This window comes from Heteronotia binoei, chromosome 1 (assembly GCF_032191835.1).
Source record: "Heteronotia binoei isolate CCM8104 ecotype False Entrance Well chromosome 1, APGP_CSIRO_Hbin_v1, whole genome shotgun sequence".
Taxonomy (NCBI): domain Eukaryota; kingdom Metazoa; phylum Chordata; class Lepidosauria; order Squamata; family Gekkonidae; genus Heteronotia; species Heteronotia binoei.
The window spans coordinates 52,880,316-54,033,748 of NC_083223.1; the positions used below are offsets into that span (position 1 = coordinate 52,880,316).

The following is a 1,153,433-nucleotide window of genomic DNA, read 5'->3' on the forward strand; positions in this document are numbered from 1 at the left end:
TCCAGAGTGCCATTTATAGACAGTCATGTATGGGTTTTTTTTTGGAACAGGAACACAGTTCAGGCTGGCTTGGCATTAGGGGTTGTGGCCTAATATGCAAATGAATTCATGCTGGGCTTTTTCTACAAAAGCAGCCCTGCTCATGTATACAATGCACTAAGGTAGTGCAACTTGGCAATTAATCAAATGCGGATAAGAGCAGCAAAATCTGATGGGGGGGGATTCAGGAATATCCTCAGCTGATGTACTAGCCCAAGTTAATGGATTCTTTGAATGTCAGATGCCATTTGAGCAACAATATGGTAATAGGAGAGATAACATCCTCACTATATGTGTTTAACAGGCTAAATATCAACTGTATAACTGACTTCTCTTTCCTGCCTACTGCAACAGAACATCAGTTCTTCTTGGACTGTTTAGTATACTGGTCACTATCAAGCCATTAATAATTTTGGAACACTAACTATGACACACAGATCAGATGAAAAGAAGAAATAGCTTGGTGTCATAAATACACAAATGCACTTAGCTTCAAATCCTCAGCTCTTCAAATCTCATCAATTTCACGTAGACATTAAATAGTGTGGGGCAGTAGAGTAGCTAAGGTAGGGAAGATAGCTAGTGTGATGCAGTAGTTAGAGTGGTTTGACTAAGATCTGAGAGACCTGGGTTGAGAAGCTTGCGAGGAAATCTTGGCTCATTAAGGTGCTCTCAGTTTAACCTATCACAGGGCTGTTGTGAGGCTAATATAGAGGAGGAGAGAATATAACGTTCTTCTGGGCCCCAATTGGGGAGACAGGTGCAGTATAAACAAAATAAATAGCAGTACCACCTAATTAGAGTCACACCCATTACTTAGGAAACCAATGACTGTTGCTCATTTCAGGGACTTTATAATTCAAGTACTTATTCTGGTAAAACGTTAATGACTACTGCCAAGGATATGTTAGTTTTGTGTATGGTTGTTCAAAGCTGCTATAAGAATCTCCACAAGAAGTAATTTCAGAGGATAGCCATGTTGGTCTGCATTAGAACAGCTAGTCAAGTCCAGTAACACCTTAGAAACCAATAAGATTTTCAGGATATAAGCTTTTGAGTTCAAGTGTGAAAACTCTGAAAAAAGGTATCTGGTGAATGGAGCTTTGACTCTCAACAGGTTATACCCTGAAAATCTTGTAGGTCTCCAAGGCAATACTGGAATCAAATTTAGCTGTTCCAGAAGAAATACTTATTGCTTATCTGACCTAGACTAACTTGCTGTGTTATACAACTATCTGTATTGCAGGTTGTGACGGATTGCACTTTTAAAAGCTTAGATGTGCTGTTAACAGATAAAGGACTGTGAAGGGTTAACTCTTCACAGACACAGAGAGCCTTGCATGACAGGCTCCTCCAAGCAATTTGATTGGTTTTCTTTTCCCTCTATTGACTGAGCTGCCCTAGTGATGTGTTTTCTTCTTTGCACAAGAACTCTCTCTGTCCCACTCTGGTTGTTTGCTCAGCTCAGGAACCTGGGGGAAGGACTGGGAGCTCTCTTTAACTTTAACGACACTTGAGACATTTCCAAATTAACCAAATACTTTATTCAACATAGAGGGGAAAAAGTCAGGTGAAATTAGGGGTTGAAATTTCTGAGGTAAAACCAGTACATGCACAGACTTTTGTTCTTATGTTTCAGGCTAATGAGAGTTTCTTAAGCTTTTCACAATTACTTAAATCTTTATATTGAGAGACTTTTGTTCCAGTGTTTCCCCCAAACACTTCAGTACACTTGCTTTAAATATTTTCTTCTTTTGGTTTCTAGAAGGCTGGTACACTCTTTTCAGTACCCAAACCCCTTCTCTTGAAACACCAGTACTCGTCTTGAGTTTTTAAAATGACTCTTAAGGTTTCTAAAGGCAGTTTCTAACCACACCAGACCAGGGATCTCTGTATTCTTTATAGCTAACTCCCTGTTTGACAGGGTAGGGAAATTCTTATCCTTCTAGAAGATCTATCCCCTTTCCTTAGCCCGAATGGGAGTCTCCATCTAACTACCCACTGATCCTTGCCAACTTTTCTTGTCTGTGTTAAACTGTTCTCAGTCAGGGCCGAATTCTGCAACTATCAGTACTCAGCTTTTCAGATAAAGAATGAAGTCTTCACAGTCCTTTATCTGTTTACACATCATGTCTAACTTTTTAAAGTGCAGTCATAAGAACATAAGAGAAGCCATGTAAGATCAGGCCAATGGCCCATTCAGTCCAACACTCTGTGTCACACAGTGGCAAAAATTTTATATATACACACACACACACTGTGGCTAATAGCCACTGATGGACCCCTGCTCCATATTTTTATCTAAACCCCTCTTGAAGGTGGCTATGCTTGTGGCCGCCACCACATCCTGTTCCAGTGAATTCCACATGTTAATCACCCTTTGGGTGAAGAAGTACTTCCTTTTATCTGTTTGAACCCGACTGCTGAACAATTTAATTGAGTGTCCATGAGTTCTCGTATTATGAGAAAGGGAGAAAAGTACTTCTTTCTCTACTTTCTCCATCCCATGCATTATCTTGTAAACCTCTATCATGTCATCCCGCAGTCGACGTTTCTCCAAACTAGAGTCCCAAGCGTTTCAACCTTTCTTCATAGGGAAAGTGTTCCAGCCCTTTAATCATTCCAATTGCCTTTTTCTGGACTTTCTCCAATGCTATAATATCCTTTTTGAGGTGCGGCGACCAGAACTGCACACAGTACTCCAAATGAGACCACACCATCGATTTATACAGGGGCATTATACTGGCTGATTTGTTTTCAATTCCCTTCCTAATAATTCCCAGCATGGTGTTGGCCTTTTTTATTGCAAACGCACACTGTCTTGACATTTTCAGTGAGTTATCTACCACGACCCCAAGATCTCTCTCTTGGTCAGTCTCTGCCAGTTCACACCCCATCAACTTGTATTTGTAGCTGGGATTCTTGGCCCCAATGTGCATTACTTTCCACTTAGCCACATTGAACCACATCTGCCACGTTGACGCCCACTCACCCAGCCTCAACAGATCCCTTTGGAGTTCCTCACAATCCTTTCTGGTTCTCACCACCCTGAACAATTTAGTGTCATCCGCAAACTTGGCCACTTCACTGCTCACTCCCAACTCCAAATCATTTATGAACAAGTTAAAGAGCATGGTACCCAGTACCGAGCCCTGCGGCACCTCACTGCTTACTGTCCTCCACTGTGAAGACTGCCCATTTATGCTCACTCTCTGCTTCCTATTACTCAGCCAGTTTTTGATCCACAAGAGGACCTGTCCTTTTACTCCATGACTCTCAAGCTTTCTAAGGAGCCTTTGATGAGGAACTTTATCAAAAGCTTTCTGGAAGTCAAGGTAAACAACATCTATCGGGTCTCCTTTGTCCACATGTTTGTTCACCCCCTCAAAGAAATGTAACAGGTTAGCGAGGCAAGATCTTCCCTTACAGAACCCATGCTGAGTCTTCCTCAATAACCCATGTTCATCAATGTGCCTACTCATTTTGTCCTTGATAATGCTTTCTACCAACTTTCCTGGTATTGAAGTCAGACTGACTGGCCTGTAATTTCCCGGATCTCCTCTGGAACCCTTTTTAAAGATGGGAGTGACATTTGCTACCTTCCAGTCCTCAGGAACGGAGGCAGATTTCAATGAAAGATTACAGATTTTTGTTAGAAGTTCCACAAGTTCAGCTTTGAGTTTTTTCAGAACTCTCGAATGTATGCCATCCGGACCCGGTGACTTGTTAGTTTTTAATTCGTCCATCAGTTGTAGGACCTCCTCTTTTGTCACCTCAATCTGACTCAAGTCTTTCAACACCCCTTCCAAAATTAGTGGTTCTGGGGTGGGCAAAAAGTTCTCATCTTCCACAGTGAAGACGGAGGCAAAAAATGCATTCAGCTTCTCAGCCATTTCCCTATCCTCCTTCAGTAATCCTTTTACCACATCGTCATCCAAGGGCCCCACTGCCTCCCTGGCTGGTTTCCTACTTCTAATATATTTGAAGAAATTTTTATTGTTGGTCTTTATGTTTTTTGCAATATGCTCCTCATAGTCCCTTTTTGCCTGCCTGATCACAGTCTTGCATTTGATTTGCCACAGCCTGTGTTCCCTTTTACTACTCTCACTTGGACTTGTTTCCCACTGCTTAAAGGAGTCCTTCTTACCTTTTACAGCTTCCATTACTTTGTTTGTTAACCATGCAGGCCTTTTCTTATGCCTCTTTGTGCCTTTCCTAACTTGTGGTATGTATTTTATCTGAGCTTCTAGGATTATAGTTTTAAATAGTCTCCAAACTTCCCCAAGGGTTTTGACTGTATTTCAGTTTCTTCCTTACATGCTTTCTCATCTCAGTGAATTTACCCCTTTTAAAGTTAAACGTGGTTGTGGTGGTCTTTTTGGGCAACTCCCTATTTATACAAACGGTGAAATCACTAACATTATGGTCACTGCTCCCATTGCACATGTAAATATAATAACATCTGTTTTGTTGTCCCAATAATTAATAAATTTCTAAAAATAAATTTGGGTTTCCCCTCCCACCTTTTATTCACATAACAGGGGCCAAGGTTCAAGAATTGTTTTTGCAAGCTTGTCTGTTTTTAAAGCACTTGCTTTTTGCTTTTTGTTGTTGTTCAGTCAACTTTGCAGACAGACAGGATTTATGATCTTTAAGGTAAGACAATGTGGAACAATTCACGTGACCATTTGGAACATGGTCTCCCCCCCCATATCCAACTAAGACTGAATTATTTAGAAGAGTCTTCCAAGATTGACCTGTTGTCCTTTGGTTTAAATCTGTAGTTGTTCGTTTCTTATTTTAATATTTATGGTTCTATATGTACAGTTGGAGTACTTGTCAGAGAAGCTTTGTGTGCTTGACAGAAAAACAATATATAAATATTTTAAAGAAGCAAATAAATAAATAATAAAATGAACATCTGAATCTATAGGTTATGACAACCATATGTGTTATATCTTGACAAATGCTATTGAAGAGTACTTTTCAGACTGTAACAATTTATGATATCATTACCCTCTCAAAGAGTTTCAGAAGACTGTTCTACCATGTGGACCAGGAGCCAAAGAACACTTGGTCTTTAGCAATTCTCTTTAAAATACAAGAATAGGCCAGTTTTGCCTCTTAATTTTCATTTCTCCAGATTAAACTGGATGATTAAATTATACAGTAACTATTGTTGTCAAAATTTTATACCAAAAGATAATGACAGCTAAACCAGTTTAAATCTAGCAGAACGCACCCAGTTATCATGGATGCACTAAATGGGATAAAATTTCATCTCCCAAAATGGCTCTGGAGGGATCTCTCATCAAAGTGAGTAGAACTAGATCTGCTTAACAAATATGCAGCATCCTGTGCCTTCCCAACTACTCTTCCATTTTGATCAGTCCTATGCTGGGATTTCCCCACAACAGAACTGCCACCGTGAACCACGAAATTTGGCTCCCCTACAGTAGATGAATACCAACTGCATATCTCATTGTGTAACAAACAAACAAACACCAGTGGTGTAGAAAAGGCCCCGGGACTGCCCAGTGTACCAGGTAAGCCCAGAGTTCGCATTCATTTCAAGTAGGCAGCTACTCAAAATGGCCTCGGAGCCAAAACAAACACTCCTCCCTCCCCCTTTCCTCTCAGCAGTGCACAGAAAAAGCGGTTAGATCGCTAAGTAGGTAGAGGGCAGGGAGGAAAAAATGCAGGCAGCCTCTCTTCAGGGATACACAAGTTAATATATGTGCAACCGAGTGCCAAGGGCAGCCGAGAAAGCAGCTGGTATAAATAATTTAAGGAGAAATCAGAGACGGTTGGTCGGGAGGGGGAAGGGAAGAAATACTGCGGTGGCCGAAGCGATCACCGGGAGAGGAACGGGAGCCTCTTTCTCGGCCTCCCTGGTTTTCCCGAAGCCATTCTGCAGTCTATGAGTCTTCTTCCGTCTGCCCTGGGGAGGGGTGTGTGTGTGCGCGCGCGTTTTCCTCCCGAGGTGGATCCCCCCCATTTAAAAAAATTGCATAAGAAAGAAGCGCCACACACCGCCTGGGATGTGACTTGTGTCGTGGCGAGATGGCCTCATGATTCATTCATTTCCCGAGATTTCTGCCTCTCCAGAAGCCGTGAGAGGCTGGCGCGCTCTCCTCATTCCCGCAATCAGATGCACAGGAAGCGCGCGGGGGGGGGGGGAGAGGAGGCGGCGATGCGGAGGGAGGAATAGAAATGCTTCACTGGAGCCAGACTGAGGCGAGGGCGGTTGTTGTCAATATCCTGGAGTTGAAATACATTGACAGGGCTGGGGAAGAGGGAGGAGGAGGCGGCGGCGGGGGACGCGGAAGGCTTGCTGCAGTGTTGCTGCGGCTGCCCTGAAATACCACCGTCGTGAGCGCAGAGAAGGATCGGCGGGGTGCTGCTGGGCTATATGGCAGGTGGGCCAGCAGTGGTTACCTAGCTCGACTTTGAGCCAGGGCGGCCTCTCGGGAAATGGCATCTTCGTGAGATTCATCTCTCCCCCCCCCCCTCAAAACACACACACCCCAGCAACATCAGTCTTGCTGAAATGCAATGCAATTTTGAGCCCGATCTCTACGTGACAGTCTGGGTTTTCACCTGGTGGGGCGTGGCGGTCAAGAGAAAAACGCGTGGCAGGCTTCCTCCCCTCCCCCCATCCTCTCTCTCCCTCTCTCCCTCGCGTGTCTGGCTCTCCTGCTGACTTCCCTCCATCGCGTCTCACGCGCGACGACGAAGAGTCGACCGGCGCTCCGGAACAGCCCAACCTCTTCGCCCCCGTCCCTTCCCTCCCCTCCCCTCGGGTGCAATGCGGATTCGGAGCTCTGGAGCCATGCAGTTTCCACGCTCCGCATCCTGGGCAAAGGGGGGAAATCTTTCGTCCCCCTGTGTGACGCCAGCCGGGACGCCTTGTCCTCCCTCGCCGCTCCTGCTCGTAACCTGACGGCGAAGGGAACTCAGTCCTTAGACTCTCGGAGACTGGGAAATACGAGCAACCCCCCCCCCTTTTTTTTTTTTCCTTAAGACGAGGGAGGGAAAAATCATAAGCAGCCTGTAAATGATTTCTCTGTTCTCTGCTCCACAGAACATCCGATGCGCTGGCCAATCCGCGGGGGAAGCCGCCTAGACGTCATCCGTTGTGCGCGTGCGCGTGGTGGTGCAGCGCTGCAGCTGCTTTGGCTGTCCGGGTCCTCTGTTAGCGAAGCGCTTATTGATTTCTGATTCACGCCGCAGCAGCTTCAGAGCTGGGGGAAGAAGAGGGACGAAGCGGAGGCAGAAGGCGAGAGCGTGCTGGGGAGCTGCGCAAAGGGAGAACCGAGAGAGGGGAAGGCTGCGGCGGTTTCGCATAACGGGATATGCAGTTTTAGCCACACATGTGAAAAATGGCATTCAATTAGGAACTCTCTGCGCAGTCAGAATTGATATACATAGCTGGGCGCAAAAATCCACACACGCACAGCTCACATAATTGCTTCTAGACGTCCGAGGGGCGCACGCACCGAGCGAGAGCGCGCGCGCAGGCGCATCACACGCATAGCCGCAACAGACGCGAGCCCCCGGCTCCTGCAAGAATTTTCCTCGCGAAACTGCGGGGGTGGGAGGAGGGTTGGAAGGAAAAGGAACAGCAGCACGGCCACACACTGGGGATTTGGGAAGCCAGCCATTCAGCCCCCTTTATTTGCAATGTTGTTGTTTTTTAAAAAGAAAATGTTGGACTTGTGAACAGTAGGGAAGGGGGTGTCCTTAATACAAGGCACGAGCCCTCCAGCAATAAACGGTCTCACCCTCGACAGAATGGCGATATTTTTAAAATGTGGGTTTCCTCCGCCCTCTCATCATCCAATGAGGTAACTGCGTTTTAGGACTTCCCTGGGCTTTCATCCATCCTAAAGGCTTATTATGGACACGGGGGGGGGGAGGGGGAGAGCGAGAGCACCGAGTCGATTTTTCACTTTTGCAGCGCGCCCCCACACGCACGCGCACACTGGGGGAGAGGGAGAGAGAGAGAGAGAAATTAATTTCCAGTAATCACATTTTCAGAACATAAGGAAGAGGCAAAGATGAAATGAACCTCTCTGAATTCTCGCTCCTGCTTCCCTGGCGAGGTGTTCGGCAGCTAATAGCGAGCAGTCACTTTCTGGCTGCATGTTAATACGTCGCCTTAGTATTCCAGCACATTTGGAGGAGGAAAAACCCCGGAAAGAAAGCGTGCCTTTTAACAATAACTGCTTGTCAGCCTGACAGACTGTAGCTGTGAACAATATACAATTAAGGGGCGGGTGGGGGGAGCTGGAGAGAAGAAAATCAGACCCATTATGTATGGGTCGGGGAGGAGGGAGGGTTGATGATGGTGAAGCCCTTTAACAATAATAAAGTGTGTGTGGGGGGGGGGGGGGAGCAGGAAGCCATTCTTAGCAAAAAGCTATATCGAGCCTGTTTGCTTTCCCAGACAAGCCAGCAGCCCAGCTCGGCTCTCTCGAGTTCCGCCCAGACATGTGCCTTGCCCATTCTCATTTTAATCAGTCTGCCCACGATGGCTGCTGATTCATTTTGCAGGCTGGCCCCCTGGGAGCCAAGGTGGAAGCCGGAGGCGAACTGCTGTTGCATCAATTGTGCCACTCGACATCAGAGACGAGGCGGGCGAACGGGCTCCAGCCAGCGACCTGGTTCAAAATATCATCAGCATTGTAAAAAAAAAAAAAAAAAAAAAGGCGGGGGGAGGTTGGAGGGGGAAATCCGTTGAAGAAAAGACCTCCCCCTCTCCAAATAATGCAATAAAACACAAATTAGAAGAGCATTTGAAGGGAGGGACAGGGAGAGCTCTGATCCACCTCCTGAAGTTGGAGAATTCGGCGGAATTACCTATTGAACGCCCCGCCCCTTGGTGCTTGTCGTTTTTATTTATATATTTATTTTAAAGGAGTCTTCCTTTCCTTTTTCTTTCTCCCCTCCCCATAACTAGTGTGAGTGTGTGTGGGGGGGAGGAATGGGCTACCTGATTTAGCCGGAGACTTTGATTTGTGGGATTGACAACCTTATTATGCAGCGAGGCTTATTATTGATATTATTCCCTTCTCGGTTGCCATGACCACCTTGTGAGAGACATTCAATTTTCTCTCTTCCATCATCATTATCTATGAGGCCATCTGTTGTGGAAAATGAATTCAGCCTCATTTGCATGACTGATAAGCAATTTTTTTTATCTATTTAACAGAAGGTCATATGCCGGGGATTTGGAGCTGCTTTTTTTTTTAAATAAAAAAAAAGCGAAAGAGGGGAGGAGGGAAGAGGAGAGAGGGAGGGAAAGCATATCGAGAGAACGAGTGGGAGTGCGTGCATTAGAGGATGTATGTGGAAGTAAAACAGATCCCTTAGGCCTGCTAGCCTTTCGTTCTGAATTTGTCATCCCTGCCTGGGCAACATTCCCCCCCCCCCCCCAAAGCTTCGACACACTAAACAGAGGGGGGGGGGGAGATAGCTGTTTTCCCTGCAGTCTTCTCGCAGCCCCCCCCCCCCCGGTTTAAAACTCAATGTTGGTGGGTGCATTTTACTTTCTTGGTTTTTTTTTTAAGTCCCTGGAATATAATTTTTAAAAAATATTCGATGAAGAAAAAAGGCATCCTTTCCGGGGGAGTCCGTGTATTCTTCTTACTACTCCTCGTCTGTGTAAAGTTGCAGTAACCTAAGGCTTATGTATCTCTCCCCACCCTTAACTGTGCTTGAGATTTCGGTATGTTTAGTTTATGATGGTAAATGCTAACAGATGAAGGTTGTGGATTGTTCGACCTGAGGGTTGATTCTCTGAGTACATTCAGGAGACTGGGGTATTCTTTTGCTTCAGTTTTGTTGAGCAGCTTTATACCTACGCCTTCCATTGTTTGCCTTTTTTCACGTTCTTGCAGCAGATTTGCCCTGCTGTCGAAACTGCATGGGACACTAAAGTAATATGATGATGAAATCTGTGGTGAATGTATAAGAAGCATTATGTTGCATGCACAAAGCATGTTGTTTATATCAAATTGCTGCATGCTGTACATTACATGTTTGCTGCTAGGAAAACAACAGAGGCAGAAACTTCATGGGTATCCACAGATTGCTCTCAATATTACAGATCAAGATGATACTCAAATAAACTTGAGCTATGCCACTAGTTTCACATTGCAACTTGCTCTGAAGCAGCTTGACTTTAATGGGGCTATTCCAGAGTAAATAGATGATACTTTCCTACCCAAAACTTGCCTTAGAAAAGCAGAAAGATAAATAACATTCATATTGTGTAACAAGCTGAAATAAAACTTTTGCATATGTTTCAGTTTAATATGTTTATGTGGCATACCTAAGTTGTCACTGTATGTGAAAATTAACCCTTGCTAAGTGACTTTTTACAAGCTTTTATTATAGAGAGTGGAGTCTGAAAAATATTGTATTAAAATTTCAGCTATGCAGTTATAAATATTGTAGTTATTTGGTATAACTGGTTTCCTATCCTTCTGGAAAGGGAAAACGATTAAGCTGATCCTCTTGCAGAATTTATATTTGCTATTTTTAAAAGACTGAACTTCACAGAACAAATTGCCTTGTACTGTATTTTCTGGGTACATTACTGTACTTTACTGAACTTTAGTTGAAAATAGTGTCAATCATAGACTTTTAATAAGAATCACTATCATAAATAAGCCTTTGACACTTTTAATAATCATGTTCCATCATAGACATCAAAATATGCAGCAGATTGTTTTGCTGAAAAGTAGAGATTCAGTGAAGGATTCCCCCTCTTCTGTACAGAAGTTCAGTCCCAAATGTATCAATGCAGAGCAATGTTCTAAAGAATGGAATGTTCCTGATAGAATTCATTTCAGCTGAAAAGCAACTTCACTAGTACTCAGGTCAATTTAATTGGCAAATTGAAATATCTGAACTGACCATGTTAAGGTAATATTTAATTATTTCATTCAAATTAATTCTGGCTTTGGATTTTTAACAGAGCTGATTACTTGACTTCCAGTATTTTAAATTTAATTCTTATGTATTTCCCCCCTTCCACAAAGTGTGCTTTAACTGGAACCTTTTTAAAAATAAAGTTTTGTTAAAATAAATGTCTCTCCCCCACCTCTTTGGTATCAAGCTTATTCCTTACACAACTTCATTCACATCGAGATCTTTTATCACCCTGAAGCCTGTACTGACTGAGTGAGAAGTATGAGTTAGAAGTTCTGTTTTCCTCAAGGAGCATATGCTATAGTATCCTGGGGAATTAACAGTTCACCCTTCATAACAATTTTGAGTCATACAGAGTTTATTATCACCCACCCCTTTAAGTTGTGAGGAAGCTGGAAGGAATTGTAAAGAGAGAGAGGAAAAGATAAAATTATTTAAAACACACACACAAAACCATAAGAGATAATACATTTGATTCTCTCTCCCTGCCCCCACAAAAGTTAATTACCAAGCTTGGTTGGATTCCTCCTTGCCACCCTGACATTTGACTGCTGCTAATTCACTGATTAATCTCATTAATGTGATTATGGTGGGATTTGGAGTTGGCTGCTATTGTTCTGCAGACAGTGCTATTCAGCCCAAGTACTTGCCACCTCATTCAGTTTTGCTGTGATTTTTCCAAAGGTTGTTTGACTGAGCTGTATTGTGAAAGCGGCTTCTCCTTTCAGCACCAGGAGCTGTCCGTTGCTGATAGCAATTACTTTGAGCACTGACTTCCTATTAGTTCACTAGCAAATAGGAAAACAACTCACTTTCATCATCTTAACGACTCTGCTCGTTGAGGTTAAAGACAGGGAAATGTTTATGCCTTATATCCCCAGTCAATATGCATATGCTTGAGGGGAGAGAGAACAAGACCTATTCTTTCTTCTAGAAGTTTTTTTTTCTTGTCTTGCATGCCTTCCCTTAGTATGGTGAACGCTGGAGTGATAATAGTATGGACTCTCTCTCTCATAATTTTAAAAGCAGAACATAACTGCCATTACAGGCTTTTCCTTAATCTGTGTTTTTTTTATTTCTTCGAGTCCATTTTCTGCAAGTATCATTACCCTTCCTTAGGTAATATAAGTAGTCTTTGGATCACTTTTGACTTCACCATTTCTTGTGTCTAGCATCATTATTAGTCTAACACCGACACTTACATTTTTCCCCAGGAGTCATTCTCTCCCCCCTCCCCCCCCCCATACACACAGAGGCACACACCGAAGATACACACCGTTTCTTTGACTTAATTTTGGTTTGAAAGATTCAATTTAAATTAATATTTCAGACGTGGAGCTAAATAACAATAAATTGCGTCTTTTTCCTGAGACCTCTTTGCTTTTTCATCGCGTGGAACTAAGACTGCACCAGCCCACAGAGCAAAGTATAAAGAAACGCTGCTTGTTTGAAGCGGGATGCTTTGCATAGCATCGGCGCATGATCAACTGAGCTGTCTGCGATTTGACTTTATTATTTGAAGCTACATTGTTATCAGGAGAAACGCTTAGTACGCATGTGCAATAACTTTCCCATACCGTTTTGAATCTCTGTGCTATTCTTAAGGAAACATGCTGAAAATTTCGAGCCTTCGTTAGATATCATTGTACTCAGAATTTTCTCTGAACTGAAGAGAGCTAAGGCAGGCAATTACTGTAGGTATGCCTATTTCCCCCTCCCCCTCTTCCACCTCAGCTGCATAGACTAAAGATGCCCTGGGCATGTTTGCAGTCCCATTGAAGTCAGCAGTATTTCCAAGAAAATGTGATTAAATAGTAGTCTTTTAAATATTCAAGTTCTTGACCGCCAAATTTAATTACTTCTTTGCAGCCACATAAATAATAGCTGTTTCATTTTCCACTCTCTCCAACAACAAAATATAGCACAATCCATTCCTGTGTATGTCTACTCAGGAGTAAGTTCCAGTATGTTCAGTGGGATTTTTTCGGGTAAGCATAGGATTGCATTGTTATTCACTTTGTTGAATAATTACTCGAGAAGTAAGTCCTACTGAATACCTTGTGGTTTGCTATACAACTGAGCCTGAATAGGATTGCAGCTTTGGACTTGCAGGTAGAATGAACTAGCCCCCCCCCCCGCCCCCCCGCTCCCGGACAGAATGCTGATATCGTTTCGGAGCACGTAGGGGGAAAATAAAGTTATAGTAGCGAAGCTCAAAGGAGTTTTTGGTGACATTACAGTTTCCAGTTTAATCAAGGCTGCCCTGCGTCCCTTGCATTACAGACCCAGAAATCCAGGCTGACTGTGGCGAACCGACTTTATGTTTTGACATACTTCTGCCATTTCTCTCATGTTTCAGGTCCAGCCCTTCTGCTCCATCCAGTCAAAATAAACGAAATGTGATGTTTTCAAGGCCATAGGGTTGAACTAGACACAGACTGCTTTAGCGTCTTCGTGTGTGCGCGTCGTTTTCTCATTTAAGAGTGACTTGGTGTGGATCCACCCAGTTTCCGCGTGGATAGCAAGGACTACTGAGAAACACGTTTGGAAAGGAGGGTGGGAGGACAGCGGGATCTTCCCAGCCCATAGACTGAATGCTCACCGTTTCTTTTGGAAGAACATGCCACCGTTTGTACTGCAGTCATTTAGAGTCCTTGGCCTGGCTTCTAAGGAAGTCAATGTCAGGAAGCCTTCCCAAATGACTCCTCTGGGCAATCCTTATGTGAGCCTCCCAAGTCCCCAGCCAGTAACTTTTCCAACTACATTTGATGTTACTCAGGAGACAGAGAACTTTAGGCAGCGAATGACACCACCTAACCTAGTTGTCTTTAACCAAGCTGCCACAGTCAGTGTTTGAAGGGATAATTCCACTCTTGCAATGCGTGTTTATAGAGGAAGAGGAGATTCTAGTCCATTTGAGTGCTTCTGTCCCTACAAAAACCCTGGCTGTCTTCGGGGAAGCTTAGCATCATTCTGCTAAGTGGTCAAGAGACTCTTATCACACCATCAGTACAGATATGCATGTGGTTATATGCATGTGAACCACTTGAGAGCAGAGAATCAGTGAGATCTGAAGTTTTCTTAGCTGTTTATTAGCTCAGGGTTGTTATTAGCGCTCTTTATCTTTCAGAAAATAATCTTTCTGAAAGATTGCAGAAATTCTGAAAGACACTCAGTAGCAGATTCATCATCCTACCCTCGCACTGGTGAATCTTACATAAGTGAATAAGATGTTTTTATTTTCATTTAGTTCAAGATAGTTATTTTCAGCTTCTGGGAAGGAAAAAAAAGGTGACCTGAAACCACCCATTATACTGTTGAGCGATTACTCCTCCTCCGTTAATTGTTGTGTCATTTGAACTGGAAGCCTAATGGGAATCAAAGAAGCCTAAACCACCACCCACAAATTGCCCAGGCCCGTTTTGTGTAACAGCCTTCAGAGCCACTTAAATTATTTAAGTCTAGAGCCCGCTTTTTTTATTGTTCAGTTTATCTTGAACAAGGTCTTCAGTGGCTCCTTTGAGACCAAATTCGCTAGCGCTAAGCAAGGTATCCTTTGAACATGTGCAGATTGCCCCGCCCCAGCATCTGAGTAGTGCCCTTGCTAACCAGACCCTACAGCCCCGTCGTTAAGAGTTTGGAACTCAGGATTAGAGAGAGAGTGGGTCCTAGAGAGAAGGAGCCCCTCCCCCGGTTTTAATAACCCAGTCCTACTCGACTGAACATTAAATTCAGTGGGACTTCGCTGAATCGGTGTAGGTGGCTGTCATGCGTGATGATAGTCTATTTAGTCACTTGCTTCATTTGTAGTCCGCCTTGACACTTTATATTGCACCCCTCCCCCCTTTTCTTATCCTTCTCCCAGTCCTAAGCACATTTGGGAGAAAGTAAATGTCATAGATTCCGGCGACGGTGCTTTTTACTTCCGCCTAAGGCTGCCATTCTTCGCACGCTTATTTGGGAATGAGCCCTTCGGACTCACTTCCGATTGAACAGGCAGGGGGCCTTGGGATGGCCGCCTCGGATTCACCCCGAAGTGTTTTTTTCCTAGGGGATGCCTCCCCAGGCAGCCTGCTGGAGGCTCGGCGTTAGGAGGAGGCTTGAGAGGATCGGCAGATATTATAGCTGTGACAAAGAGAGCCGGGGGGGGGGGGGAGAGATAGAAGGAAATGTTAGGTGTGTGGGGGAGGGCTCAACTCCCCTTTGCTTCCCTGGGAAACACCTCGCCGGTTCTGCCTCTAATTGGATCTTGCCCAGAGAGAGATGCTTTTGTTAGTGCGCTCTTTTAGCCGCAACACACGCCGTTGGCAGGATTTGTCAGCAAAGTTTGCCCTCAGCGTGGCTCTCCGTCTGTCTGTCGAGAGCCCAGGAGGAAAGCGAAGGGCGGGCTGGGCTCCAGCAAGGCTTTTCCTTCCCCTCAGACTGCAGTGAGAGCTGGGAAGGAAACTGCGCGAAGCAGCCTCGGTCGCCGTGGTCGTGGCGGCGTCTGGTGTCTTTGGGCACGTCAGGCGGCAGCGGCAGCAGCAGCGAGAGGGGATTACTTTGGCTGGCTGGCTGGCAGGAGGTGTGCCGTGTGACTTCCCGCGCTGGGGTCAGCCCAGCAGCCTCTGCAGCGGCGAGAGCGGTCAGTATTGTTGTCTCCCTTTGCGAAGGCTGCAACTCTGGCCGGGGGGAGGGGGCGCGCGTGTGGCGCGAGGGAGGGAAGGAGGGCGGGAGGACTGGGGTGAGGCAGAGGGGGAGCCTCCGCTCGGGTGTGTGCGCGCATTGTGTGCTGCCTGGAGGGAAGAAGGGGGTGTTGTTGGGAAGAGGGAGCTTGGATGTGAAAGAACGCGGGGTTGGGGGTGGGAGAGAGACAATGTGCGTGTGAGAGACTGAAGGGAAAGGAAACAACACTCCCTGGGAGTGGGGCTTAGGAAGGTAACTGCGAGAGAAAGGGCTGTAAGGTGTGTGAGAGTGGGGGCTGTGTGTCTTGTTTATGGGAGAAAACGAGGAGCCTAATGACTGAAGTCATGTGAGAAAACTGTAAGGGGTGTCTGTGAGCTTGGGAGTGAACTCTTGTGACAACTGTAAGGCTCTCTCTGTGTGTGTGAGAGAGAGAGAGAGAGAGAGAAAATGAAGATGAGGTAGCTTGCCAGTGAACTCCTGCAAGAAAGAACTGTAAGGGAGTATATGGGTGACAGAGAGAATGGGGCTTGTATATATGTGTGAAGGAGTTTTTGAGATAATTGTACTAGGGGTGTGTATGTGTGAATGAGCATGGACGCATGTGTGAGTGAGTGAACTCTTGTAAGAGAGAACTGTGAAGTGTAATGTGTGTGTGCCATACATTGAGGTTTGTATGCACAGACATATATACAGAAGAGGAAAAGGCTTGTCTGGAGGTCTGTGTTGGGAGTGTGAGTTTGTGGTGAGAGACGATTGAGGGTGGATGGGGAGAGATTTAAAAAAAAATGTTGGGGAAGGAAATCTTTTTACCTCATAGCTCTCGGTGGTTATACAGAGGCATTTTTCCTCTCAAGCATTCATATACACTATGCCTTATAAACGGAAACAAACAGTAAAGGCGGTTGTTCAAAGGTTAGGCTTCTCATCTGAGGGGTTTCCCAGCTTCTTTTATTGGGCTTCACCAAGGTTTTGTCTGCCAGTGTGTTAAGATATCTCAGTTGTATTTCATTCACCATTTTTAACCAAAAACTTAGAATTCGGAAAAGTTGTCTTAAAAGACCCTTTAATCCTCTACCTGCAATGGCCTAGCCAATATAGTCTGACCTTTCTGTCATCAGGTCATAATAACAAGATTCATTGCCTCACTGGAAAACAGTGTCATGTTTCAAGCAAATTTTTTTCTATATAACAATAGCCTATAATAGTATATAAAATAGATTTAAAGTGTGTGTCCCTGAATGAAGATTATTTGAAACCTTATCTACTCAGAGACCAAAGGGCTGCAGAAACAACTTAGATTCCATGTCATAATTTTGTTTGATAGAAATTAGGCCTGTTTTGGATACTTTAAAAAAAAAACAAGATTTGTTACCAACTTTATAAAGACAGATTTTTTTTAATGTTATGTGTTACATAGCTATGCAGTACTGAAATATTTTTCCTATCCCTTTCCCCTCCCTTCTGTGAAGACATATATGGTTTAGCTATTAGCTAAAATGAGGTTGCAGATATACTTGGAGTTAACTCTACACAAGCTGCATGATTACTCAAGTATTTACCTGAGGTGGCTGAGTTTAATTATATCTCACAGAAACATGTCAAAATGGTAGTGGGCTTTGCCAAATTTCCTGGCATTTCTGAAATAAGAGCATCCTTCTTACCATAGTACTAGTGATAGAAGAGAGCCCATTTTTAAAACATAAATTTCCTCCTGTCTTACTGTTAATAGCCTGAGTGGTATTTACCATTCCCATCTATTACATTGAATACAGCATTGCACATGATACACGTTCTGCTCCTCCAGAGATTTAGGGGCCTGTGGGTAACAATGTAGGCAGCATACAGTACACATCTTCAGTCTTGGCTGACTCTAATAAACAGGAGATCTAGAAATTATTGTTATAAATCTAGAAGCAGGGGCAAAGGAGGGGGACCTGTGTCTAGCTCACTGCTTTTTGAAGCATCAACTAGGATTTGACAGGAAAATTGGTACATTTTATATTCCATAAATGGAATCCAGAACGAGACAGGGAAAGTCAGCAGTATGCTACTGATGTTATTCTGCTGCAGTAATGTAGTCTCTAAGGGAACCTGTGCTTGATGCATATAGTACACAGCTAGGCTTTTCTGTAGCCCACCGCTTGTCTTGCTGCTGCTGCCAGTGCTTTTAAATGGAGGCTACTGCTGATCCAGCAGGCAGAGTGCTGCACATATGCACTTCTTTCCCCATCTTTTAATGGTGGCAACTTACTAATCTCTTGTCTTCAACTTTGGGCCCTTTGCAATCTTGACTAAAAACCATTATGACTTTTGTCCATGTGGCAAAAGATTAGCATGCAGGTGAGGAACGATTCCTGTCTCTGTAGCTTGGAGATGCACAAGGAGAAGATGTGCATTGGAAAAAGTTGATTGGATGAATGGCGAACAAATGGTGATCATCTAAAAGCATTGGAAGAGTTCTTGCTGTTGTAGTTGTCGTGAAGCAGGTTTATCCATTTTCCGGGTGAATCTCTTAATACGGAAACAGGGTGGCTGGTGTTGAAATTATTGCTTAACAGTCTGGCCTACTTGAAGGTGCAGCTTTGGACTGCATGCATAGATAATTCATTTGGACTACTTTGTTTTGCCATCTTCAGATTACATCTGATGGTACATTCAGGTAAGCATGACTCTTTTTATTTCACTGTTGTAGCCATTGGTCTGACCACACGTTCTTTTGTTTATGAAATGTAAGTAACTTCAGCTGTTTGAATAAGAACAAAAGAATAAACTACTTGATTTTACTTTTTCTTTAGACATTTTTACTTGCATGAGTCTGGAGAAAAAGAAATCCTGTAATTTTGACAGAACCTCCCTCTGTTTTTGAAGCAAGTATTCCTCCCCCCCCCCCCAAAAAAAACCACCATTTATAGCAGCCACTGTTTGGGGGGTTTTCTCAAAAAGATGAAGTCGGATTGATATGTCAGTGTTGTTTCTGTTATAAGTTCACAAATAATTAATTCTGTATGTCTTACATACATATTTATCATTACTGAAACATTACAGTTTATCTCCTGAGAGCCCTGACTTAACTTGTGATACAGGAACTGCAAAAAGGTGAAGAGAAGTACTGTGTCTTTCATGCTAAGGAATATTCTGTATAGAAAAGCAGAAGACGCACACAGAATCAAAACAATTTAAGAGTGAATGCCAAAATCTATTCTTGCAGCTACTCAGAAGTATATTCAAGTTCCTGTGGAAGAATATAGGCTTCTAGTAAACAAATAATTTATTTATACATTTATATCGAGTTATCTAGGGATGTTTAAATGTTTGAATACACGTCTTCATTTTGGGAATAGTTCTGTTCTTTTATAACACTTCTTAGGTTCCTTTAAATTGGGATTTTGAGCAAGGGAAATCAAACCTAATGTTAAGTTTGGCATTAAAGTAGAAATGATCCTTTATTTGTATTTATTACTTTTCTGATCACTAGAAATTAGATATTGAGGTTTTGCCTTAATTTTTATGAGGAATTCCTGACTCTTCTATGGGGAAAATGTATGTCATGGTGGTGCAATTAATTTGGCTTTTGATAATAAATACAAGACCTAAATATCTGACAAAGAATTGTTGGTCCAAATTCAACCCTTAATATGAAACATCTTATTTTGCTTTTGCTAAGGTTTTGAACACTTATCTTAAACTTGGTTATTAAGATATAGTTAAGTGGTCTTTGCACATACATAATTAGGCATACATATTTATAAAACCATAGTTCATTTATAAAGAACTACAAAATAAAATCTAGATGATCAAGTAGAACAAAGTTATATGAAATTACAAATACAAAGCTTCATAAATGACAAAGTCTTTTTGGTGTCCACTGGGGGGGGGGGGAGTAAAAAGATTAGCTTAAACAAAGAAAAATACCAAATAATTGGAAGTAGTATATTGGAAACAGAATATATTTCAATATATTTCTAAAAGGGTTATGTTATTTTTATGGTTTATAAATTCTTTAAGGATGTATTCACTATTTTAAATATTATTTTAAAGCAGTATAGAAAATAGTTTGTTTCTGGCCAGCTATAGTGGTTTCTTTGTGTTTGTCCCCTGCTTCCAAAAAAGGACCAGAATGTTCATTCGAATTATTAATTTATATTATGACTTCATAGTTCTACACTAACACTTTTGTTTGGCATGGAAAATAATTTGGACATAATGGGTCTTTTACAGAACATTCATTTTTCCTTATTTCATTCTATTTAAACATTTAAAACTGAGTTAATAAAACTGAATTAATAAACTTTTATAAATCTTGAAATAATTCATACATTTTTGTGATGCCAATTACCTCTTTGTGAATTTATTGGTATAGTAATTGTTCTTAAACTTCATGATACTGAAATACTTTGAAAATGTCGCTATACTTTCAGATGTTTTTGCATCCCTGCATCACATTTAATAAGTCAACTGAGTTCCTAGTAGAATGCATATATGAACTAGACCAATCACCAGTGCTGTCAAGTAGCTCTTGCCATTATAGTTCAACAACACTTAACATTTTGGTATTACTTGCTTTCTTTGATAGAAGCAATGGGAAAGCTATGAGGTGGTGTTAGCAGAAAGGGTCTCCAATGTATACATTGTTGACTGGGATCCAGCCTAGGTGTTGCAAGTTCCCTTAAGCTTAGTAAAGTACAGCAACCAAAATACTTCCTCCACAAAGCATACTGATAAATGCTATTAGAATATCTGATTTATCATTCTTTGGTCAGAACCATCATGCCTATCTGAAGTATAAACTCAGAGTTACTGTAATATAGATAAAGGAAGAATAGAAGAATAAACCGAGTGTTTTATACCATGGAAAATCACAGCATTTCATCAGATTTGTGTAGATACACACATTTATTTTAGCTACCCTAGAAATGCTGCTAACATAGTTCACATTTGCCATATAACTATGCTAGCCAGCTTGGTTGTGGAAATAATCAAGGCTGCAGGGCACCCCATTGAGAGCCATCAAATGAAGTCTAGTATGGAACAGTCTGGTAAATTGTGAAAATACAGAAATCAATGTTGCATCTGCCAGTAGGCCCTTCGGTTCCCTGAAAGTCCCACGTGCCTAATGAGTCTGGGCAATTGGTTTCAGACACCAGTTTTCCTTCAGGATAAATTTAATACATCTTGAGGGTCAGGCATAAGCAAATTGATTATAGCTCTGCACCAAGCAAACTCATAAACATCTGTAAGATTGCAGATTTTAAAGGCATCCAGCATCAGGGGCTGTTATTTTCAAAGCACATCTCCCTCATACTAGCATGACATACCTCATGCCAGCATGGTGTTCTTGAAGTTGGAGGTTGATTAGAAAGTGCATGACTTATTCTAGTGCTTATATTTATCCAGTGACCATCCAGCTGTTGGAAGTTGACTGTGGATTCGGTTGCTCATAGGTAGTTGCTATCGACATGGCAGGGCCATGGAAAGTAAGCAAAGTGTCATGTTTGAAAATACTTGCATTATAGTGTTTGAGCAGACACCAATTTTTTCTTTCCGGAAACATGAGTGCAGTTAATTTTAAGGAAGACTTCTTTGTCCTTGATGTCTGTATCAGTCGCTCATGAAAACATTATTTGTTTGGAGAATATGTTTGTGAAGTTAGTGTTATTACTCAGAAGCAAGTCTTATTTAGTCATCTGCATTTTAGACTTTACAATATTGTATAAGTTCTCTAGGCTTTATGGATAACTTGGTGATAGAAATGCAGTATGTATCTGTCTGTCAGATTGGTGGTGCATTAGTTTTCGTTTTTTGGTCCCCAAACACAACATGCCATACACCTTACATTTTATATATACTGGGATATTGTGAGGATATTTGCTTGAAAGAGTGTATGACTGCTTTTATTTTCCAAGCAAATTCTGCTATCTCCTACCATATCTTGTAAGGACTGAGGAATACTACCAAGGGAATAAAATTTTATGCCTAATTTTAGTGTTCCTCTGCCTAATGTGCTGTGAATAAGTACCATGTTACAGCATTTAACTCTGTCCATCTCTGTCACTTCCTGAATATTTGCTCTCTTCCAATAAAATAAACCCAATGCAATGAGCTAGTACATCTAGGATTTGTTGTTTGAAGAAATTATGAGGGTTGATCTTCCTTCCTTCCTGCAAGACTTGGCTCAAATTTAACACTGGACGGGACAGTATTTCTGTTGCTAGGCTGTATATAATGATTCTGCCTTACCTGGTGGATCACAGCTGAAAATTATGGTACAATAGTGCTTTGGAAAACAAGCAAATTGGGTGGTGGGTGGGAGAAGGTCTAAGAGAAATTCTTTTGAAAAGTATATTGAAGAAGGAATCATGAGGTGTCAGTGGTTCCAAAGTACATAGAAACAATGGACTGTGGTACTGTATACTGAAGTTCTGGCATGCCTTTATAACAGCACATCTGGGAAAACCTCTTGACTTAAAATGTATACTAACATAAAGGGAAGCCTGGCTCACCCTGACTCATCTGTGCCTTTTGTCTCTGATATAAATAACAGTGCTGCTATGCAGACGAGTAAGTGGGTCAGTAAAATCTGTCTATCTTATATTGTGGCCAATTGAAAAGAGGGTTGTCTATTTGTGTGTCAGAGAGGAACAGAGCTTGATGTAGTCTAATTGTTTCAGTGATAGCTGATTGCCACAGACATTTTTTAAAGTCTTGCTGACATGATGAAATAAACGTAGCCTGATTATTTCTTTCCTTATAATGATTAATTATTAGATATATGGAAAAGTTGCTGTCCTCAAGCAGCTCCAATTTCGAAAGTATTGCAAGATGTGAGCTTTGATCTTGAACCATGTTTTCATGTAGTTAGTCATCTCACCTAAAAGACTCATGGTAAATTTGCTATATAAGTAATCGCCTCCATATGGTAGCAGGAACCCATAAGTCTGTTGATGTTTTAGTTTAATAATCCAAGATCAGAAAAAACCCTTCAATCCATAGAAAGTTATTTATCCTTAAATCTCATGAAAAGGAATTCAGTTTTTATTGATTAAGTTAAATTTCTATTGTGTCTGGTGAAATTTAAGAATAGCCTACTTTCTCTACAGTGTGGTCTGTAGATGATATTTTAGACAGATGGTTAGCATAGTGTCGAAAAGCATGAACTGTGGTCTGAGAAGATCCAAGTTCAAATCCTAACGAATTCATAAATCGTGAAATGGCTTTACTAATATAGCCTGTAATCTTAAAAACACTTTCCTGAGAGTAAACCCTTCAGTTTAGGACAGCTCCCATATTGCTACCTTAATCTGGGATAATAATTTTGGTCTATTTTACAGAGGGTTTAGAACTGGTAAGATTCATGAATGTGAAGTATTTTAGAAGCATGATTTAAATACCACACATTTTGATTAAAGGATTATAAATATTATAGTTTTTGATTAAGTTATTAAAAGTAATGTATCACCATATCCTAACCATGCTGATTTAGAATTAAATATAATTGATTTACTGAGGTTACAATGATTGGGATTATAGCCACTTGATGTGGTCCAGCACAGAGGTAAGTACACTTCAGATCACTGATTACAGTGAGTTTAAGTGTTCCTAACCCTGTTTTGGATTATGGCCTCAGTAAACATATGTCAGTGGGTATAATAGTGTCATATCTGTTGTTAGAAAGACACAGAAAATTGTAAATGAAAAACAAATTATTCTGTTTTATTTGAGCAGATATGTTTCTGGTTGTGAGAGTTTTGCTACCCATTTTATGGGAAAAATAACAATTTTAGCTAGATTACTTTTTGCCAATAGCTTGAACACTACAGTGTATACAATTCATATTAGCCTGTAAGGTTGGACTTTTACATATCCGTGCCAGAGACTGATTTGATAATGTTGAAGAGGCTGGATATTTGACTTTAATTTCCATTCATAAATATTCTAACAAATACTTTCTATGCTTTTGATGAGTTTAAAAACAGTTTTTTCCCTTGAGATATCCACACTCATAGAAGAGGCCAAGAAACGTTCTCTCATTTCCCCCCTTTGGGAACAACTTGTTGCACCTGTTTACAAATTGGAAAGAGTCACTAATGATCAAAACAGTAGTAGGGTGAAATGTTTTAGTGCTTATCAATAATATTAACCTTTTAATTCCAGCAACTAACTTAACTTTCAATAGAGAATTCTGAATTGAGGACAGAATGTTCACAGATAACATTAGAAATCAAGTAAGCAAATTGAGAACACTTGATTGCAGTTCTACAGTAAAATGTTTTTTTCTTTTTAATAAATAAATAAATAAATTTGGGCTGCTCCAAGATCTTTGGGAAAGGTTACTAGGAACATACACAAGACCATACTTAAAACAAACCATTTTAACAAATTAAAATCTTAAATTCCAGCTATATACTAATTTTGCATGCTAAAAGATGGCCTTACATTAAAAATTGTTTATAGTGCTTCCAAAAGATACCTGGAGTTTAGCAAGTCTTGGGGCCTTGTTTCAGAAAAGTCATAAAACCAACTTTCCACGTATACTTCCTGTTAGGATTGGAAAAATGATCAGTATTGTTCTCTCAAAAAGGAGGGATTAAGAAGATAATGTTCATCTAAATTGTTTTCATGTGCTGTTTTGTTGGGTATGATTATTTTAAGTTGCCAGCCTCCAGAGCTTTCCCAAATTTACAAATGATCTCCAAACTCTACAGATCAGTCCCCCTGGAGAAAATGGCTGCATTGAAGGGTGGACTCTATACCATTATATTCCACTGCGGTCCCTCCCCTTCCCAAATCCTGTTCTCTTCAGGTTGCACCCCAAAATTTTCAGGAATTTCCTAATCTGGAGTTAGTAGGATTCCCAGTCCCCCACCAGGGTTGGGGATGCCCTTCCCTGAAGCCCCTTCCCCCACCACCTGGTGGGCTGGCTAGTGAGGGGACTTTCTAGCAGTAATGGGAGGTTTAGACTGGTGTTGCTGGCAACACAGTGATGTCACTTCTAGCATGCATCAGAAGTGGTGTCATCACATTGCTGGTGATGCAAGGACACTGTGGCAAAAACTCTATGGTCAAAATGACCTCTACAATAAGAGTTTTTGCCAAATACCAGAGTATTCCTGTCATTGGTTACATGATGATGTCACTTCCAGTGTTTGCCAGAAGTGATGTCACTGTGATGATGGCCTAGGACTTTCTTTGCTGCCAGTAATGCCTTCCTCACTAGTGGCCTAGAGGGACCTGGCAACACTAGGAGTTGGCAACCCTACAAAGGCCACAGTTGGAATCTTTATCTGGGAGTTCATGGTAGCTCTTGGCATCTCTTCTGTCAGTTGAACTTAGTCAACAAAAGGATCTGTAAGGAAGGAATTAATGTACTACACTTGATATAATCTGTTTGTGCAAATGTAATGTTTAAGGGAGATTTCCCACCTTTCTGTTAGTTTGTACAGTTGACTGGCCTTGCATTTAATTTGATACTGATACCATTGGAGTCTTGCTAGACTTGGAATTGGAAGTGTAACCAGTTTCTCACAGGCACTTAAATTACTTTGGATAATGGGGCTTCTCTGTGCTGACTTAAATATACATGTATTACCTTGGTTTATTTAAATATCTGAATTGCAAATGAATATGTAAAAAGGCTGTGGTGAAAAGTATTTGTTTCAGATGAGGCGACCTGTAATGCTCTGGTGTTGTATTTACACATGTGAGTCACTAACAGACGTTGTTGAATGTACTTTATGATCCAGCTTCCTAGATGTATCTCAACATTGGCTTCACTTGTATGTCTAGGCCTTTCTCATGTCTATACAAGTACAATTTTTCTTATTTTCCTATGTGAATTTTCCACCATGGAGAATATTGTACATAATATTCACCAGCACTCCTCATCACTCTATAAGGAACGGACTTTACTTAAAAAGGCGACTGGAGCTTAGATACCCATATGAACATTGGGAGCAAGAAAAAGTGCTTGTTTGAGCTCCCTTTGTACAAACTTAGGCTGTAAAACTTTTAAAGAGAGAGTCAATATGGAATTTCAGAACAGTAGCTAATGTAAATGGGCATAAACTGCCACTGAATTGTATTTTGTACAATACTTTATTGTGAATGTTGTACATGTATGTGGTGGTATATTTCTCTTTAATGAATTAATAATACTCACCTGCATTACAGAGGTTTTGTAAGGACTGTTAAGATATTGGGTGCTTTCATATGGTGACTGTGAGTGGACACTACTGTTCTTACACAGTAAAAATCCAGTTGCAAAGCACGTTATTTAGTGTGTGTGAGTGCACCCACCTGGTGTTTAACACTCAGACATTGTAGAAAACACTATGTTATTATACACCATTGCAATGATAAATTGAGTATTAGAAAGCTCTCCTTTGTACCAGTGAAGAAGGAGCAAAGATGATAAACTTGAAATTAAAGTTTGACCTTCCTATCCCAAACACTTTTTTTTTTTTGCTTCAAGGAGTGGAAGCAGAGAATTTGCCCCTCTTTGACCCAGTTGCACCAAAATCATGGGCAGAAATGAAAATCTGCCACCAGTGCAGGCAAAGAGTGATGAAAAGCTGACCAAAGAGTGACCACTTCATGACAACAAGCAAATTTTCCTAATAGCATTTTGCCCCAAGCTTGTTTGCTTTCTTGTTCTGAAAGATTTCACAATTCAGACTTTCTTTTTATGATATGTTCTGGCAACTTATTTCTTTGTCGCTGGAGCAGGTCTGCGGTAGTGTTGTCCGCCTACATTAGCAGCACAGACTGATGACCCTTCATGCTCTTTTACAGTTCCTTCAGCCATCAAGGAAAAAGAAGAGAGTCATGGCAGGCTGCCATTACTGTTGTGAAATAACAAGACTGCATTTTCTCATGCTGCTGACATTCACTAGCACTGGAGTTTTTTTTGGGGGGGGGAGCGAAGGAGGGTAGGCAGTGGCGCATGATGAGTGATCAGAAGCATTAATTATAAGGCTTAACCAATGGGGGGAAAGTTGATAAGGAGAGAGCAGGCAATGTTGTGCTTTTTCACTTTGATTAACTTTACAAGTTCTTTCTCACTTTCTTTTTGGTTTTAATAGAAGCCCAGCTGAAACCAGTAAACTTGTGTTTTGCTGCATATTCAGCCTGCTGTCCTCATATTTACTTTAATAAAGGTGGTAACATTTGATACTTACTTATTAGTGGCTAGAGCAAGCATAAATGATCATACACAGTATGGAAGGAAGTATTTTTCCTCTTGGTTAGGGAAGGGAAGCAGGGCTATTACTAAAGATAAAACCCTCTGAAGTCTTGCTCCTTTCTCTCCCTTACATTGTTTGTGGTAATATATTCTTTGTGGGCATGGCACTTGATGTACCAGGCTGAAACCAGCAGACTTGGAAAGTCTGTGTGTGCTTCTTTTTGCCATCCTACCTTCCAACTCAGTAAAAAAATATATGCAAGCTATAGGTAGTGTTTTGCTCTGTGAGGGGCATTCCTTCATGCACAGGTGTTGAGTCTGTGTTGGGCTGGATGAAGCTCTATATCAAGGGTGGCCAAGCTTGCTTAACATAAGAGCCACAAAGAAGAAACATTAGATGTTTGAGAACTGCAAGACAGGGAGGGAGGGAGGAAAATAGATGGGGATGGAAGTAGAGGTGGAAAGAAAGCAACTTTAAGTCCATTTTCCACGTTGCTGGCTGGGTTAACTTGGAGAAGTGATTTAAAGAGACAAATGCTTTCTCCAAGCTGGCCAATGGGGCAGTGGGGGTTTTGAGAGTCATACAATATGTACGAAAGAGCCACATATGGCTCCCGAGCCGCAGTTTGGCCACCCCTACTCTATATAAATAACATTTTGTTTTGTTCAGGATAGCATAGCAACAGTTGCCCCCCTCCCCAGCTACCAAGATACATGTCTCCTGTGAACCACTTATAGGTTCCAATCTTCCCTTTGATAATTGCTGAATTACAGTATTAGGAAGAAAACCTTGTGAATCTTGGATCTCTGTCAAACTTGATTGTTGTTTCTTAAAAATTTAGCAACTAGTAATTCTTTTTTTAAAAAAACTTATCAGCATAAACACACAGGTACTAATTAACTTTAAAAAACAATAACTTGCTTTGGAACAAATAACAATATTATCTCGTTTTGGAGGTATGACTTTCTTCAGCTTCTGTGTAAGAGCTTTCTTTTAATTAATTTCACTATATCAAAACACGCTTAGTCAGAAACTCCAACAGTTATGCTCATAAAATGACAAACACAAACATTCAGTGTGTGTGTGAGGGGTTCATTCTGAAATATGTTTTAGAGACTGCCAGCTACCTGTTACTTTCCAAATTAGAGACAGAAACAGTATTTCTGGAATGGGACCTGGAGATCTCCTGGAATTATTACTGATCTTCAGACTACAGAGATCAGCTCTGTTGGAGAGAACAACTGCTTTGGACAGTGGACTCCATAGCATTATATCACACAGAAGCCCCTCCTCCAGATCTCCAGGTATTTCTCAGCCCAGAGTTGGCAACCCTTGGGGATATATGCATGTAAAGTTACAAAAAGAACTGCTTCTTTGTAAGTGTATTTGAACAATATCTACATTGTTATTTAAAATTACAGAACATATTCTTTTCTTGACAGGCCCCAGGAATTTGAGAAAAAGAGAGTGCTGAGTTTTAAAATTACCCTGGGACAGAAATAACACATACACATTTATTTAAATGGCTTAAGGCACATCCAAAATACTCCTGTAAGTTAATGATGTTATGTTTATAGGACTGCATAGATACAGGGGCATTCAGATTACTCAGAAAATACAATTAAAGACTGGTTAATATGTTTTTATTTACATATTATTATCCCTTGGTGTACATTTAGATGGGATAACAAAATGTGAACAGGCTTTCATGGCTGGTAGTAACTACAAAAAGGACTACTGTGATCTCAGGGGCTAAATGCCTGGTTCATGTGTTGTGTTTGTTCAAATAAGCACATGCCTGACAGAACAGGACTATGTGTAAGCAAAATATTTTTTTAAAATAATCATCCTTAAAGTTTTAAAATTATTTCCAGTGTTTTTCAAGCCACCTGGATAATAAAGCATCATGGAGTGGCACAATAATAAAATTCCACTGGGCAGGCACCACATTTAGCAAACTGCACATGTAAAGGCTGAGTAAGGACATGGTTGAGAGTCATCACTCAACCTGATATGTTGAAGTTATGGGTGAGCTTTTCCTCAGGGAGATTGTCCACTTATTCAGGTCTATAGTGGGATGTGGTTTGCTTCTAAACAAAACTTGGAATATATGGGTGATATGAGTGTCTTATTTACCTGTGTCTTATCTCTTGCACTTTGGTCCTTCTAGCATTTTTTGACTCAGCCCAGCTCCAGCACTGGAAATTAACCGGGCTTAAAGAAACTGGGGCTCAGTGAAGTAACATGCTGGAGTTTACCTCTTCTCATCTTCACACTCCATTGTTGTTTTAAAAGACAGTTTGCATATGAATAGGAGAATGCAGTCTCCCTATCACTACAACTTGGACCTTAGTGGTGGTGGAAAGTGCTATCTAATTAGAGATGACTTATGATGACCCCGTAGAGTTTTCAAGGAAAGAGATCAGTAAGTGGTTTGACATAGCCTGTCTCTGCAAAGCAGCTTCAAATTTCTTTGGTGGTCTCCTGTAGTCTCATCCAAGTAGTAAGCATCCAACTATTAACCAGCTTCCGAGATCTGATAAGACTGAGATAGCCTGAGCTATCCAGGCTCAGGTAATTTGGTCCTTAATATAATTAAACTAGGTTGTCTGTCCTTTTTCCCTATGGGGTAAAATGTAGCTTGTGTTGACATATATGATTTCATATAGGAAAATGCAGTGGGCCAAAAAGATCCAAATTGCTCCTCTATGACTACTTTTAAGGAATGGACAATATATTGAGAGAGATACTTGTCTCAAATCTCATTATGTCTCATTTGAATTGGTCACAAATCAATGTGTCTCTGATTGCAGCTCATGTACCTTATTGACAGTAGGTAGCAAACATTATCTGTAGTCCTGGGGGGCAGCAATGTAATGTTTATCCTCCAGTTTGTAGTGCTACCTGTGATCAAAAAGATTGCAAAAAAAATATGTATACCCAGTGGGAGTACAGCATACTTCCCCTCATCCGAAGTCTGCACACCAGAGACCAGAATAGTAAACAAGCTACTGCGTATAGAGTCAAAATTCTTCACAAATTAATGAATCAATAATGCCATTGGTGTAAATGAAATAGTTTGGAAATAACAGTGCATCCATCTTCAGTGGCAACATCAGTATGGAAAATGCCTTTGTCAGTTATAAGACCTCTGCCTGTCCCACTTTGCCACAGTATGATATTTTGGCTGTTGACTCAGCTCAGGAACTTGTAAGAAGGACCAAGAACCCTTTTCACTTAAGCAACTTAAATAGAGGGGAAAGCTCAAGTGAGATCAGGGGTTGAAATTTCTGAGGTAAAACCAGTACATGCACAGACTTTAGTTCTTATGCTCCAGGCTAATGAGGATTTCTTAAGCTTTTCACAGTGATTTAAATCTTTAGGTTGAGAGGCTTTTGTTCCAGTGTTTTCCCCAAACACTTCAGTGCACTTTCTATGAGTATTCTCTGGCTGGTAGACTATTTCCAGTACCCAAACCCCTTTTCCTGAAACACCAGTACTTTTTTTGAGTTTTTAACGGACTCTTAAGATCTCAGCAGTTTCTAACCACATCAGATTAGGGTTTCTTCACAACTAACTCCCTGTTTGACTGGGTAGGAAATTTTCTTCTCTCTCTAGAAGATATATCCCCTTTTCTTGGCTCAAATGACAGTCTGCCTTCTTCCCTTGTCTGGGTTTGTGTCCTTCCCTGTAGGAATTTATTCCAGAAGACCTTTGACAATGGTTGATATTGATGCTCTTCTTTTTTTGGCTTTGGTTCTATGACTCTGTTTTGTTTAACTTACTGTATTTAGGGGTATTTTTATCGTGAGCAACTTTGTACAATTTGCCAATTTGCCTCCTCAGAAAAAGGAAGAGGAAAGATGCCAAGCTAGCATCATGACACTCAATGTTACAATGCAGGCATGGGCGGATCTGGCAATAAAAGTTTGCCTGGCAGATGTCGCTTTGTTCTTGACCCAACGTACTACCCTGTTTAAAGTGCAGTCCAAGGCCAGTCACCGTTTGGGGCCACGTAGGAATTTTTTGCCTCTTCCCAAGATTGGGCTTTTGAGAGGAGGTGCTTTCATCTACCTTTCACTGATGACAGTAAAGCTGGAATAATTGGCCATGGTGGTTGCTGTTAAATAAGTTGGTCACTTGGGGGTGTAGTGCAGGTTAGAAAGCGGAATTAGTAATCACCTGAGCACATTCCTGTTGGAAAATAAGGGGTAAACGAGGAATGGTATTCTGGCCTTGTGTCCTAGGGCTGGGGATTTCTTTTTGAGGCTACCTGGTTAGGCTTATCCCCATAGGTCAAGGGCTTTGGGGGAGGCTTTCCAGGATTTCTGCCAGTAAGCCAGGCTGCTGTTCAAGAGCCACAAGGATGGCTCAAAATTGTGACAAGTGACTCACCTAATGGAGGGTGGGGAGGTTTGCAGAGGGTGACATCTGCCCTGCCCCCTTTCTGCACTTGTGGTCTTCCCCTTGACACACAGTTTATTAAATAGTTGCATCCATCTCTTTATTCCCACTTCTGGTGGGGGGAGGGCAAGAGTAGCCAGCTCAGGCAAACCAGAAAAGATTAAAAGCCAATTCTTCTTCTCCTTCTCTTTCTTCTTCTTCCCCTTCTCCTGCTTCTCCTCCTCTTCTTCCTCTTCCTCCTCTTCTTTTTCTTCTTCCTCTTCAATTAATACCAACTGGGAAAAAAGCATTGTGTTATAAATGTGTACTTGAAGACTGAATGTGAAAACCAGATTTAAAAATAATGAAATATGAAAGCTAGTTACATAACATGCAATCCCTCACCTTTATGAACAGAACATTTCAAATACATTTCTAACTGATCAAATATGTTTAGAGAGTAGAAATGTAAGAACAGAAAGCTTTCCTTACTGGATTAAACTGAGGCATCCTTTTTATCCAGTCAGATGCCCTTATGGAAGCCCACATAGATGGTATGATAAAGAGACCCTCTATTTGTTTGCTCTTAGTAACTTGCATTCTGATTTTTTCAGTCTCTGGAGTTTTCAGTTCTGAGTAATGGTTAGAATGCCTTGATATGTCTGTTTTCCATTATTTTGTTTTATTATTTTAAAAGCTATCTAAAACTAATAGATATCACTATGTCTTGTGGGAGCAAATTCAGTAAGTGAATTCTGAAGTACTTTCTTTGTCTGTCCTAGACATATAAGAAAACAATTTCATTGGTGATCTTGAATTCTAGTACAATGATTGAGAATATTTTCCAGTAACCCACAGTGCTTCATTTATAGAGTGGGATCCAGACAGCTTTTTTTATAGTGAAAAATGGAGGAGGGAACCCTTATTTACTATCAGAAAGGTTATCTTGAAGACTGTGGGACCTGCATGGACAAAAAACATGTGGAAATGGGGGCTGTAGTAAAGAGGGGAGTTAGGTGAGACTAATTGAGAAAGGTGTCTGGATCCAACCCATGATTCTTAAAAACTGTTTTCATTTTATAAACCATTATAATTTATAATAATTAAATATGCTTTTCTAAATAATTAAATATGCTTTTCTAAATAAAAAGTGCAAAATTCTTCAGCCTTTATTCACAGGAATGATGTTTCAATTATTTGATCATTTTAATTATCCTTTTTTCTTTCCAGTTCTGTGATTCATTTTCAAATGGAAAGTACATGTTATCATAGCCTGTAGTTGTGCTACAGATTTCTATAATGATAGGACTATACTTACTGAGAGGCTAGCACTGTGTCATGTAAAGTTATAATAAAGAAAAAGTTTTACAGATTAGTGGGTATGATTGCTAGGAAGCCTTGAATTTGGCACATCTGTTTTATATTTGCATATTGCCTTATCTTGAGTGTTGGGAAACATTTCTCAGAGGTGCCAGGGTGGTTTGAGAACAAATGGAATGGAAGGGTAAGATGTTCCTTATACACTTTAGAAAAAGTTTTATTGGACTTTCTAATACTAAGAGTTTTTTTTTTTTTTTAAAAACAACCCTTACAGCATCATTGGCCATACAATATAAATCTGAGATAAGGGCCCTGCACATTCTACTGCAGTTCCAGGCTTTCAGCTGAGGCAATGGATGTTTTAATCTCTTATCTTTGGCCTCTCCTGCTGTCAGCTCAGTCAGTAGCTCAATATCCCACAACACTGTCCAATGGGCTTCTACTGATTTACTGCTAAAGTTGTTTGGTCCAACTCAAGAACTATCTGGGGATGAAGCCAGGAGACTTTGGGGGAACCAAGAGCAATGTTGTGATAAGCATGATTTAACTCCAAAGAGAGTTGTAACCATCACATTTAAAAGGACTGTGCACCTTTTAAATGCCTTCTCTCTGTTTGGAAATAATGGAGGATAGGGAAACCTTCTTTTGGGGTTCATAGAACTGGACCCCCTGGTCCAATCTTTTTGAAGCTTTGGGGGGGGGGCGGGGATTGAGGAGAGGCATCAAATGCTATGCTGAAAATTTGGTGCCTCTACCTCAAAAACAGCTCCCCCACAAGCTCCAGATACCTACAGATCAATTCTCTATTATTCCCTATGAGAACTGGTCTCTATAGGGTACTTAATAATACATAATAAATAAAATAAATTAATGAATAAGATCATTAATATATCTCAGGTGCAAAATGAACATTATACTTAGTAAGACCAGTTTGAGTGCATAGTTTTGGTAAAATTTGAATCAAGTACAAATTCAGTTCTCTATTTTAAATTCCAGAGCTGCATGCGGTGGTTGACTTGAAAAACAGCAGATACATGTGAACTTCTAGTGTTAGAGTGGGAAGAAACAGAAGCCACAATATTTATAGGTTCTACAAGGGTATTTACTTTTTTTCAGTATATACTGGTGGGATAAATGTATGGTGATAGTGACAATGACAATCAGCATCTTCCTGTTCTCCAATTTAGTCTTTGTTGCATTTTTATGCGCTTAAAGCTATGGGTGTGTTTGAGTGCTTCAGCTAATCATGGCTTTATACATCTCTCTTTTTACTGCAGTAAAGTAGTACACACAGACTTGCTAAATTAGAGAAGGCAAGTTAATAGCTTTCCAGGGTTAATGGCAAAGGGAGAACAAGATGGTGATGGAAACTGCTCTGTCAAAGAATAAGCACAAATAAATTTTGCAACAAGAGCAGGATATCTGCAGAGTTTGTGTGTGTGTGTGGGAGGGAAAGGTAAATTGTGTAGCAGGTTCTATGATTCACAAAAGAGCTTGAGTGCATTAGTATTCAAGATTGTGCTGGTTGATGTTCATGATCAGATTTCTCAAAAAAGCATACTGGGACAGCTTCATCCCTGGACCAGACTAGATGCAACTATCATCCCTGTATGTTTAAACATAAAAAGGTAAAGGTAGTCCCCCTGTGAAGGCACCAGTCATTTCCAACTCTGGGGTGACGTCACATCACAGAAATGCCCTAATTTTATATAGATGGTGATCCAACTTTTACAGAAATAGCAACATGCAGGTGAAGGTAATTTAATTCTCCCTGGACCTGTTCCTACCTCTCTAGAGATACTCTTCCCACGCATGGTCTTGAGATGAGGGGATTTTTTTTTTTGTTTCTGTTACTCTTACTTGCTTTTCTCACTGAGGTTAGCCTATTGAGGGTGTCTGTTGTAGGGGAGGAAGGGAAGGCAATTGTAAGCCACTTTGAGACTCTTTGGTGTAGTGAAGCGCTTCTCCTCCTCCTCCACTACCATCATCACTACCACCACCACCAGAATAATTACTCTCATCTTGTAAATGGGAGTTGAGGCTGTGTGTCAGAGGCAGCTAATCTAACACTGCTACTATGTTCAGGTCTGATAGAGAGTCATACTGGGGAATTCTTGGTTAATAGCTTGGTTTGTTACCAGTAGGCCACAGTTAGCTGTCTGATTACTATACTATAGAGTGGTAGGATGTTGCAGAGGTTAAGAAAAACCAGGGCTTTTTTTTTGTACCAGGAACTCCTTTGCATATTAGGCCACACGCCCCTGATGTAGCCAATCCCACAAAAGCTTACAGTAGGTCCTATAATTAGAGCTCTGTAAACTCATGGAGGATTGGCTGCATCATGAGGGTGTGGCCTAATATGCAAAGGAATTCCTGCTACAAAAAAGCCTTGAGAAAAACAGTTTTTAAACATGACCTTTAGCCTGGCCAGTTTCTTCTTTGGTTTTTGTTCTAGATCATAAATAGAATTGTTTGCTCTTAAAGAGTATCAAGGTTACTAGTGGCAAGAGGAATGAAATCAGCTCTAACAATTCAATCAGAAACAATCTTTCATTTGCCAATGGGCATTTTTAAAGCCAAGATATCCTTAGAGATTAAAATTCAAAGCTTTGTATTTTATGGATTGTGTTCATAAACCTTAATGGATTGCCATACTTAGATATTCATTGCTGTTTCATTCTTATTGTAAAGCAATTTATTTTAACAGTCAAAATTTTAGGATGGAGAAAGATTGTGCAGGGGTATGTGGGTCCTTTTCTAGCAACCCCACCAATGCATATTAGAATTGCTGCTTCTTGTTGTGTTTCTCTTATGTGTGAATGTATTCAAAGTTGAACAGGACTGTAGTGCAGCTGGCCTAGTTACCAGTCATACATACTGATGTGTAGTGGTACATTCATGCATTCTTCTGGAACATTAAAAATTCTAAAACTGAATAAATTACCAAACATAAACTTTGTAGTAACTGAAGAGGGCATTTATTAGGATAGTAAAATAGGTGGTATAAGTACAGTTTAGGCAGTACCAAATTCCAGTTTATTAATATTTTCCTGCCAATGGCTTGTTGCAAGCATAGTGTCAGTGTACCTCATTCATGATACTTGAGGTCTAAGAAGCTCATTATGTGCTTGCTCTTCTGCTTTTATACATTTGGCTGAAAGATTTCAGTCTCTCGTGGGTTATCTACAAATCTCAGGGACACTCAGAACCGGGGCTTTTTTGTAGAAAAATCTCAGCCAGGAACTAATTTGCATATTAGGCCACACACCTCTGACATCACCATTTTCCACACAGGGCCTTTAAAAGCTGAGCAGGAACTCATTTGCATATTAGGCCACACCCCTTGACACCAACCCAGCAGGGACTGTGTTCCTGGGCGTTCCTGCTTAAAAAAACCCTGCTCGGAAGAACGTTTTTTTGAGGCGGGGCGTGGGATTTTAGGCAGCCCCTTCTCCACATTTGCAATACCTTCTGATAGACAGTGAAAGAGAATTGTTTTATTATGCTCAGCTGGCACTGAATATAAAATTCCACACATGAGGTTTCTCCCAAAGGACCTTAAAAACAGTGTCTTGCAACAATTAAGAAACATACCAAATATCAGTGTTTTTTTAAAGCAGGAACATACAGGAACACAGGTCTGGCTGGCTTTGTGTCAGGGGGTGTGGCCTAATATACAAATAAGTTCCTGCTGGGATTTTTCTATAAAAACCTCCTTGCCAAATATTAAGCAGTTGTGGCACATATTGAATGTATTCCTGAGATCTGTATATTGTATGCACTTATTTATTTAGAAAATTTATATGTTGCCTCTTCTGAGATCTGCTTAAGGCAGTTTACAAAGTAGCAACAAATAAAATAAAATAATGAAAACAACAGTGATCTCATCTGATATGATCAAAGCATAGATCATGTGTTTGAGGAATGGTAGTAGCTGGCATATCAGCTGAAGCTGGTAAAAGGTACTATACGCCGTGGGAGAAACCTGAGCCTCTTGTAATAGGCCAGGATCTGGCAGCATCCCCAAGCTACAAACCTGCTTATTTAGGATGAGATCAGCCTCTTCATGACAATTTGACTCTTCAACCCTCAAGTAGCTTTGTCATTGATCAATAGCACCTTGGTCTTGTCTTGGTTGAGCTGAAGTTTATTGGCTCTTATCTGTTCCAGATATTTTTTCAGACTTCTACAGACCTGCTACTCCCACCTGTAGGGAGAACTAGAGCTGTGTGTCATCCACATATTCATTTCACATCACCTAAGATTTCAAATAATGTCTTCTTGTGGTTTCCTATAGATGTTGAATAGCATGAATGGACAAATGTACACCCTTGTGGCACTTCACAGTATGATTGACATGGGGCCAAATAGCAGCCCTCCAGCACCACATCTGGAACTAGCCGGTCAAGAACAGAATCACTGAGGCTCTTCACCTGGCCAGACTTTCCAGAAGTGTACACTAGTTGATCATACTGAAAACCAACTACAGGTCTAGGTGAAGCAACAGGGATGTACTCCCTCATCACCTGGTGAAGATGGTCAGTCAATGCTTCCATTTTAAATTGTAGTCCACATCCAAATGAAATGGGCCTAGCTATATCATTTAGTTGTTCAGTTGCACAGTCGAGTCTGGCTCTTTGCGACCCCATGGACCAAGTCATGCCAGGCCCTCCTGTCTTCTATCATCCTCCAAAGTCTGCTCAAATTCATGTTAACTACATCAGTAATGCTGTCCAGCCATCTCATTTTTTGCAATCCCCTTCTCCTTTTGCCTTCTGTTTTTCCCAGCATCAGGATCAGTGAGTGCTCCCTTATCATTTGGTGGCCAAAGTATTTGAGCTTCAGCTTCAGCATCTGACCTTCTAGAGAATAGTCAGGGTTGATTTCCCTCAGGATAGGTACTTTGATAAAGTTACATTGTCTGCTGTTATGTTCTTTTTTTTTTGCTCGTTCACTTGTAACTAATCTGCAAAATAGGCTTGTTGTAGGTTTAATGACACTTTATAGAATTTGGGTTATAGCTAGTTAAGCAGTAAACTTTCCTGTTATGTAAACTGTTGTTCTTATTGGGTCTTGCTAACATCTTGTGGAATGATCTAGCCCAATAGCAGCTGAATTAGTAGAGGTGGTGGTTCATAGAATGCACAAATGAATTGTGATTCAGAGAAGAGCTGAAATTTCTTATTGTCTCAGAATAAGAGAAGGGTAAAGGTTAGAGTAAGTTAGGGGATATTTCTAAATGGAAAATAACTGTGGACACCCCATTGTGTGAGAGGAAAAGTCTTTCCCTCCTGCAATAAAGGGTTTGAATTTAGCCTGGAGGGACAAGCTCCTTGCACATCCTGTCAAGCAAGCAAACTCTGTGCTGATGTAACCCAGAAACTAGTTGATTCAGCCTAGAAGGGGCAGAGTTCGGGAAGGAGAGATTAGCCCCAGAATGAGGAGAGATTAGCCCCAGAATGAGCCCCAGAATTTCCTGGTCTTTTATCATTTTATATAAGATGAAAAAATAATGGGTAATTATGATTGTGAAAAATTAATTGTTGAAAAAGGGAGGATTAAATTTAATATGACTCATATTATTATTGGAATCATATTGTTATTGCAGGGCTTTGTTTCTGAAGTTTAAGGTTATAGCCTGGTTCCTGTGATGCCTAATTTGTTCCATTTAAGAAGAGGAATGTGTTGGAAAATTCTGGGATCTGATTGACTGGTTGAGTTGGATTTGGCCCACTGCAGTTATTGCAAGCATGAACCAGTTGTTTAACTGAATAGACACTATCTGTTGCAGGTTTCTGTTCTCTGCTATACCTAGCTATGTCATTCTGTATGCTGGAGGATTGTAATTTATAGGAATTTTACTTAACTTGCATTGTCCTGCAAATTTTGTTCCTGATGTTGCCTCATAGAACTAACACAGGCAGAGATTATGCTAAATTTCCTGATCAGCTTTAAACTTGACTATTGAAGCCTGTCCTACGATGAGGGAGTGTCCATTATGTTCTAGGGATATGCACAGAAATTATATTTTGGGTCAGATTCAGGCTGTTTTATTCTTTAATATTTTGTTTGCAATTCTTACAATTATTACAGTTCTGGTACTTTATTCTGTTCTTTATTGTTTCGGTGGCAAACACATTTCTACTTCTACTTCTTTTGTTTTCTACCAAACGAAAATTGTGAAATTATCAGTGATTGTATTCCTGTCATAAAAGGGCTTCTCTGTCAAATGTGTGGCAGAAAATATCCTTGTTTTAGAGGCAATTAAAGCTATTTGTAGAGGAGCAGGGATTCCCCCCCCTCCTTTCCCAAAATAGGGAGTACCCCTCACATCTGCATGCTCAATTTTTGTTTTAAAAACAGACCCTCTCCCCATATACTTTTTAAAACACCTGCATGGGAGATTGCTTGTCTTTTTTCCTTACTGAAATCAACAACAGCTAAAGAAAGTGGTTTGTATTGGAGGAGGGGAAGGTACAGTGCACCGATAGTGATTTTAAATGAAATGTTACATGTTAAAAGAGCTCAGAGCCAGTGGCTTTCTTTCATATAGGGAGACTATCTGCTTTTTCCTCATAATTGATCTCTCTGTGCTTGCATGGCTTTACTTCTGCACCTGCCCTTTCCCCCTCTTGGCAGCTGTTCCTGTTAGCTAGTAGAAAGAAAACGTTTGCCTCTCACATGCCATGGTGGTGAATTACACTAACTTCAAGGGCTGCCCGCAGTTATAAAAACCTTGGTCTAGTGCAGCCCAGCTCACACAAGCACAACTATTGCTTCTATAAAATCAAAAAGCTCTCTCTCTCTAAGGTACATTGATTGGCAAAAAGTGGAAATGCTGCAAAATGCTAATAGAGGCAATCCTGTTCAGGGGGCTCACTGGCAAACTTTGGTTGGAGAGCATCCCTGTCAGGTGCATGTCTCCTGCTCTGCCCCATAGAATAGCTCTTAAGTTTGTTGTTTCATTTTGTTTTAAAACTATATGAATGCATAGGAAATGGCCTAATCAGATTATGATTTGTTTATGTTATTAGATACTTTACAGAACTCAGTGCAGAGGATGGGAGCAGAGCATAACTGTTTAGATACATTACAAGTCCAAAGGCATTGCTTAATTTTTCATTTGGTACAAAAGGTAAAGATAGTCCCCTGTGCAAGCATCAGTCATTCTGACTCTGGGGTGACATTGCGTCATGACATTTTCACGGCAGACTTTTTGCAGAGTGGTTTTCCATTGCCTTCCCCAGTCATCTACACTTTCACCCCAGCAAGCTTTGTACTCATTTACCAACCTCGGAAAGATGGAAGGCTGAGTCAACCTTGAGCCGGCTACCTGAACCCAGCTTCCACCGGGATCAAACTCAGGTCGTGAGCAGAGAGCTCGGATTGCAGTACTGCAGCTTTACCACTCTGTGCCATGGGGCTCCTTCATTTGGTATAGTTTTGGATAAATCCTTACAAATTTTCCCAGGAGAAAAGTAATATCTTGGTAAATCAAATATTTGTGTGTAAATTTGTTATTCAAGCCATGTGCATATATTCACACACTCTTTCATCAGATCCTTCATATATATTTTTTTCTACAGAGGTTCAACAAGTAAAAGGTTAACTAATTTTTTAGTAATGTGCAAAGGTAAATTGATTTGCAGAATTAAATTTGTGTTTGTAGTCTCTCATTGATCTGGATACCTTAAGGTTTTAGATAATTTTTTCCTGTTAGCACACCAATGAAGACTTTTAAAAGAAAACTGAAGCCTAAGTATATAATTGGATTTGGCAAAAGGAAACCAGTTTTAACAAACAAAAGCACTTGGCTGGCTAATTCATTGGAACCTTTCACATGTTTCATGATGAACATGACCTTTCAGGATTCAGACCAGGCTAGCTGTAACCAAATGGTCACAAATTGCTTCCTAATGTAAGAGTTAAACCAACAGAATAAGTAAACAAATACAAAAGACCATTTTCCAGCTATTTTAATATCTTCATGGTATCATTCCAATGTGAAAAATCTTACATTCACTCAAGAAATTGAATTGTGAAGATATCCTTGCAATCAGGATTAAATTTCTATAGAACAGGGATTTTTTTTGAGCAGGAACGCACAGAAACACAGTTCTGGCTGACTTGGTGTCAGGGGATGTGGCCTAAGATACAAAAAAGCCCTGTGTGAAACAATGGTGATGTCAGGGGTGTGTTTCTTATATGCAAATATGTTCCTGCTGGGATTTTTCTACAAAAAAAATCGCTTCCATCCTAGACCCTTGCCAGTCCGGCTTTCGCCCAGGTTATGGGACGGAGACAGTACTGGTCGCCCTGATGGATGATCTCCAATGGCACCTGGACCGGGGCGGCGTGGCAGTGCTGATGTTGTTAGATCTGTCGGCCGCGTTCGACACGGTCGACCATCGGCTACTGACCCGCCGCCTCGCCGATATAGGGGTGAGGGGGTCTGCCTTACAATGGCTCTCCTCCTTCCTCGAGGATCGGGGACAAAGGGTGGCAATTGGTGGCGAGCGGTCCCGGAGGCGCGCACTGGATTGTGGAGTGCCTCAGGGGGCAGTTCTCTCACCAATGTTATTTAATATCTATATGCGCCCCCTTGCCCAGATTGCCAGGAGATACGGACTTGGGTGCCATCAATATGCGGATGACACCCAACTCTACTTACTGATGGACGGACGGCCTGACTGCATCCCTGAGAATTTAGACCGGGCCTTGCAGGATATGGCAACATGGTTGAGGGGGAGCGGGCTGAAATTGAATCCAGCGAAGACAGAAGTCCTTTGCCTGGGTCAGGGCTACCGGGAAGGGGAAATACCTCTTCCGGTCTTCGACGGGGCGCCGTTGAAAGCGGCGCACCGGGTTAGGAGTCTGGGAGTCTTACTGGAGCCTTCATTATCTATGGAGGCTCAGATTGCAGCCACTGCCAAGTCAGCCTTTTTCCATCTAAGGCGGGCAAGGCAGTTGGCTCCCTTCCTAGAGCGCCAAGATCTGGCAATGGTACTTCACGCAACGGTCACCTCGAGGCTGGATTACTGTAATGCCCTCTACATGGGGCTGCCTCTGTACCGAACCCGGAAGCTGCAGCTGGTGCAGAACGCAGCGGCCAGACTGTTGCTGGGGCTCCCTAAATGGGAGCACATACAGCCTGGGCTGCGCGAGCTGCACTGGCTGCCAGTTATATACCGGGTTCGTTACAAAGTGCTGGTCATTACCTTTAAAGCCCTATATGGTCGAGGACCTGTCTACCTTAGGGACCGTCTCTCCCCATATGAACCCCAGAGAGCACTGAGGTCAACTGGAAAAAACTTGCTGACCACCCCCGGACCAAGAGAGGTGAAGCTGCAATGCACCCGCAGCCGGGCCTTCTCCTCTGTAGCCCCGAGCCTATTGAACCAACTCCCAGAGGAAATGCGGGCCCTGTGAGACCTTGAACAATTCCGCAGGGCCTGCAAGACCTTCCTCTTCCGACTGGCCTTCGCTGAAGAAAGAAGCTGCTAAGGATAACCGCCACCACAAAAGAACGCATAGCAATAGCACTTTTATTAATTTAATTTAATTGATTGATTGATTTTAAACTTGTCAGAATTTTGAATGCTGGATGTAGCTTTGTTTTTATATAATGCTGTTAGCCGCCCTGAGCCTGCTCCGGCGGGGAGGGCGGGATACAAATAACATTATCTATCTATCTAAATTATCTAAAAAAAGCCCTGTTATAGAGCACCTATTTTAGTTTGAATTTATAACCATGGACCTTGGTCGTATTCCCAAGCCAGTTATGATGTGGCTTTGGTAGTGTAAATCCTTTGTAGGCATCTACTGGAAGCAAGGTAGGACAAGTTGGGAGATGACAGAAACAGAATAGGGCTGGGGTGGCCAAACTTGCTTAATGTAAGAGCCACATAGAATAAATGTCAGATGTTTGAGAGCTGCAAGATATGAACATCAGATGTTTGAGAGCAGGAAGGCAGATAGGCCAGCAAATAGATGGGGGAGAGAGAGGTGGAAAGAAAGCAACTTTAACTTTAAATGCCTTCTCCAACCACCAGCTGGCCTGGCTTGAAGAAGTGATTTAAAGAGACAAATGCCTTTTCCAAGCTGGCCAATGGGATGGTGGGGGCTTTGAGAGCCACACAATATGTGTGAAAGAACCACAATATGTGTGGCTCCTGAGCTGCAGTTTGGCCACTCCTGGAATAGGGATTATGCCCTCCCCTTGCAGTAGGTGGACAACATCAGCCTATCAGCTGTGCAGAAGGTGGAAGCAAAGTTATAGCATAGAATTTGGCAGACAGAGCAGATTAGTGGGTGTTAGGCATACAAAAGCAATTACTTTTCCCCTCCCATCGATATCCAGTTAACACCAGTCAGCCAGACTGTTCGGATTGGGGGAATTGCTCTTACCCCACTAACAGTTTCCCAGTGCAAAAGCACAAATTATAAGATCTGGTCAAGATTAAATGATCCTATCAGAGTGGATATTGATAAATTAGCCAATTAGAATAAATCTATATATAAATCTGAACTGATTGATTTCCCAATACAATTAGCTTTAATTCCAGTACTAAAGAATCTAACTCAAGTTTTTTAATGGCCAACTGAAATTTACTTGTGCATCCCATTAGATGCCAGTTTTTGATCAAAGCAGTAGTCCTTTGCTTCACATGGAATTATGTATTTCCTTAAACCATTTTTCTTTTTGGGATATTTTAACATTGTTTCTCTATACGCTTAACTGTACCCTGTCATTCCAGTATGTTTCCTGTCTTTCCATGCTCGCAGTCCTTATCTCATTCCACTATTCTTTACCTCTTTTGTCATGTTCTTGATCTCTATTATGGCCTTCCTGATGAGGTTAGGAAGGCTCCCACTGGCTTTCGACAAACTACCCAAAATGGAATTATTCAAAAGAGCTTTTTTGCACAGGTAAATAGGACTGTAGTGTAATTAGGGTTGCCAGTCCCCTCCCCCATCTAGCAGGGGTATTTGGGGGAGCACTCCAAAGGTGGGCAGGGGCATTGCACAGGGGATGCTTTGGTTTTTGGTCAAATTCTATGGTTAAATTGGGCCTGCCCAATGTCTCCGGTGCAATGACATCACCACATTGGTGATGTTTAGGGGAGAGTTTTCCCTCACCTACCAGCTGGTCTGCAGTGGAGAGGAGCCCCCCAAACTGGGAGATCTCCCACTGAGATGTGGGGGCTGGCAACCCTAACTATAATGAAATGGTTCAGAAAGTTGCTTTGGTTTTGGGAATAAGGACTATGGCCTATACTGCTGTATTGCTGCCTATCCCTGCAAGTATGCTGCAGACTAGATACTTTCTATACTATTTAACATATCATGTTTAAATGCTTATGCTTTGTTTCAGGGGTTTCTGTTTTTCGATTTCTGTGGTCTAAACCCTATTGTACTGTTTATTGGATCTCTCATCCTGTTGGTTGTACTCATACTATGTACACTTCCTTGAGTCTCAGTGAGAAAGACATGCTATATATAACCTAAGTAAATAAATATTAACATCTGTATAATTATTGCCTTTATCACGTTACTATTCTCCACCAGTGGCCCCAATGACAGGAATCCCGATCTCTGCCACGTTTTCCCAGCCACTTTATGGATAGATTTCCTTTTGTCGTAGCTGTTCAGTTCTTCATAGGCTAAACAAGGTAAAAAAAGTGCTTGCAGTAATATATCAGTGGAATACAGTGATTTCTAGAAATGTGCATCAAAATTTAAATTGTATGCATTTAGTTCATTTTCTATTTATTATAGTTGTTATATTGCTTTGTCTTCTCTATAGTATTTTTTATTCCTGTCTATCGTTTCACTGTTTCTCTCACTGAAATGTTCTGTCTAACTCTTGTTTTCCACCCAATTGGGATGAAATTTCTTGGGACAGTACTTGAGGATGAAAACCAGTCATTATTCTGATGAATTTTAAAAAAAACCAAGGAAGTCTTTCCATTTTAGAGATTAATAGAAATTACTATCTACCTTGTCCAGCAAGTTTGAAATACTGCAGTATCCCTGAATGTGTAGCAAGCTACCACTGTAGCCAGGGGAGATGACTGATATCTGGCTGGGGAAGAGTGATGGGCCACTTACTCCAGCAGGTTATGTAATCCTTTAGTAACCTCACATTGGAGGCCATGAAAAGAGGCCACTATTCTCAGTTTCTCCTGTCAAAGATTTCCAATGTAGACTATTGCCAACAGGGCTTTTTTTGAGAAGGAACACAGTTCTTGAAAGCTTGGTGTCAAGGGTATGACCTAATATGCAAATGAGTTCCTACTGGGCATTTTCTGGAGGGAAGGAGCCCTGATTGCCAGCGCTGATAGATCCTCATGTTGGGATTCATGGACAGATTCCACTGATTTACCAACTGCTTAGCATAACAACAGATGTCCTGTCTGAGTCTGCAGAGGTAGTCTCTAGTTTGGAGTCAGAAACCCTCAGATTGATGTTACTGGAGGACTTCAGCATTCATGCCAAAGTGTCCTTGTCTGGACCAGCTTGGAACTTCATGGCCAGCATAGGTTTGACTGAAGTTGGGATTCACCCAACCTGTAAAAAAATATGTAGGTTTCTTTTTTGTGCCAAGCCTTTGATGGATGACTTAGGTGGGAGACTAGAAGTTTAGCCTGTGGCATGTTCAGACCATTATCTTGCTAAGGCATGTGTGAATGTGCACTAACTCCCTGCAGGAAGAAACCTGTTGTTTCCCAGAATGTTCCGTTGAAGCCACAGCGGGATCTTGGAATATGAAACTTTTGAAGGCTACAGACAGGACTGTTCCCCTGCATCTTCTCCCTCTTTCAAAACTGCACCCTACCCCGTGATTTAACTTTGACCTGGTGACCTGAAGAGAATGGAGAGATATTTAGAGCATCATTGGTAGAAAACTCAAACCAAATGTGACACACTGTAGAACATGGTCTAGAACTTATTTAAAACCTATTAGGTAGCAGTGATAGCAGCAAAGAAATCTTTTTGGCCACAACTGAATCACCTAGTGTGTATTCAGTTGTTTAGGATATTTTGGTATTTGTTGACTCCTCAGTTGAAGTCTCTAAATTTTCAGGAACTGGTTATCAGCTGTGACAGTTCTGTGAAAATTTTTGCTGATAAAAAATCTTTCAGATATGTTCTGACTTGGATGCTGATTGTAATATAGTTCATGCCGTAGAGGTGTCTGGTGCACCATCTGGTCCATTTATGAATAATTTCAAGTTGGTCTCCTTGATGGATGTTGACAGGATCTTGGGTGTTGTGAAGGCCACCATGTGTTCTCTTGATTCTTATCCATATTAGTTACTGAAATCCAAGGAGCGGATTAACTAACTCCTAATGTCTGTTTTTCTCCAAAGAGAGTTTTCTTCTGGTAGCTGGCAGATAACTGTATCCTTCAGTGACCATGAAAATACTTTTTGTGTCTCTTCTATGGAAGCTTGCTGAGTGACAGTCTCTGTCAGTCTAACCTACTTCACAGGGTGGTAATTTTCAAGTTAAAAAGGAAGAATGTTGTAAACCACTTTGGGAACCCACTGTGGATACAAGCAGGGTATAAATATATAGATTAGTGAATAATCTGCCTTTTTGAGGTCATAGTCTCAAAGCAATTCCATACTTTCCTGGATGACACATATCCATCCCTAGTGACACATGTCCTAGTGTCCTTTTTCATTGAGGCTTCTGGTTTGGAAATGGCACAGGTATCTTTAGTGGAATATCTTTGTTCTATTGCTGGTAAGGGTTGTACATCTCTTATTTTTTTACTAGAGTTATCAGCAGCCTTCAATACAATGGACCGTGCAATCCTATTGAGGTGTTGGGAGCTAGAAATTGGTATTAAAGGAAGCACACTGGTTTGTTTTAAATCATTTTTCACTGATCAAAAGCAAAGGGTTGCTGTTGGAGATCAGACACCAGCAGTGCGAGATCTGTCGGGGTTAGGGTTGCCAAGTCCAATTCAAGAAATACCTGGGGACTTTGGGGGTGGGGCCAGGAGACATTGGAGGTGGGGCCAGGAGCAATGGTGTGTAGGGTTGCCATGTCTAACTAAGAAAATACCTGGGGACTTTGGGGGTGTGGCCGGGAGACTTTCTCATTCCCCAATATAAAGAAATAAAAATACAGCCGCAGTTCTCCTGAATACAGTCATTTCCTCATTCCCCAGTAGCTGGCTGCTCTCTCTCTCTCTCTCTCTCTCTCTCTCTCACACACACACACACACACACACACACACACACTCACTCACTCACTCGGGTTGCCGAGTCCCCTTACCTTTCCAGTGGTGGCCTTTGAGGGGGGGATATTCTGGGAGGTGGGTGGGGATGCAAATGGAGTTTTGGACCACTTCTGGTAAAAGCAGAAGTAGCCCAAAACAGGAAAAGGCTGGCAACCATTTGACTGGTATTTAGGGGGATGAAAACGGACCACTCAAATGGCTGCCAGCCATTTCATGGGCAATTTTGCTCCTCCTCCCCCCTTCTAATGGGGGTGGAGGAGCAAAAATGATCCCTGAAAAGGGGTAGCTGTTAACCTAAACTGGCTGCAAGCCTGCTCAGTGATCAGAATCACTGAAGGTTTGCAGCCATTTGAGTGATCCTTATTGTTTCCCCAGGGGAAACAAAAGGGACCACTCAAGTTACTAGCAGCCATTTGAGTGGTCTTTTGTGCTTCCCCACGCAAATGGCTGCTCTAGGGCAGCACTTTTACCGGAAATGGCCAAAAATGTCATTTTGGGGTGAGATTTCCCCTGCTGGCCAGCTTGCCAGTGGTGGGGGAGCCCTCTCCAAATTGGGGGATCCCCTGCTGGTACCGGGAAATTGGGATCCCTAGTCAGAGTTGGTGGGTTTCACAGGGTTCAGGTTTGTCACTTACACTTTTATTCTGTATGTAAGACCCCTGGAAAAGATCAGCCATAGTTTTGGTGATGGGTCATCATTATGCTTATGACATTCTGCTATATATTCCTCTGTCAAAAATATTTAACACTGCCATCATCATCCTGCACCAGTGCTTGGTTGCTGTGGTCAAATGGCTAAAGATGAATTCTGACAAGACTGAGGTGATGCTGATCAGTAAGGCAGAGATCCTGGGTAGTATTCTGCTCCCTTCATTTGCTGGGGTACAAACAATCCTTGCTGACCCAAAAGTCAGGTTTTAAAAAAAAAATTAATCCAGCCCTGTTGTTGGAGAAACAGATGATTTAAACTGCAGAAAAGAAATGCTTTCCTGTATCTTCATGTGGCACAGAGGTTGGCTCCTTACTCGAGCCCTGCTAACTTGGCTGTGTGGATCCATGCCATGTCATAAGAACCCCAAGTCTAAATTATTGCAATGCATTCTACTCAGAACTGCCGTTGAAGACAATTCAGACACTTCAGATAGTGCAAAATTCTGCAGAAAAATTATTGTTGGACCAAAAGGCAAATGCAATTTTGGGCTGTATCAACAGAAATATAGCGTCCAGATCACGTGATGTGATGGTATCGCTTTACCCTGCTCTGATAAGAGCTCACCTGGAGTATTGTGTTCAGTTTTGGGCACCATATTTTAAGAAGGATATAGAGAAGCTGGAACAGGTCCAGAGGAGGGCAATGAAGATGGTGAGGGGCCAGGAGACCAAGTTCTATGAGGAAAGGTTGAAGGAGCTGGGGATGTTTAGCCTAGAGAGGAGGCGGCTGAGAGGTGATACCATCACCATCTTCAAGTACTTGAAGGGCTGTCATATAGAGGATGGTGTTGAATTGTTTTCTGTGGTCCCGGAAGGTAGGACCAGAACCAATGGGTTGAAATTAAATCAAAAGAGTTTCCAGCTCAACATTAGGAAGAACTTCCTGACAGTTAGAACGATTCCTCAGTGGAACAGGCTTCCTTGGGAGGTGGTGAGCTCTCCTTCCTTAGAGGTTTTTAAACAGAGGCTAGATGGCCATCTGACAGTGGTGAAGATCCAGTGAATTTGGGGTAGGTATTTGTGGGTTTCCTGCATTGTGCAAGGGGTTGGACTAGATGACCCTGGAGATCCCTTCCAACTCTATGATTCTAAGTTGGAGTGATAGGTTGCCAGGGCCACCAGTGAGGGGTAGGATTGCCAGATCCATGTTAGAAAATTGGGGGTGGAGCCGTATGGTACCATAGAGTCTGCCCTCTAAAACATACATTTTTTTCCAGGGAACTGATCTCTAGTCTGGAGATGAGCTGTATTTCTGGGGGATTCCTATGTAACCACCTGGAGACTGGCATCCTTTTATATCAATTTTGCTTCATTGGCTGCCTGATAGTTTCAGTTCAAGGTGCTAGCTACTATCTATAAAGCCTTTCCTGGTCTGTAATCAGTTTATTTATAGGACCATTTTCCTGTTTTGCTCTGCTGCATCAACTTGGTTAATGAACACAGCCTCTTGAAGATTCCCTCCTGCAGAGAAGTATGATCTGTTAGTCAGAACTCATGGTTTGGCCATTTTACTTTTAGCTCCTACGTAGTGGAACAACTTTCCAGCAGAAGTTAGAAAAGTTCTCATTCTTCCATCCTCCTGCTAGAACTTTTGGAAGGACTTTTTTGTAAATTGGCTTACTGTTTTTATTCTTATTTCATAAATAAGTCCCATGCTCTTTAACTTGTTCATAAATGATTTAGAGTTGGGAGTGAGCAGTGAAGTGGCCAAGTTTGCGGATGACACTAAATTGTTCAGGGTGGTGAGAACCAGAGAGGATTGTGAGGCACTCCAAAGGGATCTGTTGAGGCTGGGTGAGTGGGCGTCAACGTGGCAGATGCGGTTCAATGTGGCCAAGTGCAAAGTAATGCACATTGGGGCCAAGAATCCCAGCTACAAATACAAGTTGATGGGGTGTGAACTGGCAGAGACTGACCAAGAGAGAGATCTTGGGGTTGTGGTAGATAACTCACTGAAAATGTCAAGACAGTGTGCGTTTGCAATAAAAAAGGCCAACGCCATGCTGGGAATTATTAGGAAGGGAATTGCAAACAAATCAGCCAGTATCATAATGCCCCTGTATAAATCGATGGTGCGGTCTCATTTGGAGTACTGTGTGCAGTTCTGGTCGCCGCACCTCAAAAAGGATATTATAGCATTGGAGAAAGTCCAGAAAAGGGCAACTAGAATGATTAAAGGGCTGGAGCACTTTCCCTATGAAGAAAGGTTGAAACGCTTGGGACTCTTTAGCTTGGAGAAACGTCGACTGCGGGGTGACATGATAGAGGTTTACAAGATAATGCATGGGATGGAGAAAGTAGAGAAAGAAGTACTTTTCTCCCTTTCTCACAATACAAGAACTCGTAGGCATTCGATGAAATTGCTGAGCAGACAGGTTAAAACAGATAAAAGGAAGTACTTCTTCACCCAAAGGGTGATTAACATGTGGAATTCACTGCCACAGGAGGTGGTGGCGGCCACAAGCATGGCCACCTTCAAGAGGGGTTTAGATAAAAATATGGAACACAGGTCCATCAGTGGCTATTAGCCACAGTGTGTGTGTATATATAAATTTTTTTGCCACTGTGTGACACAGAGTGTTGGACTGGATGGGCCGTTGGCCTGATCCAACATGGCTTCTCTTATGTTCTTATGTTCTTAAATAGCCTATTGTCGTTTAGTAGCAATATTTTCTTGTTTATTGATTTTAAAGATTTTAGTTTTATTATCTGTTGCTTTTAAATATCTTTGTGATCCTTTTTTGAGAAAGGCAGACTATAAATGACGTGAAAAATAAAAATGAAAGTGCATATAGTGTATATACAATCAAATGGCAGATAAATTCAGAATATCCTTGTAACAGCTAAAGTGGACTTGATCATTATACAAATACTTTTGAATAAGAATGTGGATAATGATCAAGGCTACTTTGGATGTTTCAAGGACATTGTGACATGCACATGTGTGTGCACTCACATTTCTTCTTGCAGCTTGCTTCCACATAACATTATTGTATACTTGGAAATTAAACTTCCTTGTTTCAGAAAAGAACAAAACTGGAAAAGATGCTACAAATTATATGGGAAACTGCATCCGTATGAAAGCATCAATATGAAAGCATTTAGTACCTGGAATTGAGGAGCCTGTGTAAATTGGCTGGAGTGTCTGGAACATTTTTCAATCCCAGTGGGGTGAATAGTCTGGGTGATCTCTCTCAACTGAATTCTGTCACCTGCTGATCTCCTTCTTTGAACTTTGGCTGGCTCCCATATTTGTCTCTTTTTTTCTCTTTCTCCAGACGTGACTTTTCTAGCTTCATAGTGATATCAGAAATGGGGATGGAAACCTGTCATTCTATAAAGGAAAACTGTCGCACAAAATTTGCAAAAGCTAATAATGTAACTAATCTTTCAAAATAAAGGACAAGCCTATCTACTAGTTATGGAAAATACACTGTTGTTGCTAAAGTAGCATGATTGGCTTGCCACCTTAAGGTCATAGTTTTTAGTGAAAAGACATATTATTATTATTATTATTATTATTATTATTATTATTATTATTATTATTATTATTATTATTATTATTATTATTATTATTATTATTATTATTATTTATATTCCGCCCATTCCCCCATGGGGGCTCAGGGTGAAGTACATAATGAATCACAATAAATTACAATAAAATCACAATAAAATCAGTCACAATAGTGAGTTAGTAGTATAGCAGGATGGTCCAACAGAGTGATGTAGTGGTGTGGTGGCACAGTGTGATATCGCAGGGGAGGCCAACTGATCTAACAAGTAGATGCCTGCCACCTCATCCAAAAGCTGGGTGGAACAGCTCCATTTTATAGGCCTTATGAAAGACTAACTAGTAAGGTAGGGCCTGGAACTCCATAGGGGCTGATTCCACCATGATGCAGCGGATGACATTATAGAAAGGAGGGAGAGAGTTTTGGCATTTGCTATTTTATTTTTGGCTTTAACTGATGTTTTTAACTATTATTGTAAGCTGCCTTGAACTATGAGGAAAGGCAGTATATAAATGTTTTACTAAATAAATACTAAGTGTTTGAAGAACTTAAGCTAAGAAGAGGTAACAGTGAAGAAAATTTAGGATTAAATCAGTAAGCATTATGTGATGGAGCCATCCCTTGGCCCTGTCTGATTTCTGCATTGTAGTATGTCATAATCCTGGGATGTTCCATGTAGACAAATAAAAGGCAGTCTGTCATGAAGAACTAAGGACTGAAGTATGTATGGAAACAGACAGTAAATCTCTCCAGACTATGTTGGCCCTATGAAAGTCTCAACCTTGGTATCTCTTATTTCTAAGGACCCCAGAGGTTTGGATAGTGTGTCTCATTACAATATGGATAATGATGTGCCCATCTACTTTTGAAGCAAAAGTATCTCAACTTGTGAAAATATAAGCATCAAGTTTATTAAGAATTGTTGAAGACACTGATATAAAAAGCCTTACTGCTAGGGAGGTGCAAAAAAATTGGTCAACTGATAATGGAAAATTTGTTACAGCGTGAACTAACTTCCCTTGCATAGCTAAATAGTGCAGAATGGAGTTGGTGGATGGGAAATACTACTTCTCAAACTGTTTTTGCATTTCCAGGCCTTTAGTATTGCTAAGTGTTCCCAAAGAAGTTGTTCTTGTTATTACACAGGCTTGGAAAATACATTTGCTCAGAATATGTCTGCTTAGGGTTGCCAAATCCTCTTCGTCCCAGAGCGGGGGACTTTCGCGGGTGCATGATGCAATGACGTCCCCCGAAAGTGACATCATCATGCCGGCAATGCCGCGTGCAGCAGCTTTAGGCATTTCTGGGAAAACTCTATGGTTTTCCTGGATGCTCTAGCCATTTGGGAGGGGGAAAACTCTATGGTTCCTATTGTACTATAGAGTTTACCCTCCTAAATGTCTAGAACGTCCCAGGAAACCATAGAGTTTCCCCAGAAATGCCTAGAGTGGCCACCACGCACCATCATCAGCATGATGATGTCACTTCCGGGTGACATCATTGCACCGGCGATATAGGGGGAGGTTCCCCCCGCTGGCCCAATGTGGGCTGGCGGGTTGGGAATCTCCCAGCCCAGGGAACCCCCGCCTGGACTGGGGGTTTGGCAGCCCTATGTCTTCTCCATGTCTTTTTGAATGAGCTGGTGATAAGGTTTGCCAGCCCCCAGATCCCAGTGGGGGTTCTCCCACTTTTGGGGACTTTGGCCTACCTCTGGCCATCTGACTGGAGTGGGAAACCCCATCCTCAGACAGTGACATAATTGCACAACATTTCTGGTGCAATGATGTTACTTCTGGGTGCTGTCATCGCACTGGGGATGTTGTGTGGCATGCTTTGGTTTTTGGGCAAATTCTATGGTTTTGAAGCCAAAAAACAAAACAAAACAGTTTTCCCCAAAACAAGAACATCACCTCTGACATTGCCAATGTGATGTCACTTTCACGTGACTTCATTACATTGGAGAATTGTGTGTGATGTCCCACCCACCCCCAGAATGCCCCCCAAATCCCCTTGCTGTGACAAAGAGGGGACCTGGCAACCCTTGCTGGTGACTTAGCTTGAACTGCAAGCTTCTTTGTATTGTGGGGCTTGCAAGAATGGTGTGGGGTTTTTTTTGTATTTTATGCTCTGGGGTTTAATTTTCTGGATCTTGGGGGTATTTTTGTATTCACGTGTGTGTGTGTGTGTTTGCATGCTCACCTGGAAGTCATGGTGACCTCTGGTCACTGACCCGTACTGGGGACCAGGAGGATATTTCAGCAGGTGGCCGAATAAAGCATGCCCCTGCCTCCTGGTATTCCAAGGAGGTCTCCTATCCAATCACTTGACAGAGTCAACCCTGCTTAGATCTGATGGGATCAGGCTTGACTGGAATATCCAGGTCAGGGCTGTTTTCTGGGTTTTGAAAGGTTCAATTTGAAGGTTATATGATTTTGTCCAATTTTGTGAGCAAACTTGAGCAAGGCTTTGAAGAGGTTGCATACACATTTCAAATAAATACATGCTGTATATAGGGGTCGTTTTGCAGAAAAATAGGTGGTGGAGCTCATTAACATAATTCTTTAGCATATGCTGCCCCCCCCCAGCCAAAAGCAACCTGATCCAAGAAAAGAAAGCCCCAGGCAAGCGAGATCTGCTTGGGCTGGCTAGAGATCCAGATAGCCCAAGCAGGCCTCACTCATTTGGGGCTCTCCTGGGCCACCCCCCGCCCCCAGTCAAAAGGCCAGACAGCCATCCATCACCCAAAATCAAATAAGAAGTGGGGAAAGGGTAGCACGGGCTTCTCCAGGGGTTCATGAGGGCTGCTGGGGGCATGGCAAAGCCCCTGGTGGCTGGTTGGCTGCCTGCTCTTCTAATCCAGGGATTGTTATGCAGCTGCACTTACTGGACAAGTTGGTGGGAAGGAAGTAGGGGAACCCTCAGAAAGCTTCAGGAGCTGTGCTCCTGTGAGTGCCTGCTGAATCTGTGGCCTGGCTGTATGTGTCTGTCCTTCAAATTGTTTATGCAAATCCACTGTAGGTTAGTGAGGAGATTTTGAAAAGCTGGAAAATATAACCATACCTGCTGAAATCAGCAGAGAATACCCATTAACTTGAATGGAATTATGAGAGCAGATAAAGTGTACAAAAGTGAGAAAGAGAACAGAAAGAGAAGAAAACTTTAAAGACAGTAAATGTACAATAATAGCTAAAAAGATAATGTTAAATTAAAAACTATTGTAGACCCTCTCCCACTGTGCTTAGTTTATAAATAGATAGGGTATAAATAGATTGGGAGATATAAGTGGTTTACAAAGGATTGAGAATTACAAAAAATATATACCATAGTATTAATACTGTTCCACATATTGTATGTGATAGCTGTGAAGCTATGTTTATGTCTGAGGAAAAAAGAGCCTGATAAGTTATAATAATAATAATAATAATAATAATAATAATAATAATAATAATAATAATAATAATAATAATAATAATACATTTTATTTATATCCTGCCCTCCCTGCCAAAGCAGGCTCAGGGCGGCTCACAACATATAAATTTCAATTTACAGTAAAACATCAGTACAATTAGATAAATAATTCATTAAATAAAAACCATAATATTTAAAACCATCATTTACAATTAAAATTAACATTTGTGGTGCTACATCTCAGATGTTTCCTCAGTAAGTTTGGTGGCTGGATATGTCTACAGCAGGTCTATCTTAGGTCTATATTTATCTGTGGTAAGTGGCAAGAGCTGAGGCTACTATTTCCCTCCATTTTCCATTCTCTACTTAATACTGTGCAAAAGGAGAGGTGATTAAAATTGTGTAGACTGGCACACCTTAAAATTTTTTCAAGTGAAGTCATACCTGAGTGCAGATGTATTTCCTTTGAGCAGAATGTTACAGACTTTGATTTCTAGAAAAAGAGGGCTGTCACAGATGTTTATTGACCTGATCACCCTTCTCTCTGATCCCAGATATATACGGGCTAGTGGTAGATACTCAGGGGAGAAAGGGCAATCTCTACAGCCTCAGACTTCAGTATTCATCTCATTTTATAGGGCTGAGCCTGGTATTTAAAAATACCTGCTGGGGTTAGTCATCATTACATTTAAAACAGAATATGTTACATTTTGAAATATAATTGTCTCCAAGAAATATGTTTTCTGTTTGTCAAATGGGCACACTATTGCTTTCTAGCCTGTTGTTCTTTAGGGACGGTATATATAAGCTTGCGTTGTGGTGTTGCATTATAACAAAGTTATGTCTGGAAGTTTACTGTAATAAGAATCTGAAACTGCTTGCAGGAGCTAATGCTGAAATTAGTTAAGTGTTCTAACTAGGGTTGGACCCAAACTGAACCACAAACCACAGTTTAAGCACCCTGAGCAAGGGGTTTGGGAGAATGTGCCTCCCACAAACCCTCCCCAAACCTCCTTAGGGAAGGTTCATGTGGCCACTGAAGGCACTTAAATACCTTTGGAGTCCAAACAGCAGTGAGCTCCAAAAGGCATTTAAATGCCTTCAGAGTTGGGCCATTCTAACTGAGCTCTGAGAGTGAGCTCTGAAGGTTTTTATAGGCCTTTGAAGCCCACTGCTGGGTGGAGCTTGCCCATATAAGGCTTACACAAACCTTCAGAGCTCACTCTTGAAGCTCACTTGTGCCGGCCCAACCCGAAGGTGGGTTTCACCCAGAAGTAAGCTCCAAGGGCATTTAAATGCATTTGGAGCTTACTTGGGGCAGGGCCAAACTCCTGAACTGGTTGAATCACAAACTGGTTTGTCCAATGGAGGAGTTCGTTGGAGGTTTGTGGTTCAGGGGTTCATGAAAAACCCAAACCACAAACCTCCAACAAACCTCCATTTTCCCAGTTCATGCACATCCTTAGTTTAACACATGCTGGAATTTAATAAGAACATAAGAGAAGCCATGTTAGATCAGGCCAGTGGCCCATCCAGTCCAACACTCTGTGTCACACAGTGGCAAAATTTTATATATATATATATATATATATATATATATGTGTGTGTGTGTGTGTGTGTGTGTATATATATATATACACACACACACACACATATACATACACGCACACACACACACTGTGGCTAATAGCCACTGATGGACCTCCATATTTTTATCTAAACCCCTCTTGAAGGTGGCTATGCTTGTGGCCGCCACCACCTCCTGTGGCAGTGAATTCCACATGTTAATCACCGTTTGGGTGAAGAAGTACTTCCTTTTATCCGTTTTAACCTGCCTGCTCAGCAATTTCATCGAATGCCCACGAGTTCTTGTATTGAGAGAAAGGGAGAAAAAGTACTTCTTTCTCTACTGTCTCCATTCCATGCATTATCTTGTAAACCTCTATCATGTCACCACGCACTCGACGTTTCTCCAAGCTAAAGAGTCCCAAGCGTTTCAACCTTTCTTCATAAGGAAAGTATTCCAGCCCTTTAATCATTCTAGTTGCCCTTTTCTGGACTTTCTCCAATGCTATAATATCCTTTTTGAGGTGCGGCGGCCAGAACTGCACACAGTACTCCAAATGAGACCGCACCATCAATTTATACAGGGGCATTATGATACTGGCTGATTTGTTTGCAATTCCCTTCCTAATAATTCCCAGCATGGCGTTGGCCTTTTTTATTGCAAACGCACACTGTCTTGACATTTTCAGTGAGTTATCCACCACGACCCTAAGATCTCTCTCTTGGTCAGTCTCTGCCAGTTCACACCCCATCAACTTGTATTTGTAGCTGGGATTCTTGGCCCCAATGTGCATTACTTTGCACTTGGCCACATTGAACCGCATCTGCCACGTTGACGCCCACTCACCCAGCCTCAACAGATCCCTTTGGAGTTCCTCACAATCCTCTCTGGTTATCACCACCCTGAACAATTTAGTGTCATCCGCAAACTTGGCCACTTCACTGCTCACTCCCAACTCTAAATCATTTATGAACAAGTTAAAGAGCATGAGACCCAGTATCGAGCCCTGCGGCACCCCACTGCTTACCGTCCTCCACTGCGAAGACTGCCCATTTATGCTCACTCTCTGCTTCCTATTACTCAGCCAGTTTTTGATCCACAAGAGGACCTGCCCTTTTACTCCATGACTCTCAAGCTTTCTAAGGAGCCTTTGATGAGGAACTTTATCAAAAGCTTTCTGGAAGTCAAGGTAAATAATATCTATTGGGTCTCCTTTGTCCACATGTTTGTTCACCCCCTCAAAGAAATGTAACAGGTTAGTGAGGCAAGATCTTCCCTTACAGAACCCATGCTGAGTCTTCCTCAATAACCCATGTTTATCAATGTGCCTACTCATTCTGTCCTTGATAATAGTTTCTACCAACTTTCCCGGTATTGAAGTCAGACTGACTGGCCTTTAATTTCCCGGATCTCCTCTGGAACCCTTTTTAAAGATGGGGGTGACATTTGCTACCTTCCAGTCCTCAGGAACGGAGGCAGATTTCAATAAAAGATTACAGATTTTTGTTAGAAGATCCACAAGTTCAACTTTGAGTTCTTTCAGAACTCTCGGATGTATGCCATCCGGACCCAGTGACTTATTAGTTTTTAATTTGTCTATCAGTTGTAGGACCTCCTCTCTTGTCACCTCAATCTGACTCAGGTCTTTCAACACCCCTTCCAAAATTAGTGGTTCTGGGGCGGGCAAAAAGTTCTCATCTTCCACAGTGAAGACGGAGGCAAAAAATGCATTCAGCTTCTCAGCCATTTCCCTATCCTCCTTCAGTAATCCTTTTACCCCATGGTCATCCAAGGGCCCCACTGCCTCCCTGGCTGGTTTCCTACTTCTAATATATGTGAAGAAATTTTTATTGTTGGTCTTTATGTTTTTTGCAATATGCTCCTCATAGTCCCTTTTTGCCTGTCTGATCACAGTCTTGCATTTGATTTGCCACAGCCTGTGTTCCTTTCTACTATTCTCACTTGGACTGGTTTTCCACCGCTTAAAGGAGTCCTTCTTACCTTTTACAGCTTCAATTACATTGTTTGTTAACCATGCAGGCCTTTTCTTATGCCTGTTTGTGCCTTTCCTAACTTGTGGTATGTATTTTATCTGAGCTTCTAGGATTATAGTTTTAAATAGTCTCCAAGCTTCCCCAATGGTTTTGTCCGTATTTACCTTTCCTTTCAGTTTCCTCCTCACATGCCTTCTCATCTCAGTGTATTTACCGCTTTTAAAGTTAAACGTGGTTGTGGCGGTCTTTTTGGGCAACTCCGTATTTATACAAACGGTGAAATCAATAACATTATGATCACTGCTCCCAAGCGGCGCAATCACTTTTACATCTCTCACCAAGTCTTGGGCATTACTTAGGACCAAATCCAGGATCGCCCCACCCCTGGTAGGTTCTGAGACCATCTGCTCCATAGCACAGTCATTGAGAGCATCAAGAAACTCAATCTCTTTCTCTCGACCAGAACACATATTGACCCAATCAATCTGCGGGTAGTTAAAATCACCTATTACGACACAGTTTTTACGTTTAGCTGCTATCTTTAAGCCTTCCATCATATTATAATCGTCCTCTCTCTTTTGATTTGGTGGGCAATAACAAACTCCCATAGTTAAATTTCATTTTGGGCCCTCTATTTCAACCCAAAGCATTTCTAAAAGTGAATCTAATTCTCTGACCTCAGTCTTACCGGATTGTATATCCTCTCTGACATACAGAGCCACCCCACCTCCAACCCTTCCCTCCCTATCCTTCCAATATAACTTATATCCAGGAATCACCGTGTCCCACTGATTCTCCTTATTCCACCAAGTTTCTGAAATTCCCACAATGTCTATGTTTTCTCCCAACACTGAACATTCCAATTCACCAATTTTACTTCGAACACTTCTAGCATTTGCATACAAACATCTATAATTTCCCAGGCAAGCTAGGCCCGCCACCTTCCTCCTGCCGCCTCGAGACTCTGGTAGACAGTCCATACTGTTTGTCACCATCACAATGGACAACTCTGGTCCATTACCTGGTAGAAAAATAGCAGCCAACCCTTCATCTCTTTGAGACAAGTCCTCCCGAACCAGAGACATTTCATCTCCTGTCGGCTTTCCCCCAAGATTTAGAATAGCTATGGCATGAAACAAAATGCTTAAAAACTAAATATTTCCTTTCCTTTTTTCAGACTTTTAAGATATTAGTAATCAGTAATGATGTTTTCATTCATAATTATGACATATGTCATTGTGAGTATAAATAACTAGAAGATATGTTTCTAACCTACAGCCAATTTGTGGATTTGTTTGAAAGGAATTAAATGGAATTAGTGGTATGTGAGCTTAATATATAGTTTTCTGAATATATAGGAAAGATGGGTATTATGCCAGTGGTGATTGATTTGATGCTGGAGATGTCCTTTAGGACCACTGAGGAAGGAATATGCTGCAATGGGGAGTCAAGGCTTTTTTGTTGTTTGTTGTTCCCATACCGTAGTATGGGAAAGGGCAAAAGACTGAATAGCAAACAACATATGTTATTCCTAAAGGAAATGGATGACTCACACAATATGTTTTAAATTTGTAGTATTCAGGGACCTTGGGTGGAGGGATCTTGTGTTTCAAGGTACATTTAACTTTGTATAGGACATGGCTATCTTGCTCTGATACAGCTGCTCATATTTACATAAAAACAGGATGAATTGTATTGTCACTATAAGGATATAAAAGCTTGTGTCAGAATGGTCTGACATAAGGTGTACAGAGGCTAGAGTAGTTGTCAGTTTTCTCTGAAGGATGAATTGAATTCTCCACACTTAAAAATAAATATACCCAATGTGACTCCTTTTAAGAAATCAGAAATATTTTTACTTTCTGACTGTTTCTCATTTGCTTAGAATTTGAGCTAATCTAAAGGTGCCTTTCACAATGCAGGGATGCATCTTCTGATCATCTCTTGTTTGTTTATTTACTTTATAGTCCAGCTTTCTTGCTGAGACTCAAGCTAAATCACAATATTTAGCAATAAAATAAATGGCAGAGTATAGTGTGAGAAAAGTAAACTAAATCTAAGCATTGTTTCTTCAAAGAACTTGTGCACCCTCCTGTATGAACAGTAGTATGAAAATGGCTGTATTGTATATAAATTGTACTTGCATCAGCTTAAGAAGAATGCTGCATAAATTGAGTAATTTTTGAAGGGTGAGGCTTTAAATATTAATTTTGCCAAGACCAAAGTAAATGGTCTGATGTTCATGTCTTGTGGCTCTCAAACATCTGACATTTTTTCTCTGTGGCTCTTACATTAAGCAAGTTTGGCCACCCATGATCTACACTAACAGTAGGCATGGTGTGAAACAGATATTAAAATCATTCTAAGATTGGGGAAAGTAATGCTAGACAGATAAAGAGGCTCTTCCAGGCTGGTAACAGATGGCTGGTTTGGGGCGGCTTGCAGCCGCCCCGAACAAAGCCAGCCTGAAGAAGAGTGCCCCGGAGCTTCTGGACGACGCTGCAGGAAGGAGTGGGCCTTGGGCAGCCGGGGAGCGTCTGGAATGCTCCTGCCATCCTGCTCGCAGCTCCCCGGGTGCTCTCCAGGCACCTCCCGACTTTCCAGATGGCCAGAAGGCCCCTCAGAGGTGCTGCAGCGAAAAGGTACCACTTTGAAAGTGGTACCTTTTCGAGCCGGCTTCCAGCCAGCCTGGGATGGGAACGGGGTGGGATGGGATGGCAGGCAGATGTGGACGTGCTTTTTTGGTCTGCCTGCCTCCCTTCCCCTGGGTGGCTTTAAACGCCCATCTGTTCTCATCCCCATAGTCCTTTCTGAACAAATTATTTAAAGGTTCTGTATTGTTCAGTGGAATTACCATCTACTGACCACATCGATCTTTGAGGTCTGTCACCAAAGGCCATTTACTTTGGGTAGGTAGTAGGTAGAGAGGAAGGAAGAAAGGGGTAAATAGATGGGGAAAAGGGTGGAAAGAAAGCAATTTTAACTTTAAATGCATTCTCCAAGCCACTGGCTTGGCTTGGAGAAGTGATTTAAAGAGACAGATACCTTCTCCAAGCTGGTCAATGGGGTGCTGGGGGCCTCACGAGCCACAAAATATGTGTGAAAGAACCACATATGGCTCCTGAGCTGCAGTTTTGCCACCCCTTGTGTAGATGGTTGCTACATCCAAACGCTGATTGCTTGTATCTTTGTGAGCTTTGGTCTCAGAAGATCTTCCACATTGTATTCTGTTCTGCTCTTTGTGCATGAAATAAATTTCTTGTTGAGTCGTTAAAAGGTATACATTCTTCTATGATGGAGAAACAAATTTTCCCTCTCTCTGATGGAGACCAGTATATCTCTTACACAGCAGCATAGCTTGCCTTGGTAGCCAAGAAAATGCAGGCTAGAGCTATGTCTAAAGGGTGAAATACTTTATTTGTACATAGGGAATGTGTTAATGTGTTTTTGATGTGTTTTTACGCACTTTTAACTACAATGTTATTATTTTTGCTGCAGTTCATCTACATTCCTTTTCGTGTGTCCTAACTGTAATGGTAATACCTACCTACTACCTACAATATGTCATTGTGTGAACTGTGGTGTAGACTGTTGCATAAACACTTACAGAAAAAAAGGTTAGAATTACAGCAGCTATTTTTCTTCTATTGATAATTTTATGGATCCAACCTATGTGTGCCATCCATGCCCCACTGAAATTAATACCAAATCTCCTGCTGATTTTAACAAAAATGAATTGCATTCTTTGCCCTTTGTTGAGCAGAATGGAACAAAGGGTTGTTCTGTTTTAAGGTATGTCTGCATCAGATAACATTAATGGAATTTGTCCCAGGAAAAGAAAATGTGTTTCTTATTCTGTGTCCTATCCAATTAGGGCTTCTTGGTTTTCTTGGTGTACACTGAGAAGCAAAGTTACTTGCAATTAAGTCAAAATTAAATCTAAAGAACACCCTGCTAACAAGAGAAAGTACATCCTTTGGCATGTAACAGTGATTATTGCAGATTTTCAGGATAGTTGATATAACTCTGGACCAACTACAGTGGATTGTGGTGGACTTGTCTTATGTGAGCATGCTCTATTCAGTATAAACCAATGCAGATATTAAGGTTGTATGGGCGAGGGCTGTTTTAGGTATCAGAATACTTCTCACAAACAAGTTGGAGGCATTGAAAAAGCATTTAGGTTGCCACAAGCCAGTGTGCAAACTGATTATATACTGTATTCTCTAATGACTCAGCAATGTGTAGACAATTGCTATAGAACAATAGTGCCCTGTAGGGTAAATCTAAAAGGATATTTTAAGTATGGGGAAGTTGGGCAGCTAGATAGGGAACTGTTCATTTTAAATTGATGAGGAGGAAGTAGACCAAACACAATAAGGAACAGCACAAATATTAGTGTAAAAACAAACAAAACAGCACCTAGCTGGAAAATATATTGTTAATTAAACAAATAAAACCAGAATATAATATGTCTTTTACAAAGCAATATCAGGACTGTGTCCACATATTGTTGGATATTGTGCTGTCACTGCAGTACAGCATTCATTCACAACTTGATTGTCTTGTCTGTGCTGGAAAACTACAGTTACGAATTATTTCTGTAGTGCAATGATAGCACAATATCCAGCAGTGTGTGGATGTTGTCCAGGGAGACAATATCCCACCCCTCTCTCTCTCTCTCTTTCTCTCTGTAGCAAGGCAAAAAGCTCATACCTTAATAAAATGTTGTTGGTCTTAAAAGTATTTAAAGTACTTTCTTTGGTCTTAAAAGTATTTAAAGTACTTTCTTTGTATCTCTCCTGTGTGATTGATGAAGGGAACTGGGCAAAGAAAACTCTCCCTCTTTTCCTCCCTCCCTCCCTCGGGTATGAGGAGGGGGAGAAGCCTCAGCCAACAGAAGGAAGAGTGGCTTGGCTCAGTAGCTCTGCAGTATGATTGAAAGAACTTGGCAGCCCAGGCTTTCTCAATCACAGAGTTACAGAGCTAAGCTACTCCATTGGCTGAGACTCCTCTCTCCTCCTCCCTTTGGGAAGGAGGAAAGGGAAGAGTGAAAGGCTGCTTTGGTCATTTGCCTCATCACAGGGGAGAATTAAAATGCAGTGACTGAAGGAAGCAGGCAAGGGAGAAGGAAGCTGGTGACGTCCAGTTTCTGGCAGGGTTGATTGGAGCTCTCTGGGGGCCAGATTAGGCCCGCGGGATGGATGTTTGACACCCCCGGTCTACATAATATCCATGTAATCAGACAATGATTGATAACATCCAAACTCTCACAGACAATAACAGATATTTTCTTGAAACAGCTGTACAACAAGGATTATAGGATACAACTCCATTATGTATGCTTATAATGAAGGCTTTTTTTCTATTGGATCTATATTGTATCCTTTTTAACTATTGAATCTATTTTGTATCTATTACTTTGCAATAGCCTATTCTGATCCAGCCTAAACCGAAACAGAGTGTTTATTTTAGTTAAAGATATCCTACAAAAACCATAAATGTTGTTGGCCGTTCAGATAACTCCAGCTGCATCTTGTAAAATTGCACGCTGTGTGCTATATAGTATTCTACTGTTCTTGTGCCACTAGAGATGATCCTCTGGAGACCTTGGGGAGAGGACTGAAGCCTGAAATTTTAATAATATAGATGATTAAATTATAATGCATTCTCAAATTTTCACAAAAGGAAAACAACAACTATGATTCAACAGTAACAGGTGCGAAAATATAGGATCTTCCCCTGACTATAACTATCATAGCATATGGATGCTTCATAGAAATCTTTATTTACTAGCTGTGCATGCATGTAACCAATAGGAGATACACATTTCTGATAATGTGACATTTTCTAGGCCATTAGGATTACTGAAATGGCTGCTGCCTGCTATATAGCATGGCATGCATAGAGGTTGTTCTCTTTTATCCTGTACATGGAATGATCACATGGTAAATAAATTATGGGTTTGCATATTTTAACCATGAGAGCCACTTGCAATTTGTCCTCTGAGGTTGAAGGAAGCAGACCAGCTTGTTTGAAGAGACACACACAAAAAATAGCATACTGCCAGTGCCGGCCATAACCTTAAAACAAAACAGCGCCCCCCCCCCCCCCCGCACACACAGTTGAAGTGTGACAACAGTTGAAAGAAAAAATTCCAGAGGAGTAGCCATGCTAATCTGCTTCAGACCAAATAATGGAGTGTAATGGCTCCTGTGATGATATAGCAGGCCACTCCTGAGTTATAGCAATATAACAATATTTTAGTACCATTTAAAATAAATAAATAAATAAAAAGCTTACCAGAAGCAGGGGGAGGAAATGGCTGCTTCAAGGACACAGTTAAGGGAAATGGCTGCCAGGCAGGTGGGAAAAATTGAATTTTCCAAATTCCTACCTACATAGCAGCCCTCTAGGCTTCACTGTGTTTTTGCACAAAACTGGAGCAAAACAGGTTTGAGAAAGGTCAGAGAAAAGCCAGCGAAGCCCAAAGATGTGCACGAATGCACCACAATGTTGTGGCAAAGCAGGAAAAAAGCCCACTCTGCTTCTTGAAAGAATTAAACCCAGCAGATAACCAGGGTAGAAATGGTTACAGGCAAAACACAAAGAGAAATAAAAACAAACACTAGCTAAGTACATCTATAAAGGGGGGAGGAAGAAGGGAGGAGAGAGGGTGGGGTGGAATAGACTACTTGAATTTAGGAGGCCAATTATTCCACAGGCTTAGATATAACAGGAAACTTGATTGGGGGTGGGGGTGGTCATCAGAGGCATCATGGCATCTTGTGACACAAAAAGTTCTATTTTGGAAACTAAAGAAAGAGATAGTTGTAGGATTGCTAGCCATCTGTGGTCAATCCCAAGAGCATTTTGGGGTGCAGTATTGTGAAGTTTGTGCACGTGACACCACAGCATCAATTCCAGTTATGTGCCCAAGATTGATGTTGCAGAATCCTGTAAAGCTGCTTTTCTTCTTCATTTTGCTTGCAGGAGCTGGGAGCGTGGGGATGGGATGTGTCTTACTAGTTTTTAGGATGAGGAATATCCATTGTCATCAACAGCATCCTGAAGACTAACAAATATATTGTGGTGCAAGCTACAGTGTACTTTGTCAACACCTACTACAGGTGTTGCCGATATCTTGATTGTAAACAAAAGTTAATATAGTCTTCATGCATCAGATAGAAGTGTGCTCTGACTCATGAAAGCTTTTGTCACAAATATACTCATTTAGGGCTTTTTTGGTAGAAAAAGCCAAGTGGGAACTCATTTGCATATTAGGCTGCTCCGCCCGACAACAAGTCAGCCAGAACTGCATTTCTATGTGTTCCTGCTCAAAAAAGCAGTTAAAGAAAAAAACTCAGTATTATTCCGGAAACTAGTCTCTGATCCATCACGTAGGTCACCAGATATATTTAATAACCCTATTTTGCCAGATGCCTGGTTACATCATTATAAAATGGCATATGGGAAAACAATTACAAGCCCACTCAATTTTGATATCATCCATAACTTACCAACTTGGCCTCCAGTGGGGTGTACAGAAGTAAAGCAGTTAATTGATACTTTGAACCCAGGGAAAGCCCCAGGCATTGACCTAATTCCACCAGAGCTATTTAAAATGAATGCAGAATTGTGGGCCACAATTTTGGCAGCTTTTTTTTCACAAATTGATAAATCAGGGGAAATTCCCAAGGACTGGGGAGCAGCTATCATCATCCCCATATATTAAAAAGGTAACAAAGAAGATTGAAACAACTATAGGCCAATCAGCCTGTTAAGCATAACAAGCAAGCTATATGTTAGACACCTACTGTGGAAATTTAGAAACTGGCTTGAGAACGATTTTTGCCTAGATGAGGAACAGGTTGGCTTCAGAGAAGGTTGTGCCTTATTAAATCACTGCATGCTGTTGGACCTCTTGATTGTAAAATATTCCTCAAACTCAAGTGTGTCATTATATGCTGCATTTCTAGACCTGAAGTCAGCCTTGGACTCTGTCTCTAGGACCATCCTATGGATAAATTAAGAGCCACCAACACTGATAGACGGTTGTTATTTCTTATTCAGGCCCTTTATGATCAAACAACCATCCGGATCAAATATTCCCATCAAGACTTGACAGACTCTATTTCTACCAACAAAGGGGCTAAGCAAGGATGCCTCCTGGCCCCCTACTTATTTAACTTCTATATTAATGATTTGGTGTCGCATATAAATAAACCAGAATGCCATCCACCAAAGCTAGGTAACAAACATATAGGGGTGGTCCTTTATGCTGATTATGCTGTTTTACTTTCAGGGACTCCCTTAGGCCTCAGGAGAGCCTTGAAAGCTTTCATTCAATATTGCCTGGAAAACAATATAGAGGTAAATTACGCTAAAACCAAAGTAATGGCTTTTGGCAAAAAGACACCCAGATCACACCATTGGTACTTAAATTTATTCCCATTGAACAAGTTTCATGCTTTAAGTACTTGGGGGTTTTGTTTCAGGCAAATGGAAGAACCACCACCAGTATAAACATGATTACCTCAAATGCCAAAAGGAGTGCGGGGGCTATCAAAAAATTCTACTGGGGCAAAGGGGTAAATGCATAATGGTGGCCCTTAGATTGTTTGAGGCTAAATCCGTCTGCCAGCTAATATTTGGTACCCCAATCAACATCACTACAAACTACAAAAAACTGGAGAGTGTTCAATCAAAATTTTTAAGAACAGTTGTCCAGGTACCCAAGGGCATTCCAAATGCATTAATTAGGATAGAAACTGGCACAATTACAGTAGAAGCAAGGCTTTGGATTTTGGCTATCCAGTTCTGGTTGAAACTTATGTTTTTTCCTAAGGGCTTGATCAGTTTAATTCTGCAAAATACCTTGGTCCCAAGATGGATTAGGTCCATAGAGGACAGAATTCATTATTACGGCCTTTCCAAACAATATCTCAGTTCTCTCACTTATGATAATGCTAGGGAGATCGTGAAACAGAGAATATTGGATGTTGTCAGACAAAATGACCTCAATAGCACAACCAAATGGCGAGCTCTGACAAAACCAATCAACAGGGTGACCGCGATGCCCTACCTATACCGCTTAACAATGAATACAGGAGAACATTTACTCTTATGAGGTGGGACGTTCTCCCTTCCAAGAATGTCCCACCCTTTTGGTTGAGTGGACTAAAGGTGAAAGAGATTGAGAGTGATTGCTGCTGATTGCTTAGGAGTGCCTCTGCTCCACCCTCTTTGCATTTTAAACTGCTCCTTGCCGAAGGCGCGAGCTAAAGGGCCTGTGGCTCTTGGCCTAGGGGCTCTCTATGGACCAGGAACCCAGATACCTGATTTCCTTGTTCTCCCAATAAGGTAAGTTGACCCTCTAGAAGGGGAGCCACTTAAACAAACAGCATTTAAAGAGGACTGTGTGTGTGTGTATATATATATATATATATATATATATATATATATATATATATATATATATATATATATATATATATGATAGAATGCCAGCAGGGGGGGTGGGGGCTTTTCAGTGTTTTGCACTGAGTGTCACATGTACGACTATCTGCCCAAAGGACAGAAGTCTTGGGTGTGTGCTTGATGCAAGGAGCTCCTGGTCCTCAGGAACGAGTTCGTACCCTTGAGGCCGAGGTGACTGCCCTGGGGAAGCAGAGACGGTCAGTTAAGCACTTGGGGAAGACTCTCGGGGGTGTATTAGATGAGCCCCGCTCTGAATGTAGCAGCCCCGTTGTTGCCAGAGAGCGTGAGGGTCGAGAGGGAACAGGGCACCGTGCTGAGGATAAAGGGAACGCGCCCTCAGAAGGGACCTCTTCTTCGGTTGATGAGCAGGAATCCTTTCGTGCCAAGGAACCATCCCTGGGCAGGGGGAGGGGGGGTTGGTAGTTGGTGATTCAATCCATAGGCAAGTAGACAGCTGGGTGGCGAAACCGCGTACTGACCGTATGGTGACTTGCCTGCCTGGTGCGAAGGTAACGGACATTACGCGTGTAGTAGATAGGCTGATAGACAGTGCTGGGGAGGAGCCTGTGGTCGTGTTGCATGTTGGCACCAACGATGTGGGGAAATGCAGTCGTGAGGTCCTGGAGGAAAAATTTAGGCTGCTAGGTGGGAGACTTAAGGCCAGGACCTCCAAGGTAGCCTTCTCGGAAGTTCTACCTGTTCCACGTGCAGGGCAGGAGAGACAGGCACAAATTAGAAGTCTCAATGTGTGGATGAGACGATGGTGTAAGGAGGAAGGGTTTAAATTTCTTAGGCACTGGGATGCTTTCTGGAACAAGCGGGAGCTGTACAAAAGAGATGGTCTCCACTTGTCCCCGGATGGAACCAGGCTGTTGGCGCTTAAAATCAAAAAGGTGGCAGAGCAGTTTTTAAACTAAATCTTGGGGGAAAGCCAACAGGAGATAAAATGTCTCTGGTTCGAGAGGACTCGTCTCAAAGAGATGAAGGGTTGGCTGCTATTTTTCTACCAGGTAACGGACCAGAGTTGTCCATTGTGATGGTGACAAACAGTATGGACTGTCTGCCAGAGTCTCGAGGCGGCAGGAGGAAGGTGGCGGGCCTAGCTTGCCTGGGAAATTATAGATGTATGCAAAGGTATGCAAAATGCTAGAAGTGTTCGAAGTAAAATTGGTGAATTGGAATGTTTAGTGTTGGGAGAAAACATAGACATTGTGGGAATTTCAGAAACTTGGTGGAATAAGGAGAATCAGTGGGACACGGTGATTCCTGGATATAAGTTATATCGGAAGGATAGGGAGGGAAGGTTGGAGGTGGGGTGGCTCTGTATGTCAGAGAGGATATACGGTCCAGTAATTCACTGAGGTCAGAGAATTAGATTCACTTTTAGAAATGCTTTGGGTTGAAATAGAGGGCCCAAAAGGAAATTTAACTATGGGAGTTTGTTATCGCCCACCAAATTAAAAGAGAGAGGACGATTATAATATGATGGAAGGCTTAAAGATAGCGGCTAAACGTAAAAACTGTGTCATAATAGGTGATTTTAACTATCCGCAGATTGATTGGGTCAATATGTGTTCTGGTTGAGAGAAAGAGATTGAGTTTCTTGATGCTCTCAATAACTGTGCTATGGAGCAGATGGTCTCAGAACCTACCAGGGGTGGGGCGATCCTGGATTTGGTCCTAAGTAATGCCCAAGACTTGGTGAGAGATGTAAAAGTGATTGCGCCGCTTGGGAGCAGTGACTATAATGTTATTGATTTCACCATTTGTATAAATAGGGAGTTGCCCAAAAAGACCGCCACAACCACGTTTAACTCTAAAAGGGGTAAATTCAAAATGCATTTTTTTGCCTCCACCTTCACTGTGGAAGATGAGAACTTTTTGCCCGCCCCAGAACCACTAATTTTGGAAGGGGTGTTGAAAGACCTGAGTCAGATTGAGGTGACAAAAGAGGAGGTCCTACAACTGATAGACAAATTAAAAACTAATAAGTCACCGGGTCCGGATGGCATACATCTGAGAGTTCTGAATGAACTCAAAGTTGAACTTGTGGAACTTCTAACAAAAATCTGTAATCTTTCATTGAAATCTGCCTCCATTCCTGAGGACTGGAAGGTAGCAAATGTCACCCCCATCTTTAAAAAGGGTTCCAGAGGAGATCCAGGAAATTACAGGCCAGTCAGTCTGACTTCAATACCGGGAAAGTTGGTAGAAACCATTATCAAGGAAAAGAATGAGTAGGCACATTGATGAACACGGGTTATTGAGGAAGACTCAGCATGGGTTCTGTAAGGGAAGATCTTGCCTCACTAATCTGTTACATTTCTTTGAGGGGGTGAACAAACATGTGGACAAAGGAGACCCGATAGATGTTTTTTACCTTGGCTTCCAGAAAGCTTTTGATAAAGTCCTCTTGTGGATCAAAAACTGGCTTAGTAATAAGAAGCAGAGAGTGAGTATAAATGGGCAGTCTTTGCAGTGGAGGACGGTAAGCAGTGGGGCTCATTACTGGGTCCCATGCTCTTTAACTTGTTCATAAATGATTTAGAGTTGGGAGTGAGCAGTGAAGTGGCCAAGTTTGCGGATAACACTAAATTGTTCAGGGTAGTGAGAACCAGAGAGGATTGTGAGGAACTCCAAAGGGACCTGTTGAGGCTGGGTGAGTGGGCATCAACGTGGCAGATGCTGTTCAGTGTGGCCAAGTGCAAAGTAATGCACATTGGGGCCAAGAATCCCAGCTACAAATACAAGTTGATGGGGTGTGAACTGGCAGAGATTGACCAAGAGAAAGATCTTGGGGTCATGGTAGATAACTTACTGAAAATGTCAAGACAGTGTGCGTTTGTAATAAAAAAGGCCAACGCCATGCTGGGAATTATTAGGAAGGGAATTGAAAACAAATCAGCCAGTATCATAATGCCCCTGTATAAATCGATGGTGCGGTCTTATTTGGAGTACTGTGTGCAATTCTGGTCGCCGCACCTCAAAAAGGATATTATAGCATTGGAGAAAGTGCAGAAAAGAGCAACTAGAATGATTAAAGGGCTGGAACACTTTCCTTATGAAGAAAGGTTGAAACGCTTGGGACTCTTTAGCTTGGAGAAACTGTGTGGTGACATGATAGAGGTTTACAAGATAATGAATGGGATGGAGAAAGTAGAGAAAGAAGTACTTTTCTCCCTTTCTCACAATACAAGAACTCGTGGGCATTCGATGAAATTGCTGAGCAGACAGGTTAAAACGGATAAAAGGAAGTACTTCTTCACCCAAAGGGTGATTAACATGTGGAATTCACTGCCACAGGAGGTGGTGGAGGCCACAAGCATGGCCACCTTTAAGAGGGGTTTAGATAAAAATATGGAGCAGAGGTCCATCAGTGGCTATTAGCCACTGATATAAAAATTTGGCCACTGTGTGACACAGAGTGTTGGACTGGATGCGCCATTGGCTGATCCAACATGGCTTCTCTTATGTTCTTAAGGACGATTATGTCCCTGCTGCAATGATGGTATCGAATCTCTAGTCCATGTCATATTTGACTGCGAGGCTTATAACAGTCATCGAGAAGTACTTCCATTTTCCACGGCCATACCTTTCACCAGTAGCCAATAATTGAAACTCCTTAAGAATCTTCTTAGCGATAGGAACCCTGAGGTTACTTACAAATTAGCAAAATTTGGCTGGCTTGCCACAAGAATAAGGAAAACTCTAATAATTCAGTCAGGAAATGGCTTAACACCTTTACCAATCTGTTTGCTGTAACTGCCATGTTTTGTTATATTTGTAGTTTTATAACAGTATTTTATGCCCTTTATGTATGATTTTATGGACAATCAGTTTTAATTTTGTATGATTTTACTGCTTTAAATGCTGGCTTAGGCAGTGAATAAACAATTTATTTATTAAGGAAAGAAACAAAGAGGTCTAGACAGGGTTTTTAGTTTATCCTTTTACATCTTCAGTGTCAGTGTCTTAAAGTCTGTATTCGTATTTTATGTATATTTTAGGTGGTATCATATTTTAGTGTATAATAATTATTGCATATTTATATCACCTTTTATTGGTTATGAATTGGACTTTTATGGATTGTTTGCTGGTCTATGACCGTTATAAATAAATTCAATTCAATTCAGGGCTTTTTTGGTAGAAAAAGCCCATTGGGAACTCATTTGCATATTAAGCTGCTCCCCCTGACACCAAGCCAGTCAGAACTGCATTCAAAAAGCCATCCATTCATTAGTTACAGGGCCACAGGCTCTTTGTTTAGTTGTACAAAATTAATACTCACTCAATTTCATAAGTGGGGTAGAGGAGAGGGTTAGTGAGAAAAAAAGGTACAGAGTACAAGTCATTTGCTCAAGGTCAGTCTGTAAAACATTTTATTTATTTATTTCTAATTGTATCCCACCCTCCCTGCGAACAGGCTCAGGGCGGCTAACAAGCAAACATCATAAAATACAATAATCCAATTATAAAACAGTATCAATATACAACATTAAACAATATTAAAACCATAGTATATAAAAATTAACAGCTTTGGTGCTATTCTGCTGATATAAAGTGTATAAAGTGGATGGCATTCCATAATAAGTTTGGGGGAAATTAAAAAAAAACCCCAAACCCAATGCAAATGGTTTTCCCTTGGGGCTAAGTTCCCTTAAACTGCGGAGGAGCAATTGGCAACACTTTTCCAGCTGGGAGCAGTGTTTAAACTTGTCCCATAATCTGGTGTTGAAGAACAAAAAGAGTCCCTAAAACTGTAGCATGCAGCAAGATCCAAATCAACAATCACACAACATGACTAACTCATGCAGAAGCTGCTGGCATTGTGAAAGCTGCTGATTCTGGGTGTGGCGATAAATACCATCTGCTCCCATGGAGCAGAATAGAAGCTTTGTAATGGGCTCTCAGAGTTGCCAGTCAAGCTATGGACAACTGCTATGAATGTTTCTAGGGCTCCTAGAAGTCCACCTCCAGCGTTGCCTAGGGATTGATTGCATCAGCAACAGGCTGTCTAAAAACAAACCAATAATGACTCAAATGAACTGCCTAGGAAAACAGCCAGTTCATTTTCCAGTTAGTGTATGACACAATTAAATGAACCCATTTGGAACAAACCACAAATCAATCCATTTTGAGCATGAATTGTGATTTGCAGTTCATTTCATTTCCATGTATACCCCAGATACCCCCAAACTGATTCCCCATTATACTCTATGGGGACTGTAGGGTAGGGGTGTCAAACATAAGGGCCATGGGCTGGAACTGACCCATGCAAGGCTCTTATCCAGCCTGCAAGCAACTGACTCTCTCCTACTTCCTTCCTCGGGACTGCTGCAACTTTTACCCATCTCCCTCAGTTGCGCATGGAGAGATACAAAGCCAAGATTCCCTTCGCTCCATTGGCTAAGTTCTCTTTCCCCATCCTCCTCCTTTGGGCAGGAAGGGAGGGGAGGGAAAGAGTGAGAAAGAGTGTTTGCACATGAGAGAAAACAAAATTAGAGTCCCGTGGCACCTTTAAGACCAGCAAAGTTTTATTCCAGATATAAACTTTTGTGTGCATGCACACTGCTACAGAGAGAGCGAGGAGGGATTCTTCTTACAAATGGAATTTATATTGAGATCACCTTGCTCTGCTGTTTATTTTGAGAGAACTGATCACATACACACAGGCTAAAAAATGAAGGGCACAGGAAAGAGAGGCATCTGGGATAAAGGAAATTATTTTGGCTTATTCTGGAAAAAAATAGATTAGATCTCTCTGTGCCTATCTAGGATTTTATTTTCTTTCAAAAAGATCCTGATTAGGAATTACAACTCTTGGATTGGATTCAGTTCATAGAATCATAGAGTTGGAAGGCACCTACAGGGTCATCTAGTCCAATTGTTTAATGACTGGAAGTAGATGGCTAAATATTTAAAAATACATTTATGGAGGCAACATGTTTCCCTCTCTTCCCTCCCACCTAACTGGCTGCCTTTCTTCACGTTAATGCCCCCCCTGTTTTTTTTAACTGCTTCATTATCATCACTAGCACTGAGTGGATTTTGCCTGGTCTGAAATCAACACATTATTTCATCTGGAGAGATTCCCCTTTCCAGCTTTAACAGATGAAAAATAAACCTGACAGCACAGGTTGCAATCTTTTTTAATGGAAAGAAGCAAGAGTCTAGTAGCGCTTTAATGACTAACAAAATTTGTGGCAGGGCATGAGCCTTCATGGCTCACTTCTTCAGATACAGCTAAGATGTGAATCCATCAGTCCTTATATCTTGGAGAGTGGAGTGATTTCAGATGCAAATGATAATAGCAGGCATTGGCAATGAGAGAAGAAATCTAGGTCTCAGTTCAGTCCATGCAGATGCATTGTCTTGAGCTTTATCATCAGTTGCAATTCAGCAGTCTCTCTTTCTAATCTCCCTTTGAAATTTCTTTGTAAGAGATGGAACTACTAGTCTTAGAACAATAACTGAATTTCTTGGAAGGTTTAAATCAGGGGTGTCAAATGTCTGGCCTGTGGGCCAGAACCATCCCTAGGGTTTTGATCAGGTCCCTGGGGCTCCTTTCTCCCTCCTTCCCCTCCTGTCCTCACTGTTTGAAGCTCCAAGCAGGGTCAGCACCAGGGTTCCTGGCACCCTAGGCCCTGCCCCCACCCCAGGTAGACCCTCAAGGGAAGGTGGGCTCCAAGGAGATCACATGCTGCCCCGCCACTCTTGCCTTCCCAGGTCTGTGTAAACCAGGGAAGTTGAGAGCAGCAGGGTGGGGATGGGGGTCCTGGCAGGTGGGGGTGTCCAGCACCTCTAGGCCAAGTGGTGCCTTAGGCAGCAAAAATGTTGATGGGGAAAAAATTACTCAAAGGTAAAAAGTTTTACAAACCATCACTGTATACTTACATTTTCTACTGCTACGCTTTACTGCTTTGTGTGTCTCAGTCAGCCAAAGCAGACTCTTGTAGAATTATAAACCAGAGAAAGAGATTACATTTTCTTATGACTCCTGAATGTACATGGACAAAAGCAGGGCCTTTTTTTGAACAGGAATGCACAGGAACACAGTTCCGGCCGGCTTGGCACCAGGGGGTGTGGCCTAATATGCAAATGAGCTTCTGCTGAGCTTTTTCTTCAGAAAAGCCCTATACTAAACAATGGTGATGTCAGGGGGTGTGTTCCAATATGAAAAATGAGTTCCTGCTGGGCTTTTTCTACAAAAAAGGCTCTGGACAAAAGTAACATTTCCCAAAGGTGGTAATGCTACCATATGGACATATTTCCAAATCCTTCCATTTTATTGAAGGTGTACCCACCTCCATGTCCAGGCTCAATATGTCAATAAACCTAAAACAAGATTTGTAGGACAAATGGAAAAAATGATGGGCAGTAAAAAATGTCATGCTGACTGCTTTTAATTATCTTTAAGAACAAAATAGAAAATATTTTCTGAGCTACAAAAGAGAATCAAAAGTTTGAAGTGGCTATGGGCACTGAGTTTTGCAGTCAACTCTGAGAGAGCCCTGGACCTTTTGACTACTCTTGATAGATTCATTGCTGCATATTTAAGCACTGTCTAGATTTCCAGACTAGTATGGCTAGACTATTGTTTTGTTCTGGGAAGCCGGATCTTATGCTTTTATACTCTGCCACCTTCAATGACTTTTTTATCCATCTCCCACTCCAATTTGATTTCTCTTCTCATCCCAGGTTCCTGGCACTTGTTCATCTGTATCATTCTGACCTTTTGTCCACTTCCTTCCTTGATAATTTGCTCAGCTTCTTCATTCTTTTCTTGCTATGCTCTTTCTACATGTCCTTGCTATTTAGGGTAGCTCACTTATGCTACCCCATCTATCTATAACTCACTTGCTCTTCAGTTTCCCCCATCATTTCAGCTGCTAACAACCTGCTATGCAATTCTGCTAAGCTGCTCTGTTTGGACTTGTGCCGATATAGTCCTGTTGATTTAGATGGAGCTAAAATTGGTTCAAATCCAGGACCTGCTGTTTAAGTGAATTGTGGATTTGGGGCAGACTGAGAATCCCCTCCCCCCTGGAACTTGATTTCAGACCCTCCTGAGCACTGTACTCTATGACCAACTGCAAATGTTCTTGACTTTTCTCCTTTTCTGTTCCATCACTCCTTCCTCTTCTTCCTTCCTGTTTTTTTCTCTAGTCTCTCACAATGACTTTAATTGTCAGTGACTTGGCCTTTTTAAAAATTTGTCTACTTTGTGGACTAAGATTCTTGTGGCCACTGATAACATTAGCCCACAGTGATTCTGTATGTGTAATATGATTTGAAGCTCATTTTTAAATTAAAAAAAATAGATGTTATAGCTAATAATTTGTTCATGTAATGCTGGGATTCATATAAAATAGGGTAACAGAATATAGGTGGGGATTACTTTTTTCACTACTCTAACATCTTGTTTTTTTCTCTGGAGAAGCTCTGAATTTTAGGTATGTATAGATTTTCCCCACCCCACTGTCCATTCTGCCTAGATGCATGGTAAAGAAAGGAGTGTAATATCTGGAAAAGCAAAGGAATATACCTAACCCATATTTAAACACTTACTCCATTTTCACTGTAGCACAAATATTAATTAAAGGGACTGTGATTGAAACTCACTCCATTGGCTCACAGAAGCTGTAATAAACTGAGGTGCTATGAGCCTCCCACAAAAGAGCTTTGCCATATGCAAATAAGTGTGCTAATTAGTATGTAATTCTCTGGGTGGTGAGGTCTTCAGCAGGCCTGAGGAAGCTGGCTTGGGTTGGAGCTTGGCTGTTAGAGGAGATAAGAGGAATAGGAGGAAACTTGGCAACAGAGAGCGCTTGGAAACATCTATGTGGCCCTAGTGCCATCTTTGTATTTGACAGAGAACCTCAGGTATGTTTGAATTTTAATATTAAAGAGCTAGAAATCAGAATTGCTATTCAGAGATGATGACTGAATAGTGTTTGTTTATATTCAAGTGAAAAGAATTTAAGTTTGCATTCAGTCTTATGTTTGAAATACAAAGTGTAACCTTAAACTAAAACAGTCTATTCCTATGGGGTCTGATTCATGTCTCAGAATGTAAATTTTCAGGTGGGTAGCCATCTTAGTCTGAAGCAGTAGAACAAAGTTTTAGTGCCATGGCACCTTTAAGACCAACAAAGTTTAATTCTGTTTATAAGCTTTCATGTGCGTGCACACTTCATCAGATGTGAATTTTCTGGAGGAGTAACTATGGGTACCAATATACCATTGTTAGTTTCTCATTATAGGAAACATTCCAAGAATCAGTACAAAGCAGCATTTTTTCTTTGCTGGTGGCAAAGGTGGCAAAAAGAGTATCTTTCCCTCCCTTTCTATCTCTATAAAACTGTTGTGGGGAAAAGCTGTCACTTTTGTGTATTTGACAGAGTTTGTGGCTTGGACTATGGAGGTCTGGACTCAAATTCCCATTAAGGTATAAAAGTTAGTGCATGGCTTTTGTAAATTTAGCAACTGTTTCTCAGGTTAATCTGCCCAGAATGATCTTGTGAGATGTAGTGGTAGCGGAAGGTGCCATCAAGTTGCTGCTGATTTATGGTGACCCCATAGGGTTTTCAAGGCAGAGACATTCAGAAGTGGTTTGCCATTACCTGCATCTGCATAGCAACCCTGGACTTTCTTGATGGTGCCCCATCCAAATACTAACCAGGGCCAACCCTGCTTAGCTTCTGAGATCTGATGAGACCAGGCTAGCTTGGGCTGTCCAAGTCAGGGTGAGATGTATAGGACCTTCATACATGGCAGCCGGAGGAAACTCCTTAGACAATATGCAGGATATGAATAAGAGGCAGTTGCTTGAAATTCTTACTTCTACACAAAAAGGTCCACTGTGTTTGCAAACTTAGTTCAGTTGTAAAGAAGTGTGAGTCATTAAGAGTGTGCTATACTAGTCAATAGCGGCACAATTGCCACCAATTGTACATCCAGTTATAACAGTGGTTCTAGATGGTATTGCAATCTTCTATTTTTTTCCTGTTATGCTCCCAGTATTTATAAGAGCTCTGATTTATTGCAACATTTTTGTGGAGTAGATGAAAAATTACAGATGAAACACAGTTTCTGATGTGCAGATGATCCTGGTGCTACTATCTGGCAGTCAACTCTCATCCTATCTCATCCTTTTTCTCATCCTATTTCTCATCCTATCTGCAATCTTTGGGCACTGAAACAATTATTGCTGCTGAAGCAATTTTTTGAATTGGGTCTATGCTATAATACCATGAAGAGTTAGACCATTTCTCCAGTGTGTGATTTCTGAGGGGGTAAAATTGAATTTATGAAAGAGAACTTGAGAGTTCATAGGCAAAAACTGCATTCAGCCTCCAGCCTTGTCCAAATTTCTGCCCAGAAACTGAATTCTTAATAGCAGTGTAGGGTATGGATAGGGTAGATGGCATCACAAGGAAGTAATGGTGCATGTAACTCACACTTTTAAATTAATGGCTTCAGATTGTTATTTCATCTTTGGCCCTGGATCTAGGATGTTGTCCAATCAGCATAATATATGGCTTTTGTGTACATCCAAATGTGTCAGTTCCAACTGCCAGCAATATACACTTACCTACATGTGGGAACCACAGAGTTCAACTAAAATCACAGGTAGATGAGTATAAAATCCCAGTGGTATTTATCAGAAAATCTTATATTGGATTAAGAAAACGGGTAAAGTATTGGATTAAAGAAACAGGTAAAGTCTTGTTTGAAGCAATAGAAGGAAGAGGAGGAAAATAAGACAAAGAGGAGGAGGAGGAGGACATTGAATCTCAGAGTGGCTTACAATCGTCTTCCTTGCCTCTCCCCACAACAGACATCCTGTGAGTTAGGTGGGTTTGAGAGTGCTCTTTTGAAAACTGGTCTTGAGAGAACAGCTCTTTTGAGAACTGAGATTAACGGCTTTGGAGGGTGGATTCTATGGCATTATATTTAGCTGAGGCCTCTCCCCTCCCCAAAGTCTGGCTTCCAAAGACTCCACCACAAAATCTCTGGGAATTTCCAGCCAACATGGAATTGGCAGCCCTAGTCAGGACTAGCTCCAATGAGTTCTCCAAAGTAGGCCTGGAAAGGGCCTTCTCCCCCAGCCTTTTACTGATAGAATCAAACTTGGTTGTAGGGTTGCCAGGTCCAACTCAGGAAACATCTGGGGACTCTGGAGGTAGAGCCAGGAGACTTTCCCATCCCCCCCCCCAAATAAAAATACAACAATACAGTTCTGCAGAATACAGTCTTCATTTCCTTGTCTTCCAGCAGCTGACTGCACTTCCACTAAATGAAAGTGAACACGCACACACACTCTCACAAAGCAGCCAAAATAAACACAGTTTGCAAGCACACACTTTTGCGATCTCACTAGGGCAATTTACTCACCAAAACTGCAGTATTTCAACCAACTTTTTCAGACTAACAGGGAAACAAAGCAGAGGAACTCCAAACAAACAGAGGGACTCTTTTTACACACTCCTTTTACACACTCACCAGGAAGACCCAGGAGCCCTCAGCCAATTGGGGGATGGCTTTCTGTGGCCGCTTCCCTCCTCCCTCTGTCAGCCAATCAAGGGAGGTTTTGTCTTCTCTTCTCTGCAAAGCAGTGCCTCAGTCCTCAGTCAATGGAACGCAACAGACCTTGAGTGGCTGTTGATTGACCAAAGGCTGATGCAGTGGGGATTTAAGCCTCATTTTCCCAAATCCTAAAACATTCTAATAAACATATCATTGGCTAAATTCAAAGTCACTACAGTTCTAAATGACCAAGACTTTGTAACAGCTGCAGCTCCATTTGGAGTGTAACCAGGTAATAGGCTAGTTATACTGTCTTCAGAAATTCAAGTTTGCTGTAGATTAGCGTAGTTAAACAGTGAAGAATCTACATGAGCTATGTCTGTCCAGGTAAAAGATCTAATTGACACTGCCTCTTGAAAATTAACTACCTTTTGGTTAAAAAGAAAGAGAGAGCTGATTCATCTTCTGCAGGGTATGGCCCTGGTGGTATACAACCATCCCTTGCTTTGGCAGTTCATAAGGATATAGCAGGCTCTGAAGGGGAGGGAGGAGGAGGAGAGAAAAACTGTTTATGAATCTTTGGCATGCAATAAGGCAGTGTATAGCTATTGGTGTTTTTATGTTATGGTTTTCTGCAAAAGCTTTACAGTTAATTAAAACACTGTGCAGGGCTTTTTTTGAGCTGGAGCATACCAGAACAGCATTCCAGCTGCAGAAGGCAGCCATGTGGTCCCAGACCAACAGTTCACGCCCCTAAAAAAATTCCCATCATACTTACTGAAGCATGGCTGCGAGGTCTCAGGGAAACTTTCTTCTGAAGCCTGGAGGTTTTACAGAAGGCAGGGCTTGTTGCATGGGTGACATCAGGCATAGTGGCCTGCTGCATTAACATTCACTCTGCAAGCACATGTTGTTGGAGTTCCTACTTCTCTCTGTGTGTGGTGCTTTCCCTTCTCCTGAGGCTGGCTTCTTTTAGTGGGCTTGCTTGCTGCTTGCAACAGGGCTCTCCAGAAGTAAGAACAGGGCCGGGCCAGGCAATGCTGTGGGGGGTTGTATCATGTCGTCTTTTGTTGTCTGTAAGAGTTCCAAGTCCTTACTGCTTCTCTGGTCACCAGCGCAAGGCAGAGACTCCCCCTTACCAGGTGGTGTAGTATGCTTGAATGGCCCCATGGTGAGGTGGGTGTGAAAGAGAGCTGAGAGAGTGAGTGGTGTTGCCAGGTGCTCTCTGCTGCCTCAGCTGAAGCCCAGCACAGCAATGTGCAGCATCTGAGTGGACCTGTCTCTCTGGGTGAGGTGGCATTGCCCTGCCAGCAGATCAGGGAAGGGCCAAGCTCAGGGAACTTCCAGGATCAGGAAAGGGCCAAGCTAAAGTGTGGCAGTCTCTGTGGGACAGTAACACAAATCTGGAGCTGATCCATGCCAGCATCCTTCCACCCCCAAGCCCCTTTGATCTAGCCTCCTCCTTTGTGCCCTCCTCCTCCTTCCCTGCTTGGTTCAGGACCCAGGCAGTTTCTGCCAGGTGGGAACAGCAGGAACTTGGTCCAAACTGCCAAGGGGCATTTGGGGTGTGTGTGTGTGGCTTGTGTGTGAAAGTCCTTGTTTGATTTCCATATGTCTGTGTCCTCAGTATGCCTTTCTTGTGCCTTAGGACTGCTATTTTCTGGAGTGTGTGGCTGCTTTAAAGGAGCACATTGGCTGTGTCTGGGTCTGGCGTGCGCAAGATGTGCAGTGACCTAGTCTGGACAGGGCAGCAGCCAATTGTGCTTCCTCCCGCTGCCATCATCATTGAGCAGGAGGCCTGCTAAAGGCTGCAGTTGCTGCCTAACCCATCCGCATGAATATCTGATATTTTTTGCCTTTTTAAACAATCCTGTATGTATTAAATGGGGGAATGGGACTGTTATCCTTTAACTCCACCCAATGATTCCAAGATGAGGTAGAATCAAGAGTATTTAGTTAATCTCAAGAGCTAAACAACTATGTAACTAACACCTGTTGCTCAGGAGGATGTGTTTCTTTGAATATTTTAGTTACATATTATATTACTTTTGTCCAGCTTTGGTGGCAGTGACCTCTGCAGATTATGCTTTGGCAACATAAAATCATTTAGGCAGTTTATGAAGTCTGAGTTGCAACTATTAGCAGACATCAAGCATTGTGCAATGCTGATTCTGTGAATTTAGGCAGATCATGACAGAGAGGGCAGGAAGGGTTGCATCAGCGTTTGTTCTTGTGGCCCTTTCTTACATGCCCAAGGAAATGCTGATAGCCACTTTGGGGTCAGGTAGCAATATTTCTCCAGGCCAGTTAGGCCAGGGATCCTGGAGGTCCTTCTGTGCATGGAACAGGGGTCACTGGGGGTGTGGGAGGGGGAGGTATTTGTGAATTTCTTGCACTGTGCAGGGGGCTGGACTAGATGACCCTGGAGGTATCTTCCACCTTTATGATTCTGTGATTCTGTTCCTAAAAGGGGTTAAGAGCTGTTCTTCCACTAAAAATCAAAAGGATAATTGATCCAGCCAATCATAAGCATTTTTAACTCCAATTGGTTTTAAGAGTACTTCCATTTTACTAGATTATGACCAGGGATAACTTTTCATCTTGCAATTTATATGGTTGTTTAAATATTAAAATTAAACTTGAAAACACTGTGCAGCATATTCTAATCCTGGTGTCAGAGGTGTGGCCTATTATGCTAATGATTCCTGCTGGGCTTTTTCTACAAAAAAAGCCTCGACACTGTATATAATACAGGAAATAGTGCAAGGAAAACGAATACTACAAATACAGATAAGGGATACATTCAAAAAAACCTTCTAGCACAAACTATCTGCAAAAATATTTTTCCTTCATGCCGCCAAGTTTAATAAATAAGTACATGTAGTGAGGTGTTGTGTTAATCTTATGAATTACCTATTAGTAAGAACAAAAATTGGCCCAACTCTTAATCACTTCACAGATTTATTGGTATGAATACATGAGGTTCAATAGCTAAGGAAAGTTCCATGGTGCCACAGTAATAATGACACATTGTCTTTTGCCATGTTTTATATTAACCATACATTTTGGGGAGGGAAGGAGAGATCATATACTTGCATTCTTGCTTGAAAATTCCTCTTGGCAACAACTCATGATGTAGAAACTGATGCAGAAACTGTGCTATATTTAATTGCAAAAGGTGAAGAGATTCAGGCATTACAGCAAACATAAATCCTAAAGTTCACCCACAGGCAAGTTTCCATGTGGGTGGATGCAGTACAAAGAGTGTTACACAACTCCCTGTCTGGATGACCTTCTTACAGATCCTTCCCAAACCAAAGGCAGTCATTTTTGCTTCCTCTAAAAATAATAAATGTGTCCTTGACTAAATCTTCTCATATTGTATCAAATCATTGAAGTATGTCATTACTTTACAAAAAAACCTTTATCTACTCAGGGTATTAGCTCAAGCCTGTTGTTTCCACCTGGAAATTTTTCTGCACCTTGGCTTCCAAAGTGGAGTGCCTTTTTTTTTGGAGCTTCCACATGATATTGGAATGTATCCTCCAAGTAGCCTACGGAGACTTCCTTCAAAATAAGTGGCTCTTCTTCCAATTCAAGAGGCATTTAGTATGGAAAGAGCCATCAACTATGAACTAAAAGGAAAGATGGGGTATAAGTATTTTAACATTCTACTATTTCAATAAACAAACTTTGCTCAGTGGAGATCCACTCTACTGTGCTGTAATTGTCCAATTTCCAGTCTTTCTGAAACCTGCTTAATTCTGGTCTTTTAAATAAATAATTCAGTCCACATATGTTAGCATGGCATCTAGCAAAAAATACTGTGCAAAGATCCTTTCCAAATCACTGCCATCTTCCTACCATCAGTCCCTCATAGATGTCATTTCCCCAGGAGGGCTGGTAAAAAGAGTATTAATATTTGGTATGGCATAATCTATTGCTACTTATCTAGTTCAAATCTTAATGGAGCCATTATAGTTCTAGAGCACCTATATGAAGAACAAAAAAGGGGCTGACAAGATGCCATGATAACTAAGCATCAAAAGAAAAAAGTGGAATTGCTATGGAGCAAAAGTGTAAGGGAAAAGTTAGGGAGGAAAGGAGGAAATTGTAGAAAATTTTCACATGTGGAAGCTCCATTACCAAGATATGTGCCTGCATTCAAAGTGGCAATAAAAGCCATACAGATAATCCTTGCCATGTGGAAGCAAGCAGCCTAAATCAATTTGACAGAGTGAAGTCTGCATACTAGTACACTAACTCTGCCTATACTATCAAAACATGGGTGGGAATGATTACTTCAGATAGATTTGCTCCAGGAGCATCATCAGCTTCATTAGAACAGTATTTCTGAAGTACAAACAAGTATTTTTTAAAAAAAGTTTACACCTGTGCTTGCAAACAGGTGAAAGCATGAAAATATGCATTCACATAAATGTCTTGCAATATCATTGGCTATCCTTACAAGCATGTAATTGTCTCTAGCCTATGGCAGACATTTATTTGCTTTTCATGTAGTTATTTTTACAGTCCAATTATCTTTTACATCCTTTTATACTGTATAGAACATTTCATCTGTACCATAGATTAGCTGTACTTTACAGCATCCGAAAAGGATTGTTTTAAAACAGTATATTCATTTTTCAAAAATACCAATTAAATGCTGTTATTAGAATAAACAGGCTACCTGCTTATCCAAAATTTATAAATCACAGAGATGTTCAATACCCAATTGCAGCAAATTAAATTTAGCTCTGACAAAGAATCATTTCTTTAAATATTGTAATCATATCATGGGTAATGAATGGCAGTGAGGTGTTTTATCCTTGTTGACCTAAGTATATTTTAGGCTAATAATGCTAGGATACATATCCTAACTCATGATGCTTTAGCTAGGCTGGACTCCTTCACAATACATTTCATAACTGGGGGGAATTATATTACCCTTTTCCTATACAGCATTATTGCCTCTTCTATTCCTTCTGAGCCAGTCTGGTGTAGAGGTTAAGGGCTACAGACTTTAATCTGGAAAACAAGATTTGATTCCCCACTCCTCCACATGCAGCTGCTGCTTGACCATGGGTCATTTTCTCCAGGGGGAAAGAGATCTGTTGCCTGGAGTTCAGTTGTGATACCAAGATATCTTCAGCCTGGAGGTTTCTTATCCTAGGCTCACAGCTGGTTCTGCCACTAGGCAAACTAGGCAATTTCCTAGGGTGCTGGCCCTCTGGGGGTACTGAATTGGTCACCCCCCGTGTGACTCAGTGACATTATCAGTGTGTGGGGGGGGCAACCAGGAGTTAGCCTTGCCTAGGGTGCCAGAGAGTCTAGGGCCAGCCTTGCCGAGGCCTGGCAGCATCCTCTGGGTGACTTGATGCCATCTGACTGGCATGACTTAACTAGGCCTGGCTGTTTGCTCATGTTCACAAAATGCAAAACAACAACAAAACAACACTGTGAAATACTGTCTAAAAATGTTTAGTAAAACATTTTTTAAAAGTCATATACTTTTAAACCCATTATAAAGAAGGATAGCTTTACAAGATTACAAAGAAAAGTCCATCCAATGAGCGCCCGTATGTAGGCTCATTTCATGAAAAGTCTTCCTCAGGAGTATTTCTATTTTCATCAAAGTTATCAGCTTCTTATTACAATTTAGTGTTAATATTGGAAGCAAGCCAGGCCTTAACATCTTCTCTAAACAGATGCAAAAGCCTTCTGAATCTGGCTGGCAAAATGTTCTCTGTAACTTCTTCTTTTTCTTCAGAATTTCTCATCTTGGAATAAACCATGGTGATTATAATGAGATATAATGCAAATCTGGATGGAAGTGGATAATTTTAAAAAATGTTTTAAAAATATATATTCTTGATTATTATTAAGAACTTACCTCTCAGTCTCACTTAAGTGTTTGTATTTATACTAGGAGCAAGCCAGTCCCAAACCTCTTATTTAACCAGATGCAAAAGCCTTCCGGATTTTGCTGGCCTAATGCTCTCAATACCACGTAAGTGTTTAATTTAGGAGCAAGGCAGTCCTGAACCTCTTCTCCAACTAGATGTAAACTTCTCTAACTAGATTCAAAAGCCTCTGAATTTTACTGGCAAAATGCTCTCTCCAAATAGCTTGAAAACTAACTCTACTTAAATAAAACTATTCTAGGTAACTCCATGTAGTTGTGTCTTGGATATCTCTTTCTTAAAGGTATAAGAGACAGCGATATGGTAAAGATTCAATGATATGGTAAAGATTCATAAATGGTGTTCCATTAGATCTTCAGGGAAATAATAAGTTTCTGGCATGACTTTAAAATGTTTTAAATACTTTTAAAATGTTTTAAATACTTTTAAAATGTTTTAATTTCTTAATTCGTGTATTATTGTGTTGCAGTTATTTAGTAAATGTAAGGAATAGAGCCCAGTTCATCCCTTAAAATTATCATATTTAAAGTACATTTAAGTGGAAGTATCACATATGGTTTCAGCCCACAATAACTTTGACAGCCACTTCAACAGCCAGCGCTTCAGGGCACGGTCTGTGAGACCCAGGTTCCTGCCATGGAAGCTGACTGGGTGATTTTGGACCAGTAAGACTTTCAGCCTAACTTACCTCACAGGGTTGTGTGGATCAAAAGGGGGAGAGGAAAATTATGTAAGCTGCTTTGGTCTCCACTGCAGAGAAAGACTGGGAGGGGGGAGGAGATGGAAAGCTGAAGTCAGAGGGGCAGATAAAGGTAGGTTGATGGTTGGCTGGGAAGGAGAGAGGGTTACCAACTCCAGGTGGGGAAATTCTTGGAGATTTGAGGGGTGGAGCCTGGAGAGGGTGGGGTTTGGGGAAGAGTGGGAACTCAGACAGGTACAATGCCATAAACTCCACCCTCCAAACCAGCCGTTGCCTCCTGGGAACCCATTGTTGCAAATCTCCAGGTGAGGCCTGGAGATCGCTCTGAACTACAACTGCTCTCCAGATGGGTTCCTCTGGAGAAAATAGTACACTCTGAGTCATTATAATCTCCTTGAGCTCACCCCCTCCGCCCCCTGTGATAGGCAGCATGACGTGGCAGTTGGCACTTCAGAGCAGGGTCTGCCAGACCCAGGTTCTCACTATGGAAGCTGACCAGGTGATTTTGGACCAGTCACAGACTTATGGAGCTTCCTGTGGTGAGGAAGAGTGAGAAGAACTGTCTTGTGGAGTTCCTCTGGATTCCATTTTATTACCCATGTTCATCAATATTTCACTGAGACTACAGAATAAGAAATTGGTGCTGGATATCATTAATATGCTGATGATGCCCAGCTCTGTATCTCATTAGTTAAGCCTTCAGATGAATTTGTTTCAGCTCTGAACCACTGCTTTGAGGCCATGGCCCAGTAGTTCATGCAGAAGAATCTGGAGCTGAATCCAAACAAGAAAGAGGTAGTATTAATTATGAAAGCTGATTCTTTGAATGGATTGGGTGTGCTTGTTTTGAATCAGGTGCAGGGTACATCAGCAGAGCAAGTTAAGAGGTTGGGGGTTCACATGGACTCAGCCTTGCCTTGGAAAAGCAGGTTGATATGGTGGTCAGAAGTGCTTTTTGTCAGCTGTAGTTGGTTCTTCGACTCTTGCCTTTCTTAGCCAACCTGGTCACACTAAATCTATGTTTTTCTTAACCTTGTGGTTCGACTACTGTAACATCCTTCATGTTTATTGGGAACCACCCATAAACTACACCAGGTTCAGAATGTGGCAGCCTGATTATTATTAGGTATAACAACAGGGAGTAACAGAAAGTAGAAACAAAGAGAAGGAATAACTGTGAAGCCATAACTGTGCAATGTAAACAACTATATTGACATCAATTTGTATCACAAAGAATTCATTCATACATTCAATCAGAGTTTTTTTTCCTGGAAAAAAGGTGCAAAAACTCTCAAGAAGGAAATGAAGGAGAAACACATGGGTGCCTCTCATGAACTTTTAAACATTTTTTGACAGTTTTGTTTCCATAAAGAGGTTCTGAAACTCTCCTCCTCCGTGTTTCCCAAGAAAAAAAGCCCTCAGTATATTTGAAAGACACTAATAATGTGCAATTCTTAGTTCATTCATAGTCTGATGAAGGTACAATGGAAAATTAGTTCACCAATTTCTAAAGTGCTCTATGCTCCAATTGGTACATCCTTGATATATAAACTTCCAGTAGTCTTTTCCAATTATTCCAGCTTCCAATGTAGAGATATGATAAAAAGTAATCCTTTCCTTTGCAGAAGGACAGTGTCTCATTTCAGGGACACTCCTGTCCCGACTAATGAATCCTGCCAGCCTCTGAGTTCATTCCCATCAATGTGTTATCAAGGATGGGACAGAATGTCTTCTGATGCATCCATATCTTGCCAGATCTCACTAAAATACATATACATTGCACTAGAATATCTATTCCATTATTACACATTCTGGAGTAAAATACAATTTCTTGAATTACACCATCATTTATAGTTTATGAGTCACCAAAATTCCATTTGCAAATACTTTCAGGCGTATAGACAACTTCTCCAATCTTACAAAATTAACAAAAAATCCCTCACAGCATTAATAGACTATACCACTGATATAGCAACCTGTGAGGATAATCTTCTGATTATTGTTAGAGACTCACCAACAGGAACATCAAGAATATTAAGAAGACAAAAGTAATTACTACTGGGGAACAACATAACTTTAAGTTTGGCAGTGAAGAAATTGAAATTGTTCAAAATATTCTATTCCTTGGTTCCATCATTAATGAAAAGGGAAACTGCAACCAAGAAATTAGAAGGAGATTAAGACTGGGAAGGGCAGCCATGATGGAGCTAAACAAAATTCTTAAGTGTACGGGTGTATTGCTGGCAATCAAGGCAATTCATGCCATAGTATTCCCCTTTGTTATGTATCAGTGTGCAAGTTGGACAATGAAGAAAGCTGACAGGAAGAAAGTTGATTCCTTTGAAATGTGGTGGTGAAATGTGTGGATACCATTGCGTGGATGTGTGAAATGTGTGGATACCATTCATTGCGAAAAAGACAAATAAGTGAGTTCTGGATCAAACCAGGTCTGAACTCTTTCTAGAAGCTAAAATGACTAAACTGAGGCTATTGTACTTTGGTCACATTATGAGAAGACAAGAATTGCTAGAAAAAAATAATGCTAGAAAAAATTGAGGGCAGCAGAAAAAGAGAAAGATCCAGCATTAAATGGATTGAGTCAATAAAGGAAGCCAAAACCCCCAGTTTGCAAGATCTGAGCAGAGCTGTTAGGATAGCACATTTTGGAGAAAATTAATTCATAGGGTTGCCATGGATCGGAAGCCATGATGGTACAACTCACATGCAACCAACAGGAATGCTTCCAGCCTATTTTAAAATGCCTGCATAGGCTAACTTGGTTTCTGAGTGAAATTCAAAGTTCTGACTATAAACTCTGAATCTTTTTATAGTATCACATATCTGAAGTTCTGTCTCTTCCCATATGTCCTCTCTGTGCCGTTATGGCCCTGCAGTTACCACTTTCTTGTTGTTTCCCTGCTTAAGATTGTCCACTTAGCATTTACTAAATCCTGATATTTTTCAATAGTTGCTCTTACCTTTTGAAGCAAACTCTCTAAGGAAGTGATGGGGTGTCTGAAACCTTCAGGAGGTATTTTAAGGCATTTTCTGGAAAGAGAGGTTAATGGAGTTTCATTGTATTGTGTAAGGTTTATATTTGGAATGGTAATCCACCTTGAGCTTCAAGGGAAAAGCATAGTAGAAATACTTTAATACATTTTCTAAACACTTCATTTTGATTGGATAATAATGGCAATGTGTATTAGCAATACTTACTCTGAACAGAACATCCAATTGGCCATGTCAGATATCATGTTGTGGATATATCCACAGTAATTGCTGCAAGTATTAGATTTGCCTGTTCACCTCTAATCCATAATGGTTTAATATTTATATAGGCCAGAGGTCAGAATGATGCTTGCACTAGAACATTTCAAACATGATTGGAAGGAAAGTTATAATCTATACATTATATCTCTGTAAGATTAGTTTGTCATACTGAGAGGCTGAGAGTCCTTTCACTGAGGTCATGTGAACAACCTAAAGCATTATTTCAATTTCTAGTTAAGGGCATTTTTATAGAAAAGATGTTGATAAGAATGAATTTGTACGAAAGGATTAGCAATGACTTGAAAGAGCATATGGTAGAGGAAAACTGCCATGTAATGAATTTAAAATGTGGTGTGAGAGAAGTCTGAATGACAAAATTGGGGAGGGGCTGTGGTTCAGTGGTAGAGCATCTGCTTGGCATGCAGAAGGTTCCAGATTCAGTCCCTGGTATCTCCAGCAAAAAGAATCAGGCGGTAGGTGATGTGAAGGACCTTCCTCTCAGACTCCAGAGAGCCATTGCCAGTGGCTCTGATGGACCAATGGTCTGATTCAGTATTAGGCAGCTTCATGTAATGTATAAAATAGTGGGATTAAAATTGGATTAATATTTTAAGAAACTGGCTTATTAAAGCTTGCCAGAGGGAGCTCAGATATCCTGTACGGGATATTGTGAATAGATCCCTTATGGAAGGGCGCTTTCCAGCATCTCTTAAAGAGGCGGTGGTCCACCCTCTCCTGAAAAAAATCAACGCTAGACCCAGTCGAATTGGCACATTATCGGCCGGTCTCAAATTTACCCTTTTGGGGTAAAGTTATTGAGAGGGCAGTGGCGTTGCAGTTACAGAGCTTTCTGGAGGATGCTTCCATTCTCGATCCCCACCAGTCCGGCTTCCGCCCAGGCCATGGGACGGAGACAGTGCTGGTCGCCCTGGTGGATGCCCTTCAGCGGCACCTGGATCGAGGCGGCTCAGCAGTACTAATGCTGTTAGACCTATCGGCAGCGTTCAATACGGTCGACCATCAGTTGCTGACTTGCCGTCTCGCCGACGCGGGGATTCAGGGGTTGGCCTCGCAATGGCTTTCCTCTTTCCTTGATGGTCAGGGACAAAGGGTGGCGATTGGGGGTGAACCGTTCCGGAGACACACGCTTGATTGCGGGGTGCCTCAGGGGGCAGTGCTCTCCCCGATGTTGTTCAACATTGACATGCGTCCCTTTGCCCAGATTGCCTGGAGGTATGGGTTGGGTTGTCATCAATATGCCAATGACACCCAGCTCTATCTACTGATGGACGGCTGGCCTGACTGTGTTCCAGAAAATCTGGACCTGGCATTGCAAGCCATGGCTGGATGGCTTAGGCTGAGTAGACTGAAACTAAATCCAGCGAAGACAGAGGTCCTTTGCTTGGGTCGGCGTGGTCCAGGAAGGGAAATTCCCCAACCGGCCTTTGACAGTGCGCCACTGACAGTGGCGTGCAGGGTCAGGAGCCTGGGGGTACTACTGGAGCCTGCCCTGACAATGGAGGCCCAGATAGTAGCCACGGCTAAGTCCGCATTCTTTCATCTGAGGCGGGTGAGGCAGTTGGCTCCTTTCCTGGAGCACGGTAACCTGGCAACAGTGATCCATGCAACGGTCACCTCGAGGTTGGACTACTGTAATGCCCTCTACATGGGGCTGCCTCTGTGTCAAACCCGGAAGTTGCAGCTAGTGCAGAATGCAGCTGCCCGGCTATTGTTAGGGCTCCCAAGGTGGGAGCATATTCAGCCGGGGCTCTGGGGACTGCACTGGCTGCCAATAATATACCGAGTTTGGTACAAGGTGCTGGTTCTTACCTTTAAAGTCCTATATGGCCTAGGACCTACCTACCTTAGGGACCTTCTCTCCCCATATGTTCCCCAGAGAGTGCTTAGATCTGATTCTCAAAATCTGCTAACAATCCTCGGGCCGAAGGAGGCCCACCTGAAGTCAACCAGGGATAGGGCCTTTTCAATTACAGCCCCTGGATGGTGGAACCAGCTACCGGAAGAGGTGAGGGCCTTGCGGAACCTAGAGCAGTTCCGCAAAGCCTGTAAGACGGTCCTCTTCCGGCTGGCATTTAACTGATTGGGATTTAAAAACTGTGAAGGAAAGTTGTAAGAATAGCACCAAACTGATTGACTGTTTCTCTGTTTTACTGTTTTAATTTTTGTAAATTATTTAATGTATTTTACTATTTATTAAGACGATTGTTGAATTTTATGTTGTGAGCCGCCCTGAGCCCGCCTCGGTGGGGAGGGCGGGATATAAATCGAATAAATAAATAAATAAAATATGTACCTGTAACATGAAAATAAATAAAAGTGGTTTTGGAGATAAAACACTCCTTTGAAAGTGGAATTAGAAGTTACTTGTATATGAGATTGTTGAACATCTCCAAGTTGTACCCACTAGAGTGTATAACCACTCCTTTGCATGCAGCTGCTGGTGTGAGCTTGGGTCACCCACAAGTTCTCAGCAGAACTGTTCTCTCAGGAGCAGTCCTCTGAGAGCTTTCTCAGCCCCACCGACCTCACAGGGTGTCTGTTGTGTGAAGAGGAAGGGAAAGAAGATTGTAAGTCACTCTGAGGCTCATGAGTGAAGGACGGGATATAAATCCAATCTCTTCTTCTTCCGGGTCCCAGTGGGGGATCTGTTGGTTTTGGGGGTTTCTCCCCACCATGGACCAGCTGCCTGGTGGAGAAAACCCTCTCCTAAACAGGAATGTCACATGGGGGATGCTCTGTTTTTTGCACAAACTCTACAGTTGAAGCCCAATTTAATCATAGAGTTTGCCCAAAAACCAGAGCATCCCCTGCATGACATCACTTCGGGTGACATCACTGCATTGGGGATGTCATGTGACATCCCTGCCCACCTCCAGAATGTTCTCCAAATCCCCCTACCAGTCTGGTGAGGGAATCTGGCAACCCTACCACTAGGGTTGAACTGCATTCCAGAAAAATCTTTTACTTTTTTGTTTTTTGAGAGGGATTAATACATATACAAATCACAGGACTGTTTATAACTACAATTAATATAATGCAGCTGAAATGTACATGTCATTATGACATGCAAGATGTTTATGAAGGAAGTGTCTGTGTATTGCAAGAGCTTTGCAAAAAGATACTGCAACCCCATGGAAGAACTCTGTCGCTGTGGTCTGTGCTTTCAGGCCAAGTATAAGGAGCAGATTTTAGCCCTTCTTTTAGGTGTTATAGATATGTATGAAATCTGATATGAATATATCCTTCTGTCTCTCTCTGAAAATGCATGTAAAATATTTGTTTAGAAAAATAAATTAGTTTGGAAAGTTTAGTGGGATTTTTTATGCAGGTTTTGGAGGATGTAGTCAAAATTCAAATAGTTTTATATCTGACTTTCATTCTAGACTTCTGTAACTTAAACTGTGTAACTGAGATAATTTTATGTATTAATTAGATTTTTTAAAAGTCACTACTTATCCAAAGGATCTCATGGTGATTTAGAACAGTGCCCCCCAACCATTTTGGCACCAGGGACCGGTTTTGTGGAAGAAAATGTTTCCACAGATGGGGGGGTGGGGGGATGGTTTCAGGATGATACAATTGTGCACTTTATTTTGGTGTGGTGATTAAGTATGCAGACTCTTATCTGGATGAACTGGGTTTGATTCCTCACTCCTCCACTTGCAGCTGCTGGAATGGCCTTGGGTCAACCATAGCTCTCGCAGAGTTGTCCTTGAAAGGGCAGCTTCCAGGGAGAGCTCTCTCAGTCCCACCCACCTCACAGGGTGTCTGTTGTGGAGGAGGAAGATAAAGGAAATTGTGAGCCACTCTAAGATTCAGAGTGGAGGACAGGATATATATCCATTGTTGTCTTCTTGGGTTTACCTGCCATGTGAGGAATTGTTGGAAAGGTCCAGCTCCTTACTTCCATATCTGCCATGAAGCCCACAGCACAGGACAGTGTAGCAGTTTTGATACCGGAGTATATAGACATCTATAAGGATACATGCATATCCAGTAAATTTATGATGGGACTCCAGGAAAATGCCACAGCCTGTGAGCACGTTCCAGCATGGCAATAGGAAAGCAGTCCAAATAAGTCCAAAATTCCACTCATCATGAAAGCACTTCCCACATAAGAAAAGGGAAGAAACCTGAATTGTTCTACATGGGAGCTTAGTGAATGAGTCCCTTCCCTACTCAAAAATGCAGGTGATATCTTGACTATTAGTTATGATATGCCCTTAATGCATGGAAGGATCTAGTTGGAAATTATCCATATATTAGAAGAAAGAGGAGGAGATTGGATTTATATCCCACCCTTCACTCAGAGTCTCAGAGCAGTTTACAAATCTCCTTTCTCTTCCCCTCCCCACAACAAATACCCTGTAAGGCAAGTGGAGCTGAGAGAGCTCTCCAAGAACTGCTCTTGAGCAGAACAGCTCTGAGAGAGTTATGACTTACCCAACTGCTCTTGAGCAGAACAGCTCTGAGAGAGTTATGACTTACCCAAGGTCATTTCAGCAGATGCATGTGGAGGAGTGGGGAATCAAATCCGGTTCTCCCAGATAAGAATCTGAGCACTTGTTCACGATGCCAAATTGGCTCTCCTATTAGGCCTATGTTTCCCATGGATATAATCAGTTCACATCTTTTTCACTGACCAGTTCAAGTGACCATGTCACTCCAGTCACTCACCCCCTTTGATATGTCACTTCCTTCCTGGCAGTTAGAATCAAATTGGCCAGTAAGATCAAACTTTGTGACTGCAAGCCAATCCCAGCTAACTGGCTGCTAACCTTACAACATTTTAATAATATAAATATAGCCCATGAATATAAATAATATAATATAAATAATATAAATCTGTGTGTGTGTGTGTAAGAGAGAGAGCACTCTGTGATACCTGGAATGCCTCCTGCTTTTCTTGATATATTTTTCTAAATAAATATTTAGACTCTGATTCTATTTTCCACCTGATTTTTTTCTGGGTACCTTCCCATTCCCATTGTGTTGTGCTACTACCAAAATTCTGGACCTTGGTATACACAAGCAATGGTTCCTGATTTACTTTTACCTGGATACATGTGTTTGTGCTCTTAACACATAAGGGGGATGTTCCAGACACTGGAAGTCACACTTGTGTAGGTCAGTTGGGTAACAGCTTGCCCATCCTCCAGACTTTCCAGCAACAGCTGTTTCACTGTGGGAAACACACAAGCAGGAGATGCCCTTGCTCACTTTCCTGGAACATGGGGTGGGTACCACATTGAGGAAGGGTGCTCGGAAGAGTCTCAGATGGAATGTCAAAGATTCCCATGTCCCTCCCCAGCTACTGAGTACCACTGCTGTAAACCCATACACATTAACAAATGGAGACAAATTCTAATGAATTTAATGAAACTGAGTTCTTTGCAATTAGCTTTAACAGTCACTGGCTGGCAGTGCAAACCTGGTGGTGAGTTATTTGCATTTACACTTACTGATTTTAATGGGCTTAGTTCTGAAGAAACTCTCCATAGGATTACACTGCAAATCTGTGAAAAAGGAAGAAGTAATACACAGCTATCGTGTTAAAAAAAAAGGTTGCTAGCTAAAGCTGAAAAAATGCTACTTTATGACTTTGTTGTGTTCTATCATTTGATAATTCCTTTTGTCTCTTATGAAGGAAAGCCAAACTTCTTCAGACTTATTATAGCATTCATAGCTAGCTGAATTCAGTTCCAGCTATTGACCTTTCACTGACATTAACAGTCTCAGCATTCACTCACTCACTGATGCACACCACACATGCTGATTTGCCAAGGCATCTCAGCCATGTTGAAAATGGATCATAAAATCTACATGGTGGAGGGAGGGCAGAAAGGAAAACACCTTGACTAATTTTCTACTTGCCTTCTTATTTATTCCTATGTATGGACAGGTTTGAATCACAGAAAGGCTAAAAGTATAAATTCTTAATTTCATCATTCAGAACTTCACCTGGCTACATTGCTCTGATTTAATGAGAGCTAAGGACATAATTACCAATGTCCTGTATCTGCAGCCTTGAGAAACAGTGCTTCCTACTGGTACAGGTACTTCAGAACACACTGCATCTTCATGAGCATCTTGTTAGAGCAGCCAATGAGCTGGCTGAAGAATGAGCTGTTTTCTCTGATTGCCTTATTCTGTGGGGCTGCTGATGCCTGGATTGTGTTCATGATAGTATAGATAGATAAGTGGGGAAACCACAGGGTACTAACCTGTGTCCTGCAGTGATTGACTGGGTTATGCTGGTTCTTTTCATTCTTTTTTTGTACAACTCCAGTGAGTGGATATCTGCATTACAGATTGCACAGGGAAACCAGCAGAAGAAGATGGACAAGTATCTCTATTTGTGGTTCCTGAGTAATGTTTGAAGTGGAGAAAAGGATTTTTCCCACTGCAGAATGAGATAAAAGTTGGTCTAATTGTTGAAAATCATATATGATGCTAACACAATTGAACTGACATGTGCAGCAAGCCCAATACAATTGCTACTTCAGAGGGAAAAAAACACTTGGTTGATGGACCTTTTTGCAGCTTGCATGAGGAGATGGTCTTCTTTGAGCCAAGCCTCAATTACAAATAGAAAATTTATCTCCCAGAATACACCAGAATATGTATAATATCCATCCATGCAAATGAGAATGCTGTTTTTTGAATGCATGCAGTTCAATGTATGTGCAGGCTTTTAGTTGGAATCCTGTGATCTCTTGTCGCTGTGGAGGCAAAGTGATAGAATCAATCATTTTTGGCTTTTGTTGTTGTAATACTACACTACCACCAGAAGCAAAACTGTGATCTCAGGATACCAACTGCTATGCCTGCTACACAACGTAACTCAGTTCAGGATCTTTCACCACTGCTATTAGGTTGATATAAGTCCCTTGCTCGGAGGAATCTTGAAGATGTCTTATTGCTCTCCAACCAGTGTAACTGGAGTACAGGATAATTATATGAAGAAAACTGCAAAGTATCATAAATTAGTTGGTTAGTTTAGTAGCATTGGTTGCAGTGAAGGACTGCGCCATCCCAAACAGGCCCCGCACCTCATTAGAATGGACTGTGTAAGAGCAACTGTGTGTGAAATGAAAAAGGGGATGGTGTCTTTCTGATATGTCCTATATTAGAAGTGCTAAATTCCATATGTGTAAATGTATTTGCTAATTCAACAGGATCTTAGAGGTTAAACCTTTAAAAGGGGATGGTCTGGGGAAAGGGAATAATTAGATGATTGGTGACAAACTTCCGATACTATATGATTTAGTCATTTGATTTAGGATGGTCAGGGATTATGCATTTTATTTATCATATGATATTCAGTTTATCACTGAATTATAGTTACTGGGATGCTGGTATTTGTCATTTAGTAATGAATGTGGTTGATCTGTTCTGTTGTCTGAATGGGCATTGGCCTTGGTAGATGACATCTTTACCCTGAGAGTTGCATTATTGCAGCTACTGTGATATCAGGGATACAAAGCAACCTTAGTCAAGGCAGCTTGGTGCTTATAATATAGGCGCAGTGATAATTGTGTAGTACACAATAGTCATTAGTTTTTTTTGTCAGACGCCTGTTCAAAGAACACCCTATGTGATTCAGCAAACAACCTGAGAAAGTCTAAGGAATACTGTGAAGGTCACAATAGTAATATAATTTTATGCATGTTCATTATTTCTCAGTATAACACTGCCTAATCCTAATTAAAGCAAACTAATTATGTCAAAAGTTGATAGGGTTTTTGAACACTCCTCCAGAGTGTACTACATGCTGCCCTTGGGTTATCAGAAACCTCCTTCAAATTAGGGCTCTAAAATCTTCAGGGTTTACCTGCGGTGCAGATGTCTCTTCTCTTTAGTCTTGGACTTAATGAGTCTCACTGGACTATGACTCCGCAACATTTATACTTCCTATTGGAAGATAGATCTCCCAAAACAACGTCTGTGTCAGTCCCTTAGCTAATGCATTTCTCCAGGGGCTATTTCCTACTGGAAAGAGAAAAGTTTAAGGGGTGCCCTTGGAAAAAAAAAGGACCTTTAGTTTCCAGTTACATTTCAGAATCTTCATTTTTTCCCTTGTCTTTTGCCATCTGTTTATTTTACTACAAGACCTGTCAGATTAACAGACTGAAATGAATTTGGTTATTCAGCAGTATATCAGTCAATTTGTATAATGGTATTCCCTGCTAGAAATAGTAATGGGTTTTTCTTACAATCAGAATAACTTCAGTCAAAAAAGAGGAGTAATATGGGGGAGGTCTTTTTCCAATAGCATCCTGAGAAGAGTGTCATAAATATATAACACTTCATATTTTGTTAACATTATTATCCCATTTTTTAGCAAAGATGTGTGGCAGAGTGGGAAGAGAACTGGCATGGGTGGTTTTGTATTCTGTTTTAAACATCTTTTGCACAGGATCCTCTCAACCAGGTTTCCCTGACTTGGTGTCCATGAGTGCTATGGTGCATGCAGTAACTTCCTCAGGTGCCTGCCATGTACTTCAGGAAAGTAGGCAGAGCAATTGGGAAAGCAGAACCAGTGATATGCTGCCTGTGTATAAACACAGGGGCTTTTCACTTGGATGCTCCTTGCTATTCACTGGATCCTGTAACTGGAAACTAAATACCAGCTATGAGGTGATATGGATAGGGGGAGCACAGCACCCCTTTCCCACCACTGGTCATCTATTTTCTGTGTACATGTTAACCCTTCTTGAGCTTCTCTCTCTCTCTGTTTATATTCCCATCCCCCCTCCTTTTGTGTGTGTTTGTGTACTTGGCTATGTGTCCTGTACCAGCTGTTTTGTAGTGGTTCCTGTCACCCTACCTCAAAAATCCAAAGATACCTGCAGGCTCAGAAAGGTTGCTGATATCTCCTCTAAACTAATAAGGGAAGCTCCTATGCAATTCAAAATACTGCTGGAGAATAGAACACTTAGCTTTGTAGAATTTATGTCTTGAGAGATATGCCACCCTCAGTCTCAGTCCCTTCTGTATAAAGTCTTTCAGTGTGAAGATAAAAAGAGAAGTGGAGCAATTGCCCCTTTGTCCTTCAGTACTGATGTATGGGCTACATGGCTATTTCATAGCTATTTGTATGTATCAGTTCATCATCAGTCTTCTGTGCAGTCCCACAAGCGGATTGTGCATGAGCAGGCCTGCCATCAGATAGGACTTTAAAAAGCCTCTGCACACCAGAATCTGAAGCTTGTTCCTGTTCAGAGACCATGTGCTCCTGAGCAGCAGCAACCCCTTACCCTTGGTTCCTGTTTTGCTGTTGAAGGAGAAGGTTGTGTTTCTGGAGTTTCCAACTACAGTTGAGAGGCTTTTGTCCAGATTTGTTAAAACTACATCAGCTTCTAATTTTCTTCCATGTCTCAGAAGGCCTGTTTCAAGAAGTTCTCTTGATGTGGAGTGAAGATGACCCAAACTAATGAACAAGACCTTCATCTGTTCTGTTTGGATGAAGGGCATAGTCTCCACATGTAAGGCCTGCCAATGCTTCACTCCTAAGGTTTAGAGGGATAGGGTGTTGAAATTTAAGGCACCATTGTGGGAGAAAGCCTTTAAAGCCATGGTGCTCTCATCCAAGTCAGCATTAGAATAAGCTCCCAATTCCACATCTTTGGAACTGACATGTTTGGCTCCACCTCCCAGATAGGTGTCTCAGCGGATCAAATCTCAGTCATACTCCCCTCAGGTTCATAGTGCCTCTTCTGAGCCTCTAATTAGAAGGCTAAAGGCAAGACAAAAGAAGTGTATATGTCAGGTTCCCAGCAGAACACTTCCATCTGCACTCTTGAGCCAACAACAGCCTTGCAGGAGAAGCCCAGGACTCTCTCTAGGAGTCTCACATTTGTCCATGTCCTCATTTAAGTAGAGGTCCTTTGTGAGACAGTCCTGGCATCTGTATCAAAGGGACTACTGCTTTTCTGGCACCTTGGAGTCTCAGTGTCCTACCTCTAAGCCATTCATCCCATAACAGGGTTACCATAGGTGTAAAGGTTCTAAACTAGGCTGAATCAGCAATCACCCTCTTCTAGAGAGTGAACTTCATTTTAGAAGTCATCCTTCTGATTAAGATTGTTGGCAGCCCCTGTTAAGTTTGGGGACAGGCTAGCTCAATTTGTTATAGCTGGGAAGCTACTGCCTCCAAGGAGTGGGTTTTGTTCATAGTTAGATTTGGTTATAGATTAGTATTAGTATAGTATAGATTAGTAAATCTATTCTCCCTTGCTTTAAGCGGATACAACCAAGCAGCTTTGGGTCTTGCCCAGGCTCCCTAATGGTGAAGGACACTGCAGAGGAGGTTATGGTGTCTCAGGCATTGGAGGGTTTCTTCTCTTGTATGTTTCCTAGTATATTAAAAAGATGTGGGAGTTAGACCCATTTTAGACCTCAGAAAACTGAACATTTTTCTTCATGTTGCAGTGAATGGTGTCCATTTCTTTGATTTTACATTTCAATTTTTGGTTTAATATTATTGATTTGAAGGATTTCTTTTTTCACCCTCAACATCACAAGATCTTATGTTGTTCATGTGGTGAATGAGTTTTTTAGAATACCGTCCTACCTATTGGTCTAGGCCCTGCACTCAGGGTGTTCTCTAAGTGTATATCCCCGGTCAGCACTTTTTTTGAAGAAAAAGCCCAGCAGGAGCTCATTTGCATATTAGGCCACACCACCTGGCCTGGGAGCATGTGGCTGCTACATGGTGGGTTGGGCCAGTTGGAGCCCTGGCCAGCCCAGACAAAGCTCTGCTTCTGTGGGCTCTGGCAGAAAAAAAAGTCCTTGCCCCATAAGTGGTCCTTGTGGTGCAGGTAAAGTCGAAATGATTGACCATGTGTTGCTTGGGTGTGGCCTATATTTAGGCATACGCGCCTGGTACATTTATTCTTTGCTCGAGGGATGTCTGAGGTTCTCCGATTTTAAAATCAGAAATATGTTATCAGATTCCAATCCTCAATTCACATTTAAGTGAGTCAAATTCATGGCAGCAGCCAGGAGAATTTGTGAGGATTATGTAAAGATCTTGAAACTGCCTGTTTTTTTAATTATTTCCGAATATTTTCAACCTTGTATTTTACCCTTTCCTAAATCCCTGAGTACTTTGTATACCACCAAAATGTCACTCCAACTGCTAAAACTCAGAGATCATGCGTAAGGTTGCCTAACTTTGTTCACACACAATTAAATTGCATTCTATGGTTCCCACAAGCCAATGTTGAGGCAATTAGTTGTCAGACCAATACTGTTTTAATTGTTATTTTTTATTATTTGTTTTAATGTTCAATATCTTATCTATATATTTATATATTATATATCCTATGTCTTATTTATTTAGGTCCTTCTTGATTTATACAATTTTTCTGTGGTTGTTGTTGGTCTACACTGTGCTGTGTATTTGGTCATGGACCATAATAAAACTTGATTTGATTTGAAGTCCTTGCCCCAGTTATTGCTTACCTTCATATGTGGGGTTGCCATATAGTCCCCTACTTAGATTATTGGTTACTGGTGGCAGATTCCAGGGTTGAGTCATTGCAGTTTTGTCCTGAGACCTATCAAGGACTAGGACTCCTGGTAAATTGGGATAAATCATGATTAGTTCCATCTCAGCGGTTGCGATTTATTGGAGCTGTGCTAGATTCCCTAGTGGAAAAGGGCTTTCTACCTCCCGAAAGGGTACAGGTTATCTTTACCTTAGTGAAACAGTTTAGATTTCACTTTTTCCAATTGTTTTGGAAAATGTTGTGCCTTTTGGGATATAGGGCTTATACCACTGCTGTCCTGCCTATGGCTAGGTTACGTATGCAACTCCTGCAGCTCTGGTTTCTACCTTGTTGTAGAGCTGGGGTTCATGCCTTATGGCACAGGTTCTCTATTCCCAAACCAGTCGTGCATTCTTTATTGTGGTGGTCTTCTATGGAAAATTTATCTCAGAGGATTTTCTTTGGAATTTCTGAACATGTGGCAGTCCTTACTGTGGAAGCTTCTCTCTTGGATTGGTGCATCCACTGTGAGGAATTGTCAGGTGGTATACTTGGTTAGAAGATAAGAAGCTGCTGCACATGAACATTTTAGAACTGTGAGCTGTTAGTTATACCCTCAGTTGTTTCTCAGATATCCTTTGGAACTGATTCATTCTTGTCCAGATGCACAATTCAGCTATGTTATTTTATTTAAACAAGCAAGGAGGTCCAAGGTCCAGAGGTTTGTGTCAAGAAGCTACACTTGTATGGACATGGCAGTGAAGCTTAATACTCCCATTCAAGCTATTCATATTTCTAGGAGTTTAAACACAGAAGCTGACAGATTAAACAGGGCTGGCACACTCTCCCATGAGTGGTCTACAAAGACCACTTACCTGGAATTGCTTTTTATCCTCTGGGAGGTTCTGGACATTGTTCCATTTGTGACATGAGAAAACAAGAAGGTTGTAAAATTCTGTTCCTAAGCAGGAGTAGGAATTGGTTCTGCAGGGAATGTGTATCTGCTGCATTGTCAGTGGGCTGTTTTATGCATTCCCTTCATTTCACCGTAATAGAGAAAGCCAGGAAGGAGAGATCGAACATGATCCTGGAAACACCCTTTTGGCCTCATCAAATATGGTTTCTGATCCTTATAGCTCTGATCTCCCAGGGCCAGTTCCATCCTTTACAAAATCGACCAGATTCAATCAGCATCAACCAAGTGCCTTATCATGATCGAAACCACCTCAGCCTAACACCCTGGAGGCTTCAGATGGAGATCTAATATATTCTAAGGCAGTGTTTTCCATTCGCAGGGTCATGACCCGGTACCAGGCCACAGAAGCATCACTACTGGGTCACAAGAAAAGCCAAAGCTAGCCCTGCCCCCAGCAAAGCATGACCTTTGCTCCGCTTCCTTCCTTTCCCCATCTCTCTGTTGTGCAGAGAAAAGCTAGCCTTGAAGACTGACACAGGCTGCAAAGCCTGAGCTCCGTTTGGCTTCCTTCCTTCCTTCCTTCCTTCCTTCCTTCCTTCCTTCCTTCCTTCCTTCCTTCCTTCCTTCCTTCCTTCCTTCCTTCCTTCCTTCCTTCCTTCCTTCCTTTCTTCTTTCCCCTATCACTGTGTTGTGCAGAAAGGATCTGGGCTGCCTCTCCTTCCTTCTCCCCTCCTCTCCACAATGTTTGAGAGAAAAGCTGGAGTCCACTGGCACTTTAGACCCATGAAGTGTTCTTCAAAGTATGAGCTTTCATGTGCCTTGCAGTATGTTCTTTTGGGGAGGTTTCTCCGGGATGCCTGGGCGGCAAAGAAGGGGATATGTTTTTTTCAGCTGGGAGGGGTGGGGAGTGGGCATTCCAGTAGCTATTTTTTTAACTAAATGACCACTGGGCAGAATTGTTGTGGACTGGGGTCATCTGATGGTGAGTAAGGCTTTTTTTCCTTGTCCCCCTTTCTTTCTTTCCCTGCAAGTGATGCTCTGTCTGTATTCTTGGTGCTGGGGGTGGGGGAGGGGAAGCAACAGTGGGAGGGCTTCTAGTGCCCTGGCCCCAATGGTGGACATTCTGGTGCTTTTTGGACATTGTGTGAGAGAATTTTGGACTGAATGGTCCACTGGCCTGATCCAACATGGCTTTTCTTGTATTCTTATGTTCTTCCTTTCCTTTCCTTTCCTTTCCTCGCCTCGCCTGTCCTTGCCTCGCCTCGCCTCTCGCCCCTCGCCTCGCCTCCCCTCTTTCTTTCTTTCCTTTCATTTTTACTGGATGAAACTTTTCTGTTCATCATACTGTTGTTGCAGAAATAGGAGCTCTGCCAATGAAAAGTTGGCACCCCCAGTTGTAGCCAGCTGGCCTTTCTATGAGATTTCTGTGTGAGTGAGTGAGAGTGAGAGATGTGGGGCAGAAAGAGATTATTGGAGATTACTGCTGTATATCTTAACAGCACTGGAAGCGCTGGTACTATGATCTTGACACCATTTTACTGTTCCTGCTTTTAACAGCTGTCTGACACCAAAATTAAACTCCTCCTGTAGATATTTAAAAGGATGAAAGAAGTTCACTGGCTAAATATCTGCAGAACAGGTTGCTTTTAAAGGCATGGAAAACACAGCCAGGAAAAAGCTGCAAGCCCCTCAAAAATATCTTTTTGGGGATAACTGCAGAAAAGCTTGTATGAACTTCATATAACTTGAAATTAATTCATTGTCTGCAGTATAGTTCTCTGCTACCTTTCACAGCAAATTCCCAGTGTTTCAGCCAAGGAAAGGTATGAAAAATAGCTGTCAAAAGATTTTCTTGAAACCAAGCAAGCTTGGCTGTAGCTTGAGGCAGGGTTCCAGTAGTAGCAGCTGAAGGAAGGGCCTACTATATGTGTCAGCATATTTTGAAGTAGAGCAGCTGCGAGGGCCCAGTGTGGGTGGTACACAGTGCTGGCATTCCTAATGGCAATGGCAACAGCACTCCCAACTGCATACACTGCCCAGTGCTGTTGAAGAAGGGGTATGCCCCGGAAGTGACATCACTTGGCTCTTGACCTGGAAGTGACACCACAGAAATGACATAATTTCTGTCTCCCAGCTCCACCCCCAAAGGCTCCTGACTCCACCCCCAAATTTTAGTGGGCCATGAAGGAGAAGTGTAAAAATAACCAGGCCATGGGAAAGAAAAGTTTGGGAAACCCTGTTCTAAGGAGGCTAATGACAGACTCCTGCAGTCATGCAAGCCTAACACTGGACAATCCTATATGGATAAGTGAAGGTGATTTTCCTTCTGGTGTCATGAGAAGGACATGTCACTGGGTGGTGCCCCATTGCCACTCATATTTGATTAGTTATTATACCTGAATACAAAAAAGCCTGGCATTTTCTTCTTTGAAAGTTCACCTGGCTGCTATCTCCTGCTATCACAGAGGAACTGAGGGAGGATCAGTTTTCTCCCATCATTTGTCTAAGAGGTTTCTTAAGGGGTTAGGTAATTCCAACCCAACTTGGGATCCATAAATAAGAGTATAGTAAATACTTAAATATTACTTTAAAATACTTAGCACTCATTTCTTGGTTCTCATGTTCAAGTATGTTCTAATTATAAATTTATAACTTTGTGGTCTTGCAACATTAGCATGTTCTTATTTGAGGCAGCAAAAATGTTGAGGAGAGAGCCCTTTTTGAATTGAGAGATTAATAACTGTATGACAGAATTGGAAGTTAAATGAAAAGCAATTTGGTGACCCTAGATCTGAGTTCAAATGGCTGCAACTTGACTCCAGCTTTTCTCTCAAACATTGTGGGGAGGGGGGGAAGGAAGGAGATACATAAAATACTGGAATACAAAAATTTCAAGGATTGGATCAAATTTCTCCTCTGCATGAGAGGAAAGTGCTTATGTAGTAGTGGTGGTGGGGATGTTGTTGCATGATTTCCATGGATTTTGCACTCTGACTGAAGCTTCCTATAACACTCTCAAAGATCTCCTAATCCTTAGGAATAACCTTTCAGAGGATGCAAGAAGCAGTATCAACAAAGGAAGTTCAGGAAAGGTCTGTTCTTTGAACTTCATTCTTTTGGTTTTTGAGACCGAGTGTCATGAGCCCTGACGAGGAGCTGGAAGGGTTAACAGACCTGGAAGAGTTGCCAGCCAGTACCTCAGCTGAACAAACAGCAGCTGGCCCATCAATCACTCTCCAGGTACCAGTGTTGGCTTTTGACGATCAATCTCCTCCAAGCTCTCCTCCTCCCATCTCAAGAGTTCGAAGCAGGCTCCAGAAAGAACTTTCAGAGCAAAGACATGAGGCACGCCGATGCTTCAGATCTCTCAGCCCTGAGTTCTAGCAGAGTCACTGCCACCCAGGGAGCAGGCTGACTGAGACTCCAGTATAGCTCCCACCCAGGACCTGGTAACCTTGTGGAAGCAACAAGTTTATTCTCTGGCTTGCATCCACGCTCCTTCCTGATCCTGACCTGCTTGATTTCCTTGGCACCCTGACCTTGTGGCTTTTGGACATTGACTTCTGATTCCGGTTTGTAAAGTAAAGTAAAATTTTTATTTGTAACCGACCCGCCCCCGCCGAAGCAGGCTCAGGTTTGTGATTCTGCATTGGTGACTTGGCTCCTGCTTGACTTCCTGGACTTTGACCTTGGACTGGCTTTGGACTCTTGCCTGCCTGCACCCTGAGAATGTGACACCGAACTACATATATTTCTGGAGACAGTATCAAGGTGGCCTTTTTTTTGACGCAAACTACCATAGTTATGATGAAATTAATGTGGAAGGATTCAACAACTTGAACTTTGAATGCCAAAACTTCTTTCTTGCTATGCCATCTTCCATTATAATTAAGTATTATGCAAGCTGACATCCAAACTCTAATCTATTTATCAGGGCCAATTCACACTGCTGAATTTCTCTGTAGTATCTTCTGTGAAGAAACATTTGTGTGAATTGGGCTATACATAATCCATCAGCCACCTCAATATCATGACTGTACTTTTTCTCACATGTGGTAAATAGCTTACTCACTGCTTCTGCAGCTAGCCATAGCCAAAACGGCAGGGATGAATTCATGGTATGTAAACTGACCCTAAGAGACTGCAGCATTTGAATTAGGTGCTTACGAAGGGTAAAGGAGCTGGATGTATATACTGCTTTTAATCTTCAGTGAGGATCTGAATACTTCAGACAAAGTTTAATGGGGCACTGAATTATGCAAAGTACATCTTTGTAAATTTTATTTAATGGTCTCAGGTTTCCTGTGGCTATAAGGTTTTTTATATAGACATCTGTGATATTTCAAGTTTATTTTCCTATTCCTCTACAGAATACCACTGCTGATAGCAATATCACTTGATGACACCAAGTTATGGTTTTGTGACAGGACTCTGTAATATATAACTTTTCTTCTTTAAAAATGGCCCTGAATACAGTAGGTTGCAGAAAAGGTACTGCAGTACAATCAGATCAGTGAATTCTGCTGCAAACCCCAGAAGCACCATAGTAAGCGTTTCAGCAAGCATTAATCCAACATGGGAGAAAAGTTTTAATTTTAGGGGGGTGGTTTAAGTAGAATTAGGGTTGCCAGCTCTTCTAAGGAAATTCCTTGGAATTTGGGGATGGAGCTGGGGAAGGTGCATTGTGGAAATGGGAGGGATTTAGGAGAGATGTGATGGCATTGAGTCCACCTTCCAAAGCAGTCATTTTCACCATGGAAACTGATCTGTGTATCCTGGAGATCAGTTATAATTCTAGGAGAACTCTAGGTCCCACCTGGAGATTGGCAACCCACAGTGGGAGAGATATATTGTGTTTCAAAAATGGGACAAAAGGAATCTTCATTGTGCAATTCTTAACTCTTCTATCAGGAATGGCCATTTGTGAAATTATCTCTCCCCCCCCCCCACAACAAATAGGTTATTCAGCATTGTAATCAAGCTATAATTTTAGCACATATGCTATGTTTTGTAAATTGTAGGCAATTTTTGCATAATCGGATCTACTATGGACTAAATTAGTAAAAAGCCACTCCAAGTCTATCTGTGAAAGCCAAGATACAATGAAACCCCTGGAAATGGGGAAACAAAGAATAAAAAGTCTGGGGGGGAAACTGCACCAGGCTTGGCACTGGGGGGGATATGGGATTCTCCCTGCAAGGTGTGGGGAATTGGCAGCAATGCAGGGAGGGATTCCCCCCCCCCTACAATGAGTGTTGCAGATCCTCACTTGTGTGTTCTATTCCTCATAGTGGATTAAAGCTGCAAACACCTGTTGTTGCAGTGGCACACTTAAGGAAAGATTTAAGACCAACAAAATTTAACATTGGATATTGGTTTTCATGTGCATGCACAGATCTTCAGATATCTGATAAAGTGTGCCTGCACACAAAAGCTTATGCCCAGCATTGAATCTGCACTTAGGAGAGAGCCAAGGCGGTGTAGTGATTAAGAATGGCAGACTCAAATGTGGAGAACCAGGTTTAAATCCCCTGCTCCTCCACATGAAGCCAGCTGGGTGACCTTGGTTCAGTCACATTTCTCTTAGAGCTCTCTCTCATCTCCACCTACCTCACAAGGTGTTTATTGTGGGGAGAGGAAGGGAAGGGGATTGTAAGCCACTCTGAGACTCCTTTGGGTAGTGAAAAGCAGGGTATAAAACCCAACTCTTCTTTTTCTTAAGGATAGATAGATAGATAGATAATTTTATTTGTATCCCGCCCTCCCCGCCGAGGCAGGCTCAGGGCGGCTAACAACATCATACAAATTTCAATTATACAAAAAGCAAAAAACACAAAATTACATTTAAGCATTAAAATTCTGATTAGGTTTAAAATTAGTTAATTAAGTTAATAAAAGTGCTAATACTGTTCTTTAGGATGGCGGTTATCATTAACAATTTCTTCCTTCGTCAGCGAAAGCTAGTCGGAAGAGGAAGGTCTTGCAGGCCCTGCGGAATTGTTCAAGGTCCCGCAGGGCCCGCATTTCCTCTGGAAGTTGGTTCCATAGGCTCGGGGCTACAGAGGAGAAGGCCCGGTTACGGGTACATTGCAGCTTCACCTCTCTCGGTCCGGGAGTAGTCAACAAGTTTTTTCCAGCTGACCTCAGTGCTCTCTGGGGTTCATATGGGGAGAGACGGTCCCTAAGGTAGACAGGTCCTCGACCATATAGGGCTTTAAAGGTAATGACCAGCACTTTGTAACGAACCCGGTATGTAACTGGCAGCCAGTGCAGCTCGCGCAGTCCAGGCTGTATGTGCTCCCATTTAGGAAGCCCCAGCAACAGCCTAGCCGCCGCATTCTGCACCAGCTGCAGCTTCCGGGTTCGGTACAGAGGCAGCCCCATATAGAGGGCATTACAGTAATCCAGTCTCGAGGTGACCGTTGCATGAAGTACCGTTGCCAGATCTTGGCGCTCTAGGAAGGGAGCCAACTGCCTTGCCCGCCTTAGATGGAAAAAGGCTGACTTGGCGGTGGCTGCAATCTGGGCCTCCATTGATAATGAAGGCTCCAGTAAAACTCCCAGACTCCTAACCCGGTGCGCCGCTTTCAGCGGCACCCCGTCGAAGACCGGAAGAGGTATTTCCCCTTCCCGAGCGCCCCGACCCAGACAAAGGACTTCTGTCTTCGCTGGATTCAATTTCAGCCCGCTCCTCCTCAACCAAGTTGCCATATCCTGCAAGGCCCGGTCTAAATTCTCAGGGACGCAGTCAGGCCGGCCGTCCATCAGCAGATAGAGTTGGGTGTCATCTGCGTATTGATGGCACCCAAGTCCGTATCCCCTGGCAATCTGGGCAAGAGGGCGCATGTAGATATTGAATAACATTGGTGAGAGAACTGCCCCCTGGGGCACTCCACAGTCCAGTGTGTGCCTCCGGGACCGCTCGCCCCCAATAGCCACCCTTTGTCCCCGATCCTCGAGGAAGGAGGAGAGCCACTGTAAGGCAGACCCCCTCACCCCTATGTCGGCGAGGCGGCAGGTCAGTAGCCGATGGTCGACCATGTCGAACGCGGCCGACAGATCTAGCAGCATCAGCACCGCCACACCACCCCGATCCAGATGCCGTTGGAGATCATCTACCAGGGCGACCAGTACTGTCTCCGTCCCATAGCCCGGGCGAAAGCCGGACTGGCAAGGGTCTAGGATGGAAGCGTCATCCAGAAAGCTCTGCAACTGCAACGCCACTGCCCTCTCTATTATTTTACCTAAAAATGGTAAATTGGAGACCGGTCGGTAGTTTGCCAATTCGGCCGGGTCTGCTGTACTTTTTTTCAAGAGGGGTCGGACCAAAGCCTCTTTCAGAGATGATGGAAAACGCCCCTCCAAGAGGGATCTATTTATGATGTCCCGTAGAGGACAATCTAGCTCCCTCAGGCAGGATTTAATTAGCCAGGAGGGGCATGGGTCCAGATCACAAGTTGTAGGGCGCGCAGAGGAGAGGATTCCGTCAACTTCCTCCAGGCTGAGCGGGTCGAAATGATCCAGAGTTAAATCAGAAGACAGGCGTGGGGCCTCGGGCTCATGTACTGTGTCTAAGGTGATGGGCAGGTCTTGGCGGAGTGACGTGATTTTGTCTGCAAAAAATCTCGCAAAAGCCTCACAGCCTATTTCTGATTCACTAGCGTTTGGTCTGCCCTGGGGCAGCGTAGTTAAATGTCCAATTATTTTAAACAATTGCGCCGGGCGCGAGTTTGCAGACGCAATCTTGGCCGCGAAGTACTTCTTCTTCGCGGCCTTGACTGCCATCTCATACGACCTCATAAACGTTCTGTAGGATGTTCTCGCCGCTTCGCCACGAGTGCGCCGCCACTGCCTCTCTAGTCGTCGGAGTCCTTGTTTCAACCGGCGTAGCTCCGAGGTATACCAGGGAGCCAGCCTTGAACGAGGGCGCAGAGGACGTCGGGGTGCGATCTCGTTGATTGCCCCAGATAGCCGGTCTTGCCAGGCATCAACCAGGGCATCAAGGGAATCGCAAGGGGGCCAAGGATCCCGAAGAGCCATTTGGAACCGTTCCGGGTCCATCAGGCTCCGCGGGCGAGCCAAAATAGGCTCTCCGCCCTTACAGGGTTGAGGTAGCGTCTCCATACGGGCCTTGAGGGCCAAGTGATCCGACCATGGTATCGCCTCCGTTGCGATTTCGTTCACTTTAATCCCGGCCGCAAAGATCAGATCTAATGTGTGCCCAGCCTGGTGCGTGGGAGTCGTGACAAATTGGGAGAGTCCCAGTGTCGCCATGGAAGACACTAGGTCCATCGCCCGAATGGAAGCCGCGTCATCGGCATGGACATTGAAGTCGCCCAGGACTACGAGCCCCGGGTACTCCAACGCCCAGCCGGACACCGCCTCCATCAGGGATGGTAAGGCGCTGGCCGGTGCGTTAGGCGGATGGTACACCAGCCAGATCGCCAACCTCTCCCCGACTTCCCACGCAAGGCCGACACACTCAATACCGTCAATCTTTGGGGCCGGGAGGGCCCGGAAGGAGTAAGCCTCCCGTATGAAAATCGCCACCCCGCCCCCCCGCCCGCTAATCCGCGACTGGTGGAAGACCGAGTAACCTTTGTTGTAATATGGATGTAATTTCAGAGTCCAGGTAAACTGAGTCTAGACAGTTCAGTATCTTGTTCTAGGTCTAAGCATTTTCATTGGAGGCAGTTTGCTTCTGGAATGTCCTTCCCTTTAAGGCTCACCTGACACCTACCAAACAGTCTTTTAGAAGCCAGGCCAAAACAGTTCTTTTTAACCAGACTTTTAACTAACTTATAATTTAGCTGTTTTATGCTTTTTTAAAAAGCTGTTTTAAGCTGTCTGCTTCTGGTCTGAATCTGAATATATATATTTTAAGAATATATTTTAGGGTTCACAGTGATGTTTTTAATGGTTTGTTTTGTTTTTTATATTGTTGATTTATATTTTTATGATTTCATAGTATTGTTTTTACTTGAAAGATGCCTTGAATAGGATTCTGGAGATCAGTCACAAGCAAATAAAAATCAATAGTTGTGTTTGCATGTAGGGATGGGCATGAACCGGGAAACTCTGGTTCACTTCACAAATTGAACTGGGGTGTGCCATGAATTCGTTTGCGAACCCAAACCTCAAATCAGCCTGGCTCACAAACTGAACTGGTTAAAGAAGTTTGGTATGTGGAGTGGCCTCTGGGATCCTAGAAGCTCAAAAATCACAAGGTATCCCCAGCTGACTCTTCTTTACCTGCTTACCATGCTTGGTGAAGATTGGACTTGGGGGGACTGAGTTATGGACCCCAAAACAAGGCTTCCCCAGGAAAGTGATTTTGGGGGACATCAGGCATGGGTTCAGGGGTTTATAGAATGGGTTTTGTGTGAGCTAGAGACATCCAGTTGTGGCACAACATCCTGGGATGCCTCCCCATATGCCCCACATGTTATGTGTGGATTATATTTGGAGGAGGGGTCTGAGTTACAGACCCCCCCAAACCAGCTGCCCACAGGGAAGTGCTTTTCAGGGAGATGTCAGGCATGGCTTCAGGAGTGTCTAGACCAGACCACCCTCTGCCTGCCCACCCCACCCAGGGGCCACCCACACTTTGCAAGGAAAAAAGCCCCAAATTGCAACGTGGAGGAACTCAGGGCAAAGCAAAGCCCCCTCACCCTTAAGCTAGCTAATCTATCTCCTCTCTACACCCAAATGCAAAGCTCTTTCATGCGAGTACACCCTCTCCACTCAAACTTCCAGCACCAACAAAGTGAACATGAGCCAGCCCTATACTTATATAGATTGTCCCCTCCCATTGTGACAAATGGGAAGGCAACTCTGTTATTGGCAGGCAGCAGTGCCTGTCAAGCTTTGGAGGGTCCATATTTGTGTTTTTACGGCTGAAAATGTCACCACCTCCATTGTCGCCAGAGGTTCTGAGCGGGTTCTATTTTCTGAGCCACTGAGCTGGGCTCAAAAGCTTGGAGATTTTTTTGATGAACACATGATCACCAAACCTTGGCTCATGAGTCACGAACTGAGCAAAGTTCAGCTTGGATTTTGGCTCATCACACAGTTTGTGCTCATTCCTATTTGCATGATTAATCAAAATGAAGCTGCTGTTTGCCATGGTTTTTATTATTTTTAAATCTAAGCATGTTATTTTGTTCTTTAAATAATTTAACTAGATGGTATTAGTAACTGAGTATAGTTAATGCTTCTGAAGTATCTACTCAGTATTGGAAAACAGTCTGCCTTCTGCACCTTTAGAAAAGGATTTTGCAATATATAGCTTTTCCCAATTCCCTTTTAAAAAACTATAACAATTTATTTTTTGCCAAATATTAATGACTTTGCACTCATATCTTGACTCCAGCTGTTTGATTTGAGTCACTGCATCCTGCCCTATAGATTTGGAATGTTACATTAATTTGTTTTAGACAGTTAGAGTGAAGCCCAGTTTGGAACTTGTACAACACTACACATTCCCATTATTTTCTAATTTTGCCAAAGGTATATCTGATGCAATATTGTAAGTAGTATTTTAAAGAATGTTTTAATAACATTGTATGCATAATTTATAAAACATAATTAGTTCAAATAAACATGAATACATTATTCACATTCTATAACAACCATGCATTCCACTGCATTTCCCAAATAAATATACAAATATATTCAGTACTTTAAAACCTCACCCTTTCATAATACATCTAATATAATAAACCATATTTAACACAAAAGCCATTTGCCACACTTGATTTTGAAACTGTTACAGTATATCCTTTGTTCCCTATATTCCAAGTTAAGCACCTTAAAAAAAAAAAGCTAGGTGCATTTTAATGACTAGGAGTTTGATTTTAGGAGGGTCTTGGGTTGGTGTTACACCAAGTCTCATGCTTGTTTACATTCCTTTTCAAATAACTCTCTCTCTCATACACAAAATGAGCTCAAAAAAAGCACTAGTACCCCGAAAATATATTTAATGGTCCTTCACAACAACTGTTATAGAACTGAACAAAGCATGTGAAAAGATTTCCCTTCACAGTTTCACTTGCTACATTAATATTCTTAATTACAAATAAATTTAAATCAGTAGTTTATTTTTAAGTCCTGGATTCTTTTTGTATCACCATTGTACATATACAGCCAATAATTCAATAAAGGTAAAGAGGATATTTGCATATAACGAATACCTTGAAATAATATGTATCTTACAAAAAGCAATTGCACCCTATCAGTTTAAAAAGTAGCAAGGGAACCACCACAGCATTCGACACAGTGCACAACCAGTAATGTCTTGAAAATTAGTAGTTTCTGCCCACTGTTGTTTGATATTTACATTTTATTTTTACATCTTGTGCTTGCATAATTTGCTGTTTATTAACATAATATGTACAGTGAGGGCAAACATCCTGTGAATATTCTGAAAACCTAATCTATAGATGCAGGTGGATAAATTCCAAATGAATTGATGAATTGTCTAAATAAAATATAAATAAGTCTTTGTCTAGTTCTGAAAAAGAATGTCACTTTGATTATTATATGGACGTGTATACATTAGAAATATGTTCCTTCTGAACATAGGCACTGTAGGTAACGTAAGACAAATATTACTTAGGGGTGAAAGTGAAAGAATGTCCTTCCCCGTTTAGCTTTCTAACAATGACTGCCAATGTATAGCTTCAGAATGCAAATAAAATACAGATTGAGATGTACGTGTGTGTGTGTAAAGTGCCATCAAGTTACAGCTGACTTATGGCAACCCCATGCAAGGGGCTTTCAAGGCAAGTAAGATGCAGAGGTGGTTTGCCATTACCTTCCTCTGCAGCTTTCCCTTGTGGTCTCCTATCCAAGGAGATATCTATCTAACTAAATCTTTTCACAAGGTACCTCACCAAAGGCTCCTGAGTCATAAGATGGGAGGAAAGATCCTCTTATTAACTGGATATTTAAGACCAGGAAGCAGTTTTCTGCATTTAAGGAAGGAAATAGAGACCTCTCATAAGGAGATAGTGCTGTTTAATGTTCTTGAGTCGGAGGTCAGTAGTGAGTCAGTCAAAGTTATGGATTACATCTAATTCTTCAGGATGGTGAAATCTAAGCAAACTGTGAAGAATGCCAGTGAGGACAAACATCCTATATATATAATTTCCAAGATCTGGTGAGATCAGGCTATACTATGCCATGGTCCCTCACCTATTTCAGGATACAGGTGAGTTATTGTAAACTTAAGTGCTCTCATGTTTGAAAAAGACCTGCTCTTGGAAAAGTACTCATTTCTAGCCTAGCCTTTTCTATATATTGGGAAAATATTCAAGCTTACATTCTCATAGGGTGCTACAGTCTGAATAATACAATGTGTATGTAAAATAGCATCATGTGTAAAATACCATCAATTATGGCGACTTCAGCAAGAGACTTTCAAGGCAAGTGAGAAGCGGAGGTGGTATGCCATTGCCTTCCTCTGAAGAATCTCCCTTGGTGGTCTGTCTTCCAAGTACCAATCCTGCTTAGCTTTGGAGATCTGATAAGATCAGGTTATACCATGCCACTTTCCTTCAAATAATATGATACCATATGCAAATTGTGAATGTTTCAATTGACCGTTCATATCTCCTTTACCTGGTTCAGTTAACAGTACAAGTTACTTTAAAGTACACCAGAAATTTAAAATCAATAAGTCACTTGTGTTGTGGTACAGGTCTGAAAGAGTAACCTGAGCAGAAACATGAGGTGGATAATTCATGTACATTCTCTTCCTCATACAGTATTAGCAATTGTGGGGCACATAAAATAAGGCAGGAGTGGTTTCACAGTGGGAGCACCCCATTTTATCTCACATTTGTGTGACACTGTTAAGGAGACTTTTGGAGAACATTTTGTGTCCACACACCCCCTGTTCCCTTTTCAACACATACCCCTCACATGTATTTTGCTGTATGACAGTCTTGAGTAAATGTGTTAGTTATATCTTTGAAAAAAGAGACATCTGAAAACCCTAAACAAAAGCACCAAAGGCTCTAGTAATCTGAGAAGAGGTGATACTCCCTAAGGTTGACAAGGCCCATTTATTTTCTGATTTAAACAAGAAATCCTGGAAATTATGCATTATAAAGAAGGGGAAAAAAGATATTGGATTTATATCCCACCCTATACTCTGAATCTTAGAGTCTCAGAGTGGTCACAATCTCCTTTACCTTCCCCCCACCACAACAGACACCAGATCAACAGAGCTATTACTGCAGCTGCCCTTTCAAGGACAACTCCTATGACAGTTATGGCTGACCCAAGGCCATTCCAGCAGCTGCAAGTGGAAGACTGGGGAATCAAACCCAGTTCTCCCAGATAAGAGTTCGCATACTTAACCTCTACACCACACTAGCATATAGAGAGAGTCTTCTACCTAGAGTTCTTCCTAGGCTGAGGTAGATAATGACTTTCTTTTGAATAGGTATGAAATCATAAAATATAGTCTAACCTCAATGAGATCTTCACATTTTTAAAGCCTATAAACCCTGATTTGCTCATAGTAGCTATAATTATACAATAAAATTATTGATCAATCTAGCTGGTGGAGGAATTCATTTCTACTTTCAGTTTGTAACGTGGATTTATTGGATGCATTTCAATCTTAATACAATAGGTACAATATCTACTGAAGTAAACCAAAATTATGGCTGCTCATACCAGAAGAAAATTTGTTGATCTGCCAATTGCATTTCTCATCAATATAGACAAAGTAGACTTTTAGTTCAAAATATGTGAACATCATTATTGGTGCCTTAGCCTATTTAACAAAAGTACCTGTTAGTGCTGACTGTGGTAGAACATTTGAGTGATGTGAAGGGCAGTGGTTTGCTAGGAGCTCATCAAAGCTACCAGCTTATATACCTTGCGCCAGACCATTTTGCTGCCATAAGATGGTAACATTTTGTTATTAGTGACTTATTCTGTGAGTAAATCAATAACTAGAATGTCAGGTCCATTAACACCCCCTCCCTCCAGCAATTTGCCAAAGACATGGGTGTAAATTTTCCATTGTAATAAGCTGTGAAAATTCAATGCTGAACAGTTGTTGAATTCCTGCTTCCCTTTGTGTGAAGATCTATACAACTCTATACCTGGTAGCGTACCAAAATATACATCTTTCTAAAACTATGTTATTCTGGCTATTAAGATTCTATTTTGCCTTTTTCACATAACACATATGCAACATTTCTGTCTGTTAGATAGTAGGCGTCCTGTTCAGTGTGATTACTTTGAAAATGACGTCCACTGCTAACTGGCCTGGAAAATACAACAGGAATGTTTTGGTTGTGTGGATCATTCCAGCATTTCAGGAGTGTAGCTAGCTATCGTGCAGTGATATAGTTTGACATGTGGTGTTGAACTAATTTATTGAGGGCTGGATCCAACATAAATGATCCAACTGGGCCTTGGGTGTCATAAAATGTAATGCTGGGTAGTGGAAATATAAACTTCATAAAGGACACAGAAAACCACAATTATTATGTAACAGAAAAATCTATTTATGTAGAGCTAAAAAAATTAGGTACAATCTACTGGGTTTCAGCAATAGCTAAAAGACTACAGAAACGGCAAGTATAGTTCCTTCTGAATACAGTATGCATTTTTGTCTTCCAACAATAGAAGATCCCAAAGTAACAAAAATATGTAATTATTATATAATATATGGCCATAGTAATTTGTCCAAGCAACCTATTTGTTTACCGTTCATTTTAACAGTAGATCTTGTGCTAATATCCCTCCAATATTATAAAATCAGTTTTGTGAAGTACTATCTAAGTTCTACTTGTGGAATTCAATCTGCACTCATGAATGAAATTATTGCTTAATCAGTCACTCCTGGAGTAATGAACATACGTGAGTGAATCTGTCCTCAGGGCTATTGCCATGCTGCTCTCACAAAATAAGAGATCTGCATTTTGATCCAGAAACTACTTGATGTGTGAGTCCCAACTATCCTGTTAGCAAAAATTGCCTCTTGTAGGTAAAAGGGAATTTGCTTATACTTCCCTGAATTCTAGAATTGCATCCCTGTAGTAATTCTGAGATTCTAGAAGCAGAATTATGAGAAACGTATTCTGTGAGAAATTTTGTAATGAATATTATAAAACTTGTAAAATTTTGTAGTTGAAGAACATCTATGGCAGCATCACCCTTATGTATATGGCTCATATCTGAAATAACATCAATGAGATGGTCCCATCATATTAAGAACAAACCTTGGTATTGAGAGGAACATTTTAAACCAGTTAAGAAACAAAAGTCACACTATTGTTTTATTTTATTGGGACCCATCTATATTAACGCAATGCATTGCACAAGTTTTGAAACCTATAACAGGCTGCCTTCATGCTGGATGTTTTAAAGTTTCAGGCTGTAGCCTTTAGGGAAGCCTGTGGCATTCTTCATGCCAAGCATTTCCTTGGCATGCTGAAGAGTTCACACGTGAAGCCCTGGCAAACTGTTGCCACTCTGCAAAGACTATATTGACATTGATGACCAATGGTCTGATTCAGTATCAGGCTGAAGCTCTGGAGCGGAACACCCAGTTTTATATTTCTCTAAATATGCCTCCAGGAGCAGTGCTGAAGGAGAACAAACTGAATCTGAATCCAGATAACACAGAAGTGATGCTAGATGAGACTGATGTTCTAGAGGGAATTGTGCTGACTGTTTTGTAAAGGGGTAAAGTGTTCTTTGACAGACCAAGTTAAGAACTTTGGGAATGAGTTGGACCTAGCCCTTCTTATGGAAGAAGTATGGAGCCCAACAGTGAGTTTTTATAAAATTTAGGGTGAAAGTTGTGTCCTCTTTTAGATAAATTAATCTGTCCATTTCAATCCATAATTCAGTAACCTCATGACTGGACTTTATGTGCTGCCTTTGAACTCAAACTTCAAGTGGTATAAAATGTGGCAGTCTGTTTACTTACCTGGGCTAGCCCCATTGTGCAAGCCATATTGATTTTGTCATCTTTATATTGTTACCTCTTAGTTTCTAACTTAAGGGTTCTGTTTTAACCTTTTAAAGTCCTTCATTATCTAGGGCCCAGATACCTATTGAGTTTCTCTTGCTGTATGTGCAGCAGCTCTTTTCATCTTAGCAAGGATTTTAAAAAAGCAGTTTGTCAAAGAAGTACTGGAAGTTCCCAAACCAGTGGCATCTGAGTGATTTCACTCACTAGTATCTTTGCTAGTATCTTGCATATCCACCCCTTACAGATATTAATTTCTTCAGTTATACTTCTGTAACTTCTTGTTGTTTCTGCTTATCTTACATTAGAGCCTATATTAATCTTACCTTGTCTATCTAACAACAGCTGATAGTGACCCCCTCAGTCTTATTGAATAATTCTCTTTATTGGATTATTATTACTAATAATAATAATAATCAGGGCAGAGTACATCAAAATAAGCAGTAATAAAACAAACAATCAAGAACAGCTAAAATAATAATAAAATCAGTTACAGCATTGAGCTCAGAATCTAATCAGCACTTTACATACCATATATTATGATGTTACATAACCCACTGCCCCCCATCAATAACAAACAGTCCAAATAATGATGAAATAGCAATGCTATATTAATAGCATAATTTTTTCGGCACTGATGATGATACAACATGATGGTACAGCAGGGATCTTCTTTTAAACTGGGCTCTTTTTATTCATCTAATAGATGTACACTCCCATGCATGTGATTAAGTGATTTCCCCAAACTCCAAAAATGTAAGAATATGAGAACTGTTTGATTAGACCAGAGTTTCACATAGTGGCCAGTTAGCTATCCTGGAGTGTCAGCAAAGAGGACATAGAGGCCAGTGCCTTCCACAGATGCTGCCTCCTGGCACGATTCAGAGATTTGGCTGCCTGGGTATATGGAAGTTCCCTTTATTTATCATTCCCAGTAGACACTGATGGACCTGTCCTCCATGAATCTGTCTAACCCCCTTTTGAAACCCTTTCATAATCATCCCCAGCATGGAGTTTGCCCTTTTTAAAAAAAAAAAAACACTGATGCAAAGTGAATAAACATTTTCTTCAAATTGTTTTCTCTGACCCAAGGTCTTTCATTCTCAATCTTAGCCAGTTCAGACTTTATAATCATATATTCAGAATTAGGATTTCTTGTTAATGTGTGCATCACCTTACACTTCACAACTTTGAACTTTATTTGCATATATGTTGCTTGATTTGCACAGCCCTGAATAATTTGGCATCATCTTCAAACTTAGTCATTACACTACTCACTCTCAATTCCAAATAATGTATAAATAAATTAAAAATAGCATTGGTCCCATTACCAATCCTTATGGGACCCTGTTGCTCACTTCCCTACACTGAGAGAATTGTCCACTTATTCCCCTTTCTCTGTTTCCTGTGATTTAACCAGTTTTTAACCCATAAGAGGACCCATTCTCTTATCCCATAACTGGTAAACTTACTCAGGATTCTTTGTTGCCAGCAGGCTTTGCTCATTAATGTGCTTAATAATTTTATCTTTAAGAATAGGTCCCCCCCCCCCATTTACCTGCAACAGATGTTAGGCTAACTGGCCTTTAATTACCCAGATCCCTCCTGGACCCATTTTTTACAATTAGTGTAACATTTGCTATTTTCTAGTCTTTGGCATGACAGCAAACTTTAATGTTACATGTACTGGTTTTTAGATAATCAGTTTCATATTGGAGTGAAAAACATACTGTTGAATAATATTTTAAAGTCTTTAAGGTGCCATAAGACTCCTGTTTTATTTTACAGTCATCTAATAAGACACATGTCCCTAAATTCTTTATATTTTTACTGGACGTCTTCTGGGGTCCTCTACCTATTTCCCTAAACCCTTTATCATTTTACTGAATTTCTTCTGGGATCCTAGCTTATACTTGGTTCAAGGGTTCAATTGAGTTTTCCGTTAATCACTGTAGGTGGATTTTAATTTTCTGATGTATACAGATTGTTCTTTGGGGGGGAAACTGCTAGCCTCGTGTACAATTTTTTCTTAATTTTCGCATGCATGAGTTTGTCTTGATTTTTAAAAAAATGTTTTCATATAAATAATCTGTACTATTTTGCCAACAGATAGATTGTGTGTCTTTTATCAACCCAACACTAAGAAAAATACATTGCAGAGAAGCCACCTGTATTGAAACTGAGTAGCCACCAGCTGTTCAGCATCCATATAAATTTGTATTTAATGCCTGATAAACATGAAATATTTTTTGTTCTTTCCTTTCCACAACAACAATATTTCCAGCATTCAAATTACCCAGCATGCTAAGCTATGCAGAGTAAAACTGCCTTTTGACAGATGCTTGAGATCACTTCGGAGCATTTATTATTTTTATTTATTTACATAATTTATATCCTGCCTTTCTTACAAGATTTGCCAAGGCAACTAACAATTTAAAACGTACATGATAATACACATTATAAAACCCATTGAAATAAAGCCATCTCCCAAACATGCCTCATTAAAACAACTTTTAAAAGTGTTAAAATACACATAAAACAGTTAAAATACATACAAAACATGAAACATTGGATAGGAAAAAGGGATGATTGAGGGAATGTCCAATGAAACAAAAATCTTCATCTACTGGTGGAAGACAGCAACAGAAGGGAATAGATGAATCTCCCTGGGGAAGAAAGTCCCAGAGCTTTTGTGCCATGACTAAGAAAATCCTCTACTGGGTTGCCATCCACTCAGTTTCAAAAGGCATGGACACTTGAAGCAGGGCCTCTGAAGACTGCAGTGGTTGGCTAAGTTCATAAGGGATTAGGCCATCCTTCAGATATGTTGGCCCCAAAGCATATAGGGCTTTGATGATCAGCACCAACATCAGTACCCAGAAACAAATTGGAACCCAGAAGGATATCATGGTTGATGGTATCAAGAGGTCTAGAAGAACCAACAGAATTGGATTCCCTTTGTCCATCTCCAAGTCATCCACTAGAGTTACCCAAGCTCTTTCAGTCCAAAGTTCTGAGAAGATCCTTTCTTGGTTGCCACACATCTAGCCTCAGATGGCAGGAGCACCAGAAGCAAGGCTTCTATGAATTACTGGATTGGATAGGTAGGTTCATATGGGAGAATATGGTCCTTAACCTGTGCCACTAGCCACATAGGGCTTCAAATTAGGGTGAAGAAGTGCTGCTACCAAGATTTTTGTGACTATTCTTACTGATTCTGTTTCCACTCTTTGTCTTCTGTCCTGTTAAGAATCATAAGTAATTGTGCTATGCCAGTTAAAACAGACCAATTTGCAGTTTTCTGAATGGAAGAATATGCAATAGAAGATTTATGCTGTTGAGACTTGTTTTAAGGAAATTGACTTCAAGGAATGACTTTCAAGAAATATTTATGGATTGCTTTGTATCATAGAATGGAATGATGATTTTTGAGATTTTAGAAAATTTTCTATTCTGCCCTTCCTCTGAAAGCTCAGATGGTATACAAGATTGTTTCATTATTCTTTATGGCAAGCCTATGAAAGAGATTGGGCTAAGGCAAACAGTGATATGCCCCTACAGACAGAAGAAAGAGATGGACACAGAGAATTGGGTAACTAAGGGCCACTTTATTTGCTACTATACATAGAACGGCAAGATATAAACATAACCAGTGGCACGGGCAGGGCCAAAGGTCAAAAGACCTTTCCCCTGCCGAATAGTGGGCAAGCCACCACTGCCCCTAGGCAGAGCCATCCTGAATTGGCTCATACCTTGCTGGCACAGCAAATGGGCTAAGCTCTGGAGTTCCAACCCTGAGCCGCAAGGCTGCTGGGGCAGATCGATTCAGCCAATCCCTAGGCAGTCAGCATCCTCATAAACCAATCCACACAATCCAGGACAATTCAGGATGACCTCCATACCCCCCTAAAGAAGGAGAGATCCTGGTGCTCACCAAGCCACATAACATTAACCAGAAAATCATGCCAATTCATAAATTGACCAGCCTATTTAACAGCTCCACCCAGGCCAATTCCACAATCCCTTGCACCAGCAGTACAGGGTAGGCGCAAAACACCTCTTCAAGTGGCCAATAGTGAAAAGGCAAAAAAATTCCTACTCAGCCCCCCTGCAACCATGGCAACGAGCAGCAGCTTGCTCTGCTTAAAGGGCAGGAGGGTGGGCAGAGCATGCAGAACCGACTGAAAAGTGGGAGTGGAGCTGGCCGTAACAAAGCCAACCGTGTGGCTCCCAAGATGCTCTGCCCCACTGTTCTTCCTCCTTTTTGCTGGGGCAAAGGCAGCCTCCCGATTGCACGGCTGCTGAGCCAGCAATCAGGTGGGATCCATGTTTCCTACATCAGTCTTCAATCCTTCCAGCCCAGGACTCACTGTACTGCAAGCATGTGACAAAGAGTCCTGTGACAGGAAGAAAAGGATCCAGAATTATGACCTCACTGGTCTCTAGGCTAGGATGACAACAGCAGACCAAGAAGTCCAGTGACAGGAAACATGATGAGCACTTGGATGTGTATTGCAATAAGGAACAGGCCAAATGTCACAGCACTGTAAGAATCCCCTCCACCTCTGAGTAACCTCACATTACTGCCCTGACACTCAGTTTAGCATATTAACAGGTCCTTCCAATAGACAAGGATGCATTTACCCTATGAACCAGCTTCTGAGATAATTTTGGGTACAAATAGCAAAGATCAGAGGAAAAGAAGAAAATAAGAGTCTGAGAGGAGTCTTAATCTAAGAAATTTGTGTAAAACATAGGCAAACAGAACGAAACAAAAAACCCTGCAGAGAAAATAAAGGATAACATGAAAGAGAGAAGACCAAGAGATGGAAGTATTGGTGGAGATAAATATGCCAGGATTAGAAGGAGATGAAATACAGAGTGGAGAACTGAATAGGAAAGAAAGAGATAGCGAATAACGTGTAATAAAGGTAATCCATGGAATGAATGGAGAAAGAGAAAAGACCAAGAGAGTGAAGCATGAATATCGAAAAATTTAGATTATCTACCTTTTCTCTTCCTTTCTCATCCTGTCTTTTTGAAATGTCCAAGCAGCTATTAAAATCCTTGCTGATTTTATTAAAAAAAATAAAAAAATAAAGATTAGACACCATGTAAAGGCAGAAATATGTATAGAGAAAAATCTCCATATCCAAAGGAATGTGTGAGATGAGCCAAAATCCAGATCCTGCAGAGGGCAGGACATGCTAGAGGAGGAGAAACTTGTCTTCTGCCCTGGTCCAATTTTTTAGTTGGCAGTGGCTACTAAGACCCTGGATTTTGCATTCCTGCTGATAATGGGTTTTGTAATGACCAACACACATTTAGGGACTTTCCAAACTATTGTAATGTACTGTAGAGGCATTTGTTTCATAAAGTAGATGCAGTACAAGTGGTATGATTACACTGCCTCTGAACAACTTGATTTTTCTTCCTGTTGGCATGCAGCAAAATAAATGTGGAAAAATTATTCACCGCTCCTTGTGCTTGATTCTGCACTCAGAAGATCATGTATTTTAATCACAGATTGGAGTCTCCACAAGCCCGCTGCTTGCAGCGTGGCTGAGGGGACGCTTTGCCTCCCTTCGGAGGGAGAGCGACAGTTTCGGCGCCTTTCCAGGCGCGTTTTGAGTGGGCGGGGCTTCAGAGCTGTCGCTGAAGCCCCGCTCTCTTTAGGGACAGTCTTCCCGGCGTTGTTGGCCCACCCACCCGCCCTGTCGGTTATGCAGGCTTAGTGCTGGTCGCTTCCACTTGGAGGGGCCGGGTAGGAATTTTTTCACTCCCCGGCTATTTGGGTTCTGTCTGGGGGGTGTTTTTCGCCTACCCTGCATAGCAGTTCAGTGGATTGAGGAATTGGCTTTGGGTGGTGCACTGGTATAGTTTGGTCACTTTTAGGGCAGGTTCTACGGGGTTTTTATGGCACCAGGCGGCCTGGGGAGGACCGGTTAGCCTCCCCCTTTTGGGGAGTTAGGGGTCTGTCAGGATCTACCTTGGGTGTGGCCCAAGGTATGTGAATGCAGACTGTCCTGGAGACTCGACTGGTTGGGTGCCTTTCACTGAGACTCGCGTCTGGTGTTTGGGCCCTCCAGTGCGAGCCTCCCTGCTGGGTCTGCCTAGCGGGAGCTGTGGCTCACAGCTCCGGCTGGGGGGCCGGGTCTCTCGCCCGCTGAAAAAGGCAGGGGAGCGGTCTAAGGAGACCCCTGGCCCTGACCTGGCCGCAGTTTGGTTGCCCCTGCCGATGTTATATATTTTAATAAAAGTGGCCCATAGTTTCACCAATCCAATTGTGTCCGTCTCTTTATTCCGACTTGGGGGGCAAAAGGGAAGCAAAGATTATGGCAAAAGTTGGGCTGAGTAAAATAGAGTGGGCGTGAAATATCCCTATGGAAACAAGATATTTTAAGATTGGTGTTCATTATGAAGAACAGTATTTAAATGATGACTTCAGCAATTACAGAGCATACAAGGGCAGTACTAACTGACTGGTATCAAACTATCATTGTCTAGGAAAAGTGGCAAAGAAGAAAGGCAAAGGAAGAAGTAGCTAACATGGATTGGTTATTCTGGCATAATTGTATAAACAGCATTGGTCCAAATGTGACATAGAATAAACAGGGGGTTCAGGAAATGGGATTATTGCAGCCAGGGCTTTTTTGTAGAAAAAGCTCAGCAGGAACTCATTTGCATATTAGGCCACACACCACCTAATGCCAAGTCACCTGGAACTACATTCCTGCTCAAAAAAAGCCCTGATTGCAGCAGAAGAATATTGAGGCACAAAAGATGCCTGAGATGCATATATGTGATTGAAAGGATAAAAGACAAGACAAATGCTTACAGGTGCACTGAAGGAGAAAGTGCAATGAAAAGGGAAGAAAATCCTCCTGAAGAGAAGAGAAAAACAAGAATGACAACAGAGAAGAAGGGGAGTCTTTCAGCATAACTACTGATAACAAGGGGCACTCCATGAATAAAGGCCAAACCCTTTTTTATTGGATGGTGCCACTGGCTTAAACTGAACTATGCAGTTCATGTTTTATTTACAGCAGAGAACTTTTTAAAATAGTGTTCAAAAATCACCTGCTTGTATATTATTATTATTTTTTTAAAGATCCAAAGAGCCTGCATTGCTTTGCCATAGTTGTTGTGGTTATCCCAATGTAGCCATGCCTCAATGGTGCAGCAATTGTCAGTGTATGTAGTATTGGTTTATTATTACTTTTTGTATGACTTAAGTAATTTTATGACCAGCTTTTGCAAAATAATTGACCAGCTATTTCTATAGCAACCCTTTTTGTCTTCCGTTTCTTCCCTTCCAATATGTTTTTCACATTTTTGAGAAATCAGGCTAGTCAAGACAGCCATAATGTATCCCCAAGGGACAGTATATTGGAGGATGTTTTGTTGTAGTGGAAAGAAGAAGGCAAGTAAGTTGTGCTTTGTAGGCAGAAGGGTTTCCATTCATGGAAACACTCTGATGGATCCAATTTATTAAGCAGTGGTCCTGCTATAGCAAAGTATTTTTAATTTTCTACTGATTTAAATTGATTCAAGACTGCTTAAATGGAAGTTAAATACACCTAACTTGTTAAGAGCCATGTCCTCATCTTGTTATTACATAGAAATAATAAACTATAAAGCAAGAAGACATATTTTAGTTTTAAATTGGGTGCTGTTAGTTTGTATAACATCTCAGCATGCAGATTAAATTCCTAGGGTTTCCAGTAGACATGGGTACGAAACAAACCATAAGTCATGACATGCTCAAAATAGGTCAATTCATGGTTTGTTCCAAACTGATTCATTTCGTGTCATGAATGAACTGGTTGTTTTCCTAGATGGTTCATTTGGGTTGTTACTGGTTCATTTTTCCAGACAGCCTGGTGCCAAGCAATCAGTTCCTAGGCAATGTTGGAGATGGACTTCTGGGACAGGAGGCGCAGGGTGGTAAAGCTGCAGTACTGGAGTCCAAGCTCTCTGCTTACGACCTAAGTTTGATCCTGGCAGAAGCTGGATTCAGATAGCTGGCTCAAGGTTGACTCAGCCTTCCAGGGTCAGTAAAAGGAGGACCCAGCTTGACTGGGGAAGGCAATGGCAAACCACCCCGTAAAAAGTCTGCCATGAGAACGTTGTGATGCGACGTCACTCCAGAGTTGGAAACGACTGGTGCTTGCACAGGGGACTACCTTTTACTTTAGAAACACCTCTAGCAGTTGTCCATAGCTTGACAGTCATAATGTGTCCCCAAGGCAGCTCTGAGAGCCCATCATAGAGCTTCTATTCTGCTCCATGGGAGCAGGTGGTATTTATTGCTACTCAAAGTCAGCTGCTTTCACTTTGCCCAACTGGAAAGAGAATCACAGAAAAAAAGGATATTGTCTAGGGAAACGCTATGATTAAAACGACCAGCAGCCTATTTCTATCAAAATTATTTATGACAAAGTTCATCAGTAAATTTCATGAATTAAATACAAAAACAATCTGAATAAAGAATGCTTAAATATTGCTCCATGTACAATTCATTCATTCATATTATGGTTCAATATTTATTTGGTACCAATTTAAATGTTCACTTCTCCAGCAACTTCTGCATGAGTTAATCACATTATGTGATTGTTGTTTTGGCTGTTGCTGCATGCTAGAGTTTAGGGACTCCTTTTGTTCTCCAGCCCCACATTGTGGATGGGACAAGTTTAAACACCTCTCCCAGCTACAGAAGTGTTGCCACTCACTCCTCTGTGGTTTAAAGGACCTTAGCCCCAAGGGGAAGCTGTTTGTGTTGGGTTTGTTCCCTCCAAAAATATTTGTTATTGCAGGGGGTTACTTATTCACAGAACCCACTTGTTTGTGCCCTATTGGTTTCAGAGATCCTCCCCTTCTACTTCTTGCCCACTTCCACAATTTTATTTCAAATCCTAATTTATTATTTTGGTGGGCTTTGATTTATTTTAATCACAGAAAACAAACTTGCTTCCTTGTGCCTCTGTGGCATTCAGGGACCTGAGCTACAGAGGTTTATGTTTGTTGCTTTCCTTTAACTGTCATTTTTCAAAATTTAGTGATTCTGCAAGGAGCTGCTGTTCTGCTCGTGCCAGTGTGGCTGTTTTATTTTTTGGCTTTCAAATCCAACTTGCTGAGCCATTCTGGGAAATATTTTCCTTGACTAGGCTGAATCACCTTTATTATTAAGTCATGAGCTTTTGTTTTAATGTTTGAGTTCTGCCCGTTTACCAAAACCAACTGGCTCAGAAGCCATTGCAAACTTTCATCAGGGCCAGCCATGATAGCCCTGCTCTGTGCATTTTTTTTTGTTCTGCTGATTATTTTACTCCACTCTACCTGCTTTCCTGGGCAAGATTGCTTTTCCACAGGGACTCCAGTGAGACTCTTAGTTACCTGGGCAAAAGCTGACAGTGAGGGACCTCCTGGATTTGTTCTGCCAGTTGTTTTACTCCACTCTACCTATTAATCACACTCCCCCTTTGCACTTTTATGCACCCTAGAATCTCTCCTCGCCGCCCCCAGAAGCCAATCTACACACAACTTGGAGGGCAGGCAGAGGGGCATCCCATGGAAGTCTTCTGTGATTTGGATGGCTCTAAGAATGCATGAAGACAGCTGTCTACTGTGCTGAGGGCACCTGCTTTGAGGGGCTATAACGGCCCTCCAAAATCCAGTTCTCATCAGATTTGGAGAGCAGGCAGAGGAGAGTCCGCTGAAGAGTTTGCCGCAAGTTTGGTATCTCTAGCCCACTCAAGGGCCATTCTACCCCTTCCTGAACGAAACAAACCAACAAACCATGAATCAGTTCAGGAAATAATAATTTAAAAAAACCCATGAATCTACACAAACCAACAAATCAGGCAACCAAATGAACCATGAACCAAAATGAATCACCATTTTCCCAGTTCATGCCCATCCCTAGCTGCCAGTAATTGCCTGTTTAATCAGGGTCAGGGAAATACCAGCTTCCAGCTCCAATGCCCTGTCCTTGAGAAATTCTCTCTATAGCAAGTCTCTGCAGTAAAGACCATAGGATTAGGGAAGGCAACCGAGAGCATCACCCAGAAATGACAAACTCCAGCCTCCTAAAATTCTCCTGGCATTTGCTGAGGCAGTGTTGGGAACTCTTCCAGTAATGTTTGTTTTGCTTTGGTTACTTGGTAACTTCTATCGGTCTATCTTGTGTATTTGTTTTTATAGCTCAGTTATTAGGATGCAGATCTATGTTGTTGTTCAAGTGTAGAAATAAAAAAACCCCAGGCAAAACAGAAGAGAATATCTGTTTCTCATGAAATAACAATCACCGTATAAAATGGACAAAATGCATTGTAATGTACCCAGGCTAATGATGGTATATTTTCTACAAAGCTCGTATTAACTATGTCTTTTGGTTATTATTATACATGGTATATATATGATTTGGCCTGTACCTGTATGATCAGAGGATATAAATGCACATATTGAGAAAATGTGTGGTTATGCTTGATTAGCACAGAAACTTTCTCCAGTGCATAATGATATGCAAATATCTCAGGATCAAAGGTAAGTCAAAGAAAAGTGGCATTGAGCAGAATAAGTCAGCTCAGCTTGCAGCCGAACTACATGACAGACTCTCAGGCAACTTCAGAGCTGTCAGCTTCTCTGCCTGTGGAGCTCACCAAGGAGCCAGATGCTGCTGCTGGAAGAATATTCTCTCCAGCTTGGCATCTGGGCTCTGTGATGGCCTTGTGGATCACGTGTCAAAACTGCAGCTCTTATCCTGCTGCTGGAGATGGACACAAAGGGAAATAGGCTTTGCCTGTATTAATAATCATTAAAAATAAATTGGCAAACCAATTTCAGATTCAGCTTCCACCTGTCACTGTTTAAGAGCTCCGGAATAACAGAAAGGTCAACCCCGCAGCTTTGCCATATAGGAAAAATATACATGTGTATTTGTGTCTGTATTTGTGTGTGTATAAAAACAATTTGCATTGACTATTTTTCCCCAAAAGGTGGGTTTTTACATGTGAGAAGCAAGTGCATGTTTATATACTCAGAAAACAACGTTTACTATAATGTATTATTTTCTTGAATGGGAAGAAACATAAATATAAGTGAGGCATAGAAAATAACCAAGGTGTGACGCTAGCGGTAAGATTTATGGGACGTTTCTTTAATATAAAGATTAATTGTACTAACACTAATAAACAAAACAGCTCTCATTTGCTAATGTCCAAACAAAGCAACCCTAAAAACACTTTCCTAAGAGTAAGCCCCACTGCGTGAGCTTCATCAGGGTTTTGAGTTGACCTGCTTAAGATCACACTGTATACCACCCCCATCCTGTTTTTATGTCCTTTCTTCTCTCAAAATGATGACGAATACCTCATATTGCTATGGTAGGGCTCATGCTTTGTTTAATAATGGTCTTAGGTTCAATTCCTTGCATCTCCCTTAAAAGTTACCATGCAGCAGATAATTGGAAAGCTGTAGGGGGCCCTGAAGAACCATTGTCAGACAACAAAAATATTCTTCCTTTCCACCCAGTCAGAGTCCACAAGGTGGAGAATATAAAAACATTAAAATGTTAATTAAAGTATAATTAAAATATAAAATCCAATTTAGAACATATACACAACACTAGAAGGAGGACCAATAATCATTAGGGTATGCCAGACAAACATGAAATTCTTTACCTGCTGGCAAAAAACACCAATAGAGGGAGATAGATGAATCACCCTGGGGAGGGCAGTTACAAAGTTTTGGTGCCATGCTGCAAAAGGCCCTTTCTTGGGTTGCCACCCATCTAGTCTCAGATAGCAGGGAGCATCTCAAACTATGCCTCTGAGGATGACCAGAGTGAATGGGTAGGTTTGTATTGGAGAAGGTGATCCAGGCTATGCAGGGTTTAAAATATCAATACCTTAAATTGGAAGCTAGTGTATATGGAACAAGACTGTAGTGATGCAGTCCTTACGATCCATTCCAGTCAACACCCTGGCTGCAGCACTCTGTACCAACTGTAGTTTCTGGACATTCTTCAAGGCCAGCCCCATGTAGAGCACATTGTAGTAATCTGACTTCATAAATTGATGTGACCCAATAAAGGTTAGATTGAGTCGCAATTATAGATCATGATGATCTTCAAGGAGAAAGCTAATAAGCTGTTTGATTATTACTGTGTGGGGATGAAGACTTTTGTCTCAAATCAGAAAATTTGAATAGACATAATTTTAACCTCATCTAACGTAGTATCCGTGGAATTCTTTGTTTAGAGACTGTGCTGAAAATTAGGCTTTTATAATCCTTGTTTCTTGTCTGTGGGAGAAAAGCCTCTGGTTAATTGAATTAACTATTGACACAGTAAAAATGAATTAATGAATAGCTAGGAGAAATGTATAATGGCATTCTGTTAAAAAAATGCCCACCACTGGAGAGTGAAGGTAGGATGTGGCAACAGCCAGGAATTTTCTTCTGGTACTTTCAAGTGGGAAATGAAGGAGAAACACGTGGGATTCTTTGAAACAATATCATTTTCATGTGGACATTCTGAGCCAGACATTCTGGAGTGTGAAGTCAAATGGGCCTTAGAAAGCATTACTGACAACAAAGCAAGTGGAGATGACGGTATCCCAATTGAGCTTTTCAAAGTCCTAAAAGATGATGCTGTTAAAGTTATGCACACATTATGTCAACAAATCTGGAAAACGCAACAGGGATTGGAAAAGATCAGTTAATATTCCAATCCCAAAAAAGGGTAATGCCAAGGAATGTTCAAACTATCTCACCATTGCACTCATTTCACATGCCAGCAAGGTCATGTTAAAGATCCTACAAGCTAGGCTTCAGCAGTATGTCGATCGGGAACGACCAGAAGTTCAAGCTGGGTTTTGGAGAGGTAGAGGAACTAGAGATCAAATTGCCAACATTTGCTGGATTATGGAGAAAGCACGGGAATATCAGAAAAACGTCTATTTCTGTTTCATTGACTACGCTAAAGCCTTTGATTGTGTGGATCACAACAATCCTTAAAGAGATGGCAAACCCTTAAAGAGATGGGAGTACCAGATCACCTCACATGTCTCCTGAGAAACCTGTATAAGAGTCAAGAAGCAACTGTCAGAATGGGATATGGAACTGATTGGTTTAGAATAGGAAAAGGAGTTCAACAAGGATGTATATTGTCACCCTGCTTATTTAATTTATATACGGAGTACATCATGCGGAATGCTGGCCTGGATGAAGCACAAGCCGGAATTAAGATTGCTAGGAAAAATGTCAACCATCTCAGATATGCAGATGACACCACTCTAATGGCAGAAAGTGAGGAGGATCTAAAGAACCTCTTGTTGAGGGTGAAAGAGGTGAGCACAAAAGTAGGCTTGAAACTCATCATCAAAAAAACTAAGATCATGGCATCCGGCCCCATCACACCTTGGCAAATAGAAGGGGAAGACATGGAAGTAGTGACAGACTTCACATATCTGGGGTCAGAGATCACTGCAGATGGTGACTGTAGCCATAAAATTAAAAGACGTTTGCTCCTTGGGAGGACAGCTATGGCGAACCTGGGCAGTATAATAAAAAGTAGAGACATCACCCTGCCAACAAAAGTCCATATAGTCAAAGTGATGGTATCAAATCAAATCAAGTTTTACTTACGGTCCATGACCAAATAGACAGCACAATGCAGACCAACAACAACCACAGAAAAATTGTATAAATCAAGAAGGACCTAAATAAATAAGACATAGGATATATAAAATATAAATATATAGATAAGATATTGAACATTAAAACAAATAATGAAAAATAACAATTAAAACAGTATTGGTCTGACATCTTCTAACTAATTGCCTCAACATTGGCTTGTGGGAACCATAGAATGCAATTTAATTGTATGTGAACAAAATTAGGCAACCTTATGCATAGTCAAAGTGATGGTATTCCCAGTAGTAATGTATGGCTGTGAGAGCTGGACCATAAGAAAGGCAGAGCGCAGAAGAATAGATGCTTTTGAGCTGTGGTGCTGGAGAAGAATTTTGAGAGTCCCTTGGACTGCAAGAAGATCAAATCAGTCAGTCCTAAGGGAAATCAACCCAGACTGTTCCCTGGAAAGTCTGATGCTGAAGCTGTAGCTCAAATACTTTGGCCACCAAATGAGAAGGGAGTACTCACTGGAGAAGATCCTGATGCTGGGAAAGACAGAAGGCAAAAGAAGAAGGGGATGACAAAAGATGAGATGTCTGGACAGTGTTACTGATGTAACAAACACGAATTTGAGCAGACTGAGGAGGATGGTGGAAGACAGGAGGGCCTGGTGTGACTTTGTCCATGGGGTCACAAAGAGTCAGACTCGACTGTGCGACTGAACAACACAAAATATATTTACATATATGTAAGGGAGGTCCAATAATTATATTTATATATAATAAGGGCCTGGAACAGTGCTTTTTCTCTCAGAAACATCAGCAAGGCAATACAGACTGATATTTCTCTCCTGCAAATATAAACACAGTTCTGACAGTTTTTTCAAAGCATCACAAATTAATCCGAGATTCAAAATAAATTCAGCTGATGTAATCTTCATATGGAGACCTTCATAAATGCTCTTTTCTGTCTCAGCCATTTTCTGATTTACCTTTTTCAAAATTAATCACTAGGGCTTCATCCTGCCAAACAATCAAAACAGTTCTGTAGCTAGATGAAACCCATCTAGAACACAGAATCCTTCCAATTTTAAAAATCTCCATCTCCAACATAACTGCATATGACTTGAGCTGCCTTGCATATTTTGGGGATGATATATAACATATGTCTTAAATCTATTGATGCCAGAAACTTCTTTTACAACTTCATGTTCTGATAATTCCAGCCTATGACTAACAACACAATACAACAATGGCAGGGAATCTGGCTTTGAAAAGTTTTGAAACACCTCCATGGGATCCCAGCATCACTGCAGCACCATCACATGTCAATGAAACTAAAGTTTCTTATAAGAATTCTTCAGTGAACCCTAGTGACTCAGTATGAGACATCTAACTTTTGTATATTCCATTTGCTGTTATGTCTTCAAGCTCTCAAACCGATTAAGAGATTTACAGGTTCTTGCATATCTATTTCCTCAATGTAGGAGTGAATACACACTATCAGTACAGATTTCTGACTCATAGTACTAGATTTGAGTATCTTTGAATAAATAATATTGAGTATCTTTGAATAAATAATATTTCTGATTAATGTAGTTCTCATTTTACTGCCAATGTGATTTGTAATATTTATACAGACATTGGCTGTACAAAATTCTCCCCATATAAATACCATTTAATTCTTGTAAATCAATTTCAGATTAAAAGTCATTAAAAGACTGGTCCTTATATACAGTATGGAATATTTTATTGGCAATTTCCTTCTCTCTTGCTAGTGACTTAAGACATATGGTTTTGAGTTTTTCTTGTTTTCCTTTCTTCAGTTATTTTAACTGCAGTTTTATGACCTGCACTTTCTCTGTGGTCAAAAATCTTTTTCCTCAGAGATGTTATTTGCTGTTTCCTATTTTTGCCATAAGATGTTATTTTACAGTTTATCCATTTTTTAGAAAGCCACATATCTACATTCTTCTCTGTGCCTAAGCATCCAACATTTTTGTACACTGATTTGATTTATTCAATTTTTTGCCCACCCTAGTTTGCCATCATGAAAAAAATAACCAATCATTTCCACGCCCACTCCCACACAAGTTCATCCTTCTGCTCTGCAGCCCAGCAACTGGACCAGAAGCTTTCATTAATGTCAGAGACTGAAATGGAACTCCCTGAGTCACTTGTTGCATTTTGAAGTGCCAAACCTGAATTATTGTTGGGAGTTGAAATTCCAGCAAGATTTATCGATGAATTCCTTGATGTTGATGAGCAATCTTCAATTGTTTTATGCTTCCTTATAGGGCAATTTCCCACACAGCTTACCGAGGAGCGAAGTCCCTCCTCACCGCACAGTGTCTGCTTGGATTTCCCACCAACTGCTCCGCGGAATCAGGAAGTGCCGGACCTTTTGGATCGCTAATGTAAACTAGGGTTTTAGCGATTTCCATTTGAGACGCAAAAGGTCCGGCACTTCCCAATTCCGCAGAGCAGTTGGTGGGAAATCCGAGCAGACGCTGCGCGGTGAGGAGGGACTTCACTCTTCGGTAAGCTGTGTGGGAAATCGCCCATAGTCTCAGTAAAATAGTCCAAAATCCTTTTCATGATTCTCAGTCATTACATGGTTGACACACAGAGAGACTACATAGGCTATGTCTGCCGGCATGTATAAACCTACCCAGACAGCACTAATGATTACTGCATTTACTGTCCAGCTGTTGTTTGAACCAACAAAAATAGCAACCTAAAAACCAATAAATGTATTGTTTTAGCTAGATGACAAGAGATTCCATAAGCAAAATGACTACTGATTATATTTTGATCTTAAGCACAAGACAAGTTATTCTCAAAACACACATTCCATCCCAGCTAAGCTTCCTGGCCTGGGCAAGAGACCCACTGTGACAGACTGCAGCCATATGCATGCTTAGAGGCAGTGCAAATAAATGACAGCTAATGGAACACACTCTGGTTGGGGAACTGCAGCTAACTGTTGAGAAAGGGGGTCAGTTAGGCAGTTGGAGGAAGCAGTTGGAGAAAAGACGAGTTGGCGATTGGATGGTGAAAAGAGTGGTTGCTTGAGACACTCTCTCATGTAAGAAAAGCTTAGTAAAGCAGTCTGTGTCAGAACCGGTGTGGAGGGGCTTGGAATATATTAGAGCCTCTGGTGGGAGACTGTTCCCAAAAGTACAGTGTCTCTGTGTATAAAACAAAGAAGCACATATTGAAAGGGACTTTTGGTTCTCCAGTATTAAGCTTACTGTCCAATGGGAGAAGACTGTCAGTCTGGAAGATCAGGATTTGGCATATATGAAGAAGACCATAGATTTATACCCCACCCTTCTCTCTGAATCAGAGTCTCAGAGTGGCTTACAATCTCCTTTATTTTCTTCCCCCACAACAGACACCCTGTGAGGTGGGTGGGGCTGAGAGAGCTCTCCCAGAAGCTGCCCTATCAAGGACAACCTCTACAAGAGCTATGGCTGACCCAAGGCCATTTCAGAAGCTGCAAGTGGAGGAGTGGGGAATCAAACCTGGTTCTCCCAGATAAGACTCCACACACTTAACCACTACACCAAACTGCAAAGGGTGTGCAATGGCACTGAAAGGCCCTCAAATGCCAAAGTCCCAGGTTATTTATCTTAAAGAGGCGATAATAACAGTCTTGCCAGAGAAAAGGAGTCTAGAGGGAAGACCTTAGTCTTAACCAAAGGGACAACACTGATTATACTCTCAAGACTGTATGCTTATCAAATGTAAAGTAAAAATGAAATCTGTGCCAACCAACCTATGAAGCACTTTTGGTCTTCTCTTAGTTTATCAGAAAATGTGTTAGAATAAAAAAGAAATCCTTCTGTTGAAGAGAAGACCCAGGTCCTTTAAAAATTCACCTATATTCCAGAAATCATAGAAATGGTACTTTAAATCATGTATTAACCACATATTCTGTGATTTGAAAGCAGAAACGATGTTATAGAATTTCCCTTACTATGCTCCTTTACAAGTTAGGCTCCATGCACTCACATTTTGTCATGGCCTTTCATCTTATATTATGCTTAGGGAAATGTGTCCGCACAGAAATTGAGCTGTCTGGTAGATATGCACGTAATGAATTCCTGCTTGATTCCTCGATCTTTTGTGTCCTTACTACTTCACTTATAACCAGCATAATATTGGGGTGTGCAAAATATACTTTCCTGAAACTTGAAATTCTGTTGGACTTTTGCCAACAAACCTAGATATTAGATTTCTCTGATTAAGAAGTGATTTATCCCATCATTGCTCCAAGGAACTGAAAGGATGGCATATTTATATTTTAGCTAATTTCTATTCTGCCCTCCCTGCAAGTAGGCTCAGGGTGGATTACAATTTATAAAATAACATAGTGTGTGTGTATGTACATATACATCAACCAAAGGCCTGGCAGAACAGCTCCATTTTGCAGGCCCTGCAGAATGGTAAAAGGTCCAGCAGGGCCCTGATCTCAAGGGGGAGCATGTTCCACTAGGTTGGAATCAGGGCAGAAAATGTCCTAGCCATGATCAAGGCTAATATTTGGTACTGGGACAGCCAGTAAATGCTGATTGGCTGGGCATAAAGCTCTTTGGGACACATATGGGGAGAGGCGGTCCCTCAGATATGTCAGCCCCAGGCTGTGCAAGGCTTTTAAGGTTAATACCAACACCTTGAAATGGATCTGGTACTCTCTGCAGTATAGTTCTCTCTCCTCGTTTTGTCCTTACAATAATCCCATGAGCTAAACTAGGATGAAAGAGTAAATGGCCCTTTGTATTCAAGGCTGAGCAGGGAAATGAACCCAGTTTCCTAGTCTGGAATTTTAACACCTATACCACAAGTACCAATAAGGAAGCTGGATTCTCAGAATCCTCACTGAACTGCAATTCCAAGGATTCTCAAAAAAAAAAAAACCCAAAAAAATTCCTTCATAAATATATAGGAGAAGTAAATAGAAGTGGGAAAGATTTGAGCCTAGAGGAGAGGGTGCTGCACTGAGAGGTGGCTGAAACTTGTCTGAAACTTGGGGCTTTAACCAAACCAGTTTGGAGAGTGGACTCTTTGAATGGGGATTCATTTATTATCACATGACCAAATTATAGACCAAAGAGAATTTATTTTTACCTTTTATATATGTCACATAGGTTTTTTTATCGATATAATGAATGCAACTTCAAGAACAAGAGAGGCAAAAACTGCCCTGGTGGGAGGAGAGGGAGAACAATCCTTAAATCTCTTTATTTGTTGCCTGTGGACTTGCTTGGATTTGAGATGCTGAATTCCTACACCCCCCCCCCCCCGAATTTGTAAGTTAATTCCTGAAGAAAAGGGTGCATTTAGTTTCAGCAAAGAGCATTGCAATTTAATGTATTAAACTGAGAAGCATGGGAAAGTGATGGTCTGTGTATAAGCAACTTAGAAGAAATTTGTCTTTCCTGTAAACTGATAAATGGGTAGACAATGAAGAGTGGTTAGTTCCTTTGTTGCATCTATGCAGAGGTGATAATTGTAAATTATTGTCGCTTCTGCCGGGATTCTTATACTGCAGCCGGTTTGCCTGTCTAGTAATGAGGACATGGAAGCTTGCAAGGAAAAATAATAAGAGAACAGTGTTTGTTACAGTCAGATCAGTCATTGTCCTCTGGGATACTGGTTTAAGACAGTCCCACAGAATCCATCAAACTTCATCCCACGCCATCTGTTCTGGAGATGCTGCTTCCCCATTCTCAAAAGAGGCCATGCATGGCCATCATTGTTATGCACCTCAGCTTTTAAATAACGGAGTGTGTTATAATTCCTTTGTAACACTCAGCAGTGTGAGGTTCATACTGAAACTTGACCCCACAAAAGATATAAAGTTCTATGATGTGAATGGCATGCTGTTTATGAAATATATTATGGCGGAAAAATAAGTGACTAGGCAAAGGAGGGAGGTGCTTTGTTCCTTTTATGTTTGAAAACCATAATAAAACAGCATGATCTTCCAGGAATTCTGAATTTTTTTCTCTTTTTGAGGGCTTGTTTTGTTATAATTGTATAAATTAATATTGTTGCATTGTTTTAATACTTAAATTTCCATTTGTGTTTAATTCATTGTGCCATGATTTTAAATGATGACAACTTTGTTTGCTTAAAAAGTAGGAGCTGGTTATTTTAAACAAAACAACTTTTTGTCTATGCTTTTTGGCTGTGAGGTAGTTACATACTGAAGCAATTGCTTTCAAAATGAGAGTTCCCCCAAAGTCCTATGATGTAGTAGACTTTGGAAAAATATCTTGTTATATATTAAGGAAGAGAAACATAATGAGTGGTTGTTTTAAAATACACTCAGATGTTAATATTTTGGTCACTGTATAAACTATGGTAGTAGTAATATATTCCATCAGTCAAATGGTATTTAACCCAGTTTGCATTTTCAAAAAATATATTTGCAAATATGTCCCTCTGTCATTTTTAATTTCTATTTGTAAAAAGCATGATCTTCTATAAATTACCTATGCATAGTATAGTAGATAAAATTTTGGATTAGGATTGGGATAGATACAGTTCAAATTCTCACTCTGTACTAAAGATCATTGGGTGACTTTGGGTCAGTCGCCATCTCTTTGCCTGACTACATCATGAAGATACAGTGTGCTGTTTTGAACTCCTTGGTGGAAGGGTGGCATATAGAAGTAATTCACAGAATTATCCTTACACTCCCTTCTTTGTGCGATAGACAGGCAGTAGGCTTGCAGGGATATTGACAAAGTGTTGCTTGTACTGTCCAGAGGTCAGGTAAGGAAATGCATAACAAATTTCAGGCAAATTAAAGGCAAAGCCAGCCAGTTAGGCAACTAGAAGAGCTGCAACCTGGGGAGTAATTTCCCCAGTGGAGCTCAGTGACTGGGCAACTCCTATTGTTGTATTACTAAAAATGACGGAAAAATTAGAATACATAGCAATTATAAGAACACTATAACTCCTGGCTGAAAGTTGACAGATATGTAGTTCCCAAACCACAGGATCTGTTTAATAAAATGAAAGAAGACTCAGGTTTAGTTTATAAAATTAGACTTTTCCTAAACTTCTTAACAATTCCTCTGAATTCAGATTTTTTAAAAAAATGTCTTTCAGTAAGATTATATAACATTTGTATATAATATTTAAGTAAGATTATATAACATTTGAATTAATATAAATTACTTCAGCCTTTATTTCCTCATTCTACCTTACTGTTACATAACTAATATGTCAAGACAACTCTTTTTCAAGAGAGCTGCCCTGTGGATTGCACAACTTTTAGTGGTCATAGTCTTGAGTGTGACACGTCTTAGAAAATCTAGGGTTGAAGATGCTTAAATTCCACAATTTAGAGTGTTCAAAACAGGATCTTGCATCTGTGTGTGTGTGTGCGCACGCGTGCATGCATGCATGAGAGAGAAAGAGAAGAGTATAACTCTGCTTAGGACTGCACTGTTTTCCTAGTTCGCTGAACCTGCTGAACAGAAAAAGCTAAGTACTGCTACCTATCTTTAATTCCTTAACATACTGGCATTGGATTCAGATAAAATCTCTTGGGTGACATGTATATTTTAAAGAATATGGTTCAGTATACCACAAATGCTGCTGCCAATTTTGTTAATTATACTTATTTTCCTTGATGGAATTTCACCAAATGCTACCTTGCTGCTGTAGATTGTTTTGATGTTTCCCTTAACAAAGGAGGGGGGGGGATCATTATATTGCACTCATATTTGTTGCTGTAGACAGCTATTTCCTAACCAAATTCCAGTAGCTGTTTCCATAAAGCAAAGCAAAGTGCCAGTCATCATTTATATGAAGCGACTGAAGGGCTTGATCTACATTTGCAGAAGTACTAACAATAAGGTGGTAGAATCTTGAGACAGTGGAAAAGTTAGGCCATACCAATTTAGACTGAAGGTGGAGGAATAATATTTTTTAATGCTCCTTTGGGTAAATACACCCTGCAAAAGGAAAACCAAAATGGAAAGCTTTTTCCCAGGTTAGAGATGTGAAGGCCTGGAAAAAACTAGAAAAATTCAGAGAACAAGGTCCTCCCCCTGTTTTTTCCTGAGGACTTTTTTCAATCTCATGCGTGTGTTAAGTGCCATCAAGTCACGTCTGATTTATGGTGACCCTATGAATTAATGACCTCCAAAATGTCCTATCATTAACAGTCTTGCTCAGGTCTTGCAAAGTGAAAACCATGTATTCCTTGATTGAGTTAATCCAGCTCATGCTCTTTTTTTGCTGCCTTCATTTTTTCCCAGCATGATTGTGTTTTCCAGTTACTAGGCTTGCCAGTCCCCATGTCAGGATGTGGGGGTCCTGTGATTTTGCAGGCTCCTCCCACCCCAACAGTCACAATGTGCCTTTAGATCTCAGGCAGGTCCAGAAGCTTGCAACTGTTTCTGTTTTGGAAGGGGTGTGTGTGCCTTTAAATCTCAGCTAGACTGAAGCTGCAGGGAGCAGGGAGCAGAAACAGCCACATGTGTGTGTGAGAGAGGAAGCCAGAGAGCCCAATCCCTCTGTTAGTTTTGCATTCCTTTTAGAAAGTGTTCATGTAGGAAAAGAGATAGTAAAGAGTTAACTAGAACCTGCGTATGGGATAGAGGAAAACTCCACCCCCTAAACCTCTCTCTGTGTATGCTGGTTAAAATACAGCAGATTGTTAAATTCATCAATTCAAGTGAGTAAAGCTATCTATACCATCCCCCCAGAGAGATCACAAAAGTATGGGCATGCAAACTGTTGGCTGTTTTGTGAGTGTGTGTGTGAGTTCACTTTCATTTTAGTGGAAGTGAACATAAGAACATAAGAGAAGCCATGTTAGATCAGGCCAATGGCCCATCCAGTACAACATTCTGTGTCACACAGCGGCCAAATATACACACACACACACACACACACTGTGGCTAATAGCCATTGATGGACCTCTGCTCCATATTTTTATCTAACCCCCTCTTGAAGGTGGCCATGCTTGTGGCCGCCACCACATCCTGTGGCAGTGAATTCCACATGTTAATCACCCTTTGGGTGAAGAAGTACTTCCTTTTATCCATTTTAACCTGTCTGCTCAGCAATTTCATCGAATGCCCACGAGTTCTTGTATTGTGAGAAAGGGAGAAAAGTACTTCTTTCTCTACTTTCTCCATCACATTCATTATCTTGTAAACCTCTATCATGTCACCATGCAGTTTCTCCAAGCTAAAGAGTCCCAAGCGTTTCAACCTTTCTTCATAGGGAAAGTGTTCCAGCCCTTTAATCATTCTAGTTGCCCCTTTCTGAACTTTCTCCAATGCTATAATATCCTTTTTGAGGTGCGGCGACCAGAACTGCACACAGTACTCCAAATGAGACCTCACCATCGATTTATACAGGGGCATTATGATACTGGCTGATTTGTTTTCAATTCCCTTCCTAATAATTCCCAGCATGGCGTTGGCCTTTTTTATTCCAAACGCACACTGTCCTGACATTTTCAGTGAATTATCTACCACGACCCCAAGATGGTCAGTCTCTGCCAGTTCACACCCCATCAACTTGTATTTGTAGCTGGGATTCTTGGCCCCAATGTGCATTACTTTGCACTTGGCCACATTGAACTGCATCTGCCACGTTGATGCCCACTCACCCAGCCTCAACAGATCCCTTTGGAGTTCCTCACAATCCTCTCTGGTTCTCACTACCCTGAACAATTTAGTGTCATCCGCAAATTTGGCCACTTCACTGCTCACTCCCAACTCTAAATCATTTATGAACAAGTTAAAGAGCATGGGACCCAGTACCGAGCCCTGCAGCACCCCATTGCTTACCGTCCTCCACTGCGAAGACTGCCCATTTATACTCACTCTCTGCTTCCTATTACTCAGCCAGTTTTTGATCCACAAGAGGACCTGTCCTTTTACTCCATGACTCTCAAGCTTTCTAAGGAGCCTTTGATGAGGAACTTTATCAAAAGCTTTCTGGAAGTCAAGGTAAACAACATCTATCGGGTCTCCTTTGTCCACATGTTTGTTCACCCCCTCAAAGAAAGTGCAGCTGCTGTTGGAACCATTTGAATGCAAAAAGGAGGAGGAGGAAATGAAGACTATTCAGGAGAACTGCACTGCTATATTTTTATTTATTTATTTATTTTTAGGGAATTGGAAAGTCTCCTGGCTCCACTCCCAAAATCCCCAGATATTTCGGGAGTTGGACCTGGCAACCCTACCAGTGAAGAAGATTTTGGATTTATCCTGCCCTATACTCTGAATCTCAGAGTCAGAGCAGTCACAATCTCTTCTACCTTCCCCCCCACAACAAACACCCTGTGAGGTAGGTGGGGCTGAGAGTGCTTTTACAGCAGCTGCCCTTTCAAGGACAGCTTCTATGAAAGCTATGGCTGACCCAAGGCCATTTCAGCAGGTGCAAGTGGAGGAGTGGGGAATCAAACCCGGTTCTCCCAGATAAGAGTCCGCGCACTTAACCACTACACCAAACTGACTCTTTTTCTTATACTATAACCAAAGTACAATAGCCTTGGTTTAGACATTTTAGCGTCTAGGGAGAGTTCTGGCTTAATTTGATCTAGAACCCAGCTATTTGTCTTTTTGGTGAATCACAGTATCTATAAAAGTCTCCTCCAATGCATACTTCAAGTTAACAGGGACATAGCCAGGATTTTTTTTTAAGTTCATGGGCCTGTTTAAAAAGTTAGGGGAGCATTCAAATTTTTTAAAAGCTCTAGACCTAAAAAATCCTGGCTACTCCCAAGAGTAAAGCTTTAAAGCTGGCTGTGAGATACAGGGACAGAGACCCACTGCCTCTCACCCTTTGTTTCTGCTTAGGCTGAACAGCATGGGAAGAGAGGTGGGGCTGGCAGACTGACCCTCCATGTTTCACAAGCTGGTTGTGAAAAGAAGGGAGACCCACCACCTCTTTCCCTTCCACCCTGCTTGGGCTGAGCAGGATGGGGGAGAGAGGCAGGGCTGGCAGGCTGAGCCTCCATGCTTTTGTGGCTAGCTTTAAAGCTGGCTGTGAGCAGCAGGGTGAGAGACCCACCAAGACTGCCTCTTGCCATCCCTGGGCCAAGGTCCCTGAGTTTGGGGGCCTGGGCTAGAAGTTGGGGTCAATGCCCCCAGAGGCCCTCTGTGGCTATGGCCTGCAAATTTATCAACTTTTTTGCTGTCAGCTTTCTTCATTGTCCAACTTTCACACCCATCCATAGTAAAGGGGACTATTATGGTATGAATTATCTTGCACTCTTTCACCAGCAACATAGCCTCACACAAGATTTTTTTTTTCCTAGCTCTTTCATAGCTACCCTTCCCAGACTCAGGCTTCTTCGGATTTCTTAATCGTAATCTCCCTTTTGGTTGACGGTGGAACCAAGGATTAGAATATCCTGAACAATTTCAGTGTCTTCATTGCCGATCTTAAAGTTCTATAATTCTTCAGTAGTCATTACTTTAGCCTTCTTCATGTTCAGCTGTAATCCTGCTTTGGCACTTTCTACTTTATCTTCATCAGTAGTCATTTCAAGTTTTCACTGCTTTCTTCCAGTAATGTAGTGTCACCTGCATATCTCAATGTTAATGTTCCTTCCACCAATTTTCACGCCACCTTCATCTAAATCTAATCCAATTTTTCTTATGATATGTTCTGCATAAAGACTGAAGGAGACATGAAGATAAAATACATCATTGCTGGCCAATTGGAAGCCATTCCATTTCTCCGTATTCTGTCCTAACAGCAGATTCTTGTTCGAGTACACGTTACATGTCAAAATAATACCAGACATAGCTTTTCACAATCCACACTGGCAGCAGTTTTGCTATAATCTATGATAAATAAGAGGATGGAAAAATTAGGAATTGGGGAGAAGTGCCAAAAGAATTCCTGTAAAATATTTTCTCATTTAGAACAAACCAAATGCACCATAATACAAGGTCTTCACAATTAAAATGTATATCATAAAAGTTATGGGGATTCCCCCCCCCCAGTTTTTTCAGCAGAAAAATTAAGAAATTTTGGAGAGCACTTAAAAATGCCTGGGATTATTCTTTCTTTAGAACGAATGAAATAGAAGACAAAGTTTACTCAAAATGCATAGTATGATTTTTTAAAAATGTTGGACAGTCTACAGCATTAGATAATGATAATTCTTATGTATGATTGTAAACGTATTCAAGATCAGGATATTCAAAAATAAAATCTAACTATTTTGGCCAAACAGGGCTTGTGGATTGGGTATGCTTTTATGTTATTCCTGGTGGGAGTTTTGCCACTCATTTAAACTATTAAACCATCTGAGTGCATATACAATGGGAATTTATGAGTAATTTAACCATATTAAAGGCATCTTGCACTTTATGTTACATTGTACTGATGTTATTGTGTAATGTTTTCATTTTTTTTGTCATATTTAAATATATCATAAGCTGCCCTGAGCCCTGCTTGCAGGGGGTGGGTAGGATAAAAACTGAATTAAATAAATAAATTCCGCCCTGGGGGGGGGGGTTGCTCCTGCTTTGAAGTGGACAGTTGTGCTTCCACTCCTAGAGACACTTACATTGGACCCAAGACAGAAAGGTGATTGAATGAGCGGTTGATGGAAAACTTCAGGAATTACTGAAGCAGATTGTTTGGATCATTCCAATCTGTTTTCAGACCTGATTATGAAACAGAAGGAGACAGAAGGAGTACATTCGTTCTCCTGGGCCTCTCTGTTGGTGCCGTTAATCATGGCATCCTTTTGGACCACCTTTTGGCATCAGGACTTGGAGGCACTGTTCTGCTATAGTTTTAGACCCAAAGTTGCCAGGTCCCTGACTGAATGGGTGGGGATGGGGGTGCAGTTACCGGGAGGGAAGAAGGAAGAAGGAAACAAACATGACCTGCCTCTGTCACTTCCAGGTGATGTAGGCACGTTGAGGACATCAGGGGTGATGCTGTGGTTTGTGGGCAAACCTCTATTGTAGAATTAGCTTCAAGCCACAGAGTTTTGGCCCAAAACTAGAGCATCATCACCCCGCCCCCCCCCATCACCACCATGCCTATGTAACTTCCAGGTGATGTTGCATTTACTTTTGGTTTCTTGACTATTTGGAGGGGTAATTTTCCCCCATTTCTGATAGCCCTAAATTGGGGGGGGAGGCTCTAAACCAATAGACCCCCTGCCCCCAACTAGGAACTGGCAACCCTTCTCTTTGTTGTCCCCCATGATTTTCAAAATTTTTGTTAAAATGCTGAGAGGTCTTAAACTGGTAACTGAAATGCAAGTTTTGATTTCTGAGAAGAGATATCTGAGATGAGGTACTGGGAAGTGGGGAAGGAAAAATAGGACATTACTGCTTGTTGCATGAAGGAGATGGATGATTGTTAAAAAATACAAGGAATATTTGAGCTGTGTGGATTTTGTTTAAGATCCTTTGCATCTGCAAGATAGTGTAATTAATCATGCCAACCAGAAGGCTAAATCAAACTTGTCTGTCTGTTATTGTTGTTGTTGTTGGGTACATTTCAAGGTCCTTGAGTGTTGTCTTGATCCATTGATGTCTGTAACTCCCGTGCATGCTAGTTCTGCTTTAGAAGTCACAATAGCAAACATTCAAGTTGGTTTGATGCATGTTAGTTCTGTAATGATTTCTAAACATCCCACCCACTTTTTATCTTCTCCCCTTCCCACCTCCCCCAATCTATCTTCTCATATTTGGATGATTTCCCCATTCAATAGATTACCCCCATTTCAGTGCCACCCTGACGATATCGCCAGGTCAGACTGAATTTCTTATATAGCTACTGTCAAATGAATTGACCCTAACATGCCTTGGCTTAGAGACACCTCCTATGATTCTTCACTTATGATCACCATTAAGATCACCTTTAAGAAAAGATTTTTTATAATTCTGTGCCAGTGTTAAATGGTGGAAAGATAGAAAGCTTACATGGGACCATGTTTCCAGACTTTAGATTTTCTGCAAGGAGAACAATAAAACTACAGCCAACTCTCAGGCAATTTTGGGAGCAATGCAAACATTTAATCCTTTAGGGGGTAGAGATTGATTTGGTGCCTTTTTCAAACTATTTTAATTTTTGAATTGTATTTCTCAAAGTGTTTTGTTTCTTCAGCAGTTGACATGGCTACTGGAAAAAGCTTCAGGCAGTAACTGCTCAGCCATGCTAATATTTTTATTGTTTTGGAGTTGTTCTTTACTATCTGACTCTTAGATAAGATTACTACTGGAGGGAAATTTCTAAAATAATGTAATGCTAAAACTAACTGAGAAGAATAGCTCAAATACTTACAGCATCACATTGTTGGGCCCAGTAATCACTTCAGAACATTCCATCATACTACTAGTTGTAAAGTGGCAAACTAGGCAGGCAATTTAAGTTTTCTTGTACCGTGCTCTTTTCTTGATGAATTGAATTCTCATTATGTTGATTCAGTTGTTTTCAAAGGTCTGTACTCAACTTGAAAGAAGTACTGAGATGGCTATAAGAAAATAAGTCCCAGTCTTTATTCTGCTTATATGTCCAAAAGTCTCAAGAGTCCTCAAAAGTCTCAAGAGTCTCAAAAGCCCACTCAATGCACAGCAGCCAAGAAGGTCTGAGCGCCTGCTCTGGCTGCAGCGCCACTGAGGATGTTCTCCGCAGCTGAGAATGAAACGTCTGGAAGGAAAACTTTCTCCAGTAGAACACGGCACTTGATCCCGAAAGATTCTACAAACCCTAAGTCTCAAGAGTATTTAAGCAAATTATAAATACACATCAATCAGTTATACAGAAATTTCCAAAAGTTTAAAACTATAAAACATTTCAAGTTGAGTTCCAAGTAGAATTTTAAAAGGAATTTGGATCAAAATTTAACAGTTGTGGATACAGGAAACTAAGTAAAACTTCTCATTTTTAGCAGTTATTTATGTTTCAATGCTATTATAGCTACCAGGTATTTCACTACTGGCACAGTAATTTCAGGGTCAATATTCACCAGTAAATAGGAGGTCACCCATGGCTCCATTTGAAGGTGATATTTGGATATGATTGGATATATCCAGTAAGACCTAAAAGCTAACCCGCGAGGGCAAAACAAGAGAAGGTACATCAGAATCTCAGTCTCCTCAGATGTACAGGCACAAAGCCTCTCTGAATAGGGAATTTGTGAAAAATGTCCAGTTAATTCTGTAGATGTTATGAGAAGGGATAGTAAGAGAATGTAAATATGAAGGAAGAGTAAATGATGGGAGGGATTCCACATGCCAGAGGGGAGCATACACACCAACCACATGTGGCTTTACTGGCCCTATCCCAGTTGGACACCTTCAATCTAATCTGCCTTCATGCCTCTTGTTGAGTTATACTCTTAAGCATCGAAAGAGGGAGGCCAAGGAGTTCCAGCTTCTTATCTATCTGCCTTGACCAGTATTTCTTATTTTACAATTTAAATTTTTATTAAAACTTATTAAAACAATACAAAATCAAACAAACTAGACAATTTTTACAAAAAATCATAGATATACATGAATCTATATTTCTATATTTATCCTCCTTCAATAAAGAGTCTTGTGGCGCAGAGTGGTAAAGCTGCAGTACTGCAGTCAAACTCTCTGCTCATGACCTGAAGAAGAAGAAGATATTGGATTTATATCCTGCCCTCCACTCCGAAGAGTCTCAGAGCGGCTCACAATCTCCTTTACCTTCCTCCCCCACAACAGACACCCTGTGAGGTGGGTGGGGCTGGAGAGGGCTCTCACAGAGAGTTTGATCCTGGCAGAAGCTGGGTTCAGGTAGCTGGCTCCAGGTTGACTCAGCCTTCCATCCCTCCGAGGTTGGTAAAATGAGTACCCAGCTTGCTGGGGGGAAAGTGTAGATGACTGGGGAAGGCAATGGCAAACCACCCCATTAAAAAAGTCTGCCATGAAAACGTGAAAGCAACATCACCCCAGAGTTGGAAACGACTGGTGCTTGCACATGGGACCATTACCTTTTACCTCCTTCAATAGATGTATCAGACTCCCAGATGTTGGAGTAGAAAAAAACCCCTCCAACATTAATTTAAAAGCAGCCAGCTTTTAAATTCAAGGGAGCATAGTTCTAGCTCTCACCTAAGTACAGTTCCTGCCTTGCATTTAGGGACTTCTAAAATTTGATGTAGGAATTGAGTCAGTATATTATCCAAAGATTTGGAAGCTGTGCTTATCCAGAGGGCTACTCCATATAGGAATTGAGGTATTATTTTTTCATTAAAAGCTCTAAAAGCCATCAGAATATATTGACCACCAGTTGAGTAATAATATCTTAAAAGTGCATTGATATTTGGGTCTAGTGATGTCTCATGATAGTTTAGAGTGTGATTTCCTTGATAGATTCTGACAGAAAGACCACTCCCAGATATTTAAAATGGGTTGTTAATTCTATTGCACCATCTTTGATTTTCCATGCTTTACAGTTTTGACCTGAAACCAGCCAATATGTTCACTAAATGCACGGATCAGAGACATTGCCACCTCATTGGACAAAATGTGACTCTATTTAAACAGAATAGATTGCTGTTCAGACCTAAAACCATTCTTACTTGATATTAATAGGACCATCCTGAATATTAAACAAGTCTAACAATGTGTGCATACATGTTTTTTTTTATCATGAAAGACTTGAATTAAAAAAAAAATGTAGGTAGAAAACACCCAGCATAAAAAGAGGGAGTTCACTGTTTAGCTAAATATATTCATTTTCATTCACCTAAAGTTATTTCATAGAGACCACAGCAATCATCAATTTTAAAGTCTCCTGCACAGAACCTCGACTTGAAATCTAGAGCTAGGTGTTTCCACTCAAATCTTCCACTCAGAATTGCACTGTTGACTGAGCATGCTCAAATGGAAGGAGACGCAGCTTCTTGTTCCGTTCTCTTCTAACTGCCACAGCAGCAAGGCCTTGGAACATATTATTTAGAGACTTCTCTGTCAACCATTTCATAAAATGTAAAATATTCTTTAAATAAAAAGTAAAGAATCTTTCCTCCTTTCTCTTCAGTCTTTTCTTAACATTCTGTCTTCAGTTGACAGCTTTAAACATGTACGGTGGAGTGCCCCCCCCTCTCCTATTCCAGGTATTTATAGCCTGGGTGTGGCTGGGGTTATGAGCCAACATAGTGCATGGATCACAGCCCTTGGCCAGATGGATCAGCCCAGGATGTCTCATTTTTGTTTTTTAAAATACCATGTCATGCTTAAACTTTTTTAAAAAGTCTTCTTTCGGTAAGCTGCTTTGCAATCACCATTGGGGAGAACAGCAAGATCAGCAAGATCAAACCGCCCTGAGCCACCTCGTGGGAAGGGCGGGATATAAATCCTAAATAAATAAATAAATAAATATAAAATAAATAAATAAATAAATAAAAATAAAAATAAACTAAATGAATATCTTCTATTGCTGCCATTGGCATGCATCCTTTGCTGATGCCACACACCTATGACACAGCAGACAACATTTAAGAAGTACAAGTAGTGGGGTGGAAAATTGCCATTGACAGATGGCCACTATTGGTGTCTCCTGTGCCTTGGATAAAAGCCTATGGTAGAGACTTGCATCCACTGCCAGAAATTTATGAAGCAAGCAAGATGCAACTGATCCACAGACTTCAGGCTACCCTCTGGGAACAGGCATTTTCAACTTTGGATGCTAAGGCTGAAGAACTAGCATAATCCATAAAGGAGTCATAAGAACATAACAGAAGCGATGTTGGATCAGGCCAATGGCCCATCCAGTCTAACACTCTGTGTCACACAATGGCAAAAAAACCCCAGGTGCCATCAGGAGGTCCATCAGTAGGACAGGACACTAGAAGCCCTCCCACTATTCCTCCCCTTCCCCAAGCACCAAGAATACAGAGCATCACTGCCCCAGACAGAGAGTTCCAAAATTATGCTGTGGCTAATAGCCACTGATGGACCTCTGCTCCATATGTTTATCCCATCCCCTCTTGAAGCTTGTAGCTGCCACCACCTCCTGTGGCAGTGAATTCCATGTGTTAATCATCCTTTAGGTGAACAAGAACTTCCTTTTATCTGTTCGAACCCGACTGCTGAACAATTTAATTGAGTGTCCATGAGTTCTCGTATTATGAGAAAGGGAGAAAAGTACTTCTTTACCTTCACTATCCCTTGCATAATCTTGTAAACCTCTTATCATGTCACCCCTCAGTCGACATTTCTCCAAGCTAAAGACCCCCAAGAATTTTAACCTTTCTTCATAGGGAAAGTGTTCCAACCCTTTAATCATTTTAGTTGCCCTTTTCTGCATTTTTTCCAATGCTATAATATCTTTCTTGAGGTGTGTTGACCAGAATTGTACACAGTACTTCAAATGAGGCCACACCATCAATTTATACAGGGGTGTTACTATACTGGCTGATTTGTTTTCAATTCCCTTCCTAATAATTCCCAGCATAGCGCTGGCCTTTTTTATTGCAGTCGCACAGCCTCAACATTTTCAGTAAATTATCTACCATGATCCCAAGATCTCTCTCTTGATCAGTCCCTGCCAGTTCACACCCCATCTACTTGTATTTATAGTTAGGATTTTTGGCCCAAATGTGCATTACCTTGCATTTGGCCATGTTGAACCTCAGTTGCCACACTGATCCCCACTAGCCCAGCCTCAACAGATCCCTTTGGAGTGCCTCACAATCTTCTCTGGTTCTCACCAACCTGAACAATTTAGTATCATCCACAAACTTAGCCACTTTACTGCTTACTCCCAACTCCAAAACATTAATGAAGAAATTAAAAAGCATCGGACCCAGTCCTGCAGCATCCCACTGCTTACCACACGCCACTGAAAATTGCCCATTTATATTCATTCTCTGTTTCCTATTAATTAGCCAGTTTTTGATCCACAGTCTCTCTGCTATTTGCACCAAGCCGCCAAAACAAAATATTTTGGAGTACATGTTTCTCCAATTTTCATGGATCTGATTCTGACACCACTAGCATTTAAGTAGTCTCCCCATGCACATCATAAGCTGATCAGGCTTGATCTTTTAATATCCAACTTGAAGGATATTTCTGGAATATTGCCTTCAGGTTCCATGAGAGGGGTATTTCTGGATGTCTGGAAACAGTCTGCTCAACATTTGCCCCCCGAGGTCAGAATAAAGATTCGAACACAATGTATTGGAATAAACTTGGGCCACTTAATTAAACAACATAACCCACAGCAAGGGTACCCAACCAGTGGCCTGGCCAGGGCTAGGGGTCACTGCAACCGCTCCCCTGCCATTAGTGGGCGAGAGATCCAGCCCCCCAGCCAGAGCTGTGTGACTCAGCTCCCGCCAGGCAGGCCCAGCAGGGAGGCGCACACCAGAGAGCCCAAACCCAGATGCACGTCTCAACAGAAGGCACCCTCTAGCCGAGCCTCCAGGACAGTCTGCATTCTCCACACCCCGGGTCATCAAACCCCAAGGTTGATCATGCCAGACCCCTAATTCCCCAAAAGGGGGATGCTGCACAATCCTCCCCTAGCCGCATCGTGCCCTAAACCCCAAAAACCTGCCAACAGAGTGACCTCCTATTTAACAGCACCTCCCGATAGCCAAATCCACAATCCACTGCACTGCTATGTAGGGTAGGCAAAAAACACACCCCAGCAACTGCCAATCATCTGAGGTGTAAGAAATTCCTACCCAGCTTCTCAAAAGAGGCAACCAGCAAATGCCTACATAACATACAGGGTGGGCGGGAGGGCCGAATGTCCGAAGAACTCCAAGGCAGAGCAGAGTCTGGCTGTTGGAAACGCCAGACCCCGCGCACAGTATTGCATGCCCAAACAGCGCGCGCTGACTCCTGCTGTCCCGGGTGGCAAACAGGCTAATGCAGCCTTTCAGCGTTGCTGCTGGCTGCAAGCCTCAGATTACCCCCCGAGGTCAGACTAAAGAGTCGGACAAAATGTATTGGAATAAACTTGGGCCACTTTATTAAACAACATAACCCATGGCAAGGTTACCCAACCAGCGGCCTGGCCAGGGCTAGGGGTCACCGCGACTGCTCCCCTGCCATTAGCGGGCGAGAGACCCAGCCCCCCAGCCAGAGCTGTGTGACTCAGCTCCCGCCAGGCAGGCCCAGCAGGGAGGTGCACACCAGAGGGCCCAAACCCAGATGCATGTCTCGATGGAAGGCACCCTCTAGCTGAGCCTCCAGGACAGTCTGCATTCTCCACACCCCAGGTCATCAAACCCCAAGGTTGATCATGCCAGACCCCTAATTCCCCAAAAGGGGGATGCTTCACAGTCCTCCCCTAGCCGCATAGTGCCCTAAACCCCCCAAACCTGCCATTACTAAGGCCAAGTCTCTACAGGGCTTAGCGCCCACCAGGAGGCCCAAAGCCACCCGCAACCCTTGCCGCAAATTTCTCAGGAAAAGTATATTATTATTGGGGTGCATCTTTTCTGAGAGATGCACCCCATCCCCTCTGTAGAGGTCAGGAAATTTCGATGAAATGTCCGGATGGGGCAAATAGTGGCCCAACCCCCCTTCTAACACCTTTTTAATTTCCTTATTAGCCTTATACTGGGCTCTCTCAATCGCTGCAGGGTCCCAAGCACAATGCCAAACCTGGCGGCGCAGTATGGCTGACCACATTATAATGGTCCCAGGCCATCGCTTCCTAATGTGCTGAAAGTCATCATGGGCCTGCCAAACCAAGGCCTTGCTCTTCAAAATCCCCAGATCACTGCCTCCCAGGTGAACAATTAAAACCTGAGGAGGAGGACCCGCACTATCTTGAAATAACAAAGGCAGCAGGCCCGGCCACTGAAGGCCCTGGTGCCCCCGCCATTCAATACAAACATGTTGGCTGAGTCCCAGCTGAGAGCCGACCAAAGTTCTCCACGCCTGATGAGTGGCCCCAAACACGTGGCTATGGCCACAGATGAGAACTCGACTTCTCTGGCCAGGAACAACAGCATCTAAAGAGAAAGAACAGTTAAACAGGCACATGACCAGTAGCAACCAATAAACAATCTACCTAAGGCCTAAGAAATGGTTGAACATAAGACTTGTAAACTGATGAACACCAACGGCCCAAGCGCTGAATAGAAGAGGAAGGATACCCCATGGCAGCAGCTGTTGAGGCTGCCCCAATCCTAAAGGGGTGGGTCCCAAACCGCACTCCTGTCAAACCCAGTTTACCTAAAGCCCGTGACGTCACCGCCCAAAACTGATGTTTCGTCAACGGGCTACCATTGTGATGGCAAAACAAAAACCCCTCATCGGACCCCCGGGCTGCCAAATAAGCAGCCAAAGCAGTAACCGGACACAGCTCAAGCTCTGAGCAACTACCCAACTCCAGTACAACACCTTTCTGCAACTGATCCGTCTTAGAGCGACGAACAGTAATCACCGCCTTACCCTCAGATAGCCTCAGATCCCTCAATAATAGAGCCTTACCAGAAACATCATTTCTGGACTGTGCCACCAGTTCACTCACTCTCAAGGCCCCAAAAATGCCACTAAGGATGCAGCATGAAACAAACATGCTTCAAAAGCAGAAGCACACACCACGCCCCAAACCCCTCTCAAACCCTGCAGAATCGACGGAGACATTGGATTCCGCGTGTCCACTCTGGGTCCAGCCTCTCTGGCCCACCCCTCCAGCATCTTTTGAAGCCAAAAGTCAGCTGTCTCCTCCCTATAACCCAGCACCTTACTGGCAAAAGCCAATGCTGACAGGCGCCCCCTAATGGATCACACGGCCAATCCCTTACCTCAAAGCGAAACACAGTAGTGGATCAACTGCTCCACCGGGAGGGGCCAAACGATGCGATACCCTACCTCAGCCCTAAAGTTTTCAAACTGCCGCACAGCTGGTTCATAAGACTTCCTGGTGCTGGGAGCAATGGCTAGGCCTATTGCTCTGCAGACCTCGGCTCTCCAATCAGCCATAGCTCCTGGAGCATCGGCACCACCTCTCTGTTGGCATCTGGAGCCAGCTGACGAAACCTCTCCATCTGTTTACGAGAGAGAGCGTCAGCCACCCTGTTACTCACCCCAGGAACATGTTTGGCTAAAAACAAAATATTAAGCCGCAAACAGCGCAGAGTGAAGGCCCTCACCAACCTCATCACCCGCTGGGATTTGGATGAAAGGGAATTAATGACGTGGACTACTGCCATATTATCACACCAAAAATGAACAGTGTGATTGGCCATATCCTTCTCCCACAGCCAAACCACGACTAAAATGGGAAAGAACTCGAGAAACATAATCTCGGTTCACACCAACCTTTACCCAGGAGTCAGGTAAACTATCTGCGCACTAGTGTCTGCAGAAATAGACTCCAAAACCCAAAGACCCAGCAGCATCAGACATGACTTGAAGCTCAGCTTTGAGCCTCATGTCCTCTCTTCAAAAGAAGACTCCATTGAAGGACTCCAAAAATTCCTGCCAAACTCTCAAATCATCCCTCATGCTGCGGGTAACCCGAGTTCTATGCTGAGGCAGGTGTAACCCTGCCATAGCATCACAAAGCCTTCTAAGAAAAGCCCTCCCTGGAGCAACCACTTTGCACGCAAAGTTGAGATGCCCCACCAGCTGTTGTAACTCTAGCAATGTAACCTTCTTTTTAAGAAGAAAGGCCAAAATCCTAGCTCTCAACTCAACTATCTTCTGAAAAGGTACCCTAGACAGCTGTGCAACAGTATCCATCTTGATCCCTAAAAAGGTCAGGTTTTGGACAGGTTTTCTGTTTTTTCAGGGGCCAAAGGGACCCCAAGCTCCTCCGCCAGGTCAGTAAAACTTGACAGGAGCTGCCCACAACGCTCCGTCCCCTCAGGACCCACGAAAAGGTAGTCGTCCAAATAATGAACAACATCCTATAAACCTACTTTCTCCTTCACAGCCCATTCCAAAAATGTGCTGAAGCGCTCGAAAGCGGAACATGACACAGTAAATTTTTCTATCAATGTAAAATTGGCCTTCAAAAGAAAACCCCAAAAGCTCGAAATCATCGGGATGCACTGGTAGAAGGTGAAATGCATATTTAATATCGCATTTTGCCAACTCTGCGCCCACCCCGCAGCGTCTAACCACGGCTACCACCTGGTCAAAGCTAGTATACCTAACTGAGCATAAATGCTCAGGAATCCCATCATTCACAGACTTTCCCCTAGGGAAGGAGAGATGGTGAATCAAACGAAATTTACCAGGTGCCATTTTCGGCACCACACCTAACGGCGAAACCCTAAGACTACCCACCAGAGGATGTGAAAAAGGACCCAAGATCCTACCCTCCGCCAACTCCTTGGCTATCTTGTCCCTAACAACTTGTTCCAAACCCTTAAATGACTTAAGGTTCCCAGACATAAAAGAAACCCAAGGCCCCTGAAAAGGGATCTTAAAACCAACTTTAAAACCCTCTAACAAATACAAACTGTCAGCCCTTCGAGGATACCTCGACAACCAACGCTCAAGGGGCCCCACCCTTATCGGGTTGGGCCCCATTCTTAGCTGGATAGGATCCACCACCCCCACCAGGCTTCTTTGCATTTTTCCATCCCCTCACTCTGGGGCAGCTATCAAAGGAGTGTGACCCCACACACATAGGGCATTCATGCTTGAACTGGCAAGCCTTCCTGTTACACACTCCCAAAGAGCCAAATTCCCAGCAGAGCAAGCGGGGTTGAACCCCCTGCCCCGCTGAACCGCGGGGAGAGCTGGATGAAGCCGAAGACTATGCCGCTGATCTATTTACCAGATGACTGCTATCAGAGTGATCACCCAAATTAGGCCTAGCTGGGGACATAACCTGCAGCCACAGCTGCTGATGAATACAGTCCAACAGAAGTGACAGCTACAAAGCAGCCCTCATCCAAAACTCCTGATCAGATTGCAACCAGGCAGGGCCACTAAATGCCGTATATCCCTTATAAATTATATCTAAATATTGAAAAAGGTCAGCTGCCCACCACGGCTGCGCCTGGGCGATAACCCCGGCATAAATACAAAACCCCAGCATCGAATTCGCCCAGGTCCTGTCCACTTTCCATTTTTTTCAATTTCTCCTTCTTCTCATCCAGCTCCTCTTTATCTTTTTTCTCCAACTCTCGAAAGAGCAGAGAAAAAATGTCCACATACTCCCCTTTCAGGATTTTCTCCCTTGTTGTGGGAAGCAAGTGGTCCTTTAACGGCAAGGCAACATCCCCAAATGCAAGGATGTAAAAGGAACCATCCCCTAAGGGGAAGGTGCGCCCATAAGGGAACCTGCCAAACCAGGATGCCCTGTGCTGGGATAAGCACAGATATTACCTTGTCTGTTAAGCCAGTCCCAATTCGGAACTGAACCAGCTCCCAAAGAAGCCAGCACCCCAGCATTTGCAGCAGAAGTACCTTGCCCGATCCCTAATGCTGGTCCCCATGGCCCCCAAGGCCAAACTTGCCCCGCTCCAGCCTGCCAGTTATCACCAAACCTACCTTCAAATCCAGAAGGAACCAATGGCAAACCGCTTCCCAATGCTCCAGCCACCGCCGCTGTACCCAAATCAGGACCATCGGGACCAAGATCCCTGCCAGGCACCACTCCACCAGACCTGCCCTCAAGAATAGACAGCCTGGTAAGTATATTAGCCTGCATACCCTTCTTGGAAGGCCTAGCTCCTTCTACCCCCCCCCCCGGAGAAGGGATACCTGATGCCTGCTCCAAAGCCCGCAGTCTACTAATGATATTAGCATCCACCATTACATCGCCATCCTCATCAGACGATGATGATGGGGGTAGTGGCCTCTTAGCAGGCACTTTGGGTGCCCTAGGCGCTGGCTTCTTCCCCTTGGGCTTACCCGACCCTTTACCTCCGGCCATTTTAGCAGAAGGAACAGGACCACAAAATGGCCTCCAACAGATACCCTCTAAGATGGCTGCCTTCCCCTCAGCAAGAAAGGAACTTAAAATGGCCGCTCTACTGTCTTTTCTATCAGTACCCTCCCTCTCAAGGAAAGGGCCCTAAAATGGCCACCCACCAATGCAATACTGTGAGCGTAACTCACACTAACCCAGCTCTGAGGAACACCAGTGGCGACTCTGGATTTCCTTGCAGGTCACCTATCCCAATCCCACACTAGAATGGGCCCCTGCCTAACTACTTAAAATCAGATCGACTGAGCTATGGTGAGACATGCCCCTCAGGGCCCTCGGAATGGCAGCCACCCTTCCCAATAAAGGGACTAAAAAGGCAACTCCACTCCCCTCCTTCCCAAAAAGGCAGCCCCCAACACTCCAGTCACAAAAAAACCCCCACCTTGGACTCAATAACACTCACTTCCAACAAGGAAGGAGGCCAACCACCCCAGGTTCCAATGACTCAGGTCCCAAGCAGACCCGCCCTGCCCCAGGCACACCCAGGCCCCTGGCAGACCAGCCCAGCCCCAAGCAAACTCAGCCTCATCCACGATGACTCCACAAAAAAACCCTCCGCCACTGCCTCCGCCGCCATGAATCCCTTTCCGACGCTCGCTGCCGCTGCGAAGCCCCCGACGCGACCCTAAAGGCCTCCAAAGCCCACGAGCTGCCACCCGGACTCCAAGGCAGAGCAGGGTCTGGCCGTTGGAAACGCCAGACCCTGCCCACAGCATTGCGCACCCAAACAGCACGCACCGACTCCTGCTGTCCCAGGCGGCAAACAGGCTAACGCAGCCTATCAGCGTTGCTGTTGGCTGCAAGCCTCAGATTTTATTAAACTTTTGCTTCAGTGTGGGGATGGGATGTTCTTGTCTGTTCAGTGACCTCCATCATAGAAAAATGCCTCTACCTGTCCTCAGAAGGCTTGGGTCATTTGTCCTTGAAGTCGCACCTAGCAGCCATCTCAGTATTTAGCCACTGCAAACAATTCTTCCAGGATTTCATCATATCCAACTATATCTTCATGGATTTACAGCTGTTCTTCATTCAAAGGGACTGACCCTTTGTACTTGCATCTTTTCTAGCCAAGGTTGCCCCATTGTATAGATTTTATAATCAGCACAAGGGTGCCACCCATGGAAACTGGATATATGATATTCTTAATATACGATGATATACAAAAAGAAGATACAATAATACATTATGTGGTGCACTTTAAGCATTTAAAGCATTTAACTTGTTTTATTTTGGCAATACTTAGAATGGTGCTATAAGATAAAACAGCATGATTATTCCTGCAGCACAAATGGGGTCCTGATAGTTCAAAGAATAAAAATTGAAGAGATACTCCAATCTAGGACTTCTTTGCTCACAGCTCATATTCTTATCAACTATGCTGCACAGTTATAAACAGTTACATGCCTATTAAAGTATATGACTGGCATGGAAAAAAATTGGAACTAGCTAAGTATGGGTGCAATCTGTTTGAGAAATTATGCTTTGCAGTTCAGTTTTCTAATTTTGAGTTGTGGTCTTCCATGAACAATCTGGCTATCAATTTTAGTGAGAACCAATTTCAAATGTGCAACCTTTCTTTCACTGTTCCTTTCTTTAAGAATATGTTCTTTAATTTATTGGGGGGGGGGGTTGCTGTTTCACTATAGATTTAAGTAATAAGTAATTAGCATCCCCCCCAAACCAGCTGAAAGCCTTGAATTATCACAGGCATACAGACGGCTTAGAGCAAAACAGTTCAAGTATCATAGACAGGCAGACATCAGAGCCATAGCTTGTGTGAACATAAGTGGGAAGTCAGTTTTGTCAAAAATGTCGCTGCTTTTACAATGACCATCCACTTCTCATGTCAGAATACATAATCTGAATTAAGGGGGTTTCCCCTTCAGATTTTGATGGTTCTTTTTACAATGTCTAATATACCATTTAAAACAAATCTCAGTTAATCTCAACACAAGTCAGATTTGTAGGCAAAAGGTATTTATAGAGTAGTTTCAGGTATTTCCCCCCTTTTATCCTTTTACCCAGCTTTAGTTCTTCACCTAAAAATATATTTTGAGCAGCCGTGGTTCCCTCCCTCACTGTCAATCATCTAATCATTTAGTCCCCGTTTCCTTTCTTGTGGGGTGAAACTGGCTTCCTCCTCCCCCCCCCCCCCCCACAGTTAATCAATACAAAACTGATTTGAAGCTGAGCTGTATAATAATAAGCCTTTCAGCAGGCAGGCTTGACACTTGCCTTGTAATTAAGGCCTTGATGGTTGTGTTGATGGCAAATGAAAGAAAATGGCTTTGTTCTCAATTCCAGAGGCTTGATTGCTGGTTCTCATTCTCACCTGAATTCGACCCATTCTGCATTGTGCACATGATTGCTGGAGTGTGAGTAATTGCAGCACTGGCAGATGACATTTTCATGAAGCACACTCTGTACTGCTCCAGAGGGAATTTGCAGAATTTATAGCTGGGGAAGCTCATCAAACATGGATTTAGGAAATGCCTGTGTGAAAAGTGGGAGCTCACAACCAAATATCAGAGCTTTTCTTTTGACATTTGCCTTTTACATAAAGACTGCTTCATGCAACCTGTTTTAACTTATGTTTGCCACCTTTTCAGAGCCAGGATTTAGGATTGTGAATAGTTATTGACTCTCATTAGGGCCAAAATTCCATTCCGGTTTTCCTTGATTTGTTACATTCAAGTAGATCACCAGTAAAAAATAATAATAAAAGCATTCCTTCTGCCATGTGTAACTGCGTAAAGAGCTTTTACTTTTCTGAGTCTTATTGGCAAAATGGTGGTTGTATAATTTAAGAGAGATTCATTTCCTTGACCTTTGATAGTGTCATATATTTTTTAAAAAAAACTGAATAAAAATGTGGTGAATGAGATGAATAAAAGCCTATGTAACAGTGAACAAATTAAATTTCAAGGCAGACGAACTTTAGGAAGGTAGATTATAAGAGGCAGAACAGAAAAAATGTCTGAATAATCGATCATGCAAAAATTCCAAAGCTGAATCAAACTAAAATTGCATTTTAAAAGTGCAGATGAATTGCTTAGTAGCATGTGTGTTTGCACACTGCCAAGATAGTGTACAGCAAGGGTTGACAGGTTCCTTTACCTTTCTGGTGGGGGCCTTTGGAAGGCATTCTGGGGGTGAGGGGACCCAAACAGGGTTGCCAACCTCCAGGGGGGTCTGGAGATCTCCTGTTTTTACAACTGATCTCCAGTTTGAGGAGGGGAGGGACCTCAGAGGAATATAATGCGTCCAAAGCACTCCAGCGTCCAAAGCAGCTGTTTCCTTCATAGGTGGGGGCAGGAATGTCCTGATTTTGGAGACTCCTGCTCATCACTGGCCACTTGGCCAGTGAGAGAAGCCCTGCTCCATCCCCATGAGTGGCCACCCATGCCCACCCCTCTCTCTCCTCTCCTGCCAGATTTAAAGGACCCTCCAGCTGATTGGCAGGAGCACATGGCCCACTGATCAGCTGGAGGGCCTTTTAAATCTTGCAGAAGGGAGGGAGAGGAGTAGGGTTCCCAAGTCCACCCCCAGAAATATCTGGGGACTTTGGGGGTGGAGCCAGGAGACTTTGGGTGTGGAGCCAGGAGACACTGGGGTGGAGCTAGGGGGGAGGGGGGGAAACGGCGAGCCCCAGCCCGCCTCCACATCCCCGGCCCGCCTCCACCCCCCCCCGCTTCCACCCCAGAAGTGGAGCGGGCGAGGCGGCAGCGGCGCGGCGGCCTCTTCTCCGCTCGCCGTGGCTGCTCCTCCAAGATGGGCCCATCTTGGAGGAGCAGCCATGGTGAGCACAGAAGAGGCCGCCGCGCCGCTGCCGCCTCGCCCACTCCGCTTCTTGGGTGGAAGTGGGGGGGGTGGAGGCGGGCGAGCAGAGAAGAGGCGTCAGCGGCACGGCGGCCTCTTCTCCGCTCGCCGTGGCTGCTCCTCCGAGATGGGCTCAGCCTGAGCCCATCTCGGAGGAGCAGCTACGGCGAGCGGAGAAGAGGCCGCCGCTGCCGCCTCGCCCGCTCCGCTTCTGAGGTGGAAGCAGAAGAAGGGGGGTGGAGGCGGGCTGGGGACGTGGCGAGCCACGAGTCCGGGTCCTAGAAGGGCCCGGATTCGTGGCTCGCCATGCTCCTGGCCTGCCTCGCCCTCCCCTGTGCTGCTGCCGCCTCTTGGCTGCTCCTCTTAGATGGGCTCAGCCTGGGCTCATCTCGGAGGAGCAACTGCGGTGGGAGGAGAGGGGGCAGAAGCGGCGCAGCGGCCTAGCCGGCTCTGGGATGCGGCGGCTCGCCATGCTCCCTGGCGCCGTTTCCACCCCTCCCCCCGCTTCCATTTTTGGGGGGAGCGGGGGAAGAGGGTGGAAATCCTGGGGTCCCCCGCCAGGGCGGGAGGGTTGGGAAGCCTAGAGAGGAGTGACTGCTGGCCATGTGCCTGCACCCTAAGTGGTGAATTCACTGCTTTGGATTCAGGCATGCAGACCCCCATTTCTCCAAAAGCATTTAAAGGGTCCTTTTAAATGCTTTTGGAGAGTGAGGGCCATGTACCCTTTAAATGATTTTGGAGGAAGGGTGGGCAAATTTGCTGCTTGGAATTCAGATGCATTCCCAGTGTGATGCTGTTCCCTTCAGGAATGCCTCCCAAAGTCCCCTGCTGGGGAGGAGGCATGACCTGGCAACCCTAGTTTCAATCTCCAGGTAGAGCATGGAGATTACCCAGAGTTACAACGGTTCTCCAGATAGAGATCAGTTCCACTGGAGAAAATTGCTGCTTCCCTCCTCAAACCTCAGCCTCCCAAGGCTGTAACCCCAAATCTCCAGGAATTTATGAACTTGGAACTGACAATCTAAGGGGAACTGATCTTTCTCATTGGGAGATCATTTTGATTCCAAGAGAACTGCAGGTTGGCAACCCTAGATGAAGAGACAGATGCAGGAAAAGGAGACATACTGGGGAGGGGAAAATGAGATGCCTCCTGCAAGTCCTTGAGGGTTCCCACTTGTATTTTTATATTTTTGTTTTTAGAACTAACAAAACATTCCCACCAAAATATTTTCTGGTTATTTTTATGAGTAGAAAGAATAAAAGAATCCTTAGATCTGTGTATTTCATATTCTTGTAATTTCCCACCATGTTGCAAGGTTGAAGTTAAAAGATCTGCATTCTTTGGGTCTCTCCAACAAAAAAAATGCTGTAAGATGCTGTTCAGTTGATTTTAAATGCATAACTCAAATCACACCACAGGAACTATTTGCATATCTATCCCTCTAGATGATATCTTAAATGAGGCTTCATTTAAATCATAGGCTGTATTCAGATGTCAATTTAAAGTGGCATTAAGCTGAGATGTACATAAACTGGCTTGTTGCTGTGCTCATGTGTATGCCTTGCTCCTCCTTTCTTGTTTGAAGACTTCTTGATAAAAATTAACTATTTTTACCTGTGATTTACAAATGTAAATGTATATGTTATTGAGTTAGTTTCTTCTTCCTCAAAAAAAAAAAAAAGGATTATAATTGGTTGTCATGTGCCTGTGGTGATAAATCACAGATAGTTTCTAACCAGGGTTCTCCATGCTGGAACAGAGGTGGGAAGAAGGTAGAATTGAGGTATGTGCAGAAATGTAGCAATAAGGTACACTTGTGTGCATAGCATTACAGGAACTTTATAATCCTCTAATCCACGCTGTAACTGCTAGGTACAATCTTAATTTCTGCTCCTATTGTTTCCAGTTTGCTTTGAAATTCCCCATGAAGCTGAGTTCAGAGGTGGATTCAAACTGTTCCTTTAATGCAGGATTCTAAACCTGGAACCCTCTTCAAACTGCCACTTCTGACTCTGTACTATCTTCTGAGACATGTTAAAGGAGGGTAATCTTACCATTCAGATCAGTCTTCAGCCCTGCTCTGTAGCCACCACACAGGATCCTCTGGCAATTTAAATAACAGGTCTCTTTATTGCTTCCATCTGCAAGAAAACTCTCACAGAAGGAGAACACTAACCCACACACTGGGAGATAACAACCAGCACATACACAGAACACGACTTAAGCAAAGCCTCTCCCATACACGTTGCTCCACCCCCCCCCACCCCCCCCCAAAAGCCTAGCTCTTGAAGGGTCACTTAAAAGTATGTACCTACAGTACATATATATACAGTGCTCCTTCTGGTATAATGTTGGCATAAAGTGACTTCTAGATGCGGGCACAAAATGGATGTATACCCCAGGGTAGTGTGATGGAAAATCATTCTAAGTTTTGCAAATAGTGAATGATTATTAAATTGCACTCATACTTTTGTTTGGTTGTCTTTGGAGGTTATGCTGTTTTGTAGCAGTAGAGAAGAGTAAGAGTCTAGTAGCACCTTAGACAAACAACATTTGTGGTAGGGTATGAGCCTTCATGAGTCACTAGTCACTTCTTCAGATTCAGATTCCTCACTCAGACACTACCACAATTTTTTTTATTCTTTAAGATGCTCTGAATATATCTGCATGCAGAGCTTTGTATCCTTTACATTTTAAAGATGCATATCCCCACCCCCCCAATTAAAACCACATTTTAGTATTATCTTCAGTGTTCCCTTTGCTATGTAATTTTAAACACGTGTTTTAAGAAGTACCTCATATGGTGTGAATTTAAAGCAGGGAAATTAAACTTGGGAAAACAACTACAAAAAGGTATAGTGCAAAATAAAAAGGAAAAGGAAAAATCAGGGCAGGCCACCCCTGTAGTGTATGTGCGTGCCAGGCCACAGCAGGTCAGTACCAGTCCTCCACCAAGGCAACTGAGATAAGCCCCTGGAGCTCAGCTTGTTTCTAGTGAGTCTGGTTAATTACATTTCTGTTTACTGGAACACCAAAGTCTTCATGTTTTAGGCATCATGAGGTTTTGACATTCAGGCCAAAAAAGTCATTTCCCCAAGTTCTTTCTGTTGAAATTGCCAGCAATAACAGCCGTATTGCATATCAAGCATCATTCCAGGAAACTAGTGTTCTGCTGGTTGGTTGTGGTGGTAAATATATGTGAGTGGGAGATATACTTCTAAGTGGCCATGAACCTTTTTTACAGTGTTATAGAAGAAGCCTCCTCTTCTGATGCACCAGGTTGTTCACTGTTAAAATATACATCCTCCCAATGTATATTAGAACAGCCTTATCAACAGCCACCACCTGAAATATTGTATATACCTTGTCTCATAATCAAATATTGAGTTCTTCCAGTTGCTTGACACCTCCCCCCATTTTTGGGGGGGAGTCCCAGACTGAACCATTAAATTTCTGGTGAGTTATCATATACTGTGCTTCGTGTGGTGGGTTATCTTAGACTGGCTTGTTTTTTGGTTAGTTTTCGATAACTGGCAATAGCTATAACCTGTTTGTTACCTAAATTGTGAGATTCTATTGATTTCAAAGCACTTAAGAAATATATATATATAAACAAATGCTGCCTAGAGAATTTTGGGGTCCACAAAATATACAGTGACTTCTTTTGAGTAGTAGGTCAAATGAATAACCTTCAGAAGATCTAAGTTTCTCCCTTAGTGTGCCCTCTGTGCAACTCCAGGATACTTAGTTTCCTTCTGTTCTGGCAGCGGTAAAATGCAGCTACTGATATAATGCACATGAACAGACTTCAAAGCAGCATCAGTCAAAATCCCTGTTGCCCTATGGAAGTTGATTGCATGCTGGAAATGGTTAGTGTTAAATATCCCTATGTATCCCTAAATATATCAAAATTGCTTTGCAATCTGGATTGAGAGACTGGATTCAAACATTTTTATATAGCTGATAAGGTAATTCTTTAGAAATCAGGACACAGATGCCAGAAGTGCTTCTGTGCATCTGGTTTATTACTAGCGTGTGTTTAATATGCATACAAGGTATTTTCAATACACCAGGATTTATAAGTAATATGTTCATGGCCCTTTTGGAATGAAAGTTTTATCTCCTGATCCCTCCCACCATCCAGTTTTGAACAAAACACAGAAAGAGAGAGGTTAGTGGAGTCTATCTTCTATCCCCCTTTCCTGTAACATCCTACTCCCTGCTAGGGTTGCCAAGTCAATCAATCAATCAATCAATCAATTTTTATTTGTATCCCGCCCTCCCCGCCGAAGCAGGCTCAGGGTGGCTAACAACATAATCAATACATTAGTTTTACAAGGTATTTGAACATAACTAATTAACACATTAATTAAAATTCTACTAAAACTCTAAAATCAATAAAATCATTAAAATTAATATACTGGTGCTATTGTTTAGGTTTCACTAGCAGTTTCCCTTAATCGGTGAAGGCCAATCGGAACAGGGTGGTCTTGCAGGCCCTGCGGAACTGTTCAAATTCTCGCAGGGCCCGCAGATGCTCTGGAAGCTGGTTCCATAGGCGTGGAGCCATAACAGAGAAAGCCTGATCACGGGTACTCTGAAGCTTTACCTCTCTCAGCCCGGGGATAGTCAGCAAGTTCTTCCCAGCTGATCTCAGCGCTCTCTGGGGTTCGTATAGGGAAAGACGGTCCTTAAGGTAGGCAGGTCCTCGGCCATATAGGGCTTTAAAGGTAATAACCAGCACTTTGTAACGAATCCGGTATATAACTGGCAGCCAGTGCAGTTCACGCAGCCCTGGCTGTATGTGCTCCCACTTTGGGACCCCCAACAGTAGTCTAGCAGCCGCGTTCTGCATCAGCTGCAGCTTCCAGGTTCGGCACAAAGGCAGCCCCATGTAGAGGGCATTACAGTAATCCAGTCTCGAGGTGACCGTTGCATGAATCACTGTTGCCAGATCCCGACGCTCTAGGAAGGGAGCCAACTGCCTTGCCTGCCTCAGATGAAAAAAGGCTGACTTGGCAGTGGCTGCTATCTGGGCCTCCATTGATAATGAAGGCTCCAGTAAAACTCCCAGGCTCCTGACCCGGCACACACAAGTCCAATTTAAGAAATATCTGGGGACTTTGGGGGTGGAGCCAGGAGACTTTGGGGGTGAGCCAGGAGACATTAGGGGTGGAGCCAAGATCAAGGCTGTGACAAGCATAATTGAACTCCAAAGGGAGTTCTGGCCATCACATTTAAAGGGACGGCACACCTTTTCAATGCCTTCCTTCCATAGAAAATAATGAAGGATAGGGGCACCTTCTTTTGGGGCTCATAGAATTGGACCCCCTGGTCTAAACGTTTTGAAACTTGGGGGATATTTTGGGGAGAGGCACTAGATGCTGTACTTAAAATGTGGTGCCTCTACCTCAAAAAACAGCCCCCCCGAGCCCCAGATACCCGTGGATCAATTCTCTATGATTTTCTATGGGAATAAATCTCCATAGGGAATAACAGAGTTCCCAGCAGACATTTCCCTCCCCTCCCCCCCGCTTTCTGACAACCCTGAAGCGGGGGGAGGGTCTCCAAACCAGGGGATCCCCTGCCCCCACCTGGGGATTGGCAACCCTACTCCCTTTCCCCAGGAAGTAAAGAAGGCAGAGGCCAGGGGAAGCAGAAGCTGAGTATTGACCATGTTTGGGCTGGGAGGGTGCATGTGGCCACTTGCAGCCTCCCTTATAGTCCATAAAATCCAAAATATGATATTATTGCGAACAAATCAATGTTCACTACAATTCTGTTTGTTCAAAAAGACTTACCATACAGATATTATACAAATTGTCTTCTTCAAAGGACGTAAGGAAGGAGTGTGGTATTTCCAAGTCACACTATCGGTAACAACTCCTTAAACGTTAAGTGTGTTCAGTTTAGACTGCAATTTTTTTTCTTTCTTCACCATACAGATCTTCCTTCTTTCTCTGACATGAATGCTAGCTTATTCCAGACACGTTTCCCAAATGCTTTCTCAAATTTTAACAGATCTGCTTAGATTTTGTTCTAGGCAGACACTCTGTTATAGTTTCAACTGGGACATAGTCCTCTGAAGTGGATTGCGCTGAAAAGCATTTCTGTGTGATGAAGAAACTTTTTTTGTGTGTGTGGACTAAAATTGAACATATTGAACATTTAAGAAATTGTTACTAATAGTGTGACTTGGAAATACCACATTCTTTCATTATGCCTTTTGAAGAAGACAATTTGTATATCTGTATGATAGTCTTTATGAACATATGGAATTGTAGTAGACATTAATTTGTCTGTAATAATATCATATTTTGGATTTTATGTACAATATGGGTACACAGTTCTTTTTGATTACTGTTCTTGTTACTGTGTAGCTCATCTTTGCATTGCTCCCTCAAAGTCCAGACATAGTTGGCACCAGGGTTTATTTTGGTAGAAGAAGCCCAGCAGGAACTCATTTGCATATTAGGCCACACACCCTGATGTCACCATTGTTACAGGGCTTTTGCTACAAAAGCCCAGCAGGAACTCATTTGCATATTGACACCAAACCAGCCGGAACTGCGTTTCTGTGCGTTCCTGCTTTTAAAAAAAAGCCTTGGTTGGCATACTAAGCACACACCTCCTCTGGACACTGCTTTCACCCACCCACCCTGAAGTGGTTCAATCCCCCTTGCCAATCAGACATCACTAGGGCTCAGTGATCACATTCTCCAGCCACTGCCTTCTCCTCTCTCCCAGTAGTGCTTATTGGTTTTGTCATCTGCTGTGCACTGTGGGCTCCCAATACTGCCAGCACTTGGTGCCTGCTTCCTCCAGCTGCTGCCATCTTTCCTTCCCAGCAGCCCTGCTCCCCCTTCCAATACTGTTTTGGGGTTTCTAGTCAAGATAATGGATTACCTCATCACACATTGTTGTGAGATTTATTTTTTCTTTATGTCTGGGAATTTGTAATTCTCTCAAACGCCTCTTCTTTTTTCAGATTTTTTTTAAAAACCTGGGAGTTCACTCAGGCTTGTAGAAAAATACATGGCCTTGTTCTGATTTTTTTAAATCTGAATTTTTGCACCATGTTCAGAATTAGATATAACAAGTGGGGACCTGTAAGGACTTCCAGGAGGCATCTTATCTCCCCTTCCCCAATTATTTCCCTTTTTGTTCTTTCTCTTTCTTGAAAGCCCCCTTGGACTCTCCCAGTTTTTTGTGGTTTTGTATGGTTGCCAGCTCCAGGTTGGGAAATTCCTGGAGGGGGTAAGGTTTGAAGAGGGAAGCGACCTCAGCAGAGTATAATACCACAGAGCCCAGCCTTCCAAATGGCCATTTTCTCCAGGGGAGGAGAGAGGCAGAGTTGCTTTTCCAACTCTCTGTTAATGCAAATAGGCTTCTGGACAATCCTGGAGTCCCAGCAAGTGACTGACTTTGCCACCTTCTTTCGTGATCACAATAATCATGTGGCCATGCAAGTGCAACATCACAGTACAGAATTCAAGTGACCGATAAAACTAAGCTACAAATTTAGACAGGATTGTAGAGGCATGTGTAATAAAAAAAAATTGAAATAAATATTCACTTGATGTTTTTTATTTTGTTAAAAAATCCTTTAATTTCTTTTTCAGACTTGTTATAATTATTGATCATGCTGACAGTAAATATTAATATAAGGGCTTAAAAATACCTTAGTAGATCAGCATGGTTAGTAGATCAGCGTTAAAGAACTAAAGTTGTAATCTTGAGCACACATATGAGGGAGTAAGCTTCACTGAATTCCATGGGATGCTTCTAAGTAAACATGCTTAGGAGTGAATAGCAAGAGGGTAAGGACATTTACTACCTTTTCATTTCAGTGCTTCTGATCACAAGCCACAATTTTTATCAAGAACCAAGATCTATCTTAGGCCTATATAATAGTGGTTAAAGCGGCTGTACCACGTCTAAATTAGAATGTAACAGGCTTGTTTGTAAAACCTTTAATTCTCACATGTTGTTGGAAGGATTTTTTAAAGCAAATGATGTGGCATTTGCGAATGTATCTTTCAACCTTCTGAAAATATTTGTGCTTCTTTCCTTCCTTCCTCCCTCCTTCTCCCCCCTCTCTCTCGAAACACATTTGCACACAACCTTTACCTTAGTCAAACTCATGATTTGGTCATAAGAACATAAGAAGAGAAGCCATGTTAGATCAGGCCAATGGCCCATCCAGTCCAACACTCTTTGTCACACAGTGGCCAAAAAAAAATTATACACACACACACACACACTGTGGCTAATAGCCACTGATGGACCTCTGCTCCATATTTTTATCTAACCCCCTCTTGAAGGTGGCTATGCTTGTGGCCGCCACCACCTCCTCCACCTTATGTCAGGTTCATGTTTAGCCAGCCATCCCACTCCCAGAACGATGTCAAATGACGATGAGGGGGCCACGACAAAGATCTCCATGTCTCAGGGACCTTTTTTCCCTACTGGCACCCCTTGGATTTGTTTCGTGCAAGGTTTCCCCTTCATTACTGTCCCATCCATATGTTCAAATTGTATAGGGTGCTGCAGGGGACTCGTAGGGAGTCCAAGAGCCTCCACTAGTTTGGGTGCGATTATGTCTCTGGTGCACCCAGAATCTAGTAGCGCTCGGGCTTGCATAAAACGCTTAAGATTAGGGTTCAGTAAAGCCAGTGGGATGAAAAACAAAGTCCCCGTAATTATCACCCTCAGTGGCGCCGTTAGTTCTACAACCTGCTGCTCGCCACTGCTCAGTGCAGGTCGCTCTCGTTTCCCACCGGCTCTTCTTCCAGGCTTCTTCTCCCAGTTCGTTGATGACGATGATCTCCTCCTCCCGTGAGGTTGCGGAGTCCGAGCTGCCCTTCACTGGCTCCTTCATTTGTCCTTCTGCTTTCTTCGCCTTGGGCACGCTGGTCTTTGGAGTGTGTGTGTGGGGGGGCTCTCAAGGCCGCTCGAGGCAGTTTGCCGCCATGTGGTTGGGGTCTCCGCACTGAAAGCAGCACCGAGGGGTGGGTGATTTTGTTGCCCCCACAAGACTAGCCGGCCTTCTGCCCTTCTGCTTTTGCCCCCGGCCGAGACTCATTTCCCCCTTACTCCCTTGCTGCTGTTGGCGCTGGAAAGCCACTCTCTTCATGTTCGTTTCTGCTTCTCCCGCCAGTTCCACCCACCCCACCAGCGAGGTAAGGTGAGCTTGTTGGAGGGCTCGATCCAGTACGCTGGCATTCAGGCCCCTCTGGAACTGTTCAATCTTCATCTGCTCGTTCCACCCCCATACTTTAGCGGCATTGACCCGAAACTCTGCCGCGTACTCTCTTACTGCCTTGAATCCCTGTTGTAGGTCTCTCAGGGTTGTCAGCACTCGGGTCTCTAGTAGAAAATCTTCGTACTGCATTCACAGTGCTCACAGGAACGCTGCCACTGTGTCTAGTTCAGGGCTCCGAGTTTCGTACAGACTCATGTATCTTCTCTTGGCAGCCCCTTTTAGTTTGGAGCCTAAGTAATTCACTCGGCTAAACTCATCGGGGAAGGTGTGCCTCCATAGAACATGAAGCTATTATCTTGAATCAAAAAGTATTCCACCTCCTCAGGGTTTCAGTCAAAGGTGGCGTCTAGCTCGTGGCATCTGCCATAATCCCTTGGCGGCAGTGGCTGCTGAGGCTGCTGTGATTGTGATGGAGGAGGTTGATGTGGTCGCCTCACTCTCAGCACTGGCAGTTGCAGTGCCTGGTCTAGCTGCCTCCTTACTTCTTGGGTCATGAAGGCATTGTTTGCTTGCATTTCTTCTCTGAGATTTCTGGCCATCTCTGCCATCTCCAACCTCATCGTTTGGAGGAAGTCCCGTGGGTTGAGATTTTGTTCTTCCTCCTCCTCCTTGTCTAGGATCAGATCGGGAACCCATTCTTCTTTACCATTCCCTCCACTCGCCTCTGAGGTGCCTTGGTCGCTGTCGTCCCCCATACCTGTGCGTAGAGGGGGCAGTGCTAAGATTGCTTCATCCATCAGGCTAGTGGATCTTCTGGGGTCCCAATCTGTTGGGGTTATAAACAGTCGCTGTATGTGCAGCGGAGACCCTCTCCCTGCTGGCCTCCTGGTGTCGAGTACATGCCACGGAGGTTGTCTTGGGCCCTTGATCCTCATCAATCGGCCAGTTTGGGCTGTCGGGGGCTTCTTCATTATCTGGAGCTCTCTCCACCATCGTGGTAGAAAGTTTCCAATTCGGTTAAGTCCCCAGGTGGGATTACTCCAAAAATGTCAGGCGCCGATATTTCTCAATAACAAAGTCCTTTGTTTTGAATCAAAAGTAGGTTTGTTGTTAGAAACTCAGGAGCTTTACCAAGGACACAAGCTTTGGGAGTAATGGAGTACAAACAGTTACAGAGTTGCTACATAGGATATCATCAAAGGTTACACTATAGATGCATACTTGAGTCACAGGTTCAAAGGTTACTAAGCAACTATCTATTTTATTACTAAGAAATTTTAGGCTATTGGAAACATCAAACCTTCTCAGACTTCTTTGGGAAGAGATAAGGGTTGTCTGTGTGAAAACACGGGAGAGGCGACTTGAAGGTAATAGCAGCCAGTCTGTAGCATAAACATCCCAGAGCCAGATGGATTTATTACTTGCCCACAGGCTGTAAATAAGGGGGGGGGGGAGAAATGGAGAGCTGGTGACCTGCTCTCTATCTAGAAAATGGCAGGACAGAAATGAGCACACTTGACATGGGGTGAGAAATCTGTTGTCTGGAATTCAGTTCTGACCACAGGAGATCTTCAGGCTCCAAATGGGGAATGGCTTCCCTAGGCCTGGCAGCATCCTCTGAGTGACTAGATGTCACCCAGCTGGCATGACTTAACTAGGCCCAGCTGCTTGCTCCTGTTCAGCAGCACTTTCTCTATGACAGCTAATGTGAATTAGCAGTTGCCAACTCCAGGTTGGGAAATCCCTGGGGAGTTGGTGGGTGGGACCTGGAGAAGGTGAGTTTGAGAAAGGGTGGGACCTCAGTCAGGTAGCATAGTATAGAATCCATTCTCAAAATTAGCCATTTCTGCCTGGAGAACCATTGTTGCTAATCTCCAGGTGAGGGCTGTGTCATTATACCCTGCTGAATTTGCTTGCTTCCTGCTTTTGTCCCCTTTGTCGAGAAAGACTGTACTTTTACCAGGCTGATGCTGCAGGAAGAAGGGAAAAGATGGAAAACTGAAATCAGATACATTTCCCTACAGAAAATACCTGCCTTGAGGTGCATTCTCTGTAACACAACCAGGCCAGGCAAAAAAAAAAATCATGCCACAAGCTCACACTGATGCTAAACACCACAAGGCTGGATATGATAGGAAAAGGTGGCAACAGTGCCCTGCAAACTAGAGGAACAATGTGCTTCAGTGTCTGTGTGACCTTCATCATGTTCCCCCTGCACCCTCCCCCCATTATTCTTCCTTTTTGGCATTCTGAACCTGTTTCAGGGCTTTAAGCCACCACAGACATTGGGACACAAACACACACATATGCTGGCAGGGGTGTGTAGAATGGAAAGCCGATGTCTGTTTCAGCTGGGTGGGAAGACAGCAAGGTTGAGGAGCAGTGTTCCCTCTAAGCTGAGTTAGCGTGAGCTAGCTCAGAGATTTTTAGCCTCCAGCTCACACATTTTTGTCTTAGCTCAGGAAAAATGGCCCCAGAGCACAATAATTTATGCAGTAGCTCACAACTTTAATGCCAGTAGCTCACAAAGTAGAATTTTGCTCACAAGACTGCAGCTTAGAGGGAACATTGATGAGGAGGTGAGTGAAATTAATAATAATAATAATAATAATAATAACAATAATGTTTTATATATATCCCGCCCTCCCCGCTAAAGCAGGCTCGAGGCGGCTCACAACATAAAAACACTTCAACAATTAAAACAATACATATTACAAATCATATATACATATTATAATCATACATTAAAACCATCTAAGTTGGTTTGGTGCTAAAATCTTGATGTTACGCATATTACAGTTTTTCTGTATTCCTTCTACAGTAGATTCCATATTAAGTAAAAGCCAGCTGGAAGAGAGTAGTCTTGCAGGCCCTGTGGAACTGGGCAAGGCTCTGCAAAGCCCGCACCTCCGCTGGCAATTGGTTCCACCAGTGGGGGGCTACAATCGAGAAGGCCCTTTCTCTGGTGCCTTTCAGTTTGGCCTCCTTCGGCCTGGGGATTACCAGTAGATTTTGAGAACCAGATCGCAATACCCTCTGGGGAATAAATGGGGAGAGATGGTCCCTAAGGTAGGCAGGTCCTTGGCCATATAGGGCTTTAAAGGTAATAACCAATACCTTGTAATGAATCCAGTACACTATTGGCAGCCAGTGCAGTTCCCCAGCCCCGGCTGTATGTGCTCCCACTTAGGAAGTCCCAATAACAGCCTGGCCAGTGCATTCCGCACTAGCTGTAGTTTCTGGGTTTGGCACAGGGGCAGCCCCATGTAGAGGGCATTACAGTAGTCCAGCCTCGAGGTGACCGTTGCGTGGATCACTGTTGCCAGGTCGCCGCACTCCAGGAAGGGGACCAACTGCCTCGCCTGCCTAGGATGAAAAAAAGCAGATTTAGCAGTGGCTGCTATCTAGGCCTCCATTCGCAGGGCAGGCTCCAGCAGCACCACCAAGCTCTTGACCTTGTGAGCCATTTTCAATGGCGCAGTGTCAAATGCTGGTAAGGGGATTTCCCTGCTCAGACCACCGCGACTCAGGCAAAGGATCTCTGTCTTCGCTGGATTCAACTTCAACCTACTCAGCCTGAGCCATCCTGCCACAGCTTGCAACGCCTGGTCCAGATTTTCTTGGACACAGTCAGGCCGGCTGTCCATCAGCAGATAGAGTCGGGTGTCATCAGTATATTGGTGACAAGCCAACCCATACCTCCGGGCAATCTGGGCAAGGGGGCGCATGTAGATGTTGAATAACATTGGGGAGAGCACTGCCCCCTGTGGCACCCCATAATTAAGCGGGTGCCTCTGAGACAGTTTACCCCCAATCGCCACCCTTTGTCCCCGACCATCAAGGAAAGAGGAAAGCCATTGCGGGTCAGTAACTGATAGTTGACCATATTGAATGCAGCCGGTAGGTCTAACAGCATCAGCACCGCCGAGCCGCTTCGATCCAGATGCCGCTGGAGGTCATCCACCAGGGCGACCAGCACTGTCTGTGTCCCATGACCTGGGCAAAAGCCGGACTGGTGGGGATCTAAAATGGAAGCATCATCCAGAAAACTCTTTAACTGCCCTCTCAATAATTTTACCTAAAAAGTGTAAATTCGAGACTGGCCGATAATGTGCCAATTTGGCCGGATCTGATGTAGCTTTTTTCAAGAGAGGGCAGACCACAGCCTCTTTAAGAGGCATTCAAAAAAGCCCTTCCGAGAGAGATCTATTTACGATGTCCCATACAGGACATCTAAGCTCCCTCTGGCAAGCTTTAATAAGTCAGGAGGGGCATGGGTCCAGATCACAAATTGTTGGCCATACAGTGGAGAGGATTCTGTCAACTTCCTCCAGGCTGAGCATGTTGAAGCAATCCAAAACTGGTCCAGAAGACTGGCATGGGGCCTCGCATACTGTTCGCATACTGTTTCCAATGTGGTGGGATGGTCATGGTGGAGTGACGAGATCTTATCTGCAAAAAATTTCACAAAAGCCTCACAGCCAATCTCCAATTCCCTAGCTTGTGGCCTGCCTTGCAGCAGTGTTGTCAGATTCTGAATTGTCCTAAACAGTTGTGCCGGCGCGAGTTTGCAGACGCAATCTTGGTCGCAAAGTAAGTCTTCTTTGTAGCTTTGTCTGCCATCTCATAGGACCTCATAAACTCTCTATAAGATGTTCCAGTTGCTTCGTCTCGAGCATGCCGCCATCGCCTCTCTAACCATCTGAGCCCTCATTTCAGCTGCCACAATTCCGGGGTATACCACGGAGCCAGCTTAACACGAGGGTGCAGAGGGCGCTGAGGTGTGATCTCATCGATGGCTCTGGAGAGCCAGCCTTGCCAAGACTCCACCAGGTCATTGAGAGAATCGCCAGGGGGCCAGGGAACCCGCAGGGCTGTTTGGAACCGCTCAGGGTCCATCAGACTCCATGGGTGAGCCAAAATAAGCTCGCCGCCTAAACGGGCTTGGGGTGGGACATCCACATGAGCCTTAAGGGCAAAGTGGTCCGACCATGGCAGTAATATCGTCCACCAAAACCCCGGCCACAAAGATCAAATCTAACATGTGCCCCGCCTGGTGAGTGGGCGATGTAACAAATTGGGAGAGTCCCAGTAGGTCCATTGCCTGACTGGAGGCTGCATCATCAGCATGGACATTGAAGTCACCCAGGATCACAAGCCTTGGGTACTCCCATGCCCAGTCTGCTACAGCCTCCATCAGGGATGTTAAGGCACCAGCTGGTGCGTTAGGCGGATGGTACACCAGCCATATCACCAATCCCTCCCCAACGTCCCATGCCAGATCGGCACATTCAATACCATTGATCTCTGGGGCTGGGACGACCTGAAAGGAGTAAGCCTCTCATATGAATAGAGCCACCCCTCCCCCCTGCCTGCTAGTTCGTGATTGGTGAAAGACTGAGTATCCCGGGTGAGCCGTTTGGGAGAGAGCGACAGTCTCTCCATCTCACACCCAGGTCTCAGTCATGTAAGCCAGGTCCATGTCCTGCTCAAGCAAAAACTTTCGGAGGACTGAGGTCTTATTCTTTATGGACCTGCTGTTGCATAACACCTATGACAGAGGTGAGTAATTCAGCCTGACCCCACTACTTGTCACTGTCGGGATGGGACACAGACTGGAAGGAGGCCAAGCACCACCATATCTCTGCCTCCTTCCCTTATATCGATATCTGTTCCCACCGTCATACTTTTCCCTCCCCAGGAGCCCTGGAATCCCCAGGCCAGTCATCCCCCACTGGTCTCTGCCTCAGACCAGATGTAAAAAGCCCCAGCCTCAGACCAGATGTAAAAAACACAGCTCCCCACCCTGCAGTTAATTAACTCCCAACCGTCTCTATCCTTGCCAAGGTTGAGGGGGTGGTTTCAGGATTGGCTACCCTGGGCCTGGCAGCATCCTCTGGGTGACTAGATGTCACCCAGCTGGCATGACTTAACTAGGCCCAGCTGCTTTCTCCTGTTCAGCAGCACTCCCTCTATGACAGCTAATGTGTTTGCCAGACCAAGATTTTTGCTGTGGAAGCTGACAATGATTTTGGGCCAGTTGCAGACTTTCAGCCTAACCGAACTTCCAAGGTTGTGCAGATCAAAGTTGGGAGAGGAGGATGATGTAAGCTGCTTTGGTTCCACCACCACCACCCCCACCAGTGAGAAGAAACAGTGTCATTTTCCTATGTATAAGGTGCATGGAGAGGGAAGGCAATGGAAAGCTGAAAGAGGGACAGATAAAAGGAAAGAGATATGGCTGCCAACTCCAGGTTAGGAAATTCCTGGAGATTTAAGGGATAGGATTTGAGGGGGGATGAGACCTCAGACAGATACAATGCCATTTTCTCTTGAGGAACCACTGTTGCCAATCTCCAGGTGAGGGCTAGAGATCATTCACAGTTAAAACTGCTTTCCAGATGACAGACATCAGCTCCCCTTCCGGTGTGTGTGGGGGAAAGTGCATGCCCTCACTTGGGTGGGTGGAAGACAGCAAGGGTGGGGGGCACTCACCCAGAGCCTCTTTCTAGAGCCCAATGTATTTTTTGTCACAACGGGCCTTACTCCTAGTAATTTTATAAAACTCTACCATGTCTCCCCTTAGCTGTCTCTTTCCTAGACTGAAAAGTCCCAGAATCTTCAGACTCTCCTTGTAAGAAAGGTGCTCCAACCCCTGATTAATTTACTTCTATTCCTTTATACTTTTTTCCTGCTCTAAAAAATTCTTTTGGAGATACAGTGACTGGAACTATATACAGAATTCCAATTGAGGCGATACCTTAGCATTATACAAGGGCATTACATTATTGGCCATTTTATTTTCAATTCCTTTCCAAATAATTTCAAACACAGAATTTGCCTTTTTCACCACTATTGTACACTAACATTTTCATTTTCATTGAACTGTCCCCCAAAACCCTAAGATCTCTATCAATTTCAGACTCTGACAGTTCAGACTCCATCAACATATATTTAAAATTAAAGGATTTTTTTTGCATCATATTATTCTTACTCATGTTGAACTTTATTTGCCATTCTGTTTCGCACTCACCTAATTTAGATAGCCTGCCATTGTTCACAATCCATTTTGGTTGTCACCATCATGAATAATTTAATTTAATCTGAAAACCTGGCTACTATGCTGTAAACCCCCAATTCCAAATAATCTGTGAATAAATTAAATAGCATCAGTTCCAATACCTATCCTTGTAGGACCCCATTGCTCACTTATGTCCACTGTAAGAACTGTCAATTGTGAGAACGTCTGTGTACAAGTGAAAAAAGAAAAGGGAAGGTCCCCTGTCCAAGCACCAGTCATTTCCGATTCTGGGGTGACGTTGCTTTCACAACGTTTTCACAGCAGACTTTTTACGGGGTGGTTTACCATTGCCTTCCCCAGTCTTCAACACTCCCCCCCCCCACAGCAAGCTGGGTACTCATTTTACCGACCTCGGAAGGATGGAAGGCTGAGTCAAACTCTCGCCGACTACCTGAAACCCAGCTTCCACTGGGGATCGAACTGAGGTCATGAGCAGAGTTTATGACTGCAGTACTGCAGCATTAACACTCTGCACCATGGCGTGAGGGAAGGGGCAATTAACATTGGTTCTTGCTTCTTCTATTGTTAAGTTTTGGGCAAGGAAAGGAAGAATGTAGGCTGTCATGGCAGCCTTGCTTGAGCCAGTGATGTGCTGCACTTCAAAATCAAGGAGTAGGCACCAAAATGAGAGTTAATGGGTCTCATTTGTAATGTTACACAGAACTAGTTAAATATGTGGTAGTACCTGGCTTGGAAGTTTCTGTTTAGCACAAAAATAGGCAAATATTTCGCCCCAGTGCAAAGGAATGAGGTTCTCTGAAACTTCACAGTTCATGTGAATTATGCAGGGGCAAGGCAGAGAGAAGCTATATGTTAAATTTAAATATGTTAAATTTTGCTGCAGAAGTCAAAGTTGAATCCTCTGCTTTCTGCTCAAGTTGTCAGCGGTAATGAATAATACATGTCATAAGGGGGTTGCCTTTGCACTGCTATGGTTACAGTCGCTAGCCGTAGTGCTGAAGCAGAGCAACTTCAGTAAAGGAAATTAATTCACAGCATAAACTCTGTAATTCTTAATCAGAACTTTTCCATGATAAACATGCATTTTTGTGTAAACAAATATTTAGAAAAAGGACGTACAGTTTCAGAATTTCCATGGAACAATTTCTGTTTTGCATATATGAGTTTAATATATAATTAAAGCTATATGAAGCACTGCTATTTTAGGCGATAGTGATTAAAGCTCCCATTGTGAGCCACTTTTGGCATAAGTGAGGGCCAAGAGGGTTGTAGCTGAGGGAAGCAATGGTGAGCATTTGTCTACAAGCTCCTCAGACATGTTAAAGCTTGTTAGTGTTAAGTAAGCTGAAATGCAAGAGTTAATAACTTTAATCATTAATCATATAGGAAGTCTGTGTATTTTAATTCGCTGGCTAACTTTGACAACTGTGTGCCTAGTGAAAAATAAGAATAAAAATGAGAATTTGGGAGGCATTTAATCTTCTGTGTTTCATAACTATAGCAAGAAAAGACTAAGGTGCTACTTGACTGGAAACTAGCCGTCTGTATGGAGCATGTAAAAGATTCACATGCATAAGAGGGAGGCAACTTTGCTGGAGCAACCCTTCAACACCTCCTTTCATGATGCTCCTAGGAGCCCTCCATCCTCCAGAAGTAGCACTTTGTGGGGGAAACATTTCAGGCTGTTGCTGGGGGGGGGGGAGGAAGTATTTAGATGCGGTCCGACTCAAGTTGGCAAGGGGTTGGATCCTTTTCACTAAGTTGGATGCCGTGACTCCCTTCACCAAGTCTTCCTCCAACAGGGGAAATCTTTCTTCAACAACAAAAGACTTCTGTCCATCAGATGACACCTTTTACCACCAGAATGTCATTTTCCTTTGGTAAATAGTCCTCTTCCCTTGAAAAAAGACTTAAGCATAGAAGAAGAAGACGACGACTGCAGATTTATACCCCACCCTTCTCTCTGAATCAGAGACTCAGAGTGACTTACAATCTCCTATATCTTCTCCCCCCACAACAGACACCCTGTGAGGTGGGTGGGGCTGAGAGGGCTCTCACAGCAGCTGCCCTTTCAAGGACAGCTCCTGCGATAGCTTTGGCTAACCCAAGGCCATTCCAGCAGCTGTAAGTGGAGGAGTGGGGAATCACCCAGTTCTCCCAGATAAGAGTCTGCACACTTAACTACTACACCAAACTGGCTCTCATATGGGAGACATAGGGTCTTAAAAACATAAGAAGAGCCCTGCTGGATCAAACCAATAGCCCATCTAGTCCAGCTTCCTGTTTCACACATTGGCCAATCAGTTCCTCTGGATGGAAAACAACAGGGAATAGAGGCCAAGGCCTTTCCCAGATGTTGCCTCCTGGCTCTGGGATTCAGAGGTAGGGAGGGGCTTGAATCGAGCCATGAAGCAAAATTTGTCATTTGTCATGAATTTTGCCCTGTCTGTGGTTCACAAACTATTGTTCGTGACAGGTCTACCATTAAAAAGTTCTATAAACTTTTAAAGCAGTTTGGTTCATGGCAGTTGTGGGTAGAGCAGAAAGCTGCAAAAACAGTTGAGTGATGGGGAGCAGCTGTTTGAGGCTATCTTGTGCTGTTCCTTTAACTGTGGTCCCTTTCAATGGGGTTTGTGGGGCCACAAACCACTTTGGTTTGTGAATTAACCTCCTGGTTTGATTCTTTTTGTAGTTCAGTTTGTGGTTCGGCCATGAACTGACACAAACTGAATTTTTCTATTTTGTGCCTATTCTTATTGTATTAAATTGTTTCAAAGGTCAAACAGGGAGGAGCCTGGCAGCCCATGTGGCCTTAAGAGGAGGTGATGCAGACTCAGAAGAAGCTCCCCTGAGATAAGTCCCTCCCCCAGACTGCCCCCACCAGCTGATGGGGCAGTGGACTATTAGTTGGCAGATGCTGCTGGGAATCCCCCAGCCAACAAGTGGCTGTGCCTACTCAGCAGGACACCTCTTGGGCATACAAACCTGCATCCTAGATCCACCCCCCCCCTGTGGTTGCAAAATGGCCCCAGGTAATTCTGGGCTCTTCGCCTCAGAGAGCCAGTTTGGTGTAGTGATTAAGTGTGCGGACTCTTATCTGGGCAAACTGGGTTTGTTCCCCACCCCTCCATTTGCACCTGTTGGAATGGCCTTGAGTCAGCCATAGAGGTTGTCCTTGAAAGGGCACCCACCTCACAGGGTGTTTGTTGTGGGGGAAGAAGATAAAGGAGATTGTGAGCTGCTCTGAGATTCGGAGTGGAGGGTGGGATATAAATCCAATATAAGAACATATAAAATATACACACACACACACTGTGGCTAATAGCCACTGATGGACCTCTGCTCCATATTTTTATCTAACCCCCTCTTGAAGCTGGCTTTGCTTGTAGCCGCTACCACCTCCTGTGGAAGTGAATTAAACATGTTAATCACCCTTTGGGTGAAGAAGTACCTCCTTTATCCATTCTAACCCAACTGCTCAGCAATTTCATTGAATGCCCATGAGTATTGTGAGAAAGGGAGAAAAGTACTTCTTTCTCTTCCTTCTCCATCCCATGCATAATCTTGTAAACCTCTATCATGTCACCCCGCAGTCAATATTTCTCCAAGCTGAAGAGCCTCAAGCGTTTTAACCTTTCTTCATAGGGAAAGTGTTCCAAACCTTTAATCATTCTAGCTGCCCTTTTCTGCACTTTCCCCAATGCTATAATATCCTTTTTGAGATGCAGCGACCAGAACTGCACACAGTACTCCTCCACTTACAGCTGCTAGTTGTGCTGGTCTTTTGGGGCAACTTCCTATTTATACAAATGGTGAAATCAACAACGTTATGGTCACTGCTCCCAAGCGGTGCGATCACTTTTACATCTCTCACCGAGTCTTGAGCATTACTTAGGACCAAATCCAGGATCGCCCCATCCCTGGTAGGTTCTGTGACCATCTGCTCCATAGCACAGTCATTGAGAGCATCTAGAAACTCAATCTCTTTCTCTCGATCAGAACACATATCGACCCAATCAATTTGCGGGTAGTTAAAATCACCTATGACGACACAGTTTTTACGTCTAGCCACTATCTTTAAGCCTTTCATCATATTATAGTCGTCCTCTATCTTTTGATTTGGTGGGCAATAACAAACTCCCATAGTTAAATTTCCTTTTGGGCCCTCTATTTCAACCCAAAGCATTTCTAAAAGTGAATCTAATTCTCTGACCTCAGTCTTACTGGACCGTATATCCTCTCTGACATACAGAGCCACCCCACCTCCAACCCTTCCCTCCCTATCCTTCCGATATAACTTATATCCAGGAATCACCGTGTCCCACTGATTCATCATCATCTTCTTCTTCTTCCTGAAGTCTCTCATGCTTAGTGTTACAGTGTTCACAAGTTGAAGCATTTGAATAGAAACAAGGACTTTATCTTCAGTCCTACTTCTTTTGAGAAGAAATGCAATATCTTTTAGAGGATTTATGGTAATGATGTTGAATTCAGCTGATGATAAACAGCACAGGGAGCCCCTAAGTTTCTCCTTCACTTTCTTGACATACTCCACTGCAGGCCCATTAACACTTCTTTCCTTATTGCCACATACTGATTAATTACTATCTTTGAATTTGGAACTCTGTACTAGAAGCAGGCACTTAAAACTGATCACCTGCTCTAATTTTAGTAATGTTTCCTCAAGTTTTTATCAAAGGCATTCAGGTGTTTGATACTTCCAAATATATTTGGTAAATATATATAAGGAATTACTGTCCAACCTCTGAGCAGAGGACTTCTCAAAAGCAATTTCCTGAATTTCCCCGTGTGAATTGTCTTTCCTGACTCAGCCAAAGGCTTACAAACATTTAAAAATACTATATACTATCACTATCTGTGTTTCAAGTACCTAACAACCTCTTTCTCTGGCTTTTATAGTGCCTCAAACACCTAATTTTTCTGTATAAATTGCCAAACAAATTCAATATCAACATAAAACTAATTGAAATATGAAACTAAAGCATGGCACACATAGGTCGCAGTACAAGTTTTCATGTTCAAACAAGGACGAATTCTATGTTGGCAGCTGAGAATGTTAAGCAAAAACAACATCCCACATTTCTCATGTCAATAAAAAGGACTTCTTTCTAATGGGTGTGGGCAAGGCTTTTGAACTAGGCACAAATGGATTTTTGAGTACCTTAACACAGCTTGATGGCAATTTCAAAAAGCAATACAAAACTAAACTAAACTTTTATAGTGGTAATGTTCCATGTTCATGATATTTACCTTTTACTGGGTTTAATTCCAGACATTTAGTAATAGTAGCACATTTTGCGCCATAGCTATATAACAAGTAAATAATTGAAGTAGAGTCTCAAACTGTTTTCTGGGAAGTTTTAGAGTTCCTCACAAGCTTTTCAAGAGGGTCAGTAATAGCAAGAAAGCTTCACTGAAAGATAACGTGTCTGACTTTACCCAGTTGCAATGGGAATTTGATTTGTCAGAAAATATATGGTCAGTTGATCAGTCAAGTGCCGGATGATAATAGCTAAGTATGTTTGAAATGTTAAATTTAATAGAACAACAGAACTATCAACAAATATTGATACTTACGAATATTGCAAAACAGATTAGTCAGATTTTATTGTGTAATGAATTATCACTTTTAACAATTATGGGTAAGGTTTCTATAAACATTATCAGTTCACTGAATCATTCTTTTTATCATGGAATGTCAATGTTATCCTGCAGTTACATTTTTAAAAATAAATCAAAGTATTGGACAATATCTTAAAAACTAAAGTCAGCTTTAGAAAGCATTCTGCTAAGCAGGCAGTAAGCCAATTGATCTTGAACTGAGTTCATTCCTTCTCTGGAGCTTTGTAGATCAGACAGCCACATTGCATGCAGGGAATGCCTCTTGGTTCATGCAGCAAACAGTATTATGGTAAGAGGAAGGAAGTGACATCTGCTTCTGATGATTTGGAGATGTCTTTAGTGATAGCAAGTAATCAGCTGTATTGCAAGGTTTGTCTCTGGTTGCTGCAGAGCTCAGAAGGAAAGCAGTCCTCAGTCCTGTTCTTGCTAACAAATGAAACTGTAATGCCACCACCCTTGGTTTTCATGGAATAGCAAATAATAGATTGTCAATTGACAGATCCATAGATTGGCATGTAAACTGGTTCTTCCCTGGAACAGGGGGATGTAATTGTCTGCATAGTAACTGTTCAAGATCTGAACTGAATAAGCAATGTTATTTAAAATTCATGACCTTCAGAAACAAATGGAGCAAGTGAACAGTTAACATGACAGGCATTAACCAATTGGCAGTTTGCATATTGATTTTGCTACTGGGGAGGATTAGGTTTAAAAGATACCCTACATTCCCAACCAGTTCTTGCATTGGCCAAAGTGGGCTTTTTGAGAACAAGACCATAAATTGGAACAATATAATAATCCCCCTCAACATGATGAATACAGGCTACATAAATCATATAATAAAGTAATAATCCAATGTCATCATATAATAAAGTAATAATCCAATGTATTACTAGAAAACTGGTAGCTTGGTAGAAGATATTGCAGCTGTGCCTTTTAGTAATTTAAATTGGTATGTAATCTACAACATTTCTTAGAGAATTCTGACAAGGCTACAGTAACATGCAACTAAGTCTGCAATCCTAAATGTACTTGCTAGGAATCATGTGCCAATGGACTCAGTAAGACATACCTTTTAGTATACCTGTTTAGGATTGTACAGTTACTTTCAGATTGTGCTATTGTAGTATGTTTTTTGTGAACTATATTTAAAAAGTTCCCAGAATCTACAGTTGATCCAGAATGAGGGTATATTATAGCAGTTTCTATGCAGATCTGTTGGAATTTAGTTCACAGCACAGTTTTGTCCCTGAAAGTCCTTGATGGTCTGGGTCCCAAAGGGCTACTTTCTTGAACATGAATGCACCTATGCTTTCAGACTCGCTGGAGAGATCTTCCTGTGTATTTTTCCACCACCACAAGGTTTTCAATGGACATGTTTGCCAAGACCTTCTGCAGAACCAACATTCTAAAACTCACTTCTTTGGGCTGTAAGTTTGGCCAAAGCTCTCTTGAATTTAGAAGGCATTTGAAGGCTTTTGCAATAAACACTTGATTGGTAGTGGTGATGGTGGTGGTTGAAAAATATTGTGCTGGATTTGGTTCTTTACAGCTTCTGGTTTGGTTATGATTTTTTTCTGCTGTTTTGTTTTTTAGGTTTTGGCATTTTATTGTGTCTGTATTTTTTCATTCCGGTTTTAGTGTCCTTTTGTAAGCTGCCTCAGAGCAGTGGTATTCAGATAGCCACCTTCACAATTGCCATCAACCAAACTTCCATCTGTGGTGTGAGGACTGTACCTCAAGGAGGCTCACAGCTTTCTTGCTACCCCAGTGGTAGCTGTTTCAAGGTGGGGACCATCTGCCAACCACAAACCTTGCAGGACAAGGGCCTTGCCCACTTTCTTAGAATATGGGATGTGTGACACATTGGGGAACAATACTCAGAAGAGCCAAGGTTGGCATGTCAAAGAGCTCCTAAGACTGTGAAAGCTGGGAAAACATTTAAAAAATGAATACTGGTCTTGAAGTATTTAACCTGAGTTAAGTAGAAGGAAAATAGGCCACATCTTTTATTCAGGAACACCAGATTATAGCTAGGGATGGGCACGAATCTCATCACAGAGCTAATTTCCTGATGAAAATTGCTGGTTTGTGGTTCATGAGCTGGAGGTTTGTGCCCATCCCTAACCATGACCTTCCCATGACCCTCCATGTGGTTTCAGAGATTCATGAGGTTTGTAGTGGGAAGTGGGGGGGGGGAGCAAGAAGGATTGCTGGAATGGCTTGCATTCATTTATTAGGCTGAAATAGATGCAAATCAGACCACCCGCACCCGCGCTTCCAAGCATTTTCTTTAAATGGCGTTTTCAAGGCACACACAAGTGAAGTTCTAGTAGAAAGTTCACCTTAGCGTTCCCAATCCTCCCGCTCTGGCGGGAGACCCCAGGATTTCCACCCTCTTTTCCCGCTCCCCCAAAAAACGGAAGCGGGGGGAGGGGGAAAACGGTGGGCGCCAGTTCTGGCAGCTTTAGTTGGTCTCAATAAAAGATACTGCGTTATTACTATATGGATAGTACGTAGTACGGTATTTTTTCAACAGAGACGTCAAAACACACAGCGATGCCATTTTGTATCTCCGGAATATCATGGCCAAAAGCGGTATTTTTTTTAAACTGAAGGTTTAGTTTGTGTCCACTTCTTTTTCTTCCTTATAGAACTTAGCTTCAGTTCCTGCTTGTGTGATTATTTCCTCCTGCGCAACAGTTAGAATTACGAATGACAGCAGTTTTTTGAGTGAAGTGCTTTATGGGAGTTGTAGTCGTAAAACGCTTTCACTGCATTTGGTATATGAGCAGGGAAACTACTTGTCCCAGCATCCCTCGCCAGCGAGGGGTTTTACGACGACTGCTGCTTCTTCCTCGTGAATCCCTAGTTGTGCGGCGAGCATGTTTCTGGTGTATCAACATGCCGAAAGTGAAGACGAAACCGCGGTCGCGGCAGCAGCGCCGTGAAACAAAAGCATCGGGACCAGGTGGGTCCCTGCTTGGTAGTGAGAAGGAGATTCCTGAATGAGGACAGGCTTAGAGGTCAGGGCAGCCATGGCTCTTCCCCGGAGCAGGCAAAAGTAGTGTGAACCTTGCTGGTCTAGAATCAAAAGACGAAACGCAAACTGTTTATCAGAATTAAGAAAAATGACACAAAACTCTGTACAAGATTTCAGAGTCCTTGCTGACTCCTGTAGCCAGCCGTTCTTTCCTGTACCGACCTCGACAGGCAGGAATTTTAGCAGTTGCCGCAAAGTTCTCAACTGTAGATGTATCAAGAAAGAATCCTGTAGCACTTTAAAGAGGAACAGATTTATTATGGTAGATGTTTTTGTGCACTAGATCCATCATTATTTCCTATGTAAGGAAGGCATTGAAAAGGTGTGCCCGTCCCTTTAAATGTGATGGCCAGAACTCCCTTGGAATTCAATTATGCTTGTCATAGCCTTGATCTTGGCTCCACCCCAATGTCTCCTGGCTCCACCCCCAAAGTCTCCTGGCTCCACCCCCAAAGACCCCAGATATTTCTTGAATTGGACTTGGCAACCCTAGTTCACCTGGAAGTGGTGAACTTGCTGCTTGGACTTGACTCTCATGCAGCACACCTTGCAAAAGCCGTTTAAAAGGAATGTTCCCTCTAAATGGCTTTTGGAAGATCTCTTCCCACCCCCCACCCCCCTTGCATTCTACTGAAGAATTAGCTTTTAATTCTATGTACTCTTTACTTGGCAGAAAGTTAACCGCAGTCAACAGGATGGTTGTACCAGATAATCAGCTCATTACAACATTAATGCCAGGAAACTTGAATAATTGAACAAACATATCTGTTTAGCCATTTGTAGGCATTGCATATACCTTTTCCACTCAGAGATGTACTTTATAGTATATGTTAGTACAGCATAAGGAAGGAAATCCAGAGATACTTTGCATATTGTAGTATAGTGATAGCAGTGGTAACTACCAATCTCAATGTGTCCCTGGAAGAGCATTACACTCAAACAGGCCTCATTTTCATCAGGAGCTCACAGAAGTGGAGCTTCAGAACCTCTAAATGTTATTGTGCTCTTTCTTAACCCCCCTCCCTCCCCCCAAAAAATCTTGCCTCTGGGCTCCATTGTTCAAACCCCCTGTGAAAATTTTGCTAATCTCTAAGATTTGACAAACTTTCTAATATTTCCCTTACCAAAAATGGAAAAATAACCAAAACATATAAAGCAGATGGATGGAAATCATCATCATGCCACTGTGGCGACATAGGAGAAAGAAATTTAAAAAGTATTTATTTATTTATGATTTATATCCCGCCCTTCCCACAAAGATGGCTCAGGGCGGCTGAGTATGATGGGAGCAATGTTCCCTCTGAGCTGCAGAGTCTTGTGAGCAAAAATTCTACTTTGTGAGCTACTGGCATCAAAGTTGTGAGCTACTGCATAAATTATTGTGCTCTGGGATCATATTTCCTGAGCTAAGACAAAAATGTGTGATCTGGAGGCTAGAAATCTGTGAGCTAGCTCACACTAACTCAGCTTAGAGGGAACACTGGATGGGAGTAAGGTTTTATTGTGACAATTATAATTCAAGAGGCATTTTAAGGTAGATGCTGAGCTGATATAATTTAGTACACCTTTTGGTGATGTCAGGAGTGTGTGGCATATGCAAATGAGTTGTGCTAATGTGCTCCGGTACCTCTTTTTCTACAAAATGATTCCTGCATTCAAGTAATAAGAACTTTTCATGGTCCCTGGCCCAAAAGAGTTCTTTCTGTCCATCTTGGGCTAGGGCTTTTTTGGCCCTGCTGAATGGTGGAAAACTCTGCCTGAGAACATTCATGCAAAATTTTGTCTGCCATCTGGGTGCTATACTTAATTATTGTTCATGCTTAATTATTCTAATGTTTTAATTCCCATTATTTGTCTATATACAGGGCTTTTTTGTAGCAGGAACTCCTTTGCATACTAGGCTGCACACCCCTGATGTAGCCAATCCTCCAAGAGCTTACAAGGCTCTTCTTGCAGGCCTACTGTAAGCTCTTGGAGGACTGGCTCCATCAGGGGTGTGTGGCCTAATATTAGGCTTCCCAATCCCCAGGTCCCAGCGGGGGATTCCCCGGTTTTACAGGCTTCCCCCTGCCCCCAGCCAGCTGGCCGGCAGGGGAAGCTCCTCCCCCACAGCCACCCTGTACCTCTGGATCTTCGGCAGGACCTGCAAACAGGTCCAGTTTTAAAATGTGTGTGTGTCTTAAAATTGGAGCAGGAAGTTCTTCATGGGGAAGGGTTAGCAACAGCAGACCTCATGAGAGTGCAGCCCCTCTGTTTGTTTTGCTTTCCTTTCGGACAAGTGAGTGTGTGTGTAAAAGAGCAGTGTAGCCCCTGTACTTTCCAGACCTTGTTGTGGAGGCACCAGAGACTCCTGCTTTGTTCTACTGCTTCAGACCAACATGGCTGCCCACTTGCACCAGAGACAGTTAAGTGTGTGTGTGAGTGAGATAGAGAAAATGGGGGGGAGGGGAGGGAACTCTATTATTCCCTATGGAGACTTATTCTCATAGGAAATAATTGATCCGCGGGTATCTGGGGCTCTGGGGGGGGCTGTTTTTTGAGGTTGAGGCACCAGATTTTCAGCATTGCATCCAGTACCTCTCCCCCAAATACCCCCCAAGTTACAAAAAGATTGGACCAGGGGGTCCAATTCTATGAGCCCCAAAAGAAGGTGCCCCATCCTTCATTATTTCCTATGGAGGGAAGGGATTTAAAAGATGTGTGGTCCCTTTAAATGTAACGGCCAGAACTCCCTTGAAGTTCAATTATGCTTGTCACACCCTTGCTCCTGGCTCTGCCCCCAATGTCTCCTGGCTCCACCCCCAAAGTCTCCTGGCTCCACCCCCAAAGTCCCCAGATATTTCTTGAATTGGACTTGGCAACCCTACCTAATATGCAAAGGAGTTCCTGCTACAAAAAAAAGCACTGTATCTGATGTAAGCCACCCTGAGCCCTATTTTTAAGGAAGGGCTGCCAATAAATTGAATTTAATAAATATATGTAGTAAATAAGATGTCATTTTTGTTTTAATATTTTATTTCTATTAAACAGTTTAGAATTAGGGCCAAGGGAGTCAAAGGTCACAGAGCATGGGCAGTTGGTAAAGTTGCTCACATATTGCTAGCTGCAGGAGCTCCACCCCCTCAGTCTGTCTGGTCTTCAGCAGGAGAGGGAAGGCCAGAGCTTAACGGAAGGAAACTGCTAATTTCTTTGCAAGCCCAAACCAGAGAAAGAATTCCAGAGCAGCAACAACAGCAGTAAGTACTATTGAAGAACATATGGGAAAGCAACAACCCTCCATTTCTTTAAATTAACATTTGTGACTTTCTCTTTTTCCTTGTGTTAATGGATACCATTTGCTAAAATTTGCCTTTGTTCTGGTTGCTCTTGTTGAAAGGCACTGAAGATCCTGTCTCTTCAAATGTTCATGGACATTATCATTCAGTTTTATCTTTAGTTGTAAAGTTGTTATGATAATTTTTTCCTATACTTTAGAAGCAAATTTTGCATTTGCCAGGACATAAGGGTGCTGTCATTTATAGAATTGAACCCCTCCCACATTAGAAAGGCTCACACAAGTGTTTGTGGAACATTGCTAGCAGTGATTTTCATTCCACTCATGGTTTTTTGGACCAGTCAAGATATTTGGTTGTCCGTTAGTTTATGATAATGAATATATGAAACAAAGAAATTATGGGGTTTGTACCATGACTGAATTTTTTTTATTCATTTTCTTTTTTCTTTTAGAAAATGAATTTGGTGGAGAATTGGTGAAGCCAACCCAGTGGATTTTGTAGACTTGGAGAACTGAATCTGGACCACAGAACAATTATCCCACTAAAAAAAATCAGGTACAATTGACAAAAACACTCTTGTGATTGTTGACAAGAATTCATTTCTTGAAGTGATTTTCCTGGTTACTAACTTGGTGTTTCATAGTTTCTGGGTGACAGTTAAGCTGTTGCATGTGCTTTTCAAAGCCGAATTCATTTTGTAAAAAGCATGTGCTGTTAAAATAGAGAATGTATATATTTCGCTTGCAGATGCAAACATGTAGATGAGAAAGAAACAGTCATTTCCATATTGAGTTCAATCTAGTGATATTTCCTAGATACAACAGGTACATGTTATCTAGTTATCAACATATTTATCAATTTTTAGTTTAATGTTTGAGTGAAAAAACTAATACATTTAGCCAACTGCACTTCTCTTTCTGTATTCCACCAATAATAACGTTTTTTTTATTTCTTTAAAATAAGAAAATAAGAGAAGCCAAGAACATAAGAGAGGCCAATGGCCCATCCAGTCCTACTGTGTCACACAGTGGCCAAAAAAAAAGTTATATATACACACACACACTGTGTCACGGCTGGGGCCGGGTCAGGCAAAGTCCAGAGGCAGTCCGAGGTCTGTAGCCAGTAAGCAGAAGGGTCCGAGGCGCCAAATCCGAATCAGTGTGCCAGTATCGCAGGTCCGAGGTCCAGAAGCCGAGGTCAGGGAGTCCAGAAGTCAAAAGCCAAAGTCAGGGAGTCAGGAACCAAAGTCAAGCCGGAGTGGATGCTAGGATGTCAGAGAGATGACTAGTTGCTTCCACAAAGCCTCCTCCCAAAGCCCACAGCTATATAGCCCTCTGCTGTCTGTTGCTCATTTGGGCTAATTGCTGTCTCAGAGCAGCAGCCAGGATCCTGCCGAAACTTAAGCATCCTCACACTTAGAAGGGACAGAATCCTTTCACCACTCAGGGCTCAGGGAGCGTCTTGCTTGTGAGCGTGCCGCCCTCCTCCGATCCCTGAGGTCCTGACGAAGGCGGTCACGCACACGAACCACCCGAGAGGGCGAGGCAGGGGGGCTTGGATCTTCTTCAGCAGGAGGCAGGGGCACTGGTGCAGGTGGCAGGGGCACAGTTCCTTCTGCAGGCTCTGCAGGCTCGGTTTCTTCTGCAGGGTCCCCAGCACCCATGACACTATCCCCCCCCCCAGGGCCCCCCTCCGTCGAGGGGCCTGGGAGGTCGGGGTGGTCGCTGTGGAATCGTTGCACCAAGTCCGGGGCATGAAGATTGTCCACAGGTTCCCAGGACCGGTCTTCTGGGCCGTATCCCTCCCAGTCCACAAGGTACTGGAGGCCTCCACGATGGTACCGGGAGTCCAGAATCTGGCGCACCTCATATTCTTCCTCGTCATCCACCAACACCGGTGGTGGCGGCGGTGGGGAAGGAGGCCGAGCTGGGGCAGGGGGTGCAGCTGGAACAAGGAGGGAGCGATGGAACACAGGGTGAATGCGGAGGTGGGGTGGCAACTGGAGCCTGAAGGCGACGGGGTTTATTTGTTCTACGACGGGGTAGGGTCCAATGAACCGTGCATCCAGCTTGTGAGACCGACCAGGCCGGTGCAGGTAGCGAGTTGAGAGCCACACCTGATCCCCCGGCTGCACTGGAGGGCCTTCTTGCCTCTTTCGGTCCGCAGCCCGTTTATATGCCTCCTTGGCCTGCTGTAGCTGCTCTCGGAGCAAGTCTTGGCTGGCACGGAGTTCTTGCAGGTAGGCCGCGACGGCGGGGACATTCGTGGGTGGCAGGATCGCTGGGAAGAACCGCGGGTGGTACCCGTAGGTTGCAGCAAAAGGGGTCATTTGGGTGGACGAGTGGACCGCGTTGTTGTATGCAAACTCCGCTAGAGGCAACAGACTGGTCCAGTCGTCCTGCTGGTAGCAGGTGTAGCAGCGGAGATATTGCTCTAGCGTGGCATTGGTGCGCTCTGTCTGACCATCAGTCTGTGGGTGGTAGGCTGAGGACAGGTGCACTCGAGTACCCAGGCTGGAATGGAGGGCTTGCCAGAACCGAGAGGAGAACTGGGGGCCCCGGTCTGAGATCAGGTGGGCTGGGAGTCCGTGCAGACGAAAGATGTGTTGCAGGTAGAGCTGGGCTGTCTCGTGAGCTGTGGGAAGTTTCGGACACGGAATGAAGTGGGCCATCTTGGTAAATAGGTCGACGACCACCAAGATGCAAGTCTGACCTTTGGATCGTGGCAGTTCTGTAATGAAGTCCATCGAGATGGTGTCCCAGGGTCCTGAGGGTGCGGGCAAGGGCTGTAACAACCCCGAGGGTTTGGCCGGGACGTCTTTGGCCCGCCGACAGACATCACAGGAGCTGACATAGCGGGCAACATCGGAGCGAACTCGTGGCCACCAGAACTCTCGCGTCAGCAAGTGGGTGGTCTTATGCTGTCCAAAGTGCCCGGCGGGTAACGAGTCATGGGTCAGGCGAAGCACTTCTGCCCGCAAGGGCCCGGGAGGCACATAGAGGCGTTCGCGGTGTAGCAAGAGACCGCCTCGAGTCGTGAACTCGCCTGCCGAGTCGTCTTGGAGTGCCTGGAGGTGTTGCTGGACCCAGGGATCGTTGGCCTGGCTAGCACGAATGTCCTCCACGAGTGTGGGTGAAGTGGAGGTGGCTGCAAATACTGAGGGCGGCAGGATGGGAGCAGCGGGCGTGGCCTCAGTTGAAGCAGGGGCGTATTCTGGTTTCCGGGACAGCGCATCTGCTTTCCGGTTCTGGGTATGGGGGATGTAGGAGATCCGGAAGTCAAAGCGAGAGAAGAATAGGGACCACCGGATCTGGCGCTGGTTGAGACGGCGGGTGGTCTGGAGGTGCTCTAGGTTCCGGTGGTCAGTGAGCACTTGAACAGGGTGGCGAGCCCCTTCGAGGTAGTGCCTCCAAACCTCAAAAGCCGCCTTGATCGCGAGCAACTCCCTCTCCCAGATGGTATAGTTCCTTTCCGCAGCCGTGAGCTGGCGCGAGTAATAGGCGCAGGGCTGGAGTGGCTGAGACGGCTCCTCGCGCTGGGACAGCACTGCTCCCAGGGCCACGTTGGAGGCATCAGCTTCCACCGTAAAGGGAAGCTGGGGGTCAGGGTATCTCAGGAGTGGCCCGGTGGCAAAGCGAGTCTTCAGGGTGGAGAAGGCATTATCGGCCTCTGGGGACCAGCAGAAGGGTTCTTTGGGGCGGAGTAGTTGAGTCAGGGGTGTTGTCAGGGAGGCATAGGCCGGGATGAATTGCCGATAATAGTTGGCAAAACCAAGGAATCGCTGCAGGTCTTTGCGATTCTGAGGAGCCTGCCAGGTCAGGACCGCTTCTACTTTTTTCGGGTCCATGAGGATCCCTTGTGGGGACACAATGTGACCGAGGAACTCGACAGAGCGCAGGTCGAAGTCACACTTCTCCAGCTTGGCGTAGAGGCCATGGGCTCGTAGGCGCTGCAGGACCTGGCGGACGTGCTCGGCGTGCTGGGCAGGATTGCGGGAGTAGATTAGGATGTCATCCAGGTATATGATCGTGAAGCGGTCGAGCAGGTCCCGGAATACATCATTCATGAACCTCTGGAAGACAGCGGGGGCGTTGGTCAATCCGAAGGGCATCACCAGGTGCTCGTACTGCCCGTATCGGGTCCCAAACGCGGTCTTCCATTCGTCTCCGGGCCGTATGCGCACCAAATTGTACGCTCCGCGGAGGTCCAGCTTGGTGTAGATTTGGGCCCCCTTTAAACGATCCAAGAGTTCAGGGATCAGTGGTAGAGGGTACCGGTCGCGGATGGTGATCTTGTTCAGGGCCCGGTAGTCATTGCACAGCCGGAGCTCCCCACTTTTCTTCTTCACGAAGAGGACTGGGGCAGACAGGGGAGAAGTTGAGGATCGGATGAATCCGCGTTTCAGGTTCTTGTCCAGGTAGTCTCGCAAAGCTGCCAACTCAGGCTCCGACATTGGGTACAGACGCCCCACCGGGAGTGGTGCCCCAGGTACCAAATCAATGGCACAGTCATAGGGTCGGTGAGGGGGAAGCTGATCCGCTCCTGTCTCCTCAAAGACATCGGCGAAATCCGCATACTTCTGAGGGAGCTGAGGACCACCACTCGGGATGCCGGCTGCTAGAGTGGTGGGAGGAGTCAGATGGGGGCATGGGTCTCGGAAGCGTAGTTCCTGCTGGGCCCAGTCCACGATGGGGTTGTGCAGCTTCAGCCAGGAAAGGCCTAGAATCAACGGGAAGCGAGGCATGCGGGCGACATCAAACTGCAGCTGTTCTTGGTGCTGCTGGACGTGGAAGGTGATGGGACAGGTCTCCTGGGTGACGGGGCCAGAACGGAGGAGGCGCCCGTCGATAGCCTCCACCAGTGTTGGAGTCTCTTTTGGCTGCACTGGAATCTGGTGCTGCTTTACAAAGGCGGCATCTACGAAACAGTGGGCCGCTCCCGAGTCCAGCATGGCATATACAAACAGCCAGCGTTCATCAGGCAGACGGAGTTTGACTGGTAGCAGGAACGGGCCCGGGGTATCAGTCTGCTGTTCGGAGGACCCAGCTAGTCGCCCCAGGCTGGAGGGTCCACTTACGCCTGGGGCTGGCCTTTTGGCGGCGGTGGCAATGTAGGTCCGGGTATCCGATGTTTAGCAGGGCAGCCAGAGGCATAGTGGCCTGCCGTGCCGCAGTAGAGGCACAGGTTCTGCGTGCGGCGTCTGGCCTTCTCTTCTGGAGTCAGGCGGGGTCGAGCAGCTCCAAGCTGCATAGGCTCACCCTCGTCTCTGGTACTAGCTGGGGATGGGAGAGGAGCCAAGTGGCATGGCGCAGGGAGCTGGCGCCCTCGGGTCTTGGCTTGGCGGCGACTCTCCAGGCGGCCATCGATGCGGAGGCAGAGGGTGATAAGTTCCTGGAGCGTGGGGGGCCGCTCCACCCTGGCCAGTTCATCCAGGACTTCCTCTGCCAACCCCTCGGTAAACTGGTCCATCTGAGCAGCCTCATTCCACGGCAAGTCTTGGGCCAGGAGCTTGAATTCGGTGGCATACTGAGCCACCGAGGACTGGCCTTGTTTCAGGGCCCTGATTTTCCGGTTGGCTGTGGCTGCTTGGACTGGGTTGGAGAAGGCAGCAGACAGGTGGGTCTCAAACCCCTGGTAATCAGTCAGTAGGGAAGAGGACCCAACCAGTAGGGGTGTGGCCCACTTGGCCGCCTGCCCCTTTAACAGACTAATAATAAAACACACCTTCGTCTTGTCATTGGGGAAGTCCCGTGCTCTTAGTTCAAAGTACAGCTGACACTGTGCCAGGAAAGCAGGAAATTCTTCCACGGCACCCCCAAATCTGTCAGGTGGGGGAACTGGGCACTTGGCTGGAGCACTGGCCACAGGTTGTTGCTGCAAGTGCACTACTGCCTGTGTTAGCTGCTGTACCTGGGCTTGGAGCGCAGCCAGTAGTTCGGTGGTTTCACTTGCTTCAGCCTCCATCCTGTGGAGTGGGTGTTTGTGGGTGGAAGCAATCTGTCACGGCTGGGGCCGGGTCAGGCAAAGTCCAGAGGCAGTCCGAGGTCTGTAGCCAGTAAGCAGAAGGGTCCGAGGCGCCAAATCCGAATCAGTGTGCCAGTATCGCAGGTCCGAGGTCCAGAAGCCGAGGTCAGGGAGTCCAGAAGTCAAAAGCCAAAGTCAGGGAGTCAGGAACCAAAGTCAAGCCGGAGTGGATGCTAGGATGTCAGAGAGATGACTAGTTGCTTCCACAAAGCCTCCTCCCAAAGCCCACAGCTATATAGCCCTCTGCTGCCTGTTGCTCATTTGGGCTAATTGCTGTCTCAGAGCAGCAGCCAGGATCCTGCCGAAACTTAAGCATCCTCACACTTAGAAGGGACAGAATCCTTTCACCACTCAGGGCTCAGGGAGCGTCTTGCTTGTGAGCGTGCCGCCCTCCTCCGATCCCTGAGGTCCTGACGAAGGCGGTCACGCACACGAACCACCCGAGAGGGCGAGGCAGGGGGGCTTGGATCTTCTTCAGCAGGAGGCAGGGGCACTGGTGCAGGTGGCAGGGGCACAGTTCCTTCTGCAGGCTCTGCAGGCTCGGTTTCTTCTGCAGGGTCCCCAGCACCCATGACACTCTGTGGCTAATAGCCACTGATGGACCTCTGCTCCATATTTTTATCCAATCCCCTCTTGAAGCTGGCTATGCTTATAGCTGCCATCACCTCCTGTGGCAGTGAATTCCACATGTTAATCACCCTTTCGGTGAAGAAGTACTTCTTTTTATCCATTTTAACCTGACTGCTCAGCAATTTCATCGAATGCCCACAAGTTCTTGTATTGTGAGAAAGGGAGAAAAGGACTTCTTTCTCTACTTTCTCCATCCCATGCATAATCTTGTAAACCTCTATCATGCCACCCCGCAGGTGATGTTTCTCCAAGCTAAAGAGCCCCAAGCGTTCCAACCTTTCTTCATAGGGAAAGTGTTCCAACCCTTTAATCATACTAGTTGCCTTTTTCTGGACTTTCTCCAATGCTATAATATCCTTTTTGAGGTGCGGCGACCAGAACTGCACACAGTACTCCAAATGAGACCGCACCATTGATTTATGTAGGAGCATTATGATACTGGCTGATTTGTTATCAATTCCCTTCCTAATAATTCCCAGCATGGGATTGGCCTTTTTTATTGCAATCACACACTGTCTTGACATTTTCAGTGAGTTATCCACCACGACCCCAAGATCTCTCTCTTGTATTTGTAGCTGGGATTCTTGGCCCCAGTGTACATTACTTTGCACTTGGCCACATTGAACCTCATCTGCCACGTTGACGCCCACTCACCCAGCCTCAACAGATCCCTTTGGAGTGCCTCACAGTCCTCTCTGGTTCTCACCACCCTGAACAATTTAGTGTCATCTGCAAACTTGGCCACTTCACTGCTCACTCCCAACTCCAAATCATTTATGAACAAGTTAAAGAGCATGGGACCCGGTACTGAGCCCTGCGGCACCCCAATGCTTTCCGTCCTCCACTGTGAAGACTGCCCATTTATACTCACTCTCTGCTTCCTATTAATTAGCCAGTTTTTGATCCACAAGAGGACCTGTCCTTTTGCTCCATGACTCTCGAGCTTTCTAAGGAGCCTTTGATGAGGAACTTTATCAAAAGCTTTCTGGAAGTCAAGGTAAACAACATCTATTGAGTCTCCTTTGTCCACATGTTTGTTCACCCCCTCAAGAAATGTAACAGGTTAGTGAGGCAAGATCTTCCCTTGCAGAACCCATGCTGAGTCTTCCTCAATAACCCATGTTCATCAATGTGCCTACACATTCTGTCCTTGATAATGGTTTCTACCAACTTTCCCGGTATTGAAGTCAGACTGACTGGCCTGTAATTTCCCAGATCTCCTCTGGAACCTTTTTAAAAGATGGGGGTGTCTTTTGCTACCTTCCAGTCCTCAGGAACAGAGGATTACACATTTTTGTCAGAAGATCCACAAGTTCAACTTTGAGTTCTTTCAGAACTCTTGGACGTATGCCATCTGGACCTGGTGACTTATTAATTTTTAATTCGTTTATCAGTTGTAGGACCTCCTCTCTTGTCACCTCAATCTGACTCAGGCCTTTCAACACCCCTTCCAAAATTAGTGGTTCTGGAGCAGGCAAACACCTCATCTTCCACAGTGAAGACGGAGGCAAAAAATGCATTCAGCTTCTCAGCCATTTCCCTATCCTCCTTCAGTAATCCTTTGACCCCTTGGTCATCCAAGGGCCCCACTGCCTCCCTGGCTGGTTTCCTGCTTCTAATATATTTGAAGAAATTTTTATTGTAGGTCTTTATGTTTTTTGCAATATGCTCCTCATAGTCCCTTTTTGCCTGCCTGATCACAGTCTTGCATTTGATTTGCCACAGCCTGTGTTCCCTTTTATTAATCTCACTTTGACTGGTTTTCCACCGCTTAAAGGAGTCCTTCTTACCTTTTACAGCTTCCATTACGTTGTTTGTTAACCATGCAGGACTTTTCTTATTCCTGTTTGTGCCTTTCCTAACTTGTGGTATATATTTTATCTGAGCTTCTAGGATTGTAGTTTTAAATAGCCTCCAAGCTTTCCCAAGGGTTTTGACTGTATTTACCTTTTCTTTCAGTTTCCTCTTCACATGCCTCCTCATTTCAGAGAATTCACCCTTTTTAAAGTTAAACGTGGTTGTGCTGGTCTTTTGGGGCAACTCCCTATTTATACAAATGATGAAATCAATAACATTATGCTCACTGCTCCCAAGCGGTGCGATCACTTTTACATCTCTCACCAAGTCTTGGGCATTGCTTAGGACCAAATCCAGGATCGCTCCACCCCTGGTAGGTTCTGAGACCATCTGCTCCATAGCACAGTCATTGAGAGCATCAAGAAACTCTTTCTCTCGACCAGAACACATTGACCCAATCAATCTGCGGGTAATAAAATAAATCACAAACTATAGGCAACTCTCTTTAATTTTCAGGTTGCACACAAATGATAAAACTCTCAACATCCTGTAAGCAGAAATATATGAGAATGCCCCAAACATAGACATAAAAGCTTGTGTTCTGCGAACATCTCATTTAGTAATCTGGTTTTGAAACTAAATCTGGAACTCAGAAGTCACAAAATGACCTCTTGTTATAATATGATAAATATGGGATACAATTTAGGGAACATTGGTGTTGTGAGGGTCAGGACAAAATATTTTGCATCTTAATTATTTTGTCTGTGTCAATTTGTGCTAATAAAAGATGTTAAAAATGCAAATATGAAAGTATGCTTTAAATGATGGACATGTTTTCTGAGAAATTGCTGCTGTTTCCCTTTTTCTTTGCTTTGGGAAACTCTTGAGGATGAAGGAGGTTTGGGGACATACTGAGAACTCTGATTACAACGAGAAATGACTGGATTGGGGTACTCTGATTTATCAAATAGTTTGTTTCAAGATGCTTTTTTGTAGCAGCAACTCCTTTGCATATTAGGCCACACACCCCTGATGTAGCCAATCCTCCTGGAGCTTACAGTAGGCCCTGTACTAAGAACCCTGTAGGCTCTTGGAAGACTGACTACATCAGGGGTGTGAGGCCTAATATACAAAGGAGTTCCTGCTACAAAAAAAGCCCTGGTTTGTTTTGAGCTGATTATTTTCTGAATTTTGCATAAGGAGTGCCACTGATGTAATATTGCTTTAAGGTTCTTCTGAAACATATCAATCAGATTCAGGTGGGTAGCCATGGTAGTCTACAGTAGTAGAACAAAATCTGAATTCAGTAACACCTTGAAGACAAATAAATTTTGTCAAGGTATAAGCTTTCATAACTCAAAGCTCAGTTTGTCCATTGTCAGCCCAGGTTAGCAGATGATGATACATAGTCTTAGCTTAGTTCCTCCAATGACGTTGGGCTGTAATACTGAACTCATAGGAATCTTTTTATATGCTAAAAAGGTAATGAAGATGTCAGAAACTGTTGCTTCTACAATCATAATATAATTGAAACTGCAGAAAAAGTAAAATGTTATATTAGTCGACCTAGTCTCCAGTCCTCAAATGGTTTCTTTCACCAGGAAGATTAGTTGAGAGCCCCATGGGAGGTATGTTCTGTTTACAAACCCAGGAAATCATTGAGTTAGAAATGAAGAGATCAAACTTGTTATGACTCCAAGGGGCAGACTAGATGACTCACAAGAGATTGCCTCTGGCTTAGATGAATCATCACTGAAATATTTATATAATTTGCTCCCAAGCCTGCCTCCTTCCCCACCCCAAAACCCCTTTCGTTTTAGCCCTTTAATGCTTCTTATAACATTTTTAAAGAACACAGTACTAAAGTTCTCCAGAAAACAAAATCTTCTAACAGTATAGCATTTCTCCAACTTTTCCTGTATTCCAAAACCAAATACAAATAAATATACAAGTATATAATATACAAGTAAATAAAGCTGGTGTCCTGGAAATAGAGGTCTCCATTTCAGGATGTTGCTGGTTTATTCAAGTGTGTGAATGGACTAACAGAATTCCTACAGCCTACAGTTCTATCCAGTTGGCAGTCTGTGGTTGCATCCTATATTATGAAATTAATTTAATGTTATCAAAGAATTCAGGTTTCCACGGCTGGTAACATCATTAGGGTTTGTAGAATCTTTCGGGATCAAGTGCCGTGTTCTACTGGAGAAAGTTTTCCTTCCGCAGCTGAGAACGAAACGTCTGGAAGGAAAACTTTCTCCAGTAGAACACGGCACTTGATCCCGAAAGATTCTACAAACCCTAATAATTTAATGTTCTGAGGTTAGATTTTTTTTCCCTCTGCAGTAAAGCTGCCATTCTATGATACACATCCTCAGAAGAGATCAAACAAACAAACAAACAAATCCAGTGCAAAACCAAGAGATGTACAAATGGCCCCCATTTAGAGTTTTCTAGCAACTTTATGTCTTGGGCTGCCTTAATACCTTAAACATTAAGGCTTGTTTGTTATGGGAAAGAAATATATATATATATATATATATATATATATATATATATATATATATACACACTGTTTCTAGCAATCATAGTGCATTGGATTATGCTTGTACAAAGTGCAAGAGTTTGAGTTTACAGGGAAGTATCAATTTCAGTATCCTAATCAGCGAATGAGTGAAATCTGATCATTTTATGTATGTAATGTATACTTTTAATGAAAATTTGAAGTGTATTAATACACTCGAGAATCTGCCACTTCTGTTTCAGTGTTCTACCTCCAGTTCGCTTTCAGCTATTTTAAGAGACATTATAAAATGAAAACCTTTTTCAATAGAATAATTTCAATAAAGACACCAAAAAATGATAATAATTCTCATGTTTAATTTAATATTGATTTTAAAGGATGACCTTTTAAAAAAAAATCTGTGCTCTCTGATGACCTCTGTTTCCAATGAAATTTGTTATGACTTACTAAATAATAATTGCTTACAACTGTACTACATACATGATACATTGCACTACATACATTGATTAATTGATATCTCTTTGGCTGCATTCAGGCCAGCAGCTTGAGGCAGCAGTGTCCTGACTCAGGGAAAAGCCAGCAAAGTTTGAGGTGCCGTGGGGCACTTGGTGCATGCCTGGCTGCCAAGACAGGCCTGGGCTGTGCACGTCCCCATGGAGCGGTCACACTACTCAAGTGCATGGCAGGTGCTTCCCTGGTGTGCCCTGGCTGTTGAGACAGCTGGGAAAGGTGACAGGGAAACACTTCAGCGATTTGCAACCGGGAGGTATCTGGTGGTTTTTTGAAGTGGCAGACAGGTGTCAGGAGGTGACATGAGGACGAGCGCATGGTGGAGCCCAGATGTGAGCATATAAATGTGCCATTTTAGTCCAGGTGTGGCGACTGCCTGTGTTGCCCCAAGCCACCCATCTAATGCAGCCTTTGTGTACTATGGTGCTCCAGGCAAGGGTGGCATACTAAAATATGTCTAGTGTTGCGTTTTACAGAATTTTCAAATCACATCCAACTTTCCTTTGTATTTGTAGATTTCTAGTTGTGTTATATTTTTATAAATCCTACATGCAATATAAGAATCTTGTCCCTTTAATTCCAGAGCTTTCTTGATTGCTTCACAATTTCTCAGATTTCTACAGAGAGCCTGCAGAAGTGTCTTGAGTATCTTCAATTTTCAAAACAGCTTCTGCATGTCTGATTCTTGTGTGCCCCCTTTCCCTTAAATCATTGCATAAACTGATTCCCATTATAACAGCTGTTCAGCACATGCATGCTGACATTTTATAAATGCAAATGCATGTGTGGTGTTGCTGTGTATGTTACAAAACTTCAGTTTAATTCTGCTGCTTCGTCTTGATGCATTAGCACATACATAATTTGAGAGTGAGTGAAGTATAAAGTTGAATCAGCAAGCATGTATACACAGGAAATGCTAGAAAGTATCAAAATAATTGTTTCACTTGGTTGCACGTAAAGTTTCCCCACGTACATTATGATCCAACTTTAGTCATGGCAGCTAGTTGTGGCTGGGAATGAGTATCCTGTTCAGGTTGTAGTGGTCCAAGACTCTGGAATTTCCTCCTCTAGGAAACTCATCACAGCCCTTTATGCTTTGCTTTCCAGAAGTTGATCCCAAAGGGCATTTTGTGACTTCATTTCCTTGCCTTCTCCTCTCTAAATAGGTTTTGAATAGTTCTCTACTGATACTTATTCAATTTATTATTTTTGACTGCTTTTTTAATCTTTAGGTTGCTGCTGTTTGTGACCATTTTAACTGTGATTGGCTGCTTCTATTGTTCTTGCCTTTGTTTTAAACGGTTAGTTTCTATGCTACCTTATAGCAGAAAGGCAGGATATGAGTCTATACACAGTACTTTTCTGGTGAGCTCTATTTTTCTTCCTCCATCTAGCTTGCAAGGAGCTTATGTATCCAGCTACTGATTCCCCCCATCCCCAAAATGGGCACTAAATCAAATCAAGTAGGACATAAGGAAGTTTCAGGATAATTGTCTACACCAGCAGAGGAACGCTACCTGAATTGCAAATTTAACATTGCAGATTGCTGCAGGATTCTTAATTTATACTATGTAACTCCACCGAGAAAAATGTCATGAGTGGCAATGTTAGCCATGGCTTTTCATAAAAGGTGTTCACCTTAACCTTGTTAATTCCTAACACTGGAAAAAGTTGATACTGGAAGCTTGATCATGCAAGGTATGAAAACTGGGCCTGCATTGATCGTGATTACTTAGCTGCACTTAGCTTTAATTAATTTGTTTGTGCCTTGTACTTGCCTTATGTTACCTGGACTGCTACACATGGGAAAGAACCTACTATACTTTTTTTTCTAATCAGGTCCTCCCAGGAAGTGAATTGTGAATCAGCTCACAAATAAATGTGGCAATGATGTTAAGCATAAACTAGCTATTCAACTCAACCAATATTAGCATAAGTAATAGAAATATCTTCCTTGAGAGTGGAAGGCTGCATGTCCACTGCCAGTCCTGCAGAATTTGTTGAGCCTAGGGTTGCCAGGTGCCTGAGTTTGAACTGGACAGGCCAGTATTTGTGCTTCTCGTCAAGGAAATAACTTGAGAAGGGGCCAGACATATTTTCTAATTAAGTGAGATTCCCTCAGCAATGAAATTGCTCCATAGTTGAAAAGTGATCTCACCACTTGACACACACAGGCGGCATTTAGATGGGCATTTTGGCCCGACATAGGCACTTTCCCCAGGTGGATTTAAGGGACACGATCAGACAGGCACAGCCGCCAGCCATTTCCCTCTCGCACTCACCCCAGTGGAAGATGAGTCAGACAGGGGAAACAGCCACCAGGTGGAATCTGGTGGCGATGGCTCTCCTGCATGTATTGCATGTTGCTGGATGTCTGGATTCAGGGAAGCGCCTGCAATACAAATTGACAGTGTGAACCTGCCAGTCCATTTCAGGTGGGATTGTTTCCCTTGCTTACTATTGTGGTGTGTATATGCACATAAGGAAGATTTTAGTTTTTTTTTTTAAAGACAGCCCAAGCCACTGGTGCGCCTCAATGGTGCCACCACATGACCCCGCAATATATAGGTGCCTTGGGGTGCTGTGTGTGATTGTGATTCTCCAATCCAAATTGAAATGGAGAACTTAGCCCTGCTTCCAACAGAGAGAGAGAATACATTTGAGAGAGAGAGAGAGAAAAAATTTATTCTTCAGCAATGATAGGGAAAGGCTGGGGACCATCAGAAAAGGGAATGAGAATAAAATGGCCAATACTCCAATGCCTCTGAATGTATGTATGTCATAGTCTCTTTTGGATTATTGTATACAATTCTGGTTGCTATGTTTCTAAAAGGATATTGAAAAAGGAGAAGAGGCTAATCAAAATGATTACAGAGAAATCAAAATGTTCAATCATGAGGCATTAGGAGTATTTCTGAGGAAGGCTTGTGTAGGAGTAGAAAAGAAGAGAGGAGGTTGACTTGTGGTGATCTTCTAGGCCACTGGCAGTATTATCAATGCCCTTCCTTAGCCCCACCTGTATGACCCACAGCTTTGTCTGCGTGAAAAGCTTTAACACTCTAAATTGCTGGAAATATATTAACTATTCTAAGTTACCTCAGAGTTCTTGTTGAATTACCTCAGACATTTTACCCCTGATTTCACCTGACCTTTCCCCCTCTACATTGAATAAAACATTTTATTTGTTTTAGGAATATAAAAAGCCTCTCATGTGCTATTTTCAAAAGTTCAAGTTAAAGAGGAGATTTGTCTCTTACCTCAAGTTCCTGGATTGAGCAAGCATCAAAATATAATACTGTGACAGGGTCAGACAGCTATAAACCTTCACAAAAGAAGATAGACAAAATGGCAGCTCAGCTAGATAGGGGGGAAATGGATGGGAAATTCTACATCTGAGTGAGGAAATGTGACTGGGTCATCATAGATGCCTTCTGGGGTCTTCCAAAGCACCCTGGTGAGGTGGGACAAAACTAGGATTGGCTCTTTCTTTTGGGTAAGAAGTGTTTTGGGGAAGTAGCAAACGAATGCCATGCTATGGCAACTATGGATACCATGCTGGAAATGACTGGGTTAGATCTTTAAAAGTAATTAGGCTGAATTCTTTCTCTTTCATATGCATCTAGGGTTCCCAGGTCTGACTCAGGAAATATCTGCGGACTTTGGGGGTAGAGCCATGAGACTTTGCTGGTGGATCCAGGAGCAAGGTTGTGACAAGCACAATTGAACTCCGGAGGGAGTTCTGGACATCATATTTAAAGGGACCATGCTCCTTTTAAATGTCTTCCCTGTACTGAAAATAGTGGAAGATGGGGGCACCTACTTTTGGGGCTCATAGAATTGGACCCCCCAAGTCCAATCTTTTTGAAACTTTGGAGGTGATCTGAGAAGAGGCACCAGATGCTATGCTGAAAATTTGGTGCCTTTCCCTCAGAACCCCAGATGCCTGTGGATCGATTTTCCATTATACCCCATGAGGACCATAGGATATAATGGAGAGCCCAGCAGACATTTAAAACACACACCCCCCCCCCACACACACACTTTCTGAACCTTATTTGAACCTAACGGTGGTTAAATGTTCTGGGTTTGAGGGTGTTTTTAAAAATCTGTTTTGGATTTTCTTGACGAACTGAAGAATCTTTAAATGCCCACAGGAATGAAAGAGGCTATCATAGGTGAGTAATAATTATGATCTGAGTTCTTCTGTTGTTGTTTTTAAAAAATCTTGATTAGGAGCTGTGGGTTTTTAGTGAGATTTTTTCATATTCATTTTAGTGAGATTTTTTCATATTCATGTGGCCAGCATTTGTGATAAACTTTCTCTTTTAATCATATTATTTTTTCTGATGCTTCATTACTGTAATTTGTGCCATGTTTGTGTAATATTTGATATTAATGTAGCAGTATTTAGCTCTGGAATATTTTGATGCACGTATAGCAGTATTTAGCACTGGAATATTTTGATGCACGCATAAAGGTCCTCCTCCACTCCTGTTTTCTGCTTTCTTATGTCAAATTCTTATGGTTTCAGCAATGAGGCTCTTTAAATGATAGTTCACTGACAACATGTTCCCAATGTTCACCCTTAGCCATTCTGGCTGCTTCAGTCTTCTGAGACCGTCAGCTGTGATTGATCACATAGACTCTGCTGATGTCAGCAGGCTAAAGAGAGCAGTTACATACTATCAAGGCAGGGTCAGACAACTCACCAATAGAAATTAGAGAAGGAAATGTCCCTAGTGCTTTCAGAAAGAGATAGTTTTTAGCTCAACAGCAATCATAATCCTTAAATCATTCTTAAAATCTTGTAGGTTATAATATCAAATTAACCCTCCCCCTACTGTATGGAGAATCTTCTGACTACTATGAAAATACTTGAATTTTTGAGTGCATAATACCATACATAATACCTATTTTTTAACAAACCTGCTACTGATTATAATGATGGCACAATAAAAGACAGTTAAAATGGTGCACTTCTTATTAAATGTAAGCATACTTCTCAATTTTATTAAGTACATGCAAGAGGAAATTCTTGTTTGCCTGCTATAATTTTTTACTATTTTCTTCTGTTTTGGAAGTGAGGTAGTCATACATAGAAGTTTCTTAGAATAATTCATATTCAGCCATATTGCAGACATCCCTGCTTTGATTGGCTTATTCAAATTTGATAAGGTTTGAATCAGGAGCAAGGGGTCTTAATGGATCATACACTGAACATGAGTAAGCAGTGTGATGCAGTAGCTAAAAAGGTAAATGAGATTTTGGGCTGCACCAACAGAATGTGTCCACTTAATTCTGCTCTGGTTAGACCTCACTTGGAGGGCTGTGTTCAGTTTTAGGAACCACAGTTTAAGAAGGATGTTGATAAACTGGAATGTGTCCAGAGGAGGGCAAAAAGGTGGTGAGGGATCTGGAATCCAAATCTTATGAGGAAAGGGTAAAGAAGCTGAGTGTGTTTGACCTGGAGAGGAGATAATGGAGAGGTGATATGATAGCCAAGTATTTGAAAGGCTGTCATATAGAGGATAGAGCAAATCAGAACCAAAGGTTGAAATTTAATCAGAAGAGTTTTCAGCTGAACATTGGGAAACTTCCTGGCAGTTAAAGCAGTTCCTCGGTGAAACAGGCTTCCTCTGGAAGCGGTGGGCTCTCCTTCATTGGAGGTTTTTAAGCAAAAGTGAGATGGCCATCTGACAGCCAGTGATGATTCTGTGAATTAGGCAGGTCATGAGAGGGAGGACAAGAAGGGATGAACCAGTGCTTAGCTCTTGTGGCCCTTTCTTATATGGCCAGGATAATGCCAATTGGGGTGAGAAAGGAATTCTCTTCCATGCCAGATTGATCCAGGGATTCTGGAAGTGTTTTGTCTTCCTCTGGGCATAGAGCAAGAGTCACTAGGGGAGTGGGGGGCAGGTAGCTGTGAACTTCCTGCATTATACAGGGTTTGGACTAGAAGACTCTTGGGTCCCTTCCAGCTTTATATTTCTATGTAGTATCAAAACTGAGGGGTGTTTTTGAGTGTGACAGCTCAGCAGCTTTGCGCTTATCAACCAAAAGGTGGAATCTAGAAAACTGTTCTATTGGGCACCTTAACTGCCAAAAACTGAGGATGCTGAAAAGAGAAAATGTTTGTCATTTGACATCGAGATGATATTGGATGGACTTGGTTTCTCTATTTCAGTAAAAGTAAAAAGAATGAACCACATGGACTGAATACTGATTCACAGAGTACCACATTTCCCCATATATGCCCCAGAGGTCATTGTGATCTGCTACACAACACCTTCTGACCACCAACTTGCCTCAACCAGGGCCAGGGCTTTCTCAGTCCTGGCCCCAGTCTGGTGGAATCAGCTCCCTATGGAGATCCAGGCCCTACCTGAGTTATTATCATTCCATAGGGTCTATGGAGCTATTTCGACGGGCCTTTGGTTGAGGCAGCAGGCATCCTACTCCAGCTACTATTCCATCAGTTGGCCTCCCTTGTTGTGATATCATGCTATTGTGCTATCTTATTTTTTATTACCATCATTTTATTCTGGGCTGATAGTAATTTATTCTATAAAATGTGCCCTTCCCACCTGTGATGCACTTTATTGTTTTTTGGTGTTGTCAATCTTATTGCTTTTTTTAGTCTTAATGTATGGATTTTATTGTTATTTAATTTATGTTGATCCATCCTGAGCCCGTTTATGGGGAAGGATGGAATATAAGCCTACAAAATAAATGAATAAATAAAATAATATGGTTGCCAGGTCTTACCTGGCTGCTGGGGAATGGTTCTTGGGTGCACTTTGCATGTGTGGTGCAAAGAAATGATGTCATAGCACCAGGCATGTTGTACAGGGATGCTCTAGCATTTGGGTAAAAAAACCTCCTCTATGGTACCATAGAGTTTATATCCAAAAGCTAGAGTGTCCCCTGCATGACATGCCTAGCACAAGGACGTCAATAGGGCTCCTGTATGGGAGAGTTGAGAGAGAGAATTTTGGCTCCCACTTCTGTTCTGCCCTTGTAGTGTTCAATGATGATGGTGCTCATGTACAAATATCCCTTTAGGCCTAATTTCTAGAGATCTGGCAGCACGGCTGCTTGCTTGTATTTAACTGTGTTGATGGCATGTCTTCCTTAAGATTTGCAAAGCTGATTCACTTGAAATGGCCAAGTGATCCATACTATGCAAAGATCATGTGCCAGTACAGTAGTGAGATGGCTTTGAACTAATTATATTCTTATTTCTATGCCTTTGAGATACAGTGCTATTATACTTACAAGGTTTTCTGAGCAGTGATGAAACTTCATATAAAAAATTAAGTTTGACAAATATTCTCTGGATTTTTACAAGAGCCAGCAAGATTGTGAAATGTCCTTTTGGAGGATGCTTGTGATCTATGGAAGAAGGGTTCAATTCATCTATAAAGTACACTTTTAAATACTGAGGTAAATAATTGACAAAATGTGACTTACCCATGAGTAGTTCTGGGTGGAGCTGACTTGTTTGATCATAACAATAATAAAGGTCTCGAACTCATAACAATAACCGGGGCTTTTTTTGAGCAGGAATGCACAGGAACACAGTTCTGGCTGGCTTGGTATCAGGGGTTGTGGCCTAGCATGCAAATGAGTTCCTGCTGGGCTTTTTCTACAAAAAAAACCCCTTGTGTGAAACAAGGCTGATGTCAGGCGATGTGGCCTAATAGGCAAATGAGTTCCTGCTGGGCTTTTTCTACTAACAAAAGCCCTGATAACTAATTTGTCTAGTTTATTTGGAGATTTTACTCTACAACATTATTCTCATCATATGGACATTTCTCAGTGCCCTCTTTAATTTAACGAGCTGTGTAGTGAGTCCAAATCCTCTCTGGAAAGGAATTTGTCTGGCCAGTGCCAGCTGATACAATTACTAACTAAATCCATATTAGGCATAAAGCTAAGGCTATTGCTGTAGATCAGTAACAAATCTTAGGAGCCTTAGATCTAGCTAAGTGCCGAATGTTTGGGCAGCAGCTTCATGTCTTGGGAGACAAGGAGCATCTTCTTTTGTTGAATGGCCAACATAAGTCCAGTTTACAGTCTTAATAGCAGCAGAGGTTTACTGTTGCCTGTTCTTGTAAAGGGAGGGGCAGTTTCTGGAGGATAAAGAGAAGAGATTTAATGGGGCATTTGATGATACTTGGCTTGTCAAAGAACTGCATTTCTTAAAGTACAGCTTTTTAATCCTAGTACCAGAAGATATACAAAACACAGGATGGGTCCATATAACCATCAGTAGTTTGTAGTTTTTGTATTTCTGTAGTTTGTACAATACTGGTTTATGCTGCATATTAAACACTGCATTACGATAAATAATTGCATTTTACTTCATTTTAAATAAAGAAGTCCAAGAAACTCCAGATACACTTAGTTTTCTTTCATATATTAAGAAATGGATATTATATGTACATAGCATAGCATGAAAGAATGTTAAAAGAGAATGCCTACGTAGCTCTATCTCCTCTAATATTTTGTAGGTTTTGGTCCCTTTCTTCATCTACAAACTCCTGAAAAGATCCAGACCCCACCCACTTTCTTTGTTATATAAGCACACATAAACCAGCAAGTAAGCTTTTCTTTTTCCCAGAGAGTTACAGGACTAGATCTGTTGTCATTTTGCATTACATTGAATCTTTCCTGTGTTTTGTTTGTCCATTCTCATCTGAAAAACAAGAAAGACCTTAAAAGTAATGCTTAATTTTCTACATGGTGTCTCAGAATCTAGAAAGCCATATGATTTGATTAAGAATGATGAGCCCTATCCTGCTTCCTTTACTCCTGTGAGAAGCCTCACATTGATTTCCACATTAATCAGTGCCAGGGAATGCTTGACAATCTGCACAATCTTTCTTTTGCTTCATGCATTTCCTCCCCTCCCCCTCCCAAAAAAAGCTTGATAGAGTTCTGCTTCTAGATAATTCACAGTATAACTCTGAGGTATGGTTAGGTTTGCCAACCCTGCCTCATGTGTATGTGACTAAAGCAAACAGAAATGTCAGAAAATGAAATTAAATAATAATAAGAAAACCAATTTGTTTCTGTTTTCTTTCACAAAGATTGAATCCGTTTTGCTTTACTGGATATATTTTCCATGCAATCCATGCTTTTCCTGCTCATTTTCATGCACTTATGTAAACTTTTGAAGGCAATTAATCTTTTTTAGTCTGATCAGGAGAGGTGGATTCCCCTGCGTGATCAGGAGTCAAGCATTGACTCCTGTGTTTTGTAGGGCAGGGCAGCTTTTTGTTAACTAAGTAAACAGCTGTGGCTCTTTATTCTGCCCTGCAGAATACAGAAAATATATTTTTGGATTTACTATTTTCTACAGATACATTATCCTTTTAGTTTAGAAAGTTTGTGACTTGTAATGTGCTCTTTTAAATATTTATAGGACATAGTTATTATTGCTCAGGCAGTTTCCAAAATCCTTTATTTTCAAGCAGAAGTGTGTGTAAGCTTGGATATTAAAATAATAGCTAATATACAGTCTACCATTCTTAAAATGGTATGCTTAATTGATCACAATTAGATATTACTTATCTGGTGGGCATTTAGAATCAGTAGTATAGGGGTAGACTTTCAGATAAGGACTGGGGAAACCCATTTTCTGATCCCCACTCAGTCATGAAGCTCGTTGGGTGATCTTGGGCAAATAACATTCTCTTTCAGGAGGCTGGCAGCCAGCTAGAGATTCACCCAGTCTAGCGGGGTCTTTCCAGTGACATAACCAGAACTGCAATGTTGTCACTTTCGGGATGACCAGAACTGATGACATTTCAGCACCTGGGACCCTCTAGCATTTAGCCAAAACCACAGAGTTTTGGTTTAACCATAGAGGTTTCCCTCTGAAACAACAGTGGTGTCCCCCCCCCCTTTTCACTTGCTGCCCAGCTGAGTGTGACAAGAAGGGGCATTGGGGGGCAGGAGGTCTCCCATTGAAGGGATTTGACAACCCTACATAATATTTATTTCTAGTCTATTCTAGGAAAATCTTAAATCATGGGACATTTTTTCCAAGTTAATGGTTTGTAAAAGAGCAGCATATGATGATAAATAAATTTTTCTTGTGCATTAGATGTGAGTGTCTACACATACTACCATTTCTTACAAATAGAGATGTATAAATAGTGTTCCCAGTGTCCAAGTGGTAGCTGGAGATCCCCTGGGATTACTACTGATATCCATGCAACTGAGATCAATTCACTTGGAGAAAATGGTTGCTTTGGAAGTTGGACTATATTGCACTTACCCAATTGAAGTAATTCCCCTTCCCAAACCCTTCCTCCTCAGACTCCATCCTCAAAATGTTCAGGTATTTCCCAGCCCACATCTGGCAAGTCTATGTATAATCCTATATGAATGAAGTTAGATAAGGAAATGATGTATGGATTTAAATGTAGGAAACAACTCTGAACAACTGGAATTTTTTTGAACTGGCTTTTTGCTGTTAGGAGGTCTGTTACCTATGAGGTAGCATACCCCCCACAGTGCCCCTGGTATCTGAGCTCACCCTAAGATCTCCTGGTTTTAAAATGTCGCAATGTGCCCCAGGGAACACATTAATCAATGGTCATTGTTTAAAGCCTTCAGGGATACTCTCACCCCTTATGGTCATAACCAACACTCAAGTTTGCAACACAATAACTACAGATTCTAGAACCTCCACTACTACAGAAGAAGAAGAATTGCAGATTTATACCCTGCCCTTCTCTCTGAATCAGAGAGAGCGGCTTACAATCTCCTTTATCTTCTTCTCCCACAACAGACACCCCGTGAGATGGGTGGGGCTGAGAGAGCTTTCACAGAAGCTGCCCTTTCGAGCACAACTCCTATGAGAGCTATGATAGTAAACTAAAATTGTTATATCACAGCCTAGAGGTGAAAAAGAGGAAATATGAGGCACTACTTGACATGGTTATCACTTCTGTTCAGCCATATGGGCAGTCAGAAGACAAACTTAATTACTTAAGGAGACTGGCTAATTTGCAATGAAGATTATGTTCAATTTATTGTTGCTGTTCTTCTTAAATAATTGTTGTTTTTACTATTAGTGTTAAGTAGTCTTTTGTCATGGTCACTGGGTATATCACAACGCATTTGTTAAAATAGAAGTAAAGGGAAATTGAGCTAGGAAATCGACTTATTTTAATGTTATATTATGCTTTTGTTATCTTATGGTTTTAATTTTTAATAACAAAATAAGTAAATAATATGGATTATTTGAAAATTTTAAGCCATATAGTTGTGTTCAAAAGCTGTGAATACTAGACAGTACTTTAGAAATTACTTCATACTAACATTAAAAAGGTTGACAAATTGTAAATTAATACATTTAAAGTATTTAATGTTATTTAAAATATTTCTATATAGAGTTTAATTTCTGTTATTATTGTTTTTTCTTCTCAACAAAGTTCATTGATAACAAAATGGTCACTTTGATTTCCTGTATTTTCCCTTCCAAACCTTTCCACTCAAGAGCATGAAAGCCCTCTTCATACAGGCCACTTTTGTACAGTAATGAATTAATATACCAATAACATAGCAAAACATGGCTGCTATATTCTGGAGTAGTTCAAGTTTCTGAACAGTTTTCAGAGGAATCCCATGTAAAGCACATTAAAGTAATCAGAACGTGGTTGTGATCAGTGCATAGATTATCATGGCCAAATCACATTTTCTGAGAAAGGGCCATAGCTGGTCCCTCAGCTGGTTCATCAGCAAAAGCTGATGAAAGGCACTACATGCCAGAGACCTGAGCCTCCAACTATAGTCCGATTTCAGCAGCATTTCTAACAATGTAAAGTATAAATATAAATCAGCAATTCCATTTCTCTTCGCAACTACTGTCCTTGTTTTTTAAAGGAGCAATACTGTTGCTATGGCTGCGATATAACAATTTTAGTTTACTATCTGGTGAAAGAATACAACACAGCCTACTTTCTTCAAATAGTCTAATGGTCACCAAAGAGCTTCTTCATATTATACTTTTCCTACCAAAAAAGAACACACTTTTCATACATGCAGGTGCCCTTAGATGCAAGCAGACTTTAGACATATTTTAATCCTAAAATAACATCAAATATAGGTAATACCTGTTCATTCTCATAAATGGAGGTGAATGCTTATGCACAATTATAAATATCTGTGGTGCTTTAAATGATATTTTTCCATGTGGGCTTTTTTCTGTATGAGCTTTTTTGGTGTGGGCTTTTTTCTGTGCAGACTTATTTCCATGTAGGCATTTTTCTGACTGAGTTTTTTTCCTGAGAGCATTATGACCATGTTTTTTTTTTCCTGTGAGCTTTTTTCCTGTGGACTTTCCCCCCATTACCTGCAATCCTATACAGAGTTAATCCAGTATAAACCTATTGATTTCAGTGTGCTTGGATTGGAGTAACTCCGTAGGATTATATTGATAAAATGCTAAATTACCTGACTGAATGATCTATGTTTGTAAATGTCTATATCCACAAAAGTAGAATGAAGAATGTTATAATTTGAAAACCTGCTCAATAGAATTGATATGTACTTGTCACTATCTTTATTTTGCTGTTGTTTCAGTTAATCTGATTCCCCCTTCCCTGGTTTTCTGGGAATAGTTGATTATAGTTTGTTCTGGTGTCTTCTTTGTGTTATAGTAAATATCAAAATATTGGAACGGAAATTGGTTTTTACTTGACAAATATGAAATACAGTTCAACAATTAGATGTTACTGTGTTTGGAAGATGATGTGCAAAATATCACAAAACAGTTACACAAGGAAGATTTTACATGTCCCACACTCTCCTAAATAAAAGCTTTCTCTAAATTGGCATGGCTCCTAAAGGTTCAAAACTGCTGACTCCAAATCATGGCATGTATTAACATAATGCTGGTTATGACCTTTAAAGCCCTTTATGGTCTGGGACCTGCCTACCTTAGGGACCGTCTCTCCCCACATGTTCCCCAGAGAGTGCTGAGGTCGGGGTCTCAGAACCTCCTTGTAATCCCTGGGCCAAAGGAGGCCCGTCTGAAAGCGACCAGGGACAGGGCCTTCTCGATTGCAGCTCCCTGTTGGTGGAATCAGCTCCCGGAGGAGGTGAGGGCCCTGCGGAACCTGGAGCAGTTCCGCAGGGCCTGTAAAACAACTCTCTTCCGGTTGGCATATAATTAATTGTGATCAGAATGCCGAATATTAAATCTCAAACATCAGATTACTGAATATTGGAAATTGAAGGACTGATTTAAGGAAAATGTAGCATAGTGTATATCGATGTGAGTTTTATGTATTTTTAGGTTTTTATGTATTTTATTGTATAATTTTAATCATATTTAAACCGATCTCTGTTAGCTTTTACTGTTGTAAGCCACCCTGAGCCCACCTCGGTGGGGTAGGGCGGGATATAAATAGAATAAAATAAATAAATAAATAAATAATAGGCTTCTTATAGTGCAACCCTTAAGCTTAGGACTTAAGTTTTAGAAGGCTAGTTTGGGATTGTTCTCTTTCATTGTTAATACTTCTCATGAACGCAATTTCTTGTCATCTCTCACCAACCTGTTTTAATGTAGATTTAAAATACATTTACACCAGAGTGAATCTCTTGTATCTCTTCATGTATTGTTTTATTTTAAATGAACATGTAAATCTGTTTTGCAAGAGTTAGGTCAATGGTTCACTTTGCTAAGGACTGTATGTTCTGTTGGGTAACAGCTCTTCAAGATTTGAAAACTACATATTCCATGGAAAAATCTGTGACCAAGTCTACTGATTATGTTAATGTTAAAAACTGCATGTGGAAGAATCAGAATCAGGATAATGGTGGTATGAGAACTGAAGGAAGAGACCTTGCACAAATTTCCCAGACAACAGATCTAAGGAGTGGGAGAGGGTATGCTGATAACAGTTCAAGTGAAAGGTGATTTCTAGTGGGGACATAGCAGGAGGGAAACTGGTTAAACCTGACTACTGCCAAGCTTCAGCACTGTAGCCCTGATTTGAATCTTCCTTCCTATAGAACAACATTTTAAATATTAAACTGCTTGTTGATTTAATATGTAATGCAAAATCTTATTCTCAGGCAGTGGCGTCAAAGCTAGGCAGTGAGAAAAATGCTACCCAAAACCTGTTAGGTACAACCTAGTAAGGTGGGAATGGAATGTCGCTTTGGTCCCCTTGCCCTAATGATCATTTAAAATATTAAATAACCTTGAGAATTCTGGAAAAGGTGGAAAAAGTTCACTCATGCAGCAAACTCCTCCAGTGAGAATTTCAAGTGCCTGCACAAAAGGGATATTTTCCCTACCTGCATGAAATTTGGGATGGGGGATTTGGACAGCAAATTTCATTCTTGCTGGGGGTTATTGATGAAGCTTTACCCTCAATGCATTCCTTGTTAAACGCAATTGAATAGGTTTTGGATAAATTTCCCAATATTTATTGTGATAACTCTGAAATTAAATATATTAAAGAAACTGATCCAAGTTTTTAAAACTTAAGAGCTGGATCTGATTCTGTATTGTTTTTCTGTAATCTTACCTGATATCATTTTAAACTGGAGATGCCAGAGATGAGACCTGGCATCTTGCACATGCAAAGCATGTATTTCACCAATGATCTCTTACCCCTCCCCCACCCTTTTAAAATGTTCTTATAGTCCTAGTACTATATGTATTGGAACAGTGATGAGATTTGTACTGCAAAAGTTATGCATAGTACAAGATGTCAAGAGACCTTCTAAGTAGAACCACAAACCTATCACAAATGTTTGTTTATATGAAGTTACAATTTTGTTACAGTATATATATTATATAACATTATTTAATTTAATACAAATTCATCTAATATCAACAGTTGATTTCCTTTCTGTTTTACATCATGACCAAATTGCTGTGAAGCTAAAAATTAAGATAATTATGCTAAAAAATGGTGTGTGTTTTTTAAATAAAGGTTTCAAGCATTTCCAAGGAAAGTTCTGAAAAAATCAGCTGCTTTGGACTCAACATTAAATGCAAATAATTTCTTTTTAAGCACATGTATTTATGATATTCTCCAAAGATGACATTACACCTCAGAAACAGAAAGAAAAAGAATAAGGAACAGGAGGAAAGAAAGTGGACAACTTGGTTCCGAAACTATGCTGTCATATTCAATTGCTGAAAAACCCCCTATCTGAGCCTTCAAGATAGGCAAGAGACAGAATTACTTAGAAGAATATTTTATGCAAGTATTTCAGTACTTTAAAAAAGTCCAAGAAATTCAAAGTGAATGAGTAGCAATAGCAGCTGAATGTTCTCACTGCCACAAAAAGCCAGCAACTAGCCTCAGATGAATGAACAGCATGTTCATTTGTTTGCATGCCTGGAAAACTGTTTGTAATGGATTGCTTTTAATTAATGCTTGCCATTGATTTTGATATTTTTAAAGTACACTTCCCCTATATAGCTCTAGTAAATTTATTTTTCCTCCCTCTTTTAATGAAGATGGTCTTAGTTTTTATATGTTTTGCTTCAAGGATTTTTGAGAAATTCTTTCATGTGGTTTAAGTGGTTTTTAGGTTTTTATTTCTCCTCGATCAAAAAAATGGACAGATGTGGTGTAGTTGATCCATAAATTATCTTTAAAAAACCGCATACACACTTTTGCTTAGTGATGTGGTTAAAAGTGACAGACTCTAATCTGGAAACTGGCTTGGATTCCCCACTTGTATACATGAAGCCAGCTGGGTGACCTTGGGCTAGTCACACACCTCTCAGAACTCTCACAGCCCCACCTACCTCACAGGGTGTCTGTTGTGGGGAGTGGAAGGGAAGGCAATTGTAAGCTACTCTGTGACTCCTTTGGGTAGTGAAAAGCAGGGTATAAAACCAACTCTTCTTCTTCCATTGATTTCTGAACAATGGACTGTTGTGAAATTTGCTGTAGTACTCAGATTGTATAATTACAGTGCAAAGTGCGGATAAATTTGTTTTGAAAGAAACAGAAAATTGAGCATCTGTTTTCCATTTTAAAACTTGCTAGACACAGTGGTATTTTGGGTCCATATGTCAAGTCAATGGTGTGCAGGTACATGACCTTCTTGTCCACAGTCATCCAGCCTTCAAAGCTCCTTTCCTTACCATGTTGCTTCAATTGACAGCAGACAGTCTCACTGTCCCTGCACCCTATACAAAGCCCCTCCTCCATCATATCTCCTTGCTTCAGCTTCTTTCCTCCTACGTCTTTCTTTCCCTAAGGCATCTCTTCCCCTCCCATTTTCTGCTTCTCATTTTGCTGCCAACTCTAGCTTTGTTCAGCTGTACTATTTATTTATTTATAAATTTTATTAGCTGTTTTTTTTATTTAAAAGAGAGAGGAATCGCAAAGCAGTATTTAAAAAAACCTCTTTAAAACAGTACATGTGCGTGAAACACAACAGACAATTGTCTGGAGCTTTAGTGTGGAGACATAGATATGCTGAGCACACACAGGGACTGTTGACCAATTAGGATATAGTGACCTCAGACAGCATTTGATCTAATTTGTTTCCAGGATACTCTAGGGGATTTTGAGAATCTTGATGGCAGTTCAGCCAAAGCCCTAGGTTTGACTGGAATAGCAGATATACTAGGGGCAGTGTTAGGGGTAGTAGACTGGTTTGCGTCTTGGTTTCCTTTTCCACACTTAGTAGATCCTTTCCCCCATGCTGGGAGACATCAGGATTGTCATTGATATAAGATAGACTTAATCAGGCAGATTATGCCATAATGTTCATTTGCAAGCCTTTGAGGGGCAGTGATGTTAAATAATGCTTTTTTCTCCATCAACGTTGTGTCAGCTGAGTCAAGTCTAGCTCAATTATTTTTCCATTTTTTATTATATTTTAATTACAAAACCAAGAGCAGCAAATTAACTTAATAGTTACAAATGAACATTTCAACAATGAGTTGTATATATAGACATTTTCATCAGTTGTACAGATTATTGCAATACAGTTAGGTTGCCAGGTCTGTGTTGGAAAATACCTGGAGAATTTGGGGGTTGATCCAGGAGAGGACAGGGTTTGGGGAGGAGAGGAGAGGAGCTCCAGGGCTCGTTTCTGCCAGTTGGAGGTCAGTTGTAAAACAAGAAGATCTCCAGGTGGGGCCCAATTACTGTATACAATATAACATTCCTGAAATAAGAAAACCAGAAAAACCACTGTACGCTAGCTGTATGCTAGGAATGTTATATTGTATACAGTAATTGGCAACCCCAATTACTGTATACAATATCACATTCCTGAAATAAGAAAACCAGAAAAACCACTGTACGCTAGCTCTTCTAACTAACTCATGCAGTACCCTGACCTCACTTTCTCATCAGTCTTGACTGACTCAGTTCAGCCTAAAACCACAGAACATAACTTTTCTGTCCTTTCCACATCTTTATTTTTTTTTAAAGTAGTAAGTCTGATTAAAATGAATACCTCCTTAACCCTTATTAAGACATACTTGTATCTTTGAGAAAGCTTCCTGACTACTTAGATTAGCAAAAAATAATCTCGTTACTATCAGAAGATTGGAAGTCATAAATTTGGATAATTTTTGGTATAAAATCCAGAGCTTGTCAAATTTCCAGAACGTTGCTCTAGGAGGAGCATTACCAGTCTCACTCTGTTTTCTTTTCTTTTGTTTGGTTTACTTCCACCTGTCTTTCTTGCTCAGACACAAGGCAGATTACACGTTGTAAGACAACCTAATCAAAGGACATGAAACTTCCAGCAAACAATGCAAAAGTACTAGGATCACAAAAATTAGCAACAATATAAAAAAGAGTGTCTGACATGCTGAAATGGATGCAAGCCATTTCAGCAACCTCAGAAACCAAACCAGTTCAGTAAATAGGGAGGTCCAGGATGAACTTCCATTTCCCCAGTTCATGACCATCCCTAGTGCTTACTCCACAGCTCATGGGGAGCCACATTCACAGTTATCAGCAACCGTGGCTACTTCGTACCCTGTGCACTGCCTCACCAAATATACACAAATATATATACACACACACATACACACACGCACACTGTATTCAACTCTAACACTTCTTTAAAATTACCAGAATATCTCTGTCCATATAGGGTTCTCTCTCCCCACCACAACTAAACCTTAGCCAGCTTTTGCTTATATGGAGTGAGGAGAATGGCCACCACAACCTGCTAGTCCTCTTCCAAGCACCTTGGCAATCTCAGTATCTTGCCAGACTACTTATGCCTCATCTGAGGAGAAGGCAGAGGGGGAAGTCCTTCCCCCAAACTACCACCACAATGGCCAACTTGCTTTTTTCATGGGTGGCTGTTGTGGTTTTGTTCTCACTTTTCTGCAGTCAACTTGCTCTCCTTCTGACAGTTGCCATGGTATTGAGATGAGAGCACAGAGGCTACATGGGGGATGGGGTGGAGTCGATGATGAGCCCTTTACTTCCATCCCTGGAATGAGGCCCACATCTCAAGGAGGCTCACAATTTACCTGTCTTTCAGTTTCTCCCGCAGCAGTAGGTGGAAGCCAGCTGTACCAGGTAATGAACTTGCTCACTTTCCTGAAATATGGGGGGTGTGCCCCATGGGGAAGAGCCACGTGTAGTACATCAAAGAGCTATATGTGGCTCTTGAGCCCCTCAGTATTACTATTGCAAATCTAGTTGTGGTGTTCTTGTGATGTTTTAATTATTATTATTTTGCTGATAAAATCTTTCTCATCTCATTTAACTGGCATGCCAAGTTGAAAATAGGTGTGGTACCTGAGGTATCAGAAGTACCTTCCTGTTAATGTTGTGAGGATATTTTCAGACTGATCTTGTGTACAGATGTGGGAAGGATTCTTGGTGTTGTGTGAAGACCACAATGGGTACATTAGATCCTTGATATGTTTGTATCCCAAAGCATTTGAAAGAAGCAGTTATTAGAGCTCAGCTTTCGTACAGCAGTCGATTATGGGCATGTTTCTGACTTATTTGTTGTAAGGTGATAGGATTAATAGCAGTAGCAACTGCAGGTATTCTTGGATAACTTGCTAATCTGGCTTCACACTTAGTTTGGGGACATTTAGAACTTGGAGGAATCATTAAGAGGATGATCCTTCAGTGGCTTCAGTCTTTTCTGTTTGTATGGATGCAAAAACTTCCCCTATGAAAGAGTTTTGGTTTGGAACCTGACCTGTAGAAACCTCAGTGTTTCCAATCCTTTTAAATATATATTTCAGAACACTAAGCTCCATAATGCTTATAGTTTTAACTTTGAAAAGTACTGAGGTTGGGGTCAAGTAGCTAATACAGAACAAGGCAAAACTTAATTCAGACAAGATGGATGTGATGCATAAGACTGATGTTCTTGTAGGATCCAGCCCACTCACTTCAGATAGCTTTGAGCATACTTTTTGCCCCAGCTCTGTTGTTTGAGAAAAGGTCAATATGATGTCAATTAATAAATATTTAGTCTTAGAAATGAATGGAATAAGGAGTTAGATTTTTTTTTTAACCAAAGCAATGGGATATGGTGTTAAATAAATATTTAGTCTTAGAAATGAATGGAATAAGGAGTTAGATTTTTTTTTAACCAAAGCAATGGGATGTGGTGTTAAAATCTATACCTAATCTCTCCATGGATTTTAAGTGAGTCTTATTCAGCAAAAAAATACATTCAGGATATACTGGACACCACAGTGATGCTTTAGAAAATAAATTATAACTGTCTAATTGTTACCAACATAACTTACAGGATGTGTCCTTTAAATATATGCTTTGGGTATGTCTAGTCATTTGGTTTTTCTGGAAAGAAGTTATTCATATAAATTTTGTATTAGAATGCTCGTTGATTTTTGTCTGTCTGTTGGAGGCTAACTGATGGTCAATGAAGATAGACCCTCTGTGCCCTTACTACAGCTGAAATATTTGTGTTACTACATTGGAAAGATAAAAGCCTGCCTCAAGTAAATTAAAGGATTGAGAACCTTAGAACTATATCAATATTTGAATGCATGGCATATAAATAACAATTGCATATGGACTTATTTTGAGATATTTGGAAACTGTTAACTTAAGTTAACAGGATCAGGTAGGAGGTGATGTTAAAGACCTCCACCTGAGACTCTAGTGAGGCGCTGCAAGTCTAATAGACAATACTGAACTTGATGGACCAAGTATTCAGTATAAGGCATCTTAATGTGATCATGGGAAACCATTCATTCTCCTACAAAGGATGTAAGCATATTACTTTTTTCTTTTTGTTGAGTCTCCTTAAATCTGTTTCAGTGCCATATATCCCACTCATTCATAATAAGCATTGAAGAAGAACCCTACATAGGAGTGTATGGAGTAGCCTTGAACTTGCTTACTTCATTTCTCCATGGATGGGGACAAAGGGTGGTGCTAGAAGACAGCGTACTCCCCCAACACCCTCTGGTGTGGAGATTCTCCAAGGGACGATCCTCTCTCCTATGCTGTTCAATATCTATGTGCACCCTCTTGTCCAGCTGGAGCAGAGCTTTGGGTTGGGCTGCCATCAGTACACTGATGACACCCAGCTATATCTGTTGATGGGCGGCCAGTTGGCCACTGCCCCATCTAACTTGGCTGAAGGGCTAGAGGCCATATTTGGATGGCTGAAGCAGAGATGGTTGAGACTGAATCCAGCAAAGATGGAGGTCCTGTGGCTGGGTGAGGGTGGTCCAAGGAGGAGTTCGAACTCCCTACACTTGATGGTGTGCCGCTAAGACTAGCACCAACTGCCAAGAGTTTGGGGGTGCTCCTGGACTCCTTCTTATCTATGGAGGCCCAGGTTGCAGATGTTGCCAGGCTGGAGTTCTTTCAACTATGCCAATTCAGGCAACTGGCCCTCTTTCTCATTACCCCTGACCTTGCCACAGTGATCCATGCAATGGTCACCTCAAGGCTGTATTACTGTAACTCACTCTGTGTAGGACTGTGCTTGAGGTTTACCCAGAAACTGCAGCTTGTCCAGAATACAGCGGTAATGGTACTTACAGGTACCCCAATAAGAGCACACATCCAACCAATGCTTCATCAGCTGCACTGGCTCCAAATTGAGTATCGGATCCATTTGAAGGTTTTGGTTTTAACTTTTAAGGCCCTTAACAGTCTGGGACCAGTACACTATGGGACTGCGACTCCCAGTATGTTCCTCAGTGATCAAAACCTACTGGTGATCCTCGGTCCAAAAGATATGTGGCTCTCCTCAACCAGAGCCAGGGCCTTTTAGGCCCTGACTCCTACGTGGTGGAACTCTCTACCTAGTGACATTCATGCCCTCTGAGACTCAGTTCCGCAGGGCATGTAAGATGGAGATGTTCCACTATGCCTGTAGTTGAGGACATCAATGGCCTTTTGCCATATCCAGTCTGCAACTCACTCTGCGGAGTGAGAAGAAAAACAGTATACCATAGATGATCTGGTATATATTATCCTTCTGATTTTACTGTAATTAACTTTTTAAAACTCTTGTATGTATATTTATGTTGTACACAGCCCTGAGCCCTTCATGGGAGGAAAGGTTTATAAATTAAATTGTTGTTGTTGCTGTTGCTGTTGTATAGGCCAGTTAACCTGTAAACACAGGAAGACAGTTATTCCCAATTCAAACTTCTAGAACTTCATGTAAGGGCCCATATCTTTCCATAAAATTATGAGATTTATGACATCACTACACATCAAAGTACATATTTTCTAGAACAATCGAGGACTAAAACCAAAGCAGATCATAATGTAAATATTGTTGCAATGTGAATGCTTAAACATTGGCACAATATAACATCTTCTGTCATGAAACTTAGGCAATAGCTATGCACATGAATCCTTTGATATACCGCAACGCCTCACCTTCAGTATTCCAGTGAATATTCATATTCATTCACTTACAAAAGAAAATATTTTCATATTCAGCCAAGCATCCCTCATATGGTTGAAGCTCAGGAGATGAGTGTGGTCCACTGAAGTATGATCATTATTTCATAGATACTGATGAACAGATATGAGGCAGTAACAACATTCAGTCTTTACTGTAACTAAACTTAGTTGGTTGTGAGCTAGCAACCTTTTAAAGGCGGAAGAGTCTGAGGACTAATAGTGCCAAACAGATACCTATTGGCTTGTTGTGCTAGACTAGTGCTTTATCAACCAAGATGTTTCTAGCATGAGAGTAGTGACAAGTCTGTCTCTGCTGAGAAACAACTTAAGTCAGAAATATTTTAATAAATCTGAACTATATTAGTCTACCATGTAATATTGAGAGTTTCGTCCTTAAGTCTTCAAGTTCTTCTCTGTACAGTGTCTCTCCTTTCATTGCTTTGCTGCTGAAATTTTAAATTAAACTTAACAATTCTTCATTTCCTTTGAAAATTATAAATACAATGTATTTTAGTTCTGAGCTTGTTTGTTTAATTCCAAATTTTGTTTAAATGTGAAAGAGAATACAGAGGAAAACTAATGGAGTTTGACCATTACTTTACTGAGTGCAGCCCTGTTTTATTTGGAAACCATCAATAGCATCAGAAGTCAGCTAGAAATATTTTTCACCAATAGGGTGAAAGCAACATAAATATTAAAAATGAATATGATGAAGACCCTGTATCTCCATGCTTTCTTGGTGTCCCATCCTTCCTAAAGGAATTATCATCAATCCTACTCTCTCTTTAAAATCATTGCTCCACTCCCCATAGAGAGAGCAACACTTTTGTGAGAGTAGTCTGCACACATTGTTGCATGCAGGATATGGAGTTGATGTTCTAAATAAGTATAAACTTTACTGTCTAGCATTTTATCCTAAACCCAAGTTTTAAACCTGTTCTTGGATAAAATTGCATTTTTTTAAAAAACACACATAAGTTTTCATTTACATGGATAAGCTTTTTAATTGACTCTTTAAGATGCCAGCAGAATTCTGGGAGGTGTCCAGCTAATAAACTGATTAAGAATCAAGAAAACTTATCTATTTTTGACCCAAACTGGCTTGGATAGTCCTGGGAGGGATGAATTCTTCCCTTTAGAAAGGTGTGATACTCTGTCTCTTTGAAAGAAGCACTGTTAAGACCGATCTGGAAAAACACATACTTGGATTCCTTGACTAGTCTCAGTTTTGCCATTCTTAAGCAAAGGGACTGAGTCCACACTACCTTTGCAATTTCAGGATGCAGCTGATAATCTATATCCTTGCAAACTGTTCTAAGATCTGCTTGATGATGAAAATTGCCTAGGTTACTCTGCTGGACAATCTTTACAGAGAAGTAGATGCAGAAATGTAACCCTGTTTTTCTGAATCTCTCATCTCTGCTGTGATAAAAATCCTCCTCCCCAAACTCCACCCTCTCCAGGAACTGTCTCCCCCAAAAATCTCCTAGCATTTATTGAAACAGTATTGAGGAACCTTAGTATCATCATTATCTGATGTTAGGTTGAGAACTTGGTTGGCATAAATGATAGGGCTTTAACAGCTGTGCTTCTTTGGTAAATATCATCCTTACAATGATTTGGAAGACCTGCTTAAAAATGTGTGTGTGTTTGTGTATGATTGTTGTTTCAGCAATCATTTGGGGAAAGGTGAATTTTATTCCAGATTTACATGCTGATTTATTGGAATTTCTTGCTCTTATGAATTTGTGATTGTTGTTTATGTTTTCTTTTTTTAAAATAATTGATTTTATTGTATTGCAATTGTTGCATTTTATGGGGCTTTAATTAATGTTAGCCACCTTAAGGCCTTTTGAAGCAACACGTAAAATAACCTTTCTATAGCTTTGCAGAGTTCTGTGCACAAAATGCTGCTTCTGTAAATCATACCTACTCATGAACTACTAGTTTAAAAGTTTTTACTAATTAACTCATTTGATTGGCTTACTGTATATATATTGGATCTGAATTGTATAATTTTTTAGCTAATTAATTTGAGGAATAGGGTGGGATTTATAATTAATTATTGCTATTTGATCTAAACTTTTACCAATTAATATACAAGGGAATTTGAGGGTTGGGGTTTATTGGGTTAATCTGAATATCGGGCTCTAGTAGTAGGCGGAGTGGACTGGGGAGTATTAGTGATAGTAGTGCATTGGTGGTGGCTAAGATTGCGGTTGCCATCAGCAGGGAATGGCTGGTCTAGGGATTCCAGTGCTTCTGGGGAGGGGGAGGTATGGCGGTGGGAACAAACAACATAAGGGAGGAGGACTGAGACAAGATAGTGCCCGATCTTCCTCCAATCTGTGTCCCATCCCAAGGGTGACAGGTAGTAGGGTCAGGCTGAATAACTCGCCTCTGTCATTGGTGCTATGCAATGCCAGGTCCATCAATAATAAGAGTTCCTACTCGAACAGGACATGGACCTGGCTTGCGTGACTGAAACCTGGGTACGAGAGGGAGATACAGTAGCCCTCTCACAAATAGCTCCCCCAGGCTATTCAGTCTTCCACCAATCGCGGACGAGCGGGCGGGGGGGGAGGAGTGGCATTATTTATATGAGAGGCTTCCTCCTTTAGGGTGCTCCCGGCCCCAAGAATCAAGGGTATTGCATGTGCCGGTCTGGCGTGGGAGGCTGGAGAGGGGTTGGCGATCTGGCTGGTGTACCGCACACCAAACGCACCAGCAAGCACCTTACCATCCCTGCTCGAGGCGGCGACAGGCTGGGCGCTGGAGCACCCAAGGTTGGTAATCCTGGGTGACTTCAACGTCCATGCTGACGACCCGACCTCCAGTCAGGCGACGGACCTAGTGTCTTCCATGGCGACGCTAGGACTCTCTCAATTTTTTACAACCCCCACTCACCAGGCCGGGCACATGTTAGACCTGATCTTTGCGGCCGGGGTTATGGTGGACGATATAACCGCTGAAGCAGTGCCATGGTCAGATCACCTCGCCCTAAGGGCTCATGTAGATATGCCACCCCAAACCTGTTTTGGTGACGAGCTCATTATGGCTCGCCCGCGGAGCCAGATGGACCCGGAACGGTTCCAAATGGCTCTGCAGGATCCCTGGCCCTCTGGCGATTCTCTCAATGGCCTGGTGAAGACCTGGAATAGCCTGCTCTCTATTGAATAGCCGGCTCTCCATTGATGAGATTGTACCTTGACGCCCTCTACGACCTCGGACTAGGCTGGCCCCGTGGTATACCCCGGAGTTACGCCAGCTGAAACAAGGTCTTAGACGGCTAGAGAGGCAATGGCAGCGTACCTGTGATGAAGCAACTAGAACATCTTATAGGAAGTTTATGAGGTCCTATGAGATGGCAGTCAAGGCCGCAAAGAAAACATACTTTGTGGCTAAGACTGCGTCTGCAAATTTGCGCCCAGCACAATTGTTTAGGATAATTTGGAATTTTACTACATTGCCACAAGGCAACCCAAATGTTAAGGAATTGGAGATAGGCTGTGAGGCTTTTGTGAACTTTTTTGCAGACAAGATCCAGTCGCTCCGTCACGACTGCCCTGCCAATTTGGATACAGTAAGTGAACTCGAGGCCCAATGCGTGTCTTCTGGTTTGATCTTGGACTGCTTCGACCCACTCACCTTGGAGGAAGTCGACAGAGTCCTTGTCACTGCATGCCCAACAACTTGTGATCTGGACCCATGCCCCTCCTGGCTAATTAAGGCTTGCCAGGAGGAGCTAAGATGTCCTATATGGGACATCATAAATAGATCTCTTTCAGAGGGCTTCTTTCCAACACACCTGAAGGAGGCAGTGGTCCGCCCTCTCCTGAAAAAAGCTACATCAGATCCGGCCAAATTGGCTCATTACCGGCCGGTCTCAAATTTTCCCTTTTTGGGCAAACTTATAGAGAGGGCTGTGGCGTTGCAGTTACAGGCTTTTCTGGATGACGCTTCCACCTTAGATCCGTGCCAGTCCGGCTTCCGCCCGGGCCATGGGACGGAGACAGTTTTGGTCACCCTCATGGATGACCTCCGGCAACATCTGGATCGAGGCAGCTCGGCGGTACTGCTGCTGTTAGATTTATTGGCTGCATTCGATATGGTCAACCATCGGCTGCTGACCTGCCACCTCGCCGACGCAGGAATTCGGGGGCTAGCCTTACAGTGGCTCTCCTCCTTCCTTGAAGGTCGGGGACAAAGGGTGGTGATTGGAGGAGAGCTGTCCCAAAGACACCTACTTAATTGTGGGGTGCTTCAGGGGGCAGTTCTCTCCCCGATGTTGTTTAACATCTACAAGCGCCCCCTTGCCCAGATTGCCTGGAGGTATGGGCTGGGTTGCCACCAATATGCTGATGACACCCAGCTCTATCTATTGATGGACGGCCGGACTGACGATGTCCCTATAAATCTGGACCGGGCATTGCAAGCCATGGCGGGTTGGCTCAGGCTGAGCGGGCTGAAGCTGAATCCAGCGAAGACAGAGGTCCTTTGCATGGGTTGCGGCAGGCCAGGAGGGGAGATCTCCCTACCAATCTTTGACGGTGTGTCACTGATACCAGTGCGCAGTGTCAAGAGCTTGGGAGTGCTACTGGAGCCTTCCTTGACAATGGAGGCCCAGATAGCTGCCACTGCTAAATCTGCCTTTTTCCACCTTAGGAGGGCGAGGCAGTTGGCCCCCTTCTTGGAACGTAGCGACCTGGCAACTGTGATCCATGCAACGGTCACCTTGAGGCTGGACTACTGTAATGCCCTCTACATGGGGCTGCCCTTGTACCAAATGCAGAAACTACAGCTAGTGCAGAATGCAGCGGCCAGGCTGTTAGTGGGACTACCACGGTGGGAACATGTATAGCCTAGGCTGCGGGAGCTGCATTGGCTGCCAATTGTGTACCGAGTTCGTTACAAGGTGCTGGTTACTACCTTTAAAGCCCTATATGGCCGAGGACCTGCCTACCTTAGGGACCGCCTCTCTCCATATGTTCCCCAGAGAGCACTGAGATCTAGTTCCCAAAATCTTCTACAAATCCCTGGACCAAGGGAGACCAGACTGAAAACAACGAGGGAGCAGGCCTTCTCTACAATGGCTCCGCAATGGTGGAATCAACTACCAGAGGAGGTGCGAGCCCTGCGAGACCTAAATCAGTTTCGCAGGGCTTGCAAAACCATCCTCTGCCAACTTGCGTTCAAGATGGAACCCGGGTAATGACACCTAGCCATCCTATACATATATCGAACTGTAGCACTTTAATCTGTAGCCTATAATATTTTAATTGTTTATTTAACTTAATTTGAATGTAATTTAACTATGTTTTAATTGTCTTTTATAGTAATGATTGTATTTTATTGTAATCATGGTATATTCCATGTCCTGTGAGCCGCCCTGAGCCCGCCTCGGCGGGGGAGGGCGGGATATAAGAATAAATTATTATTATTATTATTATTATTATTATTATTATTATTATTATTATTATTATTATTATTATAAAAACAACTGAAGTTTGGCAAGAAAATGTAGTGCATTACCAATAGACTGAATTTTATTATGGATTTATTACTGACTTTTTTATTACTGATTCTTTTTTTTTCTTTTTCTTTTTAAACCCTATTTGTATTTACTGTTGACATATTTGTGTTTTTATACTGCAATGACTGTACAATGAAATGTCCCAAACAGTATTTTGCTCAACGTATTTCTTAAAAAAAGAAATAAAGGAACACTTCGGTGTATAGGCATAAGAAAGGGCTTAATTCAATTAAAAATATTTGGAAGCTTCTGTGGCACTGAAAGCCATGTGAGACACTAGAAGCTGTGAAAATTGGCTCCACAAGCGGTTAGTTCATGCAGCAAGAGATGAGTTGAAATGCAGAAGCCAATTAACAATAAAACCTTTACGCAGAGCTAAGCTGCAGGCATTTGGGTAGCCAACCAGGAGATGGAGAGTATATGCAAATGAGTCCTCTTTTTCAGACCATATGAACTAATTCTCTCTCACACACATTCACTCTTTCTCAAAATCTCTCCCCACCCAATTTTCTGCTTAACTATTTGTAATTTATCTGGTTACTGCCTTCCATGAAAGCTTATGAAGCAAGGGATGCAACCTCATCTTCTTGGGAATGTCTAGAAGTCTACATAGTTAGCTAGCTTTTTGGAGGAAAGAAAGTCAATTTTGCTCATGAGAATTAATTCAAAGAAAATTTCTTTGAATATTGGCAGTGTATTAATGCCATCTGATGATCACACAGCACTTTTAGGTTAGTGAAACCAAAATTACTATAACAAGAGCTGTCTGGTGGCCCTGATGGAGACAAATTAATAATATATAAAGACAAATTAATAATATATAAAGATGACACTTCCAGTTGGGTCAGACATAGTCATGTGAATGGGTACTGAATGGCCCGAGTCATTTCTGGAGGAGTTGGGAGTCATCATCTTTGCTATTTTGTTGTCTCTGACTCTTTTTCCTGTTGCCCATCTCAGGTGTTGCCAGGACTTTTTTGGTAGAAAAAGCCCATCAGGAACTTATTTGCATATTAGGCCACATCCTCTGATGTCACCATTGTTTTCCACAGGGTCTTTTTGTAGTATTCATGCTTATTTTTATTTCATACATAATCAGAAGTGCTATAATAGTGTTTATGTCTGTCGTTGTAATAAAGCTGAAGCATTAATATGAACTAGTTCTGGGTTGTTGCTCATATGCTTCCTGAAACTTTCTTAGCTTGAATTGAAACCAAACAAGTGCAACATCTTCAGGAGTAGCTGAACCTAAACTGTAAGCCAACCATGTTAGTAGTTTGACTCTAAAACTTACATTCTTCATTTGGATTTGCATCATCTGAAGCTGTTTGTCCATTCATCGATAATGTCATGATTTATGGCCTCATGAACACTGCACAAATAATTGTAAAATAACTGAAATTAATTGGGCTTCCCCAATCTTCACTGTATTGCTTTCTGCTTGGCAGCCCTAGAAAAATCTGACATTCTCAATGATTATTCCAGCAGAGGATCCAGCCTAATTATGGGCACAGAAGTAGGAGAATTGGTGGTAGAAGCAATAGAAACCAGAATGACAAAAAATGGAGAGATTTTAGAGCTAGCTGCTTAAAGAAGAAATCAGTTTTCTCTTCAAGTGTCTTAATTCACCTTTTAACTTTTTAACTTTAGTACACAACAAGCAATGAAAAAAATTATAAACATCTACTAGGGTTGCCAGATCTCTCCTGTCCACATGGTACTCCAATATGCAGTCCCGTAATTAGCTGGGGGAATTAGCTTTAAGGAGACAGAGTGAAAGGGGATAACTGGGATTCTCCACCTTTGCTTATGGGGATTTTTCCCTTTAAGAGAACTCTCAAAATAAACCAGGCAGATGTTCAAATGGAAAGGTTTTTATTTCAAGGAAAAGCATAAAAAATCAAGAATGCATATAGTAAAAACACATACAAAAGCTAGATAAACACAGGAAGGAAAGGGGAGAGAGGTTTTAGAGGAAAGTGAGAATTATCAGTCTTGAGGAGAGGTCTGCAGAAACAGCAAAGCAGCCTGTGTTTTGTGAAGAGAAGAAGTGGGGGTGCAGGAAGGATCCAAAACACACACACACACACACACACACTGCTGGATGAAGCATTCCCTCAGGCAGATAGGACACATTTGCAGAACAACAACAACAATAATTTAATGGCCTTTTCTGAGGTGGACAATGATGTGTGCGAGGTTTGATGACCCTACAGGTACCTGATAGGGAGGGCTAATGGGTCTGGTATATAGAATTAAACATTGCTTAATAAGGTAAATGGGAGCAGAGAAGTGAGGCTGTGAGTATTGATGGGATTAGTCCAGGGGTGTCAAATTCATTTGTTATGAGGGATGGATCTTCACCTTGTTGGGTTGGGCCCTGTGTGTCATAAAATGTAATGCTAGGTAGAAGAGATATAAACTTTATAAAGGACACAGACAAACACACACTCAGCGTGTTTTATTTTAAGTTTTTTTTAAAAAAAAATTGTGTTTGTCTGGGTCCTTTATAAAGTTTATATCTCTACTAGCTGGCATTACATTTTATGACACAGATGTTCCAGCCCAACAGGGTCTCAATTATGTCAGTTCCAGTCTTAACAACAAATGAGTGCAACACCCCTGTTCTACAGTGTGTGCGTGTGAGAGAGTGTGTATCCCCCTCTAGTCCATGTTTATCTGCTCACAGCTTTTATCTCCTTTTCATGCTAAAACTCATTGGACCAGCATTATGGCTGGGTTCCTTATTTTGTTTTTAAACATTCCAAGCTATAGATCTTTTTGAGAGAGGGAAATAATCAGCTGTTTTACCAGTTGCTTAGAAAAATACAGTCTATTCCACTTTAGTGTTCTCTGTTGTGCATGCATGCATGCATGCATGCTGGAATCATTGCATCCTCAAGATTTCTTGTTCATAAACCATTCTTTAGACTTATCTTTCAAATACTAGGCATTTAATATTTCCTCCTGTCATAGGGATAGCCTTCTTATGTGAAAAAATGACAGGGTACTCCATTTAGGGAATTCCTGTCGTATTGCATGTGGATTTGAGTAGCTCTGTATTAGTATAGTATAGTATACTATAGTATACTATAGTATAGTATAGCTGTTTACCAACCCACAAAGAGCCCCACGGCGCAGTGTGTTAAAGCTGCAGTACTGCAGTCCTAAGCTCTGCTCATGACCTGAGTTCAATCCTGGTGGAAGCTGGGTTTTCAGGTAGCAGGCTCGAGGTTGACTCAGCCTTCCATCTTCCGAGGTCGGTAAAATGAGTACCCAGCTTGCTGGGGGGAAAGTGTAGATGACTGGGGAAGGCAATGGCAAACCACCCCTTAAAAAGTCTGCCATGAAAACGTTGTGAAAGCAATGTCACCCCAGAGTTGGAAAAGACTGGTGCTTGCACAGGGGACCTTTTCTTTTTTCCTTACCAACCCACAGCAAATTCAGAGACATTTTTAGATTGACAGTGCAACACTTAAAGATATTGTTAGAATAGCACAGAGGTTAGTGGATCAAAGTGATGTAGTGCTGGTAGAAGTTATTTGAGGAATGGACTCTTATAAAACATGTACCATGTATTGTAAGTTATCACTTGTAAGTTATCACAATGCACTAGAAAGTCCTAAATAAGTGTTAGGGCATGATTCTGGCTCAATAGATTTACCAGTGCTTAGACTTGTATTTATAAAATTCCACAGCATTTTTATGCTGCTAGTTTTAGAATGTATTTTGTTCCAGTAGGACTGGTTAAACAAGTTCTTAGTACAAGGGGATATTGTCTGTGTTTTGCTTATTTTATTCTTCTTTATTTAAAACATTTTAAGCTGCCTCCACCTAATTTACAATTGCCAAGGCAGCAAACAGTAAAAACATTAAACAGAACACATAGACACATGAACAGGAAGGAAGGCCAATGAGAATCAGTGAGGGAATGCTAGACAAAATGCTAGAAAAGTCTTCACCTGCTGGCAGAAGGCAATAGTAAAAGAGGATTGATGAATTTTCCTGAGAAAGAATTCCATAATTTTGGTACTACTATGAAGAAGGCCCTTTTAGCCAATTAGGTTTTTTCTAAGACTATTTCATAAAGAGGAATTGTCAATCTTATAATATTAGAGGGATATTATCTCAAAATATACTGATAAAATTAATGGCAAACAAATAGGCTGCCTGGACAAATCATTCTAGCCACATATCATATAATAATTACCTATTTTTGTTACTTTGGGGTCTTCTATTGTTGAAAGACAAAAAATGCACATTGTCTTCAGAAGGAACTATACTTGCTGTTTCTGTAGTCTTTCCGCTGTCACTGAAGCCCAATAGATTGTACCTAATTTTTTTAGCTCTACATAGATAAAAATATTTTTCTGTTGCATAATAAAAACTTGTTATCTGTCTAAAGTTATGTTTTAATTAATGGACAGCATACAAGCGAATACTAATTCAGTGATTATTCATGTAGGTTTATATTTTTATAAACATTTCAAGCTAAAAGCACTATGCTGTTGCTTCATATGCTGCTCCTGCTAGCATTCATGGACTGCTTAAAAATCCATTCTTTACTTTCAAATGCTGCCTATGTAGTCTCAAATTACTCTTAGTGCTAATTCTTTCTATCAGATCCACAGCATGAGTTTCAGATAAGCAGCTTAAAAGAAGTATTGTCTTGGGCTGCTGTGTGCAAATAGGGTGATGCCAATAAAACAGGGTGATGTCCTATAAAACAAAGTTTCATATTGCAACACTGACAGTGCGGTCCTAAGCAGATTTACCCTATTCTGCATCCATTGAAGTCATACAAGCTAACTCATGTATAATCAAGCTATTTTTACCCAGGGGTTGCCAGCATGGAAGAGGACTTACCTGAAGAAAGAGAAAGTCCCAGGCCTTCTCACCAGTGTCACACAGGAAGTGATGTCCAGGTGATGCTCCGGCACTTGGGTAAAAACTCTATGGTCGTTTTCGCACTCATCTTCCGCCGGCGCGACCCCCCTCTTCACCGCGCAGGATCTGCGCGGATTTCGCACTAAACGCTGCGGAGCAGCCAGAAAAGCCGGAAGCTCCCGGCGCAAAAGCCGCTCAAACTGAAACCGCCAAAAAGCAGTTTGGCGTTTGCGCGGCTTTTGCGACGGGAGCTTCCGGCTTTTCTGGCTGCTCCGCAGCGTTTAGTGCGAAATCTACGCAGATCCTGCGCGGTGAAGAGGGGGGTCGCGCCGGCGGAAGGTGAGTGCGAAAACGACCCATGTGTGCAGTCCAGCAGCATCCCCACATAAGTTTTATTCCTCCAGGTGGCATTCACCACCAGCATGCCGTCCTCCATCTCCTATCATATGATGCCATCCAGATTGACACAGGTACTGGGTTCACAGGGGCCCAAACACTTTGGCTTGGTAACCAGGGCCACCTCACAGCTGTTCAGGCCCACAGAGTATGTACCATTATCTGCTTGCACAGTGATGAGATAACACTGTTGACAATGGGGATAAGAAGACACAGTAATAGCACCATGGGGTGGACACTGGAGACTCCATAGACTCAAGAAGGAATTCCATCCCATGCCAAACAGTCAAAGCAGGGAAACAGCAACCTCTTCTCTAATGCTGATGGAAGAAGAATCCTGAAAAAAACCTCTATGGTAGAAGCTGGTCACTGGTGTGATTATGTCACTTCCTGTGTGACATTGGCAATGGAATCTCGGCCTTTCTCTTTCTCCAGGTTAGTCCTCCCATCAGCCAGCTGATCAATGGCAAGGCAGCAATGCCTGACAGCAAGGGACCACTTTTCTATTTTGGCAACCCTGTCTTCACCCCTGAGCATCAGTAATTACATGAGAATCTAAGTCTTTTAAATTTGAGCCTTCTTTCACCTTTTTCTGCTTTTATGTACATACATATATTTTCTCTTTACTTCTTGGAGGATGCAAGTTTCAGCCTTCCCTCCATAGAACAAGTAGCCTGCTCAGAGGTGGCCCTGCCACTAGGCAGATTAGGCATTTGCCTAGGATGCTGGGCTGGGGGGCCTCCCACCTCCCATAAGCGAATGCCCCCACCCCCCGCAGAGGCAGTGCACCGGCCAGGCACCCTCCTTGCCCTCCTCTGGCTTTGCCCGCGGCCCCCTGTGTGGGGGAAGGATGCAGGTGGCAGGGTGGGTGCCACGGAGGAGGGTGTCAGGCAGTGGGGCTTTGCCTAGGGTGCTGCATACTCTAGGGTGGCCCCTGAGCCTGCTTATCACATTGAGACTGGTCACTTGGTCTTTGTCTCCCCCAGTGATATGACAGACCTTTCCTTCTTACAGGTTCCCACTTGGATCAAACAATTTGGATCAAACAAATCACCAGTGCTTATAGAGAAAAAGTTAGGAAATATAAAGCTCAGTATGAGCTTAGGCTGGCCAAAGATGCTAAAAGCAACAAAAAAGAGCTCTTTTCTTATGTTCAGAGTAAGTAAAAGAGCAAGGACATGGTAGGCCCATTGTGAGGACAGGAAAGTGAAATTGTAACAGGTAATGAAGAGAGGGCAGAATTGCTCAATTCCTATTTTTCCTCAGTCTTCTCTTCTGAGGGAAACGGTGCTCAACATGGCAAAAACAGAACATATAATGAGGGTATAAAGTTCCAACCTAGGATCAGCATAGGGGTAGTACATAAACACCTAGTTTCTTTGAATGAAACCAAGTCCTCAGGGCCAGATGAACTGCATCCAAGGGTTCTAAAAGAGCTTGTGGATGTAATTTCTGAGCCTCTGGCTATTATTTTTGAGAATTCTTGGAGAACAGGAGAGGTGCTGGAAGATTGGAGGCAAGCGAAAGTTGTCCCCATCTTCAAGAAGGGGAAAAAGGAGGATCTGGGTAACTACCAACCTGTCAACTTGACATCTATACCTGGAAAAGTTTAGAACAAATTATCAGTTAGTCCTGGAACATTTAGAAAGGTTGGCTGTGATTACTAAGAGCCAGCATGGGTTTCTCAAGAACAAGTCATGTCAAACTAACCCGATCTCCTTTTTTGAGAAAGTGACTACCTTGCTGGATCAGGGGAATGCTGTAGACATTGTTTATCTTGATTCCAGTAAGACTTTTGATAAGGTTCCACATACTATCCTTGTTGACAAGATGGTAAAATGTGGTTTGGAGCCTGTTACTGTTAGGTGGATCTATAACTGGTTGACAGATCACACCCAAAGAGTGCTAGTGAATGATTCCTCATCCTCTTGGAGAGGAGTGACAAGTGGAGTGCCTCAAGGATCTGTCCTGGGAGCTGTTTTGTTCTTTATAAAGGATTTGGATAAAGGACTAGAGGGAATGCTTATTAAATTTACAGATGATACTAGATTGGGAGGGGTTGCAAATACAGTAGAAGACAGAAACAGGATACAGGATGACCTTGACAGGCTGTAAAACTGGGCTAAAACGAATAAAATGAATTTTAACAGGGATAAATGTAAAGTTCTGCATTTAGGTTGGAAAAATCCAATGCATGGTTATAGGATGGGGGAGACTTGTCTTAGCAGTAGTATGTGTGAAAAGGATCTAGGGATCTTAGTGGATCATACACTTAACATGAGTCAACAGTGTGATGCGGTGGCTAAAAAGGCAAATGCAATTTTGGGCTGTATCAACAGAAGTATAGTGTCCAGATCACATGAAGTGATGGTATCGTTTTACTCTGCTCTGGTAAGACCTCACCTGGAGTATTGTGTTCAGTTTTGGGCACCACATTTTAAGAAGGATATAGACAAGCTGGAATGGGTTCAGAGGAGGGTGATGAAGATGGTGAGGGGTCTAGAGACAAAGTCCTATGAAGAAAGGTTGAAGGAGCTGGGCATGTTTAGCCTGTAGAGGAGGCGGCTGAGAGGTGATATGATCACCATCTTCAAGTACTTGAAGAGCTGTCATATAGAGGAGGGTGTGGAATTGTTTTCTGTGGTCCCAGAAGGTGGGTTGGAATTAAAAGAGTTCTGGCTCAACATTAGGAAGAACTTTCTGACCGTTAGAGCGATTCCTCAGTGGAACGGGCTTCCTCGGGAGGTGGTGGGCTCTCCTTCCTTGGAGGTTTTTAAACAGAGGCTTGATGGCCATCTGACTACAATGAAGATCCTGTGAATTTAGGGGGAGGTGTTTGTGAGTTTCCTGCATTGTGCAGGGGGTTGGACTAGATGACCCTGGAGGTCTCTTCCAACTCTGTGATTCTATGAATATGCAAGTTCTGCTTGCACAACCTCTTGTGCAACAGTTAGTGCCCAGAACTTGGTTGCAAAAGATCTTGTGCATGCTGAAAACAAAGTCAGGATACAGTAAATCTGATTTAACAAGCAGCTATCATGGCCTTTTTCTTTCATTTCTGCTTGTGCAATAGCTCTAACACATGGAAATTTTGCACTGGATCCAGCCTTCTGTCTGAAGATATCATACCTGTTTTGGAGGGAGGAGTAATTGAACTTTGTTGTGGAAATCTTTGCCTCTATCCTGCCTACCTTCTGCCTTGAGCTGTAAACAAGACATTTGATTTCTTAGGCATATAGAGAATTTTTCCTGTGCCAATGAACCAGCAATGTGATTGGGGAAAATGTTGTGCCCAGAAGTATCAATGAGGAAAAGCTCTGTGTTGTGCAAAAATAAGCTAAGTAAGCCCTCTAGTTTGATGGCTTATCTGCTAGGCACATATCTGCTGAGTTACCCTCTCCTCTCACTGCCCCCAGGAATAAGAAAAACCTGGGGAAATAAAAACTGAAAGGAGAATGTAGCTGCAGACACTTCAGCACTAACAGAAAAATTATCAGACCTGGCAGAGAGTTCAGATCTGAAAGTCAAAAGAAATTTCATTTGGATTAATTATCCTTCTGAGGTTAATGGAATGGGTGTGCTTGGCTCATATTTGATTAGTTTCTTCACTCTCTGTATGTAAAATGTCACATACTGCTTTTTTCTTTATATTTGGGAAATATAGGCATCATAATAATATAAAATGCTGCGTTTCAGCTTTTTTACTTGTTATGTTTTCAGTGGTTCACATAATAATAATAATAATTAATAATATATAATGGTACAATTAATATCCAATAAACTTTGAATAATTTCATACAGTTTAAATTTTAAAGTTATTTGTCATATGTGTATGTTTTAATATTCATGTTTGAGAATGTGTGTATTCTTCACATTTGTCCAATATGTGCATCTGGGAGCAAATACTGGGAATGTTTTCCTGATATGCATGCTGGGCTTGCAAATAGGTAGCCTCAGACCATAGGATCTGGGCAAATATGGAATAGAATATAAGTGTAAAATTATTTCAGAAGGGTCTTGATGCCAGACTTAAAAAAAGAAAAGAAAGAAAACAGCAGTCTGTTGGTATTAAGGCAGGCATTAAAAAGCAGGTATGTTTGGCTGTGGCCTTTTCCTGCTATAAAAATGTGTTATGTTCACAATTGTCTTCAGTGCACCATGTCACAATAACCTAGATTTCCAAGAGTGTGGGCAGCAACTGAGGCTTCATTGTGCTGTTTATCTGGGGTGGTCAAAATGATGCAGCTAGCAAATCAAAGCCATCCTTTCCCCTACCTCTGAGACTGTGCACTTCAAATAATGTTCCTGGTTCTTCCTGCTTGCGCGTGTGTGACATTGGCCTTTGAAATATGTGACAAAATTCCCACTGAGGGGAAGGGACCAGACACAAATTCATTTTCCTTGCATTCAGTTAGAAACCATAGCTTCAAATTTCAGCAGTTTTCATGTACGTAATTTACTATAGCAAGGTGAAGAAGAATTCTACACAGGCCATAGATAAATCTGGGCTTAAGCTGAAGCCAGGTAGCTTTTTATGTCATGCTTCTCTCCTTCAAATAACTTGGATTGGCAAAAGACTTTCATCACTCATCCTTATCAAAGATCCAATTCAGGTGTGTATGACAGATGGTGAAGTTACTTAGCACAGGGTCCTGATAACTTTAACAGAATGGTTAAAATGTATATACAAGGATAACATAATTTCAATACATTGGGCAATGTCTTTCTTCCAAGAACAGATGTGCTATACACCAGTAGGAATGGTTCCTGCCAGATTTTTTGTTCAGTCTCACCCAGTTCTCCTCCTCATTACAGCCCTTCTCATATGGCTTTTTCATGCAAGTTCCATGATACCCAGCATAATGTTATGAACGGTCAAAGAGATTCTCCCCTTCATTTTTCACCAGAGGGAAAAAAGCTGGTTGCATCGAGCCATAATGTGTATATAAAATTCTTTGCCCTTTGCAAGTGTCAGTTCAAGACCACTTCTTATGCCTTGAAGAAGAATCATTCTCCATAATCAACATTAAGTTTCAGAATGAAATACATTAGGTTAGTGAAAACTTCCCAATGCTAAAAGTATTTGATTCTGTTTTTAAAGAGATATGAGAACTATAGAATTGTTGCCTTGGGAAAATGTGGATATGTTTTTTTTAGGAGAAGAGCATTGGAGTGGGGTGGGGGAACCATATATGAAGGATGGTTTTGTTATATGAGACCTGATTCAGTACCATATAGCTAGCTACTGTTAACTACTGAGCTTCTTTAATGGTCCAGTTGTGTACAATATATCTAATATCAGAAGAAAAGGAGGAGGAGATTTGATTTATACCCCACCCTTCACTACATGGAATCTCAGAGTGGCTTACAATCTCCTTTCTCTTGCCCTCCTCACAACAGATACCCCGTAAGGAAGGTGGAGCTGAGAGAGCTCTCCCAGAACTGCTCTTGAGGAACAGCTCTGTGAAAACTTGTGACTGACTCAAGGTCACATCAGCAGGTATATGTGGAGTAGTGGGGAATCAAACCCAGTTCTCTCCGATAAGAGTCTCGCACACTTAACCATTACACCTACTAGCCACTATACCAAATTAACAATGAGGTCACTTCAATGGGAAACTGTACTATGCTATGAGATTTGCTCACTCTGTTCTATTGCTCCTGAAGGCAGGACTTTCTCATTGATATCTGGGTCAGAAGGACTGCGGTCAGATGAGAAGTATCTCAGCTTTATATAAGCTGCTTGAGTTTGGGATGTTTCTTCAATCAGACAGTGCTTCCTAAACCAACATCATAGTGCTGCAGGCCTGTGGTTGGGCATCCACACCACTAACACTAAATCTTGGGGGGTGGGGAGAGGTTTCTTGCATATTGAAAAATTACATTAATTATAACTTCTCTATCTTGTAGGGACATTACCTATGAAATATAAACAATTAGGTAGCAAGCCCAGCTGTTAACTTTTGACTGGGAAAGCTCTGTCAACAAAAGTTAGATGCCCCCTAGTTCATACATTTTGCCTGCATATGTATACTGCAAAAATAAAGTGTGTGGATCCTAAACCATTGGTCTAGAAAGTAGTCCTCCTGTTATAGCATTATTTCATTATTTGGAGTGCAGGTGGATCATCTTTCTCTCTGCTTTTCTAGAACTAAGAAATGTTTAAAGATCCAAAAACAGTCTATTTTCTTATTATATGAAGAACTGAAGGACTTCAGATCCCTGGCCGCATAGCTAACTGGAAATGTATACAATATTTGTACTTTTGTAGCATGGAGACCAGGACACCCTCTACTGTCAAAGATCTGGAAAGAAATATGGGATGGATTGCTGAGAGAATTCTGGGAGAAAAGAGAACAGTTTTCTACTGTGTGCAGTTCTGATCACGGTATCTCAAAAAGGACATTGCAGAACTGGAAAAAGTACAGAAGAGGGAAACTAGGATGATTAGATGGTTGGAGCACCTTTGAGGAAAAGCTGAAAAGTCTGGGGCTGTTCAGTTTAGAAAAGATATATCCAGATTTGTGCATAGGGTAGAAAGAATGGACAAAGAAAACGTTTTGTCCTTCTCGCAAAATACTAGAACTTGAGGGCATCCAGTGAAGCTTCTCAATAGTTTGATAAAGGACAAAAGGAAATATTTCTTTACACAGTGAGTAATTAAAATGTGGAATTTGTTGCCAAAGGATGTAGTGATGACCACAGGAATAGACTGCTTTAAAGGAGATTAGGCAGGTTCATGGTTTATCACTGGCTATTAACCATGGCAGCTAAAGGGAGTCTCCACATTCAAATACAGTTGTCGCAGGTCAGGATGCCAAAGATGGGTTCCTGGAGGGCAGTCAAAGTCCAAGTGAGGGAAACTGAGTCAAGAGTCCAGAGCAAGAGTTCAGGGCCAAAAGAGCCACTGCTGAGAGGTTGTCCAAGAGACACAATCAGGCAGTCCAAGGGTTACTCATGAATAAAAGTCAAGCAGAGCCATAGTCAGAAGCTCGTCCAGTGATCACAAAGGCAAGGCAGGATCCAAGGCTATGGTCACCAAGTCAGTGGTATATTGACATTGCTTCCACCCTAACACCCTCCCTTGGCTGTTTTTTATAGGCATGTGTATAAGTGTCCAATTTGCAGCCTGCTGCTTGGGAGTTATTCTTCAGCTACTCAAACAGCTGGTATTGGGCCAGGAAGTAAGTACTCCGCCATATCTCCTGTAGTTCTGCTTGTAGCCTCTGTCTGTGGTGCTCAAAGGATATGGGTGATGCTGGAGAGCTGGGAATGATCAACTTAGTTTCATCTTTAGTCTCAGGGCTGGAGAGTGTTGGTCACTTTGCACCAGCTATTGGCTGTGTATCCTTACCAGCCTGCAGTTTGTCCTCCTCCTTGCTGGCTTCTGCTGACTCAGAGCTGGCTACGCATGGCTCCTCTTCTCCTGAGGAGTCCTCACTGAGCCCTGACTGACCAATGTCAGTCAGTACTAAACTTCTACTAAAGTGCCAGGAGGCAACATCAGGGGAAGGTCTCAGTCTCTATGCCCTGTTGTTGGTAGGGTTGCCAGGTCCAACTCAGAAAATATCTGGGGACTTTGGGAGTGGAGCCTAGAGACTTTGGAGGTAGATTCAGGAGACTCCCATTTTCCAAAATTAATAAATAAAAATGCAGCAGTGCAGTTCCCCTGAATACAGTCTTCATTTCCTCATCCCCCAAGCAGCTGCACTTCCACTAAATGAAAGTGAACACACACTCCCAAAGCAACCAAAATGAACAGTTTGCAAGCACACACTTTTGTGATGTCACTGGGGCAGTTTATTCACAGGAGTTGCTGAATGTAACCATCTTCTATATTTCAACCAACTTCTTCAGACAAACAGGAAAACAAAGGAGAGCAGCCTAGGGGATGGAGTTTTCCTTCATTCTATAATCATGTTCTAGTAAACTCAATTTTTCTATACTCACAACTTCTAAAACCAATGCAAAATGAACAGAGGGGCTGTGTGGCTTCTCTTCCTTTCTCATATGGTTCACTGGGAAGAGCCAAGTGGCTCTGCTTGCTCACCCCACCCATACAGCTTTCCTCCAGCTGAGATTTAAAGGTCCAAAACAGAGTCCAACACAGAGTCCAACACAGGTCCAACACAGAGTCCAAAACACAAGCAGTTTTCAAGGTTCTTTTAAGCCTGCCAAGGTTTAAAGGTACATTGTGGCTGTTTGGGTGAGGCTTCCCCCTGCTGGCCAGCTGGCTGGCTAGCAGGGAGGAGCCTGTAAAACTGGGGGATCACCTGCTGGCATCTGGTGGCTGGCAAGCCTAGTTGTTCGCACTCCAGTGTAACTGGTTTGTCACTGTGTGAGACAGAATGCTGGATTAGATGGACCATTTATCGATTCAGCAGGGCACTTCTTATATTCTTTTATTTACTTTATTGATCAGAACTATGGGCCTTGTGGAAATGGAGCCTGTGATGTCCATGCTGCTTAATATGGTCTCATCCACTGTGGAGTTACCTGTTTAACCACGAAAGAGACTGATTGCTGTATATGCGGGGGGGGAGGGGGGTGGACTGTAAGTTGTGTCTTGATTCATTATATTTTAAGCCAGTTAGACAGCAATGGGGAGAGTCTTCCATATTTCAAGATGTGGAGGGCACCAAGAGGTTTGATAGTGCTTCCAGTTCACTATGCACCCATAAGAAATCAGAAGCATTTTTATACTCACACTGGTAGCAACCAAAGCCAATAAACATGAATCAAATTCAAAGTATCAGGACTCCATTTGCCAGTATAGTTGTTTGAATGGAGCAGGAAATTGTACAAATATTTGTAAATAACCTTGTATTCTGATATTAGTGGTAAGCAATACAATTAAAAAAAAATTCCAAGAACCCATATTACTGAAACATGAGTGGTTCTTGTGGTCATTCTATGGTATAGGTTCTTTGCAAAAAGCAATCATTGGGCTTGTTTCTACTCCAAAACAGATGCATGCATATGCATATGTGTACTTATGCATGCAAACACATATTGAATGCAGAATGCCATGAGACTGATGAACTTAGATGTATATCCCTGTATTTCTGTGCCATGTCTGTGCAGCCTTTATGCCGTAAAGAAGACTGAAAACTTTGTGTGAGTACATTTAAATAGGTGTCTGCCAGTTAAATACAATGGGTTGCATCCAGAGTGAATTTTCTGCTCATGCAAGACACTTCTGTCAGTGGAACAAAATGTTCCTGTCACCACCACTCCCCCTGCAGCCCACTGATCTCTCAGAAATGCTGTTGGGGGATGGGGTCTACCGCATGAAGGGGAAATCAGTGGAAATTAGCAGAAAATTTAGTAAGGATCCAACCATCTCAATGTCCTGTTCATGACAGGAGATGTGAGCAAACCTGCACTTCACATGGTGAAGTTTCTAGTGCTACGTGATGAAAATTAACAAGGAATTTGGCTACATACCTATTAGCCTTGAAGTTTAGCAGAAAATGGCAGACTTCTGACATTTGCTGTTACTACCACAAATCTTAAGAAATTACCAGTAAATGATAATATCCATGCTGTCTCAGACATTTACCATAACATATATACATGCAAGGGTGTGTGAGGAGTATGCTTTTCTCTCTTTAGTGGGACAAATGATCAGGAATCATATAATTTGCACAAGTAGTCCTGGATCATGTAAGCAGACCAGAGCTAAGGTTATTGATTTGTCATGGCAGCTTGGAATAAATAACCCTGCAATATGCTCAGTAACTCTTCATAGCATAACAAGCTATGGCCTCTGGCTCTGAAACTGTTATTTCCCCACAGTTAGAGCTGCATAGGCTCATGGCTCATAGAACTGTCAATACATACGGTTTCCTTCTCTTCAGCGTTGCATTTAGTAATCTCTGACAGTCATCCCAAACAGTGGTTGCATAGACTTTCCACTAACAACAGTATACAGCAGCCTGCATAAGTTCTGGTTCTTTTGACTGAATGGCTGGATTCTATAGTTGGATGCCATCTGCTGTTTAATATGGCACATTGGCAATGTAACTTACAAAGTTCTGTTTTTCTAATGGGAACAGTATAAAATGACTTAATGATCTTTGAGAATTACCTTCAGGTTATTTAGGGTCAAGTAGCCACTGGAGATCTTGTCTTCCACAGCTGACGAGGAGATGGGAAAAATACTTTAAGCAGGGGGGAGTGACATATGAATGGCCCATTAAAATAGCTCTGTTTGCTTTAGGATTCTAATTAATTTGAATGGGTTATTATAAGTGACAGCTACCTATTTCTCTTTGGAATTGCATGGAATTGAAAAATACAGTAAAACTGTTTTGTATTTTCTGTGAGTACAACTCAAATTTACTGTAAAAAAAGGGAACTCCAGATGTTAATTTAAATCTGTGGAATTTAAAAACAAAGCAAAAGAAGTATTCCCTTAGCTTCTTTTTTAACGTAAAAAACTAAAAAACCTCTTTGGGTAAATGCATATGAACTCACATATTTAAAACTGAAAGGACATAGATGTGGCTCTGGTGGGGGATTCCATGAATGGAAGGGAGAAAGAATTTTCACTGATTTCCCTCCTCCCATTGCATAACTTCTCACTCATGCTGCTCCTGGGGTCCTTTGTCTCAAGAAGTACCATTTTAGGGGGCCTGCTCTACTCATGGGAATCAAAACTAGCTTCAAATCATATTATAAGAGTTGCGGATTGATATATAAAATGTACATTTTTGCATATTAAAATAAGCAAACATACATTTAAAATCAAGGAGATAATATGAATGGGACTACTGAGAACATCATCTCTAGTATACAAGATATGTTTGGAAGGCACATGATATAGAAAACTTGCTAAAGCTAAACTGGTCCGGATCTTGTCAGATTTTGGAAGAAATACTTATTGGGAACAGTGTTCAGTTCCATTGTGGAACAGAGGTGAAATATTAATGGAGCAATCTGTATTTTGATGCCCAGTGTGGTAAAATACTTAGGGATGAGGAGGGGGGAGAAGGGTTTTTTTTTCTGATTTGGGCCTATTAGACCTGAAAAAAATATCAGTAATCCCGAATATTCCCGAATCACAATATCGCTATTGTATTGAGTTTCAGGTAAATATTTCGGAAACCCATATTTATTCAGCTCCATTATACCCTATGCGGACTGTTCCCATAAGGCAGGGGTATCAAACATATAGCCTGCAGGATGGATACAGCCCCCAGAGGCTCAGATCCATCCCATGAGCAACTTCCTTCACCTACTTCCTTTTCTGGATGCTACTGCAGTTGCACCATAGCTTGTTTCCCTCCCCCAGCTCCCTCAGTTGCTCTGCTTCCCATTTCCTGCCCCTTGCCTCCCCCTCCCCAGCTCCCTCAATGGCTATTTTGTGCAGGAGAGATACAAACACAATTCTCTGCTTCTGACACGCACAACTTCTGCTTCTTTCTCCAGGGCTGCTGCTCCTCTTTTTTGGGGGGTGGGGTGGGGGGGGAGAGAACAAAGTTAGAGTCCCATGACAGCTTTAAGACCAACAACATTTTGTTCCAGGTATAAGCTTTTGTGTGTGCAAGCACACTTCTTCAGAAGGAAAAAGAGAGGGAGGGAAGAAGGGTGGATGGATGGATCCTTCTGACAAGCACAATTTACACTCAAGTCAAGTCAAGTTAGCCTTTTTTGGCATTATATATATATATATATATATGCACACACACACAAACACAGAGGGCTTTTTTTGAGCAGGAACGCAGCTCCGGCTGACTTGGTGTCAGGGGGTGTGGTCCAATATGCAGATTAGTTCTTGTTGGACTTTTTTTACAAAAAAACAATGGTGATGTCAGGGAATGTGGCCTAATATGCAAATGAGTTCCTGCTGGGCTTCTTCTACCAAAAAGCCATATATATATCCGAGTAAATTGGTTAAAATATGTAAAATGGAATGATTGCATACATATACATCAGAGTAAGAAGACTGCATATTTATACCCCATCCTTCTCTCTGAATCAGAGACTCAGAGCGGCTTACCATCTCCTATATCTTCTCCCCCTACAACAGACACCCTGTCAGGGGGGTGGGACTGAGAGGGCTCTCACAGCAGCTGCCCTTTCAAGGACAACTCCTGCAATAGCTATGGCTAACCCAAGGCCATTCCAGCAACTGCTACTCTTAGGTCAGCAACTGAATGTCATGGTTTCTAATGTTTTCCATTTATTCTTTGCATTCTCCAGGACTGAATCTTCCTGGATGGAATTGTGACCTAGGTTTCATGTCATTACCAATGCTGGTATCTCCACACCAGGGTGGCCAAACTTGCTTAACATAAGAGCCACTCAGAATAAATTTCAGATGTTTGAGAGCCATAAGACACGTGTCATATGTTTGAGAGCAAGGAAGGAAGGAAGGAAGGAAGGAAGAAAGGAAGGAAGGAAGGAAGGAAGGAAGGAAGGGGTGTGTGGGAGGGAGAGTTGGAAAGAAAGCTTTAAATGCATTCTCCAAGATGCCAGCTGGCTTGGCTTAGAGAAGTGATTTAAAAAGAAAGATCTTCTCCAAGCTGGCTAACAGGTTGGTGAAGGCTTCAAAAGCCACACAATATGTGTGAAAGCCACATTTGGCTTCCAAGCCACAGTTTGGCCATCCCCACTCCACATCTGCTATACCTCTGCATATCAGACCTGATCCAATCAAGCCATCTATTGTCATTCACCTCCTATTGCCATTAGGCATCTGAAATCATCTTGTGTTGCATTTTATGGCACACATGACCTAGCTCAACAAAGTGACATTTATGTCAGATCCATCCCTCATAACAGAAGACTTCACCTCTTTCATAGGGTATAATGGAGTTCAGAAGGCAGTTAAATTTCACTCGCTGAGGTGCACTTCAGTAGCAGCATGATTCAGCTATTATTTGGGTGCAGCTTCTGAATTTATTCACTGAGTCAAGCTGTAGTTGCAGCATGAATTGGTGAGTTATGAAGGCATTTAAACTGTAAATGCCTTCTGAGTTCACTCACTGAGTTGTGCCACCAAGGAGGCACTACTCAGCAAGTTCAGAAGGCATTTAAACTTTAAATGCCTTCCAGCCACACCTGAATAAAAGCCAAAAAATATTGGCATTTATTTGGGTGCAGCTATTTCAGTATAAATATCTGGCTTTTGGTGCATTTGTATTTGAGAGAGCTTTTGCTCTCTCGCCCATAATTCTTGAACTTGGGGCACCCAATGAAGCTGATTAGGAATTGTTTCAGAAGAGACAGAATGAATGTGACATATGAAATATACTGCTAGAGGACATAGTAATAGCCACAAGCATGGGTTGCTTTAAAAGGATTTATGGAGGAGAGCTCCATCGATGGCATTGTTTATTGTTCGTCTGGGGCAGTTGGTCAGGTGCTATGTTAAACAGGATGCTGCAGTAGATGATCTAGTAGTAGTAGATGGTCTGATCTTTCATGGCTGTTCTTATGTTCTTAAATTGAGGCAGTGGTGCTTTTGTAACATAAGTCACTATTACTTTAACCCCCACCAATATCTGAGGCCTATTTGCTTTCTCAGCTAACACACAGTAAGAAACAAAAAGCTGTATTTATTACTTGTTTGATCATATTGGGAGAGGGACATGATCTTTTGATACTTCAAGATTTGTTAGTGGATTTCAGTAGTGTCAAATATGGTACTCTTCATGTTTTCTAGATTAAGTGTTGGTTTAGTACCAAAGTCTGATTGTTCTATACCTAGCCTAGAGAGCTAGGTGGGAGACTTCTGCTTAACCCTTGACATTTGTACTAAGGGCCCACAGAATTCCATATTATTTCCTGCGCTGTTTGACTCATTTGGGAAGCCAGTGTGAGAGGTGAAAGGGGCTGTGGCTCAGTAGTAGAGCATCTACTTCGCATGCAGAAGGTCCCAGGTTCAGTCCCCAGTATCACCAGTGGAAAATATCAGGTCATAGGTGATGTGAAAGACCTTAGCCTGAGACCCTGGAGAGCTGCTGCCAGTCTGTGTAGACAATACTTACTTTGATGAACCAATGGTGTGATTCAAAATAAGGCAACTTCATGTGTTTGTGTGTGCATTCATGTGTTATTGGGGTATCTGTAGTAAATATCATTAATATGCTGATGACATACAAACTAACAGGGGTGTCCCTGTTTTTATAGGAGCACTTTCACAGCAGCCTATTTCTGTATATGGACACTGAAATGTAAATGTGTTACATTGCCTCTTGAACCAGCTTTGGTTAGTTTGGCAGCTGTGACCCTTCCTGGAAAAGTAAGATCTGACCACAGCTGTCCTTGGTTTGGTCTCACATTCAGATAAGATTATTGCCATGTGCTCTACATGAAGCTACTTCTGAAGACTATTTGGAAATTTCTCCTGGTTCAGAGCACAGTTGGAAGGCTACTGCCTGGTAAAGATTATTAAAAACATGCTGTTATTGAAAGAACTTCACAAGCTGCTAATTTATTTCCAGATATATTTTGAAGTACTGGTTCTTGCTTTTAAAGCACTAAATGTCTGGGACTGGGAAAATGGCCCACCTGTTCCATGTGCATTGTACCAATTGATTATATCTTCGCCAGATGTTCTGCTGCGTATTGTCCAATCCTCAGAAGTGAAGAGTATGAGGTAGGATATTATTAACCAGGTGGTGTATTTGCTGTATATGTTACAATGGAACAGTCTGCTTTCCTCCTCTAATATTTGTGTGAGTTTGTTTAGTCTTATGGGGGTAGAATCCCTGCTGGGTTCTGTTCGTTGATTAGAATTGTAGCCTGCATGATCTCCCTTGTCCTGGAAACATTTGCTCCTGTTGCTGTGTCTTCTTGTTAATAAATAGATGTTGTTCTGAATGCTCCTATGTCTGCTGTGTGAACCTAAGAGTGGGAACCTATCCTGTTTGTGACCTTCAAATATTTGTGTATTTATTTGATTTTATTTATATCCCGCCCTCCCCGCTAAAGCAGGCTCAGGAATAAAAGGAACATCACATTTCTTATCCCCAGGGCTTTTTTTTTCTGGAAAAAGAGGTACCAGAACTCTCGAGGGAAATGAAGGAGAAACACACAGGTGTCCCTCATGAACTTTTAAACATTCTTTGGGAATTTTGTTTCCACTAAGAGGTTCTGGAACTCTATTCTGCTGTGTTACCCCAGAAAACAGCCCTGCTTATTCCCATGCCATACAACCCTTCAGCTGACCATTTCCACACATTAACCCCCTCTTACAATGACAGGACATTTTCTTCCAGGCTTGTTGGGAAATGTATTTGCCATTGAAGTTTTAGTGCTTTTTTATTGTAATGTGGTAGAATTTTTATTTTCTTTTAAATAATATTTTAAGTTGTTTTTTGTTATAGCCCATATCTATTAGATTTACAGTCTGATGGTTCAAAAAACAGAAGTATGTGAAGGAGATGGTTAAAGTACAGTATAGGATGAAATATAGAGGTGTGTAATAACCAGCATAGCTACCAATTGGAAACAACGAGGTTATGTTTACAGTACATAAAGTTACACCTGAGGCTTCCTATGAGAACTTAGTGATGAGCTAACTCCACAGTCCTTAGGCTGCAATGTAGAATTCATTTAGTCTTAAATAATTCTGTTATTGCAGGAATGGATACTGAGTACAATTGTTGATATAAAGTATACCCAATTGTTGATATAAAGTATACTCATATTTCTCTCTCAGATTTGAAGATAATAAAACTAAGATGCCTTCATTGCAATAAAATATGTGATAATGTGGGAAATGTTTTCTACATTACTTTTTTCTTCTTTCAATTGCCACACCATCAGCAATGACAGTGTTGTTCAAAGGATATACAAGGAAAAGTCTATGATTAGTTACTGCATGGAATCAGCCTGCACAATTTATAAGTTTATCAACCTGAATGCTTTCCTATCAGCCATATATTGCAATCTGTCTGGGACTTGATTAGTCACTTTGTCTTTCTAGTACTCAACAAGCAGCAAAAGTATGAAGTCTGTTGAGTCTCTGGTAAGTCATTCACAAGCTCTACAGGCCTGAAAGAACATGGTCCTTCTGTGTGTCAACATTTCAGATGTAATTATTGTCATAAATGTCAGAAACACCACAATTACTGACATTTGCTATTGATTCTTAAGATTATGGGAGCATAATAGGAAATTCCAAAGAAATGTGACAAAACTATATTTTAAGGCCAAGTGTCTTCAATAAATGGTTCTTTGATTCTCTTTCCATTATTTGTAAAAAGAATAGCCTTTATTATGGCCCAAGAACAGAGGCAGGAGCAGTGATGAATGACATTTAGGGTCGCCAGGTACCATGCACCAGGGGGAGTTGGGACGGAGCTTTCTGGAAGTGGGTCAGGGCTCCTCCCCAAACAGCAATGTCACCAATGTGATGATGTCACATGGAGGTGATATCATCATCACAGCAAGGATGTCACATGGCAATGCTTTGGTTTGAGAGCAAAATGCTATGGTAAAATTGCTCTCAAACCATAGTTTTGCCCTCAGACCATAGTGTCACTGTGCAACGTCCCTGATGTGAAATGGTATCAACTTCCATGTGACATCATCACAGTGGGGACGTTGTGCAGCAATGTTCGTTTTAGTCTTGATCTCAGCAGAGTGCAGACAGGGGACACACTAAGCTGCAAAGCACCCTTTTGGGATAAAGTTTTCATCAGTGCTCTGAACTCAGAAAACACAGTTCTAGATAGATAGCCATGTTATTCTGTAGCAACCAAATAAAATGGGTGTCCAATGGCACCTTAAAGACTAACAAAATGTATTCTAGCTTGAGCTTTCATGAATTAGAGTTCACTTCATCAGATGCATGAAGTGTACATCCATAAAAACAATGAATTTATATTTACAATAGAAGGGCATAGGGAGCAGGAGATATTCCAAGTAGAGGCTGGTTCAAAGCATGACCTAATCAAAAGTGTGATCTGGCTACTCAGAGAGGATGAGAGCTTCCTCCTGCTGGAAATCAAAGACCATCTGCCCCAGGAAAATGCACCCTTCTCTGGGGTCTTTGCCATAAAACCCTTATATTAACATTCAGGGCAGGAAACATACATACTTATGGTGAGTGGTGGAACAGAGGAGCCCATTTGGGCATGATGTCAGGAAAGGAGGAGATGGGTTACTTTTAACATGCCAGGCTGAAGTCCTACAAACCAGTTGTGAATAACATGGCAGAGTCAAAGATGGCTTGGAGGGAAATGAGTAAGTCACCCCCACATACAGGACTGGTCCCAAAGAATCCCTCCCAGCTTGGAAAGAAGGAATTAAATAGTAAGTTCACTCAGTGGAAGTGTGCTAAATCTAGGGAAACTGGGAGAGATAGAGGCTTCAAATGCCTAGACCATCTTTTGTTTAATATTCTATCCATTTGCATTCATTTCTCAAGGTAACTCGGTAACTATTGTAACTTAGAATTCCTTTTTGACAATGTATTTTTCTAATTCTCTAACATGTTGTGTTCTATAGTCTCATGGTTTTGTGCTCTTCGTCTGTAGCATATGTTTGTTAATAATAAAGATCTTTTTTTCTTGGAATTATCTTGGGATTTGGTTCAGCTCTCACTCAGGCTCCTGGCCACCCAATGGAGATACCACACCCCAAGCCAAGCTGGAGGGATTTTCTAAATGGGGGGAGGGGGAATAGTTATTCCATATATATGCTCAGACAGCAATGCCTCTTTCAGTGAATTAGACCACTGGAGGATTTTATGAGGCACCCAGTCATCAGACTGGTGGCAAGCAACCCAGGGGATAGAAAGGACAAAGGCTCAGGTTCCGTACAAATGGCTTCAAGCACCTCTTTTTGCACACTGACATCCCACCATCTTTGGCCACTCACAGCCTGGAAGCCACGGAAGCGGAGGGCCGAAAAATTGTGGTTGAGGACATAGGATTAATATAAAATCTAGTGCAAAATGAAACAAGGTAAGCAGAAAGAACAGAGAGTTACAAAAGTACAGTTAAACTAATTAACATCCATGAGGATAGAAGCTAGAGCAAATGAGAATTCTCAAGTTTTTGTGGGGCATAATGCAGATGTTCCACCAGGCCTCTTGTTGAGGCACCAAAGGTCTGTCTTCATAGTTGGCCTCCCCTTTTCCTGCATTGCCTTGCCTTGCTTTACACTACTTTGCATTGTTTGTTCTGTGTAATTTATATTGTTGGTCATCTGCCCCATCCAGACCAATTGACATTCACCTGCACACATATGGGGAATCTATATGGGAGCAGATGGAGTTGGAGTAATCAGATGATGCCATCAAGTGCTATTGCTGTTATTTATTGGTGTTATTTTATTATTTATTGGTTAACTGTGATATTTTAGAAGCTGGATTGTGCTTGTTGTAACCTGCCCTGAGCCTGCTTATGGAGGAGGGAGGGTTAGAAGTCTGATGAATAAATAAAATAAAAAGCCTTGAACTTGTTAATGAATTCTAATTCAGAAATTGAATTGGATTCTGCCTTGAAGCTTTTTTTTGTTTTTGTTTTTTTATAGAAGAACAGTGACTTTTATCTCAACAACAGAATTCCCTGGAAGATTAAAATGTCTATTTGCTGGTTTCTGAATATTATAATTTGAATGGTAGATTTGTGTCCATTTATTAGTTTTGCCTAGGGACTGATCTGTTTATTCAGAGAAGAGTAGAAGGGCATTGTTGCATGAGTGTTTAAGACAAAGTTAGCACCCTGGTTTGTTGCAGGGTCTGACTACTCATGAGTTTGTCATGCTAGGCAACTCAGGGTCATCTATATTCAAGAAAAGGCCTGTCACTTGAGGCATCTGAGAGAGAAATATTATTATCCAGGATGGGCTATGGATCTTTAATGACATATACTTTGGACTGATTTGAGCTGTGTGGTGTAGGTGCTTAGTCAGTGGTTTTCTGTTGTTTCTTTTGGGCCCTCTCTTGGGTTTCTAGGTATGAGTCTGGCTTTTGGTGAAAGTTCCTGCCTGAGGGCCTGGAACAAAAATGATGATAGCAGGCCTCAGATTCAGTGGGAGCTCACAGGAGCACAGCTCCTGAACCTTTCTGAGAGTTCCACCTCTTCCTTCTGAGAGCTCCGCCTCCTTGCCCATTGAATAGTAGGTGCAGCTGCATAACAATCCCTGGATGCGCTCCAACACCTATTTTTCTACAAAACGACCCCTGGATGATAGCATAGTGTTTGATTGTAGACCGTGCATTGTTTTATGTGCTTGGAATGGTAGCTGAAAACATGAAGTATAGCAATCAGTGGATTTCTGTTACAAGGTGATGCTTGTTTATCCATCATATAGTTACACAGTGGCATTCACAAAATGTATCTCTTGCATGGACACAGTCTGCAGTGTGTGTGTGTGTAAATTTAGGAAAAGCAGCAACTCATGTATGATAGCCATACAGAATATAGGTTGGGGGTCTCTGTCTGGGTGGTGTCAAATCCACTGGTCAAGAAGTATTCATGACACCTGCTTAAATACAGTGCATTCACAGCTCCAAGCTGTAAAATTTTGCTTCTACTGTGGGAAAATAGCTGTGTTTCTTGCATTCCATGTTGCAACATGTTGCCTTATGAGTGCTTGGAACATGCAGTCTTCTTGCAATATGTTTGCTTCTTTAAGCAAATCCATGTAAAACAAGCAACTTTATTTGAAACGCAAGTCATAGGGTCTTTGTCAATAAATGCTTACCCAGCAATGGCATATAGGTTGCTTGAGTGCCAGATGTGCCAGTAACAACAGAGAAGATCTCTGCTCTGCTCAGCAGTAACATAGTGATGTCTTGTGCTTGACTGAATATTGTCCAGAGCTACATTTGGGCACTATTCTTCTAACCCAGACTATTTTTTTCCCCGTTCAGGATAAAACAGAGTGAGGTAAGTAGGCTATTTATATAGGAAGATATTCTTTCTAAGTAAACTGAGCAGATACTAGGAAGCTCTGCCAAAGTGCCTGTCCAAAATGATGAGTAATATTGGATTCTTCTTATTGAAATACAAACCAAAGTAGGTCAATGTAACTAATTACAGAAATAAAATAAAAATCTGCTGGATTCATTGTAAGTCACATGATACATACAGGCCATAGAAAATGAGCTAATGCAGAGTATCAGTTAACTTTATGGACTGTAGGTATCCCAGTGCTGTGTGGAAGTTTGATAAATATCTCCTAAAGGATAGAAAGAACCAATAATACCAACTATGGCTGAACAACCTGTTCAGCACACCCAGTCCACAGAATTCTTCATATGCCAGCCACAGTTCAGTGCAAGGGAGGGCAACTTGGAGGGAATCACCAAGGAAAAGTGAACTTGAAAAACTGGTATATAAACATTTAAAGTGTGCTGTCTAGCTTATCATAATACCTCATATAGTCATCACAAGCAATATCTTTTTAATTCACTAATATGAGCCCCTATCCATCAAGGAGTCTTCAAATTCTCTTCATCTGAAATCATTAGCCTGAATTGCAGCTTCAGATGGTTTCATTAGTTCAGTCTTTAATGAAGTAAAAATTAGTGTTTGATTTGTTAATTATCAAGAATTCAATTAGTTTGAGTTCAAAATTTGAACTGATCACAATTTACTCAACCAATAAAATCCAAGACACTGAGTTATTAAAATGTGCAGTGTTTGAATATCTCATCAAATGTTATACTTTCAAAAGAAATAAATATTTAACCATACAACATAAAAAGGCATCCCCAAAAAGATCTTCCAAATGTCACCAATGTGTTGAGTTGAAGTATGCTAAAGTAAATTTGAAATTAGATCTTGCATCAAGCATTTAAATATTTATTTGGCCCCTTGGTTGGTGGTTTAAGAAAAAACACAGCTGCTTAGCCCATTAGAGGGCTTGACCCTGTAAAAAGCATACAGGATCCCTCTGGGGCTTAATCAGGGTGCTTTGAAAAGGGCTTCTAACTGGGCTGGGCTTGAGAGTTCAGTGCAAGAAGTCAAAGTGGAGCAGGAGAGAACTCCTCTGGTCCAAGTTTCTTGAGAAGGAACGCACAGACTCCACATCAGCAAGGAGGGTGGTGTGCTGCTCTATCCTTCCCACTATGGAAATCCACACAAGCTCAGATAAGCACCCAATTTAGCTTTAAGGCATCTTTAAACAACTAAGCAGTTATGTAGATAGAAGGCCAGCAAGGGAGTCGGGGCTATCCAGTGTTTTGCAGAGAGTGCCACATGTATAATTATCTAGCCATATGTGCTGCATGTATGATTATCTACCTACTGGGTAGAAATCATGGGGGTGTGCTCACTTCATGGAGCTCTTGGCTGTCAGGGAGCAGGCTCATTCCCTTGAGGTTAGGGGTGCTGACCTGGAGAAGCTGAGGCAGACAGGGAAGTTTGGGGAAGAGACCATCAGGGATTTCTGGAACAATCCCACTCCTGTGCTGACAGCTCTTCTGCTGTTGTGGAGAGTGAGGGTGATTTTGTACTCACCTTTGTCCGGGGCAGGCTTCTGTTTCCATGCGGAGCAAGCTGGCAATTTCGCACCAGTTGTTCCACGCCACCATTTTGCACGGTGCAAACCCACAATTTGCGGTGGTGCAAATCGTGGGTTTGCCCCGCGCAAAATGGTGGCGTGGAACAACTGGTGTGAAATCACAAACTTGCTCTGCACAGAAATGGAAGCCTGCCCTGGACAAAGGTGACTGCGGAATCACCCCGAGAGTCTCAAGGACAGAGGGGATCAGTCTGAGAAGGAGGGATATTATCCCTTAGATGCAACCTCAGGGGGTTTTTTGTAGCAGGAACTGCTTTGCATATTAGGGCACACCCTAAGGCTCTTAGTACAAGGCCTACTGTAGCTCTAGGAGGATTGGCTACATCAGGGGTGTGTGGCCTAAGATGCAAAAAACTGGGGAGTGAACCCTCACTGCCCATGGTAACAAGCCAACACCAATTCCTCCAAATAGAGAGACCAGACAACCAAGCCTCTAGCTCTACCAGGTGTTAATCAAGAAATTAGCCCTGCAAGGTGGGATGCTTGCAGGTTGAATTCTACAAACACTTGGTAACTGTAGCCAATATAGACCAAGGTATTGGGTTGAGATTGAAGCACCAAAACCTAAATAACTCCACCGCTCTATAATTAATAAAGTTTATTAAATGGAATATGCAAACAGTGTACAAATATTAGAACAGTGCCAAGCAAGGAAGAAAATAACAAAATCTAAATGGCTAACCTAAAATACTTTGATGGGCTCTTTGGTTCTGTGTCCCAGATGTTACTTGACCAGACTGAAACACAGAGTCCAGGTAAAGTTTCAACGTCTAAGAGCAGGTATTCAAGCAATAGAAGGCCCAGTCCAGAGAAAAGGATGACCCAAAGAATAAGTGTCCGGAAGGTTATGAACCAGAATGAATGATTTTCTGTTATGCCAGGCTGCCAGCGACTTGGCTGATTCTGGTTGATCAATCAAGTGTGTTACCAAGACACCAAAACACATGACCATGTACTTCTGCAGCTAGTGCGTGCTCAAAAGTGACCCCCCTCCCCACAATTCCTTGCACTAATGAGACAGAAAGTGAGTGCAAAGGTCCTTCCTGGTCCATGGTCTTGAAGCTCTTAGGCCCCATGATTGTACCTGCACCTATGTCTGGCTCCATCCCATTTGTTACCTCTTTTGAAACCTTCTGTAATTGTAATAGTTTTGAAAAACCAAGAAATATCTAGAGAAAGCAAGTTTCTTCAAATGGATAAATCTATGACCCAGGCCATCATAGTACTTGTCAGCAAATACTATGATTGTGGGGCCTTGAAAATGTGTTGTTCAAGCTTTCAGTTAGAAGTAGGGTTGACAAACCCCCAGATGGAGGCAGGGGTCCCCTACTGCCAGGCCCCACCTCCCCACCACCAATCAACTGGCTAATGGGGGGGGGCAAACTTACCCTCCCCCAAAAGGGAGATCCATATAATATGCAGTGACATGTCTATGTCACTGTCCATATGACTCAGAAGTGATGACATCACATCTAAGACATCAGGGTGACACTCTAGTATTTGGGCAAAATCTCTATAGTAGAAACCAATTTACCATAGAGTTTTTGCCCAAATATCAGTGTATTGGCCATAATGATGTCACTTTCAGATCACATGGTCAATGACATGGACACATTGCTGTACATCAGATGGGCTTCCCTGCAGTTCCTGGTAAGTCCCCCCAGCCCCAACTGGTTGCCAGGAGGTACCTGGCAACTCAAGTCAGAAGCAATAAACAGTTTCTTGACAAAGTCAACAGACACAAGACAAATTTATTCTGTGATGTGAGACATATATGCTACCTTATAAAATAGCTCAAATCAAACTGACTTCTTAACTTTGTTCCTATTTATTGCATTTGTAACCTACTTTTACTTTAGAGAGCTCTGTGGTGTACATAGGATTCCTGGGAAGTCTATCATCCACAAAGGGAAGATAATAGTAGTTATACAACCAGAGGGTGCTCTGTCTCTCCTACACTGAAATGTCCCTACCTAAAAATGTTTCAGGGTTAGCATGGTATAGCCCAATCTTGACATATCTTGGAAGCTAAGCAGAGTCAATATTTGGAAGGGAGACCACCAAGGAAGACCCTGCAGAGGAAGGCAATGGCTAACTATCTCTGCTTCTCACATAGCTTGAAAGCAACTTTCTGAGGCCACCATGTTGACTGCAACTTGACAGAACTTTACAAACATGCACACACAAACAAAAATGTTTATGGTGTACATAGGATTCTTGGCAAGTCTATCATCCACACAGTGAGAGGGCCATAAGGAAGATAATAGAAGTGGTACAACCAAAGGGTGCTCTGTCTCTCCTACACTAAAAAAGTCTTTTTCATTTGTGATATAACTTACATTTAAAGAAAGAAGATTTTTTTGCTCGTAAAATGTTTGGTTTAATAAATTCAGTGGTGGTTGGTGTTCACAAAAGTGGTACTGCTCCAAATTCTATCCATCCAACCTATGTGAATTCAGTAAATCATGATTCTAGCAAGCACAGATTTTTCAAGAACACTTATGTTTAATTCATTGGTGGTGGTGGTGGGGGAATTCCATGATAACACCATCTCCAACTAAGCAAAGCAGTGCTTAGAGGAGCCCCAAGGAGGTGAAAACTTCTGAACTGGTCTTATTTGGCTTAAATGTTTCTTATTAATGCATGGACATAAATACTTAGAAAAGGCAGCCAGAGACCACAGCACTTTGCTATCATCATAATTACTTTTAAATCAACTTAATATTATAATTTAAGCATTTTATGGCTAAATTCCCAGTCACGCTTATGCAAGGTTAGATGGCCAGTCTAACCAGTTGTAGCTGCGCCTGAGGCTAATGGTTGGTGCTGCCTCAGTTTTTGCCTTGTTGGTCTTCATTGAAGTGAGAACTTGGCACAACTATCTAGTTCAATCCAGTATCATTAGTGCCTCCATCATAGTTATCTTTCACAGTCACAGCCCAATTTCATTTTATGGTTGTTGACTATTCTTCTTGCTTATTCTTGCAGGCTCCTCTGCGAAGTTGGAGGCTCAGCAAGACTTAAAGTTGTATAGCCAACACATCCTGTTACTTAGGCTAAAGGCTGTTTCTGAGAGGTCTTTTACTGAGGAAAAACCATAATAGCAACTAACTGTCTAAATCTGAACTGTCCATTAGCCCCTTTGTCTTGATCATGCCGTTCTCCCTCTAGGGTTGCCAGATCTGCGTTGGAAAATACCTGGAGACTTTGGGAGTGGATCCAGGAGAGGGTGAAGTTTGGGGAGTAGAGGGGCCTCGACATAGTATAAAGCCATAGAGTCCAAAGCAACCATTTTCTCCAGGGGAGCTCATCTCTGCCAGCTGGAGATAGTAGTAAAAGCAGGAGATTTTCAGGTCCCACCTGGAGGCTGGCAACCCTATTCCCTGTGTCTGGCCACTAGGATGTTAAGAGATGGACCCTTATGCCTCCCTTCATGTCTCTTGAAACAAAGCTGTAAGCAATCGTGCACACACAAGCATCCCAATGTATACCTGATTTAAACTTACTACCTTGACTTGCTCATTAGTTACATGAGTCATACTCATATTAAACGGACACCATGACATTAGCATGAAATAAACAAAGTATCATATAAGGGTATAGCCATATTGTAAATGTTCTGTGTCCTCCGCTGCTTCCTTTCTGCTTCTGTGTTTATTCAGTGGATGACTAGAATTTTAAAATGCAGCTTTTCATACTGGTAGCTTAGTGGAAAAGTAACAGAATAAAGAATGGATGGATGCTTTCTTCAGCCTGTTTCAAACTTTTTAGAACATTCCCCACTACCCCACCTCAGATTTCACAGGAAAACTTTGTTGTTTAAAAGTACTTCAGTCTACATCAAACTACTGGCTGGCTGAAAAGTTGGTATGTTCACAGAGTAAGCTAAGAATTTTCTCTTCAATAATGTCAATTTTGAATTTGTGAAAAGATTCTGACAGAGAGATGCTTTGAACAGACAGCTCCTAATGGGAAATCTGAGGTGGTACAATACCACTAGTGCATGGAAAGTTGTACTGAATCAGCAACTGATTTTTTTTTTTTTTGCATGACCCTTATTGCTCTTTGTGGCTTGTTCATTTGTCTTTTACTTTGAATACCAAAAGTGTTAATGACTAGGCATGAGTACCGATGAAGCTTGAGTACAACTTCTGGGTAACTTAATTAATTTCTGTGGCATGAAAACAAAGTAGCAAAGTGTAGCGCAGTACAGAAGAGAATCCCTAGTCCCAGCTGCATAAAGCTTAAGTCAGCAAATGAGGCAAAAGTGTTCCCATCTACTTTCTAGTGTGCAGTCAGCATAAGAATTGCTAAAACGGGCAATTACCTTAACTGGCCGCCTCGAGGAACTAAGTTGCACGATTGGTCCAATGAACAAATATAGACTCTTCCTACAACAGGTCAGTTGTGATCCACCATGCTTTTAACACCAGCAACAATAAAATAACCAAGTTAAAAAACATATTTTTTTAAAAAAAAACCCTTTCAATTATTTAGCAATATATCTGTTAGCAGCACAGAAAAATTCAAAATAATACACAATGGTAATAGTTTTTAATATTTCAAGTAATTCACATTAATATCTAATTTAAATCAAGGCCATGTTTCAGTAGCTTCTGAGAAACAGAATGTATTAAAGTATACTAACTAGGCAGAGATTTGTCCAAACAGCTGATAAAGTGCTTCATGTGACAGCTACGTTTTAATAAAATCATGCTAGCATCTAAACTGTACAAAGGGCAAACCTTTTAAAAGAAGCCTCAAAACAGCACTTTTATGTAAGAATGAGACCTTTATCCATTATTTCCATTAAAATGCTGCTTTCCTAACATCATTTTAATTGGGGCTTTTTTTTAGTAGCAGGAACTCCTTTACATATTAGGCCACACACCCCTGATGTATCCAATCTTCCAAGAGCTTACGGGGCTCTTCTTACAGAGCCTACTGTAAGCTCTTGGAGGATTGCTACGTCAGGGGGGTGTAGCCTAGTATGCAAAGGAGTTCCTGCTATTAAAAAAGTCCTGATTTTAATAAACTATCATTTGTTATTCACAACTGTTATTAGACAATATTTTCAGAATATGGCACAGGGAGTGTGAAATCTTACTGAGTGGTGGCAGCAAACTAGCATCAGATGACTTCCATCTGTGCAAAGGTGGTCTTCCACTCCTTGCAGGTACTTAAAACCTGGGCAGAGATTGAAGTGCCAGCCCTTGTGCACAAGCCAAAGGGCAAGAGCCAAAGGACTCTTAATTCATGCCTTGGGATCTGTGTGGGCAGTCTCACTGATCAGGACCTGCCCAGGATCTGTTTGATTGTTTTATTTAATTGTATTGTGTGTTTAATTTAATAAACACACAATATTTCCATTTTTTTTAGAGCTGCTTTGGGTCCTTTTGAAGAGAAAAGCAGAATAAAATGCAGAAAATAAATAAGAAGTCCCTAGATATATATTATAGTTAAAATGTCCATTGGGGGAGGGTGTGAGTATTGTTCTGTTGTGTGTGTGTGTGTGTGTGTGCCTGAAAGTCATAGTTGACTTCTGGCAACCCCTAGTGAGACTTGGATGTTTCAGAAAGATGGTTTGTGAGCACTTAGTTCAGTCAAACCAGTCTTTTCACTTGCTCTCCTCCCCAATGAAGAAAAAGAAGTAAGTATTTCCACAAATTAAGAACAAGTTCCTACTCAACTAGAAAGAGCAGGGCTTTTTTGTAGCAGGAACTCATTTGCATATTAGACCACACACCCCTGATGTAGCCAATCCTTGTGGAGCTCACAGTAAGCCCTGTACTAAGAACTCTGTAAGCTCTTGGAGGATTGGCTACATCAGGGGTGTGTGGTCTAATATGCAAATGAGTTCCTGCTACAAAAAGAGCCCTGAGTAAGAGAATGAGAATTTTACGAGGGAGGGGGATGGAATTTCACAATTATTTTATGACTGACTGTCTTGGAACCTTCTTCAGCTCATTCTGCTGTTTTTAACAACATGATGGGCATCGGGGACAATAATCAGTAAAAACTGTTAGGTCTCTTGTACTTCTCCCACCAGTACAAACAGAAGTACTGTGATGTGCATACCAAGGCTGCAGTCACACTGGACTGCTATCTGGCTGTGCTTCTAGTTGTAGAGGTTTAAATTGTTTCAGGAAGTGTTGATCGGACATCTGACCCTAACTGGCTTCATCGTGTGCTCACCCCATGGTTGATTGTTCAGATCATTGTGGCATCTTTTTTTTGCCTTTCATCCATGCATAAAAGCGTGTATCTGAAGCTCCAGCTCCTTTTTGACAGCTCCACGATCCCTCTGTCAAGTATTCCAGCCCTTTCAGCCTCCTTCCCTTCATCTCTCTTCCTTGAAATATATGGGGGAGTAGTCCCATTGACTTCAGTACATTTACCCTTGTGTCAATCATGGGATCAAACAGAAACTCTGATGCAGAAACAGGCGAGAGGGATTTTTTTTTTTGGGGGGGGGAGGATTTGTTGCTCAAAAACAACTCCCCTGGGGAATCCCAATCCAGAATGACTACTTGGCTATGGTAAGCGCCAGACTTTCTTTAGTGGCTGTTTACTCCACATCCAGTTTGTCATATGATAAGATGAGTATGACTGGGGAATGGGCACCAGATATGTCTGTGTGACCGAGCCCATTTAATCCATAAGAGAACAGCAACTATATCATGTCAAATTGCCCATCTGGCTGCAGCCCTCAAGTGGTCAAAGGAAGATGCTATTGTTGAGGCAGTGTCTGCATTACTGTACTGGCTGGATCTAGGGGGGGCAGTGGGGGTGTTTTGCCCCCGGCGCTGCCAGAGGGGGGAAGCGCCAAATGGGGCGCCTCCCCCGCCCAGGAAGAGAGAGCGGCTTCTTTTGCATTGCCACCCGGCCCGCTGGAATCCTTTCCTTTGCCTCACCCGCAACGATACAGGAATGCAATAATCGCTCCCTCCCGGCTGCTTTTCTTCTCTCCCCCCCACCTCTCCACCCCAGCCCCTTCTCATTGGTGCCTCATCATACACATCTCCCCGACAGCTAACTGGTTGTGTGTGTTGGGGTGGGAGGGACGGAGGGAAGAATCTCATGGACTGTCTCCTCCCCGCCTTCAGAACCAGCCTCTGCTCTGCATAAAAAAGCCCTTTGCCAGCAGTTTGCCAATTACAGTTCATTCCTGCAGCTCATCAAAGTAAAGCAGGTGAGAAAAAAAATCCCGGCTGACCATTTGCTGCTACAGAAACAGAGAATAAAAAGAAGAGTTGCTTTCTCTATTCCACCTCTGGGATTCTTCCGTAAACAAGACCCCCACCCCCTGTCCCTCCACCCTTTCCAGACTTAGAGCCAACAAGCCTGAAGGGAAGATCATGGATATGCTGGTAGGAGAGTCTCAAAGAAGTCAGTGATTGACTTGCATTGAAGTAAGTTTTGAGGGGAAAAGGTAAAAGTCGGATCTACACGGATCTTCATGAATTCATATGATTTTTACATTGAAATGAAATCAAACCACTATTATTCTGTAGATCTTATAATCTAAGACAGGACCACAAAAATCATGCCTCCACGGATTCGTGGCACCTCACCAGTGCAAAAACAGAGTTCCAAAGCACAGATCCTCATGAATTCATATGATTTTTACAGTGAAATGAAATCAAACAACCATCATGCTGTAGATCTTGTCTTAGACTATAGGCAGCACCAGAAAAATCATGCCTCCATGAATCTGTGGAACCACAACAGTGGAAAAACATGTTTCCAAACCACGGATCCTCATGGATCCTCATGATTTTTGCTTTGGATCCCCCCAAACTCACCATCCAATCACATATCATGCCCATGGACAGAGTTTGTACCACAGAAATCGTAGATCCACAGCTTCGTGGCAGCATCATGGACCAAAAACTTGGTTTTGAACCATGGATCCTCATGGATCCTCATGATTTTTGCTTTGGCCCACCCCAAGTTAACCATCCAATCACATATCATGTCCATGGACAGAGGCTGTACCACAGAAATGATATATCCACGGCTTCGTGGTTTTGAACCACGGATCCTCATGGATCCTCATGATTTTTGCTTTGGATCCCCCCAAACTCACTATCCAATCACATATCATCTCCATGGGCAGAGTTTGCACCCCAGAAACCGTGGATCCATTATTTCTGTGGTGCAAACAATGCCCATGGACATGATATAAGAATTGATGGTGACCTTCGGGAGATCCAAAGCAAAAATCATGGGGATCCATGAGGATCTGTGCTTCAAAACCAAGTTTTTGCTCTAGGATGCTGCCACGAAGCCGTGCATCCATGATTTCTGTGGTGCAACTCTGCCCATGGACATGATATGTGATTGGATGGTGAGCTTGGGGGAATCCAAAGCAAAAATCATGAGGATCCATGGTTCAAAATCACATTTTTTGTCCATGGTGCTGCCATGAAGCCATGGACCCATGATTTCTGTGGTTCAAACTCTGCCCATGAGCATGATATGTGATTGGATGGTGAGCTTGGGGGGATCCAAAGCAAAAATCATGAGGATCCATGAGGATCCGTGGGTCAAAATCAAGTTTTTGGACTATGGTGCTGCCATGAAACCGTGAATTCATGATTTCTGTGGTGCAAACTCTGCTCATGGACATAAGAACTGATGGTGAGCTTGGGGGCATCCAAAGTAAAAATCATGAGGATCACGTGGTTGGAAACATGTTTTTCCACTGTTGTGGTGCCACAGATTTGTGGAGGCATGATATTTCTGGTGCTGCCTATAGTCTAAGACAGGATCTGCAGCATGATGGTGTTTCATTTCATTTCACCATGAAAATCATGTGAATTCATGAGAATCCATGCTTTGGAACCCTGTTTTTGCATTGGTGAGGCGCCACGAATCCGTGGAGGCATGATTTTTGTGGTCCTGCCTATAGTCTAAGACAGGATCTACAGAATAATAGTATTTTGATTTCATTTCAATGTAAAAATCATATGAATTCATGAAGATCCGTGTAGATCCGACTTTTACCCAGACCCAGTTTTTATAGTATCCAGTTGCAAACACTTTGCATTTTTTGCTTACTTGTCCCTTGCAATCCTTAGCTCTTTTACCTCTTTCTCTCTCTTTGCCAAAATGCAAGCTGTAACCTCCTCGGTTGGGGCAGAGACTTGCCTTATGTTAGTCTGTACAGCACCCTATACAGGAACAAAACTAGTATATTATTACCAGTTCTCCTTTTTCAAGATGAGAAGCTCTCAAAATTTTATACTGACTTGTAAGACAGTCCCACTGAATTTAATGAGACTAGAGGAGAGGGGACCTAAAATTGCAGCTGAGAGTCCTGAACCTTTACTCAGAAGTAAGTTCCACATAACTCAGCATTTAGTATCAAGTATGTATGCTTGGGACTGTGACCTTCTTTGCTGTAGATCCCAAACAGTTTATGCACTTAAAGAAATGCAAACAGCTGTCAGATTCCTGGAAAGAAATGCATGCCATATTGAGAAGGGAAAACCAACCTGGGTTTTTCTCTTACTGTTCAGGAGAAGATCCTGTGAATTTAGGGGGAGATATTTGTGAGTTTCCTGCATTATGCAGGGGGTTGGACTAGACGACCCTGGAGGTCCCTTCCAACTCTAGGATTCTATGATTCTAAGTTCCTATCCTTTCGCCACTGCTGCACAACTCTAGAGAAGGGAATTTAAACTTTAAACCCCTTCTCTGGTGTGGCGCTGCAAAGGGGCGCACAAAGTTAGTTTTGACTATGGCTCAAAACGCTCTAGGGCCAGCCCTGCTGAGGCTTTCCCTCCCCATACAAACACCCGATGGGGTGTTTAAATGGAGTGTGTGTGTCAGATTGCCCACGGGTCCCTTCATTTTTTGAGTGGGGTGTCATTTTTTGGTTTTGCCCCCCCCCCTCAAAAATATGTAGATCCAGCCCTAGTACTAAGCAAAGTCGATGGGAGGAATCAGCTGTTCAGCATAGTTAGCTTTTCTATTACTAGTCCCATTTCATGCAAAGCAGCCTCTCCTGCTCAATATATAGAGTCTTTGGAACAGAACAGCCACTGTGTAGCATACAAATTGTAACTCTGGAATATGTCATGTGATAACTAGTTTTCATTGTTTTTGCATATCTTCTCTACTTAAAATGGGTACTGAGAGCTATATGTTTCCCAGTGAAAAATGCTCTTTTATTGGTCTGATTCTTGTGTAATCTTTACAGTTTTCAGATGGATCTTTTAAAATGCATAGATTCACTGTCGTTTTTTAAATTAGCTATCCTTGATTCAATGTGAAAATGTAAGTTAGGGTTTCTTCCCCCCAGTTTGTAATGTTTCAGTCATGCCAGGAATACAGGCCATCTAGACCTGGAATTTCCTAGTTCCTGTTTACCTATTGCTGTTTCTTTTTTACCTATTCTGATGCAGCCCTTATTTTCATTAATTTTTCATGTTCTGCCTCTAGGAAACTTCCCTCTGATTCTGGCACGTTCCCCTCACATTCCCTAGTGAACATACCAAGACAAAGGAATCATTTAGCTTCGCAATAATCTTTTCCTTGTCTGTCACCAATTTCTCCCTCACATGAGGAGATTGCAGGCATAGTTTCAAACATCCTGGTTTTTGTCTCTGTTCTTTAATGACCTTTCCCAATTTGCCCTTTTATTTTTGTAGCACTATGACTATTTTTAAAGGAGGTCATCATGTTTGTAAATGGCCAGCCTCATAGAACTAGAGTTCTTGGTGTTACAGTGTATTGTTGGCTTTATAGTGAATACTTATGTGCTGATGATTTTAGCATAAATAATATATTTGCTCTGACAACATACAAAAAGCATCTGATACCACACTGATGTAAACTAAAGCCATTTGTTCTTGCTCTTTGGGTATGTGAGCCAAGTTCCATGGTTAGTCATCAGCTGTTCCTGGGGATTTAATCTTCTGTGAACAGGTAGAGGGCATTAATATGTATACAGTCTCGTCCTCAGTAATGTTACATGTTTGTTCATTGAGAGTGTCTACACTAGCTACATTCTATTCTGTTTTTGATTAAATCTATGAAAACAATTCCTCTGCTTTCTTTTGTCAAAGACAGCAGAGTTTAAAGGCAAAGTGAGAACTTTGCTACAACCTGCACAACCCATTAATCTAAAACAGTTTAGCAACTATGTATTGTCGCCTAACAATGATTCTGAAACTTTTTGAAGTGGGCCCTATTTCTAAACGTACTGGGATTTTTGGGTCCCACTTGCAAAAGTTCCTTTATACTTATCTTCCCTCACCCCAACATGAAACATAGGAATCTTGCTTCAGTTACAGTAAATCTAAACAAATTTGTTTCGCTTTTCAGATTTCTTATTAATATATACTGTTACTGAGAAACATGATTATAATAGCCATTTCACACACTGAGGGTTGGCAAACCCACATTATCATTGACTTTTCAAGAGCCATTCACCCTATTCTTTTCTCCTGGCCTAAGAGCTAACCAGTTATAATGTTGTGATCCACCTTTTGATCCCAGCCCACAGTTTGAAAATAGAGATGGACAGAAACCAGCTCACAAATTAAAGTTCATGATGAATTTTGGGCAGTTTGTGGTTTGCAAATTGAAATTTGTGGCAGGTCAACCAGCATAAATTTCCCACAAACTTTCCAGCAGTTCATGAATGGATACATTTCCCAGACAGTCTCCACTTGATTAAACTGCTTACAAAATTTCAAAACAGGGGGAATTCTCCAGCCTTGGAAACACCATAGGGACCGTCCAAAGCTTAATAGGCACTGCTAGCTGACAGTAACAGAGTTCCCATTCTGCTCTGTGGCATCAAAATGCTATATATACCCTCAGCTCAGTTCCACATCTCCTCTGCTGGCAGTTAGACAGAGGAGCAGGGAACTTGTTAAAACCAGAGCACATTCCTTTGTTCATGATTGTGAACACCACTTCCTTAGTGGGGTTTGGGTTTTAGGTGGACTCAAGGCTCTGAGCCATCCCATCTCTTTGTTTGTGCAGACACAAAAAAAAGACAATTAAATATTCAGATTTCTTGTCCCATCAGTTATTCTGTTGTTTGAGTAGAATGACCTCCATAAGCAATTCGTGTCCACCACCTTTTGTCTCACAAGGAAAGCTTCTTTGGACTGTGAGGGGTCTCTCATTGACTCTTTCAGGAGAGACATAACTTAGAAGTACTGGTGATTTCATTTACTATAGGGACATATTTTGGAGGTGTATGGGCATGCACTTGAGAAAGTGCATCTTTTCAAAATTGCAGTTGCATGTATGAATTGATTATACTGCATGTTTTGGAGAACGTTGTGTCCTGTACTGTTATAACTTTATGAACCACACACATATATGTTATATATTGTTTATTATTTGAATACATAGCATTCTTATCACAGTATTGGGAGTGTACATTGGATTAAAACAAAGGTATGCACCAACAACCAACCTGTAGCACTGACCCGAAGCCCCTCTTTAATATTAAAGGAAATAAGGTAGTAGACATATTTCTAGGTTGGTGTCATAATGACTGCAACCGGAGTATACATTTTAATTATAAACTATTGTGTTCTGTGACCAGTAAGGGATCTTGAGGCTATTCCAAGTTTAGATTAAACTGCATTACAGAACAAATTGCACATGGATGAATTTCAGAGAGTAGACAGTATAGGTCTGACAGCTGGTTTAGACCTCCATTTAGAATCCCCTCAAAAGAAGGGTAACGGTAGCATTGTTGATAAGAAGGTATGTCAGTAAAATAGGTCCATATCAGGTTAAATGCATTTGATCAATAATTGTCAAATTTAACATATTGTATTTTACATGCATCTGTCCTGGGCCAGCTTTTATTAATAGAAGAAAGATGAAGGAATATAGAAGATACAACATAAACAGAAATTGAAACCACTATAAAGGTTAGGATTAATATGAAAATGAGCTTCTTAACATGGAAAGAAAGGAATGAATGCCCAAAGAAATTAACTAAATGATCTTGGAATGAACAAGTGTTTTTCTGTAGTTTCCTGAACAAGGCCTGCATGTATGAAAAGCAAGAACAAATAAAAATACTCACCTTTAACAAAATAAGTGGCTAGCGGAAATACTGACATTTAACAGAAGAAACATAAAGAATGTACAAAAGCACGGAGGAACACTTTAAAAAAAAATTAGAGCTGAAGGGAGAGGTTGCTATGCAGCCTAATTCTTCAAAACACTTCATCAGAGGCTGGGCTGATAGAGCTCCTTGAAGGACGGACTGTTCAGCTTGCCAGAAATCACCATGTGGTCACTTTTTTGCAGGCAGATGGAGGAGCTGAGTCTTGGCAGATAGAGTATGTTGCACACTTTTAAGTTACACTGTATAAAGTATTTCTCTATTAGTGGCATAACCCCATGAAACATCACAGTTTCCTTTAAAGTGAAGAGTTAAGACAAACAGGGAGAATAATCTAAACGTCAGAAATTAAGAAACAACAAGAGGGGAGGACCCACCATAAACTCAGAGAGGATCTATATCCCCATCCTGGTCCTTACGTCTTCTTGCACACCCTGCCTCGTACTCATTGCCCCTGCTGCTGCTCCATCCCCTGTTGTTGTTACTTCTTCCTACTTTTCTCCCACCACAGCTTGCCCTCCCCTTTCTTTATTACATTACAATAAGCATTCATTGTTCCTGGACCGGCAGTATTCATCATTTATACCATAAGCAGTTGCAGCTTGAGTTGAAGAAATAAGCTTCAGAGAAGCATCTGTAGTAGATGTGCCATCTTTATGAGTTGTGAACCTGCAATGTGTAATATAGGCAATGTTGAAAGAGTGAAGGAAAAAGAAATGAGAATTGAAAAAAAATAACAGTGGATAAAGCATTAGAGGTAGGGAAGATGTGTAAACCCAAGTGGAAAAGAGGAATATACAACACAGAAAGGTTATGTGGAATGGAGGCATCAAAAGGTGAGTGAAAGTGCAGAATAAAAGTTTGCCTATAATGAAAGAAGATGACAACAGGAGGGGAAATAGACAACAGAAAGGAAAAGATGGAGAAACCTTTCTCTCCTGATCTGACACTGACAAGCATCACTGGCTGTCAGAACAACTGACTGAAATCACAGCATCTGGCAGAGGATGCCCAGATCACCTCCTGCAAAGAGGGAAGATGAAATCAGACATGCTAGCTTGTGGAGGTGGTGGGAAGTGGAAAGGGGAAAGTCTTCTCACTGAGCATCTGAACAACAGTTGTTTTATTTTTAAATGTGTGAATGTTAGAGAGAATCTTTTTCTCTCCTTTTTGCTAAGTAACAAAAATAGAGTCTTCATGCAGGATCTCCTCTAGTTGTTCAAAAACCCAGGGAGAAAAGTAGTCAAAATTAACCACAGGATCTTTTCCTTAATCCCAACCATCCCCTCAGCTCCAGTATCTATCAAGGTCTTTTTATGATCTTTTATGACATTCCTTTTTTAAAAGGGTCTACTGTTTCCTAGGAAAACATGAGGGGTTTTTTTCCACCCTAGATTTGGAGTAACAGCAGGCCTCAGATTCAGCAGGAGCTCACAGGCTTGCCCAGGGCTCTCCTTTCTTGCATCAGGTTGCTTTTGGCTGGGGGAATATGCTAATGAGTTATGCTAATGAGCTCCACCACCTATTTTTCTACAAAATGACCCCTGAGTAACAGTATAGATAAATTGGATCCAGTACCTCTAATACAGAGATTTGGTACAAGACCCTGCCATTGTGTTTACTTCTAAAAATCACAACTTGTGTACAATGCAATACGTTTGGTATGTATCGCCAGCTAGATTGCAAGTTTTAATTCCTTTCTGCAATAAGACAATAAATCAAAATGCTAGTTGATTAATCACTTGCAGCATTACTACTGTAAGCAGCAATGCTGCAAGTGAAGGACACGTGGGGCGATTTCCCACACAGCTTACCGAGGAGCGAAGTCCCTCCTCACCGCGCAGCGTCTGCTCGGATTTCCCACCAACTGCTCCGCAGATTCAGGAAGTGCCGGACCTTTTGCATCTCAAATGGAAATCGCTAAAACCCTAGTTTACGTTAGCAATGCAAAAGGTCCGGCACTTCATGAATCCGTGGAGCAGTTGGTGGGAAATCCGAGCAGACGCTGCGCGGTGAGGAGGGACTTCGCTCCTCGGTAAGCTGTGTGGGAAATTGCCCGTGGTTTACTTTTTAAGGCTTTTCATTTCTTGGGTATTACTGTAATAGGGAGGACATGAAAAAAGATGTTAGCTCACAAAAGACAAAAGAAGCAAATAAATATTCAAATGTAGATGGCCCAGCTGTGATGGGTTCCAAAGATCTTTCTGAGCTATCAAACAAGTCAGCAGCTGAGCTGTCCTTGGCTGAAAATAGACTTGCCATGCAACCAGAAATTGCCACTCTGGGTGGGTTCTCCAGCTGCATCTGCTGTAGCTGAAAACTAGCCAACCTCAGGAGCAAAAGAGAAATTGGGAGCTTTAAAAGGCAACTGTCCCATTTGTCTGCCTCTCGCAGATCCAGCTGCCATAGGTCTCCAAGGTCTTATGGTGTTCATAGTTAGCAGTTTTGAACTCAAATTTCTTACATCCATACCTAGCACATGGTGGGAGCTGATTTACATCATTGTGTGAAGCAGCAACAATATTAGATCTTCATCGTGTGTCCTTCTCTGACCACTTGCCTCCATGTGATGGCTGTCCAGTTGATGAGCTATTAATTAATTAATTTTATTTATTTATTTACCTTAAATTTCTATCCTGCCCTCTCCGCAAGTGGACTCAGGGCAGCTAACAATCAATTTAAATATTTACATTTACAATTTAAAAACCAATAAAATACAATTACAGTTAAAACATTCTATGGTGCTGTCTTTAATATAGGTGGATTCTTTTCCTGATGGTGATCAGATAGTAATCATACCTCTTTAGAGATGTGGGGTGGCAGTCTTCTCCCGGGTCAGATGTTAAATACCTGTCGGAACACTTCTGTCTTGCAGGCCCTGTGTGATCAGGGGCTCAGTTACATAATTTCTCCTCCAAAAGTGAGTTTTTTAAAATTGTTATCAAGATTGTCCAATTACCTTAAATACTACTCTTGTTAGGTTTGCAATTGTTTGCATATACCAGGGGTGGCCAACGGTAGCTCTCCAGATGTTTTTTTTGCCCACAACTCCCATCAGCCCCAGCCATTGGCCGTGCTGGTTGGGGCTTATGGGAGTTGTAGGCAAAAAAAATCTGGAGAGCTACAGTTGGCCACCCCTGGAATATACTATTATACCATCATCATAACGCTTGTTACAAATATGCTTTATTGCAAATAAATTTAGTGGCAGTGAGCATGCCTACAGGAACAAGAGCATTACGAGAATATACACTAAGGTGTGGTGAGTGATTGTGCAAAGACTGTTTTTCCTCTTGAATAAGCAGCATTTCATAAATGGAATAGATTTGGGAAATGCAATTTATTGGATGATACCTAGCAGAGACTCACTGATTCAACAGTGAAATGTGACAAATATCTTACAGGCCCAACCATAAGTCTACATTGTGATTCTCAAGCTATACAAATCTTTCTTTCTTTCTTTCTTTCTTTCTTTCTTTCTTTCTTTCTTTCTTTCTTTCTTTCTTTCTTTCTTTCTTTCTTTCTTTCTCTCTCTCTCTCTCTCTCTCTCTCATATTGTAGTTTGTTTCTGTCTTTTTAATAATAGCTTTGAGAATGGTCACAGCCTTCTCCAAAATCTACTGGGTCAGGGATGGGGTGAGGGGGGCAGGACCAACAGTTTGACTTGTAGATTACGGAATAGTTTCATGTCATTATGTGCAAAAGATGATGTGATACAGTGTCAAACTACATGAAAAACTTGTTTCACTTTAGCTGTATAAGAACATGAGGAGTCCATGAAAATTAATGTAGAGAACTGGGATTCACATTTGCTCATGCCAGCATCAATCATACAAGTCTGGCCTTAGGTTTTTGAACCTAAAGTAAAAAAAAAAATGACAGAACACTGCTCGTGACTGGGGCTTAATTTTTAATGATTCTCCAAGGTGATGACTGGAGGCAGAAAAACAGAGCTCCCCTTGGAATTTGGCACTTGAAGCAGAAGGCTTCACATTACTTTATGCTAAGGCAGACCCTGAGATCATCTTGAAAAATGCAAACAGATGATTGAGAGACATAGGCTTGCAGTCTTGTTCAGTTATGCATACAGTCAGTTCAACTAAAACCGACAGGGTTTATACGCCTCTAAGTACAAGCAGAATTGAAGCTGCTATGTTTAGATAAGTTCTCAGTGGGATTGTCTTTCTGAAAAATAAAATGCAGTTGTGATTGGGTGGTTGGCTTGTTTGCGGCTTTCTTGACTCATATTTAGAAGGAATACAGCAGGGCGAAGAGCTATAGTACATCATGAATATGAATTCTCAGCTTCCTGCTCTTTGATGTCCTCTAAAATAACTTCCTGCCGAGCTTGCCTGATGGTTCCAGAGACAGGCTCCCTGCTGAATTGCCTGGCTGGGAATTAAAATATATGCTGCACTTCTCTTTGGTGAGAAATGCTCGGTGTGCTGTCCTGACTAGCACAGTTATACATGACTGGATATTTTATATCATGATGGTAATTCCCCCCCCCTCCTCCTCTGCTTTTGATGGACTTTCCTTGTTTCACTAAAGTCAAAGGCAAAATCTCCTCTGAATTTCAAGGCACCATGCAGTCGAAGCAGAAAACTTATTCCGTGACTACATGGGGCTAATATCTTCCATGACCCAAATACCTGAGCCAGAAATCACCGAGTGTATTTCCCAACAGAATCATCATGGCCTATGGATCCCCCTTAAATTGCTTAATGAAAATCACTGATACATATCACAGATCCATCAACTTAACTTCTGCCCAGGGTAAATTGGAAGAAAGCATTAACACTTGAATTGTCAGATGTATAGACCAAATTCTTAAGTCAGAGCATGTGAGTGCTCCATGAGAGCACACAGAGATTCCTGTAAGTATCTGTCCCTCCAATACTTGTGTGCAGGAACCATTTGTGAAAACCAACACCTTGTAGGAACTATTACAGGAAGAATTCTTATATAGAAGCACTGCAAAGATACAAACCCACTTGAGCTCCAGACATTCTCAAATGCAAATTTCTGCTGGTTTGACCTGGGCCACTGAAAAATATGACAACTGTTTTTTTCATATTACCTTAACTCAAGGCACCGCTACAGAGAAAGCCCTGTCTCTGACACCAACCATTTACAATACTAGAAGGATTGCGAACACATATGGGAAATAATGTCAAAATCTCATGAGCCTCTCATTTAGAATCTCATGAACCTTTTCACAAAATCTCATCAAAGGCTCCTAAATAAGAAGACAGGTGCTCTTATGAATCCATAACTGGTTGAAAAGGAGGAATTAGAGAACAGGAATAAATCAAAGTCTGTGGCTCAGGACTTCATAGCCATGTTAACACCAGACCATTCTGTCCCAGACCATTCTGTCCCAGACCATTCTGGGGCTTGGATCTTACACCTTTTTTTCTACTTATGCTCCTCTTTCTGGATTGATGATGCATACCTTCACTGCCAGAGAACATTTCTCTGGCACTAGGCATTTTGACTAATGCAAGACTAATACCTTTCAAGAAGCTGAAAGGTGATTAGAGCAGGAGGAATGTGTTCTACCTCTTCACATTTGATGAAGAAGAGCTTAAATGGTGACAAACTGTAGCATCCCAAATGAGTTCTCACACATAGGAGAGGGTCCATACTCAAATTTTCTGTACTATCAAATGCTGCATGACCTGTTATGGACTGATACTTGTCTTGTGAGATTCTGAATCTGAGGAATTCAGAACCTCTACAAAAGTGTGGGGTTATTTAGGATGGTTCATTTCCAGAGGGTAATGCATTCATAGTTCCATGAAAGTCCTCATGGAGTTTCCTGGTGAGCAGGCTAGTGCTTCTGGTGAAGCCCTGGGTTACCTGTGGAATATAACATTTATATGGGTGGTTGACACAATCACTCCTAGATGCTATACAGCACCTATTCTGGTCTTTGGATTTATTCAGACTCACCAGTAAACCAAACGTAAGTGGAGCACATTTTTGTGCCTATTCACATGTTCCATAGGGGTTTTTCAAATAAATAAGGAAACAGAAGAAACTACGGTATAGATGTGAACAGACACCAATAATCCCGGTATGATCCATGTACAGACTTAGGCTAGTACATTAAAATAATAGCACAGGCCACTCCTATGTATTACTTATTATGAGACCTTATGTGTAGCACTTCCTAATAATGATCTCATAGCAACTGGTGGTTTGGCTATGGAAATGTTATGGGTTATTAATTATAATTATCAATAATGTTAAGTTGATAATTTAACATATTTTCACTTATGTAAGTGGGCTTTATTGTACTGGCTCTTTGTTGCTTTGAATTTTGATGTAGTTCAGCTGTTTAATTATGAAATGTTGCTGACCCCTATGTAATGCTATTAAGATAGGGTTTTGTTTTTTCAGTTTGGAGGTTTTTATTCTAGGCCTCTGAAGATGTTGGCTCCAATAGCATGACTTATTTGCTAAGCGTATCACAGACAAAATTTCTCAAATTTGTTGCAACTTAGATGCAACTGGTTTGTCAGTTTAGTTTTGGAATATTATTGGACTTCACACCAATCCCGGTTGCTACTGAAGCCCAACTATCTAGGCAAATTGCTGGGAAACATATAACCTACCACTTAAATACTTGATAGGGTTGCCAAGTCCTCTTCAAGTCCTGGCGGTACCATAGAGTTTTAACTCCCAAATGGCTAGAGCGTCTGGGAAAACCATAGAGTTTTCCTGAAAACGTCTAGAGCGGCTCGCGTGCGCACTGCCATTTTGATGATATCACTTCTGGGTGGCGTCATCATGCCAGTGACACAGGGGAGGTTCCCCCTGCCAGTCCAATGTGGGCTGGCGGGTTGGGAACCTCCTGAGCGGGGGATCCTCCAGGAAACATGCTTGTTTTTAGAGTCTCTTTGCAATCATTCTGCTTGAACTTGGACATTTGTGATGGTTGGTTCATCTGGTGAGAACTAAATCCCCCCCCCCCCACTTTAGTAAAGCAAGGTTCAGTTTGCTTTATTTGTAATGATCAAATGGATTTTATGATGGTAACACTAGTCCTAAATTGGGTTACATTTTGCATGTATTAATTAAAGCCCTAAACATGTGGGTGTAGACAAAGGACAATGAATATGCTTTCTTCCTTTTTTGACTGTTTCTTGAGAGTTCTGGATCAACCAGAGCCAAGGGCATCAAATTGGTGGCCATCATAATAATACCAGCAGCATGGCATGGTTTCTGCTCTCACATGCTTTGTTGGGAGCATGGGCCAAACCCAAAAGTGATGAGACAGGGACTTGGGCATATTCATTCCCACCTGCGGTGTAGGGAACAGATGTCTTTCTCTTTCTGGAAATGTGTTAAGTGTGATTGCACACATGGCTTGGCTGTTCCCTGGAAAGGAATTAGATTGCCACCTGGGAATCACTGTGGGAAGAGATCAGTATTTTAGTTGTTTCAAAAAAAAATTTCAGTGTTTCATCAAAGGATGCAGCAATTAGGGACAGGATAAGAAAATAATGTATCTGAATAAAGGCAGGCACAAACATTTTAGAATGATTTTAAAATGTTTTACAAATTAGATGAAAGCATGTACTAAGCCTAAATGGTACGAATCATGAGAGCTCATATTTCGGATAAGGAATCAATTGGAGTGTCTCAGTTTTTAAAAACTGTTAATGGCTCAGCCATTTAATATTTGTAGTTTATTTTCCTTTCAAGTGGCAGCATCGTGGGGTTGGTGGAAGAGCTCGCTCAAGAGAGGAAGGGTGGTTTTTACTAATTTCCCGCTTCAGGCTGCAGCCTGCAGCTTCGAAACCCATGAAGATGCGAAGGAATAGCTTTTCAACAGGCACAGAAGGTTGCAGTAGAAAAGAGAAAGTGGTAAAAAACCCACCCTTCTCTGAATTCTCTCCCTCTTTGTGGTTCCTTGCCTATTGCAAAGAGGATAGGTTTCATTTGGGCACAATGAGTAATAAATGTTATCATCCAGTTGCTTGAAAAAGCCTGCAAGAGCAGTGAGGCAAGATTTCCCTCTGGATAAGCTGTGCTGACTGTTGTCAGCAAGGCATGACTTTCTGTATATTTGATATTTGCCATTTAGGACTTTTCCTTTGTTTTCAGAATCAGGAGAGCTGGAAATCATGTGGAAAAGTTGAGTAGGTAAATACTTTATATTAAAGAAAAAAAACCTACACACACAGTCAATAGCAGCAAAGGAAGCGGCAGTGTTTGTGACTGAATTTTCCAAAACTATGTTAATAGAGAACACTTGGGATGCCACAACAGATTTCTGTGCCTTCTGTGCGGTTCACTGGTTTTGCTCAGAGGGATATTCTGCATCACCCTTGGCCAGCAACTGCACAGGTGCATCTTGCAATGAATAAATTATGTGTGCCAGTGAACTAAGAACAAATGGCAAGAGGCACACAGGACTTGAGCAGTGACAGCAATCATGTCTCTTGCTGTCAGCAGAGGAGAAGGAAAAGGGCATCACCTCTCCCTCTCTCTCCAGTTTTGCCCATCTCTAATCTCCCTAGATTCATTTCAGGCAGCTGGAATTTTCCTTAGAAAGTTAAATGCTTGCATTTCAGGGGAAGCCTGAACACAGCTGTTTATAACTTTTTACAAGGACTGTTTTGGTTCCTTATTTTGATTCTTTCTAAGTTTATACACATATGAAATTTAAAAAAATATTTCTTTTGAAAAAAAAAATGTGGACTAAACGGAAACTTTCATTGTCCAAAAGCTGACACATTAGGCTTCCAGTTAGTTAAATTCATTGTGTGAAAGCTTCAGAGCAATAGGCTGACAGCAAAAAAGAGTATTTAGATGGAGGGGAAGGGGCATTTTTATCAAACCTTTGGAAATGGAAAGCCAATAAAAAATGAGGCTGAAAGTTTATGCTTTTTACAGTTCACGCAATTAGGTTTAAGTTACAATGATGAACTCTTGAAAAATGTTTATATACACAGACTATTCTGTACACCTGTATGGAAAACACAGTATATAAATTTTAAAAGTATATTTATACTAGGAATAAGGCCCGTTGTGAGGAAAAATACAATGGGCTCTAGAAAGAGGTTCTGGACAAGTACCCCCCTTGCCGTCTTCCCACCCACCCAAGAGAAGCCCACACACACACACACACACACACACCCCACACACCCCCCCACACACACACACCTCCAGGGGAACAGATTCTGTACTTAGAGTCTCAGAGTGGTTTACAGTCTCTTTCCTTTCATCTCCCCGCAACAGGCACCTGTGAGAGAGGTGGGACTGAGAGAGCTCTGAGAGAACTGGTCCTTTTCACATTACTAGTCTAAACCAGATGTTATCCATCAATGGCTTGATTCCAAGTAAAGTGATACAGGGATGGAAGTTTCACACAGCGCATTTCCTTCCATTATTAATGAGCCATCTCTGAGGAGCTATGCTCATTTCAAACAGTGCCACTTTCTTTTCCTACCCCTTTTCACCCTGCACACAATCTTGCTCTGAGTTTGTTTGTTTTTTAAATTCATATGTGAGTGCAAAACTGCTAACCTCTGAGAAAGATCATGCACATGGTAAAAGGGGGCAAGGGGAAGAAAGCCAGGAAGTGCTATGGGCATTTCAGACAACACACCACAGAGATTGAGAACTGCAAAGAGGGGGTTGAAAATGGAAGAAAGCAGCTTACATCAATAGCGGCTCAGGCTTGCTTAACCAGCAGGAGGCTACCAGGTTTGTATGAAAATGTAAATAAATTCTGCAAGTAGCCAGTTATTAAAATGAGTCTGTCTGAAATGACAGGAAAAAACCATTAGTAACCAGCAGCTAAAAAGGAATAGGCAGTCTGAAAAGGACTAACTATGACTGACCCAAGGCCAACCAGCTGGCTGCCTGTGGAGGAGTGTGTAATCAAACCTGATTCCCCATATTAGAAGATACACCAAACAAAACAACTTTTTTACACATTTCCCATCCAAATGCAGGAAATGAAGCAACAAACATACAGGTTGGTGTGTAGAGTAGAATATAGTGGCCATTGCCAGGTAACTGCAACAGTATTCAAGCCCTGGTTTCTATTAGGTAAAGGCAGGGGGAAAGGGCTGTTTTGGTCTTTGAGGGAGGACATAATGGGGCCAGTCCCAGCAGTAACCACTGGGCAACTTGCATGACCCTCTGAGGGCTAACTACTTGCTACTGTTCAACAGCAACCATTTCATGAAAGCCAGTGTGGTGTAGTAGTTAGAGTTCCCAACAAGGATCTGGGAGACCCAGATTCAAATTCCCACTCAACTGTGGAAGCTCACTGGGTGACCCTGGCCAGTCACACACTCAGGGCTTTTTTTGAGCAGAAATGCACAGGAACGCAGTTCTGGCTGGCTTCGTGTCAGGGGTGTGGCCTAATATGCAAATGAGTTCCTGATGGGCTTTTTTGTAGGAGTGTGTGAAATAATGGCGGTGTCAGGGGATATGGCCTAATATGCAAATGAGGTCCTTCCGCACACACACTTACAGCCTTAACTTCCTTCCTTGTATCTGAAAAAGTGGTCATGCACATGAAAGCTCATATCCAGAACTGAGATGAGGCTTAGTTGGCACTGCACAACTTGGCCTGTGTTCCTTGGAAGAGTCTGCTGGGGGAGGAAAGGAGGGAAAGCTGAAGACAGGAGGGCAGATAACAGTGGGTTGACTGGTATGAAGGAAGGAGAGCAGGAAAAAGGGATTTTCAAAGAAGGGAAAGAGGAAATAGTGGGGAGGGAGAAAGTAGATTTCACCTGCAGTTCTTCTACTTATATCTTGTAGTACCTGACCTGACATCAGTGAATCTAGGTTACTAGATTCTAGGTTGACTTCATCTGGTTCATTTTGCCTCTCAATAATATTGATCAAACTGATGTCAGAGTAGTTAGGATTTTATGAGGAGTATGCTGCTAACAGAATGGAGACTAGTAGAGTTGCAATGCAAAGTTCAGGTGTAGTTCTTTGATTATTATGCTTTTCTGTTGAAGCTGGCTTTTCAAGGCCTGAATGAAATAGAAAATACAAAATAAAATCAATGCCCTTGTGATTTCATCCTTTTCATGAAACACCTTCATGGTTTTTAAAGTCTTAAGACTTTAAGAGAAGGCTTAATTCTACCTGGCTTTTAGAAAGCAATTATTTTCAGTTTCTGGAATCCACCAAGAATGCCTTTTTTCATAAGCTTATTACTTGTATATGGTTTATAAATGAATTGCTTGGAAGTTCTGCTCTTTCTGCCTTAATATTTTGTAAGACTTGAGAAGGAAGATGATATTTAAGGCTACTGTACAGAACTATACAGAACGTTGTGGTTCTGCAGTTTTGCTTGCATAGGAATTTGAAATTAGCATGTTATGGAATTTTTCTCCAGTGCAGTGCAACTTTCAGCGCAGTGCAACATTGGATTGCTTGCATCCTGCAGCATAGCTGCTAGGCTGCAAAAGCAACGTTTGCTTCCCTGATGAGGGAAGAGAGGATTTTTGTCGGCCCATTTGGGCGTGAACTGGAGGGGGCGGGGCTTGGCGCTGTTAACGGCCAAGCCTCCGCTCCTCTTGGCAGTCCGTTTTCTTGTCGGCCCTCCCGCCCGCCCTGTTTGTTATGTAAGCATTTGCTTGTCATCTCTATTGAGGGGCCGGATAGGAATTTTTGACTGCCCAGCTGATTGGCTATTTCTGGGGTGTGTTTTTCGCCTACCCTACATAGCAAAGCAGTGGATTGTGGAACTGGCTATCGGGAAGTGCATTTTAGGTACCAGTCACTTGAGTTTGGCAGGTTTTACTGGGTTTGGGTACTTTGCAGCTAGGGGAGGACCACGAAGCAACCCCCCCCCCCTTTCTGGGGAGTTTTTGGGGTCTGGCATAGGCAACCTTGGGTTGGGTGACCCAGGTTGGGGAGAATGCAGACCGTCCAGGAGGCTCAACTAAAGGGTGCCTTCCTTCGAGCCGTGCGTCTGGTGGTTGGGCCCTCTGGTGCGGGCCTCCCTGCTGGGCTGGCCTGGCGGGAGCTGTTTCTCACAGCTGCGGCTGGGGGCTGGGTCTCTCGCCCGTTAATGGCAGGGGAGCGGTCTGCTGAGACCCCTAGCCCTGACCAGGCCACGTTTTTGGGTGCCCTTGCTGTTGGGATTATTATGATGAATAAAGTGACCCATAATTATTCTAAAAACCTTGTGTCCGACTCTTCAGTCCGATCTAGGCGGGCAATGCCTCCTAAAACTGAAACTCTGTGGCAGTCGTTCACATCAAAGTGTCCCGAGTGAGTTACTCAAGATACTTAAGTAAGTGAATCAGACCTGTTGCTAACCTTTTTCCAGGGGAAGATCAACATGGTGATAATTGGCTTTGACTTTCCTCGGTGTTTGTCATCTACTGCTTGCAGTGTCCCATGTAATACACTTGGGGGCTTTTGTGTAAACATTTTATATATTACCAGTGCTCTGCAGCCATCTTTTTAGCCCTATACTATTGCAGTTAAAAAACCAAAGGTATTGGATGATGAAATAGAAGAAAATACCAGGTTTGATGATTTAATAATTAAAAAAACACAAGAAAATAAGACCTACATTGCCCTATAGACTATATTCTAAATAGATTGCAAATTTTTGTATACCTACTTTATATTCTCAAAACTGCTTCTGATCTTGGCTCATGGCTGACAGATCTAATAAAAAAGCATTAGCTATCACTGCAAGATCTGACAACTTCTGTGATTTACCTAGCATATTGTTCAGTGCCTGGCTAAGACCCCCTACTATGATATACTTCATATATATTAAATGTACCTCCAAAACTCTTTGCACATGAGACTTTAATAGGACATCCAGCTGAGCACCTGGAATTGTTGAAACACAACTGTGGAAGAATACAGTTGTCAATTATGCAGAACTGATCCAAGCAAATTCACCCTTACATTAAGACAGAATTCAGGGTTTCCTTCTTGCCTAGCAAAACTGCAACAAGCATGGGTAAATTATGAATCAGTTTCATCATAACATCTTGGAAACGAGTGATGAAAGGGGGGAAATTATACCTCTCCAAAACTACTGTAGAGTTGGTGGGGAAACTGCTCTGTTTTGGAGAGGCTATAAGTTGTTTCACACTTTGATCCCTTATTATTACTCTTTACTGAAAGAATATTCCCTTGCATGGCTTTTTTTCCTCTTGGGAAATGTGGCAGAACAGAGTTCCAGAACCTCTTTGGGGAAACAAAATTCTCAAAAAAATGTTTAACAGTTCATGGGGGGCACCTGTGTGTTTCTCATTCATTTCCGTCTTGAGAGTCCGGCACTTCTTTTTCCAGAAAAAAAGCCCTACTCCTTCCATTAAAAATGTTTAAACCCACAGAATCTGGACTGAAGAATTACGCATATTTCATAGACACTGCAATTCCTGCACAAATAACATTATCACTTGAACTTACCACGACTGAACTACTCAATGAATCACCTCTGTGTCTCCCCCCCTCCCCAGTTCAGCTCAAATACTGTGCAGAGCAACTCTGCACCAGGAAAGTAACCATTTCTACAGGCTTTCCTGTACAAGTTACTTCATATATTATAGTCATGGGCAGATCATGCTTTGGTAAATAAACTGCATTAATAACGGATGTGTTGCATCTTGTTGGGGATCTTCTCCAAAACAAGTGAGGAAAGTCCCTGTCTCTCAGAATCATGCAGGGTCTGCCAGTGACTTGTCAAATGCAGATCTCTTGCAGTTTGCCCCTTCTTTGCAATTGCACATTCAAACCCACCGCTTAAATGTCCTGCAGCGTATCTACCTCTTTTTATTGTTTAAATGATACATTCAGCAAATAGGCTTGCTAACTGCAAGGTGGGACCTGGAGATCTCCCCGAATTACAACTGTTCTGCAGACTATAGAGGTCAGTTACCCTGGAGAAAATTTCTGCTTCGGAGGGTGGACTTAATAGCATTATACCCTGCAAAGGTACCAAATCCCATCCTCGCCAGGATCTATCCACAAATTCCCAGGAATTTCCTGGCAGGGAGCTGGCAACCATATCAGTAGATGAAGTGGCAGCATTCACTGAGAAAGGAAGAGAAACATGATATGTGGTCATAATCTTTTTTGCACACTTGTATTATCGATTGATGATTGTGTTAATTGTATTGACTCAGCCACTCACCCCACCCCGAGGCAACAGAGTTGAAATACTTATCTTACCTGGGGCTTCAGGATGAAAGAAGGAAAGATAATCCACTGAGGCAGCAATGAGACTCTTCTCCTGGCCCCAGCTGATGAAACCATCAGCTAGTGCTGAGGAATAGGTTGCTTGCTTAAGGCAACTTAGAAAATCACCTGGATCTGGCCAGCAGCTGTTCAAAGAGGGCCACCTGGCCCAAGGAAACAAGCATGGCTGGGCTAGACTTAGGTGCAGGGACAACTGGAAAGGGTGGCTGATTGGATCTTTGAGGATGAAGAAGCTGGGGCTAAGCCAGAAGGGAGAATAAAAGGAGGGTTCCACAGGCAGGTCAGGAAGGAAAGAGGTAGTACAGTGTCAGGAGGCGAGGCTGAATGCTGCTCCAGGGGGAGGAAAGGAAGGACTGCCGGTGGTTAGCCGGTGGTTAGCCAGTGTCCTACCAACCCCCAATTATGATGCCTCAGGAACTAGTGGAGAAAACATGATAGTGAAGAGGATGAGGGATGCATTCTCGCAAGGGGTGCTAATGCAGTGTTTCAGGCATAAGCAGATATTTTATCAAGTATGAGTTTATCAACTTATTAGTTTATTATGGTGATCACAAGTAGTGAGCAGACTGCGAATTGATCAAGCACCCTGGCCAGATTAATTTCCTGGTTGTGGAGAATGGGGTTCACATCATTTTCCCCCCTTAAAGCTGGATGTGAAGTGAACCAGGCTGCCTGTGTAAGTCCTTAGAGAAACATTTGCTGGTCAGGATCTAAAGAAGGCTTTGTCATTTATTGGGTGATCTGACAGGTCAGAAGGGATCCAGGGCAAGGTTTTGTAGCAAATGGTTTTTGTTTTTCATTGTCTGCACTAGTTGTTACATGTTTAGCGACATGCCTATATATGTATTATAATGTTGATCTATATATATTACAACAGCCACCATAATCTGTAAATTTAAGTATTCACATCTTTTAAATGTCTATCTGAACAGGTAGATACTTTATAATCCACTATCAGGTGGGGGAATCAATAAAGGAAAATTAGATTCTTCTTTAATTAATCATAATCTGATAGATCTAGTGACAGAACACTTCTCTGCTGAATTAGAAATGGCAAATCTGATGACTTCTGAATTATAATCTTTTTTCTCCATAAATCACATCAGCTAAGCTTGGTTAGGAAGTTCACAGTGTTTTCTTCATTATAAAGGTGAAAAGTACAGACCCAAAGTTTCTCTGTCTGTATGTTGGGGCCACTCTGGAAGAAGGCGGTTTCCTTCTCTCTTTTCCTCCCTCTTCCCAAACTACATTTACTGTGGGGCACTCACTGCCACTGTACTGCTGAGCTAGATGAGCTACAGCAGCAGTGACGGTGCCCAGCTAGTCAGGTGGAATCTTCGGGCTTTCCTGCTTTCTCCTTTTCTATTCCTTGTTCAACTTGTTTCTTTGGGTTTTTCTCCTGTTCCACATGCATTTTGCTCCCTCTAGTGGTTGATCTGACATAAAGCAGGTTTATTTCCAAGATAGCTCCCTGCAGATTTAAACTGCAAGGACATAGCCTTGAAATAAACCTGTCTCGCGTTGGATCAACCACTAGAGGAAGCAGAACATGTGCAGAATAAGGGGGAAAACAGGAACTGAACAATGAGTAAAATAAGAATGCAGAAAAGCCGTTTCTTTCCTCCTTTCCTGGCATTTTGAATGCTGATGAAGCATTCAAGACCCAGAGAAGGGTGGGAGGTGTAGTGCAGGGGAGTGTCTCTCTCCACCTAGTTTATTTGTCTGGCCATTGTTACTAGCCTTGTGTTATAGTAAAAGCTGTCACAATGCCAGGTGTCATTGGGAGAAGGGAGGGGAATGGCCAGATGGGGGTAAAGCAATATGTGCACAGTGGCAACCCGAGGGCCGCTGCCCACTGCTGTCCCCCACAGTGTTTCAACCCCCCCTGGGGCCATGGCAGTCACCCGCCTTCTCCTTCCCATCGCCTCCCCCCCCACAATCACAGCACACCTTGGCCGGCAGGGCCCAGGGGGGGGCAATGGGACGGGACAGAAAGGGAAGGAGGGGGTGGGTGGTGGCGGAGGAGGAGGCAAGCATGCCATGGCCAGCAGGGCCTGGGGGAGGGAGGTGAGAGGACGGGACATAAAGGGAAGGAGGTGGCAGGTGGCAGAGGAGGAGGCAGGCACACCGTGACCAGCAGAGCCCAGGTGCAGGGGGGCGGGAGGCAAAAGGACGGGAAGGGAAGGGAAAGGAGGGGTGGATGGTGGCGGGCAGGTGTGTGGGCAAAGGAGTGTGCAGGCATGCCGTGGCAGGTGTGTGCAGGCATGCCGCGCCATGACCAGTAGGTTCCAGGCCCTGTGGTGTGATCACATGGGGGGCGGAAAGGTGGCGGGAAAGGAAGGGCGGGCAGCAGTGGTGGCGGCAGGCATGCAGTTGGGTGTGCAGGCGATGGAGGTAGGCAAACTAGGCACTTGCCTGGGGCACCAGGTCGGGGAGGCCAATTTGGTGCACCCACCTAGTTTGCCTAGTGGGCAAGCCAGTCCTGTATGTGCATACAAGGCATTTCAGGCTTACAATTGGTCTTGGTATAAACTCAATTTGCTTTTTTCCCCTTCAATTTTGTAGGTTATACACACACAGCCAGATTTAACCAGCATTTTCAGTCTCTCTTGGCCAATTCATCCCCTTACTGTAATCCCGGTCCCCAAAATCGATGCCCATGCAGGTCTTATGTCTTCCAGCATAGTCTTTTTGGTGGTCAGAGGAGAAATTATGTACCCTTCTAATGTACAGAAGAACCTCCCAATATTTTGTGCTTAGACCCATACCCCATGGCAGCCATCCCCTGTTTTTATCTCTTGGCAATCATTTTGTAGTGGCTACGATTGACTATTCTTAAAGTTCTAAAAGTGCCACTATGTTCAATAACATTTTGGATCCCTATTCTACTGCGTGGAAGAGGAAGGTATCAGTACTTGTCTAAGAATGATGCATGCTTCCCTCTTCCCACCCTTGAAACACCATGTGGCTGGAGACTAGCATCATCTTGCCATGATTTGGCCTTTGGGAGGAGACTTATGTGAATATGGAGCAGTAGAGTTCCTGCTAGTCTCAAATGAGCAAGAGAGAAGTTTGCAGACAGTGCAGCAGAAATTTAGTGTGGCAGCTACAGTGGCAGACATTTTTCCTTATGGACCCATTTTTCAGGGACCAAGTATAGAGGCCTCGTGGGAGTGAGGCTGCAGCTCTTATAAAATATACTGCTTTCAGCAGAGAAAGGATAATCTTGGGGGCAAATTAAAAAAACAAAAAAAATACTTTTAAAACTTTCATAAACCACATCATGGTCCTAGAAACAGGACAAGGGCATGTTTTCCCCCCAGTTTTTGAGTCTGTGAACAACTTTTCAAAGAGAGAGTAATCATATTATAAAAACATATTCTAACCCTCTTAACTATATAGAGGAGGTGACATCATTTGGAGCCATTGATTTGGAGTGTTGACAAGAAAGGGAGTTGTCATGGTTCCTATTTGACAAGACAGCAAATAAGAATTGTGAGCTTTTCCCTGCAAATGTATTCAACAATATGCTATCCAAAACTGTAAATGTACTGTTTGGTAACTTTACTTTGGTAACAAAATGAATAACAAAGTCATTCATTCCATATCAGTAAAGGTAAAACTGTTTACCTGATCTATGATTTGTACACAGAATATACTATTGCAGGGGTGGCCAACAGTAGCTTTCCAGATGTTTTTGCCTACAACTCCCATCAGCCCTAGCCAGCATGGCCAATGTCTGAGGCTGATGGGAGTTGTAGGCAAAAAACATCCGGAGAGCTACCGTTGGCAACCCCTGTACTATTGTATATCTGTTTGAGAAATACGTGATCGATCTTCAGAATATTTAGGCACTTTCCACTCTAGAACAAAGTCATTCTTTGTAGAAAAGTAACAAAAAAAATAGAGGGTTATTTTAGAGTCTTTCTCTGTACTGGACTAGAGAGCCAGTTTGGTGTAGTGGTTAAGTGTGTGGACTCTTATCTGGGAGAACCGGGTTTGATTCCCCACTCCTCCACTTGCAGCTGCTAGCATGGCCTTGGGTTAGCCATAGCTCTCTAAGAGTTGTCCTTGAAAGGGCAGCTGCTGTGAGAGTCCTCTCAGCCCCACCCACCTCACAGGGTGTCTGTTGTGGGGGAAGGAGATAAAGAAGATTGTAAGCAGGATATAAATCTGCAATTCTTCTATTCTTCTTCTTCTTCTGAGTACATGAGATCTCTCTTACATGGCAATACAATAACATATCCTTATTAAAGAATAGTCTATCCTACCTCGTCATGAATTTGATGTTAATTTGATTTTCCCAGATCAACAGATCATCTGTACATTTTCTTTTTCTTTTTTCTATACAGTACCATTTATTTTGAAGTCTTCAAAAGTTTTGTTGATGTGCTGTTTGTGTGTATGTATATATGTGTGCGTGTGTGTACACACCTATGTAATTCCCTAAATTTATGAAGCAGGAGTGGGGTTTTGTTTTTTGGTGTTTTTGTATTTGGCATGGACTGTTTCTAGGAATTTGACTATTGCCCTATAAGGAGAGCTACAACTCAGTAATACAAGATTGTATTCCTGATGAGGCCAAGCATTCAGCTTTTCTGAAGGAATCATCAGTCGACACATGTAGGTTCAGGAAGAAGAGAGGTCTGACTTCCTCAGCCAACCCTTACTTTATTTATACATTCTGTCTTGAAGCTACATATTTGCTTAGTACATAGTGTTTAAACGAACAACAGGATACATCTGTTCAAGGGGGACAGACCATTGTTTACAGGATTCAATACAGTCATCAATTTGTCAATACTGCAAGGGTCAGCATAAAGAGTGAGAATATGGTTGAACATGGATGTGAGATGCCTGTGCTCTTTTGACTCTTCAGACACAATGGGGAATATGGGAGCTCCAGGCTGGTATGCCAGGCACATGGTCGCATCCAGTTCCTGTTTGTGGTCTTTGTGAGGCCTGAGAACCAAGCAGTTTCTCAGGGCAGGATTCCCACACTTTTCATTTGTACTTTATTGCAGGGGTGGCCAACGGTAGCTCTCCAGATGTTTTTTGCCTACAGTTCCCATCAGCCCCAGCCATTGGCCATGCTGGCTGGGGCTGATGGGAGTAGTAGGCAAAAAACATCTGGAGAGCTACCATCGGCCACCCCTGCTTTATTGCATTTTTTTTTTACCTTTTGATTATTCTAACAAGTGCTAAATGTGTCAGCTGTTCAGATACCAAATACTGCAGTGGAAACTAGGTAACCTGTTAGCTTCCTCCCTGCCTTTACATTGGGATTCCCGTTCATTTCCATGGAAACCTGTAACTCCAGAAGAATAAAGCTCTGAAGCTGAGGCTGTGTTTTAATATGGTTTTTTACAACAACAACTAGAAGAGTCAAAGTATTATTTTGGTGCCTGTATAAAAGGGCCCTTCTGCATTTCCATTTCAAGGCGCAATTTTTAATATGGTTGTCATTCATATGTCAGTGTCATGCATTGTCTAAGTTCAAACATATCACAAAGGGCCACGCAGAGCAAATTCTTCTAGCATTTTCATATGCAGACTTCTTGGGATGACTGGAGGTTGCCATACACTGGCAAAATCTGCATGAGTGCACACTGCAGAGTACACACTGATAATGCAAATACCGTTTATGTACAAAATTTCTTTCAGAGCAGCCCAGGGTCTGCATTTGTAAGTGATAAGAGTAGTCCTATTGGGGTCCTTGAGACTACAGTATAGCAATAAACATAAGGATTGCAGCCACATTTCTGTTTTGTGCCACAGATTTTTGCTAATATCCAGATGAATGAAACTTATTGCATGGTCCAGGCTGCAGGCAGCTGTTCTGCAAGTGTTCTGCAAAACTGATAGGTTTCGGTTAGTGATGATTTGATTTCCACCAGTAAATGCAAAAAGTGAACATTTGTTTCTCATAGGGTTGCCAGCCTCCAGCTGTGGCGTGGCCATCTTCTGGAAATAGGACTGGTCTCCAGACTACAGCAATCAGTTCCCTTGGAGAAAATGGCCACTTTGGAGGGGGGGGGGGGGCTGTATGGCATTATAACATGCTGAGGTCCCTTCTCTCCCCAAGCCCCAACCTTTCAGGCTCTACCTCCAAATCTCCAGGAATGCCCCAAGCCATGTCCCAAGCCAAAGTTGATATCTGCTTGCTCAAAATAAGCATATATTGATCACCCTGTTGGTTTTCTAGCACTTTAAAACACTAAGGCCGTTTTCGCACTAGCGTTTACTCCGGCATAGCACCCCATTTACCTCCGGATCTTTTCCTGGTTTTCACACCTGTTGCTCCGGCGCTGCGTCTTGCTCCGGTGCTGCAGGGGTTTCACGCCGGAGTATCTAGATCCACCTCCTTCCGGAGTTTTTGAAAACCTCCGGATCCACACTGGATCCACTCCTCGGAGTTTGCTGTGGGAAATCCATCCACGCCGGATCAACTGCTTTGTGGGCGGCACCCTCTCCCTTTCCGTCCTCCCACCCCATCCATCCCCTTGGCCAATCATCAGCCGTTCGCAGCGCTTCCCAAAAGTGCCCGCACGGCCATTTTTTTAAAAAACTTTTTTCTTTTTGCGTAATAGCGATATTTCGAAATAAACAAATAATAACTTAAAAAACCCTGCTGGAATAGCCTCAATTGCCACTTCACTGTTCCTGTAGTTTTACGCTGTTCCTGGAGTAATCCAAAACCATTTTTAAGGCGGTTTCGTTTTTTTATTAAGCATTTTAGTTGCCTTAAACGGTGGCTCGCTTGAGATTCTCGCGTTTGGTCTAAGATCCTTGCATCTGGTCCAGCGCGGTTCCACGTTACATACAGCCTGCCTGTTTCTCTCCTGGGATTCAGCGGAAAGGCGCAGGGTGGATCTTTCCAAAGCAAACGCTGGGCTTTTTCGCCTTTCCCAAAGACGCCGGGTAGCGAGGAGCCAGAGCCGGTTCCGAAGTGCAGTCCCCCCCCCTCCTTTAAAAAAAAATTATTTGCTCATGGAAGGCAAAAGTCTTTTTTCCTTCCGGCGGACGAAGGGAGTTGGGGCGCGTCTGCGGTTTCCCAGTGTGGGAACGGGCAGGAGTTTGGTGGTGTTGTTTTTTTCCCCCTTTTCCCTCCCCTCCTCCCACTCTCGAGAGTGCTTTTTAATAGCCTGGGCTGGGTATTTATTGGAGTGCGATTGGGGCGGTGGAAAAGCAGGGGAAAGTCGTTGCAAGAGACCCCTTTTCTACGCTCCGCGGAGTTTATCGCTCGCCGCTGAGCGATCAAAACCAAAACCCCGGGGACGAGTTAATCTTTAAAAGGAAGGAGATGGTGAGATCCGACACCCCCTCCCCCAGCCCACCGGCATGGAGAGACGCTCGCGGTTCTCTCAGACGCTGGAGCTCTCGGCGCATTCCTGGGCTTCTGCCCCATTTTTCCAGCCCAGAAGGCGGATTACAACCCCTCCGAGCTCGGGTCCTCGGGGCTTTTTCCTTTCCCCCAACACGTCGGAACTAAGCCCCAGAAAGCAGAGCACGCAAGAACTGGGGGAGGAGAGGGGGGCAGACGCGCCACACCAGTCTGCCTCTCTCGGTCTTCTCCGAGGCCAAAGGAAGGGCGGTTCGTTTTGAGTTCTTCTGGTTTCCGTTTGCCCGGTTCCGGTTCTTGGCGGCTTGGGAAAGGAGCCTGGTCAAATGTAGAAAACGCAGGAGAATGGGGGTTTATTTTTGGGGGGAGGGGGGTCGCTTTGGAAACAAGCCACGGTTGGCTCGCCCGGCCGTGCAAGTGAAGGCTTGCGGTTCATTGCAGCCGTGGGATCCAAGACTCTCTTTCTCGGGTCCGCAGGTCTCCCGTGGCGGGCAGGCGTGGGAACAGGAGACGCTGGTGTCGGGTCAACTGGTGTCCCTCCCCACCCAAAAGCTCAGGGTCGGGCCGGGCTCCGGCGAGTTTGAGCGAGGACGGAATGATTTGGGTTGAACTTTAACTGCCCAGGAGCCCGCCCGGCCGGCCAAACGGGTTCTGAGCCAGCCCAGAGATTTTTAATTTTTTTTCTCTTTTCTTTTGCCCCTGGCTTCGTTTAGCAACGAGGCTCCTTCCTAAACAAGGTGGAAACAGGCCACGTTTCCTTCCCCTCCCCTGGTTGGAGGAGAAAGTGAGGGTGGAAACTGCACCCGCAAGACACCGCAGGCTCTTTTCCGCTGTTGCGTTATTTCGCAACTACGGAATTCCATTATACATTGCGTGGAGGATGCTGCTGTTGCAGCCAATCCTCAACCAGAAGCATCACGTGACCGTTTGCCTGCGAAAAAAAGGGGGTTCTCTATTGCGTTGTTACGTCGTTACGTAATTGCGCAACTGGTATTGCGCTTAAAAAAAAATGATTGACATGGCATCGAAGTCAATTCGATGCCAGTGCGAAAACGATTTGAGCCGGGGCTTCATGGAAAGCGACTCCGCAAAAAGTCACTAGTGCGAAAACGAGGAAAATGCTCCGGCCATAATTGCTCCGCGGAATAAGGGGAGCAAACGCTAAGTGTGAAAACGCCCTAAGTATTTTAGTTGATTTTGTATCTGTGCAGTTAGTTGCCTTCAGTGTGTTAGATAGCTGGGTGGGCACTTTTGGCTCACTGTTATTGGCTTGTTTGGATTACATGTGTTCCAGGTGGTCATGGGCAGACCATAACCATTTAAAGTCGTTTACCTTTCAAGTTACAGTATCACTGGTGTAACTAACACAAATTTGAGCAGACTTCAGAGGATGGTGAAAGACAGGAGGGCCTGGCATGACTTTGTCCACAGGGTCGCAAAGAGTTGAATATGGCTGTGCGACTGAACAACAACAACAACAACAAACCTTTCAAGCATTTGTGCTGCTTCTGTGCTTTTGCATTATTCATCAGTTTGTGGTATTTATCTTCTTGGTAAACAAACAACAGTTCCCAGGCAGCAGTGTGAGAATGTGCAAGTATTTTGATCCATTGTAGAATACTTGGTTAACACCAACACACTACAGTCAGGCAAGAACAATGCACAAGGCTGGGATATTAGAAGAATGCTAGATGCTGTCACTTCCCCACCAGGATTACAACCACCAAGGAAGGCACCTCCTTTGGAAGATAATTTTTGGTCCAGTTGTTTGTATGGATGAAAGAGATGATTGTATAATCGAATACATAACATCACAAGGAGAAATCCCTACTATTGTTAACAAATGGTATCTATATTGAACACTCATGTGCTATTAGGAAAAACGTAGTATATCATAAGTAATATGGGGGGAAAGCAATTATTTTATTTTTTTATTTTGTTTCTAATATATGTTGAATGGTTATATAGAACACACTCTAACTATTGCAATATATATGCTTTACGTGTATACTTTGAAAAGCCAATAAAATTTGTGTCTTAAAAAAAAGAGGTGATTGTGATAGGTGTGAGACACCAGTCCACATATGTGTGCACAGAACATTTGTAATACTTAGAACAATTTTGAATGCTCAGTAAAAAGTGAACATAGTTTTACAGGAGTTTGAGGGCACTGCTCACGATTTGCATTCAAATTTTGATTTGATCTGTGTTCCCCATCACTGAAAAGGGGTAGTTGTGATAGGAGCTGATATTTGATTTTTGTTGCGTCTCCAAGGTCTAGGTTCCTAACACAGGCTGGAGGAAGGAAAGGAGCAGACATCTGGCCAGGTAGGAGATGGAAAGAAGTGGGGAATAGCTGCATCGTTATCATCAAGCATGAATAACCACAGGCTTCACAAAAATTTTTGTTAGTATTTCTCCTAAGGCCCAATAACTAATGACATAAACCCCAGATAAATCCTCCTCTTTGGCAAAACATTGCTGTAGCTTTAATAAAACACATTTGTAAATGCCTTGAGCAGGTCAGTAGGTCTCTGATGAAACAATAGGAATAATACAATGCCTGCTTTCTTACATAAGCTCATAGCTTCTGTTTGCTTAGTGTACCCAACATGTTATGTGCAGCTCTTTCATGAAGGTCTTTACATTAACATTTTCTTTTCTTTTCTTTTCTTTTCTTTTCTGTTCTGTTCTTTATTTTATTTTGTTTTTACATTTAAACCAAAGACCAAATGCAAAAGAGTGTTCTTATTCTCTATAGCTTTTACATTAAAGAGGAACCTGTGGTACTTCCACTTTAGAGAGTCAGTTTGGTGTAGTGACTAAGTGTGCAGACTCTTATCTGGAAGAACCAGGTTTGATTCCCCACTCCTCCACTTGCACCTGCTGGAATGGCCTTGGGTTAGCCATAGCTCTCGCAGAGTTGTCCTTGAAATGGCAGCTGTTGAGAGAGCCTCTCAGCCCCACCCACCTCACAGGGTGTCTGTTGTGGGGGAAGAAGATATAGGCGATTGTAAGCCGCTCTGAATCTCTGATTTAGAGAGAAGGGCGGGGTATAAATCTGCAGTCTTAATTTATACTCATTAGGTGGATAGTGTGTGTTTCTTATTTTGTATGCCTCTTACTATTTGATCATTTGAATGCTGCATTTCCAATCAGTCTAGGTATTTATATCTTAAGTAACTTCTGTATAAATTTAGCAGGAAATAACAAACTCTGATAGCAGAGAAACTTTTCCCAACCCACACAATATTGCCAGTATTACATAAGAGCTGGAAATGGTATCAGCTCTCAAATATCCCAGAATACTGAAGCAAACAAAATGATAACACTTGACAGCCAACAGCAACCAGCTTGTTTATGCAGACTTGCTGACCAAGAAGTTACTCATCTCTCTCTCCCTCCCCTTCTCTCTGCTCAGGAGGCTGTTAATTTGATAAAGTCTGAGGCACTGAATGTTTTCCCAAATTAACTCAGCAGACTGGTGATAGAAAATCCCCTGTATTTGTTTACATGCATGTGGGTTGACTTCCTGAAATTATTTTGCATCTTGTTACACTACTTAATTAAGCACGGAAATTACAAGTGTGTGTGTGTTCCCAACTAATGGCTTTAAAATTGAGATTCGGGGTTGTGTTGGGGGACAAGGCTGGGGATGCGTTAGGACCCCATGTGGCAGGTTCACATTTGATGAGAGTTGCCGGGTTCCCCCTTGCCACCAACAGGGGATGCGAATGATGGTTGCCAAATCCAGGTTGGGAAATTTCTGGAGACTTGGGGATGGAGTGAGAAGACAATACTGACTTTGATGGACTGAGGGTCTGATTCAGTATAAGGCAGGTTCATATATGTTGAGTGTGGGGAGGACAAGAATTTCAGTGGGGTACAATGCCATAAAGTCCACCCAACAAAGCATCCATTTTCTCCAAAGGAATTGATCTCTGTAATCTGGAAATTAGTTCTTAGTCTGGTCAGTGTTTTCTGCAGCCAGAAACTGTGTCAGCACTTCTGGTTAACTAATTCCTGTTTGTTGTCCAACAGAGTCATGTTGTTTAGTTCTGTTGCTTGACTCATGTTTTTATCACATAATCTTTTTCTTCCAGAGCTCCAGAGAAATACATGCTATGGAGAAATTATTTCTGCTTCATTTTGGAGCAACCAGGCCATCCTTAGACAAGCACAGCGTGTTTTGCATTAAGGCGCCCCCCCCAGTGTAAGAAAAAGAATGCTGCATTTGTGTAGGAAGCCATCATACCTGCTCACAATGTTTTAATTCTTCTAACTAATGCTGAGATATCAAATGGGAATTAGTAACTGATAGCTGATTGCTTAAAATCCCATTGATTTCAAAAAGATCTAAGCATGTCTAACTTTTTCAGGATTCACGCAGGGCTTTTTCGTAGCAGGAATTCCTTTGCATATTAGGCCACACCCCCTGATGTAGCCAATCCTCCAAAAGCTTACAGGGCTCTTCTTACATGACCTATTGTAAACTCTTGGAGGATTGGCTACATCAGGGGTGTGTGGCCTAATATGCACAGGATTTCCTGCTATTAAAAAAAAAGCCCTGTAGGATTGTATCTGTAATGTGGTCTACATTACCATAATGTGGAAGTCAACTGAATTAGCCTTTGCATGTTGGCTGATTCATATCAAATCTGTAATGTGTAGAGCCATTCCTGATGGATTGCTTCCATATCCAGTAGAAGTATGAAGCAAATTGCTCCATTTAATCCACATGGCAAAGCAGTTCTATGTTTTACAGCTACTTTGTGTTGCACCATTCAAGAGGCAGCTGTAATATAAAGACCAACCCTACATTCCATTCTTTCCATGGAATTTACTTCCTGCAACATAGTTTAGAATTACAGCTTTCTCTGCTTCACCTCATCCTTGAACCAAATGAGACTGGTCTAGTAAGTCATATGACTGGTTAAAGTATGTCCAAGGGAGCAACAGTCATAAATCTTATGTACCACTGACCCATGACCCCTCCCCTCAATCTTAGGTTTCCTTCTTAGTGTATGATGTTTATGACTTTTGTCTTGAAAATTGTAATTAAGAGGAGGAAGGAATCTCACTGTATGAGTCAGATAGGATGTACAAGATAAACACTGGAAATACAGTAATATTTTATATTTGACATAATTTGTGGTGTTCCTATGGTTTTGGGGGCTGGAAATTGGAATTAGATTGGTTCTTTGTATTATGTATATTACACAGGATTTCATTGGATATTTACCATGCTATTTTGCACTTGTTTTAGTTGTTGTAATCATACATTGCTGTAAACTGCATTGAGCTCTTAACCAAAAAGACGCAGTATAAAAATTGAAATAAATAAATAAATCCAGACTATGATCCCATTTAAAAAATTCTCTTCTATAAAATTTTCACACTTGCTAGCTTTTGCTGAATGGTAGATGGGTTAGGAAAGGGTAAATTTGCTTGTATTACTTTTTTTTTAAAAAAAATTCACACTTGCTAGCTTTTTCTGAATGGTGGATGGGGTTAGGAAAGGGTAAATTTGCTTGTATTACTTTAAAAAAATTAAATGTTTTATCCTGTTTTTTTCTCTCACCGTGAGACTCAAAGTAGCTCACAATGCAAAATGCACATGAATGCAGATTCAGTCAAAAAATACATAAACTACAAGTCCCTCAATCCAGACTAGATGGTGCAGTAAATTCTCTGAGCTAGTGTTTCAGTAGGACAGCTTTCTCCTCCATTGGCTGCTTCACTCTACTGTGGTTATGTTAATTTATATTCTTTATTTGAAAATTTCTATACCAGGTCTCCAGGGAACCTGTGCACATTGCACATTGTAGTCCAACAGAGCTGTTCCAGGTGGTTGTAGGATCTGGTCTGCAGGAGGAGGAGGAGGACTGCCACTGTGACTGTTTTGTTCAACACTTTGCAGATACAATCTCTCACATCCATGCCAATTTGGATTCTGCATTAGCAGTGACCAAATCCAGTGGTGCTTGGGTGCCAACATGGCCAGCTGTTTGGGTTGCTTTTCACTTTATTCAGCCTGAGGATATGGACAGGATTCCTGGAGCTTTGAGGCCTACCTATGGTTTGTATGACTTTCCTGACTACTGAAATCATCCCGGGGAAGGGGCTGGCTGAATAGGTCTGAGAGGTAGTTAATCCCGCTTGAGAGATGGGATGGTCACCCCAGCCTTACAACAGGTTGTTGTGATGTGCTTACTCCAAAAGAAGCCTACCCTGGACCCAGGAGATTTCAATAACTATCAACCAGTCTCAAATGTTCTTCTTTTGAGCAAGGTGATTTTTAATGGGTAGTAATCAGACAACTTTAATCATTCTTGGATGAAGCAGTTATGGAAGTGAAATTGCCTTGGTCACCCTGATGAATGACATGTGCCAGAAATATGGCCAAAGGACTGTGAATCTGTTGATTCTCCTGTCCCTCTCAGTGGCTTTCAATACCATTAATTATCTGTCTGGACTGGGATTCCCCTCCCTGGCAGGGTTTCCCCAATTTTGGGGCCTCCAGCCTGCTAGCATGGAGATGGCCTGTGGGGGGGGAGCCCTGCCCCTGAAGAGATCTATCGTTACCCAACATGATGATGCCACCCAGAAGTGATGTCATCACATGAGGTATGCTCTAGCATTTGGGTAAAAAACTCTGTAGTGCATATTTGCTGAAGTGGAGCAATAAGATCCCCAATTAAGTTCCAAGAAGAGTGGAACATATATATTATGATCAATTAAATTTAGAAAGGAAACTGAATCCTCCCAATCTTAATTTCACCATTTGGCTAAGCTGTCAAGTGCCTTTGATAGATAATTACTGGTTTTCCCCTTTGACAGGCTGAACTAATTTAAGCTAGACTTTTGTAGTGACTAATCAAGAGTCAGTTTGTAGGGAAACCTCCAGAAAGGCACCCTCAGACTACAGTAAAGTCTATAAACATGTTAGCCTGGATTAAAGTTCCATGTCAGCAGTGTCAGACTCTCCATCTTGGATCCATTCTCAGGAAGGCTTCTTGAAGTGTGGTTGGATCCAGCCCAATATTAAGCTCTGAATGGTGTCTTACTCCCTAAAGAAGGATGTTAACTGCTTAGTGATGCTTTTAGATCCATGTTTGCTTCTAGATCATTGTGGCACTGTAATTACATGCTTCTGCCAGTTGCATACCAGCTGCAACATCTAGATCATTGTGGCACAGTAATTACATGCTTCTGCAGTTGCACATCAGCTGCACCATCTCCAAAGAAAGCATAATCTTACCCATGTTTTAAGAGTAGAGTTGCCAAGTCCAATTCAAGAAATATCTGGGGACTTTGGGGGTGGAGCCAGGAGACATTGGAAGCAGAGCCAGGAGCAAGGGTGTGACAAGCATAATTGAACTCCAAGGGAGTTCTGGCCATCACATTTAAAGGGACAGCACACCTTTTTAAATGTCTTCCTTCCATAGGAAATAATGAAGGATAGGGGCACCTTCTTTTGGGGCTCATAGAATTGGACCCCCTGGTCCAATCATTTTGAAATATGGGGGGTATTTTGAGGAGAGGCACTAGATGCTATACCAAAAAGTTGGTGCCTCTACCTCAAAACACAGCCCCCCCAGAGCCCCCGATACCCGTGGATCAATTTCCCATTATTCCCTATGGGAATGGTTCTCCATAGGGAATAATTGCTCAGTAGACATTCCCCTCCCCACCCCCCGCTTTCTGATGACCCTAAGGCGAGGGGGAGGGCCTCCAAACCTGGGGATTGGCAACCCTCTCTCTCTCACACACACACACTTATTGGTTGGTTCCTCCACAACGACATCTGAAAAGGGGATATGCTGCTCGCTCGCCCTCTCTCTCTCTCTCACACACACACACACACACTTAGTTCCTCTGAACTGAAAGCAAAACAAACCGAGGGACTGTATTGCTGACCCTTCCCATGAAGTACTTCCTGCTCAACTTTAAAGGCACACAAACACACATACATTTTGAAACGACCTGTTTGCAGGTTTCTAAACCTGCCAGAGATCTAGAGCTGCATGGTGGCTGTGGGGGCGGAGCTTCCTTTGCCGGCCAGCTGGCTGGGGGTGAGGGGAAGCCTGTAAAACCAGGAGATCCTACTTAGAAGCATCTAGCTTGGTAGTGATGGAAAGTGGTGACCCCATTGGGTTTCCAAGGCAAGAGATATTCAAGGTGGTTTGCCACTGGCTGTCACTGTGTAGTGACCCTGTTATTCCTTGGAGGCTTCCCATCTAATACTAACCAGGGCCAATCCTGCTTAGTTTCTGAGATTTAACAAGATCAGGCTATGGGCCATCCAGATCCAGGCATCTAGTTTAGTTAATTCTAATACAATGTTGTAAATGGGATTGCCTATGAAAACAGGGGTGTCAAACATGCAGCCTGGGGACTGAATCAGGCCCCCCGGAGGGCTCCTTTCAAGCCCCCGAGCAATGATCATCTGCTTCCTTCTCCTTCTCTTTTGCTTCCTTCTGCATCACAACTAGCCTTGCTAGGCTTGCTCAGCTGCACAGCAGCTTTTTCCTTTGGCTGAGACTCCTCCCTTGGGGAGGAGGAGGGACAATTTCTGCATCACAGCTTTGCAGGCTCTCTCAGTTGCACAGCAGAGCTACTGTGCCAAGCTTCTCTTTCTTCTATTGGCTGAGGCTCCTCCCCCTCCTGGTTCCCTGGGAAAGGAAGGAAAGAGCCAAGAACCAACGAGTACTAATGTTTCAAATATGTTTTATTTTAAGTTTTAAAAAAACCTTTGTGTTTGTGTGCTTTATAAAGTATATATCTCTGCTACCTGGCATTGCACACATGGCCCAGCCTGACAAGGTCTCATTTATGTCAGATTTTGGCCCTCATAACAAATTAGTTCAACACCTCTTTAGTAACTTCAGTTGGTTCAGAACAGTGACCAGTTTATTATTGTGAATTCTTTTAAGTTGATCATACTTTTCAAGTACTGCAGAATCTCTACTGACTTCCAGGCTGTTTTCAATAACTAGCTTTGATCTGTGAACAGCCCCTAAACAAATTGTGACCAGGTTATCTAAAGGACTGCCTGTTCCTGTATGAATATGCTTGTGTACTGAGACTGTGCTTAGCTACCTCCACCTTTGGATATTACATGAGTTGCTAGGAGACACTGGGTCTTTGCTGTCACTATGCTCCATTATTTCACAATGGAATACTCATCCTTAACATATTCACTTGTCACCTACTTTACTATTTTTAATATACCAGGTGGTTTCTGTACTATTCTCACAGGCTTTGCTTTGACAAAATTATTGCACTCTTTATGGCTTTTATCTGTTACCAAGGCTGCTGATATGCCTGCTTCCCCCCTCCTCTTAGTTTTGTATGTAAGATGCCATGAACATTATTGGTAGAAGGTAGAAGACATGAATCTTTAAAATAAACAAATAACTCTGTAATGAGTATATGCATATTGGATAGAACTGTTAAAATAGGCCCAAAGTTAATAACACTTCACCTATGACAGCACTGAAGGCATTGTGGGATGTACAATTTTCTGAGTGCAAAAAACATTTGTAAAATGTTATAGGGTCACAGTTTGAGTTTTTCATTAGTTTTGACATAACTGTTTTAGTAGCCGTAAGTTTTAGTGGTAGACACTAGAGGTCAACATCTGCCTTTAGGTAAATTCTTTCCATTTGTAACCACATTTTTTAAAAAAATCTAGCTAATGCTTCTGTCACATAAATTTCAGGTATTTTAATTAAATAAAAAATTTCTTGGAAGGCAAAGGGTGTGATAGAACCAGAAATATGTGGATTGCATATTTCTGTTAATTTTCATAAATACTTTGAAGACAGAATTTCATTTTTTACAAGCTGTGAACCCACAAGGAATTGCAAGGGACACCTTGCTTTACCCTCTATCCCTCTCCACACACAATATCCTCTTCCCTCCTCCTGGCAGCCCCTATATTCTCCACGTTCTGTCCATCCTTATTTCCTTCACACCCACACACCAACCTACCTTTTGTCTGCCTCCAGTCCTCAGCTATACTTATTATTTACTTCATTTATACCCCACCTTTCTCTCCCAATGAGGACCCAAAGCAGCTTACATCTTTCTCTTTTCCTTCACACTAGTGTCACAACAATCATGTGAGGTAGATTAGCCTGAGACAAACTGACTGGGCCAAGTTCATCCAATGAGCTTCCATGGCAGAGTGGAGATTGGTACATGGGACTCCCAGATCCTGTTTGAAACTCTAACTAGTACTGCTACTAGGAATGGGCATGAGCCAGGAAAAAAAATGGAGGTTCATCCCAGTTTGTGGTTCATAGCGTCAATCATGAACTTTCCTGTTCACATACCTTCCTGTTTACCCAACTGATTTGTGATTCATGAAGTTTGTGGCATGGTAGAAGAGCCCCGCCGCATGTGCTAGAGACGTCAAACTTGCAGTGAGTCTCCAGCTGATTCTCCTCTAACTGCCCTTTAAGTTTAGTGAAGATTGGATTTAGTTACAGGCCCCCAAAGCAGGTGCTTCCAGGTAAGTGCTCTCTTGAGAAATCACAGCTGCAGGTTCAGGAGTTTGTTGAACAGACCCCCAGCAAGCTAGAATCATCAAAGACCCAGAGAACCTCCCTGGGCCACTCCTCTACCCACCCCCCCAAGTTCAATGAGGATTGGCTGTGGGGGAGGGCAAGTACTGGCCTCACAAAGCAGTTGCCCCCAGGAAAGTGTTCACTGGGGAAATCACAGCCACAAGTTCAGGAGTGTGTCGAATGGACACTCTGCAAGCTAGAGTTATCAAACCTGTGACACACCTCCTCAGAATGCCCCTATACCTGTCCTCCTGGTTTGATGATGATTGACTGGGGGGAGGGCGAATACTGCCTGCCTTCTCATAGACATTGTTGCTGATGATGGGCAATCCTTCTCCTCAGGCCCAAGAGGCAGTCACCTGCTCGTGTCTCCCTGATGATGTGGTTGTGGGGGGGGGCAGCCTGCAACACTCCCCCTGTGTGCCTGAGAGATTGACATCTGGTTGTGGATAGGATTCTGGGGGTTGCCAACCCTTATTAGGCCCAGGAGGCAGTTATCTGCCTGCCTTCCCCTTATGACAAGTGTTCAAAACTCCCACTGAGGGGGACTGTATGGGTCCTCAGCTGAGGAACCCACTGGCTGAGCCCCTCTGCCTGTAGCAGAGGGACAGGTGGTGGCTCAGAGCCCTGAGTAAGCACCAGCAGTGTTCACTGTATTGAGGAATAACTTCCAGTTCCTTCTCTGCCTCTGGCAGTTAACTCCCTCTCTGCCTGTTTGCTGCCAAATAAAAACAGCTGGGGGTATATATCCATTTTGCTCCCATAGAGCAGAATGGGAGCTCTCTTGTTGGCAGCCAGAACCGTCAAGGTTTGGAAGGCCACTATTGGTGTTTGCAGGGCTGCAGGAGGGCTGAAGAAATCTATCTACCCTGTTGCTTTGACGATGCATCAACACTGGCTCTCAAACTGCCATCACAAACCTCCGTGAAAAAATGGGCTGTTTGTGGGAGATGTAATCTCATGAATGGAGGCTCATGAACCACAAACTGGGTGATTAGATTCATGATAAGGTTTGCTTGCAGAAGTGATTTAAAGAGAGAAATGCCTTCTCCATGCCAGCTGATGGGGTGGTTGGGGCTTCAAGAGCACACAATATGTGTGAGAGAGCCACACGCGGCTCCTGACCCACAGTCTGGCCACCCTTGTTGTATAAATAACAGGGATGGGAACAGAAATGTTAATGTGTGTGCAGCTTCCATTCCTTTGGTTCATTAAAGGTTTCATTTGGATTTGGTATTACTACATGATATATTTTTTTCAGCAGAAAGTACATTCTTACTTACAGCTGTTTTCTTAGGAATTGTACACTCAATCAAAGGATTTTTCTACTTCATAAATTTCAGGAAGATCAGAAAAGCACTCCTACTGCAGAGGCAATGTTGAACGGCACAACTACTTTCACCACTGCAATGAAATGCAAATTTTAAAAGAGTGCAAGGAAAATGAAAGAAGACTGTAGCAGCAGTAGTTACTGCAGTCACTGAAGTGCCACTAGAAAAATGGCCAGGATTGGCCTACTCCATTTGTATCAGAAACTCCAAGGAAATATTTGGCCTTGCTGCTCAGTAGGACATTCCATGCCCTTTCCTTTTTTGCTGACTGGGACCCTCTGTCATTGGGGAGTGCCTTTCTAATCCCTCAGCAAAGTAATCTTTCTATTTTCTGGGTCCACCCCCACCCCCGGCCACTTTGCTGTGCAGATTGCTCTGCAAACCGCACAAGGTTCATTTATGATGCATGCTGTCCATCCTTTCTTCAGCCACATTAGACTTGCTTCACTGCTTTCATTATTATGGTGCAGATCTGCTTATTCTCACTCCCACTGATGACTTTAATAGTTCTGATCAGCTCCTTTTCTGCATTGTAATAGTAGCCTCCAATTTTTCTGAGTGTCACGAGCCACTCTTTCACTACCAGATCTTGCACCTCTATATGCAAAAGAGGTTATAAAAGGGTTTGAACCCTGCATCTTGTGCTATTGATTATGTTTTGTGCTATTGATTATGTTTTGGGAGAGCCAGTTTGGTGTGGAGAGCCAGTTTGGTGTAGTGGTTAAGTGTGCGGATTCTTATCTGGGAGAACCGGGTTTGATTCCCCACTCCTCCACTTGCACCTGCTAGCATGGCCTTGGGTCAGCCATAGCTCTGGCAGAGGTTGTCCTTGAAAGGGCAGCTGCTGTGAGAGCCCTCTCCAGCCCCACCCACCTCACAGGGTGTCTGTTGTGGAGGAGGGAGATAAAGGAGATTGTGAGCCGCTCTGTGAGACTCTTCGGAGTGGAGGGCGGGATATAAATCCAATATCTTCTTCTATCTTCTTCTACTGGTTGGGACTCAAATTCTCTGAACTTTCCTCTTACTGAATTTCTAAAGCTACTACAAACAGAGGTATAACCCCTCGTTTTTTTGCACTTTCCTGGAGTTTTATTTATAACCATTCTGTTTGTTCATTTTTTAGCATGTGGAAAAAGAACAATGTGGGTTCTACTTCTAACCCATGTCCTCTCCATTCAAAAAGTTCACAAGGTTAGGGTGCCTCATACCTTGGTCAGGATCCCCTTCCAGGGATTGTGTCTCAATCCTCATGTTTCACAATACTATCCTCACACTTGTTTCTGAAGCCAAACATCTGTGTACTACTTACATTCCTTGAATGTGGCTTTTCTTGGGTTTGCTCTGCTATGGGCCCAGTACTACTTTGTATTGATCTCTCAGGCACCAACAAGGATCAGTCAGCATCCTCACACAACCTGACCTTGTGAGTTGGTAAGAAGCTATCACATTCTGTCTTGAGTGCATGGCTGTTTAATGCCACCTTATGCATCACAACTCTCTCCAAAAGAGGGTGGTTTTTCTTTGTCATGTTCTTGTATGTATTTCAGTTGGGACATTTGTAGATAGCTCTCTGCTGCTTTGTAAAGTAGCTTTGGGTGAATGTCAATATGGAATGCTAAACAGCTGCTGGGAAGGTGGTCCTCCATGGTTTCTTCCTTTGAGAGCTTCACACCTACCTTGTTCACTCAGTGAGCTTGCTAGTCATCCAGTGTAGGGCTGCACAGAAACCCCAAAGATGTTGCACTTATTTGTAACTATTGTTCATTGAGTGGTCTTCTGGGCAGCCACACATCCCTCACTCCTGCCCCACAGCAAACACTCTGGAGCCTTGGGATCTCCAGTGGTAACTTGGAGATAACTGAGGGAGTAGCACCTCTTCTGCTCATTTGATAGTTTTGATGGGAAAATGCCAGAGAGAGGAGAGGAGCTTTGGCAATCTTGTCCACAGCTGGCCTGACATGCAGTCCCAATGTATGTCTGCACAGAAGACCACCCAGTGAACAACAGTTACAGGTAAATATAACTGCTTTCTCTTTCCTTCCATTCAAAGATTTTAAGATAAACCAGATTTTATTGGTCTCAGCAACTTGGGCAGGAAGGGCTCTTCTGTAAGTGCATGTGCAAACTGGCTTGTTCTAATACCAGGGTGCAGTGGTAGAACAGAGAAAGGAGGAGAGGAAGCAAGCAGACTTGAGCAAGAAGGGAAGACTTTTCTCTCCCTCCGCCATCCAGTTTGCTGACTTTCTAGGGTTATGGTTTGTACCAGTGTTCTGGAGCAGGGCAGCTCTGCTAGCTTGTGTGGTGGAAAGCTTTCCCCACCCAAGCCAGAACCAGTGGAAAAGTGGCCAGCAGCAGCTTACTTTGTCAAGCTGTGCGGATACTTTTGCTGTGAATGCAACTGCTGCAGAAACAACTTTTCTGACTGCACAGCCGATTTGATCTCCAATGGGCAATCAGAAGTCCTGCTTGGCAAAAGTCTTACCTGGCCTTCCCACTTTGTAAAAAAAAAAAACAACCACCACCCAGTGGACACTAGAAAAGGTGTCTATAGGCATAATAGTGTCCACATACACCATGTTGGGGACTCCTGGAACACATCAGCTTAGGGTTGATGGGTGTGAAGTGGAGTTGCTATTATCTATCAGTCATCTGTTGTACTAACCAGGCTTTTTGTTACCCAGAGGCCAGATGCTGAGTGCCTGCATTTGATACTGGGGACTTCAGATGGAATAGCAATTCTGTTGGTGTACTGCCCCAAAGATTCCCCAGAAGTCTTCCTGCCTGAGGAGACAGAGGTTGTATTGGATTTGGAATGAGAGCTGTGAAGTTTATTCTCTTTGGAGACTTTAGAAGAAGCTCAAAAGTTCATGGTTGGCGTGCCAAATTTTGGACTGTCCCAGAACATTCTGCTCTCTATGCATATTGTGGGTCATACAATTGATTTGGTGTTCTCTGGTGCATGGTTTGATAAAGGAGTCATTTTCCATTCTGCTCTTGCTGTGGACCAACTATTACCTGGTGAAATTTAGATTCAAAGATGCTTAGAATGATCACAAGGGTAGGAGGTGTGTTAGGATGGCCTGCCCCAGGAGGTTGATGGATCCAGAACATTTCCAGACATCTCATGAGTGCTTCTATCACAGCCGTGGTTGGTCTGTGGAACTCAGAGATTACCTATGTTGTTAATGCAGTTGTTCCTGAGTGTCCTCTTTGCTCTTATGGAGCCTAGAATTCCCCTTGGTTTACCAAGGAAGTTAGGATGATAAAGCAGGTGAAGAAGGCACAAGTGAAGGAAAACTTGAAGTGAATGTGACCAAACAGGTGATAGAGTGCCTACTCTGTGACTATCATGGCGGTAAAGTGGGCTCCCACCACTGCATCCACACAGTGATGACCAGTAGAAGTTTTCTGCATTGTGAAAGGATACTTATCTCAGGTCCCTGACATTTTTCCAGAAAACATACAGGTCTCCTGTGACTCTTAAATGGTGCAGATAACATTGCTTGCATTCATTGTAATTTAGATTCCACAGGTAGTTCTGTTCAATATCAGGACAATCTGCTAAAGAGTGTGTTTCCTTCCTGCACAACTGTTGCTGTCATACTGAGCTGAGTTACTTCAGTGGGTCTGGGAAGTAATAAATGCCTCTGTGTGGGAGAGTGCTATTCTGACAGCCTTGAATGAGGCTGTTGTGAATTCCTTCCTGGAGAAAGCATCCTTGGACTCCCCTGATTTAACCATTACTACTTGGTAGCCAAAATTCTTCTTCTTCTTTGGAGCAAGATGCTTAAGCAGATGGAGGCTGCACAACTCTAAGAGGTTTTAGAGGAGACAGGTTATCTTAACCCTATACAGTCTAAATTCAGAGCTGGGTTTGTAATGGAAACTGTGTCTGTTAGCCTGACTCTCTAGGTCATCTTTGCCAGGAGAGTAACAGGGGAACATACCCCTATTTGGTGCAGTGGTTATGAGTGGTGAACTCTAATTTGGGAGAACTGGGTATGATTCCCCACTCCTCCATATACAGCTGCTGGGTGACTTTGGGTCAGTCACAGCTCTCTCAGAACTGTTCTCTCAAGAGCAGTTCTTTCAGAGCTCTCTCAGTCCCACCTACCTCACAACGTGTCTGTTGTGGGGAGAGGAAGGGAAGGAGATTGTAAGATGCTCTGAGTGAAGGGTGGGATATAAATCCAATCGCCTCCTCCTCTTCCTCCTCCCGGATGTCTCAGGGGCTTTCAATACCTTCTGGAGAGGGTGGCTGGCTTGGGAATAGAGGGGCAATTGCACTTCACAAGTTCCACTCTTATTTGACTGGTCAGTTCCAGAAAATGATGCTGGCAGACTGCTGCTCAGTCCTCTGACAGTCATGCTCTGAAGTCTCACAGGAATCCATCTTGTCCTGAATGCTGGTTAACATGTACATAAGACTACTGGGAGAGATCATGATGGGCTTGGAATAATGTGATACCAATATGTAGATGGCACCTGACCTAACTCTGTTTCTGCTTAACAGCTAAGCCAAATGGGTCTGTGGGAATCTGGACAGGTTCCTAGAGATCGTAATGAGATGTATGACGACAAATAAAGTGAAGTTCATTTGATGACCTAAAATGCTGTTAGTCAATAGAAATACTGCCAGAGGACTGCAGAGTTAGCCTGTCCTTGTGGGGGCTGCAGTTCCCATAAAGGGGTAGGTTTATAGCTTGGGGGTGCTACTGAAGAAGAAAAGTTGGATTTACCATATCTCGAAATGGATACTACAGAACTGATAAAAGTTCAAAGGAAGGCAACCATGATGATTAAAGGGTCCCATAAGAAAAGGCTGGATAACCTGGGATCTTTTCAGTTTAGAAAAAAAATGAAGGCTAAGGGGAGAGTGGATTGAGGGAGCTTTTTCTCCCTCTCCCATTAACTAGGACTTGGGAACATCCAATTAATTTGTTGGGAAGTAGGTTCAGGGCAGCTAAAAAGAACGACTTCTTTACTCAGTGAGTAATTAAATTGTGCAATTCACTGCCAGGGGAGGCGGTGATGGCCATGAGTATAGATAGCTTTAAAAGGATGGTAGATTAAGTTACATTAGTAGCTACTAGCCATGGTGACTGAAAGTTGCCTCCATCAAGACAGCAAGTTTCTGAATACCGGTGTTGAAAGCAGCAGTATGTCTTGTTTGTTTGGCCCTTCAGGGCAACTGGTTGGCCCCTGAGTGAAATACTATGCTGGACTAGATGGTCTCCTAGTCTGATCCAGATCTTATGTTCATACTCAGAAGCATTTAAGTTGGAAAATACCCTGGATTTATCACTATATCTGATGATGATGAGACAGGAAAAACCATGCCAACCCTCAAACATAGGGACTCTCCACAAATGTAGAAACAAGTAATATTGTAGACTGACCCTTTTTTAAAAAAAATTGCATGAATGTGGTACAGGAGGCCAAGATTACAAAAAAGCAATGGAAGAAGGGAAGGGGGGAGGGATAAACCAGCCTGTTCAAGTCCTTGAGAGTTCAGAGAATCCCTGAAGGGGGTATTTTGAAAAGTTGGGTGGGATTTTCAAATTGTTTTCACTCTCTGCTAAAATTCTCATTTGCCCTTAGCTTATAACTTTATGGTTTTTAAGCTTGATCTGTTCATTATTTAATCAAGATGTCAAACTCTTCTTCAAATTGCAACTGCTTATGTAACATCCTTAGAACTGGATATGATTGTGTATATGATATTTATATTAAATAGCCTCCTTAAAAATGTGTCCAAAAGGGAGAAGGGAAACGAGGTCAGAAAAGATATGTTAAGTACAAAGATTATGTGAGTGTTGACACTTTTGTGTCCAAAGTTTTATAAGTCCTCAGCAATCGTAGTTAACCCACAACAACAGGAATATCCCTCTTCTGCTTTTTTGTTGACATTTTTCATATATAATTTGTGTCCATTCATTCTCTTGCATAAAGACTGACCTGCTTGTCTGATGAAAACAGCACAAGGGCATTATTGATGGTTAATGGCATGTATGACATTGGAGGAGGTACAGGTGAATGAGCATTTGATGGCTTGGTTGATGCCACTAAATCTAGTCATGTGTTTCTAGAACAGATAAAAGATTTATAGCTGGCTCCTGGTATTTCCATAGTCCTTGGTTTCTAGTTCATTGCCTCTGTCGAATGGTATGATGCTGCTACTGGTGAACAGGTACTTCAGGCAGGAGACAAAGCCTTTTTTTTTTAAAGGAGTTCCTTCCAGGCTTTCAACTGGGAATTGGGATTAATTAAAAGAGAGAAATTGTAGTTATTCCAATATGGGCTTTTTGTAAAAAGTCCTCCATAGCGATCACTTTGGCTTTGCCTATTGTTTCACTTCATGAATGAGTGTCATAGATCTTGGAATGTCTGCTATAAGTTCTTCAGATGTTCCCCCTCATTTTAGATATTTGTTTTGTTTGTTATTTTAAAACATTCATATCTTGCTTTTCCTCTTGGTTTAAGGGGGTTTACAACAGTTATCCACAGTCAAAGGTAAAATAACAAACCCCAAATCCCTCTCCTCTCCCCCTGGAAAGATATTTGCTATTCAAACCCTGGCAGACAGACAGGCCTTGCAGTGCCTCCTGAAGATGTCCAGATAAAATGTACCCTCACCTGTTCAGGGAGTTCATTCCACAGAGCTAGAGGCCTGGACCATGGTTGATGCCAAACAGACCACCCTTGCAGTGGTATAATTAAGAGATGGCTGCCTGGCTACCATAGTTAGCACACAAGGACATATGGAAGGATACAGTTCTTCAGATATGTGGGTCCTAAGTCATGAAGGGCTTTGGCGGTCACAAGTAGCATCTTGAATTGAACTCAAAAACAGACTGGCAACATATATTTTCCTAGTGGCTAGCCCTTGGCAACATTCTGAACCAGTTGTTTCTGAGTTGTCTTCAAGGGCTGTACGGTGTGCTGCAATAATCCGTCCATGAGGTTACAGAAGCATAGATCAACATGGCCAGATTAGGTGAGTCTAGGTAACAAGAAAGTTGGTGAATCAGATGTAGTTGATAAAAGGCACTCCTGGTCACCACGCTAACCTGCTTTTCAAAGAGCAAGGTGGGGGTGCATGAGCACCTCAAACTCTTAACTGGCTCTGAAAAAGCCAATATTACTCCATCTAGGTTAAGTGGATTCAGTCCTTCTAGAAAAGCAGCCTTCCCAACCAGCATTACTGCTGGTTTGTCTGAATTCAGCTTCAGTTTGTTCTGCCTTAACCACCTGACCACAGCCTCCACCTGTAATAATAACTGGATATGTTAAGCAAGCATGATAACTTGTGGGTTTGGGTATACTTTTCAGCAAGTATTAGTGAAAGTGCTTGGACTCAACCTAAGACTGATTGATGGTGCAATAGATGTAAATGAAGTCCTGGCAAAATCTCGTGGAGGGACAAAACCAGCCAGAGAATTATTGAATGTACATCTTGTAAAGTTGTTGGACTGGTGCCACAATTAACAAGTTATCTACTACTAGTATGGCTAAATAAAGCCACAATGCATTGAATTGTGATGGAAAGCCTTTGGCTGAGGAAGGTAGCAGTACCGAAACCCCCTTGGTTTATTTTCTATTGATGACATTGTTTGAAGATTCCACGAGATTGTTTGAATATTTTCTGCAAGCATTTTGATAGGTTCATTTGGAACTCAGTAACTTCCTTGCTACAGTGTATACTTCTGACTTGAGAGACTGCTATGTGAATGGATATACTGGACTTGTTATATTGTATCTGTATCGGACTGTACTTTGGATAATATATATTAATACAGTAATTCACTGTTCAGTGCCACACAGTTTTTCTTTCTTGTTGAAATTTGTGAAGACATTCATCCACCATTAATTTACTATATTTTCACATTTACATATTTGATTATATGGACCATGGAAGAACATATGATACTACAAAATTATCATTTATTTAGCCAATGTAAAAATATCCTAAAAAGTGCCTGTATTTTAGGTTTATTTTTCTTTTTTAATAAATATATTTAAAACTTATTTGGCATTTCAGAGCCCATTCTAGTTAAGCATGATTTTACTCACTAAGGTTTTATATTTTGGAATTTTGGAAATGCTTATTGGGCTGACTTTCTGCTGCAGTCTTGCTTGATGTACTTAGGCACAATAATAGTTTTGGTTGTTTGTGGTCAGTAGCAGGATTAACAAATTTGTATTCAAGCTCAAAATTAGAAAATTAAATATTTAGCACACATCAAAATAGTACATTCAAATGAGTGCAACTGTTTGAAGACTAATAATGTATGATAAGAAACAGTGAGGTTTAATTTCTCTGGTTCTGTTTTATTCAAAACATAGAAGTGGGTGAGCTTTGTGTATTATTTTCATATGGCAGCTAAGCTTCATTGAGAACCTGTCAATGAGGGCACCATTTCAGATTGGGGAGGGGAAACTCACTACCTGGATATAAATGAGAATGTCAGACGTAGCTCAGTACCATATCAGTTTATGTCCCTGATTTATTATTGTACAACTGACAATTGTTTATGCACTAATTTTGTTAGAAATTCTTGGAAGAATGTTGAAATCGGTTACCTATTGCTTGGAGTTCATAGCAGCTCCACTGTTATGTTGCTAGAGTGGGTGTTTTCTCACAGAAATGCTAACAGTATTCACAAAATCTGGAGTTCTGAGTGTATCCAAAGAGTCTGTTCTCTTGCCCCTTTATCCAGTTAGCATGGCTTTCATAAATTCTTTTGCCCAGCATTTTTGGGCCTCACTGGAAGTAAAAAATACAAAAGGAATTTTGCTTCCGGTGAGGTTGCTTAATGATTCTGTGGTAGTGCAATGCGTGGCTTGCTTGATAGGTTGCTTCCTTCAGTATTTTTGCTGTCTGTTTATGGATTGCTTACATTGATCTTGAGGACATATGAAACATAAAGCCATGCATCCACCAACCCACAATCTGTTTCACATAGAACAATAGTGAGAAAGGTGATTTTTACACTGTGATGGAAAGATTATGTAAATCACCCTCCACCATCTCTCTGAGTGTAAATCAGTTTTGAAATCCTGCTCTTAAACATGTAGGATTCCTAACTGCTTTGCCTAGTGCCTTGTTGTCCAAGCTCTCTGCCAGTCAAGTGTTCATATATGTGATCTCTTCCTCATAATGGCATAAGCAACAATTAAATCAAGGGCACTGCAAGGGTCTTCTACTTTTTAAAAAAATTGTACAGCAGATAGCACTGAAATTTCTCCCCAAACTGAATCTCTAGATACTTGGCTTTCTATTGGCTAATAGAAACTGGCTCAGCATCCATCAGCTTTCTTTTAAGCTGCTGCAGTGGCAACTGTTGAAGAAAAACAAGTTACATTGCTATTGGATCTTTTGCCTGGATGTACCGTGAGGGACTCTGCCCTTATATCTGCATTGAAATCACAAAACTGTGAAAGATGCAAAATGGCAGCTGTATTCTATTCTGGTAGCTTGTTCCCCTGTGCATTATATTTGGTTCCCATGGCAAAATGGAAAAAGGAATGAGTTGCTATTGCTGTTTGGGATACCCAGAAAGTTGGATATGCATAATGAAAGAAGAGAACCTGTGATGACAAAAAAGAGACTTGGTAGCAGCTTATTGGTCTAAAGAGTTTGGGAAGTGCATGCAATGTTATATGAAGTATATATCATTAAATATACATGATACCATCACAATACCAGCTATCGCCCCTTAAGATATTCATAAAAAATGTAAAAGCTCTGGATTTTCTAATACATTTTATTAAATGTATAATTAATCTGTGGGACTTGCTGGTGTAGGATATTAATTATTGAAGTAAACAGTATAGCACACTATAGAAATTAGATATTTAATTTGAAAGGGGAAAAAGCTTTTCTTACATTATTTGAAATAAAAACAAAAATAAATAGGTTGCCATTTTTCAAGATGTAACATCATGGCTACTAATTGGGTTACTGAAAGAATGTTCTTTGAAGCACTGTTTACTGTAGCAACTTTTCATTATTTGTGATTGATTTGTAGAAGAATATACTCAAAATAAGGGGCAGCTCATATGATGTCAAGACTCAGGGGGGTATTAGCAATTGCTGCCACCACTCTGGGTTAAGGGTTCCCCTTGAGAAGGCCCAGAGTCCCCTCCCAAGCCCTTCAGGCCTCCTGTAGCTTAGGCCAAATAATAGGCGTGAGGACCAGGCAGAGTGAACAACAACAAAAAAGGTTTATTTTAGGGTTGCCAAGTCCAACTCAGCAAATATCTGGGGAATTTGGGGGTGGAGCCAAAAGACTTGGGGTGGGGCCAGGAGCAGGATATGACATCACCTTTGTGATTTCATATCTGTGATGTCACTTCCAGGTCAAAGATCAAGTGATGTCACTTCAACGCTCCACTTCTTTCGATGGTGTCACTTTCAGCACACTGTACCCAAACGCCTTCCCTTCCTGTGATGTCACTTCCTCCTTCCAAATTTAAATTTATCTCTTTACATTGCTTTCTGCTACTCAAACATTTGTTGAGTAGTAGATCTCCAGCCACCACCTGGAGGTTGGCAATCTTAATTTATATCCTACCTTCCATGGGAACCCAAAGCTGCTTCCATCAGAGGTTGAGAGTATTCCAATGTTACCCAGCAAGTTTCCTTGGCAGGGTGGGGATTCAAATCCAGGTCTCCCAGACCCTAGTCTAGCACTCTAGGTTAGACTTTACCCTTTTAAGCTTAGGATCCCCAGGTAGTTCCCTTCTTTGGTTTCCAAATAGTTAGCAAAACTGATTTACTGTGTCTCTCCCCACTCACCCCTTTCCAAATATGATGCTGAGGAGGACAGACCCAGCCTCCCTTCTCTACCTGCAACAAACTCTCAGTCTCTTTCTCTCACACAAACACACACACACACACACAGGAAGGGGGGGACGTTTGTTGATGGTAAAGTGCTGCTGGGTCAAACATGATACTGAGGAAAGGGGGCGGGGAAGCAGGCACAGTCTTCACCCCCAACACACAGAAAAACTCAAGGAGGGGGGGGAAGCCTCCTTAATCTTAAAGGTGCAGTGCTGCTGGGGAAAACAATCGCAAAGAGAGTGAGAAAGGATGGCATTTATAGCTCCCCTTCACCTCCAGCACGCACTCGCTCGCTCACTCACAGATGAAGAGAGAAAAAAAACCTTTGTTGATCTTAAAAGTGCTCCTGCTGGGTCAAATGCGATGGTGAGGAGGACAGACCCAGCCTCCCTTCCCCCACTTGCAATGTCGGTTGAGCGGACAGCTGCTTGCGCTCATCCCGTTCTGTGGCTCATTTTTCCCCCTGCCTCCACCCTCCCCTTCTCTCATTTTACCTCAGAGGCGGAGCAGGCAACACTGCTGCGCTGCCACCTCTTGTCCACTTTACACCGTAGCTGCTGCACCGAGATGGGCTCGGAGAAGGACTCGGACTCACTGTTCCCCCCCCCGCTTCCGGATTTTTGGAGAGCGGGGGAGGAGGCTGCAAATTTTGGGGTCCCCCGGCAGGGCGGGGGGTTGGGAAGCCTAGTTTATTTTAAAGTCAGTGCTATATAAATTAACAAAGTGCATAAAACAGTAAAAGGGTGAAGGGAAAATAAACAAAAGTCCTAACGCGTCTTAATTTACAGTCACTAAACTACTAACCAGCACTTACCCCTTTCCTTAGATGCAAGAGCTTTCCCCTGCTCAAGTTCTTCAGGCACAGACTACCTCTAGCTCAACCTTCCGGGGAAAGAACACCCACTTCCTGGACTGGGTCTTTATATTCTCTTCCCAGGTCCTACCCCTCTCGGAGCCTGTTCCCTCCAAAACCCTTGCTACCCAATCAGAGGGGATCCTGGGAAATGTAGGCTTTTCCCAGTAACTCCTAAGCAGGCTTCCCAGGGGCCTGCAGGCCTCGCTAGGCCCAGGATCATGACATATGACTATATCAATCTGGAGCTGCTAGTTGCAAATATTCCACATTCACTAAGTTATAAAGCAGAAGTGCAAACTGAGAAGGTTTTGTGACTACTGTTAATGTAGATTGAACTCAGAAGAGAATAACTTTTGCTATACCATTTCAGTTGGTCATAATTAGGAGCTTGTGGTAGCATTTGAAAAGCCAATGGGAATAAAATTTCTCTCTCACTATGCACTGTGACAACAGGCATGTGAATCCCTTAGCACTCTCTGCTGGAGAAGCAACAACATAGGCTATTTTTTTTAGCATCAAATACTTTCAGGAGTATTTCAGCTCTTAGTTTTCTGTGGAAATTATTCAGGTGCATTAAATCTCAGATAGAATTCTCACTGATACAGGTTACTAAGTTTATGGACATGACAGAGCCTTAACCAAGATATACTTTTGTATCACCTTAAACATTTAGAAACCATTGACAACATAGGATGTCTAAAACATTTTTGTAGGATTTAACTCTCTTTTTTTTTTCCATTTTCAGATTTTTCTGAAGTCCCAGGTTTGTAGAAACGTCTACTGTATCCCTGGATGCCATCCCGACAAGTTTTTTGACCCGCATGGTGAGACCACTTGGGTAATAGATATATGATGGCTTCTGAATTGGTTGTAAAGGCATAATTGTTTCAGAATTTTACACGGATTTGGGAGGGGGAGCTATATGAAACTAAGACAATTGGAAGGCCAGGATTGCCAGCATTGTCTTGGAAAATTCCAGCTAATTTGGGGGCTAAGGCTAAGGATTTTGGAATTTAGGCAGTTGTGGGAGGTGATGCTATAGAGTCTGCTCTATGAAGCTGCCACTGCTTCCATGGTCTCACTAGTCTGGACATAAATTGTAATTTCAGGAGTAATCTGGGCCCCAGCAGAATGTTAGGTACTGAAGGAGAATTTTCAACCATCCTTGTCATAGGAAAAGCACAAAGTTTTCAAATCTAGGGGCAGATTAATCCAATCAACAAAAATAGATTTGCTAATTAGAAACCTGTTTTTTCCTTCAAATGTACAGGGAAAGTAGATAACAAGCTGAAAAGCCTTTTTCCTATAATGTATAAAGTGGGAAGACATACAAACAAATCACATGTGAAATCACAAGCTCCTATCTAGTAAATTGCCACTTTATCTGATGCTTTTTTTGGAAGGAACTGCAGGGCACTATACCATCTACTTCTCATTGTAATCACAATGAGAACAGCAGCAAAACAACAAGGTGAGAATCACTTGGTGCTTGCAACTGAGTGGATCCTATGCTGCTGCATGGGGTTTAAAGAAGGGTCTTGAGCAGTGTTCCCTCTAAGCTGACTTAGTGTGAGCTAGCTCACAGTTTATTAGCCTCTGGCTCACACATTTTTGTCTTAGCTCAGGAAAAATGGTCCCAGAGCAAGCTAATTTATGCAGTAGTTCACAACTTGAATGCCAGTAGCTCAAAAAGTAGAATTTTTGCTCACAAGACTCCTCAGCTTAACAGGAGTACTGGTCTTGAGTCTGAAAAGGCTGAAGACTGCTGAGCTATAGAATTTCTAACAGTAATGTTGTTGTCACCTCAGTTGTAAAGCTACTTTGGCTTGGAGCTGATCTGCTAACTAGTCATGCTTTACACAAGCCTGTAGAAAAATAAATACCAGAAGAAGACTTGAAACTCTTAAAAACATTAAAATCCTTTAGAATTAGAAAAGGTCTCAACCACCCCACCCCCCCCACCCCCCATAGGTGAGGCAAATTTTGTACAAGCTGTCAGGATTAGTGCAAGAAAAATTCTGTCAGGGAAACATGTCACCAAGAGATTTTTGTGTCCTTTATGCTAATGAATGCTGAGTTGTAATCAACTTCTGTATAGTAACAAACGTGTTTGAATATACAGAGAGAACTAGGGTTGTCTGGTACTCTCTGGTAACTGGCATTGGGTGTGGGGGGGGGCAGGGCACTTACTTACAGGAAAACTGGCCTGGGCCTGTGTCACCATCAATGTAGTGATGTCACTTCTGGTACACTCCGGAAGAGATGTCATCACATCACTGGCAACGGGACAATGCTCTGCTATAAAGGTAAAACCTCTATGGTTGTATTCATTTTTTTTTACCATAGAGTTATTTCACAAATGCTGGACTGTCCCTGTGTTGTGGACCAGCCAGAGATCTGTGAAAGCAAAGACTCCTTGGATGAGGCAGGGCCAAATATGCCTAGTCCAAAGCAAACAGCAGTAGAGCAACAGGGGGAAGAAATTCAACTGTTCCCTGACCTGCAACCAAGAGTGGATGCAGAGCTGTCTCAGCCTTCCTGCTCTAAACCGGCAGCCAAAGTACAGCCAGCTGTTCCCACTTCTCTGGGGTCACCAAAGCCCTTGGAGCATCGCAGGAAAAGATCCAGGCTGGACTTACAAATTAGGTGTAAGAATGCCCACCTTGCAGCCCAATGCCAATCGCCAGCTGACACTGACAATGCTGGAGGCTACAAAGACTGAAGGGAACTCTTGGGCTGATAGGAGGATTCCTTGGTAATTCGACTCCTGGACTGCTTCTTGACAACCTGCTTTCCAAACTCTCTATTTCTGGATCCAGGGGAGCAGCCATGTTGGTCTGAAGCAATAGAACAGGGGTGGGGAACTTCCGGTCCACGGGATGTTTACAGCCCGTGAGACCCCTCAGACTGGCCTGCAGCAGCCTCCCCAGGCCCAGCTGGCCCGTGGAGATCTCCGGGTCATGCTGTGTGCCGGCCTTCTGGGCCCAGATGGCTGGCGATGATTGCAGGGCTGTGCACTGGCCTCCCCATTCCCAGCTGGCCGGTGGTGATCCCTGTGCTGGGCGTGGTGCAATTCCCTCTGGCCAGCTGGGTCTTGGGAGGCTGGCGCGCAGCCTGGAGATCACTGGCGGCTGAGTGGGGAGGCCAGCACGCAGCCTGGCCCAGAGATCACCACCAGCTGGGTGGGGAGGTTGGCCTCTCCGCCCAGCTGCCGGCGATCTCCGGGCCAGGCTGCGTGCTGGCCTCTCCTCCCAGCCAGCAGCGATCTCCGGGCTGTGTGCTGGCCTCCCCGCCCAGCTGGGCAATCTCTGGGATGCACACCAGCCTCCCCACCCACCCAGCAGTGATCTCCGGGCCAGGCTGTGCGCCGGTCTACCTGCCCAGCCAGCAGCAATCTCTGAGCTGTGCGCCGGCCTCCCCGCCCAGCTGGCTGTCAGGAATCGCTGGGCTGTACGAGCTGCGCAGCAGCCTCCCCAGGCCTAGCTGGCGGGGTGGTGGTGGACATGTTTTTGTTTCTCTTTCATGTTTTTGTTCCCCCTTTTTGTTTCCCTTTCTTCTCCCCCTTTCTTTATTTTCTTTTCTTCCCCCACCAATTCTTTATTTCCCTTTATTTCTATTTTCCCCCTTTCTTTATTTTCTTTCATTCCTTTTCTTCCCTTTCATTTCCTTATCTCCCTTTATTTCTCTCTCTCTCTCTGGAGCCTGAGTGGTGGTGTTGTGAAGGATGGTTGGTGGGGTATTTGGGTGCCTTGGGTCTGGTGGGAGCAGCTGCAGTTTCAGCATGAAGGGAGGGAAGGAGGGGTGGGAGCCAGCTTCCACCAATTCAACTTCCACTTGATTATTCCAGATGGTGGGGCCTAATATGCTAATATCAGGGGGTTTGACCTAATATGCTAATGAGTGCCTGCTGGCCCGCGAATGATATTATAAGTTTCTTAGTGGCCCTTGGCAGAAAAAAGGTCCCCCACCCCTGCAATAGAACAAAGTTGGAGTCCCATAGCACCTTTAAGACAGTTTTATTCAGAGTGTTAGCTTTTGTGTGTACCTTCATTTCATTGTCTGACAGAGTGTGCATGCACTCGAAAGCTTACATTCTGAATAAAACATTGTTGGTCTTAAAGGCACTACTGGACTCCAACTGTGTTCTCTGTTTCTGGCATTGTTCTTTCCAACACTGTTTCCTGGTTACTCTGACTTCTGGACTGTTATCTTGACACCAAGTTCTCTGCATCTATTCTCACTGGCTTTGCTCCACTGGTCAGCTGCAGACATTGAAACCCAACACCAGCAACCTGCAGCTTGATTCGGGAGACCCTGCTTTGCTGGAAATGTGATGATGTCATTTCCAGAATTAACATTGCTGGCAGCACAGGCCAAGGCCTAGTTTTCCTGTTGTTAGGTCCCTCACAAGCCAGTTGATTGGGACCAGGCGGAGGGGCCTTGGAGGGGGTTATCCTCTGTCCCTGGCAGAGACCTGAAAATTCTAGATGGAACCTGGAGACACACAGTCAACAGGGCCAGCTCAACCACTAGACATTTTAGGTGCCTGTCTAGGGTGTTGGCCATCAAGGGTGCTGAATTGGGTGTCCCATCACAAGCTGGGCTGCGTGTGTGTGTGAGGCCACAACTGTTGGCTGCCCACTTAGCTCCAGGCTGGGCTTCCTCCTGCACCCTGCTGTATGTGGTGTATGTACTACTGACCCATATCCTCACCTGCATTCCTTCCCACCCCTCAGTGCCCTAAAAGCACACAATGTCCTCCACCTCCATGCATTGATGGCGTGTCTCCCTTCCTTCACTTCCTCCTCCTCCTCAGAGGAGGGGTGCCAATCCTTGCAAAACCCCAATCCAGCATCCTGCTACCCCCTTCTTCCCTCCCACCCTGGGTGTGGCACAGGGATGAAGGGACAGAGTGTCACAATGAGAGCCAACTGGGCTGCGGCTGTAGCAGGAAACAAAGCTGCACCAGCAGGTGGGCCCCCTGGACCCCTCTCTACCCATCTGTCATGCCAGCCATGCACACTCTTCCTCCCTCCCCTCTGGAGGAGGAGGGGCAACAGTGAAGGATGCTTTAGATGCCGTGGTAGCAGCGGTGGCAGCAGCATCAGCTGGCGGTAGCAGCAGTAGAGGTAAGGTGGGTCCCCCGCACCCCCTCATGCAGCTAACATGGGAAAGGCCTGGCCTTTCTTATTTAAATAAGGAAAACAGAATGTCAAACTGACCAAATTTTTGCCGTCATGTTTATTTGGAGATAAGTTCTTAACATTACTTTCCCTAATTTAATGATTTTTAAAGAAATTTAGTGGTTTTGAACATATATACAAATTAGGAGTTTATTTTTGGGTCAGGGAACATTGAAACTAAATGAGATTCAAATTATAGCTATTCTTAAAATAAGTTTGTTCTGAATGCTCACTTGACTTGATCTTATGTCAGTGTCATCATTTCCCCTCCTCAAGCATTGTAATAAAATCCAACTAGCAGTCACACCACTGGATAAATAAAGAAAAGTCCCCTGAATCTCAATTTAATAATAACCTGTGTCACATGGTTAATATTGGAGCATTAACAGAATCAAAGTGGCGGTCATCAAAAGTAGGTTAATATTAGACATTTTGGAAAACAAATATGGTAGAAGCATGTACAAGAGATCTTTGGTCATACCTACATATCACTAGCGGGCCACATTTATCATTCTGTTCTGAAGAAAGATAAGCTTTTAAATTGATATGCATAGGCTTGTCATAAAAAAGCAATTTATATTGCACAAAAGATCTTTAGGCATAGTATCAGTTTTCACCATGTCAGTGCAGGCCTTCTGATGAGCTGCCGGAACTGCTCAATGCTCTGCATTTGAAAATCAAGATAGCCATGTTGCCAGAAGAGTATAATTATATTATGAATAGATGAGGAGTGGGGTGGGGTGGGGTGGGGAGGAATGTTTCTTACAATAGCTGGATGAGTGGCTTTGCTCTGCTTCAAGCTCCTGGCATCTAAAAATATAGGGAAATCTTTTAATGTTGTTGATCAGGAGAAAGGGTATTTCTAGGGTTGCAAGGTATGTGTTGGAAAATACCTGGAGACTTTGGCAGTGGATCCAGTAGAGGGCAGGGTTTGGGAGGGGAGGGGCCTCAGCATGGTACAGTGCCATAGAGTTCACCCTTCAAAGCAGCCGTTTTCTCCAGGGGAGCTGATTTCTGCCAGCTGGAGATCAGTTGTAAAAGTGGGAGATCTCCAGGTCCCACCTTGAGGCTGGCAGCCCTATTTCCAATAGTCACAAACCCATTTCAGAATTATCCTTTGTGGTTTCTAACTTTCAGCCTAGAACTGGAAACTACTCATTAGCAAAAGGCAAGAATTAGGAGGGCAACTAGATGAGATAAGAGAGATCCATCACCAGGTCTCCAGACATCTGTAATTTTTTAAAAAGTAGCTGCAGGCGGGAGAGCAGAATGATTTGGATTGGTTGCATACAGCCAGGAATGAAGGGATTGAACTTCCCTTCTTCTGATGCCATTTAATCGATGGGAGCCCACCTTCCCTGATTATTAGACTGGGTCTAATAATTGGCTTTGCAGAGCTGATTTCTCTTGGGGAATGTGGGCTGCTTTTAAAGCAAATGTGAGAGATGTCTGGAGATATAGTCACAGATAAAACCTAAAAATGCAGAATCTTCCACTCTGTCCAATAGGGGGAACTCCATTTTTGGAGATATGTGATAAATTATAAACACAAATATCTTTTTGACTGTAGGAAGGAGGGAATGTAATTAAGAAAGCAGACATATATTTGTTAAAATGTCTGAACTCTTAACACTGCTTGGCCAAGGGTGAGTGGGTTTTTTTTGCTTTTCAGATTCCCTCCCTAGTAGATTTCTGTTATTTCAAAGGCCAATTTTTTTAAAAAAAAAGTTCATATCACAAGTTTCAAAGCCAATAAAGATTTCAAATTACTCAGAACTAAAGTATATGTTCTACAATTTGTTTGAAGATTTTCTCGCACAGTTTAATAGCTGTTGCTCCCTTCAGGATACCCATTGTAAAGCAATAGTTAGTTCATAGAGGAATCCAACACTTGGCTTCACACCTTACATTTGTGTGTAAAGGTATAACAACTGTAAAAAGTGATGAAGCATCCACACAGGGCTGCATTTGGGAATAAAATTTCTTACTCAATTCATACTTATTTAGTAAAATATTTATCTCCTTCCTTTCCCAAAGTGGATTAGAATTCCAATTTAGACACGCCCTGACCTGGATAGCCCGGACAAGCCCAATCTCACAAGTTCTTGGGAGCTAAGCAGGGATGGCCCTAGCTAGTATTTGTATGGGAGACCTCCAAAGAATACCGGGGCATGACATGGAGGCAGGTAATGGCAAACTGCCTCTGAACAGCACCATCACAAAGCTCTTCATCAGGAAGAACAACACATAACTAAAGGAATTGCACAGGCCATTGGCATTTTTAATACATTTAAAATTGCATTTCCAGGATTTTCACTCTTACCAAAGCTGTGTTATTTAAAGAAACCATGCCAGTACATTTTTATCCCTGTTCTGTTTTAGAACTGGGTGAATCATTTAAAGACACACAGAACACTTTGATATGATTTGATATGATGTTGCCATCTTCTGGGTATGGAACAGGGGTCACTGGGGGGAGGTATTTGTGAATTTTCTGCATTGTGCAGGGTGTTGGACTAGATGACCCTGAGGTCCCTTCCAAATCTATGTTTCTGTGATTCCATATGATTTACAGCTTCTAATTTACTGAGGTTCAGTCATTGTAATATAGCATTTCTTAGTTCGTAACTGGCTTTCCCAGATTTTGTTGACCTGGGCTGTGGTCACACACACTAAATAATGCACTTTCAATCCACTTTCAATGCACTTTTCAACTGAATTTTGCCAGTTCACACAGTAAAATTCAGTTGTAAAGTGGATTGAAAGTGCATTATTTAGTGTGTGTGATCACAGGCATGGTCTTGTTGAACTAGATAAAACAGCACAAACGTAATAGGATGTATTTATGGTTGAAATATGACTAATTTTGTTCACTATTCGTTGTAATGTGTATAGATAATTGTTGAAGAATTCAGTTTTCAGTGTTACAAAGTTTAATTTGATATCCAGACAGGACTAGCGGCATATCTTGAAGTACTGCATACAACTATTTTCTGTCCAAATAATATACTTACTGCAAAATCTGTAGATGTAAAAAAGAGCAAAAGTCCAGTAGCATCTTAACAAAAGTTGTGGCAGGGTGTGATGAGTCACTGCTCACTTCTTGAGATAAAATCGGTGTTTTCTGTTTTCTATTTTTATACTTCCCTATCTCCCAGATGGAGAAAAAAAATTAAAACACATGTGTTCAAGTAGCATAGTGTGCAGCAGTTTGTAGCTTTCTCTCTGTAGAACGACTTTGCAGAGGGACATATAACGAAGAGAGTGGGTGCATACTTTTGGATCTTACTGTGCCAGAAATTTATTGAATAAAAGGGATCTGCAATGTACAGAATAATTAACCATACAACAGTATGGCTAATAACCAAACAGGATGCGGTGGAGTCTGGCCCATTTTATCTTTATAAGCATCCCACCTTGAATATCTGGGCAGCTCCTCTGCAGACTACAGAGATCAATTCCTTCTGAGAAAAATGGATGCTCTGGAGGTGGACTCTGTGTCAATGTACCCCATTGAGATACCCATTCTCTCCATCCTCCCAAATCCCTCCCCAAATATCTAGGAGCTTCCCAACCTGGATCCGGCAACCCTGCCCCTCCATCTCCTGTCAGTGGCTGAGGGGAACCTGGTAAACTTCCCAGGTTCCAGTCCTCTCCACAGTCTTCAGGTCAGACTCCTCCCTGTGAAACAAGGACAGGTGTTTGAGGGGACCAGTCTAGATCCCTTTTCTCTTTATGGCATGAATCATGATAGTCCCAAAGGGTGTTCTTGTTCCAGTCCCTACACAGCCACAGAAGCCTTGAGATTAGAGTATGAGTAACATCCTCTTCATCTTTGAATTTATGGCTAGGGCAGTCACCAAATGTATTTGCTTTGGGTCATCCATAAACCATCTTTTATTTGAGCTTCCAAAAATACTGAAATTTTATATTTCTACTTAAGTGAAACTCTACTTTCAGTCGTATGAATTGTTGATCTTCAGTTTGCCAATTTCCCAGGAACAGTTTCTTAGTATTCGCTAGTCTTTTCACCTGAGATCCCACTGCATTTCACTTCAACCATCTGTTAGATGATTAATAATCAATTCAGACCATTCTCCAGAGGGGGTTTTTGGTTTTTTTTTAAACTAGGGCTGAGTTGGAACAGCCCCGCAAGCTGTACATCATAGTTTGCATGTGGAGAAATTAGATTTCCCATCCCCAGTTTTGTTGATTCTGAGTGAAGACTGCCAGTTATATAGGGGAAGGAAAATACACTCTTGTGTTGCCCAGGCAATGCTGGGATGCTTCCCTCCCTCCCTTCCTGAGTTGAGCTTCAGCTAAGGAGCATTGCGTGGGAAGGTGAGCAAGCTTCCTGGTATTGCCTAGGAAACTGGGCTTTTCCTGCATTATGATGCAGCTTTTTGGGATTTCAGCAAGCAGGACGTGTACTTGTGTTGTTTAGGCAACTGAGCAGTACATGGTCTTTTTCTGTGCTGGGGCATGATGGTGCTGAAGAGCAGACAGACAGATTATCTCAACTGTGATAAGTCACAAACGAATGTATTGGATTTTCCCAGAGAAGCATTTTGCACCCTGCAACCCTACCCCCACTGCTTTATCTCATATTATTTAAGAGATGTATTTTGTGTGAATCCTAATTCCCCATCAGTGTAATTTGCCTCTATGAGCAATTTCAAGTGATATGTATTTCCCATCCTTCCCCCCCCCAAAAAAAAAAAAATTGGGGGGAAAGAGCAGAGGTTCAAGATTTTTTCTCCCAATCCAAGGGGAAGGCAGTCTATTTGCCTTGCAGATTGAGTAGGAACAGGGCTTTTTTTGAGCAGGAACGCACAGGCACACAGTTCCAGCTGACTTGGCCCAATATGCAAATGTTCCTGCAGGGCCTTTTCTACAAAAAAAGCCCTGCACAAAACAATGGTGATGTCAGGGAGTGTGGCCTAATATGCAAGTGAGTTGCTGCTGGGCTTTTTCTACAAAAAAGCGCTGAGTGGGAGGAAGCAAAATATTAGGGTTTTTTCCACCCAGCCCCGCCAGTAAGCAAACTCACACTTCAGACATGTGAGAGATCAGTGATTATGAAGGATCAGATCCATCTGGTTGTGTGTGAGAGAGAGAGAACTGAAACCTCTTTAATATTTATATTACCTTGAAAGGAAATGCGACCAAGGAAGAAATATTATTTGCCTATTGATGTATAAATTTTTTAATTTATTTTAGGTAATTTGTAGTCTACCCTTTCTCAAAAACGGGCTCAGGGCCAGGGCCATAGCCAGGATTTCATGTTTGGTTTTGTTGTTTGGGGGGCCCTGCCTGGTTTGGTGGCCCTGGATCTCTAAAGGGAGCTGATTCCATCAGGCTGGGGCTGAAAAGGCCCTGCCCCTGGTTGAGGCAAGTCAGACGTCCTTTGGGCCAAGGACAGTCAACAGATGCTGTATGCTGGATCATAATGATCTCCAGGGCGCATATGGGGAGAAGTGGTCCCGTAAATATGTCGGTTCCAGGCCATATAAGGTTTTAAAAGTCAAAACTAAAACCTTGAAATGGATCCGGTACTCAATTAGTAGCCAGTGGAGTTGATGCTGCGCTGGCCAGATGTGTGTCCGACTAGGCACTGTTATCAACAGCTAAGCAAGGGGGTGCTATTTTTACACAACACTGGAATTAATCTTGTGCTTCTGATGCTATCCACCCAACATAAACACCTTATTTCACTGTACTCTGCTTCTGGAAGCATGTTTTCACCCAGCTAGATTCCAGTTGGGGAGGGATGGTGGCTCAGTGATAGAGCATCTGCTTGGTAAGCACAAAGTCCCTGGTTCAATCCCCGGCATCTCTAACTAAAAAGGGTCTAGGCAAGTAGGCATGAAAAAACTCAGCGTGAGACCCTGGAGAGCCGCTGCCAGTCTGATCAGACAATACTGACTTTGATGGACGGAGGGTCTGATTCAGTATAAGGCAGCTTCATATGTTCAATATGGAAATTGTGCCAGGCTGGCAGAAAAATGCTAAAATAAGCAGAGAATAGTGAGGTAAAGTGCAAAAGGGCATTGGTCAACTAAAAACTGAACACATCATAAAGAAATCTAGACCAGGGGTTCAAATATCTGGTCCGCAGGCCAGAACTGGCCCACCCAGGGCTTTAATCAGGCCCACAGCTCTTTTCTCCCCTCTCCTCCCCATCCTCTCCTCACCTTTTGAAGCTCCCAGGCTGCCAAAGGTCTCAGCTCCTTCTGCCTTGTCTTTGCCATTGCAGCAGGAAGCTCTTCTGGGCTTGCAAAGCTGCAAATAACATGCAGAATGGATTTTATATTTAGGTTTCTGTGCCCAGATTAGAGTTGCCAAGTCCAATTCAAGAAATATCTGGGGACTTTGGGGTGCAGCCAGGAGACTTTGGGGGTGGAGCCATAAGCAAAGTTGTGACAAGCACAATTGAACTCCAAAGGGAGTTCTGGCCATCACATTTAAAGGAACCGCACACCTTTTAAATGCCTTCCCTACATTAGAAATAATGAAGGATAGAGGCACCTACTTTGGGGGCTCATAGAATTGGATCCCCTGGTCCAATCTTTTTGAAACTTGGAGTGGATTTTGAGAAGAGTCATTAGACACTATGCTGAAAATTTGGTGCCTCTAGCTCAACAAACAGCCTATCCAGAGGCCCAGATACCTTCAGATCAATTCTCCATTATTCCCTATGGGAATCAATTTCCATAGGGAATAATGTAGTGCCCAGCAGACATTTCCTCCCCCCCCCCCCATTTCTGATTACACTTTCTAGTGTTCCTATGACCAGCTGAAGCTGTTGCTTCCTGGAGTTGTGTCTTTGCAAATAAAGGATGGATATAAATAAAGGGTTTGAGCCAGTGGACTTGAGAACTGGTGCCTAGTGAGTACCCTAAACTAGGAACCACAGCTAAAGGGGGATATTACACTGGAGAGCCATTGCCAACCTGAGTAGACCCTGAGTGAGAGGGGAGAAGCTTGTAATGCCCAGCCATTTAATGTCTTCTCAGGTTCAGAGCATTTTATATTTTTAGCTTCTGCTGTGATCCTTGTGCTTTTTCTTGATGTTTTATTTTAAATATTGCATTGCCAAATCCCACTATTCCCTCATCTTTCCATTTTAAACAAAATATTGCAAGAGTTTTAAGCATGTTTGTATTTTAAGAAAAAAAATCTTTAATTGTGTTTGTCTTGTGACCTTCATAAAGGTTATATCTCTGCTACCTGCCATTACATTTTATGACACACATGGCCCAGCTCCACAAAGTCCCTTTATGTCAGTTCCAGCCCTTGTAACAAATGCGTTTGACACCCCTGATAGACTCTGGCTCTCCTTATGATGTGCTCAATTTTTAGTTCACATTATTAGACCAACTCATTCTTCCATTAGCCTGAAATTTGGGAAGGAGGATATGAGGGGTACAACCACAACCAATCAAACTGACAGAAATGATTTGTTAATACAGCACCCTTTCTGTTTAATATGAAAGGATCTAAATTTTTAAAAAGAGAAAATGATCAAAATTGGGGGGGGGGGGGTTGGAAAGGAGGGAATACATCCTTAATCCTAAAATGCATTGGGCAGTTTCCATTAAATAACTGTATTGACATCATATTTTATATTTTTTCCTTGGGTTTGGTGTATTCAGGGGGAGGTTTGCAGAAAAAGCCCAGCAGGAACTCATTTGCATATTAGGCCACACACCCTGATGCCAGGCCAGCCAGAACTGCATTCCTGTACGTTCTTGCTAAAAAGAAAAAAGGCCCTGGCTGTATTATAAAAGGATGCAAATGCCTTTAGCAAAGGTTTAATTGCAATGAAATCCTAAAATTACTTCCCAGGAGTTGAAGAGACTGGTATATCATGATCTATGAGCTATCCATAGGAAACTTAAACCTAGCTTCAGTTTGTCCATTTGGGAAAGCTGCTAAGTGCCATGATAGATCAGTACTGATTTAGTGCTTTAATTGTAATAATCCTGACTTTTGAGGTGACTGGAGGGAAACTTTGAGCCTGTGCCCTTAGATTCTGATTGGGTTAGGAAACGAACTTTTACAATGCAGGAAAACCTATAATTGGCTTGGATTGGGGTTAAGACCAGAGTTTAGACTTGTGTGAAGACTGTGACAGGGTCAATTTGCTTGGTTTTGGACCCCTTCTCAGGAGTGGAATGTTGAGGCTCTTTGTAAGTGAAGAATTATTTAGCAAGGTAGCTGTTAAGATGTCTGCCCAAAGCTGTCTGCCTACTGAGTCTTCCCAATTATCTGTGCTTCCTAGGATTTATGCTTAGTTATAAAAGATTTATTTTATTCATGAGTTTTGGATGTGAGTGGACTGCTTAGAAAAATCATGCTTGCAACACTGAAAAGTGGTGGGTGGGTTACTCTGACCATTTCTGACAGTATTGAATGGGAGGGGTGTTGGTTGTTGCTGAACTCCTGGAGTAACAACCCCAAGCAAGCAGGGGGCAAAGAAAAGGAGTTTTTTAGCTAGACCAGCTTGGTTATTGGCAACTCTTGATGGAAGGCGGCTGAAGGTCAAGAGCGCAGTTGTGACATGGTGTGTACACACAGTCAGAGAGTTCTTTTTTTGATTGCAGTTATTGCAATTTATAACAGTACTTATATACCACTTTCACGAGTCCAAAGTGTTGTTGGCCAGACAAACTTGCATGCATTTTAAAGTTTTAGAGGCCCTTTAAAAAAAAAAAAATCTAAATCCTTCAGATTTGGTAGGGGGTTTCATCTCACTGTTGGCGTATCAATTATTGTGCAAGAGAGTAAGAAGATTGTGACACTTAACAGGGGTCTCTTTCTAATGATGGTTAGTTCGTGCTAAGCAACCAATGTCTTTTAATTGGATTTGATTTAATAAGATTTTAATAGGATTGTTTTACAGTGGTACAAAGTAAGAAATTATATGCTCTCTAACTGCAATGCATGGGGAATACAATGAAAATTTTGCTATTTTATTTAGTGTGATATGTGGCAAGTTTTCACCTCTTTGTTTGCAAGGGCGTATGTGTAGGACATCCAGCAGTGCTATGAGATAGAGATAACCTTCCTATTAAGCACTAATGCTGAGATTTAATTTTAACATATGTTTTCTTGGGAAGGGGGGATTATATTGAATGAACATTGACCATTTGATAGTTACTTAAAGAGTGCAAGTTGTTTTCCCATGCTGTTTATCAGTGAAAATATTAATGATATTGGGTTCTGTTGTACAGTCATCATGTGCAAAATATGGTGTGAACTCTACCATGCTCTGAATGGAGAATCCTACTATTGCACACACTTATACAAAATGACTTCTGAAGTGTCCTCCAGTCCCATTTCCCCAATCCAGTGATCTATTCTGGGTGTTGTAGTTCTAATGTGTGCACAGAGCTTCCCACTGCTGCAGCTTTCCTGTTAATTTTCATGGAGATGGCTGATCCGTGCATGTATTCCTTCATGTGCATTCTTCTGCTTCCTCAATTGCAATTAATGGTACCCCATGATTACAACAAATCTGTAAATATGGCTGAGCACCTACTTAGATCTCTGATCAGAGATCACCATTCTCTTAAAAAGATCTGTGCTATGTAAACTTGACAGAATACTTTTGAATATATTCAAAGAATGGAGGCTTAACTAATGTTATATACATCAGATTTCCACAGAATATTGCTGCAGCCCCAAAAGAAAATGCCATATCTGCATGAAAGATGCAGACATCTAAAATCTTAATGTCTTTTTATGCTTGCTTGTTCTCTCCTATTTTAGTTTCTAATTTTGCCTAAAATTCTCTTTTGAAAGCATCGTAATATACTAGAATTCTTGGCCTCGGTTTTAAACTGCAGAGAAATCTCTTGCTTCCTGTCTCAACTGGGATTCCTTTAAAGAAAATCCCTTTATAAGGAAAGTGGAGGTAGAAACCTAATATACAAGGTGTTTGTTTTTTTTTTTAAAAAAATAGTTATGTGAACAAGCAGACAAACTCACTGATTAGAATTTTAAAAAGCCATGTGCTCTCCTGTTTCTAAACAAAATGTAGAGAGCCTTTCCAATGTAGACTTTTCCTTTACAGGATAAAATAGAATTAAAATATTTTCAATAAATTGTGTGTGAGAGAGAGACTGTATCAGTCTGTGCATTGATAGTCTGTGCATGCAGGATAAGAGCATTGACTGCCTGCTAATCTATTCCCAGATGGAGGTGGATGCAGACGAGAAGCGCCATCGCACACGGTCCAAAGGTGTTCGAGGTACGTCTCTTGCTTCAGTAAATCACTCAAGGCCCCTGCTCAGGGTGACCTTCATCCTCCAGAATCTCTTTGCATGATTCATTCTGACCCCTTGCTTTTTTACACAGCCTTTTTTTTTTGGCAATCTTCAACAGAAGAGGGGGGGTTATTTGTAATAGATGATAAATTTTTATATATTTTCCATCTCTCTGCAGTTCCCGTGGAACCAGCCATACAAGAGCTGTTCAGGTTAGTGCTCTGAGTGTAAAATGTATCCCCATTAGCAATTTAGAAAATTCATGCCTTTTAATGGGTATAATGCACTTTCAAGTTCATTGGTGGTTTGCTCATGCCCTGCTGCACTGATGAAATTAATTCCCCTGGGATTTGCTAATAAAAAGCATTCCCCCTCCCCCTCTTTTCCTTCAGTTATTTGATTTTTCGCTTTCTGTCTTTGTTGCCCTCCATCTCTGTAATACCTACTGCTTGCTTTTAATATAATCTCTGTGCAGCACACCTAAACCTGTATAATTAATTCCTTTCCTTTTACAGCTGCCCTACTCCTGGCTGTGATGGCAGTGGTCATGTTAGTGGGAAATATGCAAGACACAGAAGGTAATGTTTGTGTGCGCCCGTGTGTGTTGTTAATGAAATGAAGATCTTTAGTAAACAATTTGCCTGACCTGACCCTATTAATAGAAATTCCAGTGGTTGAAGAACAGATACTATCCCCTAACTTCTGTCTTTTTTTCTGTGTGGGTAATTGTAGTCTGCCTTTGTTAGAACACCTTAAACATTAACTTTTCTGTCCAACAAAACTGCAATGTAAACTGAAATCTAAAAAACTGAGGAGGTGTTTCTATCCCCCTTCCTTATTATTTAAACAAGCTTGGCACTGATTAGTCATGTTGAAGGATAATCTCAAAAATGCAAAAGGATATAGAATTGTGCTTTACTGAAGCGACTTGTCTCTGCTTCCCAGTTTTCCTTCTGAGGTTCATGTGTGGCAAATTAAAATGTGACCTTATTGACATTTTTCTGCCAGTGTGAATTTTGTCATTTATATAGTTCATATAATGGAGTGAAAACATGGACTTTTTGAACACAAGAGTTCAAGGATGAGGTTAGATCTAAAGGGCAAACATTAGAACAGTTCAGTGATAATGAATCTTCGAGATCCAGATAATTATATTATTGTCATCAGTTCTGTGACTTTACCTTCAGAGTAAGAGGAATGATGAAATTTCCAGTGATGAGAGGTGTTGGCCACTTATTGCCCACTTATTGTCTCAAAGCAGGATTATGTCTTGTATGGCTGTAACAGCATTTGCAAATTTAGTCTTTATATCTGAAGTACAAGGAACATTGATGTGGAATTTTAAAGGAGAAACAGATATAGATCTGTGCACAGATACAGCAGTACGTTCTGCTGATTTACTTCCTTCCACACAACCTCATCCTTCGCTGATATCCTTTTTCTCCATACAGTGTTTGTGATTGAGAACCCTGCAGGTAATGAAAGTGGAACTATACATTACATTGGACTTCCAATGGAAACAACTATCCTGTGCCCAGTTCCCTTCTCATCTACACAATGCCTGCTTCAGTTTAAGCTATCGCCTGATGTCATTATAGAGTTTGTTTCCTAAGCCCTTCCTCATTTCAATGGACGTTCTTCATTGGGCAAAGGAATGCACTGTGTATTGATGTTAGGGTATGTCATATGCTGAATTTGATGTTATGGAGAAAAAATAGGAATTCAGCGTACGTCTGTTGTTTTGACATGGAACTTAAAGAAGGTATCCCATCAAATTTCTGTCAGGATTCTGGAACTCTAAATCACAAGATCTTGTTTTCATAGCACTGATATAATAGTAATCTGACATGGTTCTATTTCTTTATTTCAAACTTCTGTACATGGTCACTCCCCACCCCCATTTACACACTGCTGATAAGCCAAACAGTCTATGTACAGTTGGTGAAATGTTGACTTATTCCCCACTATGCTTGTTCCGGCATCGGAGCTCTGAGCTCTTTCCCCCCACAATGCGTCTGTCCAATTTTGAACAAGCTGCCCCGGGGTTGTTACTTGCCCCGCCTCTTTCCCATGGCAAGCAAGCTCCTCCGAAAACTGGTTTCTGCTTGCTGCAGGAAAGAGGTGATGCAAGTTGCAGCCCCAGGGCAGCTTGTGTGAAATCTGATGGAAGCGTCAGGGGAAGAGTGAAATGTGAATCAGTTCATTGATGTCAATGGACATGAGCATTTAACTCAATGATGAATTGTGGCCAAATTGTAATTTCATTATTAGGCTTTGGTTTTGTTTTTTGAAGCAATTCTCTTTTAGATTCATGGACATTGTTTACTTCTTGGTACATTTGTTCTTGAAACATTTTCATACAAGCCAATAGCCCAGTCCTAAGATTTGCAACAGCAAATAAATTCTGAAGTTGGAATGTAGCACCTACATAGTGCTTGCAGAGTCATACAGCATGCTCAGATGTCACAGTGACATTGCAGACAGATATGCTGCCACAAATAGATTTTTGCCATGGTGTTTTAGCACTGCCCACTCTGAAATGTTGCCAATGACTCTATAGTACATGAAATAGGATTTTCAGATATAGTTTGCATGCATGTAAATCCCATTGGATTGGGGGGCGGGAGGGGCAACCACAAATTTGTATGCTGGAAATGGCAACTAAATTTCTTATTTAATATTTTGCATATGGATGGAACTTAAAAAAAAAACATGATGACCAAAAAGTCAGAATCCTGTTCACTGACAAAAAGTTACTTTTATTGTGCATCTACCAGTCCACTTTTTTTTTTTTGGGGGGGGGGGGGGGGAAATCTGTGGACCCTATGGTCTTAGCCACATACTGCCCAATATCGAACCTTCCATTCCTGGGTAAGGTAGTTGAGAGAGTGGTAACTGAGCAGCTCCAGATGTTCTTGGATGATGCCTCTGTGTTGGATCCATTTCAGTCTGGCTTCCACCCAGGTCACAGGATAGAGACCATGTTGGTCGCCCTTATAGATAACCTCCAGAGACATCTGGATCAAGGCAGGTTGGCACTGCTGGTATTACTCAATCTAACAGTAGCATTCAACATGGTTGATTATGATCTCCGCATGTGCTCTCTTGTCCAGTAAATCTGGGGGTTAGGGCTGGGTTGTCACCAGTATGCTGATGACACTCAGCTGTATCTCTGGATGGATGGACGGACTCTACCTTCAGGTATTTTGGCTAGGGCTCTGGAGGTTGTGACTGATTAGTTACAACAAAGCCAGCTGAAACTCAATCCAGCTAAGATGTAGATCCTGTTCCTCAGTTGTGGGGTGGTGGATTTGGGAATCCAACTCCCAGCCCTTTGTAATATCTATACCAATGGTAAAGAGTTTGGAGGCTCAGGTCACTTATGTTGTCAGATCAGTCTTCTACTATTTCTGGTTGGGCCGACTCCTGCCTTTCCTCTCACAATTTAGCAACAGTGATCCATGCAATGGTCACTTCCAGGCTTGACTGCTGGAACTTGCTGTACACAGGCCTACCCTTAACCCTGACCTGGAAGCTTCAGCTGGTACAAAATACATTGGCATGCTTGCTAACTGGGTCATCTGTGTGGACACACATTCAGCTGGTGCTGCACCAGCTGCATTGGTTGCTGGTTGAGTACCAAGGTTATAGTGTTAACTTTTAAAGCCCTATGTAACCAGGGACCAACATACTTGCACAACTGCCTCTCCCTGTTTGTTCCCCAAAGAGTTCGGTGTTCTATACCAGCACTAAGTAATAGTCCCTGGCCCAAAAGATGTCCATCTTTCCTTGACCAGGACCAGGGCCTTTCCAGCCCTGGCCTCAGCCTAGTGGAACATGCTTCTGATCGAAATCAGGGCCCTGTGAGATTTGTTGCAATTTCATAGGGCTGCAAAATGGAGCTATTCCAACCGTCCTTCAGTTGAGGCAGTGGACAGCAAACAACTTTGGCCTCCCGTGCCTCAGACCATAAGTCTAATTGGTTCGTGTGCCATTTAGATTTGCCAGAACAGTGGAACTACTTCATAAAATGATCTAGCACCCTCCCTGGCATCAGTGAAGTGGTCACTGGAATGGATACTAATTACTGAGCTGCTAATGATTTTGACTGGGTTATTCAATTTTAAATTGGTTAATGTTATTTTAATGCTGTAATGATTTTGACTGGGTTATTCAATTTTAAATTGGTTAATGTTATTTTAATGCTGTAAAGTTTATAGAATTAATTTATTGTGGTATGAATAACATAAGCTGCCTTGAACCCGCTTGCGTGGTAGGGTAAAAATATCAAAATAAATAAATTATGAATATCTGTTATTTTTGAAAAGTTTTAATCCAGTGACACCTTTAAGACCAGCAAAGTAATTCTGGGTATAAGCTTTTGTGTGTGTGCACACTTCTTCAGTTATTTTATTTTTGTTATATTAGTGTTTTATATTACTATAGTTTTAAATATAAAAAGGACACACCCAGTGAGTTTGGTGCTTATTTGGAAATCATAAAATATGGATGGAATCCCATAGGCTGGCTCTCTTAATAGTGGTGTTTTCAATGGCGTAGCTTTGAGATCATTTTTTTGTTCCTTTTAGCCTGATTCTGTAACAGAAACTACCTAAATGTAGAGATTTATCAATTTGTGCTGTTACAGAAACATCACTGCAGCTCAACATCACTCCAGCCAGTTTGGTGTAGTGGTTAAGTGAGCAGACTCTTATCTGGGAGAACCGGGTTTGATTCCCCACTCCTCCACTTGCACCTGCTGGAATGGCCTTGGGTCAGCCATAGCTCTGGCAGAGGTTGTCCTTGAAAGGGCAGCTGCTGTAAGAGCCATCTCAGCCCCACCAACCTCACAGGATGTCTGTTGTAGCCGCTCTGAGTCTCTGATTCAGAGAGAAGGGCGGGGTATAAATCTACAGTCTTCTTTAATTTGTCCTCAGTCAGGTACTTCATAGAGTACTTGAATGAGTATAAATTACTTCAGGTACTTCATAGAGGTGCTCCAGAGGCATTAGTATTTCTAATTCCACGTTCAGGATACCTATGCTCTGGGAAAGGCTGGACGTTCAGCAGGGGCAGCTGATACCACCTTAAGGAATGGCATAAGGTTTATTAGTGGTCCTCAGAATTAGATATCATGGTGCAACTATGTACTACTGCCTTAGATAGTAGGGGATTTCAAAGGCAGAGCAAGGAGTCTCTGCACAGAGTTAAGATGTGATGGTAACTGATAATGATTCCTAGAATAGGGCTTTTAGTGATTTATATTGCCGTTCAGCTTAAATGTATGGGTAGAGCTGTGAAGGATATTCCTTACATTTAACGTTGCTGCCAAGCATAGTGTATTTGGTGTAGAATCACCCTTGCCTTGAAGAATGAATTTTCCAGTGAATTTTGATTGTGTTTGGTGCTGGTGCTGCTTCCCATAGTTGTTGCTGCAGCATCTTCTTCCTATAGTTACTGCAGCTGTCTCCAAACTGAATCAATCTAATATAGTGAATACGATGGCATTAAGGTAGCCAAAGAGATTGCAGGTTTAACATCATCAGAAACGTATACAGGCTGTGTTGAATGGCACATGGACGATCCTACCTAGTTAGGGATCATGAAAAGAATAGTATGACATCACATTTGATAACCCAATCAGATTGGCCACATGGTGAGAGCAAGTATAAAAAGCTGAAAGTGAGAACAAGAAATGGAAATTTAAATGGGCATGGGAACATTTTTGAAAGAATGCTGAAAGGTTGTCAAAAGGGGATTTTCAGACACTACAAAAATGTTAATGAAAAAGTACGTGTAACTTTCATTCAACTATATGTATACTGGTATCTTTTGACTGAATTAGATATTTTTAAGAAACAGAACCATATCCTGCTATCCCTAGCAAAACCATCTATTTCACATACTGATCAAAGTTTGACATGTATTTATTTGAAAACAGGTGGAAGAACAACGATTTTAGTCTACCATTTATTTTTGAAAAATATATGTGTTGTACTGTTTCAGAGATCCGAATACAGTGATTTGTTAGCAAAATGTAAGTTTACTTAAATTTTTGCAGATTTTGGTTTCATGTTTTGCTTTGTGTAAAATGCAAACCACCACAATGGCTGAAGTATAGCATCAAATCCTTCCTCTCATAAATTCTAGGATTAGGTCCTATAGGTAAATGATATTAACCATTACATAATTAAAAATAAAATATAGTTCTGTGCTTCTATGCAATTGACAATATAATTTTGAAACATGGCAATTAATATATGTTTGTAAAAGAAAGGAACTGCGAATGATATACATTGTTGAACATTTAGAGCTTCTGGTTGAAATTTTGTTCACTTTCAAATATGAATTTTGTATTTTGCTTTCTTGACATGATCCCTCTATGTCAATAGATGAACAGACTGGATCTTGAAGCTGTTAATTAAATGAATATTTGAGGGCGTTTCACAAACCAGACAATTTGGAAAAATATCAAAATTATTTTTTCTGACTGTTAATGAATTCTTAACACCCTAATTATCAGTTACGTCCATGGAACAGACCTCTTATTAATATGAGTGGAAAGGAAACTTTCAGTTGACGGGTTATGGTTTCTTTCTTTTTTTAAAAGAATATTTGCTGATCAATACTTTTGCAAATACATCTTTATTTGTAATAGTGTTGGTGGAAAGTCAGGGGTAGTGTAATTTCATGTAAAGTTGAACAATGTTAAGTTTTCTGTCACAGTTATTTGTTTCCACAGTGAATTTTTAGTACACCAATTCTTCTAAGAGAGAGACACTGGGGTTATGATCCTTTCCTTTCCAATGAAAGACCAGCTGTTCACTGCAAATGTAGCCTGAGATCCTGCATGAAATCATGTTCTCTGCGCTCAGTGTGTGCTTTAGCTAGATTTGGGGGTTTAACTTGAAGTTGTTTGCAAGGATACATTGCATCCTAGTTATCTAATGTGGCCCTAGCCTACTTAAAATAATCAGTGCTTTTTTTTTTTTGAGCAGGAATGCAGTTCCAGCTGGCTTGGTGTCAGGCGGTGTGGCCTAATATGCAAATGAGTTCCTGCTGTGCTTTTTTGGTAGATTGTAGATTTGGCAGGGATAGCAAAATTCCTTTATCCCAAAATCTTCAGATCCACCATCTAAACAACACTTCCTGTTGCTACTGCTATCTTCCAACATTCCAATTCCAATGTTCATACACAAGTGTCCAACCCACTTCTCCATCATTATTTTATTTATATGACTCCCACTGCCTGGAACTTTGGAGATGCTGTTTCTTATTTCGCTTCCTCTTAGTTCTACTAAAAGGCACGGGGTGGGGGGATGGACAAGTCTTCTTTGTAGTTTTAGGGAAATAATTTTCTAACTTTGTTTTCTGGGGAACCCTGGAATTTTTGGAAACTTATCAGAGATTCATTGATAAGAAGGCAATAATGGGGTGATGGAGATAGTTTGCTCACACCTATGGACATTTCCTTGTAAATATCGATTGTGCTCTAAAGTGCACCTTTGCTGGAAGACGATGAAGACCAACAGACCTTACCATCAGTTTGCTTGAACTGGTTGTGCATCTGAAAACATTTCTCAGAGTTGTTTTGCCAAGAGGCAAAGAGGTTCTTTTTCCCCAAGGGAATTAAAGGGCAATACGCACACCAGTGGTGAAGGGAAAGGGTTTTGTTGAAATCTCTGATAGTGAGATAGAAACAAAGTTCAAGCAGTAACAGAGAACAAAACAGAGAATATACCAACAGGGCTGGACCTAGACCGTTTGGCAACCTAGGCAAGGCTTAACTACTTCTCTCCCTCCCCACCCCCACACACTGATAACCAATTCTATCCTGTGGGCCCATGGGATGGAATGAAGTCCATTCTCTCCTGTGGGCCCATAGGAAAGGATGGAGAGATTAGGCTGCAGCTGCGGCATGACCCCAGATAAGGGATTTAAAGTTTAAAAAGTTTAAAATCCCTTTTCTAGTATTGCTTCACTAGTCCACACCTCTCAGAGACTCTGAGAGGCATGTGCAGGGGGTAGGAGGGGTAGAAGATATTTTTCCTGCTTTTGCACTCCCTACATTCCAGTACTGGGTACGTGAGACTAACACCTAAACAACCCACTCCCATGTGCATTAATGAAAGTCAGGTGAACATTTAGCAAAGAATATTTTATATATATATGGCTTATATATTATAATAATTGTATATATATATATATATATTATATATATGGCTTTTTTGGTAGAGAAAGCCCAGCAGGAACTTACTTGCATATTAGGCCACACCCCCTGACAGCACCATAGTTTCACACAGGGCTTTTTTGTAGAAAAAAGCCCAGCAGGAACTCATTTGCATATTAGGCCACACCCCTTATGCCAAGCCAGCCGGAACTGCATTCCTGTGCATTCCTGCTTTAAAAAAAAAAGCCCTCTGTGTGTTTGTGCATGTGTATTATTATATATATTAGAGAGAGAGAGTGGCTCCAGCACTAGTAATACTTTCAGATCTGATTTGCTAACAGGGCCTCTTTGGGCACAAATGGAGAAATCTGTGGCTTACCACTGTCCTTGAAATTACAATCACGCTCCACAAAATGCCAGTGCAAAAGTCCATCGCAATTTGAAGGATTTTCTTGTCAGATGACTCTGCAGACATGATTTCCTGAAAATAAAGTCTGAAAAATTATTGCTTTGGGGTACATAAAAAAAATACTTCATTGATTTGTAAGGTCCATTTGAGCTGCCAGGGAACTGCGTCTTTGAAGCCATAGCTCAGTTACCCTTGAACAGTATAGACTTATTATCAAAATCCATTTTCAGAGCCAGTTTATCTCTGAAAAACAGGTATGAGGAATGAGTAAAGGATGCAACACTACCCAGAATCATATGCTTAGTTCCCAAGGGAAATAGGATACTCGACTAGGTGGACTTTGCTCTGAATCAGCACTGCAGTTGTTATGTCCTTAAACCAAAGTTAATATATTCATTCCTGAGAAAGATGTCTTATAACAGGGATGGCCAAACTGTGACTCTTTCGCGCATCTTTTGTGACTCTTGACGCCCCCACCACCCCATGGCCAGCTTGGAGATGGCATTTGTCTTTTAAAATCACATATCCAATTCAAGCCAGCCAGCATCTTGGAGAATGCATGTAAAGTTGCTTTCTTTCCACCTCTCCCTCCTTCCCCCATTTTCCTTCCTTCCTTCCTTCCTTCCTTCCTTCCTTCCTTCCTTCCATCCATCCATCCATCTTGTGGTTCTCAAATATCTGACATTCATGTCTTACAGCTCTCAAACATCTGATGTTTATTCTGTGGCTCTTGCATTAAGCAAGTTTGACCACCCCTACCTTATAATCTAGTAGCTTCAAGAACACAGTAACAAGACTATTTACACATGTGCATTCATTAGTTGTAGCCTTAAGCATAACTTTTATAGGTCAGTTACTACAGATTAATCAACTACAGATTAATCAATCAAGTGAGCAGTGAAGTGGCCAAGTTTGCGGATGACACTAAATTGTTCAGGGTGGTGAGAACCAGAGAGGATTGTGAGGAACTCCAAAGGGATCTATTGAGGCTGGGTGAGTGGGCGTCAACGTGGCAGATGCGGTTCAATGTGGCCAAGTGCAAAGTAATGCACATTGGGGCTAAGAATCCCAGCTACAAATACAAGTTGATGGGGTGTGAACTGGCAGAGACTGATCAAGAGAGAGATCTTGGGGTCATGATAGATAACTCACTGAAAGTGTCAAGACAGTGTGCGTTTGCAATAAAAAAGGCCAATGCCATGCTGGGAATTATTAGGAAGGGAATTGAAAACAAATCAGCCAGTATCATAATGCCCCTGTATAAATCGATGGTGCGGTCTCATTTGTAGTACTGTGTGCAGTTCTGGTCGCCGCACCTCAAAAAGGATATTATAGCTTTAGAGAAGGTGCAGAGAAGGGCAACTAGAATGATTAAAGGGCTGGAGCACTTTCCCTATGAAGAAAGGTTGAAACGCTTGGGACTCTTTAGCTTGGAGAAACGTCGACTGAGGGGTGACATGATAGAGGTTTACAAGATAATGCATGGAATGGAGAAAGTAGAGAAAGAAGTACTTTTCTCCCTTTCTCACAATACAAGAACTCGTGGGCATTCGATGAAATTGCTGAGCAGACAGGTTAAAACGGATAAAAGGAAGTACTTCTTCACCCAAAGGGTGATTAACATGTGGAATTCACTGCCACAGGAGGTGGTGGCGGCCACAAGTATAGCCACCTTCAAGAGGGGTTTAGATAAAAATATGGAGCACAGGTCCATCAGTGGCTATTAGCCACAGTGTATGTGTGTATAAAACATTTTTTGCCACTGTGTGACACAGAGTGTTGGACTTGATGGGCCGTTGGCCTGATCCAGCATGGCTTCTCTTATGTTCTTATGTTCTTAACCTTTTCTATCATTCATTGTCAAGTCAAATTAATCATTAAATGCTGACAACGTATATGTTTGGATGCAAATAATGTTTGGATGCATCCTCAAATAATCAAAGAACAATATTTTATTTTTATTCATTGTAAATATTTGTACCCTATTTTCTTCCCCAGTGGTGATCCAAAATGGTTTACAGTGTTGTTTTTCCCTTCTCTATTTTTTTTCACAACAACAATCCTGTTAGGTAGGTTAAGCGGAGGGAGAGTGAATGATTATCTAAAGGTCTCCCAGCAACCTTCCATGACAAAATGGGGATCTAAACCTGGGTCTCCCCGATTCTAGTCCAACACGGACTACTACAACATGCTATACAAAGGATGTTTATGTGTATATGAACTACCCTTAATATTTGTATAGTCAATGAGTGTCTTCCCCCCCCCCACCTTAATGGTATCAATTGATACCACAAAGAAGCTTTTTATTACACAATACCCCCACTGCTTGAGTCAAGTTTTCTGCAGGTATACTCCTTACCAAAATGCTGTGTTATTGGAAAGGACATAGAAACTGAATGGAGGCCATCTTAAATCTAAATGTTTTGACTTAATGGGATGATACATCATGGTGTCAGTTACACTGCTGGGGTGTTCATTTTTTCTATTGTTTATTTTTTCCGTTAATATTGTTCCCCTTTGATTTTAATATTAAACATAATTTCCATCTAACTTTGGTTTTCTAATTGGAATAAAATCATCTAGGATTCTGCTCTTTGGTCAAGGCCTGTTACCTGTCAAATTTCAGACTCAGAGAAGAATGGACTGAGGAAGGCTGTAAAGTAGGTCGTGATAAAATGGACATTAGTAGCATATAAATAATAAACAAAATAAAATTTGTACATCACACTATATTTAACAGGTACATGGTATCTGCTCTATACTCAGCAAACAAGAATCATGTGAGGATATACCACAAAACCTCTTTTTGCTTCTGCAATGCTAGTACATGTGTGTGTGTTTTTCTCCTTCTTTCCCTTGATATGTGGGAATAACTAAATTTCCTCTAAAGCAGCTTATAGATGGTGACTGTTGGCAGGAAGATGGCTTGAAGGAAAGACTTTAAAAACCCTGACACTGATCTTGCTTTTGAGTGCAGTGGTTGCCTTTGGTAAAAAAGCCACTGTGGTGTGGTGTTGAAGAGTGTCAGACAGATATCTGGGAGGCCCAGTTTGGAATCCCAGCTTGTTCCAGGGCAGCTTGCTGAGCAACCTTGGGCCAGTCACATTCTCACAGGCTAGTCTATCTCACAGGATAAAATGGAGGAGAAGAGAATGGTGTAAGCTGCTTTGAATCCCCACTGGGGACTATTCAGGTTATAAATGAATTAAATGCATTAAAATGACAAATACATTTTATTTGACAAAATGACAAATGCATTAAAGTGACGAAATCTGTTAAAAGATCATGCGGCACATAATGCAAAGTCTGTCTCCCTGTTTATTACTGAATGCACTATTTTGTTTACATAATTTGTTAAAATCTGAATACATCTCTGTTGCAAAATGATTGCCAGTCCTTAATGCATTTTGGTGACGTCCCCAAAGCATGACTTATTTCAAACCAGGAACTAAAACACTCAGTATCCTCAAAGAATACATTTGCATTTGAACCAAAGCCAAGAGGCTATCTGTTAAATTGGGCAGCATCTCCAACTATTACCATCAATACCTTCCATAGCATCCTTCAAATGAAGTATCCCCTTCCCAAACCATATGAAACTAGAGTAAGCTTTGTGAATTGTTGATGGCCGTTCAGTGAGCATATCAATAAGCTATGGGTAAATGTGGGCCTTTTCACTCCCGTGGGCAGCACATTAGGCATCGCATCAGTCACTGACTGATTTCTAATATTATTTTGCATTGTTATGCTACCTTATTAGAAGATTAAATGTTAAACATATGGTGTGAAGAATTTGCAAACTGATGACCTTGTCACAAATACATTGACTGAAGGAATAGATTGTTGAAAGAACCAAGCATGGAGGGATGGAGAAGGGATGAGTTCATCTTATTTCTGCTGAGGAGACTGAGGGCGACTTAGCCTATACTGCAAGGCTGTTACCACAATATGGTCTATTTATACCAGGGGTGTTGTTGTTATGAGGGCTGGATCTAACATAAATGAGACCTTATCAGGCCGGGCCATGTGTGTCATAAAATGTAATGCCAGGTAGCAGAGATATGAATTTTATAAGGACACAGACCAACACTTTTTTTTTTTAAACACCCTTAAAATAAAACATTGCAATATCTTGTTTATTTAACAGTCTCTGATAACTGACACCTCTTGCTCTGGATCATTGCATCAAAATTGCGATAATTATGTTGTGACCTGCCCTGAGTCCACTTTGGTGGGAGGGCAGGATAGAAATTGAATTAATACATAATAATAAATAAAATCTGAAGACAATGTCTGTGCTGTAGCAATTTTGAGTATGCTGTTTGGGTGTTGTTCAGCTTTGTATCTGTAAGTTGCAAATCTACTTTTGATTTATAAACATTCATTACAGAACTCTCATGGTCAATGCTTTGAGCCTAAGAGAGACCCAGAGGAAAACATGAAATGGCTGGGTATTGAGAGTTTTGCTCTGCTCTGTAGCTCCTGTGCAATTGAGCAAGCCTGTGATGCAGAAGAAAGCTGTGATGCAGAAGAAAGCAAGAGAGAGGGAGAAGGAAGCAGACTTGCTTGCAGGCCTGATAGGAGCCCTCTGGGGGTCTAGTCCAGCCTCCAGGCTGCATATTTGACACCCCTGATTTATTCAGTTTCAGAAATAGATACTTTTTCTCACATGAGCTCTTAAGATTGCATGCGTGAGCCAAGATTTGCAGGTGGGAAAGGGACTGTATTACCCATTTGCAGGGCTTTTTTGCAGAAAAAGCCTAGCAGGAACTCATTTGCATATCAGGCTACATTCCCTGATGCCAAATCAGCCAGAACTGTGTTCCTGTGCATTCCTGCGCAAAAAAAGAAGAAGATGATGATATTTGGATTAATATACCGCCCTCCACTCTGAAGCGTCTCAGAGCACCCCACAATCTCCTTTACCTTCCTCCCCCACAGCCAGAGGCATCACTAGGGTGGGTTGCACCCTGGGGTGTAACTGATTCAAGTCACCCCCCCCATTGGGCATCACCCCTTTTGGAGGGCTGCATCACCCCCTCCGCACACAACCCCGCCCACTTCACATGGCCCCTCCCTCATCCACCCTCTGGTCACATGACCAGCCCCCGTAATCCAAGATACCAGTTTTGCAGCATTTAAGTTTCCCCCACTCACCCACACGCTTTTAGCTGAGCCGGCGGCAGCGCAGCCCCGGTTTCAGAATCCCTGCCAGCCCACACACAGCAGCAGCGTTCTAGTCCCAGGGCCAGCCCCTTCCTGTTGGGGGGGGCATGGGTCAGTGCCTGGGGCCAATGAGAATACTCTGGGGGAGGGCCGATGGCCCCCTTAGCCCTGCCCTAGTGACGCCGCTGCCCACAGCAGACACCCTGTGAGGTGGGTGGGGCTGGAGAGGGCTCTCACAGCAGCTGCCCTTTCAAGGACAACCTTTGCCAGACCTCTTCCTATTTGTACGAGACCCAGAGAAATAGCACTTGAACACTAGTTGCACAGGTGTTGCTATCTGATTCATGTTGTTTAGTGGTGGCTTTAGTTGTGCATTTGCCATGCCACAGTATTTTGGCTGGAGGTTGTATTCCTTCAAGCAAATTCATTTTTTAAGTGCATGTTCCAGTCATTTCCTCTCAGGGCTTTTTTGTAGCAGGAACTCCTTTGCATATTACAGGGCTCTTATTACAGGGTCTACTGCAAGCTCTTGGAGGATTGGCTACATCAGGGGTGTGTGGCTTAGTATGCACAAGAGTTCCTGCTACAAAAAAGTCCTGTTTCCTCTAAAGCACAATTGAAATGCATAGCTACTTTCCCAGAAAAAAACTACAAACACATGCTTGAAAATGTATACTCTGGCATTGTAAAGACATACCTGAATCTGTTCAGTGCCAGCCACTTAGTATTATCCTGTGTTGAAAGATCTAAACTGACTGGTTGTCCTTTTTTTTGGGGGGGGGGGGTGAAATTCAAAGTCCCTTTAGAGCCAGGGTACTTGAAGAACCACCTCCTCCCATACTGTTCAGCTCTCAGCTAAGACGCTTTTCTAAAGCCCTACTCTCTTGTGGCCCTTCTTGCAGAGAGTAGGCAGTTAGTAACTGAAAAAGCCCTTTAGATTGTTACTAACTGCCTACTCTCTGCAAGAAGGGCCACAAGAGAGTAGGGCTTTAGAAAAGCGTCTTAGCTGAGGGCTGAACCGTATGGGAGGAGGGCTCTAAAGGGCTTTTTCAGTGGCAGCACTTTGCCTGTTGAATGCTCTCCCCCTTAAAACTAGCTTGATTCCTACTTTACTTCCTTTAGGCACCAAGCCAAACCGTTCCACTTTATTCAAGTTTGTAGCTAAGGATTCAATTTCTTGGCTGATGCTTTCTTCATCTACATCATTTTTAGGCTGTTTGATGTTTGTTTCATGCTGTTTTTATGCACTGGCTTGTTTTTATGACTTGGTTTAATTTCTTTATTTTGTTTATAATGGCTGTGTTTTAAATGATGTTGTTTTCTTATTTTAGTTGTAAGCCCCCACCACCACACATACAAATCCTGATATTATATTGTAATTAATTGTGGTGTTCCTTAGCAGTGTTTATGCTGCCTTATTATTGAGCCACACTGATCCGGATAGCCCAGGCTAGCCTGATTTCACCAGATCTTGGAAGCTTAGAAGGGTTAAGAACATAAGAACATAAGAGAAGCCATGTTAGATCAGGCCAATGGCCCATCCAGTCCAACATTCTGTGTCACACAGCGGCCAAATATATATATATATATATATATACACACACACACACACACACACACACATACACACTGTGGCTAATAGCCACTGATGGACCTCTGCTCCATATTTTTATCTAACCCCCTCTTGAAGGTGGCCATGCTTGTGGCCGCCACCACCTCCTGTGGCAGTGAATTCCACATGTTAATCACCCTTTGGGTGAAGAAGTACTTCCTTTTATCGGTTTTAACCTGTCTGCTCAGCAATTTCATCGAATGCCCACGAGTTCTCGTATTGTGAGAAAGGGAGAAAAGTACTTCTTTCTCTACTTTCTCCATCCCATGCATTATCTTGTAAACCTCTATCATGTCACCCCTCAGTCGACGTTTCTCCAAGCTAAAGAGCCCTAAGCGTTTCAACCTTTCTTCATAAGGAAGGTGTTCCAGCCCTTTAATCATTCTAGTTGCCCTTTTCTGAACTTTCTCCAATGCTATAATATCCTTTTTGAGGTGCGGCGACCAGAACTGCACACAGTACTCCAAATGAGACCGCACCATCGATTTATACAGGGGCATTATGATACTGGCTGATTTGTTTTCAATTCCCTTCCTAATAATTCCCAGCATGGCGTTGGCCTTTTTTATTGCAAACGCACACTGCCTTGACATTTTCAGTGAATTATCTACCACGACCCCAAGATCTCTCTCTTGGTCAGTCTCTGCCAGTTCACACCCCATCAACTTGTATTTGTAGCTGGGATTCTTGGCCCCAATGTGCATTACTTTGCACTTGGCCACATTGAACCGCATCTGCCACGTTGACGCCCACTCACCCAGCCTCAACAGATCCCTTTGGAGTTCCTCACAATCCTCTCTGGTTCTCACCACCCTGAACAATTTAGTGTCATCCGCAAATTTGGCCACTTCACTGCTCACTCCCAACTTTAAATCATTTATGAACAAGTTAAAGAGCATGGCCATGGTTGGCCATGGTTAGTATTTGGATGGGAGACCACCAACAAAGTCTGGGGTTGCAATGTGCAGGAAGGCAATGGCAAACTACCTCTGGATGTTTCTTGCCTTGAAAATCTGATGGGGCCACCAAAAGTCACTACAACTTGATGACACTTCCCACCACTATTACTGAGGTCCCATTATTATGCTACTTGAAGCACCATGGTTACTGCATGCACTTGACTTCTGGATATGAATTGCAAGTAATGTGGTGTTAATTTTGAAGGTTGGTGCCATTGATTGGATTACACATAGGCATTTTTACATGCTTCTGCAAATGCTCAAAAGTCGCTCTTGCAATTGCTTGTTAAAAGACTACTCAGAACAGTTAGTGCAAACAGGGTCATTCTTTGTAAAACCATGTGACATTTGTGTCAGGGAATCATGCAATGGTTACCAAGCCCAGAAGGTTGCAAGCCTGAGCTGAGCTCTGATTAAATGTCACAAATGTGCTAGGTTGGGGCATACATTCGCATACTTTAGTAATCTAGCAGTAGAAAAGAGCAAGAGTCCAGTAGCACCTTAAAGACTAACACAACTTGTGGTAGGATATGGCAGGGGTGGCCAACAGTAGCTCTCCAGATTTTTCCCCCCCTACAACTCCCATCAGCCCCAGCCAGCATGGCCAATGGCTGGGGCTGATGGGAGTTGTAGGCAAAAAACATCTGAAGAGCTACCGTTGGCCACCCCTGGGATATAGGCCTTTGTGGGTCACTGCTCACTTCTTCATATCAGTCAAGTCTACAGAACCAATAGTTATGTACAGAAATGTTTTCTGTAGATTCCCATTATTGGTGGGACATTTTTTTTTCTTCCCATAAGTGGGAAAGGCTTTCCCCAAACTTTGTTTGATTATACAAAGAATGAACCATTGCTGTTACAGTATCCAACTTATTTGTGCATTGTGGGAGAATTATGGGATTCTACCCACTTTTCCACTGGTATGAGGGAAGAGAGGACACCCCTCCCCTTTAAAAGGCTGTGATGGGGATTATGGGAAGAAAGTTACTTGTAACAAGGATTCATTGATGAGGGGAAATGGGCAGAATTGTCCCATCTTCCCTATTGTAGCCACATAACAGCTGATAGGATCCAGCCCCATGTTTTCTTAATAATTACATCATTTGTTTCTGCTAGTTGTATAACTTGTTTCCATACCCTTCCCTATTAGCACTTTCAGAAATGTTTGGGTTATAGCACTATGTAGAAGACAATTGTATGACCAGATACCTATTGGTTATAGGATTAACAACACCACTCTCCCCCCCCCCAATGCTGCACCTTCATCTATGTTATTTCCTCTGTTTTCATAACCCTTTAATTCTTCTTAAAGAAACTAACACCCCAAGTGCAGCTGACTCCTCTAAAGTTAGCTGCCTCATCATAGGGATGACATATTGTGTCGTTGGATTCTGACTTGCACTAAAAAGCAGCTCCACCTTCCCCATCATCTGAAACTACCTTGGGGGTGGGGGTGGGGGCATGCATGCACTTTTCATCCCCAGGATTGTAGCCAAGGCACTTGCTTTCAGTCTCTGAAATCAGGATTCCCTTATCAGCCACTTTGATACCAAATATTATATATACCGTAGAGCTGTTTTATTTCCCCTCCCCCCACTTATGATTTCTTAAAACCGATCCCCGAAACTGGTAATTTGATTTTTTAAAAATAAATAATTGTCAATTTAGTTCAGATTTAAAAAAGAGGAGACAATTGCTTGAGCATCCAGTTAAGACATAGACAAACATTTCAGCTTCCAACTTTAAAATGAAAGGTTTCAAATGTACGTCTCTTATTAGAAAATCCATCCTTATTAAAAAAAAAATTATTGAATTTTCTTCAGCTCGTTGTGCCATATTTCTTTTCCTTCATTCCCCCCTCCCTTGTTTCTTATACCTTTTCACCCACCAGTTTGATTGCCATGGCTGCAGCCGTGGGTGAATAATTGCCTGTCTTCACAGGAGCATGTTCTGGAGCTAAAGTCGAGTGCTTGCTTCCTGATGTATGCCTCATTTGGATTCTGCCGACAGCCTAGGGGCTGTATTATTCATGCCTTGACAGATAGCACTCACTAAAAGCATTGGAACCAGGCCAGGTACTGGCAGAGAGATAGTGGAGCATTGCAACTTGCAACAGAGAAGAGCATCTATAATGCTGGTGTGGGGGGAGAGAAATCCTCATACCTCCTCTTTTACTGGTTTTTATTTTGAGGGGAAAATATTCATTTGCATCAAAAATAAAACACCCTAAAAACAAATACATTCCCTCCCTCCCTTTAGCTTCTCTACCCCACCCCAGTTCTTAAAAGCATGCTTGAAAGTTTAACACAATTTTCCACATTTAATTGCAAAGCTGATTTTAATTAGTAAGGCCCTGCATGTGAAAAATGAAGATTCACTTGGGTGAGTGTAACACATTGCAGTGTCTGCTGAATGCTCTAATTAATGTATGGCGGCTGTACAACAGGGTGCACTGTGGGATATTTATGAAAAATTCTGTGCACGCAGACGCCTATCTGTATGTTCTTGAATCTACAAGAATAAATAACTCCCCCCTCCCCTTTATTCTTTATGAGGCATCATTGTGTATGCCATCACTCCATCCATAAACTTTACGACATGCCTGTCCTTTTTACTATTTGTCAATGATTCCATAAATCAGCAGTCAGGGCACACATATTTTAACATTAATTTGAAGGCAGAGCTTTATTTGTGCACTGTTCAGAAATCAAAGTTCATTTGGGCAAAAAAAAGGTGAGTGTACACTTTGACTTTTAAAAAAAAATCCAGAAAAATAGTATGAAATCTTTGAAATAAAGATATCTATGACTTCAAGATGGAAATTAGTTTTTACTAAGATACGGAAATATTGATAAAATGAAGCATTCTTATAATGGGTCAAGCTTTGAATTGCTGAATTAGTTGACAATACATTTGTCAATTAAAAAAAGAAAGTATTCTGGTAAATAAGAGAAATGTGATTTGAATAAGAATTTATTTTTTAAAAATTAGACGGTTGTGTTTTAAATACACAAGCACACAGGAGAGTGAGTATTCACACATTGCCTGCACTGTGTCATATTATATGAAACATTTTCTTCAGATGGTTTTCAGTCCTAACAAACAATATTGCAAAGATTTTCAAACTGAGCATGGGTAAATAATAAATAAATGTAATGGCAGAGAATCTATAATATATCTGAGGGCTGTATTGGCTGCTGTTTGAATCCAGCAGTATACTCAGTCAGAATTCATGATTAATGGTTAAAGTATAAACCAGAGTCTAAAACAAGGACAAAATATGTACCAAAAATAGGTGTGTGGAACTGCTAGGCAGTGGAGATATTTGATATTTTCTTAAAGCTTTGTTACTTCTGCCATTTGAACTGGAGAACAGCCATTTAATTTTCTGCAGGTTTTCATGACCTTGATGTGTCATGAGAAGTAATCTGAATTAAGGCAGCATTAACTGTTATACTACATGCAGCAGTCTAGTCAAACTGGATTCTCCTGCTGAGGTGTAATTATCAAATATTGCTTTTATGTGGAGCGTATCCGCACCTTACCTCCTGTGTTTATCTCTTCATATTTCTTTCACTTCAGATCTCACAGGGCAGCAGTGTTCATTTCACAATAATATTGCTATACAACAGCATCCGGTTTCATGATGGGTAAATTTAAAATAGAACAGGACCTTGATAAGTCTGTGTGCATCTCCCACAATGATCAATTTATTGGAGCTGATACTTAAACTAGGCCGCAATTTAGCTCCATTGGATATGTAATACTGGATGCCTGCAAATAAAGGTTTGCAAATCAGGAACAAGCTTCAGGGATCTATGCTCGTTTTCCTTCCCTCTCTTCTATAGACCAAACGACCTTTTTCTGTCCCATATGGACATATGAAGCTGACATACTATATCATCGTTCAAACTGAGAATACATACCAAGTCAGACCATTGATTCATTTACTCCAATACTGTCTCCTGGGAATAGGCAATGGCTTACAAAGGCAGAGATCTTTCCCAGCACAGCTATCAAAGATGGAGACATCAGTGAATGAATCTGATATCAATGCATGAGCTATCCAACTTGAGTATGAGAAGAGCATCTCTTAGCATGTGTCTCCCCCCCACTGAAGACTAACCACGGCCTGTTCTCATGTACCTTTGATGTATACCTGGGGAATGTAAATTTAAGGTAGGTTAAGACCCCAGTGTATTTTAAAAAAATTAATATGAAGGAATACCAAACTCCAGGAAAGAATAGCTGGGAGTTTTGTGCAATATTAGCAGACAGAATAAAAGAAAGAGAAATTAAAAGCAGACTATTATTCATTAGCAAAATTTTTATTCCACCTTTTTGCCCTTATAGGGCCACCAAGGTGGCTAACAAACCATACAGATCAAAATTCACGTTAAAAGCCATTAAAACCAGCACAAAATATATCATTAAAACAATTAAAAACCAGAGCTTAAAATAAGTACAAAAGATATTAATCTTTTCAAACTTTATGTAAAGCCCTTAGGACAGATTACTCATACTTTGGGGGATGGTTGCCATCCATATGCTGACAACATCCAGCTCTATATATCCTTATCTAAATCTCCTGATGATTTGGTAGAGCTTCCAAATAACTACCTGGCTACTGTGGCTAATTGGCAAAGAGTGAACAAATTGAAACTAAACCCTGAAAAGACAGAGGTAATGCTGGTTGGGAAGGTGGAGATCTTGAAGGACAGCGTGCTCTCCACTTCTGATGAAATTCAGCTGACCCTTGCTGGCCTTGTTTAAAGTCTTGGGATTATACTGGACCCAACTATTACTGGAAGAGCAAGTTGATATAGCTGCAAAAATGTTTTCTTCCAAGTCTGAGAAAGTCAGAATATAAATATTGTAAATAAAATAAATAAAATACAGTTAAAACAGTGAGAAGGAAGTTGAGATCACTGAGGGACTGCCAAGTCAAACAAAAAAAGTCTTCACCCTTTGATGTAAGATGGCAACAAAAGAGGACAGATGAATCTTCCTGTGGAGAGAGTTCTAGAGTTTTGATGCCATCAAGGAGAAGACCCTCTCCTAAATTGGCACCCAGCTAATCTCAGAAGCAAGGGCATCAAAGCAGGGCTTCTGAAGATGACTACAGTGGTTGGGTAGGTTCCTAAGAGAGTAGGAAGTCTTTCAGGTATATTGGTCCCAAACCATGTAGTTTTGAAGTTCAGCACCACCACCTGGAATTGCGCCTGGGAACAAATTGGAAGCCAGTGTAGACAAGCCAAGATTGGAGTGATATGGTCCCCATGACCTACTCCAGTGAACATCTGGCTGCAGCATTCTGCACCAAATGAAGTTCCCAGAGCAGTCCCATGTAGAGCACATTGTACTAATCTAATCTAGAAGTAACCAAAGGCGTGTACTACAGTGGTCAGATCTTTCCTGCTCAGGAAAGGTCACCATTGCCCAGGAAAGGCTACAGTCAAAGCTGATAAATGGCATTCCTGGCCACAGCTGGCTTCTGCTTATTCAGCAGTAGGCCTGGATCCAAGAGCACCCTCAGACTATGGACCAGTTCCTTCAAATGGAGTGCAAAGTGAGTAACACATTAAATCCTGGTTCCGACATTTTGCTCACCAGTAGCTAGCCCTTCTGTCTTGTCAGGATTAAACTTCCATGTATTAGTCCACATCCAGTCCAAAACTGCCTCCAGGCTAGACTAGATCAGGGTTTCTACAGCATAGATGGGATCAGCTGGAAGTATAAGATAGAGCTGAGTGTTGTCTGCATTTTGGTGACCTGAGTGTAGGGGACAAAATGGAACTTTACAGGACTTCATGTGAGACTTAATATGTCAGCAAATTACAGATTTGGATGTAGGATCTTCTGCTTTAGATACATACCGGCTGTTTCCATGATAATATGTTTATTTTTCCTTTGAATGGGGGGTGCTGAGCATATACTTCTCCATCAGCATTCGCTTTGCTGCCACATTGCCTACTGTGAGAAGGTTTTTGTGGAGGTGTCTGCATAGATGTGTCGCTGTCTCAGCCACCAAGTAAATGAGAGCTGACTATATAGTACAGGAAGAAAAAGAAGCAATAAGATGGTTGAGATAATTTTCTCAAGAGGCCACTGCAAATATCCATATAGATTTGTCCTACCTACCTACAGCAGATTAATATTTTTAAAGAATGGCTGGCTTAGCTGAAAGCATAATGTGCTCACTTCACTGATAGAAACAGATAATCGGAGAGCAACTTTATGAATTCTGCTTCTGAAAGTGGCTCTAAGAGTGATAGCGAGGCAATCTTCGCATGTTGAGTAAGCCATTCTCTCTCTCTCTCTCTCTCTCAACCCTGCATTTTCCACATCTGTAAAGAGCACAGATACTAGATACTCATCCTCATCTGTAAAACATTTTGAGGGGTATCAATGAAGAGCACTATGAAGAACCAGCCATTACGATGATTGGGCTCAGTACAATCATTTTGATTTCTGGACATAATTCAAGATCTTATCCCAATATCCAGTATACTTAATAGAAGACCTTTTCTTTTGGTAGTGGCATAAATGCATTTTGGGTGAACACCCCTGCCCGTTGTAGAAAAATTTAACAGAATTTAACAGATCCTTTGCTGTTATAATTATATTTCTATCTGCATTTCCCCCTTCAAATTAAAGATTAGCAAAGTCCCTCACTTTCTCTCCATTATTGTTCATCTTTCCCATTATGGCTTGGGTTCCATTCCATTGCATTCTGGAAAGAAAGAAGCATTTTTGGAAGTTGATAACTGATTTCAGACATGAAGAAAACTTTCACATTCTTTTGAGGTGCGGTGACCAGAACTGTACATAGCATTCCAAATGAGGCGGCACCATTGATTTATACAGGGGCATTACGATACTGGCTGGTTTGTTTTCAGTTCCCTTCCTAATAATCCCCAGCATAGAATTTGCCTTTTTAAATTATTATTGCTGTTGCATGCTGAGTCAACATTTTCACTGTGTTATCTACGATCACTTCAAGATCTCTCTCCTGGTCAGTTACTGCCAGTTTTGACTCCATCAACATGTATTTATAGTTGGGATTTTTGGCTTCAATGTGCATTACTTTGCACTTGCCCATGTTGAACCTCATTTGTCATGTAAAAGTCCATTCATCCAGCTTCATTGGATCCCTCTGGAGTGACTCAAAGTCTTTCCTGGTTTCACAGCCCTGAACAACTTAGCATAACCTGCAAACTTAGCCACTTTGCTGCTTATTCCCAATTCCAAATCTTTAATGAACAAGTTATAAGGCACTGGACCTCGCAATGAGCCCTGAAGTACCCCACTCCTTACCACCTTCTACTGTGAAAACTGCCCATGTATATATATTCGCTCTCTGTTTCCTGTTAATTTGGCAGTTTTTAATCCACAAAAGGATTTGTCGTCTTATCCCATGCAGAGTTTACTTTGGATCCTTTGATGAGGAACGTTATAAAAAGCTTTCTGGAAATCTAGGTAAATGAGATCTGTTGAGTCACTCTTGTCCACATGCTTGCTCACCCCTTCAAAGAACTCTAGTCTAAAAGGTTAGTGAGACAAGATCTTCCTTTATAGAATCCATGCTGATTCTTCCTCAGTATCTTTTGTTCATCAGTGTGCCTACTAATTCTATGTTTAAGAACAAATTTCACCGACTTATCAATGTTAGACTGATGAACCTGTAGTTTCCCAGGTCTCCTTTGGAAACCTTTTTAAAGATGGGGGTTAGGTTAGCTACTTCCCAGTCCTTGGAATGGAGGCAGATTTTAGTGATAGAGTGGATATTTTTGTCAGGAGATGTTTACGTTCACATTTGAGTTCTTTCAGTACTCTTGGGTGCATGCCACCAGGGCCTGGTGATTTATCAGTTTTTATTGTCCATCAATTGAGGACCTCCTATCTCATCACCTCTGATTCAGGTCTTTCAATACCCCTCCTGAAGACAATGGTTCTGGAGTGGGCAAGCACTTCCCATCTTCAACAATGAAGACAGGCAAAAACAGTATTCAGCTTCTTTACCATTTCCCTAACACCCTTTGGTAATCCTTTTATCCCTTGGTCATCCAAGGGGTAAATTATCCACCAGCATTGCACAACATCTCTGCCACTCATATGTAGAGCAGCTAATACCATGGAGGTGGCAAGAATATTTCATAATTGTCACTGTGAAAAGCTATTGAAAGATTTCTTAGGCAGTGCAGTTTTAGGTAGGAACCTCTCTGTAAAATATGTATTGTTAGTTATGCATTGTTCTTATAACATCTTGTTAATAGAGGAAGAAAATAATTAGTAAATGGTTTAACAACTTTGTGTGCAACTGTATTCATTTCTTATACAATAATTATTATTATTCTATGGCAGTGTGTGTAGTAAAACCACAATATCCTAAGACTGTCTGGCAGGCAGAAGTTGTAGCTTTTAGCATTATCCACCACTAGGTGGCGAGTAAGATTTATTTTTAAGGCAAGAGACGTTTCAGAGGTGGTTTGCCATTGTTTGCCTCTGTGTCATGCTCCTGGTATTCCTTGAAGGTCACCCATTCAAATACTAGCCTGCTCAGCTTCTGAGATCTGACAAGATGGCCTAGCCTAGGCTAACTAGGTAAGGGTAATTTCTTACACAGATTTACCAAAACTATTATACATTATTTGTAGAGTGTGCCTTGGATACAGCAGTCAGCAATTGGAAACAAATGGATTTAGTGAATTCTGCTTGCACAGAATTTTGTGCAGCACAAAGTATTATAGTACCCAGAATACACACACACTGTATATAACAGTGCCAGAAATTTGTTGCATAAGAACTTACACAAGCGGAAATGGAAATAGGGGTACCATAAGACTGACTTAGCATACATGGCTACTGTGGTCTTTTCCTTTCCTTTCTGTTTGTGCAAGAACTTTAGTGCAAGTGGATATTTTGTGCTAGATCCAGCCCCATGAGTGCATTCTATCTCTATCCTACCACTCCACTGATCAAAGCTTATTTATTTATTTGAGTATTTATACCATAACTTTATTTTTGACTGAGGTTTGAATCCTTTCTCCAATCTAAGGAGACTTCTCCAGTTTAAGTTTCTCGTTCATTGAAGGGAGAACTCTTCAAACTGGGGGGATGGCTACATCTAGCTCTTCAAGTTGGGGGGATGGCTACACAAAGCTGTTATTAGAACAGTGATATGTGATAGTGGTAAAATAACTTGATACAAATACAATATAAGAATACAAATTAAGAATTGCAGAACCATTTTTAATACACATAAACACATAACATTTTTACAGCAAGATTTCGGTATGACTGCTACTAGTTCTGAAATAAATGGGGATTGTCAGAGCCCCTGTTTCACTTGAATGCTGATGTTTCCCAAGTATGGAACCAGCACTGAGTTGGTTTTTTACTATTTGTCTGCAGGAAGTAATCCCAGCTGGCAGAGAACAGTATTATTACTACAAATTGCATTGATATAATCTGTACATACAAAATACATTTTTAATTCTTCATATTTCCTTAGGAAGGGCATTCATATTCACATTTTACTGTTATCGAAGTATAAGCGGTTGCATTCAGACCTAATAACGAACCACAGTTGATTACAAGAATTAACAAGCTGTGGAAGTTGTTAGGCTCATGAGCTTCTTTCTCTTCCTCCCATGCATGGCTCCAATATGACAGCCTCAGTGGTTTTCAACAAACCATAGTTTGTCATTGCTTCTGAAAGGCAAATTTTTATTTCTTGTGAGGGCAGCCAAGAGCTATGAAGATTAGAGCTATGGAATTCAGAGGTCCCACGTGGTCTTGGGGGCTCAGGAAAGGCACAGCTGATCCAGGAGTAAGATGGCACAGTCAACAGTGTCCCACCCACACACTCAGCCCAGCCTACTACAAAGCCATGTCATTGCAACTCAGGTGTGCTTCTTTGGAAACATGGCAGGGGCATCCTTGCTGCTATCCATCAGAGCTCTACTTGGCAGGGCACCCGGGCAGCCATTGTGCAACAAAGCAGTAAATGATACATCTCAGCTGAATGGCTGGAAATGGGGCTGTTTTTCATTTTTGTTGCACCAACCAAGGGTTGGTTTGCTATGCAAACAGGATTACAATTATGTGCCCCTTTTTCTTTAGCAGCCCCTGTAGGAGCAATAGAATGTGAAGACGGAGGCTCCCTTCTCTTGCAGCTGTTTTCAGTCAATTGTGTCCTTCCTTCTGCCTTGCAGCACTGTTGTGGCAATGGGATGGAAAGGCTGAGGGTCTCCCAACAGAGCAGGAAGAAAGAGAGCATCACATCCCTTTAAACTAAAGTCGTTTTGAGTGAAATTGGCTATTTGTGAGATTGCTGCTTCTTGAGATAAAAAGCAATCATTGAAGGATGTGAATTAATATTTTTCAATGTATTTTGAAACATTTGCAACTAATAGCATAATTAATCAGTTTCTTAAAAGCAATCCAGAGAATTCCTTCTGATAAAAACAGTAATTATCCATAAACTCCCATCAAATGCTAAAAAAGCAATGCTAAAAAAGACGGACTCCACTCTTAATGAATACAAAATCAGTACCACTAACCAATACAAAATGAAGCATCCTCAGTGTTAACCTTAACACCCTGTGAAAAAGGAAAGACTTAAAAGCACTGCTCCTAGAAACATTGATGGGATTTGCTGCATAGGCTCAGGCAATCGATTCCAAAGGGAGGCTTGGTTAGTGAAATGGAATAAAAAAAGACAACAAAATCATTGACCAGTTCTAAAGCAGGATGCCAGTTCATATAATGGAAGCCAGTTCTTCCAGTATGTGGATCCAAGGTTATGAAGGACTTTAAAAATAACCTGTACCTGGGATTCAACCCAGAAGCAGATGGGCAGGCAGTGCAATTATTTTTAGACCAGTGGCTCCCAACCTTTTTGGCACCAGGGACCGGTTTTGTGGAAGACAATTTTTCCATGGGGGTGGGGGTGGTGCTGGGGTTTTTGCCACCCCAGGCAAACAGCTGATCTTCTGGGCCTTTAACTCCAGGGGGAGGCTGAGACAGCTTCTGCCCCAGCCGGCCAAATTGCTTGTGGGACCAGCGGCAGCCCCCGGAGCTATGGCAGAGGCCCTGGGGACTGGTTGGGGCCTCCAGTCAGGGGGCCTCACCCAGAAGTCGGGGGCTGTGCCCCCACAGGCCCCCTCATAGCTACGGGCCTGCCCTGCTTTAGACCATCAGTAACCAAGTGTCCCTGGGAATCTGTTTCTCAAAGAGTGGCAGAGGCTGTAAAGGCCCCAAGGTTCTTTACCTGAAGAGACAGGGATATTTTTACCCCATCTATATCTGGGGTGTTAATATTTTGAACAGCTAAAAGCAAATATGTTTTCACTCAAAGAGTAATTGGCTTATTGAATTTGCTACCATGGAATGTGGTTTTAATTGGCTTTAAGGGGGTAGACAAAATCATGGAGAACAAGTCTATCAGTGGTTACCTGCCATATGACAGCGTAATGTCCATGATCAGAGGCAGCAACCTTCTGTGAAAGAGAGCTACAACAGAGGAAGTCTTTAGTCTCTGTACCTTTTATTTTGCCCTTCTGGAAGCCTGTGGTAAGCCACTGTGTGAAACAGGATGCTGAACTAGATGACTTTTGGTAGCTGCCAACTGACTGCTTCAAGATTCCCGCTTGTCCTGCTTAAGTAGAATGCAATATATACATGTGTGGTGTGAATAAAAATACACATGTTCTATAAATAAGTTTGACTTGTCAGTACAATGCTCCACCTTCATTGAGATTTAGGGTGCAATCAGATGGGATTTTTGCCCTACCACAGCCACCCCACCTCTGGATTTTACAGGTGCAATCACATGCACACATCTGTCCCCTGCACTGCATTTGCCCTTACCTCATACCACAATGCCTCACCAACAAATTAAACAGCCACCAAGAACTTCCTGGTAGCAAAGTCCTCTGTGACACATTTCCAGCCATCTGGACAGGCAGTGCACACCATCCAAATGCCGTGGACATGAAGCAGCAGTGCAAACACTCTTCTGGCATGCGCACAGCCCATGCCTTTCTTGGCAGCCGGGTGGGCACAGTCTGATTGCCACAGCATGCTTCAAACAGCACTGGCTTTTTCAAAGCTGAGAGACTGCTGTGGCAACTTCCTAGTCTGATCACACCTTGTGTGAGTGGCTCACTGATAAGAGGTACAGGTCAACTTGTTTGGTTAGACATCTTGTAATCAATGGGCCTTCTGTGCACTTCAGAAATGGCAAAGGTGTGTGAGTTGCCAAAGAATTGATGACCGTGACTGCAAGGAACATTGGTAGTCTAATACCACCTTAAATTTGAAAACGCATTGCCTAGGACACAAGATGTCTGGAGGCCTACTCCAACTGCTTCCAAAGCAACAGCAGCTGTTTGTTGGCAACTAATGCCGAATATGTACAGTTGTTTTTTTAAGCAACTGCTGCATGAGGACTTTTTGGTGTGCACAGAGTTCTTTGTGTACTGCTGAGCTGCACATGACCACTGGTGGTTAGCATGAAAAATTGCTGCCATGCTAGAGGCAGCGACAAGAATGGGGGACCAAAAAGGTTTGGGGGAGTCTGGTAATCCACACCCTCTTTGCTATCTGCTTATAAAGTATAGAGGTCATGGATATATGACTGCAATCTCTTTTCCCTTCAGATTTTCCACTTCAGATTAATTCAAAGGTATCTTGTGTTCCCTAAGCAGAACTGCAATTGATTTCATTACACAGCATTTAATGGACTAGCAAAAGTTAATAGCTGAGCAAAACTGTAGATAGAATGCAAATCATATTCTACATTCAGGCCACATAATGTACACCCCCCTGATCTCTATCTTTTTGTCATCCCCTCCCCCCTATTTTCATTTGGCCTCCTTCATTGGCCTCTTTTCCCTTTCAGCTTTTAAAAAATTTAGCAGTTGAACAGAATTGTAAGAGAGATGCAGCCTTTTCTCAAAGGTCTAGACACACAAGATTTACTGGGAGAGGAGTTTCAATGGAAACTGTTACTTTCCTCCTACACCCCAGCTGCCACATTTTAAAAACATGCTGTTCAGGGCTTCCACTCCCTTGGGAGCCTAGTTCTGTTACACGAGGGATATTGGTCTCCAGACTCATAGATCTTGCTGTCAGGCTGCATAAGTAACACTATATAGCTGAATTGTCTGAGTGTGTGCATGTGTGTGTTAAATTGTATCACTGACTCAGGATTGGACCTCCAGTATGATGGGTTGAAATGCAGCAAAATCTGATGGAAAAAATTGGCTTACCATCACATTTTACATTTTCTTGAAGCTTATCAAGATAATGGGACCAAATTAATTTGTAAATTGAAGTACATGTTCATTCCTTGCTATCTTCCTCAATCCAAACGTTGCACTAAGGAATCCAGATTGCTACAATTAGGATTTCATTAAATGCAACAAAGCTCCACACATTTATTTTAAAATGTGAAAATGTGGACTGAAAGTGATGGAGGGGAGTCGTTTATGTAACTGGTATTCTAACCTATCTAATCGCAAGGACTGAGAATTTTAGCTGTATTCAACCAAGCAACAGTCAAATTCCACAAGCACAATCAAGCAAAAAGAACACTGGTTTCTTGTATTTTTCATTAAATTATTCGTTTACATTTATATTCTGACTTTCTGCCTAATCAGAACCACCAAGCAATTAAACAATATAAAAATTATAAACCAATTCAACCCTAGCACTAAAACTACTTCTGTTATAAAACAAAATGCAACAAATTAAAACATAAGGTAGGAAGGAGAAATACCAGACAGAGCAAATAAAATAAAAGGAGTATTTGTCTGCTGGCAGAAGACAGTGATAGAAGGGGACAGACAACTCTAGGGACAGAGTTCCATCATTTTGGTGCCACTATGGAGAACGCCCTCTTTCCCCTCCCCTCACATTCTGCAGAACTTTGTATTCCATATTTCCAAAGAATGCTCAGATCTTTTCCCCTGACATGTACCCTTCAAAACAGGTGTGTTTTTATAACCTTACAATATAACTTTAATGTTTTTTCTTCATTTATTACAACATCATTTGTTGCAATGATGTTTTCTTCTCATAACAACAGCCTTGTGAGGTAGAAGGCTGAGAATGTAAGACGGTCCCAAGATTTATTTATTGGATTTATATCCCACCCTCCCCACCAAAGCAGGCTCAGGGCGGCTCACAGTGATAAAACAATAAGAACAATAAATAACCACTTAAACAATTCACCAGTTCTAGAATTTGACAGTTAAAACAAATTAAACAATAAATAATTAAAACAATTTTGGTGCTAGTGTCATTAATTTCCAGTGTCATTCAGCCCTCTTGGGTATCCTCTTACACTACTATAAATTCAGTTGAAGGTGAGCCAAAATAACGTTGTCTTGCAGGCCTTGCGGAACTGGGCAAGATCCCGTGAGGCTCTTAAGAACATAAGAACATAAGAGAAGCCATGTTAGATCAGGCCAATGGCCCATCCAGTCCAACATTCTGTGTCACACAGCGGCCAAATATATATATATATATATATACACACACACACACACACTGTGGCTAATAGCCACTGATGGACCTCTGCTCCATATTTTTATCTAACCCCTTCTTGAAGGTGGCTATGCTTGTGGACGCCACCACCTCCTGTGGCAGTGAAGTTGGTTCTACCAATAGGGGCCCACGATTGAGAAGGCTCTCTTTCTGGTGGTTTTCAATCTTGCCTCCCTCAGCCCGGGGATCAATAATAAGTTCTGTGTCCCAGATCTAAGTACCCTCTGGGGAACATGTGGGGTGAGATGGTCCCTAAGGTAAACTAAGATCTCCCTGTAATCTTCCATGGCAGAGTGGGAATTTTTACCTGGGCCTTCTGTATCCTACTTTAACAGTCTAGCCATGACACCATGCTGCTTACACATACACGTAAGGCTTACATCCTCGTAAGTATGTTTAAGATTCTAGCATTTACGGACATGTAGAAAAGAGATTCCATTGTTAAAACTGAAACTGAGCCTTGGTAGCATAGCAATTGGTTGGATCTTCCGGATAAAATGTACTTTATGCAACTTTTGAAACACCATTTGGTGAAAATCAGATTAACACTTGACAAAGGGCTACGTACAAGCACACATACAGGAACAGTGCAGAAAGCAGCACTATTCCATCTTTTCAATGAACTGTAGTTGTTGTTCCCTAGCTAATCTGCTGCTCTGGATTCTTCATTTGTTTCCCAGGATTCTTGAGATTAGATCTTAACCTTTCGCAGTTGTGAAAATGGTATTTTCTTTAGCTTGTTCTTGTTAATGGTAGCAGTGCTAACTGAAAAGTGTTTAATTTGCGCTGATGTGCCATCTTCCTTGAAACCTCTTGATAAATGATCTCCAGCAATGGTGCTGAGAAAATCCTTTGCCTTGGTATGGTAAAAGAATTGACAATCATGATTGGCAATCAGTCAGTCTACAGGCTGGGTACAAGGAACTACTCTTTAGTGTTGGCTATGCCTATGAGTTCAGTTTCCATCTTCTCCTGCTTTTGAGCTGCAGAGCCTGGATGGTGGCATTGGAGAGATTGCTTTGACTGTACTGTGCTTCAGAACACTATAGATATAAACATATATATGGATGAAACACTGTATAGGGCAATTTTTTATATTCAAACATGTCCTGGAAAAATAGAGTTGAATATCAAAAGATTTACTGAATCCTAGATGGGTGGCTATTTGGATTGCCACTCCTCTGTCCACAAATGTCAGGAGACTGGAGGAACAGTGTCTGGGGGAGGTTGGAGTTTCAGGGATATATAATGTCACTCCCAGGTGATTCTCTAGAAATGCCCCCAGTCTCTATCATCTTTACCATAGAACTGGCAAAATCCCTTGAGCTGGATGGAGGATGTGGAGGTGTGATGGATGTGAGATCACTTCCAGGTCATGCTCAAGGAATCTCCTAATCTCTGCATTCTTCACTAGTGAGATAGAGGGAAATTTCTAGAGTGCCACCATCAAGGAATCCTCTTACCATTTTTATCCCACTCCTCAAATTATGAAGGGTGGGAGACTGAGAGCAGAAGTGCCTGCTACCATTGGCAAATGGTAAGCCAAATAGCTATATGATCAAAGTGCGAGGGTTACGGATGTCCCTCTATTAGCGACCTCATCTCTGAGGAGCACATCCTTCTCCAGCCATAGCACAGACAGAGATGAAGTATGTGAGCCTGTATTTTAGTAGAATACATAGGCCTAGCTGCCGAATTAGAGCAAGGATGTTTGTGCTTGTTCACTTTATTGATAGCATCAGTCCCGCACTACTCCCAATGGCTGGATCTTTTTATAGATTATTTTGGTTGCAGCTTCTGACCACAACACCCTTACTTCAGGATTTATATCCCACCCTCCCCGCCGAAGCAGGATCAGGGCGACTCACAACGATAAAAACATTTACAATTCTTCACTTTAATAGTTAAAGCATTGAACATTAGATAATGAACAATTAAAACAATTTGGTGCTAGTATCATTCATTCCAGTGCCTTCAGCCCTCTTGGGTATCCTCAAGTTCAATTAAGTTGAAGGCAAGTCGAAACAGAGTTGACTTGCAGGCCTTGTGGAACTGAGCTGGTCCTCTTCCTAGGACTACTTCTTTGGTTCCCTTTCCCTTCCCCCCAAACTTGAGACAGAGTATATAGTATGGCAGGGTTTCATTGTGACGTCAGATTATAAATGTGATCTAATCACAGATGTATTGGCTGTTTTTACATTAGATCATGCAGTGCTTTGTACAGTGGGGTGCATTTAAACACTGTTTAAAAATCTCAATTAATTTGGAATGTTGATTGGGACTTAGAGAATGAAACACATTTTGCCACTTTTTTTAAAAAAAAGTCATCATAGGTTTTCAGGCAGAATTAAGTTCACTATATCTGATTTATAAAATATTAAATAGATTGATATCAGGGGATATGAAGGACCTTCATGCTCTTTGAGGTCAAATTCTGAGGACCTGTTTTGGGGTTTCCTGCCTTCTCAGGTTCCACAGAAAGAACAAAGAGAAGCAGTAGTAGTCATCATAATATCCTGACTGCCAAACATCCTTCTTAAAAAGATCATAGTTAGACTGTGGCAAATGGAAGTACCTTTTTCCTCCAGCACTGATTTGTGCCACCTAAGAATTTTGAATGAAAACAGGTTTTTAAAATTGTGGTATGACTGCTTCAATTTAAAGGCTTTTCTTAGAGTAAGACATTTTCTGGCTTGGAAAAAAAAAAGAACGAGACAGAAGCTCTAAAATTAGCAATGTCGTAGGTGATTTTTAAAAGTGCTATCATCCTTAAAAACAAATTTATCTAATATTTTTCTAAGCAGGCTGGGTGCTTTAAGAGAATAACTTAAAGAGTTGATTATAAATAGACTTTTTAAAAGTTCTGATACATTTCTCATGCTGATGATTCATGGATGCTAAAATATGCACAGATCCTTGGTTGTGGCATCAGCGTTACCAAAATTCTATTGATTACATTTTTAAAAGAAGTCTTAAGGCACTGGGAGGATAGGTAGTGGGAGTCTTTGTGAGGATTTTCCTTGGTCTCTGCTGGTACTTCATAGACCAACAAGTGAAATATGGGACACTAGCAAGTGACATCACTTTTGGTGCCAAACTGGAAGTGATATCATTACATCAAGAGCAATACTCTAGATTTCCCTCAAAAATTCCAACACATCCCCCCGACGTGATGATATCACTTCTGGTTTGATACCAAAAATAATGTTGCATGCTAACACGACGCCAGAAGACCTGTCCCTGCCCTCCAGTTCCTTCTGGAGATTTGCCAGCTGTGGCTGGCAAAGCTATAAAGTAGGCATTCTAAAGTCTAATCAAATTATGGGTACATAAGTCTACAGGCCACTTTATCAGATCATTAGATTTATGCCTTATGGGAGTGTATGTCAGAAGATTCCCTTTGCTTTTTTACTGAAGCAAACTAAATATACAGTCAGTCACTGATTTTACTTTCATTTCTTTCAAGTCACACATAGAAATTTTAGCCACCTTTCTTAATTAGAAAGATGTTTCTCAGGATCTGCTCGCTGCAATCCTTTAAGTAGGGATGCCTAAGACTGTACCCGGGGCCTTCTGCCACTGAGGTACTTTGTTGATTTTTTTTTCTATACCATGTATTTTTTTATAATGTAAATCTCTTTTATTTAGACCAAAGGTGAGGTATAGTGTAAGATTCAGTTACTCCCTCCTGCTGAGCAAGAAGCATCCCTCTAACTCTTCACTGGACCCAACCTGTAATTTTCAGGATGAAAACAAATATGATATAGTTCCATTGTAGACTGTGGAGCAAAACAGCTTGTAGCTGAATTTTGTCATGGAAGAAAGCTGAAGGAGGAAGAACAATTTCATATAATTTTGTTTTACATTGCTGCACTGCTTTAATTGTAAGCCATTTCAACTGGACTCTGAAGAGGCAAAATAAAAATGTGCTAAATAAACAAATATACTTCTAATGTTGATCAGTATTTGGGTCACAAAATCTATTGAGCAAGGAAGCAGTCACCAAGAAAGGAAATACAGTTAGAATCTACAGGTTTTATAAATGCAAGTTAATAAAGTGTAGTATTTTTAAAGGACCAGGTTTTAACAGAATGCCACATTTCTGTACTGTTTAAAAGCAATTTCCCCCCATGACAATAAAAGCTGCAAACTTCCCACCACCACCAAAATCAGGAATGTAAAACATCTCTATATTTTAAGTACAGTACTAGAATTCAGAATATTACACACTTGAATGATTCCTAACCAGCCATGTAAGATGCAAAACAAGGTTCTATAGTCTGAGCGAGCTGAATGTGAGAATCTTTTATCCCTGATTTAGTTGCAGGCTGAGATTCTTTTCCCCATTGGTTTTTATTACTTTTAAACCAGTAATTCAAGCTGTTCTCTGATAGCATTCATACCTTTACATACCACTTTCTTTATATGATTTTTTATTGTTATTTTCTATTTGGGCAAAGCAATAACTATTAATATTGCAGCAGTCCTTATGAAAATGAATGTGTGTGTCCAGAGCATATATAGTCTCTGAACATGGAATGACATTAATTTTGTGGACAATATTCTATGTGAGTTATTAAATTACTCTGTGGATAACCTTACCATGCTTTACAAGTGATGCCATAAAATGACAATATATTTTGTAGCGTAACTTTCATAATTGAAACAGGACCTAGAATTATGCTTTGACCTACTGTGTTCCCGGTCTCACTATGTTTTCTTCTTGCTTTTTTTGTATTTTTATATATTTTATATATGCATGTGTGTGTTCACCTGGAAGTCATGGCAACCTCTGGTTACTGAGACCTACTGGCGCTATGGAGGATATTTAGGGAGGTGGCTGAATAAAGCCTGCCCCCACCTCCCGACTTCTGGTATTTCAAGAAAGTCTCCCATCCAAGTATGTGCCAGAGTCGACCCTGCTTAGCTTCTGAGATCTGACAAGATCAGGCTTGCTTGGGCTATCCAGGTCAGGGCTTCCAGGATCACTATGTTTTCTGATTGTTCTTGTGGGTAGTGTTACATGACTTGTAGGTAATGTTACAGGCAGAACTCCCAAAGCTTTGAGGCAAGAGCCTTCACAGAGCTAGGCCAGAGTAAAGGAGAGAGGGAAGAGGAAGTAGGGAAGGGAAGGCCATAAGGAAAATAAATACGTATCTGAGACTGCAACAGAGAAGCTAGAAGAGACGTGAGGAGTGTTGTGTCTTGCATTTTAGTCCCGAAATTACAACACAGCAGACGCTACGGAGGTGACCAGTGGAAGTCCACTGGTCCCCGGATGTAGCTCCGCAAATACGCTCCGCCAATCAAGATCTGTGGCGGGAAGTTTAACTGGCCAGGATTGGACCTGGCCAGATTGAGGGTTGTTCCGGGGTATGTATATAATCGGGACCCGGCCCGCATTGCCTTGCCTTGTGATGTACTCGCTAATAAAGCATGTTGCCTTCAACACATCTCGTCACTCAGTACATTACAAGGAGACACTGAACTCAGCCACACCCAGAACAATCAACAGAAAATGAGGGAACATGGGGGAGGTGTTAGGACCAATGGGAAGTGGATCCAAGTAGGCAGCCATGTTGGTCTGAAGTAGTAGAACAAAATAGGAGTCGATTGCACCTTTAAGACCAACTTTTATTCAGAACATAAGCTTTCGTGTGCATGCACACTTCTTCAGACGAGGAAGGTGGTGAGGGAAGACAGAAAGGTTTGCCACTCACTCAAGGAAATAGGAAGGGGAGGGAAGGCACCTACTGTAGGGAATAAGTATGAAAAGAGATTGAGGTTGAGGAGTATAGTGGTCTAGGTCCACACCAGAAAGACAGAGTGACAGAAAGACTGGAAGTAGGCTAACTAAGGTGAAGTAACCTCAGCCCTCCCTTCTGAGACTTCAGCATCCCTGAGATGATGGCAGAAGGGGGGAGAGCCAGGAAGAACTCACATTTTCTGACTGAAAATCCCCTAAACCAGTCCACTTTAGGTCACTCACACCCAGGATTACAATTTTTGAACATTCAATTTCTTATGATTTCAAGCTTATATTGATTCATCTCACATTCCATGTTGTTACTATATGTTGCATATAGCTTTGCTTTCCTTGTATCTGTTCACATCAGCAGGTGAATATCCTTTTGGCTTTCATCTGGTTGTGACATTAAGAACAGTGCTGTTGGTACTTGTCCTCTACTGTTCCACAGCAAATGGAGTGCTTTCTGACCTGGAGGTATTGTCTTCCAGCACTACATCTTCTATTGCTTGGTTTATCTCATCCTAGACTTTTCAAGGTATGAGATAATCATAAGTGGTTTGTCATTGCCTTCATCTGTGCAGTATTAACCAGGGCTACCTGAAGGGGCACTTCCAATGTTTATGATAGTCCTTCAGTGTCACCTTCCACTGCCACCGCCTAGTAGGTACCCTTCAAAGATAGCATCCCCATCACTATTGGAACTGTCCATTCTCTTCTCCTGATGTAGCCATTGATATCTGAGGTGGGTGGATACATCTTGATATTGTGTCTTAGCTCTAAGCATTCTGGCTTGAGCAACTGTGCTTGGAGGTTAGCCTCTTGACAGAGTCTAAATTCCTGACAGTATTGCTCTCAGCTTCACTGACCCCCATGTTAAAGTGTGTCTCCAAATGGGGCAAGTAGTAATACTACAGCATTATTAAAGCAAATTTACAGGATAAGAGGGAGGGAGGAAGCCTGGAATTCTAGATGTCAATCATATAATGACAGTTAACATTATTGCAGGAATGCAAGAATGATAGATAGATCTATAGATATATGATAGATGGATGAATGGGTGGAGGATAGATAGATAGATAGATAGATAGATAGATAGATAGATAGATAGATAGATAGATAGATAGATAGATAGATAAGCATATTCTGGGAAAGCACTTTGAGCACACCGAGGACCACTTGTTTAGGTAGTTCTTAATACAATCTAATGATACCATGATTGCCCAAATTGTATAGACCAGCAGCTGCAGTAACCTCTGCCATAGAGAGTGAGCAAGCCAGTTGCCCTAGCAACAGCAGCCACAGCAGCCAGCAGGCTGGCGGAGCTGCGTGGGCCAACAGCAGATATAGCAGCCACCATGAGAAGCCAGCTACCTTAGCTGTGCAGCAGCAGCTACAGCAAGTAAGAAAGCTCAAGCCACATGGCAGTTGCCACAGCTAGCAAGCTGCCTGCCCAAACCATGCAGGAAGCAGACTCTACCTGAGTAGCTGTGGCAGCAAGCCATCCCACTTTTCTTCACTTCAAGGGGTATGTTTGCCACCCAGTCCAACCCTAACTTCCTGGTCTAGGACCAGAGCATTTGAAGAAGAACTTATTATGAACTTTCCCTATTACTGTGAACTTTTTCTGAAGCCCTATTCCATTTGTTAACATTATCTGAAGGTGATGGGTTCTCATTTATGGAATGGCTTCCCACAGATGCTCAGCTGGTGCTAAGCATGTTAATATTCTAGAACCAGAGACAAAGATTTCTAGTGATTACTTCCCCCATGTTGTTTAATTGTCTGAAAGTCATCTGGGACATTCATTGTGAAGATAGGAGGATATAAATGATTTAAATACATTAATAATGGAAGAGAAGTTCTACAGGGTGGATGGCTGTTCATACCTGTTCTACAGAGTGGATGGCCGCCTTATTAATGGATGGGAAGGATTATGATGTGAGAGAAATGGTGGGAGATTAGTGCAGGTATTGAGCCAAGTCCTGCCAGGTCTCAACTTGCCAGTGACCAGTGGTATTATTTGCGGATTATTTGGAAGCAGCAGATGGAGCCTCTGCCTGCCACTTCCTGGGCTCACAGCAGCCAAATCTGATCCATATCCAAGGCTTGCAGTGGTGTGTGTCCCAAAAGGTAGTTTAGAAGTGGATCCCTCTTCAAAAATTTGAGAACCAGTTGCCATAAAGCCTTATTTTACAAAATGCTATTAAATATAATATAGGTGTGATGTTTTATTTTGTTAGTAATGTAATACTGTTTATAGATAATATGGTCTTCACTTATAATGCAACCTAGATGATATTGCCATAAAAATTGTTAAATAAAATATCCCTGGAAACCATGTTGTTTGGGGGGGGGGGAGGGACTGAAGAGAAGCAGTTTTTCTTTGGTAAACTGTAGGAACAACAAGTACAGGTTCTATTGACAACAAATATGTTCAAAATATAGAATCAAAACAAATGTGGCTGACCAGGGAAAGAGGGAACTAAAAGGAAATGACATATAAATCAATAAAATCATTGCTAAAAGACACAATATACAATTCTGGGGGGAAATATCTGAAGTGATAATCATCAAAGTCATAGCCGAAAATGGAAAGCAGACTGCAGAAGACAGGAGGGCAAAAATCTTTTACCAATAAAAATACAGGGTTGGTCAGTTAAAATGATAGTTGTGTCCTTGCATGATTATGATGAGAAATCAGTGATTTTCAAACCAAGTAAAGGTAAAAATTTAAATACTGGGCAATGTGTGCAGGCAACACCTACTAGATTTGTAAAGCTGAAAATTGGGATTAAAAATTTAGGGCTGTTAAAGTAAGAGATCAAGGATGATTAGTTTTCTGTCATACAATGTTGGAAAAAGTTACCAGACTTCTTCATTAAATCCATGGGACATTTTTAAAAGCAGCAACCATAAGATAACCTTTTAAATTATGAAATCTTTTTTTTTTCTTTATAAAGATACATACGTAGGAGAACAACCCAGTAGATGCCGGTAACTCTTTCTAGATGTTCTGAGGTGATAGCAGCTGGGAAAGCACTTCCTCATGTTTCACAGGTAGAACTGTTAGAAACTCAGTTTGTGGGCTTCATTCTTATGCAGCATGGTGGCTCTTTTCTTTTATAGCCTATTGCCCTCCTCCCAACTTCTTGTGGCTGGTGCCAGGTTTAGAGGCACTGGCCAACATTTATAACCAGGGACAGATCCACTGCAGCAGAGACAGCCTTCCTTCAGTTAAGGTTTTCTCTTCATTCTTCTTACCTTCTCACACTTCATGCAATAGGGTGGGTGGGAGAGAAATGACATAGAAGTGTTTTTCTTTTCTCTTTTGTTTGGGAAACTTGGGCACTGCCTTGCCAAGGACAGGCTGTCGCAACAGCAGCCTTACAGCAGTGGAAGCCAGAGCAACCATATGTCATGCCACTTGGCTGGATTGAGAATTGCAATGCTGTATGAAAGTACTGCAACAGCTAGTGCCTCTACCTGCTCCTCCCCCTACCAGACATCACCTGGACAGCAGCCAGTATGCTTGACAAGGAGACTGAGGTAGCCTCAGAGAAATGGTTTGTTCCAGCCTGCTTTCCTGGATTAAAGACTAGGGCCATAAGGAGGTTTACCCATATTGGAGCTTACATATATTGGCCATGTTAATTCAAGAAGGCACACTATCACAGAAAACAGAACCTCCAAGAAACAAAAAAATGAAAGTATAAAGCAGGAGCTACTGCTACAACCACTCAGATGCAGAAGAAAGAGCTAGAGAGAAATCTTCTGAGGCTGTAGGTCAGCCAGCCTGCTCCAGCAAATGGCATGTAGAAGGGAATATCTCCCAGGGTGGATTATAGGCTAGACATGAGGAATAGTTCCTGAAGTTGTTTTCTAGATCCCATCTCTCTAGAGACGATGAGTGTCAGGCCTACTGATCATCATATGAAGATGAAGAAAATGACATCGCTTCCGGGCAGTGCTTTGGGAGTCCCCCCAATCTTTGTAGGAAAAACTACAGAGACTTTGGGGGATTCCTAGAGAGTCACCCATCACCTCTAGGTTCAAATGCAATTTCTCCCCCTCCCTACACACATTTTCCCCCCTCATGACTATCAGTATAGTTGGGCAAGTGAGTGGATTAACAGGCAAATTCTTACTGGAGGTAGACAGATAGCAACTTTAAAAGTGCCTGGCTATTTGGATACTTCCTCTCAATGAGGGGAAGATACAGTGTCAGAAGAAGAACTTCTGGAAAGGAGTAACCAAAATGAACCTAACTTGTGTCTTTCCTCAAAAGGTCTTTCCTAAACTATTGCCAGAGATCCTCAGTGTTCAAGAACACTGGTTAAAGACAAAAGTAAGGAAGGAGGACACACCCCTAGCTAATCAGCAGGTTCAGAAAAGCTTTTGCTGCAAAGGAGGATCTGAAGCCTTTTCTTTCAGAATAGTCTTTAATAAAGTGGTCCAACCAGAATGGGATGCTACAGCTGGAACAAAACTAGCAGCTGATCTAAGTTTTATTCTCTACCTCTGACCACTTGAAACTGCCTTTGGTTGGCATTAGAGATATGCAGCAAAATATATATATTTGGGGAGGGAGTTGAATCCAGGTGTATTAAAGCTGAAAATTTCAGTATTCTTTAGCTTCAGATACTGGTATGGTATTTGAATCTTTTCCCTCCCCTGGGTTTCCATTATTTCTTGGTTCCAATATTACAAGGGTGTCAACCATGCAGCCTGAGGGCCAGATCAGACCCCTGGAAGGCTCCTAGCAGATCCACAAGTAACTCATTGTAATCTGCTTCCTTCTCTCTCTCCTTCTGCATCACAGCTTGTTTTGACAGGCTTGCTCAACTGCACAAGAGGAACAGAGCAAAGCCTCTATTTTCTTCATTGGCTGACCAGCACACAAAGCAACTTATGTATAAAAGCTCACAATGCCCAGCCATTTCATGTTTTCCCCTGGGTCTTAGGCTCAAAGTACTGACTATGAGACTTGTAATGAATGTCAATATATCAAAAGTAGGTTCAAAAAACCCCACAAACCTGGCACAAATCAACTCCAGCAAAGAATGAACTTTAAAATAAAAATATAAAAAATTTAAAACTTAAAATGGACACAATCTTATCTAAAGCAGCCTGGCAAGCCAATACCAATCTGCATGAGATATAGAAACACAAAGAGAAAAAAAGCCCCCCCCCCCCAAACCCCCCACCAGTCCTGGAAACCTGATATTCCTAGTTACACTCAAATATTTCTGGGATCTTTCCAGAGCCATTTTTCTGGTATACTGAAAAATTCCATATATATATATAACATCCTAGTTGACGCACAACAGTGGCAACTCTCAAATCCAACTGAGTCATAACAGTGAAATATGATGGGCACCCCACGGATCCCCATGATAAGAACATTTCGGCCCCTTCCCAGCTGAGCGGTGATCGCCGCTAAGGCTGAGGGCCGCCCATTGCCTCCCCGGATGGATCGAGGCAGTGGACTCGTCCAATATCTGGGAGGGGGCAAGGTGCGGCCTTAGAAGGCCGGCCCCGCCCCCAGTTGCGCAGTTGAAAATTCGCTCTCAGCCCACCCACCCGTCATGTAGTACAGGCAAAGGCTGGTCACCTATTTCTAGGGGCTGGGTAGGAATGTTTCGCTCCCTGACAATTGGCCGGTTGGGGAGTGTTTTTGCCTACCCTGTACTGCAGGTAAGGGGTGCTGGCAATTGGATTGGCGGTGCCGTTATATAGGTTGGTCACTGGCTGTTAATTGTTGGGAATATGTTTTGGGGATTGGTGAGCTCCCATAGCACTGCACCATTTTTGGTGAATGGCCTCCCTGGGGGACCATTAAGCTATACGGCCCAAGGTCGGTTCCAGGGAGCCTAGGGATCCCATCACATGGTGAGTGTCCACATTCCAGGCTGTACGGCTTTGGGGATGGTGGAGCTTTGGTGAGTGGCAATCATTTTGCTGGGCCGGCCGGGGCTGAGCCGTTGGTTTGGCTCATACCCGGGACTTTTATTTATTTATTACGTTACGCTTATATTCCGCCCTCTCCGCAAGCGGACTCAGGGCAGCTCACAACATCACATTACTTCCATTAAAAACCAATAAAACATATAAAACATAATTACATATTTAAATTATTTAAAACATTTCATGGTGCTGTATTAATACAGTACAGCAGTGTTCCGCAAAGTGTGTGCCGCGGCACACTGGTGTACCGTGGTTATTAGTTGGTGTGCTGTGGAAAAATGTCAAGTTTTGTCAGAAAGTTATGGTCTCTATTGTGCCTCTTTTGGCTGCTCCTCCGCCTGTTGGTAGGGCGCTGCGTCTCTGCCCCCCCCTTTCCAGGGGCGCCCCGCCGGAGGACCGCTCAGTTGCCAGCCGCTTCCCAGTTGTTCTTTGTGTGTCGCCTTCAGCATGGATGCTCCTCTGCAGTGTCTGCAGCTCTTGGGCCTGCTCCTCCTTGGCTGCCCCCCCCGCCAGAAGTTCCCAAGGTAGATCGCTGTCTCCATAATGTGGAAGGTGGGGGGAGGGGTCTATTCGCCGCTCCCCCAACGTGGGGGCCGCTAGTTCTGGTTTGAATAGGGTTGACTCCTGTGGATCATCATGTGGGGTATGCCCCTGGTGAGCTCCGCCGGCTCCCTCTGCTGTCTCCGCGTTTCTGCTCTCGATTGGAGTTTGTTTGGTGTGGGTGCCACTCTCCCAGCGGGAGGTGCCACCAAATGAGCCTTTTCGAGGCTTATGGCGGTGGGGCTCATTGGGAGCGAGGGGGGTCCCTGCTGTTGGGGGGGCTGGTAGATGGCTTTAAGCCAGTCTCTTAGGCGCCAGTCCCATGTCTGTATATCGAAGGAGACTGGCACGGCGGCCCACCGAAGTGGTCCATCAGCCTCTGATGGCTCTTGCTCATGCTCCTCTGCTCCCTCCTTGGCTTCCATCCCTCCCCACCGGTCCTGCAGAGTGAGCAGGGAATGGCTATGCGTTAGGGGTTGGGCAGGGGAGAAGCTAGACTCGTTGCGCCATCGCTGCCATTTCCCACCCCCCTCCCTTTCAAAGTGCACACAACGCCACCACCAAGCCTGGAGCATGCATGCAAGAGCTTCTTCCTCCAAACTGCAAAAGATCCCCCCGTCTCTCTCTCCCCCAGACGGTTGCCAAAGGGAGGCCAAACCGTTTGGGAATCTTTCGGCCTCCGCCTCGCTGGACCTAGAGAGGAGGGAGGGGAGGGATAAGGATACTGCGTGTGAAGTGTGAATGGTGCTGCCGAGCGATGCCAGCAGCACAAGCAGGGGTGCTTTTCTCTCTCCCCCCCTTCCTTTGCTTCGTCAGTAACACTACGGCGCCGTTGACCTGTCACCTTTTGAGCAATTGTTATTTTGCAAACCCTGCAGTTGCGGGGGGGGGGGGAGGGAGAGGAGGAGGGGTTTGTAAAGGGGGGGAAGGAGGAATGCGTTTTGCAAATAGAGGGTGAGGCAAAAAGAGAGTAAGCCAGGGATGAAAAATAAATGGGGAACCATGTTGGAAGGGGGGGGAGGTACCGTACGTAAAAAAGAAAAAACTGTGCCGAGGGAGCAGTTGAAGCTGAGCTGAATGGCAAGGTAGGAGGAGGAGGGGTGTAGGCGGAGGCCTCGGTCAATTGGAGCCTGGCGGAGCGCGAGCGGGAAATGCCGTTGGGGTCTCTGGGCTTTTTTCCCTCTCCTCTCCCCTCCTCAGATGAACCCAACGTTCGGAGCAGCCCTGCCCCCTATTATTGTGACAGGGACTTCTGTGAACCACATTTCACATTTCACAAAAAGTTCTTTTTGGTGAGTTGCCTGAGCTTCCCTGTTTTGCTAAAACAGAAAATACTGGATAGTCTCCTAGCCTAGCAGAGTTTGGGGGATAAATGAACGGAGGCTTGTAAAGTGTGTTCTGAAACTAGACCTCTGTTTTCATTGAGTTGTGCAGGCAGAGACAATTGCCCCTCGCAGGCTGGTGTTAGGATCTAAAATCCCTCCCAGGTCACTGGGAAATGGCAGTTGACCTAGGGTTGCCAATCCCCAGGTGGGGGCAGGGGATCCCCCAGTTTGGAGGCCCTCCTCCCCGCTTCAGGGTTGTCAGAAAGCAGGGGGAGGGAAATGTCTGCTGGGAACTCTATTATTCCCTATAGAGATTTATTCCCATAGAAAATCATGGAGAATTGATCCACAGGTATCTGGGGCTCTGGGGGGGGCTGTTCTTTGGGTTAGAGGCACCAAATTTTCAGTATAGCATCTAGTGCCTCTTCCCAAAATGCCCCCCAAGTTTCAAAAAGATTGGACCAGGGGGTCCCATTCTATGAGACCCAAAAGAAGGTGCCCCTATCCTTCACGGGGCTAACAGGTAAAATTTCACTCCTGTCAGATGCTCAACAATCCCGTGAGGTATGCCTGAACACATGAGAGCCTGTGTGTTGGACTGGATGGGCCATTGGCCTGATCCAACATGGCTTCTCTTATGTTCTTATGTTCTCTTATGTTCTTAAAATTCAGCTTCCTGCTCTATGAAACCTTTTAGAATGTCTGCTTTATGTAACCTTCTAGTCCCAAGTGACTTTCTAGTCCTTCAGATTACGGTAAAATCAATGCTTGTTGAAACTACAGAAATTTCCAAGTAAAACATTGAAGGGTCAAAGTGTAGAACAGTGACTAGTATAGCTCCATGATTTAAAAAAGCAGAATATTAGACCCCTTCCTCATTAAAAAAAAACAAAACTTTATCACTCATTAAATCTTGATTTACCCCATACATATGATGTTCCATTTTGAGCATTAAATATATGATAAAACACCTGCCATATTAAACTTTAGTGTCAGTATTATCATAATTATATACAATTATATACAAGAAACAAGATGGCGACAGCCAAGGAGCCCAGCGTTAGTGCTCCTTGAATTACCAACTTTCATCGTTGTATAACCTATGCTACACATTTATAGCTCTAGGCAGAATAACCTGCAATTGAGGAGGAGAAGGTGAAGGGTGGTTGCGAATGTTTCACCCTACCTTTCCCCCGAAAACATCGTGTGTGGTGCCGGTGGTCCCGGGTTGGGCTAGACCGGAGCCGGAGTGGGGCCGGAGCGGAGAACGGCGGCAGACGGCGTGGCGGCGTGGTTTATTGAGCCCGAGCTGTGTACGAGCCGCTGGAGCCGCAGAAGTGCGAGCTGAGCCGGACCGAGTCGGGCCAAGTTGGAGTGCAACTAGGCGGAGAGCGGCAGCGGGCGGTGAGGCCGGCAACGCCGGAGTCGCTGGAAGTGCGGGCCGGCCGCGGGCCGTGCGCTGGGTGTGGTCTGCGCGGCTGAATTGGGGGGGTGAGACGAAGTACCACGGCGGCAGAGACCGCTTTGGGACGACTGCCTCAGACTTCCATCTATTCCCCCCCCCCTTCGTGCCCTCCGTGCGTTTCAAACGCTTCAAGTCTACTGCCTCGGACTTTCCATATATCTCCCCCCTCCGTGTGTGAGCGAGGAGTTGGGGCGAGCGGCGCAAAATACGGGAAGAACGCTTGAAGGGACTGCTCTGACAGGCTGGTAAGACGCCTGAGATCTTTAGGGTCCCTGAGGGCGGTGGAGACGACTGCTGAGCGGCGAAAGGGCGCGGAGAGGCTTACACCCCCCCCCCCCCCGTCCCCGAGGCTGCGCAGCAGGCTGTCAAGACCGGCCAGACGGCCCGACAACCCTGTAAGAGAACTACACTGTGTAAGACCATCCCTAACCGCTCCCAATTACCAGCTATCACCTAAAGAAAGAACGGGCTCCACATGGACATCGGCATGCCCAGCGATAAAGACAAAACAAGAACAGGAGAAAGAATAAGAACATTGCACTTTATAGGCACTACCACTTTAAAACTATTGCACTTTATTCATCCTATTTATGTCCCTTGTCTTAACCCTCACCTCAACGAATCTAAATTGCCAATTCAATAATATGGACTGTGATTTAAAATGTTAGTTATTTAAATTGGATGTTGATTATTAATTAATTAGCTAAACTGAGAAATTTTATTTGTGGCAAATTAATTTGGGAAGTGTATCTATTTATTGGTGGGGTTTTATAATTAAGGAGCCTTTAGAATTAGACTTAATTAATTTTTAGCTAATTATTTATTGGGAAGATTGGGTGGGGCTTTTAACTAAATAACTATTAGGGTGATTGGCAGATTGGTTCATAAATAGATCGGTTGAGAGGAGGAGGGTTGGAGGAGGGGGCAGTTCAGCCTCAATTATTTCATCAGTGGAGCGGACACAACTAGGAGATGACTGGCCTGGGGATCCCAGTACTCCTGGGGAGGGGAAGGTATGACGGTGGGACTAGGCGGAATTATAAGGGAAGGGGGTTGAGACACAACAGGGCTCGACCCCCTTCCAGCCTACGTCCCATCCCGACGGTGGCAAGTAGTAGGGCCAGAGTAAATTACCCGCCTCCGTCACTGGTGTTATGTAATGCCAGGTCCATCAATAATAAGATCTCTACCCTTCGGGAGTTCCTGTTCGAACAGGATATGGACCTGGCATGCGTGACCGAGACCTGGGTGCACGAAGGGGAGACTGTAGCTCTCTCCCAGTTGGTTCCCCCAGGATTCTCGGTCGTTCACCAGTCCCGGACTAGCGGGCGGGGGGGAGGGGTGGCTATACTCATACGAGAGGCTTACTCCTTTCGGGCCCTCCCGCCTCCGGAGATCGGGGGCATTGAATGTGCCGGTTTGGCGTGGGACGTTGGGGAGGGGTTGGCGGTTTGGCTGGTGTACCGACCGCCTAACGCACCAGCCGGCGCCTTACCATCCCTGATGGAGGCCGTAGCAGGCTGGGCATTGGAGTACCCAAGGCTTTTGATCCTGGGTGACTTCAATGTCCATGCCGATGACATGTCCTCTAGTCAGGCGATGGACCTAGCGTCATCCATGGCGACGCTAGGACTCTCCCAGTTTGTTACAACGCCTACCCACCAGGCGGGGCACATGCTAGACCTGATCTTCGCGGCGGGAATTTTAGTGGACGATATTACTGCTCAGACAGTGCCATGGTCGGACCACTATGCCCTTAAGGCTCGTATGAATATCCCACCCCAAGCCCGTTTAGGCGGCGAGCCTATTTTAGCTCGCCCGCGGAGCCAGATGGACCCCGAATGGTTCCAGATGGCTCTACGGGATCCCTGGCCCTCTGGCAACTCTCTCGATGACCTGGTGGAGTCCTGGAATGATAGGCTCTCCAGGGCCATCGATGAGATTGCACCTAGACGTCCTCTGCGCCCTCGCCTAAAGCTAGCACCCTGGTATAACCAGGAGTTGCGGCAACTAAAGCGAGGACTCAGACGACTAGAGAGGCAATGGCGGTGTACTCGAGACGAAGCGACTAGAACATCTTATAGAGAGTGTATGAAGTCCTATGAGATGGCAGTCAAAGCCGCAAAGAAAACATACTTTGCGGCTAAGATTGCATCTGCAACTTCGCGCCCGGCACAATTGTTCAACATAATTCGGACTCTTATAACGCTGCCACAGGGCAGCCCAAACGTTAGTCAATTGGAAATAGGCTGTGAGGCTTTTGCGAAATTTTTTGCAGATAAAGTCGCGTCGCTCCGCCGCGACACCCCCGCCATATTGGAGACAGTATCCGAACCCGAGGCTCCTTGCCTGTCTTCAGATTGTATTCTGGATGGTTTCGGCGCTCTCAGCTTGGAGGAAGTTGACAGGATCCTCTTGTCTGCACGCCCTACAACTTGCAATTCGGACCCTTGCCCCTCCTGGCTTATTAAATCTTGCCAGAGGGAGCTTAGGTATCCTATACGGGATATCATAAATAGATCCCTGATGGAAGGGCAATTTCCAACGCCTCTTAAGGAGGCAGTGGTCCGTCCCCTCTTAAAAAAAACCAACACTGGATCCGGCCGAATTGGCACACTATCGGCCGGTCTCGAATTTACCCTTTTTGGGTAAACTCATTGAGAGGGCAGTGGCGTTGCAACTACAGAGTTTCCTGGAGGATGCTTCCGTCCTTGACTCCCATCAGTCGGGCTTCCGCCCAGGTCATGGGACGGAGACAGTGCTGGTTGCCCTGGTGGATGATCTCCAGCGGCATCTGGACCGAGGCGGCTCGGCGGTACTGATGCTGTTAGACCTGTCGGCAGCGTTCGACACGGTCGACCATCGGTTGCTGACTTGCCGTCTTGCCGACGTGGGGATTCAGGGGTTGGCTTTACAATGGCTTACCTCTTTCCTCAAAGGTCGGGGACAAAGAGTGGCGATTGGGGGTGAATTGTCCCAAAGATACCCGCTGGATTGCGGGGTCCCTCAGGGAGCAGTTCTATCCCCGATGTTGTTTAACATCTATATGCGCCCTCTTACCCAGATTGCCCGGAGATATGGGCTGGGTTGCCACCAGTACGCTGATGACACCCAGCTCTATCTACTTATGGACGGCCGGCCTGCCTGTGTCCCAGAAAACCTGGACCTGGCATTGCAGGCCGTGTCTAGATGGCTCAGGCTGAGCGGGCTGAAGCTAAATCCGACGAAGACAGAGGTCCTTTGCCTGGGTCGCCGTGGTCCAGGGAGGGAGATTCCCTTACCGGCCCTCGATGGTGTGCCTCTGTCAGCGGCACACAGGGTTAGGAGCCTGGGGGTGCTACTGGAGCCTACCCTAACTATGGAGGCCCAGATAGCAGCCACTGCCAAGTCCGCATTTTTTCATCTTAGGCGGGCAAGGCAGTTGGCCCCTTTCCTGGAGGGCGACGACCTGGCAACAGTGATCCATGCAACGGTCACCTCGAGGCTGGATTACTGCAATGCCCTCTACATGGGGCTGCCCTTGTGCCGAACCCGGAAGTTGCAGCTAGTGCAGAATGCCGCTGCCCGGCTGTTGTTAGGGCTCCCTAGATGGGAGCACATCCAGCCGGGGCTTCGAGGACTGCACTGGCTGCCGATAACATACCGAGTTCGGTACAAGGTGCTGGTTATGACCTTTAAAGCCCTTTATGGTCTGGGACCTGCCTACCTTAGGGACCGTCTCTCCCCACATGTCCCCCAGAGAGTGCTGAGGTCGGGGTCTCAGAACCTCCTTATAATCCCTGGGCCAAAGGAGGCCCATCTGAAAGCGACCAGGGACAGGGCCTTCTCGATTGCAGCTCCCTGTTGGTGGAATCAGCTCCCGGAGGAGGTGAGGGCCCTGCGGAACCTTGAACAGTTCCGCAGGGCCTGTAAAACAACCCTCTTCCGGTTGGCATATAATTAACTGTGAGCAGAATGCCTGATTATTAAATCTTAAACATCAGATTACCGAATATTGGAAATTTGAAGGACTGATTTAAGTAATAGTAGCATAGTGTATATCGATGTGAGTTTTATGTATTTTTAGGCTTTTATGTATTTTATTGTATAATTTTAATTGTATTTAAATCGACCTTTGTTAGCTTTTATTGTTGTAAGCCGCCCTGAGCCCACCTCGGTGGGGTAGGGCGGGATATAAATCGAATAAAGTAAAGTAAAGTAAAGTCAGATCACTATTTGGTTCAGAAGACAGTATTTTTTTTCCTGTTTTCCTCCTCTAAAAACTAGGCGCGTCTTGTGGTCAGGTGCGTCTGATGGAGCAAAAAATACAGTAATTGATTACAAATAAATAGACCACAATACGTAATATAATGGATAAATTTGTTAAACGTACCGTAAGTTTGTCAAGTGAATCTAATGATTCCCAAAAAGACTCAGAGTCAACGAAGAAAAAACCTAAGCTTATTAATCGAAAATATGATGAGAGCTATGTAAGTTATGGCTTTATATATTGCGGAGACAAATCATGCCCAATCCCAAAATGTCTTGTTTGTGGAGAAACTTTGGGTAATAATTCGATGGTGCCCAGTAAACTTTTACGACATTTAACTACTAAACACCCATCGGTGGCTCAAAAAGACAAAGCCTTTTTTCAATGTTTGAAAGACCAGTCTAAGAAACAGGAAACTCTAATGAGTTTGTCTTTCAAAACATCAGACAAAGCGCAAAAAGCAAGCTACGTGATCGCTAATATGCTAGTTAAATCCAAGAAGCCTCATTCTCTCGCTGGAACTTTAATTTTACCTGTCTGCAAAGAAGTTGTCAAGATTATGATTAGCCAAGAAGCCGCTAAGGAAATTGAAAAAATACCTGCATCAGCAGATACGATCTCATGTCGCATTAATGATATTTCTTGCGACATTGAATCAACGTTAATTGAAAAATTAAGGCTTAGTGGAGTTTTTGCGCTACAAGTCGACGAGTCTACTGATATCAGTGGTCATGTGCATCTCATCTCAAATGTGAGGTACACTGACGAATATGAAATAAAAGAGGACTTTTTATTTTGTCTGCCACTACCTGGTTCCACCACTGGAGAAGAAATATTCCAAGTAACAGACCAGTACTTCAGTGAGCATAATTTGGAATGGCACAACTGCATAAGCATTTGCACAGACGGAGCAGCAGCTATGACAGGAAAAATTAAAGGATTTGTAACCAGGGCTTCTGAAAAAAATCCTAATATTAAAAATTTACATTGCTTTTTACACAGGGAAGCACTGATGATGAAATCTCTGCCTATGGAATTGTTGTCTGCCTTACAAGAAGTTGTCAAAATTGTCAATTACATAAAGTCGCGACCTCTGAACTCTCGTCTGTTTAATGCAGTGTGTCAGGAAATGGGAGCAGATCATCAGTCACTTCTGTTTCATACAGAAGTACGATGGCTTTCTCGCGGAAAAGTGCTTTCTCGGATTTACAAACTAAAAAATGAAACTCAGACGTTTTTAGAGGCCCAGGGATCAGATTTTGCTTCTCTGTTTAAAAAAGAAGAATGGGTAGCAAAACTCGCATACCTGGCAGACATATTCGCTCACTTAAATGAGCTCAACAAAAAAATGCAAGGCAGGAATTCTAATATTTTAACGTCATCGGACAAGATTGAAAGTTTTCGCGCTAAGTTGGAGTTATGGATCAGCCACGCTACCAATGGTAGTAATGAAATGTTCCCAAACGTCATGGCTGCCGATTCAGAAAAAAAGGTGCAGGCTTTGATAATGAAACACTTGGCGTTATTAGCAGAAAAAATGAACAGTTATTTTCCTAAGTGTGACCTGCAACCTATGGACTGGGTACGAAATCCATTCTCAGATAGCATTACCCTTGGACACTTACAGATAAATGAGCAGGAAGAATTCATGGAGCTAAAAACAGATTGGACATTAAAACTAAAAATTTCCGAAATGGAGCTAGCATATTTTTGGCTGCATATAAAAAAAGAGTATCCACTGCTTTCAAAGCGTGCTCTTGCAATTCTCTTACCATTCGCCACGACCTACTTATGCGAATTGGGGTTTTCAACTCTCACTACGATTAAATAAAAAAAAGAGAGAACGCTTGAGGATGATCGATGAGGAGATGAGAGCAGCCTTATCAAAGATTGCTCCAAATTTTGATTGCCTATGCTCAGTTAAGCAGGCTCACATATCTCATTAAACATGTTTTGATATTATATTATTTTTTATAATAAATATGTATTAAATAAACATTGTTTTTTTTCGTTGGTGTACCTCTACAATTTATTGATTTGGTAGGTGTACCTTGAACATAAAAAGTTTGCGGAACACTGCAGTACAGTATAGCGGTTCTGAAAGTTCAATGGTGACCATCGGTACTCTGCATGGTGCTCTATATGATGTCCAGTGGCAGCTCTCTCTCGGTTAAATGTCGAAGGCCTGTCGGAACAATTCGGTCTTACAGGCCCTGCGGAATGTAGACAAATCCCGCAGGGCCCTTATGGCCTCTGGGAGAGCGTTCCAGAGTTCTGGTGCTGCCACCGAGAAGGCCCTGGCTCGTGTTGTATGCAACCTGGCTTCTTTTGGTCCAGGGACGGACAATAGATTTTTGGGGCTCGCCCATTTTCAGGTCAAGGAGGTGGTCCGGCTTGACCCCTGGCTTGATCTGTCCCCATGTTTTTTCCCTTGCCGTTAAGTTATTAAAGTGGCCCTTTAATCCACCTCTGTGTCTGTCTTGTTATTCTGACTGGGGGGGGGGGGGCAATGATTTGGTCCTGAGAAATAACTTTGAAGTATCCTCTGCAATTCTTGAGGGTTTTTTTTGGCTAATTCCATGTTTTCCAGGGCCATTTATTTCTGGACCAGTAATTTCTCCTTTGAAGACAGTGCCATACCAAATAATTGAAGGAGAAATGTTAAAGGACCCTGTACATACCCTTTGAAGAAGTTTCCTTCCTCACTTGAATTCAACTTTCAGTGAGTGCCAGGAGGACTTCTAATGAGGCAGCCAACAGGAATACCTAGCTACACTGCTGGGAGGTGCACCCAGGCTCACAATATAGTGAGAGTCTCATTCAAAGGTGCAAAACTCACCAGAGAGTCTCTTGATCCTATTCTAATGAAGACAAAAAGAAAAAATCCTCCCTACTTTAAAAAGTGACATGATACTTTGCAATAAATGCTGTTATTTTTATGATCCCAAGACCCACAGAAACTTGGAAAGCAGGTGGCAGCAGTCCAAGACCTCAAGACAAGACAAGGTGTATCCTATAACAGAGATTCCACCCAATCTAAGGGAAGATGGGGAAAGGGGGTTGCTACATAAAACCAACTGAGCTCATCATTTTGTGGTCGTAAGTGGCCATCTCCAGCTCTGTACAGAAGTTTGAAAGCAGTTGACCTTTAAACAAATAGCTAGACAACATTGTCCAGCAGTTCTTTCATTCGACATTTGCCAATAATTACTCTGGTGACTCACAGCTAAATGATTGTCTCAGAGATCCCCTTTTAGAGGGACAGCAGATGCCAGCTTGCTCAGCAGGCAAGCACACTCAGAACAGTGCCACCATGAACATGAGAGATGTTGGAACCAAAACCCGCACATTCCATCTGGACCCAGTGCCCTCTCAACAGGTAAAAATAAAATTCTGCCATTCCTCTAATGATAAGGCACATTCCTCTGTGGCCCTACAGACTGTTTCCACTTTAGTTCCTGAAGGTTCCTGAGGAAATTGTTTTGTCCTAATCTATTCCACCCACCTGAGAAAAAGAATGCCTCTGTTTAGATATAAAGAGTTTCCTCATTTTTTTTTAATATGTCCAGAACACTGGTGCTCCATGGCTCACAGAGAGCCACATTCTTAATTACCGACAACCCAAAAAGCCACATTCTCTTCTATTCTTGACATGATACCTGGACCTCAAGGAGGCTTGCCCCTTATCTGTTCCTCTGGCAGCAGCTGATTCAAGGTGGGAACCAACTGCCTACATTTTAATTAATATATTAATTACTTCATATCTTCAGAATAATTATTAGTTTCCATTTATGCAGTAACCAAACAGGTTAAGGAAAATGTCTCCCTCAGTTCCTGGTAAATGATGGAGATGTAAAAAATATTCGGATACTTTTGTTCATGTCTGATGGTATTGTCCAGTCATAAATAAAATAATAAAATAAATATCACATTACTACATATCAGCTGTAAGGGGTTGGTTTTCCCAGAGGGAATTATTGCACCTTCCGTTTTGTTGGTGGGGGTATTACATTATAGTCTATAAGGGATTCCAATATGTCATGTAGCCACTTGAGAATCAATTTGCTCTTTTACAAAGCAATATCAGATAGATTCCTTTGATCAGTTGATACTGCCTTTAGTAGGAAAGTTTTCCATAGGGTGACTGCAGATCAGATTAAAATTTCTTCCTATCTGGGGCATGCACAACTTTTATATATCCCAGCAGCATCAGACTTCCCTACCCCTGAATTACCAGAGAAAGGTAGTGTATTCTCATTCTTTGTGTCCCAGGGTAGAACAGCCATCCTGCCTATCCTGTTATGGGCTGAGTGTGTTCTCGGACAGAATGCAGGCTTAAAAATTTAGATGGCTTCTTCAGGATAGCCTGCATGTATCCTAGCAGGTTTAAGGCGTTTGAGTCTTATGATATATCCCTCTTATTTCTTCATTCATCCATTTCGTTCTTTACCAAATTGGGCAACCTAAGAATGGCTTGTATGTTTTAGAGTTTCAAATTGTATAGCATGTGGGGTTTTCTGAGTTATGATCTGGAGATCAGAAGGGAAACCCATCCCATTGGGGTCACCAGAGCCTAAGGGCAATGCCTGTGCCCCCTGGGGGGCACTTTCCCAGCAGTGTCAGACTGCCTCACCCAAGAACCACCAAAAATGAAAATCCACAGTGAGTGACAATTTTTTCCTATACTAGATATTTTTATCAGGCTATTGGGGGTTAAGGTTAGACATAGTTGAGGTTCGTAGAAGAATATGTGGAAAATGCAGTTAAGGAAAAAATCTGTATGAACATTACTCCAATGATCCCTCATCAGTATGCATGTTATCTATCAATATGGGATCCAATGATCCCTCATCAGTATGCATGTTATCTATCAATATTAACTGTTCCACGATATCGCCACACGTTCACACTGACTAGATTTAACATACTACCATCTGCACCACTGACAAGAAGATACAAAAACATGTCATTGAAACATTGGTCCAAAGAGCTACTGTATTTATAGCTATGCTTCTGTTCTTTGCAATGAAAATACAGGTTGAGATAATATCCTGTGTATATCCTGCTCAGATTCTAACCTTTAAATTGTAAGGTATACTAAGATGAATGATGTATGCTGAGATTTAATATAGGTAATTAACTCTATAATAGTGTTTTTTCCGCTTCTGAATGACCTATAGATTATATTATTTTGCCCAAGGAACACCAAAGTAAGATTCAGATCTTCAATTTTAAACTGTCAGAGAGATAACAAACCTTAACTATTTTCATTACTGCTTTTTTTGAAATCTTGTAAATATTGAGACATTGTACATCCTCCCCCCCCCCCCCCCACCGTACAGAAATAACATTAAAAATAAGGATGCTGTAATTTGTGGGTACATAGGTTACATCTCAGGAAGCCAACATATGTTCAGACAATGAAATACTTTAGTCCCTTTTCACATTATTTTGCTAGTATTTGAACAAGTCTTGAGGTTTTTTTGCATCTTCCATACCCCCAATGTATGGCTAGCCAATGAATTATTTCTGCTTTTACAACATTCAAACCAGCAAAATATGATTTCCCTATAAGTTTCTTGGGTTGAAGCCTGAAGAAATTATCTGCTGATTGAAGGGATATCTATCAGCAGAACAGAACTTCCTTTCGTCTCTCCTCTTCTGCCCAAGCACAAAATAACAACCCAAAAGTTTGCTGGAATTCATATATACTTCAGTGTCTTGGTTTGGTCAGGTGTCACGGCTGAAAATGCTACTAATTTGATGCAAAAGGAAATATGTCTGGCTACATTTTTTTCAGCTGTATGGTCCACTTGCTCATTTATTTGCTTTGAACCACTGATTTTATGCGTAAATCGTTATCAGTCATTTCACATACTATAGTTATATATACTTAATTACCAATTTTGAGGGCATAACTGCTGAAGCATCAGTCCATGATCTGAAGATGCGGTAGAAGCGCTGTGGGTGCCATCTGTGAGAATGTTGCCCTTAATTCCAATCAAAAAGGTCCTAAATCAGAAGATTACATATTTCAGTCATTTCTTTTGATTATAGCATTTCCAGGTATCAATGACAACAAATGCTTTTAAGCCTTTCTCTTGTTGTCCTGTTTAAAGACAGGTATTTTGTTTGGAGAATGGCTTTTCTTTTATGAAAGCACAATAGTTTGTATCCCACTGAAAATCTCCACTAATGGAAGGCTTTCTGATGGAGTAGCATGAGGTCTGCCATAGGAGGGAGGAATTGTTGAATTGTCCCCTCTGTGTGTGTGTGTGTGTGTGTGCATGTGTAGGCACAAATGATTGGCAGAATCCAGCCCATTACAACAACATAAAGACACACTTTTGTTTCTAATTGGCTGTTCATATGTGATCTTGCAGGCAATAAATGTGTATTTATTTTTCCTAACAGTGTTTACGGCTGTCCTTTGGCAAAAAAAAGAAAAACACAAGAGAAACAACCTCAAGAACCTGCTCCTAAAAGAAAACCTTATTTGGTTAAAGCTGATAACTCTTCTGTAGATGAATGTTATGAAACAGATGGGACTGAGGAAATGGATGAAAAGGAAGAGGAGGAGGAAGAAGAGGAGGAGTATTCTGATGATAATGAGGAACAAGGCGATGAGGAAGAAGAGGAGGAGGAGGAAGTAGAAGACAGGGAAGAAGAGGAGGTGGAAGAGGAGGAGGAGGAAGAGGAAGATGAAGAAGATGATGAAAATGATGAGGTAGAAGAGGAGGAAGAGGAAGAAGAGGAGGAGGAGGAGGAGGAAGAAGAAGAAAGCGGTAAATGAACAGAATATTAGTAAAAAACGTAAACACTGTCTGCATTTTGAGTTAATCTTCCACTGTGGTATGATGGGATTTAGCTGTGCTGCTTTCATTAAGGCTAACAAGTCATTGAGCTAAATCAACTTCTCTCTCAGTGTTCTCTTATCAATTATTTCAAGAAGTATTGCCTTCCAAACAGCTATGAAACAGCAAATAGTCCAGTTTTCAAAATGTCTAGGCTATAGAGAGCTGCATGCCAAAAATGCCTGCAGAAATGTATTGCTGAATTGATGCTTGCAGTTACTGAGGCTCAGTAGAATACATGTGGAAGCAAATGGTTATGTGTGCACACATCTGTACCAGCCATTTACATGTGTGTTTGCTGTTCTTGTCTGCATCACAGTGTTGCTGCTATTTTGAATGTGGCCACATATTTGCAAGTGCTCTTGGCAATGCAGTCTGAACCTCTTCCCTTTTGAAAATCTGAACTTAAGCTTCTTCCAGACAGGCAACAAATGATATATACTTTGGTTCTTTGAGACTTGGATGCTGTGTACTTTAGTTGACTTTTAAAAAAGCTATGGAGACTGGCGGATTAACACTGACACCCCTTTAAAATTTTTCTTTCTGTATGTATACTGTATGTCAAATTAAGTAATACTTATCTTTCAACTAATATATTACCATTGCTATTTATGCCTTTTTTATTTTTCAAGTACTTCAGACTGTTGAAACAACCAGTCAACATTAGTTCTGTTTGTTTATCATGCAGTTCAATCCCATGCAGGTTTACTCAGAAGTCCCATCTAACACAATGGGACTTCATCCCAAGTAAGTGTGTTTAGGATTGCCCCCTGAGAATCCCTGCAGTAATCAAATCATAATGTAATGCCATAAAAAATTATCATTTATGCAAAAATTAATGAGCCACCTAAAAAGTATTTTGTTCCCATTCCCAGGGAACATGATTTTGGTTGGGTAGGTTCACCTTTCTAACCAATAAAAATATAAGAAAATGTTTCAGGACTCTTCAGTCGGATTCCTCTTAGGAGCCAGGTATGAAAGTTGTCTGACTTTGTTTCAGAATTATCCTAGGTAAGCTCTAGAAGAAGGCTTATAACTTATTAATTAATTTATTTATTGATTGATTCCTCTCATTTATATCCCGCCCTCCCCGCCGAAGCAGGCTCAGGGTGGCTAACAACAATCAAACCCAAACTATAGAACAATAAGCAAACAATTAAAATTAATAGTCATTATCAATTAACAGTTTAAGACAGTTTAAAATAATTTAAAACAACTTTTAAAACAATTTTTGGTGCTAGTGTTGGTACTATTCAGCAGTGTTGGGCATCTACTTATACTGTAGTTAACTAAAGGCAAGTTGAAAGAAAACTGTTTTACAGTTTTCCCGCAAGGCCCTTACATCTTCTGGGAGTTGGTTCTACCAGTGGGGCGCAGCAATTGAGAAGGCTATATCTCTGGTAGCCTTCAGCCTCGCCTGTCTTGGGCCAATAATTTAGACAATGGTGTGCCTTGTTACAGCTGTAAGTTTTATTATTCACCACTTTTATATCAAGTTCACAAAGAAAGAACATAGTCGAAGTTCAAAATTTTTCAGCAGAGTTATAGAGAGGCAAGATTTGTTTTCACTCCTTCTGGTTTTGAGTCTTCAAACAGAAGGAAGATATATAAAATTTAATTATAGTGAAAAAAGCTAGCTCACGGAAGTGGATATCTGAAACACAGAGTCTTTCAATAATTTGGGAGCTAGGCAGCAAAGAATGAATCTACACTATCAAAAATTATATTACAAGCAAACAAAGAATATAAACACAATGTTGTTTAAAGTCTGGTGTACTTAGGTTTTGTTTGTTTGGTTTTTGCTACTGAGTTATGGAATTTGGTACTCTTGCTAATGCCCTGCTGCCACACACTGAAGTCCTCCAAATCAATAATAACAACAAAAACCCTATTGACTTATGGGCATTTATTCTGTACACAGTAGGTTGTTGTCAGGAAGTAGAATTTAATAATGATAGGAAAACCCTCTATGAATTAATCATAGACTATAATATTTAGACCCCAAATAAAAATAAACAAAAGACAAAAAGTAAAAGAAAGAATGCAGTACAAAGCAGAAGCAGGATGATAGAAAAGTATGGAAAGGCTTATGTAGTTGTATAAGGGAAGTATATTTTTGTGTTTTCACAGAACTACTAACATAATTGCTTTTAAAGCACAGTACAATTGTGAAACAGAGTTACAAGCTGTAAGTTATGAAGACAGTATAACAAACTTTTCTTTAATTCACGGAATTTGAAAGCTTAACTTAATTTGGGCTTTTTTAAGTGGAGTGCGGAGGGTTAACTTGAAAAGGTTAAGAGAAATACAGTTAGATACCTCAGATGTTACTTGAGATTGCAGTTTAAGCTAAACACTAAGGATTAAAACAGATACAACATTCTAGATCTCTTAAATTTATCTAAGATGCTGAAAGCAGCTTGTGAGACCTGTTCCATAGACATCCATCTCCCATGGGCCTTAATCCACAGTAAATATAAACCAAGGTCCAACTGAATTCTCACAAGGTGTCATAGGATTTTAGAAAAATAGAAACCCCCCACCAAAAAGAAAATAAATACTTCAAAGGTAATTAAGCTTTTTTAAACTTCCACTCCTTGCCTTTGATTAAATATACAAAGCATCCTAAAGCAACACTCTTACAAATCTCAAAATACCAACTAAAGAGAACCAAAGACTTTTGGAGACAGACTTTTAGATTCTCACCTCAGTAAATAATCATTTGCAACAAGAAAAAAACCCCCTATAATTTCCTTTCAACCATAAAAGAAGTCCTGTTTAGTTTAGCAGTAAATTGACTGAGTATCTCTGATTGAATCTATCTGTTTCTTCAAAAAGTTCTCTTAGCCATTTGAAAGGTGTTCCACCCTTAACTTTTCCATCCAAATTAAAAGCAGCAATAATATTTCCCATGTTCTCCACATCTCATTTTTAAAAGGGGCAGGCAAGTTACCTGTCTTGAAATAACCTATCCAATTCATTTTATTCATCATGACAAAGTTGTGAGGAAAGGCCATTTCTCTGGTTGCCTTTCTCAAATGTGATTATTGCTTAATAAGTACTAATGTCCCATCTGATTTTCAAGGCCAAAGTGGCTGAGGTATTTCTCCTCCTTCTGGGAGGAGATCACATCAGATAGCTGGTTCCCAAAGACTGTTTCACAAAGCTTTTCTATTATAGAAAGAAATCTCCGCTGGAGGAGCTCCAGGAACAGATGTTCCAAGGCACCATTTAGCCTATATCATATGAAGACATTCAAGATGGCTTGTGCTCCAGGTATTTCATAATCCCCTTAGGGTCAGGAAGAGTGAGGCTGCTTCTAGGATTCTCCAGAAACTCAAATGATCAAAACCGTAATCCATTTCATACAATCAAGCGTAGTTCATGGGGGTGGGATTGCTAAAATGTTTAAATCTGGGGGAAAAAAACCAACCTTATTAATATTATATAGACAAATACTTTTTTAAAAAAACCCTAATTCACATATTCATGAAAAAATACCCTTGCTGGTCAGAAAATGTAGATTTGTTTGTTTTCTAGGATATATCAAGCCTAATACAACTAAAATATATCTAATGGGAGAATGGGTTGAGCCTTATGTTTTCCATTGAATATGGCGAATTATAACTGTCCCACCAGAAGGTATCCATGAGCATATCAAGTAGTATGTAAGGGATCTTAGTGCAACCACAACATAATTGTTATACTATTGGCACACTTAATTATTCTAATATCTAGAACGGAGATGGAAAACATCAGGTCACTAATGTTTAGCAGTTTTTGAAGACATATGCCACACTGCGATTTTGAGTTTTGGTGCAGATATAGCAAAACAAAACAAACCACTATGTATTATATTTCTATAAAACAACTCAAACTCACTGTCTTGTCTGTTCTGTAAGCGCAGCTACTGTTACTGTTCGTTGCTTCAGGAACCCCTTCTTTACCTCTCCCCCAAACAGAAAGTGGGCCTGAATCAAGGTTGTTCAGACACACAAATCTCCCTTTGCCAACTTAGTCTATAACAAGTTGTTGACCTCTCAAAATATAGACACCCCAAAAACTTTCAAGAGGACTGTCAAGCCCTTCTTAAAACAGAAGGGCATCATCCAGCTCCACAGAAAGGTCCCTTTTCTCTGAGACATACAACTGGAATCTGCTTAGAATGAGCTTGCTATATGCTTTCTGTTTGTCCATGCAGTATGGCTATCCCATTGTTTTGCTGATACATCATAGCAGGAATAAGTCATGCAGGAATGGGTTTATCTCTACAGTAAGCATCTTGAAAGAGACAGCTTCCTAATTTAAATAAATATTGCAACATGTAGATCAAGCTTAATCTATATTTTTTTTCATTCAAGACTAGCTATTGTACCTCAAGGAATCCATTTTCTTGAGATAAACAGTATAGAAATACTTCTCAGAATCTTTAAAACCAAAGCTAATACCGGTACTTTGGTCAGTAAACATTTCATTGCCAGTCAAGGGATTTAAGATGCTTGCTTGCACAATGGCAACGACAGAGAAAACCTTTGAAGCCGCTATGTGTAATGTCCTGTGGCTGGATTGAGGAATCTGTAATCTCCTGACATTCCACAATTTCACAGACTTTCAATGGAAAAAGATGAAAAGGAAAGCAAAACTACCCCCTTTTAGTTGAGAACTTACAATTAATACCCACTTTGCAGAAAAAACTTCAGGCATATGCAGGGCTTTTTTCTTTTTCTTGAAAAAGAGGTGCCAGAACTCTCAGTAGGGAAATGAAGAAGAAACACCTCATAGATTTTTAAACTTTTTTTTTTTGAGAATTTTGTTTACATTGAGAGATTCTGGAACTCCATTTCCCAAGGGGGGGGGAAAGCCCTGGGCATGTGCATTCTAGAGATGCTTGAATTAGGCTATTTTCCTTAAGAGGAAGAAAACTTGAATGAATTGCTAGAAAATACTAGTGAATGGTTGAGTGTTTATGTATATGCATGTGTGTGTGTGTGCTTGAACATGTAAACATGTTTGCATATCAATACAATTTAAGGGATAAGGTAATTAAAATTAGAGTTTATTCATTACTAAACTCAGGGTTTATCTACCATCCATATCAGTGGAAGCTTTATCTCCAGGCTGACCACTTTAATTACTATTGTGCTTCATTGAAAATTTTGGCTATTTAAATTGTTATGATGCTAAATGGCACAGCATTTCAGGCACAGAGATAGTAAAAGACCACTTCTTAGAATCTCTAAGCATATCACTCTGTCCTCCCTGCATATCTCCACAGAAATTAGCCTGGTAGGTTTCGGTTTTGAGATGGCGTGACAGTGTTACTGATGTAACAAACACGAATTTGAGCAGACTTCGGAGGATGGTGGAAGACAGGAGGGCCTGATGTGACTTTGTCCATGGGGTCACAAAGAGTCAGACTCGACTGTGCGACTGAACAACAACAAAAGGTTTTGGTAAAAATTGTGGGGGCTTTCTTGGGCCTTTGTAGAGGCTTCCTGGTAAAGCCACAGAATAGAGTTTTCTTCAAAAGCTATGGTGATCAGGCCTTTCTTGGTGCTCATCTGAAGGCTGTGGTAGCATGACAAAGTCAGTTCCCAGTGCAAAACTGCAACCTTTTCAAAGGCTTTGAAGGAACCCACACACTTAGGGATGCACAGGGTATGATAACTGAGATTCCCATTATGCTGCATGCTAGAGAAGTGGCTGTAATACTCCTGGACCTGCTGCATCCTGCAGGGCACATAATCAGGTCCATATCTTTGGGAGACATTTGTGGCAGTGTCTTTCATTTAAAAATATTCCATGCTGCACTTCTTAATTCTCAGCTTTCATTTAAAACAAAACATTCCTCACCCTTTTCTCTATAGCGGTACGAAGAAAAGGAAAAATGAGCAAGCAAATTTTGTCCTGATTCTCTGGAAAGGAGGAATGGAGAAAAGAAAGCTGTGCGAGGGCAGGAACTGAATCAGTTCACACCTTCCTTACCAAATTCATTCTCATCTGCTCTGTTCCATCACCTTGTCTCAATGGACCCCTTGCTTTTTTTTCTGTTCTATTTTAACAGCCACAGTGATAAATGAGAACATTGGGTAGAAAACTGAAAGATTTATTGTCAAGCTCTGCCAAATTTGTTCCAGGTGTTAGGATAATAGGTACTTGGCAACCCTAGCCTCCTCTCTTTCATGCTCTCTCATGATAAAATATCTAGCCATGGGTCTCCATATCGGATTAACTTTGCTTCTCCTGCTCCAGCATCACCTATTTCATGCCATTTTATTTTACTCTTTAGTTTTCCATGTCTCTAGATCAGTTATTCTCAATGTGGTGCTTGCTGGCAACTTTCTGGCACTCACCAAGTGTTTTTAGACAGTGGGCAGGGCCAAGTGGGGCTTTTGCCCGGCAGAGTTTCTGATTGATCTAAGTGGCTGTGTAGATTTTTTAAAAGTTGCTTTAGCAGTTGCCACCACAACACTACAATCTTCACTGCATTACTCTGTGTGTATACAAGAAAATAAATATAAATAACATGCTCATTTTAAAAGGTATCCTATTAAACAGTGTCCGCCTTAAATGTTGAAGAGTTCCTTCTAGAATTATGCATAACCTCAATCCCTGATGTTTTGTGGTTGGCTCTACCTCCTGCAACAACCATTTTGTGGTTGCACTCATGCTATGCCAGAATTCCAAAGGTACCCATACGTTCAAAAAAGTTGGGGAGCCCTGCTCTAGATTTTTGCTTTGGTTATCACCAGGATCAATGCTTCCTCTAAGCTGTGGAGTCTTGTGAGCAAAAATTCTACTTGGTGGAGCTCCTGGCATAAAAGTTGTATGCTACTGGATAAATTAGTTTGCTCTGGGGCCATTTTTTCTGAACTAAGACAAAAATGTGTGAGCTGGAAACTAAAAAATTGTAAGCTAGCTTACCTAACTCAATTTAGATGGAACACTGACCAGGATTTTTTTTTTTGGGGGGGGGGGGTGGCGGGCAATATATGTAGAGTTATGAGATTCTCCATAGGATGTTTTGCTGTGTTTTGCAGAGAGGGAGGCATCTTCATGAATGCTGAAAACAGGAATGCGCTAATCCATTCACTTTTACTAAAATTACCATTCACTCTGCTAAAGCTGAATAGTTGTGTTTTGGCCCAAATTACGTGTGCCCCTTGATATGTGTTTGGGGGGCATTAGTTGGTCTGTATCCTTAGTTTTTACTTTCAAAACCCCCCACCTTTGTAGCTCTTATAAATGACAGGATGTAAGGAAAACAGACAGTGTTTTTCCCAGACAAATTTCCCACTCACCTTACGCCGATCTCGTGTTCCCCTTCTCAGCAGAGCTTCCTTCTGATTTCACACTATCTGCCCTGGGGCTGCAGCTAGCATTGGCTTTTTCATGCTGCAAACAGAAACCTTTAAAACCCAGTTTCTGTTTGTGGCACAAAAAAGCCGATGCTAGCTGAAGCCCCAGGGCAGATAGTGTAAAATCGGAAGGACGTCCCGCTGAGAAGAGGAAAATGAGAGCGGTATAAGGTGAGTGGCAAACTGGATTATTTAGAAAGAAGCAAGCTTTGCAGTATGCCAACCATGGGGTGGATCTCTCTGTGGATCTCTCTGTGTTGCGTATATTTCACATGTCTCCTGCTTGCATATACAAATTGATGGAGAACATGAAATTAGATTTTTACTGCTGTCATTTGTAACAGGTTTTTCTCAATGCTTTTTTGTTATAGTTATTTATATATTGTAAGTCGAAATGCCCTCAAAACAAGGTTGGGGAATTAGTCAGGTGGGCACCTGGCTCACTCAGGATCTTTTACCTGTGTATACAAGATTAACCGTCCAGAAAAGTAATGCTTTAAGAATATTAGGGACTCTAATTTAGTAAAATCAATTAAAATTTATTAAGAAAAACATAGGCTTCCATACAAGATAAAATACTCAGTCCTAGGAAACATAGATAGAGAGGTAGGGGAACACATGGGTAGACAAACAGGGTGATATTTACCTATCATAGTCTTCAAGGAAGGCTCTAATGGCGACAAGCGAGGAAGTGGGAGAAGGGACTCGAAACTGATCAGGAATCGGGGATGGATCTATGCAGCGGAGGTTGGGATACTGCTAGAAGCACACCTGTGGGTATCTGCTAGAAGCACACTAGTGGGTATCAGATTATAAGGATTCTCTTGAGCCCTTAGGGAATGGGAGGTATGAGGGAGGAGAAAGGTGGTCAGCTGGTGCGTGACCTCATGAAAAGGGGAGGTTTTGCAGTGACCATAAGGGCTGGACTACTGCGACAACCAATAGAAAGTGCATTGGTGACACCTAATTGGGTGCTTGCTCTTGACCAATGGACTTCCCTGGATCCTGGATACCTGAGAGAACTTTCAGATTGAAACGGACCAGGGGGTGGCTCCAAAGTGACAGTTGGAAAGAAGAATAGAAGTGACTACTGGGTAGGAAGCACTCAAGATTAGGGAACTTATCTGAAAGGGTGACAACAGAGAGTCAAATCATGGCCTAGGTAACACCCAGCATATACAAAGGAACTTGGCTGTAGCTGAAGATGGTCTTCCTCTTCTGTCTTCTTCTGTGCACCAGTCTTTGTCTAGAGTTCCGTTAAACAAAGAAAGTGGCGGTTGGACGATTAACCACTCAGGTGGGTGGGTTGCTTGTGGGCCAAAGGTGACATCTGGTGTGTACGTGAGCCGTCCGCTTTGCTGGAATGGAGTCGAGCTTGGAGAAAGGTGGATCGTGGTGTTAGCCCTCCACGGTGGATTCCATGGTCAGAACTTCATAACCGTTCGCCTGGATAGCTCCTGGTGGTGCAGTTTCCTTCGCTCCAATGCTGGGATGGCTGTCATACGTAATGACGGGAAGCCTTCCATTCTCCTGGTGGGCACTCTTGTACCGGTCTATGGTGCCTTTGTAGCATTATGGCTGCTTGTACTGCATAAGTCCCTTTTGCTCCTGGATAGGTTTATCCACACTCTCTGGCCAGATGTGTCCAAGTCACTTCTCCAGGTGCTCTGGCAACCAAGCTGGTAATCACGATGTTCTTTAAGGGGGCTTTTCCTTACAATATAAGGCTGTGCCTATTTCACCAATACTCCCCTTGGGACTTGGAAGAGCCCTAAAAAGGTACTCTGTACCTGAGAATCACTGCGAAAAAAGTCCTTCTAAAACTCTTTTTAAAAAAATATTGAATCACTCAGACTCTTATCATAGAAGGAAAAATGGGTGTTACTTTCTCTCCTGTCATTTGGTTAGGACTTCAAACAGTAAGTTCCCAGAAGTGTTGTTATACTTCCACTTATAGATCGGGGGCTTGGTGTAGGGAAAGCTAAGGGAGGGTTCAGTGTGTCACTTGTTTCTCTTCAACCAATTATCTCCCATTTTGGCATCACTTATATTTTTGCTAAGACAGCAATACTTCTGCCCTACTTGGGGGGGGGGGGGTCTCTTCCTCCCTTCTGTATGCAGAATGTTGCAGGTTTGTTATGTTTTCATGGAGGAAATTAACTGAATTGTAGATCAAGCTACATGGTAGGGCATTAATAATATGTTTTGTTTACTGATTTTAGCATGTCCAGCCCAGGTTTTTTTCAAGGGCTCAGGTGGTAAGGCTAGAAAATACATGAGACTTTGGAAAGCTGCTGCTAGTCAAAATAGGTAGTAACTGGGCTAGATGAACCAATACCCTGGTTTCTCTTCAGAGCGCATAAATCTTTCGCTAGATGAACAAATAGCTGTATAAGCAGCTTCATATGTTCACATGTAATATTGTACTCATATAAATGCTTATGGAATGAATTTCAGCAGTGAGACTTATCTTGAGAGTAAGAAAGAAACAAGGAGCTTATAAAACAAGGAGCAAAAATCCTTTATTGTATGATAAAATCCTTTATTGGTGTATGTATGGTGATGTTACACCTCTTATTGGTAAGCTGGCTTCTAGCCGTATAGACTTGATGCACACCCAAACTGTAGGTGGGAAAAGACCATTGTGAGTCCTCAAAAGTGAGTTCCCCCAATGTATGTAGGGACTGAATTGGTGTAGGAACCTATCCCACAACACTAGCTCACACAAGGACATGTGTGCAATTCCCAGTCCTGCAGACTATTCTTGGCAATGGAGAATAGCATAGAAGTCTTAACACTTTCCAGGGATATGTAGTTATTCGCAGTTCATCACTGTCTTTCAGCCCAAATATCCCTCTTCTGAACAGTCATTTGAAGAATAAAGGAAAGTTAAGCCCTGGGTGGGAGGGAGAGAATCATTGGATGCAAGGGAGGCGATTTTTCACAGTTTTCACAGAGTGATCCCACTTGTTGATATATTGCCAACATGTCTAAGTCTGCCAACAAAGTGTAAATGTTCAAGTGATCAATTCTCACTTGAACAGAGAACAGCAATTTTTTGCTTTAGCCTTTTAAAATTGTATAAAATAGCAGTATCTGGGCTAGTCTCTTATTTTGGTAACAACAGAATGAACAAATTTAGCTGAAAATGCAAATAGATGACTATTAAATGTATCAATTGATTTGAAGAGTTTATAGCCTTTGAGTGTCTCTGCCAATGATAGAATTTATCAAGAATAGCTCCTAAAAATCAAATCCCGGTGTGCCCTCACATGTAATACCGCTCTTGAAGAAACACTTTATGAATCCTATGGATCCAGCCAATTACTGCCCAGTATTGAATTTTTCATCTCTGGGTAAGGTAATTGAGAGATTGATGGCAGAACAGCTCCGGACTTTTCTAGAGGATATATCAGCTCTAGACCCATTCCAGTCCAGCTTCTGCTCTCGCCATGGGATGGAGATGGCATTGATCACCCTAACAGATAATCTTCGTAGGCAGCTAGATTGAGGTGGGTCAGTACTGCTGCTATTGCTCAATCTGACAGCAGAGTTCCACATGGTCAACCATGACATGTTGACCCACTGCCTTGCCAACATAGGAGTTTGTGGGACAGCCTTGATATGGCTTGCCTCATTTCTCCAAGTTTGGGGACAGAAAGTGGTGCTAGGAGAGAGGGTGTCACCATGATACAGATCCTCTTACCAGTGTTAACACTGCTATTTATTTAACATTGGAATTATTTAAGACATAATTTTTGAGCCTCTGGCCATTATCTTTGAGAATTCTTGGAGAACAGGTGAGGTGCCAGAAGACTGAAGGCAGGTAAATGTTGTCCGCATCTTCAAGAAAGGGGAAAAGAAGGATCTGGGTAACTACCAACCTGTCAGCTTGATGTCTATACTAAGAAAGGTAAAGGTAGTCCCCTGTGCAAGCACCGGCTCATTACCAACCCATGGGGTGATGTCACATCAGGACGTTTTCATGACAGTCTTTTTATGGGGTGGTTTGCCCTTGCCTTCCCCACTTTAATTACTGCCTGTGCTGTAGCAATCTTGAGTATGCTGTCCAGGTGTTGTTCAGGTGTGCATCTATAAGTTACAAAAATACTTTTGATTTACTGACATTCATTACAGAAATCTCATGGTCAATGCTTTGATCTTAAGACCTAGTGGAAAACATGAAATGACTGGGCATTGTGGGCTTTTCATGACAGTCTTTTTATGGGGTGGTTTGCCCTTGCCTTCCCCACTTTAATTACTGCCTGTGCTGTAGCAATCTTGAGTATGCTGTCCAGGTGTTGTTCAGGTGTGCATCTATAAGTTACAAAAATACTTTTGATTTACTGACATTCATTACAGAAATCTCATGGTCAATGCTTTGATCTTAAGACCTAGTGGAAAACATGAAATGACTGGGCATTGTGGGCTTTTGTACATAAATCACTTAATGTACTGGTCAAGAACATGTGAAGGCACCGTGATACAGACTAAGAGCTATGTGTTTGTCTACAAAACTGTAGTCTTTCCCTGAAAAATAACTACAACTTCTATATGACAGTGCAAGAATAGAGAGACAGCCATGCATAGTGGGCAGTATCAGCACACTGTATAGGAAATCTAAGTTCAAAATCCCCAAACAATCAAAGGAAAATGTGAAAGAAAAATCAAAGGAAATGTGCTGGGTAAACTTGGTCTGGACACACACTCTCAGCCTAACCCTGGCTTGTTATTCCTCATCTAAACAGCTCACATGTTTTCCTATAGAGAAAGACTGGATCATGAATAAAGAGGGAGGCAAATTCAGTTGCACCCATAACAAGCCCAACAAAACTCACTCACTGACTCACTCTGTGGGTGGGTGGGTGGGTGTGTGTGTAGAAAGAGAAAAACTCATACCTTGAATAAAACATTGCTGGTCTTAAAACTGCTTTCTTTGCATTTCTCCTGTGCAATTGATGGAGGGAACTGGGCAAAGGAAGCTCTCCCTCTTTCCCTCCTTCCCCAGGGAATGAAGAGGGGGAGGAGTCTCAGCCAATAGAGGCTTGGTTTAGTAGCTCTGCTAGGTAATTGAGAAAGCCTGGCAACCCAGGCTATCTCAATCATGCAGCAGAACTACAGAGCCAAGCTTCTCCATTGGCTGAGACTCCTCTCTCCTTCTCCCTTTGGGAAGAGGAAGGGGAGGAAAGAATGAGAGGCTGCTTTGCTTGGCTGCCTCATCACAGGGGAGAAATAAAAAATATTGACCAAAGTAAGCAAGTAAGGGAGAAGGAAGCAGGTGATGGCCAGTTTCTGGCAGGCCTGATTGGAGCCCTCAGGGGGCCAGATTAGGCCTGAGGGATGGATGTTTAACACCCCTGTATAGTCTAAAGCCAGCATATCTGTGAGACTGCCTCTCCTGGTATAAACCCCCAAAGAGCACTTTGCTCAGGAAGGAAGAACTTACTGGTGCTCTCTGGCCCGAAAAATATCTGGCTGTCCTCAACCAGATCCAGGGCCTACTTGGTGGAACTCCCTGTGAAATGACATCAGGGCCCTGTGGAGCTTAATGCAATTCCACAGGGCCTGTAAAATAGAAATGTTCCACCAAGCAACAGGTTCCATTTAGCCTGGCTCCTCCTTCCTCCCACTGGGAAAACACACTAAGCCATGTATGATCCATAAGTTCTTTGCTGAATTGTTTAGGTCGTTTTTAACTGTTTTTAACTTGATATTTGAATTTGTATATTAGACATGTGTCCCCTGCCCTGAGCCCTGTTGCATAGGGGAGGGTGGGTTATAAAGCTAAGAAACAAACAATAAATATGTGGTGTATCTTACCTGCTCTGAGAAAGACCAAGCAGACCAGACAGGCTTACTAAACAATAGCAGTGCATGTCTAGGAGAAAAAGCAAGGATTTTCCAGGATGTACAATATGCATGGTGTGTGCTGCTGAAGGTGAATAGGGTAATACTATAGATTTTTTTAAAAAAAAATTCAATACATTTTATTGAAGAACTAACTACCAGGTACAATACCACCCTGAACACATTGCATGACATGAGTAGTTGAGACAGCTTGTGCCTAAACTTCACAGTAAGGCATGGAATGCTCCAAAACCAAAGTTATCCCTTCCTCAAGGTAGAACTGTCAAGATAACAAGATACTAACTTGGCAAGCAGTATCCTAAACTACTGGTGACTAATGTAGCCTAGTGGCAAAAAAAACTAATATAGGAATCAGTTTTCATCTCATCTTTGTCATAAATTCATTAAGTGACTTCATATAGCCAGTCTTGGTATCAACCTTCTCAATATGGGGTAATGATACTGAGTTGCCTTACAGGTTCTTATAAAGATTGCAGCAAAATTACTGCTTTGGACATTCAGAATGTTGTATGCAAACCAGCTGCTGCTCCTTTGCATATTAGACTACACCCCCCTGATGTAGCCAGTCATCCAAGAGCTTACAGCAGGTCCTGTAAGAAAAGCCCTGTAAGTTCTTGGAGGATTGGCTACATCAGGAGGGTATAACCTTATATACAAAGGAGTTCCTGCTACAAAAAAAAAAAAAAAAGCTCTGGTATAGCTTAACAGTCATAGCTGATTTTCTGTATCATTATTCTAAAATAATAAAGAGTTAACTTTTTTTGAAGGGCTGCATAGATGTGATTGTTGGTGCTTCCCCTGATCTAACATGGGGCATTTACTGTGTAAAATCAATATGCTTGGGGCATAGTGGTCAATTGAATGCTGGCTTGTGTTCAGATTTGCTCTTCCAGAAATGACTTCATGACATATGAAAGTACTGTACATTAAGAGTCCAGCTAGGGGCCTTTCCAGACACATTAAAACCCTTTCCCCCTTTCTCTTTCTTTCTCTCAGTTCTGACATCCTGCTAGTCTTGATACAGTGCCCCGTAGAGCTGTCCTCACATAATTGATAAGTCTGCACGTGATCAATAACCCCTCTTGCTGGAATGGCCCAGTGGAACTATACAGTTTCACAAAATGAAGAAAAGAGCTTGAAAAAAAAATCCAAATGGCATGGCCACAGGAAAGGAAGAAATATGTCCCTTGTCATAACAGGTGCCCATGACAACCCGAGAGACCAAGCAGCCTTACTAAACAATAGCAGGGCCTGTCTAGGATGAAAACTACTTTTCCTCAGCAAAACAAAGACTTCAAAAATAAGAAAATGTGCCTTCCTCCTAAAGATGCATCATGCACTACCAGACAATATATTATCCTATGTAGTGTCTCAGTAACAGTAATTTATTCCTCATATTTAAAAAAGAAAGAAAAAGAACGCTTTGGTAAGGTGCTATGAAAGCTGAAAAAAATTGTTCTGAAGTTTTTCATACATTCTGCTTGATAGCTTATATTTACCTTTACTTGTTTATTTCTAGTTACCCACTGTTTGCATGCACTACAAAAAGGTTTAAAAAAAAATCTGATATATTTTTGTAGCTTTTGGGATTTTACCCTTAGAAATTGATGAATCTAGAGCATCATTCATTAAAGCTAAATTTTTCTGTGCGTTCCTTCCCCTCCTCCATGTTAATCTCCAGTATTGGTATGTAATGGAGAAGAGGTACCTCTATGTGCACAGCACTTTGTCGATTCCTGTCTTTCCCATTAATAACTAGGCAGAAACAAGGAGGTGACAGAGCCATAATTTGACCACATGCTTTGGCAGCAAAGCAATAACTTATTTATTCCTGCAGCAAGAGAGAAGGTCAGAGACATACATTAGACATTCATCCCTAATAACATTGTGAATCCCTCCACCACATTCCATTTATCCCTTGAGCTTGGCACAGCACTTTACCCGGCTGCGCATAAGCAGTCTGCAACATAATGTGTAACTAAAAAAAAGTTGTCTCACAGGTCACGGGTGCCTCATGCAATATCAGCCTAGATAACTGGGAGGAAAAAACCCCTGTAGGGTCTGTACCCAAAGCAAATCTAATAGTACTGCTTTATAAAAATCCTTTTAAAATCTTGTTGCCTGAGAAGGTGGTTACTTCAAATCAAACATTCATAATTTTGCAATTAAAATATACTAGGAAACCCCATTTTAGTTACCATCGCAGTTATATGAAATAGAAGGAACAGGGACATAAGTGGAAGAAGGAAAGGAGCCTTAAAGACAGGGAGCTTCTTGCCTGGATTACTGGAAGCTGCTCTTCTGTAGCCTCTAAATGCCAAGTCACAGCTATTTTATGCAGGTGCCAGAAATGCACATCTTGCTTATCTTTGGTCTACAAAATCCCACTAGATATATAGTCCTTCCTTTCCAGAAGCAATGAGTTGGTAAGCTAACTGGATTTTGACTAAAACAACACTGAGATCATTCCCCCCCCCCCCCATGGAATTCCCTTCTGTAACTAGGCAGTTTAAAATGATGGGGGAAAAGACAGAAAGGGTGTTTTCTCTTTGAAATAAAAATGACAGAACAATATATGGTAATTCTCAGCCCATATTTAATAATCATAGTTACCTACTTATGCTAGTTTCAAGTAGGTAGTCATGTCCACCTGTATTAGAAGAATGGCATTGAATCCAGGGGCACCTTAAAGACTAACCAGATTTCCAGGGTATAAGGTTTCAAGAGTCAAAGCTCCCTTCATCAAATGCACTTAGGTTAGTTATATTTCCTTTTTGACATGACCTCTGCAAAACAATTGTTTTTAATTTTTCTGTCACTTGTACCCCAAACATAGGATGTATTTTTGTGCTTGAATATTTGGCTGGTGAAGTCAGTTAACAAACAGAAGCCTTTTACTACCAAAGAAAGGACTTTAAGAATACCAAGTTATAATTAGAGGGGGCTATCGGAAGGGTCATGGAGCTTAAGCTGACTTGGGTTTCCTTGCTTATGAAAGCCTTTCTGAATTAAAAGTCATGGTTCAGTTGCAAATTGAAAATGTTTATATTAGTTGTACATGGAGCAATTTTTGCCATTCTCTGCCATTATCATCCTGAAGGTTTCAAATCTCTACTGTTTCTTAAATACCTACATACAAATCTCTGCAGAGGCTATATATCCCTAAATCTAGCTGTGGCAAGGTAAGATGACAAAGGTGAATCAACTGAAAGGCTGGCAAGGGGTGGGGGATACGTTAACCAGGGCCAAAACCAGTGTGGTGGCAGAGCAGGCAGTGCCCCTATCATTTTGCTGCCCCCACATCTGTATCTCCCCCTTTACTCACCCTCATGGATTCCTCACAGCTCATGCAGAACTTCTCTTGCTTGCCACTATAAGAACATAAGAGAAGCCATGTTGGATCAGGCCAACGGCCCATCAAGTCCAACACTCTGTGTCACACAGTGGCAAAAAATTTTATATACACACATACACTGTGGCTAATAGCCACTGATGGACCTGTGCTCCATATTTTTATCTAAACCCTTCTTGAAGGTGGCTATACTTGTGGCCGCCACCACCTCCTGTGGCAGTGAATTCCACATGTTAATCACCCTTTGGGTGAAGAAGTACTTCCTTTTATCCGTTTTAACCTGTCTGCTCAGCAATTTCATCGAATGCCCACGAGTTCTTGTATTGTGAGAAAGGGAGAAAAATACTTCTTTCTCTACTTTCTCCATCCCATGCATTATCTTGTAAACCTCTATCATGTCACCCCACAGTCAACGTTTCTCCAAGCTAAAGAGTCCCAAGCGTTTCAACCTTTCTTCATAGGGAAAGTGCTCCAGCCCTTTAATCATTCTAGTTGCTCTTCTCTGGACTTTCTCCAATGCTATAATATCCTTTTTGAGGTGCGGCAACCAGAACTGCACACAGTACTCCAAATGAGACCGCACCATCGATTTATACAGGGGCATTATGATACTGGCTGATTTGTTTTCAATTCCCTTCCTAATAATTCCCAGCATGGCGTTGGCCTTTTTTATTGCAAACGCACACTGTCTTGACATTTTCAGTGAGTTATCTACCACGACCCCAAGATCTCTCTCTTGGTCAGTCTCTGCCAGTTCACACCCCATCAACTTGTATTTGTAGCTGGGATTCTTGGCCCCAATGTGCATTACTTTGCACTTGGCCACATTGAACCGCATCTGCCACGTTGACGCCCACTCACCCAGCCTCAACAGATCCCTTTGGAGTTCCTCACAATCCTCTCTGGTTCTCACCACCCTGAACAAGTTAGTGTCATCCGCAAACTTGGCCACTTCACTGCTCACGCCCAACTCTAAATCATTTATGAACAAGTTAAAGAGCATGGGACCCAGTACCGAGCCCTGCGGCACCCCACTGTTTACCGTCCTCCACTGCGAAGACTGCCCATTTATACTCACTCTCTGCTTCCTATTACTCAGCCAGTTTTTGATCCACAAGAGGACCTGTCCTTTTACTCCATGACTCTCGAGCTTTCTAAGGAGCCTTTGATGAGGAACTTTATCAAAAGCTTTCTGGAAGTCAAGGTAAACAACATCTATTGGGTCTCCTTTGTCCACATGTTTGTTCACCCCCTCAAAGAAATGTAACAGGTTAGTGAGGCAAGATCTTCCCTTGCAGAACCCATGCTGAGTCTTCCTCAATAACCCGTGTTCATCAATGTGCCTACTCATTCTGTCCTTGATAATGGTTTCTACCAACTTTCCCGGTATTGAAGTCAGACTGACTGGCCTGTAATTTCCCGGGTCTCCTCTGGAACCTTTTTTAAAGATGGGGGTGACATTTGCTACCTTCCAGTCCTCAGGAACGGAGGCAGATTTCAATGGAAGATTACAGATTTTTATTAGAAGATCCACAAGTTCAACTTTGAGTTCTTTCAGAACTCTCGGATGTATGCCATCCGGACCCGGTGACTTATTAGTTTTTAATTTGTCTATCAGTTGTAGGACCTCCTCTTTTGTCACCTCAATCTGACTCAGGTCCATAGAACAGGAGGAGACAGCAACTGCCAAGAGGGACAGGGAAGGAGGCTCAGCAAGGGGCTAGAGGAAGCCAATCCCTGGTGCCACCCATCCCCACCCCAGAAGCAGTTCATATTGCAAGCCCTGCTGCCTGGTTGCATCCTGCAGCGCAAAGCCTGCTTGCCTGCCTCTAGTCCTAGGGAGAGTTCAGCCTTGGTTTTATCTAGAGCCCACAGATTAATCTTTCTGGCAGTTCACAGTATCTGTAAAACTCTCCTCCACATCACTTTTCAAATTAATCATCTTTCTTCCTGTTGGTTTTCCTCACTGTCCAGCTTTCACACCCTTACGTACTAATGGCATGAATTAAGTTGCTCTCGGTTGCCAGCAACACATCCTTATGCTTAAGAATATTTTCTAGCTCCTTCATGGCTGCCCTTCCCACTCAGTCTCCTTCTGAATTGTAGTCTCCCTTTGGTTTATGATTGAGCCAAAGAGTAGGAAATTTTGAACAATTTCAATTTCTTCATTGACCACCTTAAATTGTATAATTCTCCAATAGTCGTTACTTTTGTTGTCTTGATCCTGCTTTGGAATTTTCTGCTTTAACCTTCATCACTAGTTGTTTCAAGTCATTTCAAATATTCACTGTTTTATGCCAGTAATGTGGTGCCATCTATATATCTCAGATAGTTAATGTTCCTTCTACCAAATTTCACTCCATCTTCATCTAAATCTAATCTAGCTTTCTTTATGATATGCTCTGCATATGGACTGAAGAGGAGATAAAATATATCCATGTCTGACATTTTTGCCAATTGCAGATAATTCGGTTTCTCCATATTCTGTCCTAACATTAGCCTCTTCTTGTCCAGAGTATGGACACATTGAAATTATCAGGTGTCATGGCACACCCATTTCTTTTAAAATCAACCATAACTTTTCATGATCCACTGTAATCTATGAATCACAAACTGATTTTCTTCTGAAATTTTCTTGTATACTACAGTAGCCACCATAAATTTGCGATATGATCTCTAGTGCCTTGTCCTTTTCTGAATGCAGTTTGAACATCTGGTATTTCTTGTTCAATATATGGTGACAATCTTTGTTGTAAGATTTTGAGCATCACATTGCTCACATGAGAAATTAAATATGGTCTAATAGTTGCTAAAGTCTTTGGCATCTCCTTTTTTTGGAATTGGAATATTAATTGAGCATTTCCAGTCTGTGGCCCATTGTTTTGTTTTCCATATTTGTTGCTATATTTTTGTTAAGATTCTGATGGACTCAGTTTCTATGGCTTGGAATAGTTCTATTGATATTCCATCCACTCCTGATGATTTGTTTCCCCTAATTGCTCTCAGTGCAGCTTTTACTTCACTTTCTGAACCTGTAGGTTCTTCTTCAAAAGATTCTTCTTGGAAAGAATCTGTCATCTTTTAATCTCTTCTGTATAGTTTTTCAGTGTATTGTTCTCATCTTTTATTTACTTTATCCTGTTCAGTCTCATTAGTCATCCGTCCAATGAGGCTTTTCATCTCTTTTGGCTACAAGAATAGACTGTGCATTCTTCCTTGATAATATCTCTGGTTTTAACTCAAAGTTCTAGTTCACATTCTGGTTCACATAATGCAAATTTGTTCTTTACATGGTCTTTAAACTCTTTGGAAATGTTATTTAGATTATATTTGGTACTATGAAACATTCGGTCTTTTTCTTCAGCTTTTTTTTTAAAAAAATGATATTAACAGTCCATGGTCTGTACCACAAGCAGTTCCTGGTCTTTTTTTAGCAGAGATAATATAGCTTCTCCATCTTCCACTTCTGATTATATAATCTATTTTATTTCTATATTGGCCATCCAAGGATGTCCACATATACCAAGGGTAGGGAACCTTTTTTTGCCAAGGGTCATATGGATATTTATAACATCATTTGCAGGCCATTAAAAATTATCAACTTAAAAAACAGTGCCCTGCTGAGGGAGAATGATTCAGACCAGCAAAAGTAATGCAAATAATTGTTTTTCTATTTGAAGTCATGTGGGGAGAGCCTAATCTGGCACACGCACACACACACACACGGCTTGCCGCCCTAGGCAAATGCCTAGGTCCAGGGCTTTTTTGTAGAAAAAGCCCAGCAGGAACCCAGTAGCATATTAGACCACATCCCCTAATATTACCGTATTAGGTCATACACTCATTAGCATATTAGGCCACACCATCTTGGATAATCAAGTGCAAACTGAACTGTGACAGTAACTTCTCCAGGCCCTGCAGCAATTCTGGCTGGCCAGCCAGGCCCCAGGGAGGCTGCCACACAGTATATCTGGGCCTGTGATCCCTGCCTGGCCCTGGGGAGGCTGCTGCATAGCACAGCTGGGCCCCACGATCCTCGCTGGCCAGTCAGGCCCCAGGGAGGCTGCCACATGGCTCAGTTCAGTCCAGCAATCCCCGAGGGCCACACCAAATGACCTCAAGGGCCGTATACGGCCCTCAGGATAGAGGTTCCCCACCCCTGACGTATACAATCATCTCTTCAGTTGCTGTAAACAAGTGTTTGCAATCAATTAATAGTTGTCTTCACAGAATTCTATGAGTTGCTCTCCTGCTTCATTTCGTCCTCATAGCCCAAATTTCCTAACAATATTTGATTCTGTGTTCCAGTCACCTGTGATTACTAACAAAACTTGTTTAGATGTGTGATCAATTTCCTCCTGGACCCTTGCATAAAAGTTCTCAGTTTCTTCCTCATCAGCATATGTAGTCGGGCTGTAAACTTTAAGGATGGTTATGTTGATAAACTTTCAATGAAGTCTGATTGATATTATTTGGTCAGACATTGTAGTGTAGCTCTTGGCTGCTTGTGCTACATCTTTCCTCACTACTAAAGCAACTCTGTTTCTTCTGTGTTTGTAATTTCCATAGTAAAATATTGTAATCCAGTCCACTTAATTCACTCACACCCAGGAGTGTAATGTTAAAATGTTTCATTTCTTTGCTATATGATTTCAAGCTTACCTTGATTAATATTTCTCACATTCCATTTTCCTATCATATGCATTGAACAGCTTTGGACTTTCTTTTTGCATCCATTCACATTAATGGAACATCCTTTCAGCTTTAGTTCAGTTGAATCATTAAGAATAGCATTAATTGAACTTATCCTCAGCTCTTCCTCAGTAGCTGATTGAGTGCTATCTGACTTGGGAGTTCCCTGAGATGATAAAATCCCTATATTCCTCCCCTGACAATAGTTTGGCTGCTGCATTTTGGACAAGCTGAAGTTTCCAGAACCATTTTCAAAGTCAACCTTGACTTTGATACTCTGAAGAGCTGCAGCCAGTCAGAGCAAACAATATTGGCCTTAGTAAACCAATGGTCTGACAGGATAAGGCAATATTACATATCCCAGATCTTCTGCTTCTCATCAACAGCCCTGTATACATTCTGTTCAGCCGTCCTGCTAAGCCAGTGTTCTGGAAATGTGAGAGTACTGAAGTGGGAGAAAATTAGGAAGAGACTGTGAGGAACTCCAAAGGGATCTGTTGAGGCTGGGTGAGTGGGCGTCAACGTGGCAGATGCGGTTCAATGTGGCCAAGTGCAAAGTAATGCACATTGGGGCCAAGAATCCCAGCTACAAATACAAGTTGATGGGGTGTGAACTGGCAGAGACAGACCAAGAGAGAGATCTTGGGGTCATGGTAGATAATTCATTGAAAATGTCAAGACAGTGTGCGTTTGCAATAAAAAAGGCCAACGCCATGCTGGGAATTATTAGGAAGGGAATTGAAAACAAATCAGCCAGTATCATAATGCCTCTGTATAAATCGATGGTGCGGTCTCATTTGGAGTACTGTGTGCAGTTCTGGTCGCCGCACCTCAAAAAGGATATTATAGCATTGGAGAAAGTTCAGAAAAGGGCAACTAAAATGATTAAAGGGCTGGAACACCTTCCCTATGAAGAAAGGTTGAAACGCTTAGGGCTCTTTAGCTTGGAGAAACGTCGACTGAGGGGTGACATGATAGAAGTTTACAAGATAATGCATGGGATGGAGAAAGTAGAGAAAGAAGTACTTTTCTCCCTTTCTCACAATACAAGAACTCGTGGGCATTCGATGAAATTGCTGAGCAGACAGGTTAAAACCGATAAAAGGAAGTACTTCTTCACCCAAAGGGTGATTAACATGTGGAATTCACTGCCACAGGAGGTGGTGGCGTCCACAAGCATAGCCACCTTCAAGAAGGGGTTAGATAAAAATATGGAGCAGAGGTCCATCAGTGGCTATTAGCCACAGTGTGTGTGTGTGTGTGTGTATATATATATATATATATATATATATATTTGGCCGCTGTGTGACACAGAATGTTGGACTGGATGGGCCATTGGCCTGATCTAACATGACTTCTCTTATGTTCTTCTTATGTTCTTATGACTCTGCCAAATAGACAGCTTTTCTAGTGCACTTTTAAAGTGTACTGTATTCCACACTGTTAAGCAGGCACTATAATCATGTTCACCAGTGAATACTGTAGTGGTATTTTGGTAGCAAGTTGCTTTGTGTTAATATCATCAGCACAATATGCACAATTGGAGAATGGAGCAAAAAAAGCCTAACAACATGCAAGTACAGACTTGGATCCAAGCCTGAATGTACAAATGCAACAAATTCCATTAACTGCATCCAGAAGGCATAGGGTTGGAAATCCTGCAAACAAGGCACCTTTTCCCATCTCAAACCCTAAAACATAATTGTGTCCCTATAATTACTTGCTGTCCTAATCCACCCTTAGCCTAATTGTAGGCTTGCTCTGAGGAAAACAGCTGAAATGTTTGCTTTCCTTCTGTCCCCCAAATCAACTCTCTGCGTAAGCATATGAGATTGCTGGAAGTTCATTTTTCTATTCTGGGTACCAAATGCTACCAAGCTGTATCTCTTCCAAGCTCCATTCCAGCCCCATGCATGGCAGCCTGATTTAAGCAGGTGATGCCATGGCCATGATATACTTGAAGACTGAATAATTAGAAACCATCATAATATGTGTTTTAAGAGGATGATCAGGCTTGTCAGAGTATGCTGCCTCCAGGACTTCTATCTGTGCATCTCAGAATAGATAAGGTATTAGTGACACAATATCCACCATTTACCTGAATGTTACAAAAGATTCAGGCTTAATAAATTGGTTTTAGGAAATAAAAAAGCACAGTACAACAGCAAATACAAATGGACAGAGAAAAACTCATTCAGGGAATTGCAATAGTTATGTTGGCAAGTAAATAGATCAGATAGTAGAGAGCACAGAGATTGGAAGTAATGCGGATAGAGTCCTGTATAACCATATCAAGATGAATATTGAGTTTATTACATGTTTGTAAGTGTGCAAAAATATACTGTATTTACAATGTGTGATGATCTGTAAAGCATCAAGAAAAAAAAAATCTCAGGTGCAGAAATTGATCTGTATGCTACTTTCAGTCAGAGGGCACAGTCCAAAGAAATTGTGACAAGCTTAAATTTCATCAAGTCTTACATGTGTGTAAGTCTGTAATCTTCTGCAGGTTTTCTTGAAAGGAAATGAAAATCCAGAAGCACTTCAGAATAATGCATAGGATTTAACTATGTCCAGTTGATTTTAACAAAATTTAAATATGCTTAATTTTTCTGGGTGACAGGCCAGCAGGAGCTCACAGGAGCGCAGCTCCTGAACCTTTCTGATAGTTCCACATCCTCCTCCCCACCTTGTCCATTGAAGAGTATGTGCAGCTGCATAACAATCCCTGGATGAGCTCCACCACCTATTTTTCTACAAAACAACCCCTGCTGGGTGGTATCGTCTTTCATGATGAGCTGATTTTATATTGTGGTTTACATGATCCTTGGCATTTGTTTCAAAATATGTGCCTGTGGTACCAGCTTAAATTCCAGCATACTTCCTGTGAAATATCATGTTACATGATATTAAATGAACATAGCTGTTGGGGCGCAATATCCTTGCTGCTTATGTGTTAGCAAAATAACTTCTAAGATCAGCCGTTAATTTGCAAATGACTTATGATGGGCCAATAAATAATAAATGCTGTAGGTCCATGACTGACTTGAGTAGGATGTATTATAGATGATAAGCACTATCAACTGAAGAAATTCTAGATAGTCATAGGAATGAATAGGCCTTTTGGACCCTACTGACAATCCGTTAGTTTCAATTAAACTAGGAAGGGGAAAACTTATTCCGCATAGAAAGACACAGTGGGAACTTATGATGAGTCGGAGGGCTGAAAGTAATTCTCATAGATACAGTGTGGTGAAGTAGTTAGTTTAACACTAGGCATGGGGTTCAAATCATCACTTAAGCATTCATGCTGTTGGGTGACCTTGTGCCAGTCACTCACTCTCAATTTGGTCTTTCTCACAAGGTGTTTGTAAGACTAAAATGAGGGAAGGGAAAAACTGGTATGGTGATCTTCTTGATGAAAGAGAAAGATAAAAATGTGATAATGGGTTAAATTTGTTAATGGGTTAAATCTCAGAGACGATTTCCATTAATGTAAGGAGGATATTCACTAATTCACCCTTCACACTACGGACCTCAGACTCTATCTTCATGCTGTTTCTGGGGTGCTCCTCTCACCCCAGACCAGCATTTCAAGAGGAATGTTGGGCTGCTGAGGAAGGGAGAGGTAACGAAGACTGCTCCGCTGATGGAAATGTCCTATAGGTTTCAAGCCATAGTAATAAATAGATATTATACTGTGTACGGGAAACTAGTATAACAGCTAATCTGAAGTTGCTAGGCCAGAGTTACCCGCTGAGTTACTCCCTTGGTTATCACCCTTGATGATACACCCTTAATTCAGAACATTAGATTTAGAAACCCTTTTTCAAAATATTAGAAATGAATTTTCAGAGGACTCACATGATTCATGGACCAGAGGATGCCGTAGATCAGGAGTTTCAAATATACAACTTGGGGGGGGGGGGGGAAGGCTGGAACTGACCCATGAGCAAGTCATGTGAGAGAAGGAAGGTATAGGTATGGGGGAAGGCTGCTGGGGGAAGCGGGTGTGTGAGAGGTGTGGTTGAAGCTATCAGAAAATTAAAGGAAACAGCTAGGGGGTAAGTATGGTATTTCTTGGAAAAAACTTAGCCTTGCATGTTTACATATATTTATTGGGGCTTTTGTGGATTCCCCAGTAAATCAATTGCTTTCAGTTGCTTTCACTCCTAGGAATCAATTGCTTTTGTTTGTATTTTGAGTCAAAATAATAATAGTTAATTGGGTTTGTCTGTGTCATTTATAAAGTTTATATCTCTGGCACCTGGCATTACAAGTTATGGCAGTCATGGCCTGGCCTGGCAGAATAACATTTATGTCAAATCCAGTCCTTGTAAAAAATGAGTTGACACCTTTGCCCTAGATTAAGTAAAAATGTGATGTTTATAAATAGAGTGCCTCAGGGATCTTTCCTGAGCCCTAAGTTGTTCAACATCTTTATAAATGACCTGGATGAAGGAAGAGAGGGGATGCTAATTAAATTTGCAGATGACACTAAATTGGAAGAGGTAGCAAGTACAGTTGAAGACAGAATCAAGATGCAGGATGATTTTAACAGGATATAAAACTGGACTAAAATTAATTTCAACAGAGATAGATGTAAAATTCTGCATTTAGGTAAGAAAAATCAAATGCATTATTATAGGATGTGGGGAATAGTATATGCAAGAAGGAACTAAGGATCTTAGTAGATCATATACTGAACATAAGTCAGCAGTGCAATGCAGTAGCTAAAAAGGCACAAGCAATTTTTTGGCTGCATCAATAGAACCATAGTATTCTGATCATGCAAAGTGTTAATATTGCTTTAATCTGCTCGGGTACACTTCCTTGGAGCAGTGTCTTCAATTTGGGGCACCACAATTTAAGAAGGATGTTGATAAAATGGATTGTGTTCAGAGGAGGGCAGCGAAGATGGTGAGGGGTCTGAAACCAAGCCCTTTGAGGAAAGCTTGAAGGAGCTGGGTATGTTTAGCTTGGAGAGGAGACAACTGAGAGGTGATATTATTACCATCTTCAAGTATTTGAAGGGCTGCCATATAGAGGATGGAGTGGAGTTGTTTTCCATTGCCCCAGAAGGTCAGACTAGAATCACCAGGTTGAAATTAAAAGTGTTTTTTGTTAAGCATTAAAAAGAACTTCTGGACAGAGCAGTTCCTCAATGTCTAGGATTGAAGGCTTCCTTGGGAGATGAGGGGCTCTCCTTCTTGGAGGTTTTTAAGCAGAAGTTAGATAGCCATCTGACAGCAGTGCAGATTGTATGAATTTAAGTGGATCTTGGGAAAGAGGGCAAGGAAAGATGAGCCAGTGCTTGGCTCTCGTGGTCCTTTTTTACCCATGGTAATGCCAATTGCTACTTTGCAGTTAGATAGGCATTTTCCTCCTGGCCAAATTGGCCAGGGATGTGGAAGTTTTTATTCCTTCCTCTGGGGATAGAACAGGGGTTACTGGGGGAGTTCAGTGGCTAATAACATCTTCAGCGTATCTATCTTATCTCAGGATTAAGTGAAGGCCAATTTAAATAGAATGGTCCTGCAGGCCCTGCGGAACTGGTCCAAGCATCGCAGGGCCCGCACTTCCTCTGGGAGTTGGTTCCACAGTAGTGGAGCTGCGACAGAGAAGGCCTGTTCCCGGGTAGTCTTCAATCTGGCCTCCTTTGGCCTAGGGATATTCAACTGGTTCTTTCCAGCTGACCTCAGCACTCTCTGGGGTTCATATGGGGAGAGACGGTCCCTCAGGTAGGCAGGTCCTCGGCCATATAGGGCTTTAAAGGTAATGATCAGCACTTTGTGACGAACCCAGTATACCACTGGCAGCCAGTGCAATTTGCGCAGCCCCGGCCATATATGCTCCCATCTCGGGAGTCCCAACAACAGCCTAGCCGCCGCGTTCTGCACCAGCTGCAGCCGCCGGGTTCGGCACAAGGGCAGCCCCATGTAGAGGGCGTTACAGTAATCCAATCTCGAGGTGACCATTGCATGGATCACCATTGCTAGGTCCCGGCGCTCAAGAAAGGGGGCCAGCTGCTTTGCCCGGTGAAGATGAAAAAACGTGGACTTGGCAGTGGCCGCTATCTGTGCCTCCATTGACAGTGTAGGCTCCAGAAGAACCCCCAAGCTCTTGAACCTGTGGGCCACTTTCAGCGGCACACCGTCAAAAACCAGAAGAGGGATTTCCCTTCCCAGGGCAGCGCAGTCCAAGCAAAGGACCTCTGTCTTCGTTGGATTCAACTTCAGCCTGCTCAGCCTGAGCCATCTTGCCACAGCCTGCAATGCTAAGTCCAGATTTTTCGGGACACAGTCAGGCCGACCATCCATTAGTAGATAGAGCTGGGTGTCATCTGCATATTGATGGCACCCAAGCCCAAATCTCCAGGCAATCTGGGCAAGGGGGCGCATGTAGATGTTAAATAACATCGGAGAGAGAACTGCTCCCTGCGGGACCCCGCACACTAGTGAGTGCCTCTGGGACAGCTCTCTCCCAATTGCCACCCTTTGTCCCCGTCCATCAAGGAAGGAGGAAAGCCACTGCAAGGCCAACCCCCTAATCCCTGCGTCGGTATATCACTATTATATCACTACTTGAAGTCCTAGTGCAAATCATAATGCAAGCTATGAATGATTACACTATAAAGTTATCATCTCTGAGATTTTCATCTTGTTTCAAAGAACACAGGTAAGATAAATTTGCAATCCATAGTAGAATGTGAGCTGATTTCCTGGTACGGGGGCAGCATAATAATTTTGCATTTGATACAAAAAGTAAGAGTAGCCTTTCTCCTATCTCAAAAGCTTCAATAACTCTGATGCATCTCAAGTTAATGGTTTAAAAGGGGGGATAGAAATTTATCTAGTAGCCCAACTAGGAATATTAATTCAAGAATCAAAATTTGTTCAACCAGTCTGCAACATGACTGGAAGCTCTTAAACTGAATGCTGCAAATTCCGGGCTGAAAAAAAAAAGAGGGGGGGGGGGTTAGATGGTTTTGTTTTTAATCCAGTTTGTACATTTTTGTAACACAAATTTGAAATCACAGTGGTTATTGTAGTCTGGGAATATGCAGATTCAGCAGAAAAAATGCATAGCAAATGTCTAATGAAGATGAAGACTTGACATGAACATCCCTAGTGACAAGTGCAATCTATGAAAACAAAAGGTGGCCATAACCAATGTTCCCTCTAAGCTGAGTTATCGTGAGATAATTCACAGATTTTTTAACCTCCAGCTCACACATTTTTGTCTTAGCTCAGGAAAAATGACCCCAGAACACAATAATTTATGAAGTAGCTCACAACCTTTGTGCCAATAGCTCACAACTTTAATACCAGCAGCTCATAAAGTAGAATTTTTGCCCACAAGATTCTACAGCTTAGAGGGAACATTGGCCCTAACCAATTCAACAAAAGTAAAGAAATAAGGTATGCATTCTGACTGAAAGGCTACTTATCTGGGGGATTCCTACATGCATACTGTCCAGGACTGAAGAAGATCCTAAGTGATATACAACCATGTTTTGATAGAAATAAGCTAAGATTGTTTCATGGACCTCAGCCACTATATATTTTCACTCCAGCAGTTTTGCTCAAGTTGCATGACACATTAAAAAAAAACACCTGGATTCGTAGTCTGCCTTATCTCATTGGCAGATTACAATATTGTTTAAATGCACAGAAATATCACTACTAACTCAAGGTAAATAAAAATATGCCCAAATGTTTTCCTCTTTTAAGGGCAACGGTTTTACCATTATCATCCCAAAGTGGCTCAGATTCTTGTATGCCTCCAAGAGAAGAGAATTCCACACCAGTAGGGCATTAATAGTGAAAATTATCTCCGTTCCTTTTTTTCTTGACATACGAACATCAACAAGGACTAGGATTCTGAGAAGCTTCATTTGTCACTAATGACTGATTGATTGGTTGAAGGAAAACTACAGTCATATTTCTCTGGTTAGTGCTTCACTGTAACCCATTAGCTATTATCTGCATGAAGATTAAGAAGAGTCTGAACAATCACATGGTCAAAAATTGTGATGGGGTCTTCTGCTAGATAAGAAACAAGTTCTGACTGTTAGGGCCCTACCAGAAGGTTCTTATTGCAAGGATGTTCAAACACTTTCTGATTCTGAGCAGTCCATATCTGTGGAATGTTCTGTCCTCATTGGCTGATAATATACACACAAATTCACATAACCTGTTCCATGAGTTTGTGGGTGAAGCATGTTATCATTCTGATGTTTAATATATCATTATATTACTGCAGACAGAAACTGATTGCCTATTTCCCCTAAACCTGAAAACTAGCCAACAGGGGGAAAGCCAATCGGAGCTGGGGAACCTGCAGTTTGGGACAAGTCAAGTCAAATATATAATTGCATAAATGCTCAGGTTAATATTGATAGGAGCATAATAGAACTTGGGCGTGAGGATACAATGGTGAATGAGTGCTATCTGTAGTGACTAAGAGACTGAGGAAGATGAGAGTTGCTGGAGACTTGAAACACAGTATACATGACTACATGTGAATGCTAGATGTTTTTGAGCCCAGATGGGGGAATTGGAATGCTTGGTGCCCAATGACAATTTAGCTATCGTAGGTATCTCAGAAACATGGTGCAATGGAGGGAAATCCATGGGATACAGTCATTCTATGTATAAGGTCTGGAGGCAGGACAGGTAGGGATGTGTTGGAGGAGGTGTTGCAGTGTACATCAAAGAGGGCATAGAATCAATAAGTAAGAATCTCAGGAAAATTAACTCCCCAACAGAAGTGACATGGGTGAAAATACTAGGCCTTAATAGTTACTTTAAAGTTGGGGTGTATTATCACCCACCTGATCAAACCCTTGCGGCTGATCTTGAGAAGGAAATATGGGGATTCCTACATGCATACTGTTATGATGCTGGGGGACTTGAATTTCCCTCATATTGACTGAGTAAACATCTTTCAATCATGCTGTAGAAATGAGATTCCTAGACATCATAAGTGACTGTGCACTGGAACAGTTGATCACAGAGCCAACCAGAGGGGTAGTGATCTTATAAACATTTATTTAAATATATCCATAGCAGGAAACAAGCCAGAGAAGCAGTTGGCCCTTTGGATGACCAAGGAATAAAGGGATTGCTAAAGGAAAATGGGGAGACAATAGAGAAGTTCAATGAAGTTTTTTGCTTCTGTATTCACTGTGAAAAGTGTGTGTGTGTGGGGGGGGCATGTACCCATACCACAGCCAATATTTTCAGGAAGTGAGTCTGAAAAACTGAGTCAAACTGAGGTGATGAGATATGAAGTTTCCTGTTGGGGAAATTAAACACCAGTAAGTCTCCATGTCCCGATGGAATACACCTGAGAAAGGAAACTCAAATGTGAGATAGTTGGTCTACTAACCCATATATGTAGCCTATCACTAAATCCAACCACTGTACCAGAAGATTGGAGAGTAGTAAATGTTATACAGCAGGAGCTAGGAAATTACAGCCCAGTCAGCCTAGCCTCTGTCCCAGACAAATTAGTAGAAATTGTAATCAAAACAGAATGACTAGGCACATACAGGAACAATACCTGCTGAGAGGAAATCAGCATGGCTTCTGCAAAGAGAAGTCCTGCCTCATCAACTTTTTGGAGTTCTTTGAGAGAGTGAACAAGCATGTAGACAATGGTGACCGGGTAGATATTATATACGTGGACTTTCAAAAAGTTTTTGACTAGATACCTCAGCAAAGACTCCTGAGTAAACTTAGTAGTCATGGAATAAGAGGATATGTTCTCTTATGGATTATAAATTGATTAAATGACAGGAAGAAAAAGAGTAGCAAAAAATGGAGAGTTCTCACAATGGAGGGAAGTAAGCAGTATAGACCCTCAAGGATCAGTATCAGGGCTGGTTTAAGTTGTTCATAAGTCATCTTGAACTGGGGTGAGTAGTATAGTGGCCAAGTTTACAAATGACACAAAATTATTCAGGATGGTGAAAACCAAGGCTACCTGTGAAGAGCTCCAACAGGATCTCTACAAATTGGGTGAAGTGGCAACAATGTGGTAAATGAAGTTCAGTGTTGGTAAATGTAAAGTGATACAGATTGGGACAAAAAAAAATCCCAGCTTCAAGTATAGGGTTATAGTGTGTGAACTTGCTGAGACTGAGAGGGGAAAAAAATTTGGGCTCCTTGTGGATAGATCAATGAAAGTTTCAATCCAGTGTGCTGCAGCTGTGAAAAAGGCCAATTCTTTATTAGGGATGATTAAGAAAAGAATCGAAAATAAAACAGCCGATGAGGAAAGGTTGAAGGGTCTGGGACTTTTCAGTTTAGAAAAAGAGATGACTAATGGGGAACACATTAGAGGTAAATTAAACATGGTGTGAAGAGAACTGACAAAGAGAAAATTTTCTCTTTCTCCCAAAATACTAGAACTCAAGAATATACAATGAAGCTGATGGGCAGTGGATTCAGGACAGGACAGATAAAAGGAAGTACTTCTTTACACAGGGTGGAATTAAGTGCAAGAGAATGTAGTGATGGCCACAAGAATAGATTGCTTTAAAGGGGGATTAGATATTCATAGAAGACAGCTACGGACATGGTGATTGAAGGTAACCTCCACATTCAGAGACAGACAACCACTGAATTCCAGTGCCAGGAAGCAACTTCTGGGGGAAACCTTGGTCTCCATGCCTTGTTGTTGATCCTCCAGAGGAACTGGTTGGCCACCGTGTAAAACAGGATGCTGGACTAGATGGACCACAAGTTTGATCCAGCAGGGCTCTTCTTAGATATAGAGATGCAGAGAAATATAAAAGAAATTGATAGCAAACAACCTGTTATTTTTAGATTGCATAACTGATTAAAGAACACATAGCTAATTTATCCTATTCTTTTATTTGTTTAACACTGAATTGAGCAAGTAAATTACAAGTTGAGTGACAACAACTGCTTCTGAGACAAAGGTTGTTCACTCAAGCTGATGTGGTACATACTAGTGGAGAAATTTGCCTGTATAAATGGCATAGTTCTGTAGAGGTACACGAAAATTGATCTGGGATAATTATTTCACACTAGATACTCACAGATATCAGTTGATAAAATATGGCTGTATCAACTGCCTCTTGAACATGGATAATGGATTCAAGTCCATGTTATATTTCCAGACAAAATTGCACAGGCTTCATTCATGTACTATTTTGGGTTTTGTTTTGTTTGTTTTTTAAAAGCACTCTCTGGAATTATGCAGATTTTTATTCTTTAAAAGAGTTATTTCCACACTAATCAGTTTAGGATGTAAATAGAAAGTATTTAGAGTAGCACTTTAAAGGTGTCTAATTTAGGAAGCCTCACTAAAATCATCAGATCACATATAATGTTTCATCCACATGAACTAAGGCATTACACGCATTCTTTTGCACTGCTAAACACCCATAAAAGTTCACCTGCTTTAACTGTAGGAAAATATATGCCATATAAAGGAGCCAATACAGCCATAAGCCTTTCTGCAAAATAGGTTCACTTAATATCTATACATCCTAACCTGGATGGCTCAGGCTAGCCTGATCTTATCAGATCTCAGAACTGATGCAGGTTGGCCCTGGTTAGTACTTAGACAGGAGAGCACCAAGGTAATCCAGGGTTGCTACAGAGGCAGCCAATGGCAAACCACCTCTGAACATCTCTTGCCTTGAAAACCCTATGAGGGCTTGCCCTAAGTCAGCTGCAACTTTATAGTACTTTTTACACACACACACAGAGTGAATTAACAGCAGCACTCTTTCACTGAGCTGGGGCCTTCTGTACACAAAGCAGATGCTCTATCACTGAAGAATGAACCCACCCCCAATAGAAGTGGCATTGCATCTCTGATAAGAGACTGAAAGCACCATGCAGTAGAAGCTGGGGGGGGGGGGGCAGAAAGGAAATAACAAAGAGACCTGTGTGGCAGAGAAAAAGGAAAAGAGGGTAACAGCGATGTGATGGGGGTGCAGACAGAGAATGCAAGGACTGCTATGTACAGAGGCATAGACGTCTCAGTTTCCGGGGGGGGGGGTGGTGCACAGAGCTCAAACTGGTCCAGGACCACCCTTAAGAATCTATATTAAATTAAATATTAAATTATTTATATCTCAAAAATATGCCATTGACAATTAATCATGAGGTCTTAAATATATAATTTCCCCCTTGTAATTGTCTGAATCTCAGTCAATGAAAGAAGACTCTGTAAGAGGAAAGGAAAGATGTCATGAACGCCTTCCCAGAGACAATTTGAGTAAATATTTGTGTAAGAAAAGAGATACTTGCTCCCCTTCTCTATTCCTCACAAGTTAGGCTGAGTGTGTGGCTGGCCCACAGTCCCATATTGCACTTTGTGGCTAAGTGGGAATTAGACCAACACTCTAACTACAGTACTCACATACTGGATGTAACGTACTCAAAGCGGAGACGAGAGTAGGGCAACATTCTTTAATGGGAGCACGTTGCAAGAGAGGGAACACACGGGCCGGGCCCCGCTTATGTACATTTACCCGGTTCAGCCTCCTGTACAGGTCAGGCCAATCCTGACCTGTTAAACTTCCCGCCGCAGATGTGGTAGGCGGGGATTCCGCGCCCGCGCTAGGGATGCCTGGGATACCCAGCCACCTCTGCGCGTGGGCGCGTATTTCAGCCGATACATTACACTCCTCCCCCCTAGTCAACGAATATAGTCTTTGAGATACGCGGGCGGTCGGCTCTCCCTGGTGGACCGTCTGAGAAGGTCCTGTGGGGGGGCCGCGGCTTCCCCGGCGGGCACGTCTGGGGGATGTGGTGCCGCCAGAGGCTGCGGGGCTGGTACCTCGGGTCGGTCGGGCTCGGCGGGCCCCTGCACTTCGGGCGTTGGCAATGCCGTGGTTGGGGGCGCGTAGTCTGGTCGGCCTCTGGTTGGCTCCGCCTCCTCTATGTCCGCCGGTTCCTCGGGCAGCGTCCGGCGGCGCAGCTGGTCGATGTGCCGCCGTATGACCTGGCCCCCCTCGGTCGATATGTCGTAGTGGCGGGACCCCGTTACTCGTAACACTCGGCCCGCCACCCATTCCGGTCCCCTAGCGTAGTTCCGGGCATACACCGGGTCGCCTGCGAAGAACCCCCTTGCCGCGTCCCGGACCTCGGGACTTCCGCTGGAGTCAGAGGTCCTGTCGGGGTGTAGCCTGTCCAGCCGTGTTATGAGTTTGCGCCCCATGAGGAGCTCGGCCGGACTAACCCCGGTGGCCGGGTTGGGGGTGACCCGGTTATAGAAAAGGAACGCAGCTAGTCTGTGGTCCCAGTCTCCCTGAACGATGCGGCTTAAGGCTTCCTTGGTTGTGCGGACCATCCGCTCCGCCTGGCCGTTGGTGGCTGGGTGAAAGGGGGCGGAGCGTATGCGTTTAATCAGGTATCTATTGAGGAATACTTGGAAGTCCGCCGATGTGAACGCTGTCCCGTTATCGGAGACTATGGTATCCGGAATACCGTGTGTGCACAAGACCCTGCGCAGCGCTCTGATGGCGGTGGCCGCTGAGGTGGACCCTACTGGAATGACCTCTAGCCATTTGGAGTAGGCATCCACGATGATCATGAAGATTTGACCCTGGAATGGCCCCGCGAAATCGATGTGGAGCCTCGACCAGGGCTTCCGGGTGGACTCCCATTGTGTGGCGGGGGCGCTGGGAGGCTCAGGCCTTGACTCCTGACACGTTTGACACCTGCGAACCCACGTCTCAATCTCCCCGTCCATCCCCGGCCACCAGATGTAGCTCCTGGCTAACGCCTTCATTCGGACTATGCCGGGGTGGGTCTCGTGTAGGGATTCCAGGACTCGCTTTTGCAGCGGAGGCGGGACTACCACCCTGCTTCCCCATAGTAGGCACCCCTTGTGTGCGGCTAGTTCCTCCCTCCTGGTCGTGTATGGTTTGAATTCTTCCCCCATGTTCCCCTCAGGCCAGCCCCTCATCACCCAGTCGAGCACCCTCGCCAGTGTCTTGTGTTTCTGTGTGGCCTTGGCGACCTCCGCAGCGTGGAGGGGCTGCTCCGGGAGGCTCTCCATCATCATGACCTGGTGTGCGGGGGCGGGGTCTGGGCCTACTTCTGGGAGCGGCAAGCGGCTGAGCGCGTCCGCGTGGCCCATGGCCTTGCCTGCCCTGTGCACCAGTGTATACGTGTAGGAGTTGAGGAATTGGTTCCACCTCAACACACGCTGTGAGAGAATTTGGGGGGTTTGCCGGTCTGGGGCCAATAGGCCTAGGAGAGGCTTGTGGTCGGTGGCAATAGTGAACCTCCGCCCATACAGATATTCGTGGAACTTGCGGACCCCCGCCACGATTGCCAGTGCCTCTTTGTCTATCTGCGCGTAGTTGCGCTCGGCTGGCGTAAGCGTGCGGGAGTAGTATGCCACCGGGACCTCTCTCCCGTCTGGGAGTTGATGCCCCAGGACTGCCCCCACTCCGTAGGGCGACGCATCGCACGCCAAGATGACGGGGAGACCCTCGTCAGAATGGTGGAGCACCGCATTAGATACTAGGATGTCCTTGACCGCCTGGAATGCGGCGGCTTGCCTTTTTCCCCACACCCACGGGGCCTTTTTGTCCAGCAACCTGTGGAGGGGCTCAGCGAGGGCAGCCTTGTGGGGGAGGAACGAATGATAAAAGTTCAGCACCCCCAAGAAGCTTTGGAGCTCCGCCTTGCAGGTGGGAGCCGGGGCCTGCAGGATGGCTCGAGTTTTTTCTTCTGTTGGGTGGATTCCCGCGGAGTCTACGGCGAAACCCAGGAACTCCACCCGTGGGACCCCCAGCGAGCATTTCTCCCGTTTGACCTTGAGCCCCGCTGTCTGGAACCGGCGGAGCACCTCTCTCAAGCGATTTCCGAACTCTTTGGGGCCGGGGGCGGCGATTAAAACGTCGTCGAAAAACGGCTGCACTCCGGGGATCCCTTTAAGGAGAGCGTCCATTATACTCTGAAAAATCCCCGGAGCGACGCTTACCCCGAACTGTAGCCTCTTCACCCGGAAGGCCCCCCTGTGTGTCACTATGGTTTGGGCTTCCGCCGTCTTGGCGTCTACTGGGAGCTGTTGGTAGGCCTGGGCCAGGTCCAGCTTCCCAAAGACCTTAGACCCCGCTAGAGCAGCCAGGACATGGCTCACCACCGGCACTGGGTAGGGGTTATCCTGTAGTGCCTTGTTTATCGTGCACTTATAGTCGGCACAGATTCGCACGTCCCCGTTTGGTTTGATTGGGGTTACTATGGGGGTCTCCCAGGGGGCATAGTCCACCGGCTCCAGGACGCCCTGGGCCGTGAGGCGGTCTAGTTCCGCCTCTATTTTCGGTTTTAAGGCAAAAGGGACCCTCCTCGCCTTGAGCCGGATCGGCCTGACCGTGGGGTCTAGTGGTAGGGAAATTGCCGGCCCTTTGTAGCTCCCCAGGGACCCATCGAACACGTCCGGGAACTCTTGGCAAATCTCCCCGAATCCCTTGGGCGCTAGGGTTTGCTCCACCCCCTCCACGCGGATTCCCAGGGGCTTGAACCATGCTAGTCCCAACAGGGTAGTCAGCTGGCGCTTCACCACCAGGATGTCCAGCGGGCCGCGGAAGGGGCCCCGCTCGACTTGCACCCGGGCCCACCCCGCGATCTGTACTGGGTTTCTCTGGAAGTCCCTGAGTATTAAGTCCGCCGGCCTGAGTTGCAGCCGCCGGCCGGGGCACAGCCCCCTCAGGGTGTCCTCGGCTATTATGGAAAGGGAGGACCCTGAGTCCACTTCCATTTGGCAGGGGCTTCCCTCTATGAGAACCGCCAGTTTGATTTTGCCGGGGCTGTTGAGGGGCAAGTTCAGTACCTGGGGGGTTGTCGAGTCCGCCATGTGGAAGTCCGCCGACTCATGGTGCGTGGTCGGCCTCCGGCGGTTGTCCTTGGCTCGGCAAGCCCGTGCAATGTGGCCGGTCTTCCCGCAGCTCCGGCAGTCCCAGGTCCGATACTGGCAGTTTCTTCTGTCGTGGGGTTCGCCACAGCTGGCGCACTTGGTTGCCGGGGCTCTCTCTGCCGCTGGGGGTCGCTCGGGCGCTCGGTGCCGTGGTGCCGCTCTGCTGGGTGGCCCCGCTGGGCGGCGCAGCTGGTGGGCCTCCCCCTCCTCCTGGCGGTCGTAGTCCGGCTCCTCGTGGTGGGCGGCGTCTGTCCGGCCCTTGGGAAAGGTCCGGGCCGTCCGCTCGAATGCCACCGCTTCGCTAAAGGCACTCTGGAGGGTGAGCTCCTCCTTGGCGAAGAGCTTCTGTTGGAGCCTCTCGCCGCGGAGGCCCCACGTGAATCGGTCGGCCAGGGTTTCTTCCAGTTGGGGAAAGTTGCAGTTCCCGGCGATTTTGCGGAGGGCTGCCAGATAGTCGGCGGCCGATTCTCCTGCAGCCTGGTCCCTCCTGTGGAACAGGAACCGGCGGGCCACCCGTGAAGGCTGAGGCGAGAAGTGGCCGGTGAGGAGCCTGATGATCTCCTCATAGGACTTCTCCGTGAGGCGGGCGGGCGCCGAGAGACCCTTGGCGATCTCGAACGTGGCTGCCCCGCAGACGCTCAGGAGAACGTCCCTCTTTGTGCCGGCGTCGGTGATCTTGTTGGCCCTGAGGTAGAACTCAACCCTTTCCGAGTAGGACTCCCAGCCCTCTGGATTCGCTGGGTCGAAGGTCTCGATGGACCCGGTGGTTCCGCTCTGGCTTGCCATGGCGGCGTCAGCGGTCGTGGCCGGTGGTTGCCCTAGATCTCCGTTGTAGCCGATGAGGCTAGCATCCCATCCTCATCGCCACTGTAATGTACTCAAAGCGGAGACGAGAGTAGGGCAACATTCTTTAATGGGAGCACGTTGCAAGAGAGGGAACACGCGGGCCGGGCCCCGCTTATGTACATTTACCCGGTTCATCCTCCTGTACAGGTCAGGCCAATCCTGACCTGTTAAACTTCCCGCCGCAGATGTGGTAGGCGGGGATTCCGCGCCCGCGCTAGGGATGCCTGGGATACCCAGCCACCTCTGCGCGTGGGCGCGTATTTCAGCCGATACATTACACTGTATAACTAATACGAATCTCCAAATGCATCTCAGAATTCACAGTAAATTCACAGTAAATACTGGCTGCTCAGATACCCTGACCTGAAATTATGGGAGTATTTGTTCAGCTCAAGTAGGTTACAGGACAGGAGAATCACCTGTCTGTATTTGATGAACCAGCTTTATCCCCCTCCCCATGTACAGATGCACAGAGACCAAAAGAGAGAGAGAGAGAGGCTATTCTCATATTTTTTTTCCTTTCTTTTTTTCTAAAGCTGCAAGTATCAGGACACCAAAATCACCTTAACTTCCAGCACAAGTCTCTTCTCCAACTGCCCCCTACCAAAGCACATGACTAAAGATACAAATATTTCCATCTCCTCCATTTCTTTTTCTCTAATGTTGCAAGTCCCAGGATACCAAAATGACCTTAACTTGCAGTATGTTGTCTATTTCATTTCAATGATCCACAGATTGAAAATAGGGGCTTTAGACAGAATTTCCAAAGATCCCAAGGGGAAAAAGATAAGGCAGTAGAAGGGTACTCCTGTGTGGCAAGTGAATGTCTCAAAGTCCCTGACAAAAAAAAAGCAGAATTGGCAGCCTCTGTGCAAGCGGAGGGGATGAGGCTGCACTGTTTAAGCTTACGTGGTTTCATGATCCTACCTGGTAGCCCCAGGGCGGGGGGGGGGGGGGGGGCTTGTGCCCTATTGCCCCTCCCATAGTTTATGCCCCTGACTATGTAGTGGAGAGAGGCAAAGGGACAAGGTTAACAGTTATAGTGGCAAACACACTTGTGTGATGGGTAAGCAATATAGAGCTAACAAAGATGGGGTGCAGAAAAATTCATAGTAAGCAAATAGGGGAATGATATTGTTGTGGGGTTAAAAGAAAAGAAAAGGAATAACTGAAGGTGCAAGAAGAGATAGGCAAGATAAAGGTCAATAGAACTGCCTTTAACAACACTCTGTGGTAAGAAAGGCTTGCAAAAGAAGTAGATTTTGTGGGAAAGTGTCGGCTTCATGGGATGAACTAAGACTGTCCTATGCATATGGAACAGCCTAGGTGAAAGCACAAAGGCAAGACTTAGAAGAGGAATCAAAGAGGTTGATAGCGGATCAGTTTGCAGAGAACAGAATGCAAGAAAGGATTAGGAGAGAAGCCTTGAGAACAGAGAGGTGGAGAGCCTACATAAAGAAAGTGCAGAGATTTCAGGGAAGCATGATGCAATCATGCCAAGAGGAGATGGAAATGATTTTAATCAAGGTGTTTCAAATTAACAGAGGATAGGTGGCAGGATGGTAAGGGAGGATGAGGTAAGGAGGCTTGGTAAGGGAGGGTGATGACCAAGGATCCAAAGGTACGGATTTTTGTGTAGATATAGACAGGAGAAACGTCAGTAGTTCTTCTACTGGTTTTAAACTGGCTACTAATTTTCCAAATGTTTCACAGAATGAATGTATGTGTGTCTAAGTATGAGCTTATTTATATGAATGAAATAATGCTCCAAAAGTAAAATTCTGTGCCGTTTTGCTCAGATGGTCCATTCACCCATGCATCTGCACAAAGATCATAATCCAACACATTTATTTTGGACATGGTGTTTTTGTTTGTTTGTTTTGTGTGAAGCAAAATACTTAGTTGTGCAAAAGAAAAAAAAATATGCACTTGTGGAATATACGTATACCTCCTGATAGGAGACAGTGGAAGACTCTTGGGTGAGCAGGGTATGAGATCCTAGCCTCTATAAATTTGCTGTTGTGCTGCCTGTCATTTTGAAACAAAAATATGATGATTAGCTTTGTGCTTGTTTTGATGACACTGAGAGGTCCCCAATCTCACTGCCAAAACCAATCCAGATGCTTTCCTGATTGAAGACATTTCTAGCTGTGAAATGTGTGCTGCAAGAGGGATAGCAGCTGCTGATACTGAAGTACTATTCCATCAATGCAAAACCTTTGTAACTACCTGTTATATGTTTTGTAAAAACAGAAAAAAGAAACAAGGGAAATAAATGGTAAAACAGTATGTGTTCTACAGTATTGTTATGCTACAACCTGGAGAGTTTGCAATGCCATCCTAAGCAGAGTTAGACTATCCCTAAACCCACTGATTTAAAAAGGCACCTCAAATCATAAATTGCTCAGGATGGCTCTGTAAGTGTCCCCCAAAAGGTTCAACCCCTGGCTTCTCCAGTCAAAAAGACCAGGCAGTAGGTGATGTGAAAGACCTCTGCCTGAGACACTGGAGACCCTCTGTCACTCTGAGTACAATATTGACCCTGATGGACCAGTGAACTGATTCAGTATAAGGCACCTTCATGTGTTGATGTATTCAAAAGTTTACCGCAATAGATCTTTATGTTGATATGGATATAAAAATACTTTCCTCACAGGGGCATTTTGAACTTTTTCATATTTGTTCAGTGTTCCGAGAGCCTTGGGTGAGAGGGATTGTTTTGGGGGGTGGTGGGAGGAGTGGATTGGGAAGTTGTATTAAATTACTTTGGAGTTGGTACTTTAGATGTTACTAGGCATTGCAGATCACATTCTGTTGTTGATTTGGTGCATGCAGCCAGGCAGTTTGGAGCTTTTAAAATATAGTTGGAATGTTGTCCAGAATATTTTATGTCTAAATAATTCTATGGATAGTTAGAACACAATTCATTTTTGCAATGCCAGTAAAGTATTACTATACAGTATATTAATTCACACAGACTCTGCTCTGTATGTATCTAATACATATATCAGCTTTGTTTATACAATATCCACATGCCACAAATTGTATTCATTAGTGCTAAAACTTACAGTACTGTTCTCATACAGGAAATGGATGCACATCAGTGCATCTACAGTTAGAGCAGTACTGGTTATCTTTAAAAAAATGTACAAAGATACCTATTCAGATTAATTTTCAGTAGAGATGCAATTGAATTACTGATGTTAACTAGATCACCACCAAATGTTTACATAAAGTAAAATTTCCAAGTTTAGCAGAAGTTTTTTTGGGGACCAAACTGATACTATGACTGAATTTTGTGTAAAATGAAGTTCCTAGCAACTAATTTCTAAGATCTCTTTGAGGAATTCAGTGGTAGTGAAGACTTTCAATAAGACATGATGGGGAGGAGTTTTCTCAAATTAACAGCTAAACATATTCCTTGTGAATATTTATCATAGATACCATTGACCTACACAATTAATCTGGCAGTTAGTAAACACCAACTAACATTTGCAAAATGAAGATTGCATAAATCTATTGGATTATGGCTCAAATTCGATTATTAGTAGAGAATTCTCTCAAAAAATAGCATCCCTCTTGAAAATGATATCTCTCTTGAAAAGTACTATGGTGCTGATTCTGTGATAGACAATGAAAAGAATATATCTATTTTAATATTTTTGGAATCTGTAAATGTATCAATCATTTATTACATATTTACAGATAGAAAAAGTCATTTTTCTTCCTAATTTTTCATATTGTAAACACTGGTTTCTCAGCAGCCAAAAATCCATTAATGAAAAGAAAATCTCCATGTCTTAGCAAACAAAGTATGATATTGGCAAAGCTGAATCTCAGCATCTTTTCAGAACCCTGACAATTAACAGCTAATCTTGGCTTCTTTATGCACAGTTGTTGCCTGGCTTTCTTTCCAACCTTGAAAAAAAATTTAAATGGTATCTGTAACATTTTAATGAAATATGTAATAGACTTTTATGTGTTAGAAATTACATCGTGGTTGAAGTATGCAGGGTACTTTCTTGGGGGGTACTCTGTCTTGTACAGTCCTATCCTGAGATGTCTTTGGTAAGAAAGCTGGAGATAATTTAGTAAAATTAAATATTTTTATAAAATATTGATTTAAATAAATATTTTCTATGGTTGCACTTTTTGAAAAGGAAGATAAGTTGAGAGGAAATATCAAGAGGAGAAGTGAAGCTTGAATTCAAATAATTTATTCCTCACTTCCCTCCTTTATGATTTACAGTTCACACTTTTTCTTCTCCACCACTGTTTTTCCTCCTCTTTAGGGTTTAAAGGACAAAAGAGATGAAATGGATAGAACCAAACAAAAAGAAAATAATATTATAGTTACAGCTTTCACCCAGCATCACCAAATCCCAAAAAGGAGTTTACGTGTTTCCATCCATACAGTACGTGTCTCATATTTTAGACTGAGGGTTTTTTCCATAGCCATGCAGGGAAAGTGTCAGACAATTTTTCCATTTTTCATCAGCCTCATTTTAAAATATGTTTCTCAAACCACAGAATCCAAAGGCTATGTAGAGTATTCGCTGCCATAAATGACCATTCTGATGTGTGTGAATGAAAATGTATGTGTTTATGTGACGATATTTAGTACCATGCTAGCTCTAGACATGGGCTGTAATCCAGGTTGGATACCTGCTAATTTGGTTGTGCTTAATGCCTCAACCACCACAGATACAATAAATACTGTCTAAGCAGACCGTACTGACTACTTTTTGTGAACTGGAAGTTCCCTGGGTGACCTCCCACAAGTAGTATACACACACTGCCTAACCTAATATAACCCCCCTCACTTGATATTGGGATACAGTGGAGGAGAACTATGCATAGAGGGAGATGAAAGCATGATAGATGGTACTGATGACATCTTAGGAAATATATTTTATAGGAGTGTTAACTGGCCAATACTGAATCACTGGATGTAAAGATGATACCAGCAACCTCTTTATGTGAAGGTGGAGTCTTGTTTCTTTCTCTGCCCTACAAATGATCAGTCTGTCAGAGTAAAGACAACTGACATATCTGGGGATGCACAGGCCATGATCCCACATTCATGACAACCTTGTCTATATACAGAAGTCCATTTTCACATTGTGGATTTTAGGCTCTGGATTTGAGAGTTGAATTGACATTAGTCTGTAATTAATAATAATAAATAATAATAATATTTAATTTGTATCCCGCCCTCCCTGCCAAAGCAGGCTCAGGGCAGCTCACATAACATAACATAAAATACAACATTACAATAATAAAAGCACACTGGTTACACAACATATTACATAATACAGTTCACATATATATTATTACATTAAAACCATCTAATTAAAACCATCAAATTCAATTCCAGCAAATTAGTTTGGTGCTACAGTCTCGATGTTACTCATCTTACAATTTTTTGTGATGACGGTACAATAGGTTCCACATTTAGAAAAAGCCAACTGAAAGAGGGTAGTCTTGCAGGCCCTGTGGAACTGGTAATTGTTTCTGCATCTCTTCCTATATCTTTTCTTCAGCCTCTGACATGGTGATAAGAGGAAATGTCTGAAGGAGTATACAATATTTCCTTTCTTATTCTGATATTAGCAGGATTTAATTATTTTAGGTAGTTGAAAGCCTGCTTCTAAGATATTTTAGCAAGTAATCCATTAGAGTGTTCTGCTTTTCATATTAAATAGCCTTTAGGACACCCTGTGCAAATGTTTATTCCAACATATCAGACTTGCAAACAGCACAGAAATACTAATCAGTAAAACCTGTAGGTAAGCAAATATTGTGCTGTAACTTAAGGTGCCTGAAATTTTCTGTTTTTCTCTTTCTTTCATATTCTCATTCTGTTACCATCTGTCTCTTCCATCCTATCTTCTCATTTTTAGCCCCAAACTCATGTATCATATGCGAAAATTTTAAACTACATATTCAATTACTGAGGAACAGTTTCCATCCTTACAGCTAAACTGACTGACTAGAAGTTTCCACTAGTAGACATCAACATATATTTATTGATTTTATGATTTAGACTAGTTGAAAAGTTGGTCCGTTTGGAGAATTCCTTGCTAAGCATAAGCTACTTCATGGCACCTAGGTGGAATTAAGACTGGAATATTACAGGGATCCTCTCAGGTGTGTCATATATCCACTAGGTCTCAGTCAAGAACTAGACCTTTGTCAGAAGTAGAAAGCAAATATTGACCTCACTGCAACAGTGTCTTTAACAACCATGCTTTATTTTCAACCGTAGACATTATAATAGCAGTCATATGGTAGAGAAGATTCAGGGATGCATCTCACAACATAATGTGCATGTCTGGGGGTGGGGGTAGGAGCTAGCATTCTCATTGTATCTTTGTGATCTGACCATTGAGGATCATGCTTATTCTTATCAGGATAGTCCATCCTAGCCTATGCTTCTTGGTGACTATAGCACTTAATCTAATACTGAAGAATGGCTTTTATAAAGATAAATGCGCTCTGTAAAACAAAAGGCAAAACATATATTTCAGATTATGGCTTTTAATAAAAGAGATGACTTGATATGTTTTAAAACATATGACAAAAGTTTGTTGTTATGTTACCATGAGTGTTTTTAGTGCTTCTATCTGGCATGACAGAATAAGCTTGTCTGTTGCACAGGAATATAAATCAAACATCACCTGAGGTATTGCTGTACATTTGGGTAATAGGCACTTGCCAATATTTAGCAAGTACTACCCTTATCTGGGTATAAGTACTACCCTTATCTGTGTATTTGTTAAATATTGGTAAGTGCCTGTTAAAAAGGTAAAGGTAGTTCCCTGTGCAAGCACCAGTCGTTTCTGACTCTGGGGTGACACTGCATTACAATGTTTTCACGGCAGACATTTTATGGGGTGGTTTGCCATTGCCTTCCCCAGTCATCTACACTTCCCACCCCCACCCCCCCAGCAAGCTGGGTACTCATTTTAACGACCTCAGAAGGATGGAAGGCTGAGTCAACCTTGAGCCGCTGCCTATTACCCAAGTGTAAAGCATTACATCAAGCTGATATCCTCTACCTGGACATAGAGTTAAAATGCTTAATTAAAACACATGTGTGTGTCTTTTCATGCTTGTCATTTAACAATATGTACTGAGTTATGCATTAGAACATCAATATCCGGCTGATTACATTAAACATCATGTCTTTTCCATATTTACATGCCCTCAGGGAGAACATGTTTGCATGGATTTGACATAATTATAGCTTAAATGGAGAACCTTTTCTGATGTCTCTCTCTCTCTCTCTCTCTCTCTCTCTCTCTCTCTCTCTCTCTATATATATATATATATATATATATATATATATATATATATATATATATATATATATATATATATATATATAAGTTACCTCCCCTTATTCTCTGTTCTGTGTTAGAACTAGAGGACTTGAGCCACTGAAAGAATCTACACAAAATATTATGAACCATGCAATTATTCTAAAGCAATAAATACAAAAGAGAACTATAAAGTATAAGAATTTACAAATTATGTCAAATAATACACTTGTAAGGAAGTGTTGGTTTTCTTAATTGTTAGTAATCATTATAAGACTAGCGAAGGAAGTTAATGGTCTGTAACCAAGGTATAGAAATGGCCTTATAGCCTCAAGAACAACAATCCGCTTTCTTAATTCCAGAATTTAAATTTAAATTAACATGGGTTTTTTTAGTTTTTCAAAGTACTGTATGCTAAAAAAAAATGGACAGGCAGTTTGCGTTCTGTCCGTACTAGTGCAACAGTTCCAATTCTAGCTACTTTTTTCTTTTCTTTTTCCGTTTCTCTTTCTTTGTTCCTTTTTTTTAATGCAGAAGACCATCAAATGAATTGTCACAATACTCGAATGCAAGACACAGAAAAAGATGATAACAATAATGATGAGTATGATAATTATGATGAACTGGTGGCCAAGTCATTGTTAAATCTTGGCAAAATTGCAGAGGATGCAGCATACAGAGCCAGGACTGAATCAGAAATGAATAGCAATACATCTAATAGCCTGGAAGATGATAGCGACAAAAATGAAAACGTTGGTCGTAAGAGTGAGCTGAGTTTAGATTTAGACAGTGACGTTGTTAGGGAAACTGTGGACTCGCTCAAATTGTTAGCACAAGGACACGGTGTAGTGCTTTCAGAAAACGTTAACGACAGAAATTATGCAGACAATATGTTGCAGCAAGAAAACAGGAATATGAACTATGGGATGCTAGGGAAGCCTACAAACAATGGGCTTACAGAAAAAATGGTGGAAGAAAGCGATGAAGAAGTATGTCTCAGTAGCTTGGAATGCTTGAGAAATCAATGTTTTGATTTGGCCAGGAAGCTCAGTGAGACAAATCCACAAGAAAGAAATCAACAGCAGAACCTGAATTCTCGCCAACACGCTCGACAAGAAGATGATTTTCAAGGACGGACACCCGATCGGAACTATTCTGATATGATGAACTTAATGAGGCTTGAAGAACAGTTGAGTCCCAGATCTAGAACTTTTTCTAGCTGTGCAAAAGAAGATGGATGTCATGAAAGAGATGACGACACTACTTCTATTACTTCAGACAGGTCTGAAGAGGTGTTTGATATGACAAAAGGAAACTTAACGCTACTTGAAAAAGCTATCGCATTAGAAACAGAAAGAGCAAAAGCCATGAGGGAAAAAATGGCAATGGAAGCTGGAAGGAGGGATAATATGAGATCCTATGAGGAACAGTCTCCAAGACAGATTGCTGGAGATGACAGGAAATCTAAATCCAGTGACGGCCATGTCAAAAAGCCATATTATGGTAAAGGTAATATTTCTATCTAATGTATGATGTATTGTGTTAACAAATCATGCATATGATTATATTTTGTGAAATAAAAACAGCCTCTTGGTAACATTTTTCAAAACATTTAGACTGTTTTAAAAGAATGTTTGTTTTCAGACTTAAAAACTTGCCCATTTCAGGAGAACAAAGCAAATGGGAGATCATTTAGATTATTCTGAAATGCTAAAACTGTTTTTTTTTGTCTGAGTTATGATTAAATTCTGAAGGGAAATGCATCTTGGATGAATTGAGTTAAATGGTGGAACTTTGTGGAGGACACTTAGCCAGACCCCAGGGAAATGCATATTTTACAGACTAGATGGTGTGGGTGGCATCCTGATTTATAAAATTATTACCAAAATGATGATTATTGATGAACCCTGCCCCTTATAAAAGGTATAGTTGGCTGATAGAAATTGAACAGTATCTGAATGACCGATAACATAAGATAGGGGCTATGACTGCACATTAATTATCTTAAATAGTAAGGTAATGGAAGTCGTTTGCTATGCAAGGCATGCTTTGGCCTGGGCTGAGATCAATAGCAATTTCTTTCTTATAAGCATTCCACTTCAGTGGTTTCATTCCTTTGTAGAAATATTTAAAGTGCTTCCTTAGCAGTGAACCAATTTACAAGAAAGAATGAAACATAGAGAATTACCTTAATAATGTTTTATGTAGATGTATAGGTGTTTTGCATGAAAATACAAACATGCTATTTTTATGCACCTACACTCTTGTAAAATGTTTAATGTCCTAATAGTTGCTGAATACCATTTCAGTTAGCTTTAATACAAGCTGAAGGATCTCTATTACTTAGGAAATGAACGAGTAGGTAGTTATGAGAAACTATAGCATCACTACATTAAATGATTGTGTTGTGTTATTACAGACTTGATTAAAAGGGATATAAAGATCAACATGAATAGCCATGTTTGTCTGCAGCAGCAGGGAAGAGCAAAAGTCTGGTAGCACCTTAAAGACTAACAAAATTTGTGGCAGAGTATGAGTTTTTGTGAGTCACTTCTCACTTCTTCAAACACAACAGAAGTCCAGTGACACCCAATGAGTCCAGTGGCACCCTGCCACAAATTTGGTTAGTCTTTATGGGGCTACTGGACTCTTGCTCTTTTCTAGGAATGTAAAGGTTAGCTGTGTGATTAAAACCATTTTCCTGTATTTCTTAAGCAAAGTTGCTAAGACCAAGGAAAAGGCCAAAATATTTCACACAAATTATACAAACATCACAAAGTCTATGTTCCATAGTATTGTATATAACTAGTGCTTTTTTGTAGAAAAAAAGCCCAGCAGGAACTCATTTGCATTTTAGGCCACACCCACTGACATCACCATTGTTTCACACAGGGCTTTTTTGTAGAAAAAGCCCTTCAGGAACTTGTTTGCATATCAGGCCACATCCCCTGATGCCAAGTCAGCTGGAACTGTGTTCCTGTGCATTTCTGCTCAAAAAAAGCCCTGTAGATCACTATGTGAGTGAACGTTTTTAGAGTACATTCTCTGTATATGCAAACACCCTTGGGTGTATGGACAAGCATAATATGTGAAGAGAGGAACCATGAATGTGACCAGCAGCCTTTTCTATGACTGTCATGACAATATTGCCAATCATTTGAATTCTATCAATTTATTTTTGCCTTATACACATTATGTTTATCTGTGTTTATTAAGGGTCACATTTACACACACACAAAGGGGATACTGTGCATATACAGACTACAAAACAGTAGTATGTATGTTGTTCAGGATCACAAATAATAAAGATATAAATTATAAAGTATTATGTGAACCAGTCATGAAATTATTTGAAAAATCCACAGTTTGCCATGTGCATATTTATATATATAAAGTTTTATATATAATGGTGATATCATATAAATATGTACCTTTAACTAAACTCGAGAGAATTTTGACAGCTTTAGGCCTTTAAAGGTTGTAATCCAGGTTGCTTGCTCAGCAAAAAAGTTCCATACATCCTTCAGCCTTGAAGCTTGCAAGTGAGAATGAGATTTGAAGATGAGAGGAGCCACAAATGGCACTTGGGTCTGAAGCTGGAAAAGTTTGGCAGATTTAATTTGAAACTTTGGGACCCAAAACTCTTCTTCATTTTAGCAGAGCAAGCGAGGAAAAGAATCATATATCTTCTGTACTCTGAAAGAGATACTTTAAAAGAGAATGAATGAAAGGTGTATAGTTTTTATATCACTCATCATCAAGAATATATGACTCTCCCAAATATGTCAGCAAGGCTCTCTGAGGTGATGATTGGTACACATCTCTGGGAAGATACTCATGCTTTAATCTAGGGAAGTAGGAGCATCAAAAGGAATGCACAATAATTCCTTTTTCTTTTCTGTTTTCAGTACCTACTGTGGTGAGTCCCTAAATGCAAAAAGAGAGGCCATTCTTTCTCTTTACTGATATATATGCTTATTTTACGTTAGACAGGCTGTGGCTATCCCCCCACCCCCATTATCTATCACATCAGTTGTGATACCAATGGCATAGTCACTGGCTAAGAAGGGAGCCCCTGTATTACCTGTAATAGAAAATGGTTACAGACATTCATAATATTAAATTGAATACCCAGGTGTCGATATGAAACCGACTTTCAGTATTTTTCAGCAAAACTAAATCAAGCTATTTGTGGAAATGAAAGATTCTGGCCTGCATATTTGAGTACCCTAGCCTACCTTATTTTTTGTTGCTAGTATATAATACTGTTCAAATGTTGAAGAAAATAAGCAGACATGGATATGTTGCTGTATGTTTCAGCTGTTCAGCTAGCAATAACACATTGCCATCTATATTGTTGGATTTATTCAATGAATTATCTGTTTTTAATAGCAATATAAAGATCAATATTCTGTTGGGTTAACTACTGAATCTAGTTGCCCCTGAATATTGTTGTATGAAATAGCACCAAAAACCCACAATACTAATAAAGAGCTAGCGTGGTGTATTGGTTAAGAGTGGTGGACTCTAATCTGGAGAATCAGGTTTGAGTCCCCTGTTCTACACATGAAACCTGCTGGGTTGCCTTGGGAAAGGAAGGGAAGGCAACTGTAAGCCACTTTCAGACTCCATAGAGGAGAGAAAAGCAAGGTATAAAAACCAACCATTTTCTTCTTCTTCTAATGATCTTTTCTTTGACAAGTAATATTTCAGAGTTCTTTGTGCAAAAAAAAATAAAAAGGCATCAGAGGCATAGAGGCGGCCATTCTTTTCTCATTTCCAACAGTGATTTTTTCCCTGTCTTCAGTTTAATCTGTGCCTCAACTTGAAGTATATAGATATGAAGACCTTTTAAGATGACGTTTGAGCCCCTCCAATAAATGTGTCTTTGTGACAATGAACAAATCATGCCGACAGTCCCTGCCCCCAACCTATATGTGTTTGTTGGAAGCTCTGCATGCAACTTATCAGCCAGAGAACTAGTGTGGTGTACTGATTAGACTAGGATCTGGGAGACTCAGGTTCAAATCCCCACTCTGCCAAGAAAGTTGGTTGGGTGACCTTCAGGCAGTCACATGCTCTCAATGTATTCTGCTTCACGGGGTTGCTGTTAAGATCAAAATAGAAGAGAAAAGAACAATGTAAGCCACTTTGAGTCCCCATTGGGAAGAAAAGCAGGGTATAAATGATGTAAATTAATAAAGTAAAGATCAAGAAACCTGCTTTTTCAGAGTTCCTGACTGCTTGAGAAGCCACTACATTATTGTAGTTGAATGCATGTAAGCTTTTTGCAGAGCTTCAGATTAATGCATGTAAGTTGCAGTGGTGCCTGTCGCTGTGATCCTGATTCCCTCACCAGCATTCATTAACTTTATACAGAATGTCAGCTCAAAAGAGCTATTGCCATCTACACAGAGCGTTTAAGTATTTGTGTTGCTTTATAAGCTAAATGCATTATTATCCTTATCTAGTACAAGACACAGGAGCCCATGTGATCAAACATGTGCCTATTATGCAGAAGCCCTAGTTAAAAAAAATAATAATTGGATATAAACCATTTCAGGGGTCTTCAGGCTAAGATATACACAGTTTTACCTTGAAAACATCTGCACATCTTGTGACCCACCAAACCAAATGTAGCCCAGTGTAGCCAACATCTATGTAAGGAAGCCTGCTAGATTCCTCCCATCCAATTCTGTGTTTTGCTGGCAGCAAAGTCAGGATTTTAAAGAGCTCTTGGTAAGACTACATACATGAATTTGGTAGTCCACTAGTTGTGGAAGCCTATAGCAAAAAACACATGTCCTTGAGCACATGGTGGCCATTTTTAATTTGAGCATATGAGTGGTTTTCATTTAATGGCGACAAAGCCACGTGAAGTGTGACTCTGTAGTCTGCCATAAACTCTCATTGAACAATATAACAAACAAATTGTGCGTGTTCCTCTTATTGTTGCCAGCCAATTGGCAGGAGTGGGCATTTGATCCACCCTCAAATGGAAAGGGCATTCTATGTATTCTTATGAGTTGTGAATCAGTTTAATCATAAATGTATCATTAATGAGAAATAATTAGCAAAAGCTAATTTTTAAATACAGTTATGAAACTATGAAACCCCTGTAATGGAATGTAAGATCTTAGTTTTATCTGTGCTTCTCCTACTAAAAGACAAATACCATACGCTTCTCCAAGCTTTGACCTGTCAAATAAATAAAGCAGTTGAATTAAGACAGATGATATAAGAAATAATGAAATAATAAAAATCTTGTCCTGATAGAAATCAATGTCAGTCCTGGAGCAAAACAATGCCAAGATCAGGTTCAAATGCATAGTGCTGATAGACATTTTTTTTTTTTACTGCTGCAATAAGGATGAATTTTAGAATGTGAATGGTTGAGGCCGATTGATTTTAATTTTGTAAAAGACAGAAAGAATCTTATGATATGTATTTGCATGTACTTTGCTAAAGATTTGGATAGAAACAAATTCTGATATTCAAAACTTTGCTACACAGTAAAGGATGATATGCATGATGAAATGCTGACGGGGAGGCTTCTTTAGAGAATCAAGATTCCTAGTTTGTTGTTTTACCCAGGGATGATAACCTTACCAACTATTCAAAGGTGATTGTTTCTCTGAATTCTATCCACCTGAGCTATTTCACGCATTAGCTGTAAAGTGTGAATGGAACAAATAGCTGAAGAGAGACGCTCATCAGGGAGATGAGATTGGCTGTGGCTGCCTGTCAAGAGTGTTCAGCTAGTAGCACACCTGGCTTTGCTGCCACCCACTTTGTGAATTGGCCCTGAGATTTCAGTCGTAATATTGTTTACACAATCATTTATCTGGGGAAGAAGGAGAGTTAAGCTATGGACTCCTATTCTTCTTCCATGTCATTGACTCTTTTATATCCTTTGATTCACATGGTGAAGCTACAGAGCAGGGATCATATCCTTTCCTCTGTTGGGATGGTTGGAATCTCCTCTCCTTTAATATGTAGTGGCTCTTGCTCTCTCCCCATCCAATAATTCCCAGAGAAGAAAAAAGATGAGTGAACATGAACTTTTCTTTGTGAAGGATAGAAGTCTCTCTCTATCCACCCCCCCCCCAGCTACTTTTGCTGTGCTTTCCCATCTGTCATTCCTAGTTCTTCACATGCCTCTGTTAGGTTCATCTTAGCTAAAATCAAGTTATTTTCTCAACACACAGCAAACTTTTAGCTAAAGCAACACTGCACCAAAGTGTCTTATTGCCAGTGATGTGGAGCAGGAGGCTGAGGGGTAGTTGGAGGAACAGAGTCAGCAAGGGACGCAGGATGGTGGTAAAAAAAGAGCAATTTCAAGACATCAGGGCACTTGCTCATGTTAGGATCACCCTCCCTTTTTAGTTTTTCTGAACTGTTACTCTCCTGCTAAATTTCTCCTTTGAATGTGTATGCAAGTCAGAGGTTGAATTTAGTTCTGAGGTTGTTATCCCAGGATAACTGATTGTGTAAACAAGAAGATTAGGGATATTCCCTTATCAAAACTCCTCCTAGAGAATGGCACATGGAATTACAGTTCTAATTCAGGACTAATATCTGCAGTAATTCCGTTACTTTTTTGGCAGAACACATTTATTAGATAAGGAGAACATTTTCATAGGCACTGATGAAAAGAAAACTGCAGAATTAAAGACACTTTCCCTTTGAAAGTTATCAATACGCATAGCACATATATGACTATCAAGGACCAATTGAAAGGCAAATATGAGCTTTTTTAAAAAAAAATCTGTCCTTGGAAAGAAATGTGCTTCTATATATGTTCTAATATTTCCTATCACACTTTTGTGAAAATAGCATGCCCATTTTAGAAGGCCATTGGGAAAAATAATTTGCAATGGATCTTTGAACAAGTTGAGGAGCTGGGTTTGCTATCTTCAGGACTCTGTATTTTCCATATAGATGTAGACTTCCAATTATGATAAAATAGCATCAAAACAAAGGTGAAAACAGAGCCAAGCAGATATCAAATGACATAATATTATCCTATAGTTGATGACTGACAGAATTATATTCATTGATAGTGATGTGGCTTTGCTAGAGGAAAGTCACTCTCAACTATCATCTGTGAATGGGGACAGCTGTGATCAGAGGAACCTCTGGTATGGAAGAAGGAAGCAGAAAATTAAAATGTTTAAGCAGTACCAGATGTGTTTTTTCCAGTGTTCTTCAAGAACATTTTCCAAAGAGTAATTGATTTCATTAAATGAACCTTCGTCCATTTGGAAATCTGAAGAACATCATTCACTTGACACATTTGTTGTAAATTATAGATCCCTCAAGAACAGAAAAGAAAGAGAGCAAATGTCCTACCCCTGGGTGTGATGGAACTGGCCATGTAACGGGGCTTTACCCCCATCACCGCAGTTTGTCAGGATGCCCACACAAAGATAGGGTCCCTCCAGAAAGTAAGTCCACAATGTTTCATGGAAATGGGGGATAAAACTCCACACAAATTTTTCTAGCATGCATTAAGAAGCTTTTTCTTTTTTCCTCCCATTTTTCCAGTATGATGTCTCAATTTAGCAACCTGTTTTCTGTTATATTTCCATTTTTATTTCATCATTTTCACATCTATACTAACCTTTATGCTTGAAGGAAGATGTTTTAAAGCTGTATTCTTTGATTCTGATAGTGTTAGGATATTGACAAACAGTTGCATTCTGCCTGTAAAAGTCCCCCCCCCCCAAGCAAAATAGTAGCTAATTCTGAATAAATTATCATGGTCACCTCTTGAAGAGGGTCTCTGTTCAAATATAGAAGCAACTGTTCTTTTGAATTTGAAAAAAGTGCAGTTTAATTCATTTTAAAATATTTTAAAATATTAACATCAAATTTTGAGCATTTAATTTTTTTTGAAAAAATTACCACTAGAGATAGAACTTTCTTTGTATGGATGTTCATGCAATGCTGCAGTTGTGTGATGGGGATAAAGAAGACAAAATATGTTAATAAACAGCTGCCACAAAAATAACTTAGATTTTAAGGACTCATCTATGCAAAATCTGTAAACTCACTGGATCTGGGCAGGGAATTATGGTAATATAACAGATCAAAAATTGCTGCATGAATGATTTCTAAAAGCTGAAACACATTTATCACAGGGATGCTACCAAATACATCATGTCTTGTAGCTATCAGTACCATCTAGGCTTACCAGATGGCAATTTCCCACTCCTGCTTTTCACTCCAATGGGAGCAAAAGTGTGGAGTGGGAAGCAATGCCACATCATTTTTGGTTGTGCTCCAGAAGTGACTTCCCAAGTCTCTAGATAGTCCCTAGATCTCTATGGTTTGTAACCCCTACTTTTGCCCCTGCCGAAGCACAGTGATAGTCTTCTAAGGCTATTGATTTCCATGGACTTAGAATGGTGTAACTTTCCTTAGGATTGCACTTGTACCTTGCTTTAATAGCTAGGACTGTTCACCAAATGATGCAGTGTCATCATGCTGTGACTTACTTCTATCAAGTATTATAAGGAATGCAATCTCATAAATCACATAAAGGAAGTATGTCAGGCTATTTTTATACTGACAGCAAAAGGAATAAACATTCATTTGTTTGCTGTCCATTGAGAAATTCCATTGTACTCCAACAGCCAGTGAAGTACCTCTTAAGCAAATGGTTCCCTGCAAAGGACAGAATATAGTAAATAGGTATAGAGAGGAAGGCCATGAAAACCTTCAGTATGACCCCTATATCACAGTGCCATCCTAACAGAGTTATACCCTTCTAAGTCTTTTGAAGCCAATGGACTTTGAGGGATGCATCTCTGCCTAGGATGGCACTGTTAATCTGGAATAAGAAGACGTCAGCCATGAAGTAGCATCCTTTTGCAACAGCATAGTCTTCCTTTTTAGAATAAAGATCATAGAGAGGAAAATCCCTTTAAAGAAACACACCGCTTCTCAGCTGGTGAGTGAATTTCGTTGATCAAAGGAATTCAATTTGCAGTTTAGCAAGGCCTATAATTTTCTCAAACACCAATGTTTACTCAGTTGCTCAAAGCGGGCTGAGCTCCCCCCCCCCCCATAAATGGTAAACAGAGATCATTCAGGAAATGTTACCGATCAAAGAAGAATATAGCTTTAAACGGTTTGCATGTTCAGTAGTGACAAAAGTGAAAAAGGTGAGCTCATTTCTCTCTCTCTCTCTTTTTTTTTTCCTGACTCCTGCAGTGCTGGGCTTGTAAAGCATGTTTCAAGAACAGCTTTGAATAGCAGGAATTCCAAAGTGAAGCTTTCACATCTTTAGTACACTGCTAGTGGTGTGGTGATGGTGATGAATGATGGTGGTTGTGAATCAATATGTATAGGTTCTATTCCTGATGTCTTTGGCTTTTAAGTAAGCATTAAATACGATTCCGTTAAATACGATTGGTTCCTTTTGAAATGAAGCATAATTCTGTGCACTGGTGACATGGATTCATTTATTTTTTCATGTCATATACATGCACATAAATTGGTTATAGCCTTTTTCTGTACACGCTGAAAAAATAAAAGTATTAATAGTTTAGCCCATAATGGCAGAAATATTGTAATCTGAATGAATTATAAGGCTTTGCCTTATATTGAGTCAGTCCAGGAATCCCTCTAACTCCTGTATTATTATGGGAACTTGAAGCCAGGTCCCCAACGAGATCTGTAGGATCCTTGATATTTCAGATCCCTTATCTAGAAATGTTGGGGATATAATATATAAGGTATTCCCTCTGGCACTAAGTGGCAACCCTTCCCCAAGGCTTGCTTGGTGGTGTATTGTGACAATTGTGTTGCTTAAACCAAACCTATTGGCTCCTTATAGTCATAATTTATCACTCCACCAACCTCTTGACTTTAAAACGTGTTCATACTCTTTGTTTCTATTTATTTTAATTTTGGACCCATTATGATTTATTAAGGGCTGCAGAATTTTTTTAAAACAAAAAAGTAACCCTGTTTACAATCTGAATGTAACTGCCACTGAACCTTAAACAGCTTTTCGCTCTGCATAACTCAGGCAGTTGCTGGGCCCTAGAATTGAGTTCTGTGATTGGGGTTCACTGTCCTCCATTGACTACACTGAAGGTGAATTCAATTCTTCAGAATTCACTTATATTTTATGCTGTACTGACTCCAGATGCTGTATGCCTTATAATGTGTACATGAATCAATCTATTCCTGCATATATGGTGCTTTTTTTAAAAAAAAAATGCTTCTAAACCCCAACCCTGTGCTGTTCAGTATTTTTGCTCAGCGCTTACGCAGCCTCCTACTTCACTGTCACACCAGAGACACATTAATTGTTAGATTCCTTGCCCTCCATAACACTTAATGTATTAACATCATCCTGTGTTTAATGAGTATAGTACCACAGCACCTCTTTCCTTCACCAGGCTTTATTGGCTATATCTGTCACATGTCTATTTTCAGGAATGCTGGTCATTAATGAATCTTGCTTTGTACTAAAATGGCTTCTTGCAAACTGGGACTTGAAATCTTTTTCTTCTTGTTGTTGTTTCCACACTCTGCTGTTTCCTTTCCTTCTCCCTGTCAAGTTCTTGCCATGCATGAAAACGTTCTTAAGTGTCCTACACCAGGCTGCACAGGCCGGGGCCACGTAAATAGCAACAGGAATTCTCACAGAAGGTAAGAACATGCTCATTGAGCTATACCATAGGCAGATATTATTTCACAGCAGCAAAAGCTCTGAAAGTCTCCTCAGGGTGTGTGTGTGTACATGTGGATGTTTTGGGCCTTCACTTAATTGAATAGATTGACTGAGGGTGTTTAGTTTGACTGTTTTTTATAGATCATTGTACCAGAGGGTTAACCTTGGGGCATAATTAATTCAAGCAATGAGCTAAATGTCAACATTCGTTGTTATTCACTTACATTTTTCTTTACCTGGACCAATATAAATTTAAAGTTTAAATTCTTTTAGCTGTATATCAGGTCTGCCATTTAGACAGGGAGAGGTACTTGATCACTCTTCTTCTCATTCAGGCCACATGTGATTATTCCTAGGGAGTCCCTATATTTCTGGTTATTATGAGGTACAAAATAATGGACCACAACAAATACTTTGAAATGCGCTCATTTGTGTGTGGGAGCATAGTTTATTTTATTGCTATTTAAACTCAAACATATTCTGGATAAAATCTTTTAACCTATATGGAATTTTGGGCCTTCCCTTCCACTATTTGCCACTCTACTGAAAACTGAAATGGCAGCCCTGCAAAATATAATTTTATTTAATAAATGATGGTTAACAGGACAGATTTTCTTTCTTTTTTACTGTGTTGTTCCATTAATTTTTACTGTACATAAAATGATGTGGATTCCAGTGAATTCTGAAGAACATGTTTTCAAACTGAAGAATGCTTGGATACGGTCTTATACCATAAAGGAATAAACTAAAGGAATTATTTCCAAACCATCCTTTGAACGTTTGAACATTAATGCTGCAGCCTATCAATCATTTATTTATTTATTTTTATTTTATCAAATTTATATCATGATAACTTTTGACTAAATTGGAAGGCTTTCCTCACAAATGTTGCCATGCTGGCATTCTACCAGCTACACCGGGCTAGGCAGCTGGCCCCTTTCCTGTCTCGCCCTTACCTAACCACGCAATCCATGCGATGGTCACCTCTAAATTGGATTACTGTAACTTACTCTGTGCTGGCCTGCCCTTGAGACAGATCCAGATTCAACTGGTCCAGAACATGGCGGCGTGGGTCCTGACTGGGCCACCACAGACCGCACATATTCAGCTTGTGCTATGCCAGCTGTGCAGGCTCCCAGTTGAGTACCGGGTCAGGTTCAAGGTCTTGGTGATGACCTTTAAGGCCTTGAGTGGTCTGGGGCCTATGTATCTTCAGGACTGCCTCCTATGGTATGTCCCCCAATGAGCTCTTCATTCTGCTGGAAATAATCTGATGATCCATAGCCCTAAAGACATCCGGCTGTCCTCAATCTAAGCTAGGGTTTTTCAACCCTGGCTCATACCTGGTGGAACTCTCTGCCACATAACATCCATGTCCTGTGGGACCTTATGCCGTTCCACAAGGCATGTAGGATGGAGATGTTCTGCCAGGTTTTTGGTTGAGGACAGCAAGGGGTACTACCTTATCTGTCACTCTATCTCCCTCACCCCACTTTGCTTTCTCCCACTTGTGGGACAGTAATGCATACATATTTGGCGCCATCTAATGCTCTTTAATTTTAACTTGATTGTTCTAAAGCTGGTTTTATATTGTACCTTTTGCTGTGGTTATCTGCCCTGAGCCCTGTGAACTTAGGGAAGGGCAGTATATAAATTGAAATTATAAGTAAATAAATCCTATTGGGTACGTTGTTGTCAGTTTCAATCCATTTCAGCTGCAAATGGTATCTTTTACATATAAACTTCAAAGCTCCAGCTCAAGTTGCTTGGTCCTAACCAAGTTTATTCAGCAGTGCCCTACTGAGTACAGCAATGCTTACTTTAAAATTAGCAGTTTTAGTATTGTAGCATTACATTTTTTTAAAAAAAAGCTGAAATACAGTGTGAATCTATGCATAACTTGGCCAGTAAAACATTGCGACTGAATAACTAGTGCAGCAGTTTTAGTGATAGGGTCTTCCAAAGCTGTAACGTTCTTCTATGAAAACTGCTTAATGGCTTTTGAGTCTTGCATTTTGTTTGGCAATTCTCATGATCATGGATAAGAAACTATATTAAAGGAAAGATGCATAACGTGACCTACAAACAATGCGTTCTTAATCTATTTATGGAGGCTTCAGTGGTAAATCTCCTGGTTTTGCTGCCTGCCTGGGGACAAAATCAAGAGGATTTTCAAGCACCTAAGAGGCCACAATATATAGCAGGTGAACTGTGTATTGCTTGGTGGGTCAAAAACTGTATAGAACCAGAGGCCGATCTGTGTACATCTGGAAGCAAAGTTTTTCTTAATGATGTCTTCTGTGCATCTTTGCAGAGAAGACTAATGTAGGGCATCAAAGGAATATCCCCCCCGCAAACAAACTTCTTCCATGTGCTCACTAAGAAGGCCTCTAATCTGAAGCTATTGAGGACACGACAATTACGTTTTCTTTCTGTAATTGCAGCCTCTCGGGATGTCCTATTGCTGCAGCAGAGAAACTGGCTAAAGCTCAAGAGAAGCATCAGAGCTGTGATGCATCAAAATCAAACCAGGCATCAGATCGTGTCTTGAGGTATTAATAGTTGCTCTAATGCTTAATAATATACCAGATTAATTGCATAATAAGTTAGCCTGAGCACTAAAAATGGTATCACCCTTGAAGAAGTGTTAGGTTTAGGGCTTCTGGATCTTGTTTTCAACATTTATCTACCTACCAATATACCCTGGGGGTGGGTGGGTAATGTTTTTTGGCAAATATCAATAAAGCTGAAAAGCTCATTTTTGTCTTAGGCATTGTTTGGTGTAAAGCTGCCTGCTGGAGTTCTGAATCTAAGAACAGTGTGAAAAAAGTTGATATCTTTGGGAAATAAACTAATATTTACCGGTAAGTCTTGTTTTTTCCAGCAGGCGTTTACTAGTAAATATCAGTTTAAATGAAAAACCAGAAGCCCTATTTTCAAAAACTAGTTCCCCAATATGAATTTGTGATTTGTGACATAAAATAAAATAAAATATGCTGAGGTATGGATGACTTATTCTCTCCCTCAAACCACAAATACACATTTATATAGTATACAGTTTTGTTGCTTCCACTCTATCACAATTAATATAATTCCTGAGGCATATAGAGTGTGAAGTATTTGTCCTGAGCAGACTTTGTAGGCATTTGCCTGATGTGGACAACACAGGTGTGGTTCTTGGGGAACTTAAGATCCACATTTCAGAGATTAATGTAGAATTACTAGTCCCTGTGCTGCAATATTTTCTAATGATATGTGTATGTATCGGAGAGGTCCTCAGCTGTCTAGAAAAAAAATCAAAGGGAGTTTTGTTAAAATATAACATCAGAAATTCTGTTTTCACCAGGCTTTCTTTCAGGATACCAATGATTATTCATTCTTAACTGGATGGCTTAAATGGGAGTTCTAGAGTTATGGGTTTGGGGTTTTTTTACCCTCCTCATAGTAACATCTGTAATGACAATTTTTAGAGGCCCCCATGTCAATGGATTTGTCATCTGAAGGAGCTGATACTTCATCCATCAATCCATCAATCCTCTGCATGGTCTTCTTAACTTCAGTTTTTGAAGGCTTACAGAGAGCATGAAGGGCTATGCAGATTTTCCCATTTGAACCTTTTTTTTAAATTCAGTTCCACAGAGGTCTACCAGGCACAGTGATGGTGCAAGCCATTGTGGGTGGGAAAAATCTAAATATGTTGCCTGAAGTCAAATTTATTTCAGAAGTTCTAAGCTGCTTTGAGCTTCTGTGGACAGAGGAAGAAGTGGGAAATAAACATTTTAATAAATTAATGTGAAAAGCAATTTCAGTGTCAAAGACAGTTGGATGGTGTTATCCATATATTCACAGTAGTTGGGTATCTTTTAATGCTGGCAATGAAAAAATGTGACAAATCTCTGTTAAGGGTAAACATGACAGCTAGTTAGACAAACACAGCAAAGTTTGACTAATATTTTATATGGCATTTCTACAATGTGGAATGTTGAGGGGAATCTGGGTGAGGACACTGTACAGGCACAGGCTTGTAGGCCACAGAGGATTTTCATAGCCAGAAGGGTGGGGTGGGTTTTGCTGGTTCTTCCCCCTTGCTACAAGCTTCCAACTCCCCCCAGTGCATTTCCAGGAACAGCATTAGCAGCTGCAGCAGGAAGGCGAAGACAAGAAAGTCATGCTCCATGAACAGGAATCCCTTCTGTCTGTGGAAATTTCCAGTGGATCCATGCCATTTAGTAACCTTTTTTTCTTAGTAACAGTTGTCTTGATGTGTTTTCTCCATGCTGTGTCCTTTATAGAATTATATCCCAAAAATAAGTGACATTACATTTGAGTATTATAGTTTTTGTTCATTGTTCAGGAATACAGGGTGCCTTGATAGATGTATGGTTTTGCAATCTACATATTTCTTCCGAGGGAGATCATGCTTGGAAACAGTTATTTAAACATACACTTCTTGGTCAAAATAAATATATAAACACAGAGAGAACTCTCTACTTTTTGCTTCCAAGAAAAAAAGAAGCAAAACGGCAGTGGTCTTTCTATTGCATTATAACTGGGTTTTCTCCAGTGAGAAGTCAAATGCCATGCAGAGGAGACTTCTTGTCAAAAGCAGCACCTGAGTCTTTGACAGGCTCCTCAAATAGATGTTTTGGCAGTTTTGCCTTGCCTCTGGGACTATCGTGCCTTTCAGATCTTGATAGGTGATCTGAATTACATTGTCACCTCAGACATGACTTCTCAACTGCCTTTATCTTGTGGAACTATTGAAGATGAATATTCTAAAGCTTGCCCTCTAATGTTTGATTTTTATGTTTGCTAAGCAAAATCTACTGGTCTAGTTCCTCCTAGCTACATTCAAGCAGAGTGCTCCCTGCTTGTTTTCGTACTGGGCCCCTTGGCCTACAGGTTTTTGGGAGCTGTGTCATGGCAACCACTAGGTGTTTCTGCCTCCTTTTTTCAGACGTAGCAATATAATGGTGCCTTTGGCATCAGGAACTACAGCAACAGCGGCAGTTTGGTAGCAGGTTAATTCACATTCCCTATAGAGAGTTTGTGGTGCCTGAGTGGGGGAGGCCTGCATTTAAAGTGGCTTTTAAAAAGAGAGGGAATCAAATTTATAGACTATGTGATCTGACATAAGATCGGGATTTGTTCTGACAGCAGAAAATGTGAGTTTTACTTTTTTGTAGAAAATTTGGGATTGTTTTATTGGTTTGTGTTCAAAGTGATACATCTTTGCAGAACCCCATTGGGTTCTGGCCCAAATATGTTTTCTAAAAGGTAGTTTTCTACCTCATCATCTTAAAGAAAATCAAAGTGTAAAGGTAATAGGATTTTTGTAGGTAATTTATACCTATATCTCTTATCTGAATTCAAAGGGAAAAATATTCTGGAAGGATAAACGAATATATGTATGTAGAGTTTCTCAAGTGCTACACTGAAAAGCACAGAATAAATACACATTATCAGACATCTTTTAATAAAGTTACAAGTCAGTGTGTCAGGGCTACCATCAGAGATTATTTAGTTAAAGATTTTGCCTTTACACATTTATTGTCCACAGTAAATTTGTACAGCATGAGATCAGGGTTCCAGTTTGAGGGATCTTTAGATTTGTATATATTTTCTAACTCTTCGTGCTTCTGGATACCCCACTATGATTGCGGGAAGAAGCAAAAAATGTGTCTTGGTTTTCAAGGCACGTTTGAATCTTATATGTGCTATTACACCTATCAGCCTCAGTAAGAATTGTGAAGACCCAGCACTCAACGGGTCATAAAACAGACAAGCATTTTAAAAAGTAGACCCCTGTGAGATAGGATAGACCTAGAGTGCTTAAGGTCATTCTGCTACTTTTGTGACCCAAACCAGGATTCAGCCTCAGGTGTCTTGCAGTTCATTTCCAACACTGTACCTCTACACCACATCGACTCCTTTCTTGATTGCTGTTCGTTAACTGAAGAAGAAGCAGAATTGTGAAATATGTCTGCCAGTTCTTTCTGCTCCCCCTCCCAAAGAACTGAAAAGGTGATGGTGCATGTATAATGCATTTCTTAAACCCCTGCTATAGACTATAGGTCCCACAACAACATTTCAATCAAAGGGAGTTGAGAAGTTGCTAGAATGAATACCTTTCAAGGTACTGTGAGCTACATTTAACCTTCTGACTGTACCTTGCCTGACCCAATTTAGGGTTGTTGTTTTTTCTGAAGCAGGCAGAACCTGGAATTGTGACTCCAGAATCATAGATAATGGCAGAGAGAGTCCTGGCTGTGTAATGAATTCAACTATTGTATTAATTCCTGTATTTCCTAATTAACAGGAACACATAGTTTTTATTTTGTTTTTTGAATGGGATACATATTTCCCTTTATTGATTACTGTTAGCTATATATGGTGTTAATTATAATTCATTTACACTGGATTTTTGTAGAAGGAAGGAGTAAGCACAAACACAGAAATATATTACATTGTTACTTCTTGAGTGCTATAAACTGGTTAACAGAAGTGTTATTACCAGGGCTATACATTTCATATTATGTGTCTAACACACTGTACATGTTCTTAATTTCTAGGCCCATGTGTTTTGTTAAGCAGTTGGAGATTCCTCAATATGGCTACAGAAACAATGTCCCCACCACAACGCCCCGCTCCAACTTGGCCAAGGAACTAGAGAAATACTCTAAGACTACGTTTGAATATAACAGTTATGACAACCATGCATATGGCAAGAGAGCAATAGCTCCCAAGGTGCAGTCCAGAGATATTTCCCCCAAAGGATATGATGGTATGAGGTGCAAACTCTTTATACATCAAAAACAAATTTTACACCTAAGAATGCTGAAGACTGTGTAGATATTGTCTACATACCGCATATGATAATGGTCATGTAATACAGTAGAATCTACTTATTTCACCTAGTTGTAATAAAAATATTATATTGTATAGCTATTTTGATATGTCAGAAGTTAAGGTTGATTTTTCAACTGCTGCTAATTATGTAGTGGCTTGATCTGTCAGGCTGAGGGAGCTGGGGCACAGTTCTGCATCGCATCACTGTGTATGATAGACCATAACTCCACAATCACCACAATCTGTGAAGAAAAAAAAAACTTTGGCTTGACTAACAGGAGACAGACTGTATATTCAGAATAGGACAAATCCTGAACAGATAAGCAGATTTCTGCTGTGTTGAAAGACTTGGTATGATGGCCTTGTTGCCTAACACCTGTTTATAAAGGCATCTTAAAACTTTATCTTGTATCATGCTTGCATTAAGATATGACATACTGGCAAAAAGAGTTTGCAGTGGAAACTGACAATGGCACCAAGCCTTGTGGTGTAGCATCAGTTTTAATGCTACCCTCTGGGAGACTCAGATTCATCCTCCTGCAACTCATAAAGATAATGTGCTTGTTCTCTTAGGAATTAAAATGGAAATATTTGGGCCTTGCTGTACTTGCAACGTCTTCTGTTAGACTCTTTAAATATGTTCCAAACTGCCTTTATTAACAAATTCTTGTTGACTGCTCGGTAGAATACCTGAAATTACATTATATTTCCTGGCTCTGAAGAGTGATACACTCATGACAGTTGGAATAGGACAAGTTTTGAGACCAGTTAGTGGGAAGGATGTGGGGGACAGAAGCAAAGGCTGGATTGCAAGGGGTCATCTTCTGTTTGTGTGTGTGAGGTTTGAGTGCATATGTATCTGTTGCTTAACAGTGACAGGCAAGGTATACAAATGGCCACAGCTCTAACTTCATTTTTAAAAGTTCACTACAGACCTAATATACTTAGAATGAAGCCTGTTCTTTTTAAAAAAAATGCTTTCGTGTCTGTTGGGCAGAGGAAGTAAAAGCTAAAGATGTGTCCAAATGGGCACCTCTCACAGTGTCTATTACTTGCAAATCTAGAATAGCCAGTGCAGTGGGAAAGGGGCTTTGCACAATTAGAGAACATGTATTTTATCTTTGGACTGCACCAACCAAGGAAATATCTCTGTTTGATGCTTTGGCACAAGAGGGAGATAGATGTGTGATGTAAGGGGCTTCTGGCAACTTGAGGTAGATAGCAGGGAGGGCTAAATGTTCTCACCTTGCACCTTAATACAGCTTGGGTTAATTTGAGTGGGCTTTAGCAGTCATAAATGATTATGCTTAAACAAGGCAGGGATGATGGTAAGATATTTATGTATGAGCTATCACCAAATAATAGAATTGTATATTAATTTTAATCAATTTAATCTGTTAATTTGCTTATTAATAAAACAATAGCTATGAAGAAAAAAAAGTCATGTTAGGACAGGAATTATGGAGCGGGGGGCTAAAGTCGAAAATTTCCCTTATAAGGGACATATATTTATTAAAAATGTTTCCCAATCAATGTGAAGTACCTTCATAGTAAATAAAAAAGGATTTTTACTCAATGTAAACAATTAAATAACTGTAGGATGCAGATTCCCCTTCCCCTGAATGTACACTGTACTAATGTTTTTCCTGACTCAAAGGTATGATATAGTATGTTTAACATTCCTATACAGACACACACTCATATATAGACAGACAAAGAGGCAGGCAGAGAGAGACAGACAGACAGACAGATAAAAATAGTTTATTCTGAAGACAAATTAGTGCAGTCCATTCTGGAACTAACTTGCAATAATTTTAATTTATTTTTAATTTTAAAATATTTTAAGGGGAAAAGGAAATGAAGAAGACATAGATAAAACCTCCCTATCTCTCTTTAATGCTTTTGATATTTTAACAAAATTAGTGTATTGGAAAACAAGGGTTAGGAAGGATGTTGTCTGTAAAATGTACCTTAGTACATAAAAATGTAAAGTGTACCTTAGTACACCGCAAACCCTCATCTGATCCACCCATGAATTTCACTTTTAAAAGCAGGGCAAACGATTGCGACCGAACTGTGATTTTGCTTTCTCGTGTCAATTTATGCATAAATTTCATAAAACAGATATCAAAGACTTTTTGAAGGGGATTTTGAAGAGGATTACAGCTATTGTGCGTTTGCCTTGAAGCCTTCACACAGAAGAATTGCTATGGATTATGTCTTCATTGCATGTATAAATTAAGGCATAGGCGGGACCAGGGACTTACCCTTTTAGGAACTCAATTCAGAAAAGAGTTGAAGAATTCTTAGTAAAACCCTCAAGCCTAAGATTATGCTTAAGCAGGGGCGGGGGCGGAGATTGCTGGAGCCCACAGGAGCCGATCTCCACCTGGGCTGACCAGGGCTCCAGCTGGCCTGACCTGCCATGCAGCAGACATGTCCTCCCAGGCCAGGCAGTATGGCTTAATATGCAAATGCGCTCCTGCTGGGTTTTTCTACAAAAAAAGCACTGTGCTTAATTGTTAGGCTAACTCCATGAGGATTTATTGCTGCACTGTAAACAATGGAGGGCAGTGAAATGAGAGTTTTAGTGTTATCCTAAAGAAAGTTACACTGATAAATTCATTGATGGCAGTGGACTTTAAAGGATAAAGCTGTGTTTAGGATTGTGTTGTTATTGGCACTATGTGGAATGAGAGGCTGTTTTATTAATAGAAATTGGTCTGCGTTGAATGGGACATAAATGTACATAGTGCTGGCTGTTACAGTCCTAGTAGTATGCATTTTATTGTTCAATAACTATGCTGCAAAGTAAATTCTGACACAATACTTTCTCTTATGCATTCTCTTCCCCGTAGAATAAGATGAGGTAAGAAGAGTAGGGAAAGAAGAAAATTGGAAAAGGAGTCATCGTGACATCTTGAAAGCATAACTGAAGCATTTGGCCATCAACAAACTAATGGCCTCATCCTAGTGCTGCTATTTCTACCACTCTTGAACATGTTGCACTAGACTGTATTAGTGAATGTCTAGAACATAGAAATAACATTGCTGCAATCCTATAAACACTTTCCTTGGTGTAAGCCCCACTGAATAGAGTGGAACGTACTGTTCCCAGTGTCCGTACCCAGATAAACCAGGCCTGTAAAAGGTGGGACCAAACAAGATATAAACAGCCTCTGGTGATTCAACAAATGCTAAAGAGTTTATACACAGGCAGATAGCAGTCTCTTCTTCCCTCAGAACAGCACTGCTTTGCATTATTGCCTTATATGTATACAGTTTTTATGTGTACCTGCAAAATATGTTAGGTTTCTTTCTGGATCGTATTCATGTCTATATTTGTTTTCTTGAAAAAAGAAACAAAATGTTAAATATGAATAAAATTTGCTGCCCTCTATAGTCTAAGTCAGTCATAAGTTCTCTCAGAGCTGTTCTTTCAAGAGCAGTTCTCTCAGAGCTCTCTCAGCCCCACCTACCCCACAGGGTGTCTGTTGTGGAGAGGGGAAGGAAAAGAAGATAGTAAGCCACTCTGAGACTCCAAGTGAAGGGTGGAACATTCTCTTCTTCTTAAGTGACCAGGACCCCTAGACGTCTTCCTGTGTCCCCCATTTTTTTTATTTTTAAAGAGTGTGCGTATATGTGTGTGTGTGTGTGCTTGCACACCTGGAAGTCAAAGTGACTAATGGTGACCCCTAGTGAGGCTAGGATGTTTTTCAGAGGTGACTTGTATTGCCTGCCTCTGCATCCCAGCCCTGGTATACCTTGGAGGTCTCCCTTCAAAATATTTCCCAGGGTTGGCCCTACTTAGGTTTCAAGATCTGATGAGATTGGGCTTGCCTGGGCTATCCAGGCTTTGACCCCTCCCCCCATTGGTAGTCTTGTGCCCAGAGTTTTTTATGGTCCCCTTTCAAATACCATGAAGCAAATAGTAGCTTTGGCCATTTTAAGTTAGGACAATGATACAAGGGAGAAAGTCCCACCCACCCACATTGCCATGAACCCAATCTGCTTTGAAATAGTGCACCAACTATTTTAAAATAACCCTGCATAAGCAATATAGTCACAGAGCTCTCCTTGTCATTTCTAGATTGGTTGATGGAATCTGCACAATCCAATGAGACACATTCCATATGGGAACTGTAAATGCTTCAGAAATACAGGATCAGCGAAGAGTAAATTAATCCCCCAAATGGGAAGACATAACATGTTTAGGATGTATAAATTGTAATACTATTTAGTAGTCTGATTGCAGGCCCCTGCAATAAATTATATATTGGAAAAACAAAAAAGTATTGGGGATTAAATTATTAGCTGTTGGATCACATGCTCATACAGAATAGATACTTCAATTAAAGAATTAGCTGATAGTTAATGGGAAAAACAAAATTATGCAAAAGTTTTTTTTACAGTATGGTGTACATGTGACCACTCTATGGCTTTATGAATACTTACATAGAGTATTAGTATGAATGATGTGGCAGCTTGAATTTTAAATATTGCTTTGTGCATCCTTAGCAGAGGCAAAACATGATATTTTATTGTTGTATACATATGTATTTAATATTTGGAATTAAATTTATTTTTATTCAAGTTCATCCTGAAGAAGAGCTGAAGGGTCAGATGGACCTTTTCAGAAGTATTGTTTTGAACCTTTGTGACTTTTGTCTTTCCAAGCAGGCATATTTCCCTTCCTCTTCCACTTGATCTTTCTGTCCCATCTTGATGCTTTCTAGGATGGACTTGGCAGGAGTGGAGAAGGCAGTGCAGAGCACCATGGAAGGAGGATAGGTTGGATGATGAGCATATGGTCTCAGGAGCAGCATAGTCAGACCCTGAAGGAAAGGCAGCCAGGCACAACAGCTGGAGGGTTTATCACAAGGGCAAATCATTTTATTATTTCATTTTGGCTTCTAAAATATTTAAACACTATACTGAGGGGATCAAGCACATTATCTTTTTGCTGCCATGTCACTTATTATATTTATTATTATTAGGGTAGCACTGTAAAGAAAGTTGGTCACAGGCCGCATCCACATAGCGTGGGTTCCCCATTGTGCATTCATTGCTGCTGCAAACGCAGAAGCATGAACCCTGGCAGTGGAGCATCCACATGGAAGTTTTCTGCTCACTTCCCCATCAGCAGCCATTTCCCCCTGCATTGTTTCCTTGCTGTACCCACTGGAGAGTTTTTCGAAGGTTTTTTTTTTTTAAGATAATTGCTATACCATTATAACAATTACTGGTTGTTGTTTTATTTTTTATTTTTTTAAAAAACGCCTTCAAGACCTCAAGTGTCATGGTGAAGGAAATGGCTGTATGGGACTGACTGCAAGAAATGGCACTGGTGTATGCAGGACCTTTAAAATGTACATGGTGTATTAACACATTTGGACTGCATTTTTTCCAGAAAGATTGTAGCAAAAATAGAACTGCAGTTTAGTCACCAAAGTGGAGAAAACCATCCATATGGGTGTAGCCACCAAGCAGGAGTTTGAGCTAACTGGCTTTTTTTTTACAAGAACTTACAATTGATTGGTATTGTGGAGTAAGCATAGTGTGTGTGTGTGTGTCTGTCTGTCTGTCTGTCTGTGTGTGCCTTTTAAAAGCCCTTATTATCTGTTCATGCACACTGCACACTTTGGTTGCTATAAATCTGATCTGTGTGTCACAGCAGAGCACTCTATAGGTTACTTACCTTCCTTTGATATTGCACCTAGGTTTCTTGTGCAGAAATGCTACACTGAAGTATAAAATCATCAGGGATTTTTTTCCCCCTTCTTGCTTCCCCCCTTTGCTTAGTAGACTTTGCAATTCCATATGAAATGCCACTCTCTGCAAATTGCATTGCTTTCTTTGTATGTTCATAGATGTCAGCTTTTTCTAAAAGCCGTTCTTGTCTTATTTCCTTCCTGCAGCTAAACGTTACTGTAAGAATTCAAGCCCAACCAGCAGCACAACCAGCAGTTATGCCCCTAGCAGCAGCAGCAACATGAGCTGTGGGGGAGGCAGCAGCGCGAGCAGTACCTGCAGCAAGAGCAGCTTTGACTATACCCATGACATGGAGGCAGCGCACATGGCCGCAACTGCTATTCTGAATCTTTCCACACGCTGCAGGGAGATGCCTCAGAATCTCTCCACGAAACCCCAGGATCTCTGTTCCCGGGTAAAATATACACACGCCTAGATGTATTTTATTTATTTTCATGTGGAGGAAACATATCTACTGCACTAGTATAGGTATCTGTAATAACTTCAGCAATTTTTAGTTCTTCTTGTTCTTCAAACCAATTTAAAAATTAAAATCTTGCAGTTTTGCTATCCAACAGCAAGCATCTGAACCGCGTTCAAAATATGGAATTAAAAGTAGGCAACAATTTAAGAAAAGCTGTTGTATTATAGTATAACTGGGGGAAAACAGTTGAAAATAGAAAGGTTGTTCAAGTGAACTGAACTATGTCTAATGTGTTTAGTTATATAAAGAAAGAGGTTATGTGATAATATAATAAGCTCAGAGAGTGTATTGTTTTTTGGAAATAAGGCCTGTGTTCTGTGCACCCCAAAAAAACCTAATTAGGATAATGTACAGTGGGCATTATATAGATACAAATAGGAGATCTGAAGGACTTATGGGGGGACTTTTATTGGACCTCCTTTATTGGTTCCCATTGGTCCTTCTTGCCACACTGGCTCCCCCTGGTCCTTCCTCCCAGCCCTTAAGAAGTTCTTTTCCTTTTCCTATTTTCTTCTTTCCCTATCTACCTTTTTCAGTTCCCTCCCTCATCTACTAGTTTACTTTCAATCCTTTGTTTCTTCCCTCTCCCTCACTTTTGCTCCAGTCATCTTTCCTGTTTGCCTCTGTTCTAAGTGTTGCTCACTCCCATCTTCTTTTTTTTGTTGTCTTCCTACTCCTACCTTCACCTAAACATGTCCGGTTTCAAAACAAAACTGCAACAGCCCTTTTGGGCAATCACAGACTGCTATAATTGATTCTCTTGAGGGATTCCCCTGGAGGAAATGGCTGCTTAGGAGGGTGAACTCAGTGACATTATATGCTGCTGAGGTCCCTCTGCAAGCCTTGCCTTTCTCTGACTCTACCGAAATCTCCAGGTAGTTCCCAATCCAGAACTGGCAATTAGTCCACCTCCCTGCAGTCTTGGGGGCTGCCATGTCTGACTTCTGCCTGGTGTAGGTGCCACCAGGCTGTCACTGGCCAATGACATCAGCTTTGTTGGGATGAACCCAGGTCAATTTCCAGTCTCAGCAGCCTCTAGCGCCTCCCAGCTTGGCTGTCCCCATAGTAGCTGAACTCATGGCACTCCTTCCAGCTGCAAGTGAGTCCCTGTGGTCTGATCTTTGAACACAGTCCTGCACCACTGTGGGTGGTGGGGGTCTGGGTGAGTCCAGGCCGGGTACTGGCTCCAGACACTGTGCTGTGCCTTCAGCAGCTGGCAGAGGGAGCCTTAGGAATACACTAGATCATAAATAATGCTTACATATCAAACCACCCCATTTTGGCATAAGCCTAGACTTCTGTTTGAATAAACCTCTAGTCTTTGTGAACATGCCTTAGGATTGCCAAATCCGGCTCAGGAAATATCTGGGGACTTTGGGGATGGAGTCAGAAGATGCTGGGGATATAGCCAGGAGCAAGGTTGTGACAAACTTGATTGAATTCCAAAGGGAGTTCTGGCCATCACATTTAAAGGGACTTCATTCCTTTAAAATGCTTTCCATCCATTGGAAATAATGGTGGATCAGGGCACCTTCTTTGGAGGTTCATAGAATTGGACCCCCTGGTCCAGTCTTTTTGAAACTTGAGGGAGGGGGGTTTGAGGAGAAGCACTGGGGGCTATGCTGAAAATTTGGTGCCTCTGCCTCAAAAAATAGTTCCCAGAACCCCCAGATACCCATGGAACAATTCTCCATTATACCCTATTGGGACTGGTCCCCACATAGGGTAAATGGAGGGCTCAGGGGACATCCACCCTCCACTCCCGCTCTCTGATAACCCTGAAGTAGGGAAAGGGCCTCCAAACCGGGGGTCCATGCTCCCAACTGGGGATTGGCAACTCTAACATTCCTGAAGAATCTGGCTCTAAAAATGTCAAGAACTGACCTAGATGTTTTCAGTAGCCACAGTTTATATGTATTAGATACCAGTAATAGTGCTGTATTGGATTATTTATTTAAAATATTTATATATAAAAAGTTTATAATACTTTATTAAATACCTGTGACCTCTTCACAGGTTAATGCTCATTATCAATTGTGAAAGCAAGTAATTAGAAATAAAAATACAGCTAAGGTCATATACTCAAATAACTTGTTGATTTATTTTAATGCAAAGGAATTCCAAAATTTTATTCCAGTAATTGATGAGATACAGGTTGTTTTGAATAGATCGATGGATAGAAATCTTTTCCCATAGAAGGCCACTAGATGGCTGTGCAGACCAACACAAGGAGGGATTTTGTGCACATGCGGGAACTTTGGACCTATTTGATGAGTTTTGCTTTTCTCTTGAAAAAAACGAAGGTTTAATGCTTCCTGTTCTTTAAGAAAGAAAAAGGAGCAGTGTAGCTTTAGCAACAATTATTGGAACAATGAAAGTCATTTAAGACAAATAGATACAGAAGAGTTAGCCTTGTTAGTCTGTTGCTGCAAAATAGTAAAGTCCAGCATCACCTTTAAGACTAGCAAATTTTATTTTATTTAAGCTTTCGAGAAACATAGTTCTCTTCACATGCATCTGACGAAGAGACCTGTGTTTCTTGAAAGCTTATGCTATGATAAAATGTATCATAAAGATGTACTGGACTCTACTAGTTTTCAGACAAATAGGAAAAGCTTTGTTTTCATACAAATTACTGCCTCCCATTTATTTTATATCTCACAGTGGGGAAAGGGGGGGTAGGCATGGGATGCAGCACAGTGGTAGGGCACCTGTTTGGCATTTGGTCGCAGGTTCAGTCTCTGACATCTCCAGTCAAAAGGATCCGATAGCTAGTGATACAAACGACCTTTACCTGAGACTCTGAAGACCCACTGCCGATCAGAGTAAACAATACTGACCTTGATAGACCCATGGGTCTATCAGCTCCATATGTCCATGTGTGCTGGCATGCATGCAAACCATGAAACTTGGTTTATGGGGGAGGAGTTTATGTAGCTGGAGTCTTCCTTCCCAAGTGCTTTGCCCTTAATGTTGAAAAAGTACTTCCAGGATGGTAAATGCCACAGAAAATCACCATCATGAAAGGAACCAAGTTTAACGTATTAGAGAAGATATCCAAGTAGAAATGTAATGTTCTGATTTTTCTTGATAGTATAAGAATGAGAAGCAGGTTTCTCTTAGACTGTCTTTTGAAGGCTTTTATTAGTCCATATGGAAAGTAAAAAGCAGTAGCTTTCACACAAAGCTTTAAATTTTCCCCCAGAAGAATAATTTCTTTTTTGAAAATACAAATTGCAGTATCATCCCAGTATGTTATCACCTGCTTTTGGAAAACTAAGGTTTGAAAGAAAAAAATGATTTTTTTTTTTGTCCAACTTATGCAAAGGTAGTGGGGAAACAGGGCAGCAAGAAAACGCCTCACTTTCCTTGCATGTCTTACTCCACACTTCCTCATTTGCTTCAGGGAATGTCACTACCAGTTTCTTATTCCCAAGCTGAGATGATTATAAAGGAAGACTTCGTAGAGAGCAAAGGCATGTTAGAACTGAATGCCTATGATAGAGTGTCTGTGTGATTTGAATGTATGTCCACTTTATATGAAGGTGGTGAGTACATTGCAAAGAAAGAGGCTTATGGGGCCAGGCTGCTGAAACTGGCCATTGGTGTTACTGGTTGCGAATGGTATGTTTTGTGTTTAGTTACTAAAACTTTTTCTTGTTTATGATTCTGTAGATGCTTTACCTAGATGTTAGCATGTGAAGGAATGACTTTGCTATTATCGCTATATTTCATACTTGGCAATCAAAGTCTTACAGATTTTGATTCAGAGAACTAGACATGTCAAAGAAGAATAAATCAAGAGAAAGGAGGGAAACAAGGACATCTTTTAAGATAGATTTTTATTGTAGATTATTTTTTAACAGGAGAGGTCCCAGAGAGTGGAATTGTTAATAAAGAATTCCATTTAATGAGAAATGCTCATGAGAGAATGAGACTGGGTTATTATCATAATCTTTTCAAATAGTTAGATTGTAAACTAAAGCAAAGTAATTTGTCGGTGGCAAGAAGAACTAAACTATCTCTTTGTCTGTCTCTCTCTCTCTTTTTAAAAAATAGAATCCTGATATGGAAGTGGATGAAAATGGAACGTTAGATCTTAGTTTGAACAAGCAGAGGCAGCGAGATGGTTGTTGCACCATTTTGACGCCACTGGAACCAATGTCACCGCAACAACAGGCTGTGATGAATAACAGGTGTTACCAGCTGAATGAGGGTGACTGCTGGGATTTGCCGGTGGACTACACAAAAATGAAGCCTAGTAGGATAGATGAAGATGATTCAAAAGAAATTAACGTATGTTGCTTCCATCCTTAAGCTTCTCATTTCGACTTTCTTTGTCTTGATCCATGTGATTTCAAAAAGCTGGAGGATAAAAATATTTAACAACAATAGCTTGCAGTCAAGAACGACTATTTCATTTTGTTAAAGATGACATCTGACAAATGATTCACCATAATTATGTTCTTAACTATTCTGTGTTTGTTTTCATTGAATTTTAATTCAACTTGATATAGCACTCCCCCTGCTTTCCTTCTTTGTTCTTGTCGCTTTGATAGTAAACCTGGAAACTGGTAGTAAAGACAGAAAACGAAGTGCATCATTAGTGCCTATATTTTATCTATAGTTTTAAATATCAAAAACACAAAACAGAGATGTGTTTGATCACTGCTTGAGAAGGATTCTCTTGATTGTTGTCAGTACAGATTTATTTATTATGATGCTGTATATATTTGTCATATTTCAGCTCTTCCTAGCCACAATTTATAGACCAGCTTCTGTAATATGGGCATGATTTTATAGTCTCAGGCTTTAGTGTCCCAGACTTTGGTTGCAATATGTTTTGACTGTCTGGATTTAGATGCACTCTTTCTCACCAGCTGTATAAATCTCTTTTATTTTTGTGTAAATAAATGATAGCACGGATTTTAAAAAATCTTAAATAGATACATGATGGGTATGCTTTGTGCATGTTATTACTGAAAGGAAAAAATATGTAGGGAATGGAGGGTGTGCAAAGTAGAAATGGCACTTTAAATCTTTTGCATATACCACCATCTACAGGAATTTTTAAGTCAGTGCACATTAATAGCACTTGAAAGTCTGTGACATGAATGCATCAAATTTCTGAATTATAATCTACACATTATACTTGGTAGACAGATCTATTTAGAGCAGTTATATGATTTCTGTATAAGACTAAAATATTATAGTTTCTCCCCATTCATACTTTGGCTGGACATTTAATTATGTGAAAGTTATAACGTTGGAAGGTTTTGTTGTTGTTGATGATTAATTTTAGGTATGGGAATGGAAAGTCTTTATGATGTTATTTCACAAAAGAATATCATTTCCTCCTTACACATGTTGCTTCTATTATAAATAAGAAAAGATTGATTCCAAAAAGAGACAAACTGTTATTTCTTCTGCTGTACAGTAGACCGTCTTACTATCTGAATTCAGTGGAATCCGTTTTTTCTGCTGATCTAGTATACATTAATAAACACACACAGTTTTATCTGAGATTTTGATGTCAAACATTTCAGATATCCAGCCAGTCATTTCAATAAATGAAGGTGAATTCTGATTTAACAGTAAATCACTTGTTCATATATTCAAAATTGCATGCTTAAATTTGAAGGTAAAACAGAGGACTGTTTGTTGCTTTTGAAAATGCCTTCTATGTGGAAAACATTCCAAGAAACTCTTAAAATGTCTGTAAATAGCTTGGTTAATAGAATAGCTATTAGTGCACATGATGGCTCATGCCAGCACAAATCTTTCAGAAAGCGACCTTAAGTTAAACACGTCACATACATTATAGCAGCTGCATCATTCCCGGTATGTGGAAGCAATTTGTATCAATAATTATGCTGCTGTGATAGTATACAGAGAAGCCATGATGTCTGTTTACACTGACTGTGGACTTTCCCTATAATTTCACTGTAAGGGGCAATTCTTAATATACATCTGTTCCATAGTAGTGGTTAGTTGGGGGTGCCAAGAGTCCAAATGGACCCACCTTCTCCACTAAAGCAAAAGGGTTTCCCAAGAAATGTCCTGTGTTCAGATCACAGTGAATAGCAATGACAGTGTTATTTTTCTATAAATGTTACCCCCGCTTTAAGTTTAACTGATCTCTTATCTCTGCCTGCAGCCAGAAGATTTAGATCCTTTCCAAGAAGCACTAGAAGAACGAAGGTATCCTGGGGAAGTCACCATCCCAAGTCCTAAGCCCAAATATCCTCAGTGCAAAGAGAACAAAAAGGATTTAATAACGTAAGCATAATGTGAGGTGAAATTATTTTTTTACTCTTTTTTAACCCTTTCTCTCTCTTTTTGTCTTATCTGAACGATCAAGTGCATATATGCCTTGCAGTTTGAGCATGCAGCATTTGCAGCATATAAATGTTTCAGACTGTCAGTTAAGTTTAAGTGATTAAGCTAACATGTATCTGCTTGTCCTTAATGATGCTATATCGTACATTTTCATTGAATTCTGTTCATTTTTGCAGCTTTTTCAATAGGATGCTTAAATCCCCCTTGCAGACATTGCAGCTAAACTGGAAACAATGAAACTTTTAAAAGTTTTTTTTAAACATACTTACTATTTTGGCTGTTTTTTGTTTTTGTTTGGTGGCAGATGTCCAACACCAGGGTGTGATGGGAGTGGTCATGTGACTGGTAATTACGCCTCACATAGAAGGTGTGACTTCATTTTTTTCATGGTGGATTCTGTCTTTTCAATTTATTGTTTTCAGCTTACCTCAACAATGCTGTCAAAGTAAAAATGTTGAACTATTGTGTTAACCCTTTGAGTAATAAGTGTTGATCTTAAGAGCATGCTAATTTGTGTTGTTGTATAAACGTCTTTTTTCTTTTCAAACAACTAAATTTTAAAAAATCCTAAACTTTCAAATAGTTAACCCACAGATCACTAATACTAATACCATTTTGTTATACTTACAAGCCTTTCAGGGGAAAAAAACTATGAATTCAGAATTAAAATTTGTTATCTAAATATATTCAGAGGGTTAACTTGTATTACAAAATTCAGTATTGCAGCACTTGCCCGCCCCATCGCTTTTCTGCATTACAATTTTTAGTTTTAGTTTTTTTAAACGTTGTGTTTGTTTGAAAGGCCTCAGCTTTTAAGAAGGTTGACTTACTTAGCTATCCTGCCCTGTTTTACAGTCTATCTGGCTGCCCCTTGGCTGACAAAAGTATTCGAAGTATGCTGGCCACAAGCTCACAGGAACTCAAGTAAGATATAATGCCATTTTTTTAAAAAAAATATGTCTGTTTGCTTAGCAATTACAAACAGAATGTCTGCAGTAAGAGATGCCATTTGGCAAACTGCTAATCTATAGAGCTGGTCCTGCAAGTTAGTTATCGAATACTAGCCCAGACTGTGATTTTTTGAGCACCACCCTGGTACAAGCAGCTGATGGTTGTGATGTCATAACAGGGCTGAGTGGAAAAGAGTTCTCATATCCCTTCTGCCTGTGGTTCAGTTTTGTGCTTTGATGTCGTGCAGGGCCACATGGTACAATGCTACGATGGAAGAGGAGTTAGAACTGCAATTTTAAATAACTTTTGCTAAATTAAACCATATTGTGATCGACCACATCATGGACTATCAAACAACATTAGTGGGAGTGTAAAATGGATAGTTCTGGAGTTTTCAGTGAACAATTATTGGCCATGGATAACCTAGATAATTTTTGTTTACATATGTGATAGATTTTCAATTTGATTCTATTCCCATGGGAGGACTCTGAATATATTGGTTGGAGGGAAGCAAAGAAACTCAGTGAGAATTTAGCAACATTATTCTTCTCTAATTTTTTTTTAAAGAATGTGATTCTTATATTTGTACATACAATTCTGAGAAACTGTCATATATTTCTGAATTTCAGACTTCTAACATATAGCACCTAACAGGTTCAGGCCAACCCCTTTTTTTAAATGACAGGAAAAGAAAACCCTGTGTAAGAACAAGGGTGGAATTCTAGCAGGAGCCGCTTTGCATATTAGGTCACACACCCCTGATGTAAGCTCTTGGAGGACTGGCTACATCAGGGGTGTGTGGCTTAATATGCAAAGGAGCTTCTGCTAGAATTACCCTGGTGTAAGAACAAGCATGGTGCTTTGAGTATGAAGTTCAAAATCTAGAATATATTTAAAAAGATAGAAGCAACAAAGGATAATGGAATAGAACAAGGAACCTTACAAGAGTCTAGGTGGATAATTCTGCACTGTTTTAAGCAGCATGATTTATGTAGCATAATGTCAGGCAGATAGAGAGTACCCTCCAATCTCTTTATGATGTCAGAAAGAGTTCTGGTATGCACTCTGAAGTTTGCAGGAATTAGCATACTTCTGGTATGGTAAGAGCACCTTGAATTGTGCTGCCCCACAAAAAATGCCTCTTCTGCCTGTATAATTAAACCAGCCACAAAATGATACAAAACAGATGGAATTATATGGGTGTGACGGGTGGAAAGAAACAATAACTGCCATAAGCTTTAAGCTAAAAACAGTATTGAACCTAAGAGGTTATCTTGAAACCAAACTTCAAATAGACAAGAGAGTGTGTAGATAGCATTGCCAACCTTCAGGTGGTGACTGGAGATCTCCTGGAATTCAACTGACCTCCAGACAACAGAGATCAGTTCCCCTGGAGAAAATGGCAGCTTTGGAGGGCAAACTCTGTGGTATACCATATATTCTAGGTAAGATCCTAGATTTCTGCTTCCATAGACACTGCCCCAAAATCTCCAGGAATTTCCCAACCCAGGGCTAGCAACCCTAGTTGTAGCAAGGCCTACAAAAAGGACAAAACCTTACATCAAAAGGTTAGGCAGCTTCTTCAGAGCAATTGGACTCCAGAAACTTCAGAGCATTTGGACTCCAGAAGCTGAGAAATGGAGAGACACTCCAGATTCAGAGGGACCAGTAGATAATCTGGAATATTGTGATCTGAGCCAGTTCCAATTGGACAAGAAACAACTGAAGGAAGTAAGGAAGCAAAAAGACCCAGGGAAACACGGGCTATAATTCAGTGAGACCAAATAGTCTTAAGATGGGCAAGTGTAGCACAGGGCACAAGCAACTGCTACAGCACAGTTGACAATGGACTTAGTTCAACAACTCAGGTTACTGCTAGTTGAGCTATGTGGATTGGTATGGGGTACCGTGACACTGTGATCATCTAATTATGCTCAGTCTTCTCATTTTTTGAAATCAGATCTTCTTCATCTACTTTGGTAAACATATGGGCTGAATCAGTTTCACATGATCTCAAACCAAAAAGTGTAGATTTCTGTGAGCCAGGAAAGAGAGGTGGCAGGCCCTTACCTGAAGAAGGTAGATCCTTCCCTCTTTTCATCCTGCAACACTTTATTGCTTTGGCTGAGAACAACTCTGATCCTTGTGTAAAGCTGGCATTCTGAAAGAATGGTCAGCTACATAATCCAGTGAGACCTTTGCTAGTGCAGCAGGATTTCTTACAGTATTTTAAAATGTGTGACTGTAACTCTGGATTTGATTCCTCAGACTGAGTAATTAAGAACAGTGCTTCTCTCTTTTTGTTCCATGTAAATTTTTTCTCCTTCCTTATGGAGCCCTTCCTTACTTAAGGGAGAGAAACAATCCCCCAGTCTCCCAGCCTACCACAGAGCAAAGCACTTAGATGCTTTGTCGTCATAAAAGTCCATTAGATAAGATTACTTTTAACTCTAGATTTCCACTTATCTATCATTTAGTTTTTTTCTTTAATTATGCTGCTGTAACTCCTTAATTTTTTTTAAAATACCCCTTAGCTGCAGGCACCCTTTCAGATTATGGAGCATGGTGTGTCCCTGGGTTTTTGTGGTACAATCAGCCACTTGGCATGTAGGCTAAGGACATAAAAGCCTGAATAAGGTCTGATCCATGGGGAAGGAGGTAGATCTGCCCAAATATTTCTTATCTGAATGGCACCCCATCTTTAGCAATTTTACTTTTGCCAAAATCTTTTTGCTCTCTTTCTCTCTCTCCCACACACATTCTTTCTGTCACACTGCCATTTTTCAAATAGGGCATAATTTGAGGGCTACATTGTTCGTTGGTTTCAAATGGCTGTTTAACAACTGAGAATTTTAGAGTGGGATCTAAAGGCCACTATTATCAAAGTAGCCACATTATTTGTGTTTGACCTTCTGAAACCATTGTTTTAATATGAACTCAGGCAGAGCAAGATGGCAGATTTGATTTGATGGCAGATAAAGCACAGTCAATATCTTCCCACATTCCTGGTCCAGTGCTAACTCTGAGTATAAGTTCCAAACCAAACACGATGGTGGGGTTACCATGAATGGGATTAGTATTTTTTCACATTTAACTTGTAGGTACATGAGAGGCCCAATTCACACAGGGACCATACTCCCCTCTGCCAATGACATTTTCCAGGCCTAAAATAACCTACTGATGCTATTTTCCTCATTAGTGTGTAAATATATGTGCCTGTATTTTTTCCCAATAGGGCAATAGTAGCCTGATGGGGCCATTTGGGGTTGGAAATACAGCATGGGGTGAAAGTTTTCCCTATGCCTTTGGTTAATGTCAAGGTCCTAATCCACACTTGAGTGTTCTGCACACCTATTATTTAAAGAAAATAAAAATCAGAAATGTCAATGATGAAACTTCCTGCACTATCTCTGATTTGGGCCTAAGAAATATCGTTGTCAAAAGAAGGTATCTTTTGTTCTATTGTGTGATATATCCGTAATGAACCTGAGAGGCAGCTATATGGACCATTCAGCCTGCATTGATTGCAGTGACAGTTTGGGGGAATGAACAGGTGACCAGCATAACACTGGATATTGTGGACTGAAAAAGCACATTTTATGCCCTTACAAGAGCCATATAACATGTGCTTGGAGGCGTGTTAAGACCCAGTATTCCTAATCCATTGGACATGAGAAAATGGACCAAGCTGATAATATAGATCTCCAAATACCTTCCCCAAAAGAGAGTATACAAGTGAACATTGACTTTTCATTGTATCAGCTACAAAGGGGGCTTCCATTAAGAGAGTTTTTTCATTTTAATCAGAGGTGCTTACTGTTGATGAGTGCAGCCATGGGGTGGGCATTCACTTGGCAAACCCAGTACAAGGGAGATAGTTTTTCTTGCAGTCCCAGCACCAAGGGCAGTGATAGTGAGGACCTCTTTGCAATGATCCACCAATAACACAATCGCTCACAAAATTATGGAATAAAATGGTCACAACTTTTATTGGTTACAGCTGCCTTGGCACAACATGGGTCCACTGGATCCTGGCATCAACTGACCCACCTGCTAGTCAGTGTACCACATCCAAACCCAGCCAGCCTGCTGGGATGAGGAGAACGATGGGATGGTAGATTCCAGAAGGACAATCATCACTAAGTGGTCTCCCCTGCCACTTTTAGCGTGAGGGTATCCCAATGGCAGCCCTCAAGCTGGGCATGCCTTTTCTAACAGCCCCTGAGCTTGGAGTGCCCCTTCTGGCAGCCCTCAAGCTGGGCATGACCCTTTAAAGACCTCACCCCACGATACCTTTAGCGGATTCCCAGGGGTAACAGGCAGACAGGCTGGTTTCCTAAAATGAATCCCATGCTGATATCGCCACAAGTTCTTTTCTAATTAGATCATCATCACCCAGCATGAGAAGTTTAGCAGAGCCAATGGAAATGACACAGAATGATTCAGAAGGTCATATAGACCATGCTACGAAGACTTTTTAAAAAGAGTAAATTAAAGAGGCATCAGTACAGATTCCTTGTCCAGTAACTTTAATTACATTATTGACAATTAGAACCATCAAATATCTCACCCATCAGTCCTCCTAATGACCACAAAGTAGTGAGTAATCACATTGCTCCAGTAGCCTTGGAACCGCTTTATTCAAATGTAGCAGGGAATTCTGCAAGTGCTGAGCAGCTCATGGCTACAGGTACCGTTCTTTTTGCAAAGACAGTCTAGAATTTGCTCCCTTTTTTACAAGGTGGGGAAGAATGGAAATATTGGATGTATTCCAGGCCTTCAAGCATGATGACCTAGTACTTTGAATGTAACACTCTAGATTATTTTAGATTTCTATCCCACCCTGACCCATTTTGGGGAAGGGCAGGATAGAAATCTAAAATAACAGACAGACAGATAGATAAGTGTGTGAGAGAGAGATGGATGATAGATTCCATCTTCGTATCAATGAGACAAACACACTTCCCTTAACTCCAAACACTCTCTTAGTGAGAGAGCTGACTTTTTTACATGATACATAGAAGATGTCCATAGGTGTCATAGTGATACTTGTGGCACATCTGAGAGAGAGCAGGATACTTTCAACATATAAATGAAAATCTTCCGTTATACCCCTTTCCTTCTCTCTCTTGGAATCTATCACATGACTTGCTATGTTGTGTGATCTGTTTGTGAAAAGTACCATTACTTCATATATCATTATTTTTAAAAAATCATAAATTCTTTTCAATAGCAGAATTTTGGATGTGTTTTTTTTTTAATTTAAACAACTTTCACATTCAAGATGATCTTCTGAGTAGCGATGACGTCAGATCTCTTCAACAATTCTTCTACCTCTACCAGCAGGGTGTTGAATTTGAAATGTCTACAATACTCCTGGACACTAAATCAAGAAATCAACATGACCCTTGGGGACTTCTGAATAGAACTTTTCAGCAGTTATTTTTTAACAAATTTTATTATATCTGAATACTGCAATTAAAAATATTCACATATTTAGTGAATGTTACTAAATTAAGAAGTACTACACAGTTCTATTGTTTCCTAATTCCTAATTTCTATTGTTAAAATGCTGTTAATATGTAGTTATTAAGAGAACTAGTTTTAATATGAAACCCTAATAAATATTAATCAATGAGTCATTATATAAATCTTTATAAGAAATTTTGTTAAAGAGAAGCGGGGAAAACCCTAGATCATCATTAATCACTAGAATGTGAATTATCTTCCCATATTATCTAACATTTCAGGCAGAGGTTTCCAGTATTATAAATGGATGCAGTCTTTAATAACAGTAGCTAGGGCCACTGTTTAGCTTGGGATCATGGTGTAGTAGGAGTGGGTGTTTAAGTGATAAGTGCTGTTAGTACTGGAAGAGAAAAATATAGGTGCTTCCTTTCTGCTTGTCTTTTCCCAGTTTCTTCCAGACCTACCAACATTGGGACAGGGAGACTGATTTCTGCAAGTGCCACCCTCTGTGAATGTATCACCCCTCTCCCCATTTTGCACCATGGTTCTGAGCCAAATAAGAGCCCTGCATAGGGGCTATATTTAGTGTTCATAACCTCCAGGTGGTAGCTGGAGATCTCCTAGGATTACAACTAGTTTGCAGGCAACACAGATCCGTGAAAAAACCCTACATTTCAAAACATCCTAAGGTCTAATTCAGTCTCTTGCAGCATCCCACAACAAAAACTGGACAAAACTGGGAAACAGCTGTGGGTTCACTAGCATCAGTGGCAAAGCTGGTTCCGAGAACCTGGGTCATCATGGAATAGTTGAAAGACACTGAGCAGAGGAAGTAATTCTGAGGACAAAAATGGTGAGTTGGAGAGGTGTTTTAACTGTTTCTCCATCCACCTTTCCCCAATATCTCTTAAACATCCCCTATGCAGAATAAATATTTAGGTAACAATAACATCATTCTTTTGTTGGGAATAAAGAGGGGAAAAAGACAGAGGAGATTTTAAAATTCATTAAAAATCTTGATGGGGGTGGATGTTAAGTATAAGAAGAAGAAATTGGATTTATACCCCACCATTGATTTGGAGTCTCAGAGTGACTTATAATCTCCTTCCCTTCCCCACAACAGAAAACCCTGTAAGGTAGCTGAGGCTGAGAGAGCTCTGACAGAAACTGCTGTTGAGCAGAACAGCTCTGAGCAAATTATTACTGACCCAAGGTCACTCCAGTAGTTTCATGTGCAGGAGTGGGGAATCAAACCCGGTTCTCTCAGATAAGAGTCCATACTATTAACCACTACGTCAAACTGGCTCTCACAAGAGGAGGTAGACAAAAAGATGTTTCTGGAAATAATGGAGAGTCATCTATAATAGTTTAAGGCTGAATACATAAGATATGCAGATTTAATTTGGTAGGTTGTTTTCAGTCCAAGAAAGATACCAGATTGCACTAAAGGCTAGAAGGTCCCCCAATATAAACAGTAGCCATTAGATCTGTTTCTAGCACTAACTGGAAAACACAGATTCCTTGTAAGCAGGAAGTAGAAGTAGGGAGAAAAAGCAGATAGTAAAAGGGTGGTACCCTTTATATTATCAAATTGTAAGTGGCACACAGGGTAACTGGTAAAACCTTAACTGGCTAGTGTCTCATGGTTTAAGGGCATGCTCATTTTTCTATGAACAAAGTCCTGTCATTAGCTTTCTCCCATTTTAGGCTGTCTTTTTCCAGTTCTAGGATTATACTCCTAGACTTTACATTAGCCTGGATCCAGTGGATAATTTCTGGAAATGGAAGTGAAGAAAGGTTTTTGTCAGTTCTTCCTTCCATTGCAGATTTCAGCACACATGCCCCATTCTTTGCTGGGGGTCATCTGTCCCCCCAGGACCAGCTTTTCAGGAGACATTTTGTCCTGCAGCAGGAAGGGTGAGACTGGGAGATCCCTTCTGTCAATGGAAGTTACTGCTGGATTCAAGCCACTGTAGGAAGAGTGTATGCAACACTTAGCAAAAATCCCTCTTTCTTTCCTTAACCCTTTCTGTTTGTATCCTTGCACAAATTCCTTTCTTGGATTATCATTCTGAGCACAATAGCTTAGGTTAGTTCATATAAACAAGCCTTAAATCTACCAGTATTTTGTATTTTTTATTATTTGCCATGTCTTTGTATATTGCTGGTTCAGGTTCTATAAATGTAGTCTAGAGATCAGTTGTCATTCAGGAAGATTTCTAGCCCCCCCCCCCAAAGGTTATTGACTATCAGTGGCTGTTGCTAGGCAACCAGAACAGCATCGCCAGTATTCCAGCCTTGGTTTCTGTCAGTAAAATATGGGGGAGGGCCCTTTCTAGGGCTATTTTGGCCTTTGAAGGGGAACTCATTATGGCCTGGTCCATAAGCAATGACTGGGAGACATGATACCATACGACTTGCATAACCCATACAGGCTCAGCTGCTGGCTATTGTTCACTCCAGAAAAGCTGATGTGGTGTAGTGGTTAGGGTTTTAGACTAGGATCCTAGGCAGGGTTCCCTCTAAACTGAGTTAGTGTGAGCTAGCTCATATTTTTTTTATTCTCCAGTTCATACATTTTTGTCTTAGCTCAGGAAGGAGGGCCCCAGAGCAAACTAATTTATGCAGTAGCCAAAATTGCTCCCTCACAACTTTAATGCCAGTATCTCACAAGGTAGAATCTTTGCTCACAAGGTTCCACAGCCTAGAGGGAGCATTGATCCTAGGAGACCTAGGTTCAAATCCCCACTCTACCCTGGATGCTCACTGGGTGTCTTTGGACCAGTTCTTTGTCTAATCTACCTCATAGGTTTGTTGTGAAGATAAAATGGAGAGCAAGATAATGATGTAAGCTGCTTTGGGTCTCCATTGTAGAGAAATGTAGAGTAAATAAAAGTAAATATAGCTAAAGATGGGGAGACAGATGAAAGTTGGTTAGTTGTAAAAAGCAGAGCTAAATCTCTGCACAGCAAAATTTTGTAGTCTGGCTGCTTGAGAAATAAGTTCACATTTAGAGGAGGGGAGGGGAAAATCAGATGCCCCCCTTGCAAGTCCTTACAGATCCTCCACTTGAGCCACATAAGATTCACAGTGCTGCCCTAAATACAAACACAAATGGCCATCACGTTTGTCAGAATAACAAGCTGTCATCAAAGTTAATATAAGATAGCCCACCTTACACAATGTACAGAACTTGGGCAATGCTGGAGCTTTATGAATTTCTCCTGAGAGGTCATTTAACCTAAAAGAAAGAGTGTGACTTGCCAGAGAGACCAGAGCCTGGTGATGTGATGCAACTGAAAGTGAGATTGCTGGGAGGATCTCAGCTGATGAATGCATTGAAATAAGTGCTATATATCTAGGTTTCATATATATATATATATATATATATATATATATATTTCCTACTGAAAGATTGCCTGCCTTCTTTTCTGAACTAGGTACAAAGTTAACTGTAAAACTATTTGCTATTAACAGTAAGGACAAAACAAATATTCTAGTAACTTTTGAAGTCTGTTTTTACTTTAGGTAGTACACTGCAAATGTTATAAAGTTGGCCTTCTTTATATACTGCCATGGAACAGCTACACAAAATAAAGGACTATTTGTGGTAGCTGCAGCTACCTTTGATCTCATTTTTCTCTTCTGTAAAATGGATGTGAGGCATATGGCACCAAATTTAACCAGAACCTAATCCAAGGTGAAATCTAGATTCTGCTAAATATGTCTCTGAACTATTTCTATGAATTAGAATTACTATGAATATTTTTATTAAAGTAATTCATCAATATCCATATGGCTTCTTTCAGATTCTGCTGCACTATGTACTTCCTATGTTAAATATTATATTAATGACACTGAATGTTTAGTAGATACACAGTTTTAACCATTTTATTGCATTGAAGGCATTTTAGAAGTTCCCTTTAGATTTAGTATAATTTCTTTTTCATGCTATGTATATATCAAATATAAATCACAAAGTTTGTGATGCAGTGAGACCGTAAATTAATTGCACATTGTACTAGGCTGAGGCCCGTATAATGATACACAGATAGTATTGTACGCTCAGGAAACCAACATCTCCCGGTTGTCCCTGGCCCTAAGGATGTCCGTCTGGTGTCGGCCAGGGCTTTTCCTGCCAGATTTGCTACCTTTTTGCAGGGCCTGAAAGACAGCTGCTTCACCAGGCCTTTGGGTAAACAGTAGGCATCCACATTAAAACAAACTAAACCAAACCGGCCTCCCTTGAAAAGTCCCACTTGAAATATGACACCATTAATCAGCGGCCAGCTGGAAATTGTTCTAACCTTATACCCTCCTGTCTCCTGCTCTGAACTAGGAGGTTTCTACTTGTTTTAATATATTGCTGTAATGTTGTATGTTGTAATCCGCCCTGAGCCCATTCATGGGGTAGGGCAGAATATAAATTTACTAAAATAAAATAAATAAAATAAAATAAATGTATCAGTCACAAGAAACCTGTATCATACTTTTGTTGTCTTAAGTAGACTACAAAATCAGTGATGTAGTAGGTTTAATATGGTATGTACAGGCATATTCAGAATAGGGTTGCCAGGTCCCTCTGCCACTGCAGCGGGGGACTTGTTCCTTGCGTGCATGGCATGATGATGTCATGCTAGGGATGCTCTAGGGCTCACAATAAAACTCTACCTTTAAAGCCCTATATGGTCGAGGACCTGTCTACCTTAGGGACCGTCTCTCCCCATATGAACCCCAGAGAGCACTGAGGTCAGCTGGAAAAAACTTGTTGACTACTCCCGGACCGAGAGAGGTGAAGCTGCAATGTACCCGTAACCGGGCCTTCTCCTCTGTAGCCCCGAGCCTATGGAACCAACTTCCAGAGGAAATGCGGGCCCTGCGGGACCTTGAACAATTCCGCAGGGCCTGCAAGACCTTCCTCTTCCGACTAGCTTTCGCTGACGAAGGAAGAAATTGTTAATGATAACCGCCATCCTAAAGAACAGTATTAGCACTTTTATTAACTTAATTAACTAATTTTAAACCTAATCAGAATTTTAATGCTTAAATGTAATTTTGTGTTTTTTGCTTTTTGTATAATTGAAATTTGTATGATGTTGTTAGCCGCCCTGAGCCTGCCTCGGCGGGGAGGGCGGGATACAAATAAAATTATCTAAAAATAAAATTATCTAATTATCTATGGTACCGTAGAGGTTTACCATGATTCCTAGAGTGTCACACCGAAAATGCTCTAGGATTTGTGGTAAAACTATAGAGTTTTTAGTGCGAGTTCTAGAGCATTCCTGGCACAACGTCCCCGGTGTGATGATGTCACTTCTGGACAGCATGCACCAATGGGGATCTTTGGGGGCGGGGATCCCCCTGGCAGCCTGCTCCCTGCCGGCAAGTTGGGGCCCTCCTGAGCAGGGGATTCCCTGTCCCCAGTGGGAATTTGGCAGTCCTAATTCAGTTCAAGCCAGGCCTGTTTTTCAGAACAGAACAATTCATGTCTAGGTAAGATCAATGATAGAATTACATTTAATAGTTTTAAACCAGTAATCAATATATCTAATTCTGAACATGGACCCCATCTTCAGATACTTTCATTTCTTGAAAGTATAGGGGATACTGCTATTATTTTAAGGAGTTTTAACCCTACAATGTATTTTTTTAAAAAGATTTTACATTTTTCTGCAAACCCAGTGCTTTTACAACTTGGCCAGAGTTTTCTCAGGGAGATAGGTATCCTGGGGGAAGGAAGGAGAGAGAGCCAAGAGCCATGTGGTAAGCATGTCAGACTAGGATCTGGGACGCCAAGGTTCAAATCCCCACTCTGTCATAGAAGTTTGCTAGGTGACGTTGAGTCAGTCACTCTCTCTCTCAAACTAATCTGCTTCATGGGGTTTTTCTGAGGATAAAATGGCCATGAGGAGAATGATGTAAATGGCTTTGGATCCCCATTGGGGACAAAAATGGGATACAAGTGATGTAAATAAATAATAAAGCTGAAAATTTAGAGACAGATACAAGAAAGGCTGGTTGGTGAGTGGTAAGGAAAGGGTATGAGGGCTGCCAGAAGGAGAGAAAGAGGAAATTCGGGTGCAGAAAGGGGTACAGGGGGAAATGAAGTGACCCATACCAGTCCTTCTTGGATCCCCATTAGTACTAGCCTAGTATGTACAATGCAGCGATGAATGTTATGAATCTTCTGCAGCTTAGACAAATCGAAGCCAGACAAGAGTCCTTCCTTCCTTCCTTCCTTCCTTCCTTCCTTCCTTCCTTCCTTCCTTCCTTCCTTCCTTCCTTCCTTCCTTCCTTCCTTCCTTCCTTCCTTCCATTTCTACGGCGGCTGCAGTGCTTTGAACATCAGCAAAAAAGAGTCACAAGTCTCTCCATCTCCCCATCCTCTCTCCCCCAGCATCTCAGATAAGAATATCAAGACATCAGATTGCATATACTTTTCTTAGCCTGCAGGTGCTGCCACAGTCTTCACAGCTAGGTGGGGCTGATGAGAGATGTTGTTCAGTCGCACAGTCGAGTCCGACTCTTTGCGACCCCATGGACAAAGTCACGCCAGGCCCTCGTGTCTTCCACCATCTTCCAAAGTCTGCTCAAATTCGTGTTTGTTACATCAGTAACACTGTCCAGCCATCTCATCTTTTGCCACCTCCTTCTTCTTTTGCCTTCTATCTTTCCTAGCATCAGGATCTTCTCCAGGGAGTGCTCCCTTTTCATTTGGTGGCCAAAGTATTTGAGCTTCAGCTTAAGCATCTGACCTTCCAGGGAACAGTCTGGGTTGATTTCCCTTAGGACTGACTGATTTGATCTTCTTGCAGTCCAAGGGACTCTCAAGAGTCTTCTCCAGCACCACATCTCAAAAGCATCTATTCTTCTGCGCTCAGCCTTCCTTATGAGAGTAAGAGTGAGCTAATTTGGCATGAACAGGATCATGGAGAGGGCTCAGCAAATTATGAGCAAGTTTAGAATTTTCAGGAGAACAAAGATTATTCATGTTAAAACAATCCCTTTGAGTTTTGATTATGGGGAATTTCATCCATTGCTAGATAAAGATTAAAAATAATACTAAAAGTGCTGTATAAGTAAAGTTCATTAGTAATTATTTTTGTACTTGTGCATATTTGTTAGAATAGGTAATTTGCATGCCTTGGGAAGATTTGCATGGCATAGGTATACAGATGATGATTTGCAAATAGGTCTCCCTTTACTCCCTGTTTTTTTCTCAGTTGTATGGGGTAGCTAAAAGGCAAGACACTTCATTAGCATCTAATCAAATCTTGTTATATATTTGTCTATATGTAATTTACTTAGCAAATGTTATTTGATTTAACTTGGAGAAATTGATAACTAGTTAACTGCCATCATTGCCTTTTTCTGTAATGAGGCTGTTCAGTTAATGAAATGTTGCCAGAAAATAATCTCAACACCCATCATTTTTTTCTTCAGTAACAAAAGAAATCTACGTATATTGATTTAGCTATCATCTACACACCTCTTCTATTTTTGCTGGGGCGACTATATGAGGAAAGAGTTTCCCTAGTTAAAACTCCAGTAACATCACCTAAAATTCAAGAGGACAACTATTATTGTGCTCCTCTCGTATATGTCATGCAGTGACACTTAACAGAAATGAAACACACATATATAGGTCATCTGTTTATCAGAAATTAAATTGGCTTCATTTAAAAACAGAGGTTTCATTTGAAAGGTTTATTTATGTATTGTATGATGAATTGGTTTGTTAAAATGAACAATATCAAGATATCAAACAGGGTTTAGTCATAATTAGAAGAGATACGTTACATATGGCTTAGATCCTGTAGTAGCTCTCCGCTAACGTATGGCATTTCTATCAGGAGAACAGAACTTCCTGCACTTCCACCAATGCAGTTTCAATCCATTACAGCAACTGTTTGCAAGCTGATCTTGCATGTCACAGTAAAATCCAGTTGCAAAGTGCACTGCAAGTGGATTGAAAGTGCATTATCTAGTGTGCGTGAAAGCTGCCAGATCTCTCATTCTACTACAGCCCATAATGCTCCTAGAAACACTGCTCCTCAGTGACAGGGCACCTGTACCATGGAAGTGGACCAGAAGTCGGCAGTGGGAGGAAGAAATTAGCAAAATCGCTTCCCCCTTTTCTGTTAGCAGAAAATTGTAATGGTTTCCAAGCCTCTATGTGAATTACCCTGGATGCACAGGTGATATAATCATGTGAGAGCAACCTTTAATAGTGGCTATTAATGAGTTGTGAGCCAAAGATGTCCCAATTCAGAGATTTTCTTAACCATAAACTTACAAGAAAAACCATTATTAACTCAGCCAGTGATGACAACAATAGTTTACCTATTATATCTATTGTGCAATAGCTGTACCTGTTGTATTACTGAGCAAAGGCATATGAAACTCTTAGGATACTTGAAATTGACAATATAAATGTCATATATAAAACCAGCAAAGATTAATCGAAGCCATGACAAATCGGGTTCTTAAATACCTGATCTCTATACCTGGAAAAGTTTTAGAACAAATCATGAAACAGTCACTCCTGGAACATTTAGAAAGGATGGCTGTGATTATTAAGAGCCAGTATGGGTTTCTCAAGAACAAGTCATGTCAGACTTTCTGTTAACCTGATCTCTTTTTTTGAGAAAGTGACTACCTTGCTAGATTGGGGGACTGCTGTAGACATCGTTTATCTTGATTTCAGTAAGGCTTTTGATAAGGTTCGACATACTGTCCTTGTTGACAAGTTGGTAAAATGTGGTCTGGATCCTGTTACCATTAGGTGGATCTGTAACTGGTTGACAGATCGCAACCAAAGAGTGCTTTTGAATGGTTCCTCATCCTCTTGGAGAGGAGTGACAAGTGGAGAGGAGTGACAAGCCTTAAGGATCTATCCTGGGACCTGTTTTGTTCAACATCTTTATCAATGATTTGGATGAAGTAATAGAGGGAATGCTTATTAAATTTTCAGATGATGCTAAATTGGGAGGGGTTGCAAATACAGTAGAAGACAGAAACAGGATACAGGCTGGAAAACTGGGCTAAAACGAATAAAATGAATTTTAACAGGGATAAATGTAAAATTCTGGATTTAGGTTGGAAAAATCTAAATGTATGGTTATAGGATGGGGGAGACTTGTCTTAGCAGTAGTATGTGCAAAAAGAACCTTGGGCCTTAGTGGACCATACACTGAACATAAGTCAACAGTGTGATGCGGTGGCTAAAAAGGAAAACGCAATTTTGGGTTGTATCAACAGAAGTATAGTGTCCAGATCACATGAAGTGATGGTATCGTTTTACTCTGCTCTGGTAAGACCTCACCTGGAGTATTGTGTTCAGTTTGGGGCACCACATTTTTAAAAGGATATAGACAAGCGGCAACGGGTCCAGAGGAGGGCAACGAAGATGGTGAGGGGTCTGGAGACCAAGTTCTATGAAGAAAGGTTGAAGGAGCTGGAGATGTTTCGCCTGGAGAGGGGGCGGCTGAGAGGTGATATGATCACCATATTCAAGTACTTGAACGGCTGTCATATAGAGGATGGTGTGGAATCGTTTTCTGTGGTCCCAGAAGGTAGGACCAGAACTAATGGGTTGAAATTAAATCAAGAGTTTCTGGCTTCCTGACCTTTAGAGCAGTTCCTCAGTGGAACAGGCTTCCTCGGGAGGTGGTAGGGTCTCCTTCCTTGGTGTTTTTAAACAGAGGCTGGATGGCCATCTGACAGCAATGAAGATCCTGTGAATTTAAGGGGAGGTATTTGTGAGTTTCCTGCATTGTGCAGGGGGTTGGACTATATGACCCTGGAGGTCCCTTCCAACTCTATGATTCTATGATTCTGTACCCCATATTTACTAATATGCAATGTAGAGAGAATGTAATAGGCATGCTAAAATATTTATACTTTTTACAATGGCAACTCAGAAATTTTGTATTTCTTTTTTGCTTTTTAAGTTTTGTCAAGAGACAGTTAACTTGAAGCTCACTATCTAGTTTCTTTATTGAGTGTTCCCTTTCCCATGTAATATTGAAGCATCTCAAACTTTCATAGGTTATACATTCAAAGCCAAGGTATTATAAAATGGAAATAATTTAAAAAATTTTCATATATACAGTACAATGCATGATAGAACACACAATTGTACCACCTAAATCTTCATGAGTAAAGCAGATTATAAATAAAATATGTATCATAACTTGTCTAGACTCAGTGAGAAAAACAGCATATAAACCATCAGTTCATATAAGGTCACCATAAACACCTATATCAAAACAACTGTAACATCACAACTTAAATTAAACCCATTTAGTTTAGTTTAGTTTATTAAATTTATACCCCGCCCTCCCCACCGAGGCAGGCTCAGGGCGGCTTACAACATTGGTCATAATAACAATAGTAATAAAATCTAATCTCACATTAGTAATACAATCAGTCACTTAATAAAACAATTTAAAACAGTTGGTGCTAATAACATTTTGGTATTATCCAGTTACCCTGGCATCAATATTTCCTGGATTCCTCCTAATGTTATAGATCTCAAGGGTCAGCTGAAAGCAAGCTGGAAGAGTATGGTCCCGCAAGGCCCTAACCTCTTCTGGAAGCTGATTTCACCAGTAGGGGGCTGCTACTGAGAAGGCACAATCCCTAGTAGTTGTCAGTCTCGCCTCTCTCGGCCCGGGGATCACTAAGATATGTTGAGTTCCCAATCTTAGTACCCTCTGGGGAACATGTGGGGACAGCCGGTCCCTCAGGTAGGCAGGTCCTCAGCCATAAAGGGCTTTAAAGGTAATGACCAACACCTTGTAGGAAATCCGGTATATTATTGGCAGCCAGTGCAGTTCTTGAAACGCCAACTGTATGTGCTCCCACCTGGGCAGCTCCAATAACAGCCTAACCGCCGTGTTCTGCACTAGCTGTAGTTTCCGGGTTTGTGACAAGGGCAGCCCCATGTAGAGGGCATTACAGCCGTCCAATCTCGAGGTGACCATCGCATGGATCACCGTTGCCAGGTCGCTTCGGTCAAGGAAAGGAGCCAAATGTTTCGCCCACCTAAGATGAAAAAAGGTGGATTTCGCCCACCTAAGATGAAAAAAGTTGTTGCTATCTGGACCTCCATTGTCAAGGAGGACTGAAAAGGCAAGTCGGATGTCCTTAGGGCCAGGGGTGGTCAGGAGGTGTTGCGTAGCCTATCGCAATGACCTCTGGGGCGTAAATGGGGAAAGGCGATCCCTCAGGTATGTTGGTCCCAGACCGCATAAGGCTTTAAATGTCAGTACCAAAACCTTGAAGCGGATCCGGTACTCAATAGGTAGCCAGTGCAGTTGGCGCAGCACTGGCTGAATGCTTGCTGGTAAAGGCAATCCAGTTAACAACCGTGCTGCCGCATTCTGCACTAGCTGGAGTTTCCGGATCAGCCACAAGGGTAAGCCTGCGTAGAGCGAGTTACAGTAATCCAACCTAGAAGTGACTGTTGCATGGATCACTTTAGCTAAATCCTGGGGGGATAGGTAAGGTGCCAGCTGCCTGGCCTGCCAAAGGTGGTGAAAGGCAGATCGAGCAACTGCTGTGTCCTGGGCCTCCATATTTATGATTAATTATATATGATTTTCTTTTTCCCAGTCATCTGCTTCTTATACCATACACACATACTTACATACATAGTCGTGTCATACAAAAATTAGATGTAATAGTGACTGAATAATTAAAGGCACTTACCACAAACTTTTCCTCATAAACCACATAACTGCTGGTCAGGTGGCCCTTGCATGTTGTTTATGTGCCTGCATGAGTGGGATACATGTGGCTATGATGGTTTCATGCTGGTATTGTTGGTGTTGACAAAAGAGCCACATGTTCCTGTGTACACAGTGGCAGACTGGGTCTAAAAATACTGGTTGCCAGGAAACATAGGGGGCCCACCCACAACTATGAGGCTATCATTTAATTTGTATAATAAATAAATAATTTAAAAAAAAACGTAAGTAGAAAAAAGGCACAATTAAAGCTTTTGCGAAATAAATGTATATATATTTTAGCAATTACAGTGTACACATATTGTACATATTACTGGCAGTATACAGTAGATACTAAATGTAAATACAGGTTGCATTTTCTCCGGGGGAGCTGATCTCTGCCAGCTGAAGATCAGTTGTAAAAGAGGGAGATCCCCAGGCCCCACCTGGAGGCTGGCAACCCTAAATGCAATGTAAATTTTAGCTGCATTACAGTAATAATATTGGGACTTCTGTTTTATTTTCAAGCTACTAAAAGATCATTAACATTTTTAACATATTGCCTAATGTTTAAGGGGGCCCACTTCATCAGGGGCCTACAGGACCCACATGCCGTTGGGCAAGCTGACACCCTGGCCAGTCCGCCACTGTGTGTACACATGAATTGTGTTGTAGCTTCATGTTAGTGAAAGCAGAATAAGGTCAAGATGGATAGCCATATTTGTCAGTAGCAATAGAAAAGAACAAGAGTCCGGTAGCACCTTAAAGACTAACAAAATTTTTGGCAGGGTATGAGCTTTCATGAGTCATTCATCAGCTCTTCTGATACAGCTAGGGTTGCCAATCCCCAGGTGGGGGCAGGGGATCCCCCGATTTGGAGGCCCTCCCCCCGCTTCAGGGTCATCAGAATGCGGGGGGAGGGGAGGGAAATGTCCGCTGGGAACTCTGTTATTCCCTATGGAGATTTATTCCCATAGAAAATCGTGGAGAATTGATCTGAAGGGTATCTGGGGCTCTGGGGGGGTGTCTGTTTTTTGGGGTAGTGGCACCAGATTTTCAGTATAGCATCTAGTGCCTCTCCCCAAAATACCCCCCAAGTTTCAAAAGGATTGGACCAGGGGGTCCAATTCTATGAGCCCCAAAAGAAGGTGCCCCTATCCTTCATTATTTCCTATGGAAGGAAGGAATTGAAAAGGTGTGCCGTCCCTTTAAATGTGATGGCCCGAACTCCCTGTGGAGTTCAATTATGCTTGTCAAAGCCTTGATCTTGGCTCCACCCCTAATGTCTCCTGGCTCCACCCCCAAAGTCCCCTGGCTCCATCCCCAAAGTCCCCAGATATTTCTTGAATTGGACTTGGCAACCCTAGATACAGCTAAAATGTATCTGAAGAAGTGAGCCGTGACTCAAGAAAGCTCATACCCAGCCACAAATTTTGTTAGTCTTTAGGTAGAATAAGGATGTAGCACATTTTCAGGTCCTAATTTTCAAGTCCTTCACAATGAATGGGTGATTGCCAGTGGTAGTCAAAGTGATAGCAAGGCATATATAGTTTCTATCACATCGTTGAATTAAGTTCTGTGTGAGTTGTGTGCACATTCGTGCATTTTGTTCAGACAGAAATGATGTGAATTTGTGTTTTAAACATTTGAAATATCTGAACTTGCCCTTAAAATAGTCAGGTTGCAATGGAAAGAACCCACTCCTCTACATGCAGCCAGCTGGATGACCTTGCTTCAGTCACAGTTCTCTCAGAGCTGTTCTCTCAAAAGCAGTTCTCTCAGAGCTCTCTCAGCCCCACGTAACTCACAGGGTGTGTATTGTGGGGAAAAGAAGGGAAGGAGATTATAAGGAGCTCTGAGACTCCGAGTAAAAGGCGGGGTATAAACACAATTACTACTACTAGAAGTAAAGGTAAAGGTAGTCCCCTGTGCAAGCACCAGTCGTTTCCAACCCTGGGGTGACATCACATCACGATGTTTTCATAGCAGACTTCTTTATGGGGTACATAAGAACATAAGAGAAGCCATGTTGGATCAGGCCAATGGCCCATCCAGTCCAACACTGTGTCACACAGTGGCAAAAAATTTTATATATACACTCACACTGATGGACCTGTGCTCCATATTTTTATCTAAACCCCTCTTGAAGGTGGCTATACTTGTGGCCGCCACCACCTCCTGTGGCAATGAATTCCACATGTTAATCACCCTTTGGGTGAAGAAGTACTTCCTTTGACATTGTTAAAGTAGTTTGACATTGCCTTCCCCAGTCATCTACACTTTATCCCCAGAAAGCTGGGTACTCATTCTACTGACCTCAGAAGGATGGAAGACTGAGTCAGCCTGGAGCCTGAACCCAGCTTCTGCCAGGATCAAACTTAGGTCATGAGCAGAGCTTGGACTGCAATACTGCATCTTACCACTCTGCACCACAGGGCTCCTCCTCCTCCCCTTAAACAGTATATATCTGATCTACAAGATGCAGGGTTGACCTGCAGAGGAAACAAAGGAAAATCCCTCAGTTATGAATTCTTGGTTGTAATTCTACATGTGTATAATTAAGCCTGTTGGTTATAGATGAATGCACAGGGATATGGCTCAATATATTTTTCTTATACAGTGATTCAAAACCATGCATCATTTCACGTGTTACTGTAGCCACCACACTTTGTTGGATCCAGTCAGTTGAAAACAGAATGAGATTTTTGCTGTGTCATCCTTCTCACTGCAGTCTTGTGCACCCCTTGAAAATTCAGGGTATTCTCAAAAGTGGTATAGGACACAGCACAGGAAGCTGGGAATAAAACAAAAAAGGGGGATGACGGAAATTCTCCTTCCCTGCTCTTGCACAAGTGTTTCTGAAAACAAAGCAACAATTTACACAACAGTGGGGTGGTGATTTTTTGCTGATTCCATCTTCCGAAGTCACATTCTATGTCATTTTTGAGGATCCACAACCCTTGGGACCAACTCTGAGGGAGAAATCATGGGCTTAAATATAAAGGGGCCAAGATTGCTTTCACAAGCTCACTCTGTTCATGTATGGAGGTCACTATATGATGAATTCAGGTCCTTTAATATCCTATGCTTTGGCCTATGGAAATTCATAGCATGCCCTGCAATACACCTGACCCCCTTCTATTGATTGCTCATTGGAAGGGAAGTTATGCCTGTCATTATTGATTGCCTTATCTGAGATCCCCTCAGGAACCTCAGCATTTCTCAAACATAATTTGAAAAAGACTCAATTTAAAATTTTGCAATTTGTGAATCAGGACTTCCCCCTTAGAGCTAGACTACAGTAGTTATCCTAGTTCTATAACTACGTTACATATTTTAGAAAGTATGCCTTTGGGTTACTAGCCTTGAATATAACAGAAAAGAAAAGACAGACTGCTTATAGAAAGGAAGGAGCAAGACTAGTCAAGAGCAAGCGAAATCAACAGGTGGACATGCTAAGTAATTCTTATTTGCATAGGCAAATATTTTTTCCATATTTATAGTATGGATCTTGCCACCTAAATGTGTTTAAGTTATGTCTTTATAGAATTGTATTAGTAAAAAAAAAGGAACGCCCCGAAAGTCAGGAAATGAATCAGGTAATTTGTAATTTTTTTTTTGTATGACAGATAATGGGGTGACAAGAGCTCAAACAGCTGGTTAATATTGCCATGCTTAACCTAAATGGAGCAGGTATAAGGCAGCTAAGACAGCTGCTGGTCACTCACTGATTCAGCCATTCTGCTGATACAGAAAGTCTGAGAGGCAGTGACCTCTCTGACTTGTCAGGGCTCCTGATTTTCTCAGAAACCTGAGAACTTTGGAGTTGCCCACACAAAACCAGCACATTCAGCTGAGAGGGATACCAAATAATGTTAAGTAAATTTTAGTCCCAGCACTTCATTAGCATTCTTTAGTAATAGACTCTCACCAGTCTCCTTAGGTTAAATGATAGCAAGCAAACAGCATATTTAATAGAGAGGAGTTCAGAGGAGGTTTGCCATTGCCAGCCTCCATGTCACATATTTACTAATTACTAATTACAGTACTTAGCAAATCCCCAACAAAAATGAGAGACAATCTGCACAACTTTATTTTTATTTCTGTGATCTCATTTTCACAAGCTGGGGAAGCATTTTTGTTTGTGAGTTTTTTTAATCTTGTAGATTACAAATGATTACAATAATGATCAAGGATATGGGAAGGCTTGGCCAAATTTTAACACTGTTGCTTTGATGATTGTTCAAACAAAATGATTGAAAGCACACTCTCATGCATAAACAGGTCATACACTTAGTTTAATGTTCTGTGCAGGATGAGACAATAGTAGTCTGAAGTAGAAGAGCTTTATCAGTTACAATGGACAGATCACAGATTCAGAGTGGCCATGTTGGGCTGAAGTAGAACAGCTAGATAGATTCCAATCCAGTTGGTCTGTAAAGTGCTACTGGACTCCAGTGTAGTAGATCACAGCTTGATGGAATTTAGAATTATGGGTTGCAGTCGTGTGGGTATTCCTTAGAAGTTTAAATGGTACTCCTTAGAAGTTCAAATTGTTCCTAACAATTCTGGAAGACTTTCTTCGTAACGTAGCTGAAATTTCTGTTGAAGTCCTAAATGACCTTTGAAAACAGGAGGGCACCCACAGGAGATGTAATTACCACAATGTTTTCAATGTAAAAACCCTTTCCATTTTTTTGGTTCTCTGAGGAACTGGAGGCAGTGAAATGCCAGGGACTACGGTTAGAGATATGCTGGAAGAATTATCATGCCAAAACCAATCACATGTAGGAGAGAGTCCATTTTTTTTTAAAGCCTTTTTGTGTCAGTGATATAAAACAATAACCCTCCACCATTCTGGCACCATTTGTGCCTACTCAGTACCATCCAGCAATGGTCTGCTGCTTAGTAAGGTTTTCCATAAGCACTAGAAAGAATCAGTAAAGACATGGTGGGGCCATATTCAGATGCATACCTTTCAGTCAGTTCAGCTGACAATGTGGACAGAACAGCTAGAGATGTGAGGCCTACTTTTTTTTATTTAAACCCACGTCCCACCTCCCGTTCTGGGCAGTTAAATCTGCTGGGGAGAACTGCCCCATGGATGAAGCATCTATGATTATGATGATTGCCTTTCAGTTGGAAAGATCTGTGCTTATGTAAGACCTTCACTTTAAAAATAGAACAACTCTTGATTCACATTGCAAAGCAATTATTGGCCAGTCTGAAATCTGTTTTGCTTGAACATGATGCTGAAGAGAGTGGTGACAACTCAATTGCAGGTAGTTCTAGATTAGAATAATTATTGGGATCCCTTTAATCTTGCTTCAAGATTGGTTACAGGATAAAAACTGCCTTGGTCACCCTGGATTGACTGCTGCTGGAGAAGCAACATATGAGGCTGGCCAGATGTTCTTTTTACTAGCTTAAGCTGAATCACCAACTGGGTCCTATTCTAGTGAAAACCTATAGGGCTACAGTCACACATAGTGAAGAAACTTCAATTAATTCAACTGCTGGCCAGGATTTTAATTAGAGCCCCTCAACACGAACACACAATAGCAGTCCTATATCTTCTACCCTGGATTCCAGTTCATGTCTCGAAAGCAATGTAAACAAAATCCCTTGGGACGAAATATTTGAAGGATTGCCTTCAACTAAGATCAGCAGGTAGGGTTTTGCTTTGGCAGTCTACACTATTGGATATGAGGCTGGTATGCCGCAAGGATGGTGCATTTTCTGTTATTCCCACCAGGTTATAAGACTGTTGTAACCTGAGGGCCATTGTATCTGGGTTTGTTTTTTTTAAACTTTTTTTATTTATTTGAATTGTTTTTCCTGTTTTGTGAGCTCCCTTGAATCTTCACTTAAGTAGAACACGAATAAAAATGTCTAAATAAATAAATAAATAAGGCTTAATTTTTTCTATTTCCGTTTTTTGGGATAAAATTAACAAAGTTTATAAAATCTGCTTCATCCACTTAAAACTTTGTCATTTAACTGTTTGCCCCACAGATTTACAAACAAGTTCAGATAGCCATACCTAAATGGCTGTTTTGTGTTAAATACTGGGTTCGATCACAAGAACGAGGACTCCCATGGTAGTGATCAGCATCTTAAAGTGATTTCAGAACTTTGTATAAGCATGCAAACCCCAGACCTTGGCATGGTTATATACAGTGAGACTCCGCCCTGTTCCTGACCCATAGGTGCATTCAAACTGGCCCCCTAGCCCCCTATAGGTGGTCCAAGGCAGCCCATCCAACCAGATTGCTACTGCTACAGTCCTGGTGTTCTATTGTTTGCAGGGTTGAAGCTGACAGAGTCTCTGGGTTCCATAGCACGGACAGAACACTGACTGAAATCCATGCATGCTAATTTGGGAATAAATCCTATTTCATTATGTCATACTGTACTGCCATGTGAACTGCTACCATTATATAAACTTTGCCTGAATGAAAATTACAAAAACTACAATAACAAAAAAGCCCTGTCCATTTTGCATTTGCTTCCTAGGATTATTTTCTTTATATTTTGTTGTTGTCAGTTATAATAGCATGAAGAGTTACACTTTCGGCACTCTAAGCATTCGTACGGAAAACTGTGGAGTTGTATCCAAGACATATGCTAAGTGTAATTACAGAAGGCTATGCTCTCAATATCTGGAAAACGATGTTCCTTTCAGCATGAAATCAGCACCAAGTTAGCTCATCCTCAGAGCTGCCAAGCAGCGCCATAGCCAGGATTTTTTGTTTAGTGGGGCACAAAGCCAGGATTTTTCATTTATGGGGTCCATGGTGGTTTGTTGGCCCTGGCCTGGTTCTTGGCACTGGAATGCAGTCCCCGCCATGCTAGTCACTTGCTATCCCACCAGCAGGTAGAAGAGCAGCAGCAGGATGGTGCCTGCCTGCAGCCCCAACAGCACCCAGCATGTGTCCTCCTCCACGGCATGGCCAGCCATGACTGGAGGCAGGAAGGGAGGGAAGCCGAGCCTTGGTGCGGCAGCTGGGCAGGCGGAGGGAGGAGTGGTGGAGGGAGTCCCTTTCCTCCGGGCCTGACAGCGCCAAGCAGAGCACACCACCCTCATCCTTCTCCCTCTCTCTCTCTTGACTGCAGCAATTAATTCAGGGTGGTAAGTAGTAGGGCTAGCCCAGGACCCTGGCCTTCATGTTGAAGTAATGGGTCAGAACCCTGCGAGCCCTACTGTAGCTATGGGCCTGCTGCCAAGGGTAGGAGACTGGAGGAGGGACAAAATTGGGGAGGGGGGGTAGCTGGAGGGCCGTTGATGCCAGTGCCATGCATTTTTTTTATTTTAAAGAATGCATTTTTTTATTTTAAAAAACTCTGGTGCAGTTCCAACTGTAGCCACTAGGGGCATATGGAAGGCAGAGCACAGTAGAAAGTGCAGCCTTTCTGCAAAGTTTTCTACAGGGCTTAGGGTAGCCCTTGCTTCTCAGATCCTGCTAAATCCATCAGCCAACCCAACCCTGGAAGAAGGCAAGACTAGCCAGGACAAGCTACAGTCAAGGCGAGGAGGCAAACTCCTAACAAGGTCACTCTGTGATTTCCTTTTTCCTTTAGTTTCAGCTTCTGTTCAGCCATATTTGCAAAGGGAGCAGTCCTGTTAGTGTATGGTAGCAAAATTAAAAAAAAGAACACCTTTTGTTGTCTTTCCCTACCTTTCTCTAACTCTTTCTATACTTTTCACTCCCTTCATTTTGCTTTCATGATCTGCCATTCCTCTATACCCTCTATACCCTCTAATCCCTCTCCTCTCCCCTTATTTTTTGGTCTCAGCTCTTCATCCATTCTGGTTGGTACCTTAGAATGTATTTAATAGTAGTACAGCAGAAAACAGTTGTTGATATAATGAACAGAAGGGTGAGTTAATATTTCCCCATAATCTATCAAAGTAGTAAAAGGATGCTTCCCCCTTTCCCCTTTGTACATGTAGGATAATAAATGTTAATCTGCCTCAGTAGTAACAAATGAGGAGTAGAAGTTAGAATTTATTTATTTATTATTTGTTTGTTTATTTACTTTGTTGATATCCTGTCTTTCTTCCCAATAGGGAAATGAAAAAGCTTACATTGTTCTCCTCTCCTCCATTTTATCCTCACAACAACCCTGTGAGGTGGGTTGGCCTTGGAGAGTGTGACTAGCCCAAGGTCACTCAGTAAGCTTTCATGGCTGAGTGGGGATTCCAAACTGGATTTCCCATATCCTAATCTGATGCTTCAGACACTATACAAGCTTAGTTTCCATTGCAAATAACATTTGAGGGGGGGGGGGAGTCTAGAGGAAACCTGGGCCCAGAGACTCTGATTCCTTTCATTTGGCCCTGGAATTCCCATGATCTTCTTGAAGTTGGTGGCCAATTTTCAGATTCCTGGTTTTATTTTCTGATTAGTTATGCCTTCCACAAATGGACAGACAAAATGGGCATGTAGATCCTTTTATTATTATAGAAGTGTGGTAACACATGATTTGTTTTGTTATGATGTTTGGTTTGGTTTGGATAAGGGTCATATGGGGGGCAGTTTAGGGTCCATGGTGGTTCTTGGCAGCCTTGCACATGCTTGTGTGACTTATGCATCATTGTCTTTTCAGTAAATATACATATAGGTGGAGGAGCAGCTAATGAAACTTTGGGAAAATACATGAAATAAACATGGCTTGGGAACATACCTGGTTGAATTAATATGTAGATATCCCAAAGATTTCTGAGAGCAGTTCAGTGTTTAGAAAGCGTAAGCTAGTGTTAGTATGTCTCAAAACACCTAAAACATACAGATAACTAAACAACACCAGTGGAAGTACAGTTAGTTACAAAGAGAAAGGCAGTACAATTAGTTAAGAAAAGCCCTAGCACGAAGTTAGTCTGCTTTAATTCTCTATAATTTGTTTTTTGAGAAATATAATTTCTTTTTATCATAATAAGTGTATATAGGGAGGATCTTTAAGTGAAAATATTTATGTGTTGAACTAAGGAAAGGAAGGAAAGATCCCCTGTGCAAGCACCAGTTGTTTCTGACTCTGGGGTGATGTTGCTTTCACGTTTTCACAGCAGACTTTTTATGGGGTGGTTTGCCATTGCCTTCCCCAGTCATCTACACTTCCCCCCCCAGCAAGCTGGGTACTCATTTTACCGACCTCGGAAGGATGGAAGGCTGAGTCAACCTCGTGCCGGCTACCTGAAAACCCAGCTCGTGCCGGGGATCAAACTCAGGTCATGAGCAGAGCTTAGGACCGCAGTACTGCAGCTTTAAAACTGCGCCACGGGGCTCTATTTGTGTTGAACTAAACCATATGCTTTTTCAGGATTTGTGCATTTTCAATAGGTATTTGAGTTCTGTTTCCTGTAGGACAGTGGCTTTTAATCCATGGGTCTTGACCCTCAGATAGGTCACGGAGATACACCTCCTGGGTCATGGGCCCCTACAGAGCTGCTTTTCTTTGCAGTGTTTGGGACACAAGTGCCATGCCTACAGCCCCTTCTTCTTTCATGCTAACTGAAAAGAGCAGCAGGGCGACAAAGCGATGTCACTCAGCAGCAGAAAGGTTTACTTTTAACCCAGAGAGACGGCTCTGTCAACTTGCCCTGGCTTTCATTGTCTTCCTCCTCCTAGCCTAGTTATCGATTTAGTCCTCCAGTGTTCTGTACCTGTGTTTGCAGAGCAAAGCACTTTATTGCCTTGAAAACAGGACTGGATCTACATGTTTTTTGAGGGGGGGGGGGAATGAAAAAAATGATGCCCCCTTATGAGCCATTTTGTCTTATGGTCCCATAGAATACAATGGACTCCATACCCAATTTGGCGCTGCAAGTATGAGTTATGACAACAGGTGGGTGAGGGATGGCTGGACTATGCTGGGCAAGGAAAAAGAGGTAGCATAGAGAAACTTTTACAGGCTGTGCTGGGGAATATGGTGCTTGACTGGTATTTGTTGTCCTCGGCTCTCTTGGCTTCCTGCCCATATCGTGCCCTTGACATTGGTGAGGTTATGTGACTTAGCTGTGATACCGTAAAAATACCATCTATCTCAGTGGTTCCCATGCTGCCCATGTCCAATGTCTGTGCATTCCTGTAGTTGGAGGTGTGTGCATTCCTGTCTTCTTAGGTCAGCATGTTGGTGCTTTCAAGAAGCTACTCACATCACACATGCACAGGCAGCAGTGGTACAGTACCCACCATCTCCCCTCTGCAGAATGCTGTAGGTTTGCCCAAAGTCTTTTTTTTTTAAGAAAAAGCCCAGCAGGAACTCATTTGCATATTAGGCCGCACCCCCTGATGCCAAGCCAGCCGGAACTGCGGTTCTGTGCATTCCTGCTCAAAAAAAGCCCTGGGTTGCCAGGTCTGTGTTGCAAATTACCTGGAGACTTTGGGGGTGGATCCAGGAGATGGCAGGGTTTGGGGAAGGGAGGGGCCTCAGCATTGCGCAATGCCATGGAGTCCACCCTTCCAAGCAGCCATCTTCTCCTGGGGAGCTGATCTCTGCCAGCTGGAGATCAGTTGTAAAAGCGGAAGATCTCCAGGCCCTGTCTGTAGACTTTCAGCCCTAGAATGCTAGCAAACCCCACCTATCTCTGTTGGGTTTGCAGTGGTTGGAGCAGCATAATACTATCTCTATATTTTGTGTGATCTTTTATGCTTGGAGCTTTGGATTTTGTTTGTTGGCTTCTTCGTAATCTTACCCCTGGAGTCCTACAAATGCAACTACACGTGGGCATATCTCAGCTAAATGCAAGAACAGATTAATCATTAGCCTTAAATATGCTGCAGAAATAACAGACACAAATTCATCATGTGGCTAGCTCTATGTATAAAAATATGGGAAATTTTAAAACTTTACACATTAAAATAATGAAGATAAACAATTCTCATGGTACTTTGTACCCAGAGAAACGCAGCAACACTAATGCTTTCCCAAACAGAATCCAGTTATAGTAGTACACAGTGCTCCCAGGATTACAATCTAATGATTAGAACAAAATAGGAGTCGATTGCACCTTTAAGACCAACTTAGTTTTATTCAGAACGTAAGCTTTCGTGTGCATGCACACTTTTTCAGACGAGGAATGAGGTACAGTAAGCAGAGCCAAGAAAGCTTATGTTCTGAATAAAACTAAGTTGGTCTTAAAGGTGCAATCGACTCCCAGCGGCGTCACTAGGGCGGGGCCAAGGGGGCCATCGGCCCTCCCCCAGAGCATTCTCATTGGCCCCAGGCACTGACCCATGACCCCCCCCCCAACAGGAAGGGGCTGGCCCTGGGACTAGAACGCTGCTGCTGTGTGTGGGCTGGCTGGGATTCTGAAACCGGGGCCGCGCTGCCGCCGGCTCAGCTAAAAGCGTGTGGGTGAGTGGGGGAAATTTAAATGCTGCAAAACTGGTATCTTGGATTACGGGGGCTGGTCATGTGACCAGAGGGTGGATGAGGGAGGGGCCATGTGAAGTGGGCGGGGTTGTGTACGGAGGGGGTGACGCAGCCCTCCAAAAGGGGTGATGCCCAATGGGGGGGGGTGACTTGAATCAGTTACACCCCAGGGTGCAACCCACCCTAGTGACGCCTCTGTCGACTCCTATTTTGTTCTACTACTTCAGACCAACACGGCTGCCTACTTGGATCAATCTAATGAGTCTAGATTCTTTTTTAATTACACTTTGATCCTGTTTTTATGCATCCTAGACAAAATTCCAGTACTGCCTTAATTTGGTAGCAATAATTTTCACCTTGGCCTTATATTTCTTCCCTATTTGATGACTACATAATACCATACATGTGATACAACCAAATTCACATGTAGTAGATACATTTGTGCAGTTTGTTGATGTCTAGATTAATGTAGTACTGTATACTCCATAAATGTTTAATTATGATCTTACATATTATATTTCCTTGAAATGTGTGTACATTTGTATTGAAAAATGCTTTTACACCCAAACGCAAATTAAACTTCAATTGTTTCACTCAAGTGGTATATGTGCTACAAACACATTTAAGCTCATTTGCTTGTCACAGGCTCAAGAATATAATCAATGCCGGATGAAATTAGACTTCAGTTACACTTTAAAAAAAAGTTTTAAACATAATTACCTAGTCCTTTTTGTTTTGATAAAGCATGCATTTAAGTTAGATTCCTTAGATACCACAGACTCTGTCTTTGAAAGAATTATGTTCATGGCTTAGTCCGTTCAATAGAGCAGCCTGAAGGACCAGCTTTCCCACCATGAAGTTACCTAGTAGCTGAGACTGCAATTTAAAGCATATTTCCATATGTCTCAGCGTTTAGAAGTTAGGCTATCAGCTACTGCACAAAACCTCCCTCCAAAGGAAGAAAATTCCCTCCAAAGGGATGTTGGCTAGTGACATCATTTTGTCATCAGTCAAAGATGGTCCTGTTTTTCCCAAGGTTCTTTCAGATCCCCTGAAGTCCAGAAAGGCCCAGTCCCAGATTTTGAGGCCTACAGCCATAATAAAAACAAGACCAAAGAAACATGATGCATATAAAAGCAACCTGTGAAACTTAGCAGATACTAAAAAATGAAAAATAAAAATCTGGCAGTCCAGGCCAAATGGCCTTCCTGCTCTTTTCTCTAATTGGCCCTGGGTTGTCTGTGATACATAAGTTCAGCCACTGCTTATCTTCTAATTTGGATTGTCAGGTCCATCTCAGGAAATATCCAGGGACTCTGGGGGTGGAGCCAGAGGCAAGGTTGTGACAAGCAACCTTTTAAATGCCTTCCCTTCATTGGAAATAATTTCATTGGAAATAATGGAGGATGTGGGCACCTTATTTTGGGCTCATAAAAATGGACCCCCTGGTTCAATCTTTTTGAAACTTAGGGTTGTTGTTGTTTTTTATGAGAGGCACCAAATGTTATGCTGAAATTTTGTGCCTCTACCTGAAGAAACAGCACCCCCCCCCCAAAGCCCTAGATACCCATGGATCAATTCTCTATTATTCCCTATGGGGACCAATCTCCATAGGGTATAATGGAGTGCCAAGCAATCATTCGAACACGCATGCACACACACTTTCTGATAACCCTCCATCCAGGAATCCCCTGCTTCCAGCTGGGGATTGACAATGCTATAATGCCTGTCATGCACAGGGTGATTATATTGGGAGTTCCAAATGTGTAATAGGAAAGAAGATGCAGGAGGGAGGCTGGAACAAGCATAAGTAGCAGATCAACTGTTCCACTATCATTCTTCACTTTAAAAATGCCAGTAATCCAACCCAATGATAATAGGTAAACAAATGTATGTAGCTGTTTATGATGATGCAAGATAAATGCTTGCCAATCATAACTGCTTTTACTAAAAGAATACAATGGGAACCTGTGGCTATACGATTCTTGGGGTCTCTCTGTTTCTGCATTTCTGCATGTTTATGACTGCTGCCTTTTTCCTCTTTGGGTATAAGCAGCATTAAAAAGTCACAGCATGTGAGATCTCAGGCTTTAAATTAGTCTGCTTTGACAAATGCATTTCTGAACAACTGTGTGTTTGTGTTGAAGCATTTTATTCACTTAAATCTGTGTGAAATATATTAAAAGTAGGATATTGAAGTGGAGGGGGAAGTTGAGGATATTATCCTCAGACAGCCTGCAAGGATTGCTACACAGATGACAGGAGAAAGGCAGTCCCCACAGAAGCCCAGGATATGATACATAGGGTTGCCTGGTCTGTGTTGGAAAATACCTGGAGACTTTGGGGGTGGATGCAGGAGAGGGTGGGGTTTGAGAGGGGAGGGGCCTCAGCATGGGACAATGCCATAGAGCAGGGGTGGCCAACGGTAGCTGTTTTTTGCCTACAGATGTTTTTTGCCTACAACTCCCATCAGCCAGATGTTTTTTGCCTACAACTCCCATCAGCCCCAGCCATTGGCCACCCCTGTCATAGAGTCTACCCTTCAAAGCAGCCATTTTCTCCAGGGGAGCTGATCTCTGCCAGCTGGAGATCAGTTGTAAAAGTGGGAGATCTTCAGGCCCCACCTGGAGCAACCCTAAAATATCCTAATTAGAGCCAGGGTAAGTACCTTTGCAGAACCATGTTATTGGAGTACCTAGCTCACACAATCTCCCATCAGGCATTTTCACACAAGAGTGAGCAGCAGCTCAGACTCTTCTCCTTCACCAGCATACACATTTGCATTCTGCCTGGCTAGCTGTAGAAAAGGGCAACATAGTGTGGTATTTTAAAATCCCAGAGGGCCTCTCAAATGGCTAAGAAAGGGAACTGCCAGTAGTCCATGGGCTTTATATTCTGTAGACCTTGTCCAGTTGCATCCCCCAAGGTACTGATCTTATATGAACAGGAGAGGCAATTTTCCATCAGTGACTGATGAACTCAGTCTTTCCAGGTCATAGGAGCTGCCAACTATCATCACTTCAATTATGTCAGGATTTGTCTTCAGTTGGATTGCCTTTAGCCCATACAACAATCAGACAGGATATAAAAGTGCAACAGGAGGAATTAGGATAGGCAAATAGAATGAATAGAATAGATCACCATCATATTATCAATAATAACTCCAAATTATCCATTTGCATATTATCAGTAATAACTCCAAATGTTTATTACCCACTGATCACCCTGAAATAGCTTAGAATCATAGAGTTGGAAGGGACCTCTGGGGTCATCTAGTCCAACGCCCTGCACAATTCAGGAAACTCACAAACACCTCCCCCTAAATTCACAGGATATTCACTGCTGTCAGATGGCCATCTAGTCTCTGTTTAAAAACCTCCAAGGAAGGAGAGCCCACCACCTCCTGAGGAAACCTGTTCCACTGAGGAATCGCTCTAATGATAAAAAATTTCTTCCTAATATTGAGCCGGAAACTCTTTTGATTTAATTTCAACCCATTGGTTCTGGTCCTAGCTTCTGGGGCCACAGAAAACAATTCCACACCATCCTCTGCATGACAACCCTTCAAGTACATGAAGATGGTGATCATATCACCTCTCAGCCGCCTCCTCTCCAGGCTAAACATTCCCAGCTCCTTCAACCTTTCCTCATAGGACTTGGTCTCCAGACCCCTTACCATCTTTGTCACCCTCCTCTAGACCTGTTCCAGCTTGTCTATATCCTTCTTAAAATATGGTGCCCAAAACTGAACACAATACTCCAGGTGAGGTCTTACCAGAGCAGAGTAAAGCAATACCATCACATCAAGTGATCTGGACACTATACGTCTGTTGATACAGCCCAAAATTGCATTTGCCTTTTTAGCCACCGCATCACACTGTTGTCTCATGTTCAGCGTATGATCCACTAAGACCCCTAGATCCTTTTCGCACATATTACTGCTAAGACAAGTGTCCCCCATCCTATAACCATGCATTGGATTTTTCTTACCTAAATGCAAAACTTTACATTTATTCCTGTTAAAATTGATGAAACCTTCTGGGATCATTCAGCAAAGGTCTGGATGTGAAGAGTAACCACCCTGTACTAGTCACTCTGCCAGTCATATCACCAACACTTTTTTATCATTGGTACAAAAGATAATTGATCTCTAAGCATACTCCTTCAACAAGGAACATCAGCGGTTTCTTGGATGGGAACCAGACCAGTATTCGTCTAAGATTCAAATCAAAAGGAATTATGTATTCTTTGAAGGTTTCTCAATAGAGAGTGGGTTCATGCTACTTTTTAATGCAATAATTATATAGGTTGAAACTGTTGTATTCATTCAAGTATTGTGAATATAGTTTTAAAGAAATTATTAATGAAGAAAATACCTTTGAATAGATTCATAAGATGGGTGTGACACATTAACTAAGGTTTCAGCTAATTGCTAAATCTACTCTTCTAATTCTAAAGGAAGACTGGCAGCCATGCTGAAAACAAAACTGTGAATCTATACATGGTGCCTGTGCCTGATTTGGAAATCTATAAGAAGCGGCACTTTTTTTTCCAGTAGAAAAAGCCCAGCAGGAACTCATTTACACCTTAGGCCACACACCCTGATGTCAGCATTGTTTCACACAGGCTTCTTTGTAGAAAAGGTCCAGCAGGAACTTATTTGTATATTAGGCCACACCCCCTGACACCAAGCCAACCGGAACTGCATTCCTGCTAAAAAAAAAAGTCCTAATAAGAAGTCAGTGCTTGGTATCCTTCTTATCTCCCAGCTTCCCACTGCTTTCTTTTGACTGATCTGATGTGAACTAGAGGGGAAATGTTGAAATAATGAGTGGGGCAAACAAATTATGGCACCCTTTCTTTGTCCATAGATTACTGATAGCATGTTTCAGATTCATGATATTTCTTATCTCATTAGTCTTCATGACACATCTGTGAGCAGTACTATAAAGAGAATGTTTATAACAGAGATGGCTTTACCCTAGGAAGCTTCATGAAGGAACTCAGTTTGAAGCTAGTTCTTTCATTTATTTAAAAAAAATGCCACTCAGTAAATGATTGTGTGCAGTCAAGTCACTTTTGACTTAGGGCAACCCTAAGAATTAATGTTCTCCAAAATGCCCTACTACTAGCAGCCATTCTCAGGTCTTTCAAATAGAGGGCCATGGATTTTTTTTTATTATTGAATCAAAACATCTGATATTGGGTCTTTCTCTTTTCCTGCTACTTTCAGCTTTCCCTAATTGTTTTTTCCAGTGACTTTTGTCTTCTCATAACATAACCAAAGTACAATGGCCTCAGTTTAGCCCAGGCGTGGCCAAACTGTGGCTCGGGAGGCACATGCGGCTCTTTCACACATAGTATGTGGTTCTTGAAGCTCCCACCACCCCATCAACCAGCTTGGAGAAGGCATTTGTCTCTTTAAATCACTTTTCCAGGCCAAGCCAACCAGTGGTTTGGAGAATGCATTTAAAGTTGCTTTCTTTACACCTCGACCTCCTTGGCTCCTCTCTCTCCCATATTCCTTCCTTCCTCTGATGTTCATTTCTTGTGGCTCTCAAACATCTGACATTTATTCTATTTGGCTCTTGCATTAAGTGAGTTTGGCCACCCCTGGTTTAGCCATTTTAGCTTCTAGGGAGAATTCAGGCTTGATTTGGTCTAGGACCCACTTATTTATCTAAATAATCAAACTTCCAAAAAACTTTCCTCCAACACCACATTTCAAAGGAATCTACTTTCTTCCTGTCAGCTTTCTTCAGTAAATTACTACAACAGAGAAAATGTCAATTCCAAATATAAGATGAGGCCTACTAAAAATTGATTGAGAAAAGGTCCAGTTTCTTTTGAAGGCTGTTACTCCTGACATAACTGTAAACACTGCCTTATTTCTGTACTGGGCCAAAATGATTCGTCAAGACAAGGAACAGTTTTGTTGTCCCATTTAACTGTGATCTTATGTAAATGTACTTTAATCCTGATGTCCAGTATTTTAACCTATTTTCTGTTTTTCAACCCATTGTTCTTTTAACCTGTTTTTACATGCCATTAAAGGTTGATTGACTGATTGATATGTTCATTTTTTTTTTCATTTTTAACAACCATTTCAAATTAATGAACAATTTGTACATTCTCGCTCCTGCCTACTTACATGGGTGATCAGAATCAAGCCAGATCTGCTGTTTGAAATGTCCAAGGCAGTTAACTTTTAAAAGCTGATATAAGCAGATAAGGACAATCTTTTGATACCATGGGACAACCTCATGTGAGCGCAGTATACATTTATGCAGTACAATTTCCCCCAAATAGCATATGATAGAGCAGCAGTCTTTCTCTATCAAAGCTGTCCTTTCTCTCAAAATTTCCCATATTTGGGTGTGCAACTATTTTTCTTAAAACAAAGAAAATGAAGATGATACCACATTTGTCTACTTGCTCATTTACCCATAGTTATGAAGTGATACACCATTATGAATTGAAATGATGTTGTACCAGTGTGATAATTAGAAGAGATTCAGGTACGTAGCCATATTGGTCTGAAGCAGGGATGGCCAAACTGTGGCTCAGGAGCCACATGTGGCTCTTTCACACATGTTTTGCAGCTCTTGAAGCCCCTGCTACTCTGTTGGTTGGCTTGGAGAAGGCATTTGTCCCTTTAAATCACTTCTCCAAGCCAAACCAGCCAGGGACTTGGAGAATGTATTTAAAGTTAAAGTTGCTCTCTTTCTACCTCTCCCTCCCCCATCTATTACTTTCTTTCCACCTTTCCTTCCTTTCTTGTGGCTCTCAAATGTCTGACATTCATGTCTTGCAACTCTCAAACATTTGACACTTATTCTGTGTGACTCTTACGTTAAGCAAGTTTGGCTACCCCTGGTCTGAAGTAATAGACTGTTTCATCCTATGCACATTGGCTGGGCAGTGAATTTTCCACTCTTTTAAGATTGTCCTTCCTTTTTCTGATCTTGGTGATCACACTCCTACAGTGTTGTGGCAATGAGAGATGAGTGAGCTAGCAGCTTCAGTGGCACCCATTGCTCTCCCTTTTTCTATTTACGCAAGGGCAAAGATACATATGTGTACACTGTGAACTCTCTATCTATATTAATACCTACCTCTAGCATGTAGAGAGCCCTGTGGTACAGAGTATTAAAGTTGCAGTACTGCAATTCTAAGCTCTGCTCACGACCTGAGTTCGATCCCCTGGGTTTTCAGGTAGCCGGCACAAGGTTGACTCAACCTTTCATCCTTCCGAGGTCGGTAAAATGAGTACCCAGCTTGCTGAGTGGGGGGGGGGGAGTGTAGATGACTGGGGAAGGCAATGGCATACCACCCCGTAAAAAAGTCTGCCATGAAAACGTGAAAGCAACGTCACCCCAGAGTTGGAAACGACTGGTGCTTGCACAGGGGACCTTTCCTTTCCTAGCATGTCAGGGAACCAAATACAAATTTATTTATTCTATTCCTTCTATTGTGGAATTTAAGATTGCCGTATAGTGATCCTAGGCAATCTAGCATCTAGACCTCCCTAGTTTAAGCAAAGGAAAATTGTCTGCTTAGTATATGCTAACCAACCATGCCCTGGGAATTGCTTGCTCACCTGCTCAGTTGCTGATACTCCTTTACAGCTGAGAAATAAATGCCCTGTAGCCAGGTGCCAGAGAACTCAGGAAGTTGCACTGCTTCCTTCTTAGGCATCCAGCAGTAGGCATTGTTTTTGCCAGCATGAGGAAGGGACTGCAGCAGTAGCTATCATGCTTTCAAGCAAACAGGGAAAGGAAATATATTTGCATATTAGTATTCAGTTCACTGGTAGCTTAGATAGATAAAAACAGAGCCATAAACACAGAGCTCAAAGCACAGTGAGCTCTGTTATAATGTTATGTGTGCATTCAGTCTAATTTCAACACCATAGCTGCTGTCTTAATTTAGGGTTTCATGGCTGCCTGTTTATGTTTTTATTTTTTGTCCTCAAAAACGGGAGGGGGGGTTGTTTGTTTGTTTCAAGTGAGTCCTGTCCTACACAGGCCTAAATCACAGCAATCACACTAATTATGCAAGATCTGGACTTTTAGTGGAGCTGTTATGTAACAGCTCACCATAAAAGGATCCTGCAGTCCAGGCAAAGGAATCCTGGAGGACTACATGTCAGTATGAATCTGTCACCATTCCAGCAGTGATAGGTGTGACTCACTGATTGATACCCTACCCCTCAAGCTGTTAGGTTTCCAAATGGAAAAACTTTTTCCATTTATTTTATTTTTAATCTCCAAGAAAGAATGCAGTTTTGTCAGACAGAAGTTGCTCTTCACTTTGGTTACAGTTGCCTTTTTCTATATTCCTTACAACTCACCCCCTCTATTTTAAGGGGGTCTGACAATGTGTAAGGCATGGCTCCCCCCCCCCCCCCTTCTTAAGTGTTTGTAGGACTTGCCTCTCTTCTGGGCTTGATTGCCCAAGTAACCTGTTAGTTACTGGGCTGATTTTTTTACAGCTTTCAGCCACTGTCACTTGATGAGTCCAGTCATAAGAAGCATCAAATAAGATTTTATAATGTTTATATGAAGGTTCCAGTGCACACTAATCTCAACTGGAGGCCCAGGTTGGCCCAGTAATTTTGAGGTTCTGTTCTGTTGCCCACTTTTCTAGCCAATAAATGTCAACAAAATGCAGTAAAAGATGAGTAACTGATTACAGTTTTCATTTTTACAGCTAGGGTTACCATGCTGAGTCTAGCAACTGGCAGGAGAGTTGGAGGAGGGGACATTAGGAGGCATGTGAATTCAGTGAGGTCACAATATCACTCCTGGGGAAGACCTGGGAATGACATAGGGAGGCTCTAGGAATTGCCAGAAACTATGATAAAACAGTGGCATCACTCTTCTAAAAAAATTTCTCCAGCTGCTCCAAGCATTGGGTGGGAAAAGGGGCTGTAAGCAGAAGACTTCCTGCAGTGGGGGAGTGGGGGCTGGCCGCCCTATTTACAATGCAAATTATTTTAGTCACCCAGTAAATCTTTCTTCTAATAACTTTGTTTACTGATGGTTGAAATCAGAAAACCAGCCTCAGATCCCTTATGCTGAGCCAGTCTCAAAGTGACTAAATAAAATACAGAAAGATTATGTTTCAAATTTTGAGCTTCTTGCATTTTGCAATTCATTTTAATATGTGATATTGTTGCTACTCATCATTTCCCTGTAAATAAATGTGCATAACAATAACAAAAAGTGTAATGAATTGTTTTTGGAACACGGACATGTTATAATTAGTAAATTATTATAATTACATTTCTGTAATTCTGTGCATTTAAAAAAATCTATAATGACCACTAGCTTTCAAATGCATACACCACTAGTAGGAGGAGAATTGATAGGATCAATTTCAAACAATAATTCTTTAAGATTTTTCTATCAGAGTTGGAGCCTCTAAATGTTAGCATAAAGTCTGTTGGTCACTTTTTAAATTCATGGTTTTACTTTTCTGTCTCTCCCCAATGTCATAATACCTTAAATCAACCTGATATGAAGAGAAATTAATTCATCCTGTCAGCAGTCTGAAAGAATGGTATTGCAAGTTGTGCTATATGAATGGGGCACATGCTTCTCATATCATCTTCCCCCAAACATAAAATTTCAAGGGCAAATGTAATCTAATTCATAGATTTTATCTAATCCCAGTTAATCAATTACTCATAAACTAAGAAAATGAACTAGATTTCTTCTCTCATGCCTTAAAGGTAGCTGTTTGCTAATGAAAGTTCACCATTGGTGAGTCTTAGTTCTGTCAGGGTATTAAAATAGGAAGGCAGTTTAGCAGAAAACTCTTTTGTTCTTACAGTGGATTGGTTCTTACAGTGGTTCTTACAATGTCTATGGATTGAAAGTGCAGAAATTTTGTACTTGGCAGAATTTGAAATCATTGTCAGTAATATATTTTCAATATTTCAGATTCAGAAAAGTTCATATTTAATATTAAATGGTATTTTTCCTGACTAAAGAACAAAACCCAAAGCCTTGAAGAAATTAGAAACCCACAGTCAACTCATATAATGAATACATTTTGCAAATGCATGGAACTTAAAAATAAGATACATGGTACTGGAGGGAATAGGAACCTAAGTAGGCCTCACAGTTGTAGCATCTCCATGACAACCGAGCTATAGGCCGGCCTACAGGGCTTCCTGTCAAATTGGGAAAGATTGTTGTAGCAACACATGTAGTTCTGCCCTCTGGTGGCAGAAGTCTTTCCTACACACTCATGTGGCATAATGGATTATACACTGTGACAGAAGTTGCAATAAAAGAGGGAAGAGTCACAGAGAAGAATAGACCCTTAACAGCTTTGGGCACCAGGTCTCTTCACTCTACTTGATCCAGTCATGACTTGCTACCTTATGGATGCGATGGGCCCCTTCCTTTCTCCCCAGTTCTGTAACAGTCCCCCATATTTCTTGGCAAGAGGGCACAAATTACTTACATTTTCAATCCTGAAATCTGTGTAAGATCAAGGGTGTTTAAATTTTAAAAATGTAATTACAAATTTTATATTTTTTATTTGAAACTTCGGTTGTATGAAGTCCCAGTTTGTTTGTTTTTAATTTATAGTTATGTAGATGACTTTCCTCCTCCTTACAAACTGTGGATGTTGCTGGTAGTAAAGAAGGAAATGCAATCATGTAAAAATACATTTTATTTTTTGCCACATGAGGGCAGTGTACATTTTCCCGTTCCATATCTGTTGCTTTTGTCTGTCTATCAAAATAAGATTTTCTCCAGTAAAGACAGCACCTTAGTCAACCAACTACGTTCACTGTCTAAAAATACTATGTAATACCTTTAATTTAGTAACCACCTACAATATATTAAGTCTAGAATATAACATTTTTTACATTAATATGAGCACTGAATTTGTACTTTTGGGGTTGAAAGGTGATAGGTTTGGGGACTGGTGGGTGCCTTGCCACTTCTAATAATTAGTCTTGGAAATCCTTCAAGTGATACCAGAGATATTAAAAAAACTGATGACTGAGGAGGTGACCTAGAAACCAACAGATTTCTGTGTGTGATTAATTGCATTTTGATCCCCAGAAAGAACTGCATCAAAAAAGACTCGTGGGATTTCCATGACACGCTCAACTATGCAAATGCAGAAATTTCTGATGATGGATTATTAATGTAAGCTTTCGTTTCTTTTATGCTAGCTGCTCAAATTGGTTTTTTCCCCCCCATTTCAGGTGCCCCACACCTGGTTGTGATGGCTCTGGACATATTACTGGAAATTATGCTTCACATCGAAGGTATGTAAAGAGAGCCGGATTTTTTGCGAAGTGATTCCCAACTGGTGGGTCATGGGAGGTTGTGCCTAAGTTCACAGGCCTTGTTAGAATACAGCATGAGTGGCTCAGTGACATTAAAAACCAAATCTATGAAAGCCAAGTGTTTTCTGGCTGATTAACGGGGACCAACAATGAGCCCAAATCCATAACAATATTCCTTTTGTAATTTAATTGTTGTTAGTGTAGCTTTTGAAAAACCAAGTCAGATTTGTAGATAGGATTGATCAATACAGGTCAGTAATTTGATTTCTTTAACTTCTGCCTAAACATATATATGCTGATAGGTTTCCTTCTGGTAAGAATTTTGCCGTGCTAGTACCTGTTTTGGGGAAGTGGCAAAAATGTTGTTTGAAATGGTGGCAGCTTTTGTGTCCAGAGGACCCATGGAAGTTGTGCTGAGTGGTTGCTGCAAGAAATTCAAATCTACAAATCTGTTTTTCAAATGGAGGCAATTCGTATCTTTGAGGCTATTGCACAAAATAATTTTAAAATAAATATATAGCTTGGAAATAAAACAGTAATAGGTAATTGATGCAAATGAGCAGTCAAAACTGAAACAATGCACATGTTAAAATCCAAAGTAATAGCACTGCTAATGTGCATATATACAGACTACTGCTGTTGCAGTGTGGGTACAGAATAGAATTTAAGTCATTCATAGGGTGCTTCTACATTTATAGGTTTATTGTGCAATCAATCCACCTGACACCTGCAAGCTGCACAGCATCTGTTAACAGCAACGGATTCTCCCCCCTGTGCTTCTAACAGATACAGCATATTTTAGATTCTGCTGTGTGGTAAAACAAGAGAATAATTCTGCTGGAAGAAAGTAGAGCTGCTTGAGCAACAGATAATGGTTCCTGCACTTTTGGTTGTCTTGTCTTGAAAATTCATAGCACACCTCACAATTTTAACTGGACCCTCAAAGCAACTCCCACAAAAGCACTCTGAAACCGCAGCACAGAGTAACATAAACTTCTAAAACTATCATAAAACCACCATAATATACTTGAGAAGTTATATAGAAACAGCAGGCATACAAGAGCACAGCCAGAGCACATTCAAAGGTTTTATAATTTTTAAAACCGCTCTTTTAAAGCTGGGAAGGTTTTTCTAAGTACATCTTCCAGAAAGAGGGTTCTGTGTACAACTGAAAAGCTCTTGCTCATCATCAAGCCTCTGAACAAAGAGAAAACTAAACTAAACTAAAGATCCAAGGAGGTAAAGGCACCCTTATAGTATCCTACTGCAGTACCATGGAACCAGACATTCAACAAACTCTGTTAGCATATCTCACATACTTTGGGATAGATAGATAGATAGATAGATGATAGATAGATAGATAGATAGATAGATAGATAGATAGATAGATAGATAGATAGATAGATAGATAGATAGATAGATAGATAGATAGATAGATAGATGGCATGTGTAGGTATCAGTATTTGTAGCTGCCTTGTCAGGTTCACTGTTCTCTCAGTTAGCCCTTTTCTACATCAGCTGGAATGAAGTTTTCAGGAACATCATGGGGTCCAGGTTCACTTCCCCACTGCAGGGAACTGCTCTTTAATGCAATGCATGGGCCCATTTTTCTTGGGACTGTGTTGTGGAAATCTTGTTTGAATCTTGATCAAAGCTCAAAACGGTACTTTAAACTCTTTGAAAATTTGGCCATTATTTAAAATGTGAATGTTTAGGAAGTTAAAGTGAGTAGACAGAGAGAACATTAAGAAAGGTATACAAAAGTCAAAGAGGAGTTTTGCGCCCTCATGACAAAAATGTAAGAGACTCACAGAAAATTCTCTTTTACTTTACCCATATTCCAAATTCTTAATATGGGCATAGTTTAGTTTTAATTCATTCTTGTTTCTTGTGACCTGAATGAACCAAATATGAGATGATTGTCGCCTGATTAATAGCATTAATGGAAATAGCTCCAATAACAAAGGGTTTATAAGTCCTGAACCCATTCTAAAATAATGCAGGAGAGACAAGAGGTACAAATGTGATCTACTGTCTATATTGAAGTGGTACAGCACCACGGAATGGTTTTAATTGTAACTGTATTTTATTGGTTTTAAATTGTAAATATATATGTCTGATAGCCACCCTGAGTCCGCTTGTGGAGAGGGAGGGATAGAAATTTAAGAAAATAAATAAATGAATACTGAGAGTGACTCAGGCCTCTAGGGGCAGATTTTTTGTTTTTACACAAATGAATCAGAATGTCTAAACTCAAAATTAAAAAAAATGCAAAAGAGTTTTAATTACAGAAGCCCAGCTGATGAAGGACAGCTGATAAGCTTAAGGTGATGTCAGGGGCTGCCAGGCGGAACTACATGTTACATGTCAAAGCACATAACTTTATGAGCCATTTGTTTAAAATGGCATGGCCAGATCACACAAAATCAAGAAATAACACAAACAAAGAAGCAAAACCTTTAAACAAGGAGGAAAATAGGAGATTGTCCAAAGTTGTTGACAATCAATTCCTGGAGCCTCATGACAGCTAAGATGCACTTAGCTACTTGATTGAGGGTTCCAGGCAGATAGGAGATATAAAACTAATCACTTAGAGTGGTTATGTGTTACATGTGTGACTGGGTTGCAACAATAAATAGATATGTTCAATTCTTCTCCCTTGTAACATGTAGGAACTCTCTCACCATGTGACATATTACCATACTGTACATTTCCCATCCCCCATTTCTCAACTGGGGTAGAGATGTTCACAATGAGATGATGTAACATTGTAGCATGAGTGTTCCTACACATAACTGAAGGAAAACTTGCACAGGTGCTGTTGTTTGAACAGCACCATAGTTCATTTGATATGTTCCTTAAATGCATGAAGCAACTTTACACTAAGTATGACCACTTGTCTGTCAAGGTCAGTACCATCTGTTCTGATGGACAACAGCTGTCCAGCATCTCAGACAGAGGTCCTTCACATTGCCTATCACCTGATCCTTTTAGCTGGAGATACCAGGGATCTGGGATCTTCTGCATGGAAAACAGATGGTCTATGAACCATTAAAAGCTTTAATGTGGAATAACCCACAGAGATGGCCTCCGCCTCAGAGGGAGAATAATGTTATTTTCTTACTGTTTAGATTGCTGTGAAAGTAAGAGATACCTGTATATTGTGACTGATAAGCAGTTAATTCTTCTACACAAGAAAGATCTGGTTAATAGTAGAAATCAAAATGCCCTAGCTTTGTTTTTGTTTCCAATATCTTCTGTGGAATAGGTACTTAAACATGAGGTCCCCTATTTAGCTTTAGCATAAGCAACTTCATTTATGGGTCAAAATAAACGAAGTGGTCAGATCTTCCCAAAGTCTTTTAATACAGGAACCAGATGGGTCACACAGGAAAGAGAAAGGAGGCTGAGTCCCCCACCTGTGGCACAAATTCACCTATTGAAACTGCCCGTCATGCTGCTCTTAATTTTGAAAAGGGGAAGAAGGCACCCATCTTTTTTCTTCCCAAACCTAGTAGCAGTACTAGAGGTCAGGCAGTTTTAATAGATGAAACCATGCAAAATTAAACCTCTCCTCTCTGTACAGTTCAGGACTAAACTGGGGCCCCACATGCCTGAAATGTAACTTGTTTGGGAAGAGCTGGTCTGTTTTGTCCTAAATCTACACCTGTAATTTTGAGTCCAAAGTAATACTGAATACCTGTGCCAGTGGACAATTGTTGCCATCATGACAGTTTGGCACAGGGTGGTGATGGTGGATGTATTTACTCTGTAGTAACAGTTTACTTAAGTTTTATTAAAGTATCTACTGTTAAAGAATTTGTTTCTCCATTAAATGATTCACTGATTACTTCCCTGTCTTATTATTCTTTTTTTCTGGCTATGCTTTTCTGGGTTGTGGTCCTTCTGAAGTCCATGAGTTCCACAGCAGGGGACGTCATTAAATGAAGACTTTGTATGTAGTGGTCTTTGTATTCCAAGGGTCTAGTTGTATCTTGATGGTACTCTTAACCCCTGAGCCTTCCTTTCATTTGCAGTAAGAAGGAGATCGTGATTCTTGAGTTCCCTCTTGTGGTTGTATATTGCTACTGCTCTTCAACTCATAAACTATTTGAAATCAATATATAGAAGATGCAGCTTTCAAATGTTTTTTTTAAAGAAAGTATATTTGTCTAGAAATCTCTTCAAGATGATTCTAATAAAAATTAGAGAGTTCACTTTGAAATATTTTCTCTCATTCAGCCTTTCAGGTTGTCCACGAGCAAAGAAAAGTGGGATCCGAATAGTACAAAGCAAAGAAGACAAGGAAGATCAAGAGCCAATTAGGTAAGCCCACTCTAAATCATTCTGTACAGATTTTCTAATTAGTTTGACCATATCTTATGCCCATTTTCTTCTTAAGTGTTTTATTGCATCTCGGAACAATTCTTCATAAGGTTGTGAATCAGATTTGGTTATATTTATATCAGTTAAGCATCTTATATCAGTATGTATATGTGTGTGTATATATTTGATATATATATAAGAACTGAACTGATATAAAAGAATTGGTGGAAAGATTTTTTTGCAGGGGGGATACCCATAAGTATGGTACATGCCTGCAGATACCTATGTGCCCTGTTAGTCTTATGAGTTTCTATGACTTACCATGGAAAAGAGAAAGTCTGAAGAGTACATAGGATTATTTTTTATTTCCTATAGCTAACTGCAGGAAAGCTGTATGTCTTCCACAGTGTGATCTTCTGCTCTGGTGGATCATAGCCATTTTCATTTTGTAGATTGTCTGCATATCGCTTTGTCTCAGGGGCTTTTGAAGCTTGCAGTAATCCTCTGAGAGTTCTCACGAGCAGTGATTTTGCCCAGGTCTTAGATTAAAAAAAAAAAAATTGCAAACATTTGAAGATATGTATAAAAAAACAAAATTGTGAAAAAAATCTGAATGTTAACAATGAAAACAACAGGTAAATTGCATGAATGGTTTCCATTTCAATCTTTGTCACATCTCCTGGGCAAAAGAACATTAGTTCTAGTTACATCTGTTTGCAAACTTCAGTGGCAGAGTGCGGATTTGAACTTAAGTCTCCTAGGTCCCAGTCTGATATTCTAGCTGCTACAGCACATTGTCTCTCAGTTATGTGCAACTATTTCTGATTTGCTGTATTGCAAAAGCTGTTGAACTATAGGCAAATCAACAAAAGGTAAACCTGTTTGAGTCTTCACTAAAAAATCTGGGATCTTACCAGTTATCATGTTTGCTAATGTGTAGCTAACTTGTAGTTATCTAGAGTTGTGTTCCTAATTTCATAAACATCTCTTATCTTTGAGTTGCATTTCTTGGCAGTGTTCCTGGGATTTTGTTTTTTAAATCATAAAGCACAATAGTTCTTTTTTCACGTAAGGATTATTCTGACTTTGTGGTAGAGACTGCCAGATATATGATGGCAAGAGAGTAACGTTAATTTCATCTGTCTGCTATCCAGATGTCCAGTTCCTGGTTGTGATGGCCAGGGCCATATAACTGGGAAGTATGCATCTCACCGTAGTGCGTCAGGGTGCCCTCTAGCAACTAAAAGGCAAAAGGATGGGTACTTGAATGGTTCCCAGTTTTCTTGGAAGTCAGTGAAAACGGAAGGTATGTCATGTCCAACCCCAGGATGTGATGGCTCAGGACACGTCAGCGGTAGTTTTCTTACACATAGAAGGTGAGTAGCTGTGCTTCTTTCTCCCTTCTTCCCCTCTGTGTACATGTATATGAATGTGTATGGATGTGTATGTATTTATTCCTAGGCATGCTTTGCTTGAAATAAAAATACCTAAATATCTCTTGGTGATGGTATAAGTGCCTATTTTAACTTTGCCCTAATTGTTGTTCTATTTAAAACAGTCAAACAAGTGTTTGTGGGCAAGAATCTGAAGAGGCAGGTTTAGAGTGGAAGGTCCATCAGTGACCTGAAGCTTCTGTCTCACTGAAGCAAAGGCTTTGTTAGCACATGTGTAAGGGTAAGATGGGTAGAAGCATAGAGATCTCTTTTGTTGATCTCCACCCCTCCACACACACACATAGAGCTCACCTGCTTGGTAGACTAGGTCAGAAGCTCAACAGGGGATCCTGAGGCTACAGTTCCCATTACAGACAACCAGACTACCCATATTGAACTAGACAGAAGCCAAAAGAAGCCAAAGGCTAGGAGGCAGGCAAGATAACAAAGATGGAGGAGGATGTGGAGAAATAGAGGCAAAGGTCCAGGCTTTGTCAACCTACAATTATACATTATTCTAATTTAGGCTGCAGATTGGGGAAGATTTAAGGTGAGATTAATGAGTAAGCAGACATATACCTTTCAAAGATGCAAGAAAGATCACTGATAATTAATGATAAAACCATCTCACTTAGTAAAAGAGCTGCTACTTCAGTACCTGAGATCTCTCAGACATCTTTATTTTATTAAAAAGTAGCAGTGTGTGGACTTGATATGCTTGAGTATTCTCTTTTCCATATGAAGTGAGTCGGGGGGTAATCAAAACCAGAGTCAATGGGTGAGGTAATGAAACCCTCCCCTCCCTCACCGTACTTCATGATACTCCATTGTGTGAAATGTATTTACTCCTAACCAGTTAGGTGGGCTGGAGTAAAAATGCTGGAAAAAAAACACCAGAATGCAATGAGGTAAGGAGCATGAAGGACATGCCTCTTGCTCACGTGCCCTATTTTTGTGAAAATCAGCCTCTCCATTTCTCTCTTGAGATTCCTGGGAAAGGTGCCAATTCTCATCTTCTTGAGCTTGCTGTGCAAACGAGAATTTTAATTGCTTGTGGAACAGAGATGCTTTCTTCCATCTGCCAGAAATTTAGGAAGGAGGTTTCCCTGTGTTGTGGGGTAGTGTTCCTTAGAATTTGATCTTGCTTGGGTTGGAAGTTACACCACAAAATGTGTTTCTCATTAAAACACATTTGATTGATTTCCACATTCAACTAGCTTTAATTCTGATAGTAAAGAATCTAGCTTAAGTTTTAAAAGTAACATGAGAACTGAAATCTAAATCCAACTTTTATTGGTTTATTTGCACTTCCCTACACATAACAAGGAAATGAAATCTTTTTGAGCATTGCTAAAGTTAGATTTTGTGACACTTATAATCAGAAATGTCTCCCAAACAGATGAAAAAGTTTTCTTTTTGAAATGATGGACTATAAAACAAATACTGCCCTAGTTCTGGTATGTTCCCAGAATTGTTAACATGGAGTAGAATCATCATGACATTCTTGTGGTTTGGTTTTTAATATTGTTTTTCCTAGACTGCAGTTTCTAGATTAAAATAGAATTTTATATGTGAAAATAAAAATTATTCTCAGGCATAACTACATAACTATTTTAATGAGTACGATCAAGACAAAGTTAAGCATGTGTACATTCTACTGAACTTAGAAGGGCTAACAGCACTTTAATTTTTTGTAAATTGTGCAGATAGCAATTCTGATTTCAGTGGGATTTATTCATGCTTTAACTTGAAAATACTGAACTATGTTGGGCTTTGGGTGTTATTTTGTAATTCTTTTGAGGAGCCTGACAACTTGGTTTAATGTAGAAAAGAGGCTAAAGAATTTGAACTAAGCTCAGAATGGAATTCAGCCTCAAGTATCTTTTAAAAAATTGTATAGTCCAAGTTGAAGGATTGCTACAGAAAATGGAAAATTGAAAGATGCCTTTAAGAGGTGCATAGAATACATAGGATTTTATACCTCTAAAGTTCTTAAATCACTGATAGAGTTATGTTTCTTCTATGACATCTTCACAGTAGTGTTTTTCAATATGTTTGCAGAGTTTAATAAATTTATTACCATCCTGTTCACTCTCTCATCTATTGTAACCATTCAATTGGTTAACTTCTACCATCTATTGTCATACAATTTACTAACATGACCATCAATTACTGATAATTTACAGTGCAATTCTAAACACAGTTAAACCCATCTAATCCCAAGTGACTTCTGTGGATTTGGAAGAGTATACCTTTGTTTAGGATTGCATTGTTACATGCAGAGTTATCCTACTTTAAGCCTACTAATTTTAGTGAACTTAGACTAGGACAACTGTACAAAGTACAAATTGCTGGTTACTCGTATTTCTGCATGAAGCCCCCAGCCCCAAAGCATTTTAACAGACTCATCTTGGACAGAGTTAGGGGCACTACTTCAGTGGATTTGGACTGTAAAATCTGGCAGTGCATTTGATTACTAAAGCAATGTGCTAAGGGAGCACTAACTTCAGACCAGGAGAGGTGGACGTGGCCAACATAGTTTCCCAGGTCTTTTGAATCCTCCCCATTTAAATCCTCCAAAGCCTTGTGAAACTATTTACTGTGGTGATAGCCTTCATTAGAGTGATTTAGAGCATCTTTATCTGTGCCAAAACCTCACATGTTTGGAGTGGATTCTATTGCTCATCTGTACTAGTCTCCTATCCTGAGCTGGAATAGCTAATACTTAAAGTATTCCTGATAGATGATTGCCTACCCTTTCCTTGAAAACCTCAAAGGAACAAGATTCAATAACTTTCTAAGGCAGCAAGTTTCAGTCTACAGTTTTAATAGTTTGTGAGTTAATGCAAATTAACACAATGGCTCAGAAAAAGTTTAATTTAGTTTGGGCTAATATTCAGCCACATCTCCAAGCAAACACCTGCATACCATTGATGAATCTCTTGCACTTAAATCATAGCCAGCTTTCACAGACTTGTGTGCTCCAAAGTTAGCAAAGCTGCTCTTCAAGCACATTTCCATCTGGAAACTCTAAAATAATTGTTGCATGAGAAGCAACCAATAGGAAAGCATTTTTCCCCACAGCAGGTTTCTCTAAAAAATAATTAATCATAGCTAATCAAGGTAGCCCTGAGAATGATTCCAGTGAGCTATCAAGAAGCTTGTTGACTCTTGATTATGGAAATTGTACTCTCATACATGTTCTGAATGTGATTTACTCCAAATCATTTGGTATTAAGAATTAGAGTACCACTCCTTTTTTTCTCATGCCTCCACTGATAGGAGAAGACGGGATAAGCCAAGGGAAAGGCAGAACTTTCTATACCCTGAGCCTTGTTTATTTAGTTCAAGACTCACCTATACAGTATATGCTCTGGGCATGAGCTGTACCAATGATAGCCAGAGGACTGAATGAGGAGTATACTATGACACCATGCCTCTGTGGTATGCATGCACTATTCCTTCATACCACAGAGGTGCTCCAGTCTGAACAAATCCTACCTGTTCAAAAGCCACAAAGACTGGAACCTAAAAGAAAGCCTTTGGGCACAGTATTACTTATATAGAAAAATGTTGTGCCACTTCTCCGTAGACCTGTACAAATATGTTGATCAGCACTATGCTAAAAACAGAAAAAAACAAATACCTGTTATGTTAAATTGCTTTCTGATTTAGGGCCAAATTATACATGATACTGGGAATCTATGATCTTATCGCCTGACATGTAATTTACCTATGTATTTTAACCCTGGTTTTTAACTTAAACTATTTATTGTACATGTCTTTGTTGTAAGCTGCCCTGAGCCCTGCCTGCAGGGAAGGGTGGCCTAATAAATCCAATTAATTAAATTAAAAAATGGAGAGTGTGAAGTGGGGAGTTGATATGGATCAGAGCTACGAAGCTGGGAATGGGGTGTGTTAACTCTTCTTGCACTTGATTTTCCTGATCGAAAGTGTCTCTGGCAGCTACTTTTTGCTTCATTGGGCAGGCAGGCACAATATGAATACCTGTGTTTACTTTCTGCACCAGGACTAAAAGCAGCCCACAGGGATGTTCTCAATCAATAAAACATAGCAGAAGAAGCATTCACTCCCCTTCCTCTTTGTTATGTTCCTGCTCTATATTGGGAAGGAGCTCAGCTGGTTTTGCAGCTAAATTAGATGTCAAGGCATCCAGTTATGGATTCCATCATCACATATAGTTAAGTTCTCTGACATGAAGTGTTTATCAATATATATGATAAATTCTTCCCACTATTATTCATGGGGTTGCTGATATAAATTCTAATAAAGGAATACAAACCTTAACTCTCCTTGGCACCTCTATCATGTAGAAACCAAATAAATATTCTTTCCCAGAACAAACTGTAAATATGTGTCTACTGTGAAAACCAATGTAAGGGTTACCAGGCATGAGGGTGTTTAAAAAATGAACTAAAGCAGGATTACAAACTAATCCCATTTGTAATCTAAAATTCATGACTCAGGAGTGAGTTATAAAGGCATTCTGTCTGATGTTAGATGATGTACTGAATAATCCAATATAATTCTATTTCTCTTGGATGGAATTATTTTTAGAATAATGGGTGGCATCAGCAGAGCTGTGAGAAATTTACTTTCACTTTCTTATTAGAGATGGGCATGAACCAGCTCACAAATTAAAGTTTGTGACAAGTTTTGGCTGGTTCACAAACTTTCAAGCAGTTCTTGGAGGTTCACGCATGTTTGTGAACCTTTTGTGATACATTTTTGGACAATCTTTGTTCAAACAAAATGTTTACCAAACTTCAAGCAATGGTTGTGTGTGTGTGAAATTCTCCAGCCTTGGAAACACTCTTGTCAGTTTCAAACTAGTCATGTCAGTTTCAAGAGGGCCTCCCTCCCCCCTTTTAAGAGTTCTTTTGTGTTCACTCCCGTTTTTCCTGCACAGAGCTTGCAAAACCCCATTCTCCTTGCTTGGATTTGTGACTGTGCTTTGATATCAGTTTTTTTAAGCTTGCAATGCCAGTGGCACTGGGTTCTGCTGGGCACACTGTGCATTGTAACTGATTGTGCTGGGCTTTCAAAATTCTGCCATTTCTTGGATTTCTTATGAATCTACTTTGAGATTAGTCCTTTTAAATTTGCAGTGCCACAGAGACACTGGATTCTGCTGGGCATTCTGTACACTGAAGTGGTTGTGCTGGGCTTGAAAAAATGTATCAGTTTGTACTGCAGGTATTCTCTGGTTTGTCATTAGTCCTCTTTTAGTTGCATTGCTACAGTGGCACTGGATTCTGCTGAGCATTCTGTACATAGCACTGGTTCTGCTGGGCTTGGAAAAATGCCCCCCTCCACCTTCAGTTTCTACTGCAGAGATTCTCTGGCTTGACCTTAGCCCTTTGGGGGTTACAGTGGCACTGGTTCTGCTGGGCTTGCAAAAATGCACCCCCACCTTCAATTTCTACTAAAGAGACTGATTCTGTTCTTCTGGGTTTCTATTATCCTTATGTGGTTTTTTGCTGGTTATTTTTCCTCCATTGGAAATGATGGAGGATGGGAGCACCTTCTTTGTGAGCTGTAACTTAGACCTCATAAATCCAATCATCATCAAATTTGGTGGGCAGGTAGAGGATAGTCAGCTGTGAGCCTAGCTTGCACAGGATCTGTTCTATACACTCCTGAACTGTTGAACCTGCTCCTGTCGTTTCCCCAGAAAGCACTTTCCTGGAGGCACCTTCTTTAGGAGGCTGCAACTTGGACCTCAATAAATCTTATCTAATCCTTGGAGGGCAGGTAGAGGAGAGTCAGCTGGAGATCATCAGTGAGTTTGGTGTCTCTAGCATGTTGAGGAACCATTCTAATGTGTCATGAACCTCATGAACCAAACTGGTTTGTTTAGCTCCTAAACAAACTGGGCATGCCACGAAACTCCAAACCAGCACAGAGCATATTTTCACAGTTTGTGCCTGTCCCTGTTACTTATGCACCAAGCCTATTTATTCATGCATTTTATTTAAATGAAATGTATTTTCCCCTCCTTGTCCAAACCAAGATGTACATTCTTTCATACACAGAATATTTACTCCTTTCATGTACCTCTTCTTACTTTTGTCAGTGCTTCCTAATAACATGCTACTTAGGTATACCAGGTGGATTTATGTTACAGACTTAAACTGGTTTCCTCTCACCAGGACACTGTAGTTCAGTGAGGGTGACTTAAACTGCCACATTCTTCTAAGTGTGTTGAGGTCACAAGGCTTAGAAGGGTGTAACTCTTCTTAGGATGGTGCTGTAGCACTTTTGTCCTAAGCAGAGTTATACCGTTCACAGGACAATGACTTAACTCTACTTAAGACAATGGTTCTGTAACTGAGAATACTCAGGACTTCACCAACCAGTCAATAATTCCCAAGATTTTGAAAAGGTAGCCATGATAATGAAACAGCTACAAATGTAATGCAATGTAGGTATAGACCTCATCTCAGTGTACATGTACTTGTTGATGCTATACCGTTTCATTAAACTGCCCCCTTCCCTTGAGGAGCATGGTGCTGGAGAGTTTACTTCATGAGGCAAAGTGATATGTAGCAAGAAGGCATGAAACCTGGCAGTAAAGTCATGTTCTTAAATCCCATACATCTTCATGACAAACTAATCTGTTTTGTCCCATTGCCCTGAAAAATCAGTGATCTAGATGTGCACTTTGTGCTGCTCTCTACATTTTTATGGAAGAGTAGTCTGGAAATGTAAATACATAAATTGCAAACAGCTGTTTGCTCCTATTATGAACACATGTTCAAACAACTAATATGCACACTCATATCTGCCATATGTTGTCAAGGGAAAAAAGGCTATAGAGTTTGTGAAAACAATCCAAAGCGATGTGTTCATTTTTTTATTTCAATATTTCCCTGTCTATATGAATGACTGAGGTAAATTCAGTCTGCCTATAAATCTATATTCTTATGCTGTTGTACCAATCTAATTGTGGCTGGTTTGTAAGGCCTGAGAAATGTAAAGAACTGGGGCAAAACTGGAAGATCTCCAAATGCGTATTGCTATGAAATACTGAAATAATATATGAAATACGGGTGATGGTATTAATGGCAGAAGAGAAGATTTTGAATATGGTACACTCTTTTCTAAACCACATCTCCGTAGATATCATCTTTGTACAACCTGCTGTTTAAATGAGACTTTCTAAGTTCTGAGTGTTGTACAGATTTATGTGCAAGCCTATTCCAGTCTACAAATGGACCCAACCTTATTGCCATAAGTAGCATTTGACTGAAGTATATGACAAATGTTAAAGTACCCATTTAACAAATGTTAAAGTACCCATAGAGCTATAAAATTTCCAAAAATTGTGAAGCTACGGGTGGGGTACAGTTTCCCCCCCCCCTTCCAAAAAAAGGAGAAATTTGGGAAAAAATGAAATATTGACAATGCTAGCTGTCCTATCAAACCTAAGCTAATTTTACTACTTTAACAACAGAAAATGCATAACTTACTTAGCATGTAAAATTGCAGTATTTGAAATATTTATGTAATTTAAAAGCTACAAATGCCTTAGTTTTATACAAGCTAAACTACAGATATATCTAATGCTTGAGAAAATCATAAACTGAGAGACCCTTTGCTACCTCACGCCTTAATTTTTGCTATCTGAAAAGTAGAAGAAAACAGGATTTAAAACCGAGAACACAGCTGGATGCTGTCTTCTTCCTTCTGTAGCTACTGGCTAGAGAGAGCTCAGTTCTCAGTGAAACTTTCAGAGTTTTCCTTTGAGGCCTCGGTGCTGTTTCTGCCCCACTTCCCTCTGATCTTCTTCCATCCTCCAACAAGGTGGGGCAATAAGCTACATAATACCAATTGAGGGTTGCCAATTTCCACTTCTCTTTGCAGCCTCTTGTGCTGCAGTACATTTTCTTTACCAGAGACCCTTAACATTCAGCAAATTATTTTAGGGGACATCAGAGGCTGCTGCAGATATTGGAGAAAGATTCATAGGCCGTAGGAAAGCAGTCTTCAGGCTAAAAGCCATCTTAGGATATAACACATGTTGTTGCTTATGAATTGCCCTTCCTGGGAACTTTTAGGCAGACATCCCATTTGAATTTCCTCTATGCAGAGCCTGATTCAGATAAGTCCACAGTACATGGGGGAGAAGGAATTCTGCATCATCTCTCCCCTCCCCACCCCCCAAATTTTCCCTATCAGGAATGGCCCTGTGTCCAGTTTACCCCATTGGCTTACGCATAAAGGCCCCCACCAGAGCAAATAGTGCCTCCCAGGACTGCATCAAGTCAGGAAAATGGATCCAGAGGAAGCAAAAGCCTCTTCTCTCCCCATGCCATAATCTCAATATTGGTTGAGCCTTACGTGCCTGAGAATTAGAGTTGCCAACCTCCAGGTGTGGGTGGCTGGAGATCTCCAGGTGACAGAGATCAGTTCACCTGGAGAAAAGAGTTGCTTTGGAAGGGGGAATCTATTGCATTATACCCAATTGAAGTCCCTCCCCTCCTCACACCCCTCCCTCCTTAGGGTTCATCCCCAAAATCTCCAGGTATTTCCAATCTGGAGCTGCCAACTCTACTAATAATTGATTTCCTGCTGAGGAAATTGTACCTACCATTTGACTAAAAGTTCCTGTGGAGGACAAGGGTAAAATGTAACAGGTAGTAGCCTTGGGAGAATCATGCTTGTATGTGCAGTTCTCTTTCTGTTTGGAGGGAGTTGCCTCCTTTTTCAGCTGAATGGGAAAATGCATATTTTCTGCATGCCTGGGAGTCTCCCTGTTTTTTTTGGGGGGGGGGGATCTTCCCTTTTTTGAATGTTCCCAGTGCTGACCAAGTTAACATTAGAAGTAGTTATAAATACTTAATGGTCTAATAAGTTGTGTTCGTAGTGATCCATAACTTGAATCCACAATGTTTTGCCCTGGATATAATTCAGTACATGTTGATGTTAATGGAATGAAATAAATCTTCAGGAGGGGATAAAACAAAAATAGCTTAATTGAGAAATAGAACAAAATTTGAGTCCAGTGTCACCTTTAAGACCAACAAAGTTTAATTCTGGGTATAAGGTTTTGTGTGCATGCAGACTTATCTGAAGAAATGTACATGCACACAAAAACTTATATCCCAAATTAAATTTTGTTGGTTTTAAAGGTGCCACTGGACTCAAACTTTGTCTTGCTGCTTCAGACCAACATGGCTACCGACCTTAATTGAGAAAGTTTGAGACATGAGGTTCGTTTATCATCAAGAGGCAATTTTAAATAATAATAGGTACTGATTACATTACTATAGAGGAAATATGTTGGGGAAAATCTGTTACTAAAACTTGTTTATATGAAATATGTGTACCAGCTATTATGAGATGCTTAATAAGCTTAGCCTTAACATCTTGAAAACAGGATTATTTGTCTATAATAGTATCTGAAACTTGAAAATCAAATATATTTTATTAAACTATACTCCATAAGACTAAGCGAAGCAGGAATGGTGGTGCTGCATGAGTCCTGTTCAATGGGACTAAGTGGGATTGAAACTAATATTCTAGTTAGTGTATTTCTAATTATTGATGGACAATATCAGTAGAGTGACATGCCTCCCTCTCCTCAGAGTCAGAGATCTCTAACTGCTGCATCTAGTTTAACCAAACAGTTGATTTCCTAGCTAATTTGCCTTTCTGGATTAATTTGTGCTGCAGTAGTAAAAAGTGTATGTGGTTTGTGAGCACAAAGATGGACAAGGCAATATTCACTTTAGGGGGAATGCCTTCTCCTGTGCAAGAGCCAGCACTTTATAAATCGTAGTTAAGGCAGACTTTCTTTATAATGGTGTTTCCATGGAATCATTAGCTGTCAAATTTATCATCAGTGGCCCATTACGATTAATAGCTCTTTTCTTTCTTATTGTCCACAGTCTATCAGGATGCCCCAGAGCTACATCAGCAATGAAGAGAGCGAAGCTGTCTGGAGAACAAATGCTTACAATAAAGCAGCGGGCTAGCAATGGTAAATAGTTTAATTGTGAAATGAGGCTGAACTACTTGTGTTACTTCACTTTGTGGCTCTGGAAGTAATTACTGACATTATTATGGAATTATTGTAAGTGTAATTTTGGAGTCGTTGTAGAAGGTGACTTCACAGTACAGAGTGTATTACAGGGGTATGATTTGCTGCTACTTCTGTGCGAAGGGTGTTTTTTTTTTTGCAGCTGTGTACATTAAAAAAAAACATGATAAGATAAACATGATAGTGCATGTTAACTTTCTACTCTAAACTGCAGTGGTAAAACAATAAGCCAAAATCTCATTTACTTGAGTATAATTTATACAAACAACAAGAATCACTAGAATGCTCTTGCTCAGGTCATAGGTTTTGCATGGTTATGTATTCAGCCCAAGACTCAACAAGATGAGACTTGGTCACTTTGATTTTTCTTTATTTTAATAATTTATCTCCTGGCTCAGTGGATGACTAACAAAAGATGAGATCTAAACATAATTCAATATCAGCCTTTATATAATTCAAACTTAAAATGTTTAAAAGATAGCCAGGAAAAAGTAAAGAAGCTGGAAAACTTTCTCTTGTTGTACCAAGAGATTTCAATTTTCAAATATTAATAATATTATCATTAATCAAAATCAAAAACCATATTTTTCCAAAAAACCACCATGTATCATTGGCACATAGGTGATACTTCAAACAACAGATTGGAAGCTGTACAATGATGACCCAAATATCTATTTTACAATAAATGACCCCTACAGATAGTCAACAATGACTAAGTCTGTTTCAGAAACCACTGTCCTTTTTCAAGGGTCCAAATATATTCAATTCTTCTGGTCATGCAACTTCAGTAAGGCTTCCCATTTTCTTAAGGTCTGCCATTAGACTGAAGCATCTCTTATGAATGTGTTCATCATAGAGACACGAAACATTAAACTTCTAACACCTGTAGAAACTGGAACGCTTATGCCAAATTCCTGTAACCTGTCAATTTCACAGACTCTTCTCTCAGTTGAATAACACAATATGCAATTGAGAGAAGAGTCTGTGAAATTGACTGGTTACAGGAATTTGGCATAAGCGTTCCAGTTTCTACAGGTGTTAGAAGTTTTGTTTTGTGTTTGCACCCCTGAAATTACTCCTGGTGCTGAAATCACAGAGGACTGATTAACCTATTATAGCCCCCACCATGCGCTGAGTTGACAAGCCATGGTCTATAAGCATGGGAAGGGGAAATATGGCACACATTAATTCCTTGCATGCCTGGGAATTACTTTCCATGTGAGGAACTCCAGGTGCATGTGTGAGCAAAAGTAATATTCACTAAGACTTGATAATGTGTGCATTGTCCTGAGGAAGCTTGCTTACACAAAGCTACATGCACATAATAGTAGTTTCAGTTGGAGCCACTGAGTGAAGATGTATTAACTGAGACCAATTTCCCACTCACCCTACGCCACTGTGACATTCCTCTTTTCAGCGCGGTGTCCAGATTTCCCACTATCTGCCCCGGGACTTCATCTTGCATCAGCAATTTTGCACGGCAATAGAAACTAGTTTTTAGCAGTTTCAGTTTACCGTGCAAAAACGGTGACACAAGATGAAGCCCCGGGGCAGATAGTGGGAAATCGGAAGGACGCCCGCTGAAAAGAGGAACGTCACAGTGGTGTAGGGTGAGTGGGAAATCGGCCTGATTGTTTTACTTCCTGTTATCTCCTCTGCCACAATCAGAGGTTGTCAACAGCTGCAGTTACCAGCTATCATGGGAAAATAAGGCAGATATTCCCAACTATTGTTTTCTAAAAAGCCGCAGCCACCTTTGCAGCAGTCATATGTTAATGTAAACTGGTATTTGCAACAGCCATTGCTCTTAGTGTTCTTCATCGGGGGAACATAACATCTACACCTCCCTTATTCTGTCATTTCCTGAGATTCTACTCTTCTGAAATTACTTTGAATTCATTGTTATTGTTTTGTTGTTATTTCATTTTTTTAGAAGGACCACATCATTCCTTTTGTATATGCTATTTTAAAATCAGTTGTAGAGTCTGATGAAGTCACAGCTGAAGCCGAATCCAGCTAAGACGGAGGTCCTGTGCCTGGGTTGGGGTGGGGTGGGTGTTTGCATCCAGCTCCCGGCTTTGGACGGTGCCACATTGGTGCTGGCCCAACAGGTGAAGAGCTTGGGAGTGATTTTGGATGCCTCCCTTTCCATGGAGGCCCAGATCACAATGGTTGCCAGGTCTGCCTTTTGTTATCTTCGGCAGATCAGGCAGCTAGCACCATATCTATCCCCCCAGGACCTGACTACAGTGATCCATGCAATGGTCACTTCCAAACGAGACTACTGTAGCTCACTCTACATTGGTTTGCCCTTGAGACTGATCCGTAAACTGCAGCTGGTGCAGAATGCGGCGGCTCACCTGCTGATTGCACCACTACTATGGGTGGGCATTCGGCCGGCGCTCCACAGTCTGCACTGGCTGTCCATTGAGTACCGGGTCTGCTTCACAGTTCTAATTTTAACGTTTAAAGCCTTATGTGGCCTGGGACCAACATGCCTGTGGGACCGTTTCCTCCCATATATGTCCAGGAGGTCGTTACATTACGCCTCCCAACCTCTGTTGGCTGTCCCTGGCCCAAGAGACGCCCGCCTTGCCTCAACTAGGGCCAAGGCTTTTTAGTACTGGCCTCAACCTGGTGGAATCAGCTCCCTAAAGAGATCCAGGCCCTACCTGGCTTATTAGCCTTCCGTAGGGCATGTAAAATGGAGCTGTTCCGCCAGGCTTTTAGTTGAGGCTGCAGGCGTCTATTCTTGATCTGGTTGGCCTCCCCTGTCAGCACTGTCACGTGTGCTATAAAATGGAATAATATCTGCCACCCCTATGGGATAACATCTTATCATGATGTGAGACGGCCAGGCTGGGCAATATGTGATAATATGGAAAATGCTGATGAAAGGGAAAATTTTCTGAGTGCTGTTGAGTTGTCTGTTTATAAAATGTTTTTATTGTATTTTATTGTTTTATCATATGTTGTACTCCACCCTGAGCCCTGTGACAAATGGGCAGAATAGAAATATACTAAAATAAAAATTGTAGTAAAACTTGTTCTTAAAAGAAAACTTGTCAGCCATGCACAATGTACCCAGCACTGCAACTGTACACATACTGCTGAAGTATATGCACAAGTGGTGGTGAAGAAAAAAGGGCTCTGTTGAGACCTAGTGGGATTTGCCATCTATGAACACAGAGCCCATGTAGGGTTGCCAACCTCCTGGTTGTACCTGGAGATCTCCTGCTATTACAGCTGTTTTCTAGACAACCAAGATCAGTTCCCCTGGAGAAAAGTACTGCTTTGGAGGGTGGACTGTATGTCATTATACCCTGCTGAGGACCCTCTCCTCCCCAAATCCCTCCTTCCCCAGACTCCACCCCCCAAATCTCCAAGTATTTTCCAACCCAGATCTGGTAACCCTAGCCCACAGTGCGAGTGGATATTTAGAACATTGCTACCACTTGTGAATGCCTACCTTAAAAAGGAAGTTCAAATAAGTTTTCATCATGATGAACATTATATTTTAGTGAGCTTCACCTCAAACTAGGAAAGGATGCAGTTGCTAAAACTGGATTTGTAAATTAATTATTTGAATATCTCCTTTCTATTGCACAGGTATAGAAAATGATGAAGAAATTAAACAATTAGATGAAGAAATAAAAGAACTAAATGAATCCAACTCTCAGATGGAAGCTGATATGATTAAACTCCGAACTCAGGTAACAGTTTTATGAAGCCCTAACCTTCAATAGCTTTACATATACTTTGATTTTCTTTAAAGTTAAACATTTTCCTCTTTCTTATTTTTGCCAACTTTAACAAATATTTACATGATTAGAAACAACTAGCTTTACAGTATTTTCCTTAAAAGAGTAGCCACAGAAGTCTCATATTTCCCTTCCAGATCTTTAACAGACCTTTACCTGCCCCCCTTTCTTATCTGGCTACTGTGATAGCTGCAGGGAAGGAGGGAGGAAAGTTTCATCCTGCCCACCCCAGTAGGACACAGTATTCCTGATATCTATAGGAAGGATGTCACACTCTCTAGGAACCTATATTTGCAGCCAAATCAGCTTTCCAAGAACCAGAAAAGTAATCCTGTTGTGGCTGCAGACAGATATGCAAGTTTAGTGGTTTGTAAACACCACTGTACCCCTTTGACTTTCTTGAGATTATAACAGGCTTGGTTGACAACTATCCCTAATGCATATTACTAGTTATTTGAAAGGAAAGGTGCTCTGTGCAAGCACCAGTTGTTTCTGACTCTGGGGTGACGTTGCTTTCACAACATTTTCACGGCAGACTTTTTACGGGGTGGTTTGCCATTGCCTTCCCCAGTCTTTTACACTTTCTCCCCAGCAAGCTGGGGACTCATTTTACCGACATCGGAAGGATGGAAGGCTGAGTCAACCTTGGGCAGATTACCTGAATCCAGTTATTTGAAAACCTAGTTGCAAATCTATATTCCTGATTTTGGATGGGATGCTGGTGTCCAGTTCATATATTTAGATCCCTCTGTGCTTGTCTTCTGGTTTGACCCTAAATCGTTTCGACCCTCTCAGCTTGGAGGAAGTTGACAGAACCCTCTCTGCTGCACGCCCAACAACTTGTGATCTGGATCCATGCCCCTCCTGGCTAATTAAAGCTTGCCAGGAGGAGCTAAGATGTCCTATATGGGACATCATAAATAGATCTCTTTCGGAGGGTCTTTTTCCAACCCCTCTGAAGGAGGCAGTGATCCGCCCCCTCCTGAAAAAGCTACATCAGATCCGGCCGAATTGGCGCATTACTGGCTGGTCTCAAATTTGCCCTTTTGGGGCAAAGTTATAGAGAGGGCAATGGCGTTGCAGTTGCAGAGTTTTCTGGATGACGCTTCCACCTTAGATCCTTTTCAATCCAGCTTCCGCCCGGGCCACAGGACGGAGACAGTGTTGGTCGCCCTCATGGATGATCTCCGACGACATCTGGACCGAGGTGGTGTGGCGGTATTGCTGTTGTTGGACCTATCGGCAGCATTTGATATGGTCGATCACCGGCTGCTGACCTGCCACCTCGCCGACGCAGGGATCCAGGGGTTAGCATTACAGTGGCTTTCCTTTCCTTGAAGGTTGGGGACAAAGGGTGGCGATTGGGGGAGAGCTGTCCCAGAGGCACCTACTTAATTGTGGTGTGCCTCAGGGGGCGGTTCTCTCTCCGACATTATTTAACGTCTACATGCGCCCCCTTGCCCAGATTGCCCGGAGATATGGGTTGGGTTGTCACCAGTATGCTGATGACACCCAGCTCTATCTATTGATGGGCGGCCGAGCTGCCGACGTCCCTTTAAATCTGGACCAGGCGTTGCAAGTCATGGCTGATTGGATTAAGTTGAGCGGGCTGAAATTGAATCCAGCGAAGACAGAAGTCCTTTGTCTAGGTTGCAGTGGTCTGGAAGGCGGGATCCCCCTTCCAGCTTTTGACGGGGCGCCATTGGTACCGGTGCGTGAGGTCAAGAGCTTGGGAGTGCTACTGGAGTCTTCCCTGACAATGGAGGCCCAGATAGCAGCCACTGCCAAATCCGCCTTTTTCCACCTTAGGCGGGCGAGGCAGTTGGCCCCCTTCCTGGAACGGGGCAACCTGGCAACAGTGATCCATGCGACGGTCACCTCGAGGTTGGATTACTGTAATGCCCTCTACATGGGGCTGCCCCTGTACCGAACTCAGAAACTGCAGCTAGTGCAGAATGCAGCAGCCAGACTGCTAGTGGGACTACCTCGGTGGGAACATGTGCGGCCTAGGCTGCGGGAACTGCACTGGCTGACAATTGTATACCGGGTTTGTTACAAGGTGCTGGTTATCACCTTTAAAGCCCTATATGGCCGAGGACCTGCCTACCTTAGGGACCGCCTCTCTCCATATGTTCCCCAGAGAGCACTGCGTTCCAGTTCACAAAATCTTCTGGAAATCCCGGGGCCTAAGGAGGCCAAATTATAAACAACCAGGGAACAGGCCTTCTCTATAAAGATACCCCAATGGTGGAATCAGCTACTGGAAGAGGTGCGGGCCCTAAGGGTATTTAATCAATTCTGTAGGGCTTGCAAAACCGCCCTCTTCCAACTAGCCTTTTAAGATGAAACCAGAATTAATATCAAGCCATTTTGCACAATTGTAGCACCATTGAATTGTTTTTAGATTAATTTTAATGTTAACTTATATATTGCATTTATTTATGTCACCTGTTTATTGATTGTATTTCTTTGTTTTATTGCTATATCATGATATTTATATCATGCTTTGTAAGCCGCCTTGAGCCTGCCTTGGCGGGGAGGGGGGGTATAAATAAAAAATTATTATTATTATTATTATTACCCTAGTAGAGTGCTAGTTTACAGGAGTAGACCTGTACCCTTTTTTGTTTCAGCATGTGTTATTTCTCATGTTACAATTAATGCATGTATAGTTGAATGCAGGCCTGTGGGCTAGGGGTGTCTGTGTCCCTAGGCCAAATGGCAATCCTCTCCCCCCCCTTGCTATTTCTGCACACGCAAAGAGCGCGTCCCTTCCAATGATGTCATAATGAAGTCACTACCATTCCCCCCGGACTTTGCCCCTTTCCCCTGCCCTTGAAGGCTGATGCTGGCAGGCCCAGCTGCCCCTTCCCCCAACCCGACAGTCCCCCCTTTCACCCTCTTCCTCGCAGCAGTCTCTGGAGCCCTACTCTGCTTCGACAGCTTCCCCTCCACCCGCTCTGCCAGGCTGGTCTGTCTGTTTTCCCCTTCCGCCTGCTCCCTCTGGCTGGCTCTCCTCGTGAATCTTGGAAGCTTGCTGGGGAGGGAGCACTTTGTGGTGGTGGGTGTTGTGCCAATCCAAGCCATGGCTGCCTTCGGCCTAACGGCTGGGAGGAGAACCCCGGTGTTGGTTCGTGAGCGGCGGGAGAGAGAGGGGTGTTGGCAGGGGGGAGTGAAGAAAACCTTTGCTCGGTTCCCAACCCCTGGACTGTGGACTGGCACTTGCTGCCATGGTTCCCCCCAGGGCCGGCGCTGGGTTTTCTGCCGCTAGAGGTAGACCTCAGTTCAGCGTCATCAAGCAGCCTCCCTCCCCCTCAGGCTTCCTGATTGGGATGGGGGGTGAGGGGAACTGACAGTTTGGTACGCGGGATGCAAGTCCCGTCCCCTGCTCAGCCTTTCTGCCTTGCAGGAAGGCTGATGGGGGGGCGGGGAAGCAGGAAGGCTGATGCGGGGTGGGGAAGCCAACAGTTGCCTCCCATGCGATGCAAGCCCCTTCCCCAGCTCAGCCTTCCTAGCCCCTTCCCCAGCTCAGGAAAGCCGACAGTTGCCTCCTGCCCACCTTGCAAGGCGCGCGGGACACAATCCCCTTCCCTGCTCAGCCTTCCTGCAAGGTGGAGGAGCCAACGGTTGCATCCCACATGCCTTGCAAGGTGCGCGGGACACGAGCCCCGGCCTGGATCATGGAGGGGAGGCGCCCAGCAGTGCTCCCAGGCAGGGTGGCGCCCTAAGCGGCCGCCTACCCGGCCTGCTCCCACGTGCTGGCCCTGGTTCCCCCCCCCTGACCTTGCAGTGGAAATGGGCGTGAGGAGGCGGGGAGGGGATAGCAGCGGGTGCCCGGAGGTGACAGTAGCAGGTACCGGCCCAAGGCCGCCGCCTACTTGGCCTACTCCCACACGTCGGCCCTGGTTGAATGTGATTTTAAACTACACATTTATCCAGGTACTGTTCCCCAGTTTTATTTGTAAAGTGAATATGTTCTATATCAGGGGTTCCCAACCCCTAGGCTGTGGACTGGTATCAGTCTGTGGCCTGTTAGCAACCGGGCTGCAGAGTGAGGCAGAGAACTTTGCCTACTCCTTATTTAAAGACCCCCCCCCCCATGGGGGTGAGGGATGGGGTGTTGGCTTGGAAGCAGCCTGGGGCAGCAAAAACCCGAGCACCCCCACCCTCACTGGTCCATAGAAAAATTGTCTTCCAGAAAACTGGCCCCTAGTGTCAAAAAGTTTGGGGGCCACTGTTCTATATCGTTCTTATAAATATATGTATGAATATACATGTCGGATATATGTGCCTTAACTGTTAGGGAGAGATTGCATTGTACTACTCTGAACTATAGATAGAGGAAATTATTTTTTAAACCCATTCTGTGTTTAAAACAGAAATAGAAAACTAGTAAAGCAGATGACAGGACAGGGCTGGACTAAAACTTGTTTCCCTGATGTATCACTGTTCTAATTGCAAGTTAATATTTGCATGGACCATTTGGGAAACTTATATTATCTAAAATACTCCAGTCAGCCACCTGAAGTCTCTGCCATCACATTCTTCTATAAGTAAAGGTTCCACCTGTATTTTTCTTATACAAGGGCAAATTTTAGGTTTTTATCTTTTACAGTTTCTGAGTAGCAACCTTTTGTGACCAACAGTCTTATAAATATTATTGGGAGAAAAAAACCTCTGGAGCAGTGTTCCAGTCACATCTCAGCATTAATCAGGACTACCATACAAGCTTTTTGTGCCCTTTTGCAGAAAACAAGTATAACTTTTAGCTCAAAAAACAAAAATATAATGTATAAAGGTATTTTATGTAAACAAAATGAGTGCTTTCCATTCCTAACATGCTGTCATCATTGACATAAGAGTTTCTCGCTTTCTTTTATTTCATTGTGTCCAAATCTGTTCCTTTTAGATTACCACAATGGAGAGCAACCTGAAGACGATAGAAGAGGAGAACAAAGTAATTGAACAACAAAATGAATCTCTTCTTCATGAATTGGCCAATTTAAGCCAGTCTTTAATTCATAGTCTAGCTAATATCCAGCTACCGCATATGGTAAGTGACTGAGGGTACAAGTTAAGGGATTTGGCAGTCTCCTCCTCCTCATACAGTAGATGTCTTTTTGTTTTTATGTTTATGGCTCCTCAACCAGGTGGAGATTTGCGGTATCAACCCTGCAACCATAAAGATAAATTTAACTTCTAAAAAAGACACGGTGGGCCAGTTCCAAAGTCTCCTGTAAAATTAAGTATGTTCTAACATAGGACTTTTAAAAATGCTAAGAAAATGGTGTCAATGTTCTGTCATAGTATGTTATGCATAAATGAATATACAATTAAGCAAATAGAAGTTGTATATGAACTACTATTTAATATCTCGTAGGAACCAATCAATGAACAAAATTTTGATGCTTACGTGACCACTTTGACGGACATGTATACAAATCAAGATCGTTATCAGAGTCCAGAAAATAAAGCCCTACTGGAAAATATAAAGCAGGCTGTGAGAGGAATTCAGGTGTGAACAGCTGCTGTAGTGGTGAAAATCTTACCTTAAAAAAAAGGATGCCTCTTGTTTTTTGCTGCTGTAATTTACCAGAAAGTGTTATATATTTCTTTCTGTTTGAAACAGTGTTATGCTTACAAGACTTCATAATGATTTTATGTCTTGCTTTAAAAATAGTAACTGCAGAATAGTTTTTTGAATACATTCACATTTTGTACGTTTTCATATAAGCTGACATAGTGTGATATGCCATGTAATGTTTATAGCTGCTAATGTATGCACATTTTTGAGGTAAATATATTTCTGAAGAGGTAAGCTGATCAAAATAAATAGAGTGTAAATTCTTTTTAATGCTTTAGTGATTAAATGTTTTAGTATTTTGAACTGAAATGGACAAAAAAAAATCCCCGCTTTGAATGACAATGTTGCAGTCAGCGGCCACTTTTTAGACACTCTCATTTTGCCTCGTGCTGGAGGATTTTATGGGATTTAAGAAATACATTTTGTGTGCATATTGTTTCATAGCAAGAATTGGTTGCAAAAATGCTTTATTTTTGAACAATGCTTGAAAATATTGTGTGACTTTTGTTTTCAGAGGATGGTATGTGGTGGGGGCAATAAAAAGAGGGGTTTTGGAATTCCAAGCAAAGGGCATGAATTAGATGTGAGATGTAAAAGAAGTAATTTATTGTAAGACAACATCAAGCCATGGAAACTTGACAGAAGATTCAAAGCAGCTTAAACAGCACTTTTTAATTAACTTCTAAGCATTGCATGATACAAATATGGGAACTTCCATAATGACAGGAGCTCTATCAGAGGTGGACAACGTGAAGATTTCAGCTTTTCTTTTCAAATACACTTTGGAGTCAACATCCTCTTATCTCTCCAGGACTTTTAAAAGTGTCCCTCTGAATTATCTGTTCCAGCAATGTAGTTTATTTTCCCCCCTAAAAATACAGTCTTTCCTTCTTAAGACAAAAGGCAATAATTTAAAACATTATTGCCTTTTTAAAAAAGTTTTTAATTTGGGAATAACTCCAAATGCTTTTCTTCTCAAAAACAGTTACTGAGCTGTATTCATTGCTATGATGCATAGTCAGTGGCATGCAGCTCAGTTCAGAGTTTGATCTGATCTTTTCACTTTGTTCCCTTTTTTCACTGTTTAGGTTCTGCTTTTTTTTGTTGGCGTACAATCATTATTATTGTGGCATTTCCATATGCTATTTGTTCTAACCTATTGCAAAAATGAATGCAATCAAAATTTAATGTAACTGAATATACTTTGGCACTTTTTTTGCTTTAAATTGCATCATTTCAAGCTTAAAAACGTATTGTACTTTTTCAGATTTGATTGTTATTTCTTCAAAATAACTGCACTATATGTATGCATAAGAACACTTTTTTCTTGGAACATTTTTGATTTCCATTGAAACTAGTAATACAAATGGTGTGTTGTGTTTTGTCAGATGTTGAATTAATTTCAATTTGATAGCATATCTTTTCCTTCCATGTCTTGATGTTATGCAGAAAGTACAAAAGTACTTTAAAATTTTGTTATGAAAAAAGATGGGTTTTGTAAAAAAAATAATAATAATAAAATAAAATATTTTTAGCAGAACAGGACTTACAGGGTCATTGTCCCCACAATGTGCCAGTTGACTATTTGCACTTACCTTGCCCTATATATCCATACGGAGGTGTGCAATTTCTCGTGTCATTAGCTTTGTGACACTAAATTTGAACAAATTAGAGTGGAAGCCGTGATGGCTAATCCAGTAATATTGCTAAGGGGAGACTACAGGGATCTCACAACAAATATTCTGATACAATACTCAACCTCGGTATATATATATGTATAAATATATGTATATCCCAGCGGCACTTTATACTATTCACTGTACAAAAAGCTTACAGTTTTCCACGAGGACTTTAATAACTAGCTGGGAGAAGATTATGTAATTACTTTGGGGGCTCTGCAGGATCTTCTCTGCATAGTGCCCTCCTTTCTGTTGTGCTATTAGTTGTAGCTGCCATGCTCAGAATTGCCTTTTTGAGAGCTGAAGCAAGGTGCTTGTCGTTCACCTTCTGCCATATATATTGTACTTTTTGCCCTAGCCTCCTTTTAGGGCTCTCATTGTTCATAATGGCATATGCATTTTTCCACTGCATTGTGTCTGCAGCTTCTTTGCCAATATAGTAACGCTTTCTGTAGAGTAATAGATAGTATCAGTTTTGGATTCTTATTGTTATCACCTATGTACAATGGAAAAGGGATTTTAAGCACAAATCCGCGCTGCTCATCTAATGTTGGTACATAATATCAAATCAAAAGTTATCTGTGACTATTATATAGGGATCACAAAAGTGTCACATATTAGAATGCTGACCTTTTCATCTGAACTTATTGTGAGTCATCAGAGTTTTATTTATTCTAACTTATTCTTCATATTCATTTCTAAGTTTAATTTTAAGTGATCATTTATTAAGACAGAATTTTGTATAAACTACTTATTGTGCTCTCTGTGGAACTGAGGTTTGATTTATTTTTGTACTACACGGCATGGGTTTGTTGACATTTTAATTTTGCTATAAATGTGTGAAATCACAAGTTGCTGTGATAACTTCATTTTTAAATTGTGAAATTTGTACAAATTTTGTCATGCTGGATGTGAACACATCTTACTCTAAATAAATAAATAAATAAAAATGTGTTGCCACATTTGTAGCACAGTGGTTCTCTGGTCAGTTAATACCGCTTTTTCTTAACCCCCGAAGTACTGACAGCTGCCTGGATTCAGCTATTCTACACAAAGGGAACTTTATTCATTCTTATTCACTGAACTTCCATACAATGTTTTCAGATGTTTCATTATTTAACCGTCATTAAGTTTCATTCCTGAACTGGCTTATGTTTAAAAACAGCTGAGATTGACCAAGCTGACATAGAACAATAGTACTAAAATTATTAGAATGTCAGTTGTTCGTATTTCCTCATTTGTTTACACACATATATCTGTTACACACATGAGCTTTTATATTAATCCAGGAGGCTTTATATCCACATTTGTCTCCAGGAGCTTTTATATATACACAAGAGCTTTTATATTCTTCTCCTGATCTATCCATTCACATTCTTTTGCATGTGCAAATCAAGTCTCTAACTTAAAAGAATGAACCTGTTTCCTAATTTAAGGGGCTCTGTATATGTATTTCGATGCACTGGATTGCACTGATAGTGCCCCAACATATCAGATGTATAGCTGTCATACATAGGATTTCAAGAGTAATCATGGTAAAAAAAAATAATGAGGCCCAAAAGTTCACAAATTGATTAAAGACCAGACTAAATATCTCACAAATTTAATTTGTGAACTTCCAGACGCCTTTTTCAGGGCGGTGGCATAGGCACATAGCATCATATTGTACCAGTTACATTGCTCCCATTTTGAGCGTCTTTAAGGAAGTGTTGGATATTCATTTTTTTAAATAACCACATTTTTGAGGTAAATATATTTCTGAAGAGGTAAACTGATCAAAATAAATACAGTGTAAATTCTTTTTAATGCTTTAGTTATTAAATGTTTTAGTATTTCGAACTGAAATGGACAAAAAAATTGCCCGCTTTGGGGAAGGGTTAAGAGAAGAGACCGCTGTTTAACTTCTGCCATATAAGTAGGAACCAGCTGGCCATGGCTGTGCAGTAGAAGGTTGAGGCACACTATTCATGTACAGCCACAAGAACATTTACAGATTAGGCAATACCATCAATCTACCTGGGCGCCTTGCTGTGTAAACACAATGGTCCGCAGAGGAGTTTACATTTTAAAGCATTTTTATTTAGTTAAAATACTTATATCACACATTTCCTGGTACTGATAAGTTAGGAAAGTTAACAACAATTTACGGAAACCTGGGATCACAGCTGGAATGGTTTTAGGTACAGATTTGGCCAACAGACTTTGAAACTACTTTCTGAAACAGGTTCTTGACCCAAAACCAACAAATCCAACTGACAGTAAGCACTGAACCAATTCTTCCATCATGCTGTTTGTAACCTAACAGCTTAGGCTAACTGGGACTGTATTATACTGTCTGTTTTGCATCTAGGGGAGAAAGTTTGGGGTTAGGAAGGACTAGGAATAGGCATGAACCAGCTCACAAACTAAAGTTCATGATGAATTTTGACCAGTTTGTAGTTTGTGGGCTCAAGTTGATGGCAGGTCAACCAGCACAAATACTCAACCAGTTTGTAGCAGTTCATTGATGGATACATCTCCAGACAGGCAGTTTCCACTCAATCTAAATGTTTACTGAACTTCAAAGCAACTGGAGGGGGGCAGAACTTGGAGGGTATATAGAGGATCATCCAGGGGAGGTTCCCTGTGACTCTGATGTCTCTGGCTTGTACAGGATCCATTCTACACATTCTGAACCTGTAATTTCCCCAGAAAGCACTTTCCTGATGATACCTTCTTTGGGGGCAATAATTTGGACCCTGTAAATCCAGTTCATACTGAACTTGAAATGGAAGGAGAGAAGAGTCAGACAGAGATCTGCAAATTTGGTGTCTCTAGCATGTGGAGGGGGGGGGGGAGTTTTACCACCTCACAAACCAAACTGGTTCATTCGGCAGCTAAAAGTTTGCAATGGTTTCTGGTTCATGAAACCATTGCAAACTTTTCTGGTTCATGAACCTATTGCAAACATGAATTGAACTGCATTTTTCCAGTTTGTGCCCATCCCTATGAAGGATTTCAGGTCTTTGCTCTTTTTATCTTCAGAACTGCAGCTTTACAGTCAAATTGTAGGCTAGAAGGACCACCATCCAGTTTGTTTAAGTGAAGGTGGAGGACAATAAGAAAGCCTTAGGTAGCGCAAACAAGCTGCATTGACTGCAACCTGGCGATGAGGTAAGACAGGATCTCAACAAATCTGGACCCCTTTCCCAGACCTTACTTAGGCTGTTTCTACACTCAGGGTTGATTCTGATTTTATGAGCATTGAATTCGCCTGCAAAAAAACTGTTCAAAAGTACTTTTGTAAAGTGAGGAGCAACTCCATGGTGAAACCACTTTGGTGCCAATTCAAGAAAATGAGTGTAGACACCTTAAGATAATGCAAAGCAAGACAGAAGTGATGGTGGTATGGTAGATGAACATTTTAAATGCACACCAAGAGAGGATCTTCTGTCAAGTGTAGAAACAGCCTTTGTCTTTTTTCCAGACCATCTCCCTGACCATGTCTTGCACCAAACATAACCAAGATGCACTGTAAGCTGAATCCTGTTTAAAATGCATGCCTCTAAGCACAACTTCCCTCCCTCCCTGGCTTCTGAAGCAGCCCCAAATATCCCCTGAAGCAATAGGGGACCCTATTGCTTCAGGGGGCCCTAGAAGCAATATAAGGGGCAAGTTGGTAGGCTCATCAGGAGGGAAAATTGATATCCCCTCTCACACATGTAGATCTTCTTGACAGGATCCAGTGCAGGAGTTCGTATCTGCACAACTCACTTGGGTACTAGGGACATAGTTCCTCAAGTCTCTAAAAGAAAGGCTAGTTATAAATGAAATAAATGGTCAAGTTCTCTCTGTATTTACCTGTTTCTTTTATTTCACTTATACCTTACCTTTCTGTCGAGTGGTGGCCCAAAGCAGCTTATTTGGCGACCTTCTCTTCATTTTATCCTAACTCTGTAGTAGGTTAATCTAAGAGCATGTGACTGGCCCAAGTTCTCCCAGTGGGCTTGCATGACCCAGTAGGGATTCAAACCTGGGCCTCCCAGATCCTAGTCCTCCACTTTTACACTTACTATGAGCAGAGCACGAGAGACCAAAAAGTGTGGAAATCATGCCAGCAGGGAACAGTTATTAAAATGTGTATCAACTGCTTTTCTCAGAAATACTCAGGCCACAATACAGTAAAAATGCTATACTGCACATAAAACAAAATACATATGATCCAACCCAAATCCATAACTTTAACAACAACAACAATCAAATCATCCATGGGTAATTCTGCAACACTCTCAGTGATATGCTACTTCAGCAATGAGCAAAGCTTGCTGTCCTAGAAGGCAAAGTTTCTGTTTTCTGTGACCAAGTTAAGCCATGAAGTAATAACACAGACCATGGAACTTCAGGATGTGTGCAGTGAGTCTTTCCCTCATCACTAACTAACCACAGCAAATCGGAAATTAGGGGGCAGGATTCCAAGTGGGAATATGTCACTTTTAGACCAATGTGAATTCAAGCAGATTCTCTCAACCACAGGCTGCATAAGGGTTTGGTTTTTTTTTTTTTTTAAAGTAACATTCTCCTGCATTTCACCATTTAGGGCACCACTGTCAAAAATGTGTTTGTTATTCCAAAGCCTTCTGCTATAATCAGTAACATTCATTGGTTAGTTTAACCATGAAAGGGGAAATCCATCATGGACATCACTAGGGGACATGGAAAGGACTCATGCACAGCAGAAAATAAATAAGATTTTTGTTTCACTGGGGGGGAGGGGGAAATTGATATTTTAAATCAAGCACTCTATAATATTACTTGTCTTCCAGCTAGAGCTAGACAACCAGCGGGTTATGCTTTACATCAAACATTGTATGATATATCCAATAGCTAAGTTCTTAGGATGAATTGCTTTCTTGAGTTTCCATATAATCTCTGGAAAAGTTACTTGTGCTATACAACTTTACTTACATAGCCAACAGGTATTGGTTGTAAAATGCACATATTCTTATAGCTGCCTCCACACAGAGGGTTTTCCCCATGTGGAGAGAATGATGCCCTTGATATTTTGGGGACAGTCTAAGTGAAGTTGTGCTCCTTCTGAGCATGACACACGGACTTCTTCCTATGAACTGGCTCAACAGATGATAGTGCAGGACAGTTACAAGCAGAGCATCTGTTTGGATACCCCACTGGTAGCTACTATGAGGAGAGGGACAGAGCTGAGCTCTGCTTTCAAAGTGGAGGAGCTAAGCTCTGCATTCCCCTTATCCTTTAGGCTCACTAGACCCTCTGCCCAGTATCTCCATTGCTGCTTGACAGCGTGGAGGAGGAAATGGGGGGATCCATATTGAGGTAGTGATGTCCCTTCCAGGTTTATGCTGTAGATGATATTGTGCCACCGGCATGTCACTCCCCCCACCCTTGCCCCTGTCTTATGCCAGTCCTTCAATGGAATTTAAAGGATTCCTTAGTATTTTTTTTTTAAAAAAACATTTTGGTGCTGAACCACAGTGCAGCTTTGCACCAAGGATCAGCTGGGAAAGGGAAAGGGGGGAGGCTACCAGGCATAAAGGAGGCTTGTTTGATTTTTGTTGCATTGGGAGAGGGGAATAATGAGAAATGCACCCTCAATAGCATGTGTAGTAGGGTTGGGGCAAGTGGATGTCATCCCTACCCATTTCCTCACCACTCCGTCCTGCTTCCAAAGCAGGGACACTGTCTCCCACTCTTGCTTTGGAAGCATCCTATAATTCAGAACTCTAACTTCAAAAATAGTCTGACCTTCAAGAATAGAACTCAGAGTCAAATTAATTGACAAAACAGATCTTTTCACAAACCTGAAAAATGCCTCAGGCTTGCAGTAAAATCTGAAATCTAATAAATAAATAAATTGCGGGTTAACCCAAAATAATAAATGAAATACATATAGCTAAAGATGGGGGGTGGGGGTTAGATAAAAGGTAGGTTATTTGGTGCAAGTGAAAGAGAGAAGGAAGCTGGCAAAGGTGAGGATATTTGTGTTGACAGGAGGAGGGAAAGAAGTAGAGTGAGGAAGATGATACAGAGGACATAAGGTGTTCCCTTCAAGTTCCCCACTGTACAAGTGAGCCCAGCCTGGTGCCGAGCACAATGTTACTAATCCATAGTTTTTTTGGGATAAAGGCTATCAAGTGTAAGGAAGGAGGGAAAACTAAAGACAGGAGGAACGATAAATATAGTTTGACTGGCAGGAAAGAGAGAAGGAGGTGGGAATAGGGGAGAGGCCATGAGGACTTTTCAGTAAAGGGATCTATTGGGGAAAGTTAGATGCCCACACAAGTCCTCTTGGGTTTCCACTTGTATGGAGCCTGCTTCGGCAGGGAGGGCGGGATATAAATAAAAATTATTATTATTAATATTATTATTATTATGTGTGCACATATATAGGTTTCCTCTTCTTTTATTAGCACTTTACCCTCTCTAATTTCATAAAAGCAGATACTATGGATGTCCATAATATTAAAGTTGAGGAAAAGACTCTCAGCATTTATAAATCACAATACTGCATGAATAGTTTTCATTCAGTGAACTGATATATTATTCAAATAAGTTTGGTACTCTTAAAAAATAAAGGTAAAGGTAGTCCCCTGTGCAAGCACTGAGTCATTAGTGACCCATGGGGTGACATCACATCATGATGTTTTCTTGGCAGACCTTTTATGGGGTGGTTTGCCATTGCCTTCCTCAGTCATCTACACTTTCCTCCCAGCAAGCTGGGTACTCATTTTACTGACCCTGGAAGGATGGATGGCTGAGTCAATCTTGAGCAGGCTACCTGAACCCAGTTTCCACTGGGATTGAACTCAGGTAGTGATCAGAGCTTGGATTGCAGTACTGCATCTTACAACTGCAACATGAGACTCTTGGATAGCATTAAAGATAGTGTTTCTGATCTAAGTACATGTACACTGAAAACAAAATGGTTAGTATTGTAATGCCCCTGCATATATGTATAGTGTGGCCTCATTTGGAATACTGTGTTGTTGTGGAGGGGGGGGGAAGGTAAAAGGAGATATACATCCAATATCTTCATCTTCTTCTTAATACCGGGAAGCAAAGGAATACTATACCCGACTATCCTCAGAAACAAGAAAAAGTCAGCATTTTTAGATGTCAGTTTAATTAACCTGAGGAGCCCCATAGTGCAGAGTGGTAAGCTGCAGTGCTGCAGTCTAAGCTCTGGTCATGACCTGAGTTTGATCCTGGCAGAAGCTGGGTTCAGGTAGTTGACTCAAGATTGACCCAGCCTTCCACCTTTCCAAGGTTGGTAAAATGAGTACCCAGCTTTCTGGGGGTAAAGTGTAGATGACTGGGGAAGGCATGGCAAACCACCCCATAAAAAGTCTGCCGTGAAAACACTGTGATGCGACGTCACCCCAGAGTTGGAAATGACTAGTGCTTGCACAGGGGACTACCTTTACCTTTTAAAATTAACCTGAAGTTGTATGCAATGTCCAAGAAATATAGTTTGCTGCCAGAATAAAGCATATTTTATCTCATATATTTGATTTCTGAAATGTCCATACAGTGACAACCATGTGAAATTAACTGTATTTTTAAAGACAGCATTTATATAGTAATCTTTAAAAGAGCTGCTAGAAGTAATACCAGCAAGGGGCAGTGTTTGACAAAAATCAAGATGAGGTGGGAATAGTTGAAATTAAGACATACTTTCAAGCAGTATGTCTCAGACTTTGTCTTTAAAGAGAGCTACTTCAGAATAATGGGGGGGGAAATCCCCAGATACCCCCCTCCTCCGAGCGTGTTACAAAATTATGTGCTGTCCTAGAAATAAAACACGAACTTAGAAAAGAAACAAAACTGTCAACTAAGTAGCACAGAGAAAAATCCTGACATAAAAGGTATTTTTAAGCCTATAGCAGATCTTTTCACCATTTTTTCCTGAGTCTTCTTGGAGATGTATGTACCATTTTATAGCAGCTAGTGACCTACTAGTATGTCATGGACTACCAGTCACAGAGACCCCTGCTTTACAGAGTATTACAGTACAAAGTATTTTACCAATCCCAGCTTTAAATTCATCCAAAAGCAACTATTCTTTACTTGGCAGAAATCAGCAACAAGTTCACAAGCTCTGATTCAGGTCTTCAACTACAAAGTGGAATAGTTTTCATCTAACTTTTTTTTAAAAAATGTAGTATCATGAACACTGATTAAAAATACAAAAGGAAACATTCATTAGCATTTCTTTGATCCCAGATTCTTTGTGAAGCAAAGCATGAAATATGTTGTCGTTTGTGAAGCAAGTATTTTCAAGGTTGAAAACCTCAGCTTTGGGGTGCTGCAAAACCCTACTAGGTAACCAGACACTTCCCATTAAATTTACCACAGTGTGAAAACCATCCTTTGTTGGGTTGTTGTTGTTGCACACATTCAAATTGCAAATGTTAACTTCAAATTCATTTTTTAAAATTCAAACTCATATTCCTTGTCTGAGACTGTTGCCCCTGATCATCATGGATCATCAGAGACACTGTTCAACATTTGTTGGCAGGACCCAAGCATTCCACAACTCTGAAGAATGATCAAACACAAATGAAGGAATGACATCCGAGCACCGATTTTCTTTTGAATTGCTCTCGATTATTTATGACATTTCCTTGGAAGCAGGGCAAAACCATGTCTTTTGCACAAGGATTTATCTTCTTTAATGCCAGGACTATGTTTCTGATACTTAAAATCCAGTGGAATTATACTGGTAGTAGACCTCTTTCTCAAAAGCAAGTTCAAAGTCTGAAAGAATTGGAATTCCTTAATTTTGGGGGCATCCAGGCAACACTTTGTTTCTTCCCAGCTGAAAGGGGTGAAATTCTAACTCCTTCACACTTCCAACTTGCCTTTGAGAATGGTCATTGAAGTATGAATGAAAAAATTTCACTGACCAAAAGCTTGCCCAAAACTTGTTGGGCAGCTTTGTCTCTGGACTGTATTTTAGCCAACTGAAGAATAAGCTCCCAGTTGCCCTGAAAGATTTTGAACAGTGCATCAGTTTTCATATGCAGCAATCAGCTGATTGCTTCCCTTGAAGATTAGGGTTGCCAGGTCCAACTCAGAAAATATCTGGGACTTTGTGTGTGGGGGGGTGGAGTCAGGAGACTTTCCCATTCCCTAAAATAAATAAATAAAAATACAGCAGTGCAGTTCCTCTGAATACAGTCTTCATTTCCTCATCCCCCAGCAGCTGCACTTCCACTAAATCAGGGGTGGCCAACGATAGCTCTCCAGATATTTTATTTTGCCTACAACTCCCATCAGCCCCAGCCGGCATGGCCAATGGCTGGGGCTGATGGGAGTTGTAGGCAAAAAATATCTGGAGAGCTACTGTTGGCCACCCCTGCACTAAATGAAAATGAACACACACACAAACACTCTCACACAAAGCAGCCAAAATAAACACAGCACACATACACACTTTTGTGATCTCACTAGGGCAATTTACTCATGGGAGTTGCTGGATGTTACCATGTACTGTATTTCAATCAATTCTTCAGATTAACAGAAAAATGAAAGCAGAGCAGCCTAGGGGGTGGAGTCTTCATACAAACCAACAGAGGGACTGCTAGCTTCTCTTCCTTTCTCACTTGGTTCACACACTCACTGAGAAGGCCTCACCTTGCCCATTCAGCTTTTCTCTTGCTCAGATTTAAAGGTGCACACACAGTCCAAAATAAAGGCATTTTGCAGACTTCTTTTAAAGGCGTGTGGTGGCTCTCCCCTGCTGGCCAGCTGTCTGGTGGCAGGGATAAGCCTGCAAAACTGGGGGATCCCCCACTGTTACTGGGGGTTGGCAAACCTATTTAAGATAGTCTGCTCTGAAACCCAAAACTCCTTTCCCTACCCCAAAAGCTAATGCAATTGTAGCCTGCATTAATAATGAGCAGCAGTATTCCCACTAAACTGCGCTATGTGTATTGGGCACACCAATTTTCAGTCCCCATCACACAGATTTTCCTTTCAGCACAGGGGTCCAAGTAGTAGGCAGCCCAGCCCTCCCTCAGCCCCTAACTGCACTAACTAGAAAGGATAGCCACTCCTGACAGTTCTCCTTCCGGCCAAGTGAAGCAACCTGGGAGCAGATTCTGGGGCCAGAAGCTTCCAAGCCGGGTCTGCATGTGAAGGTGAGATCCCTCCCCCCATATGCAGATCTCTGAGCCAGCTTCTCCTGGCTGGCAGTTTCTTTCACTCACTCAACTCTCTCCATCTATTTGCTTTCCTCCCTTCCTTCCTCCCATCCTCCCTCCCTCATCCCTGTTGGGACTACAACTGTGGTGTATGTGGAGAAGGGTCTTCAGCCTTCCCTCATGAACCATTTTTCTGACCTGAAATGTTTTTATTTGGGCTTTTGGGAAAACTCACAAGTGTACACAGTTCTTATTTAAAAAAAAAAAAAAGTGTACACAGTTCTGATCTGAATCAAACACCAACAAGATTCTGGTGGAATCAAGGTGCCACTGGACTCCTGTTTTATTGAGGACACAAAAACTGAAGAGCTATTAGGGTACCGTCCTCAAGCTTGGCTGTACTTTTATAAGCAAGGATACCTGGGATTCCTACAGAGATATCATGTTATACCATTGCTGACAGTGATTTAATTATTTTTCTTTGTTCTGCCGGGTGCTAGTGGGCAAGGCCCACTGGGGGTGGGTGGGACATATCACTGGGCATATTGCACCCCTACTAAAAGCCCAACTGCAATAACTCTTAATTTGAGCTCAGGTTTGTGCAGAGAAAAAACAAACTAAGCCAGCTGCTATTCAACTGCTGGTAGCAGCTAGCAGACACCTCACCTGCCAGAATATCTATGTTCCTCTTTTGTTCATATGAATTCAGTCTTTGCAGGATTGAGGACTGTGTTCATTTGAGCAGTTTATTTACACACTGAAGGGAATTTAATCAAACCCAGTCACATCAGGGAAACGCTTTAGGCTCTATGTCCTGTTTGTTGGCCCTCTCGATTAACTATTTTGACTGTTCTGTGAATTAGAATGCTGGACTAAATGGACCACTGGTTTGATCCAGCGGGATTCTTATTTTGTTCTTAACTTCCTCTAGCTAGGAGGGCTTTTGAGCTGAATTACAGAATCTGAGGAAGCGTCTGTGTTTTCATTGCCACCTTTACCTCAAAGAGGTGGGTAACAAGTATATCTATTAATTAATTAAAGTATTCATGCCCCACTTTCCCCATAACTCAAGGCAGGTTACAAATTCAACTGAAAATACAAGATAAGCACCCACATAGCTCCCACTCCCATTTCCAGGGTTGTTGACAACCCTAAACATACTGTAGTCCCCTTATATCCTTAGGAAGCCTATTCTATAGGGAGTTATGGAATGTGCTATAGGAAGGCAGGAAGGCTAAAGTCTTGACAGGAGATAAGTGCTACACAGACATATGAACATATGAAGCTGCCTTATACTGAATCAGACCCTCAGTCCATCAAAGTCAGTATTGTCTACTCAGACTGGCAGCGGCTCTCCAGGGTCTCAAGCTGAAGTTTTCCACACCTATTTACCTGAACCCTTTTTAGTTGGAGATGCCAGGGATTGAACTCGGGACCTTCTGCTTGCCAAGCAGATGCTCTGCCAATGAGCCACTGTCCCTTCCCTATCCTCCGATTAATTTTTAATTTGTAAAAATTATATCCCAGCTTTCCAGTTTCCACTCAAGAGGGTGTATAAAAATCAGATTGTATCACTTCATAACATAATACAGAAAATGTGTCCAAATATATAAAACTAACTGTCCCATCTATATAAAAAGTGTTGCAGATATACATCCAGTGGACAGAAGGAAACATCATCAATCAGCAAAGGCTATCAAAAATAAAATCAATAGGCCCTCCTAAATATCTTTAGGTCATAATTGAAGTTTATTGGATATAACATTTTTTGTTATATCCAATAAACTTCAATTATCACCAGATAACCAGATAACAAATAAAAACACTTAACAAAAAGACAAAACAAGAATAATAATAAACTAACACAACATATAACAAAGAAAGGAGCTTAAGTTTGTGTCAATATGTAAATCATTTCCCATCATTTCAGTTATCATACACTTTTGCCCAATTGTATAACGGATTCCAAGTTTTTTTACATTTCTCTATATTTCCTTCTCTCAGTTTAGTTGTTAAAAAGTCCATTTTTGCTACTTCATATAACTTTTGCAAAAATTCCTCCTTCCCTGGTACTTGCTGTTTTCCAATATCTAGCATATATTAATCTACCCACAGTTACTATAAATATCTTTAGGGAAGGACTTTATAAACATCTAAAAATTACAGTCAGCAAATTATCTAAAAATTACAGTCACCTGGAGCTGGCTGCGGCTCAGATCATGAGCTACTCATCGCAAAATTCAGGCTTAAACTGAAGGAACTGGGGAAGCCATTAGGCCATTCAGGTTTAACCTTGATCAAATCCCTTATGAATATACAGTGGAGGTGAAGAATAGGTTTAGGGAACTAGAGTTGATAGACAGAGTGCCTGAAGAATTATGGACGGAGGTTCCAATTCAAGAAATCTCTGGGGACTTTGGGGGTGGAGCTAGGAGACTTTGGGGGTGGAGCCAGGAGACACTGGGGTGGAGCTAAGAGCAAGGGTGTGACAAGCATCACTGCACCCCAACGGGAGTTTTGGACATCGCATTTCAATGGACGGCACACCTTTTTAAATGTCTTCCTTCCCTCCACCCTCCCCTTCTCTGATTTCACCTCAGAGGTGGACCGGAGCAGGCGACACTGCTGCGCAGCTGCCGTCTCTTCTCCGCTTCACTGTAACTGCTCCTCCGAGATGGGCTCAGGCTGAGCCCATCTCGGAGGAGCAGCTACGGTGAAGCGGAGAAGAGGCGGCAGCGCAGCGGTGTCGCCCGCTCCGCCTCTGAGGTGAAATCAGAGAAGGGGAGGGTGGAGGCAGGCCAGGAGTGTGGCGAGCTGCGAGTCCGGGTCCTAGAAGGACCCAGATTCGCGGCTCGCCACGGTCCTGGCCTGCCTCCACCCTCCCCTTTTCTGATTTTACCTCGGAGATGGAGCAGAGCAGGCGATGCCGCTGCGCTGCTGCCGCCTCTTCTCCGGTTCGCCTTAGCAGCTCCTCCGAGATGGGGTGGCTCGCCACGCTCCTTGGCGCCGTTTCCCCCCCTCTCCTCGCTTCCGTTTTTTTGGAGAGCGGGGGAAGAGGCTGTAAATCCTGGGGTCTCCCACCAGAGCGGGAGGGTTGGGAAGCCTAGAGGTTCGTGACATTCTACAGAAGGCAGCAATCAGCACCATCCCAAAGAAAAAGAAATGCAAGAAAGCAAAGTAGCTGTCTGATGAGGCTTTACAACTAGCTGAGGAAAGAAAGAAAGCGAAAGGAAAAGGTGAAAAGGAAAGATTCACCCAACTGAATGCAGATTTCCAGAGAACAGCAAGGAGAGATAAGGAGGCCTTCCTGAAAGAACAATGCAAAGCAATAGAGGAAAATAATAGAATGGGAAGGACAAGAGATCTCTTCAAGAAAATTGGACAAATCAAGGAAACATTTCGTGCAAAGATGGCCATGATAAAGGACAAAAATGGTAAGGACCTAACAGAAGCAGAAGAGATCAGGAAGAGATGGCAATAATACACAGAAGAATTATACAAGAAGGATCTGTGTCCCAGACAACAATGACAGTGAAATCGATGACCTTGAGCCAGACATCCGATGGTATCCCAGTTGAGCTATTCAAAGTCCTAAAAGATGATGCTGTTGAAGTGATGCACACATTATGTTAACAAATTTGGAAAACACAACAGTGGCCACAGGATTGGAAAAGATCAGTTTATATTTCAATCCCAAAGAAGGGTAATGCCAAGGAATGTTCAAACTATAGCACCATTGCACTCATTTCACATGCCAGCAAGCTTATGTTAAAGATCCTACTAGCTAGGCTTCAGCAGTATGTAGATCGAGAACTACCAGAAGTTCAAACTGGGTTTCGGAGAGGTAGAAGAACTAGAGATCAAATTGCCAACATTCGATGGATTATGGAGAAAGCACGGGAGTATCAGAAAAACGTCTATTTCTGCTTCATTGACTATGCTAAAGCCTTTGATTGTGTGGATCACAACAAACTGTGGCAAGTCCTTAAAGAGATGGGAGAACCAGACCTCCTCACATGTCGCCTGAGAAACCTATATAAGGGTCAAGAAGCAACTGTCAGAACGGGATATGGAACAACTGATTGCTTTAGAATAGGAAAAGGAGTTAGAAAAGGATGTATATTGTCATCCTGCTTATTTAATTTATATGCAGAGTACATCATGCAGAATGCTGGCCTGGATGAAGCAGAAACCGGAATTAAGATTGCCGGGAAAACATCAACAACCTCAGATATACAGATGACACTACTCTAATGGCAGAAAGTGAGGAGGACTTAAAGAACCTCTTGTTGAGGGTGAAAGAGGAGAGCACAAAAGTTCGCTTGAAACTCAACATCAAAAAAACTAAGATCATGGCATCCGGCCCCATCACACCTTGGTAAATAGAAGGGGAAGACATGGAAGTAGTGACAGACTTCACATTTCTGGGATCCAAGATCACTGAAGATGGTGACTGTAGCCATGAAATCAAAAGACATTTGCTCCTTGGGAGGACAGCTACGGCGAACCTGGCCAGTATAATAAAAAGTAGAGACATCACCCTGCCAACAAAAGTCCGTATAGTCAAAGTGATGGTATTCCCAGTAGTAATGTATGGCTGTGAGAGCTGGACCATAAGGAAGGCCGAGCGCAGAAGAATAGATGCTTTTGAGATGTGGTGCTGGAGAAGACTCTTGAGAGTCCCTCAAGACGATCAAAGAAGATCAAATCAGTCAGTCCTAAGGGAAATCAATGCAGACTATTCCCTGGAAGGTCAGATGCTGAAGCTGAAGCTCAAATACTTTGGCCACCAAATGAGAAAGGAGCACTCCCTGGAGAAGATCCTGATGCTTAGAAAAGACAGAAAACATAAGAAGAAGGGGACAGCAAAAGATGAGATGGCTGGACAGTGTTACTGATGTAACAAACATGAATTTGAGCAGACTTCAGAGGATGGTGGAAGACCGGAGGGCCTGGCGTGACTTTGTCCATGGGGTCGCAAAGAGTCGGACTCGACTGTGCAACAGAACAACAACAAAAAATTATTCCAAGAAGTTAAGCTTGTATACCCTGGTGAGGTCTTGGGACAAATTAAACAATTGATTCCAGAGTCAAATTCCAGCAAGGAAATCATATTGTCTGTTGTTGTAGCAAAACCTAAAAGCACTATTGTTCCTCTTTAAAGACTGATAGCCTAACAATGCAATCCTAAACAGAGTTAGATCATTAATTGATTTAAGTCAATGGGTTTAGAAGAACATAAGACCCCTGCTGGATCAGACCAATAGTGCATCTGGTCCAGCATACTGTCTCACACAGTGGCCAACTAGTTCCTCTGGACAGCAGGGCCAGCATGTCCATTATGCGACTGTAGGCAGTTACCTACAGGTGAAGCCCTGGGGCGGCTGCACCCTTCCAGCAAGCGAGGGAGAGTCGCTACCCTTCCCACTGGCAAATGAAGGCTCATCAATCAGCTGATCTGTGGGCCCTTCTGGCACCCTCCCATGCATTTGAAATCACATGGGAGGCAGGAAGTGGCAGAGGTGGGGTGTGTCCAGATCATGGCGCCCACAGCCAAGCTGTGGTGTGCCACGCTGCAGCAAGGAAGGGGGCTCCAGCAGCTGTGGTGAGGCTGGCCAGGCACCCATGGGGGGGAGGAGACCGGGGGGGTGTTTTGCCTGTGGGTGACGGGGAGTGCCTTGCTGGGGGGGGTGGGCACAGTGGGGCACCCTAGCACCGGCACTGCTGGACAGCCAACAACAGGGCAGCCAACAACAGAGGATAGGAGCCAAGGCCTTCCCTGGATGTTGCCTCCTGGCTCTGGGATTCAGAGGCTTAGTGCCTCTGAATGTAGAGGTTCCCCTCAGTCACCATGGCCACCATAGTAGCCATTGATAGATTTATCCTCCAGCTTAGATTTATCTAATCCCCTTCTAAAGATAAGAATTTTCTTTTAAAGATAAGAAAGATGTAGTTCTATTTAGAACTTTACTATTATTGCAGCTAGAGCTCAGTTCATCCAGATGGATGAATCCTTAGTCAAGAGATAGTAACACATGTAGACAGTAGGGTTGCCAGCTCCAGGTTGGAAAATACCAGGGTATTTTGGGGGTGAAAGCTAGAAAGGGTGGGACTTGGGGAAGGGAGGGACTTCCATGTCATAGAGTCCACCTTCCAAAGTGGCCATTTTCTCCAGGTGAACTGATCTCTATCACCTGGAAGTTAATTGTAATTTCAGGAGATCTCCAGCTACCACCTGCAGATTAGCAACTCTAAGATGGGAAAGTATGAACTATGGGGCTGAAACAGAATGAAATACAAGAACATAGTTGAGACCTCTTTGTAAAACTCAGAAATGCACAATAAGCACAGTGATCACAAAAGCTGGAGCAGCTTCTCTACTAGTAAAAAGGGGGGTTCCTTTTGACTACCCAAAATGGCTAAGCTGGAGATCTGTATGGGGGGAGAGGAGCCGCTGGGATGACCTGTAGAAGAGCAGAATCGGGAGAGATTGAGTGGAATCAGAATTCACATTTCCCTAGCGTTTCCAAGTCTTACCTGGCTCCCGGTGTGGGGAAAGTGTCATAGAGATTTTATCCAAATTGTTAGAGCATCCCATGCGTGATGCACCCAATATGATGATGTCATTTATGGGTGATGTCATCATGCAGAGCACATCAGGCACAAGGGTGGGGATCCCCCCACTGGGCAGCTCCATGCCAGCGGGTTGGGGGCCCCAAAATTGGGGGAACCCCTATACCCAGTGGGAGGCTAGGAACCCTAGTTTTCTCTAACAAGGAAGCAAATCAAGTATAACAACAATTAATATGCATTCTGTCAATGGAGTTGGACTAATATATGGAAAATCTAAGTTTGAATCCCCACTTGTACCATGGTAGCTTTCTGGGTTACCTTGGGCTATTGGTAGGGTTGGTAATCTCCAGGTGTTGTCTGGGCATCTTCTGGAATCACAGCTGATCTCCCAACTAGGTTAATTAATTATGGATGAACCTAATTTTTAATTAATTATTCAAAAACTTCTTCTGGGGAAAACTGCTAATTTAGAAGGTAGATTGCATAGCATTATATATTACCCAAATCCCTTCCCCTTCCCTAAACCTACTCTCCCAGGCTCCACTCTCAAGTCTCCAGGTATTTCCAAACCTGGAGTTGGCAACCCTCAGCCAGTCAGTCTTTCAGCCTAACCTGCCTCACAGGGTTGTAGAGAAGCTTAACGGATTAAATGGAGGAGAGGAAAATGATGTAAGCCTCTTTGGGTTACAATTGGGGAGAACGGCAGGGTACAAATGAGTGAATAAACAAATGTCCTTTATTTTGTATACAATATTAAAAATAATTTTAAAGTACCATATCCCGGGAAACGAGGTTATTTTCTATGAACCCAAATTATGCTGTTTTGGAACGCAGGGACACGTGTTGGGGCACAACTGTACCTTGTTTGGGGTGTTAAAGCCCCTTCAGCTGCTTTCAGCATTTATTCTGAGACCTCAAACGCGGGATTCACGGTCGGCGCACCAGCATTCCCGTTTCCCCTTTGTCCTACAATGGCAAGAGCGAGTCTGACAGAGAGGAAAAGTTTCCAAACTGTTGGCTTTGTTTCCAGGCAGCGTAGCTTCCCGCTTTCCCCTTTAGAAGCGCAGCGCTCTACGTGTGAACAAAGCGCCGGGGGCATCTCTCCACCGCGGGAGAAAGGCGGCGCGTTTAATGAAAAAGCCTTTCGGGTCGGTTCTGAGGTAACTGGAGATATTGCGCGACCCCCCCCCCCTCCCCTCAGGCCGCCGCGGGTCAGGGAGACAAAAGGGTTTTCTCCTTTGGGTACTCTGCTCTCCCCCCCTCCCCGGCTGGCGGGAAAATTAGCCGCAATTTCCACAGCTGAGTTCCATCCCTCCCGCCCTCTCGCGCCGTGACACGGAGGAGGCGAAACTAACTGGGAGCTCAGTCTGCTGCCCTGCTCGGAGCGAGAAGCCTGCCCGGCGGCGCGAGCGCCCCTTGCTGCTGCTGGTTGGGCGGTCCTCCGCCCCCTCTTTCTCCACCCCCTCCGAGGCTGCGCTGGGGACGGGCTCGCTTGTGCAGCTCCCGCTGGCCGGCTCGACCACCCGAGCAAGAGCTAAGCGTCCAGGAACCGAAATTTGCTGCCGCCGCCGCCGCTACTTCCTCCGTCTACTTGCTGCTGGGTCCCCCTCCCCACTCCCCGGGCTCTCGGCGGCATGGCCCGGCGCAAAGCACGCTCCGCTTTCCCCGGGCTTTGCTTCGGGGTGCTGCTGTGGAGCGGGAGCTTCTTGCCCTTCGCTTCCCCGCAGCAGCAGCAGCAGCTTCCGCCCCCAGCGTCGCCGCCTCAGCGGGGGAGCGTGTGGTGCCCCAGCCGCTGCCTCTGCTTCCGCACCACCGTGCGCTGCATGCACCTCATGCTGGAGAGCGTGCCCGCCGTGTCGCCGCAGACCACCATCCTGTAAGTGGGCAGCGGGGAGAGGGAGCCACGTCCGCCGCAGGGCACAGCAGCCGCGGGAGGAGGGGGCCAAGGGAATGGAGGGGCCGGGGGTGGGGAATACCTGGCAATAGCGAAGGGGTGCGAGACCTGCCAAGCAGGCACTCCTTTGTCTGCAGTCTGCGGGTATTTGGGTGGGTCCTCCTCCTAGAGTTTCTTTTGTTAGCACCACCACCGCTTAAGTTTTGCGTGTGCGCTTTTGTCTGCACTGCAGGCAGTTGGCTGCGATCCACAAACTTGTTAAGCTGGACGGCCTGAATAGATTCGCAGCCCAATTATGAAGTAGGGTTTAAGTAGATTTTAAACCCAGGGAATGCAGACAATTGTTGTTGTTAAAAAAGTGACTCAGATACACTTTGTCTTGGTTTTTAAAAATTAATCTTGGTTGTGGTTTTCAATACCAAACCACTTCCGCTTGCGTTCCTTTATGGCTTTTGCTGCAGTCTTCCATTGAGATTTCTTTCCTTTCTTCTGCTTGCTCCACACCTTCAAGACCTTTGTGTGGCTTTGTTGGCTTTAGGAATGTAAGCTTTTCCCACTGGCTGGTCTACCGAGGCTTCTTTGTTATAACAGCTTTCCATTCATTCTGCTATGCTTCTCTTCAGTTTCCAGGATGTCTGTTGAAAGGTGTTGGGGAATAAGTTTAGAATGCACTGGTTTTGGGACTGGTATTGATATTTTGGGTTCTTGTATTGTAGGGTTTGGGCAGTTAGGGTATATTTTAGATACAGTTTGTCTGTTTTCTTAAAGGAAATCCTGGATGTTTGTGCATGAGTTTGATTCTTCCCTCTAGCTGCAGCCACTTGTGAGAAGCTTTTAACTACAATGCTTATTAGCAACTTTAGGTGTGGCATACTTCATTAAAAAAGAGGGTCATTTGGGGATACTTTCCTCTTTGTTTAACTTGTGTAGCCATAAAATGTATAATAGGAAGCCTGGGTTGAATTAAACCAGAAGACTTTAAGCCCCTGATCTTGAAAAGATTTGTGCACATGCTTAATGTTACAGACTGTGAACCACAATGACATCACTGGGAGGATTCGCATTGAACACAAGTCTTGAAGTACACAGACTTCAGCAACTCTAAGGCTCAAGCCTTTGGGTGATGAGCACATCAGCTGCATTGAGTCACTGTAGAATGGGCGGGATATAAATCTAAAATAATAATAATGATAATAAATTGTGATCTGAAGCTGCATATTACTTTAGCTATGGTAGGTAGAAGTGAAGAATGTTAGATGTGATTCTCTCAGGTGCCAAAGGATTCATAATCCCATCACTTCTCTGCCTTTAATCTTGTAGATGTGAACAGTACCAAGGTATAATCTTGGGTCACCCTTACATAATTTTTTGAATTTGACACTTGGAAATACTTTTGTGCAATTGTAATATTGCATATGCTTGATACATTGTGATTCAGTAATGTCACAGAAAAAGGTCCCAAGGACATTTTAAAGTGTCTGGAAAATAAGTTCAGATTCTTAGAAACCTGCATAAAAACCTGTAGGAACCAGCTCTGCATAGGGCTGAATAAACATTTAAATTTCCATGCAGCCAGGTGCCGGGTATTTTCCAAGGTCTGTCTTTTAGGAACGATTTTTTTTTGTTTAAAAAGAGAACTTTTCAGCCCCCTACTTTGGAGTAAGAAGAATTTGTACAAATTCATAACTGATATATTTGTGATATTCTTGGTTTTTGTATGGAAGTATTTCAACAGTTCTGACTTTTTTGTGAGTTTTAGAAGTACACTTGAGGGGGGCATTTTGAGCCATAACATGTTTTCTGAGAAGTAAATCCACTGAATGTTAATGTGACTTGCTTCCAGATAAAAGTGCTTAGGATCACTACTTCAGAATTTTAGTGGGTCAGAGTATAACAACACATCAAAAACTTTTCAGGGCCTTCAGTAATGGCATTCTTTGTCTCAGATGCCACATACCACAAATATAAATAAATAAAGTACAATTATTTTACTGTTAACTGAATCTTTGGTTTGTGTACACTCTTTGACAGAATCTGATTAAGCCTGCAGAATTTGTGTAAAAAAAAAGTTGACTCTCACAGGAAGATGGTGGACCCAATGTTTGTTGTATGTTGCATTTGAAAGAAGGGACCTTCACAGAGTACTTTTATATTGATAAATGTTCATTATACTATTTCCCAGAGCTTTTGGTAGAAAAAGCCCAGCAGGAATTCATTTGCATAGTAGGCCAAACCCCCTGACACCAAGCCAGCCGGAACTGTGTTCCTGTGCGTTCCTGCTAAAAAAAAAAAGCCCTGCTGTTTCCTATCATTACATCTTGGGAACAGTCCTGAATGTGGCTTCATGTTCTGATTCTCAGGAATGTAAACATATTTCTGAGATCCGACTAGATATGAGAAGCATTGTGAATCTTAAGAGTAAAATATGAATCTTGCAAAGGCTTCATGAATGTCATTTCATGAAGTGCATTTTAAGAAGCAAAAAGCTGCTATAATTGGAATTGGTGTGAAGTTTTGTCCTCACCATTTCAGTCAAATTGGCTTGTGATTCCAGGGAGGGGAATTACTGTAGCTTGGCTGATAGATTTCAGTCCTCAGGAACCATCATAATGTATGTTGTATGGTCTGAATTATGTGGCTTAATCTTTAAAAGACTGAAGTACAGAGATAGCTGTCTTAAGGAAGGGAGCTGCTCTGTAAATCTTTATATATGTTAATTAGCTTTCCTAAAATACAAAATTCAATGGCATTCCCCATAATTAAATGTAGTTTAGAGCAGGTATCCTATTACCTTGGCTTAGAACAATGATTTCCAGAGGTACCACAAGAAAGGATCATTCTCACCTGAATTTGTTCTGTTTCCATTTTACATGTTATTGACACATGAATAACTATTAACTACTATACACATTAAGAAATGTAAAATGCTATTTTATTGATTTGGTTAATCCATTAGGTATGGGTTAGTTGTCGCACAAATGATCTTATTAAGTCTATAAACTGTTGGATCCCATCAGTCCATTTTGCACCTGCATGGGAAGGGGGGGAGGTGAGTTTTGTAAGCCCATCTTGCAGCAGACCTTCTCCCTGCCCCCATCCTGTTCCTGGGATCCTCCACAGGAGAAGCATTTCAGAGGGCATTTTGGGTGAAGAGTGGAGAAGTGAAGAGGTGGAAAAGCTGGTCTCCAAAGATGGAAATCCTTCCATCAGTGGAGCTCTTTAGCAAAATCCCAGCCAAAGTAAATAGAGGACATAAAGGCCCTATCACCCAAGCTTTTGCACAGGGAAAAATATGGTTATATCAAATATTATATATAATATGTGAAATATATTAACACAAGGATATTTCATAATCATACAAGATCTCCAAAGGTAATTGAATATATACTGTTGGGTTGCAAAAAGGGCATTTTTTCCTCTTGATGGGGTGGAAATGTATTGTGCCATACAATCAGTGTAGATATTATGTTACAGAATATAACCAGAATAACAGAAACCTAAGTTTATCTTTTTGCTTACACAGATATTTAAAAAGAAGCAAAACCTAGATTCAGATCAATTCATGCCTTTTTTTCAGAAGCCAAGTAAGGAGTGATGCACATAACTGAAGAAATTTGTGTTGATATTATTTCCAAGTAGGAAGGGTGGTTTAAGTCTAAATTTCACAAATGGAAAAAGAGGCCAGAAGGGAGAGTGAAGAACAACATGGGATGAATGAGCCCTTCTTTCCTCCGCATGTGCAGGGAACCCTTCATGCTAGCCTTACATATGACTTGTGTGCCCATGCAACACCCACAGAAAGGGGAGTGGGATTGTGCTTATTACATGCATCTTCCTCTTATGTTTGTCCTAACATCAGCAGTGAGCCTGTGCACCTATGAAAGGTACGCAGCAGGTTCTGTCTATGTCACTGGGCTGCTGAAGTTCATGTTTAAGTGAATGGAGCCCTTTGTACGCAGTGTAGGCTTTCTGCTGATATTAGCCTGCATATGTATTTGTAGAGGGCAGGGCAAGTATGAGTAATTTTTGGCATGGAATAGAGAACCCACAACAATAGGAGATGTGAGTACACCTGTTGATATCTAATGGGGACAGCCCCTAACTTACATACTACTTGACCCTTCTCCCTTTTACATTTCTCAGTATATTATTCCTAGGTGTTAACATTAGGTTTGATGTAAGGTCTGTAGAGTGATATGTCTTCATAATGTGATGCCATGCTTAGCTTGCATTTCCCTTTATTCAAGGTCAGTTATTCTGCTTTCCAGCAGTGCTCCTGAAATAGCTCAAAATGTAAGCACATAAATGATGCAAATAAAAAACACGCAATTATAAGCACATCATAATAGTAATGGGATCAGTGAAATAATCTGTGAATGTTTAAGAAAGGGTTCTGCAGTGGGTTAACTCAACTCAGGAAGTCAACAAGGTTCACCTAGATAGGGATGGTCATTACCTTGCTTAGAACCAGGACAGAACTGAAAAGATCTTGGGTTGAGTCCCATGGAAGGAATGGACAGAAGTGTTCTTTTCCTTCCGCAAGGCAGCTTTTATCCCCAGAAGTAAACTGTACCACAGGATGAAGTTCTGCAGTGACAAGTGGAAATGGTGTCCACCCAATTGTCTCCCTTTCCTTCCTACACTGACTGATGTCTTGTGTGAAAGTAGGAGGAAAACTGATTTTTACCTCATTCCTTGTGGACACTACAGCCCCCGCCCTGTGGCATATTTTGCTTGTGAAGTTCTCCAAATACTTAGAGAGGAACTCTGGGACACATGATAGGCAGGTTGAAGAAAACGGAGATCTGCTCTGTCAACTCTTTCAGCAAATGCTTCCTCTGGATCCATACCTGCTTTTTGACTTCTATACACTGATCAGAGCTCATGTACAGGTATCTATGCACATTCACCTCAATGTGGGTAAACCGAATGCATTATCTATACCCTGTGACAATGAAGGGCACAGATTGCACATTCAGAAGCCTGTGTGCTTTGGCGTATGTCTTCTGAAGTTCTGATCAGTGTGCAGAGGATGAGGCCAGCAAGCACACATGCATTTCCCCCCCTTCTCTTGATCATTATTATATAATGTACACAGGATTATGATTATTGTACATCCCTTTCTATTGATAGCGCAGAGTGGTAGAGCAGCAGTACTGCAGTACTGTGATCTGAACTCTCTGCTCACCACCTGAGTTGGATCCCAGTGGAAGCTGGCCCAAGGTTGACTCAGCCTTCCATCCTTCCGAGGTCGGTAAAATGAGTACCCAGCTTGCTGGGGGCGGGGGAGTGTAAAAGACTGGAGAAGGCAATGGCAAACCACCCCGTAAAAAATTTGACGTGAAAACGTGAAAGCAACATCACCCCAGAGTTGGAAACGACTGGTGCTTGCACAGGGGACCTTTCCTTTCCTTTCTATTGATACTGCCTGTTCTCAAAGAAACCCTTTTCTGTTTTATTGTTTTCTGATAAAGGTTGCTTACTTCCCAGTGCTGTCAGAGCAGCTGGAGTAGTAGGTGGCAGCAATTTTTATGACTTGGTTCCTTTCTGAATGCATTCCTTTCTGTTGATCACCAATATTCCAGAAAATGGAATCAGTCTTCTGTATTAGGCCAGGAGGACAGTATGCATCTTTCTTCCTCAGGTCGCCTACTGAGCCTTCAAAATGTAGTTTGTTGCTACAGTGCATACAGTAAGTTGCATTGGAAATACAAGTCTGGTATATAGCACAGAGGCATTGTTGTATTTTCTTTTCAGGAAGACCCATCTAAGCTTGACCCTATAAAATTTTAAGTGAGAAGAAAAAACTTTTGTGTGTTTCTAAGAAGGTCTTTACATATTATGGTGGCTGGTTTTATGATGCGGTTTATCATGCTGGTATTTTGAGAGCATTGGTTTTAATCTGGTTGTTTTATGTATTTTTATTGCACTTTTATATCTTGCAGATTTTGTTAGCTGGCCTGGATGACCTTTTTTTTTTTAAAAAAAAAAAAGCAAAAGTGGTAAACATCCTTAAATTAATGTGTGATGAGAACAAAAGACGTTCTTTCATGTTGCCTGTTAACTGTGAGCCCAATATAAAATTTTACTAGCTGTAAGTATATATGGTTAGGATGATGCCAGGTGGATTGCTGGTAGGATGCACAGGGATAAAGTTATTTTCCTCATTCCCCTGTGATGAACCACCTCTGCAGTCTGCCCTGGTATCTCATCTACAGTAAACTGATCAGATATGTCAGACAACATTTACTCCTGCTTGAAGGATCAGTAAAACTCTGAACATAGCATGTTGGGTAAAATTAACGTTTTTGTTTTAGTTTTGGCATACAAAGCCAAAACTATTTTATTTTCAATATTTTACATATGGCTGTACCGTAGTTGTTTTTAAACTGGCCTCACCACATCCCTGATTACCACTTCATAAAAGTATTCTTGGCATTCATTGTTCCATTCTCAGTCAGTTCCATGTCAGAGGTAAAGTGAAAAATACATCAGCATTTGCAGCACATCCAAGGCTTCGTTTAGAACAGGGGTGTGGAAATCATTTTTTAAGAGGGCCGGATCTGATATAAACAAGACTTTGTCAAGCAGGGCCATGTGTGTCACAAATGTAATAGCAGGTGTGTATGTGGTGGGGGGGGGGGGCAGAGGTCTTCCTGCTTCTGCAATGGAGGCTTCAAAAGCAGAAGAAAAACACAGCCATCCTGCACCTCCCAGACAGTCTGGGAAGTGTGAGGAGAGATCTTCCTCCTGCTTTTGCAGCTGAAGCTGCAGAAGCACAAGGAAAGCCTAATCAGCTGCATCTCTGACAGCCCAAGAGGCGCTGAAGGGGGGGAGGCCAGTTGCTCACAGGACAGATCCAAGCCCTGGTCTAGAACAAACTAGAGAGACCCCATAGATCTGCAGCTATTGAACTCTTACTTACCAAAGAGTAGTTATGGGTGGTATAATGGTTAAGTGCAGAGGACAGAGATCAGGAGAACCAGGTTTGATTCCTTGCACCTCCACATGAAGCCTGCTGAGTGACTTTGGCCCAGTCACAGTTTCCTCAGAACTCTCTCAGTCCCACCTACCTCACAAGATGCCTGTTGTGGGGAGAGGGAAGTGATTGTAAGTCTCTTTGAGACTCCTTAGGGTAGAAAAAAGTGAGGTATAAGAATCAACTTTTCTTCTTCTTAACTTACATTAACTGTGGGGCTAAATTTCAGTGCACTGCAGAGCAACAGGAGAGCAAATGCTGGCTCAGCTAAAATGGAATGTCTCAAATGTTGGGGGTAGGGATTTGTTCATTCTCATCTGTTGCCAGGTTTGGATTCTTGTTGCTGTGAGGCTATTACTGTTGCTAAGAGCCAGCTGATTCCTTTGAAATGGAAGTTGAATGAGTGTTTAAGATCCAGCAGCTAATGGTTTGGAAACTGGAGAAGTGTTACTGTTTCTTGACAGCTGCAAGAACTCTGTTGTTGCCATCATGTACTCTGGTCCTCTAATTTTTCTAACCTCTAGAAGTATTTCATACACACACACACAAACACAAATGTTGCTGAAAATCCAATTCCATAACAGGAGTGTGGTGTGAAATTATTGCAATGGACTTTTGATGTTTTGTTGGGGGTCTCTGACCACAAACATTAAGGAGAATGAAAGGTTCAGATCTTTTATTTAAAATAGGTTTAAGGAAGCAAATGAAGGGGGAATAGCAGTGTATCTTATTTCTATAAGTGGGCAAACAGAAGAGTGTTCCAAGCAAAACATCAGAGTAGTATGTACAAGTGTAAATGACAAAGTTATGCAGAACAGATCTGTTTCAGTGTGTCAGTTGTGAAACTCCTGCTGGAAACTTCCTAATTCCTGACTGTTGCTTTCAGAAGGGGCATAAGGCCTTTTTCTATGTATAGTTAACCATGTTGTATTAACTTTCTGTATATTTTGGTTTGCTTCAAAGCACGATGTCGCTTGATCTACTGTACAAGACCTAATGCAAATTGAAACACAACTAAACACAGTTTTAAAGATAACAGTAGGCTTCTTTTTAAGCATCTGACATGGATATATGCACTTGCAGGGCTTTTTTGCAGCAGGAATCCTTTGCATATTAGGCCACACCCACTTGAAATAGCCAATCCTCCAAGAGCTTACTGAGCTCTTAGTACAGGATCTACTGTAAGTTCCAGGAGGATTGGCTACATAAGGGGGTGTGGCCTAATATGCAAAGGAGTTCCTGATAAAAAAAAAGCCCTGGATATATGTGAGGACTATATAAAAGAGAATAATGTTGTATCATAAGGTTATTTGTCCTAGGTATAATTTCTGTTATAAAATATAGGGGAAGGGGAAGCTGGAGCTAGGTAGCAGCACCACAGCACAGTCAGCCTGAAATATCTACAGTCCAAAGTCTATTGCATTGTTTACTGAATGTTCCATCTTGTGGAGTGTGTTGACTCTTTCTGTGTAATCCTAAGAACATAACAGAAGCTAAGTTGAATCAGGCCAATAGCCCATTCAGAAGCCCTCCCCCTGTTGCACCCCCCCAGCAAGAATACAAAGCATCACTGCCCCAAACATAGAGTTCCATCTATACCTTGTAGCTAATAATAATTAATAATTATCCTATGGCAGTGTGTGTAGTGTACCCAGATTTTAAGATTGTTTGGCAGCCAGATGTTCTAGCTCTTTTAGCTTCATGCACCATTAGGTGGCGAGCTAGACTTTTTAAGGGCAAGAGACATTTCAAATGCGGTTTGCCATTGTCTGCCGCTGCATCATAACCCTGGTATTCCTTGGAGGTCACTCATCCAAATACTAGCCAAGGCTGATCTGCTTAGTTTCCAAAATGGGGCTATCCAGGTCAGGGCACCTTGTGGCTAATAGCCTCTGATGGACCTCTGCTCCGTATGTTTATCCAATCCCTTCTTGAAGCTGTCTATGCTTGTAACCACCATCTCTTCGTACAGTAGTGAATTCCATGTATCAATTACTCTTTGGATGAAGAAGTCTCAGCAAGAAAGGTATATAAATAATGCAAATAAATGAATTCAGCCAGGTGCAACCATGGGTAGGACAGCCACCTTCCCACTCATGTCAGAGATCTGCCTGTATAAGAGGCAATCCTAAGCAGGTCTACTTGGAAGTAAGTCCCATTTTATTTACTGTGGCCTGATCCCAAGGAAGTGTTGTTAGGATGACAGGCTAAAAGAGCTGTATGGCTGAGTAATGGGACCTCATGGGGGGCTTGCTGTGCAACCTGGGAAAGTGGCTGGTGCCCTGCTGACAAGAAACCTCAGTGTGGAGGATGATCTGGAGGTTTCCTGAGGCACTCCAGAGTGAAAGCCACATAGCGGCAGTCAGCTGGTAGTTGTTTCCAGCTCCCTGAACCCTCTTCCAGTATGTCACTCACATATGTAAGAAATGGTGATAACTACGCACACATCTCCATTAGAATGGAGCCATAATCTCCTATACTGCTACTCCACACAGTGCTCTGTTTCCAGTGCTCTGTTTGCCTTTTTGTGAAGATATCTGGGAGCGTTACTAGTTATATTTTTGAAATGTGTGCAGGTTATTTTTCTTCACTTAGCAAGTGTGGTAGTGTACAACTGTTGTAAGAATGCCTGGAATGTAAGGGATCTGAGTGAGATAAATCTGCTTGAGAGAAATGAAAGTGACCTGCTAATGAATTGCAACTCTGAAACCCCATGTTTCATCTCACTCAGAAGCATTAAAATTTTACTTTAAATTATGAAATTTCTACCCCACTTACAGAATTTTAAACAAGATAAAACAATAATGGTTTAAATCTAAAACCAGCAACAGCTGTGGATCATGTATGCCACAGAAGCCTCTTCTGTCCCATGTGCAGGCAGTGAGCTATATTACATAGCAGTTCCATCAGAATGCATTGACTAATCTGTCCTTGCTCCAGATCTGTATCTCAAATTGGGATTGTGTGGGGCTAGAGATGTAAAATTTCTGGAAATTTTGAAGCTCGGAAAAAACCCCAAGTTTTTTCCCTGGAAAAAAACGGAAATTTTTGGAAAAATTGAAAAAATGCTACATCACCACTTCTTTTTTTCTTTTCCAGATTGAAAGTAATTCTGTTACTTTAGGAACATAAAATATGACTATGGACAATTTTACTTGGCATGAAATTATCACAACTAGCATATTAAAAATATAGTGTATCCAAACAATTATTAGAAACAATTTACTTTTTTTAAGTATTTGTTTGCAATTGTAACAAATGGAACAACCATCTCCTGAACTGTTTACTAGTTTATGTGGAACAGACAAAGAAACCTCCATAAAACAATTTTTAAAAATCCAGAAGTAACAATTATTCATATTTCCTCTCCATAGTATTAAATAAAAAAAGAAAATTCGTCATGTTAAAATAAAACGTTCCATAATCAATTTATTTTATTTTTTCAATTTTTCAGAAAAAAACAAAAAAGGCTTCTGGAAAAAAATTGGAAAAAACCTGTTTTTTTTCTGAATTTTTCTGTTTTTTTCCTGGGCCTATGTGGGGCATTTTGCATGTACCCAGACTGACAGGCAATAGCTGCAAAATATATAATTATTTTTCTTTGTGGTTGATGTTCATTTTATTTCTTTATAAATCATGCCCAATTTGTGTCTTTCTCCTTGTGTTTGTGTAAACAGTAAAATGCTTTCATTTTAAATGTGCAATTTGTGCCTCTTTTTTCCTTTTTGAATGCGAAAACTGATTTGTTTGGGCATTCTGAGTTTCCGGGTGTTGATTTTAGGTGAATTTCTGTTTCAGGCTGTGACGTTTTCAGTAAGCAAGGAAGCTCTGTATGGTCTGCTTGTAAGAATCTTTAGGTCCAGATTCAGTGGTAGATGTAAAAATAAAACCATGGAAAACAAACTACTAATGAATGATGAAGTTCTTTGGAAATTGAGTAGCAAGTATACAAATTGCAGGTAGAAAGTTCAACAGGTAAGGGATCTAATACACAAATTTCAGATAGAAAGTTCAACCGGTAAGGAATCCAGATCCACCAACAGCAAAGATATGAACAAATGTTCTGAATGGAGTGTAAAGTCGGGGTTGGATATTTTTTCTTGTCTATGCTGTAGAAGTCTGTTGGGAGTGAATTCACATCTATTTATTTATAGACTTTACACCCCATTCAGGACATTTGTTCATATCTTTGCTGTTGATGGATTTGGATTCTGTACCTGTTGAACTTTCTACCTGCAATTTGTGTACTTGTTATTCAACTTCCAGAGAACTTGAACTAGACTTGTTTTTTCAGAGGTGGTTTGCTATTCCTGCCTCTGCATCACACCCCTGGTTTTCCTTGGAGGTTGCCCTTCGAAATACCAGCCAAGGCTGAACTTGCTTAGCTTCCAAGATCTGACAAGATTGTGCTACCCTGGACTTTCCAGGTATGGGCTGTGTTCTCTGTATTAGCTGGGAACATGAATTAATTCAGGAAAAATAGTATGTTTTTGATCCTGCCAGATATCCAGAATGAACTTCGGTTGACGCTCATGTAGCTTTTATGTGAAAGTCACTAAAGTTATGTTCAGACTTCTCTGGAGATTTATTCTAATCAGTTTGTGCCAATAGTATATTTCATGTATAAAATAACCACCTGATATAGAGAGGAAAAACTCATTATTGAGTACTCATTATAGAGAGGAGCAGCTCATTGCCTCTGCTCAGGTATTCATCTTTAATTGAAAGGTTTCCTGGACTTCTCAAGTCTTGGTATAGTGGTTAAGTGTGTGGACTCTTATCTGAGAGAACTGAGTTTGATTCCCCACTCCTCTACTTGCACCTGCTGGAATGGCCTTGTGTCAGTCATAGCTCTGGCAAAGGTTGTCCTTGAAAGGGCAGCTGCTATGAGAGTCCTCTCAGCCCCACCCACCTCACAGGGTGTCTGTGGTGGGGGAGGAAGATAAAGGAGATTGTGAGCTGCTCTGAGATTCAGAGTGGAAGGTGGGATAGAAATCAATATCTTCTTTGAATTCTGCTCCAGGTTGCCAGCTCTGGGTTGGGAAATTCTTGGAGATCTGGGGAGGAGAGATGTCAGCAGACTATAATGCCAGAGTCCACCCTCCAAAGCATCCACTTTCTCCAGGGAAACTGATCTGTCACTTGGAGCAAAGCAGTAGACAAGTGTACCTTTAAGACCAACTAAGTTTTATTCAGAATGTAAGTTTTTGTATGCTCTTAAACAGACTTCATCAGACATATGGGAATGAACGCAGCAATTCTTAATACAAGTGTGCAGTGTGGAATCATGGGAATGTTTTTAGCAGATTAAAAGAATCACAAATAGGGCCTGTGTTTGCTAGTGTAGGACAAACCGGCTGAAAAAAACACTAGGTGATAAAAAGCAGACTGCTGTCGTAGGGGTGCCATAAATCTAGGTGGCACTCTGACTTTGTTTGTTTAAATAGAGGGCATGTTTACTCAAGAGATTATAACATCCATATAGTTTGCCATAGGATGGGTTGGTATATGCCAGGGGTGGCCAACGGTAGCTCTCCAGATGTTTTTTGCTACTACTCCCATCAGCCCCAGCATTGGCCATTTGTAGGCAAAAAACATCTGGAGAGCTACTGTAGGCCACCCCTGGTATATGCAATAAGACAAACAGCCAATATCCCCTATTTGAGTGTCAATACAAAAAAAAAAAACACCCAGATATTCTAATACACTGTTCTAAAAGAGAAATAATATAGGTTAGCCCTTAGAAAAACAGTGCATAAAAGTATAGTGGAAGATGGGTTAGTATATTTAATGAGACAAATGGCCCACATCCCTCATTTGAGCATGTCAACACAAAAAAACATTATTCTGATACACTGTTCTAAAAGAGAAATACATTGGAACACTGTGGATGCGCAGCTATACTCAGTGAGAGTTGGTTTAGTATCTGTAATGAGATAAAAAAAACCAATATCCCTGTTCAGTCCTGGGGAGCTGTTTGTTCCAAGTTTCATGATAATTTGTAAATCAGCAATTTCTCTCTCCATTTTGTTCTTGAAGTTCCTTTGCAGTAAAACAGCTACTTTGAGGTCATCCATTGAATGCTCAGGAAGGTTAAAGTGTTCTCCAACAGGTTTCTCAGTTCTGTAATTCCTGATGTCAGATTTGTGTCCATTTATCCTTTGGTGTAGGGTTTGTCCTGTTTGTCCTGTTTGCCCTATGTAGAGAACTGAGGGGCATTGTTGGCATTTAATGGCATATATAATGTTGGAAGATGAACAAGTGAATGAGCTTGAGATGGAATAGTTAATGCTGTTAGGCCCAGTGACTGTGTTGTCTGGGTGTATGTGGCTGCAAAGTTGGCACTTGGGTTTATTGCAAGCTCTGGTCCCGGTGTTCCTGTTCAGATGCGATGTTGTATTGTTGTGGGTGAGGAGGAGTTTGAGATTGGGGGGCTGTCTGTGTGCAAGGAAAGGTTAACCCCCCAGTGCTTTTGAAAGAGAGCTGCCACTGTCCAATAGAGGTTGTAAGTTGTTGATGATACGTTGAACTGTTTTCAGTTGAGAGTTGTGTGTGACCACTAGTGGTGTTTTGTTATTGTCTCTTCAGGGTTTGTCTTGTAACAGGTTTTCTCTGGGTATCATTCTGGCTTTGTTAATCTGTTTTTTGACTTCATCAGGTGGGTACTTGAGTTCCAAAAAGGTTTTTTTGTAGATCCCTCAGGTGAGAATCTTTGTCAGTTGGATTGGAGCATATGCGGCTGTAGCGTAGAGCCTGGCTGTATACAATGGATTGTTTGGGATGTTTGGGATGGTAGCTGGAGGCATATAGGTATGTTTGTTGGTCAGTAGGTTTCCTGTATAAGCTAGTGTCTATGTGTCCCTCATGTATTTTTACAGTGATGTCCAGAAAATGTATTTCTTGCATAGACTGGTTCATTGTCAGGTTGATGGTAGGATGGAAGTAATTGAATGCTTGGTGGAATGCATCCAGGGCTTCTTTACCATGTGTCCAGACCATAAAAATGTCATCAATATAATGCAGGTATAAGGTAGGTATGAGTGGGTGGGAGTCTAGGAAGAGTTGCTCCAAGTCAGCCATAAAGATGTTAGTATATTTTGGAGCCATGCGGGTGCCCATGGCTGTACCATTGATCTGTAGGAAAAGTTCATTGCTAAACCTGAAATAGTTATGGGTGAGAACAAAATGGCACAGTTTTGTGGAGATTATATTATTTACAGTTTGTAATCCATCTTGGTGTGGGATGTTGGTATATAAAGATTCCACATCCATGGTAGCTATGATAGTGTTCTCTGGAAGGTTGTTCAAAGTTTGTATTTTCCTCAGAAAATCTGTAGTGTCACGAACATAACTAGGGGCACTGGTGGCATAGGGTCTTAGAATAGAGTCCATATATCCAGATACCCCCTCAGTGATAGTGCCTATCCCCAACACAATGGGATGTTCCGGGTTGCCTGGTTTGTGTATTTTGGGTAGAAGATAAAAAGTACCTGGTTGAGGTTCCTGTGATATGTCTGACAGGATCTGTTCCTGAATGCTCAGTGGTAATTTCTTTGTAATCTTGTTCAGTTTTTTTTAATATTCCTGTGTGGGGTCTGAGTCCAGTGGTTTGTAAAATGAAGTATTTGAGTGTTGCCTTTGAGCCTCCTTGAGGTAGTCTGATGTGTTCATGATAACAACAGCTCCTCCTTTGTCTGCCTCTTTAATTGTAATATCCAAATTGTTCCTGAGACTGTCTATGGCCTTCCTTTCAGCATGGTTGAGATTTTGCTGTGTACGGTGTTTGTTGATCACATCAGTTTGAACTCTCTGGTGAAAGCACTCAGTGTAGTGATCCAGTGTGGCATTACGACTCTCAGGAGGAGTCCATGTGGAGTTTTTTTTCTTGTAATGTTATTTTGTTGGTATGATGTGGCAAGCATCCTGATCATTGTTGGGTTGGACGGATGGTGTATGTTCTCCAGTGGAGTACGTGTCTCTCTTACAGAGACAGTATCTGACTGAGTAGGCTGTCTTGTTAAATCTGCTGTAAAGAATGGCAGAGGGCATGGCGTTGCATCTGGCAAGGGAAAAAGCTTTACGCTGCTTTGGCACCTGCAAGACGAATAGATATGAGGCCATTTTCCCAGTACTGAGAGATCTCAGAACTCATTGGGGAGCAACTTTTCTTAGCCAGACTGGATAGGTCTTGGCGCTCAGTATCTAGCAACCTGTTTGTAATTTGTTGGACTGCAGTGGTGAAGGACAGCATGGACAATAGTTCTAGGGATAAACCCATTGCTTTTATTTTCCTCTCAATATGTGCTGACCAATTTGACAAATTAAATTCAGAGAGCTTTTGAGAGATATAGCTCCCACGTTCAGAGTTGTAGTGCAAGCGTAGACAGAATTTGAAGGTCATGAGCCATGCAGTAGTAACCATTAAAGACATGCCAGTTTCTAAGCAGATAACTGCATATGGGATACATTTTGGCATGTCCAGAATTTTACGCAAGAATCTAGATTGGACACGTTCGATAGCACATTCATAAGATCCAATCCAGATTGGGATGCCATACAGAAGTTGTGAAATCATTTTGGCTTTGAATATTTTTATGGCAGCTGGCACAAATTGGTTACCTCTGCCATACAAAAAGTGAGCTGTGGCAGATGCACTGACGTTAGCTATATTCACTGCATACTTGCGATGGACCAAGTCACATTATATTGAAAATAAACATCTAAGTATTTAAAATACTTGACTTGCTCTATCTCTTTACCATCAGTAACCCATTTGTAAAGTCTCCACTTTTTTGAGAAAACTAAGATTTTGGACTTCTCATAATTGAGCTGGAGCTTATTACTAGTAAAATACAGAACACAACAGGACAACAGATGTCTTAAGCCTACTCTAGAGCAGGACAGCAGCACCGTATCGTCATAACAGAACCCTAATGATGTGGTGCTGTTGTTTTTTTTTTAATGAAAACAGCTATTGGATAGGGTAAAATTGGAATATAGAAAGGGGAGAGAGAGAGAAAAAATGCTTATCCCTTTTCTCTGTTTTCTGGTTCTGCAGTCTTAGTCACTCGCTAAGCCAGAGGTGTCAAACTCATTTTTTTGAGGGCCAGCTCTGACAAATGTCACTTTGTTGGGCTGGGTCATGCATGTCATAAAATATAACATGAGATACCAGAGATATAAACTTTATAAAGATGGTTTCAGATGTCAAATGGCAATAGCAGGTGAATGAAAATAGCAAGCTTAATTGGATTAGGTGTGATACGCACTGGGTAGTAAGTGTGGAGATACCGGCATTGGTAATGAGACAGGAAACCTAGGTCTCAATTTCATCCAGGAGAATTCAGTCCTCCAGGATGCAAAGAATAAACGAACATAAGTCTGGCATTAGAAACCACAATATTCAGTTGCTGACCTAAGAGTAGCAGTGCTCTTACAAAGGAATTTCAAAAGGAGATTAGAAAGAGAGACTACTGAATTGCAATTGACAATGAAGCTCAAAAAAATGCATCCTGCAGGACTGAATTTAGAGCTTGTTTTACTGCGGCAGAATTTATTTTGAATTGGCCCTCTGTATGATCTTAACCATACTCTTTATGATTTTGGCTATGATTTTGGCTCTTATGAAATTGGCAACAAGCATGCTATGCTATTCAGCTTCCATATTGCTCTCAGCAAATAGCATAAGCTCTTCATTTATATTGCTAACAGCTAAATCTGTTGCTCTCAGAAAAAAAAATGGATTAGTGGGCAAAAGTTCACAGTTGCCTCTCCAGGCAGGAAAGCCTTATATGGTATGGTCCTTATTTGGTATGACAGGAAGCAAGAGAACTAGCCATTTCTATAAGTAGGTGAAAGGTAGAGGGAAACTGAGGGCAATCTGGACTCCGATTGTTGTTATTTGTCTGTGAAATTGTTTACATTAAGATGCAGCTGTGACTCAATACTATCTGATAAGAGATGGGTTCAAGCCTTTATAAACCCTGCATTTTTGAACAAAAGGGGCTGACTGCATGAGAGGCAGGGACCTCTTTGTCAGTCCAGCCAAGAAATTAGCAATCCTTGTTAATTTCTGTTTGGGGCCTCAAACATAATCAAACATGCTCTAATTTAGAATATAGAGCATAACTCTGCTAGAGACTTGGGACTTAGATTTTAAATGGGAAAATGTCCCTGTTGCTGTTGGGATTTAGATTTTTCAGTATGCTCTCTGCTTTATTGTAGAACTATGCTTTATTCTTGACTGAATTCTAACTGTGTAATTGTTTTCTTAATTTTAATTTTTCTTCTATTGTTTTCTCAATTCATAATTGCTTTCTTGATTTTAAGTTTATGTAACTGTTTTGCTTTTCTATCCATATATTTTAAGCTTTCTGTACGGAGTTTTAACTTAAGAGTAATAAAAGCTTATTCATTCATCTGTATGAGTTTCTGAAAACTACAGGTTGTTTGGGTTATCCAATTGCTTTGCCTTTCTGACTTGCATGTTTAAGCCTTCTGTCTAAAGGAGAAACTTGGAGTCTAATAAAGTTTATCGGTAAGGTTTTGAAACTTATTAGTGTGTGTGTATTAGCCTTCTGATAACTGCAGGTTGTTTGGTTTCTGTAGGTTGGTTTTGGGTTTGTGTTGCTGGGGGAACAAAATAATTCCCCAACAATTACCAATGTGTACTGTTATCATTTGGCATCTGAAATCACTCCACTTCCAAGCTATAAAGACCAATCCAAGTGTTCTAATTCCTAATCAGGGTCTTTTTGAAAGAAAATAAATCCAGATAGGAACAGAGAAATCCAATCTTTTTTTAAAAAAAAAATTTTCAGAATAGGCCAAAGTAATTTCCTCAAAGTAAAATTTGCTTCTCATAATTTTTATTATCTTTATTTGCTTAGGCCAGGCTGTGGGCATTGTACATCCCTCTCTCGAAGAAGTGTGCTTGCACACAAAAGCTTATACCTGTGATAAAACATTTTCAATTTCCTCCCCCTCCCTTCTTCCCCAAAAGAGGAGGAGAAGTCCTGGAGAAGGATGCAGACTGTGTGTGTGTGTGTGTGTAAGAGAGAGAGAGTTGTCTTTGCATGTTTTCTTCAAGAAGCAACCATGGAGCTCTGTGTGTGAGAGTGATAGAGAGAAAGGGGGGAGAGAGGAAAGAAGCAGGAAGCAAAGAGCACTGATGGAGCTGCGGGGAAAGGAAGCTACAGTGTGACTGCTGTAGCAGCCCTGGAAAAAGAAGCAGAAGAGAGAAGTTGCTTGTGGGCTGGATTTGAGCCCTGCATGGGACAGATGCGGGCTGCATATTTAACACCCCTGCCCTAGGGTACTTTTCCCCTATGGAGTTCTGTAGATGTTTAACTTCACCCATACTAACTATAATATTAAATACTGGGTCTACTTCTCTTTCAAAGAAAACAATTTGTTTGGGAGGGAAACTTAAAATTCATTATTTTCTAAATAAGCTCTGTTTATTAGATAATGCATCATTTATTTAGTGCATTTTAATCCCACCTTTCCTTTAAAGAGTTTATTCCCTTCATTTTTTTCAAAACTGTCCTGTGAGTTTGGTTAGACTAGCTTCAAACTAGAAGAGATGGATGCCATGAACTTGCCTTGGGGATGTGCTGCCCTTTTTAGATTGAATCCCCCCCCCCAATAATTCTCTGAAACTGTACCTTTGGAGCCTGATTCTGTTTGGGACCGTGGGGATCCTGATTTTCCTCCACACCAGTTTCCCAATGTGACATGGGGGCATACAAATAAATAACATCCTTTGGCCTGGTTCTGGATCAGAAAAATGGCATGGGGGTAGGCAGTATCCCCTCCTCCCTGCCCATTGCAGTAGTCCTAAGTCTGACCAGAATTGCCCTGCCCCAATGCAGTTTAAAGGAGTTTTTGGGTAGGAACTTGCTCTTTAAAATGGCAGGCCTGAGAGACAACCTTGAGATGCCTGTGTTGTCTAGTTCAGTTCTGAGAGAGTGATTGGCTTAAAGTCATTCAATAAATTTTCATGGCTGATTTGGGATTTGAACTTTGCCTTGGTCTCTCAGGTGCTAGTCTAACACCATATAACCACTACAGTACACCATGCTGATTTATGAAATATTGGCAAATCTAGAGCATGAGTTTATAAATTAAATCTGATTGCCTTTGAATGAAAAGAAAAGAATGTGTTTTTAAATGGCCATTTAAAAAGATTTTCTCTTTTTTCATACTGGATTTTGTGGTATATTTTTTAATCTGTTCAACAGGGAGAATGCCTTTTAATCCCTTTGAGACCATAGCTCTGTCTGTAATCCATGTTGTTCAGGCAGCAAGCTTCATATTCCATGAATGATATCACTTTTATTCTGTCCATCACATAAGCAAAATGAATCAAAAACACACAAGTTGTTCCCTCCCAGGTTTTGACTTGCACAGCTTGTATTCAGCTACCGTATTTCAGCCATTGGGCTGCACTCCAGAAGCTCTTGAAATCTTCATTTCGTTCCTGAGTATCCAGAAGCTGTCATTTCTCTATTTTTTTTTTTTAAAAATCCAAACAATACAAAAGATTGTGCAAGGTTACACAGCTGTACCATCTTGCTCTCAAAAGCTGTTTTGCACAAGAATAGCAAGAGGTTACTGTTTGCATTTTATACGGTAGGGTTTGTGTTGCTTTCTTCAGAAAACTGGATATGATCAGAATTACAGTTGTTAATAAGAGAATTGCACTCAGACTCCATGGATTTTATAGCCTGTTAACAAACATGTATGACACTAACAAAGTAATCCTGGAAATGACAGCCACAGCTGTGGAATTTGCTGCAGTCAACTTTTCCATCTGGCTCTTTTCTAGGGCTAAACATTGTGGATGGATTGGGGGTGGGGATAATATATATAAAAACAATATACTCATAGGATTGGTCACTTAAACAATGATTCAGTCTTTTCAGTGTTGTTAAAATTCATGTTGCTTATTCCTGAAGAGGAGTCCTAGAAATCATAGTTATAATTACGTTTTCTAGTATGTAACTGTTTGACAGATCGCACCCAAAGAGTGCTTGTGAATCGTTCCTAATCCTCTTGGAGAGGAGTAAGAAGTGGAATGCCTCAAGGATCTGTCCTGGGACTTGTTTTGTTCAACATCTTTATCAATGATTTGGATGAAGGAATAGAGGGAATGCTTATTAAATTTGCAGATGATACTAAATTGGGAGGGGTTGCAAATACAGTAGAAGACAGAAACAGGATACAGGATGACCTTGACAGGCTGGAAAACTGGGCTAAAATCAATAAAATGAATTTTAACAGATAAATGTAAAGTTCTGCATTTAGGTAGGAAAAATCCAATGCATGGTTATAGGACGGGGAAGACTAGTTTTAGCAGTAGTATGTGCGAAAAGGATCTAAAGGTCTTAGTGGATCATACGCTGAACATGAGTCAACAGTGTGATGCGGTGGCTAAAAAGGCAAATGCAATTTTGGGTTGTATCAACAGAAGTATAGGGTCCAGATCATGTGATGTGATGGTATCACTTTACTCTGCTCTGGTAAGACCTCACCTGGAGTATTGTGTTCAGTTTTGGGCACCACATTTTACGAAGGATATAGACAAGCTGAGCAGGTCCAGAGGAGGATGGCGAAGATAGTGAGGGGTTTGGAGACCAAGTCCTATGAGGAAAGGCTGAAGGAGCTGAGGATGTTTCTTCTGAAGAGGAGGTAGTTGAGAGGTGATATGATCACCATCTTCAAGTACTTGAAGGGCTGTGGAATTGTTTTCTGTGGCCCCAGAACTAATGGGTTGAAATTAAATCAAAAGAGTTTGTGGTTCAACATTAGGAAGAACTTCCTGACCATTGGAGCGATTCCTCAGTGGAACAGACTTCCTCGGGAGGTGGTGGGCTCTCCTTCCTTGGAGGTTTTTAAACAGAGGCTAGATGGCCAACTGACAGCAATGAAGATCCTATGAATTTAGGGGGAGGTGTTTGTGAGTTTCCCGCAGGGGGTTGGACTAGATGACTCTGAAGGTCCCTTCCATGATTCTATGTGGATGGGGTATGTTTTTTTTAAAAACCCAACCCTGTTCTAATGTTGCATTATATAATTAAATTTACAATTAAATTTTAAAGTGTCTTACCCATGTGTTGAATTTTAAGGACATACCTAGATTTAAGAAATTCAGAAACATCTAGATCAGGGGTGGCCAAACTTGCTTAACGTAAGAGCCATATAGAATAAACATCAGATGTGAGAGGAAGGAAGGAAGGGGGGGAGGGAAGAAGATGTGGAAAGAACGCTGCTGGCTGGCTTGGCTTGGAGAAGTGATTTAAAGAGAGAAATGCCTTTCCAAGTCAGCCGATGGGACAGGGGGGCTTTGTATGGCTTTGAAGAGCCACACGTGGCTCCCAAGCTGCAGTTTGGCCACCCCTGATTTAGATAAACTGGTAAAAGCATCTTAATTTTAAAACTGACAATTCAGTTTGAATCATGAATGCTTACTAGAACAGAGAAATTGAATAGTATTTAAATGTGCCCAAATCATACTGGTGGAATTGGGGGCAAAAGAAATAAGTGTAGATTGTAGGAGACTGTTTCAGTGGCGTAAGGGACTATGCCACCAATGTTGTTTCTGTGGCATGGAAAAGATTCTGCAGTTGGGTTAATTTGAGTTTTTTTGAAGGGAAGACAAAATCCTCTTTTTAGTTGCTGTTTTTTTTTAAACTATAGTAGAGTGTATAAACAGAGCATCCTTTTGCTGCTCAGGGAGCTGTTTTAATCTGAGATCAGGACATATTTTCAGACAAAAGGAAATTGACCTGTGATTGTTGTTAAGATTTTTTTTTTCAAAAAACCCCTCCACTCCTACGCAGGAACTAGCTGTTCCTTTCCGTTCTCTACAGTGATGCTCACTGGGGCCAAAACGCCAGACTTCAGATATACACAGTTGGGATTTAAACTGACTGTGAATGTCCAGGAAAAAAAAAGTCTTGGGGCCTTCAGTAAAAATGTCCGGTTTAGCAACAGCAGAGAGGGAGAACTCTATCTTCAGGATTATGAGGAAAGGGATTGAAATTAAAGGATTGCTCATAATGCTTTTATGAATTTATATGAATTTATAATGCCTCTGCATTTGGAATATTGTGTACTATTCTGATCACTCCTTTCTTTTAACGATGTAGAACCAAAAAAATGCAAAAATTGAAATTGTTACCTTTGCTATGTGGGAATCCTAAAATACATGGCATTTTATAGTTGGGGGGGGGGAGTTGATTAGATGGAGGTTTATGTATGTAACACCATGAATTTTGTCAAAGTACTAGGTAGAAATTACACACAGTTCCAGAATTTGGTCACCCAGTACAATTGAATTCAAGGCAGAGAGAAGAAATACTTCAAATGTATAAGTAACTCCCTAAATTCACTGCTGCGAGATGGTCATTAGCTTGTATTGCTTTTATGTGGATTAGAAAACATCACTGGCTTTTTTGCTGTGATACCTGAAGGGAACCTTCCTGTTAGTCTAGAATACTAGCTGCTGGAGAATGAAGGGGGGCTTATGTCCTGGCTTCATGGAAGTGTCTGTCTCACCATTATTGGAAGCAGGATGTGGGCTCAGAAGTGTAAGACAACTGTGCTTTAGGACTTCTTAGCCAGACAGTGAATATATCCTGCCTTGTCTGATCTGGAGGGAGCATATAGTTGGCTTTACCTATACTTTGGGTTTGGAAGTGTTGGACTTTCATTTGTTTGCTTTAGATATTGAAGGGAAGTTTTATTTATTACTTTACATTATTTAATTCACTTGTACCCTGCCTTTCTTTCTCCTCAATGGGGACCCAAAGTAATTTACATCATTTTCCTCTCTTGCGTTATATCCTTGCAATAACCCTGTGAAGTAGATTCACATGGATAGCCATGTTGGTCTGAAGCAATAGACAAAGTTTGAGTCACCACTGGACTCAAACTTTGTTCCTGTGAGGTAGGTTAGCTTGACAGAATGTGACTGGCCCAGGATCACCTAGCGAGCTTTTTTAGTGGGGATTCAAACCTGGGGCTTCTAGATCCTAACCCAACATTCCTAACCACTAAACTGTAACTCTGTCTGTTGGAGGGGGATGTTTCAGATCAATAAATAACATCACCCTTATGGCTTGACGAATGTGAAATTTGCTTCAAAAGTATGGAAAAAAACACTCAAAGTGTTAAATAGTTTTCAATATAACAAACATTTATTATAAACCTAATAACTTTACAATTAACAATAAAAATGAATGATAATGTCTATGAACCTATCAGCATTTGAAGAGACAGGCTCTTCAATGGTCTTCAGAAAGAACACTTAGAACAAAGGCAACTTTTATCAAACAGAGTCCATTAACACAAGGAGTCAGAGAATGTCCCAAATGTTAACTTAAAGAAATGGAGGGCTGTTTCTTCCTAATATGCTCTTCAGTGGTGCTTGTGGCTCCTGCTGCTGCTCTGGAATCCTTTCTTTGTCTTGGGCCTGCAAAGAAATTAGCAGGTTTCCCTCAATTAAGCTCAGGCCTTCTCTCTCCTGCTGCAAGTCAGACTGACTCAGTCGGGGGAAAGAGTTTTAATCATAACTTTAATCAACCTAGCTTGAAAAACCCTTTCCTTATAACAAATTGGGATGGAACAGGCTTGGCCTTGCATGGCCCTGTTCTGCCCACCCCCTCCCTTGGGTTGCCCCTCCTAGAGGGGGCTATTCCTTTTACTTTCAAGGATAGCCACCTCACCACCTCCCGATTTGCAAGGGATTGCCCACTGGGAGTGACAGGACTTCAGTCTGAGATGTTGTGCTTCTTTGCCTACTGTTGCCCTGCACTGGGTCACCACAAGGACACTTTTACAGCTTTGGGTGCTCCTAGGAGAATGGCTGGTTGCCAACTGCTTGCCTTCCCTCCCTCCCAGGACTCCCCTCTTAAAGCAACATGGCCTAAGGCAGTTGGGGAAACTTTGTGGTCCAGAGAATGCTACAGCATTAAAGAGTAAATACGTATTTAAAAATAAAATGTTTACAAGCTGGCTCAATCACAACATCAGATCAGCACATCAAAGAACAAAAGCGAGGTGGTTATAAATGCATCCTCTGTAGTACCGTTCCTCTCCCGTAAACATACCCTAATTACATGTCACAATCCAGGTAGGTGCTTAGAGCTTAAAAAGTTGTAAAATGTTCTAAAGATGTACCATTTTCTCAGACTCTCCCTGCAGCCAGTAGGCCAGGCCACGTGGCCCCTCCCAAAGATGGCTGCTGGCTTGCAGATCAGAGATCTGTTCCCTTTCAAGAGTCAGCACCAAGAGAGAGACTCCCTCCTGTGAGCAAGCACTTTTATTGAACCTGTGACTCCACATTTTTATATCACTCTCCACCCCTTTTGACCTGGTCTGCCTGTGTCATACAGGTGGTCCCTGGGACACCCAGGGGCATCCTGGGAGCTCTCCTGGAAGGCATTCTGGGAAATTTCCAAGAGTCATCTCAAGATTCTTCAGTGAACTCTTCCAGCCAGATTAGCCTTTTTATAGCTGGAATTTAGCAGGTGATTGATACAGGCTTCCAGAGAGAAGAGACAACGAATGACACTTTTGAAACTCAGAATGGAGGAGGGTTTTCTCCACACAACTTCTAAAGTGGAAATTCTAGGATGCAGTTTCTCCTTGGTTGTTGGGCCCATCACCTACTTGCAAAGAAATTAGTGGTTTCCTTCAGTCAAGCTCTGGGCCTTCTTTCTCCTGCTGCAAGCCAGATTGACAGAACGGGTGGAGCTCCTGCAGCTAGTAATATGTGAGTGACTTTACTAGCTGCCCATGCTCTGTGACCTTTTTGGCTGCGGTCTGTTTGAGAAATAATATGTTAAAATGAAAATTACATGGATTACAACACTGCACTGGTTCATTTGTTTATTTGTTGCTGTGGTTTCTGTGGCATAGTGTTTAACAGCCTGTAGCTGGACCATGCTGAATTTCATTTGTTTTGCACAATATAATAAATTAGTCAGTGAAGAAGAAAATCTTGTTCTCCCTACCCTGGTTCCTGGATGTCCATGTCGCTTTGCTTCTTTACTTGCTCATACTTTTTAAATCTTTAAAAATAATTCAAAAAATCTTATACAGTCCTAATGGAATATCACAAAAATGTGTCTGTATGGGACAAAACTTGCAATAGATTTTAATGAATTTTCAACAACCTGGCTTCTGTATGAGCAGTTTCCTGTATTAATGTAACACAATGCAGCAAATCAACTAGAGTACATTTATTACCCCTTATTTTGGTTGTTTTTAAAGTTCAGACATGCAGATCTAGCATGTGGTATGGTCATCCACTGTACCACTTCCGATGACAGAAGGTGGACCAGATACACCTTGTATTTAAAAATACAAAACTATTGCATGCACATGAAACCTTCCCAGCAGGGTGGAGCCTAGCCTAATTTCTCTATGCAGGAAAAACCTTAGAATAGCAGAAGTTCAAACCTGTGACTCTTTTCCCGCTGTCTGAAATAGAACAGTCCATATAAAGAGGTGACCTCAGAGGTATTCCTCACTATTTGGATTGGATCCAGTCGATGAGTTCATGGAAAGGCTGAAAACTTCCAGGTGGTAGCTGGAGACCTTCTGCAATTGCAACTGATCTCCAGGTGACAGATCAGTTCACCTGGAGAAAATGGCTGCTTTGAAGCTGAACTCTATGGCATTCTACCTCATTGAAGTCCCTCCCCCTTCCCAAGCCCCATTCTCATCAGGCTTCACCTCCCCCCAAAATTCCATGTATTTCCAAACCTGGAGCTGGCAACCCTATGTTAGTAGAACCTGTTTCCCCACCTTTGCCTTGCCTAAATGGCTTGGTATTTGTCTTGAAACTGCTCTTGGAGGATTGGGAGGACCTTGTAAACAATATGTACCACAGGGGACTGGGAGTCAGATTAAATCTTCCTTTCTCTGATGGCAGCAGCCCCCTGAATGGTTGTAGGCATGTCAAAACATCCCCCCCCCTTTAATTACCTTTATTATTTTGGTATAATCAACAGTGAAGGGAAGTCTACTTGCAGTAGGATCTTTGGTACTATTAATAGCAACCCTGTAAATCCACCAAAACTACTCCCCTACAAAATGTTTCATTTCTCAACATATAGTCATTTCTGAAAGATGCACACAGCTTCAAAAGGGAGAAAGGACTCATACACTTCCAAGCTTACAAAGCTAACCCTTTGCTGGTCTCACGGAGGCCTTCCCCCCCTTTTAACTAGCTGCAGGCAAAAACTTCTGTGGCTATTTAAAAGTCTTCTTAATTTTTTTTTTTTAAGTTTCGAGGTCACATAGAAGCTTTGCAAGGAGAAAGGTATCAAAAGAATATCCCGTATGGACTGCATTTAACACTTTCAGGACTTGTATGCAATGGGACCAGCTACTCAGGCAGTTCTGTGTAGTGAAAAGTGGGCAAACCACTGTGGTGGTGTTTCATCCCTATAATGTGACCTAATTGCACAATTGTCACTACACAGAGCTGCAAGCCAGACTGTGATAGCTTCAGTTTTTACTATACCCCCCCCCCCACTTTGCCCAGAGAAACTCTGACCTGTAGTACTTAGAGCAGTACTTTGAGAGGAAATTCATGAGGAATGGTTGTGTCCTTGGTCAGATAGTTTGGCCTCTTCTGTGTCAAACAGATCTGTTTTCTGTCTGCTTCGTGCCACATTCTAGGATCCTTCCTTAATATGTTGCAAGAAAGTTAAGGAGTTGAGGATGAAGAGGCCTCAACTCCTTTGCTGGTGCCTATTGAAAATCTTTGCTGGTGCCTATTGAAACTACTGGTAAAAGCACAAAAAGTGAAACCTCCCAATGTGAGTTTGAAGATCTGGGGAGGAAGCCAAAGATGCATAGTTACAGGCAGAGGAGGATCAAGAATGGCTCCAAAGGCAATTCTCCTGGCAAATGTATGCAGTGTTTTACAGGCGCTTGAAATATTGGCAGGCATTATTCTCCAATACACCACCAAACTCATGCCGTTTAATGTTTAGTCTGTATTTATTTGTTTGCACCTGTGTCCTGTTTTTGTAACAGGAAAGAAAACCCCAAAGAATTCTCTGCTAACTTGAATTACAAATCCTTTCCCTCTCCTAGTTTACTTGTGTGTTTTTGTCTGGAATGGTCTTTTTCTTTTTCACCATTTGTCATCCAAATTGTGTTGAAGTTGTGTCAGAGTGAGGCTGCTATTGTTAAATTAACCAAATCCTCACAGTACTGAAATACACTAGGTTCAAGCTTCACAGATTTGAAACTGTGGATAGTTCAAAGGCAGTGAGAGCACTGAAACAAGATGAAAGCAAAGATATACTTCTCCAGTGTTTCAAATAAGAGAAGATACAAGGAAAGTATGATTTGTTACCATATACACTGTACAGACTTAACACAGCCCAGTCTCCTAACTAGGGATGTCCATGAACTTCATCATGAACCTAATTCATCACAGAAATCACTGATTCACTCCCATTCTGCTCTGTGGGAGCAGAACAATACTACATACGCCCAGCGCACATGCAGCCATTGTTTTCCGTTGGCAGCAGGCGTGTCACATGTTAGTTGGAGGCAGAGTCAGAGAGGGAAGGGAATTGGCTGTAATTTTCCCAGAGAGCACTTTCCTGGAGGCACCTGCTTTTTTTTTATTCTTATGTTGCAGTGGCAAAAGGGTATAAAAAAATTGCCTTTCTGCTTTGATTGTTGTAGCTGACTTGGAAACACCCACTTATTCCAGTCTCTCAATGACCGTTTTTGCACACAGCTCACCTCGCAGTCACAATCCTGTTCCCTCCGCAGCATCTGGTCGGATTTCCCACCATCTGCGCCGAAGTTACAGGAAGTGCTGCAGCTTTTGCGTAGCAAACGTAAACCGCTAAAACCCAGTTTACGTTTGCTATGCAAAAGCCATGGCACTTCCTGTAACTCCGACGCAGATGGTGGGAAATCCGACAGACGCTGCAGAGGGAACAGGATTATGACTGTGTGCTCCACTGGCCTAGCACTGTGCTTTCTGCCTTCATCTGGTCCGTTTCCCCTTAGGTCACATGGTCAGTTTCCTTGAAGGTGACCTGGAAGATTCAATTAGTGTGGAATGTGGACTTACCTTCTTACAGCTGAGGTGGCCAGTGGTAGCGCTCCAGATGTTTTTGCCTACAACTCCCATCAGCCCCAGCCAGCATGGCCAGTGGCTGAGGCTGATGGGAGTTGTAGGCAAAAAACATCTGGAGCGCTAATGTCTTACCTTACCCTTTGCTGGTCTCACGGAGCCAGACTTAAAACATTAAACATCAGACTTAAAACATTAGCAAAGTCAAGCAAACCACTGTCTTACAGGATTTAACAACCATGCACATAAAACACCAATTTTGAAGCAGTTGCACTGGCTTTCTGTCTGCTTCCAAGTTCAGTTCAAAATGCTGGCTGTTACCTTTGAAGCCTTACATGACCTGAGACTTCTGTATCTGAAGTCTGTACTGCTGTGTCAGCCTCTGTGCCAGTTGTGCTTCTCACAACTGCTTTTCCTTGTAGTTCTACTTTTTTGGCCTGGTTCCTCTGTCCTGCATTTTCTTCCTCCTCAGGAGTCCTTTATGATCCTGGGAAATCACTCCCTCCTCCTATCAGTGGAGCTGCACTGACTGGAGAGACAAGGTGATTTGGGGCTCCTCCTCTTGCTGCCTCCTGATTACATGCTGATTATTTCACATGGGTCCTTCCTCATCAGTAATAAACTTCCCCAGGATCTGAGGGCTAGGGGCACAGAGAAGAATCCATAACCACGAGCATCTTCGGTATAAATCTGCAATTCTTCTTCTTCTTGATGGATCACAGAATCCAACTCAAATGTTTTTAAAAATGTTAAATTACATCTCTTAATCTGCTAAAAAGAATCCAGTGATTACATAGAAAATAATATAGAAAATATAGAGAAAATATATATAGAAAATATGGAGTGTTGAGCTGAGCTTGATTTTTCTTCTCTAATCCAATGCAGACCAGACTTAAAACATTAGCAAAGTCAAGCAAAATACTTTCTATTCTAATACTTCACTGAATTAGAGGAATTTAATTTTAAAAGGAAGGAAATGAGGGAAATAATGGATTAATAGAGGGTATTAGGTACAAGATCAGTAAATATTCTGAATGGGGTTGGTTCTGATGGAAATATAAAGCAAGAGTTAGCAAGAAGAAGGTATTGGATTTATACCCTGCCATTCACTTTGAGTCTCATAGCGGCTTACAGTCTCCTTTCCCTTCTCCTCCCCACAGCAGACACCCTGTAAGGTAGGTGGGGCTGAGAGAGCTCGCCAAGAACTGCTCTTGAGCAGAACAGCTCTGAGAGAGTTATGACTGACCGAAGGTCATACCAGCAGGTTCATGTGAAGGAGTAGAGAATCAAACCCATTTCTCCCAGGTTAGAGTCCATGCACTTAACCACTACACCAAACTGGCTCTCTATTAATTATAGAAAACAGAGAAGCAGTGATCCCTGGGAAAGGAAGGACAATTGTAAATAGGGTTGCTAATTCCATTTTAGGAGATTCTTGAGGATTTGGGGATGGAGCCTGGAGAGAGTGGGGAAAGAGGTCACCAATGTATAATGCCAGAGAATTGCCTTTCAAAGTAGCGATTTTCTTCAGGGGAATTGGTCTCAGTAGTTGAGAAATGGTGTTGGGAGATCTCCAGACTCCACCTGGAGGTTCATGACTATAATAATGAACTTGTAATGTTAGTAAGAAAAGGAAGAAAATCCTAATCATATAATAGCTGGTGGGGGGGGGGTGCTCAGCAGCTTGCTAAATTGTATTTTCTGATCAGCTGTCTTGTCTCCTGATAAATATTGAAAAGATAACAGACAAGTGTAAATGTGGTAGGGGTAGAATACATTACTGGACCAGTACAAACAGAAAACACAAAAGGGGATTTGTGGTTTCAGTTCTTATGTTGGTTTATGAATTCTGCTCAGTGAGCATGGTTAAAGCATGTTTTGAATTGGGCAAAGTAAACCCTTGATTCAAACCAGAGTAGGAATCTTTTCAAAGTCTGTTAGGAAGACTTTTATAGTTAGTTTTGAGGGAAAAGAAGATAAATTAATCCATCTCATAGTATTTATCCTATGGCTTTTATAAACTGAAATTTTTGATCCTTTTTGTAGTACTTACAAGTTCAGAGTTTTGTAATTGATATGTTCCAGAAGCTCAGTTATTTGAAATAATTTTTAGAAAGCAGAAATGTAGTGAGGATAATGTATGTGATAAAAATGTTGTTCATCCAGATATGTCAGAAGTAAACCTTACTAAGAAGACCATTTTAGTGTAAGTAGAATCATTTCCCAATGGTAATTTCCCCCCATTATTTTTCTATTATCAGCTTCAGGGTCAGTTGTGGGAAATGGGAATTTTCCTGACAGGAAAATGGCAAGCGTGGTTGGAATACTTGGTTGGAACTACAGCTCACCCCATGAGCTGTAGTTGTCTGAATGTTCTCTTTAACAACAATGGCCAAGAATACTTTAGTGTACTTCAGAATAAAGAAAAATTACAGGGTAATTATGTAGAAAGTAACAGGGATAAAGCCCAATTCACTTGATCCTTTTCTTGTGTCTTTGTGATGCCAATGCAAGTGTGCAAAAAGGGTGTCCTGGGATCTCATCTAGAGATGGTAGTAGGCAAGGCATGGCATCCAGGCTGCTGGTTGACATGGACAGAGAGATTGTTGAGAGGCACCTGGCTGCATTGGGTGAGTTCAGATCCCCTGGGCCAGATGGTGTGCACCTAAGAGTGTCAAAGAACTTTCTAGAGAGCTTGTAGAGTCTTCGTCCATCATTTTCAAGACTCCTGAAGGTCTGGAGGTTTGCCACAATCCTAGAGGAGGCAAATATTATCCCAATCTTCAAAAAAAGGAGGAAAGATGACCCAGGAAACTATTGGCCAGTCAATCTGAACTCTATCCCAGGGAAGATATTGGGTCAGATTTAAAGGGATCTCTTTGCAAGCATCTGAAGGACAACTTGGGAATCCAAGGAAGTCAGTGTGGATTCCCACACTGTGCCAGACCAGTCCTGGTTTTTGGCTTTAACAACATAAAATGCATTATTGATAACTTAGAACATAAAATTATATAAATTAGCATATTTACAGTATTAAAAGCAGAAATAATTCAAGCAAAATTGCAAAAATACCTAATACTAAATAAAGGGAATTGCAAACTGCAACACCATGTGCTACTTTAGCACATTTCACACATTTCAGAAGAAAGAAAAAATATTCAAAGTTTATTTAGATCTCCAATGAAAAAATTAAATGCTATGTATTTCAACTAAGTAAAAACTTGTCTTTTTAAACTCACTTTAAAAAAGAAAATTCATAGGAGGCATTTTAGTGGTTCCCCCAGATTCCTCCATTTTTTTCTACCAGAAAATTTGAACCAAGTCCTGGGATTGGGGAACAAGGTATCCCTCAAAGTCCTTGCCCTTTGAATTTACCTTCAAATTTCTACTCTGAATCCTGTCTCAAAGGCAAAGGAATAGGAGAATAGGGTTCTGTACAAAACTGGACTGGATTGAATCGGACCCAAGCAGCCATAATTTGTGAGATGAGAGAAAAACTGGGATTTTTCTTATTCTTTGGGGCAGAGAAGAATTTTTATTTTTGGACATTAGTGAAAGGCATATTTAAGGGGACCAAAGTAGAAGTTGATTCATGGAGTGTTTGGGATGAAATTGATTTTGGTGGTTATTCTGGGCAGGAGAAGGATTGGGGGAGAAATAAATAGAAAGGAAAATGATGTGGAGAATTTAATGGAGACGTACTGAAATCTGCGGTCTCGGGCAAATCCCTCAGCCTTTCTGATTTGCCTCTGTAAAATGGCTGTTGGTATAGTTATTATACTAAAGAGTGGTTTGATATTTGGGGCTCAGGCTCCAATTCTGCCCTGCACTCCCTTTCTGGTTTTAAGAAAGTCACTTAATAAAATCTGAAGAAGTGTGCATGCACATGAAAACTTATACCCAGAATAAAACTTTATTGGTTTTAAAAGATGCCACTGGACTCAAACTTTGTTGTGCTGCCTCAGACCAACATGGCTACCCACCTGAACTTTTCTTGCAATCTTTGCTGTTTCAGCATCAAGCGCTGTGTCAGAAGAATGAGACGATACTTGTTTTCAAACCCCATCTCTGTACAATGTTGCTCCTTCAGTGATATCGCCATCTAGTCCAAAGACTGTATTAAAAAGCTGTAGAAAACATGAAAGATGTCTTAACTGATGGATTTCAAGACAGGCACAGTTTAAGCATGAGAACATTCCCCCCCCCCCCCTGAAGTTTTCTAAGTGCAAGATGTGATCACATTCACTGGATGGCATAACACTAGCTAGTATTTTAAAAATCTGCCTAAAACAGTTGTGGTACAGTGTATTAGAAAGAAATTAACGAGAGCTCATTTGTAAATTTCTCAGTGACCATTTCCTACTTACAATTCTGAATGGAATATATGTAAATTTCTTGCTATAAAGAAGCTTTTTTTGGTGTAGTTTTAGAATGGAAAACCCTGGTCCTCTGTTTCCGAAATACACCATGAAACTGTAAAAGAATCAAGTTGTTTTAAAATCTGCTATGTCAGTAAGTAAAAAGAATAAAGGATTTGTGAAGAATCACTTTTGTGTTGACCCCCCAGGAATAGGACAAAGGCAGAAACAAAGGGAAGAGATTATACATCATGTCTAAACCTTGGCATATGCATAAAGATAAGTTTGCCCTCCAGGCAGTTTTTTATGGAAGAACAAAGAGTGTCCAAAGAAAACATAAGCTCCCTGATTTACTCAGTTCCAAGATTTTGAAGATATTATATGGAAAATATGTTGGTGCATTCCAGCTCACAGAGCCAAAAGCGATACATGTTTCTCCATATTAAGTTCATGGTTGTGCCTAAACTAAGCAGATTAATAGTTACATTTTTTTATTTTGTTTCTAATATACATTTTATTTGCTGTCTTTGCATGATTACACCCCCCTAAAATGTGGTTAAGTCATCCATTTATGAAATCTGCTTCTTCTGAAATGTTCACAACAGTATGTGCTGAATAGACATTTTCATTCTTTGTTATATGTCCTGGCTTCTTCAGCATTCAAGTTTGCAAAATGACTGGTAGAAGAACTGAATATAATATGTTAACTATTCATAGGTAGGGTTGTGAATTCCATGTTGGCAGATTCATAGAGGTTTGTGGGTGGAGCCTGTGGAGGGAGAGAAGTTGGCAGGGATGTGATGCCATAGAATCCACCATTTGAAGCTGCTGTGTTCTCCAGGTTGAAGTGATCTCTTTGGTCTAGAATTCAGTAGTAATTCTGGGAGTTTTGGCACCTCGGTTCACAAGGTGTATTTCCGCATGAACATCACTATAAGTTGCTGGGTGGTGTGAAAGGAATCTTGCACTGGGAGACGTATGGCATGGTGAATATACTGTTTTGATAATTAAAATTTGGTGTACAAAGCAGTGACAGTATGATCTGAAGCAGAGTTGCACTCCAAGACCATGGACTTAAAAAGGTGCAACTGTTTATGGATGCACAATGATTTTTTAATTTTGTTTGCACTCTTTATTATACCTCAAGATTCTGTGCTATAACAATATGTGGTATGAATGGATGTATGTATAGAAAACAGTTCTTGTAGAGAAATTTGACAAGAAAAAATCAAAAAGAGGTAAAACATGCACAGAAGCTGTTTTGCAACATAGAAACCATTTGTTGAGTATTTTAACACTATAACTATTCAATCACCATTAGGGGTCCAAAATCTTTGGAGTGATATGATTGTATGGAATGTGGTCTATGCATAGAATGAATTACTTCTTTAAACACACTGTGCTGTAAAGTTTTCTTTTATTATTATTTCACTTGCTTTCTAAGTCTCATTTTACAGCAATTTGTAATTTTGTGTTCTTTCTAGGGTGGCCAGACCGTCCCGGTCTCCCGGGAAAGTCCCGGTTCTGGCCACCAATTCCCGGCTCCCGGGCTGGCTATACCGGGACCATTCGAGGTCCCGGTTTAGCCAGCCAGAGAGCCGGGGGCCGCACGCGCGGGGAAGGCGGCGAGTGAGGGAGGGAGCGTCCCTGCGCATGCGGGGACGCTCCCTCCCTCACTCGCCGCCTTCCCCGCCTGCGGGGCCTGGCGGCGGTGGCGGAGGCCGGGGAAGCGTCGGAGAGGCCGGCGCTGGTCGCTGGAGGGCCTCCAGCGACCAGCGCTCCGCCGCTTCCCCGGCCTCCGCCACCGCCGGGCCCCACGCGCGGGCCTCCAGTGCAGGCGGAGGCCAGGGAGGGCATCGGAGAGGCCGGCGCTGGTCGCTGGAGGGCCTCCAGCGACCAGCGCCGGCCTCTCCGACGCTTCCCCGGCCTCCGCCACCGCCGTAGGGCCCCGCGCGCGGGCCTCCAGTGCAGGCGGAGGCCGGGGAGGGCGTTGGAGAGGCCGGCGCTGGTCGCTGGAGGGCCTCCAGCGACCAGCGCTGGCCTCTCCGACGCTTCCCCGGCCTCCGCCACAGGGCCCCGTGCGCAGGTCTCCAGTGCAGGCGGAGGCTGGGGAGGGCGTCGGAGAGGCCGGCGCTGGTCGCTGGAGGCCCTCCAGCGACCAGCGCAGGCCTCTCCGCTGCCGCCACCGGCCTCTCCGCCACCCTGGAAGCAAGTAAGCAGGGCAGGCAGGGTGGGAGGGGGCCGAATGCGGGGGGGGGGCGGCTGGCGGGAGGGGGCGGCCTTCCTTCCTTCCCTCCCTCCTTCCTTTCTTCCTTCCCTCCCTCCTTCCCTCCCTCCCTCCTTTCTTCCTTTGTTCCTTCCTTCCTTCCCTCCTTCCCTCCCTCTTTCCTTTCTTCCTCCCTCCCTCCTTCCTTTCTTCCTTCCTCCCTCCTTCCCTCCTTCTTTCCCTCCCTCCTTCCTTCCTTCCCTCCCTCCCTCCTTCCTTCCTTTCTTCCTTTCTTCCTTTCTTCCTTCCTTCCCTCCTTCCCCCCTCCCTCCTCCCTTCCTTCCCTCCCTCCTTCCTTCCTCCCTCCCTCCTTCCTTTCTTCCTTCCTCCCTCCTTCCCTCCTTCCTTCCCTCCTTCCTTCCCTCCCTCCCTCCTTCCTTTCTTCCTTCCTTCCTTCCCTCCTTCCCTCCCTCCCTCCCTCCTCCCTTCCTTCCCTCCCTCCTTCCCTCCTCCCTTCCCTCCTCCCTTCCCTCCTCCCTTCCTTCCTTCCCTTCCTTCCTTCCCTCCCTCCTTCCTTTCTTCCTTCCTCCCTCCTTCCTTCCTTCCTTCCTTCCCTCCCTCCTTCCCTCCTCCCTCCCTTCCTCCCTTCCCTTCCTTCCTTCCTTCCCTTCCTCCCTTCCCTTCCTTCCTTCCTTCCTTCCTTCCTTCCTTCCTTCCTTCCTTCCCTCCTTCCTTCCCTCCTTCCCTCCCTCCCTCCCTCCTCCCTTTCTTCCTTCCCTCCTTCCCTCCCTCCCTCCTTCCTTCCTTCCTTCCTTCCTTTCTTCCTTCTCTCCTTCCCTCCCTCCCTCCTCCCTTCCTTCCCTCCCTCCCTCCTTCCTTTCTTCCTTCCTTTCCTCCTTCCCTCCCTCCTCCCTTCCCTCCCTCCCTCCCTCCTTCCCTCCCTCCTCCCTCCCTCCCTCCCTCCTTCCTTTTCCTTCCTTCCTTCCTTCCTTCCTTCCTTCCTTCCTTCCTTCCTTCCTTCCTTCCTTCCTTCCCTCCCTCCCTCCCTCCCTCCCTCCCTCCCTCCCTCCCTCTGGCCACCCCTGGAGTAGACAATACTGACTTTGGTGGACCCAAGCACTGATTCAGTGTAAGGGAGCTTTGTGTTTGTGACTGGACTAGACAATACTGACTTTGGTGGACCCAAGCACTGATTCAGTGTAAGGGAGCTTTGTGTTTGTGTCTTCTGGTGCAATTTTGTTCTCAGATCCTGTATTTACTTCATCAGTATATGGGATAAGGCACTTTCTCAACTGTGCTGCATAATGCAGCCTATTTATTTTGTCCTGTTTGCTCTGTTGGCTTTATCTGCGCCACCTTTGTCACTTTCGGGGTGTGGATCCCCCAGTGGGGTGGTCTCCCGACTCCCTCTGCCGGCTGTTTCTGATAGCCCTGCGCCCCCTCTTTCATTTGATATGTGTCCCGTGCGGGTGCCACCCTCCCGCCGGGAGATGCCGCAAAATGAGCCCCCTTGAGGCTTATGGCAGCAGGGCTCGGGGGAAGCGAGCTAGACTGCTGCTCCTTTGAGGGGTTATAGAGTGTTTCGAGCCCGTCCCTGTGGCATCGGTCCCATCATTGTGGGGCCCAGGGGGCCGGCGCAGCGGCACGCTGAAGCAGCCTGTCGGTCACTTCCGGGTTCCTGTCCTGCATCTCGACCTGTGTTATTAGTGACAGGCTGCTTCGGCGTGCCGCTGCGCCGGCCCCCTGGGTCCCACAACGATGGGACCGATGCCATAGCCACTTTCGGTTTCCGGCGGTGCACGCGCTTTGTGCGCGCACACCCCTACCTTCCCCCCCCAAAAAAGGTGTCCCTGGCTGGCCTTTAGACATTATGGCCACCCTAGTTCTTTCCCTTGGTATAATCGTAAATAAAGTATTCAAAAATTCCCTCTTTTTTTTCAATTTTAAAATTTTTATTAAAGTAAGAACATATAAACCATTTAACAAACATCAACTATAACACTAACAAACATAGAATCCATCCATGAGCCATCACATTACAGACATGCCATCAGAATGTAGTTCTAATATAACGCAAAAGTCAAGTCCCTCTTAAAGGGGTTGTTTTCAACCACCATCTGACATATTTATTTATGGCACTTACAATCTGCTTTTCTCTGAGACTGAAAGTGGGGAGGTCTGTGCATACTTTCCTTGTTGGCACATTCAGCAGCCATGGCGCTGCTACCCAGAAGGTCCCTGTTCTTGTAATCACCCACCTTCGATCATGCTTGAGCCAAGGACACCATGACCTCAGTGTCTGGGTGGTTTTATGTAGAAGTCAGTTATTACAGCTCTCTGGTCCCAGACTATTTATGGCTTTTAAAGGGTCCAGGCCAGCACTAAAGTGGATCATAAAGTAACTGCCATAGATCAAACAGAATAGGTGAAATCGGCCCCTGGCAGCTTGCCCCTATTAAAAGGCTCCTGGCAGCATGCCATGTGCTAACAGTCTGGCAGCCACATTCTGCACCAACTGCAATGTCTGAACTTCTTCAAAAGCCATGTTAAGTGCTACTGTAGCCTGGATATCACTATGGCACAAGTAATCATTTCTGGTTTCTTCCTGTAAATAATCAACAAAGCTTGATGAGAAAGCTTGTAGGAGCTTCTGTCATCAGATTGTCCAGAAGCAGCCATTGACACCTATGTCTGATTCCTAAACTTCAAATTTGGATTTTCACAGGGAGTATAACCCAGCCTCCAGATAAATCATGTCTTGTCTGGATTAAGCTTTGGTTGGTTCCTCTCTGTCCAACCTATCACTTATATCAGATGCAAGTTCAGAACATCCTGAGCACCTGCCTTCCCCATCTTAAATGAAAATGGGAGAGCATACAACTTTCCCTGTCATTTTTATTGAATAGCAGCAGACCCAGGAAGGATCCCAGTGATAAACTAGAGAATAACAAACATGAAGTGGAGCAGTGTCACTTAGCAAAACCTTTTGAGCTCATCACCAATATATGCTCTAAAACCAGGCTAGAAATGGATTTAGATAATTGCTGTCCTCCAGGACTCTGTGTAGGAGTCCTGCCACAGCACATAACCCAAAAATTGAATGTTTGAGACTGGGCAGAAGTTGTCAAGATTAGCTGTGTCAAGTGATAACTGCTTCAACAGTGGTCCCACCGTAGCCTCTTTCAACACACTGGAGACTTTCCTTTAAGATACATTTTTACCCTCTCCAGTCTTTTAGACCTTTTTTGGCAGCTTTGACAAGCTCAGAGGGCCATGAGTGTTAGTGGTAGGTTTCACTTCTGCAAGGGCTTTGTTCACACCTTCAGGCTGGGGCAAGCTGAAAGGTATCCAATTAAACTAGATAAGAAGAAGCCTAAGGGGTACCCAGATATATCTTTGTTCATATAATGCTACAGATATGAGTAATATTTTTTTCACAAAATGCCTTGCAGATGAGTCACAAACAATCTAACAAGGGCTCTTTCAACTCCTGTTGTAGACTAAACTGTAAAAAGCCTCATGTTACTTGGAAAAACTCCACTGGACATTTTTTGCAGGTATAGCTGCATACTTTTTTTTTTTTTTTGCAACACTGCACAATAGCTTGTAAAGTGTAACCAGTGTTTGATAATGTTCTTCCTGAAATTTCTGCTGCTGTAGCTGCAGTCCCTATTAATCTGTAGGCTATTATGGTAATGATTATGGTTACCAGCAAAAAACTGGCAACTGGTGGTGGTGGGGAGAGTCTTACATCAGTGTTGAGATACTGGCAGTTGCCCCCCCCCCATTCACCTCCCGTTTTTCTCCTACCCATCTGGGCAGCAGTGGGAAAGGCCCCTTTGTGACAGGATATCTCCCCCACCCCCAGTGGGAAAATGGCAACTCTAGTACTAATGTAGCCATTACAGCGAAACTAGCAAAAATTCCCAGTCAATACTCTCTCTGTGGAGACTCCCCCGCCCCTCAATTGTTTTATTTAGAATAAAAGAGTAGTACAGAAACAATAAGAATTGTTACAGCACTTAAAGTGAAGGACAAATGTCCCAAATACAGGTGTTATAAGGCTACAAGATGTCTCATCATTTCTTATGAAAGATAGATTAGAAAAACATCATTTGTCTGTAAATAGTGTTCCATGGAATAGCATTGTTTTCAGTCAGATATTAAATAACAGGAAACCTCAGGTATTTACTGTGATGAATAGCACCTCTTTTTGCTAGGAGAGGACAATTTTATGTGAAGATCTTAGCTGACTAAAAACTTTACGATCCTAGTGTAAATGTAACTGTTTAAATACAGCTGTTAAACTGAAATGGAGGCAGATTTTTATGTTTTTTTAAGTGAGGGACAACTTTTTGCTCATGAAGACTTGCAAGAATTTGGTCAAAAGTCAGCAATAACTTGGAGATGAGATGTTAAGTAAAGGCATTCTTTAGCTTACTGTTTCTTCCCCTAATACAGTACAAAAACAAACAACTTGACAATACTTTTGTTAAGACTGATTTAAATGGCACAAAGAGCAAAAGAGCAGTTGAATTCAGCAGAAAAAAATCAGACTGGATGTTCAGCCAAAACCAAACGGACTAGAAGTGATAAAAATGTGTGGCTGGGCATGATCAAAAACACTCAGTCTGCAAATATCCCAATACACTTAACTTCTCAGCAAGGAGCATTTGCTTAGCCGAGAACAGAACTTCTTAAATTTTCTCTTTCAGGATTGGTTGAGTAGTAATGTTTTTCACAGCTCTTCTCACCACTTTTGAATTTGGAAAGCTCTAAATGCTCAGTCACGGATTTTGTTTAAAAAGGAAGGTTGCTGAAGCCGTAGAGAAATCTTTCATGGAATAGTGCCTTTACACACTAACATTCCATGCAAAGATTGACTTACAGACCATGGATAATATTGCTGCCGCTGTTGATAATTGCATACCTGTCTCCCAAGGTATGTTATACTTGCTACTCTGCCCTCTTAAGATGTGGGAACGGTTTAACCTCTATGTTAATGGGACTTCCCTGGGCACAGGTTCTACAGTATGCTAGTTTGCATGTCATTCTTGCCCAGGAAGACTTTACAACAGGGGTGGTCAAACTTGTTTAATGTAAGAGCCATGCAGAATAAACATCAGAAGTTTGAGAGCCACAAGACATGAACATCAGGTGCTTGAGTACTTCAAGAAAGGAGGGAAGAAAAATGGTGGGGAGGCAGGAGGGAGAGGTGGAAAGAAAGCAATTTTAGCTTAAATGCATTCTCCAAGCTGCCAGCTGACTTGGCTTGGAGAAGTGATTTAAAGAGACAAATGCCTTCTCTAAGCTGGCCAATGGGGCAGTGGGGGCTTCAAGAGCAACACAATATGTGTGAAAGAGCCGCATGAGGCTCCCAAGCCACAGTTTGGCCTCCCTTGCTTTACAAGATGGTGTTGGTCAAAGAGATACTTTTAGTTCTACAGTTACTCTGTATTTTAGTTTTTAAACTAGCTCTTAAAACAATAATGAGCAGATAAGTGTGCTAGTTTTTTTTAAAAAATGATGTAACTTGGAATGGTGCTTACTCCGCTCCTGTCTCCAGATGTTTATTTTCTGCTTGAGATACAATATCATTTTTATCAACTGGATTCACAAATAGGTCTGTTAGAGATCCCATCACAGTTTTAGTAGCTTTCATCCCACAAAGGAGCTGAGCCTGGACCAGTCCACAAAGCTGGATCCACTTTTTGGACTGCAACATGTATGTATTTTACATGCTTCCAGCTGTAGAACTCTACTGTGTACAGCAATTTTCAGTTCATTGAAATAGCTCACACACCAGCATTTGCATAGGACATTCTTAAAACTATAAATACCCATCTAGTGAAGTTGGGAAGCACACTGGGATAAAAAATACTAGCTTTAAATATAGGCAAATGGGGTCTGAACTTGCTGAGACTGAGATGGAAAAAGATCTTTGGTTCGTAGTGTTGACCCCAGTGCACTGCATCAGTGAAAAAGGCAAAGTCTTATGTCAGGGATTATTAGGAAAGGGATTGAACATAAAATGACAGCTGTTATAATGCCTCTGTAGACCTCATTTGAAATGCTGTGTACAGTTCTGGGCACTGCATTAGAATATGCATTTTAGTCTGAATACTCAGCTTAAAACATTATTTTTACCTGTGGGTATGTTTGTGTTTGTATGTGTGCTCAGAGCTTGTTCGATGGGCTTTGTTCTCCATTCTGAAGAGGTATGATACCAGAAATGTACATTACTTCTGTGAAAAAGTGTTGGTTGGGCTAAGTAAACCTTAGCTTTGGGTCAGCATAGTAACTATTATGATTCCCATAATGGTTATTATCTTGGGCAAAATAATGTCACATTTGGTTATACTACAAAAACATTACCTGGTTTTCAGTTTAGTTCTTGACTAATTGATAGATTTTGGGGTACATTTTAATTTTATTTTCTCTTTAAAATAAACTAATCCCATGCCTGTTCACAGTAGACTAACAGTAGTCCTTCAAAGATCACTGCTTTGGGATTTTTAAAAAAATGTGTCTTGTAGTTCATAGCAAAGTTGTGTTTTTTAAAAGATTATTAGCGGAGATTGTAATCTTTGAACTAATGAATATACCTTTTCTTCCAACAGGGATTTGCGATTTAATAGAATTAAAGAAATTCAGCCTGGTGCATTTAGACGGCTTAAAAATTTGAACACATTGTAAGTTCAATTTCATCCTTTATAAAGTATACTTTGCCTTTTGCTTTAAGTATTATTTTCATAGTGTACAAGTTATTTACCAGAGTTATTTCTAATGAAAGCAAATGAAAATTCCCCCCTTTTGCCTATTCTCAGTTTCTGCCTTCCATATAGCCAACACAGAGGATCATAAGATAAGTTATCTTGATGGAGAATATCTTGTTGGTGTGTATGACAAGCAAACATATATTTAAACAATTACCGTAACCATCTATAATTTTTCTTACAAAATCCATTAGAACAGACCTGGTTGAAATCATTCTTGCTTGGTCTGCTTTTTTTCACAAGAATCTCTGTGGTTCAGTATTAAAAGCACAAGTGTGTACTCTCTTAACATAAAGCTGTAAATGTTTTGCTTTAAATATTCCTATTGCTAAGAATGTACAGAGTGTTTTTATGGATCAGACTAGGGTCATTTAGTAAAGAATTATTTGCAAGAATTCTAACAACCAGCAAATACCAATTGGTCCATCAGATATTGACCAGTGGCCCATCAGTGGTTCATGATCTGTTTTTGCCATCTTTTGCATTAAGACATATTGGGCACACCTTTTGAGTTAATTTAATATTTAATGCAATCTCCGCAGTTCTGAGAAAGGTTTGTTAAAAAAAATAACTGAATCTGGTTCTGCGTGTTGTCCATTTGAAATGCACTTTTTTGTAGTGGGATGTTTTCCTCTTCCTGCACCTTGTGCAAATGTGTGTCATAGAATGCCAGACATTTTAACTAATCAGTATAAATGGAGGTTTAAAATAAAATGGATGCTGTTTTTGCCTTAGGTTGTATGTAGATTTTTTTTAGATTTCATTCTACATGTGATAGATGCTGAACGTGCCCCAACAATAACAGAATTTTTTGGGTTAGGTATATTAAACCTGGAAAAAAAATGATATTTTCTTATATTCCCAAATCCCAATGCTGGTATGGTATTTGGATTCTGGAAATATTCAGGAAACCCAGACTTTTTTTGGCTCCATTATGCACTGTGGTTAGTGGTCCCCACAGAGTGGAATGGAGAATTGAACTGCAGAAGGACCCAGCTAAGGATTGGCTGGGGTGGCGGGAGTCGAGAGCTCTGCACCATCTCAGCTGGGGCTGACTCCTCTTGCAGCTCCTGCCACCCTGGTCAAAGTGGTGTGGAGCCCTCAGCTCCTGCCACCCCAGCTGATCCTCTCTTTCAGCTTGGACGTGCAAGAGGAGCCAGCCCAGGATCTCTCAGCTCCCACTGCCCTGGCTGATTCTGGGCTGGCTCCTTTTGCAGCTTGGTTTAAACCAAATTGCAAGAGGAACCCAAATAATAAGCGGGGGGGGGGGGGGAGACTTTTATTCAGGCACGGTTATACTGGTAGCCAGTCAGATTATTTGATCTGTATTTGACAAATAATACCCAAAATATTTCGGAGGTGGTATTTTTTGGCCTGGTTTATGTCAAATTCACATCCCTATTTCTTAGAGTTTTCTACCTTGGAAATCAGTCAGGGCTGTAGGCAGTCTTCTTCTCTAGGTAGAATTGCTGTATTTCCACTGCAGAAATGAATGGAGATTTCCTTAGGTAGATTTGTATTTTTGGTGTATTTTGATGAACTACCTGTATTCAAATTTTGAGGCTTACTTTTTAAGTTTAGGTTTTGGTTTTGGCTGCATTTTAAGAAAATATGCTAAAGGGAACAAAAAACAAATAATAGTTTTATTTTACTTTCTAGACTTCTAAACAACAACCACATCAAAAGAATACCTACTGGAACATTTGAAGATCTTGAAAACCTAAAATATCTGTGAGTTAATATGTCATTTTTATCAGAAGTGGAAATGATGTTAATGTCATAGTGTTAGATCCCATGGAAGCGGCATGACTTTCTTATCTGCCACTGCAGCCCAAGATGTCCTCCTATATATTCCTGGGTGAGCAGAATTTTGGGCTGCTGGGAGATGAGGGAGGTGAAAAAGTCATGCTGTGCAGATGGAAATCCTGTCACATGTGGAAATACTCTGTGGGATTGAAGACAAAGTGTGTTAAAAAAAAAACCCCACTTAATTTTTCATCTTCAAATAATATGTACATGCAGAAGAAACCACTGCTGGGATTGTGAAAATTATACTGGCTATTCCCATCTGTGATGTTCATTTCAGTTCAGCCAGGGTTGATAATCAAAGCAATTCAATTTATTGTGTAAATCGCTACGTTGTGGATTTAAAAATATTTTTAGGAACTATATGGTCCAGGACTTGTAACATCTGAAAATAGACTCTCTGTGGTTTGTATTTAATTTCTAGTGTCAGAACCTCCCATTGTGCTAGTATTTGCTTGTATGTTTTAGGCAATAGTTTATGGTATTTGTCAGCTCAATCTGTACATGAGAAACGCTGAATCATGACCATTGACATGATTACAGATTTAAAAAAACTAGGAAACTAGAGTGCTACAAGAATTCTTGACAAGTGGGGACTATATTTCTCTTGATGATCATTTTGAATATTTGAAAGATTTGAGTCATTTCCTGCAACTTTCTTTTGCTGGGCAGACACACAGGAAACCAAAGTCATGGCAACCACATTGCCCATATGCCTCTGCAGGTCACGTGGCAGAGACAACCCCAGCAGAATACCCACGACCTCTTCTGTGCAAGGGTCCAATTTTGGGGGAAGGGGTAGGAACACTATCCTTTCCCAGGTAAAGGGAGATCACCCATTCACAGAAAGCATTCCTCTCATTTCTTTATCTCATTGGGGTAAAACTCCCATGTGGCAAGTGTTCAGGTTTCCACCAAGTGGGATGTTGACAACAAAGCTCCCCTTTGGGCAGAGTTGAATCTACATACTCAGGAACAGTCCTCTAACCCCACACTGAAGTTGACAGACAGCTGACATGGCATGAGAAATCTCACAGGAGCTGTGGTGTCAAACCCAACTATGTATACCAGGAAAGGCATGGTGTAGTGGAAATACAAAGACTAGAATATCCAGGGACACCAGTTCAAACCCCAAAGGAGGGTAGCTACCAGAGTGTCCCAGGGGAAATTTCAGGCACAACTGAGTTTTAGCACCGTGAAACACATGACAAGCTCTCATGCTGATTGGCTGTCCCACACAGCAGACCCCCTCCCCTATGCATGATAACCCTTTGTGCATTCTGGAGGTTAACTCCGCCCACCTACTCCTATTAATTCCATTTCCTTGCATTCCCAGTTGGAGGTTTTGTGTTCTTCAAGGGTTCTCAGCAGGAGAGTGTTAGAAATGTGCTTTAATAGTGTTTGTTTTTGTCCTTGGATGTTTATGTGATGTGCCCTTGTGAGTTTCCTACCTTCAAATTCCTCTGAGAGAGATAGCCCTATGCTGCATTGAATATAATCTGAGATAAAAGTGTCCTGACTGGGATTTATGTAATACTTGACAGTGCTTGGTTGGCTTTAGGCTTAGGTGGTATCCTAAGCTGCATCGGCCTTGGAAGTGTGGCATGAGAGCAGTAGTATTTTTCTTCTTTGTTACTTGCATAAGTATGTTTTCATTCACATCAAGGTTGTTGCTGATATGGTGTTGCACTGGGCACAAGACACAGACCGGAAAGCTTTAGGGCAGGGTTTCCCAAACTTTTCCCCCCTGTGGCCCGGTTATTTTTACAGTTCTCCTTTGTGGCCCACTAAAATTTGGGGGTGGAGCCGGGAGACAGGAAATGATGTACAAGCAAGCCTAAAACTCTTGCAATATTTTGTTTAGGAAAGGTAGGAGAATAGTGGGATTTTGCAATGCAATTGTAAAAATAAAACATTAAGAAAAAGCACAAGGACCAAACAGCAGAAAACTAAAAATATAAAATGCTCTCAGCTGGGAAAACATGAAATGGCAACCTGGGAAAACATGAAATGACAGGGCGTTTAAAGCTTCCCCCCTCCCCAGGTCTACTCAGATTAGCAATGGCAAGGAAGGAAGGAAGGAAGACTGGGAAAAAGACTGACTGACACAAAGAGAGAGAGAGAGAGGAAGAAAGACAGAAAAAGACTGACTGACAGAAAGAGAGAGAAGGAAGAAAGATGGAAAAACAAGAAAGAGAGAGAGAGGGGGAAGGAGAGAGGGAGGGAGGGTTGGGAGCAAATATAGAGAAAAGAAAAAAGAAAGAGAAAGGAAATAGGAAGGAAGGAAAAGGGAGGGAAAGAGTGAAAGAAAGGAGGGACAAAAGGAAGAAAGAGAAAAGAAAGGAAAAGGGAGCAACTCACCTTTAAAACTGCTCACTCTCAGTGGGAAATCCGGCCATGGAGCCCACGACGCCGGTCCACGGGGCCTCCAGTCCCCTGGCCACCCCTCCCCCTGCCTTCCCCCGCATCACGCCTCCTCCCCCCCCCCGATCCAGCACCTCCGTGCCTTCTTCTCCTCACTTTCCCACCTCTGGCAGGTCATTTTCATGCTGCACAAAGCCCTTCCTACCCCTCCCATCGCTCAAAAATCGCCGTGGAACTCATTTTACAGCTGGCCGAGCCGGTGGCAGCTCAAACAGACTGCGGCCAAAAAGGGTGCGGGGCTCCTCCTTCCCCGGCACTTCCTGGATGGGAAGAAATTGCCAGGGAGGGAGAAGGGAGGAGCCACGCAGCCTTTTCGGCCGCGGTCTGCTTGAGCTGCTGCCGACTTGGCCTGATGTGAAATGAGCTCCATGCCAATTTCTGAGTGATCGGGCGATGGGCAGTTGGGGGGGGGGGGAAGGGATTTGCCCAGCATGAAACTGACTTGCGGCCTGAGGTGGGGAAGGGTAGGAGAAGGAGGCGCAGAGGTGTGCGACCCGGGGGAGGGAGGCGCAATGTGGGGGAAGGCGGGGGGAGGGGCAACCAGGGGACTGCAGGCCCCGCGGACCGGTGTTAAGGGCTCTGCGGCCTGCTGCAGGGTCGTGACCCTGCCTTTGGGAAATGCCGCTTTAGGGCACCATCCAAGCCTTGTTAATCTCCATGCACACCTGTGATACTGCTTGCACTGGAGTTACACTGGCCCAGTATATCTTCACATCTGTAAATTTTAGCATGGCACTTGTCCTGGAACTTAATTAATATTCTAAGCCATTCAGAGACATGGCTTTGCACTGTTCCCTGAAGTTGCAGTTTTTGAGATTGGTGAGTGAGAGGAAATTCCTGCAGCTCTTACTGTTGAAAAAAATTAGAATTGCCAAGGCAGCTGTCAAGTTGAAATGTTACAGTGGTCTCTGGGTTTCTCTCAGAAATTCATTACAGGGAGATTAGTTTCCACTGAATACAGGATGTACAATGTGTACTCTTCATATAAGAGGACCTTACGTTGGGGGATAAACTTCATTTAGTGTGTTGTCAGAGGTCTTCTAAGTTGAGCGAACAGTAAGATGACTTTTTCTTAATTTACTAAAGTGAAAACTTCCCCTGATAGATGAAGCATAAATTGTGGTCCTCAGGAAGGGAATTAGTTATTTACTGAAGGAAAGGAGTATGAAAAGAACAACATTAGTTAAAGACAGGAGAAACAGAGCCGACATATCTGGAATCAAAGCAGATTCTAGCTTCCTGGTACCACATCACAAATAGGTTGCCCTAATCAAGAGGATTCTTGACCCAGGAGACTTGCAAAGGGCTGTCAAAAAAGCAAAAAGGGGATAAATGTCATAAGAGATTCCAGAAAGACCTTAAGGAGAGGAGAAGATTCTGTGACCATTCTGTCTTTCCATGCTGGCTAAGAGGCTAAGGCCTCTGCTTCTGAACAGAAGAGAAGCATCTGTCATCTGTTTTTTTTTACTACAGTTCATATATTTCATAGGTGTAGTAAAAATGTATTTAAACTATGCATAAAGGTGTTGGTAATAACATAAATTGTTACTAGAAAAAAACACACAATTATTCTGTCAGGATATAGTCTATCAACCTGTATTGCAGTGATTACTTTTATTGTGCATTTTAACTGTTTAACATTTTAAAATGGTTTAATCATGAAGAGACACACACATAGAAGTATTTATATATCTGTACACTGTTTTTTTTAAGAAAAAGCCCAACAGGAACTCATTTGCATATTAGGCCTCATCCCCTGATGTCATCATTGTTTCACAGGATGAACTCCTTTGTATATTAGGCCACACACCACCAAAAAAGAGCTAGACCACTGCTTCTTTCTACTGCTTCTCTCTTCTGATTGACTCGAAGCCAGAGGGAAGTTATAAAAAGACAGCTGAGGCATCATTAATACATGGGTGGGCACAGTGACTGAGAGGTAGGGGGCAGGTGGACAGAAGGTAGGATTCCCTCCAACCAGTGTCAGTTTGTACACACTAGCTTTTAAAATGTTCCTTAGCAACCCTGTCAGACAAATAAACCGCCAAAGACAGCTATGGTGCTGTGGGTGAATGTGGGCTTATTGCAGGCTGCAGAAGACTTGGAGTCCTGCAACCACACAATTCTCCACAGCAAAGCAAGATACTAAACACACAAAGGTACCTCAGACTGATCTATTGATAAACCAGTAGCCATTTAGTTGCTTTTGGCAAAGGCACTTAGAAGGAGAGTGGTATAGGACTCCTGTAGCGCCTCAAGACCCACAGTACCCAGTACAGCAATCTTTGAAATCTCACCTCACGTAAACAAAGTGATTGTAATTCCCAGGTAAACTCCTCTTTGAAGCCAACTTGAGTTAGCTGGCTGACTATGCACAAGGGAACTGAGGAAGTCTAGATGACTCTCTTTCCAGTGTTCAATAAAGAAAAAGGGGAAAGTGGACTCTGTCACTCCCTTGCCTTCACAGAAGGCTATTACAGAGTTGCCTCATCTCTTAAGAGAGCACCACTCATAACAATTGAAATAATCCCTTTTTTGTTAGAAACAAAAACAAATGCCACTATGATTTCTAAAATGGGTGGAGAAAGTAAAACTTAATATATAGTGTATATGAAATAAAGTCAGAAGAAATTGGTGAAATAATGAAATGTCCTATAGAATTTTTAAACACATTGGATAGACTGAAAACAGGAACAAATATAATAATAAATACCCATCTACAAATATTGAGTGTTTAAAAATAGTTTGTATATCAAAATTATAACAGGTGAAGCAGCTGGTCAAACTGTTATAATACCCAGAATTGATTTAATACCAATAGATACAACATTTCCTTTCATGCTACAAAGACAATTTCCAATGAAACTAGCATCATTAGGGTTTGTAGAATCTTTCGGGATCAAGTGCCGTGTTCTACTGGAGAAAGTTTTCCTTCCAGACGTTTCGTTCTCAGCTGCGGAGAACATCCTCAGTGGCGTTGCAGCCGGAGCAGGCGCTCAGTCCTTCTTGGCTGCTGCAACGCCACTGAGGATGTTCTCCGCAGCTGAGAACGAAACGTCTGGAAGGAAAACTTTCTCCAGTAGAACACGGCACTTGATCCCGAAAGATTCTACAAACCCTAATGATGTTACCAGCCGTGAAAACCTGAATTCTTTGATAATGAAACTAGCCTTTGCAATTATGATTAATAAAAGCCAAGGCCAAACACTGCAAACTGTAGGCATATACTTAAAGGAATCAGTCTTCACCCATGGACATACATGTTGCAATGTCTAGAGTAAAATTCTTTGAAAATTTAAAAATCCAAGTTTGCAGCACTCCAATTCAAGGATATTTTAGAAATGAAGAAATACAGACAGGAACGACAGGAACGAAGGAAGGGAGGGAGGGAGGGGACCAAGCCCAGGCAGGGTTTCCTGGAAGGCTGAGCGAGGCAGGCTGTGCCTAGAGAGCTTGTAGCAGGGGAAAGATCCCTCATCCAAGGCAAGGGCTGAGTGTTGGTTAGTAGAGTAGGGACTGTATAGTTACACGTGTCAGGGCTTTTGTTTATTTGCACCAACCTTTACTGTTTAGCACTAAATCCTTGTCACCCACTTTTAATTTGAGCACTGTAAATAAACTGTTGTTGTTATATTCCTTGGGTCCTCACATCTCCTTGGTCACAATTAGGAGTTATCTATTAATAAGGAAGATACAGGGATGATTGGGTGCTCTGGGCCCTTCCATACAGACCCTTACCAGAGTGGTGGCAGCCATTAGAAGGCCCTGCTAGGCCCAGCTGTGTGACATTCTTGAAAAATACTAATAAGGTATTTGGGGTAGATTTTCAGCTTGGGTAAGATATTTTTTGAGTAGATTTTTTGGCTTGGGTAGACATGAATGCACACCTGTGGTAATGGTATAATTTATTTTAATTGTTAAGGGTAGCTTTCCACCTTTTGTTCCTGAGATCTTTACATCTGCTAATCCATCGATTTTGTTTCTGAACAAAATATCTTTTTTCTGTAATTTAGTTTATTTTAATCTTTATTTTACTTCATTTATACCCCACAGTTCTCCTCAATGGGGACTCAAAGCATCTAACATCATTCACCTCCATTTTATCCTTGTAGAAACTCTGTGAGGTAGGTTAAGCTAAGAGTATATGACTGGCTCAAGATCACCCAGCAAGCAGAGTGTAGATTCTGAGTTAAGAGATTTCAATTTTGACAAAAGATTAACTAAGGAAATGAATGTTTTCACTCTTTATACTCTTCAGCTGTGCTTAAAATTGTGTCTGTTTTTAAACAAGAGCATAGTATGTGGGAGATGAGAAAATCCTGTCTTTTTTCTCTGAATTCCAGTGCTTCCAGGATTTTTTTTTTCATTTCTAAAACTAGAAAGTTACCTGGACTGGTAAAATATTGAATGCACAAGAATAAAATTTGAGTCCAGTGGCACCTTTAAGTCCAACAAAGTTTTATTCAAGGAATAAATTTTTATGTGCATACTTCTTCAGATACAGTCTCTGAAAAAGTGTGCTTGCACCTGAAAGTTTATAACTTGAATAAAACTTTGTTGGTCTTAAAGGTGCCACTGGACTCAAACTTTATTCCGCTACTTTAGACCAATATAGCTACCCACCTGAATTTATCTGAAAGCCCAGGAGTAAAACATGGAATGGTGCAGGGAGTTTTCACCTGGTCTGTGGTCTGTTACGTTGTTTTCAAATAAACACTCCAGCCCCCCACTTTCTTTAAACTTTGAAAGGTAGTAGCTGCCTCTCTTTGCCTCCCCCCCCCCAGGTTAATTGCAGCTGAGACAAAGTGCAGTTTGAACCTCAGAAAAAAAGAAGGTGCTGCTTAGTGCTCTTACATCAGATTTTTGCCCCCCCAGTCGGAATGAAGAGACAGATACAAAGTGTTGGGTATAAAAACCGGGCCGCTTTATTAAATAATTAATCAACCTATAACTGGCAGGGATGGGACCTGAACGGGACAAGCTCTGGGGTCACCCCCCGACCCCGCCTTGTCCAAAGGGCGAGCCACCCTGCCCCCAGCACAAGCCCGCCGTATTCGGGTTGTAGCTGAGCGGCCAGGCCCCACCCATTCTCCACCTGGGCTAGCATCAATCCCCCATGGAAAGATCCACCCAGGTGAGGCTCTCCGTGATCTGCATTCCCCGCACTGAGCCGTGTAGCCCATCTGCGGTTCCTACAGACCACCCGCACCACTGGTGCTAGGCCATAGGTGCTCCCCTGAAAACACTGTGGCCAAAACATCCTCCAGCCACCGCCAATGCCAAGCCTCTGCTTAGGCATTAGCGCCCCAACGGACGGCCCCGAGCCAACCGTAAACCCTGCCGCATCTCTTCTAAAAAGGCCCGGTTGCCCAACTCTGAAAGATGAACCCCATCCAGCCGATACAGGTCGGCATCCTCGACCCGTATGGCCGGATGAGGGAGAAAATCCCCAAGCCATTCTGCATGGCTTTCTACAGGGCCCTATTGGCCTTGCGCCTAGCGCACTCTATCCCACCAGGTGAAAGGGGCACTTCCAATTCTTGCATGGCAATCTAGCTGACCATACCAGGACCAGCCAAGAAGGACAAGCCCTGGGGTCACACCCTGACCCCGCCTTATCCTGGAGGGAAAGCCACCCTGCCGCCAGCACAAGCCCGCCAGATTCGGGTTGTTGCTGAGCGGCCAGGCCCCGAGCCATTCACCACCTGGGCTAGCGTCAATCCCCCATGGAAAGATACGCTCAGGTGAGGCTGTTCCATGATCTGCAGTCCCCGCACTGAGCCATGTAGCCCATCTGCGGTTCATACAGACCACCTGCACACTTGGTGCTAGGCCATAGGTGCTCCCCTGAAACCGCCCAAGTGAATGACCCAGATGTGCGGAGGAGGTGCCCTCCTCTCTCCGCACTACGATGGCCTAATCCCCGGCCAACACCGGCCCCCGGCGACCCAGCCATTCCCCAACTGCCCCGTCGCTGCAGCCCAGCTGGGTGCCCGTTGGAGACCGCCTGGCTTGATGGGCCACCTGGACACCCATCAAGTCCACTTCCGGGACACAGAGGCATCTGTGCACAGATGAGAACACGATGCCTCTCACTACGAGCCACAGCACCTGAAAAACAGAAAATTGTCAGAACAGATAATAACCAAGAGGCGATGAAACCACCGCCCTGCACAAATACCCCCTAGGTGACCAACGGGCGCACCTGGTTCAAAAGGCTGCCGCCCTCCACAGGCCAACCAATGTTGACATCCCTGGCCTGGGGCGCCCGCCCTGCAGTTTCAGTCTTAGACACTGCACAACCAACTCGCTAATACATAGCGTCAAAAAAGGCCATCAACGAGGCCGCATGAAGCAGAGCGGCCCCAAAAGGGGAACTGCATAACCCGTGCCACGGAACCAGCCAACTAACATGCAGTTCCGCGGTGCTCCCAAATGCCCGGAATTGGGAAGCCACTCTGTCGTATGCCCTTCTGTTAGTAGGTCTTCTCAACGAGCCCATGGGCTTTACTAATAAAGGCCAACGCCGCCAGTTGGCCCCTAATAGTCCTCAACCCCAAACCTCTCTTTCTGAAACATGCAGAATTGCATAATATGAGCCGTCGAAATCGGCCAGCAATCCTGCAGCGCAGTGGCCCTCCGAAACTCCTGGAATAGGGAAGCCGCTCTACCATAAGCCCTTCTGGTACTAGGTGCGAAAGCCAGCTGAATGTCCCTACCAGCTTCAGCTTCCCAAGTTACCAGAGGTCCAGGGGCATTCGCGTTGGCCACGAGTCCACTTCCGGGGCGAGCTGCCAAAAACGCTCCATCTATTGGCGAGATAGAGTGTCCACCACCCCATTGCAGCCTCCGGGTACGTGCCCTGTCAGGAACAAAATATTCCACCGGAGGTAACGAAGTGTGAATAACCTAACCGGGTTCATCACCAACACGACTTAGAGGTCAAGGAGTTGATAACATGTACTACCGCCATATTATAGCCCCAGAAAAGCACAAACTGGTTGGCGAGTTGCTCACCCCAGCTTGATGGCCAACTCCTGAAAAGCATGTAAGAGCCAGGCGCATCACCTTGTGCCCGCTGGACCGACAAAAGGTAGTCGCCCCGGTAGTGCGCCGTGTCATTAAGCCCGGTCCTATCCTGTAACGCCTACTCAACCAAGGAGCTAAAGCGCTCGAATGCAGCGCAGGAGACCGAGCACCCCATCGGGAGGGCGCGATCCAGGTAAAATTTACTCTCAAAACAAAAACCCCAGGAGCTCAAATCCTTGGGATGAACTGGCAAGGGGCGAAATGCCGTCTTGATGTACTTGAAACCCCGCAGTACTTTGACCAACTGGTCAAAGGAAGTGTACTGTACTGAACATAATTCCATAATTTACCGACGCCCCTCTGGGGTAGGACCAGTGAAGAATGAGGCGATATTCCCCTGGCGCCTTATTAGGCACCACCCCCAAGGGAGATAAGCACAATGTGGATACAGGCGGCGTATCAAAGGGTCCTAAGACCCTGCCCTCCTGACACTCTTTGGCGATCTTAGCCCTAACTACATGCTCAAGACCCGCCACTGACCGAAGATTAGCAGCCAAAAAGGGGGCCCTAGGCCCCTGATAAGGGATCCGAAACCCCAAAGAAAACCCCTCTGACAGATACTGGCCATCCACTTTACGTGGGTACTTACTCAATAATCTACTGAGTACCATCAATCAAATGGGGCTGGGCCCCGTTTTGCAGGGGGCTGCTGACTGCCACCACCGCCGGGGCGCCTACCCCCGGGCCTTGGCTTCGACCTGCTACAGGCGGAGAAGGCGTGAGCCCCACTGCAAAGTGGACACTCATGCTTGAAATTGCAGGGTTTTCTGGGGCACACTCCCTTTGAAGCAAACTCCCAGCATAACAGCCGGGATTGAACCGGCTGGCCTGCCGTGAGGTAAAGGGGAGAACATTAAACTAACATATGACCATATGAAGCTGCCTTATACAGAATCAGACCGTGGGTCCGTCATATTCAGTATTGTCTGCACAGACTGGCAGCAGCTCACTAAGCCTCCAGCTGAGGTTTTCTATGCCCATTTGCCTGGACCCTTTTTTAGTTGGGGCTGTTGGGGATAGCAACTGGGCCCCTCAGCTTGCTAAGCAGATGCCCTGCAACCAAGCCAACGCCCCTCTCCACGCCGAACTGGCCAAACTCGTGCAGCCCTGCATGCCCCAAGCCAAAGGCAGCCCGGAACCCCACCGCTCGGCAGGAGTTCCGGACTCCCCAGTGCGCCAAGCCCCACCCCCCGCCGCCGGGGGGGAAGGATGGCATTTGAATAGGACCCCAGGGCCACCCTTGTGTCTGCTGCAACAGGAGCTTACCACCAATACCCAAGGGCGTTCCAGCCCCGCCCGGGGTCTGCTGCACTCCGCCTCCAGACGCGCCGCCGCTCGCCTGTTCACCCGACGGACCCTCGTCTGAGCCATCGTCCTGGTCCGGTTCCAATTGAGGTTCGGGCCCAGGTGCGCCGCCCTGTAAAGCAGACAAGCGGGCCAGCACCTCCGTCTCAAAAGTTAGCCGTGCCGAGCGCCCAGAGGCACGACGACGCCCCTCCCAAATGGGAGCACCCCTAGCAACTCTTTCCTGCTCGAGGGCCTCTAACTGGCCCATAATGGCCCTTCGGACCCGCTTCCCCTGCCCCGGCTCTTCAGCAGGACCGGGCTGCAGGCCTCGCCCCCGGGCCGGGCAGGCTGTTTGCCCTTAGACCTGCCCTGCTCTTTCATGGGTGCCATCAGGATGCCTCCAACCAGCAGCCAGGCCCACAGCAGTAACTGTGCGACACCTTCCCAGCCGGTCTGAAGTTCCTCTGTCAAGCCTAATTGACACAACAAGTGGATGGGTGCCCAGAAGGTTAATGCACCCTTTAGCCACCCGACCCAACTAGGGGAGAGAAAGATCAAGCAAGACCCCAAGCAGCTCCAAGATAGAAGGCTGAGTCAACCTCGAGCCGGCTACCTGAACACCCAGCTTCCGCCAGGGATCGACTCAGATCATGAGCAGAGCCTGGGACTGCAGTACTGCAGCTTTAACACTCTGCGGCGAGGGGCTCTTCCAACTGCCAGCGGGCACAGTGTAAATAGGAGGGAGGGTGCTGGTGTTCACAATAGGATAGGTGGCTGTATAAGCCGTAAACCCCCCCCCACCGCCTCAGACACTCCACACCCAAACAGTAATGGGAAGGGAGCAGACTACCAGGCCTGGTAAGGGGCAGAAAGGGTGGGGGTGGGGGGGTGATATCCACCTAAGGGACCCCACGAACACCCCAACGATGTATATTATTAGCTTCTATGCCAATCCAAACTTCGTTTTTCCCCAACCAAAATGGCTGCCGCACTCGCTCCTCCTCCCCCTTGCCGCCAAAAAGAACAAACAGCCCTTAAAATGGCTGCCGCGCGCACTGCTCTTCTCGCTTCCCTGCAGCCCAGCTAAGTGCGCCCCTCAAAATGGCTGCCGCAAGTGCCTACGGCCGCTGATTGCACCCCCAAGCACTTCACCAGACTCAATACAGAAGAGAAGCTCTCCCAATGCTCATCTCCCGGCGCTCACGCCTCACAGCTGCTGCTGCCGCTTGCGCCTCAGCCGCCGCCAGCGCCGCACAGCCGCCACACGCGCCTCGGACCCGTTGACATCGTCCACCAACGCTCAAGGCCTAGTCCTTAAGCGCGCCGATGCTGCACGTGGCTCTCACCCAGAGAGCCCAAAAGGAACTGAAGAGCTCTGGGCAGGGCCGGGGCTTATATAGCCCTGACGCCACGCCCAGAAACAGACCCGGATGTACCGGGCCGAGCGTTCTGTTGCTCCCTCCTTCCGAGGGGGCAAAGACGGCCCCCAGCCAGAACGCTGGCGACGCCGGCTTGGCTGGGAAGGGCCGGGCCTTCTTCTTCATGTCTCATCTGTTTTGGTATGTTATCTATGAGTGTGTGTGGTCTGTCTCCTCCAGGATGTCTGCACAGTCTATCTATAATAAAGGGGAAATGCCTGGGCCTCTACTTCCATTTCCTCTTCCTAATCATAGCCACCTTCAAGAGGAGGTTAGATAAAAATATGGAGCAGAGGTCCATCAGTGGCTATTAGCCACAGTGTGTGTGTGTGTGTGTGTGTGTGTGTGTATTTGGCCGCTGTGTGACACAGAATGTTGGACTGGATGGGCCATTGGCCTGATCTAACATGGCTTGTCTTATGTTCTTATGTTCTTAATCTGCACCAATTGGGGAGAAAATGGGTTAGCTATTCTAATCGGATAGTACTTTTAACAGGTACATACCTGTTGAATTATTTTTGTTTTGTCTTCTCACTGCTGTCCTGTGTCCAGATGCCTAGGGAAGTAAAATCAGACAAAGCACCGGAATAACTGCTAAGTTGGAAGACCATAGATTGTTGTAAATAATTTAGTTTATATTAAGAACATGTAATTCCAAATGGAATATACAGGCTCTGATTATGATTAATAAAGTCCTAATTGCATATTCTTAATTATTGACATAACATTATAGAAAAAACCCATTCTTCTGTAGCGACATGCTAGACATATTAGAAAAAAAAGAGCCTCAGAAGATTTCCTTCCTTCCTTCCTTCCTTCCTTCCTTCCTTCCTTCCTTCCTTCCTTCCTTCCTTCCTTCCTTCCTTCCTGTAGATTTATAGCTCGCCCTATGCTGTGATGGGCTCAGGGCGGGTTCCAACGCAATAAAACAATCAAGCCAACAATAAAACAGAATCAAACAATTAAAAACAGATTAAATTTAAACAAGTTAACCGTTTAACTCAGTGTTGATTTCAATGCGGCATGGAATGGTGTGGACACATCAGTTAAATACAGCTTTGGTGTCACGGATGTCAGCAGTATTGGCCCGACTTAAGTAACAGTGCAGGGAGGCCAATTTGATGGTATAATAAAATAAGGACGTCCACCTGCCTCAGCCATAGGCCTGGCAGAGCAGCTCCGTCCTCCGAAATAGCAACAGATCTGGCAGGGACTGAATGTCTAAAGAGAGCTGGTTCCACCAGGCTGGGACCAAGGCCGAGAAAGCGCGGCCTTGGTCGAGGCAAGTCAGATGTCCCTTGGGCCAGGAATGGTCAAAAGATGTTGATTTGCTGATCTTAATGACCTCCGGGGCTTGTATGGTGAGAGACGGTCCCGCAGATATGATGGTCCCTGGCTGCGTAAGGCTTTAAACGTCAGTACTAAAACCTTGAAGCGGATCTGGTACTCGATTGGTAGCCAGTGCAAACTGCGCAGCATTGGCCGACTGCTCTTCCGTACAGGCGACTCAGTCAGCAATTGTGCTGCCACATTCTGCACCAGCTGGAGTTTCCGGGTCAGCCTCAAGGACAAGGCTGCGTAGAGTGAGTTACAGTAATCCAATCTGGAAGTGACTGTTGCATGGATCACTGTAGCTAAGTTCCGAGGGGGCAGATAGGTAGCTAGTTGCTTGACCCGTCAAAGATGGTAAAAGGCAGATCATGCAACAGCTGTGATCTGGGCCTCCATAGAGAGGGAGGCATCCAGTATTACACCCAGACTCCTCACCTTCTGAGCTGGCACAAGAGATGCGCCATCCAGGGTGGGGAGCTGGATGCCCGATCTTAGCCCTCCATGGCTCATGTACAGGACCTCCATCTTGGCTGGATTGAGCTTCAGCCAGCTCAGTTGCAACCAACCAGCTGCTGCTTCCAGTGCCCTGGTTAGATAGTCTGGGGTAGAGACTGGGTGACTGTCCATCAACAGATAGAGCTGGGTATCATCTGCATATTGATGACAACCCAGCCCAAAACCTCTGGCAGTCTGGGCAAGGGGGCGCATATAGATGTTAAACATCATCGGTGAGAGAATAGCTCCCTGCGGTACACCACACTCTAGTGGATGACGCAGGGAGGACTGCTCGCCGACTGCCATTCTTTGTCCCCAACCAAGGAGAAAGGAGGAAAACCACTGTAAGGCCACCCCCTGAACTCTAGTGTCGGCAAGGCGGTGGGTCATTGGATCGTAATCGACCATGTCAAATGCTGCTGAAAGGTCTAAAAGCAATAGCAGCGCTGACCCGCGTTGGTCCAGGTGCCTTCTGAGGTCATCTGTGAGGGTGATCAGAGCAGTCTCCACCCCATGACCAGGGCAGAAGCTGGACTGGAAGGGTTCAAGGGCAGATGTATCTTCCAGGAAAACTTGAAACTGCTCTGCCACCACTTTCTCAGTTATCTTACCCAGGAATGGTAAATTCAAGACTAGGCGATAATTGGCTAGGACCAATGGGTCCAGAGATGGCTTCTTCAAAAGCAGGCGAACCACTGCCTCTTTAAGCTTGGCCGGAAATACACCTGATGAAAGGGATAAATTAACAATCTCAGCCAAGGGCCCCTGAATATCATCCCCACCTGCTTTAACAAGCCAGGATGGGCACAGGTCCAAGGGACAAGTGGTGGGCTTCACTGCAGCCAAGATCCTGTCCACATCTTCCCGAGAGAGATGGCTGAAGTGGTCCAACATGGGACCTGAAGACAGTCAACAGGCTTCCAGTTCCTATACTGTGTCAATTGTAGCTGGGAGATTATAGCGAAGAGTCGAGACTTTGTCTGCGAAATAAGTCGCAAAAGCTTCACAGCCAGTGTCCGATTTCCTAGACTTTTGATTGCCTGTCAGCACTGTAGTCAGTGATCGAATCGCTCTAAATAATTGAGCTGGGCACGATTTCGCAGTTGCAATGGAGGCTGCATAGAAATCTCTCTTAGTGGACTTCACTGCCTTCTCATAGACCTTCATAAACGTTCTAGACTCCTCATCATAAGATCTCCGCCATGCTCGTTCTAGCCGTCTAAGCTGCCACTTCATCCACTGCAGCTCCAAGGTATACCAAGGAGCCGCTTTGGTGCGGCAGCGAAAAGGGCGCCGGGGTGTGATATCGTCGATGGCTGTGGCGAGCCGGAAATACCAATCCTCCACTAACTCATCTAATGATCCGCCAGGAGGCATCGGATCCCCCAGAGCCCCACAAAGCTGCTCAGGGTCCAGCTGGCTCTGTGGGCGAGCATAAATCTGCTCACCGACTAAGCAGCATAAGGGCTGCAGGTCCAGTCAGACTTTCAGAGTACAATGATCTGACCATGGAACTGTATTAACAGCTATCAGATCTGGTGTTATCCCAGCCCCAAAGAGCATGCCGGCCTGGTGAGTGGGAGACGAAACAATGTGGCTGAGTCCCAGTGTCTCCATGGTTGACACCAGGACCTGTGCCTGCACGGATGTCACATCATCAACATGGACATTGAAATCCCCCAGGATTAAGAGCCTGTGGAAGGTCAGTGCCCTGGTTGATACCGCCTCCAGCAGGGCAGGCAGGGGGTGCGTTAGGTGCTTGGTACACCACCCAGATAGCCAAACTCTCCTTTGCTTCCCATACCAGACCAACACATTCAATGCCCAAGATGTTTGAATGGGAAGTGCCCTGAAAGAAAAAAAAAATCATGAATGAGTACTGCAACCCCCCCCCCCAACCCGGTGGTCTGTGATTAGTGAAGGACTGAGAACCCAGGTGTGGGGTAAGCTGGTTCAGGGTGACCGACTTGCCCTCCTGAACCCAGGTCTCCATCACACATGCCAGGTCTATCTGTTGCTCCACAAAATAGTCACGTAGAGTATAGGTCATATTGTTGATAGACCTGGCATTAATCAACACCAATGTCGGAGCCGGGTAAGTTATCCTAGCCCCACAACCGACATGCCTTGGAATGGAACGTAGGAGAGAAGAGATCCGAGCCTTCCCATATCTCTGACCTTAATCTCTGAAACCTACTGCGAAGATTCATGTGAGAAAATATATCCCCTCAGGCACTGTTGTTCCAAACTGTTTAGAATGTTATGAGTAATAGACACACTTAAAATTTTAGCCAAAATCAAACTGGCACTGATATTTATATAGAATAATCAAAAAGATCATTAGTATTCAAGTCCTAAACAAGTTCATTATGGTGGGTACCAATTGGTAACATACCTGCCTTATTCTGACCAGATTCTGAGGAGTATTCAAAGGCAACCTTAAGTACAGCATATTACAGTAGCCAACCAGGATGTTACAATGCATGCATAAAGTTAACAGGATCACAGCTTCCCAGACGGAAAACAGCGGTTTAAACAAATTGCAATTTGAACGTTGGTGTTCATAAGCTGTATTGAATCTAGTAGCACTCCCAAGCTATAGACCAGATATTGAAGGGAAAGTGTAACCTTCAGCTTCAGTTTGTTAGCCCCTGCATACTTCATTAATTACTCAGAAGAGTTCTTTAGAACAGGGGTCCTCAAACTTTTTAAATAGGGGGCCAGTTCACTGTCCCTCAGACTGTTGGAGGGCCGGACTGCCGTTACTGTACAAGGCCGCAGGCCGTCAGTTCTCCATCTTCTGCATCTCTCTCCCTTCCCCACACCACACACCCCGGCCTGGGAACTCACCTCACCTCGGTATCACCTCACACTCTGCCTCAGCCCAGTGCCGGAAGTGTGCGTTGCTAACGCGAGTTTAGGTCGAAAGTCACTTCCGGTCTGATTTTGCCATAACCCAGCGGGCTGCATAAATGTCCTCAGCGGGCCGCATCGGGCCTGCGGGCCGTAGTTTGAGGACCCCTGCTTTAGAAGATATGCTGGCTTGCATAAGATGTGGCTTGGAACCTTGGATGTTTGAAGGACTTTCTTTTCCCATATGTTCCTGACTGGGAATTAATACCTCAGGGAGAGGCCCTCCTGACTATCCCACCAATCAGAGAAAATTCTCTGGCGAGCACATGGAAGAGGGCCTTTTCAGTGGTAGCCCCATGATTATGGAACAGCTTCCCCACATGCCCTCACTGTTGATATTCAGAAGGCAGTTGGAAACAGTTTTTAGACTGCATCTGACAAATTTAGTTTTTTATTAATTGATCTAACTGGAGTTTTTAAATTGTGACCTTTTATGTTTTTGTAATTTTTGTTTTTTATTATATCATTTTTATTGTATATTTTATAATAATTTTATTTCTGTTGTAAGCTGCTGGGTTCTGCAAGGGAGAAAGGTGGCTAAGGTTTTAAGATACATAAATAAATAAAATTTGTCATCAGTATACTGACAAAGTGCCAGACTTCTCTCCAAGTGATTTTATGCTGATGACAAAAGACATAATATAAAGCAGACCCCAGAATAATAATAATAATAAATGTTATGCAATGAATGCAATGCAATGAATGCAATGAAGCAAAGCGTAAATATTTCTGCCCAACTTTCTGGAAATATTCTGACAAATAAAAGTGGAACCATTGGAGTGTGATGCCTTCAACTCCTGTCCCTGCCTTCTGTTCCAAAACAATACTATGGTTGCCTGGGTTTTTTGTGTAGAAAAATTCCAGCAAGAATTCATTTTTATATTAGGCCATACTTCTTGACATCACCATTGTTCAGTGCTGGGCTTTTTGTAGAAAAAGCCCAGCAGGAACTCATTTGCAAATTAGGCTACACCCGTGACACCAAGCCAGCTGGAACAGCATTTCTGTGTGTTCCTGCTCAAAGAAAGCCCTGACGGTTGCTGATATCAACCCACCTGGAAGATCTCAAGTATTCATAACTTGGAAGCTGAAAAGGAGCAGTGTTTCTGAGGTGACAAATTCTGCCCTCATAAATTCAGTTGTCCTAAAGTCTTTGTAGAGAGCTTTCTTTTGTGAAACTTTTACAGGATTGTGCATCATAAGAAGGCAGATGAGTAAGAATATGGAAGTACAGTAGTTCTGTATCCTAAAGAGAAACAGGTGGCAAGTCAGTAAACATAAGGACTGGTGAGAGGGGCTAGCAAAAAGAACATTAGCATTCGAGTCCTAAATAAGTTAATTCAAAGGCAGTGTTACCAGACTGAGAAGAACAGTCCAGAGGATAAGGACTTCTATTTTAAAGCAAAAGATTCAACTGTTACTGTGGCATTGAATGCACTGGATAGTCTTGGCTGAGCAATAGCATTTTGTCCATCCATAAAGCTGGAATAACAGACAGATTCATATGGTTTTTACAATAATGATGATCAACAATAACAACAAAACTCTTACAATAAATGAGCAATTGTAGGTACTGCTGATTTTATTAGAAGATAATAGTATTCATACATAGGATTTGATTGACTGTTCATAAATACACTTATTTTAGAAAAAATGTTAAAACTACAAAGAAAAACCAGTCTAGCAACTTACTCTGTTTAGGAAGATTTTATTTAAGTCAAAGTCATGTGTTTTAAGGGAAAATTCTGCAATATTTCTAGGCTTCTCAAAAGTAAAGTCATTTCAGGACGTCATTATTCATTGTTCCAGACAAAACAGTTGCTTAACTTCAGTATGTGGTTCACTGTAAGGAACATTTTAATAAACTACAAACATATTTGCAGCACTGGCGGGGGGGGAGGGGGGGAGATCTCTGCAACAAAACAAGCTGTGAATTCCATTTCTTTAAAAACAAACAAGACAAGGAAAACAAAAACTTGACTGGATACCACTGTTTAATGTGCTAGAATACCTCTTATATGCCCTTCAAACATACTGTTGCACATTCTAGTCTCACATTTATTGAGAAATAAATCAAGTTAGACAATAAAGGAAAAGCTTCTGTGGTTTTTGCCATGTTGCCTTCTTTTATATATTTGGAGTAGGTCTTTGTGCTTTCCGGCTTACATTTATGAGCATTTTACTTCATGCTTAGTAAAAGTTTTGCAGTGATCTTTTGCGATGAAAACAATGTCTGTTAGTACAATTGAAGTTTGGTGGTGAGCTTGATTTTTTTTCTCAGTAACACTTCTTGTTCTGTTGCTTCTTAACTTTTAACCTCAACTATTACTTCATTTTAGTGAATGTTTTATAAATTTTGATCATTTTTTTTAATCTAGATTTTTGGTCCACTAATACTTTGGGGAGAAAAGAGCAGAACTACTTGGGTGAGATAAAATATGTTCTGAATGCTGAAAAGCAGCAGAAACCTTGCTGAAATGGATCATAATACATAGTCTCAATCTTACAAGTATTGATCTGGATGGACCAAAAACCTGTACCTGAGACCCTAGAGAGCTGCAGCCAGTCTGAGTAGACAGTACTGCCCCTGATGGACTGGTGGTCTGATTCAGTATCAGGCAGCTTCATGTGTTCATATGATAAATCATTGTATACTGTTGTGACTACCACAGTAGTATGGGGGTCAGATCTTCTTTTACCTCTGTCCTGGGGAAGTAACTATTGATGAATTCTGTTTTTGAAATACATCTCCAAAAAGGGGAAACAGAACTGGAAGTGATTTGATGTGTAATTTGAAATCCTGCAGGATTTCCAGTTTTCATTTTTGTCCCAGAGACCAGGACAGAAGGAGTCTCAAATCAAAGTGTTTTTGGTGTGTATGTATACATGTCTTGTTTTGTTGCCTTTTAACGTGTATTTGGAAAACTGTCCTCATCAATGTGTCATTTTAATTCCTTCCCACATTAATGTAGGTCGTGTTTGTGTATACTAATATTACTGATTGTTTCTTGTTTCAGCTATTTGTACAAGAATGAAATCCAGTCAATTGACAGGCAAGCATTTAAAGGACTTGCCTCTCTAGAACAACTGTAAGTGCCTTTTCTCTTCTGTGCTGTCATCTGCTTGGTTGCCTCAGAGGAGAAGTGCACGTTTTGGTCAACATTTCTGACCTGCATGCCTTGCATGTCTGCACGGAATGGGTTTTTAGTCCAATGTGGGTTGCACTCATTGGAACATAGAAAACATGTATGTCAAATTCTTTCTTTCTGTGTCCATACTGTGTTTGTTGTTTACATTTCAAGAATCTCATCTCACTTTATAATGATTTTGAAGACCAAGCATGATTATACGCACATTGAACTGTGTGTATTAGGTTCCATTTCTGCTGGGGGTGAGGGAGAGTGTTAATAGAATTTATTTTAATCTCAACAAGGTAACCAAGGAGCATCAAAGCTGTGCCCTTGATGTCTGTTCTTTGAAGAGGTCCATCTTTGTCATGACTGGACTTATGGCATGCTTTTAGCCTCAGGGCTCTTTTTATAGCAACCATTTTAAGCCAAAAAATTCTGATTTAGGATTTTTCCCCTGCATCCTATGGACTCTTGGTCTTTCTTTTGACTTGTTTTAATATTATTTTTATGATATTGTCTTGTTTTTCCTTTGTTGATGTTCATGCACTCTTGGGAGATGCAGCAAATACATTTTCTAAATAAGTGTCAGGTAGAAGACTATTCTTGTGAAATGAATACATGAGATGAAATTTGGTTAGGGTTACTCTTTCAAATGTGCTTTCTACATGATACAGTCCCATAAGAGGAGGCCTTCAGTTATCCTTTAAGAGAGCCATCATTTATTGAAAGGTTTCATCAAATGTGACTGAGTTTGTGTAGAATGTATTCTAATTGTATTTTAAATGTGCTCAGTTGTATCTATGCCTAATATGCCTAATATTATATTTGCTCATAACATGTTAAAATAAGTCATAAAAGCTACACAGAGACTGTGATCACACACACTAAATAATGCACTTTCAATCCACTTTCAGTGCACTTTCCAACTGGATTTTGCCTGTTCACATGGTAAAATCCAGTTGGAAAGTGGATTGAAAGTGCATTATTTAGTGTGTGTGATCACAGCCAAAGAATGCAAAGACATTTCAAAGTGCATTGGACAAGTTGTGGAAAAATTACCTCACATAAAACCGTTGTCTACTTTATACTGATTTCTTCTTTGGAACACTTCAAAATGGAGGGGGGGCAGTATGTATTTATGCACTATAAGTTTACTTTGTTGGGTGGCTCCTTGGATCCCAACCATGGGCAGCAAACCCCCTGTGGATTTTATCTAAGTAGGATGTAATGAACATAGCCACAGCCAGAGGGTGCTCCATCATTCAGTCATCAGAGAGAATACTGTGTGTGTTTAGGGAGATTTTATTTTAGATGCAAAATTGCCAACTATGGCTTGGGGCATTCCTGGAGATTTGGAGGTGGAGCCTGGGAGAGGAGCCTCAGCGGGATATAATGCAATTGATCTCCACCTTCCAGAGCAGCCATTTTTCCCCAGGGAAACTGATACCTCTAGCCTGGAGATCAGTTGTAATTCGGGGTGATCTCCAGGTCCCACCTGAAGGTTGGCAGCCCTATTTAGACATTATAGTGACTGGATCGGAATTTCATCAAGACCTCTAGAGAGTTCTTATCAAGGTGCATTTTGTTAAATTAGTAATGTTGCTCTTTAAAAAAAAAACCCCTTACAATTCTTACTAGCTGCATTCCAATTGTGTTGCAGCTGCTTCCGTTTTTTGTAACTGCTTCAGAGGTAAAATTTTTAAGACTCTGTGACAAAATTCTTTAGAGTAGTAAATTCAGAGTTTGTTCCTTTGGTCCTGAGTCTATATATATTATATATTATGCCTTTTTACATTTGTTTAAAGAAGACCTAGAGACTGTCAACTCCATTACCTGTGTTCTCTGATGGATCCTAAATATTTTGCTCGTATCGATCCTGGTTGTAAAAGTAAAAAAACATGTGTGACATTGGGTGCATTCACACACACTAAATAACACAATTTGCAGCTGGATTTTCACTGTGTTAGAATAGCAGAATCCATTTGCAAACAGTTGCCATGTGAAAGTACCCGTTTTGTTGCATTAAATAAACATTTCTGTTGTTTGAAGTAGAGAGAACCACTTATTTCTTTAGAATTGTAGTCCTGGGTTGTTGTGAGAACTCTGCCTTATTAAAATTTGCATGATGATGCTTTCAGATTGCATGTGCAGAACTTAAAAGGAGGAATGAAAGAAGGTTTGCTCCTACATTTGAGCCAGCAGGGGTGCGGTCACACGTACCATTAAAAGCGGGTGTATAGCGCTCAAATCTGAACTGCTGAATATTGAATCGATGCAGGGCAGTTCAGACGAGCATCCAAGAATGCGATTCATTCTGTTGTGCGCGATCAGACATCCAATACTATCACGCTCCTTTCTTGGAGCATGCGTAATCAGATGGTGATTTCTAGGAGCGGAGGGGGTTCCATTGAACATGCGCCCAACTGTTTGGAGCTGGGAAATCAAAACTTTCTTCAGAGGCAGGGGGGAAGGGCGAAAGTTTCCAGAATTAATGTTGCCGATCCAAACCACGGAACTGCCAGGAATTATTTTCCTAGAAATTGGCAGTGACAATGATATCTTGAAATCCTCCACAATGAAAAAAAAGAATTTTTTCCTGTTCTGAATAGTGGGATAACGTTTCCCCCCCCCCCCCCCCCCGATCCTGTGTTGATTGGAGAAGCAGAAGCATCACCTCAGATTCCCGGATGATCTGGCAATGCACATGTCTGCTGGGGCTTTCTTAAAAAAAAAAAAGGTGAGAGGCAGTATTGCGCGTAAGCTGTCCAAACAACAAAAAGCCGATCTTGTGCCACTGTTTTGAAAAAGGGCAGGACTTTATGTACTGTCAAATTAATGCGCCATTCATGCGTAGCAAGCCTGGATGAGCCCGGATGACGATCGATTGCCAGATGTGGCTGTCTGAACGAACACATTTAATCCATCAGCCAGACGGAGCTGTGTCGTCACTAATGGTACGTGTGACCGTACCCCAGTACAGTTAAACAGGGAGTGTGCAGCAAAAGTTTTCACTAGATTCTGCCTTTAGTTCTCTATTTGCAGGATGATTCTTCATTGTACAAAGAATGGCTTAACTTTCACTATTCTTGGTTACCAACAAAGACGTTACCTGTGTTGATAGATTATGGCATATTTACCTGAAAGTGACTGAGTTTAATGCAGAATAACTCTGTCTAGGTTAATGGGAAAGGCCAAGGGATTAAATTGTTCATAGGGCTTGTTTGCAGGATAGCTCAGTAGGAATATAGTTTAATTGGCATGCAGTCTTATTGCTCATTGTGATCCCTCTTCCCTCCTCTCTTTCTACAGCAAAAAATACTGAAAGCCAGAAAGGAAGAAGGCAAATTCTGTACAGCCAATACTAAGATATAATATGCCTCCCTGCTTGTTCCCCTCTCCCTCAATGTACATATTATCCCCTTATGTTTTAAGTAGGGATGGATAAATACCCTCTTTTATGTTTCTGTTTGTTTTTGTATGTTGTCCTTGTTGAATGAGTTTGGTCTGCTCACTTGATTTGCTGATCTTCATGATGTATTTGATATGCATTTTTGCATGCATTGGACTATACATGTACCTCATTTATACATACATATACAATACATATGCAATGCTTATTTATTGATTCACAAATAGTATTGAGAATGGTGCATTTTGCTGAAATACTTGGGAACAAGAAAACAAAGCAAGGTGCAAAAAGTGATAGAATCATGAAATCAGTTTGTACAAGGGAAAAGCAAAACTAAAATGGAGATAGTGAACCAGCAGACTTGTAAAGTTTGATAATACCCTTTCTTGTAAAATGCAGTAGGATATTCTAAGAGAACTTTGCCAATTCAAAAAAGATAAACATATTTTTGACCATTCATTATGACATAGTTTATGATTGCAATGGTTTATTATCTCATCAATAATGAATTTAGATCTGTATAAAATATATTAAATGAAGACTGCAGGTGACAGTTTATTGAACAGGAAATTCCCGTGAAAAAACAGAAGACTAGTAAGTCATTGTGGGTAGCTGAGAGCATGTCCCCCAGGTACCTTGTTCTCTGTGTGCAGGTGATGAACAGAAAAACATTTGATGTATGAGTCCAAGTGATATTCTGCAGACACAGATTTTGTTAGTGAGAACTAGGCCAAGATGTTAGACAGGAAGCCTAGTGTTTTTTAGTCTTTGTCAGGTATCCCTGTACAGTGCCACTCACAGGGGAAGATGGGAGGGGCTCCCAGTGTTGGTGAGATGTCACTTCCAGTTTTGCATCTGTACTGTCAATGCAGTGTGATGATTTCACTTTTGGTTTTCTGCTGGAAGTGACATAGCGCTGGTACCTGTGCAACTGGACCCACTCCCTGCATCTACTGGAAATTGCCAACTATAGCTGTCTACCTGTCAGGAGATCACTTGCATAGGGAAATAAACAGGCTGGATACAGTGCTGAGTCCTTCTCTCATCCACCACTTTTCTCATGCATGGAACCCGCCCCCCCCCCCCCCGGCCACTTTTAAATTGGCATTAAAACAAGCTCAAGAGAGCACTACTCAAAGGGAGCACATTTGCTTGGCAGAACTGGGGAACATGAGAGAGATGCAGTGTTCTTTGTTTTTCTTTCTTCCCCACTCCCATCATCTCAGTATATGTGGATTTGAAAACAACAATTTGCAATGATAAACTTTAAGTCCAAACTATTTTCAGCAAATGTTGTTGCTGAATGTTCCTATTTTTTTAACTGTCATCGGGTACTATCTTTTAAAGGCGTATTCAAAATCAGAATGTTTCTCCTTTCTTCTTAGTACATGTAAGAACAATGTTTCTGTTTCAGTTGTTACTATAAATACACAAAAGTTGTAAATTATATCCTGCCTCGTTGCCAAATAATAAAGTGAAAATGTTAGGAACAGAACCCTGGTCCTTATAAAATGTAACCTCTACTACTGAGGTTTGATCAGTGTTATAGCATTCATGGTATATGAATAAAAAAAATTATTAGTGTGTGACATGGAATGGAAATTGATAGTCCACCTTGGGCACAATGAATTATTTCCTGTATTCTACTGTGCAGAATGTTAAAAATCAGTGGTTTTGTTTATACATGTTGGACATTAATGGAGTATATGTTCATTGGTGGCACTAAATATATGCATAAATTATTCTATTTATAAATTTGAGTTGAGAGTTTCGGAGAATGATTGTATTTGAAACTAGTTTGCATCCTGACCTGGTATGCCCCAAGCTAGCTTGATCTCATCAGATTTTGGAAGCTAAGCAAGATTAGCCCTGGTTAATATTTGGATAGAAGTCCACCAAGCAAAGGAGCCCCGTGGCGCAGAGTGGTAAAGCTGCAGTACTGCAGTCAGAGCCTTCTGCTCATGACCTGAGTTCGATCCCAGCAGAAGCTGGTTCAGGTAGCTGGCTCCAGGTTGACTCAGCCTTCCATCCTTCTGAGGTCAGTAAAATGAGTACCCAGCTTGCTGGGGGGGGGGGGGAAGTGTAGATGACTGGGGAAGGCAATGGCAAACCACCCCGTAAAAAGTCTGCCATGAAAACATTGTGAAAGTAACATCACCCCAGAGTCGGAAATGACTGGTGCTTGCACAGTGGACTACCTTAACCTTTACTTTGTACCACCAAGCAAGTCCATGGTTACTAGACAGAGGCAGGTAATGGCAAACCAATCCTGAATGTCACTTGCCTTGAAAACCCTATGGAGGTTGCCATGAGTCAACTGTGACTCGACAGTACCTTCCACTACCATACTGGTTTGAAAGCAGGGATGTCTTGCTTAAGAATTACTGCAGGGCATTTTTTTTATATATATAGAAATCTACTGTAGATAATCATATTATATTGGGAGCCATAAGTTTGGTGCAAAGGCAGTTTTAAATATTTAGCATAAATATTGGATGAAAATAGAGCCATTAATTTAAAAAATCCCCCAATCTTATGGTTGCCGACTTCAGGTTGGGAAATTCTTAGAGATTTGGGGAGGGACCACAGTGGGGTATAATGCCATAGAGTCCCTTTTTCACAGCAGCCATTTTATCCAGGGGAACTGATCCTGTAGTCTGGAGATCAGTTGTAATTCTGGGAGCCTTCAGCCCTTAGCTGGAAGGTGGTAATAGGGTTGCCATCCCCCAGGTGGGAGTGGAGGGATCCCCTGGTCACATAGAAGTGATGTCATCATGCAGGGGACATCATGCAGTGATGATTTGATAATTTGGGGAAAACTCTATGGCAACCAGAGCTGACCTTGCTTAGCTTGGTAACCATAGAGTTTTGCCCAAAATATCACAGTATTGCTGTGTGTCATCTCCAGTGTGATGATATCACTTCTGCATTTTGTTGTCACCCCATTCCCCCCTTCTACACACACACACTCTTGGAAAGCTACCTCCCATTCCCTATCAGCATGGAGGTAAGACCTGGCAACCACTAACCAACCATCGTTTTTGCTTTGGTCTCATTGTAGAAGTAAACAACAATCACTTTGTTCCTACCCTCTGCATGTGTCTTCTAGCTAGAAATGGAAGACTGCTTCAAAACCTGATCACATTGCAAGGAACCCAGGTTCAGTGTGATACACATGTCTTCAAACTTTTGTTAATTAGATCTTAGTGCTTGGATTTCTGGGCACCGGTAGCCATGGATTGTTGGAAAAGCCTTGCAGGGGGCTCATTTGCATATTAGGCCACACCCCCTGATACTAGGCCTGCCGGAACTGTGTTCCTGTGCATTCTGGCTCATAAAAGGCCCTGGTTGTAGCTCCCCTTGAGCCTGATACTTACCTGTGAGGTTGGCCCCTGAAAACTATTGCACACACAAACATACTACCAGAGAATGAAAGTTTCAAATGGCCAGACTATCACATGTTAGTTACAGTAATTAGAGCCCCAGATTGATCATCTTAAATCTCCAAGAAGGAGGTTTTTATCAGAGAGAGAAACTTTTACAGCAGAATCTGTGGCATTTTTTTTATCAGTGAGAGAAAATTTCAAAGCAGAATCTGTAGTAATGACATATATTTAATCCAACTAGTTATTGGTCCAAATTATCTATAGATTATCTCCCTTCATGGTCTTGGTCCCTCATAAATGCGGACCAGTTCTACCCCTGTGATTTGCCACTACAACTTTACTTATCTGGGTAAGGCCTTCTGTAGGTGGTGGTGGAAAGTGCCATTAAGTCACAGCTGATTTATGGTAACCCTGTAGGGTTTTCAAGGCAAGATTTGTTCAGAGGTGGTTTGCCATTGCCTGCATCTGCATAGCAACCCTGGACTTCCATATAGAAAGAGACTGAACAGCATAGAATAGGATGCTTATTTTCTGCTCAGCCTCTTTCCATAAGTCTGAATGATTATCTTCCATTTCTGTGTATCTGAGAAAGTGTTCTTGCACACAAAATAAGACTTTATTAGTCTTATAGGTGCTACTGGACTCTAACTTTGCCCATACATGTACATGTTTTTTTGTGACCACTCTAAGGAATGGCCTATTTGATAAGGTCAGGAAAGCTGCCACTTCCTTGGCTTTCCTCAGATTGCAAAACTGAAATTTTTAAGAGGTCTTCTTTTCCCACAGGTAATAGAGCTGTACTGAAACTAAATAGTTCAGAAAGATGCTTTGATAAAGGGGAAAGGAGTTCTAGAGTATATTACCATGTATAGTCTATACTGGCTATTGCTGTAAAAATGGTCCTACCATACATTTCTGCATTGTTTAACATATCATGCAAACCTTTGTTCCAGGTTAGTTTCAGCGTTTTCAGATCCTCTGCTTGATTTCAGATTATTGCAAGTCAAATGTTATTGCATTGTTTATTTCATGTCCCAACTGGTTGATTGTTTTGATGTAGTCTATGTAATCTGCTGTGAGTCTCAGTGAGATGGGTAGATTATAAATAACGTACATTTAAAAGTAGCTTTTAAAAAGTATATACAACTAAACTACATATCATCACTTATAGTAAAATCCTATACATGTTTACTTAGGAACCAGAATCACTGGATTCAGTGGGACAGCTTTACTATAGTGAATGTGGATGTTATTATATCATTAGTAACACAAGATAAAATCTGGTGAATGTATGTGTAACCAGATTAAGTAAAAAAACCTCTCTTTTATGAAAAAGTCCAATATTGTCTAATGTACGTATTTTACTGGATAAAACTATGTTACTTTAAATGTTGTAGAGAAAGGTGCTAATTAATCTTTAATTTTAAAATATCTTAAATATTTACCTTAAATCAATAGTTAAATAATTGTAGTCTTTTCTTTAAATGTCTTGTATTCCCCAAGGATCGAAGAATTTATGCTAGCATGTATAAATCTTATCTGTTATGGGAGTTCCAGTGTTCTTTGTTATTTTCGAATCGTGGTTGTTACTTTTCACATAGTAATTGGAAAAACAGACTTGAAGTGATTTTTGCATGTTTAAAAGTATTTTTGAGAGTTGTGCTTAATTAAAAGTGCTTTTTTTGTATTATATATTTTTTCTAACACCTTTACAGGTATCTGCACTTTAATCAGATTGAAACCTTGGAACCAGAATCATTTACCCATCTTCCCAAACTTGAAAGATTGTAAGTTTTTTTTTAAATTTAAACCCTCTTAAACTGCTCTCAGGTGGCAGATTTTTAGGGTACCAGACAATTTGATTCATCTAAGGCTGATAGAAATGATAAAAGTCCCTATGGTGATACTTTTTAGTCCAAAAGGCAATTGAGAACTAATAGGATCATTGCTAAGTAGTAAAGTTCAAAATGGTGGTTGTGGATCAACCTAGCGTGCTGTTTAGTGCCTCTTTTTTCTTGTAAACTACTGGGTAAACTGATATTTGAACAAGGTTTTTAGTAGACTGGGTAGAGTGTTATAAGTCTGGGTACAGTTTAGAAATAACATTATAAGGCTGCAATTATATGGGGGTTTACCAATAGGTAAACATGCATGGGACTTAGCTTTGTATTTCCATTCATTATATATTTACAGTTCTATACTAAAAAAAGTCACATTTCAAAAGCTGCTGAAATCAATGGGTTTAGAAAGGTATAACTGCTTAGGAGACTGCTGTTAGCCAGTTACTTCTAATCTACAAGGTTGTCCTGTGTGCCTAGGAATGTTGGTCTCTTTTAATACAAATATTGTTGTATGTAGCATGAATAATAGTTTGTTCATTGACGTGACTTCTGTGTAGACATACATGGGGTCTGAATACTTGCATGCCTGCCATGGAGGACAAGTTTCAAAAGCTTAGAAGATTCTGGAGCCTAAGAGCACTCCCCCCTCCCCCTCAATCCCGTGTCCTGTGTTTTCCATCTAATTGAGCATGTGACAGATGCAGGAGGAACACCCTTCGCTCAAGTTCTCTCTTTGCTAGCATGAGGAGTATTCTTTTTCCTAAAGCTGTTGTTTTTCATTCCTTTGAGAATAAATTATTCATATTTCATCTTTGTTGGGAAGGAGATTGCACACTTTAAAAAAATATGAGGAGTGGGGGTTAAAAATGGCACACAATGAAAAACATGATTTGCATTTACTCTGCCTGGTTGAGAGCTACAACACTGTCTCCTGTGCCACATGCTGCTTCCTCACCTCACCCCAAATATTCATAACAAAAGAGCAGCATGAGTGCATGAATAAGCATATGGAGCAGAGGTCCATCAGTGGCTATTAGCCACAGCTTATCGTTGGAACTCTCTGTCTGAGGCAGTGATGCTCTGTATTCTGGTGCTGGGGGAGGGCACAGTGGAAGGGCTTCCAGGCCCACTGATGGACCTCTTGATGGCACTTGGGGTTTTTTGCCACTGTGTGACACAGAGTGTTGGACTGGATGGGCCATTGGCCTGATCCAGCATGACTTCTCTTATGTTCTTATGAAGGCAGCCCTATGGGAGAGGGCCTTGGGCAATTCTGATTCCCGTCCCAAGAAAATGGCAGAGCAGCCTTGGTAATTTCAGCATTTACAGCTGCAGTGTCAGAATCAGCGGGAGAACTGCCAGCAGTACAGATACCAGTGTCAGGTCCCCTTGAAAACAAACAAAGAAGAAGGTGAAATGTGCCTCCAAGTTCCCCTGGACATCAATTGCCTTCTCTTTGGAGTCTATGATCCCCATCTCCCTGACGCTAAAGCAAATTGTCTAGTTAGTGTCAAGCAGCAGGCTCAAGGTTGATTCAGCCTTCCATCCTTCTGAGGTCAGTAAAATGAGTACCCAGATTGCTGGGGGGGAATTGTAGATGACTGGGGAAAAGTTGTGAGAGCAACGTCGCCCCAGAGTCAGAAACAACTGGTGCTTGCACAGGGGACCTTTCCTTTCCTCCCATGTGGGACTGCATAGAAGCTGCAATGTTGAAAATAGTGTTGCACTTACCTGTAACTGTTGTTCACTGAATGGTCTTCTGTGTAGGTACACATCCTTCCCTCCTTTCCCTGCTGTAGGCTGCTCTGGTAGCCTCTTTGGCTTCTCATGGTAACAAAAGGAAAACTAAGGAAACAGCACTCCCCCAGCTGCATAAGAACGTAAGAAGAGCCCTGCTGAATCAGACCAATAGTACATCTAATCCAGCTTTCTGTCTCACACAGTGGCCAATCAGCTTATCTGGAAAGCCAGCAACAGGTCTTGGAGGCTGAGGCCTTCTCCTGATGTTGTCTCCTGTCTCTGAGATTTAGAGGCTTAGTGTTCAAGCAAGATTGGTCACATGCTCAATCAGGTGGAAAATGCTGGGGGTAAGACAGAGAAGAGGGGGAGCCTTCCTATGCTCTAAAATCTTCTAAGATTGGCAACTTGTCCTCTGCAGCAGGCCTGTGAGTGTGCTCCATGTGTGCCTGTGCAGAAGACCGCTTGATGAACAACAGTTAAACGTAAGTGCAACACTGTTTTAAGTCAGTCAGTCTTTATTATGGCCCACAGGCTGTTCAGAAGAAGACGTTATTATAATCTCACCAGACATCATTTCTCCAAATGTATCTTAAAGGTTACAATCTGAGTAAATTATACAAAGGATGTTCTTGGCCTGTATATTCATAATATTTTGTTTTTAAAAGAAGTAAAGAGGTAAAAAAATAGTGTGTATGTGGAAAGGGGAGCCTAGTAAAAAGAAGCCTTTATTTATAAGTTCAATATTTCCACAGATTTTTACATAACAACAGAATATCACATTTAACTCCTGGAACATTTAGTCATTTGGAATCTATGAAAAGACTGTAAGTAAGATGTTTTTCCCCTTACAATGTGCATTTCAATTGTTACCTTACTTTGTTTTGCAATTTTTATACTATTATAAGTGAGAGATCCATAAGAACTTTGGGGGCATCTGTTTCCCTTTCCCCACTAGTTGCCTTCCACGTGAGCTCTCATGGCCTCTTCCCTTTTCCTGCATCCTTCTTTCCTTTCAACTCACCTTTGTCTGCTGTTCTGCCTTCAACTTTCCCTATTTCCCTCCTCTTGGCAGCCTCTCCCTGGGAATACTTTTGCACAGATATGTGGTGCTGACTGAGCAGGCCTCAGTTGCGCAGTGAGAAACCTGCAAGGATTTGTGAGGGGACACTTCACTGTCATCTGTACACCCCTCCCCACACTTTTTCCTCTTTCCCTCCTCTTGGCAGCCTTAACATATTCACTTTTCCCTGCTTCCTGCCTTGCTTCCCATCCACCCAATTTTTTTATCCCCCCCATCTTCAGCTATATTTATTATTTATTTACCTTCTATTTATGTTGCCTTTCTCCACAATGGGGACTCAGAATAGTTTACATCATTCTACTCTTTTCCATTTTATCTTCACAACAACCCTGTAATGTGTGCTAGACTGAGTGTATGTGACTGGTACAAAGACACCCAGTGAGCTTCCACAGCAGTGGGTATTTTTAAGATTTCAGATATTTCTTCAGGTTTGTAGAAAGATCTATGTTATCTGGCTTGTAGGTTTATAGAAAGATCTATCTTAATTAACCACAGATGGGGGCCACATTGAGAATTAAACATATTGATATTGTAATCTATTATAGTGGATGATAGGCAGCCTCCATGCCACTGCGGATATGCATAGAAAAGCTAGGTTTTTTGCAAAGTCCAGAACTGCAGTAATATCTAGGGAATTTACACTTCAACTGTGCAAACTTGCTGTTTTCAGAAATGCAGGAAGATAAAATCTAAACTTAATAAAATTATATAAAATTCCATAAGTAATTTGTAAGACAATGATGCTTACTCTGTGACTTTAAGAGAGCCAAATTCACAATGATTATAAACAAAACAAAAAAAACCCACATGACTCCTGAATGCCCTGTACGACATCCTACCAAATACAATAAGATAAAACTATCAAATATAGAACTATAGCTGTTGGTATAGCATGTGGTTTCCTGGACCCTTTGCTTTTATCTCTACCATGGAGTCTGCTGCTCACCTAATCTCTAGTTCCTCTGATGCTGGATATTTCAGGATGGGAACCACCTGTCATCAGGAAGCTTCACCAGGCTTTCCTTCTTCCTGGAGGTGATATTGGGAGAGGCATTGGAGAATAGTGCTTACAAGAGCCACAGGTGTTATGTCATTGAGCCACATGTGAAAGTTTCACCAGTCAATGATTTTTTGCCTGGTTTCCTGGAGGGGACATTGTAGGGGGAGGGGTGTTGGAGAATGGTGCTCAGAAGAGCCACAGGTGTCATGTCATTGAGCCATATGTCAAAGCTTCACTAGTCAATGGCTTTTTGCCTGCTTTCTGGGGGTGGGGAGCATGGGAGGCATTGGAGAATGATACTCAGAAGCGCCACAGGTGTCATGTCATTGAGCCACATGTTGTTTCTGAGCCCCTGAGTATCACTGCAGTAAGTAATTACCTATTGACAAGTAAACAAGACTGCAGCTTCTTTACCTTTGTTTCCTTGTATCGTTTTCTTGCATCAGTGCAGTGAATCATGGTGGTTTTGTTAGAACTGATATTGCAACTCATAGTCCTAGTAGTTTAGTAATCCCAAAGATCCTGTGATGATTGCACTCATAAAAATGCTAACAGGAATCAATGCTAACTGTTGGTCTGAACTTTTCCATCCCTATCTTCAGAGAACTGCTTTATCTGTAGAAGGCTAAAATGTAATCCTTAGTTTTCTGATGCTATCTTGAAGATTACAAACGTCTGTCTGCAGACTAAACAGTCAGAGCTTCTTTAATCTTGTTTCCTACTGAATGCTTTGTGTACAAATTTCTTTCATCATTTTATTGTCTTTTGTGGTGTTTTTGAAGAACTGAAGAGGGTATGAATACAATGAGTTAGATCCAGCCAGCTTTCTTAACTGAGTCTTGCCCAATTCTCCTCAATACTACAGGTCCAGTCCACATTGTTTTTGTACATGCAGGTCCCATGATCCTCAGCATGGGCTTCTTTGGTGGTCAAAAGGAGGGGTCCTTTCTTCCATTTTTACTCCTAGAAAAACTGTTGGTCAACCCAATAGTTTTTGTCGCCCGACTTTTAGGTTTTATGCCCTTGTTGTATTAATAATTATATACGCTTGCTGAGTTATATTTAACAGTAAGCCTTGCTGACTCAGTTAAGAGTTTAGGTGTTAACTCTGGATCCAGCGTTGCTACTGAAGAAGCAAATTAATGCAGCTGCAAAAGTGCTTTTTTCCAAGTCAGTCTAGCCCACAGAATGACTACCTTGAGACATCCTGTCTGGTCACCTGGAATTGTGTGAATCACCTGGATCAAGATAAGATTGCTATAATGTACTCTATATAGCTCTTCCTTTGAAGCCACCTGGTACAGAATGTTGCAGCTCAGTTATTATCTGGAGCTAGGCAGAGCATGCATATCACTCCCATTCTGTAATGCCTATCCATCAGTTAGGCTTGATTCAAGGTACCGGCTATCATGGCTTTGTTTCATCATGTCTGCAGGACCATCTGTCTCCCTATGCTCGAACCATGACATCTTCACTCATTTGAGCATGGCCTTCCGCAGGTGCCAGCCTGCAAATGGGCAAAATCACTGTGATGGACAGGGTAGGTTCTGCCTCCCTCTAAGAGCAACCAATGAGAGCTGACAGAATGTCACGGAGAGAGAATTAGGAAACAATAATTAAGAACAGCAGTTGGAAGTTGGCAGCTAGAGAGGGAAAAGAGGATGTCTAATTGAGTTTAGAGCTGGTTGAAACTAGTGAATTTGTAGCCAAGGAATCCCCATTGTGGGAACAGGAAAACAGAGTTCAAAAATTCAATGGAAGCAAAATGTTGTAACTTCTATCTCATAAATAAAAGTTAACTTCTTGTTGTGTTTAACCCTGTGGGCTATGTGTCTCAGGGAAACACACACACATTAATAAATTGGTTTATATTTGAATTATAGGGTATGAATAAATGTTAGCTGTGTGTGAATGGATCAGTGTTCGAGCATCAACCCCAATACTTGTGTGATTGAGAGCCTGTTATTAAAGGGGGCTGGACTAGCCTATCTCCTGATGCCTCTGTGAGTGAGAGAGAGGGCCTGCAAGGGAAATGTTTAAGACTTCCTATATATTTTAAAAAAGATGAAAAGGGTAGCTTGTGATGTCCCGAACTACTTGAGAGAGGTTTTGGAGGGTGGTAGCCGCTCTATGTCAGTGGGAAAGGGGTATCACAATCACCAGCTGTCCATATATTTACATTCTCTGTTTGCCCCTCATCTTGAAGTCAGAAAGACATCCATTTCTCTGGCTTTCCACAAACTAAAGAAAACTGAGACTGATTTCACACTCACCTTACACTGCTCTCACATTCGTTTTCTCAGCGCGGCTTCCTTCTGATTTCACACTACCTGCCCTGGGGCTGCAGCAAGCATTGGTGTTTTTGTGCAACAAACAGAAACTGCTAAAAACCGGTTTCTGTGGCAAATAGTGTGAAATCAGAAGGAAGCCGCACTGAGGAGACAAATGTGAGAGCGTTGTAAGGTGAATGCAAAATCAGTCTGAATGATTCAAGAGAGATTTTATTCAGGAGGGTTACAAGTCTGTTCTGTAATGAAATGGTTCAGAAAAAAAATGCTTTGGTAAAGATATAGGGACTGTGAACTGTGCTCCTATGTACTGTCTGTTGCTTGTAAGTATGCTTCCACTCTGTAATTTCTATATCATTTAATATGTCATGTTTAAATGCTTATGGTTTGTTTCACCTCTGTTTCAGATTTCTGCTTGTTTTCAGATTTATACATTCCAATCTGTTTGCACTGTTTATTGTATTATTATTATTATTAAATTTTATTTGTATCCCGCCCTCCCCGCCTAGGCAGGCTCAGGGCGGCTAACAGCATTCAATAAAACATTATACAAAATACAATAATTAAAAACAACATTAAAATTATTGTATGTCCCATCCTGTTGATTGTATTTGATTTCGCTATGTAATCCACCGTGAGTCTCAGTGAGAAAGGCAGATTATAAATAATGTAAATAAAAATAGTCAATATTAATATCATTAAGAGGTTATTTTATCTGCTATGCTTTTTATTAGTCAAGCTTACCTATTAATATATCATACTGATTCTGAATATGTCATAATATTGTACAGTTTATTTTCCTGTTAATTTGTGTCGGAGATTATTATCGTTGTTTTTCATATATATATAAGATTTTTTTGAAATGTTCATATTCTCTCAGGTGATTGAATGTTGACTGAACTGTCAATAATTGTTGTGTTCTGAAAAGCTAATAATACTTTGTGCAGATGTTACATTAGGATTTGTTTTTAGATTCTACATTTTATTTATATAAGTACTGCTTCATTCAGTGCTTGGGATAAACATTTGAAGAGCCACAACTGATATTTTGTTGGCACCAATGGATATTTCCTATACCAGGAGTGTCAAACTCGTTTGTTGCGAGGGGAGGATCTGACATAAATGATACCTTGTCAGGCTGGGCCATGTGTGCCATAAAATGTATTGCCAGGTAGCAGAGATATCAGCTTTATGAAGGACATAAACACAAATATTTTTTTACTTAGAACATCAGCAGTCTTGCAATATTCTGTTTATTTAACAGTCTCTGATAACTGACGCCTCTTGCTCTGAAATATTGCATCAAAATGTCTGTGCTGTAGCAATTCTGAGACTAGCACTTAGGTGCGTATCTGTAAGCTGCAAACCTGCTTTTGATTTATTGACATTCATTACAGAAATCTCATGCTCAGTGCTCTGAACCTTGGACCTGGTGGACGTTGTGAGCTTTTGCACATAAATTGCTTTGTGTGCTGGTCAGGAACATGTGAAGGCACAGTTTGTCTACAAAACTATATTCCCAGAAAAATAAGTGCAACTGTTATGAGGCAGTACAAGAATAGAGAGAGACAGCCATGTATAGTCGTCAGTATGAGCCTGCAATCGGGGAAGCTTAGGTTCAAAATCCCCTGTCTACAAAGGAAATGTGATGGATGAACTTGGTGTGGACATGCACTCTCAGCCTAATCCACCTCACTGGTTTGTTGTTATTCCTCACCTAAACATTGCTTTCCTACTAAGAAAGACTGGATCATTAAGGCATGAATACAATGAAAAAGGGGAGGCAAACCCAGTTGCAAATAAACACACAGTGTAGCTAGGCATACAAAAGCTCATACCTTGAATAAAACATTGTTTGTTTTAAAGGTGCTTTGTATTTCTCTTGTGCAATTGAGGCAACTGAGCAAAGGGGAGGAAGGGAGCTTCAGTCAATGGAAGGGAAGAAAGGCTTGCCTTTGTCTCCCATGTGATGAAAGGAGCCTGGCCAGGAAGCAAGCTCTGGTTCATTCTCTCCTTCCCTCTGGGATGAGGAGCGGGAGGAATCTTAATCAATGCAGAGTAGAGCCTTGCCTATCTATCTTTCCTGTGTGATTGAGAGAGTCTGGCAAAGCAAGCTGCAATGCAGCAGAAGCAGAACTGGAGAAGGAAACAGGAACCAGCCAGCTGCTCAAGGGCAGGATAGGAACCCTAGGCGGACTGGGTGCGAACTATGGACCACATGTTTGACACCCCTGTTCTAGACATTTGTGTGCATCTGCATTCTAAAAAGGTCCAAATATTTCATTATTTATATGTATCCTGTAAGTACAAGTGACTTGAAATTCTGTTTATTCTTCATGACACTTTAATAAATGGTTTAATCTCTTTTTTGCATAGGCGTCTGGATTCAAATGCACTTCATTGTGACTGTGAAATACTTTGGCTGGCAGACTTGTTGAAAACATATGCTGAGTCTGGCAATGCCCAAGCTGCAGCTACTTGTGAATATCCAAGGAGGATCCAGGGAAGATCAGTAGCCACGATAACCCCAGAAGAACTTAACTGTGGTGAGTTTTTTGGTTACAGATGGAAATCCACCTTCCTCCATATTTTCATTATAGTTCTTTATTGAGTGTTTTTGTGGGAACTTAATGGGAAGTACATTTCCTATTAAATTTTATTTAATACTGATAAAGTGTTTAATATTTTTCTTTGGGATTTTCTCCCTGTTTCTTTCTTTGCTGGCTTCTGCTCCTGTATTTTGCAGTGTGAAGGTATGTGAGGCAATAACCCCTAAAATCATGTAATAACCTTAACAGTTGTCTCCGTTTGCTTTACAACCCCCTCCCCCCCTCGACTAATATTGCAAATATAATACCAGTATTCTTTATCTTATTTTCATGCATTGTGAGATCTAGTAACTGTGCAAAATAGAATTTCTGGGCAACCTGCCAGACATTTGTACGTATTGTTATATGAGTGTGCATACTTACAACAATGGAGCTAAAAATAAAACCACTGAGAAAAATGAAGGATACTTTAAAGCACTCCTGCATGACCTTTGACCTACCAAGCCAATTGAATTTTATCAGTTACACATTATGTACTTCGGCCCACTAGGGATCAAGAATCCTGGTTTCACTGTGTGCATGATACTAAAAAACCTGGACATCGTCAGCCTCCTGGCAGGTTGCTATATGTCCATGACTTCATAGGATTTTTAAAAAAAATTCTTACAGCTGTTATTAATAGTAATTGAATCCTGTATAAATGATGCTGAAGGACTTCAGACTTTGTACACTTTCAAACGTGTGCTTCCCCCACATACATTGTGTGAGAGAAGTGAATAATGTTAGCAGCTGCCCATTTGTATAAGCTTTAAGAAAGATGTTTTAAGAAAACTGTGCATTGCTTATCCTGCAGTACTTTGTACTATAAACTCATTTATATGACAGGTTCCCTGAAGAGGTGGCATAAAAAATTCTAAAACAATAATTTATCAGATGTAAAACAAAATATTATTAGTATGCTTTACGTGGTTTATGCCTGCACTTCATTTTTAATTCCAATATATGTAGGAAATAGTTTTGAATACGTTACGACAAAATAAATAAGACAAACCAACGGCAGTTAATTTTTACATCAAAATTAAGAAACTTTTTTTCTTTTCCTATGATTTGTTGATGGCCCAGAGAGGCCAAGAATTACATCAGAGCCTCAGGATGTGGATGTTACCTCAGGGAATACCGTTTACTTCACTTGCAGAGCGGAAGGCAATCCCAAACCAGAAATTATTTGGCTTCGAAACAAGTAAGATGGCTTTAGAATGGGAAGTGTTTCCTCTGTAGACTCATACTAGAGAAATACATGTTTGGGGCAGTGTTAAGGTTTAAATAACTGTTTGTATGCATATTTTGTACATTCTAGATGGGTAACCATATTAATCTCAAGCAGGAAAATAAAACAGGAGTTCTTAAAGAGAAATACAGTTTATTCCAGCACAAGCTTTCATGAGTCAAAACTCACTTAATCAGACTCATGGAATGTTATCCATTAGGCTCATATATTTATATTCACTTAAAAGGTGGGAGGGAGAGAATGCTTCAGAGAGACAGACAAAAAAACAAGATCCACTCCGGATAGTAATTACTCTGAGCAAACTGATTAACACACATTATTGAGTGTGTGCATGAAACACACACCTATGTACATGTTTGAACAAAACTACTGTGTTCATATTTGGTAGTATTCAATATACTCATAATTTACTTCAATGGAAGTATTCAGTATACTTGCAATTTAAAAGATTTATTACTACAGATGTCTTTTTTCTCAGTAATGAGCTTAGTATGAAAGCAGATTCCCGTTTAAATTTGCTTGATGATGGCACACTGATGATTCAGAACACGCAAGAGACTGACCAAGGCATTTACCAGTGCATGGCAAAAAATGTGGCTGGAGAAGTGAAAACTCAAGAAGTCACTCTGCGCTACTTTGGTTCACCAGGTATGCAGATTTCTGTTAGGGCCAAAATTTTGAGGAAATGCTGCTCCTGGTTCCATAACGCTTGCTGAAGTTGCAAAACAGCATTATATTTATAGTCTGTCTAATGCAAATATAGAACAAATGTGATCAAACTCAGCCCCGTAGCCAGGATTTGAAGAATTCGGGGACCCTGATTTTTTTCAGGGGGCACATAGTGGCCCCAACCTCCATGGCCTTTTCTCCTACCACCGCTGAGGAGGAAAGCTGCCAGCTTGCTGCCATACAGCCTCCCCCCTCCCCACTGCTGCCCCAAGGTGATCCCTTTCCACCCCTCTTCCAGCAGCTCTGGTGGGGAGCCACTTAGAGGTTTAGATACGTGCCTCATGGTCTCCTGCCCTTACCTGTAGCATGATCCAGCTAGGCAAGCCCGGAGAGACAAGGGGGGTGGGGTGGAAGGCACCACCAAGTCACAACTGACTTCTGGGGCTACAAGACCTCCTATTCTGATTTCTTCCTGTTGGAGGGCGAGCCGAGGCTGCCCAAGCGCAGCTCCCACCCTCGCTCAGGTGGCCAGCGAGACCAGGCCAGAAAACCCCTGCAGGCGAACATCACCTCTCCACTGATCCCCAGCCCTGGACAGCAGCCAGGACCTCCACTTGTGTGCACCAGCCTACCCTACCCTGCCCTGTCTGCAATGGAGCCATCCGCCCCCTACCCCCGCTGCCCCACTTGAGGGCCAGAACGGCCTCTTCTTGCAGGTGCCCTCTAGCCCAACGTCAGCCCAATGTGGAGCTTAACTTTCAGTCCTGGGTGCTGAAAGTGCTCCATTGTTTCTGCTTGCTGAGAGGTCAGAGATTTCTTCCTGCCCTAAGCAAGCAGAAGCAACATGGAGCTTAACTTTCAGTCCTGGGCTGAAAGTGCCCCGTTGTTTCTGCTTGCTGAGGAGTCAGAGATTTCTTCCAGCCCCTAAGCAAGCAGAAGCAACAGGAGCTTAACTTTCAGTTCTGGGCTGAAAATGCTCCGTTGTTTCTGCTTGCTGAGGGATCAGAGATTTCTTCCAGCCCCTCAGCAAGCAAAAGCAACAGGGAGCTTAACTTTCAGTCCTGGGCTGAAAGTGCCCGTTGTTTCTGCTTGCTGAGGGATCAGAGATTTCTTCCAGCCCCTAAGCAAGCAGAAGCAACTTTGAGCTTAACTTTCAGTCCTGGGCTCCGAAAGTGCCCCGTTGTTTCTGCTTGCTGAGAGGTCAGAGAATTCTTCTAGTCCCTAAGCAAGCAGACGCAATGGTGTATGACCACAGCAGAATGGAGAAGGATGCAGCAGAGGCACTGGAGGCTGGTTAGGGGCCCCAAGTCAGGGGGCCTTGCCTAGCAGTCAGGGGGCTGTTCCCGCACAGGCCCCCTCGTAGCTACGGGCCTGATCAAACTATACAAAGCCTAACAAAGGTCTTCATTGTAAATATACTTTCAAGTAATATGAAATCTGCAGTACTTTGGCCAAATTAGATATGACTTTTCACCTTTTCCTATAAAGTAAGTAAACTCTTAGAGGGCCAGAGACTCATTTGAAGACCAGTCTCCTTTTCATTGCACCTCATAATCAGTTTTTCGACTTGGAAAACAGATACATGAACTGGGGACTTGTGAGAATCTGGAGAGAGGTCTTAACTGTCTCCTCCCCTTGTCTGCCTTCCTGTCTGTCTCTTTGCCTGCTGCTCTGCAGAAAGTTTCAGTGGGCAAGGGGCAGTAGCAACTCCTGCTCTCCCATCTGTAGCTTGCTTGTCTCTACCTTTCTGGCTTATGTGGCAGTAGCTCCCCTCTCCTCTGTCTCTCTTAGTGGGGCTTCCCTTTACTCTGTTTAGGAAGATATTGGTGCACTGCCTCTTCCACAGTGGAGGTGGGACAGGTCCTGCTCCTCCTCCACTGCTTGCAGAGGACAGAAGGCAGTGGCAATAGCAGCTCCCATGTTTTTCCTGCATAACTTCCTATCTGCCAAGGAGAGGTAGTGGGGCTGACTTCAGCATTGGGCTCTTCAGCTGGCTCCTCCCCTCCTCCTCTCCCTGAGCAATCAGTTTACATTGTCTAGTCTGCAGCCAACATGTCTCTGTTTTGGGTAGATTTAAATCCCCCACCATTTTTTTTGGGGGGGGGGTCCTCATTTTTCTGCAAACCTATAGAATGTCATCTGTATTTAATGCATGAATTTAGTACAGTGTAAAATTTATTGGAAGACAAAAAAAAAAAAACCTGTTGGATTCACTTGCATTTTCCATGGTTAAGTCTTCTGTAAAAAGAACTTAGGTGAAAGATACATAAAGCATAGCTTAGTTGGGTAGGATGGTGGAGCTGACTTCATACAAAATAACTTATCACCTATTTTCTCCTGTTGTGTCCTGCTCCTTCCACTGTTTTATTTAATGTTAATTGTTCTGTTCCTTTTCATTTTTGGCAGTGAGCACTGAACATTAATTTGACGCTGCTTAAATTTCTGTGGCAAGAGTAGTTACATTATTTGAAGCTACTCTAGATTCGTTCTGTTTTCGACAGCTAGGCCAAGTTTTGTGATTCATCCACAAAACACAGAGGTGCTGGTTGGAGAAAGTGTCACTTTGGAATGTAGTGCAACTGGTCATCCCCAACCACGTATCACATGGACAAAAGGTGACAGAACTCCTCTACCAAATGATCCCCGCGTCACCATAACTCCATCAGGAGGGCTTTATATACAAAATGTGGTTCAGGAAGATGGTGGCGAGTATACATGTTTTGCAACCAACAGTCTGGATAATATCCATGCAACTGCATTCATTATTGTGCAAGGTATGTACCATTCAGTAAATAAAGCTGCAAGTTTTATTACCTCTGAGCAAAGCATTGTGGTCTTGCATTCAACAGAAGTTTTGTATTTAGCAAAGCAGAAACATGTGCAATTGATATTTAACACATTACCTGATTGAGTCTTCCTTGCGGGGAGGGAATGGAAATCAATGCAGCAAACTGGTAGAACCAAATGTGCCTATCTTTCATTCAGTCAAGCATGAGGTGGGTTCTTTTCACCAATTCTCTTTATTTCCTTTGGCACACTCATCCATACTCATACTGTTTAGGTGACTCTCCTGATTCTATGTAGCAGGTTTACAAAAGGAGGAAGTAATTTAAAATAACTGCTGCAGACTTACTTTGTTCACAGAAGCCTTGGATCCAATCCAAACATACTTTTCAAGATTCTGTAATGGGTGAATACTGAGTGTTTATTATAGAAAGTTAAAAACATTTAGGGGCCCATCGTTAGCCTCCTTCCTTTGTAAAATCATAAAACAACAATGGGAAACCACTTGACCTGATGTGTTTTGACCTAGAATGGTCTTCTTCAGAGGTCAAACAAGTATATACGCATATAGGCTCATGATACAAAATGCAATAAATCAATAAACCAATAATACAATAAATCAATGCTGGACCAAAAGGGAAGTGGTTTAATAAAGTAACAAAGGCTTAAAGATGTAATTGAGGCCTCTTATAATGCAGCCTTATGTCCTAGTCAAGGGCATATATGTTGCATCATGTGTCTTATTGTATGCCTCACCAATATGGTCCAGAATTGATCCAAGTCAGTGCCAGATCAGAGCCAGTGTGGCTTCTACAAGAGAATATGATATGCCTATGTGTATGCATCACATATAGTATCTTGTAGGTTCCCTACTTTGTACTGTCTAATGAATACAGATGCATTCAGTGGTTAAATCATGTTAAGTCCTATTTTGAGTCTACAGAAATGATGTGACCTTGATTGGTAGTGGCTTTCTCTCAGGCATAAAAAGGGTTGTCCACCTAAAATTCTTTAACTGGAGATGTCACAGACTGAATCTTCTGTGTACAAAGCATCTGCCACTAAGCTATAGCTGGTCTTCATGTGCTGTCTGACTTTTTGTTGCTTCTTCCATGAATTTACATTTGTGATAATACTCATTTTGTGAAGCATGTATCTCCTCCCCCTCCAGTTTTCTACATTAGGTAATGCGAGTGGGGGACCTGTTCAACAGTACCTGGTAAAATAATTATCAAAATAATTTAAAACCAAATTATGAGTTCTAATATATTTAAATCAATTTTTAATCTTTTTTTGTACAGCTGTACCCCAGTTTACAGTGACTCCTCAAGACAGAACAGTGATTGAAGGGCAAACTGTTGACTTTCCTTGTGAAGCACAGGGCTATCCACAACCAGTTATTGCATGGACTAAAGGAGGTAAGAATTTAAACTGGTTTAAATATCTAAACCTTGAAAAAATCATAAATCTTCACAAATTTTAAGTAGACATACAATCTATGAAATATTATATACACTTTTAAGTGTATTTTTACTGATGGTAGTATTGACTTGTATCTAGCCACCCATGGTCTTTGCAGAGCAGAACTTTCACATATTCTGTTGTCAGAACCTTTATTAGGCATTAATTACAATCATATATAAAATAGTAGAACTGGGAAGGGGGGAGTCGGGAGAAACGAAGAGACCAAAGTTGGAGTTTGCAATGGGAGAGGTGGATTAGAAGAAATAGCTGCTTGATATTCTTAAAATGGAAATTTGGTAAAAGCTTGTTATCCAGATTATCCAGAATGCTTAGTTAACCAGAATGCTCAGTTAATCAGCAGTCAAGCCCCGCCCCCTTTACCAGATTCCTACATCTTTGGGCATCCATGTGCCTCTCCAGCCAGCCAACTTGATGGCTGCAGCCTTTGCTGATTTTCTGATGGCCAGCACTGCCAGTTAGTGTCAAGTTTGGTTGTCTTTCCCTCCCTCAGCCTGCCTTGAGCTTCTATGTGGCAGTTCTGCTGAAAGGCTCCAATGCTAGGCAGCTGGTCTTCTTGTCTGCCTACTGTGTAGCTGGATAACATTTGGATGGGAAAACAGTGTTGTTTCCCCATGCAAATGCTATCCAGACCAAATGCTATCCAGATCAAAGCTATCCCCATGCTTTGTTAATTTCACTATTTTGCATTAGATTCTAACTTTATACCACTTTGCATTCTTAACCATTGCCCACCAGTTATATGTAGCACTGCTCACTGTACCTCATATCTGTCTGATGAAGTATGCATGCTTACAAAAGCTTACATTCTGAATAAAACTTTGTTTTAAATGTGATACTGGATTCCAACTTTGTTCTATCCTTAATAATGATATTCTATTAACAATAAAAAGATTACTTCTTTAACTGTTGGACAAATTTAATTTGTCTAACAAATTATGTAATTGTTAGACAAATGTAAACCATCCTGAAAACCTAGATATCATTTAACAATTTCAAATGTGAGAACAGATAGTAAAACATCATCATTACAGTATATTGAGATGAATTCTATTAGAAAAAATAAAGAACTTTCTGAGTTGCAATATTCTATTAATAGTAGAAAGATTACATCTTTTACAGTTATACAGATTTTATGCTAGTTTAAACCATCATAAAAACCTAGTAAAACCTTAATTATTTAACATTTTATAAGTCTTATTCTTACAAAAATTTTAAATGCTAGTGAAATATGATTAATAAAAAGTTATAACTGTAAATATTTCATCTCCTCTGACATAGTGTCCAAATAGTTTTGGGAATCAAAATATTTAGCTATTCCCAAAGCATGAGTAGTAGTAGGCTTGCCATTTCTACTGAAAATCTTACCGTGGTCCTCTATTCACATAATTTTGCCATTGTTGCATATTCAGCTAGTTTCCTCTTAGTACAGGTCAACAACATATGGAGAAAGGTGCCTTCTGCTTCTTTGTACTTCCAGTAAGACGCTTGAATTCTTGTCCATCTTTTCAATATCTTTTGGTGTAACGTCCTATCAGTACAGCGTCTTATACCAGTTTTCTCTTAGTGCTTGACTAGCAGTGGATCTAATGTCCTTAATGCATAGGTTTCCCCAGCATTGAAATTGTATTTCCTCACTGAAATTTTGCATCCATTTGATCATGCAAGGTTTAACTTTTTCTTCTTCAGAGTCACATGGAAGCAATAACTTGTAAATTTGTCCTAATAAATGGTCTCTAGGTTGTGAAACAATCTTTTCAAAGTCAGTCAGTTCTTTAATAACATCTCTCTTGGTATAGATATTGTGAGGGGATGGAGCACAGCCAGGAACACTTAAACAAAAGGGTGCCTCCAGGTGCAGGACCAGGGGATTTAAATGCAACCGAGGCTTTTTGGGTGGAGGGGGGGGGGGGGAGATCAGAGAAAGCGGCAAAAATGCCAGGGAGGTTTGGTGTCCGGGAACAAACCAAGCAGAAGGAACAATTGGGAAACCTGCTTTGAGGCAAACAAGGGAAGCGACAACACGGGTCAGGTAAAGGTACGGGGTCTGGTTCTGTACACCAAGGTAATAAAGCACTGCAATCAAAACTTCCATGAGCGCTATCTCATTTTTGCATGTGACAGATATCATCAAAGTCAGCCAGTTCTTTTCAGAAATTGAAATTGGAATAATCTGTAACAGATAGTTTTGTTTTGGTAGTATATTCATTTTATTACAGGAATTCTTGTAAGTCAGGACCATGTAATTTGGACCATCCTTTGAGATCTTTTTGTATTTTAGACCAGGTTGTCCAGGTATTTTGTATTTTAGACCAGGTTGTCTTTAAATAATGTATCATTCTGTCCTGTGAGATATATTCCTAATTATTTGATTGGATTGTTTGTTATATCATATCCTGATATTTTCTTTATCTCTTCTTCTTGTTTAGACTATAATTTTAAAATAATCTTTGGTTTTCTTCCTGTTGATTTTGTAACTTGAGAAGAATCTAGACTTGTCTACTTGCTCCATTACATGTTGGAGAGATGGTTGGGGGGTTGAAAATGTAAGGACCATGTTGTCAGCATAATTCTTTGATTTAAACTCTTCTCCTTCTACTTTTAATCCTTCAATTTTAGGATCTTTATTTTAGAGGCAAAAATTTCCATCACCATAATAAAAAGAAGTGGAGAATGTGGACATCCTTGATGGGTTTCTTTTTCTATTTTAAATCCATTTGTCAAAAACCCATTGATTACAATATGGGGTCATATCTTGGATTAGGGAGAGGAATTTGGTACCTGAATTTATGACTCATTTTGGAATAGGCATGTGATGTGGACAGAGGGGAGGGGATTTAATTTTAAGGATTACGCCATTGCCAACACAAAATAGCACTTTAAAACTGCTATTTGCTGGGTACTGTGTGCTTCTTTCAAAAACTTATAGAAGGCTCTAGCTATGAAATTTCTCGATTGGCGTTGCAAAGTAACCTTTAGAATTTTATTTGTGTGCTATAATACTGATGCAATATTTCATTTAATAAATACCTGTTGTCTTTCAGGAAGCCAGCTATCTGTAGATAGAAGACACTTAGTCTTGTCATCTGGAACCCTGAGGATTTCCAGAGTCGCTTTGCATGACCAAGGCCAGTATGAATGTCAGGCTGTCAACATTGTAGGATCTCAAAGAGTTGCCGTACATTTGAGTATACAACCTAGAGGTATGTTCAGAAAGACCGAGGTGCTTCTCATTTTTTTAAAGCTGGACTTGGTTTCAGTCTTTGTAGAAATTAGGATTGGTTTTCTTCTAGCATGACATTAAAAATGGAATTATTGTATTTACACATTTGTTGCAGGTGTTTGATTATAAAAGGCAGTTTTCACTTGATAGAGAGTACTCTTTTTCACCAGCTCACATGATCATGTTTGCCATGCATGGGTTGGTTTAGTTGTATAAAACAGTGGCAGTGATGTTATTTCCTTCCATGTGAATGCATTCATTCTCAATGAATATGTGATTCTGTCTCTTTAGGCATCTTCCATTTATGGAAGCATGGGGTTCAACAAGTGCTGATGGTTTTCTGGGAAAATTTGAATTGGATGTAAATAAATATTTAAATTATGTTAACAAAAGAGGGAATTTAGACCATGTAGAAGAAGATGAAGATATTGGATTTATATCCCGCCCTCCACTCCGAAGAGTCTCAGAGCGGCTCACAATCTCCTTTACCTTCCTCCCCCACAACAGAGACCCTGTGAGGTGGGTGGGGCTGGAGAGGGCTCTCACAGCAGCTGCCCTTTCAAGGACAACCTCTGCCAGAGCTATGGCTGACCCAAGGCCATTCCAGCAGGTGCAAGTGGAGAAGTGGGGAATCAAACCCGGTTCTCCCAGATAAGAGTCCACACACTTAACCACTACACCAAACTGGCTCTCCAGTTTGTACAATGATTGAGTTTTTTTCATGCTTTGCATCACACATTTAGCCCATATAACATAATTCAATTTTTTTGTATTTTTTTTTAAATGTGCATGTGTGTTTGCACCTGGAAGTCATGTCACCCTCTGGTGATTGACCTCTACTGGGGGCATGGAGAATGTTCACAGAGGTGGCTGAATCAAGTCTGCCCCTATCCCCAGCTCTGATATTCCAAGGAGGTCTCCCAGCCAAGTACTTGGCCAGTGTCAATCCTGCTTAGTTTTTGAGATCTGATGAGATCAGGCTTTCGTGGGCTATCCAGGTCAGGGCTAATAAAATTAATTTGAAGTATAGCAGCCATGGCAACTATGGATAGAATATAGCGTTGATATTTTTTCCGGAAAAATATTCCATTTTAGAAAAAATTCTATTTCACATTGCTTGGCTCAACTTATAGATATTAATACTAACACCACATTTCAGGAGACAGTTGGAGAATAAGAAGGTGTTTAAATTGTGCATATTTGTCAATGGCATAGTTACAAGGAGTTCAAAGAGCTTTAGTAGTAACTGCTAGAAGTAGTATAGCTTCATATATAAACAGCTAGTTTTATTTTCAAGTTGACTGTGAAACTCTGTCTTTGAGACAAGCTAGGAGAATAAAACTTGGAGAATAAAACATTTCTAATTCACATAGGGACAGAAAGTAATTAATCTTTCTGAATTTTAAAATTTGGGTGAAACTTTTTTTCCCTACCCTCTGTGAAGAAATTAAATGCTTCATGAAGAAGAATGAATGAAGTAGCACTTCAGACCCTAATTGTTGGAGGCTAGAAAGTTTTCAATGTAATGATTTACACCATTATTACACTTTACATAAAACTGGCTCAAATTTGTTCAAGAATTAATCTAAAGTAGTGTCCTACCAATTGTCATGAATGGTAGAGACACTTTCTAATAAACAGTATCCTGATAAGGCGACAACATTTACTTCATGAATTTTAATATTATCATTTTCCAGTCTTTTCAAACTGTTACACATATTTGTCAACTTTAGTTAGTACTTTAGTTACTCCTGTTTTACTTTAGTTACTCCTGTGTTCTACTTTAGTTACTCCTGTGTTTGCTAATGTCCCAAGTGATATGACAGTGGAAGTTGGCACAAATGTGCAGATTCCATGCAGTTCTCAAGGAGAGCCCGAGCCAGTAATAACATGGAATAAGGTAAAAAACAACAACAACCCAATCTCACTCTTGTTTCATTTATAATAACAATTTATAACTGCCTGTTTTGTTCACTTTTTTCAAAGTAGTTGACAATTGCTTCTCCTCTAAAATATTAGATCTGCATCTCTCAGCCATGTAGCTATGGATTGGATTCACTCAACTACGGATGGAGCAAATTGATGTAAGGGTTCTGTGCCCCATCTTCCTTCTTACTGCAACCCCTTAGCAGGGGAGCTTGGGAATAGCATAGGATATGGCACAAAGAGCATAAAGCAAGTAGAGAAAATGATGCAAACTCTTTTGCAAACAGAACATGGGATCGTATAAGAGTGTCTGTGTACAATTTTTTTCTGCCAAGTCCCTCCTCCTGCTGAAGCTCCCCATGCCATTTACTTTAGCCATGCCATAAAGTAGCCCCATTCTCTGGATGTCTTGGGGGCTCAGGGGGCAAAAATGTCTTGTATTGACTATATATATATATATATAGAAGACTGCAGATTTATACCCCGCCCTTCTCTCTGAATCAGAGACTCAGAGCAGTTTACAATCTCTTATATCTTCTCCCCTCACAACAGACACCCTGTGAGGTGGGTGGGGCTGAGAGGGCTCCCACAGTAGCTGCTCTTTCAAGGACAACCTCTGCCGGAGCTATGGCTGACCCCAGGCCATTCCAGCAGGTGCAAGTGGAGGAGTGGGGAATCAAATCAGTTCTCCCAAATAAGAGTCCACACACTTAACCACTACACCAAACTGGCTCTATATATTGCTATATTACTATATATATATTTATGATACATAATCCTATCTGTTATAAATGGCATTCTATAGGATACATAACTGGAGTTAGAAATGCTGTTGTTAGCTGTACTAATAGAAAGACCAGAGTATTAAAATATGAGGCAGCCCTGCCAGAAATTCACAATAAGGTTATGAAAACACTTCCAGTGATTTCTGATCTCAAAACTCATCAGTATAACCTGGAAGAATAATGTTTCCTTTTCACAATTACTATTTGTCCTGTTGATAAACATGAAGAAAAACATCCATTAAGTCTTACCAATGAAATTTCATTTCATAAAAGGAAACTATAGTCTGTGGTCTTCCCATCAGGCAGGTTTTGATATAGTTTAGGTATGTGTTCCTGGAAATTTGATGATATCGTTTATAGAGAAGTAGGTTGTTCACACATTCATATATAATATTCTCATTGGGTGCACAGACATCAAAACTGTTTTTTGGCATAATGAATTGGATCCTAGGAACCGCAAAAGAATTTCACTTGTAGAATGGATCTCTCCTTTCTCCTTTTTACAACTCAAAAAGAGTTTGGGGCTTCGGGGTGGGGGGAATAATGGGAGCTGTGCATTTGCAAGGGGCATTTTTCTCTTTCTCAGAATATCAGTTTTCTGTCATATGCTTGTTGGATGAAGTTTGGCTGCAATCCTAAGGACATTCTTGGAGTAAGGCCCATTGAATAACATGAGACTTACACCTGGGTAGATCTGCTTAGGATTGCTTCCATTGTCAGTCAAAGCTGAGTTCCATTTGTAGCAAACTCCTGAATCAATTGTCAAAATTACCACAGTGATTTTGGTTTATAATTCTAATTTCCTCACAAAGTGACCACATTAAGGCATGGATCCAATGTAGGATTTCTTCTGCGAGCTGAACTATTGCCTCTAAAGGAAAGTGGGGAAGGGAATAGTTGAACTTTAGAAGCTAGAAAAATTACCACAGTAATTTAACATTCTGACTTTCTGCAGGATGGTGTTCAGGTTACAGAAAGTGGAAAGTTTCATGTTAGTCCTGAGGGATTTCTTACTATTCGAGATGTTGGACCAGCAGATGAAGGCCGTTATGAATGTGTTGCCCGGAATACTATTGGATATTCCTCAGTTAGTATGGTACTGAGTGTGAATGGTAAGAGTTATACAGTGCAATAGACACTGAAAAGTTAATGATGGAAATGAAGACTTCAGATCTTTAGAGTGCATGTAATATACTAGATGGTGTAGCAGATGGGATTGAGCAAAATAATTAGCTGTGTAGTTTGTTCTTTAAAAGATTTTTTTTTTTATGACAGCCAGTAGCATAAAGTGAGACATGTATATTTCACATGAACTTAACTATAGAATAGTGCTCAAAAGCTGCAATTTGCCACCAGACAGTGGAAATAAGTTCTAATTCAGTATGCACAGATTTTGGGTGTATATTTTGCTTTGGCATATTTAACTTGCAGTTTTCTGTGCCAGGGTCTATGATGTTGCCAGTTGTAATGATCAACATTACAATCAAAACTCCAGGAATAATTAGTTGTTAAAATAACAGTGGACTCCTCCTTTATTCTATTTTTCAGAAATGCAAGCCTAAAACAGTGGCAATAACTGTTTTTAGACCTTTTGACAGCAGTCTGTTTTGAATACAGTTTAGAAATATTTGTCCACTAGTGAAAAAGAGGAGGCAATAATAAGAAGAGGCGTTGGGTCAGATTTAGCAAAAAGCTGTCTGAATCCAACCCAGCAAATAGTTCATTAAGTGTTAAGGTAGATTCCACATCCCAACATCCAGTTAACTTTTAATCTACAGGGCAGGCAAACTTCACAGAAACTATGATGAGAACAAATCATAGATAGCTGAGGTGGCAAAGTAGCAATAAAGTTGCATTAGAACTTCTAGAGTATGGATATTGCAGATAAAACAACATTTTCGAAAGTAAAATATATGAAATGGGGAGAAATTAAGTGCAAGGAAACTAAAATGCAAAGCCCACTTGGCTTGATGAAACTAGTTACATCAATTTTTGGTCTGCAGCCTACATGTTTTAACAGTAAGTTTGTGATTGAAGTATATCTTGAAAAGTGTTGTGTGTTTTTTGACAATCTTATATTCTTTAAAAAGTACATCAAGTAGTTTCAGATTGCAAAATAATAGAATTTTCTTTCAGTTTAAATGTTTTGAGAACATTCCTAAAAAGTAATAATTTACAGTTACAAAAGGAAAAAAAAATCAAGAAAAAGTGGGGTTCTTTGTAATTCCAAAATGATGCCTTGTCTAGACTTTACTTATTTTGAGTAATTTTGTGTGTGAGAGTGTAAAATGTTGCAGCTTTTCCTTTCTTTCCCCCCTCTCCTTTTAGTTCCTGATGTCAGTCGGAATGGAGATCCATTTGTAGCAAGCTCAATTGTTGAAGCTATTGCTACTGTCGACAGAGCAATAAACTCAACACGCACACATTTGTTTGACAGGTATCATGTTGACTGCAGGATTTACTTACATTATCACAATTGGTTGTTGCACTACTTTTTCATTTGTTTGAAGCTTCAAGGAATATGGCAGTATAGTCAGAAGAGTTGGATGCAGTCGTTGTAAACTTTGTATTTGCAAAAAGCATGCCATGCCTTTTTTCCATTACTTTGATATTGACAAATCCTGATACCAGTTGCTTGCCATCCAAATGAGCAGTTACTTTGCATCATCTTCAGGCTCACAGTGGCCTCTCATGCATTCCTGAATTATTTTAAGATTGCACCAAATTTAGAGTGTCCCTGTAGAAGCCAAATTACTATTACAAATTTAAATAAAACTACTATTAAATAAAAATACTATTACTATTTATCACAGTCCCCTAATCACTTCTGGTATTTAGTTGAGTATGTTCTTTGATCTGGCACTTTTGTGATGTTTTACAGCAGTGGTATTCAGTCTGTAGCTCATGGAGAGACACTTATGCATGGGACGTGAGCCAAAGGAAAGGACTCTTGGCCTTGAGTATTGTAACCTGGAGCTTGGAGGAAGGTCTGCTGGCAGAGAGAGAAGAAAACAACAGCTGTGTACAAACACACAATTAAAATATATGTATATGCAAAGTAATTCTTATTGTCTATGTTTGTTTCCAACAATACCAAATACATAGTATACCAAAATATTTTACAAAAGGAAAGTATTCACAGTGTTTCAATGTCCAGAGAATATCCAATCCTTCTCACTTCTTGTTCAGTCCTGTGTGGTATCCAAATTCCTTACAAATCCTGGCTCCATAGGTGACATCAACTTAGACCAAAGACTGAGCTAGTGCCTATTGTAAATTTGATTAAGTAGTCTTAGTTGACGTCAAAAAGAGAAATTGAGCAGATTGGCTCTTTGAGGAAGCATTGTATGCGAAATGTGATCCAAGTTGACAGGGACGTCAAGGGAACATCACCTTTGGAGCCAGTATTTGTAAGGAATTTGGGTACCACACAGGATTGTGAATATTGGAACACTGTGGATCCTTTCCTTTTGTGAAATATTTTGGTATACTGTGTATTTGGTATTGTTGAAAACAAACATAAACAAATAAGAATTACTTTGTATATATACATATATTTTTATTGTGTGTTTTGTACACAGTTGTTGTTTGTACACAGACTGTGTTGCCATTTTTGTAAGGTGGCAGAGAGAGAAAGCATCCTTGCATTTGGTGGTCTTTCCATTGTACTGTAAGATGCTTTGGGTCCACAATTGGGAATAAAGCAGCCTATAGCACTCAAACAAATGCCATCAGCCCAAAGAGCCACATTAATTTCCATTCCTGGCATGAGGCTCACAGCTTACCCATTCCTCTGGCAGTGGCAGTTCCAAGGTGGGAACCACCAGCCAATCACAAGCCTCATTGGACAAATGAAACATGGGGTGGATGCCACATTAGGGTATGGCACTCAGAAGAGCCACAGGTGACATGTCAAACAGCCACTTGTGCCTTCCAAGGAACTAAGCGGCTATCACTGTCTTAGAGGTTGCTGCTGAACTTTCCCAGAATTCTGGTGAAATATGCAGGACTGATTTGAGAAGTAGCATCTCAGGACCTTGGAAGTTCACAACTCTTTTAGAACATCTGTTTAAACCTGCACGTATTGTGTAATCATTTTCTTATTGGGTTTAGTATATTAACATCTGCAGTGAATCTGGTGAAAACATTTGGGGAGGGGTTCCCTTTAGTTAGCTTTATAGATGTGCAACATTATGTAAAGTAGACAGAAGCTAATAAATATATTTATTTTGGCTTGCAATTGGGGACATATAATTAAGGTACTTATTTGCAGTTGCTTAACTGATGTTTTAATAAAAGAATTTGAGCTTTATTATCAGTCTTAGTACTATGTATTAAAGGCTGCAACTGTTTGATACTTCTGCTTAAAAAATTTTATCCTTTTTGTACATTTTCCTTGTTTTATCTATTAGTCGCCCTCGCTCACCGAATGATTTGCTGGCATTATTTCGATACCCAAGAGATCCTTACACTATTGAGCAAGCAAGAGCAGGAGAGATATTTGAAAGAACGTTACAGCTAATTCAAGACCATGTGCAAGATGGTTTAATGGTTGATCTAAATGGAACAAGTCAGTGCTTTTTCCTTATGTTTTCCATAGTTTCTATTATATTAACTACTTCAGACTGACTGTGGTTTTTAAACAAAAAAACAATATCGTCCAGTTTTCTTATCCCATCCATTTGATTTATTTTTAGTTTCTTTTGAAACTACCTCTGCTCTCACAGTAAAACAGTCTGTGCCATGCTCTTATTTTTAGAACACTTGTTTCCAAAATGTGTTGAAACAACTTCCCTTATCAGAGGAATTCTGTCCTTTTTGTGAAAGCACAGAGGATTGTAAAATAGGTTTAAAAAAAGAGTAAAGGTAGTCCCCTGTACAAGCACCAGTTGTTTCTGACTCTGGGATGACGTTGCTTTCACAATCTTTTCATGGCAGACTTTTTACGGAGTTGTTTGCCATTGCATTCCCCAGTCATTTACACTTTACCCTCAGCAAGCTGAGTACTCATTTTACCAACCTTGGAAGGATGGAGGCGGAGTCAACCTTGAGTTTCCACTGGGATCGAACTCAGGTCATGAGCAGAGCTTGACTGCAATATAGCATATTCCACCCTTATTACCAACAAAAGTACTCTGAGAATTAAATAATGCTGTAACTGCTGAAAATTCTTAACAGGCCTTCCGTGTCACCCCAGTTATAAGAGTTATTTAGCAACCTTTAAGACAGTTCTTCTAGAAGAAGAAACCTGCCAGGAGCTTGGAGAAAGCACTAGGCCTGTGGTTTATATAGGCAAATGAGTATTGGACCCAGAAAAAAAAATTGAGATTTCAGAAAAATCCCAGATCCCAATACTGTACCGGTATTGGGATCTGGGATTTTTTGGGAATCCCAAAAAATTTTCAGGTCCAGTAGATCTGAACCAAAAAAATTCCAGAAAAACCCCTAGTTCCTAGTTCAGAAATAACATACAAGCTCACCTGAAAGGCACCTTTCCCAGTCTTTTGCTACAGTACCCTGGGTCATACTCTGGTGTAAATTCTCAGTTTTCTGTAGAAAATATTAACAACAGACCTGGCCAGCACACCAGCATATCATGTAAATTGAGTGTGTGACCTAAAACACTTTTCAAAATACTTTGCAATGCAAAAGGGTTGTATGATGGCAGTTCTGGCAAAAACAAGTTTTCGTAGAGAAGGTTTAATAAGCATAGAAAGTTTGAAAAACATTCATATGTAGGAATTTTACTTACCTAAACTGCTATTGGCAAACAGAAATTATAAGCGGGCTAAAAGAAAAGTGTTGCTGCAGAAATATACTTATCACAAACAAACAACAAACACATGGGAGAAGTCTGTAATGAGAGAACAGCTGTAGGGTTGGCATTTGAGAGTATGCATCTGGAACTTCAGACTGGATTTACACTTTGAGCAGCCAAAATTAATCCCCATGAAATTATGTAACAGATATTTCCCATACCCATGGGTTTAACATTTTTGTTGACAGTTGGAAGGAGGATAGGGGGATGCTTTGATGTTCCTTGACTGTAGCACTATTTTAGGCTCTGCTATTATATATGACTAGGAGTAAGGCCCGTTGTGAAGAAACATACAACAGGCTCTAGAAGGAGGCTGTGGAAACCCTTGCTGTCTTCCCACCCACCGAAGTGAAGGCATTGACTCCCCCCCCCCCACACACACACACACCTCAAAGGGAGCTAATCTCTGCCATTTAAAGAGCAGTTGTAAATCTGAGTGATCTCCACTGGCTCCCCAGAGGTCCTATCCCTTCTCAAACCCCACAGGCCCCACCCCTAACCTGGAACTGGCAACCCTATCTCCTTTCCTTTATCTGCCCCTCTGACTTCAGCTTTTCATTGCCTTCCCCCACCCTGTAGCGTCTACATAGGAAAATGACAGTCTTTCTTCACAGGGGGAGGCATAGCAGTTTGAATCATTTTCACCCCCCATGTGATCTGAACAACAACCCTGCAAGGTGGGTTAGGCTATGACTGACCCAAAATCACCCAGTCACAGCAAGAACCTGGGTCTGGCAGATCCCACTCTGAAGCCCTAACCCATATGTCCGCCAACAAAGAATCTCTAGGAATTTCCCACCAACTTGGAAAGATACCACTAAAGATTCTGGGCAAGTGCCCTCATCTGGAGATTGGCAACAGTGGTTCCCCAGGAGGAAAGGCCTTTCCCTCAGATGCCTGTAGTGATCCCTTAGGAATTTCCCACCAGTCTGGAAAGGTACCACTAAAGACCTCTGGGTGAGTGCACCCCCAGCCTTGCTGTTTTCCCACCCACCCAAGTGAAGGCATTAATCCCCCCCCACACACACACACACATACCTCAAGGGAAGCTGATCTTCCATCTATCTGGAGAGCAGTTGTAATTCTGAGAGCTCTCCAGCCCTCACCTGGAGATTGGCAATACTGATTCCCATGAACAAAGGCCTTTCCCTCAGAGGCCTGTAGTGATCCTTTAGGAATTTCCCACCAACTTTTAAAGGTACCACTAAAGGCTTATAGGCGAGTGCCCTCCCCCACAACTTGCTATCTTCCCACCCACCCAAGTGAAGGCATTAATTCTGCCCCCCCCCCTCACACACACAAACCTCAAGGGGAGCTGATCTCTGCCATCTGGAAGTTCCTCACCTGGAATTGCCAACCCTTCAGCCTCTAAGGTAAAGGACAGTCTTTCTTCACAGTGTGTGTGTGTGGAGGACCAAAGCAGCTGACATCATTCTCCTCATTTCTCTCCCCCTCCCCTTTGATCTGAACAACCACCCTGTGAGGCTTCCCTATCTCCTTCTCAGGCAACCATCTTGGGGCAAGGCTGAGGGGAGGAGGGAGAGAGGGAGTGAAAGACAGTAAAGGTGGGACAGCCATGCCCTTTGAGGCAGAGCCAGGCTCCCTGGCTATTGCAGTGGCCTTCGGAAGCTGTGTAGGCTGGGAGGCTGTCTGTGTGGGCTGTTGATAGGGCCTTTTCTGAGGCCTCAGGAGCTCTGCAGCCCTTTTTGAAGCCAGTTGACAGAGAAGAGCTAAGAAATGTGGCTGTCTCTGAGGTAAGACTGCTTCTGGCAGTTTGTTCTACATTCCTGGGCCTTAGTAGGCAGGGCAGAGAATTCAGCCAATGGGATGCCAGAGACATTAACTGACATGTGATGGGCCAATCGTTTGTTCTCAAAATATTAGGCCATGGCGATAAGAAAATTATTACTATAGATTGTTGACATTTCAAACCATAATCAAAATCATGTTTATGAAAGATCTGGTGAGTACACTCACACTACAGATTAAGTTGATTTTTTTTCTTTAAACAAGTTCTGTTTTCTAATCTAACTTCTCTCTGTAAGGTCTTAAATTATTCTAATAGAGAAATACTCAGTGTAAGTGACTTACACCAATCTACCGGGCAAAGTTTGTTCTATTTAAATGGCTCTTCCTACAAAGGAAGAGACACTTAAATTGGAGGAAGTCTCCTTCAGCTGGAGCAGGTGTGGCCAAACTTGCTTAACGAACGAGCCACATAGAATAAATGTCAGATGTTTGAGAGCTGCAAGACATGAGCATTAGATGTTTGAGAGCTGCCAGGCAGGCAGGCAGGAAGGAAAATAGATGAGGGGAAGGAGAGGCAGAAAGAAATCAACTTTAACTTTAAATGCATTATCCAAGCCAACTGACAGAGTGGTGGGGGCTTCAAGAGCCACACAATATGTGTGAAAGAGCCACAGTTTGGCCACCCCTTAGCTGGAGGAATGCTCTCTGGTCTAAGATAGGAAGTATACCAGTCTTTTAACATTTTAACACCAGAGATTAGTGATTAAAATGCATATAACTTTTCCCCTATTGTGTAAGGTGCTACTTGAGGGTTAGAGTAACTGTCTCAAAACCTAGTTTGTAGTTATATTCAAGTAGGCAGCCGTGTTGGTCTGAAGTAGTAGAACAAAATAGGAGTCAATTGCACCTTTAAGACCAACTTAGTTTTATTCAGAATGTAAGCTTTTGTGTGCACGCACACTTCTTCAGATGAGGCATGAGGTACAGTAAGCAGAGCCACATATAGCTGGTGGGGTTTGGAATGCCAAGTGGTACAAAGTTAAAACCCAATAGCAGAACAGTAAAATTAACAAATTCAGAAAACCTTTGATGTGGAAACCATAAAACTAACATGTCAGAATGTGAGAATGCCTCTTAATTATTCTATTGCTAATAAATAAATAATAATAAAGAAATGCTCTCTTTTTGACCCAGGTTTATTAGCAATAGAATAATTAACAGTTATTCTCACATTCTGACATGTTACTGTTTTATGGTTTCCCAGATCAAAGGTTTTTTGAATTTGTTAATTTTACTATTCTGCTATTGGTTTTTAACTTTGTACCACTTGGCATTCCAAACCCCACCAGCTATATGTGTCTCTGCTTACTGTACCTCATTCCTCGTCTGAAGAAGTGTGCATGGACATGGAAGCTTACGTTCTGAATAAAACTAAGTTGGTCTTAAAGGTGCAATCGACTCCTGTTTTGTTCTACTAGTTTGTAGTGGCATTAATAATAATTACCCTGGTGGAACAACCATATTGTCAGGCTGAATGTATCAACACAAGCCATGATTGCATTTGTAAAGCAACTGTGCAATAATCTCTCTCCAAGGTCTTTTTTCTGGCAGTTACCTGGGCTTAAATCATACTGCAGAGTATTTAGAAGTTGTGCTGGAGTTCCAAGTAGGCAGAGCTGCTGAAACTTGGTAGATAGCCAAATGCTACAGCTACAAATAAAAGGAAATAACTTCTGCTGAGAAAATTTCTTTTGTCTTGAATTGTTTTATTAAAGCACCTTAAAACTTTTAACTTCAACTTCTGAACTAGAAAACAGTGAGGTTTATGAATTTTTAATACTAGCATAATTTTTCAACACAAGTTTCTCCACAAAACTTCTATTGAACAGTTTGTTTACAATGAGTTGTTTATTGTATTTTTGCGTACTGGAAAGCCAGATGCTAGCTTCTCTGACTCGCTCATAATTTTTTTTTAAATTATATGATGGTTTTGTAATATACAGTAGTTTATTGAAGCCTTAACAGATACAAATGAACTGCTTGGTGACAGTGTAAAACAGTTCTTGGGATGAGTCCTAATTTTACAGCTATAACAACACTCTTTCACGATATAGTTTCTTACCTTTAGAGCATAACTAAATAATAACCAGCTTACATTCTGTGAAAAGAAATTATCCAGATAGTAATCTTCATGTACCAATGTTGTCTAAAAATTTTGTTCTTTAAGCCATCTACAGTATGGACCAGGCTGGGGTGGGGGAAGGTAACTATAAGTTCTAGGGATGTCTCGGTAGTGATGCGTCAGTTATGGAACATCTTGCTCTTCCCAGGTAAAAATATTATTGTTCCATTCAGTTTATGTAGAATTACTGTGTTAAACCTAATATTTGCCTTTGGATAGCGTTTGTTTTGGGTGTTTTTGTTAAGTACCACTGAACAAAGTGGGAATTAACTCTGAGTGAAGCCTGCTCCAGCGGGGAGGGCAGGATACAAATAAAAATTGTTGTTGTTGTTGTTGAAGATGCCTAGGATTGCAGTGTAAATGATTTAGTGCCTATTGGAGTTACCAAAGGCAATGTATACTTGGTTACATTTTAATAAATGCTGTCAGGAAGACTATTTGTTGTCAGAAAGACTAATACTATAGTAATACAACAGAACCAAAATAGTCTTTAAAAATAAATAAATGTGCTCTTAATATATAGCACCACTGATTAAATTAGTCCCTTCCAATTAATTAAAAATGCCATCCTAAGCAGAGTTCTGTCCTTCAAGACTTCAGTATACTAAGAAACGTGTGACTCTTTTTCAGATGGCACTGTAAAGTTTTAGTTGTCAGATCCACATAATTAAACTGATTAAAGTGGATAGTTCTAATTCTGAAGATTTACTTGAAGTCCTTGAAAAGTATTTAATTTTATTTTCTCTTTCATCTGTTTCAGGCTATCACTATAATGATCTTGTATCTCCACAGTACTTGAATCTGATAGCTAACCTGTCAGGCTGCACAGCCCATAGGCGTGTGAATAACTGTTCAGATATGTGCTACCATCAGAAATACAGGACACATGATGGAACCTGTAATAATCTTCAACATCCAATGTGGGGAGCCTCTTTGACAGCCTTTGAACGCCTGTTGAAGTCAGTCTATGAAAATGGATTTAATCTGCCAAGGGGCATTGGATCTAACCGGCGTTACAATGGATACACACTCCCAATGCCTCGTTTAGTTTCAACTACTTTGATAGGAACGGAAACAATAACTCCTGATGACCAGTTTAGTCACATGTTAATGCAGTGGGGTCAATTCCTGGATCATGACCTTGACTCTACAGTTGCTGCTCTAAGTGAAGCCAGGTTTTCTGATGGTCAGCATTGCAGTTCAGTTTGTACGAATGATCCTCCATGTTTCTCCATTATGATCCCACCCAATGATCCTCGAGTCAGAAATGGAGCCCGGTGCATGTTTTTTGTGCGTTCAAGTCCAGTGTGTGGAAGTGGCATGACATCACTTCTCATGAATTCTGTTTACCCTCGAGAGCAGATAAATCAGCTGACTTCCTATATTGATGCATCCAATGTGTATGGCAGTTCAGACCACGAGGCACAAGAAATCAGAGACCTAGCCAGTCACAGGGGTCTTCTGAGACAGGGCATTGTACAGAGATCTGGAAAGTCTCTTCTTCCATTTGCTACTGGTCCTCCAACGGAATGCATGAGGGATGAAAATGAAAGTCCAATTCCTTGCTTTTTAGCTGGTGATCACCGTGCCAATGAACAGCTTGGACTCACCAGCATGCACACTCTGTGGTTTAGAGAACACAACAGAATTGCCACAGAATTACTGAAACTGAACCCACACTGGGATGGTGATACAATATATCATGAAACACGTAAAATTGTTGGTGCAGAAATGCAGCACATAACATACAGCCACTGGCTGCCTAAGATTTTGGGAGAGGTAGGCCTGAAAATGCTTGGTGAATATAAAGGCTATGATCCCAATATTAATGCTGGCATAACTAATTCGTTTGCAACTGCTGCTTTTAGGTTTGGTCACACACTAATCAATCCCATACTGTATCGGCTGGATGAAAACTTTGAAACCATCCCACAAGGCCACATACCTCTTCATAAAGCATTCTTCTCTCCATTTCGGATTGTAAATGAAGGTGGTATTGATCCACTTCTAAGGGGTTTGTTTGGTGTTGCGGGTAAGATGCGTGTGACATCACAGCTGCTTAATACAGAATTGACAGAGAGGCTCTTCTCCATGGCACGAACAGTTGCTTTAGACCTGGCTGCAATGAATATCCAAAGAGCCAGAGATCATGGAATCCCACCTTATCATGATTTTAGAGTTTACTGTAACCTTTCTTCTGCACACACATTTGAAGATTTGAAAAATGAAATTAAGAATCCTGATATCAGAGAGAAACTTAGCAGGTGAGCTCCAGGAAAAGGTGGTCTTGAGTATTCATGATATATTTTTAAATGAAGTTGAACAACCAGAGTTCCATGTCGCTTCTTATGCACACATGGAGATCTCATATTCATTTCAATGAACCCATGCTTGTTTTTTTTGTGAGAACAGAGGATTGGGTCCGTCTGCTAAAATAGTGTGTCTAGATCCTGCAGACACGTTAATTTACACAATGTTCTAAAATGAGGAAAAAAGTATAATTGCAAGAGACTCAAAGCCCTTTTTAAAAAGTTGCATCATTTTTTCTTCTTAAAGTTCACAAAACTCTGTTCAGCTTCAGTAAAAGCTTTGTTAATGGGCACTCATGGGAAAGGGGATTGCCAGTTAATCAAATTGTCCAGATACTCAAACTTATTACTCTGTCTCACTCCCTACTGAAAGGGATCCATAGTAACCAAGCCCTATCTCATTAGGAATGCCATGGTGACAACCCTGTTTGCCTTGTAGGACTCTTCCCCTGCACTATGGAACCATCATCTGCAACAAGCTTTGGAGCCCTCCAGCAGAGCTGGCTCCTGACAGTGTGAGGGAAGGCTGAAGGGAAAAGAGGCACCTGAGGACAGCATCAGCTGGCAGCACTTGCTGCCAGAAGCCCAGGAACAGATGCTGGCATCAAGCCAGCTGGCTGGAAAGGGGAGGAAGTAGGGAGTTCGTTTACCTAAAAATACAGGGGTGTGTTGGGGAGGAGTGTGTCCCCTGGTTAACTGAGCATTCTGGATAATCAAATGCTGGACAGTAAAATTTCTACTGTGCGCAGTTCTATAATGTATGATTTCAATGATAATATGTTCATATATAAAGAAAAAAACTGCTGCTATTGAGCTGGTCGCTGGTATCCAGCTGTTGGGACAGAAAACTTTTCACAGTTGGCTTGGAGACAGATAGCAGTTTACTCCTTTCTGTGTAAAGGTCCTGAGTCCAGGTAGGTGCTTAAAACATAAAGCAGCATTCATTCTGCAGTCCGGATAGTTGCCATTTTACAAATACAAAGCCCTACCATGAATTCAGCCAGACTTTTGGATCAGGTAAGATATCACATTTTGAAATTGCAATTGCACATCACTTCTAGAGGTATAGTAGAAGGTGATATGTAAAGAATTCTAAAACTGGATTATTACCACTATCATTTTAAGTATATTAGTTTGGTCTGGATTCCTAGAGGCTCATAAAACTAATTCCATGTGTTCAACATAATTTTAGATTTATTTTCCTCCCAATAGCAAAGCTCCATGAAACTGGGGAAGAAAGTTTCCAATGCATTTGTTTTATATGGTATGGTAGGTAAGAACAAATTCCATTATGCAAGCTCCTTAGCTTCTTAAATACTGGTCTCAATAGCAATGGGCCTAGTAGTTTGGATCCCACAAATCACCAACAGAAAGCTCTACCACTACCCCACCCCAAGCCATTTCTAATCCTGGGAAAGCTTATCACTGGGGTCAGGGGACTTGGATTTGTGAATATCAGGGGGCTGTAATGGGGAGGGGGAAAGGAGCCACCTGGCTGGTATAGCCATTAGCAAGGCCCTTGGTCCTGAGAATAAACTTTCTAGGGACTGGAAATGAATCCTAGGAGAGGGAAAGGTGGGGAAAATCTTGCAGTCCTAGTGCCCATAAATCCTGGGATCCACCTCACAGAGTGCAAAATTCAGATCAAATTTACACTATAATCTCCTTGGACCTATTAATGGTTTATAGCTTTTTGACTTTATATGGAATTTTACTACAGTTGTTATACAAAAAACTGCATCTTCAAATAATATAACGGGAGTAAAATGCAGTTCAAACATTCAGAAGCTATGCCACCTAATCCTATAGATGTGGGACCACATCTATGATTATTCACTGGGGAGAAGAGGGCCTTCTAAACAAGAGCAAAACCCCAGTTTTGTCAACAGGTGTAGAAAAGAGAGGGGAAGAGAAGACATCAATTGTAAAGTTAAAAAACAATTCAAGGTTTGTAATCCAGTAAAGCACCAGCTCAAATGAAGTCATATACAATTGGATAAAAGGAAGCAATAAAAGCAAACTGGAGTTCAGACCACCAACTGTATGAAATTTTAGTATGGTATAATGTGCAGTTTGTGTGTTTTTGGTCATCCACTATCCATAATTTATCTTTCCCATGTTAGATTATATGGTTCCCCACTGAACATAGATTTGTTTCCTGCTCTTATGGTAGAAGATTTAGTTCCTGGTAGCAGACTGGGGCCTACATTGATGTGTCTCTTGAGTACGCAGTTTAAACGTCTCCGAAATGGAGACAGGTAAGTTTAGTAGAAAATGGAAGCATTTCTGTAACACTGGTAATTTTACAATTCTAATTCTAATCCACTGTGATGGCTGAAGTCTCTTATGATATTATCCTTAATGAGATTGGTGTCTTCTGTAGTGTACTAATTCTAGAGTAAGAGAGAAGAGGAGCAAGGGGGAGGGGGAGACGTGGTAAATATGACAAGGGCAGTGGGACAAGACTGGCAGATGGAATAGGGGTATTCCATGTCTGAGGTCTTAGTTTTAAGATTAGTATGTAAACAGTTTGACTGGATAGCTTTGTCCTTCTGTTTCTGAGTATTATAACCCTTGTCCTGCCTTTTATCCCTCACACACAGGAGGGCAATCTTGCCCTCTTCTCTCCCTCACACACAGGATTTTCCCTTTGATTCTTTTTTCTTTCTTGCTGAACAGCCCCTATATCTTTTTTTTTCTTATTTATTTGTCTATGGCTGTCCCACCCTTTCACGTTATTATATATTACTAGGAATAAGGCTCATTGTGAAGGGAAATACAACAGGCTCTAGAAAGAGGCTCTGAGCAAGTGCCTCCCCACACTTGCTATCTTCCCACCCACCAAAGTCAAGGCATTCACTCCCCCAATCCTTGATGTCTTCCCACCCACAACTTCCCACCGCCACTCCTTGTCCTAATACCACCCTCCCCCAACCACCTCTTCCTCTCAACTGCCCCTGCACCCTTGGCACACCACTACCCCCCAATCCATGACATTCATTCACACACACCCTTGCTGTCTTCCCACCCACACCGCAGGTGAAACATGCTGGCTTCCCTATCCCCACATGTGTTTGTGTCCCTGTGTCTGTGGTAGCACAAAGCCCTGAAAGAGGTCCAGAATGGAGTTAAGAATAATTGTTGGGGGAGGGAGGATGACAACAATCACACAGACGCTGAAGCTCCGCATTCCTTTTGTTTGCAGTGAATTTTTGTGGCCTTTTCCTGACACATTCAGCCTTGTGGCATTTAGCATCAGTGTGAGCTTGTGGCATGATCGGGGGGTGGGGGTTGCATGGCTTGGTTGTGTCATGGTATACCATAGAGCAGGGGTGGCCAGCGGTAGCTTTCCAGATGTTTTTTGCCTACAACTCCCATCAGCCCCAGCCAGCATGGCCAATGGCTGGGGCTGATGGGAGTTGTAGGCAAAAAACATCTGGAGAGCTACCGTTGGTCACCCCTGCCATAGAGTATGTGCCTCAAGGTGTTTTCTGTAGGAGGACTGATCTGACTTCAGCTTTCCATCCCCTCCCCCCTTCATCCCTGGTGGAACTCTCTTCCAGAGAACATTCGTGCCTTACAGGATTTGCTACCATTCCATAGGGCCTGCAAGGCATAAATGTTCAACCAGGCCTTTGGTTGAGGATAGTAATAGGACAGTAAATAATCTGGTGCTCTCAGGTTCCCCAACCCCTTTGGAACCTGCAGAAGCTGGGGGAGTGGCAGTGTCACCTATTTACTCGCCACCCGAATTGAAATTTTACTGCATTTTAATGTCATTTAATGCAATTAATATAGATTGTTTGCTGTTTTTACTGTGTTTTATTTGGTTGTAAGCTGTCCTGAGCCCTGATTGCAGGGAAGGCAGCCTAGAAGTCTAAGTAATAAATAAATAAATGTATGCTGACTCAGCCCAGGGACTTGAGGGAAAAGAGAAAATCACCTGCTTATATTCAGTTTCTTTAATGGCACACAAGAGGCTTTTGAAAATTCAAAATAAAATATTTTATTTAACTTGGAGGAAAAAGGTCAAGTGGAATCAGGGGTAGGATGTATGAGGTGAACTGATAATAAAAAACTGAGGGAACTTTGTAATCACACTAAATCAAGATAATATTTTGCCAAAAAGTAAGCGTTTTTGCTTTTCGACAAGATCATTGAAACTTTGAGGAGAGAGGCTTTTTGCAGTTTCTCCTTTAACTCACAGGCCTATGTTTCTGAGTTTCACTGACACTTCACATTTAGAAGGAAGGAAGGTACAACCAAGTTCCCAAAATCCTTCTATGCCATACAGAGCAGTGATCATCCCTCTTTTAAGAGTTATCTTCCTTTTCACTGGTCAGGGATTACTTTTTTTCACTAGTAGTGTAGCTCTGTCCTTTTTAATCTTGAATGGGAATCTTCCATAATTGTCTCACTCCTCTTTGCCCCTTCTCAGTCCTCAGTTGGTGCTAAAATTGTCACTTCTTCAAGTGTCAGTTCCCAACTATCATTTCTTAACTGACTGCTGACCACAGAATTCTGTTTGAACAACCTGTCACTTAAAAGTTCTCTGACTCTGTGAGGCATTAATCCTTGATAGCAGACCCGTAGCCAGGAATTTAAAAGTTAGGGGGCATGTAAAAAAGTCAGGAGGCATTTAATGACTCCCCTCTCTTGGCTGCTTCCATGACTCATGGCCCCCACCACTTCAGGGGCCACAGGGGTGAAAGCTGGGGGCTGCCCCCTCCCTCCCCCATGATTTAAATTGCACAGGAGGGATACCCAGTAGCAGCCATTTCCCCTCCCATGCCATTTAAAGGGCTGAGAGGGGCAGTGGCTGCTCCCGGGTACCCCTCCCATGAAATTTAAATCATGGGGGAGAGAGGGGGCAGCCCCCAGCCTCTCAGTTTTCACTCCTGTGGTGGTGGCAGGGGGGGAGGGAGGAAAGGTTAGGGGCACCTGAGTTGGGGCACCTGACTGGAAGTCGGGAGGCAGGGCCCCCACATGCCCCCCTGTAGCTACAGGCCTGCTTGATAGTCTGTCACACACACCCAATTGCTTTATGTGCTCTGTGTAAACTGTGTTGCTTCTAAATTCATATACACACATACACCAGGAATATTCAGGATTTTAGGAACCTATCTTCCCACAGGACAAGGTACTCCTTGTTATTTGCAGAATATGTTGGCACTGAAAATTCTTCATCTGTAAATGACAGAGAATAAGAAATCTCGTTTGATATACTAGGGCCAGTTCACACGAATGTGTTCATTATTTCATGGCTTCAGTATCATTCTATGACTTCCATGGGTGGATCAATCATCAGTGATAAAGTGCCATTAATAGAATTTCATGTTGGCTCAAACATATTTTCCAGTTGATTCCATTCATATATGGAGTCATCAAGTGATGAGTGATCATGAGAAACAAAGTGATGCCTACATGTGTGTGATACCCATTTCTGTTTCCAGTATGATGCAGCAAGAACATAAAGAGTTCTGCGTATTCTAAGCCTAAGCACCCTTCTTCTTACATACTGTGCTCCCAATCTTAATTGACTCCCCACACATCAGAATTGAGTTCTCAACAGGACTTCACAGAGTGTGTCTGATAGAAAGTCCTCCTGTAGATCTGGATGTGATACAAGGACAGTGTAATGAGGTAGTTAGGCCCTGGGACAAACGTGATTGTATTCTGCAAATACATCAAAACTGAGAGCTGTAAGTACAAAAAATGATTGCCATTAAAATAGATAAATCCTTAATTCTATCACAACCTATGCCTGTGGACAAAATATAATCCTCTATTCAAATTCTTTTTTTTTCTTTTGAGGGTTGTCTTAAGAATTTATTTTTATTTTATGTGAGATTACAGGTTCTGGTATGAGAACCCTGGCGTTTTTAGTCCACCTCAGTTGACTCAGATCAAGCAGACATCCCTTGCCAGAATCCTGTGTGATAACAGTGACAACATAACCAAAGCACAACGTGATGTTTTTAGAGTAGCTGAGTTCCCACATGGATATGGAAGCTGTGATGAGATTCCTAAACTGGATCTTAGGATGTGGCAAGATTGTTGTGAAGGTATGTATACTACAGAGTTCTTAGGAAGGAAAACACCTAATGGAATGTTTAAAAATTGTTGTTTTGAAGTTATTCTGCTAGTCTTCCTACATTTGACAGTAGTGTAGTGGATAAAATATCTGGTTCGAGAGGCCAGGGTTCAAATCTCTGTTCGGCCCAGTAGCTCTCATTTGATGACCATGGGTTGGTCACCATTTTCTAGTATAATTTAAGGTTGCTGTGATTAAAAAATTACTATCCCTCTCTGAGCTTCTTGGCCAAAAATACCTAAACTGGAATCTAAATGCAATCAGTAAAATATTTCTTGGCATCCAAGCAGATATAGGGATAATCAGTGTTTGTGTGTGTATGGATGGATGGATAGACAAACAGAGATATAGTTAAAATAAGTAAATCTTGCAAAGTCTTTTTATAATGGATTGCATCCTGTTCAGCTTGCAACACACTAGCATTCATATTATCCTTTGTCTTCTTCCAGGGCTCTCAGTGTTCTTATTTGTCCTCTTCCATATATATCAGTGGCTCATATTGTTTGCAGTGAAGCTTACGCTGCTGCAAATAAATATTTCTTTTTACAGGAGGCTGAAGTCCTGCCTCCAGTGACACTCAGGTCACCAGTGTCTGGGGAAGGAAGCAGGCTTTGTCTGCTTCTCAGCTGTCCCCTAATTGCAACCGTGTTGATCTATTTCTCAAAAGCCAATGGAAGTCCATTCACTGTTACAAGGCAACTTAGCAAACTTCATTATGCAGACAGACATAACTAGTTTATATAAAAAGGAAAATGTCCAAGCTCTCCAAACAAACTTTTCTCATTATGGTGCAATTAAAATTCCACAGTTTGGTCAGTGTTTATAAAATAAGAGTAGTTTTTTTACAGGTCTTTATCCTTGTGGTGTATGGTAGCATGCATCTGTTTCTGTTATCCTTCCTGTTTTCCTTACCCCTAAATATTTTTCCAGGATAGATGGCAAACTATTGATGCTGTTGAAATTTATCTTCCTTTGAATTCTTGTACTAAAGCCAGTTTAATGATAAAAGTATGTTAGCTGCTCTTCTCCATAATAACAAAAGCAGAACTCTACAAGTTGGCTAACAGTTTGTACCACAGAATTACTGTTCTAAATGGAAGGACACTTAGCCCTGGATATTGATGCATTGCTGGTGCAATGACAGTATAGTTTGTTAGTTGTTTCAGCAGAGAAAAGAAATGTTAAAAAGATCCAGCAATAGGATGACAGCTAATACAGTCAACTGCATATCACAAAAGGGATTCTTGTCATCACCCAGTAGCTTGACCGCCTATATGCTGCTCAGACAACTTTATCACTTGGCCTTGGTGCAGAAGCTAGACTGGAACAAAAGTATGTTGTAGGCTCAGCAGATGGTACTGCACTGTGAATTGAATACCTCCTGGCTTATAGCCATTGGAGGGGTGCCTGGAAAGAACTGAAAAACACACAAGTATAATATTTAGTAGTGTTACAGGTCAACAGAAACTGTGATTATTGTGTGATACAGAGTGTTGGACTGTATGGCCTGATTCAACATGGCTTCTCTTATGTAGACTGAGCCACTCTCTCATGGTCTGAGCTATGCATCTGAGAGTATTCTACTTCTGTGCTTTTCTAGTTTATAGAACACTCACTTGGGGTTCCCATGCTTCACAACTTGTAGGCAGGGAGACATATTGTGGTCACTTTGCCAACATTTACCCCGTTCTTAGAGAAAGCTGCCTTGGAAGTCTATCTGCAGTTTCTGTTTGTGATGTTCCACAGAACTCTGCAAGAAGAAAGATCTGAATGTTTTGCTAGCCCTAGCATTAGTTGAAATGGAGTTGTTTTTTTAAATACATTCTCCATAGATTTTTCCATAACTGTGAGTTTCCTCACATCACTTAATATTCTCTGATCAATTTCACTAGTGATATGTGTATTGTTATGTGGACAATAATGTGTCTTGCAGTGCAGTGGCTTCTATTTTATTTACATCGGTTTCCTTCTAATTTCTAGATGGTCCCCAAAACAGTTATTCATTTTCAGCCAATGGCCTCCTTCCCATTTCTAATGAGCACCTTGATCAATCCATACCTTCTTATCACAGATTTTTAATTATGTGATCATTTGTGTAGCTTTCTTTCTTTTTGTTTCTTTTTGTTTCTTTTCTTTTCTTTTCTTTCTTTCTCTCTATCTCATTTTTTTAATGCTGGAAGAATTTCTGCTAAAAGCCTCCTATAAACTTTTTTTTCATCAGCACTGTACATTATTTGGACACATGTCATAAAAAGTGCAAATGTTGTAATCCATCCTGTTCAATTTCAGACTGTAGGACAAGAGGACAGTTCAACGCATTTTCTTACCATTTCCGAGGAAGACGTTCTCTGGATTATAGTTTTCGTGAAGACAAGCCTTCAAAGCACATGAAAATGTCAAAAGCACCAAGGTAGACTTTTTTAAAAAAAAATGTCAGATGTGATATGTGAATGAATTATAGGGAGGTCCTGTGGCTCCATGATGGATCATAAGTTTTGCATATGGAAAGCACCAAGTGCAGTCCCTGGCTCTTCCAGTTCAAAGGTGATGTGAAAGACCTCTATCTGAGATGCTGGTAGCCAATCACTGGACTCTTCCAAACCACTCAAAGACTGGTTGTGATTCATAAAGCAATTTTAGTGTATGTGTTGCTGTTGCCAAATGCCTAATAAAAGATTTATTGATTGATTGATAAAGCCCTTAATAGATTAGGAACAGGGCCCGTAAAGGACTACCTGCTGCATTATCAATCTGCCCTTCTCAAGCCCTGCTTCACTTGCCACCATCTGTTGATATTAGGCAGGCAGTAACTAGGAACATGGAGTTTATTTTAGTTAAGAAAGGAACATCTTTCCTTTCCAGATGTATTCTTTCCAGATACATTATATGACATTAATTCTTGTAGGTATTGCTTTAAAATATTTTTGTTCTCCAAGACTTCAGTGGTTGATTTGGTTTTTAGGGCTTCATAGCTGGATGAAGTATATTTTATAAAGGGTTGTTACACCAGCCTTTTATGTTCCATTTTTACAGCTACCTTGAGGACTGTTTCTGAGAGAGAAAACAGAATATAAATATTACAAATAAATACATTGGAAAGCAAACTAGCATTCCCCCCTGAAATTGTATCTTGCCCTGCAGGGGAGAAATAAACAGTCCCATCTCTGTTTGTTTGTTTTTTTGTAGAAGAGGCAAATAGCAGCTTTGATACAGGGGAAAGAATCAATAGCTTTCTGATCAAGGGTGCACGTATGAATGCATCCAGAGGAAGAGGAAAGGCATTTGGGGAAAGGCGTCAGTACTGTCATTTTCCCATCCAGAGCAAAGGTGCATGAATGCGAAAGCTGTGTTCACATAAATGACAAAAGGGAGGGGAAGCTGCTGCAGTACTTTTAAAGGGAAGGATAAGAAAGAGATTACCACAGCACCGGAGTGGGAAGTAGAGAGCTACCTTTAATTGCTTGGAGAGTGACCTGCCCATTCCTGGTCTAGAAGACATTCCTGAACTATTTGTTGTACTTTCCTTCTACATCTCCTTGCTTTTTTCATAGATAAATAGATGAGAACAATTTGAGAATGCATATCGTTAAATGTTTTAGTAAGTTGGAGGCTGTGGTTTCAATGTTTTGGTTAATAGAGGATGACTATGCCTTGGCTGTGGGAGTCTGGTGAGTAGGAGAGATGCTTTAAAACGAAGTGTGCTTTGGGAGGCTATGACCCTGCTTTGTAAAATAGCCTGAAGCTTGCAAAATTTGTGATATGATATCATGTTTGGAATGAAGCCATCCAAATATTTGCTATTAAGTAAAAACTCTGATCCAGACATCCACCAAGTCTTTTATCTTCATTAATATATACTTACTACTTTTTATGACAGAACAAAAAGTACAAAAGAAGGAATGGAGTTTTTAAAAAATGCATTTATCTTGCAGCATGGGGTGATAAGATGCTGGTTTCCTAACCAGCTAGTTAGATTTTTTTACAAAAAAACAAACTACACTTAAAATATTTAATATTTTAAAAACCCAATTAAAATACTGAATATATTATGACTTTTAACTTTCCATCAGTTACAGAAATTCAAAGTCAAGTTTTTACATTTGTTTTCCATTAGTTGATTTCCCCCCTGATCCTGGAAGGCCTTTTTATCCTTTCTTATTTTCAGTACCTATAGCAGGAACCATTTATTGAAAAATGAGTCCTAATCTACTAAAATATAACACTAACTTTTAAGTGTACATAATATAAAATGAAAGGAAGGGGACCCTGACATTGGTATTACTTCACGTATTCGGCATATTTCAAAGTTGGTTTCTACCTCTAAAGCCTCAAACAGCCTCAGGCCACGATATCTAAAGGACTGCCCCTCCCCCCAGTACTTTCCATCCTGCCAGTTAACATCCTCTTTCCACACAATGCTCTCTGTACTCTCAATGGATAAGTGAGGTGAGTGGTGGCTGCATACAGGACTTTTTAGCAGTCATACTAGACAATATGGCATCCCCAAAGCTGCTACTGCCATTTTACCCCTGGAATGCCCTGACTTTAAAAATGCTGTGGGGGCCTGATCTTGCTCAGGACTGCAGCATGGCATGGGTTGAGAGGGCTCCTGTCTAGGGTTTCCAGGTCCAAGGGGTGGCTCCCCAGATTTGGGAACTTCTCCCCACCAGCTGGTTACCCCTAAACAGGAACATCGCCATGCAACATGCTTGATGAGATGCCATCACCCAGAAGTGATGTCACTGTATCAGGGACATCACATGGAGACATACTGGTTTTGGGGCAGAACTGTATGGTTTCAGGGTAAATTTATCATGGAGTTTTGCCCAAAAAGCAGTGTCACCTCAGTGTCACTGACGCAATGACATTGTGATGTCCCTGCCCACCCTCAGAACACCCCCCAAATCCCTCCACAGGAGCAACAAGAGGACTCCTGACAACCCTGCACCATCTCATGCAGCATAGGGCCTCGACTGCACTTTGTAAAGTGAAAAATTGGTGTCAGCAGCCCCTGGAGATCACATATCATTGATAGTATGAGTCATGCAAGCCCTCAAGGCATATTCAAATAGCATGCTATTTGAATATGCCTTGAGGGCTTGCATGACTAATACTATCATTTAGATGCCAGGTGAAAACATTTCTTTTTAACCAGCTTTTAAACAGATGGGTTATATCTTATTTAATTTTTATTGTCCACTTGTTAACTGAGGACTGTTTTATGAATATCATTTTAGGCTGCTGAATGTTGTTTTATGCTGTCTTTATGCCCTTGTTTTGACTTGGCTTATCATTTATAATTCTTTTTGTATTTTTAACTATACAAATAAATATAAAACAGGGAAAAATCAATCTAAAGAAGCATGGAAATAGCCCACCATGATATTTAAGAGAAGCTAGGCTTGAGAAATGGTCACATAAGGCAAAGCAGTGGGATTCATGGCTGTGGAAGGATGTGAATTTGCTGTTCTTAGGCCAAGCTGTGCAGTGACCTGGATAGCCCAGGCTGGCCTGATCTTGTCACTTCTCAGAAGCTAAGCAGGATTTTTGCCTCATCTGGTATTTGAATGGGAGACCTCCACGGAATACCAGGTCATGATATAGAGGCTGATAATGACAAACCACCATGTCTCTTGCCTCAAAAGGCAAACATAAGCCAAGCTGTGTTTTCTGTAGGTCATTCTATGTGCTTGCAACACTCCTTATGATTCCTGACAATCTTTTTGGACCCACATTTTTAAGGAGAACTGGAATGCATAATTATGTTGCTTTTTCCCCCCTCGTTGCAGTTCTGCGAGAGAGAATGTACTTTTTAATAACACCATTTCATCTTTTGATGAGCGTAAAAAAGCAGCAGTAATGACTGACTTCAAAGAATTTGTTGGAGATATGCAAAAGACTATTACAGACCTCAGAAGACAGGTAAATATTAAATGACTCTTGATTTACTGTTATCCTATACAAAGTAGAATTTAAAAAAAAATACAATCAAGCTGGTAGGTTTTGTCTAACTATTTTACGTGCAAATTTTACATGTACCTCCCGAGGGAGTTCATTCTTTTTTGCGTATAACGTATTAACTCTATAGATAGCATCAATTTCTTTTTCTGTTTCCTCAACCTCCAATCCCAATATATCCCTCAAAGCCTCCGCCATTATTTTTATTAAAAACTCATTTTTTTGCTCAGGAATATTGAGAAATCTAAGTATATATTCTGCCTGGTCCATTTCCATTTGTATTATTTTATCATTTTGTTGAGCCTGTTTTTGTTCTATCTCTTCCACCTTACCTTCAGTTAATTTCAGTTTGCTCTCTATAGACTTAGTAATTTTAACAACTTCAGATAAATCTTTTTTAGTGTCTTTAAATTTACTATCTAAACCTTCTAATTTATCAGCCAGACCTTCCATCTGCTTAGATAACGAATCCTTCATTTCATTTAATAGCTCCATAAAACTCAATTGCATTTCTTTCATACTCTCTTGAGAGATGGCAGCCGCCACAGTTTTAGGTTGTCCAGGAGATGCCCTGAATTTCGCTTGTTGAGACATGATCAACAATCAAAAATTAAATTATAATGGGTTAGTAATCCTACCAAGTAAAAACTCAACTCTATCCCTAACGGGATTTCTCCAGGAGACTGACAACAGATCTCAACAGATCTAAACAGATCTTCCCATCCAAAAGGAAAATACACCTTCTCATACAGCTCTGAGACCATACAACTATACAACCATTAAAGCCATTAAACCTTCACAGCTCAGGCTTATGACCTTAAATTTCCACCAATATATTAACTTCCAGAGTTTCTTTGTCCTCTTCACAGTTTGTTAACCATCCATGTTTTCACTGCAGCGTCTTTCCGCTCCTTTCAGCTCCTTTCAGTTATACCACCAGTAGCAACAGCAACAGCAGCAGCAACAGCAACAGTCTCTCAGTCTCTCAGCACTGAAAAGCCGTCACTCAAACGCTCTCTGTCTTTCCAGCTCTCTCACCTCCGCTTGCCCTGCCGCTCCACTTCTGTCGACCTGATTTTAGGCTTCCCGGCCACCGTCCCCCGTCAGCTTCTCAGTTCTCCGACGGCGGCTCATGAATAACAAACGTAGCAGAGATTGATCAAATTACCATACTCAGCTCCGCCACAAATGCCGTTCGAATATTCAAATGTTCTCGCTTCCGTCCCCACCCTCAATTAGGAGGGGGAAGCCTTCCTCTTTATAAACTAGCTTCGATACAAACGGGGATGATACAAACGTCCCCAAAACAAAACAGAATTAAAAAAAAAAAAAAAAACTTGCCAGGCTTGCCGCGTCTCCGTCCCAAGTGCCCAGAAACTGGATTGAAAAAAAAAAACAGCTTTGTATCTAAAAGTTTTATTCCTACCATATTTACTATTTAAATACCGTTTTCGCACCCAGCTTACCTCGCAGTCACAATCCTGTTCCCTCCGCAGAGTCCGGTCGGATTTCCCACCATCTGCGCCGGAGTTACAGGAAGTGCCGCAGCTTCTGCGTAGCAAACGTAAACTGGGTTTTATCGGTTTACGTTTGCTACGCAAAAGCCGTGGCACTTCCTGTAACTCCGGCGCAGATGGTGGGAAATCCGACCGGACGCTGTGGAGGGAACAGGATTGTGACTGCGAGGTAAGCTGTATGCGAAAACTGTAAAAGTTTTAGTTTCGTATGCTTTGAAATGATGTGCCAATATAATGATACAAACACTACTGTTTGGTTATGCTAACTTCACAAAATTTCATTGAGGTGGACACTATGTCATTTTGGTTCAATGGGAATAGAATGCAATGATGGTATCAAATCTCTAGTCCATGTCATATTTGACTGTGAGGCTTATAATGATAATTGAGAAGTACTTCCATTTTCCATGGCCATACCTTTTACCAGTAGCCAAAAATTGCAACTCCTTAAGAATCTTCTTAGCAATAGGAACCATGAGGTTACATACAAATTAGCAAAATTTGGCTGGCTTGCCACAAGAATAAGGAAAACCCTAATAGTTCAGTCAGGAAATGGCTAAACACCTTTGCTGTAACTGCCATGTTTTGCTATATTTGTAGTTTTATAACTGTATTTTATGCCTTTTATGTATGATCTTATGATCAATCAGTTTTAATTTTGTATGATTTTATGGTCAATCAGTTTTAATTTTGTATGATTTTATTGCTTTAAATGCTGGCTTAGGCAGTGAGTAAACAATTTATTTATTAAGGAAAGAAACAAAGAGGTCTAGACAGGGTTTTTAGTTTATCCTTGGTTTTAACACTAATTTTACATCTTCAGTGTCAGTGTCTTAAAGTCTGTATTCGTATTTTATGTATATTTTAGGTGGTATCGTCTTTTAGTATTGTATAATAATTATTGTATATTTATATCACCTTTTATCGGTTATGAATTGGACTTTTATAAATGATTTGCTGGTCTATGACTGTTATAAATAAATAAATTCAATGTCATTTTGGTTACTTTGAGATATCCTTACATTAATGAGGCTGTTTGCCCTTGTCCCTGTACTACCCAGAAGAAATTGAAAATAAAGCATGTGAAGGAGGTCCTTCCTTTTCTCTTCAGCATCAGATAGAGCTGAAAAAGCTGCAGGAGGAGGAATAGTAGAACGAAGCATGTGATTTAAGGACAGCAATGCTTTACTCCTCTGCTTTCTCTGCTAGGTCTTAAGCTGGTCTGTGTTACATGGCAGATCCCTAACTGGATCTTTTTCAGTTAGTTGCAGCTGGGAAAATCTGCCAATTTGTTCAGAACTTCAGCCAAGGGCAGGCAATATTTTCTCTCATATGATTTTCCCCATGTAGCTCCCTTCATCACTACAGAACATACAAGGCAAAAAGGGAATTTAATTATGATCAGGGAAGTGGTTTGTGGAAAGTGTTAAGTGCCTCTGTTCCATGCAAATTGCCAGCCCTCTACAGTTTCAGTAAAACATTAAAAACAATCCTTTGGAAAGAAGCTAAAAAACTAAGACCTGCACTTAGCTAGGAATCAATATGTGGCACACATACTCTGTGGCTTCAGTCCACCAGAATATTTCAGCATGCACAAGAGGGTGATTTTTACCAATCCCCTCTTTCCATGGGAAACCTCTGACATCCTCCCTCATGCTGTTTCAAGGGTCCTCTTCATCTTGGGAAGACAATTTTGTGATGTTTTGGATTGCAGTGATGGAGTGCAGGTGAGGAAGTTGTGCAGACAGAAATCCCTTTCATCTACAGAAAGCTTTTGGTTGATCCAAGCCTCTGTTTCCATATGCAGATAATTTTTAGAAATCTGTCATTGGGCACCATGGATCTGTTCTACCGGCAGCGATGCCTTCCCCCAGTGCAAGGAGCCTTCCTCCTTGTTAGTAGAGAAGGCAATTGCATCCAAGAAGGCTCTTTGCCTTGGGGGACAACAGATCTGCAGAATCCATCCCATGATGTGAATGCCCTTTTTGTGGTATAAAACAGCATAATTCCAAAGCTGAAGAAACTAAGCAAGAAACTGTTTTCAAATTTGAGAAAATCTAATCTGAACTGAAGGTAACATTCTGTTAAGTGCTTTTTTCAAGTTCTTGGATGATAGAAACTTGGTGTGTTCTGAGTTAAACATTTGTTGACTATATTTACAATAGATTGTGACCTGAGCTAGTTATTCAGCGCTGATATTGTGTTGTTTTGTTTTGAGGAAGGAAGTATTATAAATAATAATATTATATTTAGTACCTTTGAATATGTACATTGCTTATCCTCAGCCTCTTACAGTGCATTCTTATGCAGAGTTGTACTCTTCTGAATACATTGAAATCAATGGGCTTAGAAGGATGTATTTAGAATTGCCCTGTTAGTAAACTGAACTGTATATAATTTAGTTAGAAAAATATATTTCTACAGCTTCTGAATCTCACAAAAAAGGGTAATTGAAATACTTTTGGCATAGGTGGTTAAACAGGATTTCTCTGTCTTCAGATAAAGAAACTTGAATCACGGCTGAGTACAACTGAATGCACTGATGAAAAAGGTAAATCTTATTCCAGTAACGAAACCTGGAGAAAAGACCCATGCACCACATGTGAATGCAAGGTGAGTAAACATAGCAGCAAAGGGTTTAGCCCTCTACTGTCTTCCCACCCATCCATGTTTATCCTGCCCTTCTTCCAAGGAGATCAAGGTAGTATGCATGGTTTTTCTTCTCTCTCAAAACAGCTAGGTTGGCTAGATCAGGCTGAGAGAGTGACAGGCTCAGAGTCATCAAGTGAGTTTTATGGCTAAATTTGAACCGGGGTCTCAGATCCTAATCCAACACTTTAGCCAATACACTGCACTGGTTTCACTCTATGTTATTTAAAATGAAAAGGAAGCCTATTCATACAGATGCTCTATGTGAACCTCATCATACAGAACAATTTGTATACCAAGACCTGCTCCTGTCATCCTAACATTAACAACTAGTAGTTTTAAGTTCTGTTTTGTCCAGTATTAAACTGATTATATTTTAAAAATTCTGTTTCCTTGTCTGTTAATCAATGGTTCTCTCCCCCTTCACTCATGCATAGAAGAGTGAATATAGCTCACAATCGCCCTCTGCACACAGTGTTACACGCATTAAAATCAGCATATACAGAGGGGTTGTAGCCATGAGTGTACTGGCCGTAACCCACTAATGAATCTGCATTCACCAGTCTATGTGCATATATTTGGACACAGGTTTTTCTCTCAGTCTTACCTAATTACTATCCCTAAGATCTCACATCCCATACAGCTGTTGTATAGACAGGTCTTTTTTCATGGACAAAATAGATCCTTCCTTCCTTCAAAGATGCTAGTTGGATCCCACCCATAGGCTCCCTCCCTACAACTGGGAACATTATAAAGGTGGAGTCCCTAGTCAAGGAAAAAGAGGCTATGTACATTCACATCCTACATGAATAGACTCTGAATGTACAGGTTGGTGATTATTCATAGGTGGTGGGCAAGGCCAGTGAATTCATGCCCATTCTCCCTTTACATCGTTGATGTCACTTGTAGAGGTCTGGCTTCGTAGTTGTCTGTACCATTCAGCAAGATTGAAGTGAAATTCCTTCTTTTTGGACTGCAGCCTGTGGTGATGGGTCTGAAGCCTTGTTGACTCCAGCCATGACAGTCAACTATAGAGAGCAGCTACTGAGTAATGCAAATGTTATTATTCTTATTTGTTAGGTGGGGTATATGTGCTAAGCTATTACCATTCTTCTCCAAACACAGGTTGGTCAAATCACATGTTATGTAGAATCATGTCCACCAAATGATTGCGCTATGCCAGTGAAGCTCAAAGGAGTTTGCTGTCCTGTCTGCTTAAAACAAACTCTTAGCAAGAAGCCCTAAGTCTGCTTTGCAGTTGTCAAATTATCAAGGCATTTGGATATCTGCTGATGGCAAATACAGGTAACAGTACGCTTAAAACCACAACAACAAATCAAGACGTTACAGGACAGCATTCAAGTGATGGTGTAACAGTGTAAGAAAATATGTAATTTTATTTGCTTGCCCACTGAAAAGCCACAATTAAAAAGTATTGAAAGGGAACACACAATACACATCAGGATAATTTTGTGTTAAAACTTCTCAGGTTCAACATACTAAAACTGGTGCTACTTTTTAAAGAAGCCTTTGTCAAGTGATATGAGGCTCTGAGACTTTTTTTTGTATTTTTCATACACTGGTGGAAGAAAGGTAGGTGCCATTGAATTGGATGAAATAAGGGCCACAACTTTGGTTTAAAAATACAGCACATACTCACTGGCCCTGTGCAGAGTACATAGCAAGCTAGTCATCCCTCTCAAATTGGGATGGAGCTGGTCTAGGATTCTCCTGAGAGTAACATTTTACTTGACAACTCAGCAAACTGGCTTTCTGTAGCAGTACCATTTCTGATGGTTGGTGAGGCTGGAGAGCAAGCATTTGCTACCAGTTTCTCCTTCTCCTCAACAGTACTAAAGTTCATTTGCCCTACATTTACTCTTCTTCATGTATTAATAGAATACTTAGGAGATTGTCAGGAATGTTACACTTAAAATATATATTAATTCCCCATTTGGTCCTGTAACAAAAAATGGCAGAATGCAAAGTCCACCAATTAATGAGAGAAAATCTCTTCTCAGCCATAACAGCAAAACTGCTGTAACTGGCATCTGTTTTAACCAGTTTGCTGTTGGAGTGGGAGTTGGGGGAGATTCTTTCTTGGCTGTGCAAAAATACTGCCCTTTCTACTGCACATTATAAACTGTTGAAATTATACACTTTGCTGGACCTTGCCTGTCTCAACTGCAATTTTTGTACCATGTTCTGTGAGTGAGCTTTGCTTCTATTGGGCCATTCCACATCACACAGTGTGTCCCTTGTAGAAGAGAATAACTATCCCCAGCAGACTGCCTCTTACCAGTGTTTACTTTCTGAAAAACATATATATACCAGAACTTGTGCCTGTCTGAAAAGACCATTCCCTGCCTAGTCCATGTTGTATGGGGAGTCCCTATAATTATTCAGTGGTAAAATTATACCAGCTCCGAGGCAGTTCCACGTATTCTTTCATCTTGTGTTCCATGCTTGAGGCTTGCGGTAGAAAATACTGGTGTGAACAGATCCCTGATGAGACACAGCATAAACAATGCGTTGTCTTACATACATAGAGTTCCTACTTCCTTCAGCCCTTTCCATGCTATAAATATATTATTCTACAATCATTGGGAGATCAGATGTACTCAGAATTATGTACAGTATGGCTTGTTCCTACAAGAGACTGAATAACCCATCATGGCCCAGTGAAACATCAGAGCCATGCAGGCCCGTGATTTTATGCTTGTTGTTCACAGATTTCTTTGTTTTTCACAATTAAATAGAGGAGGGGAGAACCCCAAAAAGTTTCATTTAACATTTCTGCAAGGCGCAAATGGGTAAGGACAAATAAATACATTAAACAGCTAGACTTGAGTCCAGTAGTATTTTAGGGGACCCTCTTGATCAGAAATTTGAATCTTGTTGATCTGTTCTACTGTATACCAACATGGCTACCTTCCAAAAGAAAACACCTTAAGTGGTTTTTAGACTAATGAAATATAGTCTGCTGAGGTATTAGTTAGAATATTTTCCTTGATACAAGATTTCTAACAATTCTCATAACGGCTTTTGAAAACATGCCTTTTTTTTGGTGCTCGGTATAACCTAAGTATTTGTTTTCCATAATAGTAATCATTCAGCCCAGTCTCTACTGTTAGGGCCTGACTTCATGGGTCATTTTCAGGAATCCAAACCACTTTAACTGTGCCTAGAGAAGCCACCTTTTTTTTCTGGGCAGAACTATCTGCCTTTCAGTAGAATCAACCATTTTTCCTGACATCAAGACCAGTGAATAGAAGAAGTTTCTTCTGTTGCAACCATGCAGTTATTAAAGTATACTATTCTTGCTTCTTTTGGTGTGGCACTGCTTTCTTCATGATAACAGTGTACAGTAAGCCAACGAATATGGTAGTCTGTAGTGTTATCTTGAAAATGTGAACGTTAAAACAAATTTCTGCTATCCTGGTTTTTAAAAGTGCAGGGCCCTTTGAAATGAATTGGAGCAGGAGTTGGGATTATAATGAAATAAGGCCTTGGGATAGCAACAGATTGTATCTACTGATTAATTATAACGTCTCGTTGCTATAGATGTGTTCCTGGCTATATGGCGGCATGATTTGTGAGATATCTGTTGGACTGAAGCCTTCCCACACAGGGATTAGTTGTTCCTTTACATTTTTAAAAAAGTTTTGTTTTTGTGATTTTTTTTTTACTTAGTACATGTTTTCCCCCTTCGTCTTTGTGTCCAAATCATGTTAACAGTTTCTCTGTTGTGCACCCAGTTAAAACAATTTTAAGCACTGTTGAATGTATGTCTATGTTAACTTGTTTGTTTACTTTTGTATCTTCAATATTGCCTTCTTATAACCAAGATGTATTACTAAATTCAGTGAAGGAAAACTTTCATACCTCATTTGACAGACATGCTTTGTTTCATTGATGGTGCTTATTCATACAACAAGCCTTAATCATGTAATTCAGGAGTTTTTCCTGCTATCCCTAAGCATTTTTAGTTAGGTAAAACTACAGCTGAAGTTACTAACCTATGAGTATAGTCATTAGGATTTAAGAATTAGTACCATCTGTACAAAGGCCAACTTGTGTACTTTGTCAAAAAGTGTACTTCATTTGTATGACAAACCAAGTGTGCAATTTATTTCCATTAACAGTATTTGACACATAAAATTCCTGGCCCTGTTAGTTTTTCATTTGACAAATGCCTTACAGAAGCCAAAACAACATATAAGGTGGGGCTGCATTTGTCAGTGACTGTGTTAAGCGAAAATGTTTAAAGAGTGACTTGGCAACAAATATTGTTTAAGGTGATTTTATAAAGCACCCTTGGGACAGAACAAGTATGTTAAGTATTATACATTATTGTAGGACTTTCTCTGTGTCTGTTTGCCAATCCATTTCTATTTTTATGAGATTCCAAATCATGCCTTAATTTTTGAGGTCATTACCTCATGTGCCTACAAATTTAGAATACTTTCAAAATAAGGGCAGATATCTTAATTGAACCATATTCCTAGCTGTAGAAAGCTAATTAATTTTTAAGTGATCGATCACCCTTTAATTGCAATGCTGTATTGTAAGGAAATCTGCTCAGGTATTTCAGTCATGTTATGATATCTTTGCCATGTATGCATTAGCAGTGGAACCATACCTCCTGGTTCCCTCTTTTGAAATAAAGCAGGTGTCTTAATTCATTCAGGTAGTATGTAGAAAGATATACATTTCAACATTAACGTCTATTTAAATATCTGATTGTAAATTGGACTTAGGAAATGGATCTTATTCCAGAACACAAAAGAAAACCAAGCATTGTACAATGTGTTTGCCATTTTCTGCTGATTCATAGCTCATTTAATTAGACAATGGCCAATAGCTAAATGACCATTTCCTCAATATTTGTTCAGTCACAATTGTTCCATATTTATTTACTTTTAAAAAAAACTCCTACCAAAAGTGAAACCTTGGTTATTTTGTATTGTAATAAGTAAATCTGCCAAAGAGTTGTTTGCACTGTTATGAATGCTTCTCATTTACAATAAACAGACCACATTTTTAAAAAACAGTCTTGGTGAATTACTTGCACACATAATTGAGCGTTAGTATGCCAATTAAGAGAGCACCCCTTCAATGCAAAGCAGTGTAAGCAAAACAAGTGGTCAGTCACACAGCTACTGATAGGGGAGGGGAATGTCACTGCTTCATCATCATTGGACACATGTACATGAGGCTGAAGGGGCACCTCCCCAAGCAACTACTTGGTCATACAAGGAGCTGGGAAGTGGGTTTGTCTTTTAAATTGAGGATTAGATCAGATGTACCAAAATTTTTGAATTTAGTACCTCATACTAAGAAAGCTATCAGGATATACTTTCCACTAAAGAAACATCATCAATCTTCTTCGTTGTGATTTTGTCCACAGCTTTTGGCATAAAGATCTGTGTTCTAGTAATATGCCAGAATCTCCACTGTTAACATTTTGACTCTCAATATATAGCCTTTTGCTAATTTATTACTATATAAATAAGTATATTATTGCTCTTGATTACTCAGAAGACTATCAGTGAGATTTGGTTTTCCTAGAAAGGAGGCAGCATAGGTTTTTAAAAACAGTAGGTATTGTGTGCAGTGTGTCAATTATATGCAGGCCTCAGATTTAGTGGGAGCTCACAGGAGCACAGCTCCTGAACCTTTCTGAGAGTTCCACCTCCTTGTCCATTGAATAGTAGGTGCAGCTGCATAACAATCCCATAACAATAGATGAGCTCCACCATCTATTTTTCTACAAAACAACCCCTGATTATATGGATGTGTGAATATTAGCAGGATCCAGAGTTCAGAGTTCCCCCACCCGCTTGTGGAATGGGGGAAGTCAAGCTAGGAGGAAATCTGAAATTATGGAATCTTGCTTTGAAGGAAGGGAATATTAACAATTTGCTTAGGACATCAAAAATATCCACAACAGTCACCAAGTGGAACTGAAGCACACCAAAGTCCATGTCAAGTCTGTCTATAACTCTGGCCCAAGCACAAGGCATGCTGGGTAGAACCAAAGTATAACCAAATGCTGCTAGCTCATTCCCTCTTCCTTCCCCCCTCCTTTAGAGATCTGTTCCTGCTTTGAAATGGTAATGTGTGAAAGTCTTATCTGTGCCTTCTCAGCCCAGGCCTGGGGAAGAGGAAGGAGCCTGAAAGTATCAAGGCCAAACGGGCATCTAATCAACATGAGAATGTATTTGTAACATCTATGTGTGAATGTCCTCTGCACAATTCCCCCTCCCGTAGGAATCCTTTTGAAGTGTACCTTATATGCAGTGTATCTGCTGTATGGGCTTTAGTCTTTTCAAGACCTGGCTTAGGCCACAGGTATCAGTATCAATAAAAATAGAGTCTTTGTATCCACACCGACTCATCATTGAATCTGCAGACTTGTGTTCCAACATTCTTTCTCCCGTGATTCTCATATAACAACAATTATAACCGACACTGTGCAATTTTTAAATATTAATAAACATTAATTTCCATGCTGAAGTTCTGTTAGCCCATGAAGTCCAAACGAAGACCCCGGGTGTTTTTTATTTCTCCGTTTCAATTTTTAAAAAATCTTCAACAGTGGTGTAAGCTTCCAAATTGTATATGGACTCTAAAGGAAGAATAATGCTAGCTACAGTTATTGCTATTATTTCCTTATTTTCCTTTCCACAATCTCTAAGCACTCTCATGGATTCAAGCCTTACATCGATTAGATGCTCAGCCAGAAGCTTCTGAGTACTTGAAAAGAAGATGGTGACAGTGACGATATCTGTCTTCAAAGTATAGTTAGGTTTCAAAACCCAAGGCAAGAGATGTGGGTAAAAGCCACAACGTATAAATGAACGAGAGGTTGGGATAATATCTGATTCTGATAATTCCAAAAGAAGCTTATGTTTTGTTGTAAATAATTTCCTCATATTTGTTGTTCTTATTAACATCTATCCCTTTTGGTACCTCACCCCCAGTGTTAATTAAATGAACAAAGATGTTTACTATAACAACAACCACTAGGGTGAATCAAGCAAAAAGCTGAGTGGCGGGGGGGATTCCTTTGGGAGAGCGGCACATTGGTGTGTCTTAATGGATGGAAGCTTTTCAGGAACATGTTGTCCTTGACCATTGTTCCTACAAATTGCTTTCTCAAGTCAAAAGTGTAAAGCATCAAAAAGTTTCTCTGGATTATGATTTGTTCTATTGGCTAGGGATGTTTGCCTCAAAGCGTTAGCCCTTAGCACAGTAGAGAGGCACCATAGCAGCTATCTCAATTATGTTTTACCTAAGAAGCGTCTTCCTCTGTCAGCTAAAAGGTCAAGTTCAAACTTATATGGCTAATCAGTGATAATAATAAAAAAGGTAAGGGTAGTGCCTTGTACAAGCACCAGTCATTTCCAACTCTGGGGTGATGTTGCTTTCACAACGTTTTCGTGGCAGACTTTTTTTACGGTGTGGTTTGCCATTGCCTTCCCTGTCATCTACACTTCCCCCCCCCCCCAGCAAACTGGGTACTCATTTAACCAACCTCGGAAGGATGGAAGGCTGAGTCAACATGGAGCCAGCTACCTGAAAACCCAGCTTCCGCCGGGAATTGAACTCAGGTTGTGAGCAGAGCTTAGGACTGCAGTACTGCAGCTTTAACACTGCACCACAGGGCTCTTCAGTGATAATAATACCAAATCATAAGCAAGAAATACACACAAAATTACAATAGCACCTTAAAGACAACCAGATTTTGTTGCAGGGTATGAGCTTTTGTGAATCACTGCTCACTTCAGATATCTGAAAAAGTGAGCAGTGACTCATGAAAGCTCATACCCCACCACAAATTTTGTTAGTCTTTAAGCTGCTACTGGACTCTTGCTCTTTTCTGCTGCTACAAACAGATTTAACATAGCTACTTGTGTCGACCAAATTTTCAGGTGCAGGATGAGTAGCACAGCGTTAGGCTGCCTTATCAGGCTTCTAAAGAGTCACTTCCAGGAGCTACTACTCAATTTCTTAGCTTTCCTCTTTACCCCTTCTCAAACCTTCCCGCACCCGGGCTTTCTCTGTAGTGGCTCGACACCTATGGAACCAGCTTCCGGAAGAAATGCGGGACTTTGAACAGTTCCACAGGGCCTGCAAAACCATCCTTTTTAGGATGGCCTACATCGATCAAAGAAGAGACTGCTAAGGAAAATTTACCATCTGTCTTAATAGCGCCAGGATGTCAATCCTATTTTATTTTATTAATTTTAGAATTTTAATTAAATTGTTAAATTAGTTATTGTTTGAAATCATTGTATTTAATGCATTGATTTAATGCTGTTAGCCGCCCTGAGCCTGCTTCGGCGGGGAGGGCGGGATACAAATAAAATGATGTATGTATGCATATTTGTTATCCTGGGACTACACCTCTATTTTCCAAGATGGGGAGTACATAGCATGGAGGTTGGTGTTGGTAGAGAGCATGGCATGAGTTCCTTATCTGCTCTGTTTTGGTTTAGGTGATTTTACTTCTGCTGTTAATGGTATTGGTTCCTGAAGATGAATCGGATGGGTTTGAGCCATGGATTTACTGAGTAAGAACTCCCCCTTGTGACAAATGTACCAATGAAGTTAAATGGAGTGTACTACGGGAAAAATGCTCCCATGGAAAAGGCAGTTCTTTATATCTCAAGTGGCAAAAAAGAGGGCAGGAGGCTAGACAGCATAAAGCAACCTAAATTTAGGTCTGCCCGGGCCTCAGATTCAGCAGGAGCTCCCAAGAGCACAGTTCCGGAACTTTCTGATGGTTCCTCCTCTTCCTACCTACCTACCTTGTCCATTGAGTTGTAGGTGTAGCTGCACAACAATCCCTGGATTAGGAGAGCAGCCAGCCAGCTACCAGGGGCTTTGCCATGCCCCCAGCTGCCCTCATTAAACCCTGGAGAAGCCCACACCACCCTTTCTCCACTTCTTATGTGATTTTGAGTGGTGGGTGGCTTGCTGGCCTTTTGACAGGGGCAGTCCAGGAGAGCCCCAGGAGAGCAAGGCCTGCTTGGGCTGGCTGGATCTCTAGTCCACCCAAGCAGGCCTTGCTCACCCAGGGCTCCCCTTTCTTGCATTGGGTTGCTTTTGGCTGGGGGGGGGGGCAGCATATGCTGATGAGCTCCACCACCTATTTTTCTACAAAACAACCCCTGGGTCTGTCCATCAGTCACTCCTGACTGTTCCTTCTGTAAGTCACTCCTGACTGTTCGTTTCTTCTGTAAGCTTTTCCCCATTCTAATCCATTTCTCTGAACACTGTGCCAGAGGATTTGTGAAACATGTCTTTGTACTTAGCCTTCAGGAGAGGGCATGCTAAGGATTTTTACTTCAACCTTTATTCATGTCGGAGTGTCTTCAGCTAGCTTTTGTTTTCAGCAGTAGTTGCTGGTTGTGTATGTTCATTGTGTTTATGTGTGTGCCTGTGCTTAGTAAGCAACCTTCACCCTTTGGAGAAAACCAGATTATAAAAAATGGATAAATAAAATAATATGTTTCTCCATTTCTTGATGTAATTATGCCTGTGGATTTCTCACTCTGTGGAGTTTCAGTAGCTGGACAAAGAATGGCTTCAGCAGGGACAAATGCAGCTACCATGTTTTGGCTTTGTATCTCACTTCTGCAAATTGTTGAGCTTTCAAACAATTCTGGAACCAGTTTTATCTGTGTGTGTTAAATACATTATAATGATGTTTGCACAGAGCGGGGGATATCAGCTTCAGCAGTCCTGAGTGCTTCAGTTTTACAACTAAATGTAGCTTCCTGTGTCATAATGTGTATCAGCTCCTTTGTGTCCCCCTTGCGTATTTTCTTACAAAATTTCTTCAGTTACTGTCCAGCCTAGTTTCATAACCATTTCCTTCATTGCCTTCTATTTGCTCAGGCATGTTTCATTCTAAATAGGGTATTTTTTAAATTCTTTGGTACTATAAGTATCTTACATATTAAGAAGTCTTAATATGCCAGTTATAGTAGTACTCACTAGGGATAGGCACTACTAAGAAATTCAGTTTGGGGTAGATCCCAAACCAAACTGGAAATGCCTCAAACTGAACTAACCAGTCAGGAGCCCCTTTCTCCAAGCCATTTAACCTGTCCACTTCATTTCCCCCTTCTTCAAAGCAGGAGGAAGCAAAACTGACTGGCTTAATGGCTTGCAGCCAATTAAACCTAACAGCTGATAGGTGGACCTTCTCTGAACATGTGTTTGGGGGCTCTGAATTGGGCCATGTTCATGCTGAGTTTTGGTTCATGAACCAGTTTGTGCCCATCCCTAATACCTTTCCTCACCTTTCCAATCAAGATAGTAATATTTCCTGATCATCCTAATTTATTGTATGCTTCTCTTCCTCCTTGCTTGCATTTTGTCTCAATGATAATAGATCCCTAGTAAAGCAATGCTATGAATCAGCACTTTCGTAATGCATTAGATGTGTCTTGGCATATTGCATAATTACAGATGACAGGGTTGTTAAAGTGTTAGAAGAGAAATTGGAGCCTGACTGGATTTTTACTTTTTTTAGTTTTAGGCCAGTTTTCCAAAAGAAAACAAAACTGTAAGACTAGGGATTTACTCCTAAACTTTAAAAAAACTAAAACCAAACTTTATACTCAAAATGAATGATGCCTATTAACTTCCAGACAATTAAAATAGAGTGTTCATTGTGGTCCCTGTGTAGAACACTAATGGCAAAGCCTATTCAGAACTTTCTCAAGCTATGCTGAGAAAAAAGATTCAACAGCAGGCCCACCCAGTTTAGGGAAAGTGCTGCTAACGTTCATGCCTCCAAGGGTACAGTCACATCTTCCCACTAGGTTCTGTTTTGTCCACACAGAGCAGCACTGTTAATCTTGTACATTTGTGAGTTATGCTTGTATTCAGATCTTTGCTTGTTTCCTGTTTTTTTCTTTGGGCGATTTCCCACACAGCTTACCGAGGAGCGAAGTCCCTCCTCACCGCGCAGCGTCTGCTGGGATTTCCCACCAACTGCTCTGCGGAATCAGGAAGTGCCGGACCTTTCGCATCGCTAAAGTAAACTAGGGTTTTAGCGATTTCCATTTGAGACACAACTTCCTGATTCCGTGGAGCAGTTGGTGGGAAATCCCAGCAGACGCTGCGATTTTGTTTCCTCTCCAGTTCTCCCCTCATGGATAGAAGGTAATTCAGTTCAAGATTCTCACCTTGTGTGACTAGAAGGCAAGACAAGTGTTATCTTTGACATTTTGCTTGCTTTGGTCTCCTGTTTATGGGAAATGACCATGAGTTGAACAGATACTCATTAGCTAAGAATTTCATTATTTTTCTTCTCTGGTGCATTTTATCTGTCATTGGCAAAGTGGTGCACTTTCAGGAAGTGTCTGTAGAATGGTAGCCATTTTGGATGGCTATGGCTGCTGCCTTCTCTAAGTATGTGACACCATATGGTAAGACCTATCCTCACTGCCAAACATTCACCAACTGGCTCACTGCAATCATTTTGTCTCCCACCATGCTACCTTGTAGAGGCGTGTCTTATCCCTGCCTGATTCCATGGCTCAGATCCTGGTAGCCTTGGCACTTCTGCCCATCCCACCCCTACTGGTTGTCTCAGGATGCTATTTACCTGTCTCTGTTGTTATCAAACCAACTAATGGAAATTCTACAGTTTACTGATCTAAATAAAGAATACGAAAGTTAATCAAGTCTCATTGACTGGCATGACATATTTACATCATACGCCTTGAATCTCTGTGGAGGAATATATGGTAAAGTTAACCACTATTTCTTTACTGCTTACCTTTGTTCTGCAAAAAATTAACAGCAACAGCAGCCAATTGGTTCACATTTTTTTCTTCATTATCATTCCCTTTGTACTACTTGGCTCCTTTTCTGCATATTTTGAATAACCTTGGCCTATTTCATTGCTGGTAATTTGCAGAGAACCTTTTCCTTTGCCTCCCTTTGGAATGTCTGGTTTTCACATAACATATTTTCCACTTGTCCTGAGAACAGCTTTTTGCTTCAGCTGTTTCCATAGGGATAAGGAAGGTTTTCAACAGACTGTTGTAGCATTTTGGCAGGCAGCTATAAGATCCTGTACAACACGGGTAAGAGTGAGTTATCTGCATTGTTAAAGGTAATATCTTTTCAGTTTAGCAAATGTGCATTTCGCATTTGGACACTTTGCCAAAATTGACAAGTGCTGCAAAAACACTTCACTGGCTTGTTCTTTCCATCCTGTCTTTGTCAAGACGGTTCGCAGAAATACAAGCTCAATATTGTTTTTTCTTATGTAGATCTGAAAGCTGAGATTCCCCATAGGACGTTTTCTCTTGTCAGCTTTCATGTCTCATGCTGTGCCTCCTAAGATCTACCAGATGTTTACCAGATTTATTCAACTTTCATGCAAATCAAATGCAAGACTGTTCGTTTGTTTGTCAGGAGAGTAGCACAGAGGAACCCTTTGCTACAAGTCCCATCAGATTAATGTTACGGAACAGAGAATACATGGTGTTATATTTTCAAACAGTCTTTCAGACTTGGTATCCATTGTATTTTCAAGATTTTTCTTTTCTTTTTTACAAGCACAACACACTATATCTGCTATGCCTATTTTAAGGTGCTGCTTATCTACAGCAACAGGGCAAATAAATTAGAGGAGCCATGTTCCTTCACTATTTTTTGGACCATATATGACTGTTCAAGAGCGAGTTCTCTTTAGCCAGTTCACCAGTTCTACAAATTAATATTGATAGTTGTTATAAACTATTAAATAGTCCAATACATGCCTAAGGGACAGATACATTTTTCCTCTTTAATGTAAGAGAAAGAATAGTATTTATAGCAATGCTGTAGCAGAGACGTTAAATCCTTCTTCTGTTGATGCCCTCCAGCAGAACAGGAACTCAGTGTCTCCAAGTAAAACATGCAGCTAAATCCGGTGACTTGGGCTCTTATACATGACTCAGCTGCATTGAATGCAGTGAGTATTGCAAGCTGTGCAAGTTTGTTCTCACCTAGTCAAACCATCATAGTCTTATACCCTGGAAGCGCTGAAGCAGCTTACAACCAGAATGCTACAGGTACTGTATTCTTCCTGAATTGGATATATTTTAACCTAAAGCATGGGCAACAAAATAGGGTTGTTCCATCTGAAGTGGCTGCTCAACTGGTCCTGGAAAATAGCCTTGACTTTATTTCTGAAACCTCTGTCACGCTTATGGAACCAAGAGGTAGGAACTGTTCTTTGAATTTTGGAAGGAGAGATTAAAGCAGATGATATATTCTTCCTGACACACATGGGTTGAATGAAAGCACAAGAGATAAAGTTGAACTATATATAATAGAGAATTGTATGGAACGATGCCATAATTGGAACTGACATCCTACATGGATAGAACTTTCTTGTGCCTGTAATTCCCCTCATGGTTCCATCTGTGGCAGTGACTGGGAATGTCAATCTTTTGCTAGTCGCAGAGAGAGATGTTATTACATGTCCACATCCATTCTCTAGAAACTTACTATAGCATATGTCTAGGAAACAGTAGAGGCAGTCCTCTCAAAGTATAGAAACATAAAGACAAATATATTGAATCCTCTATTACGATCATGCACATTGATCAGGAAGAGGAAATGTCGAGTTTTTTCAGAAGTGGAAATTCTGAAAAATGTCTAGTTTTTTTTCAGAAGTGGAAATTCCATTTAAACCTTCCTGAGATGCTACTTTTGAGTATCCAACCCAGTTTCACCTAGCAAACATCTGAAGTTTGACAAACAATGACTGATGATGGCTAAGTAACTAGATGCTCTGACCTAGCTAGCCTGTTCTCAGATTTCAGAAACTAAGCAGGATAGGCCCTGGTTGGTATTTGGGTGCAAGACTAGCAAGGAATACCAGGGTCACTGCAGAGGCAAGCAATGCCAAATCACCTCTGAACATCTCTTGCCTTGAAAACCTTATAGGGTTGCCGTAAGTTGCCTACGAACTGCTGGAACAAGGGGAGGGGGACCTTCTCCAGCCCTCCCCTGTCCGCGCAGCAATCCAGCCCCTTCAGGTGAGTCTTGGCCGCATTTAAGCGCAAGAAACACCACATGGCGAAAAAAGGGTAGAGGGGGAATGTAACACTATTGGAAGCACTGCTGAAATTTTGAATGGCAGACTACAGTGATTCAGAAGCACTAAGGAGGCAGCAGAAGAGAGGACTCAAAATAATGGGTTTAAATTAAGGATGGGAAGGTACCAGCTGGATATTAGAAAAAACGTTTTTACAGGAAGAGTTGTTCAACAGTTGAATCAGCTACCTAGGGAGTTGGTAAACTGCCCCTCACTGGCAATCTTTAAACAGTGGCTGTTCAAACACTTGTCAGGGATGTTCTAGACTGATCCTGCACTAAGCAGGGGGTTGGATTAGATGGCCTCAAAAATGGCTCACCATCCACTTTGTTAACTAGATGCAAGTGGCTTTGTATTAAAAGTAAATAAAATCTGTTAATAGCAAATTGCATAAACAGTTGTGTTTGAAATGGCACAAAAAACTGCTAGCAACTGCTGCTGTTAGCAACTGCTACTGAAACAGATTACAAATGCTGTTTGAAAGAGGCCTCAGTTTCACTGTCTACACAAACAAATGAGAATATGTCTAAAACTAGTCGCAAGGGTTGTTCCCTTTTTACCCATTTTTCCGCAACCTCAGTTCTAGGGGAAATGTCACAAGGAAAAAAAACAAAGGTTTCCCCACCCTGGCTGTAGTATGTAGACATCAACTCACAGACGTTTGGGATTGAAGAGTTGCTCACATTATTATCTGAGCAATCCACATTGCTGAAATAGACAATGAAATAGCAGATCTATTAAGGAGATTTCCTGTAAGAGATCAGGAATGGGTTTTCTGCATCTAGTCAGTGCATATGCTGTTTCCACACAGAGATGATGATTCAAACAAATTACCAGAAAGTACCACCTTGATTTTCTAAACCTCAGTGTTGTAGAGTAGGGGTCACAAAGCAATGCCAGATCTGCCTTATTACTAAAAGATTTTTTTTTTACATGTGCAAGACAAGATGGATGGGTGAATATCAAATTCATTGTTATTGAAACATAACTGAATCTGCTCCCCTGCTATCCATTTGGATAAAAGGGTATTTGTAGTCTTTTCCATACACTCGGTGGCATAGCTTTTGTAGAATTAACTGGCCAAGGTCACAGCTGTATCAGACTGGCAGCCAAAACTAGCAGGCATATAGCCTAAAGTGATCCTTGAGAGTACAGCTGTCATCTTATACAATGAAGTGATGGATATATGATGAATGACTGTGTGTGTCTGTGTGAGGTCTGGAAAGAGGAAGAGATAATAAAGGGTATCAAGTACTGCCTACAGTGAAGCATGTTTTGAGGGCTGCCTCATTTAAATTACTGGGTCATTCAAAACTGAAGTGGGGAGGAAAAGCTCAAAACTGCAACCTCTGACACATTTCTGTTTGACTGCTGGGAAAAGGGAGAGGAAGAATTTAAACTCCTGGCTGTCACTGGATCTTGATAGACAAGAAGATGCTTTTAAGAAGCCTCTACTTTTCTAATGTTTGAAGGGAAAACTCGAGCAGGGGTGACAACATCTGAGCAAGTTTTCTTTTTTTGAGAGAGAGATTTGCAAAAAAATTGTAGCATGTTGGTTTAAGGAACGGCTATTAATAAAAGGTTTCCAAATGATCTCCAACGCAGATCATAAAGCTGTTACAACAGTTAAACTGTCAACTCCCCCACCCCTGCTCCAAGCACAGAAAACTAGAACTAAGCCAATCACTCAGATGTGCAACAGCGCCACCCGCTGGTAGGGATGGTTATATTAACCATCCCACTATATTAATTTGCAAACTCACTCACTTATCGCAGATAGCTTTTGAAAAAAAACCAATAACTGTAAATTGTTTCTAAATGGCCCCTATGCTGACCAGATTTCATAGAATCATAGAGTTGGAAGGTACCTTCAGGGTCATCTAGTCCAACTCCCTGCCTAATGCAGGAACTTCACAAATACTGCCCCCCCCACACACATACATCCCCAGTGACCCCTGCTCCATGCCCAAAAGCTGACAAAACCCTCCAGGATCTCTTGCCAGATTGGCCTGGAGAAAAGTTGCTGACTGACCCAAAGTGGCAGCATTTCCCTGGGTGTGTAAGAAAGGGCCACAAGAACTAAGCACTGATGCAACCCTTCCTGCCCTTCTTTTCATGAGCTGCCTGATTCACAGAATCAGCATTGCTGTCAGATGGCCATCTAGCCTCTGTTTAAAAACTTTCAAGGAAGGCGAGCTCACCACCTCTTGAGGAAGCCTGTTCCACTGAGAAACTGCTCTGTCAGGAAAGTCTTCCTAATTTTAGCCAAAAACTGTTTTGATTTAATTTCAACCCATTGGTTCTGATCTGACCTTCTGGGTAGGGTGGCCAGACCGTCCCAGTCTCCCGGGAAAGTCCCGGTTCTGGCCCCCAATTCCCGGCTCCCGGGCTGGCTATACCGGGACCATTAGAGGTCCCAGTTTAGCCAGCCAGAGAGCTGGGGGCCGCGCACGTGGGCAGGGAAGGTGGCGAGTGAGGGAGCGTCCCTGCGCGTGCGCGGGGCTGCTCCCTCCCTCGCCACCTTCCCCGCCCGTGTGCGGGGCCCGGCGGCGGTGGCGGAGGCCGGGGAAGTGGCGGAGAGGCCGTCGCTGGTCGCTGGAGGGCCTCCAGCGACCAGCACCGGCCTCTCCGCCGCTTCCCCAGCCACCGCCGCCGGACCCTGCGCGCGGGCCTCCAGTGCAGGCGGAGGCCGGGTATGGCGTCGGAGAGGCCAACGCTGGTCGCTGGAGGCCCTCCAGCGACCAGCGCCGGCCTCTCCGATGCTTCCCCGGCCTCCGCAACCGCCGCAGGGCCCCGCGCGCGGGCCTCCAGTGCAGGCGGAGGCTGGGGAGGGCATCGGAGAGGCCGGCGCTGGTCGCTGGAGGCCCTCCAGCGACCAGTGCCGGCCTCTCCGTTGCCGGACTCTCCGCCGCCCTGGAAGCAGGTAAGGCAGGCAGGGAGGGAGGGGGCCAAAAGCAGGGGGGGCGGCTGGCGGGAGGGGGCGGCCTTCCTTCCTTCCTTCCCTCCCTCCTTCCTTCCTTTCTTCCTTCCCTCCCTCCCTCCCTCCCTCCTTCCTTCCTCCCTCCCTCCTTCCTTTCTTCCTTCCTTCCCTCCTTCCTTCCCTCCCTCCCTCCTTCCTTCCCTCCCTCCCTCCTTCCTTCCTTCCCTCCTTCCCTCCTCCCTTCCTTCCCTCCCTCCCTCCCTCCTTCCTTCCTTTCTTCCTTCCCTCCTTCCCTCCCTCCCTCCTCCCTTCCTTCGCTCCCTCCCTCCTTCCTCCCTCCCTCCTCCCCCCCTTCCCTCCCTTCCCTCCCTTCCTTCCTGCCCTCCCTCCCTCCTTCCCTCCCTCCTTCCCTCCCTCCTTCCTTCCTTTTTTCCTTCCCTCCCTCCCTCCTCCCTTCCTTCCTTCCCTCCCTCCCTCCTTCCTTTCTTCCTTCCCTCCCTCCCTCCCCCCTTCCTTCCTTTCTTCCTTCCTTCCCTCCTTCCCTCCCTCCCTCCTCCCTTTCTTCCCTCCCTCCTTCCTCCCTCCCTCCTTCCTCCCTCCCTCCCTATAGAGTGTTTCGAGCCCGTCCCTGTGGCATCGGTCCCATCGTTGTGGGGCCCAGGGGGGCGGCGCAGCGGCACGCTGAAGCAGCCTGTCGGTCACTTCCGGGTTCCTGTCCTGCATCTCGACCTGTGTTATTAGTGACAGGCTGCTTCGGCATGCTGCTGCGCCGGCCCCCTGGGTCCCACAACGATGGGACCGATGCCACAGGGACGGGCTCGAAACACTCTATAACCCCTCAAAAGAACAGCAGTCTAGCTCGCTTCCCCCGAGCCAACAGAGCAAACAGGACAAAATAAATAGGCTGCATTATGCAGCACAGTCTCACTGGAATCTCACTGGAATCTGACTGGCTTCTCAGCGTGGAACCCGTTCTCTCTAGTCTTCTCACTTTGAAAAAAGTAAAAAAAGAGTTTTATTTAACTTTATTTCCCCCTTTCCCCCTCTATAAATAATCTTGGTGTTTCCGGCGGTGATATTTGGGGGATTTTTGGGGACGTCACAGGAAGTGCTGTGAAGTCACTTCCTGTTTCCGGCAGTGGCATTTGGGGGAAATGATGCCACAGGAAGTGATGTCACTTCCTGTTTCCGGCAGGTGGCGCGGGGGAAATGATGTCACAGGAAGTGATGTCACTTCCTGTTTCCGGCGGTGGTATGACATCACCGGAAGTGCCGTCGCCGGAAGTGACGTCACTTCCTGTTTCCGGCGGCGCACGCACTTCGCGGGCGCACACCCCTACCTTCCCCCCAAAAAAGGTGTCCCTGGCTGGCCTTCAGACATTATGGCCACCCTACTTCTGGGGCAGCAGAAAACAACTCCACAGCATCCTCTATATGACAGCCCTTCAAGTACTTGAAGATGGTGATCATATCACCTTTCAGCCACCTCTCCTCCAGGCTAAAGGTGCCCAGCCCCTTCAACCTTTTTTCATAGGACTTGGTCTCCAGACCCCTCACCATTTTTGTTGCCCTCCTCTGGACACATTCCAGCTTGTCTATATCCTTCTTAAATTGCGGTACCCAAAACTGGACATTGGTCTAACCAGAGCAAAATAAAGCAATACCATCATTTCAGGTTAACTGGACACTATGCTTCCGTTAATACAGCCCAAAACTGAATTTGCCTTTTTAGCTACCACATCAAACTACTGACTCATGTTCTATGTATGGTCCACTAAGACCCCTAGATCCTTTTTGCTCATACTACTGCCAAGAAAAGTCACCCCCATCCTATAATTATGCATTGGATTTTTCCTATCTCAGTGCAGAACTTTAAAATTTATTTTACTTGTTTTAGCTCAGATCCAAAAAGGCAGCTGTGTTGGTCTGAAGTAGTAGAACAAAATAGGAGTCAATTTCACCTTTAAGACCAACTTAGTTTTATTCAGAACGTAAGCTTTTGTGTGCATGCACACTTCTTCAGATGAAGAATGAGGTACAGTAAGCACAGCCACATTTAGCTGGTGGGGTTTGGAATGCCAAGTGGTACAAAGTTAAAAATCAATAACAGAATAGTAAAATTAACAAATTCAGAAAACCTTTGATCTGGGTTGAATTAACGTGGGAGACCATAAAACAGTAACATGTTAGAATGTGAGAATGCCTGTTAATTATTCTATTGCTAATAAACCTGGGTCAGAAAGAAGGCATTTCTTTCCCAGAAGGTATGTTCTGAATAAAACTAAGTTGGTCTTAAAGGTGAAATTGACTCCTATTTTGTTTTAGCTCAGTTTTCCAACCTCTTGAGATCATCCTGAATCTAGTCTCTGTCTCCTACTGTATCTGCAACCCTTCCCAATTTAGTATCATCTGCAAATTTAATAAGCATTCCCTCTATTCCTTCATCCAGATAATTTGGCCCTGTTCAGATGCACAGTATAATCCGATGTAGCTGCTTTTTCCTTCCGGATTTAAAGTGGCTCATCAGACAGCAACATCTGCCTCCTGGTATTAAATCATGGTAGCTCCCCCCCAATCCTTCTTGGAACCGGATTATTATTTGGTTACCTGCTCCTTTGCGGTGTTTTTTAAGTTCTTCGGTTTCATCTCATAGTTTTCTCCATCTGGATAGTTCTGCTGTGATATTAAGCAACTTCCGGATGTCTGAAGGCTGTCCCAGAGCAAAAGGAGCCTCAGACATCTGGTTTACGGTCGCCATTTTTTTTTTTACTATGTAGTGATATGCGCATAACTGCATAACCACATAACGTTTTAACATATGCGCATATGCACATAATTTGCATGCACATAATAGTGAAAGAAAAAAATAACTGCATGGTGCCGTCGTGTGGACAGCAGAAGGGCCCTTAAGTGTGATCTGCCAATCAGTTTCAGATCCACCTAACAGTAACAGGATTCAAACTACATTTTACCAACTTGTTAACAAGAATAGTATGTGAAACCTTATTGAAATTTGCTGACCTTTTAGACCAGAACTCATAATTTGGTTGGCAGATGGGATATTTGAAAGTTCCGTGGAGACTGCAGATGAGAAAGGCAGGATTTCCATAGGCAATCAGCAGACACGTTGGCTTCCCCTTCTCTCACTGCCTGCCTCCTGTACTGATCCATCTGTTAAAAACCCACTTCTCAGACATTTCTCCCTGCCTATAGACTCCTGCTCTTTAACTTCCTTGCCTTCTAGACCCTGATTCAACTTGGCTTCCCTGCCCCTCCACAGCTTCTTACCAACAACTCATAACTCTTCCTGTAGGAAGATTTGTCCCATGCCAATTGGTTATGCTGCCTTTCACAAATTCCCTTCACATTACAATCAGATGTTATCCATCGATGGCCCAGTTCTGAGTAAAGTGATTGACATGCCCCACTTCCTCAGCCAATTCCCTTCCCCTGGAGGCTGTTGTTCCATCCCACTGTGGACCCCTTCCTGGATGTGGCCAGAGGTCTCAGAATGGGTGGGTTATGTTCACCCTATAGATTTTGCCCCCGACTGGACACTGGTTGACAGCTCTTTTCTCTGTAGCATGTTGATCTACAGCTACAGCAGTTCCTCCCTAGCCTCTATCTTGGCTGCTCCTTTATATCCCTCCCGGTTCCCTAACCCTCCCCCATTGGCCCTCTCCCTAGGCTCCCTTCCTTGATAGACATTGACATCCAGGCAAAGCCCCATGCGCAGCTGTACTTGTGGGGCCTGCTTTCAGCTGGGAGAGGTCCTTCTTCCTCATCTTCTCTTTGGGCCTGCTGCAGCTCAGGAGTCACCAACTTGCCCTGTGCTTCAGCTGCCGTCCCTGTCTGGAGGTTGGCCAAGCTCTCCTGGCTGCACATCACCTCTCTTCCCCCTTCCAATTGCATGAGAGTGGGGCATTGTTCTGCCCACAGCCAGGTCCTCACTTGGTGGTCCCCTGATGCAGCTCTGGTCCCTGCATCCTGGGGGGAGCGGTGTCCCCTCTACAGCTGCCCAGCCATTGCTGCTGGTGCTGGCTTGCCTGTCAGCTTCTCTCCCCCCTCAGGGGATGCCACTGATGAGTTTCTCCACAGCTCACTCCGAAGTGGTGTTGGGGCTACTTGGGTCTGCCAAGAGCAGATGTGACAATGATATGAGGATGGGGATTTCATACAGTAAACTCCATCCTATTAATGAGCCATCTCTGAAGCTCTATGGCCATTTCAAACTATGCACTTCAAACTATGCCACTTCCACACCCTTTTTTGCTGTGCAATTTTCTTTGCCCTCGCCCCTAAAATGTTCCAACTTGAGCACTATAGTGCTAAAACAATGTAATCTCTCAATGAAGTCAAGGCATCTAAATAATGCCGCTGTAACACTGAAGTGCTATATTGGTTTAACGCTATAGAGCTCAACTTAGAACTTTGGGGTGGGAAAAGGTCAAGGAAGATTGTGCATCAAAAAAGAGCAGGGGAAGCAGCATTTTAGGAATTGCTACAGACATTTTAAACAGCACACCACAGCAATTCAGAAGCACAACAAAGAAGTAAAAATGGAGGAAAGTAGCTTCCCTCCAAATGGCTTAATCCCGCTGTGCCAACAAGGACGCAAGTGGCTTTATATGAACAGGTAAATGAAAGCAGCCAGCTGCTATATTGATTGTATCTGAAGTGACACACACAAAAATCCATTACAAATCTGCTACTAAGATGGATTATAAAGGCTCTCTGAAAGGGGCCAAAGCCTGCAATGACTGCTAATATTCAATTGTTTGTTACCATTGTTCCCTGAGGAATTTGCATTGATTTGGATTGTTTTGCGCAGCCCCACAGTGGTGCATCTGATGTCTGTGTGTGTTTCACTGAGAACAGCTGATTTATAGCCTAATATTTATATAGACTAATTGCTTATTTTCCAGCACTGTTTTTAGAAATCCTGCATTTCCTTTCAGCCAAGCAGTTTATCGCATTTCCTCTACAGGGACAGTGCCTGAACCTAAGATAGCAGTGGCCTTTGTACAGAAAATCCAGCTCATTTGTGTGAAACCTACTTTTTAAGACTGTTAGTACATTATATAAACACACAGTGGAAGTGGGAAGCCCCAAAGGAGGAGGGGGAGAAAGGCAACACTTCTGGAACAGTTGAGCATTGGACAACAGCCTCATGTTTCCCAAATAATTGGGGCTGACCAAAAAGATGGGGTAAACAAAGCACTAGCAGTGACCTACATTTCTGCTGGAATAACTTTATGATACAATGCATTCTATTTCAGACCCAATCAAATTAATTTCCTTTCTAGGAACTGTTGTAATAAAGGATAATGATGCTTTTCCTAAAGGGGACATAAAAGCTTTTATTTAAAAAAAAAACATGCAGAATATCCTTTCCAATTTTTGTGGATGCTGCCAATGAAATTAAGCATGGAGTCAGAGATACACAAACCATTTAAATAGCTAACTATGGAAGGAGCAGGAGAACTGGTTTTTATATCCCACTTTTCACTATCCAAAGGAGTTTTGGAGCAGCTTACCACAGCCTTCCCTTTGTCTCCCCACAACAGGTGCCCTGTGAGACAGGTGGGACTGAGAAAGCTCTGTGACTGGCCCAAGGTCACCCAGCTGGCTTCATGTGAAGGAGTGGGGAATCAAACACAGTTCTCCAGATTAAGAGTCTACTGTTATGAACCACTATACCATATGGGGTCTAAAATATATTATAAAAGCTGTCTTAATGGGACCCAAGCCTAAAATGACTGCTAACATTCTAAAGTTATCTATATCACAGAACATACAGTTTTGTGCACAAAAAGACCAACAAGAATTCATTTGCATATTAGGCCATACTCCCTGACATCACCATTGTTCTATACAGGGCTTTTTTGTAGAAAAAGTCCAGCAGGAACTCATTTATATATTAGGCCACACTCCCTAATGCCAAGCCAGCGGAACTGCATTCCTGTGTGTTCCTGCTCAAAAAAAGCCCTATACAATATAGGGCTTTCATGTGTGGCACTGCTTTCCCTTCATAGTGTTTTGGGCTAGTGTTGTTAAGAAGGGTCAGTTCTGTGGTTGATTCTGTGGCATCAGTACACTGCCTCAGTGGTCTCAAGTTTGCTGGGATCACTTCCCATGAAGCAGTCCTGTCCTGAAAACGACACTTAGCAGGCCACCAATGAGGGGGGGAGGAGTAAGAAAATGGGAATGTTCAAAATAATATGTCAGCCTCTTAGAGGAAAAAAATACAAAAATATTGTGCAAAAACACTCTAGACCAGTGTATACAAAATTAAATAACTTATATTATATCATATAATGAACAGCCTACACAAGTAGACATACATTCATATAGATCCAGTAGAAGTTAAAGACAAACAAGAGTCTCAAATAGTCTTAAAGGGAGAACCCCACACAGTCTCTTCATATTCCAAACATTTTGTATACACTAGTCTAGAGTGTTTTTGCACAATATTTTTGATATTTTTGTATTCTATATATTGTGCTGCCATTGTTCTTTTGCATTGTTTCTTAGAGGAAAAAAGCATTAGTTTCATCCCCAAAATGTCTGTGGGAGATCATTTGTGGCATGTTTGTTTAGATTAAGTAGATGGGAATTTAGTATATACAACATTAGTACTGATTTCAAATCAATATCACTCCAGCATCCCAACATATGAGCAAGCTGCTTAAACTAACCTAAAAGCTCCTAGTAACCTCTTCCAACCAATGTTAAGCAACTTTCTGTCAGTGTCTTCTATACAAACATGAACTACAAAATGTTTCTTGTAGTTTATTTCCCATGCAGATTCAGCAGTGCAAGAAGTCCATGACTCAAATTCCCCACATTCATTTAGTGCTGGGGAGGGGCAATATGGTACTGGGGAAGAAACAAGAGCAAGAAACCAAGAGGGAAACTGAAGGGAGCTGTGGATCAGAATGTGCCCGCAGAGCAACTGGTGGGAAAGTGATCACTTGAGCTGGGGAAAGCAGAAACCCGGGGGTGAGCATCTGCTAGTGAGGAACCGGTCAGTGTCAATGACAATAACATTCTAAACTGGTGGAGGAGGTAGTTTTATCAGGGAAATAGCACAAGAGGAAGGCTTAAGCCAGGGGTGTCAAACATGCAGCCTGGGAGTTGGAAATAGCTTATCCTGGGCTCTTATCTAGCCTGCTGGCAACTGGTGCAAGAGAGGAAAGGCAGGAGGCTGCTCAGTGGGGGCACGGATGCACACAGGGAAGTGTGTGTGGTTGAAGGTATCAAGCAATGAAAGGAAATGGCAAGAGGGTAAGTATGGTATCCCTTGGAAAAGACATAGACTTGCACAAGATCGAATGCATTTATTGGGGCTTTTGTGGATTCCCCAGTAAAGCAATTGTTTTCATGCCTATAAATCAATTGCTTTTGTTTGTATTTTGAGTAAAAAAAAAATCATTAATTGGATTTGCCTGTGTCATTTATAAAGTTTACATCTCCAGTAACTGGCATTCCATTTTATGGCAGACATAGCTCGGCCCAACAAAGTAAACCTTTATGTCAGATCTGGCCCTCTAACAAACAAGTCTGACACTTCTGACTTAAGCCCTGCCTCCCTAGCTCAGCAGCTCTGAGCCTTACTGGGCCCCCCAAAGCTGCTTTCAGAGTTCCATTTGTGGAAGCAGTACATGTAGTTTGATTTTTGGCATAAAGTCACTAAGCAGGATACCATGGTTCACCACAAAAGCCTCATTCAATCTATGCACAGTGTACATTAGGCTTCCCAACCCCCCCGCTTTGGCGGGAGACTTCTGGGTTCGCAGCTTCATCCCCCGGTCTCCAGAAATCAGGAAGCGGGGGGGAGGAGGGGGGAGAACATACCTGTAGGGTTCATGTTGGTGTAGCAGTTTGTAAAATGTCTGTCCTGAGCAGTTTGTAAAATGTCTGCTCCTTTAAGGCTGGGCAGGAAGGAGGAAACAGGAAGGGCTTCGGAGAACGGCCCCTCCCTTTCTTTGCTTTCGTTTTCACAGCAGGCAGAGGGAAGAAGACCAAGTAAGTATTTGTGTGTGTGAGAGAGGGAGGGGGCAGGGAGGGGGGACTCCCTGATATGGAGGCCCTCCCCCCCCTTTAGAAAGCATGTGTGGGGGGGAGGGAAATGTCTACTAGGCACTCTGTTATTCCCTATGGAGAACAATTCCCATAGGGAATAATAGGGAATTGATCCGTGGGTATTGGGGGCTCTAGGGGGGCTATTTTTTGAGGCAGAGGCACCACATTTTTAGTATAGCATCTAGTGCCTCTCCCCAAAATACCCCCCAAGTTTCAAAACGATTGGAACAGAGGGTCCAATTCTATGAGCCCCAAAAGATGGTGCCCCTATCCTTAATTATTTCTTATGGAAGAAAGGCATTTAAAAAGGTGAGCTGTCCCTTTAAATGTGATGGCCAGAACTCCCTTGGAGTTCAATTATGCTTGTCACATCCTTGTTCCTGGCTCCACCCCCAATGTCTCCTGGCTCCACCCCCAAAGTCTCCTGGCTCTGCCCCCAAAGTCCCCAGATTTTTCTTTAATTGGACTTGGCAACCCTAGTGTACATTTGTTTCTTCTTGAAATTTTCACGTTACATCCAGTGTACATGTACAGCTGAACACGTGATTTAAACCCCACATTTATACAAGAATTGGTCTCTGGTTTCAATTGTAAAGTGACTGTACATTGGCTTTTTTTTTTTTTTTTTTTGCAAACAGAGGTATGCACATACATGTTGCGTATACAAGCTTCACTGTAATATGAACAGGGCTTAAGTGAAAAGCCATACCTACAGAGAAGGCCATCCATCAAGGTTTGTTTGGTTTTTATAGAATCTAAATAAATTATACAAGAATGCAGGGAAGGGGAAGTACACAAGCTTGCATTAATTTAAAATGAGATCGTTCCCCCGCACCTTCAAATTGGGTTTCTATCTTTCTAGCTGCTCCCTGTAGCTGTAACAGCTGTAGCAGCTTGGTCATAAGGTTTGCATCCCTGCTGTGAGAAACTTCACCTGCTGATTTCTGCATATCAAGCAGCTGCATAAAGTCCGGACAGCCTTTTTTATGGACAGCTGAGAACTTCGATTCTCAGTGTCCTGGGCCTCTCACATCCTTACCTTGAACTATTCTCTCATGCAGGGCTTTTTTCGAGCAGGAACGCACAGGAACACAGTTCAGGCTGGCTTGGTGTCCAGGGTATGTGGCCTAATATAAAAATAAGTTCCTGCTGGGCTTTTTCTACAGAAAAAAAGCCCCTGCTCTCATACATTAATAACCTGTAGTATAGACAGTTCTCAATGTGCTTGAACTCAGCTGATCAGATGGTTGGATTGATTTGCTAATTCAGTGTTGACCAATCAATATTTTCCCTTTGTTTTTAGAGCTTAATGCCTATTAACTGAGGGCAACGAAGCCTCCTTGAGCACGCTGCATCGCAGCATGGCTAAAGGGGAAGTTTTTGCCCCCCCCCCTGGAGGGAGAGCGGACTTTTCGGCGCGCTTTCCAGCGCGTCCTGAGGGGGCGGGGCTTCAGTGCTATTGCTGAAGCCCCGTTTGACGCCGTTGCAGTCCTCTCGACGTTTTCGGCCCACCCGCCCGCCCTGTTTGTTATGCAGGCAATTGCTGGTCGCTTCCGTTTGGAGGGGCCGGGTAGGAATTTTTTACTCCCCGGCTATTTGGCACGTGACTGGGGGGTGTTGTTTGCCTACCCTGCATAGCATTTCAGTGGATTGAGGAATTGGCTTTGGGTTGGTGCCTGGGTTGAGTTTGGTCACTCTTTAGGGCAGGTTTTATGGGGTTTATGGCACCATGCGGCCTGGGGAGGACCGGTTAGCCTTTTGGGGAGTTAGGGGTCTGGCAGGATCAACCTTGGGTGTGGACTGAGGTATGTGAATGCAGACTGTCCTGGAGACTTGATTGGATGGGTGCCTTTCGCTGAGACTCGCGTCTGGTGTTTGGGCCCTCCGGTGCGAGCCTCCCTGCTGGGCCTGCCTAACGGGAGCTGTGGCTCACAGCTCCGGCTGGGGGGCCAGGTCTCTCACCCACTGAAAAAGGCAGGGGAGCGGTCTGAGGAGACCCCTGGCCCTTACCTGGCCGCAGTTTGGTTGCCCTTGCCGTTGCTGGTTATTTTAATAAAAGTGGCCCATAGTTTCACCAATCTAATTGTGTCCGTCTCTTTATTCCAACTTGGGGGGCAACTTCACATTCTTTCCAAATCACAGGGAGGGGGCATGTGCATGGTCACTTCCTCTGCACATTTGCACTGTGCTGACAACTCAAGAGATCCTGTGGAGGTGGGGGCAATTCTCCCTTCACGTGTTGTGAGTCACACACCCTTGTCCAAGATTTTGTTGGCTGAAACCCCAGAAAACTTTAAGAGTCAGACTTTGGAAGGGCTGGAGTCTGCATACAAAGCCTTTTGCCTTCCTGTCTAGCGCACATAACTGATAGAGAGTGGAAACACTGAACACAAGAGTGCCAACTAAGCAGTCCTGTTCACCATATCTTTGCCTTGTGCATTTCTGTGGATGCTTAGTCATTCTCTTGCTCTCCTGCTTCAAAAATTGAAAGTAGACAGAGAGGCACAAGAAAGAGTGGAAGGTTTCTTCCCATTCCTGAAATGTTAGAAACTATTTTGCTCAGAGTGAGAGAATTTCTATGATTAATTTTAGACAAAGCCAGAAAAAAGATGTTGGCGCTTATCTTATATTTACTAATGGATATTGTTTGTGTCTAACTTTGGTTAGTACATTTCTGACATATAGTTCAGCAAGATCCTTTTCTTAAATATATAAACCTTAGCCATTTTGCACTAATAATAACACATTTGGAGAACAGTGATGTGATTTTAATATTTCCTTTCTCTCTTTTTGCATTGCTCGAATTGTAAAATGTTGCCCCAAGAATGGCATACCAGCTACTATTTCACCTGACCTTTTCTCCTATGGGATTAGTAGTATTTTAAAGATTTCTGGCCATTTCTCCTACTCTTTTCCTACGAGTTGCATGACTGGACAGGTCTACAGGCTGCTAGAAGCATGACAGCCTGGTTTTCATTTATATTTTACTCTAGTAAACAGAATGATCAGACTTTGGAAATTCTCACTGATTCCAGCTGGAAAACCACTCATACAAGGCTTCCTCCTCTTACTGGGATATGTACTGATCTTCTTACAATCTTTCCCCCCAACCTGCAAGCGCAGTGTTCAAAATGGCAAGGGCTATCTCTCCAGGGGGAGATGGGGAGACTCCATTCTTCTACATTAATTCAACTTTTGATCTCCGGAAAGAGAGAGATGGACAAAAATAGACAAAATTTGGAGACCCTCAGCACATGGTACAGGAACATAGATGACACAGATAAATTCTGACCCCCAAGGCCAGGCATGGTAATCCTACAATCAAGTGAAGGCTTCACACACCCCTGTCTAAGATCTTGTTGGCTGAAACATCAGAATTTTTTAAGAGCCATTAATTATCCTAGAGGACAGAAGGGTGAAGCGGTCCAACAGGGAGAGGAAAAACCCACCACCAGGATTTTCATCTCTGCATTTCAGGGTCATCTGCCCTTCCAAGAAAGAAAAGCAACACCAGCTTGACCAGGAAGGAATAACTGAAGTGAAAAGGTGCTTTTTGCTTCCAGCTGAGCATCTGTCTCCTTGCCCCCTCCCCAGTTTGTGGTTCTCTACCCTGCAAGCTTATTTATTGGCTCTTGTACTAGTCCTTTCCCCCCACCCTCTTGGAGGCTGTAGCATTCTTTTGTCCTCTCCCCCTCACTAGTACTCACTTCTGGAAGGCATCTATGTGGATAATCTTGGCACAACCTGACCATTAATCATATGTACACACCTAATGCATTTTGCAGTAAGGGAGCTGTCAGAGTGTATAATATGTGATTTGCTTCTGGAATATTTAAGAGGAAATGCCATTTGTTTGGACAATGCAAAACTGGAACACTTTAGCAATATCTGTTTATGCAAAATGGGGACTAATTTAGCTTCTTCGATGGGGATTGGCTCCCAAATAGAAATAACTATACTGAACTGATAGGATTGGGCAAGGGAGTAAATCAAGTGAGAGCATGAGCTTGGCCCGGCAAATGGTGGCCCTTGCTCTTTTAGCCACTTTTTTTCTTAATCCTGCTGTTCAATAAGATCCATGAATGTGAACAAAATTAGTATTATGCCTATGCAATACTGAAATGAGAGCTTCCCAGTAACATCACTAGAACTGAAATTTTATTGCAATGGTACAAGTAAATGCATAACTACAGTTAAAATACATGCTATTTACATATAAGTACATAACAGTGGTCTTTTTTTGGCCACCTTTTTTTTAAAAAAAGCTCCCCAGTTGACTTCAGTGTTCAGTTTTGTTGCATTGTTTGGTTCTGCATAAAGCATAGCTAGGGGGAAAACAAGTCAATAGAGCAACATTTGAAATTATTTAGGTGAAATGTAAAGTCCCATGGACTTGTTTCTGAAACATACTTGGAAAATTGGTGTGCGGGGGATAGAAGTGGGGATAGTTGAATAACAGATCATGAAAGGAAGAAACCAAAACAAAGGAAGAGAAATATTATTATTATAATCATTATAATTATAATATAATATTATGAAAAGGAGATAATTAATATTTCCCCTTTATCTATAAAAGTAGTAGAGAGATGCTCTCCCCCTTCCACCCTTTGCCCCCCTAGTCGAAATAAGAGACAGACACAAAGTATTGGGTTTAAACCGGGCCGCTTTATTAAACTCAATTAATCTGTGAACTCGGCAGGGGTAAGACCTAACCAGACAGGCCCCTGGGGTCACCCACGGACCCCGCCCTGTCAAAGGGCGAGCAACCCTGCCCCCAGCACAAACCCGCCATATTCGGGTTGTAACTGAGCGGCCAGGCCTCCAGCCTTTCTCCACCTGGGCTAGCATTGATTCCCCATGGAAAGATCCGCCGCAGGTGAGGCTCCCCATGATCTGCATTCCCCGCACTGAGCCGTGTAGCCCATCTGCGGTTCATACAGACCACATGCACCAAAGGTGCTAGGCCATAGGTGCTTCCCTGAAACACTGTGGCCAACACATCCCTGGCCACCGCCAATGCCAAGCCTCTGCTTAGGCATTAGCGCCCCAACGGGCGGCCCAGAGCCGACCGCAAACCCTGCCGAATCTCCTCCAAAAAGGCCCGGTTGCCCAACTCTGACAGATGGACCCCATCCGACCGATACAGGTCAGCATCATCGACCCGTATGGCCGGATGAGGGAGGAAAATTCCCAAGCCATCTTCCATGGCTTTTTGTAGTGCCCTATTAGCCTTGCGCCTAGCGTGCTCGATCCCACCAGGGGAAAGGACATACCTCCACACCCTGCGTGGCAGAATTGCTGACCACACCAGGATCACCCCAGGCCATCTCCGTTTTATTTCACGGAGATCAGCCAGCGCCTGCTGCGAGAGGGCCTTCCCTCGCAGCATCCCAAGGTCGTTACCACCTAGGTGAACAACCAATATGTGTGGAGGCGGACCAGCCCTTTCCCTGAACAATAAAGGCATAATACCAGGCCACCGCAGGCCTTGCCGACCAAGCCATTCCACGACCGCCCATGCACTAAGGCCCAGCTGGGAGCCAACTGACGACCGCCGAGCCTGATGGGCGGCCCAGAACACCATGCTGTGCCCGCAGATGAGAATACGCCGCCTCTCACCATGAGCCACAGCACCTGTAAGACAAAAAAGAATCAGGCCGGTGAACTTAAACAGCAATACAAACCACACTTGACCCTCCGCCCTTTAGGGCCCTAAAGGGCGAACGTACGTCTTAAAGGCCGCCGACCGCCAGCGCCCGATGCGCTGTATAGAAGCAGGTGTGTAACCCATTGAAGCCGCCGTGGAGGCAGCCCCAATGCGGAACGAATGGGTTCCAAATTTGACACCTTTCAAACCTATGGCAGCCAGGGCCCGACTAGTGACTGCCCAGAACTGGTATTTGGTGAGGGGTGAGGCGTCCTCGTGCCGGAAGAAGGGGCCAACCCCCGAGCCCCTAAACTGAATATATTGCCTAACGGCCAACACCGGGCACAGCTCGTGGACCGCACACTCTCCAAGAGTGATGACGGCCCCCTTCCTCCATTGATCGGTCTTGGACCGCTGTATCGTCAAAACTACCTGCCCCTGACCCATTTTGACGTCTCCCACCTGGAGCGCCCGCATGGAAACGTCCGTCTTGGACTGCGTCACCAGTTCACTGATCCTTAGGACACCGAAAAAAGGCACCAACGAAGCCGCATGAAACAAAGCGGCCTCGAAGGGGGAAGAACAAATGGCCAGCCAGCTACCAAACAGCCCCTTCAAAACGTAAGGGGAGATGGGCTGCCAGTCATCCATGCGCGGGCCACGCTCCCTGGCCCAACCCTCCAGCATTTTTCTGATCCTAAAATCAGACGTACTATCCGCAAACCCACGGGCTTTGCTAATAAAGGCCAACGCTGCTAGTTGGCCCCTAATAGTCTTTAGCCCCATGCCCTTCTGCTTCTGATGTACGCTGAATTGCATAAGGTGGGCCGCGGGAATGGGCCAGCAGTCCTTCAGCACAGCAGCCCTCCTAAATTCCCAAAATTGAGAGGCCGCCCTATCATAAGCCCTTCTCGTGCTAGGCGCTAAAGCCAACTGAATGGCCCTACCGGCTTCAGCTTCCCAAGCCGCCATAGGTCCAAGGGCATCCGCTCCGGCCGCAAGTCCGCTTCTGGGGCGAGCTGCCGAAAACGCTCCATCTGTAAACGAGATAGAGCGTCCGCCACCCCATTGCAGACCCCGGGTACATGGCTAGCCGTGAACAAAATGTTCAGCCGGAGGCAACGCAGCGTAAAAGATCTAACCAGGTTCATGACCAGCAGAGACTTTGAAGTTAAGGAGTTGATAACATGTACTACTGCCATGTTATCACACCAAAAGAGCACAGAATGGTTGGCAAGTTGCTCACCCCAGAGCCAAACGGCAACTAGGATAGGGAAAAATTCCAAAAAGGTCCGGTCTCTGCTGAGCCCACTGTCCAACCATTCTGCAGGCCATTGCTCTGCACACCAATGCCCTCTAAAGTACACACCAAACCCAGTAGATCCGGAGGCGTCAGATGAGATCTGAAGCTCAGCTTCGATCTTTAACTCCTCCCTCCAAAAGGAAACGCCATTGAACGCTTCCAAAAACAACTCCCAAACTTCGAGGTCCGCCCGCATTCCTGCGGTCACCCGGACCCGATGATAGGGGGAACGCAACTGCCGCATAGCGTCACAAAGACGCCGCAAGAAAGCCCTGCCTGGTGCCACCACTTTGCACGCAAAGTTAAGGTGACCCACCAGCTGTTGCAACTCAAGCAACGAAACCTTGCGCCGGCCCTTCAATGTAGACAACCGAGCTCTCAGGTCCATTACTTTTGCCTCAGGCAGACGAGAAGACTGTTTGTGGGTGTCCAGCTCAATCCCCAGAAAAGTAATTACCACACTGGGTCCTTCAGTCTTCTCCTGTGCCAAAGGGACCCCCAGCTCGTTGGCCAACTCCTGGAAGGCCCTCAACAACCTAGCGCATTGCCCAGTGCCTGGAGGACCAACCAGAAGGTAGTCATCCAGGTAATGCGCCGTGTCATTGCATCCTATCCTGTCCCGAAGCACCCACTCAATGAAGGAGCTGAAGCGCTCAAATGCAGCGCAGGACACCGAGCAACCCATAGGGAGGGCACGGTCCATATAGAATTTGCCCTCAAAGCAAAAACCCAGGAGCTCGAAATCCTGTGGGTGCACTGGCAAGAGACGAAATGCTGACTTGATGTCACATTTCGCCATCTCAGCCCCAATACCACAACCCCGCACTACCTTGACCGCCTGGTCAAATGAAGTGTAGCGCACAGAACAAAGTTCTTCAGGGATGGCGTCATTAACCGATGCCCCCTTAGGATAGGACAGGTGATGAATGAGACGAAACTCCCCTGGAGCCTTCTTAGGCACCACACCCAATGGGGATACCCGCAACGTTGGGACCGGAGGCACATCAAAGGGTCCGAGGACCCTGCCCTCCTGGCACTCCTTGGCGATCTTCGCTCGAACAATATGTTCGAGACCCGCCACTGATTTAAGGTTAGGAGACAAACAAGGGGCCCTGGGCCCCTGGTAAGGAATCCTAAACCCAAAAGAAAACCTTTCCCACAGATATTGCCCATCGGCCTTACGCGGGTAATTCCTCAATAAATTATTGAGAACCCTCAGCCGAATGGGGCTGGGCCCCTTTTCCAGGAGGCGGCTGACCGCTGCCCCCCCCGGGGCGTTTGCCCCATGCTTTAGGCTTAGACCTGCTGCAGGCGGATTGGGCATGAGGCCCGCTGCACAGCGGGCACTCGTGCTTGAACTTGCATTGCTTCCTGGGGCACACACCCTTGGAAGCGAACTCCCAACATAGCAGCCGGGATTGAACCGGCTGGCCCGCCGCCTGGTGGGCACCTGTCGTGAGCTGATGCTTTTGCACTAGATGCCCACTGTCTGACCTATTTCCAGCATTGGGCTTCGCTGGGGACATCAGCTGCAGCCAAAGCTGCTGGCTGACCTGGTCCCAAGGCAACCCCGGGTGAACAGCTGCCCTCATTCGGAAAGCTTCGTCGTATTGCAGCCATGCTGCACCGACGAAGTCCGTATATGCTCTATAAATAATATCGATGTATTGAAAGAGGGCGGCCGCCCGTGCAGGCTGTGCCCTGGAAATAACCCCCGCATAGATAAAAAAACCGGGCAACCAATTTGCCCAGGTCCTGTCGACCTTCCTGCGTTTCAGCTTCTCCTTGTCCTTCTCATCGAGCTCATCTTTGCTTTTCTTCTCGAGCTCTCTAAAGAGAAGGCTGAAAACATCCACGTACTCCCCGCGCAAGATCTTCTCCCGGGTGGCTGCCGTTAAATGATCACCCAGCGGCAGCAAGGTGTCACCATATGGGAATGCGTGGAATGGGATGTTCGTATAAGGGTTTGGTGGGTAAAACCACCCCCCTCCCAGACCAGTAGGACCCATCCCAAACATTTGGGCAGCTTGCAGTCCCCCCCAGGGCAGCACCCCTTGGGTGGGAGGTGCAGCGGGAGCCGCTGGAGTTGGCGCTGCGGGAGTTGGCGCTAAAGCCTGTAAACTCGCAGCCTGCAAACCAGCACTACTTACCCCAGATCCAGGTGCAATAGGGCTCTGTATGCCCCAAGGCCAGGGTAACCCCGCCCCCCACTGAATAGCAGGTACCGCAGGCTGCCCTGCGCCCCAATTCCCACTCCCCAAACTTGGGGGGGGGGAACTGGATTCTGGATGTGTCCCCAAGGCCAACCTGGATTTTGCTGTCCTAAGGACTTACCCCCAGCATCAACAGGAGTTCCGCCCTCTTCCAGATTCTGTAGAAGACCGCCTCCAGTTCCGCCTCCGCACGGCTGTCCCCCTGATGGTCCCTCGCCCGGGTCCTCCTCGTCTTCCTGCTCCGGCTGTGGTTCAGGAGCTGACACTCCGCCCTGCAATGCAGACAGTCATGCCAGCATCTCCGCCTCAAATGTAAGGCGCGGCGACCGCCCCGAAGCGCGGCGACGCCCTTGCCAAATGGGAGCCCCCACCGCAATCCGCTGCTGCTCTAATGCCTCCACCTGCCTAATAAGGGCCAAACGGACCTGCTCCCCTTGACCGTGGTCCCCACCTGGGCGCACGCGAGGTGGCTGTGCAGGCTGTTTGCCCTTGCCTTTGTCCTGACCCTTCTTGGGTGCCATAGTGACAAATTCAACCTTTAATGAGGGCCGCAGATAAAGGACTGCTGCTCAGCACTTCCTCCAACTAGGTATCAGGCAAATAAACACTAGAAAAAACCGCCAAAAAAGGAGGCTAGTGGTACCCAGGAGGCTGTATATGGCTCACAGGACGAGGGCTACGTCCAAGGCCTGCTGCTAAATACCAATAGTACACAAAATGGCCGCTGTGGCAAAACTAGAAAATGGCCGCCGCTTGCACTAGCCGCGCCGTCCCAAGCAGCCTCGAATCACACTGCCACTGGCCAGCACAGCCGCCTAAAGCAATGGCCGCCGCGAGCGCTTAAAAGCACACCAGGAGTTAGCCCAGCAAACAGGGTGGGAGGGGTGCGGGGGAGAGGGAGGCGCCCGCCTGTATAATATGCCCCACACGCGCCTTTTCCTTGCCACCACACGCGCCTCCCTTTTGCCGCCCAAATAGGTTGAAAAGATGGCCGCCGCCCGCGCCCAACAGCAGAACGGGATGGCCGAAGCCTAAAATGGCCGCCGCACGCGCCTTGTGCTTAGCACGGGGTATTTAGGGCCCGATCGGGAGGGGCCGCCCACCCGATGACTGCCACATGGCTCGCAACTCTCCCTGGACAGCCCGACTCTCTAAGCGGCCGCCGCGTGCGCTTTAGCCCCACGCCCGGCCGTAGCCGGCCCCAACGGTCCCCACCGGGCTTGAAGAGACTCCACCTAGCCTGTCGCTTGCCCTTCCATCCCCCTGCACCAGCCAACAACCCGCGCTCCAGACCGCCACCGGCCGCTCACGCTGCCTCAAAACGCCTGCGCCACCGATCCAGCACCCCGCCGCGCTCCGCAGACGATTCCCGATGGCCTGGATGACGCCGCGCAAGAGGCTCTCCCTCAGAGAGCCAAGAAGACAGCCGCACTAAGTCGGGCGGGGCCAGGGCTTATATAGCCCTGGCGCCACGCCACGCTCAAGCCCCGGATGGGCTGGGGCTGTAAAAGCCTGCTCTCCTTCTTCCAGGAGGGCAAATGCGGCCCCCAGCCTGAACGCCGGCGATGCCGGCTTGGCTGGGAAGGGCCGAGCCTTATGTGCATGATAATAAAATGTTAATCTGCCTTCGTGATAACCAGGGCATTTTTTTGTAGCAGGAACTCCTTTGCATATTAGGCTACACACCCCTAATATAGCCAATCCTCCAAGAGTTTACAGGGCTCTTATTCCAGGGCCTATTGTTAGCTCTTGGAGGTTTCGCTACATCAGGGGTGTGTGGCCAAATAAGCAAAGGAGTTCCTGCTACAAAAAAAGCCCTGGTGGTAACGAATGAGGAACAGAAGTTAAAGCATTAATTTATTTACTTTATTTATATCCCATCTTTCTCCCCAGTGGGATACAAAGTATTTACATTCTTCTCCTCTGTTTTATCCTCATAACAAATCTTGGCTGAGAGTGTGTGACTGACCCAAAGTGGAACTCTCCAACCTGGTGGAACTCTCTGCCAGATGACATCCAGGCACTGTGGGACCTTATGCGATTCCTCAGGGCCCATAAATCAGAGATGTTCCATCAGGCTTTCAGTTAAGGACAGCAGTGGCTGGCACCTTTCCTTCCTTTTTTGCCCATCCCCTTCAGAAATTTTACTCCCACCCCCATATGCTCTGATAGTTCAGAAGGAGAACTTAATTAGTGGGAAATCATCATGAGTTTTTAGAGTTTTATTGGCTCAACTTTTTGAAATGTTTTAATTGGAATTTTATTGATTTGTATAGTTTTATCTGTTGTACATCACCCAGAGCCTGGCCTTGGCTGTGATGGGCAATTAAATAGCAACAACAACAATCTTTCATGGCAGAGAGGGGATTTGAACCTGGGTTTCCCAGATTCTAGTCTGATGCTTTAACCATTGTACAAGCTTAGCTTTCATTGTAAATAGGATGGGTATGTGTGTGTGTGTAGATAACCAGGGCCAAGATGTTCCTTTCATTTTGGCCCATGATCATTCTGAAGCTGCATTTGACATTTGTTGTTTTATTTTCTGACGAGTTATGCCTGCCTGCAGATCCTTTTATCATTATAGGTGTGTGGTAACAGCCAGCCAAATCACTCCCCCCCAATCCAGATTGGGCCTTCCCTTGGCTTTTTTTTTTGCAGCTAAAAAGCACATCTGGTGATCCAGTCATGGATCCCCAGAGTAACATGTGTTTTGGTCCTTAGATTCCAAGAACTAGTCATTAATCAACACAAAGGCTCACAGGACTATATTTCTAGAATACACTAACCTTCCTGTGATTTAAAATTTTTAAAATACTCATCTATCTTAAGTTTAATGGGAATTCATTAGATAGTGACTATGTTCACATAATAGTCTGTTCTTTCTTCCTGACCTTGGCTGCAGCATATCAGTTTATTTCCCCCTCCACAGGCGTTTCACATACAAATTAAATCCAGATTAGTAAAAGCCCAAACTTTGGCAAAAGCACAATTCATGCATCTGGAGAAAACGGCCCAGAGTTACAATATGTTTTATAAAGAAAGCATTGAGCTTTGTGCTGTTTAGACACAAAGGACTAAAAAGTATGTGAAGGAATAGTATGACTCAGTTTTGGTGTTAAACAAATGAATCTAACAGGAAATGCATTGTTTCTCTCTCAAACACACATACACAGATAGTTTTGTTTTAAAGCATAAACAGCTATACATGCAGATCCTGCCAAAGAGTAATACCACTAGATTAAGCTGCAGTCTTGTGGCACCTTATGATGAAATAAATTTTGTTAGTCTTTTAAGATTCCTCAAAACTAAGAGAATTATAACAAATCTATCTATTACTGGCAAAAAGATTTATTTCGAAGTTCCGTTCAGTTTTATTGTATAGGGCCAATGACCATTATAAACAATAAAACAATGGACAATAAAATACAGTAAAACTAGATCAAAACACTATAAAATTACATTTTAAAGCATATTTCATAAAAATGGAAAGTCTCTCATAAACGTCTGTTGAATACTAATTAAAATCTTAACTGGCCTATACTGACTCTAACTTGGTTCAAATTTTCTATGCTTCTAGGGGAAAAAGAGCAACCTTGTGTGAAACTTCTTACTCCACATCTGTAAGTAAAAATATGACCTTTTCTGTTATGGTGCTCAGGTCTAAATTGGCCAGGACTGTGTCTAGAAATTTCTTTCTTGAAGTTGAGTAAAGTGGACATGACAACAAATAATGGCAAATTGCCTAGCAAGATTGTGCCAGTTGGGCAAACCTATATGTCATGGAAACACCTATTGCTCAATACTGTGAAGAGAGATCAGCTTTATATATTATGGAATTAATTACAGTTTAATAGTAAGCAACATTTTACTTTTATTTATTTAAAAAGGTATATTCTTCCACTGCAAAATCTGAGGTGGGAAGTAATACAACCACAGAAAAATACTCTGCACATAATTAGAACCAAAAAATTCATAGCAGCAGCAAGACCGAATTAAAAACTTGTGTCTTTGTTTTCTTCACAAATACACAAGCCAAGAATAAGTGGATGCTAATGCACTCCTACTGCCAACAGAAATCCCCAAGGAGAGCAAACCTTAAGGGTGCACTACCAGTTTGAGCTAAAGGATATGATATGATGCACTACCATCATAGCTAGAGGATATGATGAAGTTATTTCTCTCTTCACATGCCAGACTCCTATTTCTGCTCTATCCCCTCAGCTGAAGTTTTATCACCTACTTCAAACTCTGGTGGGCATCCCATTATAAAAGTGTCACAGAATTAGGGCCTGGATTGAGCCTTGATCCCCTGCTAAAACTGTTACTTTAACTTCTGTAGTAAATTAGCCTCTATCATTGACTCTTTGGTTTTGTTTCCCAGGAAGCTTCACCACTCCACTGGTGTTATGGCTTTCAGGTACAGATAGCCCTATACATTATTTTTGCCTTAGAGAGTGTTATAAATTCCAGGAGTTAATGATGCTACTATCAAAGTTGAAATAAATAGGTTATCAGAGCCTAGCTTCCTTGACCTTTTGAGAGCCTTCTGATCCCAGTGATAGATAGAAAGGGGGGCTGGGGATTTGGGTTGGTACATTGGGTCAGTTCTCGACAGTTCTAGTTTGGCCTGTGTCACATCCATGGTAGTCCTACATGACAGGTATGTCAGTAGGTACATTAGCAGTTATAGATCCAAGAAAGGGATGCACCTCTGGTTTACTAATGGTCTGAGTTGTTCATCAATGCCAAGGGACCTTGATGCTGTAGCTGGAATATTTGTCATTTTCTCCAGGAGAGCCATTTCTCCAGGAGAGTTGATCTCTGCCAGCTGGAGATCAGTTGTAAAAGTGGGAGATCTTCAGGCCCCACCTGAAGCTGCTTTGAAGGGTGGACTCTATGGCATTGTACCATGCTGAGGCCCTTCCAAACCCTGCGCTCTCACGAATCTACCCCCAAAGTCTTCGGGTATTTTGCAACACAGACCAGGCAATCCTAGAGTCAATTGTGTATGCTGGATACCAGATCCTTCTATGTTTGGATGTTCAATAAATAAGATGGGCTTATTTTAATTGCCTCTCTTTCCTGATGCAATTGGGATTCCTGCCAGTTCCCCCTCACCCCCGATCAAAGTTGGCATGGGAGTCCACTAAAAGGTTCCTGCATTCATAGTTTCCCCAACAAAAAGCACAGAGATATTTCTGTCTTTTAACCATTAGGCCCTCATAGCTAATGAGTGTTGATGAACTGATGCTTCACAAAGCATCAGTCTAATTTACTAGCTAAATCCCCTTTTAAAGTCATCTAAGCCAGCAGCCGTCACTACATCACACAACAGTTAATTCCACAAGTTCATTATGTATTGATTTTAAGCCTTCTAAGTTGTGGTATATGTACATATTAATGATTAATGTTACATATACATATACATATACGTGATTAATGTTACATGCAAGTAGTTTGTAATCACTTTCATAGCATGTATTCTATAAAATAACCAGGAATATTTTGACAATTGCAGTCCAAAGCACAGCTTTCACAAAAGAAGGCTGTGCCACTAAAGTGAATTGCTAACAGATGTGCAACATGAAACACACAAAGAAAGAGCAAGAGAGAGAAGCTAAAAAAAGAAAAGAAAAAAGAATTGACTTTGGACTACAGTGTGGGTGAGAAAAAAATGTAATGACAACTCTGCCTGCGGAACAAGAAGAGCAACATAAAAGGTCAGAATGCAGGATGTATGCAAACAGAAAAGTAGTCTATGGAGTAGGTCTGTGTGGACTATATTATTTTCCAGATTAAAAGGATAGTTTCCCATCACTGGTCTTGGATTAACTATTAAACTATTTTACAAGGTTTGTGTACAAGTAGAAGGGTAAAACTGAAGGCCCTTTCTGAAAGGTCCTAGATCAGGGGTCTTCAACATGATGTCCATGACGCTGTGGCCTGCTGACGCCTTTCCTGGTGGCCACCTAGTGTTTCTAGAAGGTGAGCTGCAATCCCAACAAAAGGATTTTCATTCTGTGACTGAAGGTAAGCTGTTTGTACACAAGAAATATTTTTAAACATTACTGTAACGGACTCAGACAATTAGCCTGCAAGCTGGGAACAGCTTGCACTAATTGGCTGGGCCACAGCCATGGTTACAAAAATGTATCAAATTGCAAAGAGGCTTGCGGGATGGGGGGAACGCTTCAGAGTGGAGTTAAGCTTTAGTACTGGAACAGTTCAGTTTAGTCTTAGCACTGGAAGAGTGCAGTTTGAGTACTGGAAGAGTTAAGTCTTGGTACTGAAGCTTATCAGTTGTGTGAAGCAACTGGAAAGGAGCTGAAAACAGTCTGTGGGCTGAGTTACTTGGGAGACAGAATGGAGTTAAAGTTTCTGTCAGGGAGAGAGTTATTGGAAACAGGGCCAGTGTGTGGGAGTCGGCGACTACCTGGGGCACCAGCTTGCAGCAGGGGTGGCCTCAGGCACCACCTCCCTGTCCCCACTTGTGCCGTCCCTGAGCCTTTCTTCACTTCCCCTGCCCAGCGCACTCTGAATTAGGAGCACATTGGGAAGGGGAAGGTGGCGAGTGTTCTTTCTGGGCTTTCAGGGATCAGGGGAGCTCCCCCGATCCCTGAAAGCCCAGAAAGAACCAGCCTTCCCCTGCCCAGAGTGCTCTGAACTTGAAGCAAGCTGGGCAGGGGACACACCGAACACCTGGCGGTATGACATCACCTCTGGGTGACATCATCATGCTGCACGTGCACTATGCGTGCGTGTGATTAGTTTGCTCCCGGGGTTGGGGAATGGGCGCGCATTGGGGTTCTGCCTCGGGTGCCAGAACCCCATGCGTCGGGCCTGATTGGGAAGAAGGGGGCAAAACCAAGCACCTTCTGTGTGAAGAAACACTCTGAGGAGATCTGTCAGCCTATCAGGGCAGACTCCTGGTCCAATTTAGAACACTCAAACACACACAAAGAAAGACTAGATTCTGGTGGCTAGAAAAGAATCCTGAAAAGAACAGACTGGGATTCTAGCTGGGTGGGACACACAGGATTGAGGGGCTGGTTATAGGACTCAAAATGTGTGAGTCCTGTATGCTAGTGAGTGAGTCTGTGAGGAAATATTTATCTGGCACATGTCAGAAGTCCTCAGTGTGTATGGCATAGAGTGTGTGACAATTTATTATTTTTATGATTTAAGAACCCTGAGTTTAGAGGATAATCCCATCTCTACCTAGTGCTCCTAGTGCCAAATAAGCACTGCCTGCCTGTTCAAAGTTTTTGTATATTTTATTAAGCCTGCAAGTGTTTTATATATTTTTTAAATTATCTGAGCCTGCCAATCTCTGGTGTTTAAAGACTGATATTTTGTTAAATATCTGCCTGCCAACTGATTTGTTTAATAACTAAATATTATTTTACCCCCTCCCTTGCTTTTTGTGATCCAATAAATATTCTTTGTGGTTTTGAATTTAAAAATGTTTGGTGCCTAATTTATATTTCTGACATAATTTCAGTGTGTGCACCTGGGGTACTTAGTGAAGGTGACAGGAAAAAATTCATAGTGGTCACCCTCCAAAGCTGACTGACTGGGTTCCTCACAATTGCATTCCAAAGAATTCTGTTAAATAGAGTTTCTGCCTTAAATGTTGTAGAGTTACTATTAAAATCACGCATAACCTCAGTCTCTGATATTTTGTCATTGGCTCTGCCTCTGCAGCAGGTTGGCTCCACCTCAAAGGGCAGCCTTGTTGTGGTTGGCATCACCTCATGAACCGTTGCAGCTTTTAGCATCAGCATGAGCATGTGCTTGGGATGTGATCTGTCTTTTTTGGCCTGGCCTGGTTGTGTTATGGTATGCCATAGAGTACACTCTTCAAGGTGGCCATTTTCTATAGGAAAAGTGATCTGACTTCAGCCTTCCATCTTCCCCCTCCCTGCAGCCTCTACCTAGGAAAAGTATGGCCTTTCTCCATAGTGGGGACCAAAGCATGACGGAAGTAACCTCAGTAGTGTTTAATGACAGTCCATCATTTTCTCTAGGGGAACTAATCTTTGCCATCTGGAGAGTTGTAATTCTGAGTGATCTCCAGCCCTCACCGGGAAATCAAGTGATAACACTACAATAAACTTCTTGGATTGTTATCACAATTTAACATTTTACTATGCTTAGATACATAAAAGCCAATAAAAAGATGACCAAGATAATGTTATTAGAGACAACAAATGAAGATCAAGAAGAAATACAGAAAATAACAGAATGTAATGTCACAAAAATTGAAATATTTGGGCATTTATGTAGCCGCACAAAGTCACAATTTATTTAAAGATAATTACCAAAAGGTCAGGGCAAGCATTACTGAAGATTCATAAGGATGGGAAAGATTAAAAATTTTGTAGCTGGGAAGAATTTCAGCTATTAAAACAAATACATTACCAAAGTTTTTTGGTTCAAATGCTACCAATTCCTATTAGGTTAAAAGGCTTTTTTTAAAAAAATGGAAAAGATAAATAATTTTATATGGAATTGGAAGAAGCCAAAAGTAAGATTTAAAGTATTACAGGATGAAAAGAAGAAGAGGTTTAGTGGTACCAAATATCTTTCCTGGTAATGAGGACGTCAAGAAAGGCAAGTTGACCATTGTTTTCTTTCTCTACGGTAAGTCATGGAGAGGCTGGAGTCATGGAGAGGCTGCTTTGAATAACTTTCTCTTTCATCTGAATTCAGTCCATCCTCATATCCAGTTTACCGTGGAGAAAGAAAACAATGGTCAACTTGCCTTTCTTGACGTCCTCATTACCAGGAAAGATATTTGGTACCACTAAACCTCTTCTTCTTTTCATCCTGTAATACTTTAAATCTTACTGTATTCAGGAAACCCACACACACCGACCACTATCTAAATAAGAATTCCAATCATCATCCTCGCCAAAAATGTACAGTTGTAAAAACCCTCATCCACCGAGCATCACGATTCTGTGAACCAAGCCAACTCCAGCAGGAACTACACCACCTCAACCAGTCACTGCAGGCCAATGGATACTCCCTACAAGAAATTAGAAGAGCCCTCCATCCCAAGAGACCATCCACACCAAATCCCGAGCCACACACAAATGTAGGTACAGCCTTCCTGCCCTACATAAAATCTGTCACCGACCGCATTGGCAAAATTCTCAAATGCCACAATGTTGACACAGTCTTCAAACCCACACAACAGATCTGCCACATGCTGCGCTCTGCCAAAGATATGAGAGATCCACTTTCAACCCCTGGAGTCTACAAAATACCCTGCTCCTGTGGTGTCTACATTGTCACTACCCAACGCAGTATCAACACCCGCCTCACCAAACACAAGAGACACTGTCGCTTGTTTCAGCCAGAAAAATCAGCTGTAGCTGAACATGCACTTCAAGAAGGAGACCACGTCATCCACTTTGAAAGAACTGAAGTCCTTTCTACGGCCTCACATTATCATACCCGCCTGAACAGAGAAGCTATTGAGATTTACAAACACTAGCACAACTTTAACAGAAAGGAAGAAGGCATTTCCATCCACCATTCTTGGTATCCAGCTCTGCAAAACACTCTACAGACTATAAATTGCAGAAATTCACAGAACAACCAGTACATTCCACAGAACAATCAGCACAGTCAACAACCATCTTCCTTATCTTCACACCCCTTCCAACCCTCCCAGCAATTAACACAGAACAATGGTCACATTCAACAGCCAATTTCCTTATCACTACCCTTCCAGGAAGCCCGACCAAACAATGGGCACATCCACAAACCTATTGCCCTTTCACCACACCCCCTCCAGCCTAGAAATAGCGGCTCTCCAGCAGCCCTGGCCTCACTCAATGCACAGCAGCCAAGAAGGTCAGAGCGCCTGCTCCGGCTGCAATGCCACTGAGGATGTTCTCCGCAGCCGAGAACAAAACGTCTGGAAGAAAAACTTTCTCCAGTAGAACACGGCACTTGAGCCCGAAAGATTCTACAAACCCTAATAGAGAAAACTATCTTTGAACATTAAGTCACTGGAAATTTAAAACATCTATTAGAAAAAAAATAAAATGTTATTGCAATTCGACATGGAAATAGAGCAAGTAAAAATGTATTGCTGCAAACACACACACACTAAATAATGTACTTTCAATCCATTTTCAATGCCAATTCTCAATATAATCCAATTGGAAAGTGCATTGAAACTTTTTAACTTTTTTATTGTTGGATTTTAACTGCCCTATTGTGTTGTAATCCACCCTGAGCCCGTTATGGGAAAGGGCGGACTATAAACTCATAAAAATAAAATAAAAGTGAATTGAAAGTGCATTATTTAGTGTGTGTGATCACACTATGGATGCAAATGGATGCAAAACTTTGGAGAGAGTGAGAAAAATTATGGCTTAAAGAAATCAGATTTACTGAATCTAAAATATTATGGGAAAACTGGTACAAAATGTTTTTCGATGGTATATTACACCTAAAGATATTGCAAAAACTAACAAAGGATAGAATGGGAAGTGTTGGAAATACCAGAGTACAGATCCAACATTCTATCACATGTGGCAGACATGAATGAAGGCAAGAAAATATTGGATTGAGATGCATGAAAAAAATGTAAAAAGATACTAAAATTCAGGTTTCTTTTGGACCCAAAAGTATGTTATTAAATATCATACCAACAAATATTACAAGAACACACATGGAATTGGCATGGGTAACATTTGCTGCAAAATGGAAGGCAGAAAAATGCCCAGAATTAAAAATAAGTCAAATGTTTATGTGGCAAAGGCCAAATTAAAATCTTATGTACATAATAGACCTATTTTAGAATTTCAGGAAAATGTAAAGCCTTTTTCAATTATATAGCTGAAAATTAAGACTAAGGGTGAAATCACACAAGCAGTTGGCCCAACATAGCCACCTCTCCCTTCCAGATCAAATAGACACATCTGGCTCATGTGCCCCACTCATCCCTACCTCAAGCAAGAATTACCGTTTTCACACACAGCTTACCTCGCAGTCACAATCCTGTTCCCTCCGCAACGTCCAGTCGGATTTCCACCATCTGTGCCAGCTTCTGTGTAGCAAACATAACTGGGTTTTAGTGGTTTACGTTTGCTATGCAAAAGCCGCGGCACTTCCTGTAACTCCGGTGCAGATGGTGGGAAATCCGACCGGACGCTGCGGAGGGAATAGGATTGTGACTGTGAGGTAAGCTGGGTGCAAAAACGGTAAATGACTCCCATGTGGATTAAAAAGGCACTTGCAAATTCTGGTTGCTACTTTGGTGAAGCGCTTCCATGGTGGGTTTCCAGGCATCTGATCACGTGGGCAGGCCATGGAAATTCACTTTCCACTCCATTTCCAGTGCATCTTCCCCCCCCAAAAAAACTCTGATGTGCACTTCAGCACCCCATAGAATGGGGCCAAGAGTGTATGTGCACTTGTCTGCTTCTGTACGTGCACAGCGGGACATCTTAAAAAAACAACCCAGCTGTGGATCTATGGTTGCGGCATGTCAGCAATATGAACAACCAACCATGAGCCTGCAGCACTATGATGCTGTCTGATAAACAAAAACCACCCCGAACTCAAGCAGCTTATTTAAATGAGATACTGTCACAGCAGCCTCCTGTCTGACTGCACCCTAGGTCATTAAATTGCTAAAACAGAATATGACAAAAAGACAGAGTCAGGCAATATGTACATTAAAAAATGGACAGTTGGATATGAAGCAGTTAGGGAAAGACGGAAAGAAAAAACTTAAATAGAAGTATAAAAATAAGTGTGTGTGTGTAAGTTCTGCACAAGTAAGTTCTGATCAATAGTACTGGGCAGTTTTCATTAATATATCTGGTTTCTGTTAAGTATTTATGTATGTTTAGATATTGTAGATGAAGTAGTTGTAAAACATCATAGATGATTGTTTATAAGGTGATTGTTTATGTCACTTGTATGATTGTTTGTTTCTTTTTGTGCTAATAAAAAATTAAACACCCCCCCCCCCAAAAAAATGTAAATTTAGATAACATTTGGCATATTTCTCAGAAGGAAAAGCACCCTTGTGGCTGCATACCTGACTTTACATTCAAGTAATGCCTGATTGTGCATGATACATACATGGAAATTTGTGTACATACATGCATCTACACATTCAGAATCTTTTCTAAATTTCAAACAAGGAAGTCTGTTTCAAGAGACCCAGGGGGGCATAAATGTGGTAGAGAGTTTTTGAAAAGCACACACAATAAAAGCTAAAATGCAAGCAAAAGAGATTTGCTGGGGGACAATAATATTTGCTTGCTTCCAGATGCTAAGCCAGCTGTTGCATATCAATGCACCTGCCTGAGATCAAATTTGCAACCTTTGATGTATGCTGAAATTATGTTTGAGGATTTTGTTGTTGCTGTATTATGTCTCCTATGCTACCAGGTCACTTGGCTCTGTATTGCTTGGCTGCTTGAGTCACTTAGAAAACAAGGACCAGGTTCTTTAGCCTCTTAGAATTTTAATAGTCATATTTCAGTCTTTCATGGAAAGTTACATTTTCAAAATTTTGTAAACTGAGTAAGCCTGATTTTAATGCCATGTTGTATAAAATGCGAGAAATTTTTTCCCTGAAAGTATTGAAATAAAGGAGCTAAAAATAGTCACCACAAAATGGAAGACATTCATCTGGTATCAGGTATTGGACTTAATCTCACAGTAACAGATTTTTAAAAAAAGTTTCTACGATGGCTTAACAAGATTGTTCTAAAACTGAAATGCCTTTTACAGCTATTGGCAGTGGTATATGTTGCTTAAGAAGAAGTATAATGTATCACTTCATGGGATGTCAGATTAAAGTGCCTTGATAAGAGTACTGTTCCACCAATTAAAAACACTCGTTTGGTGGGTACATAAGAGAGGGCTTTTTCCATGACAGCTCGGCAATTATGGAGCAACTTCCCCAGGGAGGTGCACCTGGCCCCCTTGTTGTCAATCTTCAGGAGATAGTTTGACAGTTTTATTTAGGAACACATTTTAGGAATTTAAGAACATAAGAAGAACCTTGCTGGATCAGACCCATAGTCCATCTAGTCCAGCATTCTGTCTCACACAGTGGCCAACCAGTTCCCTTTTGAAGCTGTTTATTCTGTGGCCATGGCTAGATCCTCTGGCAGCAGATTCCATGTTTTAATCACTCTCTGTAAAGTAGCATTTCTATTGGTCTGTCCTGAACCAACTGCCCATCAGTTTCATTGAATGCCTTCAAATGCCAGTATTTTGAGAAAGGGAGAAAATTTTCTCTGCCAACTCTCTCCATCCCATGCATAATTGTATAAACCTCTATCATGCCCCCCCTTTAGTTGTTTCTTTTCTAAAGGTTGGACCAGAACTAATGGGCTGAAATTAAAAGAGTTTTTGACAAAACATTAAGAACTTTGACAGTGGTTTCTCAGTGGAACAGACTTCCTTGGGAGGCGGTGGGCTCTCTCTCTTTGGAGGCTATCTGACAGCAATGCTGATTCTGTAAATTAGGCACATCATGAGAAGGAGGGCAGGAAGGGTAGAATCAATGCTTTGTTCTCATGGTCCTTTTTTACATGCCCCAGGAAATGCTGATTGTCACTTTGGGGTCAGGAAGCAATTTTATCCAGGATAGTTTTGCCAGGGATTCTGGAGGGTTTTTTGGTTTTGTTTTGGGGTGGGTTTTTTTTTTTTGCCATTTTCTGGGCATGGAGGTAACTGGGGGAGAGGTATTTATTAATTTTCTGCATTGTGCAGGGGTCTGGACTAGATGACCCTGGAGATTCCTTCCAACTCTATGATTCTATGGGGTACAGTGCTCTCTCTGAGAGCCAGTTTGGTGTAGTGGTTAAGTGTGTGGACTCTTATCTGGGAGAACCGGGTTTGATTCCCCACTCCTCCACTTGGCCTTGGGTCAGCCATAGCTCTCACAGAGGTTGTTCTTGAAAGGGCAGCTTTCTTGTGAGAGCCCTCTCAGCCACACTCTTCCACTTACAGCTGGTGGAATGGCCTTGGGTCAGCCATAGCTATTGCAGGAGTTGTCCTTGAAAAGGCAGCTGCTGGGAGAGCCCTCTCAGCCCCAGCCACCTCACAGGTGTCTGTTGTGGGGGAAGAAGCTATAGGAGATTGTAAGCCACTCTGAGTCTCTGATTCAGAGAGAAGAGCAGGGTATAAATCTTCAGTCTTATTATTATTCAAAGAGAAGGGCGGGGTATAAATCTGCAGTCCTCTTCCTCCTCCTCTGGGGGACATACTAGGATAGACAGTCCCCTAGATACGTTGGTCCCAGACTGGCAGGACACTGGTTGTAAATGGATTCTAAAAGGAATGCTTGTAAACACCCACACAGTGTCATGCACTACCCAGAAAAAAGAATTTAACTTTTGGACCAAAAGAATTTTGAGGACAGATATCTATTCTAATACAGAACATAGGGATATGCCTGCATTTCTTTTACAGAATCTGGGAAAAAAGGTAACACTTGGCATATGTATGCTGGATTTAGTCTCACTGGAGTCTGGCTGAGGTATGGCATGAGCTGTAATGTTTCAAAGATTTCTGCATAACTTGTGTTGTGATTGTGGCAAACAGTGATGTCCCAGGTCTCTATGCATATATGGAAAAGCTCAACTTTCTAACTTGCTGAAACCTTTGAAATAAGTTAAGGTTTCAGTAAATTCATTGCTAGAACCAGACATTTGTTCCAGATCTTTGGCTTAATCTGGGTCAAAAATATATTTCTAGGACAAAAACGTTATTTCTGAAACAGGCCTAAGCAAATCTATATTAAAACAAATAAATGGTAGCCAATAACCTAGGTTTTTCATTATGTGAGGTTGTCTCTCTCTTTACATATACATATACCTCCAGTTATATCGTAACAAGCCCTCTACTTTCATAAACTGAGGAAATGTGGTAGAAATAATCAGTGCTTAGTGCAATAGTTTATCCTTTGTTCCATATAAAGGGAGAAACACAATTGTTTCTGAAATGAGATATTTGACTGTGTTAAATAAACCTAACAGGAAATATATAGATTCTGGTTAAAAATGGTTTAGATTTAACCTATAAAGACATGGCTGTTTCAAAAGGTCACCATTGAAAGTATATTTCTCATTTTTTTTTTACATGGTTATGGCCACAAAAAAGAGCCTAATTAAGTGTTTACTGTCTTTCCCAGTGTTTCTTTCCAGCCATTTCTTCTGTTTATTATTTCCTTATTGCTTTGGGAAAGGAATGTATTATCCCCCAAGAGGTTGTGGTTTAAAGTAACTTCATCATAAGATGATGATGTTGTCTGAAAAATTTTAAAGGGTATGGTGACAACATTTCCACAGTTCAGAAACTTAATAGTATTCAGATGTCCTGGAGAGCAGTAAAACAAGAACATAGCTGAAAATGGAAATCTTGGTTAGAGCCACTGTTTAATTTACTGTAAGTCTTATTATGTTTCCCAAATTTTGTGCCAGCATCCTTGATTCTGTGTTCATGTGTCACAATTCAAAAATAAATTTGGATGCCCTCTAGGAACCACCCATATGTGTATTCCAAGGGGATAATTTCACCAAAGGTAAGGACTTCAAAGTCTCACTGAAATCAATACGGAATTAAAAGTACTACCCCCTGTTCACCACTTCTTTGAATGGTACAGAGTAGGGATGTGCAAAAAATAAATAAATTCGGAATTACACGGATTCGGAAGTACACGGGGAAAAAAATTCGGATTCCCCGTGTACTACTGAATACCGTATTCGGAATAGCCGCATATACGGTAATGCGCGGCTATTTCCGAATATACGGCCCTATTATACCCTATGGGCCATTGAAATCAATGGCAAATAGGGTATATTTGAAGCCGCCTGGAAGGGGGGGTTTGAGGGAGAGCCCCCAAATTTGCAGGGGACGTGCAGGGGACTCTCCCCTCCAACACCCCCAAGTCCCAAAAAGATTGGGCCAGGGGATCCCATTCCAGGGGCACCCAAAGAGGGTGCCCCTATTCCATCATTATACCCTATGGGCCATTGAAATCAATGGCGACATAGGGCATAATTAGAGGCTACTGGGGGGCAGGGGGTTTGAGGGAGAGCCCCCAAATTTGCAGGGGACCTGCAGGGGACTCTCCCCTCCAACCCCCCCAAGTCCCAAAAACATTGGGCCAGAGGGTCCCTGTCTTTGGGCTCCCCAAAAGGCCCATTGCCAACAATGATGGGGAAAGCCCAATTAGCCACTTCCTCCACTACAATTGCTGTGGGAAAAGTGGCTCTGGCAAGAGGGGGGCTTGAGGGAGAGGCCCCAAAACTGCAGGGCAGCTTCAGGGGACTCCCCAGCATGCAACCCCCTGGCCCCAAAAGACAGCACCCATCTGTGGGCACCCCAAAAGGAACACTGCTCCCAATGGTGAGAAAAAACCAATTAGAGCAACTTCCTCACTGCAATTGTCGTGGGAAAAGTGGCTCGGGGGAGCAGGAGGTTTTGAGGAGAGCCCCCCAAACTGCTGTGCAGCTTCAGGGCACTGTCCCACACAAAACCCACAAGGAAAAAAAAAATTGGACCGGGGGTCCAATTCCTGGGGCACCCAAAGCCAAACCTAACTTCACACCAGAGAATCTCTATAGGACCCAAATGCACTACATCCCTCTATCTACTCTATGAACCCCGCAGGCCCCTGGAACCAATGTAAACCCAGTTGCCAACGTCACTGCCACACAAAACACAATCTGCTCAAAGTCTGCTCGAGTCTGCAGACCTGGCTGCAGCAAACCCAGATGCCATCTCTCCAGCCCTGCCCCAAACAACATGGGGAGAGCTGGCCAACAACAAAAAGCCTGCTGTTTCTGGGTTTCTCACCCAGGTGCCAGCTTCCCTGCCACAGAACACACAATCTACAGATGCCATCTCTCCAGCCCTGCCCCAAACAACACGGGGAGAGCTGGCCAACAACAAAAAGCCTGCTGTTTCTGGGTCTCTCACCCAGGTGCCAGCTTCCCTGCCACAGAACACACAATCTACAGATGCCAGCTCTCCAGCCCTGCCCCAAACAACACGGGGAGAGCTGGCCAACAACAAAAAGCCTGCTGTTTCTGGGTCTCTCACCCAGGTGCCAGCTTCCCTGCCCCAAACAACACAACTCTAGTCTCAAACAAGAGAAGTGGTGGACCACCACACCTAGCTCTACATCATTCTGTAACACAAAGCAAGAAGCATTTTGACTTACCTGGAGTGATGGATGGTTGGCTCTTGGCTGGTCCCGGCTCTTTCGCGTTACCCAGGGTGCACCATGAGGAGGCGAGCCAGAATTGCACCCCAAATGAGGAAGATCACTGGGAGGGCCTCAGATTATGTGAGAGGAAGGCAACCATTCCTTCTCTCTCAGCTCAGCAGTAACACACCAGCATCACTGTCCCATTAGAGGGACCTCAGCATTGGTATGGCTGCTGGCTGCCTGTCATCATCACTGGCACCTCCCTCTTCTTCCTCCTGCCCCTGAAAAAAAACTGGGTGGGTTATCCTGGCTGGGCCTGTGTGTGCTGTCGGTTACAGTTGGGGGCTGCAATGGCCCTTTCAGTATTATTAGGCATGTATGGGTGGAGGACTGGAGAAATTTGGATTGCTTTGCAGTTTTTAAACCAGCATTCACTTTTGGTTTGGGGAGGGATGAGGGGGGTAGGGGGGGGGATGCACTGCCAATCAATTTGTGAGTGAGTTTTTGGGCTGTCTTTGGACTCTAGTCAGTTTTTATTGGAGGAGCGTTTTACAACCATCTTCCAAGCGCGGGCCAAGAGAGGATGCAGGCACAAGTAGGTGCTCACTTCATTCAATCTCAAAGTCCATGTCTGGGGAGCCAAACAGAGGCAAGTTGACCTTCAGGAAGATCAACTGCTGAACTGTCCAGGGTTGCAGGCGATTGCGATGTGGGCAGACAATGTTGCCCATATGCGAAAAGACGCGCTCGCTCTGCACGCTCGTCGGTGGGCAGGAGAGGAACACCTTGGCCACGGCGGAGAGGGCCGGCCAGACCCCCTTCTTCGTGACCCAGTAGTCCAAAGGCGACGCTTCCTGCGGCTCGAGGGGCTCAAAAAGATAGTCCCTCACCATCGCAGCACCCGTCTCCGCTCTCGGTGCCCTACCGCTCCTAGAGGGGCCAACAACCCGTCCGATGAATGTCACCTCAGCACTCCTCGTGGCGTGAGTCTGGTGGGAAACACTGCCAGGCTGGGGATGAACAACAGCAGCGGAAGTCGCAGATGAGCTGCTTTCACCCCCCTCCTCCTCAACTATCGGCACTGGGCCCCCCCTGAGTCTGGAACGCTCGACCTTCTGGGAGAGCTCGTCTCGCCAGCGATCGAGCTCGTTGGCCCGCTTGGCGAGTGTGCCCTTAAGGCGCGGGTCTAACATGGTCGCCATCATGTAGACCTTATCCTGGGTGAAAGTCTGAAAGCGGGCCTCTAGCCCAATCTGCAGCCTAACAACCAGGGCGCGCACCACTAGAAGAATGTCTGCACGGTCTTGAGCTGGCACTAGAAACGAGGCCAGGTCCTCACAGGCCATCTGGACCATGGGGACGACCAGTGCGATGCTCGCCGTGTCAGACAAGAGCATTTCTGTGTAGGTCTTGAAGGGCCCAAGAACCTCCACAGTCTGAGAAATGACCACCCAATCCTCTTGGGTGAGACGGTTCTCATCCCGAAAGACCCTCGTCTCAGAGACAAAGGCATCCAGGGCTGCTCTCTGCTCCACCATGCGCTCCAGCATGGCGCAGGTGGAGTTCCAGCGTGTGCTGACATCACCAAACAGGCGGTGCCATGGCACGCCTGTCTGTGTCTGTTTCTCACGCAGCCGATACGAGTCCATATTGCTGCGTGAGAAGTGACCCGTGATGTACCGACATTTCTGGAGCAGAAGTTGGTACTCATGGGTCGCGGCTTGATACAGACGATCCTGGTTTTTCGTCTGCCCCAACGCGTCCTTGACCACGAGGTGGAGAAGGTGGGCCATGCAAGGAAGGCGTTTTAGGCCCGCACGCTGGACAGCCGCCTTGATGTTTGAGCCACCATCAGTCACCACGAAGCCCTTGGTGACGTCCCTGCTGCCTACCCAGCCCTCTAACTGCTGTGAGAGGATGGCTCTGAGAGTGTCCGCCGTGTGCGGCGCGTCGACTGCTTCGGCGTGCAGCAAGGCGCAGCGATAGCCGGCCCAGTGGCCCTGACCCTGCCTGTCACTACTGCCACCCCCACCCCGCACCTCACTGGGTTGCCACCAATGCGCAGTCAGGGAGAGATACCCCTCAAACGCATGTTTGGAGGTCCAGATATCTGAGGTGAAATGAACAGTCCCTCCGGCAGCACGGGACAAATGCTCCTTCACCACAGATCTGGTTGCCCTGAAAAGAACTGGCACAATGGTCCTGCTAAGGGTGGTTCTAGCAGGAATTTTGTACCAGGGCGCCAGGTACTCCAGCAACCCCCGCACCCCAGGATTCTCGACAACTGAAAACGGAAGCCCATGGGCGACCGACCTGGCAAGGTGCCAGGCGATCACCCTCCTGCCGTGCCTGATTCCCCCTCTTGGCACAGAGGTGCCCCTACCAAACATCTCAGGCAGAGATGCCTGGCGTCCCTGTTCTCCCACGGAACGCTCCTGGAGAGCGGGGGTAGTCGCGATGGGACGGACCCCCTGGCTGGGTGGTGTTGTTGTCCGCTTGGACAACACAGCACCAGCCTGCTTCTCCCCCTTAAGAAGCACCCCCGGGTGGTGCTTCCGCAGGTGATTCCGCATTCCCCCCCAGAGTCAGGTGGGCAGGGTCCCGCCCATGACTGATCCGGGCCCTGCACAGCTTGCACTGCGCATAACGTGGATCCTCCATAAGTTGGAAATGCTTCCATACTTCAGAGGTGAATGGATGCCCAAACTGACTGGCAGGTTGGGTGTCCGGAGGCACCTCCTTTGAGGTGCCCGGGGGAGACACATCGTGCCTCGGGGTGGCAGGAGGGGCTGGCCGCCGGGGGGAAGTGGGCGGAGATGGAGGCACCTCGTGTGTCTCCATCTCTTCCCCCTCCACCCCATGCGGCCTCCCCTCCTGGCCATCCCCTGAAGGTCTGCTGGTGCCCGAAGGAACCGAAGAAGGGGGCTGGTCCTCCTCAACCAGCTTCTCCTCCAACTCCTGCATGACACTCTCCACCCTCCTTGGGGTGATCGTTTTGGACAGAAAACTGTCCCCAAAGCTCATCTCCAAGGAGGGCTGCTCTTGCTGCCCCTCCTCCGGCTGCTGAGGCCGAGCGACATCAGCTGGAGGAGTGACTGCCCGAGCAGCAGACCCCTGCGCAGTGCCAGCACCTAATGGCACCTTTGCTGGGGGCGCCCCAGCAGCAGCATCGATGAAGGGCCCAAGGCGGGCCTTCTTCTTCATCACACTCCGGCCAGAGGTCGGAGTGCTGGAAAGCGGCTGTGGAGTGGCCCCACGCACAGGTGGGGGGGAAACCTGGGTCCTCCCCATCCCTTCCACCCCTCTAGTCTTCTCCTTGGCCTTGCCCCGAGGGCCCCTCTTCTGCTGCCTGTCACTCATGTCACCCTTGGCCAGTCTCACAGAACCTGAACTGAGAGTGGGGTTTTTTACAAACATAACTCACTGCACTGTACCCTGAACCAACAGGTGCCCTGACTTCTTTTTAAAAAACCCTCCCACCAAAGCTTGTTTATTTGTTTTTTTGGTCCCTAACCTGTCCTTCTTTGGGTTGGGGTAGTAGTACTCTGGTAAAGTTTAGGAGACTAGGTGATCCTGCCTCTACCTGGCTGCAGTTTTTAAAAGGCTACCTTGAGATGAAGGCAATCCTTGTTATATCCTCCTAGTTAAACTTCTCCTAACTAGATCCTGGGACAAACCTGATTTCCTTGCAAACTAGAAATCAGGTGTCCCCTATAACTAGAGAGAAGCTGTGGTTTACCCTATAAAAATCTAAGGATGCACCAGCTCTCAGTGGCTGAAAGCAAGATGCACTGCAACCCTAGTCTCTTTAAAAGGGAGCCTGATGTGGCCTATTAGTCACGCTGCCTTTTATGAGAAACCTAAAGACTTTTTAAAGCACCCCACCTGGCCTACTTGAATTGTGAAAGGAGATAAAGCCCTAAACTGGATTAATTTTGTTTTAAATTTCAAAAAAACACGATCCCTAAAAACACCCTTATTAGTGGGGCAGCCTATTTAGTGGCCCTAGCCAAACCGAGAGCACACTCAGATTCCAAAAATCACTCTATAACAACAAGAAAGTGACCCAGCCCACACACACCCTCGCCAACCCCCACACCAACCAGAGGTAATTTTAAAAAACCAAAACAAAACCAGCAGAATCACAAAAGGCCAAGCAAACCACCTCAAGTGTTTAAAAAGTGGCCTTTCACCAATAAGAAAAATTAAGCCAAATCAGTCAACAACACCCCCCACACACCCCCAAGCCAGGAAAAGTGACAAGCAAAGCAACTCAAGATTTTAAAAAGTGGCCTTTCACCAATAAGAAAAATTAAGCCAAATCAGTCAACAACACCCCCCATCCCCAAACCAAGAAAAGTGACAACAACAGGAAAAAAGGCCAAGCAAAGCAACTCAAGTTTTTAAAAAGTGGCCTTTCACCAATAAGAAAACTCAGGCCAAATCAGTCAACAACAACACCCCCACCCCTAAAACCAGAAGGAAAAGGGGGACAAAAGTGGCCTTTTAAACAATGAAAATTAGGCCAAACAGCACCCCCCCCCAATAACCTGAAGATAAAAGTAACACAGCAGCAACACAACACAGCAGCAACAAATCAAACAATGAAACAGTAAACAAATCAACTTTTAATAATACAGGAACTTCCCACCCCTCACCCCCCAAAAAAACCCCTTCACCCTAACCCCAAGAAATCCAAGCCACCCAAATCAGGAGAAGTAAAAGGACACTGCACTTTAAAAAGTCCTCTCACTAAATTAAGATATGGGCAAATTAGCAAAAACCCCCCACCCCAGGCCCCCACCCCCAACAGAACCTAACCCCAACCCCAAATAGGCTACCCTACCCACCCAGTACTCACCCACCCAAAGCTGGACAAGTAAAGGGACTCTAGTCCTTTTACCAACAAAAACTAAAACAAGAACCCCAAAACTGTCTTACCTTGTCTTCTCTGAGTCCAGTGAGATCTCTGGTAAGGCAGTGAGAGAGCAGCAGGCAGGAGCTGAAGCCAAGGGCCAGCCACCAGCAGCAGCACAATCTCTCTCACACCAACCCACATACACCAACACAGCAATGGAGGAGTCCAGCAGGAAGACTCCTTAAAAAGGTTCTCTGGCCCTATAGAGAGCAATTTCAAAAAATAGCACTGCTCTCTGATTGGCCAGACAACAGTGCTTACTTGGATACCCAAGTAAGCAAAAGATCAAAAATAACAACAATGTAGCTGATGGTTGGGCCATCAGCTACACAACAGCCCTGCAAAGCATGCATTTGCAATGCATTTTGCAAATGCATGCTTTGGATTGGCTGCTGAGGCTCCTCTTCCCCCTCCCCCCCTCCCTGATCCCAGGGAGGCGGGAAGAGGCCACTAAAGGCGGGAAAGCAGCTCCTTTGAGGCTGCAGAAGCCATTCCCGCCTTTTTTCTTTGACAGCTTTGACAGCCGTATACTTCCGAATAGCTATTCGGAAGTATACGGCGAGCCGTATTCGGCTGCCGCATAATAGGCGGCATTGGCATTCGGCTGCGGCCAATTCCGAATACAGCCGAATCAGTGTTGATTCGGCTGTATATTCGGTTTGGCCGAACCGAATGCACATCCCTAGTACAGAGTTCCAGGGTAGTGATATCTGGGTTGTTTCTCTTTGGATAAGTGACCATTGGGGACTTTATTACATTACTTTTGCTTTTGGATTTTGCTTTGGACCAGGGCTTTTTTTTGTAGGGGGAAAAAAAGCAGCAGGAGCTCATTTGCATATTAGGCCATCACCATTGACATCACCCCCTGACATCACCATTGTTACACACAGAGCTTTTTTTGTAGAAAAGGCCTGGCAGGAACTCATTTGCATATTAGGCCATATTCCCTGATACCAAGCCAGCCGGAACTGCATTCCTGCTTTTTTAAAAAGCCCTTCTTTGGACTATTGCAGCTATCTGCAACCTCTGGAGCCTTATGGTGTCTGTGTAACACTTTCTTTATTTTTTTATTAATAACTGCATGAGCAGAAGTTCCAGGCTGGGAAATTCTTGGCTATTTGGGAGTGGAGCCTGGGGACCATGGGATTTCTGGAAGGGAGGGACTTCAGTAGGGTATAATACCATAGAATCCATCTTCAGATTAGTATAATGACATAGAATCCACACTCCAAAGCAGCCAGTTTCTCTAGGGGAACTGATCTCTGTAGTCTGGAGGTCAATTTTAATTTTTGAAGAGCTTTAGGACCCAAGTGGAGGTTTGTCGCCTTAGCAGAGAGACACACCAAGGAAGCAAAACACCTACAGTAAGAATTTCAGAAAGAGAAATCCCAAGGTGCCCCACTTTTAAACCTGCAGTCCAATGATCATGAATGAGTCATGACTACAAGGGCTATTTTCCACATTGGTTCATGTATCTACCCCACTCCTTCAGCTGAAGGAGAGGGATTTTTTTTCCTGATCTCTCATTCAAAACCAGAGCAAATAATCCGTCTCCAGACATTTAGCACCCATTGAGGGAATATCAGTCTCCTTAAAAGAAATTTACCTTCCCCCCCAAAGGCTCTGATTCCCATAAGGCAAAATTGCAATGATAACCAATTCACGGTAATTCGACAGCAATTTCATAGCAGCACTGTTATTGGCTTGATTGTCCCTGAAATTTGAAGTGATAAACCAATGCTATGAACTTTTTTTAAAAAATCACCAAGATAAAAAAAACCAAAACTGTACCTTTGGAGATATTAGCGCAAGCCTGAATGTGAGGTAACCACTGTTTCAAATATATCTGCAACATATATCCTTTATTCAGCACCTGATATGCCTACATTATGGATTTAAACCTGTTGAAATGTCATTCTGTCTTCTCTTGGAAGCTGTGGTCTGAAGAAATTTCCAGCATACTATACAACTCCCAAGATTCTTACAGGAATCCCTGTCATATAAAATGTCTGTCTCTTTGTAGTATAGATATATCCTGACTGTTGTAAAAGAGGGAAGAGCTGTACAAAATGAGTCTGGTTTTTATTTTTAATTATGGCTGCTGGAGTCCAGCTATGGCTGCTGGAGTCCAGCTATGCGTCTTCCCTATGCTTTATGCCTTCCCCTAACAAGTCCCCCCCCCCGCAATATTACATGTTGATTTTGGATACTTTACAACAATTCTTTGTGTTGTGTAGTAAAAGAAGAGATGTGGATTTTATAGCAGGGAGTATGACCATTTCCCTAAGCTCCTTTGAACAGATGTGGTCATCGCTTGCTACTAAAGATTGTTTCATATTTTGAAAGACTCAATATTTTCTCTTAATGGAGTCAGAAGCTAGCACATTAAACCTCTGCATCTCCACATTGGTCACTACACCGGTAAGAGCCTGACACAGTCACCATACTTAACCATACTGGCAATGCTTAGCAAAGGAAAAGGTCTGGGGACTGGATGGATACAGATTTTATAATTAATCACAAACCTGATCTTCAAATACCAGGCGGCAGATTTAGGGTTTTCTGCATAAATGCCCTTCTTCTCAGTTCTCTTAGTTGTTGATCTGATAGCAGCAGAATCACGCCAAGCACTGAGCTTCTGCACATTTTCCCTTCCCACCCCCCGGCAGTTTTCCAACTATCACATCTAGGGATGTGCATGAACCACAATAATGCAGTTCGGTTCGTGGTTCATGGGTGAACCACAAATCAAACCACAAACTCCACAAACCCAGTTGTGCCTGGGGACAGCCTGCTCTGGTAGCTCAGGGGCTTTCCAAGGTCTCAGCCTTTCACATCAGCCACTGCATGATGCATTTAATTGGAGATGCTGGGAATTGAATCTGTGACTTTCTGTTTGCACAGCAAATATTCTACTACTGAACCATAGCCCTTCCTGAAGAAGCTTATAGAAAAAACAAAGAATAGTTTGTCACCCAGCTGAGCAGGAATTTGAACTCAGATCTTTGGAGGTTAAAATCCAATACTCTGGCCCTGTACACATAACCTGTCTGAGCACTGATGAAATGTCCAGACAGGAAGACCTGGCATGAGCATGTTGGTCCCACCTCCAATTAACAGCTTATGAGCACAGTACCTGTGTATGCTCCCTCCCTGTGGTCAGCAATGTTCCGAAAGCAGTACCCCTGGTCATGCGGAGGAAGCATATACTTTCTGTGCATTCATTCAGCTCAAGGATGGGTTGTGTGTACAGGGCTTCAGTCAGCTGCATTATTCATCCTCTGTCACAAGGAAATGAAAATAATAACTTTTTTGTCCAAATGTTCAGATTGCACAGATATTAACATAATTATTTATCTGGTTTTTCCATTCTGCCATGCCAGACTGAGCAGTGCTTTCTATACAAGAAGTTACCAAATGGAATGTAAATCCAAATTTATAATAAATTTGGTGTAGTGGTTAGAGAGCCAGTTTGATGTAGTGGTTAAGTGTGCGGACTCTTATCTGGGAGAACTGGGTTTGATTTCCCACTCTTCCACTTGCAGCTGCTGGAATGGCCTTGGGTCAGCCATAGCTCTTGAAGAGCTGTCCTTCAAAAGGCAGCTTCTGTGAGAGCTCTCTAAGCCCCACCCATCTCACAGGGTGTCTGTTGTGGGGGAGGAAGATAAAGAAGATTGTAAGCCGCTCTGAGATTCTGAGTGAAGAGCAGGTATAAATCCAATTTCTTCTTCTTCTTCAACTTGAGAGTGTTATTGATACTCTTGATTTCCCAAAAGATAGTTGTTGGAGTTTATTGTTTTAAACAGTGCCCCTAAGTACACAGTTTGGATGACGGAAATAAACCTTTGTGTGGAAAAAATTAGGGAGTCTAAAAAATGCAATATGGTTGTGGTCAGACACACCATTTAACCCTTCATCGATGTGCTCCTATTTTTGCAAGTCCTTATTTGAAATGGAGTCACCCGATCAGACATCCTGACCACAATCTGCCTCACAACATGCCTGTTATATCATTGACCAATCAGATGGCCCAGCATTTGCACGTGTGCATAAATGATGCCACTGATTGGCTTGCCCATGTAGGGACTATTTTCTAGGAGCGCAGACTAACCAATGATTGTGTTACTCGCAAATCTCAACCTAAAAATAAACTCAAAAAAAGCATTTGTGGTTGCTCAGAATGCATCTCTTGTGGCGCTTAAGGCACCCACAGGCCCCTACTGGATTTTGCTGATTATGCAGGCATGTGTGTATTGCTAAGATTTTCTAAAAACGGCACTAATACAGGATTGACAGAGATTGAAGTTGCGATGGCTTGATGACGCTGGAGCAATCAGGCAGGGAAAATCCATTTGTGGTCCATCATCAAACGTTTAGAACTGGATTTTATGCTCTGCCAAATAAGCCTGGAACTGAGTTGGGGCAGGACAGGTTGCCTGTGACTCAGACTATTCCCAGCTGTTGCCGTCTGACAGGCATCCATGGCTATGTTGGATATAAATGTACATCTACCCACAGCCTATGTGATTCCTACCATTTAATGTATGATCTTTAATCACAGCAATCTGTTGACTCAGACTTTCTTTGACCTTTTCTGTTTTGCACTGGAACACTGCTCCTGTACTGCTATGATAATTGGATAGGATTGCCAGATGGTTTGTATATTAAGTGACTTCCTGTTTGGGCATTTCTTATGTCTGTGGGGAGAATGTCCTGTATGTTACTGATAGATTCCTGCATTTTAGTAGGAGATGGGACTTCTGGAAAGTCTAATTATTGCAAGATGGTATTGTGTCCAGCTCTGTGGAAGCTGTTGGATAGTTAGAAGTTTGGGGGAGAAGGGCTTCCCCCAGGTTATGAGGCTTGAAAGCATAATGGTGGCAGTTACCAGAGAACAGCTGAATAGCAAAATGAACTGGAGATACATGCCAAAAGAAACACTGGCCAACTCATATCACACTCCTTTCAAAGGGAAACTCCTTGCTTTGTCTTTCTGTCAGCTCCATATTGAGATTAGTTACATAGAGAAACAGGCTCCATTCAGATATCATTGCCAGTCAATATTAAGCCAACACATGCTGTTGCTGTATATATGTGCAATCCTCTCTCCTTTCCTACCTCCTATGCAGAGTATTCCCCTTAGACACTATGAGCCAAATTTAGGGTTGCCAAGTCCAATTCAAGAAATATCTGGGGACTTTGGGGGTGGAGCCAGGAGACATTGGGGTGGAGCCAGGAACAAGGGTGTGACAAGCATAATTGAACTCCAAGGGAGTTCTGGCCATCACATTTAAAGGGACAGCACACCTTTTTAAATGTCTTCCTTCCATAGGAAATAATGAAAAATAGGGGCACCTTATTTTGGGGTCCAATCATTTTGAAACTTGGGGGGTACTTTGGGAGGAGGCATTAGATACTAAACTGAAAGTTTGGTGCCTCTACCTCAAAAAACAGCTCCCCCAGAGCCCCCAAAACCTCCAGATCAATTCCCCATTATACCCTATGAGAATCGATCTCCACATAGGGAATAATGAAGTGCTCAGCAGATGTTTCCCTCCCTCCCCCCCCCCCCCCGGCCCGGTTCTGATGACTCTGAAACAAGGGATTGGCCTCTCTACTCACAAGTTGCTGCCAACTTCTTTAAAGTAACACAGACACGCCATCCCAAGAGGAAGCCTTTCAATCAGAGCCTGAAGCCTCCAGAGGTAGAAAGGCACATGGTCCCCTAGGGGTGGGGCTTCCCCCCGCCGGCCAGCTGACTGGGAGCAGGAAGGAGCCTGGGAAAGCGGAAGAACCTCCCTGGGACCTGGGGATTGGCAAGCCTAGCCAAATTACACATTACTTTTTTGTGAGTTTAGTCCTCACTTTCCCACAGTCACACAGCAGCTCTGAGGAAAGAAAAGTTAAAAGTCCTCAGGCACTAGGGTTGCCAGTTTCCAGGTGGGACCTAGAGCTCTCCAAGGATTGCAAATGAGCTTCATATGGCAGAGAAAGAGAGTGACTGGCCAAATCTCCTGGAATTTCCCAGTCCTTAGTTGGCAACTCTACAAAGTACATGACTGGGCTCAGGGTGATGATGCAGGGAGAGAAGCTCCTGATCCCACCCCCACCCCCATTTTTCCCAGCTAAAGGACCAGAGGAAGCAATTTGCCTATCCCCTGCCCATTTCAGTTTAGGAAAATGGTGCATGTGGGGGGAGGCAGGAGTCCCTCATCTCCCTGTGTCATTCTCCCAAGTTCAATTAGGTTCTTTGGGATTTTAAAATATTTTTTCTGGCAGCTGCAGCTTGATTGCTATGTTGCTACTGTGTGACTGTCAGGAAAGCACGCTGGGTCTGAGAGCCAACCTGTTTAAAAAAATTATGTGTAGTTTGGTGCTAACTCTGGCAGATATGTGCTGGGATGGGCACAAACCAGCTCATGATTAATTTTGGCCAGTTCATGGTTTGCAAACTGAAGTTGCAAACTGCAGCCCAACCACAAACCTCCATGATCTTTTAAGGCGGTTTGTGGCGGCTCGTGGGGAGCAAAAAGCAGGAGTTTAAACCCCTGCTTTCTCCTCCCTCTGAAAGCTGTTAACATTTTTCTTGTGAAAGCTGTCAAAAGATCAGAAACAGCTGAGCTATTGGGGCAGCCTGCTCCCATGGCTCAAATGTTTAAAGGGTCTTTCTTGAGTACCACTGGCTGGCTGCTTGAGAAAGCCCCTTTTAAACAGCTGAGCCATGGGAACAGGCTGCCCCTGTGGCTCATATTTTTCTGATCTAGGCTGGAAATAGCTGTGCTGTGGGGACAGCCTGCTCCCATGGCTCAACTGTTTAGAGCCCAAAAATACTGTGGCTCAGCTGTTTTGGGCACAAGCATCACAAACCCAGTTCAGTTCATATGCAAGCTGAATGGGTTCATGGGATTCATGGTTCACCCATGAACCATTAAATGAACTGCATTTTTTGTGATTCATGCTCATCCCTAGATGTGTGGGTTGACCAAAATTAATTTCTTACCCAACTTGGATATTAAACTTGGGGCTATTCTAGGCTTAGAATTCTGGTTTTCTAGGGAGAAGGGAAGAACAAGTGAAATACAACAAGCGTTTTTTGTGTACATGTTAGCTTAATGATGCCTTAAAGTGATGTCTGAATGTAGCCCTTTCATAATCTATGTAGTGCACAAACAGCTAATATTCCTTTAGATATGCATTTTAGGTTCATTTTTATTAAAAGCTGCCATGTAAATACGTACTTAATGTCATTTTTATTGAGCATTTCATGACTTGCTAATAGTTTTCTTATGGTTTCATGAGATTAATGTAGTTAAACTGTGACCCATTTATTTCCATCAAAGGTTTAACTACTGGAATGTGGTTCCAATATAAGGCATGGTTCCCCTACGAGGTACAATATCCATATCCACCCACTGGAAATTATTATTCATGAACACCCATATTCATGAACACCCATTGGTCCACCAAGATCATTATTGTCTACTCAAACTGGCATCAGCTGTCTGAGTCCAGGGTTAGTTACTTGGGCTGATTCCACACTAACCTTGCTCCACACCAAGCCAGTGATTTTGCACCAGCTGCTCCGTGCTACCATTTTGCACTGGAGGAACCCATGATTTGCTGCGCTGCAGCATAAACCTGAAAAAATAGGTTTATGCTGCAGCATGTCAAGTTGCGGGTTGCCCCGCTGCAAAATGGCAGCGAGGAGCAGCTGATGTGAAATCGCTAGCTTGCTCCAGAGAGAAATGGAAGCCTGGCGTGGAGCAAGTTTAGTGTGGAATCAGCTTTGGTGTTTGTATCCAGAGGTGCCAGTGACTGAACCTGGACCTTCTGCGTGTCAAGCAGATGTTCTACCACTGATCCATGGCGTCTCACCTGTTGTTCTATTCCATATCACCATTCCATTCATGATATAGTTTCAGAGTCATAGCCTCATTTCCTATGTGATGTAGAGAGTTGTGCTCATTTCCAACATGATATAGAGATTTGCACTGGCACTACAAATGGGATGGATAGGTCTCTGACCCCAATATAAGCCTTGCTTAGTGACCTCATCATCTCATTTGTGACACAGTGGTGGTAAAAATGCTCTGTAGGCCTTGGTGAAAGAGAGACTCTTTCCTTTCTCCACAAAGACAGCCCCCCACATGACCTCTTTCCAAGCTGCCCAGAATTGTCTGGTTAAAATGTCTTTCTCTGACAACAGTGAGGAATTAATGGGTTTTAAAATTTATTTGTTCTCATTAGGGATGGCCACAGACCAGAAAATACTGGTTCGGCTCACAAACAGAACTGGACTGGTTCCCGGACCAGTTCGTGAACTGAACTGCAGCTTGATTTGCGAACCAGTTCATGAACTGGTCCAGTTTTTTAAAAGGCCCACACAGGGCTTCGAGGCTCCAAAATGGCAGGTTGTCTCCAGATCACTCTCTTCAATGTACCCACCAAGTTTGGTTCACATTGGACTTTGGAGGGTTGAGTTACAGACCCCTAAAAAAGGTCATTCAGTGCACTGCTTTTCAAAGGGATGTCACCTCTGCTGGTTCGGGAGTGACAAAAACTGACCTGGGTGAGCTAGAGACCTTCAATGCACACAGTTCCTCCCTGGGGTGTCCCTCCACATGGCCCACATGTTACATGCATGTCAGATTTGGGGGAATCCAAGTAGCAGCTCATCAAGCAAGGGGTCTCCAGGAAACTTTTTGGGGAAGTTTTGAGACATTACACAGAGGTTCCCAAACTAATTTGGCTTAACGCCCCCTTTTCAGAAAAAAAATTACTCAGCGCCACCCTGGAAATCTGCCTTCAAGAAGTGGACTAAAAGATGCAGTGACATATTTGCACACCAGGTAAACAAAGATGTTGTAAAGAAGACACTTTGAAGCTTTAGATTCTAAAATTATTTTATAAAATCAACCATAGTAACATTTGCATACACAGAGAATTTTTGATATTTTTTAAAAATTATTATCCCACCCTCCCTGCAAGTGGGCTCAGGACAGGTAACAGCAGTTGAAATACAGTATACAATGCATCACTTCAATCATACAGAACAATGCAACAAAACCAATGAAGATAAAATATGCATGTAGCAGTAAACAGGAAAAGCAACAGGCAGTCTGAGTTCAATTCACCAATTAGTTCTGGCTTGCAAAATGTTGTTGTCAGTTAAGTCCTACTTCTCAGTCTTGCTCATCCACTTCTCTTTCAAATAAATTCAGTTCCAACAAACTGGCAGCCCTGCAGTCTCCAACTTGAAAAGATATACACACAGAAAATTAAGATAACAAAGGATAATATTAAAATAAAAATAGGATATAATGGAGAATTGATCCATGGGTATCTGGGGCACTGGGAGGGCTGTTTTTTGAGGTAGATGCACCAAATATTCAACATAGCATCCAGTGCCACTACTCAAAATATCAAGTTTCAAAACAGTCGGACCAGGGGGTCCATTTCTGTGAGGCCCCAAAGAAGGAGCCGCTATCCATTGTTTCAAATGGAAGGAAGGCATTTAAACAATGTGCAGTCACTTTAAATGTGATTGTCAGAACTCCCTTCAGAGTTCAATTGTGCTTGTCACAACCTTGCTCCTGGCTCCACCCCAAGGTCTCCTGGCTCTACCCCCAAAATCTCCAGATATTTCTTGAGTCAGACTTGGGAACCCTACCCCCCACATGAATAGTTGGGAAAAGACCACCTTTGCAATTTCTTTAATTTTGAAATCATTATTTACCATCAGCAGTGCAGAGATTAGAGTAGTATCTGAAGCAGCAGCTGTTTATCTCTGTTTATCTCAGCTCTGTGGGAAGTAAGGTCAGAGCGTGGAAAACCTGAAGTAATGAATGAAGCGGGCAGCCAGCTGTAGGCTCCTGGCTTCAGGCAATTCAGGAAACACTTAACTGCTTCTGGATTGACATGAAAGAATAAGGACGTTTCTTTGAAGAGGCTTTACTATTATGGGGAGAGAGAGAGAGAGAGAGGCTTCTTTTATGTAATACCAGTTGGGCATTGCTTAGGGGGTTTTTATGACTGTGTCATAGCTACAGGATTAGATTGGGAGGGCAGACTAGACTGCCATGGTGCCCCATCCACAAGTCACAGAAGCCTCCTGTCAAGAAATTGAGTGTTTCATCAACCATGTGTGCAAGTGTGTGTCTACACCATTACCTGGAAAATGACAATACCCAAGTTCTAGGTGTTTTTATGGGTTGCTATCAGTTTAAATAAGCCTAGAGATCATGTTCTTAATGGTAAATATGTGTAAAATAGTAAACACCTGTGAACTGTCAATTCCAACAGACAGGAGGCCATCTAGTTTGACAAATATTTGACAGGAGAAGATCTAGATTGGCCCAGCTAAATTGGTTGTTTTGTACCAATGATTGGTTGCACAATTCTAGCACTTTGACAGCCAGGGATATAAGTGGATTGGTGAAATAATTACTAAAACTCAGGGATATAAGTGGATTAGTAAAATAATTACTAAAACTCAGGGATATAAGTGGATTAGTAAAATAATTACTACAACTAGTCAAAAGAAGAGCAGCAGAAGATCAGTGCTGGCACTAGGGGTTCTGTTGCCCTAGGCATGCTCCTCCCCGTGCACTCCTAAGGGGGGATATTCTTTACACTCCGGCGATGACATCATTGCACCAGCCAGCAGGCAAGTCGAGAGTCCCAGCGGCACACACAAATGCTGCTGCACTGCCACTTTTCTTCACAAGGCAAATTCTGTCTTGCAAATAAACTGCATTCTTCTTATATTTTAAGTGGAAGGAGTTCTGGTTCTCATTACTAGTCCAATTGGGTGAATTTGCACTAAGTAGCAGACAAAAGAGAACCCTCTATTTTTGTTAATGGGAATTTTTCTGTAAATTAGAAATTCTGGATACCTCCCAGAAACATGATATTTTGACACCTACCACTCCTCTCCTCTCCTCTCTTTATGCTTTCACCGCCCCCCTTGGATTTTTATTCACTGCCCCCCAATTGCACCCAAGGCTACTACCGCCCCCCTTGGATTGTTCCAGCACCCCCGAGGCGGCGATATCGCCCACTTTGGGAAACACTGCACTACAGTGTGGACTTGGTTAAGCTACAGGCATCAGACTCCCAGAGTACCTCCCCAGGGACCACCCACATGGCTGCAGGTGGCTGTGTCTTCCTGGGGCCAGCCACTCAGCCCTGGCAAAATGATAACTGATTGGGACCAAGCCTTCCATCCTAGTTGGAAAGGTGACAGGGACAACCAAGCCTGGCAACTGGGACTCACTGCACAGCTGTGGGAGGGGGCACTGGTGAATTAGCTACGGGAATGTGTGGGAATATGTGGCAGAGGAGAAAGGATGCTTTTTTGGAGGAGCAGAAAGGGTATCCCACAGCTGGGGGAAGAGGGCAGTTAGCTAAACCCCCCCCCCCCCGAAATCTGTAGGTAGTTTGAGTGCCTGAGTGGGCGAGGAGAGAGGATACTCCGCAGGCAGAGACTCAAGCAATGCAGGAAGAAATAGGGTGCTTTTTGGAGGAGCAGAAAGGGGACCCCACAGCCAGCATGCAGAGAAAGGGCGGTTTTTAGAACCCACAAAAGTGAACAGTCCACCCCCAAATCAAATCAAAAACATGTTTTAAAAGAAAAAAAATCTATCCATGTTTCCCACTCCTCACAGCAAAGAAAAAGGTGGAGGGTGGGGGGAGAAATGTAGCTTTGAATGCAAGGAAAGGAGAAAGAAGAGAGAGGTGATGCTTTTACTCTGATGGTTTGTATAGAGGCCAGGAGATTCAACAGGTTTCTCCACCCACTCCAGTAATCCCCCCCCCCCCCCCAGTCCACCAAAAGATATTCTTTCATGCACAAGGAGAACAAGACTTACAAAAACCAGATTCAAACAGAGGACAGGAATGCGCCTCCAGTAATTATATACATTCCCCCACCCCCCATGCTGAGGAAGTCAGATCAATGCCTGTCATTGGAAAGCAGACTTACCTGTCAGCTTCAGACTATTGGTCCTTAGATGGCTGGAAATATCCCACCCATACCCACTTTTCAGCACAAAACTCCATGGGTGGAGTTTCTTTGCCAAGAGTGCACAAGAGGTTCTGAACTGGGCAGAAAGTTCGGAAACTTCCTGGTCAGAACATGTGACTTTCGAACCGAACTGTCTGAACCTCAGACAAGGTAAAGTCCGGGCCAGATTTTGTTCAGTGTTCAGGTCTATGCCCATCCCTAGTTCTCATCACATCAATATTAGCATCTATTTATTTCTAGATTTATATTCTCCATTTCTCCAGTGTTCTGCTTGGGATTTCTGTATGTGTATTTTACAGAATAGTGTGATGCTAGACAAATGCTCATACACATTCCTTGGACAGCAAAGGTGACAAACAAGTAAGTATCAGAGCACATATAACTAGTCATGCCATCTGGAAAAACTCACTAGAAAAAGCAATTATGCTTGCATTGGTTAGCACAGGGGTCCTCAACCTACGGCCCGCGGGCCAGATGCGGCCCGCTGAGGACGTTTATGCGGCCCGCCGGGTTTTGGCAAAATCAGACCGGAAGTGATGTTCGACCTAAACTTGCGTTAGCAACGCACACTTCCGGCACTGGGCTGAGGCGGCGTAGACAGAGTGTGAGGTGATACCGAGGTGAGGTGAGTTCCCAGGCCGGGGTGTGTGGTGGGGGGGAGGGAGAGAGATGCAGAAGATGGAGAACTGACGGCCCGCGGCCTTGTACAGTAACGGCAGTCTGGCCCTCCAACAGTCTGAGGGACAGTGAACTGGCCCCCTATTTAAAAAGGTTGAGGACCCCTGGGTTAGCACAACAATGATAAACACTGTGTCACAATAATGTTAACAATTGTAACATGAATTAATAAATCAACATGAATTAATATCTCAGAATATCTCAGTCTCTTGCATTTAAAATCCAATATATTTACTATTCAGTCCTTAACAAATCCAGAGTGACTTACATACATGATATGTATGCTTGAGAAGAAGAGAGAAGAGGAGATTGGATTTCTATCCCACCCTTTACTTAGAGTTTCAGAGTGGCTTACAATTCCCTTTTCCTTTCTCTCCCCACAACAGACATCCTGTGAGGTAGGTGGGGCTGAGAGTTCTTTTGATAACTACTTTTGAGAGACCAGCTTTTTCAAGAACTGACTGACCCAAGGTCACTCAGCAGGTGCATATAGAGGAGTGGGGAATCAAACCTGGTCCTTCCAAATTACAGTCCATGAACTTAACCACTACACCAAACTGGCCACAAGACACCCACATGTTGATAGCAGCACAAGCCTGTCAATTTTCTATGTAGGTTATGGGTGACAACATGCATCCCAGGTTGACAAAAGCATGTTTCAATTTGCAATCTTCTTTTGGTCACAGTTATTAACCAGTGGAACTAGTGCTCACCAATAATCATTGTGGCTTCACAAGCGTATATTTTGTATATGTAAGAAAACTGGAATTGTTAAGGACTGAATAGTAAATATATTGGACTTTTGAACACAAATGACTGAGAAATAAATAATTTATTAATTCATGTTACAATTTTTGACATTTTTGCAACACAGTGTTTATTGTTGGTGTCTTAACCTGCACAGTGCAATTTCCTGGTGTGGATTGGTTAGTGGCAAAAAGAAATCAGGCCTCCAAAGAAAACGGTGGCTAGACACCATAAAAGGTGAAACTGGCCGGAGCATAGAAAAACTCAAAGAAACAGTACAAGGGAAACATGGAGAGAGTGGGTCCATAGAATCACCAAGAGTTGGGCATGACTGAATGGTTAACAACAAGAAAAATTGAATCTCTGTCAGCCTGCCTCTTCGTGGCTAGGCTGGCGGGGATCGTTTGCCTCCCTGGAGGGAGAGCGGACAGGGAAGTGCACTTTAGACGTGTCTTTTGGGGGCGGGGCTTTAGCCTGACTTTGGAAGCCTCCGTCCCCTCACATTCAGTCCTGCGATGAACACTGAAGTGAGAGCAGCGTGTGCGAGCTCTCGGCCAGTGTGGGGGATTGGATCGTCCATGTGGCTCAGGTTGTAGGTTGGCTTTGTCGGGCTCGGTATAGGCATCGGGTTGAGGAGTAGCTGCACTGGAATTCAGGCTGTTGCTCTTGTCATAATAAGGGTTTTGATGGGGGTTGTTTTGTGTTGTGTGGAGGGGTGCCTAGGCTGGTGGGGGCTTGGATTGAGGGCCTTTGCAGCTGATCCTTACTGTTCCCTCCCCCGCTCCTTCTTTTAGCTTCGTGGCAGGGCGGTCATTTCTTTCACATCTCTCCAGGGGCCAGTTCAAATTTTATTTTCTGCCTGGATATAACAGCACTGGGGCTGTTCCCTGGTGGCCATTTTATAATTTTATTTTCTGCCTAGATACATCAACTCTGAGGCTGTTCTCTGGTGGCCATTATTAAATTTAGATTTCTGCCTGGATACAGTTTTTTTGCCTGGATACAACACCCCTGAGGTTGTTCTCTTGTTGACCATTTTGTATTGTATTGGGGCAGCCATTTTAGGTGGGGTTATTGGTTACTTTTCATTTGCCTCTTGGAGATTAGTCCCGGCTGGGTTTGTGGTGCATTTAGTATGTCTGGAAAAAAGGGATCAGGGAAGTCGAAGGGGAAGCAGCCAACACGTAAGGCACCTAAGCCGTGCAGAAGCGGCCTCCGCTGCCTTCATCTTTGGATGAGGAGGGGGAGGATGAGGTAAATGCAGCCATTTTTTTGAGGCTGTGGGCTTTGGAGCAGGCGGCGGGGTTGCCACCTTCTTCAGTTCCTCAGAAGGGGGGAGTTTCAAAAAGGACTTTGCAAGGTAGTATTCTAACAAGATTATCCATTCTAGAAGGCAGGTCTGGTGTGGATGCTGGAGTGGGTCCTTCTTCTCCTGTTGTCGGAGCAGGTACTGCTTTGGTACCTGCTGGGTTGCCAGGTAAGTCTGGAGATGGTTCCACAGCACATTCTGGGCTTGTTTGGCCATGGGGGCCTTTCGGTCCTGTGGCTTCTAATAGTGTGGGTAATGTGGCTGCAGGTTCTAGCACTCCTTCCTCTTTATGTGCGGGGTCCCAGGCTAGCTGGGCGTGGCCACATGGCCAGTATGGTCTTTATGGGAGTTGGCCAGGAGCTGGGCAGCAGGGTGCGGCTCCTGATCTAACTGGGGGCTGGGGTTTCTCCTCCCCGTACGGGGCAGTCCCATTCGAAGCCATGCCTTTTGGTGAGGTTGCCTTGCCTTTAGGAAACCACCTATTGCAAGCTACAAGGGACAAGATCCTCAAGGGAGAATATGTGGACATTTTCTCCCTTTTGTTTAGGGAGCTAGAGAAAAAAGACAAGGTGGATCTTGATGATAAGGAGAAGGAGAAGTTGAAGAAGAGGAAGGTGGATCGGACCTGGGTGAATTGGTTGCCTGGGTTTTTCATGTATGCTGGTGTGATAGCACGTGCTCAGCCCTGGCAAGCAGCAGCGCTGATCCAGTACATGGACATTATATATAAAGGGTACACAATGTTTAGCAGCCCGGCCTGGATTTAGTATGATGAGGAATTCAGGATGAGGGCTGCTGTGTACCCTTCTTTACCCTGGGATCACATCCACCAGCAACTGTGGTTGCAAGTCACCAGCTCACCCTAATTTGGGTGACCGTTCTGACAGCGGGCATTTAGTGGCTAAGGCCTCCTCTTCACTGGGTACTTCTTCATCATCTTCCTGCAGTTCAGCGGGGCAGGTGGTTCAACCCCGCTTGCTTTGTTGGGAGTTTGGGTCACAGGGGGTATGCAATCGGAAAGGTTGCACTTTCAAGCATGAATGCCCCATGTGTGCTGGCCCACACTCATTTAGCAACTGTCCAAGAGTTCGGCCACATAAGGGTCAAAAGAGACAGGGTGGGAGTGGGGGTTCCTCCCAAATTGGAAAAGGGTCCCAGCCCGATAAAGGTGGGACCTCTTCAACGGTGGCTTCATAGGTACCTGCGCAGGGCTCATAGTTTATATTTGTTGGAAGGTTTCACATTGGGTTTTAGAATTCCTTTTCAAGGTTCTCGGGTGCCAACTTGGTCTCGAAACCTTAGTTCAGTTAAAGGTTTAGAACATGTAGTGGAGGCCAATATTGCCAAGGAGTTGGCTGAGGGCAGGGTTTTGGGTCCATTTTCTAGTCCTCCAGTGGTTAACCTTAGGGTTTCCCCTTTGGGGGTGGTACCTAAGAAGGCTCCTGGTGAATTTTGTTTGATTCACCACCTTTCTTATCCCAAGGGTTCTTCTGTTAATGATGGGATTCCCAAGGAGCTTTGTATACTACCTTTGATCAGGCCATGGGTGTCGCTCGATGCTGTGGTCAGGGGGCTGAGCTGGCAAAATGCGATATAAAATCTGCATTTCGCATTCTCCCTGTCCATCCAGATGAATTTGAGCTTTTGGGTTTTTCTTTTGCGGGGCAATTTTACATGGACAGGGCTTTGCCTATGGGCTGCTCTGTATCATGTGGTGCTTTTGAGTGTTTCAGCACATTCCTGGAATGGGCTATGCGCAAGAAATTGGGTTTGCAGGATGTTGTCCATTACTTGGATGACTACCTATTTGTGGGTCCTGCGGGTACTGGACGTTGTGCTCAGTTGTCCGGTTTTATTGAGCTGGCCACTGAGTTGGGTGTGCCATTAGCCGAGGAGAAAACGGAAGGCCCAGCCCAATACTTTGTATTTTTGGGTATTGAGTTGGACACCCTAGCGCAATCGTCTAGGATTCCTGGTCAGAAACTGGAGGATTTAAGGGGTAGAATTAGGACTTTCCTCCTCAAGAAGAAGGTTACGCTTCTTGAGCTTCAGCAGTTAGTGGGGCACCTTAACTTTGCTTGCAAAGTGGTTGCTCCTGGAACGGCCTTTCTGAGCAGGTTTTGTGACGCTATGGTGGGCCTGCGCTTGCCCCAGCATAGGACTAGGGTTACCAGCAGCATGAGGGAGGACCTGCAGGTGTGGCAGGAGTTTTTGGAATCCTTTAACGGGGTTTCTTTTTGGAGGGAGGACATGGGACTGGAGGCAGAGCTTCAGGTCATGTCTGATGCTGCTGGGTCTTTAGGTTTCGGGGTCTACTTCCGTGGACACTGTTGCATGCAGGTGTGGCTGGATTCATGGTTGCAGGCTGGTGTGTGCAGGGATCTCACTTTTTAAGAATTTTTTCCCATTTTAGTTGCGGTTTGTTTGTGGGGGACTGACATGGTTGATCACACGTACATTTTTGGTGTGATAACATAGCGGTGGTTCATGTTATTAATTCCCTTTCATCCAAATCACAACAGATTATGAGGTTGGTGAGGGCCTTCACTCTGCGTTGTCTGCAGCTTAACATTTTGTTTTTGGCCAAGCATGTTCCTGGGGTGAATAACGGGGTGGCTGATGCTCTCTCTAGTAAACAGATGGAGAGGTTTCGTCAGCTGGCCCCGGAGGCCGATCAAGATGCGGCGCCAATGCCCCAGGAGCTATGGCTGATTGGAGAACCGAGGCATGCAGAGCGATAGGCCTAGCCATTGCGCCTAGCACCAGGAAGTCTTACGAACGTGCTGTGCGGCAGTTTGAAGGCTTTAGGGCCAAGGTAGGGTATCGCATTGTTTGGCCTTTCCCAGTGGAGCAGTTGCTCCATTACTGTGTTTCCTTAAAAGGTAAGGGATTGGCCGTGTGATCAATTAGAGGACGCCTGTCTGTGCTTGCTTTTGCTAGCAAGGCGTTAGGGTATAAGGAGGAAACAGCAGATTTTCATATTCGAAAGATGCTGGAAAGGTGGTCCACAGAGGTCAGGCCTAGTCCTGACACCAGGAACCCTATGTCTCCTGAGATTCTTAGGGGTTTGAAGGGGGTTTGGAGTGCAGTTTGTGCATCTCACTTTGAGGCTGTTTTGTTTCATGCAGCCTCTTTGGTGGCCTTTTTGGGGGCGCTTAGGATCAGCGAGTTAGTGGCAAGCTTCAGGAATGATGTTTACGGCAGGGCTTTGTCACTTAGGGATGTTATGTTATCGAGGGGTAAGGCAGCTCTTACCGTCCGGCATTCCAAGACGGACCAACAGGACATTGGAACTGTAGTGGAGTTGGGTCCGTGTTCAGAGGTGGAGCTTTGCCCGGTTTCCGCATTGGCTGATTACTTGGCTGTGTGGGGAGGCTGCTAAGGGTTGTTGTTTTGTCATTCTAGAGGCAGCCCTCTGACAAAACATCAGTTTTGGACAGTGACGTCTAGGGCCTTAGCTCTGTTGGGGTTGTCTGGAGTGAGGTTTGGTACCCACTCCTTTAGAATTGGAGCGGCCTCTACAGCCGTGGCCTTGGGATATTCTTCTTCGTCCATCCAGCGCCTTGGCCGTTGGCGGTCTCAGGCTTATAAGTGTTATATTCGCCCTTTGCTCCACTCTTAGCTTTGTTATTGGGAGCTGGGGTAGTTTAAGGTTTGGGTTTTATAACTTGTCTGTTTCTCTTTTTAGATGCTGTTGTTCCTGGCCGGAGGAGCCGAGTTGTCAGCTGCGGGCACAGTTATGTGTTTTGGGCAGCACATCAAGCTCGGAGAACTTCTGTTCGCTCTCAGCAGGGGCTGTTCAATGGCGGGGGCACCGGGGTCTACAGTGGCCTGGTTTGCTTCCGCTTTTATTTCATGGGAGTGTGGTCCCACCTCCTCAGGTTTTAATTATTCACCTGGGGGGGGGGGAATGATCTCGGGCTGATTAAAGGCAAGGCTTTGATCTTGCAAGCTCAAGATGATTTCAAGTACATTAGAAAGAGATGGCCCAGTACCATCATAGTCTGGTCGGCCATGATTCCGTGCTTGGTGTGGCACAGTGCTTGGAATCCAGCTGGGATAGAGAGGGCTTGTTATATAGCAAATAAGGAGATTCGTAAGGCATTGGAGGGTGGTTTGGGCCACTATTTGCCCCATCCGGATATTTCTACAGAATATCCTGACCTCTACAGAGGAGATGGGGTGCATCTCTCAGAAAAGGGTAATATGCTTTTCCTGAGGGATCTTCGGCAAGGGCTGGTGTTGGCTTTGGGCCTTTCGGTGGGTGCTAAGCCCTAAGTAGAGACTTGGCCTTAGTTGTGGCAGGTTTTACTGGGTTTATGGTATCATGTGGCCTGGGGAGGACCGGTTAGCCTCCCCCTTTTGGGGAGTTAGGGGTCTGGCAGGATCAACCTTTGGTGACCCGAGGCGTGTGAATGCAGACTGTCCTGGAGACTCGGTCGGATGGGTGCCTTTTGCTGAGACGCGCAACTAGTGACTGGGCCCTCCGGTGCGGGCCTCCCTGCTGGGCCTGCCTGACGGGAGCTGTGGCACACAGCTCCGGCTAGGGAGCCGAGTCTCTCGCCCGTGAAAAAGGCAAGGGAGTGGTCCGTGGAGACCCCTGGCCCTGACCTGGCCGCAGTTCTGGTTGCCCTTGCCATTGCTATGTTTATTTAATAAAGTGGCCTTTAGTTTTACCAACTCACTTGTGTCTGCCTCTTTATTCTGACTTGGGGGGCAATTGAATCTTCGTCAGCCTGCCGTTTTGCAGCTAAGCTGGTGGGGATTGTTTGCCTTCCTGGAGGGAGATCTGATGGGGAAGTGCGCTTTAGGCATGTCTTTTGGGGGCGGGGCTTTTGCCTGACTTTGGAAGCCTCCGTCCCCTCACATTCAGTCCCTCGCCAATCGCTGGCCCTCCTGCCCGCCCGGTTTGTTATGTAGGTATTTGCTGGTCGCCTCTTTAAATGAGGGGCCGGGTAGGAATTTCTTACTCCCCAGGTGTTTGGCTTATGTCTGGGGTGTGTTTTTTGCCTACCCTGCATAGCATATTAATGGATTGTGGAATTGGTTTTGGGAAGGTGCCTCGTTATAGGTTGGTCACTTTTGAGGGCAGGTTTTACTGGGTTTATGGTACCATGCGGCCTGGGGAGGACCAGTTAGCCTCCCCCTTTTGGGGAGTTAGGGATCTGGCAGGATCAACCTTTGGGTATTGGTGACCTGAGGTGTGTGAATGCAGACTGTCCGGGAGACTTGGTCGGATGGGTGCCTTTTGCTGAGACGCACGTCTGGAGACTGGGCCCTCCAGTGCAGGCCTCCCTGCTGGGCCTGCCTGACGGGAGCAGTGGCACACAGCTTCGTTTAGGGGGCTGAGTCTCTCGCCCGTGAAAAAGGCAGGGGAGAGGTCCATGGAGACCCCTGGCCCTGACCTGGCCGCAGTTCTGGTTGCCCTTTCCGTTGCTATGTTTATTTAATAAAGTGGTCCATGGTTTTACCAACTCACTTGTGTCCGCCTCTTTATTCCGACTTGGGGGGCAATGTAGTTTTTATCTGGAATTCACCTCAGGTAGCATTCTAAGTGCTAAAATGAATAGCAATTTGATGAGTATATAGAATAGCCATCAAACACTAATGCTCTAGAGGCATGATGCATTGGTTAGACTGTTGGACTAGGATCTGGGAGACCCAGGTTTGAATCCCCATTCTACCATGAAAACTTGCTAGGTGTCCTTTGGCCAGACACTCTCTTTCTCAGCCTAACATGATTGGTGCAAGGATAAAATGTCCAAGGGAAGAATGATGGAGCATATATCCAAATTTAAAGAAATAAATAAATAACCTCTAAAGACTCAATATGATCATTCACAGAATACTTAACAGTGAAGTCTTAAGCAGAGTTACACCCTTCTAAATCCACTGAAATCTTTTAACTCTGTTTACACAGTAATTTATTTTTACAGCTAATTAATACACTAGCGGTACCAAAAAACCCTCCAAAACATCCACCCAGATAGAATATACAGCATGTTAGTCTTTGAGTTCTAAATATCTGTACTTGGATTTCCATATTGTTCCTGCAGACAGCTAGTATGTCTAAAGCTCTCTGACTAGCAGGGAACTGAAATTACTTCCCACATGCAAAATAAAAATGCCTAGATAGAGCAATGTAGAAAACTAATTTTTAGAGTTCTGGAAATGATTTTCTGTGTATCAGGAGCATAATTCTAACTTCTTATAAAGTACACATTAGGGGCACATTAAACAAATGCTTAATGGTGTTCCTTGACTTGGAACAAATAGTTCAGATCTCTTTGTATAACCAGAGGGGAAAAATGAAGGAATTATGTAACATTCATCTGAATAAAGTTAGGGTCGGGGTTTTTAACAGTTTCATGAGAATTTCAATGAAAGGATCAGGATATTTCCCCCCTCCAAAATCTTTCTCTCTCCAAAAACTCTGAATCAATGAAGCAGGAATCCCTACTCACATTCCGAGAAATAAGGGCATAACTATATATTAGGTGTGAACAACTTGTATGCCAAACGTGGCACACAAGATGATGTGTGGCACTCAGAATCCCCTCCTTTAGTGTTAAACAGCTAACGGGACTGGCCACACTTATCATCTATTTGGCACTGAGGAGAAGGATGGCCTTCTTCTTCATCACTGAACAGCTAATGGGACTCTCCATATCTATCAATTATTTGGAGCTGAGGAGAGAGAAGGAAGAAGCCTCTCCTCATAGTACAAAATAACTGATAGGACAGGCCAGTCCCAGAGGCTGTTTGGCTCTGAAGTAGAGGCTTTCCCTTCCCTCAGTGCTAAAGGACTGGGTGGCAAAGCAGTCAAGAAATGGAAGTCTGGAAGGATGGAGAGCCAGTTTGGTGTAGTGGTTAAGTGTGCGGACTCTTATCTGGGAGAACCGGGTTTGATTCCCCACTCCTCCACTTGCACCTGCTAGCATGGCCTTGGGTCAGCCATAGCTCTGGCAGAGGTTGTCCTTGAAAGGGCAGCTGCTGGGAGAGCCCTCTCCAGCCCCACCCACCTCACAGGGTGTCTGTTGTGGGGGAGGAAGGTAAAGGAGATTGTGAGCCGCTCTGAGACTCTTCGGAGTGGAGGGCGGGATATAAATCCAATATCTTCTTCATCTTCTATCAAGAGGAGGAAGTCGAAAAATGAGAGGATGAATAGGGAAATGAGGACGGCAGAACAGCAGGAAAGGCAAGGGTTAAGTAGCCACTTAGAAGAAAGAGGAAAGGAGAAGTAGGGGGTAGAGTGTATGAAAAAAGTGCTGGTATATGTGTGTGCTACATGGTCAATAGAGTACTATAAACAATAGCCTGGGAAAAGTGCTGTAACTAGCTCTCAAATAAAAGACATTTGTATCCCATTTATTCCTCCAAGCGGCTGGTTAGTTTCATATGTTGGACAAAATGTCAGCTTCTCAGAAACCAAGGTTAGATGAACATATTCCTCACCTTTCAAGTCAAGTACTTTTTATTGCTCTCTTATTAGTTCTAAGCAGATTACTAAAACAGAAAAAGCTAGATCCCATTTGAATGGCTGCTCAAATCTATCACAGTTGCATAAAATTTTGCAGCTAAAAGAGCGATAAGTCTGCTATTATCTAATATAATATCTATTATATTATTAAAGAGGAAATGTCTCCATATGATCTATATTTTGGAGCAAAAGGAAGAATTAAAAGACTTCTAGGCTCAGAAAAGTCATTACACTCAAAGGTCACACAATACAAGCCCTGTAGCACTATAGTGGCCCTTTTTTCTTACTACCTTCACCACAGTTGCATACTCTATCAGAGTATGGTATCCTAAGGTCTTGAAAAACTCTAAATCAGGGGTGACCAATGGTAGCTCTCCAGATGTTTTTTGCCTACAATTCCCATCAGCCCCAGCCATTGGCCATGCTGATTGGGGCTGATGGGAGTTGTAGGCAAAAAACATCTGGAGAGCTATCATTGACCACCCCTGCTGTAGATGGTAATAATAATAATTTTTAATTTGAATCCCGCCCTCCCCACCAAAGCAGGCTCAGGGCAGCTGGTAAGGCATTAAGGCACACCAACATAAAGGCACACCTATAGCGAGAAACCGTCAAGTATGAGCAGTAATTGGGAAGCTCTCCAGTTGAAGGAATAGTAGCAAACTGAGTGGAACAAACATGTTGTGCTCTACAGATTGTACTGTTATAATCAGATGTTTCCTAGTCATTTTCATGGCTTCTTTGGGTAACTGAACTCCTTGGAGTCCAAGGAAAGATTGAGGAGCTGTAGTTGTTTTTGGCACCAGTGGGAAAAGGAAACACACATGTACCACATAAATTACTGACCACCATTTGCATCATTATGTATCTCTCTTTGCCTTGACACCAAGGTTATTTATTATTTATTAATTATTTATTAATACAGCTCCTACAAGAGCTGTGAAACTAAGGGGTAACCCTGGTCCACCCTCTTTAATTCCATCTCTTCTTCCACTGGCTCCCTCAGCTCTTACGCTCTCTTTCCCTGCTCTAGGTCTCTATTGTCTCTAAATGTGGACACATAAATTTTCATATAAATTGATCTTGTTATCCTTCTGTAAGAGATATTGTTTCCTTCATTAATATTCCCAAAGACAAAAAGTGCCAGGGTAGTGCCAGTACGTGCATTAAAATCACAGCAGTTTCCCAAGCAGGGCTAGTTCCAAGTTTTAGAGTTCCCTGGACACAGAGTGCTTAAGGACCCTACCTCCATTGCCACCCCCAATTGCATCACTTTCCATGCACTTCCTCACCCACCTGTAGGCCTTCTACCACTGCTCAATCATGCAGTTCCTCCCTGTGAGCCCATCCAACACCCGTACATCCATGCATCATCTGCATGCCCTTTGGCTGGTGGTGTTGGATAACATGTGCAGGCAGGTGGCAGGGCAGCCACGTGGTCAAAGGGAGCAGTAATAGCTGCTCCACTTTGGGCTATGCTTATATCAGTCCTTCAAGTAATAAGCTTGAAGACTCAAATTATGTCATTGTGATGGACAGGTTAGGTTCCAGCTCTCTGTAAGAGCAGCCAATAGGAGCTGAAGGAATGTTAGAAGAGAGAACAGTTAAGGAAAACAGTTAGGGAGCAGAGGCTGTGAAGACAAGTGAAGCTGTGGAAAGAGCAGTTTAAAGCTGACTTCCCTTTGTAGAAGCCATGCTCCCCCCCCCCAAATATAATTTTTATTTTTCAAAAACTAAATTATTAAAAAAGACTAATAACATCTTTACATACAAAGAGCAAGTAATAAATAAAGCATTACAAATGATCTATAAAGGAGCACAATGTCTTATTTCAATCAAAACTCAGTCTTTTGTGTCTAATTTAGGTAAGTTTGCTTAACAATGAATAATTACATCTATGCATGTTCTAAGGCAAGTGTATTTCCCCCCCCCCTTTCCCCTAAAAGTACAACAAAGATTTGTAATATTCATTAGCCGGTAATAAAGGTAAAGGTAGTCCCTTGTGCAAGCACCAGTCGTTTCTGACTCTGGGGTGACGTCGCATCATGACGTTTTCACGGCAGACTTTTTACGGGGTGGTTTGCCACTGCCTTCCTCAGTCATCTACGCTTTCCCCCCAGCAAGCTGGGTACTCATTTTGCCGACCTCAGAAGAATGGAAGGCTGAGTCAACCTTGAGCCGGCTACCTGAACCCAACTTTCACTGGGATTGAATTCAGGTCACGAACAGAGAGTTTGACTGGAGTACTGCAGCTTTACCACTCTGTGCCATGGGGCTCTCTTTTGCAGGTAATACACCCTGTTGAAATAAATAGTCTGTGATTGGGTGCCACATGGTGGCAAAAAAACTCCTGTTGCTTTACTGATTGGATCATATAAGAGTTTTCCACTATTCTCCCTAGAATAAAATGATCCCACAATTTTTTACACCATTGTTGTAAAGATGGGGTTGTTTTATTTTTCCATTGAAAGGCAAGTAAAGTTCTAGTAACGGATAGTAAAGTAGTCAATATCCAATTTGTTCTTTTAGCATATTTCTCAAATTTCCAATAATTCAATAACACAGATTTTATTGTAAGGGGTACATCATGCCTTATGATTCTTTTTGTTTCATTCCAAATTTGTGGCCAATCTAATCTAATCAGCAGGCAATCCCATCAGCAGTGTTTAAAGTCAGCTCTAGACCCATATCCCTTCCAGCATTGAGGGTTTATATTTGGATGCATTTTATTTAAACTTACCGGTGTTTTATACCATTGGGCCAAAATCTTATAAGATTGGAATCTTATATTGAATATTTTTGAGGTGATTGCAGGAGAAGTCCAAATCAAATCCCACTCCTCTTCCTGCAGTTCTCTGCCACAATCTATTTTCCAGTGGGATTGATACTTTGTTGGCTTACTTTCTATCAGCAGGCTTTGTTGCTCTGTGTGTCTAATAATTCTATATTTGATTACCATTTCTACTACTTTGCCTGGGATAGAGGTTATAACGAAGAAGAACAACACAGGAGTAGGCATATACAACAGATTTAAACCATGTTACAAATTACTAATAACAATAACAACTTATAGAATTAACTCAGTAAAGTATATTTATCCAAACCAATTCAAGATGAGTAATTATTTCAAATAAATTGTTCCACTACAATAAAGTGCTTGTTCAAAGCCCCATAAATCCAAATGCAATAAAGACATTTTCAGAACCACCTGTATGAATCTTACCAGCCTTGTAGTCCATTTCAAGACCTTCCTCATGGAAGGGTTAATTCTTGTCCGAACTTCTATTGTTCCATGCAATATATATAAATGCATTCATGATATAAAACTTGATAACTTGTACAGAGAAACACTCACCACATAAAGCAGTCTACAGGTATCACAAGAATGGCATTTCTTTGGAGAAAAATTCTCAATAACTACTGTGCGACTAACTTAAGTGCAAAGAGCTCCACTAAATCACTTGCACCTGACAACATTTCTAAAGATATACAAGAAGAGAAGAACTTGGAAACATATGACAGCAGACAATCTCACAAAAAGCATGAATAATCAATCAAGTTATTAAGTCCTGTGGGTGCCATTGTGTTTAGTTTGTAAATCAAGAACATTTCTTTCCACAGTATTATTTTTCAGGCATCTGAGACACTCCCCAAGGTGCTCCTATATTTAAAAATTATTTTTAAAAAATTCATTTCATCTACAGTATGTTGAGCTTCAATAGAGTGAATCACCAGAGAGGCTTCCAGAATTCTGTGTTTAATTCTGGACTGGTGTTCAAGGATACAGACCTTGAATGGATGTGTGGTACTGCCCATGTACGGTTTTGAACAGTCAAATATTAAAACATAAACCACATTACATGACCTGCAATTGCTCGAGGATTTTAAAGAGATAGTCCAATTTTTACCTGGGGGTATGAATTCATGAATGTCAAGAGATAGTGGCCATATTAAACAATTCCCACATGGATGGTCCCCTGGAAAAGAGTTTAGACAGACTGGCTTTTAATTTCCTGGTTCCCCTCTGGATCTCTTTTTAAAACTGGTGTCACATTTGCTACCCTCCAGTCTTCAGAATTTAGTGATATGTCTCACATTTGTGTTTCATCAGAACTCTTGGGTATATGCCATCAGGACCTGAACACTGCTTTTTAATTTCCCAAATAGGTCTAGAACATCATCTCTCATCACCTCAATTTTGCTCACATCTTGGGACTCCCTTCCTAAAAACAGTGGCTATGGCCTGAGTACATGCCCCACATTTGTCCATAGTGAACACATAAGCAAAAAAAGTCATTGAACTTCTCTGCCACCTCCTACATTTCAATTTTCAATCTATTTATTTCTTTGTCATCCAGAAACCCAACTGCTTCTCTGGCTGGTTTCCTGTTTATTGTTTGTCTTGATGCTTTTGGAAATCCACTCCTTAAGGTGCTTTACTCACTCCAATTCTACCATTAATACCAAATAGGTGCCATTTTAGCTACAAAAGTGGGAGATGGTGGTACTTTGGGTTCATGTGTGCAAGCTACATTGGTCAATATAGGCAAACCAAAGATTTGTGTATGTAGTTTCTGCTTGCAGATTTAAAAGTCCTGTTTGCCAAGCATAAGAAGGTTTTTTAGCAGCACCTCAGATGTGGGTTAGAAAATGTGATTTATGCAGTTAGTAATGTCACATGTTAAACCTTTCCACTTCTCTCTCTCTCTCTCAAAAGAAAGAAAGAAAGAAAAAGGCCAGTGTTTAGTTTTTGTGCTGAAGACAAATTTCCTAACAAGCAATGCTTTTCTTTGCTAATGTGTTAATAAATTTCCCCTCCCAGTTGGTGCTCTGGCAGCCAGCTAAAATATGAACTTGTCCTGGAGTGTAGCTTCCACATTCCTGCAAATAGCTTGGGAAATGTGTACTTTGTTGAGCCCTGAGATTTCAAAAGTCAGCAACATCCACTCATTTATGGTTTTTTCCCACAAAACGATTCCCATTTTCCCCTCAACCCCTCATGTTCTTACACTGAGAGGTGGGGACTATACACTATTTGCAAAGTATTATAAATTATTTCATTGTCTGTGAATAAAGGCCCAGACTGTCAAGACTAGTGTGATGCATAAAATCCTCAAGCATCCCACCCACATGACTTTTAAAGCCTCATAGGATGGTTTCTATATGGCATCAGGGATAAAGGAACATAGACTTTGATTTCTTCCTTGGTTTGAAAAAGAGGAAAATCCCTGTGTACTTTTGCCACGAAGGATCAAATGGCCTATTTACATATGGGAGATTAGAAGGGGAGTTCAGTTAACTATTTTATAGTCTGCAAGGGCCAATGGACAAGCCTGCTACAAGCTTGCCCCATAACAAGCAACTAGAACAATAAGAGCCAAGGAAGTTAAGCCAAGGAAAATGCAGTTTACAAAGAGATTTGGAAAATAAAAAGTTCAAGAATTTGTTTCTTCAATAGCTTCATTGAATCCCTAGGACAAAACCAGATTAAGTTGGGCTAGTCTCCAGGCTACATTCAAATACATCCATAGCACTATAGGAATCACTTGTTTTGCAAAGTGATCCCATGTTGCTGAAGTTGTGCATGTGAATTACAAAATCCCTGTGGTTGAATTACTAGCATATGTATGATTTTGTAGGGACTTCTGAGGAAATAAACGGGGTTATGGTAGATACAGCAATAAAAACATTGTCTGTGTGCCAACGAAAAAGCAAATATTCCTGACTTGATTTGGAAAGGGATAACAATAAGTCAAATGCTTCTATGATGTGTGATAATTTTGTATAGTTTTGATCATTCCATCTCATGTGTGCGTGCGCACACACACAAGACACAGAAAATAGATCATCCAGATTGTACTTTCCCTAAAGATGAAGTGAGGTTTTTTCATGTTAGGGGAATTCAGGAGGAATATGATGGAGACGTATGAAGTTTTGGCCATTGCAAGGAAAACCGATTTTTAAAACCTCATACCATAATAATACTAGAATGGCAGAGTGAACAAAAGAAAATATTTCACATGATATATCTGCAGAGTTCATTTTCCCTTGATATCATGATGTCCATTAGCTTAGAGGATATTATAATGCAGATATTTAATTAAAAATGAAATTAAAATACATTGTCAATACGAAACCCAATCATGAGGGCAACTATGATGTAGCTGTTAGAGTGTTGGATTAAGATAGAGGAGACTCAGGTTTGAATCTCTACATTGCCATGGGAACTCTCTTAACCTACCTTGCAGGGTTGTTGTGATGATAAAACTGAAGAGAGGAGAACAATGTTGTAATCCCTTTGGGTTTTCACTGGGGAGAGAATTGGGCAATAAGTATCCAGATAAATACATGGAATTTCTGAATTTCAAAGCACATACCTCTTGATACAGGGGCAAGTTAACAGAGGCTGCTTCCATCTAGGATGCAAAAAGTTGCTTCTCCTATGGAAGCCCTAGTGAGTGGGGTGGAGGCAAACCATTCTCTAATGGTTTCTGCCCACCCTGTCCCTATGCCACTGGCTGCCATCACTGCTGTGCAGAGCCAGTTTGGTGTAGTAGTTGAGTGCGCAGGCTCTTATCTGGGAGAACCGGGTTTGATTCCTCACTCCTGCACTTGCAGCTGCTGGAATGATCTTGGGTCAGCCATAGCTCTTGTAGGAGTTGTCCTTGAAAGGGCAGCTGCTGTAAGAGCTCTCTCAGCCCCATCTACCTCACAGGGTGTCTGTTGTGTGTGTGTGGCGGGGGGGGGAGGAGGTAAAGGAGATTGTGACCACTCTGAGACTCTGAGATTCAGAGTATAGGGTGGGATATAAATCCAATATCTTCTTTCTTTCTTTCTTTCTTTCTTTCTTTCTTTCTTTCTTTCTTTCTTTCTTTCTTTCTTTCTTTCTTTCTTTCTTTCTTTCTTTCTTTCTTTTCAGAGCTGAGTTGCTGACACAAGGATACTTTTGCTGCCCCCCTGGGCTGGACCTCCCCCACCCCCCTTAACAGCTGACCTGCAGTTCATAGCAAAGCTGCTGCTCAACTGTTAAATAAACAAAGCCCAGGAAGGGTTGAAATGAAAACCAACTTGAAGGCAGATTTTAGCTCTGCTCTTTTCCAGATTGGTTGTCAGCCAAGTGTCCACACAAGGACTGCCTGCAATCACCCACAGTTTTCTCTTTAAGCAAAGGGTATGTTTTTCTTGCTCTGGCTTCAAGGTGAAGCCTTGGGAGCCACATAAGGGCTCAGAATGAGCACAATGTCACATGGAAGCAAAAAATTAAAAAAACCCTCTTCCATTTGGAAGAAGACTCTGGCGCTTTTATGCCCCAGCTTGTGAGCTTCCTGGAGCTATCTTGCTGATTATAATGAGAGAAGAAAAAGAGAGAAGAAAATAAAAGCTGGCTCATATGAATGCTTGTGTCTGGTTCAGCAAGAGAGGGAAGAGACAAATGAGGTGGAAAAAACCTGTAAGGGGAAGAATAAGAGTACACTCTACTAAGAATAAGGAAAGTATAAGAGAAAAGGGTAGTTAAGTAATAGCAATGTAAGTGAAAGGTCCCTTCCAACTCGATGAGCCTATGAAATCACTATATACAATTATTTATTTATTATTTAATTTAATTTCTATCCCACTCTCCGTGTGAACAAGTGGGTTACAACATGTAAGTTATAACAATAATCATAATAATCCCATTTTTTAAAAAAAATTTAAAACCTCAATTCCAGTCACAAAACAATAAAGATGGCAATCTGATAATTGTGCTATCCCGGTTCTGTGTCAGGGTTGTTAATATTCAGTTATAAGAAGATCCAAGGGGTCCTGGATTAACTTGCTTCCTGTCAATAACAATTGGACAAAAGGATTTGCCAGTTTAGCAGGGAGTTTGAGCCAGAGGGGCTGAATAGTATTGGACATCCACTGCCAACTTAGGGCCTAAAGGTGAAAATACACAATAGGCTACACAGAGGAATGAAATAGCAACCAAATAAAACAAACCACTCTGTGAAAAATGCTATTACAAAATATAATTCATACAAGGAAAAGAGTGCATTTCAGCAACCTCATAATTTTACATACTGCATGTGTATATTTATGCACATATGTACACCATTGTGCAAATAGTCCAAAACATCATAAGTCCAGAAAAGAGCTCCAATGGACTGCTAGCAGAGTAAAGCCCGTTTCGGACTACCAGGTCCTTCTTCCAGGGAGTGTCTTCATTTGACACAATTAATTTGCTGACCAGATGGAGGCAGCAGCATTCCAATTATGCATGAATTTGTGAAAGAACTGAACACTGTGAATATTTTCTACACATATACCACAAGTTTTGCAAGACGCTCCCTGGAAGAAGGACCTGGTGGTCTGAAACAGGCTTTACTCTGCTAGTGGTCCGTTGGAGCTCTTTTCTGAACTTATGATGTTTTGGACTATTTGCACAATGGTGTATATACTGTATATGCAGAAATATGCACATGCGGTATGTGAAATTATGAGGTTGCTGAAAGGCATTATTTTCCTTGTATGAATTATATTTTGTAATAGGATTTTTCAACTAAATCCCTGGCAGAATAGCTCTGTTTTACAGGCCCTGTAGAATTGTAAAAAATCCCACAGGGCCCTGATTGCTATTGGAAGCTCATTCCACCAGGTTGGGGCCAGGGTCGAAAAGCCTTGGCCCTAGTTGAAGCTAATGAAGTTACATACATTGGATTGCCAATACAAAACCCAATTCCCATCATACTTGGCTGTCTGGAGCCCTCAGAGGCAGAACTCTCTGATGGGCATCTCTTTCTTCCCACTTTGGGAGAAAAGTCATAAAACTATAGATGGAATTTCAGCCAATCACATAATGGCAGGATATAGTGGAGTGTACTTAAGTCATAACACTGTCACAGGACAGCATAAAATTTGATATCTGGTTTCCCAAACCAGGGTATAGCTATGTACAAATCATATGATATTCTTCTGTGCAAGCTATATGGAAATAAATGAAACTATGCTATGTGCTTGCATAATTCCCATTCATTTGAATGAAGTTCACTCAGAAGAATATTCTGGTGATTTTGCCTTTGAAACACCAACAAATGGCTAAAAATGAATAAAGTACCTGAAGCCCCCTCCCCCTCTCTAGAGACATACATAGATTTAGCATTTATATCTGTATGCTTAATTGGTTTATTCTTTTCTTCATCTTATAAAACAGTATTTCTGTTTGTTTAGGTCAGACATAATGTTTCCTTGATTTTTGGAAAAAGATGCAGCAGAAAAACAACCAGACAAAAATAGAGTAACACTACCGCCTGGTGGGCAGGATAATATACATATAAAATTAGGCAGGATATATATATATATATATATATATATATATATATGTGTGTGTGTGTGTGTGTGTGTGTGTGTGTGTGTGTGTGTGGATCATTTTGTAGAAAAATAGGTGAAGTTCATCCAGGGATTGTTATGCAGCTTGTCAATGGACAAGGAGGGGGAATTCTCAGAAAGGTTCAGGAGCTGTGCTCCTGTGAGCTCCTACTGAATCTGAAGCTTGTATATATAAATTATACAGAAAAGTTTCTGAGTTTTCCCCCTGTAAAACAATGACCATAAGGACTCAACACATTAAATAAGCAGGGTGTGGAGACTCACCTGGGTGCCCTCATTTGTTGATCAAGGGCAGGGCGAGATGAGGAAGAGCATGCTTCCTACAAGGACAAGAGGGGTCTGTCAGCTGGGGCCAGCCTTGAAGGGTGGTTCAGCAATGAACCACCCCCATTGGCTATTTAAGTCTGAATTGGGCCTGTCTTGCTCCCAGTTTGTGTTCAACAGTTTTTCCCACCGCCCCCTTTTTGCACTTCAGTTATTATGGGTCAAGTTGTGGATATTGTAATTCTTTTATTGCCTTTGTCACAACTTGTGCAGTTTGGGCATTGGGCAGATACTTTTGGGGGGAGGGCCAGGCATGCGTGTCCACTTCCCCTGGTTTGGGGACTCTTTTAAGGAGTCCTGGGGATGGAGCCACTCAGCTCCATCCCCAGTCAGGGACTGCTAGTGGGATTCCACCACCAGGTGCAAGGAGAGCTTGCAGCAGCCAGTACCCTTGTGGATCCTAGGGTCATGTCAATCTGTTGTGTTATCTCTCAGCAGGCAGGCTGGGGGAATGTGGTGACTCGGTGGCAGCAGGTTACAAAGTGCTGGATCTATCCCCATGCTGTGCCAAGGCTCCTTTGACTGTATCCAATAAAAACCTGCAGCACTATTTTCACCTAAATTTGTGCTTGTGGGAGTTCCTTCTGCTGCACGCCCCCATCCCCTCTGGGCCTGCCATTTTATTAATTATTAATTATATCTTTGTTTTATTGTATTATTATGTCATTAAAGGTTTGTTTGTTTGTTTGTTTGATCGATCGATTGATTGATTAATTGATTGATTATGAAGGTGGGAAGAGTCAATGATACAATGATAGGTTGGGTGGTATGAATAACTAGGACAAAAGAACACACAAAAAAGGGCACTATAAATCCTGTAATGGTGTCTTAAATTGCCAGAAACTATGATACATCAACTGTACAGAACCAAAGAAAAGACGGGAACAATACACTGAAGAATTATACAAAAGAGATGAAAGTATGATAGATTCCTTCCAAGAAGATTCTTATGTCATTTTTGAAGTGAAGTGAAAACTGCACTGAGAGCAATTAGGAGAAACAAATCACCAGGAGTAGATGGGATATCAGTAAAGATATTCCAAGCCATAGAAATGGGATCCATCCAAATCTTGACAGGAATATGCCAACAAATATGGAAAATGAACTATGGGAAACAAAATGCCCCATAGACTGGAAATAATCTACATTCCAAATTAAAAAAAAAAAGACGTCAAAGACTGCAGCAACTATCAGACCACTGCATTAATTTCTCATGCAAGTAAGGATAAGGAAAGGTTCCCTGTGCAAGCACCAGTTGTTTCTGACTCTGGGGTGATGTTGCTTTCACAACGTTTTCACAGCAGGCTTTTTACAGGGTGGTTTGCCGTTGCCTTCCCCAGTCTTTTACACTTTCCCCCAGCAAGCTGGGTACTCATTTTACTGACCTTGGAAGGATGGAAAGCTGAGTCAACCCTGGACTGGCTACCTGAATCCAGCTTCCTCCGGAATCGAACTCAGGTTGTGAGCAGAGAGTTCAGACCACAGTACTGCAACTGCTGCTTTACCACTCCGTGCCACGGGGCATGCAAGTAAAGTGATACTCAAAATCTTATAGCAAAGACTTTTATATATAAAGAATGAGAAATGCAAAATGTTTAAGCTGGGTTCATAAAAGGAAGAGGCACTGGAGATCATATTGCAAATTTACATTGGCTACTAGTGCTTATTAGAGAATTTCAGAAGAAAATCAGGTTATGTTTCATAGGTTACAGCAAAGTTTTTGGCTATGTGTACCATTAAAAGTTATGGCTGGTTTTAAAAGAAATGGGTGTGTAACAACATCTGTTTTGATATGCAACCTATACTCTGGACAAGAAGCTACTGCTAGAACAAAATATGGAGAAACGGAATGGTTTTGAATTGTTAAAGGTGTCAGGCAGGGATGTATTGTACCTCCCTGTCTCTTCAGTATATATGCAGAACATATCATAGGGGAAAACTGGATTAGATTTAGACAAAGATAGAGTGAAAATTGGGGGAAGGAATATCAACAGTTTATGATATGCAGATGACACCATATTGCTGGCTTAAAACAGTGGAATTGGAATAGCTAAAGCAGAAAGTGCCAAAACAGGAATACAGATGAACATCAAGAAGACAAAAATAATTACAACTGAGGAATCACACAATGTTAAGGTTGATGATGAAGAAATTGAAATTGTTGAATGTTCCCTAATCCTTAGCTCCATCATCAAACAAAAAGGAGATTGGAACCAAGAAATCAGAAGGTGATTGAGATTGGGAAGGAGCTAGACATGATCCTTAATTCACTGTAAGGTTGTATTGCTGGCATCTAAGACCAACAGAATTCATGCTTCAGTATTCCCTATTATTATGTATGGGTGTGAAGGGTGGACAAGAAAAACAACAGGTAGAATGTTGATTCTATGTTTCAGTCTAAGAGTCTTCCTGTACCTCTCGCTGGGTCGGCTCTAGGAGTGTAGCAGGTTTGGGGGCTGACAACTTGTGTGATCAGTTCAGTAAAAACATTGTAGGGATTTGAAGCCTGTGCATATTGGCACTGAGGTGACACTAGGATGGACATGCTCAGATGAAATGAGGGTCAAGTAGGCATGATCCCACTTTCCCCTCAAAGCATGTTGGCTGTATACAGTTACATGGTGTATATACTAAATTTTCAGGTATTTTTCTTGTTTGATAATCAGTGCATAATCATTATGCCATCTTTATGCCTGTAAACTGAATGTGTATCAAATGCTGGCATTGCCAATATCATGACAGAGCTAGCACACCTGAAGACAGTTTGTGTATTAACTATTAATCTCTGGTAAATAGTTACTTGGGAGTGAGCAGGTGTCATTTTGTAGAAAAATATGTGGTGGAGCTCATCCAGGATTGTTATGCAGCTGCACCTACTATTCAATGGACAAGGTGGGAAGGAGGAAGTGGAACTCTCAGAAAGGTTCAGGAGCTGTGCTCCTGTGAGCTCCCGCTGAATCCGAGGCCTGAGAGTGAGTAATATACCATATTACATGATTATAGGAAATCTTATGGTTAAGCAATAGAGCCGCTAACCATGTATAGATTTTAAAAATTCTTGAGGGGGTTGGAGTCAGCTCATAAAAATTGCATGGGCTTGTAACAGTTGTATAGGTAAGTGGGGAAAGTTATTTTAAAAAAACCCCACAAAGTCATATTGTAACCTACAGCTAGAAGAAATGGAAAATGTTTATGAACTGAGAAATGCTGCTGATTTCCAGGCCTCGGATTCAGTGGGAGCTCACAGGAGCGCAGCTCCTGAACCTTTCGGACAGTTCCACCACCTTCTTCCCACCTTGTCCATTGAATAGTAGATGCACCTGCATAACAATTCCTGGATGAGCTCCACCACCTATTTTTCTACAAAACGACCCCTGCTGATTTCTATTGGAGAAAGTTATGTTCATTACAGCTTAATTTTCTGCTTAATTCTGGACTGAGCCATTAGTATGACTATGGTAATACAGTTCAAACTTTACACTTAAATGCTGCAATTGACTTCTGGGAATGTTCTTGTATTTCTCAATTTCCACAGAAGGTGGTACTGTCTGATAAAGAATGCTATAGTACTACATTTGATACAAAATCCTGCCTTGTCAGTTGCATTTTAAGAATAATTTATCACAGTGAAAAACTATGTGGCACTGTGGATGCACAAACACCCACACATTATTTCAAAATTTATGTTTGAATATTCCTTTGCAACTTGCTTTAAAACTTGGAGTAGCATTGGTTATCATTATTACATTTACATTGCACCGCTACCCAAGCATGCTGCGATATTCCATGGAGTACTGTTTATACAGATGTTTTGACATGTCATGATCCTGGTTTTATAGTGATTTAACTTGTGGGTGCTGTGAGGCAGCTCCAAGATATGCAAATTCAGTATATGAAACAAGATGATGAGCAATTCATGTTCCAGAATTTAGAGCGAGTTTGGCTATCTGTTGCTGTCTCAGACATCAATTGCCATTTATAGTCCAAATTTTAAAGTTATAGGAACAATATGACTTTTTTGAGTCAGCCCCCATGGATTTCTGATCTTTTATAAGTTGTCTCTGGTCCTCCTCCATCATACTTGGATCCTGTAAGAAGGATCAGGGCTAGCCCAAGAGTTTTCTCCACCCTAGGCTGGCTAGCCCAATCACTTCCCAGTCTCTCAGGTGTGCCCTGAACCACCAACCAGCTGCACTCTTAGCACTCACTTACCCACCAATGTGGCTGGAGAAAATGGGGGAAATTGCAGCCATGTGGAAATAGGGGCTGCACTATGGGAGAGAACTGGATAGATTGGATTGAAAATCTGGTAAGATTGTTTTCAGAGGAAGTGTCAGGGCCAGACTACATGATATGTGTGACATGAGTCAGGTTGGAGGAAAATTTCTATGGCAGACCATGTAGCCCCCTGCCATCTGGCACTCCATGCAATAGTGAGTGGGCCACACTGATCAGGATGTTTGCTTTGTGGCCATTTCAGGACTTTCCAGAAAGACCAGATGACACTTGAAGTTTGCCATTTTATCAGTTTCTCTTCAGACTGTGAGAACAACCATTATTCAGTCTGTTGGCAACCCCTGTTTGCTTCAATTTATTATTATTGATATTATTATTATAATCTCATTTGAAGACCATTCTTCACTTTTCAGCCAGCTCTGTGTGTGTGTGTGTGTGTGTGTGTGTGTGTGAAGGGTGTTTGTCAAAATCCACATTACAGAATTAATGCTGAAGTGTTTTAACTAACTACTGGCTGGTCACTATGGTATCTGTGCTAGAAGGAAGTCCTACAAGAAAAGGAAATGGGTTGAGTGAGAGATCTTCAACAAAGTTATCTCTGATGTTGGAATCAGATTGTACATGTGAACAGCTGGTGGTGCTTCTAAATTGTACAATAAATATCAAAAGACGTTCTTTTGGATACCCTCAAGTGAATTTCAACAGAGATTTGCTTTAATATTTTTATCTGTGAGGTGGTTGAATAAGAACATGGAATGGAAAGTAATAAAATAGATGTCAAGATGAGACAAAGTTAGGTCCTTTATCTTACTTAGAAGGGATATGAAAGGAACAGAATTAGGAATTCCACTAGTGCTAGCAGTTGCTGGTGGTGACCCCGCCATTGTTCCTTCCTAACCCAGACTTTGTTCGCTTATATTTCTATCTACGCTGATGTTTTTATCTACTCCAACTAAACAGTCAGCACAATCTTGATAAGGTTACATGTGTTTAAGTCCTGTAACGTAGTCGATCGGGAGACGCGAGTAGGGCAACATTCTTTATTAGGAGCACGTTGCAAGAGAGAGAACACGCGGGCCGGGTCCCGCTTATGTACAATCCCCGGTACAGCCTACTGGACAGGTCAGGCCAATCCTGACCTGTTAAACTTCCAGCCACAGCTGGTGATTGGCGGGGGATTTCGCGCCCCGCGCTGGAGGCGCCTGGGACAGCCCAGTCGCCTCTGCGCCTGGCGCGTATGGCTGCCGATACACTACAAGTCCCATCTAATGTATTTTTATAATATAGATGTAACATCACTAAAGTCAGTGGCTGTACTGGAAAACTGGAGAGTAACAAATGTTACGCTAATTTTTAAAATGGAGTCTAGAGAGGAACCAGGAAATTACCAGTTAAGCTAATGTAGTCTGTCTCATGCAAATTAGTAGAAACTGTAATCAAAGCTAGAGTTATTACGCACATAGGGAAACAATGCTTGCTGAGGGAAAATCAGCATGGCTTCTGCAAGGAGAAGTCCTGCCTCACCAACCTTTTGAAGGTCTTTGAGAAACTGAACAAGCATGTAGTCAATGGTGATGTAGTAGATATTATAAACTTGGGTTTCAAAAAGCTTTTGACAATTTACCACATCAAAATTCTTGCGTAAACCCAGGAATCACAGGATATGAGGACAGGTTCTCTTATGGATTAAAAATTAAATGACAGAACAGGAAGCAAAGAATAGGAATAAATGGACAGTTCTCACAATAGAAGTAAGTAAGCAGTGGAGTCCCATATGGGTCAATACTGGGGCCAGTACAATTTGTTCATAAATGATCTGGAACTAGGGGTGAATACTACAGGGCAATGGCCAGCTTTCCAGATGACACAAAATTATTCAGTAAGGAGAACCAAGGTTGACTGTGAAGAGCTCTAGGAGGATCTCCACAAATTGGGTGAGGGGAAAACAATGTGACAGATGAAGGTCAGTGCTGCTAAGTGTAACATGATGCACATTGGAACAAAAAAAAACCCAACCCAACTTCAAGTGTATGCTAATAGGGTCTGAATTTGCTAAGACTGAAAGAGAAAAAGATGTTGAGGTTGTAGTAGATAGCTCAATGAAAATAAGAACATAAGAGAAGACATGTTGGATCAGGCCAACGGCCCATCCAGTCCAACACTGTGTCACACAGTGGCAAAATTTTTTGTATATACACACACACTGTGGCTAATAGCCACTGATGGACCTGTGCTCCATATTTTTATCTAAACCCCTCTTGAAGGTGGCTATACTTGTGGCCGCCACCACCTCCTGTGGCAGTGAATTCCAAATGATGTTGAGGTTGTAGTAGATAGCTCAATTGTGTATATAAACTCTATATTAGGAAATATTAGGAAAGGAGCTGAAAATAAAAGTGCTGGTATTTTAACACCCATGTACAGATCCATGGTGTGGCTTAATTTGGAATACTATTTACAGTTCTGGTCACCAGAAGTGGGCAACTAAGATGACAAGTGTGGCTAGGGTTGCCAAGTCCAATTCAAGAAATCTCTGGGGACTTTGGGGGTGGAGCCAGGAGACTTTGGGGATGGAGCCAGGAGACACTGGGGTGGAGCTAGGAGCAAGGGTGTGACAAGCATCACTGAACCCCAACGGAAATTTTGGCCATCGCATTTCAAGGGACGGCACACCTTTTTAAATGTCTTCCTTCCCTCCACCCTCCCCTTCTCTGATTTCACCTCAGAGGCGAAGCGGAGCAGGCGACGCCGCTGTGCTGCTGCCGCCTCTTCTCCGGTTCACCTTAGCTGCTCCTCTGAGATGGGGTGGCTCGCCATGCTCCTTGGCGCCGTTTCCCCCCTCCCCCCGCTTCCGTTTTTTTTTTAGAGCGGGGGAAGAGGCTGTAAATTCTGGGGTCCCCTTCCAGGGCGGGAGGGTTGGGAAGCCTAAGTGTGGCTGAAGCACCTTCCCTATGAGAAAAGTCTAAAGAGTCTGGGATTTTTCAGTTTAGAAAAGAGACCATTAAATGGGGCCATGATAAAGATTTATAAAGTTATGCATGGGGAAGAGGAGGAATTGACAAAGATAATTTTCTTTCTTTCTCCCAAAATACTGGAACTTGAGGGCATTCAATTAAACTTATAGGCACTAGATTCAGGATGGACAAAAGGAAATACTTCTTTACAGAGTGACTGACTGAAATGTGGAATTTGCTGCCAGAGGATATAGTGTATTGTAGGCCACAGGAACAGACAACTTTAAAAGGGGGATTAGATAGATTCATGCAGGGGTGGAATTCTAGCAGAAGCTCCTTTGCATATTAGGCCACCCCCCCCCCCCGGATGTAGCCAATCCTCCAAGAGCTTACAAAATAGAGCCTTGTAAGCTCTTGGAGGATTGGCTACATCAGGGGTGTATGGCCTAATGATAATAGTCGGTATTCAAGAATGTTTCATTTTCTTTGGACTGAGCTGTATATTTTGAAACAATCCCTAATATAGAATGACTACTAGAATAGCAAATTTTTTGCAGCTTTTGGTATTGAACATGTACACCTGTCAAAAATGCAGTATAAGGCATCTGCTCCAGTGGAGTGCTGGCACAAGCATCATAATCCTGCCTTTCCATATGTCCATTTGTTTGTAAAACAAAAAAGAACACTTGAAAACGAATATTCATGTTGTTAGAAAATTACATATTTGATCTAATCAGATTGAAATTGGGATATGTTTGCTCTCATGAAGATCTGTCTTCAAAGTCTAAGACTCTTTTAAAGAATTTACAGATTGTCAGAACACATATAAGGAGATATTACTTCAATAGAGTTTTGATAGTTGATAAAATCAATGATAGTTTTGCCACACTTGTCCATATAACTTGTCATTTTTTCTTAGGCTGCTGATGCTGCACTCAGTTAGGCATGTACAGACTCCAAGGAAAGAAATCACTGGTACTTATGCATGAATGTGTACAGAATTTCTGTCCTGAATATCTGTTCATAATTCTGTGCTCTGTGGGTCCAAAATATTGTCTATGGGTTAAAAAAATGCACTATATATAAGGTTTCCCTTTGCAACATAAAGCCCAAACATCAGGTAATTAATCTGCCTGCTGAGATAATTCCACATAAGTGGAAAAGACTTAAAGGAAAGTTGAAGGGACACAATAATGACTGCTGCTGCTTCTGCAAGCTCACTTTTGGCTGAGTATTCCAGTCACTACAGCCTGTTCTTGTGCCCCCCCACTCAGGAGCATGGGAATAGGCGAAGTAGGCAATTACCTAGGCCGTTAGCACCCAACAAGGGTGCAGGGAGGGCCCCTCCCCACTCATGACATCCCTGAGCCTCTGACGGGATGCTGAGGGGTTGGAGAAACTCCCCTGGCCCCTCAGCACCCAGAAACAATGGCATTTTCAGGCTTCAGTGTTCTCTGAGTTAGGAGAACGCCAAAGCCTGAAAAAGCTGCTAGTTTTTTCTGGGTGCTGAAGAGTCGGAGAAATTCTCCCACCCTTCAGCACCCAGAAACAATGGCGCTTTCAGGTTTTGGCGTTCTCCGAGTTTGAAGTACGCCGAAGCCTGAAAGTGCCACTCATTGTTTCTGGGCGCTGAAGGGTTGGAGGAATTCCCCTTCCCCTCAGCACCCAGAAACAACGGCGCTTCAGTGACTTACGTGACGACATCACCTCTGGGTGACAACATCACGCATATGAAAATTTTCCCCCATGGGAGGGGGTGGGCGCATGTCAGGGTTCTGCCTTAGATGGCAGAACTCCATGCACCAGCCCTGTCCCCACTCCAAGGATAGGCTAGCTCTTTCATTCATTTCACTTCCCTACTTTCCTAATCTACCATAACCCGTTTCTCTGTCAGATATGCCTGTTTCTCTCACATGCTTCTTAGCCTCAGCTGTTGTGAAAATCCCTGTGGCCAAGAATAGCCTGTAAATAGTTGTAAGTAGTTGTAGTATTGTGGGGTGGAGAGTGGTCTGCCTCTAGCACAGCTCAAGGGTTCCCCCAAAGCCAGCATTTTCTCGCTGCCTCTAGCCAAATTTCTTCCCTTTTATTTTTAAAATGCAGTTCTGGCTACACCCACTAGGGGTACAGGGAAGTCTGATTAGAGCAAAAAGCTCTAGGATTGGCTAAGATTTCTTTTTCTCCAAGACTCAAGCCCAGGTTAGTCTGATCCTGTTGGATCTCGGAAGCTAAACAGGATTGGCCCTGGCTAGTATTTGGAAGAAAGAATACCAGGGCCATGATACAGAGGCAGGCAATGGCAAACCACCTTTGCAATGTCTTTTGCTTTAAAAAACAAATCTAGCTTGCCACTTAGTGGTACTTAACACTAAGAAAGCTGCAATTTCTGACTGCCAGACAATCTTAGGATCTCATGGCTATACTACACACATTGTGATGTGATAATTATTAATTATTATTAATTCTTTAACTGATGGTGTTAATAGCTGCTTTGATAATTGCCTGTCTGCAGGTCATTTTCTCCAACTTTCTAGTCTTTCTCTCTCCCTTTCCTTGCACCCAGCTTAGCCAGATCTTTAAAAGCAGTAGTTAGGGTGCTGCAGCAAGATAAAACAACCTTTCCTTCTCTTTATTTTCCTCCCTCCTTTTCACCCATTTATGTATCCTTTCCCCTAATTTTTGTGGGGCCCCCCCCTTTATTTTCACTTTTTGGTTTCAATACTGTCTTATCCCTCTCCTGCTTAATGACAGAATGTATTTAAGTGTAGTGTAGCAAGCCTCTGTTAATATATGCCAGGTACTCTGTACATTGCACTGATTCTGCTGGGGTGCGAAAATGTCCCCCTTCAGTTTCTACTGCAGAGATTCTCTGGTTTGACTTTAGTCTTTTGGAATCAATGGAGGATGGGGGCACCTTCTTTGGGACGTAGAGTGTTTCTTAACATGCAGTCTGGTGAAGCTTGTGATCACTATTTTGTGATGCTTTGGCTAAAAGTTAGTACAAAGGCAGACTGCTAGCTCTTAAAAATGCCTTGTAGATGTTTGGGATGGTCATCTCTTGGGCTTCAAAATAGTGCCTGCACAGAACATGAGTGGTGTGATGGAATTTTTTTTGTCAAGTTATAGCTGACTTATGGTGACCCTGTATGGTTTTCAAGGCAAGAGATGTTTGGAGGTGGTTTGCTATTGCCTACGTCCACATCAGCCCTACTTAGCTTCTGAGATCTGATGAGATCAGAGTATCCTAGGCTGAGAGTAATGTCACTGGCCCAAGGTCACCCAGCAAGCTTCCATGGCATGAGTGGGGATTTGAACCTGGATCTCCCAGGTCCTAAACCAACACTTTAAGCACTACACCATACTGGCTCTCATGACAGAATAGCATGCTGGAATTTGATTTTTTTTTTTACTGGCATAATTATATGTACAAAGTTAAATACAAGAAAATTTCCACTGTGCTTTTCTTTTCTTGCTACCGAATACAACATTTGGGTCCAGTGGCACCTTTAAGACCAAACTTTGTTCTGCTGTCTCAGACCAACATAACTACCCATCTGGATCTATGTTCTGAACATAATTATTATTCATTTTATTTCATGATTATTAATTAAAATAATTTCATCATAAGGAGGAAGGCCTTGACCTGGATAGCCCCAGCCTGGCCTGATCTCATCAGATCTCAGAAGCTAAGCGGGGCCAATGTGGACACAGCCATTGGCAAACCACCTCTGAACGTCTCCTGCCTTGAAAACCCTATGGGATTGCCATAAGTCAGCTATGACTTGATGGGGAAAAAATAGAGAGGAGGTGTTAAAAAATTATCTGCCCCAGGCACCAAAAAGGCTAGGTAAACCACTAGTTGGAAGGTCTGTCATACTGCTGAAAGAGGTCAGTTGACTGTTTAATCAAGATACTTGAACTGAAACAAGACTAAGCAACAACAAAAAAATGGACAGGAACAGGAAGAGGGATGCAAGCCAACACCAGAGGCAGAGACTCTGGACTATTGTGCACCTGGAAGCTACTTTAACTTTTTTTGTTAGGAGAGCTAGTTTGGTGTAGTGGTTAAGTGTGCAGACTCTTATCTGGGAGAACCGGGTTTGATTCCCCACTCCTCCACTTGCACCTGCTGGCATGGCCTTGGGTCAGCCATAGCTCTGACAGAGGTTGTCCTTGAAAGGGCAGCTGCTGTGAGAGCCCTCTCCAGTCCCACCCACCTCACAGGGTGTCTATTGTGGGGGAGGAAGGTAAAGGAGATTGTGAGCCGCTCTGAGACTCTTCGGAGTGGAGGGCGGGATATAAATCCAATATCTTCTTCATCTTCTACATCTGAGGCAACAATGAAATGAATACTTCTCAGGGCTTTTTTATTATTATTCTGGGCAAATGAGGTGGAATGGAATTCTAGAACCAATCAGTGGAAACAAAATTCTCAAAAAATGTTTAGAAGTTCATGAGGGGCACCTGTGTGTTTCTCTTTTATTTCCCTCTTGGGAGTTCTGGCACCTCTTTTTCTAGGAAGGAAAAGCCTTGCTTCTTCCCATTGTCTCTATTTATGGAAAAGAGAAGATGGAAAGGCACCCCAAATTAGATAAGCTTCGGCACTAAATAATATATCTTCACGTGTGTGTGTGTGAGGGGGGGTTATTCAGTGAATAAGTAATGCATCAAAATATGCTGAATGTTCCAGCACCACATATAAAATGTACTCTGTTTCAGTGCTTTCACTTATTTATAGCAGACACGTTACCTTCATAAAATGGGCAACTTATATTTATCTGAGATTAGCTCCAAGTTTTGCAAATTCATAAACCACCAAAATCCCTGGGGAAGATATGAAGTTAATTCCCTTCCTGATGAAGGGGGGGAGGGTAAGATTACTTATACATTCTTACATATATATTTTTGGGTAGGCTGTGATGGGAAAGCTATTATATTTTTCTTTCTTAGTCAAGGAGGCACATTTGATATTTCAAAGTGATTAACTGTGAGCACTAGAAGTGTTCATAAATTTGTGCTGCCACACAGTACATTACCATTTTTATCTTGGAAAGGATGCTACAGATGACGGTTGTTCCATTCTTCTTGAAAATGGGCTGTGTTTGTGAATCAGCACAAACAAGAAGATCACAAGTATTTGTATGGGAAGAAAAATCACACTTCCCCTCAAAACATTGCACTTGCCAGTCCATGGATATAATATTTTCCCTTCAGTGAAGTAATTTTGTGGGACCAGCTTTACAAAAGCTTGTGTTACAAAAGCTAGTATTTTGCAAGTTTGTTTTTTGGGGGGGTTTGTTTTAAAGTTGTCATGATTATAGAAAGCAGGTGATCAAGTCTAAGTGCAACTAATTTACCCAACCCACATACAGAGACTGGTAGCGTTCTGCTTAATACTACCATTTACTGCAATCCAGTTGAGTTGTTTTTTGGGGGAAAAAACTATTTGAAGAATAGAGTTCCTTCAAAACAATATTCAATAAAGCAACAACTCTGCTGGCTACCAGTCAAAAAAACCCCAAAAGCTCACTTTCAGACACTGCAATTCTGTTCAGTTAATTTTAATGCTGAGAGACTTCAGCGTGTGATTATTTGAAGAGTTTTTGATTTGCCACCCCGATTTAAGGCTTCTAGGGCAAACAGATAGCTGAGGTTCAGGGGAGACCCCTGGAGGGAAGCTCAAATGGGAGTTAACTGAGTGCAGACATTGTAGAAGAGAGGATGAGAGAGAGGAGTTAAAATATGTTTCTTTTAACTAAAAAGGGTTATGCAGAGCTGTTCCAGTGTGGGGAAATGCAAGACATTCCAGTCAAGTGAACTACTGTTGAGCTCAGTCTTTCAACTGGGAATAGATTCTGATGATCTAAGAGAGTGGGAGATTTGGAACAACATGGTGCTACATCCCCTGCTACTGTAGTAGTATGCAGCGTAGTGAATTGCACCACTTATAAGAAATGAATATTGAACCATGCTATACTGAAACATCTCTTATGTGAAAAACTGCATACCTGCACAATAATGGGGTAAGTAGAATCCATTCACTTAGGTTCATTTTTGTTTCTAGAGTTGTTACTAGTTCAAGTCTGCAGTCCATAAATATACTATCTCCCTACGGTGGTTTTATTGGCCTGACCTGGATAGCCCAGGCTAGCCTGATCTCATCAGATCTCAGAAACTCAGCAGGATTGGTCCTGGCTAGTATTTGGATGGGACACCACCATGGAATACGAGAGTTGTGACACAGAGGCAGGAATTGGCAAACCACCTCCGAATGACCCTAGCTTTAAACTCCATGGGGGGGGGGGGGTCACCATAAGTGAGCTGTGACTTGACAGCAAAACAAAACAAAAAGCAAATGATGGTTTCATAAGCCATACATAGAGACCTACCTTCACGGTGCTAAATACTGTAGCAGTTCCAGTCAAGAGAACAAGGATTAAGTCTTGGCTTCTAAAATGTTTCTGCAAGGATGACTAATTATAAATATCTGTTCAAATCGCACTTTAAAATAATGCAATATGTGCCTGCTTTTTCATTCCTCTGTGCACTTTGGGTCTCATTTGAATTGTCTCCAAGGATCTAGATTAATTATATTCACCCAATGCTGATTTTAGGTCATTGCTTTTTTGGAAACAACAGATTATCATATATTAGGACAGCACGTAATAAGAATTCAGGTGAGTATAGTTCAGGGAAAGTATAATATTTTAAGTGGGTTTACCAATGACTGGACACGAAACATTTATAAATAGTATGAAATTAAAAAATAAAAACAGTGGTAATATTCTTGTTTGAATGCATAGCACCTCACTACTATGAAACATTTACATGAGCACCAGCTTGAAATAGCAAAGTTCTGTAATCACTGGTGGAAGGCCTTAGCAAACTGTCTCTGCTTCTCACTTGCCTTGAAAGCCCCTTGCTGGGGGTTGCCACAAGTTCGTTGTGACTTGTCAGCACTTGCAGCCATAGTATCATTGATATCAGCATTTAATTCTAGGATCTGAAAGATACACCTTTAGTTTAAAAGGGTAGTTTATTCATATTTCAAATTATGGACATTTTAATTTATCTTATTTGTGCCTGTAAACAATTAAGATTTCCAAGAACAGGATGTGGAAATTACAATTACCCTGCATTGCTTATGACTCATCCAGGGCTTTTTTTGTAGCAGGAACTCCTTTGCCTATTAGGCCACATCCCTCTTATGTAGCCAATCCTCCTGGAGCTTACAGGACTCTTAGTATAGGGCCTACTGTAAGCTCATGGAGGATTGGCTACATCAGGGCTGTGTGGCCTAATAGGCAAAGGAGTTTCTGCTACAAAAAAAGCCCTGGACCCATCAAGTTGCCCACAACTCATACATGGAAGCCTTTTTCAGGCTTCATAAACATTATGGCTTTGATTTTTGTTTGGAACCTAACTTAAAAGGTCACAGTCCTCAACTTGGTGGGTCACGAAATATGAAAATCATATTGTAGCAATCTTCAGTCTTTCAGTTATGTATGTTTCCTGATCTGCCTCTATAGGGCTCAAGTTATTTTTGTGTTTATTAGCTCAGTCAGGACAAAGCAAGTAGGCAACCAGCAACATGCCTGACTAATAAAAGAGAAACTCCCCTTTAAGAATTTGTTAGCTGGTACCTCAGACATAATACTTTTTAAACACAAGGTGAGCAAGTAATTTGTAATTTGTGGTCACATGATTACTTGAGGGTTACATTACCACAACAACTCTGAAATTTGAGGCAGCAGATAGCATGGTAATTCTAATCTAAATGCGGTGGCGGCGGTAAGTGCTGTCTAGTCACAGCTGACTTATAGTGACCCCACGGGGTTTTCAAGGCAAGAAACATTCAGAGGTGGTTTGCTATTGCCTGTCTCTGCATCATGACCTTGATATTTTTTCTTTGGAGGTATCGCATCCAAATAGTAGCCAAGGCTGACTGTTTCTGAGACCTGATAATCATCAAATTTTACTGGTGACTAATTCTTCATGTTGGTTTATTAGCTACAACACTTCAGTCATAAGATCAGTCTAGTTGCTCAAACATCTCCCCTTGGGGCATTCAGTGCTCCAAAGAGGTGTTCTTGGATGTTCTTTAACTCACATGAGATGATTATATGGGGTTGGGCAGGGTGACAAAGAGAGGTGGATTGTGGTGGCAGCACCTGGAGCTCTTCTGAAATTACAACTGATCTCCAGACTGCAGAGCTAAATTCTCCTGGAGAGCATGGCTGCTTTGGAGGGTGGACTCTGTAGCATTGTATCCTGCTGAAGTCCCTGCTCAGGCTCTGTCCCCAAATCTCTAGGAGTTTCCTAACTTAGAGCTGGCAACTCTTGACTGCTATTCAGAAGCTAGGTATTGAAGACTGAATATTAGAGAAGAATTAGTCTAATAGGAGTAAGGATTAAAGATCTGAAGAGACATCAGATCTTTGCTTAAGTTTCTTTAAAAAGTACTTCAGTAGTCCAGTAGGATTTAGTTGCGAATGCTATGTAACTTACTTGAATCAGAATGCCATGCTGATATGTTATAAATCTGCCCGAGATAGTGTTTTTCTGAGGAATGTGCTATGTAAAATCCAGTATGCCACAGCCCCTACATAAGCAACAATGTTTACCTTATTTGTTTTTCCCCCCTGAAGTAAACTTGGCTCTTGTTAACTTTAAAAAGAAACTACTTTGCACCTGTCAGATTTACACTTGCACCACTGGGAGACTTGGGAGGGGGGGGCAGGACATGGGAAGGGTAGCCATTGGTGACAGTGTGATGTAAATTCTGGGGGAAACCTGGAAGAGACATTAAACGTCTCAATGAATTGCAGAAAACTTGGCAGGGAGATGGCAGAAAAGCTCAATTAATTTTTTTGCTGCTTTGTTCACTGTGGAAAATGTGGAGCATGTATCCAAACCATAGCCACTATTTTCAGGAAGGGAGTCTGAAGATCTGGACTAGATTAAGATGACAAGAGATGAAATTCTAGATTTATTGGAGAACTTAAAGTCTCCAGGTCCTAATGGCATATATCTGAGAGGGAACTCAGATGTGAGATAGTTATCTATGAATCCATATATGTTACTTATCACTAAATTCAGCTGCTGTACCAGAAAACTGGAAAGTAGGGGATTCAGGAAATTACAGAGCAGCCAGCCTAACCTCTGTCCCAGGCAAATTAATAGAAACTGTAATCAAAGGTAGAATTATTAGGTGGAGGAAAGCCTGCTGAGGGAAAATCAGCATTCTGCAAGGTCTTGGTCTTTATGCCTTGTTGTTGGCCCTCCAAAGGAACTGATTGGCCACAGTGTAAGACAAGATGCTGGGTTAAATGGACCACTGGTCTGATTCAGTAGGTCTCTGCTTATTTTCTTATATGAGGCAGCCAGAGGAGAACCTCAGAAGGCCATTTAAGTGTGCAGGAAGCTTACATGAGAGAAGGTGGTACTTCAGCTACTATGTTAGCAACCCATTTGAACTTTCTATGTCAAACACAACAACTTTTACTAGTCTTGGAAACAAAACAGGAGTCAGTAAAGATACTTTAATGGTGGCAAAGTATGACTGGAAAGTCACAGTTAGCAAGTTGGCTGCCATTTTCTTAACCAGCTGAAATTTTGGAATTGTTTTTCAAAAAACAGTTATGCTTAAGGAGTTCTGTACTGATCTAACCCGGATGATACGTGGCATTGATAATTGTGGTAAGGCTATCCCTATTAAGGAGCCAAAGGTCTTACAGACGTCACCTGTCCAAAATAAGGGCCAGAACTAGTAGCAATCCAAATAGGAAAAACCAGTCCATAAGGGGGAGTACAACTGTTAAAAGACCTGTAATGGGTAATATAGATGTATTCTTAACACTTAAATACTTAGAATTCTTATATATTCTTAACATTATCATACTTTTTAAAAATGCTGAGTGAATTACTCCCTAGTAAATTAGTGCACAAAGATTATAAAACTTATTTGCAGAGAAATTAGTGGTAAAGAGCTCTGCCACACTTTTTTTTCTTCCTTCTCCTCCTGTCTTTCCAATATCTATGGCAGATTCTTGTAGTAGATTTCTTGGCACTCCAGAAGTCAAATATGAGCTTTCGAAGTCAAGGTCCTTGAAGATGTACATGCAGATTGGCTTTATGACATTGATAGATTAAAACATAACATTATTGAATACAACTGGCCAGTTCTAAGCAAATGAATGATGAAAGATTACATAGTTAAGGGATGTACTTCTACAAAGGGCAGATTAATCTGGCATAGATATATCTTTGAATAATTTGGTCTCATTAAAGTTCCCTCTGATTTGTATTCCAAAACATTTTCTGATGTTATCTTCTAAAATGTTTTGTCATAATTCACAGGCAAAGTAGAATGCAAGGACAGGGATAATTCTAAAAGGAAGAAGAAAACAAAAAGGTTGCATTAAATTCTCATTTAAATTTGGCCCCCATGAACAAAACACGGAAAAAAATTAGTTACTGTGCTAAGACCTTGATGGCAATGTTTTTGTTTTTTTGCAGACAAAGTGGCTGATTAATCACTTACATGGCATGACCACAGATATGCCTTCCCACTTTAGATATTGGTCTGTGATGGTACTGTGTATCCTTCCAAATTAGTCTTTAGCACAATTTAAAAAAAAAAATCCAGACTGTAGTCTGGCTCATTTTTCATCTTTGGCTGTATTTAAAACCTCTAGATTTCATCATAATTGTCCTTCCTTCCATATAATGACATGGAATGACACAAATGCATCCTATGATAGTATTGGTTGCATACAGTTTTCACCTAGTATCATTTTTCATTCTGTTTGCACAGATACTTGTAATAGAATTAGGTCATTTGTCATATTGAGTTGCTAGCATGCCACCACATGAATCTTATTCATGATTTCCATGATTATTTGATGTTATCTTTTTAGACCATTGAGTTCTGTACATGTGCATTATTCTGATGGGAACCAGAATTTCAATATTCGATGGTCATTACATTCCAAACCATCTGAAGGAATGGAAACTATCTATCTATAGGTCTGTGGTTCCCCTTCAAAAAAACTGCCTTCAGGTATAGCTTCCACAATTTTTTTTAGAAAGGTAGCAATGACACATGGTATATAGTACATCCAGACACTGGGGTAGGGGATACATTGCAATGGAAATGTTTTATTTACAGAAAATACTTTACATAATGCAATGTATATTATTTGTAACAGTCAACACATGTGGTAAGTTGACTGTGCTAAGAACGCGTTATGAGTAGCCATTAAAACCATCAAGAACGCATTATGAGAAACCATAAAACCCAGGAAGGTGCTTTAGCAAACAAAAATTGCTGTGTCTTTTTAGACACTGAGGGTGATTTGAATACAATTTCAGCTGGTAAGGAATGTAGTAAGTTATGTAATTTAGACCAAGATATAGTCATTTGAGATGTACAGTTTTAGTTCAACCTTTTTCTCCTTAGCTTTAGGACAAAATTGAGTGACCAAACACAGCCATTTTCATTTTTTTTTTACTCTATATGTTTTCATTGTCCTCTGCTTTGGTACACACAAGTTTTGCTGCTTTTATTAATTATTCATTTAAAGCCACATATAAACTGTTTATATAAAAGAGGTGATAAATAATTTTATAAAAATGTATGCTTTGAGGGTAACATTCAGAATGAGAAAACAGAAAATGCCACAAAATAAAGACCTGTGAGCATGCTTGTTTCATCCTAGGGCAAAGTGAAATCAAAATGGAGATGTTCAAACTGAACCAGCACATTTGAAAGAAAAAGTTTGCCCATAAACAGCTCCAGCCCTTTACTTGTCTATGTTCATGAACTCGTGAACTCATCGAAGAGTGAAAAATGCGCAAGGAAATATCTGTTCCCAGGGCTAACCTAGGCAACATCTCTGAGGATGAGAGGTATTGAGGTACGGTGACCCATGTGAACAATATGAGCCACTAGTATAATCTTTAGCATTTGGTTTGGACAGTGATTCCAGACATGGGTAAGGGCAGAGACCTGGGCAGTGAGGAGTAAGCAATCAGTGGACCAACAGATTTCCATCCAAGGTGGCTACCCTGAGCTATCATAGCAAGCCTTCTTTTTTATTTCCTTAAACTGTTGAGTTTAAGCACTGATTGGTTGATTCAGTGTTTCTAAGTTTTGAAGATTTTAGGTGTATGTATTTATATTCCTAATTGTGGGTTTAAACTTTGACTTCTTGTGTTTTATCCTGGTCACCTGTTAATAAGCTCGGAAGACGGGTTCCCCCCCCTCCCATGAACCTCAATTAGCCTTTGGATTTTGGAATATATTTTCTTTTTCTTGATAACAACTGTTCAGTAGCATGACATATAGCACTGATGACATCTATTGCAGACAGCCTATGCCTTCTAATAAGACTATTAGAGGAGGAAGAATAATCATATCAAGAATGAAATTTCTTTAGGGTCCTTTGTGCTGAATTTTAATTGGATACATCAAAAAGTAATTAGATGCTTCACTTTTCAAATTTTTAAATAAACCTGTGGGATTGTTTTTAGCCCTTTAACTATGCCTGATTGCCTGATTACATGGTCGTGTTCTTCACCAGAAATTTCTAAACATGCTCTGTGATATTTGAAAAGCCAGTTCACATTTCATTGCTCATTTTTTTCCAAAACTGTTCTATCATTCATCTTACCCATCCAAATTAGTTAGCTTGTGTTTTCATTATATACGATTGAACAATTCCCTATTTTAAAACATTTTTTTTTTATTTTATCAAATTTATATCCCACCCTCCCCTGGCTGGCTCAGGGCAGCTAACAACAGCAACTTAACCATATAAAACATTAAAAACAGATTACACAATAAAATTAACCAATACAGTTTACAATCATTTAATGTGTGTTTCTAATTGCTCTGAATGATCTTACTTCACTTATGGTGGTTCAGTGGGATTATTGGTGCTGTGGGGTAATAGCTACCTCCCTTCAGCCTCTAAAGGCAGGTTTAAATAACGTGGTTTTACAGGCCCTGCAGAACTGCAGCAGGTCCCGCAGGGCCCTGATGTTTTCAGGTAAGGCATTCCGCAGAGCAGGAGCTATTATTGAAAATGCTCTGGCTCTGGTGGTAGACCGTTGAGCCTCTTTTGGTCCGGGGATCTTGAGGAGATGTTGAGACCCCGAACGAAGTGCTCTCTGGAGCACATATGGGGAGAGGTGGTCCCGAAGGTAGACAGGTCCCAGGCGATATTGGGCTTTGAAGGTTATAACCAGCACCTTGAAGCGAATCTGCAATACCAGATTCCAGCACAGGTTGAGTGTGCACCCATACAGGTAGCAACATTAGCAACCTGGCTGTTGCATTTTGCACCAGCTGCAGCCTCTGAATTTGAGTCAAGGGCAGCCCTATGTAGAGGGTGTTACAGTAGTCAATTCTTGAGGTGATCGTTGCATGGATCAATGTTGCCAAGTCGCTGCGCACCAGGTATGGGGCCAACTGCCTTATCCGTCTAAGGTGATAAAATGCGGATGGGCCTCCTTTACCAGTGATGACTCCAGGAGCACCCCTAAACTCTTGACCTTCAAGGCTGGCACCAATGGTGTCCTATCAAAGGCCGGCAGAGGGATCTATCTACCCAAGCCACCATGACTTAGACACAGGACCTCTGTCTTCACTGGATTCAGCTTCAGTCTGCTCTGCCTGAGCCATTTCACCACGGCTTGTAAAGCTAAGTCCAGATCTCTCAGGGCGCAGCTGGACTGGCCCCCCATCAATAGATAGAGCTGGGTGTCATCTGCATACTGGTGGCAACCCAGCCCATATCTCTGGACTATCTGAGCAAGGGGGTGCATGTAAATATTAAATAACATCGGCGAGAGAACTGCCCCTTGAGACACACCTCAGACCAGTGGGTGTCTCTGGGACAGCTGCTCCCCTATAGCCACCCTTTGTCCCTGACCTTGGAGAAAGGAGGTAAGCCAGTGTGAGTGAAAGACCCCTAATTTCAGTAATATACAGACATCGTAATCACCCGTTTGGTTGCCAGGGTACCTGGAGATTCAACTCACACACATCTGCAGAGAAATGTGGGTTTTATCTACCAAAGTACAAGAGACTTAAGTGAGTACTAACAGCCTCAGCATTACAACAGCCATCTATATCTCTGGAAGAGTGCTAGCCAGAAGAACAGATGGGTTTCCAGCCGCCCTGTGCATATACCATCTCGGCAGTTGCAGTGGAAGAAGTTGCACCTCCGGGAACTGTCCGAACAAGCAGTTTCCAGCCTTGACCACAAAAGCCATGTTGGTAGGCTAACATCATCAGCGACCATCTTCCTGCAGTGCCAGACTCCATGAGAGCGAAGCAAGAGGCTCACGTACTCAACAGCTGTCACTTCTGCATAAGGCAGTCAAACTTATCTTAGGCGTGGATCCTGCCAGACTGCCTAAGCCTTTGTCCAACGGAACCCAAGACAAAAGATGGTGCCAGTAGAGGAGTAAAGAAGAGGAAGAACAGCTACACTCAGAGCCAGAGTTCTTTGTATAAATCAGGTGTCACCTTAGGTATCAATTTGACCCTCTGTTGTCACTTATAGATAAGTTTGGATAGCTTGTTTAATCACCTCCACCCATGCCTTGCCCTAACTGTCATATTGGAGCCTCCCCCTTGCCCATTGTTACCTGGAAACCCAATCAGGTAACCGGGGCCAGGTACGCTCATTGGCTGGATATGGGCATCCCATCAGGTGCCCCTGATAAACTGGCCATTGGCCACCACACAAGTCCAGCCCTTATGCTCATTGCAGATCCCCCTCTTTTTCTGAGGTCATGTATCAGCTGACCACTTGTCATCCGCCCCTGCACCTCCTACCCCCTAAGGGCTCAAGGTAGTCCTTATAACCTCTGACCCAACTCCCCACAGGTGTGCATCTTACAGTACCCCAATCCTGCTGTTTAGATACGCCCCCAATACCTGATCAGTTGACGGTCCCTCCCCCCATCTCCCTCATTTGTCGCCATTGGAGCCTTCCTTGAAGACTACGATCAGTAATTATCACCCTGTTTGTCCATCCTCTGTATATCTCTCTCTATTTTTATTACGTCTGTATGTATGTTATATGTATCCATTACCTTGTATGTGTGTTCTATAGTTTTCTGTAATAAAAGCATAATTGTTTTACTTAATTAGTGTGCTCTGTAAATATAGCAAGAATTTCTGAAAGTCTAATCCTGTATACATAGATTCTAGATCCTTTTGAGCCAAAGTTGCCCACCTGTCAATTCCCCAACCTCTTTGGAGGGCATTTTGGCTTACACCAGGGCAGACCCCTGAATCCCCACGTTGGCAATGCAGCGAAACAGTAGCTGGTGGTTGACTGTATCAAATGCAGCTGACAGGTCTAATAGCAACAGCACTGCTAAGCCGCCCCGATCCAGATGTCTCAAGAGATCATCCATAAGGGCAACCAGTACAGTCTTCATCCCATGACTCAGCCAAAAGCCGGACTGAAATGGGTCTAGTACTTAAGCATCATGCAAGAACCCCTGTAACTGTACTGCTACTGCCCTCTCAATAATTTTACCCAAAAAGGGCAAGTTTGACACCAGCCGATAGTTTGCCAATATGGCCAGGTCCAAAGATGTTTTCTTAAGGAGAGGGTGAACCACTGCTTCCTTAAGGGGCATGGGGAAGGTTTCTTCACTCAAGGACCTGTTTATAATCTCCTGCAATGAGGCTCACAGTTCCGACTGGCAAGCAAGTATCAGCTAAGACATGGGTCCAGGTTGCAGGTAGTGGGACGTACAGTGCAGAGGACCTTGTCAACTTCCCCCAAGCTGAATGGAGTGAAGTGATCCAAGATCAAATCCGAAGACACAGTCGGAGCCTCGAGTTCTCTTACTGTATCAAAATTGGCGGAGAGATTGTGGTGGAGTGACAGGATTTTATCTTCAAAAAAATTACAAAAGCCTCACAGGCAATTTCCAATTTCCTATCTTTTAGTTTGCTCTGTGGCAAATTTGTAAGTGTCCGAATTGTGCTAAATAATTGGGCCATGCAGGAAGTTGCAGATGCAATCTGGTTTGCAAAGTAAGTCTTCTTTGCAACCGTCGTTACCATCTCATAGGACTTCATAAGATGTAAGATGTTCTTGTCACCTCGTCACGAGCATGCCGCCATTGTCTCTCTAGCTGTCTAAGCTGCCATTTCATCAACCACAATTCCGGGGTATACCATGATGCAAACTGTGAGCAGCAGCAAAGAGGGTGCAATCTCGTCAATGGCTGCGGACAGTTGTTGGTGCCACATCTCTGTTAGTTCATCCAATGAGTCACCAGGGGGCCAAGGATCCTGCAGAGCCATCTGAAACCACATGGGGTCCATCAGGCTCCATGGGCGAGCCAAAATACGCTCGCTGCCTAAAGAAGGTTGTGGTGGCACAGCTAAACGGGCCTTCAGAGCATAGTGGTCTGACCATGGCACTGCCTCAACAGAGATCCAGTCCACTGTAACTCTCGCCGCAAAGATCAGGTCCAACATGTGCCTGGCCTGGTGGATGGTAGTTGTTACATACTGGGAGAGCCCCAGTGTCACCATGGATGACACCAGATCTGTCGTCTGTATGGAGTTTGCATCATCAGTATGGATGTTGAAGTCACCCAGGACTAGAAGCTGTGGGTACTCCAACGCCCAGCCTGCTACGGCTTCCATCAGGGATGGTAAGGCACTGGCTGGTGCGTTAGGCGGTCAGTACACCAGCCAGATAGCCAACCTCTTCCCCCACATCCCATAACAGGCCAGTACACTCTATGCTGGCGATCGTTAAGGGCGGAAGTGCCTGAAAGGAGTAAGCCTCCTGTATAAGTAATGCCACCCCTCCCCCTGCCCGCTAGTCCATGACTGGTGAAGGACCAAGTATCCAGGTGGAGCCACTTAAGAGAGAGCTACTGTCTCTCCATCTCACATCCAGGTCTTGGTCACGCAAGCCAGGTCCATTATCTGCTCCAGCAGGAAGTCTCGTAGGACTGTGGTCTTATTATTAATGGACCTGGCATTGCACAGCACCAGGGGCAGAGGCAAGTAATCTCTCTTGGCCCCACTACCTGCTACTATCGGGATGGGATGTAGCCTGGAAGGAGAGCGAGCATTTCCGTATTTACTGAATTGTATCACGTTACCAAGTTTTGTTATTAGCATTGCATAAGTTGGTCAGAAGTTACTAGAGAAACACTACTTTAGAGATTCATGCAATCATTGTAATATTTGCTTAATTAACAGATATGCAAATAGAGTATAGATGGAAGCCAATAGCCTATCCAACAGAAGGGAGAAAGTACCCCCAGGGTACTTCACCTTTCAGCCAACTGACAGTTCACTTGCTCTCTCATTTCCAAATTGTTGTTTTTCCACACAGACACTCACATATTTCCACATATACTCTATTGTGGGGAGGGGTATCACCTTCTCCAAGATCAGATGTATCTTCAGACAAAAGAACTAGAGTATAATCTCCAGTAATCAACTCCCACTGAGGAAAAATCCACAGCCATTACAGAATAACAAAATTATTTTGTCATGCTGTCTGACTACCATTAATTTAATCTTTAGCCCCAAACTCTTATTTACAGTAAGCAAGCAATAAATCCATAACATTACCACATACATGTTCAGTCGTATATTTTAAGTGCATATTTTGTATTTGCATACATAAGCAATGAAAACATAACTGAATGAAAAAGTTTATGCTTATTTAAATTATATTTTACAAGTTTTTAGACATGTCATACCTTATCAACTGGATTAACTGTTATTCTTGATTGCGAGGCATTCATTTCATGGTAGCTTTTGCAGAGTCCTTCAGCAGTTAGATTTCTTCCATCTTGTATTGTGCATGAATTAGTTGAACCCCTTATGTAGTTTGTCCTACTAAACACAAATTGTCATCATCCAACAAGTAGATGAACATATATATGCGCCTTATGTAAAGTCAAATGACAGGTCTCATCGGCCTAGTATGGTCTACTCTGAGTGGCAGGGTTCTCCAGGATCTTGGTCAGAGAACAGTCTTTCCCGGCATGCATTACCTAAAATCCTTAACACTGGACAAGCCACAGACTGAACCACTATCTGCATATAAAATTAGAGATGGGCATGAAATGGCTCACAAACCTTTGTTCATGGTTAATTTTGGTTGGTTTGTGGTTCATGAACTACAGCCCAGCCATGAACCTCCATAAACTTTTAAGACAGTTTGTGGAGGTTCGTGTGTTATGAGGAGCAAAAAGCAGGTGTTTAAACCTCTGCTTTCTCCTCCCCACGAAAGTTGGCCTGTGGAAGCCACCAAAAGATTGGAAACAGCTGACCTGTGGGGGCAGCCTGCTCCCATGGCTTAGGTGTTCGGGGCATAAACCTCACAAACCTGGTTCGGTCTGTATGCAAGCCAACTGGTTTCATGGAGTTCATGGTTCAGTTTGTGTTGCCCACAAACCATGAATCAACTTGAAACACATTTTTGTGGTCCATACCCATACCCATCCCTATACCAAACTTATACCCTCTCGATAGGCTTTGGGTTTGTGGAATGGCATAAAATGTTAAACATAAAATCAAGTTGGAGGGGGGATTGTTTCTTGTTTATTTGTTCTTCTTTGCTCCTCTTAGGGTAAGCATTTTAATTTTTTTTTTTTTTAATATGGTGTTTACCAAAATGCAAGAGACAACATATGGAGTCTTTAAATTATGCGTTGTCCTTTAACTGTGTGTGAAGAAGAGACTGAGGTTTGGTACAATAAATAGATGAGGCCTAACAAAGCATTGCCAATTCATCACTTGCCTCATCTTGCTGCTGCTGCAACCATGCTATTGATTATGCTGCTCAGGTAAAGAGGCTAAACATATAAATTAGTTCAACATAGGTGTTACATTGTTTCTTTCCTCTGAACTCTTGAAACAGAAATAAGTTTTGGGCTCTCCACAGGGCAACGAAAAGACTGAATCCCTGGAAAGGCTCACTTATCTTCATTACATATTATTTGACAGGTGGAATAATGTAATGAGTCTCAATCAGGCAGAGCGTGCTTAGCGGAAGACATTAAAAAGACACATTGAGTCTTGTGCCATGTGAAGTATTCAAATTAGATGGGATCGGAGCAGATGCAAGGTTAAAAATGCTCCCTTCTCCAGCCACACATTCACACAAAACGTAAATCACAGTGTCCCAGAGACAGACTCTGAGGATGACAGCTGTTTTCACCTTTATGTGTTAGCCATCTCAAGTGACTCAAGACATCAAAATCAATTTAGCGCAACTGTATTTTCCAAATGCCCTTTTCCTCCTCCACAGAATGTGCTGCTTTGCTGAATCCCCGGGACATCATGAGCAGATTTCCTCTTTACAGGCTTGAGTCAGTTTCACTGGGCACCATTTCAATGAAGTACAAATATTAGTTGTACAGGTGAAGTCCCCCCCCCCCCAGTCTTTATTAAACAAAATATCAGCCCAACCTTATGCAAATGATTTGGAAATTACCCAAGTAGGTGTGATTCCAACCTTAACCTTATAGTTATGAAGGTTTTATTTTCAAAATTTTATCCCATCTTTCTCCTAGAAATTTGACAGTTTACAGACGGTTCCCAGGTGATTTCCCATTTGGGCACTGCTTACACCCAGACTGCCTACTTTCAGTAAGGCTGATAGTTCATGCTCTTTGACTATATGGTTGATCTTTAATCTTCAAAAGTCCAGAAACCAGCCTTAAGATCATCCCTCTATTTGCATATGACAAAAGGGAGCATCAGCATTCAAAAAGGGCATCAGCATTTTTTCATTCTTTTAAAAGAACAGACATACTGGGTCTTTATAGAATAAAAGTCAGTGCACTTGTGATTAGATAAAGATTTTCAGTTATCTTGCTGATAGTTTTTATTCCAACATTTTCCAAAGAATGAATCTCCTCTAAAAGGGAACAGAAGTGCCCCGTTTTTTAGTTTTATGGTTTCACATCGAGATCAAAGCAGTCTGGTCTCCCTGCCATGCTCTTGTCATATCTGAATTACCTGCCATGATTTTCCTTTCTCTTTTCCTTTTGCCATCCTATCACCTCCATGAAAAACAGTGTTATTCATATATGATTTAACCGTGTCCCGATTTATGCATTTTAAATATTTTGCATGCTTAACTCCTTTGTTACACAATCTGTTAAAATATGTGCTTCCCCCCAAAATTGCTTCTAGTGCTGCTGTTACAATGTTTTACTAAGGATGAAAAATGTTACTTGCCCCTTTTTGAAGGTGAAGGCTTTGTTCCCTTACCCTGCAGTAGTGATCAGAAACACCTGAAATGCAGCTGTAGCCACAAAGGGCTATATCAGTAGGAAAGTTCACCAAGAATCCAACTTTATCCAGCTCCAGTTGCCAGCATGCAATTTAAGCCTTACTCAAGATCTATTTTCAAAGCTATTTTTGGTGGTTTTGATGGCATTTTCAGCCATTATATGAGAAAAGGATGCTTTGTACAATATTTGGAGGAGAATGAGGTCAGAAAGGTGATTATAAGCACAAACAGAAGCCATTTATTTAGTTTTTAAAAAGCTAAACGTGGACTTGGCAGCTTTTTGTTTATTACATTGGCACTCTCTCTGCTGTGGGGTGTTAGCTGTGTGGTACTGACCTTGGTCTTCCCTCACTACAAGGGAAACCTCATAAAACAGCTTCATTATCATTGTACAGTTCTCAGTCCACCAGGTTAATAGCCACTCTGTACTATACACTGTATTAAGAGAACACAGGTACTAAGCAAGTTGATTTTAAAGCAAGGCATGCTTGCTCAGCTACTCTGTCATTTGTTCTATGTATATAGAGTAATAGAAAGATGAGCTTTTAGAATACTTCTCATTGTGTGGTATAATGTTAGAAGTAAAATTCAGGGTGCATGCCATCAACATGTTTACCTGTTTCTGATAAATGTGTAATAGGAAGTAGCAAGTAGGTATATATTAAACCTTTCTCAGAGACCATATCAGTAGAAATCAGAGAAAGATATTAAGATGTGAACACCCTACTCTTTTCTTGAATGGAAGTCACTACTCAGTTTGAGGGGATCACCTCCTTCAAAGATGAAGGCTTTTCTGCACTAATAGTCATAGTAACAGTAACTGTATGCACAAAGCTATGTTCCTTAATATCATGGTTGTCATCATCACTGTTGATTCCAGGTCAATCATGATGAATGGAAAAGCTTGGATGGTATTATTTCCTTTCTTCCAATAGAGAAAAATTTCCTTCAACAAAGAAATAATATTCTGCATCAATGAAACACTTTCTCCATCAGAAAAACTCTGCATTGAAGGATTTTTTTTTCTGTTGAAGGAAGGCTTTGTGGAAGGGAGAGATGAGCATATATATGAGTAGGGTTGGCAGAGATGGGGCAAGTTTGGACTTCTGAGTTTTGGGGTGGAGGCAACTGGCAGCCCAGGTACAATGATGTCACTTTTGGCACAACCTAGGAGTGATATCATAACACTGGGAGTGATGTTAGAGAATTCACCCCAAATTCTATGGTTTAACCATAGATTTTTGGGCAAATGTAAGAATGTGATTTACACGTTATGCTGGAAGCAAAGTCATCATGCTGGGAAACTGATTATTCCCCCCCCCCCCCCCCAATTTTACCAGGTCATTTCATCTGGCCACCCAGATGTGTGTTGGTGGGCAACAGGAGCTAGTAACAAGACATCTCCTGCCTCCAGCAGGAAGCTGATAATCCCAGGGTTTTTTTTTTGCAGCATGAACTCCTTTGCATATTAGGCCACACATCTCTGCTGTAGCCAATCCTCCTGGAGTTTACAGTAGGCCCTGTACTAAAAGCCCTGTAAGCTCTTAGGATTGACTACATCAGGGGTATGTGGCCCAATATGCAAAGGAGTTCCTGCTGCAAAAAAAGCCCTGGGATTATCAGCTTCCTGCTGGAAACAGGAGATGTCTTGTTACTAGCTCCTGTTGCCCACCAACACACATCTGGGTGGCCAGATGAAATGACCTGCTAAAATTGGGAGGGGGGAATAATCAGTGTCCCTAGCATGAACTCCTTTGCATATTAGGCCACACATCTCTGCTGTAGCCAATCCTCCTGGAGTTTACAGTAGGCCCTGTACTAACAGCCCTGTAAACTCTTAGGATTGACTACATCAGGGGTATGTGGCCCAATATGCAAAGGAGTTCCTGCTACAATAAAAAGCCCTGGGTAACCCTATATGGTAAATGTTTTGAATACTGCTACGGGAAATAATCTGGTGTAGATTTAAGAGGCCCTGATGATGGTTCAGGCTAGCCCAATCTCATCAGATCTCAGAACCTAATCAGATTCAGCCCTGGTGAGAACTTGGATGGAGACCACCAAGGAAGTCCAGAGTTGTTACTCAGAGACAAGCAATGGCACACCACTTCTGAAAGTCTTTTGTCTGGAAAACCCTATGGGGTCGCCATAAGTCACCTGCAGTTTGATTTCTCTTTCAACCACCACCAGATTTAAGAGAAATGGCAGCAGTAAAAGGATACTGCTGCCATTTGGATAAGGGACATAAACCGTGAACAGCTTAGAGAATAAATACGAAAGCATCAATTTGCTGTGACCAGGCTTTACCCAAAAGAATATTTACAACATGTCTTTCAAAACAGAAGTGACTACACCTCTCAGTTTCCACACAAACCTGTTTGTCAAGGCTGTCTTCTTCAGCCTCTAGATATGAAAGGTGAAGCTGGAAGGATGGGTTCCCAGCTAAGCTTTGGGTCAGTTTCTGTGTTTCAGGAAAAAAATGACTGTGAAAAACAGTGCAATCCTAATTAGAGTTACAACCTTCTAAATCCATTGATTTCAATTGATTTAGAAGAGTCCAATTCTGCTTAGGAGCACACATTCCATGGGACATACAGTTCACTCCTGACTGGGGACCCATGATCATTTTCAACTAGTTTGATGGACCCATCAACCTTTTTCCCAATACAGAGCCAGTTTGGTGTAGTGGTTAAGTGTGCAGACTCTTATCTGGGAGAACCAGGTTTGATTCCCCACTCCTCCGCTTGCACCTGCTGGCATGGCCTTGGGTCAGCCATAGCTCTGGCAGAGGTTGTCCTTGAAAGGGCAGCTGCTGTGAGAGCCCTTTCCAGCCCCACCCACCTCACAGGGTGTCTGTTGTGAGGGGAGAAGACATAGGAGATTGTAAGCCGCTCTGAGTCTCTGATTCAGGGAGAAGGGCGGGATATAAATCTGCAATTCTTCTTATTATTATTAGATGTGCACCAGCAGACTTGCCTCTGGCCGAAAGGGAAACATCCCTCTTGTTTCTGGATTTTTCAAACCTTGTGTACCTCTTTTAGAAAGTCAGTTTAAACTTTATTAAAATTTCCCAGGCCTCGATTCTACTTTGTCCAAAATGTCTCTTACAAATTTGACTAATTATTCATATAAATTATATAGTTTCTTGCATTCTTCCTTCCTCTTGTCTTTTATCTTCCTACCAACCTGGAACATTAAGGACTCTACCAGCTATTCTCCATCATCCACTACAAAAACAACACACAGGTACACACACACTCACATACATACACAATCTATTCTATTGGTTATGGTTTATTCAAAGATGTTAATCCTATTCTTCAAAGTGGTCCTCCAAAGTGAGCTCCCCTTTACCCAAAGGTATTGTTTTTAAACTATTGTTCTTCTTGAAGAGGCTTAATTGATCTTGGAGAGTCATTTGCTTTTCAAAGTGGGTCTGAAAGGGGATTATTTGTTGGTAATATAACACATCAGTCATCTTGCATAATATGATGAATTTCAATTGTTATGGGTTTGTACTGAAAAATTGAAGGGCTTAGGTAAGTGTGGAAAGAAGGGTATATTCAAAGATGTTTTAAGCATAACAAGGTTTTTTTTGAGGGGGGAGGCAGAATCCTGCTGTTGTGTTTGAATGAGTGTTCAGAGACTTGAGTTCATAATGTTAACAGTTCTTAATGCCTGTGGACGGTTTCAACACTGGATAATTGATCTGCATGGGGTAGGGTCTGCAATGAATGCTTTGCAGGTGTGTGTGGAGAGTCAGATATCTTAACTTGGGAAAGAGAGAGCTGAGAGTTTTGCTGGAGTTAGCAAAACGGAGCTGTCACCTTGTGAGAGCTATGACAATTGCTATCTGGGGATCTTACACAGCATCAGTAGATCTCCCACCTGCTGAACAAGTACCTCCTTGTCTCGATTATACCCTGCTTGCATTTTGTAAATAAAGGGGAAAAAACTGAATAGACAACATAAGTTTCCAATGCTCTGTAATGCATGGGAAATGAAACCCAGTAGTGCTACCTGGGACACTCTCATGGCACCAAAGTGTAGATTTTTAAAAGTAATGTTTTCTTGAAATAATTTTATAGGCCAGTCCTTTTGATTATTTTCCTGGAGTAGAAAGAGGTGTTACTAACTACAGTTCACCTGTACAAATACCTGCAGTGGTAAAAGAGGGATACTCATGGAAGAGGATGCCTCCCCCTCTGTGCTCACAAAATGTGGCATTTTTAACCACCAAAGAAGTGTCATGGTGTTCCTTGAATCTTTTGCATATGATCCTATTTGCCTGAGTAGTGACTTGTGGATAATGTTGCTTATAAGGGAAGCCCTTGTTACCAGATGTGGTTGATAGATGTTTAAGTTAGATATGATGGACTTCCGTAAATGGGCCTGCTTCCTAATCTGGAATTGAATACGTTACAAAGATTCCTTTTTTTTTTTAGCTTGGGAAAGGGGAGGACAGTCCAGGTAGGCTTAAAGCAGAGATCCCTAATTGGCAGAGATGTGCAGCGGGAGTTTCTGGGCACCGGGACCATCTGCAAATATAGAATTGAAGAGAAAGGGGGAGAGGTTTTCTAGAGGTGTCCTAGCAGCAGCAATCTTGATTATTTGTCCAAAATGTAGAGGACAGGCAATAGCCACCAACTATCCATTTTTTAATCATGTGACTGGAAAACTCTTGTCACAGGTGAGTATTTCCTATTAGCTCCCATTATCTCCTATCAGCTAAATATTCTAATACAATCAGGGCATTTTATTAGAAAAAGCTCTTAATGCATTAAGAGTCTCTGGCCAAATCTTTCTGTTTGCTGAGTGTGAATTCCTTGCCTACTCTTCTTGCTGTAGCCCCAAATGCTGGGCATGGGGGCTGCATTTCAGAGGATATTTTGGGCTGCAGAATGAAGGGGGATGTGAGAAAGCTGTACTGCATGGATGGAAATCTTTCTATCCAGTATTCCAGTTAGTAGATCAAAGCATCTTTGTCAAGATACTTATCTTGTTTAACTGCTGAGAAATTCTAATTTTAAAAAACCTTGGGTATTAGGCAGATCCATATTTCTCTGGGCTATCATTTTGTTTCCAGTGAGTTCTGATGGAATCAACCTGGGCATATTCTGATCCTGCCCTCTGTCTGCCAGATCTTGTGCTTTTTGTTTGAAATGGCCTAAAGCTACACTTTCTGGGTCCAGTGTAAGCTGGCTACAGTGCCAAGACAAAGAGAAAAACAAAGTCCCCAACATCAGTAGTAATGCTAATGCTCAGGGGTCGTTTTGTAGAACAATAGGTGGTGGAGCTCATTAGCATAACTCATTTGCATATCCTCCCAGCCAAAAGCAACCCAATGCAAGAAAGGAGAGCCCTGGGTGAGTGAGGCCTGCTTGGGCTGGCTAGAGATTCAGCCAGCCCAAGCAGGCCTTGCTTGCCTGTGGCTCTCCTGGGCCGCCCCCCCCAATCAAAAGCCAGCAAGTCACCCACTGCCCAAAATCACATAAGAAGTGGAGAAAGGGTGGCATGGGCTTCTTCAGGGGTTAATGAGGGCTGCTGGGGGCATGGCAAAGCCCCTGGTGACTGGCTGGCTGCCTGCTCTCCTAATCCAGGGATTGTTATGCAGCTGCACCTACTATTCAATGGACAAGATAGGTGGGGGGGAGAAGGGGGAATCCTCAGAAAGGTTCAGGAGTTGCGCTCCTGTGAGCTCCTGTTGAATCTGAGGCCTGCTAATGCTACATGTAAAACATGTTGGAAACTTGACACCAGACAAAATGCACTCAATAGAATACTTAGCCATTGACATAAGAAAGACAATAATTATCTCTTTGTGTCATATTTCACCATAGGGAATACACTGTTAACTTTTGCTAAAAGTTAAGCTCCTTTTCTTTAAAAACTAGGATTCTCTGAAGAAGGAATTGCAAGATCAAGCCCTCAAGAGCCCTATAATCTATTTAAATGGTAGTGAGCTAGCTACATTGTAACACTGTAGAACAGTTTTGGTGAGAAATTTCCATACTTCAGGACTACAAAGTATCAGTCCTTTATGAGAGTTTTGCTTGAATTATGTAAAATGAAGTGTATAATAAGACAAGGCAAGAGCTTATTGTATCTGGTTTTAAAACAGAATGTTATCTGTTCTCATTAATACAATTTTAATTGTTAGTTTATATTGAAAAGCAAAATTTGAGTTAAGTTATAGATAAACATATTCGACACTGAATTTACTTTGTAATATTAATCAAAATAGCCCTTTTGTAGCCTTTGTGTGGCTCAAAATACCCCAAGGATCTTAGATTCCTGTAGTTTGAATCTGAATTAATCAAAAACATCAGAACTCTGATGAGAATGATATTTAGGTCTACTTAAACAGTTCAGAGCAGCCAGTAAAAAAAAAAAAAAAAAAAATCCTGGATAGCAAGGTAGTGTTTTTGGGAAGTGGGATTGGAAATTCAGAGAGTAAATAAAAAGCTGTGGTAATGCTTCTATAATAAATGCATTGATTTTTGCATTAAATCCCATTGATTTCAGTGAATTTAATCCCAAGTAGTTTTATGTATTTAATTCCATAATTATAATGTCCTAAGTGTAAATACGCAGGCACTGCTGGTAAATGAATGAATCTTGAAATACATAGCTGTTGAAACAAAAATTTATAACATATCTCTGCAAAGGGTGGATACTAAATATTTTTTTTTCTATTGACTATGATATTTCTTCCAGCACAAGGAGTCTTCTGATGGTACAAGAGGTTTTTCACCTTGTTCCAGAGGACCATCACTGACATAAAAGTTCAGCAAGCTCCACACCAATGGGGTGACTCCATTTACCTTTAACCACCAGAAAGGCAATTCTGAGGATCGTGCGGGACGGGGCTGTAGTAAGAAGAGGAATAATGTATGAATGAATGAAAAAAAGCTGGTGTGATCTAAACCCAATTTGTTTAATGTGAACATTTCCTGTATTGTGATGTTACTTGTTTATATTTCTTCTTTTTCCTAAGAGGAGGGCTTCAGGCAGTTTACAACACATATTAAAAGCGTAAAACAAAAGAAGCAACTGCATTAAAACGGAAAAGTCTAAGGTAAAAACAAATCCATCCAACCCATCTTCTTAAATGTCCCCAAATGCTTCTTGAACAGTTAAGTCTTGCAGTACTTCCTAAAAAAGGTCAGTTGGCACCTCCCTGACCACCTCTGACACTGAAAAAAGCCAGCCTATGCAGTGGGAGTTTTCATAGATGCACAAGTGGAAACTGTTTAAAAAGCCTGTTGGAAAGAACTGTGCTACCCCCTAGGTTCATATAGGGGAAGACACACCTTTAGATATGAGGGTAATAGGTATAGTTGAAGGGAAGAGATGTGGGACTTGGAAGCCTATAACTGAAGGGCAACATATAGATCCTTTAAATAAATGAAGAATCCTATAAGTGCTATATGTCTATGTTGATGCCTATGCTTGTGTCTTTGTTTATCTAAGATGATTGTCTATATCTTATGCATAATTACATTAATGTATTGTATTTTTCCCCTGTTTGTAAAAATAAAAAAACAATCCTATAAAGGGAACCATATAAATACTTCACGATCATTTGTTTTTTATGGATAGAGTTAATATCTTCATTAAAATAAATGGATTGTACACATTATACATACTTAACCTTCCCCCTTTACTGAAGATCTAAGAGCAAGTAAAAATATTGTAATATAAAAAAACTCATAAAACTAGAGAGTAAACTGCCACTGTAAGCACTCCACTGACCTCAAAAATGTAGCTAATCCTGTACTGTATAATTTCAGCCACCCAAAGTAGCCAGTTTTTGCAGTGCTACCAAGAGATGCTTGGAGATTGGAGAAATTGCAGGAATCATGGATAAATAATTACTATCACACTCCTTTTTGTTTACAAAATTCAGCAGGGATTATTAGTAACTGCAAGCGATCAGTACATTTGTTGTTAATCTTAAATTCAAACATGGTACTCAGCTACTAATATATGGATATAAGCTGTGATCAGACAAGCACTTTGATCGAAAATCATTGCTGTCCTTATTTGGACTTAAAGTGCATGATCAGACAGCAACATCTGCCTCCCATTCCCCAGTCACTAGCACCCTGTTCTGACCTGCCTTCAAAGTGGAGTTAATAGGCACCGGGGAAAGTGTAAAGACTAGACTTCCCAGCAGCACTTCTCAGCATATTCCAGCAGCAATTTCACTGGCTGCCAACTGACACCATCCTCCCAGGAGTTTGAAGCGCTGCTTCCCATAATCGCTTATGCACATGCTCAGTAGACAAATGATGAGAATAAGCTGCCTGACTGCCTACTCCATGGATGCTGCACAGCAGTAATCTGAGTAATCGATCATGAAGAGTGTGTGTGCTGAAGTGTGTTACAGTGGGATGTCTGATCAGAACTCTCCATTACACCCCCCCCCCCCGATTAATTAGAGTCAGGGTCAAATCACAGTAAGTCTGTTGTCTGACCACAGCCATAGTGGAAATAGTAGGATGTACTATTATGTGATTTAAAAGGAAACTAGTATGATCGTTGTCAGAAAAGTCAAGCCTTTTTTCAAGCTATAAACTTTGTGTAACCTTCAGATCACAGCATGTTCTTAACTTGTAGGGAGGACATTAGTCTGGTTTTTCAAGTAAGAAATTGCTCATGCCCATCAGACCTAGATTCATTTTGGGTCATCTTGATTTCATCTGTAAAGTATTATCTGAACAGCCCTTCACCAAAACAGAAGCTACTCTCAACAATAAAATCAGCTTCCAAATTAACAGTGCAGCAAAATACTATAATTATCAGTGGCTAACCAAACCCAAGCGACCCCAAAATTAGGAGATCTTTATCCCACAATGCCTTGAGAGGCTTGTATTTGCTTGGCCAAACCACAGCAGTATCTGCTACAATTACTTTTCTCATTTTAGCATCTGATTGTTCATTAAGTCTATAAAAACAAATGATAAGGTGCAATTAGAGACTTTGCACTGAAAATCACATTCCCTGTGCTCAGACTATGATTTTCAGTGACTCAAGATGAAGGTGAACATTACAGCTCCTAATTCTTCTCCGGCTCCAACTGTACATCTGAGCCAGAGAAGAACTTTCCTCCTGTACTCATCTTTTTCTCTCTTAACTAACTAACTTGCTGTCATAGGTAGTGGCGACTTCTAGCAGTTCTGCAGATGGCTGACTGACTTGAGTTGCCATATTCAAGTTCCTCAAATCCTGGATACCTAATCTTAATTATTTCACAACTCTCATTGATACTGAATCTTAAGAGCTTCTCTGCACAAATGTTGACAAAACTGACTACAAAACTCAACATGAATGTTATCAGTCCATAACTGAAGTTAACCGAAGAATGGCTGTCACCGATTCCTTACCAAGAACAGGCTATACTGCTGCTTCACCCCAGATTTTCAGAACTCCAGTATACTTTATGGAACCCAGTATGCTAAAGATCAGCAAGTAATAGGTGATCAGCAAGTAATAGGGGGCCAAATGGAGTTTTCCCATTGGCTTAGGGGTGCCCATCATGGCTCAGTCAGTGTCTCTGGTCTCCCATTGGCTGTCTCCCCTGCCCCCGCCTACTATAGGCCCAGGAATATTGAACAAACTGCCAAAATAGTCTTATCTCAGAGACAGAACCATCTCTGATGCTTCTCTATGTCTTCTCTGTCAACAGGCCTCATAAAGGGCTGCCACTCTACTGTGGCCTCACAAAAGGCATGTAAGAACATAAGAGCAGCCATGCTGGGTCAGGCCAATGGCCCATCCAGTCCAACACTCTGTGTCACACAGTGGCCAAAAAAACCAGTCGCCATCAGGAGATCCATCAGTGGGGCCAGGACACTAGAAGCCATCACACTGTTGCCCCTCCCAAGCACCAAGAATACAGAGCATCACTTGCCCCAGACAGAGAGTTCCAACAATATGCTGTGGCTAACAGCCACTCATAGATCTCTGCTCAATATGTATATCCAATCCCCTCTTGAAGCTGACTATGCTTGTAGCTGCCACATGTGTTAATCACTCTTTGCATGAAGAAGTACTTCCTTTTATCCATTCTAACCTGACTGCTCAGCAATTTCATTGAGTGCCCATGGGTTACCACAAGTGCCCACGAGCACTGTGGCCACTCCCGGCAACAAACCTCTGTTGGCCCACAGGTGGCCTCCCAGCACATGCAGCCTCTGAAGGCTGCCAAAATAGCCAGGGAGTCACTGCTGCCACCGTAATGCAACTAGGCAGTGAGGCCTGGCCCTACTGGGAACATTTCTTTAGAGGCCATAATGGCTGCCTCTTTCCTGTCACTCCCTCCTTCCTCCCCTCAGCCTCACCCCAGTCAGAGGAGGACTGGCCCACTGGGGAACCTGCTAGCCAGGAGCTGTTGCTAGGCAGTAAAGGGGGAGCCCTCAGCTGAATATAATGCCAGAGTCCACCCTCCAAAGCAGTTATTTTCTCCAGGGGGAGAGAGATCTGTTTTCTGGAGTTCAGTTGTGATCCCAGGATATCTTCAGGCTCCACCTGGAGGCTGGATACCCTAGGCCTTGCAGCACCCTATGGGTGACTTGATGCCACCTGACTGGCATGACTTAACTAGGTCTGGCTGCTTGTTCCTGTTCAGGACAGCCAGTGCGACTTAGCAATTGCCACCTCCAGGTTGGGAAATTCCTGGAGGTTTGAGTGGGTTTGAGGAGGGTGGGACCTCAGACAGGTACAATGCCATAGACTCCACCCTCAGCCATTTCATCCTGGGAGATCACTGTTGCCAATCTTCAGGTGAGGGCTGGAGATCATTAGGAATTGCAATTGCTGTCCAAATGGCAGAGATCAGTTCCCCTTTAGGTGGGGGGCAGTGAATGCCTTCACTTGGGTGGGTGGGAAGACAGCATGCTGGACACTCACCCAGAGCTTTTTTCTAGAGGCCACAACAGGCCTTATTTCTAGTATTTAATATATATCTTGAAGGAAGAGAGCCCTACAATGCAGAAAGGTTAAAGCAGGCTGCCAAATTTTTGTGATCATGCAGAGTGTTACCATCCCTCCACCACTAATGGTTGAAAGTCTGAAAGAATTACACAGTGTCCACTAAGATACTGGTCCCCAGTTTGTTTCCTTTTGACTTGCAAATTTGTTATCTAAAATAATTGTCATATTTTAAGAGCATTGTTTTCATGCAACCATACAGGTAGAGCTAGGGAAGGGATAAATAAGCACTGCCACTTTATATTTTAAAGTGACAAAATTTTGATTACAGTCAGGTAAGTATAAGAAAAAGGGAAAAAATACAGATGTAGCTACCAATTATTGCTTCATGTTCTCAAATCAGTCAAGCTGATGAGAAGTAGCTCAAAGGAAAGCATTTCCTCTTGCTTTACATGCCTGTCAATTGCAGCTGCAACTTTCTGAGCACCAAGGGAAGGCATTAACAGGACTGATTCAACTGTATAAATGAAGAAAACTGTCTGCGCATGTTGCCTTTGATCTCAAGATCTAGAAGGCTCACAGACTTGCGTTCCCATTGGGAATTGGAGCCAGCTAATGAGCTAAACAGGCCTCTGCCAGCTCTGCATTGGGAAATTTGGGGGTGGAGCCTGAGGAGGGCATGCTTACCCTCCAAGGCAGCCGTTTTCTCCAGGGAATTGATCTCTATTGTCTGGAGATCAGTTGTAACAGCGGGAGATCTCCATACCTTACCAGGCCTTACCTGGTGGTTGGTAACCGTAAATGACAATACCTGATGCTGTATTTGTTGCTAATATTTATCATTGAGGGAACTTGATAACCAGGACTTTCTTTGAGCAGGAAGGCATCAGGGGTGTGGCCTACTATGCAAATGACTTCCTGCTGGGCTTTTTCTACCAAAACAAAAAGTCCTGTGTGAAACAATGGTACATCGGGGCTATGGCCTAAAATGCAAATGAGTTCCTGCTGGGCTTTTTCTACACACACACACACACACACACACACACACACACACACACACACAGAAAGCCCTGTTGATAACAATGTATGAGTTGCTTTCCACAGCAACCAGCAGTGGAATTAAATACTTAAATAGCAAATTTCAGCTGCCTTCCATATCTTCAAGTAACTACTAGGCTATATTTTTTTAAAACCCTTGTTCATATGCATTTTGGTATCTTTTCCACATAGTGCACATCAGGAGCAGGATATCAAGGTTGGAAATTTTAAAAGAAAGGCTTGGATCACTACTGCTTGTGGAACTAGGGCCTCCAGTTTCTACAGGTTCCCAACACCTAACAATAACCATCCATGACCCATTTCTGGGGAATTTTGTGGTCTGAGTTCGCAGAGTGGGCTATAGCAGACAAATGAAAAGTAAGAGTGCCAGGTTATTGCAGAGGAGGCTGCACTGCTTTGCTCTAATCCCCTTCAACTGTTCCAGAAATCCACTATTAACAGGGGCTATATACTTTATGTATCTGGATCAAGGCAGGTCGGCAGTGCTGATGTTGTTGGACCTATCGGTGGCATTCGACATAGTCGACCATCAGTTGCCAACACAGGGATTCAGGGCTGTGAGGAAAATACCCCTATTTCCAGAACATCGTAGTCACCCGCTGGGTTGCCAGGGTGCCTGAAGACTCAACTCACACACATCTGCCAGGAGAACGTGGGTTTTGTCTACCAAACTGGAAGGGACTTATGAGTACTAACAGCCACACTGTTGCAGCAGCACTCTGTGTCTCTGGAGGAGTGCTATCCAGGAGAATGGATGGTTTCTAGTTGCTTTGGGTGATACCCATCTCGGCCATGGAGCGGAAGAAGCTGCATCGCCAGGAACTGTCCAGGCAAGGGGTTTTCAGCCTTGACCATAGAATCCATCTTGGGAGGCTAACACCATCAGCAGCTATCTTCCTGCAGTGCCAGACTCCATTACAGCAAAGTGGGAGGCCCGCGTACTCAACAGATGTCACCTATGCATAAGAGCCATCAAGCTTATCTTAGGCGTGGACCCTGTCAGACTGCCTAAGCCTTTGTCCAACGGAAATAAAGACAAAAACTGGTGCCAATAGAAGATCAAAGAGGAGGAAGAACATCTTCACCTAGACCCAAGTTCCATTGTATAAACTGGGTGTTACCTAGGTAGCAATTTGGCCATCTATTGTCACCTTTTTAGATAAGTTTGATAGACTTAAGTACCCCCCAACTTAACAATTTTTCCCATTCTTTCCCTTAACGGTCATCCTGGAGCCTCTCCACTTTGCCCATTGTTACCTGGAAGTCCAATCAGGTAACCAGGGCCCAAGCTTGTTCATTGATCAGTTATGGGCACCCAATTAGGTGCCACTAATTAACTTGCTATTGGCTACGACAGAAGTCCAGTCCTTATGGTCACTGCAGAGCCTCCCCTTTTTCTGAGGTCATGTACCAGCTGACCACTGTCATCCACCCCTGTACCTTCCATCCCCTGAGGGCTCAAGGTAGTCTTTATAACCTGTGACCCAGCTCCTCACAGGTGTGCGTCTAGCAGTACCCCAGTTCTGCTGTCTAGATACATCCCCGATTCCTGATCAGTTGAGGGTCCCCTCCCCCTAGTCCTCACTTGTCGCCATTGGAGCCTTCCTTGAAGACTACGATCGGTAATTATCACCCTGTTTGTCCATCCTTGTGTTGTCGCTGAATCTCTCTCTATTTTTCTTAGGACTGTATGTGTGTTTTATGAGTTATTTGTCTTCTATGTATGCCTACATTTTTCTGGAATAAATTTTAATTGTTTTTACTTAATTATGTCCCTGGTAATTTTAAGCAATAATTTCTGGACATGTATCCTGTATACATAGGTTAAAAGATCCTGTTTAAGTCAGGTGCCCACCTGTCAATTCCCCAACCTCGTTTTGAGGGCATTTTGGCTTACAGGGCTTGGCCTTGCAATGGCTCTCCTCTTTTCTCCTTGGTCAGGGACAAAGGGTGGCAATCGGGAGACAATAGTCCCAGAAAAATCCAATTATTTGTGGGGTGCCTCAGGGGGCGGTGCTCTCCCCGATGTTGTTTAATATCTATATGCACCCCCTTGCCCAGATTGTTTGGAGATTTGGGCTGGGTTGTCATCAGCGTACATCACCCAGCTCTATCTGCTGATGGATGGCGGCTGGCCTCTACCCCAGAAAATTTAGTCCTGATGCTGCAAGCCATGGCAGGGTGGCTCAGGCTGAGTCGTCTGAAGCTGAATCCAATGAAGACAGAGGTCCTTTGCTTGAGTCGTGGTGGTCTGGGAAGGGAAATCCCTCTACCAGCTTTTGATGGGGCACCACTGATACCAGCACCCAAAGTCAGAAGCTTGGGGGGGGTGTTACTGGAGTCCACATTGGTAATGGAGGCCCAGATAGCAGCCACTGCAAAATCCGCCTTTTTCCACCTTAGGAGGGCACGACAGTTAGTCCCCTTCCTGGAGCGCAGCGACCTAGCAACTGTGATCCATGCAACAGTCACCTCGAGATTAGACTACTGTAATGCCCTTTACATGGGGCTACCCTTGTCTCAGATCCGGAAACTGCAGTTGGTGCAGAACGCAGCAGCCAGGCTGTTATCGGACCTCTCTGTACGGGAGCACATACAGCCAAGGCTGCGGGAACTGCACTGACTGCCAACAGTATTCCGGACCCAAGCTGGGAAAACTCCTGGAGAATTGGGGATGGAGTCTGAGGAGGAAAGGGACCTCAGGAGGGCACAGTGCCTTTGAGCCTAACATCCAAAGTATCCATTTTCTCCAGGTGAACTGATCTCTGTAGTCTGGAGATGATAATTCCAGGGGATCCCCAGTTCCCATCTGGAGGCTGGCATCCCTAGTCCCAAGCAATGCCTCTCATGTTCTGCTTCAAGCTGCCCTAAGAGAGAGAGTACTGGTAAGAAATTTAAATTATTTAACGCCTTAATGAAACGTTGTTCACTACCAATCTGTACCTCCTCTCCATAGGTTTTTAGGCTATGTCCCTAGACAATACTATGTACAACATCTGCCACAAATCAGCCCAAGCACTCCAGACAGCCCCAGGCAGCCATTTCCTAAAATTTTCAGTTTGTTTTCTGCTTTATTTTCTCACATATACTATTATCTTAATCAGGGGTCATTTTGTAGAAAAAATGGTGGTGGAGCTCATCCAGGGATTGTTATGCAGCTGCATCTACTATGCAATGGACAAGGAGGTGGAACTCTCAGAAGGAGGAGGCAGAACTCTCAGAAAGATTCAGGAGCTGCGCTCCTGTGAGCTCCCACTGAATCCAAGCCCTAATCTTAATACCACCAAGAGGGCTTTTTTGTAGCAGGAACTCCTTTGCATATTAGGCCACACCTTTCTGATGTAGTCAATCTTCCTGGAGTTTCCTGTAGGCCCTGTACTAAGAGCCCTGTAAGCTCTTGGAGGATTGACTACATCAGGAGGTGTGGCCTAATATGCAAAGGAGTTCCTGCTACAAAAAAGCCCTGTCTATGATCCCTCACAAGCTTAGTGAATAGTCTCCATTGAGAACATTACCCCATCCCTCTGCATCCCAAGCAGTTCCAAATAGTTTGGGGAATGTGGTAATTAGTGGGTGCCTCACTGTATGGCCAGGGCTGTAGACAAGCTTCTCAGGACAACTCCACTACATTAATGGAATGGAATAAAGAGCATTATAACAAGAGAAGCAGTTGTGATTTTTCCTAGGAAGTGAAATGGAAAGACAGGAATAGCGTGGCTGTTGATAAACGTATACTTTCTAATGCTTTGTTGTGAGCCTGCAGTCCATTTGCTGTGAATGGGCTTTCATTATAGTTTTGCCTAAACTGATCCAGTCCTAATGGGAATCTGGGATTTGACACAAAAGGACCATAAAGTTATTTAATTAATGTGGATGTTTTGTGAAAGGCGAGCTCATGTCTAGGGGTGGCCTTGGAGACAAAATGCTTGGCAGATTATGAGAGAAATGGTAGCTTTTGAAGTTGGAACAAACATAGAAGGGGACAGAGAGAACTGTGAGTTGCCTAAAGGTGAAGCACCTTGGGAGTGCAGTCAGGATTCTTATTACTCTCTGAGGATCTGAGCACAGTGAATGATCTTCTGCCTTGCTGCAGTATCTGTTTGCTGCTTTCACTTCGACTCCACTTGTATATTTTGTAAATAAAACAAGCATTTCAAATCCACTCAAGTCTCCACTGCACTCTTTCACTCTCTCATTAAAAGGACTTGTAACTCTAGCACTGCCCCTGGACTTCTCACTCCTCTGGGATGTGAAGAACGTGCAAGCTCTGATATATAAAGCTAGGTTTCTCTCAGAATGGCTAGTAGACTGTCAAGGTGAAAAGAGAGCAGGCTTAAACCTCTCTTGCACTTTATACCCTTCTTTTAAATATCAAAATACAACATTCAGGTGAGAGCCTGATTCTCTAAAGAACTGGGCATGCCAAAACCCTTTAAAGTCAATGACCTGTATTCCAGCAGCTTTCCAAGAGGAGAAAGATTGAGAGATGAGGAGGAGGCTTGCCAATCTCCAAGTGGGGCCTGGAGACCTCTCACTTTTACAACTGATCTCCAGCTGGCAGAGACTAGCTCAGCTGGAAAAAATGGCTGCTTTGAAGGGTGGATTCTATGGCACTGGGCCATGCTGAGACCCCTCCCCTCCCCAAACCCCACTCTCTTCCAGACCCACCCCCCAAAGTCTCCAGGTATTTTCCAACCCAGACCTGGCGACCCTAAGGAGGAGGCCTGTTTGACCAGTGAAGAGGCTATCCCAGGCTGGGATCATCCATCATGTCTAGACAGAAACTACAGTGCAGAAGGAAATGGGGTGAGATCAAAAAGCTGGTAGGACTCTGTCCAGTGGGTTTAGGTGTATCTATTTTTGCATTAAATTGAACAGTAAGAAGCTTAATTATACATTTTTGCTTTCTGCTATTGCAAATGCATTCTATTCAATGGACAATTTTTTTTCTCCCAGCAAGGGAGAGAAGTCACTTTTACTTAGGCCGCAGTGACTTGAGTTTCAGTTGCAGTGTAATATTGTTGCCAAATGTTGTTGTAATGCAGCTCAACGCACACACTCATTCTTTAAACTGAAGGCATCAGAATTAAAGGATTACTATTTTTGATAGTCACTGTGCAAACCATTTATAAAAAAAACCTCACAAGCTTGAAAGTACTTTGTACTGCTCCCATGACCCTGGCAGCGAGACTGCTAACTTAATGCCACACACTTGCCATTTTCTTGATAACTGTGTCAGAAGTCAGGCTGGGTGGCCACTTCAGTTAACTGGGTCTCCAACCTTGACCTGTCATGCAGTCCAGACTTCATAATAGGGGCTAAGCAGCTTGCACCCTGCTGTGATAAGTCAGTGCTGAACATGATGTACCCCTTGCTGTGATCCCCTTGCCACACTCAGAGGGGGGTGAAATGATTTTTTTTTTCACCTAACAGCAACTTTTAAAGAAATGTATGATCAGCCTTTTAAGACCCTTTGACATAACATTAAAAACAACAGGGAGCAGTGATAATAGCATTTTTCTCCAGCCTGAGATATTGACGTGAACTGAAAAAAGTCCTGCTGAGCTAAAGGGAAGCATTTTCAGGCCTTTGAATGGCATACAGCAAGGTACAATAAAGGCTGGAATCTAAAATAAGCAAGCCACATGCTCTCAGGCCAGCCTTGAATTACTTCTGTAGGCTTCCTTGATACTTGCCTGTGGCTGTGAACTTGTCCATAGGAAGTGGGTCTAGGTTTACAGCTGAATTTAAACCTGATTCACAGCTTCATTAAGAGTTACTGAAAAGGGCAGGACTAACATGATTTTAATCCAAGTGTTTTCGATAAACCACTTTCTAGATCAGACTGAAAGTTTGCAGTTGATCCATTCTGTTTGTACAATAAAGGACTAGCCCCTTTACTCTGAAGTGCAAACAGCATTATCAAAGACACCTGATTGTTTAAAGTCACTCCTGGAAATTGGAGAATTTATTGCTCTGTTCCACTTTGCTCTGGAAACTACAACATAGATGTGTTTTTCCCAGAGCACCTTTTCCAATCTATACAGATTGACAGAAGGTCAGTCTATGTCTGAATTGTAATATCTTCTCATATATAGTTGTTTGAGTTTCTGTCATTCCTAAATCTGTTTTTGAACCTGCTTATAAGAAGTCCAGTCGTTGGTCTCCTTAGTTGGATACAAATACCCAAAGAGAAGCTACTGTGTAATTTTATTAGACTTTATTCCATATGTTTAAGCATTCATTACATTCTTATTTCTACAAGCAGCACACATTGCTCTTCTACCCTGGTCCTCCTTATAATACACAATATAATGAGCACTGCAGATACTGACTGCCATAATATTACTCAGTGAGCGTTTAAGAGGAATTTGGAATCATTGCCTCTTTAGTCTGCCCAACACTGTCTACCAGCTATAACTCATGACTGTAAACACATCCCTTGCTTCTTTTTTGCCTGTTGCACAGAGGCTGTGTGCCTTTTGTTTGTTAACACTGGATCAAGCAGGTTCTGTACCACTGAAATGAAGGAAAACGTGATCATTTTTGGCACACACATTCAAGGGCTTAAATGGGGTTGCCTGTGAATTGTTGCTCTAATGCTGTTGCATCCTGCATTGCAGCTTTCTTTCAGTGCTAAGGTAGTATTTGTGAAACCAGGAGATCTGAAAACAACCTTGAGGCAAAATTGAACCCTTGCAAGTGTATGCAGTCAAAGTCGGCAACGTAGCAGCAAGCATGCAGAATCTGTTTTTGAAAGATGTTAATATTCAAGTACACATTTATCTTTTGTTTAAAACAACTTTATTTAGTAACATATGGTAACAATATCTATTTCTTGCATCGTTAATAACTTCTTTTTATCTATCCCATATATTACTTTCTAACCACCCCTCTCCCCATTACTTGACCCCTGCCGGTGTTATTTACTTAAAATACTAACATTTAAAGGTACCCTTAACTAATAAAAACAAAGATTAATATTCTTCTTCCTTCTAAGACTTAATCATTATCAAAAATTGTCCAATGTCCTTTTATTTTCCACTCTTTTTCTACATATCTTCTAAACTTTTTCCACTCCATCTTAAAAACTTCTAAGTCACAGTCTCTTAAAACTCTTGTTAATTTGTCCATTTCACTCCATGTCATAATTTTTACAATCCAATCCCATTTTTCTGGTATTTTTTCTTGCTTCCACAACTGCGCATACAGTGTCCTAGAAGCTGAAAGCAAGTACCAGATTATAGTTCTATCTTCTTTTGGAAATTTTTCCATTTGTAATCCCAACAGAAAAGTCTCTGCAACTTTCTTAAATTCGTGTCCCAAGATCCTAGAAATTTCTTGTTGAATCGTCTGCCAATACTTTTTTGCTCTTTCGCAAGTCCACCACACATGGTAGAAAGAACCTTCATGTTTTTACATTTCCAACATCTATCTGGCATCTTATTGTTCATCTTTGCCAACTTTTTAGGAGTCATATACCATCTGTACATCATTTTAAAACAGTTCTCTTTAATACTATGACACGTCAAAAGCTTCATAGAGTTCTTCCACAAATATTCCCAAGTTTCCATCTGCATTTCTTTATTTACATTAATTGCCTACTTAATCATTTGAGATTTCACTACTTCATCTTCCGTAGACCATTTTAAAAGTAATTTATATAATTTTGAAATTAATTTTTCATTGTCTCCAAGCAGAACTTTTTCCATTTCTGTTTGCTCTCTTCTTATTCCTTCAGTTTTAATATTATTTTCCACCAAGCTTTTTATTTGTTGCGTTTGGAACCAATCATATTTATTATTCAACTCTTCAGCAGTTTTCAATTCTATTTTGCCACTTTGTATTTTTAATAGTTGATTGTATGACAACCACTTTTCTTCACCCGTCTCAGCTGTTATTTTTATTACTTCTGCTGGCACTATCCATAACGGTTTTCTCTCATCCCCATACTTCTTATATTTCATCCAAGTACTTAGCAAATTATTTCTTATATAATGGTGAGAGAAAAAACCATCCATCTTTTTCCCCATAGTACATATAAGCATGCCAGCCAAATTTATTTCCATGACCTTCCAACACTAAAAGTTTTTTGTTTAACAGCATCACCCATTCTTTTATCCACACTAGACAAACTGCTTCATGATATAATTTTAAATCTGGTAACTGGAATCTTCCTCTCTCTTTTGCATCTGTTCAGATTTTCATTTTGATCCTTGGTTTCTTCCCAGCCCACACACTCTGAAATTTTCCGTTGCCATTTATTAAATTGTTTACTGTCTTTCACAATGGGAGTAGTTTGAAACAAATACATTATTCTTGGCAAAATATTCATCTTAATTGCAGCTATTCTGCCAAGCAATGACAAATTAAGTTTATTCCATTTTATCATTTTATGCCATAGCTTCTCATAATGGTTTTTAAACAAATCAATATTCTTCATTGTTATCTCCACACCCACATATTTTACCTTAGAGGAACTTCACATCCCGTTATCTTCTGCAGTTCCTTTTGTTTGCTTACTTGCATATTTTTACATAGAAGTTTTGATTTTTCTTTATTAATACACAGTCCTGCCAATTCCCCATATTCTTGTATTTTAGCTAACAACAAAGGTGTGACTTGTATGGAATTTTCATTTATAAACATTATATCATCTGCAAATGCTCTATATTTGTAAGTAAATCCTTTTACTTTTAATCCTTCTATTTCTTTATCTTCTTGGATTTGCATCATCAGTAAAATTTCAAGAGTCATTACAAACAACAGTGGGGAAAGTGGACAGCCTTGTCTTGTACCTTTGCTAATTATCATGTCTTCTGTAAGATCAGCATTTATACATAACCTTGCACATTGTTCAGTATATATTGCTTTTATCATCCTTATAGAGTTTTCCCCCAACTCCATTTTCTCCATTACTGCAAACATAAAGCCCCAATTTAAATTATCAAATGCTTTCTCTGCATCCGCAAAGAATAATGCTACTTCCTTTATCTGGATGTCTTTCATAATATTCTACAATATTTACAACAGTTCTAATATTGTCTCTTATTTGCCTTTTGGGGAGAAACCCCGCTTGATCCTCCTTTATAAAATTTATCAAATATTGTTTAATCCGTTCTGCCAAGATTCTTATATATATTTTATAGTCATTATTTAATAGTGAGATTGGTCTATAATTTTTTACATTCGTGACATCTCTATCTTCCTTTGGAATCAATGAAATAACAGCTTCCTTTCATGTATTTGGTATTTTCCCTTTTATTCTTATCATGTTCATCAATTTCTGAAATTTCGGAATTAACTCCTCTTTGAAGGTTTTAAAAAATTTAGCTGTATATCCATCTGGCCCAGGTGCTTTTCCATTTTCCATTGCATTAATTGCTGCTTCAATTTTTATTTTTTCAATTGGATCATTCAAGACTTTCCCCATATTTTCTGTTAAGGGTGCTATTTTAATCTTTTGTAAATACTCTTCCATCTTTTCTTTCTTTTTTTTTTAACACTCTTAAATAATTTGGCATAATACTTAAAGAATTCTCTTTTTATTCCTTCTTGATCTACCACCTCTCTTCCCTCCACCACAATTTTATTAATAATTTTGCTTTCTCTCTTTTTCTTCAATTACCAGGCCAAATATTTTCCAGGTTTATTTGCTCCCTCGAAAGATTTCTGCTGCAACCTTTTCAGATTCCATTCCAGTTCTTTATTTAACAAATGTCTCATTTGTGTTTGTAATATTGTGATCTCCCTCATAATTTTCTTTTTCCCTGGCCTTTTTCTCAGTTCCTCTTCTTTTTTCTTTATTTCATTTTGAATATCCAGCATCTGTTTTTCTTTTGCCCTCTTGTCTTTATTATTCAATGTAATCAATATTCCTCTCATTACTGCTTTATAAGCATCCCACACTGTCTGAAATTCTATATCTTCTTTATCGTTTATTTGGAAGAAAACTTTAGTTTCATTTTTTAGAGATGTCACTATTTCTTTATTCTGTAGTAAATCTTCATTCAATCTCCATTTCTCAACTTTTTAGACAATTTTGTAACATTATTGGGTTATGATCAGCCCCTATTTTAAGTAAAATCTCTATTTTCTTTGTTATAAGGCCTAAATCTTTAGTACCCCACAACATGTCAATTCTGGAAAAAGTTTTGTCTTGCTGACAAAAAAGTATAGTTCCGCACTTCAGGATTAAATTTCCTCCATATATCCTCCAAGTTTTCTTTTTTGACCAATTCAAAAAAAGACTTTGGCAATTTTCCTTCCTTATTATTTTTCCCCCCCAGACCTATCCAGTGTGTTTGTAATTGTTCCATTAAAGTCCCCCATTATCAAAACTTGATCATATGTCACTTCATCAAATTGTTGTATAATGTCTCTTAAAAAGGCATCCTTTGCTCCATTTGGTGCATACAGTCCCAGTAACAAGGTTTTTTTTTTCATTTAATATTATTTCTACCGCTACAAATCTTCAATCTTTATCTTTAAACACTAGTTTCGGGTCCAATTCTTGTTTAATATAAAAAATCACTCCCCTTTTCTTCTGTTCAGCCAGTGAATGAAATTCTAGTCCCAATTGTTTATTCCATAAAAAATTTGTAATCCTTTTGTTTGATATGTACTTCTTGTAAACAAACTATATTACAATTTTGCTTTTTAATCCAATTAAACGTTGCCTTTCTTTTTTGTGGTGAATTTAGTCCATTTACATTCCAAGATAATAATTTGTAATCCATCACGGTGCAAATTCTTTATGTTCTTTATAAAATCCATGCATTTCCTGTGTGCTTGTAATTGTAATCCTTTTTCCTTGTAGCTCAAAGCTCAAACCTTCCGGTATTATCCATCTATACCTCATTTCATTGTCCCGTAATTTTTCTGTCAATTTCTTATATGCTCTTCTGTCATTTATCACTTGTCTTGGCAACTCCTTCATAATTCTTACTCTGCTGCCTCCCACTATCAATGTCTTTTCAAAGTTTTTATTCAAGATTTTTCCCACCATTTCTTTTGTCATATATCTTATAACCACATCTCTCGGTAGATTTTTTTTTTGGGGGGGGGCATATAGTGAGTTCACTCTATACATATAGTCATACATGTTTCTAGTCCCTTCCGGATCTTCCTCCAAAAATTCTGCAATTATTTTTATTATATATTCCTTCAAATCAGTTTCTTCATCCTCAGGTACTCCTCTCAGACGCATCTGGGTCTCCATCAATTTGCAGTCATGAATTGCCACTTTTTCTTGTATTTTTAACAAGGTGGAATCATATACTTCCCACCATTTCTTTTGTCATATATCTTATAACCACATCTCTTGGTAGATTTTTTTTTTGGCATATAGTGAGTTCACTCTATACATATAGTCATACATGTTTCTAGTCCCTTCAGGATCTTCCTCCAAAAATTCTGCAATTATTTTTATTATATATTCTTTCAAATCAGTTTCTTCATCCTCAGGCTCAGACGTATCTGTCTCCGTCAATTTGCAGTCATGAATTGCCACTTTTTCTTGTATTTTTAACAAGGTAGAATCATATACTTTCACTCTCCCTTCCACCTCTTGCACTTTTTTTGATGTCACCACAGTCTCATTTCTGAGATCCTCTATATCTTTTTTTAGCTCTTCAATATCTTTTCTAATTTCTTTTTTGGAAGCAGTTATCATCTTCTTCATCCCTTTCATTATCCTGGCTTCCATTGCATCTAATTGGTCCTGCATTTTCTCCAGTGAAGCAGTCCTTGCACGGGTTTGCTTATAGTCTGACATGTAAAAACACTGAAAATTTTGACCTCACCAAATTAAATTTCAATTGTCAGATTTAAAAGAGTGAGGCTTGCTCTTTTCAATAAGCCTAATTTCACTGTCCTCAGAGCCTCCTGGGCTCAGATTAATTTTTAAAGTTTTTATTTTTTCAAAATGGCGGTCACCTAATTTTTTCCCCCTTTTTCCTCTAGAGGCTTCTAAAATAGTTGTTAACAGTAAAGTATTTACCTTATAATCATCACCTTGGTCTGCTCCACCAATTTTTAATGTCCCGAACACTTTAAAAATTTCATTTAAATTTTTAGCCTCCTAGAAATGGCCGCATTGTTTTTCTATGATATTATATTCCTAGAGTAGGCTGGTTGCTTCAATGATTTCCCTTTTCCATCCGATACTTCCTGCTTTGCTTGCCACCAAATCCCGTTTTCGCTGGTAGAGAAATCTCACGATGCTTGACATATTTCCTGTGTTGGCTGTGGGAGCTGCAAGTCTATGACAATGGGGCTTTTTCTCCAAAACCGCAAGTAGACAAAACAATAAATTGTTTTCCACTTTTTAGCACTGTCCTTTAAATTTACAAAGTCCAAATTTTGCCCCTTCTCCCCTTCTTCTTCCAAGCTTTCTAGATTTCAATTTCCCACCTTCTGATTTTATTTTGTTTAATTAGTCCCGGAATGAAAGCTAGCAATCTGTACCTTTTCTGTAGTTATCCAGATCAACACACCGGTCTTGTATAGCTTTAGATGTTTAGCAGTATCAAAGAAGATTAGGATCCTGTCGAGCTTATGTCAAATAAATGACTCTGGAAACTTCTGCAGATGATGAAAATGCAACGTCTCCGGAGATCCCTCAAAGCCTCAAAGGAGCCCCCCCCCCCCCCTGGGACTCCCTTTTAGCCAAGGTAAATCTTCTCAAAGTTTCCTGTGCATATCTCTGACTGAGAAAAGTAGGCAGTAGGCACTAAATTGCCTTCCACTACCCCAAACAGAAGTTCCAGCCTGCTCCCCTTCTGAGAAGCAGTTCAGCTCGGCATTTTCCAACCCTGGAAGTCATTCCAAGTACACATTTATCTTTACCTTCTCTCTGTTAAGTCTTTTCTTTGTTGAAGATTTCTGTTTCCCCTGAGACAGCAAGTTTATTGCATTAATTTAAAAGTAACAAAACTTAAGACCAGAGTCAACAGCCATCCATGTTGTTTAGTATACTTAAATGTATAAAACACAGGCTGGTAGGTATTGGTGCATGGTGTAGTGGGAAAAGGTGTTTACAGGTTGCAGGAGTACAGGTAAAAGTGGCATCAGAAATATAACGATGCCCATGACACAGAAATCAAAAGGCTTAAGTAAGTCTTCCTTCCTGTGAAATGAATAAATCTGCCTTAGGAAGAAGAAGAGGAGGAGGAGGAGTTGGTTTTTATACTCTGCTTTTTTTTTTTAACTTAAGGAGTCTCAAAGCAGCTCACAGTTGCATTTCCTTCCTCTTCCCACAGCAGTCACCTTGTGAGGTAGGTGGAGCTGAGAGAGTTCTGAGAGAACTGTGACTGACCCAAGGTCACCCAGCAGGCTTCATATGGAGGAGTGGGGAGTCAAAGAATGCTTCCTATTCCTAGAGCCTACCACTTGTAACCATACCACCACACTGGAACCATGTTTTACATTAGAGAAAAGAACCATTGATACTTACCACCAACAAATCACGAACCAGCTTGTGACTGCCAAACAACAACACAAAATGATGCCCAAAATGATGGCAGTTACAGAGCTCTTGGGAAACCTTCCTGAATCTGAAAGAGTGAAATATTAGGATTTACTAAAGTAGGGAAAGGGAAATCACCAGATGAGGCTATAAAATAACACCAGAATCCTTTTTGCTTTATTATGTTCAGGATAAGGCCATAATCTGTACCATAAAAATCAACCTTAAAAGTATTTCATATGATCAAGTTCACATGACAATTCAGGTAATGCAAAAGCTATGATAACTCTTTTGTATGGAGATTATGTCATGTCTAAAATTGTCTCCCTGCAGCCCATATTGCTTCCAATTTGTATAGATCATATACGGAAGGTATTTTTAGTTTTGCACACCTTATTTCTCTTATTCACATTATCCATTCATCTCCCACTCCCAACTCTGCATAAAAGAAGGCTTCCTATTCCACTTTCTGGAACACTTTATATAATGGGTTGAATCCAACCAGCATTTCTACTGATGAGAAAGGAAAAAGTAGTCCCATTTGATCAACCTGCAAAAATCTGTGCTGCAGATTATGGGACTTCCATGTATAAATGCTATGGGGGCTGGAGGCTATAGAAGGAGGCAAATCAGGCAAGATTGAGCGGGGAAGATGGCTGGATCCAACTCACTGTCATCATGGCAAGTCCTGCAACATTTCGCATCTAATGTTTGTTGTATATTTATTATCTCTTGCTTTCTTACATTATTATGGACCAGTCTATCTCTGACGTATTAGAATAAAACCAAAGTTGTCCAAATGGCCTGAAAGAGAGATTTAGGGTATTTCTGACAACTTCTGAATTACAACTTTATTAAAAACCAGTCATAGACCAACACAAGTCAAAATTTGCATAACTCACAGTAAATATAGGTATCAATAGATAAACAATAATTAATTAATAGATGCAAAATTATTAAAATATTAGAATTATTTGGTACCTAAAACTTTATGTTGAATTTTACAAGCAGCTGCACAAAATTTCAGACTGGGAACTATAACCTGTGGGTTTTCACCTGTAAGGAGCATTCTGGCATACACCAAATCTGAATGACTAGGATATCTACTAGGCAAAGGATGAATAAATTTAAAGTAAATCTCTTGGTAGAAAGGGCAGAGAAGAACACTGACCGATTTTCCACCCACCTTACGCTGCTCTCATGTTTGTCTTCTCAGCGGAGCTTCCTTCTGATTTCACACTATCTGCCCTGGGGCTGCAAGTAACATCGGTGTTTTCTCGCAGCAAACAGAAACCTCTAAAAACCAGTTTCTGTTTGCTGCATGAAAAAGCCGACACTAGCTGCAGTCCCAGGGCAGATAGAGTGAAATCAGAAGGAAGCCCTGCTGAAAAGACGAACGTGAGAGCGGTGTAACGTGAGTGGGAAATCAGTCACTATTGTTCAGTTTCCCCTGTCTATCATAGAGATATTTTTTTGTTAACCCTCCAATTCTGCAAAGGAGAGTGTTTGCCACCTGCTAAGAAAAAATGCTGACTAGGAATTTAGTTGACTAGGGTATTTATGACATTTCCACTACTTTGCTTACATGGAATTCAGGATGGTATGCACAGATTCCTGGAAGTTTTCCTATTCAGGTACCGAGTATTCCCACACCTGCTCAGCTTCAGCTAAGTTAGCATATCATGTGCCTTCCAATGTAGGGTTCAGGTTGAGTTTCATTTATTATAAATCTCTCACTGGATACCCAAAGGCTGCATCCACACATCATTGGATCATTTTGTTATAGCAGTCATTGGCTAGTAGATATTTCTTTATGCGCACAGTCTGTTGTGAATGATTACTTATCATCTGTTATAAATAATTCTCCTGGCATGGTGGCAATTCTGACCATCCTGATTCGTTGGGGCTCAGCGGGACTGTATGGCACAAGCCTTTGGCCCATCAAACTATCGATCAAGAGTTCTTGATGCTATTGGTTGAGTCTGCTTCTCCCTCCGTCCTGAGTAGCTGTTGCCAGCCAGCAAAGCTGATTCTCTCAGTAAAACGCAACCAACCTACGTTACTGTGGGAAGATACTATTGGTCCATCACACGTCAGTCACCATCTCTGCCCTTCCACTGGAGGCCCAGGAAAGTTGAACACATTGCCAAAAGCAGTCTTACCTCAGAGACAGCCACATCTCCAGCTCTTCTCTGTCAATCAGCCTCCAAAAGGGTTGCAGAGCTCCTGCAGCCTCACAAAAGGCCCTATCAACAGCCCACACAGATGGCCTCCCAGCAAATGCAGCCTCTGAAGGCCACCGTCTTGCATTACCTCAGAGGGCATGGCTATCCCACTTTTACTGTCTTTCACACCCTCTTTTTCTCCTCCCCTCAGCCTCTCTCAAGGATAGTTGCCTGAGAAGGAGATAAGGAAGCCTCACAGGGTTGTTGTTCAGATAAAAGTGGGGAGAGGAATGAGGAGAATTATGTCAGCTGCTTTGGTCCCGCACTATGAAGAAAGACTGTCATTTTCCTATCTAGAGGCTGCAGGGTTGCCAACTCAAGGTTAGGAAATTCCAGATGGCAGAGATCACCTCCCCTTGAGGTCGGGGGGGGGGGATGTTTAGCTTGGAGAAGAGGCAGCTGAGAGGTGATATGATCACCATCTTCAAGTACTTGAACGGCTGTCATCTAGAGGATGGTGTGGAATTGTTTTCTGTGGCCCTGGAAGGTAGGACCAGAACCAATGGGTCGAAATTAAATCAAAAGAGTTTCCTGCTCAACATTAGGAAGAACTTGCTGACTGTTAGAGCGATTCCTCAGTGGAACAGACTTTCTCGGGAGGTGGTGGGCTCTCCTTCTTTGGAGGTTTTTAAACAGAGGCTAGATGGCCATCTGACAGCAATGAAGATCCCGTGAATTTAAGGGGAAGTATTTGTTAGTTTCCTGCATTGTGCAGGGGGTTGGACTAGATGACCCTAGAGGTCCCTTCCAACTCTATGATTCTATGAATTAATGCTTTTACTTGGGTGGGTAGGAAGACAGCAAGGCTGTGGGGAGTCACCCAGAGACTTTACTGGTACCTTTCTGGGTTGGTGGGAAATTCCTAAGTTATCACTACAGGCCTCTGAGGGAGATGCCTTCCCTCCTGGAGAACCACATTTGCCAATCTCCAGGTGAAGGCTGGAGATCACTCAGAATTACAACTGCTATCCAGATGGCAGAGATCAAGTCCCTTTGAGGTTTGGGGTGGGGGGGAGTGAATGCCTTCACTTGAGTGGGTTGGAAGACAGCAAGGGTGGGGGGGCACTCACCCAGAGGCTTTTAGTGGTACCTTTCCAGGTTGGTGGGAAATTCCTGGAGATTCTGTGGTGAAATTTGAGGAGGGCATGTGAGCTAGGGCTTCAGAGCAGGGGCTGCAAGAGATAGGTTCTTGCTGTGGAAGCTGACTTGGTGATTTCGGATCAGTCACAGACTTCCAGCCTAACCTGCCTCACAGGGTTGTTGTTCAGATCATACGGGGGGGGGGGGGAGAGGAGAATGATGTAAACTGCTTTGATTCCCCTCCACACACAAGCTATGAAGAAAGACTGTCATTTTCCTATGTAGAGGCTGCAGGGAGAGGGAAGGCAATGGAAACCTGAAGTCAGAGGGGCAAATAAAGGGAAAGAGATAGGGTGGCCAACTCCAGGTTAGGAAATTCCTGGCAATTTAAGGGGTGGGGCCTGAAGAGGGTGGGGTTTGAGGAGGGATAGGATCTCAGACAGGTACAATGCCATTTCCTCCTGGAGATCACTCAGATTTATAATTGCTCTCTAAATGGCAAAGATCAGCTCCCTTTGAAGTGGGGGAGGACTCAATGCCTTCACTTGGGTGGATGAGAAGACAGCAAAGGTGGCAGGCACTTTCACAGAGCCTCCTTCTAGAGCCCATTGTATTTTTCTTCACAACAGGCCTTACTCCTAGTAACACTATAAAAGTGCAATATCCAATGCTGTGTAGCCAAAGTTTTCTCCCTCCAAAAATTAAAGGCTGTTGATAATAGAGTTGTCAATTACACAAATGTTTTTTCTATTTACATAGCAGTTGCAAATATATATCAAATATGAACCCTGTCTATCAAATATGGGTGCCCTTAATGTTCTAAGGGCAAAACAAGCTTGCCTGACATGGTTATGCCCCTGTTGGTGATGGCTAACATGTGAATCAGTCTAACACTTTGTCACTTCTAGCAAATGGAGAGAACTAAAGCAATGACTTCTGTATTGGTAAAAGAGCTATTAAAATCAGCAATTTTTTTTTTAAAGGAATCTCTTACACTTTCTTATTTGGCACTGAATACAAAAAATAATCAAAAATGGACAAGGAAATTATAAAATCTTTGTTCGGGCTAAATTTTCACAAATGCATCCTGAAGGTGTTTTAAATATACTTGAAGGTATTATTATGCTGGGTGTGAAAATCATTTCCATGTGTATGAGTCTTATATCTAAGAACAGCAGAGGGCTGACAGAGGTCACAGTTACTTCCTGACTCTGAGTCTTACACAGGTTCACAGACCTTCTTGGTAAAGCATGAGACCTGAACTCAAAAAATGACTGTTGTGCCGATAACAGTAACGTATGAATGAGTCTACACAATTTTTAAAGTTGCAGTTGTAGTGAATGGGTAGTTGTGGAACAAACGCTGCTTAAAAGCATTCCTATCGAAATATCTGTCCATCTAATTAACTGGCAGGGGGAAAAGGATCCAAAAAAGAAAATTTGTTTTTAAAGAGGATTAATGCCAAAACAGAGATTCTGAGGAACAGAATTAACTTGCCATTACAGGTTGAATCATTTGTTAGGCGCATTCGACAGCTCCGAATAAAGTGAGGAATAATTAAAACCATGCCATCAAGATGTTAATGGGAAAGTAACTATAATGCTTCAAATGAAGGTTAAGGTGAACAAGACATAAGGAACAGGTAAATATTCAGTTTACGGATTGCTGCTTAACACATACATGCCAATTCTTGCCTAAAGAAAGCCACATAGGTGTTGCTGTTGGGTTTTTTTGTCAGTAGACACATCAGTTGTCTTCAAAAAACTTCACAAATCCGACTTCACTTTCAGCTTTTGGTTGTCAGACCTCCCTTTTTGCTTACATTTACCTCCTTTTTTGGTTAGCTTGGGAAATAGAGCTCACAGAGAGGAGTGTAAATTAAAAAATTCTTCCTGGACAAATAGGACCCAAACAAAGTTAAATTTTATCCCTCAGTTAGAAAATTTGGGCGAAATTTCTGAATGATCAAGAACAATTTCTTAAGAAGATATGTAGAAAAAGAGTGGAAAATAAAAGGACATTGGACAATTTTTGGTAATGATTAAGTCTTAGAAGGAAGAAGAATATTAATCTTTGATTTTATTAGTTAAGGGTACCTTTAAATATTAGTATTTTAAGTAAATAACACCAGCAGGGGTCAAGTAACAGGGGGAGGGGTTGTTAGAAAGTATTATATGGGATAGATAAAAAAAAGTTATTAATGATGCAAGAAATAGATATTGTTTCCATATGTTACAAATAAAATTGTTTTAACGAAAGAACAGTTTCTTAAGAGTTAGTAATGTGTAAGCACTGGGCTTTGACTGAGAATACCTAGGTTCCAAAACCTCCGTCAGCCCTTCAACTGTCTTTGTGACCTTAGCCAAATCACTGTGATTTGTATTCAGTGTCTCTTTAAAGCTAAATCTAAAGTTTTCATAGAGCTTGAGAAGCCTTCCTTCAATCATTAGAAACTGGGTTGTTGGTTTTTGTAGTAGGAACTCCTTTGTATATTAGGCCACACACCCCTGATATAGCCAATCCTCCAAGAGTTTACAGGGCTCCTAGTACAGGGCCTACTGTAATCTCCAGAAGGATTGGCTACATCAGGGATGTGTGGCCTAATATGCAAAGGAGTTCCTGTTACAAAAAAGCCCTGGTTTCAACCTTGGCCAAACAAAGTTTCCAAGAAACAAGCCAGCCTCAGGATTTTTTTTTGTGTGAGAATATCATGGTAGGATCCCCTTTGAGCTGCCCTGGGAGGAAGGGTGTAATACAAATGTGATAAATAATAATTTAAGATGTCTTTAATGCCAAATCCCAACATCAAGTGAATTGAGGTTATACTAGTGCACAAAGCAGTTATTATCACTAGATCTTTCAGCCATTTAAGAGCAATTTCAGTTAGAAGACTGAAGTTGCTGGAATAAGAGATGCATGTTAATCATTTTTCAATTGCTCTCAAATGGTGCAACATCAACGTTCCAATCATTTCTCAATTTCAAATGCTGTCTTAGGATAATAAGCAAATCACAAGCAGCTCAAGAGACAAGCTGTAATTATTTGATCCAAACTGCCTTTGAACTTCTTTAATATGAAATTTGATGATACTGTAGACTAGCACCTAAGACTACACATTTACTTGAAATGAAAAGCTAGTGCATTTGAATGTCCCTCTTTTAGGTACAAGCCTGTACAACTTGTGACCTCTCAAGCCAAACACAGCCTATCCACCATTGTGGCAGCCTTTCTAGGCCCAATAAATCTCTGGCCTTTTCCTATTTGTCTAGCAGAAGGGGGCACCCAGTGAGTGAGAGGCCATAGTAGACAGCATGTGGGCTGTGTTCAGCTTGGTAAAACACAAATTACATTGACACATTCCATTTGACTGCCTCTTCTTTGCTTGTTTATGGTGGTAGTTTCTTTTCATGGGAAATAGGATATCCATTTCTTTTTTTAAATGACCAGTCTACAGTTTATAGCATCACACTGCTAAAAACTAACTGAGGGCTGAACGGGCTCTTTCTTCTTGTACATAGGTACATAGCCAGTCTTCCTTGCTAGGCATGGTGGTAATCAGGGGTCATTTCATAGCAGGAGCTCCTTTGCATATTAGGCCACAGACGTCTGATGTAGCCAATCCTCCAAGAGTTTACAAAAAAGAGCTCTGTAAGCTCTTGGAGGATTGGCTACATCAGACGTCTGTGGCCTAATATGCAAAGGAGCTCCTGCTATGAAATGACCCCTGGTGGTAATATTTCCTGTTAGGGTCTTCAACTTAATGAATAAATAATCAATGACTTCCTCATAGCCCACAGAAACTTTGAGAACCCTCTTCTTAAGCCAAAGTGTACACGTCTTACTATTTTATTAATGAATTGTTATGCATCACAAATATTGTGAGTCAAATAAGAATAGCTGCTTTAAACTTCAAGCTCTTTCACCCACTAGCAGTGAACTTCACGAGCTCTATCCACTTATTTCCTAAAATAAGCCAAGTTCCTTAAGTTATTCTTACTCCTCTTCATTCACACTACCAGCATTTCAATCATAGTGTTTGATCTTGTGACTCCTTTCTGCTGTTGGATCCTTGCTTCTGCTGAGTCTTCCTCTAATGCAGAAAGACTTTCTCTGCTGGGGAAAAAAGGACTTTCTTCTTTGGAGAGGAACTTTCTCTGTCTAAAGTAGATTTGGAAGAAGGGGGTTGTAAAATCCTACCCAGGAAGGATGACATAGGATCCAGCTCACAGTAACAAAAGGGGAATTTCATGCTGGATCTCTTCAGCATAAGAATGAAAGTTCCCTTGAGCAGGAACCAGAAGAATATTTGGATGGACAGAGCTAGGTGGGTGGAGTTTGGAGCACTGATTTCTGTTTTAAAATCAGAAATTTCTGTTTTCAAACAGAAGCTCTTATTCTTCAAGTATAAATGGTTTAATTACAGGTGAACAAGCTTTTTATTTTAATAGTCTTAGATGTGGTACAAATCAGTGCTCTGAGATGGAATGGTACAATGTAGCCATTACCTCCACCTTGGCTATGACTCTGCTTGTGCAGAATGAAATACACAATACTTTCATAGCAAGCAGCCACCATGGACACAAAGTTTTAAAAGGAGCCCTCTAGCAAAGATGGCAACTGTGGTATATTAATCACTGATTCCCTTTATTTTTAGTATATGACTTAGAATTGCAGTAAAAGCCTGTCAGGTCTTGTTTGGCCCTAAAAGAGTGGTGTTTTGGAGTAAACAAGAATAAATAACTGTTGACTGATTGAAAAAAGTAAGGCAGAGGCATTTAATCAAACAAAAGAAGATTCGTGGCATGTGAAAGAATACAAATGAATCCCATATTCAGAGTTGGGTGTGTGTGTTTATTAGCAGTCTAGACCTTTGCCTCAACCTTGCAACTTTATGGTAACAAAAGCCTTGACATTAGGATGTATGTGACAAAATAAGAAACTGAATGTTTCTGTAGTTTCAGTTGTGATTCCTGCTTCTACTATTCACAAAAGTAGTATCTGTGGCATACTTCACTGCAGTATCAGGAGCACAAAATATTTCATCCAATAAATTATATCAGAAGAAGAAGACTTGGTTTTCATACCTTGCTTTTCTCTACTGTAAGGAGTCTCAAAGCGACTTACAATTACCTTCCTCTCCCCAAAACAGGCATCTTGTGAGGTAGGTGGGGCTGAGAGAGTTCTGAGAAAACTGTGACTGGCCCAAGGTTACCCAGTAGGCTTTATGTAGAGGAGTGAGGAATCAAACTGGGTTCTCCAGATTAGATTCCACAGCTCATAACCACAGCACCACACTGACTTTCAGTATGATGTTGTGGATAGGGTTGTATTGTATTGGGGATATCTGGGTTCAGAAATTCTTTCAGTTACAAAATTTATTTGGAGGCCTTTAGACAGTCATTGCCTGTTGCCTAAGCTTGAATTGTTTTGTCTCTATGGCCGTTTATGTTGTTTGTTTTTTTAAAATTGTGGTCTGTTAGTATTTATTATCGCTATACAGTGTATCCTTGGAAGACAACAGGTGAATCACAAATATCTGACCGTGGAACATGTGAGAAGGGTAGTTTTATGTTATATGATATTAATTTACAAAGTCATCTTACCAGTACATGTTTGTCCATCTTCAGCCAATTCATAAGGATCTGTACAAAGACACTGGAAACTGCCTTTGGTGTTCACACATCTGGCAGAGGAGTGGCATGGGGAACTGGTTTTGTTTTCACATTCGTTGATATCTATTTTAGTAAAGTTATTAGTAAAGTTACAACACAGAAGTATATTCTCACAAGCCTGTCTTTAGATTATGTTGAAAGTGTGGATCAGAACTGACACTTGCACAAAGTCTCAAAGCATAATGGTGTGCAGGGTTTTGGCATGCATATCTGAGGTTGGGGCAAATAAAAATGGTAAAGGTAGTCCCCTGTGCAAGCACCAGTCATTTTCGACTCTGGGATGATGTTGCTTTCACAACGTTTTCACGGCAGACTTTTTATGGGGTGGTTTGTGATTTCCTTCCCTAGTCATCTACACTTTCCTCCCAGCAAGCTGGTCCTCATTTTACCGACCTTGGAAGGATGGAAGGCTGAATCAACCTGGGGCCAGCTACCTGAACCAGCTTCCGCTGGGATCAAACTCCGGTCGTGAGCAGAGGGCTCTGACTGCAGTACTGCAGCTTTACCACTCTGCACCATGAGGTAAATAAATGGTCAGTAAAAGTGGATGTTTGTATGCAATTTATGAGGAGAACAACTTCAGGAAATCACTGGACCTCCATTCTGTAGAGTCCATCTTCCAGACCTACATTGTCCAATGTACAGTACATTAGTTTACGAAGTCGCAGCTCTAGAAACATCACAGAACCTGGGCTACATGTAGAATGAACAGTTTGGCAGGGCATGGTAGATCGAGGTGCTTCTTGACATTATAGGGCTGTGTTGTGTAGCAGTATTCTGTGCCAGGAACATGTCTCTGAGTTAGGGTTGCCAAGTCTTCTTCATCTCCCAGCGGGGGACAGTCGTGCACGTGCTGCGCACCATGCAACATGCGTCAAAATGACATCGCCTGGAAGTGATGTCATCAAAATGGCGGTGCCCGTGCAGGGCTGCTCTAGGCGTTTCTGGGGAAGTTTTATGGTTTTCTCAGATGCTGTAGCCATTTGGGAGGTTAAAACTCTATGGCACCTATAGCACCGTAGAGTTTTACCTCCCAAATGGCTAGAGTGTCTGGGAAAACCATAGAGTTTTCTTGGAAATGCCTAAAGTGGCCCTGCACAGGCGCTACCATTTTGATGACATCACATCCGGGTGACGTAATCGCGCCAGTGACGTGGAGGGAGGTTCCTCCCACCAGCTCAATGTGGGCCGGCGAGTTGAGAACCTCCCGGGTGGGAGATTCCCTGCCTGGATTGAGGGGTTGGCAGCCCTTCTCTGAGTGCACAGTACAACTTACAGTGCTCTATAAAGGGCAACAAAATGGTACAGTATTGTGTAAAACAAAGAATTCATGGCTACTTCATCTTCTGCCACTATGAGCTACCCTCCATTGGAGAAATTGCCTTTCACAGTATAGTCATTAGAGTGGGCTCTTTGTTCCTTTCTCTCTATTTTCAAGAACATCTTTGGCTAATTATAGGTTGCCTGTTAGGAAAGGGCAGAAGAAAATACTACAAAACCTCCAAAGATCATAGGAAATGAAAACTGATGTCACATTACAGTGTACATCTCTGAAATAGTAACATGATTGCAAGATCTGATCTAGGGAGACATCTTACTACATGGGAGCCTCAGCCAAGAGGGCATCAGGTGAGAGGTTAAAGAAGTGATTTGCATGGCAGGAGTCTCAAGCCCTAACCCTGGAGGGCTGACAGGATGTAAAGGCCAAGGACTTCCCTTGATGTTTCTTCCTAGCACTGGAATTTAGAGTTTTACTAAATCAGAGTTTCAGAGTAATCAAATCTAGTTGTTCTAAAAATGGAGGATCCCTTTATTTGCTATGGCAAGTAGTCACTGATGGACCAATCCTGTCTGGGTCTGTCTGATCCCCTTTGATAGCCATCACTATGTCATCTGGCAATGAATTCCACAACTGAATTGCTCATTGAGTAAAGAAATATTTCCTTTTGCCTGTCTTGAACCTACTGCTCACCAGCTTCACTGAAGTGCATTATGGGAGAGGGTGAAAATGTATTTTCTATCCACTTTCTCCAACACACCACTCTCTGTTTCTTCACAGGACTTCTTTGTGTTAAAACTCTCTGTCTGCAGCTGGGCTTGCAATAATGTGAAGACGATGTGGAAGTGCTACTGAACTCTGTTTTAGTGCTTGATTCATTTTTAATCTACTGCTTTGTGTGTAAGAAGGGGCATACACCGCATAAGCATACGTGAAACAAAAGAGGAAAAATTCTAAAATGAGTGGTCTTTTGAGAATTTTTCTTCTTCTTTATTAAGCATAGACTCCATTATATTTCTTTGTTTCCCTATGGCAGATAGATTGCAGCTTATTTACATTGTTTAACATGTTAACAGAAAACAGGGAGAATGAATGACTGATTCATGCAATTGTAGCCATTCAGGTTCTAGCCAGAACATTAATCTGATTGGGGGGGGGGATTTATAATTTCATTTAACAGCTTTATTTCTTTGCAAAGCATCAGGCAGATGGAATTCATGGGATACATGGGATGTGAACAAAAGAGATGACTGCAGGGTCTTCCTTCCCCATTCAGGTACAGAATTATCTGAACTCTTTCTTTTCCAAAAAGTGCTGATAAGCAAGCTTCATTCAGCACCAACTCCCCTTCATGCATGCAGATTAATTCATCAGCCAGTATAAGATTTTCTGGAAAGTGGAATTATTAAATGTCATTTCTCCTAAAAGTTCATACTAAGGTTGTGTTTTCATGTGCACGTGCATGCCAGGAAATTTTATGCACAATGGTGTACAGGTTTCTAAACTTCTGCAGTGCATTGTTAGGAATAGCATAATTTTGCGAATTCATAGTTTGGGGAGGGATTTATCTGTGGGATTTGATCTGGGGCTGGGATCTAGTTGGAAGACATCAGTTCTAATAGTCCTTATAGCAAGAAGGTGATGAGCCTCTTTCTCTGTTCTCTCCCAGTTAGTATCTTGATTGGGTCAGGAAACACGGTGCCTTTGGTAGACTATGCAATACTGTATATGCCAAGCTTCTTGAGCTGACTATCAGTGTTCAGAGTTGGTGGCTTAAATTCTGTATCTTTCTAGAGGAATTCAGGTAAACTTTAAAAGCTTAGATTCATTGCACACAAAATATGGTGTGGTAGCTGCTTAATACTGCCACCCCCAAAAATGACCCTATAGGTAAAAGCAACCCTGCTGGATCATGTGCATTATTTTTGACATGTGGGTTAAACACCCATATGGGTGTTCTTGTGAGTAGCAACCTTTGTATATGGCCTGGAGATCTCTCAGAATTACATCTGATCTCCAGGTAACAGAGAACATGTTCCACCAGGTTTTTTATTAGGACAGTAATGGTTGCCGAGCTGGCACCTTTCCCCACCGTGTGGGGTTCCCCCTCCCAATGCAGCATCCAGAAATCTGGAACAGAAGAATCCTAATAGGATGCCACAAGGGTTTTATAATATATTTTAGTTAATTGATTTTATTGGTTTTTAGATGACTGTATTTATTACCAATGTTGTAAATCACCCAGAGCCCGGCACTAGCTGGGATGGGGCAGTTCATCAAATTGAATTATTGTTGTTGTTGTCATTTCCTCTGGGGGAAAATGGCCACTTTGGAGGGTGCACTCTATGGCATTATACCCCACTGAGGTCCCTCTCCTACCCAAACACTACCATCCTCAAACTGTACCCCAAAATATCTAGAAATTTCCAGCCCAGAGTTGGTAACCCCATATGTGGTTGGTACTTACTCTTTACAAAGAAGAAGAAGGAAGAAGATGAAGAAGAAGAAGGAAGGAGGAGGAAGAAGAAGAAGATCAGTTTACCAGTGTCACCACTGGTTTGATCTTCAGTCATGAAGTTTTCTAGCGTGTTGCTGCACTGTCCAAATGAATATCCTTGCAGGATTGTTGTCAGGATAAAAGTGAAGCTGCTGAGAGTGGGTGGAATGCAAGCATGACAATGAATCCCTTCTTTCATCAGCCACTGAAATAGTTAGAGAATAATAATTCCAACTAGGCTATAATATGGGACACCCCAGCACTGCCTTCTATAAACACTTCCACAGGTGAATACAGACAAGTCCCTTTTCAGACTAAGTTATAATTCTTCTTTTGTTCTCCCAATGGTTAATGTGAGGCAGCCAAATAAAAAGTCTATGGGAGGGGGAATCTCTAGGCAGAAACATACCCACCCCTAACAATTTCTTTTCTCTCTGTCTCTCTCCGTTTCTCTCTCACACATGCACACACTTATACATATAAACATATATATGCATGTGTGTGTATTTGTGTGTATACACACACACATATGCAAGAAGAAACGCTTGGTGGCAGAAGGAGAATGCCTTTTCCCCCACAAGGGGTATCCATACAAATGCACATGTATATTCTTTCTCAGGTTCACATGGCAAAGACCTGGTACTGTATGTAGGTATCTAGGCTGAGCCCTATTGATGCCTGCTCTAATTAAATCCTGCACACTTTTTGATTCCCCAGAAGTCATGCACAGGTCCTCCAGGGGGCATTAAGGCTTCCTGTGATACTTCCTTTTGATCTATATTCTTCTAAAAAAAGAACAAGAATGAGCTGTACTAGGAAGGCTGCCCAAATTTTGTTATGCTTTAGTTGTGTTCAGGGAGACTTGGTACATTCTCTTGATTTACTAATGGATATAGGGAATAAAGTACTGGTTTGTAGAGATGAGCAAGGGACCAACTTGGCCCCTAGTGCTACTGTGGTCTCATATCCAATTTTTCAACAATTGCGTGGTAACTGTAAACTTGTAATGGGTAAGAAAGAATTATGGGAGGAGGTCTGAGCTGTGCAGTGGAGGAAAGCTTGTTTGCCACTTCTACACAAAAAGAAAGAAAGAATCTCTCTTCCCAGATTTAAAGTGCAACAAATATTCTTCAATGGTTGGGGCATTTGTTCAGTGGGGAAAGGCTAGCATCTAGGCTTGGTTTTGTTTTTGAAGGTTTTAAGAAGACTCAGGGGTAATGGGAATGAACACTTACCGCTTACCAGTTTAACTTAAGAAACAAGTGAAGAGTTATATGCCTTATAAAATAGTCCCCCAAAATGTTTTATGTGGTGGGCAGAGCATCTCATTCGTGCTTTAGAGGCACTAATTAAAAGGTGTCCGGGAAAACTGTACAAAACCCTATCAGAGAAAGGTTCTGTATTTAGCAAATATCTTCTGTGAAACTACCGCAGTAAAAAGTGCAGCAGTAAAAAAATAAAAGTGGATTTCAAAGGCAAAACAAAAACCCAGAGCTGTCTCAGAACTTTTAAAACGTACAGTCCTCTAGCCAGCTCTAGTTGCCAGTTAGAGCAAGTGACCCCAGCTTTCAACTGTGCTTCAAGCCTTTTTTATGGAGGCCTTTTCTCCTTATTATATATAGTTTTAAGTCAGGCGGACCGGATCATTCCAGGCGCAACACCACCAACTGAGAGAATATGGCTTTACTGATCAGCTGGCAGTGCTTTTAAAACTGGAGGGCCTTCTTTGCTGCTGTGGAAGGATGGAGAAGGTCGGAGTAATGCTTTCAGGGCTACATTGCAGTGGAGTGGAGTCAAGGGCTTACATCACTCCTCCTTGTTTATTAAACTATTTGTCTCCAAGTTTTCGGGAGAGAGGGATGTGTCGACTGCTTCAGTGGTTGCCTGCACAGTTCCTGGGCAGTGAGCTTTTTCTTCTGAGTAGTTGAAGTAGTGGTTCACTTTCCAAGTGCTTCATAGTCCTACATGCCCCCTAGCGAGGTTTGAGAGCTCAGTGTGTAAGGCCCACTTTGGCAGAACAGCCTGCAACCACCATTTTGAGTGGTGCAGCATGGCTGGAAAAGGGAAAGGGAAGGCCCCAAGAAAGGGGAAACAACCATCCAAACCTCCACCCAGATGCCCTTTGGACCCAGTTTCTTTGTCTGAGGAGGAGAAGGAGGTTGTGCAGCCGATCACAGCCCTAGAGGCTGCCTGGGGGCTGACCCTAGCAAGGGGATGCATTGATACAGGCTGGGTAATCAAGCATGTGGCAACATCCTGCTTTAACACAGATGTAATGGCCCATCTTTCTTCACTCAAGTGAACTCTGGTTGCCTCTTCTAGACTCTGGGCACTGGGTCAAGTGATGGACCTGTCATGGTGGCTGTCCCCATTGCTAGCAAGGAATGTAAGCTTTTGATAGTGGAGGTGTCGCCAGTGTGGCCATGGGGTTCAGCAGCTTCCCCAACTGCCGTAGGTTTCCTAGTTGTTGCATCAATGGGCTCCCCTCCCAGGGTTCAAGGGTGGCCACCTTTTTAGAGTGCACCTCCATTCCCTGAACCATGGTAGGGGACAGGTTGTGGGACCTGGCCTTTTGCCACAGCTGCAAGGCCAGCTTACAGGTTTATACCAGTTGGCACTATGTGAAAAGGGGACATATCCATACTGTTAGATTAACATTTCACAATGGCTACAAGGGAGAAAAACTTACAAGGTGGCTTTGTGAACATGTTTACTTTGCTCTATTGGGATATCAAGAAGAAAGATAAGGAGGAGCTAGAGGAAAGAGACAGTGAGTGCTTATGACATAGGCAGGTTGACTGCACTAGGACCAACTGGCTCCCTGGGTTTTTGATTTATTCTAGGCTTATTGCCTTGTCCAGAATTCTTATCTCCTCCTTTTCTCTTCCAGCCTTTTCTCTTTCTCTTTGATTTTATGTCCCAGCCTCATCTCATCCTCTTTCTCTTTCTGTCCCAGCCCCTTCTCATCTACTTCTCTCCAGTTTCCTTTCCTATCTTCTTGTCCTGCCATTCTTTCTGACATCCTTCCCATTGGTGCTGAACACTGCCATCACTGGCTTCTCATTTCCCTCTGCCCACCCTTTTCTATGTACGGGTGGGTGGAGCAAGGCTTTAGGGTCACTGCTGAGCCCTAGTGGGGGTCTCTTCCCCATGAGTGGACTGACCTTGTGGTTAGGCAGCCTTGGCCACTGTGGGGTTCCAGACTCCTAGTAAGTTGGTAGGGGTGAGCATTCATTGCTTGGGTCAGCTGGGGTCTCTGCCTCCCTCTCATACAACAAAACCCCAAAGAATAAAAAGTCAAGCTGAACATACATTTCGCTTCAAAATCAGTGTAATTGCCAATTGATTTCAGTTTTGGATATTGGATTTATATTGGATTTACTGTATATCCCACTCTATACTCTGAATCTCAGAGTCTCAGAGTGGTCACAATCTCCTTTACCTCCCCCCCCCCCCAACAACAGACACCCTGTGAGGTAGGTGGGACTAAGAGACCTCTTACAGCAGTTGCCTTTCAAGGACAACTCCTACAAAAGCTATGGCTGACCCAAGGCCATTCCAGCAGGTGCAAGTGGAGGAGTGGGGAATGAAACCTGGTTCTCCCAAATAAGAGTCCGCGCACTTAAACACTACACCAAACTGGTGTGAATGGGGTGAGTGGAATCTGAGGGTGAAAGTGGATGAGACAGTGAAGATTTGTGACTAGCTCTCACAGACAGCTGTATGTGTATATGTGTTTCATTTGGATTAGGGCAGCAGAAGTAGGACAGATGAATGCTTAAAACTATTTCTCGACAGCAAATCATGCCCTTGATGTAATTAGATTTGCTAGGGGGAAAGGGACAGACTAGCTATTATTTCTTCCTACCAGGGCCAATAACAGTCAATATTTGGAGAAGAAAATCTGTCTGGGAAATGAAGCAAAGAGGAAAGAGTTAAGCCTCCCCATCCCCTTGCAGTGCTATGCTCCCAATCCAAGTCCTACTGATTATTTTTAAGAAATATAAAGTCATCTAGAGATCTGATCAGATGTTTCCCATGTATGATTGCACCCTGAGGCTACATAATGGGAAGCAGCAAGAATGCCCACCTAAAAGAATTTCTTACTGACAGTGCCCTCATCAGAAGTTGAATGAGTTTTCAAACAAGACAGTGGTATCATATCCTAATTGTGAACAGGTACATAAAATGAATCATATTTAAAACTTCTAATATGGCAATGCTGCTCTTGTTGATTCCCCCCTTCCTCCTTGAAAATCAGTGTTTAAATACCTTGGCAGACTGGTGGATCCATATTCCACCTCTTCTTTGTGCAAGATAATTGTGCTTCTCCTTGTAGTTTGTATCCTTGATAACATGAGTAGGTCACCTCGGATTTTCCTGCCTCTGAACAATATACAAACTCACCATTCTGCACTCTTGTTGGGAGACCACAAGTAACCTCTGGAAATTAAAGCAAGAACATAAGTCTATTTTAAAAGTAGTAACATTTAAAATGACTATTGCACCTTGCACACCTTCACTTGGAACAAATGCTCTCTCTCTCTCTCTCAGGAATGGGTGCGCTAATGTGCAAATAATCTACAAGAACTTTATCATTCATTTTAAAGTGGGTGCAATTTCATGCAAAACTAGTAGTGGGCAACTTTTGATCTTCCAAGAACTGTTTGCCCTCATTAACTTGGATATAATGAAGCAGGGTACATTATGCACATATAAACTTCTTTCACATCAATAGAGAGCACACACTTAGATGCACTTTTAAATACACATTTAGTCTGGCTCTAATATACATGCTTTTGACAACGGATTCATACTAGAAACCTTTGTCTGAAACCAAATGCTTTCAAGGTTTCAAAGAGGAAGTACCATTATACATTATCAAAGGCCTTTTCTACATGTTAAGATATTACTGCTTCTGCTAAATTGGTCTAAAACGAAATTAAATTGGTCTAAATTAAATTGGTCTAAAACTAAATTAATGTATTAATACATTATTAATACATTCTAAATTAATACATTCTTCCTAATGTATTTCAAATTGCAGTGACTCAAAAAGTTTATACTCCCAAATAATTGCATATTTTTATTTATTTGTCTCTAGTTATTCCAAGAGGTAGTTTGACTTCAATGGATTTAGAATGTTGCAATTCTAATTAAGATGGCACTGTCATAAAACTACTCTGGTTTAATAAACTCAATTATACATGTAAAATAAAAGTAAAAGTTGTATCAATCTGTCTGTATCAATCCATCTTTTAAATTTGCTTTCAAATTCTGTTCTCATAAGAAACAGTCAACACACTTGCAATGATATTCCAAATTGAAATCAATCTAAATTATGTGATTTTGGCCTTTTATAGACAGAAAGCCCTGGCTGTACCTTTCCAGTAGCTACTTGCCACAACATGGAGAGCCTTTCCCTGAAATGCAGTTTCAGTATACAGTTTGCTCACTGATCCCAATAAAGGACAGAATTAGTCGTTGTGGAGAAAATCACACTCTACTACCCTTATCTAATGCATGTTTTGAATACAACACACAGTCTCGCTGATGATGAAATTTACTGAGTCCCTATATAATTCTAGAGCTTTACTACATCTAACTGTCCCACAATGCAATTCTAAGCAGAGTTACAGTAAGTCAATGGACTTAGAAGATATGACTCCGCCTAGCATTGCACTATTATTATTATAATTAAAAATAAATGCTTGGTTTGAAACTGATCCAATTTCATACCCATCCATGGAATTATATGACTTTCTTCGGCTGCAGCCACACACACTTTCAGTGCACTTTTCAACTGGATTTTGCCAGTTCACACAGTACAATCCAGTCACAACATATACTGAAAGTGGATTGAAAGTGCATTATTTAGTGTGTGCAATTGTAGCCTTCATTTTCTAAATTAAGGTTTGAGCTGTTAATGTGGAAATCCTTGGGAAGTGCTGAGTTCTAAAATTGCTACTTTGACTCTGTTACCATTTCTTTCATGTACTTTAGGTAATTTTTTTTTTTGAAAAAAAGACTTCCCCCTTAAAAAAATATTCAACATGTTACTAGTTTCCAAATGACTAAAGAAATGTTTAATCTTTCCATTACCTGGCTGAAGGGTCTCCTGCCAAGCTTCTAAATTAATGTTGGGTATATTTTCACAACTCTGAAAATCTTCAGGAAACTTTCCAAGCATGAAAGCATCAAGGGGTAATGCACTGACATCTGTATTGTCACAGATCAGTCTGGATAAAGAATATTTTCTGAGTTCATGCCTTTGAGAATTTGTAAAGACATTACTGTTTTCCCACCAAAAGCTGTAGAGAAGCAATAAAAATTGTAAAAGTATTAGAAGGCAGCTATTCAGCATATGGTTGGGTATGCTGAAATGCAATGATTTTAGTAAGTTTAGCAAGCACAACTGTGTTAAGCTCTAGACACAAGTGTTGATTAAAAACTGTATAATAAATATTGCACTTTTTCACAAAATATTTTGATTTCTACATGTGCTAAGAAATAGTTTTTATTCTTCTGTGATCAGTAGTTTTTAGAGAATCGCATCCCCCACAAAACCTGCCCTCATACACACTAGCCCTGTTTACAAGCTACAGTGAACACAGTTACATCCTGAGTGTACCTGGGTATATCTGTTCACTTTACAAATGAAATGGGAACCAGTACCTGGATAAATGTGGGATTTAAATCACACATTGAACTGCACATGTTTTGAATGTAATGTGAGAGTCACTAAGTACATGTATAAGGCAAAAAAAAAATCAAGTGTGGATTTTACATGGATTGTGCATTCCTTCACTGTAGTTTGTGAACAGGACTATTGTAAAATACAAGCATCAGTATGGAAAAGGAATATAATTTTGTGTCAGAAGAAAATTCTGTTGTTGAACTATTATTTCCCCAAGTAGGGGTGCAATCTACTTTAATGTTCTGCTTGAAGTAATTTACAGATTTATTCTGGAAAGGAGGCTGTGCTGGGAATGCTCAGTACTCTTGAATCACTAGGCACTCAAGTACCTTGTGTTTTCACAACAACAGAGTTAGCAGGCGCTGCAATGTTGTTTTTATAGATAAACCTCTTCAAGGATTCCATAACATGTGATAGGACAAGCAGTCGGGTAGCGCCTTGAAGACTAACAAGATTTGTGGCAGGGTATGATCTTTTGTGAATCATGGCTCACTTCTTCAGACTCATGAAACCTCATACCCTGCCACAAATTTTGTTAGCCTTTAAGGTGCTACTGGACTCTTGCTTTTTCCTACTGTTACAGACAGACTAACACGGCTATCAAATGTGACTGGACAAGAATGCTTTTTAATAACTCGAGCAAACAAAAAATGCACATAATAGAAGCTAATTCTTAGCCACTTATTGCTCATTTGAAGAACAAAAATAAGACTGGGTTGATTAGAAGCTATTGAAAAGAACTTGTGAAAACATAATGCCATCTGGATCATGCCTCACTCAGAGAAGTGTTCACAACTGTTCCACCTACATACAGTGAATCTGTATGATGGCCCAGACAGACATTGGATAATAAATTTGTCAGCTAACCAACCGGAGGAAAACAAAGCTACCTAGCCTTTCTTGCTTCTTTTCACTTCTGGGTCAGTTGCTAGAATGTTTTGAATAAAAGACAGCATTTGTTTAGTAAAGTGAGAGGTTTTTTGAGCAAAAGTCAGCAGCAGTATTTTCACTTCATGTGTATTAACACATGGAATTTACTTCTTATAACACATGGAATTCACTGCCACAGGAGGTGGTGGCAGCTACAAGCATAGACAGCTTCAAGAGGGGATTGGATAAACATGGAGCAGAGGTCCATCAGTGGCTATTAGCCACAAGGTATAGATGGAACTCTCTGTCTGGGCCACATGATACTTTTTATTCGTGGTGTTTGGGGGGCAGCTTCTAGTGGGGCGGCTTCTAATGTCCTGACATCACTGGTGGACCTCCTGATGGCACCTGGGGTTTTTTGGCCACTGCGTGACAGACTGGTGGATTGGATGGGTCACTGCCCTGATCCACCATGGCTTCTCTTATGTTCTTATGTTATGTACATCTGCATCAGGGAGCCAGGCTGCACAGTGCATGCATGTTCTCCCAGTATAGATATCCCTAGACAGTCTCTTGAGGCAGTCAGAGTCTATGGCTAATCAGTTTTGCCAGCAAAAAAGTCCCAGGTTCAGTCCCCAGTATCTTTAAAAAGGATCAGGTAATAGGTAATGTTAAAGACTTATATCCAAAACCTTGGGAAGCTACTGCAAATCAGAATAGATAATACTGACCTTGCTAGATGAAGGGTCTGGTGGCATAAGATAGCTTCATGATATGTTCAAAGGAAGATAGGATGGGTGGTGAAGGATCAAAATAGTTTGGCAGGGTCAGTTGCAAGGACTGCATTCTCATTGATTTCCTTGCACAGTTCAAACTCCCTCAACTAGAGATTAAATCACAGTCTGTCTATCACATACGCCAACATCAGATACAAGAGTAAAAAGCCTGGATTCTGACAGAATTAAGAACATAAGAACATAAGAGAAGCCATGTTGGATCAGGCCAACGGCCCATCAAGTCCAACACTCTGTGTCACACAGTGGCAAAAAAATTTATATACACACATACACTGTGGCTAATAGCCACTGATGGACCTGTGCTCCATATTTTTATCTAAACCCCTCTTGAAGGTGGCTATACTTGTGGCCGCCACCACCTCCTGTGGCAGTGAATTCCACATGTTAATCACCCTTTGGGTGAAGAAGTACTTCCTTTTATCCGTTTTAACCTGTCTGCTCAGCAATTTCATCGAATGCCCACGAGTTCTTGTATTGTGAGAAAGGGAGAAAAGTACTTCTTTCTCTACTTTCTCCATCCCATGCATTATCTTGTAAACCTCTATCATGTCACCCCGCAGTCGACGTTTCTCCAAGCTAAAGAGTCCCAAGCGTTTCAACCTTTCTTCATAGGGAAAGTGCTCCAGCCCTTTAATCATTCTAGTTGTCCTTCTCTGGACTTTCTCCAATGCTATAATATCCTTTTTGAGGTGCGGCGACCAGAACTGCACACAGTACTCCAAATGAGACCGCACCATCGATTTATACAGGGGCATTATGATACTGGCTGATTTGTTTTCAATTCCCTTCCTAATAATTCCCAGCATGGCGTTGGCCTTTTTTATTGCAGACGCACACTGTCTTGACATTTTCAGTGAGTTATCTACCACGACCCCAAGATCTCTCTCTTGGTCAGTCTCTGCCAGTTCACACCCCATCAACTTGTATTTGTAGCTGGGATTCTTGGCCCCAATGTGCATTACTTTGCACTTGGCCACATTGAACCGCATCTGCCACGTTGACGCCCACTCACCCAGCCTCAACAGATCCCTTTGGAGTTCCTCACAATCCTCTCTGGTTCTCACCACCCTGAACAATTTAGTGTCATCCGCAAACTTGGCCACTTCACTGCTCACTCCCAACTCTAAATCATTTATGAACAAGTTAAAGAGCATGGGACCCAGTACCGAGCCCTGCGGCACCCCACTGCTTACCGTCCTCCACTGCGAAGACTGCCCATTTATACTGACTCTCTGCTTCCTATTACTAAGCCAGTTTTTGATCCACAAGAGGACCTGTCCTTTTACTCCATGACTCTCAAGTTTTCTAAGGAGCCTTTGATGAGGAACTTTATCAAAAGCTTTCTGGAAGTCAAGGTAAACAACATCTATTGGGTCGCCTTTGTCCACATGTTTGTTCACCCCCTCAAAGAAATGTAACAGGTTAGTGAGGCAAGATCTTCCCTTACAGAACCCATGCTGAGTCTTCCTCAATAACCCGTGTTCATCAATGTGCCTACTCATTCTGTCCTTGATAATGGTTTCTACCAACTTTCCCGGTATTGAAGTCAGACTGACTGGCCTGTAATTTCCCGGATCTCCTCTGGAACCCTTTTTAAAGATGGGGGTGACATTTGCTACCTTCCAGTCCTCAGGAACGGAGGCAGATTTCAATGAAAGATTACAGATTTTTGTTAGAAGATCCACAAGTTCAACTTTGAGTTCTTTCAGAACTCTCGGATGTATGCCATCCGGACCCGGTGACTTATTAGTTTTTAATTTGTCTATCAGTTGTAGGACCTCCTCTTTTGTCACCTCAATCTGACTCAGGTCTTTCAACACCCCTTCCAAAATTAGTGGTTCTGGGGCGGGCAAAAAGTTCTCGTCTTCCACAGTGAAGACGGAGGCAAAAAATTCATTTAGCTTCTCAGCCATTTCCCTATCCTCCTTCAGTAATCTGTTTACCCCATGGTCATCTAACTGGGTCCATCTTTTGGTCCTACCCTGGTACCAGAATCTTTGAAATCAAAACATTACTAAGAAAGAAACAATGCAATTGTACCTACCGGTCACCATCTCTGAGTGCCTTCATTTGTTTTCCGATTATACAAGCAAACAATGGGCCTGTCCTGGCACCTGGTAAAATGTTTTCGACTATACCACCTAGCCAGACATCAATGTTGTCAGGGTTGCCATATAGTTCCATAATTTTTTTAACAACATTCTTGTTCTCTATTGCTGTTGCCAGGTCAGTTTCTGTCCTTAGTCCTGGCAAGTCACAGAATTCTCGCCATTCGTTGTAACCTATAAATATTACATTCATAGTAAAATTCAAACTGATTTCTCTTGAAGGTTTTACTAGGCAAGCAGTGTTAAAATGCTGCACCAAACTTGCTAGAAGAGATAACTCTGAATTGTATTTAGCACTGAGGAAAGAGTGCAGGGTTTTTCCATGACTAATATTTTACGCTGAGACATGACATGGATTATATATTTATCTCATTTACAGCCTTCCTTTTCTCCAAAGAGCTCAGAATGGTTCTCTGGCAATTCTTATAAATGTTTTCTCAGCAGTAAGTGCCAGGGTTGCTGGCTTTCTTCTGGTAACTGATGGGGGTGGGGGTCTTGCCAAGCAGCGGGACGGGGGGGGGGGTGCGGGTAGGCTGGCACTGCAATGATGTCATTGGTGATCTGGCAACATCACTTCTGTACACACCAGGAGTGACATCACTGGCAATGTGGGAATGCTCTAGTATTTGGCGGGAAATGTATGTAAGAAGCTGTTTCTTATCATAGAGTTTTTGCCAAATACCAGAGCACTCTGTATCAGTATAATGCAATAACATCATTTCCTGTGTGGCGTTGGAAGTGACAGCAATCACTAGCCAAGAGATTAGTGGCAGGGGGTGGGGCTTGGGAGCAAGGGGTTTCCATACCCTCTAGTGGGAGCCTATCAGCCCTAATAGGTACTATACGATTCAATGTCACCCCCAAATAAGCATTCTCTGGATTGTACCCCCCCATGTCCCATTGAATCCACTGGCACTTACTGCTGCATAAGCATGCACAAGTCACTTGTCCAAGCTAAGATTCAGCACCTTATTCGTATTTCACACTAGAGTTGAGTCTTAATTCAAATGAAACCCTATAGTCAAAGGACTGGCTCTTACTAGTTTTTTCTGTTGGCATAAAGGAAAGGTCTGTTTTGACCAACCCAAAGTATATGCAAGGAATCATGGGAACTATGTGGACAATGAATCCATATGAGACAGGATGGCCATGAGAAGATGGAACAATTGACACCATCTCTCCTCCTCTAACTCCAGCAGAGAAACTTGTAGACTCCAGTAAATATGCTTAGATGAGGAGTGTTCATGTTGCACCAATACAAACCACTACAACCTATCAGCCCTACACAAATGATATCTTGGAATAATATGGAAATATACTGGTGCAAATACTGAAGATTAAGTTTCAAGACTGTAATTCTGAAAAGGGCTAGAAGACTTATTTCTGCTTGCACAACACCTTTTTCCATTGTGGAGGCAGTTCTCCATGGTGAACCATGTTCTTCCAGCATAAGGCACTTCCACTCATACAAAGTCAATGTCTTTCAATGATCTGAAATGTTCCTAGCACCAAAGGAATGTGGGCCACAGTGAAGGACTCCTTCCACAGTGGACAAAGACGCATGAGTGTAAAAGGCTTAGAATTCAAGTCCTACATATATGCCAATTTAAGTCCATCACCCAAACCAATAGATCTGCACAAGGTTTCATCTGGAATCAGAGGCCCAAGGAATATGAACCATTAATGTCTGTTTTAGGATGAAATGTACTCAAGTCTTCTGGAGCTAGATAATATTATAAGATAAGCTGTATTCTTATTATGGAACAAGAACTGATTTTGTGTGAGATGTAATTTGTAAAATGCTCGGAAACTAATGAGCAACTGGAAAATCAGAACTGAAAAGGAGAACATTTAAATAAACATTTAGAAGAGTAGTTCTTTCCCTTACTAGTAGCCTTAACTAAATGGGGGAAAGGCCATGAAAAAGAAAACTGGCCTGAATGCATGTACAGTCTATCACAGTTACTTTTCCTTGTTTAAAAAGAAATCTGTACTTTTGACTACCAGTTAATTAACTAACATCACATTCTGATACATTCAGTATGACTTATTATAGTTGATATTACCTAGGAAATCTATAGAAGGTTTTCATTCCAGAGATCCCCTTCCCACTTCAAACTACAGCTCTGGGCAGCAGCCAAAAAGCTGGTATTGAGGGTCAGAAAATAGAATGGGATTTGGAGTGAGAGCTTCAGCTGAATATTGTAGATGTCTTCCTTCCTTCTTGCATGAGCAGAAATGCCCTTCTGTTTATATAATACAGATTTGAATCAACTTCCTAATTACGCATTCTAAGAAGTAATGAATAAGTTCACAGAATAAAAATTTAAAAGGCAATAGACCTGGAAGCCCATGATCACGTCCCCGCTGTAAGTCTAGAGATGCTAAATCCAGTGAACCATTATTAGACAACACGAAGAGCTTCTTAGTTAGTTCCTCATTCAGCAGCTGATCCTGTACCTGGAGTTTCGCAGGAGCTGCCAACATTCCCCTTAGCAAGGGATCCAAACCACCTTAAACACAAAAGACATAGAGCAGTGGAGTGAAGAATTTACCACCTTTGAGTTGTTTCATTCAGTGTTTTTATATAACCTTAACTTTCTTATGCTCTAAAATGTTTTCATCTGCTTTGCATGGACATTGTGTTCATGACAAAGCCGTCAAAGCTATCTATTAAATATTGTTATCCAAAACAAGATATTAAATACAAGGTTTTCTGTATAAAACACACACATTGGGAATCTCAAGTGTGGCCTAACTATTTTATATTTATATTGTAATTTTTTTTGTATATTTGACATTTTTCTTAATTATAGTTTTAAAACAATTTAAACAGCAGGATAGTGAGAACTCTGGTTATTCTTTAATGGAGCATAAGCTTTTCGACCTGTATATTTACTGCCTTCCCCACAAAAGTTACAATTTATTTTACAAACCAAGTTTATTCAGACAGACATCATGCATTGAGCATTAATGAGCAGGTAGTTGAAAACATTTTGAAAACATCTTGTTTTGAAAACATTAATGGGCAGGTAGTTGAAAACATCTTGTTTTAAAAACAGTGGGGGGAAATGTCCTAGCCCTTGTTATAGATCAACTGTTTAACAATTTGAATGTGTATGGAATTAAAATTTTCCTATCTTACAGGAATTCAATTCATAGTAGCTTTGCAATAATGTAAAAAGATGTAATCAAACAACAAAAAGTACCTTCTTTAATGAGTCTCCAGGGTGTAAAAAAGACTTCATGCAAATGAAGGTTGGGAAGATTTGGGTCATTCTGATACTGTGTGTTGAGTCTCTTTATTATTGGATGAATTGCAGCATGAGCAAAGCGAAAAGCTGCTGTAGAGAAGACATTGGCTACACCGGGATTTACTGTGTGATTGTAACCTTTATAGAGACCAATGTATTGATTAAAAGCATCCAGACCAATAACTTTGGGGATGTAGTCTCTTATGGTAATAATCTGGGGAATAAAAGAAAACTCACGTTTTACAGATAGACAGAATTTTTAGCATAGTAATACATTGCATCAAGGAGGTACAGTGCAATCCTATATAGAGTTAGTCTAATCTAAATCAATTGAAATTAAGACTGAACTAAACCTTTGAGTAATTCAACTGCTCATTTATTTGCATAAACCCATGATTAAGACTACACAATCATTTCAGCTGTTTCTTTCTGCCTGTATTCCTCAGATTGGAGCATCTATGCAGATTAGTGTTTTAGTGAGCGCAAGGATTTTCACAGAGCCCCAGAGAAGTTCAAAACATCCCTTGAATTCCTGTTCATGGGGGATGATTTTGAGGAAAGGGGGGCTGCTGCAGGAGACAGTAAGCTGGAAAATCACACTCTGTGGAAGCATGTTCTTGTGGCAACAGAAACAGTAGGTTGTATCCATTATGTTTCCAAAATACTATGAGCAAATTAGTGATCTGCGTTATTGAGTACTTTCTGGGTGAAGACTATGTACCTGTTTGGGGGTCTGGTGAAACAAGCTTGTGCAGGAGCTCATACACACCATTCTGCTTCCCAGCAACAATCAGATTTCTGAGATAACATTGTTGACATTAGATTAAAGGCAAATTTCTATGACCACTAAGTAAAATGACAATTTATGTTATTAGCATCAATATGTCCAATTCTATCTCAACATGGCCAAAATCTGTGGATACTTAAATCTAAAGACTGGAGCATGAACAGAGACAGATCTTTCCATAAACCTCAAAACTGCCCCCGGTTTTGCAGAAGAATATGAAATCACATTTTACAACTTAATGTTTGCAATGCTGATGGTATAAAAAGGATTTCAAGGACCTACAATAAAACTCTCAGAATGCAGTCCTAAAATAAGTACTAGGGATTTCCTTTAGGAAACATGCTTTGAAAAGTGTTCAACCCTGGGGATTTTAAAAAGCTATCTGACTGTCTTATTTTGTCCTGGGGGTGGGGGGGAAGGAATGTAAAAATGGTTTAATTTCAGCAATAGTGCCCCCTATAAGCAATAGTAATATAGCAGCTTCTCACCTTCCAGGTTAGTTGAGCTCACATTTCCTGGAAGAGTGAGACTAGAGCTATAGCCAGCCTCAACTGGGCACTGTGTGGTCTCATAATGCTCATTCTTAGTCTTGTGTGAAAACAATATTATGTGGCTCATGCTATTCCCTTTGTCAAGAAAAGAAATAGCTTTCTCTTTCCAAATGTTAATAACCTGCTTGTTGAAACTGGACAAAAAGCGTTTCTTTAATAGACACCCATGGTTCAAACTAGTCATTCCATGAAGTTCGTTGTGGAAAATGCTTGTGGAAAATACTTCTAAATGCAAGTTTGGAACTAAAGCGAAGGCTTGGTACCAGGGCTTTTTTGGTAGAAAAAGTCCAGCAGGAACTCATTGGTATATTAGGTCACACCCCCTGACACCAAACCAGCCAGAACTACATTCCTATACATTCATGTTTTTTTTAAAAAAGCACTGCTTGGTGTCAATTAAATATGTTGAGCCAATGATATCAAAATTGTATAATATGTAACAGTCTTTTTTTAAAATAACATTTTATTGTTTTACAACATAAAACACAATATGATACAAAACAAAATGCAAAATTAACTTTTTTCTGCAAGTACAAAATCAAGAACAAAATAAATTATCTAATTAGAGCCTTAGGTATTAGTGAAAATGAGAGAGATAACAATTAACAATCTTAGAATTAACATAATTGAAGCATATTAATAACTTTGGGAATTTCACCATTTTTCTGCAGATACTCTATAATAGGGGACCAAATAGAAAAAAATAAGTCTGCTTCTGGTTCTATGAGTTTTTTCTTCATATCGGCTAACTTAGCCATTATATAAATATTCCACAGCTTCATATGCCACAAAGCTAAAGTAGAAGCTGATTCTGCCTTCCATTTTTGCACAATCGCTATTTTGGCAGCATAAATTAGGAAAGCGATTCTTCTTTGATTAACCAAAGTTATTTTATTACTTTTCTGTAAATTCAATAAAATAAATTCAGGAGATAGACAGTAGTCGCATTCTTGTAATTTCTGCTATTTCACTAAGTACTATTTTCCAAAATAAAATAATCTTAGGGCACCAAAACCAACAATGTAAATACGAACCTATATGCTTAAATCTTTTCCAACAGTATGGACTAATTTGGGAGTTTATATATGCCAATTTTCATGGAGTTGAGTACCATAAAGACATAAGTTTAAAATTTTGTATCTTTACAGGAAAAATGCTAGTAGTATTTTCAAAAGCATGCCCCAAAACTGAAACAAGACCTTGCCATTACACTCTTTCTTCCATTTCTGCTGATAAGTACTCCATTTTTAATTTTTCTAGAATACAATATAATTTTGATATAGCGCTTTTGTCACCAGTATCTACATATTTTAGCATACTTTCAAATTTTGTCAATGGGAGTTTTATATTTTCAAGTAATTGGATTGAGGAACATAAATGTTGAAGTTGCAAGTATTTATACCACAATACAGATTTTCCAATTTTAACTTCTAAAGAGGCCTTGTCAATACATTTGTTTTTATGTATTAAATCAATTAATTTTGTGATTTCAGCTGTACACAAATCATTATAATAGGATTTAAAGCAGGAACAAACCATGACTGACCCATAAAATAATTAAATCGTGAAATTTCAGGTAATACTTTCTTTCTCATATTATCCCAGACCTCTAAAATTGGAGAGGCAAATATATTAGATTGCAATTTATGTGATCTTTTGGTAGACTTTTGCCAAATTGCCTCTTTTATATTGAGTGAGAGTATACTATGTAACATTCTTGACAGGGCTAAATGAGGGGTGCTACTTTTCATGAAACTGAGGTAAATTACATCACACTAAACATCTGGTAAGGGGGCAGAGCATTTCCCCCCCTTCCAGATTGTTGGTAGTCCTAACTGTGAACTCTTCCTGCATACACAACCTACACACTTGTAAAGAAATACAACAAACATACCACACGTCTTCATAGCATTTTGTGCTCACAAGGAAACTGGGCCATGAAAGCTGACCCAGAATTTCTTGCCAAGGCAAAATTTTAGTGGGCATCAACACATTGTTACATGTTCTTAGGGTTGCCAAGTCCAATTCAAGAAATATCTGGGGACTTTGGGGGTGCAGCCAGGAGACTTTGGGGGTGGAGCCAGGAGACTTTGGGGGTGGAGCCAAGATCAAGGCTGTGACAAGCATAAATGAACTCTAAGGGAGTTCCGGCCATCACATTTAAAGCGACGGCACACCTTTTCAATTCCTTCCTTCCATAGGAAATAATGAAGGATAGGGGCACCTTTTGGGGGGCTCACAGAATTGGACCCCCTGATCCAATCTTTTGGAAACTTGGGAGGTATTTTCGGGAGAGGCACTAGATGCTATACTGAAAATTTGATGCCTCTACCCCAAAAAACAGCCCCCCCAGAGCCCCAGATACCCACGGATCAATTCTCCATGATTTTCTATGGGAACAAATCTCCATAGGGAATAACAGAGTTCCCAGCAGACATTTCCCTCCCCTCCCCCAGCTTTCTGACTACCCTGAAGCGGGAGGAGGGCCTCCAAACTGGGCAATCCCCTGCCCCCACCTGGGGATTGGCAACCCTACCCCAGGTTCAATCCCCGGCATCTCCAATTAAAAAGACCAGGAAGTAGACAACGTGAAAGACCTCTGCCTGAGACCCTGGTGAGCTGCTTCTACTCTGAGTATATAATACTGACTGAGATGGACCCATGGTCCAAAGGTTAAGATTAGATCTTTCTTTTGGGCCCAGACTTAGGATGCCAACCTCCAGGTGAGATCTGGGGATCAGCTTACCTCCAGACTACAGAGATCTAGGGTTGCCAAGTCCAATTCAAGAAATATCTGGGGACTTTGGGGGTGGAGCCAGGAGCAAGGGTGTGACAAGCATAATTGAACTCCAAGGGAGTACTGGCCATCACATTTAAAGGGACAGCATACCTTTTAAAATGTCCTTTCCAAGCTCCGGAGTGGTGCGCAGCCCCTTGCTCCGCGGGCGGCAGCACCACTTTTTTTTCTTGGCACAGCTGCTCTGATTGCAAGGGATGGAGCCGGTGACGTCAGAAGGATCGCGCAGCCTGCCTGGTGCCGCTGCTCTTCACCTGCCACCCCAGCCGGGGCCGGAAACTTTAGGGGGGTTGGGTAGCAGCCGCAGGCAGGGAAGGCAGCGGTGGCTGGCCTCTCTCCCCACGCCCCCACAGACCGACTGTGTGCCCAGAAGGGCCAGGGGGGTGCCAGGTAGGCGCCCGGCTGCAGGGGCTGGCGAGGCCAGGCAGCTTCCAAGCGAGAGGGCAGCTTGGCTCCTGGAGAGGTCCGCAGGAAGGCAGCCTTCCTTCGCCCCGCCGCCCTGGCCAGACGCCCACCTGGCTGGGCCTGCCACTGGCCTGGAGGGGGGCGGGGCGGGGAGAACACGGCCTGGCAAGCGGCGGCAGGCAAAGACCCGCCCACTGCTCTCTGTCTGCGGCTGCGCAGCGCCTGCGAAAGCAAAGGGCTGTCGCAGAAGAGGCGCACAGGCGCGCTTCCCTCCCTCCGGGGACAGCCGGCGCTCCACAACCAGGGCGCGGAAGAGCCCCCAGCCAGCCGGGCTGAGACGGAAAGGGAAGCTGCGCAGCCGCAGGGCTATCAGGAGCCTCATGTCAAAGAAGCGCCCAGCTCCAGCCCACCCCGCCGGGCGCTGGCGCGAGACCTTGGCAGCAGCCAACCCGTTTTGTCTCTGGCAGGTGGAAAGGGCCGCCATTCTCCCCCGCTTTCCAAATTTTTGGGGAGCGGGGGGAGGAGGCTCCAGATCGGGGGTCCCCCGCCCAGGCGGGGGATTTGGGAAGCCTACATGTTCTTCATGTATATAAGCTCTGAGAAACCCCAGGAAAATGTTATATGACTTAAGCTTTTTGTAAAGGACAAAGCACAGGAGAGTTATGTTGTTGTAGTAGTCCATATTCCAACACACTATTTGTTCTATTTAGAAATATACGAGGGAGAGTTTATTGGAAACAAGCACACTCTTTTAATGCACCAAAGCTGCTGTTTCTATGTAATAATAATAATAATTTTTAATTTATATCCTGCCCTCACTGCTGAAGCAGGCTCAGGGCGGCTATGTTTCCTGCACTCCCTAATATTTCAATTTCTGCAGGTTCACAGCTTTACCTCCTGCCCTCTTACCTCCCCAGTGAAAAGTGTCAAACTGGCTCCAAACTGTTTCAAGAGGTGCCCCTTCAAATCTCTGGCGGGTGTCTCATTCCAAAGGCCATTGTGATATAGTGATTAGAATGTCTGATTAGGGTATAGATTTCAGTCCAGCAGCATCTTAGAGGTCAACAAGATTTTGGAGTTCTAAGCTTTTGAAATTCAAAGCTCCCATTGGCAGATACAATTAGGAATGGAGATCCCTGGGCCTTTGTATCCCAGTCAGAAGATGGGAAGAGTGTTAAAAGGAAGGGAGGCAGGATGGAAAAGTACAACAAATAGGGGCATAGGATTCCTATGTCACTACAAATGCTGATTTTCTGCCCCTGGGCATTTCTTCCCTGCTCTAATCAAGCGGGTTACATTTCACATCGCACCTTTGCATCTTAACACACACACCCCTCTCACTTTCTGACTGGGTCATAAGCACTCAGGGATCTCTGTTCCTACTTGTACCTTATGAAGAGATCTTTGACTCTCAAAAACTTATTCTGCAAAAATCTTGCTCATCACTGAGATGAGAATGGACTTGAATCTAGCTCTTCTACTGCAGACCAACGTGGCTACTCTCCTGAAACTGATTCACATCTGGGAGATCCAGGTTTGAAAGCCCACTCAGCCATGAAAACTTGCTGGGTGACCTTGGGCCAGTCACACATGTTCAGCCTAACTTACGTCATAGGGTTATTGTGAAGATAAGGCAGAGGAGACAATAACAATATGAGCCACTTTGCGTTCCCTTAGGAAAGAAAGGCAGGGGTATAAATGATATAAATAAAATAAACAAAGGCTTGGACTATTAAGGAACATTAATATTCTGCGTCAAAACCCTGATTTCAGCCAGGTGATTTTAAAGGCAAAATGCATTTATCCTAAAACAGCCAAAACCCATAATTGTAAAATTGCTTTTTGGGGGAGGGGGTCTCTTGTTCTTGATTCTATTATTAGTCCCATGCCTTTGGCGGGAAGTGTCTTTCCTCTATATAAAATAAGCTAGATTTTAAGATATTTTGCTCACAGAATCCATTTGATAGACCCATTTACACCTATCTACAGCCAATTCATGGTCTCCTAAAACCATACAGTTTGTTATAGAAATGCTGATAAGTGTTCCTTAGCAAATGCTTTTCTAATGTAATGGGTTTATTGAAGCGTATAGAAAAAGCTTATAAGTAATACTGATCAAAAGAAAGGAAATGATATATTGCAATGAATAAAATGAAAACTGCGTTGCAGATTTAAGATTACATTGGACTTAATAAAGCATAATGGGATGAATATGAAGTATAGAGAGCTAATAAAATACATGATAGGTTTGATATAATATGCAATAAACTGAACAGACAAATACTCTATACACTTTGATATAGTGCATATTGAAAATTCTGGCAGGGATAAAATAGTTTCATCTGATAATGTGCTTCATTATATGAGGGGGGGGCGGGCTTTAACCAAAAAGGCAAGTTCCTACAAACTACAAAAGGTGCAGGCCTCTCCAACCTGCTAGTAGAGGCCAGCTTGGCTTCTCTGGCTCATTACTTTTGGCATTCAGTGATGCTCTTTGTAAATTAACCATGCTCACAGCAAAGCACCTATCTGAAATATGATAGATTGTTAAGAAACTGAACATTTGATTTTAAGGTTCAGTTTTCTTACACAGAGCCTGCCAAATCATTAGATTTGCTGGAAGTAAGATGCCATTTGAGCTCATTTTGCTGAGAGCAATCAAACACCTTGGCTCAGGTGATTGCTACCATTCACCTTGGCTTGTATGAGTCTCTTACTTTTGATGCATTCCCAGCTTATTCAGAGTGTCATAATTCAAACTTCTGATAGCTAATTCATCCAGTTGTTCACACAAACCTTTCCCAAGAATGCAGATGAATACAAATTTTTGGGGGGGAGAAAAGAGAAGAAGAGGAAGAGGAGAAGAGATTGGATTTATAGCCCTCCCTTCACTTGGAATCTCAGAGCAGTTTACAATCTCCTTTCTCTTCCCCTCCCCACAACAGACACCCTTGTGAGATAGGTGGGGCTGAGAGAGAGCTCTCCGAGACTGCTCCTGAGAGGAACAGCTCTGAGAGTTATGACTGACCCAAGGTCATACCAGCAGATGCAGGTGGAGGAGTGGGGAATCAAACCTGGTTGATTGATGTTATCCCTGGACTGATCCTGTGGAAATGATGCACACATATCTATGTGTGTTTTTTTAAAGAGTATAAGCAGACTGTTAAGAGTTCTGCTACCCTTACTAAGCCTTGGAGCAATTTGACCCATGGCTTCTCCTTCACCACCTTGAAACCATGTCTGGTTAACATTTACATACCTTGACTTGACTTTAATGTAAAACAAAGCTATTCCACCAGGCCTTTGGTTGAGGCAAGCGGGTGTCCTCATTTCATTTCATTTCATTTCATTTCATTTATTATACCATCTAATGCCTCCATTCACTGATTTACCATCCTGACTGCTGGAGATCGAGATGGCATTTTTGACAATTTTGACATTTAGGACACCTATGACATCTATGTCCTAAGCTGTAAAATGAGCTTACACCATCCATGCTGTTTTATCTGCTTATTTTAATTGTTTTATTGTTGGATTTTTAATTGTTCTATTATGTTGTAATCTACTCTAAGCCCATTATGGGAAAGGGTGGACTATAAATCTACAAAATAAATAAATAAATAACTAGATATTAATGCTGATTTTGTGTCCATGTACAGGCTATGCTTTGGGCAGGTGCCATATTGCTCTTCACAAAAAGCTACAGGTGGACCAAGCTGGTGAAACCTGGGGGGAGGAGAGGAAGTCAGAGATTGTAGATTTTGTTAAGGCCTAGAGATTTAATTAACCAACATTATTGGTTATTCTGGCTGTAGTAATATTGTTTACTACTATGTTTCAGCCAACTTCCTTGAAATAATAGCGATGCATGACCATGTCTGACACCCACTTCTCATTGTGCTTATGCCCATGCTAATCATTAACAGTCCATAAGGACCTGGTGGTGATGGAAAGTGCCATCAAATCATAGCTGACTTATGGTGATCTCATATGTTTTTCAAGCCAAGAGACTTTCAGAGATGGTTTACCATTGCCTGCCTCCATGTAGTGACCCTGAAATTTCTTGGTGGTGTCCAGGGCTTTTTTGTAGCAGGAACTCCCTTGCATTTTATTCCATACACGCCTAATGTAACCAGTCCTCCAAGAGCTTACAGTAGGCCCTGTAAGAAGAGCCCTGTAAGCTCTTGGAGGATTGGCTACATCATGGGTGTGTGTCCTAATATGCAAATGAGTTTCTGCTGCCAAAAAAAAAACCCTGGAGGTGTCCCATCCAATTACTAGCCAGAGCCAACTCTGCCTAGATTCTGAGATCTGTCAAGATGGGCTAGCTTGGACTATCCAGGTCAGACTCTAAAGCACAATAACTAGTACAGAACATATGGGTTGGGTTCTGTCCTGTGCTAGTGGTATGGAAGAAAAATTTTCCTACCTCCCTTTTTTATTGAGTAACAATGCTGAGGACTGGGGAGCCCCTATGGATAAAAAGCCATGCAACATGGGCGGCTGTACTGAGGAAGAGAAACCTAATGAAATTGCACCTCTTTGCATCTTCTATAAGAGAAGCCTTGGAAGAGATGCTGGCAGGACAGACAGGAGGGCCAATTTTGCCTGCTTTCTCCTCAGCAGTGCATCTGCTTATGTCCCTTTTCATCCATGTGGATTCTTCCAGCTCTCTATATTGCCTTTCTGAGGCTAAAAGGCTAACAGAAGGGGGAGGTGGAGAAAAGAACTCCTTCAACATCTTCCAGTTGTGCTGCATAAAAACCATTACCACGTATATACACAGATGACCACTGAAAGAACACTATTTACAGGTAAGCAACCAGTTTTTCCTTAAGTCTCTCTCTCTCTCAGCCCTTTGAAGCCTATGCTGTGGATCAAGAGACTTACATTGACAAAAGCCATGTGAAATGGGGGGCTATAGTAAGGAGGAGAATTTGGCACGCTTGAGCATAAAGGCTGGTTGGATCCAACCCAATAACTCCCAAGCAGGTTTAAAGAATAACAGAACTGCCAAGTGTGTGTGTGTGGGGGGGGGGGGGGGACTAGATGTACTACATTGCAGGGGCCCTGTTCGTCCTCAGACCCATGGAACCATGGGTAAAATTGGTTGTCATATCATGCTTGGTTTGAGTATGGGTGGTGTAAGGGGAACCTGGAGTGAATGTTTGTCTGAGGTGGCTCTTGGCAGCCCTCATTCCCAACAAAATGTTTCCTCACAGCTTGGAATAAAGCTTCATATTCCCAGAATTAGCTGACAAAATACCCGACATTAGGCAATGCTGGTGGCAAGGGACTGAGCTGATGGATATTCTAGAATGATCCTTTTAAATTAGGAGCCGGTGTTTTAACACGAAGTTCCCAAGATTCCTTTCAGTGCAAGACTATCCACACTGGGCACAATTTAAGACTTTGCTTAATACCAAAAGGAAAAGAAGAGTCCACATTCTTATTCAGTTTGCCTTTGTGGCAAGCCATGGTCTGTATTGTGCCTTGGAGACATTCCATCCTGTTAAGGAAAACAACAAACAACCTTCACCTTTATAGTACATCTGTGACTGGAATTGAGCAGGCCCAGCTCAAAGGAAAGCAAACAGAATAGCTTGGAATAGAAATTGAATGTCTACCACCAGCACCACCCTTCAGGGTGACCATCAGCACAAGCACCTTGGAAATTAAAGATGGTTGGACTGGGAAAGCAAAATGAGGATTGGGTTGCTTGTATCTCTTATGAATTAAATGAGACACGGAGTGAAGTTATGATTGTATCTTTAGTAGAAAGTCTTCCTTCTGGAAATGTGTAAACAAAGCGAACACTCGTGCTCCCTGCAGCAAAAACAAATGTTAGCACCAGTGTTTGGGTACAGTACTATGCTAAAGAACTCATGTGAATGGGTGACGTCCATCATGCACTGCTTTAGTGGCAACTGTATATCAGCCATATTTGGTGCACTGAATTCTCTTTTATTTTTAAATGTAATGTGTAAGCTGGCCTAATGCTGTCTTAAAGTTATTAAGTACCATTGTCCACCCCTACTCTGAATCTATAAGCAAACAGGGATGTGATGCACACACACACTCCCTTAATAGACATACACAGAAGAGTTTTCCTGGTAGTTGTACTCTTACATATGAAAATAAGTATCTCACTGTTACTATTTCTCTCAGAGGGCTTGAGGTGGAAGAGATGAGGTACAATTTCAGCCACTTTCTTACCTGTAATATGTCCTGGCCCATCCCCCCCTCCAATAATGCACATGGCTGTGGTGTGTGCATGTGAATATTGCATGGGCTAGCCAATCAAGCATATATTTCCTACCAAAGTTAACACACTGCTGAGAATATCACAAGTAAGAAAGACTATCACTCTGAACAATGTGGTGTCAAGTTCACATAAATATAATGGCCATATGATATAACCAGGGGTCCTTTTGTAGGAAAAAAAGGTGGTGGAGCTCATCCAGTATTGTTATGCAGCTGCACCTACTATTCAATGGACAAGGTGGGAAGGAGGAGGGGGAACTGCCAGAAAGACATATGGTTCTGATATGTGTGTGCGCATGCAGTCATTTATAAATGTGTCAGTTCCATGGAAACCAACATTTTTAAGAATAAACAGGATTGCAAGCAAGAAGCTAGAAAATATAAACTGTGTCGTAATAGGTGATTTTAACTACCCGCAGATTGATTGGGTCAATATGTGTTCTGGTCGAGAGAAAGAGATTGATTTTCTTGATGCTCTCAATGACTGTGCTATGGAGCAGATGGTCTCAGAACCTACCAGGGGTGGGGCGATCCTGGATTTGGTCCTAAGTAATGCCCAAGACATGGTGAGAGATGTAAAAGTGATTGCACCGCTTGGGAGCAGTGACCATAATCTTATTGATTTCACCGTTTGTATAAATAGGGAGTTGCCCAAAAAGACCGCCACAACCACATTTAACTTTAAAAGGGGTAAATTCTCTGAGATGAGGAGGCATGTGAGGAGGAAACTGAAAGGAAAGGTAAATACGGTCAAAACCCTTGGGGAAGCTTGGAGACTATTTAAAACTATAATCCTAGAAGCTCAGATAAAATACATACCACAAGTTAGGAAAGGCACAAACAGGCATAAGAAAAGGCCTGCATGGTTAACAAACAAAGTAATGGAAGCTGTAAAAGGTAAGAAGGACTCCTTTAAGCGGTGGAAAACCAGTCCAAGTGAGATTAGTAAAAGGGAACACATGCTGTGGCAAATCAAATGCAAGACTGTGATCAGGCAGGCAAAAAGGGACTATGAGGAGCATATTGCAAAATACATAAAGACCAACAATAAAAACTTCTTCAAATATATTAGAAGTAGGAAACCAGCCAGGGAGGCAGTGGGGCCCTTGGATGACCATGGGGTAAAAGGATTACTGAAGGAGGATAGGGAAATGGCTGAGAAGCTGAATGAATTTTTTGCCTCTGTCTTCACTGTGGAAGATGAGAACTTTGGAAGGGGTGTTGAAAGACCTGAGTCAGATTGAGGTGACAAAAGAGGAGGTCCTACAACTGATAGACAAATTAAAAACTAATAAGTCACCGGGCCTGGATGGCATACATCCAAGAGTTCTGAAAGAACTCAAAGTTGAACTTGTGCATCTTCTAACAAAAATCTGTAATCTTTCATTGAAATCTGCCTCCGTTCCTGAGGACTGGAAGGTAGCAAATGTCACCCCCATCTTTAAAAAGGGTTCCAGAGGAGATCCGGGAAATTACAGGCCAGTCAGTCTGACTTCAATACCGGGAAAGTTGGTAGAAACCATTATCAAGGTCAGAATGAGTAGGCACATTGATGAACACAGGTTATTGAGGAAGACTCAGCATGGGTTCTGTAAGGGAAGATCTTGCCTCACTAACCTGTTACATTTCTTTGAGGGGGTGAACAAACATATGGACAAAGGAGACCCGATAGATGTTGTTTACCTTGACTTCCAGAAAGCTTTTGATAAAGTTCCTCATCAAAGGCTCCTTAGAAAGCTTGAGAGTCATGGAGTAAAAGGACAGGTCCTCTTGTGGATCAAAAACTGGCTGAGTAATAGGAAGCAGAGAGTGAGTATAAATGGGCAGTCTTCGCAGTGGAGGACGGTAAGCAGTGGGGTGCCACAGGGCTCGGTACTGGGTCCCATGCTCTTTAACTTGTTCATAAATGATTTAGAGTTGGGAGTGAGTAGTGAAGTGGCCAAGTTTGCGGATGACACTAAATTGTTCAGGGTGGTGAGAACCAGAGAGGATTGTGAGGAACTCCAAAGGACCTGTTGAGGCTGGGTGAGTGGGCGTCAACGTGGCAGATGCAGTTCAATGTGGCCAAGTGCAAAGTAATGCACATTGGGGCCAAGAATCCCAGCTACAAATACAAGTTGATGGGGTGTGAACTGGCAGAGACTGACCAAGAGAGAGATCTTGGGGTCGTGGTAGATAACTCACTGAAAATGTCAAGACAGTGTGCGTTTGCAATAAAAAAGGCCAACGCCATGCTGGGAATTATTAGGAAGGGAAGTGAAAACAAACCAGCCAGTATCATAATGCCCCTGTATAAATCGATGGTGCGGTCTCATTTGGAGTACTGTGTGCAGTTCTGGTCACCGCACCTCAAAAAGGATATTATAGCATTGGGAAAAGTCCAGAAAAGGGCAACTAGAATGATTAAAGGCTGGAACACTTTCCCTATGAAAAAAGGTTGAAACGCTTGGGACTCTTTAGCTTGGAGAAACGTCGACTGTGGGGTGACATGATAGAGGTTTACAAGATAATGCATGGGATGGAGAAAGCAGAGAAAGAAGTACTTTTCTCCCTTTCTCACAATACAAGAACTCGTGGGCATTTGATGAAATTGCTGAGCAGACAGGTTAAAACGGATAAAAGGAAGTACTTCTTCACCCAAAGGGTGATTAACATGTGGAATTCACTGCCACAGGAGGTGGTGGCGGCCACAAGCATAGCCACCTTCAAGAAGAAGAAGAAGAAGAAGATATTGGATTTATATCCCGCCCTCCACTCCAAAGAGTCTCAGAGCGGCTCACAATCTCCTTTACCTTCCTCCCCCACAACAGACACCCTGTGAGGTGGGTGGGGCTGGAGAGGGCTCTCACAGCAGCTGCCCCATCAAGGACAACTCCTGCAAGAGCTATGGCTGACCCAAGACCATCCCAGCAGCTGCCAGTGGAGGAGTGGGAAATCAAACCCGGTTTTCCCAGATAAGAGTCCACACACTTAACCACTACACCAAACTGGCTCTCCTCTAAAGAGGGGTTTAGATAAAAATATGGAGCAGAGGTCCATCAGTGGCTATTAGCCACAGTGTGTGTGTGTGTGTGTATATATATATATATATATAAATTTTGCCACTGTGTGACACAGAGTGTTGGACTGGATGGGCCATTGGCCTGATCTGATCTAACATGGCTTCTCTTATGTTCTTGTGTTCTTAATTTGCTGGATTTTCAAGTATCTCAGAAATAACGTTAAAAAAGGAAAACAAAAATATCAGCAATATCAAAAGTATTGTGAAATTCTTCTTACAGAATGGAAAAACAAAGGTTACAAGAGGGCCAAATAATTTTTTATTCTGCCTACATCAGGGCTGTAGCCAGGATGGGACTGATTTTGAGTACGCTGAAAGCACTGATTTGTCCCATCTATAATGCTTGGAAGCAAGGGGGAGGGGAGTGAAAGGGATCACTGAAATGGCTTGAATTTATTTCAGCCTAAGGTTGAAATAGATGCAAGCCATTTCAGCAATCTCTCTCGCTCCCCCCTTGCTTCGTAACACAAATCCCATGAACTTCCCCCAAACCACTGGAAGGGTTATGCATAGGGATGGGCATGAACCTGCAGTTTGTGAATGACAAACCGGTGATGTTCATCATGAAATTAGGTTTGTGATGAGTGTCAATCCCTGGACTTTCAGTTATCAATACTCTCCATGATCATTCAAGAGTTTTATTGAAACACTGATGCCTCAGGCCAAGATGCTCCTTGCGAAAACTGACACTGGTGAACAGGCCCCTTCGTATATCTTAGGTTTACCATTACATTTCAAACCACTAGGCACCAAGCAAGCAATCCCTCCCTGCAAAGTTACATTCCCATGTCCAACATGCAGGTGCGAACATAATCACTGAGACCTAGACAGATGACCTTAATTCCCTCAGAGACCAGGCAGGATGATACTCATGTTTGGTACTGAAAGAGATAGCGATGGCTGGCAGAAACAGTGCAAGTGCAGGGTTACTACAGGGCATTATTATTACATCCTAAACAATGGCAAGAGACCCTCTTGACATATTGGCCCCCAAAGGCCCCCCAAGGCCCCCATCACCTCTGGGGCTTATTTGGATATTTTTATGGAAGGATTTGATAAGTTGGGAGGTTTTCATGTCGCTTTTACAGACCCATTCCTCCTCACTAATAGATAGATAAATTTATTGTCATTGTTCTCCACAAAAAGAGAGCAACGAAATGAGGTGCTCTTCCACAAACATACCAACACATCAAACACACATATTCATATTCATACCATTTAAATACATATAAAACCATTAAAACCATTTAAATACATCTAAAACAGATAAACATTCATAAAACCATTAAAACCATTAAAACCATTAAAACCATTTAAATACATCTAAAACAGATAATCCTTCATAACCCTGCATTTAACCTAACCACAGCACTTGGATAGAAACTGTCCTTAAATCTGTTTGTCCTAGCCTTCAACACTCTATATCGTCTACCTGACAGTAAGATCTCAAATAGCAAATGGCCCAGATGTGAAGGGTCCCTTAGGATCATTTGTATCTTCCTTTTACATCTCATATTATACAGATCCACCAATGAGGGGAGAGAACATCCGCAAATCGGAAAATGAGACCATTTTACTAGATAGTAAAGTTACCCCTGTTTGAAGCGAGAGTCCAGAATGTCCTATATTTCATGGTGACTCTGACCCCAAACCAGGATCCCTAGTCCTAATCTGTATATCCCAATATCGTGTAGTGCTTCATAAGTGAAGCTGGCAATCTTTGCTGTCTGATGCAGCTTCTGTGTTCAGATATTCTTACGTTAACCAGCCACATTGTCATTCCCACATACAACAAATTACATGGGCATTGTATACAATAAACGACCCCTCCAGAGTTACAATTAACAAAAAGATCTACGTAATTTAGAATATATTGGTTTTAAGGCAAAGGCCACAAACAGAACAGTCACCACATGGAAAATAGCCTTTTGGACAGTGCCTAATCTCTGAAGCTTGATTTGGTCTAGGACCCAGTTATTCAACAGTCCACGGTATCCAAAACCAATTCCCACAGATTTTATTTTCTTCCTGTCAGCTTTCTTCATTGCCCTGCTTTCACACTCATACATAGAAATAGGGAATATGATGGTGTGAAATAACTTAATCTTGGTAACCAGCAACACATACCTCCACTTAAGAATCTTTTCTAGCTCCTTCCTGGATGCCCTTTCCAGTCTTAGTCTCCTTCTGATTTCTTGGTTGCAGTATCCCTTTTGGTTGATAATGGAACCAAGACATAGAAAATCTTGAACAATTTCAGTTTCTTCATTGTCAGATTTGAAGTTGTGTAATTCCTAAGCAGCCATTACTTTTGTCTTGCTTTGAAATTTTCAGCTTTAACCTCCACCAGTAGTCGTTTCAAGTAATTTCAAGTCTTCAAAATTTTCTGCCAATAATGTGTTGTCATCTACATATCTCAAATTGTTAATTTTTTATTCTACCAAGTTTCACCACCTTCATCTAATCTAATTCAGCTTTCCTTATGATATGTTCTGCATATAGATTGAAGAGATAAGGAGATAAAATATATTCTTGTCTGACACCTTTGCCTATTGGAAACCATTCTGTTTCTTCATATTCCATCCTAACTGTTGTCTAGAGTTGGGGTCCCCAACCCCTGGGCTGTGGACCAGTATTGGTCCATGGCATGTTAGCAACCGGGCAGTGAGTTGTATAATTATTTCATGACATATTACAATGTAGTAATAATAAGAAGACGACATTGGATTTATATCCTGCCCTCCACTCCGAATTTTAGAGTCTCAGAGCAGCTCACAATCTCTTTTACCTTCCTTCCCCACAACAGACAGCCTGCGAGGTGGGTGGGGCTGAGAGAGCTCTCACAGAAGCTGTCCTTTCAAGACAACTTTGTGGGAAGCTATGGCTGACCCAAGGCCATTCCAGCAGCTGCAAGTGAAGGAGTGGGGAATCAAACCCAGTTTTCCCAGATAAGAGTCCGCACACTTAACCACCACACCAAACACTTTAGAAATAAAGTGCACAATTGTATCATCCCCAAACCATTGCCAACGCCCCCCCATGGAAAAATTGTCTTTCACAAAACCGGTCCCTGGTGCCAAAACGGGTCTAGAGTACAAATTGCCTTTCAAAATAATCAAATGTTGTGGCACACTCATTTCTTTTAGAACCAATCATAGTTTTTCATGATCCACACAGGCAAAAGCTTTGCTGTAATCTATGGAACGCAAGCTGATTTTCTTCTGAAATTCTCTTTGTATGCTCCAACAACCAACATAAATTTTCATTGTCAATTCTAGTGCCTCATCCTTTTCTGAATCCAGATTGAACATCTGACATTTCTTGTTCCATATGTAGTAATAATCTTTGTTGTAAGATTTTAAGTATTACATTACTTATGTGAGAGATTAATGCAATGGTAAAATAGTTGCTGAAGTCTTTGATGTTTCCTTTTTTGGAACTGGAATGTAAATTGAGTGTTTCCAGTTTACAGGCCACTGTTTTGCTTTCCATATTTGTTGCCACAATTTTCTTAAGATTTTGATGGATTTTGTTTCTTTTGCTTGGAATAGCTCTCATCTTCAACTTTCTTCTAGTTTTCAATATTAACCATTTATAGTCTGCACCACATTTGGCCCTGGTCTTGTTTTAGCAGAGAGAATATTGGCCAAATGGTGATATTCACATATGCAATTTTTTGTTGGCCTGAAACGTGTGTTTGCAGTGAACAAATTGTTGTCTTTGCAGAATTCTGAGTCATGCTCCTGCTCCATTTTGTACTCCAAGTCCAAATTTTCCAACAATATTTAATTCTGCCCAAATCCTACTTTATCTTCAAAATAGCTACAGTCCTTAATTGACTTTTTGCCTAACCAGAAGACTTCTTAATCCCTCTTCCACCAAAATTCAGCAACATCCAATTCTGTCAGTTGGCCAGTCATTAAAATGCCAAACACCCCCCCTCCCTTTCAACACTTCAATCCACTATTTGAAAGTGACTGCCTAAGAATGCTGGAAGGCAGAACTAGAAACTGTCCTCAAACCCAAACTGGCAGAAATCTTTCTTTCAGCAGATATTTTTGGTGGTACTCAACCTCTGAATACCTTACTGTGAAATGGTCACATTATCTCTATCTTTCACAAGGTTGGTCTGAAGCCACAATAGCTGAAGCTATGCTTGCTAACATTAACCGTTTTTGCACACAGCTCACCTCTCAGTCACAATCCTGTTCCCTCCGCAGCGTCTGGTTGGATTTCCCACCATCTGTGCCGAAGTTACAGGAAGTGCCGCAGCTTTTGCGTAGCAAACGTAAACCGCTAAAACCCAGTTTACATTTGCTACGCAAAAGCTGCGGCACTTCCTGTAACTCCGGCGCAGATGGTGGGAAATCCGACAGACGCTGCGGAGGGAACAGGATTGTGACTGCGAGGTAAGCTGTGTGCGAAAAAGGTTATTATTTTACTAGGAGAAAACTGCATTTTGCCAGAAGAAAAATGTATTCCACACTTTTCCCCCCTCATGAAAGCACTCGATTGTTGTTTAAAACTTTTCCTTTAAAGCTTTTCTATGTTTAGCTTCCAGTGTTGTCCCTTCCCCCCAGCGTAACAGTCATTGGGAAAGACTTTTAGAGTCTAAATGCTTAGACAACATCAGCTGTAGAGGCTGATGATGCTTTAGTGCTAATATTTTATACTAGAAGTAGCAGGAGCTGCATATAGAGATGGAATGTTTGTCCCTGAACTGACTTCATCCACTTCAACTCATTTCTAATATGCCACAGGCTGATCTCATTAATCTGTGGTACTCAGATGATGAGTGGCCCAGAGTCATACACAGAAAATGCCTTTTGGAAGCTGTTTTGTCTAAAGGGCATGAAGTGTCTGATTCCAAGCCACTAACATCTGAGTGTCCAGAAGCCTTGTGTGCATGTTTTTCAGATTTGTTCTCTGCTAACTAGTGCCAAAAACCATCCTGAACCTTCTGAGGCAATTATTATAAAGCAAACAGTGCATTTAAGACAGAGGAACTTGCGTGGTGGATAAGCTATAAGGAAGATTTATGTGCAGGCTGGTTAAAAGAATTTGATTAAGATTAAATGATGTGTGCATTCTTTTCGTATCCTGGATAGGAATTTCATTTAAAAATTTACACAGCTTCATAAAGGACAAAACTCACATCTTCTGGCATTGAGCTGTCAATGATGGAAAGATGCTTTTCACTATATATGTGATTTCTATTAATGGGTATATTCCCCTTCACAAAGGTGAGTACATTCTAGTAGCCAAAATATCTTCTTCTGGGAGAATAAAACATATGACACAAGCCTCTCTTTGAAAATTTGAAGGCTGCTTGTGGAGACAGGAATAGCCACCTAGTTTTGCATGCCTTGACCAGATGAGATGGGACACTGATTTGATTTAGAATTTACTCAATCCAAATGTTCTTGTTAAAGTTGGCAATAGGAGTCCAGCTGGGCAGCCATGTTGGTACAAAGCATTAGAATAAATTTAGAGTCCAGTGGCACCTTTAAGATGAACAAAGTTTTATTCAAGGTATGAGCTTCCACGTGCATGCATGCTTCCTTGAATAAAACTTGGTCTTAAAGGTGTCACTGGACTCTAACTATGGCAGTAGAGGTGTGTGCTGGAAAAAAAAAAAATTATAACTTTGGATCCAGGCTTAAGTGGGGAGATTTTTACTATGATTGTTTACTTTTGTTTAGGACATTACTAATTTAGGATTCAAATTCATGTGGTTCCAGAGTCTAGGACCATTACTTTCAATTGGGAATGCATAGGAGGATCTGGGGCAGCTATTCTCTAATCTAAAGACCCCCCCCTCTCAAGTTTCAAGTGAATTGGATTCAAGGGGGGTCAGTTTATAGACCCCTGAAGTAGATGCCTGTCAGCACAGATTCAGTTCTCTCCACTGATTCATAAAATGACAGTCAAGCAATAGTCTAGTGGGAGAACTCTGACTACCCACATCATTAAAAAAAAACCCTCACGTCTGCTTTTTTCTGTTCTTACAATGACTTACAGACAATACAGGTTTCTTACCTTTCCACTGAAAACTCTGCCATCCATCCTTGTGGTGGCCTGCTTGTTTCATTAGACAAAGTAAAAATGGCTTCCTTTGCAAACAAGCACCCATCTCATTCTACTGTTATGGGGATGTACTAAAATGAATGGCAAGAATGCCTACTGGGAATAACGGGAGCAGCCTGAAGGCTCATTGCATATAATGCCAACTTCCAGCCAACTAAAGTAGGAAGGATTAAAAAGCTATAAAAGAACAGAGAAAAGGAAGGAAAGTTTGGGTTGACTATGATTCATGCATGAACAGAAGGTGAGGTAGTGTGGAAAACCAAAAAAGCAACAACCCCACACTCCTCTTTGATTACTTAAATTGGAGAAATGATAACAGATATGTAAGGTGCTTTGAAGCTCACTGGAAATTCCTGAGATTCTGAGAGCAACTAGCTTTCCCAGGGAAGAGAGCCATAAAATCCACCCAAGTGTCAACAAGCATAGAGATGCATTTCCTCAAAGAGATAACAATTTGCTCTAATGGCCAGGAAGGACAAGAGAAACAGCTATTGTTAATCATGAGTTGGATATTGAGGTGTGGAGAATGTCAGCTCTTTAATGATTGGGAGATGTAGGTTCATCATCCCACATGGGAGTGGGCTCCCTAATACTGGATTAGGTAAGGAACTTCCAGCCAGTTAAGGTAAAAATAAAGGTAGTCCCCTGTTCAAGCACCAGTCATTTCTGACTCTGGGATGACATTGCTTTCACGTTTTCATGGCAGACTTTTTATGAGGTGGTTTGCCATTGCCTTCCCCAGTCATCTACACTTCCCCCCCAACAAGCTGGGTACTCATTTTGCCGACCTTGGAAGGATGGAAGGCTGAGTCAACCTTGAACCCAGCTTCTGCCGGGATTGAACTCAGGTCATGAGCAGAGAGCTCAGACTGCAGTACTGCAGCTTTAGGTAGGAAGGGTTAAAAAGCTATAAAAATCCAGTTAACACAATCGAACACTAGAACTTAGACCCTCCTGCATTGAGCAGATGGGAGTCAGAATCAGCATTCACTCCACAAGCATCAACAGAGGGAGATGTGGAGGTAACTTCTGTATTGTTAATGTTAGCTCTGATATATTTTTCCTGTTTCTTTCCTTAGACCTGCTGTAGCTAGTAGGTAAGATAATCATTTCCCCTTGTCTTGTTTAATAACCTGTAGTCAGGGCTTTTTTGAGCAGGAACACACAGGAAAGCCGTTCCGGCTGGCTTGGTGTCAGGGGGTGTGGCTTAATATGCAACTGAGTTCCTGCTGGGCTTTTTCTACAAAAAAGCCCTGTATAAAACAATGGTGATATCAGGGGGAGTGGCCTAATAAGCAAATTACTTCCTTTTTTTATAGAAAAAAGCCCTGCCTGTAGTTAATAAAACCTTTCTTGTTTAAGACAGCAGGCTGTGTTTCAAATTCCTCCCCATCCACCTGACCCTTGCTCACACACTCATGTGTTCATGCATTCACAGTGAAAGAGTTGAAGTAATTGGGAAACTCTGTTCATTGTACATGCTCAGAGGCAGCCTTTACTAGTGTTGCCCTAGTCAATGGTAAACATGGGAGGCTGAATTTAGTTTGGTAATCCTACAGTCACCCACACTTGGAATAATCCCTGTTAAACAGAATAGGACTTAATTCTGAGTAACTATGCATGTAGAGACAGTTGGACAGGATGAGACCATCTTCCTGAATATTTATTCTGTGCTTTACATCTGAAGGAAGTGAGGTAGTGATACAAGGGGAAATGGGGACCATTATTTTCAGAGTCTAAATTTACTGGACTTTGTAATTGATTATGGGCCATTCACAAGGGTCCCTCAGAGCTCAGGAGCAGCTTTGCAGGAGATGTCAGGGGCTAAGATGGGAAGCATAAGGTTGGAAATCTCCATTGCTCAAGCTGAATTCCTCCCACAGAACTCAGGTTAGTGACTAAAGAATGGAATGGAGAGAATAAATATCAAACAGCTTCAGAGTTTTGAATCTTATAGCAAAAAGTTCAAAGTGGGAAAAAAGAGTTCATCTATTGAAAAGAAGCAATAAAGTTCAGAAGCCTTGCAAAGTCTTCAAAATGTTCTTCTGATTTTCTTTCAAAGGTAAAGATTTAATAAGCAAGGATTTTAAAGCCAAATAGCCTACCTGATGTAGAGCCCCAACAATTTTGCGAGCTTCCTGATAGACAGTTTCAGAACTCCACTGGGGGTTCAGCTTCTTCAGAGCTTTTGCCAAGCGATTGTGCTCTCGCAACCATAGTGTATGCAGAGCCGCCAATGAAATAACTTCACTAGATCGGCTGTCTCCAGCCATAAAGCATTCAATCCTTTCTACTTTATCTGCTTTGAGGTTTTGTGCACAAGGCGAAGGGACTCTGTCGACAAAAGGCAGGTACTCGTGGCCATTGTCAAAGTATTGCGTGTTTATTCTTAGGAGGCCTTCTTTGCTCGTCAGATTCCTCAGTTTGCTTTCTATTGCTGGTGTGCTACCATAAACTGTTGAAGCATCTAAGAAGGAGGTTAGACTATTAATCTGTTGCCTTGGATTTAGGGTTGATAAGTTTCCTAGGAGGACTCCATGATAACCAGTGGTACAGGCAGGAGATGAACGGTAAAAAGGCATGCAGTCCATGTTCATGCGGAATGTGTCATTTGCAAAAACCTGTGGATTAAAACATCTTTCATTAGTGAATCTAATATACCTGCAGTTTGAGCACAAATAGAAATGATATTAGTTCTTACTAATAATGTATGCACACTGAATATGTGAACATATGAAGCTGCCTTCTACTGAATCACACCCTTGATTCATCAAAGTCAGTATTGTCTACTCAGACTGGCAGTGGCTCTCCAGGGTCTCAACCTGAGGTTTTTCACACCTCTTTGCCTGGACTCTTTTTAGTTGGAGATGCCGGGGACTGAACCTGGGACCTTCTGCTTCCCAAGCAGATGTTCTACCATTGAGCCACCGTCTACTCTCCCATGCACACCAGTGTATTTGTCCTGTTCCAGTACATACTTATGGCATTCTTCTTTTGTAAGTCATATTGAAGCGTACATAGCTGAATTCTTAAGTCTGTGGCATTTTGTATAGATAATTGTGCATGGAATATATGTACACAGCACCATTTATGTACATAAATCTCAACTTTATCCTTGACACAAGACAGAAAAATATTATTTTTTCAATTTTCATTACTGATGATCCCACAAAATTACACATTTCCTGATATGCCACATTAAGTTTTCTGAATATTAAAATCACCATATCTTTGTTTATAAGAATTCACACACCATTTGTTTGTAACTGAATATTAGTGGAATACCTATAATTATTTTGAGTGTGATGGCAGAGGTATATGCCAATATACTGCAGAGACACAATGGAGAGCATAAGGTGCTTACGCAGTCTTCCCCCATGAGATCATAAAACTATCCAGTGCTCCAAAATATGCACCTGATCCTGTGTCCCTCATTTTCAGAGTATCATGTTGAAAGAGGCTTCCCCTCTCCAAATTGTTCCCATTTACTTTGTTCTTTAGATTTGAATTTGAATCATCTGACACTGGAGTCCAATCTTGTCTTTATAGTTCTATCACTTCATCTGCATATTTCCACTCTGGGTTTTGTTCATTGCATTTCCTTCCAATGTACTTCAGAGGTGTAGAAGCTGTTGCACCATTCTTGTGGTGTCAGCAGTCAGAAGTTATATGGAAGAGCTAATGATGTGGATGCTTTTCATATTGCTGTCATCCATTTCAGTTACAGCAGTGTTGGTGTGGGAAACATAATTATGGACTCCTGCCTCATAATCCTGGAGCGTCAAATAGACTGGAAAATTATATGAGGAGGAAGTGCATTGTGGTATTTCACATGGGAATAAAAAAATGGACTATTGTACACACACACACAAATCAGTAGTTGGAAATAGCATATGGCCTAGATAATACCCTAAAATTGTTCTGTTGGCACATCAGTCAGTATCCTAGGAAACATTTGTATGACATAGCATGGAATCGGGCACAGAATCCATGAGGACCCCCAGGGATATAGTGCTGCTGAAAGATCGAAGACTATTTCTCGAAATGTTGGCAGCTCCCAGTTGGGTGCCAATTAACGCACTATTCTGTAGACATGTTGGCTCTTGTAAATACATATTTTCCTTGTGAGAATGAAGGAAGTCTGGTGTGGAATGGGTACAATATTCTAAGGGGTTCAATATTCTTCCTAAGATATAAAAATGCAAATGAGTTGGCTAAATAATGATTGAAAACATTACCTAATGTTCATTTATGGATATATGTGAATGATTTGTTGAAAATTTAACAGATAGTTTATCAAAAGGTTTTGAACCAGGTTTGGAAATTGTGGAATTGTAATATTTGAATGCATTGCCTGACAACCCAGGATGATGTGTCTGAGGCCAGTCAAACTAGAGGAAGAGACTCACGGTGTGTTCCTGGAGCCTGTAAAGAACCCTGTTTCATATTTGTATTCTCTGAATGGCCCATTACCAAGTTACCTCTGGACAGTGTTATGGGTTCTTTAATTTTAGCAGGATATCAAATGCTGTGAATACTCTAGTATTGTCAGTACCCTTCTGGACTGGTCTAGGATATCCTAGATGCCCTTATACAGACAGCAGCTAGAAGATATTAGAATGGGGGTCTTGAAAGCTGGAAATTACATGAGTGCAGTGCTTATCCAACGTCCACATCCCAAAAGAAGAGAGTGTAATCTTTATTAATACTGTGTAACAACAGATATGTGAGATGCAAAATTGTAGTCCTGTCCGAGTTGCTGGGAAAGGATTACATTGAATTGGCTTGTATGACTGAAACCTGGTTAGAGGAGAATTATGAAGTCTGTCATACTGAAATAAAACCTCCTGGTTATGTGGTCCTTCATAAATCCCTCTCAGGAGGATTAGGAAAGTGGCTAGCTATCATCCTCCTTCTTCTTCCAGAGATTATCCTTCTTTCAGAGACTGCCAATGCAACATATAGCTGATGCTCTTCAAGAGAGAGGAGCTGATAAAATTGGTCTGCCCACAGAATTTAATAGATCTGAATGGTTTTCAGAATGCCCTGGGACTTTCACATCAGAACAAACAGCTCTGCCTAGGCTGCAGTGAAAGCGCAGAGTAAGACGCTCCTGAAAGTCACCCCTTCTTGCCCACTCTCACCCTCTAGGTGGAATCGAGCAACTTGCTGTACTACTGAATTGAGTGATTTGAAGAGGGCTGGAAGACGCTTAGAAAGACATTGGCAGAAAACTTGTATTGAATTGCACTGGTAGCCTGTCAAGCTTCTTGAAAGACCTCTGAGGCAGCAGTGAGAGCTGCAAAGAAATCCTATTTAAATTCTATCTTGGCACTAGCTACCTTGTGCCCAGGTACTGTTCAGCTGTTCAAAACAGCTTGGTACCTGCTGACCTGAAGAGGGTTTTGCTGATAAAAATCACTCAACTATATTATGATTTGGTGGTGACACTTGAAAAAAAATCCAACACATCACATGGTCCATTTATGGATCATTTTGAGCAGCTAACCATGATGGATGTCATAATCTTAGGATTGATGATAGTAGGAACACAGTCTTAGGATTTATGATGAGCACTACTTGTACACTTGGTCCATGCCCTTCTTTGTGGCTGAAAACATATAAGGACCACATCAATGGAGTACTGAAACACATCATAAATCGATCACTGACTCAGCAATCATTCCCCAGTTCACAAAAACAGGCAGTCATTCATCTTCTACTGAAAAATAAAACCACTAGAGAAGAATTATCAGCCAGTATCCAACTTGTCCTTCCTGAGTAAGAACACTGAGAGAGCAGTAGCAGCAAAATAATTTCAAGTCTGTCTGGATAACTCACACCTTAGACCGGGGGTATCAAACTCATTTGTTATGAGGGTCAGATATAACATAAATGGGACTTTGTTAGGCAGGGCCATATGTGTCATAAAACGTAATGCTAGATAGCAGAGATATAAACTTTATAAAGGACACAGGCAAAAACAATTGAAGTTTTTTAGACTTAAAATATAAACATGCTTAAAACAGTTAACACTTTTGTGATATTATGTTTATTTAACAGTCTCTGATATCTGACACCTCACAAATCTGCCCTCTCCTGTCTTTAAAGGATGCCTATCTAAAATGGGAAATAGTGGGATTTGGCAATGCAAGAAAAACTACAAGGATCACAGCAGAAACTTAAAATATAAAATGGTCTGAGCCTAGGAAAACATGAAATGGCTGGGTATTACAAATTCCCCCGTGTCTACTCAGCATGGCAGTGGGTTCCCAGGTTAGGGTATTCATTCAGACACCCATTCTCAGGTCTCCATTTGACTGGGGATTCCCAGGTTAGGATACTCACTCAGGCACCTATTCTCAGGCCCATTCAGCACAGACAACCTGGTTCCAAACATCAACCTTTTATTTGCAAGAGGACAGCTCTCCCAATCAACAACTACAGCTAACATACAAAACAGGAAACAAGAGTTCCAACCAATAGGACCAAACTAAATCACACAGATATCAGGAGGAGCAGACTGCTCCATTACATATATACAATAAATATACCACACTCCAGGGTCTCAGGTTTTTTTAAGGATGGTTTGAGATGGGAGAGGCTTGAAGGCCTATTAGAGATAATGGGAGCCAATAATGCCTATTGACTTGCATGGGCTTCATTGGAATAAATTTGCAGCATAACAAAAGTTGCAAAGAAAATGTGGAATGGATTTTGTATTCCCAGCGTCTATCTGGGCCAAGAGACCTTTCAACAGAGCCCAGAGTAGCTTCCAGCCAGAGGAGAAGCTGACAAAGATAAGCTAGAAAGTTCAGTAGCCCTGCCCTCTGCTCCCTGCACTCAACAGCAGTTCCAGCTTGAGCTCCAAAGAGTGAAGACAGGTAGGGGGAGGGGAGAAGGGGAGCAGGAACAAGAAAGCCATGACTGAATTAAAGCCCTGGGTGGGCTGGTTCTGGGCCGTGGGCTGTAGGTTTGACACCCTTCCCTTAGACTGTTTTCAGACTGCCTTTAGACCAGGCTATGGGACAGAGATTGCATTGGTGATGTTAGTACAATGTAGAATATCCATTTGAATGCAGAAAAAGGCTGTGCCTCTCAGTTGCTTCTATTGGATCTATTAGCAGCCTTTGATTTGGTGAATCATGCCATCTACTGAAGTGCTTGGAAGATGAGGTTAAGATTAAAGGATACATCTTGGCCTGGCTTAAATCTTCCCATACAAGTTGGATTTATAGGGTCACTTGTACAGAGCAACTATCACCAGCCTAGGACTTGTTCTTCTGAATTCCACAAGGTTCAGTCTTGTTATTCATGTTATTCAATCTCAATGTGAATTCCTTTGGAGAAATCATTCACAGTTTTGGAGCAGGCAGTCATGAATATGCTGATGATTCTCAGCTCTGTATCTCTTTATCAAAATCACCTGGTGATTCTATAGATATCTTTAACTAGTGCCTTACTGCTGTGATTAATTAGTTAAGGATGAAAAAATTGAAATTGAATCCTGATAAAAGCAGAGATAATGCTGGTTGGGAAGGCTAAGATCTTGAAGGACATTGTGCTCCCCACTTTCAATGGGGTCCAGATTGCATTCCTTGATTCAGTTAAGAAACTAGGGGTTATACTGGACCCAGCATTACTACAGGAGAAGCAACTCAATGAGCTACTAAAAATGTACTATCAGCTTCACCTGTCCTGGCACTTGGCCTCCTACCTTGACTCAGCTGACATGGCCATGTGGACCCATGCCATAGTTACCTCAAGACCAGACTACTGTAATGTTCTCTACATGGATCTTCCCTTAATTCAGCTCAGAAAGTCCAGTTGATACAGAATGTGGCAAATTAATTACAAGTCAGTGAAAGGCAGAACATACATGTCATACCCACCCTGCAGTTACTCCATTGGCTACTATTCAGTTACGGATCAGTTCAAGGTGCTGGTTATCACCTATAAGGGCATCATAGCCTAAGGCCTACATACCTACAGGACTGCCTCTCCTACTATTTTCTGCCATGGAGACTTCAGATTGAACACAGCCTTCTGAAGCTTAAAGGTAAAGATAAAGATAGTCCCCTGTGCAAGCACCGAGTCATTACCGACCCATGGGGTGATGTCACATCAGGACATTTTCTTCGCAGACTTTTATGAAGTGATTTGCCATTGTCTTCCCCAGTCATGTACACCTTACCCCCAGCAAGCTGGGTACTCATTTTACTGACCTCGGAAGGATGGCAGGCTGAGTCAACCTTGAGCCGGCTACCTGAACCCAGCTTCTGCCAGGATTGAACTCAGGTCATGAGCAGAGTTTGGACTGCAGTATTGCAGCTTGCCACTCTGCACCACGGGGCTCCAAATTGAACACAGCCTTCTAAAGCTTCCTGCCTGTCAATTGATAAGTTTGGCAACTGTCTACTCACAAACATTCTCTGTGGTGGGCAGCTCTCACCTTCTGGGAGCATTTGCCCAAGGAAGTCAGGAAGGTTCCCACAGTACTATCATTCTGCAAAGTCTTCAGAACAGAAACATTCAGGAGGGCATTTATGCAATGGAAATTATCTATAATGGGCACCTTCATATGAGAGTGGATACTGCATTGCCATGTAATCCCACATTTGCATTGCTTACACTATGCTGGCCTGGACAGTTTGATGTTCACATGGTCTTTTAATTTTCTATTCCTAGTCGTAGTGCATTGGTATTAGCATTTAGTTTTGTATTCCTAGTTCTATTGCATTGTTAAATTGCACTGTTTAACTTATATATAAAACTGTTAAATAACTCTGTTTAACATAACTTATACTGTATGTTTTCTTGGAGAGTCAGTTTGGTGTAGTTGTTAAGTGTACGGACTCTTATCTGGGAGAACCGGGTTTGATTCCCCACTCCTCCACTTGCACCTGCTGGAATGGCCTTGGGTCAGCCATAGCTTTGGCAGAGGTTGTCCTTGAAAGGGGAGCTGCTGTGAGAGCCCTCTCCAGCCCCACCCACCTCACAGGGTATATGTTGTGGGGGAGGAAGGTAAAGGAGATTGTGAGCCGCTCTGAGACTCTTCGGAGTGGAGGGTGGAATATAAATCCAATATCTTCTTCTTCTTGCATTGTCATTCATTTTTCCATTGCTAGTCCTATTGCATTGTTCATTCAAAGTTCTATAATGTATAGTGTATGATAACTTTTATTTTCTCTTTCTTTCTCTTTCTTTCTTCAATCTCCCTTGAGTCTCAGTGAGAAAAGTGGGATGTAAACTAGCTAACTAAATAAATAAATGTTTAATGTCATCCATAAGAAGCTGTCTCCCCGTCCCCCCCCCCCCCCCGCCTTCTCTTCCTAAGTGAGTTTTATCCAATGCTTTGGAGAGGGGACAAAGTTTCTGTACCTTGGATTTTTAAAATTGTTAAATAGGGATAGGCACTGCTCAGTAGGGGTGTGCATTCGGTTCAGCTGAACCGAATAAACCTCCAAATCCCCCCTGATTTGGAAGTATACAGTGCCGTATACTTCCAAATCCAATTGGAAGCCATTATATGGGAGCCATATATAGCTCGCCGTATGCTTCCGAATCAATATTCGGAAGTATACAGAAGTCCATTGAAAAGGCAGGAAAGGAGCTTCTGCAGCCTCAGGGGAGCTGCTTGCCTCCTTTTCCACCTTTGGAAGCCTTTTCCTGCCTCTCCCATAGCCTCCCTGGGATCAGGGAGGGAAGGGGAGGGGGAGAGGAGCCCCAGCAGCCAATCCAAAGCATGCATTTGCAAAATGCATTGCAAATGCATGCTTTGTAGGGCTGTTGTGTAGCTGATGGCTGGGCTAATGCCCCAGCCATCAGCAACATTGTTGTTCGTTTGTTTACTTGGGTATCCAAGTAAACAGTGTTCTCTGGCCAATCACAAAGCAGTGATATTTTTTGAAACTGCTCTGTGTAGGGCCAGAGAACCTTTTTAAGGAGTCTGCCTGGCTGGACTCCATTCCATTGCTGCTGTCTTGGTGTTAGTATGAGAGAGTGATTGTGCTACGCTGGCCCTTGGCCTCAGCTGCTGCTGCTCTCTCTCAGCCTTGCCTGACCTGCCTGGAGAAGAGAAGACATCTAAGGTAAGACAGTCTTGGGGTTCTTGTTTTTATTTTAGTTAGTAAAAGAACTTTTTAAGACTCAGAGTCCCTTTACGTATCCAGATTTGCGTGGGTGGGTACTGGGTAGCTTATTTGGGGTTAGGGTTAGGGGGTTCTGCTGGGGGTGGGGGCCTGGGGTGTGGGGTTGCCAATTTGCCTATACCTTACTTTAGTGAGAGGACTTTTAAAAGTGCAGTGTCTTTTTACTTTTCCTGATTTGGGTGGCTTGGATTTCTTGGGGTTAGGGTGAAGGTTTTTTTGGGGGGAGGGGTTGGTAAAGTTCCTGTATTGTTAAAAGTCAACTTTTTTTTACTGTTTTAAAAGGATTCTGTGTTTGATTTGTTGCTGCTGTGTTATGCTGCTGTTGTTCCTTTTCTCTTCTGGTTCTTGGGGGGGGGGGCTGTTTGGCCTAATTTTCATTGTTGAAAAGGTCACTTTTTTAACAGTTGAGTTTGTTGGCCTTTTCTCAGTGATTTGGATCTGTTGTTGTTGGTTTTGCATCCTGTCCTGTTGTCCCTTTTCCTGGTTCTGTTTTTTTTGGGGGGGGGAGGGGTGTTGTTGACTGATTTGGCCTGAAGTTTTTTATTGTTAAAAAGGCCACTTTTTAACAGTTGAATTTCTTGACCTTTTCTCAGTGATTTGTTTGGATCTATTCTGTTGTTGCTGGTTTTGCATCCTGTCCTGTTGTCCCTTTTCCTGGTTCTGGTTTTGCGGAGGGTGGGTTAAAAATTAAGTTTCTTTCTGTCACATTTTGGTTTTTTTAAATTACCTCTGGTTGGTGTGGGGGTTGGTGTGTGGGCTGTGTGGGGTAGGTCACTTTCATGTTTTTATACAGTTATTTTTGGAGTCTGAGGGTGCTTTCGGTTTGGCTAGGGCCACTAAACAGGTTGCCCCACTAATTAAAAGTGTTTTTAGGGACTGTGTTTTTTGAAATTTTTTAAAAAAATTAATCCAGTTTAGGGCTTTATCTTCTTTCAAAATTCAACTAGGCCAGATAGGAGTGATTTAAAAAGATTTTAGGTTTCTCATAAAAGGCAGTGTGACTACTAGGCCACATCAGGCTCCCTTTTAACGAGACTAGGGTTGCAGTGCATCTTGCTTTCAGTCACTGAAAGCTGGTGCATCCTTAGATTTCCATACGGTAAACAACAGCTTCTCTCTAGTTATAGGAGACACCTGATTTCTAGTTTGCAAGGAAATCTGGTTTGTCCCAGGATCTAGTTAGGAGAAGTTTAACTAGGAGGATATAACAAGGATTGCCTTCATCTCAAGGTAGCCTTTTAAAAACTGAAGCCAGGTAGAGGCAGGATCACCTAGTCTCCTAAACTTTACCAGACTACTACTACCCCAACCCAAAGAAGGACAGGTTAGGGAACAAAAAAACAAACAAACAAGTTTTGGTAGGAGGGTTTTTAAAAAGAAGTCAGGGCACCTGTTGGTTCAGGGTACAGTGTAGTGAGTTAGGTTTGTAAAAAAACCCACTCTCAGTTCAGGTTGTGTGAGTCTGGCCAATGATGACATGAGTGACAGGCAGCAGAAGAGGGACCCTGGGAGCAAGGCCAAAGAGAACACTAGAGGGGTGGAGGGGAGGGGGAGGAGCCAGTCCCCCCCCACCTGTGCATAGGGCCACTCCACAGCCACCTTCCAGCACTCCGACCTCTGGCCGAAGTGTGATGAAGAAGTCCTGCCTTGGGCCCTTCATCGAGGCTGCTGCTGGGGCGCCCCCAGCAGAGGTGCCATTAGGTGCTGGCACTCAGCTCGGGCAGTCTCTTCTCCAGCTGATGTCGCTCAGCCTCAGCAGCCAGAGGAGGGGCAGCAAGAGCAGCCCTCCTTGGAGATGAGCTTTGGGGATAGTTTTCTGTCCAAAACGATCACCCCAAGGAGGGTGCAGAGTGTTGTGCAGGAGCTGGAGGAGAAGCTGGTTGAGGAGGACCAGCCCCCTTCTTCGGTTCCTTTGGGCACCAGCAGTCCTTCAGGAGATGGCCAGGAGGGGAGGCCACATGGGGTGGAGGGGGAAGAAATGGAGACACACAAGGTGCCTCCATCTCCGCCCACTTCCCCCCGCGACTAGCCCCTCCTGCCACCCCGAGACATGATGTGTCTGCCCCGAGCACCTCACAGGAGGTGGCTCCAGACACCCAAGCTGCTGGTTAGCTTGGGCATCCATACACCTCTGAAGTCTGGAAGCATTTCCAACTTATGGAGGATCCATGCTATGCGCAGTGCCAGCTGTGCAGGGCCCAGATCAGTCGTGGGTGGGACCCTGCCCACCTGACTCCGGGGGGGGGGGATGCGGAACCACCTTTGGAAGCACCACCAGGCGGTGCTTCTTAAGGGGGAGGCTGGTGCTGGGGTGCCCAAGCGGCCAACACCACCCAGCCAGGAGGTCCGTCCCATCGCGACTACCTCCAGAGCTCTCCAGGAGAGTTCCGTGACAGGGCAGGGACACCAGCCATCTCTGCCTGAGATGTTTGGTGGGGGTGGCACCTGTGTGCCAAGTGGAGGAATCAGGTACAGCAGGAGGGTGATTGCCTGGAACCTTGCCAGCTCGGTTGCCCATGGGCTCCATTTTGTGGTTGAGAATCCTGGGGTGCTAGGGTTGCTTGAGTACTTGGCACCCTGGTACAAAGTTCCTGCTAGAACCATCATTAGCAGGACCATTGCGCTATCTGTTTTCAGGGCGACCAAATCTGTGGTGAAGGAGCATTTGTCCTGTGCTGCTGGGGGGACTGTTCATTTCACCTCAGATATCTGGAGCTCCCAACATGCGTTCGAGGGGTATCTCTCCCTGACTGCGCATTGGTGGCAACCCAGTGAGCTGCAGGGTGGGGGTGGCAGTAGTGGCAGGCAGGGTCAGGGCTGCCAGGCTGGCTATCACTGGGCCTTGCTGCACGCTGAAGCAGTTGACGCGCCACACATGGCAGACACTCTTGGAGCCATCCTCTCATAGCAGTTAAAGGGCTGGGTAGGCAGCAGGGATGTCGCCACGGGCTTCGTGGTGACTGACGGTGGCTCCAACATCAAGGCGGCTGTCCAGCGTCAGGGCCTAAAACACCTTCCTTGCGTAGCCCACCTTCTGCACCTCGTGGTTAAGGATGCATTGGGCCAGACAAAAAGCCAGGATCATCGATATCTAGCCATGACCCATGAGTACCAACTTCTGCTCCAGAAGTGTCAGCACATCACGGGTCACTTCTCACACAGCAATATGACTCGTATCTGCTGCGTGAGAAACAGACACTGACAGGCATGCCAGGGCACCACCTGATCAGTGACGTCAGCACACGCTGGAACTCCACCTGTGCTGTGCTGGAGCGCATGGTGGAGCAGAGAGCAGCCCTGGATGTCTGAGACAAGGGTCTTTCAGGATGAGAACCATCTCACCCAAGAAGATTGGATGGTCATTTCTCAGACTGTGTAGGTTCTTGGGCCCTTCAAGACCCACACAGAAATGCTCTTTTCTGACATGGCAAGCATCGCACTGGTCGTCCCCATAGTCCACATGGCCCATGAGGTCCTGGCCTCGTTTCTAGTGCCAGCTCAAGGCCATGCAGACGTTCTTCCAGTGGTGCGCACCCTGGTTGTTAGGCTGCAGGAAGGGCTTGAGACCTACTTTTAGACTTTCACCCAGGATAAGGTCTATATGATGGCAACCATGTTAGACCCGTGCCTTAAGGGCACGATCGCTGATCGGGCCAATGAGCTTGATCGCTGGTGAGACGAGCTTTCCCAGAAGGTCGAGTGCTGCAGAGTCAAGTCTGGCACAGTGCTGGTAGCTGAGGAGGAGGTGGGGTGGAAGCAGCTCATCTGCCACTTCCACTGCTGTTCATCCCCAACCTCCCCGGCTAGGCAGTATTTCCCACCAGACTCACACCAAGAAGAGTGCTGAGATGACACTCATTGGGCGGCTCATTGGCTTTTCTGGGAGTGGTAGGCCCCTGAGAGCAGAGACAGGTGCTGCGATGGTGAGGGACTATCTTTCGGAGCCCAATGAGTCACAGGAAATGTCTCCTTTGGACTACTGGGTCACGAAGGAGGGGGTCTGGCCCGCCCTCTCCTCCGTGGCCAAGGTGTTCCTCTCATGCCCACTGACGAGCATGCAGAGCAAGCGAATTTTTTCGGATATGGGCGACATTGTCTGCCCACATTACAATTGCCTGCAACCCTGGACAGTTGAGCAGTTGGTCTTCCTGAAGGTCAACTTGCCTCTGTTCAGTTCCCTGAACGTAGACTTTGAGAGTGAATGAAGTGAGTACCTACTTGTGCCTGCATCCTCTCTTGGCCCACGCTTGGAAGGTGGTTCTAAAACGCTCTCCCACTAAACATAGACTAGAGTCCAAAGACAGTCAAAAAACTCACTCACAAATTGATTGGCAGTGCACCCCCCACCCCTCATCCATCCCCAAATCAAAAGTGAATGCTGGTTTAAAATCTGCAAAGCAATCCAAATTTCTCCAGTCCCCATCCACACATGCCTAATAATACTGAAAGGGCCATTGCAGCCCCCAACTGTAACCGACAGCACCCACAGGCCCAGCCAGGATAACCCAGGTTTTTTTTCAGGGGCAGGAGGAAGAAAGAGGGAGGTGCCAGTGATGATGACAGGCAGCCAGCAGCCATACCAATGCTGAGGTCCCTCTAATGGGACAATGATAGCTGGTGTGTTGTTGCTGAGCTGAGAGAGAAGGAATGGTTCCCTTCATCTCACACAATCTGAGGCCCTCCCAGTGATCTTCCTCATTTGGGGTGCAACTCTGGCTTGCCTCCTCGTGGTGCACCCTGGGTAACGCAAAAGAGCCTGGACCAGCCAACCATCCATCACTCAAGGTAAGTCTAAATGCTTCTTGCTTTGTGTCAGATACAGAATGATGTGGAACAAGGTGTGGTCCACCGCTTCTCTTGTTTGAGAGTTGTGTTGTTTGGGGCAGGGCTGGAGAGCTGGGATCTGTAGATTGTGCGTTCCGTGGCAGGGAAGTTGGCATCTGGGTGAGAGACCCAGAACCAGCATGCTTGTAGTGCTTGGCCAGCTCTCCCCACATTGTTTGGGGCAGGGGTGGAAAGCTGACATCTGTAGATTGTGTGTTCTGTGGCAGGGAAGCTGGCATCTGGGTGAGAGACCCAGAACCAGCATGCTTGTTGTGCTTGGCCAGCTCTCCCTGTGTTGTTTGGGGCAGGGCTGGAAAGCTGACATCTGTAGATTGTGTGTTCTGTGGCAGGGAAGCTGGCATCTGGGTGAGAGACCCAGAACCAGCATGCTTGGCCAGCTCTCCCTGTGTTGTTTGGGGCAGGGCTGGAGAGCTGGCATTTGGGTTTGCTGCAGCCAGGTGTGCAGAGCAGACCTTGAGCAGGTTGTGTTTTGTGTGGCAGTGACATTGGCAACTGGGTTTATATTGGTTCCAGGCCAGCAGGGTTCATAGAGTAGATAGATGGATGTAGTGCATTTGGGTGCTATAGAGATTCTCTGGTGTGAAGTTAGGTTTGGCTTTGGGTGCCCCAGGAATTGGATCCCCTGGTCCAATTCTTTTTTTGGCCTTGTGGGTTTTGTGTGGAACAGTGCCCTGAAGCTGCACAGCAGTTTGTGGGGGGGGGGGCTCTCCTCAAAACCCCCTGCTCCCCAGAGCCACTTTTCCCACGACAATTACAGTGGGGGAAATGTCTCTAATTGGTTTTTTCTCACCATTGGGAACAGTGTTCCTTTTGGGGTGCCCACAGATGGGTGCAGTCTTTTTGGGCCAGGGGGGTTGCATGCAGGGGAGTCTCCTGAAGCTGCCCTGCAGTTTTGGGGCCTCTCTCTCAAACCCCCTTCTGGCCAGAGCCACTTTCCCCACAGCAATTATAGTGGGGGAAGTGGCTAATTGGGCTTTCCCCAGCATTGGTGGCAATGGGCCTTTTGGGGAGCCCAAAAACAGGGACCCCCTGGCCCAACCTTTTTGGGACTTGGGAGTTTTGTAGGGGAGAGTCCCCTGTGGGTTCCCTGCAGTTTTGGGGGCTCTCCCTCAACCCCCCTGCCCCCAATAGCCTCTAATTATGCCCTATGTTGCCATTGATTTCAGTGGTCCATAGGGTATAATGGTGGGATAGGGGCACCCTCTTTGGGTGCCCCTGGAATGGGACCCCCTGGCCCAATCTTTTTGGGACATGGGGGGTTTGTAGGGGAGAGTCCCCTGCACCTCCCTTACAAATTTGGGGGCTCTCCCTCAAACCCCCTCCTTTCCAGGTGGCTTCCAATATACCCTATTTTGCCATTGATTTCAATGGCCCATAGGGTATAATTGGGCCGTTTATTCGGAAATAGCCATATATCTCCTGTATATACAGCTATTCCGAGTACCGGTATTCGGAAATATACAGTATTCTGAATATTTTGGCCCCATATATTTCTGAATCCGTTTTTTCCCCAAAAATTTTTTTGCACACCTCTACTGCTCAGTAAAACAGATCCACAAGGAAACCCCCTGCAGTGGGTTTTTTTTAAAATATTTCTTTATTTAGTGAGATTTACACCCTCTGCAGTGTTTTGATAAAGAAGAATGCTTCCAATTGCAGTGAGTGCTGCCTGATCCATATTTTCTTCTGTTTGCTGCTCAGAGTAGGTTATTTTAAAAGAAAGATAGATGACAGATAGATGATAGACAGACAGATGATCGATAGGTATATGATAGACAGACAGAGAGACAGACAAAAAGATAGATGATACACATGTACACATATATACTGTACCAGTCAGTGAGAGATCTATATATTAATCTTGTATCTATGATATACTATATAGTTACCTATCAGATCCCATATTTGTTTAGGTTGTATTATTAAATAAGAAAGGTTTATAAATGTATGTCGATGCAAGTATAAAAAACACTGGAGAAACATTTTGAAATGCAAGAAATGTCAGATATGCAGAGCCTTGAGATTTAAATGAGCTGATGAGGACTGAATAGCCACTTATAATGGAGCTTCAAAATCTGTTCCTTAATGGCATTCTCCCCCCCCCCCTCCACACACACTATTCAATAGACCACCTATTTTTAAAACACCGCAGAAAACTCATTACTGTGGGGAATGCTATCAAGTAGGCTATTATGTTAAATACTTGCTTATCTCCTAAGCTGATTAAAACTTGTTTGATTAATAAATGCTCCCACTTCTGTGCTCATTAGTTCAGTGGAAACAGTTCCAAAGAGTGATCCTTTATTTTGACAATGAATATTTCATTGGTTAATCGTGCACTTTATTACTTCTGTTGTGTAATCAAGAGTTTTCTTTGCTTGAAGTTCCCTGTTGCAGTGTTTGTCTCCCTTATTCATTCGGTTATCTGCTTGGGTCTTATACTTCTTTTCAATTGAAAAGGAGGACATAATTAGACCTCTAATTCCCCTTGCCCCCCGAATGAATAAAGCTTACATGTCTTGCCAGTATTAAAAGAGCTACAAGGAATCAGGGCAAATCTGTTTTCCAAGGGGTGGGGATTTTGTGGGGTTTTTTGTTCTCTCCCTTTTTATCCTGATATTTTATCTCAGATTTATACTGACCTGAACACTCTTTACAGTGGTTAAACAAGATAATCTGATGTACCCTTAATATATATATATATATTCTCCTGCTCCTGTTACTTATTATATGATTATTGTTGTATTTTAACTATGTTAGTGTAGTTTTTTTTTTACATTTGGTGTTTGAAAGAAACCTTCTAAATCCAAAATGTTTTAAATTGTTTTAAAGTGTAAATGTTTTAAATTGTTAGTTAATTAGCTTTTACATTTCTTGTCAATCTCCCCCCCCCCACACACACCTCTCCACCCTCTCCCCCATTGCCTAACATTTTCAACATAGGAATTTGCAAATTTTTTGAGACAGGGACATTATTTTCTTGGTTGTTAGTCTGCAAGGTGTCATAAACAGCATAATAAATTCTAATTCCTGACATAACTTTCTCTAAAACCAAAATCAATATGGTATCCTCATCTATATTTGAACACCTTTCCCTTTTTGACACCCATTTGAAAAGACCAAGTCCGGAAAATTCACTAAGCATTTATGTGCTTAATAGGGTAGCAAGTAGAAAAGCTACCACCGTACACCCAGTGACTTCGAACTTTGAGTGGTGCATATTCTGTGGCTAGCTGCCTCTGCAGTTTTAGCCCACATCATTCCATGTACTTGGTGAGGAAGCAGCAATAATGAACCTTGAGGGACTGGTGGAGTGGCATAATGAAGTCTCTTCATCTTATTTATTTATATTTTATGAGATGAAGAGCTCAGCCAACAGCTGAATTTGCAAATGAAGATTTCCTTCTGCTGTCTTTTAAGTGACATCAAATTTGAGCTGGGGTGATAGTGATCTTCCTCCTTCCTCTCCTGGTGATGCCTAACATTTTACTGTAAAGTTAATGAAGAATCTTCACATGAGGCCATTTATTTGCACGTTAGATGCCAGAGGAAAAGCTCAGCTTGCTCATGGCAACTTTCCTGAAACTGGATGACTGCACATAGAATGTTATTTCTTTTATAAATCTGGAAACTATGATGGAAACTGCTTGTAAAAAATTCTTGACCAGGCAGGAGAAGAAAAGGTGCTAATTGGCCAAATGTTATCAAAGAATTGGTAATGAATAGAACTCAGGGGCTCTTACAGCTTGTTTAATTATTCCCTTATCTCCTTCTCCCAGCATAATGCAGGAACAGTCCTCCTTTCCCCTTCATCATTACACTTTCTCATTGTATTCATGAGCTCATTGTACATGAGTAGCACTTTGGCCCAGGGATGAATGTAAGTGGGCATAGACTGATATGGAGTACTGGGGAGAAAGTGGCAAAAATGGTATTTTCCATCTTCTGCTTCAGTTTCCCCAAGATACAGGTGTGGAATAGAGCCTGCAAGGCTCCTTGAGTGGCCTTGGGCAAGTCATGTTAGTCTTAGCCTCACCTACCTCTCTGGATTTTTGGAAAGCTAAGAGCTGCCCTGAGCTGCTGGAGGAGGACTGAGATACAATTGTAATAAATACAGACTAAAAACATGTCCTCTTTGATTACTAGGTCAGGTCTAGAATTCTGGAATTACAAGTAATCTCTAGACAACATAGATCAGTTCCCTTGGATAAAATAACATAATAATGAAAGCTCATGCCTTGTCACAAATTTTGTTAGTCTTTAAGGTGCTACTGGGCTCTTGCTCTTTTCTGCTGCTACAGACAGACTAACAGGGCTACCTCTATCTCTGTGATGGACTGCAATCTCTTTGGAGAAAATTTCCACTTCAGAGGGTGGATTCTATGGCATCATGACCCTAATATGATTTTTTGCCTCCCTAAACTCCACCCTTCCCAAGCACTGCTTCCAAATTGTCAGGAATTTCCCAAAGTCGAATTGGCAACCTTACTCCTCTGCCATGTTTTGAACAAACAGCTGACATCTTTTAGTTATAGTAGGCAAATTTTAAAGGTGGCTTTAAATATTTAGTAGTCTCCCTGCAAAGGAAATAAGTTCACAAAGGAGGTTACTGATGCCTGGCTTTATGCATTATGAAAATAATCAGGAATATGAGAAACCACACCAGGTTCTTTCCACATCCAGTTTGTTTACTGGTCCTGCAGAAATACATCAGCAAGCCTAACATTTAGTTCTGGTTGTATTTCTTTCTTTACTTGGCAGCTCTGGTGGCAACGGCAGCAGGAAATCCCTCTCTTCCTTCTTCTGTGGAGCCCTGAACACAGCTACAGCAGCAGCTCTGAAATCAAAGAAAATCCCTGAATATATTTTTCCAAGGGTGCCGCATACTTATTGTGGATGTCAAGGGCCCTGGAAGCTGTGTGTCCCTGAGTTTCAGGAAGAAAGGAAAAGAGATCTCCCTGCAGCTGCCAGGCGAATTAATGAGAGAATGGGGTGAATGGGATGGGGAGCTGTTCTTTTTCACCTTCACATACAATCTGCGACTGCAAAGAACTCTCTAGCCATAATGTAGGTATAATATAAGCTGCCCAAATTCATAGTATGAACCTTGAAATTACAAACTTGGCAACCTCAATGGTTTCTAGAGATACTAGTCTTCAGGTGGGATTTGAGTATCCCCTGGAATTACAGCTTATCTCCAGAATACAGAGATGAGTTCCTCTAGAGAAAAAAAAAAGGCTTTGGAGGGTGGACTGTATCGCATTGTGCCCTGCTGAGGTCCCTGTTCTCCCCAGGCTCCATCCCCAAATCTCCAGGAGTTTCCCTACCAAGATCTGGAAAGCCTACCCTCTATCCCTCACTGGTGGCCAGGGGGGACCTGGAAAACCTAGTTGTTTCCTTTGTTAATATACCAGGATAAATATGGGTCACCAAGGCCATATTTTCTAGTGCTGATCATTCTTAATATAAGAAGAGGCATGCTGGATCAGACCAAGAGTCCCTTAGTGCAGTAAACTGTCTCCCATAGTCCTTTGTTGTATGGCTTCAGCATTTGGTGATAGCAGGGGTGGAATTCTAGCAGGAGCTCCTTTGCATATTAGACCACACACCCCTGATGTAGCCAATCCTCCAAGAGCTTACAAAAAAGAGCCTTGTAAGCTCTTGAAGGATTGGCTACATCAGGGGTGTGTGGCCTAATATGCAAAGGAGCTCCTGCTAGAATTCTACCCTGGGTGATAGTATTATGTTCTACCCAGCCTGTCAATTAATAGCATCTTTCTAAGCCCTGCTCTTTTTGCCTCTCACTTCATATAAGGCAGGTGGTGACCAGAGATGAGTCATTACAGTGTTTGCACCTTGCCTTGGTAATGCTGTCCTGCTTAAGACTCACCTACCACCTTCCTTACTATCTTTTGAGTGCGAGACCAAAACATTCCTTTTTACTCAGGCTTTTAGCTGAGGAGGTTCCACACTTTCACATAGTTTTGTAGTTCGCTACTAGCCTGAAGACTGTTTTGTGACTGCTGAATATTGTTAGTGTTATGACTTTGTTTTACGACTAATAACTCTTCTGCTGATGTTTGTATGCTTTATCACAACTGTTTTCCCATGGTAAGCCGCCTCAAGTTTGTCTCTGGAGAGGTGACAGATGCATTTGCTAACTAAATAAATACCATTGTGAAGTCATTCCAGAATGCAATATTTGGTTTAGTAAAACTGGTCTACCTTACAACAGAATTTTACTGCATGTTTCTCCTAGGGCTCAGTTAAAGACGCTCTGTTTAAAATTAGAGGCAGCATGTTCACAGGATGTTTCATACTTAATTATTGGGAGAATATATTCCCAGCTATTTAATTATATTTATCACCAAGGCTATTTTAAATAAAATATAATTATAATGCTGACTTTTTAAAATTAATTACTGCAGGGGCCATCAAATAGCTACCAGCTATTAAAATCAGTCTCTGAATAGTAATTATAATACTCAAGAGGATTCTTGTGCTTTGAGGAAAAAAATACATTGCTCCGAATGTGATTTTTTTGTTCTTAATCCTTGGTGAAGATGAAAGAAACTGATATAAGGAAATGAAGGCTGAAATACAACATGAGATGTTTGTAAAACCGCACTGTTCCCAAGTCTCTTTCTTCTCTTTTCCCCCTCCCACCACAGTTGCATTCCATATTTATCCCCTGATCCTGATTCTTTTCTCATATGATACCATGTGTGTTCAGGAAATGCAATTCAAACCCCTTAAGCTTTTTGGAAAAGGTTATCACGAAGCAGAGTGCAGACTCCTCCTCATCAGACAAGGAGACTGAAGACTCAGAGGAGGAGGAGGAAGCTGAGCACCTGATACCACCACAGAAGGAAGCAGTTGAAACAACTCTAGGAACTATTTTTCATGTGCAAGAGAAGTTCCAGGAGGCTGGGTCAACCCTCTCATCCTGGGATACTCTCCAACTTGGAGCCAACTGCAGCACCTGAGGTTTTAGCCCAACTGATCTTATCAAGAAACATCCCAACAAAGTAGTCACTGCCAAAACTAGGTGTGGCCCCTTTAAGAAATAGTAGCCTGCTCCTGGAACAGCATGGCTTGCATCTCCATCTCATTGCAGAACTATTTTAGCCCTCAGCTCATTCTCAGTCTTTGCTGGAGCAACATCTGAACTAAAGTACTTTTGAGGGTGCACCTCAGTCTTGAACTGAACAAACATTGGGTTAATTAATTCCCTGTCAAAACAGTGGTCTACAGCACAGGTGAGGCAAATGAAGCAGACTGATGTTTGATGAAGAAGCGGTGTTATGAGCAAGAGCCCCTCTGTTTTTATGGACATCACGATCACCAGTTTGGTTGCCAAAGTGCCTGGAGTTTCGGCTCACACGCATCTACTCTAAGAAATGGACTTTCCCCACTATTTTCTGAGAGACTTATATGGATAGTAAAAGCCTCAGCTTTACAACAACAATCTACATCTCTGGATGTGTGTTAGCCACAAGTACAGGTGAGCTTCCAGCGGTCACTCCGTGCATGCACAGCCTTAGTCGTTGCAATGGAAGAAGGGTCCGGTAAAGCGCCTTCCAACATGTTTCCATGAACCAAAGGCTAACACCACCAGAAACCATCTTGTTTCCTGGACTCCATTACAGTAAAGTGAGAGGCTCACATACCCAACAGATGTCTCAAACATCTGCATAAGGTAATCAAGCTTATCTTAGGCATGGATCCTGCCAGATTGCCCAAACTTTTGTCAAATGGAACTCTAGACAAAGAATGGTGCCAGCAGAAGAGGAAGAACAGCTTCAGCCAGAGCTAGAGCTATTGTATAGATCTGGTGTCACCTTAGGTAGCAATTTGACTCTCTATTGTCACTTTCAGATAAGTTTGTATGGCTTGTTTTAATCCCCTCCACCCATGCATCCACCCATGCCTTGCCCACAGTCACTTTGGAACCTCCCATTTCTCTGAGGTAATGTACCATGTGGTACAGCATCATGCCCCATCTGACCTCATGTCATAAGACCCTGGACCTCCTATCCCCTAAGGGTTCAAGGCCTCCGATACCTGATCAGTTGAGGGTCCTTCTCCCCATCTCCTTCATTCGTCGCCATTGGAGCCTTCCTCGAAGACTATGGTCGGTAATTATCACCCTGTTTATCCATCCTTGGGTTACCTATATATATTTCTCTCTGTTTTCTTAGGTCTGTATGTGTGTTGTATGTATCCATTACCTTGTATGTGTGTTCTATAGCAGGGGTGGCCAACGGTAGCTCTCCAGATTTTTTTGCCTACAACTCCCATCAGACCCAGCCATTGGCCACGCTGGCTGGGGCTGATGGGAGTTGTAGGCAAAAACATCTGGAGAGCTACCATTGGCCACCCCTGTTCTATAGTTCTCTGTAATAAAAACATAATTATTTTACTTTATTAGTGTCCTTGGTCAATTTAGTAAGAATTTCTGGAAGTAGAATCTTGTATACATCGATTCTTGATCCCTTTTTAGCCATAGTTGCCCACCTATTAATTCCCCAACCTCTTTTGAGGGCAATTTGGCTTACAGTGTTGGCTCAGCTTTCAGGCTTAATGAAACAATGCTACCACATCCATATATTGTTGGAAATTGTGTTATTCCAAGACTAAGTGTAGGCATGAACTGGCCCACAAACCTTTGTTCATGATTAATTTTGGGCAGTTCATGGTTTAAACCCTGGCTTCCTCCTCCCCATGAAAGCTGCCAAAATAGCTGAGTGGCAGGAGCAGGCTCGTTCCAGTCGCTCAGCTGTTTAGATTGGAATCAGCTGAGTCAGGGGGTGGAATCTGCTCCCACACTCAGCTGTTTAATGGGCTTTCTTGGGCAGCCAGCCTGTAGGGCTCGCTGCCCAATAAAGCCTCTTAAAACAGCTGAGCCATGTGGAACCGTTTGTTCTAAGTAGCTCAGCTGTTTAAAGGGGCTGTCTTGAATTTAGCTCAGAAGCATTTCAGCCACTGTTTTCTGCTCCCTGGTAGGGAACTGGAAGCAGGGGGTCACCAACCCATATGAATAGGTTCAATTCATGAACCAACCTCTTGGTTCATATAGATTTGTGGTTCGGTTTGTGGGTCAGCCACAAACCACGAACTGAACCACATAAATACAGTTTGTGCTGTTCCCTATCCAAGGCAATGGGTACCAATGATTGCTTTGACATGTCAATAGCACAATATCCAACAATGTCTGGATATAGCCTGCTTGCTAAGTTCACTCTAACTACCATTTTTAAATGTCTGGTCTTGCCTCACCAGCAATTTCAAACAGGAATAAGCCTGATCAAAGCTGCCTGGGATTTGTCTGAGTCTTATCTTATGTTGCATGTAGAGAGAAGGAGAGCCCCCTTCTTTAAAGCATCCCCTATGCTGCATGTTTTTTTTTTTCTATTTTCAAAAGGGTCCTGGAATCATAAATACTTGGTTTTCAGGTAGTCAACAAGAGAAGGTGAAGAAGATCCATGTCTTGAGGTTGCTGAGGAGCAACCTCATACACCTAACGTCTGATAGTAATGTTTTAATAATGTAATTGCAACTAATGGATAGCATAGCATGTTGAGCACAGAACAGGGGTAATTATGCCGGCATAACTGCTGCAGGACTGTAAAATCTGTTATGCTTTTAATGGTCTTCTAAAATCTTTGTCACATTTTGCTCAGATTTTAACCACCAGTTTAATCACCCTGCCTTTCTCTTAATTTACAATATGCTGTGCAGATAGTGCTATCTTAAATAGTGATACTCAGGGCTCCCCCCCCCCTTTTCAGCAGGAATGCACAGGAACACAGTTCCAGCTGGCTTGGCATCAGGGGGAGTGGCCTAACATGCAAATGTGTTTGGCTTTCAGAAGAAATTTTTCTTATTCGTTGGGATATTTTATTCATTCAATGTTCCATTCTTTTAAAGATTTTGTAAGGTTGCCATGATGAGGTAGTTGTGTGTTTTCTGGTTTATTTTGGAAGAAGTAACAGGAAAAGTTGTTTGACATTTCACACTATAGAAGACCAAGCTCATCAGTCCTTCTGAATACTGACATTAGTTCTCTTGAATTTATTTGCTTCATTTTAGCCCACCTTTCCCACTGAGATTCAAGGACATATGCAGAAAGTAGCTGACATAAAACCACATCCAAGTACTTCTTGCCTGAGACAGCTCTGATCTATATGTGAAACTCATCCATTTACAAGAGTTGTTCTACTTGCCTTAGCTGAGGTTTTAGTTTGGATCTAGCACAGCATTTCTGTGGGTTACCACCAGGATAGAACGATTTTTTTTTCACCTATCCCAAATTGGAGCCTGAAATGACCGCATGCTATTCCTGGCAGGAGAATAATTTGGTGGTGGTGGTGTGTGTGTGGTGGTGGGGGGTGGGATTTCAGACTACAACAAAATGGAAAAGGCATGAAAGCCATGCTTTCTACCTACAGAAACATTGCATTGAATCCAAGCCACCACTTAAATGCTTGGGGCCATCTACAGGCATGGAAGCTTCTATAAGTAGTAGTTCTCTATATGTACAGGAAAAATTACTTATAGTCTTAAATGATGGGACAATTAAATTTGAATTCTTGTGAATGATGCACTATTTTATCATAAGCAGTTACAGTCTTCAGAGCTCCTTGAAGTCACTTGGTTTACAAGAGTGTAACTCAGATTAGGATGACAATGTCAGTCATGTATAATAATATTCATTTCTTTTCCTTTTATCCAATAAAAGCTCTATGATACATTGACCTTAAGCAATGAATAGTTGTTCTTAATCACTTATCACCTATTAGACAGAAGGAGTAAATTCTTTTTGCAAATACTAGAGTTCTTTTTGGATCTCTATAAGCAAGTAGATATGTAACTAGGTCATAGGAATGTACAACAGAATGATCTTGCAAACATGTTGCTGTTGGTGAAATATGATGCTGCCTGAGATTAGCATACAAAAGAACATTTCAGAAGGATATGTGTAATCATGTATCTTATCAAAGGAATAGGGATTCATTCTGACTAAGGGAAATGTATCAACCTAGCCCTCATAACTGCCAAGAAGTAAAGATGTAGTCTGGCCAGAACAAATGCCCTTAAAAGGCTTTGGGAAGTCAAAAGATAAGTATAGGAAGGAAGGATTTCAAGGGTGGGAGATACCAAAAAACTGGAATAAACAGGTGTGGCGTGTCTAAAGGCAGAACTTTGGTGACTGATTAATTTTTACACAAGTTCTTACCAAAGCAGATGCTGCATAAAGGCCCGGATCTTGGATAGTGTCCAAGTTAAGCCAGAAGTTTCTCAAAGACAGCCTTAAACCTGTAAAAGTCTCCCTTCAGGAGTATAAGGTAGCCCTTGCTACTCAAATATGACTCGATGAACAATCTAAACGCTTGTAACCAAGCCCTTGCCTCCAGTTGGCCTAGTTCTGAATGCAAAGCCATGCCAGCTACACATCAAGGAATGTTTAGTAATTTTCACTGAAGAAGATGATCAATATTTTCATTTACTGAAACAATCCTTATGGCTATTCCATAAAGAATAATAGGAATGACTTTTAGGTTAAAGACTTGAACAGCACCTGGAACATAGTTTTCACCTCTGTTTTTTCTTGGGGGGGGGGCGGAAACAATATACTGTCAACACATGTTGGGTTTTTTTTTCTGATCAGTGGCTTATGGTGCCCCCATTTTGGATTAGATGAAAAAAAATATATCGAAATACGAAGATTCCTTCACTTGTTGGATTTCTTCACCATTCAGAATTCATATGTTAATTGTGGGATTTTCTTTGTCCTCCCCCCCCCCACCCCAAATGTACTTTAATTTTTCTGGTAGTTTATTTTCAGGCCTTCTTTAATGCAATATTCAGGGGGAGGGGGGGAATAATGATCTCTTCAGACCAACTTCAGTCCAAGACAGCAGAGCAGTATTGTCAGTGAAAAGCAAAACTCGAATGTTGAGTGGATGACAAAGCTCATTAAAGAAAATCAAAAGATCATTCATATAGATTGAACAAAAATGGACCCCAAAGGTAGCCCACCATAGTCACAGCAGATCTGAGATATAACGTCTGCATGACGTTCCTGCATGAGCCATAGCAGCTTTCGATCAGTTGTGGGATGTTGCGGCATTTCCCAGAGCCTTGCTCTAGGGATGGTGTCAAAAGCCCCTTTCAGATCAATAAATTCTAGGTAAATAGTGCCATTTTACTATCAGGTGATTCAAAAATAGTCAATGGTCCAAAGCTGAACTACCCCTCCTATACTCTATCTGCTCCTGGTCCAGAATGTCACCTTGTTCTAGCCAATCAGTAAAGATATCAGGCAAATATGAAGAGTATCATTTCCCTAAGCACAATAAATGGACAATAGCAGCTTGGATCTGAGGGTTGAGCCTTCTTGAGAGCCAGCTGGGTGTAGTGGTTAATAGTGTGAACTTTTATCTGGGAGAACTGGGTTTGATTCCCCACTTCTCCACATGCAACTGCTGGAGTGACCTTGGGTCAGTCACAGTTCTCTCAGAGCTGATCTGCTCAAGAGCAGTTATGGGAGAGATCTCTCAGCCGCACCTACCTCACAGGGTATCTGTTGTAGGGAGGAAAGGGGAAGGAGATTATAAGCCACTCTGAGACTTCTTCAGGAAGTGAAGGATGGAGTATAAATCCAAAATCCCCCTCCTCCTCCTCCTCCTCTTGCTTCTTGACCAAAAATATATTTGTGTGCCTCCAAAATTTTGGGATGACCCCAGGCATATTTATTTGCAAAAACAGCAGAACAAGGCTCTCAACTCAACAAGATGGATTAATTATAAGAATTCATTTGGGATAAGGTCTGTTCCAGGAACTTTCCCTGAGCAGAGACAATTCATCAGCACTTCAGTTTGAGAAGGAATCACCACAGGCCAGTATGGAAGAGGTTCAAGTATCTCAGAAGTAAAAAGTTCCCTAGCAACAGCAAACAAGTTTAAAAATATCGCTCCCAGACTTCTGAATGAAGGGCATGCTGCCATGTGTTCTAGTGCCCATATTGATAATTGCCCCAAATGCTGTCACTAGTTTTTACAGCCAAAATGTCCACAGTTCCTAGGTAAGTGCTACTTATCATGCTTTCAGATCTCTATAGCATCTCTTAAGAGCCAGGAATCCTCTTGGAACAAGTTCCTATGATTTTGCTGTAGTTCTCTTTTGATAAGCCTGCACTCTTTGTCAAACCATGTACCTGAATCCTTGGGGACCTGAGGCTTTACAAAAAGAGCACTATTAAGTGTAATTTTAGAGAACAAGGACTTGAAGAGGTACAATAGCCTATACAGGATAATGAGAGAACTCCTAGTTACATTAAATTTTCACCCAACAAGGCCCAGTTATCATTCAATCCATGTGAAGTTGCAGGTGGTATATATACTGTGAATAAAATTATAGAATGGAACACCAGTGTTAACCATTAAAACAAAATCCTGTTCTGTAATCATTTAAGAATCAAGGGTGGGCAATTGAAATTAGACATGCTTGCCCTCCTTTTGATGCACTCTGAAAGAAAGCTAAATAGCTAGGAAATTTTGTACCTGTATTGGAAAGCACGGGTTTTGGTTTTCACATGTCTTCTGACAGTCTACTTCTCCCAGTAAGGAAGGCTGATTTGTACTCTGAGGTGTAAAAGAAAGGTCGTGATCTATGTATTGTCCCCATACAGTGAAAATATCAGAATGTAGCTCATCTTCTGTAACAGCCTCATTAGATGCCTCAATAATTTTTCTTGTTACTTCACGCACCTGAGGAACAAAGAGTCTGTTTAGTTGATATGAATCATACAGTTTACTTCTCATAAATGATAAAAAGCCTAAGTGAGCAAAAGCAGCAATGCGGTTCATTGTGTTTGCCAGAATGTCTAATGTTGTAAAGCTGTTCTATACGGAGCTGTTTCTGTTCTCTGGTTTACTTTTAATGTTTTGACAGCCTGATATTTTTGCTCTGAAACTGGGAATCAATATGTTAGAGGTGGCCAAATATATAGTGATATGTTTTCTATACAGTTATAAAATGAGAAGCCTATTGCTAATTATCTTAAGGCAGAAACAAATGACAATACTATGAAGTAGCCACTTTAAATGTCTGATATTACATCTCTAATCAAGTAAATAATTAACTCTAAAGCCAGTGTTGTGTAGTTGTTAGTGCACTGGACTAGAATTTTCAAATCCCCAGAAGCTTGCAGGGTGATCTTGGACCAGTTACTCTCTTTCAGCTTATCTCTGTGAGTTGATGTTGAACAGTAAAATGGAAGAGGGGAGATTGACGTTTAACTTAGGCTGATTTCCCACTCACCCTACGGCACTCTGACGTTCCTCTTTTCAGTATGACATCCTTCCAATTTCCCACTATCTGCCCTAGGACTTCAGCTTGCATCGGTGTTTTTGTGCAGTAAACAGAAACTGCTAAAAACCAGTTTCTTGTTGCCACACAAAAATGCCAATGAAAGCTGAAGACCCGGGACAGATAGTGGGAAATCAGAAGGACGCCGTGCTGAAAAGAGGAATGTCAGAGCAGCATAGTGTGAGTGGGAAATTAGTCTTACAGTATGATCACAATAATTAGACATACAGTTAGAAGTGTCACATTTTAACAAGCCATGACAGTGTAGATAGTCATCAGCAGGGCTTTTTTTGTAGAAAAAACCCAGCAGGAACTCATTTGCATATTAGGCCACACACCCTGACACCAAGCCAGCCAAAACTGTGTTCCTGTGCGTTCCTGCTTTTTTTTTTTAAGCCCTGGTTATCAGTTTGTACACTTTGTGTCTTTTAAAGCCTACATATCATCTGTTGAACTATCTACAAATATTTTGTTATATTTGGGTCTTTGGTCAAGATGTTTGTAGTGTTTGGTCAAAATGAAGGTTCACATGCATCCATTCTTGGATATCTCCAGGAGAAAATAATCCTATCAAAATGATTTTAGAAGCTATGGAAATGAATGAGACAGTCAGGGAGTGGGCTGTGAGACGTATCTCCTTCCATATATGTGAGAACAGTGAAACTATAGCATAAACATAGCTGCCAAGGCCTCTCTAAATTTTTAGCCATGGAGCGCTGGGGCATCCTGTAGCCTATGCATTACAATACTCTAGGTAGGTTCTGACAAGTTGAAAAACAAGTTTACTTCACCTCACTGTACAACTTTCTATGCAATGTAATATCTGTCAACATTAACAGGACAGGTAGAAAGGAGAAAACATAATTTAACCTTCTACTCCTCAAAGAGAGAACACAAACATTTTTAAAAGAATGGCTAATGCAGCACCCTGGAATATTTTGGAAAGATGCTTAGCTTTCAAAGCTAATGAGAAAGAATACCAGATGACAAAATATGAATCAAATACTCATACTTAAAGGCAATTCAAAGGTATATGCTGGGTAGTTATCGGTTCAAGAAACCTGTAGGATGTTGTTCTTCAGACTTTCCAGTCCCAGGACCCACTGCGCATGACAGCTACTGAGATGCAAGTAGTGAAAGGACGTCATGTCACAGAGTTGTGTGACAAAGGGAGAGCCAGAGTTATGACTACAAATATCAAGGTCAGGACTGTCAGCAGAAGGCCAAACAATCAGTGTGGAAAACACAAGCCAAGTGACAGATGAAGCATACTGTAGAAAGGAACAAGACAAGATTCAGCAACATGGGGGAGTCTTCTCCAACCAGTGAGTGACTTTTGTTGCTGCACTGAATGCTTGCACACAAAGAGAGGCAGGAAAAGTGACAATTAGGGATGGGCATGAACCAGGTTTCATCTTGAACCAAGCTGGTTCACAATCCGCCCATAAACCGCCATGGTTTTTTGTAGCAGTTTGTTCCATTTGTGGCCATCTCTGGAGTCTTGCTGCCTTGACACACCTCCACAAGTGAAGAGAAGGCAAATTACCTTCCCTTCACTCCAGAAAGCATGCTGCCATTGTGTTGGGGAGGGAGAGGGAGGCATTTAAAAATCCTCCTTCTCTTTCCAAAGTCATGCTGCAAATTGGCTTCCCTTCTGTACTAGAAGCATGCTGTCCCTATGACACAACTAAGGGAGAGAAGGAGAGGCATTTAAAATATCCCCTTCATGAACTCCATGAACCCAAACCAGAAACATTCGTGGAAGTGCATGAACCATGGTTTGTAAGACTCCACCAACCACAAGCCTCAATGAACTTCCATTTTCCTGGTTTGTGCCCAATCTTATTCTCAATGCATGTGCAGCTCATAACAAGTCCTAATAAAAGGCAGCAAAATTTTTGGCATTATAGGGACTTGCAACCTAGCATTTGCGGCTTTGTAACCTACTTGACCATTGGGTCAAAGACCACTGCTATAGTGGAAAAGAAGGACCTCAACTATGTTGGCCATTTCTTGAGATGTTGGAAGAAAGATTGTCTTACTTTATTGTTGGTGGCTAGCAATAGATACAATTGATATAATTTAATTCTGTGACACTTGTAACAGTAGAGTTTTATTTCTGCAACATGAAGACCACTATTATAGCATAAAATGTTTCATTTTTACTAGCTATGTGCTTCAAGTTCAGAGTAGTAAAGGATTTTCTTTAAATGGTTTCTAATTATTAATGGTTCTAATATTCCTTTCATATCCTTTAATCTGATTAAAGCTTCTTGACTAAAAGTCTCAAACAGTCAAAAACCCATCTGTAAAATAGCATCATCTGGACTAAATCAATGGAAAAATCTCACAACAGCACTGGTAAGGTTTGGAACTTTGTCAGATAACAGGAGCAAAACTAACTTGTGATGAGAAAAAAATATCAGACTATTAACATATTACTGGTTTTCAGTTTGCTTTTATATAAATTATGCTGTGTAAAATGAAGTACTAATTCTAGTAATAAAAATACTAGCTTTTGAGAAAACTATGATCATTCAAACTTTGTTACAAATAAAGCATCAGCTAATTCTGAGCTTCCTTCTTTCCAGAGCACCTCAGATGATTAGGCATACAACGCCATTCACTCTAACATAGATCAGTGAAAGTCCTTTTCCGAGGGAGCATCCAGTTTATCCAGGAATGCACTACTTCAGGATGCTATCCTTCTCATGCTAGTCAACTCCTCTCAAGATGGTAGCATATGTTGCCCCCTCCCCAGTCTTCATAGCAACTCTGTAAATTAGGCTAGGATGAGGGAAAGTGTGATAGATTCAACCATTCTCCAAAGAGCCTTCCTCCAGCCTAAAAAGACCACCTCCAACTTAAGCACCTTTTCCTCCAGAGGAAGAACCATTTAAGTTGGAGGAATGTTCTGTAGGTTGAAGGAAAGTTTCAAACTTTACTCAGTAGGGGTAGAATCCCCACAAATGACTAGCCCACTGTCACCAAATGATATTCATAGATGAGTTGAGATTTGAACCTTGGTCTCCTCACACTAGACTTGGCATCTCATACTCTCCATGTCTTCTTCCTCCAAACTGGGGCGGTCACTCAATTGCAAAACTATTGGATTAGTACAAATTTGCAAGCAATTGCAAAAGCTCTAACCGATGGCAATGGAAATCCATTATGCAAGAAACCTGAATTCCATCCTCTGGGTTGACTTAGTCCATCTTCATAAGCTGGAGGAAGCCATCTAGCGAGAGCTGTGTTGGAAGCTCCCCATCTAGGATGTTCTCTTGCAAATAATTTTGGAAAAAAACAATTAGCTTAAAGTAGTGATTACAAAAGATCAATAGACAACTATGTACAGGGTTACAACTAAAAAATCATTCAGTAACAGATCTGTGAAAAATTTATCCCCAAAGGAAGACTTTTTAAAGAAAGTCATGTATTTACTGTGACACCTTATATGTCTTGAAACTATGATTTCCATCTCAAAGTGTTATCACCCTTTGGAATATATCAGGCTCAATGGAAAACTAAAAATTCAAGCAAAGAAGACAAGTTTTTTCTTTCCTTGTTCCTAATTGACTGAGGAACCTTCACTTGCAATGGAAGGTAAATTAACTTCTCTACACACTTGACTTACATGAAATTAGTCAGCTAGAACAAGCCCACTGCTACTGCAGAGCTCCCCAGTATGGTTTTGATCCATCCTCTCCTTTAAGAGGAGAAAGCAGAAGACTGATCAGGCTAATATCTCCTCTTGACAGGGGGACAATTTTTGGACTTATCAGTGAGAACTACTTTTGCCCTAGTGCTAGCAGCTCTGTGTGTTTGGTTGAGGTTGCAGAATCCTTTTGAGGGGGGGGGGGCATGTACACTTATCGCTGAGCAAAAAAGAGCAGGGAGAAGGACTAGGATTTAGGTCAATGAATTTTAGGCCTAATATTTCCTGAATTGAAGATCCCTGGAAGCATAATCTAAGCACCTCTGCTTTTCTAAAGAAAGCAGGATCTAATTGCAATCATAGTAAATAGTAATAGTAGCCCCTGAATATTACTGGAAGACAGAAAACTTTAAAAGGCCTGATGGTAGTCTATTATATGCATCTATATCTCAGCTTTTGAGAGGTATAACTGTTCAGAGAGAAAGTGGATCTGAATTGTAGTGGGCAAACACTTGCATTTCTGTGGGGACACTAAACAGAGAACAGTTATTTTATTAATACCTCATTGATCTACAGAATGCCGAAGGGCTCAATTTGAAAAGCAATGTGGGACAGTAAAATAGTTAATTAACTGAAATAACTCACACTTGAAGGTTGACTTACGCCTCAATAAAGCATTCAAATTAGTTACAGTTGATTCATTTTTATTGAAATAGCATAAAATACTGCACATAGTGCTATCTCATTCAATTAAAAGTAATGATATGTTAATCTAACAGTTTAAACAGTGATTTTCTCCTGATTGCCTTTACATTTAAACAGATCACTGGAATGTGGACATAAAACACCTTACACTGAGCTTTTGAAGGAAATTTGCTATGGACAAAGAAAGTGCATTGTATCATAAACAGTATAGACCAGGGTTGGCCAATGGTAGCTCTCCAGATGTTTTTTGCCTACAACTCCCATCAGCCCCAGCCATTGGCCATGCTGGCTGGGGCTGATGGGAGTTGTTGGCAAAAAACATCTGGAGACCTACTGTTGGCCACCCCTGGCATAGACTTAATTGAGGAGTTCAATTGCTCATGTGGAGCTTCCCCAAGCACAAAGGCTTTGTCATTAGCTTTAGTGGGATAAATAGAACTCTGATTACATCTGAAACAGAGACCTTCTTTGAAACAAATGGGTGACTCACATGTGCAAAAGTTCTGTATTCATGTAAAACTGCACCACAGCCTCTCCACTGGGTTGTGTTCCAAAGAGATACCTTTGTGCAGTGGTTAACTGTCTTAAAAAATTTTTCCTCTGAATTCTGTGTGTATTTGCTTAATCTACCTCTATATTAATAATAGCTTACCAAATTTGGGATCTCTCACACTCAGAGATACACAATGAGCAGATGTAGAGGAGAATAGACTTTGAGGCAAACTCAGTCCCATGGTTTATGCAAAACAAATATTTCTTCTTAATATCAAATAACCATCACAGCTCTAGCTAGGGTTGCTAGGCCCCCCCTGGCCACTGACAAGGACTGGGAGGGTTTGGGTTGCCAGAACCAGAATGGGAAACTCCTAGAGATTTGAGCATGGAGTCTGGGAGAACAGGGACCTCAGTGGGTTACAATGGTATAGTAGAGTCTACCCTCCAAAGCATTCATTTTCTCCAGGGGAACTGATCTCTGTAGTCTGGAAAAAAGCTGTAATTCTGGGGGGACCCCCAGTCCCACCTGGAGGATGGCATCCTTGCATCACTTTCTTCACATAAGCATGTACTAATCCAAGCTAGCTCAAGTTTCAATATTAAACAAAGATAAAATGAGGAAACAAAGGCCAGGGGTTTGCAAGATTCCCACTTGAGCTACAGCTCTTGCACATGCAGAAATGGGGGGAGGGAGACCATGGTAGCCGCTTTTACTAAATCTAATTTATTCTATTCCATATCCCCACTTCTATTTTCACTCACACAAGATCTTATACCCTATAATATATAGGGAGCAAAGTGATAAAGTGGAACTGTTCTGAGTCCAGTTATGTTTCCGCTTATCCATTGCTGGATCCAAGCCAAAGTGAAGAAATCAAATTACACAGTGGAAAAGAAGGAGATCTGTTCTGAAATCAGGAGTGTCCCACTCAGAGTGAAAGAACTAGCAAGAATGTATATTTATAAGACATACCTGTTGTTGCAAACACCAGTGATGTATCTGTATTTACTGGTCATACAATTTGGGGAGCATTTTGGTGGCAATATATATGGTAGACATCCAGATATATTGGCTATCTTATTGAGCACATCAGTAGATAACAGATCTGGAAATCAAATGTGCACAATCACTCTTACCAATATTTTCATGGTAGTTGACCAGTACTGAATCACAATACTGCAATATTTTATCTTATTTCACTGCTGTAGAATCTGAATGAGTTCCTAGCTATTCAATCAAATTTGGATCAAAATTTATTCTTATGTGTTAAAGATTTGAGCTCATTTGTATCTATATATATAATAGCCAAAATGGCCCCTCTGTATGGATACTTATTCCCACATATCGGGGCCGTATGAAGGGTAAACAGATTTTTCTCCACACTCGGGGCACTCATCAGGTGTGCAGAAAAATCTTTAAAACTTTACAAAACCCTTTAAAATCTTTTTAAAAGGTAAAAAATAAAACACTGTTCATTGTGCATGTGCAGAGAACATACTTACTACACACATGAGCATGTGCTGGAGACCCCTAGGGAGGCAGCTGCCTGGAATGCAGGGGAAAGCTGTTGGAGTCGCAAGGACAACTGCTGAGGCTCTAACTGCCCCAGGCCCTGCTTCCCATGTTGGAGCAAAAGACCTGCATTACAACCCTGCCACCACAAGGACCATCTATTCAAACACCGGTAGGTAAAACCAGGGGGGTTTTTTTGAGCAGGAATGCACAGGAACACACTTCTGGCTGGATTGGCATAATGGAGTGTGGCCTAATATGCAAATGAGTTCTTGCTGGGTCTGATCCCTGCAGTCTGGAAATGAGCTGTAATTCCTGGGAATCCCCAGGTCCCACCTAGAGAATGGCATCTCTATAATAGGCAGGCATTTTTAAGGGTCAGGGAGAAGATTGTTAAATAAACATAATATTGCAAGGGTGTTACTGTTTTAAGCATGTTTGTATTTTAAGCTTTAAAAATAATATCTTTAATTGTGTTTGTGTCCCTTATAAAGTTTATATCTTCTCTACCTGACATTACTATGACACGCATGAACCAGCCCAACCCGACAAAGTCCCATTTGTGTCAGATCCAGCCCTCATAACAAATGAGTCTGACACCTCTGCTCTATGGCATCACTTGATTGTGGATTTGTCCTGTTGAAGCAGGGCCAGCATCAGTGTGCTGAGGGGAGTCAGCTGCCAAAGGTGGAGCAGGTGCCAAAGCCCAAGGCTTCTGACAGGACCTACTGCTGCTGCCCCCCCCCCCCCAACGCACCTTTGCTGCTACCTGTCTGTGTGTCTTCCCCTGCCCGTTCACTTGCAAGTGCTCTGTCATACAGGCTCCCAGATTTATGCACAGAGCAGCATCTGGTAGCCACAGAAGCAGCACTACCAGCTGTATGAACTGGCCAGTGGTGTCAGGGAAAGAATATGAATAGGCAACTATGAATGCAGCTCTAGGACTATGACTACGTTTCTTAGCGTGGATGTTGCCAGTGTGCTCCATGACCACTGACCCAAGACTACCTACAGTCCTCTCTAGACAGTGGGTGATGTATCTGACCTTTATACTAGGGAGGGAAGTCACTATGGGGTCAAGTCAACTATCACAGAACCCTTTCTTAATATTCTCAATGATCACATCTCCCACAATGAAGAGCCTGATTCCCTCAACTACAATGCAATGTACTTCGCATGAGATTATGTTGGTTTGTCATCTGAAGAATGGGCCCCTGCTAAGGGATAATATCCTTCCTCCTCAGCCGGATGCCTGCCTACCTAGACATTCTTAATCTCCATGACAACACAGGAGCCTTTAGCAAGGAAGTGGTACAGTTCTGCAGGTCCTTGAAGGTCTCACCTGTCTGCTTCTTGGCCACTTATAGAATTCTTAGCCTCTAGGTAACAGACTTGATCCATGCATCAAGCACACACCCACAACTCCTCACTACTAGGTAGATAACGGTACATATGTCATTCTCTGCAAAACTCTGGATAGCACCCACCCTGATGGATTTCTAATGTCATTACTGGTTTTGTGGTTTAAAGCTGCTGCAGTAGAAAGCTGTGCACATTGGAGAAGGCTGAAAGCATTTATAGGAATTGTACACAAGCTTTGAATTGATACTTATGGCTGGTGTTTTCCTGTGCTACTATGCCCAAATGTCTTCTGGGAGAAAAAGAAAAGAGAGAATGAAGTGCTCCCATATCATCTATTGCTGTATACTTCAAGGAAGAGATAATAAAGTCTACAATGAAGTAGATACTGGGGAAAAAGAATACTTAAAATATTCATGTGAAGAACTAAACTCCATGACTGTCCATATACACATAGATGCTATTCAGAAAATCAGAATCTTTCTCCTGAAGCACAGTTAGAGTTTTCTAAGATCTTTTAAAGCAGCTTAAACATGTGTTACGACTGAGGTCCTGATATCAATTTAACTCCTACCTGCAGCAAAATAATAATAACATAAAGTCAATAATGATTTAATCCAAGAGGCATAGCCAGCAAGCATCCACAGGGAATCTCTGTGAATATTTGCTTGTGTATTTACCACTTGGAAGCAATGATCTTTTGTGCTTCTGGTGAAGTTTTTCTTTTAAAACTTGTATTGAAGCTTCCATTTTTTCAGCTGCTCGAGAGACAGCTTGAGTCTCTTGTTCTGGGTGTTTGGAGAAAGCCAGGAATTGTGCAGGAGTCAATGTTCTGCTCCTTTGAAGATGTCTACAAAAGAAATGGAAATATTTGTGATTTTATATTTTTTTAAAAAATTAAATGCTGATATCACTGTTAGGGATTTAGATGGGGGGAAAGATTACACATGCAAAACAAAACTATTCTCTCTGCCTGGATAAGTTCAGTCAATGCTTTTCTACCAGGATTCAGCTGGTCCAGTTAAGTACATTTAGTGGCGCATGGTTCCTTGGGAACTCTTCAAGAATATTGGTTAGATTCAGACAGATTTTTTGCTGACCTGTTCTGTTAGTGGCGCAGAGTGGTAAAACAGCAGTACTGCAGTACTGTGGTCTGAACTCTCTGCTCATGACCTAAGTTTGATTCCGGCAGAAGCTGGATTCAGATAGCCAGCCCAAGGTTGACTCAGCCTTCCATCCTTCCAAGGTCAGTAAAATGAGTACCCAGCTTGCTGGGGGGAAAGTGTAAAAGACTGGGGAAGGCAATGGCAAACCAGCCCATAAAAAGTCTGCCATGAAAATGTTGTGAAAGCAACGTCACCCCAGAGTTGGAAATGACTGGTGATTGCACAGGGGACCTTTCCTTTCCTCTGTTAGTCCCCTGCTAAAGGTCCCATCCCATAATTCCCAGTGTAGACTTTTTTTAGTAATCAAAGGAGATCCCTTCTTCCTTTCCCATCAAAAGAGATGGTGATTGGGTCCCACTCTCAATATTTTTCAAATTTTATTTGTTTAGTTTCCTAACCATTTCTCCTTTCAATAGTAAAGGCAGGTCTTTTTTTGAGCAGGAATGCACAGGAACGCAGTTCCGACTGGCTTGGCATCAGTGGGTGTGGCCTAATATGCAAGAGACCCTGCTGGGCTTTTTCTACAAAAAAAAAAACCCTATGTGAAACAATGGCAATGTCAGGAGGTGTGGCCTAATACGCAAATGAGTTCCTTTTTGACTTTTTCTACAAAAAACTCTCTGAATAAAGGTATGTTGTAGAAGATGGTGGTAGTTACAGGTCCCCTCCCCACACACAATCATGCAATCTTTAGAAATTAGAGATCATAAGAAGTTCCTTGGAGAATTATCACCCTAAGAATGCTGGTTTATTTTGATCCAAAGATGTGCTGTTCTGCTAACTGCAGTCAGTGTCAAAGGTCCACTGGGGCTAACAAGTTTCCTTGTGAGTGACAAATGAAGTCACTGGCAAAGCAGAAGCACATCCACTTTCAAGTTTTCCCTCCTGCATAGTGTTATAAGCAGCCTCCCATTGTTCTAGCCATGGCTAAGAGAACTAATTAAAACCCCTGAGAGTTGCTGCATGGGTGTTTGATATTGCACTATACTGTAACCTCAGTGGGTGATTTGATGTTGACTATGAAACTTTGCTCTAAACTCATAATCAATATTAAAATATGAAGTCTTATTTTAATTCCATAATTGCTTCTGCATTTTTTAGACTGATTAATTTTGCCATGTGTGAATAAATGCCCTCTGTGATGGATTGTGCTAGGAAAACAGGCTATTAAAATACTGTTTGTCTCCAACAGAGAGTTTAGACAGGGCCATAGCCAGTGGGGGGGGCATAGGTGTGGTGCCCCCTATATAATCTGCAGCACCCAAACCCAGTTTTCCCTAATCTTTCCCTTTCAGTATAGGAGCAACCAATCACATTAACTCTCCACTCAAAATTAACTCCTAAACTCAGGGCCATAGCCAGCATGGGGCATAGGGACAGTGCCCCCTATAGAATCTGCAGCACCCAGCTGCGCCCCTGTGCCTTCCTGCTGGCTATGGCCCTGAGTTTAGGAGTTAATCTTGAATGGAGAGCTAACATGATTGGTTGTTCTACATGCTCTCTGATAGGCCAGCATCAGCTGTTAGAGAAATAAAAACAGCTGTTCAGGAGGAAGAAGGGTCTTTTGCATTTGGTCTTTCACCTGGCTCAGTAGCCAGTGAGTTGGTTTCTGATAGGGGAGACATTTGGCATCAGTATTTTCTGACAGGGGATAGTCAGAAATATTCTTCTGAAGAGAGAAGAGAGACTCCTTTGTCTTTACTACTGCCCTTTTCAGACAGCCTGTCTATTCCAGTATAGTAACTGGTTACTAAAGGATTTTTTTCTGTCATTTCAGACAGACTCATTTTAGTAAATGGCTGCTAACAGAATTTATTTACGTTTTCAGGCAAACTCACTTTCTTCCCATTCATGAAGTATGCCTAAGCTGTTCTTGATTAAAACTGCCTTTCTTCCATTTTAAATCCCTCCTGCCTTACAGTTCTGAAGAGGTGCTCAGTGAAATGCCCCATAGTGCTTCCTGCAATGCTGGTTTCTTTCCCTGCTCATCATTGCATATGCATGATCCCCCTCTGAAATTTTTTAAAAAATATTCTTATGTGAACACTAAATTGTTAACCAAATATAGCACATCAGTGTCACAGTGGGACCGCAGAGATTCCTGGACTCTCAGCCTCCTTTGCTTTGCCTCTCTTCCTTCAATACACGAGGAAAGTGCAGGAATATTTAAATTTAGATTTTCATGTAAGTAGTCCCATTGGCTTCAGCACATTTACTCTTGTGTTAATAACAGGCATCTGTCAAAGAGCAACTCTGATCCAGAAAACCCTTTTGCTGCAAAGACAGATTGTATGAGGGGAAAGTTTCGATTTGTAGGGAGGGGGAGGATGTTAACCAGACTACAGAGATCAATTCCCCTGGAGAAAACGAATGCTTTGGAAGGAGTTAAGCTGATGCTTCTGTAGCTTGTAAACAAATTTAGCATAAAGCCAATTAGGTGTTGAGTAGAATCTTCTGACCAACAAGGGGAAGGTCCTTATTCTTGATGAGGTGATCTTGTCTATTGGCTAATCAATATATTGGAGATAGTGCATGCTATTTTGCAACTTCCACTCCTTTGTTCTTCGAGTAAGACAAAAAGCAGATGAAGTAAGCAAAGAAAGAGAAATGATGGAGTTAGAACTAGAAAGATATACCAAGTAAAATATATCAAGTAAAAATATATATTGAGTAAAAAGGTATGCAAGCGAAAGTCAACTCCTGTCCACTAAGATTCCCAGGGTTATATGTATAACATAAAGGGTCTTCTTTGGCTGCCACTGCTAAAGTCTTCCTCCTGCACAGCTTGTGAAAAGTTACACCAAGTGAAATGCCAAAGTAGCCACAATTGAATACACATTTGAGCAAGGTGGAAATGAATACACGTTTCAGATTATGGTGGCATAATACAGGGGTTGCAATGCAAAGCAAAAGAAACAGGAATGACTGAATGTGAGTGAACATCTCAACACAGCATGACCATCTGACATGCTGACCCAATTGTCAGGGAACCTGTCATAATACACCTAGTTCAATCATTCCCCACATTAGCTAGTACAAGTGAAATGGGAGACGCGGCAGATTCCTGGCGCCTTTAAATGGCAACACAGTAAAGACTGCCAGAAGTAGTAATTCTTCTAGAGTGAGATACTTTCCAAGGCTAGTTGGCAGCAGCAGGTGATGCCCAGAGAGAAGGTGGATAAATCTTCTGTGAGTCAGGGGTGAAGAAAAGTTAGTACTTCGCCAGCTTGAGACCTGGGATGACTGCAGAACTCTCAGAGCTCCCAGACGAATGTACAGGCCAGTTTGCATTGTAGTTCAAAGTTAGAATCTTGTCTCTTCTGTCCATGATTTTGCACATCACATTTCTATATGAACTTTCACTTCCAGAATGAAATCTTCAAGTGAGTAGCAAAAACAAAATGGCAATACGGTATTGGATATGGCAGAAGCAGAACAGTCTTTAAGATCATCCGTTGATCACCAGGAATAATTTCCACAGAATGTAATTGGAAGTTCCCAGCATATATATATATATATATATATATATATATATATATATATATATATATATATATATATATATATGAGTTTGTTTATGCTCCTGAAAAATATACTGGAGCAGAACTGTTTTACATACAGCTAGACTGATGCATTTCATTATTTTCTTTTAGTCTCTGGCCATAGAGTGATAGCAATGTTTACTGACATTCTTTGGGGCATATAAATCGATTTTATGCTTCTTTGAAAACCATATGGTCCTCTTTGTGTTCTCACCAGGACACAAATAGACACCAGCATTAGACTAGGTCAGAGGATCTGAAGTGACAGCATCTGGAGCAATTTTTACAGACTTATTCAGCCTTTGTGGAAACTGTACTGGTATTTCATAGGTACACTATGAGAAGAGGGGAAAGCTGATATGTGATTCATAACACTCTAAAATGAGAAAAGGTGCACGGATTATGAATATTGGCTTCAGTCTAACTGAAGTTCCATTGGTTGCAGTCACAGCAACAACTGATAACCTATCTACAGATTATAAATTATAATTACTATCTAATCTTCCCAGGACTTTTTTTGTAGCAGGAACTCCTTGCATAGTAGTCTACACCCCCCCCCCCCGCAGATGTAGCCAATCTTCCAAGAGCTTAGAGGGCCTACTGTAAACTCTTGGATTGGCTCCATCAGGGGGGTGTAGCCTAATATGTAAAGGAGTTCCTGCCACAAAAAGCCCCGAATCTTCTTATAATCTATTTAATCAACTAAAAAAAAAATCAAAATCCTCCTACATCTATGTTTGAGTATCCTCATTGAAGTTTTCCTACCCTTGGCAGTGCAAATTGATTTATGTTTCACATTTTGCTCCCTGTTTTCCTCTAGAGAGCTCCCCACAATTATCCTGTTTGCAGTTTGATCTTAGACTTGTTTATTGGGAATATAAATCTCAATGAGTTCAATCAGCCTCACTTCCAAGTAAGATCAACCTTAATGCTGCTAAGTTTCATTGAGTTTTCACTTTAAAAGGGTTTGTTACATTAAGAAGGAGATGACTGAATAAGACTGATGAACAGGTGTCAAGTGTACTGTGACAATTTTATTGCAGGTGTCTGCAAGATTGATCTTAACTGTATTAACTCCTCTGTTTAGCTTTGGCAATTAGAAGGAATTTCTCAACTAGTCAAATCAGTTCTTTGTCTTGGAACTTTTGTTTACTTTCAATAACTAGTAACATGCTTCACTTACACAAGTGAAGTAAGCTTTATTTAAAAACTATAGTCTACCTATTTACAATAGCTATATCTTATTACAGTCTGAGCTCTCTGCTCACGACCTGAGTTCTTCCCGGCAAAAGCTGGGTTCAGGTAGCCAGCTCAAGGTTGACTCAGCCTTCCATCTTTCTGAGGTTGGTAAAATGAGTACCCAGCTTGCTGGGGGGAAAGTGTAGATGACTGGGGAAGGCAATGGCAAACCACCCCATAAAAAGTCTGCCATGAAAACATCATGATTCGACGTCACCCCAGAGTCGGAAATGACTGGTGCTTGCACAAAGGACTACCTTTACTTTTTTAAAAATCCTGTTTAGGACTGCACTGCACTCTTCCCCTCAACATGAATTAAGGGAAAGCTGCACTTTATAGCCAAACCTCCAAGAACAAGACAGATGCTTTGAACAGATAAGAGAAAGAGATGCTTAACCCTTCCTGTGTGGATTGCTTGTTAGCTTGCAACAAGCAACCGACACACTTCCTAGGTTCCAGGTAACCGTGACTACCATCTTTTCCATTTAATATGCTTTCTCCTTTCATATGCATAGAAGCAGCGAGGGGGGGACTTGGTTTTCTACTTCCATGTATTTAAAAGGTTCAAGATAACAAACCAGAGGTTACTGAATAAAACTCCTTCAAAATCTGATAGGCCACTAAAATTTAGGACATTTTTACTAGAAGTCTACCATGCCATCAAAAAGTAAAATGACAGATAACATGTGGATAATGAAAGCAGCTCCACAGGGCCAGACACAAGAAAAAAGGGGAATTTCAGAATACTCATGGGAAAATACACTGTTCTCCAAAAGTTGAGGTAAGACCCCATTCCCACTAGGCTGAAGGCAGTTTACTTGAATTATGTGAAATTCGTTGGCCCAAGCAGAGATAACCTTGAAAATTTTTGAAAAGGAAACAACCAAAAAAACCTCTCTTTGCTTTCCAGATGTCTACAAGATTTGGAGTCTGCTTCCAAAACAAAGGCTTAGCCTGATACAGACCCCTGCCGCTTCGGTCAGTTTCACTGGAAACTAACCAGAAGTGACAGGGGGGCTGGGGAAGCTGTGATGTAACTTCTAGTCAGTTTCATTCCCTTCTCCAGCCAAGGGATAAAAGTGAGGAGATTTACCTATTCAATTCGGTGGGAAAAGGTTCTCTTTTTTTCCTTTTCTTTTTTACAATTCAGCATTAAGAAACCTCCTCCTTCAACAATTTTTGTATCCTCTGACTTAGGATCAAATTTTAGAAACAAAGATTGCAACAAATATGCCTTAACTAATGGGTGTTTATTATATATTATTTAAATTACCATCCTGGTTTTTTGAATGATTTCTTATTTATCAATGTTATAATTTTAGCCCTGTTTCACCTTAAACTGTACATCTTATGAAAAGTCAATAAATTGTTAAACCATTAAAAAAAGAAAAAAGACCTCCTCCACCCTCATCTGGGCAGTAATAAAAGTCTTATGTCCAGGCTGACAGCTAGCCCCCGATTTTTCTAAACAGCAGAAGCGATGTTTCAGTTCTCTGTTCCAACCCCCTCCTAGTAAAGTACATTTGGGAGAGCCAGCCCCTAAAATATGTTGCTGAATGCAGAGGAGCTATCTAGATGATAAGCAAGTATCATTTTTACTTTCACCAAACCTGAGACACCAGTGCTCAACCAGGAGTTTTGTAAAGCTCCAAAACTTTACAAAAGCACTTAGGTTAGAGATTGAGGGAAACAGTGCAACGTTTTGTTTCTGTGGGTCTCCACATTCTATGTTTCAGACATAGAATAGTATACTTTTCTATGTGTACTATAGTACACTTAATTGTGCACATAACTAGATCTGTCAAATGAATTTTATTTGTTGCTAGTCAAAAGCTATAGCAATATGTGCTCAATGTACAAACATGCTATAGTATTTTATGATTATAAGTACTGAATAATTCTTGCAAATCTGTTAAACTTGGATCAGATCCTACAATAATACATTAGTTCAAGAAACTGATACACTTGCTGCACTAAAGAAGCAGTCCTCGAATTCAAAAACAGTGGTTTCGTCATGTTTAATATTGATCTAACAATTTTGGCTGCCATACTGAAATCTGCTGTGATTTCAACAAATGTGCTATGAAACATAAATGACCATTCAATATTATTGTATTTATTTCAGATGCCCCCAGTAAGCTGCTGTCCTAGGAATATGTCAAGCAGGGGGAAAAAAGGGAAGTCACTCTGCAGTTTCAGGTCAGTTTCACTCCCAGGAAGCTCTGAGGAGAGTTAAACTGACTAGAATAGGCAGTGCAGCTTTCTCCAGCTCCCTTTGCCTTCTGATCAGTTCAACTGACCAGAAGAGGTAGGGGGCTGGGGAAAGCTATGTGCTGCCATTTCTGGTCAGTTACACTCCCCCTCTGAGCTTCTTGGGAGTGAAACTGACTAGAAGTTACATCACAGCTTCCCCAGCCCCCCTGTCACTTCTGGTTAGTTTCCAGTGAAACTGACCAAAGCGGCAGGGGTCTGGGAAATCAAGGCAGGCTGTCTGGAAAAAAAGAACCAAACGTGAACCAAATTACATACCAAGGAAAGAAGTTGGTTCATTTTCCAGTTCAGGTGCAATGGGATCAAATACATCAGTATGGAATGAACCATGAATTGGCCTCAATCATGCATGAATCACAATTCCTGGTTTGGTTTGTGCCCACTAGCATTACTGGGAGCTAGTCACTATCACGTGCTCTCTCTCTCTCTCAGCAGAGAAAAGAAATGTCAAATAAGACCTACCCTCAATTTGCTGATTCCATATCATCTGCCCTGGAATCCATATCAACACTGCCAACACCCACTGCTCTCAATGATGTTTATCAGATGTTGAAGTAGCCAATGAGTGCACAGCACTCTCCAATATCAACTGGTGCCCACAGACAGAACAAGGGGAGTAACAAACGCAAGACAGTGCCCTCCACTGTGTAAAGGACAGTGATGATGATGATGATGATAATAATAATAATAATAATAATAATATTTAATTTGTATCCCGCCCTCCCCGTCGAAGCAGGCTTAGGGCGGCTCACAACACAGGCACTTCAAGAATTAAAACAATACATATTATACATACATACATATTTGAGCAAACATTTATAAAATTAATCATCATTGTAATTAAAAAGCATTCTAAGATTAGATTAATATTAAAATCTTGATGTTATACATCGTACAGTTTTTCCATGGCGACGGTATTCATTCAACAGTATGATGTAAGATCACTAAGTAAAGGCCAGCTGAAAAAGAGCAGTCTTGCAGGCCCTGCGGAACTGAGCAAGGCTCTGAAAGGCCCACACCTCTTCTGGCAATTAGTTCCAGCATTGGGGGGGCTGAGATCGAGAAGGCCCTTTCTCTAGTAACTTTCATTTTGGCCTCCTTTGGGCCGGGGATTGTCAATAGATTTTGAGAACCAGATCACAGTACCCTCTGGGGAATATATGGGGAGAGACGGTCCCAAAGGTAGGCAGGTCCTTGGCCATTTAGGGCTTTAAAGGTAATAACCAGCACCTTGTACCGAATCCAGTACACTATTGGCAACCAGTGCAGTTCCCGCAGCCCCAGCTGTATGTGTTCCCATCTAGGGAGCCCCAATGTGCCCTGTATCTACTATGTTCCTGGAATATCTGCAGAAGGGATTTGTATCTCTTCCTACAAACACATACCCTGACAGGCAGATGCATAAAGAAGGAAGTATGCCCAGTTGAACCATATTACCCAGTTAGCTCAGTGGGCAGAGGAAAGCCCTACATAAAAGCCACAGCCTCTCTCTGGCAATCACTCAAGGAGCAACTTGTTACAAGTCAAAGGGGACTCACAACTGTGCATTCTCAGAAGGCATTCCTGTCACCGCCACAAAATCTATACAATCTACTTTCAAAATTGCAAGGTCTGTTAAAAAAACCATACATTTGACCACAGATTAGTGTTCAGGTTCAAATTAAGGTCACACACGGTATACAGTTTTGTTCAGTCAGCACAGGTTGTTCCAAAAACTTAGTTCATTAAATCAACAAACATAACTCTTAAATATTGTATGGGGAATGATTAAGAATTTCCCAGTCTGAAGCTGGATGCGAAACTGCCTCTTCAACCCAGAAGTGCTTTTTCATTCTCAAGGGCAGTACTGAACTTATTTATATTGTACTGCTGTTTTTTTCAGTTTTTTGTAAGCTAAACTTTTGGATTTTCACAGTAATGTGAACATTATAACTTCTGGAAGATCAAATCTGGAATTGTACACTTTTTCTTCCTTGATTTGTTTTCTTTTCAGTATTTGCACTGTCTTTTTCATTCACCCCTGCACTATTTATGCTGAAGTCCAGAATTTTCAAACTTCATTAAAGCAAGTCTTTCCAGCAAAAAGAAGAAAATGAAAGAAAGATTGAAGCCTCCACAAATATTACCAAGGATTTAGAAGATACTTTCAAGTTATTCAGTCAATGACTTGAGAAGTATACTGAGACTGCTCAGTTATCCACTGCAAAGTGGGAAAATCAGTTGAGGAGGCAATTAAAACTGTCTATGAAGAGTGAAGTTGAAGAAGAAGAAGATGATGATATTGGATTTATATCCTGCCCTCAAAGTGGCTCACAATCTCCTTTACCTTCCTCCCCCACAACAGACACCTTGTGAGGTGGGTGGGGCTGAGAGGGCTCTCACAGCAGCTGCCCTTTCAAGGACAACCTCTGTCAGAGCTATGGCTGACCCAAGGCCATTCCAGCAGGTGCAAGTGGAGGAGTGGGAAATCAAACCCGGTTCTCCCAGATAAGAGTCCACACACTTAACCACTACACCAAACTGGCTCTCAGATATCAGAACAACACTAACCAGATGTCAAGGAGGGTTTGAGACAAGTGGATTTCAGCTGGCAGCTACATGACTTTCTACGCAAGGCCATTATTTGGTGTTAGGGTTGCCAGGTCCAACTCAGAAAATATCTGGGGACTTTGGGGGTGGATCCTGGAGACTTTCCCATTCCCTAAAATAAATTTTTAAAAATACTGCTGCCAAAAACAACACAACAATCCTCTGCTGTATTGTATCCCAAAACCAAGAAGAAAACAAATGAAATGTTGAAATTTTAAATTCATCAATCTCTGCCTGATGGGTCATGCAGCAAGGGGGGAAAAAGTGACTCAGTATCGTGGCGGGTGGGGTAGCTGTAATCCTTTGTGCATACAGTAAACTTGGTATTACACAGACACTGTTGTGCACGATTGATACTTTGGCTGTGTGTGCTAATATTCATTTATATATTTAATTTACTTATAGTCTGCCTTTCTTGCTGAGGCTCAAGGCTGATTACAACATTTAGCAGTGCAATAAGGGCCATGTAAGACATACAAAATCATAGTAGTAAGGCTGGATTCCAAAGTTAGAAAACAATGAAATAAAATGGTATAAGACATTACATGAAATGCAAAAATTGGAGTACAGAAATTAGAAAATACTGCAGTAAAAACAAAACAAAAACAATAAAGGTTGCCGTATACCACAACCCTTCTCCCTTTGTAAAAACATCTGCCAGAGTGATTCTGGTTTTAGGACAGCCCTATTTTCTTTCTAAAAGCGGCCTGCTGAACAATTCCATTTTACACATTCTGCTCAATGATAAAAGTGTGGGAGCCTTCCTGACTTCCTTAGCCTGTTGTGGGAACCACAACAGGGAATGCTTTGGATCAAGCAGCGGCTGATCTTACTCATTTGCAGAGTGGCACCTTCAGCAGACTTTGCTCAGATGAGTGCTGTTGTGCAGTGGGGCATATCGCCAGCCATGGTCCTTTCAAAATGTGGGCTCTAGATAGGGATGCCAGCCTCCAGGTGGGACCTGGAGATCCCCAAAAATTACAGATCACCTCTAGACTACAGATACTGGTTTCCTCTGAAGAAAATGGATTTTTTTTTGGGGGGGGGGGTGGGCGGACTTTGTGGCATTGTACTCTGCTGAGGTCCCTGTCCTCCCCAGGCTCCATCCCCAGGAGTTTCCAAACCTGGATCTGGTGACCCTACCCCCCAGCCCCCCCTGGTGGCCAGGGGAGACCTGGCAACCCTAGCTCTAGGCCATGAAGGGCTTTGTAGTTGACAATCAGTAGTTTGAATTGAACCTGAGGACTAATTGCTAACCAATTCAGTTCCCAATTGTTAGTTAGAGTGACAGTTCCTAGGAACATTTTTTTAAATGGATGAGAAAATAGACCGTCACATAATTGATCAATCCATAGCAGCTCCCCTATTTAAATTCCTGAAAAGAGATCATGTCAAGGCCTCATATCTAAGGACTTTAAAGCAGTGAAATTGAAGGTGGCCTTTACTAGTCTAAGGTTCCAAGCTATGCTTTCAGCATTTTGTTAGACGTTTTTCAAACATGCCTGCCTCATTACAATGTTGAGCATGTGGTTCAGGAGAAATAGATGGTCTGATTCACTATATTTTGAAATGTCGTCTCCATCATGAACCCTGAAATAAGTTTATTGCTAAATGACTGTTCTAATTTTAAGTTTGCTCAGGAAAAAAAGGGGATCTGGCCTGTTTACTCATAATGGCAGCCAAATTATTGATAGCTTCAAAATGGAAAAGCACTTCTAAACCTACTCAGTCACAATGGCTCCTGAAAATTTGGGATGTACTAGTGATTGATAAATTAGCTTCTCAGATCATCCAACAAGAAGTTCCACTATGCAAAAACACTTTTATAGAGCATTGGTTTTCTTTTTCAAATATATTGAAAACTCTAATAAAGAATATTGTAAAGTACCTGAAAAATACAAAATTTTTATGTTTTATTGATTAGAAAGGAGAGATTTAATACTTATATTAATCACTATCTATATGTATTTATAAATAAGTATATGACCCCTAGACAGAACAGTTGTTAATTATGCTTTGTTTAACAGTTGTAATTCTTTTACTTTGTATTGATTGGTTATAGCAATGTTATGCTTATTGAATGATTTAAATAAACAAAAAAAAGTTTATTGCTAACATGTTAATCATGTGCAAGGGAGCTTTGGATCTGGATAAGGTAATATCTTAGCTCACAGATAAGGATGTTTATGTCTCTAATAGAGTTGCTTTGTTTGCCCTGGCTGCAAGAAGGTTTAGATCAAATGGTATGGAACCTTAGTTATAAATTGCTGGCTATGTTTTAACTTTTTCTTTTTAATGCTTATGGACCTGAAGGTTATCATTTTTGTAATAATGTAACATTGTGAATTTTGTTAAAAGGTATTAATATTTAACAGTTAAGACCTATGGTCAATACATTACAATAAAATCTATATTTGCATCCTAGGAACATACATATGAGTACATGAATATAACGTCTTTTTTTATAGTGCTTTATCAATATACCTATGTATACTGATACATAGCTGGGGATAGGCACAAATGAGCAGGAGGAAATCGAAGTTGTTGCCAGCTGTGCATGTTAAGTGCTCTGTACAGAACTTGGATATGATGTGATGGACAGCAGGCATATGCATGCTCCAAGGCAGTGCTGCTGGGAAAAGAATGAGATAACTGACATGACTGACAGCTAATGCAACTCACTCTGATTGCAGAACTGCAGCTAACTGTCAAGAAGAGTGGGACAGTTGGAGAAGGAGCTGGAGAGTGGATGAAGCAAAAAGTGGTTGCTTTAGAGAGACTGTCTGGTGTGAAAAGAGTCCCAAAAAGCAGAGTATGTTTCAAAGCCAGTGTGGTGTTGGCCTTAAATATTGGAGAGGCTCTGGAGGAGTCTGTTCCAAAAAAGTTAAACAGTCTCTCAATGTGTAAAATAAAGAAGTTTGAAGGAAATCTAGAACAAGTAACCTCTAAGAAGAAATATTTTCACATCTGTAATACCTTTAGTGGGAAGCTTTGTGTCTAAAATCGTCTCTTGTGAATTCAGCAAACTCAGAGGCAGTTATGAGTTTATATTTAAATTTCTGTTTAATATCCCACATCCCAAAACTCTATAACCATTTTCGCACACAGCTCACCTCGCAGTCACAATCCTGTTCCCTCCGCAGCGTCTGTCGGATTTCCCACCATCTGCGCCGAAGTTACAAGAAGTGCCGCAGCTTTTGCGTAGCAAACGTAAACCGCTAAAACCCAGTTTACGTTTGCTACGCAAAAGCCGCGGCACTTCCTGTAACTCCGGCGCAGATGGTGGGAAATCCGACAGACGCTGCTGAGGGAACAGGATTGTGACTGCGAGGTAAGCTGTGTGCGAAAACGGTCTATGTAAATATCGATTTCCTTCCCTGCTAGCATATTCAAATAAACCAAAAGCTGCTTATATCTTTACCTGTGCCTACCATGCCATCTGCTGAAGGGAAATATTTGACAACTGAAGTAACAACAGGGTTATTGTTTAAGTGGAGTGATTAATAAAGCAGCTGCCTTGTCACAGAGGGTCATCTGGGACAACAGAGGGTTCTTACTGTGTTGGTTCCACTTTAGAAACATGACTAAGTAATCCAGAAATCAAGAATGCAAAGCAATTTTTAGTTACAGAGAGTTTCATGCCTATTCCTAGCAGACTTTTCCCTGCACAATTCATTTCTTTCTGTGCAGTTCCTCCCACCAGTAACCACTAGAACAGGGGTGGGGAACCTCCATCCCGAGGGCTGGCTGGCAGGGATTGTGGGGCTGAACCACACTGCGGCCTCCCTGGGGCCTGGATGGCCAGCCCAGATCACTGCGGGACCCGGAAAAGTCACTGTCACAGTTCAGGTAAGTCCCCCCACCTGTTTCTTCATTTCCCTTTCTTCCACCCATTTCTTCCTTCCTCCCCCTCTCTTCTCTTCCATCCCTCTCTTTCTCCTTCTCCCCCTCCCTCCCTCTCTCTCTCCTCTGAGTGGTGGGCGTTGTGAAGGACTGATGTTGGGGTATGTGGTTACTTTAAAGGTCTGCTGGGAGCAGCTGCAGTTTCCTCATGAAGGGAGGGAAGTAGGGGTGGCAAGGGTGGGGGGTGGGAGCCAGCTGCCACCAGTTCAATTTGCACTTGATTATCCCAAATGGCGTGACCTAATATGCTAATGAGTTGATATGCTAATATTAGGGGGTGTGGCCTAATATGCTAATGAGTTCCTGCTGGGCTTTTTCTAGGAAAAAAGCCCTGAACCTAGGCATTTGCCTAGGGTGGCCTGTCGTGTGTGTGTGCGCCGAATTAGGCTCTCCCCACATGACGTCAAATAGAAAAAACTATTATTTGTATTAATTTTGCTGGCCTGAATAATTGTATTAATTTTGCTGGCTCTCCCTCAGCAGAGCATTGTTTTTTTGATAATTTTGTATGGTCCGTGAATGATGTTATAAATATCCAAATGGCTCTTGGCAGAAAAAAGGTTCCCCACCCCTGCACTAGAAAGACTACACTACAGTGGAGTTCAGTGAGGATGCACCTGCAAGAACTCACAGGATGCACAACTCTTTTTTTTTTTTTTTTTTTTTTACCTTTCTGGTATTTTACATGTTTCTTTATCTGTTACAGATGCTGCTTCCAGGATAGTTTTGATAATTTCATGCTTTCTTGTTTTTCCTGTGCATAAAAATGAAAGAGGGAAGACAGAAGCAGAGTATAACTTGGCACAACTTGTAATATCCTTAGCACAATACTAACAGAATCATAGCATGCCATTAATGTGGCTGACAAAAAGCCACATATTCTTGTTATTCATTTGTATTATATAGCCTATAATTTTTGAGAACTGCATCTAAAAATAATGTCTCTTTCTCTTCATTGTATCTCCCAAACAGAATCACTACAATTCATCCCCCTATCCCTCAAAAGCACACCAAAGGCCACTTAAATTAATGGGTTTAAACAAAACTACTAAACCTTTATGGGATTATATATGCAATAGCCACAACAGAAATGAACCCAGATATTATGTTGGGTATATTAATAATGGGATATTGCATATCAACACTTTTCTTGACTAATGATAATATATTTAATTTTGTGTGTGAAAAAAATTAGCAGATGGCACTCAAGAGTTCTTTTTATATCATTTATGGTGCCTCCAATAGCAGCATATGTTAACAGGAAAGATGACTGCCAAACACCAGTTTAGGGAAGATATAAGCATAAGAGGATTTTGGAGCAAGAGATACATGGACTTTATGGCAGGAAAACTGCCCTAGCTAATATTTGAACCCACAACATTTTATTTTATGAGCAGAAAAAGATGTTTTAGAAGACCTAGGGCCATTACTGAAAGTGCCATCCTAGGTCTACAGCTTTTTCCTACTCATCCAATGAAACCCACATGTCATAGTAGGAATTTCTCATTCCTCCCCCCCCGCCATCAACAACAGCCAAAGAATGGAGGCAGATTTGGAAAACTCAAATTATGATTATACCACACTACATGGTACCTTTCACTATACATAGTACTATAGGCAACCAGTGTGAATGGGTCTGGTTGTAGCTGGTGAGTAACACCACAATTAGGATGTGCATCATAATTTTCGGCTTTCTAATTGCATGTAATTTTCGGCTGAGATAATAAAGAACCAAAACTTCATGAGACTGATATGCTAAACTAAAACAAATGTCTCTTTCAGACCTGAAAATTCTTCTTCCTTCTTTGAGAATATGCCAGCTACTACATACTTAGTGGCATTTTGCTCCCAATGTTAACAGAATATGTGAGGATAAAGAAATTGTTATTTTTTACTTACTGAATAAGTCGTTTCTGCTTTTCTGAACAAAAGAAAGAAAAACAGTCATGCTGGCCATTGTTATTGAAATTATGACGAAAATGAATACTCTCATCTGAAAAATAATGAAAACACTAGAGTGAATGAATGTTAGGATTACAGTTCATAAAAGCGGCATACAATATGCATCTAAGTTGTTTTTCCAGCTCTGTAAAATGTGATCCTCTTCCAGTCTCTTTAAATATTCAAATAATCAGAAGATTAACACCCTCTTCTATTTCTGTAAAAGCTCAGATCAAATGAAGTTGAGATAAATAGAAATGTTTGCAGAGGATTTCATTAATGTGTAAGGGGATGGCATCTTATGAACTCATATAACAAAAGATTTTGGACAGCCAAATTTTGAATAAGATACCTCCTGTTTTCAAACAAAGCTTCAAAGAACTTTTAAATCACTGCTTTCTTACATTTGTTTCCTTTAAAGACACTCGGAAAACTTTTAAGGTTAGAGTTTCACTACGAATTTATTGCGGCTGAACTCCCATATTTTCAATAGAGCTGTTCTGGAGCAAGAAAATTGTGGATTGCAGTTTAAAAGAAAAATCCATGTTAACATATTCTATAGCTGAGCACCAGTTACAAAATAGACATTAATTCTTAAAACACAGGCTCGAATCTATTTAATTCCTCCCACTATGTTGTATCCTATGATTCTTTTTCACCACATTTTTCTACATCAAAGAAAGCTCTCTTTCAACAAAGAAAGTCTTTTCTCCATTGGGAAAGGTCATTCTCCATTGGAGGAAGTCTGTTGCTGTTGAAAGAAGCTGGAAGCCTTGTTCCCAAGTTACAGTGAATGCAAATACAGTCCAGCCCTGTTCACATGTTACAGTGTAGGCATGTGGATCCTTGACTGTCTGTGAATACTTCTTTTTGTAAGAAAGAGACAACATGCATTTACTTTACAAATAAAAATGGGGGGACAGTACCAGGCTAAATTTGTGGTTTCAGTCACACATTTATCTGCACATGTGTTGAATGTAACATGAGACTTACTCAACATATGTATAAAGAAAAATCAAGCATACACCATATATGGATTCAATGTAACTTGTGAGCCAGCCTTCTTTATGCAGTGTATACTTAATTGTTTATTGTATGTACACTGAGTAATTCTCATGATATAGTAAACTCATGTTCAGCTGAACATGTGATAGAAACCCCACATTTTTCCAGGTACCAGTCCTTGATTTCATTCATAAAGTGAACAGATGTTGGCTCTTTCTTACACACAAATATACACATACAGATAGGATGCATGTGTGTTCATTGTGTTATTTGAACAGGGCTTTAGTAGAAGACAGTCTTCTGAAACAAAGCTAAAGACTCTTCATCGTTTGATGACTGCAACATTTCAGACTGAACTGCATGCGAGTAGCCATTACAAAATTAGGGTTACATTTTCAAATTGCCTCAAATGCAGTGTTTTTCAGTGGAAATGGTCCCACATTTCCAGCTGTTTAGTCAATGACCATAGTAACAAGGAAACAATCATAAGCCACCTCTAAGAATTTGTATACACTATTACAACCTGCTGACAAACAATCCTGTATGCTTAATTATAAACATGGAACCATTAAATGGCATTTATAATCATAAAACCCATAAACCATCTTTGGAAAAAACCCGTGTATGAAAGTGTGGGAGATAACAACCTTTCTTGGCACTTATTATAAATAAAAAATATAGACTTTATTCCAGAACTTCAAAGCAAAGTTTTATAATCTAACCTTTTTTCTGCTGAGGTTATCTTCTAAACTTCTGTTGTTCTGGCACTAACTCTTATGAAACCGGTGAAATGCTTTCCAAGGCTCCAGTCTTCAGTATAAACTTGTTCTCTGCATGAATACATTTTCAAGGTTAAAGAAAGGAGTGAGCTGAAGCATTGTTTTGGACCATGCCTCTTTTATACATGTCGCATAGCATTTCAACACTCGTTTGTTGTGTTCTGATAATACGACTGCAATTTCCCTCTGATACTGCATGGTGAATCTTCCATTTACCATTCTATAGCAACAAAAAGCTAAGTTTTAAGCCAAAAGAATATAAAACCTAATGTTGTTTCACTCCTACCACGCAACAGTCATACCAGATGTATTGATTCTTGAGCAACATGATGGGTGTGAAGATATTTTTGCTTCGCCTTCTTATTAACTCATAAAGGCTGTATTTATTTACATAAATAGAGTTTTCATCTGTTACCCTCAGAAACATACTCTTGGATCCTAGGAACAGGACAGCCCAGACTTCATCTTGGCAATGCCAAGTAAACCTTACAGTGCACTACAAGTAATTTACCACTGACTAGCCACAAGGAGACAGAAGGGTTGTGAAACCTCTCAGCCAGAAGGCTTGTGTCGACGAATTGGGATGACTGGTGCCTGTGAGGCCCCAAACCCGCTTTCCTAAATATTCAGAAAAATTGTGGAAACATGTTAGACCAAATAAGCTGCCTTTCTGAATTAAATAACAAAATAAAGGCCATCTCCTGTTGTATCTAAGAGCCACTAACCTCAGAGTGACATGTAGTGATGTAAATAATGCCTTTTATTGCCTTCAAGTCACAGCCAATTTGTAGAGACTCCATTGTAGAGACTCTCCAGATGTTTTTTGCCTACAACTTCCACCAGCCACAGCCAGCATGATGGTATCCCATCCAAGTACTAACCAGGGCCACCCCTGCTTAGCTTCTGAGATCTGACCAGATCAGGCTAAATCATACAACAAGTGTTTGTTGGGCTGGTCTCATAGGTATTTTTGCTTCTTAGAGTGTGAACTATGTTATTGTTTAGAATGCATTATAAAATTGTCTTTTTATCTATGTCTTGTAGTATTCTCCCCCAAAAAACCTCTTAAATTACATCAGTTCCAAACATGCATATGTATTACACAGGCTCAAAAGATCCCATAAAAGGGTTAAGTATGCACATATAACATTCATCCTAGGACACAGTACTGTATTCCTTTTTTCTCTCCTTTGTCTGTATAAAAGCATGAGCTAGATGTAAGCCAAAATGCCCTCAAAACGAGGTTGGGGAATAGTCAGGTGGGCACCTGGCTCACTAGGGATCTTTTACCTATGTATACAAGATTAACCGTCCAGAAAGGTAATGCATAAGAATATAGGGACTCTAATTTAGTAAAATCAATTAAAATTTATTGGGAAAAATACAGACTTCCATATAAGATAAAATACTCATCAAAACACACATTCAGTTCTAGGAAGGATAGATAGATAGATAGATAGATAGATAGATAGATAGATAGATAGATAGATAGATAGATAGATAGATAGATGATAGATAGATGATAGATAGATGATAGATAGATGATAGATAGATAGATAGATAGATAGATAGATAGATAGATGATAGATAGATAGATAGATGATAGATAGATAGATAGAGGAACACATGGGTAGACAAACAGGATGATATTTACCTATCGTAGTCTTCAAGGAAGGCTCCAATGGCAACAAGCGAGGAAGTGGGAGAAGGGACCCAAAACTGATCAGGAATCGGGTATGGATCTATGAATTTGGGATACTGCTAGAAGCACACCTGTGGGTAGCTACTCCACAGATTATCTCTTGAGCCCTTAGAAGATGGGAGGTACGAGGGAGGAGAAAGGGGAGGCTCTGCAGTGACCATAAGGGCTGGACTACTGCAGTAGCCAATAGAAAGTTCATTGGTGGCACCTAATTGGGTGCTTGCTCTTGACCAATGGACTTGCCTGGATCCTGGATACCTGAGAGAACTTTCAGATTGAAACAGACCAAAGGGCGGCTCCAAACTGATAGTTGGAAAGAAGAATAGAAGTGACTACTGGGTGGGGAACACTCAAGATTAGGGAACTTATCTGAAAGGGTGACAATAGAGAGTCAAATTGTGGTCTAGGTAACACCCAGCACATACAAAGGAACTTGGCTCAGGCTGAAGATGGTCTTCCTCTTCTTCTGTCTTCTTCTGGGCACCAGTCTTTGTCTAGAGTTCCGTTAAACAAAGAAAGTGGCAATTGGACAATTAACCACTCTGGGGTGGGTAGGTTGCTTGTAGGCCAAAGGTAACATCTGGTGTGTACGTGAGCCTTCTGCTGGGATGAACTGGAGTCAAGCCTGGCGGGAAGATGGCTACGTGTGGTGTTAGCCCTCCATGATGGATTCCATGGTCAGCGCTTCATAACCATTCACCTGGATAGCTCCTGGCGGCACAGCCTCTTCTGCTCCATGACTGGTATACGAAATGATGGGAAGATGTTCGTGCTGCTGGTAGGCACTCTTGTACCAGTCTAGAGTGCCTATGTAGCTTATGGCTGCTTGTACAGTATAAGTCCTTTTTGCCTCTGGATAGGTTGACCCACACTCTCTGGCCAGACGTGTGTGAGTTACTTCTCCAGGTGCTCTGGCAACCAAGCTGGTAACTACGATGTTCAAAAAGGGTTTTTTTTCCTCACATAGATAAAATGTTGAATATGGCATGATGGATCTTGTGGATGATATATGCATTTTTAAAGTTAATTGAAGGAATTTGTGTACTAAAAATGTATTCATACAGAGTTCCTTTCAAAACTCTTCTCAGTTAATCTCTTCTAGAACCCCCATTAAGATCTCCTAGGAAACATAGTGCCTAAACAGACATTGTAAATAATACATTTATTTATTCAGATATTCATATGCTGCTTTTTTCCCTGATGATACCCAAAGCCGCTGAGCACCTCTTTTCTCTGCCTCCTGATCACAACAACCATATGAATTAGGGTAGAATGAGACAAAAAGACTGGCTCAAGGGCACCCAGCAAGCTACCATGTCAGAGGGGGATTCAAACTAGGGTCTCCCGGATCTTTGTTAGATACTGTAACCACTACACCACACCGGCTCTCTACGTTCATTGGAGGAACAGGGTTATGAGGCACCAACTCTCAACACACCTGACATCAACAACTGAGGGTCAAAAGTTTATATATTTTATACTGTTTTGTTTCAGTTGGGTAGTTTAGGCCTACATTCATTGGCTCATGTTGGTCTCTGTTTAAAAGTGATGTTCACTAAGGGGATGTCAAGTATGAGCAGGATCTTCCATGGCACATAGAAAACAAATGTCAGTACAGAGCAGAAGTACCAAATAACTGTGAGAGATGAAGAAAATGAAGCCATCTTTCAGAAAGCAATCCATTTCAACTGTTCATGCTTCTTGGCCAGATCTCAGATATTATAGTTCAACAGGCTGGCACACATAAAGAAGACAAATGTGCTTCTTCTGCTCTCTTCCACATAAATAAAATAGTTAGGGAAAGCAGTTGCATTTCAGCTACCTCATTAAATAAGAGGCTTTAACCACACAGTCCTGAAATATGCACTATGAAGTACTTGACTTTCTTTCCCCCTCTTTTTTCTTTTGGAGTGGCAGTGAAATGTGTCAGAGATACTTTTGTTGAACTCTCAAAGGCAAAAAAAAAAAAAAGCCTCGCAAAAAAACCCTCCTCAAAGCATTCCCCATTAAGCTAAAAGAGATTTTTTTCTGTGTCAAGATTTTTGTTTACTAAGAGCCTCAACCACTTCTTCACTGTTTGAGGCTCAAGTGTGTTTATCAGTTCAAACAGAATCCAGGAGGGGAAATTTGACATGACTGATGCATGCACCTGTTTTTAACGAATTCTGAGAAACAGCAGGCCTTCTGCATTTTGTTTTGACTTGAAGTCACACTTAGGCCTGAACACAGATGAAGGCTACTTTCCACCTGTGAGAGGAAACAAAAAGTGAACTTGATTCCATTTGATCATTTAAAGGTATGAACTGAGACAAAATTGAGAAATGCATTCTGTGTGTGGGGGCGGGGAGGGGATCTTCCTACAACATGGGCAATGGAACAAAATTGCGTTCCCACTTATGATGATGGCAGGAAGCACTGCAGCTTTCTGTCTGACTTTTGAAACTGATCTTGGCCTAAATTTGACAACGGATCCCTTCATTTTTGGTGTGGCAAGTTTCGCTCTCAATGATATTTCCTAAACCACGTGACAGCCATTAAAGTATCGAAAGGCCAAAGCTCGCTAGAGGAAAGCCAAGTTCTTTCCAGCTCAGCTCCTTTGCAATCTGAACAGTCTACCACACAGCTGACTTCCAAAGTAAACGTCCTGAAATATACTGTTCAGATAATGTACTGCCTTGTAAATAATATTTATGTTTTTGCTTGTAGCCTATATTGAGGAGTATGATCTGAATTAATGCAGACCTCAAAGCACTTGGCCTTTTTATTAGTTTGACTTGCAAAATGCTCATCAGTATACTATTTCCTTCCACTGCGGCTATAGCCATAGTCAACCATTCCTGCTGCAGAAGAGTATGATGGAACATAGCTAACTGGCTTTTATACGGAGGGATTGCTGTGATAGGTTTTATACTGGGGAGGCGATAAGAAATTCAGAGTCAACAGAAGGAGCCTAAATCTATTTCTTGAATGTTTAAAAAGTGGTAAAGTATCAGTGCGGTGCTGTTTTTATATCCATTTCTTTTTCTTCAAGATTTTGCTTGGCTATGGTATTATTTTTCTTGTTAGGCCTTCTGTGGCAGGATCAGAAGTCAAATTTTTGCAAATTGTCTGATTTATGGCTGTGTCTCCCCCACTGTGTTTGCATTAGAGGCCCTGGGCGAAAAACAAGTCTTCTCAGTACATAATTGCTAAAGAATCCAAAGCTGTGGGGTTTCTTTAGCAATGAGATTGCTCCTATGTAGGTTAAGTAATTTCTTTTTCTTTGCTAATGACTCAATTTAGTTTGGAGCCCTTTGTTTTTTTTCTTAACAGCATCAGTTTTCTTCTGCCCTTTGTACTTTAATTGAAAGGCATTGATTCACAAAGCACAAACTCCTGCCGTTCTTAGTCAATGCAGTCAAAGTGGTGGTGGTGGTTTGGTAGGGAACACATGTAAAACATTACAATATTTGTGTAGAAATTGTCTTTAACATATGGGCCTACTTTATCCATGGGGCTGAGATCTAATAACAGAGCCAATACTGCTGAGATTGGATCCAGTACTGCTGAGAATGGAGTAAGAAGGACCCTAAAGACAATTTCCAAGATATAAGCTTTCAAAAGCCAAAGCTCCCTTTGTCAGAATGGAATGAATTTGTAGAAACTGCTTTGTCAGCTTTTTCTTCACCCTGCAGCCTTGGGAAGGCCTCTGTCAAGAGCCTGGGGAACTTCCTGAAGTGTAATCACCAATTAGGTTTCTTAGGCCTTGCAGTGTAAGAACATGCAGTATCTTCATAATATGATAATATGAACATCAGAAATTTCAGTCCATGTATCAGTACTCAACACTATGGCTCTGTTCTGAGGCAATACTGGTAATAGGCTTCCCAATCCCCAGGTCCCAGCGGGGGATCCCCTGTTTTGACAGGTTTCTCCCCGCCCCCAGCCAGCTGGCCGACGGGGGAAGCTACAGTCATCCTGTAGTTTTAGAGCTCCTGCAGGTTTAGAAACCTGCAAACAGTTTTTAAAATGTGTACCTTTAAGGCTGAGCAGGAAGCAGGAAACAGGAAGGGCTTCATGGGAAAGGATCAGTAAGTTTCCTCAGAGAATGGCCCCTCCCTTTCTTTTGCTTTCGTTTTCACAGCAAGCAGGAATATTCTGCAGGAACAAGATCTAGTAAGTATTTGTGTGTGTGGGAGAGGGAGGATCAGGGGATTCCAAGGTTTGGAGGCCCTCCCCCCCCCCGCTTTAGAAAGCGTGGGGGGGAGGGAAATGTCTACTGGGCACTCTATTATTCCCTATGAAGAACGATTCCCATAGGGAATAATGGGGAATTGATCCGTGGGTATTGGGGGCTCTGGGGGGGCTATTTTTTGAGGTAGAGGCACCAAATTTTTAGTATAGCATCTAGTTCCTCTCTCCAAAATACTCCCCAAGTTTCAAAACGATTGGACCAGGGGGTCCAATTCTATGAGCCCCAAAATATGGTGCCCCTATCCTTCATTATTTCCTATGGAAGAAAGGCATTTGAAAAGGTGTGCTGTCCCTTTAAATGTGATGGCCAGAACTCCCTTGGAGTTCAATTATACTTGTCACACTCTTGTCCCTGGCTCCACCCCCAAAGTCTCCTGGCTCCGCCCCCAAAGTCCCCAGATATTTCTTGAATTGGACTTGGCAACCCTAACTGGTGAGGTAAGGAAGTGGCCCACTTGGGCTTGTCCCATGTGGCCTAGGATTTCTATTGTTATATTTGAGCACATGCTGTAAAGGAGTTATTGGTGTGCAAGTGTAAGCCACTGTGGTCCTAATATTTGCAGGGAGAGTAGGCAGATTCAGTCTGCTTTGACAGCAGAACTCCCCACCCATGGTTATCAAGAATGTGTCAACTGCTGCAACGACATGTATTTATAAGTAGCACACTTAAACACAAATACAAGAAAGGCAATACAACAGATGCACTTGAATAATAAGATAAACGCTTTACATAAAGGCTTGGAGGTTTTCATAGGAAACTTCATTCATTCCATTCTAGTCTGGTTGCTATTACTTCATAGCAAGAGCTCTTTAGAATATTACTGGTTACAGATATCTTCAGCATCCACAAAGATGCACAGAACAAAAAAGACTAAATACACAAATTTTAATGTATGTTTTAAAAATGTATTAATTTTGCCTATTGGTCTTGTTCGCCACCCTCAGCCTGCTTTGGTAAGGAGGGCAGGATATAAATAGACTAAAATAAATAATGCATATATTGTAAAGTCCAGGTTAAAGCTCACAGATACTGGAACAGCAGATGAGATTTCCAGGCTATACTTGGAAGGCTGCAGTTCTTCTCACTTGGATCCCGAATCCCACAATTACCTGCAACAATTGAACATATGAACATATGAAGCCGCCTTATACTAAATCAGATTCTTGGTCCATCAAAGTCAGTATTGCCTATTCAGACTGGCAGCGGCTCTCCAGGGTCTCCAGCTGAGGTTTTTCACGCCTACTTGCCTGGACCCTTTTTAGTTGGAGATTCCAGGGATTGAACCTGGGACCTTCTGCTTACCAAGCAGATGCTCTACCACTGAGACATCGCCCTTCCCTATGGGAATTCAAAGCAGGCCTTCAGTAAGAGCTGTGCATGCCCTTCCCCACCCTTATGGCGCTGCTGCCTCTTCCTGGGCCAGGCTGAATTGCTAGGCTGCTGTAAACAACCAGCCCACTTTAGGGGAAGCTACAAACACTGAGCATGCTCCATTAACAGAGTATAGGAGTGGGGAGGGGAATTAATTGCCATATCAACTATTGGCAAATGCAGGCATGCATGATCCCTATATGTTGCTAGCATTTACAAAACTGCGTGGGTTACACAAACACTAAAGCCTTGTTAAAATATGCTTTCATTTTAAAATATAGGGTTGCCAGGTCTGATTCAAGAAATATCTGGGGACTTTGGGGGTGGAGCCAAGAGACATTGGAAGCAGAGTCAGGAGCAAGGGTGTGACAAGCATAATTGAACTCCAAGGGAGTTCTGGCCATCACATTTAAAGGGACGGCACAGCTTTTTAAATGCCTTCCTTCCATAGGAAATAATGAAGGATAGGGGCACCTTCTTTTGGGGCTCATAGAGTAGGACCTCCTAGTCCAATCTTTTTTAAACTTGGGGGATGTTTTGAAGAGAGGTCCTGGATGCTATGCAGAAAATTTGGTGTCTCCATCTCAAAAAAAAAAAAAAACCCAGCCTCCCCAGAGCCTCAGATACCCATGGATCAATGTTCCATTATGCCCTATGGGAATCGGTCTTCATAGGGAATAAAGGAGCGCTCAGCAAACATTTCCCTCCCCCCCACACACACACTCTTTCTGATGACCCTGAAGTGGGACGGAGGGCCTCCAAACCGGGGATCCCCTGCCCCCACCTATTAAAATATTTTTACAACGGATCAACATGGCTAGCTATCTGGATATAATAGAAGAATGGTAACTTAAAAATCTAAAATAGAGTCTGAATTTGCATTCCAAATGTTCATAAATATCTTCTGCTGAAATAAATGTAAATAAATGTATTTCATGGTGATTCATTGTTAGACCTGTGTCTGGGTTGATCCCTTTGCTCAAGGGATGAAGGACTAGCAATACATAGCTACGGACCATGGAGGGGAAGGAGAGAAAGAGAGGAGTAACAAAAGGACCAAGTGAAAATTGATTTTTTAAAATGTATGATCCACTTTCAGGCTAAAGGTTTTTCATCAGACTGAATGATGATTCTGGATTAATACTACACTTAAAACTAAGCAACCCCTTCCTTCAACTCTCTGCTATTTTGCTCAGCTGCTTCAGAAATACCAACACAGAGAAAACCTTTGAAGGACCTATAAAAGCTAAGGCCACAATCTCAAACACAATTACATGGAGGAAAGATCTTTTTTAATCCAGTGGAAGATATGGCAGCACAACTGGCCTAATGCAGCACTTAGTCGCTATTTCTAAAGCACACTTACTGATTGCCATCGAAATGTAATTGTTATCTGAGGCTGGAACAGGACATTTCAGGCAGTCTTTGGAACATTTACAGTTGGAGTGGCCTTTGGCAAACACAGCAGTTTAGATCTTTGACGTCATACAGGTCTACAAAACAGAGGTTTGGATATGCTCTGCTGATCTTAAAAATATTTCTTGGCACTGTACAGGGCAAGCAGTATTCTCTCATCTCGCATAAGCAATTTTGTCTAGTGTCCTCTATTAATATGTTAAAAATAGGCAACTATGGCTGTTATGCATTTGGATATTTGAGCCAGGCCTCATTTTGAGCAGGAGCTCACAGGAGTGGAGCTCCTGAACCTCTAAATTTTATTGTGCTCTTTATTTCTTAACCCAGCCCCCTCCCCCAAATACTTGCTTCTGGGCTCCATTGTTCAATTCCCTTGTGAGAATTTTGCTAAACTCTAAGATTTGACAAACTTTCTAATATTTTTCCCCACGAAAAAGGGAAAATAACCAAAACATATAAAGCAGAAAGATGGGACCTGTTGTTGTTGTTTCTGTTATCAGTATGTGCCCAATAACTGGTTGAACTACAGCAGCTGCCTTTGGTCTCAATACATTTTAATGGCCACACAGAATAACATTGCTAATGAAATCAAGTATAAAAATTTAGTAGGCATTAGGGTCATTTTGTAGAAAAAGAGACTAGAACTGGCTGCCTGTCTCTCCACCAGTTGGCTCTGCCCCCAAGCCTACGGTGGCTCAAAGGGGTCATTAGCACAACTCATCTGCTTAACTCATTTGCATATGCTACACACCCTTGACATCACCAGAAGGTGTACTAAATTATATCAGCTCACCATCTACCTTAAAATGTTTCTTGAATTATAATTGTGTCCAGCATCGATATTTCCCAATAATCAGTCTTTTGTTGTTGAATCAAAAGTTGCTTTATTTAAGAAACTCAGAAGCTTTGCCAAGGACACAAGCCTTGGAAGTAATGACATACATAGAGTTACACAGTTGCTATATAGGATAACTTCAAAGGGTACCATACAGATGCAGCTTGAGTCACGGGTTCAAAGGTTACTATATACTATCTCTTTTATTACTAAGGAATTTAGGTTATTAAAAACATCTCCCTTTCTCACACTTCTTTCAGCTCTGATAAGAATGCCTGTGTGAACCTGGGGGAGAGGCAGCATGAGAGTAGTCACAGCCAGGCTGTAGCATAAACATCCTTGGGTCAGATGGATTTATTACTTGCCCAAAGGTTGTAAAGGAAGGGGGAGCAGTAAACGATTGATGACCTGTTCCCTATCGAAGGAACCATTATGTTACTGAAATATGTATGCTTGACAAATTGTCATAATAAAACCTTACTCCCATTATACTTTTTAAATTACTTTCTCCTATATGGTCTCAGTGGCATGATGATTTCCATCTGTCTGCTTTATATATATTGGTTATTTTTCCATTTTTTTTGTGGGGAAAAATATTAGAAAGTTTATCAAATCTTAAGAGTTCAGCAAAATTCTCACAGGGGGGGTTGAACAACGGACCCCAGAAGCAAGTATTTGGGGGTGGGTGGGTTAAGAAAGAAAGAGCACAATAAAATTTAGAGGTTCTGGATTTTCGCTCCTGTGAGCTGCTGCCCAAAATGAGGCACACATTTAATAACTTCCAAAGAAGTAACTTTCCAAAGAAGATAGTGAACAACTGGCGGATACTTGGGATGGAATAACAAAACCCCTGAAAGGTTGGGCTTTAAGTGTTGTATGTGTCAGCTGTGACTCACAGTCTAACATCACAATCCTGAATAGATTTCAAGTAAGGGTCCTTATGTTCCTTGTGCCTCATCACATTTAATCATTTTTTACTTCCAGTTTGGAAACTTCATGCTGGTTGTGGTATAATCCTGTGGTGTAATCAAGACACACTGATCTGTTCAGGCCACAGGGAGGTTAATGAGTTATTTTGCAAACAACACCTTTCTAAATTCTGTGATAACAATTTAAAACCAAAGTGTCAACCCACACCTGCATTGACAATCTGATTGAACCTTTCTTGTTACTGAACCTTTTACGTTACCGAATCTATTATTTGCCAGATATTATCATTATCATTAAATATTATCACAAATATGGTCAGAATTATAGGGGAAATGTTGAGGAACTTGACAAAAAAAATAGAGGGCACAGGGACAAAAGTGAGAGGAAGGGATGACAGCAAAGTTCATGGTGGCCAATGAGAATTAGAGAGGCTAACTAGTCAGCTAGGCAGACAGATGAACCCAGCCAGCTTCCCAGTGAACAGGTACACTCCCAAACCTGGACCCATTTTGCAGACAGGGCTGGCCCACCCACTAGGCAAACTAAGCATTTGCCTAGGGTGCAGGCAGAGCAGGGGTGCCAAATTTGGCCTCCCCCCTGCCCTGCCCCCTAGACAAATCCTTATTTGCCTCCTCCTCCTCCTTCCCTCGTCCCTTCATCAAAATTTTACTGCCCGGGAACGGGCGGTGAAGTGCCACTCTCCTGGGCTCTTTAAAGGCTGACACCCCACCCCCGACGATCAGCTGATCGGAGGGTAAAACTGTGCCAGGGGCTGGGAGCTCCTATGCTGTCCCTCAGGCATGCTGAAGATCAGCACCAGGGCAGCAGTTGAAAGAGTGGCCAGATGTTGAAAGAGTGGCCGTGCCACTCCCTCCTCCTCACTTCCTTCCCACGCAATTCAGGAAGGAAGTGGGGAGAAGAAAGCGGCATGGCTGCTCTTTCAGTGGCTAGCTCACCACTGCTGCCTTGGCTCTGATCTTGAGCATGCCTGAGGAGTGGCATAGGAGCTCCTGGCGCAGTTTTACCCACTGATGAGCTGATTGGTGTGGGGGGGGGATTGGTCTTTAAAGAGCCTGGGAGTGTAGCACTTCACCGCCCATTCCTGGGCATTAAAATTGTGATGAAGGGACAAGGGAGGAGTTGCTGCGGGGGGGGGGCGACAGGGCCACCTCGGTGAGGTCTTTCTACCTACTGCAGAAATTATGTGCTTCTTTAAATGAAACTATTGAATTTGAATTGTGAATTCAGATTCCAAGCAGAATTATTGAGTTCCTTCCATTCCCAGATTTTTATTTCCATATCCAGATTTTTTGTGGATTCTTTATCTGTTTAAAACATCGTTATGCCTCCTTTCCACCTGAAGGAAGGGTCAACGGCTTGGCCAACCTTGATCCGACTTCATCTATAGACTCAGAAGACAGCTTTAAGCCTTCATGTACCGTACTTTGCCCAATGCAAGAATGCTGAGGGCCTCGGAATGTTCTGCCCTTTCACCTCATTCCTGGAATATACATTTGGGGTAAAAAGCTAAGGTAAACATCAGTCTCCTTATTCTGCACGTTGTTAGTAAATGATTGTGTAAAGAAGAATGTATAAGAATAAAGCAACACAACCACTGTCACAGAAGCAGAGACAGACTGGTGCGAGATCCTCAACCCTGAGTCGTGTGACATTCCTACATCCACCCAACTAGGTTCCTGAGGCAGTACATGTAAAAATGTTAGAAAATTAACATTTGGTCCAGGAGGTGGTAGTAGGGCCGCATTATGGGTCCCGGGCAAAGCAGCATACTGGGCCCCTGCAACAACTACTCACAGGAATAAAAATGTACATGGTTGATAAAATTAAATATATATTTATTTTATTGGCACGTCCAACAAAATTGGTGTTGAAACATTAAAAAAATGCTGGGCAGCAACAACTAATTAACAGGATAAACATTCGAACAATACACAAGGCTTGAAAAACAAAAAGCTTATCCATTCATATAGGCTGCCTCGGCGGGGAGGGTGGGATATAAATCAAATAAATATATTCACAAACTATCTATACCTGGTTATTAGTACTGCATCATACACAGATTAGTATGGGGCCCCTATGCTAATGGCCCATCAAACCCATGCGTTAAGACAGTCCTGGGAGGTAGAACAATCCTTTCATCAGTTAGTGATGCCAAACTCACAGGCAGTCTTCAGCAGGCTCTCCTCCACTCGCCCTCCAAGTTTGGTAAAGATTGGATTTGGGATGCCCAAGTTGTAGTCCCCCAAAGCCTTCACTAAATTGGCCACACATTAAACAATCCTTCTTCTGCTTTTTCAACAACTAACTCTTCTCTCTTCGTGCTGAGTCAGGATTGGTATTATACTGGGGTAAAAACATGAAGGACGCACCAAAGTAAAAGTAATAGTTAATTGGCAAATATAGTAGACTCTTAGCTTCCTTAAATATTATCTTTTGCAGCCTTCAGCTCATCCCTTCTAGCCAGCAAGGATCCTCTGTAAACGTCCATCCTGTATGTACAAGGGTTTTCCCTGGAAGTCAGTACTCTCTAGTAATCACCGGGTTTTACCATAGAGTTTTCAACAGTTCCTAGAGAGACCTGACATAATTTCTCAGTTTTCCCTGGAAGTGATATCATGTCATCAAGCCAATAGTAATTTTTTGGTTAATATTTCTCCTACCATTGCTACAGCCCATCTCAAGGAAAAGTTTCTTTAACTTAATACACACATGAACACATACTTCAGCTGATTATATTAAACAAAAGTAGAAGCTAGACTTTTCAAAGAACAGGACTCAAACAAAGAAGACAGTTATCTGATAAAAGAGAATTTAGCAACCTTAGTGTCAGGCAGTACATAGCACAATGTATTCCTTGTTTAGATTCCCAGCACTGACCCACTTGGCCAAATAATTTTATACCAGAGGCGTGGTCATGCATTGGTGCAATGCTAACAAGTGTGTCCCTACTCCCAATTTTCTTTTGGTGGGTTGCCAGCCAGAACTGGCAGAAAGATGATATGTAAATAGATTTAAAAAATAATAATTATCTGTTATCCCATGTTTTTGCACCTTGAACTGTTATGACACAATATAGTTATGATCATATAGTGGACCCTCTCTGTTTTACCATGAAAACTGTATGAATTATTTTGCCTAACTGTAGTCTTTTTCAAATAATCTTATATACAGTTTACTGTAGGCTTTTTCAAATAATCTTATATACAATCAGAATTGCAGCATAAATTATCTTTAATATGCTCATTTGAACCCAAATGTATGCTATTGGTTAAAACGTACTGAATTATTGAATTATTGTTTTGAACTAAAACAACTTAATCATATCTAAACCTATATATAGTCCCTGTATATAGTAGTAGGCCATAGGCTTTCCACACTAAATATGCCTTAATTTTTGGGGGGCAGGGGGGAACCTATAACTCCCTCTGGCATTTTTTCTCCCCAAATGTTTCAATTTGGAGATTGAAATTGGCTTAATTTTATGAACAGGTTTCCTTTTTCTTCATAGTTTCTCCTCAGTGTGACTCAGCATTCTACCTCTTTAAGAAAATATTCGGGAATATGGTAATTAGAAAAAAAGAGACCAAGGGAGGGACAATTACCTCATGATAGCTACACTGGTTTAAGCCACAAGGCATGTCTAATACAGATCCATTTCCTTTTAAAAATGAAATCTCCCACCACCTGCTTTTTTACATTGCTTATTTCAGCAAGAATTAAAATGTGCCCTTAGCTATGGATGTGCTTCCCAGCTTTCAAAGCCTTTCATCTGTTCAGTGTGCTTTTTATGTCAATCACCAGGCCTCAAAAAATCCTCCCCCACTTCCATTTTAATATGAAACAAACTTTCCCTTTCCTCTTCCTGATTCCTCCTATGTTTACTTGCCCTGTTTGCATTTTGCCAATAACCACCCATCCTTACTCTTTCTGAACCATTTACTTTGTTAATTTAGTTTATACTTACAGGCAGTGGGAGACACCCTTTGAAATTAACTTCAAAATCCATTATAGCTTGGTCATTCCCCCCCTCCGAGCATCTCTCATTATCATTGGCATTATCTGAACTGTGTTGATACCCTTCTTACCACTAGCTGTTAAAGCAGTTGTTTAAACAACTACCATGTAAATAGAGCCCACACAAACAATAGCAATTACAGTAGGCCCTTAAAAACAGTTAATACCTTGATGTGCCATTATTATTGTTAATAGTTTTAACTTTCAGTGTGGCCCCATCTGTGGATGCTTAAATCCTGTGACTGAGACAATGGACAGACAAAAGAAAACTTTCCAGAAGCTTGGAAAAAAAGCTCTGGGTTTGCAAAAAAGTCTGAATTTTTAAATAAATAAAAAACATTGGAGGGGGATAACCCCCAAATGATAAAAGGAACATCTATAGATTTAAGAAATTGATGCCCTCAGTTCCATTCTGGCTGGCACGCTGTCTTCCTCTCCAAATTCCTCTGTTCCTCCTCTCCCCTACCCACAAGGTGGCTGCAATCAAGAATGGGAAGAAATTGTGTAATTTCACTATCCAATTTAGATTGGCAGGCCATCTGCTTCTGCTGATCAGCTCGAGGGCCCTTTAAATCTCACAGGAGGGGAGTTTTTGTGGACCACCGAACTTAGTTTGTCTAATCCCCAGTTTGGGGCAGGGAATCCCCTGGTTTGAAGACCCTCACCATGCTTCAGGTTTATCAGAAAGGGGGGGGGAGGGGGATTGAATGTCTGCTGGATACTCCATTATACCCTATGGAGACTGGTCCCCGTAGGGTATAATGGAGAATTGATCTGTGCATATCTGGGGTACGGGGGGGGGGGGGCTGGTAGAGGCACCAAATGTTTAGCATAGCATCTGGCGCCTCTCTTCAAAAACTTTCCCAACTTTCAAAAGGATTGGACCAGGGGGTCCAATTCTATGAGCCCCAAAAGAAGGTGCTCCATCGTCCATCATTTGAAATAAAGGGAAGGCAGTTAAAAGGAGCACAGTGTGTGATGGCCAGAACTTCCTTTGGAGTTCAATTGTGCTTGTCACAATCTTGCTCCTGGCTTCACCCCCAACATCTCCTGGCTCCACTCCCAAAGTCCCAACATATTTCCTGAGTTGGACCTGGCAACCCTATCAAAAAGACTAATCATGCCTGAACTCTCCCTGGAAGCTAAAATGACAATACTGAGGCTATCATACTTCAGTCACTGTATGAGAAGACAAGAGTCACTGGAAATGGCAGTAATTCTAGGAAAAGTTGAGGGCAGCAGGAGAAGAAGAGGGCCAGACATGAGATGGATTGACCCAATAAAGGAAGCCAGGGCCCTTAGTTTATAACACCTCAGTAAAAATTTTCCAGCTTTGGGGTGGTTTTGTTTGTTTGGTATTCTGCATAACAGTATTCTATATAACAGTACTGTGAATAACTGTTTATTGTCCTTTCATGCATTTTTTTCTCAGTGAAAAACCCATAGGGTATAATACAGAGATTTAATTTTATGTTTTTATTATCGTCATTAGTTTCAACATACCAGTGAATGAAATGTAAAAAGAATATCACATACAACATGTCCTCCCTTTTGCGTGTGTGTATATATATATATATATATATATATATATATATAGAGAGAGAGAGAGAGAGAGAGAGAGAGAGAGAGAGAGAGAGGGAGGGAGGCATGTCTTTGTGGAAATAGAATTGGCTTTGTTTTAATTTATTTAAGCACCTTCAGGCTGAGAACGGATGGGCATTGGAGGCGGCTGAAAGCAGGACGGCTCAAAAAGAGTCGTCCAGGAGCCTCCGCACGGTCCCTGGCGAGGCAGCCCCATCCCGTCTGTGAGATGTCTGGGCGCCTCCACATGGGGAGTCACCCTAGAAGCTGGATTCCCTTTTTTTCCTCTTGGGAGGGGGGGGAAGCGCTGGTGCGCATCAGCTCACCAGCACTCTGATTGGTTTCATTAAAAAAACCCCGCCAAGTCGCCTCACATGCTCCCTTCCCCGTCCAGACGGCAGGGAGGCGACTGAAGTCCAGCTCAAATATTTGCTACCACTTTGGAAGTGGCAGCTTTTTGAGCCAGTCAACAGAGCCTGGAGGATGGGAGGAGGACACCCGGCAGATGTTGCCATCTGCAGGGATTTTTTGGGCCAACTTCAGAGGCGTCTCTGAGTCGGCCCAAAGTGCCAGTCTGTAATCAGCTTCAGTCTGCTTTGCTTCCTGAAAAGAAACAAAGAATTTATATAAAAGAAAATAGTTCCACATTCCAAAACCATTTATGCAAATAGAAAGAGAGGTGGAAAGAAAGCAATTTTAACTTTAAATACATTCTTCAAGCTGCCAGCTGACTTGACTTGGAAAAGTGATTTTAAGAGACAAATGCCTTCTCCAAGCTGGTCAATGGGATGGTGGCATCTTCAAGAGCCAAAACAAAATGTGTGGAAGAGCCACATGTGGCTCCTCAGCCACAGTTTGGCTACCTCTGGTCTAGTCCTATTAGCATTTATATGAAGGGGAGCTGAAAGCTATTGGACTTCCTCCGCCTTCCTGCCTGTTTTCTACTCAGAGAGGGGGGGGAAAAAAATTAAAACTCAGAGTGAAGGTTTTGCCCATTTCAAACTTCCAAAGAAAAATGCATTTTTTCACAACATTGCTTTATAACTGAGATGTGGCTATTGAGCTTTCTTTTTCTTCACTCTGAACATGTGTGAGGAAAGCACCACTGGCCTCCCCAACAAGATTAATGTGTACAGTAACAGGCCTTATCCATGGTATTACTAATTTATCTCTTGGCCTACATAGCCTTTATAATCTTCAAGGCAAAAGATGGAAGTGGGGTGATTAGCTTTCCACAAAAAACTGTGGTCCATGTGATGGGAGGGGAAGAGTCAAGAGTAATGAGGTAATTTTCTAGAGGCTTCTCCTGAAAATGAGTTCTGATTTAATGTCATCCTCACCTGACGTTGCTAGGCCTCAAAGTTATAATTTAGCCAAGGTCCTGAAGAAGAAAGACTGGCTGGGATTCTGACAGACAAAAGGCCTAAAATTGTGACTTGCTTGGATTGCAATTGCTAGAGAACTCCTTAGCTTTGGCATTTGACTTTGAAATTAAGGTTTGTGCCATCAAACACAAGTCCTGAAAGTGTTAGTTTAAACTAGTTTTCTTACTGCTTGATCTTAGATAAACATGTTGGTTGTTGAATAAATTTTAATATAAACAGAGCTTTCTTTCTGGAACGAAAGGGGCCAGAACTCTCAAGATGGAAATGAAGAAAAAACACATGGGATTCTTTTAAACAATATTATTTTTATGCTATACAGACTTACCTCTAATTTAAAGCAATTTCCATGTCACCAGTTTCCTCAGTTCTTTCTCAGGTCTTGTTTTTGGTGCCTAACACTGAAGCAATCATGTTTTAAGAATACTTTGTTGGATCAAAAACTGTTAAGGGAGGTTCAACAATTTTTGGTTTTGACTGACAAGGAGGATGGAGTTGTTATGGGTTGTTTTCGTCTCACCAGGAAAACACCAAGACAAGGATGGTCAGCAACAAGCAGGTTTATTGGAATACATGTTTTGCAAAGCATGGAGAGAAAGCTCCCAAAGTAGGGGCGGTCTCTGAAGTCTGGGATGCAACCCAGCTCAATTTAAGGCTCCCGATGCCACGTCCCCTAGCTGTCCCTCTGGCCAATCAGGCCGCGACAGAGGGCTTCCAGTTTAACCTATGACCGACACTTGTTTCTTATCTTAGCCCTACATGGACATTCTGTCCTCTGTGTCATGCATGATTAATATATGTTGAAAGAGAAAAACAGTTAATTGCAGACATAGCATTTTAGCAAGATTTGGTACTTTCCAGTTGTTGTTAATGAACAATTGCTGGCAAGGCGTTTTTACAGCCTGGTCAGCTGAACAAGTGCTGACATAGTCTGTTTAGCAACCTTGTGCTTTTCTCAGGGACTTTCTTTAGGTGTGGTGTCCAAAAGACCTGTAAGATCTGTATTTACTCATATCAGAGTGACAATCGGGTTTATCTGGGAAAATCCCCTTTCTCACACACTGGAGGAAATAGCTATTGCATTGAGAATGGGCAAAATTTGAGATAGTTCCTTGGGCATTTCTTCTCTGAATGTTAGATGTTTTCTGAAGACTCAAATGGCTTATTTTTCATCAAGCTGAAATCTGTGTGTGTATTTCTTCTTCCCCATAGAGAATGTTGTCCCTTGAGTTTGCTGGCCAGTTCTTAGAATCCAGAACTCTTCCACACCTTGACAGTCTTCTTTTGAAAACAGTCTTTTCTGAAGATAAATTTTAAGTTGACCATGGAACGCAAGTGGAGAGATTGGTGGGTCATCAATCTATTTTTTTCTGTGCAATGGAACACCTTTAAATTGCAGGTTTTCTGTTGCCTCGTGCTTTCTTACAAGGACCTGGAACTGTGCTTCTATTCTCAGTTCTGACAGTTCTTGCAAAGCATCACAAATTAATCCAAGATCCAAAATAAATTAAACTGAATGTAATCTTTCTATGAAGACCTTCATATCTGTACTTCCCCTTTCTATCTCGACCATTTGTTGATTTACCTCTTTCAAAATGAAGCACTAGGGCTTCATAATCCTGCCAAACAGCCGAAACAGTTCTGCAGCTAGATGCAACCCATCTTGTGGATAGAATTCTTCCAGTTGTTAAATTTACATCTCCAACATAACTGCACATGACTTGATCTGCCTTGTATTTTTGGAGACAAATGATACATAACATATAACTTGCCCCAAAAAACTCTTAAATCTATTGATGCCAGAAACTTTTTCAGTGTCATGTGATCCAAACTGCACTTGCCTAGGAGCCAGCACATGGAGCAGCAGACAGGGCACTCTGCTACTGGGGGAGAAAAGCCTCCATCAGGTAGGCTGCAGCTGATTTTCTCTCTCTAGCCTTAACCCGATCCAGAACAACAAGTCCCCTCCACTATCTGGCTGCTTCCCCTCTCACCCACAGCTGCTACTGGGCACCCCCTAGTTTAAGTCTTATTTTTAAATGTTCATATTAATATTTTTGTAATGTCACAAGTGACATCATGCTCCCTGGTGCCCCTCATGAACTTTTAAACAATTTTTGAGCATTTTGTTTCCATGAAGAGGTTCTGGAACTCCATTCCACTGCATTCTCCCAGGGGGGCGGGGGAACCCTGCATATACATTGAAATAAGCTTTATATTTTAAAAATAATAATAAAGCAGACTTGTATGCATCTGCCCTGCAAACCTACAGGGTTCAGCCTTGGACTCTTTGACAACATGCTCTGAATTGCCTTGGAAAAGCTATATCTGAGGCAAAGCAAGGGTTACACCTGCAGTATTTCTGCATTGGGAGTTTACACAGCACTAGTCCTGAGGCTTGGGTGAAACTAAGTACTCTCCCCCCCATTTTAGGGAGCAACAACTATATTTTCCTTGGTTTAGAGATCTCCAGAACCTCTTTTTTCATATCCCTCAGCTGAAGAAACAGCCATCCATTTAGTAAAGCGCTGAGAGATGTGGTTACTCCATTATCTAACAGCAATTCTGTAGAAGTCTTTTTACTAAATTGGAAGTAGTCCAAAATTATTTCCCCTCCCCCGCAAAGAATCAAGAAAGCACATGGTAAGAAGACACCTGGATCTTGTTTATCTAACCCCTGCTCCAAGGTAGTAGGTGTTTCTGCTTCTGAGGTAGGCCACAATAGGCCACAGATCCTAGAATGTGTTATTCAGAAACTGAATAACAGATACAAGGAATTCCATTGTTTGGAGATAGACCACTGCTCCATCTTACTGCAACCAGGGCTTTTTTTTTTAAAGCAGGAACACAGTCCCATTTAGCTTGGTGTCAGGGGGTGTGGCCTATTATGCAAATGAGCTCCTGCTGGGCTTTTTCTACAAAAAAGCCATGTGTGAAACAATGGTGGCATCAGGGGTGAGACCTAATATGCAAATGAGTTCCTGCTGGGCTTTTTCTACCAAAAAAGCCCTGACTGCAACCGTGTTTATTGGTGTTTGCTATGTGCCTTAATGGTCAAAAAACACCATTACAGTGTAGGAGCTGCTCCTTTTCATATTGCTCAGATAACACATGAAACTTAGTTACTATGGAGGGAGCCCTAGCTGAGCTAAGGCTAGTAGCAAATGTGTGACAAGGCATAGGAAAGAGATGGTGTAGGCCTCTTCTACATGGCCAGGGACTTTTGACATTACTTTGGAAAGCAGCTGCTGCTCAAATTCTCCCACAACACAAATGTAGCATGAGGAAGCACCATTTGGCTTAGGTTGTAGCCAATGTATCCATTTGCTTCCAGTTTGTGGCTCAAGAGCTAATATTGCTTAGCTTTTCTTTTTTAAAAGTCTCACTTTCTTTAGCAAGAGTTAACAACCTTTGTCATCATTTCAGAGATTTGGAGCCCAGTGACCAGTTTATCTGTTCCTTTTCCATTTATGACTCTCTCTGCAGGTGGTCTGTAATATGTTATTCATGAATTCACAGTTTAAACTGCAGAACGCAAAAAATCAATTTCTTTAGAAAATGCATGAGGGATGCATTCTTTTCTCTCTCAAAAAGAAAAAAAAAGTTCTAGTATTCAGCTTGTATATTTGCTACTTTTTTCCAGGACTTCTGCACCAACTACCCAGCATCTCCTTTTCTTTCATTATGGCAGGAGACAAGGCCATGCAGTGAATCACCTTCCCTTTTCCACCTCAACAGATTTGTTAATCACATCTGCCTCCTGTTTGCCTCTTTCCTCCCTTGTGTTCATCCATGCAGTCAAGTAAGTGAATTGCCCTTTAAGAAATTTACCTGTTTCTGCTCTGAATTTCTGTGGGAGGGTATTTACTGAAGCACTTTAATTTCTGCCTTGAATAAAGGAACTGGGGACACTACCAGGCATATATAAAGTTATCAGCAGGAAAATTAATGCATATCCAGGATCCATATATATGCTTTAATGTATGTTTTTCCATGTCTGGCTATTTTTCTGTCAGTATTATAGACTTGCCATATACCAGAGACCAGTAACCAGCGAGAAACCATAGGTATACTCAAGGCTTTTTCCATATCCTTGTGACTTTCTCTTTTTGAGTAACAACTCTGACATGCCAAATTGCAGCTTTAAGTTGAAATGCCCTTGAGTTTCATGAGGGTACTTGAGGGTTTAAAGGTTTTTCAAGTGAGTGATTTTTTAAAAAATAAGACATCACCCAACATGTGAAGTGAACTGCACATATCCTAGATGATGGCCCTAGCTGCTTAATCAAATTAAAGTAAATAATGTGAAGTTCAAAAAACTTCCTTGGAGAAAAGGGATGAATAAAACTATAACTTGAATTGCTGAATAGAACTATATAGTCATCCTTCTTAAAAAGGAGTGAAAAGGAAAAGCAGATAGGTGCTGGATTCCCTGGTAAATTTCCACTAACAGGAGGGAAGGTAATTTTCATTGACTCCCCCTCTGCACCCCTCATACTATTTATGTCCCTGCCCTCAGAGCACCATTTTGGGCTGCAGCAGCAGGGCGAACGTAAGGAGAGGAGAGACCATTCTGTTGATAGAAACGTTTTCCATTAATGGTAATTTGCTGTGGGATCTTTGCCGAGGAATGTTTGTTAAAGCAAGAGATATAGCAAGATATGTAATTTCTTTCCTACCACAAGGATAACTGTTATACATTTTCTCATTCTCTCCCACCTTTTTTAAATGCAGGGTTAAGATTTGGAACAAAATTTGAGCCCAGTAGAAAAGACCAAGAAAAGCTTTGGGGAGTTGTATCTCATTTTGTCAGATACAAACAGGAGTGAAGATCCATTGGTTCTTTTTTTCATTGTGCCTTTGCATCCTGATGCCAACTGGCTCTTCTTTGCTACCCCTCCTACCTTCTGACCTGGATATAAGGACTCATAGATCATCTTAAAGTCCTATTGAACTCAAATTTAGTTTTACTAATACAGACTAACATGGCTACCCACCTGAAACTACATTAATATTTAGTTACGCACAGGGGTCGTTTTGTAGAAAAATAGGTGGTGGAGCTCATCCAGGGATTGTTATGCAGCTGCACCTACTATTCAATGGACAAGGTGGGAAAGAGGAGGTGGAACTCTCAGAAAGGTTCAGGAGCTGTGCTCCTGTGAGCTCCCACTGAATCTGAGGCCTGGTTACTCATAATGTTTCAATGTAGGACTGGAAAATAGAGTCAGAAAATTATGAAGTGTTTTATTCAGGGAATGACAAACACAGAAGATGTGTAGTTGCTCTAATAGTAAGGCGAGATGCAGCACAGGCAGTAAGGGGCTGTAATACAGTGTCTGACTGAATAATATCAATCAGACTTCATGGAAAGCCTATCAATATAACCATCATTCAAGTCTATGTCCCAACATACAGATGCTGTTGAGAAAGAAATTGAAAACTTCTATAGAAGTGTCCTGGAAGAAATTGATCACACACCTAAGCAGGATGCGCTGATAATCATCAGTGACTGGAACACAAAAGTATAAAGAAAAGCAGAATCAAATATTGTTAGAACTGATTTGGGCTAGGAGCATGAAATGAAGCAGGAGTCATAGAATTCTGTGAAAAAAACAATTTGTTCAGGCAACTAAACAGAATATTATATACATGGACAACACCAGATGACCAATATAGAAATCAAATAGATTAGATAATTGGAGGCAGAATGTGGAGTCAGGTCAGGCTATGGGACATAGACGCATCGTATAGCTTTAGTTGATGACTTCAGTTTGAGTGTAGACAAAGACCAAACCTCTGTGTTTTGTTTTTACTGGATTTATCTATAGCCTTAGATACAGCAGATTATGCCATCTTGTTGAAGCCCCTGGAGACAGAAGCAGGTAACAGGGGAACTGCAGGAACTGATTCAAATCATTCCTCATGGATCAAACTCAAAGGGTTGCTATTAGAAACCAGACATCACCATTGTGAGACATACCTTGTGGGGTTCCACAAAGTGCAATTCTATCTCCCATGCTTTTTAATCTTTATGTAAAGCCTTAGGACAAATCATTTGTAGTTTTGTGGTCAGTTGTCATTAATATGCTGATGATACACAGCTCTATATATCCTTATTCAAATATCCTGGTGATCTGATGGAGGTCCTGAATCACTACGTGGCTGCTGTGGCTAACTAGATAAAAGCGAACAAATCAAAACTAAACTCTGAAAAAACAGAAGCAATGCTAGTTGGGAAGGTGGAGGCCTTGAAGGACATTGTCTTTCCCACTTTCATTAAGCATTAAGCTGACCTTGCTGACTTAGTTAAAAGCCCTGGGGTCATACTGGATCCACCTTTATTATTGGAGAAGCAAGTTAATGCAGCTGCAAAAAATGCTTTCTACCAATTCACCCTAGGCCATAAAATGGTCCCATACCTTGATACATATGACCTGGCCACCTGGATCCATTCCACAGTAACGTCAAGACTAGGCTGCTGTAGTGCATTATATGTTGGTATTAATTCAGAAATTCCTGCTGGTCGAGAATGCCAAAGCTCAAGAGCAGGACAGAGCATGCATATCACTCCCATTCTGCAAACCCTCCATTAGTTCCCCATTTGTTACCAAACTGAATTTAAGGTATTGACTGTCACATATAAAGCCCTTCATGGTCTTAGCCATTCTTATTTATGGGACCACCCACCTCTCTACACACTGCAATGACAACTCCACTCATATTAGCAGAGGTTTCTGTAGGTGCCAACCTGCAAATGGGCAAAATCAACAACTGCCCATACTTATGTTTTCTCCATTATGGCTCCCATCTTGTGGAATGGCCTGCCTGAGGAGGTGAGGAAGTCTCCCAATCTCCTGGCCTTCTGCAAACTATGCAAAATTGAACTATTTAAGAGTGCTTTTCTGCACAGTCAATAAGGCTGTATCTGCTTTCACAAACCTACTTGGATAAGATCAGAACCTTTGGATAAGAACCTGTGGCATATTGTAAACAGGATCCTATTATGTAATTTCTGTACCACTTAATATGTCATATTAACACTTATTCTATGCCCCTGTTCTTTCTGGTGGTTTCCAGTCTTCTCATATCCTAATACATTAATTACTGAATACCCCATATTGTTGATTGTACTGACTCACTATGTGTAATCTGCCTTGAGTCCATGTGAGAAGGGCAGACTATAAATAATGCAAAGTCTAAAAAGAAACCTCTGCTAATACAAGACCAGGAGCTGATTGTGGTCTTGTTTATATTGAAAATCAGAATGTAGCTGGAAAAACATTGCAACATTCATAACGCCAAAATACAATCTAAGCAAAATTCCTGAATAGTTTAAAGACCTTGTAAATAATAGATTTGAGCTTCAAAACTCAAGTGAATGTGAACCAGAAGTACTATGGGTTGAAACCAGCAGGGATTTTTTTTTTGTAGCAGGAGCTGCTTTGCTTATTAGGTCACACCCCCCTGATATAGCCAATCCTCCAAGAGCTTATTGGGCTCTTAGTACAGGGCATACTGTAAGCTCTTGGAGGATTGGTTACATCAGTGGTGTGTGGCCTAATATGCAAAGGAGTTCCTGCTACAAAAAAAGCCCTGGAAACCAGAGATGTTATCAAGGAAGAATGTACAAAGACTATTCCTGAAAAGAAATTTAGATGACAGATTAAAATTGCTAAAAATAGATGAGAAGCAAAAGTAATAGGTGACAGAATCAAAAGTCTAAATGCAACTTTCTAGCAACTCTCAATATGAAATTGATTGACTCAGTTAAGACAGCCATAGGCCTCAGATTTCAAGACCTGTGGTGGTAAATTACAACAGGATGTTTTGGAGGGCATTAATTCATAAGGTTGCCATGTCAGAAGCGATTCGATGACACTTAAGACACACAGAGAGGACTGGAAAATAAAGGCTCATCTTTCCTTTAAAAAGTTATATGTGCTTGGAATGCATTCCAGGTGTTGAAGGAGATTTTGAACTTTTTCTTTAACAGCCATCCTAATGTGCTGTGTGGCTAATGTCTTTTGAAATTCAAAAACCATTTGCAAAATAGCATGGTCTTTTTTGAAAAAAAGTACATGGAGAGAGAACAGAATTAAAGGGTTCACCCACTATCTTTGACTGTACCAACCAGATGACAAAAGTCTGCACTATATTGATGAGAACCATGCCTGGAACCCAAGGGCTGGATAGGATAACAAAGCCCTAGGAACTGTGTGCACAGTTCTTAATCTGGGCATTACAGGTAAGGAAAAAACTAAATCCTACAAGTATATGGATTCAGCCATTGCTGTGTTGTAAAGTTTAATAAAGAGATGCAAATCATAGGTCAGCAGGAATCAGTACTCAGGAAATTGTAAAAAAAACAAAAACAAAAAAACTCCCAACCAACGCAGAAACACATTATTATGCCATTTATTTTCAGGAAGAAACTCCTAACATTAACTTGTCTCCTGAGAAAAAGTCAGTTTACATGAATGCCTTTTAAAGAAAACTCTAATACTCAATTTTCAGCACTTTATAGTCACTGATTCTTTGAAAGTAGGCCAGGGTTATTCTTTTCCCTCTCTTGGCCTTCTTCACCAGATTAATGGCACACTAATCAATACACTGTTGGCCTGTTCTTATTTTTAGTGTTTCTTTGGAATGGGTGATCTTTCTTTCTTACAGCAGCATTACTGTCATACTGCTTACGGTAACTAGTAATATGAGGATGTTCTCCTTTATTTCATTCAATAGTATTGACTGAGCCATGGAAAAATAGTATGCAGCCAATGGAAAGATGATATTAGTATCTAATCCAGTGCAATTGTCCCTCATTTACGGAGGCATCACCCAACCTACCAATCATCCAGGATACTAATCCATACACAGTGTGGAGTGTCCTCCTCCTCCATTTTCAGCTTATTCACTGTCCTTGCTCTAAGGAGGATTTAAAGGATAAAAGTTGAAAGTAAGTTTGATCACAGACCAGTCACTGAGGAAGCCACATTATTACATCTGTGGTGGTAAATTACAAGAGTGAACTTCCTAAGGATACATTTTTTTTTTTTTACTGCATCAGTCATTTTGCAATTGGCTAGTTCCTGTTTGGAGACCTTGGCCGCGGTTCAGAGAGTCAGCCAGCTCAGTCTGTACACTTAGCAGGGAATAGCCATGCTTTATTTCCCCATACTAGACAGTAAATGCTTTTGAAATAGTGGGAGTTTCAAAAGCAATTTGCAAGATTTCTTGATGAAGAAAGTTGGCGCTAAAAAGAAAAGGTCACACTTTCCGCTGGACATGCCTTGATAATATGTAACAGGCACCCATATAAGACCAGGTTTAGAAAGATGTACCTTTGTTTAGGATTGCACATCAAACGTCTATAGCCATCAACACAAGTTAGATACAAAGTTATTGCTTTGTAGAAGAACTATGTAAAATGGAGATTTTTTTAATGGACATAATCTAATTTTTTTAATGAACATAGTCTAGATGCATTGGGTTGAATCCTTGGCTCTCTTCTGCTAAATGATCAGTGTGCCTTTAACAAAAACAAATTTTTGTTCATTAAAAACAAAGCTCTTTCCAGTTAAAGACTTCAGTGGATTTAGAAGGAATTAGAAGAAGCTCTCTTTAGTATTGCACTGTAGATCACCTGCTATATAGAATTATATTTTTAAAACTGGGCAGACTCCTATTCCCCAGTCACACCAATGGTCACTCGTCACTTCCTCTAGGTTCAGCTAAGGCTCCTCAGGATGTATCTATTTTAAACATTTTTATGCTGCCTAGGGGTAAACAAACAAATACATTAAAGCAAGATTTCAAATATATAATATAAAAGCAATTTAAACAACAATAAATCAAAACACATCACAGTTAAAATGCACACATAACTGAGACATACACACAAGAAGGGATTTGCAGCCTGTGTTTAAACTTTTCTTCATTAGGTGGAATTTTAGTTGGAATGCAGAGTATAAGCCTGAGACAGAGACATTTGGATATATTAAAGGTTTTATTGGTACATATTTTTTATTGGTACATTATTTTTTGAAGTTTTTTTCAACCATACTCCCTCTCTCCCATTTTACAAAAACGTACATGTTATCCTTCATTTGCACGTGTCTGTACTTCGCATGGTGTCCCGAGTGCTCTCATACGCATGGTGGCATTTTTGAGCTAATATTATGCAGGTCAATCATATGTGCTCTATATGATAGCCATCTCATCCATACAAAATCAGTTTTAGAGAGTTACAACTTGGCCCCAACCCAGAGCTTTTTATGAAGGGGACAGTGCTGTGCTTTGCATAAATTGTTAATATTGTTGATATGTATGAGTCTATAAAACTGTCGTAGTGCCCATGTTGTACAACTCCTTTCCAATGTATTGAACAGGGACCTCCCCCCACCTCAATCTTGATATTGAAGATTCTGGGGACTGATCCTGGGGCCTTCTGCATGCAAAGTATGTGCTTTACAATAAGCTTTGCCCTATCCCATAATTTTATTTTATTTATATCCCACCCTCTCCGCCAAAGCAGGCTCAGGGCGGCTCACAGCATAAAAGCACTACAATATTAAGTGCTTGCATAAGTGCTTGCAATTAACTGCAATTGATCAGCAGTTATTTACTCCCCCTCCACACCTTATGGGATGCCACTGATGCATGTTGCCAAACCTTTCTGGACACTGTTGTTACTATGTGCACTGAGAGGATGAAATTGAGAACCAGTAGCAAAATCTCCTCATCATTTTCTTCCATCTTCAATTGGATTTGAGTCAGTATTTTATCATGAGAGAAGTCTTCTGTATAGTTTTTTTCCTAGTACAACTGGAGTAAAATTGATCTTCCAGTGTAATCTGATACACAAATCCCCATTCCACTTCCTCATCCATCACTGTTAAGAGCCCCGCTGTAGTGAGCTATAAACTGATGTCATTTTACAAGCAATTCCAAATCAAATGGAAATGTAATCCTGAAGGCTTGACTATGTTTGTGTATGTTAAATATAATGTTCAGTGCTCCAGATATGGAGCCCATTTACAGCTCCGTTACATAGCCTGTGGATGACTGTGACTGAAAAGCAGCTACGCGGGTAAGATGGGAAAGCAGCGCTAGCCCACTCTATCATCTCACAGTCAGCACTTATCAATCACTTGCTACTAGATACCATAAAATATCCAATCAAATGTCCAACTCACCGCTGACTTGGATTCCTCCCTACACACATTCCATCCCCAAATTTACCAAAGGTGCGGGCCAGCAGTGTGAACCACTCCAGAAACCTGATGCAGCAGCAGTGGTGGCAATAACAAAGGATGTCTTTTTCTCTGTGCCATCTCTTGAGGGATAGTGGACAGGTCACATTGATGCAACCCTCAATGTCTTCCCTGCCCTCATGCAGGATGGCCAGTCACTTGCTCTCCTTCCTTGGCAGTGTAGTGTGGGTTGAGTTTCTCATTTATGAATGGAGCCTGTGAATGAACTCCCCCCCCCCCCCCTGCGCCTCATGAGCCAAATTATCTATGGGACTGAAACTTTGCCAGCTAGTCTGTTTCAGTTCTAGGGTTGCCAGGTCTGTGCTGGAAAATATCTGGAGACTTTGGGGGTGGAGCTGGGAGAGGGCAATGTTTGGGGAGGGGATGGGTCTCAGCATGGTACAATGCCATAGCAGCCATTTTCTCCAGTGGAGCTGATCTCTTCCTGCTGGAGATCAGTCATAAAAGTGGGAGATCTCCAGGCCCCACCTGGATGTTGGCAACCATAACACTGAAGGTAATCTTGTGATGAGGACTGCTTGGGGTTTATCTGTTAAATATCAATCCTGTCTTATACCTGTTGCCGTTTGTGCAAGCATAGAGAGATCATTGAGAAACAAGTGCATTGGTGGCACCATTTTGAAGGTGATTTTCCACTGATTTGGTTTCCCAGGATTAAATATATGCTGGGCAGGAATTCTCTTGGGGACTATCTGCCTCATCTACCCGAAGCTTACTGGACTTCCTCAACACATGTCCAGGCTCAGATGAATCAAAATCAATGACTGTCTTCTTGGCTCTCTGAGTTGTGGGCGGTGATAGGCAGTTAAGCTGAACATCATTTTGTCCATATTGGCATAATACTGGTGGTGTGAGTTTAGTTTGAATTAAAGTTAATTTGTCTTGTCACAGGTCTTGTTCATTAATCAAGTATCTACTGTTTATTTGTCCAAATACTCATCTGTCTCATCATTTAAGTACTAGTGCAATATAGTCCCTTTGGTCCCTGGTGGCTCTGAATGCTACTGTGAACATGCATGGTCAGTGTGCAGGGATATTAGAAACCATTGGAACTACTTTCCCCATGAATCATGGTGGTCCAGGATGGCATCTGTGAGCTCTGGGAATGCATATCTCAAGTTTCCTGGCAGCCTCCTATGAAGTTATTCTTATTCATTATAACAAATAATACCAGGGCTTTTTTTTTTTTAGCAGGAATGCACAGGAATGCAGTTCCGGCTGGCTTGGTGTTGGGTATGTGTGGCCTAATATGAAAGTGAGCTCGTGCTGAGCTTTTTCTGCACAAAAGCCCTGTGTGAAACAATGGTGATGTTAGGGGGTATGGCCTAATATGCAAATAAGTTCCTGCTGGCCTTTTTCTACCATAAAAGCCCTGAATAATATCTGATGCCATCATATTGCTAGCCTTACCTTTGATGTGTGAAATGTAAGAGGTGAGCAGGGCTTCATGGGCAAGCAACAAGTAAAAACTGATCAGTTTGGGATCAGCTAGGGACAGGAGTGACTCCATTTCTAAATGCATATGGGATGGATCCATGAAATCAGATCTCTGTTGCCATCAGTACTTCCCCTACATAATACAGGAGGTTAGAAGGGACATGCTGGTAAACTGTGAACTGGAATGAGCTTTAAGGCATACATGGTTCTTGTAAACGGTGTGAACTGGAATGAACTTAAAGGCACACACAGTTCTTGTAACACTTTCTGCACTGTTCCGGTGGACAGAAGCATCTACAGAATTCTCTGATCATCCAGATAAAACTATTGTTGACCCAAGGGTGACTATACACATGCAGAGATGCTGTAGAAATGCCACATGAAAGAGGATTGAGTAGCAGTCTCTTGCTCTAGTGACCTTTTGCAGGCACGGAGGCGCAGAGAACTTTTCCTGGGCATGAAATAATAATGAAAAACCAGAACAGTTAGTGACTTCTAGGAAAGATGCTTTATATCCATGTTTTGTGCAAAAACATTTTGTCTTTTTTATTTCCTCTTGACATACAAAAATTCTTTATCAGTAAACAAATTTTACATGACTTTCTGTATCTACTGAGAGAACAATAATAGATACCTCTTACAACAAATCTGTCTAGAAAACCCATAGATTTCCAGAAATAGGAAATATTCTGTATGCTTTTTGAAGGTATATTGTTTCTTAGTCCTATCCTTTGAGCTAATATATGCAAGAAAAGGATTTATGATTGCCTACAGTTTGCTTTAAGATCAAATCTGCAGAAGACGTCCTAATCCATTTATCCTCACATGCAACAACATGCTTCTGGAATTAGTCCTGCTCCCCCCATAAAAGTTCATCGCTGTTGGAGTTGGAATTGAAAGTGCTGATAATCTCCTAAATGGTGCACACTTGTGGTGGAGTAATCCCCTGTGCTTTCTCCCCCCTCCCCAAATCTCTCCACAAGATGTGCTAAATGGAGGACTCTTTTCCAATGAAGAATCCCTATCTCTATGAGGAGCAAAGTGCAGAAGGGTGGTCTTCCCTGTTGGTGATCATTTGAATTTGCTAGATGAAGGTTTGGTTTCTGTTAAGGTTGCAGCCCAAATCAAAGATAATAAATATCATTCAAACATGAAGGCAGAATACAAACAAAGACTTTGATTAGAATATTGCCATCCTTTCATGCTGATGTGTGTCTCATGTAGAACAGATAAGATTTCAATTTAAAAAAAAATGAGGAAGAGCTGATGTGGGCAAAACCAAACTTTCTGGGGTAAGGCTTCTTTTTGCTTGCCTGTCGGAAAACACTGTCCCCTCCAAGCAACAAACAACAACAAACAATCTGAAAGATCATCAGGGAAGGAGAAAAATATGAATCAATTCCTTCTTTAAATATTTGCTTCTCATTTACTGTATACAATTTCACTTGGTTTTTATGGGAGTAACATAAACTTCCTCTTTTTAATTCAACATTTTTTGTATTTTAGAGTTTTTTCAATGGGGATTCCTTTCAAGTAGACAAATATTTCCTCTATCCATCATAATATGTGATATAATCTCTTTTCTGTTAAATACCCAAGACTTAAAACTAAGCACACCCAAAGTGGATTGTTGTCTTTAGCTGGTCAAGAATTGCATCAACAATGGCTGCTGCATGTTCCAGTCTTCATTCTGTTGAGGCTGTGGAGCCTCTGAGAAATAAAAGCAGTAACTGAGTCCCCCCCACCCCCATGCCTTCTAAATGGTGTGAAGGGGTGGTCTTCCCCCCTCCCCTCATCCTTCCTCCTTGTCATACAGCTAACTGGGATGACTGCTGTGTGCTTAGTTCCATATGCTTGGCTCATGCACTGCTCAATCAGTGTTCAGGATGGATGTTATTTATTTATTAGGAAAATTGATATGCTCTCTCTGTAGAGACCTGCTACGAACACATGCAGTTAAATCACAAAAATAGCAGCAAAATTATCAAGCCTTTAAAAAACTAAGCAACTTGAAAATGATATCCATAAAACATCTCTAAGTCTGGCTAAAAATGATGGAATATTTCAGTTAAAAGCCTGGGTCAGATAGATGTTTTGGCCTGGCAAACCTCATGGGGGACATTCTCAAGGAGAAGTGTCACCACAACTTGGAAAAGTTTGGATTCAGGTTGCCACCAGTCCAGCCACACTCTTACTGATTCCTCACTAGCAATCGCTCCACACATGATTTTCTGCTTTTCTTGGAGCAATTTCCTACTAGTTGCTGCAAGGCTGCATTTTGACTCACAGCTCCCTCCAATTTCCCCCACAATTACTTGGTCTTGTTTTTTGGAGAACCCAAAGCTGTGAGGGAAATTGGAGGGCTCCATGAATCAAAATGTGGACATGCAGCGACTATTGGGGAATTGGTCACTTGCTCCAAGAAAAGCAGAGTGGAGCGACTGCTAGTGAGGAATTGGTAAGAGTGTGTCTGGTGGCAACCAGAGTTAAAGCATAGGTCCACCAGTGGCTATTAGCCACAAGGTATAGATGGAACTCTGTCTGGGGCAAGTGATGCTCTTTATTCTTGGTGCTTGAGGGGCTGAAGTGGGAGGGCTTCTAGTGTCCTGGTCCCACTGGTGGATCTCCTGATGGAACCTATTTTTTTTTGGCCACTGTGTGACAGAGTGTTGGACTGGAAGGGCCACTGGCCTGATCTAACATGGCTCCTCTTATGTTCTTATGAGGAAAGCAGAAGCCCAAGGGTGTAATGGCTGCTACCAAGCAATGGTATCTCTCTTATGCACAGCTGCCAGCTAGGGCTTCCAAGACTATGGTAGGAGATGTTCCACTGGCAGCCCCTGCCCCCACTCAGTAATAGTAGATCTTTAGACCAGCTTACAATTCAATCAGGCACTTGGTAGGGCAGCAGAAAAAAATAATGTGGAACAAGTCACCATCACTTTTTACTGATAAATTTAAGGTGCTCACTTTGCAAGTGGCCCAAAGTAAGAGCCACAACAATGTATGACAAGGAGGTAAGGCTTCAGACAGAAATAGGGTTGCCAGTCCCCAGCTGGGGCCAGAGATCCCCTGGTTTTGGGGATTCTCCCTCCACTTCAGGGTTATCAGAAAGTGGGGGTGGGGGAGGAAATGTCTGCTAGGCACTCCAATATACCCTATGGAGATCACTCCCCATAGGGTATAATGGAGAATCAATCAATCGTTTGGGTTTTTTTGGGGGGGGGGTTAGGTAAAGGCAGCAAATTTTCAGCATAACATCTAGTGCCTCTCTTCAAAAAAACCCTAAGTTTCAAAATGATTGGAGAACGGGGTCCAATTTGATGAGCCTCCAAGAAAGGTGCCCCTATCTTCCATTATTTCCAATGGAGGGAAGGCCTTTCAAAGGAGCATGGTCTCCTTAAATGTCATAGTCGGAACTTCCTTCAGGGTTCAATCATGCTTGTCACAATCCTGCTCCTGGCACCACCCCAAAGTCCCAAGGTATTTCCTAGATTGGACCTGGCAACACTAGACAAAAATGTATAATTGGTTATGCTGATGCCATATGCAGATTCAAAGCATATGTTATGTATGTGTAAGATCCCAGAGTCAACCCTAGTCCTCTCCAGTTAATAGCATCTTAGCTAGCAAGGCTTAGAAAAAAACTAATCCTTGAGGCCTTGAAGACTTACTGTCAGTCAGAGTAGGCAATGTTGAGTTCAATAATCAGTGGTCAGGGCCAGCACATCCATAAGAACCAGGAGTGTCAAACACTTGGCCCATGGGCTGGATGTGGCCCACCCTAGGCTTTGATCAGGCCCGCGGGGCTCTTCCCCCCCCCTCCTCCTCCTGTCCTTACCCTTTGAAGCTTCCAGGCTCTTTGAAGCCCCCAGGCTGAGACTCTTTGAGTTTCAGCCTGGGAGCTTCAAAGGCTCTTTGAAGCACCCTTTGAAGATCGCAGGATGAGTCCCAGGCTTTTCCTGCCTTTCTTTGCTGGCTGCTGCAAGGAAAACGTGGGGTGGATTTTAAAACCCATTTTCACCTTTCCTATAGCTAGCTGAAACTCATGCTTCCTGGAGTTGTGTCCTTGCAAACAAGGGTTGATGCTTTCAGACAACTTATCTCTCCTGAATGGACCTAACCTAGTGAGTACTGTAATGTGGGAACCCACAGCCAAAGGGGGATATTATACTGGAAAGGCTTTGCCAATCTGAGTAGACTGACGGGGAGAAGTTTACAATGCCATTTCATTGTTTCCACAGTGTCAGAGCCTTGTGCTTTTTCTTGATGTTTTATTTTAAAAATTGCATTGCCAAAGTCCACTAGTTCCCCACCTTTCCACCTTAAACCATTGGAAGAGTTTTAAGCATGTTTGTATTTTAAGTTTTAAAAAAATCTTTAATTGGGTTTGTCTGTGTCCATTATAAAGTTTATATCTCCGCTACCTGGCATTATATTGTATGACTCATGGCCCAGCCCCACAAAATCCCATTTGTGTTAGTTCCGGCCTTCCTAACAAATGAGTTTGATACCCCTGCACTAGGTGATCCTAGGCAGTCACATACAGATGCAGTCCTAGGGGGGCACTAAATTGGGCACCCCTCTCCTGGGTGGTGGTGAGAGGAGCAAGTGAGTGAGCAAGGAAGGGAGAGCTGTTGCCCTTCCTGCTCGCAGATGAAGGCCCTGCCGATCAGCTGATCAGTGGGTCCTTTCACCAGTCCCCTCCCATGCATTTTAAAATGTCTGGGAGAGGGGAGGGGGAGGCAAAGGCAGAGTGTGTGTCTCCATGCATTTGGATTGCAGCACACACAGCTAGGCTGCGCTGTGCTTCCACCCCACCTCTCAGGTAAGGTGGCTGTAGCGAGGCAAGGCTGACTGGGCACATGTGAGGAGGGGAAGACCAGGGGTGGGGGGTGCACTTTGCCCATGGGTGGGGGGTGATCTGGGTTGATGGAGGCTTTACCTGGGGCACCTAATAGTTTGGTGCCGGTGCTGTCAGTGGTCTGAATAAAAGGCAGCTTCTTGTGTCTTCCAACCACTGAGGTGTGGCTAGGCAAATCATCTTCATCATGCTTGTGAATGTATATGTATAGCCACATTGCTAATTGAAATCAGTCATGTTGCTTAACTAAATTGAGGCTTGGACAGACTATGACTAGTTTACTATAGTCAATATTCTTATGCCTCCTTAAAAAATTTTTCGGGCTTCATTAATGGCCTAGGTTCAACCACCTTTCCTGCAGGTGAAAAAGGGAGAGAAGGCATGGAGAGCAGTCTTTAGTAAGGGGGGATGGAATTGTGTGAGATGAGTGAAAAAAACTGTCTAGATAACAATGCATAATCTACAGAAGTATCTTAACTTCAATCCAAAATATCTTTAAATTTTTAATAATTTTAATTTTAATTCTATATTCCATAAATATAAAAATAAAAATTAAACATTTTGGATATTGCCATCTTGTAAATATGTTTTCTGAAAATAGAAACATGAAATCAGAATTTGTTAAGAATATTAAACTATCAATAAAGTATATACTTGCAATAAAAATTTTGTCTTCTGTGCTGTCTTCTGTCTTGACATGATTTTTATTAGAACTTTCACACTGTGTTATTTACACATCTCAAGTTTCTTCCCTTGATTCAGATAAGGAGACTGGTGCATGGAAGCAGGTTTTCACACACATCCTGCTGGATCAAGAACTGTGATGTAAATCAGATGTGCAGTTGGATGCAAATATGCACTGGATAAAATTCAAACAGTTACATATTTAGATGTAGACTTGCTTTCATAACTTTCCAGTTGGATGACCATTCATCCACACATCCAAATGTTCACCCATATTTACATTCTGTTGCAAGGAATCTTGGAAGAGCTGCTTAAATCCAATAATTTCTTTTCAGAGCAGCAATTCACTATTTGAAAAGTGTGCTAGAGCCTGTACAGCATCTGACAATATCCTCTGGGATGTTGCAAGGGAACAAAAGTCTGATTAACTTATAACAATCAATACATATTCTGTTAGAATGAATTTATATAATGTAAGCAATATTTAAGAACAGAATCAGTGCAACTGGAGGTGAAAAATACATAAAGCACCTCTTTTATTCAATTGATTTGTTGGTGAACATGAACAGGAAGCTATTTGAAAGCTGCTATACTTTAGTGGTCTACACAGAATTCTGCTCAGGTCTGCTCAGGAAGACACTATAGCAGTGCCGTTCTAAGCTAAGCCATGCCATTCTGAGTCTCTCACAGTCAACGGGCACTGCATAGGATACTACTGAAGAGTTTCAAAGGGGCCTTCATCCCAGATGTCCTCTCATTCCTACTTTTTGAAGAAAAAACACATGTGATAAGAAAAGATGACAGCAAGGGAGAACAGTCTGGTCCTGCTTTCTTTAAAATGAAATTATGTGGATAACTGAGTATTTATGTAAAATAACTGTATCATGCCTCTCTTGGGTTGAGAGAGGAATACGGAATGAAAGCCAGATGCTTGCGTCGTATTAGTGTTTGCTTCTACATGCTGGTATTTAAAAAACTTCACAAACAACATTGTGATAAAGTAATATCATCTTTAGAATTTGCAGCACAATCACTGTTGTTCTTACTGATGCAGAAAAGTACCTACATTTTAACAGACCTTTGTTTTTTAAAAAATAACTCTTTAGTGGACAAATGAGACTAGTCTTTCCCCCACCCCCACCTCCAAAATGGATCTTGGATTATAAATATCATAACCACATGAATTAATTATAAACAATTAACGGTCTTTGTGAGGCTCAGCATGAGACTTTTTATGCCAAACTCTGTTGTCAGGCTACAAATTTAGCTGCATATGTTTAATTTGAAGTTACCGGATGTTTTTGAAAATGAAATTAGGAATAGAAATAGTAAATTCTGGCTCCCTGTAACTATTGTTAAATTTTCTAATCTGCATTGTTGGAGAACAGGTCATAAATAAGATTACAGTTTATGTATTGTGAAAATATTCATTTAGGTGCAAGGCAACAAACTGATTCAGTTTGAATAAATGCTTAACTCATCAGATTAACAATGATGAATCAAATGTGAAAACTAGTAGTTTTTATTGATAACCCAACTATAGATCTCTTATAAAATCACATGGAATTTTGTAATTTTGTGCATGAAATAGCTTTTTTTCTTTAAGAAAATAATTTCTCTGTCATAATCACAACACAGAATTCTTTTAGTTGCTGTAAGTATATTTTCTTGCAATGCTCTGGCTGTCTATAAACAATGGATCCAGTGATGCAACTTTAGCAGCTATAAAGGAGTGGATGCAGTTTAAAACGGCTGTCAAATCCTGAAATTCTAGTTCCTGAAACAAAAAATGAGAAAAAATAGTTAAGTAATAGGATTCACATATTTTAAAAACCAACATGCATCTCAAGAAAAAAAAACTATTTCTTTTTATAATTTGAAGTTCGCTGTCAAGTGTAATAATATAATTTTTCTTACCTGAAGGGAGGATTAACATTTGAATATTCTGATTTTAAAAATATTTTTCATCTCTGGTAAGCAGAAATCTTGGATTCCTGCACTCTTCTGACTAACAGATGGTTCAAGCTCTGCCTTCAGGTGCTGGGCTCTGCCCAAGCACCTGCTTGCTCTACTGTCTCCCCCCCCCCCCACCAATTCCATATGAGTGGGTAGAAATAGAAAGCTGGTAAACCATCTCTGTATATATGGTGATAAAGAAGGGATATGATCTTATATTACCTTAGTTAGTACTGAAATTTCAGCCTAAAGCTAAATTTGAAGAGCATTTGGGTGTTTCTCTTCAGGGCTGAACAACTATGGGAACAAGGCCAGTCCTAGGATTGGTGGAGTCCTTTGGCAAGTTCTCATCTGCTGGGCCTTCCCATCTGTTTCCCCAGGAAAGGTGTTAACGAGCTGATGGCCAAGTAAGCAGCAGGGCAGCTGTTCATACCGGCTACAGATGCTCTGTCTCTACAAAGAGACAAGATACATGAAAAAAATGCCAACAGTGTCTAGGAGGAACATCTGCAACCACCAGCTACTCACCAGCTTGTTTGCCCTCTTTCCAAGCAATGGCAAAGATCTGGAAGCAAACAGCTGCCACCATACATGCACAGCAGATAGCGTACATCAATGGGGGAAGGAGTGACTGGGACCCACCCTTTTTGGGAGGTGTGTGTGTGTATGCAGAAAATCAGAGAAAAGAGGATGAACTGTCATGTGCTGCATGTGTGCATCAAGGGAAGGAAGGATTTTTAAAATTTGTTTCATGTTGGTATTTATGCTCCACTTTTCTCCTCGGTGTGGATACAAATTATTATTCTCCACTCCTCCATTTTATCCTCACAACAATCTGTGAGGTAGGTCAGGGCACAAGGTCAGCCTAGTGTGCTTCCATGATGGAGCGGGGACTTGAGTATGGGCCTCCTAGATCCTAGCCCAACACTCTAACCATTGTACTGGCACTCACCCAGAGAAGGTCCTGAAAGCTGCAGACCCTCATCCCTCTTTAGGTGTGGGTTTGTGTGTGTATTTGTGTTGACTCATGATGTTGCAGGAAACCCCTGCAGTAGGCAATTGATGGTTGGTTCAGTGACAGATGAGGCCTGAGGCAGGATCAGGAAAACAGCTTTCTCTTTATTGAAGTAACATGCGCATGGATCAGGCCCATGTGGCTCACGTCAAAAGCTGTGGGCCTGACCCGGATTATAAACAGAACATAGGGTTTTATACTGCTTAAAGTTATACATCAGCAAAAATCAAGCAAACTGGAAACACATCACAAACTGGAAATATATCACGACACAGGCGGGACATACTTGGGTCTTTTCGGTACTTTCCATACGTGGCATTACATGGCAGCATTGTTTGCAGTCATACCACAAGCTAAACGGCAGCTTTCCGGTTTAGTAAACAACTCTCTTTGGGATTCTCCAGGAATTTACCTCCCGGGTTGCTTTACATATAGTTCTGTTTTATCAAGCTGTATGTTGTAACATTAGTTTGCTAGCTAGCTATCCACAGTCCCATTTCCTAGGCCCTTTGGGACTTTCCAAGCAAGGACAGCTTTTCACAATACCACAGACATATTTCACATCACTTGAAGTGCCTTTTACACTGCTCTGCAAGCAAGCTTATTTGCTTCCCTTTGGCCTAAAAACTTCTAATCCCCATCTTTTACCTGTCAATAGCCAATCAATAGCCTATCTTATTTTTATCCTTATTTAACACCTGCCACAATGGCTCGTCCTTTTCCTCACTCTCTGCCAGAAAGCAGAGAGGCAAAGTGGGGGCAGTGTGGACGGCTGTTGTGCTGGCTGCTTTGAGAACAAGACCTCCTGCAGCCCTGGCAGGCACTCAGCATTGATGACCTTTGATACCTGCTCTGGGAAGAATCTCCAAGACATTTCGATAGCCTTTTGATTAGCAAAGTTTCTTAGAGGTTTATGAAGATCCTTAGACAGTTGCCAGATTTCGCCTAAAGAAAAACTCAACGTGAACTTTGAAGTTTCCCTTAAGGCAAACTATTTCATGAATTTTGAGGGAAATTAGGCAAGTTTTGGTAAGATTGCAGAGGGATCTAGAAATCTCTAGGCTGTAACCAGGTTTCATTTAAAGTGTAATTTGAAGGCAGCCCCCCCAAAGTTTTGATAACACTGGCAAAATCTTCAGAGAGATTTTTCTCACATCTTTCGTTATTAAATTTCTTCATCCGTTTGTAAACTACTGCTTTGTCCAGTTGCTAAGGCTGGGGGTTTGCACGTTGTTATACAGATGTAATTTTCAGAGAAATCAATATAGATTACTTGCATGTAAGGCTTGGAATAGTTTCAATACTGAAAAGATGAATTTCTGATCATGCTTTCCCCAAGTGGGTGGTTGTTTCCAGGCTCAAGTTTCAAGGAGTGAAAAGGATATGTTTTATAAAAGGAATAGGTTTATAAATTCTAAGTTTTATTCCACATATTATCTTCTTTTTTCACTGTCTTTTATTTTTGTAATTGCATTTTCTGCTTTTTTATGTCATCTGATACTTTTCTCTTTTTCACTGTTTTTCTAATTTTTGTAGTCCTGGTCCTATTGCATTTTTAATTGGATGTCTTATGCTGTTTAATAACATTGTTTTATATATTGTGGTCCTCCTTGAGTCTCAGTATGAAAGGTGGGCTATAATGTAAATTTAAAAACATAAAAATTGCCTGGTGATTACAGTTACTTTCAGTAGTTTACCAATAGGTCAACTAAATGGGAGGCATTACTAATCAGTACTAATCAGTGTTCCCTCTAGTGCGAGCAAGCTTGCAGTTTTTTCGTCTCCAGCTCTCACATTTTTTGTCTTAACTCAGGAAGGATGGCCCCAGAGCAAACTAATTTATGCAGTAGTCAAATAGTTCACTCACAACTTTAATGTCAGTAGTTCACAATGATGAATTTTTACTCACAAGACTTTACAGCTTAGATGGAGCATTGTTACTAATTTTCAACCATTTTCCCCACAAGCAACATCAAGTATTTTCCTAATAACTTGGAAATCCATTTCTGCTAGCCAAAAGGCTCTTAGCAAGTTTTCCCAGCAAGCTCCAAATTCCTTGCCCATATTCAATCTTGAAAAAACAAAGCAAACCTCCCTGCTTCTCTCTGTCCCCTAAACTGTCCAGCAACTTGGAGTGGCCAATGGACATTTTTTAGGACTCTGCTCTCCCTCTTAATGATATCTAGAGAGAGAGGTATACTTTATATAATCAAGGTATAATTATCTATTTAGAATATGTATGTCACCTCTCCAACAAACTGTTTCTGGCAGCTTACAAAATGAAATAGAAAAGTAAAATTCCACTTAAATTAATTTTTTTTAAATACTATTTTTAAAAAAACGACAACAAACAAACCAACACAAAACCTAAATAAAATAAAATAAGCCCAAGGGTATTGTCCAGGTCCCCAAGGCCTGGCCTATCTGGATGCCATGGCAGTGACTCCTCCACTTGGTGAGACAAAACCACTGGCAGTGGGATGAGTGTGTGTGCAATGGGCCATGGTACACATGCCACCCCCACCTTACCCTGCTGGCAGTGGGCTTGGTGAGGCCCCGGCTCAGTGGCAAGAAGTGACGGCGGGGTTAGCCCTGCCTGACACAACCTCCTGGCACAGCTGTTCTGGGTGCACTTGGCAGCATTGGAGGGCACCGCCGCCAGGATGCCCGTGATCCACCTCAAAGGTCTAAGTGCTAGGGAGGGAGAGCAGCGACAGCCAGACCTGAGCAGCTGAAGCAGCGGCAGTCCCAACGTCCCTGGCAACCGGCTCCTGGATGGAACAGAGTGGAAGGAAGGAGGACGGGAGAACACCCTGGGGGTGGGGCAATGGCCGAAGGGGAGAAGGCAGCACCAATGGGCTGGAGGGAAGGTTGAGGGATGGCCAGATGGATGAATGGGGGTGGAAAGTGACATGGGATGAAGAGGGGTGAGGAAATACAAAGGGAAAAGGCACTGACGGAATGACCTCTGTTATGGGAATGAGGACTGGGCAATACCTATGACTTATATAGTGTATAGGCATGCCTCTTGAATTTGGGATGGATGTCAATAGAACACTTTTTCAAAATTTGACCAATACATGAGCTGAATATGATCAAATATGGTACTCCTTGGAGTACAGGTTTCCCCCCTTGAGGTATTTTTAAGCACTAACTTCTTGTAACTTTAATTACCTTGGTCATCTGTTTTCACAAATAAACATATCTGTGTCATCTAAAAATTTTGGAGGCACACAATAATAATTCTGACCTTCAAGAAAGGCTAATGAATGCTTGGACCTAAGCTGCTATCATCCAATTAGTTTGGGCAAAATGTACCCCTAGTATTTGTTAGATGATTGGAAAAGGTGACAGTATGGGCCAGGAGCAGATAAGATTCAGGAGGAGCAGTTCTACTTCAGATGATTGTCTAATTTTATATCATATCAAAGAAAAATACAATCATTTCCCAATTGGCTCCTTTATGAAGGATTTATCTGTCTGAAAGTGGCTTTTGACACCATCCCTAGGACTCTGGGAAAAGCTGCAACACCCCATGTCTGATAAAATGCTGCTGTGGCTCATGCAGCAACTTCATGTAGACATTCAATGTAGACAGCTCAGGTCTGTTGCAGCTATGACAGCAAGCTGACGGAATCATTTAACCTCAATAGTGAGGTTAGGCAGGGTTGCCTTTTGGGTCCATTTTTGTCCAACCTATATATGAATGATATTATTTACATAACACTATTTACATAACAGAAGTATAGTGTCCAGATCACGTGATGTGATGCTATCACTTTACTCTGCTCTGGTAAGACCTCACCTGGAGTATTGTGTTCAGTTTTGGGCACCACATTTTAAGAAGGATATAGACAAGGTAGAACGAGTCCAGAGGAGGGCAGCAAAGATGGTGAGGGGTCTGGAGACTAAGTCCTATGTGGAAAGGTTGAAGGAGCTGGAGAGGAGAAGGCTGAGAGGTGATATGATCACCATCTTCAAGTATTTGAAGGGCTGTCATATAGAGGATGGCGTGGAATTATTTTGTGTGGCCCTGGAAGGTAGGACTAGAACCAATGGGTTGAAATTAAATCAAAAGAGTTTCCGACTCAACATCAGGAAGAACCTCCTGACCGTTAGAGTGATTCCTCAGTGGAACAGGCTTTCCCGGGAGATGGTGGACTCTCCTTCCTTGGAGGTTTTTAAACAGAGGCTAGATGGCCATCTGACAGCAATGAAGATCCTGTGAATTTAGGGGGGAGGTGTTTGTGAATTTCCTGCATTGTGCAGGGGGTTGGACTAGATGACCCTAGAGGTCCGTTCCAACTCTATGATTCTGTGATTCTATGATCTTTAATCTTCCTTTAATGAGCTCCATTACCCACTCCACTTGGCTTACTATGGTATTCCAGTTTTGCTTTACGCTGACAATACTGTTCTACTGTCTTGGTCAAGAGTTGGTCTGTAGAGGTAATTAAAAACTTTTCTTGAATACGGCATTAAGGAAAGCCTGAAAATAAACTAACAGAAAGCTAAAGTAGTTGTTTTCTCTGAAGAAAAACAAAGAAAATTTTTCAGTGTTCATAAGGACTCTGAATGGCAAAGAAATTCAACAAGTGAAGAAATTTTCATATTTGGGTATTAATCATAATAATAATTTTTTATTTATATCCCGCCCTCCCCGCCAAGGCAGGCTAAGGGCGGCTCACAACAACACATAAATACAATACACAGTAAAACCATAATACACAATAATTACAGTTAGATAAAACCATCATTTAAATCGACTTATATTAAATTAACATTATGGTGCTATAACTCATATCTTCTATAAAATTCAGTGGCTAAAAGCATCTTCAGTGAATCTATCTTGGCTCAGCATTAAGTGAAGGCCATTTGAAAGAGAAAGGTCTTGCAGGCCCTGCGGAATTGGTCCAAACACCGCGGGGCCCGCACTTCCTCCGGGAGCTGGTTCCACAGTAGTGGAGCAGCAATAGAGAAGGCCCGTTCCCAAGTAGTCTTCAATTTGGCCTCCCTTGGCCCAGGGATATTCAGCTGGTTCTTTCCAGCTGACCTCAGCGCTCTCTGGGGTTCATATGGGGAGAGACGGTCCCTCAAGTAGGCAGGTCCTTGGCCATATAGGGCTTTAAAGGTAATAACCAGCACTTTGTAACGAACTCGGTACATCACTGGCAGCCAGTGCAGCCCGCGCAGCCCCAGCTGTATGTGCTCCCACCTCGGGAGCCCCAACAACAGCCTAGCCGCCGCGTTCTGCACCAGCTGCAGCCACCGGGTTCGGCACAAGGGCAGCCCCATGTAGAGGGTGTTACAGTAATCCAGTCTCGAGGTGACCGGTGCATGGTTGTGTTTTCATCTAATCTACATCAATACCACATCAGTCACTGATAAAGGGGGGGGGGGGCAAAAACCTGTGCTAACAGCATATCCAATTTTTCAAAAATTGAAGTGGGAATTATGTTCCAATTGTTCTTCAAGTCTTTAACTTAAAAGTTGTCCCTATTATTTTTATGGAGTAGCCATAAGCATTGTCTTGGTAAATGAAAATATTGACCTTTTTTTTGTGTGAAAACTATTAAACATTTCTCATGGTGTAGTTGGTGCAGTCTCTGTTCAGAACTGCGCCAACCTTCCCTTGAAGTAAGGGCTTGGTTACAAGTGTTTAGATGTTCATCAAGTCATATTTGAGCAGTAAGGGCTACCTAGCACTTCTGAAGAGAGACTCTTATAGGTTAATATGTGTCAGACCCTTGGTCCATCAAGATCAGTACTGTCCACTCAGACCAGCAGCGGCTCTCCAGGGTCTCAGGCAGAAGTCTTTTCACATCATCTACTGCCTGCTTCTTTAAACTGGAGATGTCAGGGGTTAAACCTGAGATTTCTGCATGCAAAGCCAAGCCCCTCCCCAAAATATGCCCCATTCTTGCCCCAGGAACAAGCTGCGGCATTGCAAATTGGTGCTGCCAACCTCCTGGTGGGGCCTGGATATCTTCTGGAATTAGAGCTGAATTGCAGGCTACAGAGACCAGTTCACCTGTATCAAGTCCCCAACAGTTCAGTGATCAACACCAGGCCATTCAATTAAAAGACTTTTATTGACCTACTGAGTTACTGCTAGTCTCAAGATGGCTCTTGTGAAAACTGGCTTTGGTGAGCAATTACCCTCAACTTATACCTTATGTGAAACGGTTATACATTCAAACCCAGGGCACAAAGCAAGCAATCCCTCCCCCCTAGTTCTTTCCCAGTCCCCTGGCAGGTGCACACATATCAGGCAGAGATGGCCTTGGCCATCCCTGACATCAGGCAGAAGGAATGCTTCAGTTGTTACACAGAGATAGGAGCTGGCTAAGTGAGAAATGAAAGTAGCATTCTGGCTAAATGGCTGGAGGCACTCTTGAGAACCTGGAGACAAAGGCAACATCAGAAGGTGGACTCCACAGCATTACACCCTGCTGAGGACCCTCCCTCCCCAAAGTCTCCCCAGGTTCTACTCCGTAATCTCAGGACATTTCCTGACCCAGAATTGGCAACCTCACTGCAAAAAGGTTTCCAGGCCAGATTCTTGCTCAAATTAAGCAAGTTCACAATGCTCCTTAGCATCCTAGGACATGTCTGGCAAAGGCACTGCACACCATATCAGCATCCTGATACACCAGAGGTGGCCAACGATAGCTCTCCAGATGTTTTTTGCCTACAATTCCCACCAGCCCCAGCCAGCATGGCCAATGGCTGGGGCTGATGGGAGTTGTAGGCAAAAACATCTGGAGAGCTACCGTTGGCCACCCCTGTGATACACAAACACATCCCAAACAGAGCTGTGTAGTATGATTGTATGAGACTCATGTGAATGCTTTTGTTAGTATGACACTGCATCCCTTGTGTACAAACACTCCTTAACATATCCCTCTGGCATGTACTATTTACCCGCTACTTACATAACTTATACAACCTACTACTTACACAATCTGTATTATATTGCAATAGCCTCTGGTCCAAGCTAATAAAACACTGAGGAATTTGTACCTTATGCAGACCTAGAATGCTACCACCCCCCAACCAAATACAAATACTTGTTACACACAGAAATTACCCTTTTCCACACAAAGCAGTTCTTGATTAAACAATTTTATTTGGTAATATATGGTAATTATATCCAATACTAATAAAATATTAATAAACACTTACTACCTTCCCCAAACATTACACTTTCCCCTCCTCCCCTCCCCCCAAATCTTGACTTCTGCCGGTGCCAATTAACTAAAATTCTAATATAAAAAGGTATCTTTAATTTTAAAAGAATCTTGATAAAAAAGAGTGTGTGTGTGTGTATATATATATATATATATATATATAGAGAGAGAGAGAGAGAGAGAGAGAGAGATAGATAGATAGATATATAGATATAATTTTGCAGAGAAATTAAAAAAACACATTTCTTATACTTTATAAAGTCCCATCCAATTATTATAGTTCATCTTCTTTCTTCTTCTAAAAACCTAAGTGGTATTCTCAAAAATCACCCAATGTCCTTTTACTTTCCATTCTTTTTCTACTGAATTTATCCCAATCCATTTTAAATCCCTCTAAATCATAGCCTTTCAAGATTCTTGTAAGTTTATCCATTTCACTCCATGACATAACTTTTACAATCCAGTCCCATTTTTCTGGTATTTTACCTTTAATTTTTTTTTTTAATTTTTTATTTCTATCCCGCCCTCCCCGCCGGAGCGGGCTCAGGGCGGCTCACAACATGAAATAAACATTACATCGGTTTTACATTATAAAACATGGTTAAAACAGTTATAAATTATTAAAATTAACATAACATAACAATGTGGCGTTATAAACATTAGATTTGGTAGACTTCTAAAAAGGACATTAAAACATTTCCAGCAGCATGCCTAGCTTTGTCATTGATTCTGTCACTAGTTGAAGGCCATCCTGAAAAGGTGGGTCTTACAGGCCCTACGAAATTGATCTAAACTTCTTAGGGCCCTCACTTCCTCAGGAAGTTGGTTCCATAGTAGTGGAGCAGTGACCGAGAAGGCCCGATCCCGGGTGGCCTTCAGTCTGGCCTCCCTTGGCCCAGGGATATTCAACTGGTTTTTCCCAGATGACCTCAGTGCCCTCTGGGGCTCGTATGGGGAGAGACGGTCCCTCAGGTAGGTAGGTCCTCGGCCATATAGGGCTTTAAAGGTAATAACCAGCACTTTGTAGCGAACTCGGTATACCACTGGCAGCCAGTGCAGCCCGCGCAGCCCCGGCTGTATGTGCTCCCATCTTGGGAGCCCCAGCAACAGCCTAGCCGCCGCGTTCTGCACCAGCTGCAGCCGCCGAGTTCGGCACAAGGGCAGCCCCATGTAGAGGGCGTTGCAGTAGTCCAGTCTCGAGGTGACCGTAGCATGGATCACCATTGCTAGGTCACGGCGCTCCAGGAAGGGGGCCAACTGCTTCGCCCGTCGAAGATGAAAAAACGCGGACTTGGCAGCGGCCGCTATCTGTGCCTCCATTGATAATGAAGGCTCCAGAAGAACCCCCAGGCTCCTGACCCTATGTGCCGCTTTAAGCTGCACACCGTCAAGAACCGGCAAGGGGATTTCCCTTCCCAGGGCACCGCGACCCAAGCAAAGGACCTCTGTCTTCGTTGGATTCAACTTCAACCCGCTTAGTCTGAGCCAACCTGCCACGGCTTGCAATGCTAGGTCCAGGCTTTCTGGGACGGAGCCAGGCCGGCCATCCATTAGTAGATAGAGCTGGGTGTCATCAGCATATTGATGGCACCCAAGCCCAAACCTCCGGGCAATCTGGGCAAGGGGGCGCATATAGATGTTAAACAACATCGGGGAGAGAACTGCCCCTTGTGGCACCCCGCATACTAGTGGGTGCCTCCGGGACCGCTCCCCCCCAATGGCCACCCTTTGTCCCCGTCCTTCGAGGAAGGAGGAAAGCCACTGTAAGGCCAATCCCCCAATCCCCGTGTCGGCGAGCCTTGCTTCCATAACTGCGCATATAATGTCCTAGCAGCTGAAAGCAAGTACCAAATTACAGTTCTATCTTCTTTTGGACACAAAGCAGTTCTTTACACAGACATCAACCAACCAAACCTTATATATCCAAGTCCCGGCTTTATTTCTAACAGGTCCTCAAAGTGAGATCATCCAAAACAACACACAAAGCACAATTGTCCCTTAACACTGCCCCTTCCAGTTTCACACAACATGTCACTGACACACTCAGTCCTCTCACACACACTGCAGTCCACATTCCTTTCAAACTTTCACACACAGCCAACCAGGTGGATTCTCTTCCGAAGTCCCATGAGCTAGCACAAAAACTTACACAAACAATGCAAGTCTTTCCTCAAAATGGTTCTACTCCAGTCACCCAGTGGCTAGCACTAATATGACTAAATGACTATAACCACTGTTCACTGTTCCAAGATCGAGGTATCATAGGGAAAAGGTAAGGATAACTTTAATTATTAATTGTTAGGGTTGCTAGATCCAGGTTGGAAAATACATGGATATTTCAGGGGAGGGGGGTGGACCCCAAGGAGGGTTGGGTATGGGGAGGGGATGAACTTCGATGAGGTATAATAATATCAGTTCTCTGTGGGATTTAATGCAAGGGATGTTCCACCAGGTGTTTGGTTGAGGACAGTGATGGTTTCCATCTGTCCATCTGTCTTGCCCTCCTGTTCCTTGCAGAGGCACAATTGGAAATATTTAGCATCATCTACTTAGGTCAAATACTGTACTTTTATATGAATGTATTTTATTATTGTACACCACCCTGAGCCCTTTTCCACCCACACAGGTGGAACAGATGTCTGGAGTTCTTTTGGAATTATATGTCTAGAATGAACAAATTAAAAAGCAATAGAACTTTCAGGGACTATATTAAAATTTCTTCAAAATCTCTTTTTATGCTTGAAAACACATATTTTCTCCATTTTTTAAAAAAGAAGTCCATTTAGGAACCCAACAACAATTCTTCACAGTGAAAAAACAAAAGAAACACATTCCTTCAACAAAATGAACAAACAAAAAACCCCATTATTAAAAAAAAAAACAAGAGGAAGTTGATTCTTTTATAGCTGTCATTGTTGCACAGAGCATTTCTGTATGTCTGCAATTTCTATGTTTAATTTTTTTTTTTTTAAAGGTTAATAAATGTACTTTTGCAAAAATGAAATTTTGGTAAAAATTATTTATGAGAACTGATTTTTTTTTTTACATTTGAAAATCCTGTTGTGTTTATGTTTTCCAGGAGCATTATTCCTCCAAGTATTCCTCGGAGTATTTTCAGGTTCTCTTCAGTGCCAACCGCGTAGTTCAAGATTCAGCAATCCACCTCACCCCACTTCAGCCGGTGAAAACAGAGTTGGATGAGATCCCCACCCTAGAAGAGACTGTTAAAGCCATCAAGCAACTGAAAAGTGGCAAGGCAGCAGGAGTTGATGGAATTCCACCAGAGATCTGGAAGCATGGGGGCACAGTACTACATAGCTCACTTCACAAAGTACTTGTCACCTGCTGGGAACAAGGCAAATTACCACAGGACTTTCGCGATGCAATCATCATCACCCTATACAAGAACAAAGGGGAAAAGTCAGACTGCTCCAACTACCGGGGGATAACCCTGCTCTCCATCGCAGGCAAAATCCTTGCCAGAATACTCCTGAACAGACTGGTGCCCACCATTGCAGAAGAACTCCTCCCAGAGAGCCAGTGCGGCTTCAGAGCTAACAGGAGCACCACCGACATGGTATTTGTTCTCAGGCAGCTCCAAGAGAAATGCAGGGAACAGAACAAGGCTCTGCATGTGACTTTTGTCGACCTTACCAAAGCTTTCGATACCGTTAGCAGGAAAGGCCTGTGGCAAAGCTTGGAACGTTTAGGATGTCCCCCAAGGTTCCTCAGCATGATCATCCAGCTACACGAAGACTAGCGAGGCCAAGTCAGACACTGCAACGACCTCTCGGAGCCCTTCCCAATAGGCACAGGTGTAAAGCAAGGCTGCGTTCTCGCGCCAACTCTCTTTACGATCTTCTTTAGCATGATGCTTCAAAGAGCGGCAGTAGATCTAGATGATGACGATGGTGTCTACATCCGCTATCGCACCAATGGCAGCCTGTTCAACCTGAGGCGGCTAAAGGCCCACTCTAAGACAATGGAAAAACTCATCCGAGAGCTACTGTTTGCTGATGATGCTGCACTCGTCTCCCACTCGGTATCAGCTCTGCAGCATATGACGTCCTGCTTTGCAGAGGCTGCCAAGCTATTCGGCCTAGAAGTTAGTCTGAAGAAGACAGAAGTTCTCCACCAGCCTGCACCCCAGGAAGATTATCACCCTCCCTGCATCACTGTGGGTGAATCAGTTCTGAAGACAGTCCAGCAGTTCAGCTACCTGGGGTGCATCATCTCCTCAGATGCCAAGGTTGACAAGGAGATTGACAACAGGCTGGCAAAGGCAAACCGTGCATTTGGCCGACTGCACAAAAGAGTGTGGAGCAACAAGCATCTGAAAAAAGGCACAAAGATCAATGTTTACAAAGCGGTTGTGATGACAACCCTCATCTACGGCTCCGAATCGTGGGTTTTATACCGTCATCACCTGCGACTCCTTGAGCGCTTTCATCAGCGCTGCCTTCGCACCATCCTCAACATCCACTGGAGTGACTTTGTGACCAACACTGAAGTCCTCAAGCGGGTGGAGGTTACCAGCATCGAGGCACTGCTGTTGAAGACGCAGCTGCGCTGGGCAGGGCATATTTCTAGGATGGAAAACCACCGCCTTCCCAAGATTGCCCTGTATGGCGAACTCTCCACCGGCCATCGAAATAGAGGGGCACCAAAGAAGAGGTACAAGGACTCCTTGAAGAAATCTCTTAGCACCTGTCACATCAACCATCACCAGTGGTCTGACCTAGCCTCAGATCGCAAAGCATGGAGGCACACCATCCACCAGGCTGTCTCTTCCTTTGAGAACGCACGCAAAGCTGGTCTTGAGGACAAAAGGAGATTGAGGAAGAATCGCACTGCTACAGCACCAACCCTAAATCAGACTTTTCCCTGCAGCCGCTGTGGCCGGACCTGCCTGTCCCACATTGGTCTTGTCAGCCACCAGCGAGCCTGCAGCAGACATGGACTATTGCACCCTTCTTAAATCTTCGTTCGCGAAGCCAAGCCGAGAGAGAGAGAGATTCCTCCAAGTAGAGTTTTTCAAAAGCATTCTTCACAGACGTAGTCTCCAAGGGTGTCTTGCATTTATATTTATATCTTATTTATCCTGAGGTGACTGTGCTTCTCCCACCCTTGGGTATTTCATGCCCCAAATCCATTTACAACATTAAAAAATGCTTTTTTGCTGGGAAAGTAATGGATAACAAAATAATATAATAATAATAATAATAAAGGAGCATTATAATGAAAAAATCTACTCATCCCTTTTAGAAGGGTTGACAGAGATGGGGTTTGTGGAAGATTCTTTCATTATTCCTTCCCCTAAAATGTGTAAGGTAGAGGGCACTTTCATATTTTCAGTTTAACCCTTTTTTCTGTTGCTGAACAAACCTGGTATAAAGCAATGCGTAATGGAACTATATGTGTCTGTTTTCTTTTCAGTTCTCACCAATTTTTTGCCACCATGCATTCTATTTAAAAAAGTGGTTCTAGCTTTTGTGATATACTGATAGATTAAAAAATGCACTAGTTTTTTTAAACAAACACCCAGAAATTGTGGAGGAAGGGAACATGCAGGAAATTTGTGGGAAAATTAAAATGTTGCACTTTTAAATGCCACAGGGATTTCAAACTTTGCTGCAATTCAGAATTTCAGCACACTTAAAAATGGGAAAATTGTGTTTGCAAAAAAAGGCTTAACCTTATATTACAAATGGGACACAACTGGTTGTGTTTGAAATGATCAAAAAATCGGTTGGTAACTGGCAGCCAAAACATAGGCAATGTGAACGTGCCCAGAATCTTTTTCACACAAGCAAACAATGGCAACAGTAGTAACCTTGCCCAACAGTCATTGGTATAAAACTACGGTAAATTTCACAGTATAAAACTAAATTCAGCAAACAATGAGCCTTTTCAAACAGAAGTACTTGGATAATTCGTTCCTAAACTTAATCATGCTGTTTGCTGTCAGGTAAGTGCTGACTCCACCCCTGCCCCCCCCCACCCCCTTTACTGGGCTGGTTTTGACATTTACCACTTATCTGCTCAGGAGGAATGAATCTTTCATTATTTGATAACTTTTTGTGTTTCTCATTACAGGCTCCACTTCTCTATCCAGTGCCATCTAATTTTCCTGTAAATCCTTCGTTCCCATCACAGCCTCCGCTGTTGCATCAATAATAAATGTTCAGGTTATCAGCCTTACTTTTTTCCTGTGTCCTAGCAGTGACTCTGAATCCAAAATAGGTCTTGAAACCTATACTGGCCTGTCCCCAAACCAATCAATCACCTTTCATCTTGTTCTTCTGGCACAGTCTTAAAGCTACGTCTACATAGACTGTGGAACCAGCACAAATATTTCATGCTATTACGTGGCATGGGGATATTTTCAAACTGTTTTGCAAAAGTTAAAGGAGTAAACTTTGGCTGAACAAAATGACAAAGGGGAAATGAAAATGACACGGGATAAAAAATCATTTGATTTTTTGGCAAAAATTATTTATGTCAACGAACACAAAACATCGGGTGTTGTTTCGTTGTTCCTCTCTTGTGACTTATCTGAAAGGCTTGGAGTGGATCCTAATGACTGCTGAAGGCCAGTAAAGTACTAGAAGTCCCACAGCGTTATGCAAATATTCTAAGCTGAATAAGGAATCTGTACAGAATGGTATTTTTTTTTAAATGATATATTTAAGGCTGGCATTTTGGTCTGTAGCCTGGACCACATTTTTTTTTTTGAGCCTGGTTGGGTTTATAAAAGACAGTTTTATAAAGACAACTAGGGTTGCCAGATCCAACTCAGAAAGTATCTGGGGACTTTGGGAGTGGAACCAGGATACTTTGGGAGTAGAGCCAGGACCAAGGTTGTGACAAGTACAATTGAACTCTGAAGGGAATTCTGGTCATCACATTTAAAGGGACCACATTCCTTTTGAATACCTTCCCTCCATTGGAAATAATGGAGGATGGAGGCACCTTCTTTTGGGGCTTATAGAATTGGACCCCCAAGCCAATCTTTTTGAAAGTTGGGGATATTTTTGAGAAGAAGCACCATATGCTCTGCTAAAAAGTTGGTGCTTTTGCCTCAAAAAACACCCCCCCCCCTGAGCATCAGATACCCACAGATCAATTCTTTATTATACACTGATCTCCATAGGTATAATAGAGTGCTCAGCAGACATCCCCCCCCTGGCTGCTTTCTGATAACCCTGAAGTGGGGGGGAGGGCCTTTAAACCAGAGGTTTACCCTGCTCACAAATGGGGATTGGCAACCCTAACAATACTAGTATTCACTGCATAAAAAGGTAAAGGTAGTCCCCTGTGCAAGCACCAGTCGTTTTCGACTCTGGGGTGACATTTTCATGGCAGACTTTTTACGGGGTGGTTTGCCATTGCCTTCCCCAGTCATCTACACTTCCCCCCCCCAGCAAGCTGGGTACTCATTTTACCGACCTCTGAAGGATGGAAGGCTGAGTCAACCTGGAACCGGCTACTTGAACCAGCTTCCACTGGGTTCAAACTCAGGTCGTGAGATGAGGGCTCCTACTGCAGTACTGCAGCTTTACCACTCTGTGACATGGGGCAGTTGCTATGCGCCACTGCATAGCAACCACTCTATTTTTGTTAATCTGTGTTGTTATGGTCCTATAACATCTAGAATTCAATTTGACCTTTGAACATTGTTGTATTACACATTATGTGTTTATTATTGTGTTGCATTTTAGTTTGATCAGAAAGAGTCCTCCACCATTGCTATTTAAATTGTTAAGAGTCTGATGCATTATATAAATGTATAACTCTTCTGTTATATGACAGACATCTACACAACTGTTGTTATATTGTGTTGCTTTCTATTTATTTGAAAAACATGTCAAATAAAAAGTTTAAAAAGGAAAAGCAGTAAGTATATACATTTTAACTACTTTGAATGCTTTGAGAAAGTTGGGTGTATTTTTAAAAAAATTATTTCAAAATTATTACAAAATTACACAGCTCATAACAAAATTCATTTTATTAATATTGCTTGTTGGTTCCAGCACTCAAAATCCTTTTACCAGTCTGCTAAGTGCCAGCACATTCAAAAAGTTATAGTTCCAAATTATCATGCATCTCAGTTCAGCTCAACAACTGTCACAGCACAAATATCATAAATCTACATGCAACACAGATTAGTTATTTGCGGCCTAGCTTATACAGAAGGCAACAGAGATAATGAAAGACTCTGCATTCCTTGTAATGTGAACCAGAATCAAGATTTCTTTGATATAAATTCAATTTTGTTTAACACCACAAAATGCATTACTCACCTTTGTTTCAATTTGTTTGGTTTCTATATTCTGGAAAAGTAACTTGACTCGAGTTTTCCCATCATCTGATGACCCTTTGAGCTGAGAGAATTTATATCTCCAGAGGACATTCTTCAAAGAAATGGAAGACAGTTAACATTTTATTTTCATCTGCCCTAAACCATATGCACACAAACACACACGGAATGATTTTGCTTGGAAAATATGCAATAAAGAGAAAGAGTGGGTAGTTATTATTTGAGGTACTGTGGTGGTTAAAAACGAAATACAATGTTTAGTAGAAACTCATCCACAATATTAACAAGAAATACTACCTTAATTGCTAATCCTCCACAAAACATAGAATTGCCAGGGAAATTTATAGACTTCACTAAACCATATATACTGGTTCCTTCTACAGTGTGCATTATATTCCTTTGTTCAATATTCTGATATTCTGTATTCAAAATCATTGCTAGCTAAATTACATGGCATTCCTTCGTACAAATATTATATAGAAAATGTTATGGATTCAGACAAAATTGGAAAATTTCTGCAGTGACAATGTAGCTAAGAAAATTTTAGTGGCACTGAACTATTTCTCAAATATTAGGGTGCTCTTGAATGATCCAGTTACCTGTTCCTATGGTCTGGAGTGGAATCCAACAGAGTCACTCATTTACATTTAGATTCTGATTTATATCCTGTATCATTCCTTCAATACAGTTTCAACAATTAGATATTAATAAAACACAAACTGAATATATAAAACCAGTAAATCAATAGATAAATAATGTGATAGCAGTCACTACTCTAGTACTCTCCAAGTAAAATCCAATCAAGGTGGGTTTTGCAAATGAATCTCAGCCCTGTTTATTTTCATTTATTTATTTAAAACATTCTCCCCACAGGTCCACTTTATTAGGGCACTAAAGGCAGCAAACAGTTAAAGACACATTAAAAATTGTCTTATGGAAAAAATATATATAACACCAATTAAAACATAAAAAGGAAGGGTGGTCAGTATGGGACCAGAGGGGGACAGACAAATCTTCCTGGGAGGAACTTCCACTGTTTTGGTGCCATGATTGAAAAGGTCCTTTCTTGGGTTGCAACCTATCTTGCTTCAGATGATAGGGGCATCTGAAACAGGGTCCTTGAAATTACTATAACAATCATATGGTCCTAAAGGTATACAGGGCTCAAAAGACTGAATTGATTCCAGAAGCAAATTGGGATCCAGTGCAGATGGAACAAGACTTGAGTAATACAGATATGTCCCACTCCAGGCAACATTCTCACTATAGCATTCTGTACCAATTGTACTTTACAAATACTCTTCAAGGGCAGCCCCACACAAAGCATATTGCAGTAATGGATGCATGTCAAACTTGTACATTTTCATTTCTTTTAGAGTTCTTTACAAAGGTAGCCTTCTTGACAAAAAAAGATTTAAAAAGATTTCTTTATGCTAGAATATAATTTATTTTAGAATATAATTTATTTGTTTCTTGACCTCTGTTTATTTTTTAAATCAACTGAAATGTGTTCTGCTGTGTTATCATCTTCCCCTTCACTGAGGAGTGAATGGTCTGATTTTTATCCTTATGGCAAACTTGATCCATCCTTTGACAACAGTGGGGCATAAAAGGATCCTTTTTCTCTTCTCCTTTAGATGCCAGTGAATATTACTGTAAAACAAAGCTCCCCACTGAATCCAGACTGAATATTTCCATGCCATTCATTTTCTCTTTAGGTATAAAGGTTTTTAATTGATCATCATGACTTGATTAACTTAGATTTTTTTTGTTTCAGAGATGCACAGCTATGCGCTTCTGCTCTATATAAACAAACCAGCAAAAAGTAGAAATGCATAAATTACCACTTCATACATTAGCACGGCGCACAAGGTCAAAAGCTTGGGGGTGCTACTGGAGCCTTCCCTGTCAATGGAGGCCCAGATAGCAGCCACTACTAAATCTGTCTTTTTCCATCTTAGACGGGCGAGGCAGTTGGCCCACTTTCTGGAGCGTGAAGATCTGGCAACAGTGATCCATGCAACGGTCACCTCGAGGTTGGACTACTGTAATGCTTTCTACATGGGGCTGCCCTTGTGCTGAACCCGGAAACTGCAGCTAGTGCAGAACACAACAACCAGCCTGCTATTGGGGCTCCCAAAGTGGGAGCACATACAGCCGAGGCTTCGGGAACTGCACTGGCTGCCAATTGTTTAGTTTAGTTTATTTATGATTTATATTCCGCCCTTTCCACCAAGTGGCTCAGGGCGGCTTACAGCATATAAAATCTAACATAAAAATATAAAAATGTAAACATTTTACACAATTTACAAAGTTAAAACATTAAAAAGAAAAACATACAGCGGTCTAATAAAACTACACTCAGTTTCGGGTGCCGGTTAGTTATAAGCCAGCCGGAAGAGGGCTGTCTTGCAGGCCCTGCGGAACTGGGCAAGGTCCCGCAGGGCCCTTACCTCTTCCAGCAGCTGGTTCCACCAGGAAGGGGCCATTACGGAGAAGGTCCTGTCCCTAGTAGATTTCAGGCGGGCTTCCTTTGGCCCGGGGACAATGAGAAGATTTTGGGTTCCTGATCTCAGTACTCTCTGGGGAACATGTGGGGAGAGACGGTCCCTCAGGTAGGCAGGACCTAGGCCTGTGTACCGGATTCGTTACAAGGTGCTGGTTATTGCCTTTAAAGCCCTATATGACCAAGGACCTGCCTACCTTAGGGACTGTCTCTCCCCATATGTGCCCCAGAGGGTACTGAGATCTGGTTTGCAAAATCCATTGACAATCCCTGGGCTGAAGGAGGACAAACTGAGAGCTACAAGAGAAAGGGCCTTTTCGATCACAGCTCCCCACTGGTGGAACCAATTACCAGAGGAGGTGCGGGCCCTGTGGAGTCTTGCCTAATTCTGCAGGGCCTGCAAGACTACCCTCTTTCAGCTGGCCTTTTCCTAATGTGGATTCTATTGTACTGTCGTCACGAAAAACTGTAAGATGAGAAACACTGAGAATGTAGCACTGAGAATGCTGGAATTGAATTTGATGATTTTAATTAGATTGTTTTAATGTAATGGTATAGATAAGTGAATTGTAAAATGTTGTGTAATAGTTGTTTTTATTATTGTAATCCTTGCATTTTATGTTATGTTATGTGAGCTGCCCTGAGCCTGCTTTGGCAGGGAAGACAGGAAACAAATTAATTATTATTATTATTATTATTTGCTAAAAATGTTATTTTTATTTTTATTTTAAAAAACTCAGTCAATGAAGAGTTAGTTTTGAATGGAATTTTATCATTGTTTTCATGTAGAAACACATGGGTGCACTTCTATGATCCTCAGTTCTCAGGATTCTGAAAGCACACCCATTGGATTTCATCCCCCCCCCCCTTTGTCTGTGGTCTGCATGGATCAATTAGGAGAGGGGGAGCATTCTCCCTTTAATGTTTCAGTTATGCTCCTTGAACCCACACAAAATATGGCAGAAATTCATTAGAAGGAAAATCCTGGAATAAAGATAGAAACAAAGTTGGAATGTCAGAAAAATAAGAACAAAGTTTGAGTCCAGTGGCACCTTTAAGACCAACAAAATTTAATACTGAATATACAAGAAAACTTATACCCGTAATTAAACTGTGTTGATCTTAAGGGTGCACTGGATTCAAACTTTGTTCTGTTGCTTCAGACCAACACAGCTACCCACCTGAATCTATAGAAGAATAAGCTCATCCCTGTTTATAAAAAGTTCACAGCTGAAAGGAAAACCTCATTTTATTGTACTTCACTTTGGAGACTTCCTATGAAATACTGGTTTTCAATATATAGACAATACACAGAAAAGCCTGTGTTGTGGGTTTAAATAGTACTGTAAGCTGAAAGAACATTTGTCTTCATGAGGAAATGGTTATTTAGAACAACTTTGAGTTCCTGGTTCCCAGAAGGGACAAAACCCAGACACATAACCTTCCTAGAGGGTTAAAGCACTTTTTAACTGGATAAGAATCATGTATGCCTGTGTTAAGCATGCATTTGTGTAGCCTCAGGCATCTTGGCAACTTCTTTTCATAGGCATGTTAACAATATTTCTATAACTGCTATTCTTTTCTTAATTGGCAAAATGCAGAGTATTTTCTCAATTTTGTTTCAAGTAATCTTCTTCCTATTAGAGAATCGATGTGAGCTCCCTGCTAAGGTTCAACATTTCAATTTTAAAAAAAAAATTGATTTAGTTGCAGTAGTATTTATTGATCAGACATTCTGTTCTGTCATTAAACATTGACAAAAGTAATGTAGATGTAATAATCCTCTCACTCTGACTAAAAGTATATTGGCTAATTTGATATGAGGCAAGCCTTCTCCTCTTAAATCAAATTTGCACGTTTAAAATCTAATTTAATCTGTTTGAAAAGGTCTTATTAGATACATGCAGCAAGGTTTCCATTAGCTTTTAAAAATAACTTAATTTTACATGTTTGGTGTCTTTTGAACAATTTTTAAGTCACTAGTATCCCACTCATAACATACTTGGTCCTGTTGGGTAAATAGCCTGACTTACTTAAAAGGTTTTTGAACATCTCTCTCTTTCTCTCTCCCCCCTCTTATCTATCTAGCATCTATCTATCTTCAACATACAGATATATTAAATAAGATTCTAGTAATGGTGTGCAGGTGCCACCAACAATGGGGTACTTCCACATGAGAAGTGGAGAATCCTTAGATCACATTCCTGATATTTTAAGGAGATTCTAAATTGATCCAGAACAAGCAATAGACATGCTTCATGTAGCCCATTACAGCATACTTGAACTTTACAGTCTCAGAGATGCTAAAATCTGTCTCAAAGGGGTTCAGTTTCATTTTTTAAATTATATTTTATTAAATGTGCATATATCAACATATTTATACATCTCATATAAATACGTTTTTTTTGCTTATTGTCTTCTACAAATTGAACTGAATACTAACAACAAATAACTAAACTCCTTCCTCTTTATCTTATTTCCTTTCTTTACCCAATTTCACCCAATCCCCGTACCACTTTTCCTGATTCTTATTCTAATCATAATTATATTCTTTCTTTTTGTTGCCAAGACTTCTTTACTTCTTCCATCTTTTCACACTAATTTTTAAAACTTTAACTATCTTCTCTCATGCCTGCAAAAGAAAACTGGACAGGGTTACCTTCAGAACTGGATGCTGCAGAAAAATCTCTACAGTCGGAGGTCTAGGGGGGCACACCCACCACCTCCTTGCTAATCCATTGGCTTTAACAATTCAATTTCCATTCCCATTTATCATATTTTTATCCTATCTTCTAACTATATACATATTCTATTGATTGCTCTCAACTTCTCAAGAAAACATAATTTCCCGTTTCAAACTCTTCCAGACTTTTGTTTGATTACACTGTCTATTAGTTCCTTGCCAGATGCCTCATTATATGCAGTAAATGTTTGATTTTCCATTTTTTTAATTATTTTAAAAATGTTTATGTTGCTCCTCCAGGGACCAGCTTGTGGTGGTTAACTGACCTTCATGTAGCCCAGAGTCCAAGGGATTTCAATTCAAAATCTGCTGAGAGGTTCAGAACTGTTTCCAGCATCTTCCTTCCCCACTGGTCTCCAGATCGAGGATGTCTACCAGATTCACTGATGGTTTAATCCTAAACAGTTCAACTCAGAACCCGACTGAAGTCTAATCAATGCGGCTTACTGCCAGAGAAATATTCTTAGGACTGAAGCCTTAAAAAGTGTGTCTTCAACCTTGCCTTGAACCCTGACTGATATAGGTTCAGAACATTTGCCTCACTAAAGAAACCCTAGTGGTTTCAATAGTGTTTTATAGATTACTGCCCAAATATCCAAGATTAAAAATACGAGTAAAGTTGTCAGTCAGATGGATCAAGATTAGGGTTGCCATTTGCCAACTCCAGGTTGGGAAATGTCTTGAGATTTGGGGGTGGAGCTTGGGGAGAGCAGGGTTTGGGGAGGAGAAAGACCTCAGTGGGGTCCACACTCCACAGCAGCCATTTTATCTTGGGGAACTGATCTCTGTTATCTGGAGATCAGTTATATTTTGGGTAGCCTAGGCAATCCTAATCTTGATCCCTCACAGAGCTCCTTCATAGACACTGTGGCATCTCTTCTTGCTACAAAATATTATTTATTGTGAGGATTTGAGTTGGAGGAATCACTTCTTGATCAGTCTTCAGCATTTATGGGGACAAGGGCTAGGAACCTCTGCCTGGAAACAGCCAAAGAGTCTGTCTGCTTCCTATAGCAACAAACAGCTCATTGATCCACAACAAAATCCAAAAACAAAAGCTATGTAATACTGTTTATTAAGAGTAAACAAAATCACACAACTCTGCAAGTTTTTGCATAACTTTAATCAGGTTGCATATGTCCACTCCTTTTTTAACCCTCCCAAGAGGAAAAGAACAGCTATTCTACTTCGGCATAGGGGTCAAAGTGACCCCACATTACAAAAAAAAGCAATGGGAACTTGATAGCTCTCTCAGCCATGGCATTAGCTACTAAGAAAAAAAATCAGGCCTCAAGAATAACTTTCTTCAGAAATGCAGGACAAAGGAAAGACAAATTTGGAATTGGGGTCAAAAATAGCTCTCAGTGAAAACACCACAAAACCATAAATGTGGTCAAATTGACCACACCATTTTAAAAGCATAAGACACAGTTGGGAATCTATTAAACTTTATGTTAAAGAAAGCAATCATTGTGTTCATACACACACACCAAATATGTAAAGTTCAGAAGGTGACTCAGGTTTGGGAAATTTGAAGGTGAACATTTAAGTGCACCGGTGACTATGAGTCATCTAGAGTAGCTCTCCCCTGTAAAGTTGAGATGATCAAATCAGAGGTTTGGAAAATATGAAGGACAAAGGGAACCAATCAGCTCAATGGACAGGTAGCTGGGGTCATCTAGTGTACTTACCCCCACCCCCAAGATAAGTAAAGTTGAGATGATCACTTTGAGGTTTGCAAAATTTGAAGGGCAAAGGGGAAGCAATTAGCTCAGAAAACAGGTGGCCAGGGGTCATCTAGAGTTCTAGGCTTCATGGCTCCTTCAAGTCTGGAAAATGTGAGGTTCAGAGGATGCCTTCAAGTATGACCAGGCTTGTCTTGCAATGGGGTATGGAATGACCCTATTTCCAAAAGAGCAGTGTGGTTCAATTTGAGCTTTTCCATGAGGCTGTGGGCATGAGGGAAGCTCTGACAGAGCACAAACACAGGGCTTTTACCTGTTCCTACTGGCGGACAGGGTCAAGAGCCTGGGGGTACTATTGGAGCCCTCCTTAAAGATGGAGGCTCAGATAGCAGCCACTGCCAAGTCCGTGTTCTTCCATCTTAGGCAGGCAAGGCAGCTGGCTCCCTTCCTGGATCGTGACGATCTAGCAACAGTGATCCATGCTACGGTCACCTCGAGGTTAGACTACTGCAATGCCCTCTACATGGGGCTGCCCCTGTGCCGAACTCGGAAATTGCAGTTGGTGCAGAATGCCGTGGCCTGGCTGTTATTGGGGCTCCCAAGATGGGAGCACATTCGGCCAGGTCTTCGGGTTCTGCACTGGCTGCCAATAATATACCGAGTCCGCTACAAGGTGCTGGTTATTACCTTTAAAGCCCTATATGGCCTAGGACCTGCCTACCTGAAGGACCGTCTCTCCCCACATGTTCCCCAGAGAGTACTGAGATCGGGAACACAAAATCTTCTCGTTATCCCTGGGCCAAAAGAAGCCCGCTTAAAATCTACTAGGGACAGAGCCTTCTCTGTTATAGCCCCTACATGGTGGAACCAGCTGCCGGAGGAGGTGAGGGCCCTGCGAGACCTTACTCAGTTCCGCAGGGCCTGTAAGACAACCCTCTTCCGGCTAGCTTACACCTAACTGACATAGGAAATTAAATGTAGCTCTATCAGATTCTTGCTATGCATACTGTCGCAATGTTTAATGTTTTGAATGTTTTAAATGCTTAAATATTTTAAATACCTAACTTAAATTTATGTTTGATCTACCTGTTGTAAGCCGCCTTGAGCCACCTTGGTGGGAAGGGCGGGATATAAATAATAAAATAAATAAATAAATAAATAAAAATACTATATATTCCACAATTCAGGTTGCAAAGAATGCTTTCTTTTGGGGTCATTGTAACCCCCTATTCCACAGGTGACTATGAGTGTTCTGAAGTGTTCTAAATCCTCAAAGCAAAAAAACCAAGTCTGTAGATATACCATAAATTATGAGAAAAAATTTTGTTTTCACTATTTGCTCCACCTTTCTATAAAGTGGAGATAATAGGTGTTGGTCCAGATATTTAAACACGGGAACGGTGCTAAAGTCATTTTTCCCAATATTTTTGAGGTCAATAGTACCCCAATTTACGATTATGCATAGTGCTTTCATTTTGAAAGCAAGTCTATTGGGGCCAGATTGATCCAATTTCCCCTTTTGATGAAACTCAAAATTAAAAAAAGAAAGGCAGTGGGGAGGGAGAGAGGGACTTTAAGGGCAGTTCATTGAGGAGAAAGTTTAACAGGAGTTTGGTGCCTGTAGAAAGCTTTAAGCAGGTAAACCAATTTTTCCCTATGACTCTGAGGTCAAAAATACCCCCAATTCTTTTGGAGGGTTAAAATCTAGTTGATGAAGAGTTCTGGTGATAAAATGGATAAAATAGAGAATGGAAGAACAATGCAAGTAGCCCTGGTCTCCTGCTATTAAGAAAGGTGGAGTATAAATGAAGCAAATAAAGGAATAATTTTTGAAGCATGTATGCATTTGTGTTCCTTTGATTAGTTTTAATTAAGAGTATTTATTGCATGGTTATAGTTTTTGGCTTATGCAGTGATAACAGAAACTGTTTCCAGAAAATCAGGCAAGCAGAGGCCTTCTGGGCTCCTCCATAGAAGATAAGGCATTAATGGCTGCAGAGAAATGGCTTGCATTTACAGTCAGGCATTGTTCTTGCACTGGACTGGAGTGTATCATTGCAAAAGTACACAGAAGAAAAGATCACTTCCACAGGACAAGCCTTCAAATTAATTTGAAGCTGTGTTTGGTTAGGTTCATCCCAAATTTTCTGCTACCAGTGAAGATCTAGCAACCTTTCAGCTTCCTAAAGTTATACCACATTAATATTTTATAACAGAAAATACACTTTGGTTTTTGTTTTCTCTTACCTTTGTTTTATTGTCAAAGCAAGTGAATCCCAAAGCAAAGTCCACAGTGAAACACAAGCTTTCTCCTTGCCAGCTACACATATAGGTTTTAGACTGGGAAAAGAATAAAGATAAAATGTATTATATGAGCAGCCATAGCATATTTTTAGTTTGGTTGACATTCTCCAAACTAATATGAACAAGAACAAACGACATGAATTAATATTGCCTTATGTTTAACCCAAAGAGGGTTGCAATTCTAGGCATGCTAAATTGGCAGTAAGCCCCACTAAAATGAAGAGACATGATTTCAAATAAGCATGCTTGGGAATGCAGTGTAATACTAGGAATGATGTTATTTGTTTATTATTTCTATCCCACTCTCCCTCGCAAACGGGCTCAGGGTGGGTTACAACCATAAATAAAATAATAGATATAAAAACATTACAAGCCTCATTTAAATCTAATGCCTATTTAAATACTAAAACATTTAAAATATGATGGTGACCCAGATAATTTCATTCACCCAAAGTGCATACTGTGTAGGTGCCAGGGTGTAATAGTTCAACCAGGTGGACCGAACTGTCATCAGAGACATAGGAGTGTCATAATGCCCAGCATAGACAAGTTACATAAGGAAAGGCCAATACAATCAGACATTCGCCACCTCAACTGGTAGCCAATGCAGCTGGGCCTGCATTTAGCCAGTGCTTCACCAGCTCATTGGCTACCAGTTGAGATGGTGAATTTCTGATTATATTGGCCTTCCCTTCTTGAACTTGTACCGGAAAGCTGGCTGTAATTTCCCTTTTCTTCCTCAAAAATAAAAAAGATCAACACTTATCCAATACCTGAAACCCTTCACCACACAGTAGTGAACAGCAGAACACACAACCAAACATGTGTCTACACATTTTATTTTAGTCCATTTTTCTCTCAAAAATGGATTTAAAAATCAAGTTAAAACAATCTCAGAAATATTTTAAAAAATAACAACACTGCTAAAACCAACAACATTAAAACATATCTCTGCTACAGGACAATGAGCCTGAACCATTATAAGAATGTTGTGTTTGCAGAGATTTCTAAAAGCCAACAGTAGGAGCCCTTTCAACACTGAGTGATAAGCTGCTCTGCCTTTCAACACTGAGTGATAAGCAGCTCAGCACGTCGTGCTCGCTTCGGCAGCACATATACTAAGCTGCTCAGCACGAAGAAGGATCCATGGTGGGCAGTGGCTGATTTCACCTGCCATCACAACAAAATTTTGAGAGTCAGCATGGTATAGTTAAAATATTGGACCTTCCTTTCCCACAACAGACACCTTGTGAGGTAGGTGAGCTGAGAGAGCTCTCACAGAAGCTGCCCCTTCAAGGCCATTCCACAAGCCAGAATGCCCAGTTCCAGAAGCCAGAATGCCCAAGGCTATTCCAGAAGCTGCAAGTGGAGGAGTGGGAAATTAAACCCCGTTCTCCCAGATAAGAGTCCGTGTACTTAACCATTATACCAAACTGGCTCTCTGTAAGCTTTAAGCTGCTTTGGGTCCCCCCCCCCCCCGGGGATGAAGGCAGGGTAAAACTAATTTTTTAAAAATAAAGAGCTTGTTCAGGTGGATGGAACTGCTGCAGGAGGCAGCAAATCACTTGAATTCTTCCTTTGTTTTTGTAATTTTTTTTAATAATCTGTGACACATTCTTATCCTCCAAACTCACAACCTTTCTGTTTTCACTATACACATAATAACAAAAGATGAACAAAAGGGACTACGCTTCTTACAAATGTTACAAAATGCACAACAAAAATTTAAAAAGCTTATAAAATACATAGCAAAAAATTAGAAAGTTTATTTTGTAGTCTATGATTTGGACCTAGCAATGCACAACTGGAAACAAAAACACTTACAGTTGTGCAAGATCGGGTGCAACTCCTAACACTTTCATCCCCACGTATTATAGATCCCAGAAGTTGGTTGCATAAGATCTTGTGCAAATGGAAATTCAATTGGGGATACAATAAATATGGCTTAACACAAGAATTTACTGTGAATTTACTAAATTGGTTACAATTTACTAAATTGGTTACAAGTTGATGACTCTACACACGCACACACACACTCACAATTATTAGCATTTTCTGACAAACATCTCGCATTATAACCCTTCACAATGCAGCATACTTTCAAAAAGTGGAAAGTGGATGTCTATAATTAAAACAATAAAATCATTCAAATAAAAGAGCAGTGAGGTGGGTGTGTTTGGCAGGCAAGGCAAGGCACCAGGTAATGATGGGGAAAATCAGGGCAAGGGAAACAAAAGGGAAATTACAGCCAGCTTTCTCAGGAATAGAATGGTAGAAGGCACTCAAACCTTAGCTTGTTGGTGGGTGATAAATTGACAAGAGAGTCCTTAGCAGAGAGTGAGGAAGAGCAGACTTGCCACAGCTTTCTACACTTTCTGCCTATTTATTGTAAGCAACTAGTCCAGAGGAGGGTGACGAAGATGGTGAGGGGTCTGGAGACCAAGTCCTATGAGGAAAGGTTGAAGGAGCTGGGCATGCTTAGCCTGGAGAGAAGGCGGCTGAGAGGTGATATGATCACCATCTTCAAGTACTTGAAGGGCTGTCATATAGAGGATGGTGTGGAATTGTTTTCTGTGGCCCCAGAAGGTAGGACCAGAACCAATGGGTTGAAATTAAATTAAATTAAATGTTTCCTGCTCAACATTAGGAAGAACTTCCTGACCATTAGAGCGATTCCTCAATGGAACAGGCTTCCTCGGGAGCTGGTGGGCTCTCCTTCCTTGGAGATTTTTAAGCAGAGGCTAGATGGCCATCTGACAGCGATGAAGATCCTGTGAATTTGGGGTAGGTATTTGTGGGTTTCCTGCATTGTGCAGGGGGTTGGATTAGATGACCCTGGAGGTCCCTTCCAACTCTATGATTCTATGAGTAGCAAGACGACTGCATACATTGGCTTGGATTCTAAGGCTTTGCTCCATCATCACAGCAGCGGTTCCAAGGAATGGTTTTCCGTTTGCAGAGGAGGGGAAGCAATTTTTGCCATTTTCTCATCTTCTGCTATAGTGCCAGTTTGTCCTCCCCCCCACCCAGGTGTCACCACTGTTTCTTTGACTCCACTGACCTGCAGAAGCACAATCCGGAGGGATAAAAAATGCTACACTGAAGTTTTCTTCCTGCAGCCCAACTCTGCTCAGTGCTGCTTTGGATCTGAACCAGCGTGAGGCCTTGCAAGGCAGTTCAGGAACACAACTTAGCCACAGTTTGGGAAACAAACTGTGCCTTAAGCAAACAGATTATTTGGACATTTGAATGCAACCATAGTTTGGTTCCCCTCCTGTATTTGTGGAAATAAATCCAGTGAAGTTAGCCACGTTAGACTGTTGCTACAAAATAGTAAAGGATCCAGTAGCACCTTTAAGACTAACATATTTTATTTGTTAATCTTAAAGGTGCTACTGGACTCTTCAATATTTTGTGAAAATAAAACATTAGAAGAAAGGGGACAAGATACAAGAGGAGATATCGTGAAGTTGAACAGCATGATTGAAAGAGGCAGAGAAGGGATAGGAGAGGAGACAAAGAAAATTGGGTAGCAACTTCACTGAGATTTTGCTTGGAAAGAAGGCTACAGGGTAAAGAATCATGTGATCTGCTTAATAGTTTTCAGTTGAACTGAGAGCAGCAGTCTGAGCAACTCAATTGGAAAAGAAATCTAGCAATCTATAAGCCCCTAGCTAGATTTCAGGGGTGCTTTGTCATTACCCACCTCTATATAGGAACCCTGGCATTTTTTGGTGGTCTCCCATTCAAATACTGACTGGCCCTTCCAAGATTTGATGAGATTGGGCTAGCCTGAGCTATCCAGTGCAGCTGTGCGGTAAGAATGGGGCTGTCTGAGTCAGGAATGACCACTATCTCAGGATTACCATGCAAAACAACCACAAAGTAATCTGCCTGTCTGCATGTACAACTGCAGTATCCAAGAGCCTAAAGACTTCCCTATCAGATCAAATAACTGAATGGGAGTGATACCAATAACAAATTCTCAGATTAGTTATAACAAGTTATACGAGTTACATATTTTGTGATAACTGTCTGATAGCAATCTTGATCCTTTTATCTCCCTGCTTCCTTCTAAACTTATCCACTTTTTATCTAGCATCTTTTTCTTTCTTTGCTGCCTTGTTAAACGAGATGTCACTTCAGTCTGAATTACAATCGGGGAGTTAATTATGTAGCTCAGCTAGCCCGCCTGCCACTAAAAATGTTAATTTGCTGCCAACTTCTTAAGTCTGGATGGAAATGTTAAAGGCACGCATAAACTCTCTCTCTTTTACACTTAAACAAAATTATTTAAACTCCACATTTTTTTAGACTCTTGGATTAAATTCACCAAGGAATTAATGCTCCATGAACTCATTAGCATTTTCTATATATGGATATGAAGCTGATTCAAAATGCAAAATAAACTGACACACATTTTCAGGAGTGATCAGTAAACTACTAGTTCATTTCTATGAAAAAGGCCGTGATTTTAAAAGCTGCAGAATGCTAAAAACCTGGATTGTCTCACATAATCATGTTATACAATTTGAATCACATTATATTATTTGAATGCTATAAATATAATTGTTTAAACAAACTGGCATAATTTTTTACAACATAATATTCATTGATAAAGACTCATCCAGTATCAGAGGGTTTGGAAAAAAAAACCCTCATGTTTCAGATATGCACATTTTATGTTTGAACAAGGATTTGTACCCTTGGATAAATTTCAAGATGTAATTTAAAAGCAACCAATCCGTGACTGCTGCTTTTAACTTTTTCAGCCATGGAACCCACCTGAAGTGGGTTGTGATGACCACTCACTTAAATGCTTAAAAAAAAAAATATTACACAAATTCATGGAGGCCCATTGATAACTGTTAGCCATAATGGCTAAAGAGAGTCACTGTCTTCAGAAGCAGCATATCTCTGAATGCCAGTTACTAAGGTCAACAGCAAAAGATAGTTTGGCCTCTGTGCTCCCTACTCTTTTGGTTTTTGGGGCATCTGGCTGGCCACGATGTTAAACAAGATGCTTGACAGAGGTGGACTGTTTTTGTGACCCATCAATGTGGTTCTTATTTAACCATCTCTCAGTATTTCTCCTCTCTTCCACTTAATTTTCATTTTCTCTTTTCCCATTAATAATAATAATAATAATAATAATAATAATAATAATAATAACAATAACAACAACAACAACTTTTTATTTGTATCCCGCCCTCCCCGCAAGCAGGCTCAGGGTGGCTCACAACATGTAAATACAGTATACAATAAAACCATGTGCAATAATCAATTATAAATTCCAGTTTTAGATTCATATACAATTTCAGTTATAAAATCATCCTTAAAATCATTAAAATTACATTATACTTAAGATTATGGTGCTATAATTAAGATCTTTCATAAAATCCAGTGATTAAAACATAAAACATATCCAGCAGGACTTTCTTGGCTCGGTATTAAGTGAAGGCTGTTTTAAAGAGGTGGGTCTTACAGCCCCTGCGAAATTGATCTAAACATCGCAGGGCCCATACCTCCTCCGGGAGTTGGCTCCACAGTAGGGGGGCCGCTATAGAGAAGGCCTGATCCCGGGTGGACTTCAATCTGGCCTCCCTTGGCCCAGGGATATTCAGCTGGTTCTTTCCAGCTGACCTCAGCGCTCTCTGAGGTTCATACGGGGAGAGACAGTCCCTCAAGTAGACAGGTCCTCGGCCATATAGGGCTTTAAAGGTAATAACCAGCACCTTTCTTCCTTTCTTTAAAATTGGTGGTGGTGAGGAGATGCCAGTACAAGATCTATCAACTGGAATGCAAAGCTATGCAGCAGTCTAATTTGTACCAAGGTACCAATCCAGTTCTACTTTAGATGCAAGCGTAACATTCAATACACTCCCTTCTTTCAAAGTGCTACAATGCATATATTCTGGTATGAGTTACAACCCTATTGAGAGTGTTAATGACTGTACACGTTTAGTATGCTGTTAGTCTCTCTTAATCGACAGCTGCAACCACTGTACAGCATAGCCATCAATCTCATTTAAACTCCAGCTCCCAGCCGTTGACAGACCAGCTATGAATTCCTGACCAGACTTGATGTACCACAGAAAGGTGCTTAAAAAAAAAAGTGAATGGCTTCAGATGACTTCTGCTAAGTGAGCCAAGCAAAACATTTCCAAGGTCATTATCAAAGGTGCCCTGGGGAAAAATTCAGATATTCCAAATGCAGCAATCAGTCAGACTGAGTCCATAGCTGTATCAGCACCTGTCTCATCAACCTTTAGAATGGTTTGTGTTGATGCATGAAGGCCAAATACCTGCAGACTCCCTCAGGATGCTTGCAAAATGCTTTCAGTCCAAATTTCTCTGTGTTTCTGAATTACCTGTTTTGGTCACCAATGAATTAGTGACCCACCATTATTTCCCAACTATAGTCTCACATGCTGTAACACTGCTAAGCATGCAGTTTACACTTGCTACAGCTTTTTGTTCAACTACACATCTCGTCACCATTCACCCTCATGTATTAATTGATGTGAACATGTATTCATGTGCACTGCTCTACATTAAAAAATAAAACAAAGTCCCACTCCAATATACATTAACACTTGCATGCATGGGACACTTTGAAATAAAATAAAAGCTAATGCAAACTAGTGGAGGCAGACTAAGCATGTACTATGTCATAAATGAATTAGAAATTTTCTAGATAAATCCAGAAGACAGATGGAGCAGATGCAGGAGAGAGCCAGTGCATGGAAGAGTAATGAAGCTGACTCCAGGATTCCCTGAATTTGCTCCACCCTTTCATGGGCTCTTTTCATCACACATATCTGAGAGCCCCAGTATGTGAACCTGCCATAAAGGGATTCCAGTTCTTGTTTTTCACAGTAGTTGTTAACCAAAGGAAACGCTGATCAATCATTTGATTCCTTGTAGTGGGTTTCTCTATACCTATTAAGGGCAGTGTTATAAGTATGCCTGCTTGATCAGAGAGTAAATCAATTTCAAGCTCAGCTTCTATGATCTTTAGTAGTGTTGATTTCCTGCATCTTGCTGGAATTAACACACTGGAAAACGTTACCCTGTATGCTTATTTTCATTTTTCTCTGAAATGGTAATAAGTCAGAGCCACAACATACCACTCCCATTGCTAGAAACCACCAAGTGCCATCAGCTGAAATGGAACATGAACATGAAACAAACACAGAAATGTAGGAGTGATTTTTATATCCTATGTCTTATATGACTGCATGGCTTGAAGATTTATGCAAGAATGTTGGTGTAAGCATGTTTATGAGGGGCTCACCTTGTGGGCAACCATGTCACATTGCCCTTAACTGCACACATCTATTTTATGAATATGCAAATACATCTCTTTTCACTACTGTCTGCTTTTATGTGTTTTAAATGAGCTTTTGGTATCACTCATTTTTTTTGTGTGTGTTCCCCGTTTATCCATATACAAGTTACACATATTATAGGAATTTTTACACCATTTCTTTGCAATTGGTACAAATGCAGGTTTCAGTTTTACAGACAATGATTTTACTTGATTTAGTTTTATGCCAGAAATTGAAATTTTCAAGTCAAAACTGTGTGTTTACAAAATTCAGCACTAACTAGGGGTACATTCACAGAGAACTTCCCATTTACATGGTCTTTATAAATTGAACTTATTATTCCTGTTTGCATCTGTTAAAACATCTTCATTATGTTGGATGCTAATATGCTGTTCAACCTCTGCCTTATTTATGTGGACTGGTAAATTCCATTTCATTGTATCTGAGGAAGTGTGCCTGCACATGAAAGCTCATACCTTGAATAAAACTGTGTTGGTCTTAAAGGTGCCACTGGACTCAAGCTTTGTTCTACAAAGTGTACCAGTTAGAGGTTCAGAAGCTAAGCTGTTTTTAGCAGTTTTCCAGCACTTTTAGAAAAGTCACATGCAGTGGTACAATTAAGTAATTTTAGCCTCTGGATTCAATAATCTTATGCCCACCCCCCTCAGTATAGGATGCACTGACTAAGTAACTAAAGAATAAGAGTAACTAAAGCCTGTAGTGTAAGCCTTCGCAAGAAGTCCAGTTGAACTTCTGCTTCAATAACCGTGCATAGAATAGCTCTGGCTGAGCCTGGAAAATATGAATATGAGAAGATTAACGAGGGGCAATAGAGTGGGTGGGTGGGAAAGTGAGAAGGAAACAGGGAAAGGGGATGGATGCCAGGGAAGGGGGAAAGGAAATAGTGAGGGATACAAGTAAAAATGAGTTACCACTTGCAATTCCCTGCAGGTCCCTCAACTGTCAAACTGTCAACATGGTCCTACCTGTGGATACTGAAATCCACATGTCTATGGAGGTTTCAGGGAAAAGAAAGAATAAATGGTGCAGGAGAGAAAATGAGATCCCCCCCCCCCAATTCCATGTGGATCTCCCCACTTGCAGATCTATATTTCTTGGGCATTTTCTGTGTCAACTTTGGTGCTATGGAATAGGTTGATAGACACTGTGCATTTTGCCCTAAAAATTGTTCTGCTGCGCCTTTAATTATGTTAACTAAGGATTGGTGCATATCAGGAAGGGGGGTAATTTCTTATCTTTGTGATACTTTAACTCCTTTTAGTTAGTTTTTCTTTATTGTGATTCTTAGTTTTTTAAAGCTGCCGGGATCCTTTAGAAAGAAAGAAAGATAGGTTACTAGCTTTTTAAAAAATAAGCTAAAAAAAAAGTAGATAAAAAGCACAGTATATATTTCAGCAGCCTATAACCTAGAATTCCCTTCACCATGTTTTTTTCCCCCCTCGGCGATGTTATTTAGTCAGGTTCTGTTATGCTGCTGAATGCAGGCCTGTGCTAATGTACAGCCCTTTCCTCCCCTTTTCCTCCACACTCTGCTCCTTGGACCTCAGCCATGTCTGCCTCTGCACCTCTCCAGACTGGAAACCCCAGATTTAAGGTTCTATGTCCCTTCCCAATTTCCTCCCTTTTACCTTTTATAAATGTGGTCTCTTGGTGTGTGTATATGTGAATTAGTTCTCAGAAGCCTAGTGTAAGTTCTTTACATTTGTATTCTTTTTATTTTGCATACAATAAAGTTGTTTGTGTTTACAATTTCTCTCTCATTCTCTTTCTTCATAATTTTATTTTGGAGTATCTCTACCGAGATACACACTGGTATAAACTGACTATAAGGTCTCACATTATTCCCTTCTGGAACCCTTTTAAAAGCTAATTTCCCCTTCTCTGAATCCAGTTTGGGTAACAATGTCTGAAGTTTAATGTGATATTGTGATAGACATTGTTTAATTTTAGAGTTAAATGCATGTAGAAAAGGTGAACAACTTGCACTGGTGGGTGGGGAGAGGAGGAGATATTGTTGATATTTGGTGTGTTGTTTTTGCAACTGATGAATAATACAAAACAATTAGTTAATAGTACATGCAGCACACATTCATGTGGCTCTCAAGACTGTGAGTTTCTAAAATTAGATGTGATTGGATTTAATGACATAACAAAAAAAAAATGACCAAGAAAACTGGAAGTGTAATATGTTCCAATACATAATGAAAACAATCTAAGCCTTAATTGTGTAATTAAAGTCGCTCTTCTGGTAACAAACAGATAATTATCTTTTAATGACCCCATAAATCTAGCCTAATTTAACCGCTATTAATATCTCTCTTGAATTTATAGACCCTGTTATTGAGAGTTCTTATTTTGTTTTGTTTCCCCAGAGATATGATTGAATATCTTTTTAAAAGAAGTATAATGCTACTTTATTCACTGCTCAAATTTAATATTTGCTGTACCAATAATAAAGTGCTACAGATGAGTTGTATTGTATCTGCTATCAACTCTACAATGTTGTAACATACCAAGTTGAACTTCTTCCACCAGAAGAAGGGAGAAATATTTACTGATTCCCCCTTCCACTGGGGCTTATTGGGTGAGAACAGATAGGCGTTTAAAGCCACCCAGGGGACGGGAGGCAGGCGGACCAAAAAAGCACATCCACATGTGCACATCTGCCTGCCATCCCCATCCTGCCCCGGTCCCGTCCCAGGCTGGCCGGGAGCCGGCTCGAAAAGGTACCACTTTCAAGGCACCTCCCGGCCATCTGGAAAGCCGGGAGGTGCCCAGAGAACGGCCGAGGAGCCACGAGTGGGATGCGGGAGCGTTCCAGATGCTCTCCGGCCGCCCAAGGCCTGCCCCTTCCCTCAGCACCTTCCAGAAACTCTGGGGCACTCTTCCTCAGGCTGGGTTTGTTCAGGGCGGCTGCAAGCTACCCCAAACCGGCCAACTGTTACCAGCCATTAGGAAGGAGACTGAAAGCAAATCAGCCAGTATCATAGTGCCACTGTATAAATCTATGGTGCGGGCCTCTGAAGTTCTGGCCCTGCTGGTGGACTTTCTGATGGTACCTGGGTTTTGGCCACTTTGTGACACAGAGTGTTGGAGTGGATGGGTCATTGGCCTAATCCAACATGGCTTCTCTTAAGTTCTTATGTTCACTTTAGCCTTCCCTGTCAGTCCCTTATCCTGCTGTTCCTGAGGTTCCCTCATCAACCAGAAGCAGCCTTTGGGGAGTTCAGTAGGATACTGCAGGTGCCAGAGCGAGGCAGGAAACTTCCATTCTATTGGCAGAAAGGTCCGGCCCCTTCCCAGCCAAGCCAGCATCGCCGGCGTTTAGGCTGGGGGCCGTCTTTGCCCGCTCGGAAGGAGGGAGTGGATGATTGACAGCCCCGGCGCATCCGGGTGCTTCTTCTGGACGTGGCGTCGGGGCTATATAAGCCCCGACCCCGCCCAGAGGTACGCAGTTTGTTTCGGGCTCTCTGCCCGCCCGCCCTCCCCTTTTGGCAGTACAGGTTTTCACCGGTCGCCTTATTAGGGGCCAGGTAGGAATTTTTTCATCTTCACAGAATTGGCCCATGTGGAGTTGTTTTTTGCCTACCTTGTACTGCTTTGTAGTGTTAGGGTTTGTTAGTATGAGTTTTGTTTGGTCGCAGGCTGGAGGATGTATTGGCCACAGTGTTTTCAGGGGAGCACCTATGGCTTAGCACCAGGTGTGCGGGTGGTCTGTATGAACTGCAGATGGGCTCCACGGCTCAGTGCGGGGAATGCAGATCACGGAAAAGCCTCACCTGGGCGGATCTTTCCATGGGGGATTGATGCTAGCCCAGGTGGAGAATGGCTTGGGGCCTGGCCGCTCAGCAACAGCCCAAATACGGTGGGCTTGTGCTGGGGGCAGGGTGGCTCTCCCTCTTAGGGGGTGACCCCAGGGCTTGTCCTTCTAGGCCTTATCCCTGCCAGTTATAGGTTTGACAAGTTTCTTTCAATAAAGCGGCCCGGTTTTTATACCCAACATACTGTCTGCCTCTTCATTCTGACTGGGGAGGCAATACTTGTTATCAGCTCAAATGACCTTCAGGTTCAGCCTGATATCACTACTCCTGGAATCCAATGCTTCATAAACTAGTGCTAACAATTAGTTGACAGTTTTAACAGAAGAGGTAGCCTTTACTTGACTTAAGTTCTATGAATTTGGCTATTAGCTATGATAGCTAAACAAGGAATTCATTATGCGGAGACAATATTCCACTTATTCCTTAATGCTGGAGTGGAGAATAACAACTAGAGGTGGTAAACTTCCATCACACCTTCCTTGAGCTATCTACCTAGCCAGTATGTATATAGTTGAAAAGACTTTCAGTCTCATTCCACAAATGCTATTCATTATTTATAGGCACCAAAGTGGCTTACACTACATAAATCCAAAGCACATATATGGAAGAATGTATTCAATATTTGGGTGTGTTTTCATTCCATCTGATGACGATGCAGTACGGGTTTATGTGTGTGTGTGTGTGTGTCCCTTTGGGATACACACACACACACCCAAAGGGAGCCAAAGCAGCTTACAATATTGTTCTTGCCTCTTGCATTTTCCCTTTATAACAATAATCCTGAGTCGTTTCTGACTCTGGGGTGATGTTGCAGCATGACGTTTTCATGGCAGACTTTTTACAGGTGGTTTGCCATTGCCTTCCTCAGTCATCTACACTCCCCCCCACCAGCAAGCTGGGTACTCATTTTACTGACCTTGGAAGGATGGAAGGCTGAGTCAACCTTGAGCTAGCTACCTGAACCCAGCTTCTGCCAGGATTGAACTCAGGTTGTGAGCAGAGAGCTTCGACTGCAGTCCTGCAGCTTTACCACTCTGTGCCATGGGGCTGCTCAAAATATCATTAGGGAAACACAATTTAAACATTTCAAGTTCTATTTCTATATACTAAACGTAAATAAGTACACAGCTTTACTACTGCAGAAGTGTTCCATGGTGGCATTTGCTTTGACTGGCACTTGACCACAAGCTCAGGTGCTGTTCAGTGATGGTACCTAGAGATGTCCCCCAAACTCAGAGTCCCTTATCTCAGAGACTATAGGCCTGGGTAGTTGATTGTCATGTGCATCTGGGAGCATTAAAAGCTCAACTTCTTTCCTTTTGGCTCAGATTGTATATTTGTGAAATTCTAGCAGTAGCTCCTTTGCATATTAAGTTACCCCCCTTGATGTAGCCAATCCTCCAGGAGCTTACAAGGCTCTTGGAGGATTGGCTATATCAGGGGCGTGTGGCCTAATATGCAAAGGAGCTCCTGCTACAATTCCACTCCTGGAATCAGAAAAGACAGTCTGTAGTTCCAGCTTCACTTTGTGGTGGTTGATGCTATGGGTTATGAGAGTTAGCTGCTGGGCAACAAGAGAGGGTCACTCTTCTCTATTCATTGTTCTCTTGTACCATCCTCCCCCATTGCCTTAGATGCATGATTCTCTTCATGCGTATGTGTACTTGTTGAAAACTGATAAAATGAACAATGAATTTTTTTATAACTTACCAGTATTAACGTTTCTAAAACATTTATAAGCATGTAGAGAAATATAACAGTTTTATTTTATAGAGGCTACGTTATAGCTTGTTCTACCACTAGGTGATTGTACAATAATATGCAACAGTGGAAAACATCAGCAGGGGCATATAATTTAGCATTTGATGTGCTCCAAACGGGGCAGGCAGTTAAAAAAACATGATTAGTACAAGCCATGAAAATGAAATCAGCAACAGTAATCTGAAATAGACCTGCAGGGAACTGATATTTGTGCCAATGAAGTTACAGGAAAAATACATTAGTCAAGATTGCTATGGATATAGCACAGCCACCTCAGTGTTTGCTCTGTATGGGAATTCAAATTAAGAAGTTCTGGAACATAAATTTAAACTTTCACATGTAAAGAACTTCAAACAGGAAACCATTCCATTAAAGATCATTTTTACATCAAATCACAGAAGTTCCTGCCATCAATCACTACTATCTTATTTGGATGAACGGCTGAGATACATTGGTTCTTTAAAAAGGGCTTGCCACTATACTAAGTAACCACACTGCAAATAAGCAAAATTGTAAGAATTCAAACATGCTCACAACGACAAGCAAAGAGTAGTATCTTATCGCTGTGTATTTAAACTAGGCTGAGATTGTTCAAATCCTGGGTAACCACTTAAACTCATTAAACACATTATAAAGTTCTCATGTTTGTTGGGGAACACTACAAGGAGTTTCCAGACAAACAGAGGCTGTATTCTGCTTGTGACCCCAGCATATAGGGAGAAGCAGCTCTACCAAATACAATAAGTAATTGTAAACAAATTGGAGGGGGGAAAAGTCACCTTTCCTCTTCTAAGAAGCTTTCAAGGTGGCCAACAAAAAAATTAAAATAAGCAGAAAAGGAAACAAATCCAGTAACAAAAAAGCCACATTAAAAGTGGTTCAAGCAGGACTTCTTAAAGGAGAAAAAAGGGAAGCAGTAAAAAATAATCAGTAACAAAATGCATGGGAGTATAAAATGTCTTCTTAACCCAGTTCCTAAATAAAAGTCTGTAGAAATGGTTCCATCTGTGGATACCATGTGAGCTCAGAAGGAGGGGGTGCTTGAGGCAGGATGATCCTAAAACACAGGAAGGTTCATATGGGAGCAGTTATGCTAGGCCCAAAATGTTTTGTGGCAATACAGGCAAAAAAACACTTTGAGGTGTCCCAGAAACAAATTGGAAGAGCTTTTTAAAACCGGCAAAATATGTTCATGTTTGGCAAGTCCCAGTGGGCTGTTCTATTTTGAACCTTGCTGAACAGTCTTCAGTGGCAGCTGTTGTACCCATTGCAGTAATCTAACTTCTTACATTGTGATAACTGCATTGTGCTATGCTAGCTAATCAGAAGGGCTGTGGCTGGGTTCTAAAATATATGTATTGTTTTTATGTACCTTAATAAATTTTGGGTTTTACGATTATAGAACTGACATTTATAATCTGATAGAAGAACTAGTGGTTCCCTTAGGCAATACTCAACACTTTTATGAGGTTCTAAAAAGTTTCTCGTTTTTATGTCCTTTCATAATTTTTTTTGTCCATATCTTCATCCTTGTATCACAGGATGTATGAAGGGAGTACACAGAGAGCCAATTAAGTGGGGATTCATATTTCATGGCAGTTATTTATGGAAACCATATCCATAGAGTTTTGCATTCAGCAACAGCATATTTGAGAAAATTCGCATGAAATAGAGTGCAGGCTGCAGGTGAGATGGCCAGGATTTGTACTTCATTCTCAGGATGTTAGTAATTTTCTGTATAGTCCTTTTTATCACATTTTGCTTTATTTTTGTCCCCTCTTGCCCTAGTGAAAATTATCATGAATTCTCTGCACTTTGATGCTATCTGGGATTTATTTTTATGTAGTACATGCTGTATATATCCAATGCCAACAATATATCTTTCGAAGGAAGGAAGGAAGGAAGGAAGGAAGGAAGGAAGGAAGGAAGGAAGGAAGGAAGGAAGGAAGGAAGGAAGGAAGGGAGGGAGGGAGGGATAGATAGATAGATAGATAGATAGATAGATAGATAGATAGATAGATAGATAGATAGATAGATGATAGATAGATTTTGAAGTGGTTAGTTTTAGCTTGTGCTAGAAAGGAGTTAACAGGTAACATTGCCAAAGTGCTGAGGTGAAAGAATGTGCATAATCTAAATCTATTTTTTCTTTTTTTTTCTTTTAAAAAGGAAATCTAGCTAATTAAATGTTGAAAGTCCACTTATGTGCCAGCTATTATTTAACAGAAACAATGTGGTTGGTCCCTGTTTTTTAATTTAGAAAGTATTTTTTCTTCAACTACTACCATGTTTGGGATCATGGGACCTTTACTATCTCCCACATATGATCTTATTTACTCCAGCATACTTTTTTATTTATTTAGACCAGGACTCCCCAACATCTGTAAGCACCTTTGGAATTTTGAAGCAGGGTGGCAGGCATCACTACAAAATGGGTTCCACAGGACATACAGCCAAGCACACATATACACACAAGTAGAACGGGGAATATAAACACACATGAAATCTAAAGGAAGATAACATGCACATGGAAGAAGATGGCCAGAGGCCGGAGAAAGGGAAGATAAAACACACAAAGAAAAGATCAAGATGGAAAAAGTGTCCTCTGATGCTTTGGTGCTCTCTAGCCCCATTGCTTCACAGCTGATCTACAGGTTCTGGATACAGGATCCTGGATCTTTTTCCAGTGACTGGTGGGAGGATCCAAGTGAAAAGACATTTTATTTGTATGAAGGCAGCCTGTTACTGGTTCTGTCTTCACAATGGCCTCTCAGGGAGTGCCTGCAGGAACCACGGCACACATAGGCATCGCTTGCACCATAATTCTCCCCTTCTCCATTTTAACCTCACAATTGTAGGTTAGGCTGACAGAGTGAGTGACCCAAGGTTGACTAATAGCACCTTTTACATCCAGTCTGGTCAGTACTTCACACAAATTCAAAGGATTAGGGACAGAGTTGCCATGCCCCCAGGAGCATTTGGAGGGGTGAGTGAGGTCATGATGTTGGGGGTGGTGGGGGGGGGATGATCTAAGATTTTTTTCAAGCATAGAGATTTTAGTAATCCTAGAGTCGAATCTCTCAATGTCAAAATGTCACTTCTGTTTTTTGTTGGAAGTGAGGTCAACATGCTGGCATGCACATCCATTTTCTGCTTGCTGCTATTTCAGGCTCCAATGGACAATGACCAGGTTGGCCAGGAGGTCTGGCAAGCCTAATTAGACTGCAGAAGACTGCAGATTTATACCCCGCCCTTCTCTCTGAATCAGAGACTCAGAGCAGCTTACAATCTCCTATATCTTCTCCCCCCCCTCCCACAATAGACATCCTGTGAGGTGGGTGGGACTGAGAGGGCTCTCACAGCAGCTGCACTTTTAGTATTTATTTATTTATTTATTTATTTATTTATTTATTTATTTATTTGTTTATTTATTTCTGTCAATTTGTAGTCCACCCTTTCCCATGGTGGGCTCAGGGCAGATTCCAACATGGTAAAACAATTAAACTAACAATAGGCAATCTAACAGATAAACAGTAAAACAATCAAACAGTTAAAATAGATTAAAAGATTAAAAGTAAAACAGTTAAGCCACAACTTGGAATTAGTTTTAAGGCAGCATGGATGGCGATTCAGTCATGGAAGGTGTGGATACCTCAATTAAGGTATACTTGTCCCAGCCTAGGTGTCCAAAAATGTCAACTGTATCAGCCTGATTTGAGCAAACAGTGCAGGGAGGCCAATTTAGATGGTATAAAAGGATAAGGACATCTGCCTGCCTCAGCCATAGGCCTGGAGGAACAGCTCCATCCTACAGGCCCTCCGGAATGGGAACAAATCCGGTAGGGCCCGAACCTCCACAGGGAGCTGATTCCACCAAGCCCTGGCCCTGGTCAAGGCAAGCCGGAAGTCCTTTGGGCCAGGGATGGTCAGGAGATGTTGACTGGTCGATCATAATGAACTCCGGGGCTCATATGGGGAGACACGGTTCCACAGGTATGCCGGTCCCAGGCCATGTAAGGCTTTAAATGTCAATACTAAAACCTTGAAGTGGATTCAGTACTCAATTTGTAGCCAGTGTAAACTGCGCAGCATTGACTGGCTGCTTGACCATACAGGCAATTCAGTCAGCAATTATGCTGCCACATTCTGCACCAGTGGGAGCTTCCGGATCAGCCTCAAGGGCAAGCCTGCATAGAGCAAGTTACAGTAGTCCAGCCTGGAAGTGACTATTGCATGGATCACTGTAGCTAAGTCCCAAGGGACCAGATAGGACGCTAGTTGTTTGACCTGTCAAAGATGGTAAAAGGCAGATCGTGCAAGAGTTGTGACCTGGGCCTCCATAGAAAGGGTGGCATCCAGTATCACACCCAAGCTCCTCACCTTCTGAGCTGGCTCCTTCTGAGCCACTACACCATCCAGAATGGGTAGGCGGATGCCCGATCTTAGATCCCCACGACTCATGTACAGGACCTCCGTCTTGGTTGGATTAAGCTTCAGCTGGCTCAGTTGCAGCCAACCAGCCACTGCTTCCAGCGCCCTGGTTAGATGGTCTGGGGTAGAGTCTGGGTGGCCATCCATCAACAGATAGGATAACTCCTGTGATAGCTATGGCGGACTGAAGGCCATTCCAGCAGCTGCAAGTGGAGGAGTGGGGAATCAAACCTGGTTCTCCCAGATAAGAGTCCGTAAACTTAACCACTACACCAAACTGGCTCTTAGGGAGGAATAGATGTGCCAGGTTGTTTCTTTTTTTGTTACAGAAGGATGCTCTGTATCATGCCTCAAGTATTGTTTAACAAAGAAAACTTCTAAAATTAATTATAGAAGTAGAGACCATGCCACTTGTTGCAACTTTCAGTTTCTTCCCCTCTAGTTTGATAAAAACATCACACAAAGTAATTGTGATGTGATCATATGATCTACAGTAGCATCAAAAAGAGTTTGGTACAGTGGTTTACTGATACTCACACATACTTGGTAAGGTAGAGGTAATTAGACTGTCAGATAAGGATCTGAAAGATCTAGGCTCAAATCCCCACTCTTCCATGGGGAACTCACTGGATGACTTGGCATTGCTCACTCTATTTCAACTTAACCTGCCTCCCAGGGATGTTGTGAAGCCACTTCAGGTCCCAATTGTGCAGAAAAGGTCCGGCCCTTCCCAGCCAAGCCGGCATCGCCGGCGTTCAGGCTGGGGGCCGTCTTTGCCCCCTCGGAAGGAGGGAGCAACAGTCCGCTCGGCCCGGCACATCCGGGTCTATTTCTGGGCGTGGCGTCAGGGCTATATAAGCCCTGGCCCCGCCCAGAGCTCTCGCTGTCTTCTTCGGCTCTCTGAGGGAGAGCCACGTGCTTAGATCTGGGCCTCGGAGCGGCGAGGGACGGTTCCTGGCAGCCTGGGTCGGAGGGTTAGCGGAGCGGCGCGGGCGGTGGTGACAGTGCGAGCGGCTGGGCTAGCACGATTGTCGGCTTCGCTTATTCTTGTGGTTTGGTGCCCGGAACGGGGGCCGGTAGCACGTGTGGCGGTCATTTTTGGGGGGAGTTAATTGACTAAGGCGGCAAAGGAAGGCTGGTCGTGCGCAGCGGCGGCTGGGCTCGGGCCGCGGCGCACGCGGCGGCCATTTTAAGAGGGTAGTTTTTTCTGTGCGCCAAGGGGAAACAGGGCGTGCTCTGCACAAGGCCCGTGCGGTGGCCATTTTAAGGGAACGTCTTCTTGGGCGGGAAGGAGGCAGAGCGTTCCTTGCGCACGGCGCGTGCGGCGGCCATTTTAAGCGAACATCTTCGTGGGCGGCAAAGGGAGGCAGAGCGTTTCTTGCGCACGGCGCGTGCGGGGGCCATTTTATTATAGCGCGGTGAGGCGCATTTCAAGGGCTGCCGAACACGGTCAGCGGCGCACGCGGCGGCCATTTTTATTTTATATTAATACTGTGAGAGAGGCCTGGGGTCAGTGGCAGAGCATTTGCCTGGCAGGCAGAGGAGCCCAGGTTCAATCCCCGGCATCTTCAGTTACAACGATCAGGCAGCAGGCAAGGGGTAAGATCTCTGCCTGAGATCCTGGAGAGCCGCAGCTGGGCTGAGTAGACCATACTGAATTTGGCTGGGTAACCCCTATTCAGTGAACCCCCCCTCCCCCCCCTCAGTTTATTGTGCCGGCTGGCATACATTGGGGCCGTTTTGGGACCGGCTTTGCCTCATTCACCTCCACCCTCCTTTTTACGGTTTGGGGCTCACATTAGCATAATTCAGTGACTGCTTGGTTGCTGTGGGGGTTATCTAGGTCACCGTTGTGTGTGCAGCTTAGTGCAAGGCAACACTATGGCACCTAAGAAGGGGCAAGGAGGGCCCAAGAGCAAGCAGCCTGCTCGCCCATCTCATGGGCGGGGTGTGTGACCAGGTCCAGCTGAAGAGCAGGGACAAGGGGAGTGGGTCCGGTTGGCCATCATCAGCCAATTGGAGGCGTTAAAACAGCAGAGGGTCGCCGCGGGGGCTCCCATATGGGAGGGGCGTCGCCGTGCTTCGGGGCGGTTGCCGCATCTTACTTTTGAGGCGGAGATGCTGGCTCGTCTGTCTGCCTTACAGGGTGGTGCGGCGGGGCCTGATCCATTGCCGGAACCAGAACAGGATGACAACCCGGGTGAGGGCCCGTCAGGTGAACAGGCAATCGGCGGCGTGTATGGAGGTGGTGTACCGCAGACTCCGGACAGTGCTGGAACTCCCTCAGATTTTGGGGGTAAGATATTGTTGCAGCAGACACCGGGGTGGCCCTGGGGACCTATTTAAATGCCCCCCTTCCCCCGGGGATGGGGGGAGGGACTTGGGGCACAGGGCAGTCTGGAACACCCGCTGTGCAGTGGGGTTCTGGGCTGCCTTGGGCTTGGGCCTTGCAGAGTTCCGCCCCACAAGGGCCTGGGTTGGGTAGCTCTGGTTTCCAGGCACTTGGTCAGCAGGCGGTCCCGGCGGTGATGCCTGCAGTTCCCACAGTGCAACCCCCACAGGGGGTCCTGCCTTGGGGTGGGCAGCAGTATGCGCAGATGCAAGGGATGTGGCCGAGTGGGCAAGGAGGCGGGTGGTTTTACCCTCCAAATCCTTATGCTAGTGTACCTTTCTACACGCTCCCATATGGTGACACCTTGTTGCCTCTGGGAGATCATTTAATGGCTGTTAAACGTGAAAAAATCCTACATGGAGAGTATGTAGACGTGTTCAGCCTACTTTATAGAGAGCTCGAGAAGAAGAGCAAAGACGAGCTCGACGAGAAGGAAAAAGAAAAATTAAAATGCAGAAAGGTGGATAGGACGTGGGCAAACTGGTTGCCTGGCTTTTTAATTTATGCGGGCATCATGGCTAGGGCGCAGCCGGCCCGTGAGGCTGCGTTGTTTCAGTACATGGATATTATTTACCGTACACGGATTTCATCGGTGCGGCATGCCTGCAGTACGACGAGGCGTTCCGTATGAGGGCCGCCGTCAACTCGGGGTTGCCATGGGACCATGTCAGCCAGCAGCTTTGGCTGCAGTTGATGTCCCTGGCAAAGCCTAATGCGGGGGACAGGTCTGATAGCGGACACTTGGTCCAGAAGCAACAACAGCAGCTTTCTGCAGGGTTCAATCCCGGCTGTTATGCTGGGAGTTTGCTTCAAAGGGAGTGTGCCCCAGAAAGCCCTGTAAGTTCAAACACGAGTGCCCACTGTGTAGTGGGCCTCACGCCCTTTCCGCCTGCAGCAGATCAAAGCCTAGGGCCGGGGGTAGGCGCCCCAGGGGCGGCGGCGCCAGTCAACAGCCCCCTGGAAAAGGGGTCGAGTCCCATATGGCTGAGGGTACTCAATAATTTATTGAGAAGATACCCACCTAAAGCGGATGGGCAATATTTGTGGGAGGGGTTTTCTTTTGGGTTCAGGATCCCTTATCAGGGGCCTAGGGCCCCCTTTTTGGCTTCCAACCTTCGGTCAGTGGTAGGTCTTGAGCACATAGTTCGAGCCAAGATCGCCAAGGAGTGTCAGGAGGGCAGGGTCCTAGGACCCTTCGATATGCCGGCTGTTCCTACGTTGCGGGTTTCTCCCTTGGGTGTAGTGCCTAAGAAGGTGCCCGGGGAGTATCGCCTCATTCATCACCTGTCCTACCCCAAAGGGGCGTCGGTTAATGACGCCATACCCGAGGAATTGTGTTCAGTGCGGTACACTTCCTTTGACCAGGCGGTCAAAGTAGTGCGGGGTTGTGGTGTTGGGGCCGAGATGGCGAAATGCGACATCAAGTCAGCATTTCGTCTCTTGCCAGTGCATCCTGAGGATTTCGAGCTCCTGGGTTTTTGCTTCGAGGGCAAATTCTACATGGATCACGCCCTCCCGATGGGTTGCTCGGTATCCTGCGCTGCATTCGAGCGCTTCAGTTCCTTCGTAGAGTGGGCGTTGCGGGATAGGACCGGGCTTAATGACACAGCGCATTACCTGGATGACTCTCTTTTTGTTGGTCCTCCGGGCACAGGGCAATGCACCAGGCTGCTACATTCCTTTCAGGACTTAGCCATCGATCTGGGGGTACCGTTGGCACATGAGAAGACTGAAGGGCCCAGCTCGGTGCTTACCTTTCTAGGCATTGAGCTGGATACCCACAAACAGGCTTCTCGGCTGCCGGAGGCCAAAGTAACGGACCTTAAGGCCTGGTTGGCTGCCCTGAGGAGACAGCGCAAGGTTTCGCTGCTTGAATTGCAGCAGGTGGTAGGTCACCTTAACTTTGCATGCAAAGTGGTGGCACCAGGCAGGGCCTTTTTGAGGCGGTTTTGTGATGCTATGAGTCAATTGCGTCTCCCTCACCATCGGGTTTGGGTGTCCGCAGGAATGCGGGCAGACCTGGAGGTTTGGGAGGGGTTTCTTGAATTATTCAACGGCATTTCTTTTTGGAGGGAGGAGTTGAAGATCAAAGCTGAACTTCAGATCTCCTCGGATGCTTCTGGATCTACTGGGTTTGGAGTATACTTTAGGGGACACTGGTGTGCGGAGCAATGGCCTGCAGAATGGTTGGACAGCGGGCTTAGTAGGGACCTAACATTTTTGGAATTTTTCCCTATCTTAGTTGCCGTTTGGCTTTGGGGTGAGCAACTTGCCAACCATTCTGTGCTCTTCTGGTGTGATAACATGGCAGTAGCCCATGTTATCAACTCCTTGACTTCTAAGTCGGTGTTAGTTATGTAGTTTGTAATTTGGTCACTGGCTGGAGGATGTTTTGGCCACAGTGTTTGCAGGGGAGCACCTATGGCCTAGCACCATTGGTGCGGGTAATCTGTATGAACCGCAGATGGGCTACACAGCTCAGTGCGGGGAATGCAGATCACGGAGAGCCTCACCTGGGCGGATCTTTCCAGGGGGGATTGATGCTAGCCCAGGTGGAGAATGGCCGGGGGCCCGGCCGCTCACTTACAACCCGAATACGGCGGGTTTGTGCTGGGGGCAGGGTGGCTCGCCCTTTGGACAAGGCGGGGTCAGGGGGTGACCCCAGGGCTTGTCCTGTTTAGGTCTCATCCCTGCCTAGTTTACAGTTAATTAATTATTAATAAAGCGGCCCGTTTTTAAACCCAACACTGTGTCTGTCTCTTCTTTCCGACTGGGGGGGGGGGGGCAAGCAGGGAATAAATGAAGCAAATAGAAGCACTAGAAGAGGAGAACTGTAAGATGTCATAAAATGCACATGCATAACATGCTACACAAAATTTGAAAATAAAAAAAGAAAAGAATGGAGACTGCAATACTTCAGCTGAACTTCAGAAACATGACAAGGTAATTTAGAACTGCAAAATCACAGGAGAAATTCTGATGACTTCTGTTTCTAGAACCAGAATGCTGGACTAGATGGATCTTTGATGATGCTCTTGGCAATTTCAAGTTCATAAATTCTGTTGCTGGATTTCTTTGTTTATATTTTCTCTGTGCATTTTAATAATAACTGGTCTGTTTCAGCAGAGCTCTTCTTATGACCTTAAGATATTCAGTTACTCTGGGAATCTTTAGCGCAATGTAATTTTTGGATAATATTCACTGTTATTAAAATAAATAGAAACTGGAGTAGTGCTGAATTCTGTAGGAATTTTTCTTGCTTTTCTTAGTATGACAATAAATGTCTCTGTCAATTTTGGGGAGCTTGAAGTACAGCTGTGTACTCCCAGAATTTATTTTGCACATGCTTTTCAAATACCTAATTGCTATTCAAGTCTTAAAAAAAATATGCTCATATTTCTACTACTTACCCCTGTTTTTTGAACTTCCAAGAAAATTGCTCTTTGAAATGATTTCTCCCATACTCCCAGCTCACTTCCCAGTTCAACATTGAAGTAATGACTCTTGCCATGACCAACCACAATACTGAAGCAATATGGCCTCTGGTCTTCAAGTTCATAGTCTTGGTGAATACCTAAATACAGGTTTGCTTGTAGCCAGCAATCATCATTAAGCCAGAGCTGAAAAACACATTTTAGAAGGTGCTGTTTCATTCAGAATGAATACTGGGAAAAGAATAGTTGCTTTGAATGTAATTATTAGGGCTGCCATCTGACTAAATAATTTTGTTTTGTTAACAATTTTTCTTCTAATTAATCAATTCATAAATGTGAACAAAAATTATATATTACCAACAATATCACTTATTACTTTTGAGACACAAAGAAATGTATGAATTGGCTCCGGTGAAGACAAGGAAGAAAAAAAAAAGAGGTTGGAGTGGGAAAATAAATTTCATTCCTCTTGAATGTTTATTTCTTATTTTTTTCTTCTCGCCCTTCATTCTGAATTTGTGTGGCCCTATCTTCTGCATTTAGAGTGAATACATGTATTTTAAATGAGGTGGAAATTGGGCACACATTCTCTCCCCCAAAAACAGAATCCTCAAAATGCAGAAAATATGGACTCAAATTACCATATACTCAGAAGACATGAGATCAAACTCCTACTATGGGTATGATCTTGACCAACAATTAATTCCAAGTACGGAAATTGTCCTCTAAACATAGAGTTATTACCAAACTAAGGTAATGTGGCTTATAACCATTATTTAAATACAATATAAAGCAATCTTTGGAGTTCACTTCTCAGATCCTCCCACTCCACTATGTGAATGATAACGTCCACACATACAGAATCTCAGTGTATTCCCATAGAAATTCTGTGCTATGTAAATCAAACAAGCAGCATTTTTAATTATGAGCTTATAGTATCCCCTCACTGGCAGTCTTTAAGCAATGGCTGGACAAACACTTATCAGGGATGCTCTATGATGAACCCGCATTGAGTAGGGGATTGTACTAGATGGCCTGTATGGCCCCTTCTACCTTTATGATTCTATGCTTCTATACTTAGTAAAAGAAAATTAGTACATCTTTGAGGGGGGGGGAGTTCTGATATCAGCTAAGTAGCAATTAAATTATGCCATCTTTATATTTAGTTCTGAAAATAGGTTATGTGCGCAGTACTTCATTTGCAAGGTCAGGATAGCAATTCATGCTTAGAAGTGGCAAAAATACAGAATTGGGTCTTGATCTTGGAGACTAACAGTGCAATCAAAAAAGAGTTCTATCGTCTATGCTCATTGACGTTTATGGATTTAGAATGTGACTTTGCCTTGCATTGCACTGTTGCGCTGCAATCCTAAAACTTAAAAATAGTTTTCTATATACAGTGAGACACACCCCAGTATACCTAACCCCAGAGTCTTGTGGGCATGGGCATTCATTATTATTAATTCTCGGCTCCATAGCTTTTTTTTTTTTGGACATTTATTACTGTCAGATACTGTGAATCTGAAATGTTTACAGAACAAGCTGTCCATTGTATTGCAGCAGAGAATAAACAAGTAAAGGAAACACCTATTAAGTGGGAAATATAATCATATTTCCAGAAATCAGAGAAAAGGGAAAAGTTCAGGTTCCTCTGAGATCTGTTAGCCTAAAAGATAACTGAATTTGTCATGAGAATATTTTTGTTGGTCTCTGGCTAATAAAAAAAAAAATGACTTCTCTGCATATTACCAAAAGCTATGCATTGTTCTCGATGGTTTGTATTTAAGTTTTTTAAACATACAATATCGGCTTATGTAGGCCCCTTTCACATTACTGTTGTAAACTGGATGTTACCCATTGTTGACCTGGTTCCAAATAATGCGACTCAAGGATGGGAGTTTCATACAGAGAATTTTATTGCATTATTGAGCCGTCTCTGAAGTGCTCTGACCATTTCAAACAGCACCCCTTTTCCCTCTGTCCTTTTTTGCCCTTTGGTCTTTCCTGGACTTTTTTTTTAAATCAAAGTTGGATGTTATAGTGCTAGACTAAAATAGCTGCAAGGCATCTTATTGGCCCCACTACAGCACTATTTGATGTAGTGGCTAAGTGCATGGTTAAGAGCCAGTTTGGTGTAGTGGTTAAGTATGCAGACTCTTATCTGGGAGAATCAGGTTTGATTCCCCACTCCTCCACTTGCAGCTGCTGGAATGGCCTTGGGTCACCCATAGCTCTTGCAGAACTGTCCTTGAAAGAGCAGCTAAGGTGCTACTGGTCTCTGGCCTAGCTCTTTTACTGCAGACCAACAGCTACACACTGAAAGCATTATTTATGTATTAGTTTTATTTATTAAAACATTTATACCCCGCCTTTCCTTATGATTCAGTGTGGTTTACATAATAGTTTAAAACATCTCCAGTAACAGTGCACTGGGAAACATTTCAACTAAATCCAGTCACTGTTTCTAAATGTTTTTGGATGCATGACTGTAACACCACAGGCAAATTTATCTGGTAAGAGAAAGCAAATTATATCTGCGCTTGGAGTCTTGTACTTCTCATGATCATTTATGCTCCCAATTACTACTGTGTGACCACTGTGATAAAAGGGAAATTCTATGCTGGTCATGATTAGAACAAAAATAGAACATAAAACTGCCACTATCAAGCTGTCCTTATACAAATCCATGGTGAGACCACACTTGGAATATTGCGTTCAGTTCTGGTCACCTGAAAAATGATATTGTAGAGTTTGTAAAGGTACAGAAAAGAACATCCAAAAATGATCAGGGGGCTATAGCAGTTGCTCTATGAGAACTGGTTAATAATCTTAGGACTGTTTAGCCTCGAAAAAGGTGAGTAAGGAGACATGACAGAGGTTGTGGCATGGAGAGTGAACAGGAAGAAGCTTTTCAGAATGTTAGAACCTGGGGTTATTTATGAAAGCTGAAGGGTGGGAGATTCAGGACAGACAAAAGGAAGTATTTCTTCACACATCACATCACTTGTGGGATTTATAATAATTAATTTGTGGAACATATTAAATACAGAGGTACTATGTCTCTTTAAATCAGGTGCTGAGGAGCAAAGCAGAAAAATGCTGTTGTAGTCTTCTGTTTGTGGACTTCCTAGATGTAGCTGGTTGGCTACTGTGTGAAGAGATGGGCTTTGGTCTGATACAGTTTAGCTCTCATTCTGTTCTTATCCCTAGTTTGATTGAGTGCTTGCCACAGTTTTGTTACTGGGCTGGCTTTACTTAATTGAGATATATTTATGAGGGTTAGGGGGTTCATCTTTGCTTAGACCGTATTTTATGTGACTTTTAATTCATTGCTAGCTACTGTAAGAATCTTGATGGGATAACTGGAAAGAATAAAGCTGTAGAATAAATATTGTGTAGGGCCTTGACCTGTGATAATTCTCTGGGTGGGAAAGAAATGATGAACCAATGTGAAAAAAATGTTTAAACTGCATATTGATTAATTACAGGCAGAGATAAGACTTGGAAAATGTTTAAACAATGCAAAGAGTCCTTTCCGTTCAGTTACATGGTTACATAATTGTTTCATGGTCTAGAAACACAAATGGCCACAGTACAGTATATATACAGGTGTGGTGTATGCATGCAGCCAGATGTAGTGAGAATTATGTGACAGAATCCTGAGGTTGTTGATTTTTCTGTAGTACTTCGGCTTATAGGTGGGAAGGATCTGTTCTGAACATTCACCCTTGTTTTTAAAATAAAGCTCTTTTTTCTCTAAACAAAGAAATGAACAATGTGGGGAGAAAGGTTCTTCTAGCCAACTTATTCCTTCTATTCATTTCTACTTGTAGACAATTTTTTTTTAACACAGGGGAGTATTTAAAATGTATTTTTCTACCTCAAGTTTGAATACAGAAAATATACTCTACCACCTTGTCACTCTAATTCTACCACCTAATTCTGTTCCATGAAAACATCAACTCTAATACCCCCATCCTAAAAATTCCCGCCAACTCTTCAGTGAAAACAAGTTAGGGAGCAATTCTGTTATGCCCATGTATTTGTGGACTGAAATAATGAATTTTAAAAATATATCCAATGTGTAGATTTTATAAAATTCAAAATGTGTTTTTCCTTTGTCATAGCAAGTCTACTAAGAGAAATGGATTTATAAAAATAGCTCAGCAAGATTTTCTGAGGGGAAACGGAGCCTTAGAATTGGTAATGGAGAAGCTTTAATCTGTTCCCCAAATTAAGTTTACTCCAACTTAATTGATTTGCTCTACGTTTTCTTCATTATCATTTATACTGAAATGTCAACAGAACAGAAGCAAGAGGCATACATTTAAGCTTTTGTGTTTCAGTTAATGTATTCATCAGGACTGACAATTAAGTATTCATTTATTAAAAAGTCAAGAACATAAAGGGCTGTGTCTTGGGCATTCCTTCCCAACTGTTTTTCTCCCCTCAAAATGAAAACATAGCCATGGAATTTGCTTTAGGAATGGCTTGTATTTGAGATTAATCTTGCCAGAATATTAAGAGAAAAACTGAGTGTCAATGCAACAATGGCACTACACAATAAGGAAAAGAACATTTATATTTTTAAAAGGACACAACTGGCTAGATCAGGGGTGACCAAACTGTGGCTCGGGAGACACATGTTGCTCTTTCACACATATTGTGTGGCTCTCAAAACCACCACCATCGCATCAGACAGTTTGGAAAAGGCATTTGTTTCTTTAAAGCACTTATCCAAGCCATGCCAGCCAGTGGCTTGGAGAATGCATTTTTGCTTTCTTTCCACCTCTACTTCCCCCATCGATTTCCTTCCTTCCTCCCGCTGAAGTTCATGTTGTGCATCACCCAAACATCTGATGTTTATTCTATGTGGATCTTACATTAAGCAAGTTTAGCCACCCTGGGCTAGACCTTCAATGTCTACTGAAGAATTTCCCTAATATTTAAAATGATTGGAAATGGGAAATACAAATACGATACAAAGATCAATTATTTTTTTCAATTTATGACATGTAGGTCATGTGGCAAAGGGGATGTGGTAAATGACACCAGCCACCCAGCATGCCTGTCCTGCCTCTGGTATCACCATAAATTACCACAGGATGTTAATGTTTGTATACGGTACATGTGTGTATGTGCAAAGTTGTCCTCTGTAGCACCATGAATATTGGGCTTTATATGTTTATTCTTCTTCCCAAATATTACGCCTATGCATGGATGTATGAACAGACGATGTTTCTTTATCCTGTGTCACAGAATTGCCAATATATCCCAGTATTAGCTACTGCATCTACTTTGCATCACTGATGTGGAATCTCAACTAGGGGTATGCAAAAAAACCCCAGGTTTTTTTTTTCCTGATTTGGGTCTATTGGATCTCCCCTCCCCAATCAGTATGCCTTCTGAGTTCACTTGCATTTTGGTAGTCAAATCAGATTGTCTAATCTGTTTGTGGCTTAATACATACCAAAAAATATTGGGTGGTGGTGGTGGTGTTTATTTGGCTTGGTATATACTGAGCACACACTTCTAGTCTCAACAGAGATTGTTCTCAGTCCTAGGGTTGCCAAGTCCAATTCAAGAAATATCTGGGGACTTTGGGGGAGGAGCCAGGAGACTTTAGGGGTGGAACCAGGAGACATTAGGGGTGGAGCCAAGATCAAGGCTGTGACAAGCATAATTGAACTCCAAAGGGAGTTCTGACCATCACATTTGAAGGGACGGCACACCTTTTCAATTCCTTCCTTCCATAGGAAATAATGAAGGATAGGGGCACCTTCTTTTGGGGCTCATAGAATTGGACCCCCTGGTCCAATCTTTTTGAAACTTGGGGGGTATTTTGGGGAGAAGCACTAGATGCTATACTGAAAATTTGGTGCCTCTACCCCAAAAAACAGCCCCCCCAGAGCCCCAGATACGCGGATCAATTCTCCATGATTTTCTATGGGGATAAATAGAGTGCCCAGCAGACATTTCCCTCCCCTCCCCCCACTTTCTGATGACGCTGAAGGGGGGGAGGGCCAAACCGGGGGATCCCCTGCACCCCCCTTGGGATTGGCAACCTTATTTCCCCGCCAATTCCAGGCGCCCAGAAAAACCCAGCCAGGAGCCTTGGAGTGGAATAAAAGGTGATACCTGGAATAACAGGTGATAAAAAGGTGATTGCTGCCCCCGGGGAGGCCGCCATTTCCCAGCCTGGCCGCCTCCTTCTCTGGGAGGGAAGAAACCTTCCGGGGCTCCTCCAGGTGACAGAGTGGCGAGCAGGCCCGGCGAGGCGGGGAAGGCCAGCCTCCTTCGGCTGGTAAGGCTGCTCCCTCTGAAGCAAGGGGCTTCTCCTCTCTCCCCGCAAATGGCAATGGTGGCTGCAAGGGGAGGCGGGCGGGCTGCTCACTGGCCTGGAGACGCCGCTTCAGCTCGACTGCTCCCCTTGAGGGCCTGCCGCTGCTCTCGCTTCCACAGCCTGCAAAGGGACCGGGCAGGGGCGGAGGGAGGTGGTGCTGCTGAGCCCAGCCTTGGAAGGGTGGCCGCTTGCTGCTGGCCTTCATGGACACTCCCCATGGAAACCAGAGCAGAGCGTGTCGGTGTGCGGGTGTGTGCATATTGCGCCGCTGCAGCCCCGAGAAAAAGGGAGGGGAGGCGTTGCACAGGGCCGGGGGCAGCAGGGCCGGGTCGGGGTGGGGCGGTAGTGGTGGGGCGGCATGGCGGAGAGCAGGGCCCCGCAGCCAGGCCCAGCGCCAGCAGCACCGCCGGCAGCCCCGAGGCCACGGCCAGCAGCCGCCCATGCTGTCCGAAGCCCCCCACCGCCGGCCGGCCCCAGCAGCCGCCAGTCGAAGGCCATGTGCCACTGCAGCCCTGAGGAAAAGGGAGGGGAGGGGAGGCTGCCCGGGAGCACCGTCAAGGGCCGGTTGGTGGTGGCGCGGACAGGCCACTAGCTGCCGCCTCCTCCTCTCCGCTCCCGGGTCTGTTGGCTGGTGGGAAGGCCCGGCCCAGGTGCCCCGCCCAGCTCTTTCCCCCCCCACCCCCAGATTTTTTGAGAGCGGGGGTTGAGGCTGAAAAATTGGGGGTCCCTCGCCGGGTGGGAGGGTTGGGAAGCCTACTCAGTCCTGTTATTTCACTGAACATGCCTGAGATTGTACTAGAATATTCTGCACGGAATGTAAATATTCTACTACTTAGCTATGGAAAAAAGCACCAGACTGGGGAGTCAGAAGTGCTTGATACGATTTCCCAACCACGTGTCAGAGATCAGTCAGGGAAGCTATCACCAAACTGTGTCAGTTTAAGCCAGTTGACCATTCACTATCTATATAGATAATTATAACAGTTCATTGTTAAGATGTGACGCTAATGTTTTGTTCAGTGAGGTTAATCTAAATGTACCATTAGTTCTGATAGAGAAACAAATGTACCATTAGTTCTGATAGAGAAACAAATTTTCATGCTAAAATCAGATATTCTGCAACTTACTTGTGACTTACCTTGTGAACTTTAAATAAAACCTCACAGAGGTTATATATTTTTTCAGCTCGTACCCAATCTAGCATGCTTACCTGTAATAATAAAATAAATCATATTAGACATAGTTTGTGAATGTAAAAGTCTTCATTAAATTTCAGTAATTTTTGTTCTATGTCATAATCTATGTTGGTCGTTTTATTTAAAGTTGTTAATGATGTGTGACCATCAACAGTACTATATTTCTGCTATCACAGGTCATGGAGTAATGTTTATGTAAAAAACTAATATGTTTTTTCAAACCCCTGATAATAACATATGGATCCCAAAACTTTTTCAGCTTAAGGAATTTTTATCATTTCTTCATTTTAATAATTAAATAAAGGCTGAGCTTTTTAATTTTAGGGGCTGGGCCTTAGTTTTTTTTTTTCAAAGAAAAGTGGAAAACATAACAGTCATATTTATGCTGCCCAAATACCATTATGGTATTCGCCCAGTCTCATGTTAATGTTTCTTTTATTTTTTTTTTATTTTGTTAATTGAACTGAAGATTAAGCATGCACCATGTTTACATGACACTTACAAAACTCAATAAGTATTATAATTATTCTCTGCTCAAAGGGTACTGTTGCCACCAAGCCTTCATACTGAGGCTTTTCTATTCACCTCCATCGAGAGGGGCCCAGAATTTGCCATTTCTTTCCATTTACAATATAAAGAGTGAGAGTGGCAGAATGGGGGAAGAATCAGAGAAGGATTCCCATCCTCATTTCATCAGAATTCACTTGCTACACAGAGAGATTCAGACCAACACCACTAGGGCAGTTAGACCATTAATGAGGAGTCATCAGCTCTTTTCGCTAATAAAGTGTTCTTCTCACATGGCAGAAGAATGAACAGATGACCGCTAATTCTGGCACTCCACATTCCAATAAGGTGACCAGTAATATATATATATTGTTGCCTCTCCAGGAACCTTCCAAACCAGTTTACAAAATAAAAAAAACCCAAACATTTAAAAGAAAACATTACAAGATATTAAAATCCAACCCAGTATTAAAACAGAATATAAAAATGGACCATTGCTTCTAACATGCCTCCTTCTTGCTTCAAAACTTCCTTTCCTTAGATGGAAAAGTTTCCAGGACAGACACTTAGATTATCCTTCCTTTCCCAAGAGCCAGGAAAAAGAAAACCATATTTTGTTCAAGTTTCTTCCCTGTAACTGAGTCAGAATCTATTGGAAGAGGGTATTTATGCTGGTACAACTCTCATTTGGAACTTCAGAAGTTTCCCATTAGTGGCATTCATGATATAGGTGACTATAAGCTTCTGTTTTCCCTTTCTAACCCACTTTCCTTCAGAAATAGCACACATTGTACTAGCGAATGTGGACATTTGGAAAAGTTGTATTTTATTATAGGCATTTACTATATTTGGTGGTGGTGTTGTGTGTACTTGATATGATCCTGATTGCTTGAGTGTATGCTTATTCCCTTTGATTAAAAACTTTCCTCTGTTTTCACTATATCCATTTTCAGTATTCTTTTTGAACTTGCCTAGGAGCATCTGTACTTTGTCCAATAGGATCCTACAGTTTTTGGTTTAGATGTCATGTCATGTATTTATTTATAAAATTTAAGGCAGAAGCTCCTTTAGCATGGGAGAAGGAAGGTTTATTTTAACTATCTGATGAATTTGTATCAGAATATAAAGTAGGCCTCATTTTAATACATTTGTGTCTTGCTGAATACACATGGTAATCCTATTCCCTCTGCACTGATGTCTGTTTCATTCTGGGGCTAGTTCACATACAGTACTAGGGATGAGCATGAACTTTTAGGGGCCAAATGAACCAGTTCAGTATGTGAGATTTGTGATGCACTAGAACAGGTATACGGCATGTTAGAGACACTAAACTGACAGAGGGTCTCTGGCTGACTCTCTTCTACCTACCCTTCAAATTTGGTGCGGATTGGATTTACAAATTACAGCCCTGCCAAAGAAAGTGACTCATCCTCCATTGTTTCCAATGGAGAGAGAAAAAATCAAAGCAACAGAAGCCCAGCAAAACAGAATCAAAGTTCCAAAGAATTTCTGCAGCAGAAGCTAAAGGTAAGTACATTTTTACAAACTCAGCAGAACCAGTGACACTGTGGCACTGAAAAACCAACAGGACTAAGTTCAAGGTAGAGAATCTCTGTGGTAGAAACTGAAGGTGAGTGGCATTTTCCTAGTCCAGCAGAACTAATGCAATGTGCACAGCAGAACAAGTGCCACTGGAAGTGCAAGCCCATGAGGACTAAAGTCAAGCCAGAGATTCTTTGCAGGAAAAACTGAAGGTGGTGGTGGGCATTTTCCAAGTCCAGCAGAACCAGTGCAATGTACAGAGTACTCAGTAGTACCTGGACAATCAAAGAGTGCCCAGCAGAATCCAGTGCCATGATGGTGGTGTCAGCTCAAAAGGACTAACATTAAGTATAGAATCACTCTCCAAGCAAAGGGGCGCAAGCCCAGCAGAACCAATGCAATGTATTAGTGCCCAGCAGAACTCAGTGCCATTGTGGCAAGGCCAGCTCAATACAGCTGATACGAAGTACAGAATAATGATCCAAACAAGGGAGGATTGCAAAGCCAGCACAACCAGTTCAGTGTACAAAACACCCAGCAGAACCCAGTGTCACTGTAGCAATGCGTTATAAAAGAAGATTAAGGTTTAAGGTTTATTGGATTTATATCCCACCCTCCCTGCTGAAGCAAGCTCAGGGTGGCTGACCTGATGTCAAACCAGATAATCTGTGAAGTACAAACTGAAGGGGGGCATTTTTTTCAAGCCCACCACAACCAGTTCAGTCTACAGAATGCCCAGCAGATCCTCTTTGGCATTGCAAGCTTAAAAGGATTGATCTCAAAGTAGAATCCAGGCAAGGGGGAGCTTTTGCAAGCCCAGCACAACCAGTTACAGTGTGCAACATGTTCAGCAGAACCCAGTGCCATTGGCATTGCAAGTTTAAAAGGACTGATCTCAAAACAAAGAATCACAAATCCAAGTGAGTGGGGTGGGATTTTGTAAACGCTGTGCAAGAAAATGGGAAGGAGATTAAAATTTATTGTAGAGTACATTTATTTAGGGAAAATAGACTGAAGTCCTATGTTTGCATTAATCAATACCAATGGTAAGCATAAACATTTGACTGGTTTAATGGAAATGTCTTCTTCCAATAGGTATCCTGGCTGAACAAGATCTGACTTTAACTCCTGGACCGTTGGCTCCAATAGACATTTCTTAACTTAAAGGTACATATGAATGCTTTACTGCAAAAGAAAAAGGCACCATTGGTCAGTTAAAGTAGTACTTCATTTAAATCATACATACATACCATAGACCTTTATTGGCATTAATACAAGAATACAATATACTTTAAAACCAACAGTGACACTATAGAATATAATAAAACCTTAAAAAAACAGCAAAAGTTAAATGACATAAAATAGCAGTAGGCTAAGCATGAGTAAAAGCCTCTCTGATTTGGATCGCAACCTGTAAAAAGCAAGCAACGTGAGTAGTGACAAAGTTGTGTTTCCCGTGGAGTAAAAAGGGCCTTGATGGTCAGAAAGCAGTGCATCTAGGTATCTTGCATGTGGACTGCTATAAAAAGGGCAGTACAAAAGAACATGAGGGACCGTTTCGATGACTCCTTGACTACAAGGGCATCATCTAAGATTGCGGGGGATTCTGTGGTATCTTCTGAAAAGGATGGCCGATGGTAATGCATTAAATCTAGCCAGCATGAATGCTCTTCTTTGGTGAGGATCAGTTAAAAAGAGGAAATGAGCTAAAAGCCCAGGAATCTGGGATAAACCCAGATAGCTTGGGGAGCAAGTTTTCCAAGCTGCCTCAGTTAGACGTTGCAACTGGATATCTAGTAGTCTACGTTTGATGGATTGAAATACCGCAGAAGCAGAGGATAGATAAAATGCATCCAAGGAAATTCCTATGGATGTGATTTTCTTTTGGATCAGGGTCAACCATTTGGATGCATGATGGTCCATCAGCATCAAAAAGGTGAAAGAATTCTGATCAAAATTAAATAAAAGGCACAGCCAAAACTTAAAGGTTAAAAGCCAGGCGCGAGTTTCCAGCAGCAACAGTCCAGTTTCCATGCAAATTGCAGCATAAGGAACACAGTTGGGTAGTCCCAGAATTTTCCTCAAAAAGAAGGATTGTAGGCCTTCAGCGGTGTGATCAAAGGCACTGATCCATATGGGGACACCATATAAAAGTTGGGGGCTAGATTTCGCATTAAAAGCTCTTAGGGCCAAAGGGACATATCGGTTCCCTTTCAAATAAAAGAAACGGGCAATAGCCAAGGCACTAGTTCTTGCCACTGTTAGAGCACACTTGCGATGGGTTGCCCAGCTCCCATTATAGGAAACATTAATCCCCAGATATTTGGTAGTTTTGACGTGTTCAATAGGGTTTCCCTGGACTGACCATAATAATTGCTTCCAAGATTTAGAGAAAACTAAAATCTTTGTTTTCCCATAATTCAGGGTTAACTCGTTGTTATTGAGATAGGTCATAACTTGGCCATTTAAATAAATATAACTTAAAGAAATGGCATGGATCTAAAATCCACATAATTTGACTTAGACGAATAAGAGGCTGTAGACTTTGAGCCATAGCAGATTCACACTTATTTTGTGTTATATTAAATGTCTTTGTCTTTTAGCTCTTAGTGTCAGAGCTATAATGGATATGAGTGACTCTCCTTTATCACTAAGGTTCAGACAATCAACCCTAACCTTTGTGTTTAGGATAGTTCCCCCCCCCCCCCTTTCAGTCTTGAATGTCTTTTTGCAGCAGTGATGATGGGGGATGATAGATCACAATCGGCACCAGTAGATTTAAGAGCATTTTATTCCAAACAGTACGGGGTGGGAGAGAGATAATACTGAAAGCTATGCTGGGATTGTCTGTATATCCCATTGTGCAAAGTCATCGTTAGAACATGAATGACATTTTCAAGCAGCAAATGCTCACAATACAAAAAGAGATGTTACCTAAAGGAGAAATTGACAATATTACCAGTCCTCTTCCTTAGAACTGTCACATCATTTCTAACTGTAAAATAGAATCCAGGGCACTGGTACAGCAGATTCTTCCTTAAAACAAAAACAAGAACTGTGTTTCCAGTCAATAAGAGATGGCTGGAAGGGATAAGCAAATACCACGAATAATATTTTTTCTTAACTTCTCTGCCCGTGTAAATATCCTGAACAATGTATCTCACAAAGCTATTTACATGTTGGACATGTTCCATCTTATATGTCCTGTCCAATTCCATCTATGTTACAGTTACAAATTCTACATGAATCAATGTTTTTGAGATTAATCTGAAGGTGGAATATCTAAGAAATTCTGAAATAAACCAAGGTACCAAAAGACGAGCAACGTTGCTCAAAAAGTAACCTTGTGTATGACCCTGAATAAATCACGGAACGAAATTTCAAGGCAAATTTCTGGGATGCAACCACTGAGGAATGTCAATAAGAGAAATAGTGTGATAAGAGTTACCAAGATATTTGCTGCTATGGTGAATATTAGTATAATACTTTAGAAACATCTTACAGGTATGTGGGTGGTTATAAATCTAATCTCAATAAATCTGAAATACTTTTAGATAATATGAAACTGTCCAATTTACTTTTAGATTACCCATTGCAGCTTATAAAATTTTGAGAAAAGCACAAAGTTAAATATTTGGAGATAATAATCTCAAATGATAATTAAGATTTGTAGATTTTCAATTATGTTGCTCTGATATAGCTTATGATTCAGTTTTTGAAGTTATTATTTTTTGGAGAAACTAATTCTTTGAAGATGGCAGTCCTCCCAAAAGTGATTTATCTTTTTTTTTAATATGCAAATATTGCTTTTTGATAGTAGCCTAATAACTTGCAGAAGAGTCAGCTGCTAACTCAGATGTAAGGTTTGAAATATAAACAAAGTGTGCCTTTCCATTCCCAGTCTAAAAGCACACAACTATCCAGCTAAACCTACATTTTTGTCCTCCCCCAAAGAAATGTCACTCCTTTAAATAGAGTTTTATTGAAGTACCTTTAAATTCATTGTTGTAGTAAAAAAAAGAAAAAGATAACTAAATTTCATAAAGGGCAAAACTGTATATTAGAGGAAATGCTAAAAATCTGGGCAAAATATCTGCCTTTTCACCATTAACTTTAGTATTGTATTCTAAAAATTTTCAACTGTCAACATTAATTGGCAGTGTCAACTTTAGGGTTGCCAAGTCCCTCCACTGCTGCGATGGGCGACTGTTTTCTCATGTGCAAAGCATGCAGGGCACTTGGAAGTGATGTCATCATGCCAGGGACATCACGTCGGGGACACTTTAGGACTTGCAATGAAACTCTATGGTTCCATAGAGTTTTATTGAAATTCCTGGAGTGTCATACTGGGGATGCTCTAGGATTCATGATAAACCATAGAGTTTTATCATGAATCCTAGAGTGTCCCCGGCACGACGTCCCCAGTGTGATGATGTCACTTCCAGGTAATGTCTTCATGCCAGGAATGACGTGCGGTGACAGGGCTCTTTCGGGGCACGGATTCCCCCAGTGACCTGCTTCCTGCTGCCAGGTTTGGGCCCTCCGGTGTGGGGTATCCCCTGCCCCTGATGGGAACTTGGCAGTCCTATTCAACTTGTGGAAACAGACTGAGATATCTGGGCACTGTGATTTCATTCAGGACAACTGTGTAGTCTCATTTGAGCCTTTTAAGGGAAAATGTGGTCAGAGATATATCCAGTACATTTCCCCAGTTCTGCAGATTAAAATCTTTCTTTACTGTGCAGCTGTGAACATGCTCATCCCTTAGATGTCTCACAGAATTTGAAGCACTATTCCAACAAAATGCAAGCAGTCTTCTGTTGAAAATTAATAATACTTTGCTTGATCTTGAAAGTAAACCACACACATAGAAAAACACCTTTGCTATGAACCATAATTTGGGGTATGGTATTAGTCAATTCAATTTAGTTTTATTGCATAGCACCATTGGTCATTATAAATGATAAAAATAATGTAAAATACAATACAATACAATAAAACTAGATTAAAACACTATGAAAGTTACATTTTATGTCATTCCATAAAAAAGGAAAATCTCCCATAAAACATCTGTTGGATACCAGTTAAAATCTTAATGGGCTTATACTAATAATAGCTTGACTTGAATTCTCTTTGCTGCTAGGGCAAAAAGGGCAACCTTATATGAAACCTCTGGTCCCACATCTGCAAGTAAAATATAACTTTCAATCATGGTATTTAAGGCCTAAGTATTTTTTCCCTGGAGCTGAGTAAAGCCAACAAATGATGGCACAAGTCTTCAGGATCTGGGCCTTCACACATGCAGACGCACTAAGCGACTGGTGTTTGGGTGTAACGGCCTTCAAGCATAGTTGTTTGCATTGTTTGAAAATGAATGGATGTGAAAGCTGAGTGTAATTTTAAAAAGGAAATCTTGGACAGATATTGTGCCCTAAGATGATCCAATTTAATGGATTTGTACCAGGGTGAAAATTTAGTATAACTTGCCCTTCTAAGGCAGCATCATGTATGTATATTTGCGCCCTACTGTTAAAGTCGGCTTGAGAGGCTCCTCAGACAACATCTGGCAAATCATATGTTTGAAGAATTTTGTTATAATTGGATTGCCACTTAGGATCTTTTAGGCTTACAGAGAAAAACATGCTTGAAAGATGACCTACTGGGGCTGTCTTCAATTTGTGCCAGTTAAAAAAAAAAAAAGGCTTTGTGTGCATGTGCCTGAAGAGAAGGAAGGCCTAATTCAGATCTCAACAATGCAACAGTGGTGTTTGAGGGTAGTATCAATAGCCTTTTCAGGAAAAAGTTTTGGATTTTTTCCAGGTTTGCAATCAGGCCATCATTCCATCCAGGGCCATATTTGGGGGGGGGGGGTGCAGAGGGGGGTGCTTGCCCCGGGCACCAATAGAGGGGGGGTGCCAAATTGGGTATGGAGTCCATTGTATTCTATGGGACCATAAGATAGAATGGCCCATAAGGGGACACCATTTTTTAATTTTGCCCCCCCTCAAAAAAACATGGAGAGCCAGTTTGGTGTAGTGGTGAAGTGTGCCGACTCTTATCTGGGAGAACCGGGTTTGAATCCCCACTCCTCCACTTGTACCTGCTGGAATGGCCTTGGGTCAGCCATAGCTCTGGCAGAGGTTGTCCTTGAAAGGGCAGCTGCTGTGAGAGCCCTCTCAGCCCCACCCACCTCACAGGGTGTTTGTTGTGGGGGAGGAAAGTAAAGGAGATTGTGAGCCGCTCTGAGACTCTTTGGAGTGGAGGGCAGGATATAAATCCAATATCTTCTTCTTATCTTCTTCTAGATCCAGTCCTGATTCCATCCCCAAATCTCTATGCCATAAAGTTAGGCAATCACCTCATTCCGAAAGAGTTTTGAGTCCTGGTCTATATGGATGACTGGGGAAGGCAATGGCAAACTACCCCATAAAAAGTCTGTAATGAAAACGCTGTGAAAGCAACGTTACCCCAGAGTCGGAAACGACTGGTGCTTGCACAGGGGACCTTTCCTTTCTATATGGAAACCCCCTTTGAAGTGGTAAAATCTGAGAATTACCCCCATCGACTGGAGGGCTGTTGATTTGTAATTTCTATGTGTGCCTTCCAGGAGAATGTATCACTAAAGATGATACCCAGATATCTAAAAGTTCAACATTGATTGGCCAATAAGAAATACATCTCTGTTTCCTGAAGACCACCACCTTGGAACGATATTAGTCAAAAGGTATGCCCTCCTCTGGATAGTCCAGGCTAGTCTGATCTCATCAGATCCTGGAAGGCCACCGAGGAATACCAGGGCCATGATGCAGAGGAAGGAAATGACAAATCACCTCTAAATGTCTTTTGATTTGAAAGCCCTGTGAGGCCACCATAAATCAGCTGTGACTTGACAGCAGCAGCAGCAACAAGTGGCAATATTTATTTTAAGAAGATTCTACACTTTCAGTTAGAGTATTATTAAGTCAGTATGCTAGGAAAATGATGATATAGTGGCATTTAAGTTCTCTTAAGGATTGCTAAATTTTATTTTAAGACTCAGGCACACGCTGGTTTTGTAATCGATGCAATGTCTCTTTCCACCACGTTTGGTGGGAGTGGTCTATGGCACATGTTTATTGGAAAGTTGTGTCACAAAAACTCGTTGAACGTTTAAATGTTCTATTACCTTGGTCTCCTGAAATATTTCTCTCAAATGTCATGGCAATTATACAAATGAGTTCCAAATGATAACTATTAATGCATTAATGACACCTTGTTTGTTTTTTGTAGTTTCTAGGGAAAAGAAACACTAATCCAAGAACAGAGGAATGGTTGGGAAAGTTGTACATTTTGATTAGGATCACTGCTTTACAACATACTCAAGATGTTAAGCAGTTGGACTGCCAATGGAACAAGTTGCTATGGGTTATGGTGGTATGTTATAAAATTGCTTTTAAAATTCTGCTATGACATTGTGTAAAATTCGGCTTGCTTCAAAATTTAAAAAGGAAAAAAAATATGTATGTTAAAATATTTTTAACATAAAATTGTCCTTCATGATAATACTTGGGAAGCCTTCTGCAAATCAAGTTCGGGCTTGAAAGAATCACAAGTGATGATCTGCATATGTACAGAGATTTGTCAGCTCCTTCCATCAACCCCTAAAGTTCAAATATCATTCAGAAATAGCACCTCATAAGCACAAGGGGCTTCAAATGGAAGGACAATCAGTTTTTCCCATGTGCATATAAGAAGCACTTTGCATGTGCACGTGAGGCCCTCAGTTAACAACCATCCCCCCAAAAAACTTTCCAGACTCCGTGTCAGTCATAGGAAGCCACAAAACATTGTTTAAAAATATTATGATTGTCAGAACACAGAAAGCTCAATACTTCTTAAACTATTCCCCACTGAATATTATTTAAAAGTCATATCGCCACTTTCCCTCCCCCTTGAAAGGAGTTTCTGTGCCTTCAACAGCTCAGTCACAGGCAGAATTTCAATTGGTGAAGTGACACAGAATGTGCCTCCTGATGGGTTTCTAGTCATATATTTGGCACTAATTCAAACTATTTTGCAAAACGATTAAAAATTATCCAAGCTATTGCAGTTGTGCCAATGAAGATGTATTAACAGACAGCTTCTACTTATTTTTAACTGATAATGAAAGTACCAATTGATACGAAAGTACCAATAAATTGTTGCAACTCTCTGGGGATTTACAAATGGGGTTGTTCTAAATTCCTGTGAACAGAACATTTAACATAGCCAAAGGAATTACCAAAAAGATACTCACAGTAATATGTTTGCCATTCTCTCGACACCTCCTGCTTCTTGTTCAGCACCACAGAATCCTGAGCTTCATTTGCTCATAAAGACAAACTGTTTAGCATTGCTAGATATCTTAAAATGCTTCTTTCTAAAAGACAGTGTGACCGATCTCACACTCACCCTTACGCTGCTCTCATGTCCGTCTTCTCAGTGCGGCATTCTCCCAATTTCCCACTCTCACTGTTTCCCACTAAAAACCAGTTTCCGCTTGCTGCGCTGTTTGCTGCAGCCCTGACGCAAATAGTGGGAAATTGGGAGGACACCGCGCTGAGAAGACAGATGTGAGAGCGGCATAAGGTGAGTGCGAAATTGGCCTGTAACTTTTTAAACAGAATGGTTCATATGTTTCTCATGTTACAATGAAAAAAATAAGTGTTCTGATCTAATCAAGCTAACAGGATATGTTCACAGATGTATTCTTATATATATATATATATATATATATATATATATATATATATATATATATATATATATATATATATATATATATATATCACAGATGTATTCTATATATATATAATATATATATATATCTCCTTCAGTGCATGAGGAATTTCCAAGCCAACAGGTACTGCACATGCAGTCTTTGCCCAGTCCATAAACCAGAACTGTGTACATATACCCCTGGTCAGCTAATCATTAATAACCCTGATCATCTGTTTTGAAGGGGTGGGGAGTGAGGGATTAACTTTATTGCCTCAGCAGATACGAAGAGCCTGATTGCATAGACAGTCTTCACTGAAGAATGACAAAAACAAATCTGTGTGCAGTGTCTAAAGCCCAGCTGCTTCTGAACTCATTTGAACACCACTGAGAAGAAATTACTGTGCCTGATGTTTATTACATGTTTTTCTTGGAAGGGGAAAGGCTGCTTTCTAAATTCCGTATTTCAAGAAATGCAATGGGGCCAAACTCTTATTTCCAGTGCTGCAGCATAGACACTCCTAACGCACATGATTAGGGGTCGTTTTGTAGAAAAATAGGTGGTGGAGCTCATCCAGGGATTGTTATGCAGCTGCACCTACTATTCAATGGACAAGGTGGGAAGGAGGATGTCACGGCTGGGGCCGGGTCAGGCAAAGTCCAGAGGCAGTCCGAGGTCTGTAGCCAGTAAGCAGAAGGGTCCGAGGCGCCAAATCCGAATCAGTGTGCCAGTATCGCAGGTCCGAGGTCCAGAAGCCGAGGTCAGGGAGTCCAGAAGTCAAAAGCCAAAGTCAGGGAGTCAGGAACCAAAGTCAAGCCGGAGTGGATGCTAGGATGTCAGAGAGATGACTAGTTGCTTCCACAAAGCCTCCTCCCAAAGCCCACAGCTATATAGCCCTCTGCTGCCTGTTGCTCATTTGGGCTAATTGCTGTCTCAGAGCAGCAGCCAGGATCCTGCCGAAACTTAAGCATCCTCACACTTAGAAGGGCCAGAATCCTTTCACCACTCAGGGCTCAGGGAGCGTCTTGCTTGTGAGCGTGCCGCCCTCCTCCGATCCCTGAGGTCCTGACGAAGGCGGTCACGCACACGAACCACCCGAGAGGGCGAGGCAGGGGGGCTTGGATCTTCTTCAGCAGGAGGCAGGGGCACTGGTGCAGGTGGCAGGGGCACAGTTCCTTCTGCAGGCTCTGCAGGCTCGGTTTCTTCTGCAGGGTCCCCAGCACCCATGACACTATCCCCCCCCCCAGGGCCCCCCTCCGTCGAGGGGCCGGGGAGGTCGGGGTGGTCGCTGTGGAATCGTTGCACCAAGTCCGGGGCATGAAGATTGTCCACAGGTTCCCAGGACCGGTCTTCTGGGCCGTATCCCTCCCAGTCCACAAGGTACTGGAGGCCTCCACGATGGTACCGGGAGTCCAGAATCTGGCGCACCTCATATTCTTCCTCGTCATCCACCAGCACCGGTGGTGGCGGCGGTGGGGAAGGAGGCCGAGCTGGGTCAGGGGGTGCAGCTGGAACAAGGAGGGAGCGATGGAACACAGGGTGAATGCGGAGGTGGGGTGGCAACTGGAGCCTGAAGGCGACGGGGTTTATTTGTTCTACGACGGGGTAGGGTCCAATGAACCGTGCATCCAGCTTGTGAGACCGACCAAGCCGGCGCAGGTAGCGAGTTGAGAGCCACACCTGATCCCCCGGCTGCACTGGAGGGCCTTCTTGCCTCTTTCGGTCCGCAGCCCGTTTATATGCCTCCTTGGCCTGCTGTAGCTGCTCTCGGAGCAAGTCTTGGCTGGCATGGAGTTCTTGCAGGTAGGCCGCGACGGCGGGGACATTCGTGGGTGGTAGGATCGCTGGGAAGAACCGCGGGTGGTACCCGTAGGTTGCAGCAAAAGGGGTCATTTGGGTGGACGAGTGGACCGCGTTGTTGTATGCAAACTCCGCTAGAGGCAACAGACTGGTCCAGTCATCCTGCTGGTAGCAGGTGTAGCAGCGGAGATATTGCTCTAGCGTGGCATTGGTGCGCTCTGTCTGACCATCAGTCTGTGGGTGGTAGGCTGAGGACAGGTGCACTCGAGTACCCAGGCTGGAATGGAGGGCTTGCCAGAACCGAGAGGAGAACTGGGGGCCCCGGTCTGAGATCAGGTGGGCTGGGAGTCCGTGCAGACGAAAGATGTGTTGCAGGTAGAGCTGGGCTGTCTCGTGAGCTGTGGGAAGTTTCGGACACGGAATGAAGTGGGCCATCTTGGTAAATAGGTCGACGACCACCAAGATGCAAGTCTGACCTTTGGATCGTGGGAGTTCTGTAATGAAGTCCATCGAGATGGTGTCCCAGGGTCCTGAGGGTGCGGGCAAGGGCTGTAACAACCCCGAGGGTTTGGCCGGGACGTCTTTGGCCCGCCGACAGACATCACAGGAGCTGACATAGCGGGCAACATCGGAGCGAACTCGTGGCCACCAGAACTCTCGCGTCAGCAAGTGGGTGGTCTTATGCTGTCCAAAGTGCCCGGCGGGTAACGAGTCATGGGTCAGGCGAAGCACTTCTGCCCGCAAGGGCCCGGGAGGCACATAGAGGCGTTCGCGGTGTAGCAAGAGACCGCCTCGAGTCGTGAACTCGCCTGCCGAGTCGTCTTGGAGTGCCTGGAGGTGTTGCTGGACCCAGGGATCGTTGGCCTGGCTAGCACGAATGTCCTCCACGAGTGTGGGTGAAGTGGAGGTGGCTGCAAATACTGAGGGCGGCAGGATGGGAGCAGCGGGCGCGGCCTCAGTTGAAGCAGGGGCGTATTCTGGTTTCCGGGACAGCGCATCTGCTCTCCGGTTCTGGGTATGGGGGATGTAGGAGATCCGGAAGTCAAAGCGAGAGAAGAATAGGGACCACCGGATCTGGCGCTGGTTGAGACGGCGGGTGGTCTGGAGGTGCTCTAGGTTCCGGTGGTCAGTGAGCACTTGAACAGGGTGGCGAGCCCCTTCGAGGTAGTGCCTCCAAACCTCAAAAGCCGCCTTGATCGCGAGCAACTCCCTCTCCCAGATGGTATAGTTCCTTTCCGCAGCCGTGAGCTGGCGCGAGTAATAGGCGCAGGGCTGGAGTGGCTGAGATGGCTCCTCGCGCTGGGACAGCACTGCTCCCAGGGCCACGTTGGAGGCATCAGCTTCCACCGTAAAGGGAAGCTGGGGGTCAGGGTATCTCAGGAGTGGCCCGGTGGCAAAGCGAGTCTTCAGGGTGGAGAAGGCATTATCGGCCTCTGGGGACCAGCAGAAGGGTTCTTTGGGGCGGAGTAGTTGAGTCAGGGGTGTTGTCAGGGAGGCATAGGCCGGGATGAATTGCCGATAATAGTTGGCAAAACCAAGGAATCGCTGCAGGTCTTTGCGATTCTGAGGAGCCTGCCAGGTCAGGACCGCTTCTACTTTTTTCGGGTCCATGAGGATCCCTTGTGGGGACACAATGTGACCGAGGAACTCGACAGAGCGCAGGTCGAAGTCACACTTCTCCAGCTTGGCGTAGAGGCCATGGGCTCGTAGGCGCTGCAGGACCTGGCGGACGTGCTCGGCGTGCTGGGCAGGATTGCGGGAGTAGATTAGGATGTCATCCAGGTATATGATCGTGAAGCGGTCGAGCAGGTCCCGGAATACATCATTCATGAACCTCTGGAAGACAGCGGGGGCGTTGGTCAATCCGAAGGGCATCACCAGGTGCTCGTACTGCCCGTATTGGGTCCCAAACGCGGTCTTCCATTCGTCTCCGGGCCGTATGCGCACCAAATTGTACGCTCCGCGGAGGTCCAGCTTGGTGTAGATTTGGGCCCCCTTTAAACGATCCAAGAGTTCAGGGATCAGTGGTAGAGGGTACCGGTCGCGGATGGTGATCTTGTTCAGGGCCCGGTAGTCATTGCACAGCCGGAGCTCCCCACTTTTCTTCTTCACGAAGAGGACTGGGGCAGACAGGGGAGAAGTTGAGGGTCGGATGAATCCGCGTTTCAGGTTCTTGTCCAGGTAGTCTCGCAAAGCTGCCAACTCAGGCTCCGACATTGGGTACAGACGCCCCACCGGGAGTGGTGCCCCAGGTACCAAATCAATGGCACAGTCATAGGGTCGGTGAGGGGGAAGCTGATCCGCTCCTGTCTCCTCAAAGACATCGGCGAAATCCGCATACTTCTGAGGGAGCTGAGGACCACCACTCGGGATGCCGGCTGCTAGAGTGGTGGGAGGAGTCAGATGGGGGCATGGGTCTCGGAAGCGTAGTTCCTGCTGGGCCCAGTCCACGATGGGGTTGTGCAGCTTCAGCCAGGAAAGGCCTAGAATCAACGGGAAGCGAGGCATGCGGGCGACATCAAACTGCAGCTGTTCTTGGTGCTGCTGGACGTGGAAGGTGATGGGACAGGTCTCCTGGGTGACGGGGCCAGAACGGAGGAGGCGCCCGTCGATAGCCTCCACCAGTGTTGGAGTCTCTTTTGGCTGCACTGGAATCTGGTGCTGCTTTACAAAGGCGGCATCTACGAAACAGTGGGCCGCTCCCGAGTCCAGCATGGCATATACAAACAGCCAGCGTTCATCAGGCAGACGGAGTTTGACTGGTAGCAGGAACGGGCCCGGGGTATCAGTCTGCTGTTCGGAGGACCCAGCTAGTCGCCCCAGGCTGGAGGGTCCACTTACGCCTGGGGCTGGCCTTTTGGCGGCGGTGGCAATGTAGGTCCGGGTATCCGATGTTTAGCAGGGCAGCCAGAGGCATAGTGGCCTGCCGTGCCGCAGTAGAGGCACAGGTTCTGCGTGCGGCGTCTGGCCTTCTCTTCTGGAGTCAGGCGGGGTCGAGCAGCTCCAAGCTGCATAGGCTCACCCTCGTCTCTGGTACTAGCTGGGGATGGGAGAGGAGCCAAGTGGCATGGCGCAGGGAGCTGGCGCCCTCGGGTCTTGGCTTGGTGGCGACTCTTCAGGCGGCCATCGATGCGGAGGCAGAGGGTGATAAGTTCCTGGAGCGTGGGGGGCCGCTCCACCCTGGCCAGTTCATCCAGGACTTCCTCTGCCAACCCCTCGGTAAACTGGTCCATCTGAGCAGCCTCATTCCACGCCAAGTCTTGGGCCAGGAGCTTGAATTCGGTGGCATACTGAGCCACCGAGGACTGGCCTTGTTTCAGGGCCCTGATTTTCCGGTTGGCTGTGGCTGCTTGGACTGGGTTGGAGAAGGCAGCAGACAGGTGGGTCTCAAACCCCTGGTAATCAGTCAGTAGGGGAGAGGACCCAACCAGTAGGGGTGTGGCCCACTTGGCCGCCTGCCCCTTTAACAGACTAATAATAAAACACACCTTCGTCTTGTCATTGGGGAAGTCCCGTGCTCTTTGTTCAAAGTACAGCTGACACTGTGCCAGGAAAGCAGGAAATTCTTCCACGGCACCCCCAAATCTGTCAGGTGGGGGAACTGGGCACTTGGCTGGAGCACTGGCCACAGGTTGTTGCTGCAAGTGCACTACTGCCTGTGTTAGCTGCTGTACCTGGGCTTGGAGCGCAGCCAGTAGTTCGGTGGTTTCACTTGCTTCAGCCTCCATCCTGTGGAGTGGGTGTTTGTGGGTGGAAGCAATCTGTCACGGCTGGGGCCGGGTCAGGCAAAGTCCAGAGGCAGTCCGAGGTCTGTAGCCAGTAAGCAGAAGGGTCCGAGGCGCCAAATCCGAATCAGTGTGCCAGTATCGCAGGTCCGAGGTCCAGAAGCCGAGGTCAGGGAGTCCAGAAGTCAAAAGCCAAAGTCAGGGAGTCAGGAACCAAAGTCAAGCCGGAGTGGATGCTAGGATGTCAGAGAGATGACTAGTTGCTTCCACAAAGCCTCCTCCCAAAGCCCACAGCTATATAGCCCTCTGCTGCCTGTTGCTCATTTGGGCTAATTGCTGTCTCAGAGCAGCAGCCAGGATCCTGCCGAAACTTAAGCATCCTCACACTTAGAAGGGCCAGAATCCTTTCACCACTCAGGGCTCAGGGAGCGTCTTGCTTGTGAGCGTGCCGCCCTCCTCCGATCCCTGAGGTCCTGACGAAGGCGGTCACGCACACGAACCACCCGAGAGGGCGAGGCAGGGGGGCTTGGATCTTCTTCAGCAGGAGGCAGGGGCACTGGTGCAGGTGGCAGGGGCACAGTTCCTTCTGCAGGCTCTGCAGGCTCGGTTTCTTCTGCAGGGTCCCCAGCACCCATGACAGAGGAGGTGGAACTGTCAGAAAGGTTCAGGAACTGTGCTCCTGTGAACTCAGGTAATGCTGAATCTAAGGCCTGTGCATGACCATTTTTCTAGGGAGGGAGTAGATTAGGCTTCCCAACCCTCCCGCCCTGGCGGGGGACCCCCGGGGTTGCACCCTCTTCCCCCGCTATCCCAGAAAACGGAAGTGGGGGGAGGGAAGGGGGGAACGGCGCAAAGGCCACGAGTCCGGGTCCTTCAGAGGCTGCTGAGCCCGTCTCGGAGAAGCAGCAGCAGCAAGTTGAAGAAGAGGCGGCAGCAGCGCACAGCGGCGGCAGCGGCCTGCTCCGCTCCCCTCCCTTCTGAGGTCAATCAGAGAAGGGGAGGGGGCAGGCCAGGACTCAGGCAGAAAGAGCGGGCAGCAGCACGCAGCGGCGGCAGCCTGCTCCGCTCTCCCGCTGAGCCCATCTCAGAGGAGCAGCTAAGATGAAGCGGACTCGGGGAAGAGGAGCCAGTCAGCTCTCCGACTGCAGAGCTGCTGCTTCTTTTTCCCAGCCAGCCGCTGGTTTCTCGTCTTTAGCGCCGCTATTTCTCTGCTCCCTCCCCTGCCCGTCCCTCACCTGCTCCCTGCAGCCTTCGAGCGGCCCCCTCCCTCCGGCCAAGTCGCACCTCCTGCCCAATTTGCTGCGAGCCGCCAGTTGCAAAGGCTGGCCGGGAATGCAGGATTTGGGGGCCTCTCTAGAAGGAGCACAGCTCAGTGCCTTTAACCCCTTCCCGCTTCTCCTGGGAAAGTTATCAATAACCGACTGAGGGCTCTTGGGTTGCGCCCTAGCAATTCCTATCCTCTGGCTGCAGGGAAACCTTCAGAAGGAGGACGGCAGCGCTGGACGGAAAAGCTGAACCAGCAGGATTTTGCCAAAGGAGGAAGGGCAGGAAATTCACTCTCCTCACCTTTCCAAAGTGGAACACAGTAGGAGTGAAGTAGTACCTTTAAGACCAGCAAAGTAACGGGGGGAGGGGTGGGAGAAAAGTAAGATATGGGGTAGAAAGTTTTTTTCTTTTACTTTAAGCTTTTATAAGTTGTAGATATAGTTTTGCTACCATATGGTACTAATAAAAATTGTTTATCCAAAAAAAAAAAAAAAAGACCAGCAAAGTTTTATTCAGAATGGCAGCTTTCCTATGCACACTTCTTCAGATGAGGGGATAGGGAGAGTACAATGGGCTGAAATACATGTGGCTGTTGGTTTAAGAGTGTAAACTGATACAGTTAGGATCAAAGCAGGAGTCAAGTTTCACCTTTTAAGACTAGGGTTGCCAATCCCCAGGTGGGGGCAGGGGATCCCCTGGTTTGGAGGCCCTCCCCCCACTTCAGGGTCATCAGAAAGCGGGGGGAGGGGAGGGAAATGTCTGCTGGGAACTCTGTTATCTCTATGGAGATTTATTCCCATAGAAAATAATGGAGAATTGATCCACAGATATTTGGAGCTCTAGGGGGGGGGGGTGTTTTTTGAGGTAGAGACACCAAAATTTCAGTACAGCATCTACTGCCTCTCCCCAAGATACCCACCAAGTTTCAAAACGATTGGACCAGGGGGTCCAATTCTATGAGCCCCCAAAGAAGGTGCCCCTATCCTTCATTATTTCCTATGGAAGGAAGGCATTGAAAAGGTGTGCCGTCCCTTTAAATGTGATGGCCAGAACTCCCTTTGGAATTCAATTATGCTTGTCACAGCCTTGATCTTGGCTCCACCCCAATGTCTCCTGGCTCCACCCCCAAAGTCTCCTGGCTCCACCCCCAAAGTCCCCAGATATTTCTTAAATTGGATTTGGCAACCCTAGAGTAGATGGAGTTGGGTGGAATATAGAACCAGGACATCTACCATTTCCAGTTACAGTCTGGGAAATGTCTGAAAATTTGAAGGCAGTGTCTGCAGAAGGGTGGAATTTCAATTAAAATCTATGGCATATCACACTGTTTGCTCTCTGAAGTTGTCATTTTCTCCAGGGGACCTGATCACTGTAGTCTGGAATCAGTTGGAATGCTGGGAAAACTCCAGGTCCACTAAGGGCATTTAATAAGGGCATAAGAGCCAGTTTGGTGTAGTAGTTAAATCTGGGAGAACCGGGTTTGATTCCCTACTCCTCCACATGCATCTGCTGATGTGACCTTGAGTCAGTCACAAATTCTCACAGAGCTGTTCCTCTCAAGAGCAGCTTCTGTTAGAGCTCCCTCAGTTCCACCTATCTCACAGGGTGTCTATTGTGGGGAGGGGAAGGGAAAGGCGATTGTAAATCACTCTGAGAATCCTTTAGGTAATGAAGGGCAGGCTATATATCCAACCTGTTCTTCTTCTAATACTTATTATGTGGGATCTAGCAGGATATCTAACTTCATAGTAGCATAGGGTTGTAAGGTCTGTGTTGGAAAATACCTGGAAACTTTGGGGGTGGACCAGGAGAAGGAGATTGGGAAAGGGAAGAGCCTTTGCATGGTACAATGTCATATGATGCCCTTCAAAGCAGCCATTTTCTCTAGGGGAGCTGATCTCTGCCAGCTGGAGAGCAGGAGATCCTCCAGGTCCCACCTGGAGACTGGCACCCTTATATTGCATTGACATTAATGAATAGTACTAATTAAGAAACCTTGGTCTGTCCAGCTTCAACCCTAATGTATTAGGATGAGGTTTCAACTCTTTACCTTACACTTGCAAACTGTTGAGCGTGGGTTTTTTTTTAAACCAATCTTATTATCCCAGAAGTCCCTCGTTGTCATCTATTTTGTAAACTTCTAATAGTAAACATAATTAAAATGAATTAGAAGTGGAAAATGCCTACCAATAGTTTATTGAGAATATTCAGTAATCACATTTGTTTGCTGTTTTATTTAACATGATAGTGTCTAGAGGACAACAGCTCAAACGACCTTGCCAGCAACAAGACAAAATCATAACTTTTCAACCTCTAATTAGCCTCTTGAGCAACTATGATAAACTAATTGCCAAGCCTTACACCTGCCCAAAACCTGAAGAGCTGTTTCATTCCTACAGAGATCTCTTTGATGCCTTTCATGGAGACTGTCATGTTTTAACCACGTTACCCAAAGGTAGAACAAATCCTGCTATCTCAAAACTAGTCAGGTTGCGCATTCTTAGCATCATGACAATCTGAATACCAAAATATATACATTCTAGAAGCGTGAGTGATGGGAATACAACTAGGTAACTCAACAATGCAGCCAAATTAAAATCTCATATGACAGCATTGGATACAATTATGAATAATATTTTACTCTCATTGAATTAACATTGTTTAAAATTAGAATGCTAAAAGAAATGTGTAGAAAGAGGAATTTATTCAGTTCATTGGTACCATATGGTAACAAATTATATTTCTTGCATCATTAATAACTTCTTTTATCTATCCCATAAATTACTTTCTACCCACCCCTCCTCCCGTTACTTGACCTCCGCCGGTGTTATTTACATAATTTATTAATGTTTAAAGGTACCCTTAACTAATAAAAATTAATCTTCTTTTTTTCTAAGACTTAATCATTATCAAAAATTGTCCAATGTCCTTTTATTTTCCGCTCTTTTTCTACATATCTTCTACACTTTCCCCACTCCATCTTAAAAACTTCTAAATCATAGTCTCTTAAGATTCTTGTTAATTTGTCCATTTCAATCCATGTCATAACTTTTACAATCCAATTCCATTTCTCTGGTATTTTTTCTTGCTTCTACAACTGCGCATATAATGTCCTAGCAGCTGAAAGCAAGTTCTATCTTCTTTTGGAAATTTTTTCCATTTGTAATCCCAACAGAAAAGTCTCTGCAACTTTCTTAAATTCATATCCCAAGATCCTAGACATTTCTTGTTGAATCATCTGCCAATACTTTTTTGCTCTTTCGCAAGTCCACCACATATGGTAGAAAGAACCTTCATGTTTTTTACATTTCGAATATCTGTCTGGCATCTTATTATTCATCTTTGCCAATTTCTTAGGAGTCAGATACCATCTATACATAATTTTAAAACAGTTCTCTTTAATACTATGACACATCGAAAGCTTCATAGAGTTCTTCCACAAATATTCCCAAGTTTCCATCTGTATTTCTTTATTTACATTAATTGCCCACTTAATCATTTGAGATTTTACTACTTCATCTTCCGTAGACCATTTTAAAAGTAATTTATATAATTTTGAAATTAATTTTTCGTCGTCTCCAAGCAGAACTTTTTCCATTTCTGTTTGCTCTTTTCTTATTCCTTCAGTTTTAATGTCATTCTCCACCAAGCTCTTTATTTGTTGCATTTGAAACCAATCATATTTATTATTCAGCTCTTCAGCAGTTTTCAATTCTATTTTGCCACTTTGTATTTTTAATAGTTGATTATATGACAACCACTTTTCTTCACCCGTCTCAGCTGTTATTTTTATCACTTCGGCTGGCACTATCCATAACGGTTTTCTCTCATCTCCATATTTCTTATTTTTCATCCATGTATTTGGCAAACTGTTTCTTATATAATGGTGAGAGAAAAAGCCGTCTATCTTTTTTTCCCATAATACATATAAGCGTGCCAGCCAAATTTATTTCCATGACCTTCCAACGCTAAGAGTTTTTTGTTTAACAACATTATCCATTCTTTTATCCATACTAAGCAAACTGCTTCATGATATAATTTTAAGTCTGGTAATTGAAATCCGCCTCTCTCTTTTGCATCTGTTAAAATTTTCATTTTAATTCTTGGTTTCTTCCCCGCCCACACAAACTCTGAAATTTTTCTTTGCCATCTATTAAATTGTTTACTGTCTTTCACAATCGGAATAGTTTGAAACAAATACATTATTCTTGGTAGAATATTCATTTTGATTGTGGCTATTCTACCCAACAGTGACAAATTAAGTTTATTCCACTTTAACATATCTTAATCCATTTTATGCCAGAGCTTCTCATAATTATTTTTGAACTAATCAATATTCTTCATTGTTATCTCCACACACAAATATTTTACCTTGGAGGTAACTTCACAGCCCTTTAGTCTCTGCAATTCTTGTTGCTTATTTATTTGCATATTTTTAGATAGAAGTTTTGATTTTTCTTTATTAATACAAAGTCCCGCCAACTCCCCATATTCTTGTATTTTGGCTAACAACAAAGGTGTGACTTGTATGGGTTTTTCATTTATAAACTTTATATCATTTGCAAATGCTCTGTATTCGTAAGTAAATCCTTTTACTTTTAATCCTTCTATTTCTTTATCTTCTTGAATTTGCATCAGTAATATTTCAAGAGTCATTATAAACAACAGTGCAGAAAGTGGACAACCTTGTTTTGTACCTTTACTAATTATCATGTCTTCTGTAAGATCAGCATTTATACATAACCTTGCACGTTGTTCAGTATATATTGCTTTTATTATTCTATCTTTATAGCTTTCTCCCAGCTCCATTTTCTCCATTACTGCAAACATAAAGTCCCAATTTAAATTGTCAAATGCTTTCTCTGCGTCTGCAAAGAATAATGCAACTTCCTTTTCTGGATGTCTTTCATAATATTCTACAATATTTACAACAGTTCTGATATTGTCTCTTATTTGCATTTTGGGAAGAAACCCCGCTTGATCTTCCTTTATAAAATTTATCAAATATTGTTTAAACCATTCTGCCAAGATTCTTGTATATATTTTAAAGTCATTATTTAATAATGAAATTGGTCTATAATTTTTTACTTTCGTAACATCTCTGTCTTCCTTTGGAATCAAAGAAATAACAGCTTCCTTCCACGTATTTGGTATTTTCCCTTTTGTTCTTATCATATTCATCAATTTCTGAAGTTTCGGGATTAACTCCTCTTTGAGGGTTTTAAAAAATTTAGCTGTATATCCATCTGGCCCAGGTGCTTTTCCATTTTTCATTGCATTAATTGCTGCTTCAATTTCTATTTTTTCAATTGGATCGTTCAAAACATTTCGCATATTTTCTGTTAACTTCTTAGACAATTTTGTAATCCACATTATTGGGTTATGGTTAGCCCCAATTTTAGGTAAAATCTCTATTTTTTTTGTTATAAGACCTGTCTTTAGTGCGCCACAACATGTCAATTCTGGAAAAAGTTTTATGTCTTGCTGAAAAAAAGGTATAGTCCCGCACTTCAGGATTAAATTTCCTCCATATATCTTCCAAATTTTCTTGTTTGACCAATTCAAAAAAAGACTTTGGCAATTTTCCTTCCTTATTATTTTTTTTACCCCCAGACCTATCCAGTATATTCTTAATTGTTCCTTTAAAGTCCCCCATTATCAAAACTTGGTCATAAATCAGTTCATCAAATTGTTGTATAATGTCTTTTTAAAAAGCATCCTTTGCACCATTTGGTGCATACAGTCCCAATAGCAACGGTTTTTTTGCATTTAATATTATTTCTACCTCTACAAATCTTCCATCTTTACCTTTAAACACTAATTTCGGCTCCAATTCTTGTTTAATATGGAAAATCACTCCCCTTTTCTTCTGTTCAGCCAATGAATAAAATTCTAGTCCCATGTGTTTATTCCATAAAAAATTGTAATCCTTTTGTTTGATATGCACTTCTTGTAAACAAACTATATTACAATTTTGCTTTTTAATCCAATGAAACGTTGCCTTTCTTTTTTGTGGTGAATTTAGTCTATTTACATTCCAAGATAATAATTTGTAATCCATCATGGTGCAAATTCTTTATTTTCTTCATAAAACCTATGCAGTTCCTGTGTGCTTGTAATTGTAATCCTTTTTCCTTGCAGCTCAAAGCTCAGACCTTCTGATATTATCCATCTGTTCCTCATTTCATTGTCACGTAGTTTTTCTGTCAATTTTTTGTATGCTTTTCTGTCATTAATCACTTGTCTTGGCAATTCTTTCATGATTCTTACTCTGCTGCCTCCCACTATCAATGTCTTTTCAAAATTTTTATTCAAGATTTTTCCCACCATTTCTTTTGTCATATATCTTATAACCACATCTCTTGGTAGATTATTTTTCTTGTCATATAGTGAGTTCACTCTATACATATGGCCATACATGCTTCTAGTTCCTTCAGGATCTTCCTCCAAAAATTCTGCAATTATTCTTATTACATATCCTTTCAAATCAGTCTCTTCATCCTCAGGTACTCCTCTCAGACGTATCTGGGTTTCCATCAATTTGCAGTCATGAATTGCCACCTTTTCTTGCATTTTTAACAAGGTGGAATCATATACTTTCACTCTCTCTTCCACCCCTTGTACTTTCTTTGATGTTACCACAATCTCATTTCTGATATCTTCTATATCTTTCCTTAGCTCTTCAATGTCTTTTCTAATTTCTTTTTTAGAAGCAGTTATCATGTCTCTCACCCCTTTCATCATCCTGGTTTCCATTATTTCTAAATGCTCTTGCATTTTCTCCATTGAGACAGTCCTTGCACGCATTAACTTATGCTCTGACATTTAAAAAAACACCAAAAATTTTGACCTCTCCAAATTAAATTTAAACTATCAGGTTTGATAGAGTAAGGCTTGCCCTTTTCAATAAGTCTAGTTTTGCCATCCTCAGAGCCTCCTGGGTTCAGATATTAATTTTTGAAGTTTTTATTTCTTCCAAAATGGCGCTCACGACTTTCTGCTTCCCTTTAAAAAAATATTTTCCTTCAAAAGGCTTTTAAAATAATTATCAGCGATAATGTCCAATATTATTTACCTTATAATTGTCACCACTGTCAGCTTCACCAATTTTTGATGTCCCAAACACTTAAAAACTTTGTTTAAATTTTGACCTCCTAGCAATGGCTGCTGATGTTTTTCTGTGATATTATAGTCCTAGAGTAGGCTAGCTGCTTCAATGATTTCCCTTTTCCATCCAACACTTCCTGCTTTTCTTGCCACCAAATCCCATTTTCACTGGTAAAAAGATCTCGCGATGTTTGACGTATTTCCTGTGTTGACTGTGAGAGCTGCAAATCTGACGATGGGGCTTTTTCACCAAAACCGCAAGTAGACAAAACAATAAATTCCTTTCCACTTTTTAGCACTGTCCTTTAAATTTACAAAATTCAAATTTCGCCCCTTATCCCCTTCTTCCAAGCTTTCTGAATCTATTTCTCACCTTCTGATTTTATTTTTTTTTTTAACTTTAAATAGTCCCAGAATGAAGACAGTCATCAGTACCTTTTTCTGCAGTTATCCAGATCCAACACCGGTCTTATATAGCTTTAGATGTTTAGCAGTCTCAAAGAAGGTTAGGATCCTGTCGAGTTTATGTCAAATAAATGACTCTGAAAACTTCTGCAGATGATGAATATGCAACTTGTCTCTGGAGACCCCTCAAAGCCTCAAAAGAGCCCCCCCCCCACGGGACTTCCTTTTAGCCAAAGTAAATCTCTTCAGAGTTTCCTGTGCATATCTTGGACTGATCTCTGACTGAGAAAAGTAGGCAGTAGGCATTAAATTGCCCTCTACTACCCCGAACAGCAGCCCCAGCCTGCTCCCCTTCTGAGAAGCAATTCAGCTCGGCATTTTCCAACCCCGGAAGTCCGGTACCATAAATGAGTTGGAAGCATTATATACCTGGTAGGCTAAGTTCTAATCCATTGACTTCAATTGATTTAGAGGCAAACTACATGTTATGGAGGCCAAAGGTCCAACACATGTCTGCTGATGCCTCTGTAAAGGAAATTTTAGTCATTTTAATACTACTGCAATGCCTATGCTTTAGCAGCACCAAGCAATCTCTCCCCCCACCCCCATCATGTCATTTCAAGTGCTAAAACAATCCATTTTTATCCAGTTAAATTTTCTTCTAAAATGGTGTTAGTGGCCAGGGGTTGGATCCATTTAGTTGGGCTCTGAGGAGGGTGTGACCTGGTTAAGGGCTGTCCTGCAAGAGCTGTCTTGCAAGGGCAGAAAGTTTCTTCAGAAATTTCTTTTCTTTCTTTATCAATGAACTGTGGGGGGAAAAAAGGGCTTATGCAATCAAGCTTTTAATTGTAGCTGCTTAACTGCAAGTTTGCAATTCAAACCAGTGAAGCAATTATTTGATGTACTTGATGTATCTTGTCCGTTTCTGCACTGTTTTTATCATAGTTTATATCTTTTGATATGCCAATAAAGGTTGTTTGTCTTGTCAACTGCAAGTGGAGAGAATGAAAGTTTATGAATATTTATTTAGAAGATACTCTGTTCTTAGAATTCACTTCAGGATGCATTAAGCACCCCCCCCCCCCAACTTGCTACATTAATTAAGTTGTTTTTGCTTCCATGGAAATACTTCAGATGTTTTGCCTGAATAAGTAGAACAGAGGCTGAGGCTCAGTGATAGAGCATCTGCTTGTCATGCAGAAGGTCCCAGGTTCAATCCCTGGCATCTCTAGGCAGTAGGAGATGTGAAAGAGCTCTGTTTGATCCCCCGGAGAGTGACTGCCAATCTTATTGGACAATACTGACTTAAATGGATCATTGATCTGATATAGTATATTAATAATCTGATTTATTTATCAGATAAAACAAATGTGCAATCAGGGTTGGACTCTGTTCCACGTCATGATCTGAAGGAGCCTCTGTCTTTAGTGTTGAAAATTAGATGCAAGTTATGTTATTCAGCCCAGTCTACAAGTGCCTCACCATTCTTATCATTAACCATGAATCTCCAATTTCCATGGTGGCTGTTAAAGACACTGACACACAGAAGGATGAGGGTAGGTTGAGAGGACATCCGCTGGCCATGAAACTGCAGGAGGTTTGTAAGCATTGCCAATATGTACTTCCCCAACTTTTACTATGATTATGTGGGTGTCATTGCATGTGCAGGCAGGGCTGGTAATTGCCTAGCGTGCCTGCAGTCCAGAGGTACAGAATTGCCTGTCTGCCCTCCTGCACCCTCCTGCTCGCCTCAGCAGAATGGCCTGGTGCAGCCAGCACTGTCTGGAGGCAGTTCACATGTGCATGTGTGTGTTTGAGTCAGGGGTAGGGGGTGGGGGAGGAAAGGCTGTGGTCACCTGTCTCCCCTTGGCAGAATAGCCCAGCACTCTCCAGGAAGCTACTGAGGCAAGTGCTGTTGGGTGGAAGGCCAGGGTGTGCTCTTTCCCAGGGCCAGTTGAGGGGTTGGGTCAGCAGCATCCCCACCTTCTGCCTCCTGCATGATCAGGTTCCCAGTGGGAAACAAGCAAGTCTGCCTAGGCTGCTGCCTGCAAAACCTGGGGAGAGCCCAAGGAGCACACAGAGGCCTGGCCACTGCTGGTCAGAGGAGGAGCCAGGCTGGGAGCCTGTAGGCAGCCAGGGGGCGTCTCACCCCAAATGGCCAGGCAATGGGAGAAGCAGCGGCACCTCGTGGCAATCAACTTGGCTCCAGGGGGGCCTTCCTGGCCTTGGACACCACTGCCCAGGCCTCCCCTGCTAAACCGGAGCCCTCCTGCCTTCCCGCCTGTAGAACCTGGTGGGAAAGAAATAAAGACACTGATCCACTAAGCAAATACCTGTATTTTTTTTCTTGTTTCAGTTTGCAACTTGCAGAGGAAGGAGGAGAGAGGGGAGGAAGGAGAAAGCAGGCACTGTAAGTGTGTGTGTGCACGCACACCTGAATGTGTGAGAGTGCTCACCTTCTGTAATTGGTGATCTCCTCTCCCTGTGTGCTGCACTGTCTCTCTCTCCTGTCGCTGTGTATGAGGAAGGAAGGAAAGTTGCTGGGGGAATATCTTCCATCTCCTAACTGGTAGAGGAATGTCTGTTGTGGTGGGGTGTGCCTCTATGTGTGTGTGTGTGATTGTGGAAGAAGGGGAAGAAAATGAAGGGGTGGGCTGTGTGTGTGCTGGGGGTTGCGGGGGGGGGGGGAGAGAGACTGCCGAGGAGGTGAGGAGGATGCAGGGGCTGTGTAGAATTACATAAAAACCTCTTTGGGTTACACAGGTAGAATAAAGTGGATGCCACATAGGTAGAATCAAGTAGACTACTACAAGGCGCTTTACATTGGTCTCTGTTCAAAATCTCCAGTTGATGCAGAATGCCATGGCTCAGTTATTATCAGGAGCTAAATGGAACATTCATATTACTCCTGAAGATACTTCACTGGATGCTCATCAGTCACTGGGCTTAGTTTTAGGTATTAGCTGTCACATTACATAGCCCTTTATAACCTTCATATCTGTAAGACCACCTCTCCCCTTTTGCTCCGCCCACAACAGCTTTGCTCATTGGGGCAGAGTTTTATGTAGGTGCCAGCCCCCAAATGGGCAAAATCAGCAACTGCCCATACATGTGTCTTCTACGCTATGATCCCCACCTTGGGGAACAGCCTGCCTGAGGAGGTCAGGAAGTCTCCCACTCCCAGGTTTTCTACAAACTGTGAAAGACTGAATTATTCAAGATGGCTTTTCTACACAGGCAATAGAGTTGCACTGTACCAAATGAATAAGAAAGTTACTTGAAAACATTATTAGCAGGGATCATTTCATAGAAAAAGAGGTGCTGGAGCTCATTAGCACAACTCATTAGCACAACTCATTTGCATATGCCACACACCCCTGACATCACCAGAAGGTGTATTAAATTCTATCAGCTCAGCATTCATTTTAAAATGCTTCTTATATTATAATTGTCACAATAAAACTTTAATCCGGTATCCCACAAAGTCCCATTTATGTCCTAACAAATGAGTTTGATACCCTGGTCCAGACTCAGGCTCCAGAAACATTCAGAGCTAAGAAAGGGATTTGTAGGAATCCTCTCATTAAATAGATATAGACCAGCTGAGAGAAAAACCTGCCAGTGATGTCAGCTTTCAAGTGGCTAGGGTTGGCATTGACTTCTTTCCTAATGCCTTACCATCACTGAACATTTTTACAATGCCATCCCATGGGACAATGGAAGAATGCCCTGAAATACTACAGAAGTCCTAGGTGATTTAAGAGAACACTCCCCTGCATCAGTGGCCACTTATGTATCAACATGTTGCAGCGGGAGGTTGGGATGTCTAAATGTGGCACAAATCATACTGAAGACAATACAGATGTCACAACTCCCTCCACTTAGCCAGCACTTCTCTTGGGTAAGCTGAACTGGGTGGAGGTCTTAGAAAACTCTGAAAGATTGGATCTTCAAACCACAAGTTAACCATAGCTAAAATTAGGTAGTAATTCTGTTATAACTACAGAAAAGCTTTGAAGGTATTTAAAATGTTAATTATCAGTTTATCTGATTGAAGGCATGCTCCTGATAGTATTCTACAAATTTTATTTCTAATGCACAGAAGGACAGATTTCCTGGATAAAGTCCCAAACCAACCTAACAAAGACTATGCAACCGGAGCAGATAGATTAAACCTTTCTGAGATGTCAGTTTTGCTATAAAAGAACCATTGTGATCAAGGGATTAAGTCTTTCTTTTCCATTGAATGTTTTTGCTGAAGACTTCATACAATTCTTGAATAATAGATTAGCTTTTAAAAAACTGGTTTAACCCATCAAGATTGACAATGCTGATACTCAGCTTTGTCCCTATAATTCCACTTTCATGATTGTGCTGATCTTTGCAAGAAGAGCTCCTTTGACATTAGCTTGCAAGACTGATGTAAAAGAAGTTTCCCAGAAAATATTCATCAGAATGTATTTCTATATATTTCTACACATGCATATGAAGAATGTTCTCCTTCACTGAAATGGGGAAACAGAAACTGATTTTAGAGCCAGTATTTTTAGTTTGCTACCCTGCAGAACTAAAAGCAGTGGGAAAGTGTGGTGAACTAGTAGCAGGGAAACCTTCCAGTGTCCCTCTTTGTTGCCTGCCACCCGCTGGGGTGTGCATGTCTGAAAAAGCAGTAACACCAACAGCGTGACATCATTTCCAGCAACTACCTGGAAGTGACCTTACATCAATTCACCAGAAGTGATTCACACCATTATTTCTCCCATCCCTGCCTTCTTCCTCTCCCATTGGTCACAAAACTATTTAGGTTTTTAATTAATAATAAAAGTACATCTCCTGCTAGTAAGGCTGCCAACAATCTGGAGGGGAAAAATTTCCTGCCTCATTAATAGAAGCTTAATTGGATGTTATTTTGCAGTGATGTTTACCTTCATGCCATTTTAGGGCTGCCTATTCTAAATTGGAAAATTCCTGGTGATCTGAGCTTAGGAAGGGCAGAGTTTAGGGAGGAAAAGGGACTCAGTAAGGATATAATAATGTATAGGGTCCACCTTCCAATGCACCTTCAGTAGAATTGGTCTCTGTAGTCTGGAGAATGCTAGCCCCCAACTGGAGGCTGGTAGCCAAACCATTTCGATGCATTAATCCTGTTATCAAAGATTTTTTTTCTCCAATCTGTTAGCAACCCTGCCTACTAGGGTACTTATAGTGTTTTATAACTTAAAAGCAATGCAAGTAAAATAATGCAAGTATACCAATCAAAATGACAAATGTGTTTATAGGCCAACAGTTCATTAATATGGAGAATACAATTTTCCACAAACGATTTTGTCTTCTTGGGATGATTAAAAATAGCAATGCTAACAATTAGTAAAAGAAATGAGCATATCTATTCTGGAAGGAAATATTAGAGGTGGATTAGGTTTCTAAGCATGAACTGACAGTGGAACAATTACAATGATTGGTACCAAGAATGGTCTTCTTTTTGTCTACTACATTTTCTCCCCTGATTTTGCCTGCAGTTATTTTATTTTTATATATATAAAAAACTAAGCTTTTAAAATCAATTAACAAGTGCATACACATGATTATTCATTGCTAGATGACTAGCAGGGGAATGTGTGAACAGAGCCCACGAAACAGCACAGTGTTTGAGAGGATTGTTTGAGATGATTTAAGGTGATATGAAAGTTCTTTCTGTGACATTAGGTTATTCATCCATGCCGAATTAATAAACTAAAACAGTGGTACTCACGCTGCTGTCTGCAGAGCGCTGCTTTCACAATCCCTATCAACAAAAATGCCCTGCATTGTAGATAGCCCTGGAGGCACCTTCCAACTCCATGAATCTATGATTCTAAAAGATCCCCCTATTTATTTTATTTTTATTTATTTTTCAGATTTTTATTCCACCCTCCCCAAATGAGGTCAGGGTGGATCACAACAAAAACAAATACAATAAATTACATCAATTTAAAATCATTAAAACAATAATCACAAAGTAGCAGCAATTTTCAGGATATGTGCCACATAGATGGAGTTAATACTTTAATAGATTGAGAAGTTGGGAAATTTGAGCAGGAAGGCCAACTAAAATGGACATCTGCCGCCTCAGCCAAAGGCCTGGCAGAGCAGCTCTGCTTTACAGGCCCTGTGGACTACTATAAAGCTTCAGAGAGAAGCCATGTTGGTCAGCAGTAGAACAGTTAGATTTGAGTCCAGGAGCACCTTACAGACCAACAAGTTTTTTGGACATGACCTTTCAAGAGACCTGAGCTTGATTGGCTAATGAGGAGGAAAGAAATTCAAGGCATTTAAAAAAAATAAAATTAAACATTCATGCATGAACTACTCAATAATTCACTTTTCATATGAGAATATCACATAGAAAGAAAGCAAAGCAGTGAATTTGCAAAATACAATTACAGTAAGTTTTAATAGTTCTTTAGATAGTGACATTTGGATAAATTAAGTTATCTTTCCTCAGACTTTTCCTGAAAACCATAATTAAAAGGCATGACAGATTATCTTTTTCATTATACATAATTTTTTGTCTTAACATTTCCTTTCTGCTTCATTTTAGCATTTTAAACAAGATACAAGGACAGCAAGGACAGTAATTTGTTGGTGTTTGTGTTCAGGAGCTAAGAATTGGTAACTTAATTGCATGTCACAATTGACAACAGTGTGGTCTTTGTTATAATTAGAGATTTTCCAGTTAACTTTTAATCAATGTGTTTGTCTCAGTCTGTGTTGGCTGTTGTTTCAGGAATAGCCTTATTAAAGTCCAAAAGCATGCTTCAGAAATATGTTATGTCAAAATTACCAACCTATAGGGATGGACACAGACCGGAACACTGAGCTATAATCTGGCCCACCTGGACTTGGCCCAGTTCGAGGCTTGGAGAGCTCAGTCTGAAGGTCACATGTTCGGACCTGGAAGTCTTCAAGCTTCTTGGCCTGGCTTGGAAGCTCTCATACACACTCAGCAAAGAAACTTCACCAATAGAGTTTCATATTGAAAAGCAGGTGTGGGTGGGATTTTCCAGCTGTCAAGGGATCAGTAGTGACCATCTTAAGCTAACAGGCAAGTCTGATTTCCAATGAGAGGTGTACATACATATGTCTATAATCACTGGAGGTGGAATTCCTGCCTTTGTGACAGATGTTTGTGAGTTTGTTCTCCTTGAGAGCACAAAAATATCTGTTGGTAGACCTGGCACGGGGGTGGGAGGTGGGATTTACTGGGGTGGGTGGGTGGGTGGAGAAACCTGTTGGACCTCCTGGCTACTATGCAAATTGCTAGAGTAAAAGCATCCTCCTCTCTCTCTCTCTCGCCTTCTTTCCCTGCATTCCAGTGCTACAATTCCTTTTCCCCACCTGTCCCTTTCTTTGATGCTGGGGGTGGGAAACTTGGTAGCAATTTTTTGCTTTTACAATGCATTTTTGTTTTGACTTTGGGGATGCCTGTTTCCTTCACAACTGTTTCCTGTTTCCTTTGCAACATCCAAGTCACCCCACCACTTTTGTGGGCTCTGCAAAGTACCCTTTTCTTTGCCTGCTGGCTGTGGGGTTTCTCTTTCTGTTCCTCCGAAAAGCACCCCTTTTCTTCCTGGGCTGCTTGAGTCTCTGCCTGGAGGCTTCCTTCTCTTCTCTGCCACAGAGGCACCCAACTTTGTTCCAAGTGTTCTGAGGCTGTCTTAAATTGGCACTGGACAACTCTCCCAAAAGAAGTTTCCTGGGGACACCTTGCTTGGGAGTCTACTACTCATGTTCCCCAAAGCATGTAACTTATGGGGCATTTGAAGAGTGACTCCAGAGAGAAACTGTGTGAGTTGATGGTCTCTAGCTCACCAGGTGCAGTATTAAAAAGACAAAAAAAGGAAGATAAAGTCATTGCCTAAGAATTTGCAATATGTAACAAATAGGAACTGCAGTGCATTACCAGAATTGCTAGAGGTTTTTTGTATGTTTTTACTAAAAAAATGTATATCATTGTAGAGCAAGGGCCAAATCAACTTTTCCTACCATATCCATTTGGCTAACCTTCATGGAGTATTTACTTCAATGAAATGATTAAGAACAGCTCATTCTTCTTGACCATTCTTCAAATTAGCAGTGCTAATTAGCGCTAATGACAGTGATGCTTTCTGCAATAAGCACACCTGCTTATAAGGAGCCAAAGTATCTGTCAACACATTTTATTTAACAGGTGCTCTTTTGAATAAAAGGAAGCTGGCAAATTATGCATACTTGTAATGCCAGAGAATTAAAATAAAATAGGCATTGCTTTGTATATGCTTCCAGTTTTTAGGAAACTATTTATCTATCTGTATACACACACAAAGAATTTTAAAGAACATACTGTGTAATGTATTGTGTAATTGGGTTTTAATTTTTAAAATTTTAATTTTTAAAATTTGTTCAAATCAACATGAAACAAAATAACAAATAGAAATTGCATTGTATTGCCCCCTTGTTGTTTGGCATACTAGAACATGTTGCAATTCAGTTTCACTTTCCACTTTCTTCTCAGTTTATTTTTAATGCACTTTTTTCCTGATGTACTTTGTAAGGCTGAGCAAAGGCATGTACTTTGCCATTAAAACGAAAGTTCCTTTTGGTTATATATCTTCTCTTATGATTTCCTTTTTATGAGATTTAACAGAAACAGTAAGAGCTTCCATTTACAATTAGAGCTGTTAGTTTTCCTGAGACCTTGAAATGATCCAGACTAACCTCAACAGTCACACCATATTGCTCTAGGAATTGCCAGAAACTCTATGGCAGAGTTTCTGGTGATTACTAGAGAGGCATGACAGCCAGGTTTTCTCCAATAGTGATGTAACACTCTTGATTGACAGTGTCCTCCATGTCCCTACTCCCCAGACTTCTGCCAGTTGCTAGCTACTAGCTGTCAATGCTAATCTGGATCCAAGCCCATTAAGTTTGCTAACCTCAGGTGGGGTCTGAGATCTCCCAGAATTACAACCAATCTCCAGACTACAGAAAACAGTTCCCCTGGAGAGAATGGCTGCTTTGGAGGATGAACTCTGTTGGATTACACCTCATCAAGGTCCTTCCCCTCTGCCTCCCCAGCCTCTACCCTTACACTTCCAGGAACTGGCAACCCTAAAACCTGTATTTATATGATGTTATTTTCAAAAACTCATATCTGACCTGTATCTTAAATTCCTTAGCACCTCAGTTTTCAATTTAAAAAAAAACAACACAAAACTTAGGCATCAAAGACTGTAAGATATATTTGTAAATATTCAGGCAAGATATGCAAAAGGCAGAAAGAAACGTTCTTAACAGATATTGTCATGATTTTTTTACCATCCTGTTTGTTACTATCCAGACACTTGCTCTGACCAATGCTGTATGCCTTACCTCTGAACATAAAAGTTTTAAAATCTCAAGCACAAATTCTAAGTTAAGTAAGCATGCACATATAAAGAATTATAAAACCCCTTATTTGATTTCTTTTATAAAAAACAGGATTACTTAAGCTTTTGTTATTGCTGTAATAATTTTGTTACTAGCCATATTTTTATATAGTAGGTAGAAGATAGCTAATATCATTCCACATGTCAAATATCATTCCACATGGCTTGGATTCTATGGTGCTGTTCTTTCAGGGCAGAGCCAACTCCAACAGCACATCACTTTTTCTATTTGCAAAGAAATCGAGGGTGATATTTGTCCATGGAGAGTGGTATTTCTTCTGCTCCTAATTTGTCCCTGCATCTTCTGGTCCACTGATCCAAATGATTTCAAAGGGAAAATGAATATTGTAATAAAAGGGGGGAAGGAGGAAGCAGCCTTTCTCTAGTGTGACTGCACACATGCTGCTTGGGATCCAAGCCTAAGATGCTTTTCCCTCTTTCATACTACGAGCAGTCATAACTAAATCATTTCCCAGCATTGTCCTTTAGAACCCATTCAATATATTGAACCAGATCCTGTGCCACTAAGATGCTCACAGTGCTTTCCAGTATCTTTTTTTTTGTATCTCCTTTTAAAACTTCAGAGCAGCTTATGAGGAAATGAGGAAAAATATGATTCTAAACTGAGTACGCAAAGAAAGTGATTCACCTTGGGACACTATCAAGGGGAGACCTGTTAGCTTTGTGTGTGAAGTTTGTATAGATCTCTGCATCTGATAGACTTCTAATTCACAGTGCTGTACTGCAAACTAGCTTTGAAACTTCCCCAGGATAAAAAGCAGTTTGTAGAGGAAAAAATGTCAAAAGTCGCTCAAAAGTCACCATGCAGCAGCCTGTTATACTGTGCCCATGATCTAATATGCCATACCTCAAATCCTCCATTGGGGTAGTGCAGAAATGCACCCCACCCCTGGAAGAAAATTCCTGGCTATGCCCCTGCATTAAAGGCAATGTAATAGTTCACTGGTGACACTTTGGGTCTTTGGATCACACCACCAGGGTCTCAAACTGTGCTGAAAAGCAAAGCAGTCTCACAGGCCATTATTAAAACTTTGAATAGTCCAGCTCCTGTGGATCTTGATGTTTTATGCATGGGAGGAAAAGATTAAAGGTGTCTGAAAGAGTTATTGTGAACTTCCTTTGTAGATTCAACCTTCCTTCATTATCTGATAGGAAGGGACTTCTGTACTGGCAAAGGATTTCCATAATAATCACATACAAAATGGTTGCTTACCGGAGGTGTGCTGAAAATGTAGAACGATGAACCCTTCAGTGCCAGGAACTTGAATTTATAGAGCTGCGGGGAATCTGCTCCTTGAAGCCTCTCATTCACCCACCCCATATGTATCACCTGCAGAATAAAACTTTTGAAAATTAATGTCAGCTAAATCTATCAGTTCTCATATTACCGTAAGCATGATTCCTGTGCTTTCTCTATCACTTCTATAATGGATAGAAATTGAGAATATTGTTTTTAATCTTATACCCTCTCATGTGCTTTGCTCTTTAATGAGCAAGTTCATCATGCATGAGTTGCAGTACATTGTTTCTAAGAATCCTGTTTTGCTTTGGTTTCATATAATCCCTAAAAACCACCTGATGATGAAAGTAAATGCAGCATAAACTGAGCAACAGAAACATATTTTGTAGGTATGTACTAGAAAAGCCACAGTCCTGTGGAATTCTACATTATTCTCAAATTAAAGTTATCAGGTTCAGTCCCTGCTACCTCCAGTTAAGAGGTCTCGCACAATGCCCTGAAAAGCTGCTGGCAGTCAGAGAAAACAATATTGGGCTTCACAGACAAATAGTTTGACCCTTCATAGGTTTATTTTTATAAAGACTAATCCTATGTGAAATTTGGTGCTATTCCATTATGGGTTGGATCCTATGGATGCAAGAATAGAAGGACCTCATATTTCTGAAGGATCCAGAACTTCTGTTTTCAAGTAACTTTCAATATTCTGCAAATATTATCAACCATTTCATTTTGAACTATAGCACTAATTTTTAAATACAGCGTTATAGGAAGCAGTGCAGCAAATAAATTGTTCCTCTACTCTTAGGGTTGCCAATCCCCAGGTGGGGACAGGGGATCCCCCTGTTTGGAGGCCCTCCCCCCACTTCAGGGTCATCAGAAAGCGGGGGAAGGGGAGGGAAATGTCTGCTGGGAACTCTTTTATTCCCTAGGGAGATTTATTCCCATAGGTCGAGCTCAGAAGAATAGATGCTTTCGAGCTGTGGTGCTGGAGAAGAATCTTGAGAGTCCCTTGGACTGCAAGAAGATCCAATCAGTCAGTCCTAAGGGAAATCAACCCAGACTGTTCCCTGGAAGGTCAGATGCTGAAGCTCAAAAACTTTGGCCACCAAATGAGAAGGGAGCACTCACTGGAGAAGATCCTGATGCTGGGAAAGACAGAAGGCAAAAGAAGAAGGGGACGGCAAAAGATGAGATGGCTGGACAACATTACTGATGTAACGAACACAAATTTGAGCAGACTTCGGAGGATGGTGGAAGACAGGAGGGCCCGGCGTGACTTTGTTCATAGGGTTGCAAAGAGTCAGAATCGACTGTGTGACTGAACAACAACAAAGTTCAACTTCCCTTGCTTTCTCTCAGCCTAAACAATATCACAGAATTGTGAGGATAAACTAGAAGAGAAGAGGAATATGTAGAGCAATTTTATCTTCTCAGAGGAGAAGCAGGATAAAATTATGCTAGGTAAGTAGGTCTGAGAAGGTGGAGTTGGAGTCTACTGTTTCTTCCTATAGCCACTGGCCACAAAGTTCCATATGGTCCCCCATTCTTATAATACCTGTATGAACCTGTTGGAAGAGGATGTTCAGAGATTTGGAGAAGAGACCTCCAAAATGTCCTTCTGTTAACAGTTTTGCTCATGGTTTGCATACTGAGGGGCACAGCTTCCTTGACTGATTCAATCCAACTCAAGTTGGGTCTTCCTCTTTTCCTGCTGCCTTCAGCTTTTCTTAACATTGCTTTCTTCTCCAGTAAGTCTTGTCTCCTCATAATTGTGACCAAACTACAATATCCTCTGTTATGTCATTTTAGCTTATAGGGAGTGTTCAGGCTATAGAACCTATTTATACTTTTTGGTGGTCCACGTTATCCATAAAACTCTCCTCCAACACCACATTTCAAATGAATCAACTAGGTAAAATTGCTATGCTCTTAAAGTGTTTCTGAGGAGTGAATTGTGTAGTGACTGATTTCCTACTCACCTTAAGCCACTCTCACATTCCTCTTCTCAGTGGGGCTTCCTTCCGATTTCACACTATCTGCCCCCGGGGCTGTAAGTAACGTCAGCATTTTCGTGCAGCAAACAGAAACCTCTAAAAACCAGTTTCTGTTTGCCACACAAGAATGCCGGTGTTACTTGCAGCCCAGGGCAGGTAGTGTGAAATCGGAAGGAAGCCCTGCTGAGAAGAGGAACATGAGAGCGACATAAGGTGAGTGGGAAATCGGTCTCATTGGTGTTAATTAGCACTTGACAACCAGAAATAATGCAGTTTATCTGAAGAATTTATATTTGTGGTAGCCTCCCTGGAAAAGTTATAAGAATTAAAAATTTCATTAGTTTTTAACAGGACATCTTTGTAATAGGATTGTGAGATTAGTTTGAATCTGGCGATTTATTAACAGTCTAATTGTTTCCATCCTAAAATGTCCACTACTGCTGATTATGGAGAAATCTCACTTGTGTCTCTCTCTCTGGTGTTGCTGAATGAGCCATGATACTTAATATTGAATTCCATTTTCTCCTAGGCAAGACTGGCTTTTGAAGATGAATAATTGTAGCTTAATGTATCCTGGACCATAAATATATATATTCTGCCTGTTTGTGGAAAGACTCCATTCCACTTAGGATAGAGCTGTTACCACTTTCTCTGCCTCCTTCTCCACCCTGTGGTTTAATCTGTTAATGATCATTAATTTTGTTGTGAGGGAATTTATGTTTTTGTGAAGTTTGTTGGATTTTTTTGGGGGGGGGGGTGGATAGGTGGGAAGACACTGAAAACTATTTTGAGTCTACACTGAATGGATAAAAGTGGTTTAAAATTTCCAAATAAATTCTAAAAAGAAATGTTCTCTTGTTTTTGTCTAAATACTTACCAGTCCTTCAAGGAGCCAAGAATCTTATGGAATTTCCCGAATTAAAGGAAAGTTAGTTTGGTGCTTGTGAGGAACTGGATGATGGGAATAAATTATTGTTATATATCTTCCAAACCTGGCTCCAAAATTTCATCTCTTTCTAATTTTTTTCTTTAACTGTCAATTGCTCTCAACTTTCAAGGTAATAAACATACTCAGTTCTTATTAGGCTACTGAGCCACATATTTCTTTTTAATATGCACGTCAAGTTGTTCTGCATACTTGACTAGTCTCCTGAGTATGCAGAAACCCATTGCTTATCTGTTCTGTTGCCCTACTGATAGACCCTCATCATGTTCAGTATTACAGGGAATGAGCTGAGAGCGGCTTCAATGCATTAATTTCAGTAAGATACACCCCCCCCAGTGGTCTCAAGATATAATACTGCTACAGTTTTCCCAGATTAAATGAAACAATGTTCTGAATTTTGTTTCAGTGATGATTGTTGCCTGTGATATGTTATTGCCCCCTTTTCTGAAAAGAAAGAAAGTTGTGGAAAAGCCTTGCAGATAATGTCAGTTTGAAGAACAATTGAATTTATTTTGGAAATCATAAGTATCATTATAAGAATGTAGGCAAGGCAAATTACTAAGTAATGCTAACAGGTATTCTACAAACATAACTTGGAAGGCTGGTAGGGCTGTAAGATAGCACAACTGAAATCGGGAACAAGGACTTCAGTGAGAGCAAGCTCTGCCTTTAAATAAGTAATTAATGACTTGCCACGGACTAATTAATGACTTGTTGCATCGCACTGCAACAGAAAATGAATAAGGCAAATAAAGTTCTGGCTTCAAACATCTTGGGGTGTTTGTTTGGTCTATTTATTCAAATACAAATGAAACATTGGAGACAGCAATTATACTCAAGGAAGAAAAAAAGAAGGGGTGCGGGGAGGAACTAAAATTGCAGCAGATTTTGTCTCTCTGGAATGCTGCATGTTTCACATGAATAAATAAATGACAATCAAAGTTAGTGAATGTTGTAATAAACTTGCCCAGGTTAAGAGTCAGATCTTTCGAAACAAGCTGGTATGCCAGCATTAGATGATGGGGTATTTTGAATACACCTTACAGCATAGTCTTGAGGAGCAAATTATTCATGCTGTGACAGCTTAACTTTTTAGAGTTATAAAGCTTCTTGCACACTATTTCTTTTGATGATTTAATTTCATCAGCTGTTCTTGCAAGGAATCTTCACCAGACCTTCCCCAAAGAGTAATGCAATATTAAGCAGGCTCACACCATTCTAAGTTTAGGATTGCACCAAAAATATTTGAAATATTATCCTGCCAGTCTTCCAACACTGCCTACTCAATGTCTGAACCTCAAAACAGCCCTGTCAATAGCTCAGGCCGAAAAGAGGCAGGCCTTTCCCCAAGAGATTTAACAACCTCAAATTTCACAAAGGAGGAGGGACAGGGTTGCCATTGCCAGTAGATGGTTTTAACTGTTTTAATTTCTGAACTATTGGCCTTTTAACTATTGTGTTGCATTTTTTTCTGTTGTGGTCCAACCTGAGTCCTCCCAGATAAAAATCTACCAAATAAAATAAAACAAATAGGGTTGTCAGGTCTGTGTTGGAAAATATGTGGTGACTTTGGGGATGGATCCGAGAGAGGGCAGGGTTTGGGGAGGGGAGGGGCCTTAGCATGGTGCAATGCCATAGAGTCTACTCTTCAACTGGCAACTCTAGTTGTTAACCTCTAGATGAAACCTGGAGATCTCCCAGAAACAACTCACCTCCAGACTACCAAGATCAGTTCCCTGGAAAAAATGTCTGCTTTGGAGGGAGTTCCACGAATTTCCCAGCCCAGAGCTAGCAACCCTTCTGAGGGACAGGAGGTGCAAGAGTAGCAAGCAGTGAATGAACAGCGCCTTCCTTCTCTGTAATGAGCAACTTTATTTCTATATATATTATATATTTCTATTATATTTCTATTATATATTATATATTTCTATATAAGCCCCTACAAAGCAGCTTTACAATCTTTTCAAAGCACTGCAACAATAAATTTTTGATCAACAGTTCTCTATTAATGCTGATTTAAAAAAAAATATCCCCATTTTAAAATACCAGGAAGAGAAGAAGAGGCTAATTCCTTTAAAGCTATAGATATAACTCAATACACAAGACTACTTTTTCACCCTCTATACAGATAGTATCATTGAATTTAATGTTTCATTTAAAAAGTCAGTCATCCAAAATGTGTACATTTTTGGAAATTGAGTCACAAATCTAGCTGCCTCCTAAAATAACACAGAAACAAGTGCTTTCAATTTTCTGAACATTATGATAAATTATACAAGTCAGAACCAAAAAGTTAATATTTGGAGAGTAGTAATGGTAAACATCCTACAAGTTCCAACAAGATGATATACATGTTTATGCTATTCAGCTGACATTTCATTTTCACATTAAGATAGATATATGAGCCTTAAAACAACAACAAAAATCTCACAGAGAAACACAATATATTAAGTAAAAATAGCTATATTGAATGTTCTTCAACAAGATTTGTTTTTGACCTGGTCTGAATCTATGTAGCAAACATTCTGGAGTGAATTTTGCAGCAAACATAAATGAACACAGGTACAAATCGTATAACAGAATTACTCCAATTATCCATGATATGTATAATCACACACACTGAAGTTACTAAATCTAAGTTGGGAAATACCTGGAGATTTTGAGGGGCAGAGTTTGGAAAGGGGAGAGTCCTCAGCAGGGTATACAGGCCTTTGAGCCCACCCTCCAAAGCAGCCATTTTCTCCAGGGGAACTGATCTCTGTCACCTGGAGATCAACTGTAATAGCAGGCAATCGCCAAGCCCCACCTGGAGGTCAGCAACACTAACACACATAATGATATATAGGAAATGATATATAGGAAAAAGTAAGCAGTGGACGGTAAGCAGTGGGGTGCCGCAGGGCTTGGTACTGGGTCCCATGCTCTTTAACTTGTTCATAAATGATTTAGAGTTGGGAGTGAGCAGTGAAGTGGCCAAGTTTGCGGATGACACTAAATTGTTTAGGGTGGTGAGAACCAGAGAGGATTGTGAGGCACTCCAAAGGGATCTGTTGAGGCTGGGTGAGTGGGCGTCAACGTGGCAGATGCGGTTCAATGTGGCCAAGTGCAAAGTAATGCACATTGGGGCCAAGAATCCCAGCTACAAATACAAGTTGATGGGGTGTGAACTGGCAGAGACTGACCAAGAGAGAGATCTTGGGGTCGTGGTAGATAACTCACTGAAAATCTCAAGACAGTGTGCGTTCGCAATAAAAAAGGCCAACGCCATGCTGGGAATTATTAGGAAGGGAATTGAAAACAAATCAGCCAGTATCATAATGCCCCTGTATAAATTGATGGTGCAGTCTCATTTGGAGTACTGTATGCAGTTCTGGTCGCCGCACCTCAAAAAGGATATTATAGCATTGGAGAAAGTCCAGAAAAGGGCAACTAGAATGATTAAAGGGCTGGAGCACTTTCCCTATGAAGAAAGGTTGAAACGCCTGGGACTCTTTAGCTTGGAGAAACGTCGAGTGCGGGGTGACATGATAGAGGTTTACAAGATAATGCATGGGATGGAGAAAGTAGAGAAAGAAGTACTTTTCTCCCTTTCTCACAATACAAGAACTCGTGGGCATTCGATGAAATTGCTGAGCAGACAGGTTAAAATGGATAAAAGGATTAAAATGGATAAAAGGGTGATTAACATGTGGAATTCACTGCCACAGGAGGTGGTGGCGGCCACAAGTATAGCCACCTTCAAGAGGGGTTTAGATAGAAATATGGAGCACAGGTCCATCAGTGGCTATTAGCGTATATATAAAATTAGTGTATATATAAAATTTTAGTGTATATATACACTATTAGTGTATATATAAAATTTTTTGCCACTGTGTGACACAGAGTGTTGGACTGGATGGGCTGCTGGCCTGATCCAACATGGCTTCTCTTATGTTCTTATGTTCTTAAATGAGAGTCATGCTTTCAACAATTGCTTTGTCATTCCTTGTAGGGCACATGCAGATGCTGTCAAGATCTGTTCAGCTGTGGGAAACTTCTTCTTTTAAAAAGGAGAGCACAAACAGGTTCTGTAGGGAAAAGAAGGGTTCCTATTCCCCCTCCAATAGTTTCTTCACATGAAAACCACTTGGGGCAGGGGGAGTTATTTCATCAATTTTGCTGCTCCATGTGAACTGTCTGTGCATTTGGAACAGCAAAATCGATAAAATAACTCTCTCTCTCCAGTGAAATTCTCCAAGAAGAAAACTATTTCAGGGGAGGTTGGGAGGAGCCCTTCCTCCCCCACCCCCGCACCCTGTGCCATTCTGAGCCAATTTGGGCATGTAAATGAAAGGGCATGTAAATGTGTTTATACTTTCAACCATAGTATCTTTTTGTATAGCTTTTTTTGGTTTGACCTATTGTGTACCCAGGGTTGTTTTGTAGAAAAATAGGTGGTGGAGCTCATCCAGGGATTGTTATACAGCTGCACATACTATTCAATGGACAAGGAGGTGGAACTCTCAGAAGGAGGAGGTGGAACTCTCAAAAAGGTTTAGGAGCTGCACTCCTGTGAGCTCCCCCTGAATCTGAGATCTGTGTGTATCATTAGATTTTGGACTAGTGCATAACTCTTATGGTGCTGGGAAATCATTGTTCCTGTCCAAAGGACTTTTCCTGTGATATGCTTCACAATTCAGTTTTTGTATCCATGCCGTTTAAATACTTACATGACATCACTGGCAGAGTTCAACCTAGTATCTAGAGCAGGGGTGGCCAAACTGTGGCTCTGGAGCCACATGTGGCTCTTTCACATGTATTGTGTGGCTCCCAGAGGTTGATGAGGAACTCAATTTAGGCTTACTCTCAAGTATGTGTGTTTAGCATTGGGACCTCAGTCAGCCTCTGAGAGCTGACCCATAGGTAGGTGACTATTTCTGTTGTGTGTGAAATGGGGAAGGAGGGGGAAATAAGCAGGCTTGCAGCTCTCCTCCTCCTTCACAGAGGTCTCCTGGAGACCTAGCATGGGGAAAGAGAGTGAAAGAGCTGAAGGAGCCACTAGAAAGTGGGATGGAATTAAAGAGAGCTGTGCAGAGTTCCTCCTTTAGTTTCATAGCTCTTGTAGGAGCTGTATTTATTAACCTTGGTGTCAAGGCAAAGAGAGATGTATAATGACGCAAAGGGCGGTCAGAGATTTATACAGTGTATGTGTGTTTCCTTCTCCCACTGGTATAAAAAAAAATCCCTTAACCTTTCCCTATGTTGGTTTTATGGGGTCTGTTAATCCCAGCTTCTGTTTTTTAAAAAGACTTCTAGCATGGTTGTGTTATAAAGTGCATACATATGTATTTTATCTTTCTGAGCAAAGAAAGTATTATTAAGAGTTTAAGATGTCTGTGCAATATTTGTTCATGTCTTGTGGCTCTCAAACACCCAACATTTATTCTATGTGGCTCTTACATTAAGCAAGTTTGGCCACCCCTGATCTAGAGTTCAGTGTTAGTACCCTAAAGACTTTCAGCTGTATCTGAGCAATTCATCTGGTCCATGCTCTGCAGATGTTCTCATTGTTGATAGAACTTCAAATAATGGCTGTGATCAGGAGTACTTTTTATCAGCTTTGTCTGATTTGCCATCTGAGCCCAGTATTAAAGCCAAAATATTCTGGTGTTATCACTCTAGCTTTAGTGGCACCTATACTATTGTAATACATTTTATATGAGCCTGTCCATGAAGTCTGAAAACTGTCAGTCCTTTAAGAACTTGCAATTTCAGCACATGTTGCCAATTGTAAAGCAGAACTTATTATTTTAGTCAGAGTGACTTAACCACATAGTCAGCTTTGCACCAAAAACACAACTACTGGATGCAATGAACTGGAAGGAATTAACAGAAAGGGTCATGCAAGAAGAAAGGATGATTTTTATCAGTCAAGTTACTCATCTCCGCATTATCCCAACATTCCTAAGGATAGCCTGCCCCTCAAGACTAGACCACTGGGAGATCTAGGCAGAGGAAAGGAGAAAGGGGAAAGTTCTGTTCTATGAATATCTTTTAATTCATAGTTCAAAGGATCCAGCACATACATTTTAAAAATGCGTAACCATGTCCTTAAAAAAAAAAGCAAGTAAAAAGGAAGTGGTAGATATTTACCAATAATAAAATGAATAGCATACCTGGTCTGAGGGAGAACAGCATTTATTTGCCATCTTTATCTGCAGAAAGAGATCCAGATACTTGTGTTACCAGATCAACCTATGTAATAGTCATGATGAGTTTTGTACATAACTACAATCTGGTTCCAATCATAACAGTTCTGGAAACTGAATTTAGCTATATTCTCAATATAATTTAGCACAGACATTTTGTATGAAGGCTGTGTAGTGGAAAATATGGCTTTCTGCATAATCTCTACCTTCCTAGAATAAGGAAATGAAAATACTGTTCCTTAAATTATCTTATAGCATCTCAATCAATGTATTTTAAAAGACAGCTAGAATTTTTAATTTCAGCAGTTTTCTGCATTTTTCTCCCTTGTTTACTGTGGCAGAACTATAGGTTTATTATATGTATAATAAATCAGGAAAGTTGGTTTTAAGATGGACTACAACTCTATTTCCTGGAGACATTTGTACTAACAATAAACCCAGGAACTTCTGTGAGAATGGAAAATATTTTCTTGCCTCACTGGTATGGAACATTAAGCACACTTGGAATCAATTCTTCTAAAACTTAGCTGCTGTCAAGAGTGCCTGTTGAAATAAGGCCAACACAATCTGAACCACTGGAAGATTATACTGTTCTATGTGAGATACAGATTTCCAAGTGTGCTTACACAGGTTAAAACATGCAAAACAGAACCTTTGAGGACCTTAGTTTAAGATTACTTTCTTACCCACAACACTTTTCCTAGATTAAACAATTAAGTAGTTTTCTAATGTCCACAATAATAGCATAATCATTTCAATAAATGTAGACCATGCAACCAGAGAAGAAAGGGCTGCCCCTTGTTTGCCTGGAGGGCTTATTTTTTACCTGTTCACACTCTATTTCTGCAGCCTCCCCTTCCAGATTCTAGAAAGTGCTCCTTGTGCAAAGGGAAGATGAGTCTATAACTTAAGGCACAGACCACAGCAAAGGTTTTGCATGCATGAGATCCCACACTCGCTCCTTGAACAATGAGCTCACTTAGCAGGGTTGGAAAATAAGCTTGTCTGAGCTCTTCCAGTATGAGTAAAACAGGATTAGATGGATATAGGGTTACCAGGTCCCCCCCCCCCCGACCAAGAGTGGGGGATGGTGGCATGGATTGTCAGGTCCAGGACCAGGGAAAGTCCTGGAGGGAACTGGAAATCCAGGTCCAGGGAAAGTCCAAGGATTGTCAGGACCAGGGAGATTTGGGGAGGAGCCTGGGGAGAACAGGGACCTCAGTGGGGTACAATGCCTTGGAGTCCACCCTCCAAAGCATCCATTTTCTCCAGGAGAACTGATCTCTGTAATCTGGAGATGACCTGTAACTCTGAGTGATCCCCAGGCCTCACCAGGAAGCTTGGCAACATGCGAGGGGGATAACACAGCCTAAATTGAGAACCAAGAAGGTCTGCTGTGTTACAAGTAACTACTAAATACAGTCTCAACAATCTTTTCAAATTTTGTAAATCACTTAGAATCTAAATTTCTTCTTAATTTGCATTAACGGCAAAAATAGAAATATTTTGGCAGTAAATGCAAATTAAGAAGAAATCTAGAGTCTAAGTGATTTACAAAATTTGAAAACATTGTTGAGATTATATTTAGTAGTTATTTGTAATGCAGCAGATCTCCTTGGGTCTCACCAGGAAACTGGCACCACTACATGGATATGACCAATGACCTAAAACGATACAGAGCAGCTGCTTATGAGCTTCAGCAATGATAATCACACAAGTAAATATATGAAATATCAGCTGTATTTATAATGCACTACCAGTGCACTCTTAAGTAGATTTTTTTTACTTTCTAGGTCCTCTGAAATCAAGCTTTTAACTATGCTTAGGATTGCATTGTAAATTTAAGGTGTCTATGATCTCTTCATAAATGTTCTACATAATCTCACTTAAGAAACTGAAAAAAAATATATATTATTTAAGGAAAATTGCAAACAATATAAAATGCTATTAAAGAATACTTCTGTAACACATTCAGACAAAAAGAATGTTGTTTGACAAGTCTAAGAGATTCTTGAACTCACATTCATTTAGCCTTTGTCCTTTCGTTGCATATGGCTCAGTAATTTAAAAGTCCTCTATTTTTTCTGCCAACCATCATTTATTATTTAGTCTGAACCCCAGATCCCCTCCTCCGAGATTCTACATCATTAAACTGTGGCAAGGGGATCTCTTCAGTTCATCTAAATAAGTATTTTCAATAATACTAATTTTGCAGCTTTCCATAATTCACACAATACAGAAACATTCCATAATTTATTTATCTATTTTCTTTCTATCAGATTTCATGTATCCGAACATTAGGTTACTGTGTCCTTACTGCGTACTGAACCCAATTCAGTGTGGTACAGTGGTTAAGAGTGGCAAACTGTAATCTGGAGAACTGGGTTTGATTCCCTATTCTTCCACATGAACTCTGCTGGGTGACCTTGGGCCAGTCATAATTCTCTCAGAGCTCTCTCAGCACCACCTACCTCATAAGGTACCTGTTGTGGCATGAGAAAGGGAAAGTTAATTGTAAGCTGCTCTGGGACTCATTAGGGGAGGGGAAAGCAGAGTATAAAAACTTACTTCTTCTATTCAGAATGTTTCAGCCTACTTATATCCCCTATCACAGATCATGTTTAAAATCATTAACATTTCATCCCATTCTACAGGGTGCCCAACTGTTATTACTTTAGAAATATCAACTTCTTGCATATTATGTTATCTGGAAAATAATTTCCTTGTTCACAATGTGCTTATTTATTAAAGATTTATATTGCATCCTCCTACATAAAAACATACAAGATGGCTTTCAAAAAAGAAGATAATGGCATCAAATACATTAAAACAACTATTTAAAACTAAGGTAATAAAAATAATATAATTAATATAAACTGTGGAGAAACACCCTCCACCCAAGAATTCACCCCAGTGTTTCAGTTATTGTGACTGTCCATGGGCAGGAGCCCTGCTGCAGAACAGAAGCAAGGTGGGCATTAGAGATACCTGCCATCAAGTTTCCAGCACAGAGCACTCAAACACTGAGTTATGCAATTGGCTTGCTGTCCTATTCCCTGCTAGTAAGTCACACTGAGAGCCACAGAGCTGGGAAGACTAAAACAACAGAAGGGAAGTTCTTCCTTCAGGACAGGAAAGCCTTCCCAAGGGATGGTGAGGTCGCCTCTTTTGTTTGGAGTAGTTTTTTTGGATGTGTACAAGCTATGATGGACAAAGCTTTCACCAAGGGACTCCACTTTGTCTGTAAGGAACAGGACAATTGAGAGGAATCTCAACCTGGAGATCTAAGGTAATGATGAATTCTAACTTATTGCAAATTCAAGTAAAGCTCGCCTGTCCTGAAATTCTATATCATTTAGTGTAAAGAAGACTCTACTGTTTCACTTTTTCTATGTTTTCTTGTCAAGCCTTAATTGTTTGAATGGAACATGTGTATTATTTTATTCATTTATTAAATGTGCCTATATTTTAAATGCTCGAAGTCTGATCTCTGGAAAAACACCACCCTCACCTGGTCTTGCTATCTAAAGTTTGGTAGTAGGGAGGGCCACAGCATAGTAAAGCTGTGATAGATTATCCCCAAGCTTATTTGTAGAAAGGTGGTAGGTGGTGCAATAACTAGGCAGTCCTTCTAAATGGCAACACAGGCAGAGTGCCAGACATGTGATTCAGTCTGGCAGGAGATACTCCTATGAGTCATTGGTGGCAGTTGGTGTAAATGGTGCCCCATGGGCTCTTATGACTTCCTGGATGTCCAATTTGAAGGAACAGGGAAGGGCTTGTTGTGAGCCTATTCCTTTACACAAGCAAACACAATAAACAGCCCAGTTAAATAGCACTTATTTCTCCCATGGCCTAGTCAAATCAAGTTCAAAACTCTGGGACAGACAGGTATAATAAACACAAAAACAATACTTAAGGAATGTAAGAACACAACTTATCAAAAAATGTACCATCACTACCTCCATAAATGAAAATGACCTGATCACTATTGGTAGGGAAGCCAGTCAGAGACAAGACAGGAGCTTTTGCATATTTGTGGAATTCTTCTGAGAGCCAGCATGGTATAGTGATCAAGAACAGCAAACTCTAATCTGGAGAACCAGCTTTGATTCCTCTCTATTCCACATGAAGCTCTATTCCACATGAAGGTGACCTGTTCTCTCAGAACTCTCTCAGCCCCACCTACCTCAAGGTGCCTGTTATAGGAAGATGAAGAGAAAGGGCTATTGCAAGCTGTTTGAGGCCACTTAGGGTAGAGAAAAGCTTGGTATAAAAGCCAGCCCTTCTTTTTCATATGCAGAAAAGCAATACTTTACAAATTAAAAAAAAAAGGGGGGGGGCAAAATAACCAGAATCCATATAAGCATGAAATATGGAACATAGAGCTATGGGCTTGGATCCACTGGAGTGTTTCCATGGATTGAGGGATTTATGTTCGTGGAGTGGAACTGCAGTTCTAAATGGCTGCTGAAATGTTGCTCCTGGGGGATAGGGACCCCAAGGATCAGCATGTGGGAGGCATTTTGGGCTGCAAAAGGAAGAGGAAGGGAGAAAGTCATGCCTTTCTGTCTGCAGAAATGCTGTGGGGAATGTGAGCCATGGGCAGTTAACTAAGAGAACTCTCAGCTCAAGCTGCACCACACAACCATGAACTCACTATATGGTTTTAGGCAAGCCACCTTATTTCATCTTCCCAATGTCCTAAAAAGCAATATGACAAAATGATACAATTATTTCCTTCAGTGTTCTCAGGATAATGTGTGTGTATATATTCTCTAAGATCTCTATTATTTAAATTCTAGATGCAAGCTTTTGAGCCACCTGAATTCTTCTACATTTTAAAGAAGAAAAATAAACAAATATTGCTTTCCTTAGTTCCTATGCCCGTTCTACAAACTTTTCAGCCTTCAGATGACTGGAATGATGTGAGGGAAATGCACTGCTGACCTTAAAAAAAAGTTTTGAGACACAGCATCTCCCATGAATAGCAAACTCAAGCTAAAGTACTGCATCTGTATTTTTCAGTAGAGCAAATTTCCCAATGGAAGAACTTTTAGGTCCAAACCCAGATTCAGATTACTAAAATGACTTCTCTGTTTGGTTTTCTCGCCCCCATATGTTTCATACATCACTGATGTCTTTCTTTTAACAATAAGACAGGAAGAGGTAGTTACAAGGAGGCAACATGGGAGGGGTTTCACATTCACAAAAGCTCTAGATGAGCTACTATTCAGAAAACTGACAAGGCAAAGCATTTTGAATAGGGACAAAAAACACAAGCATATGCTGAGAAGATATTTTTAGTGATCTATTTTCTGCTCTTCCCACTACAGTTGCTGAATGATTTATAGGTGTGTATGAATAATTGATGAACACAAAAAGGAAGCACCTTTTTGAAAGGATAGGCTGCAGTCCTATGTACACTTACGTGGCAGTATGTCCCACTGAATCACTGGGACTTACTTCTGAGTAAACATGCACAGGATCAGACCGTGATTCATCTAAACACAGGAAATAACTGTAGACCAATTATTCTGTCGCTACAAGTACAGCAAAAATGGCCAGAATGTGGTTGCGCCCATATGAGTATACAAATATCTAATTAACATTATCTACCATATTTAAGTTATAAAGCAACAGTATTCTACTTCCATTATGATAATTTATCACATTTTAAACAAATGCATGGAATGCTGCGATATAGAGCAGAACATTTTAGAAGGTTCAGAGACCTTTCTGAAGACCTAGAAGCAGAACTTAAGAAACTTCAGTATCACTGATACAAAATGTTTATTGTTATGTTTATCTCACCTTCGCAATGCAGTAATAAATATTTCTGATAAGACAAAAAGAGATTTCTTGGTAGAGCTGAGTCAAAACCCTGCAGTTGCCCTGTACACACTAGCAGGACAAGGCTAGAGAAATCCCATGGTCTGAGCTGAAAGGTTGTACAGTCTCAAAAAGACCATAGATTTATACTTCGTCCTTCTCTCTGAATCAAAGACTCAGAGTGGTTTACAATCTCCTTTATCTTCTTCCCCCATAACAGACACCCTGTGAGGTAGGTGGGGTTGAGAGAAGTCTCTCAGAAGCTGCTCTTTCAAGGACAACTTCTGTGAAAGCTATGGCTGACCCAAGGCCATTCCAGCAGCTGCAAGCGGAGGAGTGGGAAATCAAACCCGGTTCTCCCAAACAAGAGTCCACACACTTAACCCTCAGCAGGCACAGAGGCAGATGCTCCCCAGCCTTGAAAGGGGCTTAACACAAATGGGTCTCATTAGAGATGTTACTTGGCCTTGTGCTCTGCCAGCACTTCCACCCAGTCCCTTAGTAAAACTGGCTAAGAGCCTACAAGCTAGTTCAACTGGGAAACTGGAGGCAGAACTAGCAGGGATAGACACCTCAATGTTTTATCAAAACTTCTTTTTCAAGCTTGCAGGAGGGCACACAAGAGGTTCTCCAATGATCTCCTCATATCTCCAAGGATGAGATAGTTTCTCTTAAAACTGTCTTCAAACTTCATTTTTCATCATAGTTTGTCTACCTTTTTGTCTGAAAACTTTATCTTGCCAAAAGAACATACAGTGCAAAAATGCAAAGCAGGTGAATATTTAGCCTTTGAACATGTGGGTTGCCACAGCTGTTTCAGAGAGGACAGTAAAACCCTATACAGAATGAACAGCTGCTTCTGATGAAAAGAATGGCTAGCTCAGATTTTTCTTTTTTTAGAAGGAAGATGGTTATGGCCAGGGGTGGAATTCTAGCAGGAGCTTCTTTGCATATTAGACCACACCCTGCTGATGTAGTCAATCCTCCAAGAGCTTACAAGGCTCTTTTTTTTGTATGCTCTTGGAGGATTGGCTACATCAGCAGGGTGTGGCCTAATATGCAAAGGAGCTCCTGCTAGAATCCCACCCCCTGGTTATGGCAGTATTTTTGGGCAAAAAACCTTAATACCAAATTAATAATGTGTACCTGGACCATATTGCCTATGTGCAAATTTACCTACATATGCCAAGTTAATTTCAGCATATTCACTTGTTCCTTTTTTCAACACACACAATAAAGACAATCTTGCTTAGAAAGAAGAGAACATTTCATTAGCAGTGGCAGTGGAAAATGGCAGGCAGCTGGAATATATCATATATCCTGTTCTCACAGTGACCACACATGTCTACTATTCAGTATTATAAAATAATTACAAAAATACTCCCACAGGAATCCATTGTTTTGGTGCTGACCTTTAAAACCCTATATGGTTTGGGGCCAGCATACTGAAGGACCATCTATTCCTTTATGAACCTACCCAACTACTACTGAGATTAAGTGGGTGGCAAGCCATGAGTGGGCCTTCTCTGTCATGGCATGAAAACTCTGGAACCCACTCCCAAGAGAATCTTTCCTCTTCTGTTATTTTCCACCAGCAAATTCTAACCTTATTTTGGTTTAATGCTGGCTTCTCTCTAGAGATACCATCTCATGCAACAGAGGAAAGAAAATGAAACCAGTATCTATCTAGCCAAATCAAGACTTGAGTGACTTTTTGTGAACTGAATCCTGGTTTCATGAACTGACCATGGTTTATCATTAGGTCTGAACTTAGCCTGTGTTTATGTGAATGTTATATGTATTAGAGTAATATATGAATGATCCAAAGCTGGAGTCCAGTGACAACTTTAGAAGAAGATGATGATATTGGATTTATATTCTGCCCTACACTCTGAATCTCAGAGCGGTCACAATCTCCTTTACCTCCCCCTCCCCAAAGACACCCTGTGAGGAAGGTGGGGCTAAGAGAGCTCTTATGGCAGCTGCCTTGTCAAAGACAACTCCTATGAGAAGTAAGGCCATTCCAGCAGGTGCAAGTGGAGGAGTGGGGCATCAAACCCGGTTCTCCCAGATAAGTGTCCGTGCACTTAACCACTACACCAAACTGTCTCTTCATCAATATTGTCTGATGAAGTGTGCTTTTAGCACATGAAAACTCATATTTTGAATAAAACTTTGCTGGTCTTAAAGGTGCCACTGGACTCCAACTTTGTTCTATTGCTTCAGACCAATATGGCTGCCCACCTGGATCTATATGAATGACACATCAGAGTACTGCATGCTTGTAGGAATAAGAGTGTGTGACAGAAATGGACACAAAAATACACATTTTAAAATCTACACTGCTTTCTATCTGCACTATCTTTCCTTTCCCAAATCACCTGTTGTGTTTTATGTATAACCCTTTTTACTAATTTGGGAAAGTGGTAAAACTATTTTGAATCACTGAAAAAAGGCAAAAAGAAAAAAAAAACAGCTAGAAAGCAACGTACATTTTGTAGTGTCAAATCACTGATGTTAGTTGATAATGCTCTCAGCCAGTCAGCACTCTCCTGGGCTGTACAATACTGAAGTATCCCAGAGCTAACTCCATCGAGTGCCAGTACTTCAAATGCATTAGATCTGCAGCAAGAAGAAATATACACCATCAAGGAAGCTATACCAGCAGTTATTAGCCCTCACTACTTATTTAAAAAGCCTTCACAAATTGGTGCTTCTTGGTACTACAGCAATACAGAAGCAAATGTCACAGTAGTAGAGCTATAGTTTAAGAAGGTATAGATACTGTACTCTCTTGTTTATTGAATATTATTATTGTTTTTCTTTTCAGAAGAGTTTTCTACACAACATACTTGGGAGTTGGAATCATACCAACAAATTACAGTGACCAGGTCAATCAAGTGAGCTGATCTGGGTGGCATACAGAGCTATATGTAAGCAGAATTACACCATTCCAAACCCAGTGATTTAGAAGGGTGCAATGCAGTAGAGGATTGCACTGAAAATACATAAATTCAGCACTGAAAAATCTGCTGCCCGAATTTCAGCTCAGATGCGAACCCTTAAGCAAGCAGCTGCCTCTCAGGCTCAACTCTCCTATCTGTAACATGGGGATTAAAAACATTGGTCTAACTTGATAGGATTACTGAGATAACAGACCAGGAGGGAAAGCATTAGGTAAATGGCCAAAGTGATGACTGAGTGGAACTGGGCTGGATTTCTGCTTGAGACTTCTGTGCCTTATACTGAGGTAAAGAGTTCATCAACACATCCCTCAAATTCATCATACAACCGCAAAGTTTCTGAATGAAGGGGAAGTGGGAAATTAAAATCAAACCACAAAGCTGCTGAACATTGTTGGTGCTATACAAATGTTAAAACTGTACTAGCTCAAAAGTGGGAAGGCAATGGGGAAAAAAAGCTCACAAAACATAAAAATCAGGTTTGATCCCTATGGTTCACATTCCTACTAGTATGCTGTCTGCCCAAGAAAATGAATTATAATTATAATTGATACTTTATACTAGTATACAAAGCGGTCCATGAGGCTACAATCCCACACATGTTCATAGGCTTACATGTGAGCCATCCCAACTTGACACGAGTGGATTTCCTTTAAATTAAACACACAGTGAATTGAGCTACGTTTGTCACTTATTTCACTCTGTAATATTGTCATAAAAAAATAAAACAGTGCTTGCCTATTAATTTTTCATTTTTGTGACATCCTACCCACCCACTTATCCTTCACTACAAATTAAAAATTAATTAGACTTGCTTAAACTGTTTTTCAGGATGTTTGTTATCTTGTGATATACTCTTGTCATTGTCTGAAAGTAATATGCTCTCTGTCCAGGGGGACTTTTAAAACTGAGTCCCACAAATACCAAAAGGAAGTGCGCTATTACAAGAGTGAAAACTGACTAGAAAATACAGGAAAATTGGATGCTTATCAGGTGAAAAAAATTAGGGGATAACAACCTTTCCAATTTGATAGTGTGTTTCCTGTCTGTGAAATGAGCAATACTGACATATGCAAATCAAAAATGAAAAGGTGGATTTCGTAACATATACATATTTTGTGCTTTATCAGGTTTTTTAAAGTTTGTCACACTGTTGTTCATTACAATTTTATTTAATACTTTCAATGTATGCTAGGGTTGCAAACTCCAGGTAGGGCTTGAGAATCTCCCAGAATTAAAACGTATCTCTAGACTACAAAATGGAGAAAATGGCTGCTTTGGAGGACAGACTGTTTGGGAGTTATGCCCTGGTGAACTTCCTCCCCTCACCTTTTCTTACCTCACCCCCCTCAGGCTCCCCAGCTAATTCACAGGAATTTCCCAGGCCAGAGTCACCAACCCTACTGCACGCATGTCAATTTAGTTTTCTCCACCTTTTATCTTTATTATAGTCTAATTTATTTTATGATGCTTACTATAAAATTATGGAGCCTTCTTTGGACAGTTATTAATGCATTTTAAGATTGTTATTGAAAACTCTACATAAAAAGTTTTGAAAAAAATTATTCTAACTTGAATGCCTTCACTCTGTGCTAATGTTTTTTTTGTTATATAAGAACAACTTTGCTGGACTCTGTTAGATTTTCTCCTCTATTTATAACATAGTTATATAAAGCTCCCCTTTGCTACACTTCACTGCAAGGACTTTCCACATTATTATGGTTATACATCTTTTCTGTTTGACAATATAATTTAAAATATACTAGAGATATTTGAGAAACGTTCATGAGTTTTTCCTGGCAAATTTCTTTCTTTGTCATACACCGTTATGGCAGTCTATCCTTATCAGTGTCTGGAAAACAGAACTTACTAAAATGCTGGCTCTTTCTGTTCTTCAGTGTAGATATCACTTTTTACCCTTACAAAACTTCTTCTTTTGAATTCACATAAATATTTTCCATTTCCCCTTATGGTGCTATCCTAAGCAGACCTATATCTTTCTAAATCCATTGAAGTTATTGAGTTTAAAAAGGTGCAAATCTGTTCAGAACTGCACTGTTAAGCATGTACAGTTTCTTTTCTAATTTGAAACAATTGCTGCTATCTCAATTATCTTTTTTAAAAAAAAATCCCCCAAAAGTGTGTTCAAATGTGACTTTTTAAAGAACACTGCTTTTGTGGTTTTCTTAGTGCCAGTGTTTCATGTTCTTCTCTTTCATCTTACATTGCTTATATCATTAATTCTGAACCTGACCCTTGTACAGCTCAAAAAAGAGAATGGAGCAAAATACAGATATGGGATATATTTCTATAGACCACCCCCAGGTTTGTAGAAACTTACACAAATATATATATATAAAATTTTTGGGAAAAGACTGAAATCTTGTGACACTATATCACAAGATCTCAGCTTCCTTTTTGGAAAATGGAGTTGTAGCCACCCACTGCTACTTGAGCCAGGAGGATGGGGGGGAGCAGGAGCCACTGTATGAGCCAGCCAGGTGGGCAGCTGGGGGAGGAGGCAGAAGATGCTGGCCCAACTTCCAGTGCTGTAGGCTGACAAGTAGGCAGGAGAAGAAAGAGGCTCCACTGGCTTTCCCCACTTCCATGGGAATAGTCATCATGCGAGCCAGAGGTGGTGGGAGCCAGCAGCAGCATCCCCCTACACTGTTATGAACTTTTTTTGGGGGGGGGGGTAAACATTCCTGGTTTTCCACCTTCCTTATTACCAGATATTCATTCCTTGTTCATTTGTTTGGTCTATTCTGATGCCTTGCCCATCAAGAGCAACTGTTGCTCAACAGTAGAGCATCTGCTTTGTATGCATAAAATCCTGGATTTAATTCCTGGCAACTCCAGTTCAAAGAACCTGGTAGTAAGGTGATGTGAAATACATCTGCCTGAGATCCTGAAAAGCTGAGATCCTGCCAGTACTGATCTTGATGGACAAAATGCCCACATTCAGTATAAGGCAGCTTTATGTGTTCAGGTGTGTACACAAATCAACCATTTAACGTATAGGAGGAATGTTTACTGTTAGTGTGATGCGGTCATTAGTGTGGAGTTCGCATTTAAAGTACAAACCTTCAAGTTACTCAAAGGCTTTAAGACTGGCATTCTCTCTTAATATAACTTACAGTGCAATTCTAATCAGAGTTACGCTTTTCTACATCCATTCAAACCAATGGATATAGAAAACTCTAACTCTGCTTAGGAATGCACTATTATTCTCCTAGAATTTTTATGCTGGTAAAAATATATAAGAACATATTGTAAGCCATTCAGAACCCTTGGGACATGGAGGGAAAGGGACTGATATAAATAAAACATTTTTGGTACAAGATTTAAATTCAGGTGAACATTAGGTTCCAATAAACTGCAGCTAGTGCTACAGAGTATACATTCTGGACAGCCCAATCCAGAGATAAGCAGTGGCCAGCCATGGCATAGCTGCCACGCCACTAGTAGACTTCCTGAGGACTTTGGCACGCTGGAGCGTGGGGAGGGGAGAGGTGTACGGTCATGAGGGATACGGTCACCATGGCAACGCTGCTGGCAGAGGCATGGAAGGGAGGCGGAGGCAGCCAGAGGGAAGGGCCAGCCAACCCCCCTCAATTGTCCAGTCCTGGCGCATGCGCCGCAGCTCATGACAGATAGGGATGGAAAGAGGAGGCCCCAGAGAGGCTGATAGCCATCTCCAACCCGCCCCCAAACAGAGAACAGAGCCAATGATGGGCAGACCATCACAGGCAAAGGAGAGACGGCCCACCAACACAGGAAAGGAGCAAGAGTGAGGCTGGGCACGTGCGCACAAGAAGGCTGGCTTGGTGGTGAGGTGGGGGCGAGACAGGCCTGCACGGGACCACGGAGAAGCCATCAATCCCCTCACATCCTCCTGCTGTCAGAGACTCTGCCAATGGCAGACAGACAAGCAGGAAGTACCAAGTGCAGGGATTCGCTGTCATAGACAGCAGCTGAAATGTGTGTCTGGGAGTGAGCAGTCCAGCAGCAGATACCCCCCCACCCAGAGACCCCCTCTGCTGCCCTGACGCCCCTTGCCATGTGCATGGAACACCTCCCCCAGGGGCCGCAGAACTCAGAGTGCAATGCATCAGCCACAGAACTCTGAGTCCACTTCATCAGCCCCCCCTTAGTGCCCTGCGCACAACAGCCTTATGGGGTTGGGTAGGCTGTCAGTCCGGGCAGGCTGAGGGGTGGCACTCCCCTCCCCTGTCCAGTCACGCAGACCGTTCATAGACCATTCCCCCCCAAACCAAGTCTGCCCACCCTCCCAGGCATTCCCTCGGAGAGGCCACTGACGGAGGGGGAGGGTTGCCCAGGAAACGTGCAACAGATGCCAAGCGGGAGAAACAACACAGGGCACAGCTCAGATTTTATTTTTCTGGAACAGAGTACAACAGTCTTCCTGGTGCGTGCTGGGCAGTCTCGCCATGGGCAGGGCTCCATTCCGAGCGGCAGGCAGAAACAGCTGAGGGAGTGGGGGAGTGGTACATGCAGAAGCCTCTGTGTTGGAGTCCCACCTGCAAAACGAAGATAGAGAACAATAGCGCCTGCAGGGGCAGCGGCTGGAAGAGCAGGCTGCGTTTCAGCCAGGCGCTCTCTTAAAGGGACAGTCTCTGACCCACCTCCCTGCAACGGGGCAGCTGCCACACACACACACTGTGCCCTGCCAGGGATTGGGAACGCGGCAAAGGGTAGATCAAGGGAAGGGAGCAGACTGCAGGGGAGCAGGGTCTGCAAATGCCCCCTGCTGGAGCCCACTGCCTGGTTCAAGTGCCAGAGATGCTTGCACACTGAGCGGTCAAGAGCGAGGGAAGGGGGAGGCGGGGGAGACAGTGGAACTTACCCAGCCCATGGGCAACAGTCTTCACATGCAGAGCCTCCGGGAGCCCAGAACCTGTGGTGAGCTGGAAACAAGAACAGTTAGCCCCAGGGGAGAGACCTCTCTCTCCCCCTTGCAAGTCAAAGATACTGTCAAAGCAACCACGAGGTGAAAAACGCATCACCAACGTGCCTGCCTGTCTGTATGGCCGGGAGCTCGCCGGCAGAGATTCCCACCATGCGCTCCTCTCCCTAACAACTGAGTTGTGCGAGGCCAGAGTGGAAGTATTTCTAGGAGGGGGGAGACCACGATTGGGTGCTGGGGAGGGGGATCATCAGCCTGAAGCGCGAGGGGATTGGCGAGGCAATCATGCCACTCCCTAAGGGGTTTGCGAGCATCCACAGTGGATGAGGCAACCTTTGTTTTTGGTTTCAACATGTGCCTATGGGGCACGTCGCTGTTTTTTGCAGGCGTAAAGTTGCCCTCTCAGGAGGGACATGTCATGGGTCAAACTGCTCAAGAAGCCTCCTAAGCCTGGCCATGCCCCCAACTCCACCTCCTCCTCCGCCTGAACGCTGCGCTCCGCCTCACTTCCACCCACACTTGGGCACAGCCCTCAGGCACTGCTACCATCGGACGGAGCGCTGCTCAGGCATCCCCCCAAGTACGGAACTCCCATCTGCTGGGGCAGTGCCAGTCGTACGTCGGCGCAAACCCTTCCTCCGGCCACGTACCGGCTTGTCTGCTCCCAAAAGACTTTCTGCCACCCCCCCTCTGGATTGCGCTCTTATTCACACAGAGTTAGGACTATCTGAACCACTGAGTAAGCTTAATTTTGATAGCATTGAATTTTAGGGACAGACCATAATAAAATGGGCTGGCATTCCATAAATTTATCATCCTTGTCTCAAATCACAATTTATAGCACTTAAACATAAATAGGAAAATCACTGCTATATATTCTAATGACTCTTATGGAATCCTTCTATAGCAAATTTCTCCTTAGGACTATATTACTGGAAGTGTTTTTCAGAATGAAACTTTTGTCAGAACAGAGAATTCTTTTCAGAATTGTATCTAAGAACATAAAAATGATAACAATAAAGAAAACAAGCTCTTACAAAATTAACCTCATTTGCCAAAACTACCTCCTGGCACACAAAGAAAAATATAAAATTAATTAAATATGGGGGCTGCCCAGTTCTTTTCTGTTACAGATAATAAAATTGCCAAATCACAATTGACTCATGGTGACCCCAGGTCTATGGTGGTTTCAAGGCCAATGCCTTCCTCTGTATAGCAACCCCAACCCTACTTAGTGATCTCCCATCCAAGTACTAATTATGACCAACCCTTTTTTAGCTTCCAAGCTCTGATGAGATCAGGCTACTCAAACAAAAACTGACTGTATTTTGGGGACACTGTTTACTAATGTGCAGGTGACAATGTTCCAAAGGGACAAGGAAGAAGAGGAGATCTGATTTATACTATGCCCTTCACTTGGAGTCTCACAGTAGCTTACAATCTCCTTTCCCTTCCCCTCCCCACAACAGACAACTTTGGAAACACTCTTTTCTAAGTCACATGTGACAATATCACCAAAATAAAGCACAACTTGAGTGGGTATAATTTTTTGCCAAATGCAACATGTTATATACACACACACACACACTCACTCACACACACACACATATTACAAATGGTTGCACAGACAAGCTTCAGTGAAATATAGAACCTTCAGAAATTTGTCTTGTTTTCACATTGTGAGGGGGAGGAAGCTTGTCCTCCAGTATGGAAAATTTGAGATCGTTTTAGGCTTAAACAGGATGGAGAGGGGAGAAAATCCATTCTACTCACAGAAATCCACTCCACCAACAGAGATTTACTATGGGATCAAAGCCAATCTCTTCAGAAGACAAAACAAAAAGAAACTCCTTCATTACTAAGCCTGTCTATGAAAAAAAGTATTTGAACATTTAAAGTGATTCCAGCACACCAAAGGGTTGTATTTCAAGAGATTTCTTGTGTTTGTTGTTGTTGATGGAGGAAAGCATAATTCCACTGTTATACAACATTAAGAATACCTTCAAAATATGACCACAGTAAAGTAAAGAACTATTTTCTAGCATACACAGTCTTAGCTTTTCAAAGAGTTTTTTTAATTTTTTGCTTCTACGTAGCAGAAAAACAAAACAAAAATGTTTTAAAATAATAACATTCATTAAAATTCATTTTTAACACAAAAGGGACTAGTTTCAACGGGAACTTTGCTGATTTTTATATTGCTGAAGAGTTAAATGGCATTTTTGCAGCATTTTATATGTTGCAAGAGGCATAAGTGCTACTTTTGAAACGGTTTTTTAAATCTGTTTTTTTACATTGTACAGAGTGTTGCTGTCCTGCTGCATTTCCTTAGAAAGGCAAACTTCCTTTCATTTTTGAAAATTCTTTTTATATTTTATTTTTCTACATATATTGTCTCAATGTTCCCTGTATGAAATCCATTATCTTGAAATTTTCCTTTCTTTCTGACAGGCAACCATACCCAAGGCGTAGCAAGAAGGCACAGAATAGCAATGGAACAAAACAATGGCATCTATTTATCCTTAAAAGTCATTAATGCTACTTGTGAAATGCCTGCTGGATGTTTTAGGCAATAATTCTTCCCAGGGCTTTTTTTGTAGAAAAAGCCCAGCAGGAACTCAGTATATTAGGCCCCTGATATTACTGGAAGTGCGGTCATCCAACCACAAGCAAATTAAAAGATGAGACATAAAAAGAGTAATCCAGATGTGGTATATTAATAATGCCATCATATGATATAGGGATCTCAGGCATACCCTTCTGCCTGATGGCCATCAGCTAACTCCATCATGTTTGGTGTGATTCCTGTCTGCAGTGTGCCACCTTTTCAGGGGGCTTGTGGAAAAAATCCACCCTCATAGGGTTGCCAAGTGGCCTGCAGAAAAATGCTTTGCATCTTTATAACAGAAGCTTGGCTGTTTGGACTTTGGCAACTGGATCTTTTTATGCATGGAGATAAATAATATCTCCTGCTAAATAACCTCATTAAACTTCTATTAAAGGGACAGGATTCCTTCCCCCCACAATACAGTATGTTTTAACAAAATTCTCTAGTAGTTGGCAAAAGCCATTGCAAGCAGGGAGATAGGCCCCACTACAGTCTCAGATGTTCATTTGCAACCCAGAAGTTCTGAATCATCATCTCTGTGCCCTTTCTGAATTACACATGGCCCTTTCTGAATTACTGGGGCTAACCAATACACCCTTGAGCCTCGTACAGCCAGGACAGTGTGCTCTGAATCAGGAAGCCATTAGTTTGAAATCTGCTTCTCTGATGAGTTTGCTACATGGTTGCGTGACCCTGGGCCTATCCCCGTTTCTCAGACTAACATGTCTCCTAGGGTTGATGTGAAGATAAAATGGAGGAAGTGAGAGCCATCTAGGACATCCTTAGGTCCTCCATGAAGCAGCAGGATATAAGAAATAGATTGTGCATTATTGCATGGTGCCGCCACACTTCTCTTGCATGTTAAGCCAAGCCAGCTGTGATTGTAAGAAATCTTCCACATGACAGAGTGCCACCTTTGTTTCCTGCCATGGCTCCTATGTAGGGTTGCCAAGTCCAGTTGAAGAAATAGCTGGGGACTTTGGGGGTGGAGCCAGGAGACTTTGGGGGTGGAGCCAGGAGATGTTAGGGGTGGAGCCAATATCAAGGCTGTGACAAGCGCCGCAGCCACAGGTTCCCGCACCGCAGCCGCACTAGCAGCTGTCCCTGCCTCCTCCTCCCGCTCGTCCTCCCTGCCCCTCGGCGGCCGCCTGAGGCTGGAGGCCTGGGTGAAGCAGGGTGGTGGCGTGGGCATGGAGAGCATGGCCGGGGGCTCGGGGCCTCCTCCTCGGCCTCCAGTGCTGCCGCGCTGGTGCTGGCGAGGCTGTGCTGCACCCCTTCAAGAGCTCCCTCACCGCCCTGGGCCGCGCCTGGCTCCGCCGCCTCCGCTGCTCCGGCGCGCCCGATCTCCTTGCCGCGCTCCTGCTGCCCCTCTGCTGCGCCAACGCCGCCAGCGAGGCCCTCAGCCAACAGCTCCTCCGCCGTCGCCACCTCCTGCTGCTGGGCGCCGGCGGGCCCGCCGCCTACGGCTTCACTGGGCAGGGAGGGGGCGGCAGCAGCTCGCCATTCCCCCCTCCCCCCGCTTCCGTTTTTTGGGGGAGCGGGGGAAGAGGGTGGAAATCCTGGGGTCCCCCGCCAGGGCGGGAGGGTTGGGACCCCTACTCTTATGCCTTTAACAGCTGCATCTTTTACAACAACAGGAGTGCTGGAACTCCATGCTGCAAATGCTGCAGAGGTAGGGTTGCCAGGTCTGTGTTGGAAAATATCTGAAAACTTTGGGGGTGGATCCGGAAGAGGGTTGGGTTTCAGGAGGGGAGGGGTCTCAGCATGGGACAATGCCATAGAGTTTCGCCTTCAAAGCAGCCATTTTTTTCCAGAGGAGCTCTGCCAGCTGGAGATTAGTGGTAAAAGTGGCAGATCTCCAGGTCCCACCTATAGGCTGGCAACCCTATCCAGAGGCCTGCCAGGAAAGAAGGTGGCAACTCTAAGTGAGGTGCCTGTTGTTGAGTATGTCAACTCATCCTACCTCATAAGGCTGCTGTTTGAAGGATAGAGAAGATATGAATTGTGGGGCTTTTACTGGGCATTAAAAACAGATATAGAAATAATGGCCAGCTATGAAATGGCACCTCCATGAGGAAAGGCAGTAGTGCTTTAAATTAAAAAAGCCACATCATGAACACCACACCAAAACACAAAACTCTGCAACCATTCAAGTTCTCCAGGAATGCAGGAAGCTGCCTTACACCCAGATAGACCCTTGGTCCATCATGGCCATTATTGTCTACTTAGCCTGGCAGCAGCTCTCTAGGGTCTCAGGCTGAGGGCTATCACAGTTACCTACTGCCTGGCCCATTTTAATAGAAGATGTTGTGGTCTGGACTGAATCTAGCACTTTCTGCATTTCAAGAAGATGCTTTGCCACTGAGTCATAGCTCCTCCACCAGGGTAGATTTTTTTTTTTGGGGGGGGGGGATTGGACGCAAAAAGAATCCTTCAGGTCATTGTAAGATCTCTCATTTGCATCCTGTGTAGAATATCTGATAGATACCAAGAGTGTTGGATACTGAGGAGGACAAATGACTTGGTGGGGGGAGCTGCTGCCTTCATGCCCTGCTTGTAGCTTTTCCTGGCTGGTCACATTTGGACTAGAAGCTGGACTAGATGGACCTTCAGCCCTACTGTAAGAAAAAGCCCCTACTTTTCATACACATGGACATCGTGATCACCAGTATGGTTGCCAGGGTGCCTGGAGTTTTGACTCGCACACATCTGCTCTAAGAAGTGGACTTTGCCCATGGTTTCTAAGGCTTATGTGGATACTATAAGCCTCAGCTTTGCCGCAGCATTCTACATCTCTGGGTGGGTGTTAGCCAGAACTACAGATGAGCTTCCAGCTGCTCCTTGCGTGCCCAATCTTGGCCACTGCAGTGGAAGAAGCCACGCCGCCATGAACTGTACTGGCAAACAGTTTCCAGCCTGTTTCCATGAACCAAAGGCTAACACCACCAGAATCCATCTTGTTTTCCTGACTCCATTACAGCAAAGCAAGAGACTCATGCATCCAACAGCTGCTTCAACTTCTGCATAAGAGCCATCAAGCTTATCTTAGGCGTGGACCCTGTCAGACTGCTTAAGCCTTTGTCTGGCAGAACTCAAGACAAAGACTGGTGCCAAGAGAAGACTGAAGAAGAGGAAGACCATCTTCAGCGAGCCAAGTTTCTTTTGATAAACCGGGTGTTACCTTAGGTAGCAATTTGGCCATCTATTGTCACCTTTTTAGATAAGTTTGGTAAACTCAAGCACACCTCCACCCAGTGATTTCCCCCATTCTTCTCCCCAAATGTCATCCTGGAACATCCCCACCCTGGTCCACTGTAACCTCAAAGTCCAACCAGGTAACCAGGACCCAAGCTTGTTCATTGGTCAGTAATGGACACCCAATTAGGTGCCACCAATTAACTTGCTATTGGCTACTGCAGAAGTCCAGCCCTTATGGTCACTGCAGAGCTTCCCCTTTTTTTACCCCTGTACCTCCCATCCCCTAAGGGCTCAAGGTAGTCTATATAACCTGTAACACAGCTCCCCACATGTGTGAATCTAGCAGTACCCTATCTCCGCTGACGAGATCCATCCCCGATTCTTGGCCAGTTGAGGGTCCCATTTCCCCCGTCCTCTATCATCACCATTGGAGCCTTCTTGAAGACTACGATCGGTAATTATCACCCTGTTTGTCTACCCATGTGTTGTCTCTATATCTCTCTCTATTTTTCTTAGGACAGTATGAATGATTTTATGAGTATTTTATCTTGGATGTAAGCCTATATTTTCTGGGGCAAATTTTAATTGTTTTACTTAATTAGAGTCCCTAATATTTTTAAGCATTAATTTCTGGACGTGGAATCCTGTATACACAGGTAAAAGATCCTGATTAAGCCAGGTGCCCACCTGACAATTCCCCATCCTCGTTTTGAGGGCATTTTGGCTTACACTACCTTATTAGACTCGTAGTGGCTTACACTACCTTGATCCAATTTGAGAGAAATCAGAATCAAGCCAAGCTGAAAGGTGTCTACTAAAATGAAGTGGGCTGCCTAGGCTGAAGTTCTCACAGGAGGACTTGATAAGAAGGGGGTTGTGTGAGTAGACCTGTGATAGAGCACAAGTGACAAGCGTGGCATTTCAATCACCAACACTCTGTGTCCAGTTCTCTTCACTGCACCAGCTGGGTTATGCGGCAGGCAGAAGAACCTTGGCTCATCCTCCCCGAATCCCTCCCCCAGAAGGGACTGACTGTCAAGCTCTGCCTGGCCTCCCCCCGCTTTTCAGGGCAACAGCAGTGAAGCAGTTAAGGTGAACCAGCAGCTGCAGCTCCAGCTGGGAGGAAGCAGATGAAGGATGAGCCCAAAGCCAAATTGCATTCAGCTGGAGAGGCTGGCTGGAGGTGGTGTACCAGTAGCCTCCTGGTAAAGGCCAGAGGCAGCAGGAGGTGGGTCCCCCCCCCAGGCAGGCAGGAGGGTGATGGCAATGATCCAGACGTGTTGAGTGCACAGCAGCCAGAGGAACCCCACAGGACTTTCTGCACCAAGCGTACGGTGGTCCTCCTCTATTAAAACAATTTATTATAATGTAATATATTGTAATAGCATATTATCATTTGTTATTAAAAGTTAATACACATATATAACATTTTCTCCACCCCATCTCCCTTTTGATGACCCCCAGCAGTGCCAACCCCTTAACAAACAACTTCCTATTACTATTTTATTTAATTTGTTATAAGGTAATAAACTCTATCTATTAAATAATCTTTCTTCATAAAAATTCCAAAGGCTATTGTAGTCCATCTTCATGATAGTCCTTCTTAGTTCTTCACAAAGAAACGAAAAAGTTATAATCCAATAATCCCATTTTTTAAACTGTAATCCATATATAGTTTGTTTTTTTAAAAAAAGTTAACCATTATCAAAGATCACCAAATGTCTTTTAACGTTCCATTGTTTTTCGATATACTTTTGGAACTTTCCCCACTCATTTTCAAATTTCTCTAGTTCTTGTTCTTTTAAGATTCTTGTAAATTTGTCCATTTCACTCCAATGCATAAATTTAAAAACCCATTCCCATATTTCTAGTATTTTGTCTTGTTTCCACATTTGCGCATATAATGTCCGTGCAGCAGAAAGCATATGCCAAATTATCGTTCTATCTTGCTTTTGAAATGTTTCCATTTGTATCTGGTTCTCCATTAGTTTACAGTCTAAAAGTAATGCCTTCTCCTGCATTTTTTGAATACTGGACTCACTTTGTCCATTCTTGTACCTTGGTCTTTCACCTTTTCCTCCACCTCTTGAACTTTCTGTAATGCTGCTTGAGTATCTTTTCTGAGATCTTCAATGTCTTTTTACATTTTTAATTTCTTTTTTAATTTCTTCTGTGCTGGACTGAATATTTTTTTAAGTTCTTTTTTATTTCTATTTTTGTTTCTCTAATTATCTTTCTCAATCTTGCTTCCATAGCATCCATTGCATCTTGCCATTTAGCCATTGTTTTCTTCTTCAAGTGGCCCAGTCCTCGTTCAGATCTGCTTTGCTGCTGATCTGTGCTCTGACATCACTGTTTGCCTACTGCTCAAATAGGCTCAAAAGTTGACCTCTCAAATTCAAATTTCAAGTACACAGTCCTGTAGATTAAACCATGCCCTTCTATATAAGCCCAAAATCACCATTCTCTGATGCTCCTAGGTCCAGATATTAATTTTTTTTTATTCTTCAAAATGGCCACCGAGGCTTTTCTGTCCTTTAAAAAAGTTTTTTCCTTTTTTCTCCAAAACTGTACCAAAGTTAATTCTAAGCATATAATCCAATATATTTTACCTTTTAATGACAATATCTGCCGGCTCCGCTATTTTTCAATGTCCTATTTTCTTTTAATTAATTTTTAAAATTTTGACTTTTTTATAATGGCCATTGGTACTTCTCTATGATTTTAGGTCCTAGAGAAGGCTGGGAGGCTTGTTATTTTTCCCTTCTCCTAATGGCTCCTTCCTTTACCTTCCTTCCTTTCTTGACACGAAGTCTCGTTTTCAGTGGTTAAAAGGTCTCGCGTTATTTCAATAATGACATTTTCTGTGTTGTATTCACCAAGTCAGCAGTTCTTCTCGGAGGGGGTTGTCTGTTCCCGACCACAGGTATTCCAAACAATATTTGTTTTTCCTCTTTTAATCTTATTTCTCCAATATCACCAGTCCCAATTTTAACCCCTCCTTTATCTTCCTTAATTTAAGATGGTATATCTGGATCCTGACCTTTGTTTTTATTTCAATTTAGTCTTATATTAGTCCTGGAGTGATAGATATAGATCTTTTACCTTCAATTCCGATATCCTTCTGCACACTGCTCTTTTAGATGTTAGATGTTAATCAGTCCCAAAGAAGCTTTGTATCTTGGTGGATTTAAGCCAACTTAATGGCCTCAGAGATCCTCTGTAGACGATTGAATGCAGCCCTTCTCAGGGGACTCTTCAAAGCCAAAAAGGAACCCCACTGGAGCCCCCTCAGAACTTAACATGCATATCTTGGCCTTCTCCCTTCCTGAAAGAAGTAGGCAGCAGGTGTTGCAATCACCTTCTCTGCCCAGAACAGAGATTCTGATCTGCTCATCGACTGAAGAGCAGCTCAATCCGCCATGACCAAAACCCGGAAGTCCCGGACGGTGGTCCTCCTGAACAACTGAGGCTAGCAGGCAATCCAACCAGCCAGCTAGTGAGCGAGTGGGTGGCCAAACTCTTTTCATGCCAGGTGCCTCTTCTCATGCCAGGTGCCTCTTCTCATGCCAGGTACCTCTTCTATCTATCCTAGTCCTATGGCTAAAGGCCAGCGAAGCCCCGCATCCCCTACCCCAAAGCAGAGCAAGCTGCACGAGGTCACAGGAAGGCCCAGCTCTTACCAAAGTGGTGACACTAAATGATGATCTGGAGAGCAGGCTGTAATGTTGGCAGCCTATAAACCTTGCCTTGCCTATCCCCCCCCCCCGGGCTTTCTAATGATCGATCTAACTTCTCCTTGCCACTGTGAGTAGTTGACCAGAAGTAGAGGGAGGGAATAGAATTTAAGGAACACCTAGAACTTTGCCAACATGAAAGTACTCTGTTGCTCTGTTTCTCAGGGAATATCATTTGCCGGAGTGCTGGCTATGCCAGTCTGAACTGTGTTCCAGCGCGTTCCGGCTCAAAAAAAGCCCTTATTTTTCCTGAATAAGTACAGTGCTTGCAAATATACTTGTTTTTTCTTAATACTACAATATGTAGAAGATGATAAAAGGAGACATGAGTCCACCTTAAAGCCATTCATTTGATTATTTGTTGGCACTGTATTTGTCTTAATGATAGCTTTAAAACTGGTTCAGTAGGTCAGTGCTTTTCATATGAAGATTTAATATCTGATCTTGGTCTCTCCTGACCCATAAAATAACTACCAAAATCCAAATACAGCTGAAAATTACCAGACTGCCCAGCCATTTTATTGCCAGTTCTCATACACTTTGATTCCAGGCCCCAAAGGTACTCTGTAGCATGAATTGCATTAATATGCTTCACTGAATAGCCAATTACATGCTAAAGGTCCTTTCTTATTCATGCTACCTGCATGAATCAATCCTATTAATATTGCCTAATCAATATCAGTGGTGTCATACTTATTTATTCACCATGGATATACATACGCATTCTGCAGATGTGCAAAACAATCATACAGCTTCCTGATTTTAATTTCCTGAATCATTAACATTGCCAGAGAACCTGGATATACATATGCATTCTGTAGATGTGCAAAACAATCATACAGCTTCCTGATTTTAATTTCCTGAATCACTAACATTGCCAGAGAACCTGTGAAATGATAGTTCATTAATGCTGACACTACTTCCTCATCTGTCATCCAAAATGTTCATGAAACATCCAGCAAAGCAATGATAGAATCATAGAAGGGACCTCCATGGTCATCTAGTCCAACTCCCTGCACAATGCAGGAAACTCAAAAATACTTCCCCCTAAATTCACAGGATCTTCATTGCTGTCAGATGGCCATCTAGCCTCTGTTTAAAAACCTTCAAGGAAGGAGAGCCCACCACCTCCCGAGGGAATCTGTTCCACTGAAGAACTGCTCTAACAATCAGGAAGTTCTTCCTAATGTTGAGCTGGAAACTCTTTTGATTTAATTTCAATCCATTAGTTCTGGTCCTATCTTCTGGGGCCACAGAAAACAATTCCACACCCTCCTCTAAATGACAGCCTTTCAAGTACTTGAAGATGGTGATCATATCACCTCTCAGCCACCTCCTCTCCAGGCTAAACATGCCCAGCTCCTTCAACCTTTCCTCATAGGACTTGGTCTCCAGACTCCTCACCATCTTCGTCGCCCTCCTCTGGACCCGTTCTAGCTTGTCTATATGCTTTTTAAAATGTGGAGCCCAAAACTGAACACAATACTCCAGGTGAGGTCTTACCAGAGCAGAGTAAAGCGATACCATCACTTCACATGATCTGGACACTATACTTCTGTTGATACAGTCCAAAATTGCATTTGTCTTTTTAGCCACCACATCACACTGTTGACTCATGTTCAGTGTATTGTCCACTAAGACCCCTAAATCCTTTTCGTACACACCACTACTAAGACAAAACAATATGAGTTGGGACTAGGGATGGGCATGAACCAGATCACAAACTAAAGTGGGTGACAAATTTTGGCTAGTTTGCTGTTTACAAACCATAGGTTGTGGCAGGTCAACTGACATAGACTTTCCATAAACTTTCAAGCAGTTCATTGAGGTTTGTGAACAGATGCACTTCCAGACAAACTGTCTCTTCAAATGAAATGCACTTCCAGACAGACTGTCTCTATTCAAATGAAATGTTTACCAGACTACAAAAGGGGGGGGGGGGTTTGAAATTCTTCAGTCTTGGAAACAATGATGTCAGTTTCAAAATAGTCATGTCAGTTTCAAGAGGGCTTCCCCCCTCATTTGCCAACATTTCTTTGTGTTCCCTTTCAATTTTCTTGCACAGAGCTTGCAAAATCCCACCCACCCACCCCTGGATTTGTGACTCAGTGCTTTGAGATCAGTCCTTTTAAGCTTGCAATACCAGTGGCACTAGGTTCTGCTGGGCTTCCAACCTCACCCCCACCCCTGGTTGGATTGTGATTCTGTGCTTGACATAGGTCCTACTGAGCTGTCATTGCCACATTGGCACTTGGTTCTGCAGAGCATTTTGTGATTGCACTGGTAATACTAGTACATTGTATTAATTCTGCTGGGCTTGCAAAAATGCCCCCTCTTGCTTGGATTATTGTGATTATTGTGTATAGCACCTTATGTGCTATACATGCCTCTTTTCTTAAATAAAAATAAACCTCAAACATTTCATAATTCTTCTGTTAGTCTTCTACAAGGAAAACATATTTCTGATTCTTCTTTTCTACAATTTATAATATAAAGTATCTTTTAAAAACCTCACAAAAATCTTCAGCATATTGATCTGGGTAGCGTTAGTCTATAATCTTTTTTTAACCCTCCTTATATAAATATCCTTTGGCTACTCATATGCTTACATGAATTAGTAGAGCACAACAGTATATATACAGTGTCCATATTACTTTGCTTTGTCACACATTTAACATCTCCTCTCTGCAGGGAAAAACAATATAGATGGCATATGATTTTTGTCAGCAAAAACATAAGAGAAAGAGTTTAAAAGTTCTCTCCCCCACATACTCCTACGTAATATTTCCACAGCAGATGAAACTTTTATAGCTGCATTAATACATACATACATTTAAAAAACTTAGGAAAGAACTACATATAACTCAGTCTTGCATGCAATTAGGTTCATAAAGGTCCAAATGCACCATTCTGGCTTTTAAGCCAGCTATATATTTTAAATGAATCCCAAGAATGAATGATTACAACATATTCAACATCAAGGTGAAAATGTACAAAAAAAGTTGAAAACTCAACCCCCCCTCCCTTCAAAAAAAAAAAAAGATCTAAGCAATCATCACAGTATCGTTTCAGGACCTGGTAGCCATAGGAAGAATAATGAAAAATCATGAAAAGTCTTCATGCTCCACAGCAGGGTCAAACAAATGTGACACTTTCATGAAAAAACAAAACAAAAAATCCTATACTCAGATGGCTTGCTTAGCCCAGTATTATGTTTCTAGGAATGGCCGAAAGCCTTATAGCTCTGGTGACTTTTCTAACTTATTTTAATATAATATTATTATTGGGTTGGATCCAGCTAGCATTTTCAAATCCATCTTGCCCAATTCTATTCCTCCTTACAGATGCTATTTCACATTACATTTTCCCATGCAGGCCTCATGACCTCTAGAGTAGTCTATTCGGTCAAAGGAGGATACCTCCTTTAAAAAAAAAAACTAGTAAAAAAGTTGACTGGATCCAATCCCCTATCCTCTTCATAGTCCATGAGTCAATAGCACAGCAGTTTCTGTCTTCTAGAACACCAATATATATACCTGTCTTCTCGAACACCAATAACAATATACCCAAGGGTTGTTTTATAGAAAAATTGGTGGTGGAGCTTGTTAGCATATGCCCCCCTTCCAGCCAAAAGCAATCTGATACAAGAAAGGAGAGCCCCAGGTGAGCAAGGCCTGCTTGGGCTGGTTAGAGATCCAGCCAGCCCAAGCAGGCCTCACTCCCTTGGGGTTTTCCTGAGCCGCCCCTCCCCATCAAAAGGCCAGCAAGTCACCTGCCACCCAAAATCACAAAAGAAGTGGAGAAAGGGTAGCATGAGTGGGCTTCTCCAGGGGTTAATGAGGGCTGCTAGGGGGCACGGTAAAGTCCCTGGTGGCTGGCTGCCTGCTCTCCTAATCCAGGGATTGTTATGCAGTCGCACCTACTATTCAATGTATAAGGTAGGTGGGGAGGAGGAGGGGGAAAGGTTCAGGAGCTGCAGTCTTGTGAGCGCCTGCTGAATCTGGGGAACCACGCATGCGTCAAATCGGTTAAGACGCTCCCAGAACGTACTCCCGGAGAAATTTGTTATTAAGCCATCGAAGAAGAGAGATAAACTTCTGAAAACAGTTTGAAATATTTGTGAAAGGAAGCAAGACCTGGAGGGCATCAATCAGAGTGAGTCTTTGGAAGTGTGATTTCTTATTATCTCTTTACTCTCCGCTCCCTGGGAGGAGGCCAGAAAGCGAGAAGAGAACATGGCGACTAAAAAGGAGCTGAAGGATTTAACACAGCTCATTGCTTCTTCAGAACAGAATGTAAGGGGCGATATTAAAGCTCTTAAAACAGACCTGAGACAGATGGCTATAGAAATTAAGAACATAAAAAAGGTGGCTGATAAGGCAGCCAAAAAAGCTCAAGTTAATGAAGACAAAATTAAAGAGCTAACGAGCAAATTAGCGTTTGTAAGCGATCATCAAAGGAGAAGAAACATTCGCTTATCAGGCATCCCTGAAGAGATTACACAGAAAGACCTTGAATCAAAACTACTGGAATGGCTTGAGCGATATGATTTAAGGATACAAACGGAAGATATAGAAAGAGTACACAGATCTCTTCGCCCCAAGCCAAGCCTGGGAGCAAAGCCAAGGGATGTTATTATGGCTTTTGCAAGAGAGAAAATAAGGGACAATATTTATAAAGGTTTGAAACTTCAGAAGGATTTACAGTTTGATGATAATAAAGTTATAGTAAGACAGGACCTCTCTCCAGAGACACTCCAGCAAAGAGCAATACTAAGACCTTATACGCAAAGTCTTGTTGAAAATGGAATATTATTTTCATGGGGTTACCCGGCAGTGATTTTGGTTTTTAAAGAAGGCAAGCTGCTGAGAGCTAAAAATCCAGAAGAGGCAAGAAAAATGTTGGAGAGATTGGGAATCAACATGAGGCCGTTAGAACCAGGAAATGTGGAGGAGCAAGAAGATGAGCAACAGGAACCTTGTGAGAACACTTCAAGTAGCAGTGAAGAAGAAGGAGAGTCGAGTCAGACACTGCAAAGCAAGCCAAAGCGTCTGAGAAAAGACACTGGGGGCTCTTAGTAATGAGAGTCTCCAAGGAAATTTAATATTGCTTTCAATTTACTTTAAAAAAATCTTTTTTTTTTTTTTTTGGAATAAGATGGCTTATAGAGAAATATTGAAATGAGTTATATTAATTAGATAGGGAGGAAGGGAAAGGAACGTGGACCCCAACTTAGCAACGAAGAGGTCAGGAGGTTATGCCACCTGTACACCCTTTGAGGGTTCTTCTTCGGGGAGGGGGAAGGGGAAAGGTAGTGACCATCAAAGTAAGAGAGGATAGAAATGAGCACATATGTATGAAATTTACAAAGGAAAATGGTTGAGACAATTAAAATATTATCTTTAAATATAAATGGGTTGGCTTCAGATTTAAAAAGGTATAGATTGAAAAATATGCTAAAAAAACAGGGAATAGATATAGTGTGTCTCCAGGAGACCCATAAAGGTAAAAAAGATAAAAAACCCCTACTAAACTCTACACTATGGGAAACAAGGGTGGAAGCAAGAGGAACTAGGAAGGCAAGAGGGGTAGCGATACTTACACATTCTAGCTTGAAGTTAGAAGTACTGGATCAAATATCTGATTTAGAGGGAAGATATGTTTTTTTGAAATTTAAGTTGAATAGTAGGAAGTTTACAATAGTATCTATCTATGCCCCAAATATGGGTCAGGTAAGCTTCTTAAATAAGGTATTCCAGAAATTGCAGAACTTTTATGAAGGGGATGTGGTAGTGGCAGGGGATATGAATTATGATTTTAAGAAAAGTAAAACCTTGAAATTTAAGAAATGGAAATTGAAAGATGTGTTCACATATGAAGGAAACAATTCTCAACCTACATATTTTTCTAATAGATTTAAGACTTTTTCATATATAGATTATATTTTAGTAAAGGAATCAAATGAGTTAGAGGTGATGAAGGCAGTAACTGAGCCATTATGGATTTCGGACCACGCTCCTTTAAGGGTGCAATTTAGAATAAGTGAAGAGAGAAAAGAGTTTACTTGGAAATATAAGGCATATCTGCCCTTGACAGGAAAAGATCGGATGGACTTAAGAAGGGATATAGAATGCTATTTTAGAGAAAATAGGAATTCAGCCACAGAAGGAGTAGTTTGGGATGCGGCTAAGGCAGTTATAAGAGGAGCTTATATAGCTAAGGAAATTAGAATTAGAAAGGAAAATAATAAGGAAAGAAGTAGGATAGTAAATGAGATTAAACGAATACAGAAAGACCTACAGGGAAATTATAATAGGCAGTCATATGAATTATTCAAAAAACTTAAAAAAGATTTAGAGAACTTGGACTCATTATCTATGTGGAAAAAGGATATATTAGTTAAGAATGAGTACCATAGAATTAATATAAATACAATGAGAAGAATGGCGAATTATTTAAAGATGAAAAAGGAAAAACAAAAAATTGGATGTATTAAGGGAAATGGGGATAAACAATTTTTTAAAAATGCTCGGATAAGAGAGGAATTTGCTACATTTTATCAACAACTATTCAATTTGGGAGAAAACCAAAGATTCGAGGAACAGCTAGATAATAAATTAACGATAGAACAGAGAGAGAGCCTGAATAAAGAAATTACCCGGCAGGAAATAATAGAGGTATTAAAAAGGTTAAAAAACAGGAAATCCCCTGGTTTGGATGGTTTTACGGCAGAATATTATAAAGAAATGGCAGAGTTAATAATACCAGAAATGCAAAGTTTATTTAATTATATTTTAAAAGGGGGGAAAATACCAGATTCATGGAAAAAAGCTGAAATTTTACCAATTTTGAAGCCTCAGAAGGATCCCCTAGAAATAAATTCATATAGGCCAATTAGCCTGATGAATCAAGACTATAAAATATTTACAAAAATTCTAGCTAATAGACTAGAAAAATATTTACCAAACTTGATTAAGGAAGATCAATATGGTTTTGTTAGAGGTAGATTTATTGCAGATCCATTGAGAAATATATTGAATGTTTTGTTCTGTAAGGATAAGAAAACTTTGGCCTTGTTAAAATTAGATGTGTATAAGGCGTTTGATACGGTAAATCACAATTATTTAATGCAGGTATTGGAAAACTTTGGTTTTGATGGGCCCTTTTTAAATGTTGTAAGGGAAATCTATAGGGGGGGTAAAGCAGTAATTAGAATAAATGATGGGCACTCTAGAGAAATTTCGATACAGAGAGGAGTAAAGCAAGGTTGCCCATTATCTCCTTTGTTATTTGCATTAGCAATTGAACCCCTAGCAGATAGGATACGAAATAGTGGTAGAATTCAGGGATTTCAAATAGGTAAGGAAGAATTGAAATTAAACCTTTTTGCGGATGATATTTTGTTGACAATAAGTAATCCACTGCAGGCAATACGAGAATTGTTAGTTATTTTAGAAGATTTTAAGTTATGTTCGGGACTTGGAATAAACATTAAGAAATCAGAAATAATGTTTATTAATGTAGGTGGGGAAACCAAGAAGGCAATATTAGCCTTAACGGGGATGAAATCAGGAGTTAGCAAAATTAAATATTTAGGAGTTTATCTTAATAAAAATATAGAGAGGCTACAAAAAATGAATTATAATAAGGTGTGGTTAAAGATTTTAAAGAAATTGAAGGAATGGAAGAACAAAAATTTGAGTATCCTAGGGAAAATTAGAGCAATAAAAATGTTTATACTCCCAAAGCTGCTATATTTATTTCAAGTACTTCCTATAAGATTAGATCAGGAAACGATAAGGAAATGGGATGAACATATTAAAAATTGGGTCTTTGGTCGGAAAAAAGCAAGAATACAAAAAAAGTTGATATATATGCCCCAAGATGAATTAGGATGGGGAGTTCCATATTTACAAGCTTATTATGATGCAGTTCAGTTGAAAGCACTGATGGAGTTAGAATGGAGGAAAGGGGATAAATGGGTAAGACTTGAATCTGCAGTCAATAAGGGAGCAGGTAGTAGTGGAATTTACACGAGAGAGATAAAAAAGGTAATGATACAAACCGAAGGTCCAAGAAAAATAGCTTTAATTGTGTGGAAGAGGTGGAAAAAGATCTTAATGCCTTTAACCTCGAAATGGACCCCACTTAAGGATATCTGGGAAAAAGAGATGAACCCAAAATTCTATGAAGAGCTGCAAAGGGAAGACATAATAAGAGTCAAGGATTTGTACAATAGCCAAGGGGCCTTATTACCACTTCAGGAGTTGAACTGTAAGATAGGGAAACAATATTGGTTAAATCTAATGGGATTATATCAAACAATCCGACAAGAAAAGTATAAAGATGCTATTAAAAGAGATGACAATTTTATAGAAAAGGCACTATATGTGGATGAAAGGAAGAAAGGACTGTCAGGGATTATTTACCTTGAATTGGTAAAAGATAAGGAGTTCATGTATAGAACCTTAAAGAACAAATGGAATAAAGAAAAACAAATAACTGATGAGGAGGTGAATAAGTTAATGATGAATTTGAAGAAAATTAAGATAGAGAAATATAGAGAACTTGAAAGGAAGATAATCTTGAAATGGTATAGGACGCCGGCTCAATTGGCATATATGATTAAAGGGATGAAACCAAATTGTTGGCACTGTAATGCAAAAGAAGGGTGGTACTCCCACTTATGGTGGGAGTGCCCCAAGGTTATAGAGTTTTGGGGGAAAATTCGGGGAAAAATAGTGGGGGCATGTAAGTTTAATATTGATATAGATGGGGAGTTGTTATTTATGGGGGTACTGGAAAACAATAACATTGAGAAACAAAACCAGAGCATTTTCAAAGCAATGATATTAGCAGCACATGCAGTGATAGCATATGGTTGGAAGGAGAGCTTAAAATGGACCCTGGAAAGATGGAACAATTATTTGTATGAATATATACAATCAGACATATTAGAATGTTTAAAACAAGATAAGATATGGGATAGAAAAATTGAAGAGATAAAAGAGAAATGGGATATATACTTCTCATGGGTATTTAAGGGGGAAGCCAACAAAGCTATATTTGAAAAATTGGGAAAAGTGTGCTCATGGTTAAAAATTTAATTGTAACTTTAGTATGGTCACTTGGTGGGGGGGAGGGATATAAATAGGGGTAAAAATGGTGTCATAAGAGAATTGGAAATGTATTCTATGTAATGTAATATTTGAGACACAATAAAATAAAAAAAAGGAAAAAAAAGAAAAAAAGAAAAAAGAGCGCCTGCTGAATCTGAGGCCTGAATATATCGAATGCCTTCTTTTGCATTATCAAGTCAGTCTTGTACACGTATTGTCATATGCACTTGATGATGCCTGTATTCACTACATTTGTAAACACCTTGAGCATAAAGTATACACAGGAGAAGTGGTTGTAGCTCTCCAGATCCCTCTGTGTACCAGGAAACTTCTCAACTTTTTCTTCAGCCTTGATCTGAGACTGTTTGCAGTGTTTGATTATTATGTAAATATTTTCAGAATCATTTCAGTATCTCATGAGTTTGTCATTTGATGTGAGACAGAAATCCTCTCTGATTCAAGTATTTCTACAGGAATGAGATTGCAGTTTACATGGTTCATCCCACATTTCAGTGTCACACCAGGATATGATGATGCTGCAAAAAAAGAAATGGTGGATTTGTGCAGATTTCCACAGCTGCAATTAGAGCTGGTAGATAAGGATATCTTTTGCACTCAAAAGACTCTTAATTATCTGTATGGAATGTAGTATTCCCACCTTCCCTATTCCACAGCAGTCCTCTCAAGAATGCCATGAAATATTGCCTGCGGGCTGCAGGTACAATGGGGAAATCAATAAAAACTGAAGATGTACAAATACCTTTGGTTGCAAATCATAGTTTTAATCAGTTTTACTATGGTTATGATTGGGATATATACATTTTAGGATTATTGTTGTGTGCCCAAGCCATTCAGGATGGGGCAGGCTAGAAATACAAACAAAACAAACCTTTGCTAGATTTCCCAACTGCCAAATTTAGCAGCCTAGCTTTCCACGTACTAACTTAGGACAAATGGTTTGATGATATATTTGTTATACATTGCAGAAGCATATTATAAAATCAGGGGTAGACCTTGTTCCTGCTCACTCTAACCAGAACCACAGACTTCTACAATTGATGGGTTGTCAATGGCTTTGGAAGCAAGTAGTTACTGTGAAAAACAAACAACAAAAATACACACAAACTAGGTGACCTTATACTTCCATTTCAAAATTACAAACCTTAATTTATTTGTTCCAGCTTTGTATCTTGAGATTCGAGCCATCGACAAAGGAACACATAAGGTGTCCAGCCAGCGCTTCTCATATTTTGGTTCATTAGCTATGGGTGAAGAAGGTGATGAGGGTGCCTGTACAGAATAAATGAGAATTAACAGTCTATTGAATCCAACAGTGCAAATAATAATAATAATATGCATTTATAAATGTACTTTAAAAAAAAAAAGAAAGAAAATGAGTAATACCATTTTTTTAGGAAATTCAAAGTGTATTGAAAAATGGAACATTTGTGGTCTAAGTTAATTTTCCACATTGTTTCTGTAATGGCAAATCTGCTTCTAAGTTAAAAGTATAAGTCTCATATCTGACAACAGAAATAATGCTTACATACAGCACTCTTCTCTGAAACCACATTTACTTATTAAAAGGACAGAACACAAGAGGACATTGACAGTGGCAAGGCATTGATTTATTTTCCAAATGTTTTGATATAAAGAACTGCTTAGAACAATGGTCTTCATATGCACATCATCAGTCTAGCTCTACTGTGCTGCATTTACTAAATTGCAGATTTTTAAAAAAATATACCTTTAAGATGCATAATCTGCAAAAGCAGTTCCCTCATGTTTATTGAACAAAAAGCTGTTTTAAGTTAAAATTGTGTTGTCTTAATCTAGACATACACAAATATTGACATTATTAGTACCAAAGGTTTTCCCCATACTTTTAGAAAGATGAGAAGACTTAAACAACAATGATAATGGGACTCTGGTATGGCCAGTTTTGATCCTGGAAGACAACTGAATCTATCAATCCTAGAAAGGTCATGGAAGGCAAAAGCCTAATATCCTCATGCTTCTCCATTCTTTCAATTAGTAGCTCCAGTTGCTTAAACGGCCACCCCGTTGCAGGTAATGAGTACATAAATAGCACTGTTTGCTTTGTAGCTGAAGACAATGTTTAAAAACTACCATGCCACCACTACAGCCTGAAGCTGTAAACCACTGCAAAAGGGTTACTAACTTTGTCAACCAAGAAGCAATTAAGAAATACTTTCTCCTTAGCCTGTGAAGAAATCCAAGACACTGAGTGAAAACAAAAGCAAGTCAGCATGCTGCCACAGACAATTTAGAACATCAATTTATTCCATTTTTGTATCATGTACAAAGAGCATCAAAAGAAGCAACGGGGTTACAAACAGAAGAAGTGGGAGCATGTATTGACTCATTCATTTTATCAGCTATGTTCAATAGTCATGTTTGTGATGATTCAAAAGTTTGCAATTAATGTTGGGAATGACTGAAGAAATGTGGTGCACTGAAAGATTTCAGAGCTCATAGACATTTTTAGATTTTACATAAAATAGCTGACAGTGCATTGTTCTTCACATCGCCACAGGAAAGGAACTAAAACCTAACAAGAAAAATGCTTAGGTTCCTTGAAAATTGTATATATGGCAATCAAAACATTTCAGTTAGTAGACTAGTAAAGGCCATTTTAAAGGCTCAAAACAAAGAGATGTAATGATAGTCATTAGCCTGATACATTTCACAACACAATTTTAAATACACTTTCCTGGAAGTAAGCCTCATTGAATAGATGGGATTAGGAATCTGAGTAGACCTGGAAAGATTTGCTCTCAAAGTCCCTAATACACTATTTATGTTCATTGAATATATTTATTCACTTCCATATATGACAACATTGAATCCCTATAAAATAAAGAGATAAAAATAAAGAAATAAAAATGTTGGAATGTCAGCATTCCAAAACTGTTCATGATGGGAGCATCTCTCTTTTCTTATAATTTTAGGGAGATTAATTTTTTTATTATCCCTCACTGAATATTTCAATTTGGCTAATATCCTTATTTGGCCCCGTGTCTGTCATCAGTCACAGAAAGATTAAATGCTTGTCCAACAATTTAATCAGTATTTGGATAGCATTTGATGTTGTCACCAATGAAACATGGTGATGTAGTCACATAACTATTGATTGCCAACATTTGCTTTTATTCAAAGCACTCTTTACTAGAACTTCCCTCAATATCAGGAAAGACCCCTAGTCGGTAATTGACAGATTCCATCCTGAACTCATTTCATTTCATTTAGTACCAATATCTGTATAAATAACATTTTCTCAAAAATTCAGGGCAATTGTTTTCTTTCCTTTTACAGTTGGAGACAATAAGGGATCTTTGTTCAATAAAAGTATGCTTGTGATTCATTCTCCATTATGCCCAAGATTTTTGCCTTTTGTATGTTCTGTAATCATGGATATTTATAGTGGCTTTACATAATAGCATGAGCCACTAACACTTCTGTGTCTTGTCTAGAGGTGTACATTTCTCCCTGGGTAAATATATATGCATGCCTAGGGTTCGTACAAAATGTGGAAGCAATGTAAGATGAAGTATGGATGATTCCTGATTACATGTTGTGCCACAAATGAAGCTACCCACACCTTAATAATCAGTTATAATAAGTGATCCTTGATCGTAACTCAACGTTATAAAAAATTGATAAGTAATATCCATAATAAAGCAGAGATGTCATTTGAGACTCCAAATGGGGCCCACAGTATTAGTCCATATGGGTTTGTGGCAGGATGAAACATTAGCAGGTGGAATTTAGAGTACACCACACTTGTTTTTCAATGTGAGATGCATTCTCCTTGCACCTCCCTTTGTGTCCACATCCTGGGATGGAGCACCTGGAAATGTTCCTAGCATAGCAGTGTTAGTCTATGTTTGTGATGCTAAGTACTCTTCATGTGCAGTTCCCACCGTCAAAGAGCATGGCTCCAGGCTGTAGGTGTGCACAATAAGGGGCAGAGAAATTAGACCCATGCCACAGGAATGATGCATGTCCTGGTTGGAACTTATATAGGACTTGGGAGAGCTAGAGTGGGCCACTATGGAGGCATGTGATAAGCTGCTATGGTGGAATATGATTGACTGCTGACTTGTCAGAACCCTAAGTTGGGTTGGTGTGGGAGACATGAAGGGGTCATTCTCCCCACCCCCAGGGACCCATTCAATTGATCCAAGTAGTGCCACTGTTTTCAGTGGTATAATATTGCATTGGTGTCGGGTGGTGTATCCACAGCTAAAGGTACTTAGACTTCAAACTAAGTTTAACTCATCTGGCATCCACCAATTTTATACCAGCATGGTAACTGCATGGAATAGGTGGCATAGGACCTTTGAGGTTTTAAATATCACTAATTAGACCGATTAGGAAAGCACACTTTCAAGCTCCAAATACACAGCTACTATGATTATGTCAAACACGGCTTCCAGATGGTCTATTAAGTCAGGGAATGCTACATGTCTCGTTTGGATTAGCCTTCATATTATTCTGGAAAGCATATACAAGAAGAGACTGGCAACACAGTAAGTAGCCTGTGACGTGTTTTGAGTTTAAACTCCATAACAGGCAAATGAAAAAATGAAATAAAAGTGGAATCCATGTGAAGTCTAACTGGTTTAAATGATGCCAAATCTCACTAGAATTTTCTGGAAGTAATTAAAAGAAAATGAATTATATTTTTGAAACCAACAAAAAATATAGGTTTTTTATAAATATTATGACATAGATTTTCTAAATATTATGACAATGGTTCTTGATTTCTTTTTACATTATTTTTATCTTGGAAGAGTCCTCTGAAGTTTGAGGCAGGTATGGCTTAATATAGACCACATCACTCAACTACCTTTTTCTAATGTGTTAGCAGAGGTTAGTAAAAGTATCTAAGAATCTGGTTTATACAACTGTAGGGCATACTCTCTGAATCAATATACGAGTCAATATTTACAGCATACTCGGCTTAGGCTCAGAAAGATAATGGAGGAGCAACAAGAAAAGAAATCCCAAGAATTTGTGGCGCAGATAATTAACTTTGAAATACTGAAACCAGAACAAAAGAAATACATCCATGAACAGGCCAATCAATTAAACCTATTTTAAGGGGGATAGAACATTACCTCCCGAAGGAATAGCTCAAAAGACTATTCTGCAAGAATACAAAAATTTAAAGAAAAAAACATTGAAAATGAAGTATTGTGTTAAAAGAAAGCCTAATACTCAGTGTGTGTTGTTGTACACAAAGACTTAACATTAATTGAATTCAGATATTCATATTTCAAGCTTCAAAGCCTTATTCTGAAGTCAGTCAGTCCAGATACAGATGATTAATGAGGGAAATTGGGAGGGTCTGGCAGGCAGGACTTTCTTGACCTTCCTCAACAATAATAAAGGGCCAGGATTGCTTAGGCTGAGATTGGAAGATTGGAAGCTCTTACCGTGAAGCTTCCTTCTCTGTGGTCCTGGAGTGGGACGGTCCAAAACTGTTGGGAGTAGGCTCCTCCTCTGGAAACAGGGTCATTGATCATTTGATCCGGCCTGGGGGAGGGGCCTCTCCATTGGAAACTCTCCAGTCCATAGAAAAGCCATGCTCCCCCATCAGTAGCAATCTATAAAACAAACTCTGCATCATGGTAACAAACCACTCAGAGACCATAATAATGCAATGCCATTTTAATAACTGCAACAGCAGAAGTATCTGCAACCAATAAGAAACTTCCGCTACCAGTGCCCCAGTACCTCCCACGACCAAGCTCCCACAGCTACCAGCCTGGAGCAAGGTACAACACTGGGTGGAATGGACCGTCCCACTCCAGGACCACCGAGAAGGAAGCTTCACGGTAAGAGCTTCCAATCTTCCGTTCTCTGGTGGTCCCTGGGAGTGGGACGGTCTGAAACTGTTGGGACATACAAAAGCCGTATGTACCCCAGGCGGGAACCACTACATTTAATGTATAACCTGTTGTAGCCCCTGTGGCCAAAGGCCGCTTTAGCGAATGCCCACCTATCCACCTTACAATGTCTGGTGAACGAATGAGCAGAACTCCAGGTGGCTGCCCTACAAATGCCTTCCAGGTATGAGAAGGACTTGTACACTGCAGATGTGGCCACTCCTCATAAGGAATGAGCCATGATTCCTCCTGGAGGCTCTAACCCTGCCCCAACCACCTGCTCAGGGTCGAAGAAACAACTGGTTTTCCCAAAGAAGGTGAATGAAAGGAAACAAACAAGTCCTTGGTTCTGTCTATATAAAAAACTCATGGCACGCTTAACATCTAACTGATGCCACTCCTTTTCCTTCTCGTGTTGGAGATTGGAACCGAATGAGGGTAATACCAAGCCCTGAGACCGGTGAGAAACTGAATTCACTTTAGGCATAAATGTCAGATCAGGTCTCAACACTACCCTGTCCTCATGAAAGGTACAAAGATCTTGATCCACGGACCGGGCTTGCAACTCAGATACCCTATGGGCAGAGGTAATCCCAACTAAAAAGCAGTGTGTTAAGTGTAAGATCCTGCCGGCTACAGGTAGCCACAGGCTCAAAAGGTGCATGACATAATGCCTTCAGCACCACATTTAACTTCCATGTTGGAAACCTATGTAGAGTAGGGGAATTCAACAGGGACACCCCCCCTCAAAAAACGCTTAACATGTAGATGCAAAGTCAAAGAACCCCCCCCCCTTTTTGTTTTTTTATTAATCCCCACGAACAGCAGAAATAGCTGCCACCTGCATACAAAGGGTATTAGTAGCCAACCCCGTATCCAGGCCCTCATGCAAGAACAGCAACAGCTTCCGAACTGGTAACTTTAAAGGGATCCCAACCCCTTTTCATGCACCAGCTGGAAAAGACATGCCAAGTATTATTATACACCCGAGTGGTAGAACATTTTCTGGATGCCAACATAGTGACAATCACAGATTTGTCAACCCCCACTGAACTAACTGTGACCGCTCAACCTCCACGCAGTTAACTCCAACTGAGGACAGCTAACTGCCCCTTGTCTCAGCAATGTCTCAGATGCTGGGAGACGCCTAGGGTCCTCTGTCGACAGCCGCCTGATGTCCTGAAACCACCCCCGTTGTGGCCAGAAGGGAGCAACCAAGACCAGCTCCACTGTTTGCTGAAGAATCTTGTGAACCAACCGGGGAATCAGCTGCAGTGGTGGGAAGGTGTACAGAAGACCGTCCGGCCAGTCGCAGTGGAGAGCGCCTATGCCCTCCGCCTGATCGTCCTGTTTGGCAAAAAACCGTCGCACTTGATGATGTTCCACAGTTGCAAACAAATCCACAGTCACACTGCCATATCTGCACTGAAGAGACTGGAACACCGCCTTGTCCAGCGACCATTCCGTCTGATCCAGCCTCTGTCTGCTGAGCCAATCTGCCAGCCCGGTGTCCTTCCCGGCTACATGAATCGCCTTAATGGATAACATATACTTTTCTGCCCAACGCAGTAAGCTGTTGGCCTTGCTGCACAGTTTCCTGATTCTGGTCTCACCTTGCCGGTTGACATACGCTTTGTCTGTCTTCACTAACATGTGACTCCCTTGCAGCATCGTCTGAAAACGTAACAACCCCAGACAAATCGCCTTCAACTCCAACAGGTTGATGCTCTGTCGGGACTCCATCAAGGACCACTGACCCTGAATCATCATCCCTCAAGAATGTGCTCCTCAGACAGAGAGGCTGGAGTCTGTAGTGACCACTATCCTCTGTGGCTCTTCATTGACACTCCTTGCTGAAAACAGGATGGTTCCAGCAACCACTGAAGTTGCGTCCGCAGCTCCAGTGGAGGAAACACTAGCTTGTGCAGCTTTCCAGCTCTCACATGCTGATAAGGCATCAGGAAGCATTGTAAGGGCCGTAGGTGGAAACGTGCCCAAGTCAGTACATCCTGGCACGACACCAGAACCCCTAAAAGCTTTGCAAGAGTAATCACAGGCACCCAATTCAGGGACAATACCTCCTCCAACAAGGATCTGAGGTTTACCTGTCATACTTCCGACAAAACACTTTGTGCCTCTGAGTATTGATCAGGACACCCAGATGCTCTTTGTCCTGTTGACCACAAAACCATGGTCCTGCAGTATTTGAACAGTCCAATTGGTGTCCTCCAGGCTTTGCTGGAAGGAAGGGGCCCTGACCAAGAGATCATCCAGATACGGATGAAGAACCACGCCCCCCATCCGTAAAGGAGCTGCCAAGGCCACTAGGATCTTTGTAAACACTCACGGGGAAGACTTGAGCCCAAAAGGCAAAGCCTGGTACTGGAAGTGCTTCCAGTCGCACGCAAACCTGGGGAACCGTTTGTGACTTGGTCTAATGGGAACATGCAAATACGCCTAGGACTGATCGATGGACGTCAGATATACTCGTTCTTCAACTGCCAACAGAATGGAACGCAACGTCTCCATCCGAAACTTTTTGGTTGTCACAAATCGATTTACCCATTTTAAGTCTAGAATGGCCCAGGCACCGCCATTCTTCTTTGGCACCAGGAATAAGATGGAATACATCCCTTGACTCCTCTGAGTCACAGGTATGGGTTCTATAGCCCTGATGTCCAGTAGATGTTGGATGGGCATAACATCCCCTGGTGTATGGTCGGATCTTGTTTTCTCGACACCGAACAAAACCTTTGACATGGGAAAGATTCCAGTTCTAATGCATAGCCCTTGGATACCGAGTGTATCACCATTGGTCTGCATAAAACTGTAGCCACCTCCTGATAGGAAGCATCTCTGGACTTCTGGCATAATTATTGTGACCCTCCCTTTTTGGAGTCACTTTTGCTTCCCTTGTCGCTTAGGCTAGAAAAGAATTTAGCATCCCGACTGCGAGACTGCCACTTCCCTCAGAGAGGCTTAAAACCCGAAGGCCGGGAGAATTTTTTTGAGTCCCGAAAGGGTTGGAAGGATTTTTTAGGCTTAAAATCCTTGCTCTTAGAAGGCAAGACTTTCTTCTTGTCCTTCCCCTCAATCAGGAAGCGTTCCAGTTCATCCCCAAAGAGACTAACACCTTTGAATGGTACAGCTGCCAGTCTAGCCTGTGCCGCTGCATCCGCATCCCAAGTCCTGAGCCAAACGTTCCTGCGCGCTGCCACACTGCAAGCCACTGCCCTTGTGGACAATTGCATTGCGTCTAGGGTCGTATCTGCAATAAATGCTGTGCCCTAGGCTATTGTCTTAAGCTCATCCTTGAATTCCTTTGGTGCATCACTATCTGCTGAGGCCAAATTGGATGCCCAGGTATATACTGCGCATGCAAACAGCGACCCCGCTGAAGACGCCCAGATGAACCAAGCCAAGGCTTCAAAGTCCTTCTTAATGCCTGTTCCATCCGTCTATCACTGGCATCCTTGGATAGCCCATCTGCATCCATGGGAAGCACAGATGTGGATAAGGCTGCGCGGCTAGGCTGCTATTAGGGCTCCTGAAATTGCAGCACGTACAGCCAGGGCTGCCCGGACTGCACTGGCTGCCAGTTATATTCCGGGTTCGTTACAAAGTTCTGGTTATTACCTTTAAAGCCCTATATGGTCGAGGACCTGCCTACCTGAAGGACTGTCTCTCCCCATATGAACCCCAGAAAGCACTGAGATCAGCCAGGAAGAACCAGCTGACTATCCCCGGGCCGAAGGAGGCAAAACTAAAGAACACCTGTACACGAGCCTTCTCCATTGCAGCTCCGCACCTATGGAACCAGCTCCCGGAAGAAGTGCGGGCCTTGCGGAGCCTTGAACAATTCCACAAGGCCTGCAAGACCTTCCTTTTTGGGATGGCCTTCACCTAACCGAACGATTGATAATTCGCCTTAAGTGATTCCGCCATAGTATTTACACCTAATAGAGTAGCACCAGGATTGTTAATTTTTAATTGGAATGTTTTTAAATGAATGTGTTTTTAAAACCTGCTGTATAATTTATTGTATGCATCGATGTTGTTAGCCGCCCTGAGCCTCCTTCGGAGGGGAGGGCGGGATATAAATAAAATATTATATTATTATTATTATTATTATTATTATTATTATTATTATTATTATTATTATTATTATTATTATTATTGTTATTATTAACTATTTACAGGATCGCCCACTACGGGCAATTTCAGCCTTTTAGCAGCCTCTGGACTCAACCCATACAGTTTGGAAAACAGATGTGGGTTAGATTTTGGCTTAGCCGGCTGTTCCCACTCCACCTTAATAAGACTAAAAAAAAGGGGGGCAGGCAAGGGCACACCGGTCTGAAAACCCCCCCACTTTGGGCATCATCTTTCCTGAGCCTGCAGACAGGTCAGGGTCCAATTCTGCCTTCTCTCTGGGTATGGCAGTAAAATCCAGTTCCCTGGGGACCGTAGGAAGGAGTTTAGAATAGTATTCCACTGGAAAACTCCTAGATTGCACTGAAGGATAGCACCCTCCTCCCCAGAGAGTTCCCCTTCCTCTTTTGCAGAGGAGTCTACTGAAGAGTCAGGCTCCTCTTCCTCCTGAGAACTACACAGGGAGAGTCCAGGCTCATACTTGCTCGTCTCTTCCTTTTCTGGGAGTGAGAAGGCACAGTAGAGCCACGGGCAGGGGCAAGCTCCTTGCTCAATTCTCTTTTTAACCAAGTGGGTAAGTTAAGCTTGTCTCACTAGTCTGTCCCCATCCGTCAGCCATCTCAGCTTCAGCAGAAGGCTGAAACAAAAGTGAAAGGGGAGAGGGAGAAGCCTCCATTACCAGGCTAACTGCCTGAAATGGCAACTCCTTCTGCGTAGCAAGGAACCACCCCTCTAGGCCGTGCTAACCGCGCCTGAGATGGAGAGGCCTGCTATGGCATAAGCCTTTCCCCACCCCATTCAGGCGGGGTCCTGGGAAACTGCTGTAAATTACCGTGAACCCAGCAGAGCCCGTCCCAGGCAAAAAACAGTCTGTGCATCACAAAGAGCTTTCCCGCTCTCCCTCAGGCAGCTTACCACCTCCTCTCAAGTAGACACACTGTCTGAGTGAACCACCAAAAGTTTTCCTGCTCTCGGCCGCGCTGGACTGCTTGGTTGTCTGCACTACACCCATTGGCACTGCGTGGGACCGCAAAGCTGGACTTGCCGCTCTCCCCCCCCTGCCTCAACAGGCTTAGGAGGGGCAACCTCGCTCTCTGCGGCAGTCTCCAGTTGTGATGCCTTTGCTGGGTAAAACCCAACGCTGGCGGTAAAATACTCTGCCCGCCATTGTTGCGGCTGAAGAACCAGGTGGCAGAGACTTTCTCACAAGGAGACCTCATTCTGCGGATCACTGTGCTCCGATGCACGATGAACACGTCCTATCTCGTAACAGGGCCGTTTGGACTGGAGAGTTTCCAACGGAGAGGCCCCTCTCCCAGGCCGGATCAAACAATCAAAGGCCCTGTTTCCAGAGGAGGAGCCTACTCCCAACAGTTTCGGACCATCCCACTCCCAGGGGCCACCGGAGAATCCATGTACTAAGTCCTCATATTTGTTACTCAGGTCCATAGAATCCTACAGCTAACCAGAGAAAATAAATATGAAATCGTGTTTGGATACAAAAATTGCTTTATTTCACTTTTGAGGAGAAATAGTGAGGTAGGTATCAGCTTTTGGACTTAGAAAGTGAACAGGTGACAAGAATGAGATAACTTTTGATAAAAAAAATAAATAGTTTGTCACAATCAAGTAGCTGTTTTATTATGCAGAAAGGTCTTTAAAAATGTGGAGAGAGATTTCTTGGCAATCACTGCTCAAATAAAAAAGCATAAGCTTCTTTGACTCAAGATTACTTAAGAAGAGATGAGATTTTTACCCCACCCTTTACTATCCAAAGGAGTCTCAGAGTGGCTTACAATCTCCTTTCCCTTCCCCTTTCCACAACGGACACTCTGTGAGGTAGGTGGAGCTGAGAGAGCTCTCCCAGAATTGCTCTTGAGCAGAACAGCTCCGAGAGAACTTGAGACTGATTCAAGGTCAAATCAGCAGGTGCATGTGGAGGAGTCAGAAATCAAACCCAGTTCTCCCAGATAAGAGTCCACACACTTAGCCACTACACCAAACTGGGTCTGTTTCTGAAGGGAAGAACATTCACACAAGTTCCAGTTTTAGGGTTACCAAGTCCCCCGCAGCCTCTGGCAGAGAACTTGCAAGTGATGTCATCACGCCGGTGACGTCACATGCTGGCCACTCTAGGAGCTTCCAGGAAAATTCTATGGTTTTCCTTGATGCTCTAGCAATTTGGGAGGGAAAACAGAATGATTCTCTCACTCTGCTTAACTCTCCTCCACTCTCCTCACTCCACTCTCAAGTGTCACTCTTAACTGCTACTCTCAAGTGCAGAATTCCATTTAAATCCCCAGTCACCCAAAGGTTCTCAGACCAGGTTAAAGCATTAACAATTTACTCTCTGTTCCAGCCAGCTGCAGCTGTTCCTCAAAAATTGTGGTCTGGTCACAATGATCCATACTTTGATTACATCCAGGTTAGATTATTGTAAAGTGCTTTATGTGGGGCTGTCTCTGAAAATGGTCTGGAAACTTCAGCTTGTCCAAAATGCAGCAGCCAGGCTATTGTCCTGGGTGGGATGCAGGGATAATATCACCCCAATGCTGAAAAGTCTGCACAGGCTGCCCATTTGTTTACATACAAATGGAATAATATGAAAGTGCTGGTTCTTACCTTTAAATTCCTAAATGGCTTGAAAATGGAGCCCGTTTGGTGTAGTGGTTAAGTGGGCGGACTCTTACCTGGGAGAACCGAGTTTGATTTCCCACTCCTTCACTTGCAGCTGCTGGAATAGCCTTGGATCAGCCATAGCTCTCACAGGAGTTGTCCTTGAAAAGGCAGCCGCTGTAAGAGCTCTCTCAGCCCCACCCACCTCACAGGGTTTCTGCTGTGGAAGAGGGGAAGGTAAAAGAGATTGTGACCGCTCTGAGACTCTGAGATGCAGAGTGAAGGGTGGGATATAAATCCAATATCTTCTTCTTCTTGAAGGACTGCCTCCTCACATATTGTCCAGCTTGCCAGTTCAGATCTGCCTCTCAAACTTTGCTCTCTTGCCCCCACCTTCAAAAGTGGGACAAGGCTTTTGCAGTAGCAGCACCCTTCCCCCTGAGGCTTGCCTGATTCCTATGTTGCTTTCCTTGAGGTGTCTAGCCAAAATGTTTCTGTTCATTCAGGCTTTCAAGTTTTAACATGATTTTAGCCTGGAAATTGCTGTTTTAAGCTGTTTGTGGTTTGTTTTTATGATCAATGTTTTTGGCAGGCTTGGGGCTTTTTAAATACTTTGTTTTTTCATGTTTTTTTTATTATTTTGTATATTACCTCAGGCAAGTTTCTGGAGAGGTGGTATACATTTTTTCTGAATTAATTAACATCAAAGCAAAAAATAAACAATGAAAACGAGTAAAAAAACTGACATAACATCATGACTAGCAATACAAGCACCAATTCCCCAGTAGCTTGTCTCAGTCTCATGCTCGTCTTTTCCTCTTCTCCACTGAATGAAAGAATACAATTATTTGTTAGCAGGGATGAACTAATTAGCACAGAGGATCACATGAGATATATGATCTCACAGATTAGATAGATATATTATACTTGAATGTGATCAACACAGTTTGCATGTAATTTTCATGGATTTGTCCCAAGTAGCAGCTGGTGGACCAGTGTCCTGAAAGGGTGGCTCCACTGCTGCTGACTCCTCCCCTCCACACTTCCTGGATGGGAGAGGAGTCAGCAGCAGCGGGATTGCTGGGGTGGGGGAGGGAGGGGGAGGAGGCGCTGTGGGGAGGGGAGGAGGCATTGGGGACACGGAGCTGCGGGGAAAGCACGGAGCCACGGGGGGGGGGGGACGCAGGGGCACTTGGGAGGGTGGCAGGCAGCGAGTCTGCTTAGGGCACCATGGGGTGTCGGACTGCCCCTGCAGAAGATAATAGTTATAAGAGATAATAGTTATACAAAAGGTATATTCTAATAAAATACTGTAAATGGACTAACACATGTAAGACATTGCTTTCTTACGGACTCATAATAACTTGTAATCCTTCAGGGAGTCTTCCTCTAGCCTTGGGACTTTTCCTGCAATTTAAGTGGCTTATTCGTTGGAAGAAGAGCCACTTTAAGTTGCAGAAAGACTTCTTAGCCTGCATGAAGGCTTCAAACTTTGCTCAGTACAAGAGAGATAGGATCCATGTACTGCTTCTGTCTCTTGCTTTGGAGCTCATCCAATGGCAATTACAAAAAAGTGATTATGTACTCAGGTTAACAGGCAAAGTATTTTATATTTACAGCAATTGGTGTCACTTACCCTAAATTTACAAATGAAGGTCTGGTTGCATAGTTCTCGCTTTGAATTGTGACTTTAGTGTTTTTCCCTGTTACCATAAATCTTGTGACCTACTTGAAAGATTTAGTTCTGTTTCAGTTATTAAGCCACTGTAGTCAATCTAGGAGAGGACAAGATTGTACTTATTTTTTAAAAAATGGCTCACACTTTTCAGAATATGTTGCGCTGGTTCCACAAAATGAGAAACAATGAGCATGTCAGAGGATGCTACTCAGTAGCTCAAAGTGGGGTCAAGCAACCAGTTCCTGTATAAGTAGCAGAACTAATCAGACATCCCACTAATGTAATGTGCCAGCCATGTACTTGAGGAGAAAAAATGAGAGCACAGTTGGTTAGAGCTTGTCAGCTTTTCATGTTCTTGTGACAAATGATTTGCAGGGCTTGGGCAAGTTACTATTTTAGTTCTCTCCTTGATTGTGAGGCTGTATAAGAAAAAATAACACACTCCTTAGATCGAGTAATTTAATTTGAAGGTTCAATTAAGGCTGTCTCTGGAAAAAATCAACACACAGTCACTCACTGAAAGTTCGGAAATGTTTATTTTACAGAATGGACATTGAATGAAAGAAAACTATTTCTGTTAGCAAGGATGAACTACTTAGCACAGAGGATCGCATGAGATATATGATCCCACAAATTTGAGGCCAAATAGATATACTTGCATGTGATCAACACAGTTTGCATGTAATTTTCATGGATTTGTCCCAAGGGGCAGATTGGATATTTTCCAATCACTTATTATATCGTTACTTTGTATTTGTTATTCTCCTTTGTGAAATGTTTTGGGCTAAGTCCTTGAAAGATCTTTGCATACAGATGTCATGATCCTAGGCCTAGTGCGGCCTACAGGCCTACATTTTCCAAGATCCCTTCAGTCCCTCTGATTAGGAGGGCAGAAGTTCTGGAAGGAAAATTTGCCCAGGGGGAACCAGAGGGGTGGAATCTTGGAGGAAAGGATAAGAGACCTATCTGGAGTGGGGGAAGTGTTCTCTCTGGATAGGCTGAGCTGGAGAGAGGCAGCAGCAGGAGACTTCCCCTCATGCAAAGAGGGTGGGTGAGTCAGAATCAGAAGGAGGGAACATGTAGTTAGTCACATCAGGGCTTTTATTTTCTTTGTACCACTTTTACTTTCCCCCCCTTTTTCACTGTTGCACTAATAATTAAAACGCACTTGTTTGTTCTTGATCACTTACAACAAACTTTGTTATTGTTATACTGCCTGGGTCTTCATGCCTCTTCGGTCACAGAGGAAGGTATTTGCTGAGAAGGAAGACAGAGGGGTTTGGTGGGTGCTCTGGGTCCTCTCAGAAAGACTTGTACCAGAGTGGTGGCTGCCTGTAGAGGCCCTTCCTGGTCCCTTGCTTATGACAACAGATGAGAAAATTAGGTGGGATGAAAAACAATGGAAATGTGAATTCTACTTACTTGGTTACTTATTTCTAACATCTTCGTAATAATCATGACTAATGGACTGGTGGTTTGCAAAGGAGTTTGGTAGCCCCATATTTTGTTTTCCCTAATTAGAGGCTGTGGTGGAACAGTCCTGCTGTGGCCTGCAAGGCTTTCCACCCTGACCTCCTAAGTTTCCCCAAAATCTGGAGGATCTTTTCTCCCTCTCAGTTATGCCACTGCCACCATCTGACCTTTGTAGGAATTGCCCACTGGGAGGGAAAGAACTCTCAGCTTCCCTTCCACATTCTGAGGCCTTGCCTCTGTGTCTCCTGTTACACGGAGTCTGGTTACCATGGGGCAGCTTGCTGCCTTTTGCATCACTAAGGGAGTAGCCATTTGTCAAATGACTGACCTCCCCTTCCCCTGATGCTCCTTTTAAAATAGTGTGTCCAAGATGGTGGAGATCTATGTGGCAAAGAAAACCACTACTAGGACTGAAAGTTATAAAGCATTTATTTAAAAGAAAATGTTCACACATTTCAAACCTCAAAAAAAGGAATTTCTTCACAGAGGGTATCATTAAGCTTGGATCCTATGAACAGGTTCCATACAAAGATTGCCTCTGCCATGGACCACATTTCCTCTTCCTCTTGGTTTTCAGTGAGCCTTGTGCCAAGAGATCTGCTAGTAAAAGAGGAAGCTTGCTGTGTAGCAGAGACTAATTAGCATGCACAAATCTCATGGTTCCAAGCTGTACAGCTTTCAGTAGCTATCAGATTTGTTGTGTTTTCCTGTGACAACCTTAAATGAAATACTGTTCTGTTAATCCTTGGGTTTAGAATATTGTTTGCTAGAAAATATAGGGGGATCCTAAGTGGATCTACTTGGAAATTAGCCTGTTTTATTTATTTATTTTAGTATATTTCTATTCTGCCCATTCCCCATAGAGTTCAGGGTGGAGTACAATATATGATAAAACAATAAAATACAATAAAAACATTTTATAAACAAACAAGTCAACCTCCAAGATATTTCCTCCAAGATATTTAATGGAGCTTACTCCTGTCACGACTCGGGGGGGGGGGTGTCTTACCTATTGCTACCACCACTCTGGGTTAAGGATTCCCCTTGAGAAGGCCCAGAGTTCCCTCCCAAGCCCTTCAGGCCTCTTGCAGTTTAGGCCCAATTATAGGCGTGAGGACCAGACAGAGTGAACAACAAAATGGTTTATTTTAAAGTCAGTGCAATTGGCCATGCTGGCTGGGGTTCGTGTTTAAACAATTTTATTAATTAGCAATATATTGTTATAGAAATCTATACTTTAAAAAAAAATAATACAAAATAAAAACAATACATCGCTTCCCCCCCCCCTTCTCCTAAATCCCTTTTTTTTTACCCCCGCCGGTGTTTTAAAATTAAAAAAAAAGAAACAAGGTAACTTAACAAATCAAGAATCTCCATTTTAGAACATTATATCAATACGGAAAAAAAATAAACATAAAATAAGAAAAGTTAAACTCTATAAGTTCATCTTCATTTTTCAATAAAAAAAATTCCCCTTTGTAAATTCTAGTCCATTATTCCACCAGCTTTTATCAAAAATCACTAAATGTCCTCTTACTTTCCAATGTTTTTCAACATAGTTTTGAAATTTCTGCCATTCCTTCCTAAACTTCGCCAAATCATAGTCTTTTAAGATTCTTGTAAGTTTATCCATTTCGCTCCATGACAAAACTTTTAAAATCCAGTCTCATTTTTCTGGTATTTTGTCTTGCTTCCATAACTGTGCATACAATGTCTTTGCAGCTGAAAGCAGATACCACACCATCGTTCTATCTTGTTTTGGAAAACTTTCCATTTGTAATCCCAACAAAAAAGAGTCTGGAGACCTCTTAATGTCATAACCTAAAATTCTTGACATTTCTTTCTGAATCATTTGCCAAAATTGTTTTGCTTTTTCACAAGTTTACCACATATGGTAGAAAGATCCTTCATGTTTTTTACATTTCCAACATCTGTCTGACACCTGATTATTCATTTTTGCCAGTTTCTTAGGTGTCATGTACCATCTATACAGCATTTTAAAACAGTTTTCTTTGATGTTATAACATATTGAAATCTTCATAGAGTTCTTCCATAGATACTCCCAAAATTCTATTTGAATTTTTTTGTTGAAATTAATTGCCTTTTATCATTTGAGATTTAACTACTTCCTCTTCTGTTGACCACTTCAATAATAATTTATAAATCCTTGAAATCAACTTTTCATTATCACCCAACAGCATTTTTTCCAATTGTTTGCTCCTGTCTTATGCCTTCATTTTAATGTCCTGTTCCACCAAGCTCTTAATTTGTTGTAGTTGAAACCAATTATATCTAATTCTTCAGCAGATTTTAGTTCCACCTTTCCTCCATGTATTTTTACTAGTTGATTGTACGTTAAACACATCTCTGCAACAATTTCTGAAGATAATTTTAATACCTCCGTTGGCACAATCCATAGCGGCTTTCTCTCATCACCATATTTTTTAGATTTTACCCAAGTACTTCACAAGTTTTTTCGTATATAATGATGAGAGAAAAAGCCATCCATCTTATTTTTCCCATAAAACATATATGCATGCCAACCAAAAATATTTCCATGACCTTCTAGCGCTAGCAACTTCTTGTTTAATAACGTCATCCAATCTTTAATCCATACCAAACATACTGCATCATGATATAATTTTAAATCCGGCAGTTGGAAACCTCCTCTTTCTTTTGCGTCAGTTAAAATTTTCATTTTAATTCTTGGTTTCTTGCCTGCCCACACAAATTCTGAAACTTTTGTTGCCATTTACTGAATTGTTTATTGTCCTTCACAATTGGAATTGTTTGAAATAGAAACATAATTCTTGGTAGACCATTCATTTTAATTGAAGCAATTCTGCCCAGCATAGACAAGTTCAATTTATTCCATTTTATCAAATCTTCATCAATTTTCTGCCAAAGCTTTTCATAATTATTTTTATACAAATCTATATTTTCCATAGTAATTTCCATGCCTAAATATCTTACTTTTGAAACAAGTTCACACTCTGTTACTCTTTGCAGTTCTTCCTGTTGACTCTTTGTCATGTTTTTAATAATAATAATAATAATAATAATAAACTTTTATTTATACCCCGCCCTCCCCACCTAGGCAGGCTCAGGGCGGCTAACACGACATGGTAAAACCATGATACAGATAAACAATAATATAATTACTTAATTAATAATTAAACAATAAACAATTTACAATAAAAGCAATAAAACAGTAAGACATTAAAATACAATCAAATGGCATATAGGATGGCTCGGTATTCCTGATCTTATCAGGGGTTCTGTCTTAAAAAGCTAGCTGAAAGAGGGCAGTTTTGCAGGCCCTATGGAACTGGTTAAGATCCCGTAGGGCCCGCACCTCTTCCGGCAATTGATTCCACCATTGGGGAGCCTTTATAGAGAATGCCTGTTCTCTGGTAGCTTTCAATTTAGTTTCTTTTGGTCCTGGGATTTCAAGCAGGTTTGTTGAGCTTGATCGCAGTGCTCTCTGGGGAACATATGGAGAGAGGCGGTCCCTAAGGTAGGCAGGTCCTTGACCATATAGAGCCTGCCTACACAGAATTTTTACACAAAATTTTCAATTTTTCTTTATTTATGTAGAAGCCTGACAATTCTCCATAGTCTTTAATTTTATGAAGCAGCAATAGTGTCACAGATAGAGGATTCTCATTAATAAACATTATGTCATCAGCAAACACTCTATATTTATAAGAAAAACCCTTCAGTCTCAACCCCTCTATTCCTTTATCTTCTTGTATTTGCATAAGTAATATCTCTAATATCATTATGAATATCAATGGAGATAGAGGGCAACCTTGCCTTGTACCTTTGCTGATTATCATTTTCTCCGTCAAATCTGCATTTATACAAAGTCTTGCTTGTTGCTCAGTATATATCGCCTTAACCATTCTTATAAAAGCTTCTCCAAGTCCTATTTTTTTCATCACCGCAAACATAAAGTCCCAATTCACATTGTTAAAGGACTTCTCTGCATCTGCAAAAAATAATGCCACTTCTTTTTCAAGATGCTTCTCATAATATTCAACAATGTCTATGACAGTTCTAATATTATCTCTAATATGTCTCCTGCAGAGAAATCCTGCTTGTTCCTCTTTAACAAAATTGTTCAAATGCTGTTTGAGTTGTTCTGCTAGTATCCTAGCATATATTTTATAGTCGTTGCTAAGTAATGAAATTGGTCTATAATTTTTAACATTTATGGTGTCTCTATCTTCTTTTGGTATCAACGAAATTATTGCTTCCTTCCATGTGTTTGGTATTTCCCCATCAATTCTTATTATCATCAATTTTTGAAGTTTTGGTACTAACACTTCTATGAGGACTTTATAAAATCTTGCTGTGAAACTGTCAGGACCTGGTGCCTTTCCCAATTTCATTTAATTTATTGCTGCTTCAACTTCAATTTTTTCAATTGGTTCATTTAGGACTTTTTTCATATTTTCTGTTAAGGGGCTCATCTGAATTTTCTGTAAATATGCATCTATTTTATTGTTATCCACCTTTTGACCTTGAAATAGCTTTGCATAGTGTTGAAAAAATTCCCTTTTAATTCCTGCTTGGTCAACTATTTCTTTACCTTCCGATACAATTTTAATAACAAATTTACTTTCCCTTTTTTTTTTCATTTGTCAAGCCAGGTATTTTCCAGGTTTATTTGCTCCTTCAAAGGATTTCTGTTGTAATCTCTTAAGGTTCCATTCTACCTCTTTATTTAACAAATGTCTCAATTGATTCTGCAATATTATAATTTCCCTTATTATTTTCTTTTTTTCCGGTCTTTTTTTAAGTTCCTTTTCTTTCTTCCCCAATCTCTCTTTGAATGTCCAGCAATTGTTTCTCTTTATCTCTTTTGTCTTTATTATTCATTGTTATTAAAAGACCTCTCATTATAGCTTTGTATGCATCCCACACAGATTAGAAATGAATGTCCTCATTTTCATTTATTTGAAAGAAAGCATTAGTCTCCTTTTCTAGCGACACCACTATCTCTGCTTTCTGTAGCAAATCTTCATTTATTCTCCATCTCCTAGACTTTTTCACACTTTTTGCCGCCCACATTAGTGGACTGTGGTCGGCCCCAACTTTAGGAAGAATCTCTATTTTTTTCGTCATAAGTACAAGATCTTTTGTAGCCCATAACATATCAATTCTTGAGAAAGAGTTATGCCTTGCTGAAAAAAAAGTATAATCACGCACCTTGGGATTAAATTTTCTCCATGTATCTTCAAAAAATTTTTGCTTCACTAAATCAAAAAATGACTTTGGTAATTTCCCCTCCTTACTTCTTCTTCCTGATCTGTCCAAATCATTTATAATTGTTCCATTGAAGTCTCCCATTATCGTTATTTGATCATAAGTCACTTGGTCTAATTTTTGCGTGATATCTTTAAAAAAAAGTCTTTTGCCCCACTTGGGGCATACAATCCCAACAACAACATCTTTTTATCATTCATAGTCACTTCCACAGCTAGATATCTGCCTTCACTGTCCTTAAAAAAATCAATTTTGGATCTAATTCTTATTTAAGATAAAAAATCACTTTTTTTTCTCCTTAGCCAAGGAAAAAAATTCTTTTCCCAATTGTTTATTCCATAAAAATTTGTAATCCAATTGTTAAATATGTACTTCTTGTAAACAAATTATATTACATTTTTGTTTTTTTATCCACTGAAATGTAGCCCTTCTTTTTTGCAGTGAATTTAGTCCATTTACATTCAAAGATATTAATTTGTAATCCATAATGGTTCTTCTTTTTATTCTGTATCCCCAAATCCCCTATTTTCTTCAAAAAAACTTCTGCAGTTCCAGTACATTTGTAATTGTAATCTTTTTTCCTCCATGTTCAAAACTTAGACCTTCTGGCAGTATCTATCTGTATCTCATGTCCATATCCCGTAACTTGTCTGTTAGCTTTTTATATAGTCTTCTGTCATTTATAACTTTTCTTGGCAACTCTTTCATGATTCTTACTCTGCTTCCCTCAATTTCCAATGTCTTTTCAAATTGCTTTTTTAAGATCTATCCCACCATATCCCTTGTAATAAATCTGACTACCACATCTCTTGGTAATTTATTTTTCTTGGCATACTGGGAATTAACCCTGTATATATAGTCATACAAATAACTGGATTCATCAGAGTCTATTTCCAAGAACTCAGCAATGATTCTTATTACATATATCCTTAAATCAGAACCTTCCTCTACAGGCACTCCTCTCAAACGAATCTGGTTTTCCATTAACTTGCAATCTTGCGGTGCTGCTTTCTCCCGCAATTTATTAATCATGGAATCTTGATCTTTCACCTTAGTTTCCACCACATGTACTTCGTTTAACGTTGTTTGTGAGTCCTTTCTAAGATTTTCAATCTCTTTCTTTATTTCTGACTTCACCACCTCTAGTTCTTTAACTACTTGCTTTTTATTTTCTGTTTTAAGGTCCTTCATCACTTTAATCAGTCTTGCCCGCATGGCATCTAGTTGTTCTTGTATTTTTGGCATCTTTCCCTCCTCCAGTGAAGCAGTCCTTGCGTGTGTCAATTTTGGCAGCTTCTGCTCTGACATTCCACTTCCCTCAGTGCCAAAATAAAATTTCAGGTTGATCTCTCCAAGATTAGGAGATGCCCTTTTCAATGCACCTAAAATCGCCATCCTCAGGGCTTCCTAGCCCGAGATATTAATGTTTAAAGTTTTTAAAGTAGACAAAAGGGCGGCCGCAATTTTTCTAGCCCCTTTAAAATTTTCTTTTTCTCCAAAAGGCCACCAAAAATGATATCTTTCATATATTCCAATATGTTTTGTTCTGTAGTAGTAAAATCTGCAGGCTCCAATAATTTTTAAAGTCCCGTTTTTTCGCTTAAGAGTTTTAAATTATTTTTACGTTCTCTTAATGGCCACTGCAATTTTTCTATGATTTTCAAGTCCTAGAGAAGGCCAGGAGGTCTTTAAATTCCCTTCTTTCAATGGCCTCTTCCTGCTTTTCTTGCCACGAAGTCCTGTTCTTGATGGTTGAAAGATCTCGTGATACAATCTATGCGTCACTTCCTGTGCAGTCTTCCAGCTCAGCAACTCAATGACGATGGGTTTTTTTTTACAGATATCGCAAGTATTCCAAACATAAGGTTTTTTTTGCCTTTAACTATGCTTCTAAGTCTCCCAAAAGTCTCAAAGTTGCCCCCTTCTCTTGTTTATAATTTTAGAATATTGTAGCTAAGTCCAAATTCCAGTCTTTATCTCAAATAGAGTTGATTTTAGTCCCGGAATGAAAGATAAAGATCTTCTTACCTTGCAGCCAGATTTAACCTTCTCAACACCGTCCTCTTCCAATATTGATATTTAAAAATTTAGATAGTCCAAAGAAAGCTTGAATCTTGATGAATTTAAGTCAATTTAATGACCACGGAGACCCTTTGTAGATGCTGGAATGCAATTCCTCGATGGGGACTCTTCAAAGCCTAAAAGGAACACCCCGTGGGACTCCTCCTAAGCCAAAGTAAATCCCCTCAGAATATTCCATGCATGTCTTGGCCTTTTCCCTCACTGAGAAAAGTGGGCAGCAGGCATTGGAATCGCCTTCTCTACCCAGAACAAAGGCTCCGGTTCGCTCCCCTTTTGAGAAGCGACTCAATTCGCCATGATCCAAACCCGGAAGTCCACCATGCTGGCTGGGGTTGATGGGAGTTGTAGGCAAAAAACATCTGGAGAACTACCGTTGGCCAGCCCTGATCTACACTTTCCCCTCAGCAAGCTGGGTACTCATTTTACCAACCTTGGAAGGATGCAAGGCTGAGTCAATCTTGAGCTGGCTATTTGAACCCAAGCCTCTACCAGGATCGAACTTAGGTCGTGAGCAGAGCTTGGACTGCACTACTGCAGCTTGCCACTCTGTGCCACTCTGCTACAGACAGACTAATACAACTACCCATCTTGATCTAATGACACAGAACTTACATGTACCTTACCAGGCCATGTTCCAATGGCTTACCTGCTGCTCTGAGAAAAATGTATACAGTTTCTCTTTCTCCCCGACTTCTCTCTCTGTGTGTAGGGCAAACTGTGATAGTGTCCTCTTGTCTGCCATGAAGACAACATCTCAATTTAAAGTAATTTTAAAATGCTGTGAGGTCTGATCCTAATCAGGCCCATAGCTTGGAGCTCTTGTCAGCTGGGTGAGCGTGCTGATGTTTTAAGTTTATGGTTTATTTGATTTCTATCTCATTCCATTTCCATTCATTCAAAATAACTTTAAAATGGCAGCAGAGTTCTTGTGGGGACATCACCACATAGTTTGGCCCTGTGTTCTAACACTATAGTGGAGTGTTCTGGGTTTGTTTTCTGTCAGGCCTTCTTTATGTGATGCTAGCAAGAATGAGACTTGTGTATACCTGAATGAAAATATTCACAACATTGCCAGTGCAAAAATATTTGCAGCAATTGCTGTTGCAAGTCACTGTACTGTGAATCATTTTTTTTTAATTTGTGCCGATACTCATCAGCACTTCAGCATATAAAACAACAATTACCGTGCTTAGCTGCTCTCCCGAATAGGAGTGAGGGTGTGCATTCAAATTCACATTTAAAGCAATGTGGATGGACAGACTACAGCCGCAATTTGATATGGACTTTAATGCACAGTTGACTTCTGCTGATTTCGCTAAGGAGATCCACCTGAAAAAGTAATATTCTGTGTACACATTTCCTTCAGTGAACTGGAAGATCTTTCCTTGTCGCTTTTCCAAATTTGGATCAATTATTCATTGAGGCATATATATGCATGGAATTTATGATAATATTTTTAAAATAACAAAAAATTGAAGTGACCCCTTGTTTATAAACCATACAATACCAAGCATAGTCCCTAACCCATCTTTAGACAGTGCGAAGAAATGCATTTTTTCCTGGGAGGTTTGAGATGAGCAAAACCTCCCCCTTTTACATTTTGGCAGTTTTCCCCTTCCCTGGGCAGAGAACAGGCTAGGAAGGAAGAAGTCTCTCAATGGCTTTCCAGGCTCAGCTACCTCTTAAAAATGCTAATGGAATGTTTAAGCTTTCCCTGTCTCCCCCTCCCTCTTAGCAGGGAACACAAGTTTGGAGAACTTTAGGCTAGCAAGGCTCCAGGACTAATCTCCAGAAAGAAGACACAGAAAATGCTTTCTATCCCACTCCATTTTCACTCATTTAAAATGACTTTAAAATGGCAGCAGAGTCCTTGTGGGAACATCACTACACATAGTATTCTGTAGACCCAGGCTGGCCGGGTCAGGGAGTGGAGAAACAGATATGATAAAACTCCCTTGCAACAGGAATGGGCTGTCTCTTCCTTGGTTGCTTTGTCCATGAACACACACAGCCCTCTCCTCTCTCAAGGCAGTCTTTGACCATGTGCTCGCCTCAAGAGGTGGAGCAAGCTTCAAGGTAATTGAAACTTTTTAGGGATTTGTAACTACCTAAATTAAAGGTGCCTGTTCTAGTTTTAACACATGGTATGTATAGAGAAAGGAACAGAGGATTTGCATTTTTCCCATTTCTTTTGGCATTCCTTGCTCAATTTGGTGTGGTGCTAAAAGTATGCTTGTAATTTTTTTTAATGGATACTTTATAACTTTTGATGCTGGTGGTGGTTCTCTGTACCACATAGACCTCCACTGTCTTGGACATGCTATTTTAAAAAGGGCACCAGGGAGGAAGGAAGGTGGTTGGCTCCAGAGAGACACAAAGCAGTGAACTGCCCCCAAGGTGATCAGGTGCTGGGCAGCAAGGGATACAGAGGCAAGGCCTCAGAATTTGGAAGGAGAGCTAGGAGTCCTGACCCTCCCAGTGGGCAATTCCATATACAGGTCAGGTGATGATGATGGGCTATCCTGAGAATGAAAGTTCAGGGCAGGGCAGGGTGAAATAGAGCCTGCAGGCCACAGCAGGTGCATTCTGCAACAATTAGTACTTATTTTACAATGTTTTCTGGGATCTGCACTAGATACTATTGTTTCAAGTGATGTCTCCATTTTTAATGCATCTCTCTATTCAGAAGATATTTATCTGGCTCTGTGTAGTATTCTGTTTGACATATACAAGGCTTTTATATTGTGATTAATCTTTGTTTTATGCAATAAATAAATAATGAACATATCCATGAGATTATGACCCCTACTCTTCACCACGCAGACAACCAGAACTTCTAACAGAATGCACTTCTAACTAAGCATGCAGACACTCACTCACTATCCAAAACAATTGAGTTCATGTTCAAACAAAACCTGTAAAGATGTTAGGAAGGGGCTGAAATTACAAAACCAGACAAGACCATGGGAAAAGGTGCTACTGCTATAACCTTGGGAAAAGGCAAGAAAGACTAGCTATAAGGACAGCCTATTTGACCCATCTTGTGATTATAATAGATAATACCACTACCATCCATTGTCACTGACCGCAATCATTCAGATACAGATGACATTTTTTTTCACATACAAATGTCTTAAAACGAAGCCAACCATCATCCACCCACCCAAAACATTCATGCACTGCCTCTTCAAAGGCTTGCTCAAGGCATCTCACAAAATAAAAAAGGCAAAATTATATTTTAAAAGTATCATTAAAATAACAACCATTAAGTCAATAAAAACCAGAAGGATAAAAGCACATTAATCTCTAGGTAAATCTGCAATGAAGATTCTGTGAATATTTATACCAGGGGTAGCCAAACTTGGTTAACATAACAGCTGCATAGAATAAACATCAGATGTTTGAGAACCACAAGACAGGAAGGAAGGAAGGAAGGAAGGAAGGAAGGAAGGAAGGAAGGAAGGAAGGAAGGAAGGAAGGAAGGAAGGAAGGAAGGAAGGAAGGAAGGAAGGAAGGAAGGAAGATGGGGAGGGAGGGGAGAGGTGGAAAGAAAGCAACATTAACTTTGAATGTATTCTCCAAGCTGCTGGTTGGCTTGGCTTGGAGAAGTGATTTAAAGAGACAAATGGCTAAGCTATCTAATGGGGCAGTGGGGGCTTTGAGAGCTAAACAATGTGTGTGAAAGAGCCATATGTGGCTCCTGAGCTGCAGTTTGTCCACCCCTGATTTATACCATAGCTTGGATAGACCTCTATTTTTGCTTCCCCCTCCCCCTTTCCAGGGATAATTATCCCAAGGTATAAATGGGGTCAGGTCTCCACATCCCACAGGACCAACACTGGGAGGCATTTGAGGCTTCTGCAGGACGATACAGTAATCAAAAACTACCCCTCCTCCTTGAAAGCATGGGAATCCTAAAAAAGATCCAAATAATAATCTGTAGTAAGACAGCTCACCAGGCAAACACCACACTTTCTGCATCATAGAATAAAATATTAACAAAAGCATAAGACTACAAAACTATCTTGAATCAAAAAAGAAAACAATTCTTCCAAATTTGTTAAAATTAACAGCAGGAAATAGGAGATAAAGATACGACAGGGAGATGCATAGTATTTCAAAAATGGTAACCTTAATTTATACTGATTTTCACTTTTTATTCACATTTTCCCTTTGGTTTGTCTGTGATCTTTGTTCCCTGCTTTGCCAGTCATTCAATCTGCTTCGATTAAAAATGATGTATTCACAGAACTGCCACATTCACATAATTGTGCTACTTCTATAAAATCAGTATTTCTACGAAGCACAAAGCACATCTGTAGCAGACAGAAACCATCCTGAACATCAGTGCCTATACTTTATAAGAAGTTTAAATAGTAGTCAATCACAGCAATTCTCTTGTATGCACAAGATACATACCTATAGTGATTCCCCCCTCCCCCCCCCCCTGGACATTGAAATGAAATGCTGGTCACTTCTTGTGAATATATATTTTACTTTAACATTCTGTTGAATGTAGTTTTCTCAGGTGCTTTCCTTGCCTCTGTCAAATGTGACCACATTCCCAGTCCTTAAGCAAGCCTTCTCCTCCTTTCATTCAATTTACTTCCTTCACTTCATTTCCAAATCACTGAGCCATTCTGCCTTAGCAGGCACCTGCTCTCTGGCCTGTCTTAATCACACCGTGATCCTTTCACTTCTTTCAACTACTCCACTTCTAGGATTATCCACTGACTGCAGCACTGAATGTCAAGCCTTCTGTTAACACCACTTTACCACTTGCCCTCAGTACATCTTTCTTTGCCATATCTTCAGGCTCCTTAATAAGCCTCATACATTCCATGTTACATCTCGAATTTCTTATCAAAGTACTATTTACAATCTTCTCTTCTGCTGTGCAGCACCCCCCCCCCCTACTTCTTCCACAGTCACTTGTCTTTGCAGTCAGCCCCACCCTTCTTGCTTTAAGCTCTTTTTTCATCACTCAAAGCCCTCCTTTGATCATAAATGATGATGGTGCGAGTAATGTAGAAATTATAGCCAAAACATTCAAGCTTGATCACTAAAGATTGTTGTGCATATGGCTCCATTGCTAATTTCTCTTCAACCAACTGTATTTTTGTTTCAATACACAGACTTTAGTTTTATACTCCCTATAACTTATACATTTATGGTACTCATAAAAAACTTTCGATCAGAGGTGTCAAACTCATTTGTTATGAGGGACAGATCTGATATAAATGTCACTGTCAGGCCGGGTGTTGTGTGCCACTGTCAGGCCGGGTATTGTGTGCCATAAAATATAACACAAGGTACAGGAGATATAGACTTTATACAGATGATTTCAGATGCTGGCAGTTGTGGGATTAAGTGTGATATGCAGAGGAGTAGTAGGTGGAGATAACAACACTGGTAATGAGACAGGAAACCTAGGTCTCAGTTTGTACAGGAGGATAAAGAATAAACGGAAATAAATAATCCTGAAGAAGCGAGCAGTGGCTCATGAAAGCACTGTAGTGAGCCTGAACCCAGAATCACTAGACTTTGGTTCTACAGCATGATTCTAAAACTCTGGTCAAGAAGCTTTTCTCCTTTAAGACTCCAGCTAGGTCTCTTGATTGCAAAATAACTGACAGTGTTTCCAGAGCTAATTAGATAGGAATGTGGCCTTCTGATAACTGTTTGCACCTGTAGGAGTGTGGTACCACTAGCACTCCAATTAAGAGATTCCTTTCAGCTGAAGATGTGAGAACCAAGGCCACTTTTAAATAATGTGAACTGTATAGCAACTAAGGAACGGATTACATCACTTGCTTGGCTTTGATTGGTTGCTAAGCACCCAGCAACTAATCAGACCCATGCATAAGTTTAGCTATACTGTGCCCAGAGAGTGTGTGTGACTTTTGACTTGCTCAGGTCAGAGACACCTCAATCTTCACTCCATGACCAGATGGCCTAAACCTCTGATGCTCCATCATGTCAGTGGTAACTAGCCATCAAGTCTCTGTGCCAGACTGAAAGCTTTTGAATACGTTGTGCACCGTCCTCATCCCTGCCTGCTTGAACTCTGGATGATGATGTGTTACTGTACTATTTAGCTTGGTGAAGAATAGTGTTTTATTTTTTGTCTCCTTCCACAAGTCTTGTTTTTTTTTTTGCTATATTGCACACAAATAAACCATTTATTTTTATTCATCTGTTGCAAAGTCTTTGCTCTTTCAAGTCCCAAAGCTAACTCCAGTGACCTGACTGCTCGCCCAAGGTTAAAGTTGTTATTCCAACTCTCAGTGTTGCAAGACAACCTTGCAGGGCTGGTGTTACTGTTAGTTTCCTGGAAAGGCTTGAAGGTTGGCTCTGCTTTCATTGCTGTTGGGAATTTAGTCTCAGAGCCTGGTAGTAGCTACTTTTGACCTACAGGAAGGGTTTAGCTTTCCAGCAGAACTTTGATAATTTTGTTTTGCCCCCTGGCAGGGACCCTACAGTTTTGAGGGACTTTGGACCGAAGAGCCCCATGCCAATACAAACACATGCCCTCCCACAAATTACGTTAGTCTTTAATGTGCTACTGGACTCTTACTCTTTCTACAGCTATTAGAAACTACATCATTCAGTGGGAGAAAATTTTAACTTCCAGGACATTCAGTAGCAGTTCTCTTACAAAGGAATTTCAAATGGAGATCAGAGAGACTGCTGAATAGCAACTGATAATGAAGTTCAAGACAGGTCCAGGTGGGCAGCCATGTTGAACTGAAGCAACTGAACAAAGTTGTAGTCCAACAGCACCTTTAAGACCAACAAAATTTTATTCAGGGTGTGACCTAGTTTTCTTCTCTCATTACCAATGGTTGCTATTGTCATTTGGCATCTGAATTCACTTTATTCTCCAAGATATAAGGACAGCTGGACTCATCTTCTACCTGTATCTGAAGAAGTGAGTAGTAACTCATGAAGGCTCATGCTCTGCCACAATTTTTGTTAGTCATTAAGGGGCTGTGACATCACCCTATGGGTCGGTAATTACTCTATCCTTGCACAGGGGACCACCTTTAATAAAGAATGCAGGCTGTCCTCTTAGGTTTCTTTCCCCCTCTTCGTCCTCTCTCTGTGCAGGCACTCAAAAGCTTATACTTGGAATAAAACATTGTTCATCTTTTTAAAAGTGCTACCAGACTCTCTCTCTGGCACTTTCCTTCCCCCTCCTTCCCCCGAGTAGGAGGAGGAGTCCTCAGCCAATCAAGGAAAGAGGCTTGGCTTTCTTTCTCTCCTCTGCGAAGCAAGAAAAAGAAGACGCTGGGCAAAAGCCAGCTCCAATGCTAGAAGCAGGGAGGAGGAACAGGAAGTAGGAAGCAGACAGGCAGTTGCTTGCAGGACTGATTGGAGCCCTGCAGGGGCAGGATGCACCCAGTAGGCCATATGTTTGACACCCCTGATCCTCATACAGTAACTAATAAGGAATAGCTGGTCATATGGAAGTTCATCATTCTTTCAAAATGCACAGGCAACAGCTATCAGTGATGGAAAAGTCTGCCTACAATGAGTTCATAGCTTCTGTTCACCCATCATCATTCTGACTGTGGAAGATTAGACCAGGTTTAGCCTTATCAATGCAAAAGGAGCCCTCTATGGAAAGACATTCATTTTGCTAATGATTGGACAGCTGTTGCCAGATTTTACAACTAATTGCTTGAAATAATAAGATGCTGTGTGGAATATCAGACTGGCTACAGTTAATTGGTAAGCATCTAGGTAATGATTCAGGGCTCTTTTTCTAGCAGGAGCTCCCCTGCATATTAGGCCATGCCCTCCTGATGTAGCCAATCCTCCTGGAGCTTACAGGAGGCCCTGTACTAAGAGCCCTGTAAGCTCTCGGAGGATTGGCTACATCAGGGGGGCATGGCCTAATATGCAGAGGAGCTCCTCCTAGAAAAAGAACCCTAATGATAACTAAACTGACCGGTACCAGAAATTTTTGGATAGTGAAAATCTAATGGTAGACGAGCTCTTGAAAAAATCTTCATTTCAAATATCAGTGGTTCGTAGCTGTTGATGGAGGACAAGGATTTAAATACTCAATGAGGCATATAAAAGCATTAAACTAGGGCATTTATTTTAAAAGTGAATTCACTGGCTTGTGGAATGCTACCAGAACATACATTGTCACAAATCTCTAAAAACTATCACAATACGTGTATGTAATTAGTTCAGTCATACAGTATGTCACAGAAGTGAGTACACCCCCTCACATTTTGTAAATATTTAAGTATATCTTTTCATGTGACAACACTGAAGAAATGACACTTGGCTACAAATGTAAAGTAGTGAGTCTACAGCTTGTATAACAGTGTAAATGTGCTGTCCCCTCAGAATTACGCAACACACAGCCATTAATGTCTAAACTGCTGGCAACAAAAGTGAGTACACCCCTAAGTGATAATGTCCAAATGGGGCCCAAAGTGTCAATATTTTGTGTGGCCACCATTATTTTCCAGCACAACCTTAACCCTCTCGGGCATAGTGTTCACCAGAGCTTCACAGGAGTCCTCTTCCACTCCTCTATGACGACATCACGTAGCTGGTGAATGTTAGAGACCTTGCGCACCTCCACCTTTCATTTCAGGATGCCACACAGATGTCTTTGTACTTTGTACACACTTGTCTTTGTACTCCTCACTTGGTTGCCGCCACACACACCTGACACCATCTGAACCATCTGCAGGGCTGTCATCCCAGAAGGAAGCCTCTTCTAAATATGATGCACAAGAAAGCCCGCAAATGGTTTGCTGCAGACAAGCAGACTAAGGACATGGATTTCTGGAACCATGTCCTATGGTCCGATGAGACCAAGATAAACTTATTTGGTTCAGATGGTGTCAAGCGTGTGTGGCAGCAACCAGGTGAGGAATACAAAGACAAGTGTGTCTTGCCTACAGTCAACCATGGTAGTGGGAATGTCATGGTCTGGGGCTGCATGAGTGCTGCCAATACTGGGGAGCTACAGTTCATTGAGGGAACCATGAATGGCAACATATACTATGACATAGTGAAGCAGAGCATGATCCCCTCCCTTCGAAGACTGGGCTGTAGGGCAGTATTCCAACATGATAATGACCCCAAACACACCTCCAAAACAACCAGCTTTGCTAAAGAAGCTGAGGGTAAAGGTGATGGACTGGCCAAGCATGTCTCCAGACCTAAATCCTATTGAGCATCTGTGGGGCATCCTGAAATGGAAGGTGGAGGTGTGCAAGGTCTCTAACATACAAGCTGTAGACTCACTACTTTACATTGTAGCCAAGTTTCATTTTTTCATAGTTGTCACATGAAAAGATATACTTAAATATTTACAAAATGTGAAGGGGTGTACTCACTTCTGTGACATACTGTATGTAATGCATGCCTGTGTGAGATAGGATTGCCAGGTCTGACTCAGGAAATATCTGGGGACTTTGGCTGTAGAGTCAGGAGATTTTCCCATTCCCTAAATAAATAAATAAAAAATACAGCAGTGCAGTTCCTCTGAATACAGTTCATTTCCTCATCCTCTTTTTTTGCCTACCCTGGCAGCTGCACTTCCACTAAATGAAAGTTAAATTTGTTATACCACAAGTCCCCTTGTCAGGCTTTGAAAGCATTTCGAGGCATGGCTTTTAAAAGAGACTCACAAAGCAGCCAAAATGAAGAGTTTGCAAGCCTGAAGAGTTTGTGATCTCACTTAGGCAATTTATTCACGGGAGTTGCTGAATGTAACCATCTGCTGTATTTCATCCAGTTTCTTCAGACAGGAACATGATAGGAGAGCAGCCTAGCAGCTGGAGTTTTTCTCTATCCCATAATCAGTTTCTAGCCAACTCTTTCCTATCCATTTTACTTTAGAAATGGCTTAAGTGAATGCAAAACAGAGGGACTCCGCTCTTTGTCTTTCTCACAGCTTCACACACTGGTGGCTCTGCCTGCTTGCCCCACCTCCTGCTTGCCCCAGCTTTTCTGCTGCTGAGATTTAAAGGCACACACACATTCCAAAACACAAACAGTTGCAAGCATCTTCTAGGTTGCCAAGGTTTAAAGGCACATGATGGTTGTTGTGGTGGGGAGGAGCCTGTGGAACCGGGGGATCCCCTGCTGGGACCTGGGGACTGGCAAACTTAGTGTAAGATAGTTTCCAGTCTTTCCCTTCTGTTTAACTGATGATGTTGCATGGATTGTTATGTTTTCTCAGTCAGTATTTTGAGATGGCATATGAGTGACAGTCAAAAGAAGAGCTGTCTCCAGGTAAAATTTCAGTCACAAGACACCCTTTGCTCTCACCTCAAAGAACCACAGGTGTCAGTTTACCATCTGTAGGTTGCTTTCAGTAGTTCTGCTAATTAGTTTACTGGCTTCAGCTAGAAGAGATGAGGAAGGGGGAGTTTGCTCATCTTCCAGAAAGGTCTCCTGGGGCAGCATTATGATTGCCTGAAAGAGGTCAGAAGATCGGGGGCCCAAGCTTCCTATAAAATGTAGATTATTCTGTTAAGCCTCATCCTTTTCTTTATCCTTTATGCCCCACATTCATCTGTTGTGTGCTTTACTATATTATGCTGTTTGCTCTTAAACTGAATTGAGCCAAATCCTTAAGAAATTAACATCTGTACTGCAAGAACCTTTTTAGTAAGTGTATTTGGGAATGGAAAAGAGCAAGAGTCCAGTAGTACCTTAAAGACTAACAAAATTTGTGGCAGGGTATGAGCTTTCATGAGTCATTACACACTTCTTCAGAGATTTATGGTAAGGTATGAGCTTTCACGAGTCAAAGGTAACTTCCTAAACAGAAGATGGGTAGCTGTGCTAACCTGTCTGTAGTAGTAGAAATGAGCAAGTGCCTGGTAGCACAAAGACTAACTAGATTTGTGACAGGGTATGAGCTTTTGTAGGTCACTACTCTTTTCTTCAGATGTCCAGATACTGGACACTTGCTCTTTTCTACTGCTGGATACGGACTATCAGTACTACCTATCTTGCATTCAGGAACTTAGCTTTATTGTTTTAATGAACTTAACTGAGCCTTCACTTGAACTATATTAAGACAGGCGGTTAAGACAGTGGCTACTACCAGTGGGAATAGCTGGTCTAGGAGTCCAGTGCTCCTGGGGAGGGGGAGGTATGGCTTTGGGAGCAGACAATATAAAGGAGGGAGACCGAGACAAGTTAGTGCTCGCTCACTCTACAATCTGCGTCCCATCCCAACGGTGAAAAGTAGTAGGGTCAGGCTGAATAACTCGCCTCCGTCATTGGTGTTATGCAACGCCAGGTCCATTAATAATAAGATCTCAGTCCTTCGAGAGTTTTTACTCAAACAGGACATGGACCTGGCATGCGTGACCGAAACCTGGGTACGAGAGGGTGACACAGTGGCCCTCTCACAAACAGCTCCCCTAGGTTATTCGGTCTTTCACCAATCACGGACTAGCGGGTGGGGGGAGGAGTGGCGTTGTTTATACGAGAGGCTTACTCCTTCAGGGCGCTCCCGGCCTGAAGGATCGAGGGTATTGAATGTGCCGGTTTGGCGTGGGAAGCTGGAGAGGGGTTGGCAGTCTGGCTGGTATACCGTATGCCTAACGCACCAGCCAGCGCCTTACCGTCCCTACTCGAGGCAGCGACAGGCTGGGCGTTGGAGCACCCAAGGCTGATAATACTGGATGACTTCAACGTCCATGCCGATGACCCGGTCTCTAGTCAGGCGATGGACCTAGTGTCATCCATGGCGACACTAGGACTGTCTCAATTTGTTACAGCTCCCATTCACCAGGCCGGGCACATGTTAGACTTGATCTTTGCGGCCGGGGTTATGGTGGATGATATAGCCACTGAAGTGGTGCCATGGTCAGACCACCTTGCCCTTATGGCTTGTGTAGACACGCCACCCCAAACCTGTTTAGGCGACGAGCCTATTATGGCTCGCCCGCGGAGCCAGATGGACCCAGAACGGTTCCAAACGGCACTGCGGGATCCCTGGCCCTCTGGCGATCCCCTTGATGGCCTGGTTGAGACCTGGAATAGCCAGCTCTCTAGTGCCATTGATGAGATCGCACCTCGATGCCCTCTGTGACCTTGGACTAGGCTGGCTCTGTCGTACACCCTGGAGTTACGCCAGCTGAAACAAGGTCTTAGATGGCTAGAGAGGCAATGGTGGCGTATTCGTGACGAAGCGGCTAGAACATCTTATAGGGAGTTTATGAGGTCCTATGAGATGGCAGTCAAGGCCACAAAGAAAATATACTTTGCGGCTAAGATTGCGTCTGCAAATTCGCGCCTGGCACAATTATTTAGGATAATCTGGAACTTTACTACATTGCCACAAGGCAAACCAAATGTTAAGGAATTGGAGATAGGCTGTGAGGCTTTTGCGAAATTTTTTGCAGACAAGGTCCAGTCACTCCGCCACGACTGCCCTGCCATATTAGATACAGGAAGTGAACTCGAGGCCCCGTGTGTATCTTCTGGTTTGATCCTGGACCACTTCAACCTGCTCAGCTTGGAGGAAGTTGACAGGATCCTTGTCACTGCACGCCCAACTACTTGTGATCTGAACCCATGCCCCTCCTGGCTAATTAAGGTCTGCTGGGAGGAGCTAAGATGTCCTATACGGGACATCATAAATAGATCTCTTTAGGAGGGCTCTTTTCCAACGCCCCTGAAGGAGGCAGTGGTTCTCCCTCTCTTGAAAAAGGCTACATCTGATCCGGCCAAATTGGCTCACTATCGGCCGGTTTCAAATTTGCCCTTTTGGGGCAAAATCATTGAGAGGGTTGTGGCGTTGCAGCTACAGGGCTTCTTGGATGACACTTCCACCTTAGACCCATACCAGTCCGGCTTCTGCCCGGGCCATGGGACAGAGACAGTGTTGGTCGCCCTCATGGATGACCTCCGGCGACATCTGGATCGAGGCGGTTCGGCAGTATTGCTGTTGTTAGACCTATCAGCTGCGTTCAATATGGTCAACCATCGGCTGCTGACCCACCGCCTTGCCGATGCAGGAATCCGGGGGCTAGCCTTACAGTGGCTTTCCTCCTTCCTTGAGGGTTGGGGACAAAGGGTGGAGATTGGAGGAGAGCTGTCCCAGAGGTGCTTACTCAATTGTGGGGTGCCTCAGGGGGCAGTTCTCTCTCTGATGTTTTTTAACATCTTCATGTGCCCCAGTATGCTGATGACGCCCAGCTCTATCTATTGATGGACGGCCGGACTGGCGACATCCCTGAAAATCTGGTCCGGGCGTTGCAAGCTGTGGCAGGGTGGATCAAGTCGAGTGGGCTGAAGTTGAATCCAGAGAAGACAGAGGTCCTTTGCGTGGGTCGTGGCGGGCCAGGGGAGGAGATTTCCCTACCAGCCTTTGACGGTGCATCGCTGATACCAGTGCGCAGGGTCAAAAGCCTGGGAGTGCTTCTGGAGCCTTCCTTGACAATGGAGGCACAGATAGCAGCCACTGCTAAAGCCGCCTTTTTCCATCTTAGGAGGGCGAAGCAGCTGGCCCCCTTCCTGGAATGTGACGACCTAGCAACAGTGATCCATGCAACGGTCACCTCAAGGTTGGACTACTGTAATGCCCTCTACATGGGGCTGCCCCTGTACCAAACTCGGAAACTGCAGCTAGTGCAGAATGCGGCAGCCAGGCTGTTGGTGGGACTACCTCGGTGGGAGCACGTGCAGCCTAGGTTGCGGGAGCTGCACTGGCTGCCAACTGTGTTCCGAGTTCGTTACAAGGTGCTGGTTATTACCTTTAAAGCCCTTTACGGCTGAGGACCTGTCTACCTTAGGGACCGCCTCTCTCCATATATCCCCCAGAGAGCACTGAGATCTAGCTCCCAAAATCTCTTAAAAATCCCTGGACCAAAGGAGGCCAAACTGAAAACAACTCGAGAGCAGGCCTTCTCAATAATGGCTCCCCATTGGTGGAATCAACTACCAGAGGAGGTTCGAGCCCTGCAGGACTATAATCAGTTCCGCAGGGCCTGTAAAACTGTCCTTTTTCAAATGGCCTACAAGATTGAATCCTGAAGTGACACCTAGCCATCTGATATATACTGTCTTGTATATAGCACCTTAACTGTTGTGGTTTTAATTAAATTATTTAAATGTATTTTATTGTATAATGTATTTATTGTAATCATGGCATTTTCCATGTCTTTAAGCCGCCCTGAGCCTGCCTCGGCGGGGAGGGTGGGATATAAATAAAAAATTATTATTATTATTATTATTATTATTATTATTATTATTATTATTATTATTATTATTATTATTATTATTATTATTATTATTATTATTATTATTATTATTTTAAAAACTTAAAAAAAACTCTTTACAATAAAGCTTACTGCTGTGAGGTCACTGTTCCAAACCCAGGGAGGGTCTTGTTTCAGGATCTCAGGTTCAAGATGGGAGAACAATTATCTCAAGACAAGGTGGTGTAGTCTTGACTGTGACTGACATACTTACATATAATTGTTTAGATCTAGTAGAGTGTTATCTTCAGTGCAAAGATTTCCATTGTGGGTCAAGACTTTATCATCCCCCCTCTGCCAGAGATAGTCTTCAAATAATTTTCCTGAGGATTCTCTGCCATGGGAGAGGGGAGGCAAGAAAGTTGCACTCCACAAACAGAAATCCTTGAACTGTGGAGAAACACTAGTGGGTCCAAGACATTGTATCCCTTATATATAAAAGCCCTGTTGTGGTGGCCAAATGGAGCTCTCCATAAATGCACTCCATAAACCATTGACCCATCATGGCTCAGTCAGCATCTCTGGCCTCCCATTGGCTGACTCCCCAGCCCCTACCTACTGCAGGCCTGGGTATGTTGAACAAACTGCCAAAACAGTCTTACCTCAGAGACAGAAACATCTCCAATGCTTCTCTTTGTCCTTTCTGTCAACCAACCTCAGAAAGGGCACAATGCCAGCCTCTGGGACTGGATTGCCAAGGGAAAAGGGAGTTTCCCAACCTCCAAGACTGAATTGCCAGGGGAAAACTACTCTGCTAACCTTCAGGACTGAATTGTCAAGGAAAAAAGTGCTCTGCCCACCTCCAGGATTGGATTGCCAAGGGAAAAGGTGCTCTGCCCACCTTCAGGACTGGATTGCCAAAGCAAAAAGTTCCCTTGACAATCCAGTCCTGGAGGTGGGCAGAGCACCTTTTCCCTTAATATCCAGTCCTGGAGGCTGGGAGACCACCTTTTCCCTTGACAATCCAATCCTGGAGGTGGGCAAAGCACCTCTTCCCTTGACAATCCAGTCCTGGAGGTTGGCATAGCACCTTTTCCCTTGGCAATCCAGTCCTGGAGGTGAGCAGAGCACCTTTTCCCCTGATAATCCAGTCCTGGAGGTGGGCAAAGCATCTCTTCCCTTGACAATCCAGTCCTGGAGGTTGGCAGAGCACCTTTTCCCTTGGCAATCCAGTCCTGGAGGTGAGCAGAGCACCTTTTCCCCTGATAATCCAGGGGAGGTGGGCAGAGGACGTTTTCCCTTGAAAATCCAGTCCTGGAGGTGGGCAGAGTAGCTTTTCCCCTGGCAATTCAGTCCTGGAGGTTGGCAAACTACCTTTTCCCCTGGCAATCCGGTCCCAGAGGCTGGCATTGTGCTCTGTCCCCTTGCAATCCAGTCCCAGAGGTTAGCAATCCACCCTCCCCTCTGGCAATTCAAATCAAGAACTCCTGTGCCAGTCCCAGGGTATGGAAATCTGGCCTTCCCCTGGCAATCCTTGCTCAGGACACTTGTAGGTTGTGTTGACTTTCCTGGAAAATCCATTCCGGATTTTTGTTGCAGCCGTTTCTGTGCTTCAATGTATTTCAATGGAGCCCATGCAAGTCGATTGCCAATCTTCCCTCCCATTATATCCAATGGGCAATCCAGGCTCTCCCATTGTTTCCAATGATCAATCTTGTCATTCGTTTTAGTACATCTCGGCGGAGAGACGGCAAAGAGAGTTCCCGTGCTCCCCCCCATTTAAACACCTCAGTGGGGTGTTTAAATGGGGGGGAGGAAGATGACTCGCCTTTGCCATCTCCCCGCTAGACGGAGAGACAGCAAAGAGAGTTCCCGTGCTCCCCTCCTCCATTTAAACACCACCGGGTGTTTAAATGGGGGTGCTGCAGATTGCCCATCTTTGCTGGCACCTTTTAAAAAGAAAAAAGAAAAAAAGCCAAGCACAATATTGTACAGTACTGTGCTTGCGCGAGTGTGGAATGCCATCTCATAAAACGAAGTCCAGTTGAGACCTCTGATCAACCAACGACAGGATCAATGTGGCTTAGAACGGAAGGATGGAGGGATGTCTGATCAGGAAATTTGTTGTAAAAAAGCTGCAGAGTATAATAGCAATGCATTAAGGATGGATTTAATGGTGAGTGTGACCACGGCCTGGGAGAGGTTATCTGGGAGAACCGGGTTTGATTCCCCACTCCTCCACTTGCACTTTGGCCTTGGGTCAGCCATAGTTCTGGCAGAGTTTGTACTTGAAAGGGCAGCTGCTGTGAAAGCCCTTTCAGCCCCACCCACCTCACAGGGTGTCTGTTGTTGGGGAGGAAGATAAAGGATATTGTGAGCCACTCTGAGACTCTGAAATTCGAAGTGGAGGGCGGGATATAAATCCAGTATCATCATCTTCTTCAAAATAGCCAGGGAGCCGCCACCCCTGCTGTAAAGCAACTAGGCGGCAAGGCCTGGCCATGTTAGGAGTGTTTCCTCAGAGGCCATGCCTGCCACCTCTTTCCTGTCACTCCCTCTCTCTTTCCCTCCTCCTCTCAGCCTGACCTCAGGACAAATGAGGATTGGGCCACTGGGGAAGCTGCTAGCCAGAGGCTGTTGCTAGACAACCAAGTCACAGACTTTCAGCCTAACCTATCTCACAGGATTGTTGCACAGAAAAAAATGGGGAGAGGAGAATATTGTTAGCTTCTTTGGTCCCCTCCCCCCACTGTGAAGAAAGACTGTCCTTTTCCTATGCAGGGAGGGGGGAGGAGATGGAAAGCTGAAGACAGATCAGTTCCCCTAATGAAAATGGCCACCTTGAGGTGCATACTCTATGGTATACCATAATACAGCCATGCCATGCCAAAAAATACAGATCACGTCACAAGCTCATGCTGATGCTAAACGTTGCAAGGCTGAAGATGACAGGAAAAGGTGGTAACGATACACTGTAAACAAGACACCAAGGGTGGAGAGAGTAAATGCCTTCACTTGGGTGGGTGGGAAAACAGCAAACATTGGGGGGGGGGGCATATGTCCAGAGTCTCTTTTTAGACCCTGTTGTATTTTTCTTTACAACAGGCCTTACTCTTGTAGAAGATATAAAATGCTTATGCTTACTTTTAAAATAAAATGTGTTCCTATTACAGTTACTAATAGGCATCCTTTAAAATGGCACAGGGAAAACCAATAAGAGTTTCCATTTTTAAAAACATGTGGGGTAGTGAATGCAGGAATCTAGAATCACACAAATGCAAGAACACAGGCATCTTACATAAACTGATAATCAGCCCATATATTCCAAAAGAAGGCACTGGTATGAGGACATTTGTTATGGCATTTTTTATTTATTAATAATTAATTTCTATGCCACATCTTCTACCACTATGAACTCACTCCGGCTTTTTGGCACTTAAGGGGTGCTTAAAATCTCTCAATTGAAATTCCTTATTCTGATGTTCTGTGTTTAGAAGCCAAAAGAATTTGGCAAACAACTGTTTAGTAGGACTGTTTGTGTGTATAACAGAATGCTTGCTTCTCAGATGACAGCTGGGGCAGAGACTTTAATGTATCACAAAATGTTTGGTATCAGCAACTCATCTCACAGGATGGCAGATATAAGGCCTCCATTTCAGCCTTTGAACATCTGAAGCTGCAGACAAAAGAAAAAGATGTCTCTCTATATTGATATCAGTATCATAGCTGCAACAAATGATATCTTGTCTCAGTAATAGGGACTGTGTTAGCTAACTTAAATCTATGCTCAACTTTTGTACTCCCAAGTTGCTGAAAGAGGCAGGTCAATGTGGGACCTGGTATGATAGTCTTTGAAATGTCACAAGGTGCTATTTAAAAACTGGGTCAGTTCTGGAGGAAAGGAGCGCACAAGAAACAAAAAGCACTGCACAGTTTCACTGAACAAATGATGACATTTCTTAGGAAAAGAAATACTTCTCGTTTTTATAACTGACATTTCTCAACCTCTTCATCTACTCATTTTGATCATAGTTCAATCTGATAAATGCTTCCTCATGCTTTTGCTTTCAACAAGCCACCTTAGAAGCCTGGAGCTACTTTCTTTCTCAGACATTTGGAAATCTTGCCTTTTGATCTTTTCCCTGATTTATTACAGATTTCTTATGTCCTGAATCTCTCTCTTCTCTTTCACTTTGGCAGACACATATCACTCTAACCATAATGTGCAGTCACTAAAAATGAAGATGTTTTCAAGAAAGGCAGTTCATTAAAACCCTCCTCCATCATCTGATGAATGAAGCAAGTTGTTACAAACATACAGATTCTTAAGTAAAGGTCCTCAAAACTTGTAAGCCATCAATCTGAACGTAGCCAATCAGCTGTGAAGTATCACTTGACAAATGCTCAAGGATCTCCATGTTCAGAGGTAGCAAAAACATTTATCTAGCATTTAAGTCAACTGAACTTGAACCAGTTTTTTTTTTTTTACAAAACTGGAGTAGAATCTTAATCTTTGTTTGAAACATGGAATGATCCTTTTCCCAGAGTTTCTGACAAAAGCTGAAGCATTAATTCTTGCATCATTATCAGTATCATCATCATCAATCATCATCATGGCTAAGAGTAATGAGGAAGTCCTGTAACCTCGGAGGAAACCTAATGGCAAAGCAAGGTCCAGAATAAGAAAATTCCATCAACCTGTTTGAATCCCCACGCTGCCATGGAAACTCACTGAGTGACACTGGAACATCCAACCTCTTTCAACATCACCTACATCACAGGGTTGTTGTGAGGATAAAATGAAGAAGGGGAGAATAATGTTGGAAGCTTCTTTGGGGCCCCACTAGGGAGAAAAGTGCATCAGGAGCATATAAAATAAATACATAATACTGTGTCTTTTTTTCTCTTCCACAAGAGGGATCAAGGGGCGGAAGAGATGGCCACAGTCTACCTGGCCGCCCTCCACCAACTTGCGGGGAACTGCAGCTTCGACAAGCTGGATGAAGCCCTAAGGGATCGATTTGTCTGGGGCCTCTGAGATGAAAGACTGAAGCAAAAGCTCTTTGCGAAGGAGCAGCTCACCCTTCAACTTGCCTTCAATGAAGCCACCGTGTTCGAGAGAGCCATCAAAGCTTTCCACAACCCATGGGCAGAAGCCGTCCACCAAGAGGAGATGGCGCCGGGCAACCCCGAGGAGGAGGAGGCATACCAGCGCAATCGCCAACCAGGAATGGGGCCGAGAGCGACCAATCGGCCACAAGCGACTGAGAGACCAGCCAACACCAAGTGCGCCAGCTGTGGGGATCCACACGAGCGACAGGACTGCCCCTATCGCAACGTAGACTGCAGGAACTGTGGAAGAGTGGGCCACATAGTGCGGGTTTGCCGGGCCAAGGCCACCCGCAGACGCCAGTCCACCAAACATAATTCGACCGATGACTACTCGACCGCATCAGCTAGCCTGCAGGTAATGAACTTGCCCCTCAACACCCCCGATAAGGTCAGGGTGTCGGTCCGAATTGAGGGCGCTCCATGCCTAATGGAGCTGGACTCGGGCTCCTCCATCTCCATAATTTCAGAGGAGTCTCTAAGAAAACTTTGCTCCCGTGGCTGGCCCAGGCTGCCACCGGCTGATTTCGTACTGCGGGACTTCCAAAAAACCCCGTACAGATTTTGGGTTGGGCCACTGTAAGGGTAGAGTTTAAGAACTTTAGGGGCAAACTGGACATACTCGTGGTCAAACGTCAGCTCACCACATTACTGGGGCTGGCCTGGTTTCGACTGCTTGGTATTTAGATAGTGGGGGTACAGCAGCTGCAAATGCAAAATTTCAAGCATGTGTGCTGGGAATTCCCGGAAGCGTTTGATGGGTCCCTGGGGTGCTACAAAGGGCCTCCCATCACCTTACCCCTCGATCCCCACGTGAGACTGATAAGGCTGAAGGCCAGGTGAGTTCCGTTCACTCTTAAGTCAAAAATAGAAGCGGAGCTAGACCGCCTCACGGCCCAGGGAGTGCTAGAACCAGTTTCCTACGCTGCCTGGGAAACACCCATAGTCACTCCATTGAAGCCTAATGGAGATGTGTGCATCTGTGCAGACCATAAGTGCACAATAAATAAGGCACTTCAGGACAATCCATACCCCATTCCAGTGGTCAGCCACGTGCTGGCAACACTAGCGGGCTCTAAGGTTTTTGGGAAACTGGACTTGGCCCAGGCGTACCAGCAACTCCCGGTGGATGCTGAGACAGCTGAAGCCCAGACCATTGTGACTCACAGGGGAGCTTTTCGGGTGCGGTGGTTGCAATTTGGGGTTAGTGTGGCTCCCGGGATTTTTCAGAGCATAATGGATTCTCTTGTCAAAGGGATCCCCTGGGTGCAGCCGTTTTTCGACGACGTTTTGATCGCCGTCCCGGACGCTGAGGAGTTCAGCAGCCGTCTGCGTGAGGTACTCCACCATTTCCAGGTGGCGCGACTTAAAGTAAAGCGAGAGAAGTGTTCCCTCGGGGTGTTGAGGGTAGAGTTCTTGGGGTTTGCAGTAGATGCCACAGGCATCCACCCGACGGCCGACAAGACCAGGGCTATTGTCCACGATCCAGCCCCCACGTGCAAGACGGAGTTACACAGTTTCTTGGGATTATTAAATTTCTATCATTCATTTTTGCCCCACAAAGCGGCCATCGCAGAACCCCTTCATAGGCTCCTAGATAAAAACGGCCCATGGGTCTGGGGAAAGAAGCAGGCCGCCGCTTTTCAGGCAGTCAAGGACCTACTAGTTTCCAATTAGGTGCTCCACCATTTTGACGAATCCTTACCAGTGATTCTGGCTTGCGAGGCTTCCCCGTACGGGGTGGGCACCATCCTGGGTCACCAACTCCCGGACGGGAGGGAGGTTCCCGTGGCCTATTATTCGAGGACCCTGACCCCCGCCGAGCACAATTACGCCCAGATAGACAAGGAGGCCTTGGCAATAGTGGCGGTTGTGCATAAACTCAACGACTACCTCTACGGTAGGCGTTTCATGATCACCACGGATCATAAGCCGCTACTGGGCCTCCTCGCCCCAGACTGCCAGACACCGCAAATTCTGTCACAGCGCATCCTGCAGTGGAATCAGTTCCTCAATTCATACACATATGCCCTGGTCCACCGCCTGGGCAAAGCTATAGGTCACGCTGACGCCCTCAGCCGCCTGCCGCTGCCCTCTACAGACCCAGACCCAGCCCACCATGTGATGCTTATAGAGACTCTATTGGAAAGGCCCCTCCATGCCGCCGAGGTAGCTAAGGACACGGGTAGAGACCGCATCCTCACCCGTGTTTTAGACTGGGTGGGAAGGGAATGGCCCGCAGGCAAACAAGACACAGAATTCAGGGCATTCGCATCACGCAGAGAACTGTCCATGCACAAGGGGTGTCTTCTCTGGGGAAGCAGGGTGGTTGTTCCCCCCACATTGCGGAAATAAGTGCTGGAAGCCCTACATGAAATACATCCAGGAATAGTGCGGATGAAGGCCCTGGCACACAGCTACGTATGGTGGCCAGGAATGGATGAAGAGATTGAAGGGTGGGTTCGAAGGTGCAAACCCTGCCAAGAGTCCCAGCCTGATCCACGCAGTGCCCCTGTCCACCGCTGGGAGTCCAATAGGAGGCCATGGTCCTGGTTACACCTAGACTTTGTGGGGCCATAAGAGGGCCAAATATTCTTTATTCTTGTAGTTGCATACACCAAGTGGTTGGAAGTTATTCCTGTAGCTTCAACCTCCACCACATCGGCAGTCAGAGCCTTGCGTAGGGTCTTTTGCATGCATGAGATTTCCGATACCCTCGTCATGGACAATGGGACTGCTTTCACCTCCCGGGAGTTCCGGGAGTTCTCGAATAGATACCTCATACAGCACATTCGGTCCACCCCCTTCCATCCAGCCACCAATGGCCAAGCAGAGCGCATGGTGCGCACCACTAAAGAGGCCCTGGGGCGCATTGTACAGGGAGATTGGGACCACCGCCTGGCAGCCTTCCTATTTGATAACAGAATCACCCCCAACCCCATCACCGGGTTAAGCCCTGCCGAGTTACTAATGGGGAGGAAGTTGATCACGAGGCTAGACCGGTTGCATCCTGACCGGGCCACAGACCTCTGCAGTTCCCCCCAAACTAGGGAAGCCACTAGGGGGTTCTTTCCAGGGGATCCGGTGTACGCTAAGAACTTTGCAAGCGGCCCAGAGTGGTTAGCCGCCCGGGTGTTGCGGGTGACCGGGTCCCACTCCTACGAGGTCTCATCGAAGGGGAGCCAGATCCTAAGGAGCATATCTACTAGCTGCGCCGCCGCACTTTGCCAGAGGAACCGACAGAAAGCAGGGGAGCGGGAGTGGGGGAGAACTGACAGCAACATCCCCGGAAGCTACCCAGCCCATGCCAGCTGCACCGACTATGCGGGCAGAAGAGCACCACAGCGGTGGGAGCGACCCCCCCAGAGAGGGGATTCTGGAAGAGCAACAAGTGGCGGACAGTCCTCTTCCGGCGTCACCTCAACACGAGGAACCAGCCGCCCTGCCAGCCACGGCGGCCGCTCCAACTCCCCAAATAACCCCGAGGTGGTCGACCAGGGAACGTAGGGCGCCAGCCTACTTGAAAGACTTTGTGTCTTGAACTAGGGGGGGAGGAGTGTTATGTCTTGCAGTCCAGTCGTGATGTTACAACACAGTGAATGCTACAGCGGTGACCAGTGGAAGCCCACTGGTCCCCGGATGTAGCTCGCTAATACGCTCTGCCAATCAAGATCTGTGGCGGGAAGTTTAACTGGCCAGGATTGGACCTGGCCAGACAGAGGGTTGTTCCGGGGTATGTATATAATCGGGACCCGGCCCGCGTTTCCCTGCCTTGTGATGTACTCACCAATAAAGTATGTTGCCTTCAACACGTCTCGTCACTCAGTACTTTACATATGGCATGAGAAACAAACTGAAATAAACAAAATGGAGTGACTCTTGACAGCAGGCTCCAGGTCGACTCAGCCTTCCATCCTTCTGAGGTCAGTAAAATGAGTACCCAGCTTGCTGGGGGGAAAGTGTAAATGACTGGGGAAGGCAATGGCAAATCACCCTGTAAAAAAAGTCTGCTGTGAAAACGTTGTGAAAGCAACGTCACCCCAGAGTTGAAATGACTGGTGCTTGCACAGGGTACTACCTTTTTAATGTGTCTTTATCCATCAGGAAATATTCCTAACCACCAACCACCATTTTTTCTGGTTTCAACTTCACTTTCCTTAGACTAGGTACCATGGAAGATTTCTGTGAATGGAAGGAGGAACCTTTGCCAATTTCCTTGTTGCCAGCCCCAGTTTGGGAAACTCCTGGAGATTTGGGGGATGGAGCCTGGGGAGGACAGGGACCTCAGTGCGGTACAATGTCATAGACTCCACCTTGCAAAGCATCCATTTTCTCCAGGAAACTGATCTTTGTAGTCTGGAGATGAGCCTGTAATTCCAGGGGATCTCTAGGTCCCACCTAGAGGCTGGCATCACTTCCCCTTATATTACATATCTCCTGATGTCCACCCCATGCTGATTCTGGATGTCCGTCATCAACCAGAATCAGAATGTTGGTCTGCTGCAGGAGAGAAAAGGTGAGGAATATCCACTCTGTGAACTCCCTTCCATCAGAGAAAATATTTTGTGTTATATTTAGTTGTTTTTCAAATTCATATTTCACCCTCCTCACAAGCAGGTTCAGGACACATTATAGACAAATAATTAAGTCATACAGCTTCACAATAATACATATTTAAAATACATTAAAACAAAAGAATTTTAAGACAACTGCACCATTTGTTACGTGCACAGTCTCCAAAACACGTGCCACTGGACTCTGAAGTATGTTTGATCTGGACTGCATGAAAGTGGTGTCTTCAGCAGGGAGGCCAACTTTTTAATTGGATAACCAGCACCTCAGCTAAAGGCCTGGCGGAACAGCTCCAAATTACAGGTCCTGTGGAATAGTAGAAGGTCCCACAGGGCCCTGATCTCATGCAGGAGCATGTTCCACCAGACCAGGACCAGGGCAGAGAAAGCCCTCATCCTGGTTGAGGCTAAACAGGCATCCCTCAGGCCAGCAGATCTTGATTGGCAGAGTGCAAGGCTTTCTGGGCCATGCACATATGGGGACACGTGATCCCTCAAGGATGTCGGTCCCAGGCCATGCAAGGCTTTGAAGGTCAATACCAGTACCTTGAAGCAGATCCGGTACTCAGTCGGTAGGCAGTGTGATTGACATAGCACCAGATGAATGTGTGCCCGCACAGGCAACACAGTCAGCAGGCACACTGTAAGCCAAAATGCCCTCAAAACGAGGTTGGGGAATTAGTTTAATGGACACTTGGCTTTAATAGGAATCTTTTTATCAATGTATACCAGGCTCAACCATTCAGAGAGTGATGCTCAATAAACTGGACTCTAATTTAATAAAAACCAATTATAATTTATTTAGAATAATAGTTCTTTCACACAAGGTAAAAATACAAAACAATCACACATTCACACAGGTCTAAAGAAATATAGATAGATCGATAGGGGTACATATAAGGATAGACATACAGGGTGATACTACCTCTCGCAGACTCCAAGGAAGACTCCTATGGCGACAAATGAGGAAATGGGGGAGGACCCGAAACTGATCAGGAATCGGGGATGGATCTATACAGCGGGAATTAGGGGTTGCTGAATAGAAAGCACACCTGTGGGTAGCTAGTCCACAGGTTATAAAGAGTCACCTACATCCCGAGGGGATGGGAGGTGACTGGGAGGGGAGACGGGAGGTTCTGCTGATGACCACGAAGGCTGGACATCGGCTGGACCAATGGTGAGTCTTTGGCGACACCTGATTGGGTGTATGCTTCGACCAATGAACATCACCTTCATCCTGGGCATCCTGGAAACTTCCAAGTTGCGACAGGGCCTGGGGCGGCTCCAGTGGTATCAGTATGGAAATGGCTGGGTGATTGGGATGAGATGGGATTATCTGGGAATGTGACAATAGGGAATCAGATATGGACCTAGGTATCCCCGGTGTAGACAAAGGGCTTGGAGGTGGCAGGAGAGATCCTTCCTCTTTCTCATCATCTCCTGGGTAAGAACTGCTGTTCAGGATATTACTGAGCAATTAGGATCAACAGTCGAGCTATTAATCCATTCATAAAACGGATGGGTTGCTTGCGGGCTAGGAATGACTCAATGTGTGTACGTGAGGTTCCCACTAAGAAGGAATGAAGCCCAACCAGGCAGGAAGATGGCTACAAGTGGTGTTAGCGAAACACAGTGGTTTCCATGCTTAGCGCTTCAACACCGATCGCCTGGACAGCTCCGTGGCGGCGCAGCCTCCTCCTCACCATGGCGGACTCCACGCAGTAGCGGGGAAACGTCCGTGCGTGTTGGCAAGCACTCTGTGCCTGTTTAGAACACTTATACACTTATACTGTTGGTACACATGAGTCCCATGTAGTTCCTGGATAGCTTTGCTCGCACTCTCTGGCCAGACGGGTGCAAGCTCACTTCTCCAGGCGCCCTGGCAACCATGTTTGTGACTATGCTATTGGAAAAGAGGGGTCATTTTCTCACAACACTGCCACATTTTGCACCAGCTGGAGTTTCTGGAGTTAGAGTAATCAAGTCTGGAAGTGACCATTGCATGGGTCACTCTAGCCAAGTCCCAGGTGGAAAGGTAAGGGACCAGTTACCTGATCTGTCATAGCTGATAAAAGGCAGACCTAGCAACAGTGTTGACTTGAGCCTCCATGGAAAGCAAGGCATCCAGGACCACCCCGAGGTTTCTCACCTTCTGGGCTGGCACAACTAAAGTGCCATCCAAGGTGGGCAACTTAATTCCCAATTCAACTCCCCCCCCTTTAGGTACAGGACCTCCATCTTCATTGGATTAAATTTCAACCAGCCAGCCATCAACAGATAGAGCTGACTGTTATCTGCCCAAACCCCCGGACCAGCTGGAAACAAAGGTACATACAGATGTTAAATAACATTGGTGACAGATAAGAAACCTGAAGTTTCAAGAAAGTGGCACAAACAATTTTCCTAAATTCAAGTGAAAACAGAAAATAGAACTAAGTGTCATCTGCTTGTTGATAAGAAACAATAAGAAACATATAAATTCAAATCTTGGAATTTTCTGTTGCCAGCCATTTCATAAACATATTAAAGAATAATTTAATACCTGCTCAGCAGCATAAAAAGCTGTCTTCTAACCACTGCAAATCTAGATCTGTTGCCAACATATCTTAGTCCTCCCAGACCTGATCAATTTATGTTCAGCTCCTTTTCATATGTTACAGTAATCATCCTTGATATTTAGAGACTAACGTGGAACATACCTGTTCTCTACATAGCACATCAGATAAACCACATATTCAGCTAAGTAAATTAACTCACTCACTGTATTTGTGGAGTTTCCATTTAAATGTAAACCACTGTCAAAGAGAGGGGAGGAAGCACCGCTGCTGTGATCACTGGATGGTCCAGGAGAACCTGAAATATGGCATTAAAAAAGTGTTTTATATCTGTACCATATTAAGGGGACAACAGATATACAATACGATTTATTTTAAAAATTGCAGTAAATGTGAAAAAGTTAGCATCCAAATACATTTAATTGCATAGTCATATATTTCTTTACAACAACAACAAAAAAGGTATGCAGGAATAGAGTCAATTGATCGTATAATAAAGTTGGTCTAATGTTAATAGTAGAGCCCTGTGGCGCAGAGTGGTAAAGCTGCAGTACGGCAGTCAGAGCCTTCTGCTCATGTCGTGAGTTCAATCCCAGCGGAAGCTGGTTCAGGTAGCTGGCTCCAGGTTGACTCAGCCTTCCACCCTTCCGAGGTCGGTAAAATGAGAACCCAGCTTGCTGTGGGGGGGGGGTGTAGATGACTGGGGAAGGCAATGGCAAACCAACCCGTAAAAAGTCTGCCATGAAAATGCTGTGAAAGCAACATCACCTCAGAGTTGAAAATGACTGGTGCTTGCACAGGGGACTACCTTTTACCTTTTTAAAAATGTTAATAATATGCAAAAATGAGCTGGATGACAATATAAAGTATTATTACCTTATCACTTTAAACATTTTTGCAGTTGTATTCATGTGTTCCCTCAAATTATCAACAGATATACATGATAAATATGTAGCATCAGAAGTATTTATTTTCTGTCTTTTTTCCCCCCAAGGGTTTAAGACTAGTTACAAAGCTAAACACAACAAAAACAGAAGGCTCAAATACATATACTCACCCATTTTACAAGTTAGTCAAAACAGGTAATTATTCCAGAAGGCATAAAGCCAATGTTAAATGGAGCTGAGGAAAAACATCCAAGAATGCCTGTTTACACACTTTTTGGTGTTTGAAACTGGCACATGGATAGCAATGTCCCCATGATATTCTTGGTTGGTCTCACAGAGGTAAACTATTAATGGCTTTAAAGCTCAAGATAAACATACTTCTTGAATTGTCATAAGTGATGGGGAAACTAGAGCATATGTGAAGGAAAATGTGACAATTTGGAACATTTTACCCTTAAGGCTCTTCACTTGTTACTCCTCTTTCCATCACCTTGCTGGAACACAATCAAATTCAAAGTATGATAAAAAAAATGTTTTTAAAAAAATCGAAGTATGACTGTAATGATCTCTATTATTCTGAAGACCAACTCATTTGTACAAATTGAAATTTTAGAACAGATTACAGGACTAAGCCACCAAAACATTGTGACAATATGGTTGGATATAACTATCTTAACCACAAGCCAACAACTCTATCGACAGAATAGGCATCCAAGGTTTCATATGCCCTTGAGAACAGACTAACTTAACTGGATCTGTGTGCCTAGAAAGTAATAAACAATTACAACTATGTTATCTTGGCAACACAAGGGGATAAATCCAGCACGTATATCGGAAGATAATCATCATAGAGATCAAGCGGTCCTAGGCTCCAACTAAAGAACATCCTTGATGTTGATGTTTAAATTCCACAAAGCATCATATATTTGGTGTTAGAAAATGAATGCCTTTAATATATAGTTAGGAAATGAATGCCTTTAATATTCTTGACAGATTACTGTCATTATATGATTGGGGAGGGGAGTATTTGGATTGTGTGTATAGTAAACAAATAGTTAAAGAATTGACTCCAAAGACTCATCTCATGTTACAGCTGGTTAGTTATCTTATAGCATCATAAAGCCACCTCAGATTGGTGTCTGACTATAATCAATATGTTGCCTCAGCTACCTTGAATCTCAGGGCTTTTTTGAGCAGGAACACAAATGAACACAGTTCCTTCTGGCTTGGCCAGGGCTCTGGCTCAAAAAAAAAGTTCTCTGGCAGAGGGAAGGCACCAGGCAGCCACGTGCTCCTAGACCATGCACTCCATTCTCTCTACCACCTGCAGCCTCCGACAGGCTTGCAAAGAGAAGAGAGCAAGAGACGCGGAGCCACTCATGAGTGCCCCATCCCAGGAGAAGCTGCGTCTGCCACTGCCCATTCCACCACACCTGGCTCTCTCTCTCCAGCCGTGTTTTGGGGAGGGGGGTCTGTCATTGGACTATGCAAGAACACACATCCATGAAATGCAGCTAATGGCACTGTATTGTTCTGTGTCAATTGAATGGGTGACATCACTTCTGGTGATGTCAGGGTGTGTGGCCTGATATGCAAATGAATTCCTGCTGGGCTTTTTCTACACAAAATGTCCTGCTGAATCTGTAATGCACGTACAATTTTAAAGATATCGTATCACATTCTCCACAATGATTTCAAATGATCCTTTACTGACTAACAAGAGTCCTTTTAGTCTGAATATTGACTCACTTTGTGGATCAAGCGTACCTTAGTCACTCTTTTAGAGAACCTACGCCAGAATGACATAATGTGACTCTGTTGATTCTTGGATATTTCAGTGGCTTCTGATACTAGAATATATGAACCAAACACCCAAATACAGGAATGGATCCTGTGATCTGTCAGCAGAAAGCACCCAGGATTGCCTATCTTTCTATTTTCAACCCTGGGAAAGTTTATTATTGGAGTTATAGGACCTACAAGGAATAATAGCTACCCAGGTTGAGGAGGGACACAATGAAGAATGGGACAAACTGTTCCCTCCCGCCTCTTGTAGGGTTGAAGCTCCACTGACAGAAGAGGAAGAAGGCCACAACTGCAAGCACACACACCATTACTTCAGGCTTCTAATATGTGTAGCTATTGCTCCATACAGGACCTGTTATTCCAGGAGTTTTTCCTGGGCAATAAATGGCTGCTGGAAAGAGAGGAAAACCCAGACAACTGGTGATCCTGTGTAATCCTCTTGCAATCCGTGCACCAGCTCCAATCCAAGGATTGCTTCCAAATATCTCAATTAAACAATTATTTCAGAATGAGCTGTTCTGATCTGCCTGACTGCAGCCACAGAACAGAATAATATGTTTTAGCGGCTTGCTTTGTAAAAGTTGAATTGATTGTACTTAACTGGTTTGATTGGTTAAGGAATTCATAGCCTGAACTCTGTTCCAGCAATTAATTGCATCTCTGTGCTTTTTACATGTGGCAAATGTTGTTGCAATGTAAATCACCCTACTTGACTGCTGTAACATCCAGTAACATTGTTTAACATCTCTAAGTATTTGAAGGGCTGTCACTTAGGGCTGTTTCTGTTGACAGCAATGGAGAGAACTCACAATAATGGTTTAAATTAAGGGTGGGAAGGTACTGGCTGGATATTAGGAAAAATGTTTTTACAGTAATAGTTGTTCAACAGCGGAACTCTGTTCAACAGTCCAATTCTGTGACTCTATTCTATTTTATATCATGAACATCTTTAGGCAGGGCTTCTTTTAGTAGCAGAAACTCCTTTGCATATTAGGCCACACCTCCTTGATGTAGCCAATCCTCCAGGTTCTTACAGGGCCCTTAGTACAGAGCCTACTGTAAGCGCCAAGAGGATTGGCTACATCGGGTGGGGGGATGGCCTAATATGCAAAGGAGTTCCTGCTACACAAAAAGCTCTGTCTTTAGAGAAGCAGACCCACATATTCCTTATGACATGTATTCTCTGCATGAAACATTTGTCGTTATCGTTTTTGTTAAGCTGCTTCCTTCAGATATGCATATTCTTAGGCATGTTACAGATCTATTTTGGTGTTTGAGAGGCAACTCATAATAGACATTATGAAAAACAAAATATTAATGCATGTATCATCATCCTAAATGTCCTTTGTACCTTCCTTTTAAATTTGCGTATGCATCACATGTTTGCTGAATAACTGAACTAACAATTCTCCCATTTCCTCATATTCCCAACTTTAATTTTTCTTTTATGCCTACAGTCTGTTAGAGTAGAAATGATTATGCTGCCCCATCTACATTCCACAAATAAATTAATGTGGATAAATACATTTTCATAAGTATTAGTATATTAAACACAGACAAGCTGACATGCATTTTTAAAAAATGTACTTCACACAAATACAATTTAAATATTGTTTCATTTCACCATGACTTACATACAAACAATGTTGTTGCATAAAATCAAGATTTTCTCTAGATGTGAACAAAAAGACTGCAGAGTAATGACTTAATCCTATATGCTCAGAATAAATTAAATGAAGTCAGTAGTATTTACTACAAAGTAAATACGAACAGGATAGATACTACTTTAATGCAAAGGGATAGATAGAAAATTGTATGACAGGAAAAATCCTATGAGGTGATGTATATCCTCCAGGAAATTCATCACGATTTGATGTCAGTATGGATGGGATAGAATTTTGGAGGGTCCACCCTTCCAAGCAGCCATTTCCCCCAGGGGAGCTGATCTCTGCCTGTTGGAGATCAGTTGTAAAAGTGGGAGATCAACAGGCCCCATCTAGAGGCCGGCAACTCTAATCTAACAAGATTGAGCCAGACTATGCTATCCAGGTCAGGGTATCTATCTTCTAAGAAATCCATTTGTATGACCATGAACGTGTATGTTTAGTAGTACTCGTAGCCCCCCCCCCCCAAATATAGCGGACAAATAATACAAATCCAGTCTCTTTTCATATGAACCTCCATGTAGACTGCCCAGTACCTACCATGTTTATAAACAAAGAGAAAAGCATACATTCTCCCCCCAACATGCAATAATGATGAGGAACTGAACCAGTTTCTCTTTTACACTCCCTAGGAGTAAACTCTATTGAATAAAAGGGGACTTCTTAGCACACTTACTTAGGATTGCTCCCACAAACTCACAACTATACACGCAGTGAAGAGACAAAATCGTTTGGAACCACTATCGATACATTAAGTTCAAGGAGCTTTAAAATGCTTCTTTAACATGTTTGACAATCATCTTTTTAAAAACTCCATCTCAATTTCATTCATATTGCAAACAGCAGATCAAATAGCTTTGAAAGTTGTTTCTGTTGACTAGAACACTTTGATGATAAACATCATTCTTCTTCCTTTTCTGTCACTTAGCACAGCACAAGGTTTTGTGATTTCTGATTTACATTGGTGCAGTAATTTTGTTTTCTAACATACAGAATGAAATGGCAAAAACTTCAGCATTCTAAGCAACAGTGCCGGTTAAACAGTTTTAATAAGATGGTAAAACTTTCATCCTTCAATCAATTTTCTTCATTTTATCATCTTGCACGTCTGGCATATTCAAACAAAATTCAGCACTCTAATCAACAGGAAGCAGAGGAGCATTCATCCAGGGCTAGTACATGCTAAAGCACACCACTTTAATGTGCAAGAGCTGCATACAACTGCCTGTCTCTTCCCTTCTTTCAGCATCAGTGCACAGAAAGAAACTAGCACAGAGACATATACAATCGAAGCTACTCCCATAGGCACTCATACTTACATGTGCCTACGTTGAACAGTTTATTGAATTAATTTATTTAACAGAGGAGCTGATAGTTATCAATCAGTGTACTCTGATGGCAGAAACCTGTACAGCAACATCTCATGGGGCACCTATCAATTCTCCCTGTCCATACAATTCGGAGAAAACGGGACTCGTATCACAGAAGGGGATCATACAGTTTATGATTGGCTTAGCCATGGAGCCCATGGCTGTCCCTGCTCTTTGAAGCAGAGGAGTGTGAGAGAAAATGAATGGCAAATGGTCCCCCAAAGAGATTCATGGCCAAATGGACATTTTTCCTGGTTTCAGCCTAGTGCTGCATCTACTGACTTTTTGGAAGATGTGGAATGTCCCTTTTCCTGTCCTTCCAGAACAGGTACAAAAGCACTATTTAGATAATATTTGACCAAAGGCATTGTTACCATCTTGTACTGAAACAGAGCAGTCTGTTTCTTTTGTATTTTGATATTCAAAATGAGAATTTGTCTGCTTGTTTTAATTTTTTATGAACTACACAAGAGAAGTGGGATAGAGTTTTTTTAAAATAAGTAAATAAATAAAGATCAGAAAGAGAACATCTTAGTCTCCGTGATAGATCCAGGGATGTATATAAATTTTTGCACTCATGCCTAATATCTGTGGTAATACACATGATGAAATATCTCCCAGTGCACTACTTTTCACTGGGATTTATGTGTTCCCACACATTACACAACAAATTTTTACCCCCACAAAAACATCCCACCCCTACAAAAACCTCCAATACTTTTCCATCTCTGTTTTCATCATCTTTCCTGCATCTTGCAGTAAAATTTAATTAGTAGATTCCAGCTTTAGAAACTCCCCACACAAATCAAATTTCAAAACATTTTAAATAGCTGACATGACAATCTTTCCCCAGTTTAATTGAATGATTATGATTCATGGTACACATTTGTTAAAATTTTGAATAAACTGTTACACTGAGCCAAACTAGGTACAGATAGCTTCTATTACTTTCAAAATGACACACCTGCACATTCAAGCACTGACCTAACCTGTCTGCCCACAACTGACTAGGAGCTGCTTCCCCATAGTACTGTTCCACCTTGCTGTAGTATTTGCGTGCCTAGTACTACCACATGGTGTGACTGAGCGCATTAGTCTTTCTTATTCTTGAAGACCTATGTGATCTCACCCATGGGGCTAGGGATTTATATATACATACGATGAAGAAGAGATCGGATTTATACCCCACCCTTCACTCGGAGTCTCCAAGCGGCTTACAATCTCTTTGCTTTCCTCTCTTCACAACACACACCCCATGAAGTAGGTGCGGCTTAGAGAGTTCTCAGAGAACTGTGATTGACCCAAGGTCACCCAGCTGGCTGCATATGGAGGAGTGGGGAATCAACCCAGTTCTCCAGATTAGTGTCCGCCACTTTTAACCACTACACCAAAATGGCTCTCTATTCCACACATAACATCTCTGTGTGGTAGTAGCACAAGGAAGAGGCTTAAATATATGCAACTGTATTATATCACTGGGCCATCTCACTCAATATTGTTTACTTAAACTGGTGGTAACTCTCCAGGGTCTCAGGCACAGAAGAGTCTTCCCTAACACATTACCTGAAATCATCTACACACAAGGTAGGTGCTCCATCATTGAGCCATGGCCTCTCCCTTTCCCACTTAGCACATTTTAATATTCTGATTGGAAATCTGTCTCCAAGGTCAAGGTAATGGTCCCAAGGGAAATGATATGTCCAAGCCCTGCCACCAAAGATCCTGTGTAATTTGAGATAACTGGAATCCAACTTGTGACTTTCTGCATATAAAGCATATGCTGAACCATTGAGCCTCTCCTTGCCTTGCATGTAGCCATGGGGGTATGTGGAGAAGATAGGCATAAACAAATAATAATTTTGGAATTAATGTATATAATCTATCCCAAACCAAAGCATTCAATGAATTAAATAATATTTGTGTGCAACTGTTATGAGAAATTTTCCAGAGGAAAACATTGTACCAAGATCCATTAATTTTGCCTTACCCAATGGGAGCTTTAGAAATGATGGAGCTTCCCTGAGGTACTGAACGGTGATGGTAACTTCATCGCCAGCATTTCGCAGTAGATGCACCTGTCAGTGTGACAAATAACAGCTACTTTATACCAAAGAAGAACCAGGCACAGAGAGCAAAATAGTCTACATCAAAAAAAAAAAAAAAATCTCAGTATCTTTGTCAGGAATCCAATATTCACGTTTATCGCTGGAATGAAGAATGTCTTGAGGGTAAGACCGCAAGAATAAAAAAGAGAGATAAAGGCAAGTGTATCCACAATCATGGCAGAGTCTGAAAAATTAAAATTTGAAGGGCAATCTATGTTTGCATACAGCAAGGGAGGAGGGAAAAAAACCATGATAGGCTTCAAAGACATTTCTTTTAACAGCAGCAGCACGAAGTCCAGTATTTTAAACTCCTGTTTATTTTATTGGGAAAGCATTACGCACATACTGGTATTTTCCGTTCAAATCGAGAGTTCACATGCTTATCTGTGACAACATCATGTCCATATTTTTGTCAGGTGATCTTTTGAAGTTTTTTAGTCTGGATTTTTGGCTATAATTAGCTCCCTGTTAAGTACTGGACAAGCACACAGGGTGTATAGAAAGACTGTGCCATGTGTCACAATATCAACAACATGATGGAAAGGATTTCATGCATTTTTCCAGTCATAGATTAGATAGCACACAAGTCTTTGTAATACTGTATAACAATGAAAACTTGGTACCGTTGCATAGAACTGGCAAAAAAAAATCGTTATTTAAGAGCCATTATTATCAACCAGCAGCAAAACAAATGCCCCATAAAACTCCAAAACAATAAAAATGAAGAGCAATAGCCACACATGTATAATACATAGTATATGATGTAAGCAACAAAAACAATAAGCCCAAATGATGTTATTTACAGTAGTATTTGTTCATTCTTTTAAAGCAGGGGTGGCCAACAGTAGCTCTCCAGATGTTTTTTGCCTACAACTCCCATCAGCCCCAGCCAGCATGGCCAATGGCTGGGGCTGATGGGAGTTGTAGGCAAAAAAACATCTGGAGAGCTACTGTTGGCCACCCCTGTTTTAAAGTAATTTGTCCAATCATGTGGTACTACAGTAGTATTTAAAAGAGGGAAAAGGTCCTTTGAACAAAGATGCCTTCATTCGGCCACACAGAGGTCTTAACAGTGACCTAAACAGTAGCATAGTAATTCAAGGGTGACAATGGTCAAAATGTTGTGCAAGCGGAAAAAAGGACCACAGTCAGACCAAAATTGGCAAAATGCACTGCTGTTACTTGAACACCAAGTAGTAATGCTCAGGCTATAAACCTTCTCATTCCAGGGTGTGCACCCCACCCAGAAAGGTGAATCCATTACTCCGTCATCTGTAACTTGACATACTATTAACACTATCATCTTGCCTACTTATTTTAATTTATTGGCCCTGTGCTATTCCATAAAGTTTTCTGTTAATGGGCCCTAGTGATGGGGGGCAGGCAGCCAGGCTGCAAACCTAGTGCCATGATGTGAACTATTTATGAAACAGCAGAAATATAGCAGACATTTTTCTTTTATGACTCATGAGACTGTAAATATGCAAGTAAACAGTGCATATCAATTCACATATTACAAGTTCATCCTGGCCCAGAAATGTAATATTTGAATCCCCCTGAAAAGAGGAGATCCTCTGCTAGGACCTGGGGACTGGCAACCGTATCACCCAGTGTGCTTCCACAACAAGAAGCAAACCTAAGTCTCCCATGCCCTGCTCTAAAGTTGTAATTGCTACACCACACTGCCTTTCATAGGGTAGTTGCCATTGAACAGTGCAAGCAGCCAGGCCAGGCCTGGCTCTGGGGCACATAGCACCCCAGGCAGACCAACTGCCCACTGCCCCCTCCACAAGGGCCCCACTGTACACCCCCTTCCCTGTGGCACTGCACGGTGCCATGCTCCGCACACCCCCACCCCGTGGCGCTTACAGGAGCAACGTGATCCTCCTGCTTCCGCACTTCCTGCTGCTAGCTATTAAGAGAATGGGCATGGAAGCAGGAGGATCGTGTTGCTCCTCTGCACCTCCCCGTGCTCTGCCCCCAGCCCCCCCCCCCATGGCACTTACAGGAGCAATGCGATCCTCCTGCTTCTGCGCTTCGGGGGTCGTTCTCTTAATAGCGAGCAGCAGGAAGGGGCTTTGAAGAAAACAGCTTATATTATTCTCTTCTCCTTTTAATCCAAAGAACAACCCTGTCAGGTAGACTAGGTATGTGACTGGTCCAAAATCACCCAGTGAGCTCCCACAGCAAGACAATGATTCAAACCTGGATCTCCCAAACCCTTCTCTGAAGTTCTAATTGCTACAGTACCCTGGCTTTCAGAGGGAGGCTACTGTTGAAAAGCAGTGAGCAGCCAGGCCTAGTTGAGCCACATAAATTGGGTGGTATCAAGTCACCCAGACATTGCTTCTAGGCCTCATTTTACCAACCTCCATGTGGGACTTGGAGATCCCCCAGAATTAGAACTGAATTCCAGACAATAGAGATATGTTCCACTGGAGAAAATGATATCTAGGGCTGATAGATAAATTGAAAACTGAGTCTGTGTTAGAAAAGCATACCATAAATGAAGTAAATGAATGAATAAAATAAAAACTGTCAAGTCATCACATCCCCTGTAAACATACCTGACTACTCAGGTCATCTTTGGAGACCCTGCTTTGGCTGCCCCTGCCATCTAAAGGGCTTTCTCAGTTGTGATGCCAAAACTTTGGAACAACCTCCCTAGTGAGATTCATTTGTCTCCCTCTATCATATTCCATTACTGAGAGAAAATATTTTCATTTGGCATTCACATACTAATTCTTATCATTCCTGGATATTTTTTTTTGTAATTTTGTATTTATTTATTATTTGGACTTTTACGCTGCCCTTCCCTGCAAGCAGTGCCTTATATCAGAATAAAAAAGTGATTTATGTGTCTATGTTTTATTTGCTTTAAATGAGAGAGAGAGAGAGAGAGCGCGCACACGGTTTTATAGGTTTTTACTTCAACTGGGTAATCCCTTCGCACCACCCCAAATAGAAAATCATAGAATTATTAAGTTGGAAGGGACCTCCATGGTCATCTAGTCCAACACTCTCACAATGCAGAAAATTCACAAATACCGCCCCCCCCCAAATTTGCAGGATCCACATTGCTATCAGATGGCTATCCAGCCTCTGTTTAAAAACCTCCAAAAAAGGAGAGCCCACCACCTCCTGAGGAAGCCTGTTCCACTGAGGAACTGCTCTAACTAGAAGGGACAGTGGCTCAGTGGTAGAGCATCTGGTAAACAGAAGGTCCCAGGTTCAATCCCCGGCATCTCCAACTAAAAGGGTCCAGGCAAATAGGCATGAAAAACCTTAGCTTGAGACCCTAGAGAGCCGCTGCCAGTCTGAGTAGACAATACTGACTTTGATGGACCAAGGGTCTGATTCAGTATAAGGCAGCTTCATATGTTCAAGGAAATTTTTGGGAGGGACGGTGGCTCAGTGGTAGAGCATCTGCTTGGGAAGCAGAAAGTCCCAGGTTCAATCCCTGGCATCTCCAAAAAAGGGTCCAGGCAAATAGGTGTGAAAAACCTCAGCTTGAGACCCTGGAGAGCCGCTGCCAGTCTGAGAAGACGATACTGACTTTGATGGACCAAATGTCTGATTCAGTATAAGGCAGCTTCATATGTTCATATATATATGTTCACTATCAAGTCACAGCTGATTTATGGCAACCCTGTAGGGTTTCAAGGAAAAAAGATGTTCAGAGGTGGTTTGCCATTGCCTGACCATACACAGCAGCCCTGGATGTCCTTGGTGGTCCCACATCAGGGCATTCTCTCTCTCTCTCTCTCACACACACACACACACACACACATACTCACACACACATCATGTTTGCTGCCTTTGGGACCCTGAATTAAGTGTAATGGTGTCATAGAAATGTTTTTTATATATAAACATTCAAAGGTTCTTAAGTACAAAATGTGAACTTGTTGCTATAGTTGGCCTATCTTCCAACAAGTTAGAAAATGTAATCTTAATTTCTAGAAAGGGATTCAGAGAAGATCCAGAATCTGTCTGAAGTGGGTGAGTGGGAGACAAATGGAAATTAGGTTCCGTGTAAGTGTAAAGTGATGCACTTTAAATACATACTGATGGAGTCTGAACTGGTGGAGACTGACCAGGAAAAAGATCTTGGGGTAATGGCTGATAGCCTGATGATAATTCAGTCATGCATGGCAGCAATTAAAAATGGAAAATTCCATACTTAGGACTGAGAATAAAACTGAGCAGAGCAAAGCCTTTATACAAGTCCCTGTTATAACTACAGTTCTGGTCACTACATTTCAAAAAAGATACTGGAGCTGGAAAAACTGCAGAATCAGGGTTGATCACAGGGTTGAAGCACCTTCCCCAGGAGACTGGGTTAAAGCATCCTGAGCTTATTTATTTATTTTTATTTTATTTTTATTTTTATTTTATTCGATTTATATCCCGCCCTACCCCACCGAGGTGGGCTCAGGGCGGCTTACAACATAAAAACCAACAGAATCCATTTAAATACATTCATGATAGATTAATAATTATAATTATACAATAAAATATATAAAATACATATAAAATACATAAAATACATAAGAATCTTAGAAAAAAAGATGTTTAAACCTTAAATAATAGTGACAAAATTATGTGTGGTTTGTAAGAAGTGGGTAGGAAGAAACTTTTTACCCTGTTCCCTTATACTGGAACTTGAGGGCATGTTATGAGACTGATCAGTGGTAGATTTAAGATCTGGTGATGTCCACAGGCTTAAACAGATGTACAAGGGGCTCGGCAAATTAACAGAGGATAGTTTTACCACAATCTTTAGTCTTTATGCCCAGCTTGCAGGCTTTCAAGGAACAAATGACGGGCTACCATAGCAGAATGCTGAATTAGATGGCTGCCCTTATAGTCTTATGTTAGATTTGTGTTAAAAGCTTCTGAGCCATAAAAACATCTATTATTTAATAGCCTTCTGCTCCATTAATTCTTTCCTGTGGGTACAGAAATTGATTTTCTCTCTTTCTGGGTATGTGAAGTTCTATACTGTCTGCCCTTTAGCCATCTCATATGATTGTAAAACCCCAGAAGATGGCGCAAACTTGGTAACTTTCAAACAATTTATGTTGGTAGATTTAGTTTGCCCTTATATTTTTTATTCCAAGTCATTTTTTCAACAGGTATTATCTTGATTACAATTCATGCACTAGTTCTAGCTTTGACAGAGAACTGTATAAACATCTGTGAATAAAAACTTTCTGTGGGAAAAACTCTGTTATTTAATATATGTAACTCTTCCTGCCATTTGTACATTTTGACAGGCAGATATGTTGTAACCACTTCAGTTATATCTTACTTATCGTTGTCATTTCAAACACCATTTTCTGGAAAATCACAGTTGCTAACAAAACTTCACAATCCCATTTTAAATGCATGCTGCATACTGATACATTGTTTGAAGGTATTTAAATTAATAGGCCTTATGAATATACACTTCATGCATCTGGTGAAGAGAGCTCAGACTGATGAAAGTTTGTAGTGGAATAAATTTTATTAGTCTCAAGTGCCATTGGATTTTTGTTTTATTTGGATACATACGATCTACTTTTACAGCAACTGCCACAAAACAATGTTGGTATTGGAAGACACTATATATATGCCATTTTTGTGCCAATAAACATTGAATAAAAACACTGGTCTTCATCAGTGTGTCAAGAATTGCTTTTTTTTGGGGGGGGGGTGTTTTGCAAATGAGAAGATGGCATTTACTCTATTAAGTTCTGGCAGAGGTTGTCCTTGAAAGGGCAGCTGCTGTGAGAGCCCTCTCCAGCCCCACCCACCTCACAGGGTGACTGTTGTTGGGGAGGAAGGTAAAGGAGATTGTGAGCCACTCTGAGACTCTTTGGAGTGGAGGGCGGGATATAAATCCAATATCCTCTTCTTCTTCTTAAGTTACGAAGCTGGAATTAATGATGTGATTTCACCAGAAAACTATACCTGTTTGCTACAGTTATTGCTTGCTTATTCCATAAATTATCTGGATCCATTTGCTCTTTCAATTTTTGAACACAGTCATTCTAAAGGTAAAAGGAAAGTATCAAATCAAGGGTGTCAAACATGTGGCCCAGGGGCCAAATCAGGCCCTCCGAGGGCTTCTATCAGGCCCCCTGAGCAACTGGCTGTCATCTGCTTCCTTCTGCCTCTCTCTTGCTTCCTTCTGCATAACAGCTTGCTTTGCAAAGTTTACGCTATCACACAGGAGCTACAAAGCAAAGTCTCTATTTTCTCTATTTTCTCTACAGAGGTCTGAGAGGAGCAGAGCAGAGCAGCTCTGATAGCTGAGACAGCTGGAGAAATTGCTGAGAATTTCTGAGTTTTGAAGGACTACATTCTAAGGTTTGTGGGGCTGCCTAAAATTCTAAGGTGTGATAGCTGGGGAACTGCTCTTTGTTTGGTTGACTGCTCTTTGTTTGGTTGACTGCCTTAAGGGTGAAAGAGATTGAGAGTGATTGCTGCTGATTGAGAGTGATTGCTGAGGAGTGCCTCTGCTCCACCTCTTTGCATTTTAAGCTGCGCCTTGCCAAAGGCCTGTGGCTCTTCGCCTAGGGGCTCCCTAAGGAGCAGGAACCCAGATCCCTGGCTTCCTTGTTCTCCAAATAAGGTAAGTTCCCAATAAGGTAAGTTTAGGTAAGTTGACCCGCCAGAAGGGGAGCCACTTAAACAGCATTTAAAGAGGACTGTATATTTTAATATATATATATACAATGAAGATAGAATGCCAGCAGGGGGTTGGGGGCTTTCCAGTGTTTTGCACTGAGTGTCACATGTATGACTATCTGCCCAAAGGACAGAAGTCTTGGGTGTGTGCTCGATGCAAGGAGCTCCTGGTCCTCAGGGAACGAGTTCGTACCCTTGAGGCCAAGGTGACTGCCCTGGAGAAGCAGAGACGGTCAGTTAGGCACTTGGGGAAGACTCTCGGGGGCGTATTAGATGAGCCCCGCTCTGAACGTAGCAGCCCCGTTGCTGCCAGAGAGCGTGAGGGTCGAGAGGGAACAGGGCACCGTGCTGAGGATAAGGGGAATGCGCCCTCAGAAGGGACCTCTTCTTCGGTTGGTGAGCGGGAATCCTTTCACGCCAAGGAACCATCCCTGAGCAGGGGGAGAGGGGGGGTATTGGTAGTTGGTGATTCGATCATTAGGCAAGTAGACAGCCGGGTGGCGAAACCGCGTACTGACCGTATGGTGACTTGCCTGCCTGGTGCGAAGGTAGCGGACATTACACGTGTAGTAGATAGACAGTGCTGGGGAGGAGCCTGTGGTCGTGGTGCATGTTGGCACCAACGATGTGGGGAAATGCAGTCGTGAGGTCCTGGAGGAAAAATTTAGGCTGCTAGGCAGGAGACTTAAGGCCAGGACCTCCAAGGTAGCCTTCTCGGAAGTGCTACCTGTTCCACGTGCAGGGCAGGAGAGACAGGCACAAATTAGAAGTCTCAATGGGTGGATGAGACGATGGTGTAAGGAGGAAGGGTTTAAGTTTGTTAGGCACTGGGATGCTTTCTGGAACAAGCGGGAGCTGTACAAAAGAGACGGTCTCCACTTGTCCCCGGATGGAACCAGGCTGCTGGCGCTTGAAAACGAAAAGGTGGCAGAGCAGTTTTTAAACTAAATCTTGGGGGAAAGCCGACAGGAGATGAAATGTCTCTGGTTCGGGAGGACTCGTCTCAAAGAGATGAAGGGTTAGCTGCTATTTTTCTACCGGGTAACGGACCGGAGTTGTCCACTGTGAAGGTGACAAACAATATGGACTGTCTGCCAGTGTCTCGAGGCGGCAGGAGGAAGGTGGCGGGCCTAGCTCGCCTGGGAAATTATAGATGTTTGTATGCAAATGCTAGAAGTGTTCAAAGTAAAATTGGTGAATTGGAATGTTTAGTGTTGGGAGAAAACATAGACATTGTGGGAATTTCAGAAACTTGGTGGAATGAGGAGAATCAGTGGGACACGGTGATTCCTGGATATAAGCTATATCGGAAGGATAGGGAGGGAAGGGTTGGAGGTGGGGTGGCTCTGTATGTCAGAGAGGATATACGGTCCAGTAAGGCTGAGATCAGAGAATTAGATTCACTTTTAGAAATGCTTTGGGTTGAAATAGAGGGCCCAAAAGGAAATTTAACTATGGGAGTTTGTTATCGCCCACCAAATCAAAAGAGAGAGGACGATTATAATATGATGGAAGGCTTAAAGATAGCGGCTAAACGTAAAAACTGTGTTGTAATAGGTGATTTTAACTACCCGCAGATTGATTGGGTCAATATGTGTTCTGGTCGAGAGAAAGAGATTGAGTTTCCTGATGCTCTCAATGACTGTGCTATGGAGCAGATGGTCTCAGAACCTACCAGGGGTAGGGCGATCCTGGATTTGGTCCTAAGTAATGCCCAAGACTTGGTGAGAGATGTAAAAGTGATTGCGCCGCTTGGGAGCAGTGACCATAATGTTATTGATTTCACGGTTTGTATAAATAGGGAGTTGTCCAAAAAGACCACCACAACCACGTTTAACTTTAAAAGGGGTAAATACACTGAGATGAGGAGGCATGTGAGGAAGAAACTGAAAGGAAAGGTACATACGGTCAAAACCCTTGGGGAAGCTTGGACGCTATTTAAAAATATAATCCTAGAAGCTCAGATAAAATACATACCACAAGTTAGGAAAGGCACAAACAGGCATAAGAAAAGGCCTGCGTGGTTAACAAACAAAGTAATGGAAGCTGTAAAAGGTAAGAAGGACTCCTTTAAGCGGTGGAAAACCAGTCCAAGTGAGATTAGTAAAAGGGAACACAGGCTGTGGCAAATCAAATGCAAGACTGTGATCAGGCAGGCAAAAAGGGACTATGAGGAGCATATTGCAAAAAACATAAAGACCAACAATAAAACTTTCTTCAAATATATTAGAAGTAGGAAACCAGCCAGGGAGGCAGTGGGGCCCTTGGATGACCATGGGGTAAAAGGATTACTGAAGGAGGATAGGGAAATGGCTGAAAAGCTAAATGAATTTTTTGCCTCCGTCTTCACTGTAGAAGACGAGAACTTTTTGCCCGCCCCAGAACCACTAATTTTGGAAGGGGTGTTGAAAGACCTGAGTCAGATTGAGGTGACAAATGAGGAGGTCCTACAACTGATAGACAAATTAAAAACTAATAAGTCACCGGGTCCGGATGGCATACATCCGAGAGTTCTGAAGGAACTCAAAGTTGAACTTGTGGATCTTCTAACAAAAATCTGTAATCTTTCATTGAAAGCTGCCTCCATTCCTGAGGACTGGAAGGTAGCAAATGTCACCCCCATCTTTAAAAAGGGTTCCAGAGGAGATCCGGGAAATTACAGGCCAGTCAGTCTGACTTCAATACCGGGAAAGTTGGTAGAAACCATTATCAAGGACAGAATGAGTAGGCACATTGATGAACACGGGTTATTGAGGAAGACTCAGCATGGGTTCTGCAAGGGAAGATCTTGCCTCACTAACCTGTTGCATTTCTTTGAGGGGGTGAACAAACATGTGGACAAAGGAGACCCGATAGATGTTGTTTACCTTGACTTCCAGAAAGCTTTTGATAAAGTTCCTCATCAAAGGCTCCTTAGAAAGCTTGAGAATCATGGAGTAAAAGGACAGGTCCTCTTGTGGATCAAAAACTGGCTGAGTAATAGGAAGCAGAGAGTGAGTATAAATGGGCAGTCTTCGCAGTGGAGGACGGTAAGCAGTGGGGTGCCGCAGGGCTCGGTACTGGGTCCCATGCTCTTTAACTTGTTCATAAATGATTTAGAGTTGGGAGTGAGCAGTGAAGTGGCCAAGTTTGCGGATGACACTAAATTGTTCAGGGTGGTGAGAACCAGAGAGGATTGTGAGGAACTCCAAAGGGATCTGTTGAGGCTGGGTGAGTGGGCGTCAACGTGGCAGATGCGGTTCAATGTGGCCAAGTGCAAAGTAATGCACATTGGGGCTAAGAATCCCAGCTACAAATACAAGTTGATGGGGTGTGAACTGGCAGAGACTGATCAAGAGAGAGATCTTGGGGTCATGATAGATAACTCACTGAAAGTGTCAAGACAGTGTGCGTTTGCAATAAAAAAGGCCAATGCCATGCTGGGAATTATTAGGAAGGGAATTGAAAACAAATCAGCCAGTATCATAATGCCCCTGTATAAATCGATGGTGCGGTCTCATTTGGAGTACTGTGTGCAGTTCTGGTCGCCGCACCTCAAAAAGGATATTATAGCTTTAGAGAAGGTGCAGAGAAGGGCAACTAGAATGATTAAAGGGCTGGAGCACTTTCCCTATGAAGAAAGGTTGAAACGCTTGGGACTCTTTAGCTTGGAGAAACGTCGACTGCGGGGTGACATGATAGAGGTTTACAAGATAATGCATGGAATGGAGAAAGTAGAGAAAGAAGTACTTTTCTCCCTTTCTCACAATACAAGAACTCGTGGGCATTCGATGAAATTGCTGAGCAGACAGGTTAAGACGGATAAAAGGAAGTACTTCTTCACCCAAAGGGTGATTAACATGTGGAATTCACTGCCACAGGAGGTGGTGGCGGCCACAAGTATAGCCACCTTCAAGAGGGGTTTAGATAAAAATATGGAGCACAGGTCCATCAGTGGCTATTAGCCACAGTGTATGTGTGTATATAACATTTTTTGCCACTGTGTGACACAGAGTGTTGCACTTGATGGGCCGTTGGCCTGATCCAACATGGCTTCTCTTATGTTCTTATGTTCTATTGGCTGAGGCGCCTTCCTTGGGGAGAGCTTGCTTTGCCAGGCTCTTTTAATTGCTCAGCAGAGCAACTGAGCCAAGCCTCTCTTCCTTCTATTGGCTGAGGCTCCTCCCACTCCTGGGGATGGAAGGAAGGAGATAGAACTTCCTTTGATCCCTGGATCCCATGGGAGAGATACAAAGAAAGCACCTTTAAGACCAACGAGTGCTAATGTTTTAAGCAGGGCTTTTTTGGTAGAAAAAGTTCAGCAGGAACTCATTTGCCTATTAGGCCACGCCCCTTGATGTTGCCATTGTTTTGCATAGGGCTTTTTTGAAGAAAAAGACCAGCAGGAACTCATTTGCATATTAGGCCGCACCCCCTGACACCAAGCCAGCTGGGACTGTGTTCCTGTGCATTCCTGCTTCTAAAAAAGCCCTGGTTTTAAGTATGTTTTATGTTTTTTTAAAAAAATCTTTGTGTTTGACTGTTTATATCTCTGCTACCTAATCTTGAATAGGTACACACATGGCCTGGCCCAACATGGCTCGACCGAAAAAGGTCCCATTTATTTCAGATCTGGCCCTCATAACAAATGAGTTTGACACCCCCCGTATCAAATGTTTCTTTGAAGGCAGCTTCATTATCAAGCAGATTAGCAGAGAGCAGAAAAAGTGATTAGGTGATGTGGCTGGTCTGGAAAGAAGACACTGATTCATCCCAAAGCCACATTTGTCAGTATGAAAAACCACGTGTCAGTTTTCAGGGAGTGGAGTTTAGGAAATAAACTCCCCCAGTGTCTCAAAACCAAAGTAGGACCCCTACAAATTGCTGCAAAAAGCAACACTTTTAGAAGAGAAAAAAGTGATCACAACTCAATCAAGAAAAAAGTGTTTTGCAAAATCAGCTTACCGAAATACTGAGAATGGGAATAAAGTATGAATCGTCTTCTGGATACAAGAATATACAAGTGGGAACATCCAAGAAACTTCCAGGAAGGGGGCATTCCCCCGCTTTAGTTCCACCCCTAACCCATTATTTTCTGCTTCCCATTCTTTCTCCATCCTAGTATTACCCCATCTCTTACTTTCTCCCCTGTGGCTGTCATTCTCTCTACCAACTACCCATCACTCGCTCTTTCTGCCATCTATCCCATCATTCTCTGTCTTTCTCTCTTTCTGTCCCCTATCACAATTACTCTCTCTCTCTCTCTTTCTGCCCCCATCCCATCACTCTTTTGCCCCACTCCCACACTGAGGCTTCCCCCTCCATAGCCACTCTCTCTGGCTGTCTTGGAGCAGCTCTGGGTGAGCCAGCAGTGTCTTCCCTCCCCCTGCCACTCTCTCCAACTCTCCTAGAGCAGCTCCAGGCAAGCTGGCAGAGTCTTTCCTCCTTCCCTGTTGTTCTTTCCAACTCCCAGTTACTCCCAAGGCTGCCTGGCTTCTGCTGCCAGGCCCAGCACAGCTCCTGGCCTGCCATGAAGCCAACACCAGGGGCCTCAGAGGGGAATTTAAACCCCCACTGTTTTTTTTTATGTCAGATTTTTTCTGCAAATGTAGGAAGGGCCCTGAGTTTGCAGAAACATCTGTTTAGTGCCCATGTGGCCCCGGTCTATGTATTTAAGTATCCACAGTTAGGCTCCACAGCTTGCTAGTAGTGTATAGATTGGTTAGTTGCTGGGGATTAGGGAAATTTGCTACTGTATGAAGATATCTTCATGGAATCAGTAGCAGACTTTCCTACAGCTAACATTGATACATTCCATAAGTAAGGGCACAGACCACATCTTCCGTTGCCAGCTTCCAGCACACTTTTGACTTCAAGTTGGCTAATAACTGGGCTAATTAACTTCTGGCTTGTGAAGAGTCCACTCATTTGATGTTATAAATCAAGTTATGACCTATATCTTTCACTAAGGGTACTATTAACCAGAGAATTCTCTAAAGAAATGAATTGCTCTCATCAGCATGGCTTGTTCTTTTCCATTGAAAGTGTCAGAAGCAATTAGGTAGCGTCAAAGTAGAGTGATGGCTGCCACTAAGAACAATTGTCAGAGCCGGATTAACCATTAGGCAAATTAGGCACTTGCCTACAGGCCCCGCAACTCTGGGGGGCCCCCGGGCCATCTTCCCTCTCCCCCTGCCCGTTTTCATGGTCAGCATGTTCCTTGTGCATCCCTTTGCCGTCCTTCATGGCGTGACTCTGAAACTCACTTTCCCAGCAGGCAGCACTCTTTCCCAGCATCCTGCTGACATCCTGTGCAGACTGGCTGGTGATTGGCGGTGGCACAGGAGGGGCGGAGCAGGCATGCATGGTGGGCATCAGCTGTTTTCAAACTGAAGCTGAGAAAGGCCGGCACTGAAAGGACCTCCGTGCAACGGGA

General features: G+C 42.2%; 4 protein-coding genes across 19 annotated transcripts in view; 2 read left to right on the top strand and 2 right to left on the bottom strand.

Moving 5' to 3' along the window:
* Nucleotides 1-15,446: 15,446 nt before the first annotated feature.
* On the top strand, nt 15,447-529,432 carry MYT1L (myelin transcription factor 1 like). 12 transcript variants are annotated; one of them, XM_060234467.1, is made up of 26 exons: nt 15,447-15,601; nt 18,279-18,301; nt 188,323-188,426; nt 312,571-312,649; nt 327,209-327,263; nt 327,458-327,491; nt 327,795-327,857; nt 383,858-384,228; nt 387,478-387,573; nt 430,185-431,159; nt 437,963-438,097; nt 441,227-441,317; nt 443,784-443,891; nt 447,912-448,123; nt 454,107-454,354; nt 458,483-458,719; nt 460,581-460,702; nt 461,067-461,129; nt 461,618-461,686; nt 501,524-501,586; nt 505,850-505,933; nt 507,088-507,309; nt 517,281-517,372; nt 521,042-521,145; nt 526,103-526,246; nt 526,574-529,432. In XM_060234467.1, exons 4-26 carry the CDS (start codon nt 312,647-312,649, stop codon nt 526,712-526,714), a joined length of 3,732 nt encoding a protein of 1,243 aa, XP_060090450.1. In that variant the 5' UTR covers nt 15,447-15,601; nt 18,279-18,301; nt 188,323-188,426; nt 312,571-312,646; the 3' UTR covers nt 526,715-529,432. The 12 variants fall into 12 exon arrangements, with proteins under 12 accessions (XP_060090450.1, XP_060090432.1, XP_060090498.1 ...); XM_060234449.1 differs by lacking the exon at nt 15,447-15,601 and having other exon boundaries at nt 17,260-18,301; XM_060234479.1 differs by lacking the exon at nt 15,447-15,601 and having other exon boundaries at nt 17,261-18,301; nt 430,185-431,153.
* A 17,110-nt stretch (nt 529,433-546,542) lies between these two features.
* PXDN (peroxidasin) lies at nt 546,543-669,680 on the top strand. 3 transcript variants are annotated; one of them, XM_060234562.1, is made up of 23 exons: nt 546,543-547,062; nt 588,362-588,433; nt 590,177-590,248; nt 610,299-610,370; nt 618,923-618,994; nt 621,541-621,612; nt 627,534-627,703; nt 628,829-628,946; nt 629,473-629,642; nt 632,165-632,437; nt 633,749-633,865; nt 636,974-637,132; nt 638,940-639,052; nt 640,819-640,975; nt 642,192-642,300; nt 644,276-644,433; nt 650,373-651,876; nt 654,045-654,179; nt 657,778-657,986; nt 660,305-660,425; nt 663,805-663,937; nt 667,990-668,103; nt 669,265-669,680. In XM_060234562.1, the coding sequence occupies exons 1-23, from the start codon at nt 546,821-546,823 to the stop codon at nt 669,382-669,384; spliced, it is 4,482 nt and encodes a 1,493-aa protein (XP_060090545.1). In that variant the 5' UTR covers nt 546,543-546,820; the 3' UTR covers nt 669,385-669,680. The 3 variants fall into 3 exon arrangements, with proteins under 3 accessions (XP_060090545.1, XP_060090554.1, XP_060090564.1); XM_060234571.1 differs by lacking the exon at nt 610,299-610,370 and having other exon boundaries at nt 546,652-547,062; XM_060234581.1 differs by lacking the exons at nt 610,299-610,370; nt 618,923-618,994; nt 621,541-621,612 and having other exon boundaries at nt 546,652-547,062.
* A 139,738-nt stretch (nt 669,681-809,418) lies between these two features.
* Nucleotides 809,419-909,628, bottom strand: TPO (thyroid peroxidase). Its single transcript, XM_060262326.1, has 15 exons — nt 909,571-909,628; nt 908,341-908,425; nt 893,642-893,811; nt 891,063-891,195; nt 888,385-888,514; nt 884,427-884,633; nt 875,594-875,622; nt 857,971-858,451; nt 835,869-836,127; nt 835,002-835,172; nt 832,596-832,833; nt 828,290-828,498; nt 826,460-826,630; nt 818,343-818,474; nt 809,419-809,522 (listed from the first exon to the last, which is right to left on the bottom strand). The coding sequence occupies exons 1-15, from the start codon at nt 909,626-909,628 to the stop codon at nt 809,419-809,421; spliced, it is 2,577 nt and encodes an 858-aa protein (XP_060118309.1).
* Nucleotides 909,629-948,643: 39,015 nt separating this feature from the next.
* SNTG2 (syntrophin gamma 2) overlaps nt 948,644-1,153,433 on the bottom strand; it is a 442,273-nt gene continuing 237,483 nt past the window's right edge. For all 3 annotated transcript variants that reach the window (XM_060234602.1, XM_060234592.1, XM_060234610.1), the window contains 11 exons: nt 1,140,226-1,140,313; nt 1,132,718-1,132,809; nt 1,084,057-1,084,184; nt 1,058,835-1,058,964; nt 1,050,478-1,050,516; nt 1,041,356-1,041,472; nt 1,005,529-1,005,600; nt 998,024-998,233; nt 974,800-974,892; nt 965,602-965,712; nt 948,644-948,914 (listed from right to left, as the gene is read on the bottom strand). In XM_060234602.1, the coding sequence (XP_060090585.1) occupies nt 948,783-948,914; nt 965,602-965,712; nt 974,800-974,892; nt 998,024-998,233; nt 1,005,529-1,005,600; nt 1,041,356-1,041,472; nt 1,050,478-1,050,516; nt 1,058,835-1,058,964; nt 1,084,057-1,084,184; nt 1,132,718-1,132,809; nt 1,140,226-1,140,313 (1,212 nt within the window). In that variant the 3' untranslated portion in view covers nt 948,644-948,782. The remainder of the gene's footprint in view (nt 948,915-965,601; nt 965,713-974,799; nt 974,893-998,023; nt 998,234-1,005,528; nt 1,005,601-1,041,355; nt 1,041,473-1,050,477; nt 1,050,517-1,058,834; nt 1,058,965-1,084,056; nt 1,084,185-1,132,717; nt 1,132,810-1,140,225; nt 1,140,314-1,153,433) is intronic.

Bases quoted from the DNA above. Each gene is read 5' to 3' on its own strand.
- PXDN (XM_060234562.1), top strand. From the start codon at position 546,821: ATGGCCCGGCGCAAAGCACGCTCCGCTTTCCCCGGGCTTTGCTTCGGG. The intron at 627,704-628,828 runs GTGAGTTTTTTG...TTGATGGCCCAG, and splicing joins CCCAGAAGAACTTAACTGTG to AGAGGCCAAGAATTACATCA. The intron at 644,434-650,372 runs GTCAGTGCTTTT...CATCTGTTTCAG, and splicing joins GGTTGATCTAAATGGAACAA to GCTATCACTATAATGATCTT.
- TPO (XM_060262326.1), bottom strand. From the start codon at position 909,628: ATGGCCAGCATGACTGTTTTTCTTTCTTTTGTTCAGAAAAGCAGAAAC. The intron at 835,173-835,868 runs GTACTTTTTGTT...TTTGTGTTTAAG, and splicing joins CTGGAGACTCATTAAAGAAG to GTGGTTTGGATCCCTTGCTA. The intron at 832,834-835,001 runs GTCTATTGCCTT...TAATATTTATAG, and splicing joins ACGTGATCATGGGCTTCCAG to GTTACAACGAATGGCGAGAA.
- MYT1L (XM_060234467.1), top strand. The intron at 327,264-327,457 runs GTACGTCTCTTG...ATCTCTCTGCAG, and splicing joins ACGGTCCAAAGGTGTTCGAG to TTCCCGTGGAACCAGCCATA. The intron at 501,587-505,849 runs GTATGTAAAGAG...TCTCTCATTCAG, and splicing joins AATTATGCTTCACATCGAAG to CCTTTCAGGTTGTCCACGAG.